Genomic DNA, 1,153,433 nt, shown 5'->3' on the forward strand with positions numbered 1-1,153,433 from the left:
AAGGTCTGGGTGCCCTTGATAATCTTTGAAAAGTAAATATTTGTCAGTTATCCCAAGATCAAATCAAATGACTCTACAGCAATATTCCCACAGTATTCTTGTCAGCAAGTTAAAGAAGTATGGGCTGGATGAATGCACTATAAGGTGGGTAGAAAGCTGGCTAGATTGTCGGGCTCAACGGGTAGTGATCAATGGCTCCATGTCTAGTTGGCAGCCGGTGTCAAGTGGAGTGCCCCAGGGGTCGGTCCTGAGGCCGTTTTTGTTCAATATCTTCATAAATGATCTGGAGGATGGTATGGATTGCACTCTCAGCAAATTTGCGGGTGATACTAAACTGGGAGGAGTGGTAGATACGCTGGAGGGCAGGGATAGGATACAGAGGGACCTGGACAAATTGGAGGATTGGGCCAAAAGAAATCTGATGAGGTTCAATAAGGATAAGTGCAGGGTCTTGCACTTAGGACGGAAGAACCCAATGCACAGCTACAGACTAGGGACCGAATGGCTAGGCAGCAGTTCTGCGGAAAAGGACCTAGGGGTGACAGTGGACGAGAAGCTGGATATGAGTCAGCAGTGTGCCCTTGTTGCCAAGAAGGCCAATGGCATTTTGGGATGTATAAGTAGGGGCATAGCGAGCAGATCGAGGGACGTGATCGTCCCCCTCTATTCGACATTGGTGAGGCCTCATCTGGAGTACTGTGTTCAGTTTTGGGCCCCACACTACAAGAAGGATGTGGAAAAATTGGAGAGAGTCCAGCGAAGGGCAACAAAAATGATTAGGGGTCTGGAACACATGACTTATGAGGAGAGGCTGAGGGAACTGGGATTGTTTAGTCTGCAGAAGAGAAGAATGAGGGGGGATTTGATAGCTGCTTTCAACTACCTGAGAGGTGGTTCCAGAGAGGATGGTTCTAGACTATTCTCAGTGGTAGAAGAGGACAGGACAAGGAGTAATGGTCTCAAGTTGCAGTGGGGGAGGTTTAGGTTGTATATTAGGAAAAACTTTTTCACTAGGAGGGTGGTGAAACACTGGAATGCGTTACCTAGGGAGGTGGTAGAATCTCCTTCCTTATAAGTTTTTAAGGTCAGGCTTGACAAAGCCCTGGCTGGGATGATTTAATTGGGGATTGGTCCTGCTTTGAGCAGGGGGTTGGACTAGATGACCTCCTGAGGTCCCTTCCAACCCTGATATTCTATGATTCTATGAATATAAATATAACAATTAATTAGCCCCTCCACAAAGTCCACCAGTGTCCCTTACAGTCAGTGCTCAACACTTCCCATCATTCTAAGGGGAAAAGATTAGCCTTGTAGCATACTGAGAAGGCTAATAAAGGAGGAACAGCCTGAGTTTAAGGGGAAACAAATTCTAAAGGTTCAGTGTCCTAACAGAGAATGTCCTGCTAGCTGTCTCCTCCCTCTTATACCAATAGGACTCCAGCTCAGGTCCCTCTACTAACCACAAACGTGGCAATATGTCACATGATCTCTACATGATAGTTGCATGTGTAGGTGTTTAGTACCTAACAGGAACAGATTTAAAGGGATGGTCTTAGAGAAAATGTATTACAATCACCTGTCATTCTTCCGAAATTTCCAGAACCAACACTCTTTCTGAGAATGATGGAGATCAAAAATTTTGGAAGGCTCTCCACAGAATTTTTTTTCCCAACAGCTGATACAAGAGCATAACTTCAAACACCAAAACCAAGGACAGACACATCAAGGGGGGCGGGGGGAGTAATCAAGTTTAAAAGGGACACCATCAACTTGGAAACAACATTGAATAATCAGACCAATGCACACTGCTTCTTGCCCAACCAGATCATCCATCATCTTCCATGATTCTCCAAACTGAGCCAACAAGACAATGTCATTTATATATTCAAGATCTGAAAGCAGAATGACTGTCAGCTCAATACCACCTCAAGCTTATCCACCAATCAATGCAGATACTAAACAATGGTGACAGAACACAGCCATGTGTCTGTATTACTAGTAAGGCATAATATATAGATGTTGTTTCCAAGTTAGCGTCCCTTTTAAACTTGATTTTTTCCCCTCCCTCTTGATGTGTCTGTCCTGGGTTTTGGTATTTGAAGTTATGCTCCTGTCTCAGCTGTTGGAAAAATTGAGATCACACTTTATGAATTATTTGGAACAAACCATCATGCCTTATTTTGAAATCACCTGTTAGGAAAATCTTCAGTGCTAATAAGTACAGATGTGCTCTGAAATATCTGTCACCCTGTGGGAGAGATCTGCCAGTGATCGATATCTCATTTTTCAGAATCAGAGGAATTACCAAATCCTCCTACTTCACAATGTTGTTGGTGTTACAATAATTCCTAAAGGCCCAACTGAGATCAGGGACCTCTTGGGTTAAGTAGCGCACGTGCACAGGAAGACAATCCCTGATTTCTTCATGGTTGCACAGTGAACTAAGAGAGGATGGTTGGTCTTGTGGCTAATGGTAGATCTAGGACAACAAATTGTTAGTGCTTAGTCCCCCAGATTGCAGTGCCCTTTTTTTCTGGATAGAAGAGCTCTAGCTGTATCATTGTGAACAAGGATTTCTGGTGACCCAACCTCCTTCCCCACCCCTCCCCAAAAAAGATAGATTCTTATTTTCAGTAAGATTTTCCTTGAACTCCCCAATACACATGTAAAAAAAAAAAACCCATCACTCAGTCATGTCCTACAGCCACTAACAATTTACCTTGAGAGCACACAGGCACTCAGACATTTGAAACAGCTATTTGTCTTATATGGAAGTCAGAAGCTGGGTGCCAGAGTGTCTAGCATTTCAATATCAAGGTGGATTAAAGAGTATTATGGAAGCTTAAGTAGCTCTCAGGAAAGAGATTCCCATGGTTTAAGGGCTCAGTCCACCAGAGCAGTTGCTTGACTGCAATTTTGGTTGAAAGATCAGGATTTCTCTTCTAGAAACTTTTATGGTGACCCCCTGGGTTGTGCTTCACCCATTTGACAAACTCTTTTGGCTAGACATGCATGCCGCGTTGAATGCTTCATTTGCCAGAAATATCAGATGACGATCCTCACCCAATTTAATGGGTACTACTTAAAAAGTTTCCAAACATCTGATGTAGGCCAGTGAGAGAGGTTGCGATGAAGTGGAAAGTTTTGGAATATTTTATTAAACGTATGTGTGCCTCAGTTTCCTACATACATTACATTGTTACCCAGTGAAGGAAAAAGGAATTAAATTTGCTCCCAGGGCAGACTAAAATACATAGCTGGGTGTCACCTCCCTGTCCGGGTGGAATGAAGAGTCGTTAAAGAACTGTTTGAAACCAACCCAGAGCGAGATGGGGGTCAGAGAGACAATGCAAGCTCCAATGATTTATGCAATTCCCCTACTTCTCAACAGGGAGACTGAGCAAAGACCCCATCTTGAGAACAAAAGACAGTTGTGAGGTGGGAGATGAAGTGTTGGCTTCTGGAGGAAGCTGGGAGTGCTCTCACCTGCAGGGGCGGTGAGTTGTGTGGGCCCGTGGTGCCTGTGCTCCACCAATATGAGAGCCGGGGGGCCCATCTCCACCAAAGTTTGGGGCTGGGTCTCTCCCCTGGCCCCAGCTGCCACCCCCACGCACCTCCCCTGGAGTGTCCCCCCGGCCCCCCCTGCCACCCTGGGGCAATTTAAAAGGTCCAGGGGCCCCTGCCACCACCAGCGCAACGAGGCTAAGGTGGCTTCCTGCCCACCTGCTCCACTTCCGGAGGTGGCCAGCACATCCCTGCAGCCCGGGGGGGGGGTGTGTGTGTGGTGTGTGTGTGTGTGTGTGTGTGTGTGTGGCTCATGCCCCAAGTGCCAGCTCTAACTGCGACAAATGGGAGCTGTGTGGGCGGTGCCTGCAGGCAGCAGCACGTGGAGACCCCTCTGGCCCCTCACCCAGGAGCTGCTGCCAGAGGGGGATGCAGGTTGCTTTGGGGAGTTGCCCAAGGTAAGCACTGCACCCCTTACCGTCTCCCACACCCCAACCCCCTGCCCCAGCCCAGAGCTTGTACCTCACACCCAAACTCCCTCCCAGAGCCCAACACCTCACCCCTCCTGCACCCAAACTCCCTCCCAGAGCCTGCACCCCTGAACCCTCCTCCTGCACCCCAACCCCCTTCCCCAGCCCAGACCCCGCACTCTGCACCCAAACTCCCTCCCAGAGCCCACCCCCCACACCTGCTCCTGCACCCCGCCCAGAGCCCACCTTCTGCACCCAAACTCCCTCCCAGAGTCTGACCCCTCCTACACCCAAAGTTACTCCCAGAGCCTTAGGCAGGTGTTGGGGGGCAGGAGGGAGGACTTGGACCCATTCTGGGCACCACCAAAAATTATACAACCCTGCCACCTCCGCTCACTATAATTAATTGTTATATTTATATTGCTGTAGTCCAGGGGTGGCCACCGTGAGCCTGAGAAGGAGCCAGAATTTACCAATGTACATTGCCAAAGAGCCACAGTAATATGTCAGCAGCCCCTGCATCAACTCACCCATCCTGCTCCCAGTGCCTCCCACCCACTGGCAATCGTGCCTGTCAGCTGTTTCCTGGTGTGCAGGAGGCTTGGAGGGGGGCGGGGGAGTGAGGGCACTGCAGGCTCAGGGGAGGGGACGGGCAGGGGTGGGGTGGAGTTGGGGCCGGGCCTGTGGCAGGGGCAGGGCCCGGGGTTGAGCAGCGAGCACCCCCCAGCACATCGGAAAGTTGGCACTTGTAGCTCCAGGCCCGGAGTCAGTACCTATACAAGGAGCCGTGTATTAACTACTGAAGAGCCACATGTGGCTCTGAGGCCACAAGTTAGCAGCCCCTGCTGTAGTCATTTGATTTGACCTTGGGATAACTAATGAATGTTTATATGCATACTTTTCAAAGATTGTCAAGGGCACCTAGATCCTTAGGAGGGCACTCTTAGCCTAGAGTAGTAGAAATACAAATGAAATAAATAAGAAGGATGGTCTAGTGGTTCAGATACTGGCTTAGGACAGGGTAGATCTGAACTCAAATTTCTGCTCCATGAAGGAAGTCCTGTGTTACCTTGGGCAAGTCACTTAGCCTCTCTGTGCCTCAACTCCCCATTTTAAAAATGGAGATAATACTTCCCTATCTCACAAGGATGGTAGGAGAATAAACATTAAAAGATTGTGAGGCACTTTGAGATATCCCTTCACTTACATGGTGTAAGCTTAAGCATAACTCCACTGTAGTCAATAAACCGGTGTAAACAAGAGGAGAATTAGGCACAATCCATTTCTGTGGCCTGGTATGAGGCCCACATTTAAAATAACTTGTTTAAAAGAGGTTATACAATACCCATTCCACCTAAAAGCAAATTTTACACACACACACAAAGTCCATCAGTACAAGGCCCTAGGTAAAATGTTTAGGCTATGGTTCTGCATACAGAACTCACATTAAAAATAACAGGAGGTTTGTGTAAAGAAAAAAAAAAAAGGACACTCATACATATGGCAGAATTTAACCCTGTTTTAGTAACCCCACAGAACTCCAGCCAGTGTTTGCAGTTAGCCTGCTAACAAGGTCATCTGGACTAGGCATCAGTATAACCATGCTCGTGCCCAAGCTTTTGCATAATTGTGAAACCACAGCACTGCAGTTTTCACCTGGCAAGTTGTCCCTTCAAAACAGCCATAGGTCAGGTACATGGTCTGTCCTGACAAACCTTCTCCCATACAAATAGTGGTGAGAATGTTCTATGCCAGGATTTCCTACCAGATGGTGCATTAATTTCCCCTCTGGAGAACTTAGACTTTTGCTATAATAAGCCACCATGCTCTGAAGTCCTTTATGCTCTTTTGTTAATACTGCCCCCAATTGCTGGCACAAACATCTGTGTCCGATATGAAGTGTTTTTTGAAACACAGATAGGCCAAGACAGGAGCAGTCACAAGTGTCCTTTTTAACTCTGAAAATGCTAAATCACACTCTGTTGACCACTAAAACACTTTCCCTTTCTCAGACAACTTATGCAATGGTTTTGCATTACATGCAAACTCAAATAAATGTTCTGTAGGTAACAGCAAAACACTACAAAACTCTGCACATCTACGAGCGTCGAGGGAGTTGGCCAGTTCTGCACAGCCTCAATTTTCTTTTTGTCAATGGAAATTGCCACCTTACTGATTGTGTGCCCAAATAAATGTGAACTGTTTCAAAAAGAGGTCGTTTATTTGGATTCAATTTCAGATTGGCAACTTTAAGGTTATCACAGATCATTTGCATCAGTTCTTGGTCAAAGGTTTTGGCATGCACCAGGACATGATCTAGGTATAGCAGACAAGATGAGAGGCATGTCATGCAATACTCTCTCCTCTAACCTCCCAAAAGTGACTGGTGCACTGCACAAGCCAAAAGCTGTCACTACAAACTGCCATAGGCCTTATGCTGCCATGAAAGCAGTCTTGTCCATGTCCTTTGGATTTACTTCCACCTACCAATACCCGCTTTTAAGATTAAGTGAGAAAAATCAAATTGAACCAGCTACAGTGTCCAGGTTATCATCTACACATGCTAATGGATATGAATCCTTTAAAGTGACTTCATTTACTTTTCTGTTGTTCACACAGAATCTGTGCTGCCACCTTTTTCCTTAACCAGCGCTATGGGTGAGGCCCAATTTTTCAATGCCATATAATGCCTCTTTCCCTCTTGGTTACTGGTAAATGGTGAGGCGGATATTGGGGTAAGCCAGCCCATTAAGTACTTATCTTGTGCTGGACCAGTGCAATACACTTTCTGATTAGGAATCAGCAGTTATTTTCACCTAAGAAAGTCTTAGATTGTTCTGCTGCCCCTCATTTAAAATGTACAGCACTGCACTGAAATAAGCCCAACAGAAACTCTGGGAGATCACCTCCATCTCCTTCCCTTTGTGGTTTTCTTCTATAGAAGCATTTACTGATCCACTAGTTCACATTTTACTATTGTGGTTTCCCTTTGCACTATTTCCTTAATGCCAGAAACATTCAGCAGATGAACAGGAATCTGTTCCTGATTCAGATCCACAAGGACAGCTAAAAGAAAAGGAGGACTTGTGGCACCTTAGAGAGTAACAATTTTATTTGAGCATAAGCTTTCGTGATGATTGTTAGTCTCTAAGGTGCCACAAGTTCTCCTTTTCTTTTTGCGAATACAGACTAACATGGCTGCTACTCTGAAAAAAGGACAGCTAAGACTCCCCTGAGACACTGGGTCTCAAAAGCAAGTTCAATTACTTCAATCTTGCCTTAGCTGCCGCTAACACTTCTGCCCTTGGAGGCAGGACAACTTGTCCACTGCAAACCAAATGCCTACAAATAATTTGTTTCATCTGAGCCACATCTTTAAAGGGAATTTCCACATTGTAAGACATTTCTTGGCACAGGCTACCTGTTAGCCATAATTAAACCCAAACCAATTATGAGCTCATTCACTACCTTGGCTATCTAGTTCTCATGCTCAAATTCTAGTGATCTGCTTTTCAAACCCCATAGGCCCAGTTTCTTGGATGGGTGCACATTTCCCAGGCACTCTCTCTATTTGAGACCAATTGAGTGATTCTGTTTTGGGTCCCCTAGTCCCTAGGCTTTTTAGCATATCTGGTCTAATAACTGTTACATTTGACCCAGTGTCCACTATTCCAATGAAGTTCATACAGATCCTACTACTCACTTAATAGCCAAACTCCCATTACTGTTTAACTGTCTAGATTTAAATAAAAAGTGCGGGGATGACCTTTTTACTGTCTAACTGTCCCTTCAGGTTGATGTCCCAGTGTTTCCTGAACTGGGAGAGGGGGCTTTCACTAGAAATGTATGACACAGTTCTGGACAGCTTTGTATTTATAATTGGCATTTTTGTGACCAATTTTTTCAAACATCAGCATCTAACTCAACAGCTGCCCTTAATTTTGTATTATTGCCAATGTCCCTTGTTTTACAAATTATATTTATCACTTATTCAAAAATGTCAAACAATATTAGATTCCCTTTTCCATCATACATATTAAACAGTTTAATTTGCAAGGGCTTGATGATGATCAGCTTCTGTCTTCCTCACTCCCAGCTGCTTCCTCTTCTGCTGCAAGGAATAATTAAAATTCCATGGCAATTTCCATAACCTCCTGGAGTATCTTGGGTCTCCTTTTGCTGAACTTGATCTACAAGTCAGAGTCCAACTAAGCATCTATAAACTGATCCATTGTCAATTTCTCCTGGAAGTCCTACTTGGTATCTAGATATGCCAGGAACACAAGTCTCCTCAGTTCCTCTGTCAGTTCAGTTGGAGATTCTTCTCTCTCCTTCTAGCTCATAGCTGTGCCTTGGCCAGCTCAGACTGATAGCTGGCTCCACATTTCTGGATAAAAGTCCTTAATATGCAAAGAGACTAAGGTAAGTTCTTTAGCACTATCAGAGCTGGACCACCCCCTTTTTCTGCCCATCTGCTGAGCATTCATTTGGACTATGAAGTTGAAATGAGCTGTAAGTCTTTCCCCTCTGAGAGTTACAAATGGAGTAGAAAACTGTTGCGACGTCCAGTCTTTCCCCTGTCTTCTGTCTGCTCCAATTCCATATCCAGACAACTAACTTCCACGGTGGCCTGTGACCCTTTAATTTCCTTCTCAAGGTGATTTCTCAGCTCCTTAAGTCATTATTGCAGATCATCTCTGCTGACAAGTGCCAAGGTAACCAAAGCTTTGCCTTACTTCATGGAAAAGCTTCTGCTCTATGGCACTCAGATTGCTGGTTACCTCATTGGTTCATCTTGTCATTCCAGACTGGGAGTATTGCAGGTGTGCTTCCCAGTCTGTCCAAATCCTTTGCAGTTTGCTACTCCAACAGAGATTTCATCTCCACCTACAAGTCATCTCTCTGCTCCTTCTGAGAAGTCTCGAGATGCTGCTTTAATTCTTTTTGTGAAATCTCTGGCTCACCTTTTAAATCCTGTTTTAACTCCTTCTGTCTTCTTTCAATTCCTTTTGGAGATTTTTGATTTCTGCAAGCACCTCCATTATTTGTTTTAGCTTTGCTCACCTTGAATGACAACTCACAATTTCTTTCTTGGCAACAGGATCCCACCATTGACAACAGTATTGCCCCTTCTGACTTGAGCAGTTAGGCAATTTAGGGGGTCTTGCAGGTTGTTTCCATTAGGAAGAAAATGACTGATGGGGTCAACTATTTCTTTGATGCAATCCTGGTTTTTTACAGGAAGTGCACATAAAGTCCTATTTCCTGGTCACACTAACCTTGCCTTTCTGGCTGTGTCCTTGGCTTTCATCTGCTTCTTTCCCATCTTCTCTGAAGTTTCTCACTACTTCTCTCTCACACACGTACAGACATGCACAGCTCTACCAATCAATGCCCTAGCTCATGAGTTTGTTATATCAGTCCTCAGGGAAACCCCTTGAGCCACATGTTTCAGATTCTGTTCAAGCCTTGCCATGTATTTGTGTTTTGGATGATTTCTCCTATTGAGTCCAGTTACTTAAAGGAATTCAACTGCTTTTTACAGTTATCCTGAATGAAAGGCAGCTGGTATACCCACCAGCTTCAATGAAGTTTAAACCAACCCATAACACCCACATAGACTTTCTGCTGCAGAGGACCTCAACAAGGATCTATGCATGCTGAGTTATTCTCTCACAGATCCTAGGCAGAAACTAGGGTCATGTCTGCACTGCCCCGCAGTTCTAACTTTGCGGCTGTGAACAGCAGTGTGCACAGGAGTACTGTGTTGTAAGAGTATGTCTATACTGCAAGTAAAGCCCTTGGCTGACCAGTGCCAGCTGACTCGGGGCCACAGGGCTTGGGCTAAGGGGCTGTTTAACTGTGGTGTAGATGTTCAGCATCTACACACAATTAAACAGCCCCTAAGCCCATGCCCTACGAGCCTGAGTCAGCTAATTCCGGCCAGCCTCAGGTATCTAACTGAAGCGTAGACATGCTCACAGCATCCACATAGAGGAGTTCGGGTATGACCTAGAAGATGCTTAGTTTGCATTAATGTAATTATGTTTGAAGGGATTACATTAATATGAACTAGAAACCTTTTAAGTCATGCCCAGGGTCCACATAAGGGAGTTACAGTGCAGCCCTTTGGTCCGCATTGCTATTCACACCTCTGTAGTCTGAACTGTGGACTCTGAAGTGCAGTTTCTGTTAGGCTTGCTTTGCAGTATAAATATCATACTTTGTGGCTAAACCCCAAAGCCAAAAATACATACCAAAGCTTTCGAGGTTAGCACACTATCATTATGGTGACATGGGTAGTCTAACCAAATGGTCAGTGCAGGAGTGAGGCTTGGTCAGCTACCAGGATGTCAGAATCTGAGGCAGGACAGAGGGCAAAACCAAGAGTCAGGCATCCAGAGGCAGACAGGGTCAGAATACCAAGAGACCACAGTCCAAGATATGCCAGAGGGCAAACCAGGAATCAGGCAGGCTCTGGTGATCAGAAGATCAGCAGCAGGCAGTAGGACCATGTATTGCAGGGGAAACAGTCCAAAGCAGCAAGAACCCAGTTACATAAACAACTGCCTGCTCCTCTGTTGGGTTTAAATAGGAGTTGTGAACCAATCAGGATGCCCAGCATTTTGCCAATAGGTCCCAGGACTAGGGTCCTCTTTCAGTGTTCAGCTTCTCTACTGAGAGCAGTGAGCAGGTCAGTGGGTAGTATGCTGGAACTTATTAAGCCTAAAGAGCCCTGTGGACCAGAGTTCAAGACCTGTAGTCTGTAATGTATGCGGTCCTGCACTTCCCCACTCACAAAAGTGCATAAAAAGGCTGCAATTTCATTTCCTGTGACATCTTAAATATATGTACAGTAAAAGCTGTTTTATCTGGCACTTCACCAATCAGAAAGCTCTATAAACCGGATCTGCATTGAAAGTCTAGTTTATACTCCAGTTGGCACAGGGCTGGGGCGCAGGAGCATGGGCTCTGGGAGGGGACAAGGAGGCGGGGCATAGGTGGGGTTTTGAAGTGCCGGATCCGGGCAGCGCTCACCTTGGGTGACTCCCCAGAAGTGGTGACACATCCCGGCTGTTCCTAGGCAGAGGTGTGGCCAGGTGGCTCTGCGCACTGCCGCTGTCTGCAGGTGCCACCCCCACAGCTCCCATTGGCTGTGGTTCCTAGTTTTCTGGTGAGACAACATAAGTCCTAGAAAGAAACATCACTTTGCCTTTAAAAACTAGGCTGGATATTGTTGAAGCGCCAGAAAAATCTCAATAATAACTCCTGTGTATCGTATCAACAATTCATAGATTATAAGGCTGGAGGGGATCACTATGATCATCTAATCTGACCTCCTGTAGAACACAGGCCATAGGACTTCTCTGAAATAATACCTGTTTGAATGAGTGCATCTCTTCTAGAAAAAGATTTAAACATGACCAGTAATGGAGAATCCACCACAACCCTCGGTAGGTTTTTCCAATGATTAACTACCTTCACTGTTAAAAATTTGAACCTTATTTCCAATATGAATTTGTCTGGCTTCATCTTCCAGCCACTGGATGTTATACCTTTGTGTGCTAGACTGGAGAGCCACTTATCCCTTTTAATACTGGCACAGTAGCTTTCTTCCAGTCATCTGGAACCTCCCCAGTTTTCCAAGAGTTAGTGAAAAAAAATCAACATTAATGATCTAGCAAGCTCCTCGGACAGCTCTTTAAATGGATGCAAGTAATCCAGATCTGCTGATTTGAAAATGTCTTACTTTAATAGCTGCTGTTTAACATTTTCCTAAGTTACTATTGGAATGGAGAGTGTTTGACCATCACACGATATTTCTACCTCATCTGGCTCCCCCCCCACTGCCCAGTATAGGATGAAAATATTTATTGAACACTTCTACCTTATTATTGACAATTTACCATTTCCATCTAGTAATGAACCAATACCATTGTCAATCTTTTTGTTGCTAATATACTTTTTAAAAATTCCTTTTTATTGTCCTTAACTCTGCTGGCCAGAGATTTCTCCTTGTGTCCTTTTTGTTCCCTTATCAATTTTCTACCATCTCTAGCTTCTAATTTATATTCATTTCTATCAATGTTGCTTTTTTTCCCATTTGTTATATATTGTTTTTATAGCTTCCTTCACTTTTCCTCTCAGCTAGGTTTGTTTTTTTAAACGAGTGCGTTCTTCTTTCTTGATTGTGTGGCTTTTGAAGCTTCTAATAAAAGTGTTCTTAAACAATCCCCAATTATTTCATATTTCTGTGTAAAGTCTTTCTCCACACTGATCTGGCTTATAAATGTTTCCAACTTTGTGAACTTGGCCCTTTTAAAGCACAAAGTAATTATATTACTGGTTCGGACTTTATTCTGTTTGCACGTAACATATACAATCAAATCATGCTCACTTGCACCTAAACCACTAATTTTTAGTTCTGTGATCAATTCCTCTTTATCCATCAATCCCTCTGTGCTAGATGCAACACTTCTTGAATCAGAAAATTGTCATCTGTAACATTTAGAAATTGAGGATCTTTTCACACTGGCTGTCTGAGACCTCTGGCATATGTCAGGCAGACTGAAGTCTCCCATAAACATGCAACTTTTTTGCTATACATTATAGATAGGTGCTTTAGGAGCTGGTCATCCCATTCCTTAATAGGATTTGGTAGACTATGGCAGATTGACAGAGCCAGAAGAGTACCCAGAAGTCATACTACATGACAGGTCCAACAAAGAAAATAACAGAAAGCTACTAGCCATCACCTTCAGCCCCCAACTAAAACCTCTCCAAAGCATCATCAAGGATCTACAACCTATCCTGAAGGACAACCCATCACTCTCACAGATCTTGGGAGACAGGCCAGTCCTTGCCTACAGACAGCCCCCCAACCTGAAGCAAATACTCACCAGCAACCACACACCACAACCACTAACCCAGAAACCTATCCTTGCAACAAAGCCAATTGCCAACTGTGTCCACATATCTATTCAGGTGACACCATCATAGGGCCTAATCACATCAGCCACACTATCAGAGGCTCTTTCACCTGCACATCTACCAATGTGATATATGCCATCATATGCCAGCAATGCCCCTCTGCCATAAACATTGGTCAAACTGGACAGTCTCTATGTAAAAGAATAAATGGACACAAATCAGACGTCAAGAATTATAACATTCAAAAACCAGTCGGAGAACACTTCAATCTCTTTGGTCACTCGATTACAGATCTAAAAGTTGCAATTCTTCAACAAAAAAAAAAAAACTTCAAAAACAGACTTCAAGGAGAGACTGCTGAATTGGAATTAATTTGCAAACTGGATACAATTAACTTAGGCTTGAATAAAGACTGGGAGTGGATGCGTCATTTCACAAAGTAAAACTATTTCCCCATGTTTATTCCCCACACCCACCGTTCCTCAGACATTCTTGTCAACTGCTGGAAATGGCCCACCTTGATTATCACTACAAAAAGGTTTTTTCCACTCCCGCTCTCCTACTGGTAATAGCTCATCTTAAGTGATCACTCTCATTACAGTGTATATGGTAACACCCATTGTTTCGTGTTCTCTATGTACATAAATCTCCCCACTGTATTTTCCACTGAATGCATCCGATGAAGTGCGCTGTAGCTCACGAAAGCTTATGCTCAAATAAATTTGTTAGTCTCTAAGGTGCCACAAGTCCTCCTTGTCTTTTTATTAATAGTACCCTATCTTATACTTTAACTGAGAGATAATTTTTGGTTTTGAAGGTAATCTTTCACATTTTGATTAAAGTGATTTGCTACTGTTTAAATATTCAGACAAACTTTTGATACCTGGTTGTTTTTAAGAAAGAGGAGAGGAACCAAATTCATCTCAGTGCAACTCCAGTAAACTTAGTGAAATCACACTATGGATGGATTTGACACATGGAAATTTAGCTTTAAAATTTAAATTTTGCCCTTAATTTACTCAATCGTCTCCAAGGATTGCATGGATCTCTAGAGATGGTTTATTACAATGTAATACAGGCCAAATCCTGTTCACTTGAAATTAATGGGGTTACTCACATGAGTAAAACAAGTAGGATTTAGCCAAAACACCTGGGTACAAACTGAGGCTAGTGTTTCAGCCTATTTTTGTTTTTATTTTAGCAAGACAGTACTTCACTGGGCCTGATAGCAGCACGTGAAATTTGTAAGTTTGATTTTAAAAGTAACAGGAGAAAAAACTGTCATGGACAAATAAACTAAGACAGTCTCTCTTTCTCAAACTCTGTTATTTATATGATGCTTCCAATATATAATATAATTACATATTTGGTCAACAATATAATTTTATTTACCCAGTAACATACATCTGGGATGGTCTACAATAAAAATCTATATTCAAACATCAGATTTTTTGGACGAAATACAATTTTTCACACAAATCATTTATAATTCATGAATCCTAGGTCAAATTAGGAACATTTTATGCTACTTTAAAAATATTATATATATAAATATAAATAAATGAGAAAAATATAAACCAGGCCTCTTGTATTTGTATTTCAGCATCACTAGAGGCTAAATAGTCTCGTGCTTGGCTGGTGTGATAGGAATGACTTGGATGTGGGATTCATTCCTGCTGTTTGGACCATTTATCTTTTTTCATCAAAAGTCACTGACTCAAATTTGTTTCTCATTCCTTCAGAATATAACGTTAAGAATTTCACACAGTGAGGGAAGATCCAATAATTCAGAGGATTATTGGATTAATCAGATAATAAATCTTGGATTGAAATTCAATACAAAAAAAAAATATCACAGGAAGCCCATGTTTCCCACCACATTTTAGAAATACCTCTGTGGAGACTGTAGATTAATTTTGCAGCATAGGATCCTGCCTATGCTGCTGCTCCCGAGTACATAAAGCTTGTTCAGTGATAAGTGTAAAAGCAGCAGAGGCACAGATGAAATCTTCTGTGTTCCTGTTATGAATGCTCTGTTGAGGAAAAAGAGACACACAGTTGTTTTTTCCATTGTTCTCCTTATTTCCTCAGAAGGAATGGAAAGTTATATTCACACTTGTCTCCAGAAAAAGTGCTCCCCACCAGGAACAGAAGAACAAAACTAGGTAGGATCACATACATTTCATGCTGTTGCTGCCGCATCAGAGTAAACTCTGTGTAAAAGCACAGATCCCAGGTATTATATCTTGCATGCTCACATATCACAGGGAAAGATCCATCAAAATAGTTATCAAATTGATTGGTCCTGGAAGAGGGAAAAGAACCAGAAGTGTACAGGAAGAGGAGAATGGAAGGGAAAAGCCAGGAAAGAAAGAAAAAAATAAGAGAAGGGGCAACAACAACATAAAATGGCAGTGGGAAGAGATGCAAACAAAGGGAGGAGACTGACATTGCACTGATGTTCCTCACATCTATTTGGGACAGAATTCAGCACTATGCAACCTCACCGTAATGGCAACAGCCCTGCAGAGACAGCACTCAACCCCTGGAGCACTTTGCAAACACTTTCAAAAGTCAGCAGTGATCACTTCTGAAGGCTGGCCCTCATTCAGTTTTTGCACAGATTTAACTTATTTGATAGAAAAACCAACTTAGTTAAATCAGTGCAACATTCTAGAGCAGATGCATTTATATTGCTAAACACATATTATCAGTATAACTGCATCCACACTGGAGATTGCACCGAATTAGGTAAGTTGGTTTTATATAAAAGTGTTTATTAGATAAATATAGTGTGTTTTGGAAAATTACAAAACAAGGTATGCTGATATAAATGCCTTTATGCTGGTATCTGTTTTGTAGCCCAGCCCTCCAGCTGTATCACCATCCGCTTCCCCCACTTCTGGAAGGACTCCTCCAAAAACAGTCCAGACATTCCTCTCAGCGGCTTAGCAGTCCACAGCCAGGCAACTCTTTCAGCAGCAGGGAGACAGGGTCGCTCACTACTCCAGGCCCCAGGACCCTGCAAACAGCAGCTTTCTGCTGCCTCTTCCTTCCAGCTCACTGTCCCTATTCCCTAGGCTACTTCCCCACAGCCTCAGTTCCTTCTGCTCCTGCCACTGGCTCCAGCTCCTTTATCCTCTTCCCAGGACCTTCCAGTGGTTTCCCCAGGAATTGAAATTAGGGAAGGGTGTTCGAATTTACAGGGTGGGTGTCCGGGCTGATGAGGGGTGAGACTGAAGGGTGGGCTGTACGGCACTATAGTAAAAACTGAAAAAATGTTTCATGACCATTTTATTAGATTTAACTCATGTTTTAAAATCACCACACAAATTAAAAGTTGGCTACTCAAGCCGTCTATGAAGCACTAAGTCTACATCCTTCTTGGTTTCTTGTCATAATTTTGCACAACTCTGTTAATGAACTTCTTGAACGCAATGCATTCATCTTTGGTGGCTTCTCGTGTGTCCGGTACTTCCATTCCTTCAGTTGATATGCTCATTAGTTCATTCACATGATCAGGCAAAAGGCGACTTCTTTCAGAACACAGAATTCTATTCAGTGATGAAAAAGAACGCTCAACTGTAGCTGTTATGATTGGGAGTAGCAAGAGATGAATTCCTACTTCTTTCAACCCAGGAAACACAGCACAAAGATCAGGTCTAGCCACCAGTGATGATAAAAAAGAAGTTGAAGTCAAATCTTCATTCATTCATCATATGATATTCCACTCTATTCAAATTCTGTTCTGTCCTGAGCACATGGCAGCCCCATTGCTGGTAGTGCCTCACTCCACTCAACTGTTGGTGTTTTATAGGACAGGCATCAGTAAAAGCTATGTAGAGGTTGAGTAGACTCTAGAAATCACTGTTGTAGATTTTTAAGAATCAAGTCTGTGTACTTTTTCAGTTGTCTTAACAAACACTTCTTGTCTTCTTCACTTAAGGATTCAATATAAATGCTTTCATTAGTCAACTTCTGGACTGAAGTCTTTGCTTCTTCCAGTACTTTTTCAATGGATAGCTCTCTGATTGATCCAAATGTAGCTTCTATTGCTGGACAAAGATCTACTACTGTTGTAGCAGATGCCTGGATGGCACTGTTTAATGACTCAAGTGGTTTCAACAGCAGACTTATGAGAGAGAGAGAGAGAATGGCAATAGTCTTCTGAATGTAATAGCAAAAGTAATCCACAAGCCTCACTACTTAGATCCATCCCATCTTGGTAGATACTTTCCAAAGCCAGTAAAAATGGCTGGAGTAATTTTAAGACAACAGCCAAGGATCGCTCATAAGAAAGCCAGAGGGCTTTCCCAGGTTGGACTAATATGAACTTCAGTCCCAGTGTACCTTGTATATTTTCCAAGATATTCAGTCTTTGGACTTTTGCTGAAAAATGAATATAATGAAGACATTAAATGTATAGCTTTTAAAATGTATTTTGAAGAGTCTACAGCTTGTACGAGTGCTAGCTGGAGTAGATGGCCTCTGCAGTGTGTATAGGAGAGATTAGGGTTGCACTTCTCTCTGAGCAAAGCTTGTACTCCACCATGTCTTCCTGAGAAGTTTGCAGCTCCATCAAATGCACAAGCAGCCATCTGTTTGGGGTCCAATTGACAAGCATTTAAACTCTAGATGTGGGTTGTCACAGATGCAGCCGATGTGTCTTCTATAACTTGAACATCTGGAAATGCATCTACTGGCCTACGACTGACATCAAGATAACATACACGACTTAATACTTGATGTCCATTTGCATCAGTGCATTCATCAGCCATGTATGGAAATTTTTTGAATGTGGTGAGAGAGTTCTTCACTTTTTCAACTGTTGAACCGCATGCTTCTAGCCAGTCAGTTGAGTTTCTTGCAGAAAGATAGTGAGCATTTGCTGGTCGTGTTTGGAACCAGTGTTCAACTACAGGATGAACATGTGACAACGCACTTAAAATTGGCTTCCAGTTTGTAGTGTGTGGTATCTCTTGCTTAAGTAGAAAGTATGATGCCACAGCCATGTTTGTTCGCATGAACTGTGTTGTGTCTCCAGCATTCTTAACAGCCTCATTAAGTACTTCTAAAATTGGCTTTGAAAGTGGGTTTATAAGGCTTTCTGCATGTTGATACAGCCCATAGGCCTGGCGTTTTACTGCCTGTTCACGTAGTTTGTCAGCATTGGCTTTGCTGATCAGTCTGACAAACCAAGCTCCTCCACTTTTACCAATTATAGCATTGGAAAGCTTTCTTTCTTCGTAAGTTTTTTTTGCAAAAGGTGCACCACTAGCCATCTTTTGTAACTTCAATAAATGGGAACACTTTGACCCACAAACACTGGGAACTGCCTTTAGGTTTAGGAGACACTGTTTCTTCAATAGGTAGCTGTATTTGTGCTTTGGGCTGGTCGGACGTAGATACATCACTTGAACCTTCAGATGACATGTTGATATATTCTTGGTTATTGATGTGTTCTTCACCTTGGATAGTTTTTGAGGCCTTTGAGTGGAAAAATTAATGTACTGTTTTTTGTCGTTTCATTTTCACTTTGACCTGCAACATATAAAAGAGATATGAATAAATTAAATGTTTTGTTAGTAGAATGCAAATTTAACATAAGGATAATGCAAAATACACCAAAACATATAACAGGTCTAGATTTTGAAAAAAATACATTTTTTAAAAAATTTATATTTAATTTAAATTGACTTTTGAAAATTAAGCCATTATGGGATAAGAGGGAAGTCCTCTCATGGATCAGTAACTGGTTAAAAGATGGGAAACAAAGGGCAGGAATAAATGATCAGTTTTCAGAATGGAGAGAGATAAATAGTGGTATTCCTCAGGGATCGGTACTGGGACCATTACTGTTCAACATATTCATAAATGATCTGGAAAAATGGGTAAACAGTGAGGTGGCAAAATTTTCAGATGATACAAAGTTATTCAAGATAGTTAAGTCCAAAGCAGACTGAAGAGTTACAAAGGGATCTCACAAAACTTGGTGACTGGGCAACAAAATGGCAGATGAAATTCAATGTTGATAAATGCAAAGTAATGCACATTGGAAAACATAATCTCAACTACACATACAAAATGATGGGGTCTAAATTAGCTCTTAACACTCAAGAAAGATGCTGGAGCCATTGTGGATGGTTCTCTGAAAATATCCACTCAATGTGCAGCGGCAATCAACAAAGCAAACAGAATGTTGGGAATCATTAAGAAAGGGATAGATAATAAGACAGAAAATATCATATTGCCTCTATATAAATCGATGGTATGTGAACACCTTGAATATTGTGTGCAGATCTGGTCACCCCATCCCCAAAAAGTTATATTGGAATTGGAAAAGGTACAGAGATAGGCAACTAAAATGATTAGGGGTATGAAACAGAATTAAAATGACTGGGAATTTTCATCTTAGAAAAGAGACGACTGGGGGGGATATGATAGAGGTCTATAAAATCTTGATTGGTGTGAAGAAAGTGAATAAGGAAATGTTATTTAATCCTTCACATAACAGAAGAACTAGCAGTCAGTCCATGAAATTAATAGGCAGCAGGTTTTAAAAAAAAAAAACCAACAAAGGAAGTACTTCTTCACACAACATAAAGTCAACCAGTGGACCTCTTTGCTGGGGGATGCTGTGAAGACCAAAAATATAACAGGATTAAAAAAAAAAAAAACTAGAAAAATTCCTGGAGAATTGATCCATCAGTGGCTATTAGCCAGGATGGGGAGGGATGCAACACCATGCTCTGAGTGTCCCTAGCTTGTTTGCCAGAAGCTGGGAATGGGCAACAGGGGATGGATCACTTGATGATTATCTGTTCATTTCCTCTGAAGCACCTGGCCTTAACCACTGTTGGAAGACAGAGTACTGGGCTGTATGGACAATTGGTCTGACCCAGTATGACCATTCTTATGTAAAAATTAATTATAATAATAAAAATGTTTAGTACAGAAACTCCCCAACATAATGACCTCTCAAGATAGCAACGATGAGAGATAACAACCTTGGCAAATAATGCATTTTAAAAATCTTGGCCTACTAGGAAACATTTATATAAGTTCCCATCCCCAGTCACAAATCCAGCATTCTGGAGCAAAATCACTAAAATATAGTCCAACAAACAAATGTTTATTTAACATGCCCCTCACTTTTCCCTCCACTGCACCCAACTCACCGGTGTTGTCCTTGGTCAGTGGAGACTCAAAGTTCAGAGGTGCTTTCACATGAGTACACCTCCTAGGTAACGGGCAAGAAGGCACCTTGCTCGTTCCTCCAGCTACTCATTGTTCTCTCTGTCTACTGTTGTTCATTATGCCACCGTTCACTCCATTGCTCTGTTACCAATGGTCCTGTACTGTCACCTTCTGCTGCCACTGTGGTCTCTACAAGTTAGTCTCTTGAGGTTTCACTGGCTCTCAGTGATTTCAGCTGAGCTTTCACTGGGGGAACCTCACTGCTAATGCAGGCTGGGCCGTCTCTTTCACAGAAACACTATTCCACAGCAGGACGAAGCACTTAGACCTAATTATCAGTGATTTCAGCCGTAGTGGTCACTGAACAAAACAAAAGACTATCTGTGGAGCCTAATCAGCTCTGTCTTTAAACAGCGGAGAGGGGCAGGTCAAATAGTACTTGTGACTCAGGCAGACCATCAAACAAAACACCTGTCCCCATCCTCTCTCTCTCTCTCGATGCCTTCAATCAACACAGGCTACGTACAGTTCTACTGCCCTTTACTCATACAATAAGAATAACATTTCATTACCCCTGCCCCCTGCATTCAGGTGATTTGTAACCCAACCCCAGCCAAAATCTATCAACTGGGCAACACAGCTCTGTTTGCTGGATACCTCGGTAGATTAGGTGTGAATGTAAATACAACTGGTCCTGAATCCTTTCCCCCCAGCCCATCTAGACTTTGCTTACAAATCATAATTTGAAATTATTAGGTTGGCCAACAACACCGAAATGAATGCACTGACATTGTCATAAAAAACAACAGCTGTACAAGGAAGCTAGTCTATGTTCATACTTTTCAAATCTATGATACTTTTTCAGATACATGTATTTTATCATACACTTTATATGCTTTTAAAGTGTGTATTAATGTTTCAATTTCAGTTCAAATTTCCAGACAGTCACTAAATTGGCATGTAACTAGTTCACAAAACTGGGGGTGGAAGGGGGGGTATTGGGGAAATTCAGGGGGGGGTGTAGGGAAATCACTGCGGAGCCTATATAAAGGGAAGGGTAAACACCTTTAAAATCCCTCCTGGCCAGAGGAAAAACCCTTTCACCTGTAAAGGGTTAAGAAGCTAGGATAACCTCGCTGGCACCTGACCAAAATGACCAATGAGGAGACAAGATATTTTCAAAGCTGGAGGGGGGGAGAAACAAAGGTTCTCTCTGTCTATGTGATGCTTTTGCTGGGGACAGAAAAGGAATGGAGTCTTAGAATTTAGTAAGTAATCTAGCTAGATATGCATTAGATTCTGTTTTGTTTAAATGGCTGATAAAATAGCTGTGCTGAATGGAATGGATATTCCTGTTTTTGTGTCTTTTTGTAACTTAAGGTTTTGCCTAGAGGGATTCTCTATGTTTTGAATCTGATTACCCTGTAAGGTATTTACCATCCCGATTTTACAGAGGTGATTCTTTTACTTTTTTTCTTCAATTAAAATTCTTCTTTTAAGAACCTGATTGCTTTTTCATTGCTCTTAAGATCCAAGGGTTTGAGTCTGTGTTCACTTATGCAAATTGGTGAGGATTTTTATTGAGCCTTCCCCAGCAAAGGGGGTGTAGAGTTTGGGGAGGATTTTGGGGGGAAAGACATTTCCAAGAGGGTTCTTTCCCTGTTAGACGCTTGGTGGTGGCAGCAATAAAGTCCAAGGGCAAAAAGTAAAATAGTTTGTACCTTGGGGAAGTTTTAACCTAAGCTAGTAAAAATAAGCTTAGGGGGTTTTCATGCAGGTCCCCACATCTGTACCCTAGAGTTCAGAATGGGGAAGGAACCTTGACAGGGGGGTATTGGGGAAATTCAGGGGGAGTGTAGGGAAATCACTGCAGAGCCTGTAAGTCCTAGCAGGCTGCCAGGAAGCCAATCTTCTTGCTAGAGCTCCCTATGGCAGACTTACTCGCTCTGGTCTGCAACTTCCTTTTATATGGGCCAGATGGGCCCTGATTGGCTGGTCCAGCTGCCGCCCTAATTGGCTGTTTCCCCTGCAGCCACTCCTTTGCTACCTGCCTCCCTAGGCAGGTTTTAACCCTTTCAGGGCCAGTGCAGGACAGGCGCCCCATCACAAGCTCTTACTGACCAAGGGAATAGTGTTGTCAAGATTCAGCAGAAGCCGGAACCATGTCTAATCCTTGGGCTCCTGTTTTATTAACATATATATCAGTGCTCTTCCAAGAGTAATATTCCCTTCCTACTGTTTACTCTTGTCTCTCCCCTTTTATGTACCTCTGTTGGCCTATTATATTTATACATGTTATCAATCTAATTTAGATTACACAAAGGGATGCAAGGGTTATATTTATACATTATGTTATCAAACTAATTTAGGTTCCACAGAGGGATTCCACAAAGGGATGCAAGGGTCCTTTGCAGGACTGGGACCTAGGATCAAATTCATCCCTGGACTGACTCCCATGCTGACACACTATCAGAGGAGAGGCAGTTTGCATCCACCTGATTATGGTTGTGTTAAGGGGCTAATTTAGCTCCAGGCAATGATATTTATGCTAATCTGCACCAGGCACCATAGCCCCTATGTCCCTTGCACAGCTGGGGAACAAAAAGGGCATAAGGAGGCTCCTACCATGCTTGATCCTGCCCTGGTAAGCCCCATGACTGCCCAAGATTGCCCTGATTGAGCAGATCATGAGTTAGTAATATTCAGTAGGTGGGGCCTTATGACTGTTCAAATAAGCCTTAGACCAATGATGAATCAGATTTTAGGATTGTAAGCCCCATAAAGAAGGAACACAATCTTATTTTAAGTTTGTAATACGACATGCACAGAAATGGCATTGTATAATAATGTTTAATCAGGATTGATTGATCTCTTTATATTTGAAATTGTTGGCAAAAATGTTGGTTTAAACAAAAATCTGAATGCTGTCAGTAAAAATTTGTTGAAGATATTAACAACGTACTTGTAGCTCTCTAAAATCTGAAGTCTTCTGGTTTTAGAGTAATAAAATAACCTCACTGAAGCAAACATTTGAAATACATTTTTAAACGGTATATATAGAAAATACCTAATTATTATTTCTGCAGTGCTGACGCCTGTTTGAGGATCCCAAATAATCTCCCACTGTGAGCATATCATTAGAAGAGGCCATGTTTCCATATAATTCAAGGAAAACAATTTAAAAACAATAGTTAAAAGCCCATTTTTAATCCTAAAACTGAGCTATAACTTGCCAAAAATAAACAAAAAACATCTTTAAATTAAGGTGGTATTGATAGCTCTCTGCTATAATTTTCAGCTCATGCGGCAATGTGATTAACACTTTGAAGAAGCTGAGCCAGTTGAAAATACAACCTGCAGAACAAGTTGAGTTTGAATATTGTGTTATAGGACACTATAAAAACTACAGATTAAATAGGGGTGTTGCAAGACTTAATTAATTACTGTTTGCAAATCATTCTGAAGTTCTTGAATAAAAAGCAGCATACAAGGTGTTGCCACATGTCCTGATATTTCCAGAGTTGCACGATCTCATATTCAGTTTTACTTTTGAGGGCCTCCAAACAAAATGTCATCATGTGAACTCTTTGGGGCAGGGAATGTCTCTTTAATAGGTGTTCATACAGTGTTGAGCACCATGGGATACCAGTCCTTGATTGGGGTCCCTAGGAGGTATCACAGTACAAATAAATAATATATATAAATTTGTGTGCTTGTGCCCTTGTTAATTTAAGTAATGGTGATGATTTGCCAGCTCTGTCAATTTAAATCGTGTTTATCCATGAAATGGATACAACTCAGGCAGTGTTAGTTCACTTTTCCTCCAGATTGATGGACAACGTTACTCAACTCTGACTACTTCTGTAAGAGAAGGGGTAGCCCTTCATGATCATGTTCTTTCAAACTTTGCTGCTCATGCGGCCCAGATCATTGATTTACACCAGGGGTGGGCACACTGCGGCCCACGGGATTGCCACCCCTGTGGGGCTACGGGTCCCGCGCCGCTCCTGGAAGTGGCTGGCACCACATCCCTGAGGCCCCTGGGTGGGATGGGGGTTGCAGAGGGCTCCACGCACTGCCCTTGCCTGCAGGCACTGCCCCCTACAACTCCCATTGGCCGGGAACAGGGAACCGCAGCCAATGGGAGCTTCAGGGGACTAGCCATAGGTGAGGGCAGCATGCGGAACCCTCTGTCTCTCCCCCACCCCCGGGGCCGCAGGGATGTGGTGCCGGCAGCTTCCAGGAGCGGCATGGCGCAGGGCCAGGGCAGGCAGGGAGCGTGTCTTAGCCCCAGTATGTGCCACTGCCACCCCGGAGCCGCTCTAGCAGTGCCAGGCTGGAGCTTGCACCCTGAACCCCTCCTGCACCCCAACCCCCTGCCACACCCCTCCTGCACCCCAATCCTCTGCCCTGAGCCCTCTGCTGCACCCCAACCCCCTGCCCTGGGCCCCCTTGTACACCCCACACACCTCCTGCACCCCAATCCCTTGCCCTGAGCCCCTTCCTGCACATCACACTGCCTCCCACACCCCCTCCCGCACCCCAACCCCCTGCCCCAGCCCTACATTCATGGCTCTGCATGTAATTTCCCCACACAGATGTGGCCCTCAGGCCAAAAAGTTTGCCCACCCCTGATTTACACTATCAGGAGAGCTAGCCTGAATACATCCCAGAACACATGGCAGAACTCCACAGTCAGCCTGTGGCTACTTAGGGACTCATTACAGGGCATCAGATAGGTGTTTTCTCAGAGTTTGGCCAGAGTGAAAAGGAGCTTCAGCTGGTCCTTGTTGCCTGTGTACACATTGGTCTTCAGAGTAGTGGACTCTGTACAGGGTCCTCTGGAAGGGCACCTCAGAAAACTATTTCACAGTTGCCATCAGCAAGATGTATAACTTTCATTAGGAGAATGCTGGTGATAGTCTCTTTGTCCTCCCTATCTGTCTGCCTGCCCGTATCCACTTGTTGCTTCTTATCTTATACTGTGGGCTGATCTTCACTATGGGGAGAACGATGCTGCTGTAAGCAGGGATCAATTTAGCGGGTCTAGGAAAGACCTGCTAAATCGATGACAGAGCGCTCTCCAGTCAACCCCTGTACTCCAGCTCTCTGAGAAGAGTAAGGGAAGTTGACTGGAGAACGTATCCCATTGATGCAGCACAGTGAAGACAGCGGGGTAAGTTGACCTAAGCTACATCGACTCCGGCTACATTATTCACGTAGCTGGAGTAGCGTAACTTAGGTCAACTTATCCCCATAGTGAAGACAAGCCCTTAGATTGCAAGCTCTTAGGGGCAAGAGCTGTCTTTTTGTTCTGTGTTTGTACCTAGCACAACGGGGTCCTGGTCTGTGACTGGGGCATCAAGGCCCCATCACAATACAAATAATAATAACTGGTGAAGGCCTGGGTCCTTCAAGCCAAAAGGAAGATGAGTGGTTAGTCAACAGTTTCCTGAGGGTACAGAGGAGTACCAGGGAGGCTGAATTGGAGAAGCAGCACAGAACAATTGTGAGGACCAGCTTGGCATCTAGAACCTCCAGAGGCTCAGTGGAGACATAGATACTCTCCACTGGGATCCCTAATGCTGCCACATCTTGAGTTGCACCACCTACTAGGAATTACAGAGCCTTGCCAGTATCACACATGTTGGAGGCTGCTGTGACAATAGCGACCAACCTGCACACTACCACAAGGGGCAAGGCAGCCATCAAGAAGCAGCATAGGCCAGGCTTCACAGAGTATATCTTCATTGCAAAAAAGGTGTGTTCTTAACTTGAGTTAGCTAACTCAAGTTAGCAATCTTGGATTAAAACAGCAGTGAAGAGAAGGCAACTTGATTTTTAACTTGGGTCAGCAGATTGAGTTTGATGCAAGTTCCCTTATAGAATTTAACTGATGCTGCTAACCTCAGTTAAAAGTCAAGTTGCTGTGTCTACACTGGTACTTAAAGTTAGCTGACCTCTTTTTTCTTCACTTAAGACATACCCCTAGTAAAGTTGGAGTAAGGGGCCCTGCTAGTGGAATTGCAGACAGCTACTGCTGAAGATTCTGCAGCCACTTGGGCATATGCCCTACTCTGAGAAGCAGGACCCTTTTTGCTGGTGAAGGATTTGGTGGCAACCACTATCGATAATTTAGTGTTACTAACTCTCACAATTTTAACTCAAATCTTGATATATTTGCTGTTTTCCTTGAATCCTCAGTTCTTGGAGTCATGTGATTATTGGTATGTGACGTGAGCATTTATTTTAAAAATGGAAAGTTTCTAGCCCTGGATTGCAGAGAAAGCATGAAAACATGAACCCTAAAAGGCTCAAGAAGAATTAAAATAAAATTTATTATTTTTCTAAAAATCCATGATTTTTAAGTCAATATCAGGATTTTCATTCTGTGGCTCTGGCAGCTTTCTAAGGTTCTTGGGGAGGTGAGGCATGGTAGGGACGGTAGGTGGGTGACTGAGGACAGATTATTGTTCCTCACAAGTGCCCAAGTGTAAGACCTCCGAGGAAAAGGGTTAGGGCCTGCTATGGCCTTTTTTGATTAGACGAAAAACTAAAATGAATGAAAAAGAATAAAACAAAAATAAGGGAAGGTGGGGGAGGGAAGGAGCAATCCAAGCTGCCCTCCACCCCCTTTCTGCTGCTCCTTCCCTCTCCACTCCCAAACCAGAAATTGCACTGGTAAAACCCAGATGGCCAGGTTTAGGATTAGATTTTTACTGGTAAATGTTGGTAAACACCTATTTCACCATACACATGAAAACCCTCCCCCTCCACCACTCAAGAAAATAAATCCAGGGATAATAATAGAAATTTACAGAGGGTCAAACATGAAAGTAAGAAGAATGTTGCTTGAGAATTTATTAGAGTTTAATTTTAAGGCTACTTACTTGATATATTTTGACGTGACATTGACAGCTTGTGTTTTAACAGCTACAAAAATTTAACTGTTTGTATCTCAACATCTACTGTCATAAAAAAACCTATTGTCTGACCCTCTCCCCCCACTCCCTGATAGTCAGCAACTGCAAACATTTATATGGATTTTAAAAAGCTTAAACATGAGCATTATTATCTCCCAAAACTATTAAAAATAAACTTGAAAATATAGGGTAACCTCAGGATCCCCAGGACAGCACACTGAGGCTGAAGAGTCTGGGCAGAGATCTGGCACCAGACTAGTTGACAACAGTGATAAGGGGGATGAGGGAGGTAATGATTTAGTTGGGGCTGGTCCTGCTTTGAGCAGGGGGTTGGACTAGACCTCCTGAGGTCTCTTCCAGGGGGTTCCTTTCCGCTGGCTGCACTTGAAACGGCAAACGGGAGGAGAGGGGAGATCAACTAAGCCAGGAAGGGGAGCAAGGGTGACGGGTGTAGCACCCACCAAGACATCCCCTGCAGCCCAGGGGCATGAAGAAGTGAGGAGAGACGATTAGGAACGGGAGCAGACCCACTCACCAAGCAAGGAGGCGCGCGCAGATACAGGGCGCGGGAGCCTTCCTCCTCGCGCATAAGACCACCAGAGCCCCGCCCCAGCCGGCAAGGCGAGGCCTTGTGCTCCGCCCTGAGTGGTTCCGAGGGCTGTCAATTGGGGACGACTCGCGCACGCAGGGAGTCGCGCGACAGGCAGCCGTGATTGGGGGAGGGGAGCCAGGCGAGGAAACAAAAACAATCGCCCGGGTGCCGCCATCTTGGGTTCGTTCTGCACATCACACGGTGAATGGGTAGATATGAAATTACCACAGGCGAGCAGCAACAGCAGCACGGTACGGAGGGCCGTTCGGAGCTGCCAGCCGGACGCTGGGGACGATAAAGCCGGCTCCTTCGTCCGTCGCCGCCTAGAGAAAAGCTCTCGGCTTGGCCTTTCATTGTCGTCGACCCCTAAACTCCGCTCCTGGGGGGGCAAAGTTGTTGTGTGTCGCGCCGCTCGGGAGACGAGAGGGTTGGAGCCTGCAGCAGTTTCCTTAGAGCAAGGAGTGAGCCGGGGACAGAGCTAGGGGAGGGGGAGAAGAGGGGATTCCCCTCCGCCCTCTTTCCAACCCTCTGCCCAGGGCTTGCCTGGAACGTGGGGTGGGAGGCACAAGGAGAAGGCAGTAAGAGTTCACCAGGCTTTCAACCCCCGCCCATTGGGGAGTTTTTCTTCCTAAGAAAGCAAAAGTTGGACTGAGTGGAAAATTCTCCAGGTTTCTCTCTTCTAACCACGTTGGGGGCAGGGAGGGAATATGTATCCGTGAGGAGTTGGGAGACGGTTGTGCATCAAACAGAAGAGCCTCAAGTCCAGCACACTGGAGGAAGAAAGCTGTCACCAGCCCAGCAAACACGAATATACTGGCCACATCCAATCATGTGTATATAATATTGGTACCTTCTTCATCTCCATAGAAGCGGAATTCTCCTAGAAGCACAGCAATCAAGGAAGAAGAGACTTGCCACGAGCCCATAGATCACCCTCCTCCCCAGCGGCTGGAGACTGCAGGGTTTTTTGTTGTTGTTTTTTCAGTCACTCTTCACTGTTTAAACACCAAATATAGTCTCTTGGAGGGAATTCTTAAAGGAGTTTGAAATTCTGTGTTGAGGCAAGAATGTCTGAAATGTACAGCCGGTGTTGAACGGACAAGGAGAGGATCGCGAAAGTAGGAGGGAGGTGGGGGGAGAGAAGGGGAAACGTGCGGCTTTCATTGACTGGTGAAGGGAAGCCAAGAGATTTACCTTCGTGGAACTGTAAAGGCGTGTTTGTTATATAGCTGTTGTTTCTCTCCCCGTCCTTTTCCTCTGGTCACTCTACATCTCCCAGCATTATTAAAGTAAACGTCAATGTTGCCCACGTGTGGCTGGTAACTTCCTTTTTAGACAATTTTATAAAGAAACTGACAAGTTTACAATTCTGTCAGTGGCTTACTTGTTTTCGACGTTTGAAACGGAGATGGAACTACTTGCTCAAACACTACATGTATAACGGGAGTAAGGTTGAAAATATATTGTTTACTAATTTCAGTACAACTTGCCTGGCCCAACACGACGAGGGATACTTTACAGAGCTTGACGTGAAAAAAAGCTGAACTGTGCTCTGAGATTTGGTTCTTTTCCTAAAAGACGGTTTCCGCTGTTGACTTTTTATGGATTCTTAACATTTTTTTTCTGAATTGCATTTTTCCACCATTTGTACAGAAGCCAAATGACACGTGTATTTTGAAATGCTTCTCCAAATATATACACCCCTGTATTGGGGATCTCACTAGAAGGAGCTGGAGGGATCGTCAGTATCTAAATAAATCTGATTTTTCTTTTATAAACACTCTAATCTCCAAAAATGTTGCTTTAGATTGCTTTATAACAGTTAAATTTAAAGGTGGATTTTTCTATTTGGAAGAACCAGGAAACTCGATAGTAGAAACACCATCTGTATGTTGTAACTGTATTTCGAAAATGGGAGCTGCTACCAAGTTGGCGTTCGCTGTCTTTCTGATCTCTTGTTCTTCAGGTAAGTAAACTTACCTTTAAACTGACCAAAATTATCTTTGTGGGGTTCGCTGAGATTTGCAAACTTCGATTAGCTTTTCCTTTTTGAGTATATTTGTCTTGGAATAGTTTCTCGTTGACAGTGATTAATTGTTTGAAGTGATAAGGTGGTTGTAGATGACGACTGTAGTGATAGCAGCTATTGTGTTCATCTTAAAATATCACAGTTCAGCACTTTTAATGTATGCAGTGTGTAAACTTAATTAGTTTTAAATTAGTCCACTGCAGAGTTGATTAATGGAGTAACTTTAAAGCTAATCATTTAGACTAATATTGTAATTTAATTGAGTGTTTTCATGTTCAGAATGGTCAGGAAAATATAACCAAGACACATCTCTAACTTCATTTAGATCTTATTTTGGGGTACTCAGTGGTGAGCTTCCGCCTCCATTAGTGTGTTTAAAAATGGTTACTTATTCTGAAAGCACTAACTAGTGCTATATGGAGAGGGAGTTGTGCCTTTGTGTGTACATGACAGAACGAGCTACGCTTCAAATCCCTATCCAGATATTTTGCAAAACCTAACTTTTTCTTAGCTACCCAATACATGGTGCTGTTTTATAATTTTTAGATACAAAAGGCCAGTTTTAAATTACTATTTTTAGTCACATGAAATAATGTGGTCTAAGAATTGTTTAGGCTTGTAGAAGCATTTTTCATGGCAGTAACCAATGTTTGGAAATTGTTAATACAATTGCCTTTATTTGAAACTAGCCTTCTCTGAGAGCTTCTGTGATCCACTGATCCTGGGTCTTGTAACTGATTTTCATTTTTATTTTATTTTATTTTTTTTTAGTTTTACAACTTGTTCTATACTGACTTTTTCTTTCTGATTCCTTTTTGTTTATGTAGTGTTGTGTGCAAAAGTAAAATTACTTAGTATTCTTAATTGTGATTTGACAACTGGTTTTATCTGATCATATGTTCATTTTGTTTCCCATAGCTGGGTGGCTAGTTTTCTGTAACAACAAAGCTTTTTTTAAAAAAATCAGAACCCTGTAATATATAGAATTTTGCTGAATGATACATTTCCTTGTGGTTATTAAATGGATGCAGTCTAGTCTTGTGTCTGTAGTGTTATTGATCCGTTCTGTGTGGGCTGAATGTACTGTGAAATGGCGATCACTGCCAGAGATTAACCAAAAGAGTTACATCTGTTTAAACAGAAGAACATGTTAAAGACAGCATGACCCTTTTTAACATCAGAAAAATGATACCAGATTTTTAACAAATTCATGATGTCTTGCATTGAAGTAGTTAAAGCCTTCTTGAGAGCCTCTCTATGAAAGTATGACCTTCAATTTTAATAAGGCTATCTTTTTTTGTTTTGTTTTCAATCAAATTGCTCTTGAGTTCAGGAACATTTTCTATAGGGGACTCTTTAGTCTTGTTGCATTTTAAAGCGCCTCTTACTTTCATCAGGTCTCTACCTCTTTTTTGCCTCTTCACCCTGCCTGATTAGAGGACAGGATAGCACAGTGCAGTCCTTTCCTAGGAACCTACTTATCCTACTTGATAATCAATTAGAAGCATTCTTGATCCACACAGGGCAAACCTCCCTAGAGTACTTCCAGCCTCTATTGTTCTTGGCAACAGTAGACCAGAAACTGAATGTTAATTTTGTCTATGACAGTGGAAATAACTTGTACTAGGCCAGCAGGAAGCTGCTTAAAATATTATAGAATGCATTTCATAGCTATTGTAAAATATTGTCTTTCAGTTATTCTGAAGTGTCATAGCAAATATTTCTGTGTAATGGAGTATTTCAGAGTTTATAAAGTATTCCAGATCTAGCTATATAAATGGTTAATAATACATCCAGTTAGAAATGTGACTATTTTTACAGTTCAGAGTTTGAGGCTACTTAGGCTTCTTAATACGAAATAACACGAACACAGAGGCAAAAGTAGTGTTTCTGCTGATCATGTTGATTTTATGTAGCATGAATTCTAGCATGGCAAAATTATAAATATTTTTTTCAAACTCTGAAGTTAGAATAAAATTATTTTCCCCACTAATCTGGATTTCTGCCTTAGCCTTTATTAAGTATGTTGGCCAGTGTGAAGAAACTTTTACAACTTAATTCTAAGGTTTCTATTGATATTTCTTCATTGTGGTTGCAAGTCTTCATCTCCTCTTAATGGGTGTTCACTGAACATTTTGGGTCTACAAGTAACTGCTAAAGTTACGTGCACAGCGGTTCATCATAATCATCTGTCCTTTTTCAAATAAAAAGGGCACATTTCTTCTTGCAAGCGTTGGGGGTGGGGTCTGTAATTTTGGGGCACTTTGCCTTACTAAATACTGATTTCAGATTTATTTGGGTTCCATCACCTCTTCTAAATCAAAATCCAGCCCTTTTTACGGAAGAAACCGAAATATCTTTCACTCTAACATGAGTATGGAAAAGGATTAATGCCTCTTCCTCATGCCACCTTCCCCTTTAGTACTCATTCCTAAATCACAGTGACTGCTGCAGTTTCCACGGTATGCATCCGATGAAGTGAGCTGTAGCTCACGAAAGCTCATGCTCAAATAAATTGGTCAGTCTCTAAGGTGCCACAAGTACTCCTTTTCTTTTTACCCCAAGAGATAATCACATGTGGGAATCTATGCATCAGTACAAACCAGAGAGTAAGACGGAAGCTAAATAGAATACCTAATCAAAGTTGTCAGTGGTCCTTTAACATGCTATATGTATACTTCAATTCAGAAAGTGTTTTCCTTTATTTTAAAAAAAAAAAAGGCAAAGTAAAACAGGGCCCTATGGCTCATGGATACACTTGCTATGCATCTCCGTATTAATGGTACAAGAAATAAAAATCTGCACTCTTGTAACAAGAAACTTCTCATTGTTTAACTTAGAGGTGATTTACAGTTTCTTCAGAAAAGAGGGAAGTATGCTTCCCCCCCACCCCTCCTTTTTGCTGGAGTTTATACCTTAACATCAGGAAGGCCAGGGCTGGTCTTCCTTGGTTTTCTTGTATGTCTTGAAGCATGTGTACTGTGATGCCTTCTCCCTCATCTTTTTAACTGAAGGGGAATGGTTAAAACTTTCGGCAGCATTTCTTGACAATATGCAGTCATTGGCAGTGTTAACAAAAAGGTGACTTTTTTTTTTAAACACTTAAACTAAAAAAGAAACCTTTCTCACCTGTGGCTTAGCTTTCACTGTCTTGATACTTGTGAGGTTGTCATTTCAATAATTCTCCAGCTTTGAGTCCCCTTCAGTTGCTTATGCCTTTTTTTAAAAAAAACTGCCTTAAGCATGCCAGAGAAGCACGCAAACAAAAGGGTGCTAGCGCAGCTTTTCACTTATTTGCAGGTCACCCTCAATTTACTCAATTTTTGGAGAGGCTTTTGTGTTTCAAAGAAAGTGGTAGGTCCAAAATTCTTCTGTAGTAAAAAATACCTTTTATGCCCTCTTACAGAGACTCCTTTTTCCTCCCCTTAGTAAAAGTTCAAATACATTTTTCAGATATCAGAGAAATAATTACTGAGAGCCTAATATTCTTAAAGGTTTGGAGGCACAATGTTAGCTATTCTCACAGAGCAGAAGAAAAGAGGTGATTTCTTTATTTAACTAGTGAGTAGAATTTTTCAGACTTTTTTCCCCGCCAGTAACCATGGCACTAAAGAATCCTGCCAACGGTTCAGGAGCATCATTTATGTACTTGACTCCAACAGTGTACTCCCACCAGTAATCAATCTGTGCTTAGTGGTTGAACCCCCTAAGCACTTTATCTGTAAAATAAAGTGATTAAACACTTTAAAGATGTACTGTACACACTTTTAAAAGTAGTACCAAGTTCCTATTTGTACATAAAAGAACAGTAGCAGCACAATTTCACCATTAGTGGCAGATGCTCAGAACACAATCTTTGCAGCACTGTTGACAGTAGCCTTTTATGATAGTTTTCAAACATGGCTACACCAGACAGGTGTGACTATAAATTAGGTTACAACCCTATTGTGGCCTTACATTAACGTTATCACTATGCTCAGAAACAGTACAATAGAGTTTCTGAGGGAGGTCTCTCTAATTTTGCTAATTTTAAAAAAATACTGTTAATATGGGACATGGAAGCCATATTACAATTGTTTTAACAGTTGTGTTTGAAAACTTCAGTATTGTTCTAAGAGAACTGTGCTTGACAACTGTTTAATGAACACGGTTTTAGCTAGTAGAATTCTGTTGCTGTATATCTGCTATAGATACGTCTTTTAGTAAGAGCTGCTTAAGAATTACTGTTACATATGCCCAGTGCTGTGGAAGCTTCTCTGTTTGGGGCTAAGGCATTGTCATACTATGTTGCAGTTGCAAAAGGATGACTATTGCAATCCTGGTATATGGGTCTTAATAGCTTTCAGCTGTTTTTAATAGCTTGCTTCAACATCTAAGTGGCATTCCTGCTCTTTATGCCAAAAAATTCTTCAGGACTTCATCACAACTTGCATACAAATAACAGAAAAACAACTTGTTTAACCTTTCCTAGCATTTCTAACTTTTGAGGTTGGCAGCAGTTAGTATGGGAGTCTTCTAAAGTGATTGCTTTTCCTACATCTCACTTGAAAAGGCCCTCAGTTGCATGTTTATATGCCAGAAATTTAAAAATCTGACTTGGATCTCATTTTTTGCAACTTATTTCACTCTGAACTAGGTGTTCTTTCTGAAGTAACATCACACTTCTCTTTCTGAGTCCAGGAAGCCACACAGTAGCATAAAAATGTTTTACTTTACATGGAAGACATGGGAGGCAAATTTATTGGGTAGAAATGGTCAAGTCTAGCCATTTAGAGAACTATATGACTTGGGATTAAAGTTTAATGTTTTCAAGGTAGCAATGTTCAGACCTGAAAGAAGGGTTGAGCTAACATGGGGTGGAAAAAGGCAATAATAAACTGGGATGATAGAGGATTCTGCAGGACACACTTCTCCACCCTTTAAATCTGTTTTCTGTTAGTGCTTCTGAATGGTAAGTTGATTAGTCAGTTGTTAGACCATGAGGAAGCAGCCAAAACAAAAGGCAGAAGTTTCTGGTCTAGCATCCAGAAAGTATTCTTGAGAATTGACAGATTCCAAGTGCATTGTTTTGTGTTTGTGTGATACTTCAATAAACCTGTTAGATTGTCACAGAAGGATTCCTTACAAGGCACTTTTTCCTGTTCTTTCCCTCTGGAAACACTTGTGTTGATTCAAAGTGGTACTGTAGGACTTAATTCTCATTTACTTTCTTCATGCAGGGTATGGAATAAATTTCTTTTTTTAATCTCAGGAAGTGCTGTCCAACCGCTTGGCAAGATAGATGCCATCCCACAGAAAATGTAGGCTTATCACCATATTGCTCAAATCCCAAACCCTTATAGCTAGAAATGGAGGACATATGTTAATTAAGCCAAATACTTTTTAATTCCTGAAAATGTTCCATGGCACATACCTGCACTAGTTCTTGCAAAGATACAAGACTGAAATAGTTTAACAATACGGTAGAATACTACTTGGCTACAAGGAGAAAAACTGATTGGAATTTTTACAGAACAGGGTTCCATGAATTGCTTGTTTAGAGCAGGTTTCAGAGTAGCAGCCGTGTTAGTCTGTATCTGCAAAAAGAACAGGAGTACTTGTGGCACCTTAGAGACTAACACATTCTATGCATTTGATAAAGTGGGCTGTAGCCCACGAAAGCTTATGCTAAAATAAATGTAACATATAGTTACATACATACATACAGAGAACATGAAAAGGTGGAAGTTGCCATACCAACTCTAAGAGGCTAATTAAGATGAGCAATTACCAGCAGGAGAAAAAAGAACACTGAAAAAGCACAGATCTGTTTCTGTGCTAACACATGCCTGGAACCCCGACCGGGGTATTATATTTGCCACTCGAGATCCATAAACCTGGAAATCCTGGATGCCTCATCATCTCAGGCATTGGCACCCTGACAGCAGGATTGTCTGGCTATGTGGACTCCCTCCTCAGGCCCTACGCTACCAGCACTCCCAGCTATCTTCGAGACAACACTGACTTCACCGATGGATTGTAGTTTCCTCAGGATCTTCCAGAAAACACCATCCTGGCCATTATGGATGTAGAAGTCCTCTACACCAACATTCCACACACAAATGAACTACAAGCTATCAGGAAGAGTATCCCCAATAATGTCACAGCAACCCTGGTGGCTGACCTTTTGACTTTTTCCTCAACCACAACTATTTCACATTTGGGGACAATGTATATCTTCAAGTCAGCGGCACTGCTATGGGTACCCGCATGGCCTCACAGTATGCCAACATTTTCTACGGCTGACTTAGAACAAAGCTTCCTTAGCTCTCTTCCCCTAATGCCCCTATTCTACTTGCGCTACATGGATGACATCTTCATCATCTGGACCCATGGAAAAGAAGCCCTTGAGGAATTCCACCATGATTTCAACAATTTCCATCCCACCATCAACCTCAGCCTGGACCAATCCACACAAGTGGTCCATTTCCTGGACACTACTGTGCTAATAGGCGATGATCACATGAACACCACTCTATACCGGAAACCTACTGACCGCTATACTATACTTACCTACAGGCCTCCAGCTTTCATCCAGGACACAGTCCATTGTCTATAGCCAAGCTCTAAGATACAACCACATTTGCTCCAATCCCTCAGACAGAGACAAATACCTACAAGATCTCTATCAAGCATTCTTACAACTACAATACCCACCTGCTGAAGTGAAAAAACAGATTGACAGAGACAGAGTACCCAGAAGTCACCTATTACAGGACAGGCCCAACCAAGAAAGTAACAGAACGCCAATAGCCGTCACCTTCAGCCCTCAACTAAAACCCTCTCCAGCGCATCATCCAATGATCTACAACCTATCCTGAAAGACGATCCCTCACTCTCTCAGATCTTGGGAGACAGACCAGTCCTCGCTTACAGACAGCCTCCCTCCTCCCCCCCAACAACCTGAAGCAAATGCTCACTAGCAACCACACAACAAAAACACTAACCACTAACTCTGTCCACATATCTATTCAGGTGACACCATCATAGGACCTAATCACATAAGGCACATTATCAGGGGCTCGTTCACCTGTATATCTAACAATGTGATATGTGCCAGCAATGCCCCTCAGCCATGTACATTGGCCAAACCGGACAGTCTCTACGCAAAGGAATAAATGGACACAAATATGACATCAGGAATCATAACATTCAAAAACTGGTAGGAGAACATTTCAACCTCTTTGGTCACTCAGTAACAGACTTAAAGGTGGTAATTTTGCAACAGAAAAACTTGAAAAACAGACTCTAATGAGAAACCGCTGAACTGGAATTTATTTGCAAACTAGATACCATTAACTTGGGCTTGAATAGAGACTGGGAGTGGCTGGGTCATTTCACAAATTGAATCTATTTCCCCACGTTAAGTATCCTCACACCTTGTCAATTGTCTGAAATGGGCCATCTTGATTATCACTACACGTTTTTCTCCTGCTGATAATAGCTCCTCTTAATTAGCCTCTTAGAGTTGGTATGGCAACTTCAACCTTTTCATGTTCTTTGTATGTGTCTATATATCTTTGTACTATATGTTCCATTCTGTGCATCTGATGAAGTGGGCTGTAGCCCATGAAAGCTTATGTTCAAATAAATTTTAGTCTCTAAATTTATAGAAGTCAATTTTTTAGAAAGCTATTTTTATACAATCGATCGGGTGTGTCCCCACTTAAGACCGTTAAGTTGGCAGAGTGTGTCCAGAGTACTGAGGCTAGCATAGACTTCCAGAGCATTGCACTGTGGGTAGCTATCCCACAGTTCCCGCAGTCTCCACTGCCCATTGGAATTCTGGGTTGAGATCCCAATGCCTGATGGGGCAAAAAACATTCTCGCAGGTGGTTCTGGGTACATGTCGTCAGGCCCCCCATCCATCCATCTGTGACAGCAACGGCCAACAATCGTTTTGCGCCTTTTCTGTGCGGGTGCCATATTGCTGTCAGCATCGTCCTCCACCTGCCGCTTCTGCTGCCACTCTGCTCTCCTGCTCACGCCATACCACAACAAGCATGGAGCCCACTCAGATCACTGCGGCAGTTGTGACTGCTCTAAACACCACGTGCATTATCCAGCATTATATGCAGATCCAGAACCTGCAGAGCAGGCGAGGAGGTGACGACAGCGCGGTGAGGAGAGCGATGAGGACATGAACACAGATTTCTCTCAAAGTACAGGCCTCGGCAATTTGGCCATCCTGGTGGCAATGGGGCAGGCTCATGCCGTGGAACACTGATTCTGGGCCCAGCAAACAAGCACAGACTGGTGCGACCGCATAGTGTTGCAGGTCTGGGATGATTCCCAGTGGCTGCGAAACTTTTGCATGCGTAAGGACACTTTCATGGAACTTTGACTTGCTTTTCCCTGTCCTGAAGCACAAGAACATCAAGATGAGAGCAGCCCTCACAGTTGAGAAGCGAGTGGCGATAGCCCTGTGGAAGCTTGCAATGCCAGACAGCTACCAGTCAGTCGGGAGTCAATTTGGAGTGGGCAGATCTACTGTGGTGGCTGTTATGATCCAAGTAGCCAATGCGATCACTGATCTGCTGTTATCAAGGGTAGTGACTCAGGGAACCCCACTGCAGCAAAGCCATCCACTATGACCTCCACATTTCCCAAACTGGTGGGGTGATAGGGATATGCATTCTGTCTATCTTGGGACCAGACCACCATGGCAGCCAGTACGTAAACCACAAGGGGTACTTTTCAGTGGTGCTGCAACACTGGTGGATCACAAGGGACATTCCACCAACATCAATGTGGGATGGCTGGGAAGGTGCATGATGCTCGCATCTTCAGAAACTCTGATCTGTGGGAACAGCTGCTGCAAGGGACTTACTTCCCAGACCAGAAAATAACCATTGGTGGTGTTGAAATGCCTATAGTTATCCTTGGGGACCCAGCCTACCCCTTAATGCCATGGCTCATGAAGCCATACACAGGCACCCTGGACAGTAGTAAGGAGCTGTTGAACTATAGGCTGAACAAGTGCAGAATGGTGGTAGAATGTGCATTTGGATGCTTAAAAGCGCACTGGCACAGTTTACTGACTTGGTTAGACCTCAGCAAAACTAACATTCCCATCATTATTACTGCTTGCTGGGTGCACCATAATATCTGTGAGAGTAAGGGGGAGACGTTTATGGCGGGGTGGGAGGTTGAGGCAAATAGCCTGGCCACTGATTACGCGTAGCCAGACACCAGGGCGGTTAGAAGAGCATAGCAGGGTGTGCTGCGCATCAGAGAAGGTTTGTAAACCAGTTTCATGACTGGCCAGGCTACAGTGTGACAGTTCTGTTTGTTTCTCCTTGATGAAAACCTGCCCCCTTGGTTCTCTCTACTTCCCTGTAAGCCAACTGCCCTCCCCTGCCCCCTTTGATCATCTCTTGCTGAGGCAATGAAGTCATTGTTGTTTCAAAATCATGCATTCTTTATTAATTCATCACACAAATGGGGGAATAACTGCCAAGGTAGTCCTGGAGGGGTGGGGGAGGAGGGAAGTACTGGGTGGGGTGGTGGTGGAGGAGGGGAGGACAGAAGGACAAGGCCACACTGCACTTCAAAACTTCTTGAATGCCAGCCTTCTGTTGCTTGGGCAGCTCTCTGGGGTGGAGTGGTTGGGTGCCTGGAGCCCCCACCACATTCTTGGGCATCTGGGTGAGAAGGCTATGGAACTTGGGGAGGAGGGCAATTGGTTACACAGGGGCTGCAGCAACGGTCTGCGCTCCTGCTGTCTTTCCTGCACCTCAATCATACGCTGGAGCATATCAGTTTGATCCTCCAGTAGCCTCACCATTGCATCCTGCCTTCTCTCCTCTCGCTTGTTCCTCCTCTCCTCGCGTTCATTTTGTGCTGGACTCTGACATTGTCTCCCTCCATGCATTGTGTTGCGTTCTTTCAGCGTGGGAGGACTACATGAGTTCAGAGAACATTTCATTGCGAGTGCGGTGTTTTTTTCAGCTTCTGATCTTTGATAACCTCTGGGATGTAGGTGATACATGGAGCGATGAAACATTTGCAGCTGCAGGAGGGGAAAAGAGGGAGATTTTAGAGAACAATGGATAGATTCTTCCACAGTGAATCAAGCTGTTAACATTACATAGCACGTGTGCTTTCTTTACAAGGTCGCATTTTGCTTCTCATCCAGGGCCTGCCGGCACGGTGTGAGAGACCACACAGGGCTGGTGGGCAACAGAATTCAGCTTGCAGGCAGACATGGTAAGCCACAGTCTTTTGGCTTCTTTAATTGTCCTAACATGTGGGAATTGTTTCAAACAGCAGCGCCCTCATTTCACATTCCAAGCACCCATTGGGTTAGCTCTTTAAAATGGGGTAGCCATTTAAAAGGAGGGGCTGCGGTTTTCAGGTTAACATACAGCACAAACCCAACTACCCCCCCACCACACACAGACCCAATTCTCTGGGATGATCACTTCACCCCTCCCCCCACTGCATGGCTAACAGGGATGATTTCTGTTCAGCCACAGGCAAACAGCTCAGCAGGAACAGCCATCTCTGAATATCCCCTTCATAAAATTTCCGTATTTCAACCACGAATGATATCGTTCTCCTGAGGATAACACAGTGAGAGAAAGAACAGATGTTACTTGAATGCCAGCAAACACCGGGATCATACGCTGCCATGCTTTGTTATGCAATGATTCCAGACTACGTGCTACTGGCCTGCCGTGGTAAAGTGTCCTAGCATGGAGGATGGAATAAGGCTGCCCTCCCCAGAAACCTTGTGCAAAGGCTTTGGGAGTACCTCCAGGAGAGCTTCATTGAGATGTTCCTGGAGTATTTCCGCTCCATCCCATACACTTTTCCAGTAGCTGTACTGGCCGCGAATGCATCCCAAGTCTTCAGGGCAAATTAGTCATTAAACACGCTTGCTTTTAAACCGTGTATTGTATTTACAAAGGTGTACTCACCAGAGGTCCCTTCTCCACCTTCTAGGTCCGGGAGCCCGCCTGTGGTGGGTTGGGAGGGTACTAGATCCAAGGTGAAAAACCGTTCCTGGCTGTTGGGGGAAAACAGTTTCTCCACTTGCTTGCTGTGCTTCAACCTCCTCCTCATCCTCAAAATCCGCATCCCTGTTGCTTGAGAGTCCATTGATTGAGTCCGCGCATGGGGCTGGGGTAGTTGTAGGGGGTACCCCCTAGAATGGCGTGCAGCTCATCATAGAAGCAGCACGTCTGGGGCTCTGACCTGGAGCAGCCATTTGCTTCTCTGGTTCTTTGATAGGCTTGCCTGAGCTCCTTAAGTTTCACGCAGCGTTGCTGCGGGTCCCTGTTATAGCCTCTGTCGTCATGCCCTTGGAGGTTTGGTTTTTTGTTGTTTTTTTTTTTTCTCAAATATTTTGGCATTTCGTCTTTTGGAACGGAGTTCTGATAGCACAGATTCGTCTCTCCCATAGACGATCAGATCCAGTGCCTCCTGTTCGGTCCATGCTGGAGCTCTTTTGTGATTCCGGGACTGCATGGTCACCTGTTCTGATGAGCTCACCATGCTGGCTAGACAAGAAATGAAATTCAAAAGTTCCTGGGGCTTTTCCTGTGTACCTGGCCAGTGCATCTGAGTTGAGAGTGCTGTCCAAAGTGGTCACAATGGAGCACTCTGGGATAGCTCCCGGAGGCCAATACTGTCGAATTGCATCCACGCTACCCCAAATTGGACCCAGCGGGGTAGATTTCAGTGCTAATCAACTTGTCGGGGAGGAGTACAGAAATCAGTATTAAGAGCCCTTGAAGTCGGGGAAAAAATTGTTTCATAGTGTGTATGGGTGCAGGGCTAAATCCGACCTAAACTCATAGTGTAGATCAGGGCTAAGGTGCCACGAGTACTCCTTTTATTTAGAGCAGGAGCTGGAAACACATTTTTAAGTGTGGCTAGAAAAAAATGGACAAAGTTTGTATGCTACTGGAAATCTAAATCTTAAGTTAAATATGAAACAACTGGAGATGATGGGGGGGAAAAGGCAACATCCGAGTGAGAAGCTCATTTCTCCCACTCTACCCTCCCTCAGCTGCTGAGATGGTGGCTATTGCGGTTTGTTGATCCTGCCTTTTGAAGAGAAAAGGCTTTATCTTTTATAGCCACTTCTAGTTAGTAGATGTGAGACAAATTTTGAAGATGTATCGTTTTCTAGTAGCCAGGAGGAAGGAGGTTTCTGGTTTTTTTTTTTTTTTTTTTTTCTTTCCGCTCAATCTTCTTTTGCCTCCCTACCCCAAAGTCTTGTGGAAGCTCTACCCCACTTCACAGGTAGGGGGCTCTGGAAAGATGGGGCAGGATGGTTCTCATCCATTCTAAGCCCCCTGCATCCTTTCTTTCTTCCATCTATCCGTGACACCAGGGCTTCCTTCTTTTAAACTGTTCCGTGCAGCAGCGTGGATATGGCATATTTACAATTTTATTGTCAGTAGATTTCTGAATAGCAGCAGTTTAACCTGAAGTCCTATTGACTTAATTCCACTCTCCTGATTTGTATAATGAGCAGCAGCAGATACTTAAACTTTATGCAGATTCAGGAAGCGAATGCTGCATGGTTTTGTAAGGTTACTTTAGCGTTCTTAAAAGCTAGAAAAGGAGTACTTGTGGCACCTTAGAGACTAACAAATTTATTTGAGCATAAGCTTTCGTGAGCTACAGCTCACTTCATCTACTGATCATATAATGTGAAACCAAGCTAAAAAATGATCTATTTCTTTATTTTCCAATCACTTTTTTTTTTTACAAATTTTTGATTAAGAAACCACTTATTGATTTGACTCAGCCCATTCTATTGGAAATAGTCACTCCAGACTGAGGCACCTGAATCTCAAAAAATACATATTTTCATAGGGCAGTTTTTTTTTTCATTTGGTTATCTCTAACTTTGAGTCTTAAAGGCTGCCCAAGCTGTTGTAGTGGTTTGTCTTTGTATTTTAAAGCATTGCAGACAAGCGTTTTTGTTAAAGCATCCCTGCAAATGTGAACTCTAGTCCCCTTTTTGAAGAGTGACGGTTTAGATATTGTATATGCCCCCATGTTCCCTAGCCAGACCTTCTATTGCTGTGGGAAAGAAACACACAAATAGGGGAATGGTTTGACTGACTAACATCACTGTCATCAAATGCATAACATAATCAGACTTAAAAATGGATGCAGAAATATCTTAGTTGTAGTAATCTTGGGTGTTAATTGGTAACACTAAATACTTTACACTGATATTATTTAAGCTGATATCCATTTTAAATGGCTGAAGGGTTTTATTTGGTTTTTATTTATTTTATGTGGTTTCGTATCTCACAGTTGAAAAGCATAAGCCTATTCACTGTTTCACCCAATTACAGAACTTTAAAGAGAACTGACAAATCTGAAATGGAGCAGAAATTATCTGCCATGTAATTTAGCCAGTAATATCATTTTTGCTTTTTCCTGTGGAGATATTTTAAACTGAGATTAGTGTGGGACCGGTGCTGCTTATTTTTTTTTCCTTTATGCTGCTTTTCTTGGTGAAGGTTGTGGTGGCAGCATGGAGAGTAGGGAGGCCCAGATCTCCTTTTCCTCAGCAACAGGTTCCAGCTTCTCCTGGGGGATTCCCCAGTGTTCCCAGGCCAGCTGGGAAATATAATTCCTCTAGTGTGTCCTGGGCTAGCCTTGGGGCTTCCACCCAATGGGATGTGCCCGGTAGAGTTCCAACGGAAGCCTCCCAGGGTGCATCCTTATCAGGTGCCTGAACCACATCTACCGGCTCCTCTTGATCTGGGGGAGTAGTGGCTCTACTCTGAGGCCCTCCTGAATAGCTGAGCTAGTCACCACATCTTGGAGGGTAAGCCCAATCACCCTGCAGAGAAACCTCATTTCTGTCACTTGTACCTGTGATCTCATCCTTTCAGTCATTACCCAAAGCTCATGATCATAGGTAAGGATGGGGACATAAAGCGACCAGTAAACGTAGAGCTTCGTATGAAAACTCAGCTCCCACTTCATCACTATGGATCAGTACAGTGCCTGCATCACTGTCACCACCACACCAATCTGCTGGTTAATCTCTCGCTCCTGTTTACCACCACTTGTGAACAAGACCCCTAGATACTTGAACTCATCCAGTAAGGGCAGCTACTCCCCCTTACCTAAAATGCAGTCCACTTTCTTCCAGGAGAGGACCATGACCTCTGATTTGGAGGTGCTGATTCTCATCCCAACCGCTTCACACTCAGTCATGAAACATTTGAGTGCACGTCAGAGATTGCACTCTGAAGAATCAAGAAGGACCACATCTGCAAAGCAAGATGCCACCTCCGAGTCCCCATACTGGATGCACTCTACAGCTCAGCTGCACTTTGATATCCTGTCCATGTAAATCATAAACAGGAGTGGGGACAACACACCCCTTGGTGGAGTCCAACACCCACCTTGACTGACCCCTACTTAATGTCAAGAATACAAACACAAGAGTCTGAGAGTAGAGAGACCGGATAGCACACACAGGCGGCACTGACACATCGTACTCCTGCAGCACTTCCCACAAGACATCTTGGAGAACACTGTCATATGCCTTTTCTAGGTCTACAAAACAAAGGTAGACTGGATTAGCAAATTCCCATGACACCCCAAGTATCTGCAAGACAGCAAAGAGATGTTTGGTTGTTCCATGGCCAGGATGGAATCCGCATTGTTCTTCCTGAATCAGAGGTTCAATTAACAGGCATAACCTCCCCTCCAGCACCCTGGCTTAGGCTTTGCCGGTGAGGCGGAGGAGTGTGATTCCCCTATAGTCGGAACATACCCTGTGGTCTCCTTTCTTAAAGATTGGGATCACCACATCAGTTTGCCAGTTCAGAGGAACTGCACCTGCCTTCCATGCAGCATTGAAGAAGCACATTAACTATGACACCCCAACATTGTCCAGTGCTTTCAACATCTCCAGGTGAATCTTCTCCACCCCTGCTGTCTCTACCACTACGAAGGCACTGTACCACTGTATCGACTTCAGTATCCGAAAGAGATCCAATCTCACTGGAGGTTTCCGGTGCTGCCTTCTGAAAGGGGGGTGTGCCCATTAGGTTGAGGCAGAGGTGGGCAAACTTTTTGGCCCGAGGGCCACATCTTGGAATAGAAATTGTATGGCAGGCCATGAATACTCATAAAATTGGGGTTGGGGTGTGGGAGAGGGTGAGGGCTCTAGGGTGGTGCCAGAAATGAGGAATTTAGGATGCGGGGGCGGGGAGGGCTGCTCCAGGCTGAGATCAAGGGCTTTTGAGGGCAGGAGGGGGATCAGGGCAAGGGGGTGGGGCATAGGGAGAAGTTAAGGGGTGCAGGCTTCCAGCAGTGCTTACCTCAAGCAGCTCGCGGAAGCAGCAGCATGTCCCTTCTCTGACTTCTACACAGAGGCACGGCCAGGCAGCTCTGCATGCTGCCCCGTCCACAGGCACCGCCCCTGCAGCTCCCATTGGAGCGGGGCCATTGGAGTGCATAGGCGCTATAGAGGGGCCATGCCTCAACTTCTGAGAGCTGCGTGGTGCAGCCCCCAATCCTGCTCCCCAGCTGGAGTGCCGGAGTGGGGCAAGCCCCAGACCCCACGCCCCAGTGGAAGCTCGCGGGCCAGCTTAAAATGGCTCATGGGCCGGATTTGGCCCGCAGGCCATAGTTTGCCCACTGCTGGGTTGAGGAGTTCCTCAAAGTGCTCCTTCCACGTCTCTGCCTCCTCAGTCGAGGTCAGCGTTTCACCAGTCCTTGCTGAGTGCAACCTGGGTAACATCCCACTGACCCCTTCTAAGGCAACAAATGGTTTGCCGGAACACCTTTTGAGGCTGTCAATTATAATTTTCATTAAAGATTTTATTCTTGATTTTTGAATTTGGCAGGGAGACCAGTTCTAATTAGCAGATTAACTAAAAATCATATTTGTACTATATTAAATTTGATCCAAGAGCCTGCTTGCATGGCTTATACCACTGATTGCTTTTTAAAAGTCTGCTTATGTATTTACTTAATGGAAACATTGGTCTCATGCACTGATTAATGTAAATTTTGATTAATTCATAGGTTGTGGCATACACTAAGAAAAGTGAGTTACTACTCATAATCCATCCTTAACTTGTGGTGTTCTGTATTAGCATTAGTAAAATATCAGATTAATGCATTATGAGTAAGACCTGATCTGTATTGTGGGATGATCTTCAAATAATTGCAGTTGAGTTATGAAGAAGACATGGAAAAGTACGGTAATAATGGACCTTCATTAATTGTCGTAACTTGGAAAAGCCACAGCAGACGTATTTAAGAAAAATTTGCTGGAATAATATAAACACTCAACTATTATGTTATGCCTGTAAATTTTTTTTGATAACCAGACAATTTGGTGCAATTAAAGGACTGTAACCAGAGTGGGACAGCCATCCATGGTTCAAAGTCAGGGGGAGGAGCAGAAAAATGGGGATGGGGGGAATGGTAGGGGTTAGAGCATGGTATTGCCACCCTTATTTCTGCGCTGCTGCTGCTGGTGGCAGCGCTGCCTTCAGAGCTGGCTGCCCAACTCTGAAGGCAGTCCTGCTGCCAGCAGCAGCGAGTAAGGGTGGCAATATCATGCCTGCTGCAGGGCTCTAACCCCTACCATTCCCCCCATACCCATTTTTCTGCTCCTCCCCCTGACTTCTCCCTCTCCCTCTCTCCTGCCCCCAGGCATTGCGCCCTGGTTACGTCCATGCCCCAAACTCTCCAAGATCATTTAATGCACTACTAGGGGGGAGTGTATAGTGGAAACCTCAAAACGCATGCAAAATTCTGGACTATGCCAAGTAAGCTAATTTAAAACAAAAATTGCGGTAGAAGCCTACTAGTGCAGAATCCACAACTTCTGCAATATTGCGAATGAAGGGGGACCTTAATTGTGAACCATGTGTGCATGAAAAACATCATTTGAGACCATGGATTAACTTGCTTGCAGTTCCATTAAAAAGCCAAGTACTATTTTGATTCTCTTAATTTCTTGCCAAACAAATGTTACCAATACGTCTCAAACTTACAAACTGTACCACTTGGAACATTAGGACACTTGTTGTTCTACCACATCAATTTTTTTTACAAAATCTTTAATGACACCCATAATATTTTTAGACTGGGATTTACAAATGAGCAGGAAGGAGTTTATGTTCGGAGTACCCATTTTTACTTCTACTGAGATTTGGGTGTTTAGATCACTCAGGCCCCTTTTGAAAGTTTCAGCCATGATCTAATACATAGGGCTTGTCTCCATATACTGTGGATTGATGCTGTGGTGATCGATCGACTGGGAATCGATTTTAGCGGGTCTAGTGAATACCCGCTAAATCGACTGCTCATCACTCTCCTGGCTATACCAGTACTCCACCGGAACGAGAAGCATAATAAGTCAACGGGACTTTCCCGTTGATCCAGTGCAGTGTAGACAGAGCAATAAGCCTTCCTAAGGGACGTCAACTCCAGCTATGTTGTTCATATAGCTGGAGGTGTGTAACTTGTGTCAACTTAACTTAATAGTGTAGACCTACCCATGGTCTTCTAGTGGTATAAGAAAACTCCTGTCATTAGTGGTAAATAAAACAGCACTTCTCTATCTTTGATGCTGTTCACTATGTAACAAGGGTCTTGCTGTACTCGGAGAAACTGGGCCTAAATTCTGCAGCTAGGCCCTTTTTTTTGTGGCATAGTGATACTTGATTGTGTGGTGAACAGATTTTTCTGCACAAGATTCAAATTTTAAACTTTGTATTGACTTAACTAAAGTGTAAACAATGCAGATAGTACATTACTCAAAACGCATTGTGGAACACCGTTCAGTGTTATGTTGACAAATGTTAAATTTTTCAGTGTCAGAATTGTATGTTGTTAAAACCAATTGCATTACAGATTTTACTGGGAGAAACCTACAGTGTTAGTAGCTGGTAATGGGTTTGTTTGGACTTGGAGTACCCAGATGGTATGGGCAAATAGCTTAAAACTTAAGAGAGATGAGGCTTCTGACACTGGAGAGAGGGGATGCATCTCCTCTCCTTTCCTCTTTTTTTTTTTTTGTACGTGGGCAGAAGTTGATCTTCTGCCCCCAACAACACTTGCAGGACACCAGCTGCATGCCCCTGGAATCTAAGATCACTGAACCAATGCACTTACTGGAGGCACTTCAAGATGAAGTCTGTAAAATGGTGATCCTGCCTTGCATTCCGGAGGATTTATTGATCCTGAGTTGTCTCAAGGAAACCAGCCTGCACGTTTCCTGGGGTGGCCTGCTACATCAGTACGACCTTTGATTCACTCATCCAATACTGTGCTTTTTCTATTTGGATGCTCAAAAGTGTGACGACTATTTACAAAAGTGACAGACGTGGGTGGTGGTAGAATGCCAAAGATGGGGGTGGAAAAAGTGAATGAGCTTCCATTCTTGGTCTGAAACAGTCCAAGGTTACTGACTTCAGGGAACATGATGTAATTTTTATTTAATTTCTTCCCCAGATTTGAAAGAGTGAGGCTTACTTGGGCAACTGTTGTTGGGGATGGGAGTTTTGAGTGGGGGAAGTCCAATCTATTGGGTAGTTTTAAGGGTCAAGAAAGGTAGAGTTTCTTGAGGACTTTTGCTACTGCTTTTGTTTCTATAGTTAAAAATAAACATTACACAGTTAGTCACCCATAGTAGAAGAGTGGCTCATCAATGTTATAAATCATGTTTCTCAACCTTTTTCCAAACTGGAACCAGGTAGGGAACCCCTTTCATTGAGCAATATGACACTGATAATTGCTCATGATCTCCATATGAGAACCTATGTCCTATTTTTGCATCTGAAAAGAAGCTTTCAGAGCAAGCAAATCCTGATCAGCAATTGATTAAAGGCAAAGCCACATTTACCAAAGAAAATGTTTGCATGCTGTCTTAATTCAGACTATGTGCTCAGAACTTTGCCATATGAAAATCAATGAACTTCAGTGTGTAAAAGAACTTACTACTATCAAGTGCCCATTTTTTTCATGTAAAATAGTGAAGAGGAATGCAGTGGTGGGCTTACCTCTGTTAATTTTCACAACATTTAAAAACTCATTAAGTGCCTCTTTCAATTCCATTAGCATCCCTATTTCCACCAAAGCTGCTTTGTATTGCTGATCAGAAAAAAAAAAAAAAAAAAGGACCCGACTTTTGCAAAAATTGGTATGAAGGTTTTTTTTCCCCTCCTCCAAAAATTGCAAAATTAGAAACTTTTCAACCAGCTCTACTTCCTGGTGAATTGAATATGTCCCAATAGCTTCAGGTGAAAGACTGGATTCTAGTCACAAGGGTGCCGTTTTCCAGTTGCAACTAGGGAATCCTCAATGAAGATACCAAGAATGATGCTTGCAAGAATTGATTCTTGGAAAACTTCAAATATTACTTTTCTTGTTTAGCACACCTATCAGTGGACAGCACAACGGGCAGCTCTATTAGGGGGACGATAAATGAGGACAAATCTTAAGGGAACATTTGTAGTTTGTCCAGTTGTACTGGCTCATCCGAACAGCTGTTCCTGGATGTCTGCAGTTATATCATCAATTTATCTAATGATTGCATAACTGGAGAGGATAATTACCTTGGCTTGACTGGCAACAGTAGATCCTAACAAAACATTAAAAAACATCTGAAGCACACAGCACAATCTGTAAAAAGAAAAGGAGTACTTGTGGCACCTTAGAGACTAACCAATTTATTTGAGCATGAGCTTTCGTGAGCTACAGCTCACTTCATCGGATGCATACCGTGGAAACTGCAGCAGACTTTATATACACACAGAGAACATGAAACAATACCTCCTCCCACCCCACTGTCCTGCTGGTAATAGCTTATCTAAAGTGATCATCAAGTTGGGCCATTTCCAGCACAAATCCAGGTTTTCTCACCCTCCACCCCCCCACACACAAACTCACTCTCCTGCTGGTAATAGCCCATCCAAAGTGACAACTCTCTACACAATGTGCATGATAATCAAGTTGGGCCATTTCCTGCACAAATCCAGGTTCTCTCACCCCCTCCAAAAAACACACACACAAACTCACTATCCTGCTGGTAATAGCTCATCCAAAGTGACCACTCTCCCTACAATGTGCATGGTAATCAAGGTGGGCCATGTCCAGCACAAATCCAGGCTTTCTCACCCCCCCCCCTTTTTTTTTTCCCCGGGGACACACACACACACACACACACACTCACTCACTCTCCTGCTGGCAATAGCTCATCCAAACTGACCACTCTCCAAGTTTAAATCCAAGTTTAACCAGAACGTCGGGGGGGGGGGAGGGGGTAGGAAAAAACAAGGGGAAATAGGCTACCTTGCATAATGACTTAGCCACTCCCAGTCTCTATTTTCTTTTTGCGAATACAGACTAACACGGCTGTTACTCTGAGCACAATCTGTGTTTCCCCAGTTGAGAGGCTTGACAGTTTTTGCTATTTATAGTGACACCAAGTATGATGCTCAGAAGGCTTTTGTGTTTTAGTATTGCCATGACTGTAACAGTCTTCTGAATTTGTAAATATATAAGCTCTTTTTGAATTCTGTAGGTTGTTTATATGGAGAGAAGTGCTTGTCTCCAGTTGGCCCCTTTTAGAGGGAATATGCGTGCCCCAGAATCCTTTCACAGAAAACTTCTTTGAAATACTGTGGTAGCTGATGTGCATTCTGGTTCTGAGTTTTCCCCCCCAGAGAGGAGAGTCAGGCACCAACCAGCAGCTCCACTGAAGAGAGAGAAAAAGAAGGTGCTTGGGACTGTCCTGCCACTTGGCTCAGAGGAATAGTGCAGGGAGCATGCAATCCAGTTAGCAGGGGCACAAGAGACCGGTGCAGACAAATGTCGGTGTGGCAGGGAAGGGAGACAAAACAAAAGGTTGAGCACACTTGGCTGTGGTAAAATGGCAAATAATGCTCCATTCTATAGCATCATAGAAAAATGTCAAATTCCACAGCAGCAGAATGGCAGTAACCACAAGGCATTTGAGATGAATGGGACAGTTAACACCCTTTAGAGCTATTTTAAGCTGTCTGAAGATTTGGTTGGGTCTGCATTGATTTATGCTTGGCTCATGTTTTCAAAGTTATTTTCAACTGTAAGGATAAGACTATATTTTATATTAATATCTAATGTATTATATATTTTTAGTGAAAAGGTGAGAGAGTGTGCCTACAGCCACCATGAAACCTGTTTGCAGATTTTTGAATATGAGAAACTGGACCAGAAAAAAGCACTCTTATTGTGGAATAAGAGTACTTATGCAGGGAGTTATGTAGCAGTATATTTATACTGGTATAGTTGTAAATGTCCCCATGTAGACAAGCCCTCAGTGAGTGGCTAATCAGACCTGGCTTGTTATCTGGTAGCAACATCTGCAGTGATAAGCTTGTTTTTTTGAAAACTCGGAATTGTGGGGAATCTACACATGCTGATCTAGAAAATGGAACACAAGGAGAATCTTTCTTCTTTGATCCCTGTTTAACTCAGTAGTGATGAGGTCAAATGACCTCTGTCCACCACATTCTGTCTTGTACTAGCTTCGTGGCTTCATCCATCTTTAGGCGTTTTTGTTGTATGTCATTCTTCACTGTGTATCCAAATCCTCCTCCGTTTTCCTGTTTTTCTAGTTGCTTGCGTTCTGTGTATTGACATACCTGGCATCTTTTCTAGGTCCATTTTTGACATGTGTCCAAACCACTGCAATCTTCTTTCTTGAATTTTCTGTAACTGTTTTACTTCTTGCCCTAGCTGTTTTCTTATCACTTCATGTTTTATTTATTTAGAATACAAAACAAAATGGGGATGCATTGTCACAGTAAATGAACAGAGTTTCTCCTGGTCCATATTGATTCACAAAAATTAAAGGAAAGATTGAATTACTTTGAAGATGCTTCTGAAGAAAAGTGCTAGCTTGTCAAGGCCTCATAGTAGTTCTGTGGGTCTTAATACATGCCAGATGTCTCCTGTTTCTCCTAGTGCAGAGGCACAGCTTTAAAAAAATGTCCAGTTCCAATATTCATCTTCCCACCTGGGTTACAAACTAAAGGGTGAGTGATCTTATAGAGTACAGACAGCAAGGAGAGTTAGGGCAGGTCTACATTTAAAACACTGCTCTAGCACTTCAGTGAAGATGCTACTACACCAACAGGAGAGCTTCTCCTGTTGGCTAGTCTGGACCTGTGAAAGCAGCAAAGAGTCCCGTGGCACCTTACAGACTAACCGACGTATTGGCACATAAGCTTTTGTGGGTGAATACCCACTTTGTCTCCTGTTGGCATAGTTAATCCACCTCCACAAGAGGTGGTAACTATGTAACGGACAATACCTCCCATTGACATGGCACTGTCTAGACCGGGGTTAAGTCGGTATAACTGTGTCACTCAGGGGTGTGGATTTTTCATACCCCTGAGCAACGTAATTATACTGATTGTAAGTTTATAGTGTACACCTGACCTTAGCTCTCAACAGGGACATAGGCTTTTTTCACCTATGAAACTTCATTCTTAGGCTGGCATGTAAAACCTACTTCAAGACTGAAGTTCTAACATATTATGTGGAAGAATGCTTATCAAGAATAGTTGGCTTGGCCCAAAATACTGTGGAGTAGGCACCTTAGGCCCGGCCTACAATCAGCAGTTTTACTGTCATAGCTATGCCTGTTAGGACCCCATACCAACATAACTGTCTGTCAAAAGCCCTAGTATCAATGCAGATGTACCAGCAAAGAAAAAGTCCTTTTGCCAGTATAACTTTTTTTTCTTTTTTTGGGGGGGAAAGTAGTTGAAGCTATACTGACAAGAATTCCTTTGCTAAAATAAGCTGCATTTCCACTGAAGGACTGCCAATATATATCTATACTGGCAAAACCTTTTAATTATCGACACATTCTCAGAAAAACTTTGGAGGGAGAACAGTCCATGTAAGATCTGATTGATTGACTTGGGAATTTATACTAAAAAAACAAAACAACCCTTCCCCCAAAAAACTCCAGTTTGCTACTCTGTAGATAAACAAAATATTGATGACTCGGTGAGAAACATGTTGCTCCTTGGCTGGGCAGTAGTCTCTTTGTTGTTTGTTGTACCAAGTCAGTTTCCATTGGCTTGTCATGGAGTTGGGTATGTTGTAACTGGTTTACCCTGTGTATCTTATCTATCTTTTATATACATGAGTGTATTTTTAAACAAAGATAGACTTTAATTATATGCAGGCAACTCAAGGAAATCAGCCAAGTCACACCAAGCAGCCACCCAGGGGCATCTACCTTCATTGCTGTCTCTCTAGGTCTTCAGCTGTCCTGCCAGCTACCACAGAACCTCCTTTTTATGGCTGCCATATCACTCTCTCTATTCTTGAACCAGAAAAGTAGTAGAAGTTTCATTGCTATAGTAATCACACTGTCCTCTGCTGATGTATTAGTGCTCAGCCAGTTCAGTACAGTGTGTGAATTGTGGAGTAAACTTTCGCACTACCGGCTATATGAGCAGTAGTGTTTTTCAAAGACTCAGTGCTCTTAGTACCCAGTGCACTTTTTAGTTTATATATGGAGATAGATATTCGAATCCCATCAGTTAAACTGCATAATGGAGAGTAACCAGCTGGTAATTGGGGATCATACTGAAGATACAGAAACAGAGAGGCTTTTGGGTATTGTTATGGGAAGAATTCTTCATATTTTCTTAACATGAAGCTTGTTCTCTTTACTCTGTAGTTTAAAATGTTTGGAAGCTTAAAGGTAAAATGTTTAAGATCATTTTTAACAAGTGCATATTAGAGATTACAGTTCTTTAGAGTACCAGCTGGTGAGGTGACCACAGGACTTGCAATTAGTTGTTCGCTGCTGCCTGATGAGCTGAATTACAAACTCATGATTGTCAATTCTGAATTAGAGTACTGAAATATTTATAAATGCATTTGCCAGATGAAACATTAAACTTGCAATTGGAAATGACCTGGCATTGCATTAATATATTAAGATGGCTTTAATGTGGCATTGTTTTGTAATATCCTTGTAGATGAAAATACTTTTTCCTCCTTCCCTTCTCCAATCTTTTTTCTTGTTATGAAGACTTTTTTTTCTGACTAGATTGCTCTAACATGTATTTTTGTCCATTAGCCTCATCGCTGAAGTTACTCCATCTTGGAGGAGTAATGTTTAACTGTAGCTACAGAGCAGCTTTATAAGTAATATTAATAATACCTAGCTCTTATACTAAACATGAAATCACTTCTCTGTCAGTCTAATAGTGTTAAGGATTAGTTGATATACATATATATTTTTAACCTTATGTAACACAAGAATGATTTATCAAAGCTTCAGGTAACATCACAATCTGAAATATTTTAGTCTGTTACCTACTTGAAAGTGTAATACATGGACTTCCTAATCTGACTTTCTCCCTTGATTGGCTTATTTTCTGACTGAAAAGATGCTTTGTATGCTTTGATATTGACCATTTAGATTTTAACTAAATATTACATTAATATCTCATTTGGGGTACTTGGTTTTTCTGTTTTTACTTGAAGCAGTTGTATATTTCAGTTGTCACCCCACACTAAATAAGGATGAAGTCCGAGGTAGTATAATACAGCCAAATACCTCCAAAACCAGAAAACATATCTTGGAACTATTCTGGGTTACAGAATGTAAAGTTTAAGTCCAAAAAAACCCATAACTTAGTAGCAGGGGAGGAACAAAGACCTCATCAGTCTCTTAATTCTTTATAGACAGTTGTACATTAGGGGAAAAGTAGACACTGATGAAAATAAATGGATTCCAACCACTTCTTAGGAGGACTTTTTTTTTTTTGTATTAAACTAGCAAGCAAAAAACCCTCAGTTTATTGACAGCACTGAATTAGGTCTGAATTTAGGGCGACTAAACTTCCTGTCTTTTACAGAGGCATTGATGTCACTGTTTAGTTTGACAAGTGTTTGTAGTGCATGCCCATGAATGTTCTATCACACAAAATATCTCCTCTTTAAATAAATAGAAAAATAAAAAGCATTGTCCTTTCATATATGCTTAAGAAATCGCTCGTGGTGCTTTAAAAATTCAGACCCTTATACTCCACACACACACCCAGATTGCCAAAGGTAAATGCCACAAATTTAAATAAACATGAAGTGTACAAACTATTTTTTCCACTTATCTTCTGTTGCTTTCACTTGTGACAAACATTTTGGTAAAGCATATATAAAATTTCCCAATCTGTATCTCTAATGAAAGTGCAGTTTTTAACACCAAACTAAACATGGGAAAACAGGATCCTAAAGAACAGTAAATACTGGAATGGAACATCCAGTAAACATTTTAGGACCAGTACTTCAAGTTGTCTCAGATCTGGTTGGTAATTTAACTTAGCTGTACATTCCAATTTTTTATTTGAGAAACTGCATGAAATTGTTTATTATACAAGACTTTAGAGCTACTAATGTTCAGACTTGTCTGCACTCTGAGTGCAGTGGAAAAACATAAGACCAGTTTGCTCAAAAGTTATGCATGTCTTATTCATGTTAATGACTTTTTTCCAATACATCTCGTAGCAGATATGAGTCAAATTTGATCAGACAGCTAATGTCTTTATTTACTAACTAACTAGACTTGCTGCTCTCTGTCCAATGGGACCTTCACCATAGTGCAAGTCTCATAGAGATTCTAATTTATTTACTAAACTTTTAAATTTAGCGGACTTGCAGCTTAGAAATCATTCTTTTCTTGTGTTGTTTGTACAATTTACTTGATTGAAAACAGTTACTAGGTATAAAAATGACTATAGAAAAATGTTAAGTTCTGAAAGCAGAAATGATAGAGGACTTCACTGTTTCTGTTAATTCCTCTTTATCCAACGTTTTTTTCCTCTGCCTGTGCTTGAGTTGAGGGTTATGTTTCTCCTGTAGTAGTGGATGACCTTGCAGAAAGTTAAACCAGTACATAAAGGATATGTTTGAGTGAAGTGTCATTAACTAATGAAGGGGCGGGCGTGCCTGAATTCTAGCCATAGCAAGCAAGTTAGTGAAGGAAAAACACTGTGGGGGGGGGGTTTGTTTTGTTTTTTGTTTTAAATAAACTGCTTTCTTTTAAATATAGTCAGTGCTTTTACAGACATTAAACTTTTTGCCATCTGTTCAGGAGTAGCTGATGGTACCCTAGTTTTTACAGTGTGTGACTTGCTCAAAGCCATATAGCAAGTCAGTGGCAGAGTACCCGTGCAGACTACATATCAGCAATGGCTATTCCTTTTATTTCCCCGCTAGCTGCTGTTGTCCTGCTCTGTGTCCACCACTTCTTTTTTTTTTTTTTAGTTGTGGCAGGGTTAAATACGTAGTGTCTAGGAAGATCTTTTTTCCCAGCTGATGTAACAATTTTATAGGCTAAATTTTGGACTTAACGTGCTTAAATGTTCAATTTTTAGTTAATATTGAAAAATGTATAGTTTTTATATAATGGCGTTATAATAAATGTGTTTTGCTTTAAAAGGGTATTCAACAATGTGTTTATTCAGTGTCCTTTACCATCAGTCTCCTACAGAAGGAATACTACAAAGCTTTCATTTTCTACCTGCACACTTCTCTTCCAGGAAACATTTTTTTTCTCCTTTTTCCTGTCTTCTCCACCTTGTTAATCTAAGAGTTAACTAAATGTACATATTGAGAAGTAACTTTGATTTTCAGACTTCTACTAATGTGTCCACAATGAGACCGTTTGAGAACCTTTGCCCCACAAATAAAGCTTTGCTAAATTATTCAGAGGATTTTTGTCTCTAATTTTGTTCCAACAAATGGGGTATGTTTTTTCCCCCCCTCTTTTCCTTAACAGATAAAGACAGGGACAATTAAAGTCCTTGACAATATTGCCTCTATGAAAGAGAATGTTTTTTCTGATAGCAGCAGTTAGACTTACTCAATACTTGCTCTTAAACAAAATCTTGTCTTTGCTTTTATGTTTGGCTTGAGAGTTAATGTTTTGGACATCCAAAGTGTAGCTTTGTTTACTATGAAGTAGCAGGTCTTGTGTAGATGAACAGTTAGTGTGTGACAAGCTGGCATGTGAAGCTACAGTGCATTAACATGCTGCCCATGAACTTCCATGTGGACCCTGCTACCACACATTAAAAGTGTCCTCATCTGCATTGACCTACTCACATTTCAAAGAGTGTTCTTGTACTATGCTGCTTTTTTAGTTTTTCCAAGTATATATCAGACTGGAGGTGCGCACCACCATGTGGAGAAAAGAACCACTAGCATCTGCAATCCCATGGTTATGCCTATACTTCTCAGCAAGCCCTCCGATAAACTTGTTGACTTCTTTGCTTGACCTTTATGTTGTGTTCCTGTTAGTGAGTTCATAAGTAGTCCCAAAATGGCGATTTGAGACAAAACTATCCTTTTTTGGTGGAAAAGGACTTGTCCATATAGAAATTAATTACTATGTAGTAGAACCTTGGAGTTTATAGACACCTCGGGAATGGAGGTTGTTTGTAACTCTGAACAAAGCACAGTTCGGGCTCCAGATCTAACAGCTGACATGCCAGGCCATGCTTCAGCAGCAGTTGAGCTACCTCCTCAGCTCCAGCAGGCAGCATCTTTCAAGCTTGTCCACTTTCCAGCTGTGCGCGTGTGTGTGTGTGTGTGTGTGTGTGTGTGTATGTAAACAGTATATCTCCCTGCTGGCTCCAGCTGCCTTGGGCTGGCAGCCCCAGTGTTGTCGTCTTTTACTGTAGCTGTAAGTGGCTGCCCTGCTTGTGGGGGTGGCATTGGGAACAGGCAGCCTAGATGTGTCTACCTTTTAAGGTGCAATACAAGCACAGCACATTATTTGCCCTTTTTGTCTCTGCTGCTGCGTGATTGGTTGCTGCCGGTTTTTACATGGTGTCAGGTTGACTTGTCATTCTGTAACTCTGTTCATATATTTGAGGTTCTACTGTACCATTCTAATTATTAATGTTGGCTGTACTTAAGGCAGTGTGATTTATTTACATCCAAAGGGGAAGACACTACTTCTAGAAATGCTTTGTATATGATGAAACTGAGATAACACTAATGACTTCAGGAGTAAACACATCTGTTAGTTACTACACTATATTTCCAGGAAAGAAAGACTGAGATTGCAGTAATTGGACTTAATGCCACAAAGGCTTATGCTCTAGAGACTAAAAATTTATTAAGGTGCCACAAGTACTCCTGTTCTTTTGTCTCAAAGAAGTAGCTTTACATTGTGGTGATCCTCTGTGCTGCTGTTTCAGAGTAGTAATCTGACTATAAGATCCCTTGGGTATTTTCTATGATACTGTGTGGGTTCACTGCAGCTTATTGGTTTTTTTTTTTTTTTTTTTTTTAGATTCTTGTTCTGGAATGGATTAGCTAACCTCAGGGTTTACTTGCTCCGAGATGTTAATCTTGTGGACCTTTCTTTACCAAATCAGTTTACATTAAAAGATGGCAGTGAAAGAGACCTTGTCACCCTTCCTACTAATCTAAAAGGAAATATTTATTACATGTCATTTGTGTCAGTCTGAAACTTGCTGCCACACAGGTATTACTGAGTTTAGTAAATTTCAAAATTTGGGTTGGATACTGTTAAGGAAAAAATGCACCTACAGATGCAATAAAATTTCAAGAACTATTATTTTGTCAGGGCATAAAGTGATCACTAAATACTTAGGAAGAAACTTACGCAATATATGATGGAGAATTGATGCATCCGATGAAGTGAGCTGTAGCTCACGAAAGCTTATGCTCAAATAAATTGGTTAGTCTCTAAGGTGCCACAAGTACTCCTTTTCTTTTTGCAAATACAGACTAACACGGCTGTTACTCTGAAACAGGAGCATTAGGGTGAGTTATACGTTTTCTCTGCAGCCTTTGTCATTGGTGACTGACAGAGGATACAGGATTAGATGACAGAATTCTCATTGGAACAGATTTTGTATTAGAGTTGATGATCTTGATGTAGTCTCCAAAGTATAACCCTTGGATCTGAAAAATATGAACTAGATCCTACAACACGAATTTGAGCAATAGTCAACAAGGTGAAAAACCTTCTGTAATTTCTGTATGACTGACTTGCCCTCTGTATTCTCCTCTTTCCAACTTTAACAAAAGTATCTGAGGTATCACATTTTCTTCTAAAACTAGTTTTGTCTGTGGTAACTCCAGAAAGGCAGAAGTACTACCAGGGTAGAAGTTTTACATTTTGGTATTCGTTTATTCCTCTTATTACCACACAAGTCAGTGGATGTAGTATTTTCTTTCCCCTCAACTCTTTAGTTTTGGAAAGAAAACTAATTATTTTGTCTCTCTACTGTGTTCCCTCCTTTACAGCAGAAGGCTCTCAGGTGTACTCTCATGACTTGCCTCCACGATCCCTTTTCAACTACGTCTGTCTTTCTGCAACACTTCTGAGATAGCTCAGGGCCTCCTTACTACTTTTCTGGTGTCCTTTAAATGTCTGCAAAACAGCCTCCAAGAACAATCAGTCAAATTACAATTCTTTCTCCATTTGTCACACACTTCCTAATTCTTTGAGCGTAATTGTCCTCCTTCTTGCATGCTTAAGCAAGTATGAAACCACCCTCCACCACCACCAAGACCTGCTTTCTCTCCTGTCACGGAAACGTGATCCTGAGTGTTTGATAGTGTGGGATGACTGTCCTGCCAGTGTCCAAGCAGTAACTTTCATGAAAGGGAATTCTTATCTGAACCAGCTTATATTTACCAATCCTGCTCCCCACTCAGAATCTAACATGAATAATTTTGGAAGAGTAATGGAGGACAGTAGCATGGCTGCTTTTTCCCAGAACAGTGCACTTTGGGAATGGAGCCCAGAGTTCTCTTATCCCTCTAGTATTCTGTATTGTATCTGTACTTTAACACAAGGTTTCTAAAACAGTTATTCTCTCTGGTTCTGTGGCCACTCTCATTGATGTGATCTGTAGAAAGCAGTGTTCTCTCAGATGGATTTTTGAGATTTTAGTAATGGACTCTAAAATTTCTCTGCTCAGTGCATTCATAATAGGGCTATGCATTTATTTTTATTTTTATTTTTTAAGACCTAGCCCTTCTCTGGGATTCTATGAGCCATATTCCAGTGCCCTCAGATACTTCATTTTATAGCCCCACCTTGCCTGTGGCACAGGGGCATGTTGAGGTAAGGGCTAAAGTTCCAAGTTCTTCTTGGCTGCAGATCAATCGAAAGTGGCTGTGAGGAGACTGGAACTGCTCTAATTTCTTCTGGGCCCACCAAAGTGGCCAAGAACCTTGGAGGCACAGAGGTGGCTTAAAGCCCCATTGTGGGGCCCTGCCCTGCTTGGATAGTTTATTCTGTGCTACTGAGAGGCTCATTGCAGAATCTAGTCTTATAGTTGAGGAACTATTTGAGGTACTGACTGTCTTTATTCATGTGTGTACTAGTCCTATCCTCCTGGGGCCCCATTCCTGAATAGTGCATCTGGGCCCTACTGTAATATTATTATGCTCATGCCTGGTACTACTTTAGGCCTGGGAGCTTAAATTCAGATCTTTGTTAGACACTAAAAATCATGGTCTTAATAAACACACTGAATTTGTCTCCTAACAATCTGTAACTTACTAACCTGCCTTTGTCCAAGGACTGCAGAAGTGTTAACTGCCCACTTCACTTTGAATTGTCTCTTACAAAATAACTCCTTGTGCTAAATGATTTGTTCCACCTGGTATTTAGCTGTGGCGTTTCTCGGACCTTAAGGTCTGGTCTACTCTACAGAGTTAAGTTGATGCAAGGCAGCTTATGTCAACGTAACTGTGGAAGTGTCTACACTTAAATTTGGCTCCTGCTGACCTAACTGCCCAGCTACGCCAACTTAATAGCTCCACCCCACGAGCGACGTAGAATCAAGGTCAATGTAGTTAGATTGACGCAGTGTCAGGATAGTACTGCATTGCTTACATCAACTGTTACTGGCTTTCAGGAGCCATTCCACACTGACAGTACAATTAATGCAAGCACTCCTGGTCAATATGCATGCCACCAACACAAGGACCAAAGTGTAGTCACACACAAGTGGTGTAATGACTGTAGCAGCTGTATGGTGACAAAAATTAGGTAAACTTAATTTTCTAGTGTGAATTAGAAAGCTTGTCCCTTACCAGCAGAAGTTGGTCCATTGAAAGATATTACCTCACCACCTCGTCTCACTACTTTTTATAGCAGATATTAAGTATTGGCCATCTGTCTTTTATTATGGAGAATCCTCACTGCTGGAACTATAGGAAATCCATAGTAGTTAGTGCAAAATGTTTTTATAATATGAAATTGCTATCTGTCCAAGGCCTTTAGAGAACTTTACAAGCATTAATAAGAGAGAGACTCAACTTCAGTCGGAGGTAAAATTTGATCTAGAGTCTGCATATGTCAGGGAAAGAAAACTGAGGAGTGCCTTAACAAGGAATATAGGAATGATCCTTTCAGATCAGACCAGTGATCCAACGAGTCGTCATAGAATATCAGGGTTGGAAGGGACCTCAGGAGGTCATCTGGTCCAACCCCCTGCTCAAAGCAGGATCAATCCCCAACTAAATCATCCCAGCCAGGGCTTTGTCAAGCCTGATCTTAAAAACTTCTAAGGAAGGAGATTCCACCACCTCCCTAGGTAACGCATTCCAGTGTTTCACCACCCTCCTAGTGAAAAAGTTTTTCCTAATATCCAACCTCAACCTCCCCCACTGCAACTTCAGACCATTACTCCTCGTTCTGTCGTCTGCTACCACTGAACAGTCTAGATCCATCCTCTTTGGAACCCCCTTTCGGGTAGTTGAAAGCAGTTATCAAATCCCCCCTCATTCTTTTCTTCCGCAGACTAAACATCCCCAGTTCCCTCAGCCTCTCCTCATATGTCTTGTGTTCCAGTCCCCTAATCATTTTTGTTGCCCTCCGCTGGACTCTTTCCAATTTTTCCACATTCTTCTTGTAGTGTGGGGCCCAAAATTGGACACAGTACTCCAGATGAGTCCTCACCAATGTCGAATAGAGGGGAACACGTCCCTCGATCTGCTGGCATTGCCGTTACATATACATCCCAAAATGCCATTGGCCTTCTTGGCAAGAAGGGCACACTATTGACTCATATCCAGCTTCTCATCCACTGTAACCCCTAGGTCCTTTTATGCAGAACTGTTGCCTAGCCATTCGGTCCTTAGTCTGTAGCGGTGCATGGGATTCTTCCGTCCTAAGTGCAGGACTCTGCACTTGTCCCTGTTGAACCTCATCAGATTTCTAGGGGCAGAGCTCTTCTTGACCTGCTGCTGACAAACCGGGAAGAATTAGTAGGGGAAGCAAAAGTGGATGGGAACCTGGGAGGCAGTGACCATGAGATGGTCGAGTTCAGGATCCTGACACAAGGAGGAAAGGAAAGCTGCAGAATACGGACCCTGGACTTCAGAAAAGCAGACTTTGACTCCCTCAGGGAACTGATGGGCAAGATCCCCTGGGAGAATAACATGAGGGGGAAAGGAGTCCAGGAGAGCTGGCTTTATTTTAAAGAATCCTTATTGAGGTTACAGGGACAAACCATCCTGATGTGTAGAAAGAATAGTAAATATGGCAGGCAACCAGCTTGGCTTAACAGTGAAATCCTTGCTGATCTTGAACACAAAAAAGAAGCTTACAAGAAGTGGAAGATTGGACAGATGACCAGGGAGGAGTATAAAAATATTTCTCGGGCATGCAGGAGTGAAATCAGGAAGGCCAAATCACATCTGGAGTTGCAGCTATCAAGAGATGTCAAGAGTAACAAGAAGGGTTTCTTCAGGTATGTTGGCAACAAGAAGAAAGTCAAGGAAAGCGTGGGCCCCTTACTGAATGAGAGAGGCAACCCAGTGACAGAGGATGTGGAAAAAGCTAATGTACTCAGTGCTTTTTTTGCCTCTGTCTTCACGAACAAGGTCAGCTCCCAGACTACTGCACTGGGCAGCACAGCATGGGGAGGAGGTGACCAGCCCTCTGTGGAGAAAGAGGTGGTTAGGGACTATTTAGAAAAGCTGGACGTGCACAAGTCCATGGGGCCAGATGTGCTGCATCCGAGAGTGCTAAAGGAGTTGGCGGATGTGATTCAAGAGCCATTGCCATGATCTTTGAAAACTCGTGGCAATCCGGGGAAGTCCTGGATGACTGGAAAAAGGCTCATGTAGTGCCCATCTTTTAAAAAAGGGAAGAAGGAGGATCCTGGAAACTACAGGCCAGTCAGCCTCACCTCAGTCCCTGGAAAAATCAGGGAGCAGGTCCTCAAGGAATCAATTCTGAAGCACTTAGAGGAGAGGAAAGTGATCAGGAACAGTCAGCATGGATTCACCAAGGGCAAGTCATGTTTGACTAATCTAATTGCCTTCTATGATGAGATAACTGGGTCTGTGGATGAAGGGAAAGCAGTGGATGTGTTTTTCCTTGACTTTAGCAAAGCTTTTGACATGGTCTCCCACAGTATTCTTGTCAGCAAATTAAAGAAGTGTGGGCTGGATGAATGCACTATAAGGTGGGTAGAAAGTTGGCTAGATTGTCGGGCTCAACGGATAGTGATCAATGGCTCCATGTCTAGTTGGTAGTCGGTATCAAGTGGAATGCCCCAAGGGTCGGTCCTCAGGCCAGTTTTAATCTTCATTAATGATCTGGAGGATGGTGTGGATTGCATCCTCAGCAAGTTTGCAGATGACACTGAACTGGGAGGAGAGGTAGATACGCTGGAGGACAGGGATAGGATACAGAGGGCCCTAGACAAATTCAAGGATTGGGCCAAAAGAATCATAGAACCATAGAATATCAGGGTTGGAAGGGACCTCAGGAGGTCATCTAGTCCAACCCCCTGCTCAAAGCAGGACCGATCCCCAATTAAATCATCCCAGCCAGGGCTTTGTCAAGCCTGACCTTAAAAACCTCTAAGGAAGGAGATTCCACGGCCTCCCTAGGTAACGCATTCCAGTGTTTCACCACCTTCCTAGTGAAAAAGCTTTTCCTAATATCCAACCTCAACCTCCCCCACTGCAACTTGAGACCATTACTCCTTGTCCTGTCATCCGCTACCACTGAGAATAGTCTAGATCCATCCTCCTTGGAACCCCCTTTCAGGTAGTTGAAAGCAACTATCAAATTCCCCCTCATTCTTCTCCTCTGTAGACTAAACAATCCCAGTTCCCTCAGCCTCTCCTCATAAGTCATGTGTTCCAGACCCCTAATCATTTTTGTTGCCCTCCGTCATTACAGAGGGCCGTCTGAAGGTTTGTAAATGTCTCCTCTGCTGCGTCAGTCCACTTTACCATGTCTGGACCTCGAAACTTCACCAGGTCCGTTAGGGGACTTGCCCTAGTGGCGAAGTGGGGAATAAACGGTCGGTAGTAGCCTACCACGCCTAGGAATGCGTGGACCCGCTTCTTTAAAATACAGCCAGCTCTCCTGGACTCCTTTCCCCCTCATGTTATTCTCCCAGGGGATCCTGCCCATCAGTTCCCTGAGGGAGTCAAACTGCTTTTCTGAAGTCCAGGGTCCGTATTCTGCTGCTCTCCTTTCTTCCCTGTGTCAGGATCCTGAACTCGACCATCTCATGGTCACTGCCTCCCAGGTTCCCATCCACTTTTGCTTCCCCTACTAATTCTTCCTGGTTTGTGAGCAGCAGGTCAAGAAGAGGTCTGCCCCTAGTTGGTTCCTCCAGCACTTGCACCAGGAAATTGTCCCCTACCCTTTCCAAAAACTTCCCGGATTGTCTGTGCACCGCTGTATTGCTCTCCCAGCAGTTATCAGGGTGATTTGAAGTCTCCCATGAGAACCAGGGCCTGCGATCTAGTAACTTCTGTGAGTTGCCGGAAGAAAGCCTTGTCGTCTTTGGCGGGATGGAGGGAGGGAGCAGTGCCAAGGTGTCCGTACTGAGGCATCTTCCTTTTGTCAGTCCTCCTGTTCTTACTCTTCGGCCATGGTTAGTTATCATTTGCTGTTTTAAGCTTTTTTGAGAGCTTAGAGGAAAGGGAGGAAATGCTCCTTTGAGAAACAGAAGGCCTTTTCCCCTGATCAAAGAGCAAGCCAGTTGATGACTTTATATACCAAAAGTCCTGGATCTGTTGTCAAGACTTACCTTGATACATTTTGCCATGTCTGTCTAGCTGTAAACTATCGATTCAGAGGTGCTGAGGAATCTCAAGGCCTACCTCTGCCTTTTTGTGGATTTTTTCAATGTGTTTTCCTGAAAACTTGTTCCTGCTCACCAATAAACTCACTTGCAGAAGAACTCTGTGGGTACTGTTCTAGAGTAAGCAGTTACAAACAAACCATAGTCTCATTGTCACCCTACTTAAGGGCAAAAAGCTTCTGGTCAAGACTGGCATGATGAAAAGATGCCCTTATCGGAGCCAAAGAAATCTTCCTTCTCTTCCCCCTTCTGGGATTGCTCCAACTCCCACTGGTTTCCTAACAGGTGTTATAAGACACTGTTCTGGATATTCTACCAGCCGACTTTCCCCAGGAACAGAAGTAAGCTGGTAGAGTCTGCCAAAGTTTTCTTAACCTCAAGGAAGGAGGCTGCCTCCTTTTGTTTTTTGGGTGCATGTATAGTGACAGCCTCCTTGATCCATTGGTAGAGTTTGAAATTGGGATCATATAAAACTTCTAACACTTGAGCTCAAGGAGCAAGTAGCTGCGCTGGCAGGAGAGATTCCCCGTGTTACGGACCAGCCACTTTCCTAGTATGTGTTCATCTGGGTCCTGATGCAAGGAGAGTCCGTTGTTTCCAGCTAAGGTCAGGGTCAGTCATATCTTGCAGATTCATCAATGTAAATACTAGCTTTTTTCTGCACGGAAGGGCCAGGAAGCAGCACTAAGTCTACAAGCAGCAGGCAGATTTATTTCCATGAGTACATTCAACACTTCCTTAGAGTAGCTTCATTGATTTCTCCTATCCTCCAGAACTTGGGTTCGCGGGCATGGGGGAGGACGGGACTCAACATTGGAATGTTAACTTAATTCTAAATGCTGTCACCAAAGTACACCTCTGCCTTTTCCTTCCTCCCCACTCCCCAATAACTTCTGCCTTGGTGAGAAGTGTCTCAGAATTCTGTTATATCTAGAATGTTGCTTCCATGTCCCAAGGTTAAGTCCTTATTCTACAGATAAGTGAAGAATAGTGATACTGTTGTATCCATTAGAGCAGTGGTTCTCAAAGCTGGTCCGCTGCTTGTTCAGGGAAAGCCCCTGGCGGGCCGGACCGGTTTGTTTATCTCTCGTGTCCGCAGGTTCGGCCGATCGCGGTTCGCCACTCCAGGCCAATGGGGGCTGCGGGAAGCGGCGCGGGCCAAGGGATGTGCTGGCCGCCCTTCCAGCAGCCCCTATTAGCCTGGAGCGGCGAACCGCGACCAGTAGGAGCTGCGATTGGCCGAACCTGCGGATGCGGCAGGTAAACAAACCGGTCTGGCCCGCCAGGGGCTTTCCCTGAACAAGCGGCGGACCGGCTTTGAGAACCACTGCATTAGAGGGACTAGCTAACAAATTAGATTTTGAGCACCAAACACACAGCGCTGTAGACCTCACATTATCCTTCTGAAGAGTTGATGATCTCTTCATCCTCAATTTCCTGGCTTCAAAGGGCCAGAAGGCTTCAAAGTCCTCATGCTCCAACCCAGCCATCTGAAAACTTAGAGGCCTTTGGAGTTGTTTCCCTCTTTTCAAGAGGCAGAGCTTATTCTTTAAAGGCAACAGCAACATCCTGAGCAGAGAGTCTCCATTGCAAAAAGGAGGGTGGCTGGTGGGGAAGGATATCTATGTAGGAATAAATTCTACAAGATAGATTTTGGTGTCCTTTTTGATGCATGCTTTGGTAGAAGGATTCTGCAGGTAGTAATGTCTAGAAAGCTGAGTAAAGTCTCTATATAACTAAACATAAATTAAGAGTTATTTAGGTTGCAAAGGTAAGCATCATAAGTTAGGAAATGATAGTTTTATAGCAGAGGTTCCAAAACTGGATTGTGACTGCATCGGCAAAGGTGGTTGCAGCAATCCCTAGTGTGTGGAGGATGCCAATTTGTCCCACACAGCATGACCTCATGCACATGGTATATATGAGGTCACACTGCGCGGGGATGCCATTTTGCTTTACCAAACGGGATTCTCCACACAGCTTGACCTCGCATGCACCATACATACAAGGTCATGCTGTGTGGAGAATGCACAGCATGACATCACACACGGTCCACGTGCAGGGTCACACTGTATGAAGGACTCCATTATGCTCATCAGAATAGCGTCGTCATTGCTGCTTGGGGTCCTGGGAAGGAAATAAATTATTAAAATTGGGTCATGTTGGCAAAAAGTTTGGGAACTGTATTTTATGGTTATCTGTGCCACCTTACTTCTGCTCCTTGTGCATATACATTCTGGCAGCAGGAGAAATTGGCCGCTAGTCCCATGCGCTTGCCAGGAAGAGGTCGTCTTTTTTCTTTGTTCACTACTGCCTCTAACTGCTGCCTAGTACCCTCCCTTCTTGGGTGAACTCCTGCACCTTGTTGTATCTCCTGAAATAGGAATAAGGTCTTGGGGCCATATGGCAGGGCTTGGGTGGGAATGGAGTCTGTCCCCCTCCTCTTCTCTCCTCTCCCCCAACCCTGATGCTACAAGTGTTTGTGGTGGTTCCCAGAAGCTTGCTGCTACCTCTGCTTTGGCTGTGGGGTGGCCCTTACTTTTTAAGTTTCATGTGCAGTTGACTTTAGCATAGTGCCAAAATTATAAGGATCTAAAGTGAGAAGGAAAATGGTGACTTTAATAGTTCAGAACTCTTCTATTCCTGAATGGAATTTCATAGGACAAAGAAAACTGCACATAAGCTCTCATGTTGTCATATTTGAAAGGCAGTGTAGTCTTGTGGATAGAGCACTAGAATGGGACTAAGGAGACCTGGGTTCTATTCCTGGCTCTGCCATTGACCTCTTGAGTGATGTTGGGCAAGTCACTTCACTGCACTGTCCTTTCCTTTTCACCATCTGTAAGGGGGAGAAAATGTTATGACTATCCATTTTGTAAAGAGAGCTAGTGATGAAAAGCATTATATAAGAGTTAGGTATGTTTTATATTAATAAAATTTTAAAATATTTTGTGGGTCTATTTCAAGGCAATTAGGTGTTAGAGCTTCTGAAAAAAAGTAGCAAGAATCTTTTTATAAATGAAAGTGTTAAAGTAGCCTAAATATATGGGAATCTGGTAGCTGCCCATGTAATATTGGTATCTAATTGTTCTTGCCTACACATGTTTCTTAAAATGCCATTGTGGGTATGTGTACTTTCCTGCACAAAAAAAAATGTATTTCTCTTGCTTACCTGAAAAATTCCATTAGGAAGGTCCACATCTGTCCCCTCTGCCCCTACTCTTTGCTGGGGCAACATTTTAAGAAGTGGGACAAAGATTGATAGCATATGTTCTCCAACAGAGCTATCTTGTTTGGTTGTACTTTTTAGAAGAACGAAACTAAGTCCTTTTAAAAAAAAAAATTGTTTTAATGTCTAGATTAAAATATCCTTGGAGTTTCTAAAGTATATGTTACTTTGTGTGTTAGTTATTCTGTTAGACCTCTTATTGATAAAGAGAAATTGATGGCTGCCTAGCTGCAAATAATAAAAATCTCATTTCACTTGCTATGTGAAAACAGAATATATTGTCAGCAATTTACATATACACATGCTTTAAAAGGCCATTTTTTCCAAAGATGAAAACAAGTAATTGTAAAATAGGGAATTTTCATCTAAAGGGGGTATTTGCAGTGAGATCCCATAGAAATCTGTTCTTGACCCAGTGCTTTTTAACATCTTAATCAGTGATAGGGAAGAAAATATAAAAAGTATACAAATTGGTGGAGTAGTAAATAATGGTGTGGCCAGGTCAACTACACAAACCAACATGGATCACTTTGTACAGTGGCTCATTTAAACATGAATTTTAATACTGCCAAATGCAAGGCTGTTTATTTATATAATATGAACAAACAACGTAGGGCAGACTAGTAAAATTAGGGGTTTACACCCGAAAAAAGTGACTCAGAAAGACAGTAAATAATCAGTTGAACATGATCTCCCGCTCTGATATTGTAGCTCAGAGGATGGATATATAAATGGGAATATTAACTAGGAGTAGCGAGTTGGTAGAATCTCTGTATAGGGCACTAGTGTGGTTGCTACTAAAATAGGGTGTCCAGTTTCAATATCTACACTTCAAAAAGGATGCTGACAAACTATAAAGGGTTCAGAAAAAAGTTAAAAGAATTATTTGACATATGGGAAACATGTCTTGAACTTATTTAGTCTCTATTCACTTTATCTAAGAGAAGGTTAAGAGTTGGCTTGAATACTGCTACAAGTACCTGTATGTGAGAGATTCTTGGTAGTATATGGTTTGCTTAATCTTGAAGAAAAAGGCATGATGAGATTCAATAACTGGAAGCCAAAGCTAGACAAATTTAGACTAGAAATAATGTGCAATTTTTTTAACAGTGAGAGTAATTAACCATTTGAACAGCTTACTTAGATATGTGGCTTTTCTCTATTACGTGCAGTGTTAAGACTGCATATCTTTATAAAATTAGATAGGCTATAGCTCCAACAGAAGTTGTAGGCTTGATGCAAAAATTGATGGGTAAGGTTCTTTGGACTGTTGTATAGGAGGTCACATTAGATTATTGTAATGGTTCTTTCTGGCCTTAAACTATGAATCTATATCTGTGGCAGCAGGTATGGAATTAATCAATCTGAGGGGTTCTGCAGTGGGTAGGTTACTCCCACCATGCTAATAGTGGACAGATGTGATTCTGTCCCTCTGTGCTGCAAACAGGTTGAAGTTACATGATTAATTTGTGGGCCTTTCTGATGAATAAAAGGAAATTTTCAGACAAGCATCGATAAGCTGCTCTGTTTCCAGCACCATTGGCTTCAGAATAGGCCCTTGCACCTGTTACTGGTCCAGAACTATTGTTGTGTACTTGAGGCTCATTCTTAAATCTTGAAGGACATTTTTTTTTTTTTTTGACACCATCAGTTCAATTTACTAGCTACAGGTAATGCTTCCTTTTGTTTAATAAATTAGTTGGCTTTAAATTCAAAATATTTTGATTTCTTATGTATCTGCACCCTTAAGATAGTCTTATTTAAGTAATTTTTAAAATGCTGTCTTTGTGCATTTTCAATATCAATACAAATAGAACTTGACACAAATCATGAGTTTAAAAATTAATCTGGTAAATAAGAAATACATCAGTTACCATAATACATTTATTCAGGTTCTTTACTTTTCTTTGAGATCTGCTGTATAATTGCTAAATAAAGGTAGCCCTTGTGGTTTGCAAAAAGAAGCATAGTATTTAATCTAAAGGCTATGTTTAGTTGCAAATTGTGTTTTAGCGGTTACTAGTGGATGAGAATCAATGTTTCTTTAGGAAAATAATTAAAAAGTACATATGGAAAACACGATTAAAATCAATCCATCTTGGCTAAAGGTAAGCTATCTGGATTCTGAGGTCTCTTTAATAGAGACATTGCCTTGGAAAAAGGATCATTGAACCTGTGCATTTTTCCGTACTATTGCTGCATACTGCATTATATGATATGAGTGTTCTATTTTCACGAGAGTAAATCTGTTTTTTTATGATGTTAAAACAATTCTTGTACTGTAGGACCAGTGCAAAAATGGTTTTGTAGTAGCTTTCAGTGGATCTCTTGCTCCAACCCCCTAATCTCCAAAGGGAACTACTTTTTCCAGATTTAAATGTTCCATTAAGCATATTTTAAATCTAACTATATTTTATCCTTTTTTGAGTCTGCATAGATAATTATTGGTCATTGATTACAGTAACTTAAGCATACCTTTTTATTTAAAAAATTGGCTTATCATATGTACATACAGTGTTTTAAGTAAAAGTTGTTTCTCTTGATTTAGGAGGTGATTGTGGACTAAAATGTGATTAATGTTCTTTGCAGATGTTGTTTTATATGCTTCAGAGGCTTTCTGAAGTAGACAGTCTAGACTGTCTGTCTGCATTCTGTTACAGCTTTGATCCTTAATTAAAACAGTTGTACTACATTTATCATGTTCCATTTTTAACCTCAGAAAATTCTTAACTCTGATTTTATATATATTTTATTATATTTATGTATGTGTGAGGGCAATTGTCCTAGTAAAAACTGCTATTTAGGAGAGCTTTTATGTTTTACATGTTCAGCAAGCAGCAAAAAATAGTCTTCTGCCTCCCAAAAACCTTGAGTTGAACATTCAGCTCTGTTTAGATACTTTAAGTGTAACTTCACTGTAATAAACAGTCACTTAAATGCACCAAAAAAATTAGTTCAAAATGTTGCCATTATAATTTTTTTGTTCCTTATGTGCTGGTACTATGCCTAAAGATATTTGACTTCTAGTTCAGTCTCTGATGTTTTGGTTTCTCCCCCTCATTTTGGTAATCTATCCTTGTGGTGTGTTTTTTGTTTTGTTTATCAGAGCTCTGATACCACTGACCCACTTGCCTTTCACTTCCTCCAGTATCACCAAGATTGTATTTTCTAGCCCCTATTCCTGTAGTTGAGGATGACTGAGCAGCACTGCCTTCAGGCTTTAATAGGGTAAAGGAGTTATACTGCACATGGTGTAAGAAGCTAAACAAATACAATTGTTAACATCTGATTACCTTTCTGAATTGGGGCTTGGTGTTCTGCTTCTGTAGAATTCATATTCTACCTCCATTTTGGGGAGCAAGAGACCTGGACTGAAAATGGAGTCCATGTCCCCCAACCAGCAGAACAAAACAATTTTATTTTACCCCTCTATATAAACTCTCTCTCTTGGTGATGCTTCATTAAATGCACTGCTGTTGGAAATGTAGTTTTGTCACCTTAAAAAAAATTTTTTTTTTGTTTTGGTTAGCTGCTTATTTAGAAATATATTTAACTTTAAAATCAGTAGGATGCAAATTCTCAATTTTAAGAAGGAACATTCAGTACTCAGAATTAGTATTTGAACATTAAGACATTGAATAGTCTTGTGAAATTAAAACTTCACATTTAGAATTGTCAAAAATTGTTAATACAAGACCATTGTAACAGTGAAAATAGTGTGTGAATAAAATTAATAAAAATATATATCAAGATGCAACGTATGAAGTTTGTGGGATCAAATTGTTATAGGTCACTGTTTATAGTGCAGTAGCATCAACATCCCATCAGTGATCAGGGCCCCATTGTGATAGATGCTATATAAACACAATGAAAAAGACCATCTTTGCCCCAAAGCTCTTACAAGCTATATGTATGGCAAGATGCGACAGATGGCTAAGACAAATAAATGACTATTTAATTTAGATAAGGCTATTGTAAATACATTCAAACAAGGGAGGAGAGTTAAGGTTGCACATTTGTGCTGAACTTTGGTACTGCCTGCTTTCAGTGTTGAACCATGCAACGTTAATACTGAATTAAGTTATTTATTTGGATTTATTACATATAATGTTGAAGTCTGTAGCAATTACTATTTTGGCATTCCAGAAAAAAGAGACTCAGTGTGTGGAGAGCCATACTGAATGTGCAGAGTATCAGCCTGCATCTTAGCTTGTATATCTAGCTATGCTAGAAAAACTTAACTGGCTATTTTTACTTCAGTGATCAAACAAGAAAATTGTAGTAATGAAATGCCGGCATTAAGTTTTGTATTGTTAATCTCAATGAAGTGAATGTGGCTGACGCTGTCCCCTGCAGATTTAGGAAGGGAGCACTATATCTGTTCGTACATGGAACAATGTAAGAGCTTGAATTGAAACTTTTATTTCCAGTCTCTCTGGAAAGTCTAGGGTCACCAGAGAAGTGTCAAAACATAATATGTTGGCTTACTTTGAGCCCTAGTTTGGGTGGAAAAGTTAACTTAGGAGCAGTTTCTTCAAGGCTCTTCGGCTGAAATGGCAGGAAAGGTTGTCCTCTGTATTGTGGTTGTGATGCATTAGTGCCACCACTTTGCACCCTGTCCCTGGGATGTGACTGAACCTCTTAACACACGTGTAGGGCAAATATAGAAAACGTAGGCTTTGGCCTTGTTGGATTGCCACACCTGAACTGTGATATAAGCCTCTCTCTCATTTGTTTTGTTATAGCACAGCCCCTCTACATGAACAATAAAGGAAAAGTAAAAGGTTGTTTGTAGACCACAGTTCTCCGTGAAGAGGGTTAGGTTTTGTCGGTGGGGAGAGGTCTTTGAACAGTGGGACATCAGGCTGCAAGCAGATGTCTTGAGGTTCTGTTGTACATCTGTAGGGAAATGTTTACTACATGGGGGAATTCTGCTGCAAAAAAATTAAAAATTCTGCACACAATATTTTAAAATTCTGCAAAATTCTTCGTATTTTATTTGTCGAAATAACACAATATAATCATGCCAGTTTCAATTATTTTGGTAATTTATTTCAAAATATCTATCAGCAAGTATGTATGTACCAGAATCTTTTTTTGGTCCGTATTGTTAATTTTTTTTTTTTTGACAAATAGATTCCTTACTAGGCATATTAATATAGAACTTAGAGTAATTCTTTTTTAAATTACAATACAGAACTGTATTTCCTGTACCCATCAGAAGCAGCGCAAAGGCTTGGGACTTTCAGGGGTAATGGAAGCTGTCATAAATATAAAGGAAGGGTAATCACCTTTAAAATCCCTCCTGGACGGAGGAAAAATCCTTTCACCTGTAAAGGGTTAAGAAGCTAGGATAATCTCGCTGGCACCTGACCAAAATGACCAATGAGGAGACAAGATACTTTCAAAAGCTGGGAGGAGGGAGGAAAAACAAAGGGTCTGTGTCTGTCTGTGTGATGCTTTTGCCGGGGACAGAACAGGAATGGAGTCTTAGAATTTAGTTAGTAATCTAGGTAGATCTGCGTTAGATTATGATTTCTTTAAATGGCTGAGAAATTAAGCTGTGCTGAATAGAATGACTATTTCTGTCTGTGTGTCTTTTTTGTAACTTAAGGTTTTGCCTAGAGGGATTCTCTATGTTTTGAGTCTGATTACCCTGTAAGGTATTTACCATCCTGATTTTACAGAGGTGATTCTTTTTTACTTTTTACTTCTATTAAAATCCTTCTTTTCAGAAACTGAATGCTTTTTCATTGTTCTTAAGATCCAAGGGTTTGGGTCTGTGGTCATCTATGCAAATTGGTGAGGATTTTTACCAAACCTTCCCCAGGAAGTGGGGTGCAAGGGTTGGGAGGATTTTAGGGGGAAGATGTTTCCAAACAACGCTTTCCTAATAAATAACCCAGATAAACGTTTGGTGGTGGCAGTGGAAGTCCAAGGGCAAAGGGTAAAATAATTTGTACCTTGGGGAAGTTTTAACCTAAGCTGGTAAAAGTAAGCTTAGGAGGTTTTCATGCAGGTCCCCACATCTGTACCCTAGAGTTCAGAGTGGGGAAGGAACCTTGACAGAGGCATTGAGGGAGAGGGAAGGAGCCTGGACTGAACCTGGAGGGTTGCTGAGTGCAGGGGTGGGGAAGAAGTATGGAACAGCGGTTTTGTTTTGTTTTTTGTTTTTGTTTTTTTTGGTGGGGAGGGGCAGGATAGGGAGTCTCCCCCATGCAGAACCTGGTTGATCACAAGCCTTTCCCATTCAGTCAGGCACATCTGCCCTGTCCCTGCATCTATTCCTGGGGGGAATTCTGTGCCACTGCATGAGCACAGAAAATACATTGTGCCCCTGAGGTGCTGCAGTTCTGCCTTTTGCCCGCCAGAGGCCACTCTGGCACCAGAACAGCCTGCTACATTCATGCCTTTGGCTGTTCTGGCATCACAGTGACCTCTGGTAGGCGAAAGACAGAATTGCAGCACTTCTGGAGCAGAATGTATTTTCTGCCAAAAAAAAAAATTCTGCTTGATACATGAATTCTGCACATGCGCATTGGCGCAGAATTCTCCCATGAGTAGGAAATAGAAACTTGTGTGGGATGGGTAATATGATAGAGCTTAATGCTCTCTCAATAAACAGGAAGCTGGTATTTCTCTGGTTTTAGTAAATAGTTCAATTCCCAAGCCTTTTGTTTGTAGAGGAACACTGTATATTCATAAACTTTTGTGTAAGTGTTCCATATTAGAGGAGAAATAAATAACTTGCCTAGTTGGTCAGCCCAGAAAAATGATAAAATAATTTGGACCTCAGTGTAATAAGAAAATTAGTCCAATTTTGATGTAATTTTTTTTTTTTTTTGAGGGAGAGAATCAGGTGGAACTTTTTTAGTCTCTCCACACACATCTAAGTTTCCTGGGAAGCTTTCATTTTCATAGAATCGTGGTAAAATATTTTTTACGGTATTAACACATTGAAATTAGAGCATAAAAGCTGTTCATTGGTGTGTGTGGTTTGTTTGTTTGGGTTAAACTGTATTTCAGGACTCTCCTGTAAGGTTAAGTAAACAAAGACAGTCTAGTAGTTGAATAAAGTAACTTTTTTTTCTTCAGATAGGCCAAATTCTTCCTTGACTTGCACTCTGTAAAGCCAAGCCTTGTTGTACCTAATGGAGTTGCACAGAATATCATAATCCTAACTAGATATCATATAGCTAAGCACAATTTGGCATGACTGTTTCTCTAACAGAGAGACCAGGTAGGTGAAGTAATATATTTTATTGGACCAACTTCTGTTGGTGGAAGGGACACGCTTTCAAGCTTCATCATTTTTTTTTTTTCCAGGTTTGGAGAAGGAAATGAGTGTCCAAGGTAAATAAACGCTGGGACAGATTAAACATCAAGGGCTCACATGTTTATAGGAGAGCCCTTAAAATGATCTGGGCAGTTAACACCTCTGCATTCTTAAGAGGATGGAGGGTTAGTTGGTGGCAGGGTTTGTTACAAGTTGCTGCAATGAGCCAAAAAAAGCACTGTCAAGTCCATGTTTTTAGTGTCTAGTAGCGTTATGAATTTAAGTTTTCGAGCTCCTCTTTTGAAGGTGGTGTGCAGGTTTCCACTGAGGACGAGCACTGAGAGGTTTAATATGGAGTGGCTGTTTTGTGAAGTGTTGAGCTACTATTTCTCTTAAACATTCATATGGTACCAGAATGAGCAAAGCAATATAATCCTGAATTTAACAGCATTAGCTTCAGCAAGATTCTGCACAAGTTTAAGACTCCAAATCAGGAAATCAGTTTAGACTATGTTTAAGACCATCCCTATTCAAGACACTTAAGTGCATGATAAGTCCTATTGACTTGAGTGGAACTTAAGCATGTGCCAAAGTGCTATCCAAAATAAGGTTTTCCTGAATCAGCGTTTTATATTGGAGGGGACTTCTTGGTTAATTATGTTTGTGTTGTTTTAACATTAAAGATGTTGAAAGTGTAGTTTCAACATCTTTATAACTTTTATTTAAAACAATTAAAATCTGAATTCTGAACTTCCACAAGAAAGATCTGTGGTGATGTTTTGTAAAACAAATGTTCCCACACACAGTCTTGCAAAGAGGAATATTGTATTGATTCATTAATAACCAGCTCTAGTGTTTCTTCTACAGTGCATACTTATTGTGTTGCTGGAGAATTTTGTCTGAATCATGTGCTGTGCACTCCAAATCAATTTATAATGTCTTCATTTTTCATCTTCTGTGTCTGTAAGGATCACACTGAAGTATTCAGTCTAACTCCTCACATCTTCCTACTCTGTTTCCATTGTAGGCATTGGGCTGTAAAAAGCTGCTATTCACCTTCTGTTGGTGGTTGAGAGATGATGAAATTCTGAAATGTTCACCCATGTGCAAGTTTCTTCTCCAGAGACTGTCTGGAGAGAGTGATAAGAGTGTCCATCACTTGTGTGTGTCATATTGTTGTTTGTATGTGTAGGGAAGTGAATCACATTTTCAAATTTTATTTTATTTTTTTAACACTGAACATGAGAAATATCTGTTAGTGATTTATGTTGGAACTTGTGGTGTACAGATTGATTTGATGATGAAACAGGAGAAATGTCTGGTAATGTTTTTGTTTAACACAATTGCAAATGGTGGTAAAAGGAACTTAGTTTCAAGAAGTACATCCTGTTGAAGGCTGAAAGAATTTTGGATATTTTCACACATGGCAGCACGTGGTTGCATGGAAAAGGAGTTGATAAGGTCCTCTATTTTAGAGTACTTTTATGTGACTATGCTAGGTTTTTACTCTAATTCTTATTTATTCATTTAATCTGAAGACTGGGAAATGACTTCAATTAAAAGAAAACTTTTAAAACTTGAAGGTCTTCTCTACAAAATATATCCCAAATACCTATGTAATGCTCAGGAACTACCTGAATTAGAGTTGCCAGTTTAAGTACTTATGTACAGTTCATGAGCTCAGAATGCTAAAACAGCAGCTACCAACCAGTACTAGGAAGTCCTCAAGAATGTAGCAAAACACCTAATCAATCAGTTCCTTTCTGGTCTCTTAGGTAGGCTAACTTTTTTATTTCTGCTTCAGGAAGACTATATCCAGAGAGTCATTGCTCCTAATATTTGTGGATTTTTTGCTCTCATCATGCTTGTTTGTCCACTTAATAGTCAGATCATTTGAGAGTAATTAGTTTATGAAGCTCAGTTTATTCTATTTCAGGGGAATGTAAAAGATTCTAGTTCCCATTTTTTACACAGTGTATGAAAGTAAACAAAGCATGGAATTTCGTGTAAAAAAAAAAAAATCTGGGTTCTGTTACCATTGCTGTCATCATTTTGCTCTGAAACATTATTATCTTACGGTCTTATACTGCCACCCATCTCAATAGTATCCGAGTGCCTTCCATGTAAAATCAATAGCAAATTCCATGGTGAACTTCATGGAGCCTCTGGCATGTCCTCCTTTTTTGGGGTCAGAACTCTGCTTGGGGTACGTGGTGTTTTTTGTTGGGGTTTTTTTTGGGGGGGAGGGGTTGAATTGTGTCACTTACGGTGGCAGGCCTTTGCAAAGAAGAAGGCATTGCAGCATTTCCTAAAGATAGATTTCCCTGATCTCTTCTGGAAGATTGGTGAGAGGCTCTAGCTATGGAACAGAGAATGTTTGTTTTGTTCCCAACTTTCGCATGTTTCATCGTGGACTTTGAGATAAATATATATATATAGTCCCTAAGTGTGGCTGTAATGGTTGGTGTTCAGTAGATCAATGAGTCTTGGATATAGCTGGGGATTCATGCACTAGTTACTTTAAAATCTTCCGATGAAGTGAGCTGTAGCTCACAAAAGCTCATGCTCAAATAAATTGGTTAGTCTCTTAGGTGCCACAAATACTCCTTTTCTGTTTTGCGAATACAGACTAACGCGGCTGCTATTCCGAAACCTTTAAAATTAGGACTAAGGCTCTTAAACTGCACTGGAAGCTGACTGAAAACCAGTGGAAGAAAATATTACAATCATTGTTCAACTGATGCTGCCAAAACTCCTCACTCTCATCATCCTGAGGGGATACTGCTTGCCGGTCACCTACAGTGGAATCCAAACTCTCTCTCACTCAGTGAGAGGGGTTTCTTACCCTTCAGTAACTATTATTCTTTCAGGGTGGACCCTTCAACCCAACTTTCATCTGTGGTTTTTGGAGTTCTCATCTCCTCTGGACTTTGACTTGTTAGGGAACTGAGAGAGGGTTGTGGCCACTTATGCCTTCACGCAAAAAGCATGAGGAGGCACAGGAAACATGCTGAGAGATATGGCTCTTTTGAAAAGTGTGTGTGTGTGTGTGTGTGTTCCCCTTCAACCTCTCATCAACAGTTATTGTTGGGTAAGGGTAGGCGTGAACTGAGGATCAATTGTATTAACTTGCTGAGGTACCAGTTAGTTAGTTTTTTCTTAAAGCTGAAATCCAACAAATTAGATTTGCCCATTTGGTAAGTGTAATAGACCAGTACTGGAAAGTAATATAATTAGGATAACCTCTTTTTTGAGTCCAGAAAGCTCTAGCTTATTAATTTACCTCTTAAATTCTTTTCAGTTCTGTTTCTATCTTGGACAGTATTTCTCAGATCTCAACCAATCAATAGATTGTGGTTCTGGGCAAATTAATTCAACTATGAATTGTTGATTATTTACATAAGGGTAACTACCACAGATGTTTCAGGCAGGTACTGAACACAACATGCATGCAGTCTTGTAAATGATTAGCATAGACCAGCTTTAAATAGTCTTTCCCCCTTGTGCTATGTAATCTACATTTCTGGAGTGTGACAATCATTTGGAAAGGAAACCAAACAAAACCTTTATAGTTTCTATAAAGTTAGAAGACCTAGTCATGCGTTCCTTGATTTTATGTATAAGCATTTCACCTCTTTTTAAGGTTTACAATATAACAAGACCATTATTTTGAAGGAACAAGGTTAACCACATATGGAGAATAGTACCTTTTTGATTCATAAGAGGCAAGCATAGCTTCACATCTGAGGTGAAAACTGTTGGTTGGGATTTTTTAAGATATCAGGAAGTTTGACTTCTGGAAACTTTAGATTTGTCTGGGTCACACTGAAAATTATTTCCTAAACAGCTTATTTGACTTTGCCCCCAAAGCCAACGCTTTGCCACCCATTTCTGGTATTTAATTTCCTGTAGACAGACAAAGAGATGGGAATCCTACCCACATTCAAACCATGTGAGGTTCCTGTCTAAGAGTTTAACAGTATCTTGAAAACTAAGTTAAACATCAGCCTGCAACCCCTGGGTACATACTTAGGCAGCTAGCCTGAGCTGCTGCCTATGCTACCATGGATATACTGCTATTTTTAGTGTGCTTGCTGGAGCAGAACTAGCATGGGGACATCTACATGAGCTAGGAAGCATACCTCTTAGCTCAAATGTAGGTGAACTCTATGCCATTAGTTGGGTTATTTTTTCAAGCTTTTCTTCACAACTGCAAGGGTTAGAAACTTTTTTTAAGAGCTGAGCTAATGAAGTAATCACATGACCCTAGGAGATGGAGGGGGTGGTTTTAGGCAAAGGCCTACAGTACCTATACTTTAATCCAGGGGCGGGCAAACTTTTTGGCCTGAGGGCCACATCAGGTTTCCAAAATCGCATGGAGGGCTGGTTAGGGGAAGCTGTGTCTTCTCAAACAGCCAGGCCTGGCCCGGCCCCCGCCTCCTATCCAACCCCTCCCCCTCACCCCCCCGCTTCTCGCTCCCTGAGGCCGCCCCCCCTCCTCCGGGACTCCTGCCCCACCACCACCATCCTGCTCCCTGACCACCCCTGGACCTCCCACCCCTGACTGCCACCCCATCCAACCCCCCCCACTCCCCATTCCTGACTTGCCCCCCGGAACCCCTGCCCCATCCAACCACCCCTTCTCCCTGTCCCCTGACTTCCCCCTGCCACCCCATCCAACCCCTCCTCTCCTTCTTGACACCCTCCTGTTCCCTGCCCTCTGACCGCCCCGACCCCTATCCACATACCCCCTGCCCCCTTACCGTGCTGCCTGGAGCACCAGGTCAGGTTGCGGTTCTGCAACTGCACCGCCCGGCCACCCAGAGCTTTGCGCCGGCAGCTTGGTGCGCTGAGGCTGCGGGGGAGGGGGAACAACATTGGAGGGGCCAGGGACTAGCCTTCCGGGCCAGGAGCTCAGGGGCTGGGCAGGAGGGTCATAGTTTGCCCACCTCTTCTTTAATCCCTCCCTTGACAGAGCAGAATGATATAAAGGGTGTTCATTGTGAAGTGTCTGTCTGCACTTAGTGGTCAGTGTTAAAGTTGACTACCTCAGAGAGAGGGTGTGGGTGAAACTGAATAGCCATTTGGTCTTAGCTTGATTTGAATAATTTTAAGATGAAATGAAATGAATTGCCGTCGTTTTCTTTACATGTGACGCAACACAAGACAAGGAAGTGAGGCAGCCTTTGAAAACTGGGTAAATTCTGCTAACTAATGCTGCTTTGGAATTTAAGACCACCATTATTTGACTAATACTTACTGACTAAGCTCTGTCCTTTAGCCAATAAAATCTTTGGTTACAGCCATGTAATGAGAAGCTGTGCCAAAATTTGTCCCTTATTTGGTAAGAAATATTATCCAGCTTTTCTACAAATCTTGACAAGCTATGCGTTCAGGCTATATAATGAAATTTAACAGAAGACCATTTGTTTTAGCTATTGTTTTGTTTCAGCACCTGTTTAGAATGCATGCTAACTTTAAATATAAAAACAATTAATGAGAATAGAACTTGAATATTAATAATGGAATCAATATAAGGAACTTATATGGAGCCTGATTTTTAATGTTCAAATGTGCTTCAGCCTTCAGAATCCAGTGGTTTAACATTAAATTATTTTTAATTCCAAATAGGTGCCATACTAGGCAGATCGGAAACACAGGAATGCATCTACTATAATGCTAATTGGGAAAAGGATAAAACAAATCGCAGTGGCATTGAACCTTGTTATGGTGATAAAGATAAAAGACGACACTGCTTCGCTACATGGAAGAATATTTCTGGATCAATTGATATTGTGAAACAAGGTTGTTGGCTGGATGATATCAACTGTTATGATAGGTGAGAAAATTTTAACTATCTTATGTATAAAGCTTTAAACTACGTTTACCAAAAAAGTGGCTAGTTAGGAGACACATTGCAGGATACCAAACATACGTTGTTCACTATATTTATTATAAACCAGAATTTTTGGATTTTAGGTGCCTACAGTTCCCACTTAAATTTGTTAACAAAGCTTTTACTGTAGTTAAATACTTTTATCTGGCATGTTGGAAGAATGGAGGGTGCCAGTAAGTTTAAAAAAAAAAATTCCTGTTAACTAAGTGGGAGGGAGTTTGGGTGTGGGAGGGGTTCAGGGCTGGGGGTTAGGGCACAGGGCATGGCCTCTGGGAGGAAGTTTGGGTGCGGGAGGGAGCTCGGGTGTGGGAAGGAGTGCGGGGTGCTGACCTGGAGTGGCTTCCCACAAGTGGTGACTTGTCCCTGCTGCTCCTAGGCAGAGGCGCAACTAGGTGGCTCTGTGTGCTGTCTCTGCTCCTGCCCTGAGCACTGGTTCCAGGAATTTCTATCTAGCCACACCTCTACCCCCAGGCACTACCCCAGGGCAGCACACACAGCCACCTAGCCATGCGTCTGCCTAGAAGCAGCAGGGACTGGTCACTGCTTGCAAGGAGCCGCCTGAAGTGAGCGCCACCCGGATCTGGCACCCCCCACCCTCTCTCGCGTACCTGCCCAGAGTCCCCTTCTGCACTCAAACGCTCTCCCAGAGCCCGTGTCCTACACCCCCTCCCACACTGTGAACCCCTTGTGGCTGTTCCTCCACCTAGGAGCAGCAGGGACATGTCGCCGCTTCTGAGGAGCGAGGTAGGGAGCCTCCTGGACCAACACCAACCGGACTATAAACCAGACTTTTCTCTATAAACCAGATCAGAAATACTGGTTTATAGAGCTTTCCAGTTGATAAAATGCCAGATAACACAGCTTGTACTGCAGTTGAACATATTTTCAGAGAGGCTGAACACTTCCATCTTCCATTGAAGTGACAAACTTTAATCATTCATATTTTTTAAATTTTCCCTTCTAGTGCCTTAAAGTTTATTTTAAAAGTGCTGCTTATTATTGAATGATTTAAAGTAAAGTATTCAAACTAGTGCCTAAGTTATACTCCTGGGGTAGAATTTTAAAAGCATTTACTTAGAAGTCCAGCTCTCACTGGACCCTAAACCATTATTCAGACATATTACTTGATTGTCAAAATTTCTGAGCACCTAGAAGCTCCCACTGAGGCTGGTGGCAGCTTCAGTGTGTTCATAATTTCTGAAATCCTGGCCTATTTTGTGTAGCTGATTGCTAGTCACAGACATGTGTAAGCAGTAACACACACATCATAGTTGTATTGGGATATCAGTAGGCATTGGTTAGGTCCTAGGCCAAATGCTAAAGATTACAACAGTCTAATTGATCACTGTACTCTGAAGAATTCTTTTGAAACTACAAAATTTGTCTTTATACCAATGTTGGGAGAGGAAGGAGAAGGAAGAAAAGAATGCATTAAATTTATAGTATTGTATTCGCATTACTAAAATGTTTCCAAAAAGCTTGAACAAAACCTTTTAAAAAAAAAATAACTTACAAATCTTCATATCTTTAAGTAAAAAAAAAAATTAAACTTTCCTTGTATCAGTGGAGGAAAGTGATATTCATTATAGTCCTCTTTACCTCATAAAGAGGTTTTATAGCTTTAAGTTTGTCAGTAAAATGCGGTTTAAGGAAAAGTTGTAATTCTGATTTGCGAGTTCCTCAGGCGGTAGCAAAGCATCTATAGAGTAGTTTCCCCTCTCTGACTGAAGTGTTGCTGTGCTGAAGAGAAAAAGGCAGTTTTTATAAAACCTTGTTAATGGCTGTGTACAGTATTGTAGAACTGTATTTCAGCCATCGTGGGGAGGTAGTTAAACTATGTTCCTTTTCCAGGGGTGAGGGAGGGGTAGGTTTACAATTTGAGATTTAATGATATTACTATCAAATATTAAAACTTTAAGGAGGGATTTTCTACAGTGCTTATTGTTGGCCTAATACTCACTGGAAATCCATGAGAATTTTGGCACTGATTACAAATGAGAGCAGAGCTAGAAATTTTCAAGAGTGCTTGGAAATGCCTCACTCAAAGCTGCCTATGAAGATGAAAAAAGATTTTTGGAAGGAGAAGTCAAAGGGTGTGGGAGCAGTGAAAAGTTGAAGAGAAGGAGGAGTAAGACTTTGTGAGTAAACAAAATTGCACTAGCATAGTTAAACTATTACATCCCCAGGTGGATAATCTCCTCTCAGTGTAAGAGTGGCTTTTTCTTTTAAGACAGGTTTAAATTACCCCATGTGAATATTCACGGTTTTTGTACCGGTTAGTCTTTTTTCAACAGATGAGTCAATCTCAAGGGCTTGTCTAAACATGGAGTTGTTCAGGAATAGCTGTTACACTGCAAATTCACACTCTACCTTGATCCAAATTAACTTTCAAGTGTAGACAAGCTCTAAGTTAACTGGTGCAATTCCACGGATGTTGATAAGCCCTAAATTTTCTAGAGAAATAAAGGGAACTAAGGAAGTGTCTTTAAATATAATAAACACAGAAAAAAGGGTGAAGAAGTAGGAGAGAATGCTAATCTTTTTTTCTTTGTAGCATACTATACACACCATTTAGTGAACAAAATCATCAAGATATTAAAACTTCATAAATTTTAGAAAACTTCACTCTGGTTGTTAAATAACCATTGCTTATGGTAATAGATCAATATTATCTAGTGCATTTCGGTAAACAAATAATACTTTTTTGTCTTTGTGCCAGGACATCACTTATATTTATTATCAGAATACAAGATTTCTGAATACAGTGTTGTAATTGAAACATTATAATATCTGTTGTATGTAACTTTATTAGTTGGTGAAGGACTATTGCAGTTCATTAAACTTTTAAGCTTATGGTATTACCAAACGCCAAATAGTGCCAGTCAAAGAATACCAAGCAATGACTGCATTATGGCAGAAACAGTAAATTGCAATTATAATAAGCAAGTCTTATATTTGTATATAAAACAGCAGCCTTCACCGATTTTCTCCGACAGATTCAAACTCTTTCTAGAATTCTTCACTATTTTTTGTTCTCTGGTATAGAGACAACTTCCGTTGTCTTTACTTTCTTCTCCTGAGTTCTTAGGAAAAAAGAAAAGGAGTACTTGTGGCACCTTAGAGACTAACCAATTTATTTGAGCATAAGCTTTCGTGAGCTACAGCTCACTTCATCGGATGCATACTGTGGAAAGTGTAGAAGATCTTTTATACACACAAAGCATGAAAAAATACCTCCTCCCACCCCACTCTCCTGCTGGCAATAGCTTATCTAAAGTGATCACTCTCCTTACAATGTGTATGATAATCAAGTTGGGCCATTTCCAGCACAAATCCAGGTTTTCTCACCCCCCCCCCCACACACACACACAAACCCACTCTCCTGCTGGTAATAGCTTATCTAAAGTGACCACTCTCCTTACAATGTGTATGATAATCAAGGTGGGCTTCTTTTCCAACGCCCTTGAGGAATTCCACCATGATTTCAACAATTTCCATCCCACCATCAACCTCAGCCTGGTCCAGTCCACACAGGAGATCCACTTCCTGGACACTACAGTGCTAATAAACGATGGTCGCATAAACACCACCCTATACCGGAAACCTACTGACCGCTATTCCTACCTACATGCCTGCAGCTTTCACCCTGACCATGCCACACGATCCATTGTCTACAGCCAAGCTCTGCGATACAACCGCATTTGCTCCAACCCCTCAGACAGAGACAAACACCTACAAGATCTCTGTCAAGCACTCTTACAACTACAATACCCACCTGCGGAAGTGAAGAAACAGATTGATAGAGCCAGAAGAGTTCCCAGAAGTCACCTACTACAGGACAGGCCTAACAAAGAAAATAACAGAACGCCACTAGCCGTCACCTTCAGCCCCCAACTAAAACCCCTCCAACGCATTATTAAGGATCTACAACCTATCCTGAAGGATGACCCAACACTCTCACAAATCCTGGGAGACAGGCCAGCCCTTGCCTACAGACAGCCCCCCAACCTGAAGCAAATACTCACCAGCAACCACATACCACACAACAGAACCACTAACCCAGGAACCTATCCTTGCCACAAAGCCCGTTGCCAACTGTGCCCACATATCTATTCAGGGGACACCATCACAGGGCCTAATCACATCAGCCACACTATCAGAGGCTCGTTCACCTGCACATCCACCAATGCGATATATGCCATCGTGCCAGCAGTGCCCCTCTGCCATGTACATTGGTCAAACTGGACAGTCTCTACGTAAAAGAATAAATGGACACAAATCAGATGTCAAGAACTATAACATTCATAAACCAGTCGGAGAACACTTCAGTCTCTCTGGTCACGCGATTACAGACATGAAAGTTGCAATTCTTCAACAACAAAAATTTCAAATCCATACTCCAACGAGAAACTGTTGAATTGGAATTCATTTGCAAATTGGATACAATTAACTTAGGTTACCTTGCATAATGACTTAGCCACTCCCAGTCTCTATTCAGACCTATTTCCCCTTGTTTTTCCCTATCCCCCCCACCCAACCCCAGACGTTCTTGTTAAACCCTGGATTTGTGCTGGAAATGGCCCACCTTGATTATCATACACATTGTAAGGAGAGTGGTCACTTTAGATAAGCTATTGCCAGCGGGAGAGTGGGATGGGGGGAGGTATTTTTTCATGCTTTGTGTGTATAAAAGATCTTCTACACTTTCCACAGTATGCATCCGATGAAGTGAGCTGTAGCTCACGAAAGCTTATGCTCAAATAAATTGGTTAGTCTCTAAGGTGCCACAAGTACTCCTTTTCTTTTTGCGAATACAGACTAACACGGCTGTTACTCTGAAACCTGAGTTCTTAGGGGTTTTTTTGGTGGTTTTTCCTCACCAATTTGTGGCACGTCTTTTTATGTGTCATAGTGTAGATTGTTACTGCAATAAGCTCTGGCTCTGGGCAAAGTTAATGTTTGGCTGCACAGAAATTGCCTGTATTTTTCCTTTTAAAGGGTGTTTCCCCCATAAGCCTGTCACTGAGGGTTTCGTGGATAAACTCAAGGCATTCAAAGTACTCATTTTATTTATTATGCCACATTTAAATTGGGTTCATGGATTGTTAAAACCTCCCCCAAACCACTCCCTCCCTTCGCAAGAGGAATTTTTGAAACCCAGCTTGCTGGTGGCTTTCTTGGGATTCTAACATGTTTGCAACTTGCAAGGTTAGGAAGAATATCTCTGTCATCAAGGTTCATCAATGCTATATTTCTGCAAATGGAAGTAGATCTGTATTGAAATATTTTTCTCATCAGAATACTATGCTAAATTGAGAACGCCATCTTAGTCTGGTGGATCACAGTTTTCAAAAGTTCATTTCCAAGATTAAATTTGTATCTAATTATGCAATTATTTGCTCTTGTACAAAGGAAGTCAGTTTTAAATGAACAAAAATGACTTTTCTGCTGCTCTCTTACAGGACTGATTGTATAGAAAAGAAAGACAGCCCTGATGTGTTCTTCTGTTGCTGTGAAGGCAACATGTGTAATGAACGTTTTTTCTATTTTCCAGAGATGGAAGTAACACAGCGTAAGTTGGTTTAACATTCTAAAGAAATGGTTTTGCAGTATTGTTCAGAATACAGTTTCTGTATGTTTAGGAGAGAAGACTTTTCCAAAATATTCTGGATAGCTTCTGTTTCCCCTTTTCCAAACATACGTGTGGAAGAGGTTTTTTTGGTAACTATAGTGGTTCAGAGTGGGTTGTATTAGTTTAAATCATTTTGATCTGGGCAATTAACTTTTTTCAGCTTGAAATGAAAGGTCCATGTTTTGGAACAAAACATTCAAATCGATAAAACTATTCTAAGCTAGTAGGGGGATCTATCCTTGGCAACCTGTTCAGAAAAATCTCATCAGGAAGGCTAATTCACATTTTTTTGAAAATCTAAACAAAAATCCATTATTTTAAATCTCATTTTAGGTGTAAGTAAATGCAATTGGTTGTGTTTGAACTGGCCATGATGCCATAGCACACCCAACATGTGCAAGTACTGCCTTACAGGTGTATACCTTGGAGTCGGTATTTACCTTCTTTGGTCTGTTTAATGTTGTAGATTATTAAGTGCACTCATTGTCATTGCTGGGCACACTTGTAATTTAAAAAAACAAAACAAAAACCTGGAAGTCTGCTGAAAAGAACACACAAAAGGCTACTAAGAAAACTGTCTGGAAATCTGTTTAGTCACAAACAAACAAAAAAAAAAACAGTGCATGATGTTTTTAAGTAATAACTTCAAAAATTTGCCAGGCTATTTTTCCATGCCTTCCATCTAAGGCACCTAACCTATTAAACACTACTAGGTCTCCCTAACGACTATATCAATTTGAAAAGTATAGTAAAATGTTGTTGTGTTTTTTTAATTTTTATACAACTCCCCCGCACCGCACCCCCACCACCCCACCAGAAACACCCTGCAAAAGCATCCATTAAAAGGGTGAGATGATCTGCTTTCATCTACGTGAACACTAGTGCTGTTTTATGGGTTATCCGTAGAGTGAGTGGGTGGATAAGTAATTATTTTAAAAACATTTATTTACATTGTTTGCTTTTAAATGTTTCAAATTAAGTTTGAAATTATGACAACGAAGTTAAAGACTAAACTTAATATCTATTCATTTAAATTATTCCTCTCTCACTTGGTGGTTGGGATGTGTGGTTTCTTTTGTGGGGTGGGGAGGGGGGTTAGTTCCATTCCAGGTCCTAAAACAGTACGACCTCCTAACCACAGCAATATAGCAGGATATACAGCCAAAAAATTAATTGAGCTATCACTTTGGTACTGCCACTAGTGACTCACTGCACTCTCACCCTGCTCCCCCAAGTACAAAATATAGTAGAGATACTCTACAAACTCCCCAGACCCATGCCTTTTTGAAAACAGAAGACTTCATCTTGAAGTTACTAGTAAATCCTGGGATAAAGAGCTAGATCATCGTTTAAAGACATTACAATGGTCCATTTTACTACACAATGCAAAATGTGCTTCTGAAGATTTACGCTTGTTTAATTCAAGAAAAAATTTTTTTAGAATGAATTGAGTATGGCAAAGACTATAGAAGATTATTTTTCCCTTTGGATACATGCTGGCGCTATGGTAGATGGGGTGCACTTCTGCGCAGGCTATGGGAATGTCCCCTTTCTATAGAAATAAGTTGACATTAGAATTAAAATTATTTTTGGATTTAGCAATCAAACATAATTTGAGAACTGCATATTAGAATATTTTGCTGCAAATTTTGGTCTCATTGGCACAGCATTCGTGTACTTGAGAGAAGTCCATGATTACAAAGCAAATGATTTTACAGAGGTGGAAAAGTAAATGAATGTGCTCAGTAGGACAATGGTATTCAGACCTACCGGACAAAGAAAGGGTCATTTTCTGTCACCCGGATCAGTGACGTGAATTTGAGGAAATCTTTGCTATATTAAAAAAAACAGTTAGCTAGGGAACGTCTGAAGGCTCAACAGCCCATTCAAGCCTCCTTCCTCGCCTTTTTGCCTCTGCTAGTCTGCCTGACCCATGCTGCCATGACCCTAGCTAGTCTGCATTGTTCTTCCCCATGAGTTCAAAAGTATTGATTTCCTCAGTTTTATAGTTTAAGGTTGATTAAATGGGTTTTTGCAAATGCATGTTAACACTATGCTGCATGTTACAGAAGGTAATTATACATTTATAATTTTTTGTTCCTGGAGTGTGATGTTTGTATGGAAAAGCAAAATCAATAAATACTTTTGTAAAAAGATAATGCAAATTAAATCATAAAATATTAAGCAGTACATGTTTTGCTGAGGAAGTTTTAAAGAAAGTTAAACCACTGAACTTGTGGAGGTCACATGCTTTTCCACACTCCTTAATTACTTAAATGACACCAAAGGAAGTGCTAGGGTATACAAGCTTTCAGTGACCAGAAAGTCAGTTCAGTTAACTTATTACAGATGATGATTTCTATGTATAATAAAGTAGTTGGATTTTAAATGCAAAACATGTTAAACTTTTTTCTTAAACATCCAGCATATTTAAGATAGTTTTATTTAATTTTTTTTAAAATGCTGTTTTTGTGCATTTTAATTGATTTCCAATTTCCATGCAAATGGAGCTTGAAACAAATCACAAGTCAATTAATCATTTGATAGAAAAAGATGACTAACTTATTTTATTTAAGGTTTTAAAAAAAAGGAAAAACTAAGAATCTGAACGCATGCATCTTAAGCTATATAATTGATTAAATAAATTTATATAGATATATTGTAACTTCCTAATTAGCAAAGAGAAGCATCACAGTGTAAAGGCTTTATTTCATTCAAGTCACTGTGTTTTTTAATGGTTAGTAACTAATGAGCATCCACTTTTCTTTAGGAAAACAACTAAAAAGTACAAATACAAAAGAAGATTACAATTAATATAAATTAAAATGTCCTATTTGCTGATTTATATCGTGATTTAAAATTGGTGATTTAAATAAACTCTGTAAAATGGTGCCTTGTGATATAGTTCCCAAAGTTTGAGCATCCGCTGTGTGAATTTATTTTTCTTGGAATGGCAGTTTTGAGGATTTATTTTAGGAATTGCATGAATATTAAACAGTTTGTGATGGATAAGAGGAAGGTTTTTCAAAAGCAACCAAGGAATTTAGGAACATAAGTCCTTTCAATGGAACATGAATTTACATGCTTTTGAAAATCTCTGATAAATCTTTAAAATCTGTATCTGGCTATTAAACTCTGTTATGTTGAATTAGGTTCCACCACTGTGTTCTGCTACTTAATGAATGTGTTCATTTCTTGTAGAACTTAATAATCAAGTTTAGACGTTGGATGCACTTGTTAAAATCTGTAATCACAGAAGATTAATTGTAACTTTTGTTCTTCAGCCACTTCCAATCCTGTTACACCTAAACCACCCTTGTTCAATACCCTGCTTTACTCGTTGGTGCCTATAATGGGAATTGCGGTGATCGTATTGTTTTCATTTTGGATGTACAGACATCATAAACTAGCATATCCTCCAGTACTTGTACCAACCCAAGTAAGTTGCTATATTGTAATCTTAATGTTTTAAAGATAGTGATTCTAAAACAATGTGGTGAGGGAGAAAGAGAGGATGTTTTTAAGTGATGACTGAAATCTATCTTCCTTTGCATACTGAAGCAGGTGCTTGGTTTTCCTTACGTAAGGAAACTTATCAAAATCAAGTACTGGTAGGTTAGGCTCTAAAATTATCAGAACCTAGTCAAGATTCAGTTCACCTTTTAACATTTTTAAAAAACAGAGTATGCTTTAAAAAACAAATTAAGTAAACATGTCCACATATCTATTTTAAACAGTAAAGACTCAATATTATGGGAAAATTGTGGGAAGTCCATGTTCAAATTGTTGCCTTGATGTGAATGGACTACCTATTCATCAGAGGGAATAAGATGCTCATGATCTACTCCGGTGGGGTGGAGTGGGATGGGATGTGTGTCTGTATGTGGTTTAAAAGTAAAAAAGGAGGATAAAAACTGGTAACTAGCAAAGCAGAGGTTATGAAAAAAAAATGAAGATTGGCTTAGACAGCAGTAAATAATTGAAGTACAGTCATTGGATTGTGTACTAGTTAGCTTGACTACTGCATGACTTGATTGACCTTCTTCCCATTTTCTCTCCTTTTGTTAAACAAGCATTTTGTGTCTTGTTTTAAATTAGTTCCAAATCCTGTAAACACTTCTGTATATGCTTTAAATGGAAAGTGTTTGAGGAACGTGATCTTGGACTGTAAGTTATTCAGGGGAGGAGGCTAGCTTTTTTTTTTTTTTTTAAACTGTGTATAGTCCTAGCATGATGGGGCCCCAATACCTAGAGTGCCAATCGGGTACTATTAAAAATTAAGTTAATGTTAATATTACTTTTATTTTAAGTGTGTGTGTGTGTGTGTAAGTAATATATTCTGGTCACAAAGGTGCCACCTGAGATCAGCACCTCATTAGGTATTATAAAAACAGTAAGACGGTCTCCCAGAGAGCTTACATCTCAAAAGACTGGACAGAGTGACAGAGAGGTGAAATCACTTGCCCAAGATCAAACATTGGATTGCTTTGCAGAGCTGGGAATAGAACCTGTGTCTTCTGACTCCCAGTGCAATGCCCTATCTGCTAGAATAGTGGTTCTCAAATTATGAGTCGGGACCCCAAAGTGGGTTGCGACCCTATTCTAATGGGGTCGCCAGGGCTGGCATTAGACTTCCTGGGGCTGAAGCCAGTGCCCAAGCCGCACACCCCAGGGCTGAAGCCAAAGCCCAGGAGCTTCGGCCCTGGTGGCGGGGCTGAGGTTACAGGCCCCCTGCCTGGAGCTGAAGCCTCTGGGCTTCGGTGCCCCCCCACCCATTGGGGCTTGGGCGAGCTCCAGCTTTGGTCCCCCCTTATTGTATTTCTGTTGTCAGAAGGGGGTCGCAGAGCAATTAAATTTGAGAACCCCTGAGCTAGAATACGTTGCCTCATGGGTAACATTGATTAATCTAATTGTAAAACGCACTACTTTTTGGTAAGACCTAATCAAAACTTTACATGTTCTTGTGCTCTGCTGACACCACTTTCCACAGTACTAGAATTGCTACTTCTGCATATTTCTATAGATGTTAGTGGTTCACACACAGAGTGAGATCTGTTGGTTTGGTTCATTATTAATAGATGTGGGGGGGAATCAGTATTTGTCAAATGAGAAATTGGGGGGGGGGGGGACTTCTAATTCTAAAACAAGAATATTCATTTTCATACTTCAGAGAGAGTATTTCCAACAGCTCAGGATAATACCTACTGATACTTGGGCAGGTTCCATCATTGGGAACTACTAGCATGTATCTTTCCACCCACACAGAATCCCATTGTCCTCAATGGACTCCACACAAGTTTAAAGGTCCACTCTTAGCAGAGCTCAACATAGGATCAAGGCCAGAACTGATAATGCACTTAATGATGATTCTCAAAATCACTGCAAGAAAACAATTCGATATAATGGGTATTTGTACGCTATGTCATGTTCTCTTTATGCACGATGTCTAGATAATTTGATAAGAGTCCTCAATGAAATGTTTTGAAGAGTAAAGTGAAGCTTTCAACAAAATGAGAATGCGTCAATTTAATTTGCCTCTTCAGGGTACACTAACTTTGAAAATAGAGTGAGTACCTGTTGGATTTTTAAATTTGGTCTCTGCAAAAATTACCAAAGCAAAAAGATACATACCGTAACATTTAAACACCTGCTCCCTTTTTAAGTCTACCAAGCCAAATCTTTCTCTTCAGTTACATCCTTCCTAAAAAGAAAAGGAGTACTTGTGGCACCTTAGAGACTAACCAATTTATTTGAGCATGAGCTTTCGTGAGCTACAGCTCACTTCATTGGATGCATACCATGGAAACTGCAGCAGACTTTATATACACACAGAGAATATGAAACAATACCTCCTCCCACCCCACTGTCCTGCTGGTAATAGCTTATCTAAAGTGAGCATCAGGTTGGGCCATTTCCAGCACAAATCCAGGTTTTCTCACCCCCTCACCCCCCTCCCAAAAACCACACACACAAACTCGCTCTCCTGCTGGTAATAGCTCATCCAAACTGACCACTCTCCAAGTCTAAATCCAAGTTGAACCAGAACATCGGGGGGGGGGAGGAAAAAACAAGGGGAAATAGGCTACCTTGCATAATGACTTAGCCACTCCCAGTCTCTATTTAAGCCTAAATTAATAGTATCCAATTTGCAAATGAATTCCAATTCAGCAGTTTCTCGCTGGAGTCTGGATTTGAAGTTTTTTTGTTGTATGATAGCGACCTTCATGTCTGTGATTGCGTGACCAGAGAGAAACAGCAGACTGGACTTCTACATAGAGTGCTTCCGCCGACGTGCACGGGCTGAAATTGTGGAAAAGCAGCATCACTTGCCCCATAACCTCAGCCATGCGGAACGCAATGCCATCCACAGCCTCAGAAACATCTCTGACATCATAATCAAAAAGGCTGACAAAGGAGGTGCTGTTGTCATCATGAATAGGTCGGAATATGAACAAGAGGCTGCTCGGCAGCTCTCCAACACGAGTTTCTACAAGCCATTACTCTCTGATCCCACTGAGAGTTACCAAAAGCAACTACAGCATTTGCTCAAGAAACTTCCTGGAAAAAGCACAAGATCAAATCCGCACAGACACACCCCTGGAACCCCGACCTGGGATATTCTATCTACTACCCAAGATCCATAAACCTGGAAATCCTGGGCGCCCCATCATCTCAGGCATTGGCACCCTGACAGCAGGATTGTCTGGCTATGTAGACTCCCTCCTCAGGCCCTACGCTACCAGCACTCCCAGCTACCTTCGAGACACCACTGACTTCCTGAGGAAACTTCAATCCATCGGTGATCTTCCTGAAAACACCATCCTGGCCACTATGGACGTAGAAGCCCTCTACACCAACATTCCACACAAAGATGGACTACAAGCCGTCAGGAACACTATCCCTGATAATGTCACGGCTAACCTGGTGGCTGAACTTTGTGACTTTGTCCTTACCCATAACTATTTCACATTTGGGGACAATGTATACCTTCAGATCAGCGGCACTGCTATGGGTACCCGCATGGCCCCACAGTATGCCAACATTTTTATGGCTGATTTAGAACGCTTCCTCAGCTCTCGTCCCCTAAAGTCCCGACTCTACTTGCGCTATATTGATGACATCTTCATCATCTGGACCCATGGAAAAGAAGCCCTTGAGGAATTCCACCATGATTTCAACAATTTCCATCCCACCACCAACCTCAGCCTGGTCCAGTCCACACAAGAGATCCACTTCCTGGACACTACAGTGCTAATAAACAATGGTCACATAAACACCACCCTATACCGGAAACCTACTGACCGCTATTCCTACCTGCATGCCTCCAGCTTTCACCCTGACCACACCACACGATCCATCGTCTACAGCCAAGCTCTGCGATACAACCGCATTTGCTCCAACCCCTCAGACAGAGACAAACACCTACAAGATCTCTGTCAAGCTTTCTTACAACTACAATACCCACCTGCAGAAGTAAAGAAACAGATTGATAGAGCCAGAAGAGTTCCCAGAAGTTACCTACTACAGGACAGGCCTAACAAAGAAAATAACAGAACGCCACTAGCCGTCACCTTCAGCCCCCAACTAAAACCCCTCCAACGCATTATTAAGGATCTACAACCTATCCTAAAGGAGGACCCAACACTTTCTCAAATCTTGGGAGACAGGCCAGTCCTTGCCTACAGACAGCCCCGCAACCTGAAGCAAATACTCACCAACAACCACATACCACACAACAGAACCACTAACCCAGGAACTTATCCTTGCAACAAAGCCCGTTGCCAATTGTGCCCACATATCTATTCAGGGGACACCATCACAGGGCCTAATAACATCAGCCACACTATCAGAGGCTCGTTCACCTGCACATCCACCAATGTGATATATGCCATCATGTGCCAGCAATGCCCCTCCGCCATGTACATTGGTCAAACTGGACAGTCTCTACGTAAAAGAACAAATGGACACAAATCAGATGTCAAGAATTATAACATTCATAAACCAGTCGGAGAACACTTCAATCTCTCTGGTCACGCAATCACAGACATGAAGGTCGCTATCTTAAAAGAAAAAACTTCAAATCCAGACTCCAACGAGAAACTGCTGAATTGGAATTCATTTGCAAATTGGATACTATTAATTTAGGCTTAAATAGAGACTGGGAGTGGCTAAGTCATTATGCAAGGTAGCCTATTTCCCCTTGTTTTTTCCTACCTCCCCCCCCCCCCCCCCCCCAGATGTTCTGGTTTAACTTGGATTTAAACTTGGAGAGTGGTCAGTTTCGATGAGCTATTACCAGCAGGAGAGTGAATTTGTGTGTGGGGGGGTGGAGGGTGAGAAAACCTGGATTTGTGCTGGAAATGGCCCAACCTGATGCTCACTTTAGATAAGCTATTACCAGCAGGACAGTGGGGTGGGAGGAGGTATTGTTTCATATTCTCTGTGTGTATATACAGTCTGCTGCAGTTTCCATGGTATGCATCCGATGAAGTGAGCTGTAGCTCACGAAAGCTCATGCTCAAATAAATTGGTTAGTCTCTAAGGTGCCACAAGTACTCCTTTTCTTTTTGCGAATACAGACTAACACGGCTGTTACTCTGAATCCTTCCTAAAGACACACTTTTCTTCTACAATGCCCAAGAGAAGTGAGTCTGTGGTAATTAATAAGTAAGCCCTGACGAATATTATAGCTCAAGCTCTCAATGAGAGTACACCTTTGTGTCGTGGACTGTCTGTTTTGTACAGCACTGGATGCAGCAATTCCAGATAGACAGTGACTATTTGCATGTAAAACTTAAATGTTTCAAATTGATATTGCTTGAACAACCTGTCAATACTCAATAATGACATTAGGGATTGGTGTATGATTAGGTTAAGCAACCAACACTCCACTTTCTTATCTAAAGTGCCTGTGTATGCAAAATTTAGATGGAAATCTCATGAAAATAGAATTTATCGGAATGTTGTATTTCTTACCACTTCCAGTCTGTCTGAACCTAGAAGAACAAAGACGTACAAAATTGGGGATTGTGGGTGAAGAAGTGGGAAAAGGCGGGTGAAACTATAGGAAGAGATAGGAAACACAGTATAGGGGGAAAGAGAAGTAACTGAAGGATTGGAAAGTGAAAAAGGGAACAAACACAGAAAACAATTTAGAAAGACATAAGCGATGATAAAGAAAAGGACAAGAGAAACAGAAAAAGGCGGCAAACAATATTTAAAAAAATATTACAACTTTGTTTCACAATAAACAATATCTGACTGTTTGGTTTTTAATTAGCATGCTTTTGGAGAATGCTGAAAGCCCAGGTATTTTTGTCAGTCGGGTTGGTAGATGTGTCTTACCTGGTATGACCATGTCAATGAACTATGGCGGGGTAGGTGGAGGTGGCTAGAATTAAGTTTGTGTCAATGACCTTAACTTTGTTTCCAGAAGGTGTATATATGTATATAAATATAGTGGAAATGTAACCAACAGTTAGAAGAAAATTGTAATGACTGAGATTAAAGTTTTTCTCTGTAATGTTAGCAATACTTAAATTATGAACTTTAACTCAGGTTTAACAGTTAATTTTGTTTTGTCTTTGCTGCTGCTGTGCACAGATGTGATAAATTGGAAAACTGGATTTGTCATTGTAAACCTATTCCTCTTGTCAAAGTAGGCATGCTCTTACCTACTGAAATAAATATACTGTATGTTCATTTGTAGTTACCTTAGCTATCTACAACTTGATTGGCACCATAACAGTGCCAGACAAATCTCACTTCAGTTAAAATTAGGAACTTAGTACAACTTTTGATTCAGGGTTTTAATTTTGGAAATGGGTTAAAGCTTTTACCTTTTGCCTTTGGTTTTTACCTTTTGGTATTAGTATCTTACAATTAAAAGTAATATGTTTGTGGGGAGGGAAGGGAAGGAAAGGTAGCATACCTAGTACAACACTTCTTGCCCATGTTTGAGCCACTAACTCTTTCAATTTCTTATTAATTTTATGTGGGATTAAAATGTAATTTATTCATGGAGAGATCCCCATATACAGACTGTTTAAACATTTCATCATCTGGGTGTATTGTTTATGCTGTTAACTTCATGCCATAATGTGTGTCTACAGTATGACCACATTAAAGCTTCTTTAGTTTTTAACTCTGATTTTCGTAACTGCTGTGCCTTTAAAATTATTTAAGTACCACAGGAATGTAGCTTTTGCTAAATTTTTGTAAAAACAAAAGCTAGAAAGGGCTGGTGTGGTATGGGGGGGGTGTCTTTCTTTTTCTTTTCCCCTCTTCAATTTGCCAGTTGTCGTACTGCAAATGTATATTTATACAAGTGCTTGATCACATTGAACAGGAATTTCATTTGACACTTTAGATGCGGTGTCAGTTTAAAAATTGTTCATGTAAAATGCTTCATTTTTAGTGTGTTTAGTGCTGGTGGAAAATTGCCAGAGGTATAGCTTTGGAGAGTGAAGTCCTATCCACAGAACAAGGTGTAGGAAAAAATGGCAGTTATCCAAGCTTCTTTCCACTACCCTGCTAATCCCTCTGTTCTGGGGAGAATCACCTCTGTAGATAACCAAATAGTTCAATCTCCATACTCATTCAGTTGAGACTACTGTCAAGGATGTCAAATAATACCAGTTGTGTCTGTGGTGTGACTAGTGTCATACCTAATAGATCTGAACATTTTACAGCTGAATAAAATGTCAAATTTAAACTTTCTGCAATAATGTAAAACAAGTTTCTCCATTCATTTGTACTAATCCCGACTTTTAACTAGGACAATTTCATACCTTTACAGTAGCTCCAGTAAGTAAACATTGGAATTTTTTTTATAGTTTATGTCCAGAATAAGAACCTCCTGTCTTGGAGCATAGGGTTTATTACTTTACTTTTAACTTTGTCAGAGGACATCATCTTAAAATCTAGTCATTTAAGAGTTCAAGGGTCAAGATCCTTGGATAACTGCACCCACATGCAGTAGTGACAAGTCAGAGTAATAGGGAGGGATTTCTGACTATAGGAAGGAAGTAGTTAAGAGGTGAATTCCCCTTAAAATTTGTACAGTAAGATTCTCTAATTTAAAAAGTGTATATAATTGTTCTTTGTATTTTTGCTGAAGGACTTAGTCTAAATTATTAGACGAGACCTTGGGGCTTGTCTACATGCACATTTAGTTCACAGTAGTCTGGGATATGAGTTTAGCCTGCCACAGACTAACTGTCCATGTGGACTCTGATGCTCATTAGCTATTTGTTAATGCTCTTTGATGTAGACCTCTTTGAATCGGGATTGAATCAAAGCTCTTTAACAGATTTAATGGACATGAGCAGGGTCCACATACACAGTTGGTATGTGGCAATCTAGTGAGGGTAGATTAACAACCCTGTTTGCCACAAACTAATTGTTTATGTAGAGAAACTTAGGCCTTGTCTATACTGGCAAGTTTCTGCACAGTAAAGCAGCTTTCCTGAGGTGTACACCTTGCCAAGCCACTTAGTGCGCAGAACCCGTGCAGTTGCAGGGCTGTAGAAAAACAAACAAACAAAAAAAACCACCCCGATGAGAGGCGTACAGCTCTCTGTGCTGGGGCTACAGCGCCACAGTGCCAATGTAGACACCCTGGTTGAGTACAGCCCTGCAATTGGTTTCTGGGAGGTGTCCCACAATGCCTGTTCTCACCTCTCTGGTCATCAGTTTGAACTCTACTGCCCTGCCCTCTGGTGACCAACCGTCATTCCCATCCCTTAAATTACTTTGGAATTTTGGAAGTCCCCTTCCTGTTTACTCGGTGACGTGTGCAGTGGTCTCAGCATATCTTTCCAGGTGACTATGCCTGCTCCATGCACAGGCGATCCCCTGCTTGGAGCAATGCTGTGCTGCTGGACATCAACATTTGGGGAGAGGAGGCTGTCCAGTCCCAGCTGTACTCCAGGCATAAAAATTATGATACCGATGGACAGATTTCACTATGCATGACAGAAAGGGGCCATGACCAGGACACACTGCAGTGCAGGGTCAAAGTGAAGGAGCTGCGGAATGCCTACCAAGGCAAACCACCACTCTGGTGCTGCGCCCATGAGTTGCCAGTTCTACAAAGAGCTGGACACAATACTCTGTGGCGACCCCATCTCCACTGCGAAGGCCACGGTGGATACTTTGGTGGTTCGCATGCCAGTCAAAAGTGGATCGAGCCAGGAGGAGGAGGAAACCTTGGACGAGGATGTGGAGGAGGAGGGGGACCCAGAGGCAGAGGATGACTCGGAGGTCAGAGCTGCATGCAGCCAGGAGCTCTTCTTTACTCCAGTGGAGGCTAGCCAGTCACAGGTGTCAAGAGGTTGGCAAAGTACAAACAGGAGAAGAGGCCCTGGTAAGTGGCTTTGATTTCTGGGAATCGCTGAAGCGAGTTGTTGGGCACAGGAGGGTTGCAGAAAGCGGGCTTGTGTCTGTATGATGCACGTACCACCATATGCCTAGTCTGAGCGGCGGAACAGGGTGTTGATTGACTCCCTCACTTCACGGGAATCTGCCATAGAGATCTCCACAAAACTCTCCTGGAGATACTGGGCAATCTGCTGCTGCAGGTTCTTTGGCAGAACTGCTTTGTTTCTTGCTGTATTAAGGTTAACTTTCCCGCACCACTCTGCCGTAACAGGCAGGGGGACCATTGCTGCATACAGGTGATCCGCATAAGGGCCAGGGTGAAAGCCACAGTCTCGGAGAAGACCCTTCCTTGATTCCCTACTCACCCTCAGCAGCGAGATCTTCCATAATGAACACAGCCTGTGGAAAATGTGGGGACAGGAATGATTATAAGTCCCCTGCCCCAGTGCACAGTATGGTCATGGAACACCGATTTCCTCTGCCCCTGCGGTTACTCACCATTTTGGGGGGTCTTGTGGCTCATGGCTGACCCCAGGCAAGCAGACAGTTAGTGACAGGTACGTGAATAGTGGCTGTGTTTTTAAATCAGTGGTCTGTGTGTTGCAAACAATACTGCTTCTGTTAAAGGTTGCATTTTGGCTTCACAGATATGACCCAGGGAGCCCAGCCTCCCTCTTTGTTATCGCCAGCTGAACGGCTGTGCAGAATTAGAAAGCAACCAAGGAAAAGTAAAGAGGACTTTTCTGCGTGATGTCATGATACACTCTGTGGCCGAAAAAAAAAGAATTGAAGGAGTTAGTGGAACAGTAAGAAGAGAGACCGAAAGGAGAACGTGGGGTGCCAGAACAAAGTCATGGAGCAGCTCTAAAACATTATGGAGTGGCAAGCAGATACGTGCCAGGCACTACTAGCACTGCAAACGGAGCAGCTCCGCAACTGTCCTCCTCTGCAGCCACTGTCACAAAACTCTTTCCCATGCGCCCGTTAGACACTGCCATCACACTGTTGTTAATCTCCTGGTTCCTGTCTGTACCTGCGGCATTCCATTCCTCTCCCATCACAGTCCAGCACTGCGGACTCCCAGTACGCACTGCACTCAACACCTGCCCCTCTGTAGTTTAGCCCTGCTGAAGTTCGTTACCCGCTGCACTGTACTCCAAAGGAGAAGGTTGGATATGATACCTGGACATACGCAAATCTTTAACCGTCCCGGGACCCTCCCTCCCCCCATCTCCCTCAGTTCTGATGTGTATTTTTTGTTTGTCTCTCTCCTCTGGTTTGTTGTTTTTAATAAAATAATTGTGTTGATTTGAAAGCAATCTTTATTATATTAATTGAAAGAAAATAGAGCCCTGCAAAGCAACAGGCAGTTTTCTTAAACCTTCATAGTGCATCGTCTGCATCAATCACAATCACCTCCTAACATTACAAGCACTGCACTCCCAAGCATAGCAACAAATATTAGTGGCTTTCAGCTTCAAATTGCTGCCTCAAGGCATCCCTGATCCTTATGGCCCCACGCTGTGCCTCTCGAACAGCCCTGGTCTCTGGCTGTTCAAATTCAGCCTCCAGGGTCTGAGCCTCAGCGGTCCAACCTTGAGTGAAGCTTTCATCCTTCCCTTCACAAATATTATGGAGAGTACAGCACGCGGCTATAAGCATAGGAATATTGTCATGGGCCAGGTCCAGCCTCCCATATAGGCAGAGCCAGCGGGCCTTTAAACTGTCATTTCATTTTGAACTTGCTCAGCCTATTGTTTAACCACTCCTTGCTTCTGTCAAGTTGCCCCATATATGGCTTCGTAAGCCACGGCATTAAGGGGTAGGCAGGGTCTCCCAGGATCACAATGGGCATTTCAACTTCCCCTACAGTGATCTTCTGGTCTGGGAAGGAAGTCCACACTTGCAGCTTCCTGAAATGGCCAGTGTTCTGAAAGATGCGTGCATCATGCACCTTTCCAGACCAGCCTGGGTTAATGTCTGTGAAACACCTATGGTGATCCACAGGCTCCTGGAAAACCAGAGAAATATCCCTTCTGATTAATGTACTCGGTGGCTAGGTGCTCTGGTGCCAGAATTGGAATATGCATGACATCTATCGCCCCTCCGCAGTTAAGGAAGCCCATTTGTGCAAAGCCATCCACAATGTCACGCATATTGCCCAGAGTCGTCTTTTGGAGCAGGATGTGATTAATGGCCCTGCACTCTTCCATCAACACGAGTCCAACGGTCAACTTTCCCACTCTGAACTGCTTAGTGACTGATCGGTAGCAGTCTGGAGTAGCCAGCTTCCACAGTGCGCTTCTCCAGTGGCAGGGCAGCTCTCATTCTTGTGTCCTTGCGCCGCAGGGCTGGAGCGAGCTCATCACATAGTCCCATGAATGTGGCTTTCCTCATCTGAAAGTCCTGCAGCCACTGCTCTTCATCCCAGAAGTGCATGACAATGTGATCCCACCTCTCAGTGCTTGTTTCTTGAGCCCAAAAGCGGCTTTCCACTGTGGTCAGCATCTTCGTGAATGCCACAAGCAATCTCGTGTCGTAGCTACTACACATAGCGAGATCCAATGTCTAACTCCTCTTGCCTTTGTAGTTTAAGGAGTAACTCCACTGCCACTCGTGACGTGTTAGTGAGAGCTAGCAGCCTATTAGTCAACAGTGCGGGATCCACTCCTGTAGACTGAAGAGGCAGAGCGTGCATTACACAAACCATTGAAAGATGGCACCAACTGCGAACAGAAGCACAGGGAATGCTGGGATGCGAAGCAGTGCATCACAGGGAATTGTGATAGGACCAGGGATGCTCCCTGACCTCCTCTGCCTTGCTACAACTCTTAGTGGCAGACGAAGAGATGCTCCATGGGAAAGCTTCCTAGAGTGCACTGCTCCGAATACCGCTGCAAGTGCGAACACGCTATTGCCCAGGCAGCTGACAGTGTGAACACACAACAGCAGTTTCACTTCAGCGCTCTCTGAGTGGCAGTGTAACTCTGCCAGTGTAGACATACCCTTAGTGTTGAGTTTGTGGTCTTAATATGAGTTCATTAGGGAGGGTCTAACATTTTACAAATTCCAGTATCCTGTCACATCAGAAGAAGTTTCTGCATAATTCCTGATGTGTTTTATAAACATATGCCAAATACAAAATTGGGATTAACTGGCTAGGTATAGTTCTGCAGTAAACAGTCTGAGGGTTATAATGGATCACAAATTGAATATGAGCCAATAGTATGATGCAGTTGTGAAAAAGATGGTCATTCTGGGGTGTATTAACGGGAGTCTTGTATGTACAACATGGAAGGTAATTGTGCTGTTCTGTTCTACTTAACAGTGGCCTCAGCTGGACTACTGTGTCCCTTTCTGGGTGCCACACTTCAAGAAATATGTAGACAAATTGGCAGGAGCCCAGAGGAAAGCATCAATAAGGATAAACCATGTCAAAATCTCAGCTACGAGGAAAATTTGTTTTTATAAAAACTGGGCATGTTAGTCTTGAGAAAAGAGTGAGGGGCGGGGGGGGGGGCATAAGTTTTCAGCTGTGTAAAAGGACAATGATCAGTTGTTCTCCATGTCCACTGAAACTAGAACAAGAAGTCATCGGCTTATTCTGCAGTGAGGGAGATTTAGGTTAAGATATTTGGGAAAATTTTCCAACTATAATGATAAAGTTCTGAAACAGGCTTCCAAGACAGGTTATGGTGTCCCTGTCATTGGAGGTTTTTAAGAAGAGGCTATAAACACCTGTCCTGGATGGTCCTCCCTCAGTGAAGGGGGCAGGCCTAGATGACATTTCAAAGTCCTTTCCATCTATATTTCTGGGATTCTGTGTCAGGTGGGTGCCAGGCTTTGCTTCAGGACTTCGGGGGCAAGAAAGGAGACTGCCCATTTTTCTTTTTTTTTCTTAGTAAAGGGATCATCGGGAAATCAGTTGGAACTTGGTCATCCTTTCAGTAGCAATAAGCCCTACTGTAGGATTCATAAGTCTGACTCTGGCTAATCTAGCCTTCAAGAAATACTTCATCTAGCTTGTTATATAGATACTGCTCAGCGTGTGCTAGGCAGTTTCCAAGCACAGTGGAAGACCTGGTCCTTGGCCCTGCAACGTGTGTAATCTCAGAAGATAAAGACAGACAAAGGGTGGTGGATAGGGATAGTTGCCATTAAAAATGAGTACCCTAAGTGTTTGAATTTTGTGCAATAGCACTCACTTATCTGATGACATGATTGATGATGCTGATGTCCAGATAAAAGGACTAATTAAGGACCCAGTCATTCAGGGCAATTAAAAACAAACCAACCAATCATGTAAGTTAACAAAGTCTCAAAATTAATGCTTAATGAGTGTAGTAGTAAACTGCAGGTGACATGCCATTTGGATTAAGAAGGTGTGTGTTTTGGGGGGTTAACCTGGCTAAACAATCAACATTAATTTAAATCATTTTCTCCAATAATTGAATTCTCTGTTCCTCCTTTTTTACAAAGCTTTTCAGTGAAAAATCCATAAATAACTATTTGGACTTATTGAAAGAGCCCTTAAGTATTTTCAAATGTCTTACATCTGTCAAATATTGCATTTCTAGGATCTGTTATTTAAATTGTACCCCCAGAAGTACATGTCCAAATCTTCTAAATTAGTAATACAGATCTACCATATGATGTGCAATTAAAGAAAGGTTGTTTCATTTCATACACATGGTTTTTAGTTACAATATAGCTTCTTAATTTTAGAAAATGCAACACTGCCATCTGCTGTACTCTTGTGACCACAGTGGAAAATAAGTTTTAGCAGGAATGTGAATGTTTTTCTAGTAGCATAAATCTTTCAAATTGAGTAGTGGCAAATAGACTAATTAACATAATGCTGTGTAAATATGTGGAATAATGAGCAGCTGAACAGATGAGTAACAATTGTGAAATCCAAGTAGCATATGAAAAAGGTAGATGGTGGACTATATGTCCCATATTTGTGCTGTAAGTTTTCTATTTCATTACTGTTTATAAAATATCTTTAGAAAAATCATTTTTGTCATACTGATTCTTCATATACTTTAAAAGAGCAATTCTGTGTTTAATCATAAGGTCATTTCTACTGGCATCCCGTACTACAATTATTCTTTTACCTATTTACTTTCCTAACATGACATTATCAGTGACTGATTTATTATTCTAAATCAGTTAATTATCCAAGCAAAAATTGATATCCCCTTCGATATTTTTTGTAACAAATTATTGTTTTATACAAACTAATCTTCTGTGTCACTTTTCTTACAAAATGCTTTTCACCTTGTTCTTGATATAATTAGTAACTTCCTTTGCCTGTTTTTGTTTGTTTGTTTTACAAGCATGCCTTTCATATAATGATTGAGGTAAGCTGTACTGATGTGTTTTTGTATTTTGTGGAACTTTGTGGTCATGTAATATGTTCTATTTTTTGTTGCTTTGATATAAATTAAGTTCTTTACTGAGCACTGCTACAAAATACTGTAAGCATGCTGGGTCAAAATGTAAACTTACTCTCAAAATTACTAGAATTTCTTGTGCAATAGAGTTGAATGTCTGTGGAGATTGATAATGGAATACACCACCTTTCACTTCTTAGGTTACTGGTTTGAATTCGGCATTTGAGATTTCAGAGGCTTATATGAAAGAAACGAATCACTTTAAAGTGTCTGCACATAAAACTTCATTGACAATTGGCTGTTCCTTGTTGGCAGTCATAAGAGAGTTAAGTTCTAAATTGATGTGGATATGACCTTCACTCTCTTATAAGCGGTCTTGCTAATTCATAGTACAAGCCCATTGGAAATATGCTTTAGAGAAAATGGCACATTGCTTTTTGCTGTTTTAAATTGCTTTCCTGCAAATTTTAAATTTGTAAAAAGTTGATAGAGATTTCCTTCCACTTACACCACTGTTCAGCTTCAAATGAAACTCTTCAGGTTCAGAAGAAACTAAAATAGGAAACTCATTGCTATTTACCATGTATGTAATGGTTTTTCAGCATTTACAGATATTTACTAATCTTTATTGTACCTTTGCCAAGATGCAGGATTTGTTGTGTTAAAGCCATCCAAGACAGATGGCTATCCAGCCGCCTTTTGAAAACCTCCAGTGAAGGAGCATCTGCTACCTCCCTAGACGGTCTGTTCCATTGTCCTACTGTTCTTAAAGTTATGACCACCTTCATTTTTGCAAATAAGTCATTCCTGTTGGTCAGTACCAGATCCAAAATGGATGACCCTATACTTGTTTCTTCTGATTCAGAGAATTGTCCCCTATACATGCTAAGAACTTGCAGGACATACTGTGTTTTGCTGTAATAGTCTTCCAGCAGATATCAGGGAAGTTAAAATCCCCCATTAATACTAGCTCATGTGTGTTAGCTAATCTTGTTACATGGTTGTAGAATGCCTCATCTACTTCCTCTTCTTGATTTGGTGGTCTGTAATAGACCCCCACCATAAGATCACTACTATTCTTTTTCCTTTTTATTCTCACCCAGTGACTCTCAGTAGGTCTGCTGCTCAATTCCTCTTGGACCTTGTCACAAGTGTAAACATTCTTGATGTACAGCACAATGCGTCCTCCTTTTTTCCCATACCTATACTTCCAGAACAAGCTATATCCTTCAGTACTGGTACTCCAACCAGGAATGTTGTCCCACCAAGCCTCTGTTTGTTTGCTTCTCTGGTGTTGCTGCTCCCTAGGTTCGCAACCATAGTCTGGTGCAGTATTTAACGCAAATTAGCTTTACGACTTATGGGAAAAGTGGAGCTTAAATTTGAGCTTTCTGTCTCCTAGTCAGTTCATCAACATTGGTCTTCTTCTGACTAGGTTAGCCAGTCAGTTAAGCTTTTCAGAAAATTTAGAGACCTTAAGGCTACAAAGATCTTTTGAAAAGATTATTTAGAAATAATTATGCCTGTGGCACCTAAATGGTTTGCATAAACTAGAATTAGTTGGGACTCTTCCAATGGAACATTTGTCTATTTGGAAGAAATTGATTTTTTTCAAAAAGTGAAACACTTCATGGAAATATGTAGATTTTGATGAAATTTTGCTTCAGGAAAAATGAAACAGTGTTCCATTTTGAACTTTTCAGAAAGGAATGTTTGGATTTTTTTTTGTTGAAAATTATTTTTCAAATTTTGTTTTTTTTTAATACCCAAATAAAATTCTAAATTGAAGTAAAACTTTTCAGTTTTGTCAAGTCAAAACAAAACATTTTAATAGAAAACTACCATTTTTTTTTTCAGAATTTTGTTGTGTAGGAAACTGAATTTTTTTTTTCAGAATTTTTTTTTTTTAATTACAGAATTTCATGGCACAGTAAGTCCAGTTTCTGCCTTATAGAAGAATTCTGTGTGTTCCACTGTGAAAACAAGAAAACATTTAATTAGAAGTTTTAGTTTTTGTTGTGGAAGAAATATTCTCTGTATACTGTGATAATATAAATATCACCAACAGTGTGGAGAATACATTCTCCTGTCTGTGTACTTTCTGAAGTTTTTAAGAAGTATGTAGTATTTAGTGGTTAGGAAGTCAAGTACTGCAGTGGAATTTTTTTAATCACTATTAGTAAATGAGAAGTTTTGAACATTCACTTGCTATATGGTACAGAGTGAATTCAGAAAGTTAAATATTCTAGATTTGGGAGAGGAACGTTGTTCTAATGTCTAAATGAAGAAAGCTAGATCTGTGTGCTATTGCTCACTTTGTCACAGAGCTGCTTCTTTAATTTGGGCAACTCATTAGGGCCAAGACTTCAAAAATGAGTGCCTAAAGTTAAATGTGTAAATCCATATTTAGGCATCCATGGGAACTACTGGGTGCTCTGAACACTTGTGATAAGCCTACTAAATTGGTACAAAGATTTGGATTTACAAATAATTTCAGGCATCCATTTTGGAACAAAATAGCCTTAACCCCTCTGCCTTAATTTCTACATCAGCAAAATTGGGATAACTTCTTCAAAGGTGTTTTGTAAAGGAATTTGAAATTGTATGAAAGCCATTATAGGAGTGAAATTATACTTCATTGTGTTAGTGAATTTATCAGTGAGACATAATTATTTCATTTTGAATGTCTCACACAAAATTATAATGCTTAATCTTGGTGCTCTGGTTTTGTATTTTAACAGCTTTATTTTTCTAATAAGCATTTTTAAAGTATTTTAACTTAGTTTTGTTTTTAAGCATCACTCACTCCCATGTTTCTTCAAAGGTTCAGATTCTTACATGAAGGGTAACGTTTACATGTTTTAAGTGGTTTTGAAAATGTGTGAAAATAGGGGTGTGTGAAAATTTTACCCTTAATCTTTATTAGGGCGCTCAAATGATTAAAAGAAATTGTGATAAATCGCAAAATTAAAAAAATACTCACAATTAATTGCACTTTTAATCGCACTGTTAAACGATAATACCAATTTAAATTTATTATAAATCTTTTTGGATGTCTTTCTACATTTTCAATATATTGATTTCAGTTACAACATAGAATACCAAGTGTACAGTTCTCACTTTATATTTTTATTACAAATATCTGCACTGTAAAAGAGATAAAAGAAATAGTATTTTTCAATTCACCTCAGACAAGTACTAGGCAGCGTTATCTCCTGCAAATGTAAACAGATGTGTTTGTCTTAGCGATTAGCTGAACTAGAATTAGGACTGAGTGGACTTGAAGACTCTAAAGTTTTATATTGTTTTTGAGTGCAGTTATGTTAAAAAAAAAATATTTGTAAGTTGCAGTTTGACGATAGAGATTCGACAGTACTTGTATGAGGTCTGTTGAAAAATACTATTTCTTTTGTTCACAGATATTTGCACTGTAAAGAAGATAATCAAAAATTTAAAGTGAGCATGTACAGTTTGTATCTCTGTAATTGAAATGGATATATTTGAAAATGTGGAAAAACATCCAAAAATGTTTATAATAAATTTAAATTGGTATTCTCTTTGTTTAAAAGTGTGATTCAAACTGTGATTAATTGCGAATATTGTTTTAATCTAGTTAATTTGTTTTGTGTTAATCGCTTGTGTTAACTGCAATTAATTGACATTCATTAATTACATTCATTCCTTGAAAAGTATCATTTTCCTTAGTAATCATCTGGTGTTAGTTACTTACTGGGAAGAAATGTTATTCTTTTAGCACGTTTAAACTAGGACCTGGTGAAGTATTAAATTGGCATTATGTGAACAACAACTTTAGCTAACTGAAATCTGTTCATCTATAATTTTCTTCTAATTAAAATGGGGGCAAAAACATTTGTATTTTGTTTGTTCTCACAATAGTGAAGCAGATTTAAAGACTCATATTTTCTGAACAATTGTAGTTGTCACACTTGTCTAAGGGTATTCTATACCACCCTTCATTGTAGTGTCCAAATATGGAGGTGAGGGAGACCACTTGTTATGTAAAAGTAGCAAATCACTTTCCTATCTTGCTTTTCCCCCTCCCCCATAAACAGTGCAGTAATGTCCATTAGGGAAGTCAAAATGTGTGCATTAAAAAGATTTAAAAATAGACTAAAACTCCTTTTCTACATCAGTCTGAATCTTATCTATATGATCAGTAGAGGGGGACTAGAATTAATGATCTGTAGTATCAGACACAAACTTTACAAGTGAATGGTGTATGTGTACAGTCAAGAATAACTCTCAACATTTGACTCCAGAAAATTGGCCTCTGCCTGAAGAGTTAAATTTTCTGTTAGATCAGTGAGTGGAAAATTCTGATATGCTTGTGCAGACACAAGTAGGCCTGACATTTTCTTCAGAGTAAAGTAATGGCTTACATAAACACAGTATGTTGGGAAGAAAAAAAAAACACCCAAAGTGCTTGCCGTTACCAAAAATATTGAAAATGTGCCATTTCAATAGAGGAAGGTGCATGTAGAATGAATATATATGTATATAATAAAATATGTAAGGGCTTTTATTATTTACAGTGACTGTAATAATATTTCCCAGAAAGGGAAGCTACCCAGAGTAATCAGCTGGTTGCATAGACACCCTCAGACACTTGTCCCATTGCCTTCCTGTAGTCCTCTCAACTTCTTTTGTATTTGAAAAAGATTGGTTTGGTTTCCCTTTGGAGCTCACCAGCACTACTCCTTCAGTTGGAGAAAATACTGTTGAGTGTGACATGAGACACTGCCTCTTCTCTAAACGTTAAACATTCTGCAACACTGTTTGCTAACTTCATGAGAAAGAGAGATGGAATGGTAGTTGAACCTAGGTCTTCTTTATGGCTATGTAGAGTACAACGAAGTGAGTGGGCAAGTTGAATCTTCAGTCATCTTCTAGTTAGTGACAGAAATACATTTGGTCTAGTTTGCATTTTACACATACACACACACACACACACACACACAATGTTCTCTGCTCTGCTATTGTAAAAATACTTGAAATTCTATCATAATTAAAGCTTGATTTTCATTCTCTTTAGTGCCTTTCTGCCTTCATATCTCAGAAGACTAAATATTAGAAATATGTTAGGTTTCTATTTGTGTCTTAATTCTCAGTGTGTCTGACGGAGTCCTGTTTCCTTCCTGTAAAGAAGGGTTAAAGATTGTTTTGTTTTCGGCAGAATTTGACACCAAATGTTTTTCAATATAATTGTCTTTATGTTCCTAGTACTGTCATCCTAGATCTCACACAGAATAGCTAGATTTCAATTATACACTTGTATCTGTTTTCAGGACCCTGGCCCACCACCACCTTCACCCTTGATGGGTCTGAAGCCTCTGCAGTTGTTAGAGATCAAAGCTAGGGGAAGATTTGGTTGTGTATGGAAAGCTCAGTTGCTAAATGAGTATGTTGCTGTCAAAATATTCCCAATTCAGGTATGTAAACGTTCGTATTGTCCTATGGCAATTTAAAATCTCAATATACAAAGCAGACTTTTCTGTATACAATAGGAAGTTGTCATCTCCCCAAACGTCAGTAACTGTAAAAAATTAAGTTCTCAAATAAAGGAAATGTTTGCAGCTCAAAAGTGAACAAGGTAGATGATGGCATATCTTTTAATTGAACTAAAAATAAGTTACAATTAAATGCAAAATATGTGCTCTAATTCAACATTGGGGAAATGGAGTTAAAAGTTAAGAAATTCAAAAGAGAGGTTCTGGTCCTGCAAACTCTTAAGCATCTGAGTAATTTTAAGCACTTTACTAGTCCCATTGCACCTGCTGTCCATCCTCCTACTGGTTTAAGTAGTATTTTGCTGTTAGGTACTGAAAAAATGTGTCCCGACTAAGGAGATTTTTTTGCTAATTCTGTCTAAATTTTGTGGTGGTCATAATGAATGGCAATTGTTAGAAGAAATAGGTATCCTGAAAGAGATCCCAGTAAAGTGGCTGTTCCAGTTAGGCATGTCTCCATTAAGTGAAGTATACTGCAGTACTGGAAATGTTGAGCTGTTGTTAAATTGTTAGAAGTGCAGTCTCACTGGGAGTATTATGAAGTATTATAAAGCTGTAGCTCACGAAAGCTTATGCTCAAATAAATTTGTTAGTCTCCAAGGTGCCACAAGTACTCCTTTTCTTTTTGTTAATCTGAGTGTTACAGTACTTAAAAATACACTTTACCAGTTAAGGAGGGGTGAGTTGTACTTATATTTTCTAATGGGTAGATCCATATTGACTTGCTGATAAACACATCTATAGATATAATCTTTCTCTAGTAGGAATTTCTCACCCCAAAATAAAATCCATTACACCTGGATTCAATTTAATGAAGAAAAAGCTGTTCCCACTCTTTAAAATTATATAATAATCTTATTAAAACTTGTATTGAGCATAATTTTTGAGCAATGATCTTCAGCATCAGTGTAGTTAATATTGCTAGCATTATCAAGAGCCAAACATTATATCTGGTGGGCAATATGCAAACACTTCACTCAGCTAACAGTGCCCAAGACCTGACCTCTAGCTTCTCTGCTATTCCAATGTGTGGTATCTATGGAGATTCACGTTGGTGCCAACCTGCATAGTACTGTTGCAATAAACAGATTTCCATGGGAAACTACCAAATACAGTTTCCTTGTAACTTATATAGGTACATTAAGATTTATCCTGTACTTGTATGCATTTTTAAAATAATCAATCCAGTCCGTCAATAGTAATATTTTGGAATGTGCCTTTCTTTCCATTGATTCAAATTTATACCAGGTCAGAACATATTTTAATCTGTTATAGAAGGTCAGTTAACTTTTCACAATGAATTACAGCAGCTAACTTGTGACTTGTAGAAGAGAGGGGTTTTTTTTCCCCATCAGAATATAATAAGTGTACTAACTTAATATCTGTGCTTGATTAAGGACAAACAGTCATGGCAAAATGAGTATGAAATTTACAGCTTGCCTGGAATGAAGCATGAAAATATCTTACAATTCATTGGTGCAGAGAAACGAGGCACCAGCATTGATGTAGATCTATGGTTAATTACAGCATTTCATGAAAAGGTATGGTCAGTTTTGACAACGAATAATGTTGTTTTTATCTATTTAGTTTCATTGTAATTTTATTAAAATCCTGTAGCCTATGAACAAGCTTAAAGAAAGGAAGGCTGTGTAATTGTAATTTGGAATTCCAGCCAATTTTAAAAAAGAATTGAAAGTAGTTTCACTTACCCACCAAGTCCTCCCCTGTTTTTGTTACGTCAGAGATAATTATTCTCCTCTCACCCTCTTCCCCGTCCAAAAAACCAAACCAAAACAGGTTTTGTCCTAGTAGAGAAGCTGGAAAAGTCACTGGCATTGATCCTTGCCAGAGGAAGATGTTTACTAAAATAACACAAAAATATAATTTTCTCAGTGTTTCACTCTGATTGTGGGCCTTTCTAATGAAGTAGGTCTTCAAAAGTTTTTTTTAACTAATGTCCATCAATTGAATTGAGTGTCATACATGAAATTTTTATCACAAATTTTAATGGTTTTCAGTATGGAAAGCTCCCTACAATAAGAAATATCAAAGTGTATGTATAACAAAATAAGAGCATTATTATTACTACTGCCCCATCTAGCTTTTGTGATGTAACTTAAATTTCTTGTACTAGAATAAAAATATTTTCAGACATTTTTAACATTGGGACTTGTAAAATTAAAGCAGTTGTGTAATAGCATAAACAGCTAAGGGAAAATCGAGTGTTTTGCTATGAATTATGTAAATTTAGGAAGGTTATTTCCTGTATCAGTCTTGTAAAAATAATTATTCAATATATAAAAATTCTACATAATGTAAATGTGAAAATTGATTTATGCTGTCATAGTCAGTATTTCTAGTTCGAGAGATATCACACCTCAATCCTCATAAATACATCCATCAGGTTAAATGTAGCTTTTGATTCTAATTTTTGCTTTGGTTACTGTAAAGCTTTAAACAAGACAGCTACCTCACATTTTTGATACCTGTCTGTTAAATTTATTTATGCATGTTATATCAAACTAAACCAACAGATAAACATTTCCCTTTCTAGAAGGATATGATCTATTTAATTGCTTGTCTGAAATTTTTTTAACTATTGTTATCTCTTAATAACCAAAATTACTCTCATTGAAGAACAGGAGAAAGAAATCTGTTTTTTCCCCCAGTTTTTGTACATTTGTCAGCATTTGGTTTGTTAGCAATTAAGTTCTTCTTCGAGTGATTGCTCATGTCTGTTCCATTCTAGGTGTGCACGCGCCCATATGCATGGACGTCAGATTTTTTCCATAGCGGTATCCATAGGGTTGGCTGTGGCACCCTCTTGAGTGCCATGCTCATGCGTCGGTATATTAAGCGCCGCTGGCCCTATGCCCTCTCAGTCCATGATGGTTAGTCAGAATGCCTTTTCCTTGCCTCGCAACGGCTAGTGGTTTCATCGTTACTTATTTCGAGCCTTAGGGTCTTGTAAATAGTTTGTTTATAGTACAGTAACTCCTTGCTTTACGTTGTAGTTATGTTCCTGAAAAATGCTACTTTAAGCAAAACAATGTTAAGCAAATCCAATTTCCCCATAAGAATTAATGTAAATGGGGGGGGAGGGTTAGGTTCCAGGGAAATTTTTTTTGCTGGTGGAGTCAGATGGTGGGATATTTCCGAGGGAATGCCTTACTGCTAAATGATGAACTAGCACTCAACTGAGCCCTCAAGGGTTAATGCACTGTTGTTAATGTAGCTTCACATTCTACAAGGCAGCACAAAATGGAGGGAGGGGAGACAGCATGGCAGAGAGACCGACACGCTCTGTATGTGGGGGGGACAGGGACGGGACGCATTGCCCCTTTAAGTATGCTGACCCCACTCTTAAGTACACTGCCTTTCTAAGTAGATCAGCAAATTGAGACAGCAGCTGCTGTCAGCAAGCTCCTTCCTTCCTGAGCTCTGTTGTGTCATCATCCCCCCACCCCTGCTCTGTGAAGATGGGGTAAAGGAGCGGGGGGTGGGAGGAGGGGAACACCCTGACATTAGTACCTCTCCTCCTCCCCTCCCACCACACAGCAAGCAGGAGGCTCCCGGGAGCAGCTCCAAGGCAGAGGGCAGGAGCAGCACATGGCAGTGGGGGGAGGGACAGCTGAACTGCCCAGCAATTGATAGTCTGCTGGGCAGCTGCCGCACAGGGAACTTAGGCGGGCTGCCAGTCCATCCTGGTTCCAAGCCCCCACCTGCTAGCTCCAGCAGGCTGCTCTTTCTGCAAGCAGTGGACAAAGTGGGCGACTGCCAAACAATGTTATAAGGGAGCATTGCCCAACTTTAAACAAGCATGTTCTCTAGTTGATCAGCAACAAAACAACGTTAACTGAGATGACGTTAAGTGAGGAGTTACTGTAGCTAGCGTCTGAGTAGTTGTTAAGTAGTGTAGTTAGAAGTTAGAGTCCCAGTGAGGTGTGCATTCCCCAGCCTCTGAGTTTTAAGCCCTGCTCTGTCTGTAACAGACCTATGCCTGTTAGTGACCCCCATAGCAGCTGCCTGAAGTGCTTGGAGGTATTGCATATGAGGGACAAAACTTTTGACCCAGGAAGAGCACAACATCCATTTGAGGGCCCTCCTCATGGAATCTGCTCTCTGTCCGGCTTCCGAGCTTTCCCGGCTAGACTCTACCCTTAGTACTTTGGTCTTGGTGTGTAGTGCACCCTTGGCACCAGGCTCTGCCTGGCACCACTCTCTGTTGCCGGTGCCCAAAAAGAAGTCCAAGAAAGGCCATGGGGTATCTGGCAAAGGACCCAGTTTAGGCCGCCAGCTCACACTGGAGCTACGTGGACCTGCCACCCCATTGAGGGCCACACTCCTGGGAGCGGTAGGGAACCCAGGCTTGTGGTGGGGCTGATGCCTTCCCAGGCTCTTCCAGAGCAGAGGCCTCTACCGGCGCCGTGTGGGTCACCGGAAGCGGCAAAGGCTCACTATGAGGGTAAGCCAGCCATCTAGACCCTCCCAGAGGGCAAGTGAGCGCTGCCTATCCCCAGAGCTGAGACAATGCTCTCTGTCTCCATGCTGCAGATCTCCCCGGCTTCACAACCCAGGTCCTCTGCAGGTCGCTCTAGACCACTGGAACTGTGATCATGGTCTCCGCCCTCTTTAAGTGGATCGCCTTGAGGGAGGTGCTGGTCACTGTATCGCTGGCACCATTTGCCATCCTGCCAGTTGTCGTCTTGGCACAGATCCCCATTCCCTGCACCGTGGGAATGTTCTCAGTCCTGGTACTGGTCCCACCACCCCTGGTACAGGTCCTCCTATTCAAAATGCTGGTCTCTAGCGGCGATGGTTGTAGGCATAGACAGCATGTAGACAGATGTAGGCATAGACAGCCCCACCGTGGTCACAGGAAGAGGATTCCTCCGGCATGGAGAGGGAATTCAGTCCCTTGCTGAGGCATCACCAGCATGCTTAGGCACCCAAGGCACCTTAGGCTGACCTCTGTGTTGTCAGCTTTGCAACACGGCCATTGGCCAGCACAGTGGCTCTACTGGAGTACATGGGGCATGCCTGTGATGCCAGTGCCCCCTCTAAAGCCTCAGTGCAACAGCTGACGTCACCGGTGGTACCAGGCTCGATGCACAAAGTGCACTCAAAGGTCAGGGTAGAGGAGTGAGTGCCCACCCCAAAACCCCTTTTCCCCACAGAGCATGATGCCCTAGGGACTCTCCCGGTGGTTCAGTCATCAACATCATCATCCCTGGACAAGGCGGTGACAGGGGCCTTGAGTGCTAGCCTGCCAGAGGACTTTAAAGAGCACCAGTTCCTGCTTCGACGGGTGGCCAAGAACTTGGGCCTGGAGATAAAGGAGATGGCCTGTGTTCAGTGTGCTCTGGGCTTCTACCCCTGCTGATGTTACACTACCAGTGGATGATGGAGTCTTAAAAATAGCCAAAGCTCTTTGGCAAACCCCATCATCCATCCCTCCCACCTCCAAGAGGGCTGAGAGAAAATACTTCATCCCAGCCAAGGGGTTTGAGTACTTGTATAGCCACCCGCCTCCATGCTTGCTGGTCATCTCTGCGACCAATGAAAAGGACAAACAGGGACACACCAGTTAGACCCCCCAAAATGAACAGGCAAAGAGGCTGGAAGATTTATTCAGCAGCCAGCCTTCAGTTCCGGGTGGCAAACCACCAGGCTCTGTTGGGCAGATACAGCTTCAACTTATGGGACTCCCTCTGTAAGTTCAAGGAGTCCTTGCCCAGGACTTGGTCCAGGAGTTTGGTGGAGGAGGCCACTGCAGCAGTGAGGTGCTCCCTCCAAATGGCATGGGATGTGGCCGACTTGGCGGTGAGGGTGGTTGCATGGGCGGTAGTCATGAGGCGCAGCTCCTGGCGTCAGACCACTGGCCTGTTTCAGGAAATGCAGGACTCAATTCAAGATCTCCTGTTTGATGGGAATGGTCTCTTTGTGGGACAGACTGATGCAAGGCTGCATAGCCTAAAGGACACTTTGGGCCACCTGTTGCTCACTGGGTCTGCGTATGCCGCAATTGGCAAGGAAACGGTTCTGGCCGCCACCGCCAAGGCCTTGGCAGCCTCGACAGGTCTGCAAGGACAAGGGATAGAGACATGAGCTTTAGTCATCGCTGCCCTTCCTCCTCCCAGTCACCCATGCAACCCAGTCCGGCAAACCATCCCGGGGGCCATAAGCACTCATTTTGAAGGTGCGCTCAAGAGCGATGCTCCAGTCAACTCTTCGGATCCACCTCATTGTTTCCTCAGCTGTCTTCGTCCCTACTGTTCTGCCTAGTCACGGGTCACCTTGGACCACTGGGTGCTAGAGATAGTATCTCGGGGCTGCATCCTGCAATTCTCCTCCCGCCCCCCCCCCCCCGCCCCGATCACCCCTTTCCCATCCCTCTTCGGGGTCTCTTCTCATGGGCAATTTCTTGTTCAGGAGGTAGAGAACCTCCTGCACCTGGGGGCATTGGAGGAGGTCCCTTGGGACATGAAAGGAAAAGGGTTCTAATCCCACTACTTTCTAATACCAAAAGCAAAAGGGGGCCTCAAACCCATTCTGGACCTGCGATATCTCAAGTCTCTCAAGAAGTTTGATGTTTCACTTGGTCTCCCTGGATCCAGGAGACTGGTACGTCCCCCTCGACTTGAAGGACACTTATTTCCATATTCCACAGTCACAGACGTTTCCTCCGTTTCATAGTGGGTGGACACCATTTTCAATTCACGGTGCTGCCCTTTGGCCTCTCGTTGGCCCCAATGGTATTCACAAAATGTATGGTGTCAGTGGCCCCTTACCTGAGATGCAGGTCTTCCCATATCTTGATGATTGGCTCAGCAAGGTCAGGTCTCTGGAACAAGTGCAGAGAATCCTTGATCTGTGCATTCCACTTGCTGCGTCCTGGGCCTGTTGATAAACGAGAAAAAAATCCACCTTAAGGCTGGTCCAACTAATGTAGTTCATTGGGGTGGTTCTCCACTCCATACAAGCTCGAGCCTTCCTTCTGGAGGTACGTTTTCAGGCCATGTTGGACCTGATCTCCCATGTGAAGAATCATCCACTCACCACTGCTCACACCTGCCTGCAATTGTTAGGCCACATGGCTGGGACCAGGAATGTGTTAGCAGATCACCTGAGCAGGACCTTCTCGTCTCGATGGTTGCTTCATCCAGAGGCAGTCAGTATGATCCCCCAAAGGAGGGGGACCCCTCCCCCCGGTGGACTGGTTTGCGTCCCATCAGAACAGGAAATGCAGTGTGTTCTGTTTGATCTCGGGGATGGACAGAGGTTCTCTGTCAGACGCCTTTCTGCTCCCATGGTCAGGTCTGATGTATGCCTTCCCACCAGTGCCATTGATCTTCACGCGGACTCTGTGGATCAAACAGGACTGGGCAAAGATTATCGTAATGGCTCTTGCATGGCCTCGATAGCACTGGTTCAGCATGCTGCTGGATCTCTTTGCAGCCTCCCCACTGCAGCTACCTCTCTGGCCAGACCTGCTGTCCCAGAACCACGGCAGTCTTCTTCACCCAAACCTGGCAGCGTTGCACTTGACAGCATGGCTACTGTATGGCTGAATGTGGAAGAACTGGAATGCTCGGCCCGGGTTCAACAGGTCTTTTTGGATAGCCGAAAACCCTCTACCAGAGCAGCTTACCTGCCCAAGTGGAAAAGGTTCATGGTGCTGGACCTCACAACGATGTATCCGGGCTGAGCGGGCCTTGCTGCAGGCGATCCTGGATTATCTTCTGCACCTCAGACTCTAAGGATTGTCCCTGTCGCTTGATCCCTCGATCAATTGTCCCTCGATCAGGGTCTGCCTGGCTGCTCTTTTGGCCTTCCACCCTCCGTTCCAAGGCAGGTCGGTCTTCGCTCAGACATGACAGCCCTGTTTTTGAAAGGTCTGGAGCGTCTCTACCCTCACGTCCAGGATTCTGTCCCTCCCTGGGACTTGAATCTCATGCTGTTGCAGCTCATGGGGCCTCCCTTCGAGCTTCTGGCTTCCTGCTCTCCTCTCCTGGAACGTTTCATTCCTGGTTGCCAAAACATCTGCCCTCAGGGTGTCTGAGATCAGGTCATTGACTTCAGAACTGCCCTATAAAGTATTCTACAAGGTTAAGGTTCAGCTGTGCCTGCACCCAGCTTTCCCGCCCACGGTAGCTTCCCAGTTTCATACCGACCATGACATATACTTACCTATCTTCTTCCCGAAGCCTCATAAATCATAAGAGGAACGCAGGTTGAATCATAGAATATCAGGGTTGGAAGGGACCTCAGGAGGTCATCTAGTCCAACCCCCTGCTCAAAGCAGGACCAATCCCCAACTAAACCATCCCAGCCAGGGCTTTGTCAAGCCTGACCTTAAAAATATCTAAGGGAGGTAGTGGAATCTCCTTCCTAGGTAATGCATTCCAGTGTTTCACCACCCTCCATTACTCCTCGTTCTGTTGTCTGCTACCACTGAACAGTCTAGATCTATCCTCTTTGGAACCCCCTTTCGGGTAGTTGAAAGCAGTTATCAAATCCCCCCCTCATTCTTTTCTTCCGCAGACTAAACAATCCCAGTTCCCTCAGCCTCTCCTCATATGTCTTGTGTTCCAGTCCCCTAATCATTTTTGTTGCCCTCCGCTGGACTCTTTCCAATTTTTCCACATCCTTCTTGTAGTGTGGGGCCCAAAATTGGACACAGTACTCCAGATGAGGCCTCACCAATGTCAAATAGAGGGGAACGATCACGTCGCTCGATCTGCTGGCATTGCCGTTACATATACATCCCAAAATGCCATTGGCCTTCTTGGCAACAAGGGCACACTCTTGACTCATATCCAGCTTCTCGTCCACTGTAACCCCTAGGTCCTTTTCTGCAGAACTGCTGCCGAGTCATTCGGTCCCTAGTCTGTAGTAGTGCATGAGATTTTTCCGTCCTAAGTGCTTTTTCCACATCCTCCGTCACTAGGTTGCCTCCCTCATTCAGTAAGGGGCCCACACTTTCCTTGACTTTCTTCTTGATGCTAACACACCTGAAGAAACCTTCTTGTTACTCTTAACATCTCTTGCTAGCTGCAACTACAGGTGCGCTTTGGCCTTCCTGATTTCACTCCTACATCCCCAAGCAATATTTTTATACTCTTCCCTGGTCATCTGTCCAATCTTCCACTTCTTGTAAGCTTCTTTTTTGTGTTCAAGATCAGCAAGGATTTCACTGTTAAGCCAAGCTGGTCGCCTGCCATATTTACTATTCTTTCTACACATTGGGATGGTTTGTCCTTGTAACCTCAATAAGGATTCCTTAAAATACAGCCAGCTGTCCTGGACTCCTTTCCCCCTCATGTTATTCTCCCAGGGGATCCTGCCCATCAGTTCCCTGAGGGAGTCAGTCTGCTTTTCTGAAGTCCAGGGTCCGTATTCTGCTGCTTTCGTTTCCTCCTTGTGTCAGGATTCTGAACTCTACCATTTCATGGTCACTGCCTCCCAGGTTCCCATCCACTTTAGCTTCCCCTACAAATTCTTCCCGGTTTGTGAGCAGCAGGTCAAGAAGAGCTCTGCCCCTAGTTGGTTCCTCCAGCACTTGCACCAGGAAATTGTCTCCTACACTTTCCAAAAACTTCCTGGATTGTCTGTGCACCGCCGTATTGCTCTCCCAGCAGATATCGGGGTGATTGAAGTCTCCCATGAGAACCAGGGCCTGCGATCTAGTAACTTCCGTGAGTTGCCGGAAAGAAAGCCTCGTCCACCTCATCCCCCTGGTCCGGTGGTCTATAGCAGACTCCCACCACGACATCACCCTTGTTGCTCACGCTTCTAAACTTAATCCAGAGACTCTCAGGTTTTTCTGCAGTTTCATACCGGAGCTCTGAGCAGTCATACTGCTCCCTTACATACAGTGCAACTCCCCCACCTTTTCTGCCCTGCCTGTCCTTCCTGAACAGTTTATATCCATCCATGACAGTACTCCAATCATGTGAGTTATCCCACCAAGTCTCTGTTATTCCAATCACATCATAATTCCTTGACTGTGCCAGGACTTCCATTTCTTCCTGCTTGTTTTCCCAGGCTTCTTGCATTTGTGTATTGGCACTTGAGATAACTCGCTGATCGTCCCTCTTTCTCAGTATGAGGCAGGAGCCCTGCCCTCTCACGCGCTTCTGCTCGTGCGTCCTCCCGGTATCCCACTTCCCCACTTACCTCAGGGCTTTGCTCTCCTTCCCCCGGTGAACCTAGGTTGCATGCCCTGGACGTCAGGAAGGCTTTGGCCTTCTACATCGATAGGACAAAGCCATTTCGCAAGTCAGTGTAGCTGTTCATTGTAGTGGCAGACGGAATGAAAGGTTGCCTAGTGCCTGATGAGAAAATTTCATCCTGGAGCACGGCCTGTATCATAGAATCATAGAATATCAGGGTTGGAAGGGACCCCAGAAGGTCATCTAGTCCAACCCCCTGCTCAAAGCAGGACCAATTCCCAGTTAAATCATCCCAGCCAGGGCTTTGTCAAGCCTGACCTTAAAAACCTCTAAGGAAGGAGATTCTACCACCTCCCTAGGTAACGCATTCCAGTGTTTCACCACCCTCTTAGTGAAAAAGTTTTTCCTAATATCCAATCTAAACCTCCCCCACTGCAACTTGAGACCATTACTCCTCGTTCTGTCATCTGCTACCATTGAGAACAGTCTAGAGCCATCCTCTTTGGAACCCCCTTTCAGGTAGTTGAAAGCAGCTATCAAATCCCCCCTCATTCTTCTCTTCTGCAGGCTAAACAATCCCAGCTCCCTCAGCCTCTCCTCATAACTCATGTGTTCCAGTCCCCTAATCATTTTTGTTGCCCTTCGCTGGACTCTCTCCAATTTATCCACATCCTTCTTGAAGTGTGGGGCCCAAAACTGGACACAGTACTCCAGATGAGGCCTCACCAATGTCGAATAGAGGGGAACGATCACGTCCCTCGATCTGCTCGCTATGCCCCTACTTATACATCCCAAAATGCCATTGGCCTTCTTGGCAACAAGGGCACACTGTTGACTCATATCCAGCTTCTCGTCCACTGTCACCCCTAGGTCCTTTTCTGCAGAACTGCTGCCTAGCCATTCGGTCCCTAGTCTGTAGCTGTGCATTGGGTTCTTCCGTCCTAAGTGCAGGACCCTGCACTTATCCTTATTGAACCTCATCAGATTCCTTTTGGCCCAATCTTCCAATTGGTCTAGGTCCTTCTGTATCCTATCCCTCCCCTCCAGCGTATCTACCACTTCTCCCAGTTTAGTTTATCCACCACTGCTATGAGCTTGCAGAAGTGTTTCCGCCGGCAATCCTGATGGCACACTCTACTAGCACACAAGCATGATCAGCGGCCTTCCTGGCACAATCCAAGAGCAGCTGCCTGGTCATCTGTCCATACGTTCACATCTCATTATGCACTTACTCGGCAAGCTTGAGATGACGCTGGCTTTGGCAGAGCAGTACTACAGGCCACACAACCATGAACTCCGAGCTCACCTCTGAATACTGCTTGAGTCACCAAAATGAAATTGACATGAGCAAGCACTCAAAGAAAAAAAAAAATTACCTACCTTTTGTAACTGTTGTTCTTCAAGATGTATTGCTCATGTCTATTCAATTATCTGCCCTCCTGCCCCTCTATTGGAGTTGTTGGCAAGAAGGAACTGAGAGGGCATAGAGTTGACGGCGCCTAACATACTGACGCATAAGCACAGCACTCAAGAGAGTGTCATAGCCAATCCTACAGATACTGCTAAGGCAAAAATCTCTGACCGTACTCATGAGTGTGCACACACCTAGAATGGAATGGACATGAGTAACACATCTCAAAGAACAACAGTTATGAAAGTTAGGTAACCGTTTTTTCCCTTGAGCAGTCAATCCAATTTTTGCCTTTTGTATGGGCTTTACTCATAGCAATAAGTGAGAGACAGACACTTCTCTGGTTTTTAAAAAGTGATATTTAAAACCCAAAATGTTGGCATAGAGGATTCAAGCGTAGTAGTGTAGTATCTGAAAATATTTTTTTACTCATTGTTTATAATTGACTCTATTTGTAGTCCATAATATGAGAAAAGGTAAAGAAACAATCTCTTGCCTAGATCCCCCTCACTCTAAAAAAGGCTCTGAATATCAATGTAATGCTTGTGAGAAAGTACATACATGATTCAACATGATGCTTGGGGGTGGATCCACAAAACTCTTGTCTTTGTGCCCAGAAACTCGAATCACCCTGTTTTGAACGCAAAGAAATTCCAGCATTTTCTTCCTTGACTGTTCTTTTACAGAGTAGTTTCTTAATATCTATCATAAATTGTCTATCTTCATCTCTAGTCTTTTTTAGTTTAAAAAAATATGAGTCAAATGTGCAAATGTTTAATCTTCTAATAAATGAGGGTCAGACATTTTCACATCTCTTTAATTTTATTAAATAGTTTGGTTATTGTGTGAACTATAGATATATCCTGTCAGTATTTATTGTGTTAAGAGATGACCAATTAGATTGGAAATTATACCTTTTTTTCTAAATACCAACAGGTTATACAATAGAACTTCAGAGTTACAAACACCTAGGGAATGAGGTTGTTCATAACTCTGAAATGTTCACAACTCTGAACAAAACATGGTTATTTCAAAAGTTTTTTCAACTGAACATTGACTTAATACAACTTTGATACTGCTTTTAACTATCTTAATTTAAAAGAAAAAAGCACAGAAACAGTTTTCTTACCTTGTCAAATTTTTTTTAGAACTTTCCCTTAATTTTTAGTAGTTTAACACAGTAGTGTATGTATTTGTGTTGGGGTGGTTTTTTTGGATTGTTTTGTTTGTTTTTTGTTTTGGTCCCTGCTATTGCCTGATTGCATACTTTCAGTTCCAAATGAGGTATGTAGTTGACTGGTCTGAGGTTCTACTATATGGTTTATGAAATGGATATGATTCTTTGTATCTGTGTTCTAGGTACACTTTATCATTAAGAAAATCTCTCCTTAAGGGGAAATAATACTGAGATTTACCTTCTTAATTGTTTTTCCCTCCGCTGTACAGGGTTCATTATCTGACTTTCTCAAGGCAAATGTGGTTTCTTGGAATGAGCTGTGTCATATTGCTGAAACTATGGCTAGAGGTTTGGCTTACCTTCATGAGGATATACCAGGTCTGAAAGATGGACATAAACCTGCTATATCCCATAGGTATACTATATTTCAGATATTGCCTATTATCTTGTGTATTAAGCTTTATCTTAATCTTGTGTAAAGATATAAGAACAATATGGCTATGAAATACTTTATAGTAGCTAAAATAAACATTTAAAATCAGATTAATAAGTAAAACAGCATTGCAACTTTGCACTTTCAAGAAAAATCTGTTCTAGATAACTTCTTTTAAAAAATATTTTTATAATTTTGAACTGCAGCTATTTAAACTACAGGTTAATGTGTCTGATATAAAGCATTCTGTGGTTATAAAATGTAAAGTGAATTACTACTGAAAATGACACAACTAGTCCCAATGTGAGAGATCCAGTAAGCTGCTTAAAAAGCAGATCTCCATATATTTCATCTATCTCTTCATGTCTAGATGACTACACTGTATCTACTCTATCTGAGAATAGATACTTAACTCAAGTATTTCAGTACACAGTCAAGTCTACTTTGCATTTATTATAGTACCTACTCAGTTCCCTATGCTTAAGGTTATGCATATTCCTGGAACTCAAAAGTAATTAGGCCTTGTTCTATACCACTGATGTCTAATGTGAGTTTTATCATGGACTTATGTGAGGATCAGAGCCTTAAACCACCACCTGAGTTCTGTATGGGTGGAGCCCTGAACTTATCTGGAGTCGAATTTGACTTCAGTGGGTCTGTTCACCTTCTTAAATACGTGCTTATGTGCTTAGTTGGGTTGGGAAGCAATTGGGAAACTCCTTGTAACTGTTAGAGGCATATTGACTCTACTCTCTATTCCTAGTTACTCCACCTTCATACAGTTCTGAAAGCAAATGAAAGTGTTAATATTTTCAGTAGATTTGCTTTATAATTATACCCAGACAAAAAAAAAACTTAGTTAAGGTGAACATAAGAGTACAAAGCAGTAACTTAAAGATACTCGGATCCCTGAGCTTGAGGTTAGAATAGATTAAAGATATGACTTAAACCTAAAAATTTGAAAGTACAGAATTTCACAAAGTACCCCAAATTCCTTAACTATACTTCCTTTAGTGATATCAATTAACCTTGCATTTTTCCTCTTTATTGCCTGCTTTGTAATTTATTTCCTTTAATGCCTGCTTTGTAAGATGTATTTTGGGATCAGGAGCGTTTTTTTGTTTTTTTTTAAACTTGAGTGCACAGTTCATTACTTAAATTTTGAACAGTCACTATCCTTGTACAGTTTGTAGGTGGACTGCTGAAAATATGCATCACCATTGGTTTAATATCTCCCTTGTGTACACACTAGCTCCAAGTATGACCTGTAGATTGTCTGATATTATAGAAATGTAATCTAATTGGAACACTTTTTGTAGAAAGTAATGAGCACATCAAAGGATCAGGTCCCTATTTAGCAGTTGGAATGACTGCCCATATTATCCTATTTTATTAATCAGGAATTTGGAAAGTAGGCTTTTTGTGGAGTATGACAGTAACAGTTGGTGTCCTGGTCCATGACTAGGGATCTTAGGAACTACAGTAATAGAGATAATAAGGCTAAAGTTGGTACAACCACTTAATTTTATTTATATCAGTGGGACTACTCAAAGTGTGTGAAGTTAAGCATGTGCGTAAGGCTTTGCAGCATCTGGGCCCGATGTACTATGTACATATTGACATGAGTAATGTCTTAAACCAGGGTTTCCCAAACTCTTGAAAGTGATACCCTGGTTCAGGAAATAAAACCAATACCATCTCACTTCATGATGGTATGAAAGGGCTACACACTTTAATTTTTACATTTTCTGCTCTGCCATCCGCTTTGGGAAACATTGATATAGGTCTTCATCATGTATTTCCCCCTCCTTTCTCAAATGCTTTCAGCAGTGGAATAGTTGTATGTTGCTATTTAAAATATTAACGGGGCACCTGAATTAGCATCAACTTAAATGGGCAGTTCACACAACAGAGCTATTGTTTCAGACATTCTGGCCGATCGATGATTCTATCTCTGTTACAGATTACTTCACACTTTGAAGATTTTCCTTGCAACCTAAGATTGAATTTAAAATAAATAAATAAATAAAACCCACCACTCTGGAGAGCAAATGAGATATTAGTGTTCTCCTCAACTAGTCTTTTCCTAGTTGGCATGCTCCACGCTTTGGGGAAACATTTTGTCTTAAGAAGTTTCTTTTGGGTAAATAAGAATTTTCAAAATTGGTATATGTATTTAATATATAAAGATGCTATTTATTATCTTTATTTTGATATATTTTAATAAAAGTACTGAATCAGTTCAGTATATAAGCAGGACACATTTGTGCTGCTTTTGTGGGCCAATTAATACATGTCAAACTCGTACATTCTAATCTTTAGTGGTCCTATAAGGTTGTAGTATGTGGAGTTCTCTCTTTTGTTTGTCAGACTTAATTAGTGAGTTAAAGGAGAATGGAAAAATGATGATGATTGGTGATCCCTTGATTCCAGGATGATCTCTACCGTGGATTTACATATGGGCCCTGAGATGACTCAGGAGTTCAATTCTGGAACTGCAAATCCACCCGCAGTAGGTACAGACATTTTGTGGCAGGCCAGCAGCCTGCTGGGAGAAAGTTCTTTCTTTTTCCTTCCTCCTCTCTCTCCTTTCAGCTTTGAGACTAAGGCGCTTCTCCTTGAAGCAGGCCACTGTCTGATGGAGGATATGGTGCCATTGGGGTTGGTTGGTGGCTTGCTCTTCCCAGCTTGTGATGTCCACATCATTTTTCTTAAGATACACTTTGTGTGTCTTTGTAGCATTTCTTCTGACCATGGGTGAACTGAGAGTAGAGGACTTGTTTTGGAGGCAAGAGTCTGGCATCCGTACACAATGTTCAGCCCAGCGAAGTTGGTGCATGAGGATCATTGCTTCAATGCTGGTGATATTAGTTTCAGCGAGGATGCAGGCGTTAGTGCAGCAATCTTGCCACTTGATGTGAAGGATCTTCTGGAGGCATCTTTGGTGATACCTCTCCAAACTCTTGAGGTGCTGTCGATAGGTCACCCAGGTTTCTCATCTATAGAGGAGTGTAAGAATTGTCTTATAGACCTGGATCTTGGTGTCCTGCTGTAGGTCACGGTGCTTGAAAACGTGTCCGAGCAATTTCCCAAAGGAAGCACTTGAGGACTGGATCCTGTGCTGGAGCTCAGTGTTGATTTTTTGCATTTTGAGAAAGTTGGCTACCGAGCTAGTGGAAGTGCTCAACTGTCTCCAAAGTTTGACCCTCCAATGTTGATTTGTGGTGGGTCATGTGCAAGGCCTGAAGCAGGTTGATAGAACACTTCAGTCTTCTCAGTATTGATTGAGAGTCCTAGGGTTCGGTAAGCTTGTACAAGAAAATCCAGTATGGACTGAAGGTCATTCTCAGTGTGCGTGAGGATGACAGTCATCAGCATACTGAAGATCAGTAATGGACGCCCTGAAGACTTTAGACTTTGAGCGGAGATGTTTTTAAGGCCTGGCTTGACAAAGCCTTGGCTGGGATGATTTAGTTGGTGTTGGTCCTCCTTTGAGCAGGGAATTGGACTAGATGAGTTCCTGACATCTCTTCCAACCCTAATGTTCTATGATTCTATGTCGAAGATTAAAGAGCCGCCAATCCATTCTATATTGAATGTCAACTCCACTGGGGAGGTGATCTTTAACGAGGACCAAAATGACTGCTAAATAAATGGAAAACAGGGTTGGGGCAACAATGCATCTTTGCTTAACCCCAGTTTTGATTACGAAAGGTTCTATCTCAGGGCCATTACAGAGAACCGTGGCAGTCATCTGATCATGGAGAAGCCTTAGGACCTTAATGAAGTTTGGAGGGCAGCCGGATATGGCAAGCACCTTCCACAGAGCTTCGCGATTGACAGAGTCAAAGGCCTATGTCAAATCAATGAAAGCCAAGTACAGGTCCTGATTTTTGCTCCTGAGATTTTTCCTGGATTTGGCTTGCAACGTCAGTTGTCCCGTGGGATGGTCTTAAACCACACTGAGATTCCGGCAATATTTCCTCAGTAAGGGGAAGTAATCAGTTTAAGAGGATATGGGCAAGGATTTTCCCTGCTGTAGATAGCAAGGCAATGCCTCGATAGTTTCCACACTCCAACTTATCTGCTTACTTAAAGATTGTAACAATGTTAGCATTTCTTGAGTCTTCTGGAATCTTCTCATTATATCAGATATGAAGAAAAAGTGTTTGGAGCTTTCCTACCACTTCACCTCCAAATTTGTAGACTTCAGCTGGTATGCCATCTGGCCCTGTTGCCTTGTTGTTCTTAGTTTGTATAATGGCTCATGTTACTACTTCGGGGTGGGGAGAATCAGCAAGAGATTCTCTTTCATGTTTTGGAGATATGATTTGATATTGGCATCGGAGACGGTTGACTCACGGTTCAGGAGTAACTCAAAATGCTCCTTCCATCTGACTTTGATGGCTTCGCTGTCCTTAAAATACGTTGACCATCTTGGGTTCGGAGTGGTGTGGGTCCATGGGAGCATGGGCCATAAATGGCCCTTATTGCGTGAAAGAAACTCCTCATGTGGGAATATGATGACAATTACAAATAACCTTCTCCTTTCAGTCTGTCTATTTTCCTGTTATCTTCAGTGGATGTACTGCTTTGAAGTTGATTTTCTTTTATTAAAAAGTTTTAGCCTTTTTAAGACGCCAAAAGCAACCTAGATGCCTGCAAGGACATGCTGAAACAATAGCCTGTGGGCTGCAGAAGCCTTTTCAAAAGCAGGGGGGTTTGTTTGCCTCAAGCAAGTACCCTAACAATTATTATCCTCACAGCCTGAGTGCTATTTTTTTTTAAACTTTTCCAAAAGGAATGTACGATTTTAAACAGGTCCCATTTTGAAGAAATAAATAAAGTTCCTGGACTGTCACGGCAGCATTGAAAAAGAGAAAGGTAAAGAAAAGGAGGCTGAATTTTGAGGAGGGAAGAAATCTGCATTATAGTTTCCTGCAAATCAAATACTCCTAGAAAAGCAGTAGAAGGATACTTGAAAAGGGCAAAGGGGGATGTTTTAGTACCTACTTGCACAATATACATTTATGTTCAGTGTGCCCAATTTTTTTAACGCTAATAGCGTTATAATTGAGATTTTAATTACAGAAGAAAAATCTCCTTTTTCTGCTCCCACATCCACACAGAAATCACCACTTCTAGACTGAGAGCAAGCAAGAGAATTTTCAGCTTTAAAGGTTGTTTTTGCTCCTAGTTTTCAGAAAAATCATTAGCCTGGAAAAGGTCTGATAATAGAAGTATCTCTACCGAACCAGATGATAAGCTGATTTACATGATATGTTCTGGTGATCATGGTTGGTGGTGGTGTTATATTTTCTATTTTGCATATTTAAATAACTAAGGACACTATTCAGCTACTCAGCATGGTGTAATCCGTATCTGTAGCTATAGTGTAAAATGTTGTTTTAAATAACCTAAATGCATGTTTACACAAGCCCAAACGTACGTTTACCCTTCAAACAAAATAGGCAGTACCTCTCAGAAGTTTGATGAGTAGTGCTGGGAGCTGCAGGGAGTCTGTGCTGCTGAGTGAATAAGCAGCAATTTCCTCTATATGGCAATATTGTTCTGTAATCTTGGAGAATCTGGAGATTTGTAACAAGTGGCAGATGTAGTGAACCACTCTGAAGGTGGTCATATCATCTAAGTTGAACTGAGGCCTGATTTGATGTGGAATCATTCCTCCTTGGTAGGAGTTTGTGAAGCTTAAATAGAACTTTTAAGTTAAAGGTGCTGATTGTTTTGGAGAGGAGCTCACCTCTCCCCTCTGTAGGGAGTTGCAGTATCACTGTATTGATCGCTTAGTGGTGAATGAGCTGGAAGGAGCTCTTCCTTCAACTCTTTTGGGATTAGCAGAATGGCCCTAAAGACTGTGAGCTCTATTCCATGCTTCCCCCAAATGTGGGAGATTTAAAAGCATGTAGACATCCCCTTGGAGATGGTCTGCTCTCCTTCCCCCTCCTCCCCCGATTTGTCCTGTGTATCCTCATCTATTGTAGTCTAAATTAACTGAATTCTTCTATGAGAAGCAAACTCCTCTACTCGCCATCTGGGGTTTGGCTCACATGAGTTCTGATTTTCTTGATACTTTGAATTCTGAGGGAAGGAAAACCCTGGAAGTATCTTATCGACTAAGGATCTTATAGACAAGGATCTTGCAAATTTAGAATTTGTGAATAGCAGGAGCAATATCTGTGAACCTGTATCATCAGACTTGGTGAATTATGACCATCTTTCTTTTAATTATTCACAGATCCCATTGGTTTTCTTTGTTGAAACTTCTTATGGAGGCATTAGCAAGTATTAAGAGCTCTTTGAATGAAAAATTCTGTTGGGTGGATTATGAGAGGATTGGTCTAACCGGCAAGCTAGATGCCCCTCACTGCTAATTCAGATCTGGACAATGAAGAACCTAAAGTTATAGATGATTTCTCTCATACTGATGATAGGAATATACAGAGCTTTATTAGTGAGGTAAGGCTAAATTAAGAGAAATTGACACCTCTTATCATCATCGTCTTGCCTTGCCATACAGAAATCCTGTTTCTTGATTTAAATACTTCCGAGAATAATTCCCTATCGCTTAGAAATCCTCCAAATATGTCAGTATCGGAAAATGCCAAAAATGTGGCCCTCTGATACTCTACATAATTGGGCCTTGTGTTGATAGTAGTTTTGGTAGTTTTTTTCAGGGGGATTATATTCAGGCAGACAGCCCCTTACAGATATTGATTTAAATCCATTATAAATTGACAAGGTTCATTTGGTATTTACTATCTAACTTGATTAAGGCACCTTTATTTTTGAAATGCGCACGAGGTGGGAGATGGGTTTTTTTTTTATTGGCACATAGGTTCTAGAATTTGGAATTTGAGGAAACAGCTAAAGCTCTGAGGTGTCTTCATCTCTAGAGTAGAAAACACTCTTGCGAGATCCTTGCTCTATAGGACATTCTCAAAAATATATGGTATAATTCTTCGGATCTACTGAAAGAATCTGTTTTTTATTTATCTTATGAGAATATATCTCAGGATTTTACATCTACTTTCTAGAACTGTTTGTGCTATTTATTTAACTGGGTTGCCTAAGTTTGACCTTTCAGTCTTTTCTAGACCCACAAGCTTTACAATTCCCCGTCCCCAAAATAGTGTTATTTTTTATGGGAGCCTTGAGATAGACTTCCTTTACGTTCAAAATCTCCCACATAGATTACTTTTTAGAATACAGTGGTATTTGGAGATTAATCAAATTCTTGTAGTCAGGCTGTTGGGTGTGTTTCTTATGTCTGACTAGATTGTCCAGTTTCTTTCCCTGCACCCAGGAAGAGCTTTTGCCAGAACAATTTACATATTTTATCCTGAATTTGTGTGGTTATAAAAATAAGATGAATGATATGGATCTTTTCTTTTTTTTTTAATTTTTGGAAACTTTTGAATTTTAACAAGAAACATGGTTATTGAGTCTGAAATCATAATCTTTCTTGGGTTTGAATCCTTCAAGGAGGAAATTGATTGTCAATAAGGGGTCATATAGCTGGAGTACTTGCAACTTAGTTTCCTTATGCCTGAAATCCCAGGTTTTACCTTTGGAATCAAATTGTCAGGGCATTTAGGCTGTATTTTATTTTTTTCCTGATCTCCAAATTTTAGTATTAAATATTATTTTCCTCTCATTCTCCTCGTCTTATTGGAGTAATTGTGGGAGTGCCTGGATGAGCAAATTGATATAGCTTATCTAATTTTGGGAGGTTTTAATGCTCGAATAGGTCCTCCAACAAACTCCGTATCAGGGGAAGAAAACCCTGAGGAGATTTTTGAACTTCCCTCTCAACTCTAGAGATCAGGTAGTCATTGCTGGTCAAAAATTAAGGCTTTGTTACACAAGTTTAATCTGATACCTGTAAATGGAAAAAGTGTGGCAGATAGAGGTGGACAGTTTGCCTATATTTCATCAAATGGTGCTAGTAGTATTGATTATATAATTATCCCTATAATTAATTGGTCCTCCTTTAGGGATTTTTGTAAATTTTCTTGCCCAGGTAGTGACTGCCAACCTCTCTATAATTATGAATGATATGCCCTTTTTGGAGAGAGTTTTTATTTCCGATGGATGATGATGCTTTAATTGTCCCTTTGGAACAATGTGGCTGTAAAAGACTAAAATGGATTCCAGCCATTGATGACAAATTATCGAGGAGATTGGAGGACTGATGTTAGATTTTTCAGAGACCTAATTATTAAGTCTGAGAATTCCTCTCAGATTTGTGAATCATATGAATTCTGGTCAAGTCCTTACAGCCACTTTTCTCTAAACAAGTAGACTTTGGTTTTAATTATCCCAGAAATGCTTTCAAAGTTAAGCACACTTTGGTTTGATGTGGACTGCATGAAGGAAAAGTCTGCTGTTGCACATACAGTTAATAAGATCCCTCTCCTAATTTACTTCAGAATTTAGTAGCTGCCAGAAGAAGATATCAAGGTTTATTATGTAATAAAAACCAAAAATATCTGAGATCCTTATGGAACAATTCTGAAGCAGCAGCTAAAGCTAAAAATTATTCCATGTTTTGGAACATGGTGGCCTCAAGCCTTGGTAGATATACTCCAGATGAGAAACCCCATATTAATGATGAAGCCTGGATAGCGCATTCCAACCATTTTTTTTAACGCTTATTCTTCTGTAGTTGGTGCAATGAGAAATCCACTCTTTGATTTATAGACTCATAAGCATAAGGGACCACCGTAATCACCTGGTCTGATCATCTGCACATCACAGGCCATAGAACCTCATCCATCCACTCCTGTACTAGGCTCCTAACCTCAGACTGAGTTACTAGAGTCCTCGATATCATGATTTGAAGGGTTCAAGTTATGGAGAATCCACCATTTACTCTAGTCCATGTTCCGGAGGAAGGCCAAAAACACCAAAACAAAAAAACAAAAACCCAAGGTCTTTGCCAATCTGACCTCAAGGGGGAAAATTCCTTTCCAACTTCAAATAAGCCCTCAGAGTGTGGGCAAAACCTATCAGCCAGACACCTGGAAGAGAATTGACTGTAGTGACTCAGGGCCCTACCTGTCTAGTGTTCAGTCTTTGGCTGCTGGAGATATTTGCTAGTTGCAGATGGGCCGTGTACCATTGTAGGCAACCTCTTCATACCATCCCCTCCATAAACTTATCACTCTGTCCTTTGGTAAAGGACAATTAAATCCAGTCATTTATTGTAGCCCAACAATGGAAAAAAGTCGAGGGGAAGACTTTTTGCCTGCTGAAGTTATTCAGGAGAATCTTAATTGGTAATTTCCAGTCTTTGGCTAAATTATTTACTGTCATTAATCATCTTGGATGGATTCCATCTGGGTGGAAGTCTCATAGTTCCTATCGTTTAAAAAAGGACAAATAATCCTATTCCCTAAAGAATCCTCTTCATTCACCCTATTAGTCTGTGAGATGTGGCAAAGAAACTTACTCCAGATTCTTACTATCTCAGTTGAAATGGGCTTCAGAGGCTAATTTACTATACAAAGAGCAGTCCAGCTTTAAGGCTGATAGATCCACAATTGATTATTATGTTCATACATGATTTATAAATATACTGTGGTTAAGGAAACTAAATTATATGCTGCTTTCATAGAGTTAAAGATCGTATTTGAGTCTGTTAACTGAGACAAACTTTGGGTGAAATTAAGAAAGACAGGTACCAATCTAAGACTGTTATATATTTTGGAGGCTGTACACCAGAGCAATATGGCTGGGGTAAGAACTAAAGTATTGGAGTATGCCAGGGATGCCATCTAGCTAGCACCTTTTCTTTTAAATTTAAGTATTAATGATATGGTGGATGTTTTAAGAAAGAGCATTTCTCTCCACCCACACATTATGGGTAGATTTATCCTGGTGTTATGTGCCTGTTACATGACTTTGTGACAGAAGGCCTGTGCCGATTATCTTGTTTTTGTAATTCTTAAGACCTAGTTCTCAGTAAGATGAAGGTCATGATTTTTTGGGAAGAATCCTCTGAAAATTGAGTGGAAGATAGACTGCCACCTTGTAGAACAAGTATTTGCTTTTACTTATTTGGGCTATTGATCCCCATATCATAAAAACTTAAATCAAAAGGCTCTTATCTCTGCTCAAGGGGTTCTCTCCTTTATCCGTTTATGTGGCAGGAAGGGGCTGAATTTGAAGCACAATGTAGTATTTAAAAGTCAAGAAAGTGACCAGTAAGTACATTCTGTCCTGTTTATGCTGATACTTCCACATCAGATTTTCTTATTTTACAAATAAGATTTTCTTAAACCAGAAAGATAATAAATTCATAGTTAAAGAATTTGCTGTACTCAGTTTTTTAATTTATCACTGTTTTAAAAATATTTAAACAGCATGATTTGAAGGATGGACAGCCACACTTAGCATTCTGTCTCTTAGCTTTTGTTGTCATCCCTTTAATGTTGTTTAAATATACTTTTAGACCATAATTATGTTTTCAAATTATTGTGCATCGGCAAGATCCTTTGTTTTGTTGCATTTACACTTTTATTGTTAGACCTTTTAGATGTATTATTTGGGTAATTTTTTCTTTCTCTTCTCTCCTTCCCCCTCCACCCCCCCTTAATTTGAAGGGACATCAAAAGCAAGAATGTGCTGTTGAAAAACAACCTTACAGCTTGTATTGCTGATTTTGGTCTAGCTTTAAAGTTTGAGGCTGGAAAGTCTGCAGGTGACACACATGGACAGGTAAATTGATCTATATAAAAATGAAATAATATAATCATTGTTAGTAATTTAAGTTTGTAGCTTGGAAGGTATTTATTTACAAGGCGGTCACACACTTGGTTGCATCTGTAGGCTGAGCTTATTGCACAAATGAGGAGCTCTTTGCATCCCTCCAACCCCCCCGACTCCTCCCCCAACTTTGTGTGCCACTCACCCAACCCGATATCCTGCAACTCCCCCAATCTCCTTCCACCCAGGTGTATGTGTCCTCCATTCCAGGGTCCCCCATTCTCTCTGCCACGCCAGAGGCTTTATCTGTCTCCCATACTTGCACTCCATGTCAAGATCCCTCATTCTCCTCCCTGTGCTGGGGGGCTGAGCACTTGCTACTGGAAGGCATTAATGGGTGCCGTCAACCATAGACAATTAGAGGTCCTTGAAGCTGTGTTTTTTCTCAACAGATGGCAGAGGCTTCATGTGTGTGCCCCTTTTTGGTTTTCTGGTTTTCCCCTTAAATTAGTAGGATTCCAGCCATTGCTGCATAGAATGTTAACTGAAAATTCTGAAATGGATAAGATATGGTGTTCAAAAGCTATTATATTACAGGCACAGAAATGCTCTCATGTTCTGTTTAAGGCCTTCACAATCTCAGCCAATTAAAACTCAGGACAAAAGCCCTGTGGAAAGGGCTTAAAATTGTGAATGGTGCCTTGTCTTGACCCTTCGTACTAAAATGAGTTTTAACCAGAAGAAATATAGCTTTCTTTTTAGATCTAATTCAGTAAATCACTTGATGTGATGTTTCAATTTCATAATTGATCATGGCCAACTAATACAATTCTATCTGAAGATCTTCCTTTCTTCAGAGTCATCTGCCTTCCTACCTGCTGCCTTGGAGAATTTACTTAGAGGATTCTGTGTGTGACACCTTTGATATTAATTGCAGAGAAAGTCACGGTCTTTAGCAACCAGGAGGAAAATAAGATACAAGAGAGGATAGGGAAAGACCAGGTCTGCTGAAGGAAAATTTAATGTAGAACTTATTTATTAACACATATGCAGACTTTTATGCATTCTGGAAATCCACTTTGGGAGCCCAATCGATCCAGGTGTTGAGCATCCTTAACCTCTCTAAGGGAGTTGAGGGCATGCAGCACCTTGCTAGATTGTGTCCAAAGTAAAGGCAGTGATGACAACTGATTTTTTTAATGGGGGGGGGGAATTGTACAGTAAGATCAATCTGTCTTTTTGTGCATTGTGAAATAAACGATTTAGTGCAAACACTTTATGCTTGAATGTCTTTAAAAGGTTGGTACACGAAGGTATATGGCTCCCGAGGTACTAGAAGGTGCGATAAACTTCCAAAGGGATGCATTTCTGAGAATAGATATGTATGCCATGGGATTAGTCCTGTGGGAACTGGCATCCCGATGTACTGCGTCAGATGGTAAGCAAAGTGTTTAATTTATAAAAATACATAGTTGATACTGCAGTACTTTAAAGCTTTGAATCAGCTGTGGGGGGTGGGGAGGGGGAGTCAGGGATGGGGAGTCATGTGTATGTCTGTCTGTCTTTTCTTTTAAGCTCTGAATTTCCCAGGCTAAAAATGGTTGATTTTGTAGGATACATGCAACATCACTGTAATATGTATTACCCTACATTACTGATATGTATCTCAGTCTTAATAAATCCGTTTTAACATATCTTTTGTCTGAATTTCTTCTTTTTTAAAGCATACATGAATCCTAAACAAGAATTTCAAAGAGAATCTCCTATGTGATATTTCTAATAGATCACATTACTCTCTGGCTATTTTATGCCCCTTTTTAGCCAGATCATGCTGGCCAGTTAAACGGGTTTACAACTACTTTATATTGCCAGACCAGCACAAAGCAGCTGCTGAACACCCCAGTTTTCCCCTCACTCCTATTCCTTACCTTTCCTTGTGCACACACGTTCCCCCTCCCTCTTGTCTTCCACAGTCCACTGTGCACAAATTCTAACTTTATTTCCCTCCTGCACCCTTCTGTTCCTCTGCACACACTTTGTGCTGGCTCTTGCCCCTATACCATTTTGTCCTCTGAATAGATAAGGGGCAACAAGTAGTTTTTGTAAAGAACATTTAATCCTAAATATTTTAACCTTTTGTTGTTTTTTCCATATTGGAAAGCTTGTCCCTCAGTGTACACTGGTGCATGAAATTTTCTTGAGAAACTTATGGAGAATTGCCCTCTCAAAATGGCCACTGCCTCTGTTTTATTCACAATAGGAATGAAGCCAAGCTCCTTGCAGGGAAGATGGTATTCCCTTGATGCAGTCAGAAGTCAGAGGGGAACACTGAGGAGCAGATGAATGGCAATAAGAGACAGCAGCTATTTTTCAAGAGGGCAGTTCTTCATGTAACTCCTTGAAAATTATCCTTCAGGTTAACCTGAAGCAGGAACTTTCAGTTATGAAGAGTAACACCAAAATGTCCATTTAAACTAATTTTTTTTTCAAATGTATTTCAGCAAATTTTAATTATATGGGAAGTTTGAAGAGTCAGTGTTGTTCCATTAAGATATTAGGGGAACAAAATAAAGGTCTGATAGGGTGCCAAATTTCTTAACCTATTTTTAAACTTAATTTAAATTCATAAACTAACCAATTTACTTGTGAATTCTCACAAGTCATTGTTTACTCAAAGATGTAACTTTGGAGAGGATATGGTGTAATTTTCATATTTAACAGAGGAATTCCTGCTCTTGCATGTAAAATTTCTCAGCCTTAATTATGGAGTCATAATTGGTACTTCCTTAATTTAAGTTAGGAGGAATTTTGTCTATTCATCTAACCTCTATCTGTCCATCCTTCATATATTGTAAGAACTTTGAGCCAGGGTAACTTCTTTCTTATGAGCTGGGTGCGTTCCAGACAGATGTTTGTTAATTTAGTACCTAGTTCATAATAAATAATCTTTTCTAAAAAGTCATCAGAAGTGACTTCAGTACATACAAGGAACAAATCCTGCACCCTAGGATGGAGCATGCTTAGTCATTGCATTGCATGCACAGTCTGATCACATGTAAGAGTTGAGGGGCTGGAGTATTCTCAATACAGACAATGTTCAGAGAATTTACTAACCAGATTCTAAGTCTCGACTGAGGATGTGCAAATTGCATTTTTTTCCAAAGTCTGATTATTTGGATAAATAAGTTTTGTGGGTTTTTTGGCTTTTGTTTTTTCAAAAGATAAGCAGAAAGTATATTTCTGACAGCATGGCTATCCTCCATGCCCCCACCCCCCTCAGGTCAGATACCAAGACCCTGTTCCGAAGGAAAATTTTTTTTCTCTAATCTTGTTCTCAGAAATGGCTAAACCATTTTTCTGAAATTTTCCTCAAAAAATTTAGCCAGAGACACACGCTTGATATAGACAAATTCAGCCTGAATGATTTAAGTTTGGCAAAGTTTTATAAGTAGAGTTGTTCAGGCAATTTTTTGACAAAATGCTTTGTCAAAGAGAGCAGATTTTTCCAAACCAAAATTTCTAAGAGGAAAAAGGGGTTTCAACAAAATTTTCACTTTGAAGCCATTTTGAAAAATAAGTTTCAAAATTCTTAATCTTTTGATATTTTCTAAAAAATTCCAGTTTTGGGGTTCAGTATAACTTTATTTCAAAATCTAAGCTAATCATTATTTTACAGGTTAATCAGAATGAAAGATTACACAATTATAATACCAAAACTTTTGGATGGACCCAGAGCAGGTGGTGGGTTTTGTTGGTGGGAATTTTTTTTGTTTTTTGGTTTTTGTTTTGGTTTGTGAAAATTCGTGATTATGATTTTGTCAATATTTGGAACAGGAAATTTTGTTGACATCCTGAAAATTGTCGTAGGACCAGAAAAACATTTTCTTCCTAGCTTTATAAGTAAATGGAAACAGGGTCTTAAAATGGGAAGTGTTGGTCAACCCTAACTGTAGGTATGACTACCTGTACTCTGTGTAATGCCAAGTTCATTTGTATACTGCAAACTTCTGCTGACATATCTATGTTAGTTAGCTGTGTGAAAAGGTACGATCCCTAACCGACAGTTGTGCTGCCAGATGTCCTTAGGGTAGACATAGTAACACTGGTAAGAATACCCTTGTTCCATTGTGGGAGGGGAAAGGATAGACTAGAATAAGCTCCATATAAGCTGCGTGTACACTACAAAAGCTTCGCTGGTATAGTGTACTTGCAAAATGCTCTTACTGTAGGCTCTGAGTTTTAGTGGTGGCCCTACAGAGGTTACATTACAACCTGTTTTTGCACCTTAAATTTTTATTCTGTGCTTTTTTGTCGCTGTTTTTTTTTCCTGGATATCTTTTTACAATCTAGGTGCCCTTTGCCTTCAGCTTGAAGCGGATAAGTTGCTATTAATGTAACTTCATGAGTTGAATGGTAGTTTTTTTTAAGAACATGGCCACTCTCTTGATATGTAGTCTAGCATTCATTGCTTCTCAGGCTTCTCACATGGCAGCATTGCTTGTTGCCACTTTGGCATCATATGAGTTTTTCATGGCAATAGTGAGTAAATGGCTGTACAGTATTTTGACATACTTATTAAATTTGTGATGTGGTAATTGTCTGAAAAGCAAAATTTATTTTTTATTAAATATAGGACCAGTGGATGAGTACATGTTGCCATTTGAAGAGGAAATTGGCCAGCATCCATCCCTTGAAGACATGCAGGAAGTTGTAGTGCACAAAAAGAAGAGGCCTGTTTTAAGAGAGTGCTGGCAGAAACATGCTGTAAGTAGTAAAATAACCAAGTTCTGAAAGTGTTATTGTGCTTGAACTGTGAAACTTGAATGAAAGGATATTTTGATTTAATTCTTATCTGTGGACATTTTTTCTTCTGATACAGTATTTTTATATAATTAGCTCGATTGAAAAATTAATAAACTGTATACCAATATGCTTTATAGTACTTTGTTTTTAAATGCAGTGCTCATACCAAAGGATTCCAAAGTACTTCATAAAAGTTTTAAACTTCCTTGGTGGGTGAAGTGACTCTTCAATTTTAGTCTTAAGCAGTTCTGTTATATTTTTTTCATATAAAGATTCTTATTTATACTCTTCACTCATTACTTAAATGATGCCACCTCCCCGGGGGTAATTTGGTAGTTGCCTTTAATATCACAGCAATAATCTCAGAAAGGTAAAGAGTGCTTGAAACTTCAGGGATAACTTAGGTAGGCAGAATGAATTGCCTGCATTTGGGTTTGGGCTAGATATTGAGTGATGCCACTACTTTTGGAAAAAGCAGCATGTCATTTTCAGAATTCTGACTATTTTTTTTGTCTCCTCTAAAAATCAGCACCTCTCACAGCATGCTTCTCCCTAATAGCAGGCTAGGGTATTAACTCCATGATGACTTGAAAAGTAAGCATGCATCCACTGTCTGACTGTTAACACCCTGGCTTGAACCCTTATTTTCCTTGGAGTTATTTTGTTCAAATTTTGAACAGGACCAGTAGTTCTTAAAGATCTCATGATATTTTAAGATGGCAAAGTTGCTATATATATTGAGGAAAATCAATCATTCTGTACTCAGGGCAGGGTTTAAGTGCTTTGATGTGAATAAGGCATGGACAAACCTCAGTTCTGGCATTTCCAAATTTCTGAGTTCTTGACTTTGCCATCCTTAACATTCTTTTAATGTAGCTTTCTTCATGTAATGTCCTGAAAAAACCAAATGTGATCATGCAGAACCATATTAACCTCAGCATAGTTCATCAGCAGAGTTAGGACCTTTAGATTCATAGCACAGATCTCCTGGAACCTTAGCTGAGAGTAACTTGTAGCCGGACTAGGTTGTTACCCTCTGTTCCAGCCGCTACAGGAGGATGAAACAAACACTTTTGTTAGTGGACGTCGCAGCGATTTGCTAGACAGCATGGAAATGTTGAGACTCTGGTATCCTGGGGTCTGTTTCAGATTCTGGAGAAGTTTAAGTGATTACAAGACTGTTCCACCCAGTCATCTTTCTACACTTGTGCCCTCCTTCTGGTCTGTGTCGTACCCTTCTCACCCCTCTGCATTCCATTTAGGTTGGTTATGTCTCCATGCTGCTCCAGCAAGCGCATTGAGAGCATGGGAGAAACAGTCTCTTTGCACTGTTTTGGTATCACAGCAGCTCCCAGGCTGCAGGAATTGGAGGAAAAGTCCTGCTTAGTCACTCTGTGAGGATGGTTCATGCGCTGTCCATTTGACATATAGGAGCTGTGAGGGGATGGAGCATAGTCAGTGCAGACAGTCTTTATTAGAGGCTTGCAATGAAATTCACCAAACTTCTACTGAACATGTGTGACCCGCCCCCCCCGCCTTGCCCAATTTAAGTACCTGCTTCAAAACATGGAGGTGCTAGAACCTCTCAGATGTAAGATTTAGTCAACATGGATAAATCAACATATTTTGCCTAACTTCAATCTGAATCAGTTGAACTGATTTAGCTGAAACATTCTGGCAAAAAAAAAAAAAAAAAAAAAAAATCTGAGGCAGACAACTGGCATAGAATATTTCAGCTTGAGTGGTTTAAGTTTGGTAAAATTATAACCAGCTGAAAACAGGGTCTTATAATGAAAGTATAAGGCAACTCAGTTACCAGCTCCACTTATATATTACTTTTTCTTTAGGGAATGGCAATGCTCTGTGAAACAATAGAAGAATGTTGGGATCATGATGCAGAAGCCAGGTTATCAGCTGGTTGCGTAGAAGAACGGATTATTCAGATGCAAAGACTGACTAATATTATAACAACAGAGGACATTGTGACAGTGGTCACAATGGTGACAAACGTTGACTTTCCTCCCAAAGAATCCAGTCTATGATAGTTGCACTGGTTGTGTGTTCTGACCAACAGGACTCTGAACTGGAGCTGCTAAAGCTAATGAGACTGCTTACGGTTGTTACTTTCTGTGTGAAAAGAGGAATGGTAAGTTTTTTTTGGGAATGTCAATAAGGAGACTTTTTTTCCAAACATGAATACATGAGACTCTACTGCATTCCCATCCTGAAGGACATTGACCTGAGAAGTGGCAAAATGTTAAGGAACTTAAATAAATGAAGAATATGGACCTATCTGGGCTAATCAAGTGTTTTAAAAACTGACATCAGATTTCTTAATATCTGTCAGAAGAGACTAATTCCTTAAATGAACTACTGCTATTTTTTTTTTAAATCAAACATTTCATTTCAGATTTAAAAAAAGGGTAACTTGTTTTTATTGCATTTGCTGTTGTGTTTATATAAATGACTATTGTAATGCCAATATGACACAGCTTGTGAATGTTTAGTGTGCTGCTGTTATATGTACATAAACAAAAGTAATCAAGTGGGATATAGCAAAGAGGCTTCCAAGCATTACTTCAACCTCCCTCAACAAGGTATACCTCAGTTCCACGTCTGCTAAATTATGAGATTGACAACACTAACAATTTGAATAATAAATTGATCCATGTTTTGTAAATGCTGTATTACAAATTCACTGTTATTTAAAAAAGGGTAAGCTATGCTTCATGCCAAGAGTAAATGGCCATTCCTAAAGCAGTGTTTTTAGACCTTTCTTGTGCTAGCTTGTGTATAAAAGTGCTGGGTTTGAAACAAAACTTTCTTTCTGTTTTAGTTTAAAGCTTTTATCTCACATTCAGTTCCCAAAATAGTGCATACATTTTATTTTTACTAAGTACTATTTAGGTTTGCTGTGTCTGAGGAATATTTGAAATTTTAAGCATGACTTTTTTTTTTTAATTTTATGTGAGCTATGACACTGGAAAGCTCTTAATTCTTATTCTTTCTAAAGAAGGCTTTTTCCTATTTATGTATGTAAAAAGTTCTGCATAGTGTATTTTGTTTCACTAACAGTGTGCAGTGTGTTCTGTATCACTGTTTCAGGATCACCTCAGGAAGCTTAATTACCCAGAACTCCTCACTCTCTCTGCTTTGAGATTTGCAACTTCTCTACACTTAAGCTTGGTGCCATCTTGTTAGAGTGATATTTGATGTCTGTGATGCATAGGTTCATCCTGGAGTGATGTTAAAAATGATAGCTACAGACTTCCGATGTAACTGCTTAAAAATATTCAGGGATAACTTTAGTTATTATGCTATAATTTCAAATATGCAATGACTATTTAGAGGTAACGAATACCAACATAGGTAGCACAGTCTAGCAAAAAATAATAATAAAATTACTTTCACAGCTGACTCCAACATTTATTTTAGGGTTTAGGAGATCATGCCTTATATACTATGTAACATAAAAAACCTGAATTGACCGTAGGTGCCAAAGTCTTTTCAAAATTAATATTACACTAGTTATTTGATCCTTTACATTTATACAGATCAAAGTAAAAAATTTAACTTTCTAAAATACTCAAGTACTGAACCAACAATAGCCAGTATTATGCTATGTATTTTGTCAGATCCTTTTTTTTAAATCATGCATTATTAGATTTTTAAGGAAGTTTTTAATGTCACAATCAGGAGCTCACTGTGAATGTTATCTTTAAACAGTTATTTGTAAAACCACAGAATACACTCAATTTTACATATAATATGCACTTAATCTCTGGGAACAATAAAATTATTTATAAACAAGATCTAGGTCACCATATTCTAAGCAGGGAGGGGGAAGAAGGGTAATAGCAACATTGTTCATGCGTAACATACCACTCAATACTGCTCTGCTTGCTGTTTGTCACTCTTATTCCTAGGGTTTCATGGTAGCCATAAGAATCCCTGCTTTAATGGGTTATTGGTACTGGTAGGGCAACTTGCTCATTTTGTTTATAAAACAAACTATTCATGCACCCATTTTCTTGATCTGGATTTTTATTTTGCTTCCACCTTCAGTGCAGGGATAAAATATCTTAAACATACATCAAGTGATCATGGCTAAAGAGATTAGAACAAAACCAGTCATATTTTACTGAAAAACTTGTATTGCTCTTTGAAGTTTAAACCCCAACACTGGCAAAAGTAGAAGGAACAGCATGGATGATAAAAAGATCAGTTATTCAAGATTCAATGCAGAAGTCATACCTAGCTAAGGACATGTCAGTGTCAGCTGCCTCCATGCATGATCCTTGAACTTCTGTTGGTATGGGCCCTGGTGGCCAGGCTGTTTGGGGGCTCCTTGGTGTTGTTAGTGCACTTCGTGTTTGCAAGTGATGTAGGTGAATCGCAAAGCCTGACAATTTAATGGGATGATATTTATTTTCATAGAAATCCCCACAGGTGTGAATATTGTACTAACTGTATTTTCTGATGTTTCTTTTTAACAGCATAGTATAGTATCACACTGAAAAGGATGTTCATGGTAAAAGTGTTTTTATAATTGGTGAAATAACTAAACTTGTGAGCTGTTCTTATACATAAGACTTCTGTTTTGCAGGGCATTTTAACCTATGTGTGTTCCACTTATAGAACAGTAAATATAGATGTAAGTTAAAATGCTTGAGCCAGACTCATGAATGAGGATAAGAATAAATAAGAACTAAGCTAGTGAAAATATTCTGGCATTACTTACTAGCAGAAGTAGTGACCATTGTCCCTCTTTGTACTTACAGCATGTGTGGTGGTGTATATGTACATGTATGGTCTATTCCAGTGGTTCACCCTGTATTTTGGCTTGTGAAGAAAAGTCAGTCCCTTGGCTCTCACTTCCAACTTGTTGGCTTTGCCTGTCTATTTAAATGATTGCTGTATAACTGCCACAGGACTGATGGATTAGCCAGTTTTTGGCTTTACTGGAAGTCCAAGCCCTGCATTTTTTTTTAAGTTTGTGTTAGCTACAAGGAAATTTTTATATCACATGATGCATGACTACTTTGTACACCTACTACTACATGTACCTTAGCATTTCAGAAGAAACTGTCTCAGTTCTTGGAGTTCCTGAACTAGCACTGTCATTCATGGTGACGTTCTGAAACTATAAATCAGGATTGAAATTCACCACTTTCTGTCTTCTATTTGAAATAGCAAAATTCATGTAGAGTAGCTTTTAAAGAGTCTTGGAATTCCAGCTAAAATGTAAGCAGAAACAGGAGTGAATATTCCTTGTTCATACTAGGTTTCAACAGAATTGCTGATTGTAGTTTAACAAGTGGGATTACCAGTTTGACTGATCTTTTTCCAATTTCTCTTTTTAACTTCTAATGCATTTATTTTTATTAGGAACATTTGGTACAAAATGCAGAAAGCTATATGCAGTTTATGGGCAAAATGACACAAGTAGCATCCTTGATGGAACATCATTTACCTCAGATATTCAACCAGCAGTACTTTTTTTTTTTTTTTTTTTAAAAAGCAGTCTCAGTTCATATATTATTCGTTACCTCTCAAGATATTGGTAAGCAATTATTTTAGCTTTACTCTCTGTATTTGTCTGTTTTGGGCACAGGTTGTTGTACTACTGTCAGATTATACTTGCTATTTTTCTGCAAGTATCAAAAACAAAAACTACAGCCCAGGATAAAAGTGATTGTTAAATATTGTACAAATAAAACATGTATGCTCTTTCTGCCCCACCCCAAAAGTTAAATAAAAAAAAGTGACTACTGTATGACTTGCATATGCCTTTTTTCAACTTTTCATATCTTCTCCAGGAAAAAAATAGATCTAGGTAGCATTTTGTGTTGACACTTCACCTTCAGAAACCTTGCAGCTTGAAAAAGGTTAAAAAGGAAGGAAAACTTCTTCTCCCCCTTTTTTTGCAACATTACAATGGAGAAGTGGAGCAGAGGCAGACTCTTATCTCTTGCATTTCTGATGTAGAAGGTAATCATTCCCATGCATTAGTTACCATTCTTTCCTGACAGGAAGGATGAGGGGGAACTGTGGTTAACAAATATCCTGGTAGAATTCGCTCCAGAAGACTGCTAGGCATTTTTTCCCCCGCATGAGTAAGAGCTGAGTTCCAGAACTGAACCCAAGTATTGTGTATATAAGTGAAGAGCACTTGTCCTAGGATGCTAGGTCAGCAGAAAGTAGGTAATGCCTTTTACTACAGTTGCTTTTGATATTCTTTGATTATACCTTTCTATCCACAAATTTGGGTTTTACTGCCCCTCCCCAGATAGGCAGCAACAATAAAAAAAAAAATAGCACCAAAGAAGTGTTTTTCTTTCAAGAGGCAACTTCTGGTATGGTACTCTTCCATCAGCCTAAACCATGGGAAAACCGGCTGGAAAAGGTAAGTGTCTTATGTACCACCTGACAATTGTTTATCACCATTTCCCTTTTCTGGCAACTTTATGTGAAGGCCAGGGGCACCAGCTGTTCTGCTTTTGTCAGATTATTTCCACTCATTGGTAGAAAACTGCAGAGCTGATAATTTGTAGGAGTGATGGTGCACTACAGCTAGTGATGGAGTGGCCCTGTGATTAATGATACTGGAAAGAGTTGCATCTTTCTTTCTGCAAGTACTATCACCTGTAACTTCCATAGCTATTCTTTAGAAAGGATTTCAGACTATAGAGAAATTGAAGCTCTTTATAAGGGAATAACTAATCCTTACTTAGAATGGATGATAAATGTTGTTCAAATTGAAAATTTCTAACTGATGTTAAATGATCATTCTGGTGGTTACTAGAGCTTTCCTGCTGTCTAGGAACCAAATAAACTATCTTCAAGTCTCTGGCCTCCTGATGATAGGTTTAAAGAGTATGGCTCTATTTAGTAATTTTATAGTGACTCATACCTTAACTCATCTTATGTAAATTGTATGCATACAAAAATGTACATGGTTGCATGCTTGTAGTTAAATCCAAACAGAATACTGTCAACTTTTGTCTGAAAATGCCAAATGTGAGAACACACAATCTAATCAAGTGCCAAATCTTATTTTGCACATGGCCTTAAATCTAGCACTGAATGTCTTCCCCTACCCCCACCAGACCCCAAATGCTTGGGGCTTTTTGAGGTGAATACCAGCAGTAGACCAGTAGGAACTGTTTATACCCAAATGGATAAGAGATCCAAAAGGTAAAAATTCTGACCTTTTTTCCCCCCCTTTTGTAAGGTGTAGGCTACCTTCATCCAGGACTTCCATGCCTCTCAGCTCCCTGATTCCTTATACCTGATTGATTCCCAGTTGAAAATGTCCAAAGCTGAACATTTTGAAATAATTGTAAAGGGATTTCATGTGTCTGCAAGGTCCACACCCTACCAGTGTAGCAGTGCTGCAACTTTTCAAGTCATGCTATTGTGTATACACTAGGTTTTATTGAAAAAACAAAAAAGCCCCCAAACTCTAATCTTTGACACACAAAAGTACCCTTCCTTAAAATATTCTTTTAAAAAAAAAAAATCACTGACCCTTTACTATATACTTCTGAGGGAATTCTGTGCCAAAAAAAATTCTGCAAATTGTACTTGTCAAAGGTAGAGATTCCAGCATAGCACAGGAGAGCAGAGGCCAGTGGCTGCACAGAGGTGGGGGGATTGCTCTGCAGCCCACAGGACTTAACAGTGAGATGGTACCTGACCCTGCAACAGTGAAAGGGCTTGGCCTGTGCCAGAAGCAACATAGGGCCCCAACCCTCCATGCCAGGCACACCCTGAGGGTCTAGGTGTGGGGTGAGATGGTTCTGGGTGTGGAGCTCAGTGGGGGATCTGGATTCACAGGGGTGTGGTGGTGGGGGTTCAAGATGCAGGAGCTGTGGGATTTAGGGGAATCAAGGTGACTAGGGCTCCTCCACTGAAGTGAGCTGTAGCTCACAAAAGCTTATGCTCGAATAAATTTGTTAGTCTCTAAGGTGTCCCAATACTCCTTTTCTTTTTGCGAATTCAGACTAAAACAGCTGCTACACTGAAACCTGAAGTTCCTTGAGAGCTACAGAATCTAGAATTTTCTTAAAGTTGGTGGCTCTTGATTTTTGCAAAAGGATTTAGAAACAATAGTGATATAAAATTATTCAGGATTTATGGCAGAGTTCATAAACTAGCCAGCTCTTGATGGACTATACAGATCTTTTCAAATTAGAGGGAATAATTCTTTAGCTTATGCCCTGTACCTGCAAGCTAGAATTAGTCACAAGCAATAGCTGTAAATCATACAAAGTGGTCATAATGTAGTGCTGGACCAGAGATGTTAAGGCACATCCTTTCTAGGGGGTGTTTAAATTTAAACATTGGGGTGTTCTGTAAGATCTCTGGCAGTAGCAGGTGTCTGATACTGAGTCACCTTAACAGATTTCAGTTTGAAACTGGACTTCACCGACCTTGGCTTTTTTTAAAATTTGGACCTGGGTAATACTGGTATGCATTCTTAACACTAAGGGGAGTTATTGTGGATTGATAGTTAAAACACTTAACTGCCTGACCAACCAGCAGCTTGCTTCTGTGGAAGGTAGACAGCAGTCTTAGTGCTTTTATCCATCAGTTCCATTTTCACTAACACCCTGGCACCAAATGCTTTTTCTTAAGTTCTAGGTCAAATCACCCTATTTTCCTACCTCAGTGGAAAGGAAGACAGTCCTTACTAGCCTCTGATCCCCCCAGAAAAGTCCTTTTAAATTTTATACGCTGGGAAATTCCATCAATTTGTCCCTCTTGAGCAAAGTATCACAGTAACAGGATGTACAATTATTCTTACGTTGCTGAGCTGATAACTGTAAAAGATTTAATATATATTGCAGGGGAATATCAACTTCAAATTTTATTCAACTCAGAATTAGGATCAATGTGTAAGTCTAAACTGGTGGGTTTCTTTCCTGTAGTTTAACCAAAAATCCCACTTGGCGCTAGCCAAACATCCGACCAACAGATTCCTGAAGAAAACCTAAATCCAGCTGCACTATGGCCATGAACAGAGAAGTGTTTTTAACTGAAGACTGGAAATAGTGTTTTAATGTGAGACTGGTGTTTAAACTCCCTGAACAAGGCACTGTAAACATCATTTTCTTGACTTTATTTTCAATATCATGGAACACTTCAGAAAAGTACACCATATTTAAAAAAACACATGCTCTTAATGTCAAGTGAATGAGCAGTATCCACTGAAATTATGCTGAGTCAACCCAACTTATTGTATTTCACCTTAATGTGGTTTTAATAAGCTTCAGAAAGTTCACAGCCAACTCAATGAGGATGTTGCCCACTGTTTCACATCTGTTGGGCAGTTTGGATACACCTGCAAAGCATCCATTATTTGATTATTGTCCAAAAGTAGCTTCATTAGTAGGTATTCTCTCTGAGCACGCACAGACAGTCCTTCTATTGGTTTTATTAACTCTAGTTGTAGCAAGTGTTCAAAAGCCTAAAGAAAAAAACAAGCAAGTCTGGGGTAAGTCAAACATTTTACAGTAGCAGAAGCAGCAACTACTATAGACAAATACAGCTGCTTGTACTCCTCCGTTACTCAAATGCCCTGTTCTTGCAAAAACTAAGTTTTCTGGGCTTGATATACTAACTGGGATTTTTCAAAAAGCCTGAGCAGGATACACTAAAGGTATTCTCACTGGCTGAATGAATTTTGTTCATTGACTTTCTTTCTAGGATCAAGACAAGTTTGAAAAAGTCGTTTATTAGTTTTGAGCATGTCATTTTTGCAATACCTCACCCACAGTAAGTACAGAATATATAGCCTTCAGTCACTGTTTAGTAACTTGTAGAGTAATGAAATTACTTGATTTTTGTTCAGTTTAACCAAGACAAACTTATGTAAGATTGAATAGTGAGCTGTCAGTTGCTGGGGCTCATCTGGGAGTGGAAAATTGAAAAGGGTGGTCCATCTTGAACTCTAGGCCATGAGTAGTATTTAAATTATAAAATCTAATGAAAAATTCAAACTTGTATATATCTCAGATTTAAACCAACCCAGGCCCAATTGATATAATTTACAAAATTAAAGGAATAAACCAGATACTAGAGTTTAAAGCATACAATGTATCATTAAACTGAAAACAATAATTTCTTAATTTCTAGAGTGTCTGGCATAATTCAGTGTAAGGAAGGAGATTCTATGCTTAAAAATTGAACTCTGCATTTCCTGACTTGTTTGATTTCTCAAACTTGAATGGCAATAGCTAGATTTTCATGATAGACTACAGGGGTGGTACAGATGCCTTTCGGTCTGGGGCAGTTATATTTCCCCAAGAGCAGCAGCAAATGGATGAATCAATTGTGAAGGTTATCCTACATAAGTCACTTATTCACCACAACTTACAAGAATTATTTCAGAAATATTTAACCCTATAAAGCCAAGCTCCCTTAAGGTGAAACTAGCAGTACAGGCTTGGAGCAAATAAACTTAAAATCCTCTTCATGTAAAAAAAAGTCACAATGTTAAGGTTCCTCCCAACAGCTCAGTCAAATGCTTCCTTATGGAAGAGGAAAATTTTTGTACTTACATGAAAGCTTCCTTTCACTAAGCACTATAGTCCACAGATCTGTTATGATGGCTCTTCAGGCTACTTGCACTTTTTCAGGCACAGCCATACCTGTCTGTCTGTCACTGGCACAAAGGTGTGTGGCCACACTTGAAGGCCAAGTTAGTTTGAGAATTTGGGGGGTCAAAGGGAACCAGCACAGTTTATCCGCCATGCTGTATTTTTGTGCAAGTGACCCGGAGGACCAGAAACTGAGGTTGAAGTGCTGGAGTCTCATCCAAGTCTAAAGAAAGGCCAGAGAGAAAATGATGGCAGCATAACTCATTTGGGGGGTTCAAGTGAGCAGCAGCTTTTTACAAGCTGACAGGGTCTTCAGGGGCTGGACCACACCCTTTTCTGCTAGTGACTGATAGGTCTAGTTTTATGTCCAAAAGATGCAGGTATGATGAAGATTCACCAACAGATCAGTACACCTTAGTTCCAGACAGAAAAGGGAGTTTCAGCTCTTTACTGATATTAAGCTACCTTGAGCCCTGTTTAAGAGATATTGGAACTTAAACCGGTTACTGATTCAGGACTAAATACTAGCTGTCCTGCACCTTGTATCAGAGTAATTTGGGGGCAGCAAAAAAACCCCTACATGCCACACAAGGCAACGCTTTAGAAGTCTGCTAGAAACCAGAATACTGTCTTTCTGAATAAAAGGCTCTATATCAATTGAAACAATTATCTCCACGCAAAGGAATGACAGTCTAAATTCACTCACTGCCAAACTTATCCCTTGATAAATGGCAACGGGTGCTTGGGTTCGGCTGCTGAACTCTTTAAAAATAAAGTCCACTTTGGTAAGGTATGTAATGTTTCAATAAGTCAGATATTAGCTCCCCCCAAAATTCTGTCTTTATATTTAACCATGGACACTGAGATACAACACCCATCCAGCAGATGGCAGTACAAGTACCACACAAATGTGTTTTTCATTTTATAAGAGACCTTTCTGATCGTTTTATTATCTACTATCTAATCACTTTACACAGCAAAATCCCTTAGATCTTTAGCTATGGAACAGATATCAATTTTTAAAAGTAGCTCCTAGAAACCTATAACCCAAGTACAGATTAATATCTAGTTATGTAAGGAAACAAATTAAGGATTTACCTTCATAACAACAGGTTTCTCAAAGTTGTACATGGAATGTGCTTTCCGTTGTATGAACTTCTGAAATTCTGTACCAAGGAAAATGATATTACTTGAGTAACAGTAAAGTGATATTTATAGATTTTTAAAGTTGATACTTTCATCTCACCATTATAGACCATTTGAAAATTAAACGGTTCTCCTTCATAAACATCATTTAAATGTTTCATAGCTATAATTAGGCAGATTTCTAGCACAGACAAACCTATATGGAGAAAAGAAGATATTTAGAACGGTCATTCACATGTATATGCATGTTTCTAGGCACATTAAAATACAGGCACATTTACAATATAGCATTACTTTGAAATTAACAGAAGCACATCAACAATTCAAAATTACTGTTATATATAACTTTAAGGGTTGAACAAGAGCTGTAAAAGCTGACTAGATTAAACTTAAACATCTCTCCTCATTTTTTCCTCAGTGAAAAAAAGGGTATGTCTGCTGTCGCGGCAATGCTTTAAATGTGGCTGTGTAGTGGCAGCTCCATCACTAATAAAACCATCTCTGCAAGAGTAGCAGCACTGTCTACAGTGCCACTTACAGCGCGGAAACTTGTACCGCTCATGGGGGTGGTTTTTTACACCCTTGAGCGAAGGAAGTTTCAGCACTAAGTGGCAGTGTAGTTAAGGCCTCAGACTTAATGCGATCAAATGTAAACTGAAGTAGTGTTATAGGAGTTAAATTCCTATCCTTCTGAAAGGCAGGTAAATCAGCTGGCCCTGCTGCCTGTTGTACTGCTTTAATAACTCAGGAAGTTTAGGAAAAGATTTTTAAGATACCAAACAAAAGGCCTTCAATCTTAAAGCCCTAAGGAAGCTAAATGTCAGCTTAAGATAAATTGTGTCTAATGGTCAAGTTAATCAATCCTTTGATAAGTATATCACCACCACCCAATTACATTAAGGAATCACTAAACAATTATTACACTGACACCCTTACCTTGGTGTATATAGTGTAGTAGTGGCCACATCAGTCCCAGCATATTAGAGAGACAAGGTGGGTAAGATGTCTTTTATTGGACCAAAATCTGTTAGTGAGAGATACAAGCTTTCAAGCCCCACGGAGCTGAAGAACAGCACTGTGTGGCTCAAAAGCTTCTCTCACCAACACTGGTCCAATAGAAGACATTACCTCACCCACCTTGTCTGTCTCTCTACATTTACCTTAGTAATAGTTTTACCACTGGGACATTTATTTCTCAACTTACCATTTGCACATTTTCTGGGCTACTTCAGTTCAGCCCATCTCGTTAGAAACAACTTAACTTCTGATTGCTATTTGGTATTTCCAGTTCACCTTTTTATAAACAGGTATCTATTAAGAATCATCACCACTAGTAGTATCTCTCATGGAAGGGAGGCCAAACCCAACAATTAATTTTGGGTTTATATAAACATGTGTCTTTCCTTGTCAGAGACCAGTAAGCAGACAAGCATATTAAAAAGGAACTACCTTCTCACCCATAAACCAAACAGAAATGAGCCTTAGTGTGCTCCTGGAGAGTTAAGAGAAACACACAAACCTAGATTGTCAGGCCAATAGGGACAAGTCAATTCTGGAGCTGTGGCCAAGGTATTCTGAAACAAATCAAGGAATTTTTAGCTAAAGTATTCCTCTACTTAGATAAAGCATAGAGAAAAAATCAATCGTGGAGAGCCAGGCCCTGAAGTTTGTGTGTTTTAGAGCAACAATCAATGCCTTGAATTGTATCAGAAACAAGGCAGTGCAGTTCCAGAAGCACATCTGTAATATGCACCATTCATGAAACTGAGAAATATAGGGGCAGCTGCATTTTGCTGTGGCTGAAGTTGGAGTAGTCCTTAGGTATATCTTCAAGAAGAGCTCACTGCAATAATCCAATGGAGGTGTCCAAGATATAGATTGTTACAGTGCCCACAGAGAAGCATTTTGGGACACTGACCATACAGAAACAGTTGAGGAGCCAAAGACTTAGGTCACCAACTTTGGTAGCAAAAGGTCAGCACAAGCCCTGTTGCTGCACATTCCCCCCCAGCCCAAGGGTCAGAAATCAGCTCTCAGTTCAAGTTGATTTCTTAGTGCAGCACTTGCAGCTCTTATTTGAGCGATGCCTCAACCAGCTCATTCATTTAAACCCATCTTGTTTAGGACATTGGAGAAGGATCTACTAGACTGAAGAAAAGGAGAAACAGAACTTCAGATCATCAGTAAACTAATGGCACTACACCTCAAGCCATCTCATTCTTCCCTACTGGTCTGACAATATGAGTGATAAAACAGAATTGCAACTTATGTCTGTCAAGGTTCCTCCCCCACTCTGAACTCTAGGGTACAGATGTGGGGACCTGCATGAAAAACCTCCTAAGCTTTTCTTTACCAGCTTAGGTCAAAACTTCCCCAAGGTACAAAATATTCTACCCTTTGTCCTTGGATTGGCCGCTACCACCACCAAACTAATACTGGTTACTGGGGAAGAGCTGTTTGGACGCGTCTTTCCCCCAAAAATACTTCCCAAAACCTTGCACCCCACTTCCTGGACAAAGTTTGGTAAAAAGCCTCACCAATTTGCCTAGGTGACTACAGACCCAAACCCTTGGATCTTAAGAACAATGAACAATCCTCCCAACACTTGCACCCCCCCTTTCCTGGGAAATGTTGGATAAAAAGCCTCACCAATTTGCATAGGTGACCACAGACCCAAACCTTTGGATCTGAGAACAATGAAAAAGCATTCAGTTTTCTTACAAGACAACTTTTAATAAAAATAGAAGTAAATAGAAATAAAGAAATCCCCCCTGTAAGATCAGGATGGTAGATACCTTACAGGGTAATTAGATTCAAAACATAGAGAACCCCTCTAGGCAAAACCTTAAGTTACAAAAAGGATACACAGACAGAAATAGTTATTCTATTCAGCACAATTCTTTTCTCAGCCATTTAAAGAAATCATAATCTAACACATACCTAGCTAGATTACTTACTAAAAGTTCTAAGACTCCATTCCTGGTCTATCCCCGGCAAAGACAGACTATAGACAGATGCACAGACCCTTTGTTTCTCTCCCTCCTCCCAGCTTTTGAAAGTATCTTGTCTCCTCATTGGTCATTTTGGTCAGGTGCCAGCGAGGTTACCTTTAGCTTCTTAACCCTTTACAGGTGAGAGGAGCTTTCCCCTGGCCAGGAGGGATTTCAAAGGGGTTTACCCTTCCCTTTATATTTATGACAATGTCCCAGGAAACTGCTCTTCTGCCTCAAGGGTTACCACTTAAAACTAACCTCTGGCTCCCTTTACAGAGAACATTACTTTCTCCTCCAGCCATGAGGGAAGGCAGATGATCAGGGAAAGAAGCCTCATACTACCTTTGTCCATACTATCTTTCTGTAGATAGGGCACAGGAGACAGAAGTTCCCTAACTATAGCACCTTTGACAAGACCTACATTCTCATTTTAAAAAAAACAAACCCTGTAAAAAGTTCACTCATATCCAGAGACCAGGAGTGAAAGATCTGGTATGAAAGCATGGAGTGCTTCTATCAACCAACACTTAGACTAGAGGACCAAAGACACTTCATTGCTTCAAAAGTAAGGTAACAGGATGCAATGGGAAAGTAGCAGGGGGCACTACCCAGGGGCAGAGATGTTCCCCCACCAGGGAGCTGAACTAAAGGGGACTTGTGAGGAAGAAGACAGTTTCCTGAACTTTACTTGTCCAGTGCAAGAGAAGAACTTAAGGGCCATCACCTTAGCACCTTCAGGGGTTCTATATTCACAAATTATTAAAGTAAAAAATACTGGAATTTACCATGTACAATGTTTGCTTTTGAGTCCATTCTGCACAATTTGCTTGCTTCAAGAAGATCTGATCCAGTCATAAATGGGTGAGATACTGTTATGCTACTTAAAGCAAGCATCTGAAAATAAAGCAAGAGAAAGGTTTCTTATACAAATATTGATTATATACATTCCATACTCATGACATTCATATGTGAAAGTGTATATGCTTCCTAGAGTAATCAACGGGAAACATTTATAAATAAAGCTGATATGTGCATTACTTTACAGTGGAAGTTACAACACTAAAGACAACTAAAAATCTGGCAGCTAGTTCATTAATACAACTGACTCATCTTGAGTTATTTGTTCTGAAGACTGGAGAAAGAAAAACCTTATATCTGGGTAACAGTACAGCCTAGCCACATTTAGATTCCAAACGCAAAATGACAAGACACTAATAGCTCACAAATTGATGCAATGAATGGCTGAAAACACAAATTTCAATGAAGAATTGGCCTTAAGTGATATTCCTAATTAATTAGCTTTCACTTGACCTTCAAGTGACTATCCTACTATGAACATCATTTCAAATATACTACTTTTGTATACAGGGAGGAGCAACTTGCCCAATGCACTTATAGAAAATGAAAGTTAGCTGACCCTGTGGAGTATAGAGACAAGGTTCCCCAATAAGTTTATATCTATCCTGCAAGATACAAAGTTATATCAATTACAGTTTTAAAATGTTTTTGTGGGCAGAACCCAATTACTAGTTTAGAAGACATGCCAGAATTTTTAGAAAGTACAAAACAACTAACACTAATTTTAGAAAATTCAGAATACAGTAGACTGATACTTTTCTATGGCTGATAACTGAAGACCAACATTAAAATGACATTTGAGCCAGTAATAATACAATGCAAATAGAAATTAATTTGTTTCAGACCAGACTGGTATCCCATACCACCATTGTACATTTGTTTTAATTTCAGAATTTATACAAATTCACAAGGCAAGTATTTAAGAAAGCTGCTGATAACTTACTCTTAAATACACAGCCAAGCAATGTTCTTCAGTGGAACAGAAAGATATAATTTTAATTCTTTAAACCTGCATATTAGATGGTGGTGGGAGGAAACAGGCACATTAACAGGAGATTAAATCTCAGCCATGGCAGATTTACTTTTTAAAACAATAAACATTTGAAGTTTTCTGTCCTGTCTTGTGAGCTATGGGTTTTATTGCTGTCTCCCACACTCCTGTGGGTCCATCTGAAAGAAGGCCTGGTTTCTACCCCATTCAGTTAAGTGATCATCAAGAATCATCTACTGAATGTTGACCAGTCCCATATCTTTAGGGTTTTGTCCCAGTGTAAGAATAGAGCATGGTGCTGTAAGCAAAGATAACTGACAACTATCACAGTCCTTTGCTCCTATCCTGTCTGGTAGTCACTATATTCAGTGGCAGGAAGAAGGAACCAGAACTATCATTCATTCAAGGTATACAGGCATCAGTGCCTCTTTCTTGCCAGTTGAAGGACTGAGTTAGGTAAAAATCAGAGTGAGAAACAGCTAAGACTTCACAAATGACAGCCTTAATGTGAAATGGGAAACATGTAGAATAGAAAGAGGACTATAAAGGTAACTTACCAAAAGTTTTCTGTTGCGAGCCCCTTTTCACTTATCCTACATTTATACCAGTGGAATTAGTGAGCAGTATATCTACAGATAAGAGCTTACCTAGAGTGGAGCTTGGACCACTGAATGACTGCACTGCAATTCTGCCATACAGAAATTCAGTAAATACTCACAGATGAAGGCATACAGAGACAGCCTGATGACTGCCTTGCAGCTGGGAGATACTTAAGTCCTTCACACTCCTGAGGTGGTCATGAGAGAATGGGTCTTGGTAAAACCTGTCTAACCTGCAGTTAGTTAGATTTTACCAACAGGGTTATAAGCACCTAGGCTACACTCCCAAGTTCAGTCATTTACTGTAGCCTTACAAACAGCTTTGCTGTTGCTGAAGTACTGAACTTTTCTGAATTACTGAGTCTGAGCAAGACAAAACTTCAGGGCCTGTTCCACATTAAGGGAATATAAATTCCATTGAAGAGAATTGAAAGGTTCTTGACATAATGAAGTAAAATAATTATTTCTGAATTAAACTTAAGTAACCAACTGCAGGGGTAAGTAAAAATGTGCTGATATAGGAAAAAAATTAAGGTAGAAAGATAACTAGCAAGGTCATCTGATTCCTTGCACTGAAGTCACCAATTACAAACTAACTCGAGAGAAAGCAACCTCCGGGATACTGCTCCCACAGGTTCAAATGGCAGACAACTACATTCAAAATTAAGGGAAAGTCCTATTAAGGGGAAACTGGGCTGCGCGTGGGGTGCTGTAATGAGACGAACAAAATCTGTATTCTGACCTCCTCTTATTGCCAAAGAGTAAACTCAGGGCTCACCTCACCTTCAGCCCCTTTTCCAAGCCAAACAAGGAATTCAGGACATGCTAGAGAGAACAATTCAGCACCTCAGCCCTTTTATTTTGACTACTGGTAAAGGTATTCCAGAACCAGGTAAAGTTATCTCTGAGAGGCAGTTAGGTTAGAGTGGAAACCACTTAACCCCCAGGAAACAAAAGCTAATTGTTCCAAGCTGCAGAAGATGCTTTAGCCTCAGGATAACAGGTCAAGTTTCCAGGGGAATATCAATAGAGGACTGTGGCCAGTGGAGAATCCGAAGCAATAGATCCAGAGAAATTCTCAGCTTCGTCCTGTTTAATTTTTCTTAGGCTAGATACCAGGGAAGCAGCAGCTCAATTCTCTGTTCCTATCCCCTGAGAAAATATCTTTTCCCAAGACAGTTGGGTTAAGTTCCTGTAGTGAAATCTACGCAGTCTACCCTCACTTGTTAACACAGCAAACCAGAATGTAAAACTGTTGTTCAAAAGTGGTTCCATGCTCAATACAGCTGAGCAAATAGCACATGGAGATCTGGATATTGAGGAGGGCACATTTCTTGGGCTGATAAACTGCTCAAGTGAACTCACCAGCCTGATAGGATGGCGGCATGTTTAATGCAGAGAAACTTAGCTCCCTGGCGTCCAAAGGGGAAGAGTAACACAGAAAGGATTCTTGGTTGGGATGGGCACAGAGTTCCTCAGGTAAGTGTGTGCACCATCTCTGGAAAATAAAGTTCTGCAGGAGGCATAAGCAGAATCTAACCCAATTGTGCCAAATCCACTCAGAACACAGTGATTTATCTGCTGAAAAGTGTGGCTGACACAGGTGAGGAAAGATTCTAATATGTCATACCTTGATATTTGGTTACCAAGGCTGGAAGCAGATAGGAATTCCCTGCAGAAGAGGTGTCTGTGGTCTGTAAGAGAGAAACTGTTCATGGACTGGAGAGGAGATTGAGGTTTGAATCATGTTCAGGCAGAGATACAATGTGAATAATTTTCCTCATTCAAGTTGGTTATGAAGGTTAAGGGTTTTGCAGAAAACACACAAGTCAGAAGCAAGACCAAAGGACGGGCAGAAGTGGATGTTCTGGTTACATCGTCAAGTGTTGGTATTGCCAATGTGTTAACATGAGGGGGGAGAAAAGTACAGATCCTACAGGTGCACAAAGCAAAAGAAGTTGCAGGGTGAGATGGGTTGAAGAATAGACAAGAGGAGTGGTTCCAATTCAGAATTTTCTACAGCAGATCCAGTAGTTGAGTTTCAAAGTGGACAAGAGCTCCATGTGCACTAGTAAACAATGGAATATCAGGAGTAAAATCCCTAGCCTCTGGTCAGGAAGTGGAGGTGTAGGGTCAGAGACAAGACAGATGGCCTTTTTGTTCAGAAGATCTCAGCTGTCTACCTCTACATTCCAGATTTGATGGGCAGGAGGAGATTCAGGAAGGAACTGTGGCATATCCTAAACTAATCTCTTCTTGTGTACAGGTACTGAAGATCCATAATTCCAGGCCTAAGAGAAAGATCTGAATTGACCTTCTAATGCAGTGGTGGGTCCGTTAGGGTAATTGCTGGCAGGCCGCGAGACAGTGTTTACATTGACCACCTCCAGGCATGGCTGCAGGCAGCTCCCAGTGACTGCAGTTCGCCGTTCCTGGCCAAAAGGAGTTCTGGAAAGCAGCGCAGGCCTCAGGGATGTGCTGGCTGCCGCTTCCCACAGCTCCCATTGGCCGGGAACGGCGAACTGTGGCCACTGGGAGCTGTGAGTGGCCGTGCCTGCAGACAGTCAATGTAAACACTGTCTCGTGGCCCATCAGTGGATTACCCTGACTGGCCACATGCGGCCTGCGGGCCAGAGGTTGCCCACCACTGTTCTAATGGAATGACTGAAAAAGGGGTAGGGTGCTGGCCAGCAAGGCTGTATTAGGGCTGCTTGAGGTCAGCGTTCAGCAATGCAAAAAGGAGTTCTGTCTGTTGGGAATCTCCTTCATAAAGAAGTGAAGGATCCCTGGACTGCCCTGGAACAAGATTGCCTCCAAGTGGAGGACTGGTGTAAGCCCCTTCCCTCTGAAAACCTTGAGAACACTAAGAGGACTTGGTCGATGGATATTTGAGAGATTTGGCCAGATTCTTCCCAAAAAGCTGCTTAGAGGGCAGCTCTGCCAATTTGTGTTCCTCTCTGCACTATAATTAGGAACCCAGTTGTTGTGACAGCCCACCATGGAAACCCATGACGGCTGAAGACCACATCACAAAAGGTATGAAGCCACTTGAATGGCCCCAGATAATACCCAGTTCTTCCTGCTTGGGCTTGAGGGAGACCAGGAAACCAAAACACCTTCTTTAAGTCTACTTAGGAGAGATCAAAATAGGCTTGTACTGGGAGGAAAAGGAACCTGATGACAGAGAGACTGAGGAGAAGGGGGAGAGTAGAGATGAAGGCAGTGGCAAGGAAGGTTAGAAGATATGGGGAGATGGTCAATGGGAGGTTGGGGGAAGAGAGCAGACATGAAGTCTCAGTGTCCATGACAGGAAAAAAAAAAAGCATATTAAGAGGCAAGAGAGGAAAACGTAGGGGGTAAAAAAGTGGAACAGGGAGACAATCAGAACTTATTGATCTTCTCTGAAGAAATAATTAGGATCCTGTCTGGAAAGGGAGGAAAGAGAGGGAGAAGAATGTGAGGCGGGAGTCAAAGATTAGGAAAAAGCAGCTACGGCTACAGACTTGCAAGTAGGCTTGTGCGAGAAGTAGTACAGCTGTGTGGTTAAGATAGCGGAAGTAAAGGGACTCTGAAGAAGTAGAAATAGTTCAGATTCAGCAGTTAGAGGTAGGAAAAAATCTTATTCAGGGCAAAATATGATTAACTGGATGTTGTCTCTTAAGAGTGAAATGCTTTAAACATTCATTCTATATATGTATACACTATATAGCTCAGCAATACATTTTACAATAAAGCAAGGACTAAATCTGAACGAAGCAGTTGACTACACAGTCAAATAATGAAGACTCATGAACCATAAGTGTATCCTTAAATAAAAGGACAGTCATAAATCAGTACAATTATTCATATACTTAATAAGGAATAAAATATGCACTAGTGAATGAAGGAATGTACAAATATACACTGCTAATGACATTTGAAAAAACCTATCCAAGAAGATGTTTCAAGTAAAGCTCAATTAATTTGTATGAAAAATAACTAGCTTACAGGCTACTGTATTAGCAATTTCATGATTTAACAATATTTTAGAGACAAATATCAATACATACCAATAGCATGTGAAGTGATCGCAGGTCTTTGCTGCAGTGGAAATGATTTCGTAGCACATCTTGCACTGTTCTGTCTTCTGAAAGAGACTAAAAATGGAATTTTTAAGATGTACTGTTTCTTGACCAACTGGAAAATTCTTGGTCATCTAACCAGACCTATTTTTATTATCCAATATTAATATTTATTGTGGAATCAGAGCAAAATTCTGGAAAAAAAATTCACTGAAATCTCTTTTCAGGGGGAAAGACAGGCCAAGCTCTTGTAGAGAACATTTCCACAAGTATAACTTGAAAAAAGTGAAATTACAGTCCATTTTATATTGAACTAGGCAATACTAAACATGCCACCACTAGCTGAATCCCCTTTCAGCTCTAAAATACATATTTTATGGTGCACTCTCAATGTTTTGCCTAATTATATGATCACTGTAGAACTTCTAGATTATATATACACACCTATTGAAAAAGGTTACTGAAAGAAATTCATGTATTTTCTCATTTGTATCCATATTTTAATGGTTTTAAAACCACATCTGATTCTTAATCATTTAACTAGCTGTACACAAAGCAATTCAACTTGCCTTCTCTGATAAACTTATCTCCTCTGGCCAACACTTAGTTTTTTGTAAATCAACCTCTCAGCAGACAAGTTTATAGTCTCTTTAAATGAGAAATCCTCCACTGTATTTCCATACTATTGAGACTCTTCAAATGGATTATTCAAATGATACTCCCTCTCCTAAGATCTCACTTAGGCCTGGTCTACACTATATGTTTATGTTGACATAAGCTGCCTTGCATCAACCTAGCTGTGGAAGTGTCTTCACTTAAATTTAGCTCCCGGGTGCCTCTACACCAATTTAACACCACCACCTCCCTGACTGGCATAGAGTCATGGTTGACGTAATTAGCTCAGCAGTGTGTCAGTGTAGCTATTGCATTGCTTAGGTTGACTGACTTTCTTTCAGGAGCCATCCCATAAGGTCTGGGAAAAGTGGAACAGATTGCTTAGCATAAAGTAATTATCCTTGAATGGTCCCTTGAAATGTGGTAAGTGGTCCACTAACATCCCTGCAGGTTTCCTTTGAGAAAGGGGGGTTCCAAAGAGGATGGAGCTAGGCTGTTCTCAGTGGTGGCAGATGACAGAACAAGAAGCAATGGTCTCTGTTGGATATTAGGAAAAACTATTTCACTAGGAGCATGATGAAGCACTGGAATGGGTTACCTAGGGAGGTGGTGGAATCTCCATCCTGAGAGGTTTTTAAAGGCCTGGCTTGACAAAGGCCTGGCTGGGATCATTTAGTAGGGGTTGATCCTGCTTTGAGCAGGGGGTTGAACTAGATGACCCTCCTGAGGTCTCTTCCAACCCTACTCTTCTGTGATTCTAAGCAGGGCTTTGGAGCTGTGCTCTGGCTCCGCTCCAGCTCCAGGCAAAAACCTGCAGCTCCGTGCTTCAGCTCCAGGCACTGCTCCAAAACCCTGATTAAGAGTACTGATAGGTCAGATACAGAGTGACTGCATTATGAAAAAAAAGTGTTCGCCCACAGGTGATATGGTGGGTTTTTTTTCCCCCGTGACAGTTCATTCAAGAGCAGTGATTGGTTTCACCCACATAGTTGGTGTGGGAGCATTTAGTGCACTGGTGAGGTATACCACATTTGTACGACTCACGGACCTTGAAAGAGGTGTTGTGGAGGGTGTTGATCATTGTAGCAGTGGAGATAGGTCTGCAGGTTTTGCATCTGTTGTGGCAAGATCTGATGCTTGTTTTAGCTGGTGTGTCCTGATCTGGGACTAGGGCACCAAAATGGGGCAGGAGGGTTGGTGGGGGGGGGGGGGGGGGGGTTGTCAAGGGGCCTTGGCTCTGCCACTTTTTGAAAGTGGATGGGCATGGCCTGTCCACTTTTTGCCCAGGCCTGGCCCCTTGCCCCTCCTCTTCCCTTTGAGGCCCCGCCCACAGCCAAGCCCGGCCCCGGGAGCCTAAGCAGTTGTGGGGAGCCATGGACCCACCATCTGCCCAGGGTGGGGAAGGCCCCCCAAAGAGCAGCCCCTGGCCAGTGTCCCTGCCTCCTGGGCCCCTCTCCTAGGGCAGATTGAAGGTCCGTGGCTCCCGACAGCTGCCCAGGTGGCTTTTGCCATGGCCCGGCTGCTGCTCTTCAACCCCACCACCAGGCCAGACTGGAAGCTGGAGCTGGGTTGGGGTAAAAGCTGCACGAGCAGCTGTGAGGAGCCACTGACCTTCCTCCTGCCTTGGGCAGGAGGCCTGGGGACACGGGTCAGGGGCTGCTCTTGGGCCCGTCCACTCTGGGCAGATAGAGGGCCCAGGCTCCCTGGCCAGGCTCCAGCTTGGCTGGGGGCAGGGTCTCATCCCGCCCCTCCATGCGCACGCGCACACACCCACACACACACTTTTAGGCAGAATCAGCCGCCCCACTGTGGGAACTTGCTTCTGAGGAGGAAGAGCTTGGAGTTTGAAGGTCAAACGAGGGATTTTAGGAAGAGGCGGCTTAAAACAAGGTCCTTTTTAATGTAGCAGAGAAGAGAACAACAAGATCCAGTGGCTGAAAGCTGAAGCCAGAGAAATTCAAATTAGAAATAAGGCACTTTTTATGCCTAAAAACATCTCAAGGCAAGAGGTGGATTCTCTATCTCAGTGTCTTCAAATGAAGATTGAGTGTCTTTTTGGAAAATATGCTTTAAACAAATGAATAACTGAACTCGATACTGAGGTAACTGGGTAAAATGTAATGGCCTATAATTTTCACATGGCCAAGATAGACTATCTAGTGGTTACATCTGGCCTTAAACTTTATTAATTTTAATATCTGCTCTTCATACAAAGTGCCATGGGTTCTTTAATGGCCAGAAACAGGACCTCTAAGGTTCTTCGGAAAGACAGCACAAACGATCACTCTGTGGTTCTAATGCTATTCTGGGGCATTCTGACTCAACAGCTCACCGAAGTGCTATCAAGTCACCAGCACTATTTCCTTTCCCAGATTTGCTTTCCCATCCACGTGCTGCTCACTACCTAACTGACAGATCTAACACAGCCCAAGGCAGTTTCATATCACAAATAGTGAAATACAGCTAGAGATATACATGTTAACAATCAGCTTATTAAACAAAGTCCAAGGTTTCATTCACAATACAAGCTATATCATATGTACACAGTTTCTTCAAGGCACATGGTCAGTGTAAACGTCATTCCCTCAAGAGAGCTTAAATCCAAGCACAATCTGCTCAGGATTATTTCAGATGGCACGTGATTCAACATTCACATGATTCATCACATCATCCTTTACTCAGATTAATAAATTACTTGAAAATGGGCTCAGCCACTGGTCTGCTGACCAATATTGTCTTACTGTTTTTCTTGTACTTTTGTTCTATTTGTACAATGCCTAGGACAATGGGGCTAGGGCTACTAGGAGCTATGATAATACAAACAGTTAAATTCACACTATTTTTCTAAAAACCTGAAGCAAAAGAGAAAACATAGGCTATTTCACATTTTATTCCTTCCTTAAATAGTGAATACCAAAAATAAACAGAGGACACTAAAGACAAAAACACTATAAACCACAGCAATTTAGAAAAATTATGAATTTTAACTTTTTCAAACACTTCAGTAAGACAAATTAATTACTTCATTATTAATACCTTTGTTTCAAGTTACCTGAACATTCTTATTCCATTTCTGTGTGAAAGGCTTGTATGGAAACTCTGCAGGTAGATACAACTGTTCTTTAAATATTTTAAGATATTGTTTAAAATCAAATGAATTCAGCAAATATATCTGTCGGTGGGAGAACCTTGACTTCACTCTCTTTTCCAGGAGTTCCAGAATATCCTTGTTTAAAAAAAGACAGATTCAGTGAAACAGTCTAAGAGGAAAGTACAAATAGCAGAAATAGAAAAAACTGGATTATTAAAGTTTTGTTTTAATAATCTAAAGCATGATTAGTAACAAACTTGCTAATTTATAATATAATTGACAATGTTTCTTTTAAATGCCCAACTACAAGCTATTTACTTAAGTCACAGTAATTAGTTGCTGGGACACACAGTAATTATTCCATAGACTAAATATTTCAATTACTTTGGGTTGTATTCAAGACTTCAGCCACTGTATCAGGACTGTAAAAATGTGTAGGTTGGTGGCTCATTTCACCTGTCTTTTGGAAGGCTGAACCTGATCTTGCCAGAAAATTTTCAAGAGCCAACATTTCTCTTTTAGAAGAATAATTCTCTTGTACCACACAAATACTATTAGGCTGCTTTTGAGCAGGAAGAATAATCTGATTTTCTCTAGAGAGGTAATAAAGAGCTTGTCACAGAAGGAAATAAGAGAAAATTGGCATTTGTCTATTAAAAGGAAAATTAAATACTGCTTCCCTATTACAGTGACATTTGGGTAAGAGACGGATTACTTTTTCCAGTCCTTTTACTTGCCCTGAAATTGGGAAAGTTTAGGCTTTGTTAAAAATGCATGAAATCATCTCCAGAAAGAGAATGAAATCAAGACAAACTAAAAGTAAGTACAGTAGTAATAGGACAAAAAACACAATCTTGTATATACAATCTGATGACCCACTGTATATCAACCTCCAATTCTCATGAAATCTAATGAGACTCTCTAAAAAGATGTGGAAGATTGTTTAAAATCAGTCTTTTTATAAAAGATTTTGCTCCTGAATCCAATTAAGTAAATCACTGATGGAGAGTGTAGTGGACCCTGGAAACAGGAACCTTTATAACAGAAAAGATTCTGTACATTAACTGCACATTCTGTACATTAAATTGGTTCAATATTAACTTCAAGTAACTTGCCCATTAGACATTGCCCCAAACCAAAAACCAGAAGCACCTCTAAACTTCTGCTCTATTGGAGGCCCATTGTTTTCTAAGACATCTTCCTCTTCCTTTTTTTGTAACCTAGTCATCTTTTCAACTGTTGCTTTAAGAGCATTAAAAAAAGTTAAAATAATCTTTAATAATACTTTTCTAGATTGTTAATGTTATCATCACGAGTGTTTGATTGAAGGAATGATGGTTGTTTAACCAGCTTTTTAAAAACACACGTAGTTTGTATGCCACGAAGACATACCTTATTGTAGTAACGCACAGATTTAGTGTTTAATGATAAGCAAGACTGCCTTATATTTAACAAAGTGAACGTAAGAAAAGCCTGAAACATTTTACCCTACCCCACCTCCACACTTCCCAAAATTAGTCTAGATCAGAAGTCTTTTCTTTTGTAAGTATGGCAGTGTTATAGCAGCAATTACTGGTGAAAAAGGTTTGTTTTTTAAAAAAGCATTTGTCATATTTCATAGTGTGGTAGAAAGACAGTGTAGTTTGATCCAAGTTTCTACACTTGCTCAATAGTGAATGAGGAAAGGAAGAGACCAGCAGCCTGTAGAACAAAAGATAGGTAACAATGTTGATCCTGATATTTTTTAGATGGAAAACTAATGAGAAATGGATTATCATGGCTCCTGCAAAGTAGTAAAAGAAGTCCAAGTTTTTGCCCTCTTCTCCAGAATGTAACCATTTTTAAGCAGTAAAACTGAAGCTAACAGGGAACAAAAAAAGCAGAGATCCGAAGAGCCTAGTTACATATAAGGCAAGCCTGAAGATTCACAATTACTACTGTTGAGTTTGTGGCTACATACTGTATGTAATCCCTGCAACATTTAGTTTGTTTAAACTTTTTAGCAGTTCTTTATATTAATTACAAAACAAAACAACAATGTTACACTGGGTAATGCTTATTGTTGTTCTGTGTTCCCCTATGTCTTAAGGGTGTAGTAGTTTATTTCTTTTTAATTACCTGAAATGAAAAGGCATTCTTCTTTGACAGTGTCAGTGTGGTTTAAAGTCATTTCTAGTGCTTATTCTAAATCTTTTTTGTGGGGGATACCAGTGATAAGTTTGTTACTATACCCTGAAGATGACCCTGTCCTCAATTCCATCTTTCAGAGTAACAGCCGTGTTAGTCTGTATTCGCAAAAAGAAAAGGAGTACTTGTGGCACCTTAGAGACTAACCAATTTATTTGAGCATGCGCTTTCGTGAGCTACAGCTCACTTCATCAGATGCATGCCGTGGAAACTGCAGCAGACTTTATATATACACAGAGAAAATATTCTCTGTGTATATATAAAGTCTGCTGCAGTTTCCACGGCATGCATCTGATGAAGTGAGCTGTAGCTCACGAAAGCGCATGCTCAAATAAATTGGTTAGTCTCTAAGGTGCCACAAGTACTCCTTTTCTTTTTGCGAATTCCATCTTTAAGTCCAGACATAGGCAACGCAAAGATTAAGTGGGGTGACCACAGCTTTTTCTCCTGAAGTACAGTCTGGTTAAGACATAGGAGAAATTGACATAGCACTGACATTGTTTCTATGGCATTAACTTTAATAGCTTCTTGTGTTGTCCTTTTCTTTTTATAACTTTTGGTACTTTTTGGTGAGATGCTTCATCTTTAAGACAGATATTAAGATGCAGGAAAAAATTGCTTCCTATTAAATCTGAAAGAACCTCCTTCATTTTCTTAGTAAGAGAGGTTACTGGAGCATATTCCTGTTTTCCTACTTCTGTTCCCATTTGCTCTGAATATTTACTATTTTGTGTCACTTAATTTGTATCTGTACTAGAATCAATTTTTAAAGTAAGCCAATATAACAACGCTAGGTCAGGGGGAGAAGTTTCCGAAGTTAGCAGAATTGTCTCCTTAAGACATGACTCTTAAGAATAAAAATATGAAAAGAATATGAAACATTACAGTTGTCAGAAACATAAGCTCTATAAAACAGAAAAGAAAAAAACTTCTTACTTGTCTACATGTAAGTCCAATAACTGTTACCGGAGTCTGTGCTGACTGGGATATATCAAAAAGATTGTACAGTAATGTCTGGTTCTTGTGATGAACAAAGAGGTCAAATTCATCCAGTATAAAGAGCACTGGACAACTGCTATCTCGGTTACCTAAGACAGGAATTAAAACAGTATATTACTGAACTGGTAAGTACACAACTATTAGACTTCTTACCTTTGCAGCACTTTTGTTCTAGTGTGCCCTCAAGTTTTAACCTGTTTATAGAATCTTTGCTAATTCATAAGACCCCCATCTCATGTGTATTTGCTACATGCCATGGTTGATGATGATTATTTAGCTTAAAATACTGCAGAGGTTAAACTAGCTTGTCAAGATATTTTTTGGTTACAAATAAACAGTGAAAACAACAGACAGTTAAGACGCCCATTTATCATTTTAATATTTTAAGAAGGCTATATCAATTCTCATCATGGGCAAACAGACTTGATAACAGCATTGCAAAAATCTACATGCACATCCACCACTGCATTCTACACCTGAATGCATAGCAAATATTTGCTTTTGGTAGAATGAACAATAAAACCTGCAAAAATCTGACTGCATTTTGCTGGGGGAAGGTGGTATGAATGAGACCAAAAAAAAAAAAAAACCAAACAGTAACTGTTTAAAAGCAACAGAAAAAAGTTCAATACTATTTTCAGATTTTTTTTTTTTAAACCTGCCATCCTTAGCCATTCCATGAACAGTAGAAAGAAGTCTTTAGTGCTGCTCCTGTAAATTAAGCTTAAGCATTTGATTCAAACATCACAATGCTTGATATGACCACACGACCGTTCACTCTACCCATTTTGCAACCAAGGTTCATTCTCATGCAGAAGTGTCTTGTACTATGGTCCAGAGCAGTGGTCACCGACTGGTTGATCCTAGAGGATCTCCCAGTTGATCGCGATCTCCGGTGGTGTAGTATAGCTACCGCTAAGGCAAACTCCCTGCCTACTCTGGCCCCACGCTGCCCCCAGAAGCCGCCAGTGCAGCCCCCCAGCCGGGGGTGAGGGGGAAAAGCAGGGGTCTCCCTCCACGCACTGCTCCTGCCTGCAAGCACTGCCCCCGCAGCTCCCATTGGCTAGGAAAGCTGTGGGGGCAGTGCTTGCAGAGAGGTGCAGCGCATGGACCACACTGGCCCCTTCCGGGAGCGGTGTGGGGCCGGATAGGCAGGGAGCCTGCCTTCGCCTCGCTGTGCCTGCCGCCCACTGGGAGCTGCCGAAAGGAAGTGTTGCCCAGCAGGAGGCTGCGCCCCAACCCCCTCCTGGAGCCAGCACCCCAACCCCCCTCCTGAATCCCAACACTCTGCTCCTGCCCTGATCCCCCTCCCAGAGCTAGCACCCCGTACCCCCTCCTGCACCCTAACCTCCTCCCAGAGCTAGCGCCCCGGACCCCCTCCTGTAGCCCAACCCCCTGCCCCAGGCTCAGCCCAGAGCCCCCTCCCACACACCAAACTCCTTGGCCCAAGCCCAGAGCCCCGTACCCCCTCCCGAACCACAACCACCTACCCCAGCCCAGTGAAAGTGAGGGAGGGTGGAGTGAGCAGGGCAGGGCTTTGGGGAAGGGACAGGGTAGATCCTGGGTTGCCCTTAGATTCAAAAAGTTATCTTGGGCTTAAAAAGGATTGGAGACCACTTGTCTAGAGCGTGAGGTAATCTTTGATTTCTCTACAGCATTTGGGTGAAAGTTTGTTAAAACTCACCGGGGGTTTAAAGTCTTATACAAAATATTTACCTTTCTTTAAAGCTTCAAGAAGAAATGCAAGGTTTTCAGCAAAACTACCCTAAAGGAAAGAAAGATATAAAATATATCAATGTAGGGTAGGAAGGTCCTCAAAGATCATTTAGTTCATTCCCCTGTGCTGAGGCAGAATCAAGTATAACTAGACCATCCTGAACAGGTGTTTGTCTAATCTGTTCTTAAAAATCTCCAGTGAGGGGGGATTCCACAACACCCCTTGGTAACCTATTCCAGAATACAACTATCCTTATAGTTAGAAAGCACTTTCTAATATTTAGGCTAAATCTTTTTAAAGTTGGTGCCCACCTAGCTAAGTTTTAACCATATTGAAACCCTACAAATACTAGCTTAAAAGTCAGGAATCTACCACTTACTCAATCTTGTCTCCCTTAAAGTCAGAAGATAAGGGACTTTTTTCTCCTCTAAGGCACCTGGCAGACCTCATACCCACTGTCCTCATTATCCAATTCAGATTTTAAAGCCAAGCTTACTAGGAAGAAGTAATAAACTACAGTTTAACATGCTTCAGACTAATACTTCTAAAAATATTGCTAGTTGAACAACATATTTAAAATACTTAGTACGTTATTGATCAATCCTTTATTTGTAAAGAAATACCTATTGTAGCTGATGTTATCCAGATGCTCCAGTCTATTAGTAGCAATACATTTGGAACTATCAATTTTGAATTCCACTAGAACTCTTTGCCTCATCTATATAGTTAGATATTTCAAGCAAGTTTTAAGAGGGTCTTTTCACTATTTTGTGATGAAATAGTTAAAATTTCTGATTAAAAAAAGATTTTTTCAGAAAAACAAGTTAACTTCATAAAAATTACACTCAACATTGCATATAAATATATGGTAATACTGTCTAAAGGGGAAGGTGACATCTACACTACTATGGTCATCACTGAAAGTGGTGATAAATCTTATACAAAGTATGCCTTGTGAGGCATCACTGAAAAAAAAGTTATAACCTGCTGAATACTATTATCTTGTTATAAGGTGTATATCGACATTATGTATGGAGTTATGAAATTTTGCTCGGTGTCTAACTCAAACATGTTGTGGGTATGAGAAATGCCCACAGGTTAGCTCTTTAGAAGTAACAAAGGAGCTGTAAACAAAGGCATCTGGACTCATCCCTGAAAACACCTCAGAAAGCAGGTAGGCAAAGGTATAAGCCAAAATCTACAATTCAGATGGAAGGATGGCAGAGCATATACTCCAGGGAACTGCCTGACCTGTAACAGAGCCAGGTTTGTGTGTGGGGGTGGGGGGAGGGAGATGACTAGCAGACTTAACATTCCTACAAACAATTTGAATTGTGTACTTCAATCCAACTGTAAAGTGTTTTACATGCCTTAACCTTTTAATAACTCCTTTTCTTAGTTTACTAAGTACTGGCTACAGCATTATTTTTTGTGTAAGGTCCTGAGCATCTATTGACCTGGGTAAATGACTGGCCCCCTGGGACTCAAAGAAGCTAATGTGGGGTGATTTTTGGTTTTAATAACCCTTCACCAAAGAAGTCCAGTTTGTCTGGGTAGCAACATAGGCTGGAAGGCCTCAGGAGATGCCCTGTGGATCTATATTAAGCTGGTTTAGTGATCCAGAAGCCACATTTGTTGCAGGTTTGGTTAAATCTGGATTACAGAATAAACCACCAGTGTGGTAGCGTCTACCCAGTTTTTGTCAGTCTGACCTGAAATTGACTTTCTCAAGTGTGATCGACAACAGGCATGGTGACATTGACTGTACATTCATAAGTACTGTCTGGTATTTTCTACTGTCAAGACAGACGGACTTAGGAAATACTTTACAAGGGCCTTAACAGGTTAACATTGTTCTTCTAATTCCATAAATCTCATATCAGTAGTATTCAAAATCATTTATAAATTCTGAAAAGATAATTATGTGAAGAGTGAGACAGTCCATCAGTTTTGCAGTAAGGCTCAAATCTATTCATTTTAGTCTGGTCAATATATGGAAAAGTTACTTATTTGGTGTGGTTATTTTTCTGACGGGAGATCTTTTGTTTAAGTCTTGTAATGCTCTTTTTTTTTTTTTAAGCGGTGCCTAAAAGAGCAGCAAGAAGTTCATACTCACAAAAACTTTGTCTCCAACCACATTTTCCATTTGTAGTTGTCTCGTGATCTCCTTGAGTGCTATTTTATCATTTGTCTGTAAGAGCCCTAAAAGAAAGTGGTGATTACACATCAAACACTAAATTACCTCCTTCGCTCATTCTACACCCCAGTTGTCACACCATTATGCCACCAGCGAAGAGACTTATTCCAGGAACTTTTTCCCGAAGTGGGACTTTATATTATTTTTGAAGTAAGACTACTTGTACACCTCTTGAAATGTTGCTTCAGACAATCTATCTTTCATAACTAAACAATGGATAGCAGGCAAAGATTTTTATGAGAGCAGATATTCTGAAACATCTTTAAAGGCACTATTAGTTTAGATTTACAGTAAGTGAAAACCCACTACAAAAAGCAAATATATAGTATTTTTAATTTAAAAGAATGCAATATAACTTGCCATTTAGATGAACTTGCAAGAGGTTCTCTCTCACTTGCTTTACTTCCATGAGCTCTTTTAAGACATAATTTAATAACTAGAAAAAAATAACGTAATTCACATTAAAATACCTCCAGTATTAAAAACAGTAAGAAGAAGAAACTGCAAATAAAACAAGAGGATCAAACATCTACTAAAATTGAAGATACTGCTTTGTGACTGATCGAATCAACCTTTATTAGTTTGGGTTGAGGATACTCAAAAGAACATGAGTACTTCCTGTATTAACTACATTCTTGACATCTAGCATTTGCGTCCGTAGAGGAAAAACACTTTCCAAAAAATGTTTTGTTCAGGTTTTTCAAATCAGTCTTTCAAATCAGATCAATGAAACCCTTCTATATGGGCTCATCACTCCTATCTTTAAAAAAGGAAATGCAAGGATCCAGAACTTTGTGGCATGAATGAAACTTCATGAGAAGCATGTTGCTGGCAGGAAAGATGACAGATACTGTGGCTAAATTCAAAATTCTAAAACTTTTGTTATTTCCATGTTTCATGAGTTAAGTGGAGGAGGAGGAGGAGGAGGAGTAGTATCAGTTCTTTGTGAGAACAGAATATAAAAGTATTCCCAATAATTTTCAAGTTACAACATGCAGACTATTTTGTAGCTGCACATAAAAATCCAATAATGCAAAAAAGCCTTTTAAAAGATTCTAAAATGGTAGCTCTAGCATTTTCATTTAGTAGATTTCAGTAGCACCCAAAGGCCCCAATGAGGATTGGGCCCCATTGTGCTTGATGCTGTACAAGACACAAAAGTAGTTAAGGTCCTTACCTTGAAGAGTGGAAAATGTTATTAAAGACATCTCTCACACACACACACGTTGCATCTTACACACTAAGACAGGAAAGGGTGCACAAAGTTAACAGCAGCATACAATGACATAAATCAACAATGTGCATAACTTGATAGTTCCAAAGAACAACTTTTTTAAAAAGTCACCATTTTAAAGACTTATCTGTGCTCTCAGTTTTCTACACAGCCCTTGGCAAGAACTGACCTTAAACGTAAGTATTTTTAGATTCTAGTATGAATTTGATATTTATTCATTACTTCTCCTCCCCCATTGCCTCCTCTATCCAACATCATTAGTTCCTTTTAAACATAAATCCAACTTCCTCTCCACTAGTATTGCTCTCCTGAAAACCCACTTCTTCCCTTTCACCTTCAAGAAGCTAATTAAATACACTTACACATTTCATTTGTCTTATGAATTAACTGCTCACTTACATAGCCAAAATGGGTCATATACTGGGAAAAGGATCATAAGAACACTGAAGCTGGAAATTGTTGTGGTGAGGAAGAGAAGACTTTAGAGTCTTTAATTGTAGAAAGCCCCAAGACACATAATTTAGACATTTGTCTGTCACCACTATGATCACTCTGCTTACATGTTGTATCCCTTTCCTCCATCTTGTAGCCCATAGGATTATTTGCTAACTATTATCTCCTACTAATCCAGCCAGCAGTATCAATTAATATATTTCTTTTCTGAAATTAATCCATTTAATTCTTATTTTTTATTAGTATTAATTCCTTGGAATTTAGGATATGTTGAGGCATGTATTTCCTAATGAGAAGTTTTGTTAAAATGCAAGAAGCCTACAGGCTTGTAAGATCTGCAATATAGCAAAAACTATGATCAGTTATGTCAGCATAAAAGCTGGCAACCTTTGGCACAGATAAGAATGGTCCCTGAACTTCGGGGAACCAAAGGGAGGAACTATCCACATCGCATCACATGTTTATCTGACTTCTTCAACCGGTTGGTAACTGCAGGGTACACCACAACTTGGAGGTCATCAAGAGAGCCTAGGCTGGCAGTTTTGGAATGAGATAATCCTTATTAATATATTTAGAAAGGAAGTGTCATAATCCACTAACCTATAGGAGAAGGGTACCCATAAATTTCTTAGGGTATGGAAATAAGATTGGGTATAGTACGTTGAGCCTGAATTACATAGGTCAGGATCCTATAATACCCTGTAAGAGAGATTCAATAGTCAGTCTTTAGGGATAGCTTTAGGGATAAGTTCCGCTCTTCTAAATTCTAAGCTCTGTCTATCTATCCTATCTTCTTTCACGCTATCAGCTCAGCTTATGCAGTATTGTACAACTACTCAACATTCCTAAACACTGGGGAAGCCAGCACCATCGCATCATCGGGCATGCCAGGAGTGAGGCTGGTCCTTTATCTCCTATTCCCAGGTCCTCAAGGAATGGTATGAGTACGTTAGGTTAAGGTACTTATAATAGAGATGGTACCACCAGGAGTGTCAGAATTTTTACTGTTTTGCAGTTATAAATTTAATTGCATTTCTTATTTTTATGTTAATTTCAATAAAGGTTTTATCAATTTGGTATTGTCCTCAGTGTACTTGTTCTTGCCAAGCACCCCGAGAATCCTCTCCCAATATAGAACTCTCTGAGTTCTTAAACTCTGTAGTCTGAATTGGATAAGAACCTATAAATCTTCTGGTCGGTTGCGATCAGTGGCGAGCCATAATCACTAACCCATCAAATTCAGGTCAACAATCTCAGTCTGTCCTTCACACGGTCTGCTTTGTGGGTATGATCTCTATTTTAGGGCTGCTCTATGCAGAGTTTTTGTACTGGCAACATTAGCATACTTTCAATTCTGAAGAGTGAGAGCCCAATGATATTGGAAGAATACTACTATTTAGCACTTCAAAAAGTGCAGTAGACAAAACCATCGAAATGTTGGTACAAGCACTTTTATGTAGCGAAATGTTTGTCAATGTCTCCATCACAAAGCCATCTCTTAAAGGGCTTTAAAAAAAGGTACTTTAGTTGTTAACCATACCAATTTTTTTTAATGTTACAATTATGAAAATTCTTCAGCTATTTTATAGCTTACCAGTTTGAGACAATTTTTATATTACAAAAAGGTAATTTTTTTAGCTGAAAGGTTACACACAGTTTATAACAAATATATAATATAGCCTTTTAAGCTTTGTTATTCAGTTTGGTAAAACTGTAAATGCATGTACATAGCAACCACTTAAGTGTTACTCAACGTACTCTGACTAAAGGCTCCCTATGAACAAGGTGACATGATATACAGTACAGGAAAAGCACCTATTAAGTATGTACTCTAATCAAGTCCTATAACCAGAATCACCATACTCTAGTCCATTATGTCAGCATTTTACAGGTAATGGAAGTTGCTTACACACTTAAATTAGGCTCATAACAGATCCTGATCCCAACAGAGGAGCCATAATTAGTGTATTATATGTGTAGGTTAACAAATCAACAGTTACTTATGCTACCTAAAGTAGCTTTTTTTTGCGATGTTGTCATCAGTTTAGGTGCCACTGCAGGTGAGCATGCACCTCACATGCATGAGGCTGGAGTTTTTTTGCATAGCAGTCTGTCAAGGACATCCACGCACCCTGTGCCTTTTTATGCTCATGTGCAAGGGCATAAAGGATGGAGTGGCTGCAACTCTCCAACAGATCCCTCACAATTCAAAGCACAAGTTAGCTGAGGACTCAAAGCAGGGTTGGAGGGAAGGTCATGGGATCCACAGTGACATCATCTCAAAGAACCATGCAGTTCTGTGGGAGTTGAGAGTAATGGGGTCATCCTTTCCCATACAAGGAATGTGCACTTCATAGTGCTTGATAATTTGTAACGTGAAACAAGTTTGTCTTCTTGCCAAAAAGGTCAATTTTTCTCAGATCCTTGTCCTTGAGCTGACTGGGTTTTTTTGTACTGCTGACAACAAGCACCCTGGTATAGGGTGCACACACAACTGCTCAACCACCTTAGGTGGTATTTGCACCTCTTCTTTGCATGAGGTTGAGGGGGGGCAAGGCCAGTGCATGCCAAATATTCCATCGTAGGCTCCATCAAACCCTTACTGATGGATAGGACTATTCTTGTGGAACAGCAGAACTTAAGATGTCAAATAGTTCACAAATATTCTCTTGAACTGAATAGTTTCAATATCCAAGGTATCCACAGTGACTGCCTCATTGGGGGAGGAAGAAGATTCTTGGGGAGGGGAGGGAAGCTGGTGTGTCTCCCCCAGGCTTGTTCTGGCAGCATACCCAGCTGCTCTTCTGGTTCTGGCAAAGGGGGCCTACTGACGCCAAGGAGAACTGGTAATCACCTCCTCCTCATGGAGATATGTGATGGGGCACAACTCTGGGACCAGTGAGATAGCAATAGTCATCAAGGCCAATAGGGCCACAATGGCATATTGTACTGGTGTTGGCCAGATTGTGGGTAACCCATCCACTACCAGTCTTATAAGAGCAATAGTAATGGGCACCCTTGCTTGTCCTAGAGGTGTTTCATCTCTCCTGTCTCCATCAGAGTCCCCTCCTAAAAAGAGACTAGAATGGTCTGATCAGGGGTAGAACACCTCTAGGATAAGCAATGCCATCAGGCACAGTTCCTATGAAGCTCAGTAGTAATGATGTTAGTGCCAGGAAGAAAAGTAAAGGTGGATCTTCAAAGGCAAACCCCTGCATCTGGAGTGGTTCCTCAGTCAGTGCTGGTACCAAAGCCCAAGTCTCTGACCTTACTGGGTGCTGGTGCTCTGTTACCATCTCTGAAGCTGAATGGCCTTGAACTACCACCCTTGGACTAAGTCCTCCTTCTGAGGAGGACGTTACGTCAAGCACTACTGCAAACGCAGCTCTGCGCACATACCTGATGCGGAGAGTGTTTTGGGTCACTGTCCTAGAGCCAGCAATAAAGACAACAGCATTGATGTCATTAGTATAGAGAACATATCCAACGGTGCCATGATTCCTTGTGCTGATTCAACTGCTTTCTTTGATCTCTTCTCCCTGCTGAAACTGGAGGTGTACCTAGTTTCTGGTGCACTATCAGAGGAAAGCCTCCTAGGTTCCAGACAGGATGACATTTCTTCCTCTAGATCTGAGGCTACCTTCAGTGGATTGTTCCAAGAGATGCAATTTGAGCCTTGTGTCCCTTGATTTCTGAGAGCACAAGGAAAAGAAGCGTTCACTGGGGATAAGAGCTTCCCCAAGGCAGAAGAGGGACAGATTGTGTTCAGCAGGGCATTAGACAGTAACACAGAGCAGGATGTAAACTTTGAAGGCTTACAGTTTGCCATATTTTAACCATTGTACAACTTTGTCCTGCTGTACAGGGGTGCACAAACAGGTCTGCAAAGGGTTTCCCCCATCATGTCTGGGCTTTTTTGGAATGTCCAAAAAATGAGGAACTTTATGAAGTAAGCTAAGTAGTGATGAGTGTTTTAGATAAATCTGGAGCTTAGACAAAAATCCAAATGGGTCAGACACAATCCAGGTTCCGTACTGCTACCACAGGTAGTAAGAGGGAATGGAGGGAGAGTCAGGGCCACTTTGCCTTTATGCCCTTGCATTGGAGCACAAGGTGCATATGCAGCCCACGTGGATACGGATAAGCAAAAAAGATTATGGCCTCTCACACAGTGCACGTGCCTACAGTGGGATCCACACTGACAACTCTAAGTAGAGCTGCAATGACTTCAGTAGAAACAAGTCTGAGTTACAGATTTTATACAGACATCAGGGAGCTTCACAGACAAGAATGAAAAACAGTTAAAGCAAATCGAAACTTCATAAAGCAGGACCTGCTTCCAATGACAAATTCCCATTTTTTGGTAGGAAAAAACCCTCAATTTTTAAAAGGGAAAAGTCAGTTGAGTAGCAGGTCAAACATTAGTGCAGCCACTCAAAGCCAAATCAGAGAAACACCACTAATGCAGCAGCACAAGTTACCTCTGTTCCTCACTATGATGAATTAAGAGCCTACAGTTTGAGGTAAGAGAAGCCTATAATGCCTAAGAGCTGGTACATTCTGCTGGTGGGACAGTGTAGCATTCAGAGAATTTCCTGCCAGTCACACAAGGAATCTGTTATACTTTGTCACAGGGTGGATGCACTTTTAAAGGAAAATGGGTCTCAGCCCCAGCTCTGATACAAGTTCACCTTTCCACAGAAGGGAGGGATCATGTGGTTCGATCAGGCCTCTGGGATAAGAAAGAAGCCCAGGTGGACAGAGACATACACTTCAACAAAGGGAGCATGGAGAAGGCTGCAGAGTAGCAAGGCTCCTGCAGGAGACCAAGATACTAGGGGAGAGCAAAAGAGGGGGTTTGCCTGATGGCCTCTCTGAGCCAGAGAGAAGACAAATCAAGGAGGATTTTTGGATCCTTCCTGGGGAGGGAAGGATAGAGTGGGAGTGGCTGTTTGAAGAACAGGGAAGGACTCCTGCTAGAAAGGGCTGGCAATGGCTGCTGGATAAAGGGCAGATTGGAATGAAGGTGCCAGAGTGAGTATGAGCTTGTGTTACAGTGATGACTTTACTTTGGGCACTGAGTGTTCTGTACTGTTTGTTAGTAAACCAGCCCAACCAAGAGTACCATTAGCCAGAAGAAAGCTTGGTGGATTATTTCCAAGACCCCAGAGAGAAAAAACTGAAGCGGGGTGCTTGCAGAGCCACCCTATACCACAAGGGGGCAGGCTGGAGGCAGCGTTCCTGTTACACGCTTTATTGTAAACTGCACATAAAATCTGACTGAAATATGAAATTCTTGTATTTGAACTACAGACATCTGAATATTATAATTTCAGAAAGACAAAGAAAAATTTAAGTAAGGTTTTTCTTTTGAACAGCCTCATTAATACATCTCCTGAAATGCTCATAAAAAAAGCATTAGCAAAACAAGATATCTTTAAAAATAAAACCCCACAAAGACAGGAAGTGATCAAAAGCCAAACTCCGCTGTGGTGTAACTTCAGGGACACCGATGGAGTTGCACCCATTTACACCAGGGTACAATTTGACCCTACATCAACTTGTACTAAGAGCTTTTACCATAGTCTTTCCTGATCCCCGGGGTCCAATGATGAGTGCAGAGTTACTTTCTCCATGGATAATGGTTCGTTTCAGCAGCTCCAGTAGATGTCTATAATGACAATGACAGTAAGTTAAAACTTTAGGAACAGGAGTATTTGCTGTAGCTGTAGAAGAGAATTCAGATAAGAAAAAAAGAAGCCTAACACAGGATGGCCGGTTAACTGCAATCACAGTAACATCCACTGGGTGCAAAATGTAATAAAATCCAAGATTAGACTCAGATTTCATAAACATTAAAAATGTGTGTTATAAAAAGTATCACTGGTTCTTCTAAATACCATGTTACGCACCACTATGCCATACATGGAAGGCAAATTTCAGAGAAAAACTATTACATTTAGTTCTTAGCTCCTTTCTTCAAATAGGAAAGGAACTAACCTCAATTAGTATTAAGACTTTTAAACAGCAACAGGTTGACAAACAAATGGTGTTACAACAACAAAAGGAAGAGAGAAAAAATGCTTCAAAATGTGCCAGCTAAGAGACCATGAGGACAGATGTGGAATCACCGACTAAATAATTTTAACCAACTGATTACCCATACTAAGCTTCTGATGCATTCACTGAAACTCAGGGTGTTTAAACTACAGCATAGGTGAACTTTGACAGAACTTAAGTTTACAATGAAATTACAGAAAATAAAGATGGCTAGAATAGTGTTCAGAGTTTAAGTGAATTGATTTAGCATAGAATGTTAGAATTTAAATAGAAACAGGAAGTCATTTATCACAAAGTGGTACACTTATTCTATATTATTCTGGTACGAATACGGAACTATGAATTCTTCACACAGGTTTTTATGAATGTGTTACTCAAACTTCACACCAATCTAGAGTTATGGGAATGTTACTTGGAGTTCAGACAAATACTTCTTGTTAGAAATTTAAACAATTACTGAACTACTAAGCTGTCAGTTCTAGATGTCCTTCCTTAAGGCAAAGCTATTTCCCTTTAGGGTATCTTTACTGTATATTAAGATAATGTAAGTGATTCATTGAAGTGTTACTGTAAAACACTGAAATGGTTGTAGAGAGATTCTAGTAACCACAACGGCTTTTTCAGTTCTCTGCCATAACTGAGGAATGAAAACTGTCCTGCTGATTTCCAGTTTTTCATCATGTTGCCTCTCCACAGCGTAACAACATCAGTGCCACCTTTGTTACTGTGGAGATCATCCCCTGCGATTGGTAATTTTTTTTAAAGACCCCAAAAACATATGGAAGGGGTCCACACGATATTTTTTTTGTAACAATGAGGATCAGGTTTTATATTCTACATTTATTTCCCCCAAAAACTGAATTAATTCAGTGAAGAATGCGAGCATAACATTTGTTTTATTCGTTTTTTTTAAAAGTCGGTTACAATATGCATTTTATAGTAGGAACACTAATTTTCTTACATTGACAATGGGGAAAAAAGAGAAAAGAATGGGAGTTACTGTTAACAACTGAAACAATCTTCCATTGAGAGGGAAGAATACACTTGGAAGAAAAGAGAAAAAAGTAACTCTTACAGAATCTTGGATGTCTTTCAGCAATGAGTGATCAATATTCAAAATAAATTCTTCATTATCAAAAGAGGAAGACAATAAATGTTAACAACATAAGATCAGCCATACAGGGTCAGATGAAAGATTCATCTAGCCCAGTATCCTGTCTTCTGACCATGGCCAATGCCAGGTGTGCCACAGGGAATGAACAGAGTAGGTAATCATCAAGTGATCCATCCCGTCACCCATTCCCAGCTTCTGGCAAACAGAGGCTAGGGACACCATCCCTGCCCATCCTGGTTATTAGCCATTGATGGACCTATCCTCCATGAACTTACCTAGTTCTTTTTTGAACCCTGTTATATAGTCTTGGCCTGCACAATATCCTCTGGCAAGGAGTTCCATGGGTTAACTGTGCATTGTGTGAAAAAATACCTCCTTTTGTTTGTTTTAAACCTGCTGCCTATTAATTTCATTTGGTGACCCCTAGTTCTTGTATTATGAGAAGGAGTAAATAACACTTCCTTATTTATTTTCTCCACACCAGTCATGATTTTGTAGACCTCTATCATATCTCCCCTTCGCCATCTCTTTTCCAAGCTGAAAAGTCTTATTAATCTCTCCTCATATGGAAGCTGTTCCATACCCCAAATCATTTTTGTTGCCCTTCTCTGAACATTTTCCAATTCCAATATATCTTTTTTGAGATGGGGCAACCACATCAGCATGCAGTATTCAAGATGTGGGTGAACCACTGATTTATAGAGGCAATATGATTTTTCTGTCTTGTAATCTAGCCCTTTTTTAATGATTCCTAACATTCTGTTTGCTTTTTTGACTGCTACTGTACATGGAGTGAATGTTTTCAGAGAGCTATCCACAATGATTCCAAGATCTCTTTCTTGAGTGGTAGTAGCTAATTAGACCCCATCATTTTATATGTATAGTTGGGATTATGTTTTTCAATGTGCATTACTTTGCATCAAATTTCATCTGCCATTTTGTTACCCAGTTTTGAGAGATCCTTTTGTAGCTCTTTGCAGTCTGCCTGGGACTTAATTATCTTGAGTAGTTTTGTATCATCTGCAAATTTTCCCACCTCACTGTTTATCCCTTTTTCCAGATCATTTACGAATATGTTGAATAGGACTGGCCCAGTACAAACCCCTGGGGGACACCACTATTTACCTCGCACCATGTTATTTTTTGGAGTCCTAATTTATACTAGCAAATGTTTCATTATTGGTTCCTGTAACAGGGTCGCTCACCCCTTAAGGCTGGAGCTAGCCACCCTGATTACAGAATAAGCCACATCTAGGCAAGATCAGGGTGACTGCCCTATAAAGAACAGCAGGAGGCTGCAATGAAGGGGAGAATAGTCAGGAACTAGACTGCTAGGGGTGTGCAGGTTCTAGCAGAAACTCCTTGCAGTGTTCTGACAAAGCAGGAAAGGCTCCAGGCAGGAAGACCTGGGAGAAGAAGATACAAACCAAGGTCTCTCAACTTTTGGATGAACTTAAACTAACAAACATTCAAACATTTAAATAAACAACCTGAGAAGGGATGGGAATGGACAAAATGTAGGAGTTTCTTGAACATACAGGAGAAAAATTCAGCCCAGAAGGTGATTTTCTTTTAGAAGTTTATACACATGAAAAACAGGAATGCAAGTCTTTCTAATAATCTAATTTTAAAACAAAGTTGAAATGAGTTTCAAGCTCTACTGAAGTTTTAAGAAGCTGCTTCTTTTAAGTGCATTTTAAAATCACTACTTAACAGAAAAAAGATCAAAGGCATAACAGGCCCTGTACAAATCAGAATTTATGTTTAAACTGAGGTCAAAATATTAAAGCAGCTGCCCACAAAGTTATGAAGTTGCTTACTCACTTGTACTGAAGTTGAACCCCAAACAGTTTTCCATTAGGGCACTGGTGACAAAATCTTTCACGTAAAATTCTTTGTACCTATTGAGATAAAGTAAGATTGGCACAAAATACGTAATGCCTTTAACACAGAGACATATACTAGCACCCTTAGTCAACTCTGCTGGATTACTGGAAGATTCATTAGTTATTTGTGCTATAGCAACTTGGGCATCATGCAATGAAACCGACTCAAACTGTAAATGCACACGTTAGCTGTCACTAAGGATACAGAGTGGAAACCAATCATGGTACATAGTCTTTAGTGACAGTCTTTAGTGACACAGTCAGAGACCAGGAGCAGAGAAGACAAAAAGAATCTATCCAAGAGAGAAAAGCAGTGTTATTTCTGCAGGGTGTCCATTTCTAGTGCCCTGATATTCTGTTGTTGCTTCTCTCCTCACCCCAAAAAATACATAATGTAGTACTCATTGCCACACTGGATTAGACCATTAGACCAGTGATCCCTCTAATCCTGTGTCCTATCTCTGACAGTACCCTGTACTACAGGAAGGTGCAAGAAAACCCATTGTATACAGTTAAAGAATAATATACTTAAAGCTGAAGTTTCTTCCAAAGAACTGAGTGAGGGTTTATACTACAACACACTATTTTTGTTATGTAATGCATGTTAAAAGAATGTTATTCAAGCTGAAAGCTGAAGCACTCAAGGTTAGAAACTGACAAATTTACAGTTGCCCATACAACTTAATTCTGCCTCCTTATTCATCTATTTTGTGCAGATACACTGTGGGGAAAAAAAATAGCGTGGGATCATGTCATTAAAACTATATCATAATGCAGACAACATAGTGGGACAGAATTAAGATTGCCTGGACAACCTCAAATCTAGTATTTCCTAACTTTTGAGTGCTTGATTTTGCAACCTAACTACACTGAAAGCTTTATTCCGTATATAATTTCCTAGATTTCTGGGGAGAAAACCTCACACATCATTTATCATTGGTAGGTTTTGAAGCCTCAATCTTCAGCACTAAAGCTGAGCCTTCTACTACTTGAACTACAGGACATTAGCTACCAGTAGAAAACTATTACCCCATGAGAGGGACAGGAACCTGCAATATGGAGATGGTCAGGGACACCTCAACCCAGTTCTTCTCTCCCACTTACCCTGACACTACAATGGCTCTGACAGCTTCCTGGCCTCCCCAGGGCAATGCATGCTGCTGCTTTGGCAGTAGCATGGACCTGACCTTAGAAATTCCATGTCTGACATCATGACAAAGTTTTTCCTGAAGAACTGAAACAAGAGAGGGAAAAATGACTTTTTCCTCTCTCATTAGAATGTGAACAGAATTTGACAGACTGAAGAAGAGTTGCTTCTTTAACCAGAGGACTTACTTCCCTGTGAATTTCAAAGGCCTGTTGCAAAGATTGGAAGCGTTAAAGCTTCTAAAAAAAAACTTTCCAAGAATCTTTTATAATGGCAAGTGTTATGACAACCTAAATACAAGGGCAATCACTAGCTCTCCCAGTAAAAAGAATATAATATAATATAATAGGTAATCCTAGTGTACCTGAGTTTCATCCATAATCTAAACCTTTTTAAAAAAAATCCTATTAAGCTCTTCATCATAATTTTATTTTGGAGCAATGAGTTCCACAGAATAATTACACACTATCAACTAGTATTCCCTTTTTAGCAGCAAAAAGTATGTTGCCTTTCAATTTAACTGAATGCCCCTTTCAGTCTGTATTCTGAAGAAGGGTAAGTAGAAGTATTTGATAGGTATTTACCTTCTTTAAGCTAGTAGTTGTGTCATTCGCTATCATATCCCTTTATCCTTCTCTAAACTGAGCATCCCAAGTCTTTTCACTATCCCTTCACATGAAAATATTTTCATGTCTTTTAATCCCTCTTCTCTTATTGGATCCTCCTCTATTCCTACTTACTCTTTTGAGATTGTGTCCAGAACAAAATGCATTACTCCTAGTGAGGAAGTACCAGAGATACAAAAACAAACAAACAAAACCCAAAATCCCACAAACCCTACCCATACAGCTCATCTTCAGTTTTACTTCCTGACAGCCTGGCATATACCCACCAATTCTTTCAAGCTTTCCATTTCTGCAACACTTAAAAAGAAACTAAACATTTCTTATGTCTTTAGCTTTCTGTTCGTAGTATTCTCAACTTCCATGCCATTTTATAGGCTTTGTTTGGGTGAATTCCCCCACCCCCAGAAGAGTAGGAGGACAGCTGGAAAAGTATCTTGCAATTTAACCAAACTTTCTTGCATTCCTTGATCTTCATTTTAACAGTATGCATAATTTCTGTGACAAGGTATGCTCAAGTATAAATGCATAATTGCTTCAAGTTGCAGTCTAAGATGGAGTCAGCTATTCTCAATGACAACTGATAGAGACTATCAAGAAAGAATTTGCATACATCTCTCAGAATGCAAGAAGTTGGCTTGGTCAAGTTAGCCAAGAATGTGAACCATTTTCCATACATTGGCAGCCACCTCTCCCAAACAGCCAGCATTGACACAAATTGAATACAAAAAGAAAAGGAGTACTTGTGGCACCTTAGAGACTAACCAATTTATTTGAGCATAAGCTTTCGTGAGCTACAGCTCACTTCATCGGATGTAGCTCACGAAAGCTTATGCTCAAATAAATTGGTTAGTCTCTAAGGTGCCACAAGTACTCCTTTTCTTTTTGCGAATACAGACTAACATGACTGTTACTCTGAAATTGAATACAGGATCTGCTATGCCAGCACATTTTGGAAGACTACTCAAACGAGTCTTCAATGACAGGGATCTACAAACAAGTACCGAGACCTTGGTTTACAAGGCAGTTGTCATTCCCCACCCTTCTCTATTGGGTAACCTGGGTAACAGACAACATCTCAAGCGGCTGAAGAGGTTCCAGCACTGCTGTCTCAGAAGGATTCTCAGGATCAGTTGGGAAGACCGACGCGTTCTCTCTGCAGCCAACATCAGCAGTATAGAAGCGCAAGTCATGAAATACCAACTCCAGTGGGCTGGCCACTGTGTACGTATGCCCGACACTTGCCTCCTGAAGCAAGTACTTTTCTCTCAGTTAAGTCAGGGAAGAAGGGCTCACAGAGGGCAGTGCAAGCATTTCAAAGACATACTGAAAGTATATCTTAAAAAGGGAGGCATCAACCCAACAAACTGGGAGGACTTGGCGCAGAACAGAACACAGTGGTGCCACACCATACACCAAGCCACAGCTCACTTTGAGAAGAACAGATGTGCTCATGAGACAGAGAAGCAACAAAGGAAGAAAGAAAGGACACAACACTCCAGGCAACAATGTCACTGCTGTGGGAAAACCTGCAGGGCAAGAATTGGGCTCCTCGGACACTTAAAAACTCGCCAATTAACCCACCTTGGGAGACATCATCCTCACATAGAGGGACAGCTGAAGAAGCTGCCAAAAATGGCACTATAACGATGTTTCCTGAAGGCTGTTATGCTCCTAACTTTTAGGAATGGTCTGTCTAGCAGTAGCCAGGCCTACAGACAGGGACACTGAAAAAGGAATGTCCTCCTGAAAAGGAGTAAACTTTCATGTGCATGTGGGCAATGGGGAGGTACAGTTGCATATTTATAAATGTTAAGTAGTCCTAAGGATTGTGGGCTCCCCTAAGATGACCTGAGGATCTTCATTTTGAAGGTATGACAAAAAAAGAATTTGGAAGAAGGGCTGTAGAGATAGTTGAAGAAAAACTCCGCAGGTATGGACACAGCTGGAATTATATGAATAGGCTTGAGCTACAATGAAGATTTTCTTACGAAGTCCTTACTCAAGAATAGAAAAACTTGTAAAGCCACCTCTGCAACAGGTGTTTGGGTGAAGCAGGGACAGAGGCATTACAATTTCTCTTGACCTTTGCTGGTTTGGCCAGACTTCTAAGAAACATTCTTTTGGAATGTTTTTGAACTACCTATGCTTTAACAGAAGATCTACAAGGAGAAGAGTAACAAGAAAGGAATCCAGTAATCTTTATGGAGGATTTCTTGAAATAAGAAAGAAGAGTCAGCAAAACCACCAGGCAGAAGACTCTGAGTTTTCTTAAATGTCTGTCAAATTCATCCCCCAAAAGCCTAGAGAAATCAGTGATGGGTAGAGCAGATCACTTTTAATGCCTGGTCCATCAGCAAGAGGGAAGCCTTGGTGGTACCTCCAAGATATTAACTTGCTTTCAGAGGGCTACATTAATCATATAAAGCCTTTTTCAAGGGTCTTCAGTACGGTTAAAGTGATTTTATTCTTCTACTTCGAGAGACTTAGCCAATAGTCTTACTGGTAAAAGAATTTTTTTTTTAGGTTTGCACATCCCGTACCACCACACAAACAAAGGAAGTAAATCCCTGACAAGTAAGTTCAGTAGCAAGACCTTGTTATACCTTACATAACATACTAAAGATGTTTGACTACTTATAAAGTGCAATCATGGCAAATAGATGAACAGGGCACATGGTGATGCATCATTCTTGTTTTGCTTGCTTACTTGTAAGTGTGGTATTCAGTAATTGTTCTTCCTGTCCTAAGTACAAATTAGAAAAATTCTATACTTCTCCCCACCCCACTTTTCATGTCTCTTAATGTGAAAATTTGTTATGAATCTAAGCCTCAAAATAATTTGAGCCTCACCCAGAGAGCCACCATTTACAAGTTCCTCAGAGAAGCTTAAAATTATCTTAACAGATTCATCTTCTCTTAGACAAACTGGTTATTTGCCTGTTTTGAATTAACATAGCTATTTACACAAGTCAAGAGTTGTGAGACAGTGCTTTAACACAAAAATCTGTGGGTGTCAGCAAGGTCTGCAGAGTTCTGAGAACTTATTAGCTAGCGCAGTAGCATAAGCATTTTAAATATAGTGGCCCTTCTGATAATGCAGTGTGAAAGCTGGAATATAGATGTATACCTGAGTGACCTAATTTTATTTTAAAATAGGTCAACAGCAGGATTGCAAGTACAACCAATGGCAAAACTCAGTTTTAATTGTAGTCATTAAGTTCTGGCAACATGTTCATAGTTAAAAAAGAAAGTCACACATCTACCATGGAAGACAGTGTATCCATAGCTGAAGAGAAACTGAGGCAGCAATACCAGAAATGTAAGAAACCTATTACAACCACTGAATGATTAATATACTATAAGTATGTTGGATAATATCTAGACAGTCAGTTTGAGGAGTTGAAGGGCACAGGTGTGCAGTTGCAGCCTCTTCAGAGAGCTCCTGTCCTACCTCACCTGGCCCCTCAGTGAAGGAGGAATTCGCCTGGGCTGTGATTCACACTGCACATAGGAAGAGGATAGGATCAGTCAATAACCCCAAACGTGAATTTGAAGACAGGCCAGGATTTGCTATTTACTTACCTTGAATGCTTACTTTTATGAAGTGTGATAGACTTGTTAGTGAGCTAATTGTAGACTACTTTCAAAATGTGACAAAGTACAGGATTGTCCCTAAGCATTTTTATTATAAATGATTAAAAATAATTAGACCAATTGTTTGAATACCTGTATCTAACCGAGTGAATTATCGAGCGGCAACCTGATGCAGGTACATAACTGATGATGCATGGACATGTACAGAGACATCAGTAATCAAAAGGGATCAAACTTAGGGTCTTCAGGATCAGATAATGCTTGACAAGAGGACTCCCTTAGTTGTTTTGTAGGGGAAGGGTAGAAATTCACTAAAGCCAGACACTAGAAGAGGTCAGTGTCACCCACCCTACACCAATGAATTAAAACAACAAAGGAAGATAGAAAAAGGTTGCCCACCTGTGAGATGCATTCTTCATTTACAGAGCTTGTCTCCTTTGACTTACGTTTACTCATTGCAGTAATTCACATCTTAAATAAAAAAAAGATTTTCTCTAAGTTTTGCTTTTTGTTCAACTGTATGCTTGTCAAAAAACAGTAATTTGAGATGTTTGCACACCGCACTTAATGCAATACCAAATCAATATTTATGGCAATGTTTACACATTCATAAACTGAACTTTTTGAGTAGTCAGGTTTTTCATATGGGATAAACAGGCAGTCTAACAACATTTTTGGTTACATCATATTACTGGTACAAACAACTAATAATATTGAAAGAAAGTCTTGCACCATGCCAGCTTTGATGAAGGCTTTGTCTACACAAATACACACTCACAAGTTGTATTGATATAATTGTATTAACATGGTTATACTAATACAACCCCCAAGTATGGACAGTTATACCAGCATAAAGGTGTTTTACATTAGTATAGCTTATTCCCCTTTATATACATGAATAAGTGATACCACTATAAAGAATCTTTATACGGATATAATTGTCCACCCTAGGACACTGCACTAGCATAACTACATCTGCTTAAAAAGAAGTCATACCACTGACAGTTATACTGGTACAAAACTGGTGTGTAGACCAGGCTAAAGCTTCCTGCCAGGAGCCCAACAAGCAATTCCATAATAATGAAAAGAAAGGCACTTAGTTGCAATGAAAGACTGAGTTCAACCCACAGCCAAGTGAAAAACTACAGTCCAGAGAAGTGACTCTCAGTGAGACAGGCTTCAGTAGCAATCGGATAGTGAGCAAAGGTATGCAAGAACCTTAGAAGAGCTAACCGTTATGGTTATGTTTGAGTTGACCAATTTTTAAACGAAATCAGTTGAAGAATATTTTGCTCTTCTAAAGAAGGTCAGTTTCTAGCTTCACAGGCAGTTACACATCTATAAGTAAGGTTTTGATGAAGCTGTTCTAGCTTCTGTGGTTGAAAAATAATCCTGTCAGCAGAGGTATGCCACATAATAGATAAAAGTAGTGTGGAAGAACAAACACAAAACTGTAAAGGTGACATGCAGTTTTTTTCCTTTCGGTGATCTTTGAATCCTAATTAGCAAGTGTGATCTGTATCTGTACAGAGATAACCTATTACAATCCATTTAGATAAATAAATAAATAAATAAATAATTTACAAGCCTCAGGCATTTTTCTGACCCCACGTAAGTAAACAAAACATGCAACAGATGTTCACAGAAGCCTTTGTGGCCCTTGTAACATCTAGGAAGTGAAGGCTTCTTACCCTCAGAAGGAGATTTACGTACAATATAAACTTCAGATTATGATAGGAACTGGAAGGGCACTGTCAACAGAGAAAGGAGTAGTAAGCAAAAAGTGTTCTTATCCTTATGAAGGGGAACAAATAGGCATAGAGATGGAGACTGCAGCAGTTATACACAGAATTTTAAGGGTTTGTTTCTTCAGGAAGGCACTCCTGTCTCCGATCTTCCTGGGGCAGCATAGTGGGCCAGCTGCCCCACTCCAGTAAAATAGGAGTTAAAAGCAGCCAAGCTAGGCTGATTAGGGAAACAGCCACAGCTGTGGTCAGCTCAGTTAGGGCCCAGCTGGCTCTGATAAGAGGGCTGGGGGCCAGGAGCTGGAGCACTCTCACTCTAGCCCTGGAGCTGAAAGGGCTAGCTGCCTGGAAGCAAAGTACCTGAGGCAGAGCAGGACACTGCTGGGGAAGGGCAAAGGGAGCTGGGGAGGCTCCAGCCCGGTAAACCCCCAGGCTGCGGGTCTTGTTGAAGGCCTACGAAAGGTACTGGGGCTGCAGAGGGGAAGCCTGGGGATAGGCAAAGGCAGCAGGTCCTACCCCCTTGCCAATGATGAGTGGCCATAACAGACTGCAGTCTGCCCCAGTGAAAGGGGGCTAGATGATGACTGGCAGTAGCCACTGAGTCAAGGTGAGTTTAGAGGGTTGGGGGTTCCCCGGGATACTGTGGGGTAGTGCTGGGGCAGAACCCTGAGGTAAAGGACACCGGTGTCTGGGAGGGACACAGGGCCAGCAGCAGGCAAGACAGTGACCAGCGGAGGGTGCTCCGAAGGCTGGAAAGAGCTAATTCCCAAGACAACCAGCAGGAGGCGCTGCACCAGTGAGTTATTACATTGCTACAGGCAGGTAGGAAGGAAGTTTACCCTTTAATTGAAGTGCTATTCCTTAGTATGGTTTACACTGTTTCAGGAGCAGAGAAATAAGTCTGAAAATTCTGATTCACCTTTTTGCATAACCAGAACGCAAACAGCAGTAAAACAAGCTAGCTGTCAAGTGATGCCCAGCATCAAAATTAGACTGTCTTCTCAGTGCTGATCTTGGACTCCTCCTGTGTTGAAGATATGAACATCTCCCCCAATGAAACCACATCATTTAATAGAATATCAGGGTTGGAAGGGACCTCAGGAGGTCATCTAGTCCAACCCCCTGCTCAAAAGCAGGACCAATCCTCAACTAAATCATCCCAGCCAGGGCTTTGTCAAGCCTGACCTTAAAAATATCTAAGGAAGGAGATTCCACCACCTACCTAGGTAACACATTCCAGTGTTTCACCACCCTCATAGTGAAAAAGTTTTTCCTAATATCCAACCTAAATCTCCCCCACTGCAACTTGAGACCATGACTCCTTGTTCTGTCATCAGCTACCACTGAGAACAGTCTAGATCCATCCTCTTTGGAACCCCCTTTCAGGTAGTTGAAAGCAGCTATCAAATCCCCCCTCATTCTTCTCTTCTGCAGACTAAACAATCCCAGTTCCCTCAGCCTCTCCTCATAAGTCATGTGTTCCAGTCCCCTAATCATTTTTGTTGCCCTCCCCTGGACTCTTTCCAATTTTTCCACATCCTTCTTGTAGTGTGGGGCCCAAAACTGGACACAGTACTCCAGATGAGGCCTCACCAATGTCGAATAGAGGGGAACAATCACGTCCCTCGATCTGCTGGCAATGCCCCTACATATACATCCCAAAATGCCATTGGCCTTCTTGTCAACAAGGGCACACTCTTGACTCATATCCAGCTTCTCGTCCACTGTAACCCCTAGGTCCTTTTCTGCAGAACTGCTGCCGAGCCATTCGGTCCCTAGTCTGTAGCGGTGCATGGGATTCTTCCGTCCTAAGTGCAGGACTCTGCACTTGTCCTTGTTGAACCTCAGATTTCTTTTGGCCCAATCCTCCAATTTGTCTAGGTCCCTCTGTATCCTATCCCTACCCTCCAGCGTATCTACCTCTCCTCCCAGTTTAGTGTCATCTGCAAACTTGCTGAGGGTGCAATCCACACCATCCTCCAGATCATTTAAGAAGATATTGAACAAAACTGGCCCGAGGACCGACCCTTGACCCTACCAAGAGGGAAAGAGTCATTCTTAAGTCCTGAAATGTGTTGATTAAAACTCCTTTAATGCTTTGAGATAAGGTGAGTGAGATACCATCTTTTACTGGCCCAACTTCTGTTGGTGAAAGAGACAAGCTTTCCAGCTCTTCTTCAGGTCTGGGAAAAGTACTCCGACTGTCACAACTAAGTACAAGGTGGAACAGACTGTTTAGCATAACTAGTTAACACACATTTTAAGAGCATTCAAGGTGAAGTTGCCTGTTAACACCTAGCCAGTCATAGGAGAAAATAAGGGGGGATTGTAGATTACAGATTGTTGTAGTAAGACAGACACTGAATATATTTTTTTAAGACCATGATTTTAGAGGCTAGCAAAGTTATGTATTTAAGCTGCTAGGCTTGTCTTTTGAAGGTGTGCAGGTTTCCTTTGAGGACGAACAGAGATCAGCTATGGAGTGATTGTTTTGTGAGAAGTGTTTTCTCAGGACAATATTTCAAGGCTAGAGAAAAAAAATCAGCCCCATTTTAACAGATTTTAAAATCTACAATGACCTTAGTGATTGATAGAGACTCTTAAAGATTTAAATTCACTTTTTACACTAAGGCTATGGCTACAGTACAGACCTTATAGTGGCACAGTTATAACACTGCAGCCACACTGCTGTAAGGTCTCCTATGTAGCCACTCTACGCTGGCAGGAGAAAATTCTCCCACCAGCATAATTAAACCAAACCCAACAAATGGCAGTAGCTATATTGGCTACTGCGTGTTCGGTGGTATTTTTTCCACACGCCCCGATCAACAAAGTTTTGCCAACAAAAGTGCTCATATAGATAAAACCTAAGACTAGGTTTAAGTCTAAACTAATGTACCAAAGGATTAAAATTATGCCAGACAACCACTGATCTGTAAACTTTATAAGCTTCAGTAACATAGTGAGGCATTAGCTTACTTGATCTTGAGACAGCCTCCACCCTACTGCACAAGCCTCTGATGCAAGCCAGAGTGTTCGCAGGTAGCATGACTTCAGACATGCTGTGGCTGATGAACCTGAGCTCAGCCCATGTACCATGAGTTTGAATCTTGCCAGTGGCAGGTCTGAGAATGGGCGTTGCACACATTAGGAAAGCTGGTCAAGAATTTTCCAGTGAAAATTTTTTATAAATCAGAAAATGCCACTTCACAGAAACCAAAAGTATTCATATGAAAGAGCTGCTTTCAACAAGTCTCTCAATGAGAATTTTGAAAAAAGTTTCTATATTGAAATATCCCACTGACATTTTGAAAATTAAATGTTTTGGTCTGACATGGCTGTGTTTAAGAATTGGAGTTAATTTGTACTAAAAAGGGGGGGGGGCGAAATAAGGTCAAAATGAAATGTTTAGATTCAAAGAGTTTTTCAGTTTGCCAGTTCATGAAAATTTGAGATTACTTTTTATCCTGAATCAAGAAAGGAAGTTTTCAAAAATTGTGAAAATTCTTGTTGGACAAAAAAAGTTTCCCCACCCATCTCTAGACATTAGTTGCTCTGTCTCCATTCTTTAGGGGCTGCCTCTTGAGTTTTTGCTGTAATACTTTGTTTTAAGAGCCAATAAAGCATGCTCTAAAATCCACATGCATACTCAGATTTTCCTAAAGAAAGGAAGGAAGTATTAAGTCAAGGAAGTCAAGGAAGAAAGTATTAAGGTGAGAGGGGATAAGAGTTCAAGAGCTTGTCTACACTTAAAATGCTGCAGTGCTTCAGCAAAGACGCTATCCACATCAATGGGAGAGCATCTCCTGTCAGTGTACACAGGCTACCTCCCACTACTTGACCTATCACTGTCTACACCCGGGTTAGATTGATTTAAATTGAGTCACTCAGGGATGTGGATTTTTCACGTCTTTGAGCAACACAGTTATACAACTTAATTTCCTAGTGTAGACCATGCCTCATAAGCAACTACATTAGGGTAGTCAGGGCTGTCCCTGTGGGGTATAGGGCCTGGGACAACCCCTCCTGCTGTCCTAGGCCCCATGCCCACTCCAACCCTTCCCCCAAGCTCCTGCCCTGCCTGTTCCCACCCCCATTCCATTCCTTCCCCCAAACTCGCACCCTCCCCACAAAGCAACGCTGGGAGCTGGCAGGGTAGGCTGGGTCGCTCGCTGCTGCCCTGGACCTCGCATCCATCCTATGGATGGGATGGCTCAGCTCTGGGTGGAGTAATTATGCCACATGCTGTTAACCCATTTCCTAATCAATGGGACACTATAATCAAAGAAAAGCAAGTAACTGCAGCTCTCAATGTCAGCATGAGCAAAAGGATAACTAAAACCAGGAAATACCCTCAGAGAGAGCCTGAGTCGAAGGACATGTGTAGTGTCAACAATTAGATTGTACCAGCATACCATCCCCAATCAAAACATTAACATGTTTATAGTGAAAAATAAAGATAAATTTCAACTGTCGACAATAATTCATCCAATCTACAAAACAAGCTTTATTCTTCCAAGTGCAGTAGTTTGAGATATTGGATTCAAGAAAATTTTAGGTGTGTGGCCATTTTGAAAACAGTTACAGCAAACTTCAAGTCACATTTTCCCTGCACAAACTGCTACAGCAAACTCAAGCAGTGTGCAAGCTACAATAAACTTTTAAAAGTTACATTGTAACCCATGTTAAAATGGAACTCCTGATGCATCCTTGACTGTGATGGAGCTAACACCCTACCATAACACTGCTGTGCCACACAGGATCCATGCGTAGAACTACTGGTGCAAAGTGTTTCTCAGCTACAGCCCCCCTCCAGAAGGAGGTGGTTTTAACATTTAAACGGCTTTGAAGCTCCCAGGCATAGCAAGGTTGTCTTTAAGTTCCTTATGCCACAACAATAAGATAGACTTTGGGAGAAGGGGAGCATCAGCTCACCCACTGAGATAAATGGGTCAGTTACCATCTTCACTCCTCTCCATGGTTCCTCCAACCTACTGGGGCCCTGGAAGTAACCTAGTGGAAGAACATGGGCAAGAAAAGTGAGAAATTGTTTTCAGAATGATTTTCTAAACAAGCAGCCATTCCATGGCCTAAGATAAAACCCAGGACTCTCTGAGGTGGCAAGGACACACTGAGGGGGACTGCATTTAAGGGTTTGTTGTTTTCTTAAGATCTGTAATGCTAGGGTTACTTAAGAGTGAAAACTTTTGTGATTAAGAGATTCCTTTCCTTTATTGCCATAGAGTCCCTGAAGGGTGTAATGGAGGGGGGGGAGGGAGAAACAAAAACAAACAAAAACAGAACTTTCCACAGTCAGTGGACTTGGTGCAGTTTCATGTTTAAGTAACTAGGGGGTGGAGGAGGGCTGAGGTATTGCTTTGGTCTAAGTGGCCAGACTGTAGGGTCCAACTACCCAAGAAGAAAGCTAAACACTGGATCTGCATTTGTGAATATGTTTATCAGTCACTACCCAAACCCAGGGGACTCTGGAGCACTAGGGATTCAGCAGTCAGATCCAATCACAACCATCTGGTGTCCATTCAGAGAGTAGAACTGGGCCAAGGACAATCTGAGCACCCCATTCTTTCTTTTTTCTTTCAGAAGCTCAGGGGAACAAGAAGGGAAGAAAATAGCTCTTCAAGCAGATGTCCCTGAACCTCCTCGGGTTGGGGTTTAGGGAGGGAACCACATTTCATATGAAGTTATGGTTGGTAGGTATCTGGTAATCTGAATTGTTCTCTCTCTCCACTTTGGATAGCTATTACTATCACTAATGCATATAGAAATTTATCCTCTTGATTTTCTTAGTGTGGGTGGGATATACCTCAACAGCTCCTAAAAACCCCTTACATTTCCAAGTACTGTCAATACATATTAAGGGAAAGTAAGGAACCAAGCATTTCAAATAACTAGATACATATCCTTAAACAATTTTTGAATTTCTGTGTACTTACTGAGCATTTGCAAGTGTTACATTAAATACAAGCAATAGCTTTCTTTGACAGGCTAATGGTGGGTAAAAATAAAGGCTTTCGTTAAAAAAAAAAAAACCGGTTTTTTTCCCCTCAATGCGTTTTATCAAAAAAAAACCCCAATCTTAAAATTAGTTAATTAAGATATGATAGCTCAAAGATATTTCATCATGGAATAGGGAATATAAATTCTAATTCTATAGTATGAGATAATATATTCATGTAAAGTTTAAGAAAAGCTTTGTAAACAAGTCCCAATAGTTCATGGATTAGGGACCCAATCTTATGTGGTTCCACAGGCTTTTGTATAGATTTAGGTTAATCTTTCTATCTACACAATGGGACTCAGTGCTCAGTCCAGAAGACACCATCAGAGATGCTTAGTTTTGCAGTTCTCAAACTCTGGATTTGTCTCCCCAGAGGTAACATTCTTGTTAACAGCAAAAATGTTTTTAAATAAATAGAGAGATGAGAAACAGACCTCAACTCTATTATCCCACTGCAAATTTGTGCGCACAGAGTCAATCCCTTACCTCTCTCAAAGTGCAAAGTTTCAAAAAGTTCAATGAATAGAAGATTGTTGGGACAAGGAAGAAAAAGTCTCAAGATAAATGTGAGACGCAAGGGACATATGCTTGTTTTGTTAAAATATGTTTGCTGTTGAAGAAAAAAATCCAGAATATATCAAGTTGTTGTTGTTTTAGTTAAAAAACAATTTAAATGTCTGTCTGGTGATGATCTCCTATTACAGCATGGCAAGAAAATCCTCCAAATGTTAAAGATTAACCTGTTGACTTGGAGATAGTTCATCTCCCAATGACTTCATAAATATTTGCTTCAGTTACTTTTGGTAAATGAAATAACAAACAATCACTCATTTTGTGATATAGCCGTAAAACTAATCTGAAAAGTTTTCAAAATAAATCACTTTAAAAATGTTGTGTACCCCTTCTAAAAATGAAACCTACATCTACCTGAGTTGTGAAGAATATGTATGAAGGTTCTAACAACCAACAAGAATGCACTTTTATGTAGAAATCCATGATTAAATAGAGTCTTCCTGACTACTGATTTAAATCAAATTGATTTAAATAAAATCCACCCTGCAGGGTAACAAACGTTGTGGATAGGGTGAGGGGAATGTGGTAGATGTGGTCTATCTTGACTTTAGTAAGGCTTTTGATACTGTTTCATATGACCTCCAACAAACTAGGGAAACACAACCTAGATCAGTGGTCTCAAACTCAAAATGACCATGAGGGCCACATAAGGACTAGTACATTGGCCCAAGGGCCACACCACTGACCAACACTCCCCCCCCCCGCCCCAGCCCTGCCCCCACTCCACCATTTCTGTGAGGCCCTGCCCCTCCCTCATTCCAACCCCTTCCCTGAAATCTCCACCGCCAGGGGGTACAGGAGGGGTGCATCAGGGGGCTCAGGACAAGGGGGTTCAGCTGTAGGAGGGCTAGGGGCACGGATCTGGCCCAGCACACGCTGGGGCAGGGCAGGCTCCTTGCCTGTGTGCCCTGCCCCCGCAGCGCTCCAGGAAGCGACCAGGACCCAGGGGGCACAAGGGTCTGTGTGTTGCCCTGGCTGCTCCTCCAGGTACCTCCCCCAAAGCTCCCATTGGCGGGGAATGAGGAACCGTGGCCAATGGGAGCTTCAGGGGAGGTACCTGGAGGAGCAGCCAGGGCAACATACAGACCCCTGTTCCCTCCATACCCCAGGTCCCAGCCGCTTATCAATGATTTAGATAATGGCAGCAAGAGTACACTTAAAGTCTGCAGATAATACCAACCTGGGAAGGATTACAAGTGCGTTGGAGGATAGGATTAAAATTCAAAATGATCTGGACAAACTGGAGAAATGGTCTGAAGTAAATCGGATGAAATTCAATAAGGAGAAATGCAAAGTTCTCCACTTAAGAAGGCATTATCAGTTGCACATATAAAATGAGAAAGGACTATCTAGGAAGGAATACTGTGGAAAGGGATCTGGGGGTCATGGTGGATCACAAGCTAAATATGAGTGAACAGTGTAACACTGTTGCAAAAAAGCAAACATCATTCTGGGATGTATTAGCAGGAGTGTTGTAAGTAAGACATGAGAAGCAATTCTTCCACTCTACTCCACACTGATTAGGCCTCAACGGGAATATTGTGTCCAGTTCCAGGTACCACATTTCAGGAAAGATGTGGACAAAGTGAAGAAAGTCCAGAGAAGAGCAACAAAAATGATTAAAGGTCTAGAAAACATGACCTCTGAGGGAAGATTTAAAAAATTGGATTTGTTTAGTCTTAAGACAAGACAGAGGGGACTTAAATAGTTTTTAAGTACATAAAAGGCTGTTACAAGGAGAAGGGAGAAAAATTGTTCTCTAACTTCTGAGGCTAGGACAAGAAGCAATGGACTTAAATTGCAGCAAGGGCAGTTGGGGTTGGACATTAGGAAAAATCTTCCCATCAGGGTGGTTAAGCACTGGAAAAAATGGGAGGTTGTGGAATCTCCATCACTGGAGATTTTTAAGAGCAGGTTAGACCTGTCAGGGACGCTCTAGATAATACTTGGTCCTGCCACAAGTGCAGGGGACAGGACTAGATGACCTCTCGAGGTCCTTTCCAATCCTCCAATTCTATGACTTTCAGTAGCAGGAGATGACCAATAGCTTGGGGCCAGAAAAGGTGCTGACTGACATAGTGTATTAGTGGATCACTTGCACATTGCCAAAGCCCTTCTTAAGACTCACTCACATGCTACTCTTCTGCTGTGTTGCAGCCAAGTTAAATTCACATAATTGAGGCACTGGTTCATACACAAGCGATAAGGAAATATGAGATCAGCATAAGGACTGGGAAAATGAGACAGAAGAAACTGTCACATACGGTCAAGTAAATAACTTCTTTTGGAAATCCCAGAGATGAATCTTAAGAAGATGGCATCCTATAGTTGTTTGTTGTTTTGTTTGCTTGCTTACAGTGGGGTAGTGGAGGAAGCAATAGCAGCATAGCATTAAAGAACAAGGCACTGAATGGCTTTATTTTCAAGGATGAAGTTTAGAATCTGGAGAACACCCGACAACCAGAGTTGTACAGAACTCTTGGCTGTCCTTAAAATTTACATTTTGAGAAACTGAGCTATAGAAGGCAAGAAAAAGCTGGACAAGTGATTTCAGAAAAGTTACTAGAACACAACAGTAAGAGGGTTGCCGTTGTTAAAAAGGGGAAGTTTTCAAAAAGCTATTTTGAGTGGCAAAGAAGTGCATGGACACTGTCAACACTCATTACCCTTCTGTATTCACAATAACCACTGTCCCAATGTTTAAGTGCTTTATCTGCCATCATTCTCAGGTGTAATTATTCTCTTATTTATTTAGGAAGTTTTAACAGGTTTACAAATCCTTGCCATGTAAGTATCCGGGACCAAAAAAAAATAAAATCACTACAACAGTAAGCTTTTGTTTGGAGAAAAAGTAATATAATCAGATCTCTCTGTTTAACAGTGTGTTACCATATTAGTGAGTGAGCATCTTTACATTACCTATGACATGCTGTTTCTGGCAATTTTATTACATTAAGTGACATGTCCGATTACCACATTTAACAAGCCAACCATGTCGATCAAATGTTAATATTCAAAAAAGTTGGAAAAGTATACTAGTTTTTTTTTAAGTGACTATACTTTGAATATTAAATACATGGTAACCAAATATCTGTTTCTATTTTTCCCCTCTCTCAATTTTGCTGGGTATGTAATCAGTGCATTGTTTTTAAAATAAAAATCTCCCTTTTTTAAAAAAAAGCTTCAGCATAATAAAGAGCTCAATTCTGCAGAGATTCCACAGTTGGTAATGTCACTGAAGTCAGTGGAATTTTACATATGAAGCCGTTTCAAATAACTCCTTCAGTAGCACAATATTTATTATACAATATTAAAAAGGAATTTTCAATTTTCTTCAGAAACCACTGTTTTCAGAGGTGCCATTCAGTGAATGGGAGAGTCATCTCAGGGTTGGATCTGGCCATTTTAATGGTACAGAATGGTGAGAGCCAGTAAACATTAACTATGCCAAATACTAACAGAAATAGTTCTGGCCTTGTTCAGAGAAGTATACTTGCCAAACTTCTTGAAAAATGCAATAGTCCAGAAGCTCTCTCTTGACACTGATAACCTCTCCAGCTACTGTTGTCTCTCTAACCTTCCTTTCCTGGGCAAAATAATCAAGAAAGCACATGTTACATCAACTAATGTCCCACATGCATTACAATCAGCCTTTGGGCCAGGGCACAGCACTGAGGCAACTCTAGTAGCACTTTAGATCATTGACACAGGCAAAATCTTAATGCTCATACTGATGGACCTCTACAGCATTCCACAGAGCAGACCTTAATGTACTATTAAGAAGCCTTATGACACACTAAGAATAAACATTACAGAATTACAGTGGTTCCAATCATTCCTTTCAAGAAGAACGACGAGTGGTAAGAGGTAATTACTCCTCCTTTCCAAAGGTGCTCAAGTGTAGAGTCCCTCAAGGATCCATGCTATTTGCCCCATTTCTCTTCCATACTTTTGTGAAGCCCCTGATGTCTCTCTGAGTTACTCCTGTCTACACCTAAGATGCTGCAGCAGCGTGCTTCAGTGTAGATACTACTTACATCGGCGTAGGTAATCCACCTCCCCGAAATGCAGTAGCTATGTCAACGGAAGAGACATAGCCATACCAACATAAATTCCTCGTGTAGACCAGACCTTAGTTGCCAACAATCCGCAGACAACACAATTATTTCTCTCATTCAGCACTGATGCAACTACTGCCACTAACAGGATATTAGTATGCCTACAAGAGACCAGCTCTTGGATGGGCACCATGATGGCAGATGAAGTAGTGTTGATAAACGCAAAGTAATGCACATTGGAGGGGAATAAAATTAACTAAATTAACTGTATTACTCAAGAAAGGGACCTGGGCATCACTGTAGACAGCTCAATGTACCCCTGTGGTAAAAAAGGTCACACGATGTTAGGATGCATTAGGAATGGGAGGGAGATCAATATGGAAATCATAATGCTATTATAGAAATCTCTGAATTAGATGAACTATGGGTCTCGTCCAATTAGCCAATTCTTGTGTAACTTTGTAAGTCCTGCTTTGTGCTTTCAGCCTAAATCTTATTCTATATCAGATTATAAAGAAAACAAAAGTCCTACTGACTTGCCAGTTACTCATGTTTAATGCACTTGAATTTTTGCTAATTTGCTCCCCAAATGGCTGTAGTGATCGTAAAGCCACAATTTCTTTTATATTTTAATCTAGTAACTTTTCATGAGGGCACAAACAACCCATAAAAAGCTTGTAAACTTCTGTATGTATTTTATGTTAGGCGATTCCAGTACACCAGGAATGTTCTCATATTATAAATCAGTTTCATCCTACTGTCAAAGTCAAATTTTTTATTATATTTTACCTTTCAAGAAGAACCTCATTCTCTAGTTACCTTTTAGTAAGCAGAACTCCTCTGTTAACAACCATCAATTTCGGTCTACTTCTAGACATACATGTTTTAGTGAAGAGTCTATTTCCAATATACATGGGGGCCACTTCTAAAGGCACAGTGATTTAAATTATATGGAGAGAAACGAGTTTCCCATTTCAAATCACAATCTGCTGCAAGTAAGTCACCCCTCTTACTGAGCAGTGTAACAACCTGCACTTTCAGAACAATAATTTAAATATTCACCTAACCTGGTCACCAGTTTGCTGTAAAAAGACTGAATTCTTTCCTCCCTCCATGCCCACATCCTCAGCTAAAAAGAGAAGCAGCAGCAGACCAATCATAGCAAGTACTCTGAAAAGCTAAGCTGCACAGTGAACTCCACTAGTTTAGATAGATTTTTCTACTTTTAAAAAAAAACAAAGAATGTAGCCTTCTGCAAGACCGGTGTATGTTCAAATTTTCTTTAGTTACAAAGCTTCTTTGTAACATATTAATGAAATTAAGATCTGAGACTTGATTTGGCCCTCAGACTGCCTTCTTAATGAATTTGAAATATCTAATAAATTCAGACATACTTAATTTTAATTGAGTTATTTGTGAAGGGCCGGAATATGGCACCTTCTCTTACATTTGGTAGTTCTATTGAACTCATTGGATTACGTACTCATTGAGAATAAAAGTAGCAGAATCAGGCCCTGTGTGTATAATTATTTATATATGTTCTCAGCAAGGTTAATGTTTGATTTACACTATACATATTATGAGCTTGATACAGAAATTACTGGGGGAAATTTAATGTCCTGTGTTACACAGGTCACGGTAGGTGATCACAATGGTCCTTTCTGGCCTTTGATAAGATGACATAGAAGCTACTAGTCAAAAAGTTTCAAATTACCTCCACTATAGCTAAGGCTATGTCCACATTAGGAGATCGTTATCAGTATAGAAATAATGGTATACTGTATCATCAAAGTGTTCCTACTGTAGATGCAGCCAAAACAGCAAACCACATTCTATACCAGTAAAAGCAGTTTTGCCAGTGCAGCTGCATCTACAATACAACACAGCTGTACTGGCAGAAGTCTGTACTGTAGACAAGGCCTAACTCCCTAGAATGGTATGTACAGTCAATACAGTGTGAATTCGGTTCATCTCCAGGGCTCAGAAGCAGCTGCTACATGCTCTACTCCCGAGGGCATTATGCACCAAAAAACTAAAAATTCTGCAAATTTTATTTGTCAAATAAATGTGGAGGCTCCAGCATGGCACTGGGGAACACAGGCCACTAGCTGCACAGAGGAAGTAGATCAGATGCGGGAACAGTTCTCTGTACAGGGATCCCTATCCCTGAGCTGAAGAGCAATGGGTGCAGGAAGCGGGGGGAGTTTGCAGAGCTTCCTGAAGCCGGAGAAGAAATTTGGGGGTAGGTCTGACCCAGCCCCGGATGCCATGCAGGGGAAGAGAAAATCCCATCCTCCCCAGCCAAGCCGGGACTACCAGCTAAGCACAGTGCAATGTAGGAACCACCAGTGGGTCTTCCCCAGTCCCGCCTCCTGCCCCACAGTCATTTACCTCTGGCCAGCTGCCCTTAGCAACTGAAACTCACTGATGGGGACGGTCGCAGGACTGCACTTCTGGCTTCCTTTTGCTTCCCCATCAGAAAGTCATTTTTTGGCAGGGAAGCAAAGAAATCTGTGGGTGACATGAATTCTGCACATTACTCCCCCAGGAGTAATGTGCATATGCCTTACTGAAATTTCTCTGAAGGTACTATCATGTTCTACAGAATTTCAGCTTTCACTAAAAAAACAAAGTCTCTAACTGTTAGAGTTGCACAGAATGGTTCAAAATTTGAGCCAAAAAACCAGCAAAGATGTCTATGGATGTCAAGGTTCCTTCCCCACTCTGAATTCTAGGGTACAGATATGGGGCCCTACATGAAAGACCCCCGAAGCTTATTCTTACCAGCTTAGGTTAAATGCTGCCACCACCAAAGTGTTAAACAAAGAACAGGGGAAGTGCCCCCTTGGAAATGTCTCCCCTCGCCCCCAAAATATCCCCGTCAAGCACTACACCCCCTTTCCTGGGGAAGGCTTCATAAAAATCCTCAACAATTTCCATAGGTGAACACAGACACACACCCTTGGATCTTAAGAACAATGAGAAAGCAATCAGGTTCTTAAAAGAAGAATATTAAAGAAAAAGTAAAAGAATCACCTCTGTAAAATCAGGTAAATACCTTACAGGGTAATCAGATTCAAAACATAAGGTTTTGCCTAGAAGGATTCTCTAGTTACAAAAAGACACACAAACAGGAATATACAACCCATTCAGCACAACTTATTTTATCAGTCATTTAAAAAAACAGAATCTAACGCATATCTAATTAGATTGCTTATTAACTCTTTACAGGAGTTCTGACCTGCACTACCGCTCTGGTCCCGGCAAAAGCATCACACAGACAGAGAGAACCCTTTGTTTCGCTCCAGCTTTCAAAGTATCTTGTCTCCTCATTGGTCATTTTGGTCAGGTGCCAGCAAGATTATTTTAGCTTCTTAACCCTTTACAGGTGAAAGGGTTTTTCCTCTGGCCAGGAGGGATTTTAAAGGTGTTTACCCTTCCCTTTATATTATGACATGCCCCCCAAATCACAGATAGGGTGAAACGCTGGCTGGGATTTCTTCCTGGAGCTCTAGGAGAGAACAGAGTTAATAAGACACATGCACCTCTAAATATACTACCAAGTATATAAAGATGAACAATATTCTCCACATCTCAAGGACGCTTGTAACCAGTTGATTCTGGAAAACTTTCACAGGAGAGTGCATCAGCCACTTTGTTAGAAGATCCTAAGATGTGTTGGATGTCGAAATCAAAATGTTGGAGAGCTGAACTCCACCAAATAAGCTTTTTGTTATTTCCCATGGTGGTATGAAGCCACTGTAGCGCAGCATGGTCCGTTTGGAGGTGGAAACACCGTCCCCAAATATATGGGCGTAGCTTTTCCAGAGCGACTGACCAGTTGCTTTCCCTCTCAGACAGCTTCTTGCTGAGAAACACTACAGGATGGAATTTTTGATCCGGTCCTTCCTGCATTAAAACTGCTCCCACACCACGCTTGGACGCATCTGTGGTTACTAAGAACGGTTTGTCAAAGTCTGGAGCCCTGAGACTCAGACATGAGTGTCGCTTTAAGCTGGTTAAAGGCCTTCTGACACTCTTCAGTCCACTAAACGGCATTTGGCTGTTTCTTTTTGGTTAGGTCTGTCAGTGGGCCGGCAATTTGGCTGTATTGCGGTACCAATCGCCTGTAATATCCGGCCAAGCCTAAGAAGGACTGGACCTGTTTCTTTGTCTTTGGGACAGGTCACATTTGGATAGAATCCACTTTGGCCTGTAGGGGGGTTGATAGTTCCTTGGCCCACCTGGTGTCCAAGGTAAGTCACTCTGTTTAGGCCTGTTTGACACTTCTTAGCCTTAACAGTTAGTCCTGCCTCCCTTATGTGCTCGAAGACTTTTTGTAGATGTTCCAGGTGTTCTGCCCAGGAATCCGAAAATATGGCCATATCGTCAAGGTAGGCAACTGCATATTCTCCTAATCCCGCTAGGAGACCATCTACAAGTCTTTGGAAGGTGGCGGGTGCATTGCGCAGCCCAAAAGGGAGTTCTCTAAATTCATACAGCCCGACATGTGTGGTGAAGGCTGACCTTTCCTTGGCAGATTCATCTAGCGGTACCTGCCAGTACCCCTTGGTTAAGTCCAAGGTAGAGATGAACTGGGCCCGTCCCAGTTTCTCTAATAGTTCATCTGTGCATGGCACTGGATAGTTGTCTGGGCGAGTTACAGTTAGCTTACGGTACTCCACACAGAAAAATCTCTCCCCATCTGGTTTGGAAACTAGAAATCACTGGAGATGCCCATGCACTGCCAGAGGGGAGGATTACACCTATCTGTAGTATATCGTGGATCTCCTGTTCTATAGCAGTTTTAGCTTGAGGAGACAACCGGTAAGGTTGGGCTTTAATTGGGTGAGCATTATCTGTGTCAATGGAGTGGTATGCCTGTTCAGTCAGTCCTGGGGTGGCTGAGAACGTTGGCGCGTAGCTAGTGCACAGCTCCTTGATCTGCTGTTGCTGCATATGCCCAAGGGTCATGGAGAGGTTCACCTCTTCCATGCCACCAGCACTTTTCCCTTCGTAGTAGACACCTTTAGGCCACGAAGCGTCATCTCCTCCCTGGGCCGTAAACTGATAAACCTTTAATTCTCTAGAGTAAAAGGGCTTTAGAGAATTAATATGGTACACCTTAGGCTTTCGGTTGGAGGTGGGGAATGCTAGGAGATAATTAACAGCTCCCAGGCGCTCCTGGACCATGCATGGCCCTTTCCACGACGCTTCCATTTTATGGACCTGGCGCACCTTTAAGGCCATGACCTGGTCCCCTACTTTGAAGGAACGCTCTCTGGCATGTTTATCGTATCAGGCTTTTTGCTCTTTTTGAGCATCCTGTAGGTTTTCTTTAGCAAGGGCTAAAGAGGTTCGGAGAGTGTTTTGTAGGTTGGTTACAAAGTCCAGAATGTCAGTTCCCGGAGAAGGTGTAAACCCCTCCCATTGCTGCTTTACCAACTGTAATGGCCCCTTCACCTCGCGGCCACATACAAGTTCAAATGGTGAAAACCCTAAACAGGGATGTGGTACAGCTCTGTAGGCAAAGAGCAACTGCTACAACACTAGGCCCCAGTCATTGGAGTGCTCATTTATGAATTTATGTATCATGGCCCCTAAAGTTCCATTAAATTTCTCCACCAGGCCATTTGTTTGATGATGGTAAGGGGTGGCAACCAAGTGATTCACCCCATGAGCTTCCCAAAGGCTTTCCATAGTTCCTGCCAGGAAATTAGTCCCTGCATCCGTGAGGATGTCGGAGGGCCAACCTACCCTGGCAAAAATGTCTGCTAGTGCCTGGCACACACTATTAGCCCTGGTGTTGCTTAGAGCTACTGCTTCTGGCCATCGGGTGGCAAAATCCATGAAAGTCAGTATGTACTGCTTTCCTCTGGGTGTCTTTTTTGGAAAAGGACCCAGAATATTCACAGCTACTCGCCGATATGGAACTTCAATGATGGGGAGTGGCTGGAAAGGGGCTTTGACCTGGTCTTGGGGTTTTCCCACTCTTTGGCACACCTCACAAGACCAGCCATAGGTAGAAACATCCTTTCCCATTCCCTCCCAGTGGAATAACCTCCCCAAACGGTCTTTGGTCCTGTTCACCCCAGCATGGCCACTAGGATGATCGTGGGCTAAGCTCAAGAGCTTTACCCGGTATTTAGTTGGAACTACGAACTGTCTCTGAGGATGCCAGTCTTCCTGGTGTCCACAAGAAAGAGTTTCCTTGTATAAAAGTCCTCTTTCTACAACAAACCTGGATCAATTAGAAGAGCTGAGAGGCGGTGGGTTTCTCTGTGCCACCATCCATGCTCTCTGGAGGCTTTCATCTGCTTCCTGTTTGGTCTGGAACTGTTCCCTTGATGCCGGAGACATCAGTTCCTCATTGGATTGTGGACCTAGGCTTGGTCCCTCTGGAATCGATGCAGGGGATGGAGCTGTTTCTATTGACTGTAAACCGCTCTCCACTGGTGCACTTCAGGATTCAGGCTCCAGCTGAGCCTCTTGTATAGGGTTATCGGCTGCTGCCGGTTCAGGTTCAGTGGGGCCCTTTTGTGTTGGGGTTGCAAGTACTGGATTCAGTGCTGGCAATGGGTCTGGTGCTGGTTGTTCCACTGGTTCCGGTTCTGGGGCTGGCTCTGTCTGGGTCTCTGGGACTGGATCCACTTCTGCTGTTGCAGATGTTGGCATGGGGTCCAATTCCATCACCTCTGACCAGGTCCTGGTAGAAGTTTCTGAAACAGAGCTAGGCGTGACGGCTTGCTTAGCCTGGCTGCGGGTGATCATTCCCACCCTCTTGGCTGACTTCACATGATTGGTCAAGTCTTCCCCAACAGCATGGGGATGGGATAATCGTGGACTTTTGCAGTCTATGATGTTCCTGACCAGCCCTGGTACTGGACAACTTGGCTGTAGACAAATTGAAAGAGTTGAACTTGAAGGATTGACTCGTCACTTGGATCTCTGGGTTGATTAAATTGGGGTCCACTAAGGAAGCCTGGATAGCTGACACTTGTGCTCCGGTGTCCCTCCACGCGGTGACCTTCTTCCCGCCCACACTCACAGTTTCCCTCTGCTCCGAGGGTATCTGGGAGGTATCTGGGCCTGAGGACCTCTGGTGTAATTCCGGTGCAATGAACTGTAATCTGTTGGGGTTCTTGGGGCAGTTGGCCTTTACATGCCCCGGCTCGTTACATTTAAAACACTGTCCAGATGACGGATCACTGGGGCGAGGTGGGTTGCTGGAGAACGGTGTGGCAGGATGATAAGGTGTCTGGAGGGTTCCTTGGGGGGGTAGTTGGGGCCTTGGGCTGCCCCCGGTAGTAGGGTGTGATCTGAGGGTGTCACTTCTGGTATCCGCTCCAACTGTGACCAGGGTTGTTCCTCTCTCCTCCCTCCACCCGTTTTGGTCCGGCTTGCCCCGCCTCTCTGGCGGTCTGGGACTGCTTGCATCGATCAGCATAAGAAGCAAGACTTTCTCCGAGTCCATTTCCTTATCCCACAAATACTGTTTTATTTCCTCCTTGGACATATTCAGGAATTGCTCTTGAGCTATCAAATCACACATTCCTTCAAAGCTAGTGACACCCCTTCCTTGGACCTATTTATCTAACAGATCCTTCATCTGGTTTAGATAAGCCACATTACTTACTCTGTAAGTTTCAGGTGTAATTTGAAATTGCTTTAAAACAAAATCCTTGAACTTATTATAGTTAGAAGCCTCATCAATAGGCCTCTTATTGAATATGTCCAGAGCTCTTCCAGTCAATTTTGCGACCAATGTGGTCATCTTGTGAGCTTCAGGAATTTTATGTAAAGTGCACAGTCTCTCAAAGGTGAGAAAATATTCAGCAATATCACTGGATTCATCATACTGTGGACATAGTCGCTCCCATTTGTGGATTGTTGGGGAAGGATTGTTAGGGTTATCCAGTAGATTCCACTCAGCCCTTACCTTCTCCAACTCCAGTTCATGCTTCCTCTTTTTCCTTCTCCATTTCTTTTTCCTTTGCCTCCATAGCTCTCCTGTGGGAAGCCTCTTTGGCTGTTTCTGCCTTGGGCTCTGTCATATTTCCCTCTCTGTTTTTAACTAACTTTACAAGAGTTAGAAATAAAAAAAACAAACTAACGAACAAAACTTGCAAAAAGAAAAGGAGTACTTGTGGCACCTTAGAGACTAACCAATTTATTTGACATGAGCTTTCGTGAGCTACAGCTCACTTCACGAAGGCTTATGCTCAAATAAATTGGTTCGTCTCTAAGGTGCCAAAAGTACTCCTTTTCTTTTTGCAAATACAGACTAACATGGCTGTTACTCTGAAACAAAACTTGGCTTGTCAAAAAAAAAAAAGAAAAAAGGTTGTGCTGTAACCGGATACCCATGTTCTCCGATAGTGATTGTCAGCCTGCAGAAAAATTCTTAAAAAACAAAAAACAAACTAACACCTTTTTCTCCAGGCAAATAGACAGAAAAACGCTCTAGTTGCTCTTAGCTAAAAAAAAAAACTTCAGGTCTGTGAAGAAATTGTGAATTTCCCTGCAGGAGGTTAAGTACCCTGCCTTTAGGCAGAGAAACTCCAGGTCACAAAAGACAAATCCCTTTTGTTATGCTTGAATCTTTTAAAATCCTTCTGTGCTTCTGGTTCAAAAAAAAAAATAAAAATCTCAATATGATTTCAAATTAATCCCACCGCTCTGCCACCATGTCAAGGTTCCTTCCCCACTCTGAACTCTAGGGTACAGATGTGAGGACCTGCAGGCAAGACCCCCTAAGCTTATTCTTACCAGCTTTGGTTAAACGCTGCCACCACCAAAATGTTAAACAAAGAACAGTGGGAAGTGCCCCCTTGGAAACATCTCCCGCCACCAAAAAAAAAAACCCCCTCAAGCACTACACCCCCTTTCCTGGGGAAGGCTTGATAAAAATCCTCAACAGTTTGCATAAGTGAACACAGACCCAAACCCTTCGATCTTAAGAACAATGAAAAGCAATCAGGTTCTTAAAAGAAGAATTTTAATTACAGAAAAAGTAAAAATCACCTCTCTACAATCAGGATGGTAAACACCTTACCATTAGGATAATCAGATTCAAAACACAGAGAATCCCTCTAGGCAAAAAACTTAAGTTCCAAAAAGACACAAAACCAGGAATATACATCCCATTCAGCACAACTTATTTTATCAGTCATTTAAACAAAACAGAATCTAATGCATATCTAACTAGATTGCTTATTAATTCTTTACAGGAGTTCTGACCCGCATGCCTGCTCTGGTCCTGACAAAAGCATCACACAGACAGAGAACCCTTTGTCCTCTCCCCCCAGCTTTGAAAGTATCTTGTCTCCTCATTGGTCATTTTGGTCAGGTGCCAGCGAGGTTATCTTAGCTTCTTAACCCTTTACAGGTGAAAGAGTTTCTCCTCTGGCCAGGAGGGATTTAAAGGGGTTTACCCTTCCCTTTATATTTATAACAATGGGTATGTCTTCAGTGGACCCTGGGTTTTAGCCCCACCACCCTTACCCATCCCATCCACCCAGAAAACCATTCGACCAGGCTTCAGAGGTGCTCTAAGCCTGGGCCAGCTTACATGGCTGGGTGCTGAGGTCAGTATCCCAGATTTGCCTGGCACATGTCCACTTTGCAATGAGGAAGCAGGTAAAAATCCAACTCACTTTGCTGACAGTCCTTCCAGGCACACCCCACAGTTCCTCATGAGGGACAGGCAAATTGTACAATTGACAGGGAAAGAATCCTAGAGCATTTCAGCACAAAGAAACATGGGGTATGATCCCAGATATACACTGACAAGAGCAGAAGCAATGAGGACATAATATTACAGGTAGTGACTTGCTGTGGGGATGCTCACAAATGGACTAGACTAACCCTCATACAAATCATGCAAGTTAACAGTGCAGCGAAAACCTCTCTTATGTGACCTAAACAACAGTAGCTCCAAAATATGCGACCCGCCCTAACCTCTTCCTTTCATTAAGGTGTTACAATTTTATTCCTCATAAGAAAGGAGAAGGAGTTTTACAGAGATGTAGTGACTCACTTTAAGTGGCTGGCATTTGAGAGAGGACCCTCACTTACTTTTTTAATCCAATCAAAGAAAGTTTAGTTCAGTCCATCAGCATAGTTAAAGGCCACATCTACACTAGCGAGCTGACCGCAGTGACAGTGCAAGATCACTCCTGTAGCCACTCTATGCTAGGAGGAGAGAGCTCTCCACTCAACATAATAAAACCACCTCCACAAGTGCCAGTAGCTATATGAGGGAGAAGCTCTCCTGCCAACCGTTCTGCACACTCCAGGGTTTCTTTTGGTGTAAGTTATGTCGCTCAGAAGATGCGTTTTTTCATACCCCTGAGCAACATAAGTTATACTGACAAGTGGTAGTGTAGACAAAGTCTAAGACTAGCTTAGTGGTAGTGCAGGTATGGCCGAAGACCCATCTAAGGAAACCCTAGCTCAGAGTCCAGTAGAGCTCTCACATGATGCACAATCCACAGTGAATGTGGCTTCTTATTCTGGTGATTCACATGGGTGAAGTTTGGAAAAGTACCCCCACCTTTTTTACACCCAAAGTCTGCCCTTTGCTCACATTAACTCACACAAACTTATGTGATCCAATTTTTAAGGGAAGTTATCTATGTTCAAGATAAGGCAGTTATAACCACCTTTGTAAATAAAATTAGTTACTTCAGTTTTTCACAAATTTAATCTGAGGTGCTGTAATCCCTTCAATTGTAAAATTACAACAGCTTTCATCTTCAGTGCCTAAGAAACCAATCTAGTTGTAATGTTAAAGAGCTTGGTGGGACACAGCTTTAGCTCCTTTACAAAAAGTAGAAATACAGCAAAGTCCCAAACATTTAAGGAGCAACTATATTCCTCACAAGAAGAAAAAGAAGAATTAAGAAGTGCCTTTGACCAGCACAAGTGAATGTCTAGGAGCAGAATTAAGCTGCATGAAGTCGGAATTAAAGTCTGATCTTTCTTCCAGAGCATTCCCCAATGCATCACTCTGCAACACAGGAGACGTCAGCATCTGTGAGCATGGAACAGGAGCGTTTCAATGGAAAGCGCTCTGGAAGCGGACGCACACCAGACACCAACGCGGCTCTGCTGGGAGGTCACTGGGGATGAACTCCGACGCCTCAGTTTTTTTCAACATGCCAGAGCAAGTAACCCGGAGTTGCCCCCAAGACCAGCACGACCACCCGGATCAGCGCCAGGCTCACTGAGCAGGAAGCGTTTCCGGTCAAGGCAGCGAGGACTCTGTCAGTGCCTTTCAGCGGCGCCTGCAGGAATCCCACGACGCCTCGCTGGCGCGCGACGCTCCTCCTTAGCCCTCAACTCCGAGGCTCCATGAGCATCATCCCCCGCCTGGCGCTGCCGAAGGGCCCCCCCGGGGCAGGGCAGGACACCGGCAAGCGGCCCTCCCGCCTTATGACACCTGGCCCCAACGAACTGGGGATGAGACCCATCCACCCCCTGGGGCCCGCGAACACAGCGCGGCTGCCGGGAGCCTGCCCCAAGGGACACCGCCGCCCTCCGCCCGCACCAGGTCAGGGCTCTCGCCCGCTCTCCCCTGCCAGGTCATGTCACCTCCCTCCCTCCCCGTCCCCACCCCCGTAGCCCCGCTCCCGCGGAACCCTTACCTAGCTCGGCTCCGCTCCTGCCTCCGCCTGAGCGCGTAGTTCGGACTCCAGCAGAGTAACCGTCCTCCTCTTCGCCCGCTAGTACCTCAGAAACCTTCCCGGCACCCCCCGCGCCCATCGCTCCTCGTCACGTGGCGATGGCAGCCCCACCCCCTCCTCTCTTCCCCCGCCCGCTCTTGACTCGCCTCAACTCTGCCCCTTTCACGCCCACTCACTCACTTCCGCTCCACTTCCCTCCCCTCCCGCAGCTTCCTGTCCCTCGACGGCATCTCCTTCCGGGTTCGCCTGCCGCGCGGTGCATTGTGGAGAGCAACCTCTTTCCCTCCCCCCTTCAACCCACCGAGCCCCCTTGGGGCGCATGCGCAGTAGCAGCCTCCCATCTTTCTCCTAGGCAGAGCCAGAGCCTCAGCAGCAGTAGCAGCAGCAGCAGCTGATGATGAAGAGAGAGGGGGAGACTGGGGGACCTTTTATTTATATTGTTAAAGGGACAGAGCACTAATTCCATCTTGAATTGGTGTGTGTGGAGGGGGTTGGTGTGAGGGGCCTGAGTTTTTCCCCCCAGCCCAGCCCAGCTCAGCTCAGCTAGAGGATCCCAGGGAGACACAGAGAGAGAAGGAGAGTTTCTTCCCCCCACCCCCCTTGGCCGTCAGAGGAGAGAGAAAGAGACCAAAAGCCTCTTAGCAACAGCCCCTTTTCCTCTCTCTGCTGCTGCTTGGCCCTGGCTGGAGACACCTCACCACACACACACACAGAGGAGCAGCAGCCAGTTCACCAGCTCCCCCACCTCCTGCTCTCCCCTCCTCCCCCTTTATTACCCTTTGTGTGTGTCTCTTTCTCCACTGCTCCAGGGAAGGGAATAAAAGTGGGGTGCAGCCAAGGTAAGTGTGTTTGTGTGTGGGGAAGCAATACCTTCTCACAGCTCTGTCTCTCACTCTAGGGCAGACAGATTTGGGGGCTGAGGGTTGGGAAGGTGTTTGTTTTCTGGATCCATCTTTTAGCTTTGATGATAGTTTGATTGTTTACTGGTTTGACAAAGTGGCTTATTTTTTCCTGCTCCAAATGAAACACTTCAATTTTGTGTTTTACTCTAAGCTTGCTGCCCCTCTTTGGGAAGAAGATATTATAGTGTTCATATCTGTCACTTTTTACTCACTCTTTGAGGAAGTGGAAACCTTTCTCCATGTCCTGCCTCAGTTTTATTTCTTTTTCAGTGTATAAGGAAATGTCATGGAGTAAATGATGATCAAGCGTTGCTAGTGGTACTCTCAAGTGGGTTTCAGTATCACCCTCTTTTTAGAGCTGCTTCTGATTTGGGAATTTGCTGTTTCTGGGAGTAGTATTTGTCTTGTGGTTTTCATTGGTAGTTGTCTTTTTAATAAATAGTTTTTCTTTGTAGAGAGGTAGGTCAAGTGTTAAAAGGTGTTTTGGCCAAGGTTTGTTTTATTTGTGATTTCTTTCAAAAGGGCTTGTATTTTCTGTGTCAAAATAGGAAATTCAAAAGACAAAAAGAATAATATAGAGCTGGAAACCCTTTGGAATTTATCATCTGTCTTTGTTTTGTGCAGTTGCATGTTGCTATTGTTAACAGTCTGAATAACTGAACTTAGTTACATAATCATTAAGGCCCTGATCCTACAAAGATTTATGTACTTGCTTAACTTTAAGCATCTGAGTAGTCCCAATATGGCACTACTCTAATATGTAAATATTAGCAAGATCAGGGCCTATGCAATAAATCATCTCAATACTTAGTTAGAATAAACAGTTAGCTCTTGTTAAAATTTTTATGTTAATTTTTTTTCATGGTTTTCTGATAGGAAGACCAAACTTCTCCAGCAGTATTTGTGCTGCACTAAATAGTTGTCTGGCTTAGGTACCAGTTTCAGTTTTAACTAGCCAGTTTCTTTGTTAATGTAAGATTCACATGTCAAAAAAATCTGAGTTTTGTATAGCTTAGGTTGACAATAAAACTTCTGAATATATTTTCAGGAAAACATCAGAAAAGTCCTTTTAGAGTCATAAAAATCCATAAGAAAGAGTTTAGGAGTTAATGATAAATTGGTTTTATATTTCAATGTCATCTCTTTTACAAAAAGGACACTTGTTTTAAAAAAACACTGTTGTCTGCGAATAATTTGTTTGTTTTTCATGTAACTGTCTTTAAAAAAGAGAACTATGTGTTATTAATTTAGTAAATAATGCAAGGTATTTCTGGACTGTGAGGTAGGCCAGGGATTGTACATTTCAATGGGGCATCTCAGCAAAATGTGATTCAACTTGATATATGCATCTTTATCCTCTATTTGAAGAGGAATACACAAAAAAAGCCTTCACTTGTAAATGCTTTATTATCTCTGATCCCATAATTTGCATCATCAAAAAACAGTTTGTTTAAAGCAGCAATTTCATGTTCAAGCTGGCAATATGAAAACAGCAATTTGATCAGGTTGGAAAGGATTGGAGAAAAATACATTTAGAAGGATACTTGACAAATATTGTGAGAAGAGATTGGAGTAGCAAATGTTGCTATGTTCTGTAGAATTGTCTTCCTTTTTGTTTTCTATTTAGCTTATGAAGACAAAACAACTTTCTATATTCAGAACTATTTAAAAAATGAAATTTGTAAAGTAATATTTCTTTTAAAGATCAGCAAATATGTATAGGAGCTCATTCTTGAAAACTGTGGTTGTCTATTTATTTTATTACAAGCAACACTGGAAACACACAACTAAAAGCTTATCCAGGAATAACATTTTTTCATGTTTCATACCAACCTATCATCAAATAGTTATGTTCTTACTCTGAGTTACCGTTGATGTGTTTCATCTGTACATAGAAACCTATACTATGTTCAAGATTATGTCCCCAATATCAGTATTATTTCAAGTCCATCTGCAATTTATTGTGCAAACACGGATATTCAGATGGAGAATTTGTTATTTATGACATAGGGCAACACTTTCCTTATTGGTTTAATGTTAAAAAATATGTAAATTACACTTTTTAAACTGATTGCTCAGTAAAAAATTGAGTAAAATTTCTAAAATCCCAGTTTTGATTTGTTAATCCAATATCTTGACAGATTCTTCTCCATAGAGAGGAACTGTGTTTGAAACCTCAGCTTTCTTAGGCCCTGATCCTACAGTCAGGTCTGTGCTGGCAGACCACCACTGATTCCACTGAGGCTTATCTTGTGGAATATAGGTCCAAGGCCTTAGATAATAATCCATTCAGAGCAGGGACAGTCTATTTCTGTGGCCTATAGTGCACTATACTGCAAGAAGGCCTTAACTCTAATACGGGTTCTCAGGATGCTGCCATAATATGAAATATTCAATAATTTTCTAAGAACTGCATCTGTCAACTGGAATTATGGGAAACTGTTAGGAACCAACAATTATTACTAAGTAGCAAATTTTTTTGTTCTGTTTTTAAGTCTTTGTGCTAGAATCATAGGAAAGTAATCAAGATTCTTGATTGCTTTTTAGGCATTGAGGAACGTTTATGTATTTTTCCCTGTTGCTTAACTGGATCATTTGTATATCCAACATTAGTAACTATTTTTATGTCTCTTATTTCTTGTCTTTACCAAAAACGTGTGTCTGGAGAGTTAATTTTGAATTTATAAGGAATCTACAATGACTATATATAAGATATACTAGATTAACAACAAGGAAAACATTTAAAGGTCTTGTTCAGGCCAGACTTGTACCTCGGTATTTTTAAATTCCAAATTATCGGTCTTTTCTTGCTTATCCGGTACTAAGTTGGCGATCCGTTTATTGGTTTGCTCGTTATTTTAGGTAAGCATGTTGATCTTCATTTTAATCAGGTATAAATGTTTTTGTAAAGCAGTGTTATTTTTCCCCTTAAACAAAAGTTGTTACCTTTCTGCGGTCCTGACCCTTGCTCTCTTCATTGGGAGTTTAGTGTTCTCTGAATCTCTTAGGAAAAACTGAGCCTTTGTGGGATCATTAACAACTTTACTAACAAAAAAACTGTCTGTCTTGTTTTTCACTCAGGCTTTTTGTTACTAATCTGTTAATAGACTGTTTCACTATATTCCTCACAGTGATTTTATGTAAGGAGATCAGCGTTCAGGAACTAGTCGCTTGAACACAGCCAGTAACTACAATGTTAGCTTGTGAATCAGCATTGAGTCCTTGACCTCACTCCTGCAAGCTACTCTTTGGTGGTAGACCCTTGTGCCCATGTGGAGTTGCATTGACTTCAGTGGGGCTTCATGCAGTGTAAGAGCCCACAAGTGCAGGTTTCAGAATAGGGGCCTTAGTTATAAATCGCCGAGGGTAAAATTTTCAAAAATGCCTACGTATCATTTTCAAAGTGATTTAGACACTTAGAAGCCAAAATCTCATTAACTTTCAATGAGACTTAGGAGATAAGAATTTAAGTCACTTTGAAATTGAGACTTGGGCCCTTAGTCACAGAGGCTTTTGAAAATGCATTCCCTGATTTTGTTTCCATTGAAATCAATGAGAGTTTTGACAGTCACTTCAACATGAGCAAGACAGCTCATAATAGAGAGCCTTCTTTACTTTTCATTTGTTAGTGTCTGTAAATATTTTTTTCAAACTGTTACCTGGAGTAATATTACTCATACAGCTGCCAATAATGTTAATTTAGCCTGTATAAGAAGCAAAATACACATTAGTTATTAAAAGGAACATGAAATTGTACAAAAAGGTTGGAGACTCAGATCTCACTCCTGTAATACTTAAGGGGTTTCATTGTTTAAGTACAGTTAACACAAATAAGTTGTGCTAATGTTTTAACTAACTCAAGCAGTTTTGATCCCAAATCATTCTTTGATTGTTAATTACATTTATATAGTATCTATTTTTAGATTAACCACCTAAAAGTGAGAGGAAGGTTCAGGCCTTACACTCATGAATTCATTAGCTTCTTTGCTAAGGCTGCCTAAACAGAGTGAAGTGTAAGATAATTATGAAGTTGTGTGTGTATATATGCATTTGTGTGTATATAAACATTTCTTAAATTATTCTTAATCTAATTTCTGGTTATGATGGCTGACGTTTTTTGTTTTTTTTTTTTAAAGAAAACTGTATGGCTCAGGGAATTGGTAATGGAGTACAGAGTCTTTCATATCTAGATTGTTGACTTGAATCCAGCAACAGGAACCAAAGTCACTACCATGTGTTAAGAAAAGGAGTACTTGTGGCACCTTAAAGACTAACCAATTTATTTGAGCATAAGCTTTCGTGAGCTACAGCTCGCTTCACTGCATCCGATGAAGTGAGCTGTAGCTCATGAAAGCTTATGCTCAAATAAATTGGTTAGTCTCTAAGGTGCCACAAGTACTCCTTTTCTTTTTGCGGATACAGACTAACACGGCTGTTACTCTGAAACCTACCATGTGATAGCGAGTCATTGACCTTTCTCAAATGTGTTGACCATCTCAGTTCAGCTCCTAGATGACAGGTGTCCACATCACAAAAATCTCCATTACTTCCTGTCTTTCTCATCCGAGTGACTAAGGAATAAATTGTGGGAGGTGGCATGAATGCCCCTCTCATCAATAGGGGTGGTTCATCTGAAATAGAATTGAGGCACATTGTCACAGCAGTTCAGAGAAGCTCTTGAATTGCTGGCACTACTTCAGTTTTCTGGAGAGAAAGAGGATTCAACCCTGTCAGGTTGGCACTCTTTTTATGAACACTGATGTCTTTAAAAACTGAATAGGTGAGATTTTTTTAAAATTCTTTTAGAAGTTATATTAATTTCCATTAGAACAGAAGATAAAGGATTTCATTCATTTCTGTGGGATTAAGATGTGGAATGCACTGTGATCATTTTACTAAAGCTTAGTTAATTTTCCTCTACAGCGATGATTTAAACATAAGTGTACAGTAAGTTTAAAAACAATTATTAGTTAACACAATTGCTGGTAACTAAACCCTGCAGAGCTGATTATTCATTTTATTTGTTTTATTCCAGAGTGGGAAGAGAATCAGATCTAGTATTTGTAAAGATTAAAATTCTCAGGTTTTCAGACAAGTATAGATTTTAATCAACCTAAGCATTTAAATCAGAAGTTGCTTTTGTGACTTATCGAAGAACTTTACAGTTATTTGAAATGAAAATTGAAGCTTCAGTTTTAGGGTCTTTCAGTCATTGCATAACTAGCCTGGCTGCTCTAAGAGTGAAGGGGAATTCCCAAGTTGGGGAACCAGAACAGTTGTCAAACTGTTTGCACAACAAATCCTTCTGGATCGAATGGTGATATTCTCAACATTTAGATAAAGAGAAGCTTGCAATAATGTTGCCACACACATTGCTGCCAAAGGAAACAAATGTAATAGAAAAGAAGAATTTTTATGTATCTAGTGCTTTTACTAAGATAACATCATGATATAAAAAGTAAATGAGCAGAGTCATCCATGATGAAGGTTATAAAGTTTTCAGATGTTTGTGATAAACTCTGGATTTTGTCAGTATAGAATTTCCTGTTTGGGAGTTTCTGAGTTTCACTATGGCATGTGAAGGTTGTTTCATGGGATAAAACATGAGTTTTGTTTGACAGTGAAGATTTGAAAAAGTGGAAATGTTGATTTAAATTGATAATGGCATAATTTAATTATGTTGTACTTGACTCAACGCTTTTCGAAATAAGAAATTATTTCAAAACTAGGCTATGTTAATATTTCAAAGTTTAATAAAGCATTCCATTTTGAAGGACAGAACAAAGCATTTGAGAAATGTTCTGTTTGCAGTGCTCTTTTGAAAAGTTTTATTTAAGTTTTGAAGGATTAGATCAAGTTTCTCCAGGATAGCCCTTATTGGAAAACGTAAAGATCATCTTTCTTATAAAATAATGTGAGATCAAACTCCAGTTTAGAACAGTCTTAGTAAAGGTTAGAATTAAAAAAAACAAAAACAAAAAAAACCCCACTCTTTGAAAATATTTTCCTTCTTTTAACATTTTGTCTCACAGAAGTTCTTGATGAAGGGTTTCTAGGCCATTTTAGAAGCTGTAATCTAGTTAAAAGGTTTGTTTATACTTCCCATCTCTGTTCTGCTGATGGTATTAGAATGCGAGCCAGACATCTAACTGTTTATAACATTCAAACTTCAATTAAAGCTACAGTGTTAAGTTTACTAAATATCAATATGTTCATGGCAGCTTCAAATAATTACCAGAAATTATGGAAGTAGTATGATAGCCTATGGTTCCTCTCCTCCCCCAATACACTGCTCTTAAACTCTATATTTTTTATTTGTATTTCATACATAGAAGGCCTACATAAATTTATTGGGATTTAAAAATTTTGGTTTACACTTGGGTGTGATAGTTGGTGGTATTGGAAAAAATAATTGTTGTTATGGCTCAAGTTCTTCTGGGGACAAATTTCCACTGATTTGAGTAGAAGTTTTGCCTAAGTTAGGATTGCAGAGTATTTGTTTTTAGCAGATGTCAAAATACATTTAAGTTGGTCAACACATAGGCTATGGTCCAAATATAAACTGGCTTTAACTGTTCTCTGATAAGATGATTTAGATCTTCAGAACTATGAAGTCCCCCTTCTCAATTCAGCGTGAGCATATACTGTAGTTCTATTTTTAATAGAGGAGAATTTAACCATTTATGATTAGTTTGTTACAATCTTTTTTAAGTTTATGAATTAATAATATAGATTTATTTTAATTTAATACATTGTATTCCAATCTGATAGTGCTGGTAGTGCGGTATGTTGTTTTTAAATGTTACATTGGAATATTTTTAAAACCAGTAAAATCACTTGCAAAGTGGTTCATTCTTAAACTTGCCTATAATTCTGTGCAGGATGTACTGGCTAGTCTGCAGTTGCACTGTTTATTGTGTTTCGTCTGTCAGTTGGTATACTTATAGCATCTCTGTTATGGCATTTTTAAAGAAGACATTGTTCATTATAATACCTTGGATATGTAGAAATGCTATTACTGCATTTCTATAGACTGTACCCCTATACTGTTGTTGTTATTTATATGGCATCTTCATTTGAACATTGTACTTGATATTGTGTACTAAAGTATATGTATGTAAAATATTCATACTAAGGAGAAATGTAAAAGGCCTGATCAATCTCCAATTTAAGTTGGTGGTAAAATATTCATTAACTTAAATTGGAGATTGATCAGGTCCTAAATCTGAATTTTGCATGACTTCTGACTTTGAGAAGATATTGTAAAATAAACTGTTCTAACCATGAAAAGATCCAAAGAGTAGGTAAGCAGACATTCCATTTATATTAAATAGCAAATACTTAATCACCTTATAATCCATTTAGAAAAATATTCACACTTTGAATACTTAGCTTTGCACTTGCACATAATATAACATCTCTGTTGCTCATACTGTCATGCTTTTTTTGACACTGCACTGTTCTGTAACTAAGACTGAAAAATTATTGTTCAGTCTTTACCATTTGTTGTCATGACAAATATGTATTTGAATTAAATATTCTACTAGGAAACTGTACACACAAGTTGATATAATCAACATGCTCTAAGCCAGGGGTCTCAAACACGCAGCCCAAGGGCCGCATAGGAGTTATTTCCTGCAGCCCGCCTATCTCTTCCCCAACCCCCATTTTTTACTATACTTTTGTATCGTTAAATGAAAAGGTTTCAGTGATGCGGCCCTCGGGCCAGTGTTCTAGTCCTCATGTGGCCCTCATGGTGATTTGAGTTTGAGATCCCTGAAAGAATATAAAGGAAATTAAAGCACAAAATCATTTGTAAATCTGGAGTTTAAAAAGTAATTTGTAAGCATTTTTATCTCAGTAAAGTGGTGATAGTACACAGGAGCTACCTGTTTTTCATAAATAACTTTTTAATTATCAGAATGAATAATATAATATTCTACACCAAGAAAATAAATCTGTAAACAACCAATAGTGTATTATTTACACCTATGATTCACTTAATTTCAAATATCAATAATACTCATAATTTTCAAACTATTTTCTACTGGATCAGTATTGGCAAATGTATTTTTTTTTTGTTTTGTTTTTCAAACCTTGGAACAAAGGTTCGGGTTCATCCAAATGATCCTGAATACATTTGTTCTTTGGAGAATTTTAATTAATATGACATGCCTTCTTTATTTTCTATTGAAACTAGTAAAATATAAATAAGAATTTGAACGGTAATTTACAGCTTTTGTTGTTTACAGGAAACTAGTACTTTATAAACACCTGATTTTCTTATTTATAGTATCTATATTTATGGAGTGATTTTTGGTTTTCTATTAGAAGAATAGAAATTGAAAAATAGTTCACAAGCTTCTTAACTATCACCGGTTTGGTTGAAATAATCAAAGTTTAGATGTAAAGGACATGAATGCAAAGTCATTAATTTGTCTCCAGTGACAATCATGTAAGATGATGAATCCTTTTGATGAATCTGCACCTGGAACTGCAAAAGTCTTAAGGAAGGGCACTTCAACTTGTCATTAATTCCTCTTACTTGAGAGCAAATCATGTTTAAGGCCTCAATGCCGAACCCTAATAACAATGGGATTCCATCTGGAATAGGGGTCCTCATTAGTAAATCATAATGCAGGATCCAAGCCTCTATCAGTATATCATCATGCAAGTTTTCTGCAAGGAATTGCCATGCTAGGACAGACCCATTGGTCCATCTAGTACACTATGCTGTCTCTGGCAGTGGGCAGAATCAGAGGTACACAAATTCCAACAGTAATTGGTTGTAGAGCAGTTTGACCATAGAGATAGTTTCTACCTGATCTTTGTTATTAGAGGTTGGCCTATGCCATGCAGCATTAATGTTTATATCTCTTCTAAACCTCTTGGGGGGGGGGGTTATTATTTTTAGCTTTTGTTTTTTGATCAGTCTCTTAACTCTGAATGTTTGCATTTATTCATATAAATGTCCAGTCCTCTTTTTGCCCTGCTAAGATCTTTATCTTAGGTACTGTACTTGTATGTTCTCCATTATTGCAATATCTGAGCAGCAAACTTTAACTGGCCAAATGAAGCGAGGTCTAATACTCAATTCGATGGCATTAGTTTGACTTAACATGATAGATTTTGAGCTCTGCCTCCATCCATTCCAGAATTTCAGGGAATCTTCTAGACATCATTGGCACAATCCAACTGATTTTGGTGCAAATTGGTATACTGGAAAAGCCTGATTCACAGGACTGCCTCACTTCACAGGCAAAGGATTCCCCCTGCCAGCCCCTGTTGCTACCTAAGCATATCAAAAGAAGCAGCTTAACTTGCTGCAAGGGGAGATTGTCCATACCTGGACTCCAACAGAAATAAGAGAACTTTACAGAGCGAGTTTATTTGAGGGAGGAGGAAGCAGAAACCCAGAAGGGGCAAGAGTGGGTGGGTAGAAGCAGCAGGGATTGTGTGGGGTGGCAAGCATAGACCTGGAGTGGAGTATAAGGGACAAAGTGGACTTAGTGATTGGGAGCACGAACCCAGAGGGAGAGCGGGTGCAGGTCTGAGGGGAGCAAAGCAGGGATCCTCAAGGGAATGGAGAGTTGGGAAGTGGTGATGATGAGGGAAGCAGGGACCAAAACAGCAGGAATTGTGTCACTGGGTAGGCATGGCAGAAGATGCCTGGAGTGAAGATGGGGGAGGGGCAGAGATCCAGAGGAGGGGGAATCGAAATGGGGAGTAGTCACACAGCGCCTCTGTCATGAGGATAGAGAATGAAGGACGTTGATATGGGGAGAGGGAAATGGGGGGGCATAGATCCCATGGCATGATGGATGTGGTGGCCAAGGGAGGGTGACACACAGAGTTTGTGGGCATGGGAAATAAGGAATGTAAGGGAACCCCTGCTAGGTGCAATTTGCTTGGCCCACAAAAGCAGCGAAAGGTGTCCCCCTAGCATGTTTATCCTGACAACACCCTTGTGAGATAGGGAAGTGCTATTTATTCCAATATTACAGATTGAGTCAGTAAGTGATTTCTAAGATCCCAGGCTAGTGCTGTCATTGTTGGGCCACTTTTTCTTACGGCCTCATCTTGGCCTCAGTGCTGTCTTGTGGCAATGAACTCCACATGCTACTTGTGTTTAAAAATAAAATAAAATTCTAGATTTGCTGCCTTTTAGTCTGCATTATTATGATGTTCTGAGAAGGGGGAAATAGATATACAGGAGGACTTCAGAGTTACAAACATCTCGGGAATGGAAGTTGTTCGTAACTCTGAACAAAACATTATGGTGGTTCTTTCAGAAGTTTACAAGTGAACATTAATTTAATACAGCTTTGAAACTTTACTATGCGGAATAAAAATGCGGCTTTTCCCTTTTTTTCTTTTTTTCTTTTTTTTTTTTTTAGTAGTTTACGTTTTACGCAATACTGTATTCTATATGCTTTTTTTCTTTCTTTTTTTTTTGTCTCTGCTGCTGCCCAGGTGTGTACTTTTGGTTCCAAATGAGGGGTGTGATTGACTGGTCAGTTTGTATCTCTGGTGTTTGTAACTCTGAGGTTTTACTGTACTCAGTGTACTTCCTCTGTACTATCCATCGTTTTGTATACTTTCCCATGTCGCTTCTTATTTTTCTTCCCTAAAGTAAACTGTCCCAATCTCTATTCATATGAAGCTATTTCATGTCTCTAGATCATTCTTGTTGCTTCTCTCTGAACCCTTGTATTTCTGTTGTATCCTTTTTGAGATCAGGTGATGAGAAGTGAGTACAGTTTTCCAGGTAAAGGGATACCACTGATTTAATGTACCACTGATATAATGACTCTGTAACAATCCACTATTGTGCAAGTCCTAATCAATGAATAGTATGGATACTTAATAGTTCAGAAATGCACAAGAGTTACCAAATATGATAGTATTTATTGGCTTCACAGTTTAGCAAAAGGATTCTGCTAGATAATTAAATCACTTGACTATGTCTACACTGCGCACCTTATGACAGCGCGACTCTGCCCTTATACCCACACCGTTGTAAGCTACAAAGTGTACTCTATCACCAGGAGAGAATTCTTCGAGCTCCTAGGTTCATATGTACAGGAATGCACAGAGGGAATGTGATTCTGTGAGTACAGAGTGCAATATTTTTAAATTGATTAATTTCCAAACAATAATTTCCAAAGAAATTTCATACTAAATGAACTTTGAAATATATAGCTAATAAAAAAACAGGAATTTATTTTCTTCTAATAAAACGTGGCTGTGTCATTGCACCTAAGTTGACTTTCTTTATTGTAAAGCAAAATTTACAGTACCCTTTATTTTAGAAGTTTCAGAGTAGTAGCCGTGTTCGTCTGTATTCGCAAAAAGAAAAGGAGGACTTGTGGCACCTTAGAGACTAACCAATTTATTTGAGCATAAGCTTTCGTGAGCTACAGCTCACTTCATCGGATGCATTCCGTGGAAAATACAGTGGGGAGATTTATATACATAGAGAACATGAAGCAATGGGTGTTACCACACACACTGTAACCAGAGTTATCACTTAAGGTGAGCTATTACCAACAGGAGGGGAGGGGGGGGCTTTTGAAGTGATAATCAAGGTGGGCCATTTCCAGAAGTTGACAAGAATGGAACAGTGAGGGGTGCGGGGGTGTAAACATGGGGAAATAATTTTACTTTGTGTGTAATGACCCATCCACTCCCAGTCTCTATTCAAGCCTGAGTTAATTGTATCCAGTTTGCAAATTAATTCCAATTCAGCAGTCTCTCCTTGGAGTCTGTTTCTGAAGTTTTTTTGTTGCAGTATTGCCACTTTTAGGTCTGTAATCAAGTGACCAGAGAGATTGAAATGTTCTCCAACTGGTTTTTGAATGTTTTAATTCTTGACGTCTGATTTGTGTCCATTTATTCTTTTACGTAGAGACTGTCCAGTTTGACCAATGTACTTGGCAGAGGGGCATTGCTGGCACATGATGGCATATATCACATTGGTAGATGTGCAGGTGAACGAGTCTCTGATAGTGTAGCTGATTTAATTAGGCCCTATGGTGGTGTCCCCTGAATAGATATGTGGACACGATTGGCAATGGGCTTTGTTGCAAGGATGGGTTCCTGGGTTAGTGGTTCTGTTGTGTGGTGTGTGCTTGCTGGTAAGTATTTGCTTCAAGTTGAGGGGCTGTCTGTAAGCAAGGACTAGCCTGTCTCCCAAGATCTGTGAGAGTGATGGGTCATCCTTCAGGATGGGTTGTAGATCCTTGATGATGCGTTGGAGAGGTTTTAGTTGGGGGCTGAAGGTGATGGCTAGTGGTGTTCTGTTATTTTCTTTGTTGGGCCTGTCCTGTAGTAGGTGACTTCTGGGTACTCTTCTGGCTCTGTCAATTTGTTTCTTCACTTCAGCAGGTGGGTATTGTAGTTGTAAGAATGCTTGATAGAGATCTTGTAGGTGTTTGTCTCTGTCTGAAGGGTTAGAGCAAATGCGGTTGTATCGTAGAGCTTGGCTGTAGACAATGGATCGTGTGGTGTGGTCTGGATGAAAGCTAGAGGTATGTAGGTAGGCACAGCGGTCAGTAGGTTTCCGGTATAGGGTGGTGTTTATGTGACCATCGTTTATTAGCACCGTAGTGTCCAGGAAGTGGATCTCTTGTGTATACTGGTCCAGACTGAGGTTGATGGTGGGATGGAAATTGTTGAAATCATGGTGGAATTCCTCAAGGGCTTCTTTTCTATGTGTCCAGGTGATGAAGATGTCATCAATATAGCGCAAGTAGAGTTGGGGCATTAGGGGACGAGAGGTGAGGAAGTGTTGTTCTAAGTCAGCCATAAAAATGTTGGCATACTGTGGGGCCATGCGGGTACCCATAGCAGTGCCGCTGATTTGAAGGTATACATTGTCCCCAAATGTGAAATAGTTATGGGTGAGGACAAAGTCACAAAGTTCAGCCACCAGGTTAGCCGTGACATTATCAGGGATACTGTTCCTGATGGCTTGTAGTCCATCTTTGTGTGGAATGTTGGTGTAGAGGGCTTCTACATCCATAGTGGCCAGGATGGTGTTTTCAGGAAGATCACCGATGGATTGTAGTTTCCTCAGGAAGTCAGTGGTGTCTCAAAGATAGCTGGGAGTGCTGGTAGCATAGGGCCTGAGGAGGGAGTCTACATAGCCAGACAATCCTGCTGTCAGGGTGCCAATGCCTGAGATGATGGGGTGTCCCAGATTTCCTGGTTTATGGATCTTTGGTAGCAGATAGAATACCCAAGGTCGGGGTTCCAGGGGTGTGTCTGTGCGGATTTGTTCTTGTGCTTTTTCAGGGAGTTTCTGGAGCAAGTGCTGTGGTTTCTTTTGGTAACCCTCAGTGGGATCAGAGGGTAATGGCTTGTAGAAAATGGTGTTGGAGAGCTGCCTAGCAGCCTCTTGTTCATATTCCAACCTATTCATGGTGACGACAGCACCTCCTTTGTTAGCCTTTCTCATTATGATGTCAGAGTTATTTCTGAGGCTGTGGATGGCATTGTGTTCTGCACGGCTGAGGTTATGGGGTAAGCGTTGCTGCTTTTCCACAATTTCAGCCCATGCACGTTGGCGGAAGCACTCTATGTAGAAGTGCAGTCTGTTGTTTCGACCTTCAGGAGGACTCCACCCAGAATCCTTCTTTTTGTAGTCTTGGTAGGAAGGTCTCTGTGGGTTAGTATGTTGTTCAGACATGTGTTGGAAATATTCCTTGAGTCGGAGACGTCAAAAATAGGATTCTAGGTCACCACAGAACTGTATCATGTTTGTGGGGGTGGAGGGGCAGAAGGTGAGGCCCCGAGACAGGACAAATTCTTCTGCTGGGCTAAGAATATAGTTGGATAGATTAACAATATTGCTGGGTGGGTTAAGGGAACCACTGTTGTGGCCCCTTGTGGCATGTAGTAGTTTAGATAGTTTAGTGTCCTTTTTCTTTTGTAGAGAAGCAAAGTGTGTGTTGTAAATGGCTTGTCTAGTTTTTATAAAGTCCAGCCATGAGGAAGTTTGTGTGGAAGGTTGTTTTTTTATGAGAGTATCCAGTTTTGAGAGCTCATTCTTAATCTTTCCCTGTTTGCTGTAGAGGATATTGATCAGGTGGTTCTGCAGTTTCTTTGAGAGTGTGTGGCACAAGCTGTCAGCATAGTCTGTATGGTATGTAGATTGTAATGGATTTTTTACCTTCAGTCCTTTTGGTACAATGTCCTTTTGGTACAATGCATTTGGAAAAGAAGATGATGTCTGTCTGTATCTGTATGAGTTTTTTCATTAAGTTGATACATTTCCACTCCATACGGCTAAATTCAGTGCCTTGCATAATGACAGGTTTCAGAGTACCAGCCGTGTTCGTCTGTATTCGCAAAAAGAAAAGGAGGACTTGTGGCACCTGAGCAACTAACAAATTTATTTGAGCATAAGCTTTTGTGAGCTACAGCTCACTTCATCGGATGCATTCCGTGGAAAATACAGTGGGGAGATTTATATACATAGAGAACATGAAACAATGGGTGTTACCATACACACTGTAACCAGAGTGATCACTTAAGGTGAGCTATTACCAGCAGGAGAGCTGGGGGGGAGGACCTTTTGTAGTGATTCATAGATTCATAGATATTTAGGTCAGAAGGGACCATTATGATCATCTAGTCTGACCTCCTGCACAACGCAGGCCACAGAATTTCACCCACCACTCCTGCAAAAAACCTCACACCTATATCTGTGCTATTGAAGTTCTCAAATCGTAGTTTAAAGACTTCAAGGAGCAGAGAATCCTCCAGCAAGTGACCCGTGCCCCATGCTACAGAGGAAGGCGAAAAGCCCCCAGGTCCTCTTCCAATCTGCCCTGGAGGAAAATTCCTTCCTGACCCCAAATATGGCGATCAGCTAAACCCTGAGCATATGGGCAAGATTCATCAGCCAGATGCTACAGAAAATTCTTTCCTGGGAAACTCGGATCCCACCCCATCTAATATCCCATCACAGGCCATTGGGCCTATTTACTATGAATATTTAATTACCAAAACCATGTTATCCCATCATACCATCTACTCCATAAATTTATCAAGTTTAATCTTAAAGCCAGATAGATCTTTTGCCCTCACTGCTTCCCTTGGAAGGCTATTCCAAAACTTCACTCCTCTGATGGTTGGAAACCTTAGTCTAATTTCTAGTCTAAATTTCCTGGTGGCCAGTTTATATCCATTTGTTCTTGTGTCCACATTGGTACTGAGCTTAAATAATTCCTCTCCCTCCAGTATTTATCCCTCTGATATATTTATAGAGAGCAATCATATCTCTCCTCAACCTTCTTTTAGTTAGGCTAAACAAGCCAAGCTCCTTGAGTCTCCTTTCATAAGACAAGTATTCCATTCCTCGGATCATCCTAGTAGCCCTTCTCTGTACCTGTTCCAGTTTGAATTCATCCTTCTTAAACATGGGAGACCAGAACTGCACACAGTATTCCAGGTGAGGTCTCACCAGTGCCTTGTATAACGGTACTAAAACCTCCTTATCTGGAAATACCTCTCCTGATGCATCCCAAGACCGCATTAGCTTTTTTCACGGCCATATCACATTGGCAGCTCATAGTCATCCTATGATTAACCAATACTCCAAGGTCCTTTTCCTCCTCCGTTACTCTAATTGATGCGTCCCTAGCTTAGAACTAAAATTCTTGTTATTAATCCCTAAATGCATGACCTTACACTTCTCACTATTAAATTTCATCCTATTACTATTACTCCAGTGATAATCAAGGTGGGCCATTTCCAGCAGTTGACAAGAATGTCTGAGGAACAGTGTGGGGGTAAACATGGGGAAATAGTTTTACTTTGTGTAATGACCATCCATTCCCAGTCTCTATTCAAGCCTAAATTCAATGTATCCAGTTTGCAAATTAATTCCAATTCAGCAGTCTCTCGTTGGAGTCTGTTTTTGAAGTTTTTTTGTTGAAGTATTGCCACTTTTAGGTCTGTAATCGAGTGACCAGAGAGACTGAAGTGTTCTCCGACTGGTTTTTGAATGTTATAATTCTTGACGTCTGATTTGTGTCCATTTATTCTTTTACATAGAGACTGTCCAGTTTGACCAATGTACATGGCAGAGGGACATTGCTGGCACATGATGGCACATATCACATTGGTAGATGTGCAGGTGAACGAGCCTCTGATAGTGTGGCTGATGTGATTAGGCCTCTGCCATGTACATTGGTCAAACTGGACCCCTGCCACTAGCAGTGCAGAAGTAAGGATGGCCTGGTATGGTATTGCCACCCTTACTACTGCGCTGCTGCTGCTGCTGCTGCTGGGGTACTGCCTTCAGAGCCGGGTGCCTGGCCAACAGCTGCCACCCAGCTCTGAAGGCAGCGCCAAAAAAGTCTTGCAACCCACCCACTCCACCTCACTGCCCCCTTTTGGGTCAGGACCCCAATTTGAGAAACACTGGTCTCCTGCCGTGAAATCTGTATAGTATAGGGTAAAAGCACAGAAAAGACTAAAAGGTTTTTGCAATATTCAAATAATAAGAAACACTGTAGAGGGAATTAAATACAAATATAAAGCTTGGATGTACTGACATATGGGGAAAAAACTAAAGGAAATAATATGTGTAATTTGAGTAATTGACAAACAATTTGCATTATAACTGTTTTCTGCATGCCTTGCAATTGATGGCTAACTAAATTAATTCATAAACACCTGTGGAGACTAGCTTCCTAGGGATTTGTTTCAGTGCTGACTGGAGCCTTGGCATTACCTTAACACAAAATAATAAAATAAGTGATATTTTTCATTGGCTTTACGGGAGTGAACCTAATGGAGTGGGATGATTTTTAGTATGGTTCAGAAAAGAATAATTGGAGCTTATGGAATAAAATTGAGTGATAATTTAGAATGAACATCAAGAAAAAGTTTATAACAATAATATAAATTTGATTTATAGAACAGTGATGAATTCCCATTTCTGGAGCTATTCAAACTTGTGTTCTGAAAGAATTTTTGGGAATGTTTTTACTCAGGAACATTTTTGCTTTGTTAAAGAAATAGGCTTAATGATTTTGTAATAGATCTTTTGCATATCTACATTCTATATTTAATACTTTTTAAAAAATGTTTTACAAAACTCTTCAATGCCTGTTTTTTGTCTAAGTTCCAAGAGTATCATTCATACTAGTAAACTAACAATCTGGTTCAGTTTTGCTAGAAGTATGCAAAACTGGATATGGGGTAAATCTATTTAATCAATTTAAATAATTTTATTTTAAAAATAGCAATGAGCTCATTTGTGTCAAAAAATAGTTATACCTTTGTGTTTTCCCCATGGCTTTGCCTTGAATGTTCATAGATACTTTTATCAAGGTATTAAAGGAGAAAATTCAGATTTTACTTTCTCTTGCATTTTCTGTAGCATCATGTAGATGGGGACTTTGATAACTGCAGATTCATGTATAAATATAAAATACACCAAAGGGGAAAATGCCTCTTTTAGCCTGAAGTACCAATGGTATGGTTAGCAACTATAATATATGTGAACTCTTATGTCACAGAATAATAACTTCTTATTCTCTTCACATACTGTTGTCAAAACTGTAACACAGAAGGGAAATTGTAGATGATCCAATTTGATTTTTGTTAAAATTTATGTTGAAATACAAGTGAAAAATATACTGATTTTCTGTAGCTTATATTTCTCATTCTAATTCTTAAACAAAAGTGTTCAAGTTTTGCATGGCTTAGGTGTGCTTATTTAAGAAGGTATACTGCACCTCATTCACACTAAATACAGCGTAAAAGGACCTTATTGTAAATGAGAGTGAGTATCAGCCCCCTATATAGCAGTTTTATGTACCCTTATCTATCATATTCAATAGTGGTGAACATTATAATACATACCTATGTTGTGATTATTGGGTTGCCACTTTAGATACTGAATATATGTTTTTTTAACTGAACATTAGAATACGCAGTGGATAGAATCTGTATGCATATTGGTACACAAGTTACTGCTCCCCCAGAACTTCAATAGCTCATGTGTACGCACATTTTTGAGTAGGTATTTAATTCATTATTAGTGTTTCTTTGCCTTTTCGGAATTGCATCCCCGTTACATTGCACTTTAGCACTCATCTGTCTTCCTATGTGCAAAGCAAAAAAGGGACTGTGAATTAGGGCTTATCTACACATAAACCACTACAGCAGCACCACTGCAGCTACGCTGCTGTAGTGCTTCAGTGAATACACCTGTCTCTGCCAATGGCAGGGGTGCTCTCATGAGCATGGGAAACCCACCTCCCTGAGAAGTGGTAAGTAGGTCGATCGGAGAATTCTCCCATCAACCTGGCACTCTACACTGGGGCTCAGGTCGGTTTAACTGCATCGCTCAGGAGTGTGTATTTTTCACACCCCTGATTGGCAGAATGATACTGACCTAATTTCCTAGAGGACACCAGGCCTTAGACAACACAACTCCACATTTCTGTGTAAGCTGTAAAGACTCGTGGGCAGAGGGTCCAAAGAACGTTTTATGAACAGAGCCGTAGAATTCCTAAGGCTATTCAATCCATCCTTTCAAGGTCAAAGTGTTTTTATATCCTTTAGCTTACATTTTTGAGAAAAGTAGCTGTCAGAAATAGCTTTATAGTTCTTGTGTTGAACTGACACTATATTTAATTTTATTTCAGCAGATTTTGATACAAGGAGAAGGAAGAAAACCAAAGACTACAAGTAGGGCAAACAAGAAAGTACCAGGTTATTAAATATTTTCAAGGGGAAAAGGAAGTTATACAGTATGTTTATTGAGGTTCCTGTGTCAACATTTGGGAGTCATGGAACAGATTATCTTGAACAAACAGTAGTTAACTATGGAAAAGACATGAATGGAACGCTGTTTGTCCTGTTGGCAAATAAATAGATATTAAGATATTATACCATTATGAAACTGCATTTGCTTTAGATATCTTCTTGGTTCTTCAGTTCTTGAGCTGCAGTGTGATACAAGTTTGAGGGAAGCAGATTAATACTTTGAAATAGATATTTGATGAAAAATATACTAGTTTTTTGTTTTTAGAGATGAACTAGTGATGATGGAGGAGCAATAGCAACTTCACAGTGAAGGTCATGCAGGACTTTCTGTTTAATACACACTTTTGCAAAGTGCTCTAAAATCCATGTGCGTACTCATATTGTCTTGAAAATTGCTGTGCCTCGTCAGGGCCCAGCACAGGGTTCATGATACATATTTAGGGTCTTCTGGTCAGGGGATTCCTGAGATAAAATGGTAGGAAACAAAGCTCCAGTCCGTAAAATTTTATTTATTTGTTTTTCTTTTGTTCATGCCGATGGCTCAAACTATGGCACTGATCTGCACCAAACTGAGACTACCCAATTGGATATGATCTTGGCTAGTGTCCATCACCCAGTTCCAAGTCAGGGAAGCAATATATAATAAATTATTAGATGGTCTGTCTAGCGCTGGAAATTTGCGTGCTTCTGTAATGTGAACTAGAGAAAGTGATTTGTGCATGCACTGAGGCTGGGGCACCTTGAGCCTGGTGTGTTGTTCTGTGGCTGTGAAATATGTGAGCTCGGCTCATGTCACAATCACTTGGAGCAGTACTGACTTGAGTGTTGCCCTAACCTGGGTACCGTCCACACACAAACATCTCTAGCTCAAAGTAAGTGATGCTTTAAATTTGAGCTCACTGGCTTGTCAAGGGGTATGGGTTGAAGCAGGAGTGCTGCTGATGCTCTATGTGTGGAAATGCAGCTACTGGCTATATCTTAAATTAGTTCAATTTATCATCTGTTAATCTAATCACTCTGCTTATCCAGTCACTAAAAGTGGCTTCTGTTGTTTTGCAGTGGGACTACTCTCACTCAGACTAGGTTGAGTGTAGTAACTAGGGGCACATCTACATTATGAGCGGGAGGTATAATTCCCAGTTGTAGGAAACATATCCAAGCTAGCTGTGCAGCCAGTGGAAGGGGATGGTAGTCGCCTAGAGTACCATCCCATCCAAGATTCTGGAACGTATCTGTGCAGCTAACACCATCACCACCACACCCACACGCACTGTTCATGCTGCCAGGGCTATGCTGCTATGTTTTGTACACTAACGCAGTCAGAGCTAATGCAGGTATGTCTCTGACTTGAAAAATCACAATTACTGGTCAAACTACAGGTGTACCCTAGAGTGTAAGTAACTTGAGCTAACCTTTGTAGTGAATACAAGTCTTAGGGTTGTATTCCCCAAAGCCACCAAGGACAATCAATTCAAGTTGTGCTCTCAGCGAATTTCTGGAAATGTCTGTTATGCAGATTTACCACTTTGGCTTGCTTTCTTCTGGGGCTTCACATAGGCTCCTTTCAGAAGTTTTGCCCCAAGTTCACACAGCATTATAGAGGAGCAGTAGTGATTTCCATAGTTAAGGATGATCAGAGCTTTCTGCACAAGAGCTCTAAAATCCACGTGCATTGGAGATTATCTTGAATGTTAGTTTACCACAGCAGGTATTGGGGTGTGCTTTGCAGTTTTGGGGTCATTTGGGCAAAGGGTATCTGAAGAACAACCCCTTTTCCCACATCTGCCCAAAGTATGTTGCTTCTAAAATTTTTAGGTTTCAGAGTAACAGCCGTGTTAGTCTGTATTCGCAAAAAGAAAAGGAGTACTTGTGGCACCTTAGAGACTAACCAATTTATTTGAGCATAAGCTTTCGTGAGCTACAGCTCACTTCATCGGATGCATACTGTGGAAAGTGTAGAAGATCTTTTTATATACACAGAAAGCGTGAAAAAATACCTCCTCCCACCCCACTCTCCTGCTGCTAATAACTTGTCTAAAGTGATCACTCTCCTTACAATGTGTATGATAATCAAGGTGGGCCATTTCCAGCACAAATCCAGGGTTAAACAAGAACGTCTGGGGGGGGGGGGAAATGGGGGGTAGGAAAAAACAAGAGGAAATAGGCTACCTTGCATAATGACTTAGCCACTCCCAGTCTCTATTTAAGCCTAAATTAATAGTATCCAATTTGCAAATGAATTCCAATTCAGCAGTTTCTCGTTGGAGTCTGGATTTGAAGTTTTTTTGTTTTAAGATAGCGACCTTCATGTCTGTGATTGCGTGACCAGAGAGATTGAAGTGTTCTCCGACTGGTTTATGAATGTTATAATTCTTGACATTTGATTTGTGTCCATTTATTCTTTTACGTAGAGACTGTCCAGTTTGACCAATGTACATGGCGGAGGGGCATTGCTGGCACATGATGGCATATATCACATTGGTGGATGTGCAGGTGAACGAGCCTCTGATAATATGGCTGATGTGATTAGGCCCTGTGATGGTGTCCCCTGAATAGATATGTGGGCACAGTTGGCAACGGGCTTTATTGCAAGGATAGGTTCCTGGGTTAGTGGTTCTGTTGTGTGGTATGTGGTTGCTGGTGAGTATTTGCTTCAGGTTGGGGGGCTGTCTGTAAGCAAGGACTGGCCTGTCTTCCAAGGTTTGTGAGAGTGTTGGGTCATCCTTCAGGATAGGTTGTAGATCCTTAATAATGCGTTGGAGGGGTTTTAGTTGGGGGCTGAAGGTGACGGCTAGTGGCATTCTGTTATTTTCTTTGTTAGGCCTGTCCTGTAGTAGGAGACTTCTGGGAACTCTTCTGGCTCTATCAATCTGTTTCTTCACTTCCGCAGGTGGGTATTGTAGTTGTAAAAAAGCTTGACAGAGCTCTTGTAGGTGTTTGTCTCTGTCTGAGGGGTTGGAGCAATATCGTATTTTTGCACAGTCTCAAGGGAAAAACTGTTGCTTTGACCCTCAAAGTCATATCATTAGACTGCCCCTGGGATCATCTATTCAATGATACTAAGGTCCAGTTTAGAAATATTTCAAAAGTTATATTGCACTATGAAAACTTGGGCACCTCTGCTTACCGTCAGTTCACACCTCTGCAAGCTTTGTTTCCCTCAGGACCTCCTTTGTGAGTGAAGCACACGGAATAATTACTCATTTGGTGGCTTAGGGCAGAAGTTCCCTAACTTTATTTTGCTGTGCCCCCCTTTTCCATGGGAATCATGTAACAGTGCCCCTTCCTGTCCCCAACCCCCATTTGTCTGGGACAGAAAGTGACTCACTGAAGGGAACAGGTGCTTCACATCCAGACGGCAGCAAGACCCAGCTGGCTTCATCCTCAGGAGAGGCCTTGGTGGCGTGGAGTGGAGCGGACAGGGCTTCCTCACCTTCCTGCCCTCCTGCCAAGAGTCTCTTGCTCCTGAAAGCCCCAGTGGGTTTAAAATATACAGGGCTGCAGCCACGGCTGGACTGGGCAGTACGGGGCTGTTCTCTCCCCACCCCTGACCACTGAGGAGACTCTGTGTGCTCTCTCATCTGGCTTTGCTGGGCATACAACAGCTCTGTGCCCCACCTTGCTCCCCACCTCACACCCTGCTGATAAACTCATCACCAGCCCTCCCCAAAGGGCCACTGCCCAGTTTGAAAACGAATGGCTTGTGGGAATAAGAACTGCCCCTTCAGCCCAAGGACCATGAGTTTGAATTCTCTTGTTGGGAGATTTTCATGCTGTGCACATTTCTGTTCTCAACTTGTCTTTAGTTTTATGTCTGGAACCACAGTGGGGCTCTTTTTGGAAGTGTGAATGGCGTGTGCAATCTTTAGGAAGTTCATTATCCCCACAAATGTACCTAGAATGTTATCTGCCTAAGTCCCATCAGGGACACCTAGACAGTTATTCCCCATTTTGTAGCTGTGCATTTGAGTTTTCCTTCCTGAGTAAAGTACTTTGCACATGTCTTTATTGAATTTCATCTTGTTAATATCAGACCTATTCTCCAATATGTCAAAATCATTTTGAATTCTATTCCTGTCCTCCAGAGTGCTGACAACCCTTCCCAGTTGGTATCAACAAACTTTATAAGCATACTCTCCACTCCGTTATCCAAATCATTAATGCAAATATTGAATAGTACCTGACCCAGCGCTGGCACTGTGGGACCCCACTAAATGCACCCTCCCAGTTTGACTGAGAATCATTGATAACTACTCTTGGGCATCCACCTTACAATAATTTCATCTAGATCACATTTCCCTAGCAAGGGCTTACAGTCTGAGATAGAAAGGTAGAAGGCAGGATATATATTGGGAAACCCAGAGGAGTGTTTTGGTGGGATTTTCATACTGGTATCTCACTTACTGTAAGTGAGGATGTCGAGATTGATTCGGTTAGCTGAAATGTCTACTATTTAGTCTTATCCACGCTCCTCTTTAAATGGGCAGAAAAGGATTTTTTTTAATGTCACACTTCTACCTCCAGGGTCCAGCAATTGATCACAGATTATCTAAGATGGAAACAGATTGCATTGAGAGAATACTGCAAAATAAAGACTTTTTGTAAATACATCAGTGAGGTGGAGTATACCCAAACTGGACTTCTCTCACTTTTAGAGGGAAGTACACTTTGGGGGCGTGTTGTTTTCTGTGGATGAAAACCCTCGAGACACAGCACTGAAAGAAATTCCCTCATGCCCCTTTCATTGTATTGAATTTCTTTCTGTCCTGGTCAGGATTCACTCTGTAGGACAAAATCTTAAAAATGATACTCTGATGAATCATTTATTCTTCTGAAGCCCCAGTTCTTGGTTCTCAGAATCATCATTAAGTTCCATGAAACACTGATGGTCCAATGGGCTAAAGTTTGAGAACAATCTCTTTTTCTGCCCATACTTTCTCACATTCCACTGAAAAATGTGTTTTTTGTGGGATGGGGGAGGCAGGTTTGTGTATCTTAATTCAAGTGATTTGCTGTTGGCCTAGATACTACTGATATGCAAGCCGTTGTAAAATGGCAACTCTCCCTCAAACTCTTCCCTGATCCCAGACTTATTGTATCAAAACCCCCCTCCTTCATTAGATTCCAGTCTTCTTTGGCTATCACTCTAGCTTGTGAGCAAGGAGTCATAAATAAAAGAGAGATATAAGACAGAATTGTCTGTATATTTCTACCTTCTCACAAGAAGAAAAGGGATTTAGCTTACTATAATGCAGGAAACATCCTGTTCTTCCATCATAGTATAGAGAAACAAAGGGAAATCAACTAAAAGATTTTTGTCCCCAAAATTGTGGAATTTCTCCAAGAAAGTTGAAGCAAAAGTTTTGTCAATAGCACCCACTTGGTCCTCGTTTCTAAGATCAGTGTATTACAAGAGAGATCTAATGTTATGTCAACCCTTGGGTTGTAAGTTCTGTAAGGCTATCTTGCATTGAAATAGATCAGGTCAGTTTCCCATGGAAAAGCAATCAGATTTTTTTTCTCCCTCAATCTACTTCCCTTAATTGCTTGAATCCCCACATTACCAGAATCCTCATAGATATGCTAGAACATAGACAAGCCAACAAAGAACATCTTTTTTTTTGTTTCATGGGTCTAACATACATTAGTATGAGGCTGCAACTGTGTGTGCTCCTCATGGTTCTCCTGAGTTCAGGAGCAGAGAAGAAGAACAGAGGATGAGAGCTGCTGAAGTCGCTTCCTGATTGGCTGCCTGCTCAGTGCTCCTGCCACTGCACCAGGGGCAAGGGCATGACTCAAGAGCAGATAGGAAAATAAGAGTTCTGGCGGGCTTTTAAGGAGACATCTACTACTTTCAGCCCAGCACAAGAGTAGCTTTTGTGGTAGACTGACAGTAGCTTGAGGACTTACTGTAGCTTTCCTCACCCTTCCATTACTGCCACAGATTTCCCTAATATTTTTAGGGATCTTCGCTTTCTCTAGCACCAGCAACTCGATGACTGTAAAACAAACTAAATGTTATTGGCTGCTGCTGTTGCACTTCTTTTTACCCTTTGAAATGTCTGAAACCACCAAAAATGTTTGTGGTTGGGGAAGAATTTGTTGCTTTGTCTGAGGACATTAAAAATCGGAGTGGTTCTTCATATTTTGTGCTCCCAGCCTGCAACTGGTGCCCCAGGAGCCAAATAATCGAAATTGAGGAAACCTTTGTCTAAACTTTTCCCTCCTTCTTGCCTACTTCCTTCCCCAGAACATACCCAGTTAATTTAAAAAAAAAAAATCACCCTTTAATTCCTTGATTCAAATCCATTCCTCTCATTTTACATTCTCAAAGAATGCAGTTAAAAAAGTAAGGAAATAACGTCTAAAAGTAATAGACTGTCATACACTCTAATCCTTCCCATTTAGGGCATTCACTGAATAAACATCACATTTATGTTAAAGCTTCTGTTCTCTGTTTTATGGAGGCAAAATCTAAATATACCTGGTTTCCCATAGCCATACTGCAATTTTTTTTACAGTTGTGTGTTCAGTGGAGCATAATTTTATATAGCTTTGAATTCTTAAAATATATGTGTGTGTGTTTATGTATATATCAGGGTGGATTTGATTTTAAATCAAATTGATTTAAAGCATGATTTAAATCAGTAGGCAGAAAGACTTGATTTAATCATGGATTTCTACATAAAAGTGCATTCTTGTTGGTTGTTAAAACCTTAATACGTATTCTTCACAACTCAGAGATAGATGTAGGTTTCATTTTTAGAAGGTACACACTATATATTTTTAAGTGATTTATTTTGAAAACTTTTCAGATTAGTTTTACAGCTATATCAGAAAATGAATGATGGTTTGTTATTTCATTTGCCAAAGGTAATTGAAGCAGTTATTTATGAAGTCATTGGGAGGTGAACTATCTCCAATTCAATAGGTTAGTCTTTAATATTTGGAGGATTTTCTTGCCATACTGTATTAGGAGGAGAACATCACCAGACAGACATTTAAATTGTTTTTTTTAACTAAAACAACGTTATGTATTCTGTTTTTTTTTTCGTTTCAACAGCAAACATATAATATTTTAACAAAACAAGCAGATGGTTTTTTGAATTTAGTTAAACATTCAAGTTTTTTAAAATCAGTTTTGTTTTTGTTAAAATTGTTTTAAACTAAAATAGTTAAATGAAATATTTAAAAAAAAAATTAAATCGACTGTGTCAGCCAGTCAACATGAGAAACTTAAAATATTGGCTTCTGCAGTTAACTCAGTCGTCTTCACCTTTGTTTTCCTGTTTCTTCATAATCTGGAAGAGAAAAACAAGCTTTCCTGTTTTTTCAGGGCCTAAACAATTTCTCAATTTGGAATGAATTAGTCCAAAGGAAGAAAATATTCTTTCTACACCGGAAGAAGAAAATACTGCTGTTAAAAGTGAGATTATCACTTCAACAGTCTCTGAATCCAAGGGCTTAAGAGACTTCCACCAGTTCACTGGTGTGACTTTATTTAAAACATCATCAGCAAACACATATTTCTTGAATGGTTCACCCTTAGCTCTGAAGTTTATTATAATTGGCGTTATGGAGGGATGATTGCTGGATGTCCATGTCATAGTCACCTCCTCTTCTTCGATAGTTAAGGTTTGACCTTGGTACCGAGTATTCAGAATATTTCCAAGAAAATGAGCTGGAGATAGCGCTTGTCCCATTTGTTTTTTTTAATGCTTGTAATTTAACTCTGTCATTGCATATTTCTCTTTTTAAGATCTCACTCCAAATTTCAACTGCGCAAGCAATAAAACAGCTATTTCCCTGCATTTTGTTCAAGGCTACCGAAATAGGCTTCAGGGTACTCAGCATGTGTTCAACATTTCTATTAAGCCCAATGCTGAGAATTTTGGCTGTGACAGTGCCATCTATTTTTTCACGATTTTGTTCACAAACTGTCATCAGATTAGGCCAGTTCTTGATATAGTGCTCAAAACAGTCCACTACTGAGCTCCATCACATGTCTTGTAAGAGAGTTAGCTTGGTTCCTTCCACTTTTTTCAGAGCAGCTACTGCAAAGTGTTTGTTAGGGAAGTATTTTGCAATTTCAACAACATTAGCCTTTATTTCTGGAACACTGAAGCCTTTGGCTAGGAGGTGCATCAAATAAACATTGAAACCGTATATTGTTTGTTTGGGACTCTCTTCTAAATAATTTCTTCTCATCTTGGATACATTTGCAGCATTGTCTGTGACCAAGCTTCGTACTAGACTTTTTTTTTTTTTTCAGTTTGTTACAGCTTTTACTGCTACTTCTTGTAAGTAGTCTATTGGGTGTGCATTTCCTGATGTATCAGTTGTTTCTGTGAGGAAGACATTCCCTTCTTCTGTTGTCACACAAGCACATGCAACAGGATCATTGTGGACATTGCTCCACCCATCAAGACTCAGGTTAACAATATCAGCCTCTCAACCTTTTTTTACACTGCTCAATTTCTCTTTCATACAGTTTATCCAGCAATTTGCCTGCGACATCTGCTTTGTTGGGTGGACTGTATCCTGATCTTAATGACTGAACCATGTTAATGAAGTATAGGTTCTCGATCATACGGAAAGGAGAGTTTGTTGCATAAACAAACCAGGCAATTTTTTAATCAGTTACCTTTTTGTAATCTGCTGGTTCTTATCACAGATTTATCTATGGTTGTTTCTGGATGAAGGAGATTTTATTTTTTTCTTTTTGCTACAGGTGATATAATCTGGCTTTGTGACTTATATGATGTGACTGAAACACTGTCATTGACAGATAACTCTGAAACTATAGAAAATGATGGTGATCTTGAAGCTGGATAGTCTTCAGAATCCTGTATGTTGAGGATGGATTCTCCTAAACAAAATAAGTCAATGCAGTTATTTAATTATTATTACCGTACTGCTCATTTAGTATTACTCATTGCATTCACTGACACTCAGTACTACTTTAAAGGTGAAATTGTAAAAGGAAGATCTGCCTATTTCAGCTATTGATTTTTTTATCTCAACTGCATCTAAAATGCAAGTACCATAGAGAAACAACTATGTTTTTTCCTCAAATATGAGAATTCAAGAATAGTCCAGAAGGAAGACAGGCAGTCCTTAAGAAAGAAGTGTGAAATAAAAAAGTTTACCAACCTGAAGATCCTGCATGTTCAGACATGTTTCTTTCATCATCTTCAATGCAGCTTGCTCCTGAGAAGGAACACTTCTCATGATGTTGTTTCATTCGGGCAACCAAGCTTTGCATTTCTTTGTTGCACTGTTTGCATTTTGCATGCATGCCTGTCTTACCCACAGGTAGAGGAACTTCATTAAAATATTCCCAAACTGGGTCTCCTTTATGGCGTGCTGCCATTATAGGTTTTCCCTTCTAGTGAGAGAATGTCCCTCCCTTCTCACATTTATCTCCAGACTTCTTCTCCTTGTCCAGATATGTTCCGCCCCCAGAAATCTTCCATTAATTGAACTTTTTGAAACTTTGCACTTTTTAAAGAAAGTTAAGAGATTGACTTTGTGCACACAAATTTGCAGAGGCACAATAGGGTTGAGGTCTGTTATTTCTCACCTCTATATATTATGTATTTATTTTAAAACATTTTTGCTGTTAACAAGCATGTTACCTCTGGAGACACGAATCCACAGTTTGAGAACTGCAAAACTAAGCATCTCTGATGGTATCTTCTAGACTGAGCCACATTGTGTAGTGTCAAAGTTTGACTCAGACTCACAATTTATCAGACCACTCTGTTTTATTAGTAAAGCTGCTCTGCTAATACATTTAGAAGTGAGCCCCCCGAGTGGGGCTTGTGTCTCTTAATTTATACAGTTTTTTGGAGAACAAGTTACAGAGAAGTTACAGACAAAAGAAGAAAAAGATTTTAGTCACCACCCTTCGAGATCCCTGAGACCAGTCACGTATCTTCAATTACCTGCCACCCTTAACAATCTCCTTTAACAGCTTCCAGTTAACTTAACTAATTGCCCTTCACACCTTCCATTCTGATGCCTGCTTCTTAGACGTGCTGGCTCTATCTTAATTGCTTCTCCATTCAAAAGCTAACTGTCCCTACGTGTGCTCCCTCAGATACTTTGTAACATGTTTTGGCATGCCCTCTCATATACAGTGTACCCAGCATGTCCCCTTATACAACGTTATACTTATACAATGTTATGCTTCCACAATCCCCCCTTTTGGTCAAGGCTACGCCCATGACCAATGACTTACTGGATTCCATACATCAATCGTTCTTTTTCATTACTTTGACATTTAACAACATTAGATTAGCACTCTGGTTAGGGGTAACCTGATGGATGGTGTATCTTGTACAGTTTTGGATACAACAAGAAATCAATTGAAAACACACAAAGATTATTAGAATTCCAAATAGGATAGTCAGGATTCCTTGAAACAACCAGTTTCCCAGACTAGAGAAATTGAATAAGTTACTTATCCATTTCCACAAGGAACTTGGTTCTTCGTGGGGAAGGTATGCAATTTGCTCCAGACGGCTAGCACGATTTATTACCTCATTAGTATTATCAGGTATGTATACACAGCATTCTGTTCCAATTAGAGCACAGGTCGCTCCTTTGGCTGCCAGTATTATATCTAATGCCCGACGGTTTTGGAGGGCCACTTGTCGGACCGCTCCTGCTTCTTTGGCTAGAGCTTTTAAGCTCTCTCCTGTTTCATTGGCCATGATCTCAACCACCGCTTGTAATCTTAAAAGCCTTTTTGCATGGTGGATTACCCCCCCTACTGGGACTAAAGAAATGCCAACAGCTTCTTCCCAAGTTAGGGGGCTTATGTTATCCACATACCATTTAGCATCTGGCAAGTCCCTCCTTTTTCGCCTGAAATTACGGAGGCAATTTCGTGGGAGGGATTGAAGCACCCAGAATTGTGGGAAAAGCGGAGCAGGATACCTGACCAATTTGCTGGTAACACAGTGTAAGCATTTTCCTCACAAACCCAATGATGTCCCATTAAAGCTGGGAAGGGTTGACTGCAACCCTTTGACATGTAAGAATTTACGAAGGAGGAATAGTATCCCCCAAAGGGCACAGGATGATTTTCACTGGGAGAAGAGGTAGCATTCACATGACATTTGTAGATGGTGGTGCTGTTTTTCTCAGGGAGGCTGTAGGGGGAGCAAGAGATTGAATCTTTGGTTTGATCCCAGGTTGAGAGGAAGTTTATCTTTCCATACCCGGTTCGCCATTCTCCAACCTTGTTTGAATAGTCCCATACACCGTGGGACACGATGTATTGGAGACAGCTGCTCCTCCCTAGATTCAGCCCTGTCCCATTACACACCCAGCACCAGTGGCCCTTTCCTTTCACCACACTTATAAGTTTAGGAACATATGTTTTTCCCAGCCCCCAAGTGTCATTTTCCTTCCATGTCCTTTTAAGTGGATAGGGTTCTCCAGCAAGCTCTGAGGAATTCAAAGGGATTGCCATGGTGGGGATACTAGCTTGTGAGTGAGCTGGGATGTGGCTGCAGACCCAGCAATTAGAAATATTCAGGATCTGGGCTATCTGCACCTGTTGTTGGATGAAAGAATTGTCACTGTCACTCTGGATTCCCCAGACCCTCAGGACACAGTAGCTGAGGATTAAGCTTCTCAAAGGACACATGTTGGAAGCAGGACCCTTTCTGGTTCTGACAACCCCTTTCGAGGGAACCGCAGTCACAGTTTTACGTCCACCAGGCAGCAGGCGCTAGGCTCGCTACTGCTTCTTGTTTGTTGGGTCCTGCTATCTGCTTACCCTCTGCTTCTGGCAACCCTTACGAGAGTGCAGATTGTAAGGTATTGTAGGCTGTTCCTCTTTGTCTTCTGGGGTTGAAGCTGGTTCTGCGTGGTCTTGCAGAGGTGCTTGGTCCCCTTGAAGTGGCACTGGCTTACACTGTGAGGCGTGGATCCATGCAGCGATGCCGGATAATTTCACTGCTGTCTGGGTGGTGAGCAGTACCTGGTATGGACCCTTCCACCGGGGTTCCAAGGCGTGCTTCCGAAGGTGGTGCCGCAGGTAGACCCAATCACCAGGCTCAAGAGTGTGACAGACAGCAGAGGTGGGTTCCGTCGGCCAAGCTGCTCGCACCTGCGAATGGAAGGAGCTCACAGCTTGCATTAACCCTTTGCAGTACTGCAGGAGCATGCTGTGAGTTAGATTTAGGTCTGGGGCTGGGATAATAGTAGCCATTGTTCGCATAGGGCGTCCCATGATGATTTCAAATGGACTCCATTTGTGTCTGTGGGATGGGGATGACCGAATTTTCATAAGGGCCAGTGGTAAAGCAGCTGGCCAGTTTAACCCTGTGGAACTACAGATTTTTGCCAGCTTATTTTTAAGCACACTATTTTGGCTTTCAGCTGCCCCTGCACTCTGTGGATGGTAAGGGCAGTGCAACAGGTGGGTGACATGTAATACCTGGTTTAGATGTTGAACAATTTTTCCAGTAAAATGTGTTCCCCGGTCACTAGACAAAGTGGCAGGAATTCCCTTGGTAGGGATAATGTGGTTTAACAGACATTTTTTAACGGACAATGAATCAGCTTTGCGACAGGGAAAGGCTTCAATCCAACCCGAAAACAGACATAGCTAAAATGAATTCATATTTCTGACACTTTGGCATTTGTACAAAATCAAGTTGCCAGTGTAGGAAAGGTGCTTGAGGCAAACACCGGAACCCTTGTGTTACTTTTACAGATTTGCCTACATTGTGGCTTTGACAAGTAACACAAGCGGCACAGTGGCGGGTTGCAAAGGAGCTGAAATGGGGAGCCCACCACCCCGCCTTACTCATAGCAGAGACCATCCCCTCCTTGCCGACATGCGAAACACCATGTAGCAGGGCGTCTAGAGACGGGTAGTGTGAGAGGGGGGCTACAAAGGTACCGGTGGGCGATCGCCAAAGGGAATCAGAATGCAAAGAGCAACCCAAAGCACTCCAGGAGTCTTTCTCTGTTTCTGGGGCAGAATCCTGGAGCTGAGCAAGATGAGACAGGGATGGTGGCGTTACAGAGACAGAGAGGGGACCAAGAAACTTCTGGTGAAGGTTTTATAGTGGCGGCATGTTTTGCAGCAGCATCAGCAAGTGCATTACCTTTTGCCACCTCGGTGTCTGCCGCTGAGTGGCCAGTACGCTTAACAATTGCCAAGGCAGATAGTAGTAAAACTGCATACAGGAGGGCGGCAATGTAGGGGCCATTCTTGATAGGGGTACCAGTAGAGGTAAGAAAACCTCGAGCCTGCCGGAGGGTGCCAAAGTCATGCACAACCCCAAAGGCATACCGAGAATCAGTAAAAATAGTGGCAGAGAGCCCCTCGGCTAGAAAGCAGGCATGGGTTAGAGCAATCAGTTCAGCCACCTGGGCAGAGGTCACAGAGGGTAAGGGCGCAGCTTCTATGGTCTCAGAGAGAGAGACCACAGCGTACCCTGCAAGAAGGTGGCCTTGGTCATTTCTATAACAGGACCCATCAGTGAATAATACCAGGTCAGAGTTAGGGAGAGGTACATCTGAAAGGTCGGGGCGTGGGACAGTGATAGCGGAGACGGTTGCAAGGCAGTCATGTAGTTCACCATCACTAGGTAAAGGAAGGAGGGTAGCAGGGTTTAACCGGGAGCAGCGCTTAATAGTGATATGTGAGGCTGAAAGCAGCAAAAGTTCATACCTAGTGAGGCGAGCAGAGGAGAGGTGAGCAGTGTTGCGTTGCAGAAGGAGAGTTTCCACAGAATGGGGAACAATGAGAGTGAGAGGAGAGCGGAGGACAAGGGACTCGGACATCTCGACCAGGCGCTCTGCAGCAGCTCCAGCGTGTAGGCAAGGGGGTAAACCCTGGGCTACAAGGTCCAAGGTTGCAGAAAAATAAGCCACCGGGCGATTTCTGTCACCGTGCTCCTGAGTAAGAACCCCGAGGGCACAAGCAGATTGTTCGTGACAGAAAAGGGTAAAAGGCTTGTCATAGTTAGATAACCCTAAGGCAGGAGCAGAGGCTAAATTCTGCTTAAGGGAGATGAAAGCAGCATTTGCTTCAAGTGGCCATGGCATGGGGTTAGGTACAGAGGATCGAGTGAGTTCTTGGAGTGGTTTAGCCAGAGAAACATATTGGGGAATCCATTGCCTACAGAACCCTGTCATGCCTAAGAATTTTCTGACCTGGCGTGGAGAGCAAGGCTGGGGAAAGCTAAGGATGGCTTGTACCCGGGCTGGATAGAGTGTACGGGAGCCCTGGGAGAGAAGGAAGCCTAGGTATGTGACAGAGGTTTGGCAGAGCTGCAATTTTATGCGAGAAGCCTTATGACCCTTGTTTGCTAAAGCTGTGAGAAGTGTTAGTGAATCAGTTTCTGAGGCAGACAGAGAGTGGGAGCACAGGAGTAAGTCGTCCACATATCGGATCAGTGTGGATCCTGATGGGAAAACCAGATCAGCAAGATCCCTGGCTAGGGCTTGAGAAAAATAGGATGGACTCTCTGTATACCCCTGGGGAAGGGTAGTCCATGTATATTGCTGACCCTTGTAGGAGAAGGCAAAGAGATACTGGGATTCAGAGTGAACTGGGACAGAGAAGAAAGCAGAGCACAAATCTACAACAGTAAAGTGGGTTGCATTTGGAGGAATAGACGCTAGTATTGTAGCAGGGTTAGGAACCACTGGAAAAGAAGGTATGACAATACGGTTAATAGCTCGAAGGTCTTGAACAAATCGCCACGATTTGCCATCAGCCTTTTGAACTGGGAGGATAGGGGTGTTACAGGGGCTGGAACAAGGGACAATAATTCCTTGTTCTTTTAATGCAGATATAACTGGAGCAATCCCAGCCTCTGCCTCAGGATTCAAAGGATACTGAGACAGACGAGGCAGAGGTTTGGCATTGTCTACAGTAATCCGAACTGGGTCAGTATTTAATCGGCCCACTTCAGATGGGTGAGATGCCATAGGGAGGAAGGAATCTGAGAGATTAGGTGCTCTAGGGATGGAGTTAAGGGACAGCAAGGGACTGGAGTGGAGAGGGAAGTTTCAGATAGCAGGGAGGCTACAGAATCACATAAGGGAGACTGAGGGATTTGCAGATAGACACCATCTGGGGAGCAGTAAATAGAACAGCCAAGTTTGCATAGCAAGTCCCGTCCCAGAAGGTTTGCAGGGGTGGAATCAGAGAGGAGGAATGCATGCTCCTCAGAGAGGGGACCGACCTGAACAGACAAAGGTTTTGAGGGGAAAAGAGGTAGGGATCCCTGTAATGCCAACAGCAGACACAGATTTTCCAGATTGGGGAACCTCAGGCAAGTCAGTGGTGCGGATTGTAGAAAGAGAAGCTCCAGTATCAACAAGGAAAGGGAGAGAGAGATCATTTACAGTCAGGACACATTCTCCAGTAGGGGACAGAGGTAATAAGGGAGCTAAAACTTTGTGAGGTTCCCCAGCATCCCGTCATTGCTGGGGTGAAAAATAGGGTTGGGGATCAGCTGGAGGAACCAGCGGGGGGTTCACTTGATTTCCCATACAATTATTAGGTCGTCTTGGACACACTTTTTTCCAGTGTCCAGGCTGTTTACAGTAGTTACAAACCCCAGTTAATCCAGCCCCCCGCCCCCTTCCGCAACCCCATCCCTGTCCCCAGTGTGATCTGCTTAGTCCTGAATAATGCTGTATCTGCAGAGCCATTAACTTTTGGGAGGACTGTTCCTCCTTTCCTTTTAAAGTGCGGTGGCAATGCTCTGCTACTGCCAGCAATTTGTCCATGGTTTCAGTCTCCCATCCCACACTTATTCCTTTTAACATGCTGCCTGTGGTGGGGAGAAGACCATCAACAAATGCATGTGCCAAGGCCCCCTGCCCATTTACATCGGGCTCTTGTATTCCTGAATGTTGTAGGAAAATATCAGTTAGCCGGGACCTACAGTCGCCTGGGCTTTCTCCTTGCCCTTGCTTACAGCAACGTATTGCTGTCCAGTTTGTTTTAGGAGACCACACTTTGGGAATGGCTTGATGCAGGCGCTTCCAAAGAGCCATACACCGGTCTCTGTGTGCCGAATCTGGGCCAGTACTTTTTATGGTTGAGTGGCGTGCCTCAGCTGGCCAGTCTGCGGCAGCCAACCATTTTTCATAATAACTGGCAGGAGCAAACAATTTACACAGTTGGAGGAGATCTGTCTCAGAGGGTTCATAGGTTTCACAGATTAAGAGAAACTCCTCAGCAAATTAGACAGAGTTTTCCTGTGGTTTGGGAAAACTTTTAACTATAGATAAAAGTTCTGTACGAGACCAGGGCTTATAATCCCATATGGACTCACTTTCTCCCATCTTAAGGACTCGTAAGGGTGCCACAACAGTTTGATCAGAGTCTCTCATTAACCTCCCATCAGGTTCTCTTTTCCAAGAAGAGATGTCAAGAGAATCTTTGCAGTCTGCTTTGGATTTCTTCTTCATAATATTTTGCAGAGCTGCAAGGCCAATGAGGGTATCTTCTTCATTTTCATTATCTGTAGTCACTGAAGATTTTTCCTTTTCTGATTTCTTATTTGCACAGGAGTATGGTGGGGGTTGGGTTTGATCCGGATCATTGCACAGGACTGGGCAACGGGGAGCGCTCGGACTAGTGGTGGGAGAGACTGCATCCAATTGAACTGTTAGTTTTTTGATAGAATTTTTAAGAGAGGTGAGTTTTGACTCAGTCCATCTACGATTTGCCTCTTCCCACCACTGCATGAAGCAGTCTACTTCTCCTCTCTCCAATTTGGTTTTTGGGAGGACGAGTTTGCCTTTTAAAGCGTCCACTCGATCCTTGTCCCAAGAACCTAACAGTGGCCACTGTAATTTGGGGTTCTCTAGAGCTAATTTGGACCATTTTTCAAGAAACCTACAAGAGTCCGGACCCCTTCTAAAATACATAAAATAAGCTGGAGTTCCCTTAGGGAACTGTTCTACCTTAGACTTCTGATTACCCATCCAGGAGGACTTCACACAGCATTCACACAAGAAGGAAATTCAGGCTCAGCAGAGCGGTACCCGGTGCAACACACAGAAAGGAGCCCACAGGCTACTGCCTCAACTGCCCTTGCTTTCACACCAGGGGTTATACCCAAGGCGTGGTGCGGCTGCAGCTGTGCAGATTCCACTTATTCAGACCGTGGGGACGGGGACCCCTTGGTCAGCCAGTCTCCGGACAGAGATGGCTCCCAGATTAACACACACACCACGGGGAAGACGGATAGACACAAAGACAAGACAGTCCTCAAACAGGTTAAAGCACAAAAATAATAATTACCTGAGATGTCTGATTCCAGAAGCTGGATCCAAAGACCCCCTACCCGAACAGAGTGGGAACCAACAAGTTCAATGGCGTAGACTGCGCTACTGCTGTGTACCTTTCTGTCTTGTGGAGGATCGCCTGGACTAAGCGTCCAGGTGCCGGCTGCCACGATCGTCCTGCAAGGCAGTCAGGGATCACACAGCCTCAGTGAAGCCGCTTGCCATCTCGGTGGAACCTCCAAATTGTCAAAGTTTGACTCAGACTCACAATTTATCAGACCACTCTGTTTTATTAGCAAAGCTGCTCTGCTAATACATTTAGAAGTGAGCCCCCCGAGTGGGGCTTGTGTCTTTTAATTTATACAGTTTTTTGGAGAACAAGTTACAGAGAAGTTACAGACAAAAGAAGAAAAAGATTTTAGTCACCACCCTTCAAGATCCCTGAGACCAGTCACGTATCTTCAATTACCTGCCACCCTTAACAATCTCCTTTAACAGCTTCCAGTTAACTTAACTAATTGCCCTTCACACCTTCCATTCTGATGCCTGCTTCTTAGACGTGCTGGCTCTATCTTAATTGCTTCTCCATTCAAAAGCTAACAGTCCCTACGTGTGCTCCCTCAGATACTTTGTAACATGTTTTGGCATGCCCTCTTGTATACAGTGTATCCAGCATGTCCCCTTATACAATGTTATACTTCCACAGTAGGTAGAAAGATTAATCTAAATAATCTATTACAGAAGCCCCTGGAACCCCATAAGATTGGGTCCCTAATCCATGAACAATTGGAACTCATTTACAAAACTTTTCTTAAATATTAGATGAATATATTGTCTTATACTCTAGAATTAGAATTTATAATCCCTATTCCATGATGAGATACATTGTAGCTCAAAGATATCTTAATTAAAAACTATTTTTAGATTGCTTTTTTCCTCAAAAAGCATTTTATAAAAAAGATCTGATTTAAAAAAAATTTTTTTAATTGATTTTTATCCACCCTGTTTACAAGTACCACATGGAAGAAATTGACTGATAAAGTTTCCATAAATTATCAAGATGTGCTTTGGGAGAAATAACTCACAGAAACATAGTAATAGGCAATCCCAAATTTCTGCTTTAGTCACACTTTTTCAATATCCTTGTGCTTTAGAAACATGGTGAAATCAGTTTGAAAACCAAGTTGGTGTAAAACAATAGTTGGTTTTGTGTTTTATTTATAAACACAAAGGTGGAATTGGCGCTCTAGGGCCACAGAATAGTTGCTTTACAAACAGGAATTGAAAAATCTACTTCCTATCTGTGAATAGGAAAATTTCTCTGGTGAGCATAAGAGTGTATGCTATCAAGTAGACTGCAAATGTTAACTTTAAAATGTCCATTTCTGTCCCTCATAGTTGCAAAGATAACCTTTCAAATGTAAACCAATGCAATATAGTCTTCCTGAGACTGCAGAAAGACAGTTCCTGTATCTTTTCCCTGCTCCTGGCTTTGTTAAGCAGTAAAGTAGCAGCAGAACAAAATGAATAAGACTTGTCTTCAGAGCTCTGTAGACAGTACAGAAATTGTTAAAGAAAGAATCATGTCAATTTCCTGCTGTTTTGAAAGGCTGTGAGCAAGAGTAGAGACTTTTCTTCCTCCCCCAACTAACTCAGATGATACTAGAGTAAAATATTTTGTTATCTCATTCCCATGATTAATACTAGTGTGTTTTAAAAAGAGAGCAGTAATATTGGCTGTTAGCACAGTATCTGATGTTAATAGATTTTAACACCTTGTTTGTTAGCAGCTCAAATGCTTAGTTCTTGAGTTTGAGAGCTCTTGAATGCATATTTGGTTGCAATTTAAATTTGTTTCAACATCTCTCTCTTCATACCAACAACTCTGGTGATGTCTTATCTTTGTTACCTAAAAAGAGTAAGTTTGAAACCATGTGTCTCCCCAACATTCATTGTGAGAGCAGGAATTCAAATAAGTTGTATTGTTTTCTCTTGACTGTCCTTATACTATTTGCTTGCTTGTTCGCTCGTAGTTTAGCTGTTTCACTGATTTGTTGCAAGTTCTCTGCTTCTGATATTCTTAATTTTTTTTTTTTTTTTTACTGTAGTTATTTGGCTTTCAGATTGCCCCTTAGGTCTCCTAATTTCCATTTTCCGTTTTAACTGCCATAGTTCCCCTCCCCCATTTGCTCAATTTGCTCTGGATTTCAGAGCTGCATACATTAATATATTTTTGCAACACCCTGTGAGGTAAGCAAAAATTGACATATGGGAAACTGAGTTAGAGAGGTTAACTACTTGTTATGTGTATTTGGGCAAGTCAGGATCAGAGATCTTGTTCCTGACTCCAGGGCTACATATTGGGTGAATACATTATTCTTCTTATTACAAATTATGAGATGCCAAATATAAGAGCTTTTAGAAGGTGCCAAAATGCATGTATCCATTCTCTATTGTCCAAATCTATGGTCATTAGGCTATGTCTACACTAGAGACCTTACAGCGGCACAGCTGTACCAATGCAGCTGCGCTGCTGTATGATCTTCTGTATAGCCACTTTATGCCAGCGGAAGAGAGCTCTCCAGCTGGCATACTTAATCACCCCCAATGAGCAGTGGTGCCTATGTCGGCGGGAGAGTTCTCGCGTACATAGCACTGTCCACACTGACGCTTCTCTTGGTTTAATTTATGTCAGTCAGGGTGTGGGTTTTTTCCCCACACCCCTGAGCGACATAAGATTTACCAACAAAAGTGCTAGTGTAGAGAGAGCCTTAATCACATCTGTTTACTCTTTGAAGAGCACAGATCACCACTCTTACCTTGCAACTACACAACCGTCCTTCATATTTCAGATATTAAGCTTTTTTTAGGTGTAAATATGCACCCACTTAAATATTTCTAAAGCTACTGGTATCAAAATTTACTTAAATAATTGATAAACATTTGTACTTTGGGATGAATAAATTGTGTAATTTTTATATGCACACAAATATTCAAGAGAAGTGTTTGGTTGAGAATGCGTCTGTCTCTGAAATGAGTTTTTGTTTAAAATCTCCTACCCCTACTAGAGCACTGGATCAGATTAAGTGGTGCTGACAATGGTGATAGCAGTAATGCAGGTTGGCTGTCGTCCTTTTTACCACCCTGTCAACTAACGCTGCTTAGGCCAGGTACACACTACAAACTTATATCAGTATAATTATGTCGTTCTGGGTGTGAAATATCCACACTCCTGAGCGACAGTTATTCTAACCTAATCCTAGGTGTAGACAGCACCTCCCGTCGATACAGCTACTGCCTGTTGTGGAGGTAGATTAACTACGCCAACAGGAGAAATTCTCCCATCAGCATAGTTACATCTTCACTGAAGCAAAAACAGCAGGAAGTGGTCTATGTTATGTGACGGGGCAAGGCCATATGGCTATAGAAAAGTAGTGGGAGATAGATATATTAGCTCCAGGCTAAACAAATCCCTGGTACCAGGATAAGTTAAATGGCAGCTGCTCCCAGTCAATTTAAGACACTTGGGGCCAATTAAGAACTTTCCAGAAGGCAGGGAGAATGCTAAGTTGAGTGGGACACCTGAAGCCAATCAAGGACTGGCTGAAACTAGTTAAAAGCCTCCCAGTTGGTCAGGTGGGTGCGGATGTCAGGAGCTGTGGCAGGAAGTTGCGCTGTTGGAGAGACTGAGCAGTACGCACCATATCAGGCACAAGGAAGGAGGCCCTGAGGTAAGAGTGAAGTGGAGCCTGAGGAAGTAGGGGCTGCTGTGGGGAAGTAGCCCAGGGAATTGTACGTGTCCTGTTTCTAAAAGGTCAGCTACCATAGCTGATACTATTAGGGTCCCTGGGCTGGAACCTGGAGTAGAGGGCGGGCCCAGGCTCCCCCCTTTGCCTTCTCTCTGATTAATCTCTGAGACTGGGAGACAACAGAGACTGTGAAAGGGAGGATAGCTTCTCCTCGCCTCCCTCACTGGCTTATGATGAAAATGGCTCAGTAGACTGTGACCCTTGTCTCTAGAGAGAGAAGGGTTACGTGGAGGGTCACAGTGAGCCTCACAGGCTAGCGAAATCTGCCCGGAAACGCGGGACCCACGGAGACAAGGACAGAGCTTTTTCACAGTTAGCATTCCCACCATACTTAGCACTGGTGAATCTGTACAGTCAGAGATTTGAAGAAAACTGAGCACTAAGACCAACATGGTTCCACCCCAGACCATTACGGCAGGAAGATTTAATAGATGAAAGGGACATGGAATTATCTTGCTTCTACTGAATTCAATGGGAGTTTGGCCATGGACTTTAGTGGGAATAGTCACACCCACATTGTGTTGGAGGCAATATTTGAGTCCATCTGTAGAAGAAACAGTAAAGAACTTTGGACTAGGAAAGTGACTTTGTCTGAACTAACAGGACAGTAATGAGCTAGCAGGTGTGCTAGCAATGGCCCCTAACATGTTGAGGTGGAGGGAGACTGTTCTTTTTGTGGTTTTGTTCTTTGTAAACTTGTCACAAAATCATTATTTTTTAAATTTTAAGAATGGGGTAAGTACGTGGTCTCTTAACTATCCACACAGTTACATTTGTAAAGGAAAATATATATAGAAAAAGTAGAGAAAAATTAATAAGGCAAACTTATCCTCTTAGTGTTTTGCACTGAAAATAGGACCAAGTAAAGATTAAGAGTTGCAGGAATGGGCTCTAGTTCTAAAGAAGAGATTTGTAAAATAAATTTAATTTTTTATCTTTATTATCTATCATAATCATAGTTTTTAAGGCTATAAAGGACCACCAGATTATCTAGTCTTACGTGCACGTCACAGACCACTAAACCCCACATTGTTACCCCTGCATTTAACCTTTTAACTTGGATTACACTAAAATATCACAGCCCTTTGGAGACTGTTGTGGGCCACAGACAGAGAATAGGATGGATTGAGACACACCAAGGCCCCTGCATGGCCGGGAATTGATTTAGTAAAATATACCCAGATCAACCTAGCAAGCAACACATGCTCTGTGATGCAGAGGAAGGCAAAAAACTCACAAGGTTCCTACTTACTGTCCTGGGGGAAGATTCCTTCCCCATCCTGAATTGGCAATCAGTGAGTATGTGTGCAAGACCCACCAGTTTAATACCTATAAAGGAGAATTCTATATGGCATCCCATTTCTAGCAGGGTTAGTAATTTTCCTAGGAAAAACTAGTTTAGGACAGGGCACTGGTAAATACCAGCTTACACCCAGTTTAAACGTGGGAAATTAATTGCATCCGTGTCCAACAGGTTCAGCAAGCATAGAATGAATCTTTTCAAACTTTAAACACATCAGTTCAAAACAGAATGAGCCTATTCCTCAACCTACTACATCATAGTTGGTCTTCTGCTACAGAATTCTGCATGACCAAATGAACCAGGGCTGGTAATCTGCAACTCTAAGTGCTTCTGATTGTTTAATGCTTCAAGCCTACAGCTCTGCATTATTGTTGTTTTCATATAATCAAATGTTTCAATTTTTATTTATATAATATTAAAAACCGAAATGCCTCATGACATGTATAACTTCCTTGAGAAAATACCGAACCAAAATGTATACAGACATTGTATGTTCAGTGTTTTAATTACATATGTTAGTGTTCTGCCCAGAACGGTTTTACTTTTTATTTGCATAACCCTAAATTAATCCATGAATCTACTGCCTAATGTAACCACAATTTGAATATGTAACTAAAACTAAGGGTTTGTCTTCATGTACAGCGCTATAGTGGTGCAGCAGCAGCGCTTTAGTGAAGACACTACTATATCAATGGGAGAGCTTCGCCCATCAGCATAGTTAATCCACCTCCCTGGGAGAGCTATGTCAATGGTGGAAGTCCTCCTGTCAATATAGCACTATCTACATGGGGTATTAGGTTGGTATAACTACGTCACTATGAGGTATGGATTTTTCACACCCCTGAGCAACATAGTGAACTTGAACTAACTAGTTTTTTCCCAGGGTGGTAAAAACCACCTCCTGATAAATTGCATTCCATTCCTGATCTCTAGCCATGGCCATCTCTCATGCTTCAGAGGAAAGGGAAAAAATCCAACAACTCCTTCAGGAGACTGGCAGAAGAACTGATGCATGAAATGTAAGACCAGAAGGGACTCCCTGGGCCGCTGAGCCCAGTCCACCCACCATAGCAGGCAAACCCGCCATACAATCCCACTCATAAACTTTTCAAGCTCTATCTTAAAAATAATTAAGTTGTTTGTCCACACTACTTCTTTAGGAAGGCTGTACATCTCTGATGGTTAGAAATTATCTTCTAATTTCCAGCCTAAAATTTATTCATCGGTAGTTTATATCAGTTTGTTCTTGTGCCAAGACTTTCCTTTAACTTAAATAGCTCTTCTCCTTCCTTAATGTTTACAGCCCTGGTATATCTATAGAGAGCAGTCATATTACACCCTCCCCCTCCAGCCTTCTTTTTGTTAAGCTAAACAAACCAGACTTTTAGTTTCCTCTCATAAGATAGGTGTGACACTGGTAAACCTGGTGCCAGCTCTTACTAAGGCTTCAGGACTCAGCTGAGCACTGATGAAATTCATTGCTAGAAACAAGTCTGTTTAATCTGCGTTAATATAATTAAGATTGATATTGAATTTATAACAATGCGCTTAGTGTTTAGACTTTATGAAAGGCTTGTAAATTGCTGCATGCGTTAATGTCTCTTTTATAATATCTTTATCACGTGCTATAACGTAATATTTGAATTTTTGCTTTATTCCTGTGAAGACGTTTGCTCTAAAACTGTGAACCTGTCAGGAGGGATCATCTCTTGCTCATCAATAAGGCTATCAAAATTAAATGGGCCATTGTGGGACTTCACAATACAATGACTTTGTTAATAGCCTCTTCAAGGGTGTGAAGGGGCAATGTGCAAAAGATCTCATCTCATGAGTTTGAATTCTGGAAGAAGAAAATAAAAACAGCTGACAAGAAATTTTTTCATCTTCTGCTGTTTGGATTCTCACAGGACCAAAGCTGTGAAACTGAAGCAGAGATCACCAGTGTCAACCTGGGCTAGCCCTAAAAGACATTCAGAGCTGACAGAGATTACTACAACCCTGTCACCTCTTGGAAACCATAGACTGGAACTCACTTGTGTATATATATTTGCCTGCTTTAACCTTGTTATAACTCTCTCGTTTCTTTTATTAGTTAACCTAAGAAAATAAAAAGTCAACAGTTTAAGTTCCACAAACTAAGCAGGATTTGAATCAAGCAGTGTCTCACCCTGGCAGATAGTACAAGCAGGTTACAGTTTCTCAATACACGGACTGGACTTCCTTTCCAGCCTGTTACCAATCTCTCAAGTTCCAAGTCTTGTCTTACAGATGACCTTCCAGGTGTTGAGACTTTGGGGGAGGAGGCCAAGTGATGAAGTCACTGTTTCTCTTTTTTCACTTCTCCTAGCTGCTAGAAAGATCCTTGCTGTGGCTTGCTGCAGCCCCCACTGGTTAGGCAGTCTCCATTGCCTACGTGATCTTTCTGAGAAGTCTCTGGGATGGCCTTTTGGAGAGTGGATTCCCTTTAATTGGCCATCATCACATTTCTGGCTGGTCCTTTGATCTAATTGAAAGGTTGGCTGTGGGCATCTCCCAACCTCAAAACATATTTCAGTAACGCAGATTGCAGTACTTCATAACTTCACATACAATGATAGTATATACAATCGAACAGGATATTAATGTTCAAAAGATCAAGACATTTCAAATGATACCTCACAAGGCACGCATTGTACAAACCACATAAATCATATCACAGTGGTGAATACGGGGGTTCCACGGTGCTACTTTGAGATACAGAGCACCAAAAGTACAAATGGTATTAATATATTTATAAAATGAGTTTCTACAAGTGATTAAGATTCAGATAGATGACTTCTCTGTCAATCATTGTTTATCATTAAATACAGATGTATCTACTCTTCTTGGTCTTGAGGGCATAGTACTTAAAATCTAACATCTTTTCTACATCACTGAAACCTCAAAACTATAATGTATGTATACAAATATATTCTAAATTTTAGTGTTAGTTTAGCTGGATAAATTACTTGTGTCAGTAAAAGTATGAGCAGTTAGTTTTGTAATTATTCACATTTGCAGCTCTTCAATTGAATTGATCTAGATTCGTCAGGAACCAATGGCTGTGTTTTTCCTTTTTCTTCAGTAACTATAACAATCAGTCATCTCTTAAACAGAATGATGGACTACTGATCAAAAGAAAGGTTGAATAAGATGAAAACAATAGGGTCCCCACAGAGTAGTTCTTTATTTCCCCTTTGAGAGTAGCAACAATTTACCTTATGTTAGGTAAATCATCTTTCTTAGAAAGCCTGAACTCTAATTTTTCCTGTGTCTGAACATTATGTATAAAATCATTCTTCACAGAGGTCCTTTTGTGATTTGGATTTTGCCTTTTTCATAGGTACATGCTATGCATACTTAAAATGGTATAAGAATAACTCATGATGATATAATCCTCATATAAATGAGGATTATATGGGTAAGGAGGGCCTGTGCCTCGCTAGAGGGTCAGATTTCTAGGGGCATTAGATCATTTTGCCATTCTGTTGGAGGAAGACAAAACATCTTCTCTGTGAGCCTTCTTGCTGTAAGATCTATGGCTCTAAGAGTGCCGTGGAGGTTCTGAAGAGCTTTCTTGTAGTCCTTAATGATGTGCCAAGAGATCTGAGTGGGAGGAGTATAGTATTATGGGTTTGGATGTGTGAGGACCACTAGTAGCAAGGATTGTGGTATACTTGGCTCCTTTGCTGTCTACTTGCTCCAGGGTGGAAAACAGATCTGACTGAACTTTCTAAGAGGGAAGGGAAGGCTTTGTCTGTTTCTCAAAAGGAGGAGATGCTCTAGTCCATGGCGCTCTCTCTAGGAGTTCACAAACAAGCGTCAGGAGGTCATGACACCTTTCCTTTTCTAAATGGAAAAAGGGCAAGGAGGGTCCAGATGGGAGAAGGTAATGGGGCATCCTGGCTAGACAGGAGGGGGGGGTCTAATATGTAAAAAGTTGGGAACCACTGATCTAGGCAATCTATGTTCTTTATTCTGAGAGAGAGAGGATAATAAGTGTTAAAGGCATAGGTCTATTACTCCAAAGAGCTGAGCAGTATTCAGTTCTTCCAGATATAACTAGAACACAGTTTTACTTTAATAAGGTACATGGCAAAACTGGAAATAAAATAAAAAATCCTCACTAGTTTAACGCCCAAGGATTTCGGTGGAGTTGCTCCTAATTTACAGCTTTGTAAGTGAGGTCAGAATCAGGCCTAAGTCATTCAAGGACACTTTTAAAATAAAATAAAATGAAAACATCTGATCAATTCAAGCTGCATGAACCCAAGTGATAAGTAGAAGACTAGTGTGTCCAGACCATTCTTTGAGCCTGTATGACTCATTTACATTGAGGTGGGTCGGGGGGGAGCTTGTTCATTTTAAATTGGCCATCTTATGGTCTCATTACTTTTGCCATTTAGAAAGGGAAAATTGGTAAAATAGACATTTAGTTAAAAATAATATACCATGTATGAATAGAAACTGTTTTTATGAGTTTTCTTAGATTTTTACTGTATCTGTGTGTGCATAATAATTATGGTTCAGCCAAAGTCCATTATCATAAATGAATATATAAAATTTGAGGGTAAAAATACATTTGATTAATTAAAAATAAATTCCTTAACTGAAAAAGACATTGAAATATTAAATCTGTCAGACACTTAAAGGAACATAATAAAGGTTGACCAGTTCTAAAATATAACCTCTTTTTTAAAATAGCAGTTTATTGAAACTAACACAACAGTTACTCCCTGCAACTCTGGAACAAAAAGAATATTTTTCAATTGTCTACTCTGTTTACAAGAAAATAGACCAGCATGGCAGACAGAGTAATGATGTGAGGTATAGAAGTACCCTCTGAGTAACAATGCACCAGGTAATCTGAGTTTGTTGTAGGTTACCTGATGTATAAGTGAGATTTAAACACTATTATAGTCCTCCTTATGGAGGTTGGATAGAGACAAACTTTCTCAAGGTGTTTTGAAACAGATAATATTTTAAACTATTAAATCTTCAATCTGTCATCCTTATAGGATTAGTGGATTCCCTTCCCTTTCTTTCCCTCCCCCACCCAGTAGATTTTTATTTTTATCATAACTGATTATTGGTGCTGATCCTGTAAAGACAATCAATCAGTTGTAGTGGTTACTACCATCGGTAATCCCACATGAAAGTAATGAAACTATGGTGTGGTGCATACTACCATGGTACTAGGTGTTTTCAGGGGTCAGCGCTTCCTTGGCTTGCTAACTTTTCAGTGTAGAACTCTTGTGTTGATACTGTTTGTAGTGTAGGTTACACATTTTAGAAACTACTATTTATATGATTTAAACAACTTTTTTGAACTACTACCTACGTTGGTGGTGGTTGTTGATTCTCTTGTGTCTTCAATGGGTTTAGCTGCCAACCCTTGGAAGGGACAGGAAAAATACATTAACAACTTTGTGCAACTGTTGGCATGGCCAGGTATTAGCTTGTAGGGGTCTGTAGACTGACTACCCTCACTGCACAGGGTCAAGAGGCAGCGCCACAAAGCTGAAAAATCATCACTCCTGCGTGGAACGTGCAGAAGAAACTCTGTGCTGTTGCACTCACGGAATTTTCTGGGTTCTGATTTTTCCCTTGCAGGCTCTTCCACACTATTTCAGTACAAAGTATTTTTATTATTTTGAAAATCATTTTTATTCAAACCTTAGTATTAAGTCTTTTTTTAAGGTAAATTCCACTCTTAGCCTCAAATTTCAGTATCTGAGGATGCCGTCCGAAGCACCTTCTTCATATGATAGATTTTGCCTATTGTGTAGTATTGGATGTTCTCCTTAAATCTGAATCTTTTTTAGGTGTCTTAATTTGTTTTTGTGGTAGTCATTTAACATTGTTTATTTGAATTATAGACGAAGTAGATAAGTATTTGTATGATGTGGTCTAGTTATTATTTTCATTAGGATGATAGTTTCATATCTTTTTTTTCTTCTTCTTTTCCCTAGTCATATAATGTAGATTTTGCAACCAGTGAAAAGACTAGCATAATGGTAGTTTCCATACTTTTCATGAGGAAGTTCAGTTATGCAAAAACATTGGACAGCAATTCTAGTATTTCCTGGTTTGTAGCTGGTTTTGGATATACAGAAGTGAATTACTTTCTATTTTTAAGTAGGTTGTGACCAACCAAATCAGTTTAGTTATGGTGAAATCCATGGCTGAGTCAGAGGAATAGCAAGATTTAAAAGCGAACTAAAATGCTTAAAAAAAGAAAAATGTTCAAGATTCAAAATCCATTACAGATATTTACTTATGCTTGAATGACAAATAAGCAGATCCCTCTGCTGGTAAACCAATGGAGGGTGAAGGAAATACAATATCTACAATGTTTACATTGTGATGTTTCCCTAAGACTTCTTCAGTCAGGGAGGAAAGGTTCAGTCATGGTGTGTAATAACCTCAGAGATCCACAGCAAAGAGGTCCTTTGGTTCCTAATGGCTATAGGGCTTCCCCTGCCCTCCTCTTGTGGCTCCATGGTAGCACTGGGTCCATTGAACTCATTGCTGCCACTACAAGCCAGTCCCCCCTCTCTCACTGAGGGAGAGCTCTGCGCAAAAGTAAATGTAGCTTGAGACTGCAATAAAGTTTCCATGAGTTCTCCAAGGTAGAGGTGAATATTATCATGCACTGCCCCATGGAGGGCTCTCCCTGGGTATCCAGGAAAGCTGCAACAGCGACAATTAACTTGTGCATATGGAGGATCCCCTGCAAACAGTTCTGGAGTCCAAATTTCTAAAAAGAGTACTTGAAATTAGTTCTTCCTTTGTATACCTTTCAAAATGTGAGTTCACGTTTTTGTTGTGCCTCCCCACTTCCCACCAATGAGATTAGTGTCATCTCTTTGAATGATGGCATTAAAAACAACTAAAGCTGTGTGTCACGATGCAAATCTCTGCAAATTTTAAGTTGGTTGAATCAGACTTACTCTGTGTACACATCTTATGCATCCATTGCTTCGACTATATAATTTGAAAAATATGTATTATTCTCCTTCTGTAGTGTATCACCCACAATTATCTGTTAGAGATTTGCATAAAGATTGAAGTTAGAACCTGGTCCTTAAGTAGTAACTAAACTTCAAGTTGTAAATTTACTCTTGCGTTCATTGTAGGGAAATATGCCAACAAACTTTTAGGGCCACTGTTGTTATGGCCTTTTGTTTGGTTAATTACCTGCCTTACATGCATGCACGCACACACGTGTGCACACACAGTGACTGTGTGCAAGCTGCACACCTAAAGTTATTTGAAAAGCTGGCCCTTGAAGTATTACCAATCGGCTTTAGAGCTTATATTGAATTAAGAGCAATGAGAATAGTTCATGCCTCCCTTAGAACTGTTGTTAGAGGATAAAACAGCATTACATCATTGCACATTGAAAACTTTAAAATCATAAATCTACAAGTTTAATTTTCTTTTTAGTACAAATAATAAATAATCTATCATGGGGCTATATAAATGGATTAGGAGTCTGACACTGCATTTTAGGTGTGAGAGATGACATTTATTGCTGAAGGAAAAACACAAAATCCTAAGTGTATTTAAAGACCTTAGTAGCCAGTGAGCCAAATTAGGACCATTTCAGCATAAATGCAATGAGGGGAAAAAGGGTGGTAAGGAGAGGGTACCGTGAGCACCATGCTGGTGTACATCAGCACATGAGGGAGTCTTAATTCATCTGTGCGGGGGAGCTTGTCTAAGGAAAGGGTCTAATAATAAGAGAAGAGTTAGCAGCTTGTGGCAGAACAGATAATCATCAAGTGATTCATCCCCTGTCCCTCATTCCCAACTTCTGGCAAACAGAGGCTAGGGATACCATTCCTGTCCATCCTGGCTAATAGCCCTTGATGGCCCTATCCTCCGTGAATTTATCTAGTTCTTTTTTGAACCCTGTTGTGGTCTTGGCCTTCAAAACATCCTCTGGCAAGGAGTTCCACAGGTTGACTGCGTTGTGTGAAGAAATACTTCCTTTTGTTTGTTTTAAACCTGCTGCCTACTAATTTCATTTGTTGGCCCCTAGTTCTTGTACTATGAGAGGGAGTAGATAACACTTCCTTATTTACTTTCTCTACACCAGTCATGATTTCATAGACCTCAATCATATCTCCCCTTGGCCCTCTCTTTTCCAAGCTGAAAAGTCCTGGTCTTATTAATCTCTCCTCATATGGAAGTGTTCCATACCCCTAATCATTTTTGTTGCCTTTTTCTGAACCTTTTCCAATTCCAATATATCTTTTTTGAGATGAGGTGACCACATCTGCACACAGTATTCAAGATGTGGGCATACCATGGATTTATATAGGGCAAGATGATATTTTCTGTCCTATTGTCTATCTCTTTCTTAATTATTCCTGGCATTCTGTTCACTTTTTTTGACTGCCACTGCACATTGAGTGGATGTTTTCAGAGAACTATCCATAGACACATAGACTTTAAGGTCAGAAGGGACTATTATGATCATCTAGTCTGACCTCCTGCACAACGCAGGCCACAGAATCTCACCCACCCACTCCTGTAATAAACCCCTAACCTATGTCTGAGCTATTGAAGTCCTCAAATCATGGTTTAAAGACTTCAAGGTGCAGAGAATTCTCCAGCAAGTGACCCGTGACCGAAGTTGCAGAGGAAGGTGAAAAACCCCCAGAGCCTCTGCCAATCTGCCCTGGAGGAAAATTTCTTCCCGATGCCAAATATGGCGATCAGCTAAACCCTGAGCATGTGGGCAAGACTCAACAGCCAGACACCCAGGAAAGAATTCTCTGTAGTAACTCAGATCCCACTCCATCTAACATCCCACCATAGGCCATTGGGCATCTTTACTCTAATAGTTAAAGATCAATTAATTGCCAAAATTAGGCTATCCCATTATACCATCCCCTCCATAAACTTATCAAGATTAGTCTTGAAGCCAGATATGTCTTTTGCCCCCACTGCTCCCCTTGGAAGGCTGTTCCAGAACTTCACTCCTCTGATGGTGAGAAACCTTTGTCTAATTTCAAGTCTAAACTTTCTGATGGCCAGTTTATATCCATTTGTTCTTGTGTCCACATTGGTACAGAGCTTAAATAATTCCTCTTTCTTGCTCGTATTTATCCCTCTGATATATTTATAGAGAGAAATCATATCTCCCCTTAGCCTTCTTTTGGTTAGGCTAAACCAGCCAAGCTTTTCCAGTTTCCTTTCATAAGACAGCTTTTCCATTCCTCGGATCATCCTAGTATCCCTTCTCTGTACGTGTTCCAGTTTGAATTCATCCTCCTTAAACATGGGAGACCAGAACTGCACACAGTATTACAGCCGAGGTCTCACCAGTCCCTTGTATAATGGTACCAATGACTCCAAGATCCCCTTCTTGAATGGTAACAGCTAATTTAGACCCCATCATTTTATATGTATAGTTGGGATTATGCTTTCCAATGTGCATTACTTTGCATTTATCAACATTAAATTTCATCTTCCATTTTGTTGCGCAGTCACCCAGTTTTGAGAGATCCTTTTGTAGCTCTTTGCAGTCTGCCTGGGTCTTAACTCTCTTTAGTAATTTTGTATCATCTGCAAATTTTGCAACCTGTTTACCCCTTTTTCCAGATCATTTACGAATATGTTGAATAGGACTGGTCCCAGAACAGACCCCTGGGGGACACCAGTATTTACCTCTTTCCATTCTGAAAACTGGCCGTTTATTCCTAGCCTTTGTTTCCTATCTTTTAACCAGTTATCAGTCCATGAGAGTACCTTCCCTCTTATTCCGTGGCAGCTTACTTTGCTTAAGAGCCTTTGGTGAGGGACCTTGTCAAAGGCTTTCTGAAAATCTAAGTACACTGGATCCACTGGATCCCCTTGGTGCATCTGCTTGTTGACCCCTCAAAGAATTCTAGTAGATTGGTGAGGCATGATTTCCCTTTACTAAAACCATGTTCACTCTTCCTCAACAAATTATGTTCTGTGTCTGACAATATTGTTCTTTATTATTGTTTCAACCAGTTTGCCTGGTATCAAGCGGAATGCCCCAGGGGTTGGTCCTGGGGCCGGTTTTGTTCAACATCTTCATTAATGATCTGGATGATGGGATGGATTGCACCCTGTAATTTCCAGGATCACCTCTGGAACCCTTTTTAAAAATTGGCGTCACATTAGCTATCCTCCAGTCATCTGGTACAGAAGCTGATTTAAATGATAGGTTACAGACTACAATTAGTAGTTCTGCAATTTCACATTTGAGTTCCTTCAGAACTCTTGGGTGAATACCATCTGGTCTTGGTGATTTTATTGCTGTTTAATTTATCAATATGTTCCAAAACCTCCTCTAATGATACCTCAATCTGGGACAGTTCCTCAGATCTGTCACCTAAAAAGAATGGCTCAGGTTTGGGAATCTTCCTCACATCCTCAGCCATGAAGACCGACGCAAAAAATTCATTTAGTTTCTCCGCAATGGCCTTATCATCCCTGAGTGCTCCTTTAGCACCTATCATGATGCATGGCAAGATCTAAACAATACAGTTTGTCCCACCCAAGAGCAATGGTCTATTGAACATGTGCCACCCTGCTATGCTTCTACAGACCTCTGAATATGAATTGAGTCACATAGGATGTTGGTCGCTGAATACTTCAAATACACAACATTTAGCTTCTGAGGGTATATCTACACAGCAATAAAAGACCTGTGGCACAACTGTGGCTGACTTGGGTCAGTTGATTCAGGTTCATAGGACTTTGGCTGTGGGGCAAAATATTGCAGTGTAGGCATTGATGAGGCGGTTCAGACTCTGAAACCCCGTAAGGATGGAGGATCTCAGAGCCCAGGCTCCAGCCTGAATGTCCCTCCAAGCCTGAATGTCTCCACTTCAGATTTTAGCCCCACAGCCTGAGCCCAGTGAGTCCTACTCAGTTGACCCAGTTCTGAGACTCCATGTCATGGTTTTGTACGACAGTATTAGACCATGGATCTCAAACTCAAATCACCACGAGGGCCACATGAGGACTAGTACATTGGCCCGAGGGCTGCATCACTGACACATACACCCCACTTACCCTGGCCCCGACCCCATTCCAACCCCTTCCCCAAAGTCCCCACCCCAACTCCACCCCCTCCCAGCCCCTATTTCAACCACTTCCCCAAATCCCCGCCCCTGCCCCGCCTCTTCTTCACCTCCTCCCCTGAGTGCGCAGCTCCCTGCTCCTCCCTCCTGGAAAGCGCTAAGCGCCTGGAGGTAGGCATAGGAGCGGGGATGTGGCGCACTGGGGGGGAGGGAGACTTGGCTGCAGGAAATAACTTGGGGAGGGCGCGGGGGGAGCTTGGCGGCCATAGGAAATGGTGGGGGGAGAGCTTGGCGGGCCGCAGCAAATAACTCCGCGGGCTGCGTGTTTGAGACCCCTGGTATAGAAGTACCTAGAGATAATAGTCTGTCTTCATGAATTCTTCTCAGGTGATTGCAGGGAATAGGCATAGAGATGGGACACACATTTACTTAACTTCATTATATGATTTAATTTGAAATTCTTTTTGGTCACAGTGTATGCATACAAGTATCAGGGCATCCAGTTTTCAGAAGAAAGTTTGTTTTTGCTTTGTACAATCTGAGGTCATCAGTCTCCTGCTGCTTGGCTCTATGTATCATTTTTGATTGATCCATGATAGACTGTCGTCTAGCTGTTTTTATTTTTGAGACATTTAGTTTTGGATGAGGAACAAGTGGCTTAAATTCCATATGAACAAGACTGAAGAAAGCATTTTGAGGAACATATGTATTTCTTATGAGAGCCCATTTATTCATGGGATGAGGCAGCTGCCTGTGAGACAGGTTCATAATTTAGGAGTCATTTTGGATCACCGTCAGCATGGTACAGCAATTCTCTAGAATCACCGTTATCACTTCCTGGTTGAATGTAATATCCATTTTTTCCCTCCTATCCAGATCACACTAGTCATTCATGAGTTGGAGGAGCATATTTCCTTAGATGTGCGATGCAAAGCTTAAGCTTGATCGTTTCCATCCATTTTCTGAACAAATAGAGCAGAGGTCAAAATTAGTAGTGACCTGAGTCTGTCACTATACTTGGCCATTGAAAATTTATTAGTATATAGTCCAGTGGTTTGGAAGTAAATATCACAGCTATTACTGAACAATTTAAGTAGAAAATTTAATCAAAAGACCCCCAGACCCGATTTTTATGCCACAGTCAGAATATTTGCAATAGTGTCAAATAGCAAGTTTAAGTTAACATTGTTTCAGTTGAGGAGGGGACAAAGAGTTTGGAGATCTGTTGCATTATAAATAGCTGGCTAATACCTTGACTATCACTTTGTATATTTAAAATGTTATTTTATTACACAGTGCTTACACCTCTATTGTAAAATGTGATGATTAGTATATCAACTTCTGGTGATTGATTATTGTTTGAAGACTGAAATATTAGTATATCAACTTCAAACAATAATCAATCATCAGAAGACTGAAATTTTAACGTCTCATAAGATTGGCTCACAATTCAGTGTTGTTTTAACTCGTAACAGAAGATCTACCTAGGCTGATAGCTGTGGTTGCAGTCTTCTCACCACATTACATAGGTATCTTCCTAATGCTGATGTTATTCATAAGGACTCCCTCCAAAATGCTCTAGGCAATGTACAGCCAATTTAAAACACCCCACAGTACAATAAAAACACTTAAAATTCCCCTTTTAACATTCATACATGGGAAAAATAAATGAGGAAGTCCAGTATAAAGGCGGGGGGGGGAGGAATGAGGAAGATAGGTAATAAAGATGGACTAAGATAGACTTCACCTGGAGCAAGTTCCACCACCTGGAGCCAACCAAAGTACATTATTGATCACTTAAGGAATGAAGATGGAATCCCTAAATAGTAGGTAGTGTATGAGTACAAGTAATTATCAGGGTCAAGTTCAAGGATGTCTCTAATACAGAAAAGATTGATAACATTATGGGCTTTGTAAACCAACAATGCCAGCTTTCTAGTAATTTCATTATTTTATAGGCAGACAGTATAAGGAACACAGAAAGTCCAGTATGCTCACAGTAATTCAAGTCCATACACATATGTGCTGTTTCATTCTGAACAAGCTCAAGCAATTAGAAGACCATATGAAGTAGGAATTTACAATATTTTTCAAAATTTGAGCAAAATCCATTGACCTGTGGTTTTTAAGCCATTAATTACTCAGAAACATCTGAAAGAAGAAATTCTAAACTTGATTTGACTTTGGTACATCCCATTCAACTTTAAATTGCTAAAACACCTTTCCTGCAGACCTCCTAAAAAGACTAAGATTGCAGCCCTGTTGTATGACTGTGCAAGAAGATCCACGGATTCTTTCTAGTAGGTTTTCAGCCTGTTGCAACTCAGGGTCATTATTAGACTTGTCAGTGGCTGGCAAACAGACTGTTGTTCTACTTCTTCAGCTACATTCACTCTTTCCCCTATCTGTATCTACAAAAAAAGGATGCTTTTATTATTTAGCTTGATTCTAAGCTTTTTACTGGAATGGAGCTTGCAACTTTTTCCAAGCTGAATAGATCTACATTTCTTTCTTTCCTTTTCACGTTTTTAGTTTTGTAAAGCAAGAAAACTAATGATAATGTGACATTAAGGTTGAATTATCAGGCACTCGGAAGTCAAGAAGTTCCAATTGCTTCTGTGGTATTAATTCAGCTGTGTTTCATGTCCTGCATTTTTATGGTACACCGTTCACAGTTGAAACAAATTTACTTTAAATCAAGAGAAACTTGAAGATATTGTGTCTTTATATGTAACATAGCAGAGTTAATGCTGTAGGAGCAATGGTGTGTGTGTATACACACATACATATATATGTACTGTTTTGGAGGGAGGTGTTCAGATACTATGTTGATGGAGAACATTATAAAGTTCCCTAAGATAGATCTTCTGTTTCTCTTGGTTTAATTTTCCTCTTTTCTATACTTCTGAGTTCTTGATATTTCAGTCTTTATATTAATTATTGCTTCATTTTTGTCCTTGATTTTGTTAAATGCTGAGTATTTTAAAGAAAACAGAGATTAAAACAAACATTGTCTATCACAGCAAAGTTAGCATTATGAGTGCCACTTTTATTGGGAATCTCAACTTTTATCCAATGTAGAACTAACACATTTGCATGTGCCCCACTGAGGCAGAGATGTGGTACCTCAAACATAAGTCTCCAACCCATTTTTTCTCTTTGGGGGAGAATTAGATACTTTAGTGGAATAACCTTACAGTAGTGTCCACTACAAGGCCCCCAATTCCATCAGTAATTGCACCAACATTTGGTTTACTACTTATTAATTCAGGGTCAGATTTTAGGATGCTGGGCTAACATTTTCATCTTCGTAAGACAAGGAACCCTGCTTACAAAATAATGATAAAAAATAAGCTATTCACTAAGATTCTTGTATAGTGTCAAACAGACAGCCAGTAGGATCGGGGATAAAATGCTTGTTATTAGCAGCCTGCCAGTTCCCCAACTAGCATATCCAAACTAAATGATACCCATACTGGTGCACAGAAGACAGGAAGTGGATGAATATGGGAACAAGATCTGATGCATTTTCCTTGAGGAAAAAATTCCTTCTCAATCTCAAATGTAGCATTAAGTGATATATCATGTGCGTCTGAGCAAGGATTAAATTGACTAAACCTTAGCATGCAACATGCTTCTGAACCAGTCTCCCATTATGTATGCTAAGAGGACCAGTATGGTACCAGCAGAAATCTGTGTAGAAGGATATTCAAGGAGAAACTGGGGTGAAGGAAAGAAATATTTTACTGCTGGCATCAAGGGAGATTGGGTATGCCTTACACTTACGAAAACTCCATTTATCCTCCCCCATTCTGTCCCTTGGAGCAATTGGCCATTCAGTCCTATGACAGACTGGTGGTCTCTGAATCCACTAATTGCAGGCTGGTGTATCATGTGCAAAATATTTCCTTTCTTATGGATTGTTGTATTGGGAGCTCTTTCTCGTGCCATCCTGCCAGAGGCCCCATCAACTCGTTCATTCTGCATAGGCAAGAACCTACATTTTGTCATTTCATTAAGCTCCATAATATCACAATAGGTCATAGCCTCATATAGAAATGTTATATACTCTTTCTCTTACATATGATTAGACATTAAGGTCTATAGACAGAATTCAACTTCTGTTAAAATCTAGGGAAAGAATCCCATTGACTTGACTTCAGTGGGAGTTGGTCAGGTTGTATAAAAGTAGATAGCCTAGACATATTTTTGTTAAGAGGCAAATTTACACACTACTTAAAATAATAATTAGCACTTCATGTTTTTAAAGCCCTCTACAAATATTAATTAATCCTCGCAAAACTTGTGTGAAGCAGATAAGAAAACATTACCTTATTTATCTGATGGGTAACTGAATCTGATAAGTTTTGGTTTGCCCAAAGCTGCAGAGCGACTGCTTAACACAGCTGAGATTTATAGCTTAGGAGTTCCTGGCTCTCAGCCCTGTGTTTTTAACGCTGTATCCAGACCTTTATAGACTCATAGGCTTTGAGGTTAGAAGGGACTGTCATGATCATCTTTCAGAAGATATAGTGTTTTCTTTTTATTAGTATCTTCTTATAGTCTGCTTATGAGTAAAACTGAATAAATGTATACGTATAGCTCAGGGGTTCTCAACCTTTTTCTTTTTGAGCCCAACCCCCACCCCCAACATGCTATAAAAAAAACTCCACGGCCCACCTGCGCCACAATAACTATTTTCTGCATATAAAATCCCGGACCAGCATGAGGGGGTAGCAAGACTCAATATCATAGAATCATAGAATATCAGGGTTGGAAGGGACCCCAGAAGGTCATCTAGTCCAACCCCCTGCTCAAAGCAGGACCAATTCCCAGTTAAATCATCCCAGCCAGGGCTTTGTCAAGCCTGACCTTAAAAACCTCTAAGGAAGGAGATTCTACCACCTCCCTAGGTAACGCATTCCAGTGTTTCACCACCCTCTTAGTGAAAAAGTTTTTCCTAATATCCAATCTAAACCTCCCCCACTGCAACTTGAGACCATTACTCCTCGTTCTGTCATCTGCTACCATTGAGAACAGTCTAGAGCCATCCTCTTTGGAACCCCCTTTCAGGTAGTTGAAAGCAGCTATCAAATCCCCCCTCATTCTTCTCTTCTGCAGGCTAAACAATCCCAGCTCCCTCAGCCTCTCCTCATAACTCATGTGTTCCAGTCCCCTAATCATTTTTGTTGCCCTTCGCTGGACTCTCTCCAATTTATCCACATCCTTCTTGAAGTGTGGGGCCCAAAACTGGACACAGTACTCCAGATGAGGCCTCACCAATGTCGAATAGAGGGGAACGATCACGTCCCTCGATCTGCTCGCTATGCCCCTACTTATACATCCCAAAATGCCATTGGCCTTCTTGGCAACAAGGGCACACTGCTGACTCATATCCAGCTTCTCGTCCACTGTCACCCCTAGGTCCTTTTCTGCAGAACTGCTGCCTAGCCATTCGGTCGCTAGTCTGTAGCTGTGCATTGGGTTCTTCCGTCCTAAGTGCAGGACCCTGCACTTATCCTTATTGAACCTCATCAGATTCCTTTTGGCCCAATCTTCCAATTGGTCTAGGTCCTTCTGTATCCTATCCCTCCCCTCCAGCGTATCTACCACTCCTCCCAGTTTAGTATCATCCGCAAATTTGCTGAGAGTGCAATCCACACCATCCTCCAGATCATTTATGAAGATATTGAATAAAACCGGCCCCAGGACCGACCCTTGGGGCACTCCACTTGATACCGGCTGCCAACTAGACATGGAGCCATTGATCACTACCCGTTGAGCCCGACAATTTAGCCAGCTTTCTACCCACCTTATAGTGCATTCATCCAGCCCATACTTCCTTAACTTGCTGACAAGAATACTATGGGAGACCGTGTCAAAAGCTTTGCTAAAGTCAAGAAACAATACATCCACTGCTTTCCCTTCATCCACAGAACCAGTAATCTCATCATAAAAGGCGATTAGATTAGTCAGGCATGACCTTCCCTTGGTGAATCCATGCTGGCTGTTCCTGATCACTTTCCTCTCATGCAAGTGCTTCAGGATTGATTCTTTGAGGACCTGCTCCATGATTTTTCCAGGGACTGAGGTGAGGCTGACTGGCCTGTAGTTCCCAGGATCTTCCTTCTTCCCTTTTTTAAAGATTGGCACTACATTAGCCTTTTTCCAGTCATCCGGGACTTCCCCGGTTCGCCACGAGTTTTCAAAGATAATGGCCAGTGGCTCTGCAATCACAGCCGCCAATTCCTTCAGCACTCTCGGATGCAACTCGTCCGGCCCCATGGACTTGTGCACGTCCAGCTTTTCTAAATAGTCTCTAACCGCCTCTATCTCCACAGAGGGCTGGCCATCTCTTCCGCATTTTGTGATGCCCAGCGCAGCAGTCTGGGAGCTGACCTTGTTAGTGAAAACAGAGGCAAAAAAAGCATTGAGTACATTAGCTTTTTCCACATCCTCTGTCACTAGGTTGCCTCCCTCATTCAGTAAGGGGCCCACACTTTCCTTGGCTTTCTTCTTGTTGCCAACATACCTGAAGAAACCCTTCTTGTTACTCTTGACATCTCTGGCTAGCTGCAGCTCCAGGTGCGATTTGGCCCTCCTGATAACATTCCTACATGCCCGAGCAATATTTTTATACTCTTCCCTGGTCATACGTCCAACCTTCCACTTCTTGTAAGCTTCTTTTTTATGTTTAAGATCCGCTAGGATTTCACCATTAAGCCAAGTTGGTCGCCTGCCATATTTACTATTCTTTCGACTCATCGGGATGGTTTGTCCCTGTAACCTCAACAGGGATTCCTTGAAATACAGCCAGCTCTCCTGGACTCCTTTCCCCTTCAAGTTAGTCCCCCAGGGGATCCTGGCCATCCGTTCCCTGAGGGAGTCGAAGTCTGCTTTCCTGAAGTCCAGGGTCCGTATCCTGCTGCTTACCTTTGTTCCCTGCGTCAGGATCCTGAACTCAACCAACTCATGGTCACTGCCTCCCAGATTCCCATCCACTTTTGCTTCCCCCACTAATTCTACCCGGTTTGTGAGCAGCAGGTCAAGAAAAGCACCCCCCCTAGTTGGCTCCTCTAGCACTTGCGCCAGGAAATTGTCCCCTACGCTTTCCAAAAACTTCCTGGATTGTCTATGCACCGCTGTATTGCTCTCCCAGCAGATATCAGGAAAATTAAAGTCACCCATGAGAATCAGGGCATGCGATCTAGTAGCTTCCGTGAGCTGCCGGAAGAAAGCCTCATCCACCTCATCCCCCTGGTCCGGTGGTCTATAGCAGACTCCCACCACTACATCACTCTTGTTGCACACACTTCTAAACTTAATCCAGAGACACTCAGGTTTTTCTGCAGTTTCGTACCGGAGCTCTGAGCAGTCATACTGCTCCCTTACATACAGTGCTACTCCCCCACCTTTTCTGCCCTGCCTGTCCTTCCTGAACAGTTTATAACCATCCATGACAGTACTCCAGTCATATGAGTTATCCCACCAAGTCTCTGTTATTCCGATCACGTCATAGTTCCTTGACATCACCAGGACCTCCAGTTCTCCCTGCTTGTTTCCAAGGCTTTGTGCATTTGTATATAAGCACTTGAGATAACCTGTTGATCGCCCCTCATTGCCAGTATGAGGCAGGAGCCCTCCCCTCACAGACATTCCTGCCTGTGCTGCCTCCCGGTATCCCGCTTTCCCACTTACCTCAGGGCTTTGGTCTCCTTCCCCCGGTGAACCTAGTTTAAAGCCCTCCTCACTAGGTTAGCCAGCCTGCTGGCAAAGATGCTCTTCCCTCTCTTCGTAAGATGGAGCCCGTCTCTACCCAGCACTCCTCCTTCATGGAACACCATCCCATGGTCAAAGAAACCAAAGCCTTCTCTCCGACACCATCTGCGTAGCCATTCGTTGACTTCCACGATTCGACGCTCCCTACCTAGGCCTTTTCCTTCCACGGAAAGTAGGTAGGAGTAAGTATATGTCTTACTCCTTATATATTTATACATGTTATTAATCAAAATAGAGTTTAAATAGGAAAATGTGCTAAATAAAATATATTGGTTTTATGATGATAATTACAAAGTTTATGGCAATTGATGGTTTCATGATGTTTACAAAGCTCAATTAAACAAATTTAATATAGGAATGTTCACTTACAAGGAATCACTCTATTAAATCACAGTAAAGCAGTCTTCTTAATCATGGTAAATGTATAAAAAGGGAGATGATTTTGTGCTAATGTGGAACACTGAGTCATTAATACAGGTCTTCAACTGTTCGTTAGTCAAGTGCTGTACCAGTTAAAGTTATGGGACTGTCAGTGACAGTTCTACCAACAGTGATTACAAAGTTAGAAATTTTAGAAATATGAACAGGGATTTATCTATTGAAATATCAATTTAATGTAAACATTTCTTTGGACAATAATATATAGCCATTTTTTTTCCTTTGCAGCATATACGCCCATGCATAATATTACTACCAAGGATGCCATTAGTGCTTCAAAGCAACTTTTCAATTCTTCTTTTATACTGTTAAAGTAGTGCTATTCTGAACTACTGTGATGAAGCTTCTGGTCCACTTTCAACCCAGTTAAAAGTTGACTTCTCTATTGTTCATATAAATTCTGTACTCATATTGGCAGCTTGCAAAGGCTGATCTTTCAAAATAGGCAGAAACTTCAGTTCAGGGTGGTATTACAGTAGTAGTCTTTTCTGATATCACCATGGTCTTCCGTTAAGGGCCCTTCAGAAACAGTTCAAAGAGCTTATATGTGCTAAGTCTTAGTTACCATTAGGAGGAGTGCTTGGGTCTAGCCAAAAAATCAAGTTACTGATCTCTTGTTCTATTCTGATGGTTTCAGTTTGTGTGAAGTGATTTATTTCAGACTTCCAGCTTCTTTTGGTTTAGTTTTGATGGGCAGTCCATTGACTGATTGCCTTTTTGAAAAACGGTGATGGTCCAATCACAATTAAAATTGTAATTCATGTGTCATGGCTTCCATCCAGTTAAAAAGCAGATATTTCTTCTTGTGGTTTTATATTTGTAACTGCATGCCATTATGTGGGATTTGTTCCCAGAATTCAAGGTCTGAAATCTTCTTGTCCAAACCTCATTAGAACATCCCAGCTCAGCTTTGGAATTTCAGAAACTTTTGAACAGCTGATGAGCAATTGCTCTGTGCTTCTTCCTGGTGCCTTCCATCCTGCCATAATCAGTTCTACAGTCTTTCCAAAGCTTCTTCTTTCCTTCTCATATTGTAATTTCTCTTCTTTCCAAAGTCCATTTTGAAGGTTTCTAGTGTTTGTGTAAAGTATTTCCACATTTTTGAAGTTTTTTTTATAAATTTATTGAATGCGTCCATTGTGTAGCTGTACGGTCACTTGAATCATCTGTGCTCCAACAGTCTTAGTTTGGTTCAACACCACTAGGATGAAACTTGTATGAGTCTTTAATCTTTGTTATAAACACCTGTTTCTTCATTTTCCACTTATTCTTTTTTAATTTATATGGTAGAATCATTTTTGTGTTATCAGATATAAAGTATTTAACCAGCCCATGTGGTCATTCACTTCCTCATAAAATACTTTGGTAGGATTTATCTTAAATATTTTCACTGGTTTTACAACATATCAGTTTAATGTTTTGCCTAATATTTGCTATGACTTTGACAACTTTGATCATTATCTTTCAGTTATGGTCTTTAATCAGTTTTCTTATTTGAAATAAAAGTACATATTTATAATGACACTTTGGGGTTACAATTTCAAAGGTTGCATTTAAAGGATCGGTGTATAGCTCACCCTAAGGAGGAATTGGAAGGAAGGGGTGGAATAGTGGGAGGGGGACATGGGAGTAGATCCCCTTTCCCATAGACTAGGCCCGGATTTGGAATAAGGGCTTTATCTCCATCCTACTGCTCCTTCATGATGCTGGTGGGAGGGGAATAGGAATATGAGCATTGAAGGAGAGCGTTAGAAAAGTGGGGTAAAAAGGAAGGGAGTCAGAGCTGTGCAGTGGTTGACACTTCAGCTCTGTTGCCCAAAAAATCCCACATCAGTCAATAAGTAACAGATACTTATATGGCCCCTGTCACTATAGTATCTGAGTGCCTAACAGTCTTTAATGTATTTATCCTCACAACACCCCTGTGAGGTAGGGAAGTACTATTGTCCCCATTTTACAGCTGGGGAACTGAGACACAGAGATTAAGAATACTTCTATGCTGCAGCTGCAGGTGTAATTTCTATTTTGGGTAGAAGTACATGTGCTAGCTTTGATCAAGCTAGCTCACTAAAATAGTGTAAGCCACCAGAATACTATCCTGTCTGATATGCTAGATATATATATAGGTGGCTAGCCTGGGCTGCTGTCCATGCTGCACTGCTGTTATTAGCGTGCTGTCTCAATCAAAGCTAGCACTGTAGGTCTTCAGTCTGGAGATTACTCCTCTAAGGTGACGTGTAGACATATCCTAGTGACTTATCCAAGGTCACACAAGAAATCTGTTCCAGAACAAGGACGTGAACCCAGATTTCCCCAGTCCTAACAACTAGGGCATCCTTCCTGTCATGCCCAGTCCCCACATCTGTCCCCATTCAAAAAATGTCCCTGTGACTCCAGCCTAGTCTCTGCACTGTTCCTACATCCTGTTCCCAGCTCCTCAGCCTATGGGTCCCATGTTGATGCCTGCCTCCTCTATGGGGAGGACATTTCTGGGGAGAGAGCCAGGCTGTGCTAGGCAGGCAGAGTGAGGAGAGATGATACAGAGGTAGTGTGATGGGACGAACACTCAGCTAGTACATTCTGTGGCCAATGGTAAACACTGTCAAGGAGCCAGAGGCAGTCGAGGGGGAGAGTTGGACTTGTGGTAAATTGGGGTGCTGAGAACTTTATTTTTAAACCAGGAAAATGACATGCCTAAAAAATTTAATGCAGAGTTAAGATGGCCCATTGGTGCCTAGTGGCCTTCCAGAATGTGGAGAGTAGGAAATACAAAGTTAAGGTAATTGCCAATGGTACATGGGGCTAGGGGGCTGGCCAGAGTGAGGAGAGCAGTAGACTAGTTGGGGAAGGGTCATGGCTGGGGAAGTCTGACTGGAGGGAGGGCAGGCCCCAGCTGGAATGGAGGGGAACCTAGTGATGGCATGGGATTTGGCTGAGTGTACAACTCAGCATACGTAATCAAAGAAGTACATGACCCTCTTGTAAGCTGTTGTCTGTGCTATAAGTATGCAGCTTCAGAAGGTGCCAGACAGCAAGGAGTAACTTTTATGTCCTAACGCCTTCTAAAGTGATAATGGCTTAACGGGAAGGAAGAAGGTTAGCTGGAAATGTTGGTATGGAGGGAGACAGTAGGGGAGAGGGGGAGAGATACACCAGTCATGGAATAAAACTGTCATGGTTTTGGGACATAGACTACGTCTGTGATTTCTCTCTCCATCCTGTCCACAGCTCCACTTTCCAAACATTTCAAAGCACAAACGTTATCACTATTCCACTATAACAAAGGGTATAGGAGTGGGGAGGATGGATTAAGGATCACATAGCGTCTTTTATCTTTAGTCTGCCACTGTACCCTTCAACCGCAAACACATAATCACAACAGCTTAAATGATCACAACCTCCACAAACAAACCACCTTCTTTCTGTGCAAAAAAATGAGAAGATTGACTGACAAAACTTCATAGTCACAGAGTTAAGGTTGCTGGGTGGTATTTTGTGCCCTTTCAGAATGTTGGATTCAGCAAAACTCCAACTTCTGAAAACCTGCAAATGCAGAGTTAAGGTTAACACCAATATCACCTTAACTCTGTCCTCTTAGAGTAATGATCCAGTTCATCTATACTCACACTCCAAGTGCATAACGCTCAGGGAGTAGGGCACATGACCACTGTAGGACAGAATTTAATTCCTTCTCTTTACTAAGGCAAAATGTGTGTTTCGGTAAGCTGTTCTGAACAGAAGCTACGTATAACTAACCGACTCAACAGAAACAACACCACACCCACTGAAGTTTACAACTTCCTCACCCTTTTTCACAACCTCTTTACCTGTCTACCACTGTACTTCCATATTTAAACCCACAGACCACTCTCGCATCATGTCTGACCATTAATAATCCCCTTGGCAAGAAGATCCCTGTTTACCACTACTTCCACAACCTATAGAACTCAGTGCTGAAATGAGGCATACTGGATCACTCAAGGTACACAAGCACCTCTTCACTTTGATATCACATACAGTTGGGAGGAGGGCTCAGGGCTGATACCCACGCTCTGGAGAGTAGGGCTCCACAGATCTCGTATCACAAAAACAGCTCTGCCAAGCTGGTTTAACTAATCCTTCCACCATTCAATACAGCTACACCTAAAACAGTTAACACAATTGGGTTCAGGCCAATAATTGCCAGCTCCAGGAGGTGGGGCAGGTTAAGGTTGCTTTTCAATGTATCTTTACCCTGGATTTCCTGGTTTTCAGAGGTTTGAGTTTTGCTCAGCTTTCCAGAAGACACAAGATATCACTGGGCAACCCTGGTTTTGTGTTAATGAAGTATCTGGTCAGTTAATATTGTTTTAATTGGCATGGTAACATTACTTATCAATGGCAAAGTGACATGAGAGTTATACATGTTTGTTGATACTTTATACCAAACCATGCAATCATTTATTTCCTTTATGCCATGTATTTCACAGAAAAATTATTTTAGCAATATTAGAGAGGATGAGGTTTTTTGTGTACTGTTTTTCATATCCCTCAACTTTGAAAGCCATGCTCATATGATATCAGCTGTACGAGGCTCACAGGACTCCTAGAAACTTCTAAAACTTACTTAAAATAGCTTTTCTCTAAATAATAAAATTGTAATTTTAAAGCCTGATATCTCAAATTGTACTAGAGCTAGCAATGAGTGTTTCAATCATGTGAGCCCTGTATGTTGGATTGGTTCCCCTAGCCACTGGAAAGGCCATGATTGGGGCTTACAGTCATTTTTACACACATACCACCTCTTAAGAGTGATCTTCAGTCACAAATGAGGATCAGGGCCCACATTTTTAATAATTTACTCCAGGGACTGAACTAGTATTATGCATTATTGTATGGATACCTGCATACTCTTGTCTTGACTTATGAAGAAAAATTTAAAGAGCTAAGTGTACATTAGATAGTTTGGCTAAGAAACTGCAAAGGGAAGACAGAACAGCCTACACATATAAAAAATGGTAAGCACTGAAGGTAACGATAAAATATTTAGGGTGGTACAGGGGGTTATAGTTAGGAAATAAAGGGATGAAATTACATAAGAGAAGATTAAGGCTTTAATGTCAGGAAAAACACTACTAACTTTTTCCAACTTTGGTGCCTACAATTAATAAAGTAAGTTAATATTTAGTTACGTGAATGAGTGGTCTGATATGTTAGGTGCCTAGATATGGATTTAAGTGCTTAATTCTATGCACCTAAGTTGCAAAATATTGTCCATACTGCTTAAATTCTGCTAAGTTTTACAGAGCGAACAGAAGTCACAATCTTTGTGCTTGAAGAATTTACAGTATATAGTTCTGATCCTGCAATCTGATCTGTGTTGGTAGACGCCTGTGCATATGTTGGATCCCATTGACTTCTGTGACTCTACGTGGGCATGAGAGTCTACCCATCCAGATCAGCTCAATTTTAGACATGATGCAGTGGGTAAGAGCAATGAATAGTTAGATTGAAGGTGCGGGGAAGAAAGGGAGGACAAGGATGAAGGTGATATAAAGATCTTGTGGTTTTCTTGGTTTTCTTATATGCATGTCTTGACCATGCTAATGTTTAATTTAATAGGGAACAAACCTGCACAAGCAGGAAAATAATCTGCGTCTTTCCTATTTGTAATTTTTATTATTCTGTTAAGGTTGGGGTAATTTTAGAAAGGAAAGATTTATGGCAATAAACTGAGGATGTGCCTGTGGCCTGTTGAAGAAACACTTGTTCACAGATAGTGGACAATGACATAATACACTTGCAGAACGGTTAACACACTTGATTAAAGGTAATATGTTTTTTAGAACTAAACAGGTTATTTTTTCAGCAAAATATTTTTGACTGTAGCCCAATCTATGAACCGTTAATTATATTGATTACTTAAGAATTTCCAGGTATCACTCTGGGGTTTGACAGGTTTTTGTCCCAAGATCAGGACTAGTATTTTTAAACTTATTGTTTAACTGGGAAGCCTGATGTGCACAGTTGCAACACTCACACTTTAGGAACGCTTCTGTATTTGTAATAGTTTATTAATACATTTAGCAAAGTCACAAACATTCTAACCCAACAAGGTAAATAGAGATAATACAGACTGTACATCTGAACGTCCATATCCTCAGACCATCCCTTGCAGAACAACCTGAAATGTTAGTCATTGTCTTCCTCATCATCATAAGTGGCAATCGTCCTGGCATCTCCCAAGGGCTATGTCTCTTCTCCTGGCCACAGACTGGGATACAACTTCTATAATATGTTACGCTGATGCCACTATGTCTCATGTATATTCAGGAGGGGTTTCTCCCATGCTCCTTATTTGTATTTCCTCACCCTACTAATGTTGGGGTGCCCTTCTCCTATCATTTAGTATATTAATGATCTCAGCTTATCAGATACATCAGTTCGTTGCCATGGCACTCTTGTGGTCAAACATCTGCAGATGTTCCCATCCTAAGATAGCCAAGAGCTGGTGTTAGCTCATGTTCCTGTGATTGGCTGGTGTTTTGGTCAGACTTTCCCCTTAAATGCTCTATTGTCAGTTCCCCAATATTAGGGGTGACCATAAGGCCATTTATCTGAGCCAAAGTTCATAGGCCTCAAGCCTTATCGTAACTGCTGAAGCCAATGTCTTACAGAATACAGGCCTCTGGATGCCTTGCATTACTGTTTAATAAAATAAATGCTAAAGCTAGCTTTATGGGCTACAGGACACAGAGATGCTTTTAGGTCTATAACTCTCACTGTCTGCATCTCTGTAATTTTTTTCTTTAAAAATTGGTCATATCAGCATTTCGCTATATAACTCCACCGTCATAAGATTATTTCAAATCAAGTTTGCTGTGGTGTTTAAACTTCAGTTGTGAGCTAGGGTTACAAATGTTTGCAAAGATATTGTCCCTTTGAAAAGTTGTTCTGGCACTCAGTCTTGATCTATTGGCTATCTTGGTAGGATTTTTTTTTTTTTTTTTTTGCCATACACCTCTTTCCTTCCCACCCCTGATCAGCAAATACGTATTAGAAATGCTGGCCAGTAAATCTGAAGAGATTCATAATAAATTGAAAGATATATTTTATGTGTTAAAGACAAAGATGGACACTTGCATCTAAATTTAATATTTTAGTTGATGAGTTGTTGTCAATGGGACTCTGACTGACCTCAGTAAAGAAGAAGGTTCTCAGTTCAGATAAAATGTCATTAAATACTTTGTTAATTAAAAACAGAGAGGCAATGTTTAGTTAAAGATCATAGAATGGAGTACTATGAAAACCATGTCAAAACTTAGAAACATTTGGATCCTTTGCGTCCCTGTAAACAGGTTGCTTCCTGAGCTGGCAGATCTTGTTGAAAACAAAATTCCTTCTTGATAGGCCTTAAATACAAAGCAGGATCAATGTCCATTGGATGCTGTTATTAAATCCCAAAGAGGGAAGATGGACAGCTTGGAGTAAGAGCATAGTGATCACAATATTATCTGAGAGAATCTGTGTGACAGCTAGCAAAAAAGAGAGAGATGATAGTGGGTAAGATATTGGGTGCTTGTTTCATGGATTACAATTTCAAAGAGCTGTATAAACATTAACTAATTAGTGGATGAATATTGGTGCTGTTTATTACTTACCTCAGCCCAGTGATTCTTCAGAATATATTTTTAATAATCACATAATGTAAACAAACCATTTTTTCCTTTTCCCCCACCCCAAAAAACCCCCTTATATTTGGATAGAGATGAAAGTTAGAAATTATACTTAATTGTAGCATATATTATATACTGTATTTAAAATAGTTAATAATATATTTCGTGCAATATATTATAAATAGCATTTTAGAATTTCAGCTTTCATAACTTAAAAGTGGAATTTACTCTCTACACTCTTTGTTTATCTTTTGCAGTTCTCTGAATTTTGTCAGTATGCCAATTAGTTTAACTTTTAATTTATAGTCATTGTCTAGTTAATTTTACTTCTAGGTTCTCCTGTACTAGTAGCAAGGTATAATTGTGCGGGGTAAGTGATGTAACTTTTGGTGATAATACACTGCATTTTTCCTACTTAAAAAAGGTTGAGTCTCTGTTTTAAGTGCAAAATTCAATTTAACCTTCACTATGGAACTCCAGCTAAAGCCTCTATAACATCTTCTGGTGGTCTGCTGTAATACAGACATTCAGTCCAACTCTTCCCTATGGAAATACATAAAGAATGGTGCAGATACATTTCTTTGTGCAATCAATACATCACAGATTTGTACATGTTTGAACATTGTGTGGCTTTGTGCTTATCTCCTGAAAATGTTTATACTTCGAAAAAATCAAATTTTGCAATCAAACACTTATCATTCTCACTCAACATGCCATTTTTTTTACTTTTCAAAAAGGTAACATCTCAAGAGTATTCATGGTTTTATATTTATTTTTAATCTGGTTAAAAGCATTCTTTTTTTCACTCTTTGATACAGTGGTTATCATTTAAATGCTAAAATTTACTGTTTGAAAGTAATTAGTATTGGTGTACTTTCAAACAATAAATGTCAGCAGTAAAATGGTAATCACTATATCTCAAAATCAACCAAAATTAAAACTCCTGCCCAAATGGTAACTTTTAAAAAAGTTTAAATGCCTGAAAATGGAGGATGAGGTTGAAAATAGCTGCTCGGCAGCTAAAGTATTCATTACCACAACTGTATTAAACAGTTTTTTCAAAGAGTCTTTAACTTTATGTCCAACGGGGTGTGCAGGGGTGGGGGGAGGAGGGGCATTATTATGAAAAACTGATGTCAGAGTTTTTATAGGCAGAGGCTGCCTTGGAACTATAAAATGCTGTTAGGATTATATCAACTAACATAAGTCAGAGGTGAATGTACTTGAAACCTTCTAAACAGTGAAAAAGAGCATCATATGTATCTAGAGAGAGATATATTATGTTGTAGATCACATGACACGTATAATTTGAAAATAATTTGCTTACTATATCTTGCTTGTTCCTAAAACTAAAAAATTAGCTAATTTCCCTCCAGTTCCTTCCAACTAATTTGTTTAATTTATTTTCATGCAAGGAAAAGAAACGTCTTTCAGTGGAAATTCATTGTTGGATACTAAAATCTATTTTGCTGGTTCTGAAATGGCTTCTTTCCTAAATATTCCATTAACTGGGGAAAGTGGTCTGAATTCTGTATCTGTTGGTCCTGGTCCAAACCCACCTATGAACTCAACGTGAATCTTTTCATTTCCTTAGTGGGCTATAGACTAGGCTTATTTACAATAATGTAACACAATTAACTTGGTTGGAATTATTGAATTTATATCAGTGTAGAATTTGGCCTTCTCAAGAAGAAAAAGCTGAAGCAACTGTGAATTTTTAGCTGCTAAACTTATAGACTTCTTATAGGAATTCCTTTTAAGCACGCACACGCTTTTTTGTGGTTTTGCATGAACAGAGCCCTACCCCCACTAAGAGCCTCATTAAAACTAATAGGGCTCCACCTGGGCACAAGGACCCCGCCTGGACAGATCCAATTGCAGGATTTGGGATCTAGATTGTAACTTCTTACGGTATGCGACTGTTTCCTCTTATATTTGGACAAAATGTGTTGACAGTATAAAATAATGAAAAAAAAAAATTAAGCTAGACCAGGTAATGTAAAAAGAAAACAACACCTCAAGAAAACAGAGAGATCTGCTTTGTAAGGACATTTTGTCAGTTTGAAAAACAACATCAGATCTTCATTTCCACTCACCCTTTTCATCAAACATTTGTGCAGTTTTAAGAAATTCACTTTTTAGTGTCAAGGAATGCCCAGGGGTCTGGTGCCAGCCTCAAGCTTATGGTTGTCTTTGCATCAACATGCAAACATAATGTTTTGTGTTTACTCATATTCATACACACATTGAAATTATTTTTTTGTATTTGAAAACCAGTTGGATTCAGGAACAAATAAATTAAGTATGACATGTTAATATATGATCTATCTGTTCATGAATCTAACTTAATGTTGCTGTTTACTATTTGTAATATCATAGCGTCTAGGAGCCCTAGTCATTGACCAGAGCCCCATTCTGCTAGGTGTGTACACATACAGAACAAAAAGATAGTCCCTGCTCCAAGGAGCTCGTAGTCCATAAGATGAGACAACTGGTAGATGGGGGAGTACAAGTGAACAATGAGAAATATTAGTCATCATGGTAGGCAGTGACTGGTGCACATGAACAGCCTAGGTGTTGTCAAGTGTTCTGTAGGTGTCAAGGTTCCTCCCCCACTCTGAACTCTAGGGTACAGATGTGGGGACCTGCATGAAAACCTCCTAAGCTTACTTTTACCAGCTTAAGTTAAAACTTCCCCAAGGTACAAATTAATTTTATCCTTTGTCCTTGGAATATCCACTGCCACCACCAAACTCTAATTGGGTTTACTGGGAAATGTAGTTTGGACACGTCTTTCCCCCCAAAATCCTCCCAACCCTTGCACCCCACTTCCTGGGAAAGGTTTGGTAAAAATCCTCACCAATTTTCATAGGTGACCACAGACCCAAACCCTTGGATCTGAGAACAATGAAAAAGCATTCAGTTTTCTTACAAGAAGACTTTTAATAGAAATAGAAGTAAATAGGAGTAAAGGAATCACCCCTGTAAAATCAGGATGGTAGGTACTTTACAGGGTAATTAGATTCAAAACATAGAGAACCCCTCTAGGCAAAACCTTAAGTTACAAAAAAGACACACAGACAGAAATAGTCATTCTATTCAGCACAATTCTTTTCTCAGCCATATAAAGAAATCATAATCTAACACATACCTAGCTAGATTACTTACTAAAAGTTCGAAGACTCCATTCCTGGTCTATCCCCAGCAAAAGCAACATACCAACAGACACACAGACCCTTTGTTTCTCTCCCTCCTCCCAGCTTTTGAAAGTATCTTGTCTCCTCATTGGTCATTTTGGTCAGGTGCCAGCGAGGTTACCTTTAGCTTCTTAACCCTTTACAGGTGAGAGGATTTTTCCTCTGGCCAGGAGGAATTTTAAAGGGGTTTACCCTTCCCTTTATATTTATGACAGTAGGCATCACGGCAAAGGAGAGTTTTGAAGATGGATAATGAGGTAGCTTTGCTGATGTTTACAAGGAGCACATTTCAAGATTGATGAACAGCTCGGATGAAAGCATGCTTGTTATGAACATTTTAACAAGTGGACAGTGGAGGATGACATAATGGGCCAACTGAAGGCAAATATTAACATGTTTGGCTATTTGTTACATCTTTAGATTATTTTTTAAATTTAGTTTAGAATATATATCCTGTTTTTATTTTTATTAGAAATGGCTTACTTTATACTGCAGCAATGGAAAATCTGTGGATAGGTCCATCAGTGGCTGTTAGCCAAGATGGTCAGGGACTCAATCCCATGCTCTGGATATCCCTAAATCTCTGACTTCCAGAAGCTGGGACTGAATGACAGGGGATGATCACTCGATAATTGCTTTGGTCTGTTCATTCCCTCTGAAGCATCTGGCACTGGCCACTGTTGGATGACAGGTTACTGTGCTAGATGTACCATTAGTCTGACCTAGCATGGCCATTTCTATGTTATTTGCCCACATTTTTTTTTTTTGGTAACTTTTTTTTTTAAGAATAGTAAAATATTGAGCTTGTTTTTCTTATAGTAAGAGTGAATACATATTTTTTCTAGCTGTCTGTAAATTTTTATGATTTCATAAGGCTTACAATAGAGTTGTATACTGTATAGTAGACTTAAGAACAATAGTAATCCAAAATCGTTTTGATTAATTTTTATTGATTTTTCTACAGAAACAGACAATGAAAAGTACAAAAGAGTAGATGATATGATTCCAAATACTGTACGCCTCAGGGGATCTCCAGTAGAATTAGCCAATTACGCAGTTTTACAACATGTCAAAGCTGCAAGACCAGACCAAATAAAACCAGACAATGCTACCATAGACATGAAATGTTAATGTTGGGGTAATAGTAATAAAATAGCAAAAGATGTACATGAATAGCAACAGTAGGGAACGAAGGGGTTGGCGGGAGGGAGGAGTTAAAAAGAAAAAGTGTTAGGAATGCCATTCTTTCTTTAAACATAGTCCAAATTTATATAACTGCTCTCTGTGGTGACAAGCACAGCTTCAGCCGCCAGACCTCAGCCGAAAATTATGTCCTAGGTTATTTACTTGATAATCTAAATTTAACTCTGCCACAAAGACTTTGGTTCTTGAGAGCGCCAATGATGATTTTACAAAAATGGAAGAATAAGTTTCTGCTCAGAATAGAGGTGTGGTATTCAGACCAGTCCAAGTAACCAAGAATTTTTTTTCAAGAATGAAATCTGTTTAATCAGAAAACATCAGTTCTCAATTTTTTATACCTCAATCAAGGGAGTTGTATATCCATATACCACTGATAAACTTGTCTGTTTTGTTTATTTGTGGGGCTGTCTCATGATAAAAAGTAGAAATATATGTAATGTACTATCGGGGAGCAGAGGATTTGTTTTTAAACTACGACTATGACAAATCTCATTCTTGCTATTTTTGTTGTATTTTTCAAGTAGTCTAGAAAGAATTGTCACTAAAATGCACTTTTAAAAAAAAATAGCTTAATTCAGGTTTTTTCTACAAACATTATAAATGCAGTCATAGAGTAATTGAAATATATATAAAACCTATATAATAAATAGTTCTCCTTTGATACTTTCTGGGCAGAGAGTCTATTTGAAAAGTTCATCTTCAGAGACTGATGGAACCAGTTTGATTTAAGAATCCTTCAGAAGAAAGTTATTTACCACCTAGTCTTGCACCACTGAAGTTACTGGGAACTTTACAATCATCTTCATTGGGTACAGCATAAAGCCCTCATTTACTGACTTTTTATTGAAGATTAAAAAAATAAAAAATTGACTGTATAGCTCAAACGTTGGCAGTACAGATAAAGCCATACAGCAAAGCTGAGATAGTATAGCTTCTCAGTTATAGCAGGCATGCTACACAGATTTAGAATTTTTGACAAAAAATAGTTGCCATTAAATGTACTTAATCACTGTGGCCCTGATCCTGCCTTGGGTATCCTGTGGGTAGGCTACAGTGTCTATGTGGAGTCTGTTTATATGATTAATGGAGCCTTACACTGATGCAGCTGTCCACCCACAAACTACACATTGCAATCATAGGCTCCAATCCTGCAAAAACAAATACTTATCTGGAGAAATATGGTTGACCACAATAAAATAATTAAAGATAAATGAAACTACTTACTGTATGTGTTAGACTGATAGCTGAACTATTGACCTGATCATGCTGTCTTGGCAATCGGTGGAGTGTCTTTCCTTGGCATTTTAACATATAAATTAAATTCTAGATGAATCAATATGTCATGTCCCTCCACAGTTTGAAAATTTAATTTGATTTCTGACATGTAAATGTATGTAGGTACAGAAAATTCTATCCATTGTAATAAATTAATCCATATTTTATTTATTTTTGAGAACACAAATACTAACAGATGGCATTTTATTATTAGATTTGTTCTTTAACAAAGTTGTCTGTGAAAACTGCAACTTATAATTTTAAGTTTCTCTTCTGAAAGTTATCTCTGAACCAGTGGTTCCCAAACTTGTTACGCCGCTTGTGCAGGGAAAGCTCCTGGCGGGCTGGGCCGGTTTGTTTACCTGCTGCATCCGCAGGTTCGGCTGATCACAGCTCCAGGCCAGTGGGAGCTGCTGGAAGCAGCGTCCGGTACGTCCCTCGGCCCGCGCCGCTTCCAGCAGCTCCCATTGGCCTGGAGCAGCGAACCACGGCCACTGGGAGCCACGATGGGCTGAACCTGCGGATGCGGCAGGTAAACAAACTGGATGGCCCGCCAGGAGCTTTCCCTGCACAAGCGGCGGAGCAAGTTTGGGAACCACTGCTCTAAATGATTTTAATTCTCCAAAGTTGTACTAGATATAGTTTAATTTTCTTTCAGTATTTTTCTTTAACTTCTAGTCTATATGTTCAGTATTGATTTTATGTAATTTTTAACATATTAGGTGGTCATTTTAATGGTGTTATTGCTTTGGGAACCATAACTATTGATTTCTTGAATTTGGTGCATTTAAAATCATAACCAAAATACTATATTAACATAGCTAAAGAATTAAAATGAAAAAGAATGTATTGTAAGTTAACAGCATTATTCATTTTTGTACTTAATTTTTTTTTAAAGAGCCCAATTATGCTAAAATCAGTCTGACTTTTGTGTACTGTTTGTATTTTTAGATGGTGCTGGAGAATGTTGGTTTTTGGATATATAAGTGTTGAAGAACGTAGTGTTTACAGACAAAATCTTTAAAATCTGTTTTTTAGACATCAAAGGTAGGTAAAAGTTTGTCTATATTTAAATACATGTATACAAACTAATACATTGAGTTTGGTTTTTTTATCTCAAATATGTCCTAAAAAGAACAGCATCAAAAGTTAGGAAGCCCAACTCAACTCTTCAGAAATGTGACTGTCTATAATAAGAGTAATCATCATAGTATTAATAAGAAAGCACAGCTTTCTTTTTACGTAGGTTATAAAAATAGGAACCTTTATTCAACTAGCCTTCTTTCTGTCTAGTCTTCTATAGCCCCCCATAACTGCACTATCCATGCATAGTGCCTGTCATACCTAGACTATGTCATGTTTTGGAATATAAAGAGCAGGTAGATAAGCTATTTGGAGGATTAGAGTTTATATGGAAAAGAAATGGTAAACAACATATAAGGTAAAAAATAGTGATAAATGTTGTTAGATTTTTGTGTAGGATTTTAGGTGTGTGATTCTCATTGATTTTAATTGAAGTTGTGCCTCTAAAACCCAGCATGTGCTTTGCTTTTAATATTTATCTTTATTTTGAAGTGTATGGACTCTGGCCATCAAAACAAATGTCAGACATTCAGGAGACTTCTCATGTGCAATTTTCTTTCCATTATACATATTGGTAAATTGAATAAGTAATGAAAACTTTAGATACTATTGTAACATGAAGAATTATTCTATTTATAGTTAACTTAATAAATGGAGATCTGAAATTTTATTGCCCGCCCCCATCTCCCTTTCTGTTTTTGTTAAATTTAATCTGTGACAATATGTGGAATTTGTTGATGACTATGTTGTAAACATTGATTACCAGTACAGGTGATCAATAAGCAAAGCAATCAAGAAATAATTTTGTAATATAGTAAATTCTTGGCAGGCCAGTTTAGTTCACGTGCAACTTAGTTAGATGGGTCTAGGAATGACATGTAGCTCAGTTTCTAAGTTACTTCATTGAGAGGGTGTGCAGGGGAACAGCAAGTCCTGTCTCACCCTAGCTGGTCTGGACTAGCAGCTAGGAGCCCCTGGCTAGGGTGCTCCCAGCAGCATGGGGGAGATCAGACTCACCGCCACCTCCAGGAGCCTCCTCCAGCTGCAGCTGCTGCTTTCAGAGCCCAGCTCTGAAGACTTCACAGAAGTGAAGGTGGCAATTCCATGACCCCCCTACAACAGCATTGCAACCCCCATGCCCCTCTTTGGGTCAGGACCCCCACGATTACAACACTGTGAAATTTCAGATGTAAACATCTGAAAATGTGAAACTGACTAATTTTCAAATCCTATGGCTGTGAAATTGACCAGAATGGACCATGAATTTGGTAGGGACCTAATTATTGCTTGTAAACTGAGGTTCTGTCTATGTTACAGACCTACAGCAGCACAGCTATGCTGCTGTAAGGTCTCCTGTGTAGCTGCTCTTTGCCAGCAGTGCTGGCATAATTAAACCACCCCCAATGAGTGGCAGTTAGCTATGTCAGCAGGAGAGCCTCTCCTGCCAGCATAGCTCTGCCCACACCAGCACTTTTGCCGGTGAAATTTATGTCGGTCAGGGGTGTATTTTTCACACCCCAACCAACAAAAGTAGTGGTGTAGACAAAGCCTGAGAAAATTGTTATGGAAGTAATTGAGAATATATGTACACACATACATGTATTTTTACAAAGTCAGTTTTCAGAGTGAAACTGCATGTTAAGGTGTGAGGGTCAGTTGCGTATAGTTCAAAAATATGATTTGCCCAGGAGGCCTTCCAATATCAAATTAAATGTTCTACACGTCGTCCCCCCCCCCCCCAAAAAAGCCACTTTCAGGTATGGACTGACATATACCAATTTTTCCTCCCATTTCATTCTCCCTACTTCTTCAGAGGTCCCATGCCTCTCTTCATCAGAAAGATAGCAATGTGAGGTAGTCCCTGCCTACTACAGGAGCTTAGTTGGCTGTCTCTCCATTGCTTCCAATCTCTGCTTGCCCACAGAGCAAGGGACCAAGTGAACAGCCATTATTCTTATAGTTATTGTGCTATCAGAAGATTCCTTAGCCTGGATTCTCTATTGTTTTAGCATGTCTTTGTGAATGTTAGTTACGCATTTCAGAGCTTTTTGTTTTTATTTTTAGTTTTGTGATAGAGATTTTAAATATCTATCAGTTTTGGGTCTTTCCCATCCATATTCTGTGCATTTGTAGGATGGAGGATGTATTTTTTAAAAGTGCAGACTATTAGGATGCATAACATGTGCTACAATACCAAAATCCTAAAAAGTAACTTAGTCCTTAGACTCTCTCTACATGGTGGAATAAAAGTATCATAACTGACCAGTCTATTGTGTGGTTGTTTTTTTCAGGTAGTGCATTTCAGATTACAAATAGGTGTGTGGTACTGCACCAAAATTTATTTTCTGTTTTGCATCTTGGGATGGAGAGCTACCACATTTGTAAAATTTTCTTGCCTATACTATAATTTCTGTTCTTGCTCATTTATTTTCTTTGAAAAACTTTTATTAAAAAAATAGATGTAACTTAAAAAAATAAAACTAGTTTAAATGGCATTTCTGGTTAACTTACACATACTCTATAGATCACATTTCTTAAAGTTTTCTATAGACTTTAAAATTAAATTAGGATTTAATTACATAATGTCTTTTTGTTTAATTGAATGTATAATGAAACCTTGAAACTACATGCATGTTACTTTAATTCCTCTTACCAGTCTTCAGGTATCTATCTGACATTTAATACATTTTTCATCATCTCAGTAAATATTTGTACAGATTGTTAAAGCTTGTTAATAGTTCCTGTTAGTAGGGCAGTCCTTTATACTATATCTCTACCCCGATATAACGCTGTCCTCAGGAGCCAAAAAATTTTACCATGTTATAGGTGAAACCGCGTTATATCGAACTTGCTTTGATCCACAGGAGCATGCAGGGCCCCGCGCCGCCCCCCTCCCCCCCGGAGCACTGCTTTACCATGTTATATTCGAATTCGTGTTATATCGGTTATGTAGAGGTTATTTTAAACCAGATTACTTTGCAGGAACCATCTCTGCTTCTGAAATGATTGTGCATTTGGGTTAATACTTCAGATTTCCATTTGATAGCCATATGTTTCAGGATCAGAAATTATACCCTCCTGCACGATAAATGGGACTCTATTGTTTCCATCTTTGAAACTTTCATAATATTTATTTTGTTTTCCTATATTCTAAGTAAAGAATGAAGCTACTTCAGTTAACACACACACATTTCAAGAGGCATTTTGTTTGTTACATATTTTATTATCAGTACATATCAAATGTGTAGAATAATTTCCTTGCCTCCTGCAGTAAGGAGGCCATACAGTGCTTTCCATGTTGAAACTCTGGGTCAGATTCATATCTGGTATAATTTCCTACCTGGTAAAACTCCATTGAAGTTCAGTCCCTCCCTAAAACATACCTACATAGCGATATTTACAAATCAGTACTTTCTGGCATTTGTTAGGCAAGTGGCAAGCTGAAACTTCTGTTTTTATGCAATACTGTTTTTTGTTTGCTTTTTTTTTTAATTGTTACCTCATCCTCCCAGCCTCACATAGTCATCTCATCTACCTGTTCTGTCCTGTCTGATGCCTAGATGGCAAGTGCTCTGAGCCAAGATTTTCATCTTGGTTGATTGTTTGTACAGTATTTAGCACAGTGGGGCCCTGATCGTTGACTGAGATTCATAGCCACTACTGTAGTCGAAATAATAATAATAATAATACATGTTGCCATGTGAATTTAACTCACTAACTAATGTCCACCTCTGTGTGAGAGAGAATCCTGTTATCCCTGTTTTATAGAAGGGTTTATCAAAGAGTTTGTAACTTGTCTAAGGCTATTTAGTACGTCTGTTTAAGAACAGAAATTATGCCTTAGGAGTTCCTGCTCAAACAAAACCTCTCCTCTTTTGTGGCAGGCAAGCTGATCATATTTTATTTTATACCAAATTTGCATTTGTTTTAAATGTGAATACACAAATGCTCTTGTACCTAATTTTCATTGAGTTGTAAGCAACCATTATTTTTAGCTTGCACATCTGCATTTTTTTAAATTGTAAGTAAAAATTGAATAATTTTAGTGCTGTAGGCTTTTCCTTGTTTTCTAAAACTTGTTTTGTGGTAGGATGCTGCTAATTCTGATGTGCTCTTTTCATCAGCAGTGCAAGACCATTCAGTGCAACCCACTGAAAACTGATCTATTTAGTAGAAAGTTTGTTCAACCTGTAAAAATAATTTTTTTCTTCTTACACATTTGGGCAGCAGTGATGTGACAGGGAAGAGATCACTCTGCAGATCTTTATGCCTGATTCTAGCAGTGTAAAATTGTGAATTTTGGATTTTAGTAGTGGGCCAGACCAAGACTGATAAGAGCATCAGGACTAGACTCAAATAGGGACACGGCTCAGTGGCCCAAATATGGATTATTATAAAATTAATATTATTGGAAGTGTGGAGTGTGTTTGTGTCTTCATTTCTTTTAAATATCTGTCCTGGTTAAGTAATTTTCTTATTATAATTTTTCTCAGTTTCTTGGCTCTTCACCCAAGTTTAACTGTAAAGGTGCTAACTGCCACCTAATATCATTCACCTCTGTTATCCAGTGTTAAGGGGTGTAATATACATATGAGCCAAATAGGCCCCTAGTTTATTAGGTCTGGGATCCACTTGGGCAACCTTAGCTCAATACTTTGTTTCCCTGTCCACTCTGCTAGATGAAAGCAGACAAGAAATAGTTAAAGGGTTTGGAATACACACAACTGAACTTCATGACTAGGTCCCTACCAAATTCACGGTCCATTTTGGTCAATTTCATGGATATAGGATTTTAAATATTCTAAATTTCATGATTTTAGCTATTTAAATCTGTAATTTCACTGTGTTGTATTTGTAGGGGTCCTGACCCAAAAAGGAGTTGTGGAGGACAGGGGTCGCAAGGTTATTGTAGGGGGGTTGCAGTACTGCTACGCTTACTTCTGCACTGCTGCTGGCAGCGGCACTGCATTCAGAGCTGGGCAGCTGGAGAGCAGCGGCTGCTGGCTGGGAGCCCAGCTCTGAAGGCAGAGCCGCTGCCAGCAGCAGCGCAGAAGTAAGGATGGCCTGGTATGGTATTGCCACCCTTACTTCTGCACTGCTGCCTGCAGAGTTGGGCCCTCAGTCAGCAGCCGCCACTCTCCGGCAACCCAGCTCTGAAGGCAGCAGTGGAGAAGTAAGGGTGGCATGGTATGGTATCGCCACTCTTACTTCTGCACTGCTGGTGGCGGGGCACTGCCTTCAGAGCTGGGCTCCTGGCCAACAGCCACTGTTCTCCGGCTGCCCAGCTCTGAAGGCAGAGCACAAGTAAGGGTGGCAATGTCACGACCCCTTCAAAGTAATCTTGCAACCCCCTTGCAACTCTCTTTTGGGTCAGGACCCCCAATTTGAGGAATGCTGGTCTCCCCTGTGAAATCTGGTCTGCATAGTAGATGGTAAGACTAGATTTTACAGTCTGACAGGTTTTTCGTGGCCGTGAATTTGGTAGGGCCCTGTTCATGACCTATCAAGTCCTGCTGCCAAATATAAAAGAAGGAAACAAACAATGGCAATCTTGTTGGAGAGAGACCAAGCTAGAGAAGGAGAGAAGGTAGTTTTCCACTTGAACCCTGCGGTGGAGAACTTATTTTTTTAAAAGATATTGGCTTAATCCTTCAGAGGGAGGCATATTTGCATGAACTGTTCTTGTATCCTTGTGACATTTGGCCTGTTAACTTTTGGGAAGGGAAGCCTTTGAATGTGTTTTGTTTGCTTGGGTGTAGACTACTCACACCTTTGGGGAGGGAGGACCCATCCTGTGATATCATATTTTGCATTTGGGTTATGAAAAACCTGTGATCTGAAAGTCTGGGTGAAGAAAGGCACTTCCTTTTATAGTGTTAACATTTTACCAGTTATTTATTTCCTTTAACTTTTAACGTATAAATGGTCATGTATCACTAAATGTTTCAGCCTAAAGCTGAATAGAATTTTGCTCTTATTTTCCTCATCCGTATATTACTTTTCTGAATCCAGTATCTACAAATACTGAAGTGATGATCACATTATAAAATGTGTAATGAACAATAATGTTAATATCATGATTATTTAAGCACAGACTGTTGAGTATTGTGTGTCCATATAGACACACACACTGCTCTAAGGAGCCAAGTAACCTAATTTAGATCTCTACAATGCAGTACATCTGTAATACTTTGGATGATGGTACAGTGGTGGTATCTAAGGAGATAGCATTTCTGAAAGGCTTCCCAATTAGAGAGTTTGCTTGGGAAGGTTGGTAGAGAAACCACTTCTTCCTTCTGCTTTGGACATCTGAAGGTGACTAATCTCCAATGCTCCATATTTTTATCACCTATTGGCATAAGCATAAATACAGTACCAAGACTTCATCAAGAGGGCAGTTTTCCTCCAACTGTGTTAAATGTACTGTTCAACAAGCGTATGAAATAGAAAGCTTTTTCTACATAGTGTAGATGGATTCTTCTAGTGTTGTCTGTTTTGTTGGAACCCAGAAAAGCTTCTGAGTTTTTTAAGACTGACTGTGTACACATTATGATACAGACTCTCAATGAACAGATTATTTGCTTTTGGATAAGCACAGCCTTTAAAATGTGGTCTAGTTTATCTGTCCTTTCCTGTTTCATTTAGTTGAATTGCTTGTTGCTTATATTAACTTAAAAATCAACCAACATAAATGAAGTTTACTAAGTCCTTGTCTACACTGGCAAGTTTATGCACAGTAAAGCAGCTTTTTGCATTGTAACTCCTGAGATGTACACACTGCCAAGCCACTTAGTGCACAGAAACTGTGCAGTTGCAAGGCTGTAAGAAAACCACCCTGACGAGAGGCATACATCTTTCTGTGCTGGGGGTACAGTGCTGCGGTGCCACTATAGACACCCTGGTCAATTACAGCGCTGCGATTGGCTGCCGGGAGGTGTTCTCGCCTCTCTGGTCATCGGTTTGAACTCTACTGCCCTGCCCTCAGGTGACCAACCGTCATTCTCACCCCTTAAATTCCTTGGGAATTTTGAAAGTCCCCTTCCTGTTTGTTCGGTGAAGCGTGCAGTGGTCACAGCACATCTTTCCAGGTGACCCTGTCTGCTCCACACACCAGGCGATCCACCACTTGGAGCAATGCTGACCTACTGGACCTAATCAGCATTTGGGGAGAGGAGGCTGTCCAGTCCTAGCTGCTCTCCAACCATAGGAATTATTATATCTATGGACAGATTTCACAGTGCATGACAGAAAGGGGCCATGACAGGGACATGCTGCAGTGCAGGGTCAAAGTGAAGGAGCTGCAGAACGCCTACCACAAGGCAAACTGCTGCTCCAGTGCTGTGCCCATGAGTTGCCAGTTCTACAGAGAGCTGGACGCAATACTCTGTGGCAACCCCACCTCCACTGCGAAGGCCACTGTGGATACTTTGGTGGATCGCGTGCTTTGTTCCTGAGCCCAAAAGCAGCCTTCCACTGTGGTCAGCACCTCCGTGAAGGCCACAGGTAATCTCATGTCATAGCTGCTACGTGTTGCAAGATCAGTGTTGCACTCCTCTTGCCTTTGTAGTTTAAGGAATAACTCCACTGCCACTTGAGACGTGTTAGAGCGAGCAACATACTGGTCAACAGTGCGGGATCCACTCATGCAGACCGAAGAGGCAGAGAGTGCAGTACACGAACCGTTGAAAGATGGCGCCAAATGCGAACGGAAGCCCAGGGATTGCTGGGATGCGAAACAATACATCATGGAGCATTGGGACAGGACCCAGGATGCCCCACGACCCCTTCCACCTTTCCACTCTTTGTGGTGGAAGAGGAATAGATGCTCTGTGGGATAGCTGCCCAGAGTGCACGCTCCGAATATCACTGCAGGTGCCACAAGTGTGAACCCACTATTGCGCAGGCAGCTGAAACACAACAGCGGTTTCCCTTCAGCGCTCTCTGAACGGTGCTGTAACTGCCGGCAGTGTAACTCTGCCAGTGTAGACGTGCCCCCAAAGTTTCACTTTATTTGATTTTACTTAGGGTAAGTCATTCACCAGAATTTTTTTTAACCTTTTCTACAAAAAAATCCTGAAAAATGTGTATTAGAGAGTGTGGGTTTGGTTTGGTTTTCAGTGTACATACAGCACTGTTAATGTGAGCATCCTGGGTTATTTTTTATGTACAGTGAGATGGCACTTTTTGTTTACTTATGTTCTCTGTTTGTTAGATCTGGCTTATTTAAAGTGTTCAGAGCCTTACTTAACATCATGAGTGCTTTAACATGTTTTAGAATTTGGATAGAAGAAGGGGAATACTTGTAGAAATTAAGACTGTTTTGTACAGAATAGAATACTATATGACATGCCACGTCTAGTCTGGGAGTTTTATTATTTTCTTAGCCATCAGTGTTACTACTACTTTATTGACCAGTAAGGGTCTCCCAAGAAGCCTTAAGATACTTCTTTGCTAAGCAAATACAAATAAATTCATCAGAGCTAACAGTCCACCTCATCCATTTATCAACCTACATTTTGGCATTTTATTTTTACAACTGTATTATAAATGCATGACTCACACATAGGCTGGATGCAAGAGACCATGATTAAGGATTGTACAAAATGGAAATACCAGTGTCCCAGGCATTCTGATTCTTTAATGGATCTATTCTCTCCTTGATCCATGCGTGGTGGCTTTTTTGTTTTGTTTTGATTTAACAACTTTCTGTAGTGGGCAGTATATAACCCTAAATAAGGACTTAATTGTGCACCCGTTTGGTAAATAATGAAATTATTCACATGAATAAGTGTGCCATGCTCAGGCCCTGTGTATGTAAATAGAGGATTGATGGACAGGGTATACTGTTAAACTTTGTATTGGATTTTAACATTCTAAAATTGTACATGGAAGATTGAAATAGTTAGTACATTTTTATATTATCTATAATGAGTTGTGGCAAGGTGGCCGATGTTAGTATGGTGGGTCCTGTGCTTTTCTTGGCAGGGGGCTAAGATGCCACTCCTTGCCCCTGCTCTTGGGACGCTGAGGTCCCCGATAGTGATCCAGGAAGGTAGTAGAGGAGAGAAGTGGGGGAGGGGTCTGGATTTCCTCCTCACTCTGCCCTAGCCCCTCTCAACCCCTGTGGATTCTTACCCTCTTCCCCCTTGGGTGGGGAACCTTCGGCCCTTAGATGTTGGGGAAGGAAGTCTCCCTCCCCTGCTGGGGCAGGGTCTCCCTTACTTCTGTTCTCTGGTTTTTCAAATCTTACAACACACCTCCAAGCTCCAGTCCTCTTTGCTTCCTCCTCCTCCCCTGACTGCCTGAAGCAGGGGGGTTTATTAGGTTCCTTAATTGACTACAGGTGCTCCAATTAACCTGTAGCAACCCTCCCTAGTCTACGGGGAACCACGCCTTAATTAGCCTAGGGCTTATATATTTCCCCTCTTCCACTCTACCACTGCTCCCTGGCCCTCCTGTAGCACAGATTATAAAGCATAGCATCAAGAGAAGCAGGTTGCCCTAACCCAGGGTCCAGCAACCTTTCAGACGTGGTGTGCTGAGTCTTCATTTATTCACTTCAATTTACGGTTTTGCGTGCCAGTGATACATTTTAACGTTTTTTAGAAGGTCTGTCTCTGTAAGTCTATATATTATATAACTAAACTATTGTCGTATGTAAAGTAAACAAGGTTTTCAAAATGTTTAAGAAGCTTCATTTAAAATTAAAATAAATGCTGATCTTACGCCACCGGCCCGCTCAGCCCGCTGCCAGCCTGGGGTTCCATTCACCTAGGCCAGCAGCAGGCTGAGCAGGGCCTGTGGCTGGACCTTGTCTGGCAAGGGGCTGGCAGCCAGAACCCCAGACCAGCAGCGGGCTGGGTGGGGCTGGCGGCTGGGACCCCAGACCAGCAGTGGGCTGAGCGGCTCAGCCCGCTGCCACTCAGTCCGCTGCCAGTCTGGGGTTCCGTCCGCCGGCTCCTGCCAGCCAGGGTCCCGGCTGCCAGCTCCACTCAGCCTGCTGCTGGTCTGGGATCCCGGCCCTGCCCACACAGAGTGGGTACCTACCTTCTCCCTGGTTCTAGCCCATTTTCTTCCACCCTCTCTTCACTGACCTGAGGGTGGGAGTGCACTGAGCACAGGGCAGGGGGTGAAGGAGCAGGCTGGGGACTGGGGTGCAGGGTCTGGCCAGGAGCTAGAATGAGGGAGGGGGCTCAGGATTGGGGCAAGAGGTTTGGGTGTGGAGTGCTTACCTGGGTAGCTCCAATTTGGTGCAAGGGGTGCAGGAGCTCCCGTTTGGTGCGAGGGTGGGGGTGGGAATTTGGGGGATGCAAGATTTTTCAGGGCATGGGGTGTGGGGGTGCTGGGTATGTGTGGGGGATGCAGGAGTCAGGGCAGGGGGCTGCGGGGGGTGTGAGGAGGGTGCAGGAGTCAGAGCACAGGGCTGGGGGGTGTGAGGAGGGTGCAGGAGTCAGGGCATGGGGTGTGGGGAGCTGGGTATGTTGGGGGGTGCTGGAGTCAGGGCTGGGGTCGTGGGGGGTGCTGGGGTCAGGGCAGGGGGCTAGGGTGTGTGGGGGGGTGTAGGGGTCAGGGCAGAGGTTTGGGTGTGTGGGCTAGGGTCGTAGGGGTGCTCCTAGCCCCCTGCCTAGAGTGGCTCACAGCAGGGGGCTGGAGAGATATGCCCTGATTCCGGCAGGCAGCAGCGTGCCATTAAAAATCATCTCGCGTGCCGACTTTGCCACGTGTGCCGTAGGTTGCCGACCCCTGTCTTAACCAATCTGTAACCTGAGGGAAGAACACAACTTTTACTTTTCTTTCCCAAATTTCCAGAGCAGGTGAATGTCACGTCCAGCTTGCAAGACATATACAGCCTAGGGTTGCCGAGCATCCGGTTTTCAACCCAAATACCCAATCAAAAAGGGACAGTGGCGGCCCACTGACTGGGCCACTAAAAGTCTGGTTAGCAGTGCAGCGGGGCTAAAGCGGGCTCCCTGCCGGTCCTGGCTCTGCACAGCTCCTGGAAGCAGCCGGCAAGCTTGACTCCTAGGTGCAAGGGTGATCAGGGGGCTCCACGTGCTGACCCCAGTCCAAGCACTGGCTCTGCAGCTCCCATTGGCTGGGAACAGGAATCAATGGGAGCGTGGGGACGGCGCCTTCAAGTGGGGGCAGCATGCGGACCCCCCTGGCACCTCCACCTAGGAGCCGGACGTGCTGGCAGCTTCTGGGAGCCACTTGAGGGAAGTGCACCACTCAGCCAGAGCCCGCACCCAAACCCACTCCCAGTCCCACATCCCAACTGCCTGACCCAGCCCTGAACCCTCTCCCACACACTGTCCCAGAGCCTGCATTCCAAACGCCTCGGCCCTAGCCTGGAGCTCCCACCTTTGCACCCCAAACCACTCATCTCTGGCCCCACCCCAGAGCCCACACCTCCAGCCAGAGCCTGCACCCCTTCCCACACTCCAAACCCCTTGGCCCCAGCCCTGAGCCCCTCTTAGACCCCAAAACCTCTCATCCGCAGTCCCACCCCAGAGCCGACACCCCCAGCCGGAGCCCTCACCTCCTCTCATACCCCAACCCTCTGCCACATCCCAGTGAAAATGAAAGTGGGTAGGGGAGAGTGAGTGACAGAGGGAGGGGGTGAGCAGGGGGTCAGAGAAGGGGTGGGGGTGGGGGAAGGATATTTAATATTGTGCGATTAGAAAGTTGGCAACCCTAATAGAGCCTCTTACAATCAACTTTCTAGTCCTTTCTGAAATTTATAAATCCCAGATTCATAGTATACTCTGTACAAAAATGAGGTCTTGCAATATCCAAACTTCAGAATTTATAACTGTAATTAAGTACGAGTAAACTATTGAGTACATGATTCAGCAGTACACACACCATATTAATATAAACGGGGGGGGTTCGAATTAAATAACTTTTATCACCACTGTATTGATTGGCCATTACCCTAAGATAGGCAATTACATATTTTTTATTGCAAGGGGAATTATTCTCTAACATTTAAACTTGTATAGTAAAGAAACCCTGTGTGGTGTTTTGGTTTCTGGTAGGGCTGTTGATTGATCACCGTTAACTCACTCGATTAACTCAAAAAAATTAATCATGATTAATCGCAGTTTTAATCACATTGTTAAACAATAGAAAACCAGTTGAAATTCATTAAATATTGTTGATGTTTTTCTACATTTTCAAATATATTGATTTCAATTACAACACAGAATACAGTGTACAGTGCTCACTTTATATTTTTATTTTTTTACAAATATTTCCACTGCAAAAATGATAAAAGAAATAATATTTTTCAGTTCACCTCATAGAATCATAGAATATCAGGATTGGAAGGGACCTCCGGAGGTCATCTAGTCCAGCCCCCTGCTCAAAGCAGGACCAATCCCCAACTAAATCATCCCAGCCAGGGCTTTGTCAAGCCTGACCTTAAAAACCTCTGAGGCCTGGGCTACACTGGGGGGCTTTCGAACTAAGATACGCAACTTCAGGTATGCTATTCGCGTAGCTGAAGTCGAAGTATCTTAGTTCAACTTACCTGGCTGTCCTCACAGCGGCGAATCGACCAGTACGGCTCCCCTGTTGACCCCGCTTACTCCTCCTGCCAAGGTGGAGTACAGGCATCAATCCCCGATAGATCGATCACTACTCGCTGATCTGGTGGGTAGTGAAGACATAGCCTAAGGAAGGAGATTCCATCACCTCCCTAGGTAACCCATTCCAGTGCTTCACCATCCTCCTAGTGAAAATGTTTTTCCTAATATCCAACCTAACCCTCTCCATCCTCTTTGGAACCCCCTTTCACGTAGTTGGAAGCAGCTATCAAATCCCCCCTCATTCTTCTCTTCTGCAGACTAAATAATCCTAGTTCCCTCAGCCTCTCCTCATAAGTCATGTGCTTCAGCCCCCTAATCATTTTTGTTGCCCTCCGCTGAACTCTTTCCAATTTTTCCACATCCTTCTTGTAGTGTGGGGCCCAAAACTGGACACAGTACTCCAGATGAGGTCTCACCAATGCCGAATAGAGGGGAACGATCACATCCCTCGATCTGCTGGCAAGGCTCCTACTTATACTGCCCAAAATGCTGTTAGCCTTCTTGGCAACAACGGCACACTGTTGACTCATATCCAGCTTCTCATTCACTGTAACCCCTACGTCCTTTTCTCGGGAACTGCTGCCTAGCCACTCCGTCCCTAGTCGGTAGCTGTGCATGGGATTCTTCTGTCCTAAGTGCAGGACTCTGCACTTGTCCTTGTTGAACCTCATCAGATTTCTTTTGGCCCAATCCTCTAATTTGTCTAGGTCCCTCTGTATCCTATCCGTACCCTTCAGCGTATCTACCACACCTCCCAGTTTAGTATCATCTCATACAAATACTGTAGTGCAATCTCTTTATCATGAAAGTGCAACTTACAAATGTAGATTTTTTTTTGTTACATAACTGCATTCAAAAACAAAACAATATAAAACTTTAGAGCCTACTAGCCACTCAGTCCTACTTCTTGTTCAGTCAATTGCTAAGACAAACAAGTTTGTTTACATTTAGGGGAGATAATGCTGCCCATTTCTTATTTATGTCACCAGAAAGTGAGAACAGGCATTCGCATGGCACTTTTGTAGCTGGCATTGCACATTTATGTGCCAGATATGTTAAACGTTCATATGTCCCTTCATGCTTCGGCCACCATTCGAAAGGACATGTTTCCACGCTGATGCTGCTTGTTTGAAAAAACACGAGTTAATTAAATTTTTTGATTGAATTCCTTGGGGAAGAATTGTTTGTCTATGGCTCTGTTTTACCCGCATTCTGCCATATATTTCATGTTATAGCAGTCTCGGATGATGACCCAGCACATGGTGTTCATTTTAAGAACACTTTTGCTGCAGATTTGCCAAAACACAGGAAGGTACCTGTGAGATTTCTAAAGATAGCTACAGCACTCAACCCAAAGTTTAAGAATCTGAATGCCTTCCAAAATCTGAGAGGAAGGAGGATATGGAGCATGCTTTCACAAGTCTTAAAAGAGCAACACTCTGATGCAGAAACTAAAGAACTCGAACCACCAAAAATGAAAATCAACCTTTCTGCTGGTGGCATCTGACTCAGAGGATGAAAACGAACATGCATCAGTCCACAGAGCTTTAGATTGTTATCAAGCAGAACCCATCATCAGCAGGGATGCGTGTCCTCTGGGAATGATGGTTGAAGCATGAAGGGACATATGACTCTTTAGTGGATCTGGCATGTAAATATTTTGCGGTGCCCGCTACAACAGTGCCATGCAAATGCCTGTTCTTACTTCCAGGTGACGTGAACAAGAAGTGGGTAGAATTATCTCCCGTAAATGTAAATAAACGTGCTTGTCTGAGCAATTGGCTGAACGAGAAGTAGGACTGGGTGGACTTGTGGGCTCTAAAGTTTTGCATAATTTTATTTTTGAATGCAGTTATTTTTTGTACATAATTCTACATTTGTAAGTTCAACTTTTTCATGATAAAGAGATTGCACTACAGTGCTTGTATTAGGTGAATTGAAAAATACAATTTTTTTTACAGTGCAAATATTTGTCATAAAAAATAAATATAGTGAGCACTGTACACTTTGTACTCTGTGTTGTAATTGAAATCAATGTATTTGAAAATGTAGAAAATATCCAAAAATATTTAAATAAATGGTATTCTATTATTATTTAACAATGCAATTAATCACATGATTAACTGCATTAATTTTAATTGCTTGACAGCCCTAGTTTCTAGGTCTGTCTCCAGTCCAAATTAATAGGTAGTTTCTTCTGATCTGTCGTTCAGCCCTAAGTGGCCATTTGCCATGTTTGATATTTTTTATGTCTTATAGCAGCGACCCCTTTGTGTGTGGCTATCTGTCTCGCTAATATTTTCTTTCAATTTGAGAAAGCAGTTGTTTCATGAAGGTCTGAGCCATTTTTCTCCACCCATACATTAGATCTTATGGTGGGATTTTCAAAAATATTTAAATTTGTTAGGGACCCATTGACCCTGAATATTACTTTGCTTGTGATTACCAAAAAACAATTTAAAAAATAATAAACAGTAGTGAATGTACCGCTTTTGTAGTGTCACTGACTTCAGCCAAATCTAGGGGACTTTTTAAATAATGCTTGAGTGAAATCTTGGACTAAAGAAAGAAGCTGAAGTCTGCCTAAACAGAATTCTCTTACCGTTTTCATCAAGTTCAAATTCCCTTTCTTTAGGAATAAGAAGGTTAAAATCCAAAACTAAACACACAGAATTCCTATTTAAATTTAATGATCCCCAGTTATTCTGCAGTTGCATCATGCTGAGGAAAATCTTTATCAAGAATGTAGTGAAGATTTCAACTATCTCTTGAAGCAGTTACTGTAAATAAATTGCAAATTAAAGTGGCTTCCAAGCGTCATAATGAGAAGTTGGTGCAAAATAAGCATATTTTTTCAAGGGAAAATAAAAATCCCCATACAGCTTTTTCTGTTACCTAATTGATCAAATTGTGTTGAATATTGTCTGATTTATTGCTAACCGGCAAAATATTGCAAAATGCTCTGATACTAAAGTGAATTGGTTTTCTATCTCTAAAATTGACATTTCTGTGGCAGAAACTGTTAAAATTCATCTGTTCTTGTAGTATCAACTGTTTCCTAAAGACCTTGTGGGATAAGCAGTGAAGGCTTTTGTGTGCAAAGCTTTAGGTTTATTTGCATGTCATCCACATGTTTCAATTCGCACAACCTCAGCAGTTTGGATAACTCTAGAACAAGTACTGTTTTTCTAATTCTAATATTCTAATTCTGCCAGGAAGTGTTTGTAAAATCTTGTCCGACAGTTTCACATATATTGGATGTAGTACATCAGAAGATGTCTATCATTAGGGCCCTTCCAAATTCATGGTCCATTTTAGTCAATTTCACGGTCAGAGGATTTTTTAAATGGTAAATTTCATGATTTCATCTATTTAAATCTGAAATGTCATGGTGTTGTCACTGTAGGGATCCTGACCCCAAAAGGAATTGGGGGACGGGGGGTCGCAAGGTTATTGTCGGGTAGTTTCAGTACTGCTGCTGGCAGCGGCACAGAAGCAAGGGTAGCAGTACTGCAACCCTCCTAACATAATCTTGCAACAGTCCCCACCACCCCTCCCAACTCCCTTTTGGGTCAGGACCCCCATTTTGAGACATGCTGGTCTCCCCGTGAAATCTGTCTAGTATAGGGTAAAAGCATGCAAAAGACCAGATTTCACATGGGGGAGACCAGATTTCACCGTCTGTGACATGTTTTTCATGCCGGGAATTTGGTAAGGCACTATCTATAATCCCTCAGTTGGTTGCATATCAGCTTTTGTTTTTCGGAGGAGAGCACTCTGGCTAAAATAATGGAGCAGGATCTACCTTCGTTATTTAGCTTAATTGCACAAGCTTTTTAAAGGGAAAAATACATTTAGAGAAATACTGGAAATTGTGTGGAAAGTAAAAGAAAACTATTCATTTTTGCCATATGAACAAGCCAAATTAAAATATTTTAGTTTATCTCCAATTTAAGTATATAGAACAATTCATAATGAGAAATTCAAAGGTGGTTACTCTATTAAACCTAGCAGATTTTCTTCTAAGTTTTAATTTTAAAAGTGACCAGCAAATGAAGAAAAAGTAAGTTTTTTTTTCATGATACATAAAGAAGGCCTAAACGGTTGTGGGATTTGCTATTATTTTTAAGTTTTTTGCTTGTTGGTTTCCTCTTTAGAAACTTAGGACCTGTTTTGGCTTGAAGAGTCTCCATCATAACGCAGAACTAGAGAAATGGTGACATCCCGAGACGAGAGTGAAAGTTAAACATAAGAGAAAAGAGGGATTTTTACTCAGTGTTTAAAATTCTTTGGTTGGGATATTCAAAAGCACTTAGCATTGTCCTAACTTGTCACACTTTGGAGCCAGAAGTAGGTTTGTTTTGACTAGGAATTAAGTGTGTGGTTTTAAAAAGTAGTAACGAATACATTAAAAACTGCAGTGTAGATAAGACATTGTAGACTTCAGCTCATCCAGCATTGCATGGTTATGCTGCTTTCTGTACACTAGTTTTTTATAACATGCTAGTTTGCACACATTACTTAATACCTTCTAACATGTTTATATTGTAATAAAAAATAAGTATAAATGGGAGTTCTGAAAATCACCTGTAATTTCAGTGACTGATTAATACTTTGAATAAAGGAAACTGTTAAAAATGCAACACCTTCTCCTCGTCAATTAAGACATTATAGCTCACAACAAATATTCTTTAGACCTCTCAGGGTAGTGTGCTTGAACTAGCACACTCAAAATAGCAGTACAGACTGGCGTGGCACAGGCTAGTTTCCCAAGTACGGAAGCAGGGGGTTGAGCAGGTAGCCCATACCATAACCTCCGCATTGGTATTTTTAGTGTGCTACTTGAGCAGAGCTAGCATGTGTGTGTCTACCCGAGCTGGGAGGCATGCTGCTGGCTGCAGTGTAGACATTTCCCCAGGGGTCCTAGAGAGAAGACCAGACTTCACTTTGCTAATATTTCTGAAGTAAAACACACACACACACTTGCTATATTTATAAAGTAAAACACACATGTACAACCCTATCCCAGTCATTTACAAGGTGGTCTGTCCTTTTAAGGGCCTGGCGTTGGCCAGCCCTGTTTGGAGACAGACTTTGTATGTACAGGTGTTTGAGCCTGGGAGGGGGATAATCAGACCAGCTGGCGAGGAGTTCAAATGATTCCTATAAAAGGCTGAAAGAGGTCCATTGAAGAGAGAGCTGCAAGAAGGAAGGTGGCTCATTAGCAGGGCTGGGTGATAAGCAAGAGGAGAGGTCTCTTCACTGCTTCATTCTGCTTTGATCAGGGGATAGCTCTGTTTGGGTGTTACTATGTACGTTTTTGGTTGGAGAATAAACTGCCTTGAAGGAAGGGCTTGAACCGTCTCTTGGCAGGCATTTAATCCTGCCTGGACTGGGGAAACAGGCCGGCAGGTCTACAGTCAACTTGAACACAAACTTTTAACACAGGGCATATTTAATAAAACTAAAGTCATTCAGAACAGTTCATTTCTGTGTCCAAGATAGGGGCTGACTGTCTTTATTCTGGGAGCAATTACTCAAGAATTTCTACAACAATTACGCTATATTTTAAGAGCTAGTCCAGAAATGGAAGAAAAGAAAAGCAAAAGCAGCAATACAATTTAAAAAAATGGATGTTCAGGTTTATGGTTTTAAAAATGGTTGCAAACTGAAACTTCTTAGCTACCTCTTGTTTTTGTCGCATGGCAAGCACGATAGAACTACAACTTCTCTTCCCTATGATGAACCGTGAAGTGCTGAAATGACAGTCTTTGACATTTTTCTTAAAATAAGTTAGAATGGGCCAGATCCTTCATCGGGTCTAAGTTGGCATAGCTCCATTGATTACAGTAGAACTACACCAATTTATGCCAGTTGATCTGGCCCAATAGTTCTCATAAAAACTTTACATTTCTTAGCATGAAAATAACTCAACCCAGCAAACCATTTTTGAAATTGACACAGATGATCCTTTTAAATTCAATCCCATGTAAATATTTCTGAAGATGACCATTCAAACTAAAGAATTGGTATGATATTCCCTCATTGTTGTCCAGTCTTCAGTATGGTTCTTCCAAAGATGCAGCATTCTGCTTTCTTTTCTGGATAATGTGCTACCACATTCCTGGAAATATAGGAATGATTTTATAAATAGAAGCAATTGCAATTGGTAGAATCCAAGTGAATTAAAAGGCTTTCACCAAAGCTAGCCACCCCAAGTATGTACCTGTTCAATACCCTAGGCAGTACTTAGGGAGCTAGACCATCTTGCCACTCATGCTACACTACTGCATTCTGTTTTTAGCATGTTAGCTCAGTGAGTGCTAGTATGTCTCCTTGAGCTGGGAATCATGGTCCCAACTCAAAGTTTGGACATAGCCTTACAGGCATGAGAATAAAAGATATGGCATTAGCTGACCTCATAAAAAATTATAGAGAAATTAAACTTTCCATTTAGAGTGTGTCATGAAAACAACAATAATGAAAATTTTCTTTAGCCAATTTTGTTCAGTATTTGGACACGTTGTTCATTTATGCAAGAATTCCTGAAGTCGGCCTGAAAGAACTACAACTATTTAGGACACAGCCCAGTATGAAATGATAAAAGTAACTGAGAATGCAATTCAGATATGTATTCCAACATTGTGAAACAGGCTTTGTGTTTTGTCATTTTGATATGTAAATTATGATTGGAAGATGAAAGAAAACTTACAAAATAAAGGAAGGTATCATATAGTATAATGGATTAATTGCTATTCTCACAAATGCGAACTGGAAATGGAAAACAAAGCTGGCTGCAGTTACAATTATGAGACACCAGTGAAAGGACAGTACATGACAGATTCTCTCTAGGTGAACCTAGGAATTTGAGTGAAATAAGTAGACATTTGTAAAGCATAGATTAAATAGGTAACTAAACAATCAACAGTGGCAAATCTGGCTAATGTGATGCATATGTAGGCATGGTGACTGAAAGACATTTCCTGTGTTAAATGAATTAAGCATCAAAGCTTGTGTCCAGGAAAATTGGTATTGAACGTTTTCAATCTCCAGATGTTGTGTGCTTGATCTTTGTGGTACTTTATGCTATTGTATCCTTAAGATAAGAAGTAGTGACAGTGTATGCAGAAGGGATATCCAACAGATACTAGGATCAAGAGGCAGTCGTCAAGGTCCTAGGTTTTAGCTTCCACGGGTGTGAAGAAAAGTGATATTCTCTACAATATAAGACATTCCAACTACACAGATCTATGATAAGTAAAGAAATTCAAAATACATTTATTTTTCGTTGTGGTTGATCTTGTTATCTCAAGTGCTGACCATTGATTTAAAGACCTATAACTCATGATCAAGAGAGTTGGCTACAGTTTCTGAATTTTCTGTATATGTCAGATGATATAAATGAAGAACATGAGTAAAATCCTGGCCCTATTGAAGTCAATAGCAAAAATTCCATTGACTTGAGTAGGGCCAGGATTTCACTCCACGTTTGTCCATTGGCTGAAAGATATGGTACATTTGATGTTAACTCAGGTAATACAGGTGAACAATTTCAGTTATGTGTAAGACTGATCAATACTGTATGTTGTTTTGCTCAAATCTCACCATTCTTGTCTGCTGCAAGTCCCTTTAAGCATAAGGATATTAGTACATGATGTTACTGCCTTGGCTCTCGTTGTTGCATCAGCTGAAATAGATGCATGTGAGTTCATCAGGTTTAATATTTATTAAAAGCTGGCTGTGATCAATGATGAAAGTAAAATGTGATGTTCCTCCAAGTTTGCATATTAATACACTCAGATCATTCAAATTGGAAAACCTGAAACATCTTGCTGTGTAGTAAATCTGACAGCAAATCACCAACTATAGAAGGAAAATATTCAAGTAATCTGTTATATTTTTTAAATGCCATATTACTAATGTTTGGTATGAAATACAGTATGTCACACAATTTCACTAATATGGGATTATTTCTGATATAATGTCTGTAGTGCCTGCAATACCGGCAAAACAGTTATTTTTCTAGTTTGTTTTAAGTTTGTTTTCTATTCAATAGTTGAAGGAATCGAGAAAAATAAAGTTCTTCTGAGCCTTGTCAGGTACCTTCTTTGGTATGACAATGTACAATTCCATTCCCCTTTACCAAATGTCTTTCTGTAGCATAATCGTCTTTATATTTGAAAGTTTCTTTCTGATGCCTTTTTCTTTCCATGGAAGCCATTAAGAACAAGTAGTACATGCCTGTAAACATAACCTCTCAGAAGTTTTCATTTATAAATACTATTTTTTTAATTATTTTGTTCTAAAATGTTTAAAAATATGCTGTTTGTATTTAAAAATGCATGTCACTTAGAGACCCCATAGCTTGATTGTCTTTAACCTCCCAGTTTTTCAAATTCTGGGAGTGCCAATTTTAATGCCCCAGTTTTTGTTTGTTCCCCTGTTTTAGAAAAGAAAAGAGTGCCATGTTCAGTGTGTGTGCAAAATATTGATATTTCATCTTGACTGTACAAAAGACTTTTATAAAATGGTTTCTCTATGTCCTGTAGGAAGGACATAAGAAAGGGTTTTAAAGCTTCTAGGTTCTTGTTATCAGAATGGGTTATTGCTTTTATGTACTGTTTTTGAAAAGTGCAGTTCTGATACATTGTACGGACTTTGTCATTTCCACTTTGAAAAAAGAAAAATAAATATCCAGCATGGCTGAGTGGGGCAATGTGTCTTTAAGATACATTGTCTTTCTAGAAAGTAACTCTGTGTTATAGAACAAGTTATTGGGCTTGAAATTTTATAGACTCTTTTACGCAGGTCAGACAAATTATCATGATTGTCCCTTTTGGGTTTACATTATGAATTTCTGGTGAATGGTTTTGTTTTGGGGCACAGGACCTCAAAGCTAAATATCTTTTGAGAAACTAATTGATGCCTTGTAATTAAAAACTAGGGCTGGCAAGTAATTAATCTCACTGTTAATAATAGAATATCATTTATTTAAATATTTTTTGATGTTTTCTACATTTTCAAATATATTTATTTCAGTTACAACACAGAATTCGAAGTGTACAGTGCTCACTTTATATTTTTTATTACAAATATTTGCACTGTAAAAAAAAAAAGAAATAGTATACTTCAGTTCACCTAACTCATGACAGAGATTGCACTACAGTACTTGTAAGTTGAACTTACAAATGTAGAATTATGTACAAAAAATAACTGCATTCAAAAATAAAACAATGTAAAATTTTAGAACCTACAAGTCCACTCAGTCCTACTTCAGCCTATCTGTCAGACAAACAAGTTTGGTTACAATTTGCAGAAGATAGTGCTGCCCACATCTTGTTTACAATGTCACCTGAAAGTGAGAACAGGCATTCGCATGACACTGTTGTAGCTTGCATTGCAAGGTATTTATGTGCCAAAGATTCATATGTCCCTTTATGCTTCAGCCACCATTCCAGAAAGATGCGTCCATGCTGATGATGGGTTCTGCTCGATAATGATCCAAAGCAGAGTGGACCGATGCATGTTCATTTTCATCGTCTGAGTCAGATGCCACCAGCAGAAGGTTTATTTTCATTTTTAGTGGTTCGAGTTCTTTAGTTTCTGCATCAGAGTGTTGCTCTTTTAAGACTTCTGAAAGCATGCTCCATGTGTTGGGTCATCTCCGAGACTGTTAGAACAAGAAATATATGGCAGAATGTGGGTAAAACAGAACAGGAGACATACAATTCTCCCCCAAGGACTTCAGTCACAAATTTGATTGATGTATTATTTTTTTAATGAGCATCATCGTCATGGAAGCATGTCCTCTGGAATGGTGGCCGAAGCGTGAAGGGACGGACATATGAATGTTTAGCATATCTGACACATAAATACCTTGCAATGCCAGCTACAAAAGTGCCATGCAAACGCCTTTTCTCACTTTCAGGTGACATTGTAAATAAGGTAGTATCTCCCGTAAATATAAACAAGCTTGTTTGTCTTAGCAAATTGGCTGAACAAGAAGTAGGACTGAGTGGACTTGTAGGCTCTAAAGTTTTACATTGTTTTTTGTAAGTGAGTGCAGTTAAGTAACAAAAAAAATCTACATTTGTAAGTTACACTTTCATGATAGAGATTGCACTACAGTACTTGTATGAGGTGAATTGAAAAATACTATTTATTTTATCATTTTTACAGTGCAAATATTTGTAATCAAAAATAATATAAAGTAACACTGTACACTTTGTATTCTGTGTTGTAAAAGAAATCATAGAATCATAGAATATCAGGGTTGGAGGGGACCTCAAGAGGTCATCTAGTCCAACCCCCTGCTCAAAAGCAGGACCCATCCCCAATTAAATCATCCCAGCCAAGGCTTTGTCAAGCCTGACCTTAAAAACTTCGAAGGAAGGAGATTCCACCACCTCCCTAGGCAACGCATTCCAGTGTTTCACCACCCTCCTAGTGAAAAAGTTTTTCCTAATATCCAACCTAAACCTCCCCCACTGCAACTTGAGACCATTAGTCCTTGTCCTGTCCTCTTCCACCACTGAGAATAGTCTAGAACCATCCTCTCTGGAACTACCTCTCAGGTAGTTGAAAGCAGCTACAGATCCCCCCTCATTCTTCTCTTCTGCAGACTAAACAATCCCAGTTCCCTCAACCTCTCCTTATAAGTCATGTGTTCCAGACCCCTAATCTATTTGAAAATGTAGAAAAACATCCAAAAATATTTAATGAATTTCAGTTGATATTCTATTGTTTAACAGTGCGATTAATTTTTTAATCACAGTTCAATTTTTTGAGTTAATAGCATGAGTTAACTGCGATTAATCAACAGCCCTATTAAAAACCTATCCTCGTGATGTGTCTGGAATCAAGACCTGCTGCAGAGCCAGTCTCCGGGCAGCTAATGAGTGCAGCTGGTCTGTAGTGGCTGTCTGATTGGTTACACTGCCTGATAGGTTGTAAGAGTCAGCAGCCCAGCTCTTAAGCCCAGCAGTAGTTCAACGGCAGCTTAAAGCATTTGCCCACAGCTGCAATAGATTCTGCACCTGCTCTTTCCCAGTCCTGCTCCTGCCTTGATCCAGCCTTGTTCAGCCCTGCTCCTGCCTTGGCCCCAGCCTTATCTATCTTCAGGTAGTCTGGTCCTGACCCTCTGCTACGATTCCTGACTTCAGCTCTGACCCTTGGCTCTGGCCTCTGCTTTTGGCTCCGACCCTTGGCTTCAATTCCTGACTTCTGAATTCAGCTCTGGCATCTAGCCTCTGCACCTAACGTCAGCTCCAAATCCTGACTACGACTTCTGCTCTAACCACTTGGCCTGATCACACACACTGGTCACTGACAAGATGCCCCACATTATATTTTAGGGATTTAAAATAGAAAGAAACAAAAAACCAAACATGCACTCACACACACAAATACAACTAAATGATTTTTTTTCAAATTAAATTTATAGTGAGAAAACATTCCTAAAACATATTTTTGGTGATAAATAGCAATAGCCACTTCTTACTCACATAGCTTCTTTGATTCTCCCTTTAAATTAGATATATTTACTTTCCCGACCAAAACAAGTTTTTACAACAGTTGACAGTGCACAGCCCACAAAGCTATGGAAGAGCAAGCTGGAGTCTGCCTTCCATATATGCAACCTTAAATCTGCACTCTTGTATATATATTTTAAAATGGTATTGTTGCATATTATTTCTGTTGTAGTACAATATAGATTTGTCATCTCCCTTATATGCACATGAGCAGCGAATGAGGTGGTATCTTTTACTGGACCAACTTCTGCTTCAACTTTTCTGGTGAAAGAAACAAGCTTTAGAGCCCTTGCATCTTGCAGTACTGTTTAAAATCATGTTGTTTATGTACCAGTGGGTAGACTACATGAAAGTCACTAATTTGTAAAGTATATAGTAAACTGTGTTTGTTAAACATAATACAATACTTAAGTGTACAACAGAGTAATGTATACTAATTTATATAGGCCACCCAGATTTGCAGCTATATTACTTTCATGCTTAGCTACCTTATCCCCTAACTTGCAGCTAAGAAATAATGTGCTACTTGTTCACTAGAAAATAGAGTATATAGATACTGAAAAAATTATTAAATACATTCCTCAAAAGAACAGCAATATAAAAAAATCAGTAAAGATGTACTGAATGAATATGACAATAACATCAGTTTATGTAGAGAGGAATGGTAAAAAATACTACAAGATGCTAAACATGTATCAAGGGATCTAGGAAGGCATCACAGGGTGCTATGGACAGGTATCCCAGGATACCTACCACTGCTTCTAGGCTTGATGCATTCTGGGTAAATTTTGCAGTGCACTATGGGGTACCACCTGGAGGCTGAAGTAACCATGGTACTCTGAATCAAACTCCCATGATCTCTCCCATATTGTCCTAGTATTCATCTGTTGCTCTTTTGCCTGTGCTGTTTTGAAAACTATTCACTTCCAGCATGTAGGACTCCCAGGTGAATGCTGTGATCCTGTCTGTTGATATTAATATGGAAAGTTTAAAGTGAGCCATCAGTGAAGCACATTGCAAATTATCATAGCCAGTTTATTTTGTGCACTTGCTGGAGGAAGCAGAGACACATTCCAGTCACTCTTCCATATGATCTACCGCTTGATCATCTTTGATTAATGGAGCACTGGGCCAAGGCCTGGCCAGTTGGCACGATCTGGTGTGTTAGGATAGTGATGCAGACTTATAATGACCAAAAGTGGTTTCAGAACTTCAGGGCGTAAAAGGACAACTTGTCTGGAAGTCTGTGCGGAGCTCACTTAAACTCTCCAGTGCCAAACCAACTCTATGAGATTTCCCCCCTCTTCTCCCTCCTCCCAGCCCCATTTGGCACAGTGCATGAGGATTGCCATTTGGAAGTTTGCCACCCCAGATTCTTACCAGTACAGAGCTTGCTTCTGTTAGATCAGCAGTTGAGGCTGTTGTTGTGGAGGTGTGCATCACTATTTAGTGGGTGATGCTTCCTTGGATTACCTAGTTAGGCAATGTGCAGATACTTACTAATGGCTTTGAATGCTTAGCATTTCCAGATTATGTTGGTGCTGTGTTGGCACATGGGTTCTGTCTACTGTTTTCTCCTGTCCCACCAAGCTTCAGAGTTAAACAACTGGAAGAGCAATTCCTCCATGGTTCTGCAAGGCTTAGTGGCTCACTGAGGCAGATGCATCAGTAAATCATGATTCTCAGATCTTTAGATATTTACCAGTTGGTAGCAATGAACAATGGATTTTTTTCTACCAACTGTACCATGGACATGAATGGGCTGCAAGTGCCAACGAGGATTCTCATGACTCAGGATATGGCTGCACTGCAATAAAAAACCTGCAGCACCAAGTCTCAGAGCCATAGTCAATTGATTCAGGCTTGGGGGGCTCGAGCTGTGGGGCTAAAAATGGCAGTGTAGATGTTCAGGCTCAAGCTGAAGCCTGGACTCTGAGACCCTCCCACCATGGCGTTTCAAACCGCAGGCTCCAGCCTAAACCCAAACATCTACACTGCAATTTTTAGCCCTGTGAGCCCAAGTCAGCTGACATGGGTCAGCTGCAGCCATGCTGAGAGTCTTTTATTGATGTGTAGATTTACTCTTTGCTTAATCTCTGCTTCTTTGGCTCCAGAATTTATACTAGAAATGTGGATCAGAGAAAGGAACTATGATATTTAACTTCAATCTGAGTACCTGTAGATTGGCTGTTGGGTGTGCATTTGGAACATTGAAAGGCCTGTGGAAATGTCTCATGACTGAACATTGGAATTCTGAGTAATGTCTGCTGTGTATTATTAGTGCAGGCTGCATGTTGCACACTTATGAGACCAAAGGTGAGGTGCAAAACAAGATTATCTGTGCCAGTGCATTCTATAATAACGCCAACTGAGAAGATTACACCTTAAAATCAATAGGTTTTTTAAGTCTGTGATACATATGTTTAAGTACCTTTAGCTTATAAATCATTGAATGATTTTTCATTTGAGGTACTTTTGTGTATTGCAGTGCCTTTACAATAACATGAAATACTTGAAATCCTGAATTTCTTGTAATGCTCACAACGCTGTAGCTGCTCAGATACAACATGATGTGATGTTGGTTATTCAGCTTAACCAAAGTTGTGGCTTCAGTAATGTGAAATGATTTAATCCCGAAATGCTATGGCTACTCAGAATTCAAACAAAAAATGATTTTTAAGTGCTGTGGCCAAGACTCCATATTATTATTTATTAATAATTTGTATTGCCGTAGCACCAAGGATCCCCAGTTACGGATGCTGCACTCCACTATGCGAGATGCTGTACTGACATTTAACAAAAGACTTTTCATGTCCCAGAGAGCTTACGGTCTAAGTATCATACTTTCTCATTCACCTTCACGTCAGACAGTCTTCACAGTGGATGTTCCCCATCTCCATGGCAGCAGGGGGACAGATCACATCTTTTTCTTTGACTCTGGACTCAGGGTTGCCTCTCACGATGAATTCCCCAGAATTCTCTGCATCCAAGAAACACATGTGGTAGTCTCCAGGTTTCCCTTTGAAGCAGAGCTTGCACTGGATTTTTAAAAGATTTAGTTATCTAAATGTCTTTAGTTTCTTTTTTGGCTTTTTCAGGAGAAAAACCTCATTCTAAAAAAAAAAAAAAAAAAGTCTTACTGAGGATTGTTTGACAGACAGCACCTCCTCTCTCATCCCCACTCAGAAAAGGTAGATAGAAAGCTCCCAGCCATTGTGTGGGCCAGGTCCAACCCAAGCTGATTGAGCAGGCCACAGTGAAACCAGCTCCCAGCTAGTGTGTGGGCAAGGTCTAAGCTGAGACAGTTGAGCAGGCTGATTGGAGCTCCCTTCACATAGACCAGGCCAGAACCAGTGGCATGGAACTGGGGGAAAAGTTTTTCAGAGCCCCCTTGCATCTCCCCTAGGCATGGAACCCCTATTCTCACAGCTTGCAGAAGCAGAAAGGAACAAATAGCACAAAAATTTTAAAATCTCTGATAGATCTTGTGTCTAGGCTTTCTGAAGAGCAGGAGAAATCTGTAAAGTTTGGACTTTGAGTAAGAGACCTCCGACTTTCAACTAAGCTTCCCAAAATTAGCATGAGTGGGGGTCTAACTTCACAGGTGCTTCTGTTTTTAGAAAATAAAACACACACAAAAAAAACCTTGCAAAGTTGCAGAAAATCTGTATAATTCTTCCTCATTTGTTTTATGAGCCATAAAGCAAGTGAGGAAGAATTGAGGTGGATTGAGGGTGTGACTGAGGTGGAGTGGGATTTCCCTGTCAAGAACTAGTTGTACCTAAGGACTGAAAGGTGTTCATTACTCTGCCTAAGCCTACCTGATGCAGCCTCCTAGTGAAGCGCATAGTCATATCAACTGATAGAATATTTCTGTCAAACAGAGAGAGAGAGGAAAATAAGATAATCATTTAGATTAAACATGGATTCAGTAGCCTGAGTTCTGAATGTACTGGTTGTAGTCTTTCATTGTGGAGGACTATTCTCAACTGGGAGTCCTTTGTGAGCATGCAACACACACTCCCTCGACCTGTCCTTCCCTAAAATCTACTTTAAACTAGATTTTCCTAACCATTTTTTCAGGACTGACGCATCACGGGACTGTGATCTGCTGTACATTATCTTGGCAGGTGTCGAGATTACACATTAGGAGGCCATTGTTGTCTTAACTGTTGAAAGACCAAGGCTGGGATTGTCTGAAAGACCATCCAACTCCTAAAGTGTCTCTTGATTTTCAAAGCCTGGGTATATTTCTCTCACACACACACGCTGTAAGGGGCGCTTAAGTCTGGACCCTCATTTGACACTGAACCACTGCAGAAAATGGGTGCTTGAGATAATCAGGTAAGTACAGAAGTCACTCATTGTTCCAGGGACAAGTTTCTTTTCCCCAGAGTAAAGTAAAATACACGAGCACTGTTAGCAAGACTCTTCATAGCATCAGAAGATGAATGGTGCAATAGGCCATCTCCACATTGGAATGATAGAATCAGGTCTGGAAGGGGAGATTTTGAAAAGGGCACCAGCTTCTTTGTCATATAAAGAAGAATCATGGCATGCAGCCCATTTTAAACCTCAGGTCTCTCAGCAGTTCCATATGTTGATCAATATTCCAGATGGAAATAATTAAATCTGTCATTACAGCATTGTTTTCCCAAAACTTCGGAATATGAAAACAAAATTCATGGAAAGCGATTGAAAATGTGATCAGGGAAACTCACTCTAAGATCCTTTAGTTACTGCTACAGAAAGAAGCATTTTCAATGCAGAGTATTTTCCTTTTGGACCCAGACGTCTACATGCCTTCAGAAAAAAAAGGTTTGAACAAGGAAGTGGAAGGACCAGTTACAGCCCTCACAAAACTCCAACATCTAAATTACCATCCACAACAATCTTTACTTCAGAAGAGAGAGAAGAATGAGATAGTGTCAGATTTTCGAAATGTGACCACACCTCTTCTAAGATAAAATCTGACACATCTCTTGGGCTAGTGGGTCTCATATGAAAACCCAGTATAATTCTTGCTTTGCTTCCAGCCAGCAATGGCAGGAAATGTATAAAGATCTTGGATCAGATCCAGAACTAGCATCTCTTAATTAACTCAATCTTAATATTATTTTAATGGCTATCTGATGTCAGATCTAGAGAAGCTGGTCATCAGTACAGATGCCAAGCCCCATGTAGGAGGGACACATCTGGACTCCTGTGTGACTTGGGATGATGGTATGGCCCAAGGAGAAGACATGGAGTGTAACCTATCTAATGCAAAAAATCATCAAGTTCGCTCCTCTTTTCCAGCAGATGATTCTTTAGAAACATGGTGTTTATATATCTTTCAGCTTTGCTTAGAGAAGTAGCTTTATTCAGGTCTTGGGCAGAAGCTCTCGCTGTTCAGCAGGAGTCTGCACCAAAAAGGAAAGTCAGGGGCAGCTGGCTGAGTAGTGCACACTTACAGTCAGTAGGAGTCAGGCTAGATGGTCTAGACTTTCAGCCCATCAAAGATCTGGTTGGAAGCCTATTGAGGCATCTGTTTGCATCCAAAAGCAGCTGGAAAACCAGAAGAGGTACTACATGAGGCATAAACACTTGGTAAAGAAGATTGTGAAGGGACTGGCCACTGTGATTATAATCACCTTCTCATTAACCTTCAGGTCTTGGTTCTCAGACCTGATTTACATGTTAATGGAACCTCATCTCTAACTTGCAAAACACAAAAACACAAAATATGGTGCAACAGGAGCTGAACTTATATCCAATGTTCCCTAGCTTATCAGCTGGGAAATTAAGAGGAAGGAACTACAGTCACTTATTCTAAGACTGTTACAAACACCCTTCTAGCATCTTGGAGGAATTTTTGCCTATGAGGTTTAGATGTTGGTATTACAAGGGCCAAGTCAGCTGAAGAAAAGGGCAGGCTGGTGTTTTTACAACACGGCTTGACCATGGGGCTCAAAGCCAACCCTTATTGGAAAGTAAATTAGTGACTGTAGACGTGAGAATCTCTCATTGCTGTCACAAAAGATTTCTGAGGACCACCAATATTATCAATTGGCAATATGTAGTTTCCTGTCATGATCTTGATCTTTGGGCTACAAGTCCTAATAAAACCTCCTTTTACTTCACAGGTGATAGTTCCCTTCTGTTTCTTACTGCAAATATCTTGCCTACTCGCTGCCACTTTTGCCAAGGGGGTTTTGGAGCTTAGTGTGTTCTCAATGAAACCACATTTATACATTCTATCAAACATGGTAGTTCTGTGAACTAAGTAAATCTCCATCCCCAAACTCATCAGTCTTCCTCATATAACTGGAATATAATTGTCCTTCTGGTTGAATCCAAACACCCTAAGGTATTAGATATGCTTAAGTAAGGTATGAACATAGACATCATGGGAATGAAGTTGTATGTAGCAGAGGCATTCAAAGCCACAGGTATAACTCTGCTTTGTATCACACATTCCTGGAAAAGAAGCAGCAAATGCGGAGTGGACAGATCACACATAGTACAAGGAAGTCTGAAAGGTCTCTCATTTTCTCAAACACTGGACATCTTCACTTATCCTTAAATTCCTTTTCATCCCTCCTTGGGTAGATTTTTTTTTTAATATTCCTTCCACTTTAGGGATGATTTAATGCTCTCTACATTGCACTGTGAAGACTGTCTGCAGGACATGAGGGGATTGAAAACGGGAAAATTCTATCTTATCTGTGAATTTTTATTCTGGAACCCTCCATGTCCGACAGTCTGATCCTCCCTTAGAGGGTTGCTTTGTGACCAAGGTTTTCTTGTTGATTGGCAGAGAGTCCTGTGGCACCTTATAGACTAACAGACGTATTGGAGCATAAGCTTTCGTGGGTGAATACCCACGTCATCGGATGCATGTAGTGGAAATTTCCAGAGGCGCGCTTTTTTTTTTTTTGGTATATTGCCATTCCTAATATCTGATTTGTGTCCATTTTTCCTTTCCAATGCATCATCAGTGATCTACAACCTATGCTGGACAACGATCCCTCACTTTCAAAGGCATTGGGAGGCAGGCCAGTCCTCGGCCACAGACAACCCGCCAACCTGAAGCATATTCTCACCAGCAACTACACACCGCACCACAGTAACTCTAACTCAGGAACCAATCCATGCAACAAACCTTGATGCCAACTCTGCCCACATATCTACACCAGCAACACCATCACAGGACTTAACCAGATCAGCCACACCATCACCGGTTCATTCACCTGCACGTCCACCAATGTAATCTACGCTATCATGTGCCAGCAATCCCCTCTGCTATGTACATCGGCCAAACTGGACAGTCCCTATGTAAAAGGATAAATGGACGCAAATCAGATATTAGTAATGGCAATGTACAACCTGTAGGAGAACACTTCAACCTCCCTGGACACACCATAGCAGATTTAAAGGTAGCCATCGTGCAGCAAAACAATTTCAGCATCAGTCTTCAAAGAGAAACTGCTGAGCTTCAGTTCATTTGCAAATTTGACACCATCAGCTCAGGATTAAACAAAGACTGTGAATAGCTAGCCAACTACAAAAGTAGTTTCCCCTCCCTTGGTGTTCACACCTCAACTGCTAGAAGAGGGCCTCATCCTCCCTGATTGAACTAACCTTGTTGTCCCTAGCCTGATTCTTGCTTGCATATTTATACCTGCCTCTGGAAATTTCCACTACATGCATCCAACGAAGTGGGTATTCACCCACGAAAGCTTATGCTCCAATACGTCTGTTAGTCTATAAGGTGCCACAGGACTCTTTGCCGCTTTTACAGATCCAGATTAACATGGCTACCCTTCTGGTACTTGTTATTTTTTACTTTTAAGTGGTTTGAAAGGGAGGATAGTGTTCCTCCAGGAAATCCCTAAATTTCACATGCAGGCTTTACTGCAAATGGCTTGAATTGAATACCAGATCTAAACTTTTATATAGTTGGTATTTTTCAGCTTTGGAAGCCATAATTCTGGAGAGTTCTTCCTGAGGGACAGTTCTAAATGCAGGGTCAATACAAGTATCCAGTCTGTCTCCAGTTGCCATGGAGACAGAGAATGCCCCACTTGTAGGCTGATGTAGTGAGTCCTAAGATGAAAGTTTACAGGTAAGACAGAATTTTCCCTTTTCCCACATCTAAACATGTTTCTTATTTTATTCAATAGCTGTTTTTACCTTTTTTTGCCCCCCCTCACGCCATTTGTGACTTACCACATAGTTGGGGGTGGTGGGGTAAACAGGAGAGAGAGAAGGAAGGGAAAGGGGGAAAGCAAGGATGTATGAAGCCCAACTGGTGTGAGGGAGGGAAAGGCAGATTGTGGTGTGGTGGGTAATGGTTATAGGGGGTTGGATGGGAAAGGGAATGGAGGTTCAGAGGAACTACAGTTTGGTACTGGAGGGTAGTCACTTCACTGTTTTCCTGTAGCTAAATCCACCAAATGTAAACTGTCATGGCAGTGTAGTCAGATAGAGTTCCCTTGTGCTTTTTTGTGACCACCCAGACTTCTAGATAGCTTGGGATTTCGAAGAGATCCTGGTGGGCTTCTGGGAACATTTCTGGACTTTCTTGAGGCTTGTCTACACTTGAAACACTGCAGTGGCACAGCTGTAATGCTGTAGCATTGTACCATTGTAGCATTTCAATAATAGACACTGCCTATTCCAGGGGGATGGGATCTCCCATTGGTGTACATAATCCACCCAAAAAGGCAATAGCTAGGTCAATGGATTAATTCTTCCATCAGCATACCACTGTATATGATGGTGGTTAGGTCAGCTTAAGTACATTGCTCAGAGGTGTGGACTTTTCACACCCCTGAGTGATGTAGCTGGATCAACCTAACTTTTTCATGTAGACCAGACCCAGCTGCAGCTCCTCTCCACCCCCAGTCTAGCTTTGCCCTCATTCCTTCTCCGCTTCTAGCCCCAACTCCACGGTCAGCCCAAGCTCCTCTGCTGAGGCAAATCTGCAATGCGGGGGGGGTGCAGACAGATTCCATTACTGGGGGAGTGGACATGTGATAGGAAAAGTTTGGCACCACTGCATTAGAAACAAGAGAAAGTTGAAGGAAAGTGTAGGTCTTCTACTTAGCAATGGACAAGCACTAATAACAGATGACATCAAGAAGGCTGAGGAGTTTAATGCTTATTTTTCTTCAGTCTTCACTAAAAAAGGTAACCAAATACTTAATACACTTAATATTAAGAACAAGGGGAAAGGAACACAATCCAGAATTGGGAAAGAACAAGTTAAAGAATATTTAGGTGAGTTAGATGTATTCAACTCAGCAGGGCCTGATGAAATTCGTCCTAAGGTACTTAAGGAAGTAGCTGAAATAATCTTGGAATTGTTAGCAGTTATCTTCAAGAACTCAATGAGGTTCCAGAGGATTGGGAAATAAAAAACATAGGATTTTTCTTTTTAAAGGGGAACAAAGAGGCCCCGGGGAATTGTAGACCAGTCAGCCTAACTTCAATACCTGGAAAGATATTGGAACAAATTATTAAACAATCTTTTTCTAAGCACCTAGAGGATAAATGGGTAATAAGTATTAGCAAGCATTGATTTGTCAAGAAGAAATCAGGCCAAACCAACTTAATTTCCTTCTGTGACAGAGTTACTGGTCTAGAGGATAGGGAGGAAGCTGTAAACTTAATTTATCTTGATTTTAGTAAGGCTGTTGAGACAGTCCCACATGACATTCTCATACACAAACTAGGGAAATGTGGTTTTGATTATATTACTGTAAGTTGGGTGCACAACTTGTTGAAAGACCATACTCCAAGAGTACTTATTAATGGTTGACTGTCAAACTGGGAGGATGTTATCGAGTGCAGGATCTATCCACAGGGATCTATCCTGAGTCGTGTACTATTCCATATTTTCATTGATGGCTTGAGTAATGGAGTAGAGAGTATGCTTATAGAATTTATGAATGACACCAAGCTGGGAGGGGTTGCAACATTTTGGAGGACGGGATTTGAATTCAAAATGATCTTTACAAATTGGAGAATTGGTCTGAAATCAACAAGATGAAATTCAGTAAAGACAAATGCAAAGTAGTACAAAGTATGAAGGAAAAATCAAATGCACAAATACAAAATGAGAATAACTGGATAGGCAGTAGTACTGCAGAAAAGGATTTGGTGGACCACAAACTGAATATAAGCCAACAGTGTAATCTAGTTTCGAAAAAGGCTGATATCATTGTGGGGTCTATTAACAGGAGTGTCATATATAAGACACAGGAAGTAATTGTCCTGCTCTTACTCAGCTCTGGCAAGCCCTTGCCTGGAGTATTGTGTTCACTTTTGGGAGCCGCACTTTTAAGAAAGATGTGGTTAAATTGGAGAGAGTCCAGAGGAGAGCAACAAAAACCTTATGTACCCCCTCCAAAAAAAAAAAAAAACCCACAAAAAACCTGATCTACAAAGAAAAGTTATAAACAAAAACGAAAAAACTCTACATGTTTAGTCTTGAGAAGAGATGATGGATTGCAGACCTGATAACAGTCATCAAATATATTAAAAGCTATTATAAACAGGATAGTAATCCATTGTTCTCTGTGTCCATGGAAGGTAGGAGAAGTAATAATCTGCAACAAGGGAGTTTTAGATTAGACATTAGGAAAAGCTTTCTAACTATAAGGATAATTAAACAGTTGAGTAGGTTACCTAGGGAAGTAGTGGAATGTCCATCACTGGAGGCTTTTAAGACCAGGTTAGACAAACACCTGTCAGGGATGGTCCTACCTCAGTGCCGGGAGTTGAACTAAATGAACTCTCAGTCCCTTATAAGCCACGTTTTCTATGATTCATGGCTGCTAAAAAAGAAACACAACTATCATGTAAAGATTTTGATACAGTTTCTAATCTCAACCATATCATTGATTGCTGTGTATCAGAAAAAGTAAACCAACCCAGCGGTGTCTGAGATTTAAAATCTGGGCTTTTAAATTAACTTTATTTTTGTCTAGACTTAAAAAGTAAGACCAATAATGTTGCAGATAAAAGTAAAATTATAGATGTCAAGACATGCTTTATTTTTTTCCTTATCTAATATTTAGCATGCAATCTTTCATATGAAGTCATCAACTTGATTATAAGAATATGCTTACTGTAAAGCTTTTGTTCTAGAATTTAATGGGCCAAATGCAGCCCTGTCAAAAGTTAATGCAGTGACATTTCCTTCCAGATTTTATAAGTTATTAGTCTGTGTGCAATTATGGTTTTGCTTCCTCAAAAAAAAAAAAATGTGGAATACTCTTATTTGAAATAAAATGGATAACTATGTTTTGTCCCAGTGGGACTTGGAATTTCCCAAAGCTTCAAAACACTGATGAAAATGAATTATTGTAATTATCCGGATATCCATTCTAACTATTTTGTAAAGAGCTTTTTAAAATCTCATGGTAAAAAGGTGTGCCACATGACATATCTTTTAAAATTGTTCACCACAAATGTCTGGGTAAATTTAGTAACTGATATTCCAAGGTACTCAAGCACATTAATGGGCAAAGCTAAGCCCTAAAGCAGTCAATTTTTTTTAAAATTTGATACGTCAATGGGTTGTTTTAGAAAGCTAAGTTCATAACGTTGGGGTTTTTAGTTACTTTTAGTAAAGAAACTCATAAACCAAATGCTAATCAGAAGGAATCATAAGAGGGATTTTTACATGTATTGTCACATCATGTGTGTCTAAGTACAGTTAGTTTAGTACCTCACCCTTCTTTCACTGCTATCCAATGAAAATATGTGCCTCTGTTCTTTTACAGGAAAGTTAATTTAATTATAGTTGTAAATAGTGCCTTTTATGTGCATCATTTTCAGTCCTAAGAAGTATTACATTAATAGATATTTTAATGTTAACAAACTTCGGCCCCAATCTGGCAAAGCTTAATTTTAAGCACAAGTCGTCCAACTGAATTAAATGGGCTGTTCGTCTATTTAAAGTTAAGCTTGTACCACAGGTTTGCAAGATTGGGATGTTAGCAGATTGAACTCACAAATATTGAAATGCAAAGGAGACACTCCCAGACCTGCTGGTGGCCACAGATTTCCAGAAGGAAGGAAGAAAGGAGAGTCCTGTATTTAATATCCTTTGGCCTTAGAGAAATTGCACTATGGTTCTGGTCTTATACTTACTGGCATTAATATATTTGTGCAGTTGACAGCCCTAATTCCTGGCCAAGGCCTTGTGTTTCTACTTTAAAGTCAAGCAACTATCATTCCACCCATTTTACAAATAGGGTAACTGAGAGATTATACAAGGCCACTTCAGAACTGAGAATAGAACCCAAATCTTTAATTATCACAGAACCAAGCATCATCTGCTTTGACATATTTGCTTTGAGTGCTAAATCTTTGTGCCTGGTTATGCTCTCTGTAATGACTACTCTAACCACTAGACTAGTGGTTCTCAACCAGGGGTACATGTACCCCTGGGAGTGCATAGAGGTCTTCCAGGGTATACATCAACATATTTACCTAGTTTTACAACAGGCTACATAAAAAGCACTGGCAAAGTCAGTACAAACTAAAATTTCATACACACAATTATTTGTTTACACTGTTCTATCTACTTTACACTGAAATGTAAGCACAATATTTATATTCCAATTCATTTATAATTATATGCAAAAATGAGCAAGTAAGCAATTTTTCAGAAATAGTGTGCTGTGACACTTTTGTATTTTTATGTCTGATTTTGTAAGCAAGTAGTTTTTAAGTGAGGTGAAACTTGGGGGTATGCAAGACGAATAATACTCCTGAAAGGGGTACAGTAGTCTGGAAAGGTTGAGAGCCACTGCACTAGACAAAATTCTCATCACAGAGCCAGGTCCAGAACCCAGGAATTCTAATATCCAGTGTTGTGTGACTTTTTCACAATTATTTTTTATTTCATTGGCAAAGAGTCTTGTCACCTGTCTAGGCAATAGCAGCCTACTTCTGCTAGTAGTAGTCCTTCATCTCAAGGTCTGTGCTTTGGATCTGAAGGTCCTGGGCTCAAACCCTGCTGCCAGCCCTCGCAGGAAAAAAAAAAAAAAAGAGCATGTAATTAAAGGCTTGATCATAATGTACAGAGGGGCAAAATTAAAACTGCACAGTTAACCTCAATTTTAGTACTTCCTGGCTTTTTGAGCCCTGGATGTTGAGACATTTTGACATTTTTTCTTAATCTTTTTTTTCTTATGTTTTTATATGTAAATATAGACATCTCCTCTTACCCACCCAGTTAGCACTTATTAGGGGAAATGAATGCTTTGGGACATTGCTAATGAATTACAGAACCTTTTACCTCTGAGTAACCAAAGTTTGAACCCAGCCCAGCTCATCAGGGATTTAGACGTTGTTCCTATCTAATGGATATTTGGTGGCCACCATGTGAGATGAGTTTGGTATATCTCCATTCCAGCTGGCACCCATCACTATGTTCTTGCACTAGCTGATGGACTCAGCAGAGAACACAAGGAGTGTATGAGCCATGGAGACTTAAGCGAGCCCTACTACATCTCTAGACAACGTCTTCCCCCAGCACCAGATCAGTGTTGAGGCATGCTGACAGGGCAACATGAATGAGAAGCATTGCTTGTAGATAAACAGAGGATTTCATTCACCAGAGTTGACAATCTGATGATTAAGCTACGATTTAGTCATGGGTATTTTTAATAAGAGTCATGGACAGGTCACTGGAACTAAACAAAAATTCATGGCTCTTTGACCTGTCCGTGACTTGTCCTATAAATACCCCTGACTAAATCTTCACTGGCGGGCTTCGGGGGGAGCAGCTGCTCTGGAGGGTTTCTGGGGGGGCTGCTGCTGAGGGGGGCAGGAGGAGCCAATGTCACTGGCCCCGGGGAAGCTCCAGCAGTGGCCGGTGCGGCTGGCTGCGGGGCTGCTCCAGCAGTGGCCAGTGTGGTTGACCCTGGGGTCACCTGAGCAGCTGACCCTGGGGTCAGCCACACTGGCTACTGCAGAGGTCACAGAAAGTCATGGAATCTCTGACTTCCGCGACCTCCATAACAGACATGGAGCCCTTCTGATGGTGCATTTCACCAGCATTATATCCACATAATTTTTAAAACTATATAGTTATATCTATGTGTATATCCTTAATTTATTATTCATCATAATCTTGCAAATGCAAAGAAAGTTTTTTTGCTTCTTGTTGGTGAGTAAAGGCAGCCTCCAAGGATTGCATTGCTTGTTTTTTAGGTCTTGGTGGTTATAATTTAGAAATTGTTTTGGTTATTTGTGGGTGATGGACAGAGAGTTTGCATTGATCCTCAAAATCAAGACCAAGCATAGATCCAACTTATTCAACTATCTTTGTTGCTGGAATTTATTGTTCTGGGAGCAATTTTCTTTGGACTCTACGTTGATGTGAACAGAAGTTCAGGACACGATACTCCAGCTAAACTGGATCAAACATTTGTTTGACTTACTGTATATGGTACGTTAAATTCCCATCTGTCTTGATCTTGCTCTGTCAGCCGATTTAACAGTATAGCATTGCATTTGTATTACCTTTGTGAAAGATTCTTCACTTGCAGAAAATCTTGACATTTTGTGTGTTAAATTTATTTTGTAGGTTCTTGGGAATATAGCAAACTCAGTAGGAAGATGCTAAATCTGTGATTTTGATGGATTTATTTTCCTTCAGCTTATCTATCTTTAAGTCTTGCACATTTGTTTGTATATTTTCCTTTAGAAATTTCTGGTTTTACCATATGACTTCTATTATTGTGATGTTACTACTAAATAAGTTGACAGCCTTAAATGTTTGCTTTTAATTGTCTCATCTTTTTTGTCCTCTAATAGTGCTCATAGAGTAGATGTGGGTAGAAAATCACATCCATGTTTTCCAATAGAAGGATTTTTTCTTTGCCAAGACATTTTTCTCTAGTTTTAACTTTATTCCCTTCCCACAATAATTATGCAGTTTATTTAGTGCCCATTCATTTTGGTAAATTTTCTTTTAATTGAACCACATGATCTGGCTTTCTAAAATGTAAATGGCATACTTTTTTTTTTGTAATAGAAATTTTTCTTTTTGCTTTCACCTTTAGTAGGAATAGCTGACACTTCTTGATATATTAGCTCCTTTAATTACTGACTTGAGATCCAGTGCTGTTCTTTCTTGTGTAGATTTGTTGATGCTATTTATACTTGCTTTGTGAATTACTTGAAGAACGAAAACTACAAACATGGATCTTTATTTGATGAAAAATCATCATTGCTTTTCTGCATAATAAAATGTACAAATCAGACTAATCAGTTGGTGACATTTCCACCCTCCCCCACTCATTTCTTGTTGCTTATGCAGCATAGACATAAAATCACAAAATACTACATTACAACAAGGAATTAGAAGGATCATGGTATTTTATCGTACAAATTTAGACAATGCTGTGGAAATTCAGTTACATTTAGAGTAGCTTGACTGGCAGGCTTTTATAAATGCAACTCTTGCTCCAGTTTTGCTTGTTAAAACAAGTTCTCAATGAGATTTGCGTGAAGAATGATTAATTAGAAATATTTTATGTAGCATTTATATTCGATAGTTAACTGCTTAAAACAGCAGCTTAAAGCATTGCTACTGAAAATGTAACAAAACAAACCTAGTAATAGGTAAATTACTGGGGATGTGGGAGAGTTTGGTTCCTGTTACTGTAGCGAACTGAATAATGCTTTATGAATATTCAGGTTTAGTTCCAGCTGGGAGTATGTTTCTTTTGTGCTACTTCAGTGGCCCTTGGAGATATCATATAGGAGTACCTAGAGGATGGAGAAAGGCCCCGTGTTACATACGTGGACAGGTGGGACATGATTGTATGAATGCAGGATTAGAAACCATGCCTGGTAACCTTCAGGAAGGGGCAGAAGGGGAAGCTAGTCTGATTGATCAGCACAAGTCCAAGCAGAGCTAAAAGCAAGAAGCCATTTATGTAACTAGCTTACGCAAACCGTTGAGTTTTGCACTGAAATAGAGGGTTGCCTTCCTGTGGTAACCCTGGTGCTGCTGTTTTTCTAGTTACTGAGAACTTTGTTGCAAATTTTCCCTTGATCATCAATATCATTGTGCCCAGGAACTGGAGACCAAGAATTTTCAGTTAAAGATGTGGCATATCCCACTATTCATGTTAGTACACAGAGAGGGTGAAATGACTTTTTGGTTATTGATATGATCCATAACAGTGTGCTGGGAATAGATTTTATAGCCTGAAATCAGATAGTGTTATGTTTGATTGAACACAGCACTGATGCAAGAGATTCTCATCTCATCTCACACAAGATGCTGCACACCTATACCCCTCTATCAGATGATAAAAGACCAAGTGTAAGATTTGTTTTAAAAAGGAGAAATTGAGACTTCTCCGAGTGCATGGGCCACTTCAGTTATTCTGATTTCAGGTGAAGACCCAGGGGCAGCAGACCTGGAATCAGTTAAGTGGCACCAGAGTTGTGTTCATGTAATGCAGCTATTGCAGTACAAATTAGTCCCACATGTACTGTATCAGGGGCTGGAAAAAAACATACCCATGCAGAACAAAACCATATCTCTGGTTCTACAACAGCTAAAGGCTGATAGGCTACCATCAGCAGCAGAGTAGGAAATAAAAGCCATTTGTTAACTGTATCAGCACTCATGGGACTAGCTATTTTGTTCAATGGAGTCTTTCTCATGTAGTATCATAGCTAGACAGTCATGGAGCAGGGAAAAGAGCACTGCTATGATTCCCATCTCATTAAGGGTGGAGGTGCTAAAATAGTGTCACCCATATCCTAGTTCAGGCCAATTAAGAATTTCACGAATAGTAAATTGATTGTTTGTTTCACTTCTAGATTTTATTGGCCTGAGGTAGCTAATGATATTCCTTATTGGATTCTGGGGTGCCAGTTGTGTGCTAGAAACTTTGTCAAAACTTGGCCCTGTTAGGGTCTGACCCAGAAAAAAGACCTATTCACATGTGCTTAATGGATGTACTTTGGACCTTGGCCATTGCCACTCAAGCCAAGTGCTACCTGCTTGGTATGTGTCATTCACTAAATGAGTTAGGATCATAGATGTACTAAATCAACAAGAAAACACAATAGCTTGAACTCCATTCAAGAGTCTTGATATTTAGTTGGTGGACCAGGGTGCCAATTTTGAATTAGTGCTGATAAAACAGGGTATATGAGAGATTGGGTATACATTAAGTATGTGTTACTCCATTGTACTCACATTGTGATTAAGAAGCTAAAAGAATTATGAATAGCAGTGTGAAGGGAGAAATGAGCATGGCGGTGGAAATCTGTATTTTGACCAGGTGGTGATAAATTTAGTCAAACATACAAGCTTTAAACAGAATGACCACTGAATGCAACCTATCCTGGCAATAATACCAAGTGGGGAAGATGAGCCAACTCTGCCCCAAACTGTCATCTACCCTCCCCACTTTCATGCTCGTATCATAGAATCATAGAATATCAGGGTTGGAAGGGACCTCAGGAGGTCATCTAGTCCAACCCTCTGCTCAAAGCAGGACCAATCCCCAATTAAATCATCCCAGCCAGGGCTTTGTCAAGCCTGACCTTAAAAACTTCGAAGGAAGGAGATTCTACCACCTCCCTAGGTAACGCATTCCAGTGTTTCACCACCCTCCTAGTGAAAAAGTTTTTCCTAATATCCAACCTAAACCTCCCCCACTGCAACTTGAGACCATTACTCCTTGTCCTGTCCTCTTCTACCACTAAATAGTCTAGAACCATCCTCTCTGGAACCACCTCTCAGGTAGTTGAAAGCAGCTATCAAATCCCCCCTCATTTTTCTCTTCTGCAGACTAAACAATCCCAGTTCCCTCAGCCTCTCCTCATAAGTCATGTGTTCCAGACCCCTAATCGTTTTTGTTGCCCTTCGCTGGACTCTCTCCAATTTATCCACATCCTTCTTGTAGCGTGGGGCCCAAAACTGGACACAGTACTCCAGATGAGGCCTCACCAATGTCAAATAGAGGGGGACGATCACGTCCCTCGATCTGCTCGCTATGCCCCTACTTATACATCCCAAAATGCCATTGTCCTTCTTGGCAACAAGGGCACACTGCTGACTCATATCCAGCTTCTCATCCACTGTCACCCCTAGGTCCTTTTCCGCAGAACTGTTGTCTAGCCATTCGGTCCCTAGTCTGTAGCTGTGCATTGGGTTCTTCCATCCTAAGTGCAGGATCCTGCACTTATCCTTATTGAACCTCATCAGATTTCTTTTGGCCCCATCCTCCAATTTGTCTAGGTCTAGGTCCCTCTGTATCCTATCCCTGCCCTCCAGCGTATCTGCCACTCCTCCCAGTTTCGTATCATCCGCAAATTTGCTGAGAGTGCAATCCACACCATCCTCCAGATCATTTATGAAGATATTGAATAAAACCGGCCCCAGGACCGACCCCTGGGGCACTCCGTTTGACACCGGCTGCCAACTAGACATGGAGCCATTGATCCTGAGAATCCATCCTACTATCCCCAGGGCTTAACAAGCCCACTTAACACCAACACCCTCTCAGATCCAGTCTTACTTCAGGACCTCTCAAGACCCACTGGCACCAGCATGCTACTCTCTAGGAAGAAACAGTAATCATCCTATAAGAACTCAGATAGACCTAGAGATCCAACCTCATTTTTCAGTTGAAGGTGGCTTTATGCCTAATGCTCAGAGAAAATGCTTGATTTCACCCAAACTCCTGACTTTTGCAAGGTCAAGAAAATGAAGCACCCAGTCCCTACGGTTAGACCATTACCTGTAGATGGGATTCTGTGAAACAAAACACAAGTAAGTAAAGACAGAGGCCCAAAGCAGTTCAGTGAACATACAACCTGTCTGCAGAGTTAGAAAAAATTGATAGGTTCTGGTAACATGCAAAATTGTCAGAGTCCAACATACCTGTGAACTTGATTCTAAATCAGCATTCTCTCACTGTGCAAACCCTGCAAAAATATATAGTCAAGATACCCACACAAATTGACAGTAGGGAAAATAAACCTGTTTAAAAAACCTGCTACTAGTAACTAAAATTAAGAGAGACATTATTGGATTTTGAAGCTATGCAGGATGAAACAGGAAGAGTCCTGTGCTACCTATAGACAATCCTTTTTTATTTTTTTGACTGACAGATTAATTTTAATTGACTTGCATAAAGAAACAGACAATAAAAAGCACACTTATATATGTTTCCAAATACTGCACACTTCACAAGATCTCCAATAGAGTTATGCAGTTTTACAATTTGTCAAAGCTGGAAGACCAGACAGTACCAAACCAGACAAAACTATATAGACATAACCTGTTAGAGTGACATGAATATAAAAGAGAAGAAGATATACATTAATGGAGGGAAGGGAGGGAAAAAGAGGAGGAATAGAAGTGGACTAGAAGTCACGCATTCTTTGAGCAGTATCAATGTTTTGCAATGACAACAAGTTTGAAATTGGTACCTCTTAGCTAGGATAGCCCAGACCTTTCACACAGTCACCTCACCACCATAGACACCTTATTTTTCTCTGTTGGTCATAAAGAGGAAACGAAGAGAACAACAAGTTCTGTCGGATGCATTAATGCACACTTAGTTTCCACCCTCATGGGTATAAGGGTTTTAGCATGCTGAAATCCATTTGACATCTGTGACCTGATAAAAGCATAATAGTAACTGTGTAGATTTGCAAAAAGAAAAGGAGTACTTGTGGCACCTTAGAGACTAACCAATTTATTTGAGCATGAGCTTTCGTGAGCTACAGCTCACTTCATCAGATGTTTACCGTGGAAACTGCAGCAGACTTTATATACACACAGAAATCATGAAACAATACCTCCTCCCACCCCACTGTCCTGCTGGTAATAGCTTATCTAAAGTGATCAACAGGTGGGCCATTTCCAGGTTTTTAAATTATAGTCATGAACATTGACGAGGGTCCCATAGGAAGGCAATAATACTGCTATTAAATTTTCTGAAGTAAAACAGAGGGACATATGTAGGTAGGCAGCTTAGAATATAGCAGAGTCTAGGTGGAATATTCATTGTTATTGTGTAAAAACTTCTCCACAGGCTCAAGGAAAGAGAATACCTCTTGTTTGTATCACTGTTTGAGAGTATACAGGATCTAAATTTGTCTTCACTAGTTGAATATTTCATGGTATTTTTATACCTAGGTACTTAATTGTATCCATTTACTTCTGGAAATTCCATTGGGAGAGAGCCCAACTAGATGGCAATAGGGAGATTTCCAATAATTCCAATTTTCCCAGTTTATTTTGTAACCAGGTATTTATCTAAATATTTGAATCAGTGATAAGAGGGCTGGAATTGTGCTTTCTAGCCTGGCTATATGCAAAAGAGCATTGTCTGCATATAAAATCAATTTATACTTCATGAAACCAAGTTGTATGCTTCAGATATTTGGATGAGCCTGTATAGCTATTGCCAGGGGCTCAGAAGCTAAATCTAACAGTAATGGAGACAGTGGACATCCTTGCCAGATATCTTTGAAGAGGCTACAGGTATTTGAGATCATGACTTTGGTTGGGATGCAAGAGAAATATAACTATTTAATCCAATGAAAAACAGATCCAAATCTAAATTTTTATTGCATATAAAACATATATCTCCAGTCTACCCTATCAAAAGCCTTTTCTGCATCTAAGCCTAAAATGGCTTGTTGTTCAGGCTCATCTTATTTCATTGCTTATAATATCAATAAGTTGTCAAAGGTTACCAGAGCCATGATGGTCTCTGACAAACCCAACTTGATTTGGGTGTATGACAGATCCAAACATTTCTCCAGACTCATTGCCAGAACTTTTGTCAGTATCAAAAGTACAAGAAGATAAATGGTTATCATATAGTCCAAAATGTTTAACGTGCAATTACAGGGCCATTTGTCAGGAGCACAGCTAGCACCTAGCATAGTTGCTAGCCAACCCAGCAAGCTCATTTGGGCCCAATGAGCTCCCTCCAAACAGTTGTGCTTTCTGATCAGGCAGAGTCTGCTACTTGAGCCTTGCTGCTGAAGCAGCCCATTGGCTGCTCAATGCATACCACACCTGCAGCTCTCCTTGACCAAGTTGCAGATCAAATGCCAAATTTGGTAGAGTAGTTTTGAAATCATTGTTTAGCTAGTGGCATTCAGGACTCGTCAGTCCCACCTTCCAGTAGGAATTTCTTCATTAACTTTAATAGACTTTGAATTGGGCCAAGTGTTTGTATCTCTATGCTAACATTTTACTTACTAAGACGTCCCCTCTGGGTATTATCAGGATCAAACTTGTAAGTCTCTTTTAAAATTTAGTCTGTGGATGAATTGGAAATTTATTCTACTTTTTGGTTTTTTTTAGTTTCTATGTATTTTCTTCATTTGTATTATTGATTGTACTGTAGGGTACTTTATAGTGTTACAATGCTAAAGCATCATCTAAACCAGGGATGAGCAACTTTAGATAATAGAAGGTCACAAAATCCTCTTAAAACCTTTTGGCGGGCCATACAGATTTTTTTTTTAAAAAAAAAAAGATTGAACTGGGTCACTGAGGGTATCGGTCTTTTAGTAAAGCAGCTGCTGCCTCATACCATTCTTCTTGGGTCTACTATCCCATCAGCACTGGCCTCGCCATCCAGCTTCATTTATTGTCTACACATTGGCAAGTTTTTAGGAGCTGAGAGACAATCAAGTTCTGGCCAATTCCCCTGCCCCGGCAGTGGGCAGGCAGGACACATCTCTACCAATAGGGAGGAAGTAATCAGAGCTGTGTAGGGATGTAGCGAGAGCCTGTGTCTATGGGGAGCCCATATCCAAACTAAGAAGTTAAAATAAAGAGAGAGAGAGAGAGAAGAAAATCAGATTTTTAAATACTTATGTTTTAAAATCTAACTATTTACTTGTAAAGAACAGAATAACTAAACTAAATAACCCGACTTCAGAGCTGGCTAGGTGCTAATTGGGCCTACAGACTTAACCTAATTATAAGCGCAACTATTAAAAAAAAAAGTGATTGAAGTTCATAAATTGCCCCAATGATGTGTTATATAAAATTATTATAAAAATGTAAAAAAAAAGACAGACTGAATTAATTTAATTTAAACTAAAAGGGTTTTATGCCAGTCAAGGACTCGGTTAAGGTTGTCATAGAATCGTAGGATTAGAAGGGACCACAAGCATCATCTAGTCTAACCCCAATTAAAAGCCAACCACCCAGATGGGGGTTCGAATCCTAGACCCTCAGATTAAGAGTCTGACGCTCTGCTGACTGAGCTGTCCCAGGCTGGCTAAAATAAAGGAGTAGAGGCGTGGAAATCAATTAACCAAAATCAGTGTTGAAAATTATGTCTATTGATGGACAAAATAATGAGAGGATGGACTATTGTGCCCAACGCTCCATTTTGAGATTCTTAAAAAAAATAAAATAAAAAAAGACTTTGGGGCAAATTTTTCAGAAGAAATAGTGTTCTGCCAACAGCTTCTGAAGCAAACTTCACCACAGTGGGTGTCATCCCCACTGTCTGCTGGGACCCCAGGCCTTCATCATCCTGAGAGATGTCCTGCCCACCGCAGGCCAAAGAGAGGGACTCAGATGACATCTCCATCTCCACCAGCTTTGTATAAATCCCAAACAACATCTGAGATTTGAGACTTCATCGTCCCTCTGCTCTCCCCATGTGTCCTTTACCTTCCAGATCTTATTTCTTTTCATTTGTATCTTTCTCCTTTTTCCTTCAGTCTAATAAGAGACTGACTTAGCCAGCCAAGACTATGTTTTGGAACACTGCTGTAAGACTGTGACCAGTAAAAGGCAGCTACATGCAGTCCCTCGACAACCTAATGCCAAGTCTTTGAGTGGCTGGTAAAACCATGTGCTGGGCCTGTTTTTTCTAGCAACAAGGTTGCAAATGAAAGTCAACACTGCCGCCAAAGGCTGCATTTTCTGTCTTTGCTGTTCTTTTCTCGCTCCCTCCACCTTTTTGTATGTTTGTCTTGTTTTGTCATCTTAGGAAGCAGGATCAGACTTTAACAACAACAGCAATAATAGCTCCAGCCCATTTCAACTAAGTTCCTCTCTTTTCCCTAAAAAGGACAGTTATTACCATCTTTAATTCCATCTAAAAGACTGTCAGAAAAGTTTTTTTTTTCCAGATGAAAGGAGAGGGAACAAGGGAAGTTGTTGAAATGAGTCTTACGTAATACTTCACATTTCTGAAAAACATTAACTGGTTTTCATTTTTTCTGTATCTTTTTATTTAAAAGATTTACAATTATTTTTAATGGTGTGCTTGCCTATGTACTGAGCACGCTGAGGTTTCTGTATACTAAACCCTGAACCTTGTTTAACCCAGTCACTGTCCAACATTAAAGAGTGTTATATAAACACTGTTGGCCCATATATTCCATTTAAATTAATACAACAGAGACAAGAACACTGAGTGCCCTGGCTTTCTGCCTTTCCAGCCCCAGAGTTCGGGATGATTTAGAGAGTGAGTGCTCAGCCTCGGAGCATTCCTTTGAAGGGTTTTGTAATTTTGCAGTTGACTCTAGCCTTCCAGACACACAGCTGCGGCCGGGGGGGGGGGGTAGAGAATCACTTGGATTTTCCCAGTGGTAAATTGAAAATTTTCAGCAAGATTGGAAATTTTACTGTGGGAAATTTTGATTTTTGCAAAATTCTCATTTTTCTGTTAGAAAATCATTCTGACAAAAAACTCCTGACCATGACAAATACAATGAGAAAGTACTATGAACCAGAACAGTAAACTGTTGATTGATTTACCTCACAGAATCTTTGGATAATAGATTCACCCTAGAATCCAGTTTGCTCTTTACTACTTAAAAAAACTACTTTTGTAATACATTTATATTAGGGCTTGTCTACATTACCGCTTGGGGTCGATCTACGAAATGCAGCTTCAGCTATGTGAATAGCGTAGCTGAAGTTGACATACTTAGATCTACTTACCGTGGTGTCTTCTCTGCAGTAAGTCGACAGCTGATGCTCTCCCATCAACTCCTTTTGCGCTTCTCGTTCTGGTGGAGTATCAGAGTCGACGGGAGAGCGCTCAGCAGTCAATTTATTGCGTCTATACTAGACACGATAAATAGACCCCTGCTGGATCAATCGCTGCCCGCCGATCCGGTGGGTAGTGTAGACAAGCCCTTTAGAATAGCTTTTAGGAATCCCACTCAAGCATCAGCACCCCATTGTGCCAGGCACTATTCAGACAAAGGAAGAAAACAGTCCCTACCTATGACAGAGTGCAGCAAGTTAATAGGTGAGCCTGCACTCTGATCACTCTGATACTAATTAGTTCCCCTGGAGAAAGCTAATTGGCATAATTAAAGGTAATTAGCTAATCAGGCTGGTGGCCTGGGTGAGTTAACAAGCCAGTTAGCCAACCAGCTCAAGGCTGATGAAGTCTGGGAAGGAAGTGCTGAGGAGAGAGGAACTGCTGATCCCAGTCAGGGAATGGAGACCTCTGCTCCTCTCAGCTCCTGAGGAAAGGGCCTAAAGCAGTGATATTCAATAGGCAATACTCAGCGTGTCGCACATCACCTCCATATTGGTGCACATAACAAAATTCATTCCGCACATGTTTGGGAAAAATTAGAGGGAATACTGATCACTGGCCTAAAGCATAGGTGATATTGTAGATAGTACTGTTTCATAGAATTGTAATGGTGTTGGTGGAGGGAATTCAAATAAATTACATGGTGGATACACTACCAATAGAGCCTCAGCCAGTTTCTGTGGTGCAAAGAGGCAAGAGCATACTGTACCTTGCTACATGCCCCATATAGATTAATCCAGAAAAAAAATGCAATAAGAGAACAAGATAGACGAGGGGGGTAGGGTTGTAAGGATGAGGTAATAAAATGAACAACCTAGGAACCTCAGCTCACCACTTGCCTAACTGATTTTCAGGCATGGGGTTGTCTTCAGTGAGTTACATCAAGCATGAATTTGGTGCAGTGTTTGAATATGGAAAGAACTGTTCCTCATTATTTTTTTAGGCAAGGAAATCATTCTATATTTTTTGAAGAATGTTATTTAAAAAATACAAAATACCTCCTGAAGTGTCTGTGCAATGACAAAAATATTGAACCTGTTTCAGAGTTAGAATAAAAATATTACACTGTACTCATGTTTTCTCAGGCATGAATTTTTTTTATTCTACAGTATGCTGAATTTCTGCTCCTGAATTCTAAGGCTGTATGATGGAAATTGATATTTTTTGCATACATGTAATCCAGTTTAGAATACAGTGAAGGATGAAGCAGCCAGTGTCAGGTTTCTGGGTACATAATTCTGTTGGGAGAACTTCTGCCTTGGTCTAGCTGTGAAGAGATTTATATTCTGTCTGAAGACACACCTGAGAACCATGGGTTTAGTAGGGAAGCTAGGAAGGAAATAAAACTAATAAAACTATACTCTCTATAGTATTTAAGTGCCCTGTATCCCATTTATGCTAAGTCATTCAAGAATTATATATGGTTATATGTAGGGCTCTACCAAATTCACAGTCCATTTTGGTCAATTTCATGGTCATAGGAATTGAAAAATAGTAAATTTCATGATTTCAGCTATTTAAATGTGAAATTTCATGATGTTGTAATTGTAGGGGTCCTGACCCAAAGAGGAGTTGTGCGCATGTGTTGTGGTACTGCTGCCCTTGGCGGCGGCGCAGCTTTCAGAGCTGGGCAGCTGGAGAGCAGCGGCTGCTGGCTGGGATTCCAGCTGTGAAGGCAGAGCCGCCGCCAGCAGCAGCACTGAAGTAAGGATGGCCTGGTATGGTATTGCCACTCTTACTTCTGTGCTGCTACCTGCAGAGCTGGGCCCTCAATCAGAAGCTGCCACTCTCTGGCCACCCAGCTCTGAAGACGGCAGCAGAGGAGTAAGGGTGGCATGGTACGGTGTTGCCACCCTTACTTCTGCACTGCTGCTGGTGGGGCACTGCCTTCAGAGCTGGGCACCCAGCCACCGCTCTCCAGCCGCCCAGCTCTGAAGGCAGCGCAGAAGTAAGGGTGGCTATACTGTGACCCCCCTAAAATAACCTTGCGACTCCCTTTTGAGTCAGGACCCCAATTTGAGAAATGCTGGTCTCCCCTGTGAAATCTATATAATATAGGGTAAATGAACACAAAAGACTAGATTTCACAGGGGGAGACCAAATGTCATGGTCCGTGAAGCGTTTTTTTTTAATGGCTGTGAATTTGGTAGGGCCCTAGTTATATGAACAGGATGCCTATATAGTGTAATATTCTTTACAAAATTTATAAAGCCCCCTTTGAGACTTGATTTTTGCAAGATCAAATAAACTGTCAAATCCAGGACTAAAACCGGCAATAATCCAGGACTGCTGACCCTGATGCAAAATTCCCTTTAATTTTATTAGCATCTGAATGGTAAGAAATAACAGAAGTGAAAGCTACAGTTTAAGGGTTGTACAATTCCTTTAACAGTACTTGTGGGCAGGGCGGATTGATTTAAATCAAGGTGATTTAAATCACCAAGTGGAAAGCCTCAATTTAAGTAATCAATTTTAATCAACTTTTCCATTTCTACTTCAGTCAGTTTCTAAAAAAAAAAGTATGTTCTCATTGGTTGATATACCTATTAAAACATTTTGATTTACAACTAAATAGAGCTTTTACATTAGATTTGGTACTTTTTTGCTACCTACGAGGGTATGTTATAACTATAGATATTTATTTAAGCAATTATGTAGCTTAATATTTTCAGATTATTATTAATTTACATTTTAGTATGTTAATAAATGGTGAATGATATATTGCTTATTTACTAGATAATTGACTTTTTGCTCATGATTTGTGCCAAGCTGCATTAGAATGGTAACTGGAATTTAATTAAACACACACAACAGCATATAAAATTTATTCTTATTAAACATAACGGCATTAAATATTTTGAATACATAAACTTATACAAACATGTTTCACATTTACCACTAAATGACTGATTAAACAGAGGCATTAACTGTAGTCAGTAAATTAAACTGATTATTTCAGGTCTGCCTAGGAAAGTTTTCAAATATGCCTAAGTGAAAGTGACTGGAGCTTCATCCTCACCTAAGTCTCTTGAAAATCAGCCTGTCTCCTAAGGGCTGGTCCACGCTACAAAGCTAGGTTGGCTTAATTACATCATTCAGGGCTGTGAAAATTTTCATGCACTCTGTGACCTAGTGTCAGTGTAGACACCACTAGGCTGACAGAAGAATTATTCTCTTTGCCTAGCTACCCCTTCTTGGAGAGGCTGGTTTACTATAGTGATGGAAGAACCCTCTCCATTGCTGTACTAAGTGTCTATGCTACAGCGGTGCAGCTCAACTGTGCCACTGTAGCATTTCTACTGTAGACATACCTTAAATTAGGCTGATTTATTGTGCCGTATTTATAGGGTTGCCTGTTTAATGGCTGGTAACCAGACCACTCAGGTCCTGCCCCTTGTCTCTTCCCCCAAGGCCCCACCTCCTTCACCGCCTCTTCCCCCCAACCTGCTGCTCTGCTTCTTTCCCCACCCCCCCAGATCAAAAAACTGGACACCAGGGCTTGTCAAATGACACCTGGACACATAAGCCGAAATCCAGACTGTCCGGGTGAAAACCAGACAAGTGGAAACCCTACATATTTGTAAGGCTTAGCCTCAAAAGTTATGTTTTCCCCCGTTTCATTATATAGAAAAGCAGACATTAATTCTAACTCCAAGTTTTTATGGAGGCTCGTGGACTCAGCATATTTATTTTGTATTTAAAGGTTTTAAGAAATTATAGTAAATTTAGGCCTTACCATATTTTGTATTAAATTCAGATTTTATTTTAAACATGTTTATTTTTTAAAAGAATAACTTATTATAATTTAAATAATAGAATGAAAAAAATCTGATTTTTATTCACCTTGCATGCGGGAAAGGATAGGGGATGCAGTAACTTCCTGATATTAAAAAAAATCAACTTTCAGTATACAGAAAAAGCTCCCTTTGCCTAAAATATTAAGACAAATGTTTTTGACTACCTGGAAGCTGTGTCTGGAATTGTTCTGTCAGTTGTTGATACCTGGACTATAATGTGGCCTGATGTGGTCTCTTGGTTTGGAAACTATTTGTTCTTCCTTTGAGGTATTAGTCATGCCAAATGCATTTGCTTCTGCGTATTTATATTTTGTGCATTATGGTTTTGTTACAAAGTGTATTGAGTAGGCATTGGATTAATATAATTCTGTGCTCATTAGAATGATCCTTGTATATACTGGTGATTAGCCATAATACCTTTCTAAAACATCAATATAATTTAAAATGGAAAAACATGGAAACAAATTCAGATAGTCAGTTATATTTGCTTACAGTTGTAACCATTAAACACAAAATATATTAAGGTTAATTGTATTTATGGTACTCTTCATATGTAAATTAGTGTTCTAAAAAATAAGACAACTCAGTATGATGGAGAAACTAAAATTCTTTATTGATCATACCAGCTTTCATCAATCCTAGAGTTATCTCCATATTAAATTAAATTTCAGTGAAGTAGAAAAGTAGATTTCATTTCCATTGTTTATATTTTGGCCTAGGAAATGGAGAGATGTACCATCATAGATATGCAAAGCAGCTAGTAGAAATACATCACTGGTTTCAAATATGCTTTACTTCAAAATATTTACTAATGAGTAGAGATGTTTTTTTAAAATAGTTGCAAGACCCTTCCACAAAACTGAAATAAATTGAAATTTATTTTATGGTTACTTCAGAAAGCCTTTAATTTCCATAAGAGTCCAATTTCAGTCATTAACTTCTTCAAAATATAAAGAACAAGCCCCCTAAGCCCAGAGTTAGGAGGATATCTTGTTTGTATAGGCAGATGCTTGCTATGACAACTAACAGAGATGAGTGCTCTAATATATGGCATTTCAATATTCTTTTCTCTTTACTACAATAGGTTTCACATGTGTATAGTTTTCTTCCTTATTGTTTGGAGCTGAGTTATTTGTTGATACCATGTTTTCATTCTGTTTTTAAACTGTTGGGTAAAGGATGTGCGTATGTCATTTCTTATCTGGAACATGTACCTTTCTTGTCAAAACTAGGATGTTTTTTATAAAATGAGTCTGTTCACATTCATAAAACATATTATTTGAGCTTGTCATTTCTTTTTTGAAGGGACCAGGTTGGCATTTTACTAGTACTCAGTTTATTGACTAAATTGATGTCTCTGACTCTCTCTATTTGTGAATCTATAATCCTTTCCTTTCTGTTTTTATAATTGTGTAGAGAAGCAGATGCAAGGAGAAATACTTTATTGGCGTCTATTTGTCCCAGAAGTTGACACCTACACAAATTTCAGAGGAACAGCCGTGTTAGTCTGTATTCGCAAAAAGAAAAGGAGGACTTGTGGCACCTTAGAGACTAACCAATTTATTTGAGCATGAGCTTTCGTGAGCTACAGCTCACTTCATCAGATGTTTACCGTGGAAACTGCAGCAGACTTTATATACACACAGAAATCATGAAACAATACCTCCTCCCACCCCACTGTCCTGCTGGTAATAGCTTATCTAAAGTGATCAACAGGTGGGCCATTTCCAGCACAAATCCAGGTTTTCTCACCCTCCACCCCCCCACACAAATTCACTCTCCTGCTGGTGCTAGCCCATCCAAAGTGACAACTCTTTACATCATCAAGTCGGGCTATTTCCTGCATAGATCAAGGTTTTCTCACATCCCCCCCACCCCCATACACACACAAACTCACTCTCCTGCTGGTAATAGCTCATCTAAACTGACCATTCTCCAGGTTTAAATCCAAGTTAAACCAGAACATCTGGGGGGGGGGGTAGGAAAAAACAAGAGGAAACAGGCTACCTTGCATAATGACTTAGCCACTCCCAGTCTCTATTTAAGCCTAAATTAATAGTATCCAATTTGCAAATGAATTCCAATTCAGCAGTTTCTCGCTGGAGTCTGGATTTGAAGTTTTTTTGTTTTAAGATAGCGACCTTCATGTCTGTGATTGCGTGACCAGAGAGATTGAAGTGTTCTCCGACTGGTTTATGAATGTTATAATTCTTGACATCTGATTTGTGTCCATTTATTCTTTTACGTAGAGACTGTCCAGTTTGACCAATGTACATGGCAGAGGGGCATTGCTGGCACATGATGGCATAGATCACATTGGTGGATGTGCAGGTGAACGAGCCTCTGATAGTGTGGCTGATGTTATTAGGCCCTGTGATGGTGTCCCCTGAATAGATATGTGGGCACAATTGGCAACGGGCTTTGTTGCAAGGATAAGTTCCTGGGTTAGTGGTTCTGTTGTGTGGTATGTGGTTGTTGGTGAGTATTTGCTTCAGGTTGCGGGGCTGTCTGTAGGCAAGGACTGGCCTGTCTCCCAAGACTTGTGAGAGTGTTGGGTCATCCTTTAGGATAGGTTGTAGATCCTTAGTAATGCGTTGGAGGGGTTTTAGTTGGGGGCTGAAGGTGACGGCTAGTAGTGTTCTGTTATTTTCTTTGTTAGGCCTGTCCTGTAGTAGGTAACTTCTGGGAACTCTTCTGGCTCTATCAATCTGTTTCTTTACTTCTGCAGGTGGGTATTGTAGTTGTAAGAAAGCTTGACAGAGATCTTGTAGGTGTTTGTCTCTGTCTGAGGGGTTGGAGCAAATGCGGTTGTATCGCAGAGCTTGGCTGTAGACGATGGATCGTGTGGTGTGGTCAGGGTGAAAGCTGGAGGCATGCAGGTAGGAATAGCGGTCAGTAGGTTTCCGGTATAGGGTGGTGTTTATGTGGCCATTGTTTATTAGCACTGTAGTGTCCAGGAAGTGGATCTCTTGTGTGGACTGGACCAGGCTGAGGTTGGTGGTGGGATGGAAATTGTTGAAATCATGGTGGAATTCCTCAAGGGCTTCTTTTCCATGGGTCCAGATGATGAAGATGTCATCAATATAGCGCAAGTAGAGTAGGGGCTTTAGGGGACGAGAGCTGAGGAAGCGTTGTTCTAAATCAGCCATAAAAATGTTGGCATACTGTGGGGCCATGCGGGTACCCATAGCAGTGCCGCTGATCTGAAGGTATACATTGTCCCCAAATGTGAAATAGTTATGGGTAAGGACAAAGTCACAAAGTTCAGCCACCAGGTTAGCCGTGACATTATCGGGGATAGTGTTCTTGACGGCTTGTAGTCCATCTTTGTGTGGAATGTTGGTGTAGAGGGCTTCTACATCCATAGTAGCCAGGATGGTGTTATCAGGAAGATCACCGATGGATTGAAGTTTCCTCAGGAAGTCAGTGGTGTCTCGAAGGTAGCTGGGAGTGGACATCTTTGCCAAATTTGATAAGAATGGTTGGGTTACTATTATATTATTATAGCTAGTTTTTAAGGTCTCTTATGTTTTGTTTTTGATTTTCAATTCCTTTTGATTCTTAACTTGTATTATTGCCTCATAGTATGGTGTTCATCGGCCCACAAAACATATGGCAATAGTTATCATAAAAGATGTAATCCTCAAACTGTTAAGGGAGACAAGAATGATAGTAAACTTACCAAAGACCACAAATCCACTCCAACAGGGATTTGTTTTAGATATATCTTTGTTTATGCTTTCTCAGTGTGGTGTTGTGCCTCATTGTCTGAGGATAAAATCTTTTCTAGATAAATTCTTGTTAATGTATATCTATTGCCAAGATGTAATGCAGTAGAAGAGTGTATTCCCAACAGCCTGATGGCAATGTTAGTTGGTTACTCACAGCTGATTTTAAGAAGTGTACTGGTACCCCTGGATGTTATAATAGCTAAAATTAGAAGTAGGACTACAAGTTCTCAATAGGCAAATAGCTGATTATCCTTTCTATTAGGAAATGGAATAGTATGCTGGAGTCTTTTTATTTAATGTTTTAAAAGTACGGTTAAAATGGCTTTTATATTGTAAAATTTACTGTGCAAACTGAGTGATTTGCAGACCAAGAATTGTCCAAGTTCCATGAAATGCAATAGTTTAGGAATGTGTTTTAATTATCTAAACTTCTCGTTAGAAATAAATGTAACTACATATCTTTAGAATAAAGTCTTAATCTGTTCACAGTTATTTTATTCATTATCTTCCCTGGTACTCTAAACTTGTACCTCTAAATATATGGATCAACTGGATCTACTTTCTTCAAGAATAGTACAACTACTGCCTGTAGCCAGTCATCTGGTACCCTCTTGCTCTCACGCCTGCTTTTATAATTTTTTTATAGCACTTGTCGCATCAGCTTTTAGCAGCTCTGCTGTTATATTGTCAATACCTGCAGCTTTCCGTTTTTAAACTATTTTACTGCTCTTTCTGTTTCTTTTTTTGATGGTGGTTCATTGCTGATATCCATTCTGCATTGCAAACTTCCCCATTCATCTAGCAGGCAAGTTGTAGTAGGCAAAGAACAAGGAAGCTTTAGTCGAGGCCAAAGTTGCACTGATAACATATTCACGCTCCAGCTGTTGATGGAGAATGAAGATTAAAGATGTCTGCTCTTTTCACTGACTTTACAAAGGCATTTGATTCTGTTTGGAGGGAAGCATTATGGAAAGTAGCAGTTATATGGAGTTCCAGATAAGATTATTACAATTATAATAGCTATGTAGGAAGACGCTTGCCGTGCTGTAAGAATTAGTGGAAAATTAAGCAACCTTGTTCAAGTCAAAGTTTGATATAAGATAAGGGGGCATGGAATCACCATAATTTTTCATCCTGTTCTTAAAATGGACATTAAGAACATTAGATAAATTGGAGGGTGTGGCATTGGATGATCTAGAGTTAAGCTCCTTAGTTTGGGCATCATACAACTAGCAGACACGTTGGAATTGGTTATGATAATATTACTATCTTGGGAAACTGGTGTAGTTGACTTGGACAAACAGTCAATGCCAGGAAGTCAAGTGGTTGTATCTTGGAAAAGGGAAACTAGTTAAACCATTGAAAGGCAGCAACGATGAAGTTTTAGAACAAATAGTATCTTGCGTGTACCTAAGAAGCTTGATCATAGAATCATAGAATGTCAGGGTTGGAAGAGACCTCAGGAGGTCATCTAGTCCAACCCCCTGCTCAAAGCAGGACCAACACCAACTAAATCCTCCTACCCAGGGCTTTGTCGAGCCAGGCCTTAAAAACCTCTAAGGATGGAGATTTCACCATCTCCCTATGTAACCCATTCCAGATTTCACCACCCTCCCAGTGAAATAGTGGTTCCTAATATCCAACCTAGACCTCCCCCACTGCAACTTGAGACCATTGCTCCTTGTTCTGTCATCTGCCACCACTGAGAAGAGCCAAGCTTCATCCTCTTTGGAACCTTTTTGGATAGTTGAAGGCTGCTATCAAATCCCCCATTACTCTTCTCTTCTGCAGACTAAACAAGCCCAGTTTCCTCAGCCTCGCCTCGTAAGTCATGTGCCCCAGCCTCCTGATCATTTTCATTGCCCTCCTCTGGACTCTCTCCAATTTATCCACATCCTATCAGTGTTGATAGTTCCATTAAGGATGAAGTTAAAAGAAAATGTGCATTAGCCGTGGGTGCTGCACAGAAACTGACAAAATTATGGACTGAAAAAAACATTACATTTGGTCCTAAAGTGAAAATTTATCAAACCAGTGTACTAACAGTATTACTCTGGGGTCTGAAAGCAGCAGCATTAAACGAAAACACCATCAGGAGGCTGGAGGCAGTAGCAATGAGAGTTCTTTGAAAGATGGTATGTGTAAAGTGGAATGATTTTAAGACAAATGAAGTTAGAAAGAGAGTAGAACGTGTAATCAAGGGAACAGGATTGGCAATAGTCAAAAAGATTACAATAGTGGGGACACTGCAAAAGACAGATGATGAGATGCCAAAGAACACTGCAAACGCAAGTAAGGTCAGTCCTACTGAGCTAACCACTGGCTAAATAATGGAACATAGTACTCAAGAACGTGACCAGGCTGGGCTTAATGGAGGCATAAGCCATGGACAGGAATGAATATGGAAGTTGTACTGCTCCCTGTGCCTCCAAGATGCTATGGGATGAAAGAAGAGAAGAGATAATAATGTCCAAAATATTCACACCAAATATTTTACTATTCAAGTAGTCTCATTGATTCCAGTTAGAATACTCTCACAGTAAGGTAACACTCAACATGAGTAAGGGTATTAGAGTAGGGCTCACAACAATACATAATATTTATGTAGCATTTACACATTAAGGACCAGATTCTGATCTATTGTACCTTGTTGACTTTTGTACCTTACTTTTCAAATAGTCCCATTGAAGGTAATATGGTTACTTGTAGAATAGGGAATTACTCAGTGTGAGTAAGGGTATCATAGTCTGGCCCGTGCTAATTAGCCTCCTGACAGCTTTGTGATATGGGAAAACTCCAGATATTGAGAGGTCTATTTGCTTGTCTGAGACCACATGGTAAGCCATTAACTAAGTGAGGAATAGGAGTCCTGGCTCCCACTCCTATACTCCATAGAACTAACTGCTCCTCTTCCGTGAAAGGAAATTAGCCAGACTGCTTTTTTTTTTTACTTAACCAAAATATTTGTGTAGCTTAAATGTAATGCATTTGCAAGAGAATAATATTTTGCTATACAGATTTAAAAGTCTATATTGCTCCCTTTTCTTTGTAGGCATGAGAATAGCTTCATTTCATTTTGGTCTCTGTTCGCTAATTCTGTTCTCTTTTGTCATTATCCTGTTGCAAATGCCCCCAGAATATTTAGAGGAACTATATATGCCCAACTGTACCACCCCTTATTCCAGGGGTCGGCAAACTTTTTGGCCTGAAGGTCACATCAGGGAATAGAAATTGTATGGCAGGTCATGAATGCTCACAACATTGTGGTTGGGGTGCGGGAGTAGGTGAGGGCTCTGGTTAGGGGTGCAGGCTCTGGGATGGGGCTGGGGATGAGGAGTTTGGGGTGTAGGAGGGTGCTCTGGTCTGGGACTGAGGGGTTCGGAGGGTGGGAGGGGGATCAGGGCTAGGGCAGGGGTGTGGGAAGGGGTGCGGGCTCTGGGGTGGGGCTGGGGATGAGAGGTTTGGGGTACAGGAGGGTGCTCTGGGCTGGGGTAGAGGGGTTTGGAGAGCGTGAGGGAATCAGGGCTGGGGTTGGGGTGTGGGGAGAGGCTCAGGGGTGCAGGCTGCGAGTGGCGTTATCTCAAGCGGCTCCCAGAAGCAGTGGCATGTCCCTTCTCCAGCTCCTACACAGAGGGACGGCCAGGCAGCTCTGCACGCTGCCCCATCCAGAGGCACTGCCCCTGCAGCTCCCATTGGAGTGCCAGAAAGGGCCATTGAAGCACGTAGGAGCCAGAGCAGGGCCATGCCACAGCTTCCGGGAGCTGCATGGTGCGGCCCCCAACCCAGTGCCCCAGCCGGAGTGCCAGAGCGTGGCCGAGCCGCATGCTGCAGCCCTGACCCTGTACCTCAGCCAGAGCGGGGCCGAGCCACGTGCTGTGGCCCCTATCCCAGTGCCCTGGCTGGAGTGGGGCCGAGCCATGTGCTGCAGCCCCCGTCCCAGCGCTCCTGCCAGAGCGGGGCAAGGCCCAGACTACGCTCCCCAGCGGGAGCTCGCAGGCTGGCTTAAAACGGCTTGCGGGCTGTAGTTTGCTCACCCCTGCCTTATTCCATATAACGCACTTCTAAAAAAAAATTACTTTCATTTCATTCCATACCTTTTAATAACTGTGTGTTTGACAAGTTAAATCCACTTCATGAAAAAGTCTATGCCTCTAAAGAATGGCAATTGTTAGTGTGCATGTATTCTGTAAACCTGGAAAGCATTTGTATACAGGGTTTATTATAACCACTTGAAAAACAAATGCTTCCAGCATAACACTGAATATAAGTCTGTGGTATAACAGCTATAAAATCTTTCATGTAAAATACAGAAGCCTGAATAATTTCTTCATGTCATCTTTTTTCAACGTTGTCTGTTCAAATGTAAGAGACCTATTTTTTCATGTATTTGGCAACCTCACTAAAATGAATCAGTGAGTTCTAATATGTCAGTTGTTTTATTGAAATACAACACACACACAAACTTGCGGTGACAGATTGCTTTACGTACACCCAAAATCTTGAAACCATGGAAATAAGTTCAAAGGGAGAAGTTTCCTGCATTCTTTATGGACAGCTCAGAAATGTTAAGGTATAGTAATTTCCCAAAAACACTGAAAGTGTGACTGGCAGATCTGCCCATCTGTGGGTTGAGGCAACAGCATATGAGGGTGCTGTTAAGGTTTTGCATTGGAGTGTAGGCTTGATGAAGCAGGTTACATATTGGTTTTTGCACCTGTTGGAGGTAGAAGTGAAAGCCTTATGGAATTATGTTGTTGACAACTTTGTAGATAGATGAAGGAGGCAAAGAATGCAGGAAACTTTTCCCTTGACTTCTTATTTAATCTTTTCAAGGTTTTGAGGTGGGTGAGGTGTTTCCTGATGCAAACTTGTCAAACTTTTGTTTGTGCTAATTCCCTAATTTTTCCGTACTGGATTGGTGTACCTCAGTGGGTAGCTCCACAGGGTCAGGGAGAAGAGAGCAGGGACAGGCATCTGGCTTGGAGTCAGAGGAATAAACTGCAACACTAAATCCATTCCTGTCAATGATGTTCCTCCTAAAACATGTGGTATGTCTCAGGAAGATTTTTGTCTCTATTTTGACACTATTTAAAAGTTACTCAAAGTAAATATGCTAAAAGCAACCACCCGCATATATCAGTGATGACATAATCTGTCAGCTGGAGGGAACCTCCATGAAGGACTCTGTGTCATCACTCACTTCCCAAAATATACCATAACTTCTCAGCTTCTAGAAATTGGACACAGCACGGAGCAGCTGTAGCCACAAGGTACATGGTGGCACTCCAGCAGCAGGTCTATCTACTGTGCAACCCCTCATTCTGGGTCCCCTATCCCTGCCATTGGGAAGCATATCTCTCAACTTTCAAACCTTCCAATATGTGAGACCTGCAAACAAAACCTTTGACAAATAATTGAAATGTGAAAAACCTGTATTTTGTTGTCATTCCATAATTTATAGATTATAATGGCTTTTTAAGTTTAAAAAATAACTGCTTTTAAAGGATATTTTCTCACTGTGTGAATTAAATAAACTAGGTTTTCAAAAATAAATTATATTGCATGTATTCATAACATCCTGTGATATTGGTTGGCAGCAGGATTTGAATCCTGTCCCTGAGTTGAATCCTCAACTCAAACTTCTACCACTTCAGCAACAGGAGTAATTACAAGTCTCTTTCTGGACCAGTCAGCAGAGAAGGAGCTGACACACACATCTCTGGTATATTATATGACTGTTTGCTCGACAGCATTAGACAATGTGGAAATCAGGAATCCTGTCTCTGAAGGGCTGTGTAATATATTAGTTAGAGCTAGGGTAATAAAAGGATGTATATTTTTGAACAATCTATCTGAAAGACATTGTTGCTAAGTGGGTAATATTTGGGGCTACCATACTGGAAACTTGGGTTCTATTCCTAATTGTGGCGTCATGTAACCTCTATGTTGACTTATTTGTAAAGAGGTATGTGGCGGTGGCTGATCAACGTCTAGGATTGTAGCTATGGCCTCAGCTGATAAAGAGAATTGGCATGTAAACCTCCATTAGTACAAGTGAGATTTAAACTGTATGTGTGTATCTGTCTCTCTTCCTCTGCTGTGTAGCTGCAGTTGGAAACATTGGTCTGAAGTCCTATGCAGACAACATTTTATCATACAAACTGCTATGGGGATGATATTGTCGGCAGAATTTAGTATTTTTGTTTCATATCAATATATTCAGAAACAGTGATTGGAAAATTGAAGAAAAAACACAAAATAGAAGGAGCTCCTACTTCTTATTGCTACTGTCCTACTTAGCATATGTAGAATAACGTGAAGTGAAAATTAGATGCCAGGAGCTTAAACATTTTCATAAAACGGGATTCAAAGAAATATAAGAACCTTTACTCTAAAGTGGTCTTTTTGGACATTGCCTTATTTCACGTCATATAACTTGACTTTAGTAAAGCTTTTTTTACCGTCTCACATGACCTTCTCATAAACAAACTAGGGAAATGCAACATAGATGGAGCTACTATAAGATGGGTGTATAACTGGTTGGAAAACTATTCCCAAAGAGTAGTTATCAGTGGTTCAGAGTCATGCTGGAAGGGCATATTAAGTGGGGTCCCGCAGGGATCAGTTCTGGGTCAGATTCCATTCAATATCTTCATCAATTATTTAGATAATGGCATAGAGAGTACCCTTATAAAGTTTTCGGACAGTACCAAGCTGGGAGGGGTTACTAATGCTTTGGAGGATAGGATTGAAATTCAGAATGATCTGGACAAACTGGAGAAATGGTCTGAAGTAAATAGGATGAAATTGAAAAAGGATAAATGCAAAGTACTCCACTTAGGAAGGAACTATCAGTTGCACACGCACAAAACGGGAAATGACTCCCTAGAAGGAGTACTGCAGAAAGGGATCTGGGGGTCATAGTGGATCACAAGCTAAATATGAGTGAACAGTGTAACACTGTTGCAAAAAACAAGCAACCATCATTCTGGGGTGTGTTGTAAGCAAGACACAAGAAGTAATTCTTCTGCTCTACTCCACGCTGATTAGGCCTCAACTGGAGCATTGTGTCCAGTTCTGGGTGCCACATTTCAGGAAAGATGTGGACAAATTGGAGAAAGTCTAGAGAAGAGCAACAAAAATGATTAAAGGTCTAGAAAACATGGCCTATGAGGGAAGATTGAAAAAATTGTTTTTTTTTAGTCTGGAAATAGAAGACTGAGAGGGGACATATGTTTTCAAGTACATAAAAGGTTGTTACAAGGAGGAGGGACAAGAATTGTTCTTCTTAACCTCTGAGGATAGGACAAGAAGCAGTGGGCTTAAATTGCAGCAAGGGAGGTTTAGGTTGGACATTAGGAAAAACTTCCCGTCAGGGTGGTTAAGCACTAGAAGAAATGGACTAGGGAGGTTGTGGAATCTCCATCATTGGAGATTTTTAAGAGCAGGTTCGACTAACACCTGTCAGTGATGGTCTACTTAGTGCTGCCATGAGTGCAGAGGACTAAACTAGATGACCTCTCATCCCTTCCAGTCCTGTGATTCTGTGTGTATCAACCTGTGTGTATCAGTCTGCACCAAACCAACATGAAAAAAATCAAATATTCTGACTTCTAATTTGTTTTTTACTACACTTCTGTAAAATAAAGATTCATTTACTGCTGTAAAAATGAAAATTTTGCTACAACTTTAACTATATCATTTACCGCTCAACATAATGTAACTTTAATCACATATTGATTTATTTTTTATTTCAACCTTTTAGGAATTTCAGAGATTATTGGTAGGTAAATATGCAGCAAGGAAGAAAACGTAAATACCTCTTTATCAATAAGTTTGTAAATTATTTTTTAGCCATTATAATTTTCAAAAGTGTATAAGTGACTCTGGAGCCCGATTCTCATTTTCAGAAGCACCGAAGTCTCATTAAAATCACTTCTGCACTTCTAAAGTTTTCACCCTATGTATATAATTAATTTATAATCTACACTGCAAAGGCAACAGCGATTCAAGAAAGATGACTCTGGTGGTTTGGACACATGTCAAGAATGGTCCTGAAAAGAAAGCCATACATGGCGATACACACCAGAGTGCAAGGAACTAGAAATAGAGGAAAATCAAGAATGCATTGGATAGACATGATAAAGAATGACAGAACAAAAATGATTAAAGATTGACAAAGCTGTGAAGCTGGTACAAGATGGACAGGAGTGGGAAGAAGATATTTAGCCCCATTGTTGCTGATGAGCTGACAGATGGAAATCACAGTACAAAATTTTTAACTCTTCTGAGCTTTATTGGTAATTCCTCTAAACAACATGATAAAAAGCAGTTGTCCCTCTTCTTGCCCTACGAATAAATGACCTCCTTTTTTTTAAAGGTCTCATTCTACAAATTCCCATTATATAGCCATCACCCTTATGCTGTGAAGCAGTTTGTCAGAGGCACATCACATGTATGATATGAAGTACAGCTATTTGATAATTGAAGTAGTTTGTGTCTCTGTAAAGATGACTTTAATACAATGGATGTTTTGTTATAGGAAGAAGAGGTGTCATCTCAGTAATACAGACAAGGAAATATAGAGGCCTCTTGGAGCATTATAACACTAATTCTCTGCAAGGGTTCAGTGAACTTCCCAAGGTTGGTGGATTTTTCCACCAGTTTACCTAATCTTAGGTAAGTAAATTATCTCTCTCGCCTTCATCTTCTCCCCCCTCCCCTGACTCCCACCAATAGATACTTGATGCAGCTTTCAGAATTATTTTTTAAGTGTTCTATTGTGTTTTTCCTTTTCTCTTAAAGATAACCTGAAAATAATCCAGCAACATTAGATTTATGTGCTGAGTGCCCCAGGTAACCAGGATAAGAGGGACAATTCAGCTCATTAATTTAATAATTATATGTTTTATCTTTCTTTGGTCCACCATATATAGCACTGCTGTGGATGGCTCTTATCTATGGCATTTCAGGATGTATTGTTTTATTGATGCCACTCCCACCCTGGAACTCCACTGGAAAGTATAGCCAGCCTATACATAAAATAAAGCCTGTTTGGTTACAGTCTTGTGTAAGAGTTTAATGTTTTTTAATATTCTTATTTAGTAGTTGATTTATTTTAATAACTATTTAATAAAATAAGGAATATTAAATGTTCCAAAAAGTAAATAAAGACAGGACTTCGGTTACCTTTGTAAATAGAGGCCATAGAATTTCACCATGTGTTTTTTGGGTCAAGCCCACAAATTCTGGTTGAGCTGGAGCATCTCTTTTAGAAAGATGTCCAAATTTCAGCACAGTGTATGCTGGATATTGAGTTTAAAACAGTTTTTAAAAGCTAAATTCTAAACTAATTTTCTGAATGGCACTCGTACCCTGGTTATTTTAATGCTACTTGTATATTACTTTTTGGCATTATTTGATTCATGTTTATGTTTTCTGAAAATTGTGCTGAATCTTTCATTAGTCCAACTATTAATCTAAATAGGGTTAGGAGATGCTTTTTTTTAAAAACTGCTTGAACAGCTTTAGTAAGCTAAGCACACTGTACACAAAGCAAGTAGGAAAGCAGATTTTCTGAAATGCCGAACATTTCTCCAGAAATTCCCTTCACAAACAGGTTACTCAGTCATACGCATTTTTACAAAATGCAGAACGATAATAGAAGTAAATATAAAAATCAACTTTCCTTCTAGTTTTCCATTGTGTATATATAGTAGAAACTAATAAAAGGTAAACATTTTGCCAACCATCATCATGTAATTATCATAGTTATTTTCTAAGTAGTGGAAAACTGTGGTAATTTGATACTAGCATGTGTAATACAATGCCAACTAGTTAATAGTGACAAGTGTAACTGATAGCGATCACAGTCTTGTGGGGATGGAACTCCCCCACTGATGGAAGGAGAGTTTGCAAAACTACCTCTCTCCAGGCATCATTAGAGAGAGAAACTCACAGTGACACAAGTTGGAGTGGTGACGTTTACATAAAACAAGGTGACCCATTTCCATATCTTCCCTGGTGTTCATCTGGAGTTTATTGCAGCCCCTAGCCAGTAATAGCTTTCCTTAGTAGAGAAAGAACCAGACACAGAATTGAAAGCAGTTGCTGACTGGATGGGAGGAAGCTTATTCACAAGAACTCATTTTCCTGATTAAATAAGCCCTATTTCTTACCTTCCAATTCTGTGGCTGCTTTACTTGTTTTGTTTTTGTTGTGTTTTTTAAATCTCTGGAGAAATGGTCTGAAGTAAATAGGATGAAATTCAATAAGGACAAATGCAAAGTACTCCAATTAGGAAGGAACTATCAGTTGCACACACACAAAATGGGAAATGACTAGGAAGAAGTACTGCAGAAAGGGATCTGGGGGTCAGAGTGGATCACAAGCTAAACATGAGTGAACAGTGTGACACTGTTGCAAAAAAAGCAAACATCATTCTGGGATGTATTAGCAGGAGTGTTGTAAGCAAGATACGAGAAATCATTCTTTCACTCTACTCCATGCTGATCAGGCCTCAGCTGGAGTATTGTGTCCAGTTCTGGGTGCCACATTTCAGGAAAGATGTGGACAAGTTGGAGAAAGTCCAGCGAAGAGCAACAAAAATGATTAAAGGTCTAGAAAACATGACCTATGAGGGAAAATTGAAAAAGTTGAGTTTGTTTAGTCTGGAGAAGAGAAGACTGAGAGGGGGCATAACTGTTTTCAAGTACATAAAAGTTTGTTACAAGGAGGAGTGAGAAAAACTGTTCTCCTTAACCTTTGGAGATAGAGCAAGAAGCAAGGAGCTTAAATTGCAGCAAGGGAGGTTTAGGTTGGACATTAGGAAAAACTTCCTAACTGTCAGGGCAGTTAAGCACTGGAATAAATTGCATAGGGAGGCTGTGGAATCTCCATCATTGTAGATTTATAAGAGCAGGTTCGACAACACCTGTGAGGGATGGTTTGCTTAGTCCTGCCATGAGTGCAGGGAACTAGACTAGATGACCTCTCAAGGTCTCATCCAGTCCTACGATTCTATGCTTTAATATACTTCCTTTCCAGTAACACAGCAACCCATTCTCCAACTTGGAAAGTTAAAATTCATTACTTTCTCTAAGGCAGGCTTTCATCAATACATTTATATGAAAATGCTGGAATGGTAGGTAGGTCTGGGTGAATACTGATTTTTCCATTCACTGGCATTCAGGGGGTGCGGGGGGGGGGAGTTCTGGTTGAATTAAACCTGGAAATTCCAAAATTGAATTTTAAAAAGTTCACAAAAATTTCATCTTGGGTCAACAGAAATATTTTGTTTGACCCAAAACTAAATGTTTTTTTTTTTTTTTTTAGTTTTTGGACACTTTTTAACATAAAAGCAAAAGGGTTAGATTCAGAAAACACAGAATCATAGAATCTTTCAATCTTCCCTCATAGGTCATGTTTACTAGACCTTTAATCATTTTGTTGCTCTTCTCTGCTGGGCTTTTCAGTTTGGCCACATCTTTTCTGAAATGTGGCACCCAGAACTGGACACAATACTCCTGTTGAGCCCTAATCAGTGTGGAGTAGAGTGAAAGAATTACTTCTCATGTCTTGCTTTCAACATTCTTGCTTATACATCCTAGAATGATGTTTGCTTTTTTTCGCAAGTGTTACACTGTTCACTCATATTTAGCTAGTGATCCGCTGTGACCCACGGATCCCTTCCCACGGTATTCTTTCCTAAGCAGTCCTTTCCATTTTGTATTTGTGTAACTGATTGTTCCTTCCTAAGTGGAGTACTTTGCATTTGTGGAGTACTTTGCATTGTGCAGTATTGAATTTCATCCTATTTACTTCAGACCATTTCTCCGGTTTGTCCAGATCATTTTGAATTTTAATCCTATCCTCCAAAGCACTTGCAACCCCTCCCAGCTTGGTGTTGTCCACAGACTTTATAAGTGTACTCTATATGCCATTATGTAAATCACTGAGGAAGATATTGAACAGAATTGGACCCAGAACGGATCCCTGTGGGACTCTACGAGCTATGCCCTTCCAGTTTGACTGTGAACCACTGGTAACTACTCTCTGGGAATAGTTTTCTACCCATTTGTGCACTGACCTTATAGTAGCTCTATCTAGTTGTATTTCCCTAGTTGGTTTATGAGAAGGTCATGCGAGACCGTATGAAAAGCCTTACTAAAGTCAAGATACACCACATCTACTGCTTCCCCCCCATCCAAAAGTCTTGTTACCCTGTCAAAGAAAGCTGTTAGGTTGGTTTGACAGGAAATCCATGCTGACTGTTGCTTATCACCTTATTATCATCTAGGTGTTTGTAAATTGAATGCTTAATTATATGCTTCCATGCTTATAAATGCTTATATATGCTTTTCAAAGATAATTGCTAATCGCTCAGATATCTCCTCAGTCAGCTTCCTGAGTATTCTAGGGTGTATTTCATCAGGCTCTGGTGACTTAAAGACAGCTAGCTTGTCTAAGTAATTTTTAACTTGTTTTTTCCCGATTATAGCCTCTGATCCTACCTCATTTTCACAGGCATTCATTAAGTTAGTCCAATACAAAATAATGGAGTTATTAAATCTTGTTAGAAATTGATTCTTTCTTCTTGTTACCAAGGAAAATAACAGCTCCTGATCACCAGTGGAATCTTCCGTCATAAGTTAGGTGCTGCTCAGTGTGCCATATTTTATGGGGCTGTCATTCTAGGAGAGTTGCATTGCATGAACAAACCATCCAACCAAAAGACTGGTCTAGAACCCAATCCCTGAGAACACCGATCAGACAAAAGATAAATCTTTGACCAAAAGAGGTAGAGAAGAAGAAGGAGACAGAAAAAAGGCGAGGTCTTTTGGGTAATGGAGAAGCAGAATAGTTGGGAGTGTCCGTTTGATAACTCTGAGCAACAGCAATGCCCTTAGCCAGTGCACATAGGACACTCTCTTTATCAACTATAGCTGGGCAATGTGTTTTATAAAATCACACATCATAGCTGTTCAGTGGCATTTATAATGCTGATGAGCACAACATGTACATATACGTATAATGAAGGTGAATGTCTGAAGTAATGATTAACATTACAGTTTTTATTGAAAAAATAATCTTCTGTCTTGTACATTTCCATGTATTCAAAAAGTCACTTTTTGTAGCTTAAGGTTATCTGGTTTAGAAATTATTAGTGGAGAAATCATGTATACATTCAAGCTGAGATTAGAAAATAAGGTGCTCTAGAATTCTTGGTGACTTTGAGACTTTTTATACTTAAGATTATTGCCAATTGTCCATGTGATGTAGGTACTGAAATCCTAGGTGGAAATATGCTGTATTCATTGAAATATGCTGTTCCCAGTAAATTTGTTATGTAATATGTACATTAATTAGACTTATATGGTTAAGGGAGGATATGTACATTTTTTGTAAATTACTTTTACTTCAACTGTACATTAGGAATACATTTAAATATGAAATTAAGAAATAATTTTTACTCTAGTGTATTGTATTCATGGTATAAAGATGCATGGCTTAAATATTTTGCATAATACATTTTTAAACACTATGTTACGTCATGTTTTTTTAGAGCTTTATTTATTTTGCTTGGGTAAACAAATGCTGTGTTAAACGTCTGGTGCACAGGGTGTTTATGCATGATGCAATGCTTTATTTAGATGCACCAATTTCTTTAAGAAATTTCAGTTATTTCAGAGAGGGTCTTACAAAAAATGCCATTATAAGGTTAAAGTTTAATTCTTTGAATGAAAAAGATTGTATGTAGCATATACACAAAGGAATGAATTTGCCTTGTTGCAGATTTCAGATATTTTCTCTAGTTAAAAAATCCTTATGCAGTAAAGTGTCGTGTCTATGTTTAAGATTTGAAAATTCTGGATTGAAAATTCTACAGTATTCATTTTCTTGAATACCTACAAACTAGCAGTTAAAGTTCACAGCTGAGAGCCCAGTCCTGTAAAACCATATTCACACAAGCTTCTATTGGAACCATTGGCCTGAGTTAGGGATTGAAAATACTTTTAATGGGGAGACAGCTACCTATGTATGAAATCTAGAGAGGCCATATGACAAAAGATGCTACCACATTTGATTGGTATCATCTGCCATCTGACTAGAGGCCATAGGCTTAAAGGCTGTGAAGAATGAACTGTTTTTAACCTTATAGGTGATCTTTTCCATAGATCAGGTTTCAGGCATATCAGGGGGCCGCTGTCTTGTCCACTCCTGCTTTGTACATAGATAGAAGCATCCAGTGTGAATGGATTTTAGTCTATCACCTTTCATGAAGAGATATCTATTCACACACAAAAGACAGTGTCCCGTATTTTAAGAAAACCTAAATGCTAAAGCCCTACAATAATATATATTTAAAACATACTGTTTAGATGAACATATTTAAGCTTATATTTAAATCCTCTGCCTGTGAAAGACTATAACAGCTCCATAAGAGATTCAGTGGACCTAGGAAATAATGTGATTATTTTTTAATGTATTGATACCTATTCTCTGATTAAACCCTGGCTCAATTTTACTCTTACATTGAGGAAGTACTATTTTCAACTAATAAAATCTCATGATTAGTTTTTGTTGACTTCATTAGTGCTGGTAATTGATAAAGATGAAATATTCTCCAAGAAAATGGAAGGGTTTTGTTTACATGCTTAATTAAGACATTCAGTAATAATATTTAATATAATGGATTAAGTTTGTAATTTAATATATTCAAGATTTGGTACTACACTGAACCTTGTAAGAATCTTCATATTACAGTGAAGATCCAGTAAACCTGGTAGATTGTTTTGTTTTATGGGAGTGGGATTGGATATGTGAGGGGATGTTATTTGTTGATTGTAAAACCCAACTGTACCAGCTCCCTACTAAGATCCTAATTATATATTCTATAAACTAAAACTGATTCAACAGACATAGTGTAAGATCCCGAAAATATGTATTAGGTTTGTTGCACTTCTTTTGATAAAGCACTTTTAATCAATTCTGATATAATTCTGTTGGTTTTCAGTAGAGTATTTCTAATGGGTCTTCAAAATACTGGTGTTAAACTAGCAGACTTTCCAAGTATTGCCTTTTAGGAGATTACATTAGCTCTCCTTTCAATCTGCCTTCAATCTGATTGGATCCAATGCTTTTCTCCTTTAAAAGAAACCAGCTAATTGAATTAAAGGGCTATGCAATGACTCCTAGTTGCTCTCAGTGGCAGAGAAACTGAAACTGCTACATTAAAAGTCTGCTCTGGAGAAACTTACGTACTGCAGCACACTATGTTGCAGCTCAATGACAATGTAGTGCTGTCTTCTTTTAAAAGATAGCAGCATTGAGTGCCATCCGTGCACTGTTTCTGCAATGGAATGTGCCAGCAATTCATGTACCTGCACAAAATCCTAGTGAATGGCTCACAACCTGTATTGGCAGATTGCTTTGCAGAATAGAGGCCATTCAGTTTGCAATACAGAGAGAGAGAGAGAGAAATACTACTGCAAGTTGCATATTTTTTACATCTTTTATCTTGTGATATTAACTACAGAATTGTCTTTAAATTATGAGGATTATTTGCTATGATACTTAAAACCTAGAGTGTTTAGCTCATCTCAGCGATGGGTAATATAACTGAATTTGTTTGAGAAAGTGTTTCTTTAAATGTATACTTTTTATACAATAATATCATTGCACAAACCTTAATTATCCATTTTTAACAGATCAATTGTTTCTTATTCTTGGATGTACACTGTAATAGCCTCCATGATTTAGCAAAAGATATCTTTATTTCTTTCTCCACCCCTTCCTCCTTTTTTTCTTTTAATAAATAAAATTATGGTACAGAGTATAAAGTAGTTTGAGAATGTTTTACAGAACAGCCAAGAAAAGTGAAAAAGTGAAATCAAAAGATTTGATTTGTGGTTTAATGTAAACAATATTACTGACTCAACAGATGTAACTTGGGGTGCAAAGAGTTCCACAGATGAGGGGTATAATAAGAAAAGGACCTACCCCCAGTGACCCAAGTCCATAGCCAAACTACAGACAGGAGAGTCTCTGAAGCAAAGTTGAATGTGCACCCAGAAATTTCAGAAACCAAAAGGTCCGTAAGGTAACTAGAAGCAAGGCCATGAAGAGCATTATAAGTAAGTATTTTTTTTAAAAAATCAATACGTTTTTATACTGAGACTTATTTTATTTTATTTTGGTATTAGCATGCTACAATGGGAAAGATTATTGCTAAATATATTCCATGCAATAAAATTCTACAAAAGTTTGAGTTAATATTAGAAAACTAATCAAGAGAGCAGCATAGAGCAGAGAATTTCAGTATTTAACCAAGATGAATTGAAAGTATAAACAATTTTGCAATTCATACTCTTTGTTTAAGACCAGCAGGGCATGCTTTACATGTTTTTGCTGCTAATTAAGTGAGGGGAAAAATACATTCTTGACCTGGTTTTAATTGATTTCATTCAGACAGTATATGAAGTTGAATATTTTCATGTGATAAACTTAACATGTGTTGTGACAATGTGATTCATATAGGCATTAGTCATAAATGGTTATAATATACTTTGACATAATTAAACAGTGGAATGCTATTTATTTACATCAGAAAAGATTCAGCATTATCTGTGACCTAGATTACATTTTTGATGCCAGAGTAGCTGACTCGCACTAAGAAATTAAGCCAAAACTCTACTGTAATTTTTTTAAATAGCTCTTTTTGTACATTTTTATAATCGAAATATAAGGTTATACCATATTGACAGCAGATGGAAAAAACAATACATTAGGAAGCTCAAAGAACACACTGGGAAGCTATGCTATAAATACCAGGCTAATTCCAGAGCTTCAAGATTTTTCCAAAGCTTTTAGAGCATTTCTTAATCTCTTTGGGAGGGAGTTATTAGTAGTCCTTTTATCTGATTTTTTTTTTTTAAGATTGTCTTAAACTTCCATAGGGCTATTTAGGGTACTGCCTTGAGATATTGTCCCTAAAACACACCTTCTGTGTGAAGTTATTTTTTCTATACCTCTTTGTTCTAGATTTCTCCTTGCTCACCCATTGTTTCTTCCTTTGGTAGTTTCAAGCAAACAATCCATAAAATGGAGGGGAGGAGCAAATATAGCATGTTGTGACTATAGTACATCACTGTATATAATCAACCATCTCCGCTTGTGTGAAATGCTCCACCAGAAAACTCAGACTCCTGTGTGCCTCAACTCATTTTGAATCTGAGATTCAGTGGTCAAGCTCTCCCTTAATAGGTTAAGATAGCAGCCAGCCTTTTGGCTGAGTTTCATGAAGACTTGGGTGGCCCATAAAGTCATGGATGTTTTCTGTCACAGTCACTGTTGTAGCAAGACTCACCAAAGCTGCATGGCTTCCAGATTTCCAAACTCTGATGCCAGTGCAGTGTAGTATGTTAAAAGTAAGTGACTGCTTGTCTTTTTCCAGTAGAAAGGCTATGCTAAGTAGTGTATTACTCTACTGTTGTAGCAGACCGTAGCCAGGTCACAGAATCACTACAATAGTTAATAGGCCCTAAGACAGGATGTCACTAAGAGAAGCCCTGAATTCAGAGCTAATTTTATTTTTGTATGTGTATCCAAGAAAGAAGAGATTTTATGGGCCCCTGATATTTGACTGCAAAAAGCATGAAATTGTAAGGATGAAGACAGGTTTCAGAGCAGCAGCCATGTTAGTCTGTATTAGCAAAAAGAAATGGAGTACTTGTGGCACCTTAGAGACTAACAAATTTATTTGAGCATAAGCTTTCGTGAGCTACAGTTCACTTCAAATGCATCTGATGAAATGAGCTGTAGCTCACGAAAGCTTATGCTCAAATAAATTTGTTAGTCTCTAAGGTGCCACAAGAACGCCTTTCCTTTTTAAGGATGAAGAGTCTCTTAGGACTCCCTATTGAAGTTAGCAAAATGCAATAGTCACTGGAGAGTGATCAGACAGAATCCAGACTAATTAAAATGTAAGAACTCTCCACTCATGAAATGTCATTTTGATTCCTGCACCTCTGTTTTGTTTGAGTAATACTTTTAGGAAATTGTACTATTTCCAGGAATCTTAGACCTGTGTGTGTTCATGTTCGTGTTCCTTGAATACCCAACGCTAGAGGAAACGGAACAGAGCACACACGAAAAATCTAGATCACAGGTCTTCCAATCCTAGTGGATTCTAATTTTGCATAAACACACAAATTGTTGGTGTTGTTTTATCCTCACTTTGTATTTTCCTGAAAGTTATTGCTATTGTTGATATGTGTGAAAAAAGTTTCAATGTGTGGTACAGGTATTTAAAGTCTATCTTCATTGATGGTAGTTTTTAATATATAAAAGTGAACTGAAATAAGTGGTTTTTTTCATACGTAAATGAACATTCCTTAAGACACTACATCCAAAACAGGGTGAAATTCTGGCTTTGTTGAAGTCAATGGAAGCTTCAGTGGAGCAAAGACACCTGGGTAGCTAAAACATTGGAAATGCATACATTTTAAAAATAGCACTGAAAGGTGTTTTATCTGAAAGAGGCGTGAGTTCAGGGATCTTTGTTTTTCCTGAAAGAGTTAATGACCTCACAAACACCTAAAATGAAACAGGGAGTTGCATTTATTTACCTTTATTTGTGTCACACAGTACACTTCTGTTACTCCATTAATGTATTTATGGTGCATTAAACATGTTAAAATACTTTTATATTTTAAGTAATACAAATATTCATTATTAATATTTATTAATAGGACTCATTTACCATTAGGTATAAGGGCACACAAGATGTTACATAGTCTCAGATATAAAAGAAAACATAACACAAGGAGAAACAAAATATCATCTGTTTTATGTACACATCTTTGGAACTCTCTGGTCTTGCTGAGAGTTTGGACCACAGCTTTTCTCAGCTTCATTCACAGGGAAGACTCAAACCAGCTCACTTGAGTTTTAACTTTTGTCTCTGGCAAGAAGTAGAGTTCTTACATTTTTCATAGTAACAGCCGTGTTAGTCTGTCTTTGCAAAAAGAAAAGGAGTACTTGTGGCACCTTAGAGACTAACCAATTTATTTGAGCATGAGCTTTCGTGAGCTACAGCTCACTTCATCGGATGCATACCGTGGAAACTGCAGAAGACATTATATACACACAGAGACCAACGTCTCTGTGTGTATATAATGTCTTCTGCAGTTTCCACGGTATGCATCCGATGAAGTGAGCTGTAGCTCACGAAAGCTCATGCTCAAATAAATTGGTTAGTCTCTAAGGTGCCACAAGTACTCCAGTTCTTACATTGTGACAAAGCAATCAGATTTCCAGATTTTCCATCCTTTTGGGGAGGATCTAGCAGCTTCCTCACTCTATTGCCTTCCAAGAGAGAGAGCACACTTTTTCCCTCCCTCTGCACATCCATATGTTCCTTACCCTCCTTTTTGTCTTCACCCCCTTGATGACCCCAGGTAGTTTGCTTCTTTCCAGGTGGTAGACTGAGCAGTTTTTCTGGGGTGGGTCAAGCCTTTGGCTTCCTTCATTCCTTATGAAAAGAACCCTTTCTTTTCCAATCTAGTGTAGAGTATGTACATCCTATCTCTCACATGCTGGAAACAGGGTATCTGGGTACTCCTCTCCATTTTTTTTCTTTACACAGTATTTCACCAACGCCAGTTAAGGACTAGAATGAAAATTCTTTATTAAAGTTGTGTGACACTGGCTGGCAACACAGTTTGTGTTTGAGATTTCAGATGGCTATTTCATGAGGACTCTTTAGTAAAACAGTTAATAGACTTTTGTGGTTATGTTATCCATAACCTAAAAAATGAAGAAAATATGATTGTTCTTGGCTCTCTCTCCCATTTTTATTCTGAAATCATGCCTCTGAGACCTCAGTCTGAGTACATTTTTTCACTGGATGTAAAAATATTTCAGCAGTCTCCTCTTGAGTTTCCTTAGTAGAAAACTTTTGTATGTTGCTGCAGTAGCAACACATGTATTCTGTTCATTATACTTTGGTAAATGCCTGTAATACCACATTTGCAAAGTTACTTTTTATCCTTATTATACACAGACAAGTAGATACCTCATGTTAAATGTTATGTGATTTTTCAAAAATTCAAATCTTTTTTGATGAAATTCATCCCTGTAGAAAGAGCCAGCACATGGCCATTGCACCAATTACTTCCCACTTATACCCTCACAATAAGGCTTATTTTTTAGTAAAAATCCTCTGTCGTCCAGTCCCAGCATCTGGGAGTCAGAGGTTTAGGGACACGCAGAGCATGGGCTTGCATTCTTGACCATCTTGGCTAATAGCCATTGATGAACCCATCCTCCATGAACTTATCTAATTCTTTTTTGAACCCAATTATACTTTTGGCCTTCACAACATCCCCGGTAACAAGTTCCACAGGTTGACTGTGTGGTGTGTGAAGAAGCACTTACTTCTGTGTGTTTTAAACCTGCTGCCTATTAATGTCATTGGGTGACCCCTCATTCTTGTGTTATGTGAAGGGGTAAATAACACATCCTTATTCACTTTCTCTGTACTATTCATGATTTTTATAGACCTCTATCATGTCCCCCCTTAGCCATCACTCTTCCAAGATGATCCCAATCTTTTTAATCTCTCCTTTCATGGGAGCTGTTCCATATTTCTAATCATTATTACTGTTAATTGATCAGTTTGTTCCAAAACCACCTCTATTGACACTGCAATCTGGGACAGCACCTCAGATTTATTACCTAAAAAGAATGGCTCAGGTATTGGAATCTCCCTCACATCCTCTCCGGTGAAGACCGATGCAAAGAATTCATTTCGCTTGTCCACAATGGCCTTTACTTCCTTGAGTGCTCCGTTAACACCTCAGTCATCTAGAGACCCTACTGGTGGTCTGGCAGGCTTCCTACTTCTGATGTACTTACGAAGACTAACAGGATTTTTTTTTTCTTTTGCTAGTTGTTGTTAAAATTCTTTTTTAAGGCCAATTTTAAAAAAATTCTTGATTGGCCAGTAATCTGACTGGTGATTGGATAAAAGAACACACAAATGTAGAGTAATCTTTATTTAAAATTCCTATTTTTTAATAGAGAGAGGCTGTGGAAGTGATAGTTAATCCCATGAATTTATCCTCAAGAGTCAATAACAGCACTCAGAGACCTACCTCTGAGTTCCTATTTGTTTTATTTAAAAAAAATGATTTGATTAAATATTTACAAGCATGACAGACACTTCTGCAGCTGCCTTTTATTTGGCAACTGGGGACTTGATGGGGTAAATACCCAAAATTACTATTTAGGGCCAAATTTTGGCCTGGCTTGCATACAGCACACACGAGAAGAAGGGAGTGCAAAATGTGTCTTTGCAGTGCAGCTTTGAGTATCCCCTAATGGGTAACCTCTTGAGTGGGTAAGCAGAGACTACAGAGCTGCTGCATCCCTCCCTCCTGCAGATGACCAGAAAGGGGGTAGTCACTGGATGGAGTCTTGAGTTTGTCACCTCCACTGGCAATACATCAGGCAACAGAGAGTAGGAATAAACCTGGCATAATTTTAATCCCTTGCTGGAACAGGAGGGAGATTGTGATTCAGGGAGTACAAAACCACACTGCCCCTTACTCTGAAGTAAAGGCAAACCCACAATTGAGCACTTTATTAATATTATTGCTAAAATAAAAAATAATCTTGATTAGAACAGACTTAAACATCAGATTTATTTTGCCATGTTTGTGGTGTTTTAAACAAAATTATGTGCCTTTGTGTTAACAAGTAGGTAGTTGCTTCAAAGTCATTTGTTAGTAGAAATAAAAGACTACGAAATTTGTCTACCCAAGTGGGTTTATAAAAAATTTAGGGCAAACTGAGAATTATTAAAGGTTAAACTTTTAATATACATTTGTGTATCTTCTGTATCAACTAGTCCTTTGTTTTTCAGCTTAGAATGAACAGGATGAACATACCCACCTTATGTCTAATCCTTAACAAGGAAAAAGGTCAGTTTTTGCTTCCTGCTACAATTAAATACTGTATCTTACTTTGTTAATTGCAAAGCAATAAGTACTTTTTAGTTGGACCACTTTTGATCACATGACTTGTATAATAAATCAAAATAATGCATGTTGGGATGGGGAGAGAGAGAATTTTATAACTTAGAAGTGTATTCCCTAAACAACTCACTCAGGTCGCATAATGTAGATGATGTAGATGGAAGAGCTGTTAGAATTTTCTGTCTGAATGATTTTCCAATAGAAAATGCCCTTATCAGAAAATCAAAATTTTTCTCAGGAAAATTTCAATTTTCCATGAGGAAAATCAAAATAATGGCCTCCAGGCAGCCTGCCGGAGGCTGTGTCCTTACTCTCTGGCTCTCAGCCAACCCTACCCCTCTGCACTCAGTCTGACTGCAAGAGAGGCAGACAGCAGGACACTCAGCCCTTGTCTTAGAAGAAGGTAAGGAGGCTGAGCATCCCTTTCTCTGCATCTTGGCTCTTATCAATTTCACTTTGTCTGCTGTGAGGAAGTGAAATTGACAAGAGTCTTCCAGATGGGAAACGGAAGAATTCTGTGTTGGTTCTTCCAAAACTGAATTTTTCTAGAAATCCCTTCCTGGAAAAAATGTTGCATTTTTGGCTTTTTGTCCCAATTTGGAATGATCCCCTGCCCATCCTCCTCCCCCACCTTGCAAAAAAAAATTTCTGGAAGGAGTTTCTATTTTCTGACTTGCTCTAGCAGATGGAGAAGATAAAGATATAAGAAAAGGTCATATATACAAGGATTGTTTGTTTATTAAAGTATTACCCCTATAGTTAATGGGCTTCATGGGCCAAATGAAATATGTATGTGTGGTAATTGTTCATGGAGTGGAGGCAAATAAAAGGGGTAAAATCACCCACTTTTCTTTTGTTGTAGAAATGCTTGAGCTTCTGGACCCCTTTTCAGGAAACCATCTGTCAGGTGTAGAGATAACTGGTTAAGAATGGGAAAACGTAATACAGAATACCTTATAAATGTTTCAGTAGGGCCAAATCCTTATGTACACAAGTAGTTCTTTCTTATGTTTATTAATGGTATACCCATTAACTGAACTGGGGGACTACTCATGTGTGAGAGAGTTTGCAGAAGTTAAAATGGTTTTCTTTTTTGTTTGCTTGTTTATTGACAGTTACTTTATATTTATATTTTCCTACACAATTTAAGGGCAAAACTTTAGTCCCAAGAAAGTCAATAGGACCAGGATTCAATCCAAAAGTATAAGAGCCACATTTTAGTCCCACATGAGTGACAAGTATTGCCATATATTTTAAAGCATAAACTGTCATACTTAACTGAGTAAGTGCAAGAGCATTTCATGCTGATGCAAGTGTAGCGGCTGCACATCTGAAATATTGTCCCTTAAAGTGATGATAATCGGATAATACTGTAATTGTACCCAAAAAAAAAAAGCCACAACCACATACCTCCTAGAAGAAATTATATGGCGTACATATTAATATTGAAGCTGGGGCAAGAGGAAGGGAGAGAGGATTGATTTCCAATGAACCCAATGATTTCCCTACACTGGGGGGAATTCTCCATATGTATGGCTAAGCAGACTATAAGCACATGTGGTGTGAAGTTACTCCAGCAATTTTCTATAATTTATCATCCACATCTGGTCTTTTGTTTATATCTAAATTTCCTATTAATGTAATTTTAGTAATAGTAAACTGATGTTACCTGTCAGCTTTTTTACCACACAGTAGAAAAGTAAGCTGAAATTGGTATATGATATTTGGCTTGCCCCTAATATTTCAACATTGACTTAGAGTAGGCAGTTATTTGTTTTTTTTAATCTACCTTCAAGGGACCAATCCTGTGCACATTTAATCCTATGAATACCCTTTGATAGCACATGCAACTCTGTTGAAAAAAGTAAGAATATTTATGTAAGTAAGTGTGTGCAGGATCATGTCCAAAAATTGCAAACGTCTCTTCAGGGCTCAGAATCACTCAAATTAAAAATATAAGAACTGATCTTAATGTCTTTATCTACATAGATTAGAATCCTAAAGAGACATTCATTTTATTTTACTGCATGATAATTGCAGGTTGGCACCAAAACACCATTAAATGTTATCCTAAATTCTTTCAAAAAGAATGCCAAACCTTCTTTACTGGTAGCAGCTAGTTTTAGTTTTCAAAACATGCTATAAGTGACTCATCAACCATGTTACAAATAAAATTGTTTGAAATATTGAATCTGCCATAGGTTTTTTTTCTTAAAAGAAAAATAAGTCAAAGAAATTTTTCCCCGAGGGGAGAAAAAGCATTAGGGTAACATTTTTATCTATCAAAATAAAGAGCATTGATTTAGTATCATTTATCTTCACAACTAAATGGAAAAGAGATTTTGTATATAATCTTTCTTCCATCTGCGCACACAAGTCCCATTAATGCTAACCAAAGCAATAAATGCACAGAAGGGAAAAATACAGTCCTTTGGGAGTAACAACTTTATTGTCTTTTTGACTCTGTGTGTGTGTGTGTGTGTTTATTTAAACTTGCTAAATGCTCATATTACACAAAAGTATAATTAGGTCTATGGCCTATTTAAAATAACCAATAGACTTCTTGGATGCTTGGGTGGTTTGAACACATCCTCAAATACTGATTTACTTCCTTCTTTCTGATTCTTGTTGCTTGTTCATAGTGAGCACCACATTATCTAAATACTTGAATTTAATTTACAAAATTTTTCATCTACAAATTCACATTGGACAACAAGAATAATTTGAAGCATTCATGACCAATGTGGCTGATCCAAAAACATTAGGATTTCAACTTCTGCTGCTGTACTTTAACCTATATTACTGAGTTGCTTCAATATTCAAACCAAAAAATTCAAATAAAGTTATCAAGGGGTTTATATCTTTTATCTTCTTACAATAAAAGAAGGTTTGGTCTTCCGTTTCAGTTTATTGAGAATCACTTTTTGAGGAAAAAATCCACTATAATTAATTGTTAGATTTTGTAAAACAATGAAAGATGTAGTATTATTGCAATAGAAACATTAATAAATCATTCTGTACAGGTCTGTAGCATACTACATTGCAGACAGCCAGCATGAGCTCACTAAACACTGTTTTATTAGACCAAGTAATGATACAGAGCTTGTATTAAGGTGCCTGAATATTTAATTTTATGTTAACATAATTTGTTATTTTAAGAGTATTCTTCTCATGAAAGACTAGGGAAATTGTTAATTATTTGCTGAATGTTTCAGTAAACAATTTTAAGAACAGCACTTGAGGAAAAAAACATTTCATGTCTCTAAAAATAGCTTAGTCACATGACTTAATACTTTAGCACAAAAGCATAATTTACAGGTTTAATTTGCAATCCCACTATATTTTTTGACATTCTGTTGCACAGAAGCTCAGTCTGAATGACTCAAATGACTTAATATTTCTCTGCATTGAGTGCTCGGTACCTAGTACAAAGCAAGATGATTTAGTGTAATTTATACAATTTGGGTCTCTGCATTCTTTCTGCACAAGTGTGATTTTTTGTTTTTTTTGTTTTGTTGTTGTTTTTTTTTTACTCTCGAATGCTTTGTTTTTGAATTCACACATTGCACAATTAATGAACTTTTGGGGTCATCTTAAGCAAGGGAAGAGTGTCGTACCAACAGATCATATCCACTGACTATATTTCCAGCGGGCTGATTTTTAAAAAAACATGTAAGTAAAAACTAATGGAGACTTTCGGTTCCATTTTTACATCAGTTTTTTAATTATTATTCTGTATTTTATCACAACTTAATGGCCTGTACGCAAAATTATTTACTGAGAAGCTGTCAGATAAAAGCAAAATTTTCAAATAGTTAATTTGATATTTATTGGGTCAATATTTTCTGCACTTACTTATTAAGTGCCTCTAGAATGTACAGCAAAAAGGTACTCGTGTAATTGTTTGGCCATATATTCTGCAGTCTAAAAATACTGATGAAAACTGAGTTCACCTTAAGTGATTTGGCCTTTGGGAACCAAGGGTCCGGAGTTTGGGTGAATAAATTTGGTCTTTTTATGTTATGTTCTTGGATCAACTTTTGAACTCCTAGTTCCTGTATTTGCAACATTGGTCCGGTGCTTAAAAAATATTTGCAGCTGAATTAGATATGAGGTCATAATCAGAATGTGACCTTCAAAGATTTTCTTAACTTGGTTTTCATTTCCTTCTCTCTTGATCTGACAGAATTCAGAAACTACACTGATAATTTTCTGGTGAACAGATTTATTAACTTAAGTCAGCAAGAGAAGCATTTAAGCCTGTTACATGTTGAATACATTTTTTAAATATTAAAGACCCTTCTTGTTGTGCCTATTGCACTTTGGAAGTTCAAATTCCCTCTCCTTCAGCTGCAGAATGTTGTGTTTGGCCTTTTGAAGCCTCCTTGTTTCTTGGTTCGAAATCTTTCTTACTAGTATGTAATACCATCAGTGTTGGGGTCTTCCAGAGCTAACTGAATGTCAATGAGCTGTGGGAAAGTTTTGCTGAAGCCGTGACCTGAAATGAGCTTTTATGATAAATCCATCTCACAAATCAGCCACATAGAATTAAGCTAAAAGCCATGCAACCAGAAAATCAGCCACTCATTCTCGCCCCAAACAATTAACATCTAGAGGGAAACTGCTCTTCTAGAAGTTAAAATATGGTAAGGGTCAGGAAATTCTCCCATAGGAAAGTAAATGTTGGGGGAGACAGAAGATATGGAAAAAAAATGCTTCCCAGCCATTTGGAGGTCTGTTTTTGTTAGCCATAGTGTCTGTTTAAAAAAAAAAAAGCAACCTTATGAAAGAGAGTTATAAATATTGTTGCTCTTTATGTGCTAGAATGTCTTTAAAATATTTCAAAACATCTAAATTAACATTATAACAAAGAATATTTTGAAATATGTGACCGGAATCTTTATTATGTAGACAGGTTCTTGCTACATAGTACTTTGTTTTTTGCTTCTTTAAAGTTAGAACTTGTTTTCTATCCGTTTTAATTAGGAAGTGAGTTCCTTAGAGTTTCATGTTTGTGGATTGAAAAGAGGCCAGTGATTGAAAATAATAGGAATGACTTTCAGACATTTTAAAATGGAGACAAACCATTGTGGTCCTCTCCAGGTCACCTTTGATAGATCTGTATGGTGCTCAAGCCAGAGGCACTTGGTAATATACAATGAGTCTATCCTGAATGTGACGCAAGTGGATTGTATTCATAAAGATGACTTAAAATTCCGTTCTACAGAGTAACTTCACTGTTTTAAATTGCCTCAGGTTCATACTTGGAATGTAAATTGTTAGACTGAATACAAATTTTATTTTTAAAAAGAAAAACAAACCTAAACTAACAAAATTGTTCTGTAGCTCTAATGTATGCATTAGAAATATATTTAAGAATTAATTTTTAGGGTACTTATTTCTTGATATGGAGTGATACTTTGCTAAGTATAGAATATGGTTTGTTTTTTTTTCAAAGAAAGAAGGAAAAGCTGTTACCTTCTTATCTGTTCATATCCAGGGCATCTCTCTCTCTCTCTCTCTCCCCCCCCCCCCAATTCTGAGTTCCTTTTCCCCTCTAATGTTCTAAGTTGTGGGGTGTTTGAAAAGGTATCTTAAATCCACTTTGATTCTTGTATGGAGCATATAAAAAGGACATAATTATAAGAATATTGTTCACTTTAGAGAGTAGCATTTAGTCCTTTCTAAGAAAGCTACTTATGGTTTTGCGTCTTCATTTTCCATTGAGATTGTCTGGTTACTGAAATTCGGGTGAAAAGCTCTTTTATCGGAGGTATGTCGGTGATGGTAGCAGCCAACAATGGTCACCAGATCTCCAGAAAAATTACAGGCAGCTTTCTCCATTCTTTTACTCTATATTGTTGTCTAAACATTGTGGCCCCCACTAATTCTGCTTTTCATTACTCTGACCAACTGAGGATTCATAGATTCCAAGGCCAAAAGGGACCATTGTGATCACAGAATCATAGAATCAGGGTTGGAAGAGACCTCAGGAGGTCATCAGCGTTGGAAGAGACCTCAGGAGGACCAACCCCAACTAAATCATCCCAGCTAGGGCTTTGTCGAGCCAGGCCTTAAAAACCTCTAAGGATAGAGATTCCACCACCTCCTTAGGTAATCCATTCCAGTGCTTCAGCACCCTCCTAGTGAAAAAGTTTTTCCTAATATCCAACCTAAACCTCCCCCACTCCTACTTGAGACCATTGCTGCTTTTTCTGTCATCTGCCACCACTGAGAACAGCCAAGCTCATCCTCTTTGGAACCCCCCTTCAGGTAGTTGAAGGCTGCTATCAAATCCCCGGTTTCAGAGTAACAGCCGTGTTAGTCTGTATTCGCAAAAAGAAAAAGAGTACTTGTGGCACCTTAGAGACTAACGAATTTATTTGAGCATAAGCTTTCGTGAGCTACAGCTCACTTCATCGGATGCATACTGTGGAAAGTGTAGAAGATCTTTTTATACACACAAAGCATGAAAAAATACCTCCCCCCACCCCACTCTCCTGCTGGTAATAGCTTACCTAAAGTGATCACTCTCCGTACAATGTGTATGATAATCAAGTTGGGCTATTTCCGGCACAAATCCAGGTTTTCTCCCCCCCCCCCCCCCACACACACACACAAACACACAAACCCACTCTCCTGCTGGTAATAGCTTATCCAAAGTGACCACTCTCCTTACAATGTGTATGATAATCAAGGTGAGCCATTTCCAGCACAAATCCAGGATTTAACAAGAACGTCTCGGGGGGGGGAGAAACAAGGGGAAATAGGTTACCTTGCATAATGACTTAGCCACTCCCAGTCTCTATTCAAGCCTAAGTTAATTGTATCCAATTTGCAAATGAATTCCAATTCAACAGTTTTTCGCTGGAGTCTGGATTTGAAGTTTTTTGTTGTAATATTACAACTTTCATGTCTGTAATCATGTGACCAGAGAGATTGAAGTGTTCTCCGACTGGTTTATGAATGTTATAATTCTTGACATCTGATTTGTGTCCATTTATTCTTTTACGTAGAGACTGTCCAGTTTGACCAATGTACATGGCAGAGGGCATTGCTGGCACATGATGGCATATATCACATTGGTGGATGTGCAGGTGAACAAGCCTCTGATAGTATGGCTGATGTTATTAGGCCCTGTGATGGTGTCCCCTGAATAGATATGTGAGCACAGTTGGCAACGGGCTTTGTTGCAAGGATAGGTTCCTGGGTTAGTGGTTCTGTTGTGTGGTATGTGGTTGCTGGTGATTGTATGGGTATTGTAGTTGTAAGAATGCTTGATAGAGATCTTGTAGGTGTTTGTCTCTGTCTGAGGGGTTGGAGCAAATGCGGTTGTATCGCAGAGCTTGGCTGTAGACGATGGATCGTGTGGTGTGGTCTGGATGAAAGCTGGAGGCATGTAGGTAGGAATAGCGGTCAGTAGGTTTCCGGTATAGGGTGGTGTTTATATGACCATTGTTGATTAGCACTGTAGTGTCCAGGAAGTGGATCTCTTGTGTGGACTGGACCAGGCTGAGGTTGATGGTGGGATGGAAATTGTTGAATCATGGTGGAATTCCTCAAGGGCTTCTTTTCCATGCGTCCAGATGATGAAGATGTCATCAATATAGCGCAAGTGGAGTAGGGGCGTTAGGGGACGAGAGCTGAGGAAGCGTTGTTCTAAGTCAGCCATAAAAATGTTGGCATACTGTGGGGCCATGCGGGTACCCAAAGCAGTGCTGCTGATTTGAAGGTATACATTGTCCCCAAATGTAAAATAGTTATGGGTAAGGACAAAGTCACAAAGTTCAGCCACCAGGTTAGCCGTGACATTATCGGGGATAGTGTTCTTGACGGCTTGTAGTCCATCTTTGTGTGGAATGTTGGTGTAGAGGGCTTCTACATCCATAGTGGCCAGGATGGTGTTTTCAGGAAGATCACCGATGGATTGTAGTTTCCTCAGGAAGTCAGTGGTGTCTCGAAGGTAGCTGGGAGTGCTGGTAGCGTAGGGCCTGAGGAGGGAGTCTACATAGCCAGACAATCCTGCTGTCAGGGTGCCAATGCCTGAGATGATGGGGCGCCCAGGATTTCCAGGTTTATGGATCTTTGGTAGTAGATAGAATATACCAGGTCAGTGCGGATTTGATCTTGTGCTTTTTCAGGGAGTTTCTTGAGCAAATACTATAGTTTCTTTTGGTAACTCTCAGTGAGATCAGAGGGTAATGGCTTGTAGAAAATAGTGTTGGAGAGCTGCCGAGCAGCCTCTTGTTCATATTCTGACCTATTCATGATGACAACAGCACCTCCTTTGTCAGCCTTTTTGATTATGATGTCAGAGTTGTTTCTGAGGCTATGGATGGCATTGTGTTCCACACGGCTGAGGTTATGGGCAAGTTCATAAACCAGTCAGAGAACATTTCAATCTTTCTGGTCACACGATTACAGACATGAAAGTTGCGATATTACAACAAAAAAACTTCAAATCCAGACTCCAGCGAGAAACTGTTGAATTGGAATTCATTTGCAAATTGGATACAATTAACTTAGGCTTGAATAGAGACTGGGAGTGGCTAAGTCATTATGCAAGGTAACCTATTTCCCCTTGTTTTTTCCTACCCCCCCTCCCAAGACGTTCTTGTTAAACCCTGGATTTGTGCTGGAAATGGCCCACCTTGATTATCATACACATTGTAAGGAGAGTGGTCACTTTAGATAAGCTATTACCAGCAGGAGAGTGGGTTTGTGTGTGGGGGGGGGGTGAGACAACCTGGATCTGTGCCGGAAATAGCCCAACTTGATTATCATACACATTGTAAGGAGAGTGATCACTTTAGATAAGCTATTACCAGCAGGAGAGTGGGGTGGGGGGGGAGGTATTTTTTCATGCTTTGTGTGTATAAAAAGATCTTCTACACTTTCCACAGTATGCATCCGATGAAGTGAGCTGTAGCTCACGAAAGCTTATGCTCAAATAAATTGGTTAGTCTCTAAGGTGCCACAAGTGCTCCTTTTCTTTTTATCAAATCCCCCTCGCTCTTCTTTTCTCCAGACAAAATAAGCCCAGTTCCCTCAGTCTCTCCTCATAAGTCATGTGCCCCAGCTCCCTGATCATTTTTGTTGCCCTCCTCTGGACTCTCTCCAATTTTTCCACGTCCTTTCTGTAGTGGGGAGCCCAAAACTGGACGCAGTACTTCAGACGTGGCCTCACCAGTGCCGAATAAAGGGGAATAGTCACTTCCCTGGATCTGCTGGCAATGCTCCGACTAATGCCGTTAGCCTTCTTGGCAACAAGGGCACACCATTGACTCATATCCAGCTTCTCATCCACTTTAATCCCCAGGTCCTTTTCTGCAGAACTGCCACTTAGCCAGTCGGTCCCCAGCCTGTAGTAGTGTATGGGATTCTTCCATCCCAAGTGCAGGACTCTGCACTTGTATTTGTTGAACCTCATAAGATTTTTTTTAGTCCAATTCTCCAATTTGCCTAGGTCACTCTGGACTCTATCCCTACCCTCCAGCATATCTACCTCTCCCCCCAGCTCAGTGTCACCTATGAACTTGCTGAGGGTGCAATCCATCCCATCTTCCAGATCATTAATGAAAATGGTGAATAAAACCAGCCCCAGGACCAACCCCTGGGGCACTCCGCTTGATATCGGCTTCCAACTAGACATCGAGCCATTGATCACTGCCCATTGAGCCCGACGATCTAGCCAGCTTTCTATCCACCTTATATCCATTCATCCAATCCACACTTTTTTAACTTGCTGGCAAAAATACTGTGGGAGACCGTATCAAAAGTTTTGCTAAAGTCAATATAGATCACGCCCACCACTTTCCCCATATCCACAGAGCCAATTATCTCATCCTAGAAGGCAATCAGGTTGGTCAGGCATGACTTGCCCTTGGTGAATCCATGTTGACTGTTCCTGATCACTTTCCTCTCCTCCAAGTGCTTCACAATAGATTCCTTGACGACCTGCTCCATGATTTTTCCGGGGCCTGAAGTGAGGCTGTAGTTCCCCGGATTCTCCTTCTTCCCTTTTTTAAAGATGGGAACTATATTTGCCTTTTCCCAATTGTCCAGGACCTCCCCTGATCGCCATGAGTTTTCAAAGTTTTAATTTCCTATATTTCTGCAATCATATCAGCCAATTCCCTCAGCACCCTCAGATGCATTAGATCCAGACCCATGGACCTGTGCATGTCCAGCTTTTCTAAACAGTCCTTTATTTGTGCTTTCACCACCGAGGGGCTGCTCACCTCCTCCCTGTACTGTGCTGCCCAGTGCAGCAGTCTGGGAGCTGACCTTGTCTGTGAAGACAGAGGCAAAAAAAAATGGAGTACTTTAGCTTTTTCCACATCATCTGTGTCAAGGGTCTTTCCCCACTCTGAACTCTAGGGTACAGATGTGGGGACCTGCATGAAAGACCCCCTAAGCTTATTCTTACTAGCTTAGGTTAAAAGCTTCCCCAAGATACAAACTTTTACCTTTTGTCCCTGGACCTTATGCTTCCACCACCAAAATGTCTAACAAAAATAACAGGGGAAGTGCCCCCTTGGAAACGTCTCCCCCCCCCAAAGAAAAAATCCCCCCAAGCACTACACCCCCTTTCCTGGGGAAGGCTTGATAAAAATCCTCACCAATTTGCATAGGTGAACACAGACCCAAACCCTTGGATCTTAAGAACAATGAAAAGCAATCAGGTTCTTAAAAGAAGAATTTTAATTAAAGAAAAAGTAAAAGAATCACCTCTGTAAAATCAGGGTGGTAAATACCTTACAGGGTAATCAGATTCAAAACACAGAGACTCCCTCTAGGCAAAACCTTAAGTTACAGAAAGACACACAAACAGGAATATAGGTTTCAGAGTAACAGCCGTGTTAGTCTGTATTCGCAAAAAGAAAAGGAGGACTTGTGGCACCTTAGAGACTAACCAATTTATTAGAGCATAAGCTTTCGTGAGCTACAGCTCACTTCCTCAGATGCATATCGTGGAAACTGCAGCAGGCTTTATATATACACAGAGAATATGAAACAATACCTATTCCCACCCCACTGTCCTGCTGGTAATAGCTTATCTAAAGTGATTTCCAGCACAAATCCAGGTTTTCTCACCCTCCACCCCCCCACACAAATTCACTCTCTTGCTGGTGATAGCCCATCCAAAGTGGTGGATCCATTGGTGGATGTGCAGGTGAACGAGCCTCTGATAGTGTGGCTGATGTTATTAGGCCCTGTGATGGTGTCCCCTGAATAGATATGTGGGCACAGTTGGCAACGGGCTTTGTTGCAAGGATAACATTTGTTGCAAGGATAAGCATTTGCTCCAACCCCTCAGACAGAGACAAACACCTACAAGATCTCTGTCAAGCTTTCTTACAACTACAATACCCACCTGCAGAAGTAAAGAAACAGATTGATAGAGCCAGAAGAGTTCCCAGAAGTAACCTACTACAGGACAGGCCTAACAAAGAAAATAACAGAACGCCACTAGCCGTCACCTTCAGCCCCCAACTAAAACCCCTCCAACGCATTATTAAGGATCTACAACCTATCCTAAAGGATGACCCAACACTCTCACAAATCTTGGGAGACAGGCCAGTCCTTGCCTACAGACAGCCCCGCAACCTGAAGCAAATACTCACCAACAACCACATACCACACAACAGAACCACTAACCCAGGAACTTATCCTTGCAACAAAGCCCGTTGCCAACTGTGCCCACATATCTATTCAGGGGACACCATCACAGGGCCTAATAACATCAGCTACACTATCAGAGGCTCGTTCACCTGCACATCCACCAATGTGATATATGCCATCATGTGCCAGCAATGCCCCTCTGCCATGTACATTGGTCAAACTGGACAGTCTCTACGTAAAAGAATAAATGGACACAAATCAGATGTCAAGAATTATAACATTCATAAACCAGTCGGAGAACACTTCAATCTCTCTGGTCACGCGATCACAGACATGAAGGTCGCTATCTTAAAACAAAAAAACTTCAAATCCAGACTCCAGCGAGAAACTGCTGAATTGGAATTCATTTGCAAATTGGATACTATTAATTTAGGCTTAAATAGAGACTTGGAGTGGCTAAGTCATAGCCTGTTTCCTCTTGTTTTTTCCTACCCCCCCCCAGATGTTCTGGTTTAACTTGGATTTTAACTTGAAGAGTGGTCAGTTTGGATGAGCTATTACCAGCAGGAGAGTGAGTTTGTGTGTGTATGGGGGTGGGGGGGATGTGAGAACCTGGATTTATGCAGGAAATAGCCCAGCTTGATTGTCATGCACATTGTGTAAAGAGTTGTCACTTTGGATGGGCTATCACCAGCAAGAGAGTGAATTTGTGTTGGGGGGTGGAGGGTGAGAAAACCTGGATTTGTGCTGGAAATCACTTTAGATAAGCTATTACCAGCAGGACAGTGGGGTGGGAATAGGTATTGTTTCATATTCTCTGTGTATATATAAAGCCTGCTGCAGTTTCCACGATATGCATCTGAGGAAGTGAGCTGTAGCTCACGAAAGCTTATGCTCTAATAAATTGGTTAGTCTCTAAGGTGCCACAAGTCCTCCTTTTCTTTTTGCAAACAGGAATATACATTCCATTCAGCACAACTTATTTTATCAGCCATTTAAACAAAACAGAATCTAACGCATATCTAGCTAGATTGCTTACTAACTCTTTACAGGAGTTCTGACCTGCATTCCTGCTCTGGTCCCGGCAAAAGCATCACACAGACAGAGAGGACCCTTTGTCCCGTCCCCCTCCTACCCTCTTCACTCCAGCTTTGAAAGTATCTTGTCTCCTCATTGGTCATTTTGGTCAGGTGCCAGCAAGGTTATCTTAGCTTCTTAACCCTTTATAGGTGAAAGGGTTTTCCTCTGGCCAGGAGGGGTTTAAAGATGTTTACCCTTCCCTTTATATTTGTGACAATCTGTCACTAGGTTGCGTCCCCCATTCAGTAAGGGTTCCACCCATCATCTGGTCTGATCTCTTGTAGCACACAGGCCATAGAAGTTCCCCCACAAAAATTCTTAGAGCATATATTTTAGGAAAAAATCTAATCTTGATTTTAAAATGGCTGATAATGGAAAATCCACACAAGCCTTGGTAAAGTGTTCCAATGGTTAATTACCCCTCACTTTTAAAAATGTGAGCCTTATTTCCAGTCTGAATTTGTCTTGCTTCAACTTCAACCCTTTGGATCTTATGTCTTCATCGGCTACATTGAAGAGCCCATTATCAAATATTTGTTCCCATGTAGGTACTTATAGATTGTAATCAAGGCACCCCGTAACCTTCTTTTTGTTAAACTTAATAGATTGAGCTCTTTGAGTTTATCACTATATAAAGCTTCTAAACTTTTAATCATTCTTATGGCTATTCTCTGAACCCTCTCCATTTTATCAACATCTGTCTTGAATTGCAGACACAAGAACTGGACACAGCATTCCAGCACTGGTTGCCCCAGTGCCTCATACAGAGGAAAAGTAACTTCTGTACTCCTGCTTTTGCATCCAAGGATCACATTAGCCTTTTTGATCATAGTATCAGATTCAGCAATATCCACCATGATTCCCAAATCCTTTTCAGAATCACTGTTTCCCAGGATAGAGTCCCCCATCCTGAATGTATAGTCTACATTCTTTGTTCCTAGAAGTATATATTTACATTTAACCATGTTAAACTACATCAAGGATCGGCAACCTTTGGTATGTGGCCTGCAAGGGTAAGCCCCCTGGCGAGCCGAGCCAGTTTGTTTGCCTGCTGCGTCCACAGGTTCAGCCGATCGCAGCTTCCACTGGCTGCGGTTCGCAGTTCCAGGCCAATGGGGGATGCGGGAAGCGGCTTGGGCCGAGGGATGTGCTGGCCGCCCCTTCCCGCAGCCCCCATTGGCCTGGAGCAGCGGACTGTGGCCGTGGGAGCTGCGATCATCCGAACCTGCGGACTCAGCAGGTAAACAAATCGGCCAGGCCCACCAGGGGGCTTACCCTGGCAGGCCGCGGGCCAAAGGTTGCCGATCCTTGAACTACATATTGTTTTCTTGCACCCAGCTTACCAAGCAATCTGCATTGCTCTGTATCAGTGGTTTGTCCTCTTCATTATTTACCATTCCCCTGATTTTTTGTGTCATCTGCAAACTTTATCAGTGAAGGTTTTATGTTTTCTTCCTGGTCATTGATAAAAATGTTAAGTAGCGTAAGACCAAGAACTGATCCCTGCGGGACCCCATTAAAACACACCCAGTTGATTTATGATTCACCATTTACAGCTACATTTTGAAACCTATCCATTAGCCAGCTTTTAATCCATTTAATGTATGCCATCTTAATTTTATATTGTTGTAGTTTTTTAATCAAAATGTCATACAGTACCAAGTCTTGTACTATAAAGAGAGTCTGCATAGCTGGCCCTAAGCTAAACCCCACCTCAGCAGTCCCTAATAAGTGAATGAGACATGGGCAGAATACTGCTGCCCTCCAGCATTTGCTAGCTGCTACAACAGCCCTTTGGGTTAGAGGATCTGAGACTGGAAGTGTAAAACTGGCACACAGGCCCTTTGCTTATCAGTTCAGATCCTGCATGAACTGAAATAAACCTGTCCCTGATTGGTGACGACTTCACAAACTAATACTACACCAGCTCTACCATCCTTATTTAGTTTATCAGTGTACGCCTGTTGCATGATGGGAACCTGGTTCTTTCCTGATAGTTCTGAAATAGTGTTGGTACAGGCGAATATTTTACAGACACAATCATTCTACATTTACAGTGAATTTTCCAATGGTTCAGTCTTTGTCATGGATTGTTCAGATACAACCTCTTGCTTCATTATATTTTTAAATTCAGTTTGGCAATATGTGGTGATACCATAGTTTACTCTTTCTTTAAAATTAAGTTAATTGTTGTTCACCAACTATAGTGCTAGATTATGAAAAATAAATTGCCCTGAATAAAGGGCATTAGAGAGTCACAAACTCCCTCACTGCTCCACAGGCAGAAACACCCAGGGGTGATCTATACCTGGCACAGTGTATGCTGGCCAGTGCACCATCCTGGCTACTGCATGGTTGGAGGGACACCACAGTTCTGTGGAGACTATTTCTCCTCCGACGCAGTGAGCATTAGTAGGAAGATCTGGCACAAGGCTTGGCCTACACCATTAACTTCCTTGTACTTCCATGTAAAGATTCATCAACTCTTCCTCCCCACTCAAAACAGACAGTATTATTACTTTATCACTGTAGTACCTATAGTATCATATGTTCAGTATCAATAGTAGTATTCAAAGAAATTGATAGGTAATGTACCCTTCACATTATCAATGACATTTTTTTAAAGTTTTTTTTCTTTTTTTCCCCAGCCAACATTGAAACAATATAAAAACTTCATGCTTTCATTGATTCATGTATTTTAAGGCCAGAAGGGACTTTTGTAGTCATGTAGACTGACCACCTGCATAACACACTATGACAGCAGACTATCCCAATGCAAAGGAAACATAGGAGGAAAAGGAAGAGGCCAGAATGTGAAAACATGGAAATAATTATTAAGGATGAGTACAAAAGAATAGCACAACCATGTAGGGACAAAATCGAAAGGCTAAGACACAAAAGAGTTGTTCCTAATAAGGGGCATAAAAGACAATCCAAAGAGGTTCTCCAAATACATTTGGAGCAAGAGAAAAATGAAAGAAAGTATAGGTACACCACTTAACAGGAAAGGAGAGCCAATAACAGATAACACTAAAAAGGCTGAGGTGTTAAATGCTTATTTTTGCTTCAGTCTTCACTGAAAGTTAATTGTGACCAGATACTTAACACAACTATTATTAGCAATAACAGGGAAGGAACACAAGCCAGAGTAGGAAAGAAACAATTTAAAAGATATTTAGATAAATTAAATGTAATCAAGTCAGCAGGGCTTGACAAAATTCATCCTAGGGTATGTAAGAAATTAGCTGAAACAATCTGTGAACCATTAGCAATTGTCTTAAATTAAAGAACTCCTGGAGGACAGATGCAGTCCCTGAAGACTGGAGAAGGGCAGACATATAGTACCTGTCTTTAAAAAAGGGAACAAAGAAGACACTGGAAATTATAGATCAGTCAGCCTACCTGGAAAGATACTGGAACAAATTGTTAATTATCAAACAATAAATTTGTACCTAGGGGATAACCCAGTGATAAATAACTAATAACCAACATGAATTTCTCAAGAATAAAACATGCCAAACCAGTCTAATTTCCTTTTTCAACAGGGATACTGGCCTACTGTGTGCTGGGAAGTAGTAGACGAGATTTAGCTTTTGACACCGTCTCATATGACATTCTCGTAAACAAACTTGAGAAATATGGTCTAGATTAAATTACTGTAAAGTGGGTGTACAATTGGTTGAAAAACCACTCTCAAATTGTAATTATCAGTGGTTTGCTTTCAAGCTGGGAGGATATATCTAGGGATCTATCTTAGGTCTAGAACCATGGTATATTTTCATTAGTGACTTTCATAATGGAGTGGAGATTATGCTTATAATATTGGCAGATGATACTAAGCTGTGGGGGGGTTGCAAGCACTTTGGAGAGTAAATGACCTTGATATATTGGAGAATTGGTCTGATATCAACAAGATGAAATTCCATAAAGAAAAGTGCAAAGTAACACTATGACAGGGTGTCGTCCAACTCCTTTCTCTTTTCTAACCACAAACCACTCAGAAACATTTTTCTGGTCAAACACCTTGTGCAATTTATTTACAATGTTCTCCCCACCATCCTTACAAATTGTGCAGAATTGTATGTACAATAGCATACAATTGCTTAGCGCGCACAGCCTTGGAGAGGGGAGACAGAAGGTATCTTTCCTTTCAGAGATATCTCCTGGCTCTGACTCTCAAAAGCCTGCCAGTCTTCCCCCCACCCCCTATTTCCTTCCTGTGCCTTTCTACTGTCTGGGCTAATAGGTTAACTAGCCTTGGAGCTCTCTCCAGCCCATTCCCAGTCTGTCAATTAGGCACAACTTTGCCTCTTAGGTTTACTCTGTGGCGATGTAATTGGTGACACAGTGATGAGAGTGTTGGTACAGCTGCTGTTGCTCAACACTCTCTCACAAGTACACTTTAGGAAAAGTCAAATGCACAAATACAAAATATGGAATATTTGACTAGGCAGTAGTACTGACAAAAATGATCTGGGGTTATATTATAGTGCAGAGGTTCTCAAACTCTGAGTCAGGACCCCAAAGTGGGTTGTGACCCCATTTTAATAGGGTCGCCAGGGCTGACTTAGACTTGCTGGGGCCCAGGCCTGGAGCCCGAGCCCCAGCGCCTAGGGCTGTATCCAAAGCCCAAGGGCTTCGGTCCTGGGTGGAGGGGCTCAGGTTACAGGCCCCCTGCCTGGGGCTGAAGCCCTTGGACTTCAGCTGTGCCCTTACCTGCCCACCCTCCCCCCCCCCCCCCCGGAGCAGTGGGGCTCAGGCGGACTCAAGCTTTGGTTCTCCCCTTCTGGGGTCATACAGTAATTTTCGTTGCCCAAAGGGGGTCGTGGTGCAATGAAGTTTGAGAACCCATGTTACAGCGGATCATAATTGAATGAGAGTCAATGTGGTGCAGTTGTGAAAATGGCTAATATGATTCTGCAGTATATCATTAGGAGTGTCATGTAAGACATGGGAGGTAATTGTCCCCCTTGGCACTTCAGCTGGAGTACTACGTCCAGCTTTGGGCGCTACTCTTCAAGAAAGATGTGGACAAATTGGAGAGAGACCAGAGGAGAGCAACAAGAGGAAATGTTTAAAAAAAAATTTGGCATACTTCGTCTTGAGAAAAGAAGACTGGGAACGGTAGAGACCTGATAAGTTAAGGGCTGTTATTAAGAGGATGGTGATGAGTCGTTCTCTAGGTCCACTGAAAGTAGGACAAGAAATAATCTGCTTAACCAGCAGCAAGAGAAATTTAGAAGGGGTTTTACGAAAAGTTTTTTAATTTTAAGGATAGGTAACTGCTGGGAGGTTGTGGAATCCCCATCATCGGAGGTTTTTAAGAATAGGTCAGACAAACATCTGTCAGGGATGGTCTAGGTGTACTTGGTCCTTCCACAGCACAGGGGAATGGACTACACTACATGACCTTTTGAGGTCTCTTCCAGCTCTACATTTCTATGATTCTATAAACACAGACCACAGAATTTCACCACTAATTCCTGCATCAAGTCCATATCTTCTGGTTAACAACATCACAATTTTTGGAAGACATCCAAATCTTGATTTAAAGACATGAATTCCACGTATATTGGAAAAAATGTATTATATAGTATTTTGCACTTCTATAGCACCTTTCATTCAAGCATCTTGGAATTCTTTATAAACATGAGTGAATTAAACATAAGACTCTTCTGAAGAAGGATGTCATTATTGCATTTTACAGAATGGTTAAATCAGTCTGTCTGCTCTAAGGAAATTCATGCCTGTGCAACTAGGCCAGTGAAGTTACACCATTGCCCCTTGCCTCCCCCAGCCCTCCACTCCCCGCAGTGCGGAAATACTGCACCAGCACAAAGCAGAGCTCACACTGGTACAGTTGAGGCCAGTATCATAACAAAGTAAGCAGCAGTAGTTCAAACCCCACCCCAAGCTGGTGCAGTTTAAAACTGTATCATTTCAATTCATCGTAGCTCAATTTTAAGATTGCCACAGTCTATCCTTTGTTTTCCCCATTTATGGGCAGGTTTGCAGGGGGCTCTCTCTCAAAATAGAAAGTAATGTATTATGTCGTCATATGTGCAGCAATACTTTACTCCTAGAATTCAGTACAACAAAGTAAGAACAGCAGAGAGAGGAAACCTTTATCCTCACATTTGTTGTGATTAAGTTAATTGCTTAAGTGAAAATAACACTTCACAAAATGTTCAAAATTAATCTCATTAGTCAGCAGAATGCTGAGTTTTAAAAATTAAAAACACTCCAGAAATTAAATCAACAAGCATTGTTGTCTAATTAGATGACAGTTGAGAATCCTAATTAATTGCTTTTAAATACTTAAACAGAAATTAATAATTAGTAAGTAATAGCCAAATGAGGTCTCATTTTAACTTTGCATAGCCTGAACATCAAGATCTTTACTTTGGGAAGCTAAAAATTGATGATGTGCTTCCATCCCCAGAGCTATGCTTTGTAATGGCATTTCCTCTTTTGTTAGCATGTAGTTTGTTTGTTCTGTGTTCTTATGTGACACTCATCACTGTGTTATCTAAAATTATTCCAACGTTAAAAATAAATAAACTGACTTTCAGGCAAGGAAAGTTTTTCTCTCAACTTCTCCCTACCGGAAGGAAAAGTGCATGTGGTGTTTGTTTTTAGTTATAAAGAAGGCTAATAAGTAATTCTATAAGGGAAAGCAAAGTTTTTAAAAAGTGAGGTTTGTCTTTGGATCATGAAGTGGGAGTTTTGTGGATGCTCTTAGTTCTTGCAAAAGTTAAGTCTATAGTCTGGGGCCCTTCTCCAAGAAAAAGCAAGCCCTATTTTCTGCACACACACAGAAGTCAGCAAACATCCATCAAGTCGTATAAGTATCCTTTCTCTGGCTGTGCAGTAGATGCTTTGGACATTCATGGAATTATTAGTTTTTTGAATTATATAGACTAGTTTGGATATATTAGGTCACCAAAATTTAATTAGCTGAGTTTAGTTCTTATTAGTTGAACTCAGTGAAATAAATGTTATGTTTGTAGTTTTGTGATAAAGCACAAGTTTAGACTGTTGTTTTTAGTTTCTAAATTACCGGTACTTTTTGTTTTTCACTAAATTTTCCCATTTTACCATGGGTTTAAAAAGAACTGATAATGTTTTACTTGGAAGCATTGACTACATAGCATGGAGAGGGATAGGTTTGGTAGATCCTAAAATGCAGAATTACAAAAAAGTAAGAACATGGATTATTAAAAACTAAAGCATATTAAGCAATAATTGGAGGAAGCTTTTTTTTAAAAAGTGATAACACAAATACCAGTACAGTGTTTTTATATAGTGTTTACATGAAATATCTTTTAACATATTTCCCTGAGTTAACTTCAAAACAAAGCTAAAAAGAATGGTTTAAAGCACAGTATAAGGAGAGGCAGTGACTTGGTGTGGAGAGAGTGGAAGAGTATTCAAGATAGATAGGACAACATAAACAAAAGAGCAACTCCCTAACTCTTGAAATTACTAAGAAGGTTACACAGAGAATATACATATTAGAATGGGTGGCCCTGATGTCTGAGAGTCATTACTTTAGGATGGAGCAAGTATATGGAGAATTTAGACAAGATATTAAAAAAAAAAATTGCTAGTCAGGAGGAGCAGTCATTTTTGTGATGTTGACTTAGTAGAAGACTTGAGTTGGTGAGAAAAGTAGGGATCTCAGAAACTAGGTCAAGGCCATGTATTCTGTCGGTGACACACTTTCACCGTGGAAGCTGTCATTCTCTTTAATTCCATCTTTCACTTGTTGATCCTTATTGGCATTGAAATCTACATTGATTCACCAAAATGTTCACTAACTTAATAGTGTGATGCTGCTATGCCACTGCCCGTCTTTCCCCTCCTCCTTCAGTTCTCTCCTAAGAACTTACTGCTTTTGTCTAGCTCTGCACTACTAACTGTCCACCTAGAATCCTTTGCCCTATGCTTTCATATAATATTTATTATAAAAACAACATCATGAGAAGTAATTCTTCCATTTTCAGCACTTCAGCACTTATAAGGTCTCACCTGGAGTGTTATGTCCAGTTCTGGGTGCCACATTTCAGGAAAGATGTGGACAAATTGGAGAAAGTCTAGAGGAGAGCAACAAAAATGATTGAAGGTCTAGAAAACATGACCTGCAAGGAAAGATTGAAAAAATTAGATTTGCTTAGTCTGGAGAAGAGAAAACTGTGGGGCGGGGGGAGAGACACACAATTGTCTTCAAGTAAATAAAAAATTGTTATAAAGAGGGTGATAAATTTGTTCATGTTAACCACTGAGGACAGAAGAAGTAATGGGCTTAAATTGCAGCAAGGGAGATTTAGGTTAGACATTAAGAAAGATTTCCAAACTTTAAGGGTACTTAAGTGCTAGAACACATTACCTGGGAAGGTTGTGGAGTCTCTGTCCTTAGAGGATTTTAAGAACTGGTTAGACAAACACCTATTAGGAATGGTTAAATAAAATTGATCCTGCCTCAGTGCAGCGGGATTGCACTAGGTGACCAATCAAGGTCCTTTCCAGTCCTACATTTCTATAATTGAGTTGTTTGTTTGTTTGTTTTTTATTAAAGACCTCTAGGACCAAAAAAGTGTACCATGATTAAACAATTTGAATTATATCTCTTTCCCCTTTCCTTTATCTGTCATTGGACTCCATTATCATTTTTTACTGCCTGCCTGAAGGCTTGATAATAGGGATATGCTGAGTGCTTCTTTGGAAGTGATCAACACTTGGTAAGATCAGATGTTTAAAATGTAAATTTCTAGTATCATGCATATCTTATTATAGGTTCTACATAATAAAATAATTAAAGATTGCCACCACACCAATGTGGCTAACAAAAGATTTGTACGAAAATGTTCATGTCAGCTGCTTATTTTTATTAATTATATATTGATATTAATGTGCAATGGCTACAATAAATAATTTTTGATAATTTATCATTACACTTAATATAGTGGAAATGCATACAATACTGTTGTAATATATTACACTAAGCTCACTTTCCACTAGCATTCCCTAACATATACATGCACAGACATATGCACGTGACTAGGCAAAGAATGAAATTATAATGTTATGTGCCACTGTGTGTGAGAACTTCTAGACAAAAACCAAGGCCCTGTTCCTGCAATTCAGTACAGGTGGAGTCACTGGCTTCAGTGGTGCTCCACACGGGTGCAGTAAATTGCGGGATCAGAAGCCCATGTTTGCCAAGCTGAGTAGCACAGTTCAGTGTTTTCTGTTTAGGGCCTTCACTGCGGTATGTTGTATGTAATACTTATACCTGAAAAAAACTGACATGTTAATTCCATGTGGCCTATGTGTTAAAATCATACATATGCTCCTATTTTTATGATATTAAAATTCTGCTGTTGCTGTTCGCAAATCCTTCAGCCTTGAACACTTCTCAAGGTCAAAAGGCTTGACAGAAAGAAGCCTTAGTCTAAAAAGATATTCTTGGCTGAAACAAGCATTTTGTGCCTCCTTACTGTACTAGCTAAAAATATTTGAAAATTTTCTACACAGGCAGTTATGCAAATTACTCTCACTGTTTATCATATTTTCAAGCCATGTATAACAGGAAATGGCTGATCTGATCAACACAAGATGCTTTTAAATATCATGGTATTAATCAGTGTTAGCTGACACAATACATTGCAAAACCAATAAAACAGAGTTACTTAAAAATCATTTAAAATATATTTTCAAATGTATATTGGCTATAATTTCCTAATAATGGGTCCAATATGGTTACATTAAATAGCAGCATGAACAAGCAAATTACTTCTATTAGCAGGGTGAGAGATAGCAGTTCTCCTTAATATTTATCCCACCTGCTTCAATGTGGCTCAGTATTTTAAATTTTGATGATTTTTTGTTATTATACAAAGTTAATTCTAACTGAAAATATTGATTTATTTCATTGTCTAATGCAGAATTTATAACAAAAGTACACTGTACAATAATAATATACAGAGCTAAAAACTAACTTAGTCTTGCACTTCATAAAAACTGACCTGGCCTAAGACATCCAAGTAATCAGAACAAAGCAAACAAAAATAAAATAGAAAAGATAAAATAAAATAATGTTCCGCTAAATCGTGACTGCACAAAAAAGTCTTGCAGTGCGACCTGCGCTTTGCCAAACTCTAGCTAGTCTATCCTGTCCCTGTATTTCCAATGTGCCTATCACCATGGTTTCTGATTGCCATATATGGAGATTAAAAGATAGGTCTAGTGTTGTCTGACGCTAGGCAAGTTGTTTGACTATATTTTAGTTGTTTGACTATATTCTCTGCTGCTCCCTAAGTTATAGCATATAACATTGCATAGTGAATGAACTCTGTGGGAGAGAGAAGTGTCTTCATGCTCTTTGGTACCATCCTGTATTGGTGGTATTGTGACAGATTTATGTTACCAGTCTGCCTGAGGCATCAGCTGATCAGGCTGAGGCCGCAGGATTGTTAAGGGAGGAGATGAAGGAGCACACCAAGTGACTTAATGTAAAGTTTTATTAATAAAATAACAGCGGTGAGTGCTGGGAATGCTCCCACATCACTCTGAGGAAGAAAGAAAGTGTTAGTGCCCTAGCCCTAACCCACTTTCATACTCACATACGCACCACCCGAGGCTGGCCAAGTCAGGATGTAACTTAAGAAGAAGAGGGGGAAGGGTGGACGAGAGTTCTGTCCTGTGCACAGGCTGTCCAGGGTCTGCTGTTGATCTCCAACTTGCTTTAGCTCTTGGGAGGGTTTTAAGTCCTGGGTTCTTCTGGGGGCGTTTTGTCCAGGGTCCTTTATCCCCCATGCTCTCTGTACCAGTCCAAACCGGCCTTCCGAGGCTTCCTCGGTCTCCCCAAAACACATCGGCTTCAGGGTCGCAAGACTGTTATGTCCTCATTCTCTGACCTTCGCTAGTTTTGCACCCCCCTTTTAGGTCTGTCTGGTTCAGTTCTCCTTTCCCACACGCTTTTGGCTGTTTAGCAGCAGGGAGCTTGTTTGTGTGTGCATTGGCCTTGAGTGGCAGTTTCACCCCTTATCTTCAAGCCTAGCTGAATCGTTGAGTTAACCCGTTCCATTCTTCCTTCCTCCCCCTTCAGCATCTCGCAACCTGCAAAGGAATCTTTCACTCCACACTCACACCTTCAGCCCTTCCCAAGATCCTTTCCAATGCATATGAAAGTATTAGCAATATACAATGCTGCGGCTTACCCATGGGACCCCCCTGCGGGGGCAATTTTACTGTGACTGGGATATTCCCATGGGGCAATTTTACTGTGACAGTATAGGAAGGAAAGGTCTCTGAAAAGAAGAGAGAAGATACTGAACTCTGAAAGTGACAAGATATGAGTTCAATCTGATCTGTGGTGGAAGAGAATTTTATAGTGCAGGGCTCTGCTTCTAACTTCAATGAAGCTCATCTTAGGCTCCATCAGTTGCAGTGTATTTGTCCATCATTGCAGTGTCAATAGATTATATATGTAGGTTCCAATTTATTTCTCATTGAGGGACTCATAAAGGAAGACCAGGATCTTGAAAAAGATCTGATATTGGGTGGTAGATTGGTGTAGAGCATAGCATGACATGTAATATGCTTTTATTGACATGTAACTCTGAAAGAGACATGAGGCTGCATGTTGTGTCAGCTGAAACCTCTGTATGGCCTTCATGGTGACACCTAGATCGATTTCATTGTAGTCATCCACCTTACAGGCTTGTATGGGCAGTGGCAGGTAGGAAGTTCCAAAGGCAGGGACGTTCATCTCAGAGAGCACTGCTGAAGATACCAGACACCTAAATTCTAGGCTTCTCCCTCCAATTTGAATGGTTGTTCTTCAGCAGATAAATTAGTATAATTTTTTCCAAGCTTTTACATTTATTTCCTGCCTGTGTATCTAATCTCTCTGTTCCTTTGTGTCCTTTCTCTGTGTTCACTGGTGCTCGTAAGACCTCCCAATTTAGTAGTAAAATAAACTATGTCTACTTAAAAATTGAAAGGCATGCATGCACAGCGCAAAATGTAAAGTCAAGAGGCGCATACTTCAGACAAGATGCCCTGCATATGTTGGGCAGCTCATGAGGTGTGAAGAAGCAGTTGGATTTAGCCTGACTTTTGTCTTTTAACCAGGACCTTCCCTGACCAATTCTTAAGCCCCTTATTGTCCACCAAACTTGTATTTATTTAAAATATCATGTGTTCTCAAGGCTTACATCCCCATAAGGGACCTCCAGGGTGGGGAAAATGTAAGATGGGTTTCTTCAGAGCAAGATTACAGGCTATTCCTTGGACCTTCTTCATGGCTGAGGAACAAGTCCCAAAACCAGCATCTAGCTCCCTTATCCCAACTGAAGGTTTACTCCCAAGTCTCTGTAACCTTAAACAAGACAGTGTCCAGCCTGCATCCTTGTCCTTCTAGTCCATGCCATTCTAGTATCACACAAGGGTCTAAAGAAAGAAAGTGTAAACTTCTTGATGTTCATATGTAAAAATAGCTCAGTTCAAAGAATGTGCACTGCTTAAGTACATCCATATGATACAAGAAATGTATGTGGTCCTATAGAATGCTCAACGTTGTGTTTGTGGGTGGGGGATTGTTCTTTTTTTCTTGTTAAATCCATAGTTTAATATTATAATTGCTTTGCTTTTAAGTATATGCCACAAAATATTTGCATTATGGACAAGCCGGTGTTGGTGTAGGAAATTTTAATTTTTGCATTCTTTCTCTCTCTCTCTCTCTGCAACCTTACTGTTGCACTGGCATAGGATGTTTGATATGCAATACATTTGAACTGTTTCTCTCTTGAAGCACATTCCCTGTTACAATCAGCTGATTCAACAGGCAAAGTATTGTATTTGAAAATAATAGTTAGCAAGAAAGATAGAGCAGATATAGCATTAAACTATTTCAAAATAAAAGCTCTAACAGCATCAATACTGCTGTGGAGATTCATCAGTGTCTTACTTTTTGATTTCTAGAACTATTGTTTTATAGCTTTTACAGTATATTTAGCGTTCAAACTAAATCTTTCCTATTCAGCTTCACCTTAATAAAACTTGCTTTCTAGAGAGTTAATTCTCTCTTGAAATACTTATAAGTCTTCATTTTGGGGAGATAACAGGAGTTCATGTCATTGTGAACAATAGGGCTTACTCATACAATATAATGTTATGAGACAAGTTTATTACTTTTTCTGTGCCAATCAGGCAGTTCAGTAGGTGCTCAGATGAGATCATGCAGAAGAACATGCAAACTAGGATACCACATCTGCACTGAGAAATCAAGTGATGCAGTCTTATTTTTTGCAATGATTTTTTTTATTTGATTACTTGGGTAGAATTAAAGCTCAAATATATTAGACTGTTCTACAGTTCTTTTCAGTTTAAAAACATTTAACTAAATTTCATTTTAGAAATAAGTTTTTTAAGCCATTAACTGGGGCAAGTGGTTCAGTTGTAACTTGTATGAGAATACTTCTGTACTACCATTGAGTTAAAATGGGCTATTTCATTGATCCAAATTGTGTGGTAACCTCTTGGTGACTAACATCACACACTCTTAGATTTAATATGTGAATACGTCAGTGGCATTCATATGTAAACGATATACATTTGCAAGTTTACACTTCCGCTCAGGTTTACTTTGAAAATTTCTTTAAGGGTTAAAGGTTTGATTCTGAGTACCTTAAATGGATGAGGCTATATTAGTGAGTAAAGGTTACAAAATCAGGCCTTGGGTGATGAAAGAGAGTAAATAAGTGGCTTATGGTATTTGAATTGTCAGATCATTTTATTGCACATTTGTTTAGCTGCATGTGTTTACACAGCTGTGTGTTTTTTCAGGTTGTTTTATTCGAATTGTGAAGTCATGAAAGAATCACCAGAAGATACCTGCAGCACCTTGGATAATGAGTGGAAGATAAAGAGAAAGCAAAAAGAATGTGGCATATAAAGGGTGTAATACCTGGAGGTATTAACTCTGACTCATATCTGTAAAAATGAGACTAGCTCTCACAAAATACAAGTTATCTTAGACAGTCATCAAGCTTGGAGTCATGCTGTCAAACTAAGAAATTCACTTCCCCCCCCCCCCCATCCCCTTTCTGACAGGTAATAGAGCATTGGTGAATTATGATTTTCCTAAATTGGAAGCACTCATTTTTACCCATGTAGTTCATCCTTATGAATACATAATAAACATTGCATATTTAATGTGCATTATAATGGGAAACTGACTCATTAGCAAAAAAAAATGGCAAATTTTAAGGACTTGGTTCCAAATTGAGCTGGAGCCTCCCAATGCACTTTGTACAATCTGGGTAAAGATGTATTGAATGTCCTTCTTTTGAAGGCCATAATGACATGTAATATAAGGATATCATCTTACTGTTGATATCTTTGAAGAGTCATAAGCAGAAACAGAAAAATGAATGGCGGAAAGGAGTGTGACGGAGGGGACAAAGATGGAGGTCTGCCAGCAGTACAAGTTCCAGTTGGCTGGCAACGTCGAGTGGATCAAAATGGAGTGCTCTATATCAGGTGAGGATTATGTAAATTGTGTGCTCTTTTTATTATTTATTTAGTTATTTATTTATTTTAGTCATGACAGAAAGCATATACTAGTTTAAGACAGTGACTCTCCTGATGATGTATAGTAACTTTATGTATTTTTCCTTCTGGAAATATTAAACCAAATGTTCTGCTTGTGTTAATTGGTGCAGCTCTGTCTAAATCAGCTGAGCTGTTCCAGGTTGGACCACCTGAGAATTCGGCCTGTCGTTTGTTTTTTGTTGCTGCTTTGTTTGATAAATTCCAGTATCCAGTTTTAATTACTGTATTTTTTTAACTAGGCCGGATGTAAAGTAGCATGAATAATTCTGTGCTGCTTCTTACTTTTCTGTTGTTTTGAATTGTTCACATAGATTTTTATAGCTGATAAGTATGTCAGATATAACACCACTTACATTTTTTATTATTCAGTCCATGTAATACAAACTCAAAATATTTTACATTTACCTCTTTTGCCTTAGTTTTCCTAGATTTATCATAGAATCATAGGACTGGAAGGGACCTTGAGAGTTCATCTAGTCCAGTCTCCTGCACTCATGGCAGGACTAAGTATTATCTTCGAGACCATTCCTGACAGGTATTTGTCTAACCTGCTCTTAAAAATCTCCAATGATGGAGATTCCACAGCCTCCCTAGGCAATTTATTCCAGTGATTAACCACCCTGACAGGAAGTTTTTCCTAATGTTCAACCTACACCTCCCCTGCTGCAATTTAAGCCCATTTCTTCTAGTTCAATCCTCGGAGGTTAAGAAGAACAATTCTTTTCCCTTCTCCTTGTAGCAACCTTTTATGTCTTTGAAAACTGTTATAATGTCCCCTCTCCGTCTTCTCTTTTCCAGATTAAACAAACCAAATTTTTTCATTCTTCCCTCATAGGTCATGTTTTCTAGACCTATAATCATTTTGTTTCTCTTCTCTGGACTGTCTCCAATTTGTTCACATAGAATAATAGAATATCAGGGTTGGAATGGACCACAGGAGGTCATCTAGTCCAACCCCCTGCTCAAAGCAGGACCAGTCCCCAACTAAATCATCCTAGCCAGGACTTTGTCAAGCCTGACCTTATAAACCTCTAAGGAAGGAGATTCCATCACCTCCCTAGGTAACCCATTCCAGTGTTTCACCACCCTCCTAGTGAAAAAGGTTTTCCTAATATCCAATCTAAACCTCTCACACTGCAACTTGAGACCATTACTCCTTGTTCTGTCATCTGGTACTACTGAGAACAGTCTAGATCCATCCTCTTTGGAACCCCCTTTCAGGTAGATGAAGGCTGCTATCAAATCCCCCCTCATTCTTCTCTTCTGCAGACTAAATAATCCCAGTTCCCTCAGTCTCTCCTCATAAGTCATATCATAAGTCACATCTTTCTTGAAAGGTGGTGCCCAGAACTGGACCCGACACTCCAGTTGAGACTTAATTAATGCTGAGTGGAGCGGAAGAATTACTTCTCATGTCTTGCTTACAACACTCCTGCTAATACATCCCAGAATGCTGTTCACTTTTTTTGCAACAGTGTTACATTGTTGACTCATATTTAGCTTGTGGTCCACTTTGACCCCCAGATCCCTTTCTGCAGTACTCCTTCCTAGGCAGTCATTTCCCGTTTTGTATGTGTGCAACTGATAGTTCCTTTCTAAGTGAAGTACTTTGCATTTGTCCTTACTGAATTTCATCCTATTTACTTCAGACCATTTCTCCAGTTTGTCCAGATCATTTTGAATTTTAATCCTACCCTCCAAAGCACTTGCAACCCCTCCCAACTTGGTATTGTCCACAAACTTTATAAGTGTACTCTTTATGCCATTATCTAAATTATTGATGAAGATATTGAACAGAATCGGACCCAGAACTTCTTATGCCTTGCTCGTTATGCCCTTCCAGCATGACTGTGAACCACTGATAACTACTCTCTGGGAATGGTTTTCCAACCAGTTATGCACCCACCATATAGTAGCTCCATCTAGGTTGCATTTCCTGAGTTTATGAGACAGTCATGCGAGACAGTATCAAAAGCTTTACTAAAGTCAAGATATACCACGTTTACTGCTTTCCCCCTCACCACAAGGCTTGTTCCAAATATCCATTGTTTTTACAGTTTTTTTAAACTTCCTTGTTCCTTGTGCAAGGAAGTTAAGAGGATAATCCCTGTAATAGCTGTAAACAACATGAATCTTGAAAAGGTTTGCAAATGTTTCCTACTGGATATCACCATTATTTTTCATCAAGAACTGCTTCTGCAGATCTCCAGCTCCTGGCCACAATTGTCCCAACTTTCTGTATGCCATGTACAGTACCGTTTTGCAGATCCAGATGTTAGGTGAGTTAATACAGTACAAGAGACAACAGCCCCAGCCACGCTAAGTTCCTTTCCGTCAGCCATAAACAGGAAGCATCCAAATTTTTGCTGCTGCTTCACGTGCTTGTCCACTCTAGGTGCGCATACACCCCAGGCATTTGAGATCAGAGTGTTCTGGCCAGCAGTGTCCATTGGGGCCACTCATGTAACCTGACTGTCAGCATGCCCCCATACCAAGGTCAGAAATGCTGGAGTGGGCTCAACCATCACTCAGTTCCTTCTTATTTCTCGTGACTATGAGATGGAGCTTCCTAGCGTCTGCATCTGGGTGCAACATTTTTCACAGTTTCTCATAGATTCTGTATATTACTGATAGGTATGGTTAGTTAAGATAGTTACTGTTCACAGATTTTTGATATTTTTTTTAGTTTTGGAAGTTTTACCTTCCTTCCTTTTTTATTTATTTTTTTTAAATCTGGTCAGGAACTTCTTCCCAATCCTGGGGCTTAGAGATGTCCCATACTAAGTTGTCCAACTATTAAGTATTGTGCCCTTCTTGTGCTGTGGCAATTCCATTTAACAGTGGGAAACATCAGTTACCATTTTTGTCTTGGGGAGCCTATATCCCTGACAATGGCTTGGTGTGCAAGTTCTTTTCTAAGAAGACTTCAAAAGGCAAGAGGGCACGCCTAACTTTTTTTTTTTGTTAGTCTGGGGTCTGATCTGGGTTGGGCAGGCACCACTGAAGAAGTTCCACTTCTGTCCAGAAGTGCTTCTGTGAGTTCTGGATCCACTAGCTCCCAGGCTTCATCTTCAAAGACCAGCTTTGGCTGTAGGTAGGACTGTTAAAGCTAAGTCTTCAGAGAAGAAGGAGCATCACCCCTCTGAGAAAAGCAAAGGCAAATGCCCGCTGGGAATTTCCAGTAAAAACAAAGTTCAGGTCACCCCACTGCTCCCAAAGAAAGGCGTCTCCACACTCTGAGACCTCTGGAGCATGTTATCAGGACTCCTTCACCGCTTTAGGATTGAAAGTTTAACTGTGTCTGGTACTGAGGCCAGAGCATCAGGGGCTACCTCAGCACTAAGCACTTCTGCACTGGCTATTATGGTACCAATACCATTGGTACTGGTCTCTTTGGTGCTGCTCACTTCAGCATGAGTGTGTGAAACGAGACTCGTCAGCACTGTCAACCCCAATGCTGTCTGCTCCCACCCCTAGGTTTATGGGACCACTTCTCTCAGTACCAAGGAAGTATGTGGTACTGAGGGATCTTCAGGTTTCAGATGAGTTGGGATCTCTGCTGCACTCCACAGATCTAAATATTGCCACTATAATAGCACTGAGCTCTGGCTTAGTGTTGTTACCTCTCAACTTACAACCTACCACCCCAGCTTTGGCAGCTCCTCACTGCCTTTCAGATCTACAATCCTTTTTTTGTCATCTTCAGATTCCCAGCACAGCAGGGAGGGATCTCCTACATATTCTCCAAGGGGCCCCTTTTTTAACCTTATGAATGAGGAAGTGTCAAAGGCTTCAGACATGTTTAGATCTCATAGGGGGTATAGGATAAGGCATATACCCTAGTATCTTTTTTCTGGCCCTCAGACCCTTTTGCTTGTAGTAATCCAACATTGTGCTATCTTCACCACTCAAGATGTCTTACTTCTGCATGACTTCTGTGGGTGAGAACCTCCTCCCTTACACCATACCAGGAAAACTACAGTGTTTCAGTTTGTAGCCCATGAATCTGAGCTCCCTGAGGAGCTATTTGAGGAGGAACAGCCTCGGGCTCAGTATCAGGTGATGTCAGCTGCTATCATCCCATCTACACCTTCTCACCCAGATGATTGCAAGAGCTTTCAAGGTCTGCTCAGAGATGTAGCCAGTTTCCTTAAGGTACCAGTCTACAAGAGATCTCACATAAGCTCTTGAATGTTTTCCTGGCCTCCATGCCCTGGAGCTAACTCTCATCCCCAGCTGTGCCAACTAATCTGTATTTAAAGCACCACTAAATTCAGGTGAGAGGGTTTTTTATATGGAGAAGAGTGGGGGTTGGGACAACACATGGATAAGAACCTAAATTAACTTAGAAGCGTCGATGTAACCGAAGTGACAATTTGTTCCGTGGTATGCTTATTCAGAACAGATTGTAACGGTTCCATTTAGCACTATGTGACTCATTAGTTCTGGAATTCTAGAGACAATATTGAAAACTAGGGATAATACTTGTTGAGTGAAGAAGTAATAATGAGAGGATCTTGCTTTAATCATCCTACAGTAGAATTATGCCTGAGTCTTTTCAGAGGAGTAAGCGCTGTTCTAAAGTGTGTCAGTTTAGAGGAGGATACGTTTTGCTTTCCAGCCTGACTCTTTTGCCTCATACCTTTGTTGTATGCTTTTAAATTACTGTTTAATTTTATTTATTTTCATATAAAACTTTAATCTAAAAGTTTAACATCCCATGTAGTTCAGATCTTATATGACTGTGTTATATATAAAAACTTAAAGTATTGTTAAGTTAATTATTTCATAAATAAATTGGAATGCTCCAGTCAACTTCAATAAGAAAATTAATTAATTAATTTAAACCTCTGTCATATAGAAATGTCATATGCAGTTGTTGACCCTGAGTGTAGCTTAATATTTTTATCATCTAAAATTAGTTGTTCATTTATCTGTTTTAAATGTGAAATCTTCTAATGTTTTGGTGTTTGAATTCGGCTGTCTCCTGGATCCAAATATCAATGTAGCAGAGAGGGTTGGTTTGTTGGCTTGTTCAAAATAGGAGTTCTCTATACAATTGGCTCTTTACTCTTTTATTCACCAAGAATTCAGCCATCCCACTCTAGTTCTGTTTGTCTTTCCTTAATAAAAAGCTTAGACAACCAAGTAACCAAGAGCACTCTGGGAGCATAAGATTTCAGTTATACAGTCTTTCCTCCTTTCATGGATTACTGGGTCTGGATGGAACATGATTTCTTTTTTGGCTATGGAAACAATGATCTTCTTTAGAGAGTTACAGAGCCCCAAGTATGTATTAATTGTCCAGTTTATCAGAAACCGAGGTTTGGGCCCCCGTGTTTTATGAAAAACCAAACCTATAATAAGCAAAAACTATATATGTAACTACTGTCCTCCTGGAGTTAACATCTCTTGCTTGTAAGCTTAGTTTCAGCAAAATCAAGATGTACACTTAACTGGCCTATGTATCCTCTTGTGACATCCTTCCTTATATTAGGGTCTGAACAGGTGAAGTACAGTGTGCAGGTGAACTGCTGCACCTTCTTGGAGCTCTATTGACTTCATAGTGTGGATCTATGTGGTTGCTACAGTCCACCCATGGATCTTATAGGGCCATAAGTGAGTTTGTGCAATGGGACCTTAATTATGTTTGAGGCCTTAAAGTACTACTGCAATATGAATAAATAAATACTGATAAATTTGGTTACCTTGGGTTTTTTTCTGTGGGGCCACCTTTTTGTTTCTGCATTAAAATCAGTGGTTTTCTCAGAAATAATGTTGTGTCTGGCACAAACAACTTTGCATCTGCATTTTTTTTTCTGTAGTGTGATCTTGACCAATAAAATACTGTCTGCTGATGAAAAACAAGATATCAAACATAATAAAAATGTGAATCATTCACTATCTTAATTTTTTTTTATTTTTCACATATCTGTATATGGAAACCATTACCTAAAAGTATTGATTCATTTATATTATTCCTTTATAGTCCCAGTGGGTCTTTATTATCCTGCTTGGAGCAGGTTAAGACATACCTGCTGACTGATGGAACCTGCAAATGTGGCTTGGAATGTCCTCTCATTCTTCCCAAGGTAAAAAGTAGCTTTAAATATGTATGCTACAGTGCCTGTCAAATAAATTTTGATGTCATTATTTCTGCCATGCCATAATTTCATTCCTATTTAAATGGTACACTTACAAGGACATATCATGAAGTTAAGATCCAAAATATAGGATATTTTTGTTTTTGTACAGAGGTTGGTTGGTTGGAGGGAAGGAGGAGTCATGGCAGGGGAAGTATAAAACCTAACATGAATACAAATATTTTTCATTATTTAATTTTTATTTAAATTTTCCATTTGTTTACACATATGCCTCTAGTGTTGGAAACGTAATGCAATAGCATTGTACTAGTGCATGGGAACCAGAAAATGAAACTAACTAATATAGTAGTTTCAAGGCAATCTGATGACATTTAGCACCTTCCACTGGATTCCCAATACCTTTGGGTTCTGGCCCATAATTTATTTTTTTTTCTGCTTATAAAATATACATTATTAGTATACATTGAGTGCCACCACTCTTATATAGCTATTCATTATATTTACACGCAATAAAGAGCTATATAAGAGTAGCTTTCATATAATATCCAGAAATTGGGTCAAGTAATGGTAAAATCCTGAAATTCATAATATTGTACAATTGTAAACTATTATCCTTAATCCCAGACATCCATGGGATTTTTTTTAACTGACTATTAGTGCACTAATGATGTTTTGTTTAAAATTCTGTTAAAATAAAACAAAGGACAGGTTGCATACCTGTATTTGCTTTCTATATTTATCAAAATTATCATTGGTTTACAGGGCTGCCTTTCTATTCCTAACAGTAATCAATGCTGCAATGTGGTTGGGACACAGATTCTTTCTCCTTCCCTACCACCGCTCACCCAAACACACATCTCAAAAGGGAAATGTAGTAAATTATTTCCCTCCATCCTCCCTTACCATGTAGCCTCATTACTACTGCAAGCAGCCTTAGGCATCCACTCTTTTTTGTCATACAAGACTGTGGTGCTCTTTCCTTTACCCTCTCTAACCCAGCCCTCTCTTGATTAGTGGCTGGCTGGTTGAACTGCTTCAGGAATTCATTTTCTGGATCAGTCTCCCCTAGTTGGGTGGACAGAGAAAGAAGGAGATGTGAGTGATGGGTGGAAGTGAGAGAGGACCAACCCTCCATGGTGGAAGCAGGAAAAGCAAGAAGGTGTATACCACCCACCACTGTCTGCATTCAGCAGGCTCTTTCTGCAGCTGGAGTGGTGGGATTGCCAACAGCATCCAATAGAGGATATTTTAGGGCAGTCTAGGAGTGAGGCAAGAGATTCTCCAAAACATGCTATAAAGGCTGACAGACCATGAGATGTAAGACATGTGAGGGAGTTTATTTAAGGAATTAAGGCACATTTAGTTCTAACCTGATTGCATTTCCAGTTAAGGTATATTTTTGGAGTTTGCTACCTTTGTTATGAATGTATCTAATATTAGGATTATTTTTTTCAGGTATTTAATTTTGATCCTGGAGCTGCTGTGAAACAGAGAACTGCTGAAGATGTTAAAGCAGATGAAGATGTCACTAAGCTATGCATCCATAAACGGAAAATTATTGCTGTGGCTACACTTCATAAAAGCATGGAAGTTCCGCATCCTTCACTGGTTCTTACTAGTCCTGGGGGTGGAACAAGTGAGTAATATTATTCAAGAAAAGAAAGATTAATTTGACTACATGATTTTTAAAATTAGAAACTAGTTCTCTAAAACAGTAAATAACTAATTTCAACCCCCTATGCTGATGAAACTTTAGGGAGGAGAATTTTAAAGTAGAAAAGTAACAAAAAATCCAAATTTAAGATACATATAGAGATGTTAACAGACACAACTGTACATGGTACATATGTACTTTAGTATTTTTTAATTACCATTTATGATTTTAAAGGTCTGCCTTAATACATATGTTCAATGTAACTAATGCTATTAGGATCCTTAACTTTGGAGTTTTGTGACTGCTGTGCATTTCTATTTTCAGCTTCATCTTTGCATGAATGTACTGTAGCTTTCTTCATGTAGTTTTTATATTCTATTTCTATAAAAGGAAAGAAGAAATAAAATGATATGCTTATCCCCAGCCAACTAATCCCAGCTGCCCAGTTTTCCCTACTTTCCTTCCTGACTACACTATTATCCATCTCCCAGTTGAAGAAACCCTTCCAAAACACAGCTCCTCCCAAAACTAAGTGCCCCAGCAAATATAAGAAGATTGCCTCTTTAGATAGGCACACTTCCATACATTGTAATATGTGTCTATAGGCCACGTTCCGTGGTATGTACTTGGATAGATTTGCTTTTGTAATTTAGTCACAGAGTCAAATGTTGCATGCATTTGAATAAGCCATCTGATTGCGGTTGAAACATACACATTTATGTATATTTCGTACAGGTTGGGTTAGTTTCTGCAGCTGTTAAGGAGTAGTGGAAGGCAGTTTGTCATAGTAGTGTAGTAGGGAGAGACTGGCAACTAGGATGAAGGCCTGTCCTGTCACTGCAGCGCATGTGCATGGTGGCCTTGTCGCTGGTAGGGTTGCCAGGCATCAGGTTTATGTCCGGAACGCCCTCTCGAAAAGGCACCCTGGCAGCTCCAGTCAGCATAGCTGACTGGGCCTCGAAAACTCCGATTGGCTGCAGCGGGGCAGGCAGGTTCTGTGCCCAACTCCACGTGGCTCCCAGGAAGCGGCCGGCATATCCCTCCAGCTCCTAGGTGGAAGGGTGGCCAGGGGAGCGCTACGCGGTGCTCTCACCCACAGACGCTGCCCTGAACGCTGGCTTCACAGCTCCCATTGGCCGGGGAATGGGCCAATGGGAGCTGAGAGGGCAGCACTTGCAGGCGGGGGCAGTGTGCAGAGCCCCCTGTCTGCCCCTCTGCCGAGGAGCGGCAGGAACATGTTGCCGCTTCCCAGGAACCACGCAGACTTTCTCCATCCCCAGGAAATGCTGGGCCACCTGATGTTTGCACCATCCAGAGCCCAAGCCCCTCATGTCCCAACCTCCTGCCCCAGCTCGGAACCACCTCACACAACTAAACTCCCTCCTGGAGCCTGTACCCCCTCCTGCACCCCTGTCCTATCCCTAAGCCCTCTCCCGCACTCCAAACCCCTCAGCCTGGAGGCCCATCAAACCCTCATCCCTGGCCCCACCCCAGAGTCCTCATCCCCTCCTTCCCCCCCCAACTCTCTGCCCTATCCCGGATCTCCTTCCCACATTCCAAACCCCTTGGCCCCACCCCTCAGCCCACACTCCAAACCCCTTGATCCTACCCCCCAGCCCGGAGCCCCCTCCTGCACCCCAATCCCCTGTCCCAGCCTGGTGAAAGTGAGCAAGGGTGGGGGAGAGGAAGCAGGGATGAAGTAAGAAGGGGTGAGGCCTCGGGGCAGGGGTGGGACAAGGGTGTTCGGTTTTCTGCAATTAGAAAGTTGGCAACGCTAGTTGCTGGGGAGGTGGGAATTTACTGCTTGTCAATGGGGGGATTTATATGCACCTTTGCATGTATTTGAATGTGCAGTTTCTCTTATCCAAATTAAATTTTGCATATTCTGAGGCTGCATGCCAAGAATGCAGAGGTGCTCTGTAAGGTGAAACAAATGCAATCTGAGGTGCAAGTACCTAGAAGTAAGCAAACTTGTCATAAAAGCTTCCGTACTTGTTTCTGCTGCTTATGATGCCATCACTAAGGCAAAAAGAGGAAATAGAAGATTTAGAAAAAATAGATATTGGTAGGTAGAAAAGGAAAGCAATCTTTATCTATGTGTGAGAACTAGTACTGAGGCTGGAATCAGGACTACCTAATTTATTATGCACTTACAGTATATCTGTAATGCAAAAGTACACCGTTTGCATATGTACACATGTGTACACACTCTAAATAAGGCCCCCCCACCGTGAAAAAAAAGAGAGTTCCCTTCCAACCCCCTACATGCAACTCAAATCCTAACATACTGAGCTTACATACTGTAAATCCTTAATAAATAAATACTACGACGACGACAACAATGACATCATTTCTGCAATTCAAAGATAAAATAAATAATTTTATATTCACCTAATTGAAAGGTTTTTGTTTAAACTTTTCAAAATTGAATATCTTTTTCATAGTAATATATCCATTCATTCTAAATAATTTGGCCTGGCTTTTTCTTTTTGTGTTTTTGATATTCTAATGTCGTCATATACTCAAAGTATTGTTCAGTCCTACCATTTTGTACTTTCAGCATACTATTTTTTAAAAGCTAATATTGATATACATGATTGCCTAGAATTAAAATATAAATAATTAAAAACCCACATGGTTCCTCAATTACAATTAGAGACAGAAAAGGTGACTTCAAATTTTAATGAAAAAAGATGATACATTTAAACTTATTGTTTTAACTTTACATTTTAATAATCAATGTAGAAGCACTTTAAGAGCCAAATCATATGGCCCAAATAAAGGCCGTGGAAAGCCCTGTGTTGTTCCACTAGATACACGTCTGCATTGCCGCTGGAAGTTTGCCTCCCAGCCTGGGCAGACATTACTCATCTTTGCCCTGCTTGAGCTAGCACACTTAAAACATCAGTGTGGATGTTGCGGCAGGGATGCAGCTTAGGCTAGTCACCTGCGTTCAGACCCACAGGGTTGGGCAGGCTTGGATTCAGGTGGCAAGCCCAAGCCGTCACTTGTGCCAGAACATCCACATTGCTATTTTAATTGAACTAGCTCAACCAGCGCTAATGTGAGTCTGTCTACCTGGGGGAGGCACACTTCCAGCTGCTATGTGGACATACCCCAAGAGCGGTAAGTGTGAAAAGGGGCTTTCAGGTTATTGGCCATAGTCCCTTACTGAGTGTGATGCAGCGTTTCCAGGGGTTATTGCAGCTTAGAGAGCAGCCAGGTGGGGGACTAGGAAGGACCATATCCAGCCTAGAGACTTTCCAGCACAAGGCCCACTTTATTCAAGCTGCATGTTGGGGAGAGAATTTAGCCCTGTTTGCCTTAGATGGTTATTTTCATGGTTCCTTGTTTTATTTCAGGGGGAACGAGAAGCAACCTTTATGATTAGTTGCCTAGTGCTTTTCATTATAAAAGTTTCTTGGGATTTTTTATTTTTACTTTTTGAGACGCTTGAACGTCTCTGTTGTTTGCAACAGGCCTTTGAAATTTCAATCAGGTGTAGCTGACTTATAGACTGTTTAAAAATCACCATTTCCCTTCAGTTGTTTGCATTCCACAGGAAAACTTCGGCATCACAACAAAAGAATAACTGCATACAAACATTTTAAAGAGCTCAGCCCAAGCCGCCGCTGAAGTAGCAGCAGCAACACAACCATACACTGCACTGGGAATGCCGAGGAGCTGCAAGAGCAGCTATTGTGGCAACAATTGTGGAAGAGCTGGACTGGGAGCCCCCACCTCCAGTACACTCCCAGAGCTGGCACATGACTCTATCCCATATTTTCCATCAGCAGCCATGAGCTACCCTTACTTTTAGGGGAACACAGGGAGGGAGAGAGAGAGAGAGATGCAGGTCTCGCCCTGTAAGCCCCTCAGGCCCAGTACATGACTCCAGCAGCCCATCCTCTCCTCCCATATGGAACAGGAGCCCCTCCTCTCCTGTGGAGCGGGGTGTGACAGAGAGAGAGCAGAACTGGGCACAGCATATGCCCACTGCACCCAGTGCATGATGCCAGATGCCCATTTTTCCTTTGGAATAACCACCTTCTGCTGCTGCCAGATAACCTAGTGAGTCTGATAGCTGAAGTGGTAGCAGCCTGTGTTGAAGTGCTGAAAGTTTGGGGGGTCAAACCCTGATGATGATTAAGGCTGTGTCTGTCACAGAGGTCCCACAAGTCATGGATTCTGTGACTTTCTGTGACCTCCGTGACTTCTACAGTGGCCAGCAGCAGCAGTTTGAGTGTGTGGGAGGGGGCAGGGGCTTGGGGTGCAGGGTGGCACTTACCTGGGGAGGGGGGCTACCCGGCTCCCACCAGCATGTCCCTGCAGCTCCTAGGCGGAGGGACCAGGGGTCTGCGCGCTGCCCACGCCCACAGGTGCTTCCCCTGCAGCTCCCATTGGCTGCCATTCCCAGCCAATGGGAGCTGCGGAGACGGCACTTGTGGCAGGAACAGCATGCGGAGCCCCCCTTGCCACCTCTCCCGCTAGGAGCTGCAGCGACATGCCGGTCAGAGAGGGGTAGGGAGCCTGCTAACCCTACCAACCCCACCCCCAGCACCAGCAGGGGTCCCAGGCCGCGTGCCACCGCTCCCTCCAACGCAGGTCCCAGGATTCCCCCCCCCCATCACCCACAGACCGCCTCTCCTCTCCCCCCCAAGCACTCGCGGCCCCCTGACCCAAGTTTTAGTTAGGGGTATTTAGTAAAAGTCAAAGACAGGTCACGGGCCGTGAATTTTTGTTTACTGCCTATGACCTGTCCATGACTTTTACTAAAAATACCTGTGACTAAAACGTAGCCTTAATGATGATGCATGATGCAGGGAGGGTTGTTACAGTTGCACAAAACATAGGTGAAAACAATCATCTGGGGGGGAAATATGAAACAATTTAGTTTTTTCTATGCCAAAAGAAAGTTATTTAAATAGCGAAGTCAAACACTTGAAAGTTAGGAAATGACTTGTGTCCGATTGCCCATGCAACCTCAGTTTTGCTTCTTTTGTACATATGCATTATGACACAGTCTTTAATTATATGATTGTGTACTATTTTTGAACAGGCAACCATAAATCTTGGATTTCCTAACTTCTGAGTATTTGTTTTGGAACCTAAATAACTTTTTCTTTGTTTTTATATGTAATAGCTATAGATGTACATGAATGTGCAAAACTTAATTTTTTAACAGATTTCAAAATATTAATTACTGTTTCTTTAATATCAGGTGCAACTCCAGTAGTACCTTCTCAAGCAACAACTCCAAGATCAATAAGGAATAAATCACACGAAGGAATTACAAATTCTGTGATCCCAGAATGTAAAACTCCTTTCAAGTTAATGATAGGGGCATCTAATGCCATGGGTAGGCTTTATGTACAAGAAGTGACTGGAAGCCAGCAACAAGATCTTCATTCTGTCTATCCTAGGCAGAGATTGGGCAGTAACGATCATGGACAGAAGTCTCCATATCGTGGCAGTCATGGTGGAATGCCTAGTCCAGCTTCATCAGGATCACAGATATATGGAGATGGCTCAATCTCTCCTAGGACTGATCCACTTGGAAGCCCTGATGTTTTCACAAGAAACAATTCCAATTTTCATGGAGCGCCCAACTCTAGTCCTGTTCACGTGAACAGGACTCCTTTATCTCCACCTTCACTAATGCTACATGGTTCTCCAGTTCAGTCATCCTGTGCAATGGCTGGAAGGACTAATATACCTCTTTCCCCAACCTTGACCACAAAAAGCCCAGTAATGAAAAAACCCATGTGTAATTTTTCAGCTAGTATGGAACTACCACGAGCAATGTTTCACCATAAACCACCCCAAGGCCCACCTCCACCTCCTCCACCTTCTTGTGCTCTTCAGAAAAAGCCATTAACATCAGAGAAGGATCCACTTGGCATTCTTGACCCTATTCCTAGCAAGCCAATTAATCAGAATCCTGTTATCATTAACCCAACTACTTACCATTCTAATGTCCATTCTCAGGTACCTGTAATGAATGTAAGCATGCCTCCTGCTGTTGTCCCTTTGCCAAGCAATCTCCCTTTGCCAACTGTAAAACCTGGTCACATGAACCATGGAAGTCATGTACAAAGAGTTCAGCATTCAGCTTCAACTTCCCTCTCTCCTTCACCAGTGACATCCCCAGTCCATATGATGGCATCTGGGATTGGAAGGATTGAGGCGTCTCCCCAAAGATCACGTTCATCTTCCACATCATCAGATCATGGAAATTTCATGCTGCCTCCAGTAGGACCACAGTCATCCTGTAGTGGTATCAAAGTTCCTCCCAGGTCACCAAGATCAACAATAGGGTCTCCAAGACCATCTATGCCATCAAGCCCTTCCACCAAGCCTGATGGACTTCATCAGTACAAGGACATCCCTAACCCGATAATTGCTGGAATGAGTAATGTATTAAATCCCCCAAGCAATGCAGTTTTTCCTACTGCATCTGCTGGAAGTGGTCCCCTGAAGAGTCAGCCTGGTTTGCTGGGAATGCCTTTAAATCAGATCTTGAATCAGCACAATGCTGCCTCTTTTCCAGCAAGTAGTTTACTCTCAGCAGCAGCCAAAGCACAGCTAGCAAATCAAAATAAACTTGCTGGTAACAACAATAGCAGCAGTAGCAATTCTGGAACTGTTGCCAGTGGTGGCAACAATGAAGGACATAGCACTTTAAACACCATGTTTCCTCCTGCTGCCAACATGCTTCTACCAACAAGTGAAGGGCAAAGTGGTCGAGCAGCACTACGAGATAAACTGATGTCTCAGCAAAAAGACCCTTTGAGGAAAAGAAAACAACCAACTACCACAGTATTGAGTTTGCTTAGACAGTCTCATTTGGATAGTTCTGGAGTTCCTAAGCCTGGATCTGATTTGATAAGAAAGCAAAATCAAGGTTCATTTCCCATCAGTTCTATGTCTCAGTTACTTCAGTCCATGAGTTGTCAAAGTTCTCACATGAACAGCAATAGTACCACCGGTTGTGGGAGCTCAAATACTGTTTTGCCTTGTTCTGCTAACCAGATGCATTTTACAGACGCCAATATGAACTCTGGCACTCTTCAGAATTCATTGACACAGAGCTTACCTTTAAGAGGGGAAGGTATGCACTGCCAGAATGCAAACACTAACTTTGTCCATGGTACTAGCCCAGGCCCAAACAACCATCTTGCAGGCTTAATAAATCAGATGCAGGCTAGTGGGAACTGTGGGGTGCTTAGTCAGTCAGGAATGGCTTTAGGAAATTCATTACATCTGAACCCACCTCAGTCAAGAATCCACGCCTCCTCCACTCCAGTGATACCAAACAGCATTGTTAGCAGCTGTAATCAAACAAGTCCTGAAGCAGGTAGGTTTCCTTTTAAAAGAGTACCTGAATGTCTGACAGTTTTGAGCTACGTTATGAATTGTTTCTAAGTGTATATTGTCATTTACTCATACAGGCATAAAAAGTATGCCTGTCTCAGACTGATTACCAGATAAAAACACAAACAGACCAAGACAAAAACAGCAGTAGACTAAAATCACATTTTCTTTACACCAAAGCATCATGTTCACAAAATGCGGAGTGCCCCCCTCCCCATTACCGCCTACAAAACTAATACTCCCAATAGATAAAATCTATATACCTGTCCAGGCTGATAAAAACCTCAACTGTCCCCAGACATATGCCCAAATAGATGAGTTTTGAGCATATCCTAAAGGTCAACAGACTGGGGCTATTTAAAACCCAGGGGAGTGAATTTCAGAGTTCTGGGGCTGTGGTAGTATGGCACGGACAGAGAGGGTTCTCAAGGGATCACTTCTCAATATGATCAGAGCTTTATATGTCCTAAGCAACACCTTTAAACTCTACCCAGAAATCCACAGGCAGACTCTGGTGCACTGCTCATGGTCAAGGCAAGATACGCTTAATAAGCAGAGCACTGCCTTCTGCACCAGCTTCAGTTGCTGGGTTGATTTAAGAGGAATCCCCATATAGAACACATTTCAGTAGTCTAATCGACGAAAACTCGGATAAAGGTAACAAAGTCCATATCCAAGAGTGCAGGTTGTAATCTCCTGACCAGACACAGATGGGAAAAGATACCATCATGGTTATGAACATCTAACAGCTGGATGGGTAACAAGATCCCAAAATTGCTAAGTTAAGTGACAAGCAGCAAGCAAACACCCTTAATAACAGAAACCAACATAATCATTATTACATTCTGTGGCTGCTTCTCCCAACCTACCAATGCCATCTGAGTCTTCTTTGGATTAAGCCTCTGCCAGTTCATTCAAATCGATGCCCAGTCACTACACAATACTGCAAAAGAAGCTCAGCCACATCTTCTGTGTTGGATAAAATGGAGATAGAGAGCCAAATATCAGCAAACTGAAAACACTTCCATCTTTCCCTTTCAGTAACACTCCCTGTATGTATTGAGCACTGATGGCATTATGTCCTTTGTCTAATGATTGACCAAATCCAATCCTCCATAACACATTGTTTTGCTAGTGATGGGATGATGATTATCTTTTGATTTTGAGGTAAATCCATTTCCTCTAAATTATTTAGCAGACAGACCTTGGAATTATACAGACCTGAACTTTCTAAACATATTCTATAACTAGTAAGCTGGTACTAAAAGTTAGCAGTCCATCTGCATTTCTGTGTTATTTGTAGGATCACCCACTACCATACAATGCCACTATAGTTTTTTGTCAAAGTCACAGCAGGATCATAACTATTGTATAAGAAGTTAGGAAGTGTCAGACATGTACAGTCTATACCAATGTACAAGAGTGATTTAGCCAAAGAAGTGTGCTGTGGATTTTGGATACTCTACTTTATTTGAGTTTAGTTTTGTGGGGTTTTTGGTTTGTTTTTTACATATTTTAGTTGCTAATTCATTGTGAAACAGTTACTCCTTAATTGGTTTTAAATGCCAGTTTGAGTGACAAGTAGTCCTAATGTTTACTAATCAGAAACTAGTTACTGTGACAAATGGAAGAATCAACAAGAACTAGATAGCTGGCTATTAGCATGTGCTTTTAATAATACTTTAGATCAGAGGGTCAGATTTTTCCATCCTAACTCCATGTTTTCTTATTCCACAAATAGCACCTTTTATTTCAAGGAACTCTTAAGCATAAGGATGACAAAATTTGGCTCTAAAAGTGAAATCTAAAAAAATCCAATTTACTATTCGTATTTTTTGCACTTCTCTCAGCTTGAGCAGTGAAAATCAATTAAGTCAATTTCATTTTTCTGGGTCTCAATGCTGTAATATTTTGATTGCAAACACTATTCAAAAACAACTGAAGCATAGAGGAATCCGGTAAAAACCCCTACATTACAGATTATCTATCACTTTCCATTACAAAAGATCCTAACTCCTCCATTGCTTGCAGCATGCCTTTGAAATTAGGTCATGGAATTTCCTTGAGAGTAGGGCCAGGCCTTTTCTGTTCATCTCATGAAATCCTGTTTAAATTTGGCTGTTATAAGGTATTGAAAATTGTCATGTCCCATCTCTGATTTGTGGTGCTCAGCATAATTTTGCAGGATAACAAAATCTCTGTATAATCTAAGGCTGGGCCGCTATGGCCACTATTGCAACAGCAATTGACACTGGAAATCCTCAGGGCAGAAACTACCCAGCTGTGGCTGAAAGAGCAGAGGGATGGGAAAGGGGAACAGTGAGCTGTGCTAACTGAGCCACATCCAGGAAGGTTCCAGCACATCCCCCCTTTTCTAGGATACCATTTGGAGCAGGAACTCACCACCATTTGCCATGGACACTAGAGTTCTAGATTCACTTCTTCTGATGACTGGCGTTAATATTTCCATACCCTTCACTTCACATCTCTCACTATTAATCAGTGCTTCCTACCCCATTGTGAGTTTACAGAAGTTGAAGATCCCAGCTCTAATATGGCAGACCCAAATTATAGTCACTGAGCCCCACTGCCTCTCAGAAATAAACGGCCATATCTTTGTCCTTGGCTATGCTGTCTGTAAAACAGGGCATAGATAACCCACTGTATCACTGTGTGGTGCATCAGCCTGTGTGAACCAGCCACTAAAGGAGAACAGCTTTCTCTTGCTGCTAGCTAATATAGTTAGTCCAGTAGATGTAGTTGTGGAGATCTGTGCTGCAGTACTGAAGATTCAGGGTTCTAATCCTGATCATGATGCATGTGTTTGTTGTAAATTGTGGATGATAATACTTCCTTACCTGCCAAGGGAGTTGTGAAGCTAAATTCATTATCTCCTGGGGGAGTTGTGCAGGTTAAATTCATTAATATTTATGAGACACTTGGAAAAAAATGATTACATATTCAGTACTGGGTTTGGGTGGTGTGCAGTGAATAATGCATTGGGCTACATGTTGACTGAGAAAATGTAACTGCCTTATTCCTAGAGCACTGTCCATCCTCTGCAATGAATGAGGCAGGGATCCTGTGGAAAAAATCAAATGTGATCATATAATTAAAGACTGCATCATAGTGCATATGCATAAAGACAGGTTTCAGAGTAACAGCCGTGTTAGTCTGTATTCGCAAAAAGAAAAGGAGTACTTGTGGCACCTTAGAGACTAACCAATTTATTTGAGCATAAGCTTTCGTGAGCTATAACTCACTTAATCGGATGCATAAAGTGGAAAGTACAGGGAGGAGATTTTATACATACACACAGACCATGAAAAAATATACATTGTAAGGAGAGTGATCATTTAAGATGAGCTATGCATAAAGGGTCATTACCTAGTTTCTAGATGGTTGTGCTACACAAATAATTTTCTTTTAATGTAGTTTTTGTATGTAATTGAAACATAACAATTAATGAAACATTTTAAATGGCTTTAGGTTTTGAAAAAGTTTGAGGTTTGAAATAGTAACAGGATAGAAGAGATTAGCATCCGGGGGGTGGCGGGGGGGAAATAGTGTGGGGTGGTTATATGAATGCACCAAAAGAAAGAAAACAATGTGCATAATATGATTCTAACCAGGAGGAACCGTTTACACTTATTTAGAAAGGTAGTGTTACACATTTTTAACTCTTTTTCCACGTTTTGTCACGCATTCCCTGGTTAGGATGTTAACAGGTCAGATTACTGTCCAATATCCTTAACAAATGAGGGCTGAAAGATTCAGGGGAAACTTCCTGCTTGAAGGATAGAACAAATTCTTCCAGAGTTAACCCATGTCCATCAGGTCAATGTTGTTATTAATTTACTCTTTGTGCAGCAGCCTCACCTAGAGGTCCTGACTGAGTTCAGGACCTTGTTGAACTAGGCAATGTCCAAATACAGAGTTAGAGATGATCCCTGTCCTAAAAAGCTTACAATTTAAAGAGACAAGGGATAGTAGAACTCAGTATTATCTTCATACTCATTTTACAGCTGGGGGCTGAGGTGTAGAGAGATGAAGTGACTTGCCTATAGTGGTGTTTGGTCTCAAAGTATATGAGAGACAAGGTGGGTGAGGTAATATCTTTTATTGGACAAACTTCTGTTACTACCCACCTTGACTTGTCTATAGTCATACAGCAAGACTGTGGCAGAGCCAGCAACTGAACACAGAGCTCCTAAGGTCCAATCTAATACCTTAACCACAAGACCATCCTTCCCTTCTGAGAGGTGTTATTAATTGACCTAGTAATCACCACATCAATCGTCTATGCCATTAGATGTGGCCACAACTCATAAAAAAGGAAGGCCTTGATAGGGTGAGCTGGAAATACTTATTTGTTACTGTAAAGTTTATGGTAGGTGAAGAATTTTGCAGGTGGATTTTATTTCCTTGTTTCGATACAGGTGCCTCTGTTCTTGAATGTTCATTCCTAATAAGTGCTAACAAATTTTAAAGGGACTCATGAATGCCAGCCCCCATCTCCCTTGTTATTTAACTCAGTTGTTGTCTGAGGGCTTGTCTTCACTACCGGAGTAGCTCAACCTAAGTTACGGTACTCCAGCTACATGAATAACGAAGCTGGAGTCAATGTAGTCTAGGTCGACTTCCCGCAGTGTCTTCACTGTGCTGCATCAATGGGAGAGACTTACCTTACTCTTCTCAGCAAGCTGGAGTACCTGGGTCGACTAGAGAGTGCTCTGCCGTCGATTTAGGGGGTCTTCACTCGACCCACTAAATCAACACCTGCATCAATTGCAGCAGCATCAATCTCCCTGTAGTAAAGACAAGCCCTCAGACCTCTCTCTAGGTCCTCACATCCAGACTAGGTCAAGTCTTGCAGATTCTTTCTGCATAACATAAGATACAGCCTTTCCGATCCATGCACAAAATATAATATAAACTCTTTATAGAATCATAGAATATCAGGGTTGGAAGGGACCTCAGGAGGTCATCTAGTCCAACCCGCTGCTCAAAGCAGGACCAATCCCCAACTAAATCATCCCAGCCAGGGCTTTGTCAAGCCTGACCTTAAAAACTTCAAAGGAAGGAAGTCCATCTTCAAAGTCCAGGCTCTCATCATGTTGCATCGTGATTATTGAAACACCCTTACCTCTTGACAAATGCAATCTTGAAGCACTCATATCTATTCAGAATGATGCTGCAAAGATCATTTCCCTAGCCCATCTCTTTGACCATATCATCTTCTCTTTGCATCTCTCCATTGGCTCCCTTTTTGCTATCATAGCAAACTTAATCTATTTCTTTTCACTTTAAAGGCCCTTCACAACCTATCCCCACCCTATCTATCATCTCTTATTAAGTATCAAAAGGCCAGCTGTCACCTGCGATCAACTCCTGATGCCAGTCTTCACTGTCCACTTGTGAAATTTTCAAACAAGCACCTTTGTGCTTTCTCCTATGTTGCCCCTCATGCTTTAAATGAATTCCTCCCTAAGCATCAACAAAAGTAACTCATTATCCTCCTTCAGATCTCTCCTTAAAACCCTCCTCTGCCGTGAAGCCTACAAAATACTGACAACAGTTAAGTTGCTGGGTTGCAGAAAGCACTGCCTGTCATGCTGACCAATATTGTCTCATTATTACCTTGTACTCCCCTGTCTCTCTGTCTATCCATTTGCTTTTCTTTTATATTTAAGAGAAAGTAGAGAAAGAACTGACTATTTGTCCTGTGTTTCTACAACACCTAGCACGGCAGGGTCCTGGTCTATGGCTGGGGCTCCTCAGTGCTATTATAATACAAATACATAATAATACAAATAATTAATAATAAGACAGCTGAACTGTTATATCAGTAGAACTTGAGGCAAGGAATGCAAGGATATTTTTATATAGATATTACAGTCATGTAATGCAAATTTATATTTTTAAATCGGAAACAATAACTATGAAAGTGTGTGTAGGCCTTTTTAAGGTTTGTGAGAGGAACTCTCCTGGATCTCTACTACTCTGATACAGGTTTTCCTGCGACAATACCTGTGGGAATGAGGACATGGTCCCTGAGTCCGAGGAGAGAAATGGGTCTCAGGCAAGACTTTTGTTTTAGAAAGAAAGAAAGAAAGAAAGAAAGAAAGAAAGAAAGAAAGAAAGTGCCTATGCTACTGACTCATGTTACAGGGTCTGAGAGTATAATTTCATGACCCGAATGGGCTAAGATTACCCTCAGTAGGGAGGGACAAGGTGGCTTGGGGTAGCTCCCAGTTGGCCTCTTTCTCAGATGTAGGAGCACAGGTTTACTGGGTGGCCATATAATCCTTGCCAAGAGCAAGGTTCTCTGGAAAGTAGCTAAACCCTGCCCTTTATCATGGAATCATGCCCTACTGTTGGGTCTCTCCTGAAAGTTATGGGTAAGAAAAACTCCTTTTCTTTAACATTTTTTTGTATAATCCTTTTGATTTATAATGGGGTTTAGAGGCAGACACCTCTAATAGGTGTCTGACCTAAATTCTTATAGGATGTGGTAACATTTTACTGCTTTTTCATTAGTGAGTTGAAAAAAGCCTCAGACAGGGAACATAAGAACCTAAGAATGGCCATACTGGGTCAGACCATCTAGCCCAGTATCCTGTCTTCTGCCAGTGGCCTGTGCCAGATGCTTTGAAGGGAATGAAAAGAACAGGGCTATTTTGAGTGATCCATCCTCTGTCATCCAGTCCCAGCTTCTAGTAGTCAGGGGTTCAAGGACACCCAGAGGATGGGGTTGCTTCCCTGACCATCTTTGTGAATAGCCAGTGATAGATCTATCCTCCATTAACTTACCTCATTCTTTTTTTTTAACCCAGTTATACTTTTGGCCTTCACTACATCCTCTAGCAATGAGTTCCACAGGTTGACTGTGCATTGTGTTTAGAAATACTTCCTTTTGTTTGTTTTAAACCTGCTGCCTATTAATTTCATTGCGTGATCCGTGGTTCTTGTCTTCTGTGAAGGGGTAAATAACACTTCCCTATAAATTCTCTCCATACTATCAATGATTTTTTTAGATCTCTACTATATCCCCACTTAGTTATTTATTTTCCAAGTTGTATAGTCCCAGTCTTTTTTATCGTTCTTATTTATGGAAGCTGTTCCATAATCCTAATCATTTTTGTTGTCCTTCTCTGTACCTTTTCCAATTCAAATGTATCTTTTCTGAGATGAGGTGACCAGAACTGCATACAGTATTCAAGGTGTGTGGACGTACCATGAATTATATAGTGATGTGATATTTTCTGTCTTTTTAGCTATCTCTTTCCTAATGGTTCCTAACATTGTTAGCTTTTTTTGACTGCCACTGCACGTTGAGCAGATGTTTTCAGAGAACTATCCACAATGATTCCAAGATCTTTCTTGAGTGTAACAGCTAATTTAGACACCCATCGTTTTTAATTCTATTTAAAACAAAGCAAAAAGGTAAAAGAGAAATTCCCTCCATGTTACTTTGGCAGCTATTTCAGCTTATTATGAGTGTGATGAAGGTAGACCAGTTTCCATGTAATCCCTTGTTTCACAAGGTTCATGTCAGGTTTAATGCCTTTGAAACCCCAATTTAAAGAGTCTTCATGGGTTATTAATGAGGTCCAGACTAAGCTGGGGAAAGCTGTTTTTATCTACTCTATACCTATGATCTTACCATTCTTGTATGGAAGTTCATTTTCTTGGTAAGTAAGGTCAGTTTGCAGAGTGAATATACTTTGAGTTCCATTGACTGATCTAGAGCCCTGCAGCGGGACTGGGATCCTGTGGGTCCCACACAACCTGCTGCCATGATAGTGGGAGCAGATAAAATGTTTGTTGTGGGCTGGATTGGGTAGGAAAAAAAACAGACTGCAGTAATTTGCGGAAAAACATTAAATCTCTTGTCAGTTTGTTCATAAATAAAATTTCAACAATGTAAAGCAAGTTTGGTTTTTTTTAAATAAAGGTTTTAGTACCTAAATTTAAGCAAGGGATAGAAGGAGATTTGATGTCTATTATAACAGGGGCTAAAGTATTTTTTTACATAGTTTAAGCAAGATTTGTTTTATTCTTTTAGTGGTAAAAATTATGCCTGCATTCCGTATTTATATATATAATATTTTAACTGACTGTGGTGTGGTGGGGTTGTTTTTCGTTTGTTTGTTTTTGTAAAATGGAGGAATCTGACTCTCTTGTGGGATCGAAGATTTCTGCAGGTGGGAGCAAGATAAAAGTGCAAGAAACAATGCAGGAGGCAGGATGGGCGCGAGGTTTAAAAAATAGTTCCTCGCAGGGATCTAGACTGATCCATCTTATGCCAAATTTACAAAGAGTAGTTGGGGCGTAGGTACAGCTGTTCAACTGATAATCCTTCGAAGCATACCAACGAGCTTTATTCAATGATCTAATTATCTTGCCAACATTTTTAACATACCTGTACTGTATTCCCATCCAGGTGAGTTCCTTCTCCACAAGCTTGATTTTAAAAGTTCCCTTTGTTTTTATATGGAGTGGACAGGAGTCCACCCAGCTTTTTGTTTCATTTGGCACTGTTATGATCGAGACGAGAGGGTCAACAAGCATGTGGACCAGGGTGCTCCAGTGGATAAAGTGTACTTTTCAGAAAGCCTTTGACAAGGTCCCTCATCCAAGGCTCTTAAGGAAAGTAAGCTGTCATGGAATAAGAGGAAAGGTCCTCTCATGGATCGGTAATTGGTTAAAAGGTAGGAAACGCAAGATGGGAATAAATTGTCAGCTTTCGGAATAGAAAGAGAGGTAAATAGTGCTGTCCCTCAGAGGTCTGTACTGGTCCCAGTCCTATTCAACATATTCATAAATCATCTGGAAAAAGGGGTAAACAAGGAGGTGGCAAAATTTGCAGATGATACAAAACTACTCAAGATAGTTAAGTCCCAGGCAGACTGCAAAGAGCTACGAAGTAGGGGTGTCAGTTAATCACAGTTAACTTATGCAGTCAAAAAATTAACTGCATTTTAAAAAAAATAATAGTGATTAATCGCACTGTTAAACAATAGAATAAAAATTGAAATTTATTAAATATTTTGGATGTTTTTCTACATTTTCAAATATATTAATTTCAGTTACAACACAAAATACAAAGTGTACACTGCTTACTTTATATTCTTTTTTATTACAAATATTTGCACTGTAAAAATGATAAACAGAAGAAATACTATTTTTCAAGTCACCTCATACAAGTACTACAGTGCAATCTCTATCGTGAAAGTGTAACTTACAAATTTATATTTTTTTGTTACATAACTGCACTCAAAAACAAAACAATGTAAAACTTTAGAGCCTACAAGTCCACTCAGTCCTACTTCTTGTATAGCCAATCACCAAGAAAAAACAAGTTTGTTTACATTTACGGGAGATACTGCTGCCTGCTTCTTATTTACAATGTCACCTGAAAGTGAGAACAGTCATTTGCATGGCACTTTTGTAGCTGGCATTGCAAGGTATTTATGTGCCAGATAGCTAAACATTCGTATGCCCCTTCATGTTTTAGCCACCATTCTGGAGGACATGCTTCCATGCTGCTGATGTTCATTAAAAAAATAATGTGTTAATTAAATTTGTGACTGAACTCCTTGGGGGAGAATTGTATGTCCCCTCCTCTGTTTTACCTGCATTCTGCCATATATTTCATAGCAGTCTCAGATGATGACCCAGCACATGTTCATTTTAACAACGTTTTCACTGCAGATTTGACAAAATGCAAAGAAGGTATCAATGTGAGATTTCTAAAGTAGCTACAGCACTCAACTCAAGGTTTAAAAATCAGATTTTAGATGGCACTTCAAAGAGGGACGAGGCGTGGAGCATGCATTCAGAAGTCTTAAAAGAGCAACACTCAGATGCGGAAACTACAGAACCCGAACCACCAAAGAAGAAAATGAACTTTCTGCTGGTGGCATCTGACTCAGACGATGAAAATGAACATGCATCAGTCCACTCTGCTTTGGATCGTTATCGAGCAGAACCCATCATCAGCATGGACACATGTCTTCTGGAATGGTGGTTGAAGCATGGAGGGACATATGAATCCTTAGCGCCCCTGGCATGTAAATATCTTGCAACATCAGCTACAACAGTGCCCTGTGAACACGTGTTTTCGCTTTCAGATGACATTGTAAACAAGATGTGGGCAGCATTATCTCCTGCAAATGTAACCAAACTTGTTTGTCTGACCGATTGGCTGAAGTAGGACTAGGTGGACTTGTAGGCTCTAAAGTTTTACATGGTTTTATTTTTGAATGCAGTTATTTTTTTGTACATAATTTGACATTTGTAAGTTCAACTTTCGATAAAGAGATTGCATAATAGTACTTATATTATGTGAATTGAAAATACTATTTCTTTTGTTTTTTACAGTGAAAATATTTCTAATAAAAACTAAATACAAAGTGAACACTGTACACTTTGTATTCTGTGTTATAACTGAAATTAATATATTTGAAAACGTAGAAAACATCCAAAACTATTTAAATAATGGTATTCTATTATTGTTTCACAGTGCGATTAATTGTGTGATTAATCGCGATTCATTTTTTTAATCGCTTGACAACCCTACTGCAAAGTGATCTCACAAAAGTGAATGACTGGGCAACAAAATGGCAGATGAAATTCAATGTTGATAAATGCACAGTAATGCACATTGAAAAACATAACCCCAACTATACATATAAAATGATGGGGTCTAAATTAGCTGTTACCACTCAAGAACTGTCATTGTGGATAGTTCTCTGAAAACATCCACTCCATGTGCAGCAGCAGTCAAAAAAGGTAACATAATGTTGGGAATCATTAAGAAAGGGAAAGATAATAAGACGAAAAAATATCATATTGCCTCTATATAAATCCATGGTACACTCACATTTTGAATACTGCGTGCAGATGGGGTCATCCCATCTCAAACAAGATATACTGGAATTGGAGAAGTTTCAGAAAAGGACAACAAAAATGTTTGGGGTATGGAACAGCTTCGGTATGAGAAGAGATTAATAAGATTGGGACTTTTTAGCTTGGAAAAGAGATGACTAAGGGGGGATATGATAACGGTCTATAAAATCTTGACTGGTGTGAAGAAAGTAAATAAGGAAGTGTTGTTTACTCCTCATCACACAAGAACTAGGGGTCACCAAATGAAATAATTAGGCAGCAAGTTTAAAACAAATAAAAGGAAGTATTTCTTCACACAATGCACAGTCAACCTATGAAACTCTGTCAGAAGATGTTGTGAAGACCAAGACTACAACAGGGTTCAAAAAAGAACTAGATAAATTCATGGAGGATAGGTCTGTCAATGGTGATTAGCCAGGATGGGCAGGGATGGTGTCCCTAGCCTCTGTTTACCAGAAGCTGGGAATGGGGGATGGGATGGATCACCTGACGATTACCTGGTCTGTTCATTCCGTCTGGGGGACCTGGCAAAGGCCACTGTCAGAAGACAGGATACTGGGCTAGATGGACCTTTTGGTCTGACCCAGTATGGCCGTTCTTATGTTATGTTGACAGATTCTGCTGTTAAAAGAAAACCATGTGTGAATGTCTTTCTTGTAGTATTTCTGAGCCTGGCCTTCAGGACTTCTTCTAATAGTCACACCCTCTGAGCAGTATTAAATACTTGACATTTAAAAAAAATAGAACTTTTTCCTTTTTTTCAAATAGGGAATTCCTTCTTTGCGTGCTTTGAGTGCTTGCTCATGTCGATTCCATTGTAGGTGTGTGTGCACCCACGTTTGCGGTTGTCAGAGACTTTTGTCTTGTAGGGCCGGCTGTGGTACCCTCTGGAGTGCTGTGCTTATGCTGCGGTATATCAGGTGCCGCTGGCCCTGCACCCTCTCAGTTCCTTCTTACCACCCGTGGTGGTCAGTTGGAGCACCTCTGTCCCTTGCTTTGCAAGCGGTCAGCGTTTTCTCTTTTATCTTAGCTTTGTGCTTCCAGCTGTAAATAGTTTAATCATTTTTTAGCTGATTGTTATGTACCTGTTATGTGTTTAGTTAGTGTCCCGGCAGGGACTTTGCCCCAGGTGGAGTGGGGACATGCTCCGTTCTCCAGTTTTCAAGCCCTGCTCTTTGTGTAATAGGCCTATGCCTGTTAGTGACTCACATGAGAGTTGTCTACAGTGCCTCAGGGAATTCCACGTAAAGAAGTGGTGTTACATCTGCCAGAACTTTCATCCATGGACACAAAGAGAGCGCGAATATGCCTCAGGGCCCTCCTGATCCAGGCTGCCATATGCCCAGCTTCAGAGTCATCATGGCCTGAACCGGCACCCAGCCCATCAACTTCGATGCATAGCGCGTCCCCTTCACCTATGCTGAAGAAGAAGAAAATGGCACTGAGCAAGCCTAACCAAGGTGCACTGGGCAAAGAACACTGCTCAGGCCTTACGCCCACTCTGGATCCGCAAAAGGGCTCTCAGCCCTGGGGAGTTCCCCCCCTGAAAGGACCCGCCACCGACTTCAGGGAGTGATAAAGGGCCCAAGCTGACAGTGCAGTCAACGCTCTGACCCCCAGCACCTGGAGAGCTAAGAGCACCTCTGCCACAGCCAGCACCACATGCGGCAATGGATCCCATGAGGGCAAATCCTCTGGCAAGGCCTTACACAAAACAAGTGAGCGCCACTGGTCTCCGGAGCCAAGACAGAGCCCTAGATCGCCACATTCTTGGTCTCTACATTGGCCCAGGTCTCTGGCTCGCTGCTACGAGTCATCGTCACAGCAATCCCGATCCCCATCTTCAGGCCAGAGCTTGCCCAGGGGTTGACAATCTCCCCAGCACCCATCTTTGTCACATTGTTGGTCACCATCGCTGAGACCTTGAGGTCACTCCCTGACATGGCGCCGTTCGCCCTACTCCTGGTACTGGTTGGACTGTTCCCGGCATCGGTCACCGGTGGCGACAGTGAGCTGCCAAACCCAAGCCTCCACAGCCTCACCTTGTTCACCAGAAGATGACGACTTCTTCGGCTCGGAGGCGCAGTTCAACCCCTTGCCCAGAGGGCACAGCCGCAGCATTGGTGCTGACCTGGCAGCAGGGCCAGTGGCCGACCCAAAGGCCTTATTGGAACGCATAGGGTGTTCCCATCACGCCATTACCCCACTCCCGCCAGCCCTCGGTCGCCATGTCAGACGTGCCAAAGTCAGCACCCATGGCACCGACAGCACTGGATTCAGTGCAGGACGCTCCAGCAGCCACTGTTGATGAGGAGCTGGTATTCACCCCAAGGCTGCCCTCTCCAATGGTTGAGGACACCGCCAGACCTCCCCCGGTCGTCCAATCTTCATCCTCCTCTCCAGGCGAAGTGGTGGCAGGCCCCTTGAGAGCTAGTCTGCCAGACAATTTTAGGGAGTATCAGTCGCTGCTCCGCAGAGTGGCTTCCAACCTGGGTCTCAAGGCGGAGAAGATGGAGGAGCAGTCGAACACATAGTTTTATGTGCTCTCAAGGTCCACCCCAGCCCATGTCGTGCTCCCAGTACATGAGGGCGTCCTGAACGTTGCCAAAACCAGCTGACAAACCCCGTCCTCCAGCCCACCCACTTCTAAGAGGGCGGAAAAGAAGTAATTTGTCCCCGCAAATGGGTTTGAGTACTTGTACACCCACCTGCCACCGGGTTCGTTGGTCGTCTCGGTGGCCAACAAGAGGGACAAATGGTGGCCCATCAGTTCCACCCATAAAAATAAGGAGGCCAAGAGGCTGGATTTGTTTAGTTGCAAAATTTATTCTATGGCCAGCTCCAGTTTCAGGTGGTAAACACCAGGCCCTCTTGGGGGTTCGCAATAAGTTGTGGGACTCTTCTCAAGTTCAAGGACTCCATGTCCCAGGCGATGGCCAAGGAGTGCTCCCTCCAAATGGCCTGGGACATGGCAGGTTCAGCTGCATGGGTGGTCGCTTCGGCGGTGGTCATGCGGCCCCGTTCCTGGCTCCAGACTGCTGGCCTGTCCCAGGAGATGCAGGCCTCTATTCGGGACCTCCCATTTGGCGGTGTCTGCCTGTTCTCTGACCAAACAGATGCGCGTCTGCACAGCCTGAAAGACACGTGGGCAACCTCCACTCTCTGGGGATGCGCACTCCTCAGGTGTTGAGACAGCCATTTTGGCCTCCTCCGCCACCTTGACAATGGCAGCCTCAACAAGGGCCTGTAAGGAAATAGGACGTCGGGTTCAGCCACTGCCACCCTTGGTCATCCCAGTCTCCTGCACAGCCTGGCCCAGAGAAGCACCGGAGGGGCCAGAAGTGCACATTTTGAGGGTGTACTCAGGAACAATGCACCAGTCAACTGCCCGGATCCTTTCCGTTTTTTCCTCAACGGCCTTTTCCCCCCTGGTGGTGGGTTATGTTGGACTGCTGGGTCCTGGACATAGTGGCTCGGGGCTATACCCTGCAATTTCTGGCCACTCCTCCCTCCCATCACCCCACTTCCCCATCCTTCTTCAGGGACCCTTCTCACGAGCAACTCGATCAGGAGGTCAAGAAGCTCCTAAGTTCGAGAGCTGTGGAAGAGGCTCCTCGAGACATGGAAGGAAGGTGATTCTACTCCCGCTACTTCCTAATCCCGAAGGCAAAAGAGGGCCTCAGACCCATTCTGGACCTGTGGGGCCTCAACAAGGCTCTCAAGAAGTTGGAAGTTCCACATGGTCTCCCTGGCCTCCACCATCCCTTCCCTGGATCCAGGGGGCTGGTACGCCACTCTTGACTTCAAGGACTCTTATTTTCATGTCTCCATATTCCCAGGACGCAGGTGTTTTCTGCATTTCATAGTGGCTGGGTACCACTTCCAGTTCACAGCGGTACCCTTTGTCCTATCCTTGACCACTAGGGTGTTCACAAAATGCATGGCGCCGATGGCAGCTTTCCTGAGGCGTCGAGGGATCCAGATCTTCCCATATCTTGACGACTGGCTCATTAAGGGCAGGTCCCTGGAGCAGGTGCACAGGAGCCTTGATTTGGTGTGCTCCATCTGCGGCAACCTGGGCCTGTTAATAAATACAGAAAAATCCATGTTAACGCTGGTCCAACGCATAGAGTTCATTGGAGCAGTTCTCGACTCTACACGGGCCAGGGCCTTCCTGCCAGAAGTGCATTTTCAGGCTATGATGGACTTGATCTCCCTCATAAAGAGCCAACCACTCACCACAGCCCACACATGGCTATGACTGATATGCCACGTGGCCACATGAACATACGTGGTCAACCACGCCCAGCTTCCTCTGAGGCCTCTGCAAGCGTGGCTGGCCTCAGTCAGTTTTCCCAGCAAGCATCCCCTGGACCGAGCAGGTCATGGTGCTGAGCCACATCTTCTTCTTGTCTCTGGACTGGTGGCAGGATTCCAATTCGGTGCAGCAAGGAGTCCCCTTCGCAACCCCATCTCCGTCGCTCACCCTGGTCTCAGACGTGTCTGATCTTGGCTCAGGAGCCAATCTGCGTGAGCTGAATACCCAGGATCTCTGGCTACAACACAAGCTAGGCTTTCATATCAATGTCAGGGACCTCAGAGCAATTCGCCTGGCCTGCCAGGCTTTCCTGCCCCATCTGGAAGGCAAGGTGGTGCAGGTTCTGACAGACAATACTGCTGCGATTAATTACGTCAACAGGCAGGGCAGCACCTCTGGGACTTCTGTGTGTCTCAGGCTATTCATTGGTAGCCACCCACCTGCCCGGAACCAAGAACATCCTGGCAGATCACCTCAGCAGGACCTTCTTGTCTTGCCACAAATGGTCACTCCATCCGGAGGTGGTCAGCCTAGTTTTCCACAGGTGGGGAACTCCTTGGGTGAACCTGTTGCGTCCAGGCAGAATAGAAAGTGCCACGTGTTCTGTTCTCTGCTGGGCAGAGACAAGGGCTCCCTGTTGGATGCCTTCCTGATGCTGTGGTCGGGAGCACTGATGTACGCCTTCCTGCCAATATCGTTAATCCACAAGGTCCTGCTAAAGGTAAAGCAAGACAAAGTGACAGTCATCCTCAAAGCCCCAGCGTGGCCTCATCAACACTGGTTTGGCATGCTGCTGAGTCTTTCGGCACCCATCCCACTGCAGCTGCCTCTTTGGCCGGATCTGCTGTACAGAACCACAGTGATCTACTGCATCCAAACCTGGCAGCGCGGCAGTTGACTGCCTGGCTACTGGGTGGCTAACTGAGGAAGAATGGCGGTGTTCCACTGGTGCCCAGCAGAAAACCCTCCACCAGGGCTACCTACATGGCAAAGTGGAAGCGGTACTCGTATTGGGCCTCGGATCGCCGCATTCATGAGGAAGAGGCCCCACTGCAGGACATCCTGGACTATTTGCTGCGCTGTCGCTATCTTCAGTCAAGGTACAGCTGGCGGCCATTTCGGCCTTCTGCCCTCCGTTTCAAGGCAGAACGGACTTCACCCATCCCATGATGGTGCAGTTCCTGAAAGGTCTGGAGCGCCTTTACCCGCATGTCCGGGACCTGGTACCTCCTTGGGACCTGCATCTTGTGTTGTCAAGGCTCATGGGGGCTCCCCTTCAAGCCCTTTTCTTCCTGTTCCCTCCTGCTTCTCTCCTAGAAAGTCTCCTTTTGGGTTCCCATAACTTTGGCCCATAGGGTGACCAAGATCAGGGCACTCATGTCAGAACCGCTTTATACAATCTTCTATGAGGACAAGGTCCAACTGCGTCTGCACCTAGCATTTCTGCCCAAGGTCGTCTCCCAGCTCCATACTTGTCAAAGCCTCATACGACTGATGAGGAATGCAGGCTGCATACTCGGACATCAAACAGGCACTGGCCTTCTACATAGATAGAACAAAGCCGTTCTGTAAGTCTACACAATTGTTTGCTGTCGTGGAGAGGACGAATGGTTGCCCAGTGTCTACCTAGAGAATCTGGGCCTGGATCACGGCCTGCATCCACTACTGCTATGAGCTGGCGAAGGTGCCCCCACTAGCGATCATGATGGCTCACTCGACTCGGGTGCACGCATCATCGGCAGCCTTCCTTGCTCAGGTGCCAACCCAAGAAATTTGCCATGCCGCAACCTGGTCATCTGTCCACACGTTTGCTTTCCACTATGCGCTGACCCAGCAAGCTAAGATGACGCTGGTTTCGACAGAGCAGTACTCCAATCTGAAAGACTGTGAACTCCGAGCCCACCTCCAGGTATTCTGCTTGTGAGTCACCTACAATGGAATCGACATGAGCAAGCACTCGAAGAAAAAACGATTACCCACCTTTTGCAACTGTTGTTCCTCAAGATGTATTGCTCATGTCCATTCCATTACCCGCCCCCCTGCCCCTCTGTCGGAGTAGTCGGCAAGAAGGAACTGAGAGGGCGCAGGGCTGGTGGCACCTGATATACCGCCGCATGAGCGCGGCACTCCAGAGGGTGCCACAGCCAGCCCTCCGGATCCCGCTACGGCATCAGTTCTCAAACTGTGGGTCAGGACCCCAAAGTAGGTCGGGACCCCTTTTAATGGGCTTGTCAGGGCTGACGTTAGACTTCCTGAGGTCCGGGGCCAAAGCCTGAGCCCCGCAGCCCAGGGCCAAAGGCTTCAGCCTTGGGTGACAGGGCTCAGGTTACAGGCCCCCCACCTGGAGCTGAAGCTCTTGTGTTTGGGCTTTGGCTTCGGTCCCCCTTGTGGGGTCGTGTAGGAATTTTTGTTATCAGAAGGGGGTTGCGGTGCAATGAAGTTTGAGAACCCCTCCACTAAGGCAAAAGTATGTAACGACCACACATGTGGGCGCACATACACCACAATGGAATGGACATGAGCAACACATCTCAAAGAACCACAATTACAAAAGGTGGATAAACCCTTTTTTTGTCTTTCAGGATTCAATCCTGCACTACAAACAGATACCAATATTTACCTGACATATCAGAGCTAGAAATGGGAGTTTTATACTGTTAGAAAAGGAAGTTTCCCTGCTTTCCAGTGAAATGCTTCTAGTCCTGGAAAGTCCTTAAAATATGCTACATTATGTTTGAAAAAGTTACTTAACGTTTTCAGGGATTTCTAAAATATAGTAGTTATTTCTGGTTTCTGTTCTCTGGGACCTGTACAGTCAAACTCATGGTACTAAGGATGTCTGGCTTATAGATATGAGAAATGAAAAATAGTATCAATAAAACATGCTAAAATTATTTGTAAATTGTTAATCCCTCTCATTTGGGATGAATTACACATTTCATGCATGTTGTTGCCTTTTGGAGCCAATGTGACCATCACAAACTCATATTAAAAAGAGAAAAATCCAAAACCTCTAACGTACCATTCCATTATGTTGATGTGGTCATGTTCCATGCAATCTGTGTGTGTGCAAAAGAGAGAGAGATATTTTTTTTCTATGACATTTTGTTTTAGAGACTTTCAGTCTGCAGAAATGAGTATCTAATAGGAGAATAATCTTGACAGAAAACAAACTTACTTGACATACTTGTAATTCTCATTCTCTTACATGTCATTCAGTTGCCACTCACCACCCTTGTCATCTCAGTGTTTGAAAGGTTCCTTATGAACTTGTTTTATTTTCACTTTTTAATTAGCTTTTTTGGGGAAGTTGCCTACCACTCTGGATATATATTTCCAGACCACATATTAATTCCTGTGTACTGTACCATGTGGAGAGGGACAGTTTGTCTTTTGTTTTACTGTTTTGTCACGGGTTCCAGACTGCCACCTGGAGAAATTTACTAGTCATAAAAGCATTTATACCAGTCCGCTAACATGCTAGCCCGGGGAGCTTGTGAAATCCTGTTCTTATGATTACTAACTTGATTTCTGTCAACTTCAGCTGCAATATTTTATTTATTTGTTTATTTGTGCCATAATATTGTAGTTGCTTCCCAGAAAAGAAGGCATGATCCTTGGCCCAAGGAGCTCAACAGTTGACATCTCATGTAATATATATAACTATATGTAATGTTTAGCTGTCAATACTTTACATTTCTTGAATGATGGTATTGTGAGTTGTCCGATAAAAAATTGGATTCTGTCTTTAACAATTCTCTGAAGGTAGTTGAACTCCCAGTTTCCAGTAGTATTTGTTTCTGGAGTTTTGCTAAATTATAATTGATGCTTTCTGATTTTTATATGATCAGGGGGCTACGCAATGGAATTTGCTGCAGCTTTTTAATAGAAGATAAAATAAATAGCTTTTATTGCTATAAAATTAATCTGCATTTTTACTATTTATGTTTTCCGAGACAAAAGGCATCTCTTTGGTCACCATGTAAGGTTGAAAAGTATGGTTTGAAGGTGGTTACATTCTGTTTTATTTCTTCTGCTCCTCTGACACACATCTTTTGCATACAACTACTGTCAATTCAAACAAGAAATCTCCTTCAGGTAGGGGAAAACAGATAATTTATTTGTGGAGTCCAAAATTGTTTAAAGATGATAGACAGATATGCAGAAACAGAAAAAGAATAACCAGTCTTGAATAAATAGCCTTTATTGTAGATCCACTTAGCAGGGAAGCTTTGGACTTCTCTGCCACTCCAAGCAAAGAATCCATCCAGGCCACCGAAATGACTTTACCTTTTTCTTCCAGAAAACTTCTGTTGTTTTTCTTGGCAACTTGTATTTGTCTTTAATGTTTTCTGGAGCTTGCCAGTTAAATTACACACTAATAATAATAATTATGCTTTCCTCCAAAGATGACAGAAATGATGTTTTACAAACAATAATTCACAAAACATACTGTGAGATGGGAAATGTTCTGATCATTTTACAGATGGAAAAAGCAATACAGTGGCAGAGTTGGGAATAGAATCAGGAAACTATGAGCCAGAATTCATGGATCTAATCTTAGGACCACACTCTTTACCATTAGGTTTTAAGGCCGTTGCTGATCATTTTAGCAGTGGATGTGGTGTGGGTTCAAGACTGAACATAGTAACAGATGGGTGGTTTTCAGTCCTAGACGAATCCAAAATATATTTAATAAAATAATGAAATCCTCTTATACAATTCTCTGTTGAAGGAGTTTGAAAAGAAGCGTAAGTTTTTCATTTAAGCAGGATTCCAGTTGTGATGTGACAATGGCATTTCTGTGTAGTATCAGAAATAATTCATTGCAAATTCTTTCTTATTAAAAAAATGTTAAAATCATGCTGTTTGAATTTTCTTCTTCTGAGTGTTGGATATAGCTAACTTTTGATGAGTCTGGTTATCGTTGCAGTAATGATAATATTTGTCCTTCGATAGACATTATTAATGTATGTATTGTTTTGTGTTACAGGGGGTTCAGGACCATCATCTTCCATAGCCATAGCTGGAACCAGCCAACCAGCCATCACAAAGACAACATCCGTTCTTCAAGATGGTGTTATAGTCACTACTGCAGCTGCAAACCCACTTCCGAGCCAGCTGCCCATTGGGAGTGATTTCCCTTTTGTTGGCCACGAACACACACTTCACTTTCCACAGAACTGCTCTTCAAACAACAATCTTCCGCATTCTTTGAATCCAAACCTTCTCAATTCTCTACCTATCTCTTTGCCAGTGAATCAACAACATCTCTTAAACCAGAATCTATTAAATATACTACAGCCTTCAGCAGGAGAAGGCAAGTCTGAAGTCATACTCAACCCTTTAGGTTTACTCAACCCAAGTGTAAATGCTGCGCTAGCTTTTCTCTCCAGTGACATGGATGGGCAGGTATTACAACCTGCTCATTTTCAGCTTCTAGCAGCCCTACTTCAGAATCAAGCCCAAGCAGCTGCCATGGTTCCCCTACCATCTTTCAATTTGACCATCTCAGATTTGTTACAACAGCAAAATAACCCTTTACCCTCAGTAACACAGATGACAGCCCCACCAGACCATTTGCCAAGCAATCAGTCAGACAGCAACAGAGCACAGACCCTTTTAACCAACCCCCTGGGAAACCCTATACCAAGCTTTACAGGCATTGACACTACTTCTAACCCCTTGCTCCTCCCAGCTGTCACTGGGGCCTCGGGATTAATGGCCTTAAATCCCCAGCTGTTGGGAGGTGTCCTGAACTCCGCATCGGGCAACACTGCTAATCATCCAGAGATATCCATAGCAACCTCCTCCCAGGCAACCACTACCACAACCACTACATCATCAGCAGTGACAGCACTGTCTGTCTCAACACTTGGTGGGACAGCAGTGGTGTCAATGGCAGAAACATTGCTGAACATATCTAATAATGCTGGGAATACATCTGGTCCAGCTAAACTCAACAATAACTCTGTGGTGCCACAGCTACTTAACCCTCTACTGGGGACAGGTCTGCTTGGTAAGTTAAATTTTTTCACAGATTTAAAAAAAAAAAAAAAAAACGGTTGGGGGGAGAGTTTCTGATTCTATTTTCTATTATTAAAGACTCCATTTCATTGCACTATTTATAAAAAAGGGTTTTGTATGTCACAGGTCATTGAATACTTCTAGAGAAAAACAACCTTTACTGTCAGAAATTTTAAATAGCAATTTTTAAAAATTCAGCAATATTTAATACTGTTTTTGGATATCATTTTATTTTCCATTCCCTCATTCTGATGCCACCAAACCTACTACACACACTTAAATTCAGTCAGGCAAATTGGACTCCTTTTATTTTTCATGTAATAAAAGCACAGGTGCATCTTTGGGATGCAGTGTTTTATTTCAAATATATGTGGCATCACAGGGTTAGTATGAGTAGCTGTGCAGTTGATGAAAAATGGCCAAGTGCATTTTTTCCATTTAAATCAAAAATACGCCAAAACCGTAGCACGTGTCCTATAAAGCACTCCAAGTAAAGCCTTGCACAAGTTCAGTGAAATAGGTTGCCCTTTCTAGGCCTTGATTATACATTTCTGTTCTCATATTTCTTTGTTTTTCGTTTCTTCGTTGTAGTTTTGAAACTGAGGGTATCACACCTGACAAGCCCTTACATAACTGATGAAATCTTAAGCCTAAACTGTTCTCCTAAATCTCTAGTCCCTTGATGAATTTACCCAGAACGTGATATATTTTGTGTTCTGTGCTGTTTGGACTCAATAAGCAAATAACTATACCAGTAGGATGACCAAAATATTGTGTCAAAGAGCTGGAAAGCATTGCAGCTTTGTTACTTATGTCAAGCTACAAGATTGTTACTGTGAACTCAGCCCTACTTTTACAATATAATTTAATTTAGCATTAGGATTGTTATTGAATTAGGATTAATTTTTTTTCTAAAATAAAATGTCTGTTGATTTTCATCAGCTGATTCCACAAGCATAAAATTTCGGAAAAATATTAGTTTGTGTTAACTCAAGTGCAAAATCCATTTCAGGCTTCTTTTATTTGATAATTTCATAGGATCAGGGGCCTCAAAGTGTTTGTTTTCCTATTGTTTGTGATATTGTTCTTTTACATTTTAATTTACATAAGAGATTTTTCTTTTGATACAAAATGCAGAGTTTTTTTAATTTAGCTTGTTTTTCTTATGAGATTTTTCTCCTATATCTAGAAAAGAGAAGACTAGTAGAGTTAGCCAGTGTATTTTTGTGTTCAAGAGGCCTTGGATCGTTGTGTAGTCAGGTCAAACAGTGGTGTCATAGTTACCAAAAGGTTGGGGGAGGGGAAGGTGTTGGTATGGTATGAAGCAGTCGCTCTTTGGAAGTTCAGAATGGATTTCCAAGAAAATGAATACCACTGATGCTCATTTTCCTGTACCTGGCTGTGTGCCATTCCAGAATGAAGGACAGTCATGTCAGAATCCTTTAGAAAGAGTCCACATATAGATGTAACCTGAAAGAAAGAATGCTGAGAAATGAAGGAATAAATAGTAGGAGACATGTTCCTTGAGATTGTGGTACAGAAGTTTTGTTGTACAGAGAGTGTCAGTATTTGTCAGTTAAAATATAACTCAAGGAAACTCTCGTGGACTCCTGAAAACTATGCTGACTTACTTTACCATATGTTTGGAACTGCAGGTGACATGTCGTCGTCGATAAACACTACTTTGAATAACCATCAACTGACTCATCTCCAGTCACTGTTGAACAACAATCAGATGTTTCCTTCAAATCAGCAGCAACATCAGCTTCTCCAGGGGTACCAGAATCTCCAGGGGTTTCAAGGGCAACCCACAATTCCTGGACCAGCTAACAACCCAAACCCCATGGCTTGTCTGTTTCAGAATTTTCAGGTAGAGAGCAAACTGACATCAATATTGAGTGAATTAAAAAAACTGTAATAGTAGAATTGGTATCTGTATTCTGCTTTTTCATTGAATGTTTGAAACAATCTGTTTTATTGCAGTTGGTTGCCCTTTTTTAGTATGGATTTTGTATTCGCAAATCAGAAACACATTACTGAAATTATATATCTTTTACTTATAAGTTTAGTGTCATTTTTATTTTACTGGAACTCCTTATGATGTGCATCTATTGACAGCTGTTCTGAACTTTCAGGAGTTGTTAATTCACTTTTGAAGTGTGATCATAAACTACTGGTTGAGAATAAATTGTAGAGACTGAATGGTAAAAAGTTAACATAGTTGTCAGTTAATAGGAAATAGGAGGTGATTGTGAGTAACTGACTTTTTCTAATAGTGCTCATTAAAGTAAATGGAAGGACTGTCATTGATTTAGGGGATGTTGGATCAGGTCCATAGTAATTAAGGACAGGCATATAATAAAAATTTTGAAAAAATGGTAGCCCCCTTTCACATTTCTATCCAAACAGACAATTCTGTTGATAATGTAAATTCAAATATTAAAGTAATAGAATGACAGTGAAAGTATCAACTGAGATAGAGAACAAAAATAGAGTTACAGTATGTACTTAACATTATTATAGTGCTGCAGATCTGAGAACATGAAGGCTGCAGAAATGCAGGTGATAGTGCCAGAAAAGCTTTTATTCTTTAAGAAGGAAAAAGACAACATATCATTTTGTCAGTCTAGACAACTAGAAATTTCCCTGTGTTTGCAAAATCACAGTAATCTAACTGCCTATTAACCCCTTCACAGTTTATTAATTATGTGAGTTACATTAGCTGTATTTTCATATTTTCTCTGTGTGTCCTGAATTATGTAAGTGTTTTGTAATGGTAAGTATTTAAAGCAGTAGTTACAAATATTTGGCTTCACTAGTTAAAGCATCTTTTCTATTCAGACTTTCACAGGTATGAATATCGCTTATTATCTTTACGTCACTCTCATGACATGTACATGACAAATACAAACATAATATACAAGGTTCCTCATAATGTAATTTAGTTTATAATAGACAATGCATGAAATAGCTTCAATGCAAAGGGTCGGAGACCTGGTTGATGAGGATTAAAAGTGGGAAGACTTCCCAAAAGAAGTGTATAAGAAGAGAAAGGTAGGTCATTTGCACATGACAAATAGGAGGCAAATTTAAGCCTGTGGCTTGCATCAAAGAAAATACAAAGCAGAGCGTGGGTAGAGACAAAAAAAGCACTTAGGAGTGAAACTGGGGAGGAAAGTAGAGACTGAAGGAAGAATAGGAGGTAATAGATTTGGGTACAGTGATATAAGCATGGATTAAGTTGATTAGGACTTTGAATGTAAGAATGAGGATCTTGGACTTCATTCAGAAAAGGAGAGGGACTCAGAAAGGTGGGTAGAAATGCGGCTACAACAGGAGAGATTTGAAAGTTTTATCATCTCAAATACCACCTGTTATTACAAAGCTTTGTCTTTTTGAACAAAGTGTGAAAGCTAGTTTATGTGTTCATATGCATATTATTTTATGTTTTGAGTTGCCTTTTCATTTTCTGATTCTCTTCATTGAGTGACAATCTTTGTTCCTTATGTATAGGGCCCTACCAAATTCACAGCCATGAAAAATACGTCACAGACTGTGAAATCTGGCTATCGTGGGGGCGGTCGCGATATTGCCACCCTTACTTCTGTGTTGCCTTCAGAGCTGGATGGCAGAAGAGCAGAGGTGGCTGGCCAGGCACCCAGCTCTGAAGGCAGTGCCACTGCCAGCAGCAGCTGTAGGGAAGGTGGATTGGAATATACTGTCTGAACACATCTGCAAAATTTGCTTTTTATGCCAATCAGTGAAAAACGTGTGATTTCTCCACAATTTAAGTAGACCTCTGCTTATGTACAACCATGACAAAATGTGTCACTGATGTGTAACCATCACAGTTACTGAATTAAATGAATGTGTCTTCTGAAATATAGCATTGAATGAAAACATAAATTTCTATAATTTTTCCTTCCTATTTTTAAGGTGAGAATGCAGGAAGATGCTGCTCTTTTAAACAAAAGAATGATCACTCAAATGGGGATAACTTCAGTTCCTGAGAGTTCCAACACTACCCTTCCTCCTTTTCAAGATACATCTTGTGATTTGCCGCAAAGGACTGAACCAACTCTAGGACAACAGGCAAAGGATGGCCTCAATGTAGCTGCTCAGGGTGATTCTTCAGTCGATGCTATCTACAAAGCAGTCGTAGATGCTGCAAGCAAAGGAATGCAAGTCGTAATCACCACAGCAGTTAGCAGTACAACACAAATGAGTCCCATTCCAGCTCTGAGTGCCATGAGTGCCTTCACAGCCTCAATTGGTGACCCATTAAATCTTTCTAGTGCTGTCAGTGCAGTAATCCATGGAAGAAACATTGGTGTTTCTGATCACGACGGTAGGATAAGAAACACTAGAGGGACACGAATCCTGAAGAATTCAGAACATAGTAAAAATTCAAGTGAAGGGGATGGATTTGAATATTACAAATCAGCAGGTTGCAATACATCCAGAAAACAGTGGGAAGAGGAGCAAAACCCTGGAGGAGAGATACATAGGTGGAAGTGTGAGGAGTTTTTAGACCATTCAACCCATGTCCACAGCAGTCCTTGCCATGAAAGGCCCAATAACGTCTCCACGCTGCCATTGTTACATGGTGAGCAGCATCAGATACTGTTACCACAGAGAAACTGTCAAAGTGATAAATTGTTGGAGGAGAATTTCAGGTATAACAATTACAAAAGAACTATGATGAGTTTTAAAGAGAGACTGGAGAACACTGTGGAAACATGTGCACACATAAATGGAAATAGGCTTCAACAAAGTAGAGGGTTTGGAGAGTTGCTGAACACTTCTAAACAAGACCTAGTCATGGAGGAGCAATCTCCAAGTTCCTCAAATAGTTTGGAAAGTTCTCTAGTTAAAGACTATATCCATTATAATGGAGACTTTAATGCCAAAAGCATTAATGGATGCGTGCCTAGCCCTTCAGATGCTAAAAGCATCAGCAGTGAAGATGACCTAAGGAATCCAGAGTCCCCTTCTTCAAATGAGTTGATACATTACAGGCCGAGGACGTTTAATGTTGGCGACTTGGTCTGGGGCCAAATAAAAGGACTGACTTCATGGCCTGGAAAATTAGTAAGAGAAGAAGACGTTCACAATTCATGTCAACAAAACACTGAGGAAGGGAAGGTATATATACACATGCATATATATTTTGTGTATATATATATGTATATATAGTCAAAGAATTATCTTGGTCTAATATTTATTTTAATGGTATGAATTGCAGTACTAATGGGCTTTTGATTCCTGGTTCATGAGGATAGCTTATGAAACTATTTATTTCACTAGAAATGTTGTAGTTGCACAATGAGAAACTTATACAAATCCCATAAGGAAACATATTAGGCTGTATTCTGGCCTGAATTATGTCCTGCTAATTCACTTGTTCACATAAGACTTTTATTATACAAAAAATATTTTGCTTTAATGCACTATTGTTTAACTTATGATTTATAGCCTTCTGAACTTCTGGCTGTGCCTATGGTTACTGACTTGATGTGCAAGGCATGAGTGGGTATCTAGAAATGGCAGAAATCGCAAAATGTAAAGCTGATCTAACCAAAATAAGGAATTTGAAATAAGTTAAAGCAGTTTCACCCTATCTCTGACTTACCCAACTGATACTTCTAGTATGAAGCAGAAAAACTATTAAAAAAATTTGGCCTGCACAGCAGGACATGAAAGATCCTTTTCTAGTGATAGTGGTTTTAGTTTGCTCCTTTGTGCTGGAGTTTAATGTTCCCTAGCACAAGGTGTTGGCAGGGAATTCTTATCGTTACCAATGACTTAACAGTGTATTCTGTTTTATTGAGGAAATTATTTCAATCCTTATTTTCTACTGTTTGCAAAACTTTTTGTTTTTCTGCAGTCCTCATAAATACAAAAGTATTTCATACTGTATGCCCCTCCCTTTCCTGAGCCACCGCAGAAACCACTCAGACTCCCTTCTTTTAGTCTCTACTCTGTATAATTTATTCAAGTCCTCTCCACCAGCACTTGTACATGCAGTACAGCAATTCTAATACCTATGACCCTGTTGCCTTCAGCCCCTGTTCATCAGGGCCCTGGGAGGAACAGGGATCTCCCTTCCTTGGGAACTCCTTCAGTTTGGGCTCAGCTAGCCTTGTCCTCCATCCTCTGACCCTTCATTTCTTTTATCAAGCTATTGTGCTGATGGGCTAGTTAGTTCCTGAACTCACCCACCAACCCCCCTGTCTGATTAGCTAATTCCTCCTTATTCCCTCAATCAACAATCGCCAGAGAAACTAATTGAGGCCACAGTAATCAGAGTATTGACCCATCTGTTAGGCCTCCACACTCTCTCACACCCACACTCATTATATAATAAAAAATATGTTACTAAACATTCATTCAGGAAATAATACTGCTTGTACCTTTAAATTAACAAATCAAAATCTAGGTATAGAATTTTTAATTTCTGACATAAAGAAATTAATCCAAAAACTATTATCTATTTTCATGCCCCCATCTAATTTACTTCAATTGAAACCATGATAGAAACTATCATATTTAAGCACAGTTGATCCTACTTCTAGTAGGATTTCTCCAACCAGATTGTACATGGATTTTTCCCCTCGAACTGTAATAGGCGTGTTATGAAACTGTTATAAATTGTCTGGGATGGTTTGGCTAGCGTGGTTTCAGCCAAACCTTCTCATTCTTCAGATGGCTTGTTCATAGTTCTCTACTCCCCACATAGGTTTTGAAGAGATGCACGCTGATCTTCAAGTATATACTTCAAATAAATGAACTTGTTTTAACAATTGTAATTCCATAAATAAGAACTTATTCAGCTACAAAGTTAGATCCCAAAATCACTAGCCCCTTTTGAAAATGTAGGCCTAATTTTTCAAATCTGTTGACCACATACTTCAAAAGAAAAGGAAAAAATAAGTGTGAAATGAGGGAGAGGAGAGTATGGTACTCTCTGTCAGAATTCTGCTGTGGTGCCACTCAATACCTTTATGAACGATATAGTACTAAAGAACAAATTTTTCAAAATGCATTTATGTCAACTATTTATTTACTTCACAGCAGTAATTGTGTCCCTCTTTGTAAGATTGTTTCAGTAAATTTTTAAGAAGTTGCTCTTTGTACCCTTTATAAACAACAGAGAAGATCTATAGATCATCAGTTGCATTCCTTAAGAGTACTGCATCAATTAGCTGAACAATATCAAAAGTTAATTTCTTATCTACCAAAAGTATATTTGTTTTTATGCAGGCCTTAGTACTTCCATTTTGTTTTTCTTAGGTTTTTTTTTTTTTTTTACTTTATTGCACAATATTATATTAATTGACTTGAAATTTAATGTATGCAGAAGCCGAAACAAAATTCATGAAAATTGCATATGTTGCTGAATACCTTCTAAACTGTTTCTTTGTAGTTCAAAATGTTGCTGCTCCCAGAATGTTGTAAAGGCAGCTCATATCCCTGGTAAGAGAGAGTCTGTCCCGCTGTTCGTCAACAAGCACTGTGACTGACTAAAGGAGCTTTGGATCAGAAGGCCCTCCATCTTTCAGAAGGATATTATGTATTTAGCCTCCCCAGTTGGAAAGATAGTGTGAATGGCAGTTACCAGGGTAGGGATTGAGATTGAATACTGGAGAGTAGAGGAATGTGAAAGACAGAAGAGATGACTTAAATAGAAAAAAGACATACGTAGTCCCATTTCTGGTTGAAAATAGAGAGGAACTCTGATGTTCATAATTGTATTTCTCGTTCTCTTGTGCATATGACCAACCACTCTATAAGCTGCTGCACAGCTACATATTTTGAATGTTTTGGCAGTTTAGTGTGAAGCCAGCAAAGTCAACTCATTCTGCAGTGCAAAAGGTCTTCAGGAATGATGTGTACCAAGAAACCCTGGAATGATAGAACTTTTAATATGGTTCCCTATTAGTAGTTTTGAAAATTTATTGTATGAGGAACTTTTAAATTATCTTTATACACATTTGTACCTATGATATATTAATTTTTTCACACTATGGCAATAGTTTTGCTGTGTTAAAAGAGTTCTGTAGTATATTACGTAGAAAGTGTCTGTTTGACTTTACTTCCATTTATAATAGCATTTTACTACTTTTAAGGGAATACATATGGAATTGAATTTTTTTCATCTGTTTCTATTCAAATAGCAACTGGAAGCTTTTGGATGGTGTTCCTCTATCAGGAAAGAAGGAATGTTAACCAAAGTTTTCTGTTGTTTTGTTTTGGGCAATTGGAAAATTAAGGAGCAAACTGAAGAAAGTGCAGTGGCAACAGCAAAACCATCTAGAATCCAGATGGAGGAAACAAGGAATGATCATGTAGATTAGGTTACTAGTGTCTGAGGAAAAACAAGGGAAGTGGAAAGCAAAAAGAAGATGTCAGCAGAATAAGGATGAAAGTGAGAAAAGAGAAAAAGCTTTGCTGAGAAATCCACCTGAAAAGATAATGCTGCTGGCTGTCTCATGTTGCACTGACGGTGTAAATAGGCTTGAATATACAATTTAAAACTTTTCTTTACACCTGATGAATAACATCTTATCAGTAAGGCAGCAAGAAGCTGCTTTGCAATATGGGGTTACTGATGCAACTGCCAGAATAGGTAATTTTCATACACAGGAAATCCATTGTTCTGGAAAGAACTATTGTGGCCAGGCTTACACACCATTATTCTATCATATGATTTGCATCATGGAAGGATCCTTATAGAGCTTGGGAAGGTGGGGTTGGCGTGGAATATTGAATTTGATCTTTTAAAAAAAGAATTACAGTATCATCCCAGTGAGCCACTGCTAATACAGTTCCTGCACTGGTGCACAGCAGAGTTTGATTCTCAATTCTGACTTTTTCTCTCAAACCCAATAAGGCCTGGAGCATGGTGTAAGCTGCATGCACAGCCAGTGACAGGAGGGTGTGGTTTTCACTAAATAGTTAAAGGGCAGTAATGAGGAATGTCAAAGTGAGTCCTTCCAGACCTAAACAGGAAGGATGATTTTTAGAGCAGGATGGTAAAAACAAAACAGCTTGTGGGATCTAAAACCTGTATGAATGTAGAAAATCACCCACTTTCCACCTAAGAGACAGGGTGTAAACAATAGCTAGCCCTATGGTAGTGATTTGAAGAAATCCAGAATTGAATTTCAGATATTGACGTTACTACAGGATGAAGATGGTTGACTATGTTAAGACTCTCAGCTGCTTAGGCTCTAGACAAGCTCAAAAGTTTCTCTCTCACCAACAGAAGTTGGTCCAATAAAAGACATTACCTCACCTACCTTGTCTCCCTAGGCTCTAGATTAGTGTTTCTGACCTGAGTTTGACTAACGCAGGATGTAATCAGCCAAATAGTTAATTAGAGTGGGCCAGATCTAATGGAATAAAAAAATAGAATCCAACAAAGTGATTCAAAATTTAAATTTCTGTGTAGTCGTCGATGCCAACATACCATGATAACAATCAACCTGTCTTAAGTGCCTTATTACTTAAATACTACCATAAAAAGAAAAGGAGTACTTGTGGCACCTTAGAGACTAAACAATTTATTTGAGCATAAGCTTTTGTGAGCTACAGCGCACTTCATCGGATGCATAAAAGTGGAAAATGCAGTGAGGATGTTTTTATACACACAGACCATGAAAAAATGGGTGTTTATCACTTCAAAAGGTTTTCTCCCGCACCCCACTCTCCTGCTGGTAATAGCTTATCTAAAGTGATCACTCTCCTTTACAATGTGTATGATAATGAAGGTGGGCCATTTCCAGCACAAATCCAGGGTTTAACAAGAACGTCTGAGGAACGGGGGGGTGGGGGGTTAGGAAAAAACAAGGGGAAATAGGTTACCTTGCATAATAACTTAGCCACTCCCAGTCTCTATTCAAGCCTAAGTTAATTGTATCCAATTTGCATATGAATTCCAATTCAGCAGTCTCTCACTGGAGTCTGGTTTTGAAGTTTTTCTGTTGTAATATCGCAACTTTCATGTCTGTAATCGTGTGACCAGAGAGATTGAAGTGTTCTCCGACTGGTTTATGAGTGTTATAATTCTTGACATCTGATTTGTGTCCATTTATTCTTTTACGTAGAGACTGTCCAGTTTGACCAATGTACATGGCAGAGGGACATTGCTTGCACATGATGGCATATATCACATTGGTAGATGTGCAGGTGAACGAACCTCTGATCGTGGGGCTGATGTTATTAGGCCCTGTGATGGTGTATCCTGAATAGATATGTGGACACAGTTGGCAACAGGCTTTGTTGCAAGGATAGGTTAGTGGTTCTGTTGTGTGGTATGTAGTTGCTGGAGAGTATTTGCTTCAGATTGGGGGGCTGTCTGTAGGCAAGGACTGGCCTGTCTCCCAAGATTTGTGAGAGTGATGGGTCGTCCTTCAGGATAGGTTGTAGATCCTTGATAATGCGTTGGAGAGGTTTTAGTTGGGGGCTGAAGGTGACGGCTAGTGGCGCTCTGTTGTTTTCTTTGTTAGGCCTGTCCTGTAGTAGGTGACTTCTGGGTACTCTTCTGGCTCTGTCAGTCTGTTTCTTCACTTCAGCAGGTGGGTATTGTAGTTGTAAGAATGCTTGATAGAGATCTTGTAGGTGTTTGTCTCTGTCTGAGGGGTTGGAGCAAATGTGGTTGTATTGTAGAACTTGGCTGTAGACAATGGACCATGTGGTGTGGTCAGGGTGAAAGCTGGAGGCATGTAGGTAGGAATAGCGGTCAGTAGGTTTCCGGTATAGGGTGGTGTTTATGTGACCATCGTTTATTAGCACCGTAGTGTCCAGAAAGTGGATCTCTTGTGTGGACTGGTCCAGGCTAAGGTTGATGGTGGGATGGAAATTGTTGAAATCACGGTGGAATTCCTCAAGGGCTTCTTTTCCATGCGTCCAGATGATGAAGATGTCATCAATATAGCGCAAGTAGAGTAGGGGTATTAGGGGACGAGAGCTGAGGAAGCGTTGTTCTAAGTCAGTCATAAAAATGTTGGCATACTGTGGGGCCATGCGGGTACCCATAGCAGTGCTGATGATTTGAAGGTATACATTGTCTCCAAATGTGAAATCGTTATGTGTGAGGACAAAGTCACAAAGTTCAGCCACCAGGTTTGCCGTGACATTATCGGGGATAGTGTTCCTGATGGCTTGTAGTCCATCTTTGTGTGGAATGTTGGTGTAGAGGGCTTCTACATCCATAGTGGCCAGGATGGTGTTTTCAGGAAGATCACCGATGGATTGTAGTTTCCCCAGGAAGTCAGTTGTGTCTCGAAGATAGCTGGGAGTGCTGGTAGCGTAGGGCCTGAGGAGGGAGTCTATATAGCCAGACAATCCTGCTGTCAGGGTGCCAATGCCTGAGATGATGGGGTGCCTAGGATTTCCAGGTTTATTCTCTTTCAGATTACTTTCAAGTTCTTAGCTAATAACTATCTGACAGTGAAATGTTTGCAGTCTCAAAGAGCAGAGGTTTTTAAATGCTATTTATTGGAACTTTTGAGGAAATTCAGTTTACCGAGTATCGTAAAAGCTTTGTACAAAACTGTTTGACCTGCTGTTATGCTGTCATAAATATTTTCCCACAGATGTGTATAATGCTTGATTTTTAGAGGGGCTGAGCTCTCCCAGCTCCAACTGAAGTCAATAGATGTAATTTCTCAGTACTTCTGAAAAGTTTGTACATATTGTTTGCTAATGTAAATGGTAGTGTCATACACCTTTACCTTGAAATTAATAACTTTCTTTCCTCACTAAACATAACTTTTTCTTTAATACAATGTTAAGTTGACCATATGTTGATATTAACTGTTCTTCCCAAAAGTAAATGCTAATAGATTTCACATTATAATATTTACCTGGAAGAAAATCCCTCACTAAGGAGTTAATTCCAATTAACTATTTAGTACAAGATCTATTACTATTCAGTACATGTTCAGGTAAATCACTAAACTGAATAATAGTGCTTAATAATAAAATAGCTTACCATTAAAGTAGTTTACATTTATACTGGGAGACATAAGGCATACAATTCTCAGGAGGTTGTGTATACCTAACTGTTTAGTATATCCTGGATACAGATACTATATCTCTCAGCATTTCATTCTTTCCTCTATAATTTAGTAAAGTTTAGGAGATGAAGGCTCAGACAAAATACAGTATTACCCTGTAATTCTGTTAAATCTGAAAAATGCCAGATTTTTTTAGATAGCAATTCTTCAAATGTGTTATAAAATTAATTAAGATTGAAATGGTTAATTTGATCTCCAGTTAACTTCATATTTAGTAACATTGTTTCCATTAGCATTATTAAACATTTTAAGCATTATAAATATGGTACTTGTATGTTAACCCCTTTGGTGTTGCTGGAGCTGATTTTTCACTACCAAGTGTTTTATACCTTTTGCAGTAGCACATCCTGAGAAATATTTTTGCTCACAGCTCCAGGGAGTTAGTTCTTTGATGTCTCAAGCTAAAATTAAATAATTTGTGTGTGTTTATATAGAAATGTATACTATTATAAAGTTAGATTGTGAAAGGAATTCTCTTGAGCAATTTCCTGATGGAACATCAGTCTTACAGTAAAAGAAAAAGCAACTTGAGGGTTTTTTTTGTTTAATTATTTGGAAGTGTCCAAAGTCTAGCCTATTGTACAATTTAGTCTTGCTTCATGGAAATGAGATCCCCATGTGCAGACCTCACCATAATGGCTCTTATCTTGTCAAGTTCTGGATCTGCTGTATCCCCATATTTCATTTTTAGATATATAAGCTGAAGAAATGTTACACTTGAATTAAAAATATATCACATTTGGCCTTATGGTGGTGAGAACCTTGCAGGGTCCATTAACTTCAACTTAGCACTCCTGAAAATCAGCTTCATAATGCATTTAAATTATTTTACTGATTCAGTTAAGGTGTTTTGGGAGGGAAATTTTGAATTTTCAGAACAAATTTAATCAAGATCTTTCATATAATTTATATCAGTGCTTAATTTCTGTTTAATGGTTTATTATGCTTTATGCATTCATAAAATCTTTTATATTTATCATTAATGCAACAAACTTTACAAAAAGCTCTTGTTAAGCAAGGGACAGATAAAAATTAAGAAATACAAACACAAAACTATTAATAAAGATAAGAGAATGAATGTTAGATTTTTTTAAATGTTTGAAATGTGCTTTTGTAAATTAAACTAAGCTCAAAGCTGTTTTGCTAATCAAAAGTGAAGTTTAAATGGTTAATGTTTTGATATCATTTGAAAATGTGCAGCTCTAGAAAATTAGTAGTAGTAGTAGTATTTTATTTCAAAAATTGTTAGTACCTGTGAAGTGGTACCAATTTTTATATCCAGCGGTTTAAATTCAGTAGTGAGCTATGAATTCATAATTTCAATTGATTTTAATGATAGTTGTTTGTGCATTACCAAAGCTAGTGTTTGGCCTGGTGGGGTTTCTTTAAGCAGTAGTGCAGATACCTTTTTTTTTTTTTTCCATGATTATTCTTTCAGCACCTTTCTTTCAGCAAAGCCCTTAAGTTCCATTGACTTTAAAGGGGCTTAAGCACATGCTTAAATTTAAGCACATGTTTAAGTGATTTGTTAAATAGGGGTAGACTTGAACATGTGCTTCACTACTTTTCTGAAATGGAGCCTTAGGGACTTAAATTTAAGTTTAAATATAGTAGAGTATGAAGTAATATAAAATTCTTTGAGTGCTTGCTCATGTTGATTCCATTCTAGGTGTGCGTGCTCCCACATGCACAGTTGTTGGAGAATTTTGCCTTAGCAGTATCTGTAGGCTCGACTGTGGCGCCCTCTTGAGTTCCGCACTCATGCATCAGTATATTAGGCGCCGCCTGCCCTAAGTCCTCTCAGGTCCTTCTTACTGACCATGACAGTCGGTTGGAGCACCTTGTTTTGCATTGCAAGAGCATTAAGAGCTGGTTGTTATTCCCTCTGTATATAGTTCTTAGGTACTCAGTCAATTTAAGTAAGTGTTAGTTGTTGGTTTAGTGGCTAGAGTCACGGCTGAGCCATCACCCTGGGCTTCAAGCTGTGTTTGTCATGCAACAGGCCAATGCCTATCAATGACCCCCACAGCAACTGTTTGAAGTGCTTGGGGGAATCCCATGTAAAGGACAAGTGCAGCATTTGCAAAAACTTTTGTCCCAGAACCCAGAAGGAGAGGGACATCTGCCTGAAAGCCCTCCTGATGGAGGCCGTTGCGCCTGGCATCGGATCCCTCCCAACTGGACTCTGCTCCCAGCACCTCAGCATGAGTGTGGAGTACCCCACCGGCACTGGGATCCTCCCAGCGCTGTTTCCCCTGCTGGTGCCCAAGAAGCAGCAGAAGAAGGGTTCCCCAGCACCATCCACGCAGGGGAAGGGGGACCTGGGCAAAGGACCTAGTTCAGGTCATGTGCCCACCCTGGAGCTAGAGGGGAGTACCGCTATGGTCGGACCCCCGGCCCAGCCAGGAATCTGCATCCAAATCCCAGGAGTGGTAGGGAATCCCGGCTCCAACAGGGATCTTCGTCACCTGAGACGGCCCAGGCAGCCAAAGATCTGGTGGGCCTATTGGCACTGCAGATGCCACACCAGGCAGTGGACGTGGCTATGGCCCTGCATTCCAAGGGCAAGCCAGCTATGGGACCTCCGCAAAGGGCAGGGGAGCGCCATCAATGCCCAGACCACAGGCGTTCGTCCCCATCCCCATGGCCTAGGATCCCGGTCCCACAACCTCAATTGCCGGCTAGAAGGCCCGGGTCCCCAGCACTGCACTCTCCTTCCTGAGGCACAGAATGCCAGAATCGAGATACTGGTCCCCGCATTCCCAGCACCAGCCAGTCTCCCGCCTAAGATCTCCTTGGTACAGATGTCTATCCCCTAGGCAGTCTCCTAGGCGTCCGTCCCTGCCAGTGCAGGACTGCTCACCATCATGGCACCAATCTCCACTGCCCCAGTACCGCACGAGGGAAAGGTGGTGTGGCAGAGCTCCGACCTCGTCCCAGTGGGTCCTGCACTTCCAGGCGGTTTATGCTAGCTTCAGAGGCTCACTGCAACCCTCCACTTAGCCCTTCTCTCTCTAGGGCAAGGGATACAGTCTACTGAGCTCTTTTCATCATAAGCCAGCAATGGAGGTTGGTGAGAGAATTCCCAATGTGTCTGTTGCTCCTACAGCCTCATGCCAAAATAGTTTAGCCTCCTGTCCTGACAGGGGCCTGTTTTCCCCTTCCAGGAGCTGTTTCTGTAGTGGTGGGTTGGGGGGAACCTGGGCCCGCCCTCTACTCCGGGTTCCGGTCCAGGGACCCTAATGGTAGCAGCTGTTGGCAGCCAACCTTTCACTGCCAGAGTTGCTACATTTCCCTGGGCCACTTCCCCACAGCTCTCCTGCTTCTCCCTTCTTTACCCTTACCTTAGGGCTCCCTTACCAATGACTTGAGGGTGTCTTCATTAACCAGCCCTTCAGTCGCACTTCCTCTCCTCTGGCTCCCTGGCTTCTCTCTGCCTGACTGGAGTGAGCCCTTTTATATTATCAGAGGGGCCTTAATTTGAGTCAGATGGTCACATTAGCTTAATGACCTTACCTGACTCTTTGCAGGTTAATTTTAGACTCAGGTGTTCTCATTAGCCTGGAGCAGCCTCTGCTCTGGTCAGTCAGGGAACAGAAAACTGTTAATCCAGTGGCCAGTATATCTGCCTTCTGCTACTCTGCTGTACCCAACTGGCCTGGGTCTATTACAGTGGAAATCCCCTCCCTCTAGACATAGGTCTCCAACAAGGGTTAGTTGGCAGACACAGGCCTCCCCAGCCCCACCGTGGTCACTGGAAGGGGACTGGTCCATATCAGAGCCAAGATTCAGCCCATCATCGAAAGGGTACGAATCTCCATCAGCCCACAAGAACAGCGTGGCGGTGGCGTGGCAGCAGGGCCAGTGGCCTGCTCAGTGGCCATGTTGGAATGCTTAGGGAGTACCAATGATGCCGGTTCCATACTCCCACCATTCTGGCCACCTTGGACAAACCCCCGGCACTGCTGGCACCGGGTTCAGAGCACGGTGCAGAGTCCATCACAGGGGCAGCACAACAGGTGCCGCCCATCCCCCTGCGATGTCCTCATAGTCTTCATTGTCGGACGAAGTGGTGGCGTGGGCCTCCCAGACTGGCAGTCCCCCAACGACTTTAAGGTGCACCAGGCTCTTCTTAAAAGGGTGGCTGACAACTTAAACCTCAAAATTGAGGCGTTGGCAGAGCAATCAGATGAACTGTTCGACATCATACCATCCTCCACCCTGGCCCGCATCACGCTGCCTGTCTACCCAGGTGTCCAAAAGATTGCTAAAACGCTCTGGCAGACCCCAGCTTCAATTCTGCCCACTGTCCAAAAGGTGGGAAAGAAGTATTACCTCCCAAAAGAGGGTTCAAATATCTCTATACACACCCACCAGCAGGGTCACTGGTTGTGTCCGCAGTTAACGAGAGGCACAGGTAAGTGGCACACTGAAAAATAAAGATGCCGAACAACTAGACCTCTTTGGCAGAAAGAATTATTCTATATCCAGTCTACAATTTCAGGTGTCCAACCACCAAGCCTTGTTGGGCAGGTACAATTTTAATGTATGGGTCTCCTCATGCAAGTTCAGGGAGGCCCTTCCACAGAACCTGGCCCACTAGTTCACCATGATCCTGGAGGAGTGCAAAGCGGTGGCAAGGGGCACCCTCCAGATGGCCTGGGATCCTAGAGACTCTGCCGCCAGTGTGGTTGCCTGGGCAGTGGCACAGCTCTTGGCTACAATCTTTGGGGTTATCCCAAGAGATGCAGGCCGCAATCCAGGACCTCTTGTTTGAGTTCACGGGGCTCTTCTCTGAGCTCATGGACCCAAGGCTGCATGGCCTTAAAGACTCCCAGACCACCCTGCAATCACTGGGCCTCCACACTTTGCAGCAGGCCAGAAAGCAGTTCTGGCCTCCTCTGCCTTCTCCTTCTAGGTCCTGGGGGTCTTCCTGACAGGATGCCTCCAGGAGAAAGGACAAAGACAAAGGATTTGAGCGATGACACCCTTGGTCCTCTCCCTCGCCGGTTCAACCCGGCCCCTCAAAACATCACGGGGGTCAGAGGCAGGCATTTTGAAGGTGCACCTAAGGATGGTGCCCCAGTCAATTACCTGGATCCACCTTCCTATTCTTTCCTCAACCTCCTGCACCCCTTCCAGTCGGCATGGTCGCAAGTGACATCGGACCATTGGGTGCTCAACACAATATCCTTAAGCTACAACCTACAGTTCTCAACTGCCCCTCCCTCCCACCCCTCTTCCCCATCCTTCTTCAAGGACCCTTCTCATGAGAAACTCATCACTGGGGAGGTTGAAAAACTCCTAAGGCTGCGGGCGGTAAAGGAGGTCCCTCGGGATAGGAGGGGAAAAGGATTCTACTCTCGATATTTCCTAATCCCAAAAGCAAAAGGGGACCTAGGACCCATCCTGGACTTGCGTTGCCTCAACAAAAGTTGAGGTTCTGCATGGTCTTCCTGACCTCCATCATCCCCTCCCTGGAATCAGGAGACTGGTACACCGCCCTCGACTTGAAGGACACATACTTCCATATCTCCATCTTCTAAGGGCACACACGGTTCCTCCATTTTGTGCTGGGCCACCGCCATTTCCAATTCACAGCACTGCCCTTTGGTCTCTCATCAGCCTTGAGAGTGTTTACAAAGTGGATGGCTCCAGTGGCGACTTACCTGAGGCATCAGGGCATTCGGATTTACCTGTACCTCGATGACTGCTAATCCAGGGCCAGTTTTGACACCAGGTGCGGCAGCACTGCGATCTAGTCACCGCCTGTCACGATCTAGGACTGTTGATAAATGAGAAGAAATCAACTTTAGTTCCAGTGCAGCGCACAGAGTTCATAAGACCTGTCCTCGACTCTACTCAGGCCAGAGCCTTCCTCCCTGAAGACCAATCCCATGCCATGAAAGACCTAATCTTGCATTTGCAAGCCTGCTCTCTCACCACTGCTCACAGGTGCCTCAGGTTGTTGGGCCACACAGCAGCCTGCAGTTACATGGTCTGGCACACATGGCTTCATCTCAGGCCCCTTTAGGCATGGCTGGCGTCGGTCTACGTCCCCAACATACACAACATAGACCAAGTAATCAAGGTTCCAGACCACATACTGTCATCGCTCGCCCGGTGGCTCGACCCTGCATCAGTGTTGGAGGGAGTCCCCTTCGCGGCCCCATCCCCATCGGTTACCCTGGTCTCCGATGCTTCGGATCTGGGGTGGGGAGCCCCTCTAGACGATCTTGGCATGCAAGGATATTGGTCAAGTCACGATTGCTCCTTAGACATAAACTTCAGAGAGCTCAGAGTGGTCCGCTTGGCCCGTCAAGCTTTCCTGCCTCAGATAAAAGGCAGGGTGGTTCAAGCCCAGATGGACAATACTGCCGCTATGTTCTATATCAACAAGCAAGGTGGTGCGCGGTCCTCTGCCATTGGCCAAGAAGCTCTCAGGCTCTGGAACTTCTGTGTTCAGCATGCCATTCATTTTGTGGCCGCAGACCTCCCCAGGGCCAGAAATGCTTTGGCAGATCGCCTCAGCAGGACTTTCTCATCTTGCCGTGAGTGGTCAGTCCATCCGGAGGTGGTCAGCCTAATCTTCCAGAGGTGGGGGACTCCCTGGGTGGACTTGTTTGCATCCAGACAGAACAGGAAGTGCCACGCTTTCTGTTCGATTTGAGGGATTGACAGAGGCTCCCTGTCGGACACTTTTTTACTTCTGTCGTCAGGACCCCTGATGTATGCCTTCCCTCCAGTGCCATTAATCAACAGAATCCTCGTGAAGATCAACTAGGACAGAGCGAAGGTAATCCTCATAGCGCTGGCTTGGCCGCACCAGAACTGGTTCGGCACGCTGCTGGACCTCTCAGTGGCTGCCCCATTACAGCTACTGCTCTGGCTGGACCTGTTGTCTCAGAACCATGGCAGACTGCTGCATCCGAACCTGACAGCACTGCACCTGACGGCTTGGCTGCTGCATGGTTGAATGCAGATGAGTGGGAGTGTTCGGCCAGTGTCCAGCACGTCCTGCTAGGCAGCAGAAAACCCTCAACCAGAGCGACCTACCTGGGCAAAAGGAAACGGTTTACATGCTGGACTTCAGATGAAGGTATTCAACCTGAGCAGGTCTTACTGCAGTTAATCCTGGATTATCTCCTGCATCTTAAGATCCAGGGTTTGTCCCTTTCATCTGTTCAGGTCCACTTGGCTGCTATTTTGGCCTTCCGTCCCCTGCGCGAGGGCAGGTCAGTTTTCGCCCAGGACATGACTGCCAGGTTCCTCAAGGCCCTAGAGCACCTCTGCCCTCACGTCAGGGACTCTGTTGCTCCGTGGGACCTGAATCTTGTGCTGTCATGGATCATGGGGGCCCCCCGTTGAGCCTCTGGCTTCATGCTCCCTTCTCCTCTCCTTGAAGGTCGCTTTCTTGGTTGCAATAATATATGCCCACAGGGTCTCTGAGATTAGGGCACTTACCTCAAAGCCACCCTACACAGTGTTTTACAAGGACAAGGTCCAACTGCGACAGCACCTGACCTTCCTACCCAAAGTTGTTTCACAGTTTCATGAGCCAGGACATATTCTTACCTGTCTTCTTCCCTAAACCTCATAAGTCAGAGGCATATCGCGGGTTGCATTCTCTGGACATCAGAAGGGCATTAGCCTTCCACATAGAGAGGACCAAGCCTTTAGTAAGGCAACACAGTTGTTAGTCGCAGTGGCCAACAGAATGAAAGGTCATCCAGTGTCGACTCGGAGAATCTCATCTTGGATTACTGCCTGTATCCGCTGCTGCTATGACCAGGCCAAGGTGCTTCCTCTGGCGATTGTAATTGCCCATCAACCAGAGCACAAGGACATATGCTAGGCTGCCACCTGGTCATCCATCCACAGATTTACATCGCATTATGCGCTTACCCAGCAGGTCCAAGATGATGCTGGCTTTGGTAAAGCAGTATTGCAAGCTGCATGACCGTGAACTCTGAGCCCACCTCCATGGATGCTGCTTTTGAGTCACCTAGAATGGAATTGACATGAGCAAGCATTCGAAGAAGAAGAAAAAACAGTTACCTACCTTTAGTAACTTGTTTTTCAAGATGTGTTGCTCATGTCCATTCCATTACCCACCCTTCTGCCCCTCTGTCAGAATTGCCTGCAAGAAGGAACTTAGAGGGCCGGCAGCGCCTAATATACTGACGCATGAGCACGGCACTCAAGAAGGAGTCACAACCAACACTACGGATACTGCAAATGCAAAAATCTCCAACAACTGTGCACATGGGTGCGCGCACACCTAGAATGGAATGGACATGAGCAACGTGTATCTCAGAACAACAGTTATGAAAGGTAGGTAACAGGTTTTTTTTAAAAAGGTTGATGGCACATATTAAAATATATTATATTGTAATAGGAGTACATAAAAGGTTGTTATGAAGCACAGCAAACTTCAATAAGAGTTAAATGTGTGTGCAGTCAGAATTAGGATCTGTGAGATGTTGACAACAGTAAAAACATAAGAATGGCCTTGCTGGGTCAGACCAAAGGTCCATCTAGCCCAGTATCCTGTCTTCCAACAGTGGCCAATGCCAGGTGCCACAGAGGGAGTGAACAGAACAGGTAATCATCAAGTGATCCATCCCCTATTGCCCATTTCCAGCTTCTGGCAAACAGAGGCTAAGGACGCCATCCCTGCCCATCCTGCCTAATAGCCACTGATGGCCCTATCCTCCATGATTTTATCTAGTTCTTTTTTAACCCTATTATAGTCTTGGCCTTCACAACATCCTCTGGCAAAGACAATGTTTATATTGTTTATGGTATGAAGCAAAAAGGATTAAATTTTTTAAAGTAACATTCTAATTTTAGTCCCTAATTCTAATATTTTTGGACTGTGCCATGATTATTTGCATTTTTATTGCTATTGGTATGAGCATACAGAGGAATTGTAAAAATACTACTTTTCTTCTTTTGTTGGGGAACAGAAATGTTTTGTGGATGCAGTGAAAATTAGTCTCCATAGCCTAAACAACCGCATGTCCAGCAGTAAAGTAAAAGTAGCATTTAATAATTGCCAGTCTGGGTAATGTAGTTTGATGTTCATACCTTTACTCAGGTGGAGCCTGAGAAGTTGAAGACACTAACAGAAGGTCTGGAAGCCTACAACCGAGCCAGGAAGAGGAACAGAAAGTAAGCAGATGCTTATTCATTTACAAATTAATTAAAATCATGAGGTCCTCTTGTCTACCAAGAGACTCTCATTTCACTCCCAGAAGTATCCTTGACATCAGTCGGAATCTTGGCTGTATCAGGATTTGGTTGTTAGTTATTAACCTGCAGCCTATATGGAATGCATGTCTTTCTGATCCTGCAACAGGAGGCTTCTGAAATCCTGTGGCAGCACCTCTGACAGTTTAGGCTCAGCTTTCTTATAAGGGAAAGCGTAGATGGTGGTAGCATAAAAACCCAGTGGCAGCTTCTAACTATTACAGTGTGTTTTATATCCAGATAATTTGCCTCTTCATTTTACTGTATGTCTGTCTGTGTGTGTGTCCTGGGGGAAAGAGGAAGAGAGAAAGAAATGATATATACTGAAATACAGTTTTTTGTGAAATCTAATGAACCAAAACTCTGGACTGCACTGACTAATGCACCATTCCTCTGGAGCACCTCAGCTCTGCAGGGCTGAAGCTAGACTCCTGCAAAAGTCCACACAAGAAGGAGCTGCTTTACAATTATTAGGAGGAACAAAGGATCCTAGCTTCAGTCCTGAGGAGCTTAGGAGATCTGCAGAAATGGAGCACCTAGTTTCTGAATTCCTTATTTTATGCAAGTTATGAATTTTACAATTTTATAACTTTGTAATTTGGGGGTTTGTATGTATGCATTTTCTGATACACCAGCAATCTTTGAAAATGCCAGCACACCCATGTGAATTTTCAGGTGTAGATTTGAAATTTACACCCAAAATCATTCATTGCATATTAGTAAGTCAAAAGTATTCTGAACAAATACTATATGACTTTGTGACAAGCATTTTTTTTTCACACAGCACCAAATTGGTATGGAAAGGGTTACTTCAGATAAGTTCAGTATATTTTGTCATTGCTGGCAAGCTTTTCAGAATTCCCTAATCCCAGCTATGTTTAGTGTAACCAGACTGGCTGCCATATGCAAATCTTTTATTATACAATATAACAAATGATGTATATTTGAACTATATTTGGTTTTATCTGTTTTTTTTGGACTTTATTTAAGATTTTACAAAACTAGGCGAGAGATTTTGAGCAATGTGAAATATGAGAAGAGGGAAAAAAATATGGAAGAAAAGAGGAGAAGTAAATTGAGTTTAGAGGAAGAAGACCTAGACAGCTATAAAAAGATACAGAAGTTGACAGGGTTGTAGTGTGCTATTGTTTACTTGTTGTCGCACTGACAAACTGTTGGCTTGTATCTGAACAGGAATTTAAAGTACTATAGGCTTACAATTCATGTCTTCAAAACAATAAGTACAGGCTTAAAGGAATCAAATAATTACAGTAGAGCCCCGTTTATCCGATCTGGCCCTGGTTCCAATTAGATCAGATAATCAAAAATTCGGATAATCAGGAAAGTGGACAAAGAGCTTTCAAAATGTTGTTTTAAGATGGGGAATTGCTTTTAAACTAGCTGACCCCTCCCTGAAAAGTTGTCATCTTTATTTACAGCTTACACGAACCGTTACTTCTAGTAAAGAGTACCAGTTTCTAAAAATGCAGAAATGATAAACTTAAGCATTAAAACATAGCCCCCTTCTTTACAGCAAATACAAACCATTATTAATAAACAGTGCCAGTTTTTAAAAATGCAGACATGATCATTTTAAGTTGCAGCAACCCCAATACTCATGGTAACTAACAACAATAACAATATGTAATATGCATAAAGTATTAAATTAACATATAGTATTGTACACAGGACAACGGTAAGTACAGCAACACTCATATTTATAATGGCTGGGAAAAAATTGACAGTTTGCGATACTATGCTTTTTCCAGTGTTCTAATCTTGGGCTGTTTTTTGCCAGTGACTGGCCTTTATTTTATTAATACTCTCTATTTTAGCATCCAATGATAGTACTGCATGATTTCGCTTAGTAGTCGCAGTCATTTTACAAGGCTGAAAAGACAGGATGGTTACAGTAGTGTTGCCAGGGAGGTGACGTCAATTTCCCATACTCCTGTCTGTGCACTAGTTGTTCGGTTAATACGGAGAGCTGGATAATGAAATCGGATAAACAGGTTTCCGCTGTACTTGTCTTTAACGCCTTTTAAGGTGTACGCTTTTCTTGTTCTCTATCCATGTGGTATTTTCTGAGCAATATTGCTGGTGCCAGTGAGACAGTGCTATCCTTTCAGCACCATCCTGAAACATGTCGGTGGGTTTTTTGTATGAGTGCATGCTGCAGACATAAAAATGCCTTTGACAACATTTCAGTTATTTGCCATTAGTTGTTCCTGAAGCAAAATTTCTAGCACTAGGAAAATGACTCAATGAACAACTTTAAAGATCTTTTGAAAAAATCAGTTAAAAGTAGAGACCTTGCTGAATCTGGCTCAATATTTGTACATATGGAAACATTAGAGAATTTTAAATGCAAAAATGTGCATTGGTGAAATGCTGTGGTTATACAAATGTCAGGAAATTCAAAGTTACAGTTCCCATGACAACCATGACTCAGCCTACCACCTTTCATGTATGTAGCAGTTTGTATTACTATATGGTGTTATCATTAATACTTAATATGGAACACACAAAAAATCCATGTTAAATGAACACAATTAACATTGCAAAATCAAGCACTCAAAAGTTAGGAAATGCCAGAATTAAGGTTGCCTGTGCATTATTAATTTGGTTCCCTTGTGCATATGCATTATGATACAGTCTATCTATTACATGATCACGTTATTTTTTCCATAGGACTATCTCTTTCAGTGCATGCTTAATAAGTGGTTCTTCAATATTTTGTTTTCTCCTCATTGTTCAATAAGTGGCCCCATGCCTTGTTTACTACACACTATTCAAAGCCTAGTCTGAAGACAGAATTTTTAATTTCTCATTGGCTTTTTTCTGTGATGCTCATCACAATAGTATCTGATTGGTTCACAAACATTAATTTAAAAAAAGAAAAGGAGTACTTGTGGCAACTTAGAAACTAACGAATTTATTTGAGCATAAGCTTTAGTGAGCTACAGCTCACTTCATCGGATGCATTCAGTGGCTACAAAAGCTTATGCTCAAATAAATTGGTTAGTCTCTAAGGTGCCACAAGTACTTCTTTTCTTTTTGCGAATACAGACTAACACGGCTGCTACTCTGAAACCAAACATTAATTTAGTTTCACAACATTCCTGTGAGATGGTGTATTATTATCCCCCTTTTACAGATGGAAAGCTGAGGCACAGAGAGATTAAGATCAAAAGTGTCCCCTCATTTTGGGTACCCATTCTGAGATGCCTAGAACCAGGTTTTTCAAAGTCCTGGGCATTGTATAGCACTATGTAAGTTAAAAACACAGTCTCATTGTCTTCAGTTGCAGCTGTGAGTGCTTGACACTTCTGCAAATCAGACTCCAGTCTCAAGTCAGGCACCCACAAGATGAAGAACATACAAGTTTGGTTTTAGTGATTAGCCCAGCATCGCATAGGCACTGTGTGTTACAAGTAGGGTTAAAATCTAGTTCCCCAAGGCAGTATTCTACTGCCTTAATTATGAGATCATCCTTTCTCTTCCTATAATCCACTGTCTCATTCACTACATACAATTCCAGCTTTTGCAACAAATGAGGCAGGGTCCTACAGACAACGGTCTCCTTCGCTACACAGCCCCAATTCATTCCCAAAGCAGGTCCATACTGTCCACTAAATAAGGCAGGGGTCCTGTGCAGCAAATATTAAGTGGTCTTGTAATTAAAGACTGTATCATAATTCATATATACAAGGCCAAATTAAGTTGCACACGTGCCTTAATTAGGCATTTGTTGCTTTTCAGTGCTTGACTTTAGAACCTTAATGTTCTTTGAATCAAGTTTTTGTGTGTAATTTCCTAGGCTTTTAAAAAACAAATTGAAAAAACAGGAATTCCATCATTTGACATCATATTGACACCCACATGGTTCATCAGCAGGGTTGGAACCTTTAGATCAACCGCACAGACCTCTAGCAATCAATACTAGAGAGGGATGATATAGTTTGTCCATGGCTTTCACAAATATTTTCTGACAGCAATGGAAGAGTGAGACTCAGGAATCTTGTGTTCCATTGCAGACCTTGGAGGGGAGCGTACTGTACTGGTCACAAAGCCTTCTGCCATCTCCCCCCTCCAAGCTTGACCCTTTCTGCCCAATCTTCCCCAACATGTCTCCTTGTCACCTCTCATTGCTCACTCCAATTCCAGGCTCCTCAGCGGGCCAGTCCTAGTCTTCCCTTCTGGATTCCCAATCCCAATCTCCTTGCCCAGCCAGTCCCAGTCTCCCCTCAATATCCCAGTTTCCCGCTTCCCTTCCACTGCCAGCCTCCAGTCCCAGTGTTCCAGCCACTCTACACTCCATGTCCCAGTCTACTCTTCTGCTCTCAAAGGTCTTTTTCTTGTCCCCCCTCCATTTGAATCAGTCAGCTCCTTCCTCCTACTGTGAGGGAGACATTTAGAGAACAGGAAAGACAGTCTCCCTGGTTTCAGTTCCGTTGCTGGGACCTGCACCTAGCATGACCCAGAGCAGCAATTTCAGGGAAAGTCTTGCTTGGCCCCAGGCTGGAGCATGCCCAGTGTGGATGAACTCTTCTGAGATTTTTACTGTTAAACTAGCATGTGTATACTGCAGTTTTTCAGAGGCTTATAACTTGGCCAAATTTGAGTTGATTTTCACAGGGACAGCAAAAGACATCCCCTGTCAAATTTCTAGTTCCTGCTTCAAAGTATGGGGGCAAGAGAGGTTTTTTTTAAAAAAAAAATAAAAAGATAGCCGGAATTTTTTAACATGGGCAAAACAATGTATTTGTCCCTAGCCTCATTCTTGGCAACACTTGAAGCATGTTGGCTGAAATTGGGCGGGGGGGGGATTTCAGCCTAAAATAGACACCCCAACATAGAAAATTTCAGCTTAGGCAGTTAGTTTAACAAAGTTATAAGTAATTGAAAATAGGGCCTTATAAGGGGAAGTGCCAGACAATGTTAATAGTTAGTGCTACCAGCTCCACCAATAGCATGCGCCGTAAATTTAGCCAATATGGCCAGGTTATAATTGTAGGGAAGTCTATAATTTTCAGTTTCTCAATAAGTGCATAAGTTTAAGACTGCAACATCAAAACTGTATGATCAGTAATGAAAATGCCATAATTGTGCATTAATAAATATACCAAACTGTTCATTTTTCTTCAGTTTTTCAATGTTCTCTAATAACTAAGTTATGGTGTGATTTGCATTACATGATTGTTGGTTCACTTCTTCAGTAGTGGAAAGGAGAGGGTTTAAATACACCCAAGGCATTCACTAGTAGTCCAGTAACATACCCTATGTTGTAATTAATTTGTAATATTGTCTGTCAAGTTAAGGTAGACCAAAGCTATTGTGGTCTATTACATAGCTTCTCAAATGTGGGCACTTAAATTTACATACCAGAATAACAGGTTTCAGCACTCAAGCACTGATTGAGTCCCCTAAATAAACTATGATGATGATGGTAACATTCATAGGTTGATGCTCAGGTAGGGACTTAGGTGATCCAGCCAATACTAAAGCGCCTAAAATGTGTATTTAGGTGCTTAATTTTTAGGTATCTAATTTTAGGCTCCTAAATTGAGATTGTACTGAGAGTGCCCAGGTACTACCCTGATAGGCATTTTAGAAATAGATATCTATTAATACGTGTGGTCCCTGGTATATGTCTCCCCTTATGCGTCGTTTCACGTATCCATTGCTCATCAATAGGAGAATGTGTTCCGATTCACATCGGTCCCGAACTGCATCTCCGTCACATCACCTTTCGTGTGGCTTTTTGCTTCCCCCAGTGTTCAAGAGGCGCTGGGAGGGAGGGGATCGGGCATGCTCAGAGGAGGGGGCGGAACTGGGTGGGAAGAGGTGGGGCGGGGAGAGGTCAGGAAGAGGCGGGGTGACCAATTATTTCTTATGGGGAAAAATTCCCCCATATCCGTCATTTCAGTATCCGTCGCCCTTTTCAGGAACACAACCCCAACATATACCAGGAACTCCCTGTAATACATTCAACATTTTGTTTGTCATCAATATTTTCATAGAACAATTCTAGAAGATGTTATCCTCATTGTAATTCAAATAATTGTATTTTTCGTCTTACCTTCTTACAACTGGCTAGATTGCCTTACAATAATGATTTTGGTCTATTATGATTTTAAAAAAAGGTTGTGGAGCAGTTTTTAAACTAAGGTCTGGGGGAAAGCCGACAGGTGCGGAGGAGCACGTGGTTCGGACAAAGACATCTCTTAAGGGAGGATCTATTAATAGAGATTCTCCATGTCCTAGTAAGTAGGAGAGGATGGAAGATGATAAAATACAGGTGGGATCTGATGAGAAGCAGTCAAATGAAAAAGAAAAAAAAGTCCCATTCAATTACATTAGCAGACAGCTAAAAAGTGACAAGTTTTTAAAGTGCTTATATACCAATGCTAGAAGTCTAAATAATAAGATGGGTGAACTAGAGTGCCTCACATTAAATGAGGATAGCGATATAATAGACACAAAACAGAAACTGGTGGAATGAGGATAATCAATGGGACACAGTAATACCAGGGTACAAAATATATTGGAAAGCCAGAACAGGTCGTGCTGGTGAGGAATGGCACTATATGAGAAAGAAAGCATAAAATCAAATGAAGTAAAAATCTTAAATGAACGAAACTGTACCGTAGAGTCTCTATGGATAGTAATTCTATGCTCTAATAATAAGAATATAGCAGTAGAGATATATTACTGATCACCTGACCAGGATGGTGATAGTGACTGTGAAATGCTCAGGGAGATTAGAGAGGCTATTAAAATAAAAAACTCAATAAAAATGGGGGATTTCAACTATCCCCATATTGACTGGGTACATGTCACTTCAGGACGTGCTGCAGAGATAAAGTTTCTTGACACCTTAAATGACTGTTTCGTGGAGCATCTAGTCCTGGAACCCACAAGAGGAGAGGCAATTCCGGATCCTGTGTTCTCCTAAGTGGAACACAAGATCTGGTCTAAGAGGTGAATATAGCTGGACCGTTCGGTAATAGTTACCATAATATAATAAAATGTAACATCTCTGTGGTGGGGAAAAAATCCACATCAGCAGAACACTGTAGCATTTAATTTCAGAAAGGGGAACTACACAAAAATGAGGAGGTTAGTTAAACAGAAATTAGAAGGTACAGCGCCAAAAGTAAAATCCCTGCAAGCTGCATAGAAACTTTTAAAGACACCATAGTAGAGGTTCCACTTAAATGTATAACCCAAATTAAAAAACGTAGAGAACGAAAAATGTGCCACCATGGATAAACAAAAGAAGCAGTGAGAAGCAAAAAGGCATCCTTTAAAAAGTGGAAGTTAAATCCTAGTGAGGAAAATAGAAAGGAGCATAAAGTCTGGCAAGTGAAGTCTAAAAAATATAATTGGGAAGGTCAAAAAAGAATTTGAAGAACAGCTAGCCAAAGACTCAAAAAATAATATCAAAAACATTTCTAAGTATATCAGAAGCAGACAGCCTGCTAAACAACCAATGGGGCCACTGGATGATCGAGATGCTGAAGGAGCTCTCAAGGACGATAAGGCCATTGCAGAGAAACTAAATGAATTCTTTGCATCGGTCTTCACAGCTGAGGCTGTGAGGGAGATTCCCAAACCTGAGCCATTCTCTTTAGGTGACAAACCTGTGGAACTGTCCCAGATTGAGGTGTCATTAGAGGAGGTTTTGGAACAAATTGATAAATTATACAGTAATAAGTCACCAGGACCAGATGGTATTCACCCAAGAATTCTGAAGGAACTCAAATGTGAAATTGCAGAACTACTAACTGTAGTTTGTAACCTATAATTTAAATCAGCTTCTGTATCAAATGACTGGAGGATAGCTAATCTGATGCCAATTTTTAAAAAGGGCTCCAGAGGTGATCCTGGCAATTACAGGCCTGTAAACCTGACTTCAGTACAGGGCAAACTGTTTGAAACTATAGTAAAAAATAAAATTGTCAGACATGTAGATGAACATAATTTGTTGGGAAATAGTCAACATGGTTTTTGTAAAGGGAAATCATACCTCACCAATCTACTAGAATTCTTTGAGGGGATCAACAAGCATGTGGACAAGGGGGATGCAGTGGAAATAGTGTACTTAGATGTTCAGAAGGCCTTTGACAAGGGCACTCACCAAAGGCTCTTAAGCAAGTAAGATGTCATGGGTTACGAGGGAAGATCCTCTCAGAAATTGGTAATTGGTTAAAAGATAGGAAACAAAGGCTAGGAATAAATGGTCAGCTTCAGAATGGGGAGTGGTAAATAGTGGTGTCCCTGTACTGGGACCAGTCCTATTCAACATATTCATAACTGATCTGGAAAAAGGGGTAAACAGTGAGGTGGCAAAATTTGCAGATGATACAAACTACTCAAGATAGTTAAGTGCCAGGCAGATTGCAAAGAACTACAAAAGGATCTCTCAAAACTGGGTGACTGGGCAACAAAATGGCAGATGAAATTCAATGTTGATAAATGCAAAGTAATGCACATTAGAAAATATAATTCCAACTATACATATAAAATGATGGGGTCTGAAATCTTGGAATCATTGTGGATAGTTCTTTGAAAACATCCACTCAATGTGCAGCAGCAGTCAAAAAAGCGAGCAGAATGTTGAGCATCATTAAGAAAGGGATAGATAATAAGACAGAAAATATATTGCCTCTGTATAAATCCATGGTATGCCCACATCTTGAATGCTGCATGCAGATGTTCTTGCCCCATCTCAAAAAAGATATATTCAAATTGGAAAAGGTTTAGAAAAGGGCAGAAAAATTATTAGGGGTATGGAATGGCTTCCGTATGAGGAGAAATTAATAAGACTGGGACTTATCAGCTTGGAAAAGAGACAACTATGGGGGGATATGACTGAGGTCTATAAAATCATGATTGGTATGGAGAAAGTAAATAAGGAAGTGTTATTTACTCTTTGTCATAACACAAGAACTAGGGGGTCACCAAACGAAATTAATAGGCAGCAGATTTAAAACAAACAAAAGGAAGTATTTCTTCATACAGTGCTAAGTTAACCTGTGGAACTCTTTGCCAGAGGATATTATGAAGGCCAAGACTATATAACAGATTAAAAAAAGAACTAGATAAATTCGTGGAGGATAGGTCCATCAATGGCTATTAGCCAGGATGGGCAGGGATGGTGTCCCTAGCCTCTGTTCGCTAGAAGCTGAGAATGAGTTTCAGGGAATGGATCACTTGATGATTACTGGTTCCATTCATTCCCTTTAGGGCACGTTGCATTGGCCACTGTCGGAAGACAGGATACTGGGCTCGGTGGACCTTTGGTCTGACCCAGTCTGGCCGTTCTTACGATTCGAGTTTTTTAATAGTTTGATTTAAAAAATATAAACAGTATATTTAAACAGCAATGGAAAATAGAATCTTGATATTATGTAATCTATTTGTCTTGAACATTTTACATTGCTTGTATTGTTTCTCTTCATAAGAACAACACATGCAATTTGAAATGTTCAAAACAAATAAATTACATAATAGTCTCAAACAGATACTACTTTCATTAAAAGATGAAGTCACTTTGGCTCTCCTAAAATGTTCATGGAGAAAAAATGCATTTTATGGAGGAAGAATTGCAGGGTTTTTTTATTCTGATAAAGTAATCCTGCAAAAGTACTGTTCCATTTTAGAACTGATATTTTAGAGAATTGATTATTTCTGCAATTGTAATCCTATCAAGGCAGTTATACTGTTAATTTCATATATAAATATAAATTCAAAATGAGTGATATTAAAATAAAAGTTCAAACTTATAACTTCAGCACATAATTTTCGAATTTGTAAAATATACTGTATGGCTAGGTTTGTTTGAGGGAGTATTAAAAACATTTGCATCTTGTCTTCATTTTCATGCTGTATACTATAAGGAGTTACAGTGGGGATGAATTTGTCCAATAATGTTTGTAATAAACTGCAGTGAAACTTAATAGTGGACTTTTAAAAATATAAACACTGTAAATGTTAGCAAGTGTTTAGTTTTGGCTGTGCATCCACTGTTTGACTTTAGCCACCTGAAGAAATGGGATTATGTGAATTAGTAGAGAGAATTTAGGAAGAGTTTTATATTCCAGGTCAGATAACTATCTCTTCTTCTTTGACTGATGATCTCTATCTGTATTCCACGGTGGGTAGGTTCACATGCGCTCCATGCACCAGAGACTCTTAAGATTTTTGCTAGCAATATCAGTTGGTCTTCACCTGCACCATTCTCCTCCCCATGCCCTGTTCTAGGGCATAAGGGGCTGTGCAGCCCAACTCCAGTTCCTTTCTACCATTCATGGTCTGAGACTGGAACCCTTCAGTGTCGTCTTCAGCATTTTATCTGTAAATAGTCTTTACTTGTTCATTGTAGTTTTAGATAATTTCTTAGTTTTAGCTAACTAAGGGTAAGTTTAGGGTCCTCTCCCCTCACACCCCATGCCCCCCTCAAAGGAATGAGTAATATGTCTGAGAGCCCAGGATCCCAGGAGTCAAGAACTGGGATTCCTGCACCAAGGCAGTCCTCCTGAGCGATGACCACCAAAAGGGCTTCTAATGTCTTGTAGAAGCTTCCATTCCCTCGAAGAGCAGCATTCGCCAATACTTTCCCAGCCAAACCTGTCAAACCTATGAGTACAGGCTTAGAAGATTAGGGGATCAAGCAGCGAGGCCCCACTCTGACCCAGACTAGGTAAGCCTCCATGTGCAGTATGCAGCAGCATTGAGACAGTGTTCCTCCAAGCATGATGACCTCCAGTTCTGGAGCTGAAAGGAGTAGAGCTAAAGACTCTTCTACTCAGGGACATGAGGAAGGTAGGAAACACTCTCAGAAGAACAAGCACAGTGTTCCCCCCTCTTCTTCTTTCCATTCCCAACCTCCCGCTAAGAAACACCTTTTTGGGGGACCTTTGAGAGCTGTGAATCACTCCAGTTACTGCATCCATCTACCCAAGATCCCAGTACCCAAATTGGTGGCTGTCAGGCTCATCTCTCCCCATTCTCTCAAGCCTGGCAGATGAAACACAAATGGGTCCTCAACATAGTTCATACCAACTACACCATAGAGTTCTTCTCCCCTCACCTTCCAAAACCTCTTTCCTCATCCATCTTCAGGGACCACTTTCAAGAGAGAATGCTCATTCAAGAGGTATACTCCCTCTGTCATCAAGAAGCCATAGAGTTGGTACCTCCTCAACACCAGGGAAAGGGTTTTTATTCTAAATATTTCTTTATCCCCAAAAAAGAAGAGAGAATGGAGACCCATCTTAGACGCAGAAAGTTCAATGTGTATCCACAAATTGAGGTTCAGAATGGCTCACCCCAGTATCCCTCACTGAACAATGGCAACTGGTTCACAGCTGTCAATGTGAAAGTTGCCTACATCCACATAGAAGATTCCTGAGGTTCCCTGTAGGTCTGAACCACTGTCAACAGAGGATGCTCCTTTTTGGCCTTGTTACAGTGCCAAGGGTATTTAGAAAGGTGCTATCAGTTATGGCAGCTCATTTCCATTACCAGGAATCATCAGTTTTTCCCTACTTTGATGACTGGTTATTGATGGGGAGATCTCATCAGGAGGTACTGACAACAACCGCATCTCTGCTCAGTCTTCTTCACTTGCTGGGACTCTGCATAAACACAGAAAAGTCTGTCTTAGTACCTGTGCAGACTGTAGAGTTCATTGGGGCAACACTAGACTCTCTAAGTGCCAAAGCATATCTTCCTCAGGGCAGAGTCCAGTCTACAAAGGACCTTGTCAGTCAATACAGTTGAGCTCCCAGATGTCAGTCTGATCATGTCTCGTCCTTCTAGGTCATATGGGTTCCTGTCCTAGGAGACACCCTTTATGAGTCTTCACCTTCATTGTCTACAGGCTTGGTTTCGGTCGTTATACATGCTGAGCAGACACAGTATAGACAAACTAGTCTCACTTCCCCTCAGAGTGCGAGCTTCTCTAGCCTGCAGGATGTGGGTACAGGGAACAAGTGTGTGGGGGAAGAAGTCCTTTCACTACTCCCCACCTGAGGAGACATTGATCATGGATGCCTCTTTACTGGGTTGGGGTGCTCATATAGACAAGCATATAGTGCAGGAAACATGGAGTCCTCGAGTTGTGGGTGAACAAAAACCTCCTAGAACTACAAGATGTTTGTGAGACCTGCAAGTAATTCATATAAATCCTGCATGTTAAAGTGATGTTAGACAACAGTGTTCTACATCAACAAACAAGGAGAAGCAAGGTCGACCCCTTATATATAGGAACTGTCAATCTTTGGAACTGGTATATTCACCACCAAATCTGTATTAGCAGTGCACCTCCCAGAGATATAAAACACACTGGCAAACAGCCTCAGCAGACATTTCTCCAAGGACCACGAATGACAGCTGCATGACTCCATGGTACAGAACATATTTCGGCAGTGCTAGTCTCGGTTTTGTGATCTGCTTGCATCTCAAGAGAAAAGAAAATGCCCAATCTGCTGTTCCAGAGGGCTCAAAGTCAGGACTCCATGGAAGAGACACTTCTAGTTCCTTGATTGGGAAAGCTAACGTACACCTTCCCTCCCATTCCATGTCTAGCTTTCATTCTGAGGAAGATCAAGCAGGATAGAGCAGTGGTCATCCTAATTTCTCCCAGATGGCTCAGAAAATTGTGGTTCCCCAATATTCTTCAGATGTTAGCGTGCCTAACCGTCAGTATTGAATTCTTCCTGGACCTATTGACCCAAGTGAAGTGAAAGGTCAGGATCCGAATATAGCTTCCCTCCATCTGACAGCCAGATATTTCGATACCTTCTCTTATTAAGCTAAATAGATTGAGCTTTTTGAATATCACTATAAAGCCTGTTTTCTATTCCTTTAATCATTCACATGTTTTTTTTCTCCGAACCCTCTCCAATTTATCAACATCCTTCTTGAACTGTGCATGCCAGAACTGAACACAGTGTTCCAGCAACAGCTGCACCAGTGCCAAGCATAGAGGTAAAATAACCTCTTTACTCCTTCTCAGTTCTTCCGTAGTCTTACATCACAGGATCACATTTGCTCTTTTGGCCGCACCACCACACTGAGAGCGAATAATTATCCACCATGACCCCCAAATCTTTTTTCTGAGAATCGCTGCTTCCCAGGACATCCTGTAAATACAGCCTACAGTCTTTGTTCCTAGATGTGTACATTTACCTTTAGCCATGTCAAAATGCATATTGTTTGTTTGCACCCACTTTACCAAACGTTCCAAGAGAATTCTGAATCAACTTGTCCCCTTCATTATATACTACTCTCCCAATTTTTGTGTCATCTGCAAATTTTATTAGTGATGATTACCTGTTTTCTTCCTGGTCATTGATAAAAATGTTAAATAGCATAGGGCTAAGAACCAGTCCCTGTGGGACCCCCTGGGAAACACACCTGCTTGATGACAATTCTCTGTTTACAGTTACATTTTGAGATCTGTCAGTTAGCCAGTTTTTAATCCATTTAATATATACCTTGTTATTTTTATATCATTCTAGTTTTTTAATCAAAATGTCATGTTATACCAAGTGAAATGCCTTACAAAAGTCTAAGTATATTATATCAACACTATCACCTTTATCAGCCAAAACTAGTAATCCCATTAAAAAAACAGGTTAGTTTGACAGAACCTATTTTCCATAAATCCATTAATTACATTATCCTGCTTTAGTTCATTTTTAATAGAGTCCCATATCTGTCTCCATTATCTTGCTAAGGATTGATGTCAGGCTGACAGGCCTATAATTATGTGGGTCATCACATTTAACCCTTTTAAAAATTGGCATAAAATTAGCTTTCTTCCAGTCTTCTGGATCTTCCCCAGTGCACCAAGACTTAATTAAAATCGACATTAACAGTCCAGCAAGCTCCTCAGACAGCTCTTTAGCTCTTGGATGCAAGTTATTTAGACCTGCCAATTTTCAGCTGTCTGATTTCAGTAACTTCTGTTTAACATCCTGCAGAGATACTAGTGAAATGGACAGAGTGTTATCACCATATGATGAGACTATGTCATCTATTTTCCCCCCAAATACAGAACAGAAATATTGATTGAATATTTTTGCCTTTTCTAAATTGTTATTGATAATTGTACCATTTTCATCTAGTAATGGACCAATACTATTGTCAGGATTCTTTTTGTTCCTAATATATTTTAAAAATTCCTTCTTTTTGTCCTTAACCCTGCTAGCCATACACTTCTCTTTGTGTTCCTTTGCTTCCCCTATCCCTTTTCTACAATTCCTAACTTCTGATTTATATTCATTACTTCCCCTTCCTTCTATTTGTAATATATTATTTTTTTAATAGCTGCCTTCACTTCTGCTCTAAACCAGGTCAGTTTTTTAAACAGCACAGCCTTCTTCCTCAATTGTGGGATTATGTTTTTTGGATATTTAGTAAGGTGTTCTTAAATTCTTCCCAATTATCATTCACATTTTCTAATTAAATTAAATTAAATTCTCCCTCTCAGCTGATTTGGCTCCTAATTGTTTTCAGCTTTCTGAAATTGTCCCTATTAAAGCACCAAGTATATATTACTGGTCTGGACATTATTCTGCTTGTATATCATAAATCTGAATAAGTCATGATCACTTCTGCCTAAACGACCATTAATTTTTAGTTCAGTGATCAGTTCCTCTTTATCTGGTTAGAACAAGGTCTAATAAAGAATTCCCCTATGTGGGTACAACACTTTTTGTGTTAGGAAATTGTCTTCTATAATATTGAAAATTGCAAGGATGTTTTAGTACTGGTAGCCTGAAACCTCCAGTGTATGTCACTCAAATTGATGTCCCCCATGATCACGCAGGGTCGTTCCCCCCTTCCCCCCCCCCCCCAATACTATAGATAGGTGTTTTAGGATGCAGTCATCCTGTTCCTTTATGTGATTTGGAGGTCTGTAGCAAGCACCAACTAATAGCCCATCTTGTGCTTTATCTTTTAGGACACTGATCCAAAAGCATTCAAGATCATGTTCTTCTGAGTTATTACTGACTCGGAAACAGTGGCACTCTCTCTTGCCTTTTGCCCACTCAGTCCTTCCTAAATGCTTCCTCTAAACACACATACAAATTCTGAAGTCGCCATCATTAACAATATCAAAATTAAATGAACTCCCATCCGTAACTCTTTCCCAGAATCTCTACTCTTCCCATAGTCATACTCCCTTCTCAATGAAATGCCTGAGTGAATAAATGAGCTCTGCAGTAAGCCTTGAAGATCAACAGATGTGAGCTCTGAACAGGAGAGGGTGCAAATTCCAGAGTTAAGAACTTTCCATCAAGAACACCCTGCCTTCTTTTCCTAGAGGTACAAATGTAGGAACTGGTAGCAAAAGAGTGATCTGAGCTGCCAAAGTAATACAGATAGAGGTAGGGAGGAATCTCCCTGTAATGAGGACTCAAAATGGTACAAGGCTGTGTAAACACAAATCAACATCTTCAATTGCACCTGGAAGCAGATAGAAAGCCAGTTCTACTTATGGAGAACAGATGTTTTACACTCACACACATATTCCCTACTGTTGTCACCTCTAAGTAAGCAGGCAGAGAAATGGTTGCTATTTGTTGAGCTAAATGAAATTGAAAATATACTGATGGCTACTGATGACACTTGATGATCCCTGTATTGTGAACTTCCTTGATGAAGAAAGGAGTACTGGTATTCTCTCCCAGTGATTCCAACTGCATTACTACCATCATCTCTATCTTGTGTATTAAGCTTCAACAGACTTGCTCTCATCCAGTACACAGTCTTCCCCCAGGCATTGAGAAATCAAAGAGAATATATGTAGCTACAGCTAGAGAGAGAGAGTGAGAGCACATGCAAGATTAAGATAACAAGTCTAATTCACAGTTGCTTGAACCTCTTCCACCATGTCCAGAATCTTGGTGAGCAAAACAGACTGAAACATCACTGATAATATAGTGTATTTGTCTCCTATCAGCATAGACCCACTACCAGACCGGTAGCCAGTCCAATCAGAATACAATTTATCTTATCCTTGAACAAAATTGAAAATTTTGTAGTGTTATGCCTTTGTTCTGTTCCATAGTTCCATAATCACTAGGGTTTTTTGTAGCAGAAACTGATGAATTAAAAATGATTATTTTGGAAGTCTACAGATTCATTACATTTTATGAGAGTAAATAATTTAGTCAAGCAATAATCATTATTTTAAAAATGTTTCCACATTATAGCCATGTATCTTGCATACTGGCCTGACAGCCATGATTCCTGATCTCTTAAAAATGTTGATGTTAAAAGGCTTTTAGCACAGCAGATTGGTTTTATTTATAATTTTAATCTGATTTTAATTATTGTATGTTTTTAGTTTTTTAATCTGGATTTTTTTGTTTTTGTTTTGTTTTGTTTTGTTTTTGGAAACACCGAGGATATTTTGTTGATAGATGGTGTTATACATTTAAGTGATTTATTTTTATCATTTTATTTTAAAAAAATCCATCATTCCTTGACTCTAGCGAATAAACTTAATTTCTTCTACAATTCTTTTAATCAGCCTCTGATATAGTAGTTAACTAAGACAATGATGTCTCTTTCTCTAAGAAAAAAACTTTTTTTACATTAATATATATTGTCCAAGTCATAAAATCATAGAAATTAGCTGCTGAAAGTGAATAAATCATCTAGTCTGTCCCAAGGTGGCAATGCAAAATTCAATGTTATTTGTTTGTTTAACATTTCCAAAGATAACGTCCAGTCTTTTAAGCGGAGGTAGACTGAAAGAAATACAATGAATGCCGGTTGGTAGCTAGCAGGCAAGGATATATAGTTACCTATTAAACATCTTCCTATGCTAATCTGCCTTCTAGTCAGAAAACATGTTATTACCTCTCCAGGAAGCTCAATAGTTAATGAGTGGTATTCTGGGTAGAAACAGATGCATGTCTAGGAGTCAAGCTATCGATGAGAGACTGCCTTTGAGGGAGTCTGAAACACTTATTTATCTTTGAAATACCTCCATATGCTGATCTACCTTCTAGGCAGAGAAAACCATTATCTGCTGCAGCTTTGGTCAAATACTGCTTTCCAAGCCAGCTTGAAAGAACATATTATTGGGAAACCTGAGATCTACCATATAGGTAGATTTCCTATTATGAATGCAAGATTGTCAGTGAAAACAAATTCTCGTGCTTTTGACACTTTTTTTTTAAATTATTGCTCTATCAGTTTAATTAAATGCCAAATGATTTAGCTGGCATTCACTGTAAAACCATTAGTCCTATTAAGACATTAATTTAAAGGCTCACAAGGTCTATTTCCCACTTTAGCAGAAGGTGATTGAGAAAGTGATCACAGAGCAACGCCAGAGGTACCTGAACCATCAGAATGTTCCTTTCTCTAAAATGAACAACATGGTCTTGTTTCTTTAACCCTCAGTCTTCCTTCCCCCGTTCTCTCCATGCTTGTTTATTGTAAATATTCATTGCATCATGTCATAGAATCATAGAATATCAGGGTTGGAATGGACCTCAGGAGGTCATCTAGTACAACTCCCTGCTCAAAGCAGGACCAATCCCCAACTAAATCCCAGCCAGGGCGTTGTCAAGCCTGACCTTAAAAACCTAAAAGGAAGGAGATTCCACCACCTCCCTATGTAATGCATTCCAGTGCTTCACCACCCTTCTAGTGAAAAAGTTTTTCCTAATAAGCAACCTAAACCTCCCCCACTGCAACTTGAGACCATTACTCCTTGTTCTGTCATCTGCTACCACTGAGAGCAGTCTAGATCCATCCTCTTTGGAACCCTCTTTCAGGTCATTGAAAGCAGTTATCAAATCCCCCCTCATTCTTCTCTTTTGCAGACTAAATAATCCCAGTTCCCTCAGCCTCTCCTTATAAATCATGTGCTCCAGCCCCCTAATCATTTTTGTTGCCCTCCGCTGAACTCTTTCCAATTTTTCGACGTCCTTCTTGTAGCGTGGGGCCCAAAACTGGACACAGTACTCCAGATGAGGCCTCACCAATGTCAAATAGAGGGGAACGATCACATCCCTCGATCTGCTGGCAATGCCCCTACTTATAGAGCCCAAAATGCCATTAGCCTTCTTGGCAACAAGGGCACACTGTTGACTCATAACCAGCTTCTCGTCCACTGTAACCACTAGGTCCTTTTCTGCAGAACTGCTGCCTAGCCATTCGGTCCCTAGTCTGTAGCGGTGCATGGGATTCTTCCGTCCTAAGTGCAGGACTCTGCACTTGTCCTTGTTGAACCTCATCAGATTTCTTTTGGCCCAGTCCTCTAATTTGTCTAGGGCCCTCTGTATCTGATCCCTCCCCTCCAGCATATCTACCACTCGTCCCAGTTTAGTGTCATCTGCAAACTTGCTGAGGGTACAATCCACACCATCCTCCAGATCATTAATGAAGATATTGAACAAAACTGGCCCCAGGACCGACCCTTGGGGCACTCCGCTTGATACTGGCTGCCAACTGGACATGAAGCCATTGATCAGTACCCGTTGAGCCTGATGATCTCTGTCCACTTTGTAGTCCATTCATCCAGCCCATACTTCTTTAACTTGCTGGCAAGAATACTGTAGGAGATCGTATCAAAAGATTTGCTGAAGTCAAGGAATAACACGTCCACTGCTTTCCCCTCATCCACAGAGCCAGTTATCTCATCATAGAAGGCAATTAGATTAGTCAAGCATGACTTGCCCTTGGTGAATCTATGCTGATTGTTCCTGATCACTTTCCTCTCCTCTAACTACTTCAGAATTGATTCCTTGAAGACCTGCTCCATGATTTTTCCATAGACTGAGGTGAGGCTGACTGGCCTGTAGTTCCCAGGATCCTTCCTCCTTCCTGTAGTTCCTCCTCCTTCCCTTTTTTAAAGATGGGCACTACATTACCCTTTTTCCAGTCGTCTGGGACCTCCCCTGATCGCAGTGAGTTTTCAAAGATAATGGCCAATGGCTCTGCAATCCCATCCACCAACTCCTTTAGCGCTTTCAGATGCAGCGCATCCGGCCCCGTGGACTTGTGCTCGTCCAGCTTTTCTAAATAGTCCTGAACCACTTCTTTCTCCACAGAGGGTCGGTCACCTCCTCCCCATGCTGTGCTGCCCAGTGCAGTAGTCTGGAAGCTGACCTTGTTCGTGAAGACAGAGGCAAAAAAAGCACTGAGTACATTAGCTTTTTCCACATCCTCTGTCACTAGGTTGCCTCCCTCATTCAGTAAGGGGCCCACACTTTCCTTGACTTTCTTCTTGTTGCTAACATACCTGAAGAAACCCTTCTTGTTACTCTTAACATCTCTTGCTAGCTGCAACTCCAGGTGTGATTTGGCCTTCCTGATTTCACTCCTGCATGCCGGAGCAATATTTTTATACTCCTCCCTGGTCATTTGTCCAATCTTCCACTTCTTGTAAGCTGCTTTTTTGTGTTTAAGATCAGCAAGGATTTCACTGTTAAGCCAAGCTGGTCGCCTGCTGTATTTACTATTCTTTTTACACATCGGGATGGTTTGTTCCTGTAACCTCAATAAGGATTATTTAAAATACAGCCAGCTCTCCTGGACTCCTTTCCCCCTCATGTTATTCTCCCAGGGGATCCTGCCCATGAGTTCCCTGAGGAAGTCAGTCTGCTTTTCTGACGTCCAGGGTCTGTATTCTGCTGCTCTCCTGTCTTCCCTGTGTCAGGATCCTAAACTCGACCATCTCATGATCACTGCCTCCCAGGTTCCCATCCACTTTTGCTTCCCCTACTAATTCTTCCTGTTTTGTGAGCAGCAGGTCAAGAAGAGCTCTGCCCCTAGTTGGTTCCTCCACTACTTTCACCAGGAAATTGTCCCCTACACTTTCCAAAAACTTCCTGGATTGTCTTTGCACTGCTGTATTGCTCTCCCAACAGATATCAGGGTGATTGAAGTCTCCCATGAGAACCAAAGCCTGCGATCTAATAACTTCCATTAGTTGCCGGATGAAAGCCTCATCCACCTCATCCCCCTGGTCCGGTGGTCTATAGCAGACTCCCACCACGACATCACCCTTGTTGTTCACACTTCTAAACTTAATCCAGAGACTTTCAGTTTATTTTTCTGCAGTTTCATACCGGAGCTCTGAGCAGTCATACTGCTCTCTTACAATGCAACTCCCCCACCTTTTCTGCCCTGTCTGTCCTTCCTGAACAGTTTATATCCATCCATGACATGTGAGTTATTCCACCAAGTCTCTGTTATTCCAGTCACATCATAATTCCTTGACTGTGCCAGGACTTCCAGTTCTCCCTGCTTGTTTCCCAGGCTTCTTGCATAGGCACTTAAGATAACTCGCTGATCGTCCTGCTTTCTCAGTATGAGGCAGGAGCACTCCCCTCTTGCGCTCTCCTGTTCGTGCTTCCTCCCGGTATCCCACTTACCTCAGAGCTTTGGTCTCCTTCCCTCGGTGAACCTAGTTTAAAGCCCTCCTCACAAGGTTAGCCAGCCTGCTTGCAAAGATGCTCTTCCCTCTCTTTGTTAGGTGGAGCCCGTCTCTGCCTGGCACTCCTCCTTCTTGGAACACCATCCCATGGTCAAAGAACCCAAAGCCTTCTCTCAGACACCACCTGCATAGCCATTCGTTGACTTCCACGATTTGACGGTCTCTACACAGGCCTTTTTCTTCCACAAGGAGGATGGACGAGAGCACCACTTGCACTTCAGACTCCTTTATCCTTCTTTCCAGAGCCACATAGTCTGCAGTGATCTGCTCAAGGCCATTCTTGGCAGTATCATTGGTGCCCACGTGGAGAAGCAGGAAGGGGTAGCGATCCGAGGTGGAGAAGCAGGAAGGGGTAGCGATTGATGAGTCTCTGCAGTCTGTCCATCACATCGTGAATCCTAGCTCCTGGCAAGCAGCAGACTTCTCAGTTTTCCCGGTCGGGGTGGCAGATAGATGACTCAGTCCCCCTGAGGAGGGAGTCCCCGACAACCACCACCCGCCTCCTTGTCTTGGGAGCGGTGGTCGTGGAACCCCCATCCCTAGGACAGTGCATCTCATGCCTTCCAATCAGCGGAGTCTCTTTCTGCTCTCTTGCCTCAGATGTATCATCTAGTCCACTCTCTGCATTAGTACCTGTGGAGAGAACATGAAAACGGTTGCTTACCTGTATTTGCATTGCTAGTACATGGATGCTCCCCTTTCTTCTTCTGGAGTTAACATGCTGCCAAATTTCTTCACCGTCCTTCTGTCCTCACTGCGCAGCCTGCTCTGAATCTTCAGAATTTTGTGTCCATAGAAGCATATCCTGACGTCTGTCCAGGAAATCTTCAGTTTCTCTTATGCACCTCAGGGTCGATACTTGTTTCTCCAGACCTTGAACCTTCTCTTCCAATATGGAGACCAGCTTGCACTTTGTACAGACAAAGTCACTTCTGTCCTGTGAAAGAAAGACAAACATGGCACATCCTGTGCAGGTAACAACAGCTGAATGCTCACCATCCATATTACCTTCCTTCTAAGAGCTTCCTCAGGTGTTGTAGTAACTACTCAGAGAAGCCTGCAAGATGAAAGCCTCAGTGGGCTCTCCGCAGGTGAACTCCCTGTGTTTACTGCTCAGCTGGTTCGCAGCTGACTGGCTTTTTATAACAGTCAGGCCCACTCAAGGCTTACCTGGAACAAAGCACTCCCAGTTCAGACATGTCTAAGGGCTTGTTTAGAAATAGATTTTACACCAGTTTAAGTTAAACTTGTTTTTTAAAAAAGGAGTACTAGTGGCACCTTAGAGACTAACTGATTTATTTGAGCATAAGCTTTCGTGAGCTACAGCAAGTGAGCTGTAGCTCACGAAAGCTTATGCTCAAATAAATTGGTTAGTCTCTAAGGTGCCACTAGTACTCCTTTTCTTTTTGCGAATACAGACTAACACAGCTGCTACTCTGAAACTTGTTTTTTAAAGCAAGTTAGTTAAACCAATTTAAATCCCTGATTTAGTAGTTCGGTTTAAAAGTGGCTTAGGTCAATTTAGTTTAAATCTGTTCCTAATCAATGTAAGACAAGTTTATATTAGTTTAAGAATCTCCACATAGCTTTTTGCACTGGTTTAACCAAATCAATTTTTAAATCAAACATTTAGTTAACTGGTGCAATTTTGCATGTAGATAAGTCTTAATGAGTCTTTCAGGCAGGAGTCATGTCTTTCTGTCTGTTCTGTAAAGTGCCCAGCATGCTTTTGCATACTGCAGAATAATAAAAATGGATGGAATGTGGGAATTTTTATGCATTCCTTTTGGTCCAAGCCTGGGTATAGTACAGACAAGATGTTAGTATGTGTCATGGAATATTTTCTTTAGGTAATGGATGAGACACAGCTCTCACTGCTCTTTATATGGGATCTAGCAATTGCTTTTGATAGTTACTGAATTCAATATGTGGACTAGCTGGGGTGAATGGAATTACTGTAGAATGGTTTTTTTTCTTTTTTTTCATGCTGCTGTCAGGACAGTATTCCTTTTGAACCCTTGTCTGTCTTCAGTTGGGGTGGGGCTTCCAGTCATGGCCCAGGTAGCATAATTATCTTTCTTAAAGCAAAAAAAAAAAGTGATTTTTTAAAAAATGCTGAAATGTAAAAGGGGATTGTTCCATGGATTATGGGCTTGGTCGTGCACTGCTGAAATGAAGAAGGATCATCCCAATGCTTAGGGTACTAGCCAGGGCCTCCAGCTGCATGGGTGCAGTTCCCTGCTCAGCCACAGACTCCCTGTGTGACGTGGAGCAAATCAGTGAGGTCTCTTTGCCCAAGTTCTCCATCTGTAAAATGTGGAAATAATAGCACGTCCCTATCTCATGGGGCTGTTGTGAAGATAAATACATTCAAGACTGTGAGGTGCTCAGATACTATAGTAATGGGGCCATGTAAGTACCAGAGACAGATAAACATTAGATCAAGTGGGCTATCAGTCTGCTACCTTTCAAATTCACTTTATTTTTTTTTCCAGCTACGAATGCCAAGTGCCGGGTCTAAATTTCAATTTTAATTTATTCCACTGGATACTAAAAATAAAGCCCAGCTGAACATATATGCCTAGGAGCTTAAAAAGTTGTCAACAAATTATGTCTGGTGCAATGCGGGAATGACCTTAATAATGTGTTTGAAATACTGTTTAATAAGTCGGCACTTCTGGGAGTGCCAGGCACAAAAATATGACCCAGAATGCTGCGTGTGGTATTTAAAATGGAAAACTACTTTTAATAAATGTAATGCACATAAACTGAATCCGTGAGTGTAATATTTGGAAGTGAACTGAGCAGCACAGTGATTTGGCTAAAAACAGTGGGCGGCAGTGTGTGTGACTGCCACGATTCAGAGAAACAATGGGACTTCTCTCCTATGACTAACTAAAGAGACACATTCACAATTGAGCTCCATGTATTTGGGGAAAATGAAAACCTTGCAAAACAGTGTCATTCTCCAGGTGGATGTCAACCTGTATTATTTTTCAACAGCCCTCTTGTGAAGTACTAATGTAGCCTCCAGCTACAGAGTAAATGTGATATGGGAGGCAGATAAAGGCAGGCCAGCATTAAGGGTTAGTCAGTTCTCTGTCATTCTTTGAAGTAGCCCAAAATAACTGAATCTTCAGGGAATGACAGTTCTTTGGCATGCATAATGACTGCTCAGGGTCAAGTTCATGAAAGAGACGCTGTTCTGTAATACCTGTTGCTCTCTTAACAAAAAACAAACTTTAACGCTGACAGCTAAGTCAAATAGCACAACATGCCACATTTTGCATTTAAACACAGAAAATCAATCTAGTGATGATATCATGTGCTTTTGCATTCTGTTTATAGATATCTTTTCTCTTGTGGAGATTATAATTCCTGTTTAATTTATAAAAATCTTCTCTTTAAAAATAAAATAAATAAAACAAAGGGGTAGCACAAGCCTTTATTTTAAAGGACAACACATATATGGGCCATAACTTACTCTTATTATTTGCACAAATGGTTCCTTGGCTGTCAATGGGAGATCTATATGCTGAATGAAGTTAGTAGAATATGGGTTATTTATGTATGTATTTTGATTATCTACAGTCTTTGAAAACGGGGTATTTCCATTGAAAACAAATATTAACAGAATTTTTTTTTTCATTCTAGAAGCGGAAAGCTAAATAACCATTTAGAAGCTGCTATACATGAGGCCATGAGTGAGCTGGACAAAATGTCTGGGAATGTAAGTCTCTTTGCTTTCTAGTTACATAGGTTTTTTTCATTTTTGTGGCGTTTTCAAGCTGTCGCAGTTTTTGTAATTATTATGATTTAACAACTTAAAAGTTGAAAAAGATTTATAATTTCAGTTAGATTGTAACTACTCTGCATTATTGCTCTCCACCCACTGTAATTATTGGACAAATCTTTCATGTGTGAGGCCGACCAATATTTTGAACAGATCCTCAACTCCCACTAACATGCCTGGAGTTTTGCCTGAATAAGGAGTGCAAGAACTAGACCCAATTGTTTTCAAAGTTTGTATATCAAGATGTTGAAACGACATTAAAAAAATCTTTTGACTGTAACACTCCAGTGAATAATCTTAATCTAACATGAAATGAAAAATATCATAGGAAGTAAATTAAGATGAACAAACTTAACATCAGAACCTGACTGTGCTTGTTTTATTTTTTGTTTCCACTTTTATTTTGTGGCATACAGACAAAAGAAATCTCTGATAATGTAATACACTTTTAAAATACATTTGGAGATTTTTTTTGTACTCTTATTATAACAGAAGTCCATGCAGATGATTAAAAATTAAGTACAATACATTAAAATACTCAAAACTTCTAATTAATATTTTAGTAAGTATTAATGGTTTAGCTTTTAAAATAAAATTGATTTTTTTTCCTGATATTCTAAACCTTAACCCTGAAAAGACTTATGCACATGCTTAATTTTACACAATCAATAAGACTTAAATGGATCTCTTTATGGTGCATAAAATTATGCATATGCAGAAATCTTTTCAGGATTGGCACTTGAGACTTGGTTTTAGTACCATCTGGAAATAATATTAGTGATACTGTCTCTATCTCTTGCTGTCTGTTTTGAATTGTTGATAAAGCTGAACCTTTTGGTTGTTAGTTTTACTAATACAGAATTATGGGTTTTCATCTAACTCAATGGCAATTTTGCAACTGACTGCAGGGGAGGTAAGATCTGATCATAGGTCTCTATAAGACCATCTATCCTACAAATATAACCAAAGCAGGGGATCTGGGTACTCTAACCCTATTACATCACAGTTAAAAATGTTTCCCTGGGCAGTTTCTATTGTACCCATGTCATATAGCTTTCATCCAGTTATGCAACCCAAATGAAACAGATACATGCTACAACTCTTAACTACGATGCAAGCTGGGTCAGGGAGAAACTGTGCTGTAATCAGGTTCCCTGACCAGGTTGTTTTTGTTGTGTTGACAAGCCTGATGTAACAAATTTTGTATCCTAAAATAATCTCTCGTGAGCTACTTTGTCACAAATCCTTAATCAAGATGAGGTTTATTTTCATAAATAGTATGATGATTGGGAATAATAGGGTCAGAAAATCATAGGTCACCAAATGTACTTCTTACACATTTTGAAATAAGCTTTTTTTAATTATCACTGTTCAGGCAGGACTAGTAAATTTTAAATGTAACACATGTACGGTACAATTGACATAGAGCATAACTGATGCTAGCAATAACATCTTTTGACTATATGATAAAATTATTCAAGACAGCTAGAATTTAAGAGATATGATCATGACAAAGAAATTTTTTCATATTGTTCAAGGATTTGTATTTTTTGATTAACTGTTATTTGTAATCTACAGATTGCTTTTTTCCAGAATACACAGCCTCACTTCTACCAACAGATGGTGGTGGTATTCCATATAAAACCGCAGAACATTGTTCTGCATTCCATTTCTCATAGCTGTGTTATAAATGTGTTTAATAGTTTTACATGATCATGATCTTTTCTCCCAGCTTTGAACTGGGAACTAATAATAGACATTGAATGGAAAATAATTGATTTAAAACATTTTCACATGCTAATTAATCTACTGTTCAACTTGAAGTTGATGATGATGGATGAAAACAGTTTGCTCAAAATAGTTTATCCCTTAAATTCATGTCTCTGGTAGTGCTGTAAGTCTGTCTCTGTTTCCACATTCTGTTTCCCAGTATATCCCTCTTTCTTTCTACTGTTATCCCAGTTTTGTAAACAGTTTCCCCTGGAGCCTAACATTATTACTGCTTTGTGCTTCAGTTCCTTGTATACTATATAGTAATGTGTAAGTGGTATCTGTCTCCTGAGACTTGAGGTATCCACACTGTGACACCTATGTTCAACCCCCTTCAGCCCAGAGCTTGATGTTCTTGAGTTTACTTCTAATTCTGCTTTTAATGTGGAAAATTAAAAGCTGTATCACCAGGGAAGCATAACTTTTCAAACAATACTGTAATTGATTGATCACTAACAGGTTGCTTTATTTAATTTTCTATGCTAACCTTTTCATATACTTATTTTCTAGGTACACCAAATCCCACAGGGAGACAGACAGGTGAAACCTCCAAAACCGAAGAGGAGGAAGATCTCTAGATAACATTGAATGTCTTTGTTACTGGTCCAGTACTTATCAAATTGAACATGCACATAAATCAGTATATAGGTATTGATATAGATATTATATCAATATTTATATCAAGGACAGATAGATACCATCAAAGGGTGCTAAGCGAAATAGGGGTACAATATTTTTGTTGATCATGTGGGATAGTTAATGCTGGATAAACCAATCAGATTCCTTGAAAGATTACAGTAAAAATGTCAGATGATTACTGAATTTTTTCTATAATACTAAAATTGTGATTATAAAAATAGTCCAAATGTTTCTGATAAATTTTCATTGTGTATATAGATAATACAGAATTTCATGGTGATATCTGAAATGTAAATATTGTACAATATTGTCATGTACAAGCGTACCTAATGCACACTTTATCTTTTATTGTACAAAAAAATAGTGTACAAAATTCTTTGGTTTCTATTGAGTACACATACAAGAGACTACCAGTGTAAAGTGATAAATAAAAATACAGCCTAAATGCTTTTATATGATAATGTAAAAGATGCTGTTTTTGTATTTAACAGCAGAGAAAAGGCATGATTATGTAATACCTTAATTATGACATACACTTCACACCACTGAGTGTTCATTTATATTGTCTGTTTGGAATGAACCTTGCCTGGAAGTACTGTACTCCATTTCAGGTCTCTGTAGGAGAGTGCAACCTTGCAGATTCCTAAAGGGATGTGGGATCACAGGTCTAATTAAGAATTCAAAAGCTGCAACCACTGGTTGCATTTTATTTACTTAAGTTTTAAAGTAGAATGCTGTAGATTTTTTTATTAAAGTAAAAAGAAAGCTTAGATGGAATATTTTAGTCAGCCATTTCTGTAGTTGAAGTTTCATAGCCACCTTCTAAACTAAGCAATTTATACCACCATTGACTTTGAACTCCCCCCAAACCCTATATTTGTTAACCGAGGTTATTTAGCCTGATTAAACATTCTGTTTACATATATGAGGGAATGGCCCTATTTGAAAATATGAATATTAATGTTAATTACAATTTGATTTTGCAATGGAATAAAAGGGCATGTTCCACAGCGTTCCTAAAAAATAATTCTAGTATCCCTCATACAGTATTATTAAATTAGAAGTTAAAGGTGGCTTACAACACTATTAGCAACAGTAATTTTATCAGTATTATGTAACATATCAGATTTATTTTATTTAAAAAGAATTATTTATACCCTTAACAGATTCTTATATATATTAATGTGGCTGAAATGTGCAGGTTAAATCTATTAACGAAATTATTTATGTTATATTAAGTGAATAATGTGAAACATATGTAGAAAGGAAGTAATACACTACAGATAAACAAGCCTAAAGCTGTGAGCCATTGTAAAAATAACAAAAAGTTAATAAGTGTAGCACATTGTCATCATTTTTTTCAATTTTTTCACATTGTGGTGGTGGTACACCCCCCTTCCCAAAGTAAATTCTCATTTTGCCCTGCCTTGTTCCAAGACGGAGTCCTTAAGATGGACCTCTTCATCTGGGAACCACCACCTCTTTAACCTGGAATTCCATTTTCCCTGGAATGGCATCCTATAGTTAAGACTGTTAGAAATCAGCATCCTCTGAGGCTGATGACCTTGCCACTCTACTGATAACCACCAGTTGGCACTTGTACAGTGAGTAACTATTCCTCTCCCCATTGACTTTCCCCAGAACTCAAACTCAATTATCTGTGTGACATGACTGAGATCCACTGGCCCAGAGAATAAAGAGACCTGAGGACATTTCCAAACTCAGCTTTCTTGTGCCACAGCACATAGCACTACCCCTGGGCTAACCTACTTTTTCATGTCTCATACAGACAGCTCTTATTTCTTTTTCCCCCACCCCAACCTGATGGAATGCAATTAGCTACACTAAGCTACAGTGGCCTGGAGGCAGGAACCCTTCCTTCTACTGGGTAGGTTCATTTGTCTTTTGTGTAATGGCAGGACAGACTGCCATGGTCCTACATGCAAACTCATGTGAAGTGATCTTTTGTGTAGTTTAGTTAACACTTTTTTGTTACAAGTTGATGTGTTTGTTATGTTTAAAGAGTTAATGTTGTCCATTTTTCGTATCAGCCTGCTTTTCTGCTGTTTTGTCTACACAATGTTTTTATTCATAAATATGTGTGTGTGTGTGTGTGTGTGTGTGTGTGTGTGCGCGTGCATTTGTTTATATTTAGTTTGTTTTTTTTACCTTTTGCTTTTCTGTCCTAACACTGAGTTTGTATTGACCAACCCTTCTTTTGGCATTTTAACTAATTAGGTTTGTACTTTCTCACCAATGTATACTTTACATTAGTAGACTATGTAAAGTATTTTTGTGCACTTGATTTCATTGGTTAATAATGGCATTGATGTGGGTGCTAGGAATAGTTTGTTTCAGTCCATACAGATTTTTTTTCTCTTTTAGAGTTTTTATGGTTTCATGTAAGCAGTTAATGTAAATATTGTGAGCATTACAGGTCATGCAGTGTTGTAACATTTTAAAAAATGTTGCACCTACTTTACAATTAAAAAACTGGTCACTCATACTTGAATTTTGCCCATAGAGCCATTTCTTTCTCTTTGCATTAAAGCATAATATAGTTTTTTGATGGAGGCCAAGACCTTCTTTCTACATTATTATTTTTTGTTTAACAAATCTATATTTTTTCTAATAGAAGACTTAAAATGAAAAATTTTAAAAATACTTTTTGCCTAGTTTCTAATTTAAGAGAGTACTCCTATATTTAGAGGGTGACAAAATACCCCATTTTGGAAAGTGGAATAATATTTTAATTGTCATTAATTTGGCACTGTCACATTACCCTGTGAACCTTAAGTGACTGATGAAAGTGATCCCACAAGAGGAATTAGTTTTTAATCAGCTTAATTATTTAAAATTTGTATGGTGTTTTGAGGATACAAAGTATCCTCATTATTATTTATTTATTTATTTATTTATTTATTATGCTTTATTTATCAAGTGGGTTGTAGTATGTTGAGTCATTCCAAATGAGATAAAAATCAAAAGTATTATTCCTCTTTCTATCATGGTGCATTTTTAAACACCATTTAAGAAAAAATATTTCCATTCATTTCAATGGACTTCCTTTGTATTCCTGCTTCCGACAAAAAAAATTGCTGGAATCAGCTATGAAAATAGCTTTCCCATAGCCCAACAAACAAACAACACATTTTGGATGTGCGAGGTCTGTTATACTCAGTCTAAGATTTAAAGTGCTGCTCTTTTTTAAAAAAAAAAAAAATTCAAATGTTAAGTTATTTACTAAGTCAGTTTTGCAGAAGGTTTAGAAGTAATGCACTACCATCTGAGTCCTGGAGTTTGATGAAATAGAGGGCTTGTGGTGGACTGAATTACCTTAGAAATACTACCTTTCTTAGTTACAGTTTGTATTTTGCTATGTAGGGTTGTAATGTGAGAATTCCAGCAGAGCACTAGCATAAAAATGCTTTTCTATTTAAAAAAAAATCCATTCTAGTCTTACTAAGAATTAGAAAAAAATTAATATCAGTTTTGTAATTTTTGATAAAGTTGTCGATATGATTAAATCACCAAAAAAAGTTACTGTGATGTTCTCTTCGGGGCAGGGACCATGTCTTCCTTTATGTTTATAAAATTCCTAGCACAGTGGGACCCTGATCTTGAATGGGGTCACTGGCTGCTACCATAGTATTAAATATTAGATAATGATGTTACAGTTAAGTAAAATACACAAAACACAAAAAACACAAGAGAATTCACAAATAAGAGTGAAAATCGGATTAGTTATCCTTAGTTTATCTGTTGTACTCAGCTATTACCACACAGATGTAAAATCATCCAGGTAAGTTTAGAAAATAGATGCCTGATCAGCTGTTGATTCTTTTACCCACAAAAAACAGAATATTCTGTCATAAGTCAAAACATAACTGCTGCTTTAACAGAGTTTTTGGTTATTTCCCTTTGCTGTGTTTTTAACAGTACTAACTGAAATCTTCAATTCACATTTCAAAATTCCCTCAGTAAGTATCTTTAACCAATAGGCATTAGCATCTGATGTTGTGTACTGGTAAAACACATATAATAGACACACTGTCAGATTCAGTGCAAATACAGTTCAACTCAGTGGGGTTATTTACACATGTCAGAAACAGACATGAGCAGACCTTGTATGAAGAGTTCTCCAAAAGGATCTCATAATGGAATTTGTCACTGATCATCCAGGGTTTGCCTACACATACCACACAAACCATGGGGGCCCCTCTGCCAATCCTAGAAAATTTCTAGCTCTCTGTGGGAAGCAGCTCCCCCAACTGCTGGATCTGGACACCCCACCCCTCCCATTCCCTGCCAGCATAGTACTGTACTATCAAGGTCTCCCCCTGGCCTCAGGGGCAGGGTTTCTCTGTGGAAAAGATAAACAAAAAAAAATTTATGACAGCCCTCAGCTATAGAGGCTAGCTCCTTTGTTACTTAAATATCCATCAGTCCTGTACTGAAAGGTTGGGTTTATTCAAAAGAGATTATGGGAACTTTGATTGCCCCTAAAGGGTATTGCCCTAATAAACCTTGCCCAGTTACAAGTGCAACAGAAGTTCTGCCTTTGTGGTTTAAAGGCAAAGAGCCTGATTCTCAATGACCTGCACTTTGGGCAGTCATTTACACAAGTGTGCAAGGTAGTGTAAACCACTACCCAGTCAGAATGGTAGGTTATTGCACTTGCATTCCACTGGTGTAAATGAGTATACAAGAAGCAGGGCAATGGAGAATCAGGCCCAGCCTCTTTGCTTGTCTCTCTCTTCACCAGGTTTTACTTTATTAGTTCATTTTGAGCAATGAGAACAAAAAAAAAAAGTGGAAATGTTTGTGGTTTGGTTTTGGTTATTTCCCCTGAGATCACAGCCCGGAGAGGTTTTTCTCCTTTCAGGTCTAATTGCTGTGAACTCAGTGCTTGCCTACACATTGAAGTTATTCTGGATAACGTAGGATGTGAATTTAAAGTGGAATAGTTATTCTGGAATAACTCCAGGTATGGACATTCTTTATTGGAGAGAGGTCCTTTTTCTGTCTTAGCTTAATCCACTTTGGAAAAAGCACTATTATTCCACACATGGAGTTATTAGAATATCTATTCCAGAATAACCCCATGTGTAGGCAAACCTTAGAAAGACAGATTAATGGCCATTCATCAGAATAGATCATCAGTAGATAAAGAAGAGCAAACGCATATTTTGTATTAGCTAATACTTTACAACCTACCAGTAGAAACTCATAGCAAAGGATGTTGGAGTTGAATTTACAGTCTGGGTCCAGATTTAAATAGCATTGATAAGACTTGTAGTAACAAATACAAAGGTCTCCATTCCATCCATTTGCATAGGTCAAGGCCTGTCAATGAGAGACAGGGTTCTTGGATGATGAAAAAATGTGCAGGTAAGTCCTAGTGGTGTAGATTATTTCAGTGAGGGGCTAAAATTATAATTATGTATTTATTTATAAACTGTTTTATCTAGAACCAGTGGTGTCCATAGTGCTGTGCAGACAGGTAAGAATTCAATGTTCCTGTCTTGAGGAAAGTGTTGGGTCAACAAAATTAGAAATGGCAACAGAACTGGCAGCAGAACATGGCTGTGCGACAGCAGAGAGAACACAAAAACATGGAAGAAAGGAAAGCTACTTTGGGCAAAACATGATGATGATGACCTATTATTCAAGGGGTTTCTGTTTCACAGAAGGATCTGGGAGGTAGTTTATAATCTGCATGAGAAAGGGAAGCTCACTCCACCAAAGCTGAGATGTGTGATAGACAGCTAGTCAAAAGAAAGATTTGTGATGACCCAGTGCAAGGAACTGGGTTTAGAGAGGGCATATTAGGTTACTCCTACCAGTTCTAGAAGTTTGCATGCATGCAGTATCTATCAAGCTCTAAACCAATTTGTATTTCTAAAGTAGAAGTATTACTTAATTCCTGTTGGTATAAGGATGGTCCTCCTGTTCAAGGAAAAGAATTTATGGTTCTTCTAGTAGTGTCCATATGCGTGCTCCATTGTAGGTGTATATGCGCCTCTAATCAGCGATTTTAGGTAGTAGAGTCTGTTGGGCCCGCACATGTGCCTTCCCTCCCTCAGGTTGCATCTGGTGCTTCGGAGAAGCACATATTTCACAGAAGTATACCTTCTGCCAACAGCTGAAGGCTAGATCCTGAAAGAACCAGAAACAAAAATTGAAACTATTCCTCATGGACAGTGTTTTTAAACCAGCATCTGACCCCAGTTCTGAATCCTCTCCAGGACAAAGATTGTCCCCAGAACCTTCAACTTCTAGAGAGAATTGCAGAGGAAGTCAGCTGACTCCCCTCTCAAAACTTCTAGAAAAAGGGCTGCAAGCCCTGAAACCAAGCTCTTGACCAGCCAGAGGGGATCCCCTGTGCATTTGGTCACCTCAGGACCAGTGGCACCGATGGCTCTGAAGCACACAACCCAGAGCTCTACAGTAATAACCTAAGATCCCATAGGATACGGGCTCAGGAGTGATGGCACCACCTTCCAAAGATAAAAATAGAAACCATATCATCCCTACAAAATTGGCACTGACAAAAAGGTCCTCAGCACCAAGTGCTTCAAAGCAGCCCCCATTGGAATGTATCTTCCATAAAAAGCCCTTAGTACCGACAATCCCTGGCAGCAACTACCGCAACATTGGTACCATAGGCGTTCCGCTTCTCTGGGGACCCTACAGTTGTGGAGGAACCAGATTTCCTGGTACTTGGTACTGGGGCTCCAGTACCAAGCACGTCTCAGTCTCAGAACCACCATCAGCATAGGGATATTTGCCTCCAGCACCCCTATCAGCCCCACCTTACACCAGTGGGGACTCAGATAGTGACCAACATGACAACTTACCTCTGGTCTCACATCACAACCCTCCGTTACAGCATCTGGGATGCTCTAATTCCCAATCTTCCTGGTCTGGTCACCCTTGGCAACTGGAATCTGTAGGTAGCCTTGTATCAGGTGTCTAATATCTCCTGCAGAGAGCCCACCAGTCTCTGTATCCAGAGCCCCAGGAAGAAACTTCATAGGAGTAGGAGGCCAGACTAAAGGTAGAAACTACTCCACCGATGAACCCCTTCTCTTCCTCACCTGATTAGGCAGGGATGCCCCCTCCTCCATCGTTAGCTGATGATTTCAAGCTTTACCTAGATCTTACTAAGAGGGTGGTTGAGGCTCTGCATATTCTTGAAGTGAAAGACTAACACCACAAATTGTTGGGCATACTACATACCTCTTCCTCTTTGAGGCTTGCAGTACCAGTCAACAAGGCACTTTTAGACCCTGTCAAGATCATCTGGCAGACACCAGCCTCTACTGCACCAGCATACAAGATGGAAGATACAAAGTATTATGTGCTCCACAAGGAGGCAGATTTTCTTTTCGCGCACCCTCAGCCCAGCTCTCTCATGGAAGCTGTTAACACATGAGGAAAGCGACATCACACCAAATCCACCCCCCTGTGATAGAGACTGGAAGTGGCTCAACCCTCTTTGGGAAGAAGGCATATTCACTGGTGACTTTAAAATTCAGGGCTTCAAACTATCAAGTTCTAATTGTCAAATACATCTACGTAAACTATGGAAAACTCAGTGCCTTTATTGACCACTTGCCAGAAGTACAAAAGGAACAAATTTAAAGCCATTGTCCAACAGGGATAGCAAAAACAGTGCTACAGACAGCACTGGGTGTAAAACGGGTGCATCACTCCACACCTTAAAGGACTCTACAGCCACACTGTGCTCGCTAGCAATCTATACACTGGGACAGAAGAGGAAATTCAGTTCACAACCACCTCACAGATCCCAGCCACCTGAGTTACCCCCCATCACAATGGTATTATGAGCCACAGCAAAAGAGACCTAGGATGCAAAGCAGAGTTTTCACCCTCGCAACCCTCAACCTCTCAACCCTCATCCTCTAAACACCAGTTTTGATGCGTTGATCAAGGCCCTAAGTACTCCTTGCAACAACAGCTATTACATAGACCTTCCACATCCCTTCGGAAGTCGCCTGATTCTCCTCCTCTGGAGTCGGGAGAACATCACCTCTGACAAATGGGTCTTGGAGATTATTTCAAAGGGTTACTCAATCTATTTCATGTCCCTCCCTCACCCACTCCCCCATCTCTCTTCAGGGACCCTTCTCAGAAGAGACTATTACACCAGGAAATAGATCACCTGTTATGCCTAGGGGCCATAGAACCAGTCCCTACTAACCTCAGAGGCAAAGTTTTTTTTATTCCAGATATTTCCTGATCCCCAAGAGAAAGGGAGGTTGGAGACTCATATTAGATCTAAGAGCACTAAACAGATATGTGAAGACACAGAAGTTCAAGATGGTCTGTCAAGGTTCCTCCCCCACTCTGAACTCTAGGGTACAGATGTGGGGACCTGCATGAAAAACCTCCTAAGCTTATCTTTACCAGCTTAGGTCAAAACTTCCCCAAGGTACAAAATATTCCACCCGTTGTCCTTGGACTGGCCGCTACCACCACCAAACTAATACTGGTTACTGGGGAAGAGCTGTTTGGACGCGTCCTTCCCCCCAAAATACTTCCCAAAACCTTGCACCCCACTTCCTGGACAAGGTTTGGTAAAAAGCCTCACCAATTTGCCTAGGTGACTACAGGCCCAGACCCTTGGATCTTAAGAACAATGAAACAGCATTCAGTTTCTTACAAGAAGACTTTTAATAAAAATAGAAGTAAATAGAAATGAAGAAATACCCCCTGCAAAATCAGGATGGTAGATGTCTTACAGGGTAATTAGATTCAAAAACATAGAGAACCCCTCTAGGCAAAACCTTAAGTTACAAAAAAGATACACAGGCAGAAATAGTTATTCTATTCAGCACAATTCTTTTCTCAGCCATTTAAAGAAATCATAATCTAACATATACCTAGCTAGATTACTTACTAAAAGTTCTAAGACTCCATTCCTGGTCTATCCCCAACGAAGACCAGCATATAGACAGACACAGACCCTTTGTTTCTCTCCCTCCTCCCAGCTTTTGAAAGTATCTTGTCTCCTCATTGGCCATTTTGGTCAGGTGCCAGCGAGGTTACCTTTAGCTTCTTAACCCTTTACAGGTGAGAGGAGCTTTCCCCTGGCCAGGAGGGATTTCAAAGGGGTTTACCCTTCCCTTTATATTTATGACATGGTCACACTAGCAGCCATTATTCCATGACTGGAACAAGGAGATTGGTTCTCAGCCCTTGACTTATAAAATCCCTACTTCCACATCTCAATCCAACTGCCTCACAGAGATTCCTTCGATTTACCTTTCAGCAGGACCATTATCAGTACAGAGTGCTCCCATTCAGTCTCCCATCCGCACCCATGGTATACTCCAAGGTCCTCTCTATCGTATGGACATTAGGTACTGTCATTTAACCAGACCTGAACAATTGCCTTCTTGAGGCTCATTCCTTCAAAGATGCCCTGTGAGCCACCAGAGGGCTATGCATATATTTGCACAACTAGAGCTCCAGCTCAATATCCAGAAATCTACCTTGACCCCAGTACAACATCTAGAGTTTTTGGGGGCTGAACTCGATGGAGTACAAGAGAGAATGTTCCTCTCACTGCACAGATCCAGCACCCGATGAGTCTTATAGAGACAGTCCAGGCCAGCCCACAAACTCCAGCCAACTTCTCGGGCAAATGGTGGTATACACATTTGTGACTCCACATGCTTAATTGTACATGAGATGTTTACAAATATGGCACAGATCTGTTTACTCTCCGAACAAGGATGGACTAACCAAACCGTTGTTGATGCCCTCCAGAGTCAAACACTCCCTGGTCTAGTGGAAAGAACAAGCCACCATTCATGCAGGTTCTATATGCCTTTCCTCCATTCCTTCTGATATCGAGGGTCCTATTAAAGATACGGTGAGAGAGAGAATAAAAGTCATACTGATTGCCCCCTCCTAGCCGAGCCAACTGTGGTATCCATACCTTGCACAGCTGGCAGTAGGTCCTCCAATTCCTCTTTGGCCATTCCGTACCTACTCTCCCAAAATGATGGATGGATCCTTCACCCCAATTTACAGATCCTCTGGCTGCAGGCTTGGCTCCTTCATGGTTCCAATAATTAGAAAGTGAATGCTCTGAGGAGGTGAAAGAGATCCTACTATACAGTAGGAAATCTATGACTCGTCACACTTACCTGCAAAAGTGTAAATGCTTCCAAAGTTGGTGCAATTCCAAACAAGTGGCTCCCACATCTTCCCCCCCCCCCCACCCTTTGATTCCAGATTATATTCTAGATCTCAAGAGGTCAGGTCTCTCTTTTAGCTCACTTAAAATGCATCTAGCGGCAATAACAAAAAAAATAGATATGTTCATAGAGGGGATAGGTCCATCAATGGCTATTAGCCAGGATGGACAGGGATGCTGTCCCTAGCGTCTGTTTGCCAGAAGGTAGGAATGGGCAACAGGATGAATCACTCAATGAATACCAGTTCTGTTCATTCCCTCTGAAGCACCTGGCATTGGCCATTGTTGGGAGACAGGAAACTGGGAGAGATGGACCTTTGATCTGGCCCAGTATGGCCGTTCTTATAATGGCCTTCCACCATCAGGTGGACAGATACTCAGTATTCACCCATCCAACGACACACAAGAAACCTCTTCCTGCACATCAGACCACCCACTCCAACATGGGATACCAATTTGGTGCTGAAAATCTGAATTAGATCATCCTTTTGAACCTATGGCCACTTGCTCCCTCTTACGCCTGTCCATGAAGACAGCATTTCTAGTGGCTGCTACCTCGGCAGGACAAATAGGGGAAATAGCATTGTAGGTGGTGCAACCACCGTTCATGGTCTTTTTTTTTTTTTTTTTTTTTTTTTTTTTTTTAAGACAAAGCCACCCTAAGGCCACCTCCCAAGTTCCTCCCCAAGGTAACCTCATCCTTCCATATGAGCCAACTAATTAACCCCCCCCCCCCGCCCCCAACCCTTTTTCCAAAACCACATCGTGACAACAGGGTGGCGATACTTCATATGATGAATATTAGTTTGGACAGGACTAAGGACTTTAGGAAGTCTCCTAAACTCTTCCTTACATTTGCAGAAAGATCCATTGGCTCTACAATATCAGCTCAAAGACTCCAAATGGGTCGCCAATTGCATTAACCACTGTTACCATGCATGTAACCTGCTGTCCCCATCAGGAATCCACATGCACTCCACTAGATCTGTTTCTACCTTGTTAAAGATGTCCCCATCTCCTAAATCTGCAGGGCAGCAACCTGGGCTTCTGCCAATACTTTCGCAGAACACTACACGATTATTCTGATGTCATCTTCAGTTCCACAATACTATCATCAATAACAGCCTCCATTATGAAGCCCCAGCCCTACATGAGGGATACTGCTGTGAAGTCATCTATGGTGGGGCACTCATGGGGACACTACTCGAAGAAGAGGAAGTTACTCACCTTGTACAGTGTAACTATGGTTCTTTGAGATACGTATCCCTATGGGTGCTCCACAACCTGCCCTCCTCCCCTCTATTTCAGAGTTCTCTATAAGGGGCTCTGCAATACAGAAGGAACCGAGGGTGGTTTGCCTGCGCAGTGCTAGATAGCCTCAAGGCAGACCATGTGGGAGGGGGAGCACATGTGGACCAAAGATACATTGCTAACTAAAACCTCCTATTAGAGGCACAGGGGTGCAGATACACCTACAGTGGAGCACCCATAGGGGGACACATCTCGAAGAACCATCATTACTGTACAAGGTAACTTCCTCTCTCATTTCTCTGACTTTTCTCTAGTTAAATAAAAGTCATTGAAATTTAAGAAATATAAAAATAAATAAATAAATTGAAAAGTTTGCCATTATTCACTATCAACTGAGGATAAGCCTACTTCTGAAGAGGAGGATTAAGCTCCTGAAATTCAAAGCAAGCTTTCATACTGTGTGTTTATTTATTTATTTATTTGATGCCCAAAATTGTGCTAAATATGAGAAATGACAGATCCACGTCTCAGAAAACTTAGTCTCCATAAAGCAATTTGTAAAGAGGTAGAGACAAAGGAAGACAATACAAGATGCATTTATTTTGTATTTGACCTCATATCAAAGTCCCAATTTTTCATTGTTTATTGATCTCGTGCCTGACTGTCATTTTTAACTGTATTCTTTCCTTGCTCAATATCTATTATTTTGAAGCTAGTTACTCATTTAAAAAATATATCTTGCATCTATGACATTATGCCTACCTGATATGTTTTCCTTACCTGCTTTCCTCTGAATCTATTGTCAACTACAAATGTAAATGTTTCTAAAAACCTTAACTGGTCTAATATCTAATTCCAAATCTAATAGTCAGGTCAGGAAAAGGATAAAAAGAATTTGGATATAAAGAAAGGTATTTTTCCAGTAATAGTAAAAAGCCGTGATCATCTACTCAGTCTCCCCATTGACAGAGAAATAAATTAAACAGAAGTAGCTCAATAATTGATGTAGACAAAATAGACAATAAAAGTGTGTTAGATTCACGTAGGGGTTACCATGATCTCGAAAGTTGATGTGTGACAGCTGTAGCCAAGTGCACATTCATTCCATCTGAAGAATTCCCACACACACACAAAAGATAGTGGGAAATAACATCTTTAAGAAGACAGAGACATGGTTTGAGTACAGGATGGAGGCAGGAACTCATTTATAATCCTAGCTGACACTAGTTCCCTGTGTGCATTCAGGTGGGACTCTAGTTTCCCGTGTGAGAATAAGGTGTGTAGGCAGAAGAAATTCTGAGGTGAGACTGGGGGCCTGAAAAAATAATCATTGATGTCATTGGAAAGGCTCCCACTGACTTCATTGGACATTGGATCAGGTCAGGCCCTGAGTTTTCTCCCAAATTCTGCAGTCAACATGGGCGGTTGCCGGCTCACCCCCTACTCCACTCCATGGAAGTGTTGGGGATTCTGGCCCTTTGATGGGTCTAAGGATATCCAAAGAAGAAGCAGGCAAAACAGGATCTTGAACCCGGGTCTTCCTCCCAGGTAAGGATCCAACCACTAGGCTATTCTGTTGGGGTGGGTCTCCCAACCTTTAAAACCTTCCAACAAACATTTATCAAAACTGATGTGTTTCCTCAAAACAGTGTGGTTTCAACTGAAATGTGCCATCAACATCTTTTTGCCCAGCTGTATTTGAGAGTATGAATTAGTGATTGTAAAGTGCTTTGAAGATAAAAGCTGGCATTTTCAAATGAGCTTAAGAGAGCTGTGCTCAGTTCCCACTGAAATTCAGTGGGAGTTGACCTAGCATCCCTTGAAAAGCCCAGCCAAAATTGTTATGTGCATACTAATACCATTATAAGTCTATCTTTAAGTTTTATTTTATTGTCTTTTAATGTCCACAAATAAATAAAATGGTAACAAATAGTATGGCCCAAGATTTTCAGAAATGGATGCCTGAAGTTAGGCTCCTAAATCCATACATAGGTACCAGACTTTAATTCAATGGGAGCTGCTTGAGTGCTCAGGACTTGTAAAAAGCTTTCCTTATTCAGGTGCCTAAATATGGATTTAGGAACCTAACTGTAGGCACTCATATTTAAAGCTGTTGGCCACAATTTGTTACATGGGAATATGTGTGCCTAAAATGTTATTTAAATATGTTTGATTTTAATTAAGTTAGTTACCTACCAGCTAGATACTAGTTTTAAAAAGTATGACCTCATGTTATTATGTACAACAAAAAATACACTCAAACTTTGCATTCTAAGAATGAAATTATGTTTTTAAGCCTTGGGGAGGCAAGGTGAGTGAGGCAAAATCTTTTATTGGACCAACTTCTGATGGTGAGAGTACATAGTCTTAGCAGGTAGGGGGATACTTATACTATTACAAGGAGAACACATTTTCAAGAACTACATCTTAGAATGAAATCAATAGAACTAAGAAATAGTTGAGGTTTGGAGGAGCATGTTATTTCCTAAATGCCCAACAGTGAGTGTATCCTGAAGAACAGAAGCAAGCTAGGGAGAAAATTGACACTGTTACAAGCAAACTACCATGTTATAAATGTAACAAAAAGAAGGGAGGCAAAGGAAATGAAAAATGTTCCAAGATATTGTTATATTCCTTCTTCCCTTTAATCAGAACGAGAAAATACATATAACTATGTGAATAGAAACAGGAGCTTTAGAAAAGCTCCTGGAATAAAAAAAAGTTTCTCAAATGTCATGCATAATGACTCATCTTTGTTTATAAATGAGCTTAATCCCGTGAAGATTCTCAGATGCTGATCCATTCATCACATTTAAAAATCTCATTTTGAGGTTCTCTGCCCTGAGAAATAAAGATTTTTTTTCACCTGGTATGTTGAGTATAACAAGGTCAAGGAGCATTGCGTAGATTCAAAAGAGATAGATTTGTTCCTTCTTCAGAGCAAGACAGGTTATTTCAAGTACTGGGTAGTACTTGAAAAGCATTTTTTAAAAAAGCATTTTTTACTGTCTCAGCAATCTGACTCATTCAACATGGAGACAGTATTCAGAAGATAGGGAGCAATGAAATGATCAATGTTTGGGTCAGGGAGCAGAGGGTAGTAGTCTTCAGAAGCCACAAATTTGAGGAAGATTTTTCTCCTTCTATTTCTAGGGGCAAGAACAATGTTTTCTCTCATTTCTGTGGGTTTCAGAGACCTCTGGGAAAACAGAGGCACTCTGAGATGAAGCAGTCCTGCTTGGAAGATAGGAAAGACCTAGCACCTTCTCAAGAAAACTAGAAAAAACAAAAGAGCTGAAAAACTTCTGAGGTGGGATTTTCAAAACCACTCCGTGTTGGCCTAACTGTTCCCATTGAAGTTAATTGGAGTTTTATCAGTTACTTTAATGGGAGGAGAGGTAGGCAACATGGAGCCATTATATGGTTCAAAACTGTCAGATTGAGGAAAGAGTCAGTCAGGAAGACTTACCTTTGATCAGGAGAAATGGACTGCTAGTATCGAAGGAAAACTTAAAAAAAAAAGTCAGAGATCTTTTAATAATCCACTTCATTGCATGTGACTAGCGATTGAGAGTTTGTATTAGAGTTCTAAGTCTGAATTCATTATATGTCTCTAATTTTCTCAAAACTATTATCCACCTTTCTGATGACCAAAAAACGTATTTCTATAGGAAATGAACTGAAAATTAAACTGGGGAATACGGTTTAGCGCTGCTATTAAATGTATTCTGGCATTTCAAGTTGAAGATATCTAGCACTCCAGACAATGTGTCTGCTGATAAGGAAAATGGTCAGACTGAAAAGTCTTTCCATCTATTTGCCTTTGGCTTTATGAAGAAATACCTTCTATCGGCAAGTTATTAAATAATTACCCATTACAGCATTTCTCACACATTCCTCTCAAGCATCAGAAACTGGTCACAATCAGAGACAGAACAACAAACAAGAAGGATCAGTTTTTAAATGTTCATGTTCCTGTTTCCAGGAGACCAACCACCATGATGCCTAAGCATCAGCTGGACACACTTTGCCAAGGTAACAAGAATCCTCAGATTTTCGTGGGGTTATGAATTGATCACACAAGAAATTAATTTAGTCTGTGCAGCATAGATAAGAGCCCTTAAATCTTCAGAAGTCCTTAATTTTGAAAATACTTTTTTATTAAACCTAAATACCTCCACCTCTGGTGTCTAGCTCATCAGCTGAGCTCTTCAAAGTCTAAGCCAGAAGGATATTCTTCCTACATCAAGAGGATGCAGGTTTTGTCCAGTGGTAACTAAAGGTGGGTATTCATTTGAGTGACCAACAGAAAAAAAATTGAACTGCAAAACAGCCCCTCTGTTTGCTCCTACCAGCTCAATACCTAAGGCAAGCAGGGAGACTATAATCGTGTCTGAGTTTGTACAATCTAATAATATATATATTATATTTTATTAAATTGGAGAAAGGGTAAAAATACAATTGATAAAGAATCTGGAAAATGCAGTAAGACCCCAGGAATTAAAATGAGATCAAAATTCGTTGCAAGTTTTTAAAATCAGGAAGTTTATAAAAGTAATCATTTCAAGAGGAAGTCTTTAAGAAGTGGCTCTAATCTGAAATGTTACTGCAAAGTGCTGCTGTTCCAAGTTTGTTTCAATGAATTCCATTTCAAATCTGCTCAGTTTGCAATTAACAAGATTTTTCCAAACTGCTATAAATGCAAACTCAACCTGGGATCTGAGAGTCAAACTGGGTTCTTTCCTTCATAAGTATCACCACCAGAAACAAAAATTCTACTGATTAAATTAAGCTCTCAGTTACACTCTATGTGACTCCATTATTTTCAATTAGTGTGCACAGGGGTTACTGATGGTAATTTAGGTCCAGATTATGAACCTCTTTCTCACATTGATCAGGAGTCCATTAAAATCAGTGGAACCAACACCGACAGATCTGCCTGTCGACAGGCAGGATCACACCTGGGACCTCAGGAGCTAAATGCATGAGCCTCTACTGCATGAGCTAAAAGCCATATGGTTGTTAGCTAGGGTTATAGAGCAGACTCATTAATCACTCTCTCTCTCTCTATGTGGTCTCAGGGCCACTAGATGGGACAGAACACCACACCCAGAAGGTGTGTGAGTTCATAATCTGGCCCTTGGTGAACAATTCTGTCCAAGATAGTCAAAAGTAAATATTATCTAGTTCATTCTCCTGTATATGTGTTGGCTCTGCAGGGTTAACGGGAATAAAAAGCAGTCTTTTTTTTCTCTTTCACTAATGTAAGCACATGTTTTTTCACAGCAGAACTGTGCTTGGAAAGGGAGTCAAAGATGAGCACTTACATAAGTAACCCTTTAGCCACACAAGATCTAAACAGCCTGGCTCATCAAATTGGAAATAGTTCTTCAGGTTCAAATGGAAGATAATTTTATATCAACAGAAGGAAACATTTGATTTGTCAAATTATATAAGAACTGTGCTTCTGGTATAAGAACTATGCTTCTGTGTCCTGTAATGGCCATCTTGACTTGTCTTGGAGACATATTGTTAATGTGATTAGATGATATTCAAGTTTGCTGGTCTTGATATAAGTCTTGATGTCTGTTAGCTAAAGTCCTGGTGATTGGGGGGGGGGGGGAGAACCTGTTTGAAGCCATAACAAACATCAGTATTTTGTTTTTTAATTATTCAAAAAATTCAGACTTCCAATTTTATAATAAAGGTATGATTTTACAAAAATTTCAACCAGTGTTACAGTCCAAAAGGGTCTCTCAATGGGACATACCTACTGTGATAGCCTCCTTATTAGTTTAGTTGCCAGCATGTGAAGCAGAAACTTGACATGTCCAAATCCCTTAATATTTACCAAAAAGAAAAGGAGGACTTGTGGCACCTTAGAGACTAACCAATTTATTTGAGCATGAGCTTTCGTGAGCAACAGCTCACTTCATCGGATGCATACTGTGGAAAATACAAAAGATGTTTTTATACACACAAACCATGAAAAAATGGGTGTTTATCACTACAAAAGGTTTTCTTTCCCCCCACCCTACTCTCCTGCTGGTAATAGCTTATCTAAAGTGATTACTCTCCTTACAATGTGTATGATAATCAAGGTGGGCCATTTCCAGCACAAATCCAGGTTTTCTCCTTCACCCCCCCCCCCCCCCCGCCCACCAAGCCACTCTCCTGTTGGTAATAGCTTATCTAAAGTGATCACACTCCTTACAATGTGTATGATAATCAAGGTCAGCCATTTCCACCAACATTCCACACAAAGATGGACTACAAGCCGTCAAGAACACTATCCCTGATAATGTCATGGCTAACCTGGTGGATGAACTTTGTGACTTTGTCCTTACCCATAACTATTTCACATTTGGGGACAATGTATACCTTCAAATCAGCGGCACTGCTATGGGTACCCGCATGGCCCCACAGTATGCCAACATTTTTATGGCTGACTTAGAACAATGCTTCCTCAGCTCTCGTCCCCTAACGCCCCTACTCTACTTGCGCTATATTGATGACATCTTCATCATCTGGACCCATGGAAAAGAAGCCCTTGAGGAATTCCACCATGATTTCAACAATTTCCATCCCACCATCAACCTCAGCCTGGTACAGTCCACACAAGAGATCCACTTCCTGGACACTACAGTGCTAATAAACAATGGTCATATAAACACCACCCTATACTGGAAACCTACTGACCGCTATTCCTACCTACGTGCCTCCAGCTTTCACCCTGACCACACCACACAATCCATTGTCTACAGCCAAGCTCTGCGATACAACCGCATCTGCTCCAACCCTCAGAGAGAGACAAACACCTACAAGATCTCTATCAAGCATTCTTACAACTACAATACCCACCTGCGGAAGTGAAGAAACAGATTGATAGAGCCAGAAGAGTACCCAGAAGTCACCTACTACAGGACAGGCCCAACAAACAAAATAACAGAACGCCACTAGCCGTCACTTTCAGCCCCCAACTAAAACCCCTCCAACGCATTATCAAGGATCTACAGCCTATCCTGAAGGATGACCCAACACTCTCATAGATCTTGGGAGACAGGCCAGTCCTTGCCTACAGACAGCCCCCCAACCTGAAGCGAATACTCACCAGCAACCAGAACCACTAACCCAGGAACCTATCCTTGCCACAAAGCCCGTTGCCAACTGTGCCCACATATCTATTCAGGGGACACCATCACAGGGCCTAATAACATCAGCCACACTATCAAAGGCTCGTTCACCTGCACATCCACCAATGTGATATATGCCATCATGTGCCAGCAATGCCCCTCTGCCATGTACATTGGGCAAACTGGACAGTCTCTACGTAAAAGAACAAAATGGACACAAATCAGATGTCAAGAATTATAACATTCATAAACCAGTGGGAGAACACTTCAATCTCTCTGGTCACTCTATTTCTGATCTCAAAGTGACTATCCTTCAACAAAAAAACTTCGAAAACAGAATCCAACGAGAGACTGCTGAATTGGAATTAATTTGCAAATTGGATACAATTAACTTAGGCTTGAATAGAGACTGGGAATGGTTGTCATTATAAAAAGTAACCTATTTCCCCTTGTTTATTATTCTCCCCCCCCCCCCCCCCCCCGTTCCTCAGACGTTCTTGTTAAACCCTGGATTTGTGCTGGTCATGGCCCACCTTGATTATCATACACTTTATAAGGAGAGTGATCACTTTAGATAAGCTATTACCAGCAGAAGAGTAGGGTGGGGGGAGAGAAAACCTTTTGTAGTGATAAACACTCATTTTTTCATGGTTCGTGTGTATAAAAACATCTTCTATATTTTCCACAGTATGCATCCGATGAAGTGAGCTGTAGCTCACGAAAGCTTATGCTCAAATAAATTGGTTAGTCTCTAGGGTGCCACAAGTACTCCTTTTCTTTTTGCGAATACAGACTTACATGGCTGTTACTCTGAAACCTGTTAATATTTACCATTGCCTCTGAGAAAAAATGGATTCAAATTGGGAAAACTCAGTTGTTCTGACTTCAGAAGCCAGTTTAGCATTAAATTGGGGGATTTCAAAAATGTTATGTTAACCCTGCCTTTCACTTGTCTCCCTCATATGCTTGGTTTTTTTAGACAGATCAGTGGCGTAGCCAGGTGGAGAAAACAGGGGGAGCGGAGATTAAAAAAAAAAAAAAAAAAAAGGCACCACCCATTAGCACTCACCCGGCAGAGTAAGGCGACAGATGCCTCGAAAGGTTCCTCTCTTCCAGGCCATATTCATCCTGGCTTGAGACTCTTATTATCCAACAGTTTAGGAAAGTACATCTACTAACAAAACCACAGGAGCAAATCTCTGTACAGAGGCATGTTCTCGTCTGATTATGTGTCTTTTACAAAATTGTTTAGAGGTCAGGACTTCTAATGAGACAGTTGAGTTATGTAAATCCTGAACAATTTCCACAAATTCTTCATACAAGATAAGTTATAGAAACTTTACTGAAGGTTTCCAGAATTTAGTATTTATGTCCTACTTCAAATGCTAAAAAGCATTACTAAGCTATTTGTCATTCAGGTTTCAATCTGGTGTGGAGACTTAACCTTTGAAAAATCATGCTTCTGCCTTCAAACTCTGTTTTTCCCCATGGAACATCTGATCTGGAATATCCTGTTTTTCAAGGAAGCTGATATTGTTTTAAGTGAGACTGTGTAATTAATTAACAAATAACAGCATATTAAATGTTTTATGTGGAGGCCTGAATGGATAAGCAAGGCGTAGTTGGAGGGTGAAATGTTAGCCACTGAAGTCAATGGGAGGTTAGCCATTGACATCAATGGGGCCAGGATTTGAGCCAGAGTCAAAATTTGGAGAGGTAGGAGGGTTCTTAGGTTTTGAATGTTGATCTAGTTTGTATATTGTATAGAGTTATTAATGTTTTGTACTTTTACACCCAGAGCTTTGGCTGAGATCATGTTTAAATATATTGAAATATATATACTGTATTATAAAGGTATGGGAACAACAAAAGTGAATATCTAAGCCCTCAGGAAACAATCGTATTGGTTGAGTATATGAAAAGAGGAAGGGAAGGCTTGGAGCAGGGACCATCTATTTGTTTGGCTGTTATGTGCTACTGTAATTCGAATAATAAAAAGGGACAAGGAACAAGAATCTTCAAGAGAGTGTGGTTCTTCACAAACAATTGCAGTGAATAGTAAACCACAGTGATCTTAGAAGTGAATAGCTGTTTGGAAGGTTTTGGCATTAAGCAAGTCCATCTGACCCCAAATCTGTTGTTTCTCTCCATCTTTGTGGCAGCTAGTATGATTTTTATTTCTACATCAGAAATTTGATAGCTCAGTTTTCCCCAGTCTCTCTTACTTAGTGGTGATTTGATACTCCGGAGTATAGGAATGACTCTTCTGGCAGTAGTTAGTGATCAGCAACCACTCCAAGATAGGTTTAGTAACTATCCAATCGCTGAGTCTTTTATTAAACTGAAAAAATGTACTAAAGCTAGGCTTACACATATTGAATCCCACAAAGGCAGATAGGTTTAAACTAGCTGCTGCTCTTCAGTTCAAGAAGTGCAGAAGTTCTAGTATTTTACTGAATAGCTTCAAAGAAATTGATATTTTTTCATGTGTTACGAGTTAATTGTCTGCTAAATTGGCATCTATGTTGTTATGCTGGCTAGCTTTCGGAGTTTTGTTCCATTAGAATTTCTTACATCTGCACAGGGAAAACTCAGTTTGGATATAAATGTCTGTTAGACTCTAGATAAAAAGCTCAAGTTAGTAATACTGCAATAGTATTCTCTCTGAATGGAGATAAAGCAATTGAAATAGTCTTTGCTCCTGCATGGACAGGAGCAAGAATGAATTCATTTATTCTTACTAAAGAAAGGTATCTTCTCCATTACCAAAAAGCTTGGCTCTGTTAAGTCCTCTTGACACTACAACTTTTAAATAGTGTTAAGTAACACAGCGATTAGTGTAGTTTACAACCAAACTGTAAAACATTTTACAACTGTATTACCTTTTGGTTCTGATCTGTATTGACTCTGCCCAGACAAGACAATGGCAATTCAATCCAATTTGGTAGATTTTCTTTCTTTCATATTAACAATGACCAAGTTTATATAGAGGACTGAATTACTTATTGGTTGTAATGTGTATCATAGATTAGGGTTGGAAGAAACCTCAGGAGGTCATCTAGTCCAACCCCCTGCTCAAAGCAGGACCAACACCAACTAAATCAAATCCAAATATCCAAATATCCAAATAATTAAATTCAGACAAAGCCAGTTTTAATATAATACAGAGTCTGGGGACATCCAAGTGAGAACCCAGCCACAAACATTAATATGTCCAATACTCTGCAAATATCTCACTGAATAAGGCCCCACTCCTGCAAAGACTTATGCATGTATTTAACTTCATGCACTAACTTTAGTCAAAGGTTCATAGTGTATAAACTTTAGTCACTTTAGTTCATAGTGTATAAAATTAAACATGTGCATAAGTCTTTGCAGGATCAGAGCCTAAGCGCTCATCTCTGTTTTACCTTTGGAAGTGAATGCTGAGCATACTGAGCGTGCTATATGAAGATTCAGGAAGCACAATTAGCACTTTCTGAACATCAAAGAATCTCTGAATATCTTTAATGTGATTTCTTGTGCTTCCTTAGCATGGGCCATAAATTGAGCCGTATCGCACTAATCCTGAAAGACATGAATCTTTCATGCCAAGAAATTAATTTTCAAGTGATGCTGCTGTTAACCATTTGCAGTGATCCTGGCAATAACTATCTGGTGAGTCCAACTTAACTTTCTAGTAAAACGATGGGGCAGACAACAAGAGAAAATAATTTGCATACCTGAAGGATAATGGAACCAGGATAGAAACCTCAACAGGTTTATTTAAACAAAAACCAACATAGCTGATGAACATGGCAATTTTGAAATTCAAATCAAACCAACCTAGTAGGAGATTAAGACCATGCAGTAAGATGTGCTGTGTTTACATGAGTAACTTTCTTATACGTTAAAATAGTTTGAGTAGGAATATTACCAGATTGACTGAAAATTGGTTACAGGAGCGTGGCCAGTGAGGTCTCATGAAGGGAAGGGAATCAAGCTTCAGGGAATGTGCCTGATGGAGGTTGTCACAGAGGCCAGTGTGTAGGGTGCTGATGAGCCCGTATTTAAATATATAATGGTACAGGGTTTAATTTCTGACTCTTCTTACTTGAGGGTTAAGGGGGCAGGGATCTGTAGCCACAAGCAGGAGCTCTCAGAGGAGAGTCATAACAGGTTGGCTGGCAAGGAGGACACATGCCACAGTACAGGGGCAGGACTAGAAGAACTCTGGAGGGACCCTTCCTGCATTTCTATGATTATGTGTTCAAAGGTGCTTCCTTTGTCTGGCCCAGAAAGACACAACTTGTGTAATCGCCAGTGCCTGTTCGTGTATGGGGTATGTATGTGAGCATGGTCCTGTCTACATAGCAATCGGCCATACTCTTTGGGCTGAGAAACACTGTTATGCATGTTAGCCAGACCATCCACCTAACAGTCAGTAGACTGCTAGATCACCATTCTCCAGGGTTGCTGAGTAGGTGACACAGGTAGTGTGAGGGGGAGAGAGGTCTTCTGCACTGCCTTATCCTACAATCTAGTGTGCCTGAGTAAGCTGGGACTGAATTTTAGCCTATATTACACCATTACATTTCATAGCTGTTCACAGTTTGAGTCCTTTTTGAAAATTACATACCCTCAAGGCACATTGAAGCAATCTGAATGGGAGGTATCCCAGTTCTTTTGTACTCTCATTAACAGAATTAATTCCCATGTGGTCATGATTGTATGTAAAGGTGTAAGCATTGGTGTTGAGAGCGCAGACCTTAGACTCTTAAAGGCCTTTCTTTATTATGTCTGCCTAGCTTTTTCTGGAGTTGTTTTCTTAATGGATATAATGTTTTATGGGAAAGTTGGGGATCTGGGAGCCTCATAAATCAAAGTACCTTATCTGAGATTTCAGCCGAAACAGCTCAGAAATATCCACCAGCCTCATACTGACCAGAAATTAACATTCTAGTCCCTGTTTCCAACTCCAAAGAAGCAGTGAAAAGTTTCAAAGTTCTGAATTTAAAAAAAAACAAAAAACAAATTTGGAAACAACATTACTATTAAAGCCTCTAAAATTGCTATAGTAAAACATTCCAAAACTCACTAATGCCAAGAAAATGAATGTGTGCAGCAATGAATTGAAGATAAGGTTTTCAGCACTCATCATCCATAGGAATTGTAGCTTTTTAGCTACAACTGCATATAATTTGTTTGAAGTTTTGGATTGAGCCTTCATAAAATGCTATAAATAATACACATGTATTTAATGTTTCCAGTTATCTATAAAGATTTTTTTCTTTTCATTGGCTTCCAGATATTTGATCCATAGAAATAGGTTAAACAAAAAAAACTATTTAAAGCCGCAGTCTAATCTCCAGTGTACACTGAGTGAAATTTACCCCTGTACAAAGGGCAAGCACAAGGGTCTATGTAACACTTAAGCCCTCAAGATAGTTACGTGCCTGTACACCCACATTAGGGTTTAATGGACTTAAATGGCCCATGGGCCTTAGGCTGGCCCTGTGCAGGGGAGTGAATTTTACTTAGTGTGCATTACTTGAAAATTTACTTCAGTGTTAAGTTCCAATGGCCTGATCTTCAGAACTGCTGAGTAAACCCATCTTTCATCGGAGGAGCTGCAAGTGTTCTTCACCATTGAAAATGAGGCCATAAATTTTTTCCCTCGGGTCTGTTATTCTTAGAGTCATTGCACACACAAATCCAGATATATGCTCACACATAGAAAACTCCCAAGTATCATGATGGTGATTCCCTTCCATATTTAGTCTTTAGATGTTGAAACAAATACCCTTTACAAAAAGAAGAAATTAGGTTCTAATGGAACAATATCTTCAGTCCTATGATGAGAACATAGATGCTTACCATGACAGACTGTAACAGAGCACAGCTGGCCCTCCTGGATCCTGCCTCTGCTAGGCTCAGATAAAGTCACTCAGAGACCTTCTGGTTCAGGAATCACTGATGCTTTTATTTACAAGTTTGCGCTCCCACCACGTTCTCACCATATAGCTTATACAGCTCTGGGTTCCTTGTGTCTGAACCCAGGCAGGAAGGGCTTTCTCCCTGGCTGCACTCCCTCGCTGTCCTCCATCCCACCACCCTGGCTTCCTTCTTCTCAGCCTCTTATATAGCCCTGGGCTAATTGGGCTGGCAGCGGGCTTTCATTCCCCAATTAGGGCAGGTTCTTTCCAGCCAGCTCCACTTTATTCACCTAAATGGGGCTGGTGCGACAGGGGGCTGATTCTGCAGTCTTTCTGCTCAGTGCCCTGTCACACAGATCATTAGTGAGAGTTGAACTATCCATTTGTAATATATGTATTAATGGATTTCAAAGAATGAAAATAATTAATGCAAAGATTTTACTGTCATTAGAACATACTGGGTTAAAATTTAATGTTTCTCATTCAATCTGGAGTTGCAACAAAGAGCTATTCTGTCGTCATGTGTGCACAAGTTTTTCACAACAATACAGGAAATTAAAATAATCACTTGGTTGGGAATTGGCTGGCCCATGGCACTCATTCTGGCAGCCTCTGCAGGGATGCAAAAGTCTGAGGACTCAATTCAGGAATGTATCCCTATTCAGTCAAGCACTTCAGCCTATGCTTAAATCCTACTGAAGTCAATGAGACTTAAACACTGAACAAGGACTTATGCATATGCTGAAGGCTTTGACTGAATTAGGGCCTGACTGAGAATGGAAAGTGAGCTACCTTCTTCCCTGTAGGAGGAGTTCCCTCCAGCTCAGGACTGAGCCACAGTGAAGAGGCAGTGTGGGAAGTTGCTGCACCTGTTGTGTAGATAAACAGAGGGCACTGGTCTTCAGCGGGGGTCAGTCTAGAAACTTGAACCTGTTCAGTTGCCCTCAGATAGGCCAAAAACTTTCACCTTTGCAAAGTTTTGAAAGCACTTTATCTGGAAACTCTGCGGGTGAGATTTGTTTTGTCATGGTGGTATTGTATCCCTTGCTCTTTAAACTGCTGTCATATGTGAAATTTTAAATAGCTGCTTTCCCCCTTTTGGAGTGAGTCATAAAATCTTCCAAACTTGAGACTGCAGCTAGGTTTTAGCAGGCTATAATGCAAAATTTAACCCATTTTGTTGATATTTGCACCAAAATAGTTTGACATTTTTATTTCTCATACTTAGATTGTCCAGTTCTTTGCACAGGGACCTTCTTTTTGTTCTGTGTCTATAGAGCACCCAGCACAATAGGGTCCTGGTCCATGACTAGTCACAGATGAAAAAAACTTTGTTTGTAGTTGCTGCTATTAATGTGTCCAATAATAGTAAGGAGTCTAAGAGGACCACAAGGCTGCAGACTGACTTGGCATTCTTGGGGCAGACTCCACCAATGGAAAGCAAGACAATGAGGGGTTTTTTTTTGGCTTCCCCTTTTTTTTATTTCTTTGTAAGTCTAGGGAGTGATCCCTGATAGTCTTCCCATGGAGGTGTTACTAGGCTTGATGAAAAGAAAAGATGTCCTAAGGTGAGTATGATCCATTAAAATTATTGTAGCATTGCAGCCCGCACTTTTAAATCTACATTTTCGGAACCACCCAATGACTGCTCAAGAGTTCTGGTTTTTTCCACTGTAACACTTACAGTCTTAAGTGCATCTTTCCAAAAATGAAACCGGTATGGTCTCCAATGTAATGTGAGGTATCTTTTACAACCTTATATTCCAATAAGCCTATAATTCCACCGAAACATGTAGCCATGAAAGAGCTAAAAGAAACAACAAAGCCTTTGGTGACTGGACTCAATTTCAGTTTTTAAGAGTAAAAGATAATTGCAGCATTTGTCATTTTTCCATCTTTTTACAAAATGGTCAAATATCACTAATTTTGTTTTACTTGCAACTTTGAAAAGTTCTACTACTGACACCTTAGTATTTTTGCGCACACCCTTACGAACACTCACTGATTCCTGCAAATTCAATTTGGCTGTTGCATCTATTTCTCCAATCATCTGCAAAGCATCATAAGTAGGACTTCCAAATAAAATTATAGTCTTTGTCTTGGGAAGTTAATTGTCATCATAGCCATGACAAGTTATCTTGCACTTTTATTTCAGACAAATCCATGTTCACACACGTTGTCTAAATCAATGATAAAGAGTATACATTGGAAAATGGCCTGTGTGTTGGCAGGACAATGACTCAAATAGTTCAAAGACAGTATTCTTTCTAGATGGCTTTTCTTTTCTTGCTTAGTTGACTCCCTCTTGGAAAATCCAGCTTATTGTTGAAAAATTGGGTTTATATTCTCTAACTTGTCCTCAGATACAGACCTTTGCTTACCCACTGGTGAGTCACAGAGGAACACATTTAGGTTCCCATTCAGCAAGGCACGTGTTTGCTTCAAGCAGTGAGGAATCCCATCCCTATTCAGCAACACACTTAAGTGTGTGTGTGTAATTTAAGCACACAAGTGCCATTGAAGTAATTGAGCCCTTTAGCATGCACTTAAGTACATTGTTGAATACAGATGAGATTATTCAGATGTTTAAAGTTAAACATGTTTTAGTGCTTTACTGAATTGGAGTCTTTTCTCCTGCTTTCCGTTGCCTATTTCCTACATTTGAGTGGCATAATCTGTGTCATCAGACTTGCGCCACCACTTCCGAATCTGGCCTAATGGCTCTAAACATTATAAGAATGTTGCCTCACTTTCCTGGTCCAGAGACCTCATTGTAAAGCTGAAGAAACAGAAGCAATTTGTCTTGCCCCAACTATGAATATGCCCTGGGGGACCTTGAACCAACAACACCCCATTTTCTTGAACTCTCTCAGCCAGCCCGTGCCTCCGCCTCTCACTCACACCAGTCTGTGTGAATCCTGTTGTTTCTGCTTCCATCGCATTGCACATCTCTTCAGCTGCTATGCCACTTTTACATTTTCCATCAATGGAGCAGATTCTGGAGCTCCATGCAATATTGTCTCTGGTAAAACAATTTATAAGTGATTTCCTTCTGTTATCCTGTTCACCCTCCAAGTGTCCGTGCTTCAGCGAGGACATATTTATATTCCACTGAAGTGTATGTAGTATTTTGTCTCAAAAGAGTCAGTGGATTCTTTTGAGCTCTTTCTGGGATACCAAAGAAAGGGTCACATACAAGAACTTCCAAGGTTTATATCAGAAGCTTTTACAAGAAAACCTGCTGAGACAATCTGCCCAAGTCACGGGCCCAGTCTCTACACAAAGATGCCAGACCAGTTTAACTAACAGTACATTTTTTTAAATCAGTGTAGTTAGACTGATGCAAACTGCAGCATGGACATTCTTTTTAAACCAGGGTTAAACTGAATTAAGAGTCTCTGTACAGGAGTTTACCCCAGCTTAACTAAACTGATTTTAAAATCTATTTTAGTTAAACTGGTGCAACTTGTACATGAGGACAAACCCCAGACTCCTCCTCAGTGAACTCTCAAGACTAGGAGAACTTATCTGTTCTGTCAGAACACCTTCAAGTCCTCAACAAGATGAGGTTTATTGCTAGTAAAATGACCCACCCTTTGACACATATTAGATAAACTCCCCTTGCAGTCAAATCCCTCACCTCTTCCCAGTGCTTTCCTTGTCTTGGTGACTAATTCAAACACGAATACAGTTATCCAAATGCAGTCAGAAGAAAAAGACAACATTATAGTCAAATACATTTATAAATAGTACCCCGGCCAAATTCATTCTAGATATATCTCAATTGACTTTAATTGGTTTAATACAGGCATGAATTTGGCCCTTTAACTGAGAGTAATTACCACAAACAGAATAATAACTACTAGCTGTTTTTTTTCCAATTATAATCTATTGAGTAATGCAGATTAACATGGATAATTTTCAATATGCTAATTTCACCAATAGACTTACCTGGGATGGATAGGGAGTTCTGTTATATAACTGCAGATGCTATTCTGATTAATATAAGAATATCTAATCATTTTGAAATGTATATACCTAGCTTTTTTTCTCCTCAGCAGTTTCCTGAGCCATTGAGTTCCACAGGCCAATGCATATCCTCACTCAGACCAATAAATGTGTGCTGAAATTCTAAATCAACAGCGAGAGGCTTGGCTAGAGCATAGACAAGGCAGTCCAGCTACCCAATTAGCTCACTGAATAAGGGGTGAGTGGTAGGATTAGAAGAATGCTTTGTGGGGTTAGGAAAGCATCAAATGGGATAAAGTAGGAGTCAAAGCCAATACTGGGGAGTTTTGAGCAAAGGGTTTATTTAGTTAGTTTGCAGCTAAGGGTGTTTGTACAATGCTGGGGAGGGCCCTTGAACCCCTTTCTTACCTGTGCCTGGGTTACCAGAGCCCAGGAGCTACTGCTGGGTCAAGTAGAGCTTTTCAGAGGATCTCCCTTCCTGTGCTCCCTGCCCAGAAAAGTTCAAAGGATTGCTCCCTATATCACCGAGGTGGGAAGGACACTCCAGGCTATAGCTGGGGGAGTTGGCAACTTGAGGCATGTGGGTTCACCACCCTCCTCACTGCCTGGAAGATGAATTGGAGGAGGCAGTAACAGGACCTGATCCCAGGTTCAAACCCAAAAGTTTTGGGGTGGCAAAGGTTCATGGTGGTGCATAACCCCCTTCTCCCTCCCACTCCCGTGTGTATCCAGCTAGTGTGATCTAAAAGAGAATATATATGATTGTTCTGAAACTGCTGTATAGTATTTTATGAAAACTGTATGTTTGGTGATGGAAATGTCTGCTGTAAGAAATGTAACATCATAACAGATGATAATAGATGGTCCACCCAGATGAAGGGGAGGACAAGTATGGCAAAGCTACCCTGGAATGCTTGATGAATACTTCCACTCAGTTCTTTTCTTAAAGGGGAGAGATTTGGAGAATGAAGGAGTTATCTGTGTTATTTTTTTATGCACGTTAGTTTACTAGGTTTATATTATTCTACCTAACTGCATGAAATTAAATCAAAGGGGCTGCTAAGTGGAATCAAACAGAAAATTATGACAAAGATAAGGTACCACCAGAAAGAATATCAAAGGACCTTAAGGAAAGAGTGGGGGAGCTATTAATCGGGAAATGTCCACCTGTGTAGCTCCAACCAGGCTACCAGATTAATTTTTCCCAAGCCCAGGACTAGAATCAAAGAGGCACTAAACCATTCAGGGTCCCAGCCTAAAGAGGAAAGGGATATGAGCAGGTAGCAGCTGCTCAGGGGGACAAATATTGTGAGAGAGAGAGAGAGAGAGAGGAAAAAAAAAACTACAGCGGAACAGTCTCACTCCCCCAGAGAGGTAGTTGGGCTAAGTGGAAACTACCAAAACTTGCAAGGAGTTTATTAAATATAGGCAAGACCAGCTGCTGCTGTTTTAACCCTTCTCTCTGCTTGCCGTGTACCTGTAGGCAAATAATGTTTCTTCTGAAGAACCGTTTTAGTCAGTTTTATCAACTGCCGGTCACAGTTTCCAGAGGAACATTTCTTACAGGTGCCAAATACAGTTCAACCTGTCATGTTAACACAGTAGACAGCAAGTAGACCACCTGGGATCCAGTCTGAGCATCAGAACTGCTGGGTTACACCTAGAGAGAGGTAAAGATAGCAAAATCTGTCACTTGAGGAGGTACGCACAAGAGGCACTGTAAAGGGGGTCCAAGGGTCCACTCGCCCTGTAATCATGATAGTACCGTGGGAATAGGGGATGTTGTAGCCTGGTGATCCAATCTAAAGTGGATTGTACCGTGGAGTTTCACTCTGGGAAAAGTACAGGTGGAGGCCTGTCACTTGGAAGGAGTGCCCATGGGGCAGAGATCATAGGTGTGATTCACTCCTGAACCATTATAGCTGTACACATTGGCATATGTACATTTGGCATATGTATCTTGGCTGCACCCAAAACTGCACAGGTGTTTTAGCTCACAAAAGTGTTCCTGCACTTTTAAAAATGTAGACCTAGACCTTGCAGAAACAATACCTTCCTCTTAAGAAGATAAATACAAATGATGGGAGATGGGGGAGCCATGCCATTGGATACAACAGTCTGGATTTAATCAGGCATTGTTCATCCAAGGTAAGACGAAATACAACAGAATTGTTTGTAATCATTATAGGAGACCAAGAATATTGCTCTGTGCTGTGATGCTGAAGTTCTGCATTTGGATCTGGTGGGAAGCGTATAATTATGTTATTGATTACGCATGTATTTTATTATTGTTGTATTTATAAGATGCCCATGATTGTGGTCTCTGGGTGCACTTGACATACTCGAGGGCCTCAGTCCTGCAAGGTGTTAGCAGGATATAGCCCTTGTGACAGATATTGCAACCCCATTTGGTATCTTTGGGGATCATGGTATTATATTTATGAATGGCTTATGTGTGACTGTGTTTGCTTCCAGGGGGGAAGGTTACCACCGCTCTTCCAGGAATTAAAAACATTGAGGGGTTGTAATGGAGTACAAGCACCAGTTTGTAATGTAAACCTAGCCTGTGAGTGTGCCGACCTAGCAGAGCTGAACTGATCAAACACTATAGAGTTCTTTGCGTAGTCTTCTCTTCAGGAGGAAGGTCACAGAGTGTCTATTCAGTAAGGGTGGAAATCACCCATCACATTAGGGCAATGGAAAGCTCCCAATGTACTGGAACAGCATAGGGGAAAGAGAGCTGAGGAGCAGACACAAAGCACACCATTCCCCCGTACGCAGCAAATTTGGGCTCAGGGGGTGATGGGGATTGGGCTGGGCCAAGGAAGGAGCAGAAATGTGATGGTCAATTTCTTGTGATTACATCAGTTGAGGGCCACAAACCCCGACTCAGTGCAGGCTGTGCTGGGGTTGTGACAGCTCTGCCAGGTCAAGGGCTAGAACGCTGGTCACAGAGAGACTGAAAAGCCTAGCACTGGAGAAACTGGAGACTAAAAATGTAAACGATCACAAAAGCTTTTCCATGTCCCAAACAAGAGCAGGCTTTAGGAGCAATTCAATGAGTGGGAAGAATTCACAATTAAAATGTGAAGGTTGAATTTGGTGTAAAAGTTATGTGCAAATTGACTAAAAAAAACCATTGAATTCATGTGTGATGAAATCTGTTTTGCTAGATCCAGTTTATAAGTTATTTTTTGCGTGTTTTGTAATTAACTAGTGTCAGGCCACAACAGGGTGTGGAGATCCTCTAAAATGCCCCCTGCTGCTAACCACACATAGGTGTGGTAATGATAGTTTCTAGTATCACCACATCCTGTGCTCTATTTCTGCTGATGTAAAATGGCCTTTTCCTGGGGGCTTTTGAGGTTGTTTGTTTTTTAGTCCTAGAACAATACTATGGGTTTCACTTTTTTTTTTTCCTGAAAAATAATCAGCAGATGGCTATTTACATGGATTTTAAAACTTCACCATTCTATCTAGCCACAGAGGAGGAGGAACGGGAGGTATAGCTGAGGTTTTGAAGGGGAAAAAAACAGTGATGTCAGATCATGTAAATGAATCCATTTGTGAAAATAAAGTTTCAGAGCATCTGTGACATCTTGTTAAAGGAAGGCAGAAGAAATTATCATGATTTGTGCATTGAAAAAAGATTTTTCTACATAACAGATGAATTGTACATTTCAAAAGAGGAACAAATTGTAATTAATTTCAAACCAAACCATTTTGTTTATTCAGAGTTATTCCAGTAAACTTAGACCTGTCCATTTTGCCTATGCCAGACAAGAAATTGGCAGAAGTAACTGTTGCAAGAAAGCAAAATCCTTACCTTTTCCACATTTGTGGAATTTATCATTGCTGGTTGGCCAAAAGAAAAATATTTGTATAAGACACAAATTATAGGGTTCTGGATGTATCACGAGGAACTAACATTTACGAATGATCTGATGTTTAAAGGGGAAAGACTTGTGGTTCCACAGTCAGTGAGATAGAACATTCCAACGATCATTCACTCAGGACACATGGTTTATTTACAGGGCCAGAGATTTGCTATTTTGATCTGACGTGAATACAGAAATGAAGAAGAGATTCTAAAAGCTCCAATTTGTCTTCCGCATAGCAAGTTAAACTCTTTAGCCCACAATCCCTCAAAACATGCCATTTCATCCCAGGAAAAGGTGCCATCAGATCTTTTGGCACTGACTAATAAAACTATATGCTTGTAGTGGACTATTACCATTGTTATTCTGAGCTGGAGAGACTGAGAGAAACACAAATTTCCCAGTGATTGGTAAGTTTAAAGGAATCTTTGCCCAACATGGAATAGTTGGAGGAGTTATCAGAAAATGGTCCACAGTACAATTTACAAGAATTGCAACAGTCTGGAAATAGCTATGATTTTTGTCACACAAAATCTAGCCCCCGCTACTCACTATTGAAGGGGCAAATAGAGAATAAGAACAGATCAGACTGTGAAATAGCTGCTAATGAAAAGCGAGCAGCATTGGGAAGGCCAATACCTGGCTGGTTACTCACACGTGATATAGGGTCACCTGCACAATAAATCAAAGGACTCATTGTTTGAGTTTGTCTTCTATGGATTGGCAGTTAAAGGTAAAACCCATCAGTCCAGCTACAGAGCAAGAAAAACCTGTGGCTACAGAGGTCTGTCAGTGCCAGCTTTACCACAGGAACACGAAACCCTAACATTTCTTCTAAGAAAACGTGCATGCATGAAACTCCTGAGGGCCAGTGGCAACCAGGCTTTGGCTTTAGTTAATGGCTTTGTGATTGGTTGACAATGTTTGCATGAAAACTCCAGCCTGTTAACATGTGAAGTTCCTCCTCGAAAATCTGTAACTTCATTCACTGGTTTAGGTCCGCAGCTGGTCAGCAAGATAGAAGGTGTGGCAGTCCAGAGCACCATGGTTTGTGCAGCTAGCTCTGTGTCAATCTTTTAATAGTTAGCTAAGGTTAACTCAAAATTTTACTGTCTGCGTCTTTGAACTTGTAACCAAACACAAAATCTAACTGCTTGGGCACAGGGCCATGACTTAGTCTAGTGTTCTGGGTTAGGACTGAGGAGCTCCTCTCCCAACCCATCTTCACCTGAGATGACGCAGGTGAGCCTTCTTAATTTGCCTGCTGGTTCCTAATTGGCTAGTGGCTTCATGGCCCTTCTAAGCTCCTGGAAGACAGTTTTGTTCATGCCCATGTTCTCTCTTCCTTTTCCTTTTCACTGCTCCCCAAATCTGGCTTTCTTTCAGTTGAATCTCTCTTTACTTACTGACTATAGTGAAAGAATATTTAAATTAACATAACTGTTTGTTCTTTTTTTTATCTTGCTCCAGTTTGTTAGTGGTGTTCTGGAGAACATAACGGTATAGCACCTATTCGCTCAAACATGGCTGCAGAGTGAAATTCTCCTCAAATGTCACACATCAGTATTGAAGAAAAATAGACCGAAAATAAAAAGAAATAATCCTAACTGCTCTCCTAATGGCTGTTCATTTGAGAAGAGGGTGTGCAGTTTATTCCAACAGTATATGGAATGTATTGTGCTCATCATACTCTTGTCTGCATGCAACCAGTGTGCATGCATGTAACCAGAGCGTAGGGCTGACATCCTGCTTTAGGTGAAACTTCATACTTTTGTCATCTTTGAGTACAGGTGCAGCAGATATGCTTTCATGACCCAAGATGTTTTGTGAGGAAATATGAGGTATCCCAGAAGATTCACGGTGTGGAGTATTCTTAGATGTGATTGATGTGTAGATAAGAGATCAAACTAGAGCCCTAAATACAGTTATGGGTCAGATAGTAGTTAAGTGGAATGCAATAGTTTCTAGTGAAACAGAGCACATTTTGTTGGCAAGACAAGATACACATATGCTGTTGGGCACTGATGGGCAAGGATATCTATTTGAATAAATCAAGGTCTACCAATCCATGACTGACAATCCTAAAAAGCCAAGTATCTGAATGAAAGAGCAAGGATTAGGGAATATCTGGAGGTTTTAGAATCCTTCAAAAACAAAACAAGAATTATCCTTCTTTTTCTTCCTGTTAGCATTCCTCATAGTCCAGGAGTGAGATTTTACATTTCAGTCACCTTGTAGGAACTATTTGCTTGCCTGGATGTTTTTATTAGGAATATTTTCTATTTCAGATCTTGCTCTTATTTGTATGTCTTTAAAATGATACTCTCAAATTGGTAAAAGAAACATGTAGGTGAAGCCTCACTAAAGAATGAAGAAAGCCTTTGTCAAAAATATACAGACCATAACAAAATTCTGTTTAAGCCTACACAATGTCATATTATAGGAGACTTCAAAGGCCACACTTAGCAGGGGTGCTGTGTATCACAAATGTCACAAGTAGTCATTACACATACAGTAGAAGAGCTGTTAAAGTTTACAGGATCAGTTTTCCCAAGTAGCCAGGGACAATCATGGAACCCAAAGACTGATTGATTTGATCTTAACTGATTAATCTCATGTTAATAGAATTTCATCTGTTTGGGGCAGGAAAAATTTTGTAGTTCAGGATCTGGATTGCCTTTTGCTGAGCTTATACTATAATAGACGAAAACCACAGCTGTGTCTATCTTTATAGGAGAAAAAATAGGAAACCACTCTGACCGAGGAGAAAACCTCTTGAAACAGATAAAGCCTGGTGGGATGCTTTATATGTTATGGACCTGACTTGCAGATAGCATTGAGCTCTCATCCTCTGAAAATCAAGCTCCCTTAAGGTGTCTCAAGTTGGACATCCCAAAATCAAGACCACCCAAAACACTAAATCACTAGTCATTTTTGAAAAGTGGTAGTATTTGTCCCTATAGAAGGGAAGCTTATTTGCTAGATGGCTGTGGCTGATTTTGCAGTTGTCTTTCTGTGGCACAGAATGCTAAGTAAAGTTGATGTGTATTATGGCTTTAAAACAAGAAAAGAAGAGCTCCTTTATATCAAGGTGCATTTCTGACTAACTGTAACTCCAGAACTAAGGGCTGGCCATCAAGAATAGCTGACCCGTACTTCCTCAAGCTTCACCAGATGAGATATTTCATAGAATCATCCCTTCTAAGTGCATTTGTCATGGTGTGGCAGAGGAGGAAAGATGGTCTCACATTAACCTGGGATCCAGGGCATGTTCCCTACATCCCGCTCCCCTGCCAAGGAGATGGAGCAGCGCTGACCCATTCACACGGCCCACGGGGAGCAGTTTGGAGATGTGGGGCCCACTGTAGCTCTTCCTGGCACCATGTGCTCAGATTGTGAATGAGGCCCAGGTGGAGATCCCAGGGGCTGGAAAGAGCTTTGGATGAGCTTTATCCCACCCCATGTTATAAGGTGCTTCTCCTTGCTACACAGGTTTCCTGTACGTAAGTGGAGCACTGGGAGTCATTTTCCAAAGTATGAATTCTGTCTGCATGATTCTGCTACACGTCTCCAGCCAGGATGATTCTTTGTTCTAGCTCCACAGAATGATCAACCAATTTATCCATCATTCTATCCAGCGACTCTTTTAAATTAGCAGGTTTAAAACAAACAAAAGGAAGTATTTCTTCACACAACGCACAGTCAACCTGTGGAACTCTTTGCCAGAGGATGTCGTGAAGGCCAAGACTATAACAGGGTTCAAAAAAGAACTAGATAAATTCATGGAAGATGGGTCCATCAGTGGCTATTAGTCAGGATGGGCAGGGATGGTGTCCCTAGCCTCTGTTTGCCAGAAGTTGGGAATGGGCGACAGGATGGATCACTTGATGATTACCTGTTCTGTTCATTCCCTCTGGGGCACCTGGCATCGGTCACTGTTGGAAGACAGGCTACTGGGCTAGATGGACCTTTGGTCTGATCCAGTATGGCCGTTCTTATGTTCACTGTTGCAGAGAGAAATGTAGTTTGTTTCATTCCATTCCATTCACATTCCATTCTTCTACTATATGTGTGGCTATAGTTTCTTTGTCTGATTCTGTTGCATCAATGTCTGTGACCCTGCAGCTACTGAAACCTATTTGTTTAGTCTCAGAAGTGTCCGTTTATTCTTTCTCTTTGTGTTTCTGCTTTTGGGCATATCTTAAGCCATGGTACTTTTTTGATTGAAGTAGTTTTAACTACATTGTAATTACCTTGACAATTAAAACCCGGTTGTTTGTAGATGTGTTTTGGTTGGATTTGCGGAGATTGCTCACAGTGAAAGTTGTTGTTTACTAGGCTAGCTTCACATGACCACTTTTGCTGTCTGGTAAAAGAAAGATATTATACATCTTTTTTTAATGGGTTATCCTACATATAACCTTAAGGGCAAAAATCTTTTAAACACTCACAAAAAAATATCTTTCTTGTTAAAATCCAAGGAAAGCTGGAAAAAGAATTCCTTAAACTAACAATCACCATGAGTTGGGGGAGAGTTTGAAGAAAATAGATGAATTCAGATCCTTGAAAAGCCAAGCATCATAAAGAAATCTTTTGAATTTGGAGACTATTGTAAATTTACAGATTATTTCATTATTCCAAGCAATTTACTTACGTATAACATGAAAGTATTTTCCCTTTCTATATCAAATTCAATTTCAGATGGTGACTCAGTAGGGATATTATCCATTCAATGAGTCCTCAAGACATTATGAAGTCCATTGGCTTTTGCTCTCTCTATTGTCAGCAGTTGAACATGGGAGCATATCCAGTGATCATTTCAAGTGTGAAGCACCTGGAGATTGTAATCACACTTATATTTAGTGGCATGGAATCTCTTAGGCCTTACCTACACTTCAGGATTCATGCCTGGAACATACCTGATGTTCACACACAAAAGTGCTTGCAAGAGTGCATAAGTGTTGCCATTCCCTTTATAATTGCACTTGCTTTGAGCAAAGCTCATCATCATTGTATCTTGCATTAGGTTAACATGCATCATTGCAATGCTAATGTAGACAGCAGGTGAAAAAATGTTGTACCTACATTGTTGCAATTTGTTGTCCCACAGTCCAACAATGCTCTTGGAATCGCTCTGTGAAGGGTGCCCTGTCTCATGTATGCTTAATTACTTTTGAGCTACTGCAGCTTGTGTAATGTTCTGCATTGAGTTTTCTGTTCTGTGGGTTGCAATGTATGCAACCCTAAGGCTTCTCTTGGTTCAAAAAAGAGAATATTTTAATGCATTACTGACACCACTGATTTTTTTTCAAACGCTGCATGTACGTTGAAAAATAGTAATTTGTATGGTTTTATTAAAAAAAAAAAAGATACAGCATCTATTCAATTGGTAATGACACCTCCCCAAAATTCTCATACCTGGGACCTGTGGGATAGGTATGCACAATGTCCTGCACTACAATGGTTAGAGAGCATGCAGTGCACTGGTGCACCTGAAACAGGGTGGCTACTGTAGATGTTATACACTATGTTACAAGTTACACTATTTCAGTTGAATGATTTGCAGCAGGGCAGTTGTTTAACACAGAGATAAGACTATAGCTATATTTGCTGCCCTGTCATGCTTCTTAGGGCGGCTGTGTAATTGCTTTTCAGCATTATCAAGGAGACTAACATTCTGAGTCATGTTGTATCTATGTACTAAAATAGGATATTCTGGGCAATTACCTGTGTAATTCTAAATCTCCTTAACGATTTTATCTTCTGTGTGTCTACGAAAAAACTTTTTTAAAATCAGATGATTAATATTAAGACTGTACTGTCTGTGGCCCAGTAGTTTGAATCTCAGAATTTCTGTCTTTATTTCTCTGTATGTCTTCATTTAATATTTGTTGATCTATAACTAAAGTTAATACACAGCAGTCAGATTGAAATTCTGAGATGGGAGGTGACCTTTAAACTCAAATAAATGACTTCACCATTACACACTTGGACATTCTAAAGCATTTTATTACATGTAATTAAATGAGATAATTCCCTTAAAATAACTTTTGACGGCTGCTCAAATTATGTCCGTTAAAGTCTAGACATCCGTAAATCTAGAGTGATGTTTGCGCAGACTCCTTAGCAGGAACGATAGCCACCGAGGAACACAAATGTTGGTCATTTGTTTATTTTTAACTAGCTGTATCAGAAAACAAAAAAAAAAGCTACAGCAGATAATGAAGTAAACATTCCTATTTAAATCTTCAGGAAAAAACTGACCTGTTTCACGAAAGAGTTTTCTTATTATTGATGATAATGCGTTGACATGATCATTTGGTTTGCTGATGATCATGGATTTGCTGAACTGGTAGTTATCTGCCATTTTGTTGGTAACAGAAGAAAGCCAGGTCAACAAAGTGGCAAAGTGCAGATGCAGTTTTGCTGGGGTAACTGCATCTACACTAGTGACTTTTGCTGGCACAGCTGTGTCAGAGATTGCACCACTTAACAACATTGCTATGCTGACAAAAGTTTGTAATGTAGACCTGGCCAAAGAGCCATTATGCAGTTCCTATGTCTGCAAGAGAATTCTTTAATTAATGGGGAAAAGAATAGGGATTTGAGCTTATGTTGCTGGGCAGACAACCCTTGCTCCCTGTAAATAAGTGACTCCTGTCCTGTTGCTGAAGTAATGCACTGTAGCACAAGCAAAGGTGTGGATTTCCTCAGTTCATCTTCATAGAACATTAACTTCAAATATCTATATTCTCCTCTCTATTAACCCCTTTAATACAGACTTGTGTTGATAGATGTTATCTGTTTATTGTGGGGCAATATTCTGGACTAGTCTGGAGACCAACAAATATTAGCTCTGCACTGGCCTCCAATAGGATAGATGAGATCAAGGATTTTGCAGACCACTTTTTCAGGAAAAAGATCTGCCTACAGATCACAAGTTGATGCATAGTTTTCAAAATGTTTCATCCACTGGTGTTCCAGAGATTGTAGTTTGAAAACCATTTGACCAGTTGGTCTAATACCGTGGGTTTCAACCATTTTTCATTTGCAGACCCCTAAAAATTTTGAATGGAGGTGAGGACCCCTTTGGAAATCTTAGGCAAAGGCTGCGGACCCCCACGGGTCGGCGGACCAGAGATTGAAAACCATTGGTTTAATAAGACCCAATTCTGCAGCTCACATTGAGTTCAATGGGATTACCTATGTTAAGTACTACTCAGTGTCAGTAACAATTGTACAACTGGGCCCACAGCAATAGAAAAGACTTCACTTCCATAGGTTAGTTTCTATTTCTGGTTCCACTGGTGTAAATACAGAACAAGTTCAGTTGACTGACTTTGGGTTTACACTGGTCTAAGTGAGAGCAGAATCTACCTGTAAATCTACTCAAGTTAAGGACTAACAGTTAAAAGTTTGTCTAGAAGATATTTAAGCTCACAGTTGAACTTATGAAATGTTTATGCTCTTAACCACTGCTTAAATACAAATACTTTTAATCACAAAGGGCCAGATTCTGTCACCCCGTGCTGCTCCAAGCCCCCCCCCCCCATCACCACCACTCAGCCAGCATTTCCACCCTCTTCCTTGCCTCTAGATGCCGCTGGCAAACACAAAGGTGGTGGGACTGTCTTGTACTGTCAGCACTTGAGGGCCTGTGCCATGCACTGAGCATGCCTGTTCTCAGCTCCTCACGCTGCTCTCAGCACTTAGTGCTTGGTGTATGCTCCAAGCAGGCCCATTCTCAACTCGCACCTACAATCTCAAAGGTATGTTCTGGGCCATGCATCGAATATGGGGATTCCTAGCTCCCCGCCCTAGTATCAGCACAATGTGGCTGTGCCAGGGACCAAGCATGTCTGTTCTCAGCTCCCCATCTCATCTCAGTACATGTGGGGCTCAGCTATGCACCAAACACGCCTGTTCCCAGCTGTGTGCTTAGTGCATATGCTGAGCATGACCCTTTTCAACTCCCCTCCCCAGTCTCAGTAGTATATGACTATGCCATGCACCAAGCATGCCTGTTCCTAGGCCCAGCACAGACCTGTTTTGGCATACCAGTTTTCAAGACAGTATCCCTATGGATGTGCATTTCAGAGCAATTTGATTATTCTTAGCTCCTTAATGAGGTATTGGATCTGAGGGAACCCTTTGATGCCAAATTGCACCACTAACTCTACCCTAATGTGACACCCCAATATTATAAAAAGAAAAGGAGTACTAGTGGCACCTTAGAGACTAACCAATTTATTAGAGCATAAGCTTTCCTGAGCAACAGCTCACTTCACACGGCTGCTACTCTGAAACCTAGCAATATTATAGTGGGGCAGTAGGAGCACCACAGTTCAGGTGGCAGCAGGATTTTAACAGGAGTTAAAAAGTCTCCAGAAATTCTGTCTTCTGGGTTAGAGAATCATTTAAAAATGTTTATTGTAGTGTGTGCACTGCTTGAGTTTTCTCTAGCAGCTTGGGGTGGGAGGAAATATCCTAGGAGATTTGCTATGATCGTTTTAGAAAGGTCCATGCTACTAAACTTCTGATAGTGTCAGCCGTGCCTTTCAAACACCTTTCTCTAAAGAACTACCGCAGTTTTAGGGAGGAAATCGATCGGTGTGAACTGTGTAGATTGGGTGAATTATTATAGAAAGTTGACGTGTTTTCTGTGTTTATTTTTCATGGTGAACATAAGTTACTTTTTGGTTTGAGAAGAGTATCCTGCCACACCAACTTTACAGTGGTCCTTAGACTAGGGCTCTCTAATATGTATTTGTTTCCTGATGCCCAGTGGCCCTTGTGATCATGCTGACAATTGACAAGTCACAGCTACTTGCTTGCTTTGTTCCCACTTGGTCCCATTGTTCAGCAAATGGGTGAGGAGCATGTGTCATGGTCACACTGCCATAATGTTGCTTATTAGTGTCTTCCTGCTTCCCTCTGTGTAATACTATTTTCTACAACAATACTTCTAAAATAAAAATAAACCAGGAGCTTTGCTCTCAGGACAAAACTTCCAGAAGGACACCCTGCAGCATGCAGACAGAGAGCAGCTAAAGCACACAAATCACTTGTGCAGAAAGATGCCAATGGCAGGACTTGAACTCACAGTACATGAGTAATGCTCAGGGTTACTGGCCACAACGGGTTACCTTGAGTATCAGTTACTCTAACATCAGGCTGTCCAGAAGCACTCCAGCTTACGATGGAACCACAGTTCTGCTGTTCATGCGCAATGACTTTCTCTGGCTTGTCAGCTTGGCATGAGCCACGCTGTGGTTCCAAATTTTACTCTGAATAACTCTTTAAATATTGACAGGTTTCAGAGTAGTCTCCCCAGAGGTGCAGTGGGTGCTGGGTAGTAGTTAGATCCTGTAAAGGATCAGAGCCAGGTTTGAGCTCCAGGTGTGCGCAAAAAAATAAGAACTGTAAACTGTTGATGTTGTGACTTTTAAAGGGACTGTATCTGGGGACCCTCTTGCCCAAACAACCCCAAATTTGGACCAATAACCTAACCCAAGACTCAGAGGAGTCACAAGATAATTCGAGTAAGCATGTGGATTTTAGATAACTTATACAAATAGTTACAGTTAAACAGTAAGTCCATTTTCACCTTAACTAGAGTAATGCTAACACCCCACTATATCATTTCAGATGTCTTGTGGTTCGTATTTTCACAAATATACCTGTCAACTCATTTGTAGAAAGCACCTGGCAACCACACTAATCTTAAAGTTCAGCAGAACTCTGCAGGTTTGGGGAGAGGAGAGAGAGAGCACCTTTTCAGGTGGTGGCAGAATTTCTCACAGATTCCATTTCTAATTAGAGACATACCCTCTGGGATCTGAATGTGATGAGTACTTTGAACACACCACAAAGACACACCACTTTAAACACCCTGTAGCGCTTACAGTGTTGGCAACTCTTGTGATATTATCTTGAGTCTCATGATATTTTTTTAAAGTCCCAGCTCCTGGGGACATGTTATTTAATGAGAATCTCAGCTTTCATTTAAAAAAAAAAATTCTAGCACAGAAAAGCTTGAAAAAGTGACCCAAGTCTATCCTCAAGACTCAAAAAAACCAGAAGACAAATAAAAAGGACCCAACTTTTTTTTTTTAAACCCTCCTAATTGTTAAGCCAGTTTCATGATTTTGGGGGCCTGACTCATGAATTTTGAATGCTTAGAGTTTGAAATATTGCACCTATGCTGTGGGCAGATTCCATCAAGATCCCTCTTACAGATTATTCATAACACCTCATTCTTGTCCTCACATTATTTACAGACAATTACCAAGAGCTTTCAGAGTGCCTGAATGAACAGCAGTACTTCAGATAGCTTGATTTTGACAGCTTGATCTTAAATCCTAAAACTGGGAATATAAGCCTATAATTACTTCTGTGCATTGATCTTGCTTTCACTAGTTCCACTTTCAAATAATGCATATGCTCAACTTTATTATTGCAGAGGGATTACCCAAACAATTATGCCCCCTCAGAGTCCATAAAGATCTGTGGTGTCAAAGGCCTAAGTAGGGATAAGTGGAAGGACATAAAAATAGTCAGTGTCTAAGGTTTTATATATATTATTTTTCTCTATGTACTTGTTCTTGAATGGATTATGCATTTAGTTTGTGCAGGACTGTTTTTTCATACCACATTTTTCATGGTTTCTTTGAAAGTTTATCACAGACTGCCTGTATAACTTGGAATTTTCTTATGTTTTTATCTCAGTAGTACTAATAGTTCACACTTACTTCGCACATTACCTTCAAAGTGCTTTACAAACATAAATATATATCCTGAAAACTCATGGATTCAGTGCTAGAGCCAGGATTAAAACTCAGAGTTTCTCACTACCACTACTCTCTCTAGTTTCAACCACTCTGCCTCCTGTGTGTGTGATGCACTTTTTAAAAGATGATGATTTTTTATTTAGGAATCGATCATGGGCAGAAATAATTGAAATCCATGGAAGTCCTCCAGGTGAAATACTTTAAGTCCTTTAATTTGTAAATTAGGTAGTTAGCAGTTCTCTACAGCCAGAACAATTCACCTCAAAACAGGATAACTCTCATAATTTAATTTGATTTTAGTTGACCAGCAGAGTTTCTGGTTTCTGGTTTTGATTGATCATTTTCTTTGGATCCTAGTTTTTGAGGAATGTTGTGACTGTGTGCAAGCAAGGAGTGCAGATCCATAGAAACGGAAAAGTGCTGACCTCTGCCTACATACAAGTGAGCAGGATTTAAGACACCATCCAGTACTGGAGACTACTTCCTGAGCACTTATAACTAGTATACAATAGGAGATATAATTTTATTAGACTGTATTGCCACATGCTTCATTAATAAGGTCAGTTAACTCAACACTAATATGCTCATTTGGTTCCTGCCCCTCCTGTAATGGTTAATTATAGGGAAGCAGATGAATTGGAGAATTGTTACTAAAGGGTTCTATCTAGTAACTCACTTTTTCCACAGTTCCCATATACTCTATTTCACTTACCTCTAAAATAGAATACTATTCAAATAAACAATCTGCCCAGATTTAATTAACTTTATTAAATATGTAAAAATCCTTTCTCTGTAACAATGAATATAATTAATAGTAACATATAATTAAAATATACTTTGCAATCAGAGCCTTACCCTGCAAGGGAGCCAAGGGCACTCTGCATCCTGCCTCCAAGAACCTCAGTTCCCGGGTAGCTCCACCTGGTCAGCCTGAGTGGAACTGATGCCCCAAGTACAATGGTTGCCACTTAGCTCTGATCGTGGTGATTAGCTTTTCCTCTGCAAGTCAATTAATTGTAACAGTTACCCTTTTTTTCTTTGTGGAGCTAAGCATGTTAAATTGTGATACTTATCTGAGTTGTGCATCCCTCATGGTAGAAAAAGCTCCAGTGTGACTCATAATGGCGGGGAAGAGAGTAATGTAGCCCAGGAAGTGTGATCGCACAACTCGAGTACACCAAGGGTTGTGGGTGGGTTGGTTCGTTTGGTTAGTCGGCTTTTAAAAAAGCAAAAGACAAAATCTAGTCTGGGGTTTAACCACAGAGAGAGGGGGGCAATTTAGGGATCTAAAATGTAATACTTGGTATAGATGTAACAATGTGTCCCTACTTAACGACACAGAAAAAGCCACTGCTTATACTCTGTTGGACAATCCTTCAAACATACATGTAACTGATCCATCCACTCGACTTCAGTGAGACTGTAAAGTTACTCACATGGTCGTGAGACTGGGCCATGTGATGCATCCCTGCATCTCCTAGCAAGTTTTACATAAGAAACCACAAAAGGTACAGCAGAGTCACCAAATCCTAAAACCACCATCTAACATTATGCTCCATAACAGATCCAAAATATTCTTGACTTAACTTTAATTTTGCAATGTTTACAGCTGTTGGTTGGCTTGTGCCCTGAAGCATGGAGTTTTATGTATAGTCCTAATTTTAATCATATTTAAAGTGAATATTCTATGAATATACTCATTATTGCATATCATATGGGAGGAAGGAAGAGTCCTTTAAAACCTTGCCTGGTTCCAGATACATCATCACCAGGTCGTATTTTATACTCCCTTATATGTTACAAATACAATTCAACTCAACTTCCTTATGCATGCATGCTGAATTCTTTAAAACACCTAATATTTTTGCTTTATTTTCCACATACCATATTGATAAATAGATTCACTCCCAGATTGCGACAAATAAATTTCAGCCTGTAAGCTCGAAGTCTGACAATGTTATAAGCATCTGAAAATGCTCCTTTCAAAATTAAAAAGGTTTTGCAACCTTAACCACAGATGTTGCTGAGCTCTCCATTTACTTTATATATGGTATGCAAAAAAGGCCACTGAAGGGAACAGGTTGCAGTAGTTTTATTCCATGCAGACACACTTTTATGGTAGTATAAGGAAAAGGCAAACTCACCCCTGAGTTATAATTGTACTACTGTTGGTTTGGTTTTAGAGTGGTATAATATAACTGTAGTAGGGTAAGCTTGCCGGTTGATGACGACCCCATACACGTGTAGAGGGAAAACAGTTGTACCTACATCATTCAGTGGGATTGGGAACCCCTATGAATAACACCTTGGATTTTGGCTCACACTCAAAAAGCTTATTTCCTCTTTTAATTTAAAAAGTAATTCTTGAAATACATGGTTTGGTGTAAAATTACTGAATATTGCTTATTTTTCATCATATGATCTTCATGCTCTAATTTTGGTATTGGATATTTCCACAGTTACTTCATAGATTTATGGATTTATGTTGTGCCTATTGCCATTGGGTTCAGCATTTAACTTAGAAGTTTTCAGCCTAAAGGGCTTTCTGTTTTTTGGTTATTGGTTTAAATCTGATAAGCTACATATAAACTACTCCGTGGTAGATTTCTGATGGTTTCTGGCTAACTTTCAAAAACAGGGGCTTAATTCAAAAGAGGAAAATGTGCAGAGAGTTAGTTACCTAAACTCTTTGCATAATTGAAATAGAAATAGTTTGGAACAGCGGATATATTTAACTCTGAACATTAGACACTAAGCATGCTTAGTATCTACTTTGATCAAGCTTTTTTTCCCCTGACAAAACCCCCATTGAAATGCATAGGACAGAGGTTCCATTCACTTCAATGAGAGTTTTCAGACAGAGGGAGAAAGAGGGACTTCATAGGCTTTAAAAAGACTCCAAGTCCATTCATTGATCCCCTAGAATGCTCAGCACTTGTCCTTGTGCTGAAGATACTGCGCTTGTTTTGTGTCTATGCTTCTGTTACCTTCCAGCGAAGCGCCACTTCAAACGTACGATCAAAAAACTGTAACATGAGTAGCTTTCTACCCCCACTAAGAGAGGCCCCCTGAATATATGACATATATCTGTATCTGTGAATCTGGAGATTGTTTTATGAACAAACAACCATCATCACACCCTCATAATCACATTTTTTCACCTACTTGAGCTGCGTTTGCTTAGCATGTGAGAAATATATGTTATTCCAATGTGGGAGATCCAGGTTTAAAGCTGATTCTTACAAGCTTCTTGTCTCTTTATATTGTTTTCTGTGAGCTCCTATCATAATTAAATTATTACCATCCTTAACATCCATTTAACCTCTATTTGAATATGATACAATTGAATTATGTAAACACACCTAAAAAAATGAATTGCAGCATACCTTGTTCAGAGGACGTTTAGGATTCTTTCAGCGATGTCCCTATGAATTTCTTTATAGTGTTCATGCATTTTTTTTATATTTCAAACCAACGTCTATTTACAAGATCACAAACATGCAGATAAAAATGTAAAATAAGAGAATACTAAATGTTCACAGTTGGGTCATGATGGAATATTGTACACTGAGGTAATTCTCCATGTACATATTTGAAAAATTTGCATCAATGTCTTGCTTAGAAGTCTAGGGTTAGGGTGATGAGGTGGAAGATGTTAGTGCTAATTAAAGGCTGGATCAGAACCTGTTGGTGTGCTTGCTTGGTGGGTTTTCTGTAATGTGGTTTTTTTTTTCCTATTTCTGGTAAGAATGTCATTTAACTCAAATAATGTTTAAATAACATCAGGGATTAGACACCAAAAGAAGGACATTCTGAGTTGAAGCCGATAAGCATCCCAAACGATATCTATCTAGGCATTGCTGCATGCCTTTCCCTAGCATCCATAACTACATCCTTTAAGTTCCCCTGCCTTTTATAAATTAACTCAATCTTCCACAACGTTAACTATATAAATGATAAAATGGGTGGGTTTGGTCATATGGACTAAATGGTGTCAGAAACAGAAATTAGAAAAATAAATCCTATTGAGAGGAAAACATGAATATCCATAGACGTACTGTGAGCCATATCCTGAGGTCCTCACTCAGTGTTCACTCCATTCTTACTCAAGCAAATCTTGATTGATGTAAGGACTGAGTGAAACCTAAGTAAGTACTTTAGGATTTGCCCCATATGTAGTTATGTATACTCATCACATCAATTACAAAGTAACATGTAAGGACAATTCAACTGTTGAACAAATATTTTTGCCTGAGACATTATTTCTTTGATTTTGCCTTTCAGAAGTCAGTTCTTTTTTCTGAGGGTCAAGTACAAACAGTTTGTACTTGATCGTCTGGGTTCTATCAAAATCTGTAACATTTCAGAGAGAGATGAATAAATAATAAAATAATTTAAGGATTTGGCTTCAAGTTATAAAAGCAAGAATAAGTTCTAAATTAGAGTTGAAACTTTCTTCAGCTCATGGCTTCTGCCTGTGCACAGCAGCTCTCAGAGTACATAAAATAACCCAGTATCGTAAAGGGCCCTTGGTTTTTAAAAAAAGGCATTACATGCAATATATAGGCACAGTGCGATGAATTTAGGACCTAGAGCCACGTTGAAGTGTGAATATACTACTCAAATTTTGCTTGTTTTTCTAAGTTTAAGCAGTGAAAAAAAGGGAAAACACAAAGGGAAAAAGGTTATCAACATCTCTCATTTCATTTGTGTTAACTAAAGACAAAGAATGTCATGGAAATGTATGAGATGTCTATTTCTTGATAGAAAGGAAGCAGGGAAAGACAGAAAAATCACTGTTCTCATTTTACCTCATTGGAGGCATTCAGATACTATGATGATTGCCAAGGCCCTCTGACTACTATCCCATGCTGCTCATCTATGTGAGTCCTAATGATACTGCAGGGTATAAAATCAGAAGTGACTACAGGGATCTGGGAGTGTGGGGTGAGGGAGCTGGGGTCTCAGGCAGCAGTCTGATTGATCCTTCTGGTCAAGGGTAGGGGCCAATTGGAGACAGACACATCCTGGAAGTGAACATATGGCGGCATGGATAGAGTTGCCAGGAGAGCGTTGGCTTCTTTGATCTTGGCATGCTGTTCTGAGAAGAGATGCAGTCCACCTATCAAAGAAGGAACAGAGTATCTTTGAATACAGCGTGGCTAAGCTAGAGAGATGGACTTTAAGATTCGATGGGGGCAGGAGATAAAAGCCCACACATAAGTCCAGAACATGGGTGAAGGGTCACAATCTGGAGGCAACATGGGCAATCATAGCAGGGACAAAGGAGAGACAAGAAGGAATTTAGGGGGGGAATCTAATGAACATCTTAGATATCTGTATACTGATGCAAGATGTATTGGAAATAAACAGGAAGAACTAGAAAGATTAGTGAATAATCAAAATTATGACATAATTGGCATCCAGAGACCAGGTGAGATAATTCATATGACTAGAATATTGGTACGGAAGGGTATAGCTTGATCAAGAAGGACAGGACAGGAAAAAAGGAGGAGCTGTTGTCTTGTATATCAAAGATGTATAAACTTGCACTGAAGTTGAGATAGAAGTGGCAGACGGACTTGCTGAAAGTCTCTGTGGGTAAGGATTAAAGGGGTAAAAAATAAGGGTGGTGTCATGGTCAAGTCCACTATAGACCACCTAACAAGGAAGAAGAAGTGGATGAGGACTTTGGTGATGATAGAGGACTTCAACTACCCAGACAACTGTTGGGACAATAAGATAACATGGCACAGATTATTCAACAAGTACTTAGAATGTATTGGAGATAACTTTTTTTATTACAGAAGGAGTAAGTGACTAGGGAAGAGGTTGTTTTCATTTAGGTAGAAACTGTTTGTGAATTTGAAGATGGAAGGCAGCTTGGATGAAAGTGATCATGAAATGATAGACTTCATGATTCTAAGGAATGGTAGGAGCATAATAAAGACAATGCACTTCAAGAAGGCAGACTTGAGCAAACTCAGAAAACTGGTAGGTAAGTTCCTGTGGGAAGCAAGTCTAAGGGAAAAAAGAGTTCAGGAGAGTTAGACATTATTAAGAGCACAAGAGCAAACTATCCCAATCCATAGGAAAGATAGGAAGAAAGGAAAGAGAACACCCTGGCTTACACAGGAGGCTTCAATGACTTGAAACTCAAAAAAGAGTCCTACAAAAAGTGGAAACTAGGTCACATTATAATGAATTAATATAAAAAACCCCACAAGCATGTAGAGACAAAATTAGAAAGGCCAAGGCAAAAATAAGATTTAACTAGCTAGGGACATAAAAGATAACAAGAAAACATTTTACATATACATTAGATGCAAGAGGAAGACCAAGTATAAAGTAGGCCCATTACTCAATGAGGAGGGAAAGACAATAACAGAAAATGAAGCAATGGGCAAAGTGTTAAATGCTTTTTTTATTTGTTTTCATCAAAAATATTAGCAGTGATTGGACAACTAACATAGTGAACATGAGTGTAAATAGGGTAGGATCTGAGGCTAAAATAGGGAAAGGACAAGTTAGATGACTTCAACTCAGCAGGACCTGACAAAATACATCGTAGAATACTTAAGGAACTGGCTGAAGAGATCTCTGAGCCATTAGCAATTATCTTTGAGAACTCACTAAGTATGGGAGAGATCTCAGAGAACTAAAAAAGGGCAAATATAGTACCTAGCTATAAAATGGGGAATAAGGGTAACCCAGGGAATTAAAGACAAGTCATCTTAACTTCAGTACCCAGAAAGATAATGGAGCAAATGATCAGTTCGTAAACACCTAGAAGATAATAAGGTGATAAGTAACATCATCATGGATTTGTTATGAATAAATCATGTCAAACCAACCTAATATCCTCCTTTAACAGGATAACAAGCCTTTGGATGGGGGAAAGCAATAGATGTGATATATTTCAACTTCAGTAAGACTTTTTCTACTGTTTCAAGTTATTTTCTCTTAATCACACTAGGGAAAAATAGCCCAGATGAACCTACGATAAGATGGATACACATCTGGTTGGAAAAGTGTACTCAGAGTAGTTATCAAAGGTTCACAGTCAAGCTGGAAGGTAATATCGAGTGGGGTCCCTCAGGGATCTGTCCTGGGGCCGGTTCTATTCTGCATCTTCATAAATGATTTGGATAATGGCATAGAAAGTACACTTATAAAACCTGCAGACAATACCAAAGCTGGGAGGGGTTGCAAATGCTTTGGAGGACAGGATTAGAATTCTAAATGATCTTGACAAACTGGAGAACTGGTCTGAAATAAATAGGATGAAATTTAATAAGGACAAATGCATAATATTACACTTAGGAAGGAATAATCAGTTGCACAAATACAAGCTGGGAATGACTGCCTAGAAGGAGGGCTGCAGAAAAGGATCACAAACTAAATGAGTCAACAATGTAATACTGTTGCAAAATAAGCGAACATCATTCTGGGACTGTATTAGCAGGAGTGTTGTAAGCAAGACACGAGAGGTAATTCTTTTACTCTGCTCAACACTGATAAGGCCTCAGCTGGAGTGTTGTGTCCAGTTCTGGACACCACACTTTGTGAAACATATGTACAACTTGGAGAAAGCCCAGAGGAATGCAACAAAAAATTATTAAAGGTCTAGAAAACATCACCTCTGAGGAAAGTTTGAAAAAACTGGGTTTGTTTAATCTAGAGAAGACTGAGGGGGTACATGATAACTATCTTCAAGTACACAAAAGGTGGTTATTCTCCTTATCCAGTGAGGACATGACAAAAAGTAATGCGCTTAAATTGCAGCCAGGAAGATTTAGGTTAGACATTGGGAAAGACTTCCAAATTGTAAGGGCAATTAAGCACTGGAACAAATTACCTTGAGAGATTTAAGAACAGGTTAGACAAAAACCTATCAGGTGCTATAATAGTGGGAGCGGGTCCTGTGGGACCTGCAGGATCCCAGTCCCACATCAGAGCTCTGATGTAAATCAGGAGCAACTCCACTAGTCATTGGCATTACACTAACCAAAATCAGGTCATCAAGTCCTGTCTACACTAGGAATTTGACCAATTGTTGACAAAGCTTGTCAGCAATGGTTTCCCTTGTACTGGAACTGAAAATAGTTTAATGTATAGCATAGAGAAGATAATTCCATTTTCAGCAGCATTAATTTCTAGAATGCATTCTGTAACGGTGCTGAAAATGGTTTTATCTCATCTACACTAGCCATTAAACCAGGGGTGGCCAACCTGTGGCTCCGGAGCTGCATGTGGCTCTTCAGAGGTTAATATGCAGCTCCTTACTGAGGCACTGATTCCGGGGTTGGAGCTATAGATGCTAACTTTCCAATATGCTGGGGAGTGCTCAGTGCTCAACCTCCTGCTCTGCCCCCACTCCACTCCTTACCCTGAGCCTTTCATGCCCTCGCTCCTTCCCCTTTCCCCCCATAGTCTCCACTGTGGTGGGAGGGGGGAATAGGCACTGATTGGTGGGGTCTGCCAGCAGGCAGGGCTAGCCTTACCATGAGGCAAACTGAGGCGCCTGCCTCAGGTGCCAGACTGGGTGGGGTGGGACACCACTAGGACCCAGAATGTAGAAAATTGTGTCTGCTGCTGGTGCATATGTATTCTCTCTGCTCTAGATGCACAGAGATGGTGGAATGCTGTGCTGGAGGAAGGAGGGCACAAGAGACATAACAGGCAGACAGGAGAAAAGGTGAGAGGGAATAACAGAAAGCAGCAGGAGCTGCAGGGAGAGAGAGAAGGAGGAGCCTCTTATGTACCTCTCTAGCACCCCCCAGGAGCCTGGACTGATTAACACCAGCTTCTCAGGGAGCTTCCTGTTTCCTGCTGTTTCCCTGAACCCACTTGAGGAGAACAGGCAGTCAACTGAAGTAGTAGGAGCCAGTTAGGCCCTTAAGACGCTGATATCTTCCCTCATTCAGGCCCTGCTACCAGCCTGCTTATTTGTCCCCTTCAATTGAGTGTTGAGAGCCACTATAGCTGGCACAGAACAGGAGTCATGAGTGAAAGAAGAAAACACCCCTCTGGGGCAGCATTCAGAAAAAGAAAGAAAGCAAAGGAAGCTTTTCTATCTAAGCAGGAAGGAGCTCTCCTGAGATACATAGACACAAATGTTCACGGTGAGCCTTCCGGCCCCAGTGAGGATGTGAGTGGTGAGGAGATGCCTGATCTTCCAGTTAGTCAGAGTGCAAGTGACCTGGCACCTACTGCAGCATCCACATCTCCATCTCAAATGGATGTAACCAGGCACATTCCTGAAGAAAAGTGTAGATCAGAGAAGAGTTTGGTGGAGGTGCAAGAAACAGCCGCTGCTGAGTTTAGTTTCTTAAGTCTAGATGATCCAGGTCTGTGGACCCACTTGATCAGTAGCCTAAGGGACTTCATTGTACTGCCTGGGCCACAGAAAGTGAAAAATTTCATGTTCCCCAAAGACAATGAAAATAGAAGTTTCCATCCAACACATTACTGGCATGAAATCCCTAATGGTGACAAAGTGGAGAGACCATGGCTTATGTACTCAAAAACCCAGAATGCAGCATACTGGTTTTGTTGCAAACCCTTCCAGTCTAATGTTCCAGCCACATTGGGTTCTACAGGAAGAAAAGGACTAGAAAAATCTGGCTAGAAATCTGGTATGCCATGAGAAGGCAGCAAATCACCAGAGAGCATTCCATAAGTGGAAAGAGCTTGAGATGAGACTAAGGTTAAAGGCCACCATAGATTGCATCAGAGTCTCTTTACTGGAAAATGTTCTGAAAAGGCTCATTGCCATTGTGAGAATGCTTACTACCCAAAACCTTAGTACTGTATGGCACTTCAGATCAGCTGTATATGCCAAACAATGGAAACTTCCTTAAAATTGTGAAGCTGATGACTGAGTTTGATGCTGTACTCCAGGAGCATCTAAGAAGAGTCACCACCCAAGAAATGTACACACACCACTACCTTGGAAAAACCATTCAAAATGAGATCATACACTTACTGGCAACAAAAGTCAAACAGAAGATTGTGGCAGATCTGAAGTCAGCAAGATATTACTCTGTTATTCTGGACTGCACACCTGACATCAGCCATATGGAACAAATGACTTTACTGGTGCATTTTGTAACAACAACAGAACCTAGTGAAAATGTCCCTGCAATGGTGACTGTCAGAGAGCATTTTCTAGAATTTATTGACACTGATGATACTATAGGAGCTGGTATGACAAATGTGCTTCTTAAAAAGCTGAAAGATACGGGAATTGCGATAGCTGACATGAGAGGTCAGGGTTACGATAATGGTGCCAACATGAGAGGAAAGAACAAAGGAGCGCAGACACGGATCCGAGAGTTAAACCCTCAAGCTTTTTTTGTCCCATGCAGTTCTCATTCACTGAACTTGGTGGTCAGTGATGCAGCATCAGCTTCTAGTGAGGCTGCTGAATTTTTTAATGTAATTCAAAGCATCTATGTATTTTTCTCTTCATCAATGGCAAATTTTGAAGCAACATCTGGGAACATCATCTCTGACACTGAAACCACTGAGTGCCACACGATGGCAAAGTCAAGTGGAGGCGATAAAGCCTATCAAACACCAAACTGGGAAGATAGATGATCCCATAGTTACCATTATGGAGGATAATGCTATGACAGGAACTGTTCGTGGGAGAACAGTGGCAGAGGGAAATGGAATCACCAGAAACATACATAACTTCAAATTTCTGTGTCGCTTCATGTTGTGGCATGACATACTGTTTGAAATAAATGTTGTAAGCCAGAGATTCCAAGGTGTTGGCCTTGATACATCTGGAGCAATGGAACAACTGGACAAAGCAAAGTCATACTTACAGTCTGACCAGTCATATGAGGGATTTCAAAACCTTCTGAAAAGTGCACAGAAGTTGGCAGAGGAACTTCACACTGAAGCTATTTTCCCATCCATTTAAGAATACAAGAGTCACCGAAGAAGATGACAGTTTGATTACGAGGCACGGGATAATCCCATAAGAGACCCCAAACAACAATTCAAAGTTGAATTCTTTAACCAGGTGCTAGATTGTGCAATACAGTCAGTTGAAGAAAGTTTCATGCAGCTCAAGGAACACAGCAGTATATTTGGGATGTTGTATGATATTCCAAAACTCCTCACTATTCCTGAAGAAGACCTCCACCAGCAATGCAGGGCACTAGAGACAGTGTTGACATATGATGACATGCATGATATTGATGTGAGTGATTTAAGTGATGAACTGAAAGCCCCTTCAAGATACATTTCAGCAGGATCAACTCCAAAGGCTGTTCTGGAACATATATTACACAAATAAGATGACCACCCTCTTTCCAAATGCTATTGTTGCTCTGCACATACTTCTAACACTTCCTGTAACAGCTGCCAGAGGAGAACACAGCTTCTCCAAGCTGAAGTTAATAAAAACACATCTACTCTCCACAATGACACAGGAGAAGCTGGTCAGCCTTGCAGCCATCTCAATAGAGCATGAGCTGGCCCAGACTGTGGACCTTCAGCAGGAAGCAGTTCAAATCTTTGTAACCAAGAAGGCATGGAAAGCACTACTTTGATTATTCAAACAGATAAAAACGCCAGTGTTTACTATGCTGACTAGAAAAGTTACATTTGCTGTTCAGGCATTTGAAAGTTAAGTGTCACTTAAAATTTTTGAACAAGGCATTTTAAGTTGTTAGTTCTCCTTTATTGGGGTAGCAGAGCAGTACCATGAGAGGAATAGAACAGGAAGAAGGCAGAATTGAGACCTGTCAAAGTTTTGGCCCAAGCGAGGGGGCATGGGGGCATCATTTGAGCTCCCCGCCTCAGGTGCCAAAATGTTGTGGGCCGCCCCTGGACCAATGGTCCATCTAGCCAAGTATCCTGTCTTGCGACAGTGACCAATCCCAGGTGCTTCAGAGGGAATGAACAAAACAAGGTGATCCATCTCCTGTTTTCTAGGCCCAGCTTCTGACAGTCAGAGATTTAAGGACACCCAGAGCCTAGGATTCTATCCCTGACAGTCTTGGTTAATAGCCATTGATGGACCTGTCCTCCATGATCTTATCTAATTCTTTTTTGAACCCACAAATAGTTTTGCCCTTCACAACATCCCCTGGCAATGAGTTCCACAGCTTGACTGTGCATTGCATGAAGAAGTACTTCATTTTTTTGTTTTAAATCTGCTGCCTATTAATTTCAGGTTCTTGTGCTATGTGAAGGGGTAAATAATATTTCCTTAATCATTTTCTTCACATCATTCATGATTTTATAGACCTCTATCATAGTCCCCCTTAGCCATCTCTTTTCTAAAATGAACAATCCCAGTCTTTTTAATCTCTCCTTGTATGGAAGCTTTTCCATACCCCTAATCTTTTTTGTTGTCTTTCTACTATTTCCAATTCTAATATATCTTTTCTGAAATGGGGCAACCAGAACTGCATATAGTATTCAAGGTATGGGCATGCCATGGATTTAAATAGTGGCATTATGATGTTTTCTGTCTTATTATCTATTCCTTAATGATTCCTAATATTCTGTTAGTTTTTTTGACTGCTGCTGCATATTGAGCAGATGTTTTCAAAGAACTAGCCATGATGATGCCAAGATCTGTTTCTTGAGTGGCAACAGCTAATTTAGACCCCATCATTTTGTATGTACAGTTGGGATTATGTTTTCCAGCGTGCATTACTTTGCACTTATCAACATTGAATTTCTCTTTGTTTTGATTTAGTTTTGTTGTGAGTTTATTCTGTGTTATGTTTACATGTTTTGTTTTGGTTGTTAATTTTTGGCTGTTCTGAATGTTTAATATGCTATTTATTAAATGTAGACTGGTGACACCCACTATGGCAGTACAATTTTTAAAAATAAGTTAAAAAATGAAATGGAATCCCCTATCATAATAGGCACTGTAAAAATTGGTAACATAAATAAAATGAAAGGATATTTTCATATAATAGATGATCCAAGGGAAACATTACATTACATGTGTGTATTATACATACATACCTCTGTGTGTGTGTTGTATATATTTATACACACCATGTGTGGGCATATGTAATACATACGTCAAACAAGGTTGGCCCCATGCAGGTAGTAATTGGTTTTAAATTATTTTGTAAATAAAACACCTTGTTCCTATGGCAGTAAGTGCAAGAAATGTGTAATCGCAACTGTAAAGACTTTTTAAATGCCTATTATTTACCTGGTAGATTATTCTATTGGACCTATGTTATTAATGTATATCTGTGGGAATATTTCTGTGTTTGAGCACATGCAAAAAATTCTCCTTGTGTGTGTGTGTGTCACACACAAGAACGTAACGGTTTTCATGGAGTGGTCTATCAGATAATACAATCTCCATTTAAAAAGCCCCTAAGTATGCATTTAATTTTACAGTGACTGTTGCCATAGTAAGGAGGTGCTTTACTTACAATTCTAAAATACAAAATCGAAAGAAACATACCAACCTCTGGGCCTAATGCTGCAATCCCTACTCAGTCAAAACTTTTTGAAGTTTGCAGGAATCTTGCATGAGTAAGATCACAGAATTTGAACCTTAGCAATAGTGTGAATGTGTGTAATATACAGAACAAAGCACTGGAGAATATACTGCGAGAAACAGTCCACCACTAGCTTCAGGGGCTGGAATAGATGTGATTTAATAGATATTTCCCTGCCAATTTTGAACTTGTATGATATCCAGCCATGGTGGATTTTTCTAATAAAGATGATCAACAGTCAAATAGTTAACAAGCTTAATATTTATATGGTCATCAACAGAGTTAGCATACCACTGAGATAAATGAAAGCAGTTTACACCTCTGTTGTAGCACAGAAATAAAACTTCTTACAACAGCTATGGTTTTAGGCATTTTTCCTGTGGCCTCTAAGAAGGCAAAAATGTGGGTTTTTACAGTGGATAAAATTTACTTTTCACTCTGCTATAATAATAAAAAAAACTCCCTTTCCTAAACAACTAACTGGGGAAGGTACTGAAAACAGATAATTTCAGCTAAAAAGGCAAACATTGCAAAAAGTTCTGTGCATATGAAAACAGGAAGTTATAATGGAAAAAGTACAGAATTTTACCTATAGGGGTTGCTACTAGTGCCTACTGAAATGTATAGACTCCAACACATATTTATCCTATTTTGTGTATATGTACCTTTGTGTTGGCAGCTGTATTGTGCATCCTATTTTTAAATCTATTTGTTTTTAAAAGGTGAATTTACTCACAAAATGAGGATGTGATAGCTAGTTTTAAAAATACATTAATTCACACACACAGTGCAAGTTTCCACACTTGGCAATGGTAACATTACCATTTTTACCAGTTAATATCCATGTTTTTGCTATTCCAATCCTGTACCTCTCCTGAGGAAAGGTTGACACTTGTTTCTTTTCTGTTTTTTCCCCCCCTTGTGATGCAGTATGTGAAAAGTGTCTGTCTCTATGCAGATTGAATGGTATTGGCTCTAAATTCTGTTTGGATCTGTGTATGATTTAAATGATTTCACAATGGAAGTTGAGGAGACCAAATCCACCTATAGACCTTTAAGGTGATGACCCAGCATTTATTTTCTATAAACCCATTCCTTTTCATTCTGGGAAGCCTCCATAACCTTTAATTTAATCTTAAGTGATACTATAATCAATAATATGAACTTTAAAAAAAATATTCCATCTTCTCCTGGGTATCACATTGAAACCATTCAATCCCTGTCTGCCTCTCTTCCCTAAAATATCAGGAGAGACCTTCTTTCTGGTTGTCCTAAAACCCATTTGTACCTAGATCACCAGAGGAGAAAAGCTAGTGTAATAATCTGCTGTTACCCCTATTTTTGAGGCGGTCTTAATATAGGGCAGATCTATACTACAGCCTAAGTTGATATAACTTATGTCGCTCAGAGGTGTGAAAAAGGTCCCCTCCCCGAGTGATGCAAGTTTTGTGCTGTCCACATAGGCGCTATATCGGCGGGAGGGTGCTCTTCTGTCAGCATACAGTGGCGCAGCTGCACCGATATAGCGCTGGAGTGTAGGCTTGCCCTAATATAGGCTATTTAGAATCATACTGCGATGACATAAAAAACACAAGTTCTCAGTAAGAATGGCAATGGAAAAAAAAATCCTCAATGGATTACATGTGTCTCGCCATTTATGTTTCTAAAATATACTGGAGCTTACCCTGGTTTTAATAAAGGAGTTATCTTAACCAGTGCAAATAGCACATTTGACTGTCTATCCTACAAGTTTGCACGGGTGAACTTAGATCATTGGCTGGCCAGCCTGCAGTGCAGACAAGCCATTAATTTAACTTTGCAGCTACCTACATAAATAAAACTGCTTTGGGGGAACTACAGTCAAATACAGCCTATGCCACTGGTGAGTGGTATATCCTCTCTTCATCTGTGACACTAATACAAATAGAGTCTGCCATGGAAATCACAGGCACCTAAAACAGATTTGGGAGTAGTTTTCATGTATAGTATTAAGGATATTTCTACACTTAAAACACTACAGCTGTGCTGCTGCAGTAACATGTAAGTGTAGACACTACCTACACTGACAGGAGGAATTCTTCTTTCAGCATAGGTAATGCACCTCTTTGAGAGGCGGTAACCCTAATCCTTCCATCAACCAAGCACTATCTATACTGGGGGTTAGGTCAGCTTAAATACACCGCTCAGGGGTCTGGATCTTTCACACCCCTGAGCGACATAATTAAGCTGATTTAATTTTCTAGTGTAGACCAGGCCTAATTGGGTCTCATGAAAGGTCTAATCCATGTTACTAAATTCTACCATGCTGGGAGGCCTGGTAATAACACATGCCTGATGGCTTTAAAACACGCTTCAGTCATGACAGCGTAGATAGAACTGCAAAACTGTGTTTTAACTATGCTCCTATATTATGCTTACTTCTTGATCTTGCAAGGTTGAAGCACTATTTGATAACACTGTAATTAGTGTGGTAACTAACTAAATCAATATCTGCCATTCTTAAAACCATTGAACAGTGTTCTTATAAGGCTGTTGAAATGAAAATAGTTAGATAGAAGATAGATGAAGACAGTGCAATTGCTGTGGGGAGACCAAAGCTTAAATTTTGTAGAAAATTTCTTGCAAATTTTATAATTCTTATTGTGAATTTTGCTTGTCCTTAGCTAAAGAAAAGCTTTTCCATTAACATGTGGCATCACATACAAATGTATGGTTTTAAAAAGTCCCCTCAAAATTGGGGAAAATCCTCTCTGAATTGGGAGCATTGGGATGCCATTTTCTGCAAATATAATTGTCTCACTACCACAATTTTCTCCACTCCCTTTTTATTGCATACTGATTATTATTTGAATTACAGTGGTGCCTACGTGCCTCAGCAGAGATCAGTGATTCATTGTGCTAGATACTGTACAAATAGAAGAGTTTATAATCCAAACAGACTAGATAGACAAAAGATTGGAGAAAAAGTATTTTATCCTCATTTCAAAGTTGGGAAATTGAGAGAGAGACTGTGATTTTTCCAGTGTTACACAAGGTGTCTGTGCACCGGCGCAGGAGTTTAAATCTGACCATTTTTGGAGGGGCATGTTAAACACATGATGTTATGAGAAAACACAGGACACCCTCGCTATACTGAACCCCTGGGGCTCCAAGCCATTTGGCCTTTATAGCCAGGGGTTTGTTATAGCAAAGGGTGTGTGCGTGTGTGTGTGCAGAGCTCTTCCAGCATTGGCCTCAAGATTGCAGTGGGGGCACAGAGCTCCTCTGGCCCCAGGGCTGCCAGAGCTAGAGGAGCTCAGTGACCCTGCCAATGTGTTGGGGGTCGCATGGAGCCCCAGGGCCGGAGGAGCTCTGTGGTCCCACTGATTATTGGGGAGGCCCAGGCCCTGGGTCATCCCCACCTTCTGTACGCCCCTGAGTCTGTGACAGAGCTGGGAGTTGATCTCCTGAGTCCCAGTCCCCAGTGCCTTAACTAGAAGATTATTCCTTTTATTAGGAGTGTCTGACTTGTACTGTTTTTATTCTTCATCATATCTAAATGTAACAGCATTTTCTGTGTTCGTGAACATATTCTGTTTTAGGAGTTTAGATGTTCTTCCATTGGTGGGTAGGATGACAGTGTGCATCACACTATTTAATTTGTATCCACATTTCAGACAGCTAGCTAGTCCCCTGCATTATATTATCAACTGCTGTAGGAGAAACATGGAACCCTGAACTCAGGTATTTGACAGATACATGTACAGGACCTATAGCAGTCAATGAGAGTTTTGCCTAAGTGCTACATGATTAGAGACTATGATGAACCTCCTACTCCAAAGCTCACTGGAGTCCATGGAAAGATTTCAATTGATTTTAGTGGGCACTGGATCAGTCAAAATATGGCCAGATCTCAGTTGAGAATCTGGCCCAACAGCTTTCAGATGAGATCTATAATACAGGCTCTGACTGCTGTTGGTCAGTAAAGATCCCATTCATTTTCATAAATGTATGTATTTTAACTCAGGTGACCTAGTTAAATTCCTAAATAAGTAATTTGCAGTGGTGTACCTGTGTCAGTCCCAGGATATTAGAGACACAAGGTGGGTGAGGTAATATCTTTTCTTGGACTAACTTCTGTTGGTGAAAGAAACAAGCTTTTGAGCTACACAGAGTCTTCCTTCAGGTCTGGTAAAGGTACTCAATGTCACAGCTAAATACAAGGTGAACAGATTTTTTAGCGTAAACAATTAACACATTGTAAAACTGGCATTGTCAGTCCCAGAATATTAGAGAGACAACGTGGGAGAGGTTATATCTTTTGTTGGATCATCTTCTGTCTCTCTCACGAACAGAATGTTGAGATGGCATATCAGAGAAGTAGTCTCTAAAGTAGTAAAGACCTTTTATAGAGGGCTTTATAGATCAAAATCAATGCCTTGAACTGGACCAGGAAGCAAACAGGTAGCTAGAACAATAGATGCATCAGGGCTTGTCTATACAGGGAATTATTCAGAAGCAACTATTCTGGAACAACCCCATGTGTGGACAGTGTTATTCTGGAATAAGGGTGCCTTGTTCCTGTTTATCTTCGCTTAAAGCACTTTAAAAGTGGGTTAAGTAGAACCAGGCACTCTTACTGCAGTATAAGTCTGTCCACACATGGGGTTGTTCAAGAATAGCTGTTCGTGAAAGACTCCATATGTAGATAAACTCTTTATAGAAAATGTTGCACGTGAGAAGCACCACCAAAAAACAAAGCAGCTGCATTCTGCATTAGATGGCGCTCCTGGCTGGTGTAGACACCTTTCTGGCAATCCACTCTGGAGGTAAAAGAGCAAATGGATAACTGTTTGTTTGTGCCTTGTCTTTATTGCATCATTAGCTTGACTTAAATTTGCATTGCCCTTAACCTTAACTTCTGACCTGTGCACACACAAAAGTCTCTATCTTGCGTTAAGTGCTGCTGACACTCAGGCAGTAATACAGTGAGGACTGAGCTACTCTATGATGCTAATACAACTATTCTGTGCAATTTGAGTGGTGGGGTGATGTGGGGTGCAGTGAGACTGCTCTCACTGGAGGGAGGCTACCACAAGGAGTTACCTCACGTGTAGGTAACTCTAGCTAACCCTGAACTACTTTGGGAACCATGGTTGAAATTCTTGTCTCTTCGAAGCTGTCATAAATATAAAGGAAAGGGTAACCATCTTTCTGTATACAGTGCTATAAAATCCCTCCTGGCCAGAGGCAATATCTTGTTACCTGTAAAGGGTTAAGAAGCTCAGCTAACCTGGCTGGCACCTGACCCAAAGGACCAATAAGGGGGCAAGATGCTTTCAAATCTTGGGGGGGCTTTTGTTTGTGCTCTATGTTTACGTGGTTGTTCTCTCTTGGGACTGAGAGAGGCCAGACAGAAATCCACCTTCTCCAAACCATCCTAATCCAAGTCTCCAATATTTCAACCAGTATAGGTAAGCCAGGTAAGGCGCATTAGTTAATCTTTTGTTTGATGTGAATTTTCCCTGTGTTAAGAGGGAGGTTTATTCCTGTTTTCTGTAACTTTAAGGTTTTGCCCAGAGGGGAATCCTCTGTGTTTTGAATCGGAATACCCTGTGAAGTATTTTCCATCCTGATTTTACAGAGATGATTTTTACCTTTCTTTTTTTTAAAATAAAATCCTTCTTTTACGAACCTGACTGATTTTTCCATTGTTCCAAGATCCAGGGCTTTGGGTCTTTGATGATTTTGTAACCAATCGGTTAGGATATTATTCTCAAGCCTCCCCAGGAAAGGGGGTGTGTAGGGCTTGGGGGATATTTTGGGGGAAGATGTCTCCAAGTGGTCTCTTTCCCTGTTCTTTGTTTAAAACGCTTGGGGGTGGCACCATACTGTTCAAGGACAAGGCAAAGTTTGCACCTTGGGGAAGCTTTTAACCTAAGCTGGTAAGAATAAGCTTGGGGGTCTTTCATGTAGGTCCCCACATCTGTACCCTAGAGTTTAGAGTGGGGAAGGAACCTTGACAGAAGCTTATGGCCAAAACTCCCATTTGGTTCAATTACATCATGTGTATACTGACCTTCACTTTGGAAAGTATTCCTTCATTTTAATTATATTAATAATGCATTCAATGACAATATTTAAAGAACACATTGCTATAAACTGCCACCTTATCTATACTGTGGATGTAGATCTGTATATTTGATTTGTGTATGATCTGCACCTGAATGGGCGTAAAGTTGTAGCTGGGAACTGTGCAGCTATACATCTACATATTTCATGGCGGTGGAGAGCTAGTTCCTTGTCTGTTGTGGGTGGTGTTTTGTAGCGTGTACAGGCGGGAAGGGGCATTTGTGCATCTGGGTGTACCTGTCCCCAACTCCTCTCCATTAACTGCAGCAATACGCAGGTGCGTACAGCGGTGTGCGCGCTGGGGGCTGCGTGCGGTGGTGCAGCTGTCCATGTGCGAAGGGGTATTTGCGCACGCGAGCCCAGGTGTGTCTGCAGACACGAGCTGATGCCTGGTTCAGGTGCTTAGGGTTCGGGTGAACGCATCTGTCTGGCCCCGGGCACGAACTCCCCCCTCCCAGCCGCTAGACTGGATGTGGCCGTGTCGCGGCGCCGCGGGCCAGACTCCCCGGCCGCCTGCCCGGCCCTCTCGCCCCACAGCCACGGTCGCGCTGCCGTCGCCTCGCTCGCTCTCCCTGTCCCCACGGCCTGGTTGCGCGCGCAGCCCGGCGCCCCCCTCACTCCCTCTCCATCCCCCCCCCCGCTCTCGCGTTGGCTGCCGGGATCGCTGGCCGCTTTGGTTAATGTCCGCCATGTTTGCTATGGCGCAGGGAGCGGATCGAGCGAGCCCGGCGCGGAACTAGGGCTGCGGGGCGTGCGCGGCGAGCTGCGGGCGGCTCTGCGGGGAGCTGTGCCGGGGCGGCGGGGCCCTCCATGGTGTTGCGGGCCGGGTGCGGGAGCGGCTGGGAGGCGGCGGCGCGGCCGCAGTGAGGGGCCCCCCGCCCGCCCGGCCCCGGGGTGTTATTGTGAGGGGGAGACAATGAGCAAACTCTCCTTCCGAGCCCGGGCGCTAGACGCCGCCAAACCGCTGCCTATCTACCGCGGCAAGGACATGCCCGATCTCAACGACTGCGTCTCCATCAACCGGGCCGTGCCGCAGATGCCCACGGGCATGGAGAAGGAGGAGGAATCGGTAAGGAAGTCGCGCAGGGGGGGCACCATTGTTTATCAGACAACCCCCTCCCCTCCCGGGAAATAGGCCATTGGTATTCACTGAGCGCGCTACGCACGCTCCACGCCGCAGCCTTGCATGTTCCTTATGGGTCGTGCGCAAGTAGCGCAGCGTAAACTTCCCTCCGACGCCGTAAGCGGGCCCTGCTCCGCCATCTTCTTTGCGTCCCGACTCGCGAGTGTTTTGATTAGCTAGGGGAGGCTCTTACGCTAGCGTAAGAGAGATGTAGGCGCAAGAGGCATCTTTGAATGGGGGAGCGTGCGTGCCGGACGCTCTCGGCGTAGCGTGCCGATGCTGCTGCACTCTTTACTGTTGTGTATGTGGGACTCCAAGGCAGCAGGGGACTGGAGGGGGCTGTGCGGGCTGTGCTCCTTCCGTGCAATTAGGAAGGCTTTGCATTGTGAAATAGGAACGTCCTGCTTTTATATTGTCCTACCATGAGGGGTAATGGGACTGACACTAAAGGAGAGTGAAATAGCGGGGGGGGGTGGGAACCCCCATTCCTTTATTGACAGCTGGATATATACAGACAGACTGCGCTTATGTTCTGAGTTTGGTTGTTAACTGTTGCATCCGAAGTCGGGAGCATGCCTGGCATGTAATATCTTTCAGCTGTCCATTGCTGCGGTGCTGTAGCTGACGATACTGCTGTGTGCATCATACCGGAAAGCTTTTGTGCTTTGTAGCTCAAGATTCTTAAATAACATGTTGGGAGCTGCGTTATCTGTTCATTGCTGAAACTGGAGTGATATTGCAACCTGCAAAACATATACACATTCTGGTGCAGGCTGCATTACTACACTCTTGAGGAAGGGCTTTGTAAAGGTTGCAAGTAGAATACCAGCTGTCTGCAGATCTCATAGTTGGAAATATAACTGCTATAAGAATGCTTTGTACTTGAATGTTTAAGAAACACAGTAACTAGATGTTGTTCAGTTGTCTATGTAAAATACCTACTGTTATTGCATGGCTGTAGCTGGCTCTATAACTCCTCCCAGATTTTGCAGTGTACACCATGCTGTTTAGTGTTAAGATGATTTTAAGTAAGCTAGTCAGTGTTAGGAAACATGTATTGCCTGTAGAATGCTTGCTGTCCATTTTTGCAATACTGTAGGTAGAGATACATTACTCTCTGTATCTTTACTAGAAAGTAATTTTAAGATGAGTCTTGTGAGCATTAGGACAGCACTGTGAATACTTGCTGTCCGTGATTGCAGTGCTGCTTGTCTGAACTTGTCACTGTCCTTCTTAAAGACTGACACTTAACACTTAGATTTGCATCTGGCTCACTGCAGGCACACAGGATGTCCCCTCGTGTGACTGTACTTGTATGCAGAGTTGAGAGTAAATGCACCCATAAGAATTTCTTCAATGAATCTCTGTCTCCGCCTTGTAGCCAGCCCACTATGTTTGTGGATTGGCTTTTCAGAGGTTCTGGCTGTCAAAAGGAGGCTCCAACTCTCTCTGATTGGCTTTCTCATTTAACTATTAATATTGAAAGAAATCTTTTGTGTCTTCCATTGGTTACTCATAGTTCTGACCTCACTGTATTGCCCTTGTATGACAAATTATAATGTATAGTGCTCAATACTTACGATGCTCTACTGTATTTTGATGTTAGAGCCCTGGAATGTGTGTGTGTGTAATTTTAAATTAACAGCAATATAACATTAATGTTAACAAAGCAAACGTGGAGGTGATACGTCTTTCTTTTCCTTTGCAGTAAAATGTAATGTAAAAGACCGGCTAGTAGACCGTGTGACATATTGTTTGTTGAGTATGGGAGTTCTTAAAATTGCAAACATGATTCCTGATTTATATCTTTAAAAATATATATGTGGCAGTCTCTTTTTAAAACAATATTACTCTTAAAATATTTTAACTTTCAGAGTGTGATTTGTTAAATTACACTTTAAGTAAATAACAGATATAATTTTTCTGAATTCTATAGTCTATGCTTGAGGGGAAAAGAAGTAATTTGCCTGTGTTCCAGTAAAATCAGTGGGGGGGGAAGTATTGGGCTAATTTATGCATTGTAAAATCCCTTTTTATGTGTAAATGATCTGCTAAATAATCTACTAAAATAATAATCTCTATTTTATGAACAGAATTTGTGTCCCCACTGCACTAAAAATGTTGTGGCTGGATTTGGTTTACTTTTCAATTCTTAGGTCATTCCATACTAGAATTGTTATGGCTTAATATATAAGCATAAATGCTTGCCACTTCAGACATCAAATTGGTTGAATTCAAACATCAATTCTGGTTGAATTCCAAGGTCTAATGTTAAATTAAGATTATTGTTGTCACTACATTTGCAACAGTTTTTTACTACAGAGAGATCTACTTCATGCAGCTTTTTTTTTTTTCTTCTTTTCTTTTTGGGGATATGGTTTGGGCTTTTTTTTTTTGACTTGCAATTAAGCATGTTAGTCACTCTGTGTTTAATTACTTAGAGATTATAGAGAGGTGGGTGAGGTGATATCTTTTATTGGACCAATTTTTGTTGGTGAGAGAGGCAAGTTTTCAAGCTACACAGAGTTCTTCAGGTTTGGGAATGGTACTAAGCTACCCCTACAAAGAAATACACTGAAAAGAGCACGAGTAAGACCGCTTGATACTTTAAATTCACTGTACAAGCAAGCAAACTGAGATGTTTCTCTGGCCCCATTCCTGCATGTAAACAGCCTTCCCTTGTATGAAGCCTTGGTGAAGTTAGTGGGACCCATGTGCATGCAGGGGTCCTCTTGTGTGCAATAAGCTGTGTAGTTTTGGCTCATAAGAAGCCACTGAACTTCTCTGAACCTTAATTTGCACCAAAAATACGTTGTTTCATAGCATTTCAATTTTCTTATACTATTATCATAACAAAAGCTGAGTTTCAAATTAAACTGTTACCTGTAATGAATAAAGGTTTGTGGGTATTTTTCTACATACATTCTGGGTATGTGTTTTATTCTGATAATTTTGAAGTATTAGATTCTTCTCACATAATGAACACTATATTGTGATTACAATGGGAGGTTTAAATTTTTTATTAAAATTTTATCATTCATTTCTACTACTCTTACATTATATTATAATGTCATACTACTACATTTAAGTCCAGATGTGATGCTGTTTACGTTGAAAAATACTTTACACCAAAAGCAATCCTATTGAATTCAGTGGGAAAAATTTGTGCAGTATCACAATCTTACCATTTTAGTATTAGTATTACCATTTTACTAGTGAATCTTCAAATAAATTCTGGAAATATCTTGCCATTTTCAGTATTTTACCTTGTCAGCTACCTATGCTGATATGACATTCTACAAACTGGAGGTCCAATGTTGTGTTCCCACGTATCTGTAATTTTCATGGGAGCTCTGTGTGTGCAGGGAGTGTAGGATTGTACTCCAAGATCTGAATCTACTGCACAATTTTAACCCTGAATTGAGCTATTGGGCCACATCCTGCTCTCAGTTAAAATTGCATAAATCTTGAGAAACTATTTTGATTTAAATGGAACTAATCTGGATTTATGATGTAAGTGATAAAAGAACTTCTCACTCTTTTTTGTGTGTTTAGTATTAGAAGGTGCAGAGAAGGGGAGCATTGTCAAATTCCTCGGATGCTATATTGAAAATCTACTTACTAATGTTAATTCAGAAAACAGGAGGAAAAAAAAAGTGCAGTGCACTAGTCCTTGACCTATTTCCTAACGCTTATCTACCAAATCTGAATTAAAATACATATTATCGGAGGCTATTGTGTTATACCTTTTAGGTACAAATTAATTTTTAATAACAATATGAGCAAAAAACAAGAGTAATTGAAGGTTTTAAGAGGTGGATTTGACTTTCTTTGTGTAGCTACACACAAATACATCACAATAATTGATAGTTGTGACTGGGCAGTTGAAGTGCTGTTAGAGATTTAACTCAGAAATTTAGATTTGAGCATTCATTCATTTATAACTAGGCATGACTTCATATTTAAAGTCAAAGGTTATACAGAGTAGAAACCCAAGAGCAGCAAGGTAAGGCTATTGTCAGATGATGCTAAAATGCGGGATATTTTTAATGTACGAATGGGGAAAAATATCATAAAATTGAAATGGGTACATTTCATTTTTAAGTCTTTGACTCAGGCATTTGAGATACTCATTTAAACCATCATGTAATTTTGAGTGTTGGCAGAGTAAATTGAATTCCCTTGGTCTCTGTATTATGTCTTCTTTTTTTGTTGTTGTCTTTCTCCATTCTCTACTTCCATTGCAATGTTGGAAACCTGATTTCAGTTCATCATCTTACTTCCGAGCTGCCTGGAGCTGGTCGTACTTCCAAAGCAGCACACTTGTTCCCCAGCTGAGGCAATTGGTCTAGAGCAGAGGTTCTCAAACTTTTTTTCTGGAGACCCAGTTGAAGAAAATAGTTGATGCTCGAGACCCAGTGGATGAGGATGAGGGGTTTGGGGTGTGGGAGGGGCTCAGAACTGGGGCAGAGGGTTGAGGTATGGGGGTGAGGGCTGCAGGGTGGGGCTGGGGCTGGGGGACGGGGTTGGGATGTGGGAGGAGGTCAGGTCTCTGGTGTGGGCTGGGGATGAGGGGTTTGGGATGGAGGAGGGGCTCCGGGTTTAGGGGGGTCAGGGCTGGGGCAAGGGGTTGGAGTGTGGACTTACCTCTGGCGGCTCCTGATCAGCGGTGCAGCTGGGGTGCAGAGGCAGGCTTCCCACTTGTCATGGCACTGTAGACCATGCTGCACCTGAAGCGGCCAGCAGCAGGTCTGGCTGCTAGGCAGAGGCGTGCAGGCAGCTCTGCACAGCTTTTGCCAACAGGCACCCCCTTTCCCCCCCAGTTCTTGGCCAGTTGGAGTGTGGAGCCGGTGCTCAGGGCGGGGGCAGCGCGTGGTGCCCCATGGACCCCCAGTCTAGAAGCCGGACCCGCTGCTGGCTGCTTCCGGCACAGCACAGTATCGGAACAGATAGGCACTAGCCTGCCTTTGCTACGCAGCACCACCGACTAGACTTTTAACTTCCCGGTCGACGGTGCTGACCAAAGTGACCCAGTGCCTTACATGCTGTGACCCAGTACTGAGTCGCAACCCAAACTTTGAAAAACGCTGGTCTAGAGTGCTTTCATTTTGCACAAATTACAATTCTTTCTTAATTCTGAACATTTGTTATTTCAAGCAACAGTGAAGACTACTATATCCAAAAAAGATGTAGAAAAATATTTTTCCTCTTGTTTGTCTTTGGTATTTGACACTACTCCCTATATAGACATTTCCACTCGTCTCCTCATCTTTTTATTTTTTTATACACACCTCTACCCCAATATAACACGGTACTCGGGAGCCAGAAAATCTTACTGTCTTAAAGGTGAGACCGTGTTATATCGGGGTAGGGAGAAGAACTGCTCTCCGCCCCAGCTCACCTCTGCTCTGCCTGATTGGCGCGCCAAGCCTGGGAGGGAGGAGAAGCGGAGCTGCGGTGCGCTCGTGGGAGGAGGCGGAGTGGAGGTGAGCTGGGGCGGGGTGCAGAGGAACCGCTTGTGGTAACACGAATTCAGCTATAATGAAGTAAAGCAGCCCCCTCCCCAGAGTGCTGCTTTACCGTGTTATATCGGACTGCATGATATTGGGGTAGAGGTGTGGTTAGGTCCCAATCCAAGACATATATTGCTCACGCATAAGGGTCCACCTGAGGTAGAGTTCCACTGAAGTGAGTGTAGTTCTCTGTAGATCCAGTTGCAGGATCAGAGCCAGTAGTAATTTTTCCCCTTTTGTTTGTGTGGGTTTTTCATACGGTGGTGGTGAAAGCATAAAACCACCATCATTTGTGGGAGGGTCAAGGGCAGCATTAAACTACTTTTTAACTCACGTTTTTAATTTGACCAGATTTCCATTGGACAGCAGTGCTTTAATGACTGGCATTGATGGGTTCTAAAGATAGTTGTACCTGTTCCTTTTGGGAATGTTTTCCAAACTTTTGAAAACTGGGTCCCTCATCAGGAACATGAAACCAGTCATGCCCCTCTCCCTTTAACCCCTGCATATGTTGTTAAAGTCCTTGTTGTCAGGTTAATTTATACATGATACCTGCTTGTTCTTCACAACCCTTCACCCCACTTTGGGAAATAGCAGTGTTAATCTCCATAATATGATACCATTTTATTTTCTTTTGTGCTTTGGTCAGTGAAATACTTTAAGTATCAGCATTGTTGACTATCATCACTGGCACTTCAGAGCTAATTTTCATGCACTCTGCAAATTCAAGCAAATATTTCTGTATCTAGTATGCTCACTTCTCATTTTGAAGTTTTATTTAGGTTTTTTGTACCCATAATAGGTATAGGGCCTTTTTTTTTTCCTTTTTACAGTAAAGCTGAGACTCTGGAGGTACAGCTCCCCAAGGTGTCCTTAGGTACATTTCCAGGAGTGCATGTTCCACATTTAGGGAAACACTGTTTTATGGGATTCAAGGGTAGTGACCATGACACAAGGCCTTCAAGGCTGAGATTCCATCTTTACACTGGAAAAACTAGCTGAGTGCTACACTGTATTTTGGTAAATGCCTTCAAAACTTATGACTATGCCTTCAAAACTCATGTGTGAATAAAACTGGGTTACAACTGTGTGATCACTTCATAAGAACGGCCAAACTGGGTCAGCCCAAAGGTCCATCTAACCCAATATCTTGTCTTCCAACAGTGGCCAATGCCAGGGGCCCCAGAGGGAATGAACAGAACAAGTAATTATCCAGTGATCCATCCCCTGTTGCCCATTCCCAGCTTCTGGCAAATAGAGGCTAGGGACACCATCCCTGCCCATCCTGGCTAATAGCCATCAATGGATCTATCGTCCATAAACGTATCTAGTTCTTTTTTGAACCCTGTTTTGGCCTTCACAACATCCTCTGGCAAGGAGTTCCACAGGTTGACTGTGCATTGTGTGGAAAAAATACTTCCTTTGGTTGTGTGTTTTTAAACCTGCTGCCTATTAATTTCATTTTTTGACCCCTAGTTTTTGTGTTATTAGAAGGAGTAAATAACCCTTCCTTATTTACTTCCTCCACACCAGTCATGATTTTATAGACCTCTGTCATATTCTCTCTCTCAGCATTAAACTACTTTTTAACTCACGTTTTTAAATTGACCAGATTTCCATTGGACAGCAGTGGTTTAATGAATGCCCCCTTCTCCCCCCCCCCCCTTAGTCCCCAAGTTCCATATTTGTTTGGGACTGTGTTGACTTGTATGATTTGGGGAAAGTCGCTTAATGCCTCTTTTCCTCCATTTCTGCATTTGTAAAATGGCCATGCTGATACTTAACAGCTGTGTTGTGAGGCTAAATTAATGTTTGGAAAACACTTGGATATTTTTGTATGAAAGTTGCTATATAAGTGTAAATTATGTAATGTCTTTACAACAACAAAACTATATCTTATCAAGAGTTGCTTCTTGTATACAAAAGTTGGCACTCATACTTGAACATAATGTTTATGTACTTTTTTGGCTATATGAAATTATGATTTCCTAACCATATATAGGATCTCTGCTCCCCCCCTCCATATTGAACTGAAGGAAACATTTCATAGGTGTTCGGCTTATATCATATATAGTGTTCAGTCTTCTGTTGGATTTTAATAAGGAGTGCTTAATATTACACTTACAACTCGAACTTTTTTTCAAGAAGTAAGGTGATAAGCAGCTTCTTTTAGTCATTCCTCAACTAACTAGGATATGTGCCAGGTGCTGCACACCAGTGATGTCTTTTATATTGTTTAAGTGCCTGTTGTCCTTTCTATAAATATGCCTCTCCCCCAGTAAAGTGTGTGTGTGTAAGAGAGAGAGATTAGTTTTACCAAGTGCATGTGATCTCAGGAATCAGTAAAACAAAATTTCTTTTCAAAAGTATACATTATTGGCTTAATGTAGATACTGATATATTCTATCTAATTGTGTTTTTTCTGCAGAGCTTGAATTATGTGACAAATAAACTGCCTCGACTTTATTAATTTTTTATTTGTATGGGAATTAAGTGTTAAATGAGATACTATACAAATCTAACTCATATTCTTCATAGTATCGGCTACTAATTAATATAAAAGGTGTAATTACTGTGAGCAGGTTTTCGTCTACTTGTAAGATGAAAATTTATTGAAAATATATATGCAATAGATTGTCATGGTAATTTTTTTAAGTGTTGCGTGGGGCAATTTGAGAGTATTGGGGGCAGAGAGTAATCAAATCAGTCAGTGCCCTTATAGCCTGTATAAATAAGAGAATTTTTTTCCCCGTAAGGACCTACTGTTCCAGAGAGATTGTTTTAAGTTGAAAGTTTCATGTGTTGGGAATACACTGATGAAATGCAGCTGAATCCACCAAAGTAAGTGTCACGGGAGTGACTTAAGAAGAGTAGACCGAAAAGAAGCAAGGGTACAAATGGTCAGACCAGGGGCTGTAAAGTCAGTATAATAATGGTTTGAGCCATGGAAAATTCTGAAAAAGAAAAGGTGTACTTGTGGCACCTTAGAGACTAACCAATTTATTTGAGCATAAGCTTTCGTGAGCTACAGCTCACTTCATCGGATGCATACTGTGGAAAGTACAGAAGATGTTTTTATACACACAAACCATGAAAAAATGGGTGATTATCACTACAAAAGGTTTTCTCTCCCCCCACCCCACTCTCCTGCTGGTAATAGCTTATGTAAAGTGATCACTCTCCTTACAATAAGAAAAGGAGTACTTGTGGCACCTTCGAGACTAACCAATTTCTTTGACCATAAGCTTTCGTGAGCTACAGCTCACTTCATCAGATGCTGCATCCGATGAAGTGAGCTGTAGCTCACGAAAGCTTATGGTCAAAGAAATTGGTTAGTCTCGAAGGTGCCACAAGTACTCCTTTTCTTTTTGCGAATACAGACTAACACAGCTGTTACTCTAAAACCTCTCCTTACAATGTATTCTGTAGGTCAGAACTTGGGAACAAGTGATTCTAGGTCTGGTATCTCCAAGAGTAGAGTTTGTGCAAAGGTATAGTTAGGCTTGGGAGAATTCTATTTTTATTTTTTATTTTGCTGGATAATATTGATGATTTTAAGCGTTTTTTAATTTTTTTTATTTAAATTTTCATAGTTGCAGGAAATATGTGGGCGCTGTCAGACAATAATAATTTAATCACAGGGGACCAGTAAGCATTGAGATTCAAAAAGTTAAAGCTTTTATAACCTTTAAAACACAAGTTGGCAACATCACATGTTACAATATAGAACATAAATATCCTTAAAACAAACTCTAAAGCAACATTTTTCTTATGTTGCTTATCTGTAAATTTTGTTTATTATTGATGGACATTTTTTTTTGTCTTTTGTGTATGGTTTACCAGTGAAACCTAATCTTTCTAAGCATAGGTACAGTCAAGACAGGATTTCTTTCCTTAGGGGAGAAATGTGTTAGAAGCTGAAGAAAGCATCTCTGCATAGAAGTTTACTTTTGGCAGTCTGCTTTCTAGATTTTAATTATTTATATATGTATTATAGCAGAGCAACTCCTCTGCTATAGGTTTCAGAGTAGCAGCCATGTTAGTCTATATCCGCAAACAGAAAAGGAGTACTTGTGGCACCTTAGAGACTAACGAATTTATTTGAGCATAAGCTTTCATGAGCTACAGCTCAGTTCATGGGATGCATTCAGTGGAAAATACAGTGGGGAGATTTATATACACAGAGAACATGAAACAATGTGTGTTACCATACACACTGTAATGAGAGTGATCAGGTATGGTGAGCTATTATCAGCAGGAGAGCAGGGTGTGGGGGGGTAACCTTTTGTAGTGATGATCAAGGTGGGCCATTGAGCTTAAATTGAACGAAAAACTTTCTAACTGTCAGGGTGATTAAGCACTGGAATAAAATTGCCTAGGGAATTTGTGAAATCTCCACCATTGGTGATTTTTAAGAGCAGGTTAGACAAACACCTGTCAGGGATGGTCTAGTTTTTATGTAGTGTTGCCATGAGTGCAGGAGGCTGGATTAGATGATCTGTTGACATCCAGTCATACGATTTTATGATTGTGTGACTGTTTCCTGGAGGTCACAGATTGCTGTGAGTCCGAGTGAGAACCAATTTTTGTTTGCATTCATGAAGCAGATGCAGATGTGGAGCACCACTTCTGGGCCTGAGAAACAAGCACTGACTGGTTGAATCGCATTTTAATGCAGGCTTGGGAAGATGAGCAGTGTCTGCAGAACTTTCAGATGTTCAAGGCCACATTCCTGTATCTGTGTGCCATGCTTGCCTTAGCCTTCCAGCACAGGGACACCCAACTGAGAGTCGCACTTGTAGGGGAGAAGCGAGTGGTGATCGCACTGCAGAGCTTCCAACACCAGATTGCTACTGGTCAGTGGGAAATCATTTTGGAGTTGTCATGCAAAGATGTAGGACCATTAATCGTCTCCTCTTCTTTGGGACTGTGACTCTTGGCAATGTGCAGGACATAGTGGATGTATTTGCATCAGTGACGTTTCTGAACTGCGATGGAGTAAGAGATGGTAAGCATATACGCCTGTTTTGGCACAAGACCACCTTGCCACAGAGTACATCAACAGAAATGGCTATTTTTCTATGGTTATGCAAGCACTGGTGGATCACTGGGGACATTTCACCATCATCAGTGTGGGCTGGTCAGGGAAGGTGCATGACACTTGAATCTTTAAGAACACAGGACTATTCAAAAAGATACAAATAGGGACTTTCTTTCCTGATCGGCAGATTTCCATTGGTGATGTTGAAATGCCAATAGTGATTGTGGGGGACCCAGCCTGTCTCTTATTTCCCTGGCTTGTGAAACTGGTCACCTTGACGGCACCAAGGAAAGATTCAGCTCCTGGCTCAGCAGGTGCAGAAAGACAGTTGTATGTGCGTTTGGTAGATTGGAGGGGAACTGGTGTTGTTTACTCACCAGACTGGATCTCGGTGAGAAAAATATCCCAAATGGTTTTAGCTGCTTGCTGTGTCCTGCATAAGATCTGTGAAGCAAAGGGGGAAAAATTGCTGCTGTGATTGCAGGCGGAGGTTTAGCAACTGTCTTCTCAGTTTGAACAGCCAGATATAAGGGCTGTCGGAGGAGCTCAGTGAAATGCTGTTGGTTCAGGGATGGTTTGAAAGAGCACTCTAACAGCGAGCCACAGTAATGCATTGTGGCGTACTGTGCCCTGGCCATACAGTTTGGGGGCTTGTTAGGAATTGTGTGCACATCTATGAATGTAACACTGACATTGCATCTGTTCATTTTATAGTCCTTGCTGTAAATCTTCGATTATTACACTGTGTTAGTCAATGATCTTAAGAGTTGTGTCAAAGTGTACACTAACAAGTAAGTGGGTGCTTTCAATATCGGCAGGCATTCTACGGTATATGTTGGGAACTAATAAAGATGGATTATTTTCCAAACAATAGAGTTTGTTTGCTTAACAAAGACATTTCAAAAAATTCTGTGCAAATTAAAAGCAAATACATGAAATCCTTAACATATTTATGGAATGGAGCTTAAAGAACATTCATGTCCATTTTAGCTGCACATACAGTGACCTGTGAGAGCCATTGTTGATGTATGTGAAGCTGTGGTTTTCCTTAATGTTCCCTGAGGTATAATGGTCGCGGAGGGATGTGGCCCCTGATGCCATGTGGAATGTTGAGGGCTGTTATGTAGGGAGGGCTATACTGGAGTTCTCCATGAACTGCAAGATAGGCAAGCTGAGAATTGTTGAACTTGTAGGTCCACAAGCGTCTGCAGCATAGGTGTTTGCTGCCGGAGAAGCCCCATTATATCTAGTGCATCTCCCTCTTTGTCTGCATTTTCCTTTTCCATACAGTCTGCAGTATTCATCCTCAAAGCCCTCTGATTCAGCACTGTCTTGCAGGACCTCGCTGAATATATCATCCGGAGTTCTTTTCTTTCTCCTTCTCATCTGGCTCAGGTGTTCTGTGAGTGTGGAGGGGGAACCCCTCAAGGCTGCAATGGCAGTAGTGAAGGATAAAACACAGAGGTTACCTTGTCAGTATATCACAACGGAAAGCAAAAATAAAGATTCAGAACTCCCTTTGCTTGCTCCCATAAAGTTTTAAACAAGACAGGTTTATTGACTTTCCTTCTTTGGAGGCATGGTGCCATTCATAGCTCCAGCCAGGTGAGTATGGCCCACCAGGGGTGAGGGAAATGAGAGAATTGCTTAGTTGCATGAAGCCATGAGTACAGGGCAGTGGCACTGAATACTGGCACAATTTTCCACAGGCAGTGGTGACATCTTATTTCTGCGGCTAACAAAAAGGCACAGAGAACACAGCAGCTGCTGGTGTCCCAAAGCTGTCCGGGCCTATATGTTTGCTAGCTTGTCTACTGCAGGGGTGCCTGCCGAAGTTATCGCTGACTGGCATGGGAAGGCTTCCTACCTAAAAGGAAGAAATAAGGAACTTATTCCTAGAAACTTTCAGGAGAGGATTGCAGAGTACTTCCAGAAAAATTTTGTCAAGATCTCTCAGGATGATTCAAGGGACAAACTGCTCTGCATCCCTGCCCTCCGCCCAACTTTACAGGGGAATGAAAAGCAGATAATATTACCTCTCTTTGTTGTAATGATTCCTCTTCTGGTACGAGTAAATGAATGCAAAATCAATATCTGTGACTTGCAAAGTTGGGGGCACCATCACTGTAATGGGAAATAAATGTGCACACTTACTTGAAGTTCCTTCCCCTGCTACGCTGGGACTGACTGGATTGCGGTGGAGTCTAAAACATGTCCTGACGTGATTGCGTTGAAATGTGGTGCCCCTCTTGGGGACACAGAGTATAGTCAGTGATCCAAATTAGTGGGCCTTTTGAGCAAGGAGTTCCTAAGAAATAGCCCGAGGTGGAAAATCCCCCAACATTTCATTGTTCACTGATTCTAGCAACGTTAAAGTTTGAAACTCACCCTGGCTGAAATCTGAGAATGAACTGTCTCTGTCAAGTGTGCGTGTGTGTGTTGCAGAATATCTGGAAGGTGGTGAAACAGTTTTTGAAAAGAAAATAAATTATACATGCAAATGTTAACTGGAAGTGGGGAGAGATGATTAGGAGTGGAAGAGTAGGTGGGTTTACACTTTATTAATATTGGAATTATTAATATAATATTGGAAGAGGGACTTGGGTCTGCAGTGAGCGAAGGGGATATTGTGAGGAGGGGATAAATGGGAATGTTTGGTAGGGGAGAGAATAGGGTTTGGAGGGGCTCAGGTAAGATGGGAGTGGTCGGGGAGAAGACAGGAGGGGTTGGGGATATGGGGGTAGGAGAGGAAGTTGGGGTTTTTGGGGTGTGGGGGTCAGTCAGCCCTGAAATCTCTGTGTGTGTTGGGAGCCCTACTCCTCTGCAGGGGTCTGAGCCCCTTTCCCTATTCGCTATATTTTCTGGAATCTGGGGGTCCCTGTTCTTGCGATGTCTGAACCCCTCTTTTGCCCCTCCAAGTGAGCTTGGATCTGGGTTGGGTGGACTGAAGGCAATGTAGATTTAAACATCTGAAATCCAGACAATAAATGGTTAAGATACACATCACCCCTGTGTGAGATGTGGGAGTGTGCCAGAGTGGGTAGGGGAGGGATGGACTAAGTGGATAGACTGGGTAAACCTGACTGCAGCAGCAGCATTCCCAGCTGGAGATGGGAATGAGGGGCTAGCTCAGTGAACAGTAAGGGCTACATAACCAAGGTATTATGTAACCTAGTAAGCTGCTGCCTGTGATATATGAACACAGCAGCATAGGGTAGGAGACAGCAAGGACTAACTTCTTAGATTTAGTGTTTCTCTGTGGTGCCAACTAATGGCTTAATGGGAAGGGGAGGGAGAGCTGGAAATGTTGTCAGGAGGGGCTTTATGTTATAGGGAATAGTGGAGTTGGGGTAGAGAAGGAAAGAGAGACAGCAATCTTCTCTCATATGATAAATGGATGTTACAGTAACTTTAAATAAAACTGTCATGGTTTTGGGACATAGACGATAGATTTCTCTCACTGGCCTTGTTAGCAGCTACCCATTTCAAAGCATGACTATTATCCACATACTGCTATAACAAAATGTATTGGAGGGGTAGGAGCACTGAGGAATCACATAGATGCCAGGAAAGACCACTGGTCTGGGACTATTCTTAGCTCTACCATGGCCTACTTGTTGACCCTAGGCAAGTCACTTCACTTCTCAATGCCTCAGTTTTTCATCTGTAAAATGGGGACAGTGATGTAAAGTTCATTTGAGATCTACTGATCTTAAAAAACAAAACAAAAAAAGCCCTAGATCTTTTGATTATTGCTGCAAACCTAGGTGAGAACTACAGCTGCCTGAATGTCCACTAACTCCTACCCACAACGGTTTCTGTTTAAAAAAACTAGCAAATTAAATGCCCCCCAAAATTAGTTAAATAGAGTTAAGATTGCACTGTGATAGTTTGTACCCATCCACAACATCCAGTTCAGCAAGATTCAAACTTTTGAAAACCAGGAAATACAGAGTTAAGATAAACATCCATGCAGTCTTAATTGTACCCTCTTTGAGCGATGCTCCACGGTGCCCATAACACAGATGCTCGCACTCTCCCTTTTCACTGTAGTGGACAGGTGCTACTTGCACTTGCCCTACTCTCAAACACTGAAGCTGCTCCCCCAACAGACTACCATAGTTGTAAAATTTAACAACCACTTCATACCCTTGTACAGCCCCTTCACGCTTGCACACAGAATACTATCTAAACCTATACTTTTCCCTACCCATTATTAAATTCACAGATTGTTCTCATATCCCTCCACGCTACTGACAGTACCCATGGCAAGAGGACCCCAGTGCCCTTCTACTAACATGATTTACACAATTTTGTATTGAAATGATGCAGACTGGAACCTCCAGGTACTGCTGTACCTCTTTCCTTTATGAGACAAGGCAGGTGAAGTAATATCTTCTGTTGGATTAACTTCCTTTGGTAACAAGCATTGAGAGGGCTCAGACCCGGATCACCTCATATCATAATCACAGCTCTTCTAAGCTGCTCTTACTTATTCCTCCACCATTCAGTACAGCTACACCTAACACAGTGAATGCGGCTGGAGTGCATGCAGATAATTCCCAGTGGCTATTCACAGCTGCAGGGGGGCAGAATTAAGGTTGTGTGGGTGTTTACCTTAACACTGTATTTCCTGGTTTTCAGAAGTTTTGAGTTTTGCAGAACTCTCTGTGGAAGGGCATGAGATCTCACTGGGCAACCGTAACTTTGTATTAACAATTTTTTTGCCATTTAATTTGTATATACAGTATTCTGACATTGCTTGTGTTGCTGAAGCTTGGCAAACACTAGACAGCATAACACTGCTTTGTACATGGACTTCTAAAATTTATTTGGTAATGAGAACCGCCCCCCTCCATACACTCATAAGGAGGGAGGTTTTATTTCACTGTATCTCTTTCTCCTTCCAAGCACATTGCATTTATCCCCTTTTCCCAGACCTCAATCCTGTTATCAACAGCCATTCTCTTGTCTTCCAGTGGTTTCAGTCTTCCACCTGCAGAGCATCTTCATAGCAGAAGAAATGACCATTCAGTTCTCTTGTGCATTATGATTCCCTGTAGGTACTTGCATTGTAGGCTTAAAACTGAATAGATAGAATCACACAAACCTAACTGCTGGTATTGTCAAGAAAGTTCTGTTGAACGAGAACAGTACCGCAACCACCCATACAATAACCTTGCAACCCCTCCACAACTCCTTTTTGGGTCAGGACCCCTGTGATTACAATCCTGTGAAATTTCAGATTTAACTCAAGGCTTAACTCAAGCTGAGGGTTAATTTAAGAAACTATTTGAAAATCTGATTCTCTGTGTCCAGTTTAAATCCTTATCTCAATTCACTGGAGCTTCCCAAATATATCTACTAAAGCTTCCTTGTCTTTAATCTTAATGAAACTATGGAAAGAGATTCCTCAGACAAGTTGACTTTTAAGGGAGAAGGGGGATCCTATAGTGCCAAATCTCATGCTCCTTGTGCTTCACAAAATTTAAAAGGGTATTCAGTGTACATATATTTTAATTATTTAATTTGTAAAAAACATAATATATTGTTACTGAGGGATGTAATAAAAAATACGGTACTCCTATTCAGCAGCTTTGCTATAAGTTGAGTACGAAGTCAGCAATTCCAGGCTAAAAATCTTGAGTTAAATTCTTCCCTCACTTACACAGGTGCAAGTCCCATTGAAATCTATGGGAATATGTAATGAATGCATATACACTCACAGGATGCCTAGCCACGTAAAATAAAAAGAGCGACAACTTCATTATATCTGCCCTTTTCCTATATCTGCTTTTGCCAGAAGTAAGCTGACAAGAGAGCTGGCAGAGAGTGAAAGAGGTTTAGGCTTCTGGAGCATAAACAGTTCTCTGTTTAAAACTGCCTGTCTAAAATATAATAAAGGTGGATATAATAGGTCAGCTGATAGAGTCATCTGCTCTTAAAGAAATCCAAAAATTTAAGAGGAAAGAGGACTATCTTCCCCCAGTTAACAAAAGTTGCATCTCTGTGAGAGCAGAATTGTGCTGCTTGTGATTAAGGAACTAACTGTTCTTTTGGCTCAACTTTGGCATACTTTATAAAACGTCCAGTCCATCTTTCTACTACTATGGAATTTTCCCCAGCAGTGCATTTTCTAGTGTTTTATCACTGTTGATAAGCATTAGGATTTCTACCTTTAGAGGCTATTTTCCAGTTTGCTAAATGTAGTTCTTGAAAGTTTTTCATGATGAACAGCAAATTTTTCCTCCCTTAACTTTATCTCATTATGCCCATCTAAATATTCATAGTTATGTTGGTCAAATATTAATTATATTCGCTCGCTCCCTCCTGCTCTAATCATGCCATGAGCATATATGTCCTACTCTCTTCATTTTTCCTTATAATTCAGTTCCTTCAGCTTCTGATCAGTTTTACTTCTTCTCTTTGAAGTCCCTCCAATTTATCTTTGTGGCTATTTGATTCCTGAAATTCAGCACACTACTCCAGATGTGGTTGTACCAAAGCCACAAAGAGATGGATTACTGTGTCTCTGCTTTGTAAATGCCTCTGTATGATGAATTTGCTGTTGCATTGTTTTGCAGACTCATGTTTTTAATTTGGTGTCCATTATCGCTAGGGCCCTACCAAATTCACGGCCATGAAAAACACATCATGGACCGTGAAATCTGGTGTCTGTTGTGTCATGTTCTCTCCCCCATCCCCCCCACTCCTGGTGAAATCTGGTCTTTTGTGTGGTTTTACCCTATACTATACAGATTTTATGAGGGAGACCAGCATTTCTCAATTTGGGGTTCTGACCCAAAAGGGAGTTGCAGGGGAGTCACAAGGTTATTTTAGGGGGGTTGCAGTATTGCCACCCTTACTTCTATGCTGCCTTCAGAGGTGGGTGGCAGGAGAGAAGTGGCTGTTGGCTGGGTACCCATCTTTAAAGGCAGCACCACTGCCAGCAGCAGTGTAGAAGTGAGGGTAACAGTACCGCAACCACCCATACAATAACCTTGCAACCCCCCCACAACTCCTTTTTGGGTCAGGACCCCTATGATTGCAACCCTGTGAAATTTCAGATTTAAATAGCTGAAATCATGAAATTTATGATTTTTAAAATCCTGTGACCATGAAATTGTCCAGAATGGACCATGACTTTAGTAGGGCCCTAATTATTGCTCCTGTGGCTTCCTCACATTTGGCCACTGAAAATACAGATTTTTCTTCATTCTGCTGGATTTCCGTTTTGGATAGTTATTCCCTGGTGGCAGATCCTCAGCTGGTGTAAATTGTCACAGCTGTGTTGAAGCTGATGGCCCTAAGGCCATGTCTACACTAGCACTTTTGTCGGTATAACTTACATGGCTTGGGGGTGTGGGAAAAAACACCTCTGTCTCTGAGCGACATAAATTATACTGACAGCACCAGTGCTATCCCACTGATATAGCTACCGCCACTTGTTGGGGGTGGTTTAATTATGGCAACGGGAGAGCTCTCTCCCATTGGCAAAGAGTGTCTGCATGAGCAGTCTTACAGCAGCACAGCTGCATTGATACAGTTGTGCCACTGTAAGTTCACTAGTGTGGACATGTTCTTAGTCAATTTATATCAGTTGAGGATCTGCCCCAGATGTATTATTTTTGCATCTTTATAAGTTTAATTTTTGCAAAATTTGATTTAAATCATTTTACCTTTTTTAAGTTTCAGAGTAACAGCCGTGTTAGTCTGTATCCGCAAAAAGAAAAGGAGTACTTGTGGCACCTTAGAGACTAAGGTGCCACAAGTACTCCTTTTCTTTTTACCTTTTTAAAGTAATCAAAGGCTGGTTTAGAACAGGGAGGGTCCCAGAGCATCTACATCACCATTTTACAGCCCTGCAGTCTGAGCTCCATGAGCCTGAGTCAGCTGACACAGATCAGCCATGGGTGTTGAATTGCAATTTAGATTTGCCCCAAGAGTTGGAATCCTGTGTGTTTTGGTACCTGTGAAGAAGGGGGAAACTGCTTCATAAAGTATGATCCTCTGAAAAATTCATCCTTCCTTTTGCCTGAATTTGGGGATTTGAATCAGGGTACTCAGTTACTGAAAAAAGAAAATGAGGACTTGTGGCATCTTAGAGACTAACACATTTATTTGAGCATAAGCTTTCGTGAGCTACAGCTCACTTCATCAGTGAATACATCCGATGAAGTGAGCTGTAGCTCACGAAAGCTTATGCTCAAATAAATTTTTTAGTCTCTAAGGTGCCACAAGTCCTCCTTTTCTTTCTCTGGATACAGACTAACATGGCTGCTACTCTGAAACCTGTCAGTTACTGAAGTAGATTTTCTTATAAGGTCCACTTTGTAGATACAAATCTTACTTAAGTTTGGATGGGGACAGATGCTTTTTACATAGGTACAGTTGAGGTTGTTTCAGTGGAGCATTTGCTTATGCGTGGGATGGATGACACAAATGTGTTGAACGGGGCTAGCTGAAGATTTTGCTTTCTGTAAATTCTTGTTTATTGGTTGCTGCCATAACTTAATTGGGTTTCTTTGATTTTTATTATTTGGGTTGGTGGTACTTGTGTTGAAATTTTGTTAGTATTTATAGTTAAATGTAATTATAGCTTTTGCTGGTACTTAAAGTTGTAGAGGTAAGGTTGCCTCTACCCACCTTATGATCCTCTGTATTGAAGTGCTCATAACTTTGTGAAAAATGTTCCTGTTCAGCTGAAACTTTCCATGATTGGTCTCAGCTCATAAGTGAATTTCTAATAATAACAGTAATAATATTTAATTTGAGGCAAAATCCATTCAGGTATTTTTTTTTTTAATTTGGCAAGATGAAAAAATAGCTCTCTTGTTTTATAAAATTCTGAACTCATGTTTTAAGTCACTGGTCTAGCAAAAAATGGCTGACATTTGAAACACTACATGTAAATAGTTAGATCGATGCTATGTTGGTCGGTTTAGGGGACAGTTGTATGGGTTTTTTTTAAACTTAAATATTATTTAACTTTAATATTTGAAGAGTTATTCAGTGGTATTTATCCAGGTTATAAATACTGTAATCTTCTAATTATTCAGAGTATCCCTACCCCCCCCCCCCCAGAAAAAGGCAGATTGATTACTGTTAGGATTAATCATTGTAGCTGTGAGTATGTTTCTTCTCTTCTGTCCCCACCACCTCTCTCACCCCTGCCCCTCCCCCCAAAACAGCAGACATGGGAGCATAGATTATTGTGCTTGGCTGATACATTTTCCCAAGGAATCTTGCAATTTTGAATGAAGTATAACACATTGGGCAGATACCCTTGGTGCTCAAGGTTTTTCTAAATCTTTACTCTCTATTAGTAGCATTCAGCTCCTTGCCTGCTCCTGCAGTGAATAACTGAACAGCCACTAGCTTTGTTATATACACAGTGAGTGGATTGGAGATTCCTCCTTCGGTTTGTCTGATACTCCTTCGGCTCCCCTTTCTGAGTCCCATCATGTCTCCGTTCAAGTCAGTCTTCTGGTTTGCTGGCAAACTATTACCTTAAGGACCTCAGCTCTGAGCAGTTTCTGAACCAGTACTGAGAGTCTCACCTCCAACAGAACCTTCATAATGCCACAGAATGTACAAGCAAGTTCAGGTGAGGGCAGGAAAACTTTTAGTGAAGTTCCTGTGCAGAAGACCACTGTGAATGTGTCATTTTGTTCCAGAGACTTCAGAGAGGGTATTAACACCAGGGCTCATTTTCCCCTTCATATCCTTCAACCTTAGAAGCCAGTTACACTCATGGTACATATGCTTCATTTGCTGGATTGAATTAGATTGGCAGAGAGAAGGGGAGAGGAATTTAATGGCATTTACCACGCTCTCAGTAGACTCTTTCCCATGAGATGTATAGGTCCCTCACAGACTTGAATGCCCTTAGGCACAAAGTGGCTTGTAAAGGAGACAGGGCTAGTGAAAACTTTATTTTCTAGCCCTTCTTTTTTCCCATCTCCTGCTTGGGAGAAACAGAACAGGGGAGAGAATGAGGGAAAGGGGCTGGGGTGGAGGGGAAGTCCAGTTCCTCCACCTCACTCATGAAATGATTATTGGAGTGAATTAAATAGAAAAATAATATGATTTAACTCTCCATTACAGGGCCCTTTGTGAATCTCTAGGGTGGTATAGCTTATTCTAACACTCCTCTGCCACCTTACTGTTGATGTTCTGCTGAGTTATGCAACAGAATGGCATAGCTCATGTTGCTGTTGACAAAATATTTCTTTCCTTTAGCCATGCTCTAGCAGTAAAAATAGGACTGAAGGGGGAAAAAAACAGTTGGCCCAAATGCCCAGCTCTTGATTTTCCTGAGATTTGGTGGTTCTTCTGTATAGCCAAGACCCTCTTTCCGATGCCCTCTAGATAGTCATGGTCCACATGAACAGTCAGTAGCAGTAGAAATGGTTGAGTTTTCCCTCCTAAGGCTTTCTGAAATGGTCTAATTGTACTTGAACAATATGGTGGGTCCAAAAGTGAAATTGAGGACTATTTCTACCAGTCCTTTTTCACCCCTGAGACAGGAACCATGGCCATTGCCACCAGTTTTTCTCTGGCTTCTACCAGTAGGAGTCAGAAATCTCCTAGAGACATCCAGATCAGAGTTTTGAATCCAATCTAATCCCTTCATGAAGGAGGATCTTGGATATTTGCAACACTCTATCCAAATTGAGTTGCAATCTTTTAAATGCATTTCTTGTTGTTTGGACTATCCTCCATGTAACTGCATATCTGAGGGTTTGTCTACACTTGCAGCGGCAGAGTGCTTTGGGTTAAACCAGCCTTCGGAGAGCGCACTAGGGAAAGTGCTCCAGTCTGTCCATTCTGAGAGCTGAAAGCGCACTATGGCGTGGCCACCTTTGCAGCACGCTGCAGCTGTATTGGGAGCAGTGCATTATGGGCAGCTATCCCAGCGTTCAAGTAGCTGTAATGTGCTTTTCAGATGGGGAGGGTGGGATGTGTTGTGTGTATGTGGCGGGGGAGAGAGAGTGGGTTTTTGGGGCGCTAAGAGCGTGAGCATGCTGTCTTGTAAGTTCAGGCCTCCCTCATTCCCCCGCGCCTCTCTCACTCACTCAAAGCAAACGTTAGCTGTTCGGTTTTTTTCTCAGACCAGATAAGCAGCCAGCACTCTGAAACAGAGCTTTGAAAGGGCCACTTCCGCATTCCTGCCGAGTTCACAACAAAGCAAGAGAGGCCACTTCAGTTAATGGGTCGTTTCCGGAGGTCAGTGCTGTAACCTCGTTTACACTGGAGCTGCAGCGTCTCATCCAGCCGTTAATCCTCTCGTGGAGGTGGAGTACCAGGAGCACTCCAGCCAGGGAGTTAGAGCGCTCTACATGCCTTGCCAGTGTGGACGGGGAGTAAGGTAGAGTGCTCTAGGAGGCTTTATTGCGGTAAAACATGCAAGTGTAGCCAAGCCCTAATTTCACCTTTTAAAGGACCAAATATCAAGAAGGGACCTCAATCCCTTAAAATCCTTGGGGAAAGTTTTTTCCTAGGTCTCTTGAAAAACATTAGTTATATTTATGATATTTTAATGCACTAAAACACTTGTCTTTCAAAAAGCAAACAAAGCCATTAAACTTGAAGATGATCACCTTCCTCCCCTCCCCCCAAAGGTGTTCAGCTATTGAGAGAGCACCTTCAAGCATGCTTTCTGTCCTATATCTGACTTCCTTATTTCAGTCAGTTCGCTCTGTTGGAGTTCCAAGGGAGGCCAAATTTCTTGGGGGTGGAGAATCCTAGCTAATAGTTCACTTTGGCCAGTGCAGAGGCTCTGTATGGTGCTGATGGAAGTACTATAGTTATGCTCTTTCCACACAAAGAGAATTCTGACAGGTCTTCTATAAAACATGAAGTCATAGATACTTTTAGGGTGGGAAAAGAATGCAGGCACGGGAAGTATGTTCTTTCCAAAAGAGACAATGCATCTGCATAAATCAGGGGAGCTCAAAACAAGGCCTTGCTAAGAGAAACTGTCATATCCTGTTGGACAGAGAGGAATCCAGTCTCCATTGTAGACTTCCATATTGTAAAAAAAGATCAACAAAATAGCAGACTGGCTGAGCAGATGAATGTAGTCACAAGGCCACTATTCAGTGCAATTACAGAATAGATGGACTAACCACAGGAGAAAACAAAAGGTGTCCCTTTTCTGTTTTTTTCGAAGACCAGAAATGCGATTTACTAAAATTGCCTTTTGTACAATTTCTAATAGATTCATGTTTGCATCTTGGAAATCTGTAAGAAAGCAAATTGGCCTAGCCCTGAAAAGGTTAAAGACCACTTGACCAGGGTTGTCATCAGATTCCATAACTATTAGGGATCTTGTCAGTGTTGTGCAAAGGTGTTAATGCAGCATCCTACACACTTTCTTTAAAATCTGTATTTGAGATTTTCAGAGTTGACGAAGATTCACAACTCCAATTTTAATGGGAGTTATGTCAAATAAGTCCCCAAATCAGGTTTGAAAATCTCAACCTATAACTTTAATGTCCTAAATTCAGTAGATGTAGTGTTCACACAATCGGACATCCAAGCTTTAGTGTAGTAACCTTTTTACGGTTTCCGTCTTTCTCCTTCCCTTAATTTTGTTTTGGTTTGGAAATAGAGCAGGCTGCTGCTTACTTCTGGGTGGGCCTGGAAGAGATTTAATCTGATAAGAGAAATCTGTCTAAGAATTTTCCGTAGAGTTTTGGGGAAGCACAGTGGTGACATCTGCCACTTCACAGTGCTGCAACTTCCTTGCTATGGGGTGTGAAAAAACATCATCCCCCCGCCCCCCGAGCGCTGCAAGTTTCAGCTCTGTAAAGTGGCAGTGTAGACAAGGCCTTTCAGCGCTGGTAGCTACTCCCCTCTTGGGGGTGGGGTTTTTTTTACAGCACTGGGAGAGCTCTTTCCCAGCGCTGGTGCCACGACTACACAGCCACGTTAAAGTGCTGCCGTGTCAGCACTTTTTAACTTTGCTAGTGAAGACATACCCTGAGTTACAAAAAAACTAATTTCTTACCTGCTAAAATTTCTTGGGTTTGTAAAACTTCCTTTAGGATAATTTCAACATTCCTATAATATTTTTTACCTTTAAATTACTGATATGTACTTAACTCCTATTTAACAGTTTTTATACGCAAATTAGTTATTTATAGGATGAATAAATAACAGAATATTCTTTTTTAACCTGTTTTCACTTTTTGATGATGATTGTTAAATCATTGTTCTTAACTACCTTTCCTCTCAATGTGAAGATTATATCAAATTAGATCTTACTTTTCCATTGCAATTTATTTTTTAGAAAAGTCTGCTCTTCGAGTGTACTATGGATATTTCTATTTTAGTAACTAAAGTGAATGACCCTAAGCTATATCATTTGTAATCTTTCATCAGTGTTGTGACTGTATTTTAATGCTATGAATTAAATCTACACTCATTGCTTAATTGAATGTTTACATATATATTTAACTCTCTCTTAGGAAAATTGTGATTCATTTGAATATTACAAACTATGCTTAAACTGCAAGAATAATTCATATTAAACTTAGCTATTTTTGATTTGAATGTTCAGTTTTTGTTTTTAGCATTAAAGTGATATATCAGTTTAAATCACATTTGTCTGACTTTTTGAGACATTAGAAATGGGAAAAAAGTTTCTCTACCTTTTAGTTTCTTTCTTTGTTCATTTGGCAGCACTTGCATTTTCAGTTTCACTGTTTTGTCTTTATAGTAATTCAGTTAGTTGTTTGTATGGACCTTTCATTCACCAGCAGGGGAGATTAAAACCACAAAAAATGGCAGAAATCTTAGGCAATATACTGAAGAGTACTTCGTCTTAGTATGTCCAACACTTCTTTTAACTCCTCTTGAAAACTGATTATATTTCAAGTTTGCTGTATCCCTTTTAGTAGATCTAGTCTAATATGAAAGTCTTTAATACAGCAAACAGGATTTCAATTGTAGGAATTGACATTTAGCTTGTATAGATTTTTTTTTCATGAAGTTTTGACTCTTTAGAAAATTTTGATAGGATTTTGCAATTGCAAAATTTTGTTGGTTAGTCTGTGACCCTTGAGATAAAGGACAGTTGTTTCAGAAAATCATAGTATGTTTCAGTACTGTGTTTTTATTTATAGTTGAGAATTCATGTTTGTTTGTTTTTTCATTAAGACAGAGTAATCCTTAATTACCTCTCAGTTTTTGTAAACTTTCTTTGTATACTTTTTTTTCTTATTTGTGGTATTTTTTAAAGATTTTTAAGAAAATGTGAATTTTTTATTTCCATTATTAAATAAAATATAGAAATATTTCCAGAGCAAAAGAAGGTTTCCTGAATCTCAATTGTTATATGCCTTCCCTTTCAAACAGGTAAACTTTCTCTGTCCCTTCATCAATCAGTACATTTTTATTCCTTACTTTCTATACAAATTGGGTTACTTTATCTTATTTTCAAAAAGTTTGTTTTTAAAATGCAAGTGATTTAACCCCTGGTATGGCATTTCTAAGGTAGCTTGAGGCTTGTTGCCTTCAACGATTTCAGAGCACTTTATTCAGCATCTATTTTGCGGTCCTTTTAATAGAAATTTATGGTTACTTTGGATAAAATGTCAAATTGAAAAAGGAACAGGAATTCTGTTGCATGACAAAGTTTGACCGTGGATGCCTTGCACATTTATATTGCACAGATTGAGTAAGTCTTTGACACCGTGCAGTATGTTCACTAATAAAAGGTGCAAGAGAATTTAACTAAATGTATTAGAACAAAATCTCAGAGGAAAACTTGCTAAATCTAATTAATTATATGACTTCTGAAAGTATGAAATGTCAGCACGGGAAGTTAAGTGCAGGAGGGAAAAGCAAGTGCCTTGGGAATGACTAGAAATCCAATTAAGGTCTGAATAGGAGAAATTTACATGTCAGTCAAACAAGTGGTTTCTGGAAGCTGTACAAGGCCATAAAATGGGATGGTGCCATTACCACCTTGCAATAAGGTTACTTCGCAGTGCAGGAGAGATAGTAGTGGCTGCATTGATGGTGTTAGTAAGTACATCAATAACGTTTGTAATGTTGGATTACAGATGAAGTGGTGTCAATCGGAATTAGATCAGTGCATGGAATCCTTGAAAACTAGGGATTCTCAAGGTGAATGCTATTATAATTTAAACCGTGAATCTGACTCTGTGTGGTCATCCTGTCATCCCAGGCCTACTTCAAAGCTGTGTCTGCAATAAAAAACTCCAAGGTCACAGATTCTCCATAAAGAGAAATTTAATACCCTTGCCACTTCATCAAACACTTGGGATTAGGCACCAGGTTACGTACGGTGTTCATCTGGGAGGAGAACTAGACAGTTTACTATCCCATCTTCTACTTCCCAAACTTCAGTGAAATTTTTCATGTAGTTTGACAGTGATGGTCTCCTGTACTGATCTTCTCACTTGTTGCAGATTTTATGTTGATGCAGGTTGCAATCCATATAAATTAAAACAAAAGGTCCTCTCTAAGTATGTTTAGGGAAACAGGAGTTACAACAGCCAGGTAAGGGGACAGGTACGTTCTTCAGGGTGTGCTGACAATGAAAATAGTGGTCTGGACGAAGAAGATTTTGAAGAAGTAAAATAAGGGCATGTCCTACAGACTCGGGAAAGATCAGGGATACTAGAAATTTATGTTTTTAGAATAAAATGCAGGAATCGTAGTTTCAGTGACCTATCTGAGGAAAAGGAATGGCAGGAAAAAACTGTTGGTATTTTCCCACCTCAGTTGTAGATCAGTCTTCTGGTCCGCTTGATGTGTTGTATTGATAACAATTAGTGTCACTGCTTGGTGAAAGTATGAGCACAAGAGACGGACATTGGAGTTATTTGTGGGAGGGAAGACCATCCAAAACCCAAGATGCTGGGAAGGGAAGAGAGTAATGGGGGCTTTTTTCTATTCACCCCTTCTTCCAACAGCCAGGAGTGTGAAGGAATAGGTAGAATAGAGAATCTGAACCCCTTACAGCAAGGCAGTGGTGGAGTCAGAGAGATTAAAAATTCCCTTACGGCAGCAAGAGAGAATTTGGCTTCAAGTTTGTCATAATCCTGTTAGCCTGATACGAAAGATGAAGCCCCCAAGAAGGTTCCATGGAAGGACCGTAATATGTCATCCTCTCCATTCCCAGCAGCTGCAAATCTGGTGTGCATCTGGCATTTTCTCTGGGTCTTCCTAGTTCACCACTTACCTTTTCATGTCCATTTTATTGCTAGGAGGTTTAGTCTCTGATTAGTAGGTTTCATACATTTTCCCAGCCTTGTTTGCATAAACCATTGTTTATGCAAAGTTACACTGCAAATATAATTGTATATTATGTTTTCTAGCATCTTTCTTTCTTTGTTTCATGGATTATAATGTGAACATTTTACAAAATCAATTGAAGGAGAAAAATCACAATTATCCTATGCTAATCCACATGTGTAGTTGGATTTGCACCAAAATAACTAGTAAGAGATATATGGATGATAAAGAATTCTGGTAACCTAATAAAGGGATAGTGTAATTCATACTTCCTGTGACTTGGGTTTGGTTATTCTGTCTCCAGTAGGGTAAGAGTACAAAGTATAAAGCTGGGGTTGGCAACCTGCAGCATGCGTGCTGATTTTTTTACTGGCACATTCCTGCCAGCCGGCATCCTGGCCGCCGCCCCTGCTCAGCGCGCTGCCGGCCTGGGTGAATGGAACCTCAAGCCTGCAGCGGGCTGAGTGGGGCTGGCGGCCAGGTCCCCGGCTGGCAGGAGCTGCTGGTCTGGGGTTCTGTCTGCCGCTGTAGTGTATTAAATTTCTCCCTGTAGGAATGTGCTACTTGCCGAGCACCAGGACTGGCAGCCGTAAGTAGTACACCGTAAGTAGCACATTCCTATGGGAAAAATTTAATACACTACACCAGGGTAGGGAAGGCTGTGCCTCCCCGAACAGCTGGCCCACTTCCCGCCTCCTGACTGCCCCCCTCATAACCCCTGACCCATCCAACCCCCCCTCTCCCCCCCCCACACTCCCTGTCCCCCTCAGAACCCTACACCCATCCAGCCCACCCTGCTCCTTGTTCTCCTGACTGCCCTCTCCCAGGACCCCCTCCATCGGCCCCCCCATCCAAGCCCCCCTGCTCCCTGTCCCCTGACTGCCCCGACATCTATCCACACCCCCAACCCTTAACAGGCCCCCCTGGACTCCCACGCCTATCGAACCAGCAGCCATAAGCAGGACACCGTAAGTAGTACATTCCTGTGGGGAGCAATTTAATACACTACACCCAGCCCTGCAGAGCCTGCTGACGGTCTGGAGTTCTTAAAATATGTTCTCTCACCCCTTATTCAAAAATTACACTACAATTAGCTTAAAAACTAGAAAACTTAAAAACTTTGTATATTACAGTAATCCTTAAAATTAAAATAATAAATACGTAGGTTTGATGAAACAAAGTAGTTGTACTTACGTGCCTGTGCTTAATTTGTGTTTTCGATGATTTACCTTCTAAAAAAACTCGCATGTGTCTCACCCCCAGAAAGGGCATCTCGCACCCCTAGGGGGTGCATGCACCCCAGGTTAAGAACCACTGCACTAAATTGATAAGATCTGAGTTTTAATTTAATTTTAAATGAAGCTTCTTAAACATTTTAAAAACCTTGTTTACTTTACATACAACAATAGTTTAGTTACATAATATAGACTTATAGAGAAAGACCTTCTAAGAACGTTAAAATGTATTACTGGCACGCAAAACCTTAAATCAGAGTGAATAAATGAAGACTCAGCACACCACTTCTGAAAGGTTGCTGACCCTTGGTATAAAGGAACACTGTTGCATATTTGAGTAATTGGAGTTCCACAAATATTCTCTGTGTTCTTCTGTGGGGAAATATGTGCCTGTTACTTTTGCCTATTATAGTATTCTTTAAAAAAAAAACAAACCACAAAATGGAAGCAGGTAACAAATGAACATAAGAATGGCCATACTGGGTCAGACCAGTGGTCCATCTAGCCCAGTAACCTGTCTTCCAACAGTGGCCAATGCCAGATGCTTCAAAGCGAATGAACAGAGCAGGGCAATTATCAAATTATCCATCCCCCTGTCGTCTAGTCCCAGTATCTAGCAGTCAGAGTCTTAGGGACAGCAAGAGCATGGGATTGGATCCCTGACTGGCTAATAACCATTGATGGACCTACTCCATGAACTTATCTAATTCTTTTTAGAACCCACTTATAGTTTTGGCCTGCACAAACTCCCCTGGCAACGTTCCACAGGTTAACTGTGTGTTGTGTGAAGAAGTACTCCCTTCTGTTTGTTTTAAACCTGCTGCCTATTAATTTCATTAGGTGACCCCTAGTTCTTGTGTTATGAGAAAGGAAGTGTTATTTACCCTTATTCACTTTCTCCATACCATTCATGAGTTTATAGACATGTCATATATCCACTTAGTCCTGTCTTTTCCAAGCGTAATGGTCCCAGTCTTTTAAATCTTTCCTTATATGGAAGCTGTTCCATACCCTTAATCATTTTTTGTTGTCTTCTTTCCATTCTGAAAACTGGCTGGTGGAACAATGTTCAATAAAAACATGGTATTTTTTTGTGTTTGGGAGTGGATCAAGTTAGTTCAGGATCTTGATTTGAACCGTGGGCTTCCCATTCTATAAGGAATTAATGTGCATACATTGCTAATTTTGAGCCATGACACTTTCTATACCCCTTTTAGATTATTTTGTTTAACTTGCAACACCTGCTGTCTGTTTTTCTCATTTTAAAAAAAGGGTAGTGAGTATGCTTAGAAGATGTTTTCCTCTCTCTAGAGTCCCCTATATCATTTATGGAAGCTTGAGATATTTTTCCTTATTTGGAACCTGTCAACAGCTGAATTTGCCTATGACTTGGTGGTAAATGCAGAGGACTCTTTTTCTCCCATTACTGTACCCTGCTGGCCTGGAAGCAAAAAACAAAACACCAACAACAATTTTACTAGGATCTTCTCCATGACACTGAAGAACACTACTGCTAGGAAAATGGGCTAACTTTATCCTTTTTTTATATTTTAAAAAAATAAATGCTGTCATCTAAATAAATTCTAAATTTTTCCTCTTTCAGGAACACCATTTACAACGAGCTATTTCGGCACAGCAAGTCTTTAGAGAAAAGAAAGAGAGCATGGTTATCCCAGTTCCTGAGGCAGAGAGCAATGTCAACTATTACAATCGCCTGTACAAAGGAGAGTTTAAACAACCAAAGCAGTTCATTCACATTCAGCGTAAGTTCATGGATATGTTGTTCTGTCTTCCTTTAAGTTAACTTGGGAATGTTCTTAATGATTGCAGAGGCAAAATTATAAAAGTATTTGTGGGGTAGGTGGAAGGATCCCCAAAAAACCTGGTAAGAGTTAAAGTAGCTAAGTCCTTGTTTCTCCTTTGAAGTAGCCTGGAGGATTTGGGGATTGAGGGAGAGAGGAAGGTATTATTTGCATGGCTGGCTTGTGGATTCCCATAGTGACTTTTTGTATGTGATTAAGATAGCCAGTAACCAGAGGACAAATCCTACTAGTTATCTGTTTTGTTGATCACACCATCATAGAATCCATTTGATTTCCTAACTCTGAGGTGGAATAACTGAAGGAGCCATACTAAAAGTTGTCTGTGATGATTGTTTTTTGTCATCAGTTTTTGATGCTCTGGTTCCTGTTGCCTGTTATCTGTACTCGCAGATCACTTTAGCATGAAGACAGATTAAATAGGAGAATATCTATAGTAGAAATCACTGTATCTGGTCAAAAGAACGGGCTCTTCACTGTAGTGTATGTGAAGTTCCAACTTGCAGAAATATTCTGGGCTACAGGTAATTTTGGTGAATTTGTGTAGGTTTTGCAAAAATGTAGAATTGCATATTTATTATTGCAAAGACTTTTCAATTTGTCATACCTGAGACTTCCCTGATTTGGATGGGATTGACTACCTGTGTGGTAATAGGTGCATTTTAGGGGGAGACAAACATAAGGTCACTGTTTGCTTTGTTTTTGAATAGTCATGTTCTCTGAGGTATTTAGGTTGACAGCTTGTAGACTGGACTCGTCCTACTTGTCTGATTATTGTAAACTCTTTGGGCATAGACCATCTTTAGGTTCTGTGTTTGTACCACACTTAGTACAGTGGGGTGCTAGTCTGTGACTGGGGCTCCTTTTCACTACCACAGTACAAATAAATCAAAATAATAAAACTTTGTGGTAAGACACTGGGTCTAGTTATTGGTGGAATTTATCAATGTTTTTCTGGGAAGGCGTGAAACCAAGCACTTTTCAAATGGTTGATTGTTAAGCCCATACTCAAGAAATCCTCTCTTGCCGCTGACCTCCTTGCTGGTTGTCAGCCTGACCCTCTTTATTTTATTTTTTAAATTTTTTGTAAGGATTATTGGCAAAGTTACGTTGAAGTGTCTTGGATAATACAGAAGTCCTCTGATCCCCTTGACTTCTTTTGTTAGGTTTGTTTGATACATACTATGTTGATTTTATTGTTCTGCATCCTGTGCCAGATATAGATCCTCTATTGATTCTCTGTGTTCTTTGAAGATGTTTCAACATCCATGAATCTATTATTTACAAGGTGCCATTGAGCTGTCTATGAATATAGATGGAGATAGACTTATTTGAATGTGTCTGGTTTTTTTTCTCATGGGGAGAACCCAAAGAGTACTATTAGTTAGTTTTTGAATTGTCATCTGCATGCTGCTGATGCTGTCCTCTATTTCTGTTTCATTGCACCTGGGTGGTGTATTTTCTTGTCTTTCCTAGTATATTTCCAAAATTGGGAGTTGTATGAAGATGAGTTGGCTGAAGCCCCCTTTTGGATAAGACGGAGATGATGCTAATAGTGTGAGGAAGCAGCCAAAGGAAATAGTATCAATAAAACTCTTTTGGTTTAAATGAAAATAAAAAATTCACATGCCTAACCAAAATAGTTACATTGGTACAAAAACTGTTCATAGACCATCCTTAGTTGCCAAGGGGCTGCTGCTCAGTTCCATATAGTTTACACTGTCAGCAAGCAGTTCACAGAAAAATGAACTTTGATTCTCTTTTGTGATTTGTTACATGTACCGACATTAACCAATTAATCTTTTTATTTTAAGTAGATATCCATTCATATTACAGTTGCTCTTATGATAGTGAATTGTGGTTTCATAAATCTTGGGCTGTGACTTAGTTTGGAAAGGATGAACAAACTAAGGTCATGTCTATGCTGTAGGCACCGTAGCTACACCTCTGTAATCCTGTAGTGTCGATGCAGACTACAGCATGAAAGGTTTTTTTTTTGTTGCTGTTGGAACTCTACCTCCCTGAGCAACAGCAGCTTATCGACAGAAGCATTCTTCTGTTGACCTAGCTGCATCTATAGTGGAGGTTAGGTCGACGTAGCTATATAGTTCAGTGGTGTGGATTTTTCACACCCCTGAGTGCTATAGTTATGTCGGTTGACTCAAGTTTTAAGTGTACACCAGGCCTAAAAGTAAAAGAGAATCAGTGGTAAAAAACTACGTTAATGCAGAGTTCATGTTGTTTGGTAGTATGTTGTCTCCTTGCAGAATGCTGAGTTGAGCAAAACTCAAACTTTTGAAAGCTAGGCAGTGCACCAAGATGCCCTGTTAATACAGTTTTATTCTGCCAATGCCCCAGCTGCTGTAATGTGCCACCTCCTTTTACAAAGTATTCTGTCACCTGCTGGATTCCACATAACACTATTAAAGCACAAACAGGAGAAGAAGGAGGGGGGAAAAAAGATTGCCAATGCCACTTTTCCTTTGCTCCTTTTGGAGCTTGCAGTAGCCAGTGGGAATTATGTGCATATGCTACAGGTGCAGTCAGTGTGTTAGGTTTACCAGCATTAAATGGGAGAGGTAGTAATTGGGCCTGCTTGCTAAAGGTGTGTTTGTGAGATGAGGACATGTGTGGATTGCTTTGAGGTGTATAGGATTATAATATGAAGAGATCTAGGTTTCCTTTTGTGTGTGAGCAAAGGGAACAGCTGCATGTGTACCTTCAGGATCCAGCATGCATCATTTCAGTGCAGAGTTATGCACATTTTTATAATTAGTAGGGCACAGGGGTTTTATTACAAAGGGTTTTGTCCATCGTGAGCTGGGGTATGAGAGCAGCCTGAGCATTTATTATCTGCAAGCACTTCAGGTAAAATGAGTGTGGTCAGTAACAGGTGGTGTTGACCTGAATGGTGCTGACAGTAGTTAGCTCTGCTTGGTAGAGGTGTGTTTGCGAGATCTGTGGATTACTTTGAGGTGTGTGACAGAGCTGGGGTTGAGATATGAGGAGTTCTACGTTTTGTACCGTCTCATGTATGAGGAAAGGAAATAGGTGTATTTCAGTATGCAGTATTCATAATTTCTGTACAGCACTGTGGAGATTGCCAGTGGTGGGGCTTTTTTTACAAAGGATTATTGTCAGTAGTGAGGTGAAATATGAACGAATTCTAATGCTTTAATGATGGTTAAGTGAACATGTAGGTTGAGATGGTATCCTGTGAGTAACAGGACATCTACCTTTGAGGTAAGAGGTGTTATTCCTAGATTGCAGAGAGAGAGAGACGCGCGCACGCACGCTTTCCTTGAGCTAGTATGCTAAAAATATCAGTATAGCACTGGAGTAGCATGAGTGGTGGCTTGTGCTAGTTGCCAGAGTACAAACACCCTGGACTCCATGGGGTGTATACTTGGGAGGATAGCTCAAATCACTGCCTGTGCTGCCCTAGCTACGCTGCTGTTTTTTAGCGTGCTAGTTCGAGCAGAGCTAGCATGGGTACATCTCTGTTAGCTGGGAGTCACACCTCCCAGCCCAAATGTAGATGTATCCTCAGGGTAAAGGAGTTGTAAAAGGTTGCAAGGTGACTCTTAAAATACCATATGTATAAACTTTTTCTGTGCATTTTTGGCTAGTATGTGAGTGTATTCCAGGATCCAAATCTTGTAGTGAGAGAGGCTAATGTGAGTATGTACACATTGAATGAAGTGTTGCTCAAGGAGGATAAAGAGAAGGTGGGTGGGAAACCTTTCTTTTTCCTTTTTGTCCTCTAATAGTGTTAGATGGAATCTTGTGGGTGAGAGTGAGTAGGTTGTAGAAGGAGGTGAAGAGATGGTACATTTCAGCACCTTGGGGGTTGGCAGAGTAAAGGGTATGTGTTAATGAGGCATATTGGAACATTGCTGAAAGAAGACAGTTAAGGCAACCGTAACTTTCCATTTCCTGATTTTTCAGAAGTTTGAGCTTTGTGCAACTCCGCCTTCTGCAGTGGGAAGATGTACCACCAAGCAATCTTAACCTTGCACTAACATACTTTTTTGCCATTGAATTTATTATTTTTTTTTAGATATGTTGTTTTTCGGAGTTAGTAATCATTTAGGCAGATGTACATATAATGTCTTGCAATTAGCAAACTCAGCCAGTGCCACCCCTCTCTCCCCCTTGCGCACAAGCCCCCCACTCACTTTGCTTTCACACCTCCCCAGACATGCCACTGACCTATTCACCTTGTTCTTCCTCCAATCTGGCCTCATCTCCACTACTGTACTCACACCTCCCCCCAACAAGTAGGGGACAAATCTTAAAATCTTCATTCCCTGGTATACAAACGTTTCTGTTGCCATTTTTCTCTTATACCTCCCCTCCTGTAACCAACTCACGTATAGTACCTGGAGTGAAAGACAACTGTATTACAGAGGAGTAGTGTTCCTGGTTTTGTTTCACAGTGGTTGGAGGGTGGAGTTTGTTGCAGGGTTGGCATGGGTTTCCATTCCAAAGTTCTGACCGTTAGACCCCTGTCTAATAGATGTATCCCATCTCTGAGAAACACTGAGGTTTCAGAGCTTGTAATGTTTCTGTGCCATACAGTACATCGTTTCCAGTCAGCCATGAACCCTACAATTTTCCAATTAATGTTCTTCCAATACTTACTAATAGCTTTCATGCAGTGTTGGGGTGCACTGGCAGAGCTGTGAGGTGCAGGGGGGTTTGGTGCACAGGCAAGGCTGAGGGTGCCATGCCTCCCTCACCTGAGCCCTACCCTCCATCTCCATTAACCACCCTCTTTTTGCTGCAGCCCCAAACTCCTTTCCTCTAGTTCCCCTAATATCTCTCCCTTCCCAAGAATATTTTCCCCACAAATACTTAGATTATTTTCCTCCCAAAATGAAATTGCCACCCCAGACTCTCATTTAGGCTTGGACTATACTAGAAAATTAAGCCTGCTTAATTATGTTGCTCAGGGGTGTGAAAAATCCACATCCCTGAGTGACGTAGTTAAGTTGACCTAACCCCAGTGTAGACAGTGCTAGGTTGACAGAAGAATTATTCCATCAACCTAGCTACTGTCTCTCTCTAGGAGGTGGATTGCCTACTTGTTGGTGATGGGGGACTTCAACTATCCTGACATCTGTTGGGAAAACTATACAGCAGGGCACAGATTATCCAAAAAGTTCTTGGAACATATTGGAGACATCTTTTTATTACAGAAGGTGACTAGGGGAGAGGCTTTTCTGGATTTGATTCTGACAACAGGGAGGAACTAGTTGAGAATCTGAAGGTAGAAGGCGCTTGGATGAAAGTGATCATGCAATGATAGCGTTCATGACTCTAAGGAATGATAGGAGAGAAAATAGCAGAATAAAGAAAATGGACTTCAAGAAGGCAGACTTGAACAAAGTCGGAGAACTGGTAGGTAAGATCCCGTGGGAAGTAAATTTAAGGGAAAAAAGAGTTCAGGAGAGTTGGTAGTTTTTTAAAAGAGACATTATTAGGGGCACAGGAGCAAACTATCCCAGTGTGTAGGAAAGATAGGAAAAATGATAAGAGACCACCCTGGCTTAATCAGGAGATCTTCAATTACCTGAAACTCAAAGAAGAGTCATACAAAAAATGGAAACTAGGTCAAAATATGAAGGATGAATATAAAAAACCAACACAAGTATGTAGGGTTAAAATTAGAAAGGCCAAGGCACAAAACCACATTAAACTAGCTAGGAATATAAAAGGTAACAAGAAAGCATTTTACAAATACGTGAGAAGCAAGAGGAAGACCAAGGAGAGCTTAGGCCCATTACTCAATGAGGAGGGAAAGACAGTAACAGAAAACACCATAATGGCTAAAGTGTCATGAAAAAAGGTAGCAGTCATTGGATGACTACATAGTGAACATGGTTAATAGGATAGGATCTGAGGCTGAAATGGGGAAAGAATAAGTTAGATGCCTTCAGGTCAGCAGACCATGAAGAAATACATCCTAGAATACTTAAGGAACTGGCTGAAGCGATCCTTGAACCATTAGAAATAATTTTGAGAAGGGGAGGGATCCCGAAGGATTGGAAAAGGCAAATATAGTACTTATCTATAAAAAGGGGAATAAGGACAACCTAGGTAATTATAGACCAGTCAGCTTAACTTTGGTACCTGGAAAGATAATGGATCAAACAATTAATTTGTAAGCACTTACAAGAAAATAAGGTAATTAACAGTCAACATGGATTTGTCAAGAACAAATCATGTCAAACCAAGCTAATATCCTTCTTTGACAGGGTAATGAGCATTGTGGATGGGGGGAAGCAGTGGATGTGATGTATCTTGAATTTAGTGAGGCTTTTGACACTGTCTCTCACATGACCTTGTCATTAAAAAAAAAAAAGAAAACACTAGAGAAATATAGCTTCGATGAACCTACTGTAAGGTAGGTGCACAACTGGCTGGAAAAGAGTAGTCAGAGTAGTTATCAATAATTCACAATTGAGCAGGAAAGGTATATCAAGTTGGGGTCCTGCATGGATCTGTCAGGGGTCCGTATCTTTGTAAATGATTTGGATAATGGCATAGAGAGTACGCTTATAAAGTTGGTGGACAAATCCAAGCTGGGAGGGGTTGCAGGCATGCTGGAGGACAGGATTAGAATTTCAAAATGATCTTGACAAACTGGAGAAAAAGTCTGAATAAAATAGGATGAAGTTCAATAAGGACAAAAGCAAAGTACTACACTTGGGAAGGAATAATCAGTTGCACAAATACACGTTGGGAAATGATTGCCTACGAAAGAAAACTGCAGAAAGGGATCTGGGGGTTGTAGTGGATCACAAACTAAATGAATCAACAATCTAATACTGTTGCAAAAAAAGTGAACATCATCCTGCATGTATTAGCAAGAGTGTAAGAATGCACAAGAAGTGCTTTTTTCGCTCTACTTCACGCTGATAAGGCCTCAACTGGAGTATTGTGTCCAGTTCTGGGCACCACACTTTCAGAAAGATGTGAACAAATTGGAGAAAGTCTAGAGAAGAGCAACAAAAATGATTAAAGATCAAGAAAACATGACCTGCAAGGAAAGACTGAAAAAACTGGGTTTGTTTAGTCTGGAGAAGAGAAGACTGAGTTGGGGGCATAAGTCTTCAAGTACATAAAAGGATGTTATAAAGAGGAGGGTGATAAATTGTTCTCCTTAACCACTGAGGTCAGGACAAAAAGTAATGGGCTTAAGTTGCAGCAAGGGAGATTTAGGTTAGACATTAGGAAAGACTTCCTAACTGTAAGGGTAGTTGAGCACTGGAACAAATTACCTAGGGAAGTTGTGGAATCTTTGTCATTGGAGGTTTTTAAGAACAATTTAGACAAACACCTGTCAGTGAAGGTCTAGATAATACTTAACTCTGCCTTGGTGCTGGAGACTGGACTAGATGACAAATTGAGTTTCCTTCCAGTTCTATATTTCTCTGATTCTATGAACAACCTTGAATAAAACGCAACAGATTGACACCTATTTGACTCATATCACATCACATAGTTTGATCTCTCCTTGGCGAGGGAGGGAGGTGGCCCCTAGAAACTTTTTTTAAAATGGCAGGTGATGGTGGGGTTCATCTCTCCGGAACCCCTAGCACCAATGATTGTTTCCCTGCACCCTTCTGAGGCATACCAGATTTCAAAGAAATCTGACTAAGCATGTTGATGTTAGAGGATTTAGAAATCTTAAACTTTAAAAGATGATATGATGTAATCTTAACTGTAGTGGCACTCTTGCACCACTATTATGTCTTTGTTTAGATATTAATGTTTTGAACAGTAAAGATGTAGAAAGGAACACAGTCTTAATAGAATTCTTTGGTTTGGAATCAATATTCTAAAAAAAGTGGATAATCTAATTTGTATATTATGTAAAACATTAATCTATTAAAATTAAAAGGCAAGGGTTTTTACTAAATTTCAGCCCCTGTGGCTTACTGTATTAAGTATAATCCATTACTTACAGTACAATAAAAGTAAGTTCCCTTTTGTTAATTTCTGAATTGTTGGTGTGAGAAAAGGTAGTAGTATCCTGGTACGGTAGCATTTCTTTCCCAGCAACCCTTGTTTATTTTTAAAATAAAATAGAGGCATTTCAAAATTAGATTCTAACTGAACCCACAAAATTTTAAATCCATTGCAATTAATCTATTACAAAAAACCCTATTAATGTGATTAAGACCATGTTAAGGCATATTTTTAGATCCCCCCTCATTGAGTGTAGTGAATAAATCCGTATTTTCTTCTTTCTTGCAAGTACAGTACTCCTTCCCCAAATTTAAAAATAAATGAAACATTTAGACTAGGGCTGTCAAGTGATTAAAAAATTAATTGAACTGTTAAAGAATAATAGAATATAATTTATTTAAATATTTTTGGATGTTTTCTACATTTTCAAATATATTGATTTCAGTAACCACACAGAATACAAAGTGTACAGTGCTCATTTTATATTATTTTTATTACAAATATTTGCACAGTAAAAAACAAAAGAAATAGTTTTTCAATTAATCTAATACAAGCACTCTAGAGCAATCTCTTTATCATGAAAGTTGAACTTATAAATGTAGAATTATGTACAAAAACATAACTGTACTCAAAAATAAAACAGTGTAAAACTTTAGAGCCTACAAGTCCATTCAGTCCTACTTGTTCATCCAATCACTCAGACAAATAAGTTTGCAAGAGATAATGTTGCCTGCTTCTTGTTTACAATGTCATCTGAAAGTGATAACAGGTGTGGCCCTATTGTAGCCAGCGTTGCAAGATATTTACGTGCCAGATGCACTAAAGATTCGTATGTGCCTTCATGCTTCAACCACCCTTCTAGAGGACATGTGTCCATGCCTCTGATGGCTTCTGCTCGATAATGATCCAAATCAGTGTGAACCAATGGATATTCATTTTCATCATCTGAGTAAGATGCCATTAGCAGAAGATAAATTTTCTTTTCTAGTGATCCAGTTCTGTAGGTTCCGCATCAGAGAGTTGCTCTTTTAAGACTTCTGAAAGCGTGCTCCACACGTCATCCCACTCAGATTTTGGAAGGCACTTCAGATTCTTAAACACTGGGTTGAGTGCTGTAGCTATCTTTAGAAATCTCACATTGATATCTTCTTCGTGTTTTGTGAAATCTGCAGTGAAAGTGTTCTTAAAACGAACATGTGCTTGGTCATCATCCAAGATTGCTATAACATGAAATATATGGCAGAATGTGGGTAAAACAGAGCAGGAGACATACAATTCTCCCCCAAGGAGTTCAGTCACAAATGTAACTAACACATTTTTTTTTAATGAGCGTCGTCAGCATGGAATCATGTCCTCTGGAATGGTGGCCAAAGCATGAATGGGCATACGAATGTTTATACCTTTTAATGTCCGCTACAAAAGTGCCATGCAAACGCCTGTTCTCACTTTCAGGTGACACTGCATATAAGAAGGGGGCAGCATTATGTTCTGTAAATGTAAACAAACTTATTTGTCTTAGCGATTGGTTGCACAAGAAGTAGGACTGAATGGACTTGTAGGCTATAAAGTTTTACATTATGTTTTTTGAGTGCAGTTATGTAATCTACGTTTGTAAGTTGCACTTCCACGATAGAGACTGCATTTCAGTACTTACATGTAGTGAATTGAAAAATGGTCTTTGTTTATCATTTTTACAGTGCAGATATTTGTAATAATAAAGTGAGCACTGTGTTGTAATAGAAATCAATATATTTGAAAATGTAGGAAAAAAATCCAAAATATTTAATAAATTTCAATTGGTATTTTATTGTTTAACAATGTGATTAAAAGTGTGCTTAATCATGATTAATTTTTTTAATCTTGATTAATTTTTTTGAGTTAATCACATGAGTTGACTGCGATTAATCGCAGTCCTAATTTAGACCTGAGCATTATCAGCCCCAACCATTCAAAATGTATGCATCAGCCCCCCCCCTCCCCCCCCCCCAAGAAATGGGGTCTTAAAAATCATAAGGTTATAAAATTTTTATTCTTTTTCTTTGCTTTCTGATGTCTGAACCATTAGGGTTTGTGTTTTAAGGCTTTTTCTGAATCCATGAGGGCTACACACTTCTTTAATGAGAGTTGAGTCTCATGTAAACATGAGTCTCCAGCGGTTAGGTATTTAAGGGAAAACATAAAATAACACAGCACTCATGATAAAATTTCTGGAGTTGGCAACACTGAAAACATGGCGTTTTTTTCCTCCAACAACTCTAGACCCAGCTAATTCACAGTAAAAATTTCCTACACATCTTTTACAATTTCTTCAAAAACTGTAATATATATTTAAAATAATGAAATCTTGGTAACATGAAGTCTCACTACTGCAACTCTAAACAGGGGAAAGACTGCTGGCTTTTTATTTAAACTGTTTTTATTTTGGTGTGGATGAACGAAGGTGCAAGTTTGCAAGATTTTATAAATACAATTTTCCACAATATTTTACAAATTCATGGTTCAGTTTTCATCTTTTCAATCTATGGACTTTAATTGAGAAGCTAGGACCCAGTGTTGTGAACTGTAACATTCTCACAAGTCTTTTTTTCTAAGTAATAAATTGTATTGATTATCAGATTTCCGTTTAAATAAAATCTTACATAAACTTTTGACACACACTGTGGAGCTATTTTTAATACAATTTCAGTGATTCAGTACTTGATAATGTTTATTATCTATGTATTTATAGCACAGCACCTATATTCAATTCTGAATTAAATACTAAAGTTTTTGTTGCCCTAAGGTAAATAAATAAAACATCTTCACTGGTTTTACTGCAGTAATCATGAAAATTAAATGATTTGGGGGTTGAAAGACTCCTTATGCCATTTTCAACTTTTTAGGTTCCTAGCTTGAAACATTCACTAATTGAATGTTAGCACTAATTGGATGTTCTTGCCATTGTTAGGACTTCAGTAATCTATCTGAAATGAATTGGCATTGCTGCATTATCTACCTGATACTTGTCCTGTCCAGATTACATTTTAACTGACAGAGACAAAGATTTAATATTCGTGGAAGCTGAAGTTATGCTCTAAATTCTAGAGAAACAATTTCCAGGTCAAAGCTGGGGCGTGTCATCAGGGCAGTATGGTTGGGGACGGAAGGGGAAAAGAGACTTGGCCGCTTTTTCATTCTTCCTGTGCTGTACCTGTTTTGGGCATTAATAGTGCCTTAATTTCCATTGGTGTTGATCGAGCACTTTTATAAACACAATACAAATTAAAAAAAAAAAATTAAAAACCCACAATATATTACATACGCTAATGATCTAAGTTATCTCAATTTAGCTGCCACTTTAAATTTTTTTGTTTTTGTGCGTTGGAGGGAGAGAAGTTAAGTTGGCCTGGGTAAAATGTTAACCCTGATTTTTAGTGAGAATTTTAAATTAGATTTTTTTTTAAACTAAATCTTACGGTGACTGATATATAAAGTGACTCAATCTCTTTATAATTCAGCATCTGATATTAATATAACTTGGCTCTGACCTTTTCCCCTTTGCTGAATACATACTAAAGAAAAGTAGGTTTTAATTTAAATTAAATATATCAGAATATTGGAAAACATTACCATGAACGGATGTGAAACTTACAAATTTAAGACATAAGAGGTCATCTAGTTTGAAAGGTGTTAATTTGCAGCTAAAAATGGTGCTTTGTTTTGTTTTTCTGAAACGTTACTGTAATACCTTAATTTGGAATCCTTAACATAAATAAGTGACTTCTGTAACTAAAAGCAGCTTTTATATATGTTTCTGTTTCAGCCTTCAATCTGGACAATGAACAACCAGATTACGATATGGACTCTGAAGATGAGACATTATTAAACAGACTCAATCGGAAGATGGAAATCAAGCCGCTGCAGTTTGAAATTATGATTGACAGGCTTGAAAAAGCTAGTTCTAATCAGGTATTTCACTCTTTTTAAAGAAATAATTCTCTCTTGTTTTACTGATAATCATTCTCATCAATGTTTTGATTTTGTTTCACTTCTATTTAATCTTTTACATATTTTTCTTAACCCTTGAGTATCATTACTTTGCATCCCACTAATTATTTGAAAAACACAACCCCAGATGCATTGTGTGGTTTCATAAAACCACTGTACTCCTCTTTATCTTATTAGTCAGTCAGAGTCGCTAAATGTTTAATTACCTAGAATGAAAACGGTAAGTGAAATAGTGTTTTTGTTTTTTTTATTGTCCTCGTTGAATTCTAAAATTTAGTGCAATAGAAGAGGACAGCTATCATCCTGTTTTGTCAATATCAGTGTTAAAGAGATATCAACTTTAGTAGGCTGACAGTTTTTTGCATGAACATCCTGATTTTCCTTAGCTTTCCATTTCTTTGGTCCAGTTTCGGATTTAGCGTGCGGGTGGTGTTGGTGGCCAATGATACACAGGAGGTCAGACCTAAAGCTTCTGGTGGTCCCTTTTGTCTTTAAATTCTATAACTTTGGGGAAAAAATCTGACATTTTTAATTTGTATTGTAATTTAAAAAGAAAACCAAAAAGCCTGAAACAAGCTAAACTCAGGATTTTTCTTTGTTGTGACAGGCTGATCTTTAGTAGCTTTAGTTTACTTTCCAAACTTAGTTCCTGTTCCTGCGAATTGGGTAACACTCTGTTTCCATTGACTTCAGTGGAAATCCTAGAACTTCATTTGGAGTTGAGTGCTCAGTAACTTGGTGGTGCACATCCCTCTTGCAGAACCAGCTCTTAGTTTGGATTCTAATTTGAGCTGTGTCTTTTATAAAAATCCCTTAATGATTTACTATTTTAATGTTTTACCCTAAATATGCAAAAAGTGTATTAGAAATTTCTTAAATAGTTTCTCTATATTACGCTACAATTATGAAAGGTAATTCTGAGGGCACTTTTAACCTCTTTTGGTTCAAATTTTAGCAATAATAAACTGTAATCTGATGGGGAGTGTCAAGTAAATAAACTAATCTGTTACTAAGATACATTTTTCTCTTTCTTTTTTTTCTTTTTTTTTTAAATCTCACATCTTGCAGGTTGTAGATACAGATTACTTTTCTTTTTGTAGGGAGTGTAAGATGATGTGAAGACTCACTAATCAGGAAAGGAAAAATAAAAATCCCAGTGACTGGTCACTTCACTTTCCTTTTTTCAGGCATGCTTCTTTTCAAAAAATAAAACTCAAGAACAAATCAACTCAAACTACTGGGTAATAACCACCTGTTACCTTTTACATTTCAACCAGTTGTGTGGGGAAGGACATGCATTTCCTCTTGATTCCCGCTTTTGCACCAGCTTCTGCTTTTGTTTTATAACTCTGACTAGATCAGGGGTCTCAAACTCGAATCACCAGGAGGGCCACATGAGGACTCGTACGTTGGCCCAAGGGCCGCATCGGTCCCCCGCTGTCTCTGCCCCCCACTCTACCCCCTCCTCTGCCCCGTAGGGTGCAGCGGGGGCTCAGGGCAGGGAGTTGGGGTGCAGGAGGTAGTGCGGGGTGCAGCAGGGGGCTCAGGGTAGGGAGTTAGGGAGCGGCAGGGGGCTCAGGGCAGGGCGTTGGGGTACAGGAGGGAGTGCAGAGTGTGGCAGGGGATTGGGATGCAGGCAGGGGGCTCAAGGCAGGGAGTTGGGGTATAGGAGGGGTTCAGGTTCCGGCCCGGCGCCTCTTACCTTGAGTGGCTCCGGGGTGGCAGGGGCGTGCACCAGGGCCATGGTGGGCTCCCTGGCCGCTGCGCTCCGGGAAGCGGTGGGCACCCTGTCCCTGAGGCCCCCGGGGGAGGAGGAGCAGAGAACTCTGTGAACTGTTCTTCCCTGTGGGTACCTCCTCCGAAGCTCCCATTGGCCACGATTCCCCGTTCTAGCCAATGGGAGCTTCAGGGGAGGTAACCACAGGCTCACTGAGTTCTCTGCTCCCCCTCCCTCTGGGGCTGCAGGGAAGCAGTGCCCTCAGCACCACAGTGTTGGCAAATCCGTGGGCCAGATCGAAAGCCCTGAGGGGCCAGATCCGGCCTGGGGCTGTAGTTTGCCCACCCCTGGCCTGGAGGTAGGCTGGGGTGCGGCGCGCTGTGGCAAGGGTGCTTGGAGGGGATGCTTGGTGGGCCGCAGGGAAGAACCCGGTTGGCTGCCCACGGCCCGTGTGTTTGAGACTCCTGGACTAGATCATCACCCCTCTCATGCCAAAGTGCTTTTACACCTTGTCACAGGGGGCTCCGGCAAACTGGAAGTTGGGTTGCTCTTCGTTTTTTTGCTTAGTTGGGTAGCTCCAGCAAAGGACTGAAGGAAAATTTTGGTTTCTTTTTCTCTTCAGTTAGCAGCTTGTCTTCATTAACCGGTCTCTTTTCTACATTTGCCATGGATAAGATGCTTCAATGAACCCCTTAGCTGGTTAAAGATGAATGACTCTCAGAAAAGGAGACTCAAGAAGTGCTCGTTGTGTGGAGTCGACTGTGTGTACGCTTTCCAGGGAGCAGAATGGCCTACAGTGGTCACATAACCTTTTCCCACCCTTGGGTAGACAGTGGTTAGGATCTCTAGCTAGTGCTGTATCTTGCTGGGAAGCTGAGGCCAGCCACAGTGAGAAACATGGTAGGGAAAGGGCTGAGGAGCCTCTGTATATGTCACAGCTGGATCTGAATACTGTACAGTTCATTCCAACTCAGTAAATTATACGCCTGGGGGCTCTCTTTAGTGCTGCTATTAAGAGACCCTCCCCTTTGCAGGAGAGTGAAAAAGTAAGGAAGTCCAGGGAGAAATTTTCCATAAGTTGAACAAGTATTGAGTTATGATTTTGTTCACAGAACTGGTGCGATGGAAGCACTCTTGTCATCTCCTAAGTGCTTTCCTGACTCTCGGGGGGCTCAATTAGGAGAGCTTCATGCGTCTGTTCTTGGCAACGTGATCAGACAAATTTCTGCCTGTGGAAATTCCCAGAGAATTTTACTGAAAGCCCTTCCAGTGCAGGAGCCCCACAGGACAGTCATCACCAGCAACACCAGTTTCTGGAATTGGGAAAAAGCCCAGGAGACATGGCATAAGCAAGAAAGGGATGCATGTGTCCGTCTCCTTGAGCTCAGAGCCGTGAGACTAGCATTAATGTTGTTCTAAGAGACCGTCTCCAAGCTAGTCAGTTCTTCATTTCAACAAAACTGTGGTGGTCTTGTTTATTATGTGCCAGATGCTCACTAGGAATAGAACTTGAATCAGAGAAGAATGTTCTCTTAGAATAAATGGGGAAGAATCTCAGAGCCTTAAAAATAAGTGTCCTGGAGCCCTCAATTTGCAGGCGATTAATGGAGTTGTAAAGCCTTCAGTCTTGATGATTTTGATTGGAGGGAAAAGAAATGAATCCCCCAAGGACTGTGTTAAAAGTAAAGGGAGATGAAGGAATGTTGATTCTTGTCTCTCTTGCCTGGCCTTACAATTCAAGCTGGTTAACTGATGATCTAATCAACAAGGGCCCACTCTTTTTGGATTTGATGTCTCCAGGGCCGTTTCATTTTACTGCCGAAGGAAAACTACATTGAAAGGATTGGTGTGTGAGAAGCAAACCTTGAAACATCTGGGGCTGTCTCTCAAAGTGAAGCAGACACTTAGATGAGATTAAGAAAGTTGTCTGCCTCCAGGGTCCACAGCTCCACTTGGAATACTCTTTTGGTTTGCACCAATGCTAGAAGATAAAAGGCCAAAGTGGTGCTCTGTTCCCTATGTTCTTGGAGTTTCTTTAACTGGATAAAGGTCTTTCTCTCAGTATGTTGAGAAACAGGGTTTAGTAGTGAGAGAGCTGTGGAGACACACTGAGTGGGTTCGCATCCCTTAGTAGCCAGATTTTTTTCAGAGCAGTTGGAACACGTTTTGGCTAAACAAATAATTGTTACTCCTTGGCCAGTGTAGTGCTTCAAACGAGTATTTATCTCTTGTAAAACACTGGCATTGGTTATTCTTATTTTGGCTCTCAATTAAAATGACCTTTCTGGTGACCCTAATTAGGATGAACTTGAAGTCCTCTCGTGGTGATTCCTCTTTCTGTTTTTCCACAGTGTTAAAGTAACAAATCTCTTGGTTCTCAGCTTTACGTTGAAGTTGAATGCTGAGTTGCACAGGAATCTAGAGATTACGCTCCTTCCCTTTAGGCTTCTGATAATGAAAGAGCTTGGCATTTCCTAGATGCCATTGGGGTCCTGAAATCTTACCTACACAAAGTCAAAGAAGTCAGTGGTTCAAACTCCTTGTTATTCTTGTGTTCTGGCAAAGAAAGAGCAATTTATTTTTCTGTTGGTCCTTGCTAAATGGATTTGAGTATGGATTAAGGAAGCATATATATCAAAGGGCTTTGTGTGTCCTATGGAGGCATTAGGAATTGCTGATTATAATGTGACTGCTTCATGGGGAGTGTCTGAGTTGACGAAATGTGTCACGCAGCTTTTTGGTGCTCTGCATAACTTCATGGACCATTTTGTGGATGCTGGCGCTTCTGCTGATACTTTGGGGTATAGGATTCAGAGTACTGAATCTGAGTGTTAGGAACCACTAGGCAAAAAAATTTTTTTTAGATTGTTGGATCCCTACAAGCAGAAACAAGTTGGATCCCACCTGTAAATTGTTTTTCTATATGGGCTCCCAAAACTCTGGAATCCACCTAAGAATCTTATTTTGTACATAGTTTGTATTGTCGTTTTATTTGGAATGTGGGTCCTGCTGATGAAGTTAAAAGCTGTTCAGTGAGGTTCAGTTGCTAGCTGAAGAGAAGAAAAATGCCAAATGATCCTGTCAGTCAATTTGAGGCGCTATCTGAGAAAGCAAAAGGACAACCCCCCACCACCACCTGTGTCCATATTAATGGAGCCCCTTGTGGAAATATAATTAGCAGGTAGGGCTGGCCAAAAGTCCACTTTCCTGTTACAGTAGAGAGAACAAAATTAAATAACGAATCCTGTTCCCAATGCAGAACTGATATTTTTAAAATATTAATTCATAAAGAAAACCGAAGAAGGAAAAACTGAGTATTTTAGAATTTCTGAAATGCTATTCACAGTAATGGACAGAGTGGCTTTTTGAAAGTTTAATATATATTTGTACATAGATGAAGTACATATACTTTTCTCTGTAGATATTGTATGGGCATGTGAGCAGGTGCGTGTGGCCACTAAGGCTAATATTCATTCGAGGCAGAATGGATGTAAAACTGCTATATTGGTGTTGTGGGAATAATAGTAGTGTAAGGACGGAATTCCTGACTTCCCTTCTTTTTTTTGCCATTGCTCTCCTTGCACTGCTACAGATTATATAGCTAGTACTCGTACGAGTCAGAATAGACAAAACGACTGTGTTAGTGCTAAGTGGCAGTGGTTATTGTCAAGATATCACTTATTTTATAACGTCAAAAAAAATTCCACTGCTGATGTTTATCATGTCCTTTTACTTTAGGATGGATGGTAGGCTTAATACTACTCACATGCCACTGCCACAGAACTCCTTTTGAGGTTGAGTAATCACCTTCATGTTACAGTGCAAATCAAGCCTTTCAATACAAGAGAATTGTTAGCTTTATCTAGAAGCTTTAGAAAGAAGGATGAATGAAGATTGTAAATGACTTTCTCCTTGCTGTTCTTACTGAACTACATCTTTGTGTTTTCTTTCAGCTTGTAACACTTCAGGAAGCTAAATTGCTGCTAAATGAGGATGATTACCTTATTAAAGCTGTCTATGACTACTGGGTGAGAAAACGTAAGAACTGCAGGGGGCCATCCCTTATCCCTCAAATCAAACAAGAAAAAAGAGATGGCTCCACCAACAATGACCCTTATGTTGCCTTTCGGAGGAGAACTGAGAAAATGCAGACTCGAAAGGTAATTTGTGAATATAGGACTGGATCCTGCAGCATGCTAATCACTCTGGTCTCAATCCAGCAAAGTCCAGAGTGCTCAGCACTTTGTAGGATAACCCCATAATATGCCTAAAATTAGTTATCTATCAACTAGTCTCTTTGTACTGCATTCATCGTTGTAGTATCTAACTAATGTCCTGAATAAATTTGAACCTTGTTAAACTGACACAATCAATTTGTAATCTAGCCTGTTTTCTAATAATAAAAGTAGCTAAGGTCATACTCTCCTGCTTTTGTGGTTTTACAGTCCGTTTCCTGTGTAGTACCTGATCATTTTAGTAGAAACGTGTATTTAGCATGCTTATCCATTGTTGTTGGACGCAGCGGTAGAGGGTTATGATGGAACTGGTAACTGAGGTGAAGAAATGAGTATTAAGTCTGCACCTTGTCCTGGTCACAAGTGGGAGGGAAAGGGGTGATGCATCCTCTCAACTGCTTCTTGGATGTGTGTTAGGGTGCGACTCACTGTTGCGGCACTTCCTCCTGGCTGTCCTGGGAATTAGCTCTGCGCCCTCTTCTGATAGTGTCTCACCCACCATCACCTCTGCTCCTGGACCCACATCACTCCCAGGACCGTGGCGTCCTCTTCATGACATTGCCCTCTGACTGTGCCACACTCCGTGTTCTCTCCTTCCAGGGGACCTGCAATCTCCATCCAGCCACTTCCCTCAACTGCAGTCCGTTGTCCCAGGGTCGCTTCCCATGCAGCTCCAGCACCCTCTTCTGCCCTTACCTCAGGGCCTCAGCAGCCAGCCAGGAGCTCTCTCTAGCTCCCCAGTCCCTGCTTGCAGCACTGAATTGTCCCAGGTGCTGGGGCTTCTTCCCCCTGCTAGGAGCCCAGTCTTCTCCCCTCAAGTTCCAGTCAGCTACTCAACTCTGCTCTGCCCTGCAGCCCTTTTTATATGGGCCTGCTAGGCCAAGATTGGCTGCTCCTTGCAGCCCCTCTCTAATTGGCTGCGTCCAGTGCAGCCTCCGTCGGCAGCCCTTTTCTGCCAGTGCGGGGCAGCTGTCCCATCACAGGGTGCCAAACAGCCCAAACAATATCCTATTCGTTCTTGGATGCCAAAGGCTCCAACTGTTCCGAAACATCCGTCTTCCATCAAATTCCATCTTCCTCCAGACAACTTCAGCACTGTAGCTAAGCGTTTTCAATACAAAAATTTATCATGCTTTGAAAATTTAAGGGGCAGTATAAAATAAATTGTGTAAAATGTAATATTAGAGTAGGATACTGTACAGATTGTAGCATTTATTTTCTTATTTAATTAAAAAAAAAACCCCTCCATTTAAAAAAAAAAAAAAAAATTACTCATAGCTGCCACAGAATTACACCTTAAAATGCCTCAGAAAGTAGGATGATTTTATTTCGGTTTTTACCAAAAAAGTTGGTGGTTATTGGATATCTAATATGCTGGTGAATGCCAATAAAAATGAGGCAGGATCAGAGGCTAAAATAGGGAAAGAACAAGTTAAAAATTACTTAGGCCATGTCTACACTGTCCCTTACAGTGGTGAAACTTTCTTCACTCGGGTGTGAAAAAACACACCCCTGAGCGATGCAAGTTTCAGTGCTGTAAAGTGGCAGTGTAGATAGCGCTGGCAGATATTCCCCTCGCAGAGGTGGTTTTATTACAGTTCCAGGAGACCCCTCTCCCAGCGCTGGAGCCGCAACTACACAGCCATATTAAAGCACTGCCGCGGAAGCACTTTAAAGTCAGCTGTATAAGGGTATAGACATACCCTTAGACAAGTTCAATATCTTCAGGTCACCAGGGCCTGTTGAAATACATCCTAGAATACTTAAGGGGCTGTCTGAGGAAATATCTGAGCTATTAGCGATTTATATTAGAAAAGTCATGGAAGATGAGAGCGATTCCAGAGGACTGGATAGGGCAAATGTAGTACCAAAAGGGAAATAAGAACAACCCAGGGAATTACAGACCAGTCAGCTTAACTTCAGTACCTGGAAAGAAAATGGAGCAAATAATTAAGCAATCAATTTGCAAACACTAGAAGATAATAAGGTGATAAGTAGCAGTCATCATGGATTTGTCAAGACTAAATTGTCAATCCAACCTAGTAATGACTTTATATCTGATTTGTACCACAATTGACTTGAACCTGTTTGTGGGAGACAGAGGAACAACACAATACAGATCAGCTGTTCGAGTTGCTAATCACTAGCTTAGGTTGGTTATAGCTGGAACTATAAAGTCCTCCGTTTTCCATATTTTGATATCAACCTTAAATATAGTAAAACTCATGACTTGCAGAATCTAGGTAAGCAAAATATTTTTGGGCCAAATCCTCAGCTCTTTTATACAAATTTCCATTGACTTCATTGGAGCTTTATGGAAGAAAAAATTAGCTTAGGATTTGACTTTACAGAGATGTTGCTCTTCCTTTCTTGTAATCATACTTTACGGTTTGGTGCACTGAATAGTTTATTCTTGTGAAAGGTTTATGCTAGGATTCACATGGTCAGATTCTGCTTTCTGACCACAGGCCTACAATGTATAATATTTTGCTAAACCGACACAATTTACATCTTCCAGATTTTGCTTTTGATTTATACTCTTATTAACATTCCATCTGTTTTCAATAGAATCGAAAGAATGATGAAGCCTCTTATGAGAAAATGTTGAAATTAAGAAGAGAGTTTAGCAGAGCCATAACGATTTTGGAGATGATTAAGAGAAGAGAGAAAACAAAACGGGAGTTGTTGCATTTAACTTTAGAAGTTGTGGAAAAAAGGTAAAGTTACTATCCAACATTAACTATGAGAGCCCCGCTTTGAATATGTATAAAATACTGCATTAAATAAAGGGGTTTTGTTCTATCTCAAATGCATAGTAACACATTTTGTAAATTAAGCTACTGCTCCTGTATGTATACATGACTTTTGAACTTTTTTGCTTAGTTGAAGGCTTAAATCTCACTGTAAACTTCATAAAACTGAAAATTGTATTTGTTGTACAGTTTTTTTTTTTTTTAATAATATGATGTTCCCATTAATATGTATAAAGATCCCCTTTTATAACTTTCAGGTACCACTTGGGTGATTATGGAGGTGAAATCCTTAATGAAGTCAAGCTTAATAGACCTGACAAAGAGATGAGCACCACTCCAGCAACTCTTCATAATGGAAACCACCACAAAGTTCAAGAATGTAAAGTTAAGGTAAACTTGTTTTTGTCCACATTGAGACATCTTGTTGCTTTGAACAGCTCTTATAGTTGGGTTGGCTAGTCAATCTAATGTGCAGAATAGGTGCTTGCATTGGGAAAGAGAGTAAAAGACTGTCCCTAGCCTGAAAAGTTTATAGTCTAACGTGGTTCAGATGTCTAGGTATCAGTGACACCTGACATCACAGTTTTTTCTTTAAATAAGAATAATATAGTATTCTTCGTTCCTATCTTTCTCACTACACTCTCTTTTAGTTGTAAGGAGATACATATGTAAACATTTAAATGTGAATTTAAGGGCCTATATCACATACTGAAAAAAGAAAAGGAGTACTTGTGGCACCTTAGAGACTAACCAATTTATTTGAGCATGAGCTTTCGTGAGCTACAGCTCACTTCATCGGATGCATACCGTGGAAACTGCAGCAGACTTTATATATACAAAGTCTCTCTCTATATATATTTATATATATAGTGTATATATAAAGTCTGCTGAAGTTTCCACGGTATGCATCCGATGAAGTGAGCTGTAGCTCACGAAAGCTCATGCTCAAATAAATTGGTTAGTCTCTAAGGTGCCACAAGTACTCCTTTTCTTTTTGCGAATACAGACTAACACGGCTGTTACTCTGAAACCTATCACATACTGAGACATACAGTGAACTACTTTTCTCTTGCGTTCCTTTGGGGAGTAGAGCTTTGAACATTTTTCAGCAGCACAGATACCGATAGCTGTGGACAGAATCATTCCACAACACAAAGATGAGAATATTAGGGAAATGTAGGGTGTCAGTAAAAGGCAATGAAAGAGCTACAGAATTCTAGGGGTTGACATAAACTAGGGATTATGCATCAGAGATCAAGGCCTATTAACATTTCCAGGCAGATAGCTAGCTCAAGAATACAAGCTTTACTATTTATTTTGTATAATGTCAATGCTTAGTAAAAACTGAGCAACCAACATTTTCAGGAAATTCTTTGGGTTGTGTGTCAGTAGTCTGACATTATTGAGAGCTGTGCACTATTGATATCAACTAGCAGTGATTCTGATTTCCTCCCTCTGTTGACAGTGTAATAGTATCAGAAACTGTGTGCTGTTAGTGGAAAACAATGCAGACAAGGTGTGAGCCTTTTAATTCTACGTAGGCACCACAGACTACTAGGAGGGAGAGACCTGGAAGACTTAATGCTATTCTGTTTGTCATGTGCACGTTAATTATTTTGACAGGCTGAGATTGGGAGAGCTGTGGGCTGCCAAATTTTGTGAAGTGTTATCCTTCGCAGAAGAGTGTTGTTCCTTAACTTCCTTCTGTCTATGCTGAACCACAGTTGGTCTAGTTTTATTTTTATACCTACTGACCTTGGGAGTGTTTGTAACATCGGAAAAGTAGGGTTAAAAGAATCATCCATAGCTAGAAATTTTGGACACCTTCAAACTAGTCACACTGCACAGTTTTTTGTAAACTCAAGCACTGGATGATAAAATTAATCTTCTGGAGACTTCTCTATTTAAATCATCAGTGGGAGACGCTCCACCAAAGAAATGCTCTCTAACAAATAAACATTTGAAAACTCCTGGTCCAGATACATCAGAAGAGAAGAAACATATCAAGAGTTCAGGTGTAATCTAGCCAGATCATCAAATCAGAATTCCCTACGATGTAGTGGAATTAGATCCAAACATCCATCCTCCATTGATCATTTTTTTTACCTAGTGCTTACCTTTATCCTTTCCTTTTTCTTAGTGCTTCCTGAAAAACACATTCTCGGAGCTCAAAAAACAAGGAAAAAAAATCCTGTAGAGAGATCTTGCTCTCCATTGTATTGGACTGCTCAAAATAGATGGATAAAAATTAGGTATTCAGAACCCCCCAAAAGATTGTAGCATAATTATTTGAATATTCCGTTAGAGGATAGTTTTGACCTTTTGTGCAAAATAAAGTAAAATACTTAGTACTGAAGGACTTAAAGTAAACAGTTCCTCAGGGCTACACCATGAATAGAATGAGAGATTCAGGTATTCCTGCACAATGTTGTCTTACTACTTCAAGAAAAGAGCGCTATCCTTGTTTCCAGATGAGAAAAAAATTAAGGTTTTTTTTTTCTCCTTGTCTTGTGTCAAATGCTGATTGGTGCTGAGCATCTATAACTCGAACTTAAATTGAAATGGCAATTAGGTCAGTATGCTCAATAGTATGTACTGTAGGTTTTGAATGGTTTGTCTAGTCTAGTTTTAAACTTACTATGTGATGGGACTTCCACCATTGGGAGTCTGTTCCAAAACCTAATGGATCTCATCAAGAGGTGAAACAATTCCTAAATAATTTGTCCCTTCTTGATGCTCACAACCTTCAAATAATTGTATATGGTTATGTCTTTACCTCTTCCCACTTAACCAAGCTATACAATTCTCAGTTCTCTTGGGGACCGTCCTTGCATGAAGCACACCATTGTAATGCAGGAGAGGATGAGGCTGTTAATATTTCCTGGTAATCCAGAAGTCCTTCTGGTCCAAAATCATTGTTAATGATTGTGAAGCACAGAATTAAATACAGTGAAGTATAAAGATCAGTATAAAAAAGCAGGGAAGACAATGAGGAGTTCTATTGCCTATGTGCCTGATTTAAAAAAAACAAAACAAAAAAACAATCATTGTAACAGGAGCAACTCTGAATTTCTGAAACTGTGGTTGGCCTCTATGAGGAGCCTTGGTCAAAGCCGGGGAAAGAAAAGAGGTAAAACGGAGGAAGGAAATGGGAATTCCTTTTTGCTTTATTGTTTCCACTTGGGACAAAGCAGAATCAGAACTGTGCACTGAATGTTATTTGGACAGATGGTTCTCCTTTTGCTGAGCTCTGAGAGGAAATGACACATCAAAAAGAAAAAAATTTAAGCAGTGGCAGACATCAGAATCTACACATTTAAAATATAGTAGAATACAACATCTGTTTTCAGGGGTTTTTTTAAGTGCGGAGAGGAGACTAATGGGAGTGGATTGCTGCCACCATTTAACTGTTTTTTCTGTTAAAGAAATGCCTGTCAGAGAGATCCTGCTTTTTTAAAAGTATATAGGTCATGGGCACACTTCAGTTTTATTGTAATGAAACAGCATTTAAAAATTGAATTGACAAAAGTCTATTGCAGGAAATTATTATAAGATATTCCTAAATTGTTTGCCCTTTTGCTTTCTAGAATCATTCCAGAATACGATTTTATAGCTATGACTATGAATTACAGTTTTTATTTAACACTAGTGACACCTACTGGTTAGTTAAGTTAATTTCAGGCAGTTACCTTTATTCTGTTGCAAGAACTTACTTGCCTTGTACTCTGTGTGTGTTTTGTTTTTTTTTAATTAAGGCAAAGATACAATAAAACATAAATATATTACATATCTTACTTGCGTAGGATCAGGTTATATTATTCAAAGATCCTGGCTAAAGATTCTGTCTTTCTAGCTGGGGAGCCCTCCTCTTCTGAGCATTCTAGAAAGGGTGACCAAATTTCTAAATACCTATCCATTGTACTGTGTATTATCAGTTATTAAAATGAGTTCAATTGCTTGCATTAGCTACAATCCAACATTGGTGCTGACAAGTTAAATTCTTAGAAAAACTTGTTGTTTCCTCAGCGCCAAACTGTGTCTTTCTTATAACAGAAAAGGAGAGATTGAAGATAAGCATCCTTTAAAGTATCTTGAGAGTTCTGAAGTTTAACTGTTGCTGATGAGTATTTATTCTTGAGTAAAGTTTTTGATTTAATTCTGATCAAGCTTTATACTGTAGATTAATCTTGCTGAAGTAAGCTACTAGGATGAAATAGTAATAACCATTAGCATTGGAGTCTAAACAAAATGAAAAGTGATGAAATAAGAAATAAATGGAATAAACCCAGATCATTGTTCTTCGTTCCATATCCCAAGCAAATTTAAAACATTTAAGAGAATTGCACGTCTTGTGGCTTAGGAAACCTGAGTTTTGGAAAATAACCAGAATGGGATTTTCAGCTACAGGATATTGAATTGATTGGTCCAAAAAACCACAACTCCCTTCTGTAGTCTAAAAAAGATATTTGTTCACTATAAAAGATATTTCATTGGTCCTTTTGTTTAACTCTGAGATTGCAAACAATAATGCCTTCCCAAATGTATGTTTCAGGAAAAGAGGAGAGTAGTTTTAATGAATTAAGGAATATTATGTTTTCTTTCTCCTGTCCAAAAAACCCTTCTATACAAACAGCATCCTCACCACCCATCTCTAAAGGAAGACGTGTCAGATGTTGTCCGTCAAAAGAAGAAGTATCCAAAGAAGCCTAAAATAGAGAGTGTAATAACTCCTCAGCAGCCCAATACTGAGACATTGCCTGTTATCAGTAAGAGTGACATTAAACAGTATGACTTCCACAGTTCAGATGAAGATGAATTCCCACAGGTAATTTTTAACTAAAATAAAATACAAGTAGTTACTTTAGCTGGGTGGGGGGGGGCAAAATCAAAATTGACTTGAGTTTAAGTGATCTAACCTCAAAAGTGGGTATGTGGTTCTCCTGATCAGAGATTGTGAATAGTTGGGTTTAGACAAATGCTTATATAGCATAATCATGTAAAATAATTGAGATTGGTTCTGTTATTTTGACAAAGATAGAGGGGCCTAGCAATTAGAGGAGGGAGGGGCCTGGGAGGTAGATAGACTTAGTTATATTCCTGACGCTGTTGTAAAATGGGTTAATAATACTTACCCAACTTTCTAAAGAGCTCTGAGATCCACTGAAAAAAAGCTGTATAAATGCCAAGTATGAGAATTCCTTATGTGGCCATCAAGTTTTTATCTCAGATACCCTTCATTTTTGTGAACTCTATGTAGGTGTTTGTACACCTGTATTTTAGAGAACCCTCTTCCACCATCTGTTTTTCTGACAAATGCTGCTACCAAAATAGCGTATTATAAATTATGTTGGAAATGCTTTCTCATCAGTTCTAGATTTTTTTCCTGATATTTCTGGTATGATTTTCTCAGTTTTAAGCATTTAAATAGATAACTTGGGTGGCAGTTTCGGCAGCTGTGGTTCAGTGGATGAAGCACAAGACTGGGAGTCAGGACATTTGGTTTTATTGCTGATTCTCCCACTGATTTATTGTATGACCCTGGGGATGTTACTTTACCTTTCTGTGCTTCATTTCCCTCTCCCCCACAAAAAAGTTACCTGTTTTTAATCCATCTTTTGTAAGCTATTTGAAAATCTCCGAATACAAAGCACTACATAAACTTAGAGTAGCATTATTCAATATACAATCAAAAATAGTTAATTGCTTATGACCTATATTTAATTATTGGTGGCTTTAAAGAGGCCGTGAAGTATCTCTAAATTGTGGATAGTATGATTATAGAGAATGAATTTGCTTGTGCTTTAGGTACCCTCACCAGTATCAGAACCTGAAGAAGAAAATGATCCCGATGGACCTTGTGCTTTCAGAAGGAGAGCGGGATGCCAGTATTATGCTGTAAGAATTTTTGTTGCTGTTTTTTAATAACGTACTGGCAGCATGCTAATATTAAGAGGAGTGTCTCTATCTGAGCCAAGGAATTAGACAGGCTGTTTGGTCAATCCAAAAAAAATCTTCACAATAACCTTTCGTTTTGGGCTTATCTTTCTTCCATATCTTTCTTTCTCTTTTCTTACTGTAGATTCAGTGAGTGCGTCAAGATCATCTAGAGCACTTCCAGCTAGTCAAATGAACCATCACTGCTAAGAAACAGGGCGTACTGCTTTCTAGTTCTCCCAGTTCCTTTTCCCCCTCAGCCTTAATGTTCTGACACAAATATCAAGGGTTCTGAGGTGGCACATAAACCTGGATATGCCATATTATAGCACATTTAATTAAGTGTTTGTCTACACAAACAAGGTGGGATGTGAATCTGTCTTCCAGTAGCTTGCTGTGTTCTAACTGTCCATATGGACCCTACTGATGTGCACTGATAGTTAATGTGCTTTGGTCCAGACCTGTTTCAAATGTCAAGTAAATGTTTGTGTAGACAAGCCCCAAGAAACGGCGGTTTAGATCTGTTAATATTTAGGACAACTAAAGAGATTTAAACTGAAACCATGTAGAGTCATCTAAGTGTAAGTCACTTAGTCATCTCATAAGTCATCTAATGCAGAAGTTATAATAAATATCAACATTCTTTTTAGTAACTGCTATATAAATATACTTCTTGAGTCAAAGAACTTCCACTGCATGCATCAGATGAAGTGGGTTTTAGCCCACGAAAGCTTATGCCCAAATAAATTTGTTGGTCTCTAAGGTGCCACAAGTACTCCTCTTCTTTTTTTTTTTTTAAAGAACTTGGGGTTAATAGAGATTTATTTTTTATATCAAGAGGCTGTTTAAATAGATTACAGTGAGTACTTAAAATAGAGTACTTTGCCTTTATACCAGAGGTCTGTCTTGAACACTAATCTAAAATCTGTATGTGCAGTTTCATTAATTATGCTTTTTTTTTGCTTGAAATAATTGAATTTTAAAATACAGAAGATAACTAGACTACCTTTGAAAGGTCTTTGATGTAGCATTCTAAATGGAAATATCATAAACTTCTTGTAAAAGATCTCTTAACTGTTTAGAATAAACAGTGTGAAAATTGGCTCAGTTCAGGCATGAGATAATTTACTTAGAGGAAGATTACTGTGCTTCAAATTCTTGATCACCCAGAATAATCCAGTAACTGGGCAAGCTTAAATGACAGTCTTTCTCTTCCCATCCTTGAGGGGCCCACAGCAAATGAGCTGCAAGAGGACTACTTAAAAAAAATTAAGTGAAATTCATCAGAAAAATTATCATCCCAAGAAAGACATGTATTCATTTTTATATGTTTATAAAAATGCTGTTTTGCATTCTCGTATTACACCAAAATGTATTAATACTTAGTGAAAGTGAATATCCTTTGAGATCATCCAGATTCTATAAGAAGAGTACAAAATTCTTTGGAAGTGTAGTATAACCTCCCAGACACGGGTGGTGCTTCAGCCTTCAAACTTGAAACAGTTTAGCAAAATGTCCAACCATAAGTGTTTCCATACCACCTCAGCGGTGTAGGGACGGGAGAGGACGAAAATAGTGACATGATTAGAATTTAAAATACTCATCTACAGAAACTAAAGAAGCGTCTGCTAAAATATATTTTATTTTTCAGCTCCTGAAATTCTTTTTTGCCTTCAGAAATTGACTTGTTTTGTATAGCATATGTTTTATCAAAGCATACTTCTGTGATTTTCTAGATAGTCTGGATTTTAGTAAGGACATTAGTAAGATAATACAATTCTGTTATTTTATTGTTTTGAAATATCGAGAAAAGAAAAACCTGAGTCTTAACATATGAAAGCATTTATTTTATATAAGCTCTGTATGCTTTTGTCAATCTTAAGAAGTAAGCTTTACTCTGAAATTTTTTGCACTTTTCTTCCTGCTCTGTACACACAGGCTGCTGCATCACAGAGGGAAAATGTGAGGCCAGTGTGATTTGGACTCAATCCTCAGAGCTTGAAACAGATGTCTTGGTTTTGAAACTGTGGCAGTGGGGGAGATCTTTAGTCCTCTAAGTATACCTGACACTTATAGGTTCATTGGTCATAAGTGTTGATCACCTAAAACTCCTTTTTGAAATCAGTGGTAGCTGTAGATGCTTAACACTGTCAAAATCAGCCTGAATGCATATAACGGAACAGGATTGAGACTAATCCTGTAGTACCATATCTTCTTAGCTCCAGAGGCATTGAGATCACTCACCAAACAGCTGCTCAGACATTGGTGAAGTGTCTACTGCAGAGGACCCCATAGGCAAGCTGCCACCATACCTACACAGTGATCCAATCTCTTTGCTTGCGCTACTGAGACATAAGAGGCTGGGTAGTGACACAAAATCCTTTTTGTAAACTTAATCTTAAAATACAAGTATTTAAAAGACATACTATTTAATTTAAAAACATCATATTTAATTACATTAACTTCCCTGTAATGAACTAGGTTGGTTGGTGAAGAGGACAAAAAAGTTTTTATACAATACCCAGAATGTAGAATGTGTACTCCCTAAAAGTCTACAGGAGGATCTTAGGTCTCGACTAAGCAGGTCAGATGTGTTCAAGTATCAGGGGGTAGCCGTGTTAGTCTGAATCCGCAAAAACAACAAGGAGTCCGGTGGCACCTTAGAAACTAATATTTATTTGGGCATAAGCTTTCGTGGGTAAAAAACCACTTCAGTTATCTCCGCAGTCTCCCAAGTGACTTGATTCCTTCTTTGGACACTGTGGGTCATGAAACTCTCTGTATTTGTTCCTCTTTTTCTCCCATAGGTTTTCTTGAGTGCATCTCATGGTTCTGTAGCCTCAGGCGTATCTTAGTGATTTCCAGGTTCCTACGGGTTATCAGATGTTATTACTCTAGTGCTCTTCTACTTTGCAGATACTTACGATTGATCAGGCTGTTGGCTTGTACATTTACATCCAGCTCCGGTTCCCTAGTGACTAGCTGGCTCGTTTGTTCTTCAGTTTTGCTGAATTTTCTGAGTGCTGGCAGCAAATGCCATCCCTGGTTGGCCACTAATTTAGTCATTAAATCTGCTCAGCTGTAGAGGTTTGGCTGTAGCTTCCTCCTCCTCAGCTCTTCCAGCAGCAAAATGAATGATTTTTGAGTGCACTTTTTTTTCTGGTACAATCAAGAAAGGAGATCCGTTGTGGCACTCCCCTCCTCCCCCCCAAACCCACAAAATTCCCACCTCTTTGTCGCACAGGCATACTTTTTTCCCCTGCAGAAAGAGTTGTCTGACCCCTTAGTTTTGTGATCTAAACTTTTGCTAGTTTGAAAACATAAGAGTTGACAAAGTGGGTCAGACCATGGTTTATCTTACCCAGTATCCTGTCTCTGACAGTGACCCATACTAGAGCTTCAGGAGGAATGTACTGAACAAGGCAATTACGAAATGATCCAGCCCCGTCTTCCATTCCCAGCTTCTGGTAGAGGTTTAAGGTCGCCCCGAGTATGGGTTTGCATTCCTGACCATCTTGGCTAATAGCAATTGATGGACCTATCTTCCATGAACTTACCTAGTTCTTTTTTGAACTCAGTTATACTGAGAGCATTCCTCCATGTTTCAGTCATAGGTAATGTTGTAAGATACTTTTAAGAAATGGTATTATACATTCATAGTTTTCTTGACCCAAACATATGCCATAAATTTGTACAAAATGTAATTTTCTTCTCCTCTCCAGCCTCGTTTGGACCAAACTAATTATTCATGTGAGGATTCGGAATTGGCAGAATTTGACAAGCTGAGGTATAGGCATTGCCTCACAACCCTTACGGTTCCAAGAAGATGCATAGGATTTGCAAGAAGGCGAATTGGGAGGGGAGGAAGGTAGAGTGGCATTGCTTTGATTCTTTTGGCCCTTTTAACCCTCCCATCTCTTAAAAAGAGATCACATAACTAATGTCTATTAAATTGTGTTTTTTTTTCTTTTTAAATCAGGGTTATAATGGACCGAATATCTACAGAACACGATCCTGTCCTGAAACAGATAGACCCCGAAATGCTAAATAGTTTTTCAAGCTCTTCCCAAACTGTAGACTTTTCTTCTAATTTCTCACGGACCAATGCTTCCAATAAACATTGTGAAAACAGACTGTCCCTTTCTGAAATATTAAGCAATATCCGATCATGTCGACTGCAGTGTTTCCAGCCAAGGCTACTAAATTTACAGGACAGTGATAGTGAAGAATGTACCTCAAGGAAACCAGGGCAGACTGTGACTAATAAAAGAGTTTCTGCAGCATCTGTAGCTTTATTGAACACCAGCAAGAATGGCATATCAGGTAGGCAAGGATTTGAATTGTTGTGGAACTTGACATTTACATCTCCTATGTTATCCCTGGGATTGGGCTGACAACGCCATCAGTGGGGATACGTGACCAAACAAGTACAGGTAAAAACTAGTAATTTTGAAGGTTTGAGATACACAAAATCTTCACAAAAAACAACTTTAAGTTTCTGTAAAAAAATTTGGGTAAAAGGCCAGATAATGTGTTAGATAATGCAGATTTGGGTATTCATGGATCAAAAAGTCAGGAATTACCTGTGTTTCAGTGCTGCTGCTCTGCACCTCCAGTTGCTGAGATTGAGAGTTTTGAACATATCTTGTTAGCTGAACCACTGTGTGAGGAAGGAAAAATGCTCCTTGTAAGTGCAAAACAGCATTTATTTTAAAGGGCTTATTCATTTGGCTTTCATATCCTGCTGAAGCAGAGAGAAAGGAGCAAGAATATGTTTATATAAAGCACTGGTATTGTAATAGCAGTGCAATAACTATTTTTATGTGTGTGTATTGACTCCATTAATGTGTATGTGTAGTGGGAAGTTTCTGTCTGAGGGAATACCAGTTCTTGAAGTATAATATATCTACATGTACCACAGTCTGACTGTCTCTCATTAGCTTCAGGAGAAGAGTTGTCAGTTGTATCTTGATGAAAGTCGTGAGTAACAGATGCATTATTTTCATCCCATGAAATGACAGTTTGTTTATGGCTTTTGTGGAAGGTCATAATTTTGTATAACTAATTTTGGTGAAGTAGTCTTTGATGGGACTTTTTGTGTGCAATTATTGACTATTTAGGAATTCTTTCTTCTGTTTTAAATCCATCCCCTGCCCCCAAACTTTAACATGTATAAATGGCATCCAGTACCTAGATGTAACTTTTATTTTTTTGAGCTGTCATTCAGATCCTTTTTTGTAGTGCTTGGAGTAATTTGAATAGCAGAGTCTGTCAGAGCTGCGCAAGTGTCTTGTGCCTCCTTGTGCTACCTTACAAGGTCAGCATAAAGAGTGGAGCAGCTTTGACCCTCCCTCAGTTCTGTCTTGTTGCCTGTGGCAGCAAGATAGAACATGATGAGCGTCTGACCCACTAGTTTTTAACTTGGGCTAAATTATCTTAAATTCTTCAAAAAAATCTTCAGTAGTCTTCTGATTCACTTACATATGACCACCATGAATAATACTTACCCATCTCTGCTGACTGTTGATGAACAGATTCCCCCCTGCACACACTCTCCTATACCTGGCTCCTCTATATGACAGATTTGAAAACTGTGGGATTCAAGCCTTGCTTGTCTTATGATTGACTGATTTCCATTGAAAGATAGACACCCATAGGTATGCCTTTTGTTAAGGAGAATCCCGTGTGTTGGTGTGCCTACTATTTTCTGCAAGAACATGTAAGTTATGAGACACCCAATTGAAATTTCATCTTCTGGAGCAACATATAGGGGTCTCTTCAAACTGAGAGGAGATAACAAGCTAGCATCATCCAACACACTGTCTAGCAGATAGGTGATGTCAAAGACGAATGGAGAAGATGAAGCCAAGCAGGGACGCGGCATCATGGAGAAAAATCTGCCTCATCACAACTTTGAGTGGCAAATTGCCAGGCCCTACTGTCCAGATATGACTTTTTGACCTGGGATAGAGCAACCCCCTCTCTCTCAAAACTCCCATGTGACAACTGGGAGAAGATCAGAAATATTCAGGGAAGGCCAGTTGCTGATCAAGATGGCCATACGGGCTCCAGCAGATGCCGCCGACACCACATGCAGATATATGGTCGCAACAATGACGATGAGCAGAGATTCCTGGCTCAAAGCATTGTGCAACCCTAGAGAGGTTCAGGTCACAATCCAGGACTTATATGGAACTATTTAGTGAGTGAATGGATAGTGCTTTGCACCCTTTCAGAGATTCAAAGGGCATCCTGCACTACCTGGGTTTTACATCCCATCCCTGTACCATAAGCTGTATCACCCTCAACCCCCATCAAGACAACAGGTGCCAACCTGTCATCCTAGGCAACTTGAGTACCATGCCTTCCTCCTACTTGGCAATGCATCGTGCTTCTACAGAATTTCAGCAAATTTGACAGGATGGTTAGGAGCCACATCACATCTTGTCCAGAGAGCATGAACTTCAGCACCCACCTTACCCCATGTGTGTGGCCTGCCGTAAGCTTGGACAGATGGATGTTAGAGATCATTGCCCATGGCTACACCATCCAATTCTACTTTTTAACCCGTATCCACCTCCTTTTCCTATCAGGGACCCTTTGCACAAGAGCCTGCAAAAAGCAGAGGTGACATTGTTGCTTTGCATTGGAAGCCATGGAGGAGGTGCACCAGAATTCAGGGGAAGAGGCCTGTACTCCTGGAGTTCCTTAATCCTGAAGAAGAAAAAGGGGGTCTTTGTCCTGTCCTAGAGCTGAGAAGGCTTAGCAAGTACTTACGCCATCTTAGGTTCAAGGTGGTAATGCTTGCCTCCCATCTTTCCATGTCTTCGAGGTTAAGATTTGGTTTGTGGTTCTCAATTTGCGCAGCACAGATTTTGACAGACAATGCATTAACAGTGTATTATATAAACAAGATAGGCACTAATAGTGCTCGGCCATAACCCCTCTATCAGGAGGTCATCAGGCTATGGACCTGGTGTCACTGGATAACCCCTCTGGATCTACACTTTCCTGGAACTGGTTACAGTCTGGTGGATTTCTTAAGCAGGCATGCAGTAACCAGCTATGAATGGTCAGTACAGACGTCTATCATATTGCACCAATGGGGAACTCCCCAATAGATTTGTTCATCGCAGTGGGCAATGCCAAATGCCCAGACTTCCACTCCAGGGAGGGTATTAGCTTAGTCTCCTTTCCGAACACCTTCCTGCTACAGTGGTCTGCAGATCTTCCCTCCTCTCCACCCCAGTGTTCCTGATCCTGAGGGTGATCTCAAAAATCAGCCTGGACAAAGCCGTCTTGATCCTAATAGCTCCCTACTGGCAGAGGAAATTTTGGGTGTCTGAATTCCTGTACGTGTTTGTTCCATCTCCTGTTTTTTCCCCCATCTGCCCAGACATGAAATAGAGCCAGTTTAAAGCCAGAAGGGACCATCAAATCATCTAGTCTGATCCCCAGCACATGCACACTAAACTCAGCAACCACAATTAGACCACAGGAGACTAGACTAGACTAATAATCTGCCACAGGCTGAGAATAGAAAGGACAGAGGTATATTAGTGCCCAAGCCCCATGCAGTGGCAGGGAGATGACTGAGAGAGACACACACACACACAATCATCTTGGCAAGTGACCTGCATCCTTATGGTGCTGAGGAAGGTGAAGGTGTCAAACTAGCAGGAAGTCACTGCTAGTTTGACATGAGGGAAAGTTCCGTCCACCTCCACATATGGCGACCAGTGAGACCCTGAGCAAGAAACAGCTACCTGAGAGAGAGAATTCTAGCTGCCACCTCAGAGCCCTATCCCATCTCCCATTTCCATCACTGATGCTTCAGAGGAAGGAGATTTTAAAACAACAAAAACCAGAATAAGTGTCTCTTTCTGACCCCTCCAGGTGGCCATCTAAAACCATGAAGCAAGAGCTTTTATTACTAAAAGATGTAAGCTGGAAGTTAGCCCCAGAATAGCTGAGGCCACCTTCTACCATCACAAGCAACCCAGTTATATAGACACACTCATACGTTTGTCTAGCTCGCTCTTAAAACTAATTAAGTTTGTTTGCCTTCACAACTCATACAACCCCCTGATGGTTAGAAACCACCTTCTAGTTTCTAGTCTGAATATGTTCATGGCCAGTTTATATCCATTTGTTCTTGTGCCAACATTGTCCTTTTGCTTCAGTCACTTTTCACCATCCCTGGTATTACCCCTTTAATGTATTTATAGAGAGGAGTCATATCCCCTCTCTTCTTTTTTGCTAGACTAAACCAGCCAAGTTTTTCGTGTCCTCCATTCCCTTAATCATCCTAGTAGCTGTTCTCTGCACTGGTTCCTGGCTGAATTAATCTTTCTGGAACCTGGGGAACCAGAATTGTACACAGTATTCCAAATGAGGTTTTATCAGTGTCTTGTAGAATGGCATTAACACTTCTCTGTCTCCACTAGAAATGCCGGACCTGATGCGTCCTAACATCACATTTGCCTTTTTCACAGCTGCATCATACGGATGGCTCAGTGTCATCCTGTGATTGACCCACATACCCAAGTCTCTCTCCTCCTCTGTTGTGTCTGTCTTATGACCCCGCAGCTTCTAGCAGAAATTCTTATTAGACCCTGAGTGCATGACCTTGTACTTTATATTATTGAATTTCATCCCATTACTGTCACTCCAGCCTTCAAGGTAAATTAGATTTTATTGTATAATGTTCCAATCCTCCTCTGTATTGACGCTGCCTTCCAGGTTTGTATCAGTAAACTTCATTAGTATGCTCCTACTTTCTGTGCCAAGGTAATTAATAAAAATATTAAATAAGATTCGTCCCAAGAGTAACTCCACTAGTGACCTCCTTCCAGTCTGAGAGATCACCTTTCAGCACATCTCATTGCCTTCTCTCCTTTAGCCAGTTCCTTATCCACCTTATATAATTCTTGTACTGATCTCCCCCAATTCAATTAATAATTTCCCATGAGCTACCAGGTCAATTGCTTTACTGAAGTCCAAGTATATTAGCACTACTACACTTCCCTTATCTAGAAAAAGTTATTTCCTTAAAGAAGAAAATAAGGGTAGCCTGGCATGATCTGTCTTTGGTAAATCCATGTTGCATTACATCTTTTCTGTTTACTGCCATGAATTTAATATTCTTTCTATCACAGTTTGTTTTAAGTTTGTGTATACTACTGAGATCAGATTAACCAATTTGTAATTGCCTGGATCTGTTTTTTTCCTTTCTTAAGTATAGATATGACGTTCGTTATCCTTCAGGCATGTGGTGCCACCATCAAGTAGATAGAGGTATTAAAAATCCTTGCTACTGGACTAGCAATCTCATGTGCCAGATATCTGAGAACCACTATCAAATATTGCACCCAGCCCTGCAGTTGTTGCACCTGGCAGCTTGGAAGTAGGCTGGTTGAGCTCTATTGGCAGAGACTGTTTTTGACAGGTTCAATAAAACCTCATAGAAAGCCTGGAAATCGTCTACCAGAAAGATCTACCCCTCCAAATGAAAATGGTTCTACTATGGGGAATCCAGCATAAATTAATTCCAGTTAATACCAGAAATCTACATGCCACACTTTAACTACATGCCACACTTTAAATAGGCTGGATTGACTCTTAGTGCTCGCAAAATCCACCTTGCAGCAATATCAACATGTCACACTTTGATGCAGTCATACTTAGTCTTCAGTCATCCAACAATATCCAGATTCTTCAAGGACCTCCTGCATACATACCCATGTGTTAGAGACCTGACTCCTGCATGAGATCTTAACACCATCCTCCTGAAACTCATGGAACCTCCGTTCAAGCTATCATCAGATAGCTGCATCATCACCTTGCCCTTAAGATGTGCTTTCTGGGAGCTATTAACTCAGCATGGAGGATCAGCGAGCTCTAAACTCTTATGTCTGGATCTCCTTATATCTCATTTCATAGGGACAGAGTGGTTCTGAGACTGCACCTTAAACTCATCCCTAAGGTAATCTTAGAGTTTCACTTCAATCAACCTGCCAGTCTTCTTCCTGATACTACCCTCTATGGGAGAGAAGAAGCTACTTACTTTGGATGGTTCCAGAGCCTTGCTTTATTACCTTTCAGACAGTCTCCCTGCCTCTTTGTGGTTGATTCAGGCTTGCCGAAAAGCCAAGCCATCTTATCTAACTGAATCATTCACTGTATGTCCACCTGCTGTCAATTAGCTGGTGAACCTCTATTTCCAAACATCAAGGCATACTCCACCAAGACACTGGCAGCATCTTCTGTCTTTTTCAGAAATGTGTCAATATCTGAGATCTATAAAGTAACAACATAGAGCAACCCACTGACTGTAATTGAACAGTCTAGAGTGGCCCCCTTAGCATCATCTGCGACTCTGCATTGGGAAGCTTTGCACAGAGCAGAGGACCCTTCCCAGATGGCAAGGACTTGGCCTCAGGGCCAGGAGAAAACCTTTGTAATCTTGTCCATCTGCCACTCATCTTCGGCTGTCATCAAACGCCTTTTCTGCATTAAAACAACCTTCTCCTTCTCACTTAATCCTCCCTTTCCCTCACTGGCTCCTTCATCCCTTCCTGATTTACCCTCACCTCTCTATAGTTCAGCTAACTCTGCCTGCTACTTTTTCTTCCCCTCTTGATCCCAATCTCCCCCATTTCCCACCAGCTGAAATCCAGGTCCCACATCCTCCTCACTTCTGGTGACATTTATCCTAATTCTGGCCCTCCCTCCATGCCCACTCTCTCCACATCCTACACACACTTCTGTCATCACCTCTGCCCCTTTTATGTCACCATTCGTAACTTCACACCCATCCCTTTTTTCCCCCATCCCTTCTTCCCTTTTCTTGCTGACTTTGGAACCACTTCATCTTTATTAAGATCACAATGTATTCACATCTCACTCCTTCCAGCTCACAGTTCTTACAGAGACCTGGATCCCTTTAGCTGAAGCTGCGTCTGAAGCTGCCCTTTCTTATGGGCCTCTCATCTCATGTTCTCCGCATTGGATCAGACTGGGGTGAGGGTGTTGGGCTGCTTCCAACATTTCCCTCTTCCCATTCTTTCTCCTTGTTCAAATAGCTCTGCATCTGACTGTCATCTCTCTTCCCCTTCCAAGTTGCTGACAACTATCATTCACCTAACTCTTCCCCAGCAGTCTTTCTCTCTCATTTTGACTTTTGGCTCTTTCCACAATCTCCCACATATCTCCTCATATTCAGCTTCTACGTTCATGACCCATCTGACATCTTAGCTGCATATTTCCTCGCCCTCAACTCTTCATTTGATCTGCACCTCTTGCCAGTTGTCCCACTCATTAAAGGGCCATTGACTATGCTGCTCTCCTTGCATCACTGTACTCCACTTTTAACTCTCATTACAAGATCAGCCATGACTCATCCCCATCATCCACTTCATCAGTTTCTTCTTGCCTTGCCTTCCTTTTCCCCTTACAACTCTTCTCCTTATCCACTGTCACAGATGCAGAAGTTTCTCATCTGCTGTCCTCCTCTAACCCCTCCACTTGCCCCAGAGACTCCATGCCACGTCCTGATCTCCCTTGCACCCACTCTCATCCTCTCATTTGCTATTCACATCCTCCACTCTCTTCTGGCTTTTCCCCCTCACAATACAAGTATGCTTTAGTCTGTTCCATCTTTTTTAAAAAAACAACAACAAGCAAAACAAACAAAAAACCCCACCTGTGACCTTACGTGCCTCTCCAGTGAATGCTTTATCTCTAAGCTCATTGAATGCACTGTCTGTAATTGCTTTCTGGAGTTCCTCTCCTCCAAATCTATCCTAGACCCTTTCCAGTCTGGCTTCTATCCCCTGCACTCCACTGAAACTGCTCATGCCAAAGTCTTCCTAGTCAACCTTAGAAACAGTACTCTGTCTGCGTTCTCGACCTTTCAACAGCCTTCGACACCAACTATGCTCAATCTTGTCCAACCTTATCCATGAGTGTCCTTTCCTAGTTCTGCTTCTTCCTCTGTAATCACTTCTTCAGCATGCCCCCTTTCAACTTTCTGAGGGGGTTCCAAAAGGCTTAGTCCTTGGTCTCCTTCTCTTCTGTGTCTCTGAGTAATCTCATCTGCAAACAGAAATTCAACAACTATTTCTACTTTGTTGACTCATTGATCTACCTCTTTTCTCTAAACCGGTTTCCTTCTATCTAAACTAAAATCTTGGCCCCACTCTGACATTTTTTCCTGGGTGTCTAGCTGTCAGCTCGTGTTCAGTGTGGCTAAAACACAGCACTTGACCTTTCCCTCTCTTCCTCTTTTGATCATTGTGGGCAACACCACTGGGCCTGAATGTCATCTTCAACTCTGATGTCTCTGTAGGTCGTCACATCCAGACTAAGGCCATGTCTATATTAGTGATCTTACAGCTGTAAGATCGCTGGTATAGCCTCTCTGTGCTGACTGGAGAGAGTTCTTCCATCAACATAATACAACCACCTTAACAAGCGATGGTAGCTATGTCCACAGGAGAAGCTCTCTCACCAACACAGCCCTATGCACACTACTACTTAGGTTTATTCACACCCCTGAGTGACATAAGTTTTGCCGACATAAGTGGTCATGTAGACATAGTTTAAGTCTTGCAGATTCTTTCTGCATAACCTCTCTAAGTTGTGACCATTCCTAGCCATCCACACAGTCAGAATTCCTGTTCAGGCTCTCATCTCAATTGCTGCAACATCCTTTTCTCTGACCTTGACAAATGCAATCCTGCTTGTTCATGTCCATTCAGAATGCTGCTGCAGAGATTGTTCTCTGAGCCCATTGCTTTAACGATGTCACCTCTTTTGAGTTCCTCAACTACCCCACCTCTCTTTTATTTGCTCAAAGAAAAGCTGCTTGTCTTCTTTCACAGCTCTTCATGGCTTAACCCCACCCTACCTCCTGTTCAGTATCAAAATGTTGACTCTCTCGCCTCCAGTCTGCCAATGATTTCAGTCTCCATTTGTTAAATTTTCAAATAAGCACTTTCATGCTTTCTCCCATGTTGCCCCTCATGCTTGGGAGGAGTTCTCCATAAACATTTGCAAAGCTATTTCATTATCCTCCTTCAGATCCCTACTTAAAACTTTCCTTTGCCATGATGTTTACACAAATCTTGATGTTAGGCTGCTGGTGTTCTGAAACCGCTGCCTGTCATGCTGAGCAGCATTGGCTCATTGTTTCCTTGTACTCCCCTAGTATCTGTCTGTATCTGTTGTTGTCTTATATGTAAATTATAGCAACTTCAGAATTCAGGACTTAATCTCCCATTTGTGCATATAATAACTAAACTGAAGGATTTCTTTATTTTAAGACAGTTTTTAATATTTGCCAAATACTTATTAAACAAATTATTTTCTCTAAAGATGAAAGTGATGAGAATTCTTGTGTACTTGCAATTTTAAGATTTATTGTTAATTTATTAAATGTTCTAAATTTCATATTTAATGTTTTATAGTTGTAATACAAGATTGTACACACAGCATTACCTGTGACAGTGTTTTTAGATCTAAATTCCATTTTATTTATCACTTAAAGTGTACAAAAATTGGTTATATTTTTGTAAAATGTTCTATTCCTTATGCAGCTATGAAATAACCTTTAATAATGGAAGCTTAGGATAAACCACAAAGCTTTTTGCTTTTGCTGTCTTTAGAGACCATACGTAAGTACAATGCAACCCAGTTAAAGTTGCTGTAGGAACCTTAACTTGTACGTTTTCTGACTTCATAAATTTAACATTGCAACTTTAACATTGTACTAATACAGCTTTTTGGTATATATTGATAGTGTCACAGGTTTTCCTGGCATGTGAGACTTTTTAAACCAGATAGTCCTGGTCTGAATAATTTTTAAAATGTAAGAACCCAGTTCTGCAATTCCTTACTACTAAGTGTAGTACACAATGCCCATGGGACAACTCAAGGTATTAAGTGCTTCCTCACCAGCAAGGATGTGTAGGATTGGGCCCTAAATTTGATAGATAACAGAAGAATGATTGACTGCTAATGAGGAGGAGACAATACAGTGTAACAGAAAAAGAAACAGCTATTGCAAGTTACTTGTTACACCGGAGCATTGTGTCTACACAACGGATTTGCACCAGTACATTTATGCTGATGTGAAAAACCCAAGTGTAGACAAGGACGAAGACTGCTTGCGCTTGTTGTTAAAAATGAAACATCAGCTTGTGATATGTAAAAAAAAATTTTAACCTCTCAGTTGTGTCACTTGCCAAACAACATTTGCTGAATTTGCAATGTAGCAAATCTGGAATCTAATTTTTAAAAACATTTGACCTAATATGTTTCTGATGGTATTTTTAATTGTGCAGTGCATAAACCACAGAAGTAGGCACTTGATTTATTTATTTTAGATCTATAAAATGACAAGAATTAATAATGTATGAATTTGAAAAATAAAACGACATACTTACGATCAGTATTGTGTACAGGGACGACATGGTTCGTGGTTCCATTCAGGAGATAATTGTCAGCCCGTGGTGTGACAGCATGAGTTTAACTTGCAAAAAACCACCACAAATCTAACTTTAAAGAGCTCACAATGAAGAACCAGGAAAGATCCATTTTTGGAAAGGTTGTCTTAACTGAAAATAAGTCTTACAGTTACCTGCTGTGATCTTCAGTGCATAAGAAATATGTAAAACAACTCCTGCCTTGTACTCACAATTTTATTTATTAATATTATTGCCTTGCTTTGTTTGTATTACAATGATGCCCAAAATGTTCTAGCTACTTTACAAATATGTGAAGAGGGGTGTCTGTTCCTAAGCACTTGATTTTAAGAGAATAAATGTGTGAATCTAGTGCTCATAGACGGTGCCAGATCAGCATATGAATAAAGAACAGTTGGTTCAAACTAAATTTTTCTTTCTTTCTCGTGTTACATCAGTTGGAAAGGGGGAAGTGGTTTGAAGAATTAGCATAGACACTGGAGTAGTGTGCCCCTTCAGATCAAAGTGGTGCAAACTTTCATGGCCCTTTTCATGGATCCATTGCTAAGCCTAGACAATTAGGTTACACTGCTGGTAAAAATAACTTCAAGTTTCAAATACCTCAAGTTTGCTAGGAAATGTGACCACTTCCAGCAGTTTCCATTATCATTTATGATCACTGTAGCATCCAGAGGTCTGGTTGTACTCAGTGCTGTGCAGGCCTATGTTGAAAGACCACCTTTTCCCTGAAGAACTTTCAGGCAAGGTACAACAGTGTTAGTGTACAGACAACTGGAAGAAATGTTTGAATGAGGGAAACAGAAATAGGCATGTGTAGCTAGATACTATGAGGCAACTATCCAGCCTAGGGATGATAAATGAATGTTGAACTGCAACTTCTTTGTGAGGCTGAAGGTGGAAGCCATGTGATGGCTTTAGTTTATGCATATTATAGCAGTCCACCTCTTGAGCAGGACAGAGCAGGTTGCTCTTGGCTCCCAGTCCACTTTCATTGCTAGTTCAAGTTCTTTGGGCCTGATCTTTAAAATTACAAGTGGGTCAGGGCTCAGTGAACATCAGTAACTACACTGCAATCCATCAGCTCTTCTCCCCCCGTGCCAGTTGTTTCTCTGGGACAATGATTCTAATGAAGGATGTAAGAGTCATAGATAAGCACACTTGTATGAGTGATTTGGCCATGGAATGAAGCAGTTAGACTAATGAAAAGTCTACCCATCTTTAGGGCAATATGAAAAATCCTCGTATTAGATAATAAGCTTTCTCACCATAGCAGGAATGATATATACCATTCTCTGATGCAGAGATTATTATTACTGAGGAAGGGAGAAGAGCAGAAGACTCCATTAATTTCACTATGGACCTTGCGCTGCACATTTAATTTATATGTGCACTCAAATGCTACCGTGATGGCAGCCCTAGAAAATCCTAAAATAGATAGCAACACTACAGATTAAAATCCTCAAACAATGGAATCTTTACAACTTTGCAAACTTCCACATCCCCTTAATTTGCTTTAATCACGATGCGGAGAGTGACAATGCAGGATCATTCAGTTCTTGGGCTCTAAGATTGACAAGGATATTAAAGGTGATTTTCAGATTCAGACCACCAGCTAATTTCAGATTGACCACTAAAAAGTCATTAGGTGATAGATACTGATGTTGCTAGGATTCATACCAGTGACATAGTTAAGAATGTCATTACTAAAGTCCTAGGTTCTGTAGTCTCCTACATACATTGAAATATTTCATATTTGTAATGTGTCAAAGGTAATTAAAAAATCTATCTGGAAATATTTGTGCAACTGATATATGGGTCAACACTTAACTAATTTGTGAGCTCTCTGGGACAGGGACTGTCTTTTACAACATGTATGTACAGTGTCTAACAAGCTGCAGCTCTGATTCTTGATTGGAGCCTGAGTTACTGCAATACAGATAATAAAAATAAATTATAATTAAGTAGATGATATAAATGACTATGCATCATTTAGGTTTATTTTTTAAAGAATCAGGCAATAACAAACATACCCTACCAAATTTTAAGAACAAAACTATAGGTTTATCTTCCCAGTTCCTTACTGGGCCTTACTGTCCTCATTTTTGCTAATTTTAAAAGACTTTTGTGAGGTGATTGATTGATTCTCACACAAAGTTTTGTTCACTGACTGAACCTGTTGTGCATACCTTTTCAACAGTAATTCAGTCAAGGTATGGAATTTAGGAAATTAAAGAGAAAAGAAACTAGGCAGAAATAAAAACAAACTACCACTGTACAATTTTTTTAAACCATGTTGGAAAGGCTGGTAAAGTACCAAAAAGCTAACTGCAATGCCTATGGATGTAAAACTGAATTAATTTGCTTTATTAATGTGTTTTAAGAGTGTATGTGTGGATGTAAACTAATAGGGACACTTTTACAAATAGAAACATAAACATAAAAGTGTATACCTGAGTCAGAATTAGCAATCATTATAGAAGGTGGCATAGCTCAATAAAGTGTGTGCCTATAAATTAATCAGGAGCTTTTTTATTTTTTAACCACACACACACACACGACACGTAGTTTGAAAAGGATTTTGCTGTGAAGTGAGTAATATTTTGTGTGGCAAATTTAACAAGATTTAATTGTGAACATCACTAGTCATCATATTTGAACTACAGGTATCTTATTTCATTCTAGGGAAAAGGGAAGAACAAATAAGCTGAGTAAAGATTTATTTTGCTTGCTTACTCAGATTAGCCCCATTAGGCGTAAATGTAAAGAAAATCTTGGTTTAAAAAAAAAAAAGGTCTACAAGTCTGATGATTCAACATCTGTGTTTTGAGAGTGGGTGGTGAGAAAGATCAGTCAGAATGAACTATTCTACTCTTGTGTCTAGTCCTGTTTCAGCTATTTCCTGCAGCATCCCTCTAAACAATAAATAAAGAATTACTATTGCAGTAGTACCTGACTCAAAAAGTTGGTTTTCCTGGGATGTTGGGAAGCCCACTTAATTATAGAGCGCTATGAGAAAATATTTGCATATTGGTTTCTGAGTATGGTCTGACTTGACTGTAACTTTGTTTACTTAAAATGGGATTTTCATAAAGCTGGGTGTATTGTAAGTAGCAGATGAACTAGAGCAAACACTGAAAGTGTAGAATGGTTAATATTTTAATTGTTAGCATGGTGTTTTTTTATTCAGCAGATACTATTCCTGTAGATTCTAGATATAATTTGGGGTTGCAATACCATTGAGCATATGTAATTATAGTTGAGAATGAGATGCTGCAAGGTTTAATGAACTGGAACTTTGGCTATCAAATCCGCTCTTTGTCAGCACCTAAAAGAACTTAATTCTATGACTGAATAAAATCCAGGTAGCATTAAGATGTTGACAATATTTTAAATTAATTTGCTTGAGGAAATAAGGATTCTGGCTAAATTAGATACGGGAAACAATAGATAAGGGTAACACAGTTGGTGGTTGGTATATTTGTCATAACTATGAACCAGTAAATGACCAAGAATAAGCATAGTCTTACATTGTTTTGCTTTGTTATCGTAGGGATACCTAGTATTCTACATGCACCTCACACAGTGTTAATTCTGATGTGGTTATTACTGCAATCATAGCTTAGATTCTGGCCTCTGACTTCTTTTGAATGATTTTCAGTTTATATGTGTGTTTTGCACAGGAAGGGGAAATAGGGGAGAGTTCATTCTGCTCTATTTCTTTCCCTTTCCCACCCATATCTATAATCCTCTATTGACCTTTCAGTTCTGCTTTAAGCAGCCGTGTTTCCTAAATCTTTTAGCTTTCGGTATGCTTTGTTTTCCTTCAAATTGTTGAATTCTGGTTTGAAGAAAAATATCTTGGCATTGAAACACTATTCCAGACATATGTAATTTTATATATATCTATATCTATCTATCTATATATATAATGCATCTGATGAAGTGAGCTGTAGCTCATGAAAGCTTATGCTCAAATAAATTTGTTAGTCTCTAAGGTGCCACAAGTACTCCTTTTCTTATTCCAGACTAAATGCTTAACAAAACTTTCAGTTCAGAGCAGATTTACAGTAAAAGCTTTGTTATCCTGCATGTTCGGGGAATAGGGGGTGCTGTTTAATCAAAAATTCCAATTAACTAAGAGTTATGCTTACCAACGGAATACCAATTTTCAAAGAATTAGAATACAATAAAATTAATGAAGTATAAAATAGTATACAGGTACTCACAAATCCAGCAGTAGTACTGCACTGCAGAGTAGTTGGTTTCTTGAAGCACTTAAGTGTATATAGGTAAAGCTTTCTATACAGTAGGTTATCTTATGACACTACATATCACTATGGGCAGTGCATGGTTTACACCCAGATCACTAAAAATACACTTAACACTAAAACTATACTGAACATAATTTAATCTTTGATGATTCAGAAGGCACTTCAGGATCTTGCAGTGCCTTAGGGTCGTCGTCATAAATTATCATTGTAGCTGTAGAAGGTGTAGGAGATTGGGCTGAATCTGTAATGACCCAATGACACACCGTGGAAGTTGCTTTTTTGAATAAATCCCTGATATCAGTTTGCTTACTTGTCTTCTGTCTCTTTTGCATAAAAGTCGAGTGCAGAATGTGCAATTGCATAACCTCCTGGTCAGTATACTAGTCCTGGTTACTAGATTGAAGATTTGTATTGGGAGCGATCAGAAATGCCGGTTAATAGAGTTTTCCAGATGATAAAGTGCCAGATAACAGCTTTTACTGTGTATTGCAGCTGTTTACGTGAGTCTTCAGAGAATAAAGTATCCAATAGTTGTCACCATAGGATCATATACAGTAATTGGATATGGGAAAGAATTAAAGTCCATTCCTTTACAAGTGTAAAATATGGTCCCTCAACAGACTTAGAGGTTTTTTCTCCTAGTGAAAAGCTGGTATGATGAAAAAACAGGCTATTCATTATGGTCATTTCAATTCATTTTTTATAACATAGGGATACTGATATTTTCATTATGGTAACCTACAAAAAAAAAAACTGACATTCCTCTTCAGTCTTGCACTTCACTAAACGTAATCCTGTGCTAAAATTTGACTTTCAGGTTTGGAGTTCATTAAATTGGGAATTGATGACATTTTTTTGTATTGTGCTGAGGCTGGCCAGTGCAGGTGGTGTCTGTCTTGTGGGACATATCCTTTCCCACCATGGGAACAACATAAGGAATGTCATCTTTATTTGCTTTTGTGGCTGAATGAGTACACAGGTAGCAGTTCTCATAGCAGCCAGTGGGGAAAGTAAATCAGTGGGGTGGTGATGGCCTTTATAACTGTTTTCTCTTCCTGGATGAAACTGATCACTGGGTTAGTTATTATTCCTATGGCTGCATTAAAATCTCAGGAATAGTGACAGCCTGCACCTTGCCTTTATTCAACAGCATGCAGCAACTTGTAGCTATTTTTCTAGCAGTTTTCACCCACTCATCTCAAAGCACTTTATAAAAAGAAGATAGCCACCATCATCCCCATTTTGTAGATATGGAAATTGAGGCACACAGCACTTCCCTTCCTAATGCCCTGTGAGAAGGTGATATCCTTCAGGTTTGCCTCAATGTGTTTCTTACTAGTCAGCGAACTTTTTAATCTCCCTTGACATCTGACCCCCCCACCCCCCGCCATTAATGAGGCCTTGATGTAATACCATCTAGTTGCAGAAAATGCTGCTCAAGTCCTCCTTCAACACACTTTTAAAAAATAATAAGGGGGAGATGAAATAACAGGAGCAGTTCAAAAATCACAGGATAGAAATGGCTTATTAACCTTAAACACTGACTGTGATCCTTTATGAAATTATTGGAGCCATATGCTAGATTTTAGACCTGGGGAGCCAGTTTTTCTCATCTTACTCCAGTTCCTTGGTCTTCAAGTTTTTGGTGCACCTCTGAACCTGCTGCTCAAGTGTACTGAATGTTGCTCCACTCACATTGCCTAATACATATCGGTAGAGTGGAGATCTGATCATATAGCACAAACGCTGGTGGTGCTGGAACTACCAGGTGCTCTTCTTCTGAACACGTCCCCAGATCTCAGAGGGAAGAAAGGTAGAAGGAGGCTACTATAGGGGGTAGTAAAGAAAAGTGAACCATTCCTCTTCCCCAGCCATGAAATGGGAGACCTTCCTCATTTCCTAGAAGCCAGGAGAAAAATTTCTTTATGGTTCCTTTATGGTTGGGAAATTATGTAGCTTCATAAAGGATGTCATTTAGTGGGTGTGGCTCTGATGTAGTCTCAGTTTAACTTGCCTGCCAAAAAGTTGCCTACCTAATACAATAGCCATAGCTACAAAGAAGGAACACACTAAAGGCACTTTTCAGTGCTAGTAAGAAGCTGTTGTTTCTGAACTATCAGACCCTTATCATGGATGACTTCATACTCAAAGGGAATTGGCCAGTGGTACGCATTTAAACTGGTGGTTTGCCCTTCACAAACATAGATATATTGAGGTCTGTGCAAGTGTTCAGTACCCTCCTTTCATGTGTCTTGCTTTCACATTTCATTGTCCCATGTCAGTTTACTTTGTACTTCATTTTTGTTCTAGAAAATTTTGTTTTCTTCAAGTACATTAAACTCTGGGTTCATTTTTCTCTTCCACAGTAACGGGGGGTATCACAGAGGAGCAGTTTCAGACACATCAACAGCAATTAGTTCAAATGCAAAGACAGCAACTTGCTCAGCTTCAGCAGAAGCAGCAGTCTCAGCATTCCTCACAACAGACGCATCCAAAAGCACAGGTAATACTCCTTTATAATCTTTTTGATGTGCCACGATAGTCTTCCACAGTAGGTTCTCCCTCCTGCTTGCTCACTTTTTGTTAAGTCTTTGTCACAAGTTAAAGATAACCTTTTGTTAATGTACTAATTGTGTGAAATGCATTTAAATTATTCTGATCAAAATCCTTTTAAATATCTCTGTGTGGCTTTGGAAAACTCAGTATCTCTCTAGCTACCATAACTTTTTTGCTTTTATTTTTTCTTGTAATTCAGAATGTGGTATTTCTTATAAACTTTGAAGGGACACTGCTAAATGAGTGTGTATTTTGGAAGTATGAACGTTCTTACTTGCGTTGCAAATGGTTTGTTTTAAAAATATAGTTTCACTATTTTTACATTTGTTTTACTTTTAACACTTAGGCAACGGAAACAGAATAGCCAGTTTCACTTCGTTTTGTCAGTTTGCCAGTTTCACTCAGGGTTTCATGCACAATGCTGAACTGTTTGGATTGCAAACATTGCTGGGGATTTTTAGTAGATAAAAATATTGTTACACTGTCTCTCAAAAGCATTTCTGTTGGTCTTGGCTTTTGTCTTACTTTCTTTTGAAAGAAAAAAAATCCAGAACCCAACAAAACTAGATTTTAAAGCAAATTTGCTTAACAAGCGTTCCTGTAAGAGAATATGAAAAGAGACTACAAATCTTTGATGTCTTACTGCCTGCACAATTATCTGTTCTCTTTTTTATATTTACATTTCTTAGAAATTAAATACACTTTGTTTAGGGATAGAATATGCCACTTGTACTGTCATTGAGTCGTACCTTACTGTGTGAGTAGTCTAGTTGAAATCAGTGTGACTAATTTTGGAGTCGGGTAGTGTGAGTAAGAGTGGCACAACTTAGCCCTTTGGTAGTTATTGAATTAAAAAAAGCTTTTAAATGTGTTATGTTCTGAATTTCTTTGTGAGGAAATTAATTTTTCCAGTGTCATATCTACTGTGGACAAAGGATGCACTTACTGTCAGGCTTACATAGCTAGTATTTTGCAAATTAAAAAGAAAAATATATGTATAAAATCAAAAATATTGTTAAGCATTACTAGAAAAACCTTTTCCCTATATTATTATGAGAAGTGTATACATGAACACCAGTGTTCCTTTCTCCCCCCCAACCATTTTCTGTATTTATTCATCATAATCTTCCTGTATATATTATTGGTTGCAAAGTGGGTTTTTTTGTCTATTTACATAACATATGGAATGGTGCTTCTAACTAGGAGGAGGAAATGATATTTGATGGTTTAGATATTGAAAAGTTAGTGTATTAAATATGCAGCCATTACCAGTGGTTCTCAACTAGGGGTCCGGGGTCCCCTAGGGGTTGCAAGCAGGTTTTAGGGGGTTCGCCAAGCAGGGCGAGCATTTAGATTTCCTGGGGCCCAGGGCAGAAAGCTGAAGTCCAGGGCCCCGAGGCCTGCCACCTATGGCTGAAGGCGAAGCCTGAGCCACTTAACTTTGTGGGGCCCCCTATGGCCTGGGGCTCCAGGCAGTTACCCTGCTTGCTACCCCCTAATGCCAGTCCTGGTTTTACATGCAGAAAAATGGTTGTGGCACAGGTGGGCCGTGGCTTTTTTGTAGCATGGTGGGTGTGTGTGTGGGGGGAAGCAGGCTTCAGAAAGAAAAAGGTTGAAAACCTCTGCCATATACAGCCAGTAGGATACTGTATCAAAGGGAAGATGGCAAGTGCTGAAAAAATGAATATTAGTACTTATGTTTTCAAGGTGGCTGGATTAGTAGGAGAAATATCCTTCCAAAGCTCAGTACGCGAGATCCCTATGAGGCAAATTAATCCCTGACAGAATAACGTTTTGGACCTTGCATAGACACAAGTGTATATAAGTAAAATAAACGAAAAAAAAACCTTCAGGATTTCAAAAAGCCTCCCAAAGACTGATACAAAAGACTTGTCAAACACACTATGAATTTGATGTGTCAGTCTAATGAGACCTTTTGCAGTTGAAGATTTAAGAAGCTTCCTTATGCAGCCTGTCAACTTTCTACATAGTTGTCTAGATTGACCATTGTTGGGAGAGATGCATAAAACTAGATTCATGACCTTTAAATATTTCATGTTATAATTTTGGTTCAAAAGATGCTTCCCCTTAATTCACTAGTAGCTATGTACTGTTGTTATCAGTCTTAATGTGTTTTGTCAGCTTGTACTGGCAGAATTGTAAACACTATTTGGTTAATTCCATAGGGCTCAAGCACCTCTGACTGTATGTCCAAAACACTTGACTCAGCCAGTGCCCACTTTGCTGCATCTGCAGTGGTCAGTGCACCTGCTCCCAGTCGCAGTGAGGTAACAAAGGAACAGAACACCAGCCACAACAATATTAATGGTGTTGTCCAGCCTTCAGGTGATGATTTCTTAATGTTAGCTGTCTAATGGAGAGTTTAGAATCTTTGAACAAAGGACTTCTAATTTCTAAAAATATATTTGAGTTGAATAAATATACTAACAGTGCAGATTTTAATTATTACTCTTTTAATTATACAGTTTTGTACAAAATGCTCTGGCTTTATCTAATGTTGATATGTTAGTAAAGTACAAACTATATTTGGATAATGTTGAAGATCTAATAGTGTCTTCAGAACAAAAACTTCCTATCTTTAAATCATGAACAGTAATTCAGTAACTTTTCCATTTTCTTTTCAAATAATAAAAACTCTTTGTAAAGTATGGATTGGTTATGATTGGTGCAGTCTGACTCTATTTACACAGTTTTTTAAAAATGCCATTATTCAGTGTCCCGTGATCTTGTGGATGGTTTTATGGGGAGGGAGTTGGTGTTTAAAACTTTCAAATCCATATTGGTTCTACAGTCTAAGAAATTTCATTCTTTACTTAGTACTATAGCCCCAAATGAGCATAGAACATATATGCTTATCTTTATCCTGTTGACATCATTGATGTAAGTATGTACCCAAAGTTAAGTATGTGCTTAAATTCTTTTCTGAATAGGTCCTAAATGTACGACTGGCACATACTAGAGCAGTTTTTCCAGAGACCACGAACCTAGCTGCAAAGCCCTAATGTAATTGCAATTTTTCTGTGAGACTCCACTTATCAGAAACCAATCATGCCAAATTAGACAGGTTGGATTATTGCCTTACTGGAGGAGACAAAAGTTCATTGGGATTTGACTTAGATAATAAATCAGAGGGGCTTTATGGTGGTTTTTTATTTAACAGCTAATGGTGTAATGGGGTTTATAGAACCTGTGCACTGGTGGGGAGGAAGAGAGTTAATATATGGTAAATCATAATGCTGGAATTGATCCAGGAGAGAACTGTAGCTCAGCCCAGTTGTGGTAAATCAGGTCATTCCTCAACACATTATGCAAGAGAAAGGGCAATGCTCTGAGGAGTCTACACTAATTGGGACTTGGAGGCAAACGTTTTTTCCTCTTAATTGAACAGAAAAGACTGTAAAAGTTGTGACTGCAAATAAACTTTAGTAATTTTGTTCCCAAACTGTAACTTTGGCATTGGGATTATGGGATAATTATTGCCATTGATAATTACAGCCTTATACTTAAGCTTATGTTTAAACTTCTGTTTCGTGACTAAACAATTACATGTGTTTTATTTGTGTAATTTTTACTGAAAATGTTTTGTTTCTAACAGGAACCTCTAAAACTCTGTACTCCACCAACATGGCTTTATCATCCAGCCCAGGGATTTCAGCGGTACAACTTGTAAGGACAGTTGGCCACAGCACCACAAACCACTTAATTCCAGCTTTGTGCACAAGCAGCCCTCAAACACTTCCCATGAACAATTCTTGCCTGACTAATGCAGTGCATCTAAACAATGTCAGTGTCGTTTCTCCAGTCAATGTACATATCAATGCAAGGACTTCAGCACCATCGCCAACCGCCTTAAAACTTGCCACAGTTGCTGCCAGTATGGACAGAGTGCCAAAGGTTACTCCCAGCAGTGCCATCAGCAGTATAGCAAGGTGTGTATATAGTATATTGGGACAGAATTTCTTAAATTCCGGTATTATTATTATAATATGAATAGTTCCATAAATTTACCAGGCTCAGTAGAGTGTTAAGTAAGACATAGTCCCTTGGTTGAAGATCTCACAGTCTATGACTTTGGCCCTACAAAGGGATCCCCACCTGCACAGTATATCCTTTACTTCAATAGGCGCCTGAGCAGTCATACAAGTTCGTGTCTAGATAATCCTTTTGCAGAATTGAGGTCTAAGATAATACAGATATATAATTGAACACATATAAGTATACTTTTATTTTTACATGGTAACTGTGTAAAATGAGTTGTTCAGGTAATCATTTTGATTTGATTAATCTAATGCAGCTAGCCACTTCCAGGCTTCCCAGACCCTGCTTTCCCCAAAAGGAATTATGCTTATGCCCTTCCCCAAACTCCCATGGGTGCATCTTAGTGGCACAGTCTGGGACTCTGACCTCACTTCTACCATGAAATTCCCTCAGAGCATAATTTGGTTCCCTGTACCAGTTGTAGAATTGCAGTTTTAGTATATGTAAATAAAGATTACTATGTATGGAGGAAGGGTGATCTTGAACAAGTATCTGGAAATTTCTTTTAAAAAAAGCTTAAATTTTCCTTTTGTTAAACTTGTCTGCTGGACTGTATAATCTATGAATTAATTATATCTATTGTTTATAAAGTACAGGAATACAGAATGGGCACTAACGGGTTATGGTTCACTTTGCAATTTCATTCATAACTACATTTTTTTGTGTGAAGGTTTTTTTTTTTTTAATAAATAAATACTGGATATAAGTCCAAGTATGTCTAGACTAGAGGAAAGGTACTTTAACCAAACAAACAACAACCCCCAACAACCTAGAAACACCCTTTTGAATGTTTAGCACGCTCAGCTCTGGCTACACTAGATGCAAAGGGCTGTTTCAAGTTGTTAGCTAACTGTTAAAAAGCACCTTTATTCCTACTCTAGACAAGCCTTAGGGTTCTAACAGGTGCAAAATCCCGAAGAGCATTATATAAAGACTGATACAAAATTAAAAATTCTTCATGCTAGTGCTGAAAAGTTTTTTTAACTAAACTGATAAAAAAGATGGGCTACCTTAGAACAGTAATTTATGCACCAGCATGCGCGGAACAGTTGTGCTTTCCGCAGCTCCTATTGGCCGGGAATGGCGAACTGCTGCCACTGGGAGCTGCAGGGGGCCGTGCCCGCAGACGGTCACCATCCTCAAAATGTCTCACGGCTCGCAATCAGCTTACTGTGATGGGCTGCAGGTTACCCACCCCAGCTTCAGTACTATCTTATAGGAAATCATCAATAGGTTTTTCAGCTTCAGCAAAGTTAGCTGTTAGTACTTTATTAATGCGGCAGCGCATGAATAGGATCATGGTATTGGTGGACTAAAGCGAACGTTTGGTTTTTAAGCAGCAAGTTCAAGCAGAACTTTCCCTGTTCCTGCCTATTTGTTTGAGTTTAATGGTCTTTCCATTCCCTGAATAAGAGATCTGTGCAGAAACACTTATATCAAGAAAAATACTGTGAAATTGTATGTAGAAATATTAATGTTCTACTTGTAACTATTCCATATTCCATTTTATTACAGAGAGAACCACGAACCAGAACGACTGGGTTTAAATGGCATAGCAGAGACAACAGTAGCAATGGAAGTGACATAACCTCAAACCAGTGGCTTAACCTGTGCTGATGGTGTAGTCATTTATATTCCAACTGAATGCAAAATACAACACTCTGTGGATCACAGGGAACTGAAACGGACCTAAATGGACTATCATTATATCGTATATTAAGTCGATATATAATGTACATTTTGTAAAATAGGGAAAATCACTACCTTGTAAAATAGTTTATTTGTATCATCAATATTATTTCTGTTACTTGAATAGTAGATATTCATCATCATGCTTTTGCACTTGAATTTGCAACTGAATGGATTTAAAAAATAATTCTTTAATGGGATCATGAGCATGAAATGAGATCCTGCATCACTTGTTTTAACTATTTATTTTGCCATGTTTACATTTTGTATCTTGTACAAATAAATCCAACTTTGTGTCTAAAAAAAAAAGTTAAAAGATTCATAGCTAGGAAATGAAATTCTTGTAATTTTTTTCTAAAGGAAATGTAAAGTTTTCACTTGGTTCATTTTGTTTCACAATTTGATTAGATGGACTTTTTGGTAAATACTTTAGTGGCATTTCACTGTCAAATATGAAGTTCAAGGCAAAATAGTATTTTCTATTACTGTGCAGGGGAAAGGGATGGATCGATACATGCAAATTTAATGTAGTAACTCACTTTTCCATATATTTTGAATGTATATTTCTATTTATAATACCAGTTTATAAAAGATAATTACACAGAAAAAACTGACTAGGAAAAATTATGCCTCTAGCACACATTAAACTGTGCAGATATGAAAAATTTTCAACTGATTACATTTTATCTGAAGACTGCATATTTTAACTGGCTTTAAAACTGTAACACACCACATAAAGGATATTTTACCAGGTATGTATTGCATTATATATCATTGCAATAATTATTGGATGTCTAGATATCGAGCCATCCCAGGTGGTGGGAGGGGGGAGGGTTGTGGCAAGATTGTCTTTTCAATTTTGGAGAGTTTTCCTGTGGCTACAAGGCAAGTAACGGGTTGGAAAAAGTCTGACTGTAAGCGTTGGACACCTTCGTAGTGTAGTGTTTTAGTGACTTTTTTTATATGGTTCTTGTAAATTAGATACGTGTAGTGGTGTTTCAGAATGTTTGTTTATGCACTAGTTCAGACAACTTTCCCTGTTACTTGTTCTTGATAAGTGAAAACTGCAGGGAAATAAAAATACATATCAAAACATGGACATGTTGCATATGTGTTTATTTCACAATGTGAAAACAATTTGTATGTTAAGGTGGATTAAAAACATCTCAGAAGACTACCAATACCAAGTATATTCACTAAAACTGCCACTTCTGTGAGACAGTGATTGTTTCCTGCCTTTAATGTATTTGTAGTATAACAGGAGAGAAACAGTAGACCAGTGGTTGGAACTTGAGAGACCCAGGTTCAGTCCATTGGGTTTCCACCGCAGAACTTAGTGTGTGACCTTGGGCAAGTCACTTATTTTTTGTGCCTCAGTTCTCCATCTGTAAAATGGGGATAACAGCACTTCACTATCTAACAGAGGTGGTAATAGTAGGAGAATTAAAGTAAACATTGTCAAGTGCTGTTATGTTGGAGTAATGGGAACCATATACAGTAGAGCCTCAGAATTACAAACATCAGAGTTACAAACTGCCCAGTCAACCACATACCTCATTTGGAACCAGAAGTACACAAGCAGGCAGCAGAGACCCAAAAAAAGAGCAATACTGTATTAAACATAAATTACTAAAAAAATAAAAGGTAAGTTTGAGGGGGAGATTTGACAAGGTAAGGAAATTGTTTCTGTGCTTGTTTCATTTAAATTAAGATGTTAAAAGCCTTATTTTTCTTCTGCATAGTAAAGTTTCAAAGCTATATTAAGTCAATGTTCAGTTATAAATTTTTGAAAAGACAACCATAACATTTTGTTCAGAGTTACAAACAACCTCCATTCCCGAGGTGTTTGTAACTCTCGGGTTCTGCTGTACATACCTTAGATAGACTTGAGTATATTAGAAATCACAGAAATAATTCCCATCTAATGCGTTGCAAGAGTTGCTTCATACAAGACCTATTTGTGTAAAACCATTTTACTAGAAATTTACTACAATTTACTACTCCATCAGGTGAGTGATTGGGTAACATCCACAGTTAAACCCTGCAATTAAATCCTGGTTTATTCTGAGTTCATGCATGTTTTATAACTATCTCACTGAAACTGAAGTGTATTGTAGAGCAGCTGGTAAAATGAGAACTTAGACTTCTGACTTGCTCTGGGGGTTGATTTTAATTAGTTCTTCAGTTCATATTGCAGGTTTTGCACAGAAACACATAAAAAAGAATAAATAGTGCTTTCTCCTTCAAGGTCTATATGTTGTTGTTTTTCCTGGGTGCCAAGATATCAATTTATGCCTTTTTTTAGCTGTTTCAGAAAGATATATTGTTTGTCTTCTTCAAAGACACTTTTCCCTCCCATTAGCTGTTTTATTCTGTTACAGGTAATTCAGTAGATATTGTTTTGAAGTATTTTCCAGCTCTTATCTATCAGAGAGCTACCCAGCAGCCTGAGATGCTGTAGGCGGTCCAGAAGTATTCCCTATTGTTACTGATAACTAGTACCATTTTTCTCTTTAAAAAAGTTATAAGGGCCATAGGAAGAGAAAGGTGAGGGGTGTGTGTGTGTGGGTGGCAGTTCAACGAGCATTTCCTGCATATTTCTCCACAGACCTTGGAAGCCCTGTACCACTGGAAATGGTAATGGGTAAAGGATGAGTGTGGGATTTGGGTAGGCAATGCATGGGATATTCAGCCCAGATCTGCTACAGTGCCTTGCATGATTGATAAATTGTTCTTTACATACACATACCTTTTGACAATTCTTTTTGGATTTTGTGTAGAACTAGTGTTACTTTTGTAAATAGCTAGACAGGTTATGTGGTCTGAAGTACAAATGCTAAATTTCTCACTTGAGTTATTGGTCAGATTATTAGAAAGCGTATTGCAGAACCATTTGTCTTCTGTTTTGTACATAGCTAACAGAGAATTCTGTCATTTCTACTTCTACGTCTAGTCTAGAAAGATAGCCCCAGAGGCCTTCTTTTGTTCATAAAAATGTCAGGGCATTGTGAGTACACGAACGCCAACCTGCTGAAGGTTGAAAGTATTGTATTTAGCTGATTGCAACTAAGATATAGTTCAAACTATTTTAATGACTAATTTAGACTATTTTCATGGTAAATTAGACTGAGAATGCGTTGGTTACCTAGCAGTCACCTTTTGTGGCTTTCTGGAGCAGAGTTGGTCTTTAGTTACTTGAAAAACCTCTGGCTGGAGCTTAACTAGAATGCATTATGACCAAATGTGGTGGTGGTGGTGGAGAGGGCATCTTTATATTCTCCAAAGGCTATTTGATAAGCATGCCTGGGCAATATTACACACTTCAGAGTGTGTTCCATGTAAAGGATTACATTAATGTAATGTATTTTTATTGTAAAATAGAACTGATCGCACTATTTTTGTTAACAGTTTGCAGTGAATAATTATTTTAACTGTCTGACTCAGATGTCACTCTTGCTATACAGTCTATTAGGGCTTATAAGGGCTATAGCCTGAGCTTTGTTAAAAATGAAATTTTCTTTCAATTTGCTGTGAGGTTAGCTGTACACTTATAGATTCATAGATACTTAGGTCAGAAGGGACCATTATGATCATCTAGTCTGACCTCCTGCACAACGCAGGCCACAGAATTTCACCCACCACTCCTGCAAAAAACCTCACACCTATATCTGTGCTATTGAAGTCCTCAAATCGTAGTTTAAAGACTTCAAGGAACAGAGAATCCTCCAGCAAGTGACCCGTGCCCCATGCTACAGAGGAAGGCGAAAAACCTCCAGGGCCTCTTCCAATCTGCCCTGGAGGAAAATTCCTTCCTGACCCCAAATATGGCGATCAGCTAAACCCTGAGCATATGGGCAAGATTCATCAGCCAGATGCTACAGAAAATTCTTTCCTGGGTAACTCGGATCCCACCCCATCTAATATCCCATCACAGGCCATTGGGCCTATTTACCATGCATATTTAATTACCAAAACCATGTTATCCCATCATACCATCTCCTCCATAAACTTATCAAGTTTAATCTTAAAGCCAGATAGATCTTTTGCCCCACTGCTTCCCTTGGAAGGCTATTCCAAAACTTCACTCCTCTGATGGTTAGAAACCTTCGTCTAATTTCTAGTCTAAATTTCCTGGTGGCCAGTTTATATCCATTTGTTCTTGTGTCCACATTGGTACTGAGCTTAAATAATTCCTCTCCCTCTCTGGTATTTATCCCTCTGATATATCTATAGAGAGCAATCATATCTTCCCTCAACCTTCTTTTAGTTAGGCTAAACAAGCCAACCTCCTTGAGTCTCCTTTCATAAGACAAGTTTTCCATTTCTCAGATCATCCTAGTAGCCCTTCTCTGTACCTGTTCCAGTTTGAATTCATCCTTCTTAAACATGGGAGACCAGAACTGCACACAGTATTCCAGGTGAGGTCTCACCAGTGCCTTGTATAACGGTACTAAAACCTCCTTATCCGTACTGGAAATACCTCTCCTGATGCATCCCAAGACCGCATTAGCTTTTTTCAAGGTCATATCACATTGGCAGCTCATAGTCATCCTATGATCAACCAATACTCCAAGGTCCTTTTCCTCCTCCGTTACTTCTAATGGATGTGTCCCTAGCTTATAACTAAAATTCTTGTTATTAATCCCTAAATGCATGACCTTACACTTCTCACTATTAAATTTCATCCTATTACTATTACTCCAGTTTACAAGGTCATCCAGATCCTCCTGTAGGATATACCTGTCCTTCTCTAAATTGGCAATACCTCCCAGCTTTGTATCATCCGCAAACTTTATTAGCACACTCCCACTTTTTGTGCCAAGGTCAGTAATAAAAAGATTAAATAAGATTGGTCCCAAAACCGATCCTTGAGGAACTCCACTGGTAACCTCCCGCCAGCCTGACAGCTCACTTCTTAGAGGTCCCACAAATACATTTATCTTTGGTTTAGCACCCAACAGTGAAAGAGAAGCCTACCAAAAATAGCCTGTTCATTGACTGCTCATAAATTGCTGTGGCATTAAATGCCAAACAGCATTCAGTATCTTCCAGTCCCGTATGGAACTGCTGTCAATTTTACTGAAAGTCCTCATCCTTGTGCCTTTGTTCAGACATTTGAGAGAACCATTTCCATGGTATCATGGGTGTTTAACTTGACCAAGAGGCCAAATATCTACTACTGTACTTGACAAAGTACAGACAAGGTTAAAGTCATATTTTGACATGCTTCTAGATTTTCCAGGAACAACGTAACTTCTTAAAAGCATGCAGTGGAACTAATGGAGTTAATAGCCACTTTACAATGGACAAAGTAACCAGAAAATGTCTACTGTCCTCTGGATGTCAGTTTAATTAGTATTCAGCTAATTGACCATGTAGATAACTGTACAGCAGGTAGGCATATTACTTTTTAAATATATGTCTAAATACTGTAATATCTTCCAGTATGAGCACATGTAGCCAAACTATCCAAGAATTATGAAATTGATTGCTCCATTCATAATCCATATGTAGTATGCATATTGTTTAAAACCATATTGAGGAATCTTAGGGGGTCTCAGGTTAATTTTCATCAATTTCATTGCCTTTTAAATAGTATTAGAAAAAGAAAAGAAGTGACACATAATCCTGAATTCCAGCATGAATCTACAAAAAAATTAAATCAGAACTCTAGTGAGAAACTATTCTTAATGTCTCTTTATGCCTGAATGGAGCAGGGAATACCAACGAGTGGGTTATATTTCTGTGATGGCAATCTGGTGTGTGTTAATGATACAATATCTGTCTTACCTCTGACTTTTATTGTGAACATAGACTTATCCTCAGCATAATTTAAACTCTGTTTTGTGCTTTAATGGTTATTAATTATTAAGGAAGATGTGGTCTGGCAACAAAAAATAGTTCAAGTGTAATTCAACTTCAGTTTTTTTCCTTTGGGTTTTTAACACAATCTAAAGATTCATCCATGTATGTTAAGTACTGTAGGACTGAGTGATTGCTTGACATATTAGTTTGATACATTTTAATGTTAATTTCTTTCAAATTACTACCTGTGCACCACAACAAAATTATATTCCCTAAAAGTTGCACCAAATACTGATTTTTGAAAATTGGGTTCAAGGTGATCAGAAATTGACCCTGCAAACTGCGTTATGAGATTTGTCAAATAATTGAGTCTAATAGTGGGGCAAGCAATTAAATTATAAATATTGACTTGTACTAAATCAGTCGTGTGTTCATTCTGACGGGAGGGGGAGGTGGTCAGGGAGCACATCAGCAAAAAATGTCAACTGTAGTGTCTGGGAGTTTGAGGAATACCTCCTAAACATAATGGGCTAAATTCCACCCTCAGTTACATGCTAGTTTAACTGGAGCTACCTCTGTTCAACTTAGGGCAATGTTCCACCCATTGTTCCTGCTTTTGTAGTGTTTCAAAGATTCTGTTTTGCATCCTCCACTTTATATTTGAGAATTAAAAATAAATAAATAAAATCAGATCAAAACAGACACAGACAATAACAGTGAAAACAAACATGGGATCCTGACCTGTTCTGTCGGATGTTTGCATAAGGTTGAGATGTATCGTGAACCTCTCTCACATGTATAAACAAAGTGCATTGGTCATGACTTTCCTCCTGATCTTTCGTTTCACAGTGGATAAGTATCCCATTGTGAGAAACAGATTATAGCTACCACAAACCAAATGCTGATTCATGAACAAAACCTAACAAATCAGAATCCCAGTATAATCAGTTTAATAATAGATCATGAAGACAATTGTCCTAATATTGCTGTTTTTAGAACAGAAATTTCAGAATCCCAACTGTTTAATAATATAAACTAAACTAGAAATTTACTAGCTAAGTGGGCATTTGACTTCAATATTCCAAGGTTGGGAAGCCAGTGCAAACAGTGGAAATTCCCTTTTTTTTTTTTTTTTTTGGAAAAGGAGCCAATGCATATCAAGAAAGGTTTGGCAGCCAGCCTTTCTCATAACCCTTCCCAGACATTGCTACCCAGATTTTCCTGCTTCCTTGAGACCATTTTCCTTTGCTTCAGATGGTCACTAAGTTTTTATGGAGCAGCAGCAGAAGAAACCAGGAAGACGCTCTTCCTCTCCTGATTCAACCCACTTCAGCTACCTGATGTGGGTCCTGTTTACACTGAGAGCCCTCAACAGCCAGCTGGCAGTGGAAGTACTTCTGGGTTGAAAGGTGATCACACTGCATGTCCCTGCAAAGCTGTGCAGAAAGGCCAGGAACAGACCCTTGATCAGTGAAGCCAGACAAGAGATTCTCCTGGACTGATGGCAAGCTGAAACAGTTAAGAGATTTCCATTCTTTCTTTGGGCCCCCTCCCCCACCTCAGTTGGACAAGGCTATGCAACCTTATTTCTTTCTCCTGGTGTAGACATTTTCTCTTCCTGCCAACCCAAAAAATTTAACCAGTGCCCTCTTCCTCAATCCTTTTTTTTTGTTTTGGTTTGTTCCTTCCTTCCTTTGCAGGAGAGAAGACCATCTTCCTTGCAGCCTTCCTCCTGCTCTGCCCTTGCCTATGGACACTTTGGAAGGCAAAGAGGACTCTGACTCTGAGCCTTCTACTCTGGTTGTCCCTTCCCCTGCCATCTGTGATATGGTTAGTAGAGAACATCAGGAGTGTCTCCTATCTCAGTCTCCAAGATGACTTCCTGCAATGGCTCTCAGTTTGCTGGAAATATCTGCCAACTAGATGCTGCTTTCCCAGAGTTGTGACGTGCCTACTCCAACGTGGTCTAACCAGTGGCCTCCCATTCAAAACCATCTGGCCTCCTAGATTCCAATATTATTCAGAAGAACTCAGCCCCGGGGTGGAAGGTGCTATAAGGAGGATCTTCGACCAAGGAAACGTTCCAATAGCTACAGAAAACTACAGATTCTATTTATCCAGAGCAGCCATATCTCCAGCTCTCTGGGTTCAGCCTTGGAGGGGAGGCATGTCTTCAAAATGTAGACTTCTGCTTCTTCCATTCATAGGCCCAAGATTGTTTGGAGATATCCTTAGCTCCACTCTCAAAGTTATGAAGGAAAATACATCTCTTCCTATTTCACAAGCCCTCGTGAATAAAAGCAAGCCTGCTCCTTCCTTTTCCTTCTTTCCTAGATAGCAATTAACAGTAAAACAAATTCGTGTCTAAGTGGGAAAGGAAACACATGCAGCAGATCTGGCAATATAGCTGACAAGCTGTTACGACCCAACTGGTCTTTCAAATGTAGGACACAGACACAAGCAGGGATACCATACAAAATAATAGGAGATGGCATTCTTTTCTTTAGCATATCAAATTATCTAGGTATTTATACGGCACCCAGTAAATGCACTTAATGACTCAACATTTCTCATGTGAACCAATGATGGTATACATGTAAATAGTAGCTTTGGGATGAAGGTTAATTTGGGTTTAAGATGTTAATTAAAAAGTTGCATGTGTATACTGAAACTATGGTTAAAACCATGTACCCAAGCAGGATAAGTAACAAGAGAGGGGTTAGAGCAGGGGGAGTGGACTCAGGGTCTTCCATGTAGGTTCCCTTTGTAGCCACTGGACTACAAAGTCTCTCTCCCTCCCCCTCTTCTTTCCCCAATAACAGTTTCACTGTGGATAAATACTTAGTCACAAGCACTAGTGCTTGATTCCCACCATCATTATCCATAATAGAATGAATATTCCTGAATTCACAGTCTTTTCACTGAAAAAGTTGCTTTCAGCGTAAAGTGCCTTTTAAACACACATCATCCCACGCACTTGCATGACTAATATGTGACTAGGTTTCAGAGTAACAGCCGTGTTAGTCTGTATTCGCAAAAAGAAAAGGAGTACTTGTGGCACCTTAGAGACTAACCAATTTATTAGAGCATAAGCTTTCGTGAGCTACAGCTCACTTCCTCAGATGCATATCGTGGAAACTGCAGCAGGCTTTATATATACACAGAGAATATGAAACAATACCTATTCCCACCCCACTGTCCTGCTGGTAATAGCTTATCTAAAGTGATCATCAGGTGGGCCATTTCCAGCACAAATCCAGGTTTTCTCACCCTCCACCCCCCCCCCCCACAAATTCACTCTCCTGCTGGTGATAGCCCATCCAAAGTGACAACTCTTTACACAATGTGCATGACAATCAAGTTGGGCTATTTCCTGCACAAATCCAGGTTTTCTCACTTCCCTCCCACCCCCATACACACACAAACTCACTCTCCTGCTGGTAATAGCTCATCCAAACTGACCACTCTTCAAGTTAAAATCCAAGTTAAACCAGAACATCTGGGGGGGAGGGGGGGAGGAAAAAACAAGAGGAAACAGGCTAACTTGCATAATGACTTAGCCACTCCAAGTCTCTATTTAAGCCTAAATTAATAGTATCCAATTTGCAAATGAATTCCAATTCAGCAGTTTCTCGCTGGAGTCTGGATTTGAAGTTTTTTTGTTTTAAGATAGCGACCTTCATGTCTGTGATCGCGTGACCAGAGAGATTGAAGTGTTCTCCGACTGGTTTATGAATGTTATAATTCTTGACATCTGATTTGTGTCCATTTATTCTTTTACGTAGAGACTGTCCAGTTTGACCAATGTACATGGCAGAGGGGCATTGCTGGCACATGATGGCATATATCACATTGGTGGATGTGCAGGTGAACGAGCCTCTGATAGTGTGGCTGATGTTATTAGGCCCTGTGATGGTGTCCCCTGAATAGATATGTGGGCACAATTGGCAACGGGCTTTGTTGCAAGGATAAGTTCCTGGGTTAGTGGTTCTGTTGTGTGGTATGTGGTCGTTGGTGAGTATTTGCTTCAGGTTGCGGGGCTGTCTGTAGGCAAGTCCTTGTCTACAGACAGCCCCGCAACCTGAAGCAAATACTCACCAACGACCACATACCACACAACAGAACCACTAACCCAGGAACTTATCCTTGCAACAAAGCCCGTTGCCAACTGTGCCCACATATCTATTCAGGGGACACCATCACAGGGCCTAATAACATCAGCCACACTATCAGAGGCTCGTTCACCTGCACATCCACCAATGTGATATATGCCATCATGTGCCAGCAATGCCCCTCTGCCATGTACATTGGTCAAACTGGACAGTCTCTACGTAAAAGAATAAATGGACACAAATCAGATGTCAAGAATTATAACATTCATAAACCAGTCGGAGAACACTTCAATCTCTCTGGTCACGCGATCACAGACATGAAGGTCGCTATCTTAAAACAAAAAAACTTCAAATCCAGACTCCAGCGAGAAACTGCTGAATTGGAATTCATTTGCAAATTGGATACTATTAATTTAGGCTTAAATAGAGACTTGGAGTGGCTAAGTCATTATGCAAGTTAGCCTGTTTCCTCTTGTTTTTTCCTCCCCCCCTCCCCCCCAGATGTTCTGGTTTAACTTGGATTTTAACTTGAAGAGTGGTCAGTTTGGATGAGCTATTACCAGCAGGAGAGTGAGTTTGTGTGTGTATGGGGGTGGGGGGGAAGTGAGAAAACCTGGATTTGTGCAGGAAATAGCCCAACTTGATTGTCATGCACATTGTGTAAAGAGTTGTCACTTTGGATGGGCTATCACCAGCAGGAGAGTGAATTTGTGGGGGGGGGGGGTGGAGGGTGAGAAAACCTGGATTTGTGCTGGAAATGGCCCACCTGATGATCACTTTAGATAAGCTATTACCAGCAGGACAGTGGGGTGGGAGGAGGTATTGTTTCATATTCTCTGTGTGTATATATAAAGCCTGCTGCAGTTTCCACGATATGCATCTGAGGAAGTGAGCTGTAGCTCACGAAAGCTTATGCTCTAATAAATTGGTTAGTCTCTAAGGTGCCACAAGTCCTCCTTTTCTTTGTGACTAGGTGAGACAGCTTTGTAAATGATACCAGAAGATGGCACCATAAACCTGCAGTGGTATTTCACTCTTTGTAGACGTTACTCGGAAAGAATTTTGCTTTGCTTTTTAAAAGCAACAAGAGTGTTACTTGGCCACACAGTAAAACTCAGAGGATTTTGCATAATCATTGAAAATGTTTGGTATAGTTTAGAAAGAAAATTAAAGGAGGCAGCCTTCTTATGTAGCTCCCAGGTCAGTGGTTCTCAACCAGGGGTACATATAGCCCAGGATTACACAGATGTCTTCCAGGGGGTACATCAGCTTTTCTAGATATTTGCCTAGTTTTGCAACAGGCTACATAAAAAGCACGAGCAACGTCGGAACATACTATAATTTCATATAATGACATTTATATGCGCTATATAATATACACTGAAATGTAAGTAAATATTTATATTCCAATTTATTTATTTTATAATTTATATGGGGAAAATGGGAAAAAGCAAGTTTTCAGTAATAGTGTGCTGCAACGCTTGTTTTTTTATGTCTGATTTTGTAAGCAGGTAGTTTTTAAGTGAGGTGAAACTTGGGGGTACGCAAGAAAAATCAGACTGCTGAAAGAGGTACAGTCGTCTGGAAATGTTGAGAGCCACTGTTCTAAATCTTCTATAAAAGAAAATTGTATTAGGGATGCTTATAAAATTACTTACATTTGTACTTTTATCCTAAAATGATTATTAATAGTAGTAAAATTAAACTTACTCAATTGTGTTTAATAAGCACAGTCACATTTGCAAATGAAACATAACCAAACCTCACTTCAGCAAAACTCATATGGCCATGTTTGATTTTAAAGACATGGCTAATCCCATTGAATTCAATATGACTTATGCACATAGTTAAGTGCTTTGCTTATGGGTTTACTCAAACTTGAAGTTAAGCACAGGCTTGCATTTTTTTTTTCTGAATCACGGCCAAAAGTGGCTTTTCTTAATATGCTTCTTAGTAGAACTGGTCAAAAATTTTCCCTCTGAATATTTTTCCATTGGAAAATTCCATTTTGTTGAAATCTAAACTTTGACTTTTTACAGATTTCAATGACATTTTGTTATTTAAAAAATTGAAGTGAAGCATTTGGGAACAGAATATTTTTTTTGTTTTGTTTTGAAACTTTCCATTTTTTATTTTATATACTATAATATAGTAAAGTCAAAATTTGAAGTAAATATTTCAATTTTATTGAAGTGGGATGTTTCAGTGGACCCAAACTGAACCTTTTACTGTGTGTGTGTGCGCGTGCAAATTTTGTTTTTCAGGAAATTTTGAATGTTTTTGGTTGTATTCCAATTTGGAGCAAAAACAAGTGTAAAAATCATTGGCATGTCCTGCCAAACAGAGGTTCTGGTTCTTGCACAGCTCTATGCCTTCCATGGAATTACAGTTTTAAACATAACTAAAGTATTTTGTATTAGCCAAATCAAAATGCCCTGTGATTCGGATATAGGTTAGAATTTATCTCTATCACCCTTCTTTCAGAAACAAAAAAGTAAACAACGCAGCAACACCTTATGTGGTTAGGCAGAAATTTTTCCTGTGAGCAGGTTATTTCACAACTACTTACTGCTGTGTTAACTCACATGTTCCTCTGAAAGCACTTGCCATTGTCAGAGGCAAGATACTGGAGTAAAAGGTCCACTGTTTTGATCTAGTATGGTAAGTTTAGAGTTCAAGATCCAGGCGTGGTTTCTTCTTGTTAACTTGCAGGACCTAGGATTGTATGTGCTCTGCCCTGGGGGATGGAGCACCTTTTGTTCACTGTGTGTCTAATGCTAACTTTAGACTGTAGGTGCCTCAGGGCAAGGGCTTTTTTCTTTGTTAAATGCCACATATGCTTATGGGGTTCTGTAAATAATAAACACATCCAACAATGTTCTCAGGCTTCAGAAAGAGCAGCATGCAGCCCTCCTCCATGGAAAGGCAGCTTTATGGAGTCTGCAAGGGAGGCTGGGGAGTAAGCAGTTTATCCCTAAAAATCAGTATTGCTCCCAGGACTGGCATTACATTAACATAACTACTCCCTAGTTTAAACTGATATAATCCAGGAAATTAGAAGTAATGGCTAAAATTGTGTCATTAACTCACTCTACTGTGTACAACTATTGCAGATCACAGGCTATGGCAGCTCTCCCATTTCTTGGGAGCCTCTGTTAGTGATCAACTTTATAGTGAGCAGGAACAATGGAGTGAGTTAGGGACAGAGCTTCTGCCTTAACTCTGAAGGAAGCATACAAAACGGGTAGGAATTTTCAAAATGCGTGTTTTTTATCTAACATCTAGCCCATAAAGATGTCTTAAGAGAATGTTTATTAATGTTAATTAATAATTTAATACAAACCCTGACTTTATCCCCACCTCTAATAATTTGGTTTATTGTATATTTCTCTTTTGAAACAAGCCATTGTTCTGCTTTCAAACACCATCCTGAGAAAAGCTGAGCATCCTCTAGTCCCAGTGAAATAAGAGAAAGTTGAGGGTGCGGCTCACCTCACAGGATTGGGCCTTGGAAGAGTAACTAAACATGAAGCTGTGCTAATCATGGCTCTGATCCTGCAAACACTTAGAGATGCACTTAACTTTACTACTACCTGAGTCAGTGGTACTACTTATGGTAGTAACTTAAGGGTTTACAGAATCAGGGCTTATGTTCGCATGTTGTCAGGTTTCTAAGTGAAATATGGGAGATTTTTAAAAATTAAGTGCTTCTTCATTCACCAAACTCCTGCTGGCTACAGTGAGATGAGAAACACTTCACTAAATTTATCAAAAACGTATAATTTTGGTAAATTTAGGCACATGAAATATGTATTTGTTAGTATTTATCCTCTGATTATATTTTCATTTTATTTTGAAAAATAACTGTTGAAAAATAGTATTAGAACAATAAAGTGAAAGCCACACACCTGAAATCATAGAATCATAGAATATCAGGGTTCAAAGGGACCTCAGGAGGTCATCTAGTCCAACCCCCTGCTCAAAGCAGGACCAATCTCCAATTAAATCATCCCAGCCAGGGCTTTGTCAAGCCTGACCTTAAAAACTTCTAAGGAAGGAGATTCCACCACCTGCCTAGGTAACGCATTCCAGTGTTTCACCACCCTCCTAGTGAAAAAGTTTTTCCTAATATTCAACCTAAACCTCCCCCACTGCAACTTGAGACCATTACTCCTTGTCCTGTCCTCTTCTACCACTGAGAATAGTCTAGAACCATCCTCTCTGGAACCACCGCTCAGGTAGTTGAAAGCAGCTATCAAATCCCCCCTCATTCTTCTCTTCTGCAGACTAAACAATCCCAGTTCCCTCAGCCTCTCCTCATAAGTCATGTGTTCCAGACCCCTAATCCTTTTTGTTGCCCTTCGCTGGACTCTCTCCAATTTATCCACATCCTTCTTGTAGCGTGGGGCCCAAAACTGGACACAGTACTCCAGATGAGGCCTCACCAATGTCGAATAGAGGGGAACAATCACGTCCCTCGATCTGCTCGCTATGCCCCTACTTATACATCCCAAAATGCCATTGGCCTTCTTGGCAACAAGGGCACACTGTTGACTCATATCCAGCTTCTCGTCCACTGTAACCCCTAGGTCCTTTTCCGCAGAACTGCTGCCGAGCCATTCGGGCCCTAGTCTGTAGCGGTGCATGGGATTAGGGAGGGCAACAAAAATGATTAGGGGTCTGGAACACATGACTTATGAGGAGAGGCTGAGGGAGCTGGGATTGTTTAGCCTGCAGAAGAGAAAAATGAGGGGGGATTTGATAGCTGCTTTCAACTACCTGAAAGGGGGTTCCAAAGAGGATGGCTCTAGACTGTTCTCAATGGTAGCAGATGACAGAACAAGGAGTAATGGTCTCAAGTTGCAGTGGGGGAGGTTTAGATTGGATATTAGGAAAAACTTTTTCACTAAGAGGGTGGTGAAACACTGGAATGCGTTACCTAGGAACGTGGTAGAATCTCCTTCCTTAGAGGTTTTTAAGGTCAGGCTTGACAAAGCCCTGGCTGGGATGATTTAACTGGGAATTGGTCCTGCTTCGAGCAGGGGGTTGGACTAGATGACCTTCTGGGGTCCCTTCCAACCCTGATATTCTATGATTCTTCCGTCCTAAGTGCAGGACTCTGCATTTGTCTTTGTTGAACCTCATCATATTTCTTTTGGCCCAATCCTCTAATTTGTCTAGGGCCCTCTGTATCCTATCCCTACCCTCCAGCGTATCTACCTCTCCTCCCAGTTTAGTGTCATCTGCAAACTTGCTGAGGGTGCAATCCACACCATCCTCCAGATCATTTATGAAGATATTGAACAAAACTGGACCGAGGACTGACCCTTGGGGCACTCCACTTGATACCGGCTGCCAACTAGAATGAAACAAGCACAGAGACAATCTCCTTACCTTGTCAAATCTTTTTTTTTTTAAACTTTTTTCCCTTTATCGTTTTAGTAGTTTACATTGAACACAATACTGCACAGTATTTGCTTTCTTGGCTCTGCTGTTGCCGGAGTGCATACTTCTGGTTCCAAATGAGGTGTGTGGTTAACAGGTCAGTTTGCATAGGCAGTGGGTGAACCACCAGTTGAGGGAGACTAGCCCCCGGTCAGCCCCGCCCTCAGCTGTAGATCCGACCCCTTCCCTTGCCAGAGCCCCCCCCCCCACTGTGGCCACCAGTTCCCCCCCACACACCTCAAACTGCTGAGCAGGTGGGTGATGCGTGGCCTCCCCTGAGTGCAGGGTGGGTGGGTGGGCAGCGCACAGCCCCCCAGACCCGAAGTGCAGACTGGAAGGGGGTGCAGGGCCCCCCACAGCACCCCCATTGCCCTCAAGCACAGGGGGGCAGCCCCAGCAACTCCAGCCCCCTCCCCAATGCCAGGTGGCATGGTCCCCCACACCTGGGGGCCCTCCAGTGCTGTGCAGCTCCAGCCACCTCAAGTCCCGGATGCCCTGGCCTCAGCCCCAGCATGCTTCCCTGAAGCGGAGCAGCCTGCCTGGGCTGGGGCCAAGGGGGAAGGGCAAGCAGGAGAGGGCTTCAGGCAGGAGCATGGGCAGGGCCATGCTGGGGTCTTTGGGGAGGCACAGCATTCCCTAGCCTATGCAATGCACCGCCCATGTTAGTTTGTACCTCTGGTGTTCGTAACACTGAGGTTTTACAATATGCTTAATTTCACTCATAGGCGCAATCCCATTGATGTCAGAGTGGGACTATGTGCTTTGCTAGGGCAGGGCCTGCAGCAGCAAAAGCTTGGGCTTGCACTAGTTGCTTCCATTTACTCTCTGCCAGCAAGCATCAGCCTAAATAAATCTCTTCAAGGAGGAGAAAGATGCCCATGATAGCCATGGACAATAAAAGAACATTTAAAACAAATGGAGACTGACCTATTACCAACCATGCCCCAGCTTGCAGAACAATCTTTTGCCCTGATGCTGTAAACTGGGCCAAGCATGTGGTCACAGCAGGCCTCCCCAGTGAACTTCTTTATCAAGGTGGCTGCGGTGATTTGCCTGCAGAGATTTGCCTTCCTGCTGATGGCTTAGGCCAAATGATCCTGCAAACACCTGGGCATGTGCCCTGATAGTCTGACTGAAGCCAGTAGATGACAAGCATGTCAATGTGAGATGATCTATTGGGATAAATTCCTGCCCCCATACAGAGCCTAACTGAATGGAGCTGGCGGGGGGGGGGGGGGGAAGAGGTATGGGGGCTACCAATGTGGAGTTCACTGCAGGATCTGAACCTTAGTGAGCAAGTGACAGAAAGGGGACAGGACTGCTCCCTTCTTATGGGACAGTGAGATGGGAACAGCTTTCTCGCTCTCTCTAATACCAAGATTAGTCCTTTGTTCTCCTTACTGCACATAAGTATCAGCAACCCCTTATATACCCCACAAAAAGAGAAAGAACAGGTGTCATCCATGCTGTAAGATGGGGCTCCGTCTAATTCTCCTAAGGGTGTTTGCAGTTCAACAGAGAACATAGCAAGCTTTGTGTTCTACAGCAATATAGAGCACTATATTGGTTCTGCAGGGGTAAATGTTTGGCCTGCCTCCATTTACCTATTTTTTTTCCTTAGTAGGAACATAGGAGACAATAACGTTGTTGAGACTATGTTGAAGAAAGATTTAGCAAGGACTCTGGTTGTTTTGTGACAATATTATATAAAGGGAAGGGAAGCCGGTGCGGTAGGGTGGGGGAAACTTTATAGTACAAAAGTTTGCAGAAGAGTGTGTGTCTTCTTATGGGGTGGGAACGACAACCATTCTAATGAGAAACTAAAAACTGTTCTAGTTTGCTCAAAAATAGTTCCTTAGTAATGAAGAAACTGGAAATATAAATTAGTCAGAATGGTCTTTCATAAGACATCACCCACTGGTCATGAATTGTAAATCTGCAGTCTGAGGCTAGTGAAAAGCTTGAAGTATATGGGGAGGCATGTTAATTTGTTGATAATCTGTAGGAACAAATCACACGATACAGACTATACAGTAATAGTCTACCACACACTGCACATTGCTAACTACCTTAGATGTTGTCCAGGCTGATTCCCCACTCTGACTTTGAGTGCAGAAGGTTTTTAGAATCCACAAGGATTCTAAAAAATAATACTAGCCACTCCAGGCTTGTATTAAACTCCCAAGGTTACAGCTTCTCTCTGACCTTGGATGGGTAGATGCTGCCACCACCCAAATGCAAAAAAACCCTTTTGAGAACCCAGAAAGGCGCCCTTTGGAATTCCTTCCTGTGGGGTACCCTCAAGCCCTTTCACCCCACCCCCAGGAAGAGCTGAGAAAGAAAAACAAAGAAAATCAGCTGTTGCCACCAGTTAATTAAACAACAAATCTCTTATGGACACAAAAACCCAATCCTATTCTTAAAAAAGGTAAATTTTATTAAAAACAAACAAAAAAAGAAAATACATCTGGAACTTAGGCTTTTTGCTAGATCAAAAAAAAATCTATTACAAAAATTAAGCATCAAGATAGCTCTCTTGAGGTTCAACTTAAAGGTTATAAGCAAAACAAAAGCAACTGGGGTTAACACAGGGGAGACCACAAGCCAATAAGAAATAACCCTAATCGGATCTTCCTAGACATTCCCTGACTTACATATCTGGGGTTTCAGATAAGCAATCTCTAGATATGAGCTGATGGTTTTTCATACCTGGCTTAAAGCTTCCTACATCATAGTTCAGCCCAGTTTCTGTGTCTCCTCTCTCTGGAGGGAGCAACAAACGGACAAAGGAAAAGTTTTTTCCAATTTTAAAAGTTCTAGCCCTCCCATTGGCTCTTTTGATCAGGTACCCACTCCCTTCTTTTTACCTATGGGTTTTCTTAACCCTTTACAGGTAAAGCAAGTAGAGAACTGGTACCAAGAGGGATTTTATAGCTAACTGGCTGGCTGGGTGTCCATAAAAGGAAGCTACTCTCCCCCCACCCCCCCCTTAATTTATCACAGACGTAGTTGCTTTTTTTTAGAACTGTATGGGAGCCTACACTAAATTGCCTGCTGAGTTTATGTCAGCCCACCATAATGAGGTTACCACCATCTAAAGAGAGAAATGAAGACGACTCTCCTAGGAAATGCAAAAGAACTGCCCCCCACTTTTTGCATGAGTGTGATTCAGCCTCACACTAATGCAACCTGGTAGGAATTCTCTTTGAAGGAAGCTGACCACAGAGTTTGAGAGTCATAGAATATCAGAGTTGGAAGGGACCTTAGGAGGTCATCTAGTCCAACCCGCTGCTCAAAGCAGGGCCAATCCCCAATTTTTACCCCAGATCCCTAAATGGCCCCTCAAGGATTGATCTCACACCCCTGGGTTTAGCAGGCCAATGCTCAAACCACTGAGCTATGCCTCTCTCAGTCCATGCACGCGTTTAGGTAACAGCTCCTACTTACCAGCTGACAAGAATGTTTCTTGCTCACAGCAGTCAGCAGCTATGATGAGCTCCTTTGGGGAGTGGGTTTGAGAATAAGAAATTTGTTTAGCTTGTGATTATTGTAAAGCTTGTTTGCTTTTCTAAGATTAAAGGTGGCAGAGTCTGAAATGCCTGCCTGTGTAACCATACACAGTCCCTGTCAAGCTGAGCTTCATTTACCTCTTCTGATTGCCTAATGGTGCTCCCCTGTCAGTATTGTTTAAACAGCAAATGATCAGGCTTATCAATCTTCTCTCAGTTATGTACAGGCACTCAACATTAGCACAGATACTTCATTTAAGCCTCCCCCCACCTTCCTCTTCCTTTGAGCCTAATTTTGCCCTTGTAAAAGCATATGCAGTTCTTATTGAAGTCTAGGAGAAGTGTGTGCACTTATGTGAGGGCAGAATTGACTTCTAGGGTTTTAGGCCTTTTTTGGTCAGTACTTCACATTTTTATTTTATGTACCGAATTTCATATATGGGTGATGGATACTTAGGCAAGGATAGGTGCGTGTGAATATGTTAATGGACACTAGGCAATGAAGAGAGTGTTTGGAGTTTTCTAGTTTATATTGTTTTACATTCTTCATCTCACACACACACGGATTCTTTATAAAGAAATCAGCATGGTAAACATATTCTGTTATTCAATCTTTGCTGAGTTTTTTTGGAACATATGAGCATATATTTTGTTTTTGGTCAGCGTTAATATGCGATTTTACTGACAGAATAGTTCTAATACATTTATTGAGGGGAACCACAGCTAAATCTTGTATGGCTTAGTCCTGTATAGAATATACAGTGGCAAACTATTGGAGTGGCACAGAGAGAATTCCTTCCTACCCAACCTCTTTGAATGTTTCCCCATTTGTATCTTTGTCCTCTTCTATGCTATCCCTTACACTTGAAATTCTGTTGCAAAATCTTCATGTTACGTATAAAGGACTTCTAACACATGGGATTCTGAACCAAAGTGCATTTTGTACTTGAATGTTCTTATCTCTGATTAACTTGTAAGATCCTTAGGCTTGAGATCAAGACTTCTATGTTTGTACAGTAGTTGGCATGTTTACGGTTCTCAACAAATAACTACTGTAGATCGGTAAAACTGCCTCTTTATCTCTGCGGGGTGAAGGGGGGTGGGGTGTCAGAGGTCTCATTAATGTTCATAGAGTGCTTTAGAGAAAGATAAAATGCTATAATAATTGCTACATGATACTCAGTGGCCTGTAGTTTTGGTTTAGTAGTGGATTGTTTGTGAATAGGTAGCAAGGAAGGTCTGGCATCTACCAGAGAACAAACCAACAGGTAAAATAAAATGAAGCTAAAGCACCTTTGACTTGGCCATGGATTGTAGCAATGAAAACTAATGGACAGCAACTTCTGTGAGGGCCACTTGCAATAATAATTGTGAGACAAACTGATACTCTGTGCAGGTTGTATTTAGCCAGAGATACCCGTTTGACACTAGGTGAAGCTTGCATCCTGCAGTGGACTGAAAAAGTCTGTTGTAGGTGATGATGGCTTTCCATCATTATGGAATAATGTCAGTTGTTCCATAGTTAAAGATAAGGTTGCAACAGAGGTTCTGTTATAAATTTTTGCATATCTCTTCTCTAAAAAATAAAATAGAGAGCGAGAGACACACACACAAAACGGGCTCAAAACTTGTTGGTTAGCTCTGAGCCTAAGGTAGAATTGTTTCGAGCATCAAGCGATTGGCTCACGAACTGCCTGAGTTATGACACCCTAAAAACAATCCAGTCAGGACAGTCCCAACAGCTTAGCACATTACTGCCCTTTTGGAGCATGACAGCTGTAGTCATATGTTTGTTTGATCCATGACTAATCCTGCACAGTAAGCAGGGTATTGTATCTTTCATGTTATTAATTGGACCATAATAAAACAAACAGTGATCTATGCCTGTTAAAGAAATAAAGAAAATAGCATCTTTATTACAAAATGCTATTGACAGGGGGCTATGTTCTTTCAAACTTTGTGGCTTCCCACACCTCTTGTGAATTTTACAGCCAGATCATTTCAGATGTAGTTGTTTTGCTCCACAATTCAGTACAATCTCAAAAAGGAAAAAAAAAGGTAAAAGCGGTTTTTGAGCACTTTGTTAAGCAAAGAGAGCCACGCCCATGCTAGATGTCAGCTAATGAGGGGTGACCCTAATCAACCAACCAAACTGAAATAGGTTAGGTGATGGATAGACAACAATTCAGTAGAAGTTTTATTTTCCATGTACCACTTTGCTCCTCCTTTATCACGTCAGAGGAGCCTGGATCAAGATAAACTGCTAAGAAACAAAACTTCTATTTTCATGCAAATGTATCTCATGACAACTCCCTTCCTACTGCCACACCTATAAATTTTTTGTTTCTAAGTAGAACTTTTTTCTAAGCTTCCCAGGAATTGATAACAGCCCATTTAAAAACTTTTATTTGTAATAAAACTGCATAATGAGGAGTTTCCTGTTAGAATTTGAGGTAGGCTGCAGTTATAGCTTGCTTCATGGCCTCTCAAGCTGGAGAAGGTTGCAACTCATGGACTAGCTATAGTGCTAAAACAGAGATCCCCAAACCCTTTTTTGTTGTAACATGGAATCACAGTTCAGGACAACTGCACCTGTATTTCCCCTCAGTGATCCAGCAAAGGCATCTTCACTCAGGCTTCTGGCTTCCTAGCCTTTGCCTTTCTTGGGTGGAGATCTACATCTCTCTCCCTCGTGACCTGGGTATGTCCAGGCTGAACAGTTCAGTTCCTTCACTGTGTTATTCCCAGCAAAAGACAGTCCACCTAAACATGCTTGCTTCTTCCCACAGAGACAGCACACAGTGTAATTTCCTACAGTTATAAGTTACCACACAACTCTTCCTATGCAGGCTTATTTATCATGGTAAAAGTATTAGAGAAAATACATTAAAAACAATAAAAGAATCTACAAGCATGCTAAAAACAAGCTTGCAAGAGATCTCCCCCCACTGTCTGCACCATGCACGCTGGCAGGCGAGCTCCCACAAGAGGTCTTGTTTGTGGTCACAAATTTATAACAGCCTCTGCTCAGAACTAGCACCTAGTCTTCTGGAGCCCCAGTAGGCCATGGTGTTCCAACCCTTCCCTAAGGATTGGGGCCCGCCATGGACCAGAGGTCCTGTCCATTTGCTGGATCACAAAGAAGCCCTGAGTCATCTTAAATTCAGGCTCTGTATTCAAACATTTTTTCTTTGTCAGTTACTCCCTGCAGAATGCAGACGGGGTCTCTGAACTGTCCTCATGTCACAAGTGACCAGCAGACAAAAGGTTCCCCATCAGGGCAAAGCTTCAAAGGCTGAGTCAGTAGGTGGGGGGGTTGCAATCCCCTCCTCCCCAGTAACTTCCTAAGAATTCCACTTCACACATATTGTCCCAAAAGATCAAGCATGTCTGCTATATTATTCATCATAGTCTTTTGAAATTCACATTATCTCCTAGAGATTACATTAATCCTTCTTCCTCCTAAAGAAGTTCCATACAATGCCACAGTAGTACACAAACATTTTCATTTTCAATACAATGGACCCATAAGTTACTAAGTGTAATTCAATACGGTTTTACTTAATTCCATAAGGTTTGCACATGATATTGCAGAATATTGTTATATCTGTCACAAACGGTATGGAAATGGTTGAGAACCAGTGCTCTACTTACACCCATTCATTAGGTGCTAAAAGAACCAACCCACCAATAGAACATACAATAATCCAATCTATTGTCACATAGACAAACACAAAAAGAAAAGGAGGACTTGTGGCACCTTAGAGACTAACCAATTTATTTGAGCATAAGTTTTCGTGAGCTATAGACAAACACAGGGGGTGAAGTCCTGACCCCCTTGAAATCAATGATAAATCTCCCATTGACTTCAACAGGGCCTGGATTTCATCCAGAGACTACTACAGAATGTTTGCTTCATTTCACATTTTCATAAAAGCATGGGATAGTGACTATAAAGTAAAAAATCCTGTGACATATCCTCTAATCAGGTGTACAGAAGCTCTTTAGCATGGTTTAATACTATGGGATATTGATTCTATTATATTTTCCATATGCAAAGAACAAACACACACTTCCAGTCAGAATGACCTTTATTTTATATTAAGAGTCCAACAAAGCAAGAAGGAACAAAGGTAAAGTCTGCAAAAGAGAGCACAGTGTGTGTGTATGTCTCAGGTGCAGCAGGAAAGGAAACATCTGCATTTAAAAGTGTACTTTGTAGAACAAGTCATAACATTAACAAGCCACATATACCATAGGGTCTATTCCCCTTTTCTCTCTCTCATTTTTAATTAAGCATAACTGGGGTTTCTGGATTTAGGGTTAAACTGATGAAACCCCATACTGGAAACAAAACAAAAGGAAGAAAAATAATAATAAAAAAGCTAAACAAACACCCAAACTGACACGTTTTGGAGTATTGAAAATGTTTAGGGGATGGGGAGAGAGGAGGAGTTATGAAAAATAACTCTCTGAGAGCTCATTCCCAGCTGAGCGGTGTAATGTGAATGTAAATTAACAAAAACGACCAGGACTGGAAATTCAAGACCCTGATTGGAAACAGAGCTGTCCAAAACCGGGGAAATACGTTTGTCATTGTGAAACACTTTAAAATTGTGTGTGATTTATGAAACTTTGAATTTCACCCTGATCTAATTAGAAGAGGATTTCCTCTAGCTGGGGAGCTGTAAACGGCTTTCAAAATAGCGCCTACTGCCACCACCCATCAATCCTCACTCCCCAGCTATCGGTAGTTAGTCAGACACTCAAAGAAAGTGGGACACGGCCTATCCTCCCCCCTCTGCCGTCCAGCACCCCACCTGTACACCGCTCGGAGGACTACATCTCCCAGCATGCTTTGTTGGCTCCTCTCCCCTGGAGCCCGGGCTTTGGGCGGGGTTGATGTAATGCGGTGAAGTCACAAAGCCTCTCGGGGAGGCGAGAGGCGGTGGGGCTCGCAAGAGGCTGCCGAAGCTGAAGCGGTAAAGGAGCGGCCGCTTTGTCTGTTTGCCGCCCGCAGAGAGCCACCTGCAGTCCCCGCACGGGGTGCGAGCCCCGCCCCGGCGCTCTGCAGAAGTGGTTCTGCCGCGGGGCCGCTTGGTTTGTTGCTGGAGAAGCTGGACGACGCAGGGTCGCTGCTTTCTCTGACTCCCCCCGCCCCATGACCTGCTGACGGTGGGACCCGGGTGTTTGCGGTCCCTGCCTGCTAGACGCTGGATGCATTAGGCACGCGGGTTGCAGCTCGCCCTTCAGCATCCCTCCCACCCCTCCGAGATGGCGGACCCAGCCGAATGCAGCATCAAAGTGATGTGCCGGTTCCGGCCCCTCAACGAGGCGGAGATCCTCCGCGGGGACAAATTCATCCCCAAGTTCAAAGGCGAGGAGACGGTGGTGATCGGGGTAAGTCTCGCCGGGATGCCCCCCTCCCCCGCTCCCAGCTGCCGCAGGGCCGAGCATCCTGGGGCCGCTGTTCTGCAGCCTTGGCAAAAAGCACCATCGCCCCCCCCCCCCCCGCCGCGCAGCACCCGCACCCTGGGCACCTGGCTGCCTCCCTGCCGCGGCCCATTGTTCCCGCCCCAGGACGGGGGGGCGGGTTGTCCCAGGGCTCCGGTGTAGCTAGCGGGGTCTGGGCAGGCTCCTGCCGCAGAATTGCAGGGGAACCCGCTTCCTCCAGGAGGGGGCTGGGGCAGGAGCACGGGCACGTCCCCAGGGGTTTCTCTCCCTTCCCAATCCTCCTCCCCTCTCCTCCTCCTTCTTCTCCTCCTTTGACTTGGAGTTTATTGTCTCTCCCTCCCCCCGGGAAAGCAGCCCTGCGGGCACGCGGCCCCCTGTTGGGATGCGAAGGGTCTGGGGGATGCAGACGCCGGGGTGGGGCGGGGGGAGAAGTTCCTCAGAGTGGGGCGGGTGGCACGAGACTGCTCTGCACAACCCGGCTTTCTCCCGGGGACCAGTGACCGCCTCCGCTGCCCGCGGCTCCGGCCCCGGGGCCAGGCGGCAGAGGGTTGCCCGCGTGCCGCGCTCCCCTCGCTCGTACCTGCGGTGGGGAGGAATTGAATGGAGTCGGCCTCGCTTCCCACCTGGGTTGCAGCCTCCCAGCCCCCAGTATTGATTAGGCTGATGTCATTCTGCTCACTGGGCATGCTCGCGCTCTCCCTCGCTCGTGGGGTACCTCAAATGATTGGCAGGTGACAACAATTTCGGGAGAGAATTGCAGAGCTCAGTGTGCGTGTCTCTCTCCTCTTCCCCTCTCCCCGGGCCTGGCTTGCTCTCAGCCTCCGTGTCTCCCCAGCGGCGCTGTGTAAAAACCTGCCAGGCTGCGGCCGGTGCAGATGGAAGGAGAGAGGTGTACGGGCTGCGTGTGCTCTGATTGATGGGTTCCCTTCAGCCCCTTTGCTGTCACATAGCTAGAGAGAGCTCAGTGCGGCAGTCGCTGGAGGCCGCCTTCTTTCCCGGGAAAGTTTCTTCGCTCGAATGGATCGAAGAGCCTTCCGCCACTCTTGCTGTACGCGAGGAGTCGTGCTTGGCGTTCTTACGGGCGTCTGAGCACCGACCCGTGGTTACTCCGCGCCCAGTGTGTTTTGTGGACAACAGGATCGGTGCTCCCTGAATGTGCTCGGTCAATGATAGTTCTGCTGCACCTGTTTTGCTTTGTGTTTGCATTGGAGCCATGTGAGGTCAGGAGCAGGAGGCAGAGATTAAATCCTAACCTGTTCGTTCGAAGCAGAAAAAAAGAGTGTAGTTTTGCAGTATGTAGTTGTTGAGCATAGTTTGTATGCAAAGCCATCATTAAATTTTATTATGCATTATTTATAGAGGCACATAGATAAATGGTTACAGATTCCAGTAGAACAAATCGTTGATTTGAATCGTCTGGAAGCAGTGTAGTAAAATCTCATTCTGTGGGCAAGTTAGTGATATAGTTGAAATGTTCATCCTTAGATAAGTAGATCCACATGTGGTGTTTCGTTCTACCACAAAGTCTAAAATATATATTTAAGCATCAATTCACTACTCCAGGTCCTAGTGACAACAGATTTCTGGACAGGCCAATATTCTTGTTCCACCAGCATATCACGCTGAGAAGTAACCTTCATAACAGCAAAGGGCTCTGGAATCACTGACTAGCGCATATCTAACATGATCACTAAAAAAGCAATCTATGTGGTTATTTGGATTCCTGTATGATCTGGGACTAGGGTGACCATATTTCCCTATGCTGAATATGGAACACCTAGTAAAATGACTCATATTCAAGCAAGTTCAATGGCAATCAATCAGAACTATGCAGTACAAACGTTCAAAGTAACATCAAGTTAACTGAACCCCTGTTAAAAAGAAATAGTGCACAGTTGGATTCTTCTTCTTTACCTTCTTATCTTTAAGGCTTTAGGGCTCACATGGGAGAGGTGAGACACACACTTACTCCCATACACCGTTCTCACACGGGCAGTGACCGACCCAACCCTCCCTTTCTGGCGATCTCCGCCCTCCATGCTTGGTTGGGCCCCCAGGGTGGACCCACCTCTCTGGTACCTGGTGTTGCCTCTTCCTGAGGCAGCACATGGGGGCGGCATGCAGGGTCATATGCCTGCCAGATTTCTGCCAGGGTTCACCCCAGAAAGTGGCCAGCAGCAGACTTTCGGCACTGCACGGGAGGGCAGGGACCGGAGCTGCTTCCAGTCGAGGGAGGGGGGAGGGAAGGGATGACCTGGCCCCTGTCTTTGCAGAGCTCATCTCTTCTTTCCCTCCCCGCTGTGCCTGGAAGCAGCTTGTCCCTTCCTCACATAGTGTCTCACATAGTGTCGAAAGGCAGCTAACACCTCCAGGCTGCTGCTGGCCACCAACATAACCCAGCCGCCTCCTATCCCCTAGGGAGAGGTGGCTCAGCAGGGAAGGGTTCCTAGGGTACGGAGCAGCCCCACGCTCCTTGGGGGCAGGACCGAGGTCAAGTGAAGAGGATGCTAAGACCCTGCCCAGGGGGCTGCTGTGGAGCCTGCAGGGTCAGGGTGCTCACAGGCTGGAAATCGCTTCCACCCCTCTACTCCAGAGCTTAGATGAGGGGCAGAGACACTTCCCTATGCCAGTGCTGTGTGGGGCTTTGGCACGTCCAGGGCTCGGCTCCTCCTGGCCAGCGACCCAGGCCGGAGGGTCTTGGGCTTTCCCAGGGTGCTGTCCCAGCCAGAGGCAGTTGGGGAAGGAAGGAGCCTGCCAGCGAGGCTGTTGGTGGGCTGAGCACTCTGACCCGGGGCTGGTTCTCCGCACAGCGCTGGGAATGGGATGCGCCGCACCAGGGGGGATATAGAGGAGCAGCGGGGCTGGCGGGGTGGCGGTGAAGGGGCAAAGCAGGGAGAGGACAGCGAGAGGGGGAGCACATAAAAGGCAGATGGGTGGGCAGCAGAGGCGACACTTAGCCAGCTGCTGCTAACACCTGCCGGCACTCACCAGCCACTGCAGCGGCACTGCCGGCCAGAAACAGGATGGGGGTGGGGCCCTGCTGGCCAAGAGCTGGCATCCAGCGGGGGCTGTGCTGATGGACCAGCAGGGTGAGCGGCCGGCCCCGCGTGCTCCAACCTTATCCCACCACCAGCCTCGCACACCCACCCTCATTCTCAGTTATTGCCCTCTCCCCTCTCACCGCTGGTGGGCAGGTGGTTGGTGAGCAGGGATCCAGCCAGCAGCAGGAACCACCAGTACAGATGCGGGGTGGGGAGAGAGACAGAAAATACGCCCACTTTTAAGAAAGTCAGGACACCTGCAGGAGGGCTTAAATATGGGACTGTCCCTTTAAAACCAAGACATCTGGTCACCCTATCTGGGACCCAACTCTCCCACAGACTGTTTGCTTATCATGGCAGTTAAGATTGTCTGGGGTGTGCTTGCTGTAAGTTCTTGGAGCTGAAGCTTTCCACTGGAGGCCCTTATCTTTGAATGGCTCGTTTTGGCAGTCTGCCAGCATGGGGCTTTGGTGATCTTCAGTGCATGATGTAGGACCAGGTAATTTCTACTTGAGCTAGTATGTGGTTAATTGTCTGACTTGCTGGATTTTGTTTTCCCTTGGTGCTTTGTTTTGTATTTTGGCCTGCAGTGATCACAGCCATATTTATGCTACTCATTATAAGGTTTATTTTTATAACCAAATACTTGGATAAGTGCTTGAGATCAATAAATAAATAATAAACCACATAAATGGCTAGTTGGTTATTAACAAGGTTTTTATTTCAACTACTTACAGGTATTGTCAGAATTTATTGGAAGGACAAGCAGTTTTTCATGAGAGAGCTGCTAAATGACTCATGAACAACTGAAATGTTTTGAGATAAATGTTATAGAAAAGTCTATTTCTCTTTTTTTAATTACTGAGGGCATTGCATCAAAACAGGATATTTGCTTTCTGAGCAGACAAATTCTCATTCCTCACCTTCAGTTGTAATCATAATAATCTTCACAGCAATTAATCTGATGTCAAAAACAGAGGATTGTGACTTCAGGCAATGGATGTTTAGAATGAAGGAGAAATAACTGGCAGAAAGAGATGAAGCCTTATGAAAGAGAGATCTTCTCCATGCAAATGTCAGTGATCTTAAACAACACATAAAGTATATTAATTAAAAGTAGAATTGTTTTAAAAAAACTGGAATCTGACTAAATCAGTTTACAGAGAATTTGAATGTAAAGTGGTATTTTATTTTTTTTCATGGAAGTGAAACCATGTGCAAATTGTAATTCTGGTTATAGCTCATCTCTGCTTATAATGTAGTTCTTTGGAAAACATTGAGTTCAGTTTAAAATGATTCAGGTGAAGAAAGAGCTCAGACATCACTATAAAGCATTAGCTGCTCTCTCCAAAGACAAAAACGAAAAACAGATATTTTCTAGTTCTTATGCACTGGAGGACTTAGTCTCTAATTTATGACATGTAAAGGTGTATTTTGAACCTTGTGTATAGCTTGTGGTTTGGCAGGATAAATCTTCAGCACCTTTAGTTTATCATCCTGGAAAGCTTGTCTCAACCAGAACAGCTTCTTCCTTTCTCTTTCTCATGACATAGCTAGGGTCTGGGAAGAAGACCTAGTGACATCCAATGAGACTTAGGGCTCGTTTACACTACCCTCCGGATCAACTGGCAGTGATCGATCCAGGAGGAGTCAATTTATCGTGTCTAATATAGACGCGATAAATCAACTGCTGATTGCTTTAGCATCCACTCTGGTACTCCACCTCAACAAGAAGCGCAAGTGGAATTGACAGGAGAGCATCTCCCATTTACACACCACAGTGAAGGCACCGCGGTAAGTAGATCTAAGTACATCAGCTTCAGCTACATTATTCACGTAGCTGACGTTGCATAACTTAGATCGATTACCCCCATAGTGTAGACCAGGCCTTGGTTTGCTTAGTTGTAAGTCTGTCACATTAAACAGAGAAAAAAATGTATCTCCTGAGTTGGGTTCGTTGCCATGATGCCTGTGAGGAAATCAGCTAGTTTAAACTGGCTTGAGGGTGCTGATGTTTTCTGTATCTCTTTACAGTTTTCGAATTATAAACATTCATAAGAATATTTTCACACTTGAGGCCTTGACCTTAACTGGAACCTGTGGGAACTACTGCAATATACTATTAATAATAGAATGTATTATTGATCTTCATTATTTAGTGTGTCAGATTGAATGCTCAGCTCCAATAACTAGTAATACTTACCCACAGAAAAATCACATTTCTGCTAGAAAATGTTCGCAGCATAGTCTTCATTTTAGAAGAGCACTCTTTTTCTTTAACATTCATAAAGTTATTAAGATGGAACTGCCAAGCTAAATTAAACAAATCAACCACAATTTCAAATGTTCCTCTGTTGCTTCTGAATAAAGGCCGCAAAGTGGGTCTTTTGTTAGTCCAGCATCTTTTTCTTTTTCTTCAGCAATATCAGGACTGATTTTTCTATGAGAAGACTGTAAAACTAGTGGAGTTTTGTTATCACAAAAGATAAGACTGAAACCTGAATAACTGAAAGGGGAAAAGATGTCTAATCCAACTCTTCTGAATCCTTAAAGTGAGATTTTTTTTTTTTTTCTTAACTCAAGCTCCTGACAAACAACTGCGGGGAAATGCTTTCTTTGTGAAATATTCAACATCATGCACCTCCTGTTGTTTTCTCCTATTACAGTTTTATGGGGTTTCAGAAGGTCCTCCAGCAACTACAGGATGGGAAGACTTAAAATTACTGCTTTCTCTTTTCTTTTTCTTTTTTTAAAAAAGGCAAATGACTCCTCCTCCCCCAACTTCTTTTGGGATATCTTTGAGTCTATTTCTATACATCTTGAGTAAAGCTGTATTTTATCATACCCATGACTCTGTGACTTTCAGGATTTGCTTATCTAAAACAATCCTGGCCACATTGAAGTCTATGGCAAAATTCCCCTTGACTTTAATAGGAGTGGGATTTCATCCATGGTCTTTGTCACCTGAACCAGCCTCCTCCATGAATCTTCTTAGATTTGGCTGTACATGTGTACTGTTTAGTATGGATAAACTAATATAATAAAATGGCTTTAATCAATTTTTAATGGCAAATTGGAGACTAATTACCTTTTCTCAATTTTTCATGGCCAACAATATAATAATTAAAATTTTAGTGTGTCAGACTTATCTTTAAGTTCAAATTGACTCCTGCGTTTTTACTGTGACTTAACCCTTTTTTTGCCATGATGGCCAACTTACCTTGATCATAGTAGGCACGAAGAGGCAAAAGCAATAAATAAATTGCTTTCTTTTGCAGTTCACGTTTAACTAAGCTACTGGATTCCTTATTGAGTTTCAAACAGATTTTCAGTAGACTGCTGCTTAGTTTGTTGTCTTTGTTCCTCTGTACCATCAAGGTGACTCTGTTAGCTATTTGGTTTTGCCTGATGTGTCTGCAAATGTATTTTCCTTGACAGTTTTTTTTTTCCTTGTATTTTGTGAGTGTTAAGTGGTGTGCACAGCTCAGCCAGTGAAGTATCTTGGTGACCTGAAAACACTTAACACCTGCAGCTACTGTACTCACATGCCTAAGTGTTTGCAGGATTGAGGACTGGGAGGGATACACAGGGAGACTCTGCAAGGAAATAAGCAGCCTGTGATGTAAAAAGACTATTTTCCCAGCTAAGTTTGTGGGCCTGCAATATATTTCCCCCCCAAATTTAAAAAATAAATAAAGAGCAAGGAATTGAACTTAATTGAGGGAAAAAATGCAGGAACAAGTTTGTTCTTCAGGTGGATCTGTAGTGCCCACTCATTTTGAAGCTTGCTGTTCGTGAAAGGCAGAAACTGATGTTCTTTAGTTTTAGTTATGATATTTAGCATTGTGGATTGCCTGAACTAATTTCTGGCTGTCCTAATGTCAGTGTTCTGTATTTCCAGGAAGGAGACAGAAATTAACTTTTTGATTCTGGTTTCGCATTCCTTTTTGAGATGAAACTAAGGGCTGAATGCGAGCAAAATATTGGCATGTACCTCTGCATACTGAATCTGCTGAGTTTTGCACATCTCTTGTTGTGCAGGCAACATAGGGGGAGGGAGGGAGAAGAGTGTTTGTTTTTAGTTGTTGCTCAACAGGATGCATTCCAGCTGACTAAGTGTGGCACTGGTGGGCTTTAAAGTGTGTGTGTGAGAGAGAAAAACCAGTAAGGAAAATGGAACAAGTTTAAGGGTCCATATACTAGCATCCGATGAAGTGAGCTGTAGCTCACGAAAGCTTATGCTCAAATAAGTTTGTTAGTCTCAAAGGTGCCACAAGTACTCCTTTTCTTTTTGCGATTACAGATTAACACGGCTGCTACTCTGAAACCTATACTAGCATGGCTTGTTCCATCAGAGGGAAGTCCTACTATCTATTGTTTCAGCCTTGATCTGCTCTAAAGATTCCTTATTGTGTTCAGTGACTACATTTTTTGTGAAGAGACATTGAATAATTTTTTCTTTTGTTAATCGGACACAAGAGAACATGTAGGGAGCAAAAAGCAAATGATGTTTCACAGCATAACACAGTACTTGTCAGACGCAAATAATGACAGCCCATTCTTCTAGGGAAAAAAATGTCTATTTTTACCTAGTTTTCTAATGCGTTTACTATTGACACTATATTTTTCCCCTTAAAGTATCAGGTCAGACTATTCTCTCTCTCTCATGCAGGAATGATAGTGAAGTTAGTGAAAGTTGCACTCGTAAGAAGAGAATTAGATCCATAAATTCTTTCTGTTTAAAGATCTTCGCAGACTATTTATCTGGATCATTCATGCCTAATTAACTTATTTAGCAAAAAGACCTAAAACGATTGGATAGTAGAGCAGTGACACTGTGGCATAAAATCCTCATTGGTCCTTGAAAGCCGTTCACATGATTTGGTGGTTCCCTTTGCTGCTGCATGGCACATTGCTCTTTTAATGAAATCCACACCGATATTTCCACCTCTGAATGCACAAGGGTAGACTCACATATCTTGATGTGAGACACCCTAGAAATACTAGAAATTAAACTCTCATAAACTGATGTGGGGTGGGAATGTCTATATTGCTAGTGAAGTTGATTTTATTTTAACTTATCAAAATCTAACCTGTCAACTTGTTCCGTTAAATGTGTTAATATTTTTTTGAAAAAATATATTTCGCCATGTGTTGAGATTGTTTTCTTTCCTTTTATACAACACACACAATACATACTTGATGTACAGTCATTCATTAGGTGTGTGATATATTTTTTGTTACAATTTTTCTAGTGGGAAAACTTAAGCTGGAAACCTTTAATGTGTTATAACTGTGCATCCTTAGTTCATTTCCCTGCCCCCTCCTAACTTCTTTATTCCCATGAAGTTTAAGCATTGTTTCTGTAAAAGAGCTAGTCTGAGATACCTGTAATGAAATACAAGCAGCTTGCAGAGATAAACATGTTATGTCTTTGAAGCCTATCATCTCCAAAGACACTATGAAATGATACAAATGTGTGGTGGGTTCTTCTCTTTTAGAAAACATGACTAATCCTCGCACACCATTGAGTTTTCCTTCAGTATGACATAAGTTGATACATTGCAAAGCATGTGGTTGATCCCGATGCCTTTCATCTTTCTGCTTTATGTATAAGATGTGTCATGCAGTGCTAACTTTCCTGTCGTGTTGGGCTGTGTTGTTTCCATGCCTGATTATTTCTAGAGATGGAAGAGCGGAGTGCTGGCAAATCTGTCACTTTATTTCTGTGGTGATTTCCCTCCTACTCCAACCCATGAATTAGCTTAAGGTAAATGGGATACATCTTTTATAAGTACCACATTTTCTGTCAGTTTATAAGGCTTCCCAATCTGCTGCAGAACAAACATGTTTCACTAACTTAAGGACTGTAGTTGTAGCCATCCAGGGAGTAATTGTTGGAACTGCTAAAAAGAGTAGATTGCTCTAGGTTCTGTTATGCTTAATAATTAATTGATTGAAGGGGAAGCTGTTTAGGAGGTGGAGTTCTTACTGCAGTGGAATAATTAGTGGAGTAGAGTTTCTGGTTCTAACAGAGGAGTTAATTGTCTGGTACATGAGGGCTGGCTGGATCTGCAGCTGCCTTCTTTATTAGGAAATTAATTTTTGCAGCTTCCCTCTTTGAAAAACAGCCAACACCCAATGAATTTAAAAATCTAATATATTGCATTCTCAATTGTAATTTAGGGCAACGAGAGATTTAACAGCAAATATATATTTGTACAGATAAGGGCTTTCTGCAGACATTTCTGTATTCTCAAATTTAAATTTGCTTTCCTTCAAACCACCTCCATCTCTGATCCTGCCAGATTTCACAAGCTAGGCTGGGTTAGTACATGATTAGGCCACTTCTAAGGACCAGTCTACACTGGCTATGCGGCAGTGCTTTAACGTGCCTTGTGTGCTTGCAGCGCAGCGCTGGGAGACAGCTCTCTCAGCGCTCTTAAAAAAAACCACCTCAATGAGGGGCATAGCTCCCAGTGCTGGGGCACTGTTTACACTGGTGCTTTACAGCGCTGCAACTTGCTGTGCTCAGGAGGGTGTTTTTTTTCACACCCCTGAGCGAGAAAGTTTCAGCGCTGTTATTTGCCAGTGTAGACCGGGAACGCATTGGTGTTGTCTGTTTCTGTGAAATTTCCCTTGTGTGCAGCAGCAGTGGGAGTTCTGGTGTACACTAATTATTGGTAATGTCTAAAACCACTGTGTATGAGCCAGGCTAGATGATGTGATTGTACAAATGCTGGTGGCTGGACTTCATTAACAGTGATTGCACCATCACAAAAGCTTAATGGTGGGAGGTTTCCTGAAGATGCAGCCTTAGGTGCTGCAGGAAGAGCTGTGGCTGATTTCTTTAGCTGGGCATTAAGAGTATTTGAAACAGATCCCGGGCCAAGGTGAACCCCTTTACTTACTGTAGGACAAGCCAAAAACTCTGGACCAGAGGAGCGCAATTTTGGTGATCCTTAGTTTCCAGCTTTGTCATATGGGTGAATGCTGAACATGAGTAGATGTGGTGCCAAGGAGCCTGAGTCCATGGCAGAGAGCTAAATTCCCATGTTGCAGCCTGTTCGTAATGGGAGCTGTGCAAGGTGCTGAAACACTAACCTCACAATCTTTCTAGTGTAAGTATTTTGACAACACCAAGTGAGATAGGAAAGTACTATTATCCACATGTTACAGATCAGGAACTGAGGCACAGAGAGACTGACTTGCCTGCCCTGAGTCATACAGGGAAGTCTGTGGCAGAGAAAGGAATTGAATTTGGGTCTCATGAGTCCCAGGATAGTTTCCTAACTGTTGATCCTTTCACCTAAGGGGAATGTGCACAGGCCTATTATCCAAATTGGGGTAACTGAGTAATAGAGGGTTTGTCTTTAGTGGAGTTGTTAACTAAACCCTGACTACATCGTTCCTCTTGCAAAATACTTCAAATATCTGTATTTACATCAACCAAGATTGGATAATAATACTTATCCACCTTTGTAAAATGTTTGAGATCTTACATCTGTAGAGCAAATCGTTATTAGCTACATTTTTCAAATAGGTTGCCTAAAGCATAGAGTGACTTTGCTGGGAGGGACCAGAGCCTAGTGAGTTAAGTGTTGTCTGGAATCAAAAAGCTAACCTTTGGTCTAGCACTCAATATATTTATGATCTCTCTTGCACATTTGACAACGCTTTGAGCAAAGGTGGACTTTGCTGAGTGTGCAATTGGGACTAACTTAGCTACAATGCACATTCACTGGGCACATCTTGTCAGGTACTCATTGAAAGAGACCGGGCTCTGAAGGATTCGTTGTTTAGGCTTGGCCAGTGCATGTGCTCCTTTTTAATTAAATAGTTTAGTGACCTTTCTGTTCTCCTTCATTCCCTACAGCTCAGATCTGCTCAGATTTTCCTGCTGTTGCTTCCAAAACACTTCTAAGATCTAACTTTTTTGTTTCTAACCATGCAGCAGAAATGCTTGCCATGCCCTTTTCTCCTGACTACAGCAGACACCTTCTCTCTAGTGTTCCCAATATTGACTTCATAACCTTTCAATTGGTTAGAAAATGCAACTGCTAAAATGATCTGGCCTGTTGATCTAACTTGATTACTCCTTTGTTGAAGCAATCCCATGGCTCCCTCTTTTCATCAAGTTCAAACTTAATTGTTTATCCCTTTGGCAATGCATAACTACTCCCAAAAACAGTCTACAAGTCAGAGTTAAGGTGGTTGTGCTGAAATATGCATTTCTTTATACTTGATGAGGATTTGTGTTTGTGGACAGTGCGGGATTGATGATGTCTTAAGTGCTGCTTAGGTCTTCTAAATGTCACATAGCAACTGTAACTGTGTGGAGCGTGTATTTTTTTTTTTTAATTGTTTGTAATAAAAATGGCTCCTGCCTACTACTCATGGAGCCTAAAGCACCTTTCAAATGTTAATTAAGCCTCTCCTCTCCCATGTGAAGTGGTATCCTCCATTAACAGACAGGGCAAAGAGGGCATAGAGAGTGACATTCCTCAGGATACTCTGCAAGCTGATGTCAGAACTGGGAATGGGACTCAGGAGTGGAATGAACTGACTGCCAATTCTCTGCTCCAAGCATTAGACTAGAATGCTTCACTGCCTTTTTCTCTTATGATATAATCTTGTTAAGGATGGATTGTTCTATGTCTGTCCTGTAAGTGATGACCCTGATTGATACCCAGTTAATCTAAAATCAGATTTATCACCATCTTGCTGAGGCAGGCAGTACATCCCCCAAATAGCTCTGTGACTTTCTGCATTTGTCACAGCGGTAGAACATGCATATGAGTCTGAACTGTCCCTGTCCTTTAATCAAAAACATTTTAAAGGCTGCTTATTCAATTTGGTGTAAAAACTGACAGTGCTGCACATTCAGAAATGGCTAACTTGTTTGCTGCAGTAACTAAATGCAGTGTTCAGTAGATCTCTCATCTGTTAATCACTCTGCCAGAATACACTTCCTGACAGGGAAGCCTTTCCCGGTGCTGTGTGGTGTTCCTGACGATTTGATGTTAATCCTGGGGGAATTCTGCCAAAAAATAAAAAATTCTGCACACAATAATTTAAATTCTGCAAATTACTGCATATTTTATTTTGTCAAAATAGCACAAAATAATTATACCAGTTTCAATTATTTTGGTAATTTATTTTAAAATACCTGTCACCAAGTATGTCTGTAACAATATAGACAACAACAAAAAATTCAGGAAATGTGTTTTGACGAATAGTTTCCTTATTAGGCATATTAATACAGAACTTGGAGTAATTCATTTAAACTACGATACAGAAACCTATTTCCGGCACCCTCAGAAGCAATGGGCAGTGTAAAGGCAGTGTAAAGGCTTGGGGGAGGTAAGGGTAACAGAGAAGCTGAGGGAGAGGGAAATAATTGCTGGGAAGGAGCCTGGGAGTGAACCTGGAGGGTTGTTGGGGGTGTGTGTGTGGAGTAGGGTTGGGGAGGGAAGTATGGAACAGGGTTTTTTTTGGGGGGTGGGGTGGGGGAGGGATTATTAGGGAGTTGGGGAGCATCCCACCATGCAGACTCTGGCTGACCCCTAACCCCTCCCATTCAGTCAGGAACATTTGCCCCTGTCCCCATGTGTCCCTGCACCCCTACTACCGTTCAGCCCTAGCTCAATGCTGTCACCCCACTAGCTCCTGTGCCCTGCCCCAGTCTGTTCCCCCACTATCCCTTTTGAACCCCAGTCTGTGTGAGGTGCCCCCCAGCAGCCCAGTGTGCCCTGCTCTGTCTGTCCGTCCCTGTCTTCCTTCCCTCCCCCTATATCCTGTGTCTCCTTATCTGTCTCCATGGGCAGGGTTTCTGTGGGGAATTCAGCTGTCCTCCCTCTCTGCAGCTGGCTGCTCTGGCCTGTGAGCCAGCTGCCCTTTGTTCTGGTGCCACAGCAGCCCCTGGTGATCAAAAGTAGTAATTGCAGCAGCTCTCTGGCAGAACCTATTTTCTGCAGAGAAAAAAATAATCTGCAGGCAACATGAATTCTGTGTGTCTGCAATGGTGCAGAATTCTCCCAGAAGTACTGTGTACTAGACTTTTGGAAAGGCTTATTGAAGTGGATGTTTTCTAACTGCAGCCTGAACCATTTATTTGCTTGCTACTTTATTGCATCAGCAGAATTGGTGAATGTCGCACCACACAGAATAGTATTTCTGCTTTTTAACCCATCTCCCTGTTACTCTTGTAATGGCTGCATGAGGCATTTACATTGGACCTTAACTGAAATGCAGAAGTTTTATGTCCATTGGGCTGTTCTCTACATGTTGCTCTGGCTTGATGCACCTCATAACCTGTTTAGATTTAACAGTACTTCCGCAGTTGAATGGTTTTATGATTAAGACATTGGACAGGGACTCACGAGATCTGGGTTTAATTCCCGGCTCTGTCACAGATTTGTGTGACCTTGAGCAAGTCACTTAATTTCTGTGTCTCACAATCCCCTTTCTCTCAACCTTTGTTTGTCTTGTTGATTTATATAGTAAGCTCCTCTGGACGGGGACTGTCTTTAGCAATGTAATTGTGGTTCTGATGATGATATGTGTTGGCCACAACCATCCTAATGCTTCTAATAATAAATTAATCTGCCAAATGGTTAGTAGTTTTTTTTTTTAAAAATAAACATGCTGTCCAGTTTTTGGCCCTTTCAAAATGTAAGTCAACAGTGCATATTCTACCTAGTGGACAGTGAAGATAGGATGGTGCATGCTGGCAATTGGGATAGGAAATACTGGAAATAAAAACAAAACAAACAAAAAACTGTGTCAGATGGCTTGTATCTTAATAAAAAGAGCAGCTGCTTGTGGCTCTTCAGTGCAGAGATGTTAGTGACTTTGTTTTTTCCAGGGAATGCCTGCCAGACACAATGAGAGAAGGATTTATGTAGAATGCATTGATGGTACAAACAAGATTGATGAGCTTAATGCCGCCAGTGGAGCACAGATGCTAAATTATCTGACAATCTTGGTCCTTCGTGCTCTGGGAAGAAGATTAATGTGTGAGAGACCTGACATAAAGACCACCTGCACTCTGGGCGGTCTAGCTGTTCTGAGTAGCTGTATTGTGAAATCCAGATCTTCAGTGAATATCCTATGTATGCTGTGTTCTTGGTTTGGTTGCTTCTACTTTCCTAAGGAGCTACGTATTACAGCTAGTTGACCCATCCTCTCGTGGGTTTATTAAGGGAGTACATATTTTGGTGTGTTTTTGTTTGTTTGTTTGTTTTTTTCTCCCTGGTACTAAGATTTGGGATACCAGTATTTCCCCATCTGAGAATCTGACATTTTTGGCTAGAAAACTTGGCTGACTAGCCGCTTCTTGCACGTTTGTCCCAATATGTTTACTGTTAATTGGGTGTAGTCCTTTCCTCTTCCTCCATCCTGCAGATTCCTTCTGTTAGGTGGAGACATGCAAGGAGGCCTGGATTAGCCATGATCCTATGTTAATAGTCCCTTGTTTTGATTACTGGGATTATAAGGAGGTTGATCTTGTTGTCTGATGTGGACATGGTCCTTTTTTCCACGGCTTTTTTCAGTGAGGGTGAGAAATTAAGCCTATGTTCCTTCATTTGAGTCTGAAACTAGTGTTCCAGAGGCTGTGTTCACACTGTCTACCTGAATCCCACTACCTTTATTCCCTTAAGACTCCAGGTCTTATTAATTAATTTTGTATAATAAGAAACTGCAGACTGGCAAGACTATATACTGTTTGGAGGATAAGTCAGGAAATTCTACTCCGTGTGACCAGATTTTGTGGGAAAAAACTGAAAAATGTTGTTCTGTTTCAGGCATGCTAGTTGTCTTCATGACGTACTCCAAAATTAGGAGAGGAAGGTACTTCAATGTTCTTGCAAGCTTGAACTTTGTTTCTGCCCACCTAATATGATTTAAAGACCTAGGTTGATACTTTCAAATGAAGACTGCCCTTATTTCCTTGAAATAAGGTTGATTATACTGAGTAATTCTAAGTATTCAACCATTAGATCAGGGTCCACTCCCAATGTTCCCTCTAATTTTTCCCGTCAATGTGCGGAATGAATTTTGTTTTATACACCAATATGGACATGATGTGTGGCGGGGCTGGGGCTGAGAAGTGTGGGAGGGGGCTTATGACTGGGACAGAGGGTTGGTGGGGGGGGGATGAGGGCTCTGGCTGGGGGTGTGGACTTTGGGGTGGGGCCGGGGATGAGGGGTGTGGGCTCTGGGGTGGGGCTGGGGAGAAAGGACTCCCAGCAGCAGCACCTGGGCCGGGGTAGAGCACCTCTCCCCGCAACAGCAGCTCTGGGGCTGGGGCCCGGGGGGAGGCGCCTTTCTCCCCGCCACAGCAGCTCCGGGGTTGGAGGAGTTAGGTGTGCGGCCCTTGGTGGCACCTTAGCGGGAACTTAGTCCACCTCTCCCTAAAGTATGAGATTTAAAAATAATAAATGTTGGGATCTTTTTATTTGCCATCTAGTTTTTGAACTTTTAGGGTTCAGCTTTTCAAGATATTTTTCCTGCAACCACAAGTGCTAGAAACCTTATTTATAGAATCTGAGATTTTAATGTAATCACCTGGTTCCAGATGTTGGCGCTTTAAAGACAACACCAAATATTGTGAGACTTGTGTTTAAAATCATGAGTGCTGGCAATGCTGATGACTCTCCCTTAAAATCAAGGTGATCTGTTTTCTTTCTCAAATTAATGAGAGACGATTCATCAGGAAAATATTTCTTCAGACTGAACAGCAGAAGCTCATGGATTTCAAGATCATGACTAGAAGGGTCTTGACTGATGTTTACAGGGCAGGAGCCCCACTGATCAGGGTCATCTTGTTAGAATCAAAGCTTCCAGTGACTGACTCAATTAGTGACCACTTTGTGCCTTTCGGTTGGGCTGCTGTTCCCTTCCTCAGATTAGAAAACTGATTTGTTTAAAAAAGATGGTCATGGATGGAGCGTGAAATGTTAGGAGGGGAGAGAAGCACACAACGGCCTAGCTGAGAACAGAATTGAAGGAAATGTAGGGTGACCAGATGTCCTGATTTTTATAGGGACAGTCCTGACATTTTAGGTCTTTGTCTTATATAGAACCTATTACCCCCCACCCTCTGTCCTGACACTTGCTCTCTGGTCACCCTAAGGAAATGACAAATGAAATCCAAGTGTTGCAAGGTGACAAGAATTTAGCGATTGCGAAGAGAGAATATGATGTCCAACCGCATGTGGAACACTACACCAAAGAGATGGAAAATACAGCTTTAACAAATAGATCCTGTGTATTTCTTACTGATAGTTGTTTGTTTGTTTGTCTCTTGCTCTTATACAGTGAGCTTCTAGGTACAAGTTACATTAATCAAGCTTATACCGTGCTGTAATAATATTGTACACAAAGCAGAAATCAGATCTCTGCAGTCAGTGGAGGGGAATCTACAGAAGTACCACTACCAAGAGAAATGGCTTGCATGCAATTAATAATCAAAATGTTTACACATGTATAAGTGTAATAGGATCTCTCTCCATCTCAAAAGAGGATTCTGCCATGAGCAGCCAGTCTTTGCATCACTTACGGAGACAGGGCAGTACCTGCTTTGATGACACTTGGGATTTGGGAAGCCTTTTGGACAATGGGATTTTTCATCCCTGGTATAGGTGCATTGGTGCAAGCCCCTACATAAACAATTTACACAATATGTAAATAGATTGAAACCAGGTAAGCTGCATGCGAGAAGTGTGTGCTTGTGCAGCTATGCTGGTGGCTAAAATTCCAGTGTAGACAAGGCGGAAGCTACCATCAGAGTGTTTGCTATCTTTTATGTCCATGTATTTTGCATGTAGTTCCCCAAAGATGAACATTATGGAGAGATGGAAGGAGGTACGCAAATGGTTGTGCTGAAGTTTGCCAACATTAATTCAATTACAATTTTTTTTAAAAAAAAGTGTCTCTTAAATTGTGTTACATGCGAAGAAGCTGAGGTAGGCTGGTAATACTTAAAATTTAGAGCAAAATATAAATGCTCAGAGTGTTGTAAAAACATTAAATAATCGAGCCTCTCAACCCTTCTCTAAGATTGGAAATTACTTCATGCGCCTGACGAGTTAGTATGTTCAAGTGCTTTGCTTATGGCCTCATAGTGAGTCAGTCAGTGATGCAGCAGGGACCAGAATTTAGGCATTCCTGGGCCCTAGTAACATACTAGATCACAGGCTCTGTTGTCATGCTCTTTCTGCTACCTTGCAACACTACTTTGGTTTTGACATCTAAGAATCTACAGTTTTTCTCATGTAGGATGGGAAAAACTCCCTAAATGTTCCAATATTGTTTCTAGTAATAAAATTTACTATCTGTGGTTGCACGTTAACAGTAATGGGATTGTTACTGTTATGGTAGTCTGGATGTTAAACAGTCAGAGTTTGTGGAAATATCCGTGTCTCAGTTACTTTGACTTGGATATATCTTCAGGATTGTGTTGCAGAGGAAATCAGTCAGTGTGGATAACAAGCAATGAATCTCATGTGCAGAAATACATGGGCTTTTTTTTTAATATGGAAGTTTTATATGTGCTTGTGAGTTGTGTTGGCTCCAGTGCACCTGCCGACAGAACAGGTATTGTATAGCACAGGCAGTGGCATGCAAGCTTCCATACGTTTTCCTTCGAATGTATGTCTGCCCTGACCTGAAGGGACCACCTTGAGCAGGAAGCCGCTAATTTAGCTCTCCATTCCCATTCAGGCCTTGGCTTTGCTGAGAGTGCCAAGAAGGATACTGTTTATGTGGACCAAGACTGCCATCTTATTTCACAATGTCCCCTTGCTGACCTGACTTGGATTTGAATCTGTGACCTAGAATGCTCTGTGTCCAATTACTAATCCCCTGAGCCATCTAGTCTCCCACAAATCTGTAAGTGATACCTTGACCCAAGATGCCAAAGTGAGGTTACAATGAAGGGGGTCACATACTATTGTCACTGATGCTGCACTTCTCTTCCATATGTGGAGTTGATAATCAGCAGCTCCATTTATCATTTGTGCTTCCCCAAAAGCATGTTTAATTTTTCTCAGATCGTTTGCCTATCTCTTGTGCTTCTAGGAATGCTTTTGTAAAAAAACTTCATGTTAAATAGACTTTTTGCTCTATTTGTAGTTCATCTGAAGGTGACCATTTGCCATTGACTTTTTGAGAGGGCATTGTGTGTCGTCTGTTGCTACGGTTATGATCTGGCTGAGAATATCTTATTAATAAATTCATTTCTGAGTCGTTGTGAATAGTAGTATAATCTTTAAATTTCTGGTTTTCTTTAAATGGGACTTAAAAACAATACTTGCTGCTTCTCTAGTGGTTCTGCAGCAGAGTTCTTTTGTGTGTTTTATAAAAAATGGAATATTAAAAGCGATGTAATTCTGGTGCCACTTTTAGTGCAAGGGGAGAATAAAGATGGCTTATTAGAGAAGTGTACATGTATTAGAGTGTTAGTTTCAGGCCTAGGGGAGGGTATTACAAACAGTAACTGCTCTTCCCCTTGTCCTTCTGTAAAGCTAGGTTTTGATAGTGTACCCAAGTTATTAATTTTACACACACAAAAACAAACATGGGAGATGAATTGGAACACTATCTTTTAATTTTTACAACCCAATGATTCAGGAAAGCAGCCATGTTATCCTTGACTTTTGTCCTCAAACCCAGTAAAATTTGAGTAAAGGTGTCAAGGTTCCTCCCCCACTCTGAACTCTAGGGTACAGATGTGGGGACCTGCATGAAAAACCTCCTAAGCTTATCTTTACCAGCTTAGGTCAAAACTTCCCCAAGGTACAAAATATTCCCCCCGTTGTCCTTGGACTGGCCGCTACCACCACCAAACTAATACTGGTTACTGGGGAAGAGCTGTTTGGACGCGTCCTTCCCCCCAAAATACTTTCCAAAACCTTGCACCCCACTTCCTGGACAAGGTTTGGTAAAAAGCCTCACCAATTTGCCTAGGTGACTACAGACCCAGACCCTTGGATCTTAAGAACAATGAACAATCCTCCCAACACTTGCACCCCCCCTTTCCTGGAAAATGTTGGATAAAAAGCCTCACCAATTTGCATAGGTGACCACAGACCCAAACCCTTGGATCTGAGAACAATGAAAAAGCATTCAGTTTTTTACAAGAAGACTTTTATTAAAAAATAGAAGTAAATAGAAATAAAGAAATCCCCCCTGTAAAATCAGGATGGTAGATATCTTACAGGGTAATTAGATTCAAAAACATAGAGAACCCCTCTAGGCAAAACCTTAAGTTACAAAAAAGATACACAGACAGAAATAGTTATTCTATTCAGCACAGTTCTTTTCTCAGCCATTTAAAGAAATCATAATCTAACACATACCTAGCTAGATTACTTACTAAAAGTTCTAAGACTCCATTCCTGTTCTGTCCCTGGCAAGAGCAGCATACAGACAGACACAGACCCTTTGTTTCTCTCCCTCCTCCCAGCTTTTGAAAGTATCTTGTCTCCTCATTGGTCATTTTGGTCAGGTGCCAGCGAGGTTACCTTTAGCTTCTTAACCCTTTACAGGTGAGAGGAGCTTTCCCCTGGCCAGGAGGGATTTCAAAGGGGTTTACCCTTCCCTTTATATTTATGACAAAAGGATTGTCAGAAAAATCATGAGCCCATCTTTTATTCAAAAGTCTGCTTGGCAATGCTTTAGTTGGATGCTTACAAGGAATCTCTCATCTTGCTGGCCCTGGAATGTCACCATTGAAGATGGAAAGCATTGAACGTGTTGGAAAAGAAAGCCAATATGTTAATTGTGGCCTGGAATAATGTGTCTAGTGTCCTTACCTGACTTTTGTTTACCTTAGGACTTCAGAACATGGTCTGAGAGAGCATGGCTTGTCTTAAGAGCAGTTGGAAAGCAGCATTTTAAAATGTTTAGACTGATTTTGGCTGTGTTTTGTGGAAGTAAAATGAATTGGTTTGTGACTGTGCTGAATAGGACTGCAAATACATTCCATATCAATAAGGGTATTTTAACCTAAAATAACACTGACTTTTCCCCCATAATGCAGTAACACAAACTAGTGGAAAACTGTGAGAACAAGTTGGACAGAATGTCTTGCTCTCTCTTGTGGTACTATTTCAACTGCATCTGTAGGTAAAAGAGTAAATCCAGTTTCACTGATGTGTGTTGGAATTGCATCTGTTTATGCTAGTGGTTCATTTGATACATACTGTGTGATATAGTGGCCCAATATAATGGGAGAGATGTACACCTATTTTAGATAAGTGCAAACTAACATCTCAAACTCAGAATAGGTTTCTCCTTGCAATCTCATTTTGGCAAAAAATTACCCTTTTTTGATCTGCCTTTATCTACATTTGGATTCTTAATGCAGCAACCTTTCTGTGATTTAGGAATAAATGCCTAATTTATTGTGTGTCTGAAATATTTTTTTTTATTCTGCCTTAATTCATATAATTTAGAGGAAAAAGAGGGGGAGGAAGGCCAGGGGAAGCCCTTTAACCTTATGAAAGCAACTTAAGTTGGAAATTCATGATTTTAATTCCACAGCACATGGTAAATGACCCAAATGGTGAGGTTGTGAATGTGCATCTTAAATCAGTGTTATACGGGGCTCTAAATTAAATCCTCCTTCCAATTCATTATTAACATCTCTGCATGGCTTCTTCTCTGTGAAGACTAAAAATGAAGCTTAAATTAGACTGCAGAAAGATAGTGCTGCTGTTCAAATGCCCATCGTTTGCTGTGAATTAATCAAGTGGTGTGTATGAGAGAGAGAGGGGAAAAAACAACCTGATTGGGAGGTGTTACGTACATTGAAAAGTAATTAAGGGCCCCACCTGCAAGCTGCTTGGGTCCCCCTGCATGGTGCAGCTTGCTAAATAAGGGCCAAAATTAAGATGTAGAGAAATATTATAAACTTTCTCAGAGACAAGAAATGGGGGGAAGGGGATTTCATTTATCTGATTTATGGGTATTTCTTGGTGCTCATCACTGTAGTATCTAAGCATCTTACAAAATGAATTTATCCTTGCAATACTCCTGTGAAGTGGGAAGTATGTCCCTCTTGCAGCAGGAGAAATTAAAGTGCAAATAATAAGTTACGTGACTTGTCCAATATCACAAGTTTGTGGGAGAGTTGTGACTAGAATCCAGACCTTTTGACTTCATTCCAGTAACTTACCTATCAGCCCATCCTAATTCTTTGTCCATTATTGCCCTTAATATAGGCAGAAGGATTCCTGATCATATCTGATAGCAAGAAGTCATCCTACTCTACTATAGAAAGGTGGTGTTTGTTACCATTCTTTTGGATAAATCCATTTGAGGCTTTACTCTGGTAATTTTTAATGATAAACTTGCCCTTCTACCAAAACGCAAATGCAAGAACCAGCCATCTTAGTAAGTATTTTTAAAAACTGGAAAATCCACCAGAGTTTAGATTTATTTTCTCAATCACTGATACGAAGTAGGATTTTTTTTTTGTATTTATGCCAGATTAATGTTATAGAATCTTATTCTGAATAGCCCAGGCACCAAAATTGGTTCTAAATATATTTGTTCTCAGAGAACAGTTTAAATTTATCCTAGAGATATGAAGTCACTTGCTGTAAAAAGACATGAGCGTGTTTCATATAGACTACTTTATTTTTAGCTAGATAAGCCATCCTAATTATATCTTTTTTTTGAACATGAGGCCATGTTGTCATTGATAAATTTTGGATCTTGATATATTTTTGCTAAAATGACCAAAAGCATTCAGGGCTCAAACCTAGGAAATTGTTGCTGTGACTTTCTTTGTTATGGACTCTAATACAAACAAAATGGAAGGTGGAAAAAGAGGAATGGGTATCCTAGTTAAAGCTCAGGACTTTTAGGATTTGGTACATCTGGGTTCTTTTTTTTGCTCTTACAGACTTGATATATGACCTCTTTGCTTCAGATTTCCAGATGTAAAATGGAGATAATTCCTATTTCTGCTTTGTTTATTACTAGTAACTCTGGTAATTTACAATTGATTATACCCCATTTTTAGACTAGCTTTCATGTAAATCTATTATATTTACATCGCAGCTTCAGATCAACCTGATAAACAAGGTAATTATATATATTTTTAAAAGTCTATTTGCAAGCTAGAGTATATGATCGGTGGTGTTTTTGACAGTACAGATGCATGTTTGATTAAAGATATAAACTCTGTGGCAAAACTTCTTCTTCTTCTTCTTTTCAAACAAGAAATGTGTAAAATGTTCCTTATTAAAACTGATCTTATGTAAACTACAGATCCTGGATCCAGATACCCTTTGACTTTGAGGTGCTCAAAATCCATATATGATTTTTTTTTTTTCTGGGTAAGGCCTATTTGTAATTTAAACTTGGTATGTGTAATTGTTACAATTAGTAAAATGGTGAGTTCTGAACTGCTGTCACAATGAGGGCAGATAAGTGACACTTTAAGCACCAAACATACCTATCTGGGGAATCCTACAAAATGTAGTTAATTCTTTTCCTCAGGCTTCCCTGCAATTTCTTCTTCCTCCCACTAGATTTCTGTTTCCTCCATAATAGGATGGGCACTGTGGCATACCCAGAATATCAGACATTCTAGTGCTTCTGGGAATGGCATGATTGCACCCTGCCGGAGTGATGTGTGAGGTGGGTCACGCTGGCTGGGGGTGGCACACATTGAAAAAATGGGGTCCTCCATGCATCCACCAACTGCATGTGAAAATACCAGACAACCATATCCAGTTCTAAATTGCTACTGGACAGGGGGAAGTACTTTAGAAAAACAGGACTGTATGGCTTAAAACTGGATGAATGGCTCCACAAAGCAGCCTCAGAGGTCCAGTGCTGTCGTGACCCACCCTCTGGCTAATAAGGGCTGGATGTTGCTCCCTGTAGAGCCCCTCAGCAGTATTCTTTGCATCTGCATGGGGAGATTGCTAAAGACGAATGCGGGGCTTCCTCCCTTCAGCATGGGTCCTATCTCAAAGGGTACGTCTACAATGCAAACACCCCCCGCCCCCCCCCAGAAAAAAAACAACAACAAAAAAACAGCCAAACTGACCCACTGAGGCTTGCATTATGGGGCTAAAAGTAAATGTGAATGCTACTGCTCAGGTTGAAGCATGGGCTCTGAAGCCTGTCAAGGGGGGTGGATGTGAGAGCCTGGGCTCCAGCCTGAGCAGTAATGTCCATTTTAGCCCCATAGTGCAATCCCTGCAAGCCTGAGCCAGTTTATCTTGAACTCTGAGATTTGCTGCCATGTCCCTTTCCCCCCGCCCCCCTTCTTTCAATGTAGATGTACCATAAGAGTTTTGTACTGCTGCCCATCACCATAGTATCTGAGCACCTTCCATGTAAAATCAGTAGTGATAGTGAGGTCCTGAATGAATTTCATGGAATCTCTCTCTCTTTTTTTAAAGGGGTAAAATCCCTGCTTGGGGTATAGGGCTTTTGTTGTTTGATTTCTGTTTGTTTCCAATTGGTGGTGGTTTTTGTTGTTGTTGTTGTTTTTTTTTTGAAAAGGGGGTGATTGAATAGAGTGTCATTCTTGCTATGATGGAAATCTGAGACTGAAAGCTGAGGGTATGTTTACACTCCAATTAGACACCCAAGGCTGGCCCGTGCCAGCTGACTCAGGCTTGTGGGTCTCGGGTTAAGGGGCTGTTTAATTGCAGTGTAGATGTTCAGGCTCAGGGTGCAGCCCGAGTTCTGGGACCTTCCCATCTCGAAGGGTCCTAGAGCCTGGGCTCCAGGCTGAAGTCGAATGTGTACATTGCAATTAAACTGCCCTGTGAGCCCAACTCAGCAGGCATAGGTCTTCTGCAGGTGTCTAATTGCAGTGTAGATATACCCAGAGACGTATTCTACTTAAGTAGGACATGATTGTCTACCAGTATGATCACAAAGAAGGGAGAAGGATGTATCTTGGAATGGAGTGTAATTTGGAGTAATAGGGTAAAATTACACAGAAGGAAAATTTAAGTTAAACAGTTTCCTAACAAAGACCAGTTACTGTGGAATAGCTACTCCAGGGAAGTTTTGGAAATTTCAGCACTTGGGACACTTAAAACTGGACTAAGCACAGGAGGTTGAACTGTAGAGAACACTCCTGCACTGGTAAGGGGATGGATTAGATGACCTAAAACAGTTTATACATCTGTAACTCTTGACAGTTGACACTAGGCTTACACTATCAAAATTTATGAATGGTGAAGACTGCATGTTCTGTTCACTTAGTGCATTTAGCGGTTGAAGCTTATGGAAAGGTTGGGCACTTAAAGAATTTACTTTTATCAGTTAGCTATTTAAGTTGGCTTCATTGTATTATGGAGACTTTTTATGTTCATGCAAATTTAACACCATTAATTTGGGCTTGAGTAGGGACTGGGAGTGGCTGGTTCATTACAAAAGCAGCTTTGCCTCATGGAATTGACACCTCGTCATCTATTATTGGGAGTGGACTACATCCACCCTGATCAAATTGGCCCTGTCAACACTGGTTCTCCACTTGTGAGGTAACTCCCTTCCCTTCATGTGCCATTATATAATGCCAGCATCTGTAATTTTCACTCCATGTATCTGAAGAAGTGGTGTTTTACCCACGAAAGCTTATGCCCAAATAAATCTGTTAGTTTTTAAGGTGCCACCAGACTCCTTGTTAAATCTGAGGAGTGACTTCTAGAACTTCTATTTCTAGATTGCAAACTATTCCACTGTATCAACAATTTCATGGTATAAAATTTCTGTACTCTTTGAACGTGTTACAAAAGGTTAAAGATTTTTTCTGCAGAGAATGAAAGTTACAAATTGCACTGCAGCTATGTACTAGATTCCAGCAACCCTAGCAAAATACTCAAGTCTGCTGTGTGGGCTGTCAAGCTATTTCCTGACTTGAATTGCTCTGCGGTGCCTGTTTGTATGTAATTGCTTGGTCTCATTTATTTTTTGGTTGAGGATTAGGATTATTATCAGGATTTAATAGTTCATGGGAAATGCTGTTGGCATACATAGATTATGGTATTCCAGAAAGATTATGAGCTGAGTAATTAATTTAGTTACCTGTAAAACCTTTTCTTACACCTGTCTTTAAATCTTATTTATTGTTAGATGTATTTATTTTTTTTTTAAATAAAGAGCAGTTACAGTCAGAAAATGTCCTGACTAAAAAAGGCACATCCTTACTCAGTAAAACCGCTGGCTCTTCCTTTTTATTTAATCAAATTTGTTTACTTTCCAGACAAATACATTTTTAACCTCTTTTTAATTCTGCTGGCACTCTGAAGCTAACATAGCTATGAGAGAGTGAGATGGGTTCTGTTTGTTGTTGTGCATCAGCAGGAATTGTAAACTAAGATTCAATTGTAGAATCTGTATTATTGGTGAAAAAGAACCCATTTAGACTTTCAGATCCCAGACTGACTTAGGAGGGAAGGCTGTTAGCCCTTTCTACTTGTGAATGGAACAAATTTGATATAGCAGTTATGATGCAATCAACGTGGTCCCGACACTTAAAATTTTGAGATGGCATCAGCCTTACTATTTTGACACTAATATAGGCCAGGAAGATGACATGAAATACTTGTTCTCTTCTTGGCAATAATACTAGTACTAGAGATGGGGTGGCTGAGTTAAAGATTGAGTGCCTCTGTAATGGGGTTCATGCTGTGCCCCCCCTTCAATGAGTTAGGGACACTTCAGTCTGGTGCAACATCTGTGCTCTTTATTCTCAAAAGGTTTCCCACTACCAGTTCCCAAGTATATACAGACTTCACAGCTACTTTGCCTACAACAGGCCTGGCCAGCAACAGACTAGGAGGCTCCTACTGCCTTCTGTGCCTGACCTTTCTCTTTCCCTCCCCCCCCGCCCCTTCTCTGCCTTCCTCCCAGCCTTTATAGCCAGGCTAATAAGACTGCCTGGCTGCACCTACCAAGGGGCTATTTACCCCTTGTTTGGGGCTGGAGTGGTAGGAGCTGATTAAGGGCTTCTCAACCAGCACCCTCCCACAGCCTCGAATAATACATTGCTTTCCACTCTCCATAAAATTTATGTTCTTATGTTCCCTTTCAGGCATGTAACAAATATTCTTTTCTTGTTTGTGTTGTATGTGAATGGTGTCATTTTTTAAGTGTGCATATTTGAATGCTCTGAGATATTATACGTATAATGAAGTCATATGATCATCTGTTAGAACTTTCTCTATCCTGGTGAATATACTTTGCTTGATATGTTAAACCCAGTTATACATTATTAATTTTAGCATCAACAACAAAAATCTCTGACCTGAATTAGCAATGATGCAGAATAATGACCAAGTTTTCTCCATAGTCATAGTGAACGCAATCCAACTGGTAAAGACAACTATGTGGTCTAACTCCTCTGAGAGGATCAAAAGGATTTGGTGCCACTAAATGATTGGCTGACAGTAACTATCAGAGTCACATCTCTGAATGCACCTCAAAGGCATTGTCTGGACTAGTGGGGGGAGGGGTGGAGGAGGGTAGTGGCTCATTTAAGAGTCCCCGCTCCCTTGATGGTTGTGAGTGGGAGGTCACTGGGAGAGGGGGCCCCATCACCTGAGTGGGGATGGGGGACGGCTGTCAAAGCTCAGGTAAGCCATTGGCTCCTGCAAATGTGGGGGAGGGTATATTAAATCCTGTGCTTCCAGAGTCTAGCCTGAGTCCCCTCACATCTCCAGATTAGTAGCTCAACCCTCAGGAGCTCTTTCCCATCCTGATGGCAGAGACTACCTGCAAGAATGAAGTCCCGAGTGAGAGAGGTGATTCTAAAGGATAAAGCAGGCAGTGATCTACAGTGGTAACTGCCAGTTCTTCAAATCACTAGAAATACAAGGTGGATGAAATTTGAGTGTTGGTGTTTGGAGCCAGCCAGCCATTCAGGGGCAGCTAGATCTCTGGAACCTTGGTTCTTGACCAGTTTGACTTGTTGCCAAGCAACTAACATCTTGAACATTCAGGTTGACATTATGGAGGAGTTTACTTCACTTTATTTGAAGGCATGGGTTTGTCCTCTGAGTTGTTGACACTTCACTGTGCATTGTTATGGCTACTGCAAGGATAGCCTCTATCAGGGTTAATAAGGGGATCAGCAAGGAAGGATTTAGATAGGGCTTTGGAATTTGGGGATCTGCAATTTGGGGGAGAGATGTGAAACTCTGATTCTGAGAGTGTCAAAACAATAAGGAATGGTGAGGTGCATGTTGGCAAGGTGAATAACCGTACTATGAGAGTATGGGGAGCTGGGATTTTCCCAGTCAAAGCAGGACAGATTTGCTTAGTATTGGATGCTGGTGTCAAGCTGCTCGCTCTTCATGGGGAAGAGAGTTACTTCAGAAAAGGAAACTTCAGTTCATGGTCATGTCAGAGAGTGCATGCTGTTGAGGTTCCCTGGTATAATGGGATCCCATTCGTTCGGGGTTGCACTGGTTACATCCACAGCACAGCTTGGAATGGGAGCCCAACAGGTTATTCCTAGCTATTGGTCTCATCCAAATGAATATAAGGGTGTATGGAGGCTCCCTGTGTTGAGGTTAATTCAGTGGCTTATATTTAAACTTCCTTCCTTCAGGATTGCTTGAACAGGTCACAGTTGATAATTGGATGTGCTGGTATAATATTTTGGTTTAGCCCACAGGTGGGTGGCCAGTTCCCCCTGGAAGTTCACTGATAGGCCTCATTAGTGAGGTAGCTCTTGAGTTGGCGTGGATACAGGGGCACGCTACAGGGAGCAAGGGAATGGGTCATGAGCTGGTGTTCAGGTCTGCGGGCACAGTATTGTGTATTGGGCCCACAGGCGGGTGGCCAGCTCCCCTGGAGTTTCACAGCTCAATCTTGGTGGCAAGGTGAATCTGAGTTGGCATCAAAAGAGGGATGTGCTTTGGAACCAGCTGATGCCCCTCTTTTAGGAGACCTTAGCAGGCAGGAAGTAGCCACCTGCAATGAGTTTTCATCTATATGTACAATAATATTTGGTAATTTGTTAGGGATCTGACTTAATAGCCAGGGCACAGAAATTTAGGTCAGTTCCAAGATTTTTTCCCCTAGGGTCACTGTAGACTGGTCTGATATGCTGCAGTGGAGGGTGTGGCAGGAAGCTGCCAGGTTTCTATGAGTTGACGAGGCCAGAAGACGTGTGAAGTATTGGGAATGGGGAGTTTTGGTAATCCCCCCACAAAAATATTGTAGTTGCTACCTGAGTTATCCAGGCACAGTACCCTTCTCCAACTGGGGAGAGGATCTAGTGTGTCTGATGTTAGGGCAGAAACTGTTAACTGAGAGCCCTGTTGGGTATTTGGCCATGCTAAGAGCTGGTGCCTCCTTTGGCAGGTGTCCAATGCAAGTACTCATCCCATAAAGAATCCAGCTCCCTGATGGATCAGAAATTGAAGGGGAATTGGGGGAAGGCATACTCTAAAGAAGAGGCGGAATGGAACTGGGGCTTCTGAGTCTAGTACAGTGAGGGGACAACCCGCTTTCTAGTACAGGTGAGGAGGCTGGTGGAGTCCCAGCAATGGATGGAGGACCAGCACTGTGGGACTGATGGCAGCCCTCCACCTGGTGGAAGCAATTATGGAAGGAACCATGACCTGCACAGTCTGACTCACTGCTGGATAGTTCCCAGCTGAATTAATTTACTAAAGATGTGGCCTAATTCAGTGGTTCTCAACCAGTGGTACGGGTACCCCTGGTGGCTCGCAGAGCTCTTCCAGGGGGTACATTAATGCATCTAGATATTTACCTAGTTTTACAACAGGCTACATAAAAAGCACTAGCAAACTAAAATTTCATACAGACAATGACTTGTTTATACTGCCCTATATGATATATACTGAAATGTAAGTATAATATTTATATTCTATTTGATTTATTTTATAATCGTATGGTAAAAATGAGAAAGTAAGCAATTTTTCAGTAATAGCATGCTGTGACACTTTTCTAGTTGTTTGTCTGATTTAGTAAGCAAGTAATTTTTAAGTGAGATGAAACTTGGAGGTATGCAAGACAAATCAGACTCCTGAAAGTGGTCACTAGTCTAGAAAGGTTGAGAGCCACTGGCCTCACTAAATCACATCCCTTGTATCTTGTCTGTCTTTCCATGTGTCTTGCCATCTCTTTCCCTGTTCTTGCTCTTTACTCTTGATTAGCTGAAGTGCTGCTGTTGCCCATAGACTCTAGATTTGTACCTCTGGGAGCAGAGGGCTCTCAGTGAAAGGCACTCTTCTCTGTACTTTTATCCTTGCTTCATTCTTGAAAACAGCAAAATAGCTGGATGGGTCTTTCCCTGCAATTGCAACTCTGGGCTGCTGCAGGCTGTGTCAGGCCCAAGCACTTGAACTGAGAGCAGGGAGTCTCTCTCTTCTTGCTGGAGAAAGCTGCCTGATTTAAACACCGACAAAGTTGAGGAGGAAACTGCCTGATTTGAACGCAGAGGGGTCAAAAGCCAGTTCTGCAGGGCAGGGGTTAAGGAGCACCGATTGGGACAAAAGCCTGGGATGGGGAGCGAAAACTATCTGGAAGCTGGGGGCAGGGGAGGAGTGCCGGGGAGGGAAAATGGGACCACGAGTTGGGAGTGGGGTTGGGGACTGGGATTGGGACTGCTTCTCCAGTTTTTCTTGAGTGGGTCCTGCAGGAGGGTGCTCCCCACCCACCCCTCACTTCTGGCCCACAGAAATTAATCATTGGGCCCCTGCCCTGTGAGCCTCCCTGGACACACCCAATATGCCACCTGAGCTGCCTGCACAACATTCAGCCAGTCTGCCTCTGAGCTTAATCCAGAGAATATCTGTATATGGTCATGCTTCATAATATCCACTTCCTCGCTCTTGTGTCCTTCCCCAACACCAAGTGGCCAGACCTCTTACCACCTCAGAAGGACGAGGAACTCCAGTGGGCCAGCCTGTACTCCACTTTGGTTCTATGGCCCTCTGGGGCTACTAGTTGGTGGCTCCTCTATGGAGTTGTGAACATGGGTGTGCACCTGTTGCGATTCACAAACTCCCCTGACACCTGTCCCTTGTGCTGCAAGAAGGAGACCCTGGTGCACATCTATTTAGCGTGTCAGGTTGCAGCCCTTCTTCCGGCTCCTCTAGAACCTTCTACTGAGGTTCTGGCTGCATTGTTCCCCACACCTCCCGATGTATGTACACCCTATTTGTGGCCCTAAAAAATTGCAGGATCTCCTCATCAGTCTCTTCCTGGCATTGATTAAGATGGACATCCATCCAGGAGGAGGAAGCTGCACACGGGGCGCTCTGCATATGCAGAGCCTATTTCTGATCCCTTGTCTGCTCTCATATCCTCGCAGAATTCCTCTGGGTAGTGTCTGACATCTTGGATACCTTTGAGGAGTTGTGGGCACTGTCTGGGGTTCTCTGTTTGATGTCCCCTTCTGGTTCCTTAATTTTTCAGCCTTTGACCTCATTCCCATTCCTGTTTTCTCCTTTGTCCCCCATAATCAGCTGGAACCTGGATAGAGTGGTCCCTCTGCCTTCGTTGAGGGGGAGTACCTTTAGTTATGGGTGGGCTTAGACCCACCTGTACAAGTACTTCAAATAGTACAGACTTTCCATCTTCAGGAAGATCTGAGGGGTCCTGCTGTATTAATTTAGATGGAATAAATGGGCAAAAGTCCTTGCAAAACCCAGTCACTATTCAACAGTATAAAGAAGATTTGGGGTTTGGTATACGGAGACCTCAGCCCGCTTAATGCTATTGGAAAGCCACCATTAAAAATCCTTCTAACTTTTTATTAAAGATACAGAAAAGGAGGGAAACCAGTTACAGCATTTGAAATGTAAAATATTAAGTAAGGCTTTCATTTTAACAATATCCCTTGTTCCTTTCTCTTTACCTGGAGAAAGTTTTTAGATGGAAACCTCCCCTTGTTTGACAGTCTTTTAGAGGGTATCAAAGATGGTAATCTCTTTTCCCCAAAAGGACAGTTAAGGTTTGAGGTGGGCTGGAGCAGTTGTTGTTGCTGTTAGTCTGATCACATTTCATCTCAAGTTAGTGGTTGAGATTCATCTGGAGCTGGCAGAGGGTGGCGATGTTATCTGGGTCCCCCTCTCTCCCCTGGTCTGGTCAAGATATCTCTTCGGATTAGGATAAAGAAGCTTCTGAGTTCCAGAAGATGGTGAAGGTAGCAGCCAGGATGGTGAGGCTTGCTTCAGTAGCCTACAACTGTTATTTTATCTCTTCCTCAAAAAAAATTTTTAAGGTTGCAAAAAGGGGATGCTGATTGGAATAGCTCATCCTCTTGTTATTTATTGTCAACAAATTAGGCCTAATGTCCGACACACCAATTTTGGTTCATTATTTTCCAGTTCCCCATCCGTTTATACAAGCATGATTTCAACACTGTCCTTGAATTTTCTTAAGGCCTATGATCTTCGGACTAATTTAGTCTCTCCATGTTCTCTTTTACTTGCTTGTATCATTCTTTATTGAAAATGTCTTGACCTATTTTCCATGGTAAATACATAAGCAGGCAGACGTTGTAGCCCAATTGTCACAATAATCTTGGGAAAAAATATACGATCATGTAATTGAAGAATGTGTTGTCATGCATATACATAAGGGGTCTGAATTAAGGTTGTAGACTACCTTAATTCTTGCATTTCCTAACTTTTGAGTGCTTGGTGTTGGAGTCTTAATGTTCCTTTAACATAGGTTTTGTGTGTGTGTATGTTGCTGTTACAAGTTAAAGTGAGCTCACATTAGTCCCTTTTATAAAACATTTGCCACTTGTATCTTTTTTTCACATGTAGAAAAAAACAAAGCAAAGGTGTGAAGAGTTTATATATATGATACTTTTAAACATTCCAAAGGCAGCTGTGCACAATGTTAAGATTAAACCTGAAAACGAACAGGTGTGGGAGGAGCTCATGGTAGGGGGTGGATGGTAGCCTAAAGAAGGGGTGTGCGGGGGATAGAGGAGTTGGAGAACCCTGTTTACACTATCTTAAATGTAATTTATAAACTTTTCCTAGAGAGAGCACTGTCCATTGAATTGGATGGATTGGGACGCATTCTTTAATAGCTCCAGAATTTGGCTACCAGTAACAGTGTTTGGTAGAGATTACTTTATACCAAAGCCCTGGATCTAAAGAGCTCCTTACTCTAGGAGTTTGAATGATTGCCCAAACTTGTGCCTTGAGTCCATCTCTAATTTTAGTGTGTGCTTTCAGGGATACCTCATAAGGTCAGAAGTGAATGGTTCTAGACAGCTGTGATGAATCTTGCAGTCTAATTTTCTTTAGTTATTTATTGTTGCTATTAGTATATCATTTTTGAAGTTCTCCTTTCTAAAGTGCAAGTGATCATCTGGGTTGAAAATTAATGTGGTGAGGCTGCTAGAAGTGATATAAAATAAATTAGCTGGCATTTTTTTCAAAAGAACTGTATGAGGTAATTTAACCTACTTGGCACTTTTTGAGCTGTTTGCTCATACTCTTTTACTTTTTAGTTTGATCAATAAAATGATTTAATGTTTGTAACTTGCAGATGGTGCTTGTGGTGAAATTTCCCCTTTCAGCTGTGTACAGCAAAATTGTGATAATCTACCTGGGTTCTTGAAGATCTCTGACATTTTTGTTGTTGAGCGCTCATGAAAGAGCTGGATTGATTGCCCTGGAGACTGAAGTTCTCTGTGTACATGGTAACAACATGGTGGAAGGTCTGCCATATTGCTTGGCTAATGGGCCTCAACCCTAACCAGGGGCAAATGTCTCTGTGGGTGAGAGGGTAGTTCAGGCTCCATCATCATTCAGTCCTTCCTCAGCCATTCTGCTCACGGCCTGCCTTACATGGGGAAATTAACCAGGATCGCTATTGTGGATTAAATTGAAGTGGGGAAAAAATGTCCTTTTTTCTACTCAGGAAGTTATTCCAGAATAGCCATAGCACTTTAAATTCACATCCTACCCTATTCCAGAATAACTTCCCAGTGTAGATAAGCCCCTACGATATCAAAAAAGGGGATCGTGCATGTGCATGAGAGAGAGATGGAAACCTATTAACTAGAAACTGGATGAAGGCAACTACATTCATTTCACATAGGCTACTCGAGATCTGTGCTTTGAGACTATACCGTGCATGCTTTATTACAACAGGTCAGTACATAGCTTTGTGTGCCTCCAACTTTTTAAAAAATGATTGGTAATATATATTCTTATCTACAGTATTTCATATCTCAAGGATGAGATTTTTCTAATATATTTTATATTTATCTTGTATGTGTTTTACTGTAGTTTAAGAAGTGAATGTTCAGAGTTATGGAGATGTCAGGTACATAGCTTAAAATAAATCGGTGCAACAAGAAAACAGTGAGTCAAGCACAAATATTTGAACAGATGGCAGATGTGATTGCATGATTGACATGAGTATGACCATTATGTCAGATTTAGCCATTGATCAGTTACTTGGAGATCCCTGTAATGCTGTTTCAGAACAAATACTGTATTTTGGATTGGAAGTATTGCATTCTTTGATGGAAAGAGAGAGAAGAATTGGCTTCTGTTCTTCATGGCATTTAACTGAAGAAATCTTATTTTAAAAGAAGATAGCATCCTCAGATATCAGTGAAAACAAGTAAATGCTAAGCTATCTAAGCTTCTGTCTTAAAAATGATTTACTTTTTAATGTCTTCCACATCGAAGGTTCATTTCAGATTAGCTGACATGTATTTCTTTGTAACCAATCCCATGTTGCTGCCAGAAGGAAGAAAAAGCAGAGTCCATTTTGTTAATGCATGCAAATCGTTTTTCCCCTTACTTATTCACGTATTTTTCAGTGCACCATTTGCCATGGTATTTAGAAGCCATGGCTAACTTTGTTTCTGTGGCAGAATCATCCTCTGCAACCTGATAAAATCCCCAAAGCCAAATGTTTTTTTGTTTCATTTTTGTTTCGTTTCATAAACACATGCTTCACTTTGTAATCATATTTGTTTCTAGCACACACAAAAGCATTCATATCTTTCAAGCTGAAAATCTTTGTAATTCTTCAAGTAAAAGACCAGTCTACTAACTGGCTAGACCTTCTGCTCCTGGGCTTCTTTCTTTGGTTACTGCTATGCTTCAGCTTATTTGCATTTTCAGCACTTAGCTGAAGCCCAGCTATTTTCTTTCCACATAATCAAAATGTGCTAACAACACTCAAGATTGATATGGGGCTAGTTAGACAGCAGTGCAGGGCTTTTAAAACAGATGATGATTTGAATTCATTTGGTCTGTCTTCAGTGATCTTTACCCTAAGGTTAGAATGGTAGGAAATTGTGATGAACTTTGACACAGATTCCTTTTCAATCATAGATTGGGTTAGAAATATGGATCTTCTGTCTTAAATTCTGGAAGAGAGGGGGAAGCGCTCAGGATTACATTAGTCACATTTTAGCCCATTGTTTCCTACCACTTTCTTTAACTTTATCCAATTAAATGAGCTAAATATGTAGGAAATTTGAGGGCAACGTGTGCCACTCCATTTTTGCTAATGACTGGGAACAGACTTTGAGACACTAGATGTGTTGTTTATTCATTGTTTGTTCACTGAAACACATCATTTCTGTTGCATTGGACATCTTCCCTAATTTAAACAGCCATGCCTTTTATCAGGGTGCCTATTAAATGGGTTCTGCCTTCTTTTTGCTTTGGCTATAGGTTTTTATCATTTTCTAAAACATTATTTTGTGTTTGTTTTTTTTAATTTCAGCAGGCAAAACCTTATGTCTTTGACAGAGTGTTACCACCAAACACGACCCAGGAACAAGTTTATAATGCCTGTGCCAAGCAGATTGTTAAAGGTAAGTGATGTCACAATTGCTCTCTATTACAGCAAATGTAAATGTTAGGTTTTTTTCCTGGATTTAACTATAAAAGCTGTATTGTTCCATTTATATTGGAGTTCAACCCCTGGTAGGAACAAGCTTCTAAATGAGTTTTAGAAGCGGTTTCTGCTAACGTAGGTTAAACACAGTTTGTTTAGTGAGCGTGGAATCCTTTTAAAACACTGTCGGAAACTATTTTCTCCACTAGGTAAAACAATAGGAAAACACCTCGTCTAGAAAATGGCTTTCTAAAATTGGTTTACGTGTTTTTGTCTGCTGTACTGTGACTAAGGAAACTGTATTTTAAACCCATGTTAGCAGGAACTGATTTTGAAAAAATATCCCACAAAACAGTCGTAGAGACTGCTTTCTAAAAACTTTCCTAAATGTGGGCAGGACCATAGGACAGGGCCTGGTCACCTATCCAACTGAAGATGAGAGTGGCTTCAAGAAAGATGAGAAACTTCAGTTTTGCTAAAAGGATGGAGATCAGCTGCTGCTGATGTACTTTACTAGAACAACTTATGGCCTCAAAGATGTCTCTTGTTTAAGAACATGAAGGGCTTGATTCTGCTGCTATTTCCAGTAAAGGGAATTAAACACATAAAAAGCGTACATCTACACTGTAGCTGGGAGCATGCCTCCCAGCCTAGGTAGACAGACGTGCATTAGTTCTGCTCAATCTAGTATACTAAAAATAGCAGTGTGGACTTTGAGGCATGGGTAGTGGCATGGGCTAGCCACCAAGGTATGAGCATGCCTGACCCCCTGAGTTTGAGCTTGGTTGGCTAGCTCATTAGCATACTAGCTCAAGTAGAGCTTGCATGTGTGTGAGTGCCTGCCTGGGCTGGGAGTCATGCTCCAAGCTGCAGTGTAGACGTACTGTAGTGACTGTCAGATTGCACATCTGCATCTGAAAAACAAAATACTAGAAGTCGTTTCAGTTTTATGATTTAACTTGAAAACCCTGAACTTATTCGACACCCACTAAGGTTGTGATCCAGAGGTGCTGAGCAGTAGCAGGTGGCCATGTAATTATTCAGTACCCCTCAGGGTCAGCCCAGATCTGTTTCATAATGGCAAATAAGACACCCAGGTTGATGATTGTGCTTTTTGGATGTTGAAATCACTTGACAGCCTTGCTTGAAGCTTTTTAACGCTCCTTTAGGGTGTTATAAACTGTCCAGAGGTGCATTGGCTTGTTGTTTAATGCAGTGTTACTCTCAGTGTGAGGCATGCTCCCTAGGGGTGTGAACGGCTGGCTGGGGAAGTGTGGACAGACCTCTTGGTTATTCTCCAGAGTCTCACTCTCCTTCCCCCCCCCCCCAATGAAAGCTGTGTCTTCAGCTGTTATGGTTGTAAAGGAAATCTTCAAAACATGAAGTGAGTGTAACAGATGGATATCCATCTACCCGAGTTCATAGAGAGCCTGAAATAACAGCTCTGAGGTATGAACTGCCTCATTCTTTTTAGTGGGGTTTAACTCCGATGCCAGTGATGTTGTTTTAAATATCAACGTTAACTATTTCACAGCTCAAGGTATTTTTTTTTTTTTTTTTTAAAAATTGGTATCCTGTTATGAAGGTCTACACCCAATGCTTTCCAAAGGAGGGGGCCCAATTGTAGGGATTGTGTAAATTGGGAAGGGTCTGCCTTTAACAACACAATGGGAGTTGGGTTGGGGAAGTAGGGAAGCGATTGGTTTCATTTTCCGGAACTGGGGCTCAGCTTTCAAATGTTTTTGGAAAACGCTGGTTTAATGCATTCCATTGAAGATATTTACTGATGTTATCTTGCTGGCATCCTGGGTGCCAGACTCCATTGTTTTTATGTTTAAGTAGCTTTCCAATAGTTGTCTTGTATTCTTATTCAAAATATACTCACACAGGACCCAGTGGTTTCATTGTGATTGATATAATTGTAGAGAATGCCAGCTAGCTTAATGACTGACCACTGGTTTCTAAAATGGTTATAATAATTGCATTGACAGTAGAATTTTCTAAATGAGGACTTTTAGCAAAAGATCAGAAAAACAGCAGTCCTTTTTAATAAACAGCAATAGCTAAGTCAAATTATTTTCATATCCCTATGTATATGGAACATATGAAACCATACTCTTTTGTACAGAAAATCTATGTAGGACAATAATCTAGATTTTAGAGGCATTTGTTAATCTCTCCAGTGTAGTGATTTTTTAAAATCCATTTTTTTGGGAAGGATTATAATATGCAGTGGTGGGTTGTATAGTCATTCTTTTTTCTTTTGCTCTATTTTCCACCCTCCTGTTGCTTTCCACTCTCATCTGGTCTTTTATCGTCAGAAAAAAGGCTTCAGCTTTTTTCCTATACAGAGAGATGATTAGGTCTGAGGTCTTTGTATTTCATGCACTGTCCTGTTGGAAGAATACTGCTGACTGAAAGGAATTAAACACCATGGTTACTAGACATTGTTGTTAAACTACGTGGTCAATATGTAATGGCCAACACTAGCTATTCAGTGGGCTTTGCTTTTTAGTTGTAGCAATTTTTACTGTGTGTGTGCAGCCTTGAAGGAAGAGATAATGAATTGTTTTAATGATTTCTTTGTGGTAATTGCTTTCTGGGTAGTTCTCATTGAATAGCCTATTGACCATCTCTTTCCATTCTTGTGTACTTTTTCGAATATTTAATTATAGAACTGTAGGTGGAAGAGAAATACTATTATACTGCCTACCTCTAGGATAATTGATTCAACAATATTTTTAAAACTGTATATTATTTTAGATTATATTTAATATTTGAAAGTCTTGCCTTAGGACCTTGTACCAGATATAAATACCAGTAGTCTGTTTAAACAGAATGAGCAGAACAAGCTTTATTTTAAAAAAAAAAAACAGTTCATGAATTCTGTAAGGAAGGCATTTATTCTTCACAGAAAATAGGAGCACTGAAGTTATTTTTTTAAATTTAAAAACACATGCAAGAAAACTTTCATTATACAGAGTCTACAAAGAGGTTTAAGGACACAAGTGGCCTTATTTTCAAGTTTAAGTGTTTCTTTTTACAGGCCATTCTTTAGCACTGCTTAAAAAAAAAAAAGAAACTGTGGAAAGGAGCAGACAGGCTCTGTGAGAGGGTATAAGTATGAGAGGGCTAAGTAGCAAGGACAGGAATGATAACAAAGGAGAAAAATGAATGGAATGGGCCAGAGAATGTGGTCCCATATGACTTGACCGTCAGTGGTCAGCATGCATTAATATTTACTACACAGTACAAGCTGAATGGCTGAGCTCACTGTGTCGATAGAGGGAAGCAGGGAGGGCAGGCATGTGGGTACAGGGGAATATTGTGAATTAAGGATTAGTGTTGTTTGGATTTTAATGAGTTTGAAGAAAAGAATAACACTTAAAATGTGTTTGTAGAGAAGGGTTGGGTCAGGAATTAAGAATGACTCAGAACAGGGGCGTGTGTGTGTGTGTGTGTGTGTGAATGTGTACAGACCACCTCTCACTCCATGACCCTTTGCAGGAGCTGCAGTCAACGAAGGCAATATAACTGACAAAGGCCAGAGCAAAAATCTCTCTCACGAAGGAAGAGGACATTTTACATGGAAAGCTTTCCATTGTGGAACCTTCTCTGTTTATATATTGCAGCAGAACCCTAAATGTTCTAGGCTCTGTCTCAAAGCAGAGGAAGATAGTCTGTCACAAAGAGACTACGAGCCAAAAGAGCAGAAAACAAGAGCGAGAGAAAGGGAGAGAAAATAGAAAGTGATAAGGGCCAAGTGTGTATGTGTGCGTGTATGCATGTGCACACATCCATCCAAATGTGGTGTAAGAGAACCTGAACCTAGAACTTTCAGGGCTGTAGTAGTCAGGACCAATCCCTTGAAGCAAATGCCGTATTTCATTCTGGAGCCAGTGAATGTTGCATAGCAATTGTGTAATATGCCATTATGATATACCGGGGCATAATCCAGACTAATGAATAGCTCTGTCACACCTTCCCTGTAATCTGGGGTGTCCCTTATAATGCCTTGCTACTGTAGCCTCCAACCTGGATGGCTCACAAACAGCCTCCAGCGTGTAGTCACTCCCGGATATGGCTGTGTGCTGCAGTCAGCCATGCCTTGGCTCTTACCAGCCTGGGTTATACTTCAGGGTGATCCCAACATACTCCCAGTCCCAGCTGTTCCCCAGAAATATATGTCCTGCACTGCCCAGCCCTCTCCTCAACGTTGCAAATATATTTAGTCCGTTATACTGTTAAAGGAATACTACGCTATTTTATTATTTTAAATAGCGTACCCAAACAGTCCAATTTAAATGCACTGGATTAGATAAAACAGTAAAACAAGTTTATTAACTACAACAAGACAGATTTTTAGTATAAGTAATGAGACTCAGAAGTGGTTACAAGAAAAATAAAAATAGAACTTCTTTTAGTGCCTAACTTGTCAAATGATATTCAATTTCAAGCAAGTTTCCCACCATATGCTGCAGCAGATTACTGACCAAACTCCTAGGTCAGGACCCCTCCTCCAGAGTCCAATGGCTGTTTCCTTTTGTCTTCACAGGTGCAGAGAATGAAGTGGGCAGGGAGAGAGAGAGAGGGATCTCTTGGGCTGTCTGCCCCTTCTTTTTATAGTCCTGTCCCCCTTCCCTTTCAGAAGCATTTCCATCTGGGAGTCAAGGGGAGAGGCAGGCTGGTGAAGAAAGGAAGCTACATGCAGTATTTTTGCTAAGATGTATATTTTTATCCCAGTCCTCTTCCTTGCCAAAGAATGGCCACTTAGCACGTCATGGTCCATCAGCCTTGTTGACACCTGGCTGAGGCGTCAGCTTGTCCTTTTTCTCTGAGGAACTGGCTTAGCCTCTCCCCAGATTTATCTTGGAAACGTGCTTATGTTCATAACCTTACATATAATGTTATGTGTATTTTGGCATGATATTATTGATCAGCAAATTGAATTTTTAAATATCTCACAAGCCATACCCTGTGTGACCCTCCTCTCCTCCACCCCCTTCCCACGAGATGTCTGCCGCTCGCTGCATTCCTCCTCCACCCCCATCCCCAGCAAGGCTCCCCTCCTTACCATATCCTTCTCCTCCCTGTGAGGCCACCCCCCACCTTGGGAAAAGGAGTGGCGGTGGGATGTGGTGAGCAGTGGCTGGGGGGGGGACTGAGTGGGGAGGGGGTGGGGCCCAGGGGAAGCTTCACCTGCTGCCCTTGCCTCTTCACCACAGCACCCCAACCCGAGTATGGTGCCCTGGGATGTCGCCCACCCCTAAGGTCGACTCTCTGGTTCTCCCTCCCACTTTCAGTACCACCACAGCTATTTCCCAGATTCTCGTTGCTTTAGGCATTCCTCCCTATCCACCCACTCACAACAGCCCTGCCGGGCTGCCCCAGGCATTGTCCGTTGCCCCTAGACCAACAGATAGAAACTCAACATTTAAGTTTCTAGGGCAAGCCATTTTAAAGTTTTGATTATCCACAAAAGTTAAGAAAATGTTAAAAGAGAGACTCCCCCCTCTTTTAACCATCATATCTTCTAAACACCTTGTCTGATGTGCCTCAAGCTCTCTAGAAAAGTGACATTAAAATCGCACCCATGAAATTACAAGTGAACTTGTTTAGTTTTGGTGTAGGTAGGTATAATAATGGTCAGAATCAGGGCCTATAAATAATTGAAGGCTAGCTGCAACCAGACCTCTGGGAAGGCTGTTGTGTCTATAATATTCAGGCTACTACTGCTGTAGGCATTTCTGTCTGCCCAAGCTCACACTTCATTTAACTGCAGATCAATAAGATGCTTCTTCCAAAAAGGAATTCTGAATGAATGTTGTGAAATAATAAAGAGAAACTCAGACCTGTTTAGAGGCCCCTTGGTAAATGTAATGGGCTGTGCTGAATTCATGGACTTGTTTGTTTATACCAGAGTAGACTTCTTTTAATACCCATTTTCCATTTGTGAATTTATTATGGGCTTTCTCTCGCTAGGGAAGGGGGAAATTACATTTTATTTCTGTGATATTTTTATATATGGAAAGAGGAGAAACGATCTGAGTACAAATGTGTTTTAATCACCTTGATGCACAGATACTCTGGTGCTCTGCATCATTATCTGATTATTTGAATTCAGGGCCTGAAAAATTTACCCAGTACTACTAGCCTGAGTTCTTAAAAATCCATGAGTGTGTAACTCTTCTGCCCGTCAGAGTTGGCAGCAACAAGGGCTGGGTTCAATATCTAGGGGATCCATTCCAATAACACAATGCAAACTGGCTCGAGCCCCCACCCAGTGACCTAGGACAAATATATACCACCCCCGCTGGGCACCTCCAAGAGGCAATACTTCCCCTCTCGCAAGCACCTAGTCTGAGTGTAGCAAAAAGCCTTTTAATAACAGAGAGAAACAATGTGGCATTATGTTGGGGAAACACCACCAACAGGATTCATAACACAACCCATGAGCAAAAAATCCACCCCAAGCAAATTGGGGCATGCCCTTTCCCTTTTGTTCTTGAGTCCAGCAACCCCAAATCACCCAAAGTCCCAAAAGTCCAATGACCCAAAAGTCCCTGTCCCTGGTCAGGGCAGCCCCAGAGTTCAAAAGTTTATCTACAGAGCTTTACCTCCCAACCTGGGTGGAGATGGGGGTGGAGGTGAGAGGCACCTTACATGATCTGAAGCTGACCGCTCCACAGCTCCATAAGCCTTCGCTCTGCTCTGCTCTGCCGGCTGCCCCACAAACTGCTTCGCTCAGCTCCGCTCCGCGGCCCACATGCAGCTCCTGCTATCCCACGAACTGCTCCGCATCCCACCAGCAGCTCCCGCCGTCCTATGAACTGCTCCACCAGCCTGTCCACAAGGCACTCCAGCCGTCCCGCAAACTGCTTCACAATATATCTTCAGGCTCCCCCACTACTTAATGCAATGCTCAGTGATTTCAGCTCTCAGTCAGTTCAGCTCTTTGGTGAAGTCAGCTTGTAGTAGGGGAGCCTCAGTGCTGGTGCACTATTAGCCCAAAGTGAGCTCAGCAGCCTGTAACTAGACTTCTCATGAAATCAAAATTAGCTCTGATATTCCACAGTGGAGAGAGGAGGAAGTGCAATCAGCATGTAAGGCCCTCACCAAGGGGCCCATGCCACCAAGTATTAATACTTGTTCCCAGCCCCTCTCCATTCACAGAGTTTTGGAACCCATAACCCTTGCCTAGCGAGTGCTACTTAGTTGATGGCGAGTCCCTCCATCATAACAAAAGGCCAAGTACAGTTCCAAGCACAGTTCCCATAATCAGGGTAATAACAATTTATTCTTCCTGCCCCAATAACAGAGACACTGGGGATCCCACAGCAGCCAAAGTGACCATTTGGGCAGCTATGGCCTCATTCTAGGCGGGGTGGGTGTGCCTATGCAAATGAGATCGGCCCCTGAAGTTCTTTTCCACAACTTGCTACACCTCACCACCAGATGTCAGGGTGGAGCTCATCCTGACACTGCTTACAAGTGTTATGAACACCAGTGTATATTTCCCCCACACCTGCCTGAAGATCTTGCTTACATTGTAAATAAACAAACAATTATGCACTGTTGTGTGCAGTATTGAAGTATAGCATTGTACCAATCAACTTTATTTTTAATAATTTTTTTAAAATATAACTTTGCTCCTTTTCTTTTTTTAGTCTTATTGTACATCAGATCATGGTGTCTCTTCACTTGAGTTGTCTTCAGTCTCTACTACCTCCTTTTTCTTTTTTTCACCTTTCCTGTTCATTTATCATTTTCAACTGTCTCCCTGTATTTTCTCTCTCTTGTCCCACTTTCCCCTCTTCATCTCCATCTCCCTCCTAATGTATCCTGTTAATCTCTCTCCTCTTCTCTCTGGGCCCCTCCATGCACATACCCTCCTAATACCCATCAACCTGCACAGAAACAGAGGTTGGAAATCTTATCAGATACCTAATAGCCAGAGAGGACTAAACCTAAAGGCCAAAGACTGCTAGGAAAGATGGAGGGCCCATTGTCAAAGGGCAGTGCCGATGTGAGGATTCATTTTCCCTCATCCTGTATGCACCAGAGAAAGGACAGAGTATTGGGGTTCCTATGAAGTTATTGTCCCTGAACTGCTTGGGACTCTGAGCTGAAGGTTAGTTTAAAAAAATAAAACATAGTTGGCTGACCAATCTGAAGTCTCCATTCAGCCTTTTCTACATTCTAGAAGGGTGGGGGAGAGCATTTTTATTTCTTGTGTACACACGGGCTCTTGCTCTTTCTCTGTCTCTCTTCGCCCTCCCCGTCTGGCTGCTACAGTGGCAGGTAGCATGTCTCTGGTACTTAATACCACTCCTCAGTGGCAAGAGGTGTGTCAGAATGGGACACAGTGCCACACTGAGGATATAGCTACACAGCAAAAGCTGTGCACAGGTGAGCCAACCCAGGCAAGCTTGAATCCTATTGAAGTAAAGACACCTCTGTGTGAGCTTCGGAGCAGGCTAGCGAGCAGAGTAAGTACCCAGTGTCCATGCTGGGTTTGTACTATCCAGAGCAGGTGTGGGCTACGCCGGCTCCAGTGCCTACCTCTGCAACCGCTGAGTGAAACTACAGCAATAGAAACTGAGAAGATGTTCATTTTTCACTTTGTGGCAGTATAGGGAAACTCTGAGCAGCCACAGAGGCTCTGGAGCTGTCCCTCTGCAGTGACCTAGGAAGACAGCACTGCATTGGTTATACTCGATTCATATTTAGTGATTTGGTTTGCTTGTTTACTGGCAGCCATAAGGATTAGAAATTTAAGTGGTGCGTGTATTTTAGTGTGTTGTAATAAAAGCTGCGTAAGTAGATGGTCATTGTCTAGAAAAGCTTCCTACTCTCATGGGTAAGTGAGCTTTCACCTTGCTAACACTCCTGGGAGATTCCTGTATTTATATTTGTAGAAACTAATACTTGGTGGTATGTTTTTTTGTTTTTTAGAGTGCTTATCTTTTGTGTGATAACTCCTTGTTTAGAACTTTCTGGTTACTTCATTTATTTATTTATTTTTAGATTTTATAAAAACGTGTATAGGCATCCATTCTATAAATTAAAAACATAGTGCTAACAACACATTATAAAGGATTGTTTATCCTGCCTTAACAGATAAATATTCACCAGCAAATATAATCAGAATAAAATAAACTCTAAATCCTCCAGCTCTCAGGGTGCCCCCTCCGCACTACTCCCTGGAAAATTAATGAAGCTGTAAATATTGCCAATGCCATGGCTATGGGAAATGGTAGGTGTCAAATTTATATCTGCGTTTTTCATTTTCTCTCCAGCACTTGATAAATTTAGGGGGTACAGATGACTTTCTAATTATCAAAATTAGATCTTGTAAAGAAATCCCATGTTTTTCATTAACATAGTGACTCAGTGCATCTATGTCCTTTTCTATTTCTTTCCACAAATCTCTTGATTTTATTATTGACTTTTGATCAATGTAAATAGTGATTTGCTAAACACTCTTTTCTGAAAATGTAGTATTTAAGACAACAATGTGGATTTTGATTATTTTCTTCTTTCCTGCAGATGTTCTTGAAGGCTACAATGGAACAATTTTTGCTTATGGACAGACATCTTCAGGAAAAACACATACTATGGAGGTAAATTAACAATATTTGATTGTAATTGAGCAGGAATTTGGGAATTAAATGGAATCAGTTGTTTCAGACAATCTGGATGTCTAGAAAAATGAATTGTACTTCTGTGGCATATGTCTTGTTTATAATGCTTGCAGAAATTTCTTCAGTGTGGAGTTTTCTCAAGGATTTTATTGATAAGTAGCTGAAATAAGGAACAGTGAATGACAAGTGCAAACTGCAGCTTCTCCAGATGTATCATACCAGGTTAGATGTATGTATTTTTAGAGGTTTTGAATGGGATTTGTTAATCACAAAACAAAAGCAATAATAAGGATTTGTGTACTCATCTTGCATGCAGCATTGTGAAAATTCATCCTTCAATTTTTGTTTTTCTCCTTTGCAATCCTCTTATGGAAATTCTACTCATGCATGCTGCAGCATAAAAAGCTGAGCTTTTGAATCATTGCTCTTGAAGAGAGGAATGCAAGGCCAAAGGCTGAAGTCCCTGTGAATATCCATGTTTCCAGCACAGAAGTATAATGTGGTCTACAGTCTCAGGGCATCTTACCCTTAACAAGGGGAAGGTACCCTACAAGCAGAGGCGGTTAGATGATATTTTGATTTCTTGATCTAATCCTCTGAATCTCTACAAACATTTAATTGTGTGATGGGTTTACTTACATGTGATGCAGTCTGCGTGTTGGGCTGAGATCTGTCTCGCAGCAAGAGCCTCCCAAAGTCAGTATATAAGAAACTGGATAACGTTTTTCCACCATATTTTCAGTTCAAGCTACAAACCGTAAATAGAGGGCTGTGAGGTTGTGAAAGAAGCAGCTCCAACCAGGAAAGAAGTCCTACTCAAACTTGTTTAGCAGCATCAGGCAGATTTGCTGCATGATTAATACAAGTGACCTAATTAACCTAAGGGTGTAGGGGAGAAAGCCAGTAATATTTTCTTCAGCTTTTTAATTTTTGTTTTGTTTTCAGGTGTTTGTAGAATTGCTGTTTGTTTGGCACAATTGCTCCTTTACAGAGGGATTTAATAACTGATGGCTCATGTCTAATTAAGCCTGCCCTTGCTTCCTTTTGGAAATTGAGGGCTGGAGTGGGAGGGGAGAGGAAACATCAGCTCAATCCACACAGATGGTGGGATGACTGACTGAATAATCCACCAGCTCAGAATGTAATTAAATCAAAATGTCAGCAGGGCTTGAGCTGGTGCTTTCACGTACTGTGAGGAAAGATCTCTTCAAGTCAATTTATATTCAGAATTACAGACTCTGATAAGGAAAACTGCCTGCTGTGGAAAAAGGGGTATTTTCTTCCTTTTTTAATTTTTAAAAAAAAATTAATAAAGCCACCTGTCACATTTAAAGAGGAATCATGTCTTGTTTTCAGCTTTAATCCCTCTTTTTAACCCAACATCCTCTTGTAATGCCAATACAATACTTTAAAGGGGGAAAGCATAAGCTGATCTAAAATTGAAGAAATATTAAATCCTCAAGGTGAAGCTTTTATGGTGGATTTTCTGCAATATATGTGAAGTATCTCACATTTCAGTAAAAGCGGCAAAGAGTCCTGTGGCACCTTAGAGACTAACAGACGTATTGGAGCATAAGCTTTCGTGGGTGAATACCCACTTCGTTGCATGCATGTCACATTTCAGTGTTACATTTAACAGGACAAAGTAGTACAATGGAGCTATGGTAAACCATGTCTTGCATTTGTGAGAGAGCCACACTGAACTAGATAAGACTCGTATCAATCTGCATTTGTAGGGAGGTACCTTTTTCTTTTCTCCACTAATCTCACATGAGCTTACGTTCAGTTGATTCACATGGACTTTGAGCTCACTCTAGACTCTTCAGAAGCAAGTCTGCCATAGGTCCTAGTTATTGTATCAACGGCCTGAAATAAGAGCACTGTCTCAGTGTTACACTTTGCTCGTGGGTGCTTGTCTCCCATGTTAAAATGTGGGAAATAATGTTCCCTTATTGAAACAAAGGGTTTTAATGAGCAAAGTGTTGCTGTTCTGGTGTGTTCACTGACCGTGCTGTCAGGATGGCAGCAGTAGAACTTTCCTCTAACCCATTCTTGAGGTTACAGCTGGGACACTGAGAGTTTTGTAGCTTTAACTTCTGTGTTACTAGATCACCTTGGTTTCTTCTGCCTTCCAATGTTGGCATGAATTTTTTTTTTTTTTAATTCTAATACAGTAGAACCTGCTTCAGTGAACTCTGCTTTTAGTAAAAAGAAAAGGAGTACTTGTGGCACCTTAGAGACTAACCAATTTATTTGAGCATTATTGGTTAGTCTCTAAGCTGCCACAAGTACTCCTTTTCTTTTTGCGAATACAGACTAACACGGCTGTTACTCTGAAATCTGCTTTTAGTGAAACTCGATTTATCGTGAAATAGAATACAATTTCCTCCTCTTTCAGTGCGTCACAATGTGCAAATGTTAATAAGTCCCACTATGCTGAGCCTCTTGAAAAAAGTATTTCTGTGTGGCAGGAGGAAAAATGTCTTTGCGAGCATGATCTTGCTTCCATTGAAGAAAGTACCTACTGACCTCAATGGAAACAGGGTCTGGCCCTAGAAGAGGATTACAAAGTGTATACTGGGTGTTCAATTTGCATGCACACTTCATTTATCCTTTTTCACATAGACGCTTTGTTTTCTGGGACTGGGCTATGTATGTGAGGAGAGGGTGGAGCATGAGAGCTCATTAGGGAAAGGAGAACTTTTTATTTTATGTTTTTACATTGTCATTTATTTGGGGTGAGATGGAGTGTGTGTAAGATATTCTCTTCACATTAGAGAAAGCACACTCCAAGCAGTACTATTGGGCAGATGTGCTTGCAAAGCTGATTGCAGACTGATCCAAAGGGCAGGAATTAATGGCATTAAAGTTATACTGCAGTGCCAGTTCAGTAATAGCGTGTCTTAATGGCACAGATATAGGCAATGAGGCATGAGCCCTTTGGTGGCAAGGTAAAGCATGGGATCATCTCCGCTCCCTCCCCCTCCCCCCCAAAATAATCAGGGATTCAGAAACAATTTATATTTAATTTAATATATCACCTCTATTTTCCTTCTTACTGACTGCTGCGAACCACTGTACTGAACAATGCAAGCTTCTCATTCCTTGAGGAGCTGAATGGGTTGCCATACATATAGGCTTGGCAGAATTTGATTTTTTTTCCCATCAGATGATGTCAGTGTTTATTTTGAGCATTTCTACTTCCATTGATTAAAGTGTTCAGTTGTGTGAAATTATGGGGTTTAAGTATTCTTTATTTTTTTAATTTTTTTTTTATTTAAATGTTCCAAGTTGTGGGGAATTATGAGATCAGACAATTATTTAATGACAGACATTGAGAGTCAAAAAGTTTAAACTTTGACCATTAAATCACAAATTGTCAATATATACAGAGTAAATATAATTAAATCAAACACCAAGTTGTCAGGCATTTTTCTTACTTTGCCTATCTGTAAATTTTAATTATTGTCAATGGAAATACTTTTACAGCGATTTGTATTTGTATGGTGAAATCATGTTTACTAACATTTACCAATAAAAATCTAATTCTTCCAAGCGAAACTATATAGTGGTTAACGTTGACTTTTGTATAAATACCAAAACACATACATGTTTGTTTTAACATTAATTGAATATTCATAGTCTAAATGTAGCTGAGCTCTGCTTTTCTAGAAAGGGGCATTTAGCAGTATAAATGATTCGGTTTTTCACTAGGATCTGTAATTCAAGGGCAGAAAACTAGTGGATACTTTGAACAAAACCCTTGAGCTAGACAGCTATATATATAGAACGTACCAGTTTTCATGTTTAATTTCTGTCATACTGGCTTAATGTTTATAAGATGACTGTCACTCCACGCGCTCCAGTGTATTTAAATGCAGCAAGTTGTGTCTTCAGGGACTGTATCTGAAAACAGTAATAATAGCTGACTGATTGGTAGGACAGTTGTATATGACAAACCAGTAAGATCACAGAAATCTGTACATTATATAAAAAGCTGTATAACTAGTCTGTAAATTCATAGTTTTTTCTTCCTCACTTGCTCTGATTTTTGTGTGTGTTGCTTTTACAGTTGAAATGGGTTTTACTCATAGAAATGACTACTGACTATATTTTTAAAATGATTTCTCATGATTCATGGCAACATGGATATCTACCCAATTTTTAAAAGTAAGGGTATGATCGTGAAATCTTCTCTGACGTTGACCATTTTTATTCGTGATGTTAACACTTTTGTATGGGGTTTGTTTTTGCAGGCCATATCTTTGAGTCCATATGTTTTTCAATAATAATCCATAATCACTGGAAAAATCCCTTATATTGTATCATCAAGCCCTTTCTTTAACTATGTGTGAACGTAAATGACTGCACAAGGTGTGAGATCTTTCTGTTCTGTTCATAGAAAGATTTTGTTTCAAACTCTCATCATAATTCACTTAAGGTTGATTCATCTGTATGTCCTGCAGTTAGGGAAACTGTTTTTACTTAATATTTGGAACTGCTTGATAGGGCATAGGAAGCTGGCTGTGCCCACTAATACAGAGAATGGTCCTGTTTGCAAGACTGCATCTTGGCAACTTGGCCTGACAAGCCACAGTGTAACCAATATACCCTCCTTCCCAGATCTCTCTTTTGGCTGCCTGCACTAGTGAAGAGTCTGATAAATGCAGCTTCAGAAGATTTTTTTTCTTTTCTATTTTGGCACACACAAACAACCCTTTCCAAGTTACAGTTTGCCGTTGTGTCTTTAGGGGAAGCTGCACGACCATCAGCTAATGGGAATAATTCCAAGAATTGCACATGACATCTTTGATCACATCTATTCCATGGATGAAAACCTGGAGTTTCACATAAAGGTAAATGCAAAATGACATGTTATGTAATGGGTCAGATGGAAGACAATGAACTGGATGGTAAAACTCCATTTTGTTACAAAATGTAACATTTCACTGCAGAGTTTTTCATTTTTCCTTAGGTGATTCAAAGACCCATTAATATAAAAGAGGTTTTTGTACAGGAATCTGATGTAGTTGTGTCTGCCGTAGTTAGGCTATGGGAAATATCCTTGCTGGGATTTTTTTCTGTTTGTATTTCTTTCAGATCTCTATAATAGTATAATGCACTGTTTTTCTATATTCCTTCCCTAACTCAAATACATGGAGTTTCAGATCAGCCCTTGTAGTTAGTTATTAGCAGTTTGGTATGCATGGCACTTTACTGAGAGACTATAGAGCAGGGGTGGGCAAACTGCAGGCTGCGTTCAGCCTGTCAGACCTTTTAATCCGGCCCTCGAGCTCCTGCCAGGGAGTGGGGTCGGGGACTTGCCCCGTTGCAGCCGGGGAGCGGGGTCAGGGGCTTGCCCCACTCCGTGCATGCTGTGGCTCCAAGCGGCTCCTGGAACCAGTGGCATGTCCCCCCTCTGCCTCCTACGCGGAGATGCGGCCAGGCGGCTCTGCGCACCACCCCGTCCGCAGGCACTGCCCCTGCAGCTCCCATTGGCCATGGTTCCTGGCCAATGGGAGCTGCAGAGCTGGCGCTTGGGGCGAGGAGAGCATGTGGGGACCCCTGGCTGCTCCTATGTTTAGGAGCCGGAGGGGGGACATGCCGCTAGTTCCAGGAGTTGTGTGGAGCCATTCTAAAACAAATTGGCAACAGAGTTATGAGTGTAGCTTATTTTTTCCATAGAATAAAATTATTCAGATAAAATGGAGCCTAACTATACAAATACTCACTGGACAAAACTTAATCCGGATACTAGAAGCCACAACTCCATTAAGTTAAATGGGGTTTTGCTTGTTTGTGCCAATGCTGAGTTAGCCCTTTATTTTGAGGTTTTTGTTCATTGTCTCTCCAAATTTTTTTTTTTTTTTAAACAAAGCATCGTTTCTCTTCAGCTCATTCCTCCTCCTTTTGGTCCTGATTCAGAAAGCGCTTATGCAGGTGCTTAACTTTAAGGATGGGCTTAACTTGGATTAACTAGATTAATACAGATGTTGTACTAAACCTGCTAAAAGTGTCGTCTTGTAATGTACATCAGTATAGCTTTCGCAAATGTCAAAGTGGTATCTCGCTACATATGCTAAGGTAACATTTGAGCTTATTAATTTTCTGTGATCTCAATTTGCATTTTCAATTCTGCATATCTCAAGGGACTTCGTGAAAGAAAAGAACAAAGGTAGATTTATTCACCTTATTTTGTTGATGGACCAGTGTGAAATTACCCTTCACTGAGTAGTACTGTACACCTTTTTAGTGGAGTCATTTGCCTCCTCTTATTTTCATAGATACGGCAGTGTAGGTAAAGAACAACACTTTTGAGTCAGTGCTATAAATCTAAAACAAACACTTGTTTTGCACTAGGTTTCTTACTTTGAAATTTACTTGGACAAAATAAGGGACTTACTTGATGGTAAGTAACAGCATGCTGTTTTGTTCCCCACTGGCTGGGTTGTGGGGAGTTTGAGGAATGTGTTTCTTTCCTATTTATAATTGATTCAATGCTGTCGTATTGAAAAGCTTGAATTAAATTTACAGTTGAAAGACTGAATTTCTAAATTTTATTTAAACTGGCTTAGGTTATCTGATTATCTGTCTCTTACTTTATGATAATAGAAGAGGCATTTGAATTGTTGAGACACTGTGTGCCACAGCTTTTCTGTGTAAACGAGGATGTTTCAGTGGTGTACAAAATCCAAGTGCCAGAGGTGCATTTGTGTCCAGTGTCGATATACATAGCTTGCTTATAAGCTATAGACTTCTGAGATTTTGTACTTTCTTGCCAACCAGACTACTTCTGAGTCCTGCAAACTAACATTTTCATGCATACTGTACATGTAAGCCTCATGACTTACAGCCAGTTTGCAATTGAAATGCAGACTTTATACAGTATTTGTCAGAAGTTAGGTTAGATTTACATAATTAAATTTTAGCCCAGAGTATGAGAATAGACCAAGCTTTAATCAGTGTTTTTACTATGTTTCTGTTGGTTAGAAGAACTTGGGAACATTACAAAAATAATAGATTGTTTCAACTGTTGTTCCAGCCTGCACCTATTCAGTTAGTCTGGAGATGTGGGAGGGGGGTAAACTGTAATATTAACACACGAGCAGTGAAGTTGGCTGGAACTCTATTAAGCCTTGGAAATATTTGCTTTGTTCAGGAAATCCAAGTTGGTTTCATGTTTCTTCAATACGTGTTTATACTGATTGGAGCATGCAATGAAAGCTCTCACCCATGAAAATCATTTTAGATAAAAAGCCGTCCCCGGAAATTAAGGGTAACTTTTTTAAAGTAAGGAACAGGAAAAAAAATCCTCATTCTGAATTTGAGTTTTATAATGAGTTATACTGTGTTCAAATTATTCTTTTGTCATTCCTACAATTGACAGAATTTGTAAGTGAAATGCTCCTAATACATGTAATCTTTCTTCCAGTGTCAAAGACGAACCTTGCAGTACATGAAGATAAAAACAGAGTTCCATATGTAAAGGTATAAGGAAGACTTTCATATGTGTGATTTAGTTCATTTTCCCCTTCTCCCCACCCCATGGGTCCTTAAACCAGCTTCTACTTTTATGTGGGGATTTCCATTTGGACCTTCCTTAACATGCACTTTGTGTGTGTGTGTGGGGGGGGGGGGCGGGGGGACGGATGGACAACAACTCGGAGTCTGGTGGCACCTTAATAAATCTGTTAGTCTTTAAGGTGCCACCAGACTCCTCATTGTTTTTGTGGATATAGACTAACATGGCTACCCCTCTGATACTTTGTGTGTGTGTGTGTGTGTGTGGAGGAAATAAAATTTACATAATAAAAACCCTGAGCATGTAGGCAATTGTGAGGAAAATAAGGGGGGTGTGCATGTGCATGCCAACACGTGTTGAACTAGTGAATTTGGTGGGTTTTGTATTGTTTGTTTGTAGGTGCTGGTTGCTTAATCCGTTCTGAATTGTAGCTGTAATAGTCCTTGCATTTAAACAGTTTTGTGAAACATTGATCAGATTGAATCATTTCTCTTTGCTTCACTTCCCAAGTGTTTTTAAATGATTACATTTTGTTATACACGCTTTTAAAGTGAAACATTTTTATTAATATTTAATACGGAACATGATAGAGAATTGAAGAGCATAATTTTTTTTTTCTTCAAAATTCACTGGTATGGATGCTATGTGTGGTTGATCTATAATCTTCCAACAAACACAATGCAAAATGTTGTTGTTTTACAAACAACAATGTAGATTGTTGTTTATCAGCTTCTTGCTCCTCTACTTAAATTCCATAGAAAATGAAATTGGACATTTCTGATGAAAAGGGGAAGTATTCTATTTTCTCTTACCTCTTATCCTCAGATGGGAGAGCAAAGAAGGCCAAATCATTCCATAAACATTACCATATTACAGGAGAGAAGGAGAGCAATCTCCCCCCTGCTGTTGAGCTGGGAATGAAAAAGTAATTATGGCACCGGAATCTAAAAGAACTTAGAGGTTTTACTGGAAGTTATTTGATACTTCAGCATTTTCTGATTGTATAGAATCCTCTTATTTGGAGTGTTTGATTTGATTGATCCTTTAATGCAATCTGAGAGTAGAATCTTCTCAAGTTACCCACCATAAAACCTACTGAAGTCAATATGAGGGCAGATTTTGGCCATATCTCTTTTAAATGTTCATATTGGATATTTATTTTTGCCTGAGAAAGATGAACATTTTACATTACTATGAAAAGATGCAAAGACACATTTTCTATACTTCTAAATACTGAATGTACATGTTTCTAGGGGTGTACAGAGAGGTTTGTCTCTAGTCCTGAAGAAGTTATGGATGTCATTGATGAAGGGAAAGCAAACCGCCATGTAGCTGTTACAAGTAAGTGATCTCAAAGAAGTATATAAAGAAACAATAGTGCTTAGTACCTATATTTTGTCTCTTACTTAGATTAGGAAATAACACCCCAATCCATCAAAGCACGTGGATAATTCTATTGAAGTAAACAGGACTACTCATGTGCTTACAATTAAGGATGTGTTTAAGTATTTTACTTACTTACTCACTCTAAGATACCAGTGTGCTAGAACAGTTGGTGAATGTTGACTTTTTAATGATGATCTGTGATGTGAGAAGATCTTTTACTTTGGCCCAATAAATGACTCTTGGAGAACATTAAAAAGCAATTGGGAAAACCAAGTGCAAATACACATTTAGGGCTAGTCCAGCTCCAACTGATAATTTGAAAACTCCTATTGACTTCAACGGGAGCTGAATTGGAACCTCAGTTTAACATGCATTGCAATTTCTCGACATAGGCTTTGTGAGATTCCTTACATTTTTAGCAGCAATATATACTATTGTATAACTGCAATGAAAGGTATAACTTTTTAAAGAATGGCTTGTGATACTGTTTTCAAAATAACATGGAGATTATTTTTTAAGATTTGTCTGAAAACACATTAAAAGATTTTTAAATACTATTTTGTAATATTTATTTTAGCAGCCAAAAGTTATAGAATGAAAAGTTATGAAATATTATCAAGCTAGTGTTTTTTTTAAAATCATTGTTATTGCTATTTTGTATTGTGGGTGACTGTTGTGTAGACAGTTTGTTAGTGTTGACTTTAGTTATGATGTGTGTTTCATTAAGAAAATGAGCAGTGGATGGATGCAGTAACTGCATATAGCTCACTGTAGTTTGTTTGACAAATTATGCCTGAAAAATAATTTCTAAGCTTTTACCAGGGGAAAACAAGTAATTTTTACTTTTGAGCAATGGATTTCTATTCAATTGTAATTTAAGTCAGTCCAAATTATAATGCTAGATTTCATAACTTTGGCTCTAAAATGTATTAGTTTGTCCACAGTTTACTGCTGTTCAATAAACCTCTGATATCTTGAAAACGTGAATGTAGGCATCTGATGGGTTCCTGGCTGAGGGTTTTGTTTTGTGAATTCTAGGTTTTGTTCCATATTCCCACTATGCCCCTGCCCTCGCTTTGTGATTTGCTCTAGGTTTATGATTTATCTCTGCCTCAGTTTACTCATCTGTAAAGTAGAGATAATAGTTTCCTACCTAACTGATGATGAGATACTAAGTGAACGGTGCCGTGTTTTAATGTAATTGTCACTACTGCTGTTACAGAATGCATTTGATGGAATCCTACTGATTTTGGGCTTCTTTGCATGCATACATTTCATTGGCTACATTTAGAGTTTTGAGACCTGAATATAACAAATAAGATTTTAAAAAGTGGAATTGTTTATCCTTTTTCTGTATTATAATTCAAATTTGTGGAGGAATCAGTTGCTCACAATAACACATAAAGACGGCAGAATAGGCTCTTATTCTGCTCTGTCTTTTGCTGTGTTTCCTTATCCCACTGAAGCAGTGGCCTGGACTGAGTTCCAGTAGCTGGAAAGCAAATAAACCTTTTAAAACATGTATTTATTATTTTGTATTTTTACTGCATCCTATACCAGATCTGTAACTATTGTCATGGTGCATTATACCATGCTAGGCATGGTGATGAAAAAGACCGATATCTTTGATCCAGTCCCCAGACTATAACATAGGTTGCCTTTGATGCAACTAGTGACTTTGGCACAGACAAATCTCATTACTCAAGTATATTTGGAAACTTCTTCCCTAAAAAAGCAAATGACTACCTCCTAGCCAATTCTGGCAGTTCCTTCTGAATCCTTCTTGTTCTTCAGTTTGCTGTTACTCAGTGGATTTTCCCCTACACTCTCACCTCCTTCTTTTCTGAAGTACTGTGCTCTTCTGCTTTTGCTTTGCCTTTCTTGCCACACCTAAAAAACTTCTATAGAACAGCTTTTCTTTCTGTCTTTCTTTTGACTGAACACCCAAATCTACTCTAACCTCATATCCAGCCCCACACCAAGGTGTAGAAGTCCAGACAGGAATCAACCAGAGAACGAACTAGTGCCAGGGTTGAAAGTAGGGAGAGGAAGAGGAAAACTTTGGGAATGCTGTAGAGAAAGTGAGGGGAGAAACAGAGTGGAACTGAAGTGAACACAAAGATTCCAAGCTTGGGAGAGAAGAAAGCCAGTGGTGATAGAGAGGTGGGGGTGGAGGGAAAGGAGGTGGTTACTTGTCTGACATCTTCTCTTGGATATCTCACTACAACCTCCAACACAATGTGGTTAGATCCAAGCTTATGTTGTATGGAAACTTGCACTGCACCTGACCATGCTGTACCTATTGTGTGGATCACTGAGGATTCCAGGCCCCAGGGCTCTCACTCTGACACACAAGCAACAAAAATCGCTTTAAAATTCCCATACAAATCCTCATGTGTATTTCTGAGGAACTCCATGGCAACGATTACATCCAGACCCATTTCAACTCAGATGCTTTGTGACTTGCATCATAATTCTCAAAAACACTTGCACTCCACACCTTAACAAACTTCCTTCCCATTCCAATATACTGTAGTCATTCTCTTGTTACAGTACTATCTTTCTTAATAATGTATCTTTCTTAATAATGCCTGTGTGTGTGTGTGTGTGTGTGTGTGTGTGTGTGCGCATGCTATGTCCTTGTTACCAAACACAGCAGGGGAATTGTCACGTTCGGGGGGGTGCAATCCAGACCAGCGAGAGGCTGTGTCACCGTCTGCCCCGCAACCTTGGGAGCCTCACAATGCTTTGCTATTGTAGCTTCCAACCAGGGCTGCTCACAAACAACCTAACAGCGTGCAGGCCACACCCTGAGTGTCTGTGTATAGCTACACCCCTGGTCCAGCAACTCCAACCCCAGTAGCTTGTGACTAGAGGGCTGCTGACACTCTGTCTTCTGCCAGCCTGGATTACTAGTTGCAGGGTGATACCAAAACACTCCCAGTCCCAGATTTTCCCAGAAACATGTTCTGCACTGTCCAGCCCTTGCCTGGGCAGGTTAGATATTAAAGTTCTGTTGCCCCCACTAAAAGGTCAATATTCAACAATTTGCTACTTTTATTTGGCAACTGGATTAGTTTAGACAAATGTATTTAACTACAAAGAGAAGTTTTGAGTGAGTATAAGGTATTAAAGTTAGAAATGGTTATTTAAAAAAAAAAAAGATAAAACGCCTCCTACTAGCTGAAACTTACAAGCTAGACTTGGTTTAAGGTAAAATCTTTACGACATGTTCCCAGCAACAGGGGTAACCAAATTCTCAAATCAGGATCAGTCGGTCCCGAAGTCCAAGGGCTGGTTCCTTTGTCATCTTATGTGAAAAGAAACGAGAGAGCTTGGGATGTTTTTGCCCTGCACTTTTATAGTTCAGTTACCCGTTGAAATTCATTTTCCTGAGGATTACCACTAGATAAAGTTCATTCCAGCTGTGAGAAAAGAAATATGAAGTCTCTTGGTGAAAGAGGTTCCATGTTTGCTAAGATGCAGATAGATCTGTTCCTGCCCCCCTTCATTGCCAAAAAATGGCCACTTGACTGGTGATTGCCAATCCACTTTGACACCTGGGTAGAGGCATCATCTTGTCGTTTGTTTACCTCCTCCCCAGACTTGTCTGGTAAACACACTGTAGTAGTAATTTCAGTTTGTTCATAACTCTTAATATGCATCTCATACATAGGTTACACAAGAAGATTGATCAGTGTGGTGTTAGTTTTTAAATGATACCTGACAGGGCATATTTTGCACAGAGATTATTACAGTAATGTGTAGGGTGTGAATATAGGGGTACTTCTGATCACAGGAATATCATCTGTAATTCTGCTTTGTACTCCTAAATCTCTTGGGTTTTCATTGACTTTTTATTTTAATGAAAACAAATTAGGATTCTCAATTTAAGCCCAAAGTGTATGCTGTTTAAGAAAAATTATTTGGTGAGGGTCCTTCTAAAGAAACACTTCACATTTTCCACCCCATCACCCCAAGATCATGTCATTTATCATGAATCTGGCTAATTTTTAGCCATGTGAGTGGAAAATAAAAGCTCATTCTAGATAGCATAAATGTTAGTCACTACTCTTGAGGGGCAACTGCTTTCAGAAGGGTTCAAGAAGTTGTTGTCTGAAATTTATACTTTCAAGTAGACTATTGTGTGGAGTTTCCATGCTTATTGACTAGTCACAGGCCAACTATGATAAAATGAAATAAGAACACATATTGGCAGATTTTAAAAATTTCTACAAATGGGAATGTTAAACAAAACCATTAAAAGTATTATTTCTTTATAGATATGAATGAACACAGCTCTAGAAGCCACAGTATCTTCCTGATTAATATTAAACAAGAGAATGTAGAAACTGAAAAGAAACTCAGTGGAAAGCTTTATCTGGTGGACTTGGCTGGAAGTGAAAAGGTAATGAGTACATTTTTATCAGTAATTTTTACCAGGCTTAGAAGTATTACTGTATTCCTAAATTGAGTGTGTTTTGGTGCAACTTAAATCTATGGATGTAGCTTATGCTACTTAAATGTTGCATATCTATTATTATTATTATTATTAAAAGTCTAGTATGTAGGTAAGAATATTGGCTCAAACTTAATCTGTGACATGTTTGGAGTTCAAGGTCGGGGAAAGCAACAGGTCAGTAGTACTAACTAGAACGAAATGCAAAACACAGCATCTGTAGTTGGTCTTTAATTTGTAATGGAGCAAATTGCAACAATATAATTTTCATGTAACTTGACACATCCTGTATCAGAGCATGTATCTTCATGTTTACTTTAATGGAAGGCCAGGTTTGTTCACTAGCATCTAGAGAAAACTGTTATGGGCATGAGTATAGACTTTCCACCAGTTTTTGTTTGGGTGTGTGTGTGTCATGTAACCTTTCTGTAAGATGTTAGATTGGGCCATTACTGTAGTTTTAATTCAGACATACCCCATTTCCAGTGCTTCCGTTTTTTAGCATATTAGGGTGTTGAGATATTAGTATTCAATACAGTTGATATCGCTGAAGGCTACATATATGTTATTGAGGCTCCCTGCATGATAATTTTCATAACACTGATGGCATAAGCTATTTTTGCTTTCATTTGGATACAGAAAAAATGTTAAGCAGAATGAAATTTATATCTGTTTACTCAGAAGAATGAGCCCAAACAGAATTACAATGGAACAAATCTCCATTTTGTTGCCCAGAATTGATCTGAACATCAAAGAAAATGTTCTTAACATGCAGCCAAAAGGAATGTCTGGTTGCAAATAAATAGTAATAAAAAATTCCTTGGTTAGAAGGATTACTTCAGATCTAATTTAGGACTTTGTTGCATATCTCTGCACTGTCCACCCACACGCTTTGGACTAAAGTATTTGAAAAATAATCAAACATAAATAGCATAGATGGGTGTTCCATAATGGTAATAGACTTTATTTTTTTTTTCACTTTAGAGACAAATGGGTAAAATAAAATGTTGAGTTGCAGTATATTGCATGGTTGGTAAAATAGCCTTCTTCATATATTGGTTGATAATTCTATTGGTGATTGGCAGCAAAAAGCACTTTCACTTAAAGAAATGTATGCATGGATTTATTTTATGTCCATTAGAGAATTCAGAATATTGTTACAGCAGTTTGGAAAATGAGTTCCCAGTTAGCTTCCCCTCATCCTTAAATTCACAGATTTGTGATTTTGTTAAATTGGTTTGGGGGCATTCAGAAGACAACCTGAAATTATGTAGCCTCTCAGTAGGCTAGCCTGTTCATTGGTGGAAAAATTTTTCACTTGTCCGTGAGGTAGCATCCATTTCCCACAGCTGGATGCAGAAGTAATATCAGGCATATATTGTACCTTCAGCGGTACAATTAAAAAGACACATATGGCCTGATCCTACACTTCTTAAAATTCCCATTGAACTCAGTGGTTCCTTTGACCAAGTAAGGACCCACCCATAGACGATGTTTCTACTTTGAGCTAATGGGAAGAGAACCAAGAGAAAGATGGGAAAATGCCATTAAATAGACTTTTTCTAAGATGCTTTAAAAGTATTAGATACATTTTTTAAAATAACTTCTTTAGTTTGAGGGTAACATTTTTTTTCTCTTCCAAGGTTCTGTAACTTTTCCATTGTCTCTTTCTGTATCGTAACATTATTTGCACAAGCCCTCATTGACAGTTTAATCTGACATATTTCTGCTATCTGGTAGGTCAGCAAAACTGGAGCAGAGGGCTCTGTTCTTGATGAAGCTAAAAATATCAATAAGTCTTTGTCTGCTCTGGGCAACGTGATCTCAGCCTTGGCAGAGGGAACTGTAAGTAATCCTTTTTACTTTTTGTGCTACTAAATAATAATAAAAAAAGCTATATTTGTCAATCAGCTTTCTTTACCATGGATACATGAAATAAGCCGACATCTCCATTTAGGAAGGAGAAAGGAGAGTATTAGCTTTGAACTGTAAACTAATATAACACTGTCCTTTTCTACTGAATCTAGAAAGTATAATGAAAACTAACTGCTAATGACTACCAGTTGAACTATTAGCAGGCACAACACATCTTAATAGAATTAAAACAAGTATACCTATGTCACACGTTGCAAACTCAGTAAAGTCTAAATTGTTGGTACCTCGTGCTCTTTCTAATGTGCCTATTAAAAACATTGTTTGAAGAGTAATTTATCTGTCTTTCAATTAGAAAACCCATGTTCCATACCGAGACAGCAAAATGACCCGAATTCTTCAAGACTCCCTAGGTGGGAACTGCAGAACTACCATTGTTATCTGCTGTTCTCCCTCTATCTTCAATGAAGCAGAAACCAAGTCTACCCTAATGTTTGGACAAAGGTGAGTCCACCCAGCATTGGCCTGGACGTTGTTTCTTCTGTCTTCCCGCCCTGGCTGCAGGTTCTGAACCAGCTGAACTGCAGAGTGTTTAGAAGAGAACTATGTTAGGTGGACATTGGTTTTTAAATAGAGGCTTCAGTTTCTGTACAAACTGTAGTTAAAAAAAATTATTTTGTCCTGAAGGATGCTTCAGAAATATAAATGGGAAAGTTGTTCCTTGGATTATAAGAAAAAATAAATCTTACGATGGCAAGAAACTACACTAGTCAAGAGTTCAAAGCTTGTCACTGGAAGGACTAAGCACAGTAGCATCACTTTAAAATGTTATGGAAATGGCAACAGCACTGTGTTTTTCATCCCCGAGCTAACCCAGTAGCCAACTTCTGGTTTTGCTTCATCTAGAGAGCTTTCACTTGAGGCTGCTTTTGAAGCTTTTGAGGTTTAGTTTTCCCTTGAATGACAGCTTGATGTAACTGACGGGACTGCAAAGGAAGCATTTTCTGCTGCCACTTAGAAGGAATATAATGTGGATTTGTGTGTAATGTCTTTTTCAGTAGGTTTATGCATAAATGGGATCTTGCCACTTTTAAAGATCTCTGGAGATGAAGGCAAGGATGAAGCAAAAAGGGTGGAAATGGTCAGAATGAAAATCTTTGTCTCTCACTGGTCCACAAGAAACAGTTCTATGAAGTCCATGGTGGGAGTCTGTAAAAATATGCCAGACTCATTGAATAATTAGTGTTTTTTATTATAATCTATGGAGCCTCTGATACTTTTGGAAATGACTTGCTTTGTGTAGTGTATGACTGATAAACAAAACAATATGTGCTAATAATTGCTCTTTGCAATGTAATTTACTTAACCATTGTATAATATATTGGAATCTCATTTATCTGTCAGAAATTGGGTTATGTTTTTTCAGGTGCACAAACTGCAACAAAACCCACCCTTCTGAAGGAGCATTTTACAGGGGATAGTATAAGAATGTGTAAAGTTTTACCTGGCAACCCTTTATTCATTATGGCCCCATTCCAGCTTCTATTAAAGTTGATAGGAGTTTTGCTATTGACTTCAGTGGGAGAAGGATGGGACCTGTATTTCTTAATCAGTGCCTGATGATGATGCCTTCCTTGCATATAGACAGAAAGGGGCATAAAGAGTGCAATATGTTGGGGTGGGGGAGCAGTGAGGGGGCAAAGGAGGAGGTGAAAAGGCTCACAATTCCTGTCCCCCCCTATGCATTTGGAGCTTTGCTGTGTGGGGCAGTTAGTGGGTGGAGCCAGAGGTGACAGTGAGTGGAGCCATTCTGCAGCACTCTTCTCTTATGGACATTCTGATGCTGCTCCAGTATTAACTTGCCCTTGGCATCTGCTAGGACCCAGACGTGGCAAAGCAGACATGAGCTATGGGAAGCATGACTGACTTCCTGTGAGTTCTGCTGCCATTGGGGAAGGATCTTTGTCCCCTTCCCACTCTGTGGCACCATAAACTGCTCACTTTGAATAGGAGCATGCGGAAGAACTCCCCAGGGAGAATTTTATGGGGGTTTTCATTCTGGGTTTTTGGTGGGAGTGGAACATCTGGCCCATTGTAGTTATGACAAAACTATAATTCAAAAATCACTATAAAATGGAGAAATAGTCGTTTCTATGCTTAGACTGAGGGATTATTAAAGATTTTCTTGTTCATTAATTTTGTTTTCATTTAAACGTATATCATGCAAAAATCAATTACATTTCTTGGAGACATTTGCTCCTTATTGATATGTAATAACTGAGTAGTGAAACTGAGTAAATGCAAATATTAGGATGCAATAATAATAATTATAAAAACATTGCTATGTAATGGATCAGTGGTTGTGGCTTATTGGCTTGAATACTGCCCGGTGTTAGAGACTGGGAGCAGGGAGTTACTGTTAAACAGTATGATGGGGTCACAATGCTGTCAACTTCATACCTGTAATTTTTTCACTTTGAATTCAGTTCATTCTGGCGGTGAATGTTTACACCTCCTCATAACATAACAAAATAAATAGTCCCTATTGCGCCAACTACATCTGTCTGAATAAATTGCTTGTCCCTTTTCCTTTTTGGATAGAGCTTCAGTCCAGTGAAGCAGTAAAATAGGTGCTTAACTTTAAGCATGTGAGTAAATGCTTCATTGGGGCCTCGATGAGGTTAACACTGAGCTGCCTGTTGGTGTGTTCTGACCTTTATCTCTACAAAGTTGGATACCATATAATTTTACAGTTCCGTTTAGGTGACTATAGGTTAACATATTTTTAAAGCTGTAAGAACGTGAAAGGTACTTTCCCTTCATAAACGTGTATTAATCCCCTCTAATATTACTGGAAATGATATGCACATTCACTGTGTGTAGATAGTGCGATATATGTATCAAAACCTCATTTTATACATACATAGCGAAGCTCACTGAACATCTGAAGTCCAATTTCTGTATTTGGATTTTCATCTCTCTGGGATTCAAAAATAGACCTTATGTTCAGAAGGCAAATGAGTTTTTAGAAACTGTATGACTTAGCACAGCTTGGCTAACGAGAGCCTTAATTTCTGCTGCATGAATAATAGATGCAGTGCTGTGAATTTGTTTCACTTACTATGTCATATGTAAAACTAGAAATAACAAAGTATCGTGCTAAAAACGCTAAGTATTTTTCTAGGAGGGGGAATTTTAGGGGCAATTTTATCTCAAGATATGTTTTATTTTTTGCAAAAAGAAAAGGAGTACTTGTGGCACCTTAGAGACTAACCAATTTATTTGAGCATGAGCTTTCGTGAGCTACAGCTCACTTCATCGGATGCATACCGTGGAAACTGCAGTAGACATTATATATACACAGAGACCATGAAACAATACCCCCTCCCACCCCACTGTCCTGCTGGTAATAGCTTATCTAAAGTGATCATCAAATTGGGCCATTTCCAGCACAAATCCAGGTTTTCTCACCCTCCCCCCCAACTCAATCTCCTGCTGGTAATAGCCCATCCAAAGTGACCATTCTCTTCACAATGTGTATGATAATCAAGGTGGGTCATTTCCAGCACATATCCAGGTTCTCTCACTCCCTCACCCCCCTCCAAAAAAACCACACACACAAACGCACTCTCCTGCTGGTAATAGCTTATCAAAAGTGACCATTCTCCCTACAATGTGCATGATAATCAAGGTGGGCCATTTCCAGCACAAATCCAGGTTTTCTCATACCCCCACCCCCATACAAACTCACTCTCCTTGTGCTGGAAATGGCCCAACTTGATGATCACTTTAGATAAGATATTACCAGCAGGACAGTGGGGTGGGAGGGGGTATTGTTTCGTGGTCTCTGTGTGTATATAATGTTTACTGCAGTTTCCACGGTATGCATCCGATGAAGTGAGCTGTAGCTCACGAAAGCTCATGCTCAAATAAATTGGTTTGTCTCTAAGGTGCCACAAGTACTCCTTTTCTTTTTGCAAAGACCGACTAACACGGCTGTTACTCTGAAACCTGTTTTATTTTTTATCATATATAATATTTCTTATTTAGGGCCAGGATGCCGGCCCGGCTGTGGGTAATGTGAAAGAGGGCTTCAGGATTTTTTTGTTATCAACCACGCTTTTAGAATCACCTAATGGAGCCATGAAGAAAGTTTGTTAAAAGAATTGTGATAATCAGGCTTTTCAGCTAATAATTAGCCTGTGTCTCTGGGCTAGTCATTGGAAGTAATCTATTTAGAAAAGTAGTTTCTTTATCAGCTCTTCTGCATATGTGCTTTTATACACTGCATCTTTTGATTGTTAAATTGCTTGTCCTAGGTGTATTTAATATTCCTTTGCTTTAAGTTTGTTTAACCTGATACTGTTGCCTTCACTCTGATCGGCTCAATAGATGAGCAATCCAAGGGCAGTCAACACTGTAGCTTGACTAACTAGAGCTGGTGATATTTGTGTGGCGAACAGTAAATTCACTGAAAACTGCATTTTTTTTTCCATGTCACTGAAACTATTTGCTAATTTGAGTTGAATTTATTAAATAGTTTCAGGTGAAAAAAATTGGGGATTTTTTTAAAATCTAAACTGCGTGTTTTGACAATTTTGAAATGTTTTGACTTTTCATTTCAAAATGGCATTTTGTTTCTAAGTTTAGATTTTTTATTTAAAGTAAAAAAAAAAAAAACCCACCTGAAAATGATCCAAAATAAAACAAAAAAACTGACATTTATATATGGTTGAACAAAATGTTTTCTTTGACCCAAAACAATTTTGTACCCCTTCTCGTGAGGAAAAAACAAAAAAATTGATTTGAACCTAAAATTGAATTTTTAATTTTTCACTTTGGCCCCCAAACTGAAAAATCAGTTATTCGCTCTGTTCTATTCCTAACTCATTTTATTTTTAGAAAATATATATTCAAAAGCAGATGCCCTGCTAATTCTTCTGCATGTTTTGGGTGGTGAGTTGTGTGGGGATTTTTTTGTGCAAAACTGCAATCCCTGCTGGGGTAAAATAATTGCAACTGAATCAACTTCATTCATTGTTACTGTTGATATATGTATTAGGGTTTTGCTTACTTCCTACTCTAACAGTATAATAAGGCTTGTAGTTTTGTTTATGCTTTTCTAGGGCACACAAAGGCTTTTGGATATTGAGTACCAACAATTTAAACATTTATTAGTATTATTGGCCTGTATCCCTCTTGGAGCACATCAGGCAGGATCTCTCAAGTTCAGCAGTTTTGGCCCTGGTCAGTAATCTCGATGGGAGACACCCTCGGAAAGGCCAGCGTTCTTCATGCACTTGTGCTGTGATTTTAATAATTTAATCATTTCTGAGACAGTGCCACACTATGGCTTTAGGGGGGGGCAGCATTCCATGGACGGAGGCAGCTTTAGAGGGGAAGTAGTGTTATCCATTTTTACGAGCTGTGGTCATTAAAGATTTTTTTTCTCTCTTTTTGAGAGAACAGGGTTAGCCATGACATCCCAACCACATTACAGTTTGGGTAATTACATTCTGCCTACTTAAACTCCCTCTGCAAATTCAGCTGGATCTAATATTTTTGTGCTAAAGTGGTACACAGTGTTACTTTATACTGTCCAAGGTGAATCACAAAATTTATATTAAAATCTGTTCCTAACTCTACATGCAGAATCCTTCTTCTAACCAAGCTGTGGGAGAGAATTCTTCACAGACATGAGTTTTAACTAAATTGAAGAAAATTAAGGCAAAACTTTCTGGTGCTGAACACCTCCCACAGCATGGTTTTTTTTTGTTTTGTTTTTTTTGGGGGGGTGTGTTAATTTAAAAGGGATTTTTTTGAACTTCTGTACCTCAAAGTGGATCTTCTTTTTGAGACTTGACCCCTTTACTAACCAGTTTGCTGTATTTGCTATATGAAAATGTTCATATTTAAGCTCCAAGAAGCCAAGGTGTTTAAGAGAAGAATGAACTGTGGCATTGTACTTTATTTCCTAAGGTGCAGGCATTCAGTTTTTTGGTTCTGTTTTTTTAAATCTGAATCCTTGCTATGTCACACTGAGAGAAATAATGTGATGAAAACAATTTAATCACTTGTTTTCATGCCTTCCTTATTATTGCTCAGAGCCAAGACTATTAAGAACACAGTTTCTGTGAATCTAGAGCTGACTGCAGAAGAATGGAAGAAAAAGTATGAGAAGGAAAAAGACAAAAACAAGAGTTTGAAGAATGTTATCCAGCATCTGGAGATGGAACTGAATAGGTGGAGAAATGGTAAGAAACAGTGAAACAAAATATGTATTTATTTTTAATTCTAGATGTTTAAATCTTTCTTTGAATTGCAAAACAGTCATACAAGTTTTCAACACACAAATACAAAATTTCCAAATGATGATGAACTATACTGAACTGGTAAAAGACACTTCCATGATAAATGATTATTCAGTCTACTAGGTTCATATATATAATACAGAACCAGAAAAAATGGAACATTGGGGTACCAAGGTGGCTAGTGAGTTAGTTCACTAGTCTCACCTCATGAAGACTGGGTTTGAGTTGCCATAACTAAAAATTAGTTGCATCACCATTAGACCGCAAACTATTGACCTGCTGTATTATTTGCCATAACTAGCAGGTTTTTTTGCTCAGAGAAATACAAGCACTGGAATAGGAAATAATAAATCAGGATTGAATTGGAGTGACAGTTGTATAAGGAAATTTGCACAGCATCTGTCTGCATTGTACTAGTCTCAGAACAGTACTAAACATTCACTTTCATGAGTACCTAATTTCACCATAGTGTCTTTGGAAGAACTTTAAAGCCTTTGAGTTTGGGGATGGATGTGCATAGAAGCTTAATTCATGTATTGCTGCATCTTCTGCCTTTTTTTTACTGATGTTGCTTACCACTTTGAATCACTGTGCTAAAGCAGAATAATTCCTTTCAAGATTACCATTCTGCAAAGTTGGCCATTTTAATGGCTCCTTAGAATCTTTAGATCACTTTTTGCCCTTGGGGGGTATGTCTACACTGCAATTAAAACCCATGGCTGGCCTGGACTAGTGGACGAAGGGGCTGCTTAATTGCATTGTAGATATTCTGACTCAGACTGGAGTCGAGGTGAGAGGGTCACAGAGCTCAGGCTGCAGCTAGAGCCCATATTTCTATATCTCAGTTAAACAGCCCCCACAAGCTCAAGCTGGCTGGCCTGTGCCAGCCATGGGTGTCTAACTGCAGTGTAGACATATCCTTTGTGACTGCAGGTGCCTTCATTGCCCTTACGGGGAACAGCAGCCATAGCTGCCTCTGTGCTTATCTCAGTATCAGAGGTGGTCACAATCTCTTCTAAGGGTTTGAGAGAGGACAGAGATGATATTCTTAAAAAGCTAGCTTGTCACTTTCCCAAGCCGATCCAGTTCAGGGTAGATAAAACAGAGGAGGTATTTACTTGAAGTTATAATAGACCAGAGGTGCCAAACCCTTCCATGATAAGGGCCATATTTTACAGAGAGAGTCTCATGAACAATCTGCTTCCTCCTCTTCATGAGTATGTGGTCTGCTTCCCTCTCATTTATGATTGCATAGTGTCTGTGGCAACTATAACATTGCTTATGCAGAAAAGTAGTATTACGGAAGTATATATTTTTAGGTTTCAGAGTAACAGCCGTGTTAGTCTGTATTCGCAAAAAGAAAAGGAGTACTTGTGGCACCTCAGAGACTAACCAATTTATTTGAGCATAAGCTTTCGTGAGCTACAGCTCACTTCATCGGATGCATACTGTGGAAAGTGTAGAAGATCTTTTATATACACAAAGCATGAAAAAATACCTCCCCCCACCCCACTCTCCTGCTGGCAATAGCTTATCTAAAGTGACCACTCTCCTTACAATGTGTATGATAATCAAGGTGGGCCATTTCCAGCACAAATCCAGGGTTTAACAAGAACGTCTGAGGGGGGGTTAGGAAAAAACAAGGGGAAATAGGTTACCTTGCATAATGACTTAGCCACTCCCAGTCTCTATTCAAGTGTGTGTTGTAAATGGCTTGTTTAGTTTTAGTGAAGTCCAGCCACGAGGAAGTTTGTGTGGAAGGTTGGTTTTTTATGAGAGTATCCATTTTTGAGAGCTCATTCTTAATCTTTCCCTGTTTGCTGTAGAGGATGTTGATCAGGTGATTCTGCAGTTTCTTTGAGAGCGTGTGGCACAAGCTGTCAGCATAGTCTGTGTGGTATGTAGATTGTAATGGATTTTTTACCTTCAGTCTTTTTGGTACGATGTCCATCTGTTTGCATTTGGAAAGGAAGATGATGTCTGTCTGTATCTGTACAAGTTTTTTCATGCAGTTGATAGATTTCCATTCCATACGGCTAAATGCAGTGCCCACGAACATGATACAGTTCTGTGGTGACCTAGAATCCTATTTTCGACGTCTCCGACTCAAGGAATATTTCCAACATACCTCTGAACAACATACTAATCCACAGAGACCTCCCTACCAACACTACAGAAAGAAGGATTCTAGGTGGACTCCTCCTGAAGGTCGAAACAGCAGACTGTGATATATGCCAGCAATGCCCCTCTGCCATATACATTGGTCAAACTGGACAGTCTCTACGTAAAAGAATAAGTGGACACAAATCAGATGTCAAGAATTATAACATTCATAAACCAATTGGAGAACACTTCAATCTCTCTGGTCATGCGATTACAGACATGAAAGTTGCAATTCTTCAACAAAAAAACTTCAAATCCAGACTCCAGCGAGAAACTGTTGAATTGGAATTCATTTGCAAATTGGATACAATTAACTTAGGCTTGAATAGAGACTGGGAGTGGCTAAGTCATTATGCAAGGTAACCGATTTCCCCTTGTTTTTTCCTAACCCCCCCTCAGACGTTCTTGTTAAACCCTGGATTTGTGCTGGAAATGGCCCAACTTGATTATCATACACATTGTAAGGAGAGTGATCACTTTAGATAAGCTATTAGCAGCAGGAGAGTGGGGTGGGGGGAGGTATTTTTTCATGCTTTGTGTATATAAAAGATCTTCTACACTTTCCACAGTATGCATCCGATGAAGTGAGCTGTAGCTCACGAAAGCTTATGCTCAAATAAATTGGTTAGTCTCTGAGGTGCCACAAGTACTCCTTTTCTTTTTATATATTTTTAGTGTCTCTTAATGCTGTTTAGCAGTTGAAAAAATTAGGAGGAGGAGTCCATGAACCACAATTTTAGGAGCCTATATAAGCAATACTAATTATTGCAGGTTGGATTTTTTTTTTTAAAGTTTCAGGTCTCTATTGCGCACTTTAGGAACATATGTAATACAGAACTAAATCTTAAAACATAAAAAAACAAAACAACCCCTAGTCTAAATAATCAATATTGCTTTAAGTTATCATACTTAACAAACATCTAATTAATGGCACCTTCCACCTCATAGCAACAGAACTGCTGACCATCAGGCTGTAACTACTTGCAGCCAAACCTAGTAATGCCTGCCATTGTCTGGTTCATCCTAGTCTAGCCTCCACCAGTTTAGCTCATTTCCCGGAATGGTAGAAATCCCCTGATTCTTTAACACTCAGATGAAATGTTCATGCTCCTGGAAATCCATAGAGGCAAGGAAGATCCTAGTGTTCAACAAAGCTTAAAAAAAATCCTACATACAGATACATGTAATATTGGAATTGGACATGTTGGTAATCCCTCTCATGCTCACGCTTGTCTGTAATAACTTTTTAGGACAAGATCATTTTCTGCATTTGGAGTTGATAAAAACACCCAGATGGGGCAAAATATTGGTATTGATTTTTTGTGTGTGTATGTGAAGCAAGATCTGAAAAGTCTTTTGTTTAATTTTAACCTTAAAATTTGGTATGTGCCAATGGCTTTTCTCAAAAGAAATGAAGGAATTTGTGATTAAATGATTTTGTCTTTGTTAACCACTAAATTGAATTAATTTACTACAAGTGAACACAATTTCAGGTAATTTTTCTAGAGCATAAATGGTCATATGATAGCTGCAATTATACAGTAGCTTGTCTATGAATGGAAAATTATATTTTTAATTTATTTGTTACTACAATGTTCAATTAAGTTCATCTGGAGTAACTGGGCTGTTGTAGTCATGAAATCATAGAGCATTTACTTGGTAAATAACTGTGGAAATTTATAAACAGAAAATGTAATGTTAAGATTTTTTTTTCCTGTAAGAGATCTTCTTTAATGTGGTTTTCACTGTGGTTTGTTACAAAATAATTAAACTACCATAATAACAATACATACAACTATTATAAGGCATCTAGCTCCAAAGTCTGTTTTCAATTAAACCAGTGTAAATCTGAAGTAACTGCACTGAAGTTAGTGATTTGCTTTAGACTTACACTGGTACAGCTGAAAGCAGACATTGGCCTCTGGAATGGCTATCACTAATTGCACAGAGCTCTGTTCTCTTCCAGTGTACCAACAGCTTCTGGAAGTAAAAAGCTGCACAGCAAACTTTTGAGCTAGACCAATTATTTCAGCTGGCAAGACTGCAAGCAGTTTACAATATGTTTCATAAGTAATAAAATTCACATAGGGTCACGGGAAGGCACAGAAGAGGAGATACAAACATTTATAAAGGATCTTATTAATTTCTCACCTTTATTTTAATTTTTAATCACTATTTTCCAGCATGGAATTCTACTTTATGGTGCATCTAATATAGCTGGATATCTCCTTGGTGTGAGCTTGTCATTAGAATAAGCAATCTGTTAGAACTGCATTAGAGACTGTCAGTCTGATCACCCGCCTGCCCTCCTGTGGCTTTCAGATGGAATTTCTGTGGAGATCAGTAAAAGTGTTGCTCTGAGTAGCACAAAGAGTGGAATTGCTATTCCATTCTCTGTGTAGGGTTCGGTTCATGTAGGGGGAGAGAAGGTAATTTGGTTGGTAGTTTTTGTATTTGAAATTTCAGCATGTAAATGCCAATTTATAGGATTTTATCTACTCCAGCATTCTGACAAATAGTGACATTTTGACAAATAGTTAACTGTGACTATCTTTACTTAATACTTGACTGCAGTTTTTTTCTTCTTAAAAATAAACTGTAATTCTGGGGAAGACCACTTGAATGGGGTCATTACAAAAATTTTTTTTTTTTACTTCAGCCAAATCCTGTGTGTTTATGCAGCTAGTAATCGAAAGGTTAATTTGTATGCTACATACAAAAAACGCTGATAGTCTGAAGTAAATGCACACCAGTGATTTGGCATGGACAGATATGAAAATCTTTGAATTTGTGGTCAGAAGATAGGTCAATTACACTCATTTTGAACATCATATGTAAAATCTTCTATGGGAAGAGGCAACTGCTTTTGATTTTGATGAAAGCAGGAGAAATCAAACCTTTCTGTTTATATAAATGCTCTCTTTCCCCAGGTGTTGTTAGTGGCTGTATTCCTTATTACAGTCAACTGACTGCAATGATAGGTTTCTTGGGCCATCTCTAGAGACTCAGGCCACTTCCGTGCAGGGAATATTTCTCCATTAGTGCAGTGAAATTGCCATGGAGACAGTTTGCCTGGTGTTGGGTCTTGTGTAGTGCTGGGAATTTATAATCTCCTAATATGCTTGTATGTTTGATTCTATGTTTGTTAAATGTAACTTTCCAAATCTCCTTTCCATCCTAGAGGGACAGTAGCATTTTAGAAAAGGGAACACAGATGCATGGCTGTACGCAGAGTAACCAGTTCTTACAGAAAACTGTCTCCTTTTATTTTTTTTCTTAATGTATGCACTTTCTCACCCCCAATTCTGTCTCACTGGCCTGGCCTAGAAGCAGATTAACTGCATTCAGAAATATATTATTGGCTATCTGTCTGACCTTCTGAATAGCATTGTTTGGTGGAAGGCTCCGTAAAAGGTGACTTTCTCTCCAAATGAAGCTGTAGTCGAAACAAAGATGTGTGCACAAATCCCACTGAAGTCAGTCAGCGCCAATTAAGTGTGCACATACCCAAGGACAGAATTTGACTTGTGTATTCTAGTAAGAAGGATAATGTCATATAGTTTTAAGACCCAAATTTCGGTGGTGGTGGTTTTTCCACACAAAGCAATATGAATGGAAAAGTTTGACTTTTTAAAAACCAAAAAAAGAAAATTAAAATGTTTGAACTTTTTTTTGTAGAGGTTACTTACACATCTTGGGAACCCAAACGTGACAGCACTGTTCTAGTTCCCAAGGGCCAAAAAGTATCTGCTTTCATTGTTTAATATGAGCGAAATGCAAAAGCTAAATCAATAGCATAAATGGTGAAAAATAAATTATATTTAACATTTTCAGTATTAATCATATAAAGTGATATCAGCAATGTATACCAGGAATATTTTTAATGTTGGATTTCTATGGTGCTTGATTTTCATGTTATATGTTTAATAATTTTGTTATTTTTTTAAAGCTTGAAAATTTTATTTTCTCACTAAATTTGATTACAGCTGGGAAATATTGATCATTGCACTCCCAAGCCCTGTTCTTTCTCCCAGGGCTGAATTACCATGTCTCCTTTTGTTTTGTTACATTTGCGTTATTTACTTGTTTACCTAGCAGCATTATGGATAGTGTCTGCACAGTTGACAGGAGTGACTGCTAGTTATTTCATCTATGGAACAACAATATCGTAGGCTCTCACTTAAACTGTAGCTATTCTCTCGATTTAAAAAAACCTTCATGCAGAATAGTGGAATTTAACCTTCCCAAACCCCATACAATACACACAGTATTTACCAACTACAGGAGTGTTTCCACCAGATTATAATGAACATCAATTCAATTTTTGGCATTAACTACTTGCCTGTTCCTTTTCAATGAATTGCAAGAGACTAGTAATTGGAATGCACATATGTTTTTGTAAAGAAAATATTGTTCAGAGAAAATTCTTCGGAAGAAAAAAGTTTAAGAACATCATATCTAGTTTTATTCTGCCACTGCATACCAATCTAAATCATTCCACTTTAGATGCCCAGAGTTACAATTGCATGTTGCTTTTTGCTGTTTCAGTCTCTGTGACTGTATTGGAACTTTGCTGTTTTCATGCAACTGTTTTGATCTTTGTATTCCTATAGCAATACGTAGGGGTGGGAAGGAGAGGACAGCAGGAAAATGGGGAAAATAGATATTTAAGCCTAATATTTTAAAATGAGTCTGATTTTTTTTTTGTCTCTTACTTACATCATTCCTCCTCCTAATTACCAGTGTGGGGTGTGGCCATACCATCCGTGAATCTGACTTAATACCTGTTTTTATGATCTCTTCTGTCTAGCTCCTTTGACTTGTGCTAGAGACCAGTCTGACAGCTGAGTTCCTGGCCTCTTGTTTTCAGAACTGCCTCTATTTCCCATGGATTCTAATAACATGCTTCCTGCAACTGTTTCTTCTCTGCCACTGCAGGAGAAGCAGTGCCTGAGGATGAGCAGATCAGTGCTAAGGAGCAGAAAAATTTGGAGCCCTGTGACAACACACCCATCATTGACAACATTGCACCTGTTGTTGCCAGCATCTCAACTGAGGAGAAGCAGAAATACGATGAAGAGATTACCAGTCTCTACAGACAGCTGGACGACAAGGTCTGGAAATTGTTTCTTTGAGTCTATTCTAAGTACATAAACTGTTTCCAACAGTCAATGGGTACATGTACCCAGCTGTTTCATTATCAGTGCTGTATCCTTCCCAAACTTCAAGCTGTTGTCCCTTCTATTTACTATTTAGAATAGGCCTACACTCCATCTTCACAGCTTGGGAGGGACGTGCACGGCTGCCTACCCTCACAGTGGTGAGAGGCACCTTTGAGGCTGCCCCTCTCCACAGGTGAGGGGGCTGTTGGCTTACTTCAGTTTTTTATATAGTTTTAAGAAACATTTTCTCTGCTATATACTTTTGTTTAAACTAGTCTCTGTGTGTGTTCTTGGCTTGTAGCCATAGCCTAATTGCCTTCAGTTTTCTTCCTCAAAGTTGCTCATTTTCAGTCTAACCATAGTATGGAACTGTTTGAACTGCTTTAGGGATTTCTCTGTGTTGTGTATAGGAACTTTTATGTTCTTACCGCTGTTACTCTTGAGTGTCTCTGTTTATGGTAAATACTGGTCCTATGGATTATTTTTTCCCCTTATGCAGTCCCACTGTGACTATAACTGCACAGAATAGTAAACAGACTTTGACTTTTCTATTATTGGTTAATCATCCTAAAAACAGTAAGCTCATCTGATATCTACAGCTTGATATTTAATACTCACTAGCTGATATGAAAATAGAACAGGGGAGAGAGCCTTCCAGCCCTGTTTGATTTTTTTTTTTTTTTTTAAACATCTAGTGAATTTTGGCACCAGAGCCATATAATTGAAACTCACTAAACCTCTACCAATCCTCCATTTTACATAATTACTCAGTGTGGAGGTCACAGATTTTCTATATTTTCATTTTGAGCCCCATGAATTTTCTTTCTGGGTGGGTAGGAAGCAATCCAGGATTCGAAGTCCCACCACCAGATCTCCTGTATCCATCTATTTTACTCCACAGTTTCTTCATGTATGTCTCTATACAGCTCTCATTGAAGTCTATGGAAAGATAGACATTAATTTGTAAGGGCCTGTCCCCCTTCCTCCTGAATCCCTCACCTTTTCCAGGAGATCCAGAACCCACATCAGTTATCTACCACCTCATCTCAACATTATTTAGGAGCAGGCAGGGGTGGGAGGGGAAGAGAGCATGAGATACAAATGTTAAATTAAAATTTAATAAGTAAAATCTGAGACCATCCTTTAGGTCTTCTAATGCATCTTGTCTATCTATGTCAGTCTCCTAGAATGCAAGTACCTTGAGACAGGAGTCTTTTATTTGTCTTGTTCAGGTACAATACATTATCAGTACTTCTCAAATATATGATAGAGGAATTTATTGGGCACCTATCATTCTGAATAGGTGGGCTTGGGTGACAAAATCTCCCGAACAGAAATATTTTCTTTTAACTATAACATATATATTAGGAGTGCCAAAAGATAAGAACATTTTGGCAAAAACTGATGATTGCTTAAAAATATTCCTGAATCAAAACTTCATTTTAACTCATGTATTTTTTCATCAGGGTTGTTCAACACAAATGGAAAATCATGCCTAAAAAGCTGCATTGGCTCTCTGTCTGCTGATAGCTAAAATCTGTTGGACTCAGGAGAGCACAGGGACTGCACTTGTCTCTGAGTCCTGAATGCAGTGGGAGAGAGTGTTAGGGCTACTTGAACATGTGCTTTCCATTGTGCTCTTGTCCTTGGACAAGAACCATGCACAGTCTGACCCCAGAAATATCAAGCAGTGTTTTAATCCTTGATTTGATTTTCAAAATACCATCTGAGCTGCTTGGTGAAATTGCAGATATTCGACATAGCTTATCAAGAGGTAAAAATTCTAGTCATAAAGTACTTAACTACTTACTCTCCCCGTCCCCTCTAAAGCCACACAGGCTATATTATTATTCAGAGGACTAACTGTAGATTGTTGTAGTCACTTGCACTTTTTTTGAGATTTATTTCTCCAGGAAATATAGGAATGCACAATTCAATCCATTATTACACGATTGTAGGGAATATGAAGGGTGGTGATTTTCCCTAATATAAAAACAAGACTTTCCCATTTATAACTCTCAAGAACCCACATTTTATGTTTACAGGAAATCTGAAAGACCATTTTAAGTGTTGGGAGTGAAGTGTCCTATATACTATACTTGATAGCTAGCCTTGCCATCAGAAATCAATCTATTGTTTAGGATGGCTGCCAGTAAAATTCAGAATTCTGATGGACTCCGATGGGGCACAAAAGCAGTCACTTCGATGCTGAGTTGCTTTACAGATAGACATCCCTTTTCACAAGAATGGATGAGAGCGACTTTGTCAGCTGCCAGGATTGACCTGTCTATCTGAATCCATGCTTTTAGAGAATATATTCAGTGGAGTCTGACACCTCTCTTCTACTTCTGCATTCAACAACAATTTCTAGCCCTGAGGATATTGCCTTAACTAAAAACCTGAAATGTCAATAGAATTGCAGTATCCACACAAAGGTGGATAATGTTTCCTTCAAGGTCTTTGATATGGAAGGAAAGAAATAAATGTAACAAAGTGTACCCATGTTTTATGATGTATTTTTTTTTAATGAAGTTCAGGACTGGTCCTAGTTCTTGTTTAATAAACCTACCTCTAATCCATTTCCATTCAGAATAGAGTGGCAGACATTTTTATAAAATAATATCTATATTATCACAGCTAAATTAAACTTTTGAACATCAAACATTTACAGTGAAACTGCTGACTGATCTTTCCCTATAAAAGCACCTCCATTTTGGAGTCACCAGGATTGTCAAGATTTTGGAACTCTTTCAGTGTAAGGAGGGAGAGACGAGATATAAATGTGTGTTTGGAAAAGCCCTTAATTGGAGTCTACAACCATAGCACTGAATATCTTGTTGTGTTATGTAATTACAAATTGACTAACACTGGTTTGTTTGCTTGATGCAGTTACTGCCATTCCAGTGTCGTAGTCATGATCTGAGGCAAGCCTGCTTAGCTGCATGTTATGATTTTTATTGAGACATCTAATCACTTATGTATTTTTTAACCATGTAGCTGTTCTTTATAATTCTTTTTCTTCTGCCATCCATATTTATACTGATTTTATTTCCATCTTGGGGCATTACTGTTGTACAGGTCCCGCAAAAGAAAAGAAAAGGGTTCAAATCCAAATTACAGAAATAAATCTTTTTATTAAATTGCAGGATGATGAAATCAACCAGCAGAGCCAGTTGGCTGAGAAACTAAAACAACAAATGTTGGATCAAGATGAGGTAAAAAAAAAAAAAAATCCAAATAACCTTTGTTAGAAAAATTTTGTTTCACAGGGAGCTTTTGTTTTTTAATATTACCGTATTAGCTATGCTGCTAAATGTTATAACTGTCTAAAAATCTATTGGATGAGAGTTGCCTTATATGACAGATGGAAGGGTTTAAACTTTGGGTTTGTTAGTTTGGTCATCTTGAGAATTTGAAGTCTAAATGGGCACACATTCGAGTACACCATATTGCTGGGCCATAATATAGAGCAGAGGTGGGCAAACTACGTCCCGTGGGATGGAGCCAGCCTGTGAGCTGTTTTAAGCCAGCCTGCGAGCTGTACCATGTGGCTCGGCCCTGCTCCAGCTGGGGTGCTGGGTCAGGGGCCGCACCATGCGGCTCGGCCCCACTCCGGTGCTCTGGCTAGGGCACTGGGTCGGGGGCTGCACCATGACCCCACTCCGGCTCCTATATGCTCCAATGGCCCCATCCAGCACTCCAATGGGAACTGCAGGAGCAGTGCCTGTGGATGGGGCAGCGTGCAGAGCTGCCTGGCTGCGCCTCCATGTAGGAGCCGGAGAAGGGGCATGCCACTTCTTCCAGGAGCCGCTTGAGGTAAGCGCCGCTCAGAGTCTGCACCCCTGAGCCGCTCCCCACACCCAACGCCCTGCCCCAGCCTTAATCCCCTTCCCGCCCTTCAAACCACTCGGTCCCAGCCCAGAGAACCCTCCTACACCCCAAAGTCCTCTTCCCCAGCCCAGAGCCCACACCCCCTTCCACACCCCAACCCCAGTTTTGTGAGCATTCATGGCCCACCCGACAATTTCTATTCCCCAGTGTGGCCCTCGGGCCAAAAAGTTTGCCCACTCCTGATATACAGGATGGTACCTCTGTGGGTTTGAAAGTGAGAAATGCTGGTAAAACATTTTTCACTGTGTTTGTCTTGTAAAATGCAAGCCAAGGTGGACGTTAGCCAATTACCTGAGTTCCTTGGGAATGCTGACACTTTAAAAATTATTACTTCTGATGAATTAGTAGTGCCCAGGATTGGGCATTACTGATTGGTAGGTTGCATAGTTTAGTGGATTGTCTTTGGAAAATGGAATCAGTTTTTCTTGAGTTTTCATCCTGGCACTGCCACTGATGTGCTCTGAGGCCTTAAGTGGATCAGTTAATATCTCTTTATATCAGTGTCTGTGTCTGGAAAAGGAATATGCGTGTGTTTAAATGAGGATGATCCTTACCGCACAGAGATGGTAAGAGGATACAGTAGTAATTGTGTGAACATGACGTAAAGTACGGTACAAATGCTAAATCACTATTACTGAGCTTCTCAAATGTAGTTGTGGGTTTTTTTTGAATATTGGAGGAGGTGAAATGTTTTTATAGTGCGTTAAATTCTCTATTTTTTGCTGTCCTTTCTTTTGCCATTTGACCAACTTTTTTTTTATATTTTAAGCTTTTCTTGGGTCAAGTTCTGCTGTTAAAGCAGTCGAAATACAGAGTAACTCTAACACACCAGTGCAGCAAGTGAACTGAGATCCGTTAAACACAGAAAAATTCGCCCCTTCACCTACCTCTTTTTTTTCTTTTTTGAGAGTTCTTCGTGCTTATTCTCCTATTTCTCACATCAGTGTCCAGACATGATACTGATTTGATTGCCCCTCTATGTTCTTTCTTTTCTTTCCCTTTTTCCTCCTGTAACGGCCCATGCTCCGCCTAGATTCTGACCCTTGTCCCAGGTCTCCATGTTTTTGACTTACCTGTGGGCTTTTGTCTTCTGCCCCCATCAAATGTAGTTTAGAACTCTCCTCACTAGGTTAGCTATAGTAAAAAAAAAAAAAAAAAAAAAAGAATGATCAGAAACACAGATGAGCACAGTATGTTGGGGAAGAGTCAACACAGCTTTTGTAAAGGGAAATCACATCTCACCAATCATTAGAATTCTTTGAGGGGGTCAATAAATGTATGGACAAGGGTGATCCAGTGGTTTTAGTGTACTTGGACTTTCAGAAAGCCTTTGACAAGGTCCCTCACTAAAGGCTCTTAAGGAAACTAGGTAGTCATAGGATAGGAGAGAAGGTCCTCTCATGGATCAGTAATTGGCTAAAAGATAGGAAACGAAGAGTAGGAATAAATGATCAGTTTTCAGAAGGGAGAGAGGTCCCGAAGGATCTGTACTGGGACCAGTGCTTTTCAACATAGGGTGACCAGACAGCAAGTGTGAAAAATCGGGGCAGGGGGTGGGGGGTAATAGGCTTCTATATGAGAAAAAGCCTCAAATATTGGGACTGTCCCTATAAAATCGGGACATCTGGTCACTCTCTATTTCAACATAGTATATAAGAAAATAAGAATGGCCATAGTGGGTCCAACCAATGGTCCATCTAGCCCAGTATCCTGTCTTCCCACAATGGCCAGTGTGACGAGCTTCAGGAAAAGAATAGGTAATCATCAAATGTTCTGGAAAAAGGGGTACATAGTGTGATGGCAAAGCTTGCAGATGATAGAAAATTACTCAAAATAGTTAATCCGAAAGCTGACTATGAAGAATTACAAAGGGATCTCACAAAACTGGGTGACTGGGTAACAAAATGGCAAATGAAATTCTGCACATTGGAAAATCTCAACTATACATACAAAATAATGGGGTCTAAATTAGCTGTTACCACTCTCAAGGAAGAGATCTTGGAGACATTGTACGGCGTTCTCTGAAAACATCCGCTCAATCTGTAGCGGCAATCAGAAAAGCTAACCATGTTAGGAACCATTAGGAAAGGAGTAGCTGATTAGACAGAAAATATCATCATGCCTCTATGTGAAGCCATGGTAGGCTTGAATACTGCATGTGGCTCTGGTCTCCCCATCTGAAAAATGATGTATTACAATTGGAAAAGGTTCAGATAGGGGCAACAAAAATGATTAGGGATATGGAACAGCTTCCATACAAGGAGAAATTAGGAAGACCGGGACTGTTCAGCTTTGAACAGCTGTCAACCTGTTGAACTCATTGCCAGGGGATGTTGTATGTTCAAAAAAGAATAAGATAAGTTTATGGAGGATAGCTCCATCAATGGCTATTAGCCAAGATGGTCAGGGATGGAACCCCATGCTCTGCCAGAAGCTGGGACTGGATGACAGGGGATGATCGCTTGATAAATTTCCCTGTTCTGTTCGTTCACTCTGAAGCATCTGGCACTGACCACTGTCAGAAGACAGGAAACTGGGATAGGTGGACCATTAGTCTGATCTGGTATGGCTATTCTTATGTTCTTATGAGTGTCTTGATTAGTGTTGCATTTCACATACTGCCAGCAATAATACTTCAAATTACATTCTACAACTTGCTGGTGTGTATTCTTAACTTTATAGGGTTTTAAACCATCTACTTCTGTTTCATAAAAGAATGTAGTCCTTTGTGGATCTAATGTCTGTAAGTCTAATTTAGAGTCCAAATCTCACTCATTTTCTCTAGTTTCCCATTTGTATAGTTTCTGTACTCCTGAGTTCTGGCATCTTTTCTTACCTTTATTTCTTGGGCTATTTGCATCACTCTCCTTTTGGATGTTTAATTACTTGGGAGTCTCCTGTATTCTAGCTCATCTCCTGCCTCGGTCTGGATCCTTACTCAATATTAGTTTGTTTTCAGTGGCCTCTAATCCCTACCATGTTGACCATTCTCTTTCTTTTTTGCATTCATTCCTGCGTCACCAACTTTATTATCAAAATCCTAAGGCTAGTATACCACTGGCTTAGAAGCTTTATTGGAAGTTGTGGGGGATGGCAGTCTGTCACTTCTGGAAGCCAGTGCAATATTTTTGCTAATTTCCTCTTTTAGAGAATGAAACTGAGGTTTTTGGGGATTTGACTTCATATCTGTAAACTTCACCAGCTTCTCACAGCTCTCATTGAAATGATCCACCTGCAGTCTACTACTGCTTGTGATTAGTTCATTGATATATGATGCAATGTGGCTGTTCTCCCTAATTAGCCAGAGCACTTATTTCTGGCTGATTAAACTAGTAGATTCAATGCTATTATAAACCATGTTACAGATAGGACACATGCTGTTATAATACCCTTAGAATTCCTTTGCCATGGGTTAACTATTTCTTTCTCCGGTGAAAGTACATACACTTGGGCTACCTACTGCCATACGGTATTCTCAGGTGTAATTTTGAATCTTTGCAGGAAGGCCGTGCCTAAACTTTACTAGAACATGAGGGATAGAACTCCATGTACTAAATTAAGATTAATTGCTTGGTAAATTGTTCTGGTCTGCTTTCTTTGTATGTATGTGTGCATAAATTGACCTTTCACAGTGTTCCAACCATCCTAAGATTTCAGTCACTCTTCCTTTGGATGGATGTCCAATAACTTGTTCACTCCTCTATATTCTGATTCTTTCTCTTTGGCCTCTGTAGTAAATACACTGCTTCTAATAGCCCCCACAGTGAAGCTTACATCTCAAAGTTGCGAAACATGGGGAACAGAACTCCAGAAACACAGATCTTTACCCCTTAAGACAGAGAACTCTTCCTTGCACCTATCTGTCAGTATTATTAAGGCTTATCTCTTCTTTGTGAACCAGTAGGTAAAGAATGAGATAACTAAGCTCCTGAAGTCTTGATTTTCCCCCCTTTCCCTGCAATCAAGTAAAGGGCAGTGTTGTCACTTACACATTAGGTAGTATATTGCACCAATAGATTTTGGTGTTGTGAAACCGCAGTGGTAAGCACATCAAAATACCTGAAATAAATTGTAAGGAGTAGTCTATGTTAGTTTAGTGGAGAAATAGTTTTAAGGTGTTTGGTTATTATTGTTAAATCATCTCCTATCCCTAGGTCCTGATAAATTAACTTACACTTCACTTTGAGGATACAGTATTACCAGCTGGGTGCATTTCCCTAATGATGAATCATCTCTTCCACACTTTTGGTGCAGGGGCATGTGTCCTGAAACTGACCTGCTTGCTTTCTATTTTCCAGCTTTCCTCTTCACCTTCTCTTTCTATATATTCAACATCTAGAAATGTCTATCTCAGTTCTGGTTTTGTATCTAGAGCTGAACTTCCTCAAGGCTTGGGGGCAAAGAGATAGTGGACAGTGGTAGTTCAGGCTGATAACCATATACTTTCCTAACTTTTTATCACTCCTATGAAGTATGGCAGTAGAAAGAAGAGCCTACCACACCATCTTTCAGAGCTCCATTTTTTTTCTTCGTTGTTTTAACCCTCCACTCCCATGGCATGTTCATTATCCTTCTGGCTAAGCTGGACAGGATTTAATTCTTCAGCACCCATCAGGACTACTAATTTGGCACTAAGGGCTGTGAGTAGTTTAGGAGAACTACATCTACAGCACTTCAAGCTCCAGCCAACCCATCAAGTGAGACCCTTAAAAACAAAAGCATCTACTGAATAAATGTCCAGGATATTGCCATTAGGATGACCCCGATCAATAACCCCTTCTTTTAATTGATGCATGAAATTTGTAGTCTTTATTTGGTGCTGCATTTTGCCTTTATTTTTTTTTAAACAATGATTTTTCAACTTGTGACTTTCCAAAAGTGTATTATTAGCAATAAATATTGGGAGATACTTTTCAGTTTTCTCTTTTATTTTGACACTGTTCTCCTAGAGGTAACTTTACTTGAGAGGTTTTCCAGTTCAGAGTGTGTGCAATCTGAATTTTGAAGAATATTCCATGGTTTAATTTTTTATTAAGATTGAATAGGATATGAGAGTAGAATATGAAATTGACCTCTGCACACTCTTCGCCATCCTATAAACTTACCTATGTCCCTTCTTATTTGAGAATGAAATGGATTAGATGGGTATAACAGGAAGGTTGGAGACAGCCATCAGTCTGTGCTAAACCTGTGTTCTTTTTATTAATCAACAGTTTGCGTGTAAAATTGCTTATTTTAAGTTGATCTCTGAAAATAGGAGCAATTTTTTAAAAGAAGTCTGTCTACAGTTTCTTTTAACTCAACTTAAAATGATTATCACAGTTTTTCCTGTTAAAATATTCCCTATAACAAAATGCCACAAGACACCCCAAACTACTTTAGGCAGCTTACTATGTGGTTCACTTCAAAGTTGTGACACTGTGGCTTGAAGTCTTTTTCATTTTGGTTCTTAGCTTGGACAGCATTGAATTCAGAGTGGAAAAAGCATTTGAAGCTATGAAACTGCTCAAAATAAGTATTTCTGTGTGAATCTTGTGGCATAATAGCATTTGATTAAGCTTTCTTTTCTATGGGGTCCAGAGGTTTTTTTGCTTAGTTTCTTCAAAGATATATTTGCACATTACACCTGCTGCTGATATTGTTTCTGGTAGAGTCAAAATCTCTTGTTTCTGGTAGCGTGTCAAGATCTCCTGTAGTCAATGTTGTAACTCTTTTGAGCTAGTTCTTGGGGGAACAGTGACCTACTTGGGATCTTTGCCATCTATTTCCAGCTCTTGGCTTCCACTAGAAGAGATTATGAGAAGATCCAAGAGGAACTGACCCGTCTTCAGATTGAAAACGAAGCTGCAAAAGATGAGGTGAAAGAGGTTCTTCAGGCCCTGGAGGAATTAGCTGTCAATTATGACCAGAAATCACAAGAAGTGGAGGACAAGACCCGAGCCAATGAACAGCTGGCTGATGAACTGTCACAGAAAACAGTAGGAGCATTGCTGGTTATTCCTCTATCTGATGTCTGTTTTTCACATGCAGTTTATCTTTGTCAAAAAGACTGACTTTTAGGAAGATGTAAAAGTTTTTGGGGCATCCCAGATATCCACTAGTCTGTACCAATTTATAAATCTTTTATTAATATTCTAGTCAAGTGTATAACTAGCTGCTGTTGCTAAAAACTGAAGTTGAGAAGCCATTAGAAGGCCAACATTTTCCAAGAGTTACCTCTTGTATCGCCCATCTTGAAGAATAAAATTGTGGTAGACTCTGATTCTATTATGTGGTAATTGTTGGCAGATACTTGCATACAACTCTTAAAATATAATGGTAATTTGTAGGAGCAAAGCATGATAGTAATGTTCTTTCTAATGACTAGACTTTCTTCTCAGCATCTGTTAGCTATCTCCTTTCTTTGTTCTTCCAATATTCCGGTATGTAGATCAACTTTGTCACTACAATGTCTCAGCCTCACTCACTAAGGGTATATCTAAGCTTCAGGCTGGCAGTGTAAATTCCAGCACAAGGAAACATACCCACGCTAGCTCTGATTGAGGGACCTGTGCTCTATGAATATAGTCAGTGTTGGGAGTGGTGGGATGGGCTAGCTGCTCAAGTGCAATCCTATCCCAGATGCTAAGCATGTACTTAGGGCAGCTAACCCCTCCTACCACTCACCTTGCTGCAGCTACGCTCTCTTTTTACGGTTCTAGCTTGATTGGAGCTAGCATGGGTATGTTGCTTCAAGCTGAAATTTACCCAGTTAGAAGTGTAGGTCTACCCTAAAACTGCCAAGTTGGTGAAAATCTCCCTCCTTCACCCCTCTCCCTTCAAGGAGGTTGGAATAATCTGCATCTTGACAAGCCCCACCAGGATGTAACATAAATGTTTCTTTTTCCTGACTTCTCTGACTGCAGTAGAGAAAACACAGGCATTGGGGATGATGTAAGAGTGCCAATATTTACAAGAACATTTTGTATTCATTCATTTCTTATTCTCTTCTCCCATGACACACACCTTAGCTTCTTGGATGTGATCAAACCACATCACCCACTATTTCCTAGTCTACAAGATCTTCAAATCTAGATTTGGTTTAAATACCCAAAGGGTTAGGCAGGATAGACTCTGGAGCACATGTGAGTCATGTCTATTTGAGTCATTGTCAGGTTCTGATTTCCATTATTTTGTAACTGATACCAACAATATTGATTTCATGTTGGTAATGCTTTTAACATTATATTAGCAATTTTCATTTTACTATGCTATTTGCTAAAAGGCATACTGGCTGTCTGCTGAGGGCCCTGGTGATGAGGACAGGCAGTTAGATAGAAGGCATTACTGTACAAACACTAGAAAGATGTAGATGTTGGTGTGTTTAATATGTAACTTGGATGTCAGACTCTAAGTGAATTCTGCAAAAGGAGGAATAAAATAAATAATCCTGTAGCCTGAAAGCCACAATTGAACAGCCTGTACCCATGGAATGGCACTGAAACAAGGGAAAATAAAAAGTGAGGTCACAATTATACCTCTATCAAAGGGGAGACATAAAAACAACCATTTAAAGACAACCTTTTAAATGCTGAAATAGGAAAACTGACTCCTGTGGGTTTGTTCTGCTCAGAGTATGAACTGTCGGGTTTCTGAACTATAGTTGCTGCCCTGTATAAAGGGTAAATCACTAGACAGGTTTGTAATTTCATCTCTTAAATCTTTTCCAGACGGCTTTGACAGCCACCCAACGAGAGCTGGGTCAGTTGCAAGAACTCAGCAATCATCAGAAAAAGAGAGCTACAGAGATCTTGAACTTACTGCTTAAAGATCTGGGAGAGATTGGAGGAATCATTGGTACCAATGATGTTAAAACAGTAAGCCAGATCTTGTATTGCTTTTTTCAAAAGAATATGAAGATGTAGTTCTGAGGATGGGTGGTTTTGGGTATTTACAACCTTTGGGTACTCCAACCTTTCACCTCTGTAGTCTGATATTTAAATCCTCCTTGGATCACAAATTAAAATAATTTTGTTTTGGTCTTAGTGGATGTTTTTCTAGGTCATAAAACCACCATGCAGCTTATGCAATCTGTTGTGATGAGCGTGCTCTGTTCTTGAGAAGTCAGAGATTTGTATTAGCACCTGTTCAGCAGATCAGGCCGGAGTCCTGTGAGGAGAAACATTTGTGGCTCACCATTTAAACACTGGCTGAGTTTAGAAATTTCACAAATTTTCAGGGAAATCAAAGTATTGGTGACAAACTCAAATCTGTCAATTTCCAGCATTGGTGAATTTTTCTGATTACCCAATATATGTCAGCCTTGCTGTAGCATATGCCTGACTATAGCCAATGTAGGAGAGGAAACTTATTAATGGTTTCTTCTTCTGTGAAATAACAAAGTGGAAAATAAACTAATGCTATTGACACAGTAGAACTTTGGGTGTGGAAATGATTCTGGAGATACCTGAAATCTTCAGCCACTCAGTGCTTTGAAATTTGCATGCTGACTGGCTCCTCTGAATACAGACAGCTGGCCACGTTCTTCAAGGTTCTCACTTCTCCCACTGTAGATAAAGGAAATTCCAACCATTGGAAATAGTATTTTAATGGCCATTGGCTAAACCTGTGCATCCGTTTACACAAACTATTCACTGTAGGTCATGTACACATTCTCTTTACGCTGTTGGCCATGTCACTTTTTTCTTTAGAAACTAAATGTTCTGTCTAGTTGCTAGACCCTTCTGGCAAGTTTGCATGAGACAGATCTATTTCTAAGCAGTGTTTCATGTTGTCTTTTTAGTGTACTAACTTTCTCCTCTTTGCTTCACTTGGAATATTGGAGCTAGCATCTTACTTTTTAAACTCTTTCCCCGTACTTCAAGGATAAAAAACAGTATGTGCCTCTGGATACCCGGCCATGATATACTGTACCCCTTGGACTTGATCCTGAGAGTTGTTGTGTACCTGCTTCTCTCTCACTGAGGTCAATGGGATTTGCAAGTGCTCAGTTCCTCTCTGATTACAAAGGACATGATCCTTATTTATCTGGCAACGTGTTTCTTATGAAACATCCTGCATCATTATTTCCTGGAGTATGAACTGTTCATTTAAGAGGTGCTAGAAGGCATGTTTGGGTATGGGAGGGAGAGAAAATCCATGCTTGCTGAGGAATTCCGAGCTCAATGAACGGTGAGAAAATTGGGCACCTGGAATTCTGAAGTGACTAGTAGCTCATGAAAGCTTATGCTCAAATAAATTTGTTAGTCTCTAAGGTTCCACAAGTCCTCCTTTTCTTTTTGTGGAATTCTGCTGTTATCATTGGATTCCACAGGTTCTGAATGTTCCTCAGTGTATTAGTTGATATTAAAATATCTGATAATTCTGGAAATCTAGCTGTTGCAATCTCAAAATAAGCAATATTTAAATAAACTGTCATGCCATTTCAATTTTCAGTTGATCCAAATAGCCAGTAAATCTAGGGCTGATATAAGACTACAGGGAGCTCTGTCCAAATTAATGTAATCTGATCTGGAAGTTCTTTTTAACCATTTTTTTTCCAGTAGCTCAAGAGTGAATCTTGCATAAGATGTTACAGCAACCCCTGGTGGACATGTAATTGTATATGAAATTATATTAAAGGGTACAGTACTTGAAAATAGATGCTTATCATTTAGTGGAGGCTTTGTACTAATTAAGAATCCAGGGCTTTACAGGGCAGTTTTCAGTGTAAACAAGTAACAATTGAGGGTGCTTTATAATGTCGCTTTAAAAAGGGAGGTTCATGGCCAGTCCAGCAGCATAGGAAAACTCTTCTGCAATGTGTCACTGCAATTAAGGCAAGTGTTCTAAATTATTCCCACTTTTAATGTTGAATCAGTGGATCAGTGGTTATAATCTGAGCAGGAAGACTTAATTTTTGGCCTTTGTCTGACTTTTATCCATGAAGTTTCTGAGAAGTTGAGTGATACGACGTCTTGGAATGTAAATGGAAAAAAATCCGAGCTGGTATACGCAGGACTTGTGAGTTCTGCTGTGTATTACTGAGATTTCCCTAGCTCTAGACAACTGGTTCACTAGTAGAAAGTTTTCTACATTGACTGTTTTCTTTTATAAGCCTGTATTAAACAATGCAACTCTTTGTGTGTTTAGTTAGCAGATGTGAATGGGGTAATTGAGGAGGAATTCACTATGGCACGGCTGTACATCAGTAAGATGAAGTCTGAGGTGAAATCTCTGGTGAACCGCAGCAAGCAGCTGGAAAGTGCCCAGATAGACTCCAACAGGAAGATGAATGCCAGTGAGAGGGAACTTGCAGCCTGCCAGCTTCTCATCTCACAAGTATGCCTCTTTCCTCCTCCTCCTCCTCCTCCTCTTTTCGGCATAAGTCTCAGTGATTTACCCTCTTCTTCATTGAAATGTCCTGCCTCCACCCCAACCTTCTTAAACATGCTACTTCTCAGTGATGAGAGCATGCTGCTTGGCTGTAGATTTCTGTCGCCCTCACACTGTAAAGTACAGCTTATACACACATGCTGAAGAAACAACCTTATTTCTGCAACTCTATACCTTTAACACTGTGCCTTTAACTTAAAAAATGTCATGCAAATGAAATTAACAAATATCCAGCTCATTCGTAAAACATGCCGGGAGAGGCATTCATTCCATTAGCAGATCTACAGTTCAGTATATGAAATGATACTGTTAAAACTATGGAGAATGGTACCATATAATTCTGAGCAGCAGGGTTTCCTGGTGGCTGTTGTGTGACCAGAAAAAGAGCTTGGAGGATTCCCCTCTGGGTCAGACTTTTTGTGATCCTAAAGGGGAAAAAGGAAAGGAAATGTGCTGAATACCAGCTACTGCCAATATGGTGGGGTTTTGTTGATTCTACATGGTCATCTCCATGTTCCCTGATTGTGGGGAGGGATTGTGAGGCCACCACTTGTAATTTGCTGGCACGTAGTCTGAAAAAACTGGAGTTTATCATTAAAATATAAGTAGGGACAGGCCCAGTTTTGCAGTTGCTGTGGCTCTCCAAGCCATTGAACTTACTGTAGATCTTGATAAGGAAAGGCAGAAGTTGTAACGTGCTTCTAAATGTTCCAGAAAGACATGAGACCAATTTGTGACTGGATAGATCATTTGTTCAGAAATGTGAAATGAACCATGCATATGAATGATCTGATCCCAGGGCTTTTTTTTAATCAATGAAATTCTGTACTGGAGTCTGCTAATACTTAACAGTTACATAGCACTTTTCATGTCCAAAGCACTTAACAAATGTTACCTAATTATTCCCCTCAACACCCCTGTAAAGATAGAGAATCTGAGGAAAAAGGTGAAGTGACTTGTCAGAGGCCATTGAATGAGGCAGGATCAGAAGTGGGAGTGGAACTCACTACTGTGCTGAGACTGATGGTCCATATCTCTGTTTTGGCATTTGAATGCTTTTAGTGCTGTGTGGAAACCAACCAGATTAATTCTTTCAAGCCTGTGAACTTTTTTCTTGTCATTCTGGGAGCCCTGTGAATAAGACCATGCTGAGGCTCTATCTGTATTTAAGCCTAGAAGGAAACTTAGTAACAGTTAACAGAGGTTTGGACTGTTAAATTGAGCCCTTAAAATTGAGTCTCTCTGCCATGTGTTGCTCTAATTCCCCACATTGGGGAATGAGTATTCCAAACACTTCTTGTCAAACTTAGAAATCTAGCAGACTGTCACCGTGATAGATGTGGATTTGACATGTACTTTTCATTGAGAACTCACTCCTGAGAGGTGCTGAACTCTTTCAACTCCCATTAAGGTTAGGAGGTACTTGGAACCTTTCAAGCTTTTGCCCTTAACGCGGAAATATAACGTGAACTCAAAAATCTAGACCTCTTCTTCATGCCGAGGCAGGTCTTCTTAAAATGAAATGATCTCATCAGTAGAACTGTAATAGCTCCCACACAGGCCCCTCTTAACTCAGAAATTAGGAATAGAATTTGTTTCAAAATAAAATATATTTTGTTCTTTTTACTTTTGAAATGTGAGCTGCTATTTTTATTAATTAAAGTGACCTTTCTTGTTTAAAGATGTGCTAACAAAAAATAGGAGCAAATGGTCAGTGTTGCTATTGACCAACACATCTGGTTTCCTAGCAGTACAGCTTGAGATGCCCAGGAAGCCACTCAATTATATATTCCATCCTAATGTTAAGTGAATTTGACTTTAAAATATTGCTGCAGTTTGATAACAAGCTGGTCCTGCATTCCATATGGTACTGTGAAAATCCCTGTCATGCTGCATAGTGTTAACCACAGGCCACAAAGAATTAAGATTGTGTTGGTGTTACATCTATCTTAGATCCTGTACAGCACATGCTCCTAGTAGGTAGCTCTGGATGCAGAGAGCTTTCACACGTCCCTAATCTTTATAGGAAGAAAGCACCTGATTTTCTAAATAACAAACTTTGCCAGTTATATCTGCTTACTGTTCACTTTTTTAAAGCATGAAGCAAAGATCAAGTCCCTTACAGATTACATGCAAAATATGGAACAGAAGAGAAGGCACCTAGAAGAGTCACAAGACTCGCTTAATGAAGAGCTGGCCAAGTTGCGTGCTCAAGGTACTGTTCTTAAAATAGGGTAATTTAATTGTGGGGGGCCTCTAGTCATAGACTTTTTGTCTCTACAGGCTAGAAAATTGAGTTCTGTCCAACTGGCACATTCTCAACCTTCTGGGGATCCTGCATGTTGTGGCTTTCCTTGCAAATAATGGTTGCCCCTGCCCACCTGCCATTAATTCATCCCATTACTAGAAGGATGACATGGCTGAGCCAGACTGGATAGTCGGGATTTTAATTTGTTTGCCTAATCCTAGGCATTGCTCAGGGTCTCTTTGAAGCAAAAGCAGCTCTGAAGAGGCTGCATGGATGTTACTATTGGGAAACCTGAATGTGAAAACTTGACAACAAATGATTTCCTCCATCCTCCTAATAAATTGTCCTGCATGCTTAGTATTCAGTCCTAGGACAGAACAACGCAGTCACTGTCACACACTTCAGTGACTTGCAGTGCACACTGTGCTTATTATGAAAGCTAAGCCACAGCAGCCTAGTTCATGTAGTGGAAACAGCATCAGGCCCTCCATGGTATTGTAATGTTCTTGGAGTTCAGTCCAGCTGGAATAATCCCCCTAGTTGCTGACCCATACAAGCCCTGTGGGTTGCCTGCTTACAACTGGGGAGACTGCTCACTGTTTGATCCTGGGTGAAATGTTCCTTTTCTAGCTGCTATGTTACATCCTTCAAATACATGGGCTTCATTTTATGGATTGCAAATTAGGTTTTTGTGACAACATATGCAAAATTTATTGAAAGAGCAATTCTCTCTAGTGTCCTTAAGCCTCTGTAGCACACACTGCCACAATGGGTCCTGATTTCCACCATACACCTGCCAACCAGAACATCACCCCATATTTCTTGTTGGGGGTCCTTTCGGACTCCAGGAGCAGCAGGCTGTATCAGAGAATTCATTATTTAACGTTCTGGCAAGTTTTGTCTCCACCTTCAGGCTTCCCCATCTATTCCTAGGGGTAAGTGTGGCATCAGATGCTTTGGATCCCCTAAAAAAGGTAGAAGAAAAGGATGGAAGTCACCATGGCCTAAAGAGAGTGGGAAGGGTCACAACTAGACATCAGGATGCTGGGAATGGGGAGGAGTTGTAGGAATATGGAGGGGGTATGACCTGGTGATAAGTGGAGAAGGTGATGGATGGGTTATCCACATGTCACTTCACATAGAGCCCTACATAGCCATATGTGAGTCTTTTTCAACAAATGATTGTTAGTGTGCCCATGTATTTTGTTATATCAGAGATGGGTAATATATGATATTCCTGAAGTGAGCACAGAAGTTCTCTGTCTGCTTCTGGAAAGAAAAAGCTGTTGTAGTGATTTTTTTTTTTTTTTTTTAATGGTCTCAGATTCAGTGTGTCGAGTAAGTCTCTGGTTAATTCTTAATTTTTTTTTTTTAAAACTATTAACAGAAAAAATGCATGAAGTCAGCTTCCAGGATAAAGAGAAGGAGCATCTGACCCTGCTTCAGGATGCAGAGGAAATGAAGGTAGCATTGCAGGCCACAATTATAGATTGTTTCTCACCAAGAACACTTGTCAAATTGACAGTTAGGTCCAAATTCTGCTTTCGGACGCACACATGATGCTCAATAATTTTTAACAAACTTTTATAATCTATCAGAGCCATAAACTTCCATTAGGAAACCTACATGCCATGCAGGAGTGACTTTCCTGATTTGAAAGGGAAGAGCTTGATAATGTTAAGCCACTTACGTAAAGCTGGGGTGTACATTATAGCCAAAATATCGGAGGTGGATGGTTTGGAAGTTGAGCTAACTTCAAAAGATGAAAAGATTCAGTTGAAAGATTTGTACAAATTGAATTTAAAAGGTTTTAGTAAATCCACTTCTTCATTTGAACCCAGGAAAGAAATTCAGTGCCTAATATGTTTTAAAGTGGTAGCTGTGCTAGTCTGTATCAGCAAAAAATAACGAGGAATCCTTGTGGCACCTTTGAGACTAACAGATCTATCTGGGCCATAAGCTTTTGTGGGTTAGAGCCCACTTCATCTGTTGCATGGAGTGAAAATACAGGAGCAGGTATAAATACATGAAAGGATTGGGGTTGCTTTACCAAGTATGAGGTCAGTCTAACAAGATAAATCAATTAACAGCAGGATACTAAGGGAAGGAAAAAATAACTTTTGAAGTGGTAAGAGAGTGACCCATTACAGACAGTTGACAAGAAGGTGTAAGTAACAGTAGGGAGAAATTAGTATTGGAGAAATTTAAGTTTAGGTTTTGTAATGACCCAACCACTCCCAGTCTCTATTCAGGCCTAATCTGATGGTGTCCACTTTGGAAATTAATTCCAGTTCTGCAGCTTCACGTTGGAGCAAATGTGGTTGTATCTTAGAGCTTGGCTGTAGACAATGGATCTTGTGAAGTGGTCTGGATGAAAGCTGGAGGCATGTAGATAAGTACAGCGGTCAGTAGGTTTCTGGTATAGGGTGGTGTTTATGTGACCATCGCTTATTAGCACTGTAGTGTCTAGGAAGTGGACCTCTTGTGTGGATTGGTCCAGGCTGAGGCTGATGGTAGGGTGGAAATCATTGAAATCTTGGTGGAATTCCTTAAGGGCCTCCTTCCCATGGGTCCAGATGATGAAGATGTCATCAGTGTAGCACAAGTAGAGTAGAGGTGTAAGGGGATGAGAGCTGAGGAAGCGTTGTTCTAAGTCCGCCATAAAAATGGTAGCATACTGAGGGGCCATGCAGGTACCCATAGCAGTCCCACTGACCTTGAAGGTATAAATTGTCTCCAAATGTGAAATAGTTGTGGGTGAGGACAAAGTCACAAAATTCAGCCACCAGGTTTGCCGTGACGTTATCAGGGATACTGTTCCTGACAGTTTGTAGTCCATCTTTGTGTGGAATGTTGGTGTAGAGGGCTTCTACATCCATAGTGGCCAGGATGGTGTTTTCTGGAAGATCACCAAAGGATTGCAGTTTCCTCAGGAAGTCAGTGGTGTCTCGAAGATAGCTGGGAGTGCTGGTAGCGTAGGGCCTGAGGAGAGAGTCCACATAGCTAGATAATCCTTCTGTCAGGGTGCCAATGCCTGAGATGATAGGGCGTCCAGGATTCCCAGGTTTATGGATTTTGAGTAGCAGGTAGACTACCCCGGTTGGAGGTGTAAGGGTGTGTCAGTGTAGATTTGTTCCTGTGTTTCTTTAGGGAGTTTCTTGACCAGATGGTGTAGTTTCTTTTGGTAATCCTCAGTGGAGTCAGTGGAGTCAGAGGGTAATGGCCTGTAGAATGTGGTGTCAGAGAGTAAAAAGAAAAGGAGTACTAGTGGCACCTTAGAGACTAACCAATTTATTAGAGCATAAGATTTCGTGAGCTACAACTCACTTCATCGGATGCATCCGATGAAGTGAGCTGTAGCTCATGAAAGCTTATGCTCTAATAAATTGGTTAGTCTCTAAGGTGCCACTAGTACTCCTTTTCTTTTTGCGAATACAGACTAACACGGCTGCTACTCTGAAACATGTCAGAGAGTGTTGTCTAGCAGCCTCTTGTTCATATTCCGACATAGTCGTGATGACTGCAGCACCTCCTTTGTTAGACTGACCTCACATTTGGTAAAGCAACCCCCATCCTTTCATGTATTTATACCTCCTCCTGTATTTTCACTCCATGCATCTGATGAAGTGGGTTCTAACCCACAAAAGGGTATGCCCAAATAAATTTGTTAGTCTCTAAGGTGCCACAATGCCTAATATAGCACCTATAATTGGAAATGGTTTCCTTACCTACACACACACAAAAATGAGCCTGATTCACCTCTGCATTACTTCAGTTTAATACCAGTGGAAATCTATTGAAGTAAATTAGTTAAGTGGTGAATCAGGCCTTGTGGATCAATATGGTTTTTATACTGGAATTTAATAAGAAAAGGCCAGATCATATAAAAACAATTGCCCAATCATCTGGAAAGAATGTTGAGTACCTCCTCCTCAGAATGACCTAATGAATTGTAAAGCCAAAACACATTTTCTGATATTTATCCTTCCTGTCTGCAAGTAGAATGCAAGGAGGAAATATTAAGCAATAATGTAGAGAACTGGTACTTTTTTTGATGAGGATTACAGTTTGTGTGAAGTGGGGGGAAAATCCTGTATTTAACAGGGATAGTAACTGATCTTCAAGAATTTGACCTCTGATTCAAAAACCTAAATTAATGATTACATTAAATAGCCATGCAGAATTATTCCATGGCTGGTGTGAGGAAAAAAGTCCTATGTAACATCAAGCCAAAAAGAGAGAGAATAAAAATGTAGCTTTCCAAAGTACTTGAAATATCTTTAGCTTCAGGAGTTCAGCAGTAGTGTCATGGGTAAGCTGCTTTTTTTCCCCCCTTTGGGTGTTCTTCATCTGCACAACTACAGTGGTAAAAAGATTTTCCTGGTAAACAGATGGGTACAATGGTATAGAAGAGGGCAGGAGCAGCTGTAATTCTTGGGGTATGCTTAGTAACACACACCTGGCATCTTCCTGTACATGTTCTTTTCAAAGCCACAGAAAGAGAAATCAGGGCTTCCCCACATAAGACAGCTGCATTGTCATGAGTCAAGCACTTGGTGCAAGAGATGGTACCACTGTCTGTGTAAATCAGTATATTGAGTAAAGTTCTGCTGTGATTTAGTTTTTAAATCTAAAACTATAGGTTTGACTTAGCTCGTATGTACAGAAGAGAAAGGATGAGGCATTAGTAAAAGCAGATGAACTATTGAAATACACTGTTTCTGTTTTTCAAACTGCAGAAAGCACTGGAGCAACAGATGGAGAGTCACAGGGAAGCCCACCAGAAACAGCTGTCCAGGCTACGAGATGAGATTGAAGAGAAGCAGAAAATCATTGATGAAATCCGAGAGTACGCTTGCTCATTGTTTTCCTGTCATTTAGCCCTTTTCTATACTGTTCTAATGACATTGTAAGATTGTTCTTCCATCCGTACCTATGTATCTCAAGAGTTCTACTAGCACTAGCTGGCCTTAGAAACCAGCATGTACAGGTACCGATATAACTATTCTGTGCTGATTTGAAGATAAAGGGACAGAAAAGTGTAGAATATTATGGATTAAACTGTCCTTTTCCTTATTTTATATCTACTTCAATAAAAAGAATAGTGGAGGGGAGGAAAAAGACAGAATAACGTTATGCCTAAAGGCTTATAGATAATAGAAATAGTGGATGAGAACAAATTGGAAAAATAAAGACTCTGAACACCTGTCATGGTCACTGGTCCTGCCACAGCCTTTCTGGTTCTTCAAACAACTACTAGCCAGTAAACTCCAGCTGCTGCCTGTTACAGTACTTGGGGTGTTTTTTCTTGGCATCACCAGTTTCATTATATATTGGTTAATGAAGTACCCCGAAAACATACTGAAGCCACGTCTGTACTTCTAGTGCATAATTCTGCACTGGAATTCTCTCTCAATAGAATTATGATGTAAAGTACAGTGCGGGGCACTGTGCTTTTTACTGCTATATCCTTGGTTCTGTAAATAATTAAATCTGTCTCATCCCAATGTAATGCTCATATTTTCCACTGCATTTATAAAAGGGATGAGGCATGATAATAGGAGAATGAGAAATGTGAAAACAGAAAAGTTTTGGAAGTACAGGTTGTGCCTTTGAGGTATAAAAAGAGTATGTGGAGGGAGGGGACAAAAGATGTTTGTATGTTTTGTTTCCCCCAGATGTTTAAATTAAGGCTTTTACTCCAGTTAATGATCCTTCATGGTTAGTGTAAATACAAGAATTTTTCAGCGGAACTGCAGGTTCATTCTCTGTGGGTAACTCTGTTCTGGATGTGAAGGTTTCTCTAAGTGTTTTACCTACAATGGTCTGTATCAAGCTGGATAGGTTTCTCCCCTTCTCATTTCAGTATGAACCAGAAGCTGCAATTGGAACAAGAGAAATTGAGCTCCGATTATGATAAATTGAAAATAGAGGATCAGGAAAGAGAAATGAAACTGGAAAAGCTCATGTAAGTTTGCAGTCTCCTTCTCTGATCTCTTTAAGTTTTGTTTCTTGTATATTGTCATACTTATGGGCTAGCTACACCTCTGATCCCTTTCTGATCTCTTTGAGTGCACCTGCTCAGGTGATAGGCCTTATTTGTCTTGGGTGAAATCACACAATTCTTCCATTCTTAGATTGTTACCCTTTGTATACCAGCTGCTTAGAGGGGAAGGATGGTACAGTGGTTAGGACACTGGCCTAGGATTTGCAGGCATGAGTTCAGTTCCCTGTTCTGCCAACAGACTTCTTGTGTGACCTTGGGCAAGTCACTTTGCCTGTCTTGCCTCATTTGCCCATCTGTAAAATGTGGATAATAGCACTTGCCTATTTCCCAGAAGTGTTGTGAGGATAAATACACTAAAGACTGAGGTGCTTGGATACTATGGGAATGGAGAAGGCCATATAGATACCACAGAAGATGGGATATCACTCAGCAGATCCAGTTGGGTTTCAGAGACAAGTGACATAGCCCTGGTCTACACTGGGGGAGAGGGGAGTCGACCTAACATATGCAACTTCAGCTACGCGAATAGCGTAGCTGAAGTCGGTGTATCTTAGGTTGACTTACCTGGCTGTGAGGATGGTGGCGAGTCGACCACTGCCGCTCCCCCGTCGACTCCGCTTTCGCCTCTTGCGAGCTGGAGTTCCAGAGTTGATGGGAAGCGTGTTCGGGGATCGATTTATCTCGACTAGACGAGACACGATAAATCGATCCCCGATAGATTGATCACTACCCACCGATCTGGCGGGTAGTGAAGACCTGCCCCTAGTGACCAGCAATCTTCTTAAAACAAAGCATTTTTAACAACTGGATCAAAACATTTAGAGAAGAGTGGATTTTAAGTCTACAACATGTAAACATGTCTATCTTACCTAAAGCATTACCATCCCATAATGGAAACTGAGGCAGGCCTAGCTTCTTCAGACACCTGTACAGTCTGAGAGTGTCTGTCTGGTTTCCCCCTTTACACCTTCAGGAGAGTCCTTTTTAACCCTACAAGGATTCTTTGTTCTCTAGGAGGCTACTTCAAGTCTTGGCCAGCTTTGAACCATCCTGGTCAGACCAGTTCTGTAGGTTGTCCAGGACCATGCCAGAGTCACCAGAGCTAATATTTATGGTGTTGTCCCTTAACAACTCTTAAGTGGAAGCTGACCATCTTGAGCCATGTCTTCCTTCTTGCCCGACTCATCCCAGATTGTCTCCTAGTGAGAAGCATTTACACCAAAATACCCATACAGAAAACACTATCCCAATAACCAGGCTAACCTACAAATTACAGGGCACATCATATTGGTTATGTCATGGTTATTTTTTGTTTTGGTATATTCCAAAATAAGCTTTTCAGAGCTCGGTTTTGTTATCTTGTGCAAGGAGATAAACTGAAAATGTCTTGCTCATTTCAAGATTGAAGATTGGCTTATTGTACTATAAAAACAAACAATCCACCACTAAGAAAACCGACTAGTTGCTTATTTGGGCTCTTTCTCAGACTTCCCTGAAAATATAGAAGATTAAATTTTCAAATACAGTTAAGAGATCTATGTAAAAATGGAGATGGTGGCTCAGTCATTACTGCTGAAAAAGCCTGCATGTATGTGTGCAGCTGGGTAATTGCACATGCAAACAGGCAGATGTGCCTTTTACTCAGATGTGCAAATGTTCCACCCAAATCTGAAAACTTTGACTGATGCTATTCTATTTCATGTTTTTATTTTCATGATTTCGGTTTGTTGTTTGGCTTACATAAGGGTCTCTCTTTTTAGACTGCTTAATGATAAAAGGGAACAAGCAAGAGAAGATCTTAAAGGGCTGGAGGAAACTGTGGTATGTTATAACTAAAACATCAGCTTTTTTGCAAGGGCTTAGGGCAATGATTTGTTGCGAGCCTTTTTATGTGTGCTTGTTGCCTACAGTGTTTTTGCAAGAAAATGACCGGTTTAGGTGAGAAATAAGTTTTTAAAAGTAGTATATTTCCAAACTGTCTTTCTGTCTTGAACTTGATTTGAATAAGTTTAGGATCTGAACCAACCCACTTTTTGCCCATCTCTAGGTTAGACCTTATTTCTAAATTTCCTAAAGCTATTTTACTAATCTGTTTACTTCTGATCCTACATATACTCATCTCAAATGGCTCACTTTACAAGTTTTTCAATACTTGATATTTATGATTTAATATGTCATAACTAATGTATTAATAAATTTAAATTGCATTTCTCAGAGATGTTAGTACTTTGTCACTGTGCAATCAGTATAATCCTATATAAAATGCATTATGCTCTGCAATCCGTACTGAAAGGACACTTCTTTTGAAGAACTAGTTCTGTCTTCAGATCAGTGCTATGAAATCTTCTTGTGAAACTCTTTTACTTTGGCTTTGTGTAATATACAAGACTTTTGGAAGAGGTAAAAGGCTGGTTGAAACAATAGTGGTTTTCTTCTTGATTACAATACAAGTGACTTAATTGTCCAACTCTACTTGGCACTGGTGAGGCCTTAGGTGGAGTACTGTGTCGAGTTTTGGGTGCCATACTTTAAGAAGATATGGACAAATTGCAGAGAGTTCAGAGGAGAGCTACAAAAATGATAAAAGATTTAGAAAAGCTGATGTATGAGGAAACATTAAAAAATCTGGGTATGTTTAGTCTTAAGAACAGAAGACTGATGGTGACCTGATAAGTATTGAGATATGTTAAGGGCTGTTCTAAAGAGGAAGATGATCAATTGTGTTCCATGTCCTCTCAAGGTAGGACAAGAAGTAATGGGCTTAATCTGCAAAAAGGAGAATTTAGGTTTTATATTAGGAAAAATTTTCTAACTGTAAGGATGGTTAAACTCTGGAATAGGCTTCCAAGGTAGGCTGTGGAATCCCCATCACTGGAGGTTGGACAAACACCTGTCAGGGATGGTCTAGGTGTATTTGGCTCTGCCTCAGGACAGGGGGCTCCTGAGGTCCCTTCCTGCCCTACATTTCTGTCAGCCTATGAAGGAGGAGTAGATTGTATGGTAGGTTAACATGCTAGCTTTTTACTTCTGAAAACTGAATCTGAAGGGAAAATAAATCTGGTAGTGTTTCTCAAATCCCAGGTAGACACTGGTGTGTGCCCCAAAACTACCACACAGTAGGCAGTTTTTTCTGCTCAAGTTTGGAATGTCAGAGGTAGTTCAGGAAAGATGTGTGTATTCAGAGCTGTATGGTGAAACTTGTTCAGCCCTTGTCAAAAATTTGTCTGGCTCTAGCCAGTTTTGTTTTTCCTTGAAATGTTTTGCTCAAGAAGGTAAACATTATCTTTTAAACTTTTTACAGAACTTCATTTTTTAGTAATTCTTCCAGTTACTATAGAAGCATAATTGCTTATGTATGTTTGCTTATTTTTTTCCTTTGGAGCGTAATTTAAAATTAAGGCTGTGACCCTGGGAACAGTCTCAAAAATCAGGCTATTTTTATTTTGAAGCTGAACTTTAGGCACCCAGATTTCATATATAAAATATATATAATTTGATATAAACATTTCCTGATTTTAGAAAAAGTGTTTAACTACCCTCCTGATTTCAGATGAGTTCTCTTGCAGCTCATACTGCTCAAGAATTGTAAGAATGACCTGTGACGATATTGTCCTATTCAGTGAGTAAGCGATATAGTTGGAGCTCAGTTTTAAGCAGTAGGACATGGACATTTTGCACTGATTTATATCAGACGATGTTTTTGTTTAAATTCAAGGAACTACTTAAACTGTTGTACACTCATGCATTCTTTTGTTCATTCCCATGGCATCTCGGAGGGCGTTGCAGCAGCTATATTAAAATATTAGCAATGATCAAAATTTCAATCGGTAATTACTGCAGCAGGAGGAAGAATCAAGTAAAACAAATTATATGCAACATGTGCCATTTTAGTCCAAGATCGAGGCTTTCCCAAGTGAACAAAGAAGTAAGGGACTGTAAACCCCTTGCAAGCACGGTGTGCCTCCTAGGTCACTGTGTGGAGGGGAGAACTGTCTCCATGGGGTTGCTATTTCCCTGTCCTGTGCAGGTAGGTGAGCAGGGCTAGAGAATGGGCATAGCCTTAACTTGGCCCCCCACCGACCACCAGCACAGTTGAGCCAGTGTGGTGAGGGAAGTAATCAGTAGCGGATTGCTTAGTTTCAGGATGGAACCAGGGAAGGAATTGTGACTGAGTTTCTCTGGGGCAGTAGAGGGACTCATGCTGCCCCTTGCTTTGGATAAGAGCTGTGGGATAAGAATAATCTCTGTCTAGCTCTAAATTACATTTCCCCTTCAGAGAGTAGTAATGTCCACCTGTATGTTTGTATTAGAACAGTGTAAGGTATGTGTTATGAATACAACCGTATATGTGGATAATTGTACATCACATTTTTCTACTGATTTTTGTTTTTTTTGTGTCTGTGGATAATTGGAAGTAAGCACTTCTATCCGTCCTTTTGCAGTAACATCTCCTGTTTTGGGTTCAGAATCACTTCCTAGTTTTTCCCAGTAAGTGATAAAGATAAGAAGTGGCAGTCCAAAAGCTTATAGCCTTATTGCTCCTGATTTATTGAGTGGCCAGTTCAAATTTCAGTGTGTGAGAAGAGGAAAATAAGATAGAAAAGCAAAGGCTGTGCTTATCAATTTGGGGCATATCCTTCATACTAGTGCAGCATCTAAAAAGTGGAGAATGGGTTGGAATTCACTGTTTATCCAAATAGTTATGCACATTTCCTTCCTGTAACTGGTTTCTCTGCCCTTCACAGAATGGGCAAAGGATTAAGACTTTTTGTGCCACGCCTCTCGCATTTCTCTTTGAATGAAGTGGCTATTATGCTGAAGTTTAGCAAAATTAAGTAGTGTTGAAAGATTAGGAACGAACCTGTGGTATTTATAAGGCACCTATCACCTTGGTATCTAAGGGCCTGTATAATGTCACCATCTTTCAGTGCATAGGTTTGATCAGCAAAATTGTTATAGCATGAATCCAAGGCTCAATGATTTAAGCATCATTTAATAGCTGGGTACATGTTACCACAGCCAGCTTTTGAGACTGTCTTTCTGGTTGATTTATTTTTTTCTTCAGTTTGTTAGATGTGTTTTCAGAGAGAACGTCACTGCAGACACATAGCAAAAAACAGTGAACTATGGGGATGTGACTGAGTGAGACAGAACATGTAGAAACAAGGGTTTGGGTTTTTTCCTAATTACAATTGCTTTCTTTTAGTCACATGAACTAAGCCTTAACTCATTGTGATGGTTTTTTCCCCCCTTTTACAATCAGTTCAATTTTGGCTGATGTGAAATGATTATGGACAGTAAAGTGAGGTGTGATAGAGGTACTGTTTCACACTAGATAATCACTTTTGTGAAACCATCAGATTCCCACACACCAATTACATCCCAAATTCATGCCCTTCTGTCAACTAATGCAATTCATTAATTTAAAGTTACTTAAACAGTAATGATATATGTATATTTTCAGGCATACCTGCATATATACTTATACTATAATTTACCCTACATGTTCTTATGTGAGGAGAAAGTTTACAACAGTGTCTGCAAAAATTTTACTGACTTTTTGTTTAAATTCTATTTCCAGGCAAGAGAACTTCAGACCCTCCACAACCTACGAAAACTCTTTGTTCAAGACCTCACCACTCGAGTCAAAAAAGTAAGTTCAAATCTTACTTGGATTTTATTTTAACACAATCTCCCCCTTTCCCCCAGTAAAAATCTTGCCAGGCTATTATATTGCTTAGTGTATATAATTCCTGGTGTAAATCCAGCAGACTTGTAATTTATTTATCAATGTTCTTATACCTTGCCCAGTTACCTTGGTTTCTGGGAGCCTGAGAGCTTGCTGTTCCCCTGCTAGTTGTACGCTGGGAGAGTGGGATTTGGAGTGCTCTCAGATCTGTCTAGGAAAATCAAATTCTGCTTCAGCTCCTGTTTTTGAGGCTTTTTCCTCTAACTAGTTATTCAGTGAAATAGGTTGATCTCACTTATCCGTTCACAGAGTAGCAGCTGTGTTAGTCTGTATCCGCAAAATAAATGGAGTACCTGTGGCACCTTAGAGACTAACCGATTTATTTGAGCATAAGCTTTCGTGAGCTACAGCTCACTTAGCTCACTGCATCCGATGAAGTGAGCTGTAGCTCACGAAAGCTTATGCTCAAATAAATTGGTTAATCTCTAAGGTGCCACAAGTACTTCTTTTCTTATCAGTTCAGTTACTGACTCAGAGTTTAGTGAACCAGAACTGCCCCAAACCCACACCTAAAACTTGTGCTGACCTGAGCCAGAATTGTGGGCTGTGGTACTTTTTTATGGTTCAAAACTCCTCATCCTTTTCCCAGGCAAAATAAATTTGAGAAATTCATTGTGCACCTCCGACATATGATTTTTAGCAGAATTTAAGGTATTTTTTATCACAGACAAACTGAAATTTTTGTCAACATGAAAGCTAGTCAAAAGGTTTCACGGCACTCCCCTTTCCAGATCCTTTAGGTTTTTTTTGTGACAGTTTTTATTTATTTAATTTCCATATTGAGGGAATGTAGCTGTTGAGAACACAAAATGAACAGAAAAAGCAATGTCTTTTTGACCTGTTTGTTGAGAAGTAGTCTCCCTTTGGGGACTTACAAGACCCCCAACAAAACCCTAGCTTTCCCCTCTCCCTGGGTTCAAAGGCTTTGCTCTAATTCTATAATTTGGTCTCTGTGCAGAGTGTTGAACTGGACAGCGATGATGGAGGAGGAAGTGCTGCTCAGAAGCAGAAAATTTCCTTTCTTGAGAACAACCTGGAGCAGCTTACAAAGGTTCACAAACAGGTGGGACTAATACCTCTGGCTTTGATTTTAGCAGTCACTCTTTAAATAGAAAGTGGGCTCGTCTAGTAGTTTTCCTTCAGTTAATTTTTAACCATGGTCTTCGCTGAAATTCTAGCCCTAGGAGAATCCTGTTAACTTTTTACTATTTTATATGATTCCAAATCACATTTTTAATTGACCTTTTTTGATGGATGATTTTGTAATTAACTGAGACTAATTATCTATATAATTACCCCAGGATAGTTTATTGACAGTAATTTGCCTCAGATATTGTTAGATTGATTGAAATAATGTTTAAATTGCCAAAATACCCATGATATTCAGTTAAAATTCATTGCATCAGGAGTGAATCGGAGTCTGAGTTGGTCTCCTATACTCACAGTGTTTGTGTAATGAATGCATGTGTCATGAATATGTGATGCTTGGCATAAATATACATTTGTGTATATTTATGCCAGTCTAATGTGCTTTGGTAATTGTTTGGGCAAGACTTTGTCAATGTGTCAGTACAACATTTTAAAAAAACAAGACCGATAGTTATCTTCAGTGCCCTTTTATGTAGGGACTAGAGATGAATAAAGCACACACACATCCCTCATTGGGCCTGTCCCTTTGTTCCCCCCTGCTCTCCTCTGTTGCTGGCTCTATGACTGTTCTTTCCTGTCTCTAGACGGGTTTGCAGGTATGACCTATCTTGCCAACAGTGGTTCCTGGCTTGAGGGAGAAATCTGGAACTGACAGCAGGGGGAAGTGGAGTGCAGTATGGAAGAGAAGATGTAGGGTTCTCTGTGCAGGTTAAGGACTGGTTCCTCCCAAGAGTCCTGATGCTAGCCCAGCTCCTGGCAGCCAGAAACCCATCCGCCCTCTGTGATGGGGAATGCCCACTCGCTTCCAGTAGTTCATCTGAAACCGCAGAAAACTAGGTGTTCCCCCTATGTTAAATATCTGTGGGTAGTCAGAGTGCTGAAGGTTAATGAATTCATTGTTGCTTGATCATTTTTTCCCCTTTGTGAGGTTTCAGCAGCAGCAGACTGATTCAACAAGCTCTAAATCCTTACTGAGGTTGGAAGAAAGAGCTGACAGGAAATGGGAGACTAGGCTCTGTTTCACATGCATTTAACCACTGATGCTGGTACAGTTCAAGAAGGTAGTGCTGAAGGCAGTCTAATACATGAAACAGTCTTGTTGTTAGTAGCATGAAGTTTAAGGATATGGAACACAAAGAGCATCTCTGCTTTGATCTTGTATGAATCTGGACCACAAGCTATGCTTGCTGATTTATTTATCTTTGAAATTAAATTTAGGCAGATTTATTTCCTAAAGATGGTGTTGAGGTTTACAAATTAAACACAGCTGTCACTGAAAGAGGTTTGACTCTTGCTTTCCTTGCATATCCAAAACTTTCATTACGGGACTTCTCTTTGAGCAGCACTGTGTAGCTCAAAAGCTTCTCTCTCTCTCTCCAACAGAAGTAGGTCCAATAAAAGATATTACCTCACCCACTTTGTCTCTCTTAGTATCCTGGGACCAACACAGCTATTAAAACACAGCATACAAAACTTTCAGGTTTTTTCGGTGGAAGAACAAGAGAATACCAAACCCTAAATCATTATAGTTGAAAAAGCCTCCTCTTTCCTGTGTACTTTACAATGAATTTTACAGAACCCTATTTGTTTCATCCCAGTACATTTCCTTAAGGATGACAGTGAAATCTTCTATTCCCGTGTGTCATGATGGCTTATCCACTAGACCATATGGCTTTGCAAAAGGAGTAATACCATTTCTTCTTATTCCTACTACAGTTGGTACGTGATAATGCAGATCTTCGTTGTGAGCTTCCTAAGCTGGAAAAACGACTTCGAGCTACAGCAGAGAGAGTTAAGACTCTGGAAAGTGCACTGAAGGAAGCTAAGGAGAATGCCATGCGGGACCGCAAACGCTACCAGCAGGAGGTAGATCGCATTAAAGAGGCTGTAAGAGCCAAGAACATGGCAAGGAGAGCACACTCTGCTCAGATTGGTAAGGACATAAAGCAAACAAGGTATTGGGTTGTTCACAAACTTTGTGTAGGTTTTAAAAGTGCTGTGATAGTAGAAGGCTTCCAGGGCAAACTATGGATTCCCAGCTGTATTTCACCAGTGCACCCTTCCTTACAGGAAGGACACTTCCATGGGCGGTGGGTAATGAAGGCTGGGGAAGGCTAAGCCTCTCCAAATCTCTGCTAATGCTCCCTGCTGCAGCCCTGGGGCCAGGCCACGGCTGGGCTCAGGGCTCCTTAAGGTGCCCCAGGCGAGGGGCTCCTCCGGACTGGTCTGGGTGACCAAGACTCGGGGCTCCTCTGGACTGCTTTGGAGGAGGCAGAATGAAAGCTTGGAGGGGTGGGGTGGGGTGGAGTGGGGCTTCTGGCAGAGTGGGGCGGGGCCTCCAGCTGAAGGGCTGAGGCAAGGGAATAGCCTCCCCGAACAGGATGTGCACGCCCCACCCAGGGACACTTCAGTTACCTCACTTTTGTAGAACAGAATCCACCTGAAGGATAAAGCTCCTCAGATATTTGTTTACTGATTTAGATAGCTTAATGTGTCTTATGTACTTCTAACGACCTTTCTTAAGTTGGACTGTCTCTTCTATCCCCCTTGTTGCTCTTCCCCCCTTTCTCATCCTCTCACTTCTGTACACACTTTATTTTAAAATGTAATTGCTGTGCAGCTTGGGCATGTCTGATGTTACCAGGACACTGGACAGACTGCACACACAGCCACGTGGTGTTTAAAGTGGAATTCATTGTGGAACCGTTTTCAAATTTTGTGGTGGAGCACCAGACAACCTGAGGGAGCAGCAGGGAGCACATATACTTTCATTCTGCCTCCTCCAGAAAGTCCCCCAAAGATACCTTCTCCTCTCCTCCATAGTAGTGGGCACATGCAAGTACCTGGCTGGCCAAGCCAAGCAGTGGTCACCATGTACAGTCTTCCCCACTCAGCTGCACTGAGAAGCTCTTTTTCCAGAAGCAGAATGTAGGAAATGGTTGTATAGAGGGATGATCACTGGCAGAAAACAGGTGCAAATGATCGTCTTTGCAGCATGTGGCTGTTGGCAGGGTGAGGGAAGTTGCCACTTTCCCCACAGCCAGAATTTGGCCCAAACTATTGTAGCTGTCAGGAAATGCCTAGAACAGTTACTTTTATAACAGTACAGTGATGTGCTAGAGCAGAAAGTGAGTGCTAAATTTTGTTCTGATTTTCACACTACAGCCAAGCCTATCCGCCCTGGCCATTACCCAGCATCTTCTCCAACAGCTGTTCATGGTATCCGAGGAGGAGGAATGTCAAACAACAGTTACTGCTAGAACATGAAATAAACAGTGAGTTCAAGATGACTTTTAAATCTGTTGCTGTTCAACATTCGCTCCTTTTATTTCCTATTCTTGTTTTTAGAAAACCTGTGAAGGCTTTTGTATGGAATCTATTTTTCTGGTGGTTTAATTATGAAGAACATTAATAACCATTGTAGTGAGAAGGAATGCACTGTCAGAACACTTTGCAAGCTGCTGGTTTAGATTATCTGCTCTTTTTCATTATGCCCAGACCTGAAGAAGAGTTCTGTGTAGCTCAAAAGCTTGTCTCTCTCACCAACAGAATTTGGTCCAATAAAATATATTACCTCTCCCACCTTATCTCTCTGGGAATAACACAGCTACAACAACGTGCAAGCAACCTTCCCATTGTGGATGTTTTTTATGTAAACTGAACTGTTACAAATATAAGCTAAACTAGGGTTTAGTTTTGTACATTCCATATGTTATATATAGCGGATTCCCTATGTACAGTGGTTGCCCTTGCAAACTTTCCATTTTTTGCTTTGGATAATATAGTGTGCCCTCATTGTTTGCAATATTCCCTATATTTAGGGTAGAGAATACCCAGGGTACCCAGAGGTAATGTTATGTAGCTGAAAAGTTTAAGAGCAACTATTTTGTATGTGTGCCCTTGCACACATGCAGAAACAGGCTGTTCAGTGATTCTAGATGCTTGGGTGATGAAGATGTCTACTGGACCCCATTCAGAATGTGAACTTCGAGAAGCAGATCTCATGCCATAAAGGTGAGAAACCACTTCAGAGATGGAGACGTGGTAGGTCATTCCTGTAGCAATACAGGCCTAGCTTAAAACATGTACAGTCAATGCTGCTTATGGAAAGTGGCATTCCAAAGAGGAACAAAAAGCAGCAATTTGGAAACTTTGTAGGATTTACAAAAACTGGTGTCTTATAAAAATGCTGATGAAAAGTGTCCTTGATGCAAAATGAAGGAAGGTGAAATTAGGCAATTGCTCTTTGATTAGCTTTGGCTTTATCCAGTACTGAATTAAGGTGACTGTAATTCCAGACAGCCAGCAAGCAGAACAAGTTTCAGGAAGAACCATCCTCTGTTTTAATCCTCTGCAGCTGTTACACAGCAACGTTCAATTTCTTGCACCACATTCTACCAAACTCAATAACACGAGCAGCTAGAGCAATGGTAGCAGTTGTAAAGAGAAGGGAGAACAATATGGCAGTGGGCTAATGCCTCAGCCACTCTGCCATTTAGCCGGAGGAAGGGGATCGGTGTTGGCCAACATGTTGAGATTAGCTGTATGTGTTTGCTAGGAAAGTGAAAGAGGAATTGGGTTGTTTATATTAGAACCGGGTGGGAAACAATTTTGTAATCCTGCAAAAATGTTGGAGATTTAAAAAAATGTTCCCATGCCAAATTGGGATGCAGAATCAAAATAGCAAATTTTCACAAACCAAAAATCCAAAGGTAATTGGTTTGGGTCAATCAAAACATTTTGTTTTGATAATTTTGAAATGTTTTATTTCGAATTTGACCATATTTTTTACTATTTACCATATTTTACAGCAGATGTTTTGAACCAGAAAACCAGAATTTTTGTTTTGAAAATGTCAAACTGAAACATTCTGGTAACTTCAAAATCTTTCAGTTGAAAATTTTTCATCAAAACCGACCCTTTCCTATGAAAAAAGTTGTTTTGATGAACTGGCATTTTCTGATGGAAAACATGTGTTCAGAAAAAAAATTCCACCCAGCTCTAGTTCATGTATTATGACTTTCATTGATGTTTAGTGGTGGTGAAGATCTTACTGCATTGTAAGCAAAGGCGTGAATGGCAAAGCTGACTTTCAAGGAGGGCTTTTTCCCCCTAGGATCATACAATACAAGCAACGTTCAGGATATGCAATAGAGGCAATTACGCTACATCAAGCATCGCTGCAGTTTTAACACACGTGCATTTTGATTAAGAAACTAGAACAATACAAAATCAACATGACACGTGTCAAATGGATTAAAATTTGGCTAACTGACAGGTCTCCATGTTCTAGTAACTGAGAAATTATCATTGAGTGTTTCTAGATGGAGGGTCCAACCTCAGAGATTGGTTGTCCATATGCTACCTAACATAAAATCATTGCTGCTGAAGTTTGCAGATGACCCAAATATTGGGGGAGTGATGAATAATGAAGAGGACAGATCACTGATACAGAGCAATCTGGAGTGCTTGGTAAACTGGGTGCAAGCAAATGTTTTGTGTTTTAGTAAGGTCAAATGTAAAATAATGCATCTAAGAACAAAGAGTATAGGCCATACTTACAGAATGGGGGACTCTCTCATGGGAAGCATTGACTGAAAAAGAGTTCGGGGTCATGGTGGTTAATCAGCTAACATGAGCTCACAATGTGATGCTGTGGACAAAAGGGCTGCTTATAGTTACATTAATATCTAGCTCTTGTATAGCATTTTTCGTCAGTAGATCTCAAAGTGCTTCACAAAGGGAGGTCAGTGTCGTTATCCCCAGTTTACAGAAGGAGAAACTGAGGCAAGGAGGTGAAGTAATTTGTCCAAGGTGTCACAGCAGGCCAGAGGCAGAACCAGGAACAGAACCCAAGTCTGGGTAATAGAGGTCTTTTCCTTCTAGCAGACACAAATATACCAAGATTCCATGGCTGGAAGTTGAAGCTGGATAAATTCAGAATGGAAATATGGCACAAATTTTTGTCAGTGAGGATAATTAACCATTGGAACAACTAATTAAGGGCTGTGGTGGATTCTCCATCACTGGAAATATTTAAATCAAGACTGGTTTTTCTAAAAGATATGCTCTAATTCGACTCTAGCTATTGGATGTGAAACAGGTGTTAATTCAGGGAAGTCCTATGGCTTGTGTTATGCAGGAGATCAGAGTAGGTGATCACAGTGGTCCCTTCTGACCCTAAAATGTATGCATCTGTGAAGCCTAATCCTTTTATCAGTTTGCTGGCTTTAAATGTTTCCTCTCCTCTCTGTTTTCTCAGCTTTGCCTAAGCATTTATCTCTGTGTACAGCTTTGATATGTTCATGTGGCTTTTTCCTCATCTAGGAATTTTTGTCTGTATATATAGATTGTGGCTAAATATCCCAATTCAGATATAGTTTGTTCATACGTTCTTCATTGATTTACGTTAGTTCCTTGAATGTGGAGCTAGTTAAAAACATTTGTCAAGCAGTGAGAACCATGAAAGTTCTTCAATATTTGTGCACCAGGTGGAGCCAGTATGACGCTCCTGAAAATGTTTTTTTAAAGGAATTGCTCATGAAGGGAGGAAATGTGGTTGGTTGGAGCCTCCCTCCCCCTTTTTGTGTGCATGACTGCTTCACAAATTTGTTTCCTATAAAGGCTGGAAATTCCTAGCCATCTGATTATCCCCCTTTCTCAGCAGATTCATCATCTTTAAACTCTAGTAAATGTGGCCTGGATTGCGCTGGGACAGTGTGCTGACGACTTCACATGGTTAACTCCATGCTGATGTTGATGTTAATACATAAGTTTTTTGTAAACCTATTATTCGCTTTTTTATATTTTCTACATTTTTCTGGCAGATTTCAACTGAAAAACTATTAGCTAACAGTTTGAATTAGTCACGAGGATTTCAAATGAGCAAAGGGGCTTCTACTGGTAGGACCAGCAATGTATCCTCTCTAGCATATTTTGTAACGCACGGTCTCTTAAAAGTGCTTATTTCTTTGAAATTTTAAAATTCTAATTATTATTTTAGGCAGTTAGTAGCTTTATTTAACTGTACAGTTCCATCACACTGACTAAAATGACTTGGACTCTAGCCAGGTGCCTATCAATTGTGGAAGAGGCTGGGGGATGGTTACGTTCTGTCCAGTGATTTTGACTTTTTCCCCTCCCTTAAGAACGGCTCTTATTCTGCTATTTTGTGGCTCTTCTCTGGTTTCTTTTTTGAAAGTTTGCTGTTTCCTTTAGGCACTAAGCATTCTTGGATACTGTGTGGTTTTTGCTGAGAATGTTTCTTGTCATACATGCATGCAAACCATTCGTCTAATCACATTAAAGCTATGTAATATCCTGTGTGGGTTGTTTTTGCTGCTTGTGTTTGCCTTGAACCCTGTGGCTACAGGCAGCATATTTTTGCTATAGATGAAATGGGCAAGCCTTTGATGGGGTTTTTCATGTATTAGCTCATTCTTAATTGAAGTTTGCTTTTTGGTCTTGCCAGCAACATAACCTAAGAACTTCATTGTATTGTCATCGACACATAAGTACAAAGGAAAAGTGTTCAGTAAGAGGCACATAAGAAGTTCTACAACAAGAACTATTCTGGGAAGAAGAAACTGTATCGGCATATAATGAGTGAGCCTTTAGGAAATCATCTGCACAAAAGTACAATAATGAATGGCAAAATCAAATCTGCTACAAAGCAGGTGCAAGAAGCCCTCAAACAAACTGAACTGCAGAAGCGGTCATCTTCTCAGAGACACTCTGTTCACTGCTTCCATGTTGCAGGAGCACACTATTGCTAAACACCCTGTATCAACAGACCTCGGAACTAAATCTGGCTGAAACTGGAAATTTCCTGCAAAGAGATTCTGAAATTTTTAAATTTTGGACACACTGACACATGATGTTCCTAAAATAAAACATGTCCCCTGGATCAGCAGCTATGCATGAAATTGAGGTGATTCTTGAAAGTTTGTCTAACCTGAAATGTCTTCACAAAACATTTTGGGTTCAACAAATCAGCATTTTTGACAAAACCGTCATATATGCTTTATATTAATTTTCTTTTCAAGTTTTTAATCTCACTAGAACAGAAAACCAGCACAGCTATGAGCAGGATTCTGTTTTGGTACTTGCATCATCCATAGAATTTTTATTTAATTTCCAGTTGCAGGACCAAATTCACTCTGTTACATCTATGCAACCCTATTAAAAATGGTACATGTGTAATATAAGGTAGTTTTTGATATGGGGAATATTTCTTAATGATCATTATGCTTGGGCCATAAAAGACATTACTTGAATTTCAGATCCTAGAATATGACAGTTAATAACTGGTCAGTTGAGTAACTTTGATCTGGAAGTCACTGACACAATAAATGTGGAACTTTGTGTTACCATATTTAGAGTTGCTACTTCAGAATATAACTATATGCTTTAAATTTTTTTCTTTTAACTCAATTATATTGCAAAAATATAGGAGGGCAACTTCATTCTCCAGTCCATTAATATGCCTTGGTCAATTTACCAAATTATTTACTCTCTGAGATTACTTTGACCCAGCAGCTAAGTGCCAGTACGCTGCAACCTGGCTGAGCAAGTGATTCCTGGCTAGATACAGTTGTCCAAATGCTTTGAGATATTTGGATGAAAGCCACTGCATAACTGTCAGTGTATTATTAAAATGGAATGTCTTGCACGGATACTTACACAGATTATTTTCACAGCATAGCTGATAAATCATCACCATGGCACCCCATCATTTGAATTGTTTTAGAACTTGTGAAATAAAATTGTGCCCTGCTGAACTTCCTTTATAATCTCTCAACAGCAACGAAACAGGAATGTGATTCTTACATGAACTGTTTATTATTAAGTGGCGTAGCCTACTCTGTCTCCGGAATGGAAATTTTATGACATGATGAGGGAAGTTATCTTAATAGCCATTGATCATTTCACACTAGAGATAATAGTCATTTATTGATGTTGGTCTGGTTATTGATGTTAACTTATTAATCACAGCATGGCAAAGCATTTGTTGGTAAGTCAGTGCTATTTTTGCCATTTCTACTAGCTCCAGTGGTACAATGCTTATCCAAACGTGTGCAAGTATAAAAAACTAGATCTGGACAAAGAAACAAAGTCACTCAATCAAGACTTTGATTGCCCAATCGTGGTCCCATTGTGCTAGAAGCTGTACACATCTAGTAAAAAGACAGTCTCTAGTTCAAGTTACTTCGCATATGACAAGACAGCAGGTGGAGGAAAGAAAGAAGGGGAATGAAGAGAAGAAGGGAACAGGGAAATAATTGGCATAAGTAGCAGTCATAGCAGACTAGCTGCTTAACCATTGTCAAGTGTTTTGTAAGCATCATGTCAGAGGTGTTAGGCCCTATCCACATTAGAGAAATTTGCAAAATGTGCAAACCTCAAATGTAGATGTGCTGCACTGATAAGAAGTGGGATTTTTTTTGCTGGTGTGGCTACTCCATTAATTTACTAGATAAGTATAACCAGTGTCATCTTCACTTCACTGTGCACTGTGTCTGCACTAGTAAGTAAGTACATCAATGTAGTTACTCTGGTGCCAGTGCGTAATGGAGACAGAACATCAAGGAATTCAAAATTTCTACTTTGGTTCCACAATTACTTAACCAGTTCTGAACCAATTCTTTTAATTACAAACTCAGAGTAGATCAAACTAAAGCTGTTCAAAATTTTTTTGAATTTCAATGAAATTTTTAGAATTTAAAAATTTTGACTTTTGGGGAAAAGTGTGTGGTGGGAGATTTTTGTTTTATTTATAAAAAATCTTCTCACCACGCATGCACACAGTCTCCTCCTGACTAGCTACAAATCAAACCCAAATTCCAGAACTTGGTTGAGCATTTTAGTTTCTGTGATGCTTAGCCAGGGAATTTAAAGATACGTGGCCAAATTTAAAAACTACATTTAAAATAAAAGAATCTACTTGTGTTACTAAATGCAACTTAAGCTGTTTTTTTTTTAAACTGCAAATTTCAAATGGCTTATTTATTTTTCACCATTAATCTGGTGAAGAGGAGAAGGGATGGTTCAGGGGGTGAGAAGGAGGTTGTTGCATTTTGCTTGGTTTGGACAATGCTAATAGTCAGTTTTCATTTTCTGCTTTTCATGCTGTCAAGCAATTGTCTAAGTTGCAAACACTGCAGGGAATGCTCAAACCTAAATGAGTTGTTTTCATGTGTTTTTTCAAGTTATAGAAATAATTTGTATTAATAACAGCTTTTAAAAAAAGTGAATAAATAAAACACAAAAAGTCAGGGCCTGACAGATCCTTGAAGTATGACCGTAGTAATTCACATTGTTGACTTTGAGCTGGGTGCTGAAGAAGAGAAAAAAATGTAGCAGTTCTTGTTTTGGGGGCATGCCCAGAGCAGTGTGGCACTGTGGCCATTCATGACTGCTCAGTGGCTTTTGGGGGGCTGTGACATCCAGGCATAGTTTAGAGCATTCCTGATTCTGCTCTAACTATAGCTGGGGCTGGATCTGCCTCCACAGTCCCAGGAATCAGGGGAGCAGAAAAGTGACACTGAGTAGAGCTCTGGTGCTGCTGAGGATCTGAGCCATGGAGGGTCAAGTGTGAAAGCTTTTGGCTTTCCACAACTCTCTCTCTCACAAACCACCTTGTTAGAGAGAAGCTTAATGAACACAAAAGCATTCCCCAAAACTTTGTTTGCTACCAGCACTACTACTCAGATACTGACCTGCAACCAGATGATGATATACAAATAAGCAAACTGATGTGCTTGGAGCCCACTATCTGTGTGGAAATACCGAACAGACTAGCTAACGATAGGTAGGAAGCCTACAAATGTATTCAGTTCTTCCTTGATGATATATGAATGTCGTCATGTTTCAGTCTTCAAGGTGGCTTGTTCCCTGCTCCTCCCACTTTTTCTTGATATTTGCTGAAATTTGCATGACACCTTATTTAGTAAGAGGTGGGGAAATTCAAATGGAAATACTTTTACAATAGAAGTAATGCCACTCCGTGGTCTACTGGAATTATTAAAGCAATATGTGTTGGGATGTGTGTGAATGAAATACTGTGTAAACATAGGCTAGTCATGTATCTCTGTGCCTTTTCCTAATCCTGAAATCTGTGGTATGTTCCCAGCACCTCCCAATACTTACACAAGCTAGAACATTATTTAATCAACCAATAAAAAGCATATATTAAAAGCTGCTCTGGTTAGTTGGCAAGAATTTACAAACAGAGTGAATAGAAGCTGAAATACTGTCCTTGCATTTGTTTCAAAGCAAACTTAAAGAAAAAATTTCAGTGTTTTGGTATTGAAAACACAGATAAAAAGAAGTATTGGGTCCATTGACTTTTTAATTGCATTTTGGATAACAGCATTTATTCTTTTTTTATTTACAATAACAAACTTACAAGAAAAAGAGAATAATTGGATTGCCTGGGAGCAGGACTTTGATCTTCTGCTAATCTCCAATTATTGTTATAACCAGACATGCAGAAAAGTATTAAATATATTAATTGGTTTAGTGATAAGCAAATGAAACCGGGAATTTTGATATATACATAATGGGAAACCTATTACATGATTTAAAATCAAATATTTTTCTTGGAAGCCAGTTCTTCCAAGTTGCTGTTTGTGAAATTATTTTAATGTACTTTAAGTAGCTCCCCCTTGTACTTGGCTGTTTTATATACCTTGAACTTTGTTTCCTTAAATTGTTTGATCCATTACTTGTGGTGGATAAGAGGGATAGAGGTTGAACAATCAGAGGAGCCTCTCTATGTAAAGACATACATTGCACCTTTGGATGTGATTTCTTTTTCTTTATCCACATCCGGCTGTGGTTACAAACTCAAATACAGATACGTTCCTTACTGAATAATATTTAGACAAATGGGCTTGTTAGTAAAGATATCCCATTCTGAATTGTACATCTCTACTGTTATATCCATATACCTAGCAATAGAAAAGGTTGAGGGGAAAGGAGGAAAAAACAATTAAGTACTCTATGATTGTAAATGGTTCAATATTTAAATTATTATTATATCATTATATTATACATTATATTTCCGATGGAAAAGAATGATTTTCACCAGGGTTATTAATATCTTTATGTATTGTGCCAATTGTCTACTCGGGGCTTTAAAAATAGATAAAAAATCCCCTGCCTTTGTAGCTTATTGTCTAAGGCCCCATCCTGCAAACGCTTAGACGCACATTTAACTTTAAGCATATGAGTAATCCCATATATGATATCTGGACTGCTCCTGTGCTTAAAGTTCTTTATGTGGGTAGTTTGTTTACAGGATTGGGCCCAATAAATGTTCCCTTGCTGACCTAAATGTTCGCTAACTTTTTTTTTCTTTCTCTTCTCCTCTTTTGACAGGTCAGGCTCCACTTAGCATGTTAAAAGACAGACATTAATTCACTGATATTTTTTTTCTTCAACTTGCTCTGTGTCCTGTCCATGTACTTTCTACAGCTATCTGCAGTGCGCTGTTTTCAAATACTTTGAGCTTCATAGAATCTCCATGTGTACAGAAGTGTGTTCAGCTCAGCTCTTCTTTGGAAACCTGTACAATATCTGTAACATATCCATCTAAGTAACAATAGAAGGTCTGCCATTCAAAATATCTTCCATTGACTTAATTTTACCCCTTGGCGCTGGTTAGGTTGGGGCTTCTCTGCTGGCACTGATGCTGTTTGAAATACTCTGTGGAATCAGTAAATCCTGACTTCTGGCATCAAAGAGTTAATCATTCATTGACCAAGTGCCATCAAAGGCAGTTGATTGTGTTCTATCATGACTGATTTACTGTATAATATACATATTTATTTTATATTTTTAGGAGATGAAAATGTGCTGCTATATGATTAAATTATTTTAAACACATTTTCTGAAGTAAATTTCCCCAAAGAAGCATTTTTAATATCCTGGTAAAATCTTTGGACCTGTATAAAAATATCCTTTACTCTCACACCTGTTAAAGATCAAACTATGGAATGGAGAGAAATCTGTTAGTATAGCATTACGTTTTGGAGTTCAGTGATCACACGAACTAACATAACATCCGATCTGCTTGTAATTCTGCCTATGATGAGATGGGTATGCCCTGAATTTGATAGCTAGCCAGGAGTTTATAAGCACTGTTCATCATGAAATTCTGAAAGTTTTCAAAATGCTGCAGAAATCTTGGTTTGAAAAAAATGAAATGCTTCCCCCTCCCATCATGTTTCTGGCAAGCCCTGATCGGTTCATATTGGAATTCAGAAATGGGAGTGAGTCGTCTCTTGGGTACCTAGAGAAAATTCTATTAAGTGCTCCTAAGAGAGCATGGGGGTACATACTTCAATTGTGCTGTAGAAAGAGAATTTAGGAAGATGGCACATGTTAATACAGCATTGTGCAAAGGCAAAGAATGTAAATGATAAATTCATACTGGAACTTGATAATATTTAAATCTGCCTCTGGGTAACTTTAGCTCATTCAACCAGTAATGAGACTACTTGCCTTTATTGCATTCTCTTTTAGTGCCAGATATGAAGTTTCCATCTTCACAGCAGTGGGCACTGGACTCACCGTGGAAAAGCTAGGTTAGCGGGCCAAAGTCAAAGCTCTTATGTTGGGTACCTACTGCTTTTGTTTCACATATGGATATCAAACTGTCTTAAAGCAGTATAGATTTCAAGATGAGTAAAGCGAGATTATACCCCTTTAGTCTTGGTTGCTGCTGTTTATTCTTATTTAATGTTGGGGTTAGTTTTGGGGTTCTGAATGTGTCCTGTGTGGTGTTAGACATATATTTAAAAATATTTAACCTGCTATAGAGAATATCTAAAGATTCTGAATTTACTTCAGACATTTTTTTCTACAGAAATTATTTAGAAAGCTCTCAATTATAGCACAGTAAGTTGGATTTAATTTATTTTTTTTAAATGTTGCACTATTTTGGGGAGCATTTTGTTAAAAGTATTTAATAAAGACTTCACATTTGCATTTAATTTATTTTGTATTTTCCTAGGTTTCATTTCTTTTATTTTTCTTTAAATATGTGCATAGGCACCACCAGGAAAATGAACTGTGAACTTGTCATATGCAATTTCCAGTAATGGGACTATTTCAAAGTTACCCTGTGCTATCTTAATAGCTGTGTATAGCTACAATGTGTATATGTAAAAAAATATCAAATCTCCTCTTCTTTTGTTTCTAAAAGACGTTGTCTGAGAGGAATGCCAACTATGAATTACTATCATTTTATTATACATCAAACATTCTGTATTATTTCTTCATACACGGAAGTCCTATAACTGGACTACTGTAGAATGTTTTTCCTGTCTCCTTGATTTGAAATCTGTCACACAGCTATATTTAAAAATTTCTTCTAGCTTAAAAACAAAGCCCAGGTTCCACATCAGAACAAAAAGCAAAATCTATCCTGTTATGCATAACAGTTTAGATAGTTCTCTTCAGTTTCATTGATGAGTTAGCTCTGATGTCTCTTAGATAATCATGCTAGTGCTGATCAGCCAGTCAGTCCATCTAGCTTAGATCACTTAAGTGTCTCAGAGTTAACTTTTAGATCCTGCCTTTGATCACGTTATCACTGAAATGTTGAAGAGGTATATTATACTCTAATCCTCAAAATGAAGGATTGAAAATTTACATAATTTAAACTCATGAATGTGTTGCTATAATTTATACTGCTGCTAGTATCTTCCATTCTTAAGACTGTTTTAGGTAACAGTTTAATTTCATCCTACATAATTTGCATTCAACATTTTTGTACTACTTTTACAGTATCTTACATATCGTATATACAAATGGAAACCATGCCTCTGCTCATGAGCTCAAGCTCAAACTCAGAGCTCAAGTCTGTATTTTGCTATTTCACTTAGTGCTGTTGTGCTTCTTTCTTCTTTCCTTTTTGAATGTCAAATTTCATATTTATTCTAGATGTTTGCAAGGAAACTGATTTAGATTAAATTTCATATGTAAAACTCATGCAGGACAAGTTTTACTAAGATAATGGGGATACTTTCATGGATTGATTTGCAATATGGAACTAAAATGCACATTTTTCATTTTGCTACTAATTAACAGCATGTTCCTGCTCTGTTGTTTTTTTTTACTAATGAGTTCTATTATCTTGTGTTTTATCCTTAAATTCATCATTTATTTATTGAAATGTGTTTTTGGTTTTGCTGAAAGTAAGGAATGCTTTAAAAGCTGGAAAGATCTTGGCTGATATGTGCAACCAAGTGTGTATTTCACCAAACAAGGGTGAGAATAGATTATCCTGAATGTATTGGAAACTTTTTTAAAAATAGATTCTTAAGTGTGTTAATGTCTGTCTACAACAGACTTCTGAGTGACTTTTTTAAACTTCAATTTATGAAGAACCAGGAATTAACATACCTTTGCAGTTCTCAGGTAGATTTATAACTGTAGAATATGTGAAATAGAGTGCTATCCTCATCAGTTCATTAAATATGAACAAATTTCTAACTAAACCAAATTAGTCTTTGGATTCCATATATCTGAAAGGAATAAGTGTTTGAGGACTGTGGCTTCATACAATAGCGTGAATGTAATTTTCTGTTGCGGGGGAGCAGGGACAGCAAGGAGGAGAAAATAACTTTTTATAATATAAAGTAGATACCCATGACAAGAAAGGGAATCATTAAATCATACTAGCAGGGTAATCTTAATTGACCCTTGCTGAGATTTTTTGCTTTAAGGACTTTATGAACTGAAAAACACACAAATATCTGCTAAACAAATACAGAAACACCACTTCAGAGCCTGTCTTAAACAACTTTGTCAATTTGAAATACTTTTCATTTCAGGAGGACTATGGGGACTGAGGCATTCTGTAGAATTATGCGTGTCTAGTTTGTAAAGTGTGTAATGTGTACTGCAGATGTGTATTTTCTGGGCTCTGTGTATCTGTACAGTAGTGTTCATTTTAGGAAAAATTAAATTGTGGACACATTTTGGTGGTAACAAGGGGAATAAATTGCCACTACAGCAAATGATGCTGTAATGTATTAAACTCTTAACAGCAGATCTGAATCCCTCTCCCCCTTCCATGGATAAATCTTTTAAACTTGGTTCTAAAATACTATCTATTAAAGATGTATGGATACACTGGCAGACTGCATGATGTATCATTTAAAAACTGTTGAAGTGGAAAATAAAATTGAATTAAACTTTCTTGTATGCTGTGTTTGTGGCATGTATTAACAATGTCTGTAGTGCCGACATGTCTTTTTGGCTTTTTTCACCAAGAAATCTCAGCTCCTGGCATTATGGAAGTTAATTATTTTTGTGGCAAGCTGTATAAATGTACTGGAGCACTAGAAAAACGTCTGCATTTTAATCCTCCCCCGAAGGTGTGAGAGGTACTCAAAAGTTTTTCCATGTGCTCTGGGGGAGCATGTGCGGGTGTGGGGACTCTACCTCCTGGGTAGGGAGCTGGAAGTGCTTCTTCCCTTCCAGCTCCCCACCCAAATCTTCCATCCACCTGTGCTTTGCTGGTTGGCATATGTGAGGGAAAGATGGTAGGGCATCGTCCTTCTCTGATTCTATCCCCTTTAGGGAGCTTAATCATAGTGACACCGTCTGCTTTCTGTGCTCCAATTATAGCAAGCCTCTACACACACACAGTGCAAGGGGGAAGGCTCTTGCATCCTCACAACTTCCCTTTCTGAGCTATCTAATGTTTGATATTTATTGTTAAATTTGTGTTTAAATGATGCACTAAAACACTTACTTTAGAATTAAACTGCGAGGGAGTTTAGGCTTGATATGAAAGTTGATTATTTCTCTAGATACTCATAAGCACTAAAAAAAACCCCAAAATAATCTATGTTAGCGAGTCTCAGAGCCTAGGTCAACTGATGTGTTCAAAGGGCTCACGCACAAACAAGGTGAAAATAGCTGTGTAGACATTTGTGCTCTGAGACTTACTGCCGCGGGTCTTCTTTTTCCTGTATAAACATACCTTCTGTTGAAAAAGTGCATGAGCTGACATTCATCATCACTTGAATCTTCACCATATGTTCCATTCTGTTGCTTCATTTGGGATCCATACCAACCTTTAAACACTCAAAATAGTATTCTTGGGCAGGAGGCTCTTCTGTCAGCAATAGGCAGCTCCTTGTTCATGATGGCTGCTCAATGCCAGATGAAGGCCTCTTACTTCACAGTAGGCATTGCAAATTTCAGCTGCTGGCCTTCTGATTGCTGACTACTATGCCACTGACCAGCTAAAGTATATGTACATAATCCTGTTCTTGGATAGACTATTTTCCAGTCTGTTTCTCTGCTGATCACTGTGGGAATGGAGGTTATTCTGCCATTAAATCTGGGAGTTAACAATTGATTATTTTGATGCTTAAATTTAAACACTTTTTCTTATTAGTTTTCAGTGTATGGGGAATAATTTCTATATGCTGGCTCAAAAGCCATGTATACAGAACAAACAGCTTCACTTCAGCAGCATGAGGAAGTTTTCCCATTTTAGGGAGTTAGAGAGAATACATCAGGAAACTCAATCCTGGGCATTTTTTCCCCAGCCTTGCAAGCAAAGGCAGATATTGTGAATTGCCTTACTAGGAGGGGAGAGAATATATTTTCCCATCAGATACAAAAACCCCCAAACATCCCCCCCCACCAAAAAAGCCCCCACAGATCAGCTTGTGCCTGGAGGACAAGTTCAATAACAGCAAAAGGCTTGCGGGACTATCCCAACAGTTTTCTTGTTCAGAGGGTTGGATTGCATCAGTTAATTACCTTCCCTCTCTCCGCTTCCTTTTCAAAATTCAGTTTGCCAAACTGCAATAAAGAGCAAAGGATAAGATTTTTGTATCTCTAGAAGAGATTAGTTCAAGTACTCAAATGTTAATTCCACCTAAAGCTACCAGTTTAGATGAGAATGTATCCTTGACAAGACACTGGGAACGCTATAATACAGTACATTTCTCTTCTAACCATGCCAAACTTGGGTGCTTAAATTGAAGGCCAATATAATTTTTAAATGGGAACTGCAAAATATTTGGCTTAGCAGTCTTGAAAAGAGAAGCTCTTCAGTCCCGAAACAGAAACATTAGTAGACAATTCAGTCCTTAATGTCAAAAAAGTGTTGTCTGTAAAGTTCAGTTGATGACAGTTTGGTGATCAGCAGGGTCATTGGTGGGTTAAATGTGCACTCGCACTGCCCATGCTGGATCTCTTATGGCTTCAGTCACCTGGGCTGTCAAGACAGCTCCTTTCATCAGCACTATATTTACTTTAAAATACCGGCTCCAATTTACATTTGTTCTTTCATTCCATCCTAAAGTCAGTGCAGATTCCCACCTAACTGAACAAATATTAAAGTTCAAGGAGCATGGTACACAACACATTTATGTTGTAAGTCACTTTTGTAATGTGCCACACATCTAGTTTGAGACTAACTCTCCATTTAATAAAAATAACCAATTGTTCTATATATGTACCTCACTAACCTATCTTATACATTAGCTTTTAAAAAAAAGTTTAATTTTTGGTTGCAAGACTCCATTCTTTTTTCACTCTAATTCTGCGACTCTGAAAACTGATCAGGCTAATAAAATGAAATGTCTTTCTATACATTTTCTCAACTACAGTTTGTAGAATTAATTGGAAATGTGTCTTAAGCCTTCATCCAGCAATTTTTTCTGCATTATCAGACCCTCCCTCCCAACTCATCAGGATTCCAAGTAGGCATACTTGGAAAAGTTTACAAGATTAGGAACTTTAAACTGGGGAGGAGGTAGATTAAGTGTGTTCATGCCACTGTTTTGATTTTAGGTGGGTTTGGCAGCGGTATCCAGCTCAGATTAAATTAACAATACATGGTCAGTAAAGCAAGATAACTCCCCAAGTAAGTTCAAGATTTAACATTCAGGTTTAGGAGTAATGAAGTAATTACTAGCTGATGTGCAGTCCTGAAACTGTAAACTGTGATGCAGATAAAAGCTAATACATAGCCCAATTCAACCCCTACACTCTGATTCATAGGGGACAGGTGAGTTGATTTTGGTTTTAGTTACAAGAAGCCAAATGCCAGAAATACTCTGAATTTTTATTTAAAATAAAAAAGGCTCTAGCCTATGTGGTTGTGAAGATAATCTTAAAGATGTGAACAAAGTGCATAGGTGCTGGAACTATGAGTGTTAGGGGTGTTGCTGCACCCCCTGGCTTGATGTTGTTTCCATTATATACATAGTTTACAGTTTGTTTCAATAGCTTTCAGCACCTCCATTATTTAAAAAAAAAAAAAAATTCCAGCACCCTTGACTAAGTGTAAACTAATGGTGTGGTTTTTGCCTGAATCTTTGGACAGCCTAAAATATAATTCAGAGGCATGTAAATTGTCCCTTCTCTATTGCAATGGGCTGTTGACTCAGAAGCTTAAGGATGACAAATGGGTTAACGGTACTTTAATTAGCAATGAAATAGTTATGATGCATAGTCTCCCTAGAGCGTACCCTGACAGCCCATTGCAGAAAGTAGTTGTATCCTTGTCTCGGCCTCCCCAAGGGTCTTTCGGTTACTTCAGTGAGGCTTTTAGAGGTCTAGTTTATTTAACAAAAGGCCACAACCTGGTACAAGAGGAAGACTTCACAGCGGGGTCATAACTAAGGCTACAGAATTTTTTCACAGAGGAATTCATGACTTCCAGCAACCTCTGTGAATTCATCTCAGTCAACCAGGAGCTTCAAGGTTCCCCCTCGTGGCCGCTGGGGGCCCCTGGAGTTCCCAGCTGCTGGGGACAGCAGGTGTCCCTCCACAGCTCCCGGCTGCTGTGGGCGGTGGGGGGCTCCTCTGTAGCCCTGGAGCTCCAAGCCCCCACAGGGCCCTGCAGCTAAAACCCAGAGCCCAAGCACCTCCCGTGAGGCAGAAGACCTATTCCCTGGCACCCTCCACAGGGCAGAAGCCCTGAGCCCATGGGCAGAGTTGGGGAGCACAGGGGTGTTACCCACCCCCAAACTGCAGTCTAAGAGTAGGGCAGTCCTGTCACAGTTGGCTCTACACTCCCTGCCCCTTGGCCAGATCAAGGTGGGCAGCCAGAGCCGGGCAGTATGGGACAGTTGCTGCTGCTCTGGCTGGTACCATGGAGCAGACAACGGCACTGTTCCCTCATCTCCTACTGCTGCAGTGGTTTGAAGCTGCTGCTCAGCTGCTAGCCTCCTTTGCTCACACAGCCAGTAAGAGCTGTTGGGCTGGGGCCCAACTCCATGGCTGGCAGAGCCCTGGGGGAACAGGGACTACAGCCGCAGGGGAGGCACAACCCCTGGCTACCCCTCTTCCTGCACCCTGAACTACCCCCTCCTTGCATCCCGAGCTACCCTCTCCCTGAACTATCCTCCCTGCCCACACAGCCCTTAGGTACCCCTCTCCCTAAACTGTTTTCAAACTTTTTGAGCTGAGTCCCCCACCTTTGAGTTATAATTTTTACTTGCACCCCCCCACCACCCAGGGCTAGAGAGTGGGTGGCCTCCTGAGATGAGTTGGGGGTGGAGGTGGCTTGAGCCCTGCTGGCCCCTGCCCACCCAAAATAGAAGTTAAACTACACCTATGCCAGAGTCTCCCCCTCCCCCATCCATTGCTGGGCTCTGGAGGTTTTCTGGCATGTTGTAGGGGCCTCAGAAAGAAAAAGGTTGAGAATTCCTTGTGATGTTCCTCTGCTGTTATCTGGACTGGTTACCTGCTAGTTGACTCCAATCCTTGACTCTGGCAGCCAGCCTTACCCTGCTCTGCTGTGAGAACCCCCATTCCTGAGCTGTTCACACACAGCCTCTAGCATGTAAGCTGCTTGGATTTTGCAGTCGAATGACACTAGCCAATATCTCCGGTCCGAGACACAACCCTAGCAACCTCTGTCTTGCGGTGTCCACTTATGCCCACTGGACGCTACAAGCTTATATGAGTTCATCAAGTTAACAAAGAAGTTGATATGTACCAGGCTTGTTATCCCAAGGGGAGTCTCTGACACACTTCAAACCAAATGCACTGCTCAGGTAGAATAAACAAACAAATTTATGAACTACAAAAGATAGATTTTAAGTGATTATAAGTCAAAGCATAACAAGTCAGATTTGGTCAAATGAAATAAAAGCAAAATGTATTCTAAGCTGCTCTTAACATTTTCAGCACCCTTACAAACTTAGATGCTTCTCACTACAGGGTGGCTGGTTATCCTTCAGCCAGGCTCTTCCATTTGATCAGCGGTTCAGGCGCTTGGTGGTGATGTCTGTAGATGGAGTTGGAAGAGAGAGGAAGAGCATGGCAAACGTGTCCCCCTTTTATCATGTTCTTTCTTCCCTCTTGGCTTTGCTTCCCCTCCTCCCCCTTCAAAGTCAAGTGAGCATTACCTCATTGTAGTCCCAAACTGGACAAGGGAAGGGGGGGTGTGACTCACTCAAGCGTCCAACAGATCCTTTGTTGGTGCCTAGGCCAGTGTCCTTCTTTCCTGTGAGCCTGGGCTGGGTTTGTCCCATACATGCCCTGATGAGGTGTGAACTGCCCCTCTGCTCCTGGAGAGTTTTGCCTGGCGTTGTTTTAAGCCCCGAGGACACATTTTTCAGCCTCATAACTATATACGTGAAATTACAACCTGTAACTTTACTATCACAACAATGGTCAGTGCATCATGAGCCTTCTGAAAACACCTGACATGACAAACTTTGCATTGGTACCACACAATCATAAGGATGAACATAGGGGTGCAGGATGTTCCCCCGAGACACAGAGTGTCACACCCCTCCTCTAGGAGTTCATTTCCTGGGGCACTCGCGGACCAGCTCCCTGGAGCAGTCCCTCTCCTCAGGAGCTTCCTCTGCATTCTTCAGTGAGCCCTCATGGCCTGACCTCAGGCCCAGCTGTTCCTGAGCTGACTAACTGCTGCCCAGCCACCTAGGCACTAAGAAACTCGCAGGTGCCTGGGGGCTGGCTCATTCTCCTGTGGCAAGCCTAGCCCAGCTAGGCTGGGTGCCCGCTGCTAGGGGCCAGCTGCCTGTGCCAAGTACCCACAAGCATGACAAGTACTGTCAGACCCTGCTGAAAGGGGCGGGGGGTCCCAGGGCAGCCTTGCCCCATGGCAGAGCTGGCGCCTCCTGCTCCTTCACCCCCCTCCCCCCTTGCTAAGCAGCACTCTGGAAATCCCCAGGGGCCCGGCCCGGCCCCCTCTCGCTGCAGGGGGCAGGGCGCGTAGCCCCGGGGACGGACCTCGTCCCTGCCTTCTGGACCATGCAGCCCCTGGCGCCCCGCCAGCGCCTCGGGGTTTCACGGTAGCTCGCCGAGACGGGAGGAGGCGGCTGCGGCCAGGCTCTACAGCTCGGCCCGCGGAGCTCCGAGCCCCAGCCGGCAGCCACTTGGCACCGGGCGCTCCTTACCTGGAGCCCGCCCTGCTCCGCCCCCGGCAGGGAGCAGGCCCCGCCCCGGCTGAGCAGCCGCCCGGGCGAGGCGCGTGTGTGTGAGGCAGCGGGCTGGGGTCTGGCGCGGCCGGGGGTGCCCGCCCCCCTCCCGGGTTTTGCAGTAGGCGCTCGCCCCTCTGCCTCCTCGCGCCGCGCTCCGGCCCCGAGCCGCAGACGGTCCCCAGCCCCTTGGGGGCTGGCGGGGAAGGGGCTTGGCAGCCCCGGCCGCTGCAAGAGGCGCTCGGAGAGCCGGGAGGCTGCCGCTAACCGGTGAGTGCTCGGGGCTGGGCCGCTGCGGGGCTGGGCCGGCGGCTCCCGGCGCCGCTGTGGGGGGCGCTCCCGGCTCTGCCGGCTTTGCCCAGCTCGCAGCCGCTCGGACTCTCTTCCTCGGGGCAGGGGCGGGCAGCTGGCGCCTGGGCGTGACGGATGGCGGCGGCCGCGGGGCTTTGGGACCGGTTCTGAGCGGGCAGGGTCGGTCCTGCTGGCCCCCCTCTCCCGCTGGGCCCGCGCCCTTCCAGAGCCCGGGCTGGCCGCTGTCACTGGCGGGGCGCTGGGTTTCCACCGGGGGCTCTCGGCCGGCTTAGCAACAACGGCGAGCCTGCCCCGGGCTTGCGGTTTGTGAGCACAGCTCGGCCAATCGCTGCCGTGGAAAACTTCACACCCAAGCGAATCAGTCGTCACTTTATTTGTGTTTCACATGGGCTTTATGACAGGGGCAATCTGCCTGGCCAGGGAAGGGTTCGCTAGGGTTCGTTTTTACTAGTACTGTACTTTGCGTCTGAGTCCTGCAGCACCATTTAGCCTAGGATTGGGAAGTGCTCCCCACTCTCCCACCCCCCAATTCAGGTGGAATGTGTAAGTATTATTTCTGTTTTTTAGGGGGGTAAACTGAGGTACAGGTGCAGCAATTTGTCCGTGGTCAGAGTGAATTATTGTCAGATCAGGAAATAGAAGCACACTGGCCTTTGCTTTTAACAATCAGATCACACTGTGCCTTTCCCATTGACAGGCTTTAAACATTTAACAAAGTAATTCCCAGAAGATGGACTGTGTCAAACAGTGCAGTTATGGAGGATCCCTTTGCTTCTGGGATTGTTGAAATCACTTGGCCTTTGACCTCATGCTTCTCAGTGCATTCAAGGCATGTGGGCATCCCGTATAACCTTACACTCCATTACTCACAGATCTATCCATTTGTCTGCCATGTACAATTCACCATTCTTTTTATAGCCACTGTAATAGCATATAATACATGGGAAAGCAGACAGCATTTACTTCAAAGAGAGAGATCAGATCTAAATTTTCTGGATTAATGAGACAGAAACTTTATTTAACATTCAAGAAACAAGAGTGTGAGTGAAAATCTGAAGGGCATCAGGTGTTCATTATTAAATGCTTTAAATCCAAAGTATAAACCAGATGTCCTATTTTTATGAGATGTTTGTATATATTGTTATATTTACTACTCCTTTGGACCTGATAGTGCTTTACCTGGTCATAGTAATGTTAGCAGATTAACTGATTCATTGGGGTTTATAATAAATGCATTAGATTTTAAAATAAAGGAAAGCAAACAAAGAAAAACACCCCAAAATGTAAAACTTGTGATTAAAATTATGACAGCAGGTAAAGAACTCCCTTGAAAGTGTATGAAAACAGACGTTCAGACCAGAAAACAGAGAATACAAAAGTAGATGGAGGATGACCCAACTCTGGCTAGTCACCCTATCCAAATAATCAAGCCGCTTTGTGCAAGAAGTGGGTAGCACAAGGTCATCTACTTCCTATGTAGTTCTAGTAATGGCATCCAGATATAATTGTAGATGTTCATTTTATAGTCTGGATGAAGGGAGTTGTCCCATTTGGCCCTGGTGAAGAGGCCAGTGCTTCATGTTTGGTATTGGTTTGCTCTTCCAGTTTATCAGCACAATTAGCTTAGCTACCAGTTCTGGCCACAGGAGCCATTCCCTCTCCTTCTCCTCCTTTGATCACTTTAAGTGGGTTAGATTTCCCAACACAACAATTACTGTGTTCTGTTTTGCAGCCAGTTCCTTCCCTTTAATGACATCCTTCCCAAAGCAGACAGTGATAGGGCACTTGGTGTTAGCCCGGCTTTATCAGAGCTGTGTCTTGCACACTTGGCATCTGGCATTCTATTCATTGGATAGAATGCATCCGATGAAGTGAGCTGTAGCTCACGAAAGCTTATGCTCAGATAAATTTGTTAGTCTCTAAGGTGCCACAAGTCCTCCTTTCCTTTATCCATAGGATGTTAACTGTAGGGAGTCCAGTAAATCCTGTAATCAGCTTATATGGGATGGATCCAGCATGTTGATCCAGGGAGCACATCTGGTGATTTCCACCCCCTGCTGGCTCCAGATGGTGCATGCTTTGTCCCTCTCATTCTCTGCTGGATGGGTGCAGCAGAGATGAGAGGAGAGTCAATGAGTTGTGGATGGTGATTAGCTAGTGCAGTTTCTACAAGCTGCTTCAGGGGAAAGGTACAGGAACTGCTGGAGATGAGACTTCTCCTCCTGCACTGTTGGGGTCTGTTTGGGAGAGAGAGTGTCACCTCCTATTAGTGGCAAAATGCGATCCTCTCCACCCAGTGGATTTATCTTCCTAGGACTTTTCCCCTGCCCATCTGTAGATGTGAAATAGGGGACAGGGAATGCTCCCTTTCACACAGGCATTGTGTCAGTTACATGGGTGCCATGGAAGGTATATTGACAGAGTTCCTGGAGAGAGAGAGAGAGAGAGGGAGGGAGCGAGGAAAAAAAAAAGAAAAGAAAGAAAGAAACATGCTAATGTGAACAAAGTTAAACCTATTAGGAAACCCCTCCATTTGACTGTAGAACCTTTCAGCTTGGAGAGGCTATGTGGTCAGCGATACCAGGTTGCTGGACTTTTGGTAGCATCACACATTCTGTGCAGATTTTTTAATGAGCATATTTGCATATCCACTATAAACTTTGACTTAGTCACACTCCCAAGCAGTGTGGGGAGGTGGAGCTTAGCAGCTGCATCTGGAATGGGTGGGAGGGTGTTCGGGGGCTCTTCGGGGAAGATGTTGGATAGCCCAGTACTGGCACTGGGCCCCCCTCAACTTCTGTCCCACCATTCCTTCTGTTACAGCTGTCCCCACTCAGATCCAGTTGGGGGAACAGTGAGAGGGAAGGGGGAGCAGCTGTGGCCCCAGGTGGCAGGGAGATGGTACTGCAGAGTAATCCCTGCTATTTGTGTGTGGCGGAGTTGCCAAATCCATGTCACATGAGTTGCAGGACACTAGGCAGCTCTGTTTCCCTGTGCAAGTCAGTGGAAGAGCACATCTCTCAGTATGTGATACCTCTGTCAAAATGTGATGAATTTTGTGTGATGTGAGGTCATGCAATAATTAGGGCTGTCAATTAAGCGCAGTTAACTCACACAATTAACTCAAATTAATTGTGATTAATTGCACTTATAACAGTAGAATACCAATAGAAATTTATTAAATATTTTTTGATGTTTTTCTACATTTTCAATATTGATTTCAATTACAACACAGAATACAAAGTGTACAGTGCTCACTTTATATTATTATTTTTGATTACAAATATTTGCACTGTAAAAATGGTAAACAAAAGAAATAGTATTTTTCAATTCACCTCATACAAGTACTGTAGTGCAATCTCTTTATTGTGACAGTGTAACTTACAAATGCAGATTTTTTCCTGGTTACATAACTGCACTCAACAACAAAACAGAGTAAAACTTTAGAGCCTACAAGTCCACTAAGTCCTATTTCTTGTGTAGCCAACCGCTAAGACAAACAGGTTTGTTTACATTGACAGGAGATACTGCTGCCTGCTTTTTATTTACAATGTCACCTGAAAGCGAGAACCGGCCTTCTCATGGGATTTTTGTAGCTGGCGTTGCAAAGTATTTACATGCCAGATATGCTGAACATTCGTATGCCCCTTCCATGCCACCATTCCAGAGGACATGCTTCCATGCTGATGATGCTAGTTTTATTTAAAAAAAAAAGAAAAGAAAAAAAAAGCATCAATTAAATTTGTGACTGTACTTCTTGGGGGGAGAATTGTAGGTCTCCTGCTCTGTTTTACCCACATTCTGCATATATTTCATGTAATAGCAGTCTCGGATGATGACCCAGCACATGTTCATTTTAAGAACACTTTCACAGAAGATTTGACAAAACACAAAGAAGATACCAATGTGAGATTTCTAAAAATAGCTAAAGCACCCGACCCAAGGTTTAAGAATCTGAAGTGCCGTCCAAAATCTGAGAGAGATGAAGTGTGGAGCATGCTTTCAGAAGTCTTAAAAGAGCAACACTCTGATGCAGAAACTACAGAACCCAAACCATCAAAAAAGAAAATGAACCTTCTGCTGGTGGCATCTGGCTCACATGAGAAAAATGAACATGTGTCAGTCCACACTGCTTTGGATCATTATCAAGCAGAACCCATCATCAGCATGGACGCATGTCCTCTGGAATGGTGGTTGAAGCATGGAGGGACATATGAATCCTTAGTGCCCCTGGCATGTAAATATCTTGCAACGTCAGCTACAACAGTGACCTGCGAATGCCTGTTCTCGCTTTCAGGTGACATTGTAAACAGGAAGCAGGCAGCATTATCTCTGGCAAATTGTAACCAGCCTTGTTTGTCTGAGCAATTGGCTGACCAAGAAGTAGGATTGAGTGGACTTTTAGGCTCTAAAGTTTTACATTGTTTTATTTTTGATTGCAGTTTTTTTTACATAATTCTACATTTGTAAGTTCAACTTTCATGATAAAGAGATTGCACTACAGTACTTATATGAGGTGAATTGAAATTTTTTTTTTGTTTTTTATAGTGCAAATATTTGTAATAAAAATAAAGTGAGCACTATACACTTTGTATTCTGTGTTGTAACTGAAATTAATATATTTGAAAATGTAGTAAACATCCACAAATATTTAAAATAAATGGTAATGTATTGCTTAACAGCATGATTAATCACGGTTAATCTTTTTTAAATCACGCGATTAATTGCTTGATAGCCCTAGTAATAATTCATTTCTGGTTTGTCATCTTCCCTTCCTACTTTCATCACTTTGGTCTTGGACAATCCAGAAATGAAGGATAATGCTGTCCTCTGAGCGACACTAAAGCAGGGTGCTTTACCTGGCACAGCAGAGTGGAATTGATACGCATCATGCAATTCTCATCCACTTAATTCTGCTGCTTTATTTGGGGCAGAGGCTATCCTTTCCTTTTTTCCTTTTCTTTCACTCTGTGCTTGCACAGTGCCTAGAATAATGGGGCCTTGATTCCTGACTGGAACCATCTGAGACTGCTGTAGTATAAATTAAAAATAAGCTTTACCCCCCTATTTTGTATGGAGCAGCACAATGCTGATCCTCCTCTGGAGATGCCTTTTTCTGCAAAGCAAATGCCATATAAGGAAAAAAGGAGAGACATTGTTCTATGTTTGTTTAGCATCTAGGACCATGGGGTCTGGGTCCATGATGGGGGCTACAAGTCTCTAAGTCTGGGGTCATAAGTAGGTGGACTGTGGGCCAAATCCGGACTGCCAGATGCTTTGAATGGACCTCAAGATATTTTTATTTACTTATTATTATCATTGCTGTTGTTTTAATTTTCTTCTCTGGAATCTGGACCTTGACTATACCTTGACCAAGAACTTTGGGCCTTGACAAAAATAATCAATGACCTCCGCTTAAGGTAATACAAATAATTAATAATGAGAAATAAAGTTAAGGGGGAGAGGGGACATGACCAACCACATATCAGGAAAATAAAGGTCACATAAAAAAACTATTTTGGTGGTATATCCTGGTACCCATCACTAGGTCTATTGAGAGAAATTTGGGGCCCCACTACATCATGTTCGCTGGGGCTCCATCCCCTCTCATTTCACTTAATTTACACAGACAGTACATATGTTTTTGGGGACCCTCAAGCTTGGGGCCCTGGTACAATTTTCACTTGTTCCCCCCCTCTCATCAGCCTTGTTCATCACCATAATATATGAGCACTTTCAATAGTGAAGGCCCTAGGTCACTTAATGGGTCTCTGGCACTTTTTCCTTTTGGGGATAAAATCTCTACTTGCAGTAGAGGTTTTTTGGGGGGAGTGGGGTGTTTTCTGATTTAGACTATTCATTTCCCTTTTTTGTTGTTGCTGCTGCTGTTAGGGATTGAGGGATAGAAGGGAGATGTCAGTGTTGTGCTTGTCATTCTGATGGTGGACTGGCCTTTACAAATCAAGGCCCCTTTGCTATACAGTTGTTTTCAAGAGACAATTGATGTTTTAGTCATACTTGTTAGCTTCTTACTGGCGATTGGTGCCTAATGTCCTTCAACCTAATAAGGAAAATCTCTTAAAACACAAGATGGGTGGTTTCTCTAAGAGAAAGGGAGACACCTGGTAGGATGAGGAGCTAGTCTGGCTGTTTAGTGAACATCTGACTTTTGTGATTGTTCATCACTCATCAATCCACAAGTTTCTGGGAGTACTGAAGGAACAACAGATATAAAGAAAATTACTTCCCTAATCCATTTTACCCTTCATAAGGTTTTTGGGAAAATCCCCTCTTCCAACATACAGAAATAAGGTTTCATTTCTGATACATGGAAAATGAGAAATTAAAATAATGTTGTTTATCCTTATGCCACACTCACACCCTGTAACTGGGATTCTATTGATTCAAAGAACACTGACAGTTATGTTGTTACATGTATGTAAAGTGAGTAAAAGTTTAATGACTTCTAGGCTTGAGATTAAGTGTATGTTTGACAGTTTGGAGCAGGTGGAAACGTGTGTTTGACAGCTGAGGCGGCATTGTTCATAAACTTCCGACTCAGCAGAGCCAAATTATCATTAACACTTAGAGATCAAAACCATTGGTACTAAAAGGTACAGTTATGAAGATAAACATTTTCATGGGTAAAACTTCCAATAATAACTTCACTCAGAGATTGGGTCCTGGTCTTGTGTACAGCAGGTGTGATTCCATTTTATTCTATTACTTGTTAAATGAGCCATTCAATCTACATAGTAGGTAAAAACCTTCCGGGCTTTGTATTTGCTTAAGGAGATTGCTGATCACAGTGCTCTTTATTCTGAGCCCAGAATGCCTGAATGAAACCAAAGTAGAGTTCAATTCTACCCCTGTCTGTGCTCTTTTCATGCTCAAAGTGTACTTCAGAACCAGGATACGAGACATATGTTAAAATCCAAAGCTTTGCTGTTTTTGTTTTCACTAAAATATTATGGCAGCATATGTTGAGAGGCTTTCTACTTCTCTAGTTACTGTTGATGCCAATTGGTTGGTTTATGTAGGAATATTTGTTTGCTGGGAGGGGTGGGGTTGTCCCACTCAGGGCCCGGACCTACAGTCCTTACAATAAATGTAACCATGTTCCTTGTAATCCACTTTAAATTCTTGCAGTAAGGACTGCAGGATTTACACTTCAGTGTGTGGAAAAGCATTCTTCTAACATGGGAAGCAGATGTAAATGGGGGGAAAAAACCTCCTTCTGCTTGGTTGCTTTAGCAACAAATTAGTTAAGTAAAACTTTTATTTGCAATGACAAACTCTACAGCTATATAAATTCCAAATAGCTGTGAATATTTGTAGCTGAAATGCCTTTTAAAAAATCAAGTTACTCTTTTTTCTTGAGTAATCATACACTGAACAACATAATGGACATTGTTCTGCTTCGTTATGGAAATGCTGACACTAAAGCTGTGCCTGAGATTTGGAACAGAGTTAGGTTTAGGTTTCAGTTCCCCAAAGTTTGTGGGCTTTCTGATGAACTTGGGTTGAGCTACGGCCTTTGGAAGGAACGAGGTGGAATATTGTGGTTTTGTATTATTTTTGCTTAAAACCAGGTCAAGTTGATAGTTTCATCTGTGTTTCACTTTGCAGTTCGGGTTTAAACCCAAAACTGAGTGTGAGGGAGGGGGGGCCTGGTCCACACTATAGAGTTAGGTCGACAGCGCCGTCCTTAGGATATATGGGGCCCTACGCAGTATTATTAAATTATTAAACCATGCCTGACTTGCTCTTAGCAACACAAACGTAAGCTTACAGTATTGGAAAACTTGCCACATGCACTTTATTAAAAAGAAATTTAAACAAATTAAGCACACTATAATGCTGATGGACTCTACTTACACTAAAGAAGTAGTGCTCTAGAAAAAATTCTAATTTATTGACAGAAAGATGCAAATCAATTTTTTTAAATTTGTCAACATTTTATTGGAAATTACTATGAAGAGGTATTGGAACAAGGATTTGTTTTTAATTAAAAGCAATCTTTCTGGCTTTTTTGGCTGCAAAATCAATAATAATGTCATCGTATGACAATCTTGTTCGATTGCAAGAATAGCAAGACCAGTCAAGCATTCCTGGTGCTCGTAAAGTATTAAACCTTCCATCAACGGCAGGTAGTGCTTTATCCATCACAACATTAGAAAATTCAACTTCAAATTTCTTTTCTGGATCTTCTATGGGCTCATCTGCTCCTTCATATTCTGTTTGCCATTTTTTCCTCGAAACTCTTGTCACATTCAGACATGGAAATTTTGGTTCTACACTGAGTGCTTCTGCAAACAATCTTGCACGCCAGAAATACCTCCTCTCATTTTGGCACCATTATTGTAGCCTTGTCCTCTAATGTTCATTACGGACAATCCCATTCGTTTTAGTTCATCAAGGAGAGCTTGAAGAAGTCCAAAACCTGTAGTGTCCAAAAAATGTGATAAATGATTCCTTAACTGGAATTGTGCTGAATCACTAATGTCGACAAATCTCACTACTAACGACATCCGTTCTTGATGACTTATGTCAGGAGTGCAATCTAGAATTATGGCAAAATATTTTGCCAAAGAATCCAGTGAAACAATTTTGTCTCTCACTTTACCACTCATTAGCATTATCAGTTAATTCTGAATTCTTGGTCCCAAATAGTGATCATGTATTTCATTTTCAGTTACTCTCTGGAAATATTCATTCATCACTGTGTCAAATTTTCCAAGCAGTTGTACAAGGCCCAAGAAATTGCCATTTTTGGGCTGGTATAATTTGTCAACGCTTCCTCTAAAAGCAAGATTGTTTGTTGATAGATATCCAAAAATAGATAATAGACATTCAAGAACACAACACTGATGCTGCCTCTCTGACTCCAGCAATCTTTGACTTTGAGCATGAAGAGTTGTCTGATTTTTTTTAAACTTACAAATCAGCTCACACCATTTGTGCATACTTTCAACGTGGTGTTGTGCCTTTTCATGTTGTGGTAATGTGTGACTAAGATTTTGCCAATCATTAATACCCACGGTTGCTATGTTAAAATTGCCACTGTTGAAAATCTTGCATGGAAAACAAAATACAGCATCCTTACATTTAGAGTACACAAGCCATCATTGTTGACAATTTCATTGTTGGAAAGTCTTTTATAGTAATAGTTTTCTGTGAATTCCCTACCTCTAATGTCTTTAGGATATTTGAGACCTTCTATTCTCACAAGGCCTTTCTCAAGTATAATGTCATGTAATTTGTTTTTTAAAGATTGCGGCCATGCGCCAATGTCATTTATATCCCGTGCTAGTATAGTTTCAGCTGTTGTAATTTATTGTTTTGTGTCTGTATCTGTTTCAAATGATTGTTCTGTGTTTTGAGTTTCTTGAACTTCTGCATAAAAATTTTCTTCGGCAATTACTTGATCTTGATCAACTTTGTTGTTTTCATGACACACAAACTTAAGTAGAGAACCCTTTTGTGCTTTTATAGCTAATTCTATTTCATCTTTTCATTTTCTTTTTTGCGACCTGGAAGGTTGTTTTTGATATGACATAACTTATAAGGGTGTTTTTTTTAAGGAAATAACTGTTTAAATGATTGTCAGATTATCAGAAATATTATTTAAAATAACCAGTAGAGGATAGCCGTGAGTCTGTGACCTAGTGTAGAGACACCTCACAAGGTGCTCCACCCTGACTGAGACACAACAGAGTTGGAAAACCATGTCATTTTTACAAAGTCCCTTTTTAATTTTAAATGTGTAGTGGGCATCAGTCTTAATGCTAGTTACAACTCTATATCAACCTTATACTGTAAATAGATCAATGGCATTATCCAGTTTAATAAGCTAGGTTTCCAAGCAGCGGGAAAATAGGACCCTAGTTTTATTCCTAGGTAAAGCACAAAGTGACCAGCAATGAAGCCAGCACAGAATCATCTCATCTAGATTAAGGTAGGACAGAAATGTTACCGAAGTCCTATCCACTAAAATTAGTACAGCATGGACAGAGACAAGCTAATTTCTTTTTCCAAGCTAATGTGCCCTTGTAACAGAAGGACCCTCTCCAGGTTTTGTCACTCATCCTTTCTGGTAAACAGTGTCAATTATGACACTGAACTTCCATCACGAGTTCATTTTACATAGACAATTGAGTAATCAGATTATGATAACTTCCGATCACTTGCGATCTTTACTGGATATTAACTTTCTTCCCTTACAGTAATTTTTACAGATGACATTCTTATTGTAATGCCAGGTTTGGCTAGCCATTACAATGACTGTCCAATAGTGAAGAAAGACTTTCTAGAAGTAGGGTTGGGGTTTTTTCCTTCTACTCTAGAGCTGTGCATGAACGGTCTGTGAAATCCCACAAAGTTTCCAAAACTTCAGCATCAGTATCCTTTTTCACAGACTTTTTTCCTTCTTCACCAATATCTACTTCTCTGCTCCTTGGAAACCCATCTTATTAAACTGGATAATGCCATTGATCTATTTACATTGGGGGCTCTCAACCTTTCCAGATTACTGTACCCCTTTCAGGAGTCTAATTTGTCTTGTGAACCCCCAAGTTACCTGAGGGATGCTATTGAGGGATGGGGGAGGGGAAGGTGGGGACTCCTGAGGGGGGGATATTGAGGGGAGGGGAAGGTGGGAGCTCCACTGAAGGCGGTCCCCAGACAGCACCGCTGACCCCAGTGTGTCGAGGGGGCACAGCAACCTCCCCCGCCCGCAGACCCCCAGAAGACCTCCCCCACACACATTGCTGACACACAACGAGCTTCGTACATAGCAGACGCTGCGGAAGCCCATGGGGGATGGACAAGACAGAAAAGGATACCAAGCCGCCCAGCCTGCCTCATGGTGGCAGAATCACAGTTCTCTGCAGAGACTCTTGTACCCTCTCCCTCGCGCAGAATGCACCTCACTGGTGCATTCAGCTCTGAATACAGCCCCTGCCTAAGGAGACTGCAGCGCGCGCTCGGAGGGCAGGAGCCGACTCGCTCTTACCTGCTGTCCCAGTGGTGCCCCATGCAGCTGCGTATGCCTGAGGACGGCCCTGTAGGTTCCCCCAAGGCAACTTACATTGACCTAACTCTGTAAAAATGTTCCTCCTGCTGATGTAACTCGCCCACTATGCCAACTTAATAACTCCACCTCTGTGGGAGGCGAAGTGCTTAGGTTGACGTAGTTAGGGTCGTATCGGTGTAGACACTGCATTACTTGCATCAACTTTAGTGGCCTCCAGGAGTGTGTCCCACAGTGCCCTACCGCAGGGGTTCCCAAACTTGGTTCGCAGCTTGTTCAGGGTAAGCCCCTGGCAGACTGCGAGATGCTTTGTTTACCTGAGCATGCACAGGTATGGCTGCTCGCAGCTCCCACTGGCTGTGGTTCTCCCATTGTCTGGGAACGGTGAACTGCGGCCACTGGGAGCTGCGAGTGGCCATACCTGCAGACACTCAGGTAAACAAAGAGTCCCATGACCTGCCAGGGCTTACCCTGAACAAGCCGCGAACCAAGTTTGGGAACCCCTGCCCTACCATGACCGCTCTGGTCACCGTTTTGAACTCTGCTGCCTGGTGGCCAGATACACATGCATGCGCCCTTCCCCTTTTAAAGCCTTGCAAATTTTTGAAATTCCATTTCCTGTTTGCTTGGCATGGAGAGCTCACCTAGCAATTGCCCAGCAGACCATGCTGGCCCCACGGTGCAGATGCACTCCTGCCTGGAGTACACAGGAGGCGGTGGATCTCCTGGGTCCGTGGGGAAAAGAGGCTGTGCAGGCACAGCTCCGATCCAGCCATAGAAAGGTAGATATCTACGAGCAGATCGCCCGTGACATGGTGGAGAAGGGCTACAAGAGGGACAGACAGAATTGCCACCTGAAAGTCAAGGAGCTGTGGCAGGTGTACCAGAAGGCAAAGGAGGCTAACAGTTGTTTTGGTGTGGAGCTGCAGACATACTGCTTTCATAAAGAGCTGTGTGCCATCCCTGCCAAAGACCCCACCATCATTGCCAGGAGTCCTATGGATACTTTGGTGGAGCTGGAGTCACAGCGAGGAGGAGGTATTGGGCAGGAAGAGGAGGAGGAGTATGAGGGACAGGCGACCAGGGGATCCAGTGGTGCAGGGAACCAGGATCTGTTCTTGACTATAGAGCAGTTGAGCCAGTCCCTACAGTCCAGCATGGGTGAGCCTGATGGAGGGGAAGGAACCTTTGGTAAATATGCAGTTTACTTTGATATTGCAGGGACACATCTGTTCATTTTCTCTTCTTTAATCATTTTGACTTAGGAAGAGGTAATGAAATAACTAAGAGAGGTTAAGTTGCTATCTGCTTCTCATTCCCCTGCATAATTAGGCAGAGGGGGTCCTGCACAGTTTGTTTATGTGCACCAGGATGTCTTGTGAATCCTCCGTAGAGATCTCAAAAGTTTCCTGAAGGTAGTCTTCAATTCTCTGCTGAAGGTTTCTGGGGAGGGCTGCCTTATTTTTTTTCTGCTGTGGTAGGACACTTCTGAACACCACTAAGCAATTACTTCAGCAGGCACCATTGCAGCACAAGCTAGCAGCATACGGACCTGGTCTGTAGCCAGACGCGTGCAGGAGCTGTTCCCTTTTGGTCTCCATTACCCTCAGGAGTTTGATATCAGCTAAAATCACCACCCGTAGAAAATGGTGCCAATATTCAGTTCAATGGCCCTATCTGCATATACTCATACCTGTGAGCCACCCTCATCCATAGTCCCAATTTGCCCACTCTCCCGCCCCTCCCAGCCCCTCAAGCTGTCCCCTGGTTGGAACTGCCACCGTGCTCTGTGAATCCCAAGGAGAAGTGAGAATGTAGTGCTTGAAACTTGTGTGGATCAAAGAGAGTGAGTTCCGTATGCCAAGTTTCCATTTATCTTGTGAATACGCTCTCAATAGTAGCTCTGTGCATTGTGTCTTTTGCAGCTGGAAATATGGCCTTGAGGGACTCTCCATTCACATCAGCAGAGCAGCTCAGCCAGATAAGGAGGAGAAGGAAGAGGACATGGGATGACGTGGTCCAAGAGATCCTGCAAGCCGAGCAAAGGGCTTGGAGGATCACTGTCGTGGACAGAACAGACAGGGATAGAGCAGAGAGGAGAAAAGCACAGGAGAGAGACATGCAGCAGGACATGATAGTGCTTCTCAAGACGCAAACAGACATGCTGGAGACACCTGTTGACCTTCAGTTTCAACAGACTTGTGCTCACCTCCCTCTGTAGCCCACAGAGAACTGCATTTCGGGACCTCCCTATCCCCACTCCCATTCCATGTGGTGTCCGGGGCTACTTCTCTACACCTACCAATCACAGCTGCACATACACTGACCTGTGAGAGACATGGTTGGTGTATGCGTTTGTGAAATGAAAATGACTGTTTTTTCCCCTTCAAAGGTTCTTTTCCCTGTATTTATAAAGTCTCATTCAGTTATAAATATGTCTATTTGCCTGGATTTGGAATAAATGGCTAGTTATGGAAACTGAATTAATCTTTACTAGTTCACAACCTATGCTGGCTGGGTCTCGCCTCATTCAGAGATAATAGCAATAGGTACATGTGCAATATTACTCTCTGCACTCATTACAAGGTTCATATCAGGGTGCACAAAAACAATGCCAGGCAGAGCACACTACATAAACGCACATTACTGTGGCTCACTATTAAGACGGTCTTTTAATGACTCCCTGAATCCCTATAGCTCCCTATTGAGCTCTTCTAATAGCCCTGGTATCTGGCTGCTCAAAATCAGCAGACAACCATTCCTCTTCCACCCTCCACTCCAGCAGAAACTTTCCCCCCTTTGCTTCACAGATATCATGAATTGCACAGCAGGCAGCTATAACCACAGAGATTTTTTTTTTTTCACTGAGGTCTAATCTTGTGAGTAGACTGCACCAGTGGCCTTTTAGATGGCCAAAGGCACATTCAAATGTCATTCTGCACTGGCTCAGCCTGTAGCTGAAGTGCTCCTTGCTGCTATTGAGGTGGCCGGTATACAGCCACAGAAGAAAGGGGTAGGCTGGGTCTCCCAGGATCACTATTGGCATCTCAACATCCGCAGTGGTAATCTGTCGGTCTGGAAAGAAGGTCCCTGCTTGCAGCTTTCTGAACAGGCCTGTGCTCTTAAAAATTAGTGCATCATGCACCTTCCCTGACCATCCTACACTGATGTTGGTAAAACATCCACGGTGATCCACCACCGCATGCAATAGAAAAGTAGCCCTTTCTGTTGATGTGCTCTGTGGCAAGGTGGTCTAGTGCCAAAATAGGGAGATGTGTGTCATATGTCATCCCACTGCAGTTCAGGAACCCCATTGCTGCAAACCATCCACTATGTCCTTCACGTTGCCCAGAGTCACAGTCCTTTGCAGCAGGATGCGATTAATGGCCTTGCACACTTGCATCACAGCAACCCCCACAGAAGATTTCCTAACTCCAAATTGATTCCCGACTAATCGGTAGCAATCTGGTATTGCAAGCTGCCACACAGTCATCACCACTCGCTTCTCCACTGTCAATGCAGCTCTTGTTTTGGTGTTGCTATGCCGGAGGGCTGAGCAAGTCCCACACACACTTGCAGGAATGTGGCCTTACACATCCAAAAGTTCTGCAGCCACTGCTCATCATCCCATACCTGCATAACGATGCGATCCCACCAGTCAGTGCTTGTTTCTCTGGTCAGAACAAGAATTGTCTTGTTCTGCTGCCCGGCTCCTCTGGCGGCTCTGCAAATACTGCAGGATCAGGCACATGGTGCTCGCAACGCTTATCACAGTTGTGCAGAGCTGTGTAGGATCCATGCGTCTCACACCAATGGCAGATGCGCTGGTTTGCAGGGCTTTTGAAAAGAGGCACGAAACATTATGGGATGCAGATAAAATTCTGGGAAGGAGAAAACTGCATCGTGGGATGTTGAAACCATGTTCCCAGTCACCCCTGTGCAACTCGTTTGCCCTCATGAGGCGTCGCAAACCCTTCCTAAAACACTCTGTGCAAGATGGTGGCAAGCTGCACGGTGGGATAGCTACTCATTGTGCACTGCTCTCTGCATCAGTGCAAGCCCTGGTAGTGAGGGGGCACACTGCTGACACAAGGAGCATTGTGGACATGCAAAAGTGATTTAATTACTGTGGCAGCTGTACGACAACGGAACTTAGGTCGAATTAATTTCATAGTGTAGATTTGCCCTTACAGCATGCATGTGTGTGTAGTGAAACAAATGTTTGTTCAAACTTCTGTGCACTGAATCTACTTCATTTTACACAGCTATGGCGAGAACTCTGTGAGCAGTTTAGTGATGTGATTAGATCATGGGACTTGTGGTCAGGAGACTTGGGTTCTGGTTGTGGCTCTAACTAACTAGCTCTGGACAAGCCACTTACTTTCTCTGTGCTTTCCTATCTAAGTGGGAGTAATAATGCTTACCTATCTACTTTACAGGGAGAAACATGTTAGGGCTACTTCCCTGTGAAGTGGCTGTCAACCATGCAGCTGCTTTTAACAGCAAAGGGGCTGGGCAAGGGAGAGTCTTCAAACTTTTCCCCTTAGCAAAATTCCTTTCTCTGTGCCATCTCCCAGTCCCATCTGGCTGTATGTTTTTACAGACAATCAGGCAGAGACTGTAGGAAGAAGTTCCCTGTCCTTCCTTGCTGTAGTTACTGTTATCATTTCCCAGGCAGCTGTCCTGCACTTTATTTGGGCATTTCCCCCTCTGAGGTGGGAGTCATAGGTTTGGCAGTGCACCGCACCTGCCCTGGTGTCGGTATCCCTACCTTTGGCTGGAGACACTGCCATCACCATACTCTGTACTGCCTCTGGTTCTCTTTTCAGGGTAGGCAGAGAGCTTAATTCTCTGAAGGATGGGGGTCTTTCATTTCCCCCGCGCATGTATTTGTTTGCATACCCTCTGGAGGTAACCTGATTCCTCTTGGATACTAGCTTCCTCCTTGTCAGCTACTCCATTTGAAGTTTGGCTGACAGTCACTTTCATGTCTGGAGCTACCTGAGGGGGTTTGATTTGACCGCTCCTTCTTTTAAAGCCGTAACATCATTCCCCAAAAGGGAAGACGGTGGGATATCTGACAATGTGCCTGTACTAGCACCCTGGCCATTCCTAGGTCTGGATAGACATCTGTGCTGTAGGCTGAGCGAAGGCTTTTACACCAGAAACTTTACACCAGATTTCACACCCTGGGAGCATTTCATAGGGTTTAATGACTTGGGGCTTAACTATAGTCTTAGCAGCCCCAGTATCTCTCCATCCAGTGAATGTCTCCCCGTTAACTACCACCTTCCTCTCCCACTGACGGACAGATGGATCTGTACCTGGGAGGGTGTAGCATGACGTGGGCAGTGATTTGAAGTGTAAATGCTTCAGCATGAACATTATATGCCATTGGCAGACTGGCTGTGTGACTTCCTCCCACCGGAGCTTCAATCACACAGCTAACTCTTTGGGGCTAGGGTGCAACTGGCTTTTCAAGCACTGCACTGGGCCTCAGTGCGTGCATTGGGCAATCCCTCGCCAAGTGATGCCGCTGTCCACGTATGGAATACTGCTTTTGCCCACCCATCCCAGGGTTTCTCAGTGATGGTTTTCCTCCCCCGGGTGTGTGTCTTGTCTTGGGCCTATCCTCTGATCCCATTCCAGCTCTGTTAGGTTTACTATCAAATCAAGCTCAGCTATCTGCATGTTGGTTGGCTCATTTCCAGTTATGATTACATCTCTGGGTAGTACTCAGAACCGGATACTACTGTGATAGAACTGGGTATTTCACCACCATTGTGTCTGTAGTGTAGATGGGCCATAAAAATCTGACCTCTGCCAAGCAGTTATTTGATTGAAAATGAAGCTTTAAAATAAAAATAAAAATTGAGCCAAGTATTGAAAGACTCAAAGTGTTGAGAAAAAGTGATTTGATTTGAGAATGTACCAGGTTAGGTTTTGCCCTTATTTACATTTACGTTGGTGAAAGCTGTGCACGTGCATCATGGGCAGAATTTGGCCCCTATCTAAATTAAATCAGTTACAGCACAAACAGTTCAGTCCAGTGAGGTGTTTTGTTTTGTTTTTTTGTTAAGCTAAATGAACCCATTGCCTATAAATCAGGAATTTCAAACCACGTGAAAATTTATATGGGCTAACCTGGTTTGGGTTAGGGTTAGGCTTAAACACATCAGTGCGGCATGTTGACAATAGGTGCTTCAGAAGAGCTGATTGTTATCTTACCTAATGATAGGAGGAGGATGTGGCTGAGGCACAATACAAGGAGGCAGGAGGTCTGGGATTTTTTGCTCATGTTTAAATTTTTGTCTGTCAAGAATATCTCTGTGTGTGAGAGCTTTCAGACAAATTAGCTGATGGATTTTCTAGGAATATTTTTCTTACAGCCTAATAAAATTGTACTTGTAGATACAAGTGATAGAGAAGATGAACCTGAAATACTTAGTCTCACCCTGGATTAGGTGATTAGTTAGGATTAAAGATTGACACCAGTGGTAGGAGTAGGAGTAGTGCTTCACTTTATTTTATTTGGTTTATCCTAGGTTTAAATGTGAAGTGCAGTGATTTTTGCCTACTTATTTAAATGGCAAGCTTATATAAAAGACTGTCCACTTTTTTTGTAGTGGATTATAAACCATTGACAGTAATAGTATTGCTATTCTGAAAATCCTTCTGTGATATTTGGTGGATTGCTGTCATGTATCCTTAAATAGCTAGAGGAGCAAATAACTGCAGTCTGAAATAAGACTTAATCTTCAGACTATAGAATACAGAGATTTTTTTTGAATATTTGATCACACAAGTTGTCACAAAGACTAGACCATAGATTTTAGACCAGTAATCTGTCTCAGGCAGCGCCCAACATCTGTTTCAAAGGAAGACTAAAATCTGTCTATAATACACGTGTGCAATGTCCTTAACATGAGATTGCAGATAGGAATGCCTCTTTGACTCTCACAGGTTGTGCCCTGAAATGTGGTGGTGATTACCTTTACTGTAGTTGAAACTTGCATAACTGCAGATGTTAATAGTTATACAGTCATCTAGCAGCTATTCCTTTAAAAAAAGAAAAAGTGCAGCCACAATACTTGTCTTGATGATTGCAATGATTCTGTTGTAACAAAGTGGTACTAAAACTCAAAGCTCATTTGAATATATAGAGCTAGGATTAGAAGTTTCTGAAATCAGTAGGGAAAACATAGGGAACCTAGTATCTCAGAGCCTTGGAAACTTCGCATGCACTATGCATGTCCCCTTGACTCCAAAGCCTGGCCTACTAGCACTGACCTTCCTTCCGCCATAGATGAAGCTTCACTTAGGGCTGGTCTACACTAGAATTGCTACAGTGGTGCAGCTGTACCGATGTAGCTGCACCGCTGTAGTACGGCTAGTGCAGATGCTCTGTGCCGATGGGAGAGAGCTCTCCTGTCGGCATAATTACTCCACCTCCCCGAGTGGCGAGAGCTATGTTGGCGGGAGAGCTTCTCCTGCCAACATAATGCTGGCCACATCTGCAGTTAGGTCAGTGTCACTTACATCGCTCAAGGGGGTGGCTCGGACTGCTGATGTTTCTCCCATCAAAAGTGAAGGCTAGTTGGGAAAAGAAATTTGGCCATTGCTCCTTCCAACCAGATTCCCCACAGCTCATAGCTTCATGACTAGTGTTGTCACAGTAGCATTGTACTCTGGGTTGGGATCTTCTTTCTTTCCAGAAGACCATTGTTTGCCTGTCTGGCTCAGGTAATGCAACACCTCACTCATACTTGTCATTGCCATTATTTGTACCCAGTTCTCAGCCCCTCATGGTTGCAAGACTGCATGGTATTGTCTTTTGCCTAATGTTCATTACACAAAAGTTACGGGGGAGGGAAAATTATCAGCTGGAATCTGAGCTAGCGAGGAAAGTTTCAAACTACTCCAAAATCCGACTTTGCCCACACAACAAGTCCTTTGTCTGCTTTCTACAAATCTATGTCCATGAATTGAATGTAAACAAGCTGAGTTTATTTTTTTAAAAACGTTTTCTCAAAAGATAGAATTGTATTAAACAACAACATAATTAAAACCACAAAACATTCAAAAGCCCACATCTATTTCAGTTTAAAAAAAAAAAAATCCAACAGCAAGCTGGCATGTTGGTCCAGATCCTCCAATCCACCTGAACTGTGCTTAGCTGGGGCACAAGCATGGCTTACTGTCCCTGATCCTGGGACTGTCTGGAGGCCGTTCCAATTATTAGCATCTGTGTGCTTTGGTAACTGATTGGGTGAATGGTGAGATTATATTTTGCAACCTCACACCTGAAGATCTATACTTCCTTTACAGTACCTTGCTGGTAAACCTCAATTTGATATTCCTCTTGTGGAATGCAAATACAAGCTAATGATCATTTCCTACACCTGTTCCAGTTCAGGATAAATTTATTTAATTGTCTAAAAAAGGATCAAAATTGTTCTCTTAAAAAGCAAAAGTTGAGCAACAAAGTATTCCAAGCAAATGAGAGGTGAGATGGATATTGTGTAACATGGCTAGCCAGATTAGACACTGGGCTTCATCTGGCATTGTTTTGTTGAGCAGCATGCACAGCCACTAGGATGTACCTTGTATCGAAACACCATGTGATTGTAAGTTTCAGGGGATCTCACCTACCTGTGCAAAACTTAAAGGCCACCCAGATGCTAACGACTTAAAAAAAAAAAGCTTAAAGATTATTATTGCACCCTGCTTGATCTCAGGTGATGACGATAAAGCTCAAAATGGGAAAGGGAAATGCCATTACAGCTTGCTTACATGCAGTCTATGAGCCCTTACATTCCTTTGCAATTCTTCAACTGCCTCTTTCCCTAGGGAAATTTTACCAAGGGCATTCTTTTTTAACCAGTTCGGAGCCCAGCCTATTATCCTATTGACAATTCCACTTGGTTGCCCTTTCTGACAGATGATACCTGGTATTCAAGCATGTACTTGTTAACTGCTCTTTGAATAGTGAACATCTAATAGCACATCACTGAGGTTAAGGTAATAAGTGCCTGTCAGTTGGCAGATGCATTCTGATAACCTCACTTATCTAAATCTAAGGAGTGGTTGTTCACTTGGACGTCAGATTGTCATTTATTCTTTTTGGCTTAATACCAAGGCATTGTGCCTGTTCCTGTCCCATACAATCCTTTTCTGTCCTCGAATAGTGATCATGCCTCATATAGCAAAACTATTTTAGTATACAAATAAAGCAGGAGATTTTACTTCTTCAGATTTATTTACTGGCTAAGAAAAATGTGATCTACATCTGCCTGTTTCCCATGGTCACAATTAGCTGCCTTGGATCACAGGATTATTTAATTAAGCTATGTCGACTCCAGCTACATTATTTACAGGAGCTGGAGTAGCGTAACTTAGGTCAACTTACCGGCAGTGTAGACAAGGCCTGAGTGTCTGATAAGATGATGTGCTGGGCCTGTGAGGCTCTCTTTTCCTCCTCCCCCACCCTCCCACAGTGAGGTTGCAAGTGAAAGTCAATATTAGAGACAGAAGCTGTGTTTTCTGTTTGCTATTCTTTTATCTTTTGTGTGTGTTTGTCTTGTTTTGTTGTCTTAGGAAATAGGATCAGACTTTAACAATAACAGCAATAACAACAGCTCCAGCCCATCTCAGCGGACTTCTCTTTTCCCCAAAATGTACAGCTATTACCACATTTAATATAATCTTAGACTGTCAAGCAAGGGTTTTTTTTTGTCTTAAGAATTCTCTCGCTAAAGGGAACAAGGCATGTTGCTAAAAAGAAAGCCTTATTTAATGCTTTATATTTCAAATGCTTGATTGTTTTTCTTTTCTGTATCTTTATTAAAAGGTTAAAAAGATGTTAATGATGTATTTGCCATGGTACCAAGCAGGATGAGGTCTTTGTATCCCAGACTTTGAACCTTGTTTAAAACTGTTTAATATTGGACCGTGACTAGGTTACCTTAACACCTTTAACTCTTTGGGCTCATATATTCCATCTAAATTAATACAACAGTTGCCAGTTTCATAAGCACATCTAATTTTCAAGTTGGGCCCATGTAAAGTTAACTGACTCTATGTTCTTACTGAAGTAAGAATTTAGCTGATTTCATTATAGGCCCAGATGCAGCTAAGTGAACATGTTGGAGCATGCAATGCGATTTATAGAGGATTGCACACATTGCTGTGCTTCTGACAGACTTTACTTGGTAGTTTTAGAAAGTTCACATTTTATTTTTATGATTAAACATGAACTTTGCAGGCAAGAATTCTTCTCTTTAAATAGTTCTTCATACACTTCTGAGGCACAAACACTTCACCCAGGGAGCTGCCTATTTGGCTTTTATGAATATATAAGAAACTGAATGTCAATTTTTGGACTAGACTAAAGGCTTAAATTTTGTATTACATCTGCACCTACAACTCTCATTGAAATCCATGTACACTTTAAATTCAGAATCAAGCCCAAGTATAACATTTAGTACCTAAACCCATGCCTTTTTTTGTGGCCTTTATGACTTAATCCCTCAAGTGGCATTAATATAGCAGATTAATATGAGATTCTCATAAACTGAGGATGAGAGGGCCGGGTATAGGACTGAAAACCAGAACTATCCTGGGTTATAGTCCTGGCTCTCTGATTTGCTGTGACCTTGGCCAAGTGACTTGACCTAGTCTGTTTCCCTATATGTAAAATCATCACCATTCATCTACTTTGTCCAATGCCAATATTGGGTAAGGGTGACTTCTGTCTGTCTCTTGGTTTAGGTAAGTACCTAGATCACCCGCCATCTTAGATGTAGGCCCATTTTACAAATGGGGAACTGAGGCACAGAGAGGCTAATTGACTTGCCCACGGTCATACAGGAAGCCTGTGGCAGAATAGGGACTTGAACCCAAATCTCCTAGCTCCTAGGCTAGTGCCCCACCACTGGACCATTCTTTCTCTCCTGGTTGTAAATTGCTGCTAATTATGTTTACTTACCTGAAGGTGTTGTGAAGATTAATTAGTTAATATTTGTACTTCACTTTGAAGCTGCAAAATGCTCTCAGTTAAGCGTTTGATAAATTGGGCCTATGTTTTGTTTGGTGAATGTACCTGACATGAAACAATGGAACACAAGAAAATTCAAGTCAGTTACTTTGTAGAGTTGCACGGACATCTCCTGAGCTAATGGCAATCCCTCGTTAACCGTGCGAACGCTTTACTGAAGATGAGATTCTTTCTGAGTCAATATTTGTTTTTTTCTGAGTAATGCTTTTGGGCAGAATTCTGGAGGTGCCATTCATGGCATGACACAGTTGCCATTCTAAATGCGATTTCTGGGGTTTATCTATAGCTCAGTCAAACAAAATTTGCTGAGTACTGAAATTTATCATTCAAGATTTGTCTCAGGAGTGATGCATATAATTTTCCCCTATAAATCTGTATGATTTTATTGGCACCAAGGAAGCTTTAAATATTTTGTGTAAAGTTTAGCAGTTTAAAATTGGGTTATGCTCAGAAAAGTGATGGTAAAAATGACCCATTCTTATTCAGAGGATTGTCTCTGTATATTCACTATCTTGTCTGCTTATTTTCCTGAATAAAATAGGTTTTTACCACATTTTACATGTCAGCACTTAATACCCAATACAGACAAGGGTGAAGGATCTGGATTCTATTTTGGGTCTTACGTGAACAGAATTGTTAACTTAAGGACTTGATGCACAGCAATTTACAGGGCTACTTGTATCAATATCCATTAATCATATTCTATGATTCTGTAATTTCAGTGGAATTTGAGTGTGCTCAGAACCTCTCAGAACTAAGGCCCTAAATTACTAGGCTGTGATTCTGATATTTAAAAAAAGTCTAACTTTAGTCATATGAACAGTCCTATTGAAGTCTGGTGTAATGATGTATGAGTGAGAGAGAGAGTACAGCATAGGTCTGGTTTATACTACAGAGTTAGGTCGAGGTAAGGCAACTTAAGTGGACTTAATTATGTCAATTATGTCATACTACAGTCTTGTTCCCACCAATGTAAGTGCCCTACTACAGCCACATCATAACTCTGCATCCATGAGAGGCGTAGGGATTATGTCTTCCTCGAGAGGCGTAGGGGTAGTTACGATGATGCAGTGTCCACCTAGATGCTGTGGATGACTTACATTGCCTGTTGACTCTCATTCTTGTCAATTTCACGACTCCAGGCTGGAGCTGTGAAATTGACAAGTCAGCTGGGCAGTCGCCCTAGGCTGGGGGTGGGGCTCCAGCTAGAGCTGTTCCCCGGGCTCCCAGCTCCCCAGCTCGGAGTTGAGAGCAGGGGGCAGGCCTGCTCCTGGTGGGGAATGAGGACCTCAGAGAGCAGGCCAGCTCCTGGAGGGGAGCTGAGAGCCTAGAGGATAGCAGAGAGCCGAGAGCCCAGGGCACAGCTGGGGTCCTGGCGAGGAGATGTATGCAGACCTGAAAACCTGGACCACCCCTCATAAGTCGATGGAAGTGCTCCTGGTGAGGACGAGCACCACCGACAGAAGGAGAGTAGTGTAGACATGACCTACATACGCCCTTAGCCTTCAGTTTACAGGGCAAACAGGAAAAAAATTCCATATCTATAAACTGAGTACATTTGATATGGAGTCATTTGGAAGAAACAAAAATGCTGTACTTATTCAATTTTCAAAGTATAATAGCACTTGAAGATGTCTTAGGACAAATGTTAAAACAAAGTAGAATGCATCCTTCCAAATAGGTCTGGCAGATCTTTAGGCTCAGAGCTGACAAACTATGTACAATAGATGGTTGCCATTAACAAGTTGGCAGTTGCTAGCATAGCAGTTAGACTACCACATTCCACCCCTCTCCCCTGCCCCAACACACACACTGTACTTCGCGTACGACAGACTTGTGAGAACTGTTAAGGAATATTGGCTCTTTAATGCTGTCCACTATATGTGGATAATACGTTCAGATGACATAACAATGGGACCAGATGGTGCATGGAATTGGTAATAGGTTGCAGTGTCTTTAACCTTTAGGTGAATCAGTAGTTGTTGAACATTCAAATCATGATAATGTCTAGAGGCTTGGAGTCAGGTCAGGGTCCTGGTATATCCGGCACTGTACAAACGTACAGCTGTGTGGCCTTATCTTCTGCATATTGTTCAAACCCAGCTCTGAAGACTGAATGATTAATTTCCTCATGGAGTTTTCTCTGGCGTGCCCCACAACAGTATCGAGTGCTTCACAAGCATTAATTTATCTTCCCCACACCTCTGACAGGTATTAGCCTCATTTTACAGATGGGGAGGAGAGGGACAGAGATATTAAGCTCCAATTTCCACTAATTTTGGTGCCCACTCTATAGATGACTAGAACCTGATTTTCCAAGGCACTTAGCATTATATAGCTCTTCCCCTGCACTCCATCTCCTTGCCAGATCTTTTTCCCTTCCCCATGTCTCCATTTCCCCCCACATATTGGTTCCTAATCCTAGTTTCCTTGTTCAGACATTCTCAGTCTCCCCTCTAGCTCCTTGCCTTATCTCAGTGTCCTCCCCTCCCTACATAACTCTTGCCGGCTCCTAGTCCCAGCCTTCCCACCCAACCAGTCGTAGCCTGCCCTTCCCATTGGGGCACCCAGCCTCCTTGCTCATTCAGTCCCCATCTCCCCCTGCCAATTTCCGGTTTCTCTCCACTGCCCTCCAGTCTATCCCTAGATTCTTTGTCCCAAGTTCTCCTTTCCCTCCCCTCAGTCCAGTTTTTGTCCCTTCTTTTCATTTGAATCAGACAGCTTCTGTCTCCATGTTGCCTGGATGTCAACAGTGGAGTGATTGAGAGCACAGGAGAAATGGGATGCCTGCTGTCAGTTGCAGTGCCCGGCCCCACACTGGCCTGGAGCAGCTGGAGACATCCATTAAGAGAAAGCCTTTCTGAGCCCCAGTAGCCCAAGTCTGGAGCATGTGCAGTCTGGTTAGTGCAAGGAGCTGCGAGAGGCTCAAGCATGCTTAGTAAGGATAGAATCTTCAGACATTTTAGCTGCATCAATTTAAGAAGTCTCTATTGAGCATATGCGATCTGCAATCTTTCAAAGGTTTATAACTTGGCCAAATTTGGGAGGATTTTCATGGGGATGGCAAATGGCACATCCCTGACACAAAGGCCATTCCATGCCAAATATCAAAACCTCCTGCTCCAAAATATGGAGGTGTGACAACTGTTCAAAACAAAGGTCTCAATTTTTTTTTTAATACGGGCAAAAGAACTTATTTTTCTTTAGCTTCACTTTAGAAAATGGCTGGAACGTTTTGGCTGAAATAAAAACCACACACACACAAAACAGCTGAGGCAGCCACCAGGCATACAAAATTTCAGCCAAATGGTTAAATTTTCACAAAATTATAAACAACTGAAAATGGAATCTTATAATAGGAGCCGTCAGGGAACCTTAATAGGTGTGGCTATTATTACCTACAGTGACAGTCCTTGTGCAAAAGTAATTAGAATCTGAAAACTATTGCTGTCAGAAAACTGTCCAGTGGTCTGAGTCCAGTTCTTAGATGTACACATCCCAGCAAGTACTGTTGTTGGCAGGTCATGCAGAAAGACGTAGTGAGCATGGAAGTGGAACTTCTCTCACCCTAGTTGTGTTGCCTTCAAATCAGAGCTGAAGCATGTTGCTCTGGGGGGCTATCCATTTGTTTTGTTTTTTTGCTAGACTCAGGCCTCTTGTTGTTTTACATCAGAGAGGCAGGGGAGTGGAAGCTGGGAAAGCTGAGGTGTGTTCCAACTTTGCCACTGACTTGTTGTGTGGCCTTAGGCAAATAATTTAACTTCTCTGTGGCTCGCTTTGTTCATAATTAAAATGAGGCTAATAATATTTACCCACCTCCCTCACAGGAGCCTTGTGAGGATTAAGCAATCTGCTTTGGTCTTAACAAGGTCTATCGTGGCACTGCAGCAGAATTGGAAAGCACTGTGCCCATACAAAGAAGGGGCTGCTGCCTCCCAGCTTCCCTCTTAGCCCCTAGCTTACAGAGAAAAGATGTGATTGAAACAAAAGTGCAAAAACATACTACAGTAAGAACTTAGGAAGAATTCAGAACCCATTGGCAGTGCATAACAACTTCATTGAACCTACTAAGGTATGGACAGTGCTCCATGTTATGCACCAGTAGGTACATAATAAATTTACAAACTTTTAGTCTATACAATCATAGAAATGTAGGGCTGGAAGCACCCCGAGAGATCATCTTGTCCAGCCCCCATGTTGAGGCAGATCCAAGTAAACCTAGACCATACCTGACAGGTATTTGTCCAACCTGTTCTTAAAAACCTCCAGTAATGTGGATTCCAGAACCTCCCTCAGAAGCCTATTCCAGAACATAACTACCCATATGGTTAGAAAGTTTTTCCTAATATCTAACCTAAATCTCCCTGGCTGCAGATTAATCTGATTATTTCTTGTCCTACCTTTGGGTGGACTTGGAGAACAAATCGATCGTTGTCCTCTTTATAACTGGCCTTAATGCCTTTGAAGACTGTTATAAGGTTCCTCCTCAGTCTTCTCTTCTCAAGACTATACATGCCCGGTTTTTTTAAAACTCAAAGACCAGAGTTTTCTAAATCTTGTATCATGTTTGTTGCTCTTCTCTGGACTCCCCAATTTGTCCATATCTTTCCTAAAGTATGGAGCCCCGACCTCGACACAGTACGCCAGCTGAGGCTGCCTTAGTGCTGAATAGACCAGGACAATTTTATGTCTCATGTATTACATATGACACTCCTGCTAATACACCCCAGAATATTAGCCTTTTTTGCAACTGCATCACATTGTTGGCTTATATTCAATTTGTGATTCACTATAAACCCCACTTCTTTTTCAGCAGTACTACTGCCTAGCCAGTTATTCCCTATTTTTTTTTTTTAGAAATGAAACATGAATCATTTATATGTTTTCACTGATAGTTGGAAAATTTAAGACATTTAGAGCCCTCTCATCATGGGTGCAAGTGGCATTGCTCAGACATCCATTCTCCCACAAGTATAGAAAAGGCAGTGCTGGGCAGACCTCTCTCATGGTTAGAGGTCTCCCTCTTTAGAACATCCCTCACACATAACATTACATCCCTTAAGTGATTCTTCTTATAGCTATGCAACCCCGAACCCTCCCTCCGTTTTCATTGTAGTACCAGACTGTAAAGGAGATGAGATCCTGAGTGGCTTAGTAAGACCTGCTAGATAGCCTTTGTCACCCCATATTAAGCATACACACTAATGAATCAAGTCCCATTGCATCCATTAACATTGCACACTACTTTATCAGCAAGCAGAGGAGAACAGCTATTTTGCATTTTATTTTTCCTTTCTAAGTGAGGTATTGTGCACTTGTATTTTTATTGAATTTCATCTTGTTGATTTCAGACCTATTCTCTAATTTGTCAAAGTTGTTTTGAATTCTAATCCTGTCCTCCAAAGTGCTAGCAACCTCACTCAGCTTGGTGTCATCCACAAATTTTATAAGCATACCCTCCACTCCATTACGTGGGCCACTAATGAAAATGTTCAGACATTTACATACTTTCTATTGTCTAGTCAGCATCTACATAGCACTCCCATAAGACAGAAGAGCAGTCTAGGAGTAACAGCTGAACTCACTTGAGACCTGTATAGGAGGATATGGATGTGACTGTTTCTTTCTTTTTTCCTGGTTATCTTGCATATTTGGGTGATAGAGGATCGTCTTCTTCCCGAACTGTCAATTCCCAGTGAGGAACTCGTATCCCAAATAGCAAAGAAATATTTATTGATTACATGGATAACCATTGAGCAGCCATTATCTTTAGTGCTAGACACAGAACAGGTGAGAGAGTGAGAGAGGAAGAGAAGGCCCTGGAGCAGCTTTTCCAAAGGATTGTCTATACAAACCTGAACTAAAAGGAAAGGAAGGAAGGAAAGTCCCTGACAGAACAGGGGTAGCTGTTGCGTGGTAGTTAGAGGAAGGCTGTTGGTGGGAGAGTAGTTTCCTGGAGTGGAGCTATGGAGCTACCAAAGTTCATGTCTCAAGTATAAAATGACTGAGGGTAGTTGTTCAAACACCAACTATTCCTTTCTCTGTTTTATTCATCTGCTTTCATGTGAGAGCAAGAAACTGATATAGCCTGAAAGCTGTGATGTTGATTCTCAAAATTCCCTCTCAAATCTTCTCACTTATTTTCTGCTTCCAGGAAATCCTTTTCAACTCTGGAAAGAGACACTAAAACAGAGATTAGGATTAGAGCACAATCTACCTGCAGGTGAATGCCATTGATGTTTCATAATAACCTGCCTGAAAAACCCTGTGCAGTTTAAAGACCTCTGTTATATTAAAAGCACGTGGCTGACAGGTGGTTCTGCTGGCACAAGTTAGTATCCCATCCCAGCTCCACCCAGGAGATTAAGTCTGTATAGCTGTGCAATTACCACACTAAACATATTTAACTTAATTATTGTTTTGCTGGAATATAAAGCTATCCTGGCAAACGCTGGATGCTTTAGAGCAGAACGCATCGTTAAGGGCCTGATCCTGTAAACCCTGGCTCAAGTGCAGACCCATTGAAATTTGGCTGGTTAAGGGTTTGTCAGGATTGGGCCATAAGATTCCTATTTTCCCTAAGTGAGTGGATGTGATTTAATACAGGTAGGTTAGCAGAAGTTTGAGTGATGAGCTTTGGCATTAGTTGGTCTGGTATCTTCACTGCTTTTACATTTAAAAAAAAAAACAATTAAAATCAGCCAATACTAGTGCTTGTTGTTCTGTTAAGCATCAATAATAGTGCTCATCACATTAAGACACAGACAGTCTTTGCTTCAGTGATCTTCCAATCTAAAAGTTATGGTGGAGGATAATTTAATAAAACTTGCTAATGGAGGTCTTGTATTGTTAAAGGTTCCTTGTGTAGCATCTTCAGTCCCAACATACAGGGCACCTCTGTCTGTGCCCTGCATCATCCAACAATTCCAGTTGTGATACTCTCCTGAGCAGGGAATAATAGCCAAGCTAAATTGTGTAGTGCTCTGAGAGAGAGAGGGGCATCTAAAACCAGCATTTTCTATGCATGTTTTAAGTGGTCCCATTATGGGGATCACAAAGCAAAGGGCTTTATAAGAAGTTATTTTTATTTTGGTACATCCTTTGATATGACAAATAACTTAACCCTTTTATTCTTCTATCTATAAACATACCGGGTATTGGAATAGATGTAGCTGTGTTTTACTCCTAGTAGCATTTGTTTAACAACTTTTTGCTTCATTTTACCTCCATACATCTAGTGCAATTTCCAAGTGAATCCCACATTTCAGGCGATTTCAAGATTTAAAAAGATTTCAAGACTAACAAGAATTTGAATTACATATACAGTTTGTCTATTATACCAAATACCAAGAATAAGAATGTTTTCAAAACCTTTCCTTGAAGAAAATAGGAGGGTTTAGAACTACAGAGTATTGGAAGTTAAACAGCATAACGTTGAAGTCAAGCCCCTCACAATTTGCCTGTGAAGGAATCCATTTAGGTGGTTAATAATCACTGTTTAATCAAACAACCAGGAAGACGTGACAAATGAACCAGGCTTTCTACTTCATTAGTTATAGGAAATAAGGGATTCAGTGTGTGGAACAGATGCATAGCTGCTTGAGAGAAATTAGGTGTAGGGTTGAGAAGGAAATTTGAATTGGCTATGTGCACAGATGCTATATAACACTTTGTATTCTCAAAGCTCTGAAGTATAAGCTTGAGCCCTAATTTATACTCATTCAAGTGTGCTGTTAATTTAACACAAATTTGAACCTTGTTTAGAATCTATTAGTCATTCAAAAATGAAGGGCAATTGTCACTATGCTAGTTTGGAAGACTGCAGGATGAGTTGTTAAAATAAAATGAACTTGCCCACTTTTGGACACTCTAGGATAAACTGAATTTCAACATTCAGGTTCACAATAGCTTCCCTGCTACCTCTCCTCAAGCCTTACAAATAGCTTGCAACACAGACATAAATATAAGGGCACTGACCCTTTAAGTTGGAGCCATTTTGTGAGGCCAGAGGGCCAGCCCCACCTCTGTGTGTTGCTATGGCACCTCTTGACCAACCCCAAAACTTTCTTGTTGCAGGGGGTGTTGCCATTAGTCAATTTTGGGGTCTCTAAAGGCAACTAAGATTGGCTGATGGGACACCACCCTTAAAAGGCAGTTTAGAAGCAGGCCTCTGCCTGTTCCATCTCTGCTATCACAAATATCCTCCTTCCTGCAGAGCTCACTGGTTTTGAGCCAATTTAAAGTGTTGCTTTCTGTTTTTTTATCATGCTTTAGGTGATTGCCGGGTTTTTGGTCATCAGATTGTGTAGGTCCTTTTGGACTTCGAAGCAATTGTGCAGGTTATGTTGAATGGTCACAAAATACCCAAGACATGAACATGGGTGTTGTGGTTTAATTTACTGATATGTTTTTCTTAGAATTGCAATAGAAACAATTTGTCTTAGTGTGATGGCTGCCATCTCGATCAACACACTGGGAATTCAACTCAGGACCTCCAAAAACTCATGAGCTACTACAACGTGAGCTAAAGATCTGTAACAGATTCACGTCCTCTGCAGATCAGGCATAGGGGGGACTTGTAACACACATTCGTCTGTGGGTTACATTAGCAGCAGGGATCAATCTCCTATTAGTGGGGTTAGAATCATTCAGGTGTGATGGTTGGTTCCCTGCCCATTGGAGATTGGGAAATAGGGTAAATGCCCTTTTTTGCATTCGCCCTTCTTCTGTGCTGATGTAAATTAGAGTGGTATGAACAGCTTAGCCCTTGTGAGGTCAAGCAGTTCCCCATGCAGTAACTTACATGGGGCCCACAGGCTTGGCATTCAATGGGTCTGTCAGGACCTTGGGGTTAGATCTTGAACAATTTGTGTGGTCTGGTTTTAAGTACTGAAATGGGGGGCAAGTAGATGGCAGTCTAAGGTCTTTAGATGTTGGTTTAGTTGTCATTTTAAGTAATGAATCAAGTTGAGTCTGCTTAGCCAAAAAGTATCCATCCTCATTGACACTTGCCATTTGTAATTACTTGTTCGCCCCCAGTGCTCTGAAACCTGACTCCCCAGGGATATGCAGTGGTGTTGCTAGAGACAATAGCAGAGGACAACAGCCAGTTTAGGATTTATACGTCCCAACTGGGTGAAGAGAATCAGCTGATGTTAACTAGGCGGAACATGTTCTAAGCTAATGTTTTCAGACTGAATCGCATGCATGCAAGTTTTGCATGTATGCTAAATCTGCATTTACACATGCTAAGTGGGTTCTGTAGCATTGACTCCTGTTTTTTGGTGCAAATGCTGTTTGTTCAAATGCAAGTTCTGTAAACACAAGATTTGTGGGTGCTACCACGGTATGAAATTCTGACCCTGTTTGTCAACTCATGTGTTTGCCCAGAGATAGTCATTGGTAAATGCCAGAGTAGATTTCCCACCTTTTACTGTCCACCATTGACTCTAGTAACGTCCTAGTGATTTAAGAAATAAGGGGTTGTTTGGCAGGAAAGCCTTGTTTGCACCAGTCCAAACAAAGCCAGATGCAGTAGGCACAGTGGGGTAGCTCAGAAAGAATAAATAGGAAATGAAGGGAAACTCCTAGCTGGCATACTCTATTTACACTAGCTTCAAAGCCAGAAGTGATTTCATTTATTGACCAGTCTTTAGGGAGCAAGAGACTCGTTTTTAAAGTCCTTTTTAGTGCATTGCATAGTGTGTATTAGTCACGATACATAGCACATTTAAATTAAAACTGAGAGACTCAAAGTTTTCCTTCCAGGTTTGTGTCATATTTGAATTGTGGCGGAAACAAGTCACATACATGTTGACATCTTTACAGCAGCTCCTGGGGGAAAGGAAGGCAGAGATCTCCATAAAATCTAAACTCCATGTTGCCCTGGACAACTAACTACCTGGCAAGGAATGAATCCAAGAACTGTCCAACCAGTGAAAAACAGCCAAAACTTCATATGATAGCACCTGCACCAGTGTAAACACCCTGTCAATTCTTATCCACTCTCCATTTTACTTTGCACTGGGGAGGCCCACCTGGGAAAAGCAAAGCAAATAGAAGTAACCACTATGGAATGACAGCCATAAAGGAGCCATTGGCTAGAAAACTTAAGTAAACCTTCAGCAAAGGAAGCAAGTCATTTTTTTAAATCCTTCCTGGTTCTCTTTAGCATTTAAGAATAAAGCAGCTTAATAAAATGACTAATACATTTTTGAGTGCTGCATATATAATAGTAGTAATGGATTGATCGGTCCTGCTGCACCTTTATTTGGCTGTAGCCGTTGTGTTTGAATTCCAAACTATTGCAGTGTCGCCCTCCCTTCCAGAGAAGAATTTCATTTTTAGCTGCATTAATGAAATTAATACTCCCCCCGCTTCCTCCCGAAAGTCAATAATAAAACTCCTATTGATTTGAAAGGGGCCAGGATTTCAGCCGTAGACTTCAAAATCACATAAGAACAAAACAGCAACTCTGCAAAATCCTTAGACCAGTAGAAAACACTTGCATGCCTACAGTGTGGGCCAGATTTTTGAATGGAGCTCAGCGCGTTGGGTGCAGATGTCTTTTGACAACGTGCCTAAAAGTGTCACAATGGGAGCAGCTAGGAGCTGAGCGCTTTTGAAAATATGAACTCTTTTTTATGTGCCTAAGTAATAGGACCCTCTTGAGAAATCTGGCCAACTGGGGGTGCTGAACACCTGAAAATTTGATCACCCCTAGGGAATTCATACATACTTAAGGGGATGTCTGTGTGGTCCACATAAGAGTTAATTTGGAAGAGGCAACTTCTTTCAGAACTATACTAGAAATATCGTTGGTGGCTTTTGGCTAGGGTGACCTGATTTTTCAAAGTAAAAGAGCTAGGATAGTATCTCACAGGGGTTTGGGGTCTGGGCAAGTGCATGGTGGAGAGTCAGTAATTGCGAGGTACAGACTAGGGAGGGTTTTGACAGCTTGGAGAGAGGGGCTGGAATCCCTGCTTTCCTCTTGCCTCCTTGTGCAGCTACACATTGTGGCTAGGAATAGCTCTGAAGCAGTCTTCAAAAACTTGGGTGAGGTGTGGGGCTATGTTTAATGTAAAGTTGACCAGAGGGCTTGAATTGCCCTGAAACTGAGAGAGTCATAGAATCATAGAATCATAGAATATCAGGGTTGGAAGGGACCCCAGAAGGTCATCTAGTCCAACCCCCTGCTCAAAGCAGGACCAGTTCCCAGTTAAATCATCCCAGCCAGGGCTTTGTCAAGCCTGACCTTAAAAATCTCTAAGGAAGGAGATTCTACCACCTCCCTAGGTAACGCATTCCAGTGTTTCACCACCCTCTTAGTGAAAAAGTTTTTCCTAATATCCAATCTAAACCTCCCCCACTGCAACTTGAGACCATTACTCCTCGTTCTGTCATCTGCTACCATTGAGAACAGTCTAGAGCCATCCTCTTTGGAACCCCCTTTCAGGTAGTTGAAAGCAGCTATCAAATCCCCCCTCATTCTTCTCTTCTGCAGGCTAAACAATCCCAGCTCCCTCAGCCTCTCCTCATAACTCATGTGCTCCAGTCCCCTAATCATTTTTGTTGCCCTTCGCTGGACTCTCTCCAATTTATCCACATCCTTCTTGAAGTGTGGGGCCCAAAACTGGACACAGTACTCCAGATGAGGCCTCACCAATGTCGAATAGAGGGGAACGATCACGTCCCTCGATCTGCTCGCTATGCCCCTACTTATACAGCCCAAAATGCCATTGGCCTTCTTGGCAACAAGGGCACACTGCTGACTCATGGTGGCATGTGACTCAGTCACAGCTGATCAACCGGATTACTGGTGAGAAGAATGGCAGGCTGGCTACAAATGACCAGCCTGGCAAGTGGTGGCATCTGAATTTCATATCCACTTACTCAGTTTGCTGTCAATTTTGTAGGCTTGGCTGGTGGTTCCTGCAGGCAGCCAGAGTCTACAGGAGGTTACAACGCCTGGCACATAATTTTTTTTTTAGGGGCTCTGAAAACCAGGACACCGACAGTTTTCATTGACATATTGGAGTAAAACTTGGGAAACTGAGTCACAAGACCATCCAATTTAGGCTTAATCAATTTTTGCCTTTATTTATACAATTTCAGAGAGAATTATTGCCACTTAGAGTATCTGGACATACATTTATGCCAGACAAATAATAACAGACCAGACAGAATTGGTAAATAGGCCCAAGTTACCACATTTGGGGAAATCATTGCCTTCTCTGACTCCTTGGTCTTGTCTTTCCTTCAGTTTCTGGTCTGGTGTTTCTCCAGTTTGGTCTCTTATACATTTCTATATTATAGATTACTTAACCTTTATCCAATTGGCTTTTAACACACCAGCCCTTTGGGTTTGTGGTAACGTGTATATTATGCATTTGCAAGTTTCAATTACCCAACTTCTGCATTTGTTTTTGCTGGTTTTGCAGTTTCAGTGCCATATTGTTTTTGTGTCTCTGCCCTGGGTCTTCCCAGAAAAAGGGTTTTTTGTTGTTTGAATATTTTTATCTCAAAACTTCCAGCACAATATGTTACCTTTGTTCTGTCAGCAATAACCACATTTTAAGCAGCTCAGCAATGTATATCAAAGAATTGGCAAAAACACACACTTGCCAGCAAGGTGTTGGCCTAAGTGTCTCCTCATCTGTACTCATTCACTATACGCATAATTAAAATATAACAAAGCTTTTAATTTTACCATTTAGCAGTCCTTCATTTTTATTTTTCAATGTTATAAGTCAGTTTATGTTATATTCGTAATATATTTGGGGAGGGGAGTTTGGAGAGCACACTATGATTCTGTAATGAAGATGATAAATGTTGACATTTAACATGCTTTTTTCATTCAAAGTCCAGTTTTGTTTGTGAATCATTATCAAGAAACTTCATTAGAAATTTTTCTGCAAATGCATTTTGTGGGGTGTGTCAATTTTAGGGCCTTGATAAAGTTGCTTTTAATGGTACCCCAACAGATACATTTTCCTTTTCAGGGTGTGATCCGTTGTGAGAATTCTTATGCTGAGAATGCTTCTAGTGTGTTCCTTCTGAGTCTATTGATGCCCTACTTGAGAGTTTAAATGATGGAATTCAGTGGAAGCTCAGAGGAATTTATCTCTTAATGTGTGGTTTAACGCCAGTTGTTTTTAAAACTTTCCTCCAGACTCAATTACTATTGTTTAAGACACAACACTTCATCAGTAGTAAGTGGAAAGGATGACTTGTGTAATATATTGGTCTTGACGTAATTACTTTTACACAGATATAAAAACATTTTTTGGCTGTGTGAATATTTAAGTAGGTGCCAGTGTGGAAGTTAAGTGATTAAATTGCAGAGGGATATTTTGAAAGTAGTCATCAACCTGGCTAGATCCATATTGAATGAATTCCATGTTAAAACGGATGTAAACCCACATTAAAGAGGTTAGGTAACTGAAAGATACATTTTAATCTGTACAGTTCACTGCCAGATCTGAGGAAATGAACTCTAAGTGTAGAAATAAGAAAAGAGACTGGGTCTAACTGATAGAATGCTCTTTTAACTAGTAAAATCCATGTTTGCAACCTTGTCTGTGGTTAACCACTTCTAGATGATGTCATGGGCCTTCTTTTACAGGGACTGTTAAAATGCAATGGAGCAATAATAAAATTCACAATTAAATTTTATTTCTTTGTGTTTTGTTTATTGTTTTAATGACTGTTCCTGGCTTTGAGAGTGGTTTTTTTGTTGTTGTTGCAGTGAATTTAATCAGCATATTAAATGGTTGCAATCTTTATGGTTGAACAATAATAGGAAGAGATACTTAATGGTTTGCCTGTAGTAATCCTACAGTATATGCCTGTTTGTCCTGCTACTTCTCTGTTTCAGAGGTTTCTGCTGTAAGTGGAGTGTTAATAATTTTTCTAATATGGTAAATCATATGTCTGGTCATATGCAAGATATGACATGAAGCCTTGCAGAAATCCTTTAAAACAAATATGACTGAAAATGGCCACAGCCTATGGGTTGCCTTGGCTACAGCTGGGAATAATGAAACCTGCCTTTTTGTTTCTTTGGTATCATGTATTAAGTTTATGGAAAGTACTTAAGTACAACAGTGACCTCAACCTTTGCACAGTAGTTAGTAGTTACAATTGAAGATGTTTGCTATTGGCTTATCAGTTAAGTGATGGTTGATGTAGAGCTTTTTAGTTATGCTGGTTGGGTCCTTTGTTTGCTACTAGTCACATTTATGGTACGGAGATTGCAGTACATATATTTTTCAACCATAAGGGCAAATGTACTACCCAGCACTCAGCCAAAATAGTTTGATCAGGTAGACAGATGCATGGGTTACGTTCCCTCAGACTATGCCATGCCTGCTGAGCTGTTCTGTAGAGGTTATTTCAGCTCAATGGCTGAAATAGCCTCCTTCAGTCTTTACCCAGACCACACATGTGGGGAGAATGAGACTACCAGTGCAGTCATGGGTCCTCCATCTTCATCACTCCTCTTGCCCATCTGTGTCCTGGCCCCTCCTCCCCTGCACCTTCCATACAGGGTTCTTTCCCTGGGTTGGGCTCTGTGCAGGAGTTGCACATCCTCTATTTGCCACCACTTTGCCACTTTCTCTCATACAGTGACATGCACTGATTCCACTGTCAACAAGTACTTTGCATTGGGACTAATGGCAGTTATCCCCTCATTTCTGTTTTAAAGGTGTCAGCTGGAATCTGAATTGTTTAATGACATTAAGGGACTGATCCTGCAATGGGTTTGAGCATCCGCAACTACTGACTTCACTTGGAGAAGAGAGTGCTCATCATCTTGCAGTATTGGGTCCACAGTACAGCCCTTTGGCTCCTGGCAAATTTTATTTAATTTCTTTGTATGAGATAAAACAACACTATCCCAGGCTTGAAGCACCTATAAACCTGTCACTGTGGCTTTCATTTGGGTGAAGTTTGGACACACCCAGAATATAATTTTCTTTGTGGTCTCTGTTGATGAGTCTCACTTGGATTGCATTTTATTTCTCTAATGCAGGAGTTCCCAAACTGTGGGCCACAGCCCGAAGGTGGGCTGCGACGCAGTTCCTGGTGGTCCATTGACACAGCTGCATTCTCCAATTAAGCTGGGAGAGGGGTTTTTGGGGGGGGGCATGTAGGGGCATTGCTCCTTCCCCAAAAAGCTGCATCTTTCCTTTCCACTCCCCTCCTGACCCTAGCCCTTCAGCGCAGCTCCAGGGTACATGGCCCCATCCACTTGCCCTGCCTGACAGAGCCTACATAGGGAAAGCATATGGGTCTGCACTCAAGGGCTGGAGTAAACGGGGATGAAAATTGAAGATGAGATCAGGTTGAGCCTCACTAACATATGTCCCCACCTGGAAAAACTGTGCAAGAAGAAGCAGGCACATTCATCTCATTAAGAAGACTCCAGGTCTGTAAGTAATTTGGTTTTTATTTACAGTATTTGATACTTTTTCTTATTTGTAAAGAGTAGGGTTGGGCCTTTACTTAAACAGCACAGACATTTAGATTTTACACTATAAAAATTGAAAACAGAATACAGTGTTCGTAGTTGGACAAATATTTTGTTTTAAAATTAACAAATAGTGTTTTTTAAAAACAATTTTGTTCGCGCTGTGTTGCTTATTAATCTGTTTTATACAAAATTGTGTTTTCCCTATTTGAGCACCACATTTTGCTCTCGACATTTTTTTAAAGTGTAGTTTTACTAAAACTGTTGGTTTCAAAGATCTTGCAGCATTTCTTTGAATGCATATTGCTCAGGATTTCTATCATTACAATTGTTTACATTAAAATGAAAAGGAAACGTGCATTGTTTATTTACAGTGACGTTTATATGTAGGTAATAATTCAAATTAATAGTTTTCCTCAAGAAGTGTTAATAGTGGGCTGCAGTGCCTATTACAGTTGCACAGGTAGGCCTCGGGGAAAAAAGTCTGGGAACTCCTGCCCTAACATACCATATTTTGTGGCAGAATTGACATGCCAAGGAAAAATTCCAAGTGGAGTTTTGGCATGTATTAGACATCAGCAGTACTGACAATAAAGGTGTGAAGCTAAGATTGCCTTCTGCAAGGGCAGCTTATCCAAAGGTTAGGGAAAAACATAAACTGAGCAATAAAATTACAGGGAAAGATTCATGTTTACTTTACTCATTTTACTACTGCAGGAAAAAAGTGTAATATCCTCACAATGTAAACAGATGTGTTCTATATATATAACTAAATATAGTTAGTGCCCTTTGAAGAGGGAGCTAAGAGACATGGGAATCCTTTGAGAGGCTCAGGTAATAGTTATAATCCTTGTCAAGTGGTCATTCTCATCTAGCAAAATCCTCCTTAGTATAGTTGAACAAACATTCACCAGTAAAGCTTGTTTTTTCTGTACCACGGATGCAGTTGTTAAACAACTTCTTCCAAACCCACTTTGGGACGGAGTTCAATCATTAATCTCAATAAAATATTGTAGGCTTCTAACAGTATCTGGTTTAGATTTGATGAAGTTTATTACATTAAACCCTCTGTGGTCATTTAGGGATTTTTCCAGCCACAGAGTACCACATGTTTGTTTGTTTGTTTATTTGTTTGACAATCTGCTATAGCTGTGGACTAATTACAGTTCTGCTCTGGACACAGATAAATTTGCCATCTTTTTGTCCCATGGAAGAAAAAATATTCAGAGGTTTTATGTACCTCCATCCTAGCTATTCTGCAAATTTCAGGACTGGTGGCAGTTTTGATGGTGATGTACATATATTTAACTCTCCCTTGATATCTGAGGCTAATGCAATCAGCTTTGCAATAGGAATGGTTCAAATAAAGAACTTTGTAACTCTTTCCCAGCCTGGATGCCTCTGCCATGAAAGGGTTAATAATGACTTAGCAGCAGGTTGTGCATGGATGCACTTTCACATCCTGAATGTTGACAAATCACCCAAATGTCTTTCTCTGCTAGACATATTGACCTGTCATTGCAATGACCAGTGATTCAGAAAACTTCCTGAATTTTTAACCCAAGTTTTAACAGAAGTGGCTTTGGCTGCGTATGTGTTTCCTGCAGTGTAATGGCCAACAATGTATCCGACGTGCAAGGACAGTTCCTGGAGGCTGCAGTTATAATGTTATGCTAAACACTTAATAAAAAGCACATCAATCTTTTTCTTCACCTCAGAAATATGTGCCACAACACCTGCTAATGTGGTTTTTCTACATTTTGATCTCACCAGCATGTAACAATTCAAGAAAAAGTAAAGCTTAAGTTCACATTTCAGGGCATGACTTGGGGGTCTTGAATAATTACTACCATGTCAAAACTACAAATTATTGTTACTTCCATGATCTTTACAGTATTATTTGCAGGCTTCTGGCTGGTTTCTCTCTCTGTGTATATATGTGCGTAAGAAGATATATGTACATATCATCCAAAACATTTGGGTCAGATTCCAGCTGATGATAAACATAGATGTCCCTCAGAAAACCAAGTTCAGTCTTGTAATACACATCATTTTTTTCTGAGGCCCACATTTTAGTTTAAATCTGCAGTGGAATTCCATGCATTGGGAGTGATGTTCATAGAGTACAGGCAATATATGGTCCTAAGGAAATCTATTCAAACTTTAATTTGGATGAAATTAAACTTCTGGCACAATTCATTTCTGTTGCCATCTCTCTTGGCCTGACAATAGCTGGAGATAACCATAGTATTTATAACTCTCTATATTGGATTTGGTTCCAGATTGTCTCATGTAGTGCTACAGAAGCCTGAATTGTTTGCAATGTGTGTATTTCAGTAAAAGCATCTGTTGTGTAATTCCAAAGATACTTTGTGCAAAGAAAATGATGCTATCCCATCAGAGTATGATCTTGGAAATAATTTTAAGATCTAACTGAGCTGTAGTGTCTTTGCTAGGACAGAATAATTTGGTTTTGGTTTAATGAAGCTCTAATTGTTCAGAAATGTAAGAGTGTGCAATAGAAAAGTCCCAAAGTCCATGCTTTCCATGTGCATTCATGCACAGCTGTCCAAGGTCCCAGGTGTGTGTGATGCTAAGTGTTTCCTGACAGGTGGCTGACAAGTTCGGCTGGACTCCTTTGCAGCCTTAGTACTATTTGTAGTCGAGTACTGTCAGATGCCTATGTGACCTAGCAGGAGTAGATGATGAAACACTATAATGGCTCCAATTGTTCTTCTCCAGAAGAACTCCCTGAGTGGGGGTGGGTAATTGGTTCTCCCCTTCTGGGGTCGCAGAGGGATCATATAATCACTGTTTCTCTTCAAAATCTACATGAAGCCATTGGGAGAGATAGTGAGATGCTATGGACTTGGCTGCCAGCACTGTGTCAATGACACTCAACTCTGTATGTCATTTTCAGCTGATGCAATCACTGCAACTGCTAAAATGTCAGAATGCCTACAAGATACTGGCTCTTGGGTGAGGAGTAGCTGTCTCAAGCTGAATCCAGGCAAAACTGAAGTTATGGTTCAGATCACTGTGAGCGCTATCAGGCTTGTGCTCATGTCTTTCCACTGGCTCCCAGACCTCCTCCCAAAGCCAGTTTAAGACCCTGGTCCAAATTTTTAAAGCAGTTAATGGATCAAGCCCCAACTACATCTAAGACTAACTTTTGATTTATGGACCACCATGATGGTTGTGCTCCTTTAGGACAATGCATATTTCAAAGCCCAGCACATGGCATGTGAGAGCTGGGGTCAAAGCATCCTCTGTTGAGGACATCCAGCTATGGAACAATCTTCCACAGGAGACCAAGCAAATCAAGAGTCTGACTATCTTTAGGAAACATTGGAATGCCTTCCTCTTTGAGAAGAAATTTCTGCCGTTAAGTGATGCTCACAATTAAAATACTCCGTTTATTCCCAACCCCCTGCCAACTACCTCACAAAAAACCAAAACCAAAAACCCTTACCTGCAAGCAAAGCTTTGACCCTATAACGGGACGAGGGTCAGTGACTCCATGAAAATCCCCTAGGAACTTTGCTATTGTTATTGATTTTATGTGGGAGACTATGGTGATGGGCAGCAGTATAAAACCTTAAGAGAGGAGTACAATCAATTTCAGTTGACTTCCACTGGAGTTAAGGATGCAGAGTTTCTCACAGAGTTTCTACCCTTAAAAAAAATGGGCTATGGGAAATATTTAGGTTTTTTTAAGAAAGCAATTGTATTTATCTTTAAAAGCACACAGTATTTTCAACAAGTGAGCTCCACTGATCTTTTTTCCAAGTATGGTTTTCAGGGATGTTACAGGAGAAACGTGAAGTTTGAAAGACAACTATTAAAGATATTTTACCCTTCAGTATATACTGGAGTGCAATATTACCGTCTGAATGAACATTTGGCACTTTTCCGTTGTTTGTGAGATTTCTGAATAATGCCGTGTGCATTCACTCTGGACGTGGGGCAGACAGTGTCATTGTAATCTTATTTTTAGTGTGAAAATAAGGTACTAATAAGACAATTGGCATTTTTCTTCCTTGTCTGTTTCAACTTTAATATCTTGGGCTTATTCTAGAAAAATAAATTCTTGTGGTAGCCTTAACAGATGGTATCAAGACAAGGGAAGAGTACAAGACACCATTGCAGAAAGAGAGGTCAATGATGATACATACCATTATATTTTGTGCTTGAAAAGCAAGAAAAATGGAACCCAAAATAAACAGAGTATAACTTTTTAAAAAAATAGTCACAGACAGCAGAATGATGAGGTACCAGGAGTAAAAGTGATGTATCCCCTGCACCTTCCCACACACTACATCCTTGAGAGAAGAAATTGCTTTGTAAATGCAGAAGACCTAAAAAGTCAGCCTAACATGGGACTGTCAGCAGGCATCAAATGAAGCTTTTGGGAATGATGAAAACTTTAAAAGCTCACTTTTATCACCACACAAAAGTTCATACAGGGCTGCTTAGAGGGTTAATCTGTAATGACAGACACAAGCCGAGAGAGTGGTTGTACACTGTAGACCAGAAATCCAAAACCCTTCTACTAGTCCTGGCTTCTATTTATTTCCAGTCTTAACTTATAGATATCTTCTGAACATTAGCAGCTGCCATATTAGCATGGACAAGGTCTATCTTCTCCAATAACCTGTCTCCAACAGTGCCAAATGCTTCAGAGAAGTTTTCTGACTTATTGGGATAATGCTTCTAATGGTGCTGTACTGTACAATGAGAAATTCTACAGAATATTACCCTGATTCAGCAGGAATCATAGTCCTTATAGCTTTCACTAGAATTTGTATCAGGCTTTTGGGAGCCTACAATACCCTAAGAACTGGATTCAGTGTGTCAGTGGCCACAGAGGGAAGCTGGCACAAGGCCCCTGGGACCTGTAAGGTAGGGTTCTGCACTGCTGAACTAAATCTAGTCTGGGCTCTGAGGAGAGGGTGCACAGCTTCATGGCCCTGATTCAGCACAGCATGTATGCATGTGGTATGCTCCACTGCAGTAAATGAGATGTAATCACATGCTTAAATGTTTTGCTAAATTGGGATCTATGCAATTTAAATACAGAGGGGCCAGATTCTTCTCTTATTTACTTCAGTGTGTAGGTGAGGTCACTACTGAAGTCAGTCTAGATTCTCTGGGTTTTCACTTCTGTACAGTAATTGATAGCTGAACCTGAAGGAGACTTCAACCTTGAGATCTGTGTGATGTCTAGTTCAAAAGTTAAACACGGTGAGATACAGCAGAACAGACTTGGAAGTTTAAACATTATGTGAAGTTACTTTTGTTGTATCTGAATTTACTGAGTTGACGTACTGTCCACACCAACCCTCTGGGGTAGGAAAACGTTTTGCAGAAGAGTAGAGACAGAGCCACAGACCTGGTGAAGTGATTTGTCCAAGGTCACGCAGAATGTCAGTGGTAGAGCCGGGAATGGAGTCCAGAAATTCGGTTCCCAGTCCCCTGCTCTAACCATGCATCAGCACGGTGTGCCCTACCTTTGAAAAAAACCAACCCCAAAGTATTGGGGCTACCTGTATCTTTTTAAATATTATGATACATTTCAAGGAAGTTGCACAACTCTTGCGATAAGAAAAGGAGTACTTGTGGCACCTTAGAGACTAAACAATTTATTTGAGCATAAGCTTTCGTGAGCTACAGCTCACTTCATCGGATGCATACTGTGGAAAGTACAGAAGATCTTTTTATACACACAAAGCATGAAAAAATGGGTGTTTACCACTACAAAAGGTTTTCTCTCCCCCCACCCCACTCTCCTGCTGGTAATAGCTTATCTAAAGTGATCACTCTCCTATGTGTATGATAATCAAGGTGAGCCATTTCCAGCACAAATCCAGGTTTTCTCCCCCCCCCCAACACACACACAAATCCAGTCTGTGTAGGGGGGGTAGGAAAAAACAAGGGGAAGTAGGTTACCTTGCATAATGACTTAGCCACTCCCAGTCTCTATTCAAGCCTAAGTTAATTGTATCCAATTTGCAAATGAATTCCAATTCAACAGTCTCTCGCTGGAGTCTGGATTTGAAGTTTTTTTATTGTAATATCGCAACTTCCATGTCTGTAATCGCGTGACCAGAGAGATTGAAGTGTTCTCCGACTGGCTTATGAATGTTATAATTCTTGACATGTGATTTGTGTCCATTTATTCTTTTACGTAGAGACTGTCCAGTTTGAACCAATGTACATGGCAGAGGGGCATTGCTGCACATGATGGCATATATCACATTGGTGGATGTGCAGGTGAACGAGCCTCTGATAGTGTGGCTGATGTTATTAGGCCTGTGATGATGTCTCCTGAATAGATATGTGGGCACAGTTGGCAACGGGCTTTGTTGCAAGGATAGGTTCCTGGGTTAGTGGTTCTGTTGTGTGGTATGTGGTTGCTGGTGAGTATTTGCTTCAGGTTGGGGAGCTGTCTGTAGGCAAGGACTGGCCTGTCTGCCAAGATTTGTGAGAGTGTTGGGACATCCTTCAGGATAGGTTGTAGATCCTTAATAATGCGTTGGAGGGGTTTTAGTTGGGGGCTGAAGGTGACGGCTAGTGGCGTTCTGTTATTTTCTTTGTTAGGCCTGTCCTGTAGTAGGTGACTTCTGGGAACTCTTCTGGCTCTATCAGTCTGTTTCTTCACTTCCGCAGGTGGGTATTGTAGTTGTAAGAATGCTTGATAGAGATCTTGTAGGCGTTTGTCTCTGTCTGAGGGTTGGAGCAAATGCGGTTGTATCGCAGAGCTTGGCTGTAGACGATGGATCGTGTGGTGTGGTCAGGGTGAAAGCTGGAAGCATATAGGTAGGAATAGCGGTCAGTAGGTTTCCAGTATAGGGTGGTGTTTATGTGATCATCGTTTATTAGCACTGTTATGTCCAGGAAGTGGATCTCTTGTGTGGACTGGACCAGGCTGAGGTTGATGGTGGGATGGAAATTGTTGAAATCATGGTGGAATTCCTCAAGGGCTTCTTTTCCATGGGTCCAGATGATGAAGATGTCATCAATATAGCGCAAGTAGAGTAGGGGGCGTTAGGGGACAAGAGCTGAGGAAGCGTTGTTCTAAGTCAGCCATAAAAATGTTGGCATACTGTGGGGCTATGCGGGTACCCATAGCAGTGCCGCTGATCTGAAGGTATACATTGTCCCCAAATGTAAAATAGTTATGGGTACGGACAAAGTCACAAAGTTCAGCCACCAGGTTAGCCGTGACATTATCGGGGATAGTGTTCTTGACGGCTTGTAGTCCATCTTTGTGTGGAATGTTGGTGTAGAGGGCTTCTACATCCATAGTGGCCAGGATGGTGTTATCAGGAAGATCACCGATGGATTGTAGTTTCCTCAGGAAGTCAGTGGTGTCTCAAAGGTTGCTGGGAGTGCTGGTAGCATAGGGCCTGAGGAGGGAGTCTACATAGCCAGACGATCCTGCTGTCAGGGTGCCAATGCCTGAGATGATGGGGTGCCCAGGATTTCCAGGTTTATGGATCTTGGGTAGTAGATAGAATATCCCAGGTCGGGGTTCCAGGGGTGTGTCTGTGCGGATTTGATCTTGTGATGTAATATGAATAAATCTGTTGCAAGAATTATGCTCTGGAGCAATTTATTGTTTTTTTACCTTATGAAGTCTCTATGATTGAAGTACTTCATGAATGCCTGAATTTAATTTGATGAATAAGAGTTAACTGCGTGCGGGAGCGTCATGTTATATCTCTGACATGAGTGAAGTATTTCCCTGACACCATTTGCTTCAAGCCCTTGGGGGAAAAAGTCTTTCTTTTGGAATGTTCTTTTAATCATGACATATGTTTTTTGTTTCAGGACTTTACACATTAACTTTGAACTTCAGAAGGATGTGCGAAGCATAGACTTCTATTACATGATTTGGCTCCCAGCCCACAGAAACTAGCAACAACCACCTTCATTTCATTAAAAACAAAAGTTTGAAGAATTTTAGGGTCATAACCATTCATCTATTATCACAGTTTTCTCAAGGAGGCAGGCAATGCTCAAAAAATAAAATCTAAGGAAGAAAAATTGCTGAATGAGGTAGGTCATCTTAGGAGATTTTTGATGAAAGCATTAAAGCTTTCTGTTTAAGTTTCTGTAATGGAGTCAACAAAGCATCAGATGTGCAAACTGTTTTGAAAAGGCTGAGCACTACTGTATGTTGCTGGATCTTGATTTAACTTTGGTAAATACATTCTATAGAAAAGCCGTTGGTACTCTACCCATGAAGATATTGTTTTCCGACTTGAAGAATTGCCTCTCAGGAGATTTGATTTTTTTATTATATGCTCCTTATCCCTTTGAAATACAACACTTCAATTAGCCCAAGGACAATTTAAAATAGAAGGCTGGTTTCATACTTGTCTAGCACACCAAATAGCCTAACTTTTAGCAAATTAACTGTAACTTCTCTAAGAAAAAACCCACAGCATTGTGTCTAGCTCAGTGCACAGTATTGTTCAAAAATCAGAGTGGTTTGAATGTCTCAAGAATGGGATAGAAAATCATACTGAATATTAGAGCTGGTCAGAAAAATGTTGACAAAAACAAAGTTTTAATGGAAATCAAATGCTGTGAACATTTTCACTCTCCCCACATGCCCCTTATTTTTGATCCCCTCCACTGAAAATATTATAGTCCTGTTATATAAATTGATGGTTCACTCTTATCTGGAATATTATGTTCAGAGACCTAACCCCTTCTCAAAATTAGATATGGAGGATATTGAAAATGTCCAGAGACGGGTGACAAAATTGATTAGAGCCATGGAGAGACTTCTGTATGAGGAGAAATTGAGAAGACCAAGATAGTTGTAGAAGAGAGATGAGAATACAAAATATGGAATGGTAGAGAAGAGGTAAATCAGGTTCTCCTGTTTACCTTTTCTCATATTATAAAAAATAAGGGAATAGAATAAAACTGAAAGACAATATATTTAAAGATAAGAGGAATTTTTTGCACCATATACAATTAGTCTGCAAAACTCCTTGCCACCACATATCATAAGACTTTATATAAATAATGAGATGATCCACACTTACAATGAATCCACAATTATTTCTTAGAGGACAAAGTTATCAAGGATGTAAGCCCTTATGCCTCCAGTCCCTTCTGGCCTTGGAACGTATGACTCTATAATCAAATCACTAACTGATATGGGCTAGGTCAAGAAACTCCCTTTATGGGCAAGGTATTCCACTGTGGTGTTTCTTGCACCTTCCTCTGAAGCATTTTGGATTAGCTACTACTGGAGACAAGAGACCGGACTAGATGCCACTAGCCTATATTTATAAGGCACCTGTGATAGCAGTAATGTGTCATGTATGCACAGACTGTTTATGGGGACGAGTTTGAGTTCTTATTTCCTGTGTAAACATTTATTCAGGACTATTTGTATCCCTTGGAAAAGAATCCATGGTGTTTTCTGTGTTCAGTTTCCACTGCATGTTCCTAACATCCATTTTCTTCCTGGAAGAAATCTCAATACCTTTTTGTTGCTGCCCTTTGTAGCTTGATTTCTGTAACTGAATAATGTTCTGCACAGCAGCATAGTATGCTGCTGGCTGCTAAACTGTTGCGTTGATGAGAGATGCCTCTTGTTACCAAGTTCTCCATGACCTTTACAGGCCTCATACAGGCACAGCTTTGCAAGTATTTTGTGTGCTTGCTATATTATTTGCAAATCCACTCTTCCTCAATGCCCCAAGCCTAAAATTTCCATTATTGTGGATTTGGGGGAGTAAAAGGCGTCATTGTAATATTTTTATGATGTATCTGTTTTTAAAAATACGGTGAAAAACTGATTTTTTGAAAGGCAAGTAAATCCTCCTGGTCGGGGGCTAGTTTAAAACATAATATTAAATTACTTATTTACTAGAGAGTAATATCTGAAGCTGTGCAGTCCATTTGCAATCAAACTCATTTTATTACAAAAAGTCTAGTCAGTTTCACAGAAAGGTTTGCCAAGGATGAACAGGTCATGGGGACTCGGAGGAAGGGATGAACTTGTAGTTTTGCACAACACTGGAACTTAGGGGATCTAATTCTACTTGTAGCTCGGCAGGCAACTCTAGTGTGACTTCATATGGGATAAATGACTACTTATTTAAGGGACTTGCTTAAAATGGGGCTATGCAGATAATGGACATTTGTCATTTTAAAAAAATCCATTGTCTCATTTACTGCATGTTTTGCCACGTTTTTTTCCCCTGCTGGGACTCATTGTGCTGTGATTCTATGTGTCACGTGGGAGATTGCCACTAAGATGGGAGAGTAGGAAGAGTTGTAGCATCCGCTGCTAATAGCACTATTAACTTGTAATGCTCAAAGTAGAATGCTACATTCTAGTCACGCTGCTCTCCCCTGATTCTTGCAGTGCCCCCAAACTGTGTTGGTAGAACTGTGGCTAGCTACTAATGATACATGTAACTAATGGTGTGAACTGTTTCAGAGTGGTAGCTGTGTTAGTCTGTATCAGCAAAAAGAACGAGGTGCCACAAGTACTCCGAAGGGTGTAAACTGTTGCTAGAGCTTGCGAGAATACATTCACTGTTTCTTTAAATCTCTACATCAGGAAGTCAGGTAGGAGGGAAGCTAGGGAAAGTTTTCGGCAGTAGCTGGACAGTGAAGAAGAGAGGGGAAGAGTAGCTTCTTGGGCTAATGCTGTTTCCTTATTCTAACATTGTTCAGCGTTAGAAGTGACTCTTTCTGTACTGCTTTGCCAGTGTCACATGACAGTACGGATCAATGCTTAGCTTCCTTTCCCCGATTTCAGGGAACTGAATGCTGATCAAACTAATGCTCTCTGCTGCTTGCCATTAGACCAGGAGAACTGAGCCCTCTGACCATCTCTCTTCCCTCATCATGTGGCGCTACCAAATACGCAACATTTGTTTGAGGAAGCAAGACTAAGGAAAATCCATGCTTGGAGATGGCTTGGAAGACACAGGGGGAGCTAAAATGAAAGTCAGGGAGAAAGTGTGGTGGCTGGCCCCAGAAAGGGAAAAAAAGGAGGGGGGCTTTCCAGTTACAAAACGGTAATAGAAGAAATAGGGGAGGGGAGAAGATATTGCTGGGGAGCTGTATGCAGAGCTGGTGATGCACACGTATTATGTAATTGTAAAAGATACAGGCTGCATAGTAAGTAGTTCCTGTCTGTGCTGTGAAATGAAATTTACCTTATGAACAGTAAATTAGCTCTTCATTTCTGTATTTTGTTCTTCATCCCAAGGTCATGCATGAGTGCTGCAGAAGATCCGTTGTGTGAAAACAGCTCTAATGCCAGCCACCTGCCATAAAGCCCACTCCATGTTTGTAAATGATCACTTTCACCTTGTGAAATGCATCTTTTATTTAATGAATAATTCATCTTTTATTGAAATGCACAGTTGAATCCCTATAGATGTTCTGGGGAATGAATAGTAGGATTGTTTGCTGCGTGAAAAGACAGATTTATCCTGAAACCTACTTACAGTATTTAGCCTTCAAAGCTAACTGGCTCACTGAATTCTTCCTGTGTCCACTATTCGGACTTTCTTGTTCTGGAAGTTGATTTTGTATCTATATTAATTTCTACATATTTTGTAGATGTTCATGCGTCTATCACTCCTGTATAATTTTTTATTACTTTTGCCCGATAATCTGATCCAAGATTAACATAGGATTTGAATTATTATTTCCTTCTCTCAAAACTGACAGCTGTTGCTGAAGGTCAAAATGCAGAAATGTTTCCCTTTGGGTTACTTGAACTGCAAAAACATTCTTAAATTTCTTAGCACAACTCACTGAAAGGTTACGAGTTACTACAAAGCTGTGCTGTGCTGCTGCTGCTGTATGTCCAGAGCCAGTCCTTCCTCTTCCCAGGGTACAGAAATTGAGAGCCCAGGTATTTTATAGTGTGAATGGTTTTTGTATCGCACCTTACAAGCTGATGTTCTGTCTGCCCTATGTGGACATTAGAGACCCTGTTTAAGCTTGGCATAAAATTAGTGGTTTGCCTCTGTGTCCTTGAACAAAATGTCCCTTTTTTGAATTCTAATTACTTGTTTCTTATTTCCTAAAATTATATGAAAATGTGCAAGGAAGGGGGTGGTTTAGTTTTTAAATCAAGGGCTAGTAAGATGCTGTGCTCCAACTGAAAGGGATGTTCTGTAACTTGGAAACAGATTATGGGGGTTGGGTAGGAGGAGAGGGTAGGTATATTTGAGACTGCTTAAAAGCAAAGCATGTGACCTACAGGTGTAGAATATACACTAATTGTACTTGGCCTTACTCCCCCATTAAATTAGTCCCCCTGCTTTCTTTAGCTTGTTGAGAAAATTGTAAATGCAGTGCTTCATGGCTCCTTGGCAGTTAGGAGTTTAGCAGGACACGGATACCTTGTGGATTTCAAGACAGACTCCCATTGTTTATAATTAAAATCTGCCAAGAACTTATCAGATGTTGTGTGTATTGAAGCTCTTTCTTTTAGGGTAAGCTCCAGTACTGTTGAAGAACTGATCGTAATTATTGATCTTCATTTAATAGTAATCACTCTGAAGGCTAAAAGCTTATTCTGTTTCCAACTCTCTCCACATGGTTTTGATCCGGAACAAAAGAATAGTTGTTAAGGTGCATTTGTGATACTTGTTAAATGGGCTGTGGCTACTTGCAGTGTTAGTGCATTGACAGTGGATTTTCTCAGGAATGGACCTGTCAAGCTCTTTTGTCTAGTTTGTGGTGTGTTTCCACCTATATGGTATTCAGATTTTATTTTCCAGTGATGATGTCTTTCCTTTAAAGCAATAAATCACCAGGTAATGCATCAGGACTTGACATAATCGAAATGTTTGTGTGCATAGTTGGGAACTATATAAACTGATTTTTTTAAAAAAATTGGTATTATCTAGGAGCCCCAGTCATGGAAAAGCATCTCATTGTACTAGGCACTGTACGAATACAGATCAAAATGTGATGGTCCTATTTGCAATATCCATAGATATAGTGGTTAAAGCATAGGAGTTGTAATAAGGAGATGTGGAATCTAATTCTGGTTCTGCAACTTCCTGTGTAGCTGTGGGCACCCAGGTGTATGCTGGTGGGGATCTGTGCTGCAAGTATTAACTCAAACTGCTATGTGTGTGACCAAGGAAACTCTTGTGCTTTTCTCTCTGATTCTGTATCCTGCATACAAGTTTAGTTCTCCTTTTCGGGCCTGCACGTTAATGTAGGACCTACTGAATTAATCTTTGGTAATGGAGCTATGTGACAATGGTGATTTTTTTTATTACATTGTTACTTTAAAGAGGCACCATCAACTTGAAGATCACACTTCTCTCTGAAAACATGTGCTTCCTGTAGTTTACTCATAATTTCCAAGATGGCTGGACCATATAGAAATTAGTAAAGAAAAATCGGTTTTTCAGTTTGTTTACTTTAATTTGACAGCACCAGGTTTATAGTCAATCATTTTCTTCATTGTTGAAAAGCCCCTTAAACACTTCAACAGGGGAATAGGGAAAACCATATAACTTTTTGAAATTTTGTTTGTTTGTTTGTTTTTTAAACGCTAGGATGTAAAGGAAGCTCTATCAAAAACTGGCTTAAAAAATCCCAAACCAGAAAAACCCTTGTCAGTTTCAAATGATTGCACTTGTGTCCTTTAAGAGGTGTCAGGCTAACTTTTGGGACTCACTGGTGTGTTTTGCTGTAAGATGTTAAAAATGGCTTTTCCACAAAGGACACAATGGGGGTATGGTGAAACCCCACCAGCTTTCCCCCTATTTATCAAAGTGTTTGCACTGCAGCTCCCATTCAGGGAAATTAATAGGCACTGAGCAAAGAAAATTAAACTATATCACTCTTAAACAATAGGCTTTGCTGTAGACTTGTTAGCTGTTGCCATCTCTTGTTTCTTATCCCTTCTTTTAAGCAATGCTATAACTAAGCACTAGGATTGGGAGGGGAGATTGATGGGATCAGGGGCCAGACTTGCACAGATACTGCATATTTGCAGTCAAGTTATGTATTAAACTGAAGGGAAACTGGCAGCCAAGTAGCTTGCTAGTGTAAGTTTTCCTAAATACCTTGTGTAAGAGGCTATCTCCATTGTTTTTACCCTCTGTGCCCATCATGTGGATTAGCAGTATAGATTACTACTGTGAGTGTACAAATGTTATAATTTTAACTGCTAAGAAACAATCTAAGCACATCTAAGTCAAATACACCTGCTGAATGTATTAAGTATATCCTACCAACCCTTAGATACCAATGAAGGTGATGATAGCAGCACAACATGTGTGGCAAGGGGTCTAGCAGTGAAAAGGTTAATTACAACAGTTGGGTAATCATATTTAGGAAGGTTCAGGTTAGGTTCATCCAGCCTTGTATGAGCATCATCACATCCTACTACAAATAGTCTTCTCTTTTATGCAGGCGCTAGCTGATTTGCTCCCTGTGGCTTTGCTTTCATAGTTACTGCTAGTTTTGGTTTTTCATACTGCAGTTTTGTTTTTCCACCTCTTCCTTTTTTTATTAGCCATTTATGATTAAACACTAATAAGAACGTCCTATAACACAGTTTTCAGGGTGGGGGTTGTTTCTAATGACTTTATTGTTATTCAGTTTAAAATGGGGCATGAGCAGAGTTCCATTGCTTTCTCCTCCGTTTGGACCCTAGATTAAAGAGAGGTCCTGAATTACTCCAGAGGGAATTTGATCCAGTCCTCTTTAGCTAGAAGGATGGTCTCTAGTATCTAGAAGCCTTGACAATCTGTTATGTTCCCACTGTTTTTTACTCTTCTCCTTGCTGAAAGACATTAGGCCTGTTTAAATAGGTTCTGGAGCTCCCGGATTTTTCAAGTCCTTCAAGTTACTTGAGCAGTTAACTTTGTTCATAATTTCATCAATTTATGGGTGAGCCTTGGTACCCATCTAATCTGAAAGCTATCTTTCCTGGAGACTTGGCAGTCACCCTTACCCTCTCCACTAGTGGGCCTTTTACATGCTTTCCACAGCCCATTATTTCAATATGGCTTTCCTGATTTTCTTTCCAGAAAGATGTGAAACAAATCCACTTGTCAGATGATATGGAACACAAGAAACTTCATCTTACAATTAAAAAAAAAATTGAGAAAAGGGGATTAGGCTGGAATGACATCTTCAGTCTTAACTTCTGGGTGTTCATTAAAACAAAGTTCTCATATAAATATAACTGTATTCTGCAGTTTTCTTTTTGGGTTCATGGAAACCGTTCAATGAAAATCCTTTTTGAAAATATAGGGTTAAGTCCTGGCCCTATTGAAATCAATGGGAGTTTTGCCATTGATTTCAATACTCAGGATTTCAGCCATGCTAAAAAATGCACCCCCCCCTAAAACTCCCCCTCCCAACAACTACCAACCAAGCCCCTCCTGAACGTTGGACATTTCTGTCTTTTTGATCTAGCATTATTTATAGAGCTGGTCCAAAAATTTTCAAATGAAAAAGCCTTTTTTTTTTGGTCTGAGAAATGGCCTTTTTTCAAAATCAAAAATTTCCATAAACATTTTTTTCAATTAAACTGGAAATATTAACTCTTACTTTTTGTTTTATTACTTTCTTCTCCCCCCCCCCATTTCTTTCCTCTTTCTTCTCTCCCCATTTCAATGGCAAAAGAGGGGCAAAAAAATGCAAAGAGGTAGGGAGAATGAAAATGGAAAGTTTCTATTAAAAATTCACTAAAAGTTTGGAATAAAGGAAAATGATTTCTTTCTTGAAATCTGAACAACAAAAATGGTTTCTGATCCTTTCCCTCTCCCCCTCCCCCAGATTCTCTCCTCCTGTCCCATTTTTTTAAAAAGCTCTAATTATTTTGATTGGGCCGTGTTCAAAATGTAATTTCCCAGTGTCCATATAATGGAACCTGTTTATGTCTTCTGAGTAGTAAAGAATGGTATATCAATAGAAATGCATTTTCCTTGTATCTGGATGATTGCCACTGTGGGTTAACAAAGCCCAGATTTTCTCATGGAATGCAAGCACTGATATCCTTGCTGTTTCTGTTTGGGCTATTAGCACGAGAATGAAGGCATTTCATTTTGTGTCAGGTGTGCACAAAGAGCGTTGCTGTTAGAGAGAAAAATAAGAAACAGTGACTTTATGCTGCTCAGCTGTACACGTTTTCAGAGGGAGACCAGGAGATGTAATCTGACATCTCATTAAGGTGACCCCATTTCTATCTCGTCTAGTAATAATGTTACAGGAGTACCTAGGAATTTTATGCAAATGCTGTGAGTGTTGGTTCAAGAGAACTTCATGGTAAGTGGTGACAGGTGTTCTAACATGTATTTAACATGTAACTGTTTTGTCTTAAACTGGATAAGTAGAAATTATAAGAGTTTTTGTGAAGGGGAAAATGATTTTAGTTTAAGTGTAAACATTTACCAGGGTACAATGATAGAGCAGGAGCCTCAATGCTCATGTTGAGATATTCGGGGGATGGGTCCATTAAAAATAACTTGGACAGATAAACAGTTCAGGCTTAATTACTTTGATCTATGACTTAATTATGGATATTTGATTTTCTTTTTAAGGGATTTGTAGACAACAACCCTTCAGGGGCAGTGAGAGAGAGAGAGATGAAACACAGCTAGACTAACTTCTGAGATTTAGTGAGGACTCATTTTCAGTTTTGGCGGTAACTGAGTGAGAAAAGGCTGCAAAGAGTCAAATTTCTGGGCCTCATTCAGAGGTTCGCAGCTCCCTGGTGTAGTGGTCATTACAAGGATGGAACTAGACATATAAACAACATTGGAAATCGTTATCTGCTGGCCTACAAGTTAATCATTCTGACTTGGGAATGAGTCTAGGGTTGCTAACTTTCTAATAGCACAAAACCAAACACCCCTGCCCGTCACTTCCCAGAGGCCAGGTCCATGCCCCGCCTCTTCTGAGGCCCTGCCCCCGCTCACTTCATCCCCCCTCCCTCCCTCGCTTGCTCTCCCCCACCCTCACTCACTTTCACCAGGCTGGGGCAGGGGGTTAGGGTGAAGGGGGTCACGAGGACTCTGGCTGGGGGTGGAGCCGGGGATGAGGGGTTTGGGGTGTAGGAGAGGGCTTGGGAACAGGGATGAGGGGTTTCGGGTGCAGGAGGGGGCTCAGGGCCTAGGGTTTTGGGGTGCAGGAGGGGGCTCTGGGCTGGGGCAGGGTTGTAGGATGTTGGGGGAGTACAGGCTACAGCTGGGGGTGTGGGCTCTGGCATGGGGCCATGGATGAGGGGTTTGGGGTGCAGGAGGGGGTTTATGGCTGGGGCAGGGGGTTGGAGGGGCGTGTGGGGTGTGGGCTTTGGAAGGGAGTTTGGGTGCAGGAGGGGATTCTGGGCTGGGACAGGGGGTTGGGGTGCGGGAGAGGGTGCGGGGTCCTGGCAGCGCTTACCATGGCTCCCAGGAATCACCTGCCAGGTCCCTGCAGCCCCTAGATGCGTGAGCAGCCAGAGAGGCTCTGCAGTGCTGCATGCTGTCCTCACGCCTGCAGGCACTGCCCCTGCAGCTGCCATTGGTTGCAGTTCCTGGCCAATGGGAGCTGCAGACCCAGCACTCTGGTGGGGGCAGCATGTAGAGCCTAGGGTCTGCAAGGATCTGGCGGCCACTTCCGGGAGCCACATGAAGCCAAGGCAGACAGGAAGCCTGCCTTAGCTCCGGGCCCCTGCTGCATTGCCAACCGGACTTTTAATGGCCCAGTTGGCAATGCCAACCAGAGCTACCAGGGTATGTTTTCAACCGGGCATTCTGGTTGAAAACTGGACATCTGGGAACCCTAGGAATGACTCTGGGTTCCACAGTAAGAACAGAATAAGGCCTATTCTTGTAGCTTTTATTCATGTAGTTTTGACTTTGGCTTGGGAGTCAGTAGAATCGCTTTTGTGCATCAGGTCTTCAGTACTGGGCCCTTAGAGAGGAACTCAACTCTGTCTGAGGAAACTCAGCACTATGGGCCTGATCCATCTCCCATTAACTTCAATGGGAGGTTTTCTGTTGATTTTTATTGGAGCAGGATCAGGCCCCATCTGTCTGTGGTGTTTATATCATACAGGTGTCTGAGCATAGGCAAGTACATACCTGCTGTGAGTGAAATGATTTATTGCCAAAGCACATAAGCAATAGAAACATGTTACTCAAGAGCCAACATCAAGAGCAGGATCAGGTGGTCATGGACGATAGTAAGAAACCTCAGAAGCTTCTCTGATTTTTTTGATTTTTCCTGTACTTGGATTCTGAGTTCCATGACTTTTTCTTTTTCTTTGGTGGGTTCACTTAGGAGGGGATAAGCTGCAGGGAAGGGAGAGGGGAGATTGCAGGGAAAGGAGGTGCAGGGGACAAGAAAGGGGTGAATAGGGTAAGAGAGTGACACTGAGGTGAAGTGACTGAAGGAGGAGGAGTGGGATGGTTAAAGGAAACAGCCAATCAGCACAGGGCAGAAAAAGTCCAGAGAAAACTGTAGAAAGGTCTCAAAAGGACCAAAGGTTCTGCTTCTGCCCTTAACAGGATGGAGTCTCAGGATAGCTCCTCTTCGCAGCTTTCTCCCAAGCCCGCATTGGTGGATGCAGGGGACACCACCTAGGTCCTAGTGCTCCCAGAATGTGTGTGCAGTTTCTCAGAGATGTGTATTTTCCCATTTTATGTAAGGGCAAACTGAGGCAGAGCAGTTAAATGACTTGCCCAAGGTAACAGAGGGAAGGGGTATGAGAGCTGGGATTAAAACTCGGGAATTTTAAGCTTTTTGCCTCTTTTGATTCTGTTTTTTTTCTTCTTTTTGCTAGATCTTAAAAACAAGGTCCAACGAATATATATTAAAATACAGGTTTTAAAAAATCCTTGAGTGCAATTTAAAAAAAATGCCCTATGACATATGAAAGAATATTTGTGCTGGAGTCTGTTGTTTGGAGAAGAAAAGAGACGGGACTGTCAGTAACATAATAGAAAACTATGGTACAGTTGCACAACACATATAGCATTGTTTATTAGTGTCCTAGCAGCTGTGACATTTATCAAGATAGCTAAACCCTTGAAACTCCTGTTCAGCATTTTTAGAAACAAAGTACTGTACTTTAAGTGGACAACTCTGCCAACAGTCCTACTTCTGTAAATAGGGATATTGTGAAACATAAGCAATCAGAGACACTGTTAGTTTTGCATTGTCTGCCAAACCTAAATAAACTGAGATTGATAAACCATATAACTTCTTGCACTCTATGTCTAACAGTAAGCTTTGGGCAATTTTCATTGTGAAGGATATATGGGATGTGTTTCAGTCCTGTAGCAAATAGAAATATAAAGAGAGTGCAATAAAAAGCCAACTTGTATGTTACATTTAGTATAATAAATATTCAGTAGAACTTCAACACCATTGGATTTGATTTTAGAGGAATTAAATTAGAATTAGCTATGCAGCACAGTATTTCAGTGACATGAAATGAGAGGAATATAGCCATGATCTGTACAATATTTTAAAGATCTAACATGAAAGATGTATTTTGTCTGTTGTGCTTTAAAGTGTGTAGTATACTGGAAAATGGAGTGATCACTTTACTCACAGCTGAGTCAGCACAGCTAATGGGAGTAGTATCCTTACCTTACTGGAGTTGTTGGTCCATCATAATGTGCAGCCATCTCTAAGGTGAAAGAGAGTGATTGTGTGTTTTCTTTCAGAGTCGCAGCCGTGTTAGTCTGTATTCGCAGAAAGAAAAGGAGGACTTGTGGTACCTTAGAGACTAACAAATTTATTTGAGCATAAGCTTTCGTGAGCTACAGCTCACTTCATTGGATCACTTCTGGTTCTGTGGCAGGATTGCATGAAGTATCTGTTGTATTTATAATTTCTTACCAAGATAAAACACGAGAAAGTGAAATGTATAAAACATAAGTACACAACTTTTCACTCTAGATTTTTTAATTAGCTGTAAATAATGAATAGTTCCATTTGCTGACTCGTAGATCCTTTGTGGGTGGCACTATGTGTTCCTATTGAGACATTCCTTGCCATCCCCTGTCAAATTAATGAAAGTGTGGAGTGAAGTAAGTAGTGTGCTTCTGTAGCTATACGTGTTGAAAGGAGGGTGAAGAGGCAGAAATAGTTCCCAAGAACCAAGTCCTTAGTCTATTCAAAATCATGGGGATATGTAGAGTGTCACATGACTTGTCACAAATTATATCTGTTCCTCAAAATGTATATCTTAAAGGCCCAAATCCTTAAGTCTTTACCAGTTTTACTGAAGCAAAAGTCTCATTGCCTTCAGTAAATGTTCCGGATAAACTTTTCTATTGAAGTCGTTTGGAGTTCTGTCTGTGTTTAAAGCCTTGTCTACGTTATGAAGGGTTTGCTGATGTAGCTTATACCAAGCAAATACACTATTCTGACAAAACACTTTTTTGCTGGTATAATTGTATCTACACCAGGCCTTTATCATTTCAACTATGTTGGTAAAAGAAAAGAAAACAAACAAAAAATCATACCTGTAACCAACATAGCTATATTTACATAAATTTTGAGTGTAGACCAGGCCTCCTTCATTTGGCATATAGTGCCTTTCATCTTTGAGGGTCCCAAAGCACTTTCCAACCCATTTATAAATTAATCACTTTATGCATCACTGGATTCAACCAGAGCCGCTGAGGCGTTTTTCAAAGAAATGTTCTGATTTGTTGAAACCAAAACTTTTTATTGGGGAAAAAGGAGAGACAAAGTGGGTGAGGTAATATCTTTTATTGAACCAACTTCTGTTAGTGAAAGAGACAAGCTTTCTAGCTACACAGATTAGTTCTTCAGAGCTGCTTCTTCCAAGACCTGAAAAACTTTGGAACTTGAAACCTTGTCTATTTCACCATTAGAAGTTGGTCCAATAAAATATATTACCTCACCCATTTTGTGTGTCTCATATTCTGGGATCAACAAAGCTAAAACAACACCACAGACAACATTGGAAAAGGGTCAGTTTTGATGAATTTCCCATTTTAAACAATTTTTGAAAAAAGTTTTGAAAATGACAACTTTTTTTCACAATTTCAAATTTTTTTCAACAATAAATCCTGGTAAAAATTTAAATGGAAAATATCAAAATGAAACATTTTGATTTGCCCAATCTGATTTTTTGGGGTATGGTTAATGAAAATTTCAGATTTCAACTTTTTGTACTGATTCAGGATGGGGGAAAAAATTGAATTCTCAGTGCATGGGAAAACCATTTACTCCCCAGCTCTAGATTCAACCACTTCTGCACTTCTAGGCAAAATGTAGGACATTGTATTCAACTGCATGGGGAATTAAGCTAGGCAGATTGTAGTTCTCTAAATTAGGATTTGGCCAAGGCAGCAGCAATAATAAAATTCCCTTGCAAAATGTACTGTGGGTTGTTTAATGATCACAAGTGTTCAGGACCCCTTATTTACATAGCATCTGAAAAATAGCTCAGTACTTACTTCCAATGCAACAGAGCCCCTAATGCCATGATTGATTCAGAGAAGTTTTGGAAGGAAAAGCACCATCTAATGCAGCCCCAGCACCATATCCTGCAACACAGACTTTTCTTGAGGTCTGTTATCCAAACTTGGTGCAACTCTTAGCCGTTCAATCCTCCAGGAGAATAAGCTTTAATTTATTCTTGTCTTCTTCAATTTAAAAGCAAAAGTAAGCATAACAAGAATTTTTCTGCACATAGCTCTAGGTTTCTCCATAAATAAGACTCCTATTAGTGAGATTTTTACCTTTGCTTTTGGGGATTTGGGTTGTGCATGAGAGGCGTAGTGATGTTTGTGCTTGATGTCGTTAGGGCATGTACCACACGATTCTTAGAAATTCTGGCCCTGTATTGGTAGTCACAGTGATGCTCATTTTCTAATTTGGTTCAGGTCATTACTGTGACTTTCACTTGCCATTTGTTAAGTTATTTATTTATTTTACTATGTAGATCTTAATGGTTCCATGTAAACACAAAATAAAAGCTGAGATATGCACTATAAATGAGAATGATACTGGTTTTATTTTTATTTCTCTAGTGAGTGAACAGAAAGCAAGTATTTCTGAGTGCGGAGAAAACCATGACTCTCCCAAGAGTTAGATATTAGTACTTTTGCAACAATAGTGACTAAAGGCGTCAGTCAGGATCAGGGCCCCACTGTGCTAGTCAGTAGAACAAAGAGGGAACAGTTTTCCTGTTCTGTGAAAATTGTGGCAATTTCAAAAAATGTTCCCATTCTGCATTGAACAAAACTGAGACTTTTTGCATTTGGGGGGTGGGGGAGAGCGAAAGCATATTTCTCCCCACTTCTGCCCAAATAGTCAATAGCCCAATGGTTAGGATGCTTACCTGGGATGTGGGAGACCCCAGTTTCAAATCCCTGCTCTGAACAGGCAGGACTTGAACCTGGCTCTCTCTGATCCTAGGGGAGTTCCCTAACCACTGGACTTTTGGCTATTCTGGAGCGGGTCTCTCTCCCCTGTTGGAACTTTTTCACTATGTGTAAATTATTAAATATTCATCAGGCCAGATAGTGGCTGACTCTATAGCCAAGTAGTTAGGACAATCAGATTGGATGTGCTTGTCCTTGCATCTCCCACATCCCAAGTGAGTGCCCTAACCACTGGACTGTTGTCTGTTCTTGTTGTGTGCACTCTGGGTTTGGTTTTATTTGAGATTCCATCCTGGAACTAAGAAACCTTCCTGGTAAGTGTTATCAAAATGGATACATTTTTGCAAGAAGTTTTGGTCTTGATGAAAAACTGTTTGTCGAAAAGTTCCTGACCAGCTTTATTAGGCACTATGTAAACATATTGAAAGAGAGACAGTCATTGGCCACCAGGAGCCCACAATCTAATTTTAAAAGTGCATGTAAGGAACAGCAGAAGGGAAGGAGGACAAGAGTAACAACAATCAGATCACACAAGGACGTAGGTTATCTCTATACACAACTGGATGGCTCCAAATTTTTGAAAGTTTTTATAAAAATCTATGAATGGTAGCAGCTATCTCCATCTGTCCCAGAGCCCAGCCAGCATTTATTGGCAAATTCCTTGTTGGAGTCACAGCCAAAGTGGGCCTGGAGAAGAGATTTCAAGGAGAGGCTGGTGGCTTTCCAGATCAGTTGCAGGAGGAGGTTTTACAGTGCAGAGTTAAATGGTTTCTTTGGAAATCTATGTGCTTCATCTGTTCTGTTTACACTTGGGATGCACAGTCTCTGCTTGTCTGGTCATCGTGTGTCATCTATGTAGTGAAGTCCAGTGAGCTGACTTCACTGATCCTTCAGAAGAGCTTTGTGCATATTGTAGTGTATTTGTTTGGTCATTTGGACTCCATGGTTCTGTGGCTATGTAATTTGAGCTGGGCCAAAGAATCTTCTCCCAGCAGCAGCAGCTTTGAGTATAAAAGTCTGATTGGAAACCTCCTATATAGTCTCCCTTCCCTCCAGCAGTAATGAATTCAGGGGGGTGAAGGGGTGGGGTGGAGAAGGAAGCTGACAGTGGGCTGCTCTGTGTGGTCCCCTTGTCCCACCTCTCCTGCACTAGTGGCAATCCCAGGAAGAGAAAGCTGATGCTAATTTCTTCCCCACTTTTTCTGTGACCATCAACTGCATGCACCTATTTCCCATTAATATCAGACCCCTGCAGTGGAGCTGTTATTCTATATGCATCACTTAGAATGTTTTCCCTATTACAATTCTAGGCTGAAGGATGAATGTTTCTGAAACTGCAGATAGTGGCTGACTAACTCAGAAGTGTAAATTCAATTTATCTCTGCTCAGGTTTGACAAATTCCCCTTTGCCTGGTAATTATAGAATTCTGATTTTCACAGAGGAAAATCTGCAGCGAGTTACATTCCTCTGCTGTTTGCACAAAGATAAACCAGAAACCCAGGTGATACTGAAAAAGTTGCTGTTTGCAGACCTAGGAGTACCCGAAGGTGATTTACTTTTAATAACAGAGGTGTGTTCCACATGTATTCACAAGGAAATTCCTTCTGGGAAGAACCAAGGATGGTTGTGTCAACAAATCAGGGTTGCATGGAAGCTCCAGGGAGCTACCACCTTTAGCAAAACAAAAAGAACCCCCCAAATAGGCCCCCCCACACATATAATGGTGAGGCGCAGAGAGTGCAGAGAAGGAGTTGGATAGCAACAGAACGCACTGGAGGCCTGAAGCTCAAGAATTTAGTTTCAGATCTCTGTGAGCTATGCTAGTAGTGTCTCAATGCTCAACCCTCTTCCTCTGCTGAGACTGCCAGTGGGACATAGGGGTGGTCATCAGAATATTCATGGAGACCATATATGATGGCAGTGGGTATATCAAGTCTATTCCGACTCCGAGTAAAACAACTCATGGTTCTGTGTGTTTGGGGAATGAACACTTATTTAGAAATATCCCCTTTTCCTCTCAACATGAATAACCGCTTAAACTCCACATGCAGGAAGCATGTTCTAAGGGCTTCCTGTTCAAGGCTGCTTTTGAGTGCTGCAGCCATGCCTGGCTTAAGCCAAGAGAGGCTTGATGTGGGTGGGAACCCAAAGCTATTTATAATTGAAGCGTCTGGGATTTTTATCGCTGTTTTTTCACTGTCTCAGTGAGCTCTTCGGATGGGAGGTCAGCTCTATGGCACATGTACCCTGGCTACTCTATTCCTGGAGTGCTTCCAGCATGCGCTTGTGGCAAGGAGACCTGTGATAGGTTAAAAACCTTGTCAAGTGTGTGTGTGTGTGTGTGGGGGGGAAGTGATGTTACAAACAGAGCTGCTGCATTCTTCCCTGCCCTTTTCCTGTTGCCACCAAGTAAAGCAAGGAAAGATGTGCTCACAAAACCTCAAACTAGGAGAGAGGAGTTGAGATTGCTAGGATCAGCATGCCGCTAGATGTGGGTATGTATTGGAACATGTGTATGTGCTCTACATTGTGACTAGGGTTCCCTAGGCTCACTGAGACTGTCTGGTCCTGCCCTCAAAGACAAGTGTTGTAGCTAAGGCAGGCTGGGAGAGGCCCAAAAAATGAGCGTGAGAAGCAGAAGCCATTCACTGGGGTTTAAAAGCAGTTGCCTCAGCTGGAAAAGAGGAAGGAGAGCAAGATAGAAAACTATCTCGGTACAGCTTTATAAAAATGCTAGAATAATTAGTTTGGGAGAGCGAAGGGGTGGCAAAGACTGGTTCTGGGGGAGCAAGGATTTTACTACACACACTTTATAGAATGGGGAAAATAACATCAGTGACTATTTGCCTTATTGAAGCTGGATACACCTGTTTGTGAGCAGCAGCAAATCCGTGACAACTCTCTTCAGATCAAGAGACTTCAACAACTTTTTGTCAATAGCCATGACAGCCAAATCTCTTAACCAGTCATTTGCCCTGTGGTTCCTCGTGTAGCCTTTTACCCATTGAAGGCATGAGAATGTTATTTCACGTGCAGCACTTGATGGAGGCATACTCACACCAGTCACACACTATTTATGCAGTTGGTGGATGGCAAGTTTGTATTTATCCAAAAATGTTAGCAGCTGCAGCAAACTGTCAGTCTTGGACTTCAGCTCTTTTGCATAGCGTTTAATCACTTTTGGCAAGACTTTTACCTCGGTGTCCACACTGTCTGTATTGCAGCCACAGTGTTCTGCAAATGGTTTTATTTTGAGAAAGTCAAGAAAATTCTCATACTCTGGGTTAGGGCACTTGCTACCTACAAAAACAGATTTATTTTCAGAAAATCTTCTTTGAAATTCTCCAGTTATTGATCAAGCACTGGCAAAAAGGTGGATTTCCTGAAGTCTCCTTTGTCTAAAAGGCACTGTTTGTCACTTGGCACTTCTTCAGTCAAAATGTATTCCTGAAGTTTTTTAGGCAGCTTTAGTATGTGATGGCATACTCCCCAAACTTCAGGCAGCTTCAGATAATTTTCTGTAGCTATGGTAATGGCTTCACTGCCTATTTCCTCAAAAGCCTCTTATGAATCCCTCGTGTTCAGAAGCTCACTGATTAGGGCATTCACACATAAGCATGCCTGAGACAGTTGCACTGAACTGCTTGCAAGTAGTCAGATATAACTTTAAACAGTCAAAGAATTTTTGTGAACTTGCAAAAGGAGGACAATAAAGTCAAAGACTAATACTGAACTAAATACCTCAAGATAGTACAGTGTCACACGAATGGATGAAATTTTCTTTTTCACAGCATTAAAAGCAGAAACTTGTCGTGCTCATTGAGTGTCACAGAGCTTCTTGAATTCTAAGACTTTATTTTTGGGTTGTACTTTCTTTTGAATGGCTATGAATTTAGTGTGTATGGCTGATCCAGAGAGACAAGGGTACAATTTCCCCAAAATAGTAAAAAAATTCAATGCTTGTTTGTTTCCTTTGCGTACATCAACAATAACTAAATTGAGGCTGTGATGGAAACAGTGAATGTACAATGCTTAAGGAACTTCTTCCTGTAAGTGAGCTTGCGTGCATTAAGATTTCCACTCATGACATTGGCACCATCTTAATCTGGGCAATCCAATTCTGTATATCCATACTACTCTGTGACAATGTGCTCTTCACATACTGAAACAGACACTTTGCATCAAGTGACTCGCCAGGCTGGAAACCAAGAAATCTTTCACATACAGTGCTGTGCAGATAATGTCTCAGCACAACTGACAGTTCTGCTTTGCTATTGTTTTTAGTTACATCAGCCATTCTAGAGAAAACATTAGCCTCTTTCACTTCTTGGCTTCTTGCATGCAAGTACCATTTCTGACATCATGTGAATTATTTCATTTTGTATTGGTGAATGGTATATTTTGCATTGCGTGGTCCACTTACAATGACTTGGTAAGAAAGAAAATTAAATTTGGTGATTAGTGTCAGGAGCTGCAGGAAATTGCCCTTGTCATCGATACTTTCACTCTCGTCTTTTCCTCTTTGAGCAATCCCCCAGACCGCAGTGAGTTGCAGGACATCTGCCATAACTTCGATATACATGCCGTTCTCTTGAACTTAAACAAAATATGCATCAGTAATTTGCAACTGAACTGGACTGAAAGACCATCACCTTTTGACTAAATATCTTTGAAGTCTGTTGCACTTGACAGCTCTTGTGATTGACTATTTTCATGCTGTCAGAATCCTGCATCCATAACTTTTTGTCCAGTTGCTGAAGCCATTACAAATCAACAAAGATTTTTGTACAGCAATAGATGTTGAAAAAAAATCTGTATGGGAATCAGTAGGCTGCATTCATTATTTCACTATATTCAACCAATGGATGCAAACCAAACCATTCTCTTTTGAAACTTCTCCACTCATTCTTGTATTTTGTTTTGAGTATAAGACTTTATCTGTGGTTGTTTTGGGCCATCAGATACAGTTTGCACAATATCACTTGATCCTGGTGGAATTTTATTCCCTGGGCTTACTTTATTACCAGGTGGGTTCTCTTCTACTTTCCATTCACGGTACCGTACTGCTCAGTTGTTTCTTTCCGCCTCTTCTTCTTCTGATATGGAATGTTCCATTTTTGATTCTTTTAAAATACAATCTTCTTTTGTCAATACCTAAAATACAGAGGTCAGAGGTAGAGCACTCACTCATTGATTTTTTTTTCTTAAATTAGGCCTATTTCTGAAGTTGAGGGTCAATTGTATTGAATTTTGATGTACTTGCTTCACTTTGATGCATTTTGTTCGATGAGGAGTTCTGAAATTGTCAATGATCACTTGCTTGACATTTTTGAAAGTATTTTTTTTAGCTGCCTGTGTTCAGAAACGGGGGGGGACCCTCAAAGGCGGAGGCCCAGGTCAGGCCCTCTTGCAGGTTACCTGTTTCTGCCTCCTTGCTGCTTCTTCCTGTCCGAGTCCATACATCAGGAAAGAATGTGTGTGAATATGGGAGGGGGGCACTGTGCCAGCCCATAGCCCAAGCCTACAATGGGATATCATCTGGAAAAGAAAGGATCCATGCACTGTATTCTTCTGCACATGGACTCACTTGACCCAGGATCTGGCCTGAGAAGTGTAAGAGTGTGTGTGTGTGTGTGTGTGTGAGAGAGAGACACTCCATTGCAGACACATAGTTTTCAGAGATATTCCCCAAGCAAGCAGGTACACAGGATGGTCATTGGTTTGAATCTCACTTATGCTGGCGTGTCCTGTAGACTGTGCAGTTTGGCAGCAATCTCCTTGCTCTCTGAGGTGAAGAACTAGCTGCTTGTATTTTACTAATCACTTCCACAGTTACATCTTGTACACTACAGTAAGGGAACAAACTGCCTTGGTTGCTATTCTACTTCTCTGGTCAGGTGGGGTAGTGGAAGGGGTAGTGGGAAATATTTTGGAGGGATGCCTGTTATCCCTGGCTACCCCTTGGCATGATCTCTGGGCTGCCCTGTGACTGTAAATGCAACACTTTCAATCCTTACTCACTGGAGACCAAGCTCTGGATATGAATGAGTCCTGTAGATGACTAATTAGACATCTACATCTCACAGCTATTGTTTTTTTGGGAGACAACATAGTTTTATTTTTGTAAGTTTAAAATGTGGGCTGCTTCTCTCTCTCTCTCTCTCTCTCTCTCTCTCTCCTTCCTAGGAATGTAAAGCCAAGTCTTTGTCAGGGAGAATGCTGTGCAGGCTTTGATTCAGACCTCTGCCAGTGCAATGTTACCAGTCACAAACAATCAAAAATCACAAGGCTGGCCCCAGAAAATCACGGGACTGGATTAAACATCACAAGAGGTTGAAAATAAATGTTGGACCCTGTAGGGGTCACATTTTCAAGTTTATAGCCACTACCGGGAGGGCTAGAAACTTTAAACAAAATAAAAAATAAAAATACCCACCTTTCCCTAAGATTCTGAGTACTAACATGGGATTTAAGAAAAAAACTAAATATTGCAAGACTCATGATAAAACAGGAAGATTTGGCAGTACTGCAACGGACTTCAGCCCTGGCCTGTAAACCCCCCCATTTCCTTCCTTGCCTTTCAAGAGTAGAAGCATTTTTGTTAAACTGTACTGGGTTTTGTGATATGGATTAATGTTTATTGTGAGTTAAGGGGAATCCACTAACCGTATTTCACTTGTGATTTAGCATTGGATTTGAACTCTATATGTATCAATTTTAAGTATTTAGTAGTCCCTATCACCATAGGATCTGAACACTTCACAATCTTAGGGTATGTCTACACTTTGAGCTGGAGATGTGATTGCCAGCGCAAGGAGACGTGCCCATGCTAGTTCCAATTAAGTTAGTGTACTAAAAGAGCATAGCAGCAGTGGCGTGAGAGGCTGGCCACCCTGAGTTTGTGTCTGTCATCTGACAGGTATGTTCATAGGGTAGCTAGCCCTTCCTGCCACTCGTACTGCTGTGGCTACACTCTATTTTTTGCTCACAACCTCAATCAGACTAGTGTGGGTATGTCCCATCCAGCTGCCAATCACACCCGCAACTCAAAGTATAGACATACCCTTAAGTGAGTGCCCTTAACTACTGGACCATCCGTCATTTCTAGGTCTTCAGGTAAATAGCCAGTGGTTTATCTTAGGCCACTTAGTCCTGCAGTTTATAGTTTTGTCTCTGTTCTTTATCTTTAGAATATGTTATACAAAGAGTAGTACAACAGTTAATGCTCTGGAGTGAGATTAAAGCGTTCTTCTTTCATTCCAGCACCTTTATCACATTAATTTTCCTGTCACTAGTTATTGTTCAGATTGCTTCAAGTAAGCTGTTCTCAGTGCAAGTTAGCAGGTCCTTAACTTTACCTTATCTCTTGTTATCGTGGGTGGACTGACCTGCTTTACTTGCAAGCAAATATCTTCATTCTCCAGTTGAGCAGCTTTATAGCTTCATTCTCTAAAGCAAAAGTTTAAGCTGTAATAAAACTGCATCACGTTCCTGAGCTGGGCCTGCTTAATTTGGGTGCATTAACTTCTGACCCCATTCTGGGATAACAGTAGCAACCATCTGTGCAGGGAGAAGCTTATCTTCCCATGGCTGTTATAATGTTTACCCTGTATCTAGAGAATGAAGAGCAGAATTCCTTGGTCTCTTGCATTCAGTCAGAAGTCGCTTTGTTGCATTTAGTCAGAAGTTACTTTGTCAGAATATAAGGAAACTGAGTTTGCAATATGGATACAAATTAACTTGTATATGAAAATCATCGTTGGATAGAGTAAAGTCTACATATATATGCCATAATTACAGACACAGTAGAGACATATTAATAGTTTAGAAGGTTCTGTTATCTCTCACTGAAGATGCTTTTCCCCAGTAAAAATGCTATCTACCTTGCTTTTGTGATAGTATTGATTGGTGTGATTCAACTGGCTGCCCCATTTTGATGGGGCCCTTTTTGAGCTGGGTGCTCTTGATTTAGGAATTTGCTTCCCTTGCTTCCCTGATAGATCCAGAGTGTCCTAACCTTTAGGACAGATAATTGGGTGCAATTTATATAGTAAATCAAATAAATTAAACAAATCCTAAACAAGCGTGAATGTTTCACAGCTTACTGGTGGCAGTGATGCAACTGGCAGCTACCAGATATTTTTCCAAGCACAAGCAGTAGAGGCTTATGTGTTGGAGGAAATTATGCTATATTCCAAGGGTTCTCAAACTTCATTACACTATGATCCCCTGCTGATAACAAAAATTATTACATGCCCCCAGGAGGGGGGACCGAATTCTGAGCCCCCCGAGTCCTGCTGCTTCAGGTAGGGGGCCCCAAGCTGAAGCCTGAGCCCTGCTGCCCTGGGCTGGGGCACTAAAGTGGAAGCCTAAGGGGGGGCTTGTAACTTGAGCAGAAGCCGAAGCCTGAGGCCCACTGCCCAGGGTGATGGGGCTCAGGCTTCGGCTCCAGGCCCCAGACAGTCTAACGCCAGCTCTGATGACCCCATTAAAATGGGGTCCCGACCCACAGTTTGAGAACGACTGCTATATTCTATTCCCATATGCTATGTGTTTATTGAATAGCTGATGGCTGGTGAGGGTGGAGGGGGTGTGTGTGGCCACAGATTTGTTCTGACAAGTTTTGCTAGTTGCATACTTGAGAGCAAATTTAAAATACAGGCAAAGGGGTTTCCATCTTTAAGTACTGCAAATAAACAGTGCACATCAAAGATCAGACAGGCACACTGTCTGTGGTGGAATTACAAGACTGACTGACCCTGGTGGTCCTTTCTAAGCCTTAAATCTATGAAACATCAAAGAGTCAGCCAAAGTCAGTGTAGGAAGTGACACACACATACTAACAGAGCACTTAGGTGTTTAAATGTTAGCTGCTCTTCTGTAGCGTTTTGTGTGTGTCAGCAGGATTTCAATGTGGCGGGGGCTTGTAGGATTTGTTTAAGCGCTGTTGGCGGGAATGTTTTCAGATTATTTTTCTAGGCTTTAACATTGTTTTGCACTTAATATTACAGCACATTGCATCATCTAGACATTTTTGGGTTAGAAAAGCTTGGGATCCCCTTGTGTCCATCTCATTGTTGCCTCGTCCCCTCAAAGAGACTATTGTAGTACAGAAAGCTGCCTGAGATTATCCTCACAGCTCATCAGATGTGGAATAATGTCTGGGCAGGCCTGATGGAGATAAACAGTTCTCTCCTCTCCCACTCTTCCACCTAGGAACTTGGTATGCTGCCACTATAGTATTCTTAGCCCATGTGGGCTTGAGGCGCAGGGGATCTACACTAGGATACTTTGTGTGCTGGCACATTTAGATGCCAGTAGCTTGCTAATCAGCTCAGTTTGCTGTTTTTGATATAATCTTATCAACTTTGTCAAAGCTGTGTTGTAATTGCCATACAACCAGATACCCTGAACTCGTACTGTGTATTCATCCGCATCATAGCTGCTAGTTTCAGTATGACATAGTAACAGGTCCTGTTGTATTGCAGCTATAGCATAACACTGATTAATTTAAAAAGTTGGTTATATATAATCTGGCACCAGCAGTACCACCACTGTGGACCACATGCTGGGGCCTAGTAGGGAAGTAAGGAAGCCTACCCATAAAACTGGGAATAAGTCTTCCTCAAAAGCAAAGGAAGTGGATGCTCCTTCCACAAGTTTGAGCCACGGAGACTGAGCATACACAAAACCATATAGACACGACAAAAAGTGGGGTACCCTGTGGTTCCGAGCACTGGCCCACCGGTACTATCAACATCGGTGCCCCATTAGACGTGGGATCTGCCTGCTCTGGGGAGGTCTTTGGCACCGAGTAAAGAGAGGTTATCTCTGACACCAGGGAGATTGGGAACTGTGTTTGAGCCCTAGGATGTATTTGCCTTATCAGAACCGGTATCATCCCATCTGTTGGGCCCTCCTCCTTTTAGGGAGGCTATTTCTCCCCCTGTCATGATCTGTCACCACTGCGGGACCCCTCGCTTCCCACTCCAACAGTCTATACCCTTCCACTGGCCCCAACGGTACCACCAGTGGAACCGGAGTCTGTTTTCTCATACTCCCACAAATTGGACACCACAGAGGGACCACTGATGTCGTACCACCATACAGGCTTTCATGGAGGCCATCCCGGTCAACTCCACTCTCTGCTCCAATCTCCATGGAGCCACTGGTATCCCATGCCATGGGGACCACCTCAACATCCTCTGGATCCTAACTACTGGCCATACTGGGGACCCTGGTCCCAATACCCTTCCTCAGAACCAGCTCAACCTGTGAAGGAACCTTTATCTCTCTTCCCATTGAGGGTCTCTTCTAGCAGATGCTTGGATCCATTGATGGAGGAGGAACCCCTTAGCCCAGCTCTGATGGTGCCACCAGAACAAGTGATATTTCCCACCTGTTCCCCGATGACGCATGCCCTTCACCTTTGGATGACTTTAGGCAGTTTCAGAGCTACTGTGCAGAGTGGCTGGGGAACATCACATTTCCCTAGAGGAAATCCAAGATACCAAGCATTAAGTCCAGGATATACTCCACTCCTTGGGACCAACTAGAGTTGCACTGCCATTAATGAATGCCATTCTTGAGCCTGTCAGGACAGTATAGCACACCCCAGCCACATGCACACCTGTCCCCAAAGGGGCGGAAAGATGCTACTACATTCTGGCTAAGGGGGTCTGAGTTTCTCTTTTCACACCCCCTCCTTCCCAAACTCCCTGGTTGTCCAAGCAGCCACTGAATAAACCAGACAACAGCACCATTGCAACACTCCATCTGACAAGGTGGTCAAGCATTTGGACCTTTTGGGGAGTAAGGTCTTTTCCTCAGCCAGTCTGCAATTCAGGATTTTGAACGATCAGGCATTACTAGCCAAATAAGACTGCCTGAATTATAGCAAATTTGAGGAATTTGCTGATCAACTTCCACAACAGGACTGGACTCATTTTCAGACACCCACTGAGTAAGGGAAGCTAGTAGCCAGAACAGCACTTTAATCAGCTGTGCAAGCAGCAGATACCTCTTCCAGGGCTGTGAGTATGGCCATAGTTATACATAGAGAATCTTGGCTCCACTTTTCCAGTTTCCCTCAGGACAATGCAAAACGCTATCAAAGACCTCCCCTTTGATGAATCCCATCTTAATCAAAAGACAGATGATTCCCTACATACCTTCCAGGACTCTCGAGCCACCATTTGCTTGCTGGGCATCTACACTCCTGCCCCGAAGCATAAGTTCCACTGCCTGCCACCCACATTCTACAGGTCCCTCCAATTCTAGCTTCAGAGACCTTATGATCTACCAGTGAAGTGACAGAAGACCCAGAGAGCCAACCTCCTGGGACCCCCTTCACAGGTTTCCACCTCCTAGCTTCAACCTCTGACAAAGATATTTCTGAAACAACCTCAAGAGCCACTGACCACCTTGACTGCCACCTCACAACCACGCTACCCACTTTGGGGGTTGTTTAGCACTCTTTACTCAAGCTTGGAATGCAATAACAATAGACAAATGGGTGCTGAATGTCATCCACCATTGTTATATGATCAAATTCATCATGCTACCTCCTCCAAAACTCCCCTCGTCAGGGACCACTCTCATGACAACATTCTCACCCAAGAGGTGAATTCCTTAGTACAGTGGGGAGCAGTAGAACACATTCCCCTGGAATATTAGGGAATGGGAATCAACTTACTTCCCGATACCCAAGAAGAAAAACGGATGGAGACCAATCCTGGACCTTTATCATCTCAGTTGTTTCATCCACAAATCCAAGTTTCATATTTGTCATACTGGCAGCTATTATTTCATCCTTAGAAAAGGCATGTGGTTTACAGCTCTTGATATGCAGGACCCTTATTTTTACATTGATATTCACCCAGCCCACACACACATCCTGAGATTCATAGTCAGCACCCACCATTTCCAGTACAGCATGCTCCCCTTCAGAATACCCATTGCTCCCAGAGTCTTCTCCATCATAGTGGCCTATATCAGATGTTACAAGGTCCTGATGTTTCCATATCTCTACAGCTGGCTTCTAGTCGCACGATCAGGCACGAAACCAGAGTTTCAACCTCCATGCTTCTCGACCTTCTTTCATCCCTGGGAGTCAGCAGCAATGTTGAGAATCAATCCTAGACCCAACATACTCTCTGGACTTTATGGGGGCCACCATCAATCCAGTCATAGCATGGGCCTACCTACTAATGGACAGGTTCCACATATGAGAAAAATTATACTACAACGTCAACAAGCTTTATGTACCAGCCAGGACTTGGCCACTTGGCTTCGTGTACATATGTGACTGCCTTCACTCAACTCCATCTTTGCTGCCTCCAGATGTGACTCAACACCATTTACCCACCAAAATGTTACACCATGGACCTCATCAGGAAACCCCCCAGACTGTGTGTTGCAGTAGCAGAAAGACTTGGGAAAAGCCATCTCCACCAAGAGCATCTCTAAATGGATTTTGGGTTGCATTAAACTTTGCTATCAACTATCAAGTCTGCCTCCCCTCACCAGCATGCAGACCCATTCCATGAGAGCCCAGACTTCGACCGTGACCTCCGTCTAGGATGTGCTACTCCTGGACATATGTAGAGCGGCCACGTGGAGTTCTGTACACACCTTTGCAACATGAAAAGGAGTACTTATGGCACCTTAGAGACTAACCAATTTATTTGAGCATAAGCTTTCATGAGCTACAGCTCACTTCATCACTTCACTTATACTCAAATAAATTGGTTAGTCTCTAAGGTGCCACAAGTACTCCTTTTCTTTTTGCGAATACAGACTAACACGGCTGTTACTCTGAAACTTTGCAACATGCTATATCTTAGTACAGAACTTGGCAGCAGATGCCTCTTTCAGTGTGGCAGTTCTCCACACAACCATTCCATCTTCATCCTCACACCTTTCTCTGATTTAGGTACTGCTTGTTAATCACCTTCAGTGAAACACAATAGAGACCATCACTTGAAGAAGAGGAAGAGGTTGGTTACCTGTAACTGAAAGTTCTTCAAAATGTGTGGTCCCTATCTGTATTCCACTTCCCACCCTCCTTTCCCCTCTGCTACAGATCTGATTCACAATGCAGAAGGATCTGGAAATGCTGTCAGTCCACCCTTCCCTTTATCATCTCAGACAGAAACATGAGGTGAGCCAGGGTGCATACATGGACCAACAGACACTACTTTCAAATTCTCCAACTCTGGGTGCATGGTGCACATGCATACACCCTCAGTGGAATACAGATCAGGACTACACATCTCAAAGAATCTCCAGTTACATGTAAGTAACTTCCTCTTTTCAGACCACTGATGGGCAAAGGCCTCCCCTATTAAGCATCACTTTGATTTTGCATTATTCCCATCCAAGCAACTGCTGCATGTTTTGTCAGCTTTTCTCTCCATCTAACTTGCAGCAATGCTGTGCTTCATTTGCAATTGTTAGGACTCTATTCTAAAAACTTGGACCTTCTCTCATCGATCCATCTTGTGGTGTACCATTGAACTTGCTGCTTCCTTTTCTTTGCATAGACTACGATGTAAGTTATTAATAATCAGCTGTCCAGTGGCTGTATTTACTCTATCCAAATACAATTATTATAGAAATTGTATTAAAATGTAAATATATTGTAAAAGTGCTTTGCTTGATAATTATGTCATGATATTGTACATGTCCTTCTGTTTATATGTTAACTTAGTTTATGGAATGGATCAACCCTATACCATAGCATTCAATGCCCAGTGTGTTTGGTTTAGGTTAGGATAAGCATGTTCCAGGTTTTAGGGGTGGTGCTAATGTTTTTTCTGTTGCATTTGAATCGCTCAAATCCATTCATGACAGATAAGTGGAAAGCAGAGAATTCCAGCAGGAAGGTTCTCGTCTTTCAAAAGGCTGCTGAGCTTCTTTTCTCCTGTAATAAACTTAATTGCTTCCTGTGCATTTGCATGGTTATATAGAAGACAGTTACCTGCCACCTGCTGTGTAAATTAATGCCACAGAATTTGTCAATGTATGCTTAAAAATAAAAGATATTTACTAATTCAGTGCATTTTTTCACATTCTGAGCTAAGTCCTAGATCTGTTGCCTATGATTTTTATTGTCTAATTATTTTATTAATTCAGTCCATATTAGGTTTTATGTTTGAAGAGGGTTTTTCCCCCGGCTCTTTTGTTAAGCTATATTTTTTCAGGACAGTAATAATTAAGAGTCTGTCAGTATATCATTTATGTACCCCTCCCGGTTTTCAAGAATGAATACTGTAGCTCAGCCATAAAAATTTGCCCCAGGCTTACACTTTGGTTAGAAGATCTGAACTTGGGAATGCTTTGTGAAAGATTTTACTACATATTCACACACAGCTACAAAGTCAAGCAGTAGATAGTAATTTTCTGTTGTCAATTTTTAGATAATCCACTTTAAAATAACAGGTAATAACAAACTATGATTCCACTCTTGCTTACGTGAGCAATCTCATTGATGGTGGCAGGATTGTCCATATGAGGAAGGACTGATTCCATGATTTAACATTCATTTTCACATTCTGCATGGTATAGTGCAGCTCATACGATATGTACAGTTATCCTCTGTTTGGAGAGCTCACTTCCAGGTTCTAATACATGTTTTCTTCAGGAGCCTAATAAGAAACGCATATTCTAAAACATGGAAATTGGGGATATCATTATGAGAAATGAGGCAAAGCAGCAGCTGAGTAGACGTGGAGGCCAAATAGTCGCTTAACATTTTTAATATTTTTTTCAGATTGTAGGGCCAATAGCTAGCAAGTCCATGACCCTGAGCACAGCGTGCATACCAGAGCTGGTTTGCAAAGAAAGAAGAGAAGAATTTCAAAACTGCTACCCTGCAGCACAGTCTGAATCATTAGCTCCTCCTGAGAACAGCCAGCAGTAGAACAATGGTGACCTCTTGGAAACTTGAAAATGGCTGTTCTTATTTTCACATAAAAAGTACGGATAGACATACTCGCAAAAATCATTTATTATTTAACCCAATGTAAATACTTAAAAGAATTTTTTTAATTGATGATTATTTCCTTTTTAGTAAGGACATAAGAACAGTCATACTGGGTCAGACCAGTGGTTCATCTAGCCCAGTATCCTGTTCTGACAGAGGCCAGGTCCAGATGCTTCAGAGGGAATAAATGGAACAGGGCAATTTCAAATGGTCCATCCCCTGTTGTTCTGTCACAGCTTCAGGCAGCCAGAGGTTCAGGGACACATGGAGAATGGGGTTGCATCCCTCATGATCTTGGCTAATAACCTCTAATGGACCTATCCTCCATGAATTTATCTAGTTCTGTTTTTGAACCCAGTTATACTTTTGGTCTTCACAACATCCTATGGCAACAGGTTCCAGAGGTTGACTGTCCATTGTGTGAAGAAGTCCTTCCTTTTGTTTTAAATCTGCCGCCTATTATGTTCAATGGTTCTTGTGTTATGTGAAGCAATAAATAACACGTCCTTATGCACTGTCTCCACACCAGTCATGAGTTTATAGATCTCGGTCATATCCCGCCCCTTAGTCACCTCTTTTCTAAGATGAACAGTCTCCATCTTTTTAATCTCTCCTTGTCTATGAAAGCTGATCATTTTTGTTACCCTTCTCTGCACCTTTTGCAATTCAAATATATCTTTTTTGAGATGGTGCAACCGCAACTGCATGCATATTCAGGATGGGGCATACCATGATTTGTATAGTGGCAATATGATATTTTCTGTTCTTATTATCTATCCCTTTCTTAATGGTTGCTAACATTGTTAGCTTTTTTGACTCCTGCTCCACACTGAAGAAATGTTTTCAGAGAACTGTCCGTGATGACTCCAAGATGTTTCTTGACTAGTAACAGTTAATTTAGACCCCATAGCTTTGTATGCATAGTTGGGAGTATGTTTTCCAATGTGCAGCACTTTACATTTATCAGCATTAAATTTCATCCTCTGTGTTGTTGCCCAGTCACCCAGTTTTCTGAGATCCTTTTATAACTCTTCTTAAGTAATTTTGTATCATCTGCCACCTCGCTGTTCACCCTGTTTTCTAGATCTTTTATGACTATGTTGAACAGCACAGGTTCAAGTACAGATTCTTGGAGGACCCAGCTATTTGCCTTTCTCCATTGTGAAAACTGACCATTTATTCCTACCCTTTATTTCCTATCTTTTAACCAGTTACTGATGCACAAGAAGACTTCCCCTCTTAGTTTGCCTAAGAGCCTTTGGTGAGGGACCCTGTCCAAGGCTTTCTGGGTGGCATTATTGTAATTTATCATTTCAGCAACTCAAAGCCCCCATTGGATAGGGCCTTATTGTACTAGGAAGTAATACATACACCGAGGAGAAACGCGATTCCTACCCCCAAGGAACTTACATTAAAAAACAGTTCGCATTTAATACCTGTGGTTGATAAATTTACCAATGTATCTGCAGTATTTCTTATGTTAACCAACTAAGTAAAATATCATGCAGTAAATGTTATTTGTTAATATCACTCACTGTATATTGATTGACACTATAACGATAAGTTATTTGCTGATGTAAAATGCTCCACAGAGGAAGCCTTTTATGGTACAGAAGAACAAGTAGTTTTAGTGGTCCTACAAAACCCAGGATCTATGCTAAATATTCTTGAGCACCCTCTACTGAGACCTTATTTATTAACTATTTACATATATACAGATGTAGAGCAATCTCTTAACAGCTGTCATCCTAAGTGATTTGAACTCAGGAATTCCAGGCTGTACTGAGTGAACTAGCATTATGGAACAAAACAAAAGCAATGGTAGTGGGGAAACCCTGCTGTAATTTAGCTGCAGTACAATGGATTGGTAAAATGGTTTGGAAATGTCGAAAACTAACACTCATGGAGTGTGTCTCCCTTTTACTTTTAGAAAGTGGATTTTTGGGAATCTTAATGTTCTGTGAGCACTTGACTCATTCTTAGTCTTAGAGGATTTGACAGACATTTGCTGATAAATAAAAAATGTACAGTGCAAATCTTTAGAGAACCTTTATGTTTGACAGAAAAATTAATATACATTAAATAAACTTCAGTGAATTGAGGTGAAAATGCTGTTCACAAGAATAAAAGCCAAAAATTAAGAGAAATGTAAAGACTTACTGCCTGTATTGCAGTAACTGAACACAACGATCTAAGGAAAGTTGGAGCAAGTGGAAAGAATTAAGTAAAAACAAATCACCGTTACAGCTTTTATGACTTAGTTTGAATTCAGACTAACCTATAACTCAATGTATTCTCATGTACACCTAGTGCTCTTATGCCTCATGTAAAAGGATGCCCTGTACGGTCAGTAGTTCTGTTTACCTTTTAATAAAAAATAGGAATGAAAACTAGTGGAGGTATTGCATTCTCTCTAGTTTCTGAGTATAAGAAATGCCAGATTTTTGCTAAACTTCACTTGTTCTTGCCCTTTGATTCAGGAAGCAATATAGTAGCAGACTCTGTTACACACCATTACACTTGCAAAACCAACTTGATTAATAAAGTCACTGGTGGTAGGCAATAATTAATTAGAAGTGTTCAAAGCAGTCAGCTTTTTTTTTCTGCTGTTTAAACAGCCCATTTTCCAAGAGACTTTTTATTTCTCCAATGTAATAACAAGGATTATCTCAGCTGCTTTTTAATATTTAATGTGGGGTGAAGGCAGGGTGGGAAAAGGCAGGGTGTTATGGAAGGTGAGACCTCACTAGAACCAAAAGCTCCACCCTTGAGGAGCATGCCTGCTCTGGATTTCATTATTAATAGAAACAAGGCCCAGAATAGTCAAGGTAATAATATCTTTGCTTAACTTTCAAGGCTGGACCGATATATGGTTTTGCCCTGAAACCAGAGATATGGCCAAACAGTAAAATTTGGATATAGGATCATCTCTAAACCCCACCTACCCCCAGATCTGATGTGTGTATGTGGATCTGATATTCTAATTCAGACCGCCTGTAGTTGAAACCATGTAAGCCCCATGATTTCATCTCAGAAGTAGGTACAATTTATTGGTTTCAGCTCAGTATTTGTTTAAATCCCAGACTTAAGTTAAATCCAGAGGCTGTGAACGCATGTGAACTGGGATGAAAAAAAGGTTCTTGAACACTGCCAAATTTTCACAATTCTAACTTGAATAAGGCTTAATGTTACTATACCTTGGCATGCATACTAAAAATCTAACCATTGTCAGCCGGGTTTGTAGAGGCTGCATTTGTTCACAAAGCATTTGTTCACAAGAGAAGTGAATTTGCTCTTCAATTGCTGGCATTCCCAGTTCACTCAAGAATTCCAAGTTTAAGCAGAGGCAATTAATTTTTCCATCTTACTATTGAGGAGGCATTTCCCATAGTTCATACAATGAAAACTCATGGCAGTCGGGGGAGGTCCTGGACAACTGGAAAAAGGCTAATGTAATGCCCATCTTTAAAAAAGGGAAGGAGGAGGATCCTGGGAACTACAGGCCAGTCAGCCTCACCTCAGTCCCTGGAAAAATCAGGGAGCAGGTCCTCAAGGAGTCAATTCTGAAGCACTTAGAGGAGAGGACAGTGATCAGGAACAGTCAGCATGGATTCATCAAGGGCAAGTCATGCCTGACTAATCTAATTGCCTTCTATGATGAGATAACTGGCTCTGTGGATGAGTGGAAAGCGGTGGACGTCTTGTTCCTTGACTTTAGCAAAGCTTTTGACACAGTCTCCCATAGTATTCTTGCCGGCAAGTTAAAGAAGTATGGGCTGGATGAATGGACTATAAGGTGGATAGAAAGCTGGCTAGATTGTCAGGCTCAACGGGTAGTGATCAATGGCTCCATATCTAGTTGGCAGCCGGTATTAAGTGGAGTGCCCCAAGGGTTGGTCCTCGGGCCGGTTTTGTTCAATATCTTCATTAATGATCTGGAGGATGGTGTGGATTGCATCCTCAGCAAGTTTGCAGATGACACTAAACTGGGAGGAGAGGTAGATGCGCTGGAGGGTAGGGATAGGATACAGAGGGACCTAGACAAATTCGAGGACTGGGCCAAAAGAAATCTGATGAGGTTCAACAAGGACAAGTGCAGAGTCCTGCACTTAGGACAGAAGAATCCCATGCACCGGTACAGACTAGGGACCGAATGGCTGGGCAGCAGTTCTGCAGAAAAGGACCTAGGGGTGACAGTGGATGAGAAGCTGGATATGAGTCAACAGTGTGCCCTTGTTGCCAAGAAGGACAATGGCATTTTGGGATGTATAAGTAGAGGCATTGCCAGCAGATCGAGGGACGTGATCGTTCCCCTCTATTCGACATTGGTGAGGCCTCATCTGGAGTACTGTGTCCAGTTTTGGGCCCCACACTACAAGAAGGATGTGGAAAAATTGGAAAACGTCCAGCAGAAGGCAACAAAAAATATTAGGAGACTGGAACACATGAGTTATGAGGAGAGGCTGAGGGAACTGGGGTTGTTTAGTCTGTGGAAGAGAAGAATGAGGGGAGATTTGATAGTTGCTTTCAACTGCCTGAAAGGGGGTTCCAAAGAGGATGGATCTAGACTGTTCAGTGGTAGCAGACGACAGAACGAGGAGTAATGGTCTCAGTTTGCAGTGGGGGAGGTTTAGGTTGGATATTAGGAAAAACTTTTTCACTAGGAGGGTGGTGAAACACTGGAATGCGTTACCTAGGGAGGTGGTGGAATCTCCTTCCTTAGAAGTTTTTACGGTCAGGCTTGACAAAGCCCTGGCTGGGATGATTTAGTTGGGGATTGTTCCTGCTTTGAGCAGGGGATTAGACTAGATGACCTCCTGAGGTCCCTTCCAATCCTGATATTCTATGATTCTATGATACACTTTGTAGGGAAGGAAAGATTGATTGATTGATTGTGTGTGTGTGTGTGTGTGTATAATGGAAAAAGTTCCTAGCAGTGGAACAAATATTGTATTCAGGAGAACCTCTAGTGAATTTATAGCATCATCGTTAGCATGATGGTCTGTTCTTGACAGTGCCAAACCCAGTTTTTGCCAGCCCCTAAAAGCAATGTAATTTGTACAACTCCTGTGCCTAGGCCTTTCAACCTCTGCATGCCAACTGAGTGAAAAAACTGCTCATGTGTGTAGTAGCTGGTCATTATGCCAGGAATGCAACAGGAGAGCTGGACCTCTGTTCATGAGGTGGAGAGGATCATTGGCTCAATCTGTCCTGATACATGTGCAATGGTTGAGGAGAGCAGGCATGCACAGAACTCTTATTTACTTCTCTTTCGGGCTCCTCCCAACCAAGGACATGCTGCAGCCAGCCCTGCTGGTGGGAAATCCTCTTTGCCTGGTTGGGACCACTTTGTAAAAAGATAAACAGAGCCTCTGAGTGGGGAGGGAGGTGTACATAGCACTAAGAAAGGCAGTCCATTTGGTGGATCTCTGTTTGAGCAGAGAATGCCAGTCATGCTCAGTACAGTGTTTTTTGTCATGCACACAGATTAGGAAAAAAGCGCCCAAAATTGCTTTGATTTGTGATCAAAACAGGATTTGAACTCAGTTCTCCACAGGCAAAAGGTTAGAGCGCACTAGCCTACTGCATCCTTCCATGGTGCTATGGACTAACATAAGGATGGGACTGTTCCTAATATCTGGAGAATGGAAGGGTCCCAAGTGTGGGGATTTGTATTCTTCAGATACAGGCAGGGGTTTGGAAAGGAACCTGAGACTGAGAGATAAAGTGACTTGCTGCAGTTCACATGTGAGTTACTGGCAAAGCTGGGGTTGGCAATCAGGTGCTCCTGATTCCCAGGCCTGTGCAGGCTTCAGTGCCTTTCACATCAGACTAAAAGAAAAGAGAATCATTGGTGAAAACGATTTTGTAAAATAAATGTTGTTTGCCATGTTGCTGTAGCCGTGTTGGTCCCAGGATAATAGAGAGACAAGTGGGTGAGGGTAAGAAGAGCTCTGTGGAGCTCAAAAGTTTCTTTCTTTCACCAACAGAATTTGGTCCAATAAAACTATTTCTTCGCTCACCATGTGTCTCTGATAAAATAAATATCAGCTTGGCTTTGACAACAAGCATCTTGAAGTGCCCTTTGTCTTTGGATGTTCTGATTCTTTCTGAACCCTGGGATGGGTGTTTGGTTGATTCACTCTAGCAAATGAGCCTAGCAACCTAGAGATGATGGAAGCTAGGTCTCACTTTCAGCTGGCATGTGCTATGGTTAATTAAGTTTCTTGTATCCTCTAGAATAAACTACAACTCCAGCTCAATAGTCTGGATACAGGTTATTCATAGTGAGGATGGAGCATAAGAAATTGTACAAAACCTATTGCTTAGCACCAGATTGTCCCAGTGGGATTTTGTGAGTAGAAGTTGTGTGCTCACAACTGTGTAGAAGATTTAACTCTTAGAGTGGAATGAAGCAGGGCAATATTTGTTTTTTCTAGTTGCAGTTACGGCATACATGTTTGGACATTTCTGAACAGGAGGTATTTATGTTCACACACCATTCAGCAGTATAGGCAATGCATTTTGCTATTACATTGCCAAAAGTAATATATTATGTTGGAAAGATAAATTGAGCCAAACAATGCTTCACTAAAATAGTTGTGAGCTAGCAAGCCTGAAAACCAAGCAGCATGATCTGCCATTTGTTACATTCCACTTTCTGGGTTGTATTGTTATATGGTGTGAAACAAAAGTTATGTTACACAGAGGTCAGACTAGGTGATCTAACGGTTCCTTCTGGGCAGGAAATCTGTGAAACCAGGCCCAGAGATACAGCAATGAATTCTTTATTCTTTTGAGTTTGTTAGTGTTTATGTTCACAGTATACACACAGAAAAATTAGATAAATAGAATTACCTTTGTTGAAAAGTTGCAACACAGTCTACTTCATTTCTGAGAATTGAGAATTAAACCATGCAAGAACCCCAAAACAGAAAACAGGCTGCTCCCTTGGGTAGACTCACACACAACTTGCCCCATCTTATTGTAAGTTGGCTTTCAGAAGAACTGATTGCTGATCACACAGAGCAGAGCCTGCCTCCTAGCTTGCAAGCAAAAAACAAGAAAACCCCAACCACACTCCTAAAGTGATAGCTTACAAATCCAACACGGCCCTCAATACACCACAGTTAGCATATAAGGAATTAAAACTGACTTTACATCTGTCCACTAATACTCATAGGAAACTTTTAACGCTTGTCAAACATAAAAACAAACACTGCTTCTCCTTTCCCCATCACTTACATTTATTGTGAGGTGGAGGAGATCTGTACCTTGTTTGCAAGACTCGAATTAAAAAGCAAATGCTGTCATGTATACTGCCACACATGTCAAGCACTAGTAACTCTCATCAACTCCAGCCTGTCATCTCATCTGATGGCAAGTACTGAGCGTGAAAGGGTTCAAGTGGAAAGAGTCCCCAGTGGATACTGTAAACAGAAAACTTCATAGTGAAAATCGGATCACATTTATTTCTCTCCATAGTTTTTTATAGACTGCCTACTACTATATCTTTAAGAAATTTTAATTGGAGCATCCATCAATCCACACTGATCTATTTATGCAAAGTGCTTTTGAGAGAAAAATCACAGAGCAATGCATGATATGAATGTATCAGGTGGCTCAGGCTTATCTGAGAAAAAGGGGCTCTGCAGGCTGTCCAGTGGAGACATCTCAAGAGCAAAGACGTTTAGGAGGTTATTGTTAGGGAAAGGGGAATTTCTGAGATAGCAGAGAGGAGAGTTGGGGAAGTCTCTTTAGCTCATGATGGATGTGGGTGGGGAGAGACAGTATTTTTCAGTCAACTGCCAGAACCTCTGTCTATATGAGAAATCTGGAAGAGTTCAGACTTGTTCAATAAGGTCTGCGTTATCTGGTAGGTATAATAGGTGATACAGTGTATAATTTTCTGTTTGAAATTAATTGTGCTACATGACTTCACTGCAGCATTAAATGTGACATGTTATGCTAAGTTATAATGATACAACACCATGTAGGGTCCAAAATTTTAAGTGAAGAGTTTTTATACGAATTAGCTAGTTGCTGCTTTCAGCAAACCTCTCAGAAAACACAAACACCATAGGTGAAATCCTGGCTTCATTGAGTTTAATGGGAGTTTCTCCAATGATTTTAATAGAGCCAGGATTTTTTCACCCCTGGCTTCCAACATATTTCTGATTAAAATCAATTCACGTGATAAACATAAGAACACATGAGCCATGAAAACATAATATTCAGACCTGAAATCTCCATTCGCTTAAGTTTTACAAAAATACATTTTTGTGGTTGTTTCATAAAAGCTGGCCTTGCTAGATCCTTCAATGTGCCCAGGCAGCCTCAGCCTGCGTGCGCTGGAGATAGAATTGTAGGCCTGGAAGGGATCTCAAGAGGTCATCTACTCCAGTCCCCTGCACTCATGGCAGGACTAAATATTATCTAGACCATCCGTGACAGCTGTCTGTCCAATCTTCTCTTAAAAATCTCCAACAAAGGAGATTCCATAACCTCCTTATGCAATTTATTCCAGTGGTTAACCACCGTTAGAAGTTTTTGCTAATGTGCAACCTAAACTGCCCTTGGTGCAATTTAAGCCCATTGATTCCTGTCCTACCCTCAGAGGATAAGGAGAATAATTTTCTCGCTCCTCCTGGTAACAACCTTTTATGTTCTTGAAACCTATTATCATGTCCCCACTCAGTCTTCTCTTCTCCAGACTAAACAAACCCAATTTTTTCAATCTTCCCAATAGGTCATGCTTTCTCGACCTTTAATTATTTTGTTGCTCTTCTCTGGACTTTCTCCAATTTGTCCACATCTTTCCTGAAATGTAGCACCCAGAACTGGACACAATACTCCAGCTGAGGCCTAATCAGTGCAGAGTAGAGCGGAAGAATTACTTCTCGTGTCTTGCTTACAACACTCCAGCCCAGAATGATGTTTGCTTTTTTTTTTTTTTTTTGGCAACAATGTTATATTGTTGACTCATATTTAGCTTGTGATCCACTATGATCCCCAGATCCATTTCTGCAGTACTCCTGCCTAGGCATTTTGTCTGTGTGCAACTGAGTGTTCCTTCCTAAGTGGAGTACTTTGCATTTGTCCTTATTGAATTTCATCCTATATTTGTGAGCATGATTGTTTTGCCTGTGTAGCTGCACAGCTTACCTGGATCTTGCTCTATGTGTCGGAGGGGGGAAACCAGGCTCCATGGGGCCGCCACTTCTCCCCTTCCTTCCTATTCTTGGTTCTGCCCCTGACATGCCAGTCTGCAGATCTGACCTGGCTTGGGGGCAGGAAAGTTATCTGTGCCTGATAAGGGGTGAGATAGTTGATTTCTCTCTGGATATCCAAGATGGAACCAAGGTAGAAACTGCAACTCTAAGTCATAGTTCATTCCCTGGGCTGCTGTTAGGCTCAGCTGTGTACTGCTTTATATACAGAGTGAGAGAGACAGTCTCATTCCAGCCCTAAGCAAAAACATTGTCCTAGACAGAAAGCCAATACAGGCTTTGTTTCATTTGCCAGTGCTGTCAGATCACTGTAGTGTACAGGGGCAGTGTTTCTTTGTAATGTAACTGGCTGGAGATAAGTTAATGACAGGTTCTGTAAACTTAACACAAATTAGATAGACCATGAGCAGTGGTTTATGGCTACTGCAATACAGTTGTGATTCACTGGGTACGGAATTACAGAGCATGGGCCTACAGGCATCCATAAATTGTCCTTGTGGTCAGTCCCAGTGCATTAGAGGGGACTACAAAATCTATAATCATAAAACATGTACAGTAACTATACTTCGTCAAACATGAGGCAAAGCTCACACCAGACAAGTGTTAATGGCATGCTAATAGGTCTCAAAATGCAACTGTAAATGGGGAATCATCATCAAAAGGGTGTATTTCTAGAGACGTCCAGCAGGGATTAGTTCTTGGCCCTATATTTTTAACATGTTAATCAATGGCCTGGAAGAAAACATAAAATTATCACTGATCAAGTATGCTGATGATATAAAGATTGGGAGAGTGGTAACTAATGAAAACGACAGTCACTGATACAGAGCGATCTGGCTCACTTGCTAAGTTGGATGCAGGCAAACAACATGTGTTTTAATTTGGCCAAATGTAAATGTATACTTCTAGGAACAAAGAATGTAGGCCATATTTACAAGATAGGAGTCTCTATCCTGGGAAGCAATGATTCTGAGAAAGATTTGGGGAGGCGGTGGATAGTCAGGTGAATGTGAACTCCAGTGCTACATTATGGCCAAAAGGGCTAATGCGATCCTTTGATGCAGAAACAAAGTAATCTTGAGCAGGAGCAGAGAGGTTATTTTACCTCTGTATTTGCACTGGTGCATCCACTGCTGGAATACTGTTTCCAGTCCTGGTGTCCGCAATTCAAGAAGGATATTGATAAATTGGAGAGGGTTCAAAGAAGAGCCACAAAAATCATTAAAGGATAAGGGGATATGCCTTATAGTGATAGACTTAAGGAACTCAGTTGATTTAGCTTAACAAAGAGAAAGTTAAGGGGTGATTTGATTACATTCTGTACATACCTACATGGGCAACAAATATTTGATGATGGGCTCTTCAGTCTATCAGAGAAAGCTATAATACGATCTAATGGCTGGAAGTTGAGACTAGACAAATTCAGACTGGAAAAAAAGTGTTAACAGACAGGGTAATTAATCATAACAGTTTACCATGGGTCATGGTGGATTCCCCATCACTGGCAATTCTAAAAAATATGCTCTAGGAATTATTTTGAGGAAGTTTTATGGCCTATGTTATACAGGAGCTCAGTCTAGATAAGCACAGTGGTCCCTTCTGGCCTTTTAATTGATGAAGATCCCACTGGGTACATCCCTGTTAATAGAATCCAAGGCTTAATTTTTAGGTTTAAATTGAAATGTAAGGTCATTTAGTGACAGAATCTTGATTTGGCACATTTTTTTAAATTGTTCATTTGCTTTACTGCTGGAGAAGAAGTGGAGAAATAGTCCCTCTAGTGTTCTGTTGTTGCTGAAGTCTTGAGGAGATCTATTGTGTTTCAGTGAGGTGTGTTACTGTAGGAAGTTACTAAAGAACATCCCACTGTGAGATCCAGAGACTGACACAAATTACAGTAAAACTAGACATTGAGGGCTAGTCTAGCTACTGTGCTACATCAGTGCAGCTCACCAATGCGGCTGTGATGCCGTAGTGCATCTGGTGAAGATGCGCTATGCTGATGGGAAAGCGCTCTCCCTTTGGCATAATTAGTCCGCCGCAACGAGAGGCGGAAGCTATGCTGGCAGGAGAGTGTCTCCTGCTGACATAGTGTGGTGTGGACACCGCTTTAAGTCGATGTAACTTGTGTTGCTCAGGGGAGTGGCTTTTTTTTTACTTCGGCGGTAGTGTAGACAGCCCTTACATTCTGTTTTCCAAGTCCTTGTAGCTCACATTTTAAGACAAGTGAGACACAATTAAATGCTGAGCAAAGAGAGTGCAGGTTGGATCTTTCAACCCTTACTCATGCAAATAGTCCTATTGATTTCCATTGTGTGCATAAGGGGCGCAGGATCTAACCTTTAATCTGTGATTTAGACATGGGCAGAATTAAGGCTGGTCTTGGATCTGATATATCTCTGTTTCATTTTATCCTCTGAAGTTCAGCAATAGGACCTCCAAGAAAGAATGGATAAATGGATCTGAGTATAGCTTATCTATCACCAGTGTACATGATAAATAGAAATTCCAGTGTGTAATTAGTGGAGGAGATGTCAGTGATGTAGATGCTTCCAGATATAATTTGCCTTATTTACACATACACACCATTCCTGCAACAGAGGCAGCCACAGCGAATAGTCAGTGCCCTCATCCAGAAATCTCAGCCCATATACTATAGTAGAAGTCAGAGTTACGGACACCTCGGGAATGGAGGTGGTCCATAACTTTGAAGTGTTCGTAACTCTGAACAAAACACAGCTCCGACTCTAGTAGTTCACGCTCTGGGCCAGGTTTCAGAGGCAGCTAGGCAGCTTCTTTCCCTGCCCAGGCAAGCTTGTCCCCCTCCTGGCCAGGGGTTGGGAGGGTGGTTGTGGTGAAAATAGTGCATCCCCCTCCCGGTGGGGGTCAGTGGGGTGAAACAGCACCCCCTCCCAACCTGGGAATGGGGAGGGGGGTGTTGAAAACAGCACCCAGGAAAGCAGCACAGACCCCAGTGCTGCTCCTGCTCCGATTGCCTTGGGCTGGCAGTGGGGACTCACAGCTTTGCCTGTGAATCTCAGTGAGCTTCTAGCTGTAAGTGGATGCCCTGCGCATGGACATGGGGTGGGGAGTGGGGGGGACAGGCAGCCTACATGTGTCTACCTTTAAGAGGCAATACAGACACAGTACAGTATTTCAGAGTAACAGCCGAGTTAGTCTGTACTCGCAAAAAGAAAAGGAGTACTTGTGGCACTTATGAGCTTATGCTCAAATAAATTGGTTAGTCTCTAAGGTGCCACAAGTCCTCCTTTTCTTTTTGCGAGTACAGTATTTGCTTTTTTGTGTGTGTCTCTGTTGCTGCCTGATTGGTTACTTCCAGTTCCACATAATGTCCAGTTGACCCGTCAGTCCATAACTCTGGTGTTCATATCTTTGAGGTTCTACTGTAATGCCCGGTTCTCAGGAAGCTACTCTGTCCCATGAAATGCATCCAAATATAGAAAATAAAGTAGAGAGCAAACTGTCTGCCACAACGTCTTTCCAAGGGCTGCTACAAACAAAACTGTACAGCATTCCTTCAAAGACTAAAAACTTGCTCACAAACTAAGAAAGAGAACTTGTAAGGCTATATGTAACAGCATCATCTGGTGATTCCTGCCAAAACTTGTTTATATAGTGCCTAGTACAATAGGGCCCTGGTTCGGCGGGTAGATGCAATAAAAATGTTTAATAATAATATGCATTTGGACTTCTCTGTTCTTCAGTTGTTTAGAATTCAAACATAAGGCTATGTCTTATCCTGTTTGTTCACAGGAGAGAAGGAGGGTATAGGCAACTACAGAAGCATCTCTGCTTGGGGTTTCAGCTGCTTTGCAGCATTTATCCATAGCTAGGACATATATTTTGTTAGTATACTGGCCTGGGCATTGCATCTCCCAGGTAGGCTTGGTCTTTGGTACAGGCTGTGCTCCTGACCTCCTCCCCAGCTTAACACTATGAGCAGCAAACACTACCTGGTAGATGGTGGACATCTTGCTTCTGAGGGTTAGAATAACAGAGTGCACACCATTGTCTTGTGCTGGCAAGTCTCCTGCAGCAGAAGACTTACCTAAAAGCATCTTTGCACACACACGCTTCCCCTGCTAGTGTCAGGGCAAGATTTAGCTTTCCAGGGAGTTTCTAAAAATTCTGCCTGGTTTTACTTTCTCCTGTTTGTGTGTTTGGATTAATTCGTTGCCGAATAGGAACAGCTCTGGAGATAAACATGGAAAGACCACATCTGCCAAAACATGATGCTCTTACTCTAACACTGGGTGCAATTAACCAAATAAGAGTATTTCAAGTCTCGGTGTACGGACTACATTTGTAAATGTAATCATTCTGCAGCTGCTGCTGACAGATTTTCACAGATTTTTTCTCAAACACAATCCTGTTAAATGCTTACTCAGTGTAGGCTGGGTTTTTCAGTCATTTCACTTTCATAACCTATCTTTTAAAATACCCTTAACATTGAATTTGCATTGTTGCTATTGTAATGATGTTGGGGTTCATTAAATAACAAACTAGTGAATGAGAAAGGAATAAAACTTTAATAAAACAAACTGGAGAGCTCTGGTGAGCTGCTGCACACAGCAATGTGGTGTTCCCAATCCGTGCCTTCAGGGCACATCGCTCAATTCTTATGAGGGAGCATCTCTAAATTATAATCTTCTACAAACATATCTCTACACCTATCACAAATGGCCTTTTAAAAATCTTGATGAACTCCAGCCATGCCACATTCCACAAAACTCAGTAGTTGAACTGTAGGTAATTCCTGTTGTTGTTCAATGCTTCATTTGCGAGCCTGGGGTGGAAGGGGAGAAGCTCATGAGCAACATCAAACAAAACAGCCTAGCTAAGGAGGTTGATGAAACCTGTGATGCTCTATGGAATACAGATGACCATTTATAATATTATGGATACCCAATATTACCAAATTGCAACGAATCTTACAAGATACGCCATGTAAGGCATCAGTGGAAAAGTTATGATTTGCTAAGTATGATGCTCTTGTTTATATGTATGTATCATCTTTGTATTGTGGGATATAAATATGTGTGTTATATTTGTATCTCAAACTTGTGCTGTGTTTCTGGTGACAACCTCAGACAGATTGGCATCAGTACTATCCAGTCTGCTTAATGGCCCATCAAAGGCAATCAGCTGTACAATGAACCCATTGAGAGAATCCAGGGGCGACGCTTATGAGTCAACAGGATGTGTAGGGACATGCATATGGTCAGGGGTCTCCAAGAGCTTTTTCATGCCCATGTGCTGTGAGTTTGTGTTTGGGACAAAGGACGTACAAGCCACATGGCAAAGAATTTAAAAGGCAGCTGCATCTTCTCCATTTTGTCTTCAGTCCTGCTTCACACCTCTGGAGTACCTTCTCTACAAACTGACGTTTTGTATAAAGGACTGACAGACAGACCCATCCAAGCTTTGGATGTGTTCCAGAGGGACTTTACAAGCCAGCAGACTCACCAATGCCTCGAAGAACATGATATATGGACTCTGAAATCACATGTATGTATATGATTGCTTTGACCATTTAGCAGCTCTCTTCTCGTTCTTTTCTTTTCTAATAAACTTTTAGTTTTAGCTACTAAAGGATTGGCTGGCAGTGTGGTATTTGGGTACCATCCAAACTAGTATTGATCTGGTAATGTGGCTGGCTCTTTGGATGTCAGAAAAACATTCTGTATATTGAATAGAGTTTTAAGTATCTTCTCACTTTACTGGGCTGACTGGGAGTCAGAGACTGGAATGCAATAAAGGGGGCTGTGTGATTTCTTTTTTTTCAGCTTCTTGATGACTAATGTTGGGGATCAGAAGCACTGTTTGTGACTGGTCGGTGAGTCTAACTACAGTGTTAACCACCAGTTTTGGGGGAATCTGCTCTCCTTTTTGCAGTCTGCCCTGACTTTGGCATTTTCAGTGTGGGCTACCCTAGGCACTTCAGGTCACAACAGCCATGTGAACAAAATTCTCAACTGATTTTGTTAATCTCCGCATGGAATTTTAGGCTCACTGTGGCTGACTGAACAGCATCACTACATCTTTTGGGAACTCTGGGGAGAGGGTGTCAAAGTCTGAGATCTGTACTACTTTGTGGTGCTCAGGTAGTACAAAATGGTCAGATTCTGGCCAGTGGAGGCTAATGCTACCCACTGGCATGAAGCCCAGCCACCTCTCCCATCCACATCATGGGGTGGATGTACTGGGACAGGGAGAAGGTGGGTGGTGGCATAGCAGAGCTAGGCTGCTCCAATTCAAGTAGCCTAGGGGTCTGTCAATGCTGAAACAGGGACTACTTAAATGACTACTTGATGCTCCCCTCTGTGCTGAGTAGAGCTTGTATGCAGGGAATAATTAAGCCTTGATCTCCACGTGAATATATATGTCAGGCTTTGCCCATTTCGAGCAGCATCTCCAGTGATACACTGATAAAAGGTCAGAACTTAAATGAATAACAGTACAACAAACTGACATTGTGCATTATTTATTCAAACTATTTTGATGTGCTAGGAAATCCAAAGGAGCATAATTTAGGGACCCGGGACACTGGAGTGTATGCAGTTGCGTTGAACAGATGCAGACCTTTCACTAAGGTCCGTGGTAGTGTCGAGATTAAAGCATGAGTTGGGGGCTCAGGAGAACTGAGGTCTATTTCCAGCTCTGCCACAGACTTCGTGTGTAATGTGAAGCAAGTCAGCCAATCTCCTTACTTCAGTTTCTCCGTTTGTAAAACTGAGATGTGATTGTTTCCCTGCCTCACAAGGCTGTTGTGAGGCTAAATTCATTAATGTTGGTAATTTGCTTTGATAGACTGTGGCTCTATTTAAGTGTAATGTATTATTTATTATTCTGTCCATTTAGGGTCATTCATGCTACTAGAGCAAATATATTTCTCTGTAGCTTGCTGTGTTTGTTTGTTTTTTCCCCCTTCATCTTTCACATGAAAAAATGGAAGTTAACTCTTTCCTGCCTAGTTCTTTGTTCAAAAATTACAAAATAAACTGGGGGCAGAAACATTTTGAAAGATGATCTTGTATGTTTGCTTTGTGCTGGAGCCAGGAACTGATTAGTTCCATCTGGAGTGTTATATCTTGTGTTGTCTGTTAAAAATGACATAACCAGTGTGCTACTAAAATTGACCTTTGGAGAAATAGGTGATAAGAGACCAAAGTTTCTGTTAATGAGCTAATAGGGGCAGGAGTGGGGGTGGGGGGAAGAGAAGATTGTAGGGTTAGGAATGTGGCTGTTCAAGTTTGCAGCATGAAACATGTGAAAAAACAGCATGTACACATTGTAAAAGTGGAGCTATTATTGTGTGACACAGTTTTTAGTTCCGAACCTCTAGTGCTTTCGCTGAAAGGTTCTGGCAAGAAAAAACTCCCTCCTCCAAAGTTTGAGTTGATCACTTATTCAAAGCAGAAGTTGGCGTCACGGATTAGAATTTACATTAACACGTATGCTGCTCTGAACTGGTTTTGACTTGGAAGACGTTAGCTGTAAGGGGGGAAGAATAGGAAAGGTCAGGTAGAGAGAACCCAAATTTTTGGTGTGTGTGACTGTAATCAATTTTCTGCTGGTGGGAAAGAAGACAAAGTGTCATGAAATTAGATCAATGAGCAGGTGTAGATAAGTGGAGGCTGATAGATATCAAGGGGTTTGCCCGATGTGTCAGTTATGTTGGGTTACCAGAGTGAGAGAAGCATTCTCTTCAGCTCTGAAATCAAGGTGACAAATTATTGAAATCTTGGTTAAGAAATGTAATTGAGAGTGAAGCTTGTGAGAAATATTGTTTATGAATGAGACAAAGCTGTCAGGCCATATCTACTAACCAGCTTAATCACAGTTATGCTTCTTTAGTTTAAAATTTATTTTTCGCTGGTTATACAGTTGTACAAAAGAGATTTATTTTGCATTGCTGTGACTGAAGATTATTTGTTGCTATAATCCTTTTGATAAAAGCTTAAGATAGCATTTTAACTCATAATAAACAAAAATACCTTGTGCAAGTTCTCAGTTTTTATTACCTAGAATGACTTTCTTTACAAGATAGATTGTAGGTGCATAATCTTTGCATTGCATCCAGATGTATGTTATTGGAGCCCACTTTGTATCAGGAACAGAATTCCTCCTGAAACATAAAAAGCATCAAAAATGAAGCAACTGGAATTTTATGCTATTTTTAAAAAACAGCAAAAAGTTGGCACTTCCATTTTCTATTCAGTTTTACACATGATGAGCCAGATCCTCATGTGGTATAAATCAGCATGAAACCATTGACATCAGTAGAGCCAGGCTGATTTAAGATCTGGTCTATTGTTTTTTGGACCACTGTCTGTCTGTCCTCCCTTTTCCTTCCCCCCCCCACCCAGAAGATATACTGGACAAGTCTGGTTTGCCATTTGTGGAACATACAGTTTAACACTGCATCAATTCATGAATTACACAGGGTAGGAATGATTTAATCTCAGCCCATTGGAACAAAGTTGTTTATGGTACCAATTGTCACAAAAAGAATAATAATTTTACCTAATGACAGAGCAACTGTTTGAGAGAAACAAATGAGAATAAAGAGAGAGAATAAAGAGAAATATAAACTATGTACGTAATAATGTAGAACATTATAATGTATAAGAAGGGAGCCATATCTGGAGCAAGAGACTGCAAGTCAGGAATCCTGGGTTGTATTCCCAGCTTGTTTGATGATGCTTTATATGATCCTTATTTAAATCACTTAACCTGTCTGTGCCTCAGTTTATTCAACTGTAAAAGAAGTATAGTAATTTTTACCTACTTCACAGGGGTATTAAGACTCAGTTAGTTAATGATGATTTAGTGCTTCGAGGGACTTGAATGATAAGTTCCATAAAAGTGTAAAATAGTAAAACTAACAATCTAATTTATGAGTGCTTTTAGCAAAGAAATAATACTCAGTCATTGACCATTTAAAGTGCTAAGTCAGCTTTAATATAAAATATTTTACAATTTTATACAGTACCCTCATGTTAAAATAGTTAAATGAGATATTGAAAGAAGCTTAAGCTCATAAATGTAGAAATTTTGGCTATGTGGAAAAGAAATGAGAAATGCAGATGCATTCAGATATTTTCAGAGGTAGCAGGAAAGGGGTGTGTGTGTGTGTTTCAATTTGAAGCAAGGGTGGATAAATCCTTTCCTTCTGATTTTCCACAAGGAAAGTAAAAGCTTACTGCTACATGGGAAACATGTCATTCTTCTTCAAGGGATGGTCCCTATTGTATTCCACTGAGGGTATACACATGCACACCATGCGTCTGGAGCCAGAGGATTTGAAAGTAGTAGTGTCCGTTGCTCCATGCATGTGTCCTTGCTTTGCCTCATGGTTTCAACCGAAGTGATAAAGGGCAGGGCCTCCAGTTCCTTCTCATGGCTGCATGGTCCGAGCTGGAGCTATTACTGTCCTCTTGTCTCTGATGCATTTAAAAAATCCCCAGGTAGTATTAGAATTGTATAAAATTATTTTTCTTCTAGTTTTTGCTGTATTAAGTCAGTTTTGTGTAAAGTAGTATTTTTTAGGAGATAAGAGTCTTTGGGGAATCCGTTTACCAGTGGGGCTTCCCCAACCCCTGATCCAGAACCCATGCCTGGATATGAATTATGCCAAAGACACCCAGATTCAAGATCTGCGCCTTCTGCCCGTGTTCTTTCTCAGTAAGTGACGAGCACCAACGCTGTCTCTATTGCTTTGGGAGAAGCCCACATTTCATCCAGGTGCAGTAGCTGCCTGCCCTTCTCAAGTTGTACCCGAGAAGGTTGGGCTTTCTACCTCAAGAAGCACCTCATGGAGGTCACCATGAGGCCATAGTAGGATCCAGGCTGGGGAACCCCTCCAGTGTGTCGGCCTGAGAAACCCAGGAGCGTGTCTCTGACCACAGAGATCAAGTCCAGTTCTGGCAGAGATTGAGTCTGATTCCAGTGGTACCAGTGTTACAGACCCTGTGCTGTCGCCTAGTCGGGAGGCAAGGAAGCAAGTGCATAAGCCTGGCAGTAAGTCTTCCTCCAGGCCTGAGAAGGGTGATGTGCCTTCTATGAGTTCCAGCCACAGAGAAGTGGCATGTTCCAAGGCTCACAAGCAGGACAAGAAATCATGCAGACCGGCAGATCTGCTAGTACTGAGCCACACATGCCTTCCACGTTGCCCCCCCCCTTAAGTAATCATTTTGAGACAGTCCTCCACTTCGGCTCTGGTTCTGGCTACAAAGTGTGTGCCGCTGACACCGGGGAAGTTGGAGACTGCGCTGGAGCCACATGAACCCTTCGCCCTTGGGGAACCGTCATCTCCATGCCTTCGTTTACTGTCTGCACCTAGGGAGGTATGATCTTACTGCGTCCTGCTTCCACCCATTCCCCTATGGGGTACACAGCTCCACAGGTACTGCCATTGGAACTGGCATCTGAGTTTTTGTCATCAGAGGATTTGGATGAAGCGCAGGGGTTGCGCATCCACTATGAATACCCTAAGGGATCAACAGCTTCATGGGCAGTACCCTCCTTTCCAGAGAAGCTACTGATATCTTACCCCATGAGGCCATCCGCAGCATCCTCTGGATCCATTCTGTTGGCTGTATTGGGAGTCCTGGTCTCAGTATTTTCCTTTGGAGCCTTCCTGTTCAGCAAGAGAGGGTCCACCCCATCCCTGCTTCAGCAACTCTCGGGTAGGCTTTTGGAACTGGTTTTGGAGAAGCCATTCAGTTCGGTACAGATGGAACAGGAACATTTCCCAACCTCTCCAGTGGTGCTGTGACCTGCTGTGTTAAGTCAGTTTCGTGTAAAGTACTAGTTTTTAGGAGATAAGAGTGACTGCTGTGTGACTGTGTGACCTCTTCTTCCCCTCCTTGCCTCCAGATGATTTTCACCAGTTCCAGGACTTCCTACACAGGGTGGCTGCTGACCTTCATATTCCACTGGAGGAAGTACAGAACAAACAGCATCAGCTGGACATCTTTCGTGCCTTGGTACTGACCCAGGTTGCTCTACCAATCAATGATTCCATTCTTCAGCCAGCTTGAACTGTTTGGCATAGCTCAGTCACCTGCGCACCTATCTCCAAGAGGCAGAAAAACAGCACTATGTACCAGCTAAGGGGTCTGAGTTTCTGTTCTCTCACCCCCCGCCCAATTCTCTCATGATCCAAGTGGCAACGGAGCAGGCCAGTCAACAGCATCCATGATCCACCCTGGCAGACGGGGAGGGTAAGTGACTAGACCATCTGGGTCACAAGGTCTTCTTGTTGGCTAGCCTCCAATTTCAGATCTCTATCTATCAGGCCTTATTGGCCAAATATGACTTTCTCAACTACAGTAAACCGGAGGACTTTACTGACAAATCCCAGCAGGATTGAGCCTGTTTTCTGGCTGTCCTGGAAGAGGGCAAACTGATAGTTAGAATGGTGCTTCAGTCTGCTGTGGACACCGCGAATACCTCTTTTCACACTGTGGCTATGGTTATTGTCATGTGGAGGGAATCATGGCAGCATTCATCTGGCTACATTCATCAGAGAGGTACAAAATACCATAGAAGACCTCCATTTCTATGAGTCTAACCTCTTTAATGAGAAGATCAACGATTCCCTCCACTCTCTCAAAGATTCCAGAGCCAAACTACGATCGCTGGGTATCCATACATGTGCACCCAAGTGAAAATTCTACCATCCGCCACTTGCACAACGGTTCAGGACTCCCCAGTTCTTCCACCTATGACCCTACAACCCACCTCACAAACGACAAAAGTCCCTGCAATCCCGTCTTCCAGGACCACCTTCACAGTCTTCAGCACCACATGTTCAGTCCTCTCAGAAGCGATATTCTGAATGCACCTAGAGAGCTGCCAACCACCTTGCCTCCTGCCATGCACCTGACCCTTCGGGGGTCATCTAGCATTCTTTTTATCAGCTTGGAGTGTGATAACACTGGACAAGTGGGTCCTGGATGTCATTGGACATCGCTATACAAACTCATTCACAATGCTACCTCATCGACAACCCCTACCCCAATCCCTCCTCAGGGACCACTCTCATGACAGTATCCTTGCTCTAGAGGTAGACTCCCTACCTCAAAGGGGAGTGATAGTTCAAAGGAAAGTGTTCTATCAGAATGTGTGGTTCTATTCCACTTATTTTCTGTTACCCAAGAAGAAAGGCGGGTGGAGACCAATCTTGGACTTCTGCCGCCTCCGTTGTTTCATCTGCAAACCCAAGTTTCGTATGGTCACCTTAGCAGCTTACTGTTGCTAGAAAGAGGCATGTGGTTTATAGCTCTCGATATGCAGGGTACTTATTTTCACACAGACATCCATTCAATCCACAGAAGGTTCTTGTAGGCCCTCAGCACTTGCAATACAGGGTTCTACTATTTGGACTCACCGCTGCTCCGTGGTCTTCACCAAGGTTTTCTCTGTCATAGCAGACCACCTCTGGTGTCATGGGGTCCTCAAGAAAGGAGGCTCGAGCCTTGACCTCCATGTTACTCAGAATCCTTTCCTACCTAGGGGTAAGTGTAAATGTCAAAAAATCAACTTTGGTTACCACACAGTCCCTGGATTTCATAGGGACCTTCATTGATGTGGTCTCAGCACAAGCCTACCTACCAAGGGATAGGTTCCAGGTACTGCAGGAACTCGTCACACAAGTGGTCCACGGTCCTTCTGTTCCGATCAGGATTTGCCTATTCCTCCTCGACCACATGGCAGCCTGCATATACATCACTGTTTTCGCTCACCTTCCCCTTCGCTGTCTTCAGCTGTGGCTCCAGAGAGTCTATTCTCCCATGCGACATACTATGGACATTCTGTTGACAGTCCCCTCCAAAATGCACTCCTCCATCTAGTGGTGGACTGACCTGAGGCAGATCTGGGCTTGGATGCCTTTCCTCTTATCCTCCCTAGACACAATGATCATAATGGATGCATCACTTGCTGGATGGGGTACCATATGGGTGAGCACATGACGCCAGGGACTTGGACCCCTTGGGAATCCAGAATGCACATCAACATTCTGGAGCTTTGGGTGACATGGAGAGCATATCAAGCATTCTTCCCATCCATTTGCTCCCATCATGTTCTCATCATGTCTGACAGCACCACCACCATTTATTACATCAACAAACAAGGGGGCATGAGGTCAACTGCACTCTGTGCAGAAGCGGTTTATCTATAGGATTGGTGCATTGCCCACAAGATCCTGTTGTCAGCAGCCTATCTTCCAGGGACTCAGAATGTGACTGCAGGCTTTCTCAGCAGAAAGTTTATGGCCGACCACAAATGGGAACTTCATGACACTGTAGTCAATGATATTTTCAGCCAATGAGGGACTCTTTGCCTCCCATGCCAACAGCAAGTGCACCATCTACTGCTCCATGGGAAGGGGTATCAGTGTCCATTCCCAAGGCGATGCCTTCGTCCTCCACTGATTGGACCAGATCAATTACACCTTTCCCCATCTCCCGCTCCTGCAATGAGACCTCTACAAGATCAGGCAGGAGAAGGCCATGGTCATTCTGGTTGCCCTTTTCTGGCCATTCCAATTCTGGTTTCCTCAGCTTCTTTGCATGTTGGCTAGTCCCCTGTGTCCCCTGCCAGCTTTTCTGGAACTCCTCATGCAACATGGCAGCAGGATCAGGCATCCCAATCTATACACACTTCACCTGAGAGCTTGGTTTTTGGATGGGCATTTTTGCTAGAATGGGTATGTTCATTGGAGTACAAGACATCCTTGCCTTGAAGACGTTGGGACTTGCTCTGAACTCCATCAAGGTCCATACAATGGCTATCAGTGCCTTCCATCCCCCCATCCTCCCAATGGAAGGCCACTCCATATTTACGCATCCATTGACTGTCAGATTTTGGAATGGTCTCCTCAGAACCTTCCCACCCTTCTAACCTATTGCTCTTGAGTGGCACCTCAATCTCGTTTTCTCTATGTTAATGAAATCATCTTTTGAGCCACTGGCTTCCTGCTCCCTGTCCCACCTTTCCACGAAAGTTGCCTTCCTAGTAGCTATTATTTCCATGAGAAGGGTAACTGGGGGCCAAGATGGCAGACTCCTCCTCTCACCATATTCCATAAGGACAAAGTCTCCCTGCATCTGCACCCCAAGTTTCTACCAAAGGTTGTATCCTGGTTTCATCTCCACCAGCCCATACACTTGCTTTCTTTCTGAAGCCTCATGTCTCAATGGAGAAGTGGTGCCTTCACTCCGCAGGGCCTTGGCCTTTTACCTGCGGAGAACAAGATTGATCAGGAAATCCCCTAAACTGTTTGTTGCTATAGTTGAAAGGATTAAGGGGTAGGCAATCTCCACACAGAGGATTTATAAGTGGATTTTGTGATGCATTACACTTTGCTATAAGTTGTTGGGACTTCCTCCACTCCTTGGGGTGAGAGCCCATTAGACGAGAGCACAAGCATCGACTACAGCCACTCTGCAAAATATACTGCTTCCAGATATATGTAGGGCAATCATGTGGAGTTTGGTACTTACCTTCGCTAAGCATTATATCTTGGTGCAAGACTCTGTGACGGATGCCTCATTTGGCATGGCTGTTCTCCAATCCACCATTCCATCCTCTTCCTCGTACCCTCCTCCAAATTAGGTACTGCTTGTTAATCACTCACAGTGGAATACAATAGGGACCATCACTCAAAGAAGAAGAGGAGGTTACTTACCTGTAACTGGAGGTTCTTCGAGATGCGGGGTCCCTATTTGTATTCCACTTCCCGCCCTCCTTCCCCTTTGCTGCAGATCTGTTCAATTTGCAGTGGAAAAGGAACTGGAGGTGCACCCTGGTCTGCCTCTCCTTTTATCACTACCGTCAAAACCATGAGGCAAAACAAGGGTGTATGTGCAGATCAACAGACACTACTACTTTCAAATTCTCTGGCTCTGGATGCATGGCGCACATGTGGAAACCCTCAGTGGAACACAGATAAGTAAACTCCTCTTCCTGACTAGTGTAAGCTCCCATTTGCAGTTCTCTAGTGTTGGGAGATACAGATTTTAAAGTCATTACATTGTTCTACATAATAGCTATTATAGGTCCAGGATTGAATTGGCTGCCTATCCCTGCCCTTGGGCAGGTGTAATTCTTTGATGAAATTCAGTATTTGGAGAGCGGAGGAGGAAATGTTCTCGTGACAGGGTTCTGCTTTTAAAAGAGGGAGGGAAGGAAGGAAGAAGGGAAAAGGCGATTCAAAGGTGATCCGAGTTTTGCAATTTAAGAATAATTTTCATGGACACAGATCAATAGGCAGAGAGCAGGTTAGGCAGTGAAAGGTAAATGATAAATCATCATGTTAAATGGATATCACTTTTTCTCATGGGTAGGGTTGCCAGTTTTGGTTGGACATATTCCTGGAGGTTTCATGCGGGTATGTTTTTATACAAATGTAGCCCTCAATCCGGCAAATGCTTTAGTGGGAATATTCCCATTTCTAATATTACTCACATCCATAGGTATTTGCAGGAGTGGGGCCATAGTGTGTGCATTGGATTGCCAGTATTCCAGTGCCCACATATGTCTATCACCCTTTGTCATAGGCAGCAGGTGGCCAGGGCTAGAGCAGGGTCAGCCCTCACCTCCCAAATCTATTTTTGAGCCACTCTGCTTCCTACATGCCTGTCCACCTTGGCCCGTGAAGGGTGTCGTGGGGAGGGGCCCTGCCTGCCTGCTGGATTCCTGGTACTGTATGTGGAGCTAGATTCCTGAGTCCCAGCAGGGGGTGCTGGCTCATGAGCAGTGCTTCTCGAGAAAGTTCATTGCAGAGAGTGAGTCCTAGGGGAAGGGGGGGGGGAAGGGGAGAATGGGAGTCCTGGGGAAAGAGGAGAAGAGATTTGGGTGAAGGAGGGCGATCCTGAGGCCCTGTGTCTGGAGTGTCGTGGGGAAAAAGTCCTTGCCTGTGCACGGATGAGAACCCGCCTTTCTGTATTTATATTCCCTAAAATTTGCCATTTGCCACAGGCTATGTGATTTGAGCCATGGGAACTGGGATAGGGTGGGGGAATCTTGAACTTGTAGAAAGTTGGCACAGGTGTAATTGTGCTTCTGTGTGCTATCAGATGTATTTGATAAAGTTCACTGGTTTTATAGATCTTTCTTTATATGAAGGCAAATTGCCAATACAAACTAAAGGAAATGTATATGAGGAAGATAAACCTCACTGCTGCTGTGCATTGAAATGGTTCAGTACTCAACCTTCACAGAGCAAGCATAAAACAATAGGCTTGCTAGCCCAGCTGTCAGAAGTACATTTAGAGTCAAGATTGATTAAAATTCTCCTGATTAGGTAAAACCAACTAAGTGAAGAGCATAGCATGAGCTATTTAATGAAAGAATGGAAGAATAATTGTTTGCATTCAGAACAAAAAAAAAAAAGCAACTGAGTTGGTGCAGTCCCACCAAAATGTTCAAAGCATCATGCAGGGATTCAGGGCCGAATTAAGTGTTTAGCCCTTATGGGTTTGATGCAAACATTCAAAATTGTTCTGAGATTAAACACATCATGCTGCCTGTCTAAGGGGTGCAGGGATTGAGGTGGAGGCATAAAGGCAACTTTCTGTCACCCCTGTCCTGGGGCCTGTTGGGAGCCAGTTTGCCCTGGCACTAGTTAGAGCAGCCTGAGGTCAGACATAATTTTAGGGGTGCACCAGTGGCCATTCATGTCCTTACCCCTTATGTGTCTCTGTTATACTAGGGTATGTGCAGGAGGGAGGGCGAAGGGGGTGCTGTATCTGAACGACCTCTACTGCTGCAGAATCCCATCCTGCCCTTTTAGGGCAGCTTAGTTCCCTTTGTGCAACCAGAGTGACCCATATGGTATGTTGTGTGAGTGGGGACTGCCCTCTGTATTTGTAAAAATAGGCATAATGGAAAAGAGCTGGCTATTTAAATGGATCATAATTAGGATTAATTAATCTCCCCTCCTAGGTGTTCTAAATGTACACACTGGTGCTATCATTTGAGAGCTAGGGGAGAGAACCAAGTTTTAGCCCCAATGTATCTTGACCATTTAATTTGATCATTTAAACAGAAAACCTTTTTCTAATGTGGCTGTTTTTAGGGGAAGTGCATCTTTATAGGAAATTTATTTAAATGGGAATTTACTTTGAGGACCTTTAATACACCTGCACTTTTTCATTTATCCAGGAGTGGTGGTATGGCTCTATTAATGAATGACTGCATGGCAGCGTTTGATTTCTTCTCTTGTGTGATGCATTGAAACTGGAGCAGAAAGAGTGAGGACTTTTTTAGCTTTGTCAGTGAAGCAAAGAAGGAACTAGTCACTTTTCTCAATGGCTCTCTCAGAGGAAAGGAACTGAAAAACTTCCCTCTCTTGAGACGGATAATATGTTAATCTAGTAGCAAGAACTGACACAGAGGAATGAGCCACGTGATTTATAATGTACAGGGTAGGAAAAGAACATAAGTGGTGTTTCTGCCATGGGACCTTCTTCAGGCTTTGATTTAAAATAAAAGCAAATAATGCAGAACACTCAGAACTTTTGGGGGACTGTTGCTCTCTCAACAAATGTTGGTTCAAACAATTAGTTCTAGGAAGGATCAAATGAGGACAAAATAAGACAGATGACATGTTGTTCTGGGGTCACCATCCTGTTTTTTTTCCATTGTTGGTTCTGATTTCTATGGGATAATCCCATTCTCTGCAAATCTATCTTGTAAAATATTAAAGGGTCCTTAAATAGACTTCAGCTCCCATGAAACATCACTGCATCATGACATCAACTTACAACATTGTGATGCAATGTTATGTTGATTTATGCCTTGCCAGCAGGAAAGTATCACTCATGGCACAAACACTTATCCCATCGGTTAAATGTTGGGGTTCTTAGGAATTGGCTTGTTTGGGCCTTGTTTTGAAATGGGATTAGCTTGATTTTTGGCTTATTGTGAAAGTCGGGGTGTTTATTTACCGTGTGAAAGTTGGCAACTGTGATTAGCATGGCACTCACTAGTGAATAGTAGGGCAATAGAGTTCAAATCTGTTACGGTATATATATTATCAGCCTAGATACATACCCTATGTTCTTTTCTTTTATTATCAATAATATTAAAGGCATATTATATCTGAGCTGACTCTTTCCCTGTGTACCGAATAATGATCACAAAGCCACTGTTTGGTTCTTTCAGATGCTTTTCTTGATCTGTTTGTGAACAATTTGGGCTCCAGTACAAGGAAGACCTGGGGCATCCGCAGGAAACAGCCCTGGGGATACACTGTAAGTGTGGTGCAAAAACAGTTTCTCAAATATCTGTTAAAATATCCTAAAAATAAACACACATTAAAAAAATATATATGTTCACAAAAGTTAGTAAGGCCTAGTGCACAAAACAAAACCTTCTGCCACTTGTTGGTTGCAGGCCAAGAGTCTGTTTGAAGTAGTTCTTCCCTGACGCACAGGAATGGGAAGAAAGTCTCAGGCCCCTCTCCCTTTCCCCTCAGTGTGCCACATGTGCACTGCATGTAGTGTCTGGCCTGGAGTTGACTTGATGGCACTTTGACTCTCCCCACCCCATGGACTTGGGTTGACTGGAGGATTCAGGAATCAGCTCTCCTTTCTCATCCCTGCTCTGTCTTCAAAGGTCTGCTAGACATTTGTTTGCAGTGGGCCCCTAAGGGCTGCCCAGCGTCCATCCCAATCCCAACCCCACCCTTCTCCATCCAGAATGTCACCATCCCACTGAATCTGGGGTCCTCAACATCCATGCAGAGGGGCACAGGGTTTGCTCCATAATGCACATGTAAATGCTTGCACAGGTATTTCCCCTGCACTAGCTCACACAGGGGAGAGGACTTAACACCTGTGAATGCAGGGGATAGAATTTACTAGAACTGGCTAAAAAAAGACAAGTAGCATGAGTTGTTTGTGAAAATGTCTGCAAAAAATGTGTCCCTGTTTTTCAAAGAAAAACATTGAGTTGTGAAATTATTTCGACCAACTCTAGAATTTACATGCACAAGCCGAGGAGACAAATAGAGTTTCACACTGAAGACCTATCACCTGTACATGCAGTTGCTTGAAAAGTATGAACACAAGCTGAATGTGTACAAAAAAGGTGGGGCTGATATGATGATTGGACCCTGTACTGCAAGAGGCCAAGTTTAAGTGCACCAGGGTAAAGGAATGAAAGAATGCTGCTATTGGTTCGCCCTCTAATTTGTGGTTATGATGACAGCTTGCTTTGGCTTTTCTTTGAAAAATACATTTTTTAAAGATAAATCAGATTGTAAAAACCTATGCAGTTAAATACCATGCCAGTCAAAAGTATGCTTATGAAAAAACAAGGACCAACACTTTAGACCAGATCCTGCATTGCTGTATATTGGCATAGCTCCATAGATGTCAGTAGTTCTACACCAATTTAGGCCAGCTGGGATCTGGGCCTCTGAGCTGAGATTTTACGTTGCTGATGTAAAGAATGATATCTGAGATTGCGTCTTGCCTGGTCTACAGATATTTTAATTTAGTCAAACTCATGTTATAAGCAAGATATGAAAGTATTTTTCCATGAACTAGGGGGGTAGTTCTTCACTGCAATAAAAGACCCTGTGGCACAGCCATGACTGGCCCAGGTCAGCAGACTTGGGCTCGGGCTGTGGGATTATGAAATAGCAGTGTCGATGTTCAGGCTCAGGCTGGAGCCTGGGCTCTGAGTTCCCATGAGAGGGAGGGTGTCAGGCTCTGTCTACACTGGAATAAAAAACCCACGGCTGGCCTGGGCCAGCTGACTCAGGCTCGTGGGGCTTGGGCTCTGGGGCTGAAAAATTGCTGAATATCTACACAGCAGTTTTTAAGCCTTGTGAGACTGAATCAGCTGACCTGGGCCAGGTGCAGCCATGTTGTGGGGCTTTTATCCCCTTGTAGACATACCCTTGGGCCTGGGTTCAGCCCAAGTCTGAATGTCTTCACTGCTATTTTTAGACTTGCAGCCTGAGCGCCCATGAGCCCAAGTCAGCTGACGTGGGGTTTGAGACTCAGTGCCTCAGGTTTTGTTTCACAGTGTAGACATACCCTTATAAGCCGTTTCTAAAACTGATTGCCTGGGGGAACTCATCGTGTAGCTGAATAACATAGCATAACAAAATTACTACCGTACTGATTGTAGAAATGTAGCTGTCCTGTACAAAATGCTAACCAGTAGAAGGCAGCAGCTGCTCAGCTTTGAATTGCTCATAATGGTTAGGAATGTATGCTTACCTGCACTAGCAGTCTGGATCCAAGCACTGAACTGTCAAGGTTTCAAATATAGGACTCCAGTGCTTCACATTCTCAGTTCTTTATGGTTCCTCTGTCATAATTGTATGTTTCTTCTCTTCTAGGCACAAGTATTTTAAATTTCCCTGTTCAGTAATCGTCAGCATGCTACTATTCTATCACATGTTGGCATTAGCTTCTCTTCAGATCTTCATCCTCTCAGAGAATTGGGCTCTAGCCAAGAACATCAACTTCTATAATGTGAGACCTCCACTAGACCGTAAGTAGCCAGTTTTGGCTTTCTTGTATTTGAGAATATAGGTTAATATTTCAGCTACCACCTTTTCCATTGTTATCCCTCATTTTCAGGGCTCTCTCTTAAACATAAAGCGTCTATCTCTTAGACATTTGGGATCTCCTCTAGAGTTTAAAACAAAACATTCATTTGGGTGCCTCCTATGGTTGCTCAGTATCATTCCTAACATTTAAGATACAGTCTGAATGAAGTTGAACAGAGAGGGAGAGAAGTGTTTTCTTTGATTTGTACTTTGATAATAAACAGTTTCAGATTTTGGATGCTTTTGCCCTTTTATGTCTCAAAATAACTTTATTTTGTACAATGTAAATGTATGCAATGGACTATCCATTTCTGTTTGTTGTACTGCTTTTGTGTGGGTGGGGTAGGGAGGTACGTGTATTGAACACTTTTAAAGTTAGCACTAAGTAAAAGTATGAAAGTTAGTACAAAGTTAAAACCACTGTCGTAGCTGGGAAATCAGCTGTCAGTAATAGCATCATATGTCTGCTTCTTACCTTGCACTCCGATTACTCTCCCTGTGCACCCAACTGGATAAGAGTATCTGTGATATAAAGGATTAAAGTGGAAAAGTAGTGATGTTTAGCAGTTGGGGTGTTTGATGCCAAACTGCTTTAAAACTCCTGTATGTGTGTATATAAAATGTTATAAAAACAGAATTTGAAATCAAACGCACTAATCCCTAATTGGCAACTGCTTGTTCAGAGTTGGAGGCAGTGACTTGGAGCTGGTTTCAAAGCAGTATCTGCCACATCTAGGGAAGCAAAAGCTGATTAAATGTAGATTGTGCAACAGTGTACATGTGTGCATATATGCAGAGGAGATATGTGTATCTTGTATGTTATAATACTGTATATGTAATGTGCAATGATACACTCTCCATTTAAACAGCATTTTGATTGTGAGAGAGAATGAAAAGACCGGGAAATGTTTTAAAGTTAAGGCATGATGATGTTAGTACAAGAAGTAAAAGCTTCTATGGTAAGATATGAAATAGTTCTTAATTTACCCAATAGATTGACATGAACTGTATGTGCTATTCTTATAAATATGTGTATAAATGTGTGAATATGTGTAAATATAAACATTAGCATATATATAAGTATTTTTGTCTAATAAATGTAAAAGCAAGCATTTTTTGTTTGACATTTTAATTTTTGATATTTGCAAACTTAACATACTTATTGTATTTTTAAAGCCACTCCATTTCCAAACAGCTTTAAGTGTTTCACCTGTGCAAATGCAGCTGACAATTACAACTGTAACAGATGGGCTGAAGATAAATGGTGCCCTGAAAGTAAGTGTGCCTGTCTTAGGGAGATTCTTTAAGGTATTTAATTTTGTTTTTCCCCTTCTTCAACTGTCTCTCAGACAGCTAGTTATATAGGATTAACATACCATCATACTGATGCCCTGGGGATAGAATTAGTAATCATGAGCCTTATGATTTCTCTTGAAATGGATATTCCAGCCATTTGAATACGCTAAGCAATATTGCAAATCATGTTGAAGACCTTGTATGTTTAGACTTACACTAGAACCTCAGAGTTATGAACACCTGAGGAATGGAGGTTGTTCGTAACTCTGAAATGTTCATAACTCTGAACAAAACATTACGGTTGTTCTTTCAAACATTGATTTAATACAGCTTTGAAACTTTACTACGCAGAAGAAAAATGCTGCTTTCCCTTTATTTTTTTCATAGTTTACGTTTAACACAGTACTGTATTTGCCTTTTTTTTACTTTTCGTCTCTGCTACTGCTTGATTGCACACTTCCGATTCCAAATGAGGTGTGTGGTTGACCAGTCAGTTTGTAACTCTGGTGTTCGTAACTCTGAGATTCTACTGTAGTACATATTTGAATGAGTATTGTGTAGAGTATCTTTTTATAGAATAAGGAAGCTGCTCACTAGAGTATGTATAACTAGAAATTCGTTAATGTAACTCTACCATTTTTATGGGTTGGCAAGCTTGTGCTAAGGATTTTAGAGGAATTTTTGAATACTGTAGTCTTAAAGCATAGTCACATTTCTGGGTAGATGGACGCCTTGTAGTGATGTGTGTGCCGTGAGTGGAGAATATAGGATTTGAGATTAAGTATACAGCTGAATTCAGCCCTGTATACATTCTAGATTCAAAATGAATGATCAAAGCACAGCCCTAGCTGAGACTTCCATTTAATTACTTAAGATAGCTAGTCCAAAGCTGACTGTGAAAAGTTACAAACATATCTCGCTAAACTGGGTGACTGGGTGACACAGCAGCAGATGAATTTCAGTGGTTAATAAGTGCAAAGTGGTACAAACTAGAAAAAACAATCCAACAATACCTATGTGCTGAAACTAGGGGAGCTGCTGCCCTGGCTTGAAGTGGTTTCACACAACCCAAAATCAACCTGTAGAACTCATTGCCAGGGGATGTTGTGAAGGCCAAAAGTATAACTGTATTCAAAAAAGTATTAGGTGAGTTTGTGGAGGATAGGTCCATCAATGTCCATTAGCCAAAATGATCAGGGACATAACCACATGCCCTGGGTATCCCTAAATGTTTGACTGCCAGAAGCTGTGACCGGTGATGGGATGGATCACTCGATAATTGCCCTGTTCTGTTCATTCCCTCTGAAGTATCTGGCACTGGCCACTGTTGGAAGACAAGGTACTGGGCTAGATGGACTATTGGTCTTGACCCAGTATGGCCATTCTTATGTTATCCTCCCTCTTCGTAGTTCTATGCCAGATTAATCTAATATATATCGTAAATCTCTATAAACAGACTCAGGATTCCTGTTTTCCAATCCTTTTTTCCCTATTTTCCTTGTGCTTGTGAAGAAACAAATAGTTTTATTAGGTTGTCTTTATACTTCTAATGTAATATTGGTCTTGTTTGCATTTCCTCTGAACTTAGCGGTTAACTTATCCAACATTGATACATGGTGGGAAAACAATTTGCACTGTCAAATTATATTCCCCTCGCCAAAGCCAGCTATTACTTTAGTACTGTCTCCAAGAGTCAGCTGTTCAAGGGCAAAGACTATTTCTTAATTCAGTCCCGCAGTCAAAGCTAAATGTGCTGCCAAATCTACCATCATTCCTAGTGTCTTTTGCAAAATTAACATAGGAGCTGAAACAATTACTTCTAATATTTAGTGCAGTTTTGTTAATTAGGGATGACTTCATAAAAGACAGGTTTCAGAGTAACAGCCATGTTAGTCTGAATTCGCAAAAAGAAAAGGAGTACTTGTGGCACCTTAGAGACTAACCAATTTATTAGAGCATAAGCTTTCGTGAGCTACCGATAAAGCTGATGAAGTGAGCTGTAGCTCACAAAAGCTTATGCTCAAATAAATTGGTTAGTCTCTAAGGTGCTACAAGTACTCCTTTTCTTTTTATAAAAGACAGCTATATAAAAGGCCTAATGCAAGGTTTATGCTAAACTGTAGGCGTACATCATTGCTGCATGTGATTTCAGATGTGTTGTATGTGAACTCTCAAAATGGAAAGTGTCATGCTAGTGCATCCATTGGTAGTGCAGACACATTTGGCAATAAGGCCTGAAGATCACACTTGGAAGAGAGAATAGCAGGGTCACTGAAACTAGGGAAGGTAACATACCCTGAAGAGAGGGGAAAGGAGGAAAGATGTTGGAAGAAGGGGAGCTGGGGGCTAGGGGAGAGGTAGGGTGGAAGTGGGAAATGAAAAAGGTAAAGAAGTCTAGGTGGAGGGGAAAGGGAATGAGAAGTGAATGCAAGAGGGAAAGGAAGAACCAGGAGAGAAGCCGCTAAAACTAGCTAGCTAGAGATGAAGTGTTAGATAGATAGTACAAATCTCAATGCCCTTTTTCATAAGTTGCAGCCTAGGGGCCGAATGGCACATTTAATTTAAGGTCTACCTAATACATCATGACTGTTAAATGACAATTTTTTGGGAATATAATGCTATTTTACTGCTCTAAACCCCACACAATCTCTAAGTTTTCTAAGTGCAAGCACTTTATTGTAACTTGTCATTTAGTGAAAACTTTTGAAGTATGTGAAAGAACTCACACTGTATGAAAATAAACCTGATTTTGATGTATTTCTTAGATACAAAGTACTGCTTGACAGTTCATCATTTCACAAGCCATGGAAGGAGTACATCTGTGACCAAAAAATGTGCTACCAGGGATGAATGCCGTTTTGTTGGCTGTCACCCACGCAGAGAGACAGGCCGTACAGTAAGCATCAGTTTTTGTAATGGTGAATGTTTTTTTTAAGACATTCTAAATAAGGGTCCTGTTCAGCACTTGTTACTCAGATAACTACTGCTGGAGTGAATAACACCTGCCAAATGAGACTATCTAATGTTTGTCAGGGCTGGGTCATGGGCAGCCGGACCTTGTGGTCAGAGCTGCAGTTCACAGTCAGGAGCCAAGGGTCAGCTGGGTCAAGGTACCGGGAGATCAGAGGCAGAAGACAAACTGGAGATCAGAACCACAGGTCAGATGCCATGAGCCAAGCCAGGTCAGGGCACCAGGAAGTCAAGCCAGGTGAGCTGGTGCAGGAGGCACAAGGTATACAGTCCTGAGCATGGTGGATCCCAATTGTTTGGAGAGCGTCCTGTTGCTGGTTTAAGTAGGTTGGACATGTCAGGGGTGGAGCCTCAAACTGGGGCTAGGCGTCCAGGGTCAGCAGTTGTCAGCAGGCTGCCAAGTGGAAGGCTGAAGTGTGGCTTCTCCTGTAAACCCTGTGGACCATGAAAATGTTTTAGTAATAGAAGTCAAAGTTCTAGAACAGGACTCAGATTAGCACCTCTCCCTATTTTTCTATGAAGAAGTTAAGCTGTAGTTGCGAGGGAGGGTCAAATTTTTGAGTGAAACTTAGCTCTATAACACCATTTGCTATGGTGATTATAACATCAAGCTGCCTTGTAGAGGATCCGAGTTCCAATTCAAACTTGGCCATTCCTTTTCTAGGTGGCAATTGGCTGTCTTGCTCATAAAAGGAGTAGTTTTCCTTTGGAGAGGATGCACCTCTTGTAGCTCTATAGTGACCTGTCTGGCTGGAGGCAGCCATGTTCAGCTTTATTCAGTCAGAAGGATAATTTCCCCAGTGTAAGTCATGGAAACAAAACAACACTAGATTTAGGCTTGGAACTTGCTATATTTCTTTGGGCAGCAGTGTCGAAAAAGTACTGCCGCATTAAGGGGCTGGGTCTCAGGTCAGGATTTCCCCCCAAAGTCAAGGGGCTGGTTCTTTTGTCATATTAGCGGGGTAGGGGGGGAGACAGAGAGAGAGAGAGAATTTAGGGTGTTTTTCCCCTCATTTTTATAGTTCAGTCACCCTTTGAAATACATTTTCCTGAGGGTTACCCCTAGATAAAGTTCATTGCAGCTGTGAGAACAGAGACATGGAATCTCGTGGTGAAAGAGGTTCCATGTTGTTGTTTGCTAAAATGCAGATCAATCTGTTCCTCACCCCCTTCACTACCAAAGAATGGCCACTTGACCAGTGATTGCCAAACAACTTTGACATCTGGCTAAAGGCGTCAGCTTGTCGTTTGCCTTTGAGAAACCAGTTTATTCCCTCCCAATACTTGTCCAGTATACAGTATACTTGTCCAGTATACATACTGTAGTCATAATTTCACCTTATGTTCATAACTGTTAATATGCATGTTGTACATAGGTTACACAAGAATATTGATCTGTTTATTAGTTTTTAAATTATATCTTACAAGGCATATTTTGCACAAAGATTAATACAATAATGTGTAGGGTGTGAATAGAGAAGTACTTTTGGTCACAACCATTTGTAAGTGGAGAAAAATGTACTACAACATTTGTTGATATGTTTGATTAACAAGATACCAGACTTTAAAACCATGTCATTCTTATTACTACATTGCTTTTGTCCCATTTCAGTTATGATCTAATTTTAGCATCTGGTAAATTACAAAATAGCTAAAATTACAGATTATTACTTTATATAGATGGTATAAACCATTGACTTCTAGTCCAATCCACTGTGAAAATGAATATCTTTATTTTTAAAAATATAGAGTACAGTATAATGTTGAAGAGTTGTGTAGTAGTGTGTTATACATACTGACTGACGTAAGCAACCTTTGCTATAACTCTTGCTTCTGAAAAGGAAGTATAGCAAATGTTCCAGGTAAAATGGTTAGAATGTTTTATATCCTATATAATACAGAACTGGAAGGATATTTTTGAAATCAGTGTCATAGTAAAATCTTTTAGCAGGATTTGAATGATCTTAGTGTGTAAGATTTCAGATATCTTGAAGATAGCAGACAATCTGTATGTTAAATATGAAAGGACATATATATGCTGCCTTTGATCTGAGCACAGACTCCCATTGATGTCAATGAGTGTTGATGGATTGAGGGAAGTATATGGCCTTTAGAAGCTCCAGCCTGTCTTATGCTGCATTTTATCTTGTAAAATATACTAATGTTCCTTTGCATACAGTGCAAACTGCTGTGTGGAAATGGGTACACTCTGCATCTTCACATGCTCCAATAAGGAAATCAGTTTCAATATTTCCCCAAATAAACTACTAGTGAAGAAGATGATGAACATTAACAGTTGTTCTCTAGCACTAGAAATTTGACAGGAGATGCAAATGTAAAGATCAAAATACGAGATAATGCTGCATAAAAGCTTATGAGGGAAATTAAACATGATCATAGTCTATTTTCATTAAAAATGTGTGACAAGAAAACATTCAAAACCATGTTTGTGCTTAATAAATAGGAAGGTGATAATTATGGGATGTTTTCCCTACTTTCTTATATGTTGGGAAATCTGTCAGACATAGTTAACGGTTAACTATCATCAGATCATGGTAACAGGATTCCATTAATTACAATGCATGATAATGAGCCGTGAGAACACTACTGTGCATGGTTTTGCAGATATAACTGATAGTCCAACTCAGCTCACAGGATACCAGACAAAAGTAATTAGTATTGCTGGTTGGGAATTTTCTGGCAAAATGTTTTTGTTTTGTTTTGTTTTGTTTTTGGCTAAACTTTGATTTTGTGAAAACTGAAACTATTTGTGGGAAAGGGTCAGTTACAACAAATCTGAATTCCTAATTTTGCGGGGGGGGGGAATTGAAATTGTTGAAAGGACTTTTCATTTCAAAATACTAGTTAATTTATAGTTTTATTTTTAAAAAGGTCAAAATCTAAATGAAACATTTTGATTGATCCCATTCCAAAAATTCTTTTGGATTTTAGGTTCACAAATTTTTTTGAGTTGTTGACTTTTTGTAAGATTCAGGGTGGGGAAAAAATTTCAAAATCTGAAACTCTTGTGGGACAGGAAAATGGTTTCCTGCCCAGCAATAGTGATTAGCTTTTTTTTTTTTTAGTAATAGCTAGGGCTGTTGATTAATCGTAGTTAACTCATGTGATTAACTTAAAAAAAATCACAGTTAATCATGGTTTTATTCGCTCTGTTAAGCAATAGAATACCAAGTGAAATGTATTAAATATTTTTGGATGTTTTTCTATATTTTCAAATATATTGATTTAAATTACAACACAGAATACAAAGTTTACAGTGTTCCCTTTATATTATTATTTTTGATTACTAATATTTGCACTCTAAAATGATAAAGTATTTTTCAATTCACCTCATACAAGTACTGTAGAGCAATCTCTTTCTTGTGAAAGTGCAACTTACAAATGTAGATTTTTTTTGTTACATAACTGCACTCAAAAACAAAACAGTGTAAAACTTTAGAGCCTACAAGTCCACTCAGTCCTACTTCTTGTTAGCCAATCGCAAAGACAGACAAGCTTATTTACATTTACGGGACATAATGCTGCCTGCTTATTATTTACAATGTCACCTGAAAGTGAGAACACGCATTCGCATTGCACTTTTGTAGCCGGCATTGCAAGGTATTTACATGCCAGATATGCTAAACATTCGTATGCCCCTTCACGCTTCGGTCACCATTCCAGAGGACATGCATCAATGCTGATGACACTCGTTAAAAAAATAATGTGTTAATTACATTTGTGACTGAACTCTTTGGGGAGAATTGTATGTCTCCTGCTCTGTTTTACCTGAATTCTGCCATATAGCAGTCTCGGTTGATGACCCAGCACATGTTGTTTGTTTTAAGAATACTTTAACCGCAGATTTGACAAAACGCAAAGAAGGTATCAATGTGAGATTTCTAAAGATAGCTACAGCACTCGACTCAAGGTTTAAGAATTTGAAGTGCCTTCCAAAATCTGAGAGTGATGAAGGTGTGGAGCATGCTTTCAGAAGTCTTAAAAGAGCAACACTCCAATGTGGAAACTACAGACCCTGAACCACCAAGAGAGAAAATGAACCTTCTGCTGGTGGCATCTGACTCAGATGATGAAAATGAACATGTGTCAGTCCACACTGCTTTGGATCATTATCGAGCAGAACCCGTCATCAGCATGGATGCATATCCTATGGAACTGTGGTTGAAGCATGAAGGGACATATGAATCTTTAGGGCATTGGCCTGTAAATACCTTGTGACGCTGGCTACAACAGTTTCATGTGAACGCCTGTTCTCACTTTCAGGTAACATTGTAAACAAGAAGCAGGCAACATTATCTCCTGCAAATGTAAACAAACTTGTTTGTCTGAGCGATTGGCTGAACAAGAAGTAGGACTGAGTGGACTTGTAGGCTGTAAAGTTTTACATTGTTTTATTTTTGAATGCAGGTTTTTTTTACATAATTCTACGTTTGTAAATTCAACTTTCATGATAAAGAGATTACACTGCAGTACTTGCAATGGGGAAATTGAAAAATAATATTTCTTTTGTTTTTACAGTGAAAATATTTATAAACAAAAATAAATATAAACTGAGCACTATACACTTTGTATTCTGTGTTGTAAATGAAATCAATATTTTTGAAAATGTAGAAAACATCCAAAATATTTAAATAAATGCTATTCTATTGTTTAATGGCGTGATTAATCATGATTAATTGCGATTAATTTTTTAAATTGCTTGACAGCTCTAGTAATAACCCTTGCAATTGAAAGCATGTACACTATAAACTTCTGTTGCAGCCACTCCTGCCTACCAATCTCCTTTTTATTAACAGGAATGCATTTCTTGCTGTGAAGGGATGATCTGCAATGTAGAAATACCAACCAATCGCACAAATGCAGTATTTTCAGTAATGCATGCTCCGAGGACATCAGATGGCAGCAGGAGGACAATTAGTATTCCAGTATTTGCATCAGTCATAACAATTATGTTGTTATGATGCAGCTTTCCATGTGCCAAATGTGATTCAGAGGGATAAACTTTCTGGGCTCAGCTATAAGAAGAACATTTCAGTTTGAAGAAAGACTCCGGCCCCCTTCAGATGATAGAAGATGGTAGGAAAACATGGACATGCACATCATGAAGTTTGTTGATCATTTATTGAAAATTCTTGCAAAGAGTTTGAAGTATTTAAAAACAAACAAACTGGTGACCAGACACTATAGTAGACTTTAACCAGTTATCTGAATTCTTCATTTGGTGGTGGAAGCGTGTGTACACTCTGCACATTACTTGAACAAGGAAACTGGTTGTCTGTAGGCAGTCAATTTACCAGGTGAGATAAAGGGATACTTCTAGATGCAAAAGCTGTGCCAAGCTTATCTCAAGAGAAGCCACTTTTTTCATAACTTTGAGTATTGACTTGTAGTGTTGTAGTCTCTTGTCTGCCTTATTGATGAGAAAATGTTATGTTTAAGTTCATCCTTTACAGTTCTCCATGAACACCATGTTCATTGAGAACAAGGTGTCTAAGAAATAGACAAAAGTGCTTTTTTTATTCAGTTTTGGTCAGAACTTCGATGTCCTATGGAAAAACTGAAAAATATTTAAATTTTTTTTTCTCTCCTACAAAAACATTGTGACCCCTCCTCAGATTATAAAATGATGAATCCACCAAAAAATAAATAAAATCCTAACAAAAGATGACCAACTGCTTAGGCTCCTATGAGTCTCTATTTAGGCATGTAACTAAAGCAGTCTGAAAGAGTGCTGAGTACCTGTATCTCCCATTGTCTTTGATAGGATTTGTGGGTGATCAGTTCTTCCAGATACCTCACCACTTTTATTTAGGAGCCTAACGTTAGGCACCCAGCTTTGAAAAGTATGGCTTAAGTTTCTAAAAATAATGTTGCCAATCTTACCCTTTTTTCCCACAGTTGTAGTAGATTTTTTTTAAAGCCTGGTTTATTGCATATTTTGACTAATGTTGCACATCTGACCAGTTGGAAAAATTAAAAATGGTAGAATTTAGGTTACTGTTGCATGTTACAAAAAAATCTTTGTTTTCCTTTGTAAGCCTTGAAATGAACAATGTGTGTGTCATATTTATGTGTATTCTCATCCCTCTGGTTCAAGGGCTGGATACTTTCAGATTCACTGTCTGTCTCTTTCACATGAAGAAGTCAATTCTGAAGACTGATAGAGAATGATTTCACTTACTTTGTCAGTATTCGGTCTGATTTACAACATATGCCAATGTTGACTATTTTTGACTATTTTTGTTGTTAATATTTTGGCTCAGATTCTCTGTGCTTGCAAACACCCTGATCCTGTGTACCAGCATACGTCAGCCCTGTCCTGAGCACAACCTCAAGGCTCCCAGGACTCTCTGGGACCTGTGCTGATGGTTATGTATGGAGGGAAGTTTCAACCATGCCTCCTTTTTTGCCCAAGCTTGTGCCCAGAGTCTTTACTTACTGGATCCACCATCCCCTTTGCACTGCAGCATGGTCATGAGTCTGACCCATACAGTTTGAACAGAGCACTGTGTTGCATTTTTTGTTTCAGAATTTTTTTTTAGTACTTTATTTGTGAATTCATAGATGTAACCACTAATAAGTTAGACTCTTTATTGAAAAGCTAAGATGATGAGAAATCAAAAGTTTTCTGTGCCATCAGAATTGGTTGAAAAATTGAGGGGGGAAAAAGTTGTGAAAATTTTGTCCAAATATTTTTGTAGGATTTGTAATTGAAATTTTCAGTGCAACATAAAGATTTAATCAAAAATTGAATCTCTGAAAATGTTGAACAACTCTGTAGTTTCAACCTGTGTGTGTCAAATCTTTTTTATTTCTCTCTAACTTGTTTAGGTACACTTAGCTATTTTAATTTTAACTGGCAATTGGAAAACCTGCTTTACTGATGTTTTCAAAATTGATGATGATCTACACCAACATATATCCAGAGAAGTTCTTAGAATGGTGACCCTTTTTCTTCTATTTTTCCTGTATGCAAATATGTGACATGTCTAAAATCTATCGCCACAATCTGATGAAGAGGCACTTACAAAAAATAATTAGAGTTGTAATAAGTTACAAATGGAAAAGATCATTCACTCCCTTCGCTTGCCAGTGCAGGGTTCTCTCCTGTCATCTAAATCTAACTATTTCAAGCAATGGATTTTTGACATCTTCTTATGGAAGACTGACTATTCCAAAGTCCAGTAGATCAAGCTATAAGGAAGAATTTTCTAGTATTGAGCAAAATGTTTCTTTCTTTAAAGGTAATGTCTTTAATGCTTCTTTAATTGTTTTATCAGTCTAGCAGGTAATGACAGCTGTAGCTGAGATCACAGAACACTTTCCATTATTAGTTCCTGGTTTTAGGTTTCTGCAACATTCTCTTTTGGGCTGACATTTTCTGGACTTGGTTCTCTGCCCGAAGGTGAATTCTTCAATAAAATTAAAGCAAAATCTTTTCAATGGTTTTCTGAATTATGAAAGCATGTAAAAATACACTTTCCTGACTTCTGCCTCTTCACCTGCATACTCCTACCCCGGCAGCCCTCCAGGCTCGAGGTGCTCCCTCAAATTCTGTTCCTTGGAATGATTTGTGCAGTTGAAAATGACAATATAAAGCTTAACAAGGCTTGTGGCCTTAGATGAGTTTACTGTAAATAGTTTAAAAAGATCTAAAACTTTAGATTTGTTTATTTTGCAAATAAGATTCCAAACTACACAACTTGGGAGCAGAGCTAGGATCTTGAAGTACTGGCCAGAAGGTTGGCCATGCTGATGCTACTTTAAGATTTTCTTGAACTGATGAGATTATCTCCTGTGCATGCACAGGTGAGGAATGCAATTGACAATAATAAGAGGCAGTAGTTCCTCATTGGCAGTCTGGTGCTTCTTAAATCGGCACATTTGCAGGCTGCTAATGACATTGATAGGCTCTAGTTGGCCTTGGTTAATTGGTGCCTGTTAGTTATAGAACTGTTTGGTTTTTTTCCCTGTTAAGAAACTCTAGGAAATAAATGCAAAAAAATGTCAATTCAACATGAGGGTTGTACAATTAAGCACTCGGCTCAGAAGATGTGAAAGTTAAGATTGATTGTGCATCATTGCCTCTGCCGTTTTGCACATACATAAAACCTCTATATTTGTGATTGTATTTTATCTTGGACGTACTTGTGAATCTAAGTTCATAGAAAAAGATTGTGTTCTAGTGTGTTAGAGAAATAAGATGTGATTACATAATTTAAGACTGCATCACGATGGGATATAGGGATTTCATATTAAAGCTTAGCTTTCACATTTTTTGACTTTATAAGGCTTGTATGTGGAATCATGTTATATTAATGTAACATTTTTACATTTAAGAAATAGGTTAAAATATGGGCTACGTTCTACCCGCAGTTATCAATGTGCAAGTCCTGTTAATTTCAGTGGGAGCATCTGGGGGCACCATTTGACTCTAGGAGTATGATTTTCAGTAGCTAGGCATTGCATGTACTTAAACACACATGAATGTTCTCCTACCAAACAGGCATTAAATGTTATTGCACTGCCATCTGTGATGGGATAAATGTCTTTGGATGCAGCAAGCAATCATTAAAATCAATGGGAGCCATACTCAAGTGCATCCCAGGACAGAATGATCCCTTTGTATTCTGCTTTGAAATAAAATTAAATATATGTTGTGAAATCCAATCCATGGAGTTATACCAGTGTTGAATTTGGCCCTTGACTGCTATGAAGATTAAGATATCATGACCACAAAATGGTTATTCCAAGATTATAACAAATAGGACCCAAAAAGGGTATTGCTCTTGTCTTTGAAGTAATTTGTACAGTTGAGTGGCAAACAGCTTTATTTAAATATTGCATTTTTACATTGTACTAGGGACAGTCTAGAGTCGATTATTTTTTCCAAAGTTTGAATGTATTTGTAACAAAACATCTTCAACTATTCAATGTTTGTGTCTGTATCAGTGTTTCTTATCTCTCAGTGTTCCTGTTTTAAGTCTCCTTTGAAAAACTGGCACTTTTGATTAAAGGTATTAAAATATTAGTTGGTGGAGAATATTTATATATTGAAATAGCCTAGAAGAAAGAACTGAATTTTGCTACTTAAAAAAAATTAAATAGTGTGGGCCAGAGACTGTCACTCTTCCTAGCACTTTGACTCCAAGAGGAGTCATTCCAGTCCGTTGATTCCAGTGCACTTATGTATTACTCAATTTGGTAAGTAAGAGTGGCAGATTTTGGTATTGTGGGGTTTATTGATCTAGAATTTGAGGTTAGATGTAATGCTTATACTCTTCTTGTTTATTGCTGTTACCCCTTCTTCCGATGGCAATGCCCAGCTTCTGACACTACTATTGTCCCTCTGCTGATTGGTAGCAGAGTTCTTGGCTTTGAAGGTCAGCGTCTCAATGGAGGAAAAGTCTCCAGTTGGGCACAAAGAAAAACCGTGGAACATGCAATTAGTGATCACCTGTGAAAAGTTTGACTTTCCCAGCATCACAAAGGAAATCTGTGGCTGAGGCAGGGATAGAATCCAGTCTAGCATTCAACTGTTTTACACACAAGACTATCCTTTCTTTTTCTGCAATCCCCTATCTCAGTTGCATAGCTTCCAGCTTCTGTAACTAATGAGACAGGGTCCTATGGACAGCAGCCTCCTTCACAATACAACTCTGTGCCCTGAATGAGACAGGGATCCTGTGGAAGGAATAGTATTTTGTCATGTATTCAAAGACTGCATGCTCTTAATGAGGAGACTGAATAAGGGCTGCTTATATCTGGCATTTCCTAATTTTTGAGTGCTTGATTTTGCAATCTTAATATTATTTTAATTCAATTATTATTAATAATATAACTTGCTATTTTAAAAAAACCCTGACAAAACCAGATGTTGAATCATATGGAACCATATTGACTCCTCAACTGGTGGCCAACAAGGTTGCAATTCAGCTGGTCAAACTTTTGTGACAGAAATTTTACGTCAGAAAATGCTGAATTCAATGAAATCTAAACATTCTATGCGGACGTGTCTATTCCATCAAAACTTTTAACAGAATACAGGCAGGTTGGTCTGGCTTCCTGCCATCCCTCCTGGCTCCCTGGCAGCCTACCTGCTAGGCTGCCTAGCACCCCAGCATCCTGCCTGATGGGTTGCCTGGCTCCACATCTGGCTGCCTGCCCAGGTACCTGGGATACTGGGTCCCTGGCTTCTGAGGATGCCTGGCTTGCAAGTTCCCTGGGCTGGTGAGCTTCTTAGGCTGTCCAGTTGCCTGCATGCCAGGCTGCCTGGCCAGTATGCAGGGAGCTGGCAGCCTGCCTACCAGGTAGAGAGCCAGGCTGTGCCTGCCTGTCTCCTAGGCAGGCAGCTGGTGCTTGGCAAGCCCAGGCAACCAAGGTGCTGGCAAGTCCAGGCAGCTGGTGAGCTGGGCAGTCACACCCACCTGCCAGGGGGACAGCTGGAGAGCCAGCAAGCCCAGGCAGCAGGAACATTTTAGTCCCATGAAAAATTTTGAGGTTTTGAATTATTGTCCCAGTTCAGGCCAATTTTTTTCTCCCCCAGAACTCGCTGTTTTTTTAGTGGTATGGAGATTTTGTTTCCTGGCCAGCTCTAGTTGAGCCTTTAAGATCCACAGTGTTGACCACTACCAAACCGTGCTGCCTGTAATGAAAAGAAAAGTTGTATGTGTTTAGATTTTCAGGGGAATATCTCCATTCATTTTGGGCTTTCTCATATGGGCTGAGCAGTTCCTGCAGTATTTTGAGCACCCTTAGCTCACACGAACTGCCAGTGGTAGGAATTGACCCCTCCGCTCCCGGCAGCCATTAGGTGTCTGTGTAGTGCCTTTTCAAGCATATTATGAAACTGACAAAAGGAGGTTTATGACATGAATTGTCACATGCTATGGTGTTGTGACCTGGGGGCACCAACCATGCACAACAATGTTTTCTGGCCCCACACTCCAACCCCAATCCCAGCCTGGTGCAGAGGGCAGGCCCTGGCGGGGGTGAAAACAGAGCAAGCTGTGGGCTATGTTGCAGTGCCACTCCAATTTGGTCCAACTGCCCCTCCACTATGATGGAGAGGCAGCCAGGCCTCTCCATGCACAAGGTCTCCATACCCAGAAAAGGGAGCTGGGCCCAGCACCGCGGAACAAGAGTCGCTGCTACTGGGAGAGTGTGGGACAGGTTTGCCCTCCCCCACCCACTCCAGAGCTTCCCCTTTGCATCAGGCTAGGATTAGGATTGTGGTGCTGGGGCAGAGGGTGCTGCTATGGATGGTCAGTGCACCCTCATCAGAAGGAGGAGGATTGCAACTAGGGCTTACATTCTTATAGAGTATTTCCTGGAGTGCCCCCCTCCCCTATCCCCTGCAGTGTGCTATACAAACTCCTCCAGGGGTTTTGAAAATAGCTTGGCTGAATTTAAGCCCTGATTGAATCCATTGAATATGGAGGCTACATCCACCACTGCTTAGCAAGTCTGTGTTAGTTTTAGTGGTTATAATACACAGGCATGACAACGTGTGAAATTAGCAAGCCAATAGGTATAATTGAAAGTAGCACCACCAATGACCCATTGCCCCTCCTGGTTGCAAAACATGGTTTTGCAACTGCAGAAGTGGACCAAGATGAAGTTGTTTTCGGGAGTGGGCTTGCTTTTCTAAGTGGAAAAAAGAATAAGACCATTTCCCTGACCCTCCATGTACCATAATAGATGCTTTGTGGGGTGTGCTTACTATACTAACTTAGCACCAGTGGAAACGTAGGGTGGAATCCTGGTCCCAGTGAAGTCAGTGGGGGTTTTGCCATCTCAGACTGTGGTCATCATTCCTTGTAAGTAAGTTTGGGCCTGGTGAATATGTGGGTGGAGGATGGAAAGGGGAATGAACATACTTATTGTATGTATACTCATTGTCCTGGACTGCTGAACTTCCATTACAATTTGGCATGGTTGCTTTAAAATTTAGTATGAGTGGAAAGTATTCTGTTAGAAAGCTCCAATTATCAAAAGTAGGAAAACACTCTGAAGATGTTCAGTGTTTTGAATGATGGAATATATTTGTGCAAGGATAAAAGCTACGGTACTGCAGGAAAAGGTTTAAAGGTCACATCACAGTGTTCCTTTGTTTTCCTTTGCTTTGGCCTTTTACTGCTGCTTATTAGTTTTTAAACCACCTCCCCTTATGTTGTGCCACTATAAACAGAAGAAAGAGTGATGTGATGCTATTCTGAAGTGACAATCCTATGGTAAAGTTGAATGTATGTACTTTGGAATGAGGTACAAATTAGGAGGTGGGGATAGAACCACTCATTTCAGTAATATGAAAACAAAATGAATATAGTGTTTGGTTAGTACAGTGTAGCAGTTCTGAAACTTCCATTTGAACTAAACAAAAGTTCCGTTTGGCTTTTGTAAACACATTATTCTTGCATTTGTTTTTCCTCTTTTAGTTTCCATTGTACAGGTTGTGTTGTCTGACCTTTCCCACTGTGTTCCTACAGAAGTGTTACACTTGACTACATTATACCAATGTTTGTGTTTAACATGATTTTTCATCCTCTATTTCTCATCCCTATTGAGCTTTCCTTTATTATTGTTTGTTTTTACTGTTGTGGCACCCGGAGGCCCTGTTCAGGATGGCAGCCCCACCAAGTGCTGTTTGTACACAGAATAAAGGACAGTCCCTGCGCCAAAGAGCTAACAGACTAATTTGTGACAAGGTGCTAAAATGGGATGTAAAGTCAGAAGGAATTAGGGAAGGAGGATGAAGGGAATAACAACAACTTACGTTTACTCAGGTTAAGTATAATCAAGTCAATTAGCCAAGTTTAGAAAGGTATTTTTTCTTTACAATACTCTGTGGCCGAATATACTTTGTGTTTAGGAAAATATTTCCTAGTATCTGTTTTAAATGTGTTTCTCTTCTCATTCATTCCATCTTGTTCTTGTATCACACTTGGTAAGTAGGAGTAGCTGATTGACCTTTCTGTGACATTGATTTTGGATTCCAGGGAGAAAAAGAACTACTCACAGAATAAACGAGAGAGAGAGTGAGAGTGTGTGTGTGTGTCACACACACACACACACACACACACACAGATATACATTGTAACCCCCACCAGCTATACCACAGGCAACATATATACCAAAAAATAAACAAACAGCCCTCTGTTCCATGCTTGAATAATGTTGTGTCTATGACAGAAATATCTGAGGGCCTCACAGACATTATTAATGAATTTAGGCTCCTGAGTATGGTGGGGAAATAATATCCTCACTTTACAGAGGAATTGGTATACAAGAGACCCCTTTTCTCCTAGGGGTGCATCCAGTGCTTTAACCACAACACCACTCATCCTCTCGATCTGCAATTCTTGATTCATGTTCCAGCTTCCAAGAATTGTGTTAGCATTTTGAAATCACTTAGCTTCTCTTTCTTTCTCCTTAAAATTATCAGCTACATTGTCTACATTGTCAGCTGGACACACACAAGCGAATATGACTTATATTATGGCTATTTTCTTGTAGTGAGATACCTCTTCAATCTATGTTTAATGATGCTTATATGCTTCTTCCAGGTAGAACTCAGAACACTACTGAGTCTATCATCAGATATATTTTGGAATTCCATTCACGGCTTTGACAAACAAGACTGTGTCCCCAAACCAACTCTATGCAAGGTTCTTATACTATTCTTTCTTCTACGTTGTTTAACTTTGAAAAGAATATACGGCTGAAGAACAGTATGACACGCTAAAGGAAACATGGGATGTGTATTTTGAAAAGCAATGTTTAAATGATCAGTGTAAGTTTTGAATACAATAGGTGAAATCCTTGCTTGATTGAAGTCAATGGGAATTTTGCCATTGACTTTATTTGGGCAAGGATTTCACCCAATATATGTGGTGGTTACATGCACAATTCCTTATTTTAAAACAAATGAGAGTAGTACAAATGGCAGGCAAAAATCTGTCAGCCTACAGTCCATTAAGCCATTATTGTGATAATACGAATGAATTACTGTGATAAGGTTATTCTGGGTAGATCCTACTAATTTAAATAAGGCTGGCTAAAGTGATTTGTATATGATGAATCATATGAAGAATACTGAATTGTTTCTCCTAGCACTTGAAAATTTGTTTGTGTGTATAAACAATATTTGAGTTGACAGCCAAAGTGGCAAAGCTAATTGACCTGAGGCAATAAATATCCAAAGCCTTACCTTCTTATTGTGATTGTTAAATGAACTATGCAGTACAGAATTGATGGAAGAACTGATGTTAGCTGGGAGAAATAATCTAAAGAAATAGAATGAAATAGAATGTTACTGTCGCCATCTGAAAGAACAGTAATAATACTTAGCTTTTTATATAGCACTTTTCGTCAGTAGCTCACAAAGTGCTTTACAATGGAGGAGAGCATCATTATCCCCATTTTACAGTGGAGAAACTCAGGCACAAGGAGGTGAAGTGCCTTGCCCAAGGTCTCCCCGTAGGCCAATGGCAGAGCCAGGAAGAGAACCCACATCTCACATTAATCATCATCCCCTGATTTATAACTTTTAAATTTGGTGCCAGCAGGTACACTGTGTATCACCCTGGGACAAAAACATGATGAAGATGGGTCTTTATATGCAATGAGAGTTGCAAGAATCACACTTATGAGGAGACACAATTGTCAATATATTTTAATTAAGGGACATGGGATATTTCCCATGGTACAAAGACTGTTGGGTACTCAGCTCACACTGAAAGCCAGTGGGAGTTCGATGCTTAACTCACATGTGTGCCTTTGAAAATCTGCTCCTTAATCTGAATCTTCCTCCAAAGGTTCTCCGTGTATTGTCTTTTATTCATTTTTATTCTCCCCCAAATCAAATAAAGACAAAGTGCATCCAAATAAAGGCAACCAGTATCCAATTTTCTGGAACTTGAAACATGATTTTAAGGGCCAGCTTGTGGTAGCATTAGTCATATTGGGTAGTACCTCACCCCATGTATAGTCCCAATGAAGTGAATGAGGCTATGGGTTGACTAAGTTTTACCCAATGTGACACAATCTGCCCTAAATTTACATTGCTTATCACAGGAAACTTGGGAATCTGAAGTCATCCTCTTCACCTGATTCCCCACTGCCATTCAGTGTCTTAGCCAGTGTTATGGCCATGAGTTCCTGAAATATTTAAGGTTACTGAACTCAGCTTACTTTACAGAAAACACAGTGGTAACATGATGATGCTTGGTAAAAGGAGCTCCAGCTGTGGGGCCATTCCTAATCATTCAGTTATTTTATGAAAGGAGATTAATGAAGGGTCATGAGAGAGAGAAACAAAAAAGCTTCCAAATAGGACTATTTTCTGCAGATCATAGGTCAAGTTTGACAGTGTCACTTTAAGAAATAGCCTTGTGTGTCTGGCATAAAGGGCTTAGAAAATTATGGCGTAGGCACCATAGAAAATGCTAAGATAAACAGGCATCGTAAAAGTGTGCAAAACCTAGTCATCTGAAAGAAAGAAAATTGAGTAATTTAAAATCAGCAAAGTGAAAGCAGAGACGGATGGGAACTCTGACCAGAGGTACATATAGTTACCCTTGCAGGTTAATTTGAAGCTCCTCTTTACAATGTCTTGCTTGTAGTTTCCATGATAATGCACATTATGGTTCTGACCCTTAAAAAGGGGCCTCTTCCAGGTAACATGCAATGTCATTAGTTATTGTTTTGACTAATTTCTCACTGGCTCTGTCACCATTGTGACACCAAGAAGGTCTTTCTAAAAAGTAGGTTCTCTGAGTGTGTTACTCATAGATCAGTCTTCTGGAGGTTGAACTCGATTAATGAGCATTTTATTTTCTATAGAGCCTGGAGAAAGTGGGAGCATATGGTGCCTCCTCTCAATTTCTTCACATTTATTTGAACACCACTGCTTTTGGAATTTCACTTATACATTATGAGAAGCCCTGAAGTCCTCTCCCTGACCCTTTCTTTTTCAGTTTGGTGTACCTAGAGGAAAATCTAGAATAAGAGTAGTTTGTTTTTCATTTTACTTTACAGTAACAGCCACTGCTGAAAACCAGCAGGTACCCCCGCCAGTCTAAGCCCGTTTAGGGAGATAGAATGGCTAATGTAAACAGCCTGGACGTTTGAAAGACATGGAAAACACAATGTCTCTGTGGAAAGGAATAGACTATACCCTTTACAAGGGTTTTGGCTTTACAGAAGTTTTCATTAAGGCTTGATCTGCCCCTGGGAGGTGCTGTACAGATCAGCTGAGGTTACATTATTGAGCGGGTAGGTTCACTTAATGGAAAACGATGAGCTCTTGAATGAAGTGTTAATGGATATTTGAGACCAAAAATACACAAGATTTATTTTAGAAAAAGTCCCCCTCCTGTTTCAAAGTTTATATTCAGATGTGGGGCAAGGCAGAACTGGTAGGTGGAGGGTGTAAAACAACTGTGTTTTCGTGGTTTAAACATTATCCTGCATGGCACTGAGTCACCACAAATGCTATAAACTCATGAAACAGCCTTAGGTTTGTGTTCTCCAGAAACCTTGGAAAAATGCATTTGGGTTCTCAAATTTCAGAGCCTATGCATCTAGCTATTATCCTACAAAAATGGGTGACTTTATACTAAAAGTTGTCTAGGTGACATTTCTTTTTTGAATAATGTATTTGACTAGTTATTTATTTCAGAAGGGTTGTATAAGGGCTTGTCTACAAATGGAGTTATTCAGGGATAACTCCACATGTGGACACTCTTATTCTGGAATGAGGATGCCTTGTTCTTGTTTAGCTTAACATACTTTGAAAGTGGAGTCAGGTAAATAGGAGCAAGGCAGTCTTATTCCACAATACATGTATCCACACATGGACTTATTCCAGAATAGCTATTCCTGAATAACTCCATATGTAAACAAACCATTAGTAGTTTAAAGTGTCAGGTGTGAAATGCCTAGGTTCCCTGAAATCATGGGTTTGAACCATGGCCCCATTACCTCAGCCCTTCTGTGTTAGATAATGTGAGATTCATGCAGTGTAATGGGCATGTGACTTAGGCTCTCTCTGCTCATTATGAAAATTAAATATCCCATGGCGCTTTTCATAAGAGCAAGGGTTTCTCTCAAAACCATTGGCCAACTGCTGCCTTCCTCTCCCTACCACCAGGAGTGGTTACATGGTTCCCGTAAGAATAAACTGCCTGATCCTGAGCACCCGCAGTTATTGAAGTCAGTGGAATTGCACATGCTCAACCCCTCTCAAGATCAGGCTTAGAGTATGCAAATCCACCATCCACCAGGACGAAATTTGCTGTATGTAAAATTATCATTTCTTACAAGCTGCCCTAGAGCGGCTTAATCATTCCTGTGTGTGAGGCTTGTTAATTGGAAAAAAAAATCAAACCTAGTGTTGGATAGAGCATGCAGACCCTTCCTCATGTGAGTAGCCCTTCTTGATGTTCTCAGTTTCAATAGGTAGAGTTCAGAGTAAGGGTTTCCAGGACTGAGCCCAAAGTCTTTGTAATTCCGTTTTTGCGATTCAATTCCTGTCCATGTTTTATCCTTCTAACTCATTTAACCCTTTCCTGGCAATCTGCCTTCTCACAGTGGAAAGAACCAGATATTTTCAGCATTTTGAAGAGAGATTGTTATGATAATGTAATAATTTATGAGCATTTGAGTGATTACAACAGTTTCTTGTAACTACCTCTAAGCCACTCTGCATTTACATTTGAAAGAAAGGGAGAGATAGAGAGATTGCTTAGAGGAATGTACTACTATATTTTAATTCCTTCGCTGCCTATTTTCCCCTCAGGTTGCTCACATACTGTAATGCTGGTTAGCCTCATTGGAAATTATACCCATGTACCCAAGGAAGCATACGTTCCCTGTAGTGGTATTTTTTGGAAAAAATATTTATGAAAATGGGTTGCTATAAGGATGTTCATTGTAGTTTGGGGCTCTTTTCTCATTAGCATTACACCCTTATTACTTTTTTCATTAAAATATTTTATTCAGAATATTTTTACATAAATAATGTAAACTAACTAAATAAATAATGAAGACCAGCAGAATGTGGTCTCTTTCTCTCCTCTTTGTTTTATTCTTCTGTAAAACTGCACTATTGTATATTCTGTGAATGCATATGTTAAAAAGACAGGACAGCACACTGTGAAAGCTCCGTGTACAGATTTTGGACAATATGTTGACTATTCATTTTATGAATATCTCTGTTTTATACAGAGATGGGCCAAAGCAAAACCAGAGAACCAGAGTCCCCATATTTTGTTAAAAATCCAGAACTGAAATTAGCAACTGTTCTTTTCTCTTTAATAGGCTGGTGAAAAACATTGGAGCCAAATATATTTTGTGTGTTTGAAATCTGATTCAAATATTGCACCTTGCATCTACTAGTAATGTTTTGTATTCAGAGGTGGAGTCACTAGCACTAGTCAACCATTTTTGAATTTTGTGTATTCACTGTGCCTGATGATATCTTCTGATGAGGGGAGTTCATAGCCATTGTAGGATCCTTCATTATTAAGCTCAGCACTGGAGACGCTATGGAAGAGTTATTGAAACTCTGCACAGTTTTTATCTTCCTGAGTGCCAGCAGACTTACAATAAACAGGAAACTTGCCTTTTGCTGTCTCATATTTGATCCAGACATTTGTAATGAAAGAGGTCAAGGGACCCAAGCAATTTTTTTACTTTCATAATTGACACAGCAAGCCCAGAGATGCCAGGGCTCAGCCCCGGCAAGCCATGGCACAAATTAAGCACTGGATCCAGAAAGTGCAAAGTAAAGATCTTGTTCACTTAGCAGAACCAAAATTCAGTCCCGGGCACTGGGAAGTAGACAGTTTGCCACAATAATTAATTATGGCTTGTGCTGAATACAATACAGTAATTTGGTTCGAGAGGGCAGTTGTCATGCTCAGTTGATCTGTTCATATTGGCAATAACTCAAGTTCATTAAAATACTTTTAATGGAAAACATATTTTACTAATGAGCTTTTTCCATTGGGACATCGTTCTCTATTGTGTGAAAAATTGTCCAGAAAACTAGTCAACAAGGGACCGCAATTGTACTTACATTTTCCTCCCTCCCTGTTCTTGCTACAGAGCATGACTGGTCCATTTAATGTGTGAACTTTAGAAAACAAAAATTATCTTGCTTTAATGCAATATCTCTGAATTGCAGAAGGCTGGAGTAATTACTGCAATGCCTGCTTATGTTCTGAATTTCCTTTCATTTTGCTAAAATTAACTGAGATTTGTATAGGGAGAGATGGCAGTGGGATGAATACAAACTCTCTTTTGCTAAATCAAATGTATGTGCACAAATTACTTTAAAATATTTTTAAATTAAATGTGAAACTAGAAGGAGACAAGTCACATCATGTTCCCCATGGGTTGAATTCTCCCCATCATGATGGCCAGCAGGAGGTCTATGCAGTGCTAAATTCATGTCCTCAAAATAGGGTTAAAATGGATCTTGGTGCATTAGGCCTTTTGCTATCTCTCAGTGCATGGATGATTTTTACCTTATGTGATCTGAAATTGAGACACAAATGGCAAAAGAACTGTTTCTGGATTGTTGGGACAATGTGCATGCTAATACATAAAACCCAGTTGCTGAAGATCATCAGTTGGTTCAAGAGGACAGTTATCATTCTTAGTTAGTCTGTCAATATTGGCAGTAGATCAAGTTTGTAAAAACGAGTTTCATGGAAAACCTATTTTAGTAATGAGAATCTGCCATTGGGACATCATTCTCTGTTGTTGATGATCAGCTTTTCTTTAATCTTTAATCTTAAAAGAATAAACCATCTCAGGAGATACCACCATTAATAATACAATAATGGAGGTGTTCTTGCTAAATATTTAGCATTCTGGAATCATTTCTGGATCTAAATAAGTGATCCCTTAGAACACCATTAGCACAAAGGAAAAAGTGATGGGATGAACATGGCATTGAACCTTGGCACCAGGTCTTCCTACTTCAGGTCAGAGTTCACAGTTCAAGCCAATCTCTGCTCAGCTTTAACTATCATAGTGCTAACATCTCACTATAGCAAGCAGAATCAAGACACCCAGCAAATTCACTTCAGGATTTCATTTCAGGAGTGTTTAAGTCCAGAGTTTAGGTGATGGAGTTACTTCGAAGAACAGCAGACTTTTGTTTGTTTAAAAAAAAATGTGTATGCTACAGCGGCTTATTATCGCCTAGGCCGGCAAATTTGCAGGGACGGCAAATTTATAATAGCAGCATTTTTGTAATCTTGGCATCAGTGACGCCGTGATTCTGCCAATCACAGCACGTATTGAAACCACCAATGACGGTGCGACACCATTTAGTAAACATACTCGCGAGAATCCCAAACGTTAATAATATGACCGGAAGGAAGAAATTAAGCAGTTCTCAGTTAAAAAACAAACAAACAAACAAAAAAAGGCTATACAAAAGAAAGAAAGGGAAAATGAAATGACAGCAAAAATGCGCAAAATAGATTCCTTTGTTATATCAGTTAGTGCTGACAGTGAGACAGAAAAAATAGTTGAAAGTAGTAGTGAAGTAAAAAGTGAAAATATTGGTGTTGATATTGAAAATATTGATGTGATTAAAGTACATATTGAAACTAACTGAGAAATTTCGGCTGCGGTTAGTGTTGAAGAAAATACTCCAAATACTAGCATATCAGAGACTACCGGGAATCATGCTGATCTGGATATCTTTGACAATACTGCAGAGATTTGCGAATCACGTCAATCAGAAATTCAATCTGACACTGAAATATCTACCATAAGTGACGACCCGGCCCAACGGATATTGAATGATGCTACAATTGAGTATTTATCAAAGCATGGTATTAAACAAAATATCGATAGTGATTTTACTAACTCAGAAAGACAATATACTGATAAAATGTGTGTTCTAACAAAAAATGTGTTTGAACGACATCTTTTAAACAGTGAAGTAAAGCCACGGCAATATCTTCTATATTAGGAGAACAAAGGAACCATGTTTTGTGCCCCATGTCGATTATTCGGAGGGATCTCTAGTCTGGTGACGAGTGGATACCATGATTGGAAAAACATATCAGCTCGACTACGTGAACATGAAAATTCGACTGAACATAAAACATGTGTACTGACAATGGTGAGGAGAGGCGAGATATCTGGAAGAATTTATACGAATTTAAAATTTCAAATGGAAGAAGATATTATTTATTGGAGAAATGTGTTGAAGAGGATTGTAGCAGTGGTAAAGAAACTTTCAAGCAGAGGACTTGCATTTAGAGGTAAGGTGGAAAAATGTGGATCACCTTATAATGGCAATTACATGATGGCCCTTGAGCTTGTCACAGAATTCGATCCATTTTTAGCAAATCACATTGCACATTACGGAAATGAAGGTTGAGGTAACATATCTTATCTTTCATCCTATACATGTAATGAATTTATAGAACTGATGGCTTCAAATGTGATCTCAAATATTATTAAAGAAGTAAAGAGGCCAAATATTTCTCGATAAGCATTGAGTCAACTCCCGACATATCTCATGTTGATCAATTGGCTTTTATACTGTGATATGTAAATGATGATGGCATACCAGTAGAGAGGTTTCTTTGTTTTTTTACCAAATACTGGCCACAAATCAGAACAGTTAGCTGATGCTCTACTTTCAACTTTTGAATTGTTATGGATTAGATATCGCAAACTGCTGTGGCCAGTCGTACGACAATGCCACTAACATGTCTGGTGTATATCGCGGGTTGTAAGCAAGAATAAAGAATATAAATCCTTATGCTGTGTTTGTGCCTTGCTCTGCGCATTCTTTAAACCTGGTTGGAGTATGTGCAGCAGAAAGTTGTCAAGAAGCACGTTCATTTTTCTTAACTGTCCAACATCTTTATTTTTTTCTTTTCATTTTTTTCTGCCTCTACTCACCAGTGGGAGATTTTACTATCTGATTTGAAGCCAGGCAGTAAAATAACAAAAAGACTTTCTGAGACTTGATGGTCGTCTCGAGTGGAAGCTTGTCATAATTTGAGTGAAAACTGGAATGCTATAATTAAAGCCTTAAATACAGTAAAGGAAGATGCTACTGAGAAACCTGTTACATGTAATGAAGCTGCAGGCCTGCAGCAAAAACTCGATCGACTTAAGGCAGCTTTTATGGCTGTATTTTGGAGCTCACTCTTGGATTGATTTCATATAACTAGCCAAAAACTGCAAAATATTAATATTGATATACAGACAGTTGTAGAACTCTACAACTCACTAATAGGATACATTAACTCTGTACAGGGCTTGTTTGATATGTACAAAGAGAAAGCCAAAGAAAAATCTGAAACTGATACGAATTTGACACAAGGCAAAAAGAAAGCGTAAACTTCAATCTGATGACACGCAAAGGTGAAGTGGAAATGTGTGGTAGAGATAAATTTAAAGTAGATACCTTTTAAACAATACTAGACCTTGTATGCTCTGAATTAAAATGCAGAAATAATGCGTATCAAGAAATTTATGGCAGATTTTAGTTTCTCTCTAACATTCCCAATACTTCAACAACAGATATAACAGTTCACGCTAAAAAATTACAGCTATGCTACCAAGGAGATTTAGAAGAATCATTCATGAATGAGTGTCTTCCTTTTTTATCGTATTTGGAAGGTGTTGAAATTCCTGAAAAGTGAAAAGAAGTCAATTTTAAGATATTGCAGCCTTCTTCGAAATCAAAACATTCATTCAGTATATCCAAATATTGATATTGCCTTCCGAATGTTTGCACACCTGCTACAAACTGTTCAGTAGAACGATCATTTTTTGGCATTAAAAAGGGTGAAAAACTATTTGAGGGCTAATCTCAGTGAAGAAAAATTAAACTCCCTTTCTCTCCTGACAATTGAAAAGGATCTAACAACTTCTCCGGATTATACGGAATTAATTAATAAATTTTCCGCTCAAAGGTGTAGGCGAAAACAAATGTAACTACTTACTACTCACATACTTTTATTTCTTTTATAGTATCTACATAAAATAAAAAATAAATGTTTGATATACACTGGACCGCAGCTTGAATGTGGGGTTTTGGATCCATGCGCGGTCCCGCACTATAAGCAAAATCATGCTATACAGACGCATGTTCAAGCGAGGGTCTGCTGTACTTGTAATTTTATTTATAATAAAACTTGTAAATGTTCAATTATTTTAATGATATTTAGATTCATTTTAGTTCAAACAAATTTGTAAAAAAACTAAAACTAGTTCATATGGGGCCAGGGGCAAAAATTATTTCAGGGCCTAGGGGTGGGAAAATCATTAATCCGCCACTGGTATGCTATATTTACAGATGTTAAGGAGCCTTCTCCTTTTGCTATACCGCTGCATCCTGGGGAATTTCTCATTAGGTTGTTTAGCCAAAGATTCTGACGAACTAATAAGCACCAGCAATAATCATACTATGGGAAGTCTATTGATTTCTTTTCCTTTTTATTAATTCCTCATAGACAGTTGTTTAATGCTGTAATTTGTGCACTTAAAGGGGAATTTTAGTGGCTCAATGTCAATTTAATTATCTCACTCATTCACTGAATAGTAATTTTGTGTTAGCTTGACCATAGCTTCCTTTAAGCTGCTGCATTTGGAAATATAATCAGATCTTTCTGTGCCTGTGCTCCCCAGATAACTCTCATAAACATACACATATGCAGTTTTTTTCCGCCAGGCCTCCACACAGCTTTAAGGGCTTGTTTATTTTGGCATCTGATTCAACGCCAAATCCTGCTAGACTTACACAGTTAGTCTGTAAGGTGAGCAGGATGTGGGCATAGATCTTGGCACTAGAGATGTAGATATCAATCTGCATGAAGCAAATAAGCAATGAGTGACCTCACTTTCCAGAACCCGTCATGTCATCTGCTGATTTATATGTCTGAGTATGGACAGGATTAAGAAGCTTTCACATGGTGTGGATCTAATTCATATATTTACAAACAGTTTTTAAGCTGTCAAATCTCTGCTTTAAAATATTTATGCAGCTGACTGTAGATTGTTGGATTTAGTACATGCTGTGTTTTCTTTCCTCTGTCCAACACATCAGATTATCTGGGTTAATACATATCTCATTAGGGCAATGAGAAGGGCTACAGTGAATTCTGATTCCTCCTAGGGGGAGGTTCATGTCTTAACCATGTTTGCCACAATAATCTATTAGCTTCAAAACATTGCTCCAAACAGGGTCAATAACTATAGATCAACCTGTTCCCTATAGGAGGCAGGAATTTTTATAAATTTGGATTCAGTAACACTAATGTAGTCATTATGAATTTATGCATTGAGTCCTTGCAGGGTTGGGAGGAAATAATGTCTCTGAGAGTGTCTGTCCCCCTCCCTATCAGTAGAACCCATTTTCATAGCGCCAAGGGAAAAAGAAAGCATGCCGTGCAATTCACTACCTTCGCATAAGTCTGGATGGAAAATAGTGCGGCTTTTAAAACTTCAGCTTTCAGTGGAAGGCCTGGTCTGAACTCCAAGTCTTGGTTTGTGTGTTCTCTCTGGACGTTCTCAGCCCTTAGAGCCTTAGAAAGGGAGTCCTTTGCAGCATTCCAGAGGGAACTTTCCAGTCAATTAAAGAGCAGTAGGAGAGGCCCCAAAGAGAGTTCTGTCTAGTCCTGCCTGAAAGACGATGAGATGACTAGAGCTGGTTGAACATTTTTTTGGCAGAACATTTTTCCATTGGAAAGTGCAGTTTCATCAAAATCTAAATGTCAGTTTAGGAACATGTCAATTTTGGGGACATTTTCTACTGGAAAACTTCAGAACAATTTGTTTCAAGTTTTTTGTTGTATTTTGATAATGTTGAAATGTTTCATGTCAGCTTTATTACTTTGTTTAATTTTATTTTGACTTTTACATTATATGTAACATTAATGTTATATTTATGTATTATATTTTACATTTATATTAAATGTTTTCATATTATCTATATGAACCAATTTGATGCTTCAAAATCTAAATCTTTTTGGAACTTGCATTTCATGGAAAATGTAAAAATTCTGACTTTTCATCCTAATTTGGGACTTTTTTTCCCCAAAGTATTGTAATTTCTTGCTTTTTAATTGTAATTGCACTTTTTCATCAGCTGTGATAGTGACCATTGCATGAGGTTTCACGGGTGGGGAAGAAATGGGGAGATCCTCAGTGGCACAGCAGCCATTCAGAAATGGCTACTCTCCCAGGATACAAAATCTTGATGATTTCTCAGTCACGTTATTATTGAGGTAGCTGGTGAGATTTTTGGCTTAGGGAGGTGTGAAAGGTGAAGTGCAATTCATAATAAAAGGCCTCATGCTGAAAGTTCCCAAACTTTACTGGGTTTATTTGAGCCTAGTAAAAAGTATAGCCGGTCTGTATCGCTGCCAATGGCTTGGAGCTAGTTTCCTTCTGAGAAAGAAGTAGAAAAGAAGAGCTGAGAAAGAATGAGTTGGAGAAATGGTAAAAACTTCCCAGAAATATACATTTGTGCTGAAAGGCCTCTGAATACTCAGCTACCCTTTGGCAATGTGCTGCAAGACAAAACAGAATGAATGGGGCTCAGTTTTTCTCTTGCCATCTTTACTTTGGCAGAGAACACTGCAGAAGATAGTAAATTGCTTCTTGATTTGATTTGAAAAAATCGGATACTTTACACCAGCAATTAGTTTCTCATTATTGTAGTCCTACTTAACATCTAGATTTCAGAGATTTCTATATACAGCATCCTTTATTTTAGAAACTGGGAGATAACAGGGGTATCTATTACAGTTGAATAATTTTTTTTAAAGTTAGACTAAAGTTCATATATTTGCCTGGGATTTAAGATCTCGGCATTTGAAATGAATCAGGAATATCTGGTCTTGTTAAAACCTAACCACATTTTTCTGTGAATTTTAATGAAACACGCCTTACAACTGGTTACTTATTTGTAAAAGATGCAAGCCATATTTCTTTAAAAATTATTTTCACAGTCCAGTACAGCTGCAAATGCTCCTCTACCATGTTACCGATATTTTCACTTTAATTAATTAGTGCTGCAGTGTTTGAATTTCACAGTCTTCAAGGGGGATGTTTATTTACAAACAGATATTTTTCATTTGCAATCTTTTAAAATGTAGAAACATTTCTCTTGGTGATACCCTGTATAAATGCTTCTTTTTATTAAACTTTAGTTTGGACCAAATTTAAATTGACAATATTGTTTTAAGTCCATAGAAAACCTTTAGTCCACCAGTCCACAAAATGATCAATAATAAGAATGATTTTCAACCACAGTTCTTAAAAACAATTGCTCTTTAAACATTCAGGTAGCATCTGTATGTGAACTGCATGGATTGCAAATGAAATTTACCTGTAGTAATTAAAATAAGGTTTTATAATTAGTTCCTTTTAAATTATTCTAAGTGAAATTAAATAGAGCTACCTTGTAAAATAATGTCTGTCCTAAATGGTTTTTGAGCACAAATGCATTCCCTCCCTTATTTCATAGCAGTTGTTAAATTATTACAAGATCTGTGGGATATTTTGCATTAAGATTTCGTAGGAAGTATAGAATGCAGCTTTTTTCTATCTTTTTTTCATTCTTGTAAAAAAGATAGAGAAGATCTTTCAGCACTGCGTGTCTGTAGGAGGTCTGCATCCAGGCCTTACTAAGGCCATCAGTTTTTGTCTTTCACAGAACAGGAGACAGTTTTCTGTCTTCACTATCTGACAAAATTACAGACATCTTCCTCGGGGGGTGGAGGGAGAAGAGAATCACGTCCACAAACACAAACTGTAAAGATCCTCTTTTCATGTTGTTGTTGTTGTCCACGTTGTCATTAATTACAACACAAAGCTTCTGATTGGGGGAATGTTATATCAGAGATGCCAAACGGTCAGCAGAACACTAAACTCTGCAAAATGATATGCCTCATGAATTTATTGCTGGGTAAAGATGCTGTTGTGAGAGCCTTGGAGATTGAAGTCCCTGTTTTATCCACACAAAAGGCTTATCACCAGCAGAAAGAATGCGGAAAATGTGCCTTCACCTCTGCGAGAGAACACGACCACTTTGACAGGAGAGAGTGGTTCAGTCTCCAGGCCTATTTATCCCTTCTCCTCTCGGCTGACTTCCAACCAGAGTGAAATTAGTGCCCGGAACCATGGTACTTTTTGTGATAGGGACCAATCCACTAGGAACCGGACTAGGGCTACCAAATCCATTTTCCACAGGTCACCAAACAGCCATCAGATTGTAAATGATATTCCAGAAAAGTTACTTGCTTTTAATGTTCACTCTTAAATTGTTAAGCTTTTTTAGGGTAAGGACCATCTTTTTTGTTCAGTGTTTGCACAGTGCCTGGAACAATGGGGTCCTGATCCAGGACTGGGTCTCCCAAGTGCTACCACAATACAAATACAATACAAATAATTCAGTTAACCTTTTATTATGTTAATGTCAAATGAACATAGACCAGATCTAAAATATTTTAAACCTAAAGTCAAACGACAGTGTTTATTTGTTGCCACAGTTCATTTGATCTTATATAAAACCAAAACTCCCACTGGGATTTTTTTTTTAACAAATCGGTGTAAAAGTTTTAATTATTTTAATAAATCTGGGCAGGGCTGCTTGAATATTTCATCATTGGGATTGGTAGGAGTGAAAGAAGGGGGAAAAGAAACTAAGTGAATAAATTCTGCTTCCTCTTTTCTTCTCCTTGGCCAAATCTAGTTTTTAACGTGCTTTTAAGTTTTTCCTATTGTCATTGCCAGGCTGGCTGAGTTAGCTCTTCTGAAAACTGTGCTCTTCCCGACAGAAGAATCTGAGCCTAATTCACCCCTGAAATAACAGCACTGAAGTCAAAGGAGTTACACTAAAGATGAATTTGGCCCAGTGTTTCCAAAATGTCCATTCAGCTCAGTATGGGAACAGCAGAGGTAGGAAGCCATTAAAATCTGGTGTTACTACAGTGCATGATTGTTATTAATCACTTATATGGTGGTAGAGTTTAGAAGCCTCAGCTCAGTTGGGCCCCCTTTATGTTACACTCTCTTCAGATACAGTATGTGACAGTCCCTGCCCCAAAGAGCTTGCAGTCTAAAAAACTAGGGGAATCAGAATGGACAGAAAATAGTCATTTATCTTCTTAAAATTTGAGATGTTAATATCAGAGGGGTCCAGGGATGCTCCTGGAAGGCATGACAAGTTTGAGTCTTCAACGTTTTTTTTTTAATTGGGGTGCACGGCTCCTCTGTGTTTTCATCACTTCATAAGTTCTTTCACCCATCATGTTTGTTAGCTCTTCTGTTACTTGAAGTCTTTACTTCTCACTCCCTATGTGCAGATATCACATCCCCAAGGGATGCTCATTAGAGAAAACATTTTCTTTAGCTGATGCCTCTTTTCAAGCTTTCAAAGTACATGCAAATGAAATAAATCAGATAGCTTCCAGGGGATGGTAATGTATCAACCTTCAAAAGACAGAGAAGATCAACCAGGAAGTTGTACACCCATTAAATTGTCTTTTATATAATGTGCAGGAAATGAACAGTAAAATTAGAAGGAAGATGATACTGTAAAGGACAGGTAACCAGTTACCATCAATAAACAGAAGATGCTGCTGTGATGTGATATGACTTTTCCTTGCAGTTAAGGCATAGATTGGAGTTTTTGCCTCTGGACGGCACCAGTTCATGTTACATTTGAGGCACCTGGAGAAAAGATGGTCCCTTCTACTGGAAGAGAAATGACTCTCCGAAGTTGGGAAGCACTTCCACAAGTTGTTTTCAGGCCCTCCTCTGCCTCCACTGGAGCATTGGCCTTGAGCCACTGCGGCCTTCCATTGCAGGCCAGGGAGCAGTGCCCAAAGTCAATGTCCAGATCATCCAGTGTCTGCTTTTAAAAATGCATTTTCAATATAAATACTAAAGAATACATGTCATATTTAGTAATTATTATTATTTTATTAGCATTCATGAAGCACCCATCACTGTAATGTCTGGGTACTATTTAACATTTAGGCTTAATAGCAAATTACATTTCCTAAACGTGGGAAGGTGCACTCTGTGATCCACTGTGGCCACAAACAACCGGTATTTAATTTTAGAGATGGAAAAGCCTAAAAATACTTATTAATCAAAAATGTTTATAAAATGCAAGGGGGATACAAATGCATTCTTTCATGAAACTCCTTGGAACCCTCCTTCAAGGTTTCTAAGTTTCTTGTTTCTAAGTTTCAAGGTTGCTTGTTTCTAAGTGGTGGTGCACTAAATAATTTTGTCCCATTTAATAACAGTCCATAAAAATCATTTTTCTTCTCTCTGCTTTGCCAGTTAAAGCCTCACTTGAACTCCAACAATGTGGCTTTTTCTACAGTCAGCTTCCACCATGATGGAAGACAAATAAGAACAGAGACAGATAGATTAGATAGAAACTGCAATCTAAGGGCCTGATCCGATTCCTGCTGAAGTCCATGGACAGCCTTCAACTGACTTCATTGGACAGCTGACGGATGCCTAAAAGAAATGTAACTTTTCGAGCACACATATGGATAATTTTGCATGTTAAAATTGATTAATGGCTGCTTTCTCCAAAATGTGAGATAATGTTCTTGGGTGAAAATGATCTGTCCCTCACATTCTTGTGCAATAGTGAACAACAGCAGTCACTTGTGGAGTTATAAATTAGTGCAAGAAAATAGATATACAATTGTTACTTTTGAAAATCTTGCCCTGTGGTACTTTACACCACATTCTGTACATCTTACAGAGAGTGGAGTTAAAACTGTTTTCAACCTCCAGCTAGAAAGAGTTTCATAACTACTCAAGTCAGAAAACTGAAGGCAGTCAACAGATGTGTACAGTTTCCATGAGTGCATATCATGCTAGAATGTGTATGTCAGTGTTTGTACACATTAAATTACCACTCCTAAGTGAAAGTAATGACACTCTTCTGTCTTGATTTTCCTCCCACATTTCAGACATTTAGAGAAAGAAATGTCATTGTCAAATGTACATTGAGCAATAGGAATGGTCTGGGAAAGCAGTAGCATTCCAGTGAATTTCTCTTGTCTTGTTTGCTCTTCTATAAAACAGAAATTGCAATGACAGTCTTTCATACTATATACCCATGTGACTTTCTATACAGCAATATTTATCACCCAGCTTGATCAAAATCTTTTAAGAATACCGTTGAAGAAACGGATCCTTTCTTCATATTATTTTAAGTTGAAGGCGAATCTGTCAATTGTTTTTGTTGTCAAAGTAGAGAACACCAAAGTGGTTTTAAATAGCAAATCAAAGCCGTGGTGTGAGTCTAATACAGTGGTTTTCAAACTTTTTTTCTGGCAACTCAGTTGAAGAAAATTGTTGATGCCCACGACACAACAGAGCTGGGGATGAGGGATTTCGGGTGTAGGAGGGGCTCAGGGCTGGGGCAGAGGGTTGGGCTGCAGGGGTCAGGGCTGTGGGATGGAGCTGGGAATGAGGGGTTCAGGGTGTGGGAGGGGGGTCAGGGCTGGGGCAGGGGGTTGGGGTGTGGAGGGGGTCAGGGCTCTGGGCTGGGGTGCAGGCTCTGTGGTGGGACCAGGGATGAGGGGTTTGGGGTGCAGGAGGGGCTCCGGGTTGCGGGGGGCTCATGGCTGGGGCAGGGGATTGGGGTGCAGGTTTTGGGCGTGGTCTTACCTTGGACGGCTCCTGGTCAGCGGCACAGAGGGAGGACTAAGCCAGGCTTCCTGCTTGTCCTGGCACCGCAGACTGCGCTCCCCGCAGGAAGCAACCGGCAGCAGGTCTGGCTCCTAAGCAGAAGCGGCTCTGCGCGGCTCTTGCCTGCAGGCACTGCCCCCAGCCAGCTCCCATTGGCTGGGTGCTCGGGGACAGTGGCAGCGTGTGGAGCCCCGTGTTCCACCGCTTAGGAGCCGGACCCGCTGCTGGCTGCTTCCAGGGTGCAGCGCTGTCAGATCAGGTAGGAACTAGCCTGTCTTAGCCGGGCAGCACCGCTGACAGGACTTTTAACAACCCGGTTGGCGGTGCTTACCACAGCCGCCGTGACCCAGTGCCTTACGTTCTGCGACCCAGTACTGGGTCTCAACCCACAGTTTGAGAACCATTGGTTTAATGTACGTCCGTAACAGATTTCTGCTGGTAGTAGCTTGAGCCTTTAAGCTGTTTGATTTTGTTTTGTTACATAGCCCTAGGAGTGAGCTCTGTCTCCCACTAAGAAGCTTCTCCAGCCATCAGACTTTCTCCTCTGTCATTGTTCACTTAGAAAACCCTTTGATTAATTTGGCTTTATGACAAATTTGTCTTTTAACGAATAATGCAATTAAAATCAAATACAGTTGCTGCCCTAACCATCAAAAATCTGCAGCTTTGCAGGATTTAATTGAATGATATTTGATTTGCTATTTATTTCCTCCTGTTTATGGGTTTTTATCTAGAGCTAGATTTTTCTGTCATTGCAGCCATTCCAAAGTATTTCATTCGCATACAGAAGATGTGCTGAAACTAAAATCCTGGAATTGGTCTGGATAAACACATATTCTCACTTTATGCTTTAAATTTCATCACATATCATCTTGATAGTTTATTAAAAACGAGAAGACTCTAAATCACTTTTCAGCTCCCTTCAGCTTGGGGCTGCAAGCCACTGAAATGGCCCTCAGGATAACGTAGAACAGCGTAAAGTCAGTCCAAGGTTTGCCAGAGAGCTGTGTGCTCTGGTCCTGGCTCTTCCTGCCTTCGCATGTTCCCCACACATAGATCTTAATTATTTGTTGGCAACTTCTGCATAATATAACAATGCTTAAGATTTAATCCCTACTTAGCACTTTGGTATGCCCCACTTAAGCCCCTTGGCATTAGCCAAATGCATCCCCATTAAGTGGAATTTTTGCTAATATTGGCAGTAAGGTATTTTTGCTAATATTGCTAAAAGTCAGGATATCTGGGTTCCATTCTTGATTCTTCCAATGGCTCTCTGTATCTCAGTTTCCCAATCTGAAAATAGGCTAATATTTTATCCACTTTGTAAAGACCTCTCAAATCTCTGGGGGGGAAATGTTATTAAGTGCTATGTCATTTATTATTATGAAAACTCTGTGAGTTCACCTACATGATCGTTGTCAAATTCACCTGTGATATTTAAGAAATTATTTAAGTAGCATCTTTACCTGCAACAATATCACCATGTGTTCTGATTCAGTTCAATATCAAATTTAAGCAGGCTTAAGACTGGATGGTACTTGAAAAAAAGCCTCCAGGAGCAATAGTGCTGGCGAGTGTCTAGGTAATAGGGCTATCTGAGTAACTAAATATTTGCATCAGGTGCAGGTCTGAAAAAAAAAAAATTCTGGTTGACCCAAAGCAAAGATGTTTCAAATTTTTCAACAAAACAAATTAAAAAAAATTCATTTGGACTTCAAGGATTATTACATTAAAAAAATTAGGAGAAATTCCAAAATGAAACCTTTTTCCAAAACAAAAGTTAAAACGTATCATTTTAGAAATGCCAAAATGAGCCATTTTGACATTTTCTTTCTTTCTTTCTTTTTTTTTTTTTTTTTTTTTTTTTTTTTACAAAAATTGTCCCAAATTCATGTTGCTTTGCTTGACCTGAATCCGCATTTTTGGGGAGGGAAGGGGAGAGGTTCTGCATGAGCAATTTCACCCAGCTCTACTAGGTAACTCTTTCTCACCCAAGTCAGTACCGAACTAATGTCCCAGCGTGGCGTGACAAGGGACTATGATGCCAGATGAAATCTTTTGGATGAATTACAAAACAAGGGTCTGAATGCTCGAGTTTAGAACTCCATAGTACTCTCCATAAAAGTAGAGGTGTAAACACTGGTATTCTAGCCAAATTCTAACTCAGGTAATTGTAGACTGCCTACCTCGATTTCCCCTGCAGTTGTAATTGGATAACGGATACTTCCTTACTCCCTGTCCTAAAATATTTTATAAACCAGCAGTTGGGCTCTATCTTCAGGTTGGAGTATTTTAGCAGTCAGCCTTGGTGACTCCTGCTTATCCCATACTTACCTTCTAAGGCTTAATTATTTGTAAAGTGCTTCAAGATTCTCAGATGACAGATGCTCTAGAAGTGACATTGTGCAGCTTTTGTTTTGGTAAGCTGAAGAATCACTAATTTCTGTGGTCTGAGAGGCTGTTTTTAAAATCTATATTCAGTTGCTTGAAAATTCTCTAATATGTGTTACATTCCTTTTCAAGCAAATATTTTCACTGGCTTCCTTTAAGATTTTGGATAAAATCTGATAACACTACTAATTACTTATTTTGCTCTGTTGAAAGAGATTACTATTAACTTACTCTTTCTTTAGAAACTGAGAGGTGCTATAATTTCTCTGCTTAAGAAGCTGTCATTTAATACATTCATCATTTCTATCTTTCTCATGTTCCTGTCTTAGATGGTTTCCAATTAATACCCTGGAGGATGAAATTCCTGCTTATCATAGTCTTGTTATCTTTACATGCCCCTCTCATATCATCATATCACATTTAATGCTGTCATTTATATCCTGGGTATTTAGAAGGCATGTTAGTTTAAAATACTAAAAGACATGAGCTCAGAGGAAAATTTTTTGGTGAACGTACGCAAATGGCAAGCAGAGGCCATTGAGAAGACTCCAGAAAATAAGTTTTGATCTTAAAAGCCAAAGTTGAATTAAACTAGCAACAGTAATTTGTTGTGCCAAACATCTTCTATTAGATGCTTAGGGTGAGGATTTAGGGATATGAATATTAATATATATATATATTAATATATTTCTAAAATATTCTTTGGTTGATCAAGATGATTTTTTACTGCATCTTGAATAGGGGATGAATTTACAGACATATGGTCAACTGAAGTGTACTGGTAAAAAAAAAAATCAACATTAATACTTCCCCCCATGTATTTATTGATTCGTACTGGTGGGCATCAATATGAGGAAACCAAGCAGGAAAATCTTGAATTTTAACAAATGTTTGGTGAGGTAGGTAGTGTTTGTGTAGGATCATAGAGTAGTCAACAAATATCCAAGAGAATGTGACAGAAAATCCTGATTATGGTGGTGGAAGAGTTTTATTGATACGACCATCTTTTTAATAAGAAAATCTTAGATTTAATGGAAAAGGCTAAGGCGGGGGAGTCGGGGCAGACAGAATAAATTTGGAGATCTCAGTGGAGTACAGTATGTGGCTGTGTGTGAGGAAGGAATGAGAAGGAAGTGAGGAATTTCAGTTGTTACTGACTGGGTGACCAACAGCAGGGAAGGTTGGATAGCCTGGTCATCTTGGAAGCAAGAAGGTTAGGTGTTGAGGAAAGGGAAACCTAAATGTCTGGTAGAAAAGTCAAATAGTATTAGTAATATGGGGAAGCATGGCTCATGGGAAGCAACTCTTGGAGGGAGGAGGATAGAATACTTATGGTCTGGGTGGGATGACCAGACAATTTGTGGTGCTGCAGCAGCTGTGGAGCAGAGCTCAGTAGTTCCACATCACAGTTACAGAGAACAATTTGAAATGAAACTTTAAATTCAGCTGAGCTGAAGCAGGATGTAAAACTTGTGTTGCAATGATGATTAAACTGAAGTTGCCTTTTAACTCAGACGAACTGAAGCTGCAGGTGTCATAGAGGTACTGAATGACATGGATAAGGAGAATGATTAAGCTTTCCATACAAACACATTGGTGTTATACATCTTAGGTTTACAGACTCCTGATAAATGACTTATAAATGGTTCTAAGTGTTAAACATCCTTGTATGTTAACTATGAATGATTTGTACTGAAAACACAAATAATTGGGAGAATTCTGCATGCAGAACAACTTGAACCATTTAATGCTTAATCGTATATCTCTGTCTGTCATGAGTATATGCAAAGCAGTCATTATGCCTGTGGTCTAGTGAAGCTGCTTTGAAATTCACTGTCCTAAGGCAAGGAATCTCTGAGCTTCCTTAACTAACCTCCAACCCTTCCTGCCATTCTGTCCTATAAATCTTTCTTGTATGAATCTGGCAAAGTCGACACATTTAGAGAGGGTAAAGACAGCTGAATTACAGGTTGTCTAAAATGAGCTGAGAGAGCAGGCCGACAGTTAATCATACAGCTGGAGCAACAATTTGATAGCTTTAAAGTGTAAGTATCAGTGTGTTATATTTGACAGATAAGATTATAATTAACTCTTTCAGGTCTTAGTATGTGAGCCATTTGGGCTAAAGCAACTGATTAAACCAAAACAGAATCAAAATAAAGCTTTGAAATTTTTAACCTGCTTTCTACAGATTAATGAACCCTGTGCTTTCCTGGGCATTTGGAAGAGAATTTCATGTATTATGTAATATACAGAAGACTAGGTAGGCTTGTGATTAGGCACTGGACTGGGACCCAGGAGATCTCTGTTCAATTCCTGGCTCTGTCACAGACTTCCAGCGTGATCTTGGACAAGCGCTTTGGCTACATCTATTCTACGAGCTGGGGTGTGATTTCTAGTGCTCGTAGCATACTGGTGCTAGTTATCACCTGAGCTAGCATGCTAAAATTAATAGTGCATCAGCAGCATGGGCTAGATGCCCCAAGTACAAACCCCCCTGCACTCCATGGGGACATACTCTGGGTGCTTATTTACCATGGCTACGCTACTATTTTTAGCATGCCAGCTCAATGAGGGGTAGAACAAGAATGTGTACAAGAGCTGGAATCACACCCCTCGCTCATAGCGCTGACGCAGCCTTAATCTCCTTGCTTCTCGGGGTCTATCAGCACTGGAGTTGGAGGGGTAATTTCCAGTTCTATGAGCCTTCCCCCCACTATCACTGATTGAGCTGGTGCACTAAAAATAGCGTGGTTATGGTGGTGCGTGCAGCGGGATGGGCTAGCTCCCTGTGTATGTACCTTGGGTTTCAGATGGGAGCTGAACACTGGTAATGACAAACTGACACACTTGACTTGCAGGCTGAACAAGCCACTCAGCCATAAAAGAGGGGTTTAATTACTCATTTTTGAAAAACCAACACAACTTCTGATAATGAAATAACCATCCAACATGTATTCACAAGAATTAAAATATAATTAGGGGAATTTTCCTGCACAACTCCCATTAACATTATTTTCAATGGGGTTAGTCTGTCCCAGTGGTTCCCTTTCCTTCACTCTGTGGCTGACAAGGAAATCCAGGTATCTTTAGCCCAAGGCCTCTTTAAAATTCATGACTGGCTGACTGACATTCATCCAACGGGGAAGGAACTTTTCGGGCACACTCAGTTCAGAGTGTTCCCCAGCCTCTTTGTCAAGCATGCAAGCACCATACGTGGCAGCTGGGCCAAGGGTTAGAGAAGCTGAGTTGTCTTTAAATGCAGTGTTGTACTAAGTTTTCTGGGAGGTGCCAATTAGATGCCAGGTAAAAGGGCCCAATGCTTCCCTCGAGTTGCACTGGCGGGGAAGAGCAGGAGCGAGTATAAATGGGGCAGAAGGCTGCAAGTGAGGAAAAGTGGCTCCTATGCCTCTTCCTTCTATGTCTCTGAGCTCAGTGGGAGCACAAACCCATGTTACACAGACAAGCAGAGTATCACAGAAAGTGGCAACTCCATGTGCATGGGAACATGTCTCCTGCAGAAACCACACTGCCAAGGCCAAAAAGCAGTACAGAAGCTGGGCACTAGTTGTTAGGAAATACCACAGGCATGAGAAGTCACTTGTAATAAACCCAAACTGATTGTTTAGTGAACAAGAGTTTAGTATGTGGAATGCAATGCAGCTTCCATTTAAGCCAATGAAGTTTGGCCAATACCTTTCAAATACCTTTCAAATTCTGGCCCTAAGTGGCTAAGTCACTTCTGAAAATGGGATGTAGGCTCCTTAGTCACTAAGGCCAGATCCTCAAAGGTATTAAGGCCCCTAATTCCCATTAAACTCCATGGAAGTTAGGCTCCTAAATACCTTTGATGATCTGGGCCTTAGGCACATGCAAATTTTACCCATGATGGATAAACTCACAGTTGTATACATCGCTACTGAACCTCAGTGCTTTAATTTAAGACGCTCCCAATAACAGGGATACAACATTACAAGTCATGTTGTGGAGCACTCACCCACTGTTGTGAGCACTTACTCATGGGAGTTGTCCTATTGATGTCAATGGGTCAACTTGCATGAACAAATGCTTATCAACCTAAGAACTCCACAGTTTGTCCCTAAGCAAAATACAGATTCACTATGGCTCTGTATTCCTCCCTCTATTATGCTGGCTGTTTAGCTATAATACAATACACCACATAGAGCTCTGTCTTATCATAATCTAAAGGCACAGTGAAACTTATTAGTAAGGATCACTCAATGGACTGGTGTTTGTCTGGCCATTGCAACAGGAGGCCAAATAATGCTGTGCAATTAATGTGGGGGGACTGAGATTTAACTGGCCACTAAGTCAGATGACTGCAGGTGACCATTAGCACAGGTTTTCACAGCACTTCTGTTTCATGTTTTGTAAAGTAACTAAACTTGAAATGCTGTTTCCTCTGGAACTTTTAAGTGCACAGCAATTACATGAAATTTACTTGACTCTTTCATGTATCCTTTGAAATTTAAGTGAAGAAGAATGTAGCATTAGACGATAAGATTGATAGAATCCTCGATACGCTATGGAAGCTCAATAGCTCTGTGTTTCCTCTTTGGATTTTTCAATATTCCCATTGTTACTTTAAATTTGATAAATGTAGTGAGAGAAACAAAAAAATCCAGCCTTCCATTTGCATTATCTGAAAGAAAGATATTGTTTTACATCTTGACAGCTAAACCAAAGCTCTAATTTTGATTCATGAATAAAAGCTGAAGAGTGCTACATTTAACTGCAAATAATATTTAGTTGGTATATGACTGTATTTTAAAAAATAAAATATTATTTGTATGGCAGTGGTAGTACTTCAGTAATTTATTACCAGATATAAATGAAATCCTAGTCTTGAGCATTGGTATGTAACAATGGTCTTATTCATACTGGTCTTTAAGGACTGAAAATGAGTGAGTAAATAGATTGTCCTTTGCTGTTAGAGAAAAATGAGGACTATTCTTCCCTTCTGTATATAGAAAGAGATATTACAAAAATGAAGTTGTGGGAACATTATTTTGCAACTACAGAAATAAAAGTCACCATCTACCACTGGGGGTGAACCAAAACTGTGAATGTTGGGGGTTCTCAAAATCTGGTTCCAGAGCTGAATTTTGCAAATAGGACATATCTAATAATGGGCTGAAACAAATTATTGTCTGCCTGATCCATCAAACCGATTTATCAGGCAAATCTATTGTATTTATAAGTAGCCTATTGCCGTACTATCTGAGGGCTTGATCCTACGCTTGAAGTGAATGGTAAATTTGCCATTGGTTTAATGGTGCAGGATCAGGGCCTACATTCCAAGATACCACAACATTCAAACATCCCCAACTTCAGGGCTCTTTGAAATGCAGACCCAAATTTGAATTTTGGTATCTGCTCCTGTCTATTTACCAAAAAATCAACAGAGAAGGACAATATGATCAATCCAAATCACTCTAATCAGAATACAAGAACTCTGAATTTTCAGGAGAGGAATAATCTGGTGGTTGTGACAATACGCGGAGGAGGTAGCCAAGATACTTCCCACTACAAATTCAACAAAAGGCCTCAAGAATAGCTAGACTAGTGGCTCTGAATTCAAATATTATTCAACTTTGGAGAATTAGAGATCTGGTTTTGGATCTGAACTTCAGATGAAATTTTCAAATGCACTTGAGTGACTTTGGAGCCAAATCCCATTGAAAGCCATGGGATATAGGTTCCGAAGTCACTTCAAGCACGTTTAGCTCGGGTGAGTCCCTACAGTGTTTTGCTGTTGTTCAGTTTGGAATTGTCCTGCAGTATGCTCATTATGCCCTTAAACTGTAATCTCCTTTTGTGTGGGGGGGCTACAGCTGTATTATTTTTTCAATACAGTGTATACTGGCCCAGAATGAATGAATAACCCAATCCAATGATAGTTTTGATATTTCTCCAGTAAGACTCATAGTTTCCATCTCATTTGTGTCGCTAAAATACAGCCATACTAACATGCCAATGTAGGCACCACCCCCTGCTGACAGTGTTCTGCTTCTGCTAACACTTTGTGCTTTTATAGATAGATAAAATATAGTATTATGAATCAATTGAGGGGCCTAATGAACTTTAAAAACTTTAATATTTAAAATAATTATCTGTGGTAGCCAAGTATTATTCCCATTTTACAGATGGGGAAAATGAGGCACTGAATTGTTCAGTGACTGGCCTAATGTCACACAGAGAGCTAAGAACAGAAGCTAGAAATTCTCTGTAGTGCTATTTCATTATTATTATTTATTAATTTGTTTGTTTTATTTGTTACTATAGAGCCTAAAGGTTCCTACCAGCTTTGAGGCTCCCTCCTGCTAAGCAACTTATGTGCACGTAGTAAGAGAGAGCCTTGCCTGAAGTGCTTACAATTTAAATAAGCAAGACAGAAGCAGTCTGAGAGCAGGCCAGTGGCAGAGCTGAGAATAAACTCCTGGTCTCTTGATTCTGGTGGTCTATCCACTAGACCATGCTGCATCTCACACTGACCCAGTCCTGCCCTGACTGACGTCAATGGAGTCGGGGCATTGATTTCATAGGAAGCAGGATTGAGCCACTAGTGGCTGTTAAAAGCTGAATGATGGATTCACAGTTAAACATGGACATCTGCTAATAGTCCAATGGTCAGTCATAATTGTGTTCTGATTTCTAAAGTATGTCTGATAATGTCCAAATTCCTAATTGCTGGACAGGGGTGCTGGAACAATTTGTATAGTGGGGGCGCTGAGAGCCATTGAACCAAACTAAACCCTGTATAAAATGGAAACCACTTCAAGTCAGGGGGTGCGGCAGAACCCCCAGCACCATTCGTTCCAGCACCTGCGTTGCTAGACATTCCCAGCAGACGCGGTGGAAGGGATTACATTCTTCGCATACTCTCCAGTGTCTATCGGACCTTGACCAACATATACCACACAGCGTGACAAGATGAGATAGATGTGACAGACGTGGAGTTGCTCTGTAATAATATATGAAGGCTGTTTGCTGACCTGGTTATTGGGATGTTTACTGTATGGACAGATTGGTTTAATTTAACAGAATACTGTAAGGAATCAAGCTAGAAAGACAGAGTGGCTCAGGACGGCTCTAGAGAGGGAACGGAGTGTAGCTTGCCTAGTAGTGGTGACAGTACTCCTTGTATGGCACTCAGTTACTACAGCAATGCGGGGCATCTAAGTGCCTGGGTAGGTAGATATGAATTTATGACTGTACTGTCTGTTTCAATAAGGAAGCCTAGGCAATCTTGGTGCTGATCTGACCCAACACCACTTGATTAATAGGTTTGTTTCTAACTATTCAGCCTGAGTTATCTTAAGTGTTGACAAACTTTACGAGATAAATGTTTAGAATGTAGTGCTTTTTGGCCAGATCCTTAGCTGGTGCAAATCTGTGGAGCTAAACTGACTTACACCAGATGTAAATCTGGCCCGTTATTTGTATATGAGCTAGGAAATTAGCTTATATGGAGGGATGACTTGGGGTCAAAGTGAAGTGTTAGCAGCACCAGTGAACTCATTTGACAAAGGCTACGTGAGACTCTCTAGCCAAACACTTGTCTTGCGGGCTCAACAATTTGTTTCTGCTTCCATTGAAGTTCATGGCAAAACTCCCATTGACTCCAACATGAGCAGGAGCAGACCCTTTAATTATGAAAATTTGAAGCTACTTTTTGATTAATAAATTTCACAGTTAGTACAATTTCTTCACTATTGTCAATTATATTATGCTGGTAAAATATGCTTGCAAAGTGCAGGAAACTTGCTTCACACACTTTTAAAAAAAATCCCTGCCATTAAGCCTATTGGCAGTTAAAGTATATGCATCTTTTTAGACTAACATGATAAAATATTCTTGGGTGAGTTAGAAAAGCAATTTAGCACTTTTTTTCAAACATAAAGAGGACAGTGACCAACTGTTCTCCGTGTCCACTAAGGGTATGACAAGAAGTAATTGGCTTAGTTTGCAGCAAGAGAGATTTAGGTTAAATGTTAGGAAAAACTTTCTAACTATAGGGATAGTTAAGCACTGGAACAGGCTTCCCAGAGAGGTTGTGGACAGTCCCCATCATTGGAGATATTTAAAAACAGGTTGGACAAAACCTTCCAGGGATGGTCTAGGTTTACTTGGTCCTGCCTCAGCATAGGAGGATAGACTAGGTGATCCGTTGAGATCCCTTCCAAACCATTATTTGTATGATTCTATACTTTGGATTGTCTGACTCCTCTCAGGGACTTTTCATAGCTTGATTGTCATAAAGCCCAATGATGCCCAAGAGCACTATTGTACCATTAGTTTTTCTGATTCCTTCCTTTGCAGATCTCTCGGCTCTCATTTGCTTCCACACAAAATGTCTCACAAAATGTGAGGTTTGGGGGTTCAACCCAGCCAGTAAGGGGTTTTGTCACCAGCTGCCCTGCAACTCTGGGTGCCTTAAATGTTATGCTGCTGTGGCTCACAGCCCGGACACCAACAGTGAGCAGACAGCATGCAAGTCACATCCTGGCTTCCACCACCCAGTTACTGTTTGCAGAGTGACCCCAACATCCGCCAGTCCTGAATTCCCCCCAAAATGTCTCCTTGCAGTGTCCAGCCCTTTCCTGGAACACTTATGGAAGTTATTAATATTGCTGTTCCTTTAAAGAGACAGAAACAGCAGCTAGTTATCTTGACTGTAGTTAACAGTCACTTCAATTCAATCAAAGCAGTGGGATGGTTTAGATGAAAAGTAAACTGAATTTATTTTATCAAAAAGCGAGAGGTTTTAAGTGAGTTCAAGTCTAAGGTATAGAGATAGAAAGGATTACAAAGGAACAGAAGTAAAAATACACTTTTTAATGGCGAAGACCTAACATTATAAGCTACAGTCTTTGGTCAAGGTAGTTTCCTCACCAATCTTCCATGTCTATCAACAACTGACTGGTTCTTAGTCAGGATCCCCACAGAGTCCATGGCACTGGTTTTCCTTGTCTCCTCAGATAAAGGATAAACCAGAAACTCTCTGCCCCTCTCTTTATAGTCCAGTAAAACTTTGAAAAGTATCTCTCTCGAAGTTCATTGACCCTGCTTCAAGAGGCAGGAAGGCTTCCTAGGGAGTGCAGTCTCCATCCCTTGTTGAGATTGTTAAGTGATCACTTTTTTCCCCACCGGCTCTCCTGATGGTTTTGTTTGCCTGGCATGCAAATGTGCTTTTCTTTGTCTTTGGTCATACCTTGCTCAATTTACATGGGAGACACATTCAAGGAGCAGAACCGCATTCCTTTGTCTGGAAAAAAAAATCCTGTTTATCAATTCCCCCTGTCTTGCCTGGTTTAAACATGTTTCAGCCATAATTTCAGCATATCTATATAATCCTTTATGGGTTGCCCATACATACATCATGCAAGAATATTAATGATCAGTGAGTTATTAGTTTTCCAGTGACCTATTAAATGACACCTTTCAGATATAGATTATAACAATAGTGAGTTGGGGTACAGCCAGCTGAAACTCAGTCCTAGTTACCAGGAAGCCCCTTGACTTCCGGCACAGTGATGCTCTTAGGGTCACAGTGCCAAAGGACATTTACATTCCAGTTACCTTTATAGTTTTCTATGGTGCCCACAGCAACACAGTCTAAGTTGTGGTAGTCTGAAATACCCATGAATGTTACATATCTTCCTTCTATCCACTTCAAGCTGCCACCTGTCCAGGTTTGACAGGGATAGTCCTGTTTAAAAGACCATTGTCCTATAGCACCTAGCCAGTTGAACACAAAATATCCAGTTTAATCCCTAAGAACAAGAGCATCGAGGAGTGGAGCAACAAAGCTGAGGCGATGTGTCTTTGGCAGGTTGATATGGTATTAGCAATCAATGATAGAGCCAAAGAGGAGAATTAAGCTGATTGTGTCCTGCCAGCTTTATAAGATCCTCAAACCAGCGTTTGGCAACTGATGTGAAAAGAGTGTCAGGGATGCAGGAACAAAGTCCCTGCCTCAGCACTTTTCTTATTTATAGCAAGGCAAAACATCATTCCTCAGGATTATTTTGTGCCCTCACCTAAAACAGGGAAGCATGTGGTATTGATGCTTCCTGCAGAAGAGCTGCCACTCGCAATGGTGCCCATTGAGAGCCTACACTGCCTGCCACCTATTTGCTGGGGCAAAGTTATAACTAGCTAGTTAGTGAGTATCCCATTATCCTAAAAATGGAAACATTTCTGGCAGGCAAGATAGTATTCATTCTGCATTCACTCTTCGTATGAATGTGAAGAACAAGATTTCCAGTTCAAACATCCTTCTACCCGCTGTTCAGTTATGGTTGGGGAGCTGCCCCATGGTTTATAGAATAGCAATCTGAATCAGATGTGGGGGCAGCAGGGTTAGGACAGGGTGCAGATTAAAACAAGTCCTTATCCACTTTTGTGTCTCTGCAACAGGTCCCTGGGAAACAACTCAAAATAAGCCTCTATATCTTGGCTGCCTTTTGGCAGAAAAGTTCTAGTAGCAGATGTTACCAGGCACTGGCTCCTTCTGAGTCTGAACCAGATGCTTAGTTTACATTGATTTTTTTGATAGATTCATACTGATTGTGGTGGTATTAGGGTTCCCATATGGTTACAAAACTCTATACAACAAACAGCTACGCACTAGTCTGATAGGGAGAGGGCCTTTGGGAGGGACAGAACCACCCTCAGTTGGTGCAGGGTAGGTTGTATAGCTCAGGGTGGAGTTTTTGTGTGCTCTTGTTATGTAAAATCATTTTACTTTGCTTCTCTTGCAACCCATCACTCTGAATGAAGCCTCGGGAATGAAGCCCTGATGAGAAAAACTCACTGACTAAAGGACTGCTCTTTTTTTGCTGAACTAGCTGATCCACTCTGCCACCTTACACTGCAGTCGTATAATCTGATAAACCAACATGTCTGGAGATCTTCCAATTGTTAAAATTTCTTAATGACCTAAATATGCTGAAGGCTGGTGGGAAGGGGAACCTTTGTAAAACAAGCAAAGAGAATTTGAGAATGGACAGCAAGGAGTCAGATAACAGTGCTGGAGGCTGACTTTTTAAAAACACATGCAATTCCTGGGATAGGACAATTATATTAATATCCAGGGTTTGAATTTAAAATGTAGAAATCTAGAAATTCCCCTAACCCATATTATATGGCCCAAGTTATTCTCACAGTGGGTCATGATTCTAATATTCTATCCTCTTTATATGTGCAGAATTCCCCATGGATGCCAACGGAAAATCCACATGCACAGGGAGATCAGAATGTCAGTGTTGTAACCTGGCACTTAGAATGGAAAGAAGAATTTTGCTTTAGATTAAATTCAGCCCAGGTGAAACGCCAAAGATGATAGATTTAGAAATAGCTATGTCATCTACACACACTCATGAAAATAATGTTTACTTAGATTAGATTGTGTTTACATCAAGTAAAAATCAAAGAGACTCGGGGCCAGATTTCCAAAAGAGCTCAATAGCTCCCATGGGAGCTCAAGGGTGCTGAGCCCTTTTGAAAATCAGGCCATTTCATGGAGGCGTCTAAATGGGAGACGAAGTAATCTGTAGGAAGAAATAAAGTGATTATTAGCTGAAGACTGGGGTTTTTCACCTTCCTCTGCAGGACATGAGTGCAGGTAACTTGCAAGGATTATCTGAGCATCTGTTACTTAATCATTTCTCTGCCATTGCAGGGGGTCTCAGGCACTGGTGCACCTCAGTTTGTCCTATTGTCTGCCTGTGGCACACAATAATCTAGTTGCCTGTGGTCTGATTGGACTATAGTGTAATTTCAGTTGTTGGGTTTAGAGGGCAAGTGCAGAGTGGTGTTGGTGGTCTGTGATATACAGTAGGTCAGACTAGATGATCTGATGGTCCCTTCTGGCCCTAAACTCCATGACTATGGTAGAGGTGAATAGGTGGAGAGAATTTCATATTTTAAATTATGTTGCATTGTATTGATCCGAGATTGTTCACTCTTTCGTATTCTCAGTCATCAGTCTGGCTATAGCCACCTCTCAGAGGAAGATGCATCATCAAAGAGTAACAGCCTAACCATCTCATGTAACCCTCTCTTACCTTTCTTTGCACCTAAATTATTGACTTACATGCTGAAGGTCTCACACAGGTGCCTCTCTGATTCCCAGTGTTGGGAATTCCTTCCATTGTAATTGAAAATTTCCCACCCCATTTTAGCAAGAAAACCCAGTATTATCACTTTTAAATAACTTGGAGACACTGTGGTTAAAAAAAAAACCTCACAGCAAGTATGTGGAGCTCATCTTCCTGGGACGGATACTTTTCCTCGTCTGTTCATGGGGTTGCTGCTGTGACCTTTTCTTCTGTGCCCGGAGTGGTCGTGGAGCTAGACAGTTGTGTGTGCCTTTCCTTTTGTAAATCTGTCCTAAGAGAAGCTTGATGCACAAGCTGGTATAGAAGTAGCTCTGTAACAAATGGGCAGACTTTATCTCTTAACTTTTCTCTTCTCTCCTTCATGCTCCCTTTGTGCCTCAGAATCCTCTTTCCTTTGTCCTTTTTGCTCCTTCCTCTTGGCTAGACTTCAGTAATTGGAATAGTCTCCTATGTCCTGCTCCAAAGTCCACTGAAGTCAATGGGGATCTCTCAATTGACTCTGATAAGCTTTTGAACAGACAGTCACTTCTTATCCATATAAATTTGGTGTCTATGAACTTTTATTGTTGAAAACGGTTTACTTTGAAGTAAAGACTCATTAAACTGAAATTATGGAAAGAGTTGTTTACACTTGTAAGCAGAGACAGGGTGGGCTCCACCCTGACATCTGGTGGTGAGGTGTGGCAAGTTGTGGAAAAGAACTTCAGGGGCTGATCTCATTTGCATAGGCACACCCACCCTGCCTAGAATGAGGCCATAACTGCCCAAATCGTCACTTTGGCTGCTGTGGGATCCCCAGTGTCTCTGTTATTGGGGCGGGAAGAATAAATTGTTAGTACCCTGATTATGGGAACTGTGCTTGGAACTGTACTTGGCCTTTTTGTTATGATGGAGGACTCACCATCAACTGAGTAGCACTCACTAGGCAAGGGACATGGGTTCCAAAACTCTGTGAATTGAGAGAGACTTGAGACAGGTATTAGTGCCTGGTGGTGTAGGCCCCTTTTGTGAGGGCCTGAAGCACCAATTGCACCTCTGTCTCTCTCCACTGTGGAATGTCAGAGCTAATTTTGGGTCTATTAAGAGTTTTGTTACAGGTATTGTGCTGAATTCACTTCAGCCTTATAGTGCACCAGCACTAAGGCTCCCACTACTATGAGCTGAAATCACTGAGAGCTGAAATCACTGAGCACTGTGTCAAGTAGGGGGGAGCCGGAAGTTCTAGTGTGCAGTGGAGCCGGTCGTGAGACAGCAGTGTGTTCGTGAGACGGCGAGCTGAGCGGAGCCGGTCGTGAGACAGCAGTGTGTTTGTGAGACGGCGAGCTGAGCGGAGCCGGTCGTGAGACAGCGGTGTGTTCGTGAGACGGCGAGCTGAGCGGAGCCGGTCGTGAGACAGCGGTGTGTTCGTGAGACGGCGAGCTGTCTGGAGCTGGTCGTGAGACAGCGGTGTGTTCGTGAGACGGCGAGCTGAGCGGAGCCGGTCGTGAGACGGTGAGCTGTGCAGAGCGGAGCCGGTCGTGGTGGAGCGGAGCAGAGCCCTGTGGGGCAGTCAGCTTCAGGACACGTAAGGTGCCCCTTACCTCTTTCCCCCACACCCAGGCACATTTTAGCCAGATTGGGGAGTAACACTCTGCAGGTGAACTTTTGAACTCCGGGGCTGGACTTTTTTTGGACTTTGGGCGATTAGTGGATTGCTGGACTCAAGAGACGTTTGGGTTCTGGGACTCAAGAGCCTGAGGGAAAGGATGTGGCCCAAATTTTCTGGGGTGGGTCAGTGTTCATGGTTTGGTTAATGAACACTAGTTGTGGTGTTTCCCCAATTTAATGCTGATGTTGTTTGCCTCATGTTATTAAAGATTCTCTACTACACCAAGACTCTGTGCTTGCGAGAGGGGAAGTATTGCCTCCTTGAGGCGCCCAGGGGGTGTGTAAGACTTTCCCAGGTCACTGGGTGGGGGCTCGAGCCAGTTTTGCATTTGCTTTAATGAGAGGGAACCCCTGTGTATTGAACCCGGCCCTTGCTGCTATCAACTTGGCCTGGCAGAAGGGTTACATTTGTGGGGGCTCGTCCGGGATCGAGACTGGGTCAGTACCCCTCGCAAGCACATCTTAGGTGAGTCATTAAATTGGGAGAACCCAGAATCTGGTTGTTGTTGTTTTGATCTGTTATATTTGGGAAAGAAATTACAGTTTGTATAATGGCCCTACATTTGCTAGAGGATTGGTGCAAGGGGATGAATATTAACCCTAGGAACTGTGTCCTGGTGACCGGGGTGCCGGAGGCATTCGATGAAGGCTCAATAGAGCCTACCTTAAGGGCATCCACTGAGTACCTGAGTAAGTGTAAAATGCGTGGGCGCATATTTGTGAGGGAGGATGGAGATTTTGCTGTACTGTGTGAGCTGCCGTCGGCTGTGGACCCTCTACAGGTTCCAGGCACGATAGCAGTGGAAGATGGTGAGTGGAAGGTAATAACTACTGGGAGCCAGCCCTCACCGGCTCCTGCATCTGAAGTGGAGTTTTTAAAGAAAATGTCAGCCTTTTTGGGGAGAGAGGGGAAGACCTTGGCTGATATGCCGGGTCTGTTGGGCCTTGACCCAGGAGTCCCAACCCGGGAGGCTGCTCCATCACCTGATGAGTGGGTGAAGGCTTTGGGGCAAGCATTAGAGAAGGTCGTGCCACCCCACCCTGAGTCAAGCCCCTATCGTAAACTGAGGCTGTTTTCTGGGGGTCCCACCCCAATACCCGGGGAGGAAGCATTTGAACCCTGGCTGGAACACACCACTGAAATGCTGCAGGAGTGGGCAGTACCTGATGCTGAAAAGAGAAGGCGACTAGTAGAGTGCCTCAGGGGGCCAGCCCTAGATGTGATTCGCACCCTGAAGCTCAGTAACCCTGGGGTCAAGGTAAAGGACTGCCTAGAGGCCCTTGATCATGCCTTCGGGAGAACCGAGGGCTCAGAGGATGTTTATTGCAAGTTCCTCAATGCCAGGCAACAAAAGGGAGAGAAAGTTTCTGCCTACATACAGAGGTTGGAGAAATTATTACAGAGAGCCATCATGAGGGGAGCAGTAGCGGTTGAGCAAATGGACCGGACTAGATTGGCTCAGATTGTGAGGGGAATTCAATATCAGAACCCAATCCTTCTCCACCTTCGATTAAGGGAGCGCCAAGACAATCCACCGGGTTACTCTCGACTGATAAAAGAGGTCCGAGAGGAGGAAGAGAGGCAGGCAGCTGGTGAGGTTTGGGAGGTTCAGCCACCCCAGGCAACTGCCACAACATCCATACGAGCGCCCAAGGCGCTGATGGTGAATCCTCAAGAGGAACTTACCCAACGAGTGCAGGTCCTGACACAGAAAGTGGCTGAACTAGAGAATACCATCGATTCAGCAAAGACTTCAGCGTACAAGGAACCCCCTGTTACCACGGTCCAGAAGACTACATTTAGAACCTCTGCCCCACCCCGGCAACACGGGAAAGGGCAATCCTTCTTCTGCTACCGGTGTGGCCAGGATGGGCACATTGCTGCCAGGTGTCAGAATGCAGAGAATCCCCCGCTAGTATACCAAAAGCTGAGGACCACCTGGGGAAAGTCGGGAAACGGCCCCAGGGCCTGGGAAGGGAGCCGCCTAGGCCTGCAGGGTTCGGAGGCTCCCCTGCGAAGAACCATGCCACCCGAATCCCACCAGGATTGATAGGACCTCGAGCTGAGGTCACTGTAAAGGTTGAAGGGACAGAATGTAGAGCAGTGCTTGACACGGGATCCCAAGTGACTATCATATTCCAGTCTTTCTACCAGCAGATGCTTATGCATCTGCCTATACAGCCCTTGACAGGGCTTGGCCTGTGTGGTCTCAGCATGGATGAATACCCGTATCAGGGGTATGTCATTGTACACCTGGAATTCCCAGAAGAGATCGCTGGGGTAAGACAGGAGGTGGACACTGCAGCTTTAATATGCCCTGACCCTAAAGGTGTCTCTGATGTGTCCGTGCTGATAGGGACCAACTCCAGCCTCTTTAAGGTACTTGCAGATTACTGCAGACAGCGAGCAGGGGACCAATACCTGAATACCTTGGTGATACACACACATTGTGCTGCAGCCTACAGAAAAATTGAGGACGCAAAAAGAGTGATGCCTGATTTGCCGGTGGGAGCACTGAGGTACGCAGGCCCGGTCCCCTTAGTGGTGTCTGCAATGACAGAAAAGGAGGTGATTGTCATGAGTACCTGCCTGAAAGGCAATAAGAGAACATTAGCAGTGGTGGAGCAGCCAACTGAGGGAGGGCTCCCTGAAAGAGTGCTGGTTCTTAGTGGAGTCATAACCCTACCTGCTGAAGCCCAGGAAGAGGTGACTATACTGATTGCTAATGGGACAAGTCGTGATATTTTTGTGAGGCGAGGACAAAAGATAGCAGACCTCTTTGAACCCGAGTCAATTGTAACCCCCCAGTGTGAAACGCAAGTTCCGACGATAGACCCAGCAAAGTTTGACTTTGGAGATTCACCAGTGTCCGAGGAGTGGAAAGATCGCCTGAGGAAGAAACTTTGTGAAAGATCCAAGGTGTTCTCACTGCATGAGTGGGATGTGGGATGTGCAAAAGGAGTAGAACACAATATCAGACTACATGACTCTCGACCTTTTAGGGAGAGATCTAGGAAGATTGCTCTCTCTGAGATGGAAGATGTGCGACATCATCTTCAGGAGCTGGCTGCGAATGGCATCATTACAGAGTCCCGCAGCCCATACGCCTCGCCCATTGTGGTAGTCCGTAAAAAGAATGGGAAAATCCGGATGTGTATTGACTACCGCACCCTAAACAGCCGTACTGTGGTCGACCAGTACACTATGCCTCGAGTGCAAGATGCCTTAGACTGTCTGCTGGGAAGCCAGTGGTTCTCTGTGTTGGATCTTCGAAGTGGGTACTACCAGATCCCTCTGGGAGAAGAAGATAAGGAGAAGACCGCCTTCATCTGCCCATTAGGGTTTTATCAGTTCGAACGCATGCCCCAAGGGATTTCTGGAGCACCTGCCACCTTTCAACGTCTCATGGAGAGAGTTGTGGGAGACATGAATTTACTGCAAGTGTTAGTTTATTTGGATGACCTGATTGTGTTTGGAAGAACCTTAGAGGAGCATGAAGAAAGACTTCTTAAAGTGCTTGATAGGTTGGAGGATTATGGTCTGAAGCTTTCAATTGACAAATGCCAGTTCTGCAGAACCTCAGTGAAGTATGTGGGTCACATCGTATCCCAAGAGGGTGTGAGTACTGATCCTGATAAAATAGAAGCACTCACTACATGGCCACGTCCAAGTAACTATAGAGAACTCAAGACCTTTCTTGGATTTAGTGGCTACTACCGCAGGTTTGTGAAAAACTATGCTACGATTGTAAAGCCTCTGAATGATCTTACCAGGGGACATCAGTCCAGCAAGAACAAATCTAAGACCAGGAATAAGGGGAGGTTCCCAAAGCCTCCTGTGCAGAGAAACTATGGCCCCTTTGCACCATTTGGGCCACGGTGGGATGAGAGATGTGAAAGGGCTTTTCGAGAAATCATTACTTGCCTAACTCATGCTCCAGTCCTAGTTTTTGCTGACCCAAGCAAACCATTTATCCTGCATACTGATGCCAGTTTGGAGGGTCTGGGAGCAGTCCTGTACCAGGAAGTGGAAGGCAAACATAAACCTGTAGCCTTTGCCAGCCGAGGATTGTCTGATAGTGAAACTCGTTATCCCACCCACAAGCTGGAATTCTTGGCCTTGAAATGGGCCATCACTGAGAAATTTCGAGACTACTTGTATGGTGCTCAGTTCCAGGTGTGGACAGACAACAATCCACTGACCTATGTGTTAACAAGTGCTAAGCTGGATGCTACAGGGCAGAGATGGGTGGCCGCCTTGGCTAGCTATGAGTTTAGCATTCAGTACCGATCAGGGAGAAGCAATGTAGATGCAGATGCATTGTCCAGGCGTCCGCAGGCTCCAGAAGTTGCTGTGATACCTACAGATGGAGTGAGAGCTATTTGCAGTGTGAGTCGTCGAGAGCCAGAGGCCTGTGAGAGCCTTCAGGGATGTATTGCAGAAGCTTTGGGCCTGCCCCCTGAATGCATGCCTTCTGCCTCAGTGAACTATATTGCATTGGACCAATCTCCTTTGCCCATGCTCAATGCGGCTGACTGGCAAGAAGCCCAGCGGCAAGATATTGACATTCGTGATACACTACTTGCCAAAAGGGAGGGGCGAAGCCCAGCTGCAGTTGTCCCACCTAACCCGGAGGGTAAACTACTATTGAGAGAATGGACCAAATTAAAACTGATTCAGGGAGTGCTACACCGAATGACCACCGACTCTTTACAAAAGCAACGAGCACAACTAGTACTGCCAAAAAGGTACAGAGCCCTGGCCATGAGGGCCCTGCATGATGACTTTGGGCATTTAGGGATGGAGAGGACTCTGGAACTTATTCGTAGTAGGTTCTATTGGCCCCGAATGGCTGAAGATGTTCGCAGGAAATGTGAGACTTGTGCTCGATGTGTTCAAAGGAAAACTCTGCCCACGAGGGCTGCATATCTGAAGAACATCACCAGCAACAAACCTTTGGAGTTGGTATGCATTGATTTCTTGTCTGTAGAGGTAGACAAGAGGAATGTTGGGAACATTCTAGTAGTGACTGACCATTTTACACGGTATGCACAGGCATATCCCACACGTGATCAGAGGGCCACCACCGTCGCTCGAGTATTGTGGGACAAATATTTCTCAGTCTATGGATTCCCGGCTCGGATACACTCTGATCAGGGGCGGGATTTTGAGAGTCACCTTCTGAAGGAGGTGCTGAAGATAGCAGGAATTAAAAAGTCTAGGACAACGCCTTATCACCCCCAAGGTGATCCCCAGCCAGAGAGGTTCAACCGAACCCTATTAGATATGTTGGGAACTTTGCGACCAGAGCAGAAGGCAACCTGGAGCCAGCATGTCGCATTTCTGGTGCATGCCTACAATGCCACAAAGAACGATGCTACGGGAGTCACCCCATATCTTTTGATGTTTGGGCGAGAACCAAGATTACCCATAGACTTGTGCTTTGGTGTATCAGAGGATGGAGATAGCTATGAAACTCATCAGCAATACGTATCCCGACTAAGAGAGAGGCTGCAGGATGCTTATCGCTTGGCTACCGCTGCGGCTCGGAAGAACGCAGACCGCAACAAACATCGATATGATGCTAGAGTGCGTTCGCAGGAGCTCCAGCCGGGGGACAGAGTCCTGCTGCGAAATTTGGGTATCGCTGGCAAACACAAGATAGCTGACAGATGGAAGGCAATACCTTACCTGGTGATGGAAAAGCTGGGAGATCTGCCGGTCTACAAGATCAAACCTGAAGACAGTCCCGGGCAAATAAAGACGGTGCATAGAAACCTTTTGCTCCCTGTGGGGGAATTGGTAAGCACCCCTTATGAGATGGGCCATGACAGGGCAGCCGGGCAGAACAGAAGTGCTAGACCAAAGCTGCCATCCAACACAGACAGTGAGCCTCCTGCAGCTAACTTACCCCTATTCTGCACATCTGAGAGTGAGTCTGAGGAGGAAGACACAACCCTGGTGTATCCTGGGATGGAGACAAGATTTCAGTCTCGACCAGCTGAACCGAATGAGAGTTCTCCCTTTTCCACCCTAAACCCTATGGCGGAATTATTTAGGCCCCTTTCTGACACCCCTGTGCCGCTGATGAGACCCCCGTGTGATGACACACACAGGTTATTGGCCAGTGGAGACACTCAGGTAGAGGATGTCCTGGGCACCTTGGACCCTCCCGCGTTAGAACTAGGAGTGCAGGGGCCTACGCCAGTAGCCAAGAGACCCTCAAAGGAAGCCTCTCCATCCATCAATCAAGAGGACGTTCCCCTTACCTCAGCAACAGAGATTCTCAATAGACGAGACAGGGTGATAAGACCAGTAAAACGGTTAACTTATGATGCACCTGGGGTGACTAGTGAGGAGCCAATACATTTAGCACACAGGATTGTGGAAGCCAAAGTGGGCTTTCTGAGGCCTTTTGGAGGAAATCAATGAGTTGGTATAAAGGGAGTATGATTTGTCGGGACGCCAAATTCTCGGCTGGGGGGAGGATGTAAGCAGAGACAGGGTGGGCTCCACCCTGACATCTGGTGGTGAGGTGTGGCAAGTTGTGGAAAAGAACTTCAGGGGCTGATCTCATTTGCATAGGCACACCCACCCTGCCTAGAATGAGGCCATAACTGCCCAAATCGTCACTTTGGCTGCTGTGGGATCCCCAGTGTCTCTGTTATTGGGGCGGGAAGAATAAATTGTTAGTACCCTGATTATGGGAACTGTGCTTGGAACTGTACTTGGCCTTTTTGTTATGATGGAGGACTCACCATCAACTGAGTAGCACTCACTAGGCAAGGGACATGGGTTCCAAAACTCTGTGAATTGAGAGAGACTTGAGACAGGTATTAGTGCCTGGTGGTGTAGGCCCCTTTTGTGAGGGCCTGAAGCACCAATTGCACCTCTGTCTCTCTCCACTGTGGAATGTCAGAGCTAATTTTGGGTCTATTAAGAGTTTTGTTACAGGTATTGTGCTGAATTCACTTCAGCCTTATAGTGCACCAGCACTAAGGCTCCCACTACTATGAGCTGAAATCACTGAGAGCTGAAATCACTGAGCACTGTGTCAAGTAGCGGGGAGCCGGAAGTTCTAGTGTGCAGTGGAGCCGGTCGTGAGACAGCAGTGTGTTCGTGAGACGGCGAGCTGAGCGGAGCCGGTCGTGAGACAGCAGTGTGTTTGTGAGACGGCGAGCTGAGCGGAGCCGGTCGTGAGACAGCGGTGTGTTCGTGAGACGGCGAGCTGTCTGGAGCCGGTCGTGAGACAGCGGTGTGTTCGTGAGATGGCGAGCTGAGCGGAGCCGGTCGTGAGACGGTGAGCTGTGCAGAGCGGAGCCGGTCGTGGTGGAGCGGAGCAGAGCCCTGTGGGGCAGTCAGCTTCAGGACACGTAAGGTGCCCCTTACCTCTTTCCCCCACACCCAGGCACATTTTAGCCAGATTGGGGAGTAACACTCTGCAGGTGAACTTTTGAACTCCGGGGCTGGACTTTTTTTGGACTTTGGGCGATTAGTGGATTGCTGGACTCAAGAGACGTTTGGGTTCTGGGACTCAAGAGCCTGAGGGAAAGGATGTGGCCCAAATTTTCTGGGGTGGGTCAGTGTTCATGGTTTGGTTAATGAACACTAGTTGTGGTGTTTCCCCAATTTAATGCTGATGTTGTTTGCCTCATGTTATTAAAGATTCTCTACTACACCAAGACTCTGTGCTTGCGAGAGGGGAAGTATTGCCTCCTTGAGGCGCCCAGGGGGTGTGTAAGACTTTCCCAGGTCACTGGGTGGGGGCTCGAGCCAGTTTTGCATTTGCTTTAATGAGAGGGAACCCCTGTGTATTGAACCCGGCCCTTGCTGCTATCAACTTGGCCTGGCAGAAGGGTTACACACTAAAGGGACAAATCCCACAGAATTTAAGTTTCCTGCACAAATCTTTTTTGTGTTCCCCATTTGGGGTCTTTGTCACACATTGTATCTCATGTTTGGCCGTGGCAGGTGGAGAACTGGAATTCCAGGTATCCTTTCTGCCTTGTTTTCACCAGTGATTTCCTCACTCTTCCTTATTTACTGGAACTATTGTCCTGGGTCTCATCTTGCCTTTGTTTGTCTTGCCTATCATAGGTGATACTCTTTGGGGCAAGGAATATGCCTTCCTCTGTTTGCAAAGAGCTATGCAAATTTACAGCACTGTAGAAATGACTACTAATAACAGGGCTGCCAACTGACATGCGTTGGGTGTGACACTCGCACATTTCCCCCCATCCTTCAGTAACACTTGTGTGTAGTCCCACTGAAATATCATGTATCAAGCCAGGATACAGGTAGGCAGTGGGGTTTCCCCTGCACCTTGCCATGCCACTGCGAGCCACTGTAGACAATTAACTGCAGGCAAACCACGCTCTCTCTCCTATTCTGCTCTCGCTGCTCCCCTGCTGTCACTTCCTAACTAGCATAGAGTAGTGGGCACCTGGTGGAGGGATGTGAGGTGGCCGCCATAGTGCCCAGCAGCAAAGACTTGAGAGGTTGAAGTGGGAGACAGACTAGAAAGACAGGAGATTAAGACAAGAGGCAGAATGAGGATGTCACAGCATTCTGGGGGTGAAATTCAGACCAGTAAGGGGTCGTGTCCCTGCTTGCCCTGCAACCCTGGGTGCCTTACAATGCTATGCTGTTATAGCGCCCAGCCTGGGATGCTCACAGCCAGCCTACAAGCATGCAGGTCAGACCCTGAGTGTCTGTGCTAGAAAGCCCTGTCACAGCAGCACTGACCCTAGCAGCAAGTTACAGGCTTAGTTCAAGATGGTTTCTCTCACCAATCTTCCTTCTTCCCAGCCATGGCTGACTTTCCCTCAGTCAGGACCTTCTACAGAAGTACAAGAGGCTGGTTTCCCTTGTCTTCCTAGGTGAAAGATCTTTGCCTAAGCAGGTTTCTCACTATATTCAGTTTCCAGAGACTTCAATCCCCCGCCCCCTCGGGTTGAAGGACCCATCTTTCTCAGCTTGCAAGAACTCTGTTCCCTAGTGTCTGTCTGGTGAGGGATGCCAAAATGGCTTCCTGTCTTTGCTAATATCTTCCAAAGTCTAATGACCTTGTTTCAAAAGGCAGGATGACCTCTTGCTGGTTTTTGCGTTCTATGGGCTTCCCATCCTCCTGCATACAACTGGGGCTTCCATTGCTTTGATGTCACCATGTTTAATTTACATAGGAGACAGGTAAATAGTTGTGGTGTTTTCTCCTGTCTGAGACTGACCTGTTTATCCCTTTGTTTGAACACAGATTGTAAAGCCTAATATCAAGTAGTATCCATAATTCCTTATACCGTATAGTATTTTATGATGATATTAATCACCAGTGTGTCATAGGCTTTCATAAAACATCTCACTTGATGATTAGCTTTAATTATGCAATAATGTTGTATACAGTCAATTGCTTCAAATGCTTATCACTTCGGGTTCAGAACCCCTGTCTTTTTAGCCCAGATAAAGTTTCTCTTTCTGGCTGGAAGTTCTCTCCTCCTCCACTTGTTAGTTTGATGACTTTGTTTACCTAATATGTAAATGGACCTTCGTTGTCTCTGCCTGATGACTGGGCTGGTCAGAGGTGCAGATAGAGAGACAAGGTGGGTGAGGTAATATTTTTTTGTTGAGCCAACTTCTGTTGGTGAGAGAGAGAAACTTTCAAGCTTACACAGAACTCTTCTTCAGGTCTGAGAAACGTACTGGGAGTGTCACTGTTAAATACAAAGTTAACACATTTCAGGGGACCATTCAAGGTGAAGTGGCCCATTAACAGCCCTCCTGGTCGTGGGTGGGGGAGGCAGCTGGGGTGAGGTTGTTAGTGGGTTATAATCCCCTTCTTTCTCCTCCCCCCCACCACGATTGGAGGGGTGCTAACTTCACCTTGAATGGTCCCTTGAAATGTGTGTTAACTATTTAACTGCAACAAGCTTCTCCCCGATAATTCCGTAAGCTCCAGGCTTTATCACAACAAGCCCTACTTTCCCTTTTGATGTAAGCAGTGTCAGGATGAGCTCCACCCTGACATCTGGTGGTGAGGTGTGGCAAGTTGTGGAAAAGAACTTCAGGGGCCGATCTCATTTGCATAGGCACACCCATCACGCCTAGAATGAGACCATAGCTGCCCAAATGGTCACTTTGGCTGCTGTGGGATCCCCAGTGTCTCTGTTATTGGGGCAGGAAGAATAAATTGTTATTACCCTGATTATGGGAACTGTGCTTGGAACTGTACGTGGCCTTTTGTTATGATGGAGGGATTCACCATCAACTAAGTAGCACTCGCTAGGCAAGGGTCATGGGTTCCAAAACTGTGTGAATGGAGAGAGGCTGGGGACAAGTATTAATACTTGGTGGCATGGGCCCCTTGGTGAGGGCCTTACATGTTGATTGCACTTCCTCCTCTCTCCACTGTGGAATATCAGAGCTAATTTTGATTTCATTAGAAGTCTAGTTATAGGCTGCTGAGCTCACTTTGGGCTGACAGTGCACCAGCACTGGGGCTCCCCTACTATAAGCTGAATTCACCTAAGAGCTGAAATCACTGAGTGTTGTGTTAAGTAGTGGGGGAGCCTGAAGATATATTGTGGAGCAGTTTGTGGGACGGCTGGTGAAGCAGTTCGACGCGGAGCAGTGTGTGGATGGCAGGAGCTGCTTGTGGGCCATGGAGCTGAGTGAAGGAGTTCGTGGGGCGGCTGGCGGAGCGGAGCGGAGCGCAGCTGAGCGAAGGAGTTCGTGGGGCGGCTGGTGGAGTGGAGCGCCGCTATGGAGCTATGGGGCGGTCAGCTTCAGATCACGTAAGGTGCCTCTTACCCCCGTCCCATTTCCACCCAGGTTGGGAGGTAAAGCTCCGCAGATAAACTTTTGAACTCTGGGGCTGCCCTGACCAGGGACAGAGACTTTTGGGGCATTGGACTTTTGGGACTTTGGGTGATTTGGGGTTGCTGGACTCAAGAACCAAAGGGAAAAGGGCATGCCCCAATTTGCCTGGGGTGGGGTTGGTTTTGCTCATGGGTTGTGTTATGAATCCTGTTGGTGGTGTTTCCCCAACATAATGCCACATTGGTTCTCTCTGTTATTAAAAGACTTTTGCTACACTCAGACTATGTGCTTGCGAGAGGGGAAGTATTGCCTCTTGGAGGCGCCCAGCGGGGGTGGTATATATTTGTCCCAGGTCACTGGGTGGGGGCTCGAGCCGGTTTGCATTGTGTTATTGGAATGGATCCCCTAGATATTGAACCCGGCCCTTGTTGCTGCCAACTCTGACGGGCAGAAGGGTTACATAATATGCCAGCCAGCTTGGTAGCAGTACTTGGCTTTGGAGGAAAAAAAGAGGTGATTGCTCCACTCTGGGCCTAGAAATGGGTTTTAAGCCCTATATGCATGCCCTCTGCTGGCTGGTAAACACAGTCAATAAGCCTGGCTGTGGAGGGGGAGTGCCATAATGGGGAAAAAACTAGGGAAGAAGAGAGTTGGAAAATGTTGGTTTGGGAACTTCATCGCTCCCAGAATGACAAGGTGACTTTGGGAAGAAGAAACACCAGCACAAAACACCCCCAGACCTTGAAAAAACAAACCTCCATGAGATTAATGCTACATCATTTTATTTTGTTACAGTGTTTTGATATATAAAAGCCTTACAGGATTTTGGATAATAAGGGGGATTAGAGAGTAACGTTCCCACAATACTGCCGACAGAAGCAAGGCTGCTTATTACAGTTGTTTGTTTTATAGATCAGTATCTCTAACGTGGAAAACATGTTTGTTTTCTTTAACACATGCTAGCACCGTTTGAAACTGTGGTGCAGTTTTTGCAAATGCAGCAGTCTATGGAATTCAGGATGTACTGGAGAGTGAGCAAATCCACTGTAAAACAGCAACATTTCAACAATGATGCTTTACAGTATATAGCACCTTTCATCTGAGGATTTCAAAGCTCTTTACACACACTAAGTCTCACAAAACCCCAATTATACCCTTTTTACAGATCGGTGAGCTTAGGCATTCAAATTATTTTTGCAAGGTCACATAGTGAATAGAGGTGGGCCTAAGCCAAAAACCTAGATACAACCATCCCAAGCTTAGGAAGCTTGAGAATCTTGATCAAATCTTTGAGGCTTGGGCTCATGTTTAATAGCAAGTCAATCGCAGTCAAGAATAGAGACCAGAATCTTGACTCTCAGGATCTGCTTTGACCATTAGAAAACTCTGCCTCATTCTATATTTGTAAGTTATAAATTTTTGCCCAGACTGTCAGACTCAGTGCAACTATGCCAGTTTGCACCAGCTGAGGATCTGATCTTTGCCTTTCAAGGTATAATTTTGTAATTTTTTTGTAGTCTATTTAACTCTTATTTTATTAGAAACAAGAATATAGTAGACAAGTTGCCTTATATCTCATTGTATCTGCAAGCAACTATACCATGATCCTTCTTGATGAACCCCCCCAGTGGACCTCACTAGCCTGGTGTTGCTACTACAGTATATTTTGTTTCTTTCATTACTATATTGTTTAAAGTCATGTATTTAGCACAGTACTTGTGTATCTTCTGTTCGCAATTGTGGCTTTTGTTTTATATTTACATTTTTCATTAGGAAATGTCAGCATGAAAAAGGAGGTGTGCACATTGTTGTTCTCTAGGATGTGGTTGTTGTCATCTCTGTTGTGGTTGCTGATATTCCAACCTTCTGACCTTTCAGGGTGAGTACACAACTTCTGGCCTCAATCCTGTATTCTTTCTGTAACCCACATTTCCTCAATGAGAGTTTGCATCTCCCTCTAGTTGCTGGTCCACATAACCTATTAATGAGTCTGCTACAGCTGCTAGAGAAGGGCTCTGGTTCCCAATCCAGAAAAGTACTTAAGCACGTGTGTAAATTTAAACATGTGAGCAGTGCCATTGACTTTGATCCATTTTCTCTAGCGTGAGCATAGAAACAGGGACAAAGACCTTTGTGGCATTGTGTATATCGGGGTCGGCAACCTTTCAGACGTGGTGGGCCGAGTCTTCATTTATTCACTTCAATTTAAGGCTTCGTGTGCCAGTGATACATTTTAACGTTTTTTAGAAGGTCTCTCTCTGTAAGTCTATATATTATATAACTAAACTATTGTCGTATGTAAAGTAAACAAGGTTTTCAAAATGTTTAAGAAGCTTCATTTAAAATTAAATTAACATGCTGATCTTACGCCACCGGCCCGCTCAGCCCGCTGCCAGCCTGGGGTTCCATTCACCTAGGCCAGCAGCAGGCTGAGCGGGGCCTGTGGCTGGGACCCTGGCTGGCAAGGGGCTGGTAGACAGAAGCCCAGACCGACAGCGGGCTGAGTGGGGCTGGTGGCTGGGACCCCAGACCAGCAGTGGGCTGAGTGGCTTAGTCCGCTGCCACTTAGCCCGCTGCTGGTCTGGGGTTCTGTCTGCCGGCTCCTGCCAGCCAAAGTCCCGGCTACCAGCCCTGCTTAGCCTGCTGCCGGTCTGGGATCCCGGCCCTGCCCACATAGAGTGGGTACCTACCTTCTCCCTGGTTCTAGCCCATTCTCTTCCTCTCTGTCTGCACTGAGCCGAGGGTGGGAGTGCACTGAGCACAGGGCTGGGGGTGAAGGAGCAGGCTGGGGGTTGGAGTGTAGGGTCTGGCCAGGAGCTAGAATGAGGGAGGGGGCTCAGGGTTGGGGTTTGGGTGTGGAGTGCTTACCTGGGCAGCTCCCATTTGGTGTGAGGGGTGCAGGAGCTCCCGTTTGGTGCTAAGGGTGGGGGTGGGAATGGGAATGTGGGGGGTGCAAGAGTCAGAACACATGGTGTGAAGGGGCTGGATATGTGTGGGGGGTGCAGGAGTCAGGACAGGGGGCTGAGGGCATGTGAGGGGGGTGCAGGAGTCAGGGCATGGTGTGTGTGGGGGGCTGGGTATGTGTGTGGGGTACTGGAGTCAGGGCTGGTGTCGTGGGAGGATGCAGGGGTCAGGGCAGAGGGCTGGGTGTGTGTGAGCGGGGTGCAGGGGTCAGGGCAGGGGGCTGGGGTCGTAGGGGGGTGTAGGGGTCAGGGCAGAGGGCTGGGAGTGTGGGCTAGGGTCGTGGGGGTGGTCCCAGCCCGCTGCCCAGAGCGGCTCACAGCAGGGGGCTGGAGGGGGTATGCCCTGATTCCACCCCAAGGCCCTGCCCCCACCTCTTCTCCGTCTCCTCCCCAGAGCAGTGAGCGCGCTGCGGGTCTGCTTCTCCCCCTCCTCTCAAGGGCCATCAGCTGATGGGCGGCAGGGAGGGAGAGGAGGAGGGGCAGGAACCCAGTGCGCTGGGGGAAGAAGCAGGGGAGAGGGGACCTTGCCTGCCCTGCAGCAGGAGCCAGCAGGACCAAGCTTCTTCACCCTTCCTGGGGGGGGGGGGGGGGACAAGAGCGGGCCAGGGCGGGCAGGATTTTTAATGGCACGCTGCTGCCTGCCAAGGTCCCGGCCTGGGTTCGGCAGCGGGCTGAACGGGGCCAGCATCTGGGACCTGGCAGGCAGCAGCGTGCCATTAAAAATCGGCTCACATGCCGTCTTTGGCACGCGTGCCATAGGTTGCCGACCCACGGTGTATATGAATAGTGCACGGTATGTGGATGAGTAGAGCCCATCCTTGTTAATCTATGTTCTAGTTTAATGTGCCAGCCTTTCCCAATGTCATGAGCTAATTCTGAATTTAGCATTCATGTTTCTTAAATATGGAGTTTGTATTTCATTATATTGTGCGTGGGAGTAAACAGCAATTTCAAGTTTCAGAATAGAAAGATGCTGAAAATAAAATCTAACACAGCCAGCTGCCAATATATTATACTGAGAGCAGGGCCATTTCTGGTGGTGGTAAATTACCTAAAGGTTTCACAAAGTCTGGAAAAGAATATGAAATGAGCTCTAGTGCTGGTTTCTCTTGCACTGAAGTAATAAATCTTTTCAAACATTTCTGAGGTGAGATGAGATTTATACCAGAGATTATTAGAAGGTCACCTGTAATTTCTTCCTGAAGCACTGACAACCAGAAGGATATTAATACCTAGCACTTTTAATAATGCCATTCGTTCAAGGAGTGGACAGCATTCCACATAAAATAATTAGCAAATGAATCACCAACATTTTGCACAGGTATGTGTAATGGATGAGATTCCCCTACAGCTACTTTGTGCCACTGGCTGAGGATTCGCTCAGGTGGTAAACAGTAGCTCTGAGGCCATGCTGGAAAGAAAGTGACACGGCCAGTATGTTTCACACATTTGCACTCTCCAGTTGCCAGAATGCCCTCATGGGACACAGACAGCTGGGAATCAAGCCCCTCTGACTTGCACAGAGAACTGGACCAGTCCACAGTTGGCCCCACAGTGCACGGTGTAAAGCCACTTTTGCCACACTAGGCTGCACTGAGAACAGCTTGGAGGTACCCCACGATCAGGGCCATAAAGTTTGATCCAGCAGTCTTAGCAGAACCAAACTTCCCATTGAAGAGAGGGTTTTGTTTGTGAAAGGACTACAGGGTCATGTCCTATGTGTTCTAAAAATAAAACAAACATTTGTATTATTGCTTATTTAATTATTGACATGTTTCTGTAGTATCTGGCTGATGAATCTTGCCCATATGCTCAGGGTTTATTTGGTTGCCATATTTGGGGTCAGGAAGGAATTTTCCTCCAGGGCAGATTGGAAGAGGCTCTGGAGGTTTTTCGCCTTCCTCTGTAGCATGGGGCACGGGTCACTTGCTGGAGGATTCTCTGCTCCTTGAAGTCTTTAAACTACAATTTGAGGACTTCAATAGCACAGATATAGTTGTGAGGTTTTTTGCAGGAGTGGTGGGTGAAATTCTGTGGCCTGCGTTGTGCAGGAGGTCAGACTAGATGATCATAATGGTCCCTTCTGACCTAAATATCTATGAATCTATGTCAATAGCACCAAAGATCTTTTTCTGTCATTTAGGTGCATTACACACATTTTGAAGTACTGCTTATAAACCCGAGAATGAGTCTTAGGGTATGCTGTTTTGTCAGGTACACTATATAAATTATTTAAAAAATCCTGGATCATTACATATCTACCAGGCAATTGGATTAGTTACTGAATAATGAATATACAGTATATATTTTATAACCTCTCAGGTCAAATTATATTCCGCTGTTATGATATTTATAAGTAGGAAATTGATTCCTATTAAATCACTGGAGCTTCTCTGACTACTTGTGCTATTTTATTATTAAAAGCAGGATGACACTTGCTCATGTTTCCTGTGTGGCTTTCTAATTTATGTACTTAAAAGGGGTATGGAGTTTGGAAGAGTATATGTTCATTATGCTGTGTAAAGTTTTGTTTCTGTTGAACTGAAGCAAAGACTCATTGCAGACATTTTCCTGTTGCAATTAAACTCTCACTTGAGATTATCAGAGGAAAAGGATTGCTTCCATATGTTTCCTTCACATACTCTTATGCATCTTGAAAGCTAAAACTTGTGATTGATTTCAGTGGCTTGATATTACTTTATTCAATCTATATGAAATCACTGTTCTGATAACAATTCAATATCTTTAATGCAAACTGTTGATTGGCAAACTGATTAAAATATTATGCATTTTTACTTTTCAGAAAAGGGCTGGTTCAGTCTCATTGCTTTGAATTTTTTAGGTAGGTTCATAACTGAATTCCTAAATCTAAACCTAGCTTTCTAGCTGTAGTGCTCAGTTGGCACCAGAACTGGTATGGACCTATTTTCCTGTTCTGGTTCAGATATAGCCAAAACCTCATAAGGACACAAGATGCTCAAAATGGCAAATATTTTATCAGAACAGCTTATCTTCTGAGATGCCCTGTGTCTGTGGGCCAAAATGTAGGACCACTAAACCAGCTGCTCAGAGGTTCTAGATAATAGGACATATCCTGTTTAGCTGCCTGAGCAAAATGTCAGCACCCAATAAATAATAATAATGATGAATAGTAATACATTAATATTTTATTATGGAGAATTATTCTGAATATGAAATGGTGTGATGCTCCTAAGAAGGGATGGATTATTAGGGCACAATCCAGTGCTCACTGAAGTCAATGGAAGGACCACACTGACCCAAGCACATGGGTAAACACATGAAGTCGTGTATTTGCAAATGGATACTTACACATAGAAAAGTGAATATGGCAGATTTCAACAATAACCAAGTTTTGTCTTTCACTATTCACTCCTGACTCTTGTTGATTCTTGTCCCCTTGCTGTTCTATGTTCATGAACATTCATGTGAATGGGATTTTGTTTGTATGATTGTTTGGGAATGGCTGTTCTTCATAGGAGTATCCTGATTCACAGGAGAATATGCCTGAACAAGAATATTCTCCCAGAGCTAATTGTAATTTATTGTTCTGCTATTTAAATATTTCTAGTCATCCAGCTGGGGATTAGAAACAGCAATACCATGTGACATAGTTGACCAGTCATGCACTATGAATAGCAAATAATCACTGTGAACATTTTGCAAATAACCCACAGACTGAAAATTGTTATTTTAAAGTGTCTGGTGAATAGTTTGAAGTAATGACTATATTTTCAGAAATTAGGAGAGGTTAGCAGATGATTCACAAGTAGAAAAAAAGGGACTAAATGCCTAACAAATAGTATTCAAAATCTCACCAGCTCTATCCCCAGACCACTCGTGCCACAAAAAGATTCCAGCACTGTGAAAGAAAGATGCAGATTTGTTTATATAATTGTATGCCTTCTGTATCTCTTCGATATGGACTGGTAGGCCTATTCTGTTCCAACCTACTATATTAACATAATAACTGGCTTAAATCTGGACTATTCAGCTTTAAAATATGAATCCCTGAAGTCTACCCCATTCTCTCTTATGGAGTAAAAGTTCTCTTTAGCTAGTTTAAGACCCATTTAAAGAAGAAATGAAGAAAACAAAGATGCAATCTTGGAGTGACATCTCGTAATGAGACCTCCTGAGCCTTTCCAAAGTTTCTCATTAACTTGCACCAAATGCAGATTTTAGAATTACAAAAGGATTTTCTCCCATAGCTCATAATGGTCTCTGCTTAGAATATACGACATTGTCTCATTCTTTTTGGCATGTTCCCAAAGCAGCTTCTTTTGGTAAGCTACAATCACTGGGAGGAGATATTGTAGGAAGAACAAAGTACATTTTTTCCAGAGGAAATAATGATCCTCTATGGGATTTCAAAGAAAACCTACACAATCAGCAAATAATGTTTAAGAAGCTAGGAAAACCAGAGATGTTATTTTGGAGTGTTTAATGTCTAAACTTTAAAGATGGTGAAAAGTGTTTTGAAGTGTTTTGTTCTTTGTTTTTCCTCTTATTTTATTAAATTCAAAGCCTTTCATCCCCTACACTAAATATATGGCAACATGACATCAGAGCCCAGCAAAACTGTAATGTTCACTAGCATGAACAATGACTGTAGGTCCACTACAGATGCATTTTTGTCATGCCACCATTCCAGGTCTTCAGATTTTTTTCTCTCACATGATAATGTAGTTTAGAAAAGAGAATGTGAAAAAGAAACTTACTGTTAAAAGCAAAGGTAACTAACTTTTTGACAGAGGTTTTGGTATTCTAAATGGAAGTATAATAAAAGTATGACCCAAAAGCAGGAGAGACACAAAAGAAGAGCAGGGATTTTCTTTATAATTAAATCCCATGCACCAAAGGTGACCAAAGGGTATGTAAGCTCTGATGAATAGGAAAGTTTACACCTGTTTTAGGACCCGAACCAACATCCACAGAAGTTAGTGGGAGTTTTTACATTGATTTCAATGGACATTGGATCTAACCCTTAATAATACTTCATGTCTAGCTCCAAATCAAACAAGGGCACTATGGTTTCCTTCACTCTGGAGCTCAGAGCAGAACAAATGGTAGTAAAAAGGGGTGAAAGTATCTCAAAATTAGTGGTGGTTGTATGTATGTGTTGGAGAGGAGGGCTGTTTGTGATCTGTTTGCCCCCTTCCCAGGAGCCTACAAAGCCTCTTTGTGCTCAAACGGCATGGCTGGGGCTCTGTGGGATTTGGAAGGAATTGTGTTTGGGATAGGCAGGAGGCAGAGGCATTTACAGAACACACACTCCTCAACCAGTGACAGCTTTCCAAACAAATCCCTGTTCTAGTTTAGTGATGCTCTTTAGAGACGAGGGGAGCACACAGATTTGGCAGGGGCAGAAGGGAAAAGGGATAGAGCCAATGGCAACATGGCTTTGTCCAGAGAAAGGGAACCCATGACTCTGAGACTGGAGCCTGATTTCCCTGAGGACCTAGAGCTTTGTGGGATTGCAGGCTGCATCCCTTGTCTAGCTCATCTGCATTGCCTGATACCCCTCTCCAAGGAAGGGAGGCTGTTACTTGAAAGCCATGTCAATTTCAGACTACTACTTCTTTGGGGGCAGAGGGAGGGGAAGGAAAGGTTGGCATTAGACTCAAGACTGTGTTGCAGACTTTTCTTTGTATGTGTATTTCCATAGTACTGAATTAAGCACCCATCTCTGACTACTTGAAGAGTCATTATAATATATATATTTATAACAAATTGCCAGAGAATTTCCTCAAAAATCTCTTATTTAAGAAACCAAAGTGTCATCTATAAACACAGCAGGCGTCAGAACAAGGTATGGGCATTTTTCACCCCAATTACTTTGGTGTAAAGATTAGAGATAGGCAAAATAATGGATACCAATTACCTAACTTTGTCCAAAGACATTGTAATGGTCAAATACTTGCTATCAGTGGCAATTACTTGTTTCTGTCTGTTGCTCACGGGGGGAAAAAGCATATTTTAAGGGATGAGGCTACCTTGTGCAAATGCCGGATTAAGTCATATGACATGACGCAACCTGGATGTTTTCCAGTTGCAGGGAATATTTATCTAACTGGTGGTAATCAATGGAATGCTCAGCAACAATGCCCAGTGCATTTTTTAAGGTGGAGGAAGGAAAACATGTGTGGCTTCTTTGTTTGTTTTAATACTGGCATAAATCATTTTTTATTCTTCATATTTAGATCCCTACTTCTGTTTACTTGGGGCCTGCAACAACAATCAGAATAGCAAAGCCACTGGAGACCACACGTGTGTGTGAGAGAGCGAGCGAGAGCGCGAGCCTGGACTGGTATAGAAATTTTAGCTCCATGTGAAAGGAATGGCCTTGTTATTCACAAAGGGCAAAGCCCATAGTGTGCTATGCAAGGCATCTCAAACCATAGAAACTTTGCATATCTCACCACCTTGCATTTTGTTTAGGCCACCTAATTTGCAGAAAAAAATAGTTTCAAAATTTTTGCTCGAGAATTTTCAATTTGTATTGGTAGTTGTGCCCCTCCACCTGTACAATCAGAGTGTTGCTGTTCCTGGGACCCTTACCATACGACAGTTGTATTAACGCTGATGTCCTCGCTCAATTCCAACAAATGACATTTTGCTTTCTAAATCTACCCCACTGTAGTTTCAGCTGTTGTGAAGTGTTTCTGTACACTGTCAAACAGCTGAAGTGTCCCTTAGGTAGCTGCATGTGTGTGGTAGGTGAAATGATCTCTCTATATCCTGTACCCACCGCTCAGCGGTGTTGGGAGGCTTAATTAGTTACAGTTTGTAAAGTGCTTTGACAGTCTCTGATCAAAGGCACAACAGAAGTGCAACATATTATTATTATTACTTTGTCTGCAAACTAATTTTAATGTTGTAACACCACAACACTAGACTTAAAGAGCAAATATGGGAGGAAGGCTTCTATCACCAGGCTTAAAGCTGTCAAAAAACCCCAAACAACCCCATTAGGAACTCTCTGATCATTACAAGTGAATACAGCTCTGTGTGTTTGCATTTGCACACAGACTCTAGAGAAAGAGCTACAAGAGTAAAGAACTATCAGGTGCATTTCCAGTTTTCCACCAGACTGTAATGGAATGCCACAATGCCTCCAACTGGACCTCTCATTAGTAGTCTTATTAGTTTTCACTCTAGTAAACAAACTAATGGTGCTACTAGCAGTTAATAATAGGCAATCAGGGTTTCTTTCATGGCTGTCACTTTTCCCTCTGCTCTATGGAAGGAACCAGTGTGTGGAAAAAAATGTCGAAAACCTCTCTTTTTATCCCACTAAATCTTCTTTTAAATACTTTACTTCATGGTCAGAATGCTTTTATGGCTGTCATTGATCCAGAAATGAACTTTCTGTGAAGCATACTTCATCCTTAAGAAAGGTTCTCTGGCCTGTTTTTTTTTCTTCTCGTAAGGCTGATATATGCCTGCAGCATGTTCTTACTGAAATGGAGGTGTCTAGTGGCAAAATCTGTCTGATGAGTAAAATGCTTTTAAGTAGTTTGCTTACATACTGCCTCTGAGTGCGTGTAGAGTACACGTTAAATCAACTCCTGTCAGTACAGAAAGTTCCACCCTGTAAAACAAGCAACATATTATTAAAACATGCCATATGCAAATGTCTTAAATAGATGTGGGATGACTAACCTCAACAAAGGAAAGTGGAATCATAGCTATGAATGTATGTAGTCTAGTGGTTAAAGCACTGTGTTCTAGTCCTGGCTCTATTATGTGACCTTGGCTATGCCACTTAATGTCCGTGTGCCTCAGTTTACCCCCTCTGTAATACTGAGATAATACTTACCTCTATAACAGTGTGTGTTGTGAGGTGTAACTAATAAATGCTTTTGAAATGCTCATTATATGATTGTTATAAGTGCACACCATTACTAGATTTTTTTTATTAGTAATATTTATATTATGAGCCTCTTAGAATCCACCAAGAGGAGCCCAATACAGACCCAGGGACGGAGAAGGTTGTAAAAGAAACTGGCAGCTGAAATCAGAGGTGAGGGTGAGAGCTGGATACTGAGGACCTCTCTGACTGTTCCCTGCTTTACCAGGCTCTGAGTGAGCACTTTTTTGAGAGAATAGGGCTGAGAAAGGGAAAAAAAACACGTGTTTTTAATGGAAAAGAGAGAAGTGGTCCCGTTCTTCCCCCACCCCTATTGTCCATATTGGTCCTTGTTAAATTTAAGTTGAAAAGGCTTTGGCTTAAAAACTTCCCCATTTTCTATTCATCAAAAGAAAAACTAAGTGACGATTTAAAAATCTTTTAAATAAGATGATGTCTAGACTGGAACTTCAGCACTGCCAAAATAGCCTCCCCTGCAGGTGGTGTATTTATATGTACATGCATTTAACACACTTACCCACAAGCCCTAATTTCAATTTTCAAATTTTCAGAAGTTCCCTAAGTGACTTAGGGCAGGCCCACCCTTAAAACGCTGCCTCGGCACAGCTGCACTAAAGCTGTACCGCTTTAATGAAGATGCTCTGTGCTGACGGGAGAGAGCTCTCGCGTTGGCGTAGTGAAACCACCTCTGTGAGAGGTGATAATTGTGTCAGCAGGAGAAGCTCTCCTGTCGACATAGCTTTGTCTACACCGGGGGGGGAAGGTGGGAGGTAGGTCAGTATAACTACATCACTCCGGGTAATTCTGTAGTGTGGACCAGGGCTTACTCTCCTAAACAGTTTACTTTTTCTAAAATGAATTTTTTTGGAATTTCCTTTTCCACAGGAAATGTCAACATTTCTACATTTTGTTCTGAATTAGAAAGAAAACTTTTTCAAAATTTTGGGATTTCCCTTGGAACAGAAATTTGAGTTTTGCCCAGCTTTCCCCTGTAGTTCAAAAATCCCACACCCAAGGCCTCGGCTTCAGCTAGGGCTAGGGCCTCTTGATAGGTGTGGAGTGGCAGCAGCACTTAGCCTGCTTTGAAAATGCCGGCTGGTGGCAATGTAGGGATCATAGGGAGTTAGGCAGTATGGGGAATTAGATGGCACCTGAGCTGTGGCTTTGAAAATGTCAGTGGCACCTACATGGTGGATTTAGGTTCCTATCTACCTGTTTAGGCACCTAAAGCCCTTTACAACTGTCGATTGGTGCCTAACCTGCTTTGGCACTTTTGAAAATCCCACAAGTTTCCTAGTTGTATCTTTAGGTGCCTAAATACTTTTGTAAATTTGGCTGTAAAGACTTAGAGTGCGTTTGAAAATGTTACCCCTTATCTCTAACATAGCACAGCTCAAAGCAAGGGAAAAATTAGTCTCTCAGACTGACTTATTTGCTTTTTGTGATTTTTTTTCTTTCTGTAATTTAGTTCAGATAAATTTTCCTTGGTCTCCCAGTATGCTTCTCAGGGCAGAGACTTTTATTTTTTTGTCTCAGGCAGTGCCAAGAACACTATTTTCCAATAACATAATAAATAATAAGGGGTTTATGTGGTCATCCTTGTTCATTTTTGGATTGCTTTGAATTTCCACTATTGTTTCTTACAAGATGCTCTTGGAACTATCACATCAAGAAAATATTTAACATAACACAGAGCAAATGTAATAAATTTAAAACTAGTAATAATAAAAAAAAGGCTGAAAGTACAGCAGATCCCTCACAAGTACTGCCAATTTCCTCTTTTTCCAATATCCAGAGGGAAAACATGCCAGAGGAACAGCAGCCCATTTGAGATCTGGGGCCCTCCCAATCATCTTACCATACAGCTCCCTCCATCTTTTTTCACACTCCTTATTTTGTTCCAACTGTCACTCTACCCCTTATCCTTGGAATGGTCTCTCCTGCAGCACTGTATCTGTTCTCTTTCAAACCTTGCCTTAAAACTCCTTCTTCCTAGAATTCTCACCAGTAATTTCTCCTCACTGTATCTTCCCTGAGGTGGTGTTCTGTATCTTGCCTTGTGCATGTTTATCTATCTTAGGCCACCACTGTGAAAAGAGATCCACAAGAGTGTATCCTTATCCCTGTGTCAAGACCCATTGAAGCTGATGGAATGCTGAATAGTATAAGGGTCTGGAGATCCCTTTGCAGGATTGGGGTCTTAGAATCAAAGCATTTAGATCAGGGAAAGGGCCTGATTTTGAATTCTCACCAACGTGTAAATCAGAAACCTGTATGGTATGACATCAGTGGACTAACATGTGTAAACCTGGTAAGAGACAAGAGTATGACCCAATGTGACTTACTTACTATGTCCATAAAACACTGTGAGCTGATACTGTGCTATACCTATGGTTTTTAAGAATAATAATCTGTATCATTCTTTGACTGCATAACATGTTCTGTTGTAAGCTGTTATCTCTGCCATCTGGGACACACCAGAGTTTTATCTCTGGACGCTCAGTAGATCTTCAGCACCTTACAAGGAAGTGCTATTGCTCACGGAAAAAATCACTATCTTGCCAAAATCATGGAGAAATACCATCTGGAGTGCTCATTCAGTTTTCTGGCCCAGAATATCTGTGAAAGTGTTAAGTAATTGTTGCCAAATGTTATTAGTTATGTTAATAACTCCATTTAAAGTCAATAAAAGTTTGGGGTATGCAAGGAATATGGGAGTAGATTCTATGTTTATATTATGACTATAAAGTATGACTAACACTTTCATACCCTAGAATTCATCTCCAAACAATTTACCTGGAATTTTTCATTGAAATCTTAAGATGGAGTCCCAACTAAACCTGCATAAAATTTTGACCTGTGCCAGTTTCAATCCTTTTTTCTCTGGAAGATTGATTGGAGAATTTAATAACCTTTCCAACTGATATTCTTAAATTCTCTCCTGTTATACTTACATTTTTTTAAAAAGATTTGTAAGAAAAGATTTCTTAATTTAGCACATATGGATGGAATCAGGCGTTACCTACTATTTAAAGTATATTACACGTACTTCTCTGTGTCGGATCTACAGAGGATGGGTTTACTACAGCTTCCAGCTAAAGACCTCAAGGTGAAAGACTGACCCCCCTGAAGTCAATGGTAGTTTTGCCATTAACTTCAATGGGGTGAGGATTTCACCCCCATTCCTTTAACTCAAGTCAGAGAAGTTTATTCTCTTAGCTCTGGAGGTCCCGAGGTTCAATCCCTGGTGACAAGCCAGATGATGGTCATTACACATTCAAAGATACCTTCAAACACCTTAAATCTACCCTCACATCTCCCCCCACTCTTTGCTCCAAATCATGACTCAACTGTACAATCAGAATTTTGAGGCCCGTCCTCAACTCTGCCAAACCTGAGGTCCAAATACTCCCAAAAAGATAGTGTGTTTCAAAATCTGAATTTTGAGGCTTTAGCACCTATCTAATTGTAAGGGGCGTGTACTTTATAAGGTCTACATTGACACTTTTGTGTAGAGTTTAGCTCCTTTGTCTGACTGGCAATGAATTAATCGGGGGGGGGGGGCGGTAATTACAAATGTAACCTTTGAGTATAACCTAGTTTTGCAATAATCCAGTCATTTTTGCAGATCCCCAAAAAGCTGGTCAGACTCTCAGGCTGCAACATAAATGCCACTGACTCACAGTTGATGGATGTTTGCAGAAAACTTGGAAGGAGCAGATAGTTTCACTTAATTAGACAACCAAATTAGAGTGGATGTTGGAAGACAGAGAACTGTTTAAAAAAAAAAGTATTGAATACTCTAGCTACTATATCTGTGATCTGGGTACAGTGAAAAGATTAGCCTTTGGACTAAAATGTGCTTTTACTACATTTTATTCAACATTTCAATGTGTGCTAGACACAGCAAACCTCAACATGACATAAAGGAAAAGAATCCCATTGACAGCTGATGTTCTTGGGGGATTCTGAGAATGAGACGCAGCTGTGGTAAGAGCCAAGAGATATACACAACTAACGATCTATATAAACCATACCCAGCCAAAGAAATCTCTATCAAGCATTCTTAAAGCTACAATACCCACCTGCTGAAGTGAAAAAACAGATTGACAGAGCCAGAAGAGTACTCAGAAGTCACCTACTACAGGACAGGCCCAACAAAGAAAATAACAGAACACCACTAGCCGTCACCTTCAGCCCCCAACTAAAACCTCTCCAGCGCATCATCAAAGATTTAAAACCTATCCTGAAAAATGATCCCTCACTCTCACAGATCTTGGGAGACAGACCAGTCCTCGCTTACAGACAGCCCCGCAACCTGAAGCAAATACTCTCCAGCAACCACACAACAAAAACACTAACCCAGGAACCTGTTCTTGCAACAAAGTCCGATGCCAACTCTGTCCACATATTTATTCAAGTGACACCATTATAGGACCTAATCACATTAGCCACGCCATCAGGGGCTAGTTCACCTGCACATCTAGCACTGTATTATATGCCATTATGTGCCAGCAATACCCCTCTGCCATGTACATTGGCCAAACTGGACAGTCTCTACGCAAAAGAATAAATGGACACAAATCTGACATCAGGAACCATAACATTCAAAAACCGGTAGGAGAACACTTCAACCTCTCTGTCCACTCAGTAAAAGATTTAAGGGTGGCAATTTTGCAACAGAAAAGCTTCAAAAACAGACTCCAATGAGAAACTGCTGAGCTTCAATTAATATTCAAACTAGATACCATTAACTTGGGTTTGAATAGAGACTGGGAGTGGCTGGGTCATTACACATATTGAATCTATTTCCTTAAGTTAAGTATCCTCATACCTTCTTGTCAACTGTCTAAATGGGCCATCTTGATTATCACTACAAAAGTTTTTTTCTCCTGCTGATAATAGCTCATCTTAACTAATTAACCTCTCACAGTTTGTATGGTAACTTCCAACTTATCGGTATGGGGGTGTGTGTGTGTATATATATATCTATCTATATATATATCGTCTTACTATATGTTCCATTCAATGCATCCGATGAAGTGGGCTGTAGCCCACGAAAGCTTATGCTCTAATAAATTTGTTTTTCTCTAAGGTACCACAAATACTCCTGTTCTTTTCACAACTAGAAAGTGAATATTTATGAGCAAGAAGGAAGTAAGGATGAGGTAGGTAGCAAATGAGATGAACAAAATGCTTTGAAGTTGAGCATTGAAATAATGGGCAGTGCTGGAAAGGACTTTGAATGGTAGCATGTATTGCACAGAAGCAAATAGAAAATGTCTGTGAAGCCATTTTAAGAACTTCAGATGAAGTTTCTGTTTTTATATAGAGTTCAGTGGGGAACAATTTTTTGGATCATAAAAACAGATTCAAACCTTTGGTTCTTTTACTGTGTGATATTTTAGAATTATTAGCAACACCTTCTTCAGCTGCTGTTTGTTCCTTACAGCCACGCATCATTGCTCCTGTACCCCCAGGGCAGAATCTAGCCCCCTGGGACTTTTGGTTAACTATTTCCTTTCCTTCTCAAGGGAGTATCTTCTAATCTTTTTTTCACTTCTCTAGTGACATCTAAATGGGACTTTTTCAAAATTTCAGTTTTCTAATGCACATACAAATAGCCACTGTTCTTAACCTTTCACTTACATGAGCTTTAAAACATAACGATGATGATAATTAATAAGCAAATGTACTAGTGATTCAAGGAACTTTTTAAGACAAAAGGAATAGTAAATATTGTCTGGGCTTTTACTTTCCTTATTTGACTTCACCATCTGTTGTAGTTATCTATTATTATTGGTTAGTAATTTCCCTTCAATTTCCCTTTATCATTGTCATAAAAATAAAGGGAAGGTTAACCACCTTTAAATCCCTCCTGGCCAGAGGAAAAACCCTTTCACCTGTAAAGGGTTAAAAAGCTAAGATAACCTCGCTGGCACCTGACCAAAATGACCAATGAGGAGACAAGCTGGAAGGGGGAAAAAACAAAGGGTTCTCTTTGTCTGTGTTGCTTTTGCTGGGACCAGAGCAGGAATACAGGTCAGAACTCCTGTAAAGGATTAATAAGCAATCTAGTTAGATATGCGTTAGATTCTGGTTTATTTAAATGGCTGATAAAATAAGTTGTGCTGAATGGGATGTATATTCCTATTTTTGTGTCATTTTGTAACTTAGAAATCCCCCTAGAGGGATTCTCTATGTTTTGAATCTGATTACCCTATAAGGTATTTACCATCCTGATTTTACAGAGGTGATTCTTTTACTATTTCTTCAATTAAAATTGTTCTTTTAAGAACCTGATTGCTTTTCCTTGTTCTTAAAATCCAAGGGTTTAGGTCTGTGTTCACCTATGCAAATTGGTGAGGATTTTTATCAAGCCTTCCCAAGGAAAGGGGGTGTAGGGCTTGGGGGGATTTTGAGGGGAAAGACGTTTCCAAGTGGGCTCTTTCCCGGTTATATTAGTTAGATGCTTGGAGGTGGCAGCAATAAAGTCCAGGGACAAAAGGTAAAATAGTTGGGGAAGTTTTAACCTAAGCTGGTAAAAATAAGCTTAGGGGGTTTTTCATTCAGGTCCCCACATCTGTACCCTAGAGTTCAAAGTGGGGAAGGAACCTTGACGATCATTATAAAACTTTAACTCTGAAGGAGATAGAAAGTATATACAGCATTTGCCTGGAGTATTCAATATAATAGCCTTGAATAGTTATTGAATCAATAATACATTTTTTGTTATAATGTATTATTATTTATTTAAGTCCCAAAATTGTGGCTGGCACATAACAATTACTGCTTTACAATTTTACAGTTATTTCAACTGTAATTTAATATATAATACTGCCAGATTAAATTTGGAACAATTTCATACTGTATTACAAAACCCCACATATACTGAAGGCTCCCCTGCTAAGTTTACCAGAAAGAAACAAACCAACAGGAGTGATGTGGGTATAGACTGATCCCCATAAAATTTCTTTCAGTCATACATTTGTACCACAGTATGCCTCTTAACAATGCCTAAAGTTCTCCTAGCCTCTGTGTGGCTCGTGGCTTTTATGATTTCAGTGGAATTTCATCTAGGGTGACTAGATAGCAAGTGTGAAAAATTGGGATGGGATGGGGGGTAATAGGAGCCCATATTTAAAAAAAAGCCCCAAGTATTGGGATTATCCCTATAAAATCGAAACATCTGGTCACCCTAATTCCATCCCTGAAGATGTCCACTGGATGTTCTTTGGTTAGCTGTACTCAAAATCTATTCAAGCACTCAGGTGTCTTCATTAACTCTAACTAAGACGTTATTTTTCTTTTTACCCATTTGTTCTTGGTGGCAAGGAGGGCTGCTATATCTGAGTTATTCAGATGGGATTATTTTAATTATTGCTTTGTTCTGTACAGTGGCCTAGATGGTTTTGCAATGGTCATTCAATGAAATATGGAAATCAAATTAACAGTGTCATAGGGTGAAATCCTGGTCCCATGGAAGTCAATAGGAGTTTTACTACTAAATTCAACGGGGCCAGGATTTCACCCATAGCTCTTAGTGATGGAAAGGAACTATTTGATCACTAAATCTATTTCCTCTGCAAGGCAGGATACAGTACCCTAAAGGGGAAAGAATTGTTCGGGGCTATTTCAAAACCCTTTTATTTTTCAACAACTAGAATACATTGAAATGTAAGAAGCTATAAATATTTTTGGGACAAATTATGACATGGATAAAAGGGTTTCAGTTCAATTTAAAAAACCAGGATAACAGTCAGTAGAAATGTACATTAGCATCACTTACAATATTGTGTATTGCTTACTACATAATATTTTTTTTGCAAACTAGAAACTTAGATTTATTCATTTATATTATCAAAACACCTAGGAATCCAGTCAAGGAGCAGGGCCTCATTGTACTAAGCGCTGTACAGACAAGTAACAAACAAGTAACTTAAAAAGTTTCAGTAATTCCTATGCATGTGAGAAAACTCCATGGTTACATCAATGGGTCTATTAAAGTGAAGACCAAAAGCATAGAATCATAGAATCATAGAATATCAGGGTTGGAAGGGACCCCAGAAGGTCATCTAGTCCAACCCCCTGCTCAAAGCAGGACCAATTCCCAGTTAAATCATCCCAGCCAGGGCTTTGTCAAGCCTGACCTTAAAAACCTCTAAGGAAGGAGATTCTACCACCTCCCTAGGTAACGCATTCCAGTGTTTCACCACCCTCTTAGTGAAAAAGTTTTTCCTAATATCCAATCTAAACCTCCCCCACTGCAACTTGAGACCATTACTCCTCGTTCTGTCATCTGCTACCATTGAGAACAGTCTAGAGCCATCCTCTTTGGAACCCCCTTTCAGGTAGTTGAAAGCAGCTATCAAATCCCCCCTCATTCTTCTCTTCTGCAGGCTAAACAATCCCAGCTCCCTCAGCCTCTCCTCATAATTCATGTGTTCCAGTCCCCTAATCATTTTTGTTGCCCTTCGCTGGACTCTCTCCAATTTATCCACATCCTTCTTGAAGTGTGGGGCCCAAAACTGGACACAATACTCCAGATGAGGCCTCACCAATGTCGAATAGAGGGGAACGATCACGTCCCTCGATCTGCTCGCTATGCCCCTACTTATACATCCCAAAATGCCATTGGCCTTCTTGGCAACAAGGGCACACTGCTGACTCATATCCAGCTTCTCGTCCACTGTCACCCCTAGGTCCTTTTCTGCAGAACTGCTGCCTAGCCATTCGGTCCCTAGTCTGTAGCTGTGCATTGGGTTCTTCCGTCCTAAGTGCAGGACCCTGCACTTATCCTTATTGAACCTCATCAGATTCCTTTTGGCCCAATCTTCCAATTGGTCTAGGTCCTTCTGTATCCTATCCCTCCCCTCCAGCGTATCTACCACTCCTCCCAGTTTAGTATCATCCGCAAATTTGCTGAGAGTGCAATCCACACCATCCTCCAGATCATTTATGAAGATATTGAATAAAACCGGCCCCAGGACCGACCCTTGGGGCACTCCACTTGATACCGGCTGCCAACTAGACATGGAGCCATTGATCACTACCCGTTGAGCCCGACAATTTAGCCAGCTTTCTACCCACCTTATAGTGCATTCATCCAGCCCATACTTCCTTAACTTGCTGACAAGAATACTATGGGAGACCGTGTCAAAAGCTTTGCTAAAGTCAAGAAACAATACATCCACTGCTTTCCCTTCATCCACAGAACCAGTAATCTCATCATAAAAGGCGATTAGATTAGTCAGGCATGACCTTCCCTTGGTGAATCCATGCTGGCTGTTCCTGATCACTTTCCTCTCATGCAAGTGCTTCAGGATTGATTCTTTGAGGACCTGCTCCATGATTTTTCCAGGGACTGAGGTGAGGCTGACTGGCCTGTAGTTCCCAGGATCTTCCTTCTTCCCTTTTTTAAAGATTGGCACTACATTAGCCTTTTTCCAGTCATCCGGGACTTCCCCGGTTCGCCACGAGTTTTCAAAGATAATGGCCAGTGGCTCTGCAATCACAGCCGCCAATTCCTTCAGCACTCTCGGATGCAACTCGTCCGGCCCCATGGACTTGTGCACGTCCAGCTTTTCTAAATAGTCCCTAACCGCCTCTATCTCCACAGAGGGCTGGCCATCTCTTCCGCATTTTGTGATGCCCAGCGCAGCAGTCTGGGAGCTGACCTTGTTAGTGAAAACAGAGGCAAAAAAAGCATTGAGTACATTAGCTTTTTCCACATCCTCTGTCACTAGGTTGCCTCCCTCATTCAGTAAGGGGCCCACACATTCCTTGGCTTTCTTCTTGTTGCCAACATACCTGAAGAAACCCTTCTTGTTACTCTTGACATCTCTGGCTAGCTGCAGCTCCAGGTGCGATTTGGCCCTCCTGATAACATTCCTACATGCCCGAGCAATATTTTTATACTCTTCCCTGGTCATATGTCCAACCTTCCACTTCTTGTAAGCTTCTTTTTTATGTTTAAGATCCGCTAGGATTTCACCATTAAGCCAAGTTGGTCGCCTGCCATATTTACTATTCTTTCGACTCATCGGGATGGTTTGTCCCTGTAACCTCAACAGGGATTCCTTGAAATACAGCCAGCTCTCCTGGACTCCTTTCCCCTTCAAGTTAGTCCCCCAGGGGATCCTGGCCATCCGTTCCCTGAGGGAGTCGAAGTCTGCTTTCCTGAAGTCCAGGGTCCGTATCCTGCTGCTTACCTTTGTTCCCTGCGTCAGGATCCTGAACTCAACCAACTCATGGTCACTGCCTCCCAGATTCCCATCCACTTTTGCTTCCCCCACTAATTCTACCCGGTTTGTGAGCAGCAGGTCAAGAAAAGCACCCCCCCTAGTTGGCTCCTCTAGCACTTGCGCCAGGAAATTGTCCCCTACGCTTTCCAAAAACTTCCTGGATTGTCTATGCACCGCTGTATTGCTCTCCCAGCAGATATCAGGAAAATTAAAGTCACCCATGAGAATCAGGGCATGCGATCTAGTAGCTTCCGTGAGCTGCCGGAAGAATCAGATGAATTCGATGACTATTAGCCAAGATGGTCAGGGCCTCAGCCCCAAGCTCAAGGTGTCTATAAACTTCCAACTGCTAGATGTTCAGACTGGATGACGGGATGGATTACTTGAAATTGCCCTGTTTTGTTCATTCCCTCTGAAGCATTTCGCACTGACCAGTCAGTCAGAAGACAGAAGACAGAAGACAGGCTACTGAGGTAGATGGACCATTGGTTTGACCCAGTATGGCCATTTTTATGTTCATGTAAATAAGATTTATTCACATGAATGGGGGTGGCAGGATTTGTAAGCCAGAGAACTAAAATATCTTTGACAATCTCATACAAATATTTAAGGTAGCTTGTATTCCACTGATTATATTTAGGCTTGGAAGTAATTGATTTTTATCAGTAAATGTTGGTAAAAATCAATTGAACTGTACACACACAAACAATGAAAAAATATTTCCATTGGTTGAAGTTTACAGATAGGCACTGTAAGAAAAATACTTCTTGAAAACTTTTTAGCATTTGATTTAAGGATATTTACTTTGGATATTTTGAGATGTGATGCTGACAAATTCTATTTTAACAGTTATAAATCTTTAACTTTTTGAATCTCAACATCTACTGTTTTAAAATAACTGTTTGCTCGCCCATTATCTGACCATCCCCAATTTCCCACAATTGTGAAAATTTAAACTGATAATTAAAAATGCTTAAAACTCATAATTTTGTGCAACTGTGAAATTTAAATAGATAAAAATAAAAAAGTTTAAAAATAAACATTAATATTATCCATCAAAATATTTAAAAAAATAAAAATTGAATTCTGCCAAGCCAAATTATATTTGTAAGATCATTCAAAAAAAAAAAAGAAAGAAAGAAAGAAAGAAAGACAGAAACAGGCTGATTATGATAACTCTAACATTGGTGTGCAGCAATAGCTCCATTGAAATCAATGGACCTCAACAAATGTAAAACCAGTGTAAGTTCAGAATCAGAGCCAGATTTTATAACTTCCCACATCAGAAAGAAAATTCCTGTGCTTATTAACTATAACCATGAGCCAATGCAGATTTAATACTAATGCTTTTTTGATGAATTGTTTCGTATTCTGTTGTGAATACTTTCCGCATGAGTACATAACGTAATAAAATAAAATCTGTCGTTAAATTCTACAGATATGAACAAAGCACAGAACTGTGTTTTCTAGTCTTAAGTATTCAATATTTTATCTTGTAACATTCGCAAGACCAGGACGCCGCTTTGCTAGCGCAGAACCATTTAACTCTGATGGAGTGTAGTGTGTAAATTATAAAAATGATCCCCAAGGTACACTTAGGGAGTCATGTTTAGGTCTGTTGAGGAGTGGGTTTCGTATAGTATAGTGAGATGGACATAACTATGTTCCTACAACAATAACAACACTCACTTGACATCGACAAGAGGTGCAAACCCAGGGTCTCATGCAGGACTCCTTACTCAGGTAAGATTCCAACTAAAGTCTCCATATGTCTCCAATATAGAAAGATAGCATGGTTTATACCAAGATAGATACTCTGTTGATGAGAAAGCAGTTAAGAATCATTTGGATATTGACCCCATTTAGATATGACATCAGAGTTTTCATAAGATAAAACCAGGGGGATGAGACAATCACTTAGCAGTAGATATTTACAATATACATTTTAGTTATTCTAGTTACAGCTACAAAATTAGTTACAATATTATATGGTAAAGTGTGGGGGTGAATGGGACATTGTATCCATGTTGATTCAAGTGCAGTGGCTGGAAATTCTAACATAAATGTGCGGAGGCCCATTAGCTCCTGCTGTAGCCCATTCACTAGTGTAATTGCCTGAAAGGCTATATTTTAGGCTCCTACCTTTACTTAGTTCCTTAGTAAACAAGGTGTTTACCTAGGCTTTGAACTTGTGACTTTCACACATCATGAATTAAAAACATTAAATATCAAAACCAGGAATATAACATCCTAAGTGTTAAAACTCAAAAAGAGTTGGTTTGTGGCTAAGATTCATTTTGCAGTCCAAAATTTGTTTATTGAACTAACTTAGTTTTTCATTTAGATTCCTCTTGGACATTTAAAATATTTTTCATGCACATGACATTCTAAGGGTAAAATGGGAATTTCATGTACAGAAAAAGAGAAGGATATGCGAGATGGACCTGCAGTGTGGATCAGAGAGGAGGATTTTTCCCTAAAGGATGATTTCTAAAGTTACAGTAGAAAGTTTAGAAAACAAAATCCTTATTTTTTAAAAATGAATAATGAGTTTCAAAGAAAATAATTTTAGCAATTGTTAGTACAGATGGCCACAAACTGGAATTCCCATTCTGCAGAAAATTCCAAAAACTACCCATCCTCCTCCCAGTCCCTGAAATTTTGAAATTTCTGGCAGAATGGAAATTCTTAAAGATAGTTTAGGAAAAGTCAAAACATAATTTTGTTATGATCTTTTTCTAAATTATGCTGAGGCTCCCTGAGCTGCCCAAAGTCCCAGCAGCCAAACAGGAAGGAACTGGACTGCTCAGAGAGATTAGGAGACGGTGCTCCTGGGCTGCGGAGAAGCCCTAGGAGACCCAGCTTTGGGACAGTGAATGAGCCCACAGCCTGGAAACCCTGTGAGCCTTCTCCCTGGTGCAGTCTGCCAGAGCTGGGGAGTCTGGTAACTCCAGCTCTGAGACAGTTTACCCATTGGCTGCCCTGGAGCTGGGGAGCCTGAAAGCTTGAGCTCCCCACCAGACCACCAGGAAGGCTATTGAGTGGGGAGGGGAAAAGAGACAGAGCTGGGAATGATTTTCTGATGGAAAATTGAAAATTTTCAGGCAAACCCACAGACCCATTTTGATTACATAAAAAGTGAATTTTCCTCAGAAAATTATTCTGATAAAAAATTCCCACTTCTTCTAGTAATTAGTTATTAATATTCTTCTTAACATCCAGTCTTATTAGCAATTATTTATTTCAGATTGTAGCTTTTACATACTGTAATGAAGGGGATGTACTCAATCATGTTTGCTTTAAGCTGCCTTTTTCCTATTTCTTGATTTTCATATGATATAGGTGTCATTTTAATTGTTGGTTGAGCTTACAAGGCCTAACAGTACACTGATTGTCTGTCTCTTTCCTGATAGCTTTTGAATGCCACATCCAATCTATTCCAAAATTTCAGGGAATGTTTCAGAAAGAGGAAATGGAAGATACCCATCTCAACTCTGCTGAGACTCCCAATACAGGTAAAAAAGATGTTGAACCCTGAATGACTTACATCCCTGACAGAAAGAAAAGAAATAAGGGCAGTGGAGGGGAAGGGAAAAATGTGGGAGGTACATAGAGACCCTGACAGAAAATGGGGACCCTGATATAGGGAGAAAGGGGAATAAGGGCATGAGAGGAAGAGAAAAATAGGGGCATGGGGGAAAGGTGGAATGGGGGCACATAGATACCCTAGAATGGGAGGGGAAATGGGGGACAATGGTATATGGAGGCATTACATGGCAGATAAACAGAACCCTTAGCACTGGGCATGGAGTGTAGGGGGAACACACAGAGCCCCTGATGCAGAGAAAAGGGAGGATGGTGGGCATGGATAGAAGGGAAATGAGGGGGCACAGAGATCCTGGCATGGGTAGGAAAGGGAAATGGTGACACACACGGCCCTACATGGTAACCCACATCACTCACCTGTAATGCCAGCCCTACTGCCTCTGAAAAAGTGACAACCCCTCCCTCCATACCATGCGACCCTCACCAGCCCAACCAGCAGCTGCCCTCTAGCCACCCAGCTCTGAAGGCAGCAGTACAGAAGGGTGGCAAAACCGTGATCCCCCCTACAATAGCCTTGTGAACCCCTGATCATGACCCCCTTTTGGGTCAGGAACCCCATGGTTACAACACCATGAAATTTCAGATTTAAGTATCTGAAACCATGAAATTAACGATTTAAAAAATCCTATGACGGTGAAATTGACCAAAATGGACCTTGAATTTGGTAGGACCCTATTTATAGCCCTGATTTCCCCAAGGGCCCTCTAGAAATATTTGTGATTAAGGCCATTTCCCCACATCTTCTAGTTCAGCCAATAATCTCTGCCTCTGAGACAGGATAATGAGTTGAGTTCTCCATGGTTTTGCATTTGTGTTGCATCACATACACGTTTTCCCCATGATACAAGGAAAAAGGGGCCTGGGATGAGAATGCAGATGTTGATATTTTTGTATTTGGGATACACTAGCATCTAGTTTTTAAATGAACTACAAAAGAAAAGCATTTAGATAAAATTCTATGCTCAGTTAAGAAAGATTCTAATCCCTGTGTTGATTTCCAAAGAACACACGGTATAAAAGCCTTCAGTAGATGTGTTTGTTACTGGAAAGAAAACAAAATGTATTTCTGTGAAAGCACCTCCTGCTGGACTGGAGAAATGAATTTACTCTGTTTTAACCTTGAGCTTCTCCATGCTGAAACTGACAAATTCGAGCCCAAAGAGTTAGGAGAGAGACCCTTTTAAATGAGGAACTGGATGAACAAGGGACATAATATTCCATGAGCTGTACTAATCTGTAAGATCTCCTAAATTTGAAGGACATGCTTCATAATTAACACATTGTGAATAGTAAAGCAGAAAATATGGAGTGCATATAAAAATAATTATTTTGTGTATTACAGTAAAATGGTCAGAGCAGCTTATTTTTCAAAGACTCCTTGTTTCCAAGGGCAAGGGTCAGTTAAAATGAAGCAGTTTTAGAGAAGCAAACACCTCATTTATATTTTTCAAACTTAACACAGTAATATTTTGAGCAACAAATGTATATATTAACAGTCACATTTTAAAGTGATAAAACAAAACCCTGTCCACCCTTAGGTCTGAATACAAAGCTGCATTCTATAATTGACTATGCCTTGTATTTTGTCAGAAAAAAGAGCACACAGTAATTTTTATCTCAGCTAAAATATTTCACATATGTAAAAAGGCAAATTATATAAAAAACATAGGATGTGAAGTCTCTTTCAACTGCTTTGTTAAAAGTGTCAGTGAAACACTGGAACAAGAAGGAATTAGGATTAATTTTGGTACAAACCCACATAAGGGACATCTGAATTAGAGGACTGGGAGCAAGTTAGTCTTAATTGTTTTATTTAACTCGATCATTAAAACGCTGCCCCTTTCCTAACATGGCATAGTTATCCCTTCTTTATATGGCTCAGCTGTTTTTCTTTTCTCTAACTTACCTTTGTACATGTGATTTTTTTTTTAATCTGGTATAATTTCCCCCATTGTTTTTGCAGTTAGATTAGATGTAAAAGATAATTTAGAATAACATCGATGGGGGGGGGGGGGGAGTAATAGATATTTTAGGAGAGGTACCAACCTAACAGGATTTAAACCACAATATTTCTGAAAAACTGTCAGACTCTTTAGCCGCCAGACTACAACGTATTTGATTAGCACCATGAGGACTGAAATGGGTCCCAGAAAACTTCCAATATAATAAATGTTTCCTGGAAGGGCTATAAAGTTAAGGGAGAGATATGTGTCCTTTAGTTCATACCACAATCACAGGAGAACCAGCTTTAATTGAAAGGGGGAAGTGAGAAGAAAAGGAAAACGGTGAACAAGATCCCCCCCCCCCCCTTTAGCTGCCTAATCCTGCAAATGGTCTCGGTGTCGGTGGTTTCGTTTCAGAGAAAGCCCAGGTCAGTCTTTCCCCAGCTTGCAATGTTCAGTCGCTTCCCTTGGCAAGGAGAGCCCTTCCCCTTTCTCTAAAAGAAAAGGAGTACTTGTGGTTGCTGTGGCTTGCATGATACTCCGCATACGACCGGTTATCTAGGTCCGCAGCCGGCCGGGAGACCTTTGTGGGGCTCATTGTCCCAGGCTCCCCCTCCACCGAGGTGCAGAACGGACAGCAATGGCCGGCAGCGCTCTCCGCTCACTGCAGTAGGGGGCAGACCGCGCCGCTTGTGTGCACACGGCGCTGCCGGTTCCCTCTGAGTGTAGCCCGCGTCCTCGGCTGTTAACACCGGAGTGCTCTGGGAGCGAGCCGGGCTCTGTCAAGCCACCGCTGCCCCCGGGCTCGCCTCACGGCTCTCAGGTAAGGGCGAAGCGGGGGTGAAGGTGGCTGGCAGGGGGAATGGAGCGGGCGTGAGAAGACAGCGCAGAAGCTGATGAAACAGGAGGTGTGAGAGGAGACAATGGGTGAAAAAACTCGGCTGCAGCAAGCACGGTGGGGCAGCGGGTGGAAGGGGGCGCCGCTGGCTGGCTGGGCGTGGGGGACAGGTGGGGAACGGGGGCCCCGGTCCCAGGGGATCAGAGAGAACTGTGGTTCCTGGGGGCATCGGGGCACAGCTAGCGGGGGCTGGGGGGAGTCTGCCAACTTGCCGCGGTGGGTTTGTTGGGCAGGGGCAGGCGGAGGGCTCCGGACACTTGGTGCAGGCTGGGGTGGGAAGATCTGGTCCAGGGCACTTGACAGGTGACCCGGTAAAGGTTTTTGGCAGTGAGGGGCTTGATGACACTTTTTGTTGCCCTGGTGGGCGTGGGAGGGTCTTTGGCAGCTTGAGGGGAAAGTTCAGAGCTCCTCTCCCCTGGGATGTGAGAGCGCTTGGGCAGCTGGGGTAGGGAGGTTCTGGGAAGGTTTTTTCAGCTGCGAATTAGGGTTGCCTCCCGTTGCGGGGCCTGGGAGGGTTTTGGTACCCGGCGTTCAGGGATGAGTGTCAGAGGGGCGGGAGGACAGGGTGTTGCTGGTTGGATTTTCCTTGCCTCTTAGAGAAGGGAAAACTCAGGCCCCACCAGAGTCGCGGAAAGTGGGTTTCCCAAACGACTGACGGTCGTTTGAGGGGAATCGCAGTTTCAAGAGCGGTCCTACCCCAGGAACACAGCCAGCTCCTGGAGCTGAGCCGGATAGCCTTGGCACCAGGTAGGTCCCTCCAAAACGACTGGTTCCCTGCAAGATTTACTGTCTCTCCGAGCCCCTCCTGCCTGCATAGGCAAATGACAGGCTGCTAGGCTGGCCGAGCGACTCTATTTCACAGCTGATCCGGCAGCCACGCTAATTGACTAGCCAATTAAAAAGCACACTTTCAACGTAGCCTTGGCCCCGGCCTTCTGATTGGCTGAAGGTGCGGAGAGGCTGGGCCCCTGGCCGGCCGAGCGTTCCGGAGCAGGACTGTGGCGTTGCGCGCTGTCTGGGTAGCTGCGTTGTGCATTCTTGGGATGGGGCGGCTGGCTGGAGGGTGGAGTTGGTGCATTGCTTTGGTGAGTAAAGCTTCTTCCCAGTATTTAACTGAGCACAAAGGAAAGGAAGTTCAAGTGCAGAGGATGGTGCACATGCAGCAGTCTCAGAGGGCCCTGGGGGCATGTTGCGTCCCAGATAGTTTCCAAAGCAGCAACAAATAAAAGGCTTGAGTAATTTATTATCATTTTCAAGTTTATCTCAGGAGCTGTATTTTCCCTCGTGTCTGCTTTTCACACCACACTTCAGTAGTGTCATTGTCGTTTAATAGCCCAAGGGATGGGAAATAGACGCTTAACGGGTTGGAAATGTACATTTTTTCTTCTCTTGGGAACTTCAGTGTCTCTAGTAGTTGCTAAAATACAAATTAGTTTAGCTTATGAACTTCAGAGCCAAAGAAAATAAGTTAATTCCGGCCGAGTAGGGATTGCGCTGCAACGTTGTCAGTTGTTTTAGAGGTGTGTGCGGGGGGGAGGTTTGGTATTTTTGCTGCTAGCAGAAAACATACTGCAGCCAAATGCGTTGTTAATCAACTACAGAAACTATGTTTAAATGTGAATTTACGAAGATCATTACAAAGATGAGAGTAAAAATCCTTCCTATCTTTAATTCATGTTGCTGTGCAAATTGAACAAAACAAAGTGAAATCACCTGAATTGATTATCAATCACTTTGTGCTTTGTAAATAGAGATTATAGTGAGCATTTGGTAGAGAAAACTATAATGATGAAAAAAACAGTTTCAGTTGTAACCTGTTTTCACAGGGTCAACTCTCTAGAAAGCTTATCTTTTTGACTCAAATTGTTCATATTAGTCTCTGGTCAAAGATGGTTTGTTTGTTTAAATTTGAATAAAGCTTTTCAGGCCTTGATTCTTTCCCTCCCGCGCCCCCGAAATGAAAACATACACATAGATATCAAATAACTGGCAAAAAGTGCAGGTTGTATAAAATCCATACATTTCTCCACCTCCTTTAAAAAAATAAGCATCATCTTTTGTTCCACACAGCTAACTTAAAAATAGCTAAACTTTGAAATTTTGAATGTAATTGATCCTTAGTGAAGAGTATCTCCACAACAAATTTGAAAAAAATGGGTTGGCTATTGATAAAGTTTGAATGATTGAAAACTAAGTATTGTACATGTGTAATGTAACATTTCACTTAGTCTGAAGGTGAAATCCTGGCTCTGTTGATGTCTATAGAACTTTTACCATTGACTTCAGTGGAATCAGGATTTCTCCCTCATGAGTGTTTTCACTTCAGAAGAGATGCAGTGTGTGTGTGTTCTTTCAGAAATCTGCATTTGTCAATATATGTCATAGAGATATAAACTTATGCTTGTTTAAAGACTTGAGAATTAGGTGCCTAGGTGCTTTTGAAAATCCCTCTATGTGCCTGTTTGCATCTTTATGTTCCCCAAAGTCTTTAAATATCTGTCCCTTTGAGGGCCTGTGTTACCTTAAGGTAGCAAAGAGGCATCTTTTCTTTTTTCTAAAAAATAAACACATGGAAATTAAATGCAGAAAACTTCATTAATCCAACATTATGATTGCACAGTTAAAAAAAATTGGAAATGAGTACACTCAAGGAAGCTTAACTGTTTGTTTCCTGACTTTCCCTAATATATTTATTGTACATTGCATTAATTCAAGAAGTTATTTGTATTTAATATATTCCAGGTATGCTTTCTAATGTAAATACAATTTTTAAACATCTCCATTATATTTATTTAGTACTATGTAATTAAACAGTTTTCTAGTTGAAATAATAATTTACTCCATATCCCTGTTACACTAGAAATATGTAATTACATATCTTTTAAAATAAATTAAATTTACTGTATAGTACTAATGAAGTCTTGTAGAATTTGTGTCAGGACCTATTTAGAAATGTCTTAGAAGTAATTAATCTGATGGGGTCCTATTCAATAAAGAATACTATGATTTTGGAAACTTGCATTAGGTTATGGAATCCCTTCAAAGTATGATGATGTGGATGAATTCTTGCAGCTTTGTTGGCAGTGTTTACTTTATTGAATGTGTGAGCTTTAGCCCGTAATGGTCCCTCTGATCTATTATGATCTGTACAGTCATTGTGGATACAGTTGAGTGAATATATTACAATGATTTTTTCGGTCTTAATGGGTGTGTTGTGCCAAGACTTATTTAGCAACTCATTCATCCAATATATTAGATAGACTATGAATCAGATTCTTGCAGGTGCATACTTGTGGAGCATGGAAAGATCTCTAAAAATGCTCACAGTGCTTTCCATTTGATTTAATGAACATTAACTTATTTATAAAACAAGACATCTTAACACCTGATTTTGCTTCCATTTAAATCAATGGCAGTTTTGCCACTGCCGTTAAAGAGAGCAAGAATTAGCTCTTAGTGATTTGGGACCTGATGTACAAAATTAAACATATGTAATTATGCTCAAAAAATGCATGACTAATTTGTCTATGCATTTACTGCAATTAAGTGTGCAGATTGGTAATTGAATGTGTAACTGGACATTTCCACATTCAACTGACACTTTATTATTGAATTCACATACACAATTACATTGTGCATGTGTATTAGGCAGGTAACTGTGCATGTAATTGTGTGTCTAATTATGAAAATCAAGTCCTTTACGTTTTATTTTCAAAATAGCAAAAGGAATGGATTTATGGCCTTCAAATTGTCATATTGAAATGGAGGCCTTTCTGGAATTACAGCACTGCTGAAAAAATATTCTGAACCTATATATTTTTGATTGATGGCTTTTTTTACTTAAAAATAGCCAAATAATTTTTAGTGCTTGAATATATATAAAATTAAATTCCTTTCTGAGATGAGATTTTGTATTCTAAACTGAAGGCAGTTTAAATTTTATTTTTACTGCTAAATTATATTTTCTCTGAAACAGAAATAGTTTAGAACAGAAAATTGACCGTCTCAATTATAATAATGTAAATATTGCTACTATAATGAATGACATATAGAACAAAAATAAATTCAACAGCTTGCCTTTATAATTAACAAAATACTCTGTAATGCATTAATTTTACTTCTTTTCATGTGTCTTTTTCTAGATAGCAAATGCTTAATAAAGTATATTGACAATTTTGCAACCCTTATACATTCAAGTAGTCTGTCAATGGGACTACTTATAAGAATATAAGTTTTCAGGAATAGGACCTATATGCCAACATCACTATATATATGTTAACATCACAGTATCTTAGGCCCCAGTCTTGCAAAGAGATTATATGACCAAATTTTTATGCACACATGGATCTCTCTGCATGATCAAGGTCTTAGTCTGATTTTTATTCTCTACAGAGCGAACGCACCCAGTAGGCAGGGTTGGTTCCAACCTTTGTATACTTACAAAAATCATGATAATACAACTCCATATCACTTTCTCCTGTTGAAATTAATGGCAAATTTTAATATGAACATCATGAGGGTCTCATAAGTTATCACTACAGTTTCTTCACAACTGTATTTCATTCTTAATTTTTCAATTTTATTGATGTAGAAATTACATTGGGCACCTAGATCCTACTGGTTGGATTGCATTAGAAATAAATATGGATGGGCACATATATATAATAAGGCCTGCTTCACAACTATGTTACTCCAGTTTTACATCAGTGTAACTCCATTGATTTTAGGCCTCTAAAATACATTGATTTTTCATCATTTCTAGCATAGAAATTTAATGTTATTTATCCTTGTCCAAGACCTAAAAAGCATGTTTAAGACAGAACAACTGGAATGTTCATGCAGATATTCCTGCCTATCAATTGGTACACATCACTCATTAGCATTTTAAAAAACACAGGGGAGTGAGCTGATTAGAAATCATTTGTCCATGTAATATTTCTTGTCAATAGTGTTTGTAAGTTATGTGTAAGTCCATGAAATATATTGTTAACAAGTACCTAATAATCTGACACTACTACTGTGGATTGAAAGAAGTATGGCATAAGTGTTTGTCTGTGGGTTAAGATTTATTCATTAATAAACAGGAACAACATATCTCAGATAAAATGGTGTACTCAAACATCCTGAAACAATTTCCAAACACACTTGTCATCCAATCAAACCCTAAGTGGGGTTTTATGAGGCAGAAATCATGGCTGAATTTGGCCCCTTGATTTCTGTTTTTTTTTTTTTTTTTTTTAAACGTGTATTTACAGAGTGCATGAGGGTTGCTCTCCCCTTTTGCTCTGTTAAAGCAGAGGACATGTTCTTATATGAAATGTGTGAAACTTTAGTTATCAATTAAGATGATCAATCAGTATTATTAACTAATGTTCATATGATGGCTCTTGACTCTGATATTCTGCTCCTTCTATGTGTGCAGCGTTCTACATTGATATCAAAGAACATTCCATGCAGTCAGGGAGAGTAGAAAGTTGGAGCTGAAATCAGCCACCTTGATCTGAGAGCAGAATTTTGCCATAAAAATAGATATCTTTCAATTTTATTTGCTGGCAATAGTACAAGTGAATTGGAATGGGCAAGAAAGATATTCTGTACTGAGCCTAACTTTATTTAATTTTCTTCAAGTTCAGAAGCATCATCAACAACAAAATGAAAACTGGTTTGATCAAACAGTGAATTAAGAATAAGTTTAATGCATGAAAAATAATCATCACACTTGATAAAATATAATCCAATTCTATTATAATCCAATTCTATTACCATGAAAGACTGTATGGGGGCAGAGCCACTACTGAGCTGACCCCCGGCTCTTGTTTGTTGGCTTTGAACCGTAGTTACCACTAAAACATTGTATTTGGTTAGTGCAGTGCACCATATATAAGTAACAAAAATTCCTTAAACATGATACTATCAGGTTGTTTTGCTCATATGAATAGTCAGTGGGATGAGTTCTGTGAGTAAAGTGATATGAGAGCAGGATCTGGCCTACAGTGAACTGCTTCGAGAAGATCCAAAGAATGAATTACCATACCTTATATTTTGGTTCTGTATTACTCATTAAAATATAGTGCATTTTTAGGATACTGTAAGATATATTTAATTAACATGAAATCCACCACCTCATTGACCAACACTTTGGCGAATCTTAGGGGTGGTTGATATCGGTCAAGACTATTGTTTTATACAATGGCCATCTGTAATAGTCACAGATTGGTTCTCATTATGTAAACATGATTACAAAGTGGAAAGCCAAGCCTATACTGTAAGCAAAGTAGAGTAACAGCACTATAGCATATTAACACAAAGTATTTTGTACTTGTTTTATTGGTGTTTTTGTCTCCACAGTTCAACACTTTTCTTTTAGTTTGAATGTCATTTTTCTATATGATGTGTTGGAGAACTCACATTTTCATATTTATACTACTTACTGATTTTTCCTTTTAGAGTCGTAGTAGAGCTCATATGAACTCTTCCTTAGAATTTTCTCTATCTCATTTACTATGGAAAGTTTGGTGTGCTTCTCAAATGGGTAGAAATAACTTGATTCTTAACATTAAAAACACCCTATTTTCATCATAGGAGATGTTTATTTTCAGATGTCCTAGGTAAGTAACTTTATTCATTTTATTATGTGTTTACTTTGTTGTATCTAATACATTATTTCTTATGATTAATATGGAAGAGCTGAGGTTTTCATTTGTATGCAGCAGATATACAAATAAGTAAATGGTGTTATTTCATTATGAGCCACGTAATGGCTCTGTAGCCATTGTAGCACTCTGTAGCCACTGTAGCACCACGAGCCTTTTAAATACTTTGCTGTGTCTACTTGCTGGAGGAACATACAGTGAACTGTCTTTTTGTTCAGTGATTGTACAGTGCTTAGCACAATGGGGTACTGGTCCGTGACTAGGGCTCCTAGGTGCTACAGTTACACAACTAATAACAATAGCCCTCTCTTGTACTGAAGTCACCATTTCCCATTGAAGAACTTCACAATAAGCAAAGGTTCCTTATAACTGGTGTTGCAATTTGTGCTTTGTAGGGCTTTGAAACTATACAAGATTAACATCCTGCTTCACTATGAGTATCTGAATTCACTGAAATAGCATTTTTGGTATTAATATTTATTTCTATTACAATACAGCTCAGATGCCTCAGTAAGAGTTTACAATCTGCTGAATTGTAATACTCGAAATATAAAGCAGTAGCCTTGGATTTATCTAAGGTATGGATATAAACTTTCTAGCTTACTGCTCCATCAGCAGCATTTCAAAATAAACACAAGTCAACTCCCATTAAATTAAATGATCCCATTAAATTAAATGGGACTTTGCACTGAAGTAATTGGAAGGGATATAGGTCAATTATAAATAAATGTCATATTTTCACTTTTGCTCTTTCATATGCATTCAAGCTTCACAGAAACCATTCTGCATTATATTTAAATTCCAGGGATCAAATTCTGCCCTCTCCTATACCCTCCTCAACCTGCTGTCTTGAATAGATTTAGATGAAGGGTAAGTCTTGTCAGAATTTGGTGACAGGCATTTAATTAGTCTGTCTACTACTACTCTTTTATTATTATTCATATACTAGCTAACAGTAGTACAAAGGGAAAATGTCATAAAGAACAGTTGTATTGCATGCATTTTACCGATTGGCTGCCGTGGATGTTGGATGGGCCCTCCTATTCTGAATTTATTTGATTGGGAAAATGCTGGCAGCATAAAGGTGAAGTATTTCCAAAGCAGACAATTTATAAAATTACATGGGTTTTGTTCTGACAATGGCATTTCTGAACTAAGATGTGTAATTAATCACTGTGCAAAAGAAGAGAAATATATGAACTGATTAACAAATGGAAAGTTTCAAATCTGGAAACCTTCTTTACTGCACTGAAGTGAAAAGTAAGATTCTTGAAATCCAAGGATTCTTGAAATCCGTGTAAACTCTGAATTTTCCTGGCTTTTTGCATTCAGAGGAGAACAAGGCTGGATTCCCACGATCTTTCCTACTTTGTTTGCTAGGTTTGGTTATTGGTGCTTGCAGTACTGTAAGGACAGTCTAAAATTTTTCCTTTTCTAATTAAACTAAACTTGCACGCTCCAGTCTTGTTGTTTAGCCTATGAATTAGAACTTGTAAAATATGCCCCTTGGTCATGTTAAAATATTTATGATGTTTTTTTCTTGGATACTAGCATATTGATAACTTTTTAGTGCTTGTTCTCTTCCAGCATTACATATTCCTCATTTACTGCTTCAAAGCAGTTCATTGGAAATTGTTGCACTGACATACCACTATTTGAATGTCTTATTTTCCAATAATAAATAGTTCCTACTGTAATTCTGGCTCAAACTCTGTGTGGTTTGTGTCTTGCCCAGTGGAGGATAAGGTGAAGTCTGTGAGGCTCGGGGCAGTTGGAGGGGTCAGTAAATACACATCCAGTTACAACGTTAGGGTCTTTATTTGGAAATACTGCGTCTTTGCATTTGACTTTTGGAACTTTGGATAATGGCCTCCATAGAGCTTTCAGTCACCTGAAAATGAGCTTGTGTGGGGGGAAAAAAATGAAATACTTTTTGTATAAATCCAAATTTTGACACTTTTCTTCCTAAAATTATATCAGATTTAATTTCAATTTAAACCTAGTTATTGGAAGTATTACAAGTGGAATTGCACCCGTATACTATTTTACTGTAGATCAGATATTTGTGTTTTCTTCGTTTTGGCAAATTTTAAATATAAGAATGTGTACAATTTGCATCCTAAAATAGCACTCACATGAACAGAAGTGACCAGTTTGGGTCTTTAAAACTTTTGAAATCTTTGTAATTTTACAGTATGTCAGCACATTTGGTAGACCACCTGGCTCCATTGAAGTTAATGCCAAAACTCCTATTGACTTCAGTTGATATGGGATTTCACCCTATAATCCCAAACAATTTGGACCAGTGGTCCTCAACGCGGTGCCCGCAGGTGCCATGGCGCCTGCCAGGGCATTTATGTGCGCCCACCGTCAGGGCCGGCACCAAGGAACGAAGAAGAGAGGAGTGCAGCGCATCCGCCTCAGAATGTGATACAACATAATTATATTTTCGACGTGGGGCAATTATGAATGAAACAATGCAGCTATTTGACACACCTGATGATATGGTATTTTAAAATTTGCTTAAGTGCTTCGAGCTTCTGATAGTTCTATAAATCTAAATAAACAAGTAAAATTAAAATAATTGTATGTTTCTGTTTTTCTTAAACAATACAAATGAGGAGGGGAAGGTGGTTTTGACATAAGAATGAATGGAATTTCAGGTCTAGCTATTACTAAAATCCACACATCTCTATAGTGCTATGCCTCGTTATATATTGTAATTTAAAACTGATATGTGGTGAATATTTAAATACATGTGCTGTCAAAAGAGATGTTTAACAGACTTCATAATCTGTGGAGGTTCCATAAGGCAGCAAAAACATGCTTTATATTACCTGTTTTGATTCGTTTCTTAATTTTATGGTGAGTTCTGAAGTAGTTATGATATGAGGGGAAAATTTCAAAAGCATTAATAAATGTTTGTGGCCTTAAATATTTAGTAAAGAGAAGATATTTTCCTTAGATGTTTTTTTGTTAACATAGCCTTCAGAATTAAACAATGGCCAGTGAACCAAAGAATTAATGTAAAAAGTAGCTTGCCTATTTAAAGTCTTTATTTATTGTCAGCATGTATGACTTATTTCATAGAAATCTTTGTTTTTATTATTTATTTAGCACAATAAGTGTTCATAGTGTTTTCCAGACCACTAAAAAACTTGGGCCAAATTCAGTGCTGGGGTAAACTGGTGCCAGTCTAAATCCATACATGAATTTAGAGTACCTTAGAGACTAACCAATTTATTTGAGCATGAGCTTTCGTGAGCATCGGATGCATCCGATGAAGTGAGCTGTAGCTCACGAAAGCTCATGCTCAAATAAATTGGTTAGTCTCTAAGGTGCCACAAGTACTCCTTTTCTTTTTGCGAATACAGACTAACACGGCTGTTACTCTGAAACCTGAATTTAGAGCGGCATAATAAGCTTACACCACTGGTGAATTTGGCTATGCTCGCCATCCCAAGGAGTTTACAGTTATCGGTGGGATTATTCTTGGTTGTAAACAATGTATTATGTCTTTGCAGGACTAGTGGTCTAAAAGTTAAATCAAAGGCACAACAGAATTGACACTGGACAATGTTGGGTGAGGAGAAGCAAAGCCGAGTGCTATGGAGAGCTTAGTTCTCCTGTGCAGGCTAGATTGTAAATGTTATTTAAATCCCATATTTCATGCTGATTACTTTTGAATTGCTTTATATATATAAACTAAATAACATTATTCGGTGGATAATCATTGCAATGCTTCACAGGGAAAGTACACAGGGATTTGAATGGGAAGAGGGTGGATGTTTTGAAAAAAAGAAAACTACAGTGTGTTTTGAGGAAGGCTATGCTTTATGTCAGCTTCATTTTAATTATATCGGGCTCTGTTCAATGATACGTAAGAATTTGTTTGGGTTTTTTTCCGTTCTTTTTTCAATCGACTGGCCTTTATAGCTTTTAAAATTCTTTAAAAGTAGCTTTGTCAACATTAGAAAAGCTGCAGTGTAATTATGGCAGCTTTCCTTGCCGTTGAATTCTTTTTAATTACATGTTTAGCCTGCCTATGCCAAACTGCTTAATCCTGTCAAATATACTGTAGTGCATATTTGTTTATACTGTTTTTAAGATGCCAGTTTTAGATTTTCTTACTCCTGACTGGGTCTTTCCCAAAAAATAAGAGGTTTGTAATGTCATCCTTAGCCTGCCAATGTCTGTTGTATAATGGCCATCAGTAATTATAGATGTTGAACTTCTCAGGGCTAGTCTACACCAATGCAGCTGCACCACTGTAGCACGTTTGGTGAAGACACGCTATGCTGACAGGAGAGCGTCTCTCACCAGCATAGCACGGTGCGGACCCTGCTTTAAGTTGATGTAACTTGCGTCGCTCATGGGGGTAGCTTTTTCACACCCCCGAGCGACGTAAGTTACATTGACTTAAGTGGAAGTGCAGACGTGATTGCACAAGAATCTCAGTTTTTATAAAAAGAACAGGAATGCTTGTGGCACCTTAGAGACTAACAAATTTATTAGAGCATGAGCTTTCGTGGGCTACAGCCCACTTCATCGGATGCATAGAATGGAACATATAGTAAGAAGATATATATACACACACAGAGAAGGTGGAAGTTGCCATATGAACTGTAAGAGGCTAATTAATTAAGTTTTTCTATATGATTGTCTAGCCCTCTGTGAAGAAAAGCTTGAAAATGTCCATCATAAAGGACAAAAGCCTGAAGGCAAATAAAAAATAATCCAAAATTTTGCACTGTTTAAAACCTCATGATTTTGTGGGACCTGACTTATGGGTTCTGAATGCGTGTGGCTTGCAATACTGCTGTTCTTTTCAATGTTGATATTTTTGTTTACTTGCTCTTTGTTGTGAGGTTTTATTTGGTGAAGTTTATTATTTATCACGGAGGCCTTCGTTAGTATGTACCTTATATAGAAAAATACAGTGAATCCTGTTTCAAAGACCACCTGCCTTGAGACCACCCCAAGTGTACTGCAGCATTTTACCAAGCTAATTTAACTATTAAGTGACTATATTTCCGATGTCACCAGAGACAACCTAGAATTGGTCATAGATATAGAAGAATCCTATTTAGTAGACGCGGGTAGTCAATTATTTTTTGTCAAGGTCCAAATTTTTTGGTCAAGGTCCAGACTCCAGAGAAACATTTTTCAAACCACAATAGCAATAATGATAATAATAAGTAAATAAAAAGATTTCATGGTCTGGAGTTGACTCGTGATCTCCCTGAAGTAGACCATCTGAACTCTTTGGACTTTGGTGTCCATAAGACTCACGCTGTATTTGCATTCAATTTGTGCCTGGTTTTATGTTGAAAAACCAGGCAACAGTTAAACACAATGTGTCTGTTTAGATAGTTAGTTAGTTTTTCATTAGTTTGAGACTGTGACTTGAGTCTAAATATGACATTGCAAATCTTGAACTTCTTGAGGAGCAACAAGAGACCCAATATATTCTCTATTCTTATCCCATACAGCTATATGTTACAGGCCGCAGTCAGTCCTTGTTCCAATGGGAATTTTATTCAATGACCAAGAAGCCAATATGGCTCAATAATAACTTAGGCTCAGATTCTGATACTTTTACTTACTATGTGTAGCAACTTACTCCCATTTACTTCAGGGGAATTATTCATCACTATTTTTATTTTATTGAGCTGGCTGGAAAATGCAACATTTTGTAAGGAAAAAGTCCTTCAAAATTTTTTGACTGAAAACCGCTGAAAACAGGGGGAACAAGTTGGAAAATATACTTTACTTTTTTTTTCCGGTTGTAAAACAGCAAATAAGTGTGAAAAGTGTGTTCTTTTCTCCTTTCAGACACTTCTTTTCCACTGTAGGTAAAAAGGGGAAGAAGGAAGGACAAAATGGAGAGAATGGAAAATGATATTTTTGATCCAAAAACTGAAAAGCAATGACAGTTTAAGTTGAAATGAGCATCTTATTTTGATATGAAATCTTTATTTCAAATTTTCCAGTTGGAAAAACTGAACATTTTTGTTGAAATCAACATTTTCTCACAGAAAAAATTGATTTCAATGAAAGCATATTTTTTTATGGGAAATGGTTTTTCTTTTTTCTTTTTGGTCAAAATGTTTTGACCAATTCTATTTTATTGCTAATTATTATGTATTAGTACTTATATTAATAATATATTCATGTTGAATATTTCAGTCTATAAAGTTTAACCCATATTTTATAAACATACAAAGAGGTGAGATCCTGCCTTCTTCATTTAACCAAGATATTTATTGACTTCCATGGCAGATTGTTGAGAAAGAACTGCAGGCCCTAGTTTGCAATGTGAGTGCTCATAATGATTTAAACTTTGAGTGCCTGTATCAAATCTTGATCCATTTGTATTCATAATTGACATTGTTATTTGAGCACTTAATTGTTGCCTGCTTAGAATGGTGGAGAGTTTTGGCTTTTGTAGTTCCAAGACACAATTTTCTAAGGTTTATCTCAGACCTCCTGTTTCTGTGTGACAGTAAAATCACCACACACATTCTTTTTCATTGCTGCTTGCTGTTGTGATCATATTTCCTTGGAGCTGTTTCTTTGAACACTTGTTGATTTATGCTGCCATAAATATGCTTATGGAGGGTGAAAGTGTGATTGTTTTAGCAAAAATAAAACCTTCCAGTGTGCTAGCATTTAAACTAGGGACCATGTGGTATGTACAAAAGTCACACTTCAAACATTTCTACTGCTTTGAAAGGTTTTGTCAGGTGGAGAGATACTACCTATTCATGGAATGGGGAATTTCTGGAACTGGGTTAAAATAATAATAAAAAGAACTGCTTTAAGTGTGACCTGTCTGTACACTTTAAAATGGTAATAAAGATAACTATATGGCCATGTGCAATTTAAAAAAAAGTGATTAAAAGAACTAAGATTAACAGAATGGGTGAATAAAACTCTGAGATTCCATCAGGCTTCCTCTCTGGCATGTTTACATCCGTGGCCATTAAAACCTTATGGGCTTTAATAGAAGCAAGTCTGTAATGGTATACCTGCCATTCTTCATTACCATGGTGTGCCACTGGGTGATACGGTAATCCAGGCATTTTATTTATGGCTTCTGATTTACAGCACTTCTCTAGTACAGCAATATGTAGTTGTCCTGCACTTCTGAAGCTGTGTTTATTGCAAACCGTTTGTGACAGGATCAACAACCCTATTTAGATGTACAAAAACTCCACTTTTTTTAATGGCAAGGCTGCTGGTGGCTGAGACCACAGCCTATCATGCAGCCCAATATTATCCCATTGTTTTCTTGTATTCCACTGTTGGTCTGTCTGTTGTCTCTTGTCTTACATTTGTACTGTAAGCTCTTTGGAGCGGGAACTATCTTTTTGTTCTGTGTTTGTTCTGCACTTAGCACAATGGGGTCCTGGTCCACAACTGGGGTTCCTAGCGCTATAATAGTATAAATTATAATAGTGTTATTTTAAGAACAAACAGATAATTTCATTACAGTGGTTCGGAATTAGGAACAGCTTACAATAAAACTCACAAGGACCTTTGGATAATATTGGCTAGATAATTGAGCAGAGGTTGGTGCTGGGCTTGTATCATTTGACCTCTGAGATTTAGATCCCTGTGGCAGAGTGGTTGGTTTGGGGGAGGGGATGGGGGAGAAGAGCAGAAATGGAGTGATCTTACAGTACTGGAAGTGATATGCTTTTTTACTGAAGTGAGTACTTTCTTCTAACAACGAGAGAGAGAAGATTAAGAGGCTAACCCGTTCGTGATACCACTTGTGGTGCAAGACAGGATATGTGACTGGAAAGCCTCACCCTTGGTGTTTAGAAGTTTAAATGAAAGAAGAGGTAAACAACACAAGTTCTTTCCCCCACCCGGAGGAATTTGGTATCGGAGGGCAACAAAAATGATTAGGGGGCTGGGGCATATGACTTATGAGGAGAGGCTGAGGGAACTGGGCTTATTTAGTCTGCAGAAGAGAAGAGTGAGGGGGGATTTGAAAGCAGCCTTCAACTGCCTGAAGGGGGGGTTCCAAAGAGGATGGAGTTAGGCTGTTCTCAGTGGTAGCAGATGACAGAACAAGGAACAATGGTCTCAAGTTGCAGTGGGGGAGGTCTAGGTTGGATATTAGGAAAAACTTTTTCACTAGGAGGGTGGTGAAGCACTGGAATGGGTTCCCTAGGGAGGTGGTGGAATCTCTATCCTTAGAGGTTTTTAAGACCCAGCTTGACAAAGCCCTGACAGGGATGATTTAGTTGGGGTTGGTCCTGCTTTGAGCAGGGGATTGGACTAGATGACCTCTTGAGGTCTCTTCGAACCCTAATCTTCGATGATTCTATGATTAATTTTTTTACCATTTCTAATAATGCAATATGTGTGTGAATATATTTTCTAGCTAGTTTTGAAAATGTCTTTTACTCTATTAATTGGGATTGTGTGGACTAAGCAGGAATAGGGCTTGATCAGAACTGCAGTGCCTGGCAAATGCCCAGAGCTTTGTAAATTAATGAGCTCAAGATGATTACTACAGGTTTTGGTACTTGGTACTTTATGCACCAAATTGCTTTAATTGCAGGGGATATAGTGGTATTTGCTATCGTCTTTTATTCATACACTATGAAGCATATGAATATGAGACTTTAAGAACTGTACCTGGCAGCCAAAAGAAACCTTAATTATCAAGAATCCAAGGGCAGGACCCAATCCAGTCACTAATTTCAATGAATGGGAATTTTACCATTGATTTAAATGACAGCTGGATCAGCATTATAATTTTTCTATTAATAATGTGCTCCTACCATCGGGGGAATCTCAATTCTGGTGCTGAATATAGTTTTGCTTACATTTAGCAAGTTTTCATGTATGATATGTTTTGATCTGCTAAGTTATTAGAAGACATTCTGTATTCATGTGAAAGCATTTTAGACTTACATGTGCTTTTATTTTTAATGAAAAATAAGCATCTGTCTAGAGTAGGAATGGCAGATCGTACAAACCTATTTGTACATGTATGTACTGTAGGGTGGATGTTTAGAATAATGGCACCACACAAGTGGTCAGAAGTAGCACCATTCTGTGTGTCCAGCGAATCTTGTCAAATCACAAAATTCTAATGCTTTTCAAAGCAGCTATTAGCCTCCAAGAAAAAGATACATTTTACCCCAAAATTATCTGTAAAGTGATCAAAATAACATGAGCATTTAAAAAAAGGTGATGCTCAAAAATTCTAATTAATAGAGCCCTGCGTAGATACAAAAGTTATATCTGCATCCGATCTGTGATCTGCAAAAATAGTCCGTGGATATAAAGTGGATATCCACAGATTTGCAGGGCTGTACTTATTAACTTCCCCTCGTTTCCCACATTCTGAAAGAACTCCACTAGCTCCATATTCATTCCATTTGGTGGTTCTTGTTTTTAGTACCCTCCATGGACTGTCTCCAACCTACCACATGTATCCTTTTCTTACTCAGTCTCTCCTCCCTTCCCTGCTCCCTCTGCTATCACTAGCTTCCACACAATTTTCCCACACTTGGTAGGAGCATTCACCTCTATGGCTCCTTCCATCTGGACCCCAGTCTTTATGTAGCTCTCTACCTCATTGACATCCCATTACATTTTCAGCTAATTATTGAAACTGTTATCTTGTCACCCTTTTAGTTTCTCTCCTTTCTTTTTGATTGTCTCTTTGTAACTGTCTTTAGCATTATAAAACATTTTTGGACGCAGCTTGTCTGAAAGATGCTATACAAAATGAAGCTGCATCTTATTATCTTATTATAATGACATTTTACCTGGTGAGGGGCAAGGTAAGGAATAAGAATACTGTTACAGCCATTCTGATTATAGAAACCTTCTTGCTTCTTTTGACTGACAACAATCTGTTGAGGCTATTTCAGAAAATAGGGATAAATAATACCTAGCTCTGATTGTAGCGCTTTTCATCGGTAGAGCTCAAATGCCTTTACAAAGAAGGTCAGTATCATCACCCCTGTTTTACAGATGGGGAAACTGAGGCATGGAGGTGAAATTACTTGCCCAAGGTCACCAGCACCAGTGGTAGATACTGGAATAGTACTCGGGTCTCATGAGTCCCAAGTCCAAGCTATCCACCAGGACACACTGTCTCCCAACTACAATACAGTTTGTTTCTATTAAGATCAAGCATACCATTTAGATAGGCCTCAGTCCAGCTAAGAACTTTAACACTTGTACATTGTCCCACTGTGGTTAAGCATATGTTTAAATATTTGTTGGATCAGGGATTTACTGTATCACTCCTTTGTCAGTAGAAAGGATGGTCTCTTGGGTAAGGCCCAGAGCTGGTAGCCAGGAAATCTGAGACTTATTCCCACCCGTGAATTACAGTTATTGTTTTTTTTGTGTGTGTGGCCTGTAGTGAGTTCAGCATTGCTGTCCATATACCGTAATTTGAGAATACTTTGCATATCACAGGGTTGAGCTCTGGGGACATCAGGGCAGACTGGTAGTGGGAGTAGATAATAACTTAAATAATTTCTCTTCATTTAAAAAGGGTAACACTGACATTCTGCTAGCTTTTTTCATTGGGGTTGCAGTTTACAGTATGTCTTCAAAGACTACGTAATGTGATCTGAATTTCGAAAATGATCCATTAGGCAAAAAAAAACCCAAATTCGAGTGGGCAGAATCTCATTATTCCGAGGTCTGTCTGTGTCTGTCTTCATCCAGTATAATATTGTAATGATATGCAGTGTCCTGCATTAGATTTGTGTGCTATGTCAGTACAGTGTGAAAGTTGCTAGTATGATAAGGTAGGAATTTTGTTTTAAATTAGACACTTGTAAATTTCTATTGCTCTCGAGGGCCAACTTTTAAATAAATTGCTCTTTTGTTTCCAATTTAGAGCAGGAAGCGCATTATGCCTTCATTTAATATTGCAGCTCAAACTGGCAGAGTATTAGAACTTTAACTTCAGTTGATAGATGATGTCCTATCTGGCATAGCAACATGACTTGAGGCTTTATAGAAACCAAATCTTCCAAATAATTCATTTAAAATTAAATATAAATATCTAATTTTAGGGAATATTAACATTTATTTAAAATTGTTAGTATCAGATCATGAGTCTTAATACAAAATGGTTAATAGGTCACATTTTTCCTTTGGTCTTTTCCATCTATAGATCAAGGATAAAATTTTCAAATGTGTCTAAGTGACATAGGAGCCTAAGGCTTTGTCTACATTTAACAGCTTTGCCAGTTTAACTGTACCGGTATAGATAAACTGGGAAACCCCTACTTGTGTAGATGCCGTTATATCAGTGATTTATAATGATATAGTTTATACTGGTTTGGGGAACTGGCATAAGTTATACTGGTAAGTACTTCAATACCAGTGTAACTGCATCTGCATTAGGGCTTTTACTGGAATAGCTCTGTTGGTGAAAATCACACCCTTAACCCACATGGCTATGCTGTGAAAAGTTTTAAGTGTAGACCAAGCCTAAGTCTCATTTTCAGAAGTGACTTAGGCATTGAGCCACAAAGGGATATAGGCACCTACACCCAAAATTTAGATCCTCAAAACCCCTATTCAGCTGTCACTGGTTAAACCTATAGGTGCCCAGGTTTCTGACAGTGTGCAGGCACAAAGCCACCTCGGTCCTGACGCTGGCAAGCTCCTCTGCATCTAAGCCCTGGCAGGAATCCCAAAGTAGGCATTTCCCTGCCTATCGCTCACTTGTGGGCCCTGTCTGGTAGGTATGTCCCACCCCACTCCTCCGCATTCCCTACTAGCTAGTTTAGATAGCTCCTTGCTCAGCCTGCTGGCTTCTGTGAATCATATTCTTAGGCAATGGAGGGTTTGTCTACACTACAGAAAGCCCACCCCCCGCAGTAGTCTCAGAGTCCAGCTCTCCCAGTGCATTGTATAGAGACTCTCAGCACTTAACTCAGGGCTGCGGATTCCCCTTTGTGGATCTAGCTCATAGTCTCCTATGTACTGAAGTCATTTTTTAAAATTGGGACTCAGGCTCCTATGGCACTTAAGTGCTTTTGAAAATTTTCTCCTTTAAGCACTTTTGAAAATTATACTTCACCTGTTTCCTTCTTTATGGTCGTTTTTTTGCCTGTGTGTGCTCTAGTGGGCAATGCTCTGTCATGGATCATGGGACTTGTTACAATATCTAAATCTGATGTTTACACATTTCCCTGGAGAGTGTTTGTGTGTTTTTGTTTTTTTTAATAAATAAATGGCAAGGTGAGAGGCAGGAAAATGTTGCACTGGTAGGTCAGAAAACATGCAGACGTAGCCTGAGTTACAGCTGCTGCTCTTCTGTCATAAAGTTGCCCCTTTTTGTTCCAAAAACAGAAAGAAATGGGGTTAGAGACCCCGCTAGAAATTTCTCAAATGAAGACTTTTCTTGAATGGTAAAGGGAATGTAAAGTTTTGATTTTTACAGTGGGTTAATCTGGACAGAAACCCGCAGTTCAGAGGTCAGACATGTACTGCTTCTCTGATTCATTCCTTTTATTACCTGAAGAAAATAAAGGAAAGCTCAGATTTGTATACCAGTGGTGCATAAGGGTGTTAAATCTTCCTCCATTTGAGATGATACATGCAAACCTTGGGCTAGATTCTGCACACTGGGACCTTTCCTGCCCTTTTAATATTCTGCCTAATTTCTCACACATCTGTTTTTATCCTGAGCAACCATTTGCAATTCTTATTCTCTTTTACTTGTTTTCATTTCTTTGAAGCAAAAGACATTAAAGAGAATGCCTGGTAAATGCCTATTCTAGATGAACCAGTTTAGGTGTATGTTTTTTCCATCCTCTTTCTTGTAAATAGCGCAATAGGAGGAAATGCAGGCATGTGATCAATCACTTAAACAGCTGCACTGAAACTTGCCCTCTAATTAATTGCTGAAACTTTTAACACTGCTGCCTAACTTAGTAAGGAGTTCAAAAAGATAAGGTTCCTCTCACTCTCAAACACTGTAACTACATATCTTAACCTACCACATATTTGCAGCTATATTTTTCTTTAGGTTAAATTGAAGAGAACTCCAGATCCAGACATGCTGTGTGTACTCTGTGGGTGAAATTACCCGTGTAGAGGGACTGAACAAGGCCCTATGCACTTCTTAAGCTGCACTTAAAGTGTGGTTTTTCTCTGAAAAGTGACTGTAAAAAGGCCACCTTTTTATTCAACACATCTTCTCCCTATGTATAGTTTGATTCTTGATTGATTATACTGATTTTTAGTGATTTCCATCCCCCTTCCTGTTAGCACTGCACAGCCAACACGATGCTGACAGAATGAGCTAAGTTCTGTTCAGGCTAATGCATCATCAACAGAACAGAATCTTAAAACTGACTTTATCTTTTCTAAATGTGATAGTGTTCTGTATGTTCCATTCAATGCATCTGATGAAGTGAGCTGTAGCCCACAACAGCTTATGCTCTTATAAATTTGTTAGTCTCTAAGGTGCCACAGGTACTCCTGGTTTTTTTTGCGGATACAGACTAACACAGCTGCTACTCTGAAACCTGTCATTATGTTTATGTAAGGGAAAGACAGGGTCATAAGAATCCATTCAGAAATTGCATGTAAATTGAGAGGAGTCTAAAAACAAGCTAAGCTCCATAAATATGAATTTACATGGTAAGCTACCATAAATATTGGGGTAAGAATTCTGTGTGCAAATCTCTTGGACACTAGGTATTCTGAAACTCCAGCATCCCTTGTAAGGAGAATCACACTGTGGTTCACTTCATTACTCAATCTTTGTAGGAAGAAATGCTGCTGCTGCTCTGCAGTGGAGGAACACAGTTAGGGCCTTTATTGTACTTTATATGTAGCCGGTAAAGCACCAGAATGTAAGGTAGAACAGGAGGAGTGGAATCTACAAGCAGCATCTTCTCCTGGGTCATTCTGGAGGTTTTTTTTGTGTGTGTGTGTGTTTTAGAGGTAAACAAGACGTTTACATGGGACCAAACCCTGCAAAGACTGCCCTTGTGAAATCTACCAATTGTTTTTCCTGTTCCTGTTAGTGAATATTGATTAAAGTTTCATGGCTGCTGTATTTTCTTTAGATGGCATACTTAATTTTGTTAACGCTGTGTATCAAATGCATATTCAAGAAGGCAGTATATCAGTTACTATACATATTCAAAAGTTCTCGAGTCATGTGACAATGTACATTTTTGCAAAGTGGTTCATGGATTCATAGGTTTGTAAAGCTAGAAGAGACCATATAATCAGGGAGTCTGACCTCCTGCATAGGACCAGAGACTCCTGCATCAAACCCATAACTTCTGGTTGAGCAAAAGCATATCTTTTAGAAAGACAGCCAATCTTGATATAAAGATTAGGAGAATGGGAGCATGTACAAAGATAGGTGTACGCCTACACCTTTTAAGTACATCTTGTTGGCCCTGCGTAATAAGTAGCACTGATGCTAGCTTTATTTGTGATTCAGTATTGTAAATTGAACCAACCAATGGAGAAAGGTCAGAGTGAAAGAATTATAGAATCGTAGGACTGGAAGGGACCTCGAGAGGTCATCTAGTCCAGTGCCCCGCACTCATGGCAGCACTAAGTATTATTTAGGACCCCCCCCGAGAGGTGTTTGTCTAACCTGCTCTGAAAAACCTCCAAAGATGGAGATTCCACAACCTCCTAGGCAATTTATTCCAGTGCTTAACCAGCCTGACAATTAGGAAGCTTTTCCTAATGTCCAACCTAAACTGGCCTTGCTGCAATTTAAGTCTATTGCTTCTTGTCCTATCCTCAGAGGTTAAGGAGAACAATTTTTCTCCTTCCTCCTTATAACAACCTTTTATGTCCTTGAACACTGTTATCATGTTCCCTCTTTATCTTCTTTTCTCCAGACTAAACAAACTTCATTTTTTCAATCTTCCCTCAGAGATCATGTTTTCTAGACCTTTTGTTGTTCTTCTCTGGACTTTCTCCAAATTGTCCATATCTTTCCTGAAATGTGGCACCCAGACCTGGACACAATACTGTATTGAGGCCTACTCAGCATGGAGTAGTGAAGAATTATTTCTTGTGTCTTGCTTACAACACTCCTGCTAATAGATCCCAGAATGATGTTTGGTTTTTTTGTAACAGCATTACACTGTTGACTAATATTTAGCCAGCGATCCACTATGATACCCAGATCCCTTTCCATAGTACTCTTTCCTAAGCAGTCCTTTCCCATTTTATATATGTGCAAATGATTGTTCCTTCCTAAGTGGAGTATTTTGCTTTTGTGCCTTATTGAATTTCATCCTGTTTACTTCAGACCATTTCTCCAGTTTGTCCAGATCATTTTGAATTTTAATTCTGTCGTCCAAAGCACTTGCAACCCAGGTTGGTATTATCCACAAACTTTATAAGTGTACTCTCTATGCCATTATCAAAATCATTGGTAAAGATATTGAACAGACCCAGACCCAGAACTGGCCCCTGCGGGACCCCACTCTATATGCCCTTCCAGCTTGCCTGTGAACCACTGATAACTACTGTCTGTGAATGTTTTTCAACCCATTTATGCACCCACCTTATAGTAGCTCCATCTAGGTTGAATTTCCCTAGTTTGTTTATGACAAGGTCATATGAGACAAAAGCCTTACTAAAATGAAGATATACCACATCTACTGCTTTCCCCACTATCCACAAGGCTTGTTATCCTGTCAAAGAAAGCTATTAGGTTGGTTTGACATGATTTATTCTTGAGAAATCCATGCTGATTGTTACTTATCACCTTATTATCTTCTGGGTGTTTGCAAATTGATTGCTTAATTATTTTCTCCATTATCTTTCCGGATATTGAAGCTCACATTGTTGAGGTAGGTTCCCTAAATAAAAAATAAAAGAAAAATTACAAAATTAAATAATGTAATATATAATATTAAAAGAAAAACCTCACAAATCATGTGGAAAACCTAGATAATAAAGGGCGAGTTTCTGCTCTCACTCTAATTTAAATCTGGAGTAACTCCAGAGAAGCCAATTGAATTGGAATTACAGCAGCATAAGCTAGGGCAGATTTTTGTTCCCATGGTAATAAAAGGACCCTGACAATATTCTCAGTTAAGTTATACAAGAAAATCTATTTGAAAAGCCTGTTGGAATGCTCTAAGGAGAGCAATCCATGTTCAATTCAGTTCAAGCCAACTGAAAAAAACAGACAATAACAAAACTTTCACTGTACTTTAACCAAGGTTTGTACTTGGGATCAGTGCTGATGTCTGCACTGCAGAGCATGAACAGAGTGTGAACAAACACAGCACTGGGATTCAAAAACAGAACATAATTCTTTTACGTTGTACGCTGGGAATGGCTTCAGTACTCAACAGTCTGGGATGTGACACTGAGCCACATAGAGTGGAGTCTCTTTCAGCCTATTTCAGAATATTGTGTCTTTCAATATCGTAAATGGTAAATAATGATATAAAATGTATTTATTGTGTTACATGCCAATATTTCCCATGCCAATATTTCCCCCAAACTAGTCTCTTCCATTCCTCTCTGTTGCTGCTTTCATCTGCTTTATGGTGAGATTGTTTTGCCCTCCCTGCTAAGGGTTCTTCTTAAGGTTTCTCTTTGACTCCCCCTTTCCTCACACCAAATATATACATATATAAATATATAAAATATTACAGGTCAAATCCTAGGAGATACTGAGCACTCAGGATTCTGACTGACTTTAAGGGTAGTTGCAAGTGCTTTCACTTCTTATTTCCCCAATTACAGCGCAGAATTAATTGTTCAGCAGTGTTTTATATTTGAATGTTCTTTTCACTGCATATGGGAAAAGATACCTACTTTGGATTCAATGGTCAGACAAGAAGTATGCAGATGATTTCTCAAGGGTCAAGCACAGAGCTCATTTGGCTGTTGGCAACAAATAGATTTAATGCAAGGTTACTGCCCATTTCTGAGGGTGAGACCTAGTAAGTTGAAAAAGTCTTGTGGTCTTTGTTGCTTCTACTAGTATGTGATGGGATGTACTCATCCCACACAGGACAGGGAAGGATTAATCCCACATTGTGGGCTGAGGAAGCCACGCCCCCTTGCCCCTTCTCGGCAGGCTCCAACTGGAGCACCAGTATAAAAGGGAGCAGCTCAGCTCAGTCATGGCTGACAGCCGAGGAGAGAGGACACACGTTCTTGGCTCCTGTGCGGGAGCTGCTGAAGCCCCCGATTGCAGAAGCCAGACCCACCGAGATGCAGGCTGATACCCGGCTACCTGAGAATGCTTGTGGGAGAGGGGAGCCGCAGAGAACTGCACAGGCTGAGGAACCTGGAGACCACGGAGATGCCTGGGCCTCCGCATCGGGAGACAGAGTAGGAAGTAGCCCAGGGGGACTATGCATTGATCCGGTTGTAGAACTGAGCGATATGTCCGCATGTTTCAATAGGATCCCTGACTACTCAGTGACGTGTAGACTCACTGCTGACAGGGCCCTCGGTGGGACCTGGTGGAGTAGGGAGGGCCCACGTCCTCCTACCCCAGCCACCATCCCCTCCTGGTGGTGGCCTATCGCCCCTACAGCCATCAAACCTCATCTATGTTGACTCTGGCCAGTAGGTCGCATGGCCCTGCAAGAGAAGACATCTATATTGGCTCTGACTGTTAAGCCATGCAGCCCTGCATGAAAGTGCAACCATACTGATTCTGGCAACTAGACACGTAGCCCTGCGAGAGATGGGAGCCATATTGACTCAGACCGGTAGGGCAGACTGCCCTGAGGCCAAGGGCAGGCAGGTGGACTTAGCCACAGGGCTGTGATGCCCTTGTCCAGCCCCAAGATGGGGTTGGTGTGTACTCCCCCTGTGACACAATACTTAATTCATTTCTTCTTCAAAGCACTTTGTAGACATTAAATGAGAAATCATGATCCTCATTTTGCAGATGGGGAGCTAATGACATGCACAAAGGCGCTTATGTGCTAGAATCAGGACTAGAATTCAGGAGTTCCTAGCTCTTAGTCAGTGCCCAGACTGCGCCTCTCTCTGCATAACAGTTGGCTATGCTGTGCCCTGGTCTCTAGCCTAGCTCATACTTTTATGCATGTCAGGGTCAGAACGCAGAGCCTGACTTACACTCCAGTTTTACACTGGTGTAACAGATAAATCAGACCCAAATTCTTCAGTTGGGCCTCAGCAGAGCACCCTGATCTCTTTATAAACATTTGGCAGAGATCCTAAACTACCCGCACAGGAAAAGTCTTAGAGTTTTATTGGCTTATTTAATTCTACATAATAAAGTGCATTATATCAAAATTGAATTATTTCTGCCAGTCTTAGCACAGGGATGCTGTACAGTTGCTGACTCAAAGCTGTATGATTATTTCTCAGTTATGGAAATCCCTGAACTCTGACTAAATGAAGGTGCCTGATTTGCATAATGGCGGTATGATTATTTATCTGACTACAAATCACTCTGCTCTGACTCCTGCCCTTACAACTCCCGAACTCCAAGATCTTCTGCAAAAAATAAGTAACTTTTAAAAAAGATTTAATTATGCATATATTTGAAGCTCCCCATCCTTCTCCTTCCTCAGCTTTCAGTGCTCGTGGGTGGGAGTCAAGTACTGCTTCCCCTGATCCCTTCAGCTTTTAAGTAATTGAATAAAAAATGACTCTGTTGGCAATTGGTGGGTGTGTGTGTGTGTGCATATGTATTTAGCAGGGGAAGGAAGGAAAGATAGATCAAGTGGAAAGAAGAGGAAGTGGAGCTTTAAAAATTCTTCTTATAAATAAGGCACATAGATGGCATGATGTGTTTTGCTGAATGAATGAAGATGGATTCTAGAAGAGCTTCCAATTTAAGGTCCTTATCTAGAGTAGTGAAGATTGCAGAACCAGGCACTTGTTAAAATGAAAACAATGGGTGGAGATAATGCATGGAGGGAACCAGGGAAGGGTAGAAAAAGAATGCAGACATCACGATCACACTGTCATTTTGCACCTAAATCTAGTAAGTTTTAATGTTTAGTGTCAGCTCTTTGTTCCAAATAGTTCTCATTTTCCATAGCCCCATATTGTGCTGTGAGTTTCTAAGCAGAATTCCTCACTGGGATAACTAAAACCTGGTAGCACAATATGGCTCATCCTCTGGAACTAGTTTATTCAGCTACTAATGCAGCATGGCATTTTCTTTGGCTCAGAATTTCTGAACAGAATGTTACTTGTGACAGTTCTGGGCCATTCTTCCAATTGGTTGTTTGAATGGTATTCCTGAATTCTGAATACACCAAGTGTTGACTTCTTTTATTACGTTGACTTCAGTGGGAGATCTCTTTCTGGGGAGTTTGCAGAAATAGGCCCCAACATTATATTGTAAATTTCTTGAAATGTTTCCCCCTAGTATGGCAGTCACATCTTGAAATAAATGATCTATTTGTTATACTTTCTAGTATCCAGTGTTACCAAATAATTCTTTTCGCTATCTGTTTTTGGTTTGCTCCATAATGTGTCTCCCCTTCCGCTCAGGGTTTAAACAGATGTTAAATTTTAAGCTGTTTTTTACATGATCTTTTGTATTGTATGGTATGTTTGAGATTATAGTGTTTTACTCTGTGCTAATGAAAGAGGGATCAAACATTCCTTCCAGCATTTTGATTCAATTAGTACCAAAGATGAAGTAATAATTAAGTGTGTAGCCTGTTTGGTAGTAAATAAATGGTGATAGAATTTCAGGTTTGTGAAATTAAATTAATCTTTATAAATAGGAATGTGTAGGTTTGCTAAAGGCTGGTCTGGCTGCTATTCAATCCACCCCACCCCAAAAAAGTTTTTGTTATACTGTATTGTTAATCTTAAAATAATTATTTTTTTCAGTTCAATAATCATGTCTTTATTATATTTAATATTCTTGGAGACACGTTCATTTTCAGTAAGCTTGCAGTAGCCCTTAGGCTGTTTTAACTGTCCCCATCTTCTTGGATATGATGTAATTGTGCGGAAGGTCATCTTAAATTATTTTTCGAATTCGTTAGCTAGACTGAGATCCAGAACAGTCCTTTGGGAAGCCATTTAAAATTCCTCTTATTAAAATATGGTCTGAAGCATCCTTCTGAGGTTGTTAGGATTTCTGTTTCTTTTAGTTCACTAGGTAGTGTAGAAATTGTACTAATTTTGCTAAATTTTAATAAGTTTAGAATATTTTCTTCTAGGCTGATAAATCTTGCTTTTAGGTCAGGGATTCTGTGATGGGGCATACAAACCCAGCACTGGGTCAGAAGGTGTTAAAGGCCAGTATTGGGCCCAGGTTGTCCTGCCTCTCCCACCCCACACAGCATGCTCCAACTGGAGAAGGGGTTGAAAAGGGAGCAACGCAGCTCAGAAGGGAGACGGCTGGGGAAGAGGACAGACCTACCCTGAAGGCTCTGGGCAAGGGTGCCGGAGAAGCATCCCTGAGGGAAGTGAGACAGTTTGGTTACCTTTCCTTTTTCTTTTTATCTTATCTGGGATTGAAAGCGGGGAAAGAAAAGCAATTACTGTGCCTGGTTCCTGATCATGTAAAATTATATAGTTCTATCCGGAGTCACCGGATGGCACTGTCACACATAGTCACACAAGTTTTTCTTCGTTGCAATCACGGAGTGTGATTGCAACTCACGTAGGCACATCTGAGTTAGGTGGCTCAGGTACCAGAGTGGTGAAGCTGCAGCAGCAGCGTGCAAGTAATGACCCAGGCTTCCGGGCGCAGTCCTGCTGAAACCCACGCTGCTTCGGTGCTTGCACTAGCTAGAATAAAGCTAGCGTGGGTATGTCTACATGAGCTGCAGTCACATACATGACTGTAGATTAGACGTATCCCAAGTGTGAGCAATGTACAGTCATTGAAGAAATGCTGTGTTGTTAGTTTTGTGAGGGAGTTTCTCATGAGGAAGCTGTGCCAAACAGCAAGAGTTTACTCTCCCTTAATCTCCATCATAAGAGTCAATTCTTGGGGCAGTGTTGCTTTCTGGGAACTTGGCATTGTTGTTTGGGCTGAGATCCCTGAAAGAAGGGATTGTGTGCATGCCATTTGTGGTCAATTCTGATGAAGGACTGGTGTATGCAATGTAAATAAAATAAGTTACACTGCAGGCTTGTCTGCACCAGGGGTTTAATCCATAGTAACTCGAGTTAGGTTGGTGTGAAAATGCCTGCGTACACACCACATTGTTAATTAGAGCACAGTAACTCCACATTTACTATGACCTCTGGAGTCCCTTGCAAAGTGTATTATGTTTGATGCCTATTGAGTTAGTGCAGAGTATTGTTCGTGTGCTGCCGCACGTTATTTTGGCGGTCCTCCAAATGCTCTCCTACACTACTTTGTGGGTGTCTGTTACTGATCTGTTTGTTTACCTGAGAACCTTACGCTGCTCTGGTGTCAGGTTGACCTGACATTCCCTTCCCCATTTAAAAACTGCCCCTGGATTCAGATATATTGACGTTGCTGCGATATTGCTCCAGAAGCCCTACAGCATGCCTCGAGCAACCAGTTAGAACCGTGCGTGCTGAGATCCTGGATCTCCTTGCCATCTGCGGAGTGAAGAATTGATCTGAATCCAAATCCGTCCTGAAGTTTGATGCGAGTCAGTTTAATGGTTTTTTTCCCCCTATCAGTTCACTCTGCTGTAACTCAACTATCCTCTGTGCAATCTGAATTCAGAAGAGCCAAAAGATTCTGGTGTGGCAGGAGTTATAGCAAGGATGACTTTGATGCTGTGTTTTGATTATGCTTGGTGTACTAGACAATAAGCACCCTGAACATAATGCACTTAATGTTTATTCATTGCCTATTCATTATATAAATGGTATAATTCCCCAAAACAATCACTTTCCAATATCTGGCAACAGCATGTCCAGCAGCTTGGACTATGGAGTGCATTGATTAAAATACAGTTGAGCATCAGAACTCCTGTTGGTAGCTGGAGACAGGTCCTCAGGCTTTCTCATTCAATTTGTCATCATGGATTGTGGCCAGTATACAGAAGCATAAGTCAGCAAGTGACATGCGAAGAGATACCTGGGGCACTGCATCCTCTGCTTCTGGGTTCTGCCTCGATCTGCCTTGGTCTTTACGCAGTTAAAGAGAGATTTCCTTGGGGAATACTGGTCTTTGCAGTATGCAAGCTCATAGCTTGACCCAGTCTGTAAAGTGTATATTTTTACTTTCTCAAAGCAAGCTTTCCATTTCCAAGAGCTTATTCTGCAGTATATATTAGTAATGAATATATCCGCTATGGACATCACAGCAAAATGATCAGATGATAACTATTGCAGAGAGGTTTTGTGCAATAATGATAGTCTGGTTTTAGTAGGAAGCTCTGACCGTGTAGCTTTCCGTTTTGCTCAATAGCGTATGCTTGGGTGCCGTGTAAAATACTCACTCACAGCAGTGATCTAGCTTAAAGGAATGTCAGCTGAAGCACATTCTCTTATGCTTCCAGCGTAAATACTTTGGAATGAAGAACAACTCATCAAATCTTGCTAAAGATGGCTAGTTGTGAGGAGGTTGTTTCATAGCTTTCCATTACAGTGATTATAATTTTTTTCCCATAGCCCCAGGGCTGTATTAGTGAAAATGAATGATTCTTGGGGCATGTCTGTACTACATCTGGGAGCGAGCCTCCTACAGGGTTATGCTGGCAGGGCTCATGCTAGTGCTCTAAAAATAGCTCTGTAGATGCGGTGGCTCAGGCTGGGACTTGAGCTCACGAGCCCACTCCCCCCATCTCAGGCTTTACAGCCTGAGCTGCAACATGTGCACACCTATTTTTAGTGTGCTAGCACAAGTCTGCGGACTTGGGCTGGGAGGCTGACCCCCCCCACCCCAATGCAGTACAGGTGTACCCTTGAGTTCTTTTTTCAGGAAAGAAAGGTGCCAAGTCATCAGATAGGAAATTGAGCTTCGTGAGGAAACTGTTCAGCAAAAATTGAAATTCTGGATAAGACAGTTTTTTTTATGTTTTATTCCTGAAAAGCTGGTGAAGTGCACTAACTAGTGATGTTTACTCATTCCATTAACTGGACACCTGAAACACTACTGACAGTCAGTTATCATTTGGGCTGTCTTCGATCATTTAAATATTAAGAATATAGCTCTTCTAATGTTTCGAGATTTTAATTTAATAAAAGACTTTAAAATCTGATGGCGAGACAGCATTAGGACAATACATTTTATACAGAGCTCTATTGGAGACGTATTTGGATTTGAACTTTCAAGAGCATATAACAGATATACTATATTACATTAGATGAAGCCTCCACCCTTAAGATAATATGGCTAATTATGGAAAATATTAAAAACAGGTTTCTTCCCAGGGTCTATTAATGCTTTGAAATGCAAAGAAAAGAGTGTTAATGGTTAAGCATTTTAAGGGAAAGGTCTAAATTTACTTTTACCAGCTCTGAGGCTGATAGGTGGGTGCCCGAATGACAGGGCTCTGGGCTGTTCCCATGTGGGTTTTTCTCAGTCTCTCCTGTTGAATCTGCATTGGGCCAAAGAAAAGTGAGAATGATGCTACCCAGTGGTTAGGGCACTCACCTGAGAGTATGTTTAAATTCCTTCTCTGCATCAGGCAGGGGGAACTGGACCAGCATCTCCCACATCCTGCGTGAGTGCTGTAACCACTGGGCTAAGGTTATAATGGAATTCTCCCCCACACTCCATCCATTTTGTATGGCGTTAAATGTTTGCTGCTGCCATTCTTGAAAGAAATGGCTTAGTTGTCTGATTCTAGGAGAGGGTTCCTGGTTTAGGCACCCAACACTTGGGATCTAAACGTCACAAGAGGGGACGCACCCGTGACCTTGACATCTGCTATTGGCTAGCTTAGACTACTCCTTGCCTAGAATGCAGGCTCTGGTGACAGTCTCTCCGTACATGCCTAACTCGGAGTGGGGACTCAACAGGGGGCCTAAGTACCGAAAAGTTATGCGTTGCAATTGTGAGTGTTGCGATGCCTACGTCCATTTGTGGATTTGGGTCTGACTCCTTATGTAGACATGGACAAGTCACATGATCTCTCTTTTCCGAAGTCTTCCTGTCTGCGAAATGGGGATCAGTTACCTACTCCACAAGGCTGTTGTGAGGCTCAATATGTTGTTTGTAAATATTTATGTAGGTGTCTACATTTTTAATTGAAGTTAATAAATTATATTTGCACTGGTATGAATACTTAGCTGCCTGCATCAACGTGTCTTAACCTGAATTACACCAGTATGTCAGTGTCTTTTTGGAAACTACCACATGCAGATACATTTGATGTTCTGTCCCTAATACTGAATATCCCTTCATTTCGCGTGTTGACTGTATTTGTAGAATGGTCAACAGGACATTTATTCAGGAATTGAAAAATATAAATTCACATGAACTTGGAATGAACTAAAGTGAAACTGAGAATTTCCATAGACTGATTTATATGTTGCTGAAGAGTCAGGACAACAATGCCTGGTGTTTCATTAACTACTACATACACATGTTAAACTGCCGTGGAAAAACACGGGACAGTGTTGCATGTATTGGAAAAGCATGTGAATTCATTGATATCTTTACTGGCACAAACAAATAATCGTAGTAATAGAATTAGGCCATTAAAAGTCAATGGCAAAACACAGATTGCTTTCAGCTGGAGTAGGATCAAGCCTAGATTGAATTTATGTAACCAGCACCAACTGGAATCACAAGCCCATATTTTCAGGGGATTATATCATAGCTTTTTCAAAAAGTTGCTTTGGGCTGAAATGTATCTGGAAAGGTACTTTAATTACTCTTTATCTAGCATTTCAGGTGTACATGGTGCTGTACCAGTGGATGTAACAGTGAATATTACTCACAGTGGGTACCATTGGCAGCAGTGAGGAGGAGCAGCACTGCTGGCTGCCCCACTGCGCACTCAGGTCTAGTCCTGACAGTCTTCCATCATGACAAAACATGGGGGCCAAATCTGAATGAGTGGACACCCGAGGTTATCTTGTATGTAACGGATAACTCCAGTTGCAGTCGTGGTCCTATTGAGGTCACACAATGTTTTTCACAAGTCAGTTTCGTTATTGTTTGTCAGATTATTTTGAGATTTCTTTTGTACTCCTTTTTGTAACACAAAAAATAACTTGCTTGAATGTTGAACCTTGAATCTTGTATAGCTCATGCAATATCCAATGTTGCATGACACTTATCCATAAAACTAGTACTGTATCTTGAAGAGATTTTCTGGGAAGAAAAAAAGTTTTATTTAGCAAATCAGATGCTACTGGTACAAAAGCTGTATTCAAACATTCCATGAAAATTTCCAGGCATTGATACATTAGATCTTTTGAGCAACCATGAGTGTAATTACAACAACATATTTCTATAGCACCTTTTGTAAACCTTGCCACACTTTACAAAATTACAGTCTATGTATAATAGGATAGGGACCATTTTGTCCTTTAGTGAAATGCAGGGTCCTCTGGGATGAAATCAGGCAGCTGTTTCATAGGTGCTGGAACTAAGGGTGTGGGGGTACTGCCACATGCCCTGGCTTGAGGTGGTTTCCATCATGTACAGGGTTTACAGTTTGGTTCAATGGCTCTCAGCACCCCCATTGTACAAATTGTTCGAGCACCCCTGAGCTGTTTAACAGTGTACAACATGCTTACACAACAATTGTAGGATAGGAAGGGCTGTGGGGAGTTAAGTAGGCATCATGTGCTTACTGGGGTTAGAATATAGCCAGGACAACATAGTTAACACACTGTCTATTGCACAAAGTGCCATGAGATTTCACTAATTACATATGCTTTGGACCTTGGTTTCACGTTTCCTTTGAAAGTCAGCCCCACACTGCCTGCTATCACTAACCAGGGGAATTAGTTCAGTACTGTTTCACAAAGATAGCTACATTCATCAAATTACAAGAAACACTTTTTATAGAATCTAGGTGTTTCCTGTAGGTCTCCATCTAAGAGCTGAATAATCAGTCTGACTCTTTAGTCTGATCTGAGAGAGCAGACCCCTGCACCCATGGGGCACTCCAGTGACTTTAATGAGTCTCTGTGTGGGTTTAAGGATCTGCCCACATTGATCAAATTACAAAGTTGGGGTCTGTTGGTTTGTGACAGAAAACAGAACCATATCAAAAAGCGTTATGACTGAAGTAGCAAGGATACTATGAAGTGTTCACTGACATTGAGCAACTCTAGTTTGTCTAGTCATAGACCAGCTTTTCAAAGTTTGTACCTAAGAAGACTTACCTGTAGATTTTTAAACTGCTTTGATCATTTACCTAACACCTATTTTTAAAAGGACTCCAAGGGCCATACACAACCCATAATCCACAAAAAGAATCCCCCTGCCCACCGAGAAGAGTTCTACCTGTGAAAGAGGAGCAGTTATAATGTCCCCAAACAAACATATGCATGTATATAGCGGAGAGCCCCGCCCTCACCTCTGCAACTGTAGAGGGCCCTAAATGCAATGGACCTGATGTGATTTTTGCTTCCTCCAGGCAGTAAAAATCACAGGATTTCCAGCGCCCATTCAGGGTTTTCTTGTCCTCTGTATCATGTGGGGCCTGACTGTCTGAGAGCTGGGTGTGGATTGAGGTCATGTCAACTGCAATGGCATTTGGGGCGGGGCCAGAGGAGGAGCGGGAGACTGGACTGGTATAACCACTGCTACAATGACCACGTAGAGTAAGGAATCTGGCTCCAGTTCCCCCAAACTCATGAACTTCCAGGTTTAGGATGAACGCTGAGCTTATGCACTCTATTGAGGTGTATTGTCAGTGTGCGATGTCGATAAGCACCTAACTAAATTCACATGCACTTGAGACATTTTTCTGTCCTCCCATTTCAATCCTAATATAACTAACAGCTAGAATATAAAAATAATATACTGATGTACAGCCCAATGATAGAAGTATGTTTGTTTAAGCTTTCTTCTTCTATGTTTTTCTTCAGCAATACTAGCATTCAAGGAATCAGTTTGATTTTTTTTTTTTAAATGTTGACAAAACACCTAGGGCCTAGGATAGATGCTTTTGTACAAATCTAAAAAAATAAAATGAAATTAGAGATTGTTGAAATCATTCAGAAGATATAAGAAGCTCATGTTTTAGGAATTGGGTTAAAAATATCCTTTGTAATGCATCCTATTAAAGTAATGATTACATAGTGCGAGAGAAGAGTTTATTGTACATTTTTTTCAAAGATGTAGGCTTTTAGTTCAATGAACAGCTTTGTAATTAGCAGCAAGGAGACTAGATGGTCCACATTTAGGAGAGTAATTTGTACGCTAATTGTGTTTGACTGTTTAATTACACTTGCTTACTGTAATTGAGGCCGGATGGTGACCCCTTAACAATAGCTGCTATAGGGCCTGTTGATGACTAAGTGTGGTACAGTGTCGTAAAGCTCACACAACTCTCAAGAGGCTAGAATATTTTTAACTATTCCCAAAGCTAAGAGAAGAAATCTAGAAGGAGAAAGAAGGATTGATTTGAGGGGAAGAGAAACGGAACAAATACAGGCTGCTATTAAAGCCTTTACTGGCCAGTGGTAAGTTGAAGGGAGAGGAAAAAACGGGAGGATCAGCAGAAAACATGACAAAAACAAAGAAGTAAAGAAAATCCAGGAGGACACAGGCAGAAGGAAAGGAACAAAAATGTAGGACTTTCAAGTGGCTCAAAGGAGAGAGTCCTACAAAGTAACAGGATAGAAAAGATATCTGCTAGCGGGTGGAGAATGGGAGACCATCGTAGCAGAAACACGAAGAGATAAAAAAGAGACGGTGGGAGGCTGAGAGTAATAGAAATGTGCCCCAGTTTGTTTGTTTTTTAAATATATGGTTATAGCAATGTAGCGGCCAGCTGCATACAATTCTGGTGGAATACTATGAAGTTGCACAACATTGTGTGAGGTTGTAAGGTATGTCAATACAGTATGCTCCTCTATGCTGTCTGGAGGCAAGACATGCCTGTTTGTACTATGCATCTTTTTACACCATTCATAATAATAAGAAAAATGCTTTCCGAATACAAGTGACAAGAAAAACCCAGCACTGTGAGTCAGCCCCTTGTGACAGCTGTTATGCAGCTTTAGTGAGTTCTCAGATCAAGTGGATTATAGTACAGTTCGTAATGAGGAATGGTCTCTGAAGGGTGGAAATAGGTGAAATATTGTCAGGGGCAGGGAGGAATCCTAAGCATTATCTCAGTGACATGGAAGTGAGAACCTGTAGTGAACAGACATGATCTGACTGCACTATTAGTCATTTGTATTACAGCAGTCTCTAGAAGCCTTGTCCGAGATCAGGGTGCTGCTGTGCTAGGTGCTGTACAAATACAGAGACAGTCCCCTGCCCCAAAGAGTTTTAATTCTAACTAGTCAAGACAGACAAAGGGTGGGAAGAAAAAGAGAAGCAGGGAGAGATGAAGGTCACACGGAAGGTCAGTGAAAGAGAACAGATAGAATCCAGGTTACCTGAGTCCCAGGCGCATGCCCTAATGAACCATACTGACTCCTGCTGTAGTAACTGGGCCTGCAAATTTACCCTATTTGTAAGCTAAATGAGAAACAGTAACTAAAAGTTCATAACATGTCACAATACCTTTAATAATAAATATTACTAGGGAAAGGTGCAAAAGATGAGGGGAAAAAAACCAACTAAATTAGTCCAAACCAAAAAGACCTGCTAATATAACTCAAGACTGTTAACATCATGTCTGTGAGGCTGAAAATCAATGAATCAACATTGGAGTGTTGGAAATTAGGCCTAATTGGTGGAGAAAATAACAGGGGAATGGGCCAAGCCATCCTCACTCTCTTTGGGTGGCAAATATGGATGGAGGTTACTGCTACACTGGCTGATTGAAAGAAGAGGAAGGAGCAAACTTCACCATCATGGCTGTCATGCCAACTGTCTCCTGAGCACCTGGACCTTCTTTGTCCTGATCCTGAGAGAGGTGCTGACACCTGACTGGGCCAGAGAGAGGGACCCTGATGACATCACCACCTCCACCAGCTGCAGATAAATCCCAAACACCACCTGGGATGTGAGACTTTGTCACACCTCTCCCCAAGAGTCCCTTTTCCTTCCCCATCTTATTTCTTTTCTTTTCTTATCCCTCTCCTTTTGCCTTCTGTCTAATAAGAGTCAAGCTCAGCTGGCCAAGACTGAATGTTTTGCAACACTACTGTAAGCCCGTAACCGGAAAAACAGCTAAATCCAGTGCTCTGAACAGCTAATGCTCATACAAGTTCGCCAGATTTCAAAGTGGCTAATAAGACTATGTGCTTGGCCTGGGTTTTCAGCAGTAAGTTTGCAAGCAAAAGTCAATGTCGGAGACAAAAGCTGCATTTTCTATCTTTGTGGTTCTTTTCTCAACCCCTTGTGTATTTGTCTTGATTTGTCTTCTGGGAAATGGGATCTGACTTTAACAACAACTACAACAGCTCCAGCCAATGTCAACTAACTGCCCCTCCCACCAAAGAAAATAGTTATTACCGTCTAAGAGACTATCATACTGGGTGTTTCTTTCTAAGATCTCCCTGCAGCCTAAGGGAAAGGAAACAAAGGATGTTGTTAAAATAAAACCTTACTCAGTTCTTTACATTTCAAGCGTTTTAATTGTTTTCCTTTTTTTCCTGTGCCTTTAATAAAAGGTTACGAAGATTTTTAATGATGTTTGCCATGTTATTAAGCAGACTGAGATCTCTGTATACCAAACTGGAACCTTGTTTAACGCTGTTTGTTGTTGGACAGTAACAGGGTCTTGTTAATACCTTTGACACTTTGGGCCCATTTATTCCATCTAAATTAATACAGCACTCCCCAAGGTCATTGTTACTGGTATTTGCGTCTATCTTCTCTAAATGCACTAATGTTGATTAATAGGTTCTCTCTGTTGTCAGACTCTTACGCTGGATGGGAAGTCTTCGTTTTATTATCTTGGGGTAGTGCTGATAAGAAATTTAGATTTTTTTAAAAATTATTATTATTTTTTTAGACACTGTAAGGATACAAATTTGTGAGCATTTTTGGTAGTTTTAGCAATGGAAAACTCCTACTGAGAGTTTCTGTTTTGGTTAGAAAAGAGGCTGGAGGAAATTGAAAGACCATATGGAGTAGGAAAACACGTACCTGTTTAATTGTAATTTGTTCAAGCTATTGGGAAAACAATTAAAACTGTGACATAATCCATTTTCTACCAGCAGTAATTCATTCAATAATATGTACCACTATTTGAACAGTTTAATAATTTCCAGCAAAGGCCAGCTAGTGTATATATGACTGAGAATTAGAGTCAGGGACAGGACAGACTGAATGGGGAGAACCACTACAATAATCCCCTTCTCCAAGAGGCTTGCAGTTTCTGAAAATTGCATGTTTAATTATTGGCTGTACAAGAAAATGTCTATAACACTATTTCTTTTAAGTACATCTACATTCTGTTGTCTCCAGAGCTGGTGACAGTGGGGACAACAGGTTGCCCCCTTAATCAGATCTGACAGAGCAGTTGGATTGCTGCTTGGTGAATTTCAATAGCTCTGTGTCAGGGCAAAAGGGCAGGGAGGGGATAATCCTGCTGTGTAACTCTAGTGAAGATGTGTTTCTGTATGAAAGGTGCTGTGTAAGGCTGGAAGGATTATGAGTTAGCTAGGATTTCTGTGTCAGTGTCCTAAGCCGTTTTATGAACAGACCAGACCATATGATCTAAATACCATAGAACTGTTTCCCCTAACTACTGACCTGAAGAAGAGCTCTGTGTAAGCTTGGAAGCTTGTCTTTCTCACCAACGGAAGTTGGTCCAATAAAAGATATTATCTCACCCCCTTGTTTCTCTTCTCACTACAATCAGATATCAAAATCAGGCTGGTCAGTGCCATTTTCTGTTATATCAGTTTAGATGCGCAAATTTTATTACCCACAAGAGGCTACTGAAACTTGTCAAAGAAGGGAGTTAATTTAAAAGTACAGTACTGTATTCCAAAGAGTAAGACTGTTTTGTTTTAATAGTCTAAACCAATAGTGTCCCCTGTTAACAATAGGAGGCGTTTAGAAAATGATTCTCTTTTGCACAAAATTATGATGTTGTTAACAAACTGTAAACCCGAAAAGTTTTTGGCCAAAAAACTGAAAATTTTGCCTGAAACTTTTTGTTTTTGGGGGGTTTTTTTCAGTGAAAAGTCAGTTTTCCCTGGAAAGCAGCATATACTTCCCCCCCCCTCAAAAATTGTTTAGTCAAAAACCCAATTTTTCATGAAAAATAGTTTTGATATTAAATTTTCAACCAGTACTATTAAGAATGTATAATATACAGTATGGTTCATACATTTTCTACATATCCATATCTACATTTTATCTCATTATATATCTACATTATATAAAAATGAGAGTGGGTAGAACAAAGAGCAGGTTGAATAGTGTTTGCTGACTATATTTGATGAATTCCATTGGCTTGTGTTGAATAATTTATTCAAAACACTTTTGCAGTATTTCACCAACTCTATAGCTGATCAGATACAATTCAGCATGATACTTATGAAATTTGTTGAAGTTGCTGCCGAAGGCCCGGACGTGCCATCTCTTTGTATTTGCCGCCGCAGGCATCTCCTTCCTTCGCTGGTGCCTGGAGCAGATCCTGCCTAGGAGCTGGAGGAACATGACGACACTTCCTGGTAGCTGCCTGAGGTCAGCGCTGCCTGCACCCCAATCCCCTGCTGCAGCCCTGAACTCCCTCCCGTAGCCCACACCCCAAACCCCCTCCCACGCCAAAGCTCCTGCCCCAGCCCCAAGCCCTCTCCTGCACCCCACATACTGGTCATATTGTGCTTCCTGCCCCTCCCCCCCCTCATTCTGTTTGGGAATTCTTGCATTTGACTGCTATGGAATACAGAGTTTTCTTTTAACTCCTCTATTGTAACAAAATCCCTCTCAAACACAAGAAATGGAGACAGATGATATTTGCATATATCATTTCAACACATCCATTCTTGCTTCTCATCTACAGATTAAAAGGAATGTTCACAGATAAAAATAATGAATTACAAATAGACAATTGGCCTGGTTTCCAGAACTTGTGTATCCTGGACATTCGGTTGAAATTTATCACAGTCTTGACAGTCACTGAGTTTATGATACTGTCAATCAGTTTTTTACTAGCAGTTAACTGGAGGTCTAAGTATTGGCCTAAAATAAGCAGTTGGTTCTAGAAAATCTGGAGCCATACCTCTTACGGGGAAGATTGGCATGTTAAACCTGGAGACTTTGATTAGTATCAAAAAAATGCAACCCCTTCTTGGATTATTGCTGAAAAAGACCAGCAAGCACCTCACATGCCTGTTTTAGGCTGGTTAAAAATTCCTTTTCTACATCATATTTTTTTCTTTTTACATACCAGGGACATCCCCCATTTTTCTGTTCTTTTACATTGGTTTAACTACAAAGAAAGCATTGTTTATGCATGCCTTTTGTTGAATAGCTAATACTAAATGTTGTATGTAAACTACGTGTTGAATCATGTATAGCCCTTTTCTTTTTCGAAGTTTTGCTTTTTATTCTGTAAAACCAGTTGCTGCTGATACATGTGAATCAACTATATTTCATTGTATCACAATAACTTCTTAAAACAAACGTGGCTTCATATTTATAAGAATCTTTTTTCTTGTTGTACCTATGCAGGTGTTTCTCTTTTTTCTTAAAACTTAAATAAATCTTTAAAAAATGAAGAAAATGATCCATTACTCTAGGAATATGTGTATAGACCAGTCTTCAGATGCAAAAGAATGACTGGAGATGTGTAGGGGATGGTGGAGTGAGTTCAAGGGGCCTAAATAAATGGCTAGCTTTTGTACTGGGGTGTGTGTGTAGGTGTACTTGTAAAAAAAACCAAAACACAAATATTACCCCTATGTAATATACCTATCACTCCATAGTTAAGGCTGCAACTGAGTGTCCATTATAATTCTGTTTGTACTCGGTATTTGTAGGGTTTGCCTGCCTGAGCGTTGGCTTTGGGCCGTGCTGGGGAGTACACTAGCAAAGCTTGGCCTGAGGATACATTCACTCTGTTTCCTCTCCTTTCCCCTTACATACCTTACATGGTCAGGCTATTAGTCTTTTCTCACTCAGCTTGTATTTTTATGCAATTACAAGTTCTCTTTTATTTGATTTTCCTTTGTTTCAGACCAATACACCAATGCCAGCAGGTAGTCAGTTAGGCTCTGATTCAGCATGATACTTAAGCATGTGAGTAACTTTAAGCATGTGAATAGTCCCAAAGTTATGCATGTGCTTAAGTACCTTACTGAATCAGGGCTTTAAGTGTGCAGGGCAAGGGGCTGTGCTATTTCAGACCACACCAAGTGTAACTGTTTCTCTTCTCCTTCATTTAATTGGGAGTGAAATTTTATTTCCTTTCTGTTTCTAATGGTGACTTTTTTTCTGGATTATACACATTTGTGGAAATAAAATAAATAAATAAATAAAATAAATGGAAATTGGCATTTCCTTCTTCTCAGGGTTACAGCAACAAAGCTTAATGCACCACATAGGCCTGTTATCTGCTTTCCTCACTGTTATGGATTTCATGCCATTTTAATAAAAAAGCTGTTTCCAAATCTGAGCAAATGAAAACGTCAGACCCTCTGATATTCATCTAAATGCTGATCCTGTGCACACCCCTGGTGACTACCACAGTGAGCCTGAGAGAAACAGAGCTAGAAATGAAAGTTAGCTTACGCAGATCTGGAACATCCTAACTGCAAACAAGGATTTTTGATTATTATTTTATATTAATCTTTATCAAAATTTGTAAATTGCTTGGGGAAAATATCTGTATGAAGTTTATAAGTGTACCTTTTTGAGCAATACATATTTTTAAAGAGGTTTCATATAGGAATTTGGATCAATTTTTCTTTCTCCTTTTAGAAAAAACAGTCAGTGTGAACCATCTGAACAGTTTATTTAAATGGTAAGTTGGGGGTGCTTCCTGTTAATTAGTTTATTACAGTATCTGGGTTGCTCATAAACTCTGGAACTGATGGTTGAGGATTTGTTAGCACAGAATATGGTTATTGCTAAGTTAAAAGCGGTTATATTGCAATGTGTTGCTCTTGGCCTTCTCACCCTAAACTCTGATTTACCATTCTAGGCCTTAGACTGGTCCATCTGTATGCCCACAGCAAACATGGCTCCCTTAGCTCTGCCCCCTCCTCACCCAGCCAGTTCAATCTTCTTAATATTTCCCCTCCTCTGTTTTGCTTTTTGAGGAAGGTTCTCTTTCCTTCACTAAGAGAAATTACCACTGAGTTATTGTACAACCCAGATTCCCACCCCTCTTCTTCAAGCCAATCAGATTGCAGAGAATTGTGAAACTAATCCCGTAAGCTCTTAACTTTAAGAGAGTCTCCTCTTCTTCCTTCACATTTTATTTTGAGTATCTATGTAAGGGAAACATATCAAGCAAAGTGAAACTAAAACAGAGGGTTCCTTTGTCCCTTTGAATGTTAAAGAACAAGTTTTCCCTCTTCACTAGCATTAGGTTTATTATGAATGGTAATAAACACTGTACGGATACAGATCTTGAATTTTTCTGGAGTGTAGGGTACTGAGCAAGGAGACAACTCACAGCAAAATGTTTACATTTGAAGCATGGATTTAAATATGCCAAAGTACTACTGCATTTGGACAACCTCCTAAATAGCAGAAACAAGTGCTGATAGGGCTGCAGAAATTACTTTCCTTCCTCTAGGGGACCCCCCCCACAAGGGGAACTATGCTGTGCTTTTAAATCTAATGTGCAATACAGATATACTTACTACCATAGAATGGAACTAAGGCCTCAGAATGTCCCAGAGAAGAATATTAAATCAACTTTATTGTATCTAAGCATCACCAAACCTGTGGTGACCAAGTTTAGGAGCTGGAAGAAACTTGAATCTAATATTGCTTCAGTCTGCTCCATGCATTCTCTAGGATATGTGCACCACAAGAAAAACAAGGCAGTGGAGAAGGAATCTCAGCACTGAAATGAGTCCTTCGGGACCGTAGTTTAGACCAGCTATTGACCAGCTCTTAACACATGCACTGCATTTACTGATAATATGCCATTAGATCAAAATACCAAATATCATTATTTCATTATGATGTGAAGTCCACAGCAGTCTGAATAAATAAACAGCTTCACCCATCCTGTTTCCTACATAAAAAGTTAGCTAGGGGAGATAGGGCAATGGAAAACTCAATCGAGTTAAAAGGTGAGAGAAATCTCTTCCACTGTCCATTTTATGCAGGATTTTTGACATGAAAATAAATCTGGTGAACCTCTCTCTCACTCTAGCATAAATCTGGAGTAAAACTGGGATGGGATGAAAACCAGGCCTTGTTTGTACAGTGTTCTATCCGAGAACTTGCTTATCACATGGACATAATGTTCAAAGACACAACTCAACTAAAACTAGTTTGACATTCAAATGAAATGAAAGGTATTTGGACTGTGTTTAGTAGAATGCCATGACAATTCACAATAAACGTGGTACAGCAAATATGTTGTGATAGTTAAATGTGTATAATTTAGACCTAAAACTAAAATCCTGACACTTGTGGATGCATGTGAATAGAAGATCCATGGCTCTTTTCACTAGGATGGTGGTGATAAAATCTGATGTCCTAAAATAAAAAACCCTTAGTTGGTTAACAGTCATCTGTCCACCTAAATTCCCTCTGTGTTGTGCCAGTGTGCTATAATTGAGTGACCACAAGCCAGAAACTCTGAGCTCTATGTCTTGCTTTGTGACAGTAAATCCAAACCCTGTCTTGCATTTGCCTTCAAACCCAAACCCCGAACCTTAGCCCAAACTCAATCCAGATTCTATTTCGAATGTTGCCCCCAGCCTCTCTGATTAGCATTGCTGTAGTTTGTGTTGGATACAGGCTTTGTGTTAAACTGCTATATAGTGACTCTTGTAGGCTCCATACTCCCCTTCCTTCTGCACCGTGGAGGGGAGCAAAAGAGAAAACGTCTGCTCAGATCAGAACAAAAGAGTGGAAAGGTATTGAGTGGTGACCACACCATCCGCTCCCCCTTAAAAGCGAACAGAACACTTCCACGTGGACACTGCTCAGCTGGGATCTGTGGTGAGGCATGTAGGAGCAGAGAGGGGGTGCAGCTGGGGAACAGCCAGTCTACACAGCATGTTTCCCTAAGGACCCAGCAGATTTAGATCAGCAGTTCCTCCATAACCCGCTGCTGCTGGTCCTCTTCTCTTCGCGCTCGTCCTGTGGCTGGGCTTGAGCTGCGGTGCGTGCCCTGCAGCAAACCACAGTCTGTCGCTCCATCGCCGGCACCCAGGAATTAGAGGTATGTATCCCCATCTCTGAGTGCTGGGAATGGGGCTGCACCCCCACCCCCCTCACTGCATCCGTCTCCCGTCTCATCCCACCCTGCCCCCCACACCTACCCATCCTAGCCCTGTACCCCTTACAGCACTCTCCCATCCATCTTCTCCACCACCCAGAGCTGCCACCCCTATGTTCCTCACCCCCGTAAGCCCTGCATCCCATTCACCTCCATACACTGCTGCACTCTCATATGTCCCTGTGCCCCCCACATCCTCATGCACCTGTAGCCTTCTGCCTCCCCCTGCAACCCCATCCATCCCACATACCCACCCGCACCCCTTCCTCTCTCCTTCACTGCCTCCTCTCACCCCACTCTGCTCTCGTCCTTGGCCTCTTTCCCTCCCCATCCTCTCTCCTCACCTCCTCCCCCCATCTTTTCCCCTCCGGCCCACCCTCCTCCCTTCCTGGCTGGGTGTCTCTGTAGGCAAGTGTGTGCATGCATAGACTGTGTGTGTATCTTTGTGTAGGGAAGTGCATGTGTTGCCGCATGTGTGTGTACCTGTGTGAATAAAATTTTCAGCCTAACTCTCTGATGTTTATTCCTTTTGCTGGCTTGCGCACAAAAAAATGGATGACATAAAATGTGTGTATTCATTCCATAACAAGTTTTTAAAAGAGAGGGGAACTCTAAAAGAAATGTATTATTTCTTAAAAAGTGAATGTTGTTACAGAAGAGCCAATATATCATACATTTCTCCCTAGCTTTGTCTAGCTACCTTATAAACGATATGTTGCAGACTCTGTTTTTATGTGTATGTCCAGCACCTACCACCCTGGAGCTCTGATCTTAATTGGGGTCTCTAGCCACTAAACAACCATTGTAATAATAAATAATGTGAAAGTATGTGTGTTCGTGCATGCTAGATGTGTACACATGAATACATGTGTGTACCAGCATGTAGGTGTGGGAGTCAGTTTCTACAGATTTATTTATATAGGTATCTGAACAGGTGTGAATTTCTGTGGTTGTGCTCTATGGATTTGTATTTGGGCTTCAGGAGTGGGCCTTTAATGGACCCATTGCAGCTGTGATAATGAGTGGTCCTAATTTCCACATATAAAATAGTAATAACTTTAATGAACAAAAACCATGGAGCTGGCTACGAAAAATGGGAAGAGGGGAGGGAAAGAATCATGAAAAACTTTGTGAAATTTCTTTTTTAAAAAAATACCCTTTTTGACTACTTTGCTGCCTACACCCATACCATCCTCTCCTCCCTCTTCAAAGAGGGTATTCATGCCAAGGAAAAGGAGAGATGATGATACACTCCCTTTGTCCTGGACAGCTGCTTGGCTCCTATGCTTTTCTGATTCTTAAACCAGTGTCGTATCTGAGTGGTTCCAGGAGACCATGAAATGACGTGACTAACATCTGTCTCATGTACTTCATTCTTTCTCTCATCCTCTCTCCCGGGGGAGAATTGTGCGTGCAGTGTGTTTTTTTTATTCCTTTGGGAACCACTGTCCATTTCGACAAATTGGAGTAGCTCTGGGTTTGCTCTAACTTGGACTGGGGGCTGGTTTGCCCCCAAACCCTTCAGGATAGGGGAGTGGGAGGTTGTGGAGCAATGATGTAAAACCATGTCCCCTCTGCAGGTTACCAACCGCAGCTCTAGGCACACCTGGGGGTCTAGCCCACTGTTTTGAATAACAGTGCTACTGGCATAGTTTTAACAAACATGGAAATCTACTTTTAGCTTTTCTGGTGGTTGAATATCAGCAGATTCATATGATCTTTCAATGGTAGCAGATCAACATTGGAAGTGAGACTATTGCCAAAAGAGGCAGAGCTGTTGTCCTGCCTGACAAGGACCTCTTCCGGAGAGACTGCCTGTGCTCTAAAGCTACTGCCTGCAAAGGAGAGGGTGACATAGGGACGGAGGCTTTGCGTCAACAAAGCCCTGAAGCATGTCAAAGGGACCTAAGCACATGTTTAATTGCTCTGCTGAATTGTGGATGGAATCACTGAGAAGCCACTTTTGTGACAAAGATGCTTAGCTCTTCACAGGACTCCATAGGGACAGAAGAAGCAATGACTTGTATGTGTTTTTAGTGAGAGGGTAGGATCTGGGGAAGAGCTGTGTTGTACATAATGGCATATTACCAGCGACTACAACAACTTAATGTCAGTCTCTTTATACTGAGCCCTAAAGCCCTTCTGGTTCCCAAGAACAGGTGTACGAAGAGAAGCTGCTCCAATGTGCCTTAGACCACACACTGCTAACAAGAATCTTCTATTGAATTTCCTCACTGGATTTCTTATTGTCTGAGTCTGGCACTTTTCCAATGGTCTCTAAGATAGAACTAGTTAGATCTCATTATAACTCAGATGCGATAAAAATCACCCTGGGATTTTTCAGGGGACTGCTTCTAATGGGATGACAGTATCCCTGTTTACAAAGTAAAGGTCACATGGAATTTTACCAAGCAATCTAAACTTACCTTGTTGTAGCATTGCAGAAGCCAGAGATTATGACAGCTGTCCTGCTGCTCGCTCAGGGGCAAAACTCTCTCCCATGTGTGCTTTGGAGCTTGCTGACCCCACTAGAATCTATGCCATTGAAGTTCTCAGATCCTGGCTCAAAACTTTGTGCAGTGCAAATAGACTGGTTCCGCTGCAGTCAGGACTCAGCTCCACAGCTGCTTCTAGCAGAGCACAGCTCTGAGGAGGTCCCTGTGCCTCAGCTGAGAGAAGGGCTTGGAGGGCTGGGATGGACGGAAGGAGGGGGCAGAGGTGGTAGATCCACAACTACAGGGGAGGAGGGCTACTGCAGCTGTAGCCTTAGGGTGCAAGTAGAATTCTTTCCTGGCCTCTGCACAACTCCCTAGTGCCCAGCTTGGTTACTTGGGCTGTGTGCTGAGAGGAGGATTGGCCCTTGGATGGGCTGTCGAGACAGTAGCTGTAATATTTTCACTTTTCTTTGTTTTTCTTCTTTGTATCATAGGTGCATTTTTCTTCCAATTATAAAGAAAGCGTGCTCCCAAGAAACCCGTATGAGTGAGGCCCCGCTCTGCAATGGAATCCTGGCCTACCCTGGCCTGGGTTCTGCTACTTAGCCTGATCGCTGACTGTCTGAAAGCAGTTCAACCTAGAGACTTCACAGTGAAAGATATTATCTACCTTCATCCTTCAAGTAAGATTCATTTCACATGCTTAAAATAGGATGTCACTGTGCCAAGGCTTAAAGAAAAAACCCTGAATTCAGACAGCAGAAACATCGGGTAGTTTGAGCTCAGGAATATGTAGCTTTTTGTAATGTTAGCCTCTGCACTAAAGAAAGTAAGTTATTAAAATAGAAAGGAAGTATGTTTTATATGTGTGTACATACAATATACTTTGTGTCAGAAGAATATTTCTTGGTCAGTTTACATGACAACAAACGATTAAAAGCCAAACTACCTGTGCTATTGAAATGATATAATAAAGCTGACCAGACAGGTATCTTCAGGGATCTTCTAGGTCACCTCGCTCAATGTATACTTAGGGCTTGATCCTTCTGGAGTTCAGATGAAAGCTCTGCGATAGCAGCACTGAACAACTGGTAGGATGGCTGAATCTGATACTTTGTTACTGAGAGTCTAATAAAGTGAAGTAAGCTACCGGGATTGGCATTACAGACTAATGGGATGGCAGAAACACTTTTGGCTAGTACGTGTCATGAGGCACTGAGCAGTTGGCCTTGGGATACTGTTTCCCAGTAAACTTAGGACACATTTTTCTAGCAGCATCTGATCATCATGGCTGTCTCTGCTCTCTGTTTCCTCTAAGTGCAGCTCTTCAGCACACTCAAGTAACTCACTACTTTTGGTAGTGAAAATGGCTGGTACACACATCATTGGCATTCACTGCTCATGTTGTGGTCCCACTCTGTCGGGCTCTGACACACCCATTTTATCGCCTGCTCACCATGTCTCCATTCAGTATGGCAGTGGAGGTTTGCTTACATTGCTGAACATCTCTTGGTATTATAACGAGTACTATGTGGAAGCCTCCCTACCTCAGTGTGGAGTAAATGTGAGTGCCAGGTGCTAGTTCTTGGTTCTCTAGATTTATTTCAGCAGTGCTCAATAGGCTGCAAGGTGTGGGCCATAAGTACCCAGGATTTGGCAAAGGGGATTAATGGGGGCACTTGTTTATAACGTGAAGCTATCCTCAATGCTTACTGAGTATCTCATTCCCCAGTCTAGCATTGCACCTATGTTTCAATTCTACAGACTGTTAGGACAATTATTTTCTTTTACTAATGTGTGTAAATGGCAGACAGCTGAGGTAAGCATAGTTCACTTTTATAGGCAACTTTTGTCCTTTGTGATAGACTCATGGAAATAAAAACACAACTTACAGCACTCAGGAAAGGTGCCACATTGATAGCCCTGGAGATTGAAGTCGACTGTTGATCACAGAACAGGTGCACCCCAAGCAACAGCAGTAGACGCCTGTTAATGTGGCCCTGCCTATACAGCTCAACCTTGTGAAGGCTCCGTCCTTCATCAAGGCCTGGGCTAAAACCTATTAAGTCAATGGAAAGACTCAGTGAGTTTGGATTAGGTCCTCAGTCTTTGATTTCTCTACGAAGAGCTCTCTGCCAACAATAGTTATTTATTTTTATTTTTTAATTTTTGGTAGCGTGACCACCTGTCCCTAGGAAATGGTTTAAGATCACTAATTTCCTTCACAGGGGCCAGGGAACAGCTGTCGGATGGCAATGACTTTGTTACCATTGACCAAGCCACACTGAAAGCATTCAGCTAGAGCTGAAAGGATGTTATCCCTGCAATTCCTCAGCCACTAAGTTGTTAATTTTCTGAGCCTCTGGTTTTTTTGATTGATTAAATGAGGTGAAGCTCATAGAGCTTGAGATTTTGTGAACTTCTTTCATGGGTTCTGGCTCTAGTGTGAGGTTGCAGTCCTTATGCCCATATAATTTAAATCCATTTGCCCCAAGGATGAGTCATTAAAAATAATGAGCCAGATCCTCAGGTGGTGTCAATGGGCATAGAGTCAGTGAAGTCAGTGGAGCTGTGCCAATTTACACCAGCTAAAGGTCTGGTCCAATATCTGTTGAGCTAAAGGGAAGCCTATGTATTAGGAGCTAGAGGTGACTGAAAATCCCAACCATTTTCAGGTTTCTTTTAATCAAAAGTTAAATTTTGAACAAAAACTATTATTGACAATTTAAAAAAAAAATTCAACCAGCTCTGTTTAGGGGCAGAAGGGAGCTAGACTGGCACTAGAGGCTGCCCAATTTAGGACTCAGTTATGCAGGTCTTACTTATTGTGGTTAGCAATTATTTAATCACTGTGATTATTCATTTAAGTGCTCACTGACATGAGCAAAGGTTGCACAACCAAGTCCTTAAGGCATTTCATTTCGATAGCAATATAAGATGCTGCATGTATTTTTCATTAGTTTCTCAGTCTCATTGTATTTTTTTTCATTCTGCTTGCTCTGTGTTCCTTTTTCACCCAACTTTCCCCCCCTCACCCGCACTAATGGAATCTGATGATGATCAACTTTGTGAGTCAAACTTTTGAACCCACACTTGTTCTAGTGGGTTTGAAATTAGGCAAAATGTGTTTGCGCACCCCTAACAAACATCTTTGTTGGAGAAATGTAGCCTTTTTTTTTTTTTTTAGTGTATGTTGAACAAAGACTAAATCTCCACAGTAGTCTTCCAAAGAAAGCTGGTACAAAGTGAACCACTGCTGACCAAGGGAGTTAATGGATGGATAAAGTTACAGGCAGTTACGGGGCACCGTGAGGTTGGTTTTTTCTTTAGAATCGTCCTTTCCTGAGGGACTGAGGCCTTATGTCCTGAAACACAGTCTATGGAGCTTATTAACTTCTGTGATCAAGAGCCAAATGAGATTCACTCACAGCTGTGGCAACAACTGTTTGAAACTTTATTTTACTCCAGTAGTGCTTTGAAGATAAAGAAAATACCATGCAGCTCAGGAACTTCCACAGTCTCTCCTTTTTGCTCACCTGTTTTATCAGATATAGTATTAGTTAATGGTCTACTACAAGAAGCAGTGTTCACACACGTGTGTCTAGCCACACATCTCTGTTGTCTAGAAGCTATTTCCAGAGAACCCTTCCTGCCTTTTGATATCCAGAGGAGCCATTTACTTTTTAAAATAAACCCCCCAATCCCTGGACACTTGTGAGATGAATATGTTTTGGGATGCTGGCCTGAAGACAGCCATAAAGAAGAGTTTGGAGTACTTTTGTGCTCTCATTTGGGTTGCTTGCCAAAACTGAATTAATAATCATTTCATAGGCAGATTTGTATTTTGCATATAGAGGAGAAAATCTATATTTTGTGACAGTCTCTGCTAATACAAATTGGCCTATGTTTTAATTTCAGAAGATTACATCTGGTCAGGTGCCATGTAATGCTTTGTGTCCAACAAAATCAAAGTTTAACACAGCATTTACCTAGACCTTTGCAAATAGGTGAGCTGCAGATTGTCTTAAACCTGCTCCCGGCCAATGGGAGCGCAGAGCCAGTGCTCAGGGTAGGGGCAGCGTGCGGAGCCCTTTGGCCCCCCCCACCTAGAAGCCAGACCTGCTGCTGGCCACTTCCAGGGCACAACACGGTGTCAGAACAGGTAGAGACTAGCCTGCCTTAGCTGGGCAGCACCACCGATGGGACTTTTATTGGCCTGGTCGGCGGTGCTGACCAGAGCCGCCGCAACCTAGTGCCTTGCATTCCCCAGTTTGAAAACCACTGCCTTAAATCATACAAGCTCTTTGGGCTTTGGGACAGACCAGCCTTCAGAGATGCATACCAACTCCATATAGGTTGGTATTCAAAGTACATTTGAGATCCAGGGACTGGCCACGGATTGTTGATTCAAGGGCCCCAAACACCTCTGTATAGGGTGTGCAGTGGTTACTACTCTAGTCTTTGGACTGGAACAGTGACTATAGAGGTATTGTACTGAATCTTGCATTGGTTGCTTGAAATGAGATGGAGTGAAATTTAATTTATACTATCCCCATTTTATTGCCCCACATAATGCCTTGGCTTTGTGCCAATTGTACATTTCACCTATTGTTCTTTGGTTAGTTTCTGGGCATTGTACTGAGAGATGGCAGCATCTGGAAAAATCCATTTACTTGGATTCATTTAGGATATATTGCAGAGGTCTTGCCAAGAGAGCACTTTAAAACTTCGTTTCACATTTGGCGAAATAACTTGTACTCTAGCAGATTACTGATAGCTGGAGGTTCAGCAAATTGATGTTTTCTCCATTTGGGAGATCAGTCGGCATTCAAAAGTGTGAGTGTATTTCCTCTGTGAGACCGATTTCAGAAGTATTTAGTCCAGCTGACGTTTTGTTAATAGTGATGTTGGAGTAACAGTATTGAATACTGCTGTGAAATAATATTTGCACAGAGAATGAGCAAATGCAATTACGGGGCTGGATCCCATACCTCTTATTCAGATGAAACTCCCCTGGAGGTCAGCTGTGGGCAATTTTCCTGAGTATGACTGTTTTACTGGGCCATTGTACTTGTTCTTCCAGAATTTTAAAATCCAGAACAATTTATGATGGGGCTGAGGCACACATATCTAGCAGCAAATACATTTTTAAAAAAGAGTATTATCATGGTGCCTTTAAAAAGCATGGTACAGACTGGCTAAATGATCATCAGTTTAAATTAATTTTGTTTACATTTTTCAGCCACACCATATCCTGGTGGATTTAAATGTTTCACCTGTGAAAAGGCGGCAGACAATTATGAATGCAACCGATGGGCTCCAGATATCTATTGTCCAAAAGGTAAATTAGCTCCATGCTATCTGTTTAGATTAAATCTATGTTAAGGAAATGCCTAAGTAGTCCCATTTAAGTGATAACATGCACAGGTATCCAACACCCGCCGTTACTGGAGGTTTATAAGAACAGGTTGGACAAACACCTGCCCGGGATGATCTATATATACTTAATCCTGCCTCAGCACAGGGTGATGGACTACCTGACCTCTCGAGGTCCCTTCCAGCCCTACATTTCAATGATCCTATGCTTTTCATTATTCTCCAAAAGTATTTGAATTCAGGTGATGGCTATTCATACCCGTAAGCCTCAATTATTGTAAGCAAGGTTGGTGGATGATACAAATGATGCATCCAACGCTCACACTTCCCTTTGCAGTAGATGGGTTTAGAGCTTTAATTGATCCCCATGTTCTCCCACAGCTGAAACAGAAATTAAGTGTCAGTGGGACGTAGGCTCCCAAGTATGTAAGTCACTTTTAGAAATGGGACTGTGATGAGGTGTTCACCCCACACCAGCCCTGAAGGGGTTATGGTGGTGCAGATGGGGCCAATTAAGCTTATAGGCCACACCTGGTGGAGAGTTTGGCATGATTGGAAATGACTACTGGCTAATAAAGCCCAGCTAGGGGAGAAGATGGATAAGGTATGAAACCAGGAAGTTCCCAGCAGAAAGGGGCTACAGTGTGGAAGCTGTCAGTCACTCTCTGGGCTTGGGAGGAAGGGGAGGAGGAAACCAAGGCTATGTCTACACTACGGACCTTACAGCGGCACAGCTGTACCAGTGCATCTGCACTTCTGTAAGGTCTCCTGTGTAACCACTTTATGCCGGCGGGAGAGAGTTCTCCTGCCGGCATAATTAAACCACCCCGAGCAAGTGGTGGTAGGTATGTTGGCAGGAGAGCGTCTCCCACCGACAGCGCTGTCCACATGGGTGCTTTTGGTGGTGAAACTTATGTCGGTGAGGGGCGTGTTTCTCTTCAAATCCCTGACCAATAAAAGTTTTGTCAACAAAAGTGGTAGAGTAGACAAAGCCCTAGGGAGAGAGAGAGAAGCCCTGGGATCCTTGCCTACATCTAGAAAGGTGGAGAAAGCCTGTGGGAGGTGGGATAGTAAGCAACCCAAGGAAGAGCAGCAAGGTTAGAGATTGTGCAGACCGTGGCTGGAACTCGAAGTAGTGGGTGGGCCTGGGTGCCAGGGGAAGTGGCACAGGACCTGGCCTTGGACCGGAAGACTCTCTGGAATGGCATGAAATGTAACAGAATCCTGTTTGGAGAGTGTGGAAAATATTTATTAATTTGCAAATGAGACTTCTGTATTCTGCTGCGTTCCCTTAGAACACCAGGGAGCAACACTAAAAAAACCCACAAGAACATTGGGAGGGAAAGTTTTGTTTCATACAAGGAAAAAGAACCAGTCTTGATTTGTTTGGGGGGGGGCAGGGTTATCATCCACCAGATAGTATATAATGAGAGAGTATTGTGCATAATTCTACTCAAAATGGCAAAACTCCCATAGAAAATCAACTAACATAAATTTGAATCAAACTAAAGCAGCTCAGATCTGGAGACCAGTTTTGGTCAGGTAGTAGAAATGATTTCTAGTTAGAGATAGTTGTGAGAATCTTTGAATCAAAGGTATACTCCACCTTTTGGAAAACTATTTATTTTTTAAAAATCTTGCCTCATTTCTAATTGTTCCCATTGGCCTGACATTGAGCACAGCGCAGAACAACAGATCTGCATACCTCTGAAATTTTGAAGTCTTTGAAATCCTGACAGGGATCCAAATTCTGTGGGTGCCCTTTTCTGCTTTTTATCTTCTCTTCATTCATTTTCTCTTCCGTGCTCTGAATGTCTCTCCTAATTCTCTCAATTAATTGCTTCCTGCTTTCATCTTTCATTTCTTGCCCACGCTGACATCCTTTATATAACATCACCTTCACACTCCATTTGTCTCTCATTGTTGCTCTTCCTCATTTTGTCTTGTGTTTGTGTGTTGGGAGAAATCCTTCTAGCCTTGGTGGGGCCATGTAGTCCCATAGTTAGCCTGCCTAGCATGGGGAGCAGAGAGTGGGCTATGAAGAGATACCAGGGGACTGTGTACTACTGTGTACTACAGGCAATGCTTCATGGTTAAGGCTACGTTTTCATCATGGGTATTTTTAGTAAAAGTCATGGACAGGTCACGGGCAATAAACAAAAATTCACAGCCTGTGACCTGTCCATGACATCTACTATATACCTCTGACTAAAACTTGGGGACAGGAGGGGCGGCTTGGAGGAGCATCCTAGGGGGTGTGGTGGGTACTAGGGGGGCATGGCCTGGGGGTGTGTGGCAGGTGCTGGGGGAGGAGGGGCGCCACAGCCTGAGGGGTGCGGCAGGTGCTCGGGTGGGGGGTTGGCAGGGCTGGGGCAGGTTTCCTGCCCGGCTCCTGGGAAGCAGCGACCTCCAGCTCCTAGCTACATGTGCTGCCTCCATTCTGCTCTCCCCCAAACCCCGGTTCTGCAGCTCCCATTGGCTGGGAACTGTGGCCAGTGGGAGCTGTGGGGGTGGTGCCTGTGGGCGGAGCTAGGAGCTGAGGGAGGGGAGTTCCTGTAGCCCTTCTGGAGAGGTTCCCCCCCCCCGGTAAACACCGCCCCGCAGCCCAATCCCCAGCCCTAAGCTCCCACCCACCCAAACTCCTGCTGCTGGGGGTGGGCCCAAGACTGCCCCAGCAGCAGCTGGTGGGACTGGCCCAGGGGCTGCCCGAGGTGCTCAGGTGGCTCCCGGGCCAGCTGCCTGGGTCGCTGCAGAAGTCACGGAGGTCATGGAAAGTCACGGAATCCGTGACTTCCATGACCTCTGTGACAAGCACAGAGCCTTATTCATGGTGTCTCTCTCCCCAGTGCTATTGAGAGAGGGACAGGCAGGGCCAGGTGATCAACACTACACAGATCCACTGGCCAAGCATATCCTTCCCATATATAGGGGAAGCCCAAGGGTATAAACTATCATAGTCCAGCCACAGCAAAACAGGTGTGTGAGTATCCTCCACTTTGCTGCTAGATACCCGCACTGGTGTACGTCTTCCTCTAAAACCGGTACAAGTCCCCTTGACTAAGTCCATTTTCTTGAGCCATTCATAGGGGATCCAGATTTGGCCCTGACAGTTACTCATGAAACTGTTCAAAATAAAGGAGCTGCAGAGAGAAGTTTACAATGGTCAAGAAATATTGCTGACTGACCTTTTGCAACTGAATCTACAGAACTCAAGATGTAAGCAGCTGATGTTTTTGGAAAGCAGCCTTCATCTAGCCAGTTCTTTTCAATCGGCACTTAATATATATTTAATAATGTCCTTTAGCTTTCTCATCCAGCATCTTTCTGAATTATGTACCTAGATTTGGTGGTGATTGGCCCATTGCAAATGCCTTCTGTAGTCAGTGCTTTTCATGCATCTCCGAAACCAAAAGACAATAGTCCCAATAGCAAAGACCAGCCATCCTGTGTCCCTAGACTAAACCAAAGAGATGCAGGAAATCCTTCTGAATTTAATTTGTTTTTTTAAGAGTTTAAATTAATGTAACTTCAATAACAATGAAAGATCAGAACAGCTTGTGTCAAATGATGGCAATAGTAGCAGTTCCCACCCTGTTTTGGCAGGAATACACATTATTTTAAATAATTGACAATGATGATAGTGGCTAAAAACAATCTGCAGACTAGTCTATCAGACACAAAAGAATGACTGCAAGGCTTGCTTTCAATAAAAATGTTTCCCAGCTTCAAAGAATCACTGGTTCAGACATTAAAGGGAAGCCAATAGCTAGGCAATGCCAATTGCTTTCTTTTTGGAAATCATGTTTCCAGTGACTCTCTTTATTTCGTTAATCAGGCTCATGCAGACCAGCTTTTGATGGTATGTCTGTGAACTACTGTTGCCACTCTACCTTGTATTAAAGCTTGTTTGTTTTATCTGCTTTTAAAAATGCTTGGTTTCTCTTACATTTCACCACAGCAGGATCACTACGTATTTACAGAATATGGGATTTTGGAGCCCGGAATCGACCAGGTGGAAATTCAAATCCATCTTTTTATCTTTAGAACAAAGAAACCCAAATCTTCGTAGAATGGAGTTATCAGATGGCATTTTGCTCACATAGCATGGAGCATTTAGTCCTAAAACTATCAAGGTACATTGGGAACAGTGTACTTTGTAGCTGGACTTCAGCCTGAACCAAGCTCAGATTCACTATATGCTCTACTTTTTTTTATCTTCAGAGGCTGAGACAATGTCCTTGTGTGCCACCTCCCTATAGTGGCATTCTTTGGAATGAATAGAAAATAATAACCTAGACAGCACGGTGTTACTTTGGTGTTGGGCAGCAATGCATGCAACACACTCCATTTTACAGCTCTGGCTCTTTAAAGTGTTCCTGTCCTGCAGGTGATTTCCACTGCATTCTTGTAAGAAACAGCTCTCCTTTTCTGCAGAACAAGTAGAAAATTTAAAGGGCCAAGGCCAGAGTTGCTCTTTCTTTGGAAGAAGGAAGGAGTAGTTTCCATGAGCTGTTGCTTGCAGAAATGACAAGTATAACGTGCACTGGCATTTTTTATTTATGACCATGGATTTTGGAACAGATGCAAAGGAAAGTCTGAGAGATGGAACAAAGTGTAGCTTGTCTTGTTTTAGAGTAGCAGCCGTGTTAGTCTGTATTCGCAAAAAGAAAAGGAGTACTTGTGGCACCTTAGAGACTAACCAGTTTATTTGAGCATAAGCTTTCGTGAGCTACAACTCACTTCACCTTGGTTTTCTCTCCCCCCCACCCCACTCTCCTGCTGGTAATAGCTCATCTTAAGTGATCACTCTCCTTACAATGTATATGATAAACACCCATTTTTTTCATGGTCTGTGTGTATATAAATCTCCTCACTGTATTTTCCACTTTATGCACCCGATGAAGTGAGCTGTAGCTCACGAAAGCTTATGCTCAAATAAATTGGTTAGTCTCTAAGGTGCCACAAGTCCTCCTTTTCTTTTTGTCTTGTTTTGTTTTTTGTTTTTTGTGTGGGTTTTTTTTTTTTTGAGAGAAAGGGGGAGAGAGAAGCATTAATTCTGCTATCACTTAATACTGATTTTAAACTGGTGTAAATCTGTTGGTCCTGATTGTCTTCTAACACTATTGTAATTCAGGAATAACTCCACTGAGTCAGTCGAGTTACACTGGTGTAACTAAATGAATCAGTGCTATTGGCTTACATGCGTCAGAATCAGGCTGAAAACTTTACCAGTTCACATTGTAAGGAAAGTCAGATGTGATCTGTATTTGTTCCTTCTGGATGCAAAATCAGTGTCTGTGTGTGTTTGTTGGTTTGTTTTTGTTTTTTTATCTCCAACTTTCCAAGCAAATCATTTCAAAATAAACTAATTTATCAGTTTTTTTAAACAAATTGAAAGAAGAAAAAATAATTTCATGTCACAGTTCTAGTAAACAGGCCTAAAAATTTACCTTATAACTGAAAATTGATCCCCAGGCTAATTGTGAAGACCTGAAGTTATTTACTCATTCCATAGGTTGGTGATTTTATCTCGGGGGGGGTTAGAGGAGTAAAGTTGCAGCACCTCCTGCTCTGCAGTTATCTGAGCCTTTTCTGGGCTGCTTGTGTTATGTGATATTGCAAGATAAGAAAATTCTCGGTATTGCATTTAAAAAAATAATAGAAAATTTGTTTTAGTTAAATAGATATTTTAAAAAATTAAGTCACTTTCACAGGAGCTTAAATGCAAGAGTTACCATGGAAAGCACATTTCTGCATAACTAAAGATTAGTGCAGTGTATTATTAAAACATGAACAACCCCTGGAGTGAACATGAATGACTGACAGCAATTGCTAGAGTGCAGAAGAGTGCGGGCTCATGCCTTAGCATTGTACATTAGCCTGCCCACTCTTCTGGGTAGGCCCATCTCAAGCACAGTGGGTTAGTTATCCAGTTCTGTTATGACCCAGCACTAGGAGTATTCCTGATATTCAGTTCCTGAATGGCTACTGAGCAGAGTCTGACAACTGAGGCAAACTGTTAAGTGGATAGGTGCCATCTGAAGCAGCGTCATGGTTATGACTGTCAGATCCTGTATACATATTACATCTAAAAATCCTATGTTAAAAGCATGGTAAAACTGAAAGTCAAGCCCTCTCTGCTCCTATCCAACCTCCTAAAGCTCCTGCTTCCCTTCCCTTCTGCTACTGTCTAACAGACCCAAGCCCCAGCTCCTGTTCCCTCTTCTGCTGTCATCCAACACCACCCCTCCAGTGCCCCATCTCTTGCCCCCTTCACTTCTATGCCTGTTTAACTCCCCTGCACTCTGGCTTTTGTTGCCCTCCCCCACCACATCCCAGCCTCTGCCCCCTCTTCTTCTAGCCCATCCCCACTTAAATCCTGTCCCTCTCTCCCAAGACAGCTCCCTGTGCCCAACACCCCAGCAGCTCTCAGCAGCTGGGAGGAGCAATTGGAAGGAAATGCTTGCTCAGCACTTGAGGCTTCAGGATGCTCAATCACTCTGTGGGGATAGACATATGCAGTCCAGTTGCTCATAGGAGCTGTGAGGGGATTGAGCATGCTCAGTGGAGATGGAGTCTTTGGAGAACTTGCTACCAAATTCTAACAAATGTCTACTGAGCATGTGCAAACGGAGATTTTCCAGAGGCTATAACTTGATCAAATTTAGGCGAATTTTCATTGTGATGGCAAATGGCACAGCATGGAGGTGCCAGAGCTTGTTGACAGAATGGTTGAAAGAATTTCTCTTAACATGGACAAAACAACAGATTTTCCCCTAATCTTAATTATCTGAAATGACTGAAGCATTTTTGTTGAAACTTAAAAAAAAAAAAAAAACACAGTTCTTTCTGAGGCAGACATCCAGCCTGGGAAATTTTAGCCTGAACTGTTTATAAACTTATAAGTCATTGAAAACGGGGTCGTATAATGGAAAGTGTTGAGCAACCTTAACTATAGGTGGCAGTACGAGCTCCACCTTTAACTGAAACTGTATTTAAAGAAACATATTCAACTTCTAAATCATATATTATTTTTTAAAAATTCATTTTTTTGCACAACTTAAAATTTGGGTAAAATTTAACTTGATATGAGATGATCTTATAATTAAGGCAAGTATCTGGGAAACAGGAGAACTCTGTTCTGTTCTTGGTTATGTCACAGTTCCTACATTGCCTTGGACACCTTAGTGCCAAAGAGATGATGCACAGCTAAAGGACACTGACTCCATTATGAATTCTTTGATTATTTGGTTTAACTTTATGTAGTGGGCAGGCCCATCAGCCCATTTGCTTACCTGTGACCCCATCAGCTTCAGCATACCAAAGCTCTCACCTTTCCAAGGTATTAACTGTAATGTAGATTTATCTATTTCACTTTTACACTCATCTTTGCTCTGGGCTGCCTCTTGTCCTCTATATAAACCCAAGGTATGCCTTCATCTTATCAGCTGTGATCACTGCTCTTACCCTGCACTGGGAAAACAGGCAATATATAACAAAAGGCTAGAAAGCACAAAGAACATTACTTTACTTCAGTCCCTTGAGAGTGTTTTTGTATGCATGTATTTTGAATCCAGGGAAAAAAGACTTTTATTTGGGATGATAAGAGCATCTTCACTGGTGCATGTAGATGGAAGCTGGTAAATGCAAGCATTGCAATGCTTCTCTGTGAGAGCTCAATCTTGCGAGGTACTGAGCATGTCTTGAGAAGTGCCAGGTGTTCTCAGTTGTCACCCAGGCACTCTGGTCCAGATCCTAAAAGATACGTAGGTACCTGACTGCCATTGATTTTAATAGGTGTTAGGTGCCTTGGATGATCTGACCCTCAGTAATACTTAAACACAGTTTGTTGCTCACTAGGGAGCTGATTCTCCAAGCTGCAGAGCCCCTGAATTCCAACTGACTTCAACAGGATTTCAGGGTGATCCTCACCTTGCAGGAGATGTTCATGACCTAAGAAGTATTTATGAAAGAGAGGAAGGGTAGGTCTCATATGACACACAAATGCACATATCTCACTGGTTATGACCTAGAATATTTTCAAAAAAACTACGTAAAATATTGTTCCTTATCAAACTTTTTCAGCCCAAAGTAAGTCTGTGAATCACAATGAAACTCCTATTAAAGAGAGCCAGTGGGTGCATTATATTGGGGTGTCTTCTAGAAACATGGAATTGTAAATGGGTTTCAGCTGATATGTATAAAGGGTGAACTTCATCCCTGTGCAGAGGGACAGCACGGGCTCTGTGCAACAGATAAGGTTTATGTGAGGCTAAAGTGGTACATGCATAGGCCTTGTTCTGTTGCTTTATTGGGAATGGATTTTACTCTAGAGGCCCAATCCTGTGAGGTGCTGAGGTATTAAATGGCACCTTACTCCCATTGATTTCAATAAGATTTAGGTGCCTAAATATCTTTGAGGATCTGGGCCTGAGTGCTTTCAAGTCCAGTCACCTTCAGTGGGAGTAGAGAGCGCTCAACATCTGATAAAATTAGGCTCTGACCTCTTAGTAGAATATATATTAAAAGTCTTGCATTTGTAGTGACTGTAGATTTAAGCAAAGGCAGTCTGTTAGATCATCGTCAGAGATCTGAAATGCTCAAGTCTGTTTGTCATGGGTATCACCACTCAAGTTCAGAGCTGGCCAAACTTATGACAAACATTTGGTATTTTTATTGCCCGTGTTAACTAATAACACATTTGTTCAATAATCCTTCTCTTTGTAGTTGATGAATACCTAAAAAGGGAAAAGTTTGAGAGATTCTCTTCCAGTTAAAGATAACAGCTGCACAAGAACATCCACTTTAATTTAATTACACATTTTTTTCCCCCATGAAAGCAGGCAGGATGTTCATCACTACCTACCAAGCAGGACATAAAAATGAGAAAAAACGTTTCCTATGTTTATATTATTTTGCTATCATCTTACAGAAATAGGAAATTAGAGCCCAGTGGCTTTCTGTTCCCTTTGTAGTTGAAGACAATTATGATTTTTTAAATCACTCACACAATGGTTTACATTTTCAGAGCATTTAAAAAACATTAGCTAGTTCAGCATTTCCAAAAGGGTGGGGTACAGCTTCCTGTGGGGGTGGGAGAAGGGTGCAAAGGACTGGCCAGGGGGAAGGGAAGGCGTAGAAGATGTATAAATTGAGATGTGAAGGTGTTTAACACCCTCGCCCCTAGTGGGAATAGTGGAGGATGTCATTGACTTCATTACAGTTTGGGAAACATAGAGCTAGTTAATCCTCATAAGTTCCCTGTATGGTAGGGAAGTGCATTAATCACCATTTTATAGGTGCAGAAACTGAGGTATGGAGATGCTAAGTGACTTGCCCAAGAGTACACAGCTAGCTGGTGGCAGAGCCAGGATTAGAAGACAGGCATTCCTGACCACCTGTTCAGTCCTCTGTCTAGATTATGGACTATGGGAAGGATGACTCGCATTTGCAGTGATCTCAATCATGAGGAAGGAAAGCATGTACATGAAGTTAGTGGAAGAGAATCTTTAAACCCATATACATTGATGTTAAGGGCCATGAAAGGTCAGCTTTAGGGACAAAACGTGAATGGCGAATTCCTGCAATTGGTGTGAATTTAATACTTTTTTTTTTTTTAGCTAGCAGTGCTATAAACTAGCACTAGGTCCTGAGCTATTGATTTTTAGACTTGGATCCATATTGAAATGCTCAGAGTCTGGAGGTCTCTTTAGTTCACCCATGATATTTGGATCCATATCTAGATATGACTAGATGACCTCTCTTTCAACCCTAATCTTCTATGACTCTATGATATGGATCAAAACTTTAAAAGTTTCAGAGATGTTTGAGATCTGAGGAGCTGTATAAGAGCTTACAGCACTAGTGTGTATATATTTACACTTTGATCTAGGATAGGAATTTGGTATATTTCTTCCATTTTTTTGGTCTTTGCCATGACTTTCTTTACTTACTGATTGCATCCATATTTCCAGAATGTGATCACAACTACTCTGTGAAGTATGAATTATAAATAGAATTTGTCCAAACCCAAACATGCTTTTCTCTCTCTTTCTAGGGACAAGATATTGCTACACTCAACACATATTGGAAGCTGGTGGAGAAAGTATATCTGTCACTAAGCGCTGTGTGCCACTGGAGGACTGTTTGTCTACTGGATGCATAGATTCAAAACATGAAGGCCACAAGGTTAGGAGCAAAAGCTATCTGCTTTGGTAAAAACTGTGCAGAAATCTTCTGCTCTTAGCCAGAAGTCTGACACATACAACAGGAGGAACAACATCACCAAAATTGTAATGTCTCTATTTTTGATCAGTCCTTTGCTATATTCATGTTGCTTTGTTTCATAGAAAAAAGGGAAGTGATCCTTTTAAGCATTAGGTAAAGAGGATTATGGGCTAACTCCTGCTCCCACTGATGTTAGTGATTTAAGTGAATTTGGTCCGTGTTAAATAATGAGAGCATATAATTTGCATGAACTCTGCAGAGCTAGGCAAAATCTATAAACATTCCCCTTACAAAGACAGGAGCAAATCCTGAAATCCTTAGTCAGGTTTTACGCAGTGACAAAACTCCCTTTTCTCAGGCAAAGGAAACTTTGTCTGAGTAAAAATTGGTAATAACTGAGGAAGGATTTGGGCCAGTATGTATATATACAGATTGAAAAGTGTGAAAACATAAACACAGGAAAGAGTAACATCATCCCACTCTCCTTGAGGAATTAAAATGTTGGGTCCACAAGACGAAAGACAGGGACATGGCTAGATGTTTTTGATGGTATGTTAAAGACCCACTGGTACTGCAGGAAAGAGAACCATTCTAATGAATTTAAAAAAAAACCAACATTTTGCTTATACTATTATACTTCCTGATTTTCTCAGCCCAGTTAGTTTTAATGAGTGGGGACATTGTCCTGTGAAGTGTTTTTGTACCCTCACCAATGTAGGGCATTGGTGATAGGTGAAAGGGCACTGGCCAGTCAGTAATCATGCAGTGACTTATTTATTCCATACATGAGCTGGATCTTCTAATTTTATCAGGAATGGGTTATTTTAAAAGGCTGTTTTATTGAAAAATAAGTCAAGATTTCAAACTCCTGACACATTTCAAAAGTAGGTTCCAGTCAGATATTCCTATGAGTAACCAACCAAGCTCTGTGTTCCCTGGGGTATTCTAGCAATTTAGGGCCATAGCATTCCCTCCTGCCTGGGCCACATGAAGATCTGTGAAGTTCTCCTACACATTTGAGTCAACAGTGTGCCCTTGTTGCCAAGAAGGCCAATGGCATTTTGGGATGTATAAGTAGGGGCATTGCCAGCAGTTCGAGGGACATGATCGTTCCCCTCTATTCGACATTGGTAAGGCCTCATCTGGAGTACTGTGTCCAGTTTTGGTCCCCACACTACAAGAAGGATGTGGAAAAATTGGAAAGAGTCCAGGGGAGGGCAACAAAAATGATTAGGGGACTGGAACACATGACTTATGAGGAGAGGCTGAGGGAACTGGGGATGTTTAGTCTGCAGAAGAGAAGAATGAGGGGGGATTTGATAGCTGGTTTCAACTACCTGAAAGGGGGTTCCAGAGAAGATGGCTCTAGACTGTTCTCAATGGTAGCAGATGACAGAACGAGGAGTAATGGTCTCAAGTTGCAGTGGGGGAGGTTTAGATTGGATATTAGGAAAAACTTTTTCACTAAGAGGGTGGTGAAACACTGGAATGTGTTACCTAGGGAGGTGGTGGAATCTCCTTCCCTAGAAGTTTTTAAGGTCAGGCTTGACAAAGCCCTGGCTGGGATGATTTAGTCGGGGATCGGTCCTGCTTTGAACAGGGGGTTGGACTAGATGACCTCCTGAGGTCCCTTCCAACCCTGATATTCTATGATTATCACTTGATGGTGAGGGACAAAAGAAGCAGGGGTAAACCAGTGACTCCCCCACTATTCGCAGGGGCCTGTGCCATCTGTGTGAAGGCCATGTTCCTCTTCACCTGTTCCTTCCCCCGCCTCTCTTTTGGCCCATGTCACTACTGTTTCTGCAGGAACTATGCTGACATGGGCTGGTGACCAAAAAACCACTCCTCCAGCCCCCAAAGAGAGGAGGAAATGAGAATGTTAATGTTGACTGGATAAGTTTTCCCAAATGACATTAAATATTGATACATCATGCAGTAGACCCAGGAAGGAATTATTCGCTCCCTCTGCAAGGAGAAGTAACTTACTGTAGCCTTGAAAAGGGTGCAACTTACTTTTACCTGGTGCCTGGCCAGATCAGTGGATGATGCCTGAAAGTGGGGGGAAGCCACTCCCTCACGTCCCCCACACCTGACTCACTTGTTCTTGGTGGCATGCAACTCCTCTGTCCCCTGAGCCAAGTTCCTGACTGGTCCTACATGTCCATGCATAGTCCTATGGAACCAAAGCACAATCTTCCCTGAAATGTTCACTTGCAGTAACGCCTGCTGTATCTGGGTATGTGTCAGTCACTGGCACCAACTTTATGCTCCTTTTTTTTAACAGGGGATACTGGACAGGAATCAACACCCCCTGAAATGTTGTGGTGTTTCCACTAGGCGACACTCATCATGCGGGCCTTGCAGGGTAGTTAAAAATCCCATATGCTCATTTCTATCTATTATCCTATGCTAGCATTCAGTAATTCTAGGACACAACTGAGTGATATACCTTAAAATGCGCCCCTTCCCATCTACACTTCCAGCATTCAGGTCAGTTAAGATGCGTGGTGTCCAATGTACTTAGTTAATATTTCTGAATGTTGCTCTCAAATGTGACCGGTTGGTAACATTTAAAATCTTTTATCACTAACTGTTGTGGAACCAAACTTCTAATTCTCTCTGCCCTTGAACTCTTAATAACTAAAGAGAGTTGCTCGGGTAATTAAACTCCAAGACAGATTATGGTGGTGATCCTCCAAGACAAAAACACAAGATAAACTTTATACATGGGATTGGGAGCAGTCCCATTGAAGCTGACTTTACTTTACACACCTTTTAAGTCTTCTTTATGCTGCCAGAATGGTGTAAAGGGACCTTAATGAAACTGAGAATTCAGGCCTTTGAATAGTATTTATTCCCAATAGGCTGTATACATAGAACATGTATCTTTGTGTATTTAATTCTCCAGTATTATATTAGCCTAGATATCAGGTGATGGGTACCTAGAAAGGCCTAGATAAATTCATGATTAATTTCTGAAAGTTATGCTACATATCGCATCGACTCTGCTGTAAGCATACAGCCAAAATGGGTGTTATTTTTTAAATGGCTTACTCTGAAAAAAAGTATATTTGTTTTAAACTGAATGCTACGGCCCTCCCTATAGCAGACATCACTTGTCCAGGCCACGCATCTGTCCTAGACAACTCTCTTGCCCACCTGACCGCGTGCCAGACCCCAAATTGCTATTCTTAACACCTTAATACTATCCTAGACAAATTCAGTGTCTCCAGGCCTCTCCAGAATAAGGAGGGGTGACTGTTGTTATTTGTATTGCAGTAGTCCCTAGGAACCTCCACAGAGATTGGGACACCATTGTGCCAGTCACTGTACAATCATGGAATAAGAGACCGTCTCCACACCTAAGAGCTTACAATGTAAATGGAAAGACAGACAAAGAGTTGGGGGCAGGGATATAACATACAAGCAGAATGACCGATGTGATGGTTTGCAAACATCATGATAAATCCACTCGTTAGTCTGAGGTACTGAGGTATCTTCAAAAGTGGAATAACTCTGGTTACTGAACAGTTTTATTTCTTTCAGATCTGCACTTCCTGCTGTGAAGGAAATATCTGTAACTTGCCATTACCCAGAAATGCAACTGATGCAATATTTGCAACGACATCCCCTATAAATCAGACAAAAAGACTTTCCCAACATATATCAATAATAACGTCATGTCTCCTGTTGGTATTTACTTCATAGCGATGTCATATGGTGCCATTTGTATAGTTGGAAAAGCTCAACTGGATGAAAACCTTAGTATCGATATATGACCTTATCTTAATATATGTTCAAAATCTTAGTATTTCAACAACATTCCCAAAATTTTAATTTCTTCTTGATTTTTTTTTGTTAATTTTGGTTAGTACTGCACCTAAATGTTCCTGAAGTGTATTCTCCTGAAGGGGAGAATAATCCAATTGTTTTCACTTAATATTTTGAGTAGAAACACATTTGAAATATTTTCAAAGCTAGTGGGTCACCCATATACACTGGTACATAGAATATTCTAGAAATTTGTCTTCTCTCTGTGAAGTGGTAATATTTGTTAAAGATATATTATGCAGCTTATTTGAAGCTCTCTCATGAAGAGGTATTTATTTACTGATTCCAACAGAATAATTTGATTCTCATATCAATCTTTGGCACCTTCCTGATTTGTTTGGAAACCTCACAGTAGCTAATCTAACCTTTCAGCTCTCGACGCCTGCCCTGTCATTTTGTTGCACACCACAAACTTCCATTGGATCTGCTGCTTCTTTCACTTACAGTGATGTAAATCAGGAGTAACTCCATTGAGGTCAATGGAGTTACACCAGTATAAAAGTAGTTAGAGGAGAACTGGGTCCAATGGGAGATTGTGAACAGGCTTCAGCTGTTCACAAATGCCTTCTCTAAAGCAGTCCATCAACAGCGAAAATGTGTTTTTTTTCTTCATGAGAACCCAGAGGGGAAAAAGAAACCTTCACGTCTGACTTTTAAAATGTTTGGATGTGGTGCTGAGCATGGTGGTGTTACCTGTTGTAAAAACTCATCTATTCTATAAAGAATGACATCACACAACCTTTTGTAAGTCAAGCCTGAGACCTTAGTTTTTTAAGCTTTATTGATTGAAACATGGGCTCAAATACAACCAGCCAGCTTTAGTCTAAGAGGGGAAAATGTATATTAAAAGCTATTTGAAAGCCTCCTGTGGAATATGATGGTGCATGGCAAGGCAGCACAGCTCATAGTGCTTCACAATTTTATTTCTTTTTACAGGTAGGTGCCCAGTCCTTCAAGGTGCTTAACACTGACTCTAATTTAGCAAAGCGCTTAAGCACATGCTTACCTTTAAGCACGTAAGAAGTCCCATTGAACTCACTGTGTTTTGGAACAACCACATAGACATATTCTGGCCTGAGTCCATGCATGCCAGTCCCAGTGATGTCATTGGGGTATGGACACTAAGAGTGAGAATAAGATAAAGCTTGCCTAAATTCAACTTTTATGACAATATTTTTAAATACCATTGGAGACAGAATTTAGAATTAAATTACTACTAAATTAAGGACTGATCCAGCAATGTTCCCACTCTCCAAATTCCTGTTGACTTCAGTGAGAATTATACATCCCAAACAACTGCAGGACTATGCCTGAGGTTTTACATTTAAAAGTATATATCAAAATGTATAAAACTGTTTAGCCACATGTCAAGAAACACATTGTAGTGCATGATTGTACTCTGACAAAGAAAGGCTAGTAAAACGTCATTTATTTCTAATGTTTACTCCTGGTATATAGGGTGAAACTTTTAATAGTCTTGGCTATAATTTTGGCACCAACTGTTGTGTATGTCACTTGTAAATCATTTATACAATATTTATTTTTGTATGGTATGATTAGAATCTAATGTATTGTTTTTTAAAAAAAACATTCTTAAGAACAATTTACCCTAATAGGATAGTTGTTTTAAGATTGGGTAAAACTGTAATATATACTATGATAATTTATAATATTTTGCACCAATGTTGAAAAAAGATTAACTTGCTTTACAAGGTCAGTAGTAAATTAAAGTTTCCCTCACTGGTTTAACTTAAAACTAAAGAAAAAACTGGGTGGAATTTTGATAGATTGTACAACCGTGTAATTTTCCATGTAAGTGTTTTTGAGCTATTTTTGGTTAGCAAGAATCAACTGATAACTTGCACTTAATCAAATTACAATACAGGTTTATGCTCCGAGGCTTATATAGTGAAATGTATTATAAAGAGGGAGGAAATATTGCTGGAATCCAAGTGCTCTGTAAAAAATCTTTGATAAGAAGGTACCTTCTAAAGGGCATAAAAATTGTCCACAAACACTAATCCGGTAGAGTTTCTTCGAAATATCAATAATCTGTAGACACTACTGAGCCCAGTAAGCAATGCTCTTGTCTTAAGGCTTGTCTACGCTACCGTTCAGATCGACAGGCAGCAGTTGATCCAGCGGGGGTCGATTTATTGCGTCTAGTATCGATGTGATAAATCAACCGCCGATCGCTCTAGCGTGTACTCCACCTCAACAAAAAATGCACAGTGATGACACCGTGGTAAGTAGATCTAAGTACGTCGACTTCAGCTACGTTATTCATATAGCTGAAGTTACATAACTTAGATCGATTCTCCCCCTTGCCCCCATAATGTAGACCAGCCCTTAGTTGTAATGATCAATGGCTTCTTTTGGTCTACACATCTGTACTATTTAGGATTGTGTGAAAGATTTTTTTTATGGGAAAATTGCAAAACCTCACAATTCATCTGAACCCTTCCTCCCCATGCCCCACATATTTTTGAGGGGTTGGAGAACTTTTACTTGTGTGAAAATTCAGATATTTTTACACATTTCAGTGTGAAAATTGAGCTTTACCCCTTTTTTAAAAAAAAATAATTAATTTTACTTACAAATAAAACTGCATGAAAGTTGGCCCATTTTCATTCACAAATGGTCATGTTCTTGGTCAAAAACCATGGAATTTCAGTGTTTTCGTTGAGTTGCATCATTTTTATGGTATTGCAGTAAAATATGTGGATCTCTAATTTGAGTGACCATCTCAACAATCCCTGGTATTAATTACAAGGGTGGTTGCAATCTACTATTTTTATGCAAGGGAGGCATGTCATTTGGGCTCCTGGTGAGTTAATGGTGTGGCCTGCAGTTGCACAAAGTTTGACCCCCTCTTGAGTAGACTTTCTTAGGTTATTAAAGCCCAATCCTGTGAGCTGCTCTGCACCCTCAACTCCCATTGGCATTAGGGCTGCATAGGTCAGCCACTGAGATTGCAAGAGTAGTCTCCCTACATGTAAGCTGTATCTCTATTTTTAATACTTTTCCTATAGACATTACGTTTTTGATGCTTGATTAACGGGGTGATATTTTTAGGTTACTGCTGAAGCTTCACCAAATGTAACCAACATTTTGATGAGCTAGATGAGTAGAACCATCTTGACTATACTGCGATAGTGTCTATCTTTTTTTACTAGGGAGGGATTATGTTTTATTAGTAGTAAAGCATTTAAAAATGGATTGTACCTACCATTTGTACAGTTAAATGACATATGGCCAAATTCTGGGTGTGTCTGTGCAGATGCACTCATAGGCAAGCAGGCCCTGGGAGCCTCTCCCCAGTGGCATATATAGCTCAGTCCCTATGCAGACCTCATATCAAGGGAGTGCTAGACTGAGACATGGCTTGTGAACCCAGTAGTGCTCTCCAGCCATTGAAGGTACAAGGCTGTGTCAAGGCACATACTCACCTTTCCAAAGCAACAGGTACAGCCACTGTAATCATGTTCTCCAGCCAACCCAAGCTATTCTGATGGTTTCATCATTGCATAGATAGAATGATTCAGGCTACTTCTACTTTGCAGCTCCATCTCCTCTAACCTCATCCCCATCAGTGCATTGCAGGTGTGCAAGGACCTGTCTTGCCCTTAAAAGGAGAAGTTGGAACTGTCAAATGAAGTTGCTACCAGTTCTGTTATATACAGTTACAGGGGGTGGTCAACAAATAAGTCCATGTTACTGGGACTGTACAGTGTGGGAGATAATAGTTATAATAGTTTTAAAAAAATTAAATTCTCTGAAAACAATGTTTACGGAGACTCTGTGCATAATTCTCCTCTTTGCCCCAAACTCTTAGTGCACCAGCCAATCTGTGGATGTAGTATGATATTTTAATAGCACACAAATGTTAGATTCTACATATTTATTTTTAGGCTCTGAACAACATATCATCTTTTTAAATATCTGATTTTTAAATGTTGTAAATTTTGTACATAGTGCAAATAAATGAGGTTTTAAATATAAAGGTTGACCTATTTGTCTGATAATCTGTATGTATTTTAAATTGTTTTGATAATTCCAGCTCTTCCACTAGGTTTTCTACCTCTCTTCCTCCTCCTCTTAGAAAATAATTGCAAACTTTCTTTTGTCCTTCGTTAGCTTCTTTTAGGTCCCATTAGCAAAGGAAGAACCTTTGAAGTCAAGAACTACATTCATTGCTCCCACAGAAAGAAGTGCCCATGAGTCTGATCCATTTCCCACTAAACCTCATGTGAAACTTTTCCTTGATTTCAGTGGGTGCTGGGTTGGATCCTATATATTTATCCTCTGGCACTCGCTAAGAGAAGTCCATGGTAGTTCCATGCACAGAATACCAGCAGGATTGGGACGTAAGTGTTCCTGTGTATGAGTATATTCCGTTGAGGTCAGTAATCTTCCTTCTCATGAAAATAGTTGAAGGATGTAGCCTGTCAGTTATTCCTCCCAGGTAATTTTTGTTACTTGTAGGTTTAGGAGGAACTGCAACCATGCCAGGTTTCCAACAAGAAATCCCATATTAAGCAGTGAGTAGCTTGTGTTCTTATTGCTGTTGACATTAATTAAAATTCAGCATATAATAAAAAAGTGAATATGAGGTAGTATAAAATAGGCTTGGAAGGATTAGATTTTTAATAGTAAATGTCAGTAAACATCAATTTCTCTGCACACACACAAACCAATGAAAAAATATTTCCATCGATGATAACAGAAATTTAGAGATGCCACAGTAAGAAAAATGCTGCTTGAGAACTTATTAGAGTTTGTTTTAAGGATATTTACTTGGTATATTTTGACATGCAATGGTGACAAGTTGTGTTTTAGTGTTTATAAAGTTTTAACTTTTTGAATCTCAACATCTACTGTCTTCAAGTAATTGTTGTCAGATCCTTCAATACCTGAACCCCCTTCAATTTCCCACAGCTGTGAAAATTTAAATTGGTAAAAATGGAAAAAAATGCTTAAAAATAAACATTGATCTTATCAATTGAAATTACAAAGAAAATTGAATTCTGCCAAGCCTAAAATGAGTCAAATTTGTAATTGTTGTGTAGCTATTTCCTGCTTTCTTGATAAATTGTAATTTTCTAAACAGAGGGCCTAATTCTTCTCTCTCACCAGTTTAACACCAGTATACCTTTCTGTTGCTTTCATGTAGTTACTTCCAATTTATATCCTTATGAGCTCTGATTCAATTGAAAAAACGTCAGACACCTAAAGAACTAATTCAGACTTAAACTTCCTGTGAAGCTGATGCACACAGTTTACATCTGTTTGCTCAGAAGATACTGTATATTCTGTGCTTTCTCATTAAAGTTTCAATTTACAGAAGTAATTTTAGCTGATTTTCCTAGATTCATTTTTGTACCATAAAAGAAACATTTTGTTGTAAACTGGAAATACAAGATTTTTCAATAGATTTTTGTTAAGGCTGTGGTGTGACCAGGCAGCCAGTAACTCTGTAGACTAGCTTGATAGCGTCCTGAAATTGCTTTGAGAAAGCACTACTCTCATATGGACATGAAATATAAACAAAATTCCCCAGACATTTATGAGGGTTCTTATCAGCAATGGTATTCCTTAGATGTCCCATAGAAATGTATAGGCCTCTTAAAAAAATTAACTACCTAGTCCATGTAGCTGAAAGTAATCTGAGATAGAAAAAAAAATAAAGACGGTTAATGAAACAGTTTATCGGTCTCTCTTACCCATTTAAACATGTTGTCTCTGGTCTGTAATAACTATTTAGGGTCTGGAGAGAGAAATGCTAAGACTACCCAAAGCTCACTATCAAACCCAAACAAATAAATGTCCTGTTTGCAATACAGTGAGTCTGCTTAAACGTGAAATCCCTGAAGAAAGAGAGTGGTGAGAGTCAACAGGGAATCACTGTTATATAATGCAGAGTTTCCAGACATCCCCTCCAGAGAGTGATCTTATGAAAAATACCAAGCGTTTTATATACGTTTCCTATAAATGGGTTTTAATACAGGGTAGGGGGAGGTTCCCCTTCTTTTCTGGTATAGTTTCCAACAATAATAGGACTCTAGCAGTTCAAGGTTGCTGTTGGCATGGTTTCCAAATGCTATGTGTGTCTCTGTGCTTCTCTCTGCATTCATTATCCCTACTGGACTGAAGGGCAGTTAGTGAACTTGTCAGAAATGGAAAAGAAGCTTGCATAAGTCTGTTGTAGAAAGTTATAATAAAGGTCATTACAGATCACTGACCACTTTAGCAGTGGGAAAGGCTGATCTGAGGGTCTTCTGGCAGCAGAAGGTGATGCTGTGGCAAACGAAAAAAAGACTAAACAAACTTTACCGAGGAAGGATATAACAAATGCTCAGAGAGCAAAAATGAAAATAGATCCCATTGGAGAGTGTAATTTATGCTAAACGCTTAAAGCATCAGGAAGAGCGTTTGCATTGACAGTATTCTCTCTGTGGAGTAGAAATGTGATAATAGCTTGACTTTGGAGTTCATTAACAATTTATAAACCAATTTTACAGGACCGTTCAGTAGGTTGCTGCTTGCTTGGGAGAAAGAATAATGGCACTGGTCAAGGATTTAGCAGCAATTTCCAATGAAAACACAAAACAGTTCTTTGGACGTTTGTAATGTCAGAGGGCATATCAAGAAAGAATAGGATTCACTATCAACAGTGAAATATTTACCTACAAGGAATATGGTGCTCAGCAGTCACACATAGACTTATCCCCTGCAGAGTTTCAAAATGTACTAGTTAGATCAGCAGAGATTATGCAATTTATACCAATGCTCACCTCCTTTCATTATTATATACTTGTATGCTAGTAGCGTCTACAATGTCCTGTTGGTATCCAGGAGGTGAGCAGGCTTCTGCCCGCCCACTACTAAAGGACCTCCCTTTAGCCTAAGGGGAGGATTCACAAATCCAGGATTCCAAATAAGTGCAGGGGACAACTAATGAGATAATAGGAACGGGAGTGAGATCACAGGGCTAAACAAAGGGAACCTGATGGGGACACTGAGCAGAGAACCCCAGACAGCGCCCACTGCTCCTTGAAGGGGTGGTGTCTACAATGTGCTAGGCACTGCCCGACACAAGTGAAAACACGTTCCCTGCCCCTGAAGCTAACCCCCACCAGTCTCTCTCCAATTATTGCCCGAAGCATCCCACACATTCCTACTCTGTATATCAGTCCCTGCCTTCTAGCACGTTGACCTGCATTTCCTCACTCCCACCTCGGTCATAAAATATGCGTTGCTCTGAGCCCTCCGAGCTCCTGTACATATGCCTGTTTATAATCATGCCTCATGGTCAAAGACTCATTCATATTTCAACAGGTGCATCCAGCAACACTCAAGGGCAGATTAATTACACTAAACTACAGCCCATCCCAGGGTTACAGAACTTATTTTAGCCCACCTCCTAAAGCAGAGATACTCAAGTGTCTGTGAGCAGATGTTAATATTCACAAATGTTTTACTTCTGGATCTGCAAGGTGTTTAAATTCACTGACAGCCAGACCAGTCAAGCTATATCATTTATGATCTAGCTCATCTAGCTGTTTTTTATTTTTAAAATCACCACCACCACCACCTTTGGTCTTAATCTAAAGGCCATGAGTTTCTTTCTTAAGGATATCAAGTGGCCCATGACACCTTTTTTAAATGAGGGCTTGCCTAACACCATCCACCCTATTAATTACAGTACCAGGACTACCAAATCCTCGATGGATTGTCTCAGTAGCTCCCCGCCTAGCACAGTAGGATGTCGATCACATGCTTAGGCACCTTTCTCTCCCCATTCATTGTACAGGGAGCCTAACTAAGGTTTTGTAGATTGCAATGCGGTTCCTATGATTTTCTAAGTACCTAAGTCCCTTTGGTGCTGGGTCTGAGTCCTTTTGCAACCTTTCTCAGGTTTTTCTGGGCCTCAGTTTTATCTTCTAACCTTAGGAAACTCCTTGTCCCAAATAAGAAAATTCACAGAACTCTAATCAGCTGTCTGCAAAGTCTCTGCTCCAGGGAGAGAGGGGGGAAAAGAGTGAAAGCTCCTAGCAGTGTCGTGAATCCCACCTACCGGACAACAATGCATTGCCTACAAACCTCTCACGTGGACTTAGACCTGGGAATCATGTTATACTCATCTGAAACATTGGTAGGGGTGAAGCCTGCGGGTGCCAGAAATTCAGGTGCAGCAATAGAAGAGACCAAACAGCCTGCAAACTTTTGCCTCAGCATGTTTTTTTTATTGCCCTACACACTTCCCTACATACTTGATGTTGGAGGGCCGGGGGAGAGGAATCTGATCAGTAAATGGAGTCCGTGGTAATTTTCATTGGAAATTTCTTGGGATGAGGAGGGCTTGGTTTGATTCAGGCTATTTGGCCTTGACCAGTGAGATCACCAGCAGAGCAAGTTGAAGAACAGACAAGATCTGTTGCATTTAAACATATGACACATTGGATTGCTTTCCTGTCACGTGTTCTAATGGTGTAATGCTGGGCAAAGACTTCATAAGCTATAGCTAACTTTGGGGCCAGATGCTCCATTAATCCCTCCCTGTGTAAAGGCTCACTAGAGATATGTCTGTGCAGCTGCGAGGTCCCATTGTGTGTAGACAGACTCGTGCTAGTTCTGCTCAAGGTAGTGTGCTAAAAGTAGCAGTGTAGATGGGGTGGCTCAGGCTAGTTGCCTGAGTTTTCCCCCTAAAAGGTGAGCCGGGGGGTGAGAGGGGGTGTTGGGCAGGCTTGAACTTGGGGAGTTGCAGCTGCTGCCCATGCAGCAGTGTTAGGCTGGCCACTCATCCAGTATTAAACTGGCCAGTCTTGCTTTTCTAGGGTTTCTCCCCTGTCTAGTAGTCAGACAAAACCAGACATGGTACTGGATGGAAGAGCCCTTTTGAAGAGTGCACCGTGCTGCCCCCATCCCCCACCAGCGTGACCGCACACACAAAAATCATGCCAGGGGGAAGTAAGGGGGAGGCTGAGTGCTGTCTGAAAAATGGCACCCACTGTCATAGGTGCTGGAACTAGGAGTGCTGGGGGTGCTGCCACACACCCCCGGCTTGAAGTGCTTTCCATCATATACATGGTTTACAGTTTGGTTCAATGACTCTCAGCATCCTAACTATACAAATTGTTCCAGCATCCCTATCCACAGCATGTATCTGCGGGCATACCAGCAGGGGTGAGGATCGCACAAGCAGGGACAGGTCCATGGCATTCCTGCCTGTACTGGAATGTCTGGTATTCCAGGAAGGCATGAGTGGCCACCCTATGTTATGTCCACACTGTTATTTTTAGTGTGCCAGCTCTTTAAACCACTTTTGACCCTCCCCACGCTCAAGCTTTGTGCCAAGCCCAAGTTGGCTGGAAATGAGGCTCTGGGTCAATATGAGCTTGGTTAGCAACTACAGGAAGAAACAAACCAACCTTAAACTAAAGCTCAGAATCAGTGAACCTAAATACATAAGGCCTGCTTTTGATCTTACTCTGTAGTGTGATGGAGCTGCAAAACAGGGACTGCAATGCCCATCAGCCCCCTCCTGACTACCTTCCCTTCCTGCTGGCTAAGTAATGACTGTGTTTGCCATCAGTCCCCTCCCCATTGCACTCGCCTTCCTCTGGCCAGATAAGAGGAGAGACGAGGTAGAGGTCCTGAACCAGCAAGTGGCTGGCTGTGTTTGGGAGGGAGTGGGAGCCTTATGGCAGCAGGGAGCTGGAGAGAAGAAGCGCCAGGAACTGAGGGTCTAGCTATATTTAAAATGCTACAGTGGCACAGTTGCAGCAGTGTATGTGTGTTAGACACTTACCACAGTAACGGGATGTGTGTGTAGGTGTGTCTTGTTGCTGTAGTTAGTTGAGATGCGGTAGCTAGGTGGATGGAAGAATTTGTCCATCACACTAGCTATACCAGGCGTTAGGTTGGCATAGCCACATCTCTTTTCACACTGCTGAGAAACGTAGCTATGTTGATGTAAAATTTCAGTGTAGCCCAGCCCTTAGTCTGTGGACAAAGCTGCAGATGGAACCGTCTCTGACTGACGGATATCACAGTTGGATGTAGGTCTGTGTGGGACTTATGGGGGTGCAGTGGCTGGGCAGGAAACTAGTGCAAAGGGGCCTCAATGAATGACACTAAGTGAGCCTGACCTGGAAGCTCAGAAATGCTTATTTGCTTGAATAGAGACTAGACTGGAGAGGGCACCAAAGGCCACTAGCCTGATGAGCCCTGGCTCTTGATTGTGCTGTACCAGGGCCCCACAAGAACTGCTATTGTGCACTTTGAACCGTAACTGTTTAAACCTTGCTATTTAAGGTATTTGCAACCTTTCCACTTTCCTGCCAGCCCTAGCAAAAGCCTTTCCCTTAGCCATGTGTCTGAGTGGTTATTGGGCCCCACAAGGGCTAGCACCTACAATGCTACAGTGCTGAATCAGCTACAATACCTTCCTCCAAGACAAGTAACACTGAGCATGCTATTGGCATCCTAGAGGCTTGGGGTACAGTGTAATCCTAATAATTACAGTATTTACACTGATGCAAGGAATGCTATTTCTCAGCAAGTCAGTTGGGTTTCATCAGTGTAATCAGAAGCGGACTTCTAAGAGTGAGGAAGGACAGCGTGTTACAGAATTTCCTGGGACATGTATTTTATTATGGTTTTTAATGCAGGCTCAACAACAGCTGCTATGGGAACTGGCTGTGTAAAACACTGAAAAGGCGGTAGCACAGGGAGGGAGTAGAAAAGAAGAAACGGGCCCAATATACTAAGAAATTCAGATTGTTTTGTATGCCTTCCCTGTCATCATCATTTACCACTCTGCCATCTTTGTATCAGTCACAAATTATGTCAGCAGGGATTTTATATTTACTTCCAGATTCCTGATGAAACGTTAAATAGTGTCTGGCCTTGTACCAATTGCTGCAGAGCCCCACTAGGAACACACCCATTCAATGACAATTCTCCATTGACAACTACTTTTTGAGATCAGTTCTTAATCCATTTAACCTGTGCTTTATTGGTATTGTATAGTGCTAATATTTTAATCAGAATATCCTTGGGGTATTAAGTAAAATGCCTTACAAAAGTCTAAGTATATTATATCTACACAGGTACTCTTAGCAACCAAGCTTGTAATTTCATCAAAGAATGAAATCCAGTTGGTTTGACAAGATCTATTGTCCATAAAATCACGTTGACTGGCATTAGTTAGATCACCAGCCTTTAATTATTTTGTAACTGAATACCATATCAGTTTTTCCATTATTTTGCTTGGGATTGATGTGAGGCTAATCGGCCTATAGTTCCCTCAGTCATCCTTTTTGAATACTGGTATGACAACAGCACTCCTCCAGCTGAAGATCTCTATGGGTACAGCAAATTCAGCATGCCCCCAAGTCTTACCCCCCACAACCCAACAGAAATGCAACAATCAGCCTAAATAAAACTGGTAAAGGTAGCTTGAATAAGCTGGCTTATTTAACTCTGCTCTTCCGCAGACTTTGCATAACTCACAGAAAGTAACAATGAATTAGAGTTTATTTAGGATAAAGTGATTTGCATTATAAGATGAATAGTACAAAATGTAAATGAAGCTCTATTTAAAGAGAGCTAAAGTTCAAACTGTGAAAACTTATTAGCAATTATTTTGCTGCTTTATGCAAATAACCGAGTATTAAAAACAAAACTTACCCCAGGAGACTATGATTTGGACAACTCATAATGATGGTGAGCCAAGTCATTTTTCTTGAGTGATTTTTTTGTATTCAGAGCTGCTTGGTGCCCTCCCACACAAAACAGTGTGGTAGGTACCTAGAGATCCCAAAATGTACAAAGGAAAATCACGTTGCTGCATGTCCACAGCTGAGCAGAAAGTGGGTTACAAGAAGACATGTAGACGAGAAGAACCAGTGAATATTCCACAAACCAATGCCTACCTTTAGCGCAGCCCCTGAGAGTACGTGTGGACGTCACAATTTCATGTGCATGCAAAGAGTTGTAGCTGTGGATACCCATTGCATGTCCCTGTCTGTGCCTTTGCCATGTCTCTTCTGTGTGTGGTTCCCTGATGCTTCTTTCCTCGCTCTCGAGAACTCTCAGTAGTCCAGTCACATTGCATGGCAAGCTATGGCTGCCACGAGCCGCAGTAACTTTAGATGCCCCTTTCCTGTGTTCTGCAACATCACAGTTCTTTGTGGATGACACCTCTCACCTTGTTTCTGACCCACGCATAGTGTGTAGCACACTTTGTATATGTTAAAAGAAAAGGAGGACTTGTGGCACCTTAGAGACTAACCAATTTATTTGAGCATAAGCTTTCGTGAGCTACAGCTCACTTCATCAGATGCATTCAGTCTCTAAGAGGCCACAAGTCCTCCTTTTCTTTTTGCGAATACAGACTAACACAGCTGCTACTCTGAAACCTTTGTATATGTTGTGAGCCTGCTGCTTCTGGGGAATTTGAGGCTTATAGCAGCCTACCACCAAACATTTCCCTCCCTTCTCACGCCCCAGCACATGGGACTGAATTAGTTTGTAACACATTTCTTCATACAGCACAACTGTGGGAAGCCTGTCATCCCACAATTCACTGGTGCTATTATCATTACAAAAACCATTAATTGGAACAGTGAGATACAATAATTCCACCATCAGTGTCTTGACTGAGTCCTTTCCCATATTCTATTAATAGTTTCTTAAACCCCTAAGTGGTAGCACAGGATTCACTGGTGAATGGGTTAGATTAAGACTATGAATTTTAAAAAGAGATATGTGTATTACAACATCATCCAAAAGCTTCTGTTCAGTCTCAGCTAGGGCTGCAAAGTTTTTAGCATGCACGTTTGGACCTATATTGATTTACATCAGCAGAGAAGTTGGCCCTCTGGGTTTTGTTCAGGTCCTCTGCACTGGGTTGAATTTCCCATTCTGAGTGGGCACATTTATCTCTAAATCATGTATTTCTAGGGGCTTGCCTTTAAAAAAAAATCCTTGCACTTGTGAGGGTGGTGTCATCTGTCCTTGAATCCTTGTAGCTGCTTAAAATGGATGCTGCTATAATCCACATAAAGTGCCCCATATTGTTCTAGCGGACAGAAAAGCAGAAAATCGTGCGGTGCACTCCTCTCGACCAAAAATCTCAGCTTTCATAACAAGGCAACAAAAATGATTAGGGGACTGGAACACATGACTTATGAGGAGAAGCTGAGGGAGCTGGAATTGTTTAGTCTGCAGAAGAGAAGAATAAGGGCGGATTTGATAGCTGCTTTCAACTACCTGAAAGGGGGTTCCAAAAAGGATGGATCTAGACTGTTCTCAGTGGTAGCAGATGACAGAATGAGGAGTAATGGTCTCAAGTTGCAGTGGGGGAGGTTTAGGTTGGATATTAGGAAAAACTTTTTCACTAGGAGGATGGTGAAACACCGGAATGCGTTACCTAGGGAGGTGGTAGAATTTCCTTCCTTAGAGGTTTATAAGGTCACGCTTGACAAAGCCCTGGCTGGGATGATTTAGTTGGCGATTGGTCCTGCTTTGAGCAGGGATTTGGACTAGATGCCTCCTGAGGTCCCTCCCAACCCTGATATTCTATGATTCTATGATTTTTTTGTGTCTAGAAAAGAAATCCTACCCACAGACCATGTGGGGTTGGTATTTGTTACTTTATCTAATTCATTAAAGTCAATTATAGCAATCAATGGGGGATCAGGAGGTGGTGCAAAATATTCCATCAATGTTTTGTCACAGAAAATTGGGTTTTTGACTAACTGACTATTTTTGCAAAAAGCGTCTGTTGTGAGATTTAACTGACTGTTTGCAAAATGATTTGAGATCCGTGGGTGGAAAGGACTACAGAAGTGTAACATACGGTTAACAGTATCAGGCCAAACAGCTCACTTTCCTAATTTCTAGCATGATATTTACACCATCATCAAACTATGTTATAGCCTGGTAAAGTTAAATCTAAGGGAGGTAGCCCATGATGAGTCTTTTATTATTCCCACTCCAAATAGATATGAAATTCTAGGTCAACAAGTGCAATGATAAAGTATTATCTCCTTTCAATGGCATTTCCTATTTCCTGTAAAGATTCTGCTTTCCATCATGTTCCACAGAAACTCCAGTTTCCACTTACTGTTCATTGTTAATGCATTGTTGTAGCATGGGCACCTACCAGCCTTTAATGGTCGCACACAATGTTATTCACATCCTAAATATAGACTTTCATTTAAAGCATTACTATACTTAGAACAAACAGAATATCACTGAGTGACATTAAAAAGAACTGGAAAATAAAATATACAATACTTGGAGAATGTTCACGTGAACAATAGCATAGCAAAGGGACTTGCTCATGCCTTAGGCTCCAATTCAGCACATGGCCTAACTTTAAACTCATTGGCTTCAACATGACTAGTCACACATACTTAAAATTAGGGATGTGCATATGCACCTTTTTGAGCTGGGGCCTTATTAGAGTTCATGCCTTTCTGAAAGCATGCCCCAAATCAGTCCTGTTCTCTAAAAGGTGATGTTGCCCTTCTTGCCTAGGTTTACATAATAATTTGTCTCTCCATAGCTTTGTACAAATTTCCTTATTATAAAATGAAACAACAGGGCATTATTTTTTAAAATACTTTCTCCAAAGTTAAACTCAGTAGCACATATTACTTTTCCTAAAGCTTTACCTGCCTGTTGGGCTCTGCAGGTTTAGAAATAGAGATTACCTTCTCGATGAAGCGTGACATCCGTTGGCATGAAATTTCAGTCTCATAATCCTGTTAGTTTTTCATAGTAAGACTCCACAGTGATTAGACCTTTGCAGTCCTGCACCTCCTGAAATGATATTTTAAGTCTCACTGCAAAGAACAAAGAATGGCAATTGATGCTGTGAAGCAGCTTTGTTTTAAGGGAACTGCAGCAGTTTGTTCAAGCTAATGAACATCACCAACTTGCAACTGTTCTCATACATGGCCATATGTTCCAAGCAGTTTGCAGTAACTAGGAGCATGTCAGAGATGTGTGGGTCAGACCTTTGCTTTCTTCTATAGGAGGCCAAACCTTCTTCAACGGAAGGTTACAGAGCAAACTGTGCAAGAAAAGCCTTGGAGAGTGAATGGCACCATGGGGACAGTCCCTGCCCCTTCTGTGGTTATCAAGATGTAGGGGAAGGACCTGACCCATTAATAACAGAACTTTGGTAACACTAGTGCTGGCTGAAACTTTTTTCTGTGAAACTTTTTTCTTGGCAAATGCTGATTTGTCAAAATTGAAACTGTTTGTGGGAAAGGGGCATTTCAATGATTTTTCACATTTCCAACATTTTTGAAAGTGGGTTGGAAGTGTGTAAATGTCCTACTTCAACATTTTCTAAATAAAACTTCCATTTTTTGGTTCAAAATTACTTTTTGTTTAGAACTTTAAGTTAATGTATAAAAATAAATAAAAATAAAAGATCAAAATCAATACAAAATTTTTTGAAAGTCTCAACAATCAATGTTTTGATTGACCCAATCAGAATTTTTCAGATTTTTTTGGTTTGTTCAAATTTATGAGATTTTTGCCTTTTGGTCCTGATTTGGGATGGGAAATATTCTTGAAATCTCAAAGATTCTCACAGTATGGGAAAACTGTTTCCCACCCAGCTTTAGTCAACCCATATTTTTCACCTTTTAATATACAGAAGTAGATTTGCTTCTTTCAACTTAGATATTGACTTTCCAGCAAGCGATTTGTTTGTTATTCCTGCCTCATGGAGTTTTCCAGCCATTGTCCTCAAAGCTGGTATTCGCTGGTAGCAGAGTGGAAGGGGAAAGGCCATCCAGCCTCAAAGGTCCTGAATGTCCACACAGAAGAGAAAACACAGTAGTGTGAAGTCAAAACCTTCACATAAATAGTCTTACGTCTCCTCATTGCTGCTCTGAGCCCACGCTCCATTATGTGTGTGCACATGGAGAACTGCAAAGGCTTTGTGTGGGAACGCGGGTGGCTATATCACTGGGGCCCAGAAGAGCAGCTGGACTTCAAATTCATCAAGGGGTTGGGGGGAAGTGATGTGGAAAGGGAAAGCAAGGAGTCAATGATAAACAGAAGGGAAACAAATTGGTTACTAGGTACCGGGGTAGGGTGTGAGCAAGTCTCTAGATACAGGGATGGGGAAGGATAAGGAGACAGCAGAGTGGTACAGCTGTGGTCTTTTTCTGGTGAAGTGGCATAGTTTTCTGAGAAGCTGGGAATCATCACTTAGAAGATGCCTAACAAATAGTTTCCTGTGCAAAGTAGCCACCGAGGAGGTTATTTAGTGCTAGCTGCTGGTTACTATTAAGCCCTAAAGTGAACATGTAAAAAGAACCTAATAATAACAAAAACAAACTAAAAAAATAAAAGGTAGAAAATCTGATTAGATAGCCAAGCAAGCCTAATCTGAAAATGACTATTTCTGCTGAACACAGACTGTGCCATTCACAGCCCTGTTGCGTCTGGCAGCCAGTCTATATGAGCTTTCAACTCATCCTTTTTATTGAGCAGTGTTGAATTTCTGTCAAAATCAGCCTGCGATAATTGTGGTTTTGTTACAAAATGGCAAAGGCAACATGAGCTTTGTGGCTGGAGAACATAAAAAGTTTGGCTTTCTAATCTTATCCCGCCACAGGCATAGTACATACTTCAACAAGAGCAATTGGAACAGCTGTGGCCTTGGAGGACTGCAGAGATTAAAACCCAGGCCCTGGTGGGCCAACTAATAGGTTTAATCAAGTTCCCATGAAATAAGAGTTGAGGGCCACTAGATGAGCATTTCAAAAAGAAGGTGCTTGCTTTGTGTGAAGGGGAAACTAAAACTGGAAATGAATTGAGCCCATTTAATCAGCATTTTTCTTCATTAAGCTATAGGTATTTTGGTCCTTCTTAAAAATGTATCATTAATAGAAAATAGCTATTAATCTTCCGGCTGCTGCAGAGCATAGTATAGCAGGTGTGACTTGCAAATGCACACCTCCTCTGCTGCCAAACACAACTGGTAGATCCTGAAATTCCTTCTGTTTCAAAAGAATATCTAGTTCAAGTAACAACAGAATCATTGCAGAGAGGGTATGAGTGGGAGCAATGATTAGATGAAAAGTGAATATAATGAGTATCAATTTAACTCACCACATGGCTACAGTACAGTAAGTTTCAATTTAAATTCCATGGTGATAAGCATCTCACAAAACCACAAATAGTTTAGTTTTGGGCCTACCTTATTATTCATACTCATATGCAATACACAATAACTATTTTGATAGCTCAGCAGGTGTACGTTTGCTAGCCACACCCGCTGTAGACTGTTCTGCAGGAGTCAGCAGGCTAATTCCTGAATTAACTTGGGAAATCACTATCGTTTTTCCTATTTGATTCTTTTAAATATTAGCCACAATTTCAGATGGTCTTGGAGAGTTGAGGAGTAAAAATCTGTGACAGTTGTGTAACACTACTCAAAAATCATTAAAATGCATTAAGAAAAGGAGGACTTGTGGCACCTTAGAGACTAACCAATTTATTTGAGCATAAGCTTTTGTGAGCTACAGCTCACTTCATCGGATGCCCAAATAAATTGGTTAGTCTCTAAGGTGCCACAAGGACTCCTTTTTGCGAATACAGACTAACACGGCTGCTACTCTGAAACCTAAAATGCGCTAAAATCTTGAAAATTAGCCCATTTCCACACAATTTTTAGCATAACCTGGCACACTTCCTTGTGAAAATGGGCCCATTATTGAGTGCTGGTGGCTTCTGGCTCACAAAAATGCAAAAAGTCCATGTTCACATGTTTCTGAGAAGAAAATAGAAAATGTGTTGCAACTGGGAACAACGTGAACTGTTTTTCTTTTTAGGGGTTGGGTGAGGTGAGGGAAAGTGATACTGAGTATGCTTGTGAAAGCTTTGTATAAAATTCCCTGAAACAAAAGTTGTGAATTTCTCAGGGCTGCTCCGAAGAACCATTATGGATATAAATAACAAGGTTGAGTTAATGACTCAGGATTCATTTGAGTTTGTTCTCATGTTTGAATTATAATGACCCCTGGCTGTAAACGGTCTGTTGCAATTCTCCATTATACCTTCTGTAAGATTGGCAGAGAGGCTGAAACAATCTTACAACAGATCCTGCTAGCGTGTCAGAGAGGATGGCAGCACTTTGGGGCAGGGGCTGTCTTTTTGCTCTGTGTTTGTATAGCACCTAGCACAATGAGGAGGACTCATAAACTCTACCACACTACAAATAAATACAAATAAAGGAGACTTCCTTTTGAGTGGTCTGGCAGAAGTACTGCCATTAAGGGTAAGTCTACACAGAGAGCATTAGCCTATGGTTGGCCTGGGTCAGCTGACTCAGGATCATAGAATCATAGAATATCAGGGTTGGAAGGGACCCCTGAAGGTCATCTAGTCCAACCCCCTGCTCGAAGCAGGACCAATTCCCAGTTAAATCAAACTGGATCGCAGGGCCTAGGCTCTGGGGCTGAAAAATAGATGTGAAGATGTTCAGGCTTGGGCTGGAGCCTGAGCTCTGGGACCCTGTGAGGGTGGAGGTTGCCAAAGCTTGGGCTCCAGCCCGAGTGCAAACATCTACACAGTGATTTTTTAGCCCCACAAGCCCAATTCAGCTGACCCAGGCCAGCTGCAGCCACTCCACAAGTCTTTCATCCCTGTGTAGACATACCCTAATTCATAATAGATGTTAGTTTCAGTCTTGGCTGATTTCAAAGTGCCATGTTCAGAAAAAAAAAATCTCTTGAGAAAAATCTGTTCTAGTAAATTGCAAACACCAAGTGCGGAGATGACTGATGGCCGTGTTGGATCTGGTGTGCTGGCCAAATCGGGGTGGGCAAAGGGAGAACTAAAGTGCCCCTTTCAACACTGACTTGTGCTGGAGTGAGAAAAGTGGCTCCATAAAGGATAAAGTGGCTCCACTTGCCCCCTCACATTGTAACCCGCAATATGGGTAGTCTGCAGAGAGGAGAAAGGAACACCTTATACCTTTGGGGGGAGGGAGGGATAACTCAGTGGTTTGAGCTATTGGCCTGCTAAACCCAGGGTTGTGAGCTCAATCCTTGAGGGGGGCCATTTCGGGATCTGGGGCAAAAACTGGGGATTGGTCCTGCTTTGAGCATGGGGTTGGACTAGATGACTTCCTGAGGTCCCTTCCAACCCTGATGTCCTATGATTCTATACCACCTTATGCTTCTGTACAGGCATGTCAAGTCAGGCACAAGCTAGCCTAGGTGAGCCTAAAGGGTCTGTCGCGTTTACCCAGCCTTATACATCACCTCTGAATTTTGCCCATTATATTAACTCTTACTGCAAGGATTCTTCTCTAAACTGATAATCAAACGACCATCCTTATTTGGAAGCCTGGCACTGCTGGCTCAGACACAGAATGCTAATTCCTTTTCTCACTTGCACTCAAATTGAACGAAAATGTTTCCAAAGATGGTGAATGGCTTCATCTGTTGCACAGTATGGAGAAATGTGTCAGGAAGTTTCACTTTGACCACACCCTATAGACAAGTGGAGGCCGAACCTGTCTTTCCTCACAAGCTTAATTTTACGATTTGAAAAAGAGCCACAAAACCCTAACTACAGTGTCTGTGTGTGGGTGAGTCTATGTAATAGCTACATTAATTGGAGCTCGTCACAAAACATATTAAAAATAATTTTAAAATTCCCAATATTCTTTTCTGTCCAAATTTTGAAATGTTCTGATACTCTTTTGCTCTCTCTCACATACACTTTCTTCTTCTATGGCTTTCCCCAATTCAGCTTCCTTTTACCTCTCTGCAGTGGTGCCAATGAGGGCATGCTTCCCCCCGCCAAGGTTTTTCCACCTGCGCAAAGTTCCATAGGCTGTGGATCCGGGGGGTAGGGGGACGGGGGGGCATGGGTGGGTGTGTGTGCCTGACACAATGGCCTCCTACTAATCAGTACAGCTGCCACTAGAATGGTCCATAGCATTGCACTGGGCGTTTGGTCACAATACCATTGAACTTTGACCTGGCCGCCCCTCCATGTAGGCAGGTGGCTGGGCCAAATGGTGTTGTGAGTCTGTTCCCATATGGTAGAGGTCAGGGAGTTTGCTAAGAACTTGACTCCTGGTGGCACTGGCCCATGGGCTGTGTGGGTAGGAGAGAGGTAGAGCCAGGGTTCATGCAGGAGGAGGGAGCAGAGCCAGGGACAAGTGGGCACTTGAACAGAGTCCTTGATGGCAGCGCAGGGACTGGAATTTGTCCCTCCTCTAACGAAATATCTGAAATGGCACCATTGCTCTCTGCTTGTCTCATTTTACTACCTAGTGCCCTTTTTGCTCAGTTCAAGTTGCTCATTTTCTCCCTCTCTTTATATGCAGAGTTCCTGCAGCCGTGTTGTTCCCCGTGGCGTAGCTAGAAGTGGCGATTTGGGTGGGCCCTGACTTTCGGGTGGATGGGCAATGACAGCCTGTGCTAGCTCAGCGTCTCCACCGACGCCACACCCTCTTCCTAGCCCTGGTGCCCCCAGGCACAGGGCTTCACCTGCTGAGCTGGGCACGTGCATGGGGTAGCTCAGAAAATGGCAAGGCAGAGCTGCTGGAGTGTAGCTTTTTGAAGGGTGGGCGCATCGCTCCAGCCTGGATTTCAGGTGCCCGCGTGGTGCTCCGGGCTGCTGTGGCAGCACTCCTCCCCTGCTGAGATTTGGGAGGGCCTGTATGTTAAGTGGGTGGGTCGTGGCCTACCCGTGTCTATGCCCCTCTTTGGTCCCAGGATGTTAGAGAGACAAAGTGAGTGAGGTAATATTTTTTTATTGGACTCACTTCTGTTGGTGAGAGAGCAAAGCTCTCAAGCTTAAACAGAGCTCTTTTTCTGGTCTGGGAAACATACTCAGAGTGTCACAGCTAAAATACAAAATGGAACCGATTGTTTAGCATGAGTAGTTAACACATATTTCAAGGGGCTATTCAAGATGAAGGGGCTTGTTAACCATCCTCCAGTCATAGGGAGGAAAGGAAGAGAGTGGAGGGCAAAATGCAGTTTTGGGTGTGTCTGTGTATGTCTGGGGTGGGAAGGGGGATGTTATTGGGTTATAGATTGTTGTGATAAGCCATAGATCCAGTGTCTCTATTCAGTCCCTGATTTTTAGTATCTAGCAAAATTATGAATTTTAAACTCTCAAGCTCATCTTTTGACAGTGTTATGCAGATTTCCTTAGAGAATGAGGTCTGAGAGTTCTGATACAGAGTGATCGTTTTGTGAAAAGTGTTTACCCTAGATCTGTGGTTCCCAAACTTGTTCCACCACTTGTGCAGGGAAAGCCCCTGCGGGCCGCTCTGATTGGTTTACCAGCTGCATCTGCAGGTTTGGCCGATTGCGGCTCCCAGTGGACGCGGTTCGCTGCTCCAGGCCAATGGGAGCTGCTGGAAGCGGCGCGGGCCGAGGGACGTACTGGCTGCCACTTCCAGCAGCTCCCATTGGCCTGGAGCAGCGAACCGCGGCCACTGGGAGCCGCGACCGGCTGAACCTACAGACGCGGCAGGTAAAGAAACCGGCCCAGCCCACCAGGGGCTTTCCCTGCACAAGTGGAGGAACAAGTTTGGGAACCACTGCCCTAGATGATATGCGGTACATCTACACAAAGATAAAAGACCCGCAGCATGGCAAAGGCTGGCTTGGGTCAGCTAACTCAGGCTTACAAGGCTTGGGCTGCAGGGCTAAAAATCACCATGTAGATGTTTGGGATTAGGCTGGAGCCCAAGCCCTGGGACCCTCCACCCTCACAGGATTCCAGAGCTCAGGCTCCAGCCCAAGCCTGAATCTCTACACAACAATTTTTCAGTCCTGGAGCCTGAGCCCCATGAGCCCAAGTCAGCAGACCTGGGCCAGAGGCGGGTTTTTAATCCCTGGATAGACATAGCCATTGGGAGGGGGGCATGAATCACTTCTGAGTTCAGTCGAGAGCACAGTGATTGTCTGGTTTCACTCACATAGTTGTTTTGGGGGCATTTGATGCACTGGATGAGGTTACACCACATGTTGTGACAGGCATGTGTAGGACCCATGGATCTTTGTCTGTGTCCCATACTTACTTCCAAGCCTTCTTTCTTGTGATCCTGTACACCTAGAAGCCCCCTCCTGACAGCACCCAGAATCCCGACCCCTTCTCTTACTATGGTTGTACGTAAACTAAACTAAAACTAAAACTATGTAACCGTCAGAGACATGTTTATCTTGGGTCCATTATCTCCACCCTATCTTTTCCATCAGCTCATCTTAACTTACATTGTCAACTGTCCTGGGCAAGGACTCCATTTTTGTTTTGTAAGAAACCGTGAGGTCTGACTTGTCTTCAGCAAAGCAGTTTTTCATGGGCATGCAACTGTCAGCCTTCAGAAACTACAACTAGTATAAAACACAGCAGTGTGCCTCTTTAGCAACATGGGCTGCCATTGACTGCATCAAGCCTTTCCTTCACTCACTTCACTGGCTCCCCATTGAATAGTGTAATATACAAGATCTCAGTTTTTGTCTTCAAGACTCATAATGACCTGTGCCTGAGATAGTAAAAACTGTCTTAAAGCTCTGGGATGGGGACCATGATTGACAACTGTGGCAGAATGGAACTGCCCACCATACAGGTAATGCCTATCTGTGTGGGGAACAATGCTTTTACAGGCGGGATGGGGAGGGGCAGTCTAAGAGTGGAACAAACCCCGGTAGGATCTAAGAATAAACACAAACCTCACTACCTTGCATTTCAAGGACAAGGCACATTTCATTGATCTGGCCTTCACTAAAAAACAAACAAACCATGCAGCATTATATATTTTTAAAATCCACATGGGGTTTGCCCCCTGAGGAGAGGAAGAGAGACAACCACACATGCTATGTTCACTGTGCTTAATGCACCTCTAGAAGGTGTTCAGACACCACATGCTGGATACAATATCAGAATCTGAACAGCATTTATGGCACAATATATATATGACACTTTGATTCAGTGGACCTGCATTTAAAAACAATAGCCGTGTACCTATGGTATAAAAGCATCTTAATGTCTACCTCACATATGGGTTGAAGCTTAATTCATGTTTTAAAATTGCTTTGACATCCTTGGTTCCTTGCTATGTAAGTGCAATATATTTTTATTATTCTTATGTTCCTAAAGACTATGAGCAATATTATATATAGGAACACTTGAAACTAGCAGTGATATATATCATGCCTCAATTGTAAAACATTGGATCTACTCCAAAGTCCATTAAAATCAACGGCCATCTTTCCCCAGACTGCAGTGGGCTTTGGAGCAGCCCCGCTATTTGCTTAGAACCCAGCTCTTGTTTTTCAGCCACACAGACAGGAATTCTGCCTGCAGTGATACTGTCCCAAGCTGTACTCTGAACATGTAATTGATGCCACGGGCTTAAGGAAATCTCCAGAGAAAGAGAAGGCAGTTCTTGCAGCACCACCGCTAGAGAATGTGTCACAGTTACGATCATTCTTAGGACTGTTTAATTACTATGGTAAATTTCTGCCTGAGCTGGTGAAGTATTGGCACCATTAGATGACATGTTACAAGCAAATTAAAAATGGACAGGGACTAAAGAGTGTGAATGTGCATTTAAAGAAGCAAAGAAACTGTTGATATCAGCTTCGCTATTACTGGAATGGTTTGTGCTGCTTCACCGTAAGCTTCCATGCTTTCCTACATTTTTCCTAATGGCATGGAGAAACCAATTGCCTTTTTATCGTGAAAACTCACTACACCCAAGCAGAACTATGCACAAACAGAGTGAGAAGCTCTCAGCATTCTATATGGAATTTGCAAGTACCATACCGAGCTGTATGGTAGACATTTTACTTCACTGATGGGTCATCACCCATTCATTTCAGTTTTTGAACTGAAACATGGAATTCCATCATTAGCTGCTGCGCATATAAAACGATGGGCATTTCTACATTAAGCTCATTCAATTCCATAAAGTGACTTAGCATTGACAATGCTGATGGGCTGTTGTGCTTGCCATGCCCAAGCTTTCGTTAACCCAAAGAAAGTTTAGACTAAGTGTTCGATCTCCATTTGATAGCTAGGTTACCCAACACTAGCACAGATATCAACAAAGAAACCGCTAAGGATTACGCGCTTTCCCTTATGAAGGCAATGGTACTACAGAGTACAGTGTTGGATCATAAGAAGCGCGCTTTTTAAAGTAGGGAGGAGGAATGTGATACCCTCTCCCTTTAAATGGTTGAATACCTCCCCCTCCTCAGTGAAATGCTTTATTTCCATGTTGCTTTCAGGCTTGCTGGCTAAACAATAAAGCAAGCACAGAGAACAGCTGTGTTTCTATCAGCTCCCTCTGAATCTGTATCTCCTTTTCTGTTAGGTCCAAGTATAACAATGCCTCCTTCTGCATGGAACCCAAGGCCTTCTGCAAAGGAGGAGGACCCAAGAGTCCAAGCTACAGCCTGAGCCCAAATGTCTCTACACAGCAATTATACACCCCTACAGCCTGAGCCCCACAAACCTGAGTCAGCTGACATGAGCCAGTCACGGGTGTTTAACAGTAATGTAGATGTAGCTTGACAGGCCTCAGTTAGGTCAGGGTTCCATTGTGCTGCATGCTGTACAACCATATAATCAATGACAATCCTTGCGCCATATTGCTTAGTTTAATTTTACAATCTTGGATGTTTATTTTTTTAATTCATTCCAACTCTGTGCTCACACAGATTTTGAATCACCAAAACTTTCATGATTCTCTGGTGGACAAAACCCATGTGTACCAGCCCTATCATGGTCCATCTGTACTGCTAGGAAAAGGGAGTGGGGAAAACATATGCACTAAAATATTTTAATTGTCCATGTTGAAAATTTCTCCCAATAAAAACTCCCCATAAACTAGAGTACCAAAGTGGCATCCTGACTTAAATCAATATAATTTGAATGTGAAACATATTTTACGGGATGCCATATTATTTGCATGACAATATGAATTAAAAATATATTGTTCAGCTAATTAACGCATACACTTTTCACTATAAATTGCAGCAATTAGTTTAGCTTGACTGACTAAAAGTCTTTAGATAAGACATGTTCACAGTCCTAGTTTTACACAAGTTACAGGGAAAGTAGTTAATTTTAGAGAGGCTGCCTCTAAAGCCTTACCTGCTTCGGGTCAGCTACTTGGAGTAGTCTAAAATTACAAGCTTGCTTTCTTGCAGTTTTATTACCTACAATATCTGCTGTTGAGTGACACCGCAATTACCAGCGAAGGGCAACAGGCCTGAAATCAAGATGGCAGACACAGAAAAGGGCCTCTCTCTCCCTGTAGATGTATCTTTGACCTTTCAGATATTTTAAGGGTTTTTTTTACTCAGGTGTTGGGTGTGGAGAGAATAGAATTCTTTACCATTTACACTCCTGTGAATGAGCGCTGTTTAACTGTTTGGGTTATTTTTCCTGCTTTCTTCAAGCATATGTATAGAAACACTAATTTGATTGACAATCTTCAGGATCCTGTGTAAAAGCAGATTGTGAAAGTGGGTCTTAATAAAAAAAAAAGACTTTAACGGCTGAGCCCATGTGAAGCAGTTGGTGCAATTAATCTGATATTACATTTCAAAGCTTTACTACATTAATGGGTATTTTTATTCACTCCCTCTACATGATTTGTGAGTAAAATGAGTTAGTTATTCTATACTAGAGAAAGATTAAATTAAGTGAAAAGATTTATTTGCTATCTTACAAGTTTTATGTCTGGTTAAATGAGGCTGTTACACCAGGGTAAACAATGGGTAATTCCACCAAAGCCCCTAGAATTAGTATAAAGGAGTGCAGGATCTGGCCTGAACTCTTTTTTGGCATATCAATTATTAAAATACTGGCCATTTATCTAACCTATTATAGATGCTCACCTGAGTCCACTGCTAGTTAGAGGACTGACTGAACAAGTAAATCTTGCCCTGTACCCATCAAGCTCTGGCTCTGGGAGCTCCAGTTTCAATGGAGACACTGTGGACTGATACTGGTATAACTGAGAACAGACTATAGTGAGGAGGTAGCCCCTTTCTGCACCAACTTTGAAACGTCCACAACACCGAGAACTGAAAACAATACCATCAACTATGAATCATAGTAATGAGATATAAATCCCAAATGCTGTTCACAGGTTTTAAAAAGGATACACGACCACAAGATTATGGGACATCTTTATGATTTTGAATCGACATCAACAAAAGGGTGTATTCTCCCTACAGTGCCTGCGCAGCCACGACACTACACTGCAGCATTAGTGAAGGCTGTAATAGCTGGGAACCAAATTCCACCCTAAAATACACAAGCACCACTCCCAGCTCAATGGGAGCAGTGCCAAGGTATGCAATAACAGAAGATGGTACTGTGAGTACAGCAAATGCTAAAACCTGGCTTATTCTCATTATATATAATTATTGACCAAGCCATCTTTAAGTTGGACTATGAATCCTGTCTTAATTAATACCAGTTATTTCCCACGTTATAGCTCACTCCTGGCCTGATTCAGGATGGGCTCCTGTACTTCTGGTCACTTAACCCCCTTTGGTTTTCCTTCTACATTAGGCAGCTATTGTATATATTCCTTCCACAATCCCTTGTCATGACCTGGGCACTGAACACAGTTGAAGTTTCCAGTTCACTTGGCAGTGCTCAGAAATGGAAGTTAAAAGGTAACATTATTACCTGCTACTTACTATATCAGGGAATCTGACTTGAAATAGAAGTGAGATGAGAGGATAGCACCAATGTGCATCCATCTTAAAGTTGAAATCAATTCAATGCTGCCAAAATCTTGTGAGCTATTTTTGTCCCAGAATGTCACAAGAGATCATTGGTTTCCATAGAGTTTTGAGCTCACTATGCCTGTTCTTGTGAGATTCTGGCTGCATTGATTGTGAACTGGAAAATAGGGCTATAGTGCTGTGGGATCTGGCCCAACACCAAAAGCATCAGAACAAATTTGTATCTATAGATCCTTATAATCTAGACCCCTCAGAGATTTCATGTATAATTTGAACCAGTAAACAATGTAATTGCTAAAGGAACTGAAGTACCTTATTCAGTCTTGTAGATATACTGTGTGTTAAAAATGTGTTTACAATTCCCACACAAAGTTTTGAAAATACTAAACCACATCCTTTGCTTTAAATACAAAGATTTATTTTCCCATCAAGATAAATAGTTTATCATGTCACGTTACAGAACATATATTTTTCCTCTCGTTTGGAAGGAGCACACACATAGGTGAGCCTAGACTCTTACCAGGTATTGAATGGATATTAAACAGACTTGATATTCTGAAGAATGTATCTTTATTTTCACTTTTCTTAGTTGTGATTGTGTATTCTAATACAGTAGCCTAGGGAGTGAGCTCTTTTGTTTCTTCTAAAGCAGAAGTAGTAGACATACACATTGTAAACACCACCTCACCACTGATTTAATACAACCAACAAGAGGGACCACTTCTAAGATCATGCTCCTCTCTCGGGGCTTATTTGTACTGGGAAGTGACACTAGGTTGTAACACATTAACTAGTAAGATGCTGAACACCTTGTGCAGCCAGGGACGTGTGTGTAAAATGTCAGCTGGCCCTGGTTTAGCCAACCAACATGATTTTTAAAATATACCATCTAATATGCTAGTTAACATGTTATAACACAATGAAAGAAGGTCGGTGAGGTAATATCTTTTATTGGACCAACCTCTGCTGGTGGAAAAGACAAGCTTTCAAACTTCACAGAGCTCTTCTCTGTGAAGCTCCAATAAAAGATATTACCTCACCCACCTTGCTTTCTCTCATATCCTGGGACCAATACAGCTACAACAGTGCAAACAATCTCATTTCCCTGTGCTGACAAGTCCTTAGTATGGACTGTGTGTAGCCCACACTGAAGTGAAGAAGAGAGGTCTAGGTGCAGGGAAAAGATACAGAGATACTGCTTCTTCTTTCCAATTTCCTGCCACCAAATCTGAAGGCAACAGAGCGGGACAGCGGCCAGGCATCCACCATGCCTCAAGCAGCAGCTGGAGGAGCGAGGTGTTCAACATCGGCTTTGCGGTAACTCCCTTGCTGAGCTCCTCAGGAATACTTCCACCAGACCCTCTGCCCACTTCTCTCACCTCTGATAGAGAAGGTTTGTTCTCCTGGGTCTACCTGTACAGCCTAATAGGGCCCTGATCTCATTTAGACATTACCACAATATCGGTAAGGTTCACGAGATGAGAATAGGTACATCTTTCTGTCCCCTGCCTCATCCAGATTTTCTTTGGGTAGTTGTTTGAAGCATCAGCAACCTCTTTGCTTTGCAAGATGCTACTTCTCCTGTGGTATCAAGTCAGCGGTTATGCTTATACACACACTAGTTGCTAAGACAAGAGGCTTGGAAGTATAGAGATGTCACCACTGAACTCTGGAGCAGTTCTTGCAGACTCCTGCAGCCAGCACCTTTTAGGAGAATCACAGCATTGACGTTAAAGATTTGCAGAACAATTTAAACACAAGTAAAGTATTTGGCTCTAGAGAAAGACACACACACAACTGATAACCAGCTAATCAACAACTTTCTATTCCACATTGACCAAACTGGGCAGGTGGAGGTTTTTCCCAAACCTCTTCTCAATTACAATGAGGTAGGTGATAGTTATAAACAGTCCATCTAGCCCCATATCCTGCCTTTCAACAGTAGCCAGTGCCAGATGCTTCAGAGGGAATGAACGTAAGGCAATTTACTGAGGGATTCATCCCATCATCCAGTCCCAGCTTCTGGCAGTCAGAGGCTTAGAGACATCCAGAGTATGGAGTGGCATCCCTGACCATCTTGGGTAATAGGTTCCTGGAGGATAGGTCCATCTTGGCTATCAAATTCTTTTTTGAACCCAGTTATAGTTTTGACCTTCACAACATCCCCTAACAATGAGTTTCACAGGTTGCCTGCACGTTGTTTTAAGAAGTACTTTATGTTTGTTTTAAACCTACTGCCTATTAATTTCATTGGGTGACCAGTGGTTTTGTTAAGTGAAGGGTTAACAGTTCTTTATTCACTTTTTCCACACCATTCATGCCTTGACAGACCTCTCTCATATCCCTCCTTACTCATCTCTTTGCTAAACTGAACAGTCCCAGTCTTTTTAATTTCACCTCATATGGAAGTTTTTCCATACCTTTAGTCATTTTCATTGTGCTTGTCTGTCTCTTTTCCAATCCTAATTATATATGTATGTATTGGAGCAGATATTTTCAAAGAACTATCCACAACAACTCCAAGATCTTTCTTGAGTGGTAACAGCTATTTTAGACCCCATCACTTTGTATGTGTAGTTGGAATTATATTTTCCAATGTGCATTTATCAATATTAAATTTCATCTGCCAGTCATCACTGTCAATATCGACTGTCAATATATACCAATGTGCAAGAGGGACAATATCTATTCCCCTGAATATCTTTGTTGTGGGCAGTCACCCAATTCAACATTTCATTGTTTAATATCAGTTATAAATCCCATTTTCAGAATTTATCATGAAAATCCTGTGTCAATGTTATAAACACCAGCACAATCTTATGCAAGTCATCCATATAGGACTACAGTGGCAGTGAGTTAAAGTTCCCTAAGATTAACAGATCATGCCAACCTTATTGGTCTTTAGCTATTTAGAAAATAGTAGGAAATAAAGACTTGTTATTTTATTGCTAAAATATATTGAACCAGGAATTAACCTTGCTCTTTTATTTTAAAAATGTATCAACCCCATTAACAGCAATTTTGATATTAAAACAAAAAAAGCAAAAACTGATGACAAATAATTTAGCTAATTAATTTTCTAGTTAATCTGTTGCAAACTGCTTTTCTTCAGCTTTGACAGGAATGGATGGTTTGCAATGTACAATGTTTAGCTGTGTAAATTAAGAGGTGAGCTATGCCTTCATTTGTCTTTATAACAATTCTCATGCTGTATAGTTTTAGACCGGGGTGGGCAAATTACAGCCCATGGGCCACATCCGGCCCCCAGCCAATTTAATCCAGTCCTCGAGCTCCCACCGGGGAGCAGGATCTGGGACTTGCCCCGCTCCTGCACTCCAGCTGGGCAGCGGGGTCGGGGGCTGCTCTGCAAGGCTTCTGGAAGCAGCGGAATGTCCCCCCCGCCCCGGCTCCTATGCTTAGGGTAAGGGGGCTCCACACACTGCTTCCTCCCCAAGCACCGCACCTGCAGCTCCCATTGGCCAGGTTAACTACAGTTAATTATTAAAATTCAGATTAGGTTAGTCAGACTCTTCAAGGAGACAGTGGTCTACTTCCATAAATGAAAAAGAAAAAAAAATAATTTATTTTTGCAATAAGATGTTTGTGAAAATACACTGCTGTAGAGATCCTCATTGGAGGAGACAATCTGCAGTCTTACTGAGAGATCAAGCATTCTTTTAGCAAATTAATATTAAATTTGTGTCTCCCAAGATTTTTAAAAAAATTTCTGTGCAATAATTCAGTTGGTTTTGCAAACAGCAGTGTTTACTAATCTTGCAAACATTTCTCTGGATTTTATTCACGGGGATAAGGCCCAAAACCTCAAAGTCATACATATATGGCATTGTTTTGGATAGCAGAGAGAATACCTAGACAGCACATCAAGACCCTCTGAACAGAGTAGGTCCCATCTCCACAGCGTGGAAAAGTTATGTGCTCAGAGTGATCTTGTTAACATGGATAGCTACAGGCATTTCAATTAACAACCAGAAGGTGCCTGAATTATGCTTGGTTTTATACTTTCAATCAACTCAGGACAAGGGTAACTTGCAGCTTAAAGATCATATGGTATATCTGCATACCTATCAACCAAAATGTTGTCAATTAATAGTGTAAATCATGTGGTGAATATGTATTCCTCATAGACTAAAAACAAACAACAGTTATTTTATTATTTATAAGAGCATACTCTAAAACTTTGCATTTCCTAACAGTGTTTATAGACAATCATCCAGTAAAAATACACAGGTCCAGTATTAACTTGTAAGAACCTCACAGTTGCTATTTTCCACTTAATTTCTTCATGATAGGGCTATCAGGTTCAGCACTTGTGAAAATACTTCCTACAACCACATGAGTACCCCAGAGATTATGACGAATAACTTTGCAGCAGCCAAGGTCATCAACACAGAATCCTAAATGGCAGTAGCGTTCATCTGTTTCAAATAGTGTGTTGTTTGTGTATGGTCCAAAAAACTGGGGAAAGAGAGACAATTGTCATATTTTAAAGATATATTAGATTAATCAGTTCAGCATAATGACAATCTTACAAAACAGATGTTTTTAAGGTTTAAAATATTACAGATCTACCTGAGTTAAAAAAAAATAACGCAAGCCTAACAATACTAGTAACAAAACTGCTTCCAAAAATCAGTAAGTGATTTTACTGTGAATAAGCTACATAGGGGAGTTTTTTTGGGTTTTGATTTTTTAAAAGAGAAACACACAATTAATTCCTAGCCCCAAAGGATTTTGACATAGGTTGTTTAAAACACATAAACAAACACCTTGTAAGCTTTATTTTGGCATAAGTACAGTGGTTGCCCTTAAAAATATGTTTTGTTTTGAAATATTTTACCATTTCTTGAAGCATTCCTTAGGATAAAGAATATCCTAAAAATCCTTAAAATTAAAATGTGTAAAGAGTTGTCACTTTGGATGGGCTATCACCAGCAGGAGAGTGAATTTGTGTGGGGGGGTGGAGGGTGAGAAAACCTGGATTTGTGCTGGAAATGGCCCACCTGACGATCACTTTAGATAAGCTATTACCAGCAGGACAGTGGGGTGGGAGGAGGTATTTTTTCATATTCTCTGTGTATAAATAAAGTCTGCTGCAGTTTCCACGGCATGCATCCGATGAAGAGAGCTGTAGCTCACGAAAGCTCATGCTCAAATAAATTGGTTAGTCTCTAAGGTGCCACAAGTACTCCTTTTCTTTTTTTCTGAAATAAAAGGCACAGGCACCCACTCTCACAGAACAGCTTGCAGGACCAGGAATTTAGTTCTTAAATCCCTATATACTTTACAAATTTAACATTTTATTAAGCTCTCAGACTATTCCCTACCCCCCTTTGTTAGAAGTAAATGCAGCTTCTGAAACATGGTACATCAAATATCCAAAATTTTTGAATGGAAAAACTGTAAACTCCTGGAAAAGAAAAGGGGGACTCTAAATGCAATAGCTGATCCATCTTAACTACGATGATTCTAAAAGACACCATCATCCATAAAATGATTGAGGTATACTCCAATAGTTTTTAGATTTTTCTTTGCATTTTGGAAATAAAAGTGAATGACAACTGCTATAGATTTATACATTTTAAAAGTATTTCCTCTTTAAAAAGATTTTGTATACCAATTTCAGAAAACATGTTGTTCATAGTAAAGGTCGTAATTAAAAACAACACTTAAGAGTGATTTACCCAAATAAATCTCAGTCTTTAAGGTGCTACTGGACCCTTCGTTGTTTTTGCATCTTCAAGGTGCTTTACATATATTAATTATTCCATACAATATTTCTTCCAGGTGGCTATTCATATTTTATATATGAGGAAACAGGGGCATAGACATTAAATGACTTGTGTCAAGTGATGCAGTGGATGTTGGGACTGGGATTAGAATGTAGGAATTCCTGTTCCCAATCCTGTGCTCAAAGATTCTTATTTCAGTAATGATAATATACACATTATAAATCTAACATATTTCATATACTAAATAGTATTTAAAACCAAAATAAGGAAAAAAAACCTGAGGCATGCATACAGACACTTATTAAAACAGGATTTAATACGCCCAAGTCTTTTCACTTAAACTGCATATATGCAAATAGCACTTTCACATGGTCAGATCTTAAACTGAGGTATTTGTGATACATTATGAAGTTCCCCAGCACAGGAACTGATTTTGAAAACTTCACTGTAAGTAGATGTATGAGTAAATGCTTCCCATTGTGATTAAGATTTGCAGAATCAAGCCCAAAAGCAGACTCCCCACCTCTACTGAACTTTTAGTACAAGATAGAAGCAAGCCATCAAATTTCTCAATAAATGCATAAAAGTGTGAGAAACTTGTAAGTTTCAACAAAAACAGAGAAAGCTATTTATTTTGCCTTGAACTAAATTAAAAAGGTGGATGGACCTAGGGCATAGAGCATCATTTGCAGTAGCCCCATGACTAGCTTTAAAGAAAGCCCAGCTAAACATATTATTTTCCCTCTCCACCACAGTGATCACTGACTTTATTCAGTTAAAAAAAAATAAAAAAAAATCATCTTTATACACTAAAAATGCTTGGCTCTGCAGCTAGAATGTTCTAATGTGGAGGAATTTATAATATTTTTCTCATATAGCAATACAAACCTGCACCAGGCTTTGGTTAAAATTCACTTTGTAGTCTAGAATGGCATAGGCTAGGGATGAGCAACTGACCCCAAACTATGGGCATGTCAGGGTGCACCTCTGCCAATGGGGAGGCAGTAACCAAAGGTAGGTGCTGGAACTCCTTCCTTGCTGGTAAGACAAAGGGGTGGCCAGGTCAAATTTGATTGGTGTTGCAATCTGCCACACAGGGTCCTGCTGCTCCCAGCCTCTGCTCTACTCCCCTTGGACAACAAGCTCTGCCACAAGGGAAGCCCATTCGTCAGCTCTGGTTACTTCCTCTCCCCATGGCAGAGGTGTGCCTTGTCCCCACCTGCTGATGGAGGCAGGGTGGCTGGCCAGAATCTGATTGGCTCTCAGCTCACAATCAGCCAATGGTGAAGCAGTAACTGAAGCTAGGTGGTGTGGGACAGTTTGTGCCTACATTGATGGGGGAGTTGAGTGGTAATAGGCAGCAGCTTTGCTAGAAGACTACACCACTCAGCAACCTAGGTCAATCTTAAAAATAAAATAAAATAAAATAAAATAAAAAATCTGTATGACCAGGCAAAAGATTTTAGTGGTCCTCTACAACCTTGAAGTTGCTCATTCCTGGCACAGAAAAAGGGCTGGACTTGTATATTATGTGCTTAAAGAGGATTACTTATGTTTCTGCAAAAGAAGAGCTTAGTAAACTCCACTTAACTAGATTGCACTTAATAGGCATGGCAATTTTAATGACACATATTCCAGGTAACCAGTTTAACTTGATAATGAATGCCAATGACTGTTTAATAGGGATAATATTAGCATATATTCCACATACTGGGGACATAATTGATTAGTGCTAGGAGACTATTTTGTTGTTGTTACCCAGCTGGTAAATAGCTGTGAAATTCTGGTCAGTGTGTTAGAGGTGTACCTTTTTTTTTTTTTTTTTTTTTTTTTAAAGTATGCTATAAATAAGATGAAGACATGCAATGCAGTCAGTCAATTTCAATTTTGTTCAGTATTCTATTTGTCTTAACTTTTTTCAAAAAGCTGACAGCCTCAGTCAGAATGGATGGCTATCTGAATTATTAGCCATCTACCAGTATACCTTAAAATAGAGCATTCGACTGTATTGCTACCGCAAAAGGGGATTTAAATACTGTAGTTTTACTGTATACTGAACAATATTAAGTTCAGTCTTAAAGAAAATTATTGTCATAAAAAAGGTGGCCAAGAACTCAAGTGCTATCGAATATTCCAGAGCAGGAATATGCAGTAATGTACTTCTACCTCATTCTGCAGTGACTGTATACTTCTAAGGAGGAGAAGCTAGTTCATTTTCTATACTCCACTACTTAGCTTCTTTGCTACAACTGTTCTTCAGAGTAGCAACTGCAATGATGGCTCGTGTAGTGTGGATAAAAAGTAACTGGCAACTGGGCCAAGACCATGATGTCACTTTAAGACACCAAGGAAGCTATCAGATGGTAAAAAGTTTTTGGTCAACACCTAAAAGAGCTGGATTTGAACCAGTAACTGACAGGTAAAAGGATCCACATACTATTACCAGTCTATTATATCAGTCTCCATTCTCCACCCATTCTTTTCAGCAGAGTAACTTACCGCCAATCCTGATGATGGATCAATAAAGTCAGCCCAATAGCCTTCAGACAACAGTACATAGCAAATTTCCTTGGCACCATTAACAAACTAAAAAAAAAAAAAAAAAAAGTGGGAGGAAATAATTACATTAAAAAGGAGTGCTCCTTTTATATGTAAATACTGAATGTTTAGTTAAAACTAGTGCAGAGCCTCTCTCTAACCTGCACCAATAAATGTCAGATTTAACATCCTTTTAACGAAAAAGGCCAACAACAGTACTAAAAGGATTAAAATTAACAATATATATTAGGCTACTACAATCACATGAGATTTAAAAGAAATTCTTTGTGCCACTCAGTAGAGGATTAACAGTTTGTTCAAGGATCATCTAATTGCTTTGATTGCTTATGCAGTTTGCAGAATCATACCTGTTAAACCTCTGTAAAAGTCAAACATGGCTTCAGTTATTTCTCTACTTCATGAGTCATTTACAGATCAAAACTGAATTTCCTAGTTTGCTACAACAAGCCATTAAATATACAACTTTATTTAAGTATTTCCAAAAAGTTTTGTTAGAAGATATCATGGAGAACAGGACAGTAATGTGTGGTTGCTTTGAATTACGGAAGTCTAACTACAAGTCCTTTTAAATATAAGTCAGGACACCAAACTTTCTAGTTAAAAATATAGTTTTGTAAGTATCTGATACTTTGACTACTGAAACCAGCTGTCATGTTGTAGTTAACCATTGGCCAAGATTAGTGGGGAATTCAACTCCTCCGAACATTTCTGGCCATAAAAAGAAAGTTCTACTGTGTGTTTTTCAAATAAATGGGAGGAGGCTGGTTAACAACTTTTGAGATTTTACAGCAGTATTTTTCAGAAACAAGCAAAGCACCCAGGGATGACAACATGTCATGCTAACATCTCACAAAAACATACAAAAAAAGGAGTTTATATTTTAGGAACAACTTTTAGTACAGCTGGGTGACGTGATAAGGCCAAGGTTTAATGTCTCTGATGGCATCTTGTATTCATTTGTCCAATAGATTTTATTTAAAAGAAACAAACCATAAATGGACACTATCAAAGTTGTGACATACACACCAGATTAGATACCATGTTAACCCAGCTAGTAAAACTATGCTGTTTTGCCTTGATACTGCAACAAAAAGGAACAAAAGAGGACATGATCTCATGAGGTCCTAGCCTAATCCACAGGTATATTACTGAGCAGTGGAAGACCATACTCCTTAATCTTACTTAAAATTTAGATTGTGTACTTATTTTCTTATTTTTTATTAAAAATAAAAAGATGCCTGATAAATGTAAAAGTTGAAATTTTTTCTAATGTTTGGACACAGCCCTATGTCTCAAAATTTTTGAAGAGTAATTCAGAATTTGATTAGTCAGTCCATGTCCCTTCCAGTGGTCCAAAATAGCAAGAGCTCTACCTTACTATTGATCTATTTTCCCATTTCTCTACTTTAAGGTTCAGTAGATCTGAAGACTAATTTAAACTTTAAAGTAAGTCACAGACATAAAAGTAAGAAATCTAAAGATGCATTTAATGCATACATTTTTGGTAAAACAGATATTTTGATCCAGTGTTGTAACGGTCTCAGTCACTTAAAGTGATGTGTTAATTTAAACTTGAGTCTTCCTACTGTAAACACCCAGATATGTCTATAAATAACCCCCATTACTTTAGCAAAAGCCTATCACATTAAATTAGTTCTTCTGAAGTTATTTCTAACCATCTACAAAGCAAACAAATAGGGTATTTTATTGTGAATTTGCTGTTAGTAACCTTCAGGCCAGGAGGTTACATCTACACCCTTACAATGATTATATTAGAGTTGACAAGGAGGTGCACAAGGAAGAAAGAAGACAATTAACATATAATTAGACCAGATTACAATGCTAAAGACCAACAGACCATAAATAATGTAAAGACAAGGACACACTAAAACGAAGAGAGTTTTACTTTGTATGCAGTCTTCATGCTGATACTTTAGACTGCTTATTCCTTTTCTTGTAGTAACCCTTACATTGCCTCTACTGATAATTTATAAATGCAGTTTACAATTTTAAAGATAGCGAGTAGAACTGTTTTCATCTTAATTTCTACTGATGCTGTCTCCCATCCATAATTAGAGGGATTGGTAGACAAAAATCATCATACAGGAAGGGAACCTATCTGTTAGAGAGATTTAAAAAACAAACATTTTAGAGGGATATATTTTAAGATAATGCAGTTAAGAAAATTAGTGTCAGCAGTAAACACTGACATCTGCTGGAATAAACAACAAATTAACAAAGTTGCTTTTTCTAGAAAGAGACCTCTAGTGGCAATGCAACTAGATTCACTTGTATTAAGTTAATGTGGAAGATTAATTTGTAAAAGTCAATGACATTCAGGTTAAAAGCCTTAACTGAATACATTGTTAGAATATAAAAAAAGTGACCAATCATGGCTTTGTAGGTTATAAAACAGGCCTATTTAGCAAACACTATGGAAGGATGAGAATTAAATCATGCAAAGCGACAAAACAGCATGAAACGCATTGCTCTTGAACTACAGTGATAATAAAAGATAGCCATTACTCCTTTTATAATCTTGACAGATTATAAAATCAAGTATCTTGGGTAATATATGAAAAGGCTTTAATGCACTGCCACATAACAAGATGACTCCTTAAATCATTCCCCCAAATAAGATTAATATTTAGCATTTTCATCAAAAGATATCAAAGAGAGTTTTGTAAAACTGGTGAAGTTCATTATCCCCATTTTACCAATAGAAAAAATTATACTGTCTAGGTCAAGGGATTGGTCTAAGAAAATTAGACAGTAAGTCAGTTCCAGAACTAAATTAGGTCTAAACAAACAAAAAAGGGCCCCATCTACAAAAGATATGTCCACAAATAAGAATATGCTGACACTAAATACAAATAATACTTACATTTTCTAACAACAATTCTCGCTCATCTTCCACTTCTTCACTCCATACAGTCATATCATTTTTAGTTTTCTGGGTTATGGTTAGTACTGTTAGATTATTGGCAGTCATCTCTGGAAACATTGATTCAAAGTCTAGAGAAATGGAATCAGCATGTTAAGAGTGTAATGGGTTGGTTTTGTATATTTTATGCTTTTTTCTACTTCAGACAGAATGCCTCAAATGTCAGGAGCTTTTCATTCAGTGTGCTACATTTCACTTAAACTGTTGTAATAATGAAACTTCACCAATCTGTACATTTTAAAATGTGCATGTAAATAAGTATCTTACTACTCAGCAAAGACTTAGTAGCTAAGTTAGGTACCCAGGTATTATGCTAATGAGATGTTATTCTTTTAAAACATACTATAGTACAGCAAGAAGTAATTACAATTAAACTACAGGTGTTAATTATCCTTGTATTAACTGTGTGTTTACACTGTAGGCCAAGCTCAGGTGTGGTGACACAATGTCATAACACCTAACTTTTAGAGAAGTACAAAATTACTAGGATTCACAAAGCCTGGGTTAGGTGCTCAGACTCCCTATGTAATGATGGGGAGAGACAGGCACCTAAGAATGGGGTTCACAAAAGGCATTATGTTGACTGAAGAACTGCTTAAGCTAGCTAAGGGGAGATGCTGAGGAAAGGAGTGTATTCTAAACCCTGTCCCTCTTACATAATTAGACATTGGCAAAACCGCTTACTTTAAGCAAATTTGGGCTTACCTTTTTCAAAATTGGTGGGGTTTTTTGCTCAGTTGTGGCCTGTGGGTTTTTCTGCTGCACTCCAAGAGCCGCTTTTTCTTTGGGTTTCTTTTTTTTTGGACCATGACCCGTCTCCCTACTCAGCATTATGACACCACAAGCCCCACCCCCACAACTTTTGGGACCTTTGGACTGCTTTTTAAGACCAATTTATACTTGTGGTCTTGAAATTTTCGGCCTGGGTATGACATGCCTAAGTCCACAGGAAGGTGCCTCTTTCTAGTTGGGATTCACAGCTGGGAGCCTTTTCCTAGAGCCTAATGCGTGGAGGAGGAGGAGGAGGAGAAGTCATTGGTCCAGAAACAGCAGGAATAAATCTATAATCTGATGGATAGGGCACTCTCCTGGGAGGTGGGAGACTAAGGATACAGTCCCCCATCTACAGTGCCTCTATTTATCCACAGTGGAACAGCTTCAACAGGAGAAACTAAGGGAGACCCACATCACAATATCCCATAGCCTAGTGGTTAGGGCACTCACCTGAGTGGCAGATCCCTCTTCAAATTGCTTCTCATCAGAAAACTGGTGTCTCCCACATTCAGGGGAGCACTCTAAGCACTGATCTAAAAGTTGAGGGAGGTGTGGTCCTCACCATGCATGTGGAGTTAGGCAGCCTCTGAGCATGCCTACTGGATTGAGCTCTGCAGGTGAGACAGGTGCTCCTCTAACTTCCCCCAGTTTGTGGATTGCACTGGGGCTTCAGCTGCTGACAGCGATGTAGCAGAAACAGGTACCTAGGAAACTTTTACTGCAAAAACATAGGCACCTAAGACCCTTTGTTAACCTAACCCCAAGAGTCTTGCAGTCATGCAATACCCCAAGTCCATCCAAAACTGTTTCTGCGGAGGACTAGAAAGAGGAGAAGCCAGATAATGGGATTCAGTACTTCCATGGCAATTCTCCCCATGTGAACACAGGGCAGAGGAGTGGTTCAGATATGGCAAGCATCCCTACACAATCCATTGGATCATAAGCTGATACGGGTGCACACACAGCAGCTACAGAGGTAGTTCGGGTCAGACTATGAGTGTATCATGCCTTTAAAAAAAAGACTTCAGCTGACCTTTTAATTTTACTACTAAGTCATTACTTTTAAAATTAATTACTTTATAAATATTGCTGTTACTTGTACAACAATTTTGTATGGATTTTCATATAGAGTTAAGGATTTTCATTATGTAAAATGAAAAGGAGTACTTGTGGCACCTTAGAGACTAACCAATTTATTTGAGCATGAGCTTTCGTGAGCTACAGCTCACTTCATCAGATGTTTTCCACGGTAAACATCTGATGAAGTGAGCTGTAGCTCACGAAAGCTCATGCTCAAATAAATTGGTTAGTCTCTAAGGTGCCACAAGTACTCCTTTTCTTTTTGCGAATACAGACTAACACGGCTGTTCCTCTGAAACCTGTCATTATGTAAAATGTAAACCTTTTAGTAATCATCCAGGAATTTGGATTATTATTGCATTTTTTAATAATGTGAAGCTATAGGAACAATAATTCACATATTCCGCAACCTTGGTCTGATGGTGAGAAACTCTATTTATATATTTTTACTTCATAAAACCTTAAAAATTAAATTGTTCAAAAATGTGAAAGATGTACCTTTTCGTAACAGTTCTGGACAAGTTTGTATTGCACATTCTATCTTAGCATTTTCAAAGTATGTTTCAGCATTACTTATTTGCTGTTTAGGAGGGACATCAGTGCCCTGAGGAAAATCAAGGAAATACAAACGGTAACTTTCAGGTTTATATAATGTGTGACATGATTAACAATTAAAATAGTATTTCCGACTGGAGTTGTGTAATCCTCAGATCCTGCAGATGTTTATTCATAGTAGTTCCACTGAGTAAAGGCTGCTCACGAAGTTTGCAACAAGTCCCTAAACCTCATTACTCCATTTTATAGGCAGAGAAACTGAGGCTTTTTTGAACAACATCAGAACTAGGTCGCCTGACTCCCAAGCCTATGATTTATCAAGATAAGCCTTCTCCTAAAATCTAATCCTATAACCACTGAAGTCAATTGTAATTACTTGTGTAAGGGAAGCTGCAATATCAGTCCTATGTATCATTATTTAAAAAAAAAAAAAAAGTTCTTAAATGTGTAACAAATGAGTTTTGAACTTTTATCACAGCATTTACCTATCCTATTTTCATATATCAGATGGGTCTAAATACACTACTTTTTATTTAGTTGTACTTACATTACACCTACAGCATTCAAATAAATGGATAAAACAAATTGCTAAACGTATCACTTTATGAATGCATGAAAATGGCTTTATAAATCTTTAATGTGTGCTGCAATGAAAACTAAACAGATGTAGATACACCACTACAGGAGTCAAAACAAAAATTTACATAGAATTATGCAGTGCTCCTAAGCTTGATATTTTGCAAGCAAATTTTACAACTGTTGTAGCCTCACAGCTAAAACTATTATCTACTATTGCCATATAAGCTCTTTAATAACTAAAGCTACTAATCTAGGGCTCTAGTTGTTAAAAATTTGGGTTCTGTAGCTGCCTTTCATGTGAAAGTTCTGCAAGTTACAGGAGTAAACTGCAGTTCTTAAGAGGACAGTGAAAAGAGCCATCTGCTATGGGAGAGTGAAATGTTACATCAGGCTTTCCACATCTGTTCTATACCTCAACATGGATTTCTTGGCTCTTTAATCCACATATAATATGAAAGTTATTTTACCATGAATATGGGATTCCAGCGAGCTAATAATGTTGAACTAGTAAATACGTTTTTTCGAAGAGGACTGTATGTTTGTAGAGCATCTTCAGCTGCAGCAAAAGCAGAGGCACATGGTCAGTCTATAAAACTATTCCTCTTAAAAAGACTCAAAATGTTAGGTTAGCATTTTGCTATAAAATGTTACTCATCAAGCAGGTTTCTTCTGTTTTCCTCTCAGTGTGGAAAATAACCTAGTGGATCTTCTGATCTTGCCAAAGAATTCACAAAAACTAACTGCAGTCCGGGTGCACGTGTTTTCATACTCAGATAACACTGCCATTTTCTGACTGCGTCTCTCATGGCTCTTCCTCTCTCTTTTGTCCCACATCCAACCAGTCCTTCCACTTACAAGGCTTACAAATTTACAGGACACCCAATAGCCAGAGGATTAAACCTAGTTGCCAAAAACCAATACCCACTCTTCCTCTCCACAACTGCTGGGAAAGGAAGTGAGCCGGTATTTTTACCAGAGTGCTGTCTATTCACCCTATTCAGAGGCTCTATCTTTTGTATCAACCTCCGGCACATCAGAGTCAGATAAATTTGAAATCCACCCCAGTACACTCTGGCCACTGAAAGGTAGTTGGGCCTTGGCTACTTAAACATCTCTCTTGGCTCCTCTGATGGGGGAGCTGGATATCTCTGCTATTCTAACCTCCTGCTGCTTTCTAGTTGCTATGGGACTGGGTGTGGGGGGGAGTGAAGGGATCTCTGCTACTCTACCCTTCCCTTGCCTCCGTTTCCTGTTCCCAAGAGAAAAGCTTCAGTGTTTGCCTTTACTAATACTCAGAACTTTTCCAAACAGCAGCAGCGTGAAATTGACCCGATTCTTGTGTACAGCCTCCTGAACAGCAGCAGTGGAAACTGACAGTGCTCTTATCAGTCTTCTCTCTACAACAGCTTGGCAAAGCTATAAGCAGCAGTAGAGGCACTGGAGCTTTCAGTCTACAGAGTTACTTGCAGCCAGACAGAACCTGTGTCAATTACATTTGGTTCACTTTTTTTTTTTTTTTTAAAAACTAAAGCTTTGATTCCACAGAAGTTCAAGGCGCTGAGCCAGAAAAGCTCACTATGGGCAAATGGATTGTTCAAACTCAGGTTATATGTACAGAAGAAATACTGTACAGCATTTTTACATAAAAATAGTTTATCATAATTTTTAAACTGATTTCCTATGTTTGAGGATGCTACAAAATTCATGTGGGCTGTGAAAAGCTAATATACTAGCTCAGCGATACTCAGACTGAGGCTTGGGAGCAGAAAGTGGCTCTTTAATGCATCTCCTGAAGCTCTTTGTAGTGATATTAAGACACTGTGATTTAATTATTTAACCTAAGCTATTAGCCAATCAGGCTGCTTTTACTATGTTATTATAACCAATTGGAGTTGATAAATAATAATACTTGGCCAGTCATTTTGCTGTGAGAATATATTACTTACTTACTTACTTACACACACAGAGTAAAGAAAATAATGAATTCACACTACTGCGGCTTTTTTGGGTAATACTGATCGCTAATTTGGCTCCAAAACCAGTGAGGTCTCAGTATCACTGATGACATTATACAGGAGCTAAAAATTTCTTAATATGCAAGGCCAGCAAATATAATAGTCAAACTGCCTACTGTTAATAAGGCATCTCTGAATCATTGTGAGCTTTGCTATTCCCAAAAGGGAGTAACTTCAACTACAATCAAGTTTAGTTAGTACACTTCTCATGTTGGGTTTCATGAGCATACAAGAACCACAAGCACAAATAAGGGAGACTTTGTCCTAATGAATTAGACCCATCCAATCTAAAGAAAATAATTAAAATTTAACAATGAACAGTCTTATTGATCTTTTTGCAAAAAAGAGATCAATAAGACTAAGTCAACAATTTGTTTTAAAGTTAAATTGATGTAATCTTGTCTTCATATAGCTAATACAAATAAGCAGCTATTTAAAATGCTATTTCATTAGACATTTTGCAAAAAAAGTTCGCATTACTCATAGTGTCAGGGGTTTTAAAGGAGACAGTTGATGATTTTCTTGGGAAATAAATGTTCTATATGATCCCTCCCCCCCATCTCTGTTCACTTTCATCTTACATCACTTTCAGAGCACTATCAATATTCTAATTTTGGGAGATTACTCTCGGGCATATAAGAAAATCAAAACGCTACTACAATTTTCAACTTCATGTATTAAATTACTGTTCTTACCTGAAACTTGTTTATGTATTGTGCCATCACAAATTCATGTCTCTCACTTGATAAGGGCTCCATTAATATATCAGGCAAACTTTTATGAACTTGTGTTTTCTTCTGAGAAGCTGTACCATTTAGGTGACAATCAAAACCTATATTACCAGGGAGCTGGAATCTCTGGTCCTGAGGACCAAATGGTCCCATTACTTCATCTGGCCACACAGTTCTTGGACCTGTTAAAAATTGAGCGCTTACATTATTCTTCACATTGAAAAAATATACACTTATTTTTAACTCCTAAATAAAAAAACATTTGAGTGCAATCACGTAAAACAGAAAAAAAAAGAGAAAGTAATCACAAAGAGTAAGTGAAAAAACTAAATGATTCACCATATCAAAAACAAAAGTAATTTTATCTCTATTTATTTGAGACAGATAGTTACTCTGGCAGGCAGTATATGTAACAAAATTTGTTTATTTTTTCTTACATATATCAGGAGGTGTAGCAGCAACGTGAGGCTCATCTGAGCCAGAAGATCCTGCTGTGGAAAAAGCCTTGGGATTTACAACCCTTCTGACCAAGGAGTAAAATCCTGGTAGATAGGTCACCAGTCTTGCTCTGTTACAGAGCACCTAAAGAGGACAAAAGCAGAACTGAGTGTCATAGTTGCAAGTAAAAGTGATCAATGAATTTATATTTAACTTTTTAGAATACAAAACTACATGTAACTCCATAAAGAAAAACTTATAGCAATGAAGTGTCATTAATTGTATTTTTTAACTGTAGGAATATTTTACACTTTATTAGTACTGTAAGTTTCCTATTCAATTTTGATAAAAGAAAACTGCATAATGCAAACAAAAATGCACAATGAAATACCTCCACATTTGAGCTACAGTTAGAAAGGGGTTAAGAGCCGGGGTATCATTGTGACAACACATGAATGTAAATATGTTTATGAATCGGGTCATGATACACTAGGTATCATTTCCCCTGCTGTTACATTTGAAAAAAACCCCTCAAAACCCAAAAAATACAAAACAATCAGGAAAGTTGATCTTAGGATCCATCAAAATATTTTAGATAAGTAAATACTGATATCTAATCTCCATGCTTTGCCCTACAGACTAGCACTGTTTTTAGTCCATCCCCTTGTGCAGAGTATACTCAGAATAATAAAAAAAATGTAAAAAGAATGCCAAAGCTCACACAGAGTGCGCACACAAATTTATTTTAAAACCAAATGATCAGAATGGGCAGGAGTAGGAATTCAGTCACTATACCATCTACCTGCAATATTACAACTTGAGGGACACAGTCAAGCCAGGGAAGCCTAAAATTAGTACTGACAACATTATTTTGCTCTGCAGACACAAAACATATTTTCAGCTGCAAAAAGCCAGCAATATGGGTTTATAATCAGAAGGTCACACAGCTCTTGTGTATTATGCAGAGGCAGAATCTGCGACAGAATTGTGTTTCCAAGTCTAAGTGTTCAGTTCCAAAAATACAAAAACAAAGAAACAACACCTACTTCTATAACAACAAAGAAAACCTTAAAAAACAAACCGAGTGTAAATGGATGCAATGTTGTCTTCCCGAGTCTGCAAACAGCCTGAAACAACAGCACTCGGAAGCGTGACCAACTCCAATTCATCTCAATGTTGTTAACTCTGAATCCTAATGATGATAAATTTAAATGTCAACATTGTTCACTATTTTACTGTTGATTGGTTTAGCAAAAATATCCAGCTAATGTGCTTAAGCCCACAAATTTAATCTTCTCCCCAAGTTTCAAGAACTCCAACTACTATCTAACTGCTATAACTTCAAGCTTCCAACAACTTCTAGTTTCTCAACTTCAACGATCCAATTATGCACTCAAAAAACAAATCTGTAGTCAATTTAAATGTTTAGGAACAGTAAAATACATTGAATCTGAATACCAAAATAATAATACCATTATATTTAACTAAATAAACCTCTTCATTTTTAACATACTTAGAGCTACCACAAGATGTTCAACGTGCTGAACTGTAGTGCCCTAAAAACCCAGTCTTGCTGCACAATTTGGGTTCATCTTGTGAGACACTTTTTGGGCCTTTGTTCTACTTTCCTAGAACTGGGGGGAAATTTTCGAAAAGATTTTCAGGATAGGACTAAATCTTAAGGCTCCAGTGCTATACACATGTCTGTACACACTTAACTTTAAGCATGTGAGTAGTCCTATTGACTTTAACACTGGAACGGCTCACATGCTCAAGTCAAACACGTGCATGTATGCAGGATCGGGACCTAAGCCAGCCAACCTGAACACAAAGCCTTTACATAGTAAAGGCTAGTGTGGCTTATACATTAACAAAAAAAGGATGTCTATTATCTACAATACATATTAAACAGACAATATCTGACCAAAACCAAACACTTCTTTTATGCAGTGTTGTAACTGTGGTGGTCTAATATCTTTTATTTGACCAACAGGAGTGGCCAACCTGAGCCTGAGAAGGAGACAATTTACCAATGTGCATTGCCAAAGAGCCACAATAATATGTCAGCAGGCCCCCATCCGCTCCATCCCCCACTTCCCAGCACCTCCTGCCCACTGGCAGCCCCGCCATCAGCACTTCCCCGTACCTCCTGATCAGCTGTTTCATGACATGCAGGAGGCTGGAGGGGGGGGGGGGGGAAGACGGAGGGGGGAGGGGGGAAGAGAGGAGCGAGGGCATGGCAGGCTCAGGGGAGGGGGTGGAGTGGGGGCAGGGCTTGTGGCAGAGCCAGGGGTTGAGCAGTGAGCACCCCCACAGAACACTGGAAAGCTGGTGCCTGTAGCTCCAGCCCCTGCGTCGGTCCCTACACAAGGAGCCGCATATTAACTTCTGAAGAGCTGCATGTGGCTCCGGAGCCACAGGTTGCCCACTCCTGGACCAACTTCTATTGGTGAGAGAAAGAAGCTTTTGAGCTTACACCGAGCTCTTCTGTTGATGAGACAGACAAGCTTTTAAGCTTCTGACCTAAAGAAGTTGGTCCAATAAAATACATTACCTCAACCACCTTATCTTTCTAAAGACAAACACCACAATCCTGCAGACACTTATACATGTTCGTTTAAGCACTTGACATGCACCAGCATTTGCAGGAATCTAGACTTTAAGTTGGAATTTTGGGCCCAAAATTCCATTAAATTCAAAAGCCACATCACAGTGTAGTGCAATCTGATTCCACCCTAATGCTTTACTTGAAATGGGGCACTGTTGCAAATGGGGCACCATCCAGGAATATCAAAATAATAAAACTTAACACGTAAGGCCCAATTCTACAAACACACACCCACAAAGAATGTCACTGACATAAATCAGATTATCTATGTTCATAGTTCCAGGATCAGGGCCTTACAGCATTTGTTATCCTTAGATCTCAAAGTGCTTAAAATCAGTACACAATTACTTGAAATCAGCCTTAAGTAACAGCTTTCACAGCCTTGTATTTCACACTATTCAATCAAATAATTTTTACAGTTAATATCAGCACAATCAGAACTCACTTTTTAAAATTACAATTTGTGCTGCCAAAGCATCCTCTGAAATATCAAAATTTGCTATTTAATGTGAAAGATTTACACAAGATAAATGATTTAGATTGCTGGACGATTTTAAAAAACAATTTTATTTTTTAAACTCTGTAATAAACATTAAAATATATTCAAGACACAGAACAGACCTATATTCTTACTTTACTGTACACACAGTACAACCACTTAATCTTTACCCTTACAGTTTACATTATCACCAGAAATCTTGTGTAAAAGAATACCCTATATCAGAGGTTCTCAAACTTCATTGTGACATGACCCCAACAAAAATTCTAACAATAAAAATTACCACACGACCCCAGGAGTGGAGGGACCGAAGCATGTGCATTAAGTGTTTGGCGTGCATAAGGATTGGGGACAAACATAAATTTATAAATCAGCCTGAAAAATTCAGCCAACCAAATTATTCTATCAGTCAAGAATCCAACACTGTTTTTACATTTAAAAAAAAAAAAAGCGGTGTGCAACAGAACCGTTTATGAACAACCTAACATTATATAGGAAAACTGCACAGAATTTCACTCATGCCATGAAAAAATAAAAGAGAATCTGGTGCCATATAAAATATTAACAAAATTTTTTATAGTTTGCATGTTGTCTTATCTTAGAGACACAAGGCAGGTAAGGTAATATCTTTCACTGGACCAACTTCTGCTGATGAGAGAGACAAGATTTTGAGCTTACACAGAGCTCTCCTTCAGGTCTAATGTTGTCAGATATGAGGGGCACGAGGAGTCTTTCATGGCATCCAACGGAAGCCACAATACAAATGAAAACGAAGTTTCCTGCTTAATACTGTTTAGCTTAATGATACAGCTAACATTATAAGCTATTGGTAGCAGAGCTCAATGACTAAATTACTCACATTGGCCATTTCTGAGGGTTGTTTCTCTATTTAAATAAAATTCTTCCTGAAACAGAAGACAGACATATCACACACCAGCGATCGGTTACATAGCGCCAGACACTATGCTTATGAGGATGGCATACAAACCTATCTAGAACAGGCAACTGCTCCCGTGCTGCTCGGGCGCCCCACCGCACTGAGCCCTCCCTCACCGCTTCCAGACGGGACCGCACCATCGCCCACACTCTGCCGACAGCGTGCAGGGAGCCTGGGGCCATCCCACCAAGACGAAACGGGCCAGGCTGCAGACAGCCCCCACCCTGAACAGGCCGCCGCGGCCCGCGGAAGTGCCAGGGGGCCACGCCGCCCGTTGGCTAACCCGAGCCGAGGCTGCTCAGCGGGAAGTTGAAACTCCTGCGCCGGGAGACGCCAGCAGGGCGGCGATTTACTGCAGCCTCAACCTAGTACCGGCCAGCAGCCCCCGCCTCGCAGCGCAGGCTCAGCGCCTTTAACCGGCAGACGCGGCTTGTCCCGGCACGACAGCCCCTGCGGGTCCAGCTCGCACCCGGCAGCGGCGCGGCGCGGCGCCCGCCGGGGCTTGGGCCAGCCCGAGCCACGGCCACGCGCTTGTGCGGCCCCGCGGAGGAACAGGGGCTGGGGCCCGCGGCCAGGCTCCTACCTCTCTCCCCGCTCTTCCTGCAAAATGGCGCCGCAGCCAAGGAATCGACTCCGGGAGAGCATCGATGAGGAGAGCGCCGAGCTCAGCCAGGCCGCGGAGCGGGCTGCGCGAATCGGTGCGCTCGCGGCACAGGCCCGCCTTCGGGCTCGCGAGAGCGGGGATTCCGTCTCCGCGCAACAGGCGGAGCAAATCGACCCACGCTGCATCGAGGCGGTGGGGGAGATCGCCGAGTCCATCGATGAGGCCGGCGGCGGAAAGGGACTCGCTGGGGCTGGCGGTGGCCGTGCGCGTGCGGCACGAGCGGTCAGCGGCCCGCGCCGGGATCTCCGCCCGCAGGGGGCGCGACCCCGGGCCCCTGCGGGCAGCCGCCGGCCGGGGAGCCCTTGGTACAGCTCAAGGCAGAGCACTGAGTCCTTGAGCTGCACCGGTGCCAGGATTCACTAGCGAGACAAGCCAGGTCACGTCTGTTGGACCCACTTCTGGAGAGGAGAGAGACAAGCTTTCCAGCTACACGCACTCTCCTTCAGGGGCCCACACAGGAGATTACCTCACCCCCCCGGGCTCCAGCATCCTGGGGCCAGCACAGCTGCAGCAACCCTGCAAACACCTTCACTTGGACCTTGTCTACGCTACAAGGTTTTGTCGGCAAAAGTTATGCCGCTTTAATTAAAATCAGGGTTGCATGTCCACACTAGTGCCTCCTGTCAGCAGAGGGCATCCATACTAGCAGCTCTTGCATTGACACAGAGAGCAGCGCCCTGTGGTAGCTACCTCACTATGCAACTGGCCGTAGGGTGCTTTGGGATGGGTTTGCAGTACCTTATGGGGCAGGTATAGTGCCACATGATGCAGGTTTCTCAATCCCATAGTTCTGGAGCATCCTAGTAGATTGTCAGCTGCTTTTTCATCTGAAGGGTGTGTGGGGAGGGAGATGAGTGGGGTGTCTGGGGCAGGGGAGACAACAGGCTGACTGACCTATCCTGAAGAAGGGGGAGGGGATGCCGCCATCCCACGTCAGCCCCTGGCTCTGCTCCGCACAGCAGACTCTCCCCAAGCAGCCCGCTCGCTCTGCCTGCCTACGATTCTGCGATTCCCTCCGAGTTCTCCCACAGCCTCCTCAGCTGCTTGGAGCAGTTCTAGGAGCTCCCCATGCTGAGGAATGTCAAAAAACAACACAGCCGTCTTTCTCCCCCTCCAGCAGCAGCCTGCCTGGTGCGGTGTGCCTAGTGCAGGGCAGAACCAGGGGTCAGCAACATGTCCGTGGTAAAAATTTTGAGGTCCCTGGTAATTTTTCAAGAAACACTGAATGACATTCCTCCCCCTCCTCCCCCCACTAAGTAGGGTAATTTTGTCAAGTGTCTATCACACAACATAGTGGTGCCGACCCTGGGGAACATTCCACACAAATGATTTGCTCTTTGTTCCCCAAAAGGAGCAGCACACTGAGCTGTCAGATACTTCCCAGAGCTTTGAAGCTATTGTGGAGCACATGCCTGCAGGGCAGCAGAAATCAAAACAATGAGCAGAGCGGTCAAGGCATGCATTGTGGGATATTGGCAGAAGCTAGTTCTGTCAACAAAACAAACTGCAGTGTCTACGCTGATGCTTTGTTGCTTTAACTTTGCTGCAAAAGGCTTTATGCCTCTCACTGAGGTGGTTTTATTTTGTTAGCAAAACAGCAGAGTTTTGCTGTCAAAAGTAGCTTTGTTCTGTAGACACCTCCCCTGTTTTGTTAGCAAAAGGCAGGTTTTGCTGACAAAACTTTGTGGTGTAGACAAGACCTTAGACTTAGGTAGATTGATTTAAAACAATATACTGTAGAAATAGATTTCTTTAAGAATAGGAGAGAAAAACTAGTGTGTGTATTTGGAATGGAGTCTGAGGGGCAGCCGAGAAGACTATCTCAGCCATTTTCATTTCCCACTATAGTGTAGACAGGTAGTGGCCAAGATTGTTAGTCAGTGTCACCGCCAGGACTAGAAATGTAAATGGAGGATTTCCCAGCTCCTCCTGCTCATTCCTTTGGGCCATACCACGAGTATTATGGTATATGTACTCTTGGAAGATTTGAAAAGATTAAGGAATGGGTTGCTTATAATATTACAAAACTATTGTCATACAAAACATTAAAATTAAGAGATAAATTTATTGGATGGAAGATTGATTTGGAAGTTATTGAAGTAAATGTTTCATTAATGTTCAGTATTTTTGCTTTATCTAATTACACTTTAAATGGGACAAAAGCAGGTCAGATAGGAACAGATAATTTTGTTTGGTTTTCATATACCTTTTCACAGTATAAACAAAGAAGAAACCTCTTGGACTCTATATGTATACACAGTATATTTCTAAACATGGGATTATGATACAGTGTTAGGCATTTATCCTGCAATGAAATCCATGCAGGTGCAAGGGTCTGTCCTTGAGATTCTGATCGCAGGATTCGGGCCTTGTTTCATACGTTCATAACAAAGGAATTGAAACAGAAGAGTCATGGGGAGGAAGCAGTGAGTAATGAAGTTATGTGGTTACTTAGTAAATGCATACACAATTTTAAATAGCTTTAAATAAACCAGCTGCTTTCATAATAAAGCCTGGGTGAAATCCTTGGTCCATTGGAGTCAGTAGCAAAACTCTCATTGACTTCAGTGGGGTCTGGATTTCATCCCAAAATTCCAATGCAGACCAAAGGGAAATGTTCTCCAACTAAAATCAAAATAAAGTTTTCTAAAGTAACATTTAACTCTGATCTCCCAGTACATCTTGTTTGTCTTTGTCTCATAGATTGTAAACACTTTGGGGGCAGATATGATCTTTTTCTTGCACAATGCCAAATATGTCAGCACTTAAAAAAATAGCAAGAAAAAACAGTGAGTATTTGAATACACTAACCTCAATGCAATGGAGGAAAAACATCTGCTGTCTTCCAAGTCCTAGTATATCAAGGAGATGTGTGAAATCTTACCTGCTTGCATTGATGCACTATGGCCCTATCCAGCACAGCATTTAAACTTAAAATTAAGCACTTTAAGGGCTTTACTGGATCAGGGGTGAAAGAGAATAGCAAAAAACAAAGTGATATCTGAATAGATAATGGGGAGAGAGAGAGATAAAGAGGTCAGTGGAAGTTCTCCCACACCACAATCAATATCCACAGGACTTTCTCACCTCTGCAGGTGGTCACTGAGATGCCTATCCACAGTTTGACGGTGTTTTTGTACCTGTATGTAGAGGCACCGTTGGTGTCAAAGAGCTACATTTTGCCCCCCTCTCCTATGATGTATATACCTGGGTATCAAGATGCTAACAGATGCAGTCCTCCACCCCCAAAATACACTTGTTCCAAATGACCAGAATTTTCTCTACACTAAATGGCCCTATAACAATTATGTAGTTCGCAGAAAGAAAAGGAGTACTAGTGGCACCTTAGAGACTAACCAATTGGAGACTAACCAATGCAAAGTCTCTAAGCTGCGACTAGTACTCCTTTTCTTTTTGTGAATACAGACTAACACGGCTGCTACTCTGAAACCTGTAATTATGTAGTTGAAACCAGACAATCGCTACATTCTCGAATGAATTCATACAGGAAAATGATAAGACAAAAAACACCACATCACAAGTGGGTGAACACTTTTCACAAAGTGATCACTCTAAATCTGACCCATCAGTCCTCCTCTTCAAAGGAAACCTGCACAACACTTTCAAAGATGAGCCTGGAATCTTAAATTCATAACTTTGTTAGACACTAAAAATCATGTTCTTAATAAAGGCACTGGATTTACAGCTTATTACAACAACTAACCCCCCTTTTTGTCCTATAACTACAGGGGTGTTGATGGGACACTTCACCTTGAATAGTCCCATAGAATATGTGGTAACTACTGATGCTAAATTATCTGTTTGACCTTGTATTTAGCTGTGACATTCTGAGTACCTTTCCCAGACCTGAAGAAGAGCTCGGTGCAACTCTCAAAAGCTTGTCTCTTTCATAAACAGAAGTTGATCCAACAAAAGATATTACCTCACCCATCTTGTCTCTCTGATATCCTGGATATGCTTACAACAACTCTGCAAACAGACTTTCCTCTGTAAGGAGATATTGACCTGCTGAAAGAGCCTGGAAACTAATTAAGTGCAGTCCCTTCTGTCTATTTAAAGGACTTTTATTTATGGTCATTATTGTATTGGCACATTTAAGATGCTCAACATGATATTTGTAGGGCTAGGCTCAGGATTTGGGTACAAGAGTATCGAGATAAATGTATCTTTTATTGTAGCATGGTGCAGTACTGCTTATATCCACCAGGTAGCAGTAGCTGATAACAGACAGTCTGCCTGAAGTGCAGAAGAAAAGTAAAGCTATGGTTATTTTAGGATTAGGGAATAGAATGAAGAAAAATGAATAAAAGTGTGTATTATTATTGAGCAAACCAAAGGGGGAGATGTTCAAAGGCACAAAGGGCAGTTAGATACCTACCTTCCATTTAAAGTCAATGGGAACTGGGAGCCTAACTGCCATTTCTGCCTTTGAAAAATTTCCCTTAGAAGTGATGTGTGTTTTCCCAAAGCACACTCTGCAAAATAATAAAAAGACTTGTCTTTCTTGTGTTAACAAAACCTACCAATTCTCCTTTTTTGGGGAACTGGTGTCAGATCTGCTTGGGAGGCATGAAGTTTTTCATAAACAACCACATTGGGCTAAAATTCCATTGGCTCAGTTTTAAAATTGTGTTTATTCATTTACTTGCTAATTCATAACAGTTTGTTTCCCAGTTAGTGCAGACTGCTGAGGCTACTATGTACATGCACATACATTAACACACTCACTGTCTGAACATGAATCTCTATTGTGTTCTGGGCCCATTATACTGCTCTAGCATATCAAGGGAGCTGAAAATCCAGTAGTCTAGCCCCCAGGAAATTCTGCCATCATAGGAGGAATCCCCAGAGGGTGTAATGGCTCTACACCGCTCTCTACACAACCCACTGATGTAGTAGGTGAGGGTACTCAAGCTTGTACAAAGAGGGCCCAGCTGGCCCAAGAAAGAGGGAAATGCAAAGATGGCTTACAGCCACTTCTCTCTTCACTCCCTGCAATCCTGCACTGAGCATAGCTCAGCTAGAACAGAGGATTAGAATCTTTACACCTGTAGCTTCCAAAAGGTTCCGGCAGGTTCACTCCTTTCTCCGTATTCAATGACGATTACGCTATTCTCCGTTTCAAACAACACTTTGTTAAAGCATGCTAAAAAACCAACAAACTTTAGGGCGCACCAGCAGGGTCTACATGCTAATGCTCATGCTCAACACATTAGAGCATTTTTAGAAAGCACACCTCCATTACTCCACTATGTAGATGAGCCCTTGGTCACTCAAGTTAATAAATTTAGGATCATTTAGGGATACTCTCCATTACCATACTACATTGGCACAGCTGCACCGATGTGGCTGTACCGCTGTAGCGTGTCTGGTGAAGACACTTCTGTGCTGATGGGAGAGCGCTCTCACACTTCTGAGTGATTGTCAAAGTTCCTCCCCCACTCTGAACGCTAGGGTACAGATGTGGGGACCTGCATGAAAACCTCCTAAGCTTATCTTTACCAGCTTAGGTCAAAACTTCCCCAAGGTACAAAATATTCCACCCTTTGTCCTTGGATTGGCCGCTACCACCACCAAACAAATACTGGTTACTGGGGAAGAGCTGTTTGGAAACGTCTTTCCCCCCAAATACTTCCCAAAACCTTGCACCCCACTTCCTGGACAAGGTTTGGTAAAAAGCCTCACCAATTTGCCTAGGTGACTACAGACCCAGACCCTTTGATCTTAAGAACAATGAACAATCCTCCCAACACTTGCACCCGCCCTTTCCTGGGAAATGTTGGATAAAAAGCCTCACCAATTTGCATAGGTGACCACACACCCAAACCCTTGGATCTGAGAACAATGAAAAAGCATTCAGTTTTCTTACAAGAAGACTTTTAATAGAAATGGAAGTAAAGAAATCCCCTCTGTAAAATCAGGATGGTAGATACCTTACAGGGTAATTAGATTCAAAACATAGAGAATCCCTCTAGACAAAACCTTAAGTTACAAAAAAGATACACAGACAGAAATAGTTATTCTATTCAGCACAATTCTTTTCTCAGCCATTTAAAGAAATCATAATCTAACACATACCTAGCTAGATTACCTACTAAAAGTTCTAAGACTCCATTCCTGGTCTATCCCCGACAAAAGCAGCATATAGACAGAGACCCTTTATTTCTCTCCCTCCTCCCAGCTTTTGAAAGTATCTTGTCTCCTCATTGGTCATTTTGGTCAGGTACCAGCAAGGTTACCTTTAGCTTCTTAACCCTTTACAGGTGAGAGGAGTTTTCCTCTGGCCAGGAGGGATTTTAAAGCGGTTTACCCTTCCCTTTATATTTATGACAGTGATGTAAGTTACATCGACTTAAGTGGTAGTCGAGACAAGCCCTATGATTCCTCCCTTTCCTTCTCTCAAGTCCTGTTGCTTTTCCTTCTAGAACTTCAAAATTTGTCTCTTCATCTCTGTACCCACTTTTGAATCTCTGGTCCATTCCCTTGTTATTTTTCACTTGGACTGTGATAAAGGTCTCCTCTCTGGCTTGAGGTTATGCAGCTAATCTTTTAGGTTTGCCCTTGCTTGCAGCATGATCTTTGGGGTAGTGATATCCGTGGTATATATGAAAAGCACTATGCAAACTAATGGCACTATTTAAACACTGAAATAATAATACAAAGGGAAAGATGCTTAATGTCACAAAACTTATGTACTTTGAGGCTTGAGGGTATGTCTATGCTACGCAGACTATGTCACCCTAGCGCTGTAATGTAGATGCAGCATACACCGACACAAGGGATTTTTCTATTAGTGTAGGAACACTTCATCCCCGCCCCCTCCAACAATACTAGTTATCTTGACAGAAGTCCTTTTCCATCGACATAGCTGAATCCATGCTGGGTGTTACATTGGCATGATTATGTCTGTCAGGGATGTGTTATTTCTAAACGTGTAAGAGCTGAATGCTGCTTCCCTCTAGAGTACAGAGGGAAACCACACATAAAACATGTTAGAAGTAACAGGATTAAGAAACTTTTCTATTATTTTTGCTGTTTCATTGCTGTCTGTTCAAGGCAGTAATGTTAGTTAAGTAATGGATAAATTTAAACTCTTCAAAATAAAAAGGATTAGATGTCCATATCCCTTAGTGAATGAACACTTGACATGACTTTCAGTTTGTTTCAGTTATAAAACAGCTCTTCTGAGACGATTGCTTTATTTTGTTGATATGTTATTAGCATAAAATAAACCTATTTGGTGCATAGCTCAAAATCTAAAAAAAAAAAAAAAAAAAAAATCAGTAAAAAGGAGTATAGTATAGAAGATCAGGGTTGGAAGGGACCTCAGGAGGTCATCTAGTCCAATCCCCTGCTCAAAGCAGGGCCAATCCCCAACTAAATCATCCCAGCCAGGGCTTTGTCAAGCCTGACCATAAAAACTTCTAAGGAAGGAGATTCCACCACCTCCCTAGGTAACGCATTCCAGTGTTTCACCACCCTCCTAGTGAAAAAGTTTTTCCTAATATCCAACCTAAACCTCCCCCACTGCAACTTGAGACCATTACTCCTCGTTCTGTCATCTGGTACCACTGAGAACAGTCTAGATCCATCCTCTTTGGAACCCCCTTTCAGGCAGTTGAAAGCAGCTATCAAATCCCCCCTCATTCTTCTCTTCCGCAGACTAAACAATCCCAGTTCCCTCAGCCTCTCCTCATAAGTCATGTGTTCCAGTCCCCTAATCATTTTTGTTTCCCTCCGCTGGATGTTGTCCAATTTTTCCACATCCTTCTTGTAGTGTGGGGCCCAAAACTGGACACAGTACTCCTGATGAGGCCTCACCAATGTTGAATAGAGGGGAACAATCACGTCCCTCGATCTGCTGGCAATGCCCCTACTTATACATCCCAAAATGCCATTGGCCTTCTTGGCAACAAGGGCACACTGTTGACTCATATCCAGCTTCTCGTCCACTGTAACCCCTAGGTCCTTTTCTGCAGAACTGCTGCCGAGCCATTCAGTCCCTAGTCTGTAGCGGTGCATGGGATTCTTCCGTCCTAAGTGCAGGACTCTGCACTTGTCCTTGTTGAACCTCATCAGATTTCTTTTGGCCCAATCCTCTAATTTGTCTAGGGCCCTCTGTATCCTATCCCTACCCTCCAGTGTATCTACCTCTCCTCCCAGTTTAGTGTCATCTGCAAACTTGCTGAGGGTGCAATCCACACCATCCTCCAGATCATTAATGAAGTTATTGAACAAAACTGGCCTGAGGACCGACCCTTTGGGCACTCCACTTGATACCGGCTGCCAACTAGACATGGAGCCATTGATCACTACCCGTTGAGCCCGACAATCTAGCCAACTTTCTATCCACCTTTTAGTCCATTCATTCAGCCCATACTTCTTTAACTTGCCGGCAAGAATACTATGGGAGACTGTGTCAAAAGCTTTGCTAAAGTCAAGGAACAACACGTCCACCGCTTTCCCCTCATCCACAGAGCCACTTATCTCGTCACAGAAGGCAATTAGATTAGTCAGGCATGACTTGCCCTTGGTGGATCCATGCTGACTGTTCCTGATCACTTTCCTCTCCTCTAAGTGCTTCAGGATGGATTCTTTGAGGACCTGCTCCTTGATTTTTCGAGGGACTGAGGTGAGGCTGACTGGCCTGTAGTTTCCAGGATCCTCCTTCTTCCCTTTTTTAAAGATGGCACTACATTAGCCTTTTTCCAGTTGTCCGGGACCTCCCCCGATCGCCATGAGTTTTCAAAGATAATGGCCAATGGCTCTGCAATCACATCCGCCAACTCCTTTAGCACTCTCAGATGCAGTGCATCCAGGCCCATGGACTTGTGCTCGTCCAGCTTTTCTAAATAGTCCCAAACCACTTCTTTTTTCACAGAGGGTTGGTCACCTCCTCCCCATGCTGTGCTGCCCAGTGCAGCAGTCTGGGAGCTGACCTTGTTTGTGAAGACAGAGGCAAAAAAAAAGCATTCAGTACATTAGCTTTTTCCACATCCTCTGTCACTAGGTTGCCTCCCTCATTCAGTAAGGGGCCCACACTTTCCTTGACTTTCTTTTTGTTGCTAACATACCTGAAGAAACCCTTCTTGTTACTCTTAACATCTCTTGCTAGCTGCAACTCCAGGTGTGATTTGTCCTTCCTGATTTCACTCCTGCATGCCCGAACAATATTTTTATACTCATCCCTGGTCATTTGTCCAATCTTCCACTTCTTGTAAGCTTCTTTTTTGTGTTTAAGATCAGCAAGGATTTCACTGTTAAGCCAAGCTCGTCGCCTGCCATATTTACTATTCTTTCTGCACATCGGGATGGTTTGTCCCTGTAACCTCAATAAGGATTCTTTAAGATACAGCCAGCTCTCCTGCACTCCTTTCCCCCTAGCTTCATTATCCATAGAAGTCACATCCATCCAGTTACAATCAGAGGGCTCCTGCTCCCACTGAATTCAATGACAGCTTTGCTACTAATTTCAGTGGAAGCAGGAGTAGATCTTTTATATTAAATTTTAAACAATGACGATTTATAATTTCAGTATTTTCATTCATTCTTTTTTTTTTCCCACAAAACAATTGCACACAGTTGCTTGGTGCACTTGACAATTGGATTATTTCTATGTTATCACATACAAATCTCATTTGATTGCAAATTAATAATTGTGGTGGAACTCTGAACTTAGGTATAGAAGGATTGAAGAAATGCAATTTTAACTCTTTATATAAAGTTAATTTGTTTTCTTCTCACACAGAAAACTTTTCTAGATTCTGGTTAGCCTATATTGGCTTGGACTCAGGAATCTGAGTTTTCACAATACCATAAGGTTAACACTTCAGGTTTCTCAAATCAGTCAATGGTTTGTCCTACTCCCCCTGAAATTTATGGCATGAATTCATAAACATTAATTGCAAAGAAGTTGCTACCGTAATTCAAAGGAGACAGCACAAAGCAAATGATCCAATTACAGATTTGTCAAATATTAATCATGAAAATCTTCCAGTCCTTTATAGTGCCAACATTTCTCTCCCAGGGTGTCAGGAAAGTAATTAGTACCTGGTTTTGATTAAATTCTTACCATGGAGAGGACATTTTTCAATTGGAAGAGGAATGCACACAAACAGAAGATTTTAACTGATTCTTCATTTTAACATGTTTTGAGGAATATCTATAAATTGAGTTTGCTGAATATTTATTCATTTGCAATTGAGGAAACTTCATAACACTGAGCAGAGGCACACAGAATCCACCCCAGGGCCTGTTCTGAAATATATGGGTTTTACACAATACTGTAATCCAGCAATTAAAATGTTAATCATCTCACACCGTAAATACATGGGCTAACCTGGAGTACTGCGTTCCTACAGACTACAAGTTCTACTCCATTTAGTATAGCTGCATTAAGCAACATGACTCCACATCTGTCATATGTTGTTTGTTTTCTCATCCCCTTCCCAGAGGGAGAAGTGTGTGGAATGGAGTGTCTTGTTTTGGTAGGGTTGGTTTTGTAGTTAATTATACCTGTTGCTATGTGTTTGTATTAGAGAAGCATCAAAGAAATGCACCTTGCTCTTGGAATCGAAAGCGGTGAGGTTTGTGATACAAGTGCCTGGGAAGAGGGATACAAGTTGATATATTGGTGCAAATATTCAGTATTGTATCTGTTTAAAACGAACAAAAGCCCATACCATGGACCCAACTCCTTTGCCATCTGCATGCACCAGAGGTTCTAAATACAATACAGTGGAACCACTGTGAGATGCACCACGGAAAGCTGTCTCTATAGCATTGTGCAGGCAGGAAAGATGGAGATGGAAATGAACTATAGAAGGGAACAGTATTGTGGTTGGCAGGTCCATGACTGGACAATCTCCCCTTTCTAGGGGAGTGCCAGGCAACAGTTGTATTTGTACTTAAAGAGGTGGGGCTGGGAATATTTTTGCCCTTCCTCTATCTCTGTGATTTCTATGTTCAAATCTTATTTATTTGGTTTATGGACAAGGGACCAGGATCTGGTCCAAGGTGTGCAGAAATTCATAGTTTTAAGCCAGAATGGACCATTAGTTCATCTAGTCCAGTGTTTCTCAACCAGGGACCCGGGGCCCTCTGGGGCGCCGCAGACAAGTTTAAGGGGGTCCGTCAAGCATGGCCAGTATTAGACTCGTTAGTGCCCAGGGCAGAAAGCCAAAGCCCCGCTCTGCAGGACTGCAGCCCGGGGCACCGAGTGCCACTAGCCAGGGCTGAAGCCAAAGTCTGAGCAATTTAGCTTTGTGGTACTCCCTGTGGCATGGGGCCCTGGGCAATTACCCTGCTTGCTATCCCTTAATGCTGGCTCTGGCTTTTATCTGCAGAAAAACAGTTGTGGCATAGCTGGGCTGTGGAGTTTTTATACCATGTTGGGGGGAGAGGGGAGGCTCAGAAAGAAAAATGTTGAGAACCCTGAATCTAGTCTGATCTCCTGTATAACATAGGCCATTAATTTTAACCCGGATACCCCTATACCTATAGTAAAACCAAAGACTTTAGTTGGATTAAAGCATTAAAGTTTGTGACCTCCTACTGAAAAGAGTTTCCTGAGATTATGTAGCCCAAGATCCAATGTGCTTCAGCAGCAGTGGTAAGAACTAGAAACTGTGGACTACAAACTGCTGTATGGAGGGAGTACTTCCTGGTTCCTCCCAGCAAGTACCCTCTGCCGTCTCAGCAGGAAGTTTTAGTGCTGAGTGGAGCTGGGAGCATGAGATAAGCAGGAAAGAGGCCGCTTTCTATTCTATGTTTCCTTACAGGTAGGACCAAAATGCAGCACCAGGTTTACAATGGCACCGGTGTCACCATGGAGCTGGGCTCATGCTCAAAAGGGACCCCGGCCTGCTCCACTTGTACTACACCAGCTCACCGGCTCCCCCTCGCTCACCACTTGCTCCTCTCCACCTCCCGGCCAAGGGTTGTTCTCCACCCCCTGGCCGGACCCCAGTGCACCTCTGGCTCTGGGCAGTCTCTGCTTCCCACCACTTGTGGGCCCTCACCTGTCTCCCCGGAGCTGAGCCACCTGGGACTGGGGCAGAAGCCTGGCCAGTCTCAGCCAGTTGGGCGGGGAGGCGGGGGAGAGACAGTGGTGGGGGGGCTTGCCACTTGTGAGGGGCCGGAGCGATTCCCCGCCCCGGGATCAGCCCTGGCTGTGCTGCCAGCTCAGCCTGGCAGACACAGTTACCTCCCAGCAGGGCTGGTGAGTGCAGCTGGGAGGCAGGGAGTGGGTCTCTGGGGGGTGCTGGGCTGTAAGGGGGCAAGGAAGATCTGTGTGTGTTGGGGCACTAGGGAGTGGAGGTTCTGTGTGAGGTGATGGGTTGTTGTAGTGGGGCTGTGGGCAGGGGGGTGCTGGACAGGGGTGGTGTTGTGCAGGGCACTGTGCATTTGTATGGGGGTGGGGTCTGGGAGGGCACTGGGCATAGTGGGTCCGGGGGCAGGGGGGCTCTGGCCATAGGGAGTCAGGGAGATGTTACAGAGATGCCAACTTTCTGATTTACCTGGGAGTGCTTGATCCCCACTTTACCCCAGGCCCTACTCCCGTTCTGCCTCTTCCCACCCCTGCTCCACACCCACCCCACCTCTTCCTACCCCTCGGAGGCAGGATGGCCAAGTGGCCAGTGCCTGGGGGCCATCAGCAGGGGGGTGGTGGCCCCAGTAGGGGCGCCCAGGCCACCCGACTCCACCAGGCCTCAACCCAGGGCCCTAACAGCAGTGGAGCAGTCCACCACTGGGTCAACAGGGAATCCCACCAAAACAGTGACCTCATGAGGGTGGGGGGTACCACTCCCTCACCCACCCTGGGTCACTTCCTACCAGCTTTCCTGCAGCAGCAGTCCGTAGGGTATCGGGGCCTCCAGGCTCCTCAGCGCTGGACACTCCCTGGGGTTCCAATAGCAGCAGGCCTCTGGTGCAGGTCCCGGGCTCTTTCGCTCCTGTAGGTAAGGGCTGTAACAGCTCCTAGGCTGGAACCTCTACTAAGCATCCTTCCTCCTCAGCAGACCACCTAAACTGAGCTATGCTGCTCCCTTTTATACTGCAGCAGCAGTTGGAGCATGCCCCACAGGGTCACAGGGGCATGGCTCTGGCTGCTAAGAGCACTGCTTTAACCCATTCCGCTCCAGTGCAGGGCCAGTCACAGATGCTAAATTTAGTATGGCAAAGGTAAGTTAAATAGCTAAATAAATAATAAGAAATATTAAAAAAATATATTTGTAAAGCGATTAGTACAAGCGAAGGTCACCGTACCAATCTTTCCACAATAGTGAAGAGTGCTGTTGCTGGCCACTTATGCAAGAGTCTCAATTAAATTTCATTAAGACTTAGTTAAACTAAGATGAATTGATCTGTGGTCTCCAAGAGGCCAGGCAGATGCGGAGTAGAGCCTGGAGGGTCAAGCACTCCAGCAAGCAAATAAAGTCCACCCACCTCCCTTACTGGGAATTGAACCCAGGCTGTGGCGGTGAGAACACCAAATCCTGACCACTAGACCATCAGGAAGAGGCAATGTAGGGACTTGCTTGACCCACATACGTGTGTATCTTCTCCAGATGCCACTGGCACAGGGGAAGCCTAGACTCCAGCAACCATGGGTGAGGGAGAGCTACAAGTGGTCAGGGCTATAGCAGGAGGCAAAAAGCTCCCTTCTCTGAGGCTTGAGCTCAGGACCTTCAGATTATGAGACTGACGCGCTACCGACAGCGCTCAGAAGGCTTGCCTGCAGCGCCTGGCCACTGCTGGGTGAGTGGCATTTGAGAGCACAGCACAGTTGAGTTTGTCTGCAGGACAGACGGTGGCGCAGGCAGTGACGTCAGCCTCCTGTAGGCAGACGCAGTTCACCTGACTACCCCTGCAGCTGGACCCTCCCCCAGTTCTTCCTGGAAGTCCAGACTGCACCCCATCCCTCAGCAGACCAGCCAAGAAAAAGCCTTCCTTGAATGGCGCTGGAAGTTGTGCCACGGCACTGAGCACCTACCATCCTCACCACTTGAGGAGAGGAAGGGGAAAAATGCCCTCTCAGACTAATGAAGAGAGGAGCTGTGGGAAGGCAGGAGAGGGCAAGAGCTGAAGAAAGGGGAAAGGCCCCTCCCAAGCAGGCCCTAAAAGTTAGAGTGCGAAAGGGCGGATATGTTAGGGAAGGCAGAAGAGAAAGAAGAGCTTCTTGAAAGACAGGTATTAGCAAAGGGGTTTCAAAGGCTGCGTGTGAGCGAGAATATCAGGCAGCCCAGATGAGAGCGAGCAATGTCCACCTGCTTCATTGCGTTCGTCAGGAGTGACTTCTTCTGGCTGCTGTCTGCACGTAGAGAGGCAGTATGCTGACTCACTTTTCTCTCCCAACACACACACACTCCCCCAACATGTACTCTGTCTCTGTCCCATACATGGTATCCTCTACTCTCTCAGACACTTCCCGACGCATATTCTCTCTGTGTTTTCTGCCCCCTGTCACACAGTCTCCCCCTTCCTTCACACTTCAGTTGAAAAGTGGCTGGCAATCTAGTAGGATGCCCATGGAACCATGGGGTTGAGCAAACTGCATCATGTGACGGTGTACTTGCCCATAACTTTTTGTCTACAGAACTCTGTTGTGTAGACATCATCGAAGAGTTTTCTCCTTCAGTGAGTCAACAAGACTGTTAGCCAGGGGACTGGGTGCCACCTAGAGGGTGGTATGGAGAACAGAAGTGTTGCCTTCAGCATGTTTTTCTCAGATGATCACTTACATGTTCGGTCTATCAACCAATGCTGGCTCCCTATAGCTCAAATTGGGCATAGAAGCAGTTTGTCCACTGAGGATGTGACAGGATTCCCAGGGTACAACGTGGAAGTGGGGTACTACTGCACACTCTTAACTTTCCAGACAATGCTTTGATATTGAAAAGCAGCAACCCCCTCCAGGTGCTGTTATCACTCGATATAGCAGCCTGTGGAGCCCCATAGCCAGTTAGATTGCATGAATGCTCCCTGAGCCACTCATAAATCACACGGAGACAGGCACCAGCAAATCTCCCAACCCCCCAGCCTTGCACTCTAGAACTGTACTGTCTTGCCCTGGTCAGAAACCTGACCAGTGTAAGTTCATTGTGTATTCTGCCTCTCCCTCGATATGTGGAGAGGACATATGCTAGCTTTCGTGTCCTGAGGTGAGATTTCCCAAGCAGTTCAACCAAGACACTCTGTTTTAGATAAAGTATAAAACAGATTTATTAACTACAGAAGGATAGATTTTAAGTGATTATGAGTGGTAGGCATAAAAGGTCAGAGATAGGTACCAAAGGACAGGCAAACAGAGGGAGTTTGCCTGGGAATCCTCTGAGAGGAGCTAAAGTGAGCGCTGTGTTGTGAGCTGCTGGAGTGAAGATTCGAGTGTCTGTCTCCTGTGACCATTTGTTTGACCGTGTGCTTATTTGTTTGCATAGTGTGAATTGGTAGTGCTTTGTTCTAGGTGGGCCTTGAGTGGTTGATTGGAGGGAAGGCTTTGAGCTGAGCCACCCGCTTTGAGCCATCAGTTCTAGAAAAAGGCTGGCGGTTGCGAACTGAGGACGAGCAAACAGAGGGAGTTTACCTGGGAGTTTGCACACAGCATTTCTGCCTTTCAGGCTCCTGTGAGCAGTACACACAACATCTGAGGAGCCTCTTAGAAGGAAGACATGGCTAGTGTGTGATCAGCTGTTATGGCCTGCTCAGAATGTGCCATGTTTGTCTTTCTCCCAGAGGACAGAAGCGTCTTCGTCTGTACAAAGTGCAAGCTGGTCTGCATATTGGAAGGGAAGGTTAAAGGACTAGAGAACCAAGTATCAACCCTGCGTTGCATTAGAGAACATGAGGATTTTCTGGATAGAAGTCAGTGGAAGCACAACATGCTGAAGATTTAGAGAGTGCAGTGCAGAATGGGGAAGAATATTAGCAGCATGTGACCTCCAGAAGAAGAAAGAGGAGAACCTATTCCCTCCCCACTCTGAACTTTAGGGTACAGATGTGGGGACCCACATGAAAGACCCCCTAAGCTTATTTCTACCAGCTTAGGTTAAAACTTTCCCAAGGCACAAATTCTCCCTTGTACCTTGGATTAGGTAAATGCTGCCACCACCAAGTGATTTAACAAATAATTAGGGAAAGGACCACTTGGAGTCCTATTCCACCCAAATATCCCCCCAAGCTCTACACCCCCCTTTTCTGGGGAGGCTTGAGAATAAACAAGATGAGCACAGACTAGCCTTGTTTTTTTAGGACACTAAAAAAACCAATCAGATTCTTGAAAAAACCCAGAACTTTATTAGAAAGAAAAAAGGTAAAAGAAGCACCTCTGTGAAATTAGAATGGGAGATAATCTCAAAGGGCAATTAGATTCAAAACACAGAGAATTTCCCTCAAGGCAAAACCTTAAAATTACAAAATGAAAAACCAGGAATACATCTTCCTCTCTGCACAGAGAAAATCACAAGCCAAAACAAAAGATAATCTAATGCATTTCCTTGCTAAATACTTACTAAGGAGTCGGAGTGTTTGCTTTCTTGTTTTGTCTCCCACAAAAGCCCCGTGGAAAAGACAAAGCCCCCCCACCCCCCGGATTTGAAAGTATATTGTCCCCTTATTGGTCCTTTTGGTCAGGTGCCAGTCAGGTTACTTGAGCTTCTTAACCCTTTACAGGTAAGAGGTTTTTGTCCCTTTGGCCATGAGGGATTTTATAGTACTGTATACAGACAGGTGGTTACCCTTCCTTTTATTTTTATGACTACCCCCAATGCAGATAGAGGTGTGAAACTATTTTCAGGCTCTCTGCACAGGTGCTGCTGTGGAGAAGGATTTGGAAGAGCCCTCTGAGGGAAGGGATCAGAAGGAGACCCCATCAGCCAGAAGGCATGGGATGCATTGTCCTGGGGATGCGGGTTCCATGACCACCACTCCCAAGAGGAGGAGACGGGTGAAGAGTGGTCGGGGACTCCCTCCTAAAGGGACGGAGTCATCCATCTGCTGCCCATACTGGAAGACTCGAGAAGTATGCTGCTTGCGTGGAGCTAGAATCCAGGATGTGACAGAGTGTTTGCCAAGACTGATCAAGACCTCGGACTGCTACCCCTTCCTACTTCTCCACATGGGCACCAATGATACTGCCAAGAATGACCTTGAGTGGATCACTGCAGACTACGTGGCTCTGGGAAGAAGAATAAAGGAGTTTGAGGCTCAAGTCGTGTTCTCGTCTATCCTCCCTGTTGAAGGAAAAGGCCCAGGTAGGGACCGTCGAATTTGTGGAGGTGAATGCATGGTTACGCAGGTGGTGTCGGAGAAAGGGCTTTGGATTCTTCGACCATGGGATGTTGTTCCAGGAAGAAGAATTGCTAGGAAGAGATGGGATCCACCTAATGAAGAGAGGGAAGAGCATCTTCACAGGCAGGCTTGTTAACCTAGTGAGGAGGGTTTTAAACTAGGTTCGCCGGGGGATGGTGACCTAAGCCCAGAGGTAAGTGGGGAAGAAGGATACCGGGAGGAGACACAAAGAGGAGGGTACAAAAGGGGAAGCCTCCTGATTCATACTTACAAAGTAGGGCAATTGGCTAGCTATCTTAGGTGCATGTACACGAATGCAAGAAGCCTGGGAAACAAGCAGGAAGAATTGGAAGTCCTGTCACAATCAAGGAATTATGATGTGATTGGAATAACAGAAACTTGGTGGGGCAGTTCGCATGACTGGAGCACTGTCATGGATGGATATAAACTGTTCAGGAAGGACAGGTACAGGAGGAAAGGTGGAGGAGTTGCATTGTATGTAAGAGAGCGGTATGATTGCTCAGAGCTCCAGTATGAAACTAGAGAAAAGCCTGTTGAGAGTCTTTGGGTTAAGTTTAGAGGTGAGAGGAACAAGGGTGATATCATGGTGGGTGTGTGCTATAGACCACTGGATCAGAAGGATGAGGTAGACAGGCTTTCTTTGGACAACTAACTGAAGTTTCCAGATTGCAAGCTCTGGTTCTAATGGGGTATTTCAATCACTCTGACATCTGCTGGGAGAGCAATACAGCAATGCACAGACAATCCAGGAAGTTTTTGGAGAGTGTTGGAGACAACTTCCTGGTACAACTGCTGGAGGAACTGACTGGGGGCCGTGCTCCCCTTGAACTGCTGGTTACAAACAGGGAAGAATTGGTAGGGGAAGTAGAAGTGGGTGATAACCAAGGCAGTAGTGACCATGAAATGGTTGAATTCAGGATCCTCACAAAAGGAAGAAAGGAGAGTAGCAAAATACAGACCCTGGACTTCAGAAAAGCAGACTTTGACTCCCTCAGGGAACTGATGGGCAGGATCCCCTGGGAGGCTAATATGAGGGGGAAAGGAGTCCAGGAGACCTGGCTGTATTTTAAAGACGCCTTATGGAGGGCACAGGAACAAACCATCCCAATGTGTGGAAAGAATAGCAAATATGGCAGGTGACCAGCTTGGCTTAACAGTGAAATCTTCAGTGAGCTTATACTAAAAAAGGAAGCTTACAAGAAGTGGAAATGACAGATGTCTAGGGAGGAGTATAAAAATATTGCTCGAGCATGCAGGGGTGTAATCAGGAAGGCCAAGGCACAAGTGGAGTTGCAGCTAGCAAGGAATGTGAAGGGTAACAAGAAGGGTTTTTACAGGTATGTTAGCAACAAGAAGAAGGTCAGGGAAAGTATGGGACCCTTACTGAATGGGGAAGGCAACCTAGTGACAGATAATGTGGAAAAACCTGAAGTACTCAATGCTTTTTTTGCCTCGGTTTTCACAGACAAGGTCAGCTCCCAGACTGCTGCACTGGGCAACATAGTATAGGGAGGAGGTGATTCCTGATATCATTCCAAAGATCCCTGATCTGTCATTATGTTTGTAACCATGCCTACCTCGAATGGGTTCAGTCACCTCCTCAGGTGATCACACAACAATGCTGATGTTTGTACACTAAGCCAATTGTGTGACAAAATAGAGCAAAATGCCTGTCACTGGAACTCCACCAGTTTCATCAGCTGAAGATCTGGCCCTTAGGCTGCAAAGTCTTTGGGGATGGGACTTGTCTGCTACATGTTCTTTGTGAAGTGCCTTCTACATTTACTGGAAGATAAATAAATAATTCTACATAGATTGTAAGCCCTCTGGGGACAGAGACCATACTTGTATTATAGATTTATACAGTGCCTAGCATAATGGGGTCTTGGTCCACAACTGGGGCCCCTTCACACTATGGAAATACAAATAAATAACAAAAAGGAGGTTCTAGTTATGAAATACTATACCTTGGGGGAGTGTCTTGTGACCACCATATTTCTCATTTTTATATAATCGTGATCTTAAAGCATGCCTTGTACGGTATCAGGGGAAAGGTTATGATCTGCCGAAAGTCATTTCTCTATCCATATATGTATATCACTAATGCATATGAAGTTATGAGAATTGTGTGGTATGGTTGTCACTAAAACATACTGTAAGTTGGGGAATCAGCCAGATATTAGCTCAACACCAAGGAAAGTAACCAGTATGGGTGGTGTATCAATCAGCCCATCAACAACCATTGTCCACAAGGGAGCTACAATGCAATGACTCACCCGCATGAGGCCATGCCAGGGGAATTGCTCAACCTTGCCTGGAGACTCAGCAATGCATCCAGACACGCCTGGGCTTGTGTTTTCCAAGCACATGGACTGAGGGTATAAAACAGACACCTGCCCCCATCTATGCTGAAAGTAACTAAGACACTGAGAAGAAGACAAGATTCCAACAGAGGAGATTGGTCCAGGTTTAAGGAACAAACCTGTATATTAAGGACTGTGATATCCAGTGGGGTGAGAAAAACTGCTTAATCTAGATGTTGCCCAGTCTAATAGGGTTGAGAGTTTAGATTGCATGCTTATATTTTATTTCTTTTGGTAACTAACTCTGACTTTTTGCCTAGCACTTAACATCATTTAAAATCTATCTTTTATAGTGAATAAATTTGTTTTACTGTTTATCAGTGAGTTTGTATGAATTGTGTGGCAAATCTGCTCAGGTTTGACAAAGGTTGGTGTATGTCCACTTTCCATTGAGAAGTGGTGAACGAGTTAATAAATTTGCACTGCTCGTCTTGAGCAGTGCAAAATGGTATATTCCTGAGGTACAGTGCTAGGAGATGTGGGGCTTTGGCTCTGGTGCCTTTCTCTGCATGATTCATGAGTGGCTCTGGGAGCATTTATGCAATCTAGCTGGGTGTGTGGGGCTCCACATGCTGTTGTGCTGAGTGATCACAGTGCCTGGAAGGGCTTGCTGCAGGTCACTAGCAAGGCATCATGAGAGATAGCCCAGGCTGGAGAGAGTTAAGGGGGCACAGCAGTCCCACAATCCCAGGCTGCACCCTGGGGATCCCGTCACACTAGTTTCATACCCTTAGTGTTCACACATGGGACACAAAGTAAGCAAGAGGATGGTGGTGAAAATTGGTGTGAGTTACAATGAAGTCAATGGAGTTGCAATAAATATATATCAAGTAACTGTCCAGAATGAGGATCTGGCCCAGGATGGTTTGGTAAAAGCAAGAAAACATGTAACCTGCTACAAATGCATGAGGTCTTCAGAATTTTTTCTCACCCACTTAAGATAAAACAAATTCAGAGGGAAGTTCCTTTAGGTTGATTCACTTGAGGTAAATTTCTTTAATCCAACATTTCACATTCCACATGGAGCTACACAGATGTAGAGAAACATAGGATCTGGACCATGATATTCAAAATGAGTCTTCTAATTCAAAGGTGAAGACAGATTATTAACTCCTAGATACTTTGTGACCAGACTAATGATCACACAGATACAGAAAGCAATATGGGTTAGATCAAGTCTTCAGACTGTTTTGTCTTTGTCTTTGTTATTTCAAATGCAGGGCCTATGGGTGAGAGGATGAGAATGAAAGGTTAAGACACTTTTCTTAAAGAAGTTAGGAGATAACATTTAAAATGTTTTATTTCCCAAGTATTTCCAACAAATATTAAAGCTCAAGGTCTGCTGAGAGGTAATAAAACTGAGTAGCAGAGATGGTCATAAGGAAGATTAGGAATAGGATAATCAAAAGTTTACCTTTGATGCTTTCAATTTTATATAACTATTTTATCCCATCATTCTCTTTTAATGTTTTTTGCTATGATTTTTATTGTGTGTTTACGGAACAGCTATGGAGGTGAACAGTAGTAAAGAAAAGGTTGTAGTTTAGTAGAATTTTTGTAACTTTATTAGAACGTAAGAATGGCCATACTGGGTCAGACCGATGGTCCAACTAGCTCAGTCTTTCAGCAGTGGCCAATGCCAGGTGCTTCAGAGGGAGTGAACAGAACAGGGCAATTAATGACCATCACTGTCATCCACTCCCAGCTTCTAGCATTCCTGACCATCTTGGCTAATAGCTGTTGATGGACCTGTCTTCCATGAATTTATCTAATTCTTTTTTAAACCCAGTTATAGTTTTGTCCTTCACAACATCGCCTGGCAACAAGTTCCACAGGCTGACTGTGCATTGTGTGAAGAAGTACTTCCATTTGTTTGTTTTAAATCAGCTGCTTATTATTTTAATTGGGAGATCCCTAGTTCTTGTATTATGTGAAGGATTAAATAACATTTCCTCATTCTCTTTCTCCACACCATTCATGATTTTATAGACCTCTATCACAGCCCATCTTAGTTCTCTCTTTTCCAAGCTGAACAGTCCAAGACTTTTTAATCTCTCACCATATGGAAACTCATTCAAACTCCTAAGCATTTTTGTTGTCCTTCTCTGTCTCTTTTCCAATTCAAATGTGTCCTTTTTGAGATGGGGAGATCAGAACTGCACTTACTATTCAAAGTATTGGTGTACTATGGGTTTATATAATGGCATTGTGATATTTTCATTTTTATTATCTATCCCTTTCCTAATGGTTCCTAACACTGTTAACTTTTTTGACTGCCACTGCACATTAAGTGGATGATTTCAGAGAACTATCCACTAGGATTCCAAAATCTCTTTCTTGAGTGGTGTCAAGGTTCCTTCCCCACTCTGAACTCTAGGGTACAGATGTGGGGACCTGCATGAAAAACCCCCTAAGCTTATTTTTACCAGCTTAGGTTAAAACTTCCCCAAGGTACAAACTATTTTACCTTTTGTCCCTGGACCTTATTGCTGCCACCACCAAGCGTCTAACAAAAATAACAGGGAAAGAACCCACTTAGAAACGTCTTTCCCCCCAAAATCCCCCCAAGCCCTACACTCCCTTTCCTGGGGAAGGCTTGATAAAAATCCCAACCAATTTGCATAGGTGAACACAGACCCAAACCCTTGGATCTTAAGAACAAGGAATAAGCAATCAGGTTCTTAAAAGAAGAATTTTAATTGAAGAAAAAGTAAAAGAATCACCTCTGTAAAATCAGGATGGTAAATACCTTACAGGGTAATCAGATTCAAAACATTGAGAATCCCTCTAGGCAAAACCTTAAGTCACAAAAAGATACAAAACCAGGAATATACATTCCATTCAGCACAACTTATTTTATCAGCCATTTAAACAAACCAGAATCTAACGCATATCTAACTAGATTGCTTATTAACCCTTTACAGGAGTTCTGACCTGCATTCCTGCTCTGGTCCTGGCAAAAGACAACACAGACCAAGAGAACCCTTCCCCCCCCCCAGCTTTGAAAGTATCTTGTTTCCTCATTGGTCATTTTGGTCAGGTGCCAGCAAGGTTGTCTTAGCTTCTTAACCCTTTACAGGTGAAAGGGTTTTTCCTCTGGCCAGGAGGGATTTAAAGGTGTTTACCCTTCTCTTTATATTTATGACAAGTGGTAACAGCTAATTGAGACCCATCATTTTGTATGTACAGGTGGGATTATGTTTTCCAATGTGCATTACTTTGAATTAACCAGCACTGAATTTCATCTGCAATTTTGGTGCCCACTCATCCAGATCTCTTTATAACTCCTCACAGTCTGCTTTAGACTTAACTATCCTGTGTAGTTTTGTATTATCTGCACATTTTGCTATCTCACTGTTTACCCCTTTTCCCAGATAATTTATAATTTATTACATGTTCATGTTATAAAACAAAGCTATAATGGAACAAGAAGTAGCATCCAATTTTCATTTCTTCTTAGTAGCATTTATTGGCATGCATGTCTCATTTTGAAATGTCCACATAAGATCATTTTATGGAGAGAATGTGTAGTGGTCCCTCATGCTCGAGTAGGGAGGGAGACCACTCTGCCTCACTACTGGCAGGCCACAACTAACAGACTTTTAGGTGAAAGCTCCAGCCCCCTGGGCAGGGCAAAGCACAACAGTCTTTAGCTCACAGCCATCTGGCTGGGGCAGGTGCTACAAATAACACACGGGGCCACCACCCCAGAGGTGAGGGTTGGCAGCAAGGCGTAGGAGGACCCAGGCCCATCTGACTCCACCGGGTCCCAGCCCAGGGCCCTAACAGCGGCAGAATGTTCCACTTCTGGGTCATTGGGGAATCCAGATGCAAAATGCTGACTCTCACTCTGCCAGGAGAACCAGACTAGAGTCTGGTTCCCCTGGGCTACTTCCTACAACTGTCTGGGTGTAGGGTCCAGTGGTCCAAAGACCCTCTGTCTCCTTGGGGTATTCGGCCGCTGGTAACTCTGGTAGCTCCTCGGGGTCCTCGTCTGCCTCCCTTGACGGTAAGGTATCGGTCCACGCCGGGGCTTGGCTGGGTTCTTGCGGAGGAATCCTCTCTCTCCTGTGGCTCAGCAGCAACTGAGCTCCAGGTCTCTCCTTTTCTACTTCCTTTCCCGCCCTGGTACTTCCGGTGACGGGGGCGGGGAGGGTTTGCTCCACCCACCCAGGGGAGTGTAGCGGTCCACTCCAGTTCCGAGGGAGGCCACTCCACCTCATTACAGAATGTCAAGGAAGGAGATTTCCCAGATTCTAACCATCAGTGTAACACACATTTCTTGCCATGATCACTTGGAATCCCTAGACCCCAACATCAAATAGCAAGATCAGTGTCCATTAAAGATTTGGTGCCTTTTTACTTCGCCGTCATCTTAAAACTAACAGGAATAGGAGATATTATGATGGGTATGTTAGGCCAAAATGGCCAAATAGTGATTTAAACTGATTGTTGCAATATGGCTCACTGCCTGGATTCATCTGCTCTAAGTAATGATATTCTTATTCCTGGAAGACTTGTATGTTCCATCTGGATATTGTGAACATGTTAATACTTGCTGAATAACTCCCACCAGTGTCAACATGCACATGATCCCCTAGCCAAGGAGCTGAGTGTGTGGGTGTCTCATGCATGTCACTGTGTAATTGTGCCCTGAAAAAACATGCCTAGTAAATGATGTCTGATTCCTATTATTACACATGGTGTTTACACAATGATTAGGTTACAAAAGGTTACAATGAGGTGTCATTAGAGGAGGTTTTGGAACAAATTGATAAACTAAATAGAAATAGTAATAAGTCACCAGGACAAGATGGGATTCACCCAAGAGTTCTGAAGGAACTCAAATGTGAAATTGCATAACTATTAACTGTAATCAGCTTCTGTGCCAAATGACTGGAGGATAGCTAATGTGACGCCAATTTTTAAAAAGGGCTCCAGAAGTGATCCGGCAATTACAGGCCAGTAAACCTGACTTCAGTACTAGGCAAACTGGTTGAAACTATAGTAAAGAATAAAATTGTCAGATGCATAGATAAACATAATTTGTTTGGGAAGAGTCAACATGCTTTTTTGTAAAGGGATATCATGCCTCACCAATCTGCTAGAATTCTTTGAGGGGGTCAACAAGATGTGGACAAGCGGGATCCGGGGGATATAGTGTACTTAGATTTTCATAAAGCCTTTGACAAAGTCCCCCACCAAAGGCTCTTAAGCAAAGTAAGCTACCATAGGATAAGAGGGAAGGTCCTCTCATGGATTGGCAACTGGTTAAAAGATAGGAAACATAGGGTAGGAATAAATGGTCAGTTTTCAGAATGGAGAGAGGTAAATAGTGGTGTCCCCAGGGGTCTGTACTAGGACCAGTCCTATTCAACATATTTATAAATGATCTGGAAAAAGGGATAAACAGTGAGGTGGCAAAATTTGCAGATGATACAAAACTACTCAAGATAGTCAACTACTCCCAGGCAGACTGTGAAGAGCTACAAAAGGATCTCTCAAAACTGGGTGACTGGGCAACAAAATGACAGATGAAATTCAATGTTGATAAACGCAAAGTAATGTACATTGGAAAACATATTCCCAACTATACGTATAAAATGATAGGGTCTAAATTAGCTGTTACCACTCAAGAAAGAGATCTTGGAGTCATTGTGGATAGTTCTCTGAAAACATCCACTCAATGTGCAGCGGAGGTCAAAAAAGCGACCTGAATGTTGGGACTCATTAAGAAAGGGATAGATAATAAGACAAAAAATATCTTATTGCCCCTATATAAATCCATGGTACACCCACATCTTGAATACTGTATTCATATGTGGTTGCCCCATCTCAAAAAGATATATTAGAATTGGAAAAGGTTCAGAAAAGGGAAACAAAAATGATTAGGGGTATGGAATGGCTTTCATATGAGGAGAGATTAATAAGACTGGGACTTTTCAGATTGGAAAATAGACGACTAAGGGGGGGATATGCTAGAGGTCTATAAAATCATGACTGGTATGGAGAAAGTAAATAAGGAAGTGCTATTTATAAAATTAGAAATTTAATTTGGTACTGTTGAGCATGGAAGGAGTGTCTTCAATCTTCTAGCCAGCCATTAGAATATACAACTGTTGAATATACTGTGTGAATACAGAACTGGAACTAATGGAGTACAAATATATAATCTCTTTAATTCTTAGTAGTCTCATGGTTGAGGTTAAAGATTTGTATACAAAGCTTCCTGATGATGAAATACCAGGAACTAATAGAAGTGCATTGATGCACCTCTAATTTGTATAAGCATCTGTGAATTTTAAAAAAGAGATACAGAAGCTGTATAAAACAGATTTAATTTTGTCTCCTTGTATGCAGGCATGGATTTTACAATGTCATGAGCCATGATTTAACTGGATGAAATAAATGACCACTCTAGATGTGAGAGGAAGACAAAGCTGTGGCCTTGTGGGCTTTGAAATGCAGGCTAACTACACCTCAAATGGGAAAGAGGCACTGTATGAAACTCCAGGATCGTTGTTATATGACACTAACTGCTGCCCTGGCAGTTGGATGGGCTATGTCAAAGGTCTTTTCCATCTTTTAATTTGTATGTTTCTATTGAAACAGCTACTGAATGTGAATTGTTCTTCCTGTCCTTTTCTCTTCCTAAAGACACCTTGATTGGTGTGAAAGAAGTGACACTTGAGATAAAAATCCAGTGCATTTTATCATAGCTCAGCTCTGTTAAAAGTATTTTAATAAGAACATGCTTCACCAATCAAAACCTTACAGCCAAATCCTGATGTCATTCCTCAGTTAAAATGCTCATTAAGGGGATGAAATTTCAAGGAGTTTTGCATAAAAATGGATTCGGGGTTTAGGAATTTGTCTTATAATTGTTGGAGATATGAAAGAAAGCTGTTTTGTCAAGTATCCTGACTGGTGTAGAAGTTGCTACAGTATTTTATCCCTACACGTGCAAAGGGCATTCAAGTATGAGCTGGAGGTAAGAAGGGGAGTATCGGGGAGAGGCTGGAGAGAATAATGCTCTTGGATCTTGGCTAGTGGAGCAGCTCCTTAGGATTTATTATATACTAGTACAATTTAGATCATCCTCACGGCCACTCTAAGTTGTGCTGGGTGCTGATTTGTGCCCCAGCCATCACTCAGATTGGTGAGAGAGACAAAAAGGAGAGAGAAAGCCCTTTCCCCATGTCACACTGTAGGATAGGGCTAATTATTTTCAAAGTTTAATACATTCTGAAGTGTCACTTTCTCTTGGTCACTTCCCCACTTCTGGAGTCCAGGAAGTAAATTGTTATATACAGTTCTTTATATTTATCTCAAACACAGTGACAAAGCTTTCAGAGTCAAATAATAAATCTGGTCTTAACATAGGAACATCATTATCCTCTACACCGGCTCCTCTATTATATGGGCCTAACTGTCTCCAGAGATTCCAGCAGAATTGATTGGCCAAGAGAAAGCTGATTTCCATGACAGTGATTTTAATTCAGTGGACTTTAGCCTTAAGTGCTGTCACTAAGCACCACAGAAGGATGACAAGTTCCGTGGTGGTCTCAGTGCCCTTATATTTATTGAAACATATCTAACCTAGCTGATGAAACTCACTTTCTGTATGACTCTCTTGTCATGAAAGGCAGCTACTGCTTCAAGATAAACTCTCATAGCACCTGCCTGAAATGCAGGATGGAATAAAATGGATCATTTAGGATTGTTGCTAACCAGACTATTGTGACTTCCTGACATCAGGGTTAGAGAGATGAGTCAGAAAATAGGGATATAAAGAATGGATATGACATCTAGCCTGTGGATTAGCCTGATCCAGGCAGATCAACTGGAGATTTTATGCTGAATAAATCTGAGTAGTGGTGATCTATTTAAGTTTTAACAAGATTGCCCATCACTGTGGCCTCTGAGAAGCCACAAGGAAATAATGGATTTCAAGAGGGATAGTCTAGTCATGATGTGTGTGGGGAAGGGAAAAGCTCTCCTTGGTCCCTAAGGGCCAATGTATGAAAGGAAGGGAAAATCATTCCAAACTGTTGAGGTCTTTTCCATATCAGCTCACTCACAATTACATGTACTACCTATGATGGGCCAGACTCTCAGCTGATATAAACAGGCATAACTCCATTGACTTCAGTGGGGTCACACCAGCCCTACAGGATGAAACACCTTAGCCACTCATGTGTGTTTGATTTTATAGACTGCAATCTCTGTTGCAATAACTTTGCATGAAAGACACTACTGAAAAATATGAGTGTTTATCTCCCTTTTGTCATTCTGTTCAGGCATTCTGACATCTTATTACTCTTATGTAGTGATAAATGAGTTTTTTTTCTTTTTGTACTTGTTTTTGTCTTGTTGCTGTATTTAAAATTTGAGAAAGAACATACATAAAAAAGTGGGTCTAATTATTCTTACTTTTCAGCAGTTCTGCTTTTCCTCTAGCTGGCAATGTTCTTCCCTATGCAATGCTGGAAAGTTTTAAGTATTGGCAGCTCTGACTATGCTCCAGTTAACTCCTTTGCAGGAATTAGTAGACAGATGGCTATTTAACCCTAGCTGTTAATGTTTGGGCATTATTGCGTAAACTTTGAATTCTTTGCCCCTCACAGCCTGTGGATCAATTGAAGCAGAGAATTAAATGGCCATTCTGTAGTGTTTTCAGATGAATCATAAAATAATGAACACTGAGTTAACATCTACTTACGATATATGCTCCATCTTACTTTGCCTTCACTTATGAAGTATAAGGAATGACCATATGTCTATTTCAGCTTCTAAATGCTGAAAGACTTACAGATTAATCCCTTGTGTAACTCCGTTGATGTTGTTAAGATTTTAAATAGTAATGTGAGAATGGCAAGTTGGCTACAGTGGGTTAGAAATAGTCTGACAAATGACTGCTGGAGAGCTATGCTTTCCTTGAAAGAAAGGGCCTTTTCTACACTTGGGTTTTCGTCAATGGGTGTAGCTTCACTAGAGCCAACCTCTAGTGTAGATTCACTGTACCAGTGTGAACTGTGACTTGCAACAGTGGAGTGCCTTGGTTCTTTTTACACCAGTGCAGCGTATCTGCATTATGAGTTTGCATCTGTGTGGATATATCATTGCAGCTACCCCCGTGTAGTCGAGGCCTAAGTCAGTAACCCTTTTCCTTGTGGAAATGGGCTGCCAGTTGTAAATCAATCACTAGAGAGAGTTGGTCAAACAAGCCATTTTTAAATTAAAATACATTTTAAAAAGTAGAAGTTGTTAGGAAACTCTTCTGACACTTTGTTTTCGCTGATCTAGTGTAGGAACAGAAAGTTCATTACAATTAAAAGTAAGGTTATTGGAGTCATCCAGATCATGAGGAAATGCCTCCATGCTGTGCTGCCACGCACAAGCCCACTGCTAGCTCCAGTATCTCCTTCTCTTGTAGACTTTCTCAAGTCTTCCTTTTTATAGGGCAGAGGTCTGTGTGTGTGTGTGTGGGGGGGGTGGCATTATTGTGGGCTGAGGAGAGCATGAAGGAACAGTGGAAATGGGGCTATGGCAGTAGCAGAGAAGGGGGTATGAAGAAGGGGAACCTGAAGCGCAGCAGGGTGGGGAAGGATTCCACCCATCCCTCAGATCAGGGGTTCTCCACCTTTTTCTTTCTGAGGCACCCCCCAACATGCTCTAAAAACTCCACAGCCCACCTGTGCCACAACAACTGTTTTTCTGCATATCCAGTAGATTAAAAGATGTAGTAGATTGAGAGTTATACAGTTAAACACACACTCACACATGTAATATAAAAAAAGAAAAGGATAATGTAGGTACAAAAATAAAAAAACCTGAATGTTATTTTTGTTTTACTTACTCAGTGTGAAACTTGTTGCTGGTGCTGATCCATAGGCTGGGTGGCCTGCTGAGGTGAGTCGGGGGTGGGGGATGAGGTGGTACTCCATCCCCAAGCCCCTCCATGTGAGGCTGAAGCCCAAGCCCGAGTCCTACCACCTGCGGCTGAAGCCAAAGTCCTGTTGCCCATGGCTAAAGCTTGAGCCCTGCCGCCCAGGGCTGCTTACGACCCCCAGAGGGCCATGGACCCGCAGTTGAGAACTGCTGCCTTAGATATTAAGAATCCTTGGGGATTTATGTACACACGAATGCATGCACATGTTGTGTACACACATACACTCTAAACCTTAGGAATCCAACCCTTTATAATCCTTAGTAGCTGTGCTGGGCATGCTCACAATGACCTCTTCCTTGGCAGGAGCCTTAGTAAACGCTGCAGATCCAGATGATCCCAAATAAATTTGGCTCATCTGGTAGAAACAAGCCTCCAATGGCTCACAGAGAGAAGGGGACTGGTTGTCCCATGACTCTCCTAAGGCTTGTGCAGCCCCTGAAGAGCTTCCCCAGGGGGATGGTGGGCTACTAGTCTTGTAAGGTGGGTGCATAAGGCTCTTATGGCCTACAGAGGTGTTGGGAGGCCCTGGACACAGCTCATGTGGGCTGGGGCTCATGATGAGCCTCATAAGCATTGTCAGGGTGTTGAAGCGTGTACCTAGGCATTACCATATTCCTGCCCATCTCAAGAAGTCAGCAAGAAGCATGGGCAATGCCTGCTCTCCTTTTCACACTAGTTCCATATTAGGACTATTGTAAAAAACTGTGGAAATTCCCAGGTAAAAAGCTGTTAAATTGAAGTAAAGGTTGAGAGCATACAGCAGTAACTTAAGGGTCAAAATCCTGACGAGAATGTCTAGAAAAACACGCAATTCCCATCCCCGAGCTCCTCTGAATCCCCTCCCCCTGCCTCAAATAGCTAAATAACTGTATTAAATACAAAACAAATCAGGATATTTAGAATTACAGTTAAACTTACGACTGTCCCCACCCCCCTGCCAAATACTGGAAATCCTGGGAATTCAATAAAAGTACCTATATCTCATGGCAATCTCTTGAGATAATCTTTCCCACAAGGTTTTATCTTTAATGTAGATTACTTTCTCTCTCCATATTTGACTGGCTACAATGTTTCCATTTGAAGATATGCTGCTGCTGACTCAGTTGAGGAGTATTGAATGGGACAAACTGGATGACAATTCAAAACCTTGTGTGGTTTAGCATACTGAGTCTCACACCCAGCTTTAAAGATTAAAACACAGGTTCTGAATTACATTTCACTTCGTCCCACTGGATCCTCTGCACTGTAAGTGGCAGCACCACTAATCTCAAAGGCAAATGCAGGGTGTTGGCAGAAAAGGCAGCACTTCAGAAGAACACTAGTGTTCTACTACCCTCTCCGACCAACCAATCTTTCAGAAGGGACAAGTTTGAAGACTTCCGTCTGATGTTTTCCTCTTCCATTTTCTCCCCTCTTCAACACTTACTCATAACAGTGCAGGGAAAAGAGTTAAAAATCCCGATTGGCCTGCAAGAATGCTTCAGAATTCAAGTATCAGAGGGGTAGCCACCATTGCATCTGACGAAGTGGGTATTCACCCATGAAAGCTTATGCTCCAAGACGTCTGTTAGTCTATAAGGTGCCACAGGACTCTGTCACAATTCAAGATATTTTTACATTCACTTTCAATGGGGCTGCTCTTAAAATGAAAAGCAGAGTAAATGAAACAATGAGAATGAGGGGATGAGAAAGATCAAGGGAGGGAATAAACAAACAAACAAGTTGAAATGGGGGGGTGGTTGGGATAGAGAAACACAACTACATGTGTGAATGTGTAGATGTGTGAATGAATGTGTGTGCAAATCCACAAAGCTCTATATTGATTTCCTTTCAAGTGTGTAAATCATTTTTCCAGGATATATATTTGAATTATGGTCAATCATGTTCAGGTTTGAAAATACAGGGCTGGATTTTCTTTGAGAAACAATGAACATAAAAATGCTTTCCATGTTCATCATGAATACAGGAGGGTTTACAGTAAAAGGTATTGAATTGATAGGGGGAAAATTCTGGGAGTCTGGAGACCATGGATGGCTTCTGAGAACCCCCTTATAAACCCTGGCCGTGGTGTATGGAATATGCTGGAAGTGGGTCTAGGGGAAGGAGGAGTATGAAGGGGCAGAGTCACAGCACACAGTGCTGCGGAGATTCTGGAAAGCATTGCAGCCCATATGGCAGCCGTAGGAGCCTACCATAACTTAGACTTAAATAGGTCCCCAGGACTGTTTAATCACATCAGGGCCCTGAAGCAGACCAGGATCAGGAGAGAGCAAAGGTGGCTAAAGGATTCCGTAGTCACTCCTGCCCTCGGGCTGTTAGTTCTGTGAGTTCTAGAGGCGCAGCACAAAATCTCACCCCTGGATTCATAGATTTCAAGACCGTAAGAGACTATTGTGATCATTAACCAATCTGACCTCCTAACAGGACTTCCTTGAATTACTTCCTATTTGAACTAGAGCATATCTTTTAGAAAAACATCTAATCTTAATTACAAAAATTCCAGTGATGAAGAAAGCACCACAGCTCTTGGTAAAGTGTTCCAAAGGTTAATTACCCTCACTGTTAAAAATATGTCTTATTTCTATTCTAAATTTCTCTAGCTTCAACTTCCAGCCATTGGATATTTTTATGCCTCCCTGCTAGACTGAAGAGCCCTCTACTATCAGATTTCTGTTCCCCATATAGGCATTCTTACAGACTGTGGTCAAGTCACTCCTTAGCCTTCTCTTTGATAAGCTAAATAGTTTGAGCTCCTTGAGTTTATCACAATAAGGCAGATTTTCCAATCTCTTAATCATTTTTGTGGCTCTTCTCTGAACCTCCTTCAGTTTTTCAAGATCCTTGAACTGTGGGCACCAGAACTGGACACAGTATTCCAGTAGCTGTTGTACCAAGTGGCAAATATAGAGGTAATATAACCTCCCTAATCCTGCTTGATATTCCCCCATGTATACATCCGAGGATTGTATTAGTCTTTTTGACCACAGCATCCTACTGGGAGTTTATGTTCAGCGGATTATCTACCACAACCCCAAGAACTTTTTAACCAATCGTCCATCTTTAACCAATCTCTCTGATCAGTGATCTTTCCTCCCAATCTTTGTGTCATCTGCCAACTTGATCACTGATGATTTTATATTTTCTTCTATTCCTGGCTCTGCCACTGAAATGTTGTGCGATGTTGGTTAATCTCTAAGGGCCTGTCAAGGTTCCTTCCCCACTCTGAACTCTGGGGTACAGATGAGGGGACCTGCATAAAAAACCCCCTAAGCTTATTTTTACCAGTTTAGGTTAAAACTTCCCCAAGGTACAAACTATTTTACCTTTTGTCCCTGGACTTCATTGCTGCCATCACCAAGCATCTAACAAAATATAACTGGGAAAGAGCCCACTTGGAAATGTCTTTCCCCCCAAAATCCCCCCAAGCCCTACACCCCCTTTCCTGGGGAAGGCTTGATTAAAATTTGCATTGGTGAATACAGACCCAGACCCTTGGATCATAAGAACAAGGAAAAAGCAATCAGGTTCTTAAAAGAAGAATTTTAATTGAAGAAAAAGTAAAAGAATCACCTCTGTAAAATCAAGATGGTAAATACCTTACAGGGTAATCAGATTCAAAACATAGAGAATCCCTCTAGGCAAAACCTTAAGTTACAAAAAGACACAAAACCAGGAATATACATTCCATTCAGCACAGCTTATTTTATCAGCCATTTAAACAAACCAGAATCTAACGCAAATCTAACTAGATTGCTGATTAACCCTTTACAGGAGTTCTGACCTGCATTCCTGCTCTGGTCCCAGCAAAGGCAAAAACACACAGACCGAGAGAACCCTTTGTTCCCCACCCCCCCAGCTTTGAAAGTATCTTGTCTCCCCATTGGTCATTTTGGTCAGTTGCCAGCGAGGTTATCTTAGCTTCTTAACTCTTTACAGGTGAAAGGGTTTTTCCTCTGGCCAGGAGGGATTTAAAGGTGGTTAGCCTTCCCTTTATATTTATGACAGGGCCAGATTCTGCCACCCTTACTCAGGTGGGTAGGACTTACTCCACTGTTAGCCTCACTGAGTTCAATGTGGCTATTTGTGGAGTAATGTACTACCATTAGTAGGGCTTGTTGAAAATTTTCCATCTAAACTGTTTCTTGACAGAAAATTGAGTTTTTGAGAGTGAAGAGATGTCATCTTTCCACTGAAAGTTTTGTTTTTTCATCTAAATATTTTGGCTTAAAGCATTCAGTTTTTGAGGTTTTACTGAAAAAGTTAAAGTTTCCATGAGAAATTGTGAGAAAAATGAAGATTTTTTCATTTTTATCAAACATTTCTGCAGAAATTTTGTTTTTTGGGACCAGCTCTACCATGAAAAATGAGAAAGTGTGTCCAAATCTGGCCCTTCATTGCTCTGTAACCTATAAACAGGGGATATTAAAATTTGCCGTCTTGTGAAGCACTTTTAGCTGTACAAATACAAAGTACCATATAAAACCCTGATGCTGCAAACATATATGCCTAAGTGCTAAATATTATTACTGTATTTGGTAAACAAAGTTTGAAAGTAAATCACTAAATTTTTTACATTTAAAAAAATATTATGCCATTGACAGATACCATATGGGAAAGAAACAGGGCTGATAAAAATAGACTAAACACAGCATCTAATTTTAATGTGTTGCAAAACTTTTAAGATTTCAAATTTGAAAAAAATATACAAAATTACCAACTTCCACTTCTGTTAACTGCATAGTTACCGCTTTGGGCATTTTGCAGATAATGACTAACAATTTTTATATTCCAACTTTCTCATTTTCATTTTTAGCTCCATGGAGCAACTGTGATAGATGCACATCACTACTAGACAGATTACATCTCTAATGGCTGTAAAAATGCACCATAAAATAATATTTTTTTAGGTATAGCATAATCCTCAAAAATGAATTTGAACAATAATGAAATATTGGAGAGTGGAAATAGGTTCAAAGCAGTTTAAATAATGGTATTAATATTGAATATAATACTGTAATGATATACGGAAATATAATCCCTCTCAGACTCTGTTTGTATCACTGAAAGGAAATCAATTTCCTGTGCATGGTATCTTTCTACTACCACTTAACATAGGTGGATGGAAATAAGTTATTGTTAGTGTCTCCCATGAATTTCTTTCTGAAGGACAAGTCTTTTAAAAAATTAAGAGGTCATGTGACTGAAGGTTGAATGCATGTTGCTACTTTACTGTATAATTACTTTCCCAATCCTCTGCTAAATCAGCCTGTAGAAAAGATCTGTTACTTCCCTGATGTTAAATATGGATGTGCTCTAAAGATTTAATAGATCCAAACTGTGATATCTAATTTGAACTATTTGCAGCCCACTAGCTCGGTGGTGGAAATTGAATGGGTTTCATTCTAGTTTGTTTTAGGCTTTTATGTATTATTATTTTTAATGGAGAAAAGAGACAATCTTATGTTCTGAGGATCAGCATGTCAAAGCAAAATGGAAGGACACCTGAATCCTTAAGATAACACAGAAAAAATTATGTAAAAATTACCATTGCTGTTTAATTCATTGGGCTTTTGTTTATCATGCAGAAAATATTAGACATAGTGTGAATAAAGAAATGTGGCCATGAGATAATATGTTGTAGAGGTGAGCACAATATGACCAAGGAAACCTTGATAATAAACAGTGTTATCTCTCTAGGAGGTAAACAGTCTGAAGTGCCAATAAAAACTGTAATTACACTCACAACAGGAAGCTGTATTTAGAGTGACAGCAAGACACTCTCTTAACCCCTGTTATGGTAGGCTAAGACTTGCAGGTCTTAATTATATGTATGAGGAGTTTGTGTTCACATCTCTCTTAAAATAGTAAGAAGAAGCCTAATTATAACCAAGGCCAGAGTAAATTGGAGTATATTTACACAATTGGGCATCTTTTTATTTTAGCCATGATTGCCTTGCTCATTGAAACTCAAGCCAAGCATATTGTTTCTATTGCTTTTGAGACAAAACAAAATAACAGATAAATATTAAAATTATATCTTCCTCAAGTTCTAAATCTGTTGGCAAGTCTGCTCTATAATACGGACTCTCTCATGGCTAGAATTACAACCTGTCTGCTATCTGTGGCATTTAAGTGGAAACGAGAAATAGTTTCTCATTTCTGTGGAACTAGTATGATATTTTTCTTTTCTAATCACATTGGGCTAGAACCACAGTTGGCATAGATAGGCAAAGATCAACTAGCCCCTTTACGGTGCATTTAGTGTTTGTTAAAGGGGTATGTTTGGCTCCCCTAGAGAATGAAGCTTTCTAATTAGCCACAGAACAGATACAGCCAGTGAAATTCCTCCCTGCCCTGCCCCCTGACACTGCTGGATGTTGTACAAACACAAAAAAAGAAGACAATCCTTGCTTAGAAGAGCTTACTGACCAAAGGTACAGACACACAAAGGGATGCGGATATAACATACAAACAACTGAGTATAGAATTGGCACGGCTTTGTCAGTTACATGGATTCTAGTTTCTTTTTTATCTTCTAGATTTAATTGGGGCTGGACAAAAGGAGGAAGGTTTGTTTGCTGAAGTGCATGATTCATGCTCTGCCTTGGTCCCTGTACTTGAGCGTTAGGCTCTGCAGTAATAGAAGATGTGACCACAGAAGGCAACAGGAGTGGCTTTATCAAGAATAAAAGCAAACTGTGTCACAACACTCTTCCTACTCACTACTCCAAGCCTCTGAATTCTTTGCACGTATGTTGCTGGAGGCTTCCTTTGTTACAAAACAGGAGAGTGCACAGCTGGACTTATATTGTCACCTAACCTTACATGTGCAGAAAAAGGGAAATCTTCATTGATATGTTTGAAAGATGTATGCAGTCCTTGACTAGTTCTGATCCTGTACACAACAATCTTTTTAAATGGTACATAGACGAGAGAGAATTTATTCAGTAAGGTAACACTGATCTACATTAGTAGAGTATGTAGGGAATCAGAAGTGGAATAAAAGGGGGTGCTGCAGGTCAAGATTCAACTGCATTAGCAGGGCTATGTGGGGAACCCAGGACAGCCAAAGCAGAGAGTGACGCAGATCAGGACTGAGGTGTATTAGCAATGCTGTATGGGGACCCCAGCAATGAAACAGTAGGGGTAGGTCAGTGTCAAGATACAGGTGCATTAGCAGAGCTGTGTGAGGAGCTCAGGACAGCAAAGGCAGAAGGTGAAACAGGTCAGGACAAAAGTGCATAGCAGAAAAGTGCAGGGGGGGCTTGTGCAGCGCCTACCAGCACTATATCTGACTCAGTCTTCTACGGTCATGAGCACAAGTTTTTATTTCCTTTTTATTTTAAAATAAATAAATAATTACAAGTACACAGCGGAATCATGCATTTCCAGTGTAAACACATATTCAAACTAAGAGATTTCTCCTCGGTTGTAAAAGGCAATTGACTTTTATTTTTTCCCCAAATGACAAAGTGTTCATTAGAAATCTTGGGTGTCACTGCAAGAATCAAGCATTTTAACAGTTCCCAATTTTATGGGATTCTATTTATTTCAGTCTTCTTGGGAGGGGATGGGAGCAACCCTTTAAACTATAGTTTACTGGGATTGTCTGTCTGCCATTGCTGCTCAAAAATGATCCCAAAAGGCAAACTCATTATTGGATTGTTTTCATTGGAGTAGCTCCAGGGAGCAGTGAGGTTTCAAAATAAACATTGTTCAAGATGGGAAAAAAAGGCACAGAGAATTTTCTGAGATTGTGTGTTCTGAGTGACTTACCTTTTACCATTCACTAAATATTCATGCATAGACATTCTATTTTATACCTACAACTTAAAATATTGAATGCATTAATTGTACAGGAAGTATTGAACCTGGGGGCCTGAAGTTAGGCATCTAAATAACTCTAGTCTGATTTTTAGAGTGCTGAGCACCTACAGCGAAAGCCTTACTGTACCATGGTAAAAGATGGATCACTCAGCGCACACACAACTTGAGAAAATCCTCTGTGCCATTGTGTTTGAACAATGTTTTCTGCTTCATGCCAATGACCTCATTGAGAACTATAGGGGCTCAGCACCTCTGAAAGCCAGGGCCTTGTCACTTAAATGTCTAAGTACAGAGGTAGGTACCGAATTTAGGCACCCAATATTGAAGGCTCTCTACTCCCATTGCAACCTATTCCCTCTAAGAGTTTTCTTTTTTCTCTCACTAACATATAGCCTGAATTTTTCCCTTTTGTGTCCCCCATCCAAACTCTGAATAAGGGTTCTTATGGGGGGGCCAAAGTGAGGGATGAGTACATCTGGAGTACTGTGTCCAGTTTTGGGCCCCACACTTCAAGAAGGATGTGGATAAATTGGAGAGAGTCCAGCGAAGGGCAACAAAAATGATTAGGGGACTGGAACACATGAGTTATGAGGAGAGGCTGAGGGAGCTGGGATTGTTTAGCCTGCAGAAGAGAAGAATGAGGGGGGATTTGATAGCTGCTTTCAACTACCTGAAAGGGGGTTCCAAAGAGGATGGCTCTAGACTGTTCTCAATGGTAGCAGATGACAGAACGAGGAGTAATGGTCTCAAGTTGCAGTGGGGAAGGTTTAGATTGGATATTAGGAAAAACTTTTTCACTAAGAGGGTGGTGAAACACTGGAATGCGTTACCTAGGGAGGTGGTAGAATCTCCTTCCTTAGAGGTTTTTAAGGTCAGGCTTGACAAAGCCCTGGTTGGGATGATTTAACTGGGAATTGGTCCTGCTTTGAGCAGGGGGTTGGACTAGATGACCTTCTGGGGTCCCTTCCAACCCTGATATTCTATGATTCTATGAATACAATCCCCAATGCAACCTGCTCAGCAAGTCCACAGCTGCTACTACACAAGTTGGACAGGCTACAACCTCCACATGAGGTTTGTGGCCTGTGGATCTGAGCAGTTTTCTGATCACATCCCTGTCTCATCCACATGTGTTCCCATGGAAACCTGCTCTGTGGTGCTCAGGGACTGTGGTGTTCCCCTGCACAGCTTCTCCTCTTCTTGGCTCACCTAACATGACCTAACATGGTAGTTCAGCTGTGTTTGGGCTCTTCTGAATGTCACCAACCACAAATAATTCCTTGAAGTTATAGCCCCCTTTGTTTTCTTTTTACAATTCCCTATATATATAGTTCCCTTTACATGAGCTATACTCCAGTCCTTGCCTCAGCCAGCCAAAGCACAGAATGACTGTGTTCACTAAAATAGTGCTCTGCTGGAGAGAAGAAAGAGAAGGGCATGGGTCACTTGTTGGAGGATTCTCTGCACCTTGAAGTCTTTAAACCACGATTAGAAGACTTCAATAGCTCAGACATAGGTTAGGGGTTTGTTACAGGAGTGGGTAGGTGAGATTCTGTGGCCTGCGTTGTGCAGGAGGTCAGACTAGATGATCATAATGGTCCCTTCTGACCTTAAAGTCTATGATTCTATGATTCCAGATTCTCATATTAAAATTCTTTCAAGATTTAAAAAGTGTTAACTATAAACTTTCCCTCTTCCCTGTGTAATGAACGTGTGTGACAGAAGACCTAGAACCATAGTGTCCTAAACAAGCTTCTACATCCTGAGCTAGATAGATAGCTTCATTTAGCTGACAATAGACTTAGGTTCTGATCCAACCCCAATCGAAGTTACTAGGAGTCTCTTTGTGGGCCAGCAAAGAGAAGGCAACATGACCACACATATTGTCTGTGAAGAGGTCTGACATTTCTTCCAGCACAGAACAGCAATATACATATACATGCCCTCATTTCCCATAAGTTCAGTACTCCCATTCCAACAGTACAAGTTTAGTGCCTTCCTTTTTCACCTTATTTTACAATCCAAACCCCAACTCTCCATGAAAATTTCTTAATCTAGTTCTGCCCTCCATCCCTTTAGCACTCCAGATGACTTTACTGGTATATTTAAAACATAATGTATAACAAATAAATAACTGGTTTCAGAGTAGCAGCTGTGTTAGTCTGTATCTGCAAAAAGAAAAGGAGGACTTGTGGCACCTTAGAGACTAACAAATTTATTTGAGCGTAAGCTTTCGTGAACTACAGCTCACTTCATCGAATGCATTCAGTGGAAAATACAGTGGGGAGATTTATATACACAGAGAACATGAAACAATGTGTGTTACCATACACACTGTAACGAGAGTGGTCAGGTAAGGTGAGCTATTAACAGCAGGAGAGTGGGGGGGAGGGGGGGAAACCTTTTGTAGTGATAATCAAGGTTGGCCATTTCTAGCAGTTGACAAGAACATCTGAGGAACAGCGGCCGGGGGGGCGGGGGGGGAGGAAATAAACATGGGGAAATAGTTTTACTTTGTGTAATGACCCATCCACTCCCAGTCTTTATTCAAGTCTAAGTTAATTGTATCCAGTTTGCAAATTAATTCCAATTCAGCAGTCTCCCGTTGGAGTCTGTTTTTGAAGTTTTTTTGTTGAAGAATTGCCACTTTTAGGTCTGTAATCAAGTGACCAAAGAGACTGAAGTGTTCTCCGACTGGTTTTTGAATGTTATAATTCTTGATGTCTGATTTGTGTCCATTTATTCTTTTATGTAGAGACTGTCCAGTTTGGCCAATGTACATGGCGGAGGGGCATTTCTGGCACACAATGGCATATATATATCACATTGGTAGATGTGCAGGTGAACGAGCCTCTGATAGTGTGGCTGATGTGATTAGGCCCTATGATGGTGTCCCCTGAATAGATATGTGGACACAGTTGGCAGTGGGCTTTGTTGCAAGGATAGGTTCCTGGGTTAGCATCATCAAGGATCTACAACCTATCCTGAAGGACGACCCATCACTCTCACAGATCTTGGGAGACAGGCCAGTCCTTGCTTACAGACAGCCCCCCAACCTGAAGCAAATACTCACCAGCAACCAAACACCACACACCAGAACCAATAACCCAGGAACCTATCCTTGCAACAAAGCCTGTTGCCAACTGTGTCCACATATCTATTCACGGGACACCATCATAGGGCCTAATCACATCAACCACACCATCAGAGGCTCGTTCACCTCTCCCCCGACAGCTCTCCTGCTGGTAATAGCTCACCTTACCTGACCACTCTCATTACAGTGTGTATGGTAACACCCATTGTTTCATGTTCTCTATGTATAAAATTCTCCCCACTGTATTTTCCACTGAATGCATTCGATGAAGTGAGCTGTAGCTCACAAAAGCTTATGCTCAAATAAATTTGTTAGTCTCTAAGGTGCCACAAGTACACCTTTTCTTTTTGCAAATAAATAACTGTTACTTCTTGAAGTTTGTTTTAAGGCATTGTACAGGTTAAACATCCTCAGGCTAAATTTTGCATTCATCTGCATCCCAGTGGCTTCAATGGAGTTGCATGGGATTTAAGTCAGCAGAGATTTTGACCCTATGTATTTCCTGGTTGCTGCTAGCATGGCTTCAGCCGTAGTGTGAACAACATCTAAATTACTTTGGCCCTTCAGTGGTCTATGCTACAAAGTTAGCTCAGCTTAAATACATTGCTCAGGGTTGTGAAAAATCCCATGCCCCCGTGACATAATTAAGCTGACCTCAGCCCCGGTGTAGACACTACTAGATTGACAGAAGAATTTTTCTGTCAACCTAGCTACTGCCCCTAGAAGAAGTCGATTTACTAGAGCAATGAAAGAACTCCTTCCATCGCTATAGTAAGTGTCTATGCTCCAGCTATAGCATTTCTAGTGTGGACATATTCTCAGAACTGGGTTTTCAGCTACAGTGCTGTGTGACTCGGGAACATTTTTAATAATACAATTAAATTCATTTGTAGTATAACAGCTGTGATAGGAAGGGTACTTTGTTTTCTTTGGCTATTGTCCACGACTGTGAAAATTGGGAGAGTTCCCATTTCTTGAAAAATGATAACTGTATGGGTCAACGTTTACTGTTCATTAGCCCAGTGCAACTCCAATGAAGTCAAGATTAATGGTCTTTAATGAGCTGCACAGGGACAACTGAAGGTAGAATTTGGCCCAGAATATATATGTAACAAAATATCAAAACTGGGGAATGTATATATTATGTAATGTAATGGCTGCAGTTGTCGAAGTGGGAGTTCAATTATTATAGGGGAGCATTTAACATAAAAGTGCAACTCGGAAGTAATTTTTCTTATAAAATTCCAACTGCAGAGAGTGTGACTATAATGTTCTATAATGAATGGAGAGGGGGTGTAATTTTAGAAAGTGGCTTTCAAAAGCTATTCTGGAACACATCTGGATTCTCTTAGGAACAAGCAAAAATCTCATCAGGGACCACTTCAAAGACCATTTCCTCATGGTGGTTAAATTATCTTGTGAGAGACTGCTGTTGCATATACATTGTTACATTATGTATGATTTCTGACTGCTCCTAATATGAACAAACTGCACAATGTTCCATTAATGATTTTCAGTTTATACTGAGCCTTAAGTCATGTAGACAGCTCGCTTTGTTGGATTTACTTTGAAGATGTATGTTCTCGGAAATTTCACAGCCCTCCTGCCTGCTGTCCTGTCTAGAGATTTTGGTAACAGAATTGATGGACTGGGCTTATAGTAAACATAGTCATGTTACTTCTGTAATGGTACTCAGGTGGGTTTCAAATCTTGCATTTTCATGAAAGCATATAGTACCGTTGACATTTCATACTGTGGATAACTTAAATAATTTGATTGTATACATCGGGATCGTGAGATTGTAGTTATGTGGTGATATAGTATGCTTGGGTTCCAGAATCAACTTTAAAGGATGCGCCTTTATTTTTCTGTTTACTTCTTTTTTTTCCAGGAAGAGTGTACATAGTGTCATTTCAGCGGTAAACAAAGCAATTCCTGTGTATTTAAGGCTACATTTTCACCAGTGCAGGGAAAATGACATGATCTGCTTCCCAAATGGGACAAACGTAAGCTGCAGAAGCTTATTATTCAAACAAGGAGCAGAAATAACATTAATGAGAATGGGGGCTATGCATAACAGACTCTGTCAGGTTAAGGAGTGTATGCACATAAAACATATGGCCCACACCTCTTAACCATTGGTCATATTCCAGAATATCCCTCCATAGCCACTGCTGCAGAATTCTTGTAGAGCCGTATTCGTAGGTTTGGGGGTAAGCCAGGTTGGGGGTAGACAACTTTTCCCCTATGACTCTTCTCCCTACATAGTACCAGACAGAATTTGGCCCATAGCGTGTGAAGTGTTTGGGGACAAAAAGTGCTAAAGAAATGTAAGATAGTGGTGTAGACTTTCAGCTGATAAGCCTTGTAGCGCCATCCTACTATTCTTACTACAAATAGCATCAGCACCTTACTCTGTTGACCGAATTTCAAATCACTTTATGGGGCCAAGTTCAGAGGTGAGTTTAAGTAAATCCAGAGGGAGTCTAGCTTCCTGCAGTCAAACTTCTAACTTCATAAGAACGTAAGAATGGCCATATTGGATCAGACCTATGGTCCATCTAGCTCAGTATCTTGTCCTTGACAATGGACAGTGCCAGATGTTTTAGAGGAAATAAACAGAACAGGGCAATTTCGAGTGATCCAGTCCCAGATTCTGGCAGTTGGAGGTTTAAGGACACCTGGAGCATGGGGTTGCATCACTGACCATCTTGGCTAATAGGCACTGATGAACCTATCCTCCATGAACTTATCTAATTCTTTTTTTAACCTAGTTATACTTTTGCCCTTCACAATACCCCGTGGCAATGAGCCCCCCAGGCTGACTGTGTTTTGTGAAGAAGTACTCCTTTCGTCTGTTTTTAATCTGCTGCCTACTAATTTCTTCAGGTGACCCCTAGTCCCAGTGTTATGTGAAGGGGTAAATAACACTTTGCTATTCACTTTCTCTATACAATTCATGATTTTATAGACCTGTATCATATCCCCCCTTCGTTATCTCTTTTCTAAAATGAACAGTCCCAGACTTTTAAATCTCTTCTCATATGGAAGCTGTTCTCATACTCCTAATCATTTTCACTGCCCTTTCCTGCACCTTTTTTTCAGATAAGGTGACCAGAACTGTACCAGATAAGGTGTTTTTTAAGGAAAACATCCACAATGACTCCAAGATCTCTTTCTTGAGTGGTAACCCAAGATCCCATCATTTTGTATGTAGATTATGGGATTATGTTTTCTAATATCCATTACTTTGCATTTATCAGCATTGAATTCCACCTACCATTTTGTTTCCCAGTCACCCAGTTTAGTGAGATCTCTTTGTAACTCTTCATAGTCAGCTTTGGACTTAACTATCTTAAACAATTTTGTATCATCTGCACATTTTGCCACCTCACTGTTCATCCCCTTTCCAGATCATTTATGAATACATTGAACATCACAGGTCTCAGTACAGATGCTTGGGGGATAGCACTATTTGCCTCTCTCCATTGTGAGAGCTGACCATTTATTCCTACCATTTGTTTCCTATCTTTTAACCAGTAACCGATCCATGAGAGGACCTTCACTCTTATCCCACGACTACTTAGTTAGCTAAGAGTCTGTGGTGAAGGACCTTCTGAAAGTCCAAGTACACTATATCAGCTGGATCACTCTTGTCCATGTACCTGTGCACTCCTGAAAAGAATTCCAATAGATTGGTGAGGCATGATTTTCCTTTACAAAAGCTGTGTTGTCTCTACCCCAACATACTTATGGTCATCTATGTCTCTCACAATTTTGTTTTATACTGTGGTTTCAACCAATTTGTCTGGTACTGATTCAGCTTACTGGCCTGTAATTGCCAGGAGTACCTCTGGAGTCTTTTTGAAAAATAGGTATTACATTATCTTACCCTCCAGTCATCTAGTACAGAGGGTGATTTAAGCAATAGGTTACATACAGCAGTTAGCAGTTTTGCAATTTCATAGGTGACATCCTTCCACCATCCAGTCCTGGTGACTTATGACTGTTTAATCCATTAACTTCCATGTCCATATATACATTATCTCATCTTTCATTCCCTCTAGACTTCCATCCACTTATCATAATTTCACTTACATACACCCTTTACACATCATGGCCCCGTCATCTGGTGTATTAGGGAAACTTTGCTGACACAAAGCTGTTCTTAGCCAGGTTAACCAGCCACCAGAAGATTCCCTCGGAGTAGGCCAAAGCTGAGGATCTGGGTCCACATGTGATTTTGGCCCACTGAGTGTAGCTGAGCATAATGGGGTTTAAAAGGAGAGTATAATTTAATATAACTCACACACTGGAGGGCCATCAGAGGATAGGACTGCAGCAAGAAAAGCAACTAACAGCACGCTGTGAGAGATATAAATTAAAACAGACCATAACTTCTTTAATTTACATAGTGATTTCCATAGTTCATGGATCATCAGAGCCCGGTGGAGCACTTGCTGGTGGTCTGTGTAAAGCTGTCTGGTTACATGGTTCTGGCTTCTTCTTGAGCTAATCTTGTACGAGGCTATATTATAAGAAGCTAAAAAAACATTCACTGCTTTCTTAATATTACTGTTTCATGCAAGCAATTGCTGTAGTTGCTACAGGGATATAATTTAATTGCCCGTGGGTGTGGAGGTTGGTTGGTGAGACAATCTCTCTATTAAGACATGATCCATGCTGTGAAAAAGTTTAAGAATCTTGACTTAAATCTTATTCGGTCTTCTCAGAGCGTAAGTTACATCACTGTAGTTGCACTGTAGTATGCCTTCCCATATCAGTCAGTGGGTAAAGGGTATAAGGCAGTCTATGCACACAGCCTGCTACCTCACCTTTGAATTTGGCCCTAATTGTTATCTATCTTTTACGAATTTTTTTGCTATCACTTAACTGAGAAATGTAATTGAGCTACCTGTAATTCCATGACAAAATAATGATTTTACATAACTCCCATGGTAGGAAGTACTGATTTGCACCAAATTAGAACCAAACTAAGGCCTTGTCTACTCTACAGAGTTTTGTCGACAAAAGGCAGCTTTTGTCAATAAAACAGTGAATGCGTACACACTGTGATGCAACTTTTACCAGAAGAAATGCCCTGTTTTGACAACAAAATAAAACCACCCCAATGAGAGATATAAGGCTTTTTGAGCACAATTTTTGTTGACAAAGTGCCAGTGTAGATACCACTCTTGATTTTATCTCATTAATTGGTCTCCAGGAGATGTCCCATAATACCCATCCTGACCGCTCTGGTCAGCAGTTTGAACTCCACTGCCCTGCAGCCAGGTAAACAACCATCTGCCCTCCCCCTTAGAAGTCCTGGGAATTTCTGTAATTCCATTTCCTGTTGGCTCAGCATGGAGAGGTCTCATTGCATCTTCCCAGGTGACCATAGTGTCTTATCACAGCAAACGCTCTCTTGCTTGGACCACTGTAGTACTGCTGGATCTGCTCAGTATACGAGGAGAGGAAGCTGTGCAGTTTCACAGGAATTCTGAGGATTTTTGATACCTACAAGCAGATTTCTCAAGGCTTATGCAAAAAGGACTATGATCACGACATGCTGCAGTGCAGAATGAAGATAAAGGAGCTGAGGCAGGCGTACCATAAGGCAAGGGAGGAAAACTGTTGCTCCGGTGATGCACCTAGGACCTGCCAGTTCTATAAGGAGCTGGATGCTATCCTTGGTGGTGACCTCACTTCCACTCCCAAGAGCCCCATGGATACTTTGGCGGGCCTGGAGGCAGCGGAAAAAGGACCTAACCCGGAGGACAAAGTCATTGATGAAGAAGTGGAGTTAGACGACAATGTGGAGCTCCTGGTGGGATCGCCTGGTGGTACAGACAGCCAGGAACTGTTCACCACTCTGGAGGTGTCTAGCCATTCTCAGCAGTTGCTCTCCGGCAAGCAAGAAGCAGGTAAATGGCTGTGGTTTGTGTAGCATGGAGGTGGTTTCAGGGTATAAAAATGTACAAGACTGGCTGTGTTTCTGTGTGCTGGACATTTCCCTGTGCGTGGGGAACAGGGTGTTGATGCACACCAAGATCTCACAGGAATCCTCCAGAGAGATCTCTAGGAAAGTTTCCTGGAGGTACTCGGTAATCCTCTGCTGAAAGTTCCTTGGCAGAGCTGCTTTGTTCCTTCCCCCATTGTAGGAAACTTTCCCACACCATTCAGCAATCCCATGTGCAGGAACCAAAGTGGCACACAGGCAAGTAGCATAGGGATCAGGGCAGAAGTCACAAGCATGTAGTAGATCATAGAATATCAGGGTTGGAAGGGACCACAGGAGGTCATCTAGTCCAACTCCGTGCTCAAAGCAGGACCGATCCCCAGCTAAATCATCCCAGCCAGGGCTTTGTCAAGCCTGACCTTGAAAACCTCTAAGGAAGGAGATTCCACCACCTCCCTAGGTAACCCATTCTAGTGCTTCACCAGCCTCCTAGTGAAAAAGTTTTTCCTAACATCCAACCTAAACCTCCCCCACTGCACCTTGAGACCATTACTTCTTGTTCTGTCATCTGGTACCACTGAGAACAGTCTAGATCCATCCTCTTTGGAACCCACCTTCAGGTAGTTGAAAGTAGCTATCAAATCCCTGCTCATTCTTCTCTTCTGCAGACTAAACAATCCCAGTTCCCGCAGCCTCTCCTCATAAGTCATGTGCTCCAGCCCCACAATAATTTTTATTGCCCTCCACTGGACTCTTTCCAATTTTTCCATATCCTTCTTGTAGTGTGGAGCCCAAAACTGGGCACAGTACTCCAGCTGAGGCCTCACCGATGTCGAATACAGGGGAATGGTTATGTCCCTCGATGTACCCTCACTTCCCTGCTTACCCTCAGCAGTGAGATATCTACTACCATGACTCCCTACCTGTGGAAAAGCGTAGGAGAATTTTAGAATTTATTCCCTAGTCAGCTGCACTGCAACTTTTGCAGAGTGCTCTTACCTCCAAGTAGAGCGCCCTCCTTCCCCGCCAACACTCACCATGCTATGGGTGTTCGTCGAGGTGTGTGCTTGCCAAGGGTCAGTGACAAAGTGATTGTTATGTTACCAGACGTGTATTTCACTGAAATGTTTCAATACTGTGCATGAACTTAACAATCATGCTTCTGTGCATTGTTCCTTGTGCTTCAGCAGATGTGGCCTTGAGGAACACCCCACACATCCTGGCCAAGCATCTTCCCCAGATAAAAAAGTGCCCAAGACAGAGCAAAGAAGACATGTTCTCGGAGGTACTGCATTTCTCCAATGCAGAAGAAAGGGAACGCAAGTTGTGGAGGGAAGCTGAAAGGCAGGACAGAAAAGAAAATCAGGAGTTTGTTAAGGATGCTACTGAGCGGCTGATTAAAGTCATGGAGGAGCAAACACAAATACGGAAGTCCCTAATAATGCGGCAGACTGAGCAGATGCATGCCCCCCTGCAGCACATTCAGAACTCTTTTCCATGACCCCACCCCAAACTCTGCCCGCACATTCCTTTCTGCTTTCTGGGACTTCTTGGTTTCCCCTTCACTCCACCCCCTCGGACAACTTTCAGAATGATGGCTGGACCGACACACAGCTCTGAAAGTCTGCTCTTCCCTTGTACCTCCTTTCCCACCAAGCACCTTTGTGTGTGTGGGTGTGTGTTGTTTCTTGTGCAATAAAAGCAAAGTTTTTGAACGGTAACTCATCTTTATTTATTTGAGCATAAGCTTTCATGAGCTACAGCTCACTTCATCCGATGAAAATACCTTTCCTATATGCTGTCTCATCACATGACACTATCAGTGCAGGCACATAGAGGAGGAGGAAAAGAACAAAAACTTCTCCACAAATCAGACTTTATTAGCACAGTGAGGAAATGCTGTGGTAAAAAGGTAAAGCTAGTGAGTAACTATATTGATTAACTGAAGTAAGAAAGGTCAGAAAAATCTTTATCTTTCTTGAAAGACTTCAGTTGTACACGCTAGTGTTACAGAGGACTTAAAGCAGAATATGAGCATTCAGCACTTTACATGGCAAATACATAGATTTAGATGCTGCTGCAAAAATAGCAAGCAACTTTCAGCATACAGGGAGAAACAGCTCCAGTTGCAGAGGAGCTCATATTAGCCTCAGTTACCTACAGCCAACACAGATTTAGTGCACCCCAGCTTTTATTGTTGAAAAAACTAATTAGGATCAAAGAATCATGAAATTGAGGCTATAGGACAAGTCATTTACAATAAAGGGACAAATCCTACAGCATTTTTAAGTTTCTTGCATGACTAAATTTTTTTTTGTGTGTCCCTCCCTTTGGGTCTTTATCACAGAGTTTGTATCTCAGAAAAAAAGGAGTGATTCCAAGTTTTGGAAGGAGATACAGGCATATAACACTTATTCATAACTCTGGAAGCCCTAGAGATATCAGGCCTTAAAACATTAAGTATGCAAAAGCTGTTTTCCACCATTTTTATTTATTTCTGAAATGTGTAAGAAGTGCCTATCTGAGCACTCGAGACCCTCCTGACAAATATTTACAAGTACAATATAAATAACAAGTAAAAGCAACCTCACTTCCCCAGTCATCTCCCCTGTCAATGTTTGCTTCCTCAGGATCACTCCTTAACAGATGTGCCTTGCCTGTCTGGAACATCAACAGATTCAGTCTATTTCAGAACAGTTAAAGGAGGAGAACATCCTAAAAGGGATGGAGTCTTTCACAGAGAACACCTTGCTGATGGCTCCTCCTCTCCTTTGCTGCGGGGGATCCAATTCAATGGTCTCTGCTGATTTCAAATGTGGCAGTATGTCATGGGGAGACTGGTGGTCTTTCATGTAAGAACTCGGTTCTGAGCCATTTTCAAGTGGTCACAGTTATGTGGTCACAGATATTCAGGATGGTAGGCGCTCAGTGTGCGGCCCAACCTCTATCACCACTCAAGGAAGACTTAGTTTTGGCCGGCCCTGCTGAGGGATGAGGTGGGGTCTGTACTTCCAGAAAAAATGAAGGGAATGTCCAGCTGCAGGGGTAGTCAGGTGAGGTGTGTCAGTTTACAGGAGGCTGATATCACCCCCCTACTCCTGTGGCCTGTCTTGAAGATGAACTCAACTGTGCTGTGCTCTCAGGCGCCAGTCACACTCCACACAGCGGTGGCCAGGGCTTACAGCTGAGCCTTCTGAGTGCAGTTGGTAGCGCGTCAGTCTCATAATCTGAAGGTCCTGAGTTAAAGCCTCAGAGAAGACAGATTTTTGCCTCCTGCTATGGCCGTTACCACTGCTAGCTCTCCCTCACCTGTGGTTTCTGGAGTCCAGGATTCCCCTGTTCTAATTGGCATCTGGGGGAAATACACATACATGCAGGTTGACAAACCATTGTGCGAGCTTCTCCCTAATGGTCTAGTGGTGCAGATTTGGTGTTTTCATTGCTGTGGCGTGGGTTCAATTCTCAGTCAAGGAAGCAGCTTACCTTTGCCAGCTGTCATCTATGGAGGCTGGCTTTGTCACACCACAGTGTTTTAAACCCACTTTCTTCTACCCCCCTTTCAAGAATCTCTTATTTCTCTTCTGCGTTCCCCTGCCACATCCACCCTTTCAAACTCCAACCTCCAGGACCCACTCTTGAGGTGCCTATCATCTCTCTTCTTCCTCACCCATGCCTTCCAATGGCACACATTTCTTCCTGAAGCTCTTCTGTGCATTGTACAAAGAGAGCATGTTTCTGCTCCTCCCTGCTTCTCCAGAGGTCAAGATTGTAGGCGCTCAGCGATGCAGCCAGATTTTCTTTGCCACTGAGAGAAGGGTTTCTTTTGGCCGCCCCTCCTGAGGGATGGGGTGGGGTCTGTACTTCTAGCAAGAGCAGGAGGTGTGGCTTGCTACAGGGGTAGTCAGGTGAGCTTTGTCTGCCTACAGGAGACTGATGACTCCACCTGCTCCTCTGTTTTGTCCTGCAGCTGAATTTGACTGTTCTGTGCTCTAAGCCACCAGGAACACTCCAGCTGGAAGTGGCTAAGTACTGTGGCTAAGCTTCTTAGCACAGTTGGTAGTGTATCAGTCTCATGATCTGAAGGACCTGAATTTGATCCATGGAGAAGGCAGACTGTGTCTTTTGCTATGGGCATTATCCCATATTGCTGTACCTCACTCATGGTTGCTGGAATATAGCATTTCCCCTACTCTACTAGGCATCCCAGTGGCATACACATATTAACAGCTTGCCAAGCAACTTCCCAGGCATCTCCCTTATTGTCCAGTAGTGAAGATTTAGTGTTTTCATCCCTGTGGCCTTTGCTCTATTCAGGGTCATGTTATTGTCTTACCTTTGCTGGCCCTCATCTATGGGGGCTGTTTTCATCATGCTTTCTGTGTTTTAAATTTAGTTTGTGCTACTTTCTGCATTTCAAGGCTCTCTCTCTTATTTCTCTTTGGCATTGCCCTCTCACATCTGTCCTTTCAAACTCAATCCTCCGGGGCCTGCTCTCGAAGTGGTAACAGCTTCCAGAAAGTCCCAGTACACTATTTCCACTTTATCACCCTTGTTCACATTTTTTTTTACCACCACCAAGAATTCTAATAGATTGGCGAAGCATAATTTCCCTTTACAAAAGCTGTATTGACTCTTCCCACTCTTCAAATCATGTTTATCTATTTGTCTTATAATTCTCTTCTTTACTATAGTTTCAACCAATTTGCCTGGTACTGAAGTTAGGCTTTCCAGCCTGTAATTGCCAGGATCGCCTCTGGAGCTTTTTTTAAAAAAAAATTGGTATCACATTAGCTAGCCTCCAGTTATGAGGAACAGAAGCTGATTTAAATGATAGGTTACATACTGCAGTTAAATATGAAATTGCAGAAATACTGAGTTCCTTCTAAACTTTTGGGTGAATACCATCTGGTCCTGGTGCTTTATTACTATTTAATTTTTCTATTTGTTCCAAAACCTCCTCTCTTGACCCAAACATCCATTCCAAGACACAAAATGGGACAGTTCCTCAGCTTTGTCACCTAAAAAGAATGGCTCAGGGTGTGGGCATCTCTCTCATATATTCTTCAGCGATGACCAATGCAAAGAATTCATTTAGCTTCTCTGAAATGGCCTTGTCTTCCTTTAGCACCTCAATTGTCCAGTGGCCCCATTGATTGTTTGGCAGGCTTCCTGCTTCTGATGTACTAAACATTTTTTTTTTGGCTGTTAGTTTTGTAGTTTTTTGCTAGCTGTTCTTCAAATTCTTTTTTTGGCCTGCCTAATTATACCTTTACACTTGACTTGATAGAGTTTATACATCTGTTTAATTTTCTCAGCAGGATTTGACTTTCAGTTTTTAAAGGATGCCCTTTTGCCTCTAACCGCTTCTTCTACTCTGTTGTTTAGCATGGTAGTATTTTTTGGTCCTTTTACTAAGTTTCCATGCAGCTTGCAGGCATTTCACTCTTGAGACTATTCTTTTTCTATTTAACTAGCTTCCTCATTTTTGTGTAGTTCCCCTTTGTGAAGTTAAATGCTACTGTAGTGGGGTTCTTTGGTATTCCCCCACCCCGCAAGGATGTTAAATATAATTATATTATGGTCATTATTTACCAGGGGGTTCAGCTATATTCACGTCTTAGAGCAGATCCTGTGCTCCACTTAGGACTAAATCAAGAATTGCTTTCCCCCTTGTGGATTCCAGGACTAGCTGCTACAAGAAGCAGTCATTAATGGTGTCTAGAAAGTTTCTCTCTGCATCCAGTACAGAGGTGACATGCACCCAGTCAATATGGTGATAGTTCAAATCTCCCCATCATTACTGAGTTTTCTATTTTTACAGCTTCTCTAATCTCCCTGAGCATTTCACAATCACCATCCTGGTAAGGTGTTTACTATATTCTTGTTATTCAAGCATACTTCTATCCATAGAGATTCTATGGTACAGTCTGATTCATTTAAGATTTTTACTATATTCGACTATGCTTTCTTTCACCTATAATGCTACTCCTCCACCTGCACGACCTATTCGGTCATTCCTATATATTTGGTACCCTGGTATTACTGTGCCCCATTGATTATCATAATTCCACCAAGTTTCTGGTCAAAGTTTCTGTGTCAAAATGAACCCTAACCCTAAAAAAATAAAATATACAAAACATGTTCCCATTTTGTGGCTTGAAATGGATGCTTGTGAAAAGTCATTTCTTTCATCAGTAATGTCAGATTGAATAAGTGCTTTATCTGGCATAAGTAAACAACTGCTTGATTTATTTTTTCAAGACATTAACAGATCTGAGTTAATCTGAAATTAATTCCTGCACATATCACTTACGCTATTTATCTGAGTTTTGGGTGTCTACTTGTTTGTTTGCAGAACTCTGGTTAAATTACTACAGATATTCTTATTCAGAAAGTGAGTTAATCAATCCCATCCTTCATCTTTGGTTGTGCAAAACCACACATGGTATATATTTTTGTCATTGTTGAACTAGATCTAAGTCTCATGATCTGTCTTTTAAAAGACCTTCATGTATAGCTGCTTTAGCATCCCAGAAATTAAACTGACAATCTGTCTCAGGAAGCCAATTCAGACACCATTCTAAAGAGATACCGAGTGACATTTTCAAGCCTGAACTGTGAGGCTACCCTCAAATCTTCTTCATCTGGCACTGATTTCTGCTTTTTCTGGACCTCACTGTTAGAGAGGATAGGGCCTGGGGTAAAAAAAGCAAGGGCCTAAGAGGTAATTGGGGCTGACAGGGTGTTTGGGCATTCTAGAGACTTATATGTGACAGGAAACCAAACAATGTATCCTGTGGGAGTCTGGACACACAAAATATAGTTCTTATATTTTCCAAATTGTAAGTCTAAAACAGATTTTGGCACTGACTTCCCATTTCCTTCATGTCACTGGTGACAAATTTTGTGGCATTCAAATAAGGATTTCCTTTTTATCATGCATAATGGCTCATCATTAGACACTTGCTATGATAAAAAACAACTGCTATGGTCTAAACTGAATCATCTTTTAAAGCAGGTTGCTACAAAACAGTCAAGGATCTGTGTTAAAATTAGTTTAAAGATATCATCAATCACTTCAGACAAAAAGAAGCTATTATCCATAATCGATATATTTAATTGCCACAACTTGTAAATCTGTTAAAATAGTGTCCTCACTATGCACTATTCATTATTTTTCCCATGTTCTTTCCCTTCACAAGTCAACAAATGAATCTGACCCTAAAATTAAGAACACATCTAGACATCACTGGTTAATTTTTAAAAATGTGCACCTAAGTTACATGCCCTAAATGGATAATTATGCAAGCAATTGCAAGAAATTGAATGGACAGTTAGTTACTTGTGTGATTGTACAACTTTGTGTGAATACATTGCTGGGGAACTGGAAGTACTAAAATTCCATGAGATTGAGTCTTCTCAAGTTTCTGTATTTCTGTCCAGACACGTCACAAGGTTCTGTTTTCATAAAGTTTCCAGACTCATTTTGCAGACTCAGGAGGTCTGGATCAGCTGAATGCATTCTTGAGGCATATCTAATAGAATTCAAACACTAAGGTGTCCTTACACTGCCAGAGTGGTATAAAAATCAATAGGAGACAAACACCGAAATACCTTGAGGATCTGAGCCTTAGCGTACATGAGAATCAGGCCTTCAGTCTTTTCAGATTTGCCTGTCCTCTCACCTACCCTTTTCACAATGCTTCCTGGATCTTCCCCAGCATAGTGCTACGCTGCACTGCCCCTACTGTGGCCCTGTGCCAAACAGGCACAATCTGACTCTTCATATCTTAAGATACCATTTCAGTAATGTAAAATTTTTGTGGTTATCTAACAGATTACATTAGAGATGGATGTGAGATAATATTTGGAACTTGGTCTGAAATCCTCAAAGTTCAAGGGGGAAGTGTCAAAGGTCTCATGCTCACCCCATTGTGGTGAAGGCAGATGCGTCACTTACCTCATACATTATTTCCTGGGCAATAGCAGTACTGTAGTCTGATCCTGAGCTATAGCCCTCTAGCTGTACCTCTTAACAAGTCCATCCCCTTCCAGTGAGGGTACAAAACAGTCTAAACAAAACCAAAACTCATTTCAAGTCCCACAAGGGACCAGGACCCCACCCTCATGTGAAGGAGAAAAAGCAATCTTTCAGGTTACCTAGAGAGTCTCAGCTCCCACCCTCTGTGTGACTAAAGGCCAAGAGTTAGTGCTGGGGATTTTGACAAAAAAAACAAACCAGCCAATCTTCTTTCCTCAGAGGGCCCAGGCTGGCAGAACACTTAAACTATTCCTCAGCAAGTAAACAAGTAGTCTGGGAGCTCTAGCTCTATTTGCTTTAGCTGAGCTGAGTCCCACACCCAGGGCTGACAAGCCACACAGGTGTGGCAGGTTGGGACTGATTGTGACCACTGGAGTTCTTTAACCTTTTCTTGACTGGTCAGTGCAGTTGTTAGCTACTCAACCACAGTTCGGGTTGATCTAATCTGGGATTTTGATTCATATATAGTCTGAACATAACACACAGAGAGGGCTGTGTGTTATGTTCAGACTATATATGAATCTTCAAAGACCACAGGTGGTTGCTTTTTGAGTTTTAGTTTGGTTCCATCTCTGTTTTTCATATCCACTAAATTTGAAGTGCACAATTTGCTCAAATGAAGCATTTTTGTTGCCTCTCTTTGGGCTATGTAGTGGCTGTAAAGCCACATGCCTGTGGCAGAGAGTTACAGAGGTGCACATTACTCCAAACAGAAGCATTTTGCTTAAAGCACAGTGAGCAAGAGTGATCTTCTTACATGCTGCAGGATGCACTCCCTTCCGTGGTAGCCTTGCTCTGCTGGCCTATGTGGAAGAAGAGAGAGATTATCCATGTTGTCAGCACTTACAATTTTATCGCAAGTCTCAAGATATTTGGTGGTTTTTTTAAAAATCTAGCTCCTGGAGTCATGTGACTATGAGAATCTCAGCTTTTATTACCAAATAAATAAATAAAATGATCTCTTGCCCTCATGTTTGTGGAGAAAAGCTTGAGCCATGACCCCTTAAAGGCTCCAAAACCAGAAGTCAAATAAGAAGAACCTAACATTTTTAAAATTTATGATTTTTAAACCAATCATGATTTTTGAATGCTTGGGTTTGGCAATATTGGTTCTGTCTCTATCCTCTGACCTCCTGGACTCTTTGCATTTATGTATCCATAAACTATGCTATTATATCTTTCTGTATTAAAAAGAATTAAAACTGGAAATATGAAATGTAAACCTGGGGAACCCCTTCATGGGAAACCATTAAGCTCACTGTGATAAATGATTACCCTTAAATGTTCTAGGACTGTACATATTTTTCAAGAAAGTGTGAAAATTGATATTATTGGAAAATAAAATGATAGAAGCCAGGCCATTTGTTTTTTCTATAATAATGTGTCCTTGTGATGTGACAATGTGCACTTTTCCTTCACTTCTGGCTAGAAGACAGTTATGTTGAGTAGAGCTGCATGAAATGTTAGTGACACCAATTCACACAAAATGTGTCTGGTTTTAGGGTTTGTTACAAACTCTCCACTCACACCTTGGTCATCAAAATGTTTGTATACATTTTGAATAACCTAAGCTCATTTTGGAACTCCTAATTTTGCATTGAAATCAGCCAAAATTCATGGCTTTGACAAGGAACTGGGCAAAAGTTGGTGATTTAGGCTGCTATTTTTGAAATTTAGTTATTTCATTAAAATCATTAAAGCAAAACCTGAGGGTGCAAAATCACGCACAAAACCAAAAAAAAAATATTCTCATGGGTCACTGCAAAGCAAAGCTGATAAATGTCACACAGTTGTAATTATGAGATATTGGCTATTGGGCCGAAGGAGATGCAATGCCATATAAGGTTTATCTGAAGACAAAGATTGCTTAAGAACCTCCCTGCATGACAGTGTGGTTGTAGAAGAACTGTTTCTAATAATCTGGGGAGCCCCCAAAAGTAAGGATTGTACTCAGGGATGTGGTACTGAAAAAGCTTGTACAGATGAATTCTGTATGAGGCAGATGCTTAAGTGAACTTCAGTCATTAACTCTGATTATCCATGATGCATATTAAGGGTCTTAAAATAGTAGACTAAACTTCAAGCAACCAATGACCTGTGTAATACACTCTTGGACAAAACTGTTTTTAAATGCTATTTAATCTAGGCAGTAAAAACCTATAGTCTAATTCCTATGGTATTTTCAACTGATTTGTTGATACAATATCCTAAAGCTTTCAGAGTCCATATGGCTGTGGTATTGTACATACCAGGGATTCCCAGCATTCTGTAATCATGCTATGTTGCAAATGATTTATTCATTTAAATACAACTAAGATGGCAAACTATTCTGATATTATAGCCTTCTAAGGCACTAAACCAAGCTAGAATACAGTGTGTGTTGCATTTATAGTTCATGAGATGTTAATAATTCATACTATTTATGGAAAATATATTATGATCAGGCCACAAGAAAATTAGGTAACATTTTCCCCTACTGTGATTTATGGTTTAGTCCTATGACATATAAAGAAAACATAAGAATGCATGAAATATTCTGCAGCTGCCAGGTAGTTTTATTTTCCAAAACATTTTTATTGCTTATTGTGCTATGTATACTTGGCTCCTCTACAGTCTTTTTGCTGTTTAGCATTAAAATAACATGATCCAATTTTTCTCGTTGCCACCATTTTCCAAAAGCCCTAATTATGCTTCACGGGATATTGTAAACAGAATTTGTTGTTTTTTCTCATTTGTCAAAGTGACAGCTGCTTAAAATTCATCAGTATCCTTGCATTGCTATAAGGCTTATGCAATAGGATAGTAAGTGGTCAGGCTTTACTTTCTATGCTATTGTGGAAGATAAATTTACTCAGTCAGGTATCAGTTTGCTTTGAATTTTTACTTTTATCTGTAGATTATTACAATGGAAATGTGATCATTTTTCATATGTTCCCTTGTTGATAATGTCTTTTTGCTTTGATTTTTATGTTGACATTTTCAGGAATAGTTTTAATTCCAGTCTAATTTATTTTGTGAAATGACCTATAACTGTTTTATGTTTAAAGCACCACCTTTTACCTCTTCCAGACTGGTGAATGAGGTTGTGGTGAATGAATTGGAACAGTGAGCCAATCAAAAGGCAGAATACTGAAAATGTCAAAGTACAGTGCAACATGGTAAATCAGTCAAGCTTAATTAATACATACTTTATTCCTGTGACTAAATCATTGATTTTTTCTTAAAAAAGTACAACATTAACCCATTCTGTGACCAATAATATTAACTAGATAATTTTTTTATTGCAGTGTCCTCATTTTATGGTTCTTGAATTCCATTGCTCAGAAATCATCTGATCTGACCCTGCTGTGCTTGGTGCAACACTGGGGTAAGGTGAGACAAAAGTGGCTTTTAATCATCCTTTCTGCTCTCCTGATCCTGGCGCTATCTGGGATTGATCCAGTCCCTTGTGTAAGTTAGAACAACCTTTAGGCTGCTCTGATTTACAAACATCTGCCTGAGGAGGGCAAATCTTCATCGTCTTGCTCCACTAGCTTTATTGCTATTTAGTGCTGGTGGAGCAAGGTTGAGGATCTGGGCCCATAGTTTAGGGTTTGCCTGTACCATTTGTACATTACAATTCTGACATTTAATAGTACAGATATGACAATTAATGTTCGCAAGTTACTATACATAGAATCATAGAAGATTAGGGTTGGAAGAGACCTCAGGAGGTCATCTAGTCCAACCCCCTGCTCAAAAGCAGGACCAACATCAACGAAATCAATGTACTTAGTATTGTTTGTAAAGAAAAGTCAGTACTTTGGGACAAATTCTACCTCTTCCTTCGTTGGCATGGAGGGGCCTCAGGCGCAGCAAATCTGGTGTGGTTCTATTGTGTGTATGTAGGACTAGGATTTGGATATTAGATAAAGGGGATCTGCTACTTGTATTTATCATGCATCCCAGCTCCTCGTGCCCATTGTATGCATCCCTGTACAATGAGATTTGAGGGAGGGGACAGGAAAAGAAAGGAAGAACATAGTGGATCCACATAGCAGGAATAGCAGAGACTATTACAACCACAGTACTACAATTGCAGTGATGGAGTGACTGTGTTACCACCCTGAGGACTGGGGGCAGGATTCTGCCCCACTATGACTCCTCTAAGTACTAAGTCCAGTTTCCAGGGCTTGGCATAAGAGACAAGATTTAGCCCTTTTTATCTCTGAGCATCAACAGATTATCCTCTTGCTGTAATTATTAGGAATGGGTGAGCCAGTTTGTGTGAACAAGAACAAGAGCTCAAATCAAAGTGAATCTGAACTGAAACTTCTGAGGTTCAAAAGATGTGTGCATTCTTCCCCCAACTCCTGCCTTCAGCCATTGCTGGAAGGAGAGCTACCAAAAACCATGAGCGAAAAAATGCTATTCCAAGCTGCCTTAAAACTAGAAGTAATTCGCTCATGTTAATGCACAAACCTCACCCTTACTCACACAGGCAGTTTCAAACCATGCCAGTCTGGCTGCTTAGGCTAAAGAATGGGATTTCGCCCTCATTAAAGTGCAGACAATTTTGGCAGCACTACTATCCCACAGGCCTGTAGAAAGGCAGCTTGAATTCCCATTGGAACTACATGGGAGCCCCAGTGGTGTAGGCTGCTGAAGAGATGAGTTGAATCAACACTTCCCCAACTGCCCTCATGTGGTACAAGTGTGAGAGGTATCCTAATATATGTTTTGGACTCTCCTAACCTGCTATTGACCCCTTTCCCAATACCCGGGCAGCTGCAGTTTCCTGAGGTTGCTATAACCTTCCCCCAGTGAACATTTTTCCCTGGGGGCCCTCTACCAATTCAGATCCTGAGAGAATTTGACTCAGGGTCTGTGAAATGCTTTGAGCATGACAATTGATTGATATGTGCACAGTATTAAGAGGTATGAAAAGTTTCATCCCCGGTGTTTGGATGTGGCTTATAGAAACACTGATACTTTTTTCCCCCATCCCCACATTGGACAGTATTTCCAAAATTTGCAATGTTATTTTTCTAATTCAAATGTCTAACATCTAAGTATTAAAGAAAAAATTGAAAAACTGCATAATATACTAAAGAAAGGCAATTACCTAATACCCCTTGGGCCGCAGGTTGTCCACCACTGGCCTATCAGGGTAATCCGGTGGCGGGACGCCAGACCATTTACTTACCTTTGCACGGCCGCCTGCAGCTCCCAGTGGCTGGGAACAGCAAACTGTGGCCACTGGGAGCTGCGGGTGGCTGTGCAAATGTAAGCAAACGGTCTGGCAGTCCGCCAGCGGATTACTCTGATGGGCCGCTTAAAACCTACGGCCCGCAGGTTGCCCACCACTGCCTTAGCCTGACCCTGTGCTCCCTGTACAGTTCCTTGGCTGATAATGACCTCACTAGAACATAACCTGCTTGGGCAGCATATTGGACAGGGAGCTCATCCCTAGAACAAGTCTTTATGTTGTGGAACCTAAATAAAGTCTGTTTTAAATGTATTTTCATTTTCAGGTCATACAGTCAGGGCTGGATTTAGGGGCAGGTGACCCAGGCAACTGCCTGCGGTACTGGTCTTAGGGGATGCCTGTCTTGAGGGAGTGCTGGGTTTGTTAGTAGAGACAAAAGGGAAAATAGAATGTTTGAAGTAAAATGTTTAAGATATTCTATATGTGGATTCATTTTTCAATAAACCTCCTAGAATTTTCTGGACCTTTGTAGAATCTCATGGAACCTTCCAGACTTTGAGAACTACATTTTCCGTGAACCTCTTGGAATGTTGTCAGCCATGCCTTTGCAGGTATATAAAGGCGTGGCTGCCATTCCCTCAGCCTGGTTGTGACAGATGCAGCAGCATCTTCTTTAGATTCAGTATCTCTCTTTGGAGTAGTGCAAAGGATTTTTGTCCTGTTTTCAGCATCAACTATCAGGCGGAAGATACTCACAGACAATGTTACAAATCTGACCATGAAGCTGCTAAGTCACATGCTCTGGAAGAGCTTCATTGACAGCTCAAGTCCAGTGAGGTACCAAGTGACTGAAGTTTAGGACACCCTGATGGAACTGGCATAGGTGAATAAAACCGATGCTGGAATCTGACACAAGGTGCAAAGCCTGGCAAATCAGATCACCGACTTCAAATTTCTGGTCTTAATTGTAGTTTGGCATGATATCCTGTTCCAAGTAAACATTGCGAGCAGGGCATTCCAAACTCAGTCAATGAACACCCTGATCACTACTAATTTGATGAGAAGCTGCCTTGATTTTGTTGTGGCCTAGAGAGACAACGGATTTGAAGATGCTATCACTGCTGCCAGAGAAATGGCGGAAAACATAGGAGTTGAACCTGTCTTTAAGGAAACTTGTATTAATTGGAAGAAGAGACATTTTGGTTACAAGGGCAGAGATGAGGTGATGGGAAGCTCAGAAATTTTTTTTTTAAGAGAGGAGTTTTTTTGCTCGCTCGTTGACACTGCTCGAGTGTCCATCAAAGAAAGGTTTGGACACATGAAGCACTATGAAAAGACCTGGGGGTTTTTGTTTGACCTTAGTAAACTGCCAGCAAACAGGAAAACACCCTTGAACAATTGTACAGACCTTCACTGGATGCTGACACATGGGGAATATTCGGACATCAATGATAAAGACCTTTATGTTGAATTGGACAAACATCCATCACATTTTGCAACATGGGGAGCACTCTCCACACCAAGTTCTCCTATTCATTCATGATGCAGAGCTGAAGGACACTTTTCTTAATGCATGGATAGCTTTGAGGATTCTGCTCATGCTGCCAATTGCAGTTGCGAGTGGGGAGAGCAGCTTTTCGAAGCTCAAGCTCTTTAAAACACAGCTTTGATCATCGATGGCCAATGAGAGACTGACGGAGAGTGTAAGAATAGGATTCTTGTTTGATGCCATTTGCTTCAGAGTGTGCATATAACGGGGGACAGAGAAAGGAAGGTGTCAATCCCTGAAGCTTTACTACTAGAAATCTTTCCTGCCCAGCTAAGTGCATTTGTGAGTTGCTTTGGTCTGACTGCCAGCTTTCATTTCACTATTTTGGAAGGAAATTAGAGTTATTCCTTTTTTCTCTCCTCTCTTGTTTACTCTGAAAACAAAATGGACCATCCCTCCACACTTTTTTCCTTTTCCTCTACAGTCAGTGATACAGCACACAGATTTACTGGGGGAAAACACAGCTGCTTTGGGCTCCCCATGCCCTCTCAGTCAGCAAAGTGAGAACCCGCCTGCATTCTGTATTTATCAAATATATTCTGGTTCTGTACAAAGACCATAAAGCTGTCCTAGTTAGGTACCTGAGTGTTCTCCGACACTGGGGAATCCCTGGATGGTCTAAAGTTAACATAGCTGGCTCTATACTACACTTTTCCAGCTCCTTTGGAGTAGGGAGTGTGCTGGAGGTATGGCTGCAGTCTAGCCAGAGTGCTGCTGTACTCTGATTCTCCAGACATTACTGCTACTACAGATTACAGGAACTCCATGGATTGCAGGGAGCACAGTTTGGCTCTGATCTGGTAGCATTCTACATCCACTTTGCATATATGTAAAAGACAATACAAAGTACCAGGCAGTGGAGAATTAGGCCTTGTGGAAAGCTCACTACTCTGCTCTAGTCATTTCCCATTAGAGGCAGGTGGTGAAAAAGCTTTTCTAAGGGCAGAAGAATTTGCAGCATGGCAGAATAAATTCCTAATGTAAGAAAGCTATTTTCAGCACTGAAGTTAGATACTGTAGGGGAAGGCAACAGACGTTTGAACAGAACTGATGTGCCTGAATAAGAAAACTTTCCTTAGGGCAGTGTTTTTTTTTTTAAACTTAAAACATTGCTTTTCAAGGCTAGACTGAAGACATAAGACAATAAAAATGTATTACCAGCAAGCCTGAGATTGTCTAATAGGGCTACAGTGCTTGAATGCCAGAGATATTTATTCACACTACCTAAACTATGCTAAACATTTTCCTTCAGGACATTATTTGACACAACTCTAGGCTAATTTCTTTCCTAAGAAGCAAATTAAATCAAGCAGCCTTTTTATTTAATCACTCCCAAAATATCTTGACCCTCAAGGTTCAGTATTGATTAAGGAAACTGATAGCTATTTTAAAACTAGAGATCTACTATCAACTACTCTTACCAGAGGATTATATTAACACTTTAATTCTCATTAACAGCTATTATAGTACTATAACAGGGCTTTTGGTGCTTAAATATCACTGTGATAGTAAAAAGAAAAGGAGTACTTATGACACCTTAGAGACTAACAAATTTATTTGAGCATAAGCTTTTGTGAACTACAGCTCACTTTATCGGATGCATGCAGTGGAAAATACAGTGGGGAGATTTATATACACAGAGAACATGAAACAATGGATGTTACCACATACACTGTAATGAGAGTGATCAGGTAAGGTGAGCTATTACCAGCAGGAGAACGGGGTGAGGGGGGACGGGGGGGGGGACTTTGGAATTAATAATCAAGGTGGACCATTTCCAGCAGTTGACAAGAACGCCTGAGGAACAGTGGAGTTGGGGGTGGGAATAAACATGGGGAAATAGTTTTACTTTGTGTAATGACCCATCCATTCCCAGTCTTTATTCAAGCCTAAGTTAATTGTATCCAGTTTGCAAATTAATTCCAATTCAGCAGTTCTCATTGGAGTCTGTTTCTGAAGTTTTTTTGTTGAAGAATTGCCACTTCTAGGTCTGTAATAGAGTAACCAAAGAGATTGAAGTGTTCTCCGACTGGTTTTTGAATGTTTTAATTCTTGATGTCTGATTAGTAGGCATAGAAAAGCCTGAGACAGATAATAGCTATTGAACTGCTTTAACTAAGGCATGTTTTCACTAGGGCTGTCACGTGATTAAAAATAAATAAATAATTGCGATTAATCACACTGTTAAATAATAATAGAATACCATTTATTTAAATATTTTTGGATGTTTTCAAATATATTGATTTTAATTACAACACAGAATACAGAGTGTACAGTGCTCAGTTTATATTTATTTTTTGATTATAAGTATTTGCACTGTGAAAAAACAAAAATAGTATTTTTCAATTCACCTAATATAAGTACTGTAGTGCAATCTCTTTATCATGAAAGTTGAACTTACAAATGTAGAATTATGTGCAAGTCCACTCAGTCCTACTTCTTGTTCAGCTAATTGCTGAGACAAACAAGTTGGTTTACATTTGCAGGACATAATGCTGTCTGCTTCTTGTTTACAATGTCACCTGAAAGTGAGAACAGATTTCTCATGGCACTGTTGTGGCCGGCGTCACAAGATATTGTGACAAAGTTCCAGCGCTACCTTGGTGGGTCTTGCGCTTATTGGTGGATTTGCTCGCCTTGGAGCTTCTCGGCAGCCCTCAGCTTGGCCGTTTTTCTGAATTCACAGTCCAGGTCGACTCCTCCTGTGTCTGACCAGGAGTTGGGAGGATTTGAGGGGAACCCGGGCCCGCCCTCTACTCCGGGTTCCAGCCCAGGGCCCTGTGAAATGCAGCTGTCTAGAGTGCCTACTGGAACAGCTGTGCGACAGCTACAACTCCCTGGGCTACTTCCCCATGGCCTCCTCCCAACACCTTCTTTATCCTCACAATAGGACCTTCCTCCTGGTGTCTGATAATGCTTGTACACCTCAGTCCTCCAACACTCTGCGTTCTCACTCTCAGCTCCTAGCACCTCTTGCTCCCAGCTCCTCACACGCACACCACAAATTGAAGTGAGCTCCTTTTTAAAACCCAGGTGCCCTGATTAGCCTGCCTTAATTGATTCTAGCAGCTTCTTGATTGGCTGTAGGTGTTCTAATCAGCCTGTCTTCATGGTCTCCAAAAGGTTCCTGATTGTTTTGGAACCTTCCCTGTTACCTTACCCAGAGGAAAGGGACCTACTTAGCCTGGGGCTAATATATCTGCCCTCTATTACTCTCCTATAGCCATCTGGCCCGACCCTGTCACAATGTTTACATGCCAGATGCGCTAAAGATTCGTATGTTCCTCCATGCTTCCACCATGATTCAAGGGGACACGCATACATGCTGCTGATGGGTTCTAATCAATAACAATCGAAAGCAGGGCAGACCGACACATGTTCATTTTCATTATCTGAGCCAGATACCACCAGCAGAAGGTTGATTTTCTTCTTTAGTGGTTCGGGTTCTATAGTTTCCGCATTGTAGTGTTGCTCTTTTAAGACTTCTGAAAGCATGCTCCACATCTCATCCACTTCAGATTCTTAAACCTTGGGTAGAGTGCTGTAGCTAATTTTAGAAGTCTCACATTGGTACCGTCTTTGTGTTTTGTTAAATCTGCAGTGAAAGTGTTCTTAAATTGAACAACATATGCTGGGTCATCATCCGAGACTGCTATAACATGAAATATATGGCAGAATGCAGGTAAACCAGAGCAGGGGACATACAATTGTCCCCCAAGGAGTTCAGTCACGTTATTTTTTAACAAGTGTCATCAGCATGGAAGCATGTCTTCTGGAATGGTGGCCAAAGCATGAAGGGGCATACGAATGTTTCGCATATCTGGCATGTAAATACCTTGCAATGCCATCTACAAAAGTGCCATGCAAATGCCTGTTCTCACTTTCTGGTGACATTGTAAATAAGAAGAGGACAGCATTATCTCCCGTAAATGTAAACAAACTCGTTTGTCTTAGCGATTGGCTGAACAAGAATTAGGACTGGCTCTGAAGTTTTACATTGTTTTGTTTTTGAGTGCAGTTATGTAACTAAAAATACCCTCTATGTTTGTAAGTTGCACTTTGATGACAAAGAGATTTCACTACAGTACTTGTATGAGGTGAATTGAAAAATACTATTTCTTTTGTTTATAATTTTTTACAGTGCAAATATTTATAATAAAAATATACACTTATTTCAATTACAAAGAATAGAAAATATGAAAATGTAGAAAAACATCCCAAATATTTAATAAATTTCAATTCGTATTTTATTTTTTAACAGTGTGATTAAAACTGCAATTAATCACAATTAATTTTTATCGCAATTAATTTTTTGAGTTAATTGTGTGAGTTAACTGTGATTAATTGACAGTCCTAGTGTTTACATTACTTTATTTTCTAGACTCAGTGTTTTTAAGTAGTAACTGTACAGTCTAACCTCAGAGAGCCCATTAAGTATATCATCCTCATAGTAAACCTATTGGGGTATAAAGTTAGCCCTTTTGTTTGCAATGGTCAGTGTGAGGGGCTAGGTAACAGAAGATATAATATCTGCATCTGGAAAAGCCCAGACTGAGACCCTGTGACAGTACTAAATAGGCTGTAGAAGCTCAGCAATGAAGGCAATCAATTGCCAATAGCCCATTTTTGCAAGAACAAGAAGCTGTCTATTCAACTTCCTAAACCTGGATCTGTTCCCTTGGATATAGCTGTTTTCCTCCTAATCTGAGTATGGTACTAATAAAATTACAGTAAAATGGAAAAAGAAAAGGAGTACATGTAGCACCTTAGAGACTACTCCTTTTCTTTCTGCGAATACAAACTAACACGGCTGCTACTCTGAAACCAGTAAAATGGAAGTGGCTACAACCTTTAGTATATTTGAAAGTGAATCTCTTTCAAATGTCAGGCTAGCTTGTTATTAACATGCTGTTGCCAAGCCATCCAGCAAAATCATAGAACCATTGATTGTAGGGCTGGAAGGGAACTTGAGAGTTCATCTAGTCCAGTCTCCTGTGCTGAGGCAGGACCAAATATACCTGATAGGTCCTTATTTAGCCTGTTCTTAAAAATCTACAATGATGGGGATTCAAGAGCTTCCTTGGAAGCTTGTTTCAATTCTTAACTAATCTTAGAGTTAGAAAGTTGTTCCTAATATCTAACCTAGGTTTCCCTGGCTACGCTGATGGGCAAGTATTATCTTATATTTTCAGAACCATATCTGCCCCAACACTGAGCTTTAAAAAAGAAATCTGCCCACGCAAACTGAGTGCCTTATTTCCCTACTATGCAACCATCTCGTCCTCTTTGAAAATGTTGTGTTCAATTAATATTTGTGAATATATCTGTTGCATTATTTGCCCAGCTCATTCTATTCATTTCTGCTTTCTAAAGTGTGAAAATAATGAATTGATAGATCTAAGAAAATGATAGACATAGACCCAGCAAAAAGAAACACTGCATCGGTCTTGTCAATACTTTCCATAAATAATGGGATCAGAATTGCCATACTGGATCTTATTAGTATCCTAGTACTGCGTAGTGGCTGGAAATAAAGATAAGCTAAGTGACAAATACTTGTTTACCAGCCCAGAACATGGAGATTAGAAAGACTATTTAAGTGATTAAATTAATGTAAAGCAGTTTTGAAGCATTTCAACATACCTATGCTCAAGAAAACAAGTATAAGCCATGTACAAAAGGCCCAGATTTTCTTCACCCTGTTAAATTTATTTTCATAATCAAGTTTTATCTATTTCAAAATGTCAACGTGTGCTTCAGAAAGAACATTCATTGGAACCTTGTGGGGAGGTAAGCGAGTGTTGCTAATTCTGTTTTTTGATGGTGTTTTCTACAGCTGTGATCTTTAAAAGGATTGATCATTGGTAAAAATTCTCCTACAGTTTACAAATGGAAATGTAGGAACATTTTCCCCATAAACAAAATCTGAGCATAAAGTAGTTGTTGTGACACATATAGCTGTCATTTACACAGATCTTATGTTTAATATGCCCAAGCAACTTCAATGGATTGTCATGAAATGAAGCTTTAAAAAAATATCCTGTCATAAAAAAACAAAACAAAAAAAAACCCCACAGCCAAATTTAGTTAAAGATACAGAAGGGAAAGAACATAAGAACCTCTTAGTACTGTATCACTAAGCTTTTGTAATATTCCTTTTTATCTAGTTTTGGAGCGGTGTTTGTCGTTGAATATCGTAGAGACTGAGCCAAAATATCAAATCATTGTCACATTTTGCACACAAGTTGCTAGGCTCTGCCTTGGCTGGTCTCCTTTCCAGTGTCAGGGATGGTATGCCAGGAGGAAAATGAAGCGTCTGTGGTAGCTTTGAGTCTTCAGGAAAATCTGGAATTTTCAAAAATTAGCTGTGTTACACTTTCCATCCTCTCAGGAGGATGGCATGATATCGCCCACTAAGTGAACATAAGCAGTTATCAGTACATGCTTCTGACATCTCCACTATCTAAAGGCACACATCAAATAGTGGAGATTTTCAAACAAAATTTTAAGACTGACTGGTGTAACCAGATTGGACAGAGTTTGGCTCAGAAGCTGTAGCTATGATCATGAGAGAGAGGCAGACATGCTAAGAGAAATTAATAAGAACCTAAATTTTTCAAATTATGAGAAGTGGCCAGTGTTAGGTGGCTTGTTACCCTGGTGGTGTGGGAGTTCCTCTCTCTAATAAGCCACCATGTAATATTCCAGGAGATGAGCCTCCTAGCATTTAGTTTTCCAACAGGGGTGTTGCCATCTGGATGATGGCCATTGGGTAGTGGAATTCAGAATGGAGTCAGTAGTGAACCCAGATGGGAAGAGATGTTGGGAGATTACATGCTCTGGAGCCAGATTGTTCCCAAGTGAATGCTGTGGGAAAATGATGTAGATTAGTGAGGGTGAGTGCAGGTGATCTGGCAAGGCTGTGGAACATGGCCTATTTGGCAGAGCACCATTGGAGGGAATAGTTGACGTGGAGGAACAAGCACCAGCCTTCCAGTATTTTTCTCTCCCAAAGAGATCTGAAGTCACCTGACAATAGAGGACATATTGCGGGACCAGCTCATCTTCCCAGAGATCTGCTCTAGTACAGATGTGCCTGTGTGTAATATGAGGAAGGACTAAGGAGATGGCCATACATTTGCCTAGCACATACTTTCCATGTACTTGCTGGAAAGTATAATGGATTGGCTTTACTGGACCTACATAGGTCATATGTATTGATTATATGGGTTACATTGATTGAGGGATGTGTGTCTTCATATTATCAAGTTCACATATCCTTCATGTTTGTGATGGAAGATCTACTAAAAGAGATGTAGCTTTACTAAAGATAAGTGGTTTTTAACTAAATTCTCAATTTACTCAAATGCTACTATATCTGAAACCCAATCAATGAGAGAAAATTGCAGCCAAATGGAAGTGAAATAATTTATTCTTGTGTGCCTGCATGAACTGTAGCCAAAATGGAACTGTCAGGATACTATTATTTGGCAAGTCCTTGTTTCTTCACTTGTTCAGGGTTGTAAATGCAAGTCTTCAAATGAGTTTGTAGGTATAACAACAATCATCTTTGGAGAGGCTAGTTCCTCAAGTCCCATAGTGACACCCATGAACTTCTTTAATTTGCTCCTAGAGAGTTTGTTTCATATGTTTCATGCATGTAAGAGCCAGACACATTGTGAGTTCATTGGGCTAGTTGCTTCTGAGCTTTGAACATTCGGATTATAAGTTGATTTAACAAATACATCAGGACATGTTTAATTTAAAGATGTACAGTTCAGTAAATTATGCTTTGATGTAAATATTGAAATGTATAGAATATTTTGATATTTCAAAGGTATCTGAATATGGGAACCAATACTGCTTATTCTGTACTGTATAAGTGAACATGCACTCCCAGGTAGAGTCATTTTGGTGACAGCTCCAGGATCTTAGGAGATATCTCAGTAACTTCTAAAGCCCTTGTTTTTTCTCCTTGGGATGCTGCCTAATCAATTCAGAATGCTTTGAGTGATATCAATTAATTATGTCAGAAGAAACACAGTTTGCAAGTAGAGCTGATCAAAAATTGGAATTTTGTCCCACAGGAAATCCTGATAATTTTGACATTGGGATGAAAAGTCAAGATATTGAATTTTTTTTCTCTTAGCACAAGAAGTTTTGAATTTAATGTTTAAATATTGTCAAAATTAAATGTTTAAATATTCCCAAATTGACATGTTTCATTTCTGTTTGTCAAACTGAATCAAAAGTTTAGTTTTGGATCAGGTCAACATTAATCTGCATTGGCCTGAGTTATTACAGGGTCTTTTGGGAGTTGTAGTTTGAGTGCCTCATGCCCCCATTCTCTTCTATGAGGAGACTACATAGTCCAGCTGGAAATATTTCCCATGAGCCACTGTGGTCATGGAATTTCCATGATGCACCATGGCAGATGAGGCAGAGAGGAGACTGGGGTATCATGGGAGATGTGGTCTGGCTAGGGAGCCCAGCCGAAAGGATAGAACGGGATAATGAGGTACCTGAATTACAACTCCCATGATGCTGTTTGCTCTAGTGGATTTGGGTCTAGACTTGGCATTTGGAGACCTAGGTTCTAATTCCAGCTCTGACACAGAGTTGCTGTGTGAACTTTTGCACATCAGTTTCACCTGCCCATGCCTTAATTTATCCATCAGTAAAATAGTGATAATGATACACTGTCCTTTGTAAAAAGCTTTGAAACCTATGGATGATAACTTATTTTTATCATCATAGGATGAAATAATAATAGTAGTTTGGAAAAAAGGTAGAATAAATTTAGCAAGACAGAAAGAAGAGAGTAGAGAAATCAACTAATTCTAACATGTGAAAAAAGAGCTCCAGACATTTGAAATAGTCACCATAGCTTTAAAATCAAATAGCTGTCAACTTGAACTTTAATTAGAAGCAACCGGGGACAGCTGGTAACATGAAAGTATATTTTTGTACCAGTCACCAGTGAAGTAATGTTACAGGAATGTTCTACCAATCATCACTCTGAACCACCTGAAGCCTATGATTAGAAAAGTCTGGCAGACCAACAGAAAGCCAGGTAGAACTTGCAGATGCAGTTAGAACTTGAAAGATGCAGAGTGGTGGCTTGGTTTATCTTCCACTCACAGCATTCTGTCTGGGTGCATCCTTATCCAAATTGCCCCATAAAAAACACACTTTAAACTAAACAGATACGCTGCAGGAAATCCAAACCCTTTAATGTAGATCTGAGAAAAAAATGGGGTGAATAGTAAGTTTGCTGAAAAATGCCTGTTTGGGGTGCCAAAACTATTTGTGAATTTATGTCAAATCTGGCAAATAGTTTAGGCCAAACAAAACAAAACACCCTGAAAAACACAAGCTGTGAAATCTCAAAATGGCCACGGAAGACTGCCCGCACCCAAATAAAAAAAAACCCCTTGTTTTTTCACTCAGCTCTACTCCAATGTACCAACTCCATGCTTCCCTCTTGTGACATACTCAATGGAGTGGGCATTCCCAGGAGAAGAGGGCATGTTGGAGCCTCCATATGGGATGGTGTTTCCCAACTGCTCAAACAGCTTTTGGGGGCTTTGGGCAGCTTGACAGAATTTGGAGTAGCCTTCAGACTGGTCTAATTTATGCAGGGCTCTTGGCTGGTCCCAAGACCAAGGTAACAGAAGTGTGGCTTGAAATTATTCTTGTTCCATGTTGTAGGATGAGCACAGAACAGAGAAACCAAGAAAAACCATATTAGGGTTGTGAAAAAACCACGCTCCTGTCAGACATAGCTATGCTGACCTAAACTCTAGTATGGTGGCGGATGGAAGAATGCTTCTGTTGATGTAATGAATGTTGTTTGTGGAGGTGGTGTTCCTACACTAACAGAAAGGCCCTCTACTGTTGGTGTAGGCTGCATATAAACTATGGGGTTATGCCAGCAGGGCTATGTCAACATAGCTATGCCAGTATAGACTCTATAGTGTAGACATACCCTCAGTGAATCCCATCTCCACAAGCTTGTTGTAGAAAAGGGTTTGAGTGGATTAAAGGCCATACCAAGTCCATCCAGATTTTATTTCAAATGACACCAGTACAATAGATTCTGCTTTTACCAAGAGAAACATGCCTAAGGACTGCTCTACACGGAAACATTACACTGGCATAGCTACGTCTGAGGGGCATAACAAATCCACATCCCTGAGAGATGTAGTT

At 41.0% G+C, this 1,153,433-nt stretch overlaps 8 protein-coding genes and 1 non-coding gene across 33 annotated transcripts; 7 read left to right on the plus strand and 2 right to left on the minus strand.

The window, feature by feature from the left end:
- The first annotated feature begins 27,692 nt into the window (after nucleotides 1-27,692).
- ACVR2A (activin A receptor type 2A) lies at nucleotides 27,693-144,655 on the plus strand. 3 transcript variants are annotated; one of them, XM_073305430.1, is made up of 12 exons: nucleotides 27,694-29,583; nucleotides 80,951-81,158; nucleotides 86,678-86,787; nucleotides 90,132-90,286; nucleotides 104,568-104,591; nucleotides 109,931-110,074; nucleotides 111,550-111,693; nucleotides 123,185-123,330; nucleotides 133,974-134,088; nucleotides 135,376-135,514; nucleotides 138,710-138,840; nucleotides 140,727-144,655. In XM_073305430.1, exons 1-12 carry the CDS (start codon nucleotides 29,529-29,531, stop codon nucleotides 140,919-140,921), a joined length of 1,566 nt encoding a protein of 521 aa, XP_073161531.1. In that variant the 5' UTR covers nucleotides 27,694-29,528; the 3' UTR covers nucleotides 140,922-144,655. The 3 variants fall into 3 exon arrangements, with proteins under 3 accessions (XP_073161533.1, XP_073161531.1, XP_073161532.1); XM_073305432.1 differs by lacking the exon at nucleotides 140,727-144,655 and having other exon boundaries at nucleotides 27,693-29,583; nucleotides 136,337-138,803; XM_073305431.2 differs by lacking the exon at nucleotides 104,568-104,591 and having other exon boundaries at nucleotides 27,695-29,583.
- On the minus strand, nucleotides 124,751-211,225 carry ORC4 (origin recognition complex subunit 4). Of its 11 annotated transcripts, none has more exons than XR_012154236.1 (16): nucleotides 211,095-211,225; nucleotides 188,743-188,802; nucleotides 187,451-187,522; nucleotides 181,623-181,699; nucleotides 178,205-178,295; nucleotides 171,298-171,373; nucleotides 170,857-170,942; nucleotides 168,740-168,788; nucleotides 166,961-167,112; nucleotides 163,799-163,972; nucleotides 160,120-160,206; nucleotides 154,408-154,516; nucleotides 150,730-150,825; nucleotides 150,582-150,649; nucleotides 149,445-149,706; nucleotides 148,263-148,351 (listed from the first exon to the last, which is right to left on the minus strand). XR_012154236.1 is itself a non-coding variant. In XM_073305436.1 (15 exons), exons 2-14 carry the CDS (start codon nucleotides 187,505-187,507, stop codon nucleotides 148,163-148,165), a joined length of 1,311 nt encoding a protein of 436 aa, XP_073161537.1. In that variant the 5' UTR covers nucleotides 187,508-187,522; nucleotides 211,095-211,225; the 3' UTR covers nucleotides 141,803-144,116; nucleotides 148,132-148,162. The 11 variants fall into 11 exon arrangements, 2 of the variants coding, with proteins under 2 accessions (XP_073161537.1, XP_073161536.1); XR_012154237.1 differs by lacking the exon at nucleotides 188,743-188,802 and adding an exon at nucleotides 198,886-198,974; XR_012154238.2 differs by lacking the exons at nucleotides 149,445-149,706; nucleotides 188,743-188,802 and adding an exon at nucleotides 124,751-139,773 and having other exon boundaries at nucleotides 143,946-148,351.
- A 200-nt stretch (nucleotides 211,226-211,425) lies between these two features.
- MBD5 (methyl-CpG binding domain protein 5) lies at nucleotides 211,426-480,282 on the plus strand. Of its 8 annotated transcripts, XM_078847925.1 has the most exons (17): nucleotides 211,426-211,972; nucleotides 286,802-286,897; nucleotides 351,208-351,344; nucleotides 358,609-358,801; nucleotides 364,594-364,651; nucleotides 365,568-368,377; nucleotides 386,101-386,151; nucleotides 391,262-391,957; nucleotides 398,019-398,121; nucleotides 399,589-399,769; nucleotides 405,009-407,144; nucleotides 427,387-428,412; nucleotides 430,076-430,290; nucleotides 432,357-433,565; nucleotides 449,604-449,677; nucleotides 473,889-473,964; nucleotides 476,308-480,279. In XM_078847925.1, exons 8-17 carry the CDS (start codon nucleotides 391,845-391,847, stop codon nucleotides 476,377-476,379), a joined length of 5,205 nt encoding a protein of 1,734 aa, XP_078704051.1. In that variant the 5' UTR covers nucleotides 211,426-211,972; nucleotides 286,802-286,897; nucleotides 351,208-351,344; nucleotides 358,609-358,801; nucleotides 364,594-364,651; nucleotides 365,568-368,377; nucleotides 386,101-386,151; nucleotides 391,262-391,844; the 3' UTR covers nucleotides 476,380-480,279. The 8 variants fall into 8 exon arrangements, with proteins under 8 accessions (XP_078704051.1, XP_073161522.1, XP_073161520.1 ...); XM_073305421.2 differs by lacking the exon at nucleotides 386,101-386,151; XM_073305419.2 differs by lacking the exons at nucleotides 365,568-368,377; nucleotides 386,101-386,151 and having other exon boundaries at nucleotides 391,262-391,388; nucleotides 391,823-391,957.
- Nucleotides 465,172-624,975, plus strand: EPC2 (enhancer of polycomb 2). 3 transcript variants are annotated; one of them, XM_073305427.1, is made up of 14 exons: nucleotides 465,172-465,175; nucleotides 569,997-570,157; nucleotides 581,994-582,139; nucleotides 587,849-588,055; nucleotides 590,699-590,847; nucleotides 591,141-591,273; nucleotides 595,517-595,708; nucleotides 596,689-596,778; nucleotides 600,540-600,685; nucleotides 600,797-601,140; nucleotides 617,941-618,077; nucleotides 620,317-620,476; nucleotides 621,747-622,080; nucleotides 623,705-624,975. In XM_073305427.1, the coding sequence occupies exons 2-14, from the start codon at nucleotides 570,058-570,060 to the stop codon at nucleotides 623,775-623,777; spliced, it is 2,211 nt and encodes a 736-aa protein (XP_073161528.1). In that variant the 5' UTR covers nucleotides 465,172-465,175; nucleotides 569,997-570,057; the 3' UTR covers nucleotides 623,778-624,975. The 3 variants fall into 3 exon arrangements, with proteins under 3 accessions (XP_073161528.1, XP_073161527.1, XP_073161529.1); XM_073305426.1 differs by lacking the exon at nucleotides 465,172-465,175 and adding an exon at nucleotides 539,855-540,279 and having other exon boundaries at nucleotides 569,998-570,157; XM_073305428.2 differs by lacking the exon at nucleotides 465,172-465,175 and adding an exon at nucleotides 562,026-562,258 and having other exon boundaries at nucleotides 569,998-570,157.
- A 22,670-nt stretch (nucleotides 624,976-647,645) lies between these two features.
- On the plus strand, nucleotides 647,646-767,239 carry KIF5C (kinesin family member 5C). Its single transcript, XM_073305437.1, has 26 exons — nucleotides 647,646-648,149; nucleotides 682,979-683,069; nucleotides 692,642-692,715; nucleotides 697,488-697,592; nucleotides 699,097-699,145; nucleotides 700,169-700,224; nucleotides 701,512-701,599; nucleotides 705,928-706,052; nucleotides 707,844-707,948; nucleotides 708,331-708,479; nucleotides 714,081-714,229; nucleotides 721,388-721,563; nucleotides 724,758-724,826; nucleotides 731,274-731,480; nucleotides 733,212-733,358; nucleotides 735,634-735,822; nucleotides 737,974-738,091; nucleotides 739,512-739,588; nucleotides 742,864-742,973; nucleotides 743,991-744,092; nucleotides 745,892-745,952; nucleotides 749,713-749,784; nucleotides 750,839-750,943; nucleotides 752,746-752,962; nucleotides 754,195-754,304; nucleotides 763,411-767,239. Exons 1-25 carry the CDS (start codon nucleotides 648,024-648,026, stop codon nucleotides 754,287-754,289), a joined length of 2,862 nt encoding a protein of 953 aa, XP_073161538.1. The 5' UTR covers nucleotides 647,646-648,023; the 3' UTR covers nucleotides 754,290-754,304; nucleotides 763,411-767,239.
- A 6,242-nt stretch (nucleotides 767,240-773,481) lies between these two features.
- LYPD6B (LY6/PLAUR domain containing 6B) lies at nucleotides 773,482-891,856 on the plus strand. Its single transcript, XM_073305438.2, has 6 exons — nucleotides 773,482-773,735; nucleotides 876,135-876,223; nucleotides 878,326-878,480; nucleotides 879,715-879,813; nucleotides 882,600-882,730; nucleotides 887,622-891,856. The coding sequence occupies exons 3-6, from the start codon at nucleotides 878,366-878,368 to the stop codon at nucleotides 887,784-887,786; spliced, it is 510 nt and encodes a 169-aa protein (XP_073161539.1). The 5' UTR covers nucleotides 773,482-773,735; nucleotides 876,135-876,223; nucleotides 878,326-878,365; the 3' UTR covers nucleotides 887,787-891,856.
- Nucleotides 891,857-967,923: 76,067 nt separating this feature from the next.
- Nucleotides 967,924-1,034,514, plus strand: LYPD6 (LY6/PLAUR domain containing 6). Of its 2 annotated transcripts, none has more exons than XM_073304729.1 (5): nucleotides 967,924-968,009; nucleotides 1,014,068-1,014,256; nucleotides 1,018,816-1,018,914; nucleotides 1,029,007-1,029,137; nucleotides 1,032,726-1,034,514. In XM_073304729.1, exons 2-5 carry the CDS (start codon nucleotides 1,014,139-1,014,141, stop codon nucleotides 1,032,885-1,032,887), a joined length of 510 nt encoding a protein of 169 aa, XP_073160830.1. In that variant the 5' UTR covers nucleotides 967,924-968,009; nucleotides 1,014,068-1,014,138; the 3' UTR covers nucleotides 1,032,888-1,034,514. The 2 variants fall into 2 exon arrangements, with proteins under 2 accessions (XP_073160830.1, XP_073160831.1); XM_073304730.1 differs by lacking the exon at nucleotides 967,924-968,009 and adding an exon at nucleotides 969,146-969,169.
- Nucleotides 1,034,515-1,060,186: 25,672 nt separating this feature from the next.
- MMADHC (metabolism of cobalamin associated D) lies at nucleotides 1,060,187-1,081,930 on the minus strand. 3 transcript variants are annotated; one of them, XM_073305444.1, is made up of 9 exons: nucleotides 1,081,843-1,081,930; nucleotides 1,081,182-1,081,227; nucleotides 1,077,215-1,077,359; nucleotides 1,076,742-1,076,959; nucleotides 1,073,396-1,073,501; nucleotides 1,070,984-1,071,114; nucleotides 1,068,040-1,068,126; nucleotides 1,064,067-1,064,266; nucleotides 1,060,187-1,061,494 (listed from the first exon to the last, which is right to left on the minus strand). In XM_073305444.1, exons 2-8 carry the CDS (start codon nucleotides 1,081,188-1,081,190, stop codon nucleotides 1,064,072-1,064,074), a joined length of 891 nt encoding a protein of 296 aa, XP_073161545.1. In that variant the 5' UTR covers nucleotides 1,081,191-1,081,227; nucleotides 1,081,843-1,081,930; the 3' UTR covers nucleotides 1,060,187-1,061,494; nucleotides 1,064,067-1,064,071. The 3 variants fall into 3 exon arrangements, with proteins under 3 accessions (XP_073161545.1, XP_073161543.1, XP_073161544.1); XM_073305442.1 differs by having other exon boundaries at nucleotides 1,060,187-1,064,266; XM_073305443.2 differs by lacking the exon at nucleotides 1,081,843-1,081,930 and adding an exon at nucleotides 1,081,311-1,081,703 and having other exon boundaries at nucleotides 1,060,187-1,064,266.
- A 49,704-nt stretch (nucleotides 1,081,931-1,131,634) lies between these two features.
- TRNAM-CAU (transfer RNA methionine (anticodon CAU)) lies at nucleotides 1,131,635-1,131,707 on the plus strand. Its single transcript has one exon. It is a non-coding gene; the product is annotated as a tRNA-Met (tRNA).
- The last annotated feature ends 21,726 nt before the right edge of the window (nucleotides 1,131,708-1,153,433 follow it).

This window comes from Lepidochelys kempii, chromosome 11, assembly GCF_965140285.1.
Source record: "Lepidochelys kempii isolate rLepKem1 chromosome 11, rLepKem1.hap1, whole genome shotgun sequence".
Taxonomy (NCBI): domain Eukaryota; kingdom Metazoa; phylum Chordata; order Testudines; family Cheloniidae; genus Lepidochelys; species Lepidochelys kempii.

Excerpts from the sequence above, each read along its gene's own strand:
- ACVR2A (XM_073305430.1), top strand. The coding sequence starts at position 29,529 with ATGGGAGCTGCTACCAAGTTGGCGTTCGCTGTCTTTCTGATCTCTTGT. Across the intron at positions 29,584-80,950 it reads TCTGATCTCTTGTTCTTCAG|GTGCCATACTAGGCAGATCG; the intron begins GTAAGTAAACTT and ends AATTCCAAATAG. Across the intron at positions 111,694-123,184 it reads TTACAGCATTTCATGAAAAG|GGTTCATTATCTGACTTTCT; the intron begins GTATGGTCAGTT and ends TCCGCTGTACAG.
- ORC4 (XM_073305436.1), bottom strand. The coding sequence starts at position 187,507 with ATGAGTAAACGTAAGTCAAAGGAGACAAGCTCTGTAAATGAAGAATGC. Across the intron at positions 181,700-187,450 it reads ATGAAGAATGCATCTCACAG|GTACAAAGAATTTTACGTGA; the intron begins GTGGGCAACCTT and ends TTATCTCAATAG. Across the intron at positions 150,650-150,729 it reads TTTTCAAATGGTCTATAATG|AATTTCAGAAGTTCATACAA; the intron begins GTGAGATGAAAG and ends TCCTTGGTACAG.
- MBD5 (XM_078847925.1), top strand. The coding sequence starts at position 391,845 with ATGAATGGCGGAAAGGAGTGTGACGGAGGGGACAAAGATGGAGGTCTG. Across the intron at positions 428,413-430,075 it reads ACTGGGGACAGGTCTGCTTG|GTGACATGTCGTCGTCGATA; the intron begins GTAAGTTAAATT and ends TTGGAACTGCAG. Across the intron at positions 433,566-449,603 it reads AAAACACTGAGGAAGGGAAG|GTGGAGCCTGAGAAGTTGAA; the intron begins GTATATATACAC and ends ACCTTTACTCAG.
- EPC2 (XM_073305426.1), top strand. The coding sequence starts at position 540,127 with ATGAGCAAACTCTCCTTCCGAGCCCGGGCGCTAGACGCCGCCAAACCG. Across the intron at positions 591,274-595,516 it reads TTCAAGAATGTAAAGTTAAG|CATCCTCACCACCCATCTCT; the intron begins GTAAACTTGTTT and ends CTATACAAACAG. Across the intron at positions 601,141-617,940 it reads CAGCAAGAATGGCATATCAG|TAACGGGGGGTATCACAGAG; the intron begins GTAGGCAAGGAT and ends TCTCTTCCACAG.
- KIF5C (XM_073305437.1), top strand. The coding sequence starts at position 648,024 with ATGGCGGACCCAGCCGAATGCAGCATCAAAGTGATGTGCCGGTTCCGG. Across the intron at positions 699,146-700,168 it reads AATAAGGGACTTACTTGATG|TGTCAAAGACGAACCTTGCA; the intron begins GTAAGTAACAGC and ends TCTTTCTTCCAG. Across the intron at positions 707,949-708,330 it reads CAGCCTTGGCAGAGGGAACT|AAAACCCATGTTCCATACCG; the intron begins GTAAGTAATCCT and ends TCTTTCAATTAG.
- LYPD6B (XM_073305438.2), top strand. The coding sequence starts at position 878,366 with ATGCTACTATTCTATCACATGTTGGCATTAGCTTCTCTTCAGATCTTC. Across the intron at positions 878,481-879,714 it reads TGTGAGACCTCCACTAGACC|CCACTCCATTTCCAAACAGC; the intron begins GTAAGTAGCCAG and ends GTATTTTTAAAG. Across the intron at positions 879,814-882,599 it reads AGATAAATGGTGCCCTGAAA|ATACAAAGTACTGCTTGACA; the intron begins GTAAGTGTGCCT and ends TGTATTTCTTAG.
- LYPD6 (XM_073304729.1), top strand. The coding sequence starts at position 1,014,139 with ATGGAATCCTGGCCTACCCTGGCCTGGGTTCTGCTACTTAGCCTGATC. Across the intron at positions 1,018,915-1,029,006 it reads AGATATCTATTGTCCAAAAG|GGACAAGATATTGCTACACT; the intron begins GTAAATTAGCTC and ends CTCTCTTTCTAG. Across the intron at positions 1,029,138-1,032,725 it reads CAAAACATGAAGGCCACAAG|ATCTGCACTTCCTGCTGTGA; the intron begins GTTAGGAGCAAA and ends TATTTCTTTCAG.
- MMADHC (XM_073305444.1), bottom strand. Across the intron at positions 1,073,502-1,076,741 it reads AATACATAAACAAGTTTCAG|GGCACTGATGTCCCTCCTAA; the intron begins GTAAGAACAGTA and ends GATTTTCCTCAG. Across the intron at positions 1,064,267-1,068,039 it reads ATCCATCATCAGGATTGGCG|TTTTTTGGACCATACACAAA; the intron begins GTAAGTTACTCT and ends CTCTTTCCCCAG.